Raw genomic sequence first — 1,143,304 nt, 5'->3', positions numbered from 1 at the left:
CTTGTCCTCATATAGCAATATTCTTTCCTTTTAGTAAACATTTAAAATATTCTCTCATCTGTGAAGAAGTATGTGTGTGTGTGTGTGTGTGTGTGTGTGTGTGTGTGTGTGTACCTCTCAAGTAAGTGATAGTGTTCTTTTCCATGAAGTGATGAGTAGTGTACAGAGACACATGGATTTTTTTTTTTTGCACTTGCTCAGTTCTACATTTGATTCTCCTTCATCATGCAGCAAGTACACTCAGCCATCTTTGTGGTCCATGAACTAACACTTGAACTGAGTTAAAAACTTCTTATTTATTATCTGTTTTTTTATGGTTATTGAATGCTAACAGCACAGCTAGCTTAGTCACACAGTTTTCTCTTGGTGGCATTTGAATTTATGTTAGTGTCAGTTTGAAGAGAGCCAAAAATTAAAATTTTATGATATATTTTGTGGAAATTGGGAATGGCTATTCCAGTAATACAGAACTCTGTCCCATTTTTAAAATCCCATAACTCGTTTCCTACCAATCTTAGTGACTGCTCAATATATTGGTGTCTACAAGAGCACCATGTAGATGACATACAGTTTGATTAGTTTTTACTTTGCAATTAGACCAATCTGTGTTTAGAAACCTTTCACCTACTGCACATACGTGTTTTTAATTGTATATTATTGCATTTCAAAATAAGCTCATTTCAAGTTGGTTTAAAATGTACACTGCTCTTCATTGACAGTTGCATTTCCTGATACAACAAAAATAGGTTGGTGGCAAATAAGCTGAAAAGAACATTTTTAAAGTCACTGCTGTGGTAAAATGCACAGGCCCCCCGGTTCAGTTGCCTTTACCAAAGCAAGTTAAAATCATGTTTCCTAGTGTGAGTTAGTAGTTCAGTTAAGAGCACTGATTGAGTTCAAGACCTAGTACCCACACGGCAGCCCTTGAATCAGAATTTAATGGTTGCCTCTAGCATGCTCCAGAAGGCATGCTGGAGCTGCAAGCTGCCAAGAACAGAAAAGAGCGGGAGATACACATGCAAATAACACATAACAAGCAATCGGAATAGAAATAATCGTGAAATACAAAAACAAAAACCCAGTAGCCTATGAACTTGGGCGGCTCATGAACTGGTAAAACTCCGTGGAATCTACAGTATCTTCACTACCCACCAGAAGAGTGTTGTCACTACATTCAGTCTCATTTGAAAATCAGGGCAACTTCTGCTCAGAATGAAAAAGGAGTAAAATTCCAGCCCTAGGTGACATGTAACAGTCCCATGATCCACCCGCTTACTCTGGTGCTGATGGCCTGCAAGCGCCTGGAACAGCCGCCAAGGACTTGTAGGCAGGTGTCCCGCATTTGGGAAGATGCAGGCTGCTGTCCTACAGTTGGAGAGGTGGAGATGGGTGTCCCGCGTCCGGGGGGATGTAGGCGGGTGCCTCGCGTCCGGGGGGATGTAGGCGGGTGTCTCGCATCCGGGGTGGATTCAGGCGAATGTCCCGCATGGGTTAGGCTGCGGGTCCTAGGCTGTCTCGGTAGCCTTGGCTGATGGGCCAACAGTGCCCTCCAGACAATCGGGCCGCTGGGTGTAGCCCAGGTCTCTCGGTTCCGCCCTGGAGCTCCAGGCCAAGGTGTCGCGGCTGCTCCCGGGCGCCCCCTGGCCCGGCTTGGGCGCCCGAGGTTTCCGGTGCACGGCCGCCGGCGGTGACGCCTTGCTGCTCGGGAGCAGCCGCCGCTTCTCCACAAACCAGCTGCAGGTGGGCCGCTCCGTTCTCGCCTGCTCCCCACCCCCGTCTGCACCCCCTTGGGCTCACAGCCGGATACTGGGGCCTCGATCCGGGTCCGCGGCCTTCAGCTCGTCCCCCGGAGCCTGCTGGTGGCCGCGGGCAAGGGCGATGCCTGGCCAGGCCTGTCCTGTTGCTCAGATTCCCCAAGCTGGGGCGGAGTCACTCTCCAGATCTTCTCCGCACACCTGGATTCCGAGCGCCTGCCGGGACAGCAGCCCTGGCTAGGGCTGGCTGCTGCGGGCCACGAGAGACTGACCCCTCTACACCAGGGAGGAGGTGACTTTCCGAAGACAGCCAGCCCGGGATAGCCACCTCGGCGCCTCAGGCAGCCAAGCCCTGTCTGAGCACTCTGCTCACCTGCCTTGGGACTTTAGTCTCTGAGTCCACTGTCGGCTCTGTTGCAGAGCATTGCCCAAAGCCACTCACGTGGTCGTCCCTGGTGACCCCAGGTCTCATCTTTCACGGCGTTCAGATTTTTACCTTTTTCCTCCTCCTCTTTTAGGCCTGTGGAAATCCAATCAAGCCATACACGGGTGGAGCGTGCGTGGCCGTTTTGTGCAAAAGGACGCAGTAGCCCAACCTACTAAAGTTTTCATTTGCTGGAACTGGACATCCACCCATCCCTGCCAAGTGTTGGGAGAAGACTCAACTCCAGGAAGGCTTTCTGCCAGGGCCTGAGGTTATACTTTCATGCCCCACAGCCACCATCATCCAGCATATGCAAGTGGGTACGTGCCCTCCTTTGCAAAAGCCAACTGTCTGATCTGCCTCTTTAGATTTTCCCCGTGGCCAAGGACTGCTTTTCTCCATGAATGGCTGAGTTTAGTTAACCGGTAGAACTCATTGCTGGGCAGTGGATTTGGCTAACAGAAATTCAGGACTTAGTCATAGCTGTGACTTTATGAGCAAAAGGGTGAGTCCAAGGACTGAGTAGCCTGCTGTGATCCTGAGGTTGGCACTGGCCCAGGTAGCCCTGGGAATCAGAAAGCAGGATTACGGCAGTAAGAACTGGGAACAGACTGGTTTTAGGAATGTTTTCTCTGGTAATTATTGTTCTGCACTGAGCGATGTCGGTGTGGAATGGGCTACCTTCTCCCTGCTCACCACTAGCATCTGTCTGTTTGGGTTACCGTGTCCAGTGCCCCAGTGCCTGTGACTTTACTTTGAGAGACTTGGTATTCATTCAGTAAGGAAGATAAAGCATCTGGCTAGGGGGTTTCTGGGTAAAGTATTTTCTCTCTTAGTAGTTCCTTTACATTAAAATAGCTAAATAAGGTCTCTGGTGATATGCTTTTAAGGTAATGTGCCTTATTTCTTTCAGGTTTTAAGTTATCCAGGACATCAACAGCTTCTGGGTGATTCCAAGGATTAAAGAGTTGAGTATTTTCATTACTAAGTAATTATTATTTCTATCAATATGCATTTATAAATTTTATGAAATTGCTAGTAACTCCCTGTTAGGTCAAAGTTCCAACTAAAAATTCTAATTTGGACTTACAAGGGATAACAACATACTCTTCAGGACTCCCAAAGTAAGAAACCCCTTTAGTTAATTGCTCAAGCTGGCAAAGGACTTGTTCCCAGAATCAACATGGCTCTGACTTTATGACTCCAGAGCCCTCGAACTTGAACAGAGCAGCCTGTGTGTAATGGTCAGCAAAGGCTGATTTGAAAGCTGTTGTTTTTACATCCTTGTAAAAGCCAGACTTTACTGTGGAACGCCCAGGCTGTGCTCAGTTATCTTGTAGAAGAGACACTTAGGGAAAAAGAAGCCTTGCTGCCAGTAAAAGGGGCAGAATGGTGTGAGTTGGTCAGGGATATATAGGAGAAACCCAAGAGATGTATCCTTTCCTGGGTAGGGTAGGTGAGCAGAAATCCAGTGAATTCTTGACCATTGTCGTTTTTCACAATGTTAATGCTTTGTTCAGACCTGTATAGAGAGATTTTTGAATGAATCCTTTCCTTGTGAAATCTGATGATGGTTAGTTCGTAAGAGAAACTGACAACAGACAATTGATGGGGGTCGGGAGGGGACCCGCAAACCTTACTGTATGCCTAATAAATGTGAGGCTTGGAGAGGCGCAGGGTGGCTGAGCTTTCATGATGGAATATCGATGGTTGGGCTTCTGTGGTGTGGAAGGTGGTTCAGGCTAGGGAGCATTGGCTCTGCTAGCTGGGTCGTCTTGCTATCTGCAAGGTCACAGCCATCTGTGGTCCTCTTCCCTGGGCACTCAAGGGGATGTGAGGTAGGGAGGCCAATGTCTGTATCCACTGTTTACTAATGTATACAGATGCAAATTTCTTTCCTTTTTTTTCTCTCTCTCTCTTTCTTTCTTTCTTTCTTTTTTTTTTACAAGACAACAGCATTTTGGAACCATCCCTGGGCCTGAAGAGTTCTGGGGTCTCTCTGGATAATCAACTCTGAAATAGGCCAAGTTGGGGTGGGATATATTTCCCCACACTTGTGTATCTTGCTCCTAGCACAGTACTTGGCACATGGCAACTGCTCAGTAAATATTTGGTGTACAAAGAAGCGTGATTTGGTGACATAGTAGAGTATATAGTAATCATGCTTAGCCATTTGGTGTTTGAAGAGGATTTATATATTTACTGTGTGGAATTGGGGATTGAACCCAGGGCTTCATGCATGCTAGGCAAGCACTCTACACCTGAGCTATATGCCCAACCCTAAAGAGGGATTCAAAAAATTTTAAACAAGGTACTATTTTAAATTTATTCTTTGTGAATTTCACACATGCATACAATGTTATTTCAAACATATTTGCTCCCAACAGCCTCCCAACTTCATGTCCTAAAAGGTGATATCGACCTGGCTGACTTTGAACTCACAGAGATCCTTCTGCCTCTGCCTGTGTTGGGATTAACTGTGTGGACCACCACTCCTGTCTAAAGAGGCTTTCTTAGTCACGGCCATCGGTGGCTGTCATCACCATTAGTGATGAGGTTTTCAATTGAATCTCTAGGTCTGCAGGCTGCTATGTTAATGCTGCTTGTCTTTGGAGTATTGCTTCATGAAGTCCCACTGAGTGGCCAAGATGAGGCTCATTCTGAGACTGATAGTGTGCCAGGCAAAGCCCTGTATGACTACTCCAGCCTCCGCCTCCCAGAGAAACACATTCCCTTCTTCTTGCACAATAACAGGCATATTGCCTCTGTCTGCAAAGAGGATCCCCACTGTCCATATAAGGTAGGTCTTACTTCTTCTCATTCATTTTCTCATGTTCAGCATGGTATTTTTAGTTTTTTTTTTTTTTTTATTTACACCTTTATATGTTTAGGTTCATTTTTGAGGTTAGCATGCAAAGCAATGTGTTTCATGATGTCACGTTCATGCATATGTTTTCTCGCATTCATACCTTGCTCTCACTCATACAAGGATGCAATTTAGGCTGGCTTGTTATTCTGTTTCAAAACTCATGGCTAAAGCTGGGCTTTTAACATTTGCCATGAGTCAACCACTGTTTTCATTTTGTATAATATTCCTAAGGGACGAAAATTAGCTTAAAATCATATTCCACTCACAAGAAGGGAATTCAGCATTAAAACTGTAGAGAAAATTAATGGGCAGTTAAAGCTATCTGCATATTCTGAAAAATGAAGCGCATGAGATTTCAGGAAGAAAAGAACATTTTGTCAAAGCAAAGAATGTCACACCTCTCCTTTCGGCACTTAGGAGGCTTCTTAGCACTTCATTTCAGTAGTCACACCTCAGCCTTGGCTCCAAATAAGTAAGACTGTGTGAGCTTGGAAAGTGCTCAGACAGAGCCCATTAAGACGCCTCCGGAGGCTTTGGAGATCAAAGTGGGCCATTGTAAGACACTTCCTTTCCCATGGTGCTGGCACAGGAAGCTCATGGAATCTGACGGCCATGGCTCCTGGGCCTTGCAGAAGAGCCCTGGCCTCCGGGGCTGGAGAGCTCTGACCTTGTGCTGTTGCTACAGATCTTGAGTGATGGGTAAAGTCGCTGAGCCATCCTTTTTACAAAATCTTTTAGTAACAGAAATTCCAGAGGATATATGGTTATTTTTTTTTTGTTTTTTCTTTTTTTCTTTTTCTTTTTTTCCTTCTAGTGCTTGATTATAGAGTTTACTTTCTGAGAAAGACAGAAGACAGTCCCTTAAGGTACCTCAGGAAACCCTAATTCAGGTTGTCTGTGGTAGTCTAACTAGAGCCTGGGCTTTGGTTATGGAGCAGACATTGGAGGAATGAGTAAAGACGATGGTGGAGACTCTCGAGCCTGGCCATCTCAGAATGTTGCATGAATATATATTGTAAAATGTAAATATGGAAGTTCTGTCAAGAAAGGCCTGAGAGTCTCCTTTAACCATCAGAAGCTGGGAGACAATTCTAAAGGTACACATTTTATGTTCTAGAAACATCTGGAAAATCTAAATTACTGCTGGGGTTATGAGAAATCCTGCAAACCAGAGTTTAGATTTGGTTACCCTGTTTGCAGCTATGTGGACATGGGATGGTAAGTCTCCTCATGGAATCCCCTTCTCCCGTCTGCGTCTGTGTTCTTTGAAGAGCATGTTGAGTCTCAGCTAGACTCTCTGGTACATAGTAACTCCTGAAGATGTTGATTTATTTATCCAGGCCATGAATTCAATCCATCTCACTGTTTTTCTTCTATCAGAGGGAGAAACTTACATTGACTGTAGAACCACCCCCCCATATATGCTAAAAAGATAAATAGGAAGTTTCTTATAGATTTTTAAAGACTAGCTATCTATGCTCAGGGGGAAGTCAAATATAATTAGTAAATCTAAGTGCATGTCTTTGTTGGGCAAAGACAACATGGTAAACAGCACTTTATTTTCCTCAGTTCCAGATGACCCTAACTTCATAGATTTCTGTTGTGCCTTTTAATATAAAGGAATAGTCTGTGGATTGTGAATAATTTGTTTGGTATCTTTATGTGCATAGTGATAATTTTGGGGGGAACTGTGATGGCATACCGTAAAAAATAAGGTACGAATAGACTTCCAGCAACTCAATTGATAGAAAGAAAACCCAAGACCAGAAAAAAGAAAGTAGGTGGAAAGATGCCTTAGCGGTTAAGAGCACTTGTTGCTCTTTGTAGAGGTCCTGGGTTCAGTTCCCAGCACCCACATGGTGCTCACAGCCACCCATAACTCCAGTTTCAGAGAATCTGATGCCTTCTTCTGACATCTGTAGGCACCAGGCATGCACATGGGGGCACACATGCATACATACAGGCAAAATACTAATCCACATAAAATAAAGTTTAAACAAAAAGGGGGAAAAAGAAAAAGAAAACCAACCAACCAAACAAAAACAAAAAGGAAAGAACAAGTCCTAAGATCTCTTTCTTTGCAAATAGGACAGATACTCTGGAGTCGGCTGAGGACTTGTTCTGGAAGCAAGCTGACTTTGGATATGCCCGGGAGCGGCTGGAGGAGATACATGTGCTCTGTCAGCCAGAGAGAACTGTGAGTGTCCAGCTGCTTAAGTAAGCTTGCTTGGTGGAACCAATATTATTTGTTTTATTGTATAGCTTGTAATGTAAAAACAAGATGGTCCAATTGTACAGCTTCCCTGTGTAGCCCAGGCTGGCTCCAGGCATGGCATGGTCTTTTTGGTTCATCCTTGGTACTAGACTTACAGGTGGAAACTAGGGGTGGAGTTGGGAGTTGTTACAGTCAGAGTCTGGGCTCTTTTGTGCTGTTGTTGTTGTTTTTGAGCCAGGGTTTCTCTGTGTAGCTTTGCACCTTTCCTGGAACTCACTCTGTAGACCAGGCGGGCCTTGAACTCACAGAGATCTGCCTGGCTCTGCCTCCCAAGTGATGGGATTAAAGGCATGTGCCGCCACCGCCTGGCTTTTTTCTGGCCCTTTTTTCTTTTTTTAGATTTATTTATTTATTTTGTGTCCAGTGTTCTGCCTGCATGCATGCTTGCAGGCCAGAAGAGGGCGCCAGATCTCATTACAGATGGTTGTGAGCCACCTTGTGGTTGCTGGGAATTGAACTCAGGACCTCTGGAAGAGCAGTCAATGTTCTTAACCTCTGAGCCATCTCTCCAGCCCCAGAACCTGGACTCTTAACAGCCCTACCAAGCTGGACTCATTGCACTCGTTGGCTATAGCACAGAAACACGCAAACACTAGTGAAAAACAGAGAAGGAAGATTTATTCCGTGCGGTCACATTGGGAAAGGAAGGGGAATACAGTGGTTTAGTGACTCTCTTCCACCATACACACACACAGGCCATCTTCAGGGTCCTCCATGAGCTTGAGGTTTAAGTAGAGGGCTGTAGGTATGTGTCACAAAGCAGTCCCAGGAACAGTGTGGTCCTGAGCCATTGCTGTGCTGATCTCAGTCTTTCCTGAAGGGTGGTCTGACAAGTTGTGAAAACTATGGGAAATTTCTTCCTAGGAGAAAGTTACTGTATCCCTACCCCCCCCTTCCCTCCCCCCTCCCCCTTTCTTCCCACCTCTCCTCCCCACTAGCCTCCTTCCCCCAACCCCAGACTGGCACCAGGCTTCAGCCCTTTCCTTCTCAGGACATGAAATTCCTGAGGAAATTCCAATTCCTTGGGGACTATTGTTTCAATGATCTGAGAGGCACAAGAAGAGAATGGACACCTTCATTCCTGGCAGGGTGGCTGTATTCAGGGTTCCCAAATAGGTCATTTTGTTTCCTCTGAAAGGCCCACCCTCCTCTTCACATATATATCAGATAGTTATATTTTGAGGGAGTTAAAATAGTTTTAGATTTAGACCTCCCCCCAACACATGCCAAAGAAGAGAAGTTGGCAAATCTCACCTTTACAGATTATTTGTCAATTGTTTGGGGTAAGTACTGTGGCTGGACCATTACTGACCTGTATTTGTTTAGTCTTGTGTGTGTTTCAATTTGACTGGTATAGTTATTCTAGCAGGGCAGACAGACTGAGGCCTCTTTTCTAGAATGACAAATAGGGCCCTCAGAGAAAGCAAGCAACTTCTCCAAGGCTACCCAGCTATCTTGTAGAATTACACAACTGTATACTTAGAATTGAAAGGCACCTCCCCCCCCCCTGTGTGTGTGTGTGTGTATGTGTGTGTATGTACTTCTCATCAATCCATGTCACACTCCAGCACAGTGAAGACTTCCTCTCATAAACCCCAAAATCTCCATCACCTACTCCCATCACATTGATAGCTGGGGTTGATTGATGATTTATCTTTACACTATTTGTTTAGTGTGTGTGCTCATGAGATGTGGAGGTCAGCAGACATCTTACAGGAGTTGGTTCTCTACTTCTGCCATGGTGATTTTCTCTTTCTCTCTCTAGGCAACAACTTAGGTCATCAGGCTTTGGCCACAAGCACCTTTACCCCTCACTCACCATGCAAGAGTTAGGGTCTCGACGTGACCTTCTCAGGGATGCAAGCATTCAGTTCATTGGGATCTTTTACCGACTAGATTCACAAACACTAAAGAGGGCAAGCTTCAGGCCCCTCTTTCACTGGAAATTTTAGGGAAACCAAATGGCATTTGATCCCCAAATGGAGCTCAGAGCAGAAGTTCTTGAAGCACTTTCTCTTTCAGCGCCCACTATTTTGGCTGAAGGAGAGATGGGCTGTGGCTGTTGACTTTTCATTCAGTTAGAACAGCTCAGCTTTTCCTTGCTGTTGACACGGAGTCCCCAAAATGTATGGGACCATTTGCAGAAGCGCCTCACACTCACATCGGTGAAATGCCTGTCCGGACCTGCATTCGAATGTCTCTTACATGTACAGCTTCCTTGTTTGCTTTGGTTCCTCCTTAGAAAAGGCTTTTTTCGGTACTTAGGGGTAGAAATAGTTCTGAGGGATTGTTCTTTTTGGGGGGGGGGGTGGACTGAAGTGAATCACATACATAGTTCTTGGCTTTAGAACTTGAGGGCTGATGAAATGGCCCAGCGGGTAAAGGTATCGCTTCCAAGCCTGACCCCCGGAGTTCAGTCCCTGGCGTCTGTATGGCAGAAGGAAAGAATGGACTTCTGTAAGTTGTCCTCTTCTCTCCACATGTGTACAGAGGCACGTGCACACACAAACAAACAAATGTAATTTAAAAATTAGAAATAAATTTTTTTTTAATGAAGCAGCATGTAGTGACATTTGTCTCTGTTCCCAGGACTTGGGGGCTGAAGCAGGAGGGAGAGCCTGAGTCTAAGGCTAGCTTGAACTATATGTTATATAGCTACACACACACACACACACACACACACACACACACACACACACACACACACACTATATGCACACACATATACATATATGTGTACACATACGAAGTGATAAACTAGAGCATTTGGGAAATCATCATAGTAAGATAAACGTATGGAGACATGCAGAAGTTCCCTTGACCAGACTGGTAGGAGATAGCCGCACAGAAGCAGTGGGGAACTCCCTCTGCAGTGAGGTCAGCACAGATGCAGTGGTGAACTCCCTCTGCAGTGGGGTCAGCACAGAAGCAGTGGGGAACTCCCTCTGCAGTGGTGAACTCCCTCTGCAGTGGGGTCAGCACAGAAGCAGTGGTGAACTCCCTCTGCAGTGGGGTCAGCACAGAAGCAGTGGTGAACTCCCTCTGCAGTGGGGTCAGCACAGAAGCAGTGGTGAACTCCCTCTGCAGTGGGGTGAGCACAGAAGCAGCGGGGAACTCCCTCTGCAGTGAGACCACACACCATGCTGTCAGCATGGGCCGCACACGGAGGCCTTACAGGCCATTCCTGTTCCCAGCTGACTGTTCTCCTCATCTCCATTGTATTCCAGAGTGACTCAAGTCTGCTTTGTTCCCGGTACCTTCAGTATTGCAGAGCTACTGGTCTGTACCTGGACTTAAGAAACGTCAAGAGAAACCATGACAGGTACTTAACGTGCTGGGGCCGCTATCAAAACCGATGGCGTTCTGAAATACTCCCAGGTGCAGGGCTATGTCTTGGGTTTGTTTTGTAGTAAAATGGTTGAAGGGTTAGGGAACAGTTGAGGAATGGGTGACCCAGGCCCTTTACCTGACGATCACCCTGCTGACTTGGGTCCTGGGTATACTGGGTTCCGTATAGTGTACATATAAGGAAAAGTATGCAGCGCATGCTTGTAAGTTACATTCCAAAGAGGGGCCTGGGGATGTGGCTCTGTTGGTAGTATGCTTGCACTGCATACACCAGACATGGTGATACATGCTTGCAGTCCTAGCATTCAGAAGGTGGAGGTGGGAGGGTCAAGAAATTCATGATCCTCTTTGGCTACACAGTGAGTTTAAGATCACCCTGGGTTACAATGAGACCCTGTCTCAAAATAAAATAAAATAAACCCCGTGGCTGTTGAGATGGCTCAGCCGTTAAGAGCACTAGCTGTTCTTGCAGAGGATCTGGGTTTGATTCCTAGCACCCATGTGGTGGTTCACATCACCTCTAACTCTAGTTCCCGGGCATATGATGCCCTCTTTTGGCCTCCATGGGCACCAGACATGCATACGGTGCACAGACATACATGCAGGCAAAACATCCATACATGTAAAATAAAAATAATAAAATAATTTTTTTACAAGAAATCTATTGAAAAATTTGTGAGGAAATTAGTTCCAACCCAGCAACTTGAGTCATGAGAAATTTTTCCAGCTCAGCTTTTTTTTTTTTTTTTTTTTTTTTGTTTTTTTACTCACTAGATTCAAGGAAGATTTTCTTCAGGGTGGTGAAGTTGGTGGACACTGTAAACTGGACAGTCATGCGTTGATGTCGGAAGGGCAGCGCAAAAGCCCCCTGCAGTCTTGGTAACATGATTCTGCTCTCTAAAAATATGTCTCTGAAGGATTTGTGTTTGTTTTGGCATTTTTAGATCTTGGAAGACACTCTAAAATGGAAAAGGTTACCTAATTTGTACAGACACGAGCTTCTGAGGGATGGTGGGGGCAGAGGAATCCCTCAGTTTAGTCGGAACTGAATAGTGGCTTATAAAATTTTAAAAAGCAGCTATAGAATTTGCTGTTTGTAAATGAAAGAAAAATTATTTGACATGAAGTATTATTAACTCACAATTTCTGTATGTGTTTTGGGAAGCACGTTTTATAAAGCATACTGCCCCTCCCCCAAGTACAGCGTCGGGCTAGTGAAAAAGTGAGCCCACCCATGTAATTTCTGTTCAGCTTAAAAAGCAGAGCATTTTAGGCACTAGACACTCCCACCTTCCTCTCTCTGAGCCAGATGCCGCCCCAACTTTCACCATCATTGATGAGATTTTGAGCTTTAAAAGTTTTTATTTTTAAACAATTTAAGGCTCATGGAAATCTAAACATAGTGCAGGAGTTCCCATCGTCCCATTGCTCCAGCTTCCTGGAGTGATAATGTCTCATTTAACCACAGCACAATTACCAAAGCCAGGAAACTGTCACTGATACAGTCTTATTAACCACCCATACATGGGCTTCTCCCGTGCTTACATTTGCACCCCCCCCCCAAATGTGTACTTTAGAAAATTTATATCCCATGTCTAGGGACATGTGACCACCACCCTTGTTAAGAGGCAGAATCCTCTGCCATCCACAAAAGCTCATGCATTTCCCTTATGATTGTTTGGACTACTCTTATGTAAAGTTGATTTCTCAGGTCATTCATGCTGAGCAAAATGGCAGTATGGTAGTTGTCAGTTTGCTTGGACATTTTTCTGAGGAATTAGCAAACTGTTACAAATAGATGCTTCTTCCATTCTGCAAGGCATTTTCATTCCTACTCCATTTTGATATCTGATTCTATATTACAGTTCCTCAGGGTATAATTATATTATTTGTTGTGGGGTAACGCATTATTCTAAGATATACTCTAGGGCATAGTTACATTTATTATTTACTGCTGTTACAAATTACCCTGAAATAAAGCGGATGACATTTAGGATTTCACCCCATTCTGATGTCAGCGTGGGAGGAGCCCAGCAGAGCCTCATGAGGTCGCAGTCAAGCTGTCGTGGGTGGGGCTGTTGCCATCTCTAGGCCCAGCTAGGCTTTAAAACCTGACTTCCAAGCTCACGCAGGCTTTTCTCGGAGTCTGGGTTTCTGTCTGGCTATGGGCCGGAGGGTTCAGTCTTCCTTCTATGGGTCTCTTGGTAGTGCTACTCACACACAGCGTGGCAGCCAGCTTCCTCCAGAGCACATGTCTTCCTTGGAAGCTGCGGTGTTGTGTAACCTAACTTCAACAGTGACATGCTACTGTGTTCTGTTGCTTAGAAGTAAGCCATTGAAGGCTGGAGAGATGGCTCAGCCGTTAAAGGCTAGGCTCACAACCAAAAATATAAGAAGTAAGCCATTGAGCTATGACCATATTTGGGGGTTGGGGGGCATGAATCTCCATTTCTTTTCTTTCTTTGTTGTCTTTTCTTTTTATAATTTATTTAGCTTATTTATTTTATGTACATTGGTGTGAAGGTGTCAGATGCTCTGGAACTGGAGTTATAGACAGTTGTGAGCTGCCATGTGGGTGCTGGGAATTGAACCCAGGTCCTCTGGAAGAGCAGCCAGCATTCTTAACCACTAAGCCATCTCTCCAGCCTTTCTTTCTTCTTCTTAAAAAATGTTGTTTTTTTTGTTTTTTTTTTTTTTTTAAATAATAACCAAGTATGACCTGGAACTTGTGGTCCTCCTGCGCCAGCTTCCCAAGTGCTGGGATTACAGGTACACGATATCATGTTTATCACTTCCACCTTTTGAAGGGAGAAGTAGTAAGGAACTCTTGTGGCTGGGGAGGCAGCTTAGTGGGTTAAGTGCTTGCTGCTGAAGCATGAGACCCTGAGTTCTAATCCTCAGCACCCACATAAAACACCCAGGCACAGTGGTGCACATCTGTAACCTTGATGGCTCACTGTCCGGTCAGTCTCGCTGAACTTGCAAGGTCCAGGTTCGGAGAGAGACCCTGTCTAAAAGCAATAAGGTGGAGAAGTGATTGAGGAAGCCATCCTGGCATCAGCCTCTGACCTCTGCATGATGCAGGGAGAGAGCTCATTTGTATACAAGAAAGGAAGGAGGGACAGGAAAAGGGGAGTGGGGGAGGGACAGAGACTCATGAATGGGTCCTAAACCACCGCCATGTTATCACATTGTGCTCTAAGTGATTCTGTTTGATATATTTCACATGAGTTACGATCTCACAGAGGGCTGCTGGTGACCTTTAGTTAGCCTTAGACATTCCGTTTTACATGCTGGGGTTTGCCATTTATTCAGATGAAAATTGTACCCGTGGCTTCCACAGATGTTTCTCAATCTTCAGGGAAGCTTTCTTGCCTTCTATCCTTCTGCGGCTCTAGATGGTCTTGGAATATAATCTGTCTCAGAATCCAAGACGTCTACTGTGCAAGTTTCCAATGCCTGCACATCTTTTCCTTTAAGCCCCCCAAATGACAGGACACCTTGTTGAATCTCTATTAATTCATCAGTCTTTCTCATTTTGTGGTGGCTTCCCAATTGAACTGACTTACGAGTTAGCCTGAATTTCGAAAGCATTTTTGTTCCTGTCTCAATATTAAAGTTAATATCAGAGTCTGTAATGTCAGCAAATTAGGCAAGGTACTCCGTAGGACTGCTTTATAATGGAAATAAAATCTGCCTCAGGGGCAGGTTCCAAGTTATGGTGTTGAAACAGGACATTTGGAAGAATCACTTCAAATTATGTCACAATTCCAGGTTTGCTGAACTGCAAGGCTACACCCAGCTCAATTTCAGGCCTATAGAAGATGCTAAGTGTGACATCGTTGTTGAAAAACCAACATATTTCATGAAATTAGATGCAGGTGAGAAGTCGCTTTGTGTGTTACTTGTGTATTGATTGGTGCTTCTATTTTTTTTTTTTTAAGAAAAAGATTTGTTTTTATTTTATGTGTATGGGTATTTTGCCAGCATGTTTATCTGTGCTCCACATTCATGCAGTACCCGTGGAGGCCAGAAGAGGGCGTCGGATCCTCAGGAACTAGAGTTTCGGATAGTTGTGAGCTACCATGTTGGTGCTGAGAACTGACCCAGGTCCTCAGCTAGAGTGGCCGGTGCTCTCAATCACCTCGCTGTCTCTTCAGCCCCACATGGTTGTGGATATGCTTGTAGTGGTTTTCTGTGTATTTGTTGAAAGCAGTGTGAAAAACACTGGTTTTTCCCCTTCTAACCTAGATGAACTGGTTTCAACTTCCTGTTATCTTACACCTTTGGTGTTCTAGAAGAAACCATCACATTTATGTGAAATTATTCCATCAAAATCAAGGTGAAAGAAAGTGGCCCGAGTATACTTTTTATAATAATATTTACTTCGTCTGATTTCTCTAATCACTTTCATTACATGTATGTTTCACTATACATACATAGTTATATTTATATTAGCGGCCACAGGTATACTGTGAGAAAGAAATGCCCATCTCTTCTCATGGCCTACTTTCTGTAAGTAAATGAACTTAAAACTCTTTTGGAAGTTACCACTGGGGTATATTCTTGAAAAAAAAAATCAGAATTATTTTCCCATCATGCCTTCAGCGCTAGGTCTTGGCCTGCAAGCATAACTTTAACTCTGGCAATTAGCGGCCCTGGAGAGGAGAGACACAGCACATGTTATATTATCCCTCTCATTATGAGAGATGGAGATTACAGGGCAATGTCCTATCAAAATTCATGAGTGGCCCGGCCTACAGTGAAATATAGAGAGCCCTCTGTCACGAATACTTGAGAATTACCATAATTTATTGATCATAGTTTTAATGTGCTCTGCCATCTCAAGTCATAATTCTTATATTACAAAGTATTAGACTCAGAAATCAGACAAGTTTGGCTTTTTGAAATAAAGGCAAATTTAAAATGCTTTGTTCAAGGTTCTGACTTGTTTTTTTTTAAATATGCAAATGAAAAAGTGGCAGAGGAAACCCGTGATCTTCCTGTAAAAGAGTTGTGTGTGAAGCATGAAATTTATGCAGATCATATGCAATAAAAATATGTATGCAGATTATCTGCAATAAAGCATGTAAAGTGGGAAAGAATGGGCTGAGATAGATGTGTGCCATTGCTTTCCTGTATTTGTTACCCAGCCGCCTTTCCCTCTAACTTACACCATCATCCAGTTTTCTTCTGCGTCCTCACTCTTACTTTTAGGACAAGGAACATCGTAACGGAACTTGGGTAAGCCTCACTTCTCCAGCTTGCAGCCTGTGTTCACTTCCCCATTTTAAATCCTCGTGACACCAGGCACTGTCATGTGCACCCTGCATGCCGGAGTAAATGTTAGGGACTCCCTAAATGCTAAGGGAGAGCTATGGTAAGCTGCAGTGTCCACCGAGGGAAAGGGGACATTCACTAACGCAAGCTTTCCTTGTGAATTTGAAAATGGGCTCTTGGCTAAGATTTTTCTGAGTCACGAAATGATTCTTTCCAGGCAGGGATGGCAAGATGGCTGAATGGGTAAAGGCACTTGCCGCCAAGTATGACCGCCTCATTCTGATCCCCGGGGCCAGCTCCCGCCAGTTGTCCTCTGATTCTACACACACACACACACACACACACACACACACACACACACACACACACACACACAAACAAATAAATGTAAAACTGTTCACCAAGGAAGCTATTTCCACAGACTGGAGTATCTACTCCTCTTACTTCCCGGCAGGCACTCTGTGTTATAATTTACTGTGGGAATAAAGTCAGGGTATTTCATGGTTTCTGCCTTTGAGAATTACTGATTTTCATTCAAAGGTTGGTTTGAAAATGTGTATTTTACTTGTTATTTCATAGGAAGTCATTCCATTTATATTTGTACAATTTCCAGGCTGACTCCTGAGTCCCATATACATAATTCAAAAGTATACTTTTTCTTTCTTTCTTTTTCTCTCTTTCTCTCTCTCTCTCTCTCTCTCTCTCTCTCTCTCTCTCTCTCTCTCTCTCTCCTTCCTTCCTCCCTTCCTTCCTTCTTTCTTTCTTTCTCTCTCTCCCCTCCTTCCTTCCTTTCATTCTTTCCTTCTTCTCCTCCTCTTCCTCTTCCTCCTTCATTGTTTGTTTTCTGAGACAGGGATTCTCTGTGTAGCCTTGGCTGTCATGGCACTCACTCCATAGACCAGGCTGGACTCAAATTCTGAGATCCACTTGCCTCTGCCTCCAGAGCACTGGGATTAAAGACATGTGCCACCCACATGACAGCTCTGGATGGTCTGTGACTCCAGTGTCCTCTTCTGGCCTCCAAGGGTACCAGGCATGCATGTGGTGCACAGACACACTTGCCGGCAAAACACCCATATACAAAAAACTTTTCAGAAGAATAATATAAGAAGTGATTAAATAGAGAAAAACAGACAAGAATTAAAAACCACCGCAGTGGTAGTGGTTGTGATTATTGCCTGTACTTCTGTGTACAGGTGTTGTTTGGTTGATTTAAAACAAACAAAATGAATAATTGGAAGGAATGATCAGTCATCAGGGCTGGACAGCTCCTCGTGCTGCGTTAAATAGACCTATGTGGTTCCCCCACCCCCACCCTGGGAACTTAATGCTCTCTTATGATTTTATGTGTAGGAGAAAATGCATTCCTGATTTCAAAATAATCAATTTTAAAAGTAAGATGTTGAACTCAATACTTCTTCAAGTCGACAAGTACGGGTGTCTAGCCCATATTTATGAGAAACATGTTTCCTCATTGATTTTTTTTTTTTTTTTGAGACAGGGTTTCTCTGTGTAGCTTTGTGCCTTTCCTGGAGCTCACTTGGTAGCCCAGGCTGGCCTCGAACTCACAGAGATCCGCCTGGCTCTGCCTCCCGAGTGCTGGGATTAAAGGCGTGAACCACCACGCCCGGCGTTCCTCATTGATTTTTAACTAGAAATTAAAAAAAAAAAACTGTAAGCAGAGGAGAATGGGAAAAAAATTGTTCTGCTTGTGCATTATTCTCTTGTTTAACTCGGCTCCCTCTTTCCTGACACTAGGTGTTAACATGTATCACCACTTCTGTGATTTCCTCAATCTCTACATCACCCAGCACGTTAACAATTCCTTCAGTACAGACGTGTATATCGTGATGTGGGACACCGTAAGTAAGCGTCTGCTCTCTCCGTTTGCACTGGCTTGGTCTTACTCTTCCACCATGTGCCTCTGACCTTGTGTGACCTTTCTAAGATGCATGCTTAAATATATGCCTACCCATCCATAGACTCACACATGTCTAGATGTGTTCAAATGTGTTTCTGTGGGTCCCCTGACATATGCATACGCACACGGGCAGGCACATATGGATGTGCAGTCCTTTGTTGCTGTTATTGTTTTGTTGGATTTTGATTTTATTCAAGGCAGGGTCTCATGTAGCCCAGGCTGACCTTGAATTGACTATGTAGCTGAGGATGGCGCTTTGCTCCTCTTGCATCCACTTCCAGATTGCTCAGATTACAATTTCAGTGCTGGGGATTGAACTCCAGTCTTCATGCGTGCTAAGCAAACACTCTGCCAACTGAGCCACATCCTGTCCCATAGATATGAGTGATCGACCCTAAGTGCTTTGAATTTCAGAATGAAGTAGTGGAGAATTTCCTTCCTTACCGCGTGGATGGAGTTCTCAAATGCAGAGTTCTAGTGTCTGCCTCAGTGCTCCGCCCAGACGTGAAGCCTGTGTGACTCAAGGTGGTAGCGCTTCTGCTTACCCTAGCCCTTTGGACTACCCCTCCCCCACCAACTCTGGAGATGGAACCCAGAGCCTCACGCATGCTAAGCAAAAGCAGGCACTCCAGCCCCTATCTTTTGCTTAATAGCAGCTTTCCAGCTGCAGGCAGCTTCATACTAAGTGGCCTGTTTTTTAGCTCACTGTCTAGGGTGCATCTTACACACGTATCTAAATCGGAAGCAACGTTGTCTGGCGCGCACCATCTGCGTTTCCAGAGAGCAAAGCACGCCAGCCGATTCATAAATAGTTCTGCAGACAAGGAGAAAGAAAGCATTTCCTGACCCTACTTCCTAGACAGTAAGCTTACAGTACAGTTGTCGCCATAGCTGTCTCAAAGAACTCTGGGGTGGCTTCAAGTCCTTGGAAAACTCGTTCTGCATTCCTGGCATGCTTTTGCTTTCTTTATCTCTGGCTCCGCACCCACTTCCCTTTCCGTCCAGAGTCCAGTTTTACCGCCACTTCAGGCTCATTTGTTGGCAGTGTTTCTGTGAGCAAGGGGGACAGTGTCCTTCTCGTTCCTTCTTTTTGCTTAAGTGGGCCAGTAAAACATTTCTCAGCAATTCTGCAAGACTTTAAAAAAAAAAAAAAAAGCCCTTAAAAAGAAATCACATCCATACAGTGAGGGATTTGGATCAGGATTTTTATTAGTGTATTTTACAGATAGGTGAGTGTTCTAAGGTAACCTAGTGAGGGGTGGAGCCGAGGATTCCAGCTGGGCTCAGAAGACACCTTCTGTATAGTCCTCTGAAGAACTTGTGAGGTAAAGAAAATCTTATCCCATGCCTTCTAGAAGCTTTCTCATAGCATCTTGCATGCCTGTTTACATCTTCCTTAAGTGGACTGAGTTAAAGCGAGCTAGCTTCTAAACATCCTGCCTGTTGGGTGTCTGCTAGGGAAGAACAGGGTTCATGGGTACCATGAAGATCCCTGCCAACAAGACACATGATTTTCACGCAGTAGGACTGTCATTCTGTTGGTATAAGAGGCATGTATGTATGTGAGCAATGTGGTTGGCTTCCCTGGTGTTACCCTGTCCTTTGCTGATCCTCTAGCTTCTCCCTTATAAACCTCCCCTCTAGGCGGACTTTTCTTTCCCACCAGTCAGTTCCCAAATAACTATACAGAGACTTATTATTAATTATAAATGCCCAGCCAATAGCTCAGGCTTGTTACTAGCTAACTCTTACATTTTAAATCAACCCATATTTCTTATCTACACTATGCCATGTGGTTTGGTACCTTTTCTCAGTGCAGCAAGTTCATCTCCTGCTTCCTCTGCATTGCCTGCAACTCCCAAGACCTGTGTTCCCCTTCTTCTTTGCATTCTCTTTTTTGTCTGCAAGTCCTGCCTAACCTCTACCTGTCCAGGTATTGGTCAGTCAGTTTCTTTACTAAACCAGTCACAGTGCCATATATTAACAGTGTAAAGGGATATTGCATACTCTTCTCTTGGTCCAAGAAGTCCTTGATAACTTCCCAGTCAAGTTCTTCATATGAGCTGCTCTGCTCAGTCACTCCAGAATCCAGTGCATAAAAGCCTGTGGGTTGCCTGGGGACCTTATTACATGATTGTAGTTGATTGATACTACGTGATTGTATTGTTCACAGTTGAGATTTTGTTAGCAAAGCCTTAAGTCAGTGGTTTTCAACCTGGGGTTCATGACCCCTTTGAGGGTCAAATGACCCTTTCACAGGGGTCACCTAAGACCATTGGAAAACACAGATATTTACGTTATGATTCATAACAGCAAAATTACAGTTATGACGAAGCAATGAAAATAATTTTATGATTGAGGGTCACTACACCATGAGGAACTGTGTTAAAGGGTCACAGCATTAAGAAGGTTGAGAGCCACTGCCTTAAGTTAACCAACACTGGTACTGCCACAGGGGGTCCCGAGGACCTAGGCCGTTAAGATGTTACTGCACAGAGCTCAGCACTGTGACTGTCCCCTTTAGGCACCAGGCGCCTGGGCAAAGCTGTCAGCCTCCTAAATCATTTAAGGCCACTTCTGATGTTGAGGGTTTGGAACATTTTTACTATTACTTTTTAATTATAGGGATAATAACTCATTATCATGAGGTCAGACATTACGAAAGCATGTGAGGTTTTCTTTTAGTCTCTTCTGCGCCCTCCAATTTCATTGTCTCCCTGGGCAGCGGGGGGAAGCAGTTAGCTTATGTGTAAGTCCCTTCAAGACTTTTTGTCTGAATAAATATAAATATATCCTTAAGCAAAAAGTATGAGAATTTGTATAAAGATCTCTATGTATATCATTTGTATAAAGATTTATTTATATCATTATATAAAATATGCTCTGAGATTACAAGGGCATCTTTCCATGTCCTTTTTTGAGTGGTGGCAGCATTTTTCCATTTGATGGATTTCCTGCATGTGTTCATCTCTCTTCACCCCACACTTCATTTGTTTCTGATTCTGAGCTATCTACTGGATGCTATAAACGTCTTTTCCATATGCAATATTCTCCCTGTATCTATGGGGGATTACTGCCAAGGTCCACTCTGGACACCCAAATCCTTAGATACTCAAGTCCTCTGTGTTACGTGGTATAGAATTGCATGTGACCATGCATATGCTGCTAGATGCTGTGAAACTACCTCTAGGTTGCTTACATACCCCAGTGCATGCAAACAATTGTTATACTACAGTGGTAAAGAGAAAAGGTTTGTATATATTCAATAAAGGCACAGTTACTTTTCTGAATATTTTCTACCAGTGTGAGTGAACCATCAGATCCAGAGGGCTGACTGTGTCCTTCTCTTCACACACTCATTCACCCTTTATTACTCCTGTGGGCAGAGTCCTACAGTAGTGTTTCTGAGGCTCTGGGCATGTTCAAATTTGAGATCTGCACAGGAGGATTTTCTGGTTTGTTTATTTGTTTGTTTTTTTCCCCTTGAGGAGTACCCAAGTATTCTTCAGTGTGAGGTGGAAGTTGCCCCTCCCACCACTGTGCTAGATAATTTGAATTTGTTTCTAGATGTGGTTATTCTCAAGAAATTCACAAGTTTCCTGGGAAGAGGCCGGTCAGAATCACTCTACTTTATTATTAAAATTCCTTTCAGACGTACCTTATTTTATCTAGAGTATTTTGTCTCAAGAACCTGTATAAAATTACTTCTTTTAGTTGCTCTTTATTTATTATTGAGCAACAGCACAACGGTTTGATTGTAGATGGTCATGAAGGGCTTTATTGGACTGTTGCTGGAGAAATCACTTCTGCGTCACGATATCTAGCAATTCTCCATACTTTGAATTATCTACAACAGAGGAAGCATAAACATTTCAAAATCTTAAAAAAAGAAAAGGATTCTCTAAACACAAAGAGACATAGCATAATGGACAAGTGACTGCAGACTTTGGAGTCCCATGACTAGAGTCTCCTCCGTCCCTTGGCTGAGTTCTTCGGTCTAAGTCACACCATTTTAAAATGGACCGAGCCCCTCCCTTTACCCGGTAGAGCTCATAATTAACTTCTGTCTTCCAGGAAGGAGATGCATTTTGGTAAACTCACTAGGACAGGTTCCCACTGAGAAGTAGCTGTCCTGGAGTAGATGAGCATGAAGTCTGAGACCACAGACTGGGTTTGACCACAGCCCTGTAACTCACTAGCTCTGCAATTTGGGCAAACTATTTGAATTTATATACGGTTTCCTCGTGTATAAAATGAGGCTGAGGACATCAGCTCGCCCATTAGAGTTGCAGGGTTGTTTGCTGAATTAATAGTCTATAGTGCTTAGAACAATGCCTGGGATGTGGGAAGCATCCCAGATACTGTTAGTATTATATGTTGTATAAATGTGGTGTTACTAGTGACATTATTAATGTGAATGGGGTATTGTCACGTTATTCATTATTCAATGGGGAGAATATTCATTTAGTGTTTAAGCTTTCAAGCCATTTGCTTTGAAATTTCTTTCCAAATGCAATCTACTTGCTATAATGGATTTTGCTCAGTGAGCATATTATTGTGTGTATAAATGATGTCATATGTATGTGTCCTTTTAAGCATCCTCTGGTGACACTAACTTCTTGTTTCTGCCTTCAGAGCTCTTATGGATATGGTGACCTGTTCTCCGATACCTGGAAAGCATTTACTGATTATGACGTCATACATTTGAAAGCCTATGATTCCAAAAAGGTACTGGAAACCTATTGAAATGTCTTTAAGTAACTGTCAGGTCCAAGTGACTCATATAATAAATATTTAATTTGAATTTCTCTTGGCTGTTACCATTGATTTCTGGCTTCTCCTTTTTTATTATCATTATAGCTAGACTTCTTGGAAATAAACCTTCAATCCTTTCTATAAACTTTCTGAAAATATGAATTTTATTTTCTTTGACATAGTTTGCTAGTTAGACTATTTTGGTAGAAGATGGAAAAGAGTTAGAATTTACTTTCTAAAATGAGGACTGCTATTTTGGCGTGAAGGATGCACTTACTTACTGTGCTGTTCTGTGAAGGGTGCACACTTACCATGCTGTCTTCTAAACTGTCTTCCTTCTTAGGTGTGCTTTAAAGAAGCCGTGTTTTCATTGCTGCCCCGCATGCGGTATGGCCTGTTTTATAACACGCCTCTGGTAAGCATCTAAGATGACCATCCTGCATTTTCAGAGATCATCTGAAATCCCAGGGAGGAGCATTCGCTGTAACATGACCTGCTTTTGTTTCAGATCTCTGGCTGTCAGAATACTGGGTTATTCAAGGCCTTCTCTGAGCATGTGCTGCATAGGCTGAACATCACTCAGGAGGGACCCAAGGTAATGGATGTGTTATGGATCTGAGTAGGCTTGGTTATTCATCTCTAATCAATGCCACCTTTGGAGAGAAACACATAACCAAGAAGCAGTGTTTGCTATGGTAATGTTGTCTGATCTGGAGTCCTCTGAATTCAGGAGTCAGTAGCCACTGAAAATAAGCTAAAGGGTACTGTAAGAATATGCGTTAGTCTCCTTGTCTTTGTCTATTTCTTTGCCCAGATCTCCCTCCCTTCTCCCATTTAATTCTTGTAATCCCTGCCCAAAACAATCTACTCTACCAACCATCAACCAAGTAATAGTGTAATGAGCAGGTTTTGTCTTCCATGGCTAAAGTGGATATACTTATGTCTACTCATAATCGACATATAATTGTACACATTCCTAGGGTGCAGTGTTATACTTTGACACAATATAATTATCAAAGCACTTGTGTTACCTCAAGCATCAATCTTTGTTGTGGTAACATTCCACTCTTTTCGCCTCGCTTTTTGGAAATAGACAATACCTTACTGTTAAGCCTAGTAACTCTACATGGGCATCGACACAGACCTCGATTCTCCAGTATCTGTAACGTGTCTCTAGTAACCACTCCATCTGTTTCCTTCCTTCCCTCCATCCCAGCGTCCACTACCCACCAGTCTATTCTCTGCTTTTCTGGTATTCTCCACTAGTCTGTTGTATACATTTATGACATCAGCTCTTTTAGCTTCTGCGTCTGAGGGAGAGCATGCAGTAGTTGTCTTTGTGTACCTGACTCACGTTAACATAATGCCTTCCATTTCCCTCCATGCTGCAATGAATGACAGGTTTTATCCCTTTGTATAGTTGAGTAACATTCCTGAGATAATGGTTAAGAAGTCAGGCTAATAGTCACCCTTCTCCAAGTATATCTTCAGTGACTTTCCCCTCTCTGGGAAATTGCATTTGAGATTTGGGGTTCATTTTATTATTATTTATTTTTTTTTTTTGCTTGAGCACATCTAATATTATTCTAACTTTTCATTTTGATCGCAGGATGGGAAAGTTCGAGTTACCGTTCTTGCACGCAGCACAGAATACCGGAAAATACTGAACCAAAATGAGGTTAGTGTTTTGGTATGAACTTTTAATATTATCATAATGACTCTGCCTTCCATGGCTAATGTACTGTTTTTTTCGTATTGCATTAAACGTCTTTATTTGAAATGATTGGTTTCTAGACATACATAATGGTCGATGCTTACTGCAACTACTGTCGTTAGCGCCTCCAAACTCCCATCCCATCCGGATCTGCTTTATTGTAAATGTACACCTGCACCAGCTCTATGTAGAACACAGGCAAAACCAAAGCCAAACAAAACTGTGAGTCCTGTCTGGGCTGCAGCAGGAGGCTGAACATTCTCCCTCCAGGCAAACTAGTAACAACATGCAAGCATGCCTTTTAGGAGATGATTGATCTCATTTGGTATTTCTGTAGCATCCGACAACACATACAATTGGAAGAGATTCCATCCATTTGAATGGCTGAACATCTTGGAAACTGCTCCTGGGCATCCACTTCATTTTAGCAGCACAAGATCATAAATAGCATCTGGTCTCATACTGGGCAGATAATCATGGGAGCCTGGACCTAAGACTGTTCTTCACTGTTGTTCCACTGTGAACCAAGAAGAGGTTGAGTGTATCTGTGACCCTGGACCATCAGGAAAGGGCAGGTCAGGGAACATCATTGAGCCAGTGAGAAGGAAGCAAGGCACAGTGCCAGCCCCTGCTGTGATGCTGGCCTGATACTTTCAGACTCTATGGGCAGACTGCACAAAAGTTTTGAGATGAGATTAGTAATTCAGCTCCCAATGGCAAGCCCAAGAGTACCCAGCATGCTGCTCTTCCTTTAAGACAGGTTATGGATTCCAAAGGGTATGCATGACCAGGGCAACAGTACGTTGACCACACTGATTAGTGAATAGAGAAGACTCAGGCGTGTGTGTAGCCCGGGCTGACCTTGAACCCACTATGTAGGCTTAGCTGGTCTTGAACTCACAATCCTGCTGCCTCAGCCTCCTGGGTGCTAGGAGTACAGCCTGGCTCCCAGGTGGTCTGGTTAAATGATGGTGACTGCAAACTTGCCCCAGCACAAGGTTTGTTGAGATAATCACGTGTGGTCGGAAATTAGAGAAAGGACTCATTCCAGGACTCTCAGAGACTTGGAATTCCTTTGATGTGAGTCCACCTCATTAAATGATTAAATCTCCTGCTACCTAATTAATTCTCTCCTGGGGAAAAAAAGGGATTGTTTGTAGAGGGAAACATCCATCTTGTGGCTGCTCATGTGTTGTGCAGTTGTGCATACATGTGTATAAAGTGGAGTCACTAATTAGATTGCATCCGACCATTCATATGCACTGCTTAAGAACAGAGTGTGGTGAGAAGAGCAGGATTTGGTTCCTCCCTCCCTTCCTCTCTCCCCCTCTCTCTCCTTCTGTGCCAGGGATTGAACCAAGGGCCTTCTTCATCTTGGACAGACTCCTTACACTGCTTCTGCTTCCTGCCCAGATCAATGCTTTCTGTGACTGTTGATGTTACTGTTGTTGTGTAGGACCACCTAGTAGAGATGCAAACCATCACAGTGTCAGGTTACAGTGCTGTGAGGGATGTGCAGAATCAGGATGCTGCTTTGATAGCATATTCCTCATCCTCTGTTACTTTCTGTCTGCCAGAATGATAGCCAAAGGAGATTTTAGAAATGACATAGAAATAGCAATTTTTTTTCTGCCAATACTTCAGTATTTCCAGAGGATGGGGCCCAAACTTGTTGTGGTTTGTTTGAAATGAGACACTGGATGAAAAGAGCCATCTCAGCATAGTGTCTGAAGCATTGTGTATTAGTTACTATGCAGCTCTGTGTTATTCATTAAATGACACTGTTTACTAGGCAAGAAAAGCCGCGAGGCACAACCAAACCCACTCTAAGAGTTTATTAGGGGGAGGAGAACAGAGGGGAGTGCTTAGGCCTATTTGAAGATCATGCAGGGAGAGAGAGAAGGGATAGATGGAACCCACTTTTTATAGGCTCCCCCTGTACATGCACATATGAGTTTACAAAGCCATGCCACACATGCACAGAGATTGTGCATGATCACGCTGCATGCAAATTACGTGATCATGAAGCACGTGGATTATGTAGGACATAAGGCCCTGGGATGACTAAGCTTCTTGCTTGGCTATTGGATGGCGCATATATGGTCATGTAGCTGGGGGAGTGGCCAGGAATTTCAACAGTGTGTCACCTCATCCTCAAAGCACCCAGTTGCTCTGAAGTTATAGGGAAATAGGATGATGAATTCAAGAGACAGGCTCAACATTTGAATTCAAATGAGGTCTAAAATAATAGACATAAATGATGTTTAATGCATACAAATTTTTATCTGTAAAAAATTAATAAACTTTAGGAGTTGAGAAGACGCCCAAAGTGAGTGCCATACGAGCCTGAAAACCTGAGTTTGACCCTCAGAACCCATATATACAAGATCCAGACCTAGGGACTGGAGAGATGACTCAGTGGGTAAGAGGGCTGATATAAAAGCCAGGCATGGCTGCATGTGCCTATAACCCCAATGTTGGGGAACTGCAACATGCAGATGCCGGAGCTCCCTCGCCAGCCAGCTGAGTCAGAACAGTAAGTTTCCGGTTCAGTGAGAGATCCTGTCTCAGAATATTAAAGAGGAGAAGGGCCTAGAAAAATGGCTTAGTCAATAAAGTGCCTGCTATGCAGGCATAAGGACCTGAGTTTGGATCCCCAGAACCCACATACAAAAGCCAAGAGTGGTGGCATTCTCCACCACAGCACCAGGAGGTGGGGTGAGCAGCAGAGACAGGTGGGTGCCCAAAGCTCACTGACTGACCGGTCTAAATTGGTGAGACAGGGAGAGAACCTGTCTCTGGAAACAAAATTGAAGAATCATGAAGGAGCAACAGCTGTTGTTGCTCTTGGGCCTCCAAATATGTACACACCTGCAGGCACACATTCACACATCCACTCTGACATGTACGACACACACCACACAAGTTAAAAAAAAAATAAACAGTGATGTAGAAAGTGGTGGAGGAAGACATCGATGTCCTCTGATTTCTGTTATGTATGAAGACAGGTGAATGCACTTTCTTTTCTTTTTCTTGGTTTTGGTTTTTCGAGACAGGGTTTCTCTGTGTAGCTTTGCGCCTTTCCTGGAACTTGCTTGGTAGCCCAGGCTGGCCTCGAACTCACAGAGATCCACCTGGCTCTGCCTCCCGAGTGCTGGGATTAAAGGTGTGCGCCACCACCGCCCAGATGAATGCACTTTCATATATGTACACACACACACACACACACACACACACACACACACACACACACACACAGCAGGTGTGGCTGGCTCCAGGGCAAATGAAGTGCATAGATTTTCTGCAGAGCAACATGTGAGGCTCTCCTCTGTACACATGGGCACTATATGAACACAGAACACAGGCACAAACAAAACAAATTTTAATTAAAAAAAAACTTTAGGATTTATAAAGGAAAGTAGCAAAGAATCATTCTGCACGTTCTTCTGTTTTTTTTCCAGCTGGTAAATGCACTGAAAACAGTATCCACATTTGAAGTCCAGATTGTTGATTACAAATACAGGTAAGCCTCGGCCTGGGCAGATGCTCTCACCTCTAGACTGAGCCACTTGCTGGTGGGCACGTAGCATTTTTGCAGTGGGCACTCTTGGCCCTTGCTGACCAAGAAGTGACACTCAGACACTATCATTAAGCAGAACGGAAGTGACAGGGGACTCGGGTTCAGGAGGGCTGCCGAGCTTTCTGAGGTCTCCTGTTCAGGTGCAATCTTATTTTTCTGGAGAAATAGTGAATCCAGATTTCCACTTGAAATTTCTGAATTTTTAAAAGTTAGCAGCTAGTATTAAATTTTAACATGTACATACATATATGTATATCTACATATAAGATATATGCATACACACCTGTATATATATATATATATATATATATATATATATATATATCCTGTTAGCTAATGGATTTCAACTTTGAAGACCATTAACTAAAAAATCTTATAAAGTATTTATATTTCTTTTTAAATTTTGGTAGAACCAAAAGGCTTAGAAAGAAAACATGCTTCTCACTGCTGTCTAGTAATTCCTGTTGGTTTGAGAGCAGTCACACTGTAAATCGCAGTATGTCTCCAGGTAGAAAGAAATCTAGTAGAGTAAGAAAGATTAAAAGGGGCTGGAGAGATGGTCAGTGGTTAAGAGCACTTGTTGCTCTAGCCAAAAACCCGGTCTTGGTTCCTAGCACTCACACGGTAGTGAACCAGCTGTTTACTCCAATTCCAAAGGTTCCAATGCCCCTTTCTGACCTCTGGGGGGCACCAAACACACATGGTGCTGGCCAAACACACACATTTAAAAAAAAAAAAATGAATAAATCTAATTTTAAAAATTCAAAAAGAAAGCCCCAGAGAAAAGCGACAAAAAAGTGAAGTTTTCTGTCTATTCCTCAACCTTCCTGTGATCACTATCCCAATTTATGACAGTTGATAGTTTTTTTTCTATCACACACACATACACACACACACCCTGCAGAGGGTACCTCCCATAGATGCACTTCCTGCAGCTACATAAGCTTGGGAGTGCTGCACCTCATTCATCAGCTCCTACTTCCTAAGGGGATGAATCCTTAAGGATATGACTGTGCACTGGCCACTGGGCTTCAAAGCTGAGATCCAGGTATGGCAGACAGTGTGCCTCTTGTGTTGAGGACCTCAGACACAGAATGGAGACACAGAAGCTGTGAGACAGCCCCTGCATTTTAAGGCTTGCTACCATGTTCCACTGGCCTTCACTCACCTGACACCTGCAGCAATGCTCTGAGGATGTAATGCTCCCCTGTTCTCACAGTACACTGGGCTGTGGTGGCTTCTTCCATTGGCACACGAAGACATGTGTGGCCAAGATGGAGGCCTGGCATCAACCTGAAGGAGCCAGAGAGGCACCTCTGATGCTGGGCTGTTACCTGCTTTCTAGGCTGTCTGAACATTTTCCCGGTGAAGCAAGGAAAATAAATCCATACCTTGTCAGTCTACGGTGATCATTAATAACTGATTAGCATTGGCATCTGTGACTTCCAGTCCAAAATGGTTCCAGTCCAGCTGGCAAGTCCAAGGGGTTTACCTGTGTTTACCTGAGCAAAGATATCTGTCTTACCTTCCTTTTCTACTGCTGTGGTAAAAATACCTTGGCAAAAACAACCTAAGGGAGTAAAGTTAATTTGGCTCATAATTCTGGCTACAGTCCATCATTTCAGGGAATCCAGGTGTAGGGACTTGTAGTAGCTAGTCACATTACATTCACAGTCTCAGAGCAGAGAGCAGTGAATTCATGCCTGCAGGCCAATGCGCAGCTTACTCTCCTCTTTTCCTTCAGTCTTGGGCATGGCCATGAAATGGCACCACCCATATTCAGGGTGGGTTTTCCCACCACAATTAACCCAATTAAAAAAAAAAAAAACCCTCACAATCTACCTACCGGCCAACCCAATCTAGACAGTTCTTCACGGAGACGCCCTTTCTGTGTGATCCCACAATGGGTCAAATTAATCAGAATTAACTATCACACCGTCCTTACCTTGGCACCAGTCCACATTCCAGGGCAAACGGAGACACCTTTTCCTGGTGACAGGCACACAGAAAGATTATCTTCCTTTTCTGTTTCTTTGTTTTGTTTTTGGATTTTTTTAAAAAGCTGATTTAAGAAAGAATTTTCCTTTCCTTCTTAGATCTTTATCATTCTGGACTTTGGATACAGTGGGGCTGGGAGCACTTGTTCTTCTATGATTATTCAGTCCCTCCTCCCCCATATTCCAGTTCTTATTCCTCACTTCAGTACATTTCTGTGGACTGGTTTTGAGTGGACATGTTTGCATCTGCTGGTGTTACAGGCATAGATCAGAGTTTCCCGGGCTCTGAGGGGGCAAGAAGGGAGGCGAGGATGACGTTTGCAGTGACCTTTTATGGGTCGTTGACATACGCCTGTCTCTCTCAGTTTTGTAACGGGCTTTTCAGAGTGGGCTTGTTTGGCAGAACGAAGCACACGTCAGCTGAATGCTACCGGTGTCTCCTTTGCTGTTACCCCTCCTATGTTCATCTCTGGAGCTCCCCCACCCCCCACATGGCTCCCTATGCTCGCACTCCACTGGTATCTTGACTTTAAAAGAACAACTGTGAAATCTTAGTCTCCTGCAAAGACAGACAATGGCTGGTTGCCTCTGAGACCATCTTAGGTATGTGGCATCGAGTGACGTCACGTCATTTATTCTCTTTTTAACGTGATTATTTTCTTTCATGTGTGTGGGCATTTTGCCTGCGTGTATGCCTGCCTACCGCGTGTGTGCTGTGACTGAGGGGGCCAGGAGAGTGTCTCCAATCCCCTCGCATTGAAACTACAGATGGTTGTGAACTGCCGTGAGGGTGCTGAGAATTGAACTCAGACCCTCTGGAAGAGCAGTCAGTGCTCTGAACTGCTGAGCCGTCTCTCCAGCACTCCCATTCTCGTGTTTTTAGAAGTTCTTTTATTACTTGATGGGAGTCGTTTTCAGCTTGGGCTATTCTGGTATCTCTTCAGCACTTGCTCGTTCTCCTTTTCCAGGAAGAGGGAAGAGCGGGGCTTCCCGCTTGCTCTGCGCTGCAGTATTATCTGCCCATTGGAATGGTACCTTTTATTTGAATTCTATCGATTTTTGTAATTACGTTGATATCATGTGCCATGACTTTTTTGATTAATGTTCCCTTGAAAAACAGAAATAAAAGTTTGTGCTTAAAGAATGTGTTATCAAAGAATGAATTAAGTTATTGAATACTGGAGCGCACCTGACGTCGTCATCACAGCCCAGATGTGGAATGTGACACAGTGTATAAATACCGTCACAGAGGATCATGAACTAACTCAGCCTTTGTCTCGCCTCTCTTGTGTTGTCCCATATTGCAGAGAACTTGCGTTTTTAGATCAGCTGAGGATCACACACAACACGGACATATTTATTGGCATGCACGGAGCTGGCCTCACCCACTTACTTTTCCTTCCAGACTGGGCTGCTGTATTCGAGCTGTGAGTACAGGTGTCGGCTCTTAGCTTAGAGCCGGGCTCTGAGCTAAGAGTTTCAGTGTGGGCACTAGCTAGCCTCATATACTCCCGCCAAGCTACATCATGGTGGTGTCTGGAAAGGAAAGCAACCTCAGGCTAAAGGGTCTGAGGTCTGCCAGTGCTCTTAGGAAGCAGACACCCCCTCCTTCCCAGTAGCCTCAGTACCATTCGCAAGATGTGAGTCTGTGGTTTCCCAAGTTCCCAGAGTTTCCCAGAGTTCACTACTGTGTGCCTTTCACACTATAAGCACTCCCCTCCCTGGGACCAGAATAATTACTATGCTGAAAGAGAACCGGGCGCGGGTGGTGGGGATAGCAGAGGCACCATCTGCAAAGGTGGATTGCTTACCCAGCATGTATGAGGCAGAGACGGGGAGGGGGGTGGATCCATAAAGAGACCATTGAAGGAAAGGTTGATATAAACTTCCAATACTCTGCACGACATTTTCGAGCTGTTAGCGAGGTAGGAGGTGACTGGGACTTCTGTCTTAATTCGTTTGTCCTAGAGGAAGAGAGGGGCAGATGGAAGAAAGGAGAAAGTGGAGGGAATGCCAGTGAGATACTGGAGCCCAGGGGACCTGGGGTGGGATTTTGCTTCCTTCATTAAGCAGCTGTTTAACCTTGAATGTGTCACCTCCCTAACTCCATTTCCCACATATGTAAAGATAATATCTTATAAGATAGTCTCCAGCTCACAGGCAGGAGGACCTATTGAATAAGGTGCCCACTCCTCGACCTTACTCTGTTCTTTAAAAATTAAGGCAAGGCTCTGAGAATACTCATTTAAATTGTTTTTGCCATGCTGGGGATGATACCCAGTGCCTTATGTATGCTACCACAGACCTCAGACCTATAGCTCCCAGCCCTGAGCATGTTTGTAAAATTATCTCTCTCTTTTTTGTTATTTACAAACCCTCTAGCAAGACCATATTTGGGGGATGGATTTCCCACCCTAGATTGTTACACAGTGGGCAACCCCTGGGAAAAAGCCTCATGTTGTGACACCCCTGTGTCCTTAGGTACAACTGTGAAGATGAGCGCTGTTACTTAGACCTGGCCAGGCTCAGAGGCGTCCACTACATCACCTGGCGGAAGCCCAGCAAAGTGTTTCCTCAAGATAAGGTAACATTCAGTCAAATGGTTTGAAGTCCAGTTATTAAAATGGGAGCCATCACTGAGTCTCAAAGATACACTGTTCTTCTCTTGAATAATGAGGCGTGCTTTATATTTGTAAATTGGAGAAAAGCTCCATATTGCTAAAACAGCTTACATTAGATTATGTATAGCAGCCGTCAGCAAACTGTAGCTCTATGGTATAAATCTGGCCCATCAATTGTTTTTTGTAAATAAAGTTTTATTGAGAGCAGCCACATTTGTCTGCATATTGTCTAGGCTTGCTTGTGCATTTCCTTGGCAGAGCATCTGTGACTGAGAACAGATGGTTGACAGTACTGAAAACATTATTGGGACCTCTGTGGGAAAAGCTTGCCAGCCTCTGTTGAAAAGCATGAGTTAAAATAGTTGTCTTAGTCAAAGTAAAATGATTTCATTTCTGTAGAGAAAGCGTATCCTCAGTGACTTTGGGAATGCGTTCTGGTTTGTCTCTGCAGGGGCACCATCCAACTCTGGGCGAACACCCCAAATTTACCAACTACTCTTTTGATGTAGAAGAATTCATGTACCTTGTCCTTCAGGCTGCAGAGCATGTACTGCGCCATCCACAGTGGCCATTTAAGAAGAAACATGATGAACTCTAGAAATGTTGTCTGTTTACAAGAAGAGAGCGTTTAAGCACTCTCACATCCAGACTCACAGTCAAAGGAGCAAAACAGCCTGCCATAGCCTCCTGTAAGATGAACTGTGACTTTTGACTTTCGACTACAGCTCAGGATAGCCTTGAACTAACGATCCTCTGAGCCTCCTGAGTGCTCAGATTACAGGTGTGTACCACCGTGCCTGTCTACAAAATTACTTTTTCTACATGAAAACATACGTTCAGGATATTTTGTCTTTAAGTCTTCCATGTGTTTATCGTGTCGTTGCTATTTGCCGATAGCAATAGTATTTTGCACTGAAAAAAGTTACTTTTATAGTTCAACGTTGGGCCGGTGCCCACTGGTGTTACAGAGCTTTCCTGTCGGGATACCAAAGTTGTCAACTGAAGCAGCTTTAGAATTTGTAAGTGTGTTTGTTAACTAAATATGATTGTGATTTCAGAGTGTTCCACCTTGTTGTTTATGTACTTGGATGAATTCAAAACTGATTTTGTATTTGCCATTGTCTATTTATAATTATGGTTCTAGGGCCTGGGGACATGGCTTAATGTAGAATGCTGGCCTTGCATGTATGGGGCCCTGGGTTCAATCCCTAGCAACACACATGCTCAACGCACACGCACATCCACACACCAGCATTAAGTCTGTGATTCTCAGGACCAAGCTATAAGACTGTGTTATAGATCAGTGTTTAGTCAGCTCCAGGTTATGTGCACCAAGAACCTGAATAAATCAAGCTGTTGTATTAATTTGTGTTCACATATCTCATTCCAATCATGTTCTCCCCAAATGTAATGGCAGTGTTAATAAGAACCCATCAGACCTTTCTACATACCATCTCTGCAGACCCATCAGCCATGAGAACATTCATCTTGACTTGACATGAAGTGGTAGTTTCCATCAGGCAGGCATTTCTAAGCACATACAGCTGTGTGCACCTCCCTCTGGCAGAGTGAAAGTAACCCTAATATTTGTAAAAACTGCAAGGTGGCTACACGAAGAGACTCTTTCCCTATTAAAGAAAAAAGTAAGGCCATTGAAAAAATAGTAGAGCTGTGAATTACCCAATCAGAACGAAAAGCCCTAAGAGAGTGGCCCTGAGTAAATGGGATGGCTGAAGAGCAGGCTTTTCCTTGAATGGCTTCATGTCTCCCTGTTGGTGAGCATCCAGCTCGGCAGTCAGAAACCATGGATTTGCTCTACTGTACAGTGTGATGTTTGCATCTTACTAACATTTGAGTCACTTGACGTAGACACTACTTTTAGTTTTTACAGTGGATTAAACAAATTGCCCCCAAAGGATTTTATTTTTAAATTTTAGAGATGTGACACCCCCCCCCCCCAAAAAAAAAACAATGTTGGTAACTGCACCTCCTCAGAAGTTTGCTGACTTTTGCTTTCAGGGCTTGGTAACAGAGCTGTACACTGTATTTATTAAAATATCGTTAGAGAAAACAGAGGCGCGCGATAGGCAAGACTTTTGATGGGTGTTAAGATTGTTTGGAAAGAATTGTAACATTGGGAACTGTTAGGTGACTGGTGGCTGTTGTTCTCTGTGCAGAGTCCCAAGTGAGCAGCGGGAATGGGGGGTGTTCTGTAGGAAAGGAGTGGGAGGATCATGTTGCCCAAGTCATCAAGGATAAACATCGGAAGACTGCCTCCGGAAAGCAGAAAGCCGTTTCATCCTCTTACCTCACTTCAAGCAGCACAGGACCTAAGCTTCCACAGACTACCTGGGACTTCAGTGACCGAGAACAGTTTCATAGTAAAATATATCTGAAGATTTTGCATTTAGACGGAATATACTTTATATAAATAAGAAAGTCATTTAATTAATTAATTAGTTATGGGACTTTTATCAATTTTTTTTGTGGGAGCAGAAGGTCTTCAAATTGTTGTAAAATTTAAAATGTAGACATAGCTCTTTTTATTAAGTCTGTACGGAGATGCCTGGCTTTGGAATAAAGCTTTCTATATTTCATTTAAATATCCGAACGTCTTCGGGGTTTTCTGCGTCTGAATGTCACATCCTTTGCTTTAAAAAAAAAAAAATCTGATAGCTTGTACATGATTTAAAAAAGTAATTAGCTCACTGATGAAGGGTTCAGTGCAATCAAAAATTACCTTACATTTAGTTAGCAGTTGTTTTATCTGATGCTTCCACAAATGTGGCCCTGCACAAGCCTTTCCAAAATGATGGGAGGATGGTGGCTCCTGATTTCAAGAGCAAGCCAGATGCTATTCAGTGATGTCCCCGAAGGTTCTAGGCCTTGTCATTCCACAGCCAGGTCTGCATTGCATTTGCTTGCCCATGCAGTCCACACCGAGCCAGCCGCCACGGTGTACCTGTCACGCTTACAGCCTCTAGGAAGACAGCTTAGGTTCCAGGAACTTAGGTTCTGGTAGAGGAGATGGGCACTAAGCAATATTAATGTAGAAAAGTGCAGTGTTCCAGACCCTGGTACTGTTGTGGAGAAAGCCAAAGTAAGAAAGGGGTGTGGAGTCTGGGCTTGAGTGGACGTTTGCATGCTCAAGTATAGGGTTCTCACTGAGGAGGTGACAGTTGAGTCTAGAAGACTAGAAGGAGGCGGGGGATGGAGGTTGGTTGACGATCTGACAAAGAGCGAACCAAAAATACACAACAGCAAGTACTAAATAAAGTTCTGAGGCAGAAGTATGTGTGTTGAGTTGGAGGAACAGCCAGTGTAGTTGGTGTGACAGAGGAGTCAGAGGTCACTTAAAGGATAACGCCACATGTTGAGGGTAAGGCTCTTGTCTTTTCATTCATTCTGAATGCATCTATACAAAGGAGTAAAGACCTGGCTTTCCCTTGGACAGGGTGACTCTTGATGTGATGGTGAGAGCAGGTAATAGGTAGATGTCTTAGGTCACGTTCTCTGGATCACAGACTCTGGGATGAAGGGTCACAAGATGATGGTTTATTGTGTGTGGATTCTCATGGTCAACACAGGTGAGGAAGCATGGAGTCCAGAAAAGGCAGGGACTGGGCAGGGGAGACATCACCTGGAGTTAAGTAGAAGGTCTTCAGGGACATGGTAGAACATAGGATCTTTCAGAGAAGTCCCAATAAAGGCAGGAGGTGTCACCATCCAGGTTGGAGCCAAAGAAGAGAATAGGAGAACCAGGGCAATTCCTCCAGCTGGGGGACAGTTATTAGAAGAACATGCTGCTGGGATCCATCAGCGTCCCCTACAACCTGGAGGCTGAGAGCCTGTCTGAAGGCAAGACACACAGCGCAGCTGATACTGTCAGGGAGGGCAGTGTGGGGGCTGGTTCCGTTCTCCCATCAACTTCTTGCCCGCTGGAAGTTTGAGTTTAGAGTCTTCATTACATGCCGATTTCATTTTTTATTTGTTTAAAAAAGAACTCAGGTAGATAATATCATGTACTTCCAACTGTAGATTATCAAGGGTAAGGATAGTTCTTATTTTAGGGGGTAATTTCTAGGGTAGGGGCCATACTGGGACTCTGTTGAGTATTACTAGTTAATTCTCCATTCCTACACCCTTTCTAAAGCCAAAAGATCATTCTCCTATATGTTGAAATAGAGCAGAGAGGAGAAGACGTGTGCCCAAAACCACTTGGCCAGCAACAGGTAGCTGGATGTAGAGGTTTCTTTATGAAGGTTTTAACTAGGGATGCTTACATGTAAGGTAGGTAAGGAGGGAGGGAGGGAAAAGTTAATGGGGAACACAGAGAATGGAAAAAAATGTCCTAAGGTTTCTTATAATTATCAAGTAGTTTTCTGAAGGTTTATTCATTATGTACACAGTGTTCTGCCTGCATGTGTCCCGCACATGAGAAGAGGGAACCAGATCTCATTACAGATGGCTGTGAGCCACCGTATGGTTGCTGGGAATTGAACTCAGGACCTCTGGAAGAGCAGCCAGTGCTCTCAATCTGTGAGCCATCAAGTAGTTTTCTTTGACATATAGACAATGCAGAGAAAATAGGAAAATGTTTTTCAACTGGAAGCGTGTCAATCAGCTCAGGTGTGATTGTTGCATTTGCTGCTTTTCTTGTTACTGTGTCAAAATACCCTACAAAGGCCACTTAAGAAAGGAGTGAAGAAAATATTTCTTTTGGCCCAGATTTCAAGCATGCATCCATCATGGCTGGCAAGTCATGGCCTCGGGAGTCTGAGGCAGCTGGTTGCGTCGTATCCCTGGTCATGAAGCAGACACTGATGAGGGCTGCTGCTCAGGGCTCAGTGAGTTTTCTCCTTTATACTCAGCCAAGGACCCCCAGTCCATGGAAGGGTGGTTCCCACTTTCAGGGTGGATCTTCATAGCTCAGTTAAACCTGCCTGGAAACACCCTCGTAGACACAACCACAGGTGTATGCATGTTCATGGTTATTCCCAATCCAGATATGGTAATGATGGTGAGCCATCACAATTGTCTTGGAGTGGAACCAATTATTTAAAATGAACCTCTGGGGATAGGGAAGGAACTCAGTTGGTAGAGGGTTTGTCTCAGGTGTGATGATAAACAGCTATAATTTCAGAAGTTGTAGCCAAGAGCCTCAGAAGTTTACAGTCGGTTTCAGCGACTGACTTTGAAGCCAGTCTGAGGGGCATGAGACTCTGTCCTAAAAAACACCACTAACAACAAACATGCCAACCCCTCTCAAGCATGGGATGTTGCCAGAACACTCGAAGACCACTCCTCTCTAGGACACATCAAAAGATGCAGTCATTCTTAGCCAAAAAGAGGCTGATGTGAACAATTTACTGTTTGTTCTTACTCTCTGTGGGCCGGTGTACCTAGTGGCCACGAGGTGGCAGTCAAGCCCTTCCAAATGGCCTCTGGGGCCTGTACTGCTAGCGAGACTCTCATCCTTCACTCTAGGCTTCTGAGCCTGGAAGGAAGGCCTGACTGCCACTACAGGGTGGTGGTGGTAGTGGTGGTGAGGGTGGGGTGGGGTGGTTGTGGTGATGGAGGTGGTGGTGGATTCCATTCCTTAAGTGAGGGCACCTGCAGTCACTGGGACAGCTTTCAGGATGACAGGGGATGTCTTTGCTGTGGCCAGCATTTGCATCCTGGGTAATACCTCATCTTGTGAAGCAGCAAGTGCTTGGTGGCCTGCAAGATAGTTCTAGTGACAGAAGCTGTTGGGCAGGATGCATGCTGGAAAGCCTGGGAGTTCGGCTGGGATCTGAGCTCTGCTGAAAGTCTGAATGTAGCATGGTAACATTTCAGTTCCACCTTGAAGCTAAATTCTTGTGTTGGTTTTATCATGGGCCTCACTGCTATTATTTTGTTGGGACAGAATTCTGATTAGTTCACTGATGGCCAGAAACCCAAGAATTATAGAACATTAAGGAATGTGGTTTAGTGAGGCGGGTGTTAGTATTGAGCCCACATGGGTGGGACCTAATGCAGTTCTAAGTGTGTGTTAGTTTTTTGAGTCATTGCTGTGACAAGATCCTTAACAACAAATTTAGGGAGGAAGAGTCTGTTTTCTAAGACAGTTTGGGGACACACTTCATCACAGCAGAGAAGGCAGGAACATGAGGTGGCTGCTGGTCATACTGTGTCCCCAGTTGGGAAGGAGAGATACTCACCTGCTTTCTCCCTTTTATTAAGTTGGGGACTCCACCCACATTCAGGCCAGCTCCCTCCTCAGGTAAATCTTTCTGGAAATGCCCTTTAGACATATACACACCTGAGTTTCTGCGGTGGTCCTAAATCCCATCATGTTGACAAGGACCGGTAACCCTTACAAAGTGCTTTCTTGCTGCATTTAATCTTCACAACTTTGTGCTCCAGCTTGGGGGATTGAAAGACACAGTAGTGGTCTTTCATGGTGTTTGTTCATTCTTTAATGGTTTTGTTTCCTATCTGACCCCAGGATGCCCTTCAGGCCCAGTATTTATCCACCACTAGCATGGACACACAAGTCAGAAGGTCTCAAGCTTCTAGGAGACGAGATACTTTGTGACCTTGGTTGTCCAACCCTTTGGAGTTTTGGATAAAAAATATTTTTTTTAAAATTATGTGTGTTCTAGTTTGCTTTCTGTTGCAGTGGGAGAAACAAAACAAAACAAACAAAAACAAGAAAGAAAAACCTACAACCAAAAGCAACTTGGGGAAGATAGGGTCTATTTGGCTTACACTCCCACATGACAATCCATTATTGAGATTAATCTGGGCAAAAACTTCTGACAGGAATTTAGAGAAGAGAACCATGGAGGAATCCTGCTTTGTTGGCTCATTTTCTTATTCATGCTCAACCAGCTTTCTTATACAGCCCACAGCTACCTACTTCCAGCTGATGCTATCCACAATGGGTCCTCTCACATCAGCCATTAATCCAGAAAATTTCCTCACAGATATGGCCACAGGCCAATCCAATCTGGGCAAACCCCTCATTTGAGACTCGCTTAGATGACCCCAGACAGTGTCAATTTGACAGCTGATACTAATTTCAGCCAAGTGCATAGGATAGAGTGAGGTTGTGCACAAGAGTGCAGTGCCTATGGAGGCCAGAAGAGGGCATTGTATCTCCTGGAGCTGGAGTTAAATTGTGAGCTGTAGGACATGGGTCTGGGAACCTAGGATCCTCCCCAACAGCAGTAGTACGTTCTTAACCCCCGAGCCATCTCGCTATCACTGGAGCTTTGCTTTTCTTACTTGTAAACTAGTGCTGATACGTATTAGGCAGGATGGATTTAAGGAGGTAAAAAGGAAATAAATCCATGCTCATTTGTTGCTGCTACACAGCCTTGTTCAGCAAATGCTATTATTATGTTGTGACTCGTGGATTTATTGTTATTTGGAGGCACAGCACCTGCGGACCATCTCAGTTCCGCTCTTAGGACCTCTTCCCAGGCCTGGCCAAACAAAATTTCTAGGGCACAGTCTAGTTGTGCAGTTTGTTAAACATCCCCAGGTGTTTCTGATTTAGAGTGAGTTGGGGCTGCTGGCTTAGGAGATATTGGCAAGCTCCTGGGAACAAGGCAGCCCATGGCAAGGTACCTTCCACTGGGTGTCAACAGGATGATATGTTAACCAGTGAGTTGCCTGGGAAATGATACCTCAAGTCAAGTTAAATAGACTTCATCTTGGGCTTCTCGGTACCTTTGACATACTAGTTGTATGTTGAATTGTGAGCAGGAAGCTGTACTATGCACGGCACACATTGTTTAACCATGGGATCATTGTCTCAGGGGACACGAATATGGTGTTGTGAGGATCCCCTTGGACAGGCAACACAACTTCCTTCTGGGGAAGAGGACACCAGGTGGTGCCTTCAGCGTGAAGTTGCTCCAGTCAGTTGTACCTTAGTATATACATATATATGTTTGTATGTGTATGTGCACATATATGTGTATGTGTTGGTGGGTGTGCACATGTGTGCATGTGTGTGGAAGCCAGAGCACTTTAGATGTTGTTCCTCAGCAATACCACCCCTTCTCCCCACTTTTGAGACAGAGTGTCTCTCTGAACTTGGAGTGCATCAATTAGGTCAGGCTGGCTAGCCAGTGAGCCCCAGGCATCTGCTTGTCTCCATCTTTCCAGTGTTGGGATTCCGAGTATGCTGCCACGCTTGTCCAGCTTTCATGTGGATTCCGAGGATCAAATTCGGGTCTTCACGCTTGCAAGGCTTTGCTGACTGAGCTATCACTGCACCCTCTGCTGCGTGGTGTTGGTTGAATTAACCCAGTTGTGCTATCTGGTCCTTGTTGATAGAGTGAGGATACATAGCTGGGCCAAGACCTGGCTACTGTGGAGGCTGTAGGATGAAAGAGTAATACGTAGCTTCTGCTGTGTGTGCTTTTCATTTGACCAAGAGATTGCTAAAGTCCTTTGGCAAAGTCCAGGATCTGTGCATCCCTTTGTATGGGGTCAATTATAAGCCACTTGTCAAGTACCCAGGAGGCCATTGGTATGTCCAGATTATAAACTGGGCAATCCAAACAAACAAAAGCCAACAAACAAAACCACCCACTGATCACAGCATCGTCAGCCCTGGAGGTGTTGCCGCCAAGCCACACCATGAAAGAGAGACTGACCGAAATTTCGGGTGCAGGGTCAGGGTTGTCTCACTCCACATTTAACGCCATCTAGATTGCTCTAGCCACAGTGCCATTGGGTGACTCAATCAGCAAGACTAGCGTGGGTTAAAAAAAGGAAAGGGTAACATCCTGAGAAATCTGTAAACGAAATTGCAAGGCCCTGAAATGAATTTGAATCATGCTCAGTCTTGGGCAGAGATCTAAGCTGGGTACAGTGTTAGCCAGTGGAATTAGGCTGATTTGATGAGCATCCGCTGGAAGACAATCAGCCTGTAGGAGATGGAGTTAAAGGTGACTCGCGCAAGTCCCAGGAGCAAACCCAAAGCTAAAGTGGTATAGACATGTAAATAAGGCAGATGACAGGCTAGAACGAGGGCTGCGGACAAGGGCTGCATTGAACAGACCCAAGGCAAGGCAACCAAAGGCCAGTATTAGCATTTGAAAGCCAGTCGAGGAGCAAAAGGGAAAACTGAAGAGAAGGCCTCACTCCACCCCCGAAAACCTGCAGACTGGAAAGGCAGGTGGGGAATGGCTGAAAAGGAAAGCCAGTCCCAATTCACAGCTGGAGCACTTCCTCAATGATAGAAAAATGTAAATGCCCCAGAAAAATATCTTCTTCTATGTATCATTTTTTAAAATTCCGGGTCATATTCTCCAGCGTTCAAGGAGGGAATTGAAACGCGGCACTTTGAGAAGTGTTTATGGATGGGTTCCTGGAAGCGGGACTGAGGGTTTCCTCCTTCAGTTTATGAGGGTGTCACCACTTCTGCTTTCCTGTAAGACTAGAAGATTTGATGATGGAGCTCCTCTGGTCTCTGCTTTGTCCTGTCAGGCATCTCTATGCAAATCAATTCCCGGCCGAAGTCGCTCTGTAACCTTATCATATTTACCTTTTACTTGATGCTGTACTCTGGGATTGCCTTGTTTTTGCAATTCAAATAACAGAGTACGGGAAAGAAAAGTTTTATGGTGGATGCTTCTTGGTGCAAATAATAAATCTGGATGGCAAAGGAACAAAATAACACCAGAAAGAGGTGCCCACTCCTCCGCAGATGCGAAAGAGACTGTACTCTGCCTCTTCCTGAGGTGCCCACTCCTTCACAGCTGTGTGCTATGGGATAATGCTTTTTTTTTTTTAAGATTTATTTATTACATATACAGTGTTACATCTGCATGTATGCCTGCATGCCAGAAGAGGGCACCAGATCTCATTATAGATCTTGTAAGCCACCATGTGGTTGTTGGGAATTGAACTCAGCACCTCTGGATGAGCAGCCAGTGCTCTTAAACTCTGAGTCACCTCTTCAGCCTGGGGATACTGCTTTTGTACACTGGTTTAATAAAACACCGACTGGCCAGTCGCAAGGCAGGAAGTATAGGTGGGGTAAGTGAAAGGGTACATAGCTCTGGTTTGGTCAGCGGTGGAAGAGTCACGAGCCATGGTTACCAGAGTTAGAATGGGCTTAATTAGAGAGAAGAGGGGATAGGACAGAGAGAGATGCAGAGAGAGAGAGAGAGAGAGAGAGAGAGAGACAGAGACAGAGAGAGACAGAGAGAGACAGAGAGAGACAGAGAGAGAGAAACCAAGAGCAGAGAAAGATGCAGCGAGAGAGCGTGGGGGTGCACGCCCAGATTCTAGGCTGGGACGCAGTCGCCCGCTGATGACGTAATAAGGATATGGAAAGATAAACAGCTGAGTGCTGTGGAGGGTAGGAATCCATCATAACCATGAGATGTGATTCAGAGTCTGGGATAGAGAACTCAGAAGGTGATTCCCAGCACTTGGGAGCTAACTGTAACGTGTGCCAAGACTCCAAGGCTAGCTTGGGCTACATGAATATATCAAACAATCGACTAACTAACCAAGCAAACAAACAAACAAACAAATGGAAAACAAAGAGTAGAGACAGGTATTTAGGTTATACTTAGGCTTATTGGGCTTATAATTAAGTGACTAATTGTAATATATGTAAATATCCACATATATGTAAATTCACAGTCCAGATATGTAAAATAGTCACCAAGTAGCCCTGATGGGAAGAGTTTTCTTCTGGGGAATATCCCAAAATCTTTAAAGAAAAAAATACATATATGTGAGACCAAAATGAGCCATCTTAGAAATAAGACCAAAATGCTTTCACCCTAAAATTAAGGCCTAAGATTTCTCCTTTTGAGAACAGGCCAGAAGTTACTGAGACCAGTCAGTTCAGATTCCAGAAACCAGGAAGTGTAAAAATACAGAGTCACAAGGTAGTCAGGAGGTAATGGCTGCCGGACTATGGAATGTCCTCTCCCTGGCCCCCTAGGCAACTGCTTGACCATAGAATGTCCCAACCCTAGTTTCCATAGTGACTGTGTAATCACCAGATGACCCCATCTGGGGGCAGCCAATGAAAAATGGTGGTGGGCAACTACTTCCTTAGAAGGAAAACTGAATTGTGATTTCTGGAATTCCTAGACACAAGCCAATCAGAATTGTACCTGTACTAGCACCCCTAAATGATGTAACCTTGTGACTTTTCCCTTTAAAAACTGAGCTTGCTGACAGGTGGGCGCTTCCTCCAGCCTCCACTGCGTTGGATGTATTGGACAAAGTCCCTGCCTAGGCTTGTATTGCTTTTGGATATCCAGAATTAAACCTTGCTTTTGCATTCCGGCATGCTCGTCTTTGGTGGTCTCTCTGGGGGTCATGATCTGGGCACAACAATATACATGTGTACATATATATACACATGCATATATATATATATATATATATATATATATATATATATATATATAAATTATTTTCATGTGCATGTGTGTGTGTACTTGCCTACTTGAAGTTTTCTCAAACAGCAAGCCAAACAACTTTGCGACCTGGGAAGGAAAGATGAGAGCTCCGAGAAGCTGGAGGTTCTAGCTCGTGACTTGACACAAGCTGAAGTCCTCTGGGAAGAGGGGACCTCAGGTAGGAAAGCGCCCCTGTAAGAAGCAGCCCTTGGAGACTGGAAGAGGACATCGGACATCGGATTCCTGGAAGTGAAGTTACCGATGGTTGTGAGCCGCCGCATGAGTGCAGGAATCAAAATGCAGTCCTCTGCAAGAGCAGCAAGTGCTGTTAATCACTGGGCCCTCCCTCCAGCCACCACAGTTATAGATGCAGAGCTGCAGATGCAGATGTAGACATAGACATAGATTTTTAACCTTGGAGTAATGAAGGGATCATCGATCAACTGATGGAGAGGCCCACAAAAGTTCCTAGTGAGATCTGAGCTTGCTTTACCTAGCAGAGTTGCATTAGAGGATTGCTTGACCACATGCGTGCATGCATGCGTGCGTGCGTGCGTGCGTGCGTGTGTGCGTGGTTACCAGGTGTTGATGACTTAGGGCAGACAAAGCTCTTAAGTGGAACCTGGTGAGTCATCTCCAAGATGGTCTGACACTGCCTTGGAAATGCAAGGAGAATGGTCTTCACTCAAAGGGTGAGTACCCTATGCATTAATGCCTGTCTCTGTGGACTGACTTTGTTATTGTACTGACTGTTACTAATGACCTCTGATGAGTTTGTTTTGTGGGACTTCACATCCTCACAGGCCATTCCCTAGCATGGCATGTTAGAGATGTGTCCTGCCTGGGATGCATGGATGGTGATGATGTCTTGGGAGCAGAGTGAAACGTGGGACATGAAAGTGGCTATGAGCGTTGTGAGGACAAGATTCCTGAGGCTTTGGTTTGGGTGAATTCTTTTTTTCTGTGAGCCAGAGGAACACTTGGGTTCCTAAGTTTGGGTATAGGAAGTATCTCCCAAGTCAGAGAAAGAAAGCAAAAATACCAACTACCACCCGAAACAAACAAACAAAAACAGAAAACCCAAACACATCACATTTCCAAGCAAGAAAACAGAATACTTGGATGGGATTGTTTTGGATAGTCATGTCTAAATATGTATCTGAATATTTTAAATTCCAACATGTTATAAAATGCAGCACAGTCAGGTCTGACCTTGGCTGATCTTCCAGTCACTTCCCATTCTTCTTTCAGGCCCCATTGTCTTCTTCAGCAACTCCCGGAGCCCGACTTTATCCTTCTCTCACGGAGGAAAGAGCAGCAGTGTTATTCATCATGCCTGAAAAATGCTGCCCTGAGCCCAAGGGTTGTGTGCGACAGTGATGTCAATGGGAACAATTCATTATTCCATCAAGCACTTGGCATGTCCGTCAATGAGAAAATATGTGCTTTAGAACTGACAGCTCAAAATAGTCTTTTCAGCAATTGGCATGCCAAGATCTTGATAGTATAATGAATTATTCTTTGAACCTATCATTTCATCACCTCACTTTGGTCCGATAGACTGTTCTAAGGGGGAGCGAGAAGGGGGAGGATTAAATTACAGAAGTTTTCTCAAATAGCAAGCAAAACAACTTTGCGACCTGGGAAGGAAAGATGAGAGCTCCTGGCTCGTTTTATGTCGACTTGACACAAGCTGAAGTCCTCTGGGAAGAGGGGACCTCAGGTAGGAAAGCGCCCCTGTAAGATCAGGCTGTGGGCAGACCTATAAGGCATCCTTAATTAGTGATTGATGTGGGAGGGCCCAGGCCTTTGTGGTGGTCCTGGGTTCTATAAGAGAAAGCCAGTAAGCAGCACCCCTTTATGGCCTCTGCATCAGCTCCTGACTCCAGGTTCCTGCCCAGTTTGAGTTCTGGCCTTGACTTTCCTCAGTCGATGGTGATTCTGAATATAAAAACCAAATACACCTTTCCCTCCCCAAGTTGCTTTTGTCCATGCTGTTTCATCACAGCAATAGTAACCCCAAGACACTGGATTAAAAGGAATATTCCCCTGAGCAGGCATTGAGATGAACATAAAATTTACAATATATAAGAAAGAATCCTTATTTCCTATGACTCTTGGGTCTGAAATAAAGTTTATTCCCATTGGCTACTTGTAGTACTTACTTCCTCATTTGGGCATGGGAAATTTTGAGACAATTTATTACTCTGTTATGCAAGCTTAGTGGACAATAGAGGCCCCTATAATCTAGGGCACACAGGTGTTTAGGGCAGCCTTGGATCAGACTTCAGGCTGGTTGGAAGACCAGTTTCCCCCTAGCTGGCCTCCACACGGAGATTGTTGCCCAAATGCTGGATATACGGTTTTTCTTACCTTTATGAAGCTAATCAATTCCCTCCATCCTGACTCTTGAAAACCTTGCACCCATCTTTTCTGCCATGTTTTGATAGCAGCATGAGAAAGTGCACCACTCACTGGCTTTATGGGGACCACTTAGCACACTGGCATGCATTTTTGGGTGACTTCTTTACATGGCACAAAGCATGCTCAGGTTACAGCTGGTCCTATTGCTTTCATCCTAAAATGTCAGCTTTATCTCTAGGAATAGCAGCTGCCACATCCCATCCCCTGAATGTGTCTGCACCAAATTGCTTGATGTAAATGGTTATTTTCACTCCTGTTAAATGATGCCTCTCTGTTACAGCAATGGTCATTTGAAATACCATCAAAATAACAGCAGCATTAATTTGTTCTCAGGATTGGCTCTTAATTGTTCAGCCATTGTTTGAAAATAGTGAACTGCCTCATTAATCCACACCAGAATATTAAGCATTTCATTAAAATATTGCCAAGAAAGGAGCATTACTTCAAATCCCCTTTATGTGTCCTTCACAGCCAGCAGTATTAGCTAGTCTACATTTTTAACTATCAACCTGAAGAAAAATCTGGGCATGCATGACCTTTTAATTTGAGCTTCAAAGAAAACATTTCTTAATGTTATGTAATAAATCAATCATTACTTGCTTAATAATCTTAATGCATGTCTTTGAAGTCAGCAAGCCACAAGAGAGGCTGGGATTTTAAAAAATTGACAACTCTCTGGTCATTTGAAGTAAACTGTGTTTTATTGATTAGCTGTGAAACCATATTTGATATTAGCTGCATGTAATGGTATGAGATCATAAGGAACAATGGAAAAGAAGAATAGATGTGTGCACACATACTTATATATCCATATAGAGATTCTCTGGGAATAGGGGTAGAGGAAATAGGACTTTTTAGCATTTTAGTATTTAAAATTTATCAGATAATATGAAATTTCCTTTAATTTTGTATTCTCTTTAAATAAAATGTGCATCTGTATTTACCATGATTCTATAAGTGCATTATTTAAAGTATACATTTATCCAAGTTCTTGCCATCATTTTTGTCTCCTTGCCTTGATTTCTTAGATCTGAAGAAATTTTCAGTATAGATCTATTTTTGCCCTAAAACAATATTTTAGTTGCTTATTATTAATGCTCTGTTTATTATACAGATAAAGGAGGCTCTGAGCTTTTATTTCATTTGGAAGATGAGCATCAGATAACTCGGTTGCAGATCCAGGGCTTACTTTAATGACTGACTGCTGAATTACAGGTTTCCTGATTTGAAGTGTATTTAGAAAAAGCAACAAAATGCAATTAATCTGATAGTAATAGGAACGGAAGTTAATATTGGCCTGAAGCTAAATTGCTCATTATAAACATCTAGCCTGAATCATTTACTATCACAAAAGCTTGCTTAGGCTTCCTAAAAATGTCTTCCAGTGTTTGGTGTGTAGCTCAGCTTTATTTCCTTCTTCTTCCAAGGACTTTACCCAGACACTGCCAAGGTCTAGCCTTGGTCAGTAGCAGAGAAGCAATACTGGCCTTCTTTGGGCTTTCTATGTCCCTTGAAGTGGAGAACCACTGAAGCCAGTGTTAACGGCATCTCAGCTCACAGCCTGCCAGCTGTGTGACTCTGGCATAGCATTGAACTCCCCAGGGTCACTGCTTAGTAAAACCTACCTTAAAGGGTCCATAATACCTGCAACATTGTAGCTCACGTAAGGGGCACATTGAAAAAAGGGGAAACAGATGTGCTACCATTCCCTGGTTTTAAGGACCATCTCACTCATCTCCAGACTCCAGGTGGGCTATTACAAACACTGGCAGAATAACTCTTTGCTCTTTCCTCCTCTTCTTTCTCTGATACCCTTTCCATCCTTTCTGCTAAATAATTAATACTGAAAGGCTTTTCTTTGTGGGAAAGGTGCTCCCCAAAGGTTTTGTATGCTGTCTTCTGAATTATTTCACTTTCCTTTTATCTGAACCTTGAAACACATTTAGATAGAGTAGATTTTGCATGTTATTTTTTTCCCCAAGAATATTTATGTGGCTACTACATACAGTGGTATTTCACTGAAGATGTTTATGAGAATATAGATAGGGAAAATGACTTCAAAGCAATCATAGTATTTATCAACTCAGATTTAGGCTATGAACTCCTTCCCAATAGTGCCTCAAACATATGCATAAGTTTCACAAGCATGGATGTACTTCTCATGCTAAGCTATTCATGTGTGCACATATATAAATCTATATCATATGGTCATGATATACATGGTTCCTGGTAACATGATGTTTATGAATGGGACTTAATACGAACCCCTCACTCTCCATCATCACAGCCATATTGACACCAATACTTGTAATGTCTGATGATTTCATTATGCCGATATCATATGAAGTTAGGCTGCAACTACTAAATGCTACTTCAAAATCCCACTGCCTTGAATATCCTTGTATACCATATAGTATGCTTTTGTGCATCTTTCCAGTCATGCCCTTATAATGAATTCCGCGGCCTGGTACTTCTGGACCCCCACAGCATGCATGTTTATAGAGCTTTGATTACATACTGATAAATTAGAATGTGGCCCTTTTTGATTTCAACCTTAAGCAGAGATGTAAGTATTCCAATACTGAATGTTGTAGCCAGGTCGGGGTTTTACAGTGCTGTTGCAGAATGGCACCCACCCAGAAACATTGTAAGAGCATGCGTAGGCAGAGTCTGGGTTCTACACAGGGAAACAATCCTAAGTGCTTTGGTCAGGGACAGCTGCAGCATCAATGGTCGTGACAAGTATCACAACTGATCCAAAGTACAACAAGCTCCGGAGGGCTGTACCCCACAGCACGAAACTATTGTTCTTGACTGAATAAACCCAATAAAAGAGCAGTGGCGTACAATATTTAGACACCTCAAGTGGCTGTCACTTCTCAAACTAGGTTAAGTGAGAAAGGCTACACAGGTTAATTAAAAGATAACACTATCCAGTGGTTTACAGTGCCTGGGTAATTGTTTCTCTGACTAAGATAAGTGTGCAATGCTAGAAAAAAATACACGTGGGTGACAAAAGTGAGACCTTTGTGTTTAAAGCTGGAGGGCCTGCCCTTCCCGTGTCAAGTGAGCATAAACCTGGATGTATAATGAAGCAGTTTCAGAATTCTCTCCAAGCACTGATTAGCAGTGCTCATCAGTAGATGTGGGTTGTTTGTATCTGTACTAAAAGATGACACTAACAAGCTTTTTAGATTGTGAGTTTTGGACATATTACAAAGATGCCGTGAATAATATAGTTGATATTTGGGTGCCCACTTCTACCTTACCGCAGATTCCAGTCCTTGGCCACTCTCATTAGGTCTACAGTCTAATCATTTCTTCACTGGACTGTTTTGAAGGACATCCCCAGCATCATATTGCTTTATTCATCAGTATTTTATTAGCATGTAAGGTGATTATGACTGATTGGTCAACTTAATTTTCTGATTGTGCATTATATCTTCAAAAATAGTGGTTAATTATGAAGCTTTCACAAATTATTTGCCTCAGTTTCCTATCGTGTAAAGGAGATACTTAGATTCATAGTAATATTTTTGAGGATTATAGTTTCCAAATAGTATAATATCAAAGCGATAAAAAATTTAAGTACTTATCATCACTAGAGCTAGTTTTTGTTAGTGTATGACCTATAGACACATTAGAAAGCTGAGATTTAAGATATAGGGACATTCGAAACTGCTGGGGGAGACAATGGGAAATGTTGCAGTGTGTAAGTGAAAGATGTGATGGTGAAGCTTGGACAGCTGGTGGCCTGGACACAGGCCGGCATGTAGGTTTTCTGATGGTCCTACCCACATACTGGTGCTCAGTTACTAAAACAGCCTAGAAACTTGGGGAAATGAGTGGAATATGGAAGAGGAATAGACAGAGAACCTGAGCCTCAACTATTAAGTTCTATTAAGGGTCAAATCCTATCACAGTGATAAACAGTATCACACTGGAGGAGCTGAGCTATGAATGAAGACAATTTTCAAGTCTTGTTTAATGAGCTCTTAATTTCCAGAGATAATGGGTATTCAAATTTATGTGTGATCAATTCATTCATGTCATCCTTCAGCTATTTTTTTTTGGGGGGGGGGGATATTTAGTTCTCCTACCTATCTGATCTTATCAAATAAAGATGCTTAGATAATTTTGACATTTTGGCTTTAGTTGTTCTGCTTACTGGATAGCTCATATCTTAGTTATGTTTCTATTATTGTGACAAAACACTATGACTAAGACAACTTATAGAAGCCTATGTCTAATTGAACTTACAGCTCTAGAATGTGAGAGTCCATGATGGTGGCAGGAATAGCTGAAACCTCACATCTTGATCTGTAAGCTGGATGCAGAGAGACACACTGGGAGTGGTAGGAGTCTTTTGAAATATCAAAGCTGGCCCAGAGACATACCTTCCCTAACAAGACCACATCTAATCCTTTCCAAACAGTTCCACCTATTGGGGACTAAGTGTTCAAACATATGAACCTATGGAGGCCATTTTCATTCATATGAATGAAACCACCACTATCAATTCATTGATGTTATCCCCTAGAATTTATTTTTTGGGGGGAGATTTGATTAGTTTCCTAGTTATCTGATCTTATCAAGTAAAGATGATTTTGACATTTGGTTTTAACTGTTCTATTCACTGATTTATTTTTTTGACTGATACCATATGTTGTGGAATATTTCTTTACACTGTAAAGATGTGTCTCTGCCTAAGGTACCTTCTGATTTGTTTAATAAAGAGCTAAATGGCCAATAACTAGGCAGGAGAGGATAGGCAGGACTTCTGGGCAGAGAGAGAGAAACTGGGAGGAGGAATCTAGGCCTGTAATTTCACCAGCAGACTTGGAGCAAGTCAAATATGCTGTACTAAGAAGAGGTAATTGAGCCATGTGGCATAATCTAGGTTAAAAAATATGGGTTAATTAAGCAATAAGAGCTAGTTGGGAAAAAGCCTAAGTGTGACGATATTTTATATGTGCTGAAATGTGTTATTTTACTTGTATGTTAATAAATAAAGTTTGCCTGGAGATCAGAGGTCATATCGAGCCAGGAATAGAATTCAGGCGGTGGTAGCCCACACCCTTAATCCGATCACATGGCAGGCAGAGTCTCTGTGTGATCAAGGACACAACCAAGCGTGGTGACATGAGCCTTTAATCCCATACCAACCATAGAGACCTGGAGGTCTGTATAGACAGGCAGTGATGAGGAAGTTATGTGGCTGGGCTTAGAGCTAATGAGAAGGCAGAACAGGAAGGCAATAAAAGCACAGGTTAGACAGGAAGAAGTCTCTGTGTCTCTGTCTCTGTCTCTGTCTCTCTCTCTTATGCGTGCGTGTGTGTGCACGCTGGGCAAACTACTGTATGGTGGTGAGCTAAGGCTAGTCATGGCTATTTGCTATTTCTCTGATCTCTTTGGCTATTACCCTGTATTTGGCTCTGTGTTTCTTATTTAATAAGACTGTTTAGAAATTTGTCTACACCTAAGCTAAAGCCAAGCTTTCATAATTAATAATAAGTTCCCAGGTCATTATTTGTGGGCTGGTAGTCCAAAGATAGTCCACAAAGAAAGCTTGCTACAATCATTAGTTATCTGATTCCTGCAATAACAACAAAAACAGAACATAGAATTTCAAAATATGGAGTCTCTCCCAATATTTGCATATTTCACATTTCATTGGTAAATTACTTTGATTGCCATGCATTAAAATGGCTCCAGACACTGATTTATACAATCTTCCTCAATACTTACCTCCTATGACTCATCCCCGAAGGATCAAATAGCCACCAAGATGCTCTGATGAATGTTCTTAAGTAAAAGAGTTAATGGCTGATAAGATGTTAATTGGCTTGACTCCTCTTAGATACCATTTGCAATTAACAAGAGCTTCAGCAGTCTTAACTGGAAGAAACAAATAAAATGGACATTGTATTGGCAGGGTTTATGAGGGAAATGTGGGGGGTGGTGAGAGGGCATTTGATGTCTTCAAATCAAATCACACAAGAACAAAATTTATAAATCATTTTAAAGAGTTCAGATTTTATCCTCAACAGCATGTCTTCCAACTAAAATGGTAAGTGACATAATCTTATTTGGGTTTCAGAAAGGTCACTCTGGCTCATAGGCAAGTGAGACAAGAGGTAGGCGAAATAGTAAGGAGGGGCTTGATGTCTAAGTGTAAAAAGGGGGGTGAGGGTGGACTGAAGTGGGTGGAAGTAAGCAGTGACAATCCATCAAATGTGGTTGTCAGTTTAATGTTGGCAGGTGAAGAAGGTACAGAAGACAAGGATGGTACTGAGATGGATGCTGATTTGGAAAATGGAGTAGCTGACCATGTCACTTGGTAGTAATGAAGATGGGGAGAGAGGAAAGCTTGGAAAGAATGATGGCCAGCTCCATCTTGAGTTCTTCGACTCTGGTGTGCCTGTGAGTTGGGCTCTCTAGTGTAGGTACAAGATGGATGTTGAACTTTGTGACTAGGAGAATAGATCTTGCAGGGAGCTATGGGATGAGCAGGATTGGAGATAGTATTAGAACAAGAGAAAATGGTGAACACATAGGCTCTGAGGCCTGCTTGTACCCTCTCTGTAGTTTCCCTTACATAATTACAGTGTCCCCTTATCTTTAGTTTTTCTGTCCATGGTTTCCTTTACCTACAGTTAACTGAAAATATTAAATGGGAAATTCAATAAATGAAAAGTTTACATATTTTCTATTACAGTATATTTTACTTCATTGTTAGTTATTAATCTCCTACTATGTCCAGTTAATAAACTTTGTAGTAGGTATGTTGTATTAGTTATTCCAATGTTGATATTGGCCAAGTATCCAACAGAAGCAATTTAAGGGAAGAAGAATTTGTTTTGACTTACAGTTCAGAAAATATAATCCATTTATGTGGGGAAAGCATTGTGACTGAAACAGCTTAGTCTGTGGTTGCTGGGTACACAATGGCTGATTTTTACATGGTACCAACAAGGAAGCAGAGAGAGCTCTGGGAGAAAGAGAGACTAGGCTATAGCCCTTAAGGCCTGCCCCCTAAGGACCCAATTTCTATAGCTAGGCTCCATTTCCTAGGGTTCCATAACCTCTTAGAACACTGTCACCAGCTAGGGACCAAATGTTCAAACCACGTAAGCCTATGGGGGACATTTCATATTCAAATCATAAGACTTTGCCCATGGTCCTTAGAGGTTCATATTGCAAAATGAATTCAGTCCAACCTGAAAGGCCCCCCAATCTTCACAGCACCAACACTGCCTATTCAAAAACCCCAAATCTCTTTCAAGGTGATCTCTTAACTCTGAGTCTCTTTAAAACAAAAATCCAAGTTATAGACTTCCTGGTCCATGCTCCTTTCCTTGTCAAACTGCATATTTTTATATCTTTCTTCTCAGCTTCTCACTATTAACCTGTTTAAAATTCAGTGAGCAATAAGCATGTCACAGCCTAAATGTTTTGCTGTTTTGAAATTCCCACCACAAAACAAATTAGTCCATTACTTTTTCATTGAGCCTTAATCAATTTTTCAGGACCTAAGTAGAACAGAGCCAGATTATTTTCCAAAATGCAACAAGAATTGTCTTTGCCCCGGTTCCTTCCAAAAACCTCATGATCCAGGCCTTCACAGCCTACATTTCTTTTGCATTTCACTCTTCCCCACTTCCACCAGCATGGCTCACTAACCTCTACTTAGAACAGCTTGGTAATTTTTTCCTTACAGCTCCAAACTCTTTAACATTACTTTGCAAACCAATTCCAAAGACCTTAGAACCACATGGTCAGGTGGAGCATCGCAACAACCCCACTCCTGGTACCATTTTTCTATATTAGTTGTCTTTACATTGCTGTGACCAAATACCTGATGGAAGCAATTTGAGAGAGGAAAGATTTATTTTGTCTCATGATTCAGAGGAAATATGGTCCATCATGTTTGGGAAGGCACGATGGCCGAAGGATCTAGGTCTGTGGTGACAGGAGTGTGGCAGCTGATTTTATGGAGCTGGACAGTAGGCAGACAGAGCTCCAGCTGGAAGCAGGGATGGGATATAACCCTTAAAGTTCACCCTTATTACTCATTTTTTTCCCCCCAGAATTGCTCCCATGTCAAAGAAGGACCCAGAGTGACTGGACTGTCATGTTCAATATTTAAGATGGAAGAGATTCTCAAGATGACATGGCAGATTAAAGATGGCCATGAATTCTCTGACATCCTTTTTGTTTGTAGCTCTGCCTCTCAAGCCTGAGTGGGCTCTATGATTGCTACCACCAATGCAGTATGCTAGAAGTGGCCCTGTGCCAGTGTTCAGCCTAGGGCATGAAAGACTGTCATCTTCTCTCATTCATGTCTGCTGGTGTATTTACTTTTAGGGCTTGAGTTGTCCATTAAGAAAATCTGAGGCCAACAAGATGGCTCAGTGGGTAAAGGCACTTGCCATCAAGCCTGACGACCTGAACTTGATCCCCAGAATCCAGATGAGAGAAGGAGACAACTGACTCTTACAAGTTGATCTCTGACCTCCACATGAGTTCAGTGGCACACAGAAACACCTTTCCAGATGTAAATGCACTGAATTGTTTTAAAGGGGGAAAGAAATCGGATTACCTTGCTGGAAAAGGCCCAAGCTAGGGTGGAGAGAAGGGTCCTGCTAACCTTGGCCTTTCAGCTGTCCCACTGACATCATCAGCAGATTTGAGTGAAGCTATCTTGACACTTTCACCCACTTACCTGCCAGCGGAAGGCCACAGAACAGCCCCTGGGATCCCAGGCTATAATACCACCAGAGCAGAGTTAACGCTCCAGGGAACCTCAGCTGTATTCCAATCTCACCAAATGGTGGGAACTTCTAAAACATCTGTTCTTTTAAGTCACCAAGTAATGGGATGTTTGTTGAGTGACAGGAAAATGAAACAGTGTTTGGTGCCCCCTTCTCTTTGGATCCAACTTTCTGAGACATCTATCATCACTTGTGTCTTCTGCGAGGCCCAAGGCCCCACATGTTGCAGTAAGTAAATGTGTAAATGGAGGGTCACAATACTGGCAGTCTCTTCTCAGAATTATTTTAGGGCTCAAGTGAGATGACAGATGTGAATGCACTTGATGAATTAGGAAAGACTCTACACATAGAGATGGACTTAAATGGAATTGTACAGCACTGTACAATATGGGTTAATTTAAATAGAATTTTATTGTAAAATTGAAGCCTAAAACTGACATAAATATTTAAAATAGTGTTAAATATACAGCGTTAATGAGTGTGCTTATAATTTTAAGTTACCTTAAGATGAATCAGAATTACTTTGACGCTCCATATTTTGATAAGGATGCTTTCCTCTGCGTATCTAGTGTTTTGTTATAAAGGGATGGATGCTCCCTCTCCTCTTCCACCTTACCTTAGTCTAAAGAGCCTTACTTCCTTAAGGAAGCTGAGCACCCTGGTGGAGAACAAGAAAGAATCATACTCAAACTGACACACAGCAGGGACCGACTTCCTTGAATGGCTTGGTTGTAGCCACAGCTGACTAGCTCTTAAGCATTTGTCAAGTTACCTCGTTAGTAAATTGAATGACAAAATTAGCATCTGTTGCTTGGCATCTGGTGATCTGGTACCAGTTTCCTTCAGGATAATTGAATTAATTTATGTAATTTAGATGAACACCAATCTTGCATTTTTCCCCCCACTGTGATGATTTTGAAAAAGTAGGTGGGTTCAAGCATAGTTGCCATTCTTAGCAGCAATGTTAAGTGTTGGAATGCTTCCTTGTGTTTTTCTTTAATTTCACTCAAGTCTCAAGGAGTCAGTTTCAGATAGAAGCAAAATGAAAGTCTGTTGTGAGTGAGGCAGGCGCTGGGAGGTCTTTCCCCAGCTATTCTTGCTGACCATTCTGAGCTGTTTGCTTCTTGGTTGGGGGGACTATGCTGCATTTTGTAGGTGCTATCTTAGTTTCTTTTCCCATATTTGAGATGAAATACTCTGACAAAGGCAATTTAAAGGATGAAGGGATTATTTTGGCTCACAGTTCCAGGCACAATCCATGGGTCCATCAGGTCCATGGAGTTGGGGGAAGCTGAGGCAGAAGTTGAAGCAGCTGGTCACGTCATACCCATAATTAGAAGAAGAGAGAAATGAAGGCACACATGCTACCCAGTTCCCCGTCTCCCCTTATGCAGTTCAGGCCCCTCATAAAATTAAGATGAACCTTCCCACATCAGTTAATGTGATGAGCAACATTTTCCACAGGCATGCCCAGAGTCCCATTTCCTTGGTGATTTTAGATTTTTGTCACCTTGAGAATTGATATTGGCTATCATAGGACACTGACAATCGACATCTATTATTACAGGAAGTGTGACAAAGCTTCTGACTTCTCCCATCAGAGGCCAATGCGACCTTACTTCTGTTTAGCTGTGACAACTGAAAATGCCTGTAGACAACTGTCACCTGTGGGCTAGAGTTTCTCTGTCGAAACCTATTGCTGCGGGCAATAGAAGGCATTCCTCTTGCTAAGGAGCAAACAGATTTCCCCTCGTTTCCCATCGCCACTTCCCAAACCCAGCACTTTGCTTTACTGATTACATATGTTTCTGCTTAATCAGCTCATGTCCGGTGCTGTCTTCCAGGGCAGTGGTGCCTTGTTTATCCCCTTGATATTTGTTCTTCCTTAGCCCCAGTTGGAAACTCACATCCACACTTGAAGGTGAGTTTTAAAAGAAGCCATCCTTTAAAAGGTCATAAAACACTTGGCATTAGGTTCTTAGAGTGTGTGATGAATATTTTAATAGTTAAAAATGTAGCCAGGCAGCACAAAGAAATGATTTAATGTTGTAAATAAATCTCTTTGTGGGATTTAATGTGCAAAAGTGGACAGCAATGGCTTTAAAAAAAATCATTCACCAAATGATCATATCTATATGATCGGGCACTCTGTGTGTTGGATCCATATCTGGTGAGAGTGTTCACTATATCTTTCCTAGGTATTAAAAGGAGGCACTGAGATCACTGAGTCTCTTAGGACCTCCAACTGTTATTCTCAAAACTAGATGCCCATAAGGCCGACTTGCTGGGAAGAACAGTCAGCAGACCCCCCCAAGAGAGAGGCCTTCATCACTTTCCACTAAATAATAACGATGACCAGTAGCTCAGAGGCAGTGCTTACGGTACACAGGATCAGGGTCTAAGAGTTTCACTTGTGTTAACACTCAGCTCTTTGAACTAAGTCAGTTCACAAGCCGTGGCTTAAGGGCCAGATTTCACTACAGTCTGTTTTTAAATAGCCTGAAAACTAACACAGTTGTTTACATTTTTAAGTGGTGGGAGAAGAAGATAAAAGAGCAATCTTTCTTGATCTGTGAAAATTATATAAAATTCAAATGTATTCATATTCAGATCTATAATTGAGTTTGTTTCTTAGTATTCTACTGTCGTGAAGAGACACCATGACCATGGCAACTCTTAATAAAAGAAAACATTTAATTGGGGCTTGCTTACAGTTTCAGAGGTTTAGTCCTCTGTTTATCATGGAGGTGAGCATGGTGGCATGCCCGCAGACATGGTGCTGAAGAAGTAGCTCAGTGTTCTACATTGGACCTGCAGGCAGCAGGAAGAGAGTAACTCTAGGACTGGCTTGGGATTTGAAATCCAAAGCCCACCCCCAAGTAACACACTTCCTCCAACAAGGCCACACCTCCTAATCCTTCTCAAGTAGTGTCACTCCCTGATGATCAAGCATTCAAATATATGAGCTTATGGGGGCCATTCTTATTCAAACCAGCACAATTTGTTTTTGCTGTTTTCTTTCTAAAATAAAATTTAAAAAAGAGAATGAAATGCAGAGGCCATGAGAGGACAATTGTTATTTTCCTTTATTGCTCTCCACCTTATTGTCCTGAGATTCTCACTAAACCAGAAGCTCAAAATTTTGGCTACGATGGATGATCAAGGAGCTCCTGGGATCCTCCTGTCTCTGTTCCACAATGCTGGGGGTGCACAGCAGTCTACAACTGGAATGGACAGCTATGCTTATTTACAGGGGCGCTGGAGATTTGAACTCAGGTCTTCGGCTTACCCAGCAGGTGCTCTTACTAACTGAGTCATCTCTCCAGCTCCTTGCTTTTGCTTTTGGAGCCAAGATCTCATTATATACCTCAGGTTGGCCTCAACTCTCCACCCTCCTGCCTCTGCCTCCCCAGAGCCAGGATTACAGATATGGTATTTTTAAATCAAGATTTATTGGGGCATAGTTACACTTTTTAATCTTGTTGCCTAGGTCAGTTTTCACACTGCAGCAATGGAACTGGGAGCTGAGGATGAAGGTCCACTGGCCCACTAAGTAAAAAGTTTTTAGTATCTGACTCTTGACCACAAAGGGTGCTGAGCTAAGTACTCTCTCATTGCCTTCATTTTGCAGAGAAGCAGTTGATTTAATGAGTCTCTTACTAGGTGGCAGAGTTAGGATTTGAACCCCAACAGCCAGACTGTCGCGGTCCACAGCTCCACTATGGCATCCTAATATGGTGACAAGAGAACCTGCTGGTACAAAACTTCCTGCTTTAAAAACAACCCAGCAAAAAGAACTCTTCGGAACCTAGCTCCTTTTCACTATTCTCTGTATTCGTTCTTCGTTTAGGTTTGTGCTTATCGTCTCGAACAGCGATTGCTGAATGAAGTGGAGAACACTTTGTCCTCCTTGGGCTGTGTATATATACATACCCTTGAACACTTCTAAAGACGAGTGTTTATAATTCTGCCTTTATCCAGGGGGATCCCGGCACACAAGGAAGCGCCCCCGAGGTGCAGTGAACCAAGGGTGGGGAGCCGTGGGCGGAGAACAGCCTCACATACAAAGAAGCCAGTGGAGAGGGAGAAAATGTCAAGGGCACAAGGACAGTTTCTGGGGCTGCCGTAACTGATGTTTTAATGTCTATGTAGAACAGTTAGGAACAAAAAATAAAAAAAAAAAATCCCCCACAAAACCTCAGCCAGCAGCCTGGCCCAGAATTGGCCTTGCTTCATTCAATTTATCCATTTCAGAAGCTCAAAGGCTGCCCTGATCTGCCGGGATTTGGAGTCCGGTCCTAGGGAACTGCTATGTGTCTAACCTCATGTTTGGGTCATGATGCCCATCCCCTGGGCGGCTGGTCAAGAGCCACCTGAGCCCCACCCTGCTCCGGGTGCTTTTTCTTGCCTTGTTAAAAGGATGCGGGCTGACACGGGCTGGTTTTGAATAAGCATTTAGCTCCTTCAGAAACCAACTTGCCTGTGTGACTACATTCCTTCTGGAATTTAGAGGGGTGTTGGCTTTTAGTAGCAGAGGGTATAATGATGCTCCTTTTTGAAAATGGCGGAAAGGAAGCTGGGAGTGGGGAAGGCTGGTTCTCCGGTATATGCATTTGTCAAAGCCGATCCAACTGTGCACTTAAGATATCAGCACTTTGCCTCAATTAGAAGGGCATTAAAGGGGAAAAAAATCACAGGGAAAGCATATATTAAAGAAAAAAAAAGAGTGAGAGCAGTTAATTACAGCACTTGTGTGAGGCTGGGTGAGCCCAGAATTACTCTCTTGTAATCACTTCTAATTCTTTAGCTTTCTGGAATCAAGATCAAGGTATTCCCTCGAGGGAGGCTTAAACTCACTCCCCCTGTTTGGTGTTCTGCATTCCTTTGAACGCAGCCATTCTAAGGCCACATAAGGATAACTGGTATTTATCCCTGTAAATAGTCTGTGTCAGGAAGGTAATCTTCCCCTGCAAGTCTCTTTATTATGCCATGCTAGATTGACAATTAAGGAAAGGTAACTGGGAGCGCCTTCAGACCTTCTTACTTCATCACACATTGGGGAAATCGAAAGTGTAAAGATACGAAATACAGATGTTAAGATAAGGTCTGAGGCTGCAGCTGGTCAACCTGCCGAAGATACAGATTTCCAGTCTTTGATATAAATATTTCAGGATAGAGAGGCTTTCATCTTTCAGTGCCTTCCAAGAGGGAAGATTGGAGACAATCTTCCTTAAAGTAAGCAGCTTTAATCATTGTTTCTAAATCAACTGAACTGGTGGTGGGGGTGGGGGTGGGGGGTATGTAAGAATCCCGTAATCTCAGGTTTAGTTGTAATGAAATGGTCCAGACTGAGAAGGGAACAGATGGATTTTGATTAATTTCTACTAAGACTCGCAAGCATCAGGCTCAATATTCTTTATCAACTTGTCAGAGTGAATGTTAATAGTCATAAAAGGATGAGGGAGAAATGCTATAAAATAAACATGAATTTAGAACTGGGTTATGAATACTTAAGGGGAATGTACTTAAAAAAATGTGACCCTCAGCGACTTCACAGAAGGACACATTCTTTGAGGCAGGGCCAGTAGAAGAATTTTTAATGGTCACTTAATAGTTGAACATATTTATAACTGTGGTGTAATCATTTGACAGGTTTGTATTGTGTAATGATCAAGTCAGGTGCTTAGCAGTTCCAGCTCCTTAAACATTTATCATTTCTTCATGTTGGGAAACTCTGAACTCCTTTCTTCTAGCTCTTTGTAAACATGTGAGAAATTGTCAATTCTAGTCACCCAGTATGCTGTCCCATTCTAGAACATTCTCCCTTCCCCTCTCTTCCTTTCCTCCTTCCCATTCTCTACTGACTGCCATATGACTTTCTCCTTGAATGAAACCGGGTCTTCAATTTCCACATATTACATATAACCAGGGTTCTAGGGCAGAAGTCTTAGCTCAGGAGTCCCAAAGGTCTAGGGTGGCTACTAACCCAATGAACCTGTAACAGAGATGACCAATGGTAAAAGACAAAGACATAGAGTTAATCAATGCCCATTTGGATGAGAAACAGAAGAAGGAGTCCAGGGACCCTAAGTTTGTGTTTGGAGTACTGACATGAACTTTTAGGCTCAACTAGAGGAAGATTTGGGGAGAGAGGGCTAAGATGTATTGCAAAATGAGGCAGTCAGAGTCTAAGTGTGGCTTGGGTGGTCACGAGTTCTGGTTCTTCAATGTGGTCTGAAGAAGTTCCTGTTGTTTGAGGGATAAAGCCAGCTCTTAGGAGATGACCACTCCGGTTCTAGGATACAGCCTCACTCCCATGGATAGCTGGCCTCATCTTGGGGTAGGGTGGAGGGTGGGGGATGGTCTGCCTTGTAAAACTCTGTAGTTCCTGGAATTAAAAATGAATAGGCTTAGGGTAAGGACTGGAGACCTTTACGTGTCTTTGGGCGGTATGGAATATACTCTTGTAAAAAGCTGACAGTTTCCTTCAAATCTTCAGCCTTGAAGAGAGAGGATACAGGTTCAGAATCGCCAGGTTTTAGACAGACCCTCCTTAAAGTTGTCTGTGTGTGGATGTGAGCAAGTATCTGACCCAAAGTCAAGGGACAGATGCAAAATGGGAGCAGAGACAGCCAGCTCTCATCCTGTTCTGTTTACTCTAGGGACCAAGTAAGGCGCCAATGCCTTTCACCACAAGCAGTTTCTAAGGCCTATTTAACACGAGGGACAGTGTGTGATATTTATCTCTTTGTGGATTCAGGGGAAGTTTTCCAGAGATCTTTTATGAATCAGCCCTTTAAAAACAAGCTTTTTTTTTTAATGTCTTCCTATTGCCCTAGACATCCACTAAAGAGTGCCACTGCCTATCAACTGCATGTACTTTGATCCAGAGAGCTGGGGAGCTATCCCCAGATTCTCCATTTATGGTTCTAGCATGATAATTGAAAGCAAAGATGAACTTTACCAAGACATTCATTTGAGTGACTTAGTTCAGTTGCCACAGTTCAGTAGGTTTATGGGACGATATTTCGGGTGCGAGGGGGTAAATTCTCAGTTCCCACCACCACCCTTTGTGGGGGCTTCTCATTCCTCCAGTATGGCAGAGCACTATTGCAGACTGACCCAGATGAGCATGGGTTTAAATTTGGCACTAACTTGAAGTTAGAGTTGAAGGTGACCATAGAGGAAAGACAGTCTGAAGTGGCGTGGGCCCCACATTTGCGTAAGGTATGAGGTGTTTACCTGCAACAGAAAATCAATAACTGCTCGTTTTAGATTTAAAAATACTTCTGCTGTCTTGCTGCTTCTCCTTCCCAGCATAATCTCACGTTTTTCATTTCTCTCGGTCTGGTCTGTGAGATGGGCCACAAATTGAGAGCAAATAGAATCCTAAATATAACCTTCAATATCATTAATACCTAACAAATTGCCAATTGTAGGCAGTATTCAGCATCCAAAAATTCTCAGCTCTCCTTTAAAAAAGAGGCAAAGCGAGGCTGAGAAGACGGCTCATGGGTAAAGCGCTTGTGTGGCTGCCTGGTTTTCTGTCAACTTAGCACAAGGCAGAGTCATCAGAGAGGAGGAAGTCTCAGCTGAGAAAATGTCTCCCTAAGATGAGGCTGTAGGCCAGCCTGTAGGACATTTTCTTAATTCACGGAAGAGGGCCCAGCCCACTGTGGGTGGTGCCATCCCAGGGCTGGTGGTCCTGGCTTCTATAAGAGCACAGGCTGAACAAGTCATGGGAAACAAGTCAGTAAACAGCACTCCTTCTTGGCCTCTGCATCAGCTCCTGTCTCCAGGTCCCTGCCCTGTTCGAGTTCCTGTCCACACTTCCTTCAACAATGTACTGTGATGTAGAAGTGTAAGCCAAATAAACCCTTTCCTTCCCAACTTGCTTTTGGTCACGATGTTCCATCACAGCAATAGGAACCTTAACTAGGACATTGTACAAATGTGAGGATCTGAGTTCAGATCCTTAGAACTCATATTAAACCAGATATAGTGCTCACCTGTAATCCTTGAGCTCAGGAGAATCCCCATAAGTTAGAAAACTAGCAAGCAGGCTAGCCTGACGTTACTTCACTTCAGTGAACAGGTGACACTCTCACACACAAGGTAGGAGGCAAGGACTGACCAGGAAATTGTCCTCTGACTTCCATATGTGCCCCCCCCCACCTCCCACACAGACACAGGTTTTGTTAAAGGAGATGAAACAACAAGGTTGTTTCCAATACTGGAAACAAAACTGTAATCTTTCTGAGAAGAGATGCACAGAAGATGATCTTGCCGGGTGGGGAGGGATGTACTTACACAGAGGCGATGGGAGTTAGTAGTAAACTATGTCTTTAGTCACCAGAGGTGACTGGTCGACAAATTAGGTGTCCACTCAGCGTTAGTTGCAGTATTGTGTTTTGTTTTTATCTTCTTATTGTAGCTGTGACTTCGAAACAACATCTGTGTAGAGATGGGCTCACTATAATGGAAACACGCTACTTGGGAATTTGATCCAAGGACTGTGATGTTCACTTGACAGTAGCCCACCTTCCCGGCACTTCCTGTTCATTGCCTGCCTTTTAGGTACGTGGGGGAGACAGACAACATCTGTCAGAGTAAAAAAAGCAATGCCAACCTCCCCAGCCCTTCAGGACCTCAGTGACTGGGGCCCAGCATACTTTCAGGAGACTATGAAAATGTTTTAATTTCTTTTAAAACCAGAAGAAAACAATGAATGTAATTGATAGAATAGAGTTTTAAATATATATATATATCCCCATGGAGGCTTTCATGAGCTAACAAGGCACTCATGAAAAACCACAGTGCAGATAATGATGGAAACTGATGGCAAGCTCAGAAGTTTTAACTTCGGAGAATGAAGTGAAAAAGAGAACCAGGAAGGGGGGTGGGTGAAGCTTCAGAGGACAATGGCAGGGAGCGGTCTCAGTTTGTCCCCTGAACCCCATGATAAAAGAAGGTGCCCCAGCTGGCCAAGCCAAGACGGAAGCTGGAGTGGGGCATCTAGCTGTTCAGGCCACTTAGCCGAGCATCTTAGGGCATGGAGGGGGGCAGGCAAGAGGGAGGACTAGATCGGAGCTGGGATACGTGTTGTCAAAATGTGACCAGTACAGAGGCTTGGACTCCTCTTGTCCCCACCTCTGGAACTTTCCATCAGATGTAACTCCTATTTTTAGTATTGATAGAATCCACGTGTGAGTTATAGAAGGAGAGATGTAGTCTGCCTCAAAACAAAAGGCGAATTTGGGAGATGGTTCCCCTCTGTGTGGCAAATGGCCCGACTTTTTTTTTTTGGTCATTTGCTTTATTTCCAAAGCATGTGTCCTTTGGGGATATATATATATATATATATATATATATATATATATATATATATATATATATATATATATATGTCTGTTTACCATCAAAGCCCAACTTTTCGTTCTGGCCATTGAGGGGACAGTTTAGAGAGGTGGCTAAGAATGGACCTGTGAAGGGATTGCTTAGACAGCTCTGTTATCAGATAGCTACAGGACTGCCCTGTGCCTCAGTTTCTTTGTCGGTAAAAGATAATGATACATGCTCATAGGACGGTAGGAAGGAGTAAATGAGAGAGCAGTGTGTGATATTTACCATGCCCTGAGTACTCTAAATGCTTTTATGTATGCTAATCATTTACCCGCACAGAGAAGAGCAAAGATCAAAATAGGAAGAGGGCTGTTTGTGATAGTGTTAGCTGTCTAGAAGGATATAACCTCACTTTAAACTCCTATCGGATTTTCTTTTATCCACATGAATCCATAAATAGGCCCTCAGTTCAGGGGAGAGCCACCCCTATCCTTATTTCTATCTCTCTGTGAACACGTATGTGGCGACCACAGGCCAGTATTGGGTGTCATCCTTAGTCATTCAAGGTTCACTGCTGGGTAGTGCCATTGATGAGGTTTCTCCCCCAGCAGCCTGCACAGCACCCTGCAGGACTTTGAAAGCGAGCCCCCAGGAAGGAAGTTTTCTGGCTAGTCATTTCCAGCTTGATTTCTCCCCATGTGTATTGTGTCTTCAGCGATGGCATCTTCCTGTGTCGTTATGGTAGGGGACTCAAAACAATGGCTATTGTGCTGTTTTGTTGGGAAATTTTTCCAAAGCCAGTTCAATAGTATTTTCATGGGCTGTAACCAAGAAAGTTCCAGCGAAACAAAGCTCTTAACATGGTTTAGGCATGTGTGCAGAGCGAAACCTGTATAATCAAGCTGGGCGAAATGACTGTATTTTCTGGCTGTGTCTTTTTCAACTTTTGAGCATGCCGCCATCGAGACTTTTGCTCTTAACTTTTACGGTTTCATTTGTTATTTTATTGCATGTGTATGAGTGCTTTGCCCTCATATGATACGTCTGTGCAACATGTGAGTAACCCGTGGTCACAGAGGCCAGAGGAGGGTGGCACATCCCCTGTAACCGGAGTTGCAGACGGTTGTAAGCTGCCGCGTGGGTGCTGGGACTTGAACTCGAGTCCTCATGGAAGTGCAGCCAGTGCTCTTAACTGTGGCGCCGTCTCTCCAGCCAGAGGTTCCTTTATTCCTATCACGAATAAACAGGACTTCAGATTTGTTACAAAGCTAAGGGGCCAGGTGACTGTGCACATGTATCTTATTTCAAATTGTGATCACAGCCATCGTGAGAAAAGGAATAATATGTCTTCCTCCTGATACAGGCGGCTGGGGCTCTCCAGAGGGCTAGAAAAATGCTTCCCAAGCCCAGCTTGTGTGTCCCTCCAGCCAGCAGTCAAGCCCCAAGGTCTGGCTGCTTTCCCATGCAGCCTTCCAGTCTTCCTCCCACATCATGCACGGTATGCAGGGGTCACACACCGTGGGTTTCAGCTAATATGATTTCCACCATTTCTTTCACAACATCAGAGAGAAGTTGTTGTGTCATTGTTTTTTAGGGGGGCCTGCCACCCAGCTTTCAAATAAATTCACACACAGTCTTATTATTACTTATGAATGCCCGACCCTTAGCTTGGCTTAGTTTCTAGCCAGCTTTCCTTAACTTAACATATCCCGTCTACCTTTTGCCTCTGGGCTTTTCCCGTTCTCTTACTTCTGTATCTTACTCTTACTCCGTGGCTTGCTGTGTAGCTGGGTGGCTGGACCCTGAAGTCCTCCTCCTTCTCTGACTCTTAGCTCTCTCCTCCCAGTTTTCTCCTCCTGTATATTCTCCCTGCCTGCCAGCCCTGCCTCTCCTTTCTCCTGCCTTGTTATTGGCTAATTCTTTATTAGACCATCTGGTGGTTTAGACAGGCACAGTAACACAGCTTCACAGCATTAAACAAATGCAACACAAGCAAAAGCAACACACCTTCAAATCATATTCCCCAACAGCAGTAGAGGATGCTGGTATCAGAGCTTTGGTGACGAACATAGCTCACAATAATAAATGAGCTCTCTCTGCATCTCCCTTGGAAAGGTGACTGCCCCTCCTACAGAATAACTGATGCAATAGAGAGTCATTCTCCCTCCCCCACTTTGTATTGGAGATCAACATGGGTATCTTTCTCAGTCATTCTCCACTTCAATTTAATTAACTAATTAATTTTAGTTGTTGTCTCCCACTGCATGTAGAGCTCACTGATTCAGCCAGGTTGGTTGACCAGCAAGTTCCGGGTATCCTCCTGTCTCTGCCTCCCATGCCGAGTTTACAGGGACATGCTGTTGCTGTACCCTTATTTTTATGTGTGGCTACTGGGAATTTGAGCTCAGGTCATCATGCTTTTATAGCAAGCACTTTATCCGCTGAGCTCTCTCGCCAGCCCTAGAGGCCTTTCTTTTTAAAAATTCACGTTTATTTTTAGTTATATGTATACATGTGTGTTTAAATTGGGTGTATGTGCTTGTGAGTGCAGTTGCCCATGACAGCCAGAAGAGGGCATTAGACCCACTGGCACTGTTGTTAAAACCAGGCACCAGTGTTGGGAACCAAACTTTAGTCCTCTGAAAGTATAGTAACCTGGCTTTCTCATATATATGTATATGTATGTATACATACACATCTGTTGTTCACTTTGGCATTTAGAGCAAATATTTGCTTATGAGTTGTAGAGCAATTGTCTTACTATATAATGTGCTTTGGCAACAACAAAATTTGAATTTGTGCCTACTGGCCAAAATCCAGAAGTTAATTCCTTGATAAAGACTCTTGTTAAGAGACCCGCATCAGGAAGCAGGTCCAAAAGATGGGTGGAAGTTGCAGGGACAGAAGATGACATTTCTCTGGGTTTGAACACACAGCATCTTGGGCCTCTCAGGGTGGGCCTGGAGGAGGGAAGAACATCTTTCAGCCATTTCTCCATGATTCCCATCTCTCAGCACCAATAATGAATGGTGCTGGTCCAACTTTCTCTGACATCCCTGTCCCAGGCCTACTGCCTATTCCCTTTTGCTACATAGCGAGGTTGAAGCCAGCCTGTGCTACATGTTTCCATGTCCCTTTTGCTACATAGCGAGGTTGAAGCCAGCCTGTGCTACAGAAAGAAAAACATCACTTTCCATTTCAAAGCCTGGACCACTGTATTATTTTGGCTATTGTATGGTGGCACATGGGTAATGCTTGCTGGATCCAGCTGGCTAATCTCAGTGAAAGTACAGTGTTGATTATATCTAGTCTTAAGAAATTTCCAATCAATCATATCAATGGTGTCTTTAGATCTTAGCAGTCACCTTGGACCAGTGAGGGAAAGTTTCTCTCAGTATCTGAATTTGCTACCCAAGTCACTCTTCTGGTTTTTCTTTTCTCCTTCTGCTCTTTTTATTTTCATTTCTGCTCTCTTTGAACAGCTTTGAGGAGGTACAGCTCATTACCACTAAATTCACCCCTTTTAGAAGGAAGCTTTGTAGTTTTTAAAACAGAGTGGTAAAGTCATTATTGCTATTTTACTGCAGAATATTTCCTCACCCCCACAATGAAATCCTAAAGTCATTAATTACCAGTAACTTTCCTGTTCCCCTTCTCCTCATTCCTGGCCACTAGTTTTGTTTCTCTCTGTGTGGGTTTGCCTTCTAGGGACATCTCACATAAATGACATTATGCCAAGTGTCAGTCCCTGGGATTGGTTTATTTCATCTAGCAAGAGGTTTTCAGGGCTCATCCATGTTATAGCATGCATTAGATCATTATTCCTTTTTATTGCTGCTCCTACTGCGTCATATTCTTTGATGATTCCAGTGTCTGTGTTCAGATGGTCTTGTGATTTGATATTTAGTTTCTTTACCAAAACATGTCACCTCTAATGTATCTCATTCCTCAGTGTCCCAAGGACCAACTAACAACAAACTTAGCATTTGCCAGACTCTAACACCTGCCTACTCATTTCAGCTCTGTGTGACATGCACTTGTGTGACTGGCTGTCCACTGGGAAGAAAGTGGTCTGGAGCAACAGTCCTGAAGAGACAGAGATACACAGATTACTCTGATGACTAGGATGCGATGGGAGAGGAAGGATAATGTTTAAAGAAGATTTTATTAAATTGTTTGTTTAAAAAAAGTATAAGCTTGGGGCATGGGCTCATAATGGTAAGACTCAAATTTGGGAGGCTGAGCTAGAAGGATTGTGAGTTCAAGGCTCACCTGGGATACAAAGACATTTTCAAGAGCAGCCTGGACTTCACAGTGAGTCCAAGGATAGCCTAGGCTACAGCATGAGTTTGAGGCCATTCTGGGTTACATAAAGAACTTTTGTCTAAGAAGAAGAAGAAAAAGAGAAGAAACAAGAAGAAAAGCATATACCTACAAAAGAAGTTTATTGGCCGGGCGGTGGTGGCGCACGCCTTTAATCCCAGCACTCGGGAGGCAGAGCCAGGCGGATCTCTGTGAGTTCGAGGCCAGCCTGGGCTACCAAGTGAGTTCCAGGAAAGGCGCAAAGCTACACAGAGAAACCCTGTCTCGAAAAACCAAAAAAAAAAAAAAAAAAAAAAAAAAAAAAAAAAAAAAAAAAAGAAGTTTATTTAACTGGAGGGAAGGACTGACTTCAGCTGGAGTCTAGGGAATAGTAAGTCACATGATGTTCTGCTGTATCGCTTTCCGGGTATTATTAGTACAGAAAGAAATTGGTTCAAAGTTTATGCAGAGCTTTAAAATCTAAACTCCCTGACCATGTGCGGCAGTGCAGACCTGTAAACCCAGCACTGGGAAGGTGGAGCTAAGGAGAATCGGCCAAGCTTGGCTACATAGCAAGTTCAAGGCTAGCCTGGCTACTCGAGACCCTGTCTTAAAAACCAAGATAGATAAGTTAAAGTAAAAGACCAAACAAACAAACACAAGTCAACCCTCAACCCCACCCCCATGCTGCCAAGACTATTACTTGTAGTCCAATGTGTCTCTAGGATGATAGGGTAAATCTTTGTGGTGACTTGTCTCTCTGAGTAAAATTGAGTTGTTTTCCTAACTGTATTTCAGAGGTCTAGCTTGTTTCTGTATCTAATCAACTCATTGCATTTTTCCTCTGCATGTTATTAAGGCATTCATTAGCCTTCAATAGCACTGGAGAAGTTTGCTTTGGCTTAAAATTGTGCTCAGGGTAGAAGGAATATTTGTACAAATCACCTAAAACGTTATTAAGCTCTACTCTCTCTCCCATTCTCAGAATTTATTTAATCTCATTAAATCTAAATAATGTCTAAGGAGTGGGCAGCATTTCTACTTTTTTTGTGAATCACAACCTGAAAAAGAATGCAGCATTATGTGGTAATGGACACTGGAGGCACTCTGTATTCTGGCTGCTCAGACTTGAAGTCATACCAAATACTTAGATGGCATTATCTAAGACTTATAATGGGCTTGTTTTTCCTCAATAAGCAATTAATTGGTAATAAATCTGTGTTAGAGTGGAAGAGAAGTAAAAACAGACTGTGCCAACTAAATTTGGCTTCAGGGAAAAGAAAGATGCATATGTTGGAGTTAGTATCTTTAAATATTTACCCTCCAAGGTGGTATCGGGAGACTCCATTGGCTGTGCAGTCTGGAGGACGAGGTGGGAGATGTACCATTCAAGGTTCATAACTGAACTTTGCTTTGGAAAACTAAGTTCATACAAGATGTACTTAGAGACAGGATTCATGGGCAAGAATGCTCCTAGTACCCAGTTCTCAAAAATTTGCATCCCATATGTGAATAAGGGATATGCTACATTTTTATGGCTTAGTTTCAGTTTGGGTAATACATGTATTGCCAACATGAGCACAGATGACAAGAAGGCTGGACTCCGGAGAGATGGAACATCGGTCACTTTGCTCATGGTTAGAGGCACTAGAGAATCAGAGCCAGCTAAGTGTGCCTTAAATCCCTGAGGGAATAAATATTACATATTCAAACACCAACATTTATGCTTTCTTTGTTAAGGAACTTCCTTCGGAATTTATTCTAGGAAAACCTACCAAGCAGTGTGGGAAGGTGGTCATAAAACCATTCCCAATGATGGGGAAACATTATAAATCACCTAAGTCCAATAATAGGGGCTTTGTCCATTAGATGTTGCAGCCCTATTGAGGGATATTATCCCTCTATGAAAGCATGACAAGTTGTTAGGCAAAAAGGATTGCAGAACATATTTAATTATTTGTAAGTTGTTTGGTAGACATCCTTTATGTCAATAAACTTTTTAATAAACTTAAAAAGTATAGATTGTGTAAAAGTACATGCATATGCACACACACCATATACATATATATATATTGGTTTATATATATATATATTATATTTATTATATAACATATATATTTAAGACAGAGTCTCTCTACACAGCCCTGGCTTTCTGGGAACTCACTATGTAGACCAGGCTGGCCTCAAACTCACAGAAATCTACCTGCCTCTCTGCCTTCTGAGTCCTGGTATTAAAGGTATGCATAACCTTGCCCAGCATGTGTAGCAGTATTTACCTGCATGACCTCAGGTTTTGATTTCATAGGAATAAAATACATGCATACATAGAAAAAACAGGGAGTAGATAAATATTAGTGATCATGTGTAAGGGGAGTATGGGTCATTTTCTATTTGGGGGATAATGTCCTGTAGTTTTGAAGTGGTCTGTATAGATCATATATAGCTTTTTATCAGTATGTGTAATATGTCTGTCATCTATCTATCTATCTATCTATCTATCTATCTATCTATCTATCATCTATCATCTATATTTTTGTCTCATTAACTTTCAATTACAGGTGACTTTTGTGCCTTCATTCTCAGTGAATATGCGAGTGTCACACTTGCGAGTTATTCTTGGCATTTTAAGGATAAGGTTTAGGGATGTTGCTAAGCACCCTGCAGAACCCGGGGTAGCCTTGCACCATAAAGAAATATCTAGCCAAAATGTCAACTGTGTCAGGATTGAGAAACTGCGAGCATTCCTCCCAGGCCAGACTTCTGCTGTCAGGTTCATAGAGCTAACAGTGGCATCTCTGCCCTGCCCCCGACTCTGTTACTTTCCTCTGTCTTGTCTGTTCAGCCTATTCCATCCATAGGTTGTTGAGAAGGAAGAAGGGGGAGGGGAGCTATTTTTTTTCCCAGCCTAGGGTGGAGGGTATGCTGTGGCTTTTTGATATTCAGAAGCCCGGCTTCAGGGGCTCAGAAATCCTTTCAAAACTATTATCTCTGGCCTGAGTTTCAGCAGCCTATTTAGAAACTCATAAGCCGTGGCTTTGTGTCTTTGTTCTCTGACTTTTGCTTTGGTCTCGTTTTCCCTAGGGCTGTAAGCATACTGTTTAACTGCTGGAATTGGTTGAGGGCTGAGCAGGAAGAAAGGGCCGTGGAGGGAAAGAGAATGGAAGGGGATATTTAAAAAATAATCTCAGCACATTTACAGTATTTATTATTTAAAGTGTATGTGAGTGTGTACCGAGAAGCTTGCAAAATAAAGTGCTGACATGATGGATCACACTTGTGTTGTTCTTTGGTATTTTTCCATGTGGTAGGGTACAGCCTTTATACCAGCAGGGGCAGGAGGACCATGAGTTAGAGGCCAGCCTTCTCTACATAAGGAGTTCAAGTCTAGTCTGGGCTATACAGTGAGACCTGCCTTAATGAAACAAAATCTCAAGTCTGTAAAATGTTGGCATATTCTCAATTCACCAAAGCAAGTTCACCGAAACTGGGAAGCTCTCCTGCCGGGATTGGGTGCCTTGAGGATCATCATACCTGTGCTGAGACCAGCTCCTTTGTGCTCTCCAGGCCCCAGCTCACTCTCTTCAGCCTAGCCCTCTGGGTCTGAGCTAAGGTGCAAGATTGTTTTGGAAACTTAAGAAGACAAGGGAAATTTTCTTGAAATTTTTGCCTGGTGGTATGTAATTTGTATAAGTTAAAAGAAATGACCCGGCGGAGAGGACAACCCCCCTAAACCAACCAACCACCAGATAAACTATCCAAAGTCCCTTTTATCTTACTAAATTTGGGCACACAGTCATGGTGTGTTCCAAATTCTACTTCAATCTCCCTTTGCTGATAGAGTGCTGTGTAGCTGGAGAGTTTCTTCTCTGGGTCCCGTCAACCCCCACCACCACCACACACACCAGTCCTGCAGCCCACTTATAAAATAAACACACAGACACTTATATTATTTAAACTGTTTGGCCTAATGGCTCAGGTTTCTTGCTATCTAGTTTTTATATCTTAAATTAACCCATATCTATTAGTCTATAAGTTACCATGTGGCTCCTGGCTTACCAGTACCTTACATCTCACTTTTCATGGAGGCTGGCTGCGTCTCTTTGCCTCAGCCTTCTACTTCCCAGAATTCTCCTCTCTCCTTGTCCCGCCTACACTTCCTGCCTGGCTACTGGCCAATCAGCACTTTATCAATCAATCATCCACTGCAGTGCTGTCTTAGAGTTCTCTAAAAAACAGAACTGATAGGGCGTATGTTTGGATACTGATATGCACATGTATGGATGGATATTATGTTAGTCTTTATAAAGTACTGGCTCAGGAGAGTGTAAAAGGCACGAGGGTTTCCCAGTCTGCTCTCTGCAAGCTGAAGACATAGCAAAGCCAAATGCTGAGGCTCAGACCCTCATGAGAAGAAGAAGAAGAGGAGGAGGAGGAGGAAGATGAGGTGGAAGAGGAAGAAGAAGAGGAAGAGGAAGAAGGAGGAGGAGGAGAAGGAGGAGGAGGAGGCAGCAAAACACATAACTAAGAAACTTTACAGTCTGACAGAATTCACATTAAGGGTCATCAAATAGGTCCTGTGGGCCTTAGTCTATAATAAAGAAAATGGAAAAGGAAATCCTTCAAGTGAATTGCTCCAAAGTGGACACATAACAATCTGGTTAAAAGCATCACATGGGTTAGCTGTATGTTGCCTCAATTTTCTACACACATCACAGATTTCCAGGCACTGAGGATTTACTCAGACTGGGAAACTGAATTGGCCACTTCACCTTCCAGAGGTGATGTACCTCAGAAGCAGTGTTCCTCTTGCTCCAACCCCTAATCTCTATAGAATGGCTTCATGTCTGTCTTCACACATTGCCCATGATGTGTCTTCTATTTTATGGTGATCAGTTCAACTGTCTCAATGACATGGCTCACTTCTTGCTTCAATTTTCAAAGTCAGGTAGAAGATGTCTGATTCTCACTGGCTACTTTACCAGCTAGAGATTTATGAGGTTGGCCAGTATGTGGTGGTGTTGTGTTTCCCACAATATTGTGCACCCTAATAAACTTATCTGGGGTCAGAGACAGAACAACCACTAGATACAAAGGCTAGAAAATGGTGGTAATCACACCTTTAATCCTAGCATTCCAGAGGTAGAAATCCCTCTGGATCTCTGTGAGTTCAAGGCCACATTGGAAACGGCCAGGCATGGTGACACATGCCTTTAATCCCAGGGAGTGGTGGTAAAAAGCAGAAAGGTATATAAGGCATGAGGACCAGAAACTAGAAGCATTTGGCTGGTTAAGCATTTGGCTGGTTAAGCTTTTAGGTTTTGAGCAGCACAGTTCAGCTGAGAGCCATTGGGATGAGGACACAGAGGCTTCCAGTCTGAGGAAACAAGACCAGCTGAGAAGTTGGCCAGGTGAGGTTAGCTGTGGCTTGTTCTGTCTCTCTGATCTTCCAGTGTTCACCCCAATAACTGGCCTTGGGTTTGATTTTATTAATAAGAACTTTTAAGATTCCTGCTACACCAGTACTTGCCTTAGGAGCCCAAACCTAGCCTAATAGGCTACTGCCATGGGGGTTAGGTAATACAGCATATGGCTGGTTGGCCAGGCAGAGCTGTGAGTAATGGTGAGTCCTGCAATGGATATCACTTTCTGGGGTCAACATTACTTTTCCAGGAATTTATAAGCATGCAATTCTGACAGGGGTGCTATCGGCATCCTCTTCATGTCCTGGTCATGGGATAAGTTTGTAAAACAAATTTAAAAATTTGAAGCCAGAGGATAATTCTTATTACATGAAGCTCACATGGGTACAGGAACACTAGGGTCAGCATGGGGAATCTTCCTTGCCATTGGGAAGAAGCCTTTTTGTAAGAGATAATGAGTCCAATCTGAGCAACGACACCAGACAGTGCCAAGATATGCGCGAAGACATGTGTACACACACATGCCCTCCCTTGAGTATAGTATTTTTAAAATAGTAAAAACAAAAACACTGTGTGTGTGTGTGTGTGTGTGTGTGTGTGTATGTATACATGTACATGTATACACTCATGAGCTGCAGTACCCATGTGGATGTCCGAGCACAGCCTGTGGAATTTATTCTCTTCTTCCACTACATGTGTCCCAGGGTCAGGTCAGCGGGCTCAGTAGCAAACTCCCTTCCCCACTGGGCCATCTTGCCAGTCTGAGTACTAGCATCGTTTGCACCGGTGAAGGCTCTCAGCTCCATTGGCGGACAGCTGCCCCTTCTTTCCTCTTCTAGTCTGTTATTTCTGTCTCTTGCAATCAAGGGTTTTGGCTTGTATGCTCACTCCTAAGGGATGCTGGCATGTAAGCAAAAGACTAGTCCTGCATCCAGCTTGAAATCATGGGATTTGAGGTCCACTGATGGGTTTAGGGTTCCTGGTGGGAAAGTCCCCAGCCAGGAGTATTCCAAATGTCAGATGTCCGAGTGGAGTCTCTTAAATCCTACTTTAACATTTATGACCTTTTACTAAATAATGTTTTTCTAAGGTAGAGGCAAAAAAAAAAAAACCCAACTCAAGTCCAAAAATAAAAATCAAATAGCATGTGGGTTTTGTTGCATGTATTAAAATAGCATAGATGGAAAAAAAATTGGAATAAAACTCAACATTTATTCTTCTGCTTTGTCCAAAACTTTGCACTAGACGTGTCAGAGAATAAATAGGGCAAGTCAGACTGGAAGTGGGTTTTTCTCTTTTTATCCTTCCTCGGAGACAACATCAACTTGTAAGGTACAGACTCAGCATTCTGAGAACCCAGGTTCTAAAGATGTTTAACTCAGTCGGTGTGTGTTGCCATCTCTAATAGATGGATTCTTCCAGAGGAAGCTGACATAGAAGTGGTTCTACTTTAGTCTGTGTGGGGCCCTGGTTTGGAAAAGAAAGAGACATCATGGGTGTGGCCAGACTGCCCATGGTGGGGTGTGAGGGCTCTAGAAGCCTCAGGCTTCCTCAGAATGTTCTTCCTACCAGCCATTTCTGCCAATGGAATCATGACTATATTGACAAAAGTCAACCTCTTTCCCAATTTTGCTGTAATCTTAAATTACTACCTCTGGAAATCTCTTTAATCAGAAACTCTTCTGACTACAACCTCAGTTGAAAGAACAGAATCTGTGAAACCACAGGTTTGAGGTTCTCATGTAGCAATGGACAATAAAATGAATTACAATTATTAACTTTTCCCCTGTGTTGTGGGTGAAATCATTTTACATCCCATCTGTGGGATAAAAATTGCATTTTAGAAAATGCTGGGTTAGTACTTAATTTCAAGACAAGATATGTTACTGATACGTTACAAATGGGAAGGCATCATAGACATTTTTCTATATCTGGGTGTCGCAGGCAGACTTAATAAGGACATCTTGATAGATCTAGGATGTGAAAATCTGAAGACCCTATGGATAATGATGGAGAGGGGTTAGATGATCTCCCTCTTTCTGTTTTCCCTTGCTGGACTATGGAGCATTGGGCTACCTCTATTTATTACTCACCAGTATGGCAGCATGCAGCCGTGAGTCTGGCACATGATAGCTAAAACAAATGTGTAGAGGAGGAAAGCATGTTGTAAACAGAGTTCATCTGGATCAGTATGGTGGCTCTTGTGTGTTCTTTGAGGCCATGCATTATGAATACCTTTCACAGCTGTATCTCAAATGCTGGGTGCGATGTCAAGTACACACAAACAGGATTAGGTACCGCTTTATAACCAAAGTATGTTTGCTCTGGTAATCTGTGATTTACGTGGAAGCATATCTTGAAACCTCAGCTCTCAAGAGCTTTAGAGAGGATGAGAATAACTGTAAAGCCATTCTTAATTGTGGTACATTACACACATCATGAAATTTATCATGTAAATGTGTGTAAGTGAAGAACCGGATGGTATCAAGTACAAGTACATTTATATTTTGGGACAGCCGTCACCATAACACGTCTCCTGGAATCTTTCTCCTTGTATGCTGAAAGTCTGCCTGTGTTGAACAGCAATGCCCCATTGTTCTCCTGCTCACCCAGTCCCCGGTAACCACCATTTCACTCTTTTATTTCTATAAATCTTACTGTTCTAGGTACATTGTATATAGGAAATCACACAGCGTTTGTCTTTTTGTAACTGGCTTATTTCCTTTTCCCTTTCCATCTCTAAGTTTCATTCATTGTTATGTGTGTCAGAATTCCCCCTCCTTATTAAGGCTGAACATACTCTATTGTACAAGCATACCACACTGATTACCATTTGTCTGTGAACAGATTGGCTGTTTCTCACTTTTTCAGCCACTCTGAATCATGCTGCTATAAACACGGGTGTATACGAGTCCCTTTGATAAGCAGGAATTCTAAATGAGCTAGTAAAAGGATCAATGAAAGAAAGAATGAATGACAGCCCCAATCTTCAGTGAGCTCAGAGGTCGACAATCAGACTGGGAGAGACGCTGGGATAGATGAGGTGGGGAAGAGAGGGCATCATTTCTTTGATGATTCTACACAAGGCCAGGCCTGATCAGAATCTACTTTGTATCTCTCTATACAACAGCTCTGCTGTTATCTCTAAAAATGTGCTCTGCTGTGGGTTCATAAATCCCTCTTACTCTAATTTGCCCTGAAGTGCTGTTCCTCTCCGAGACATAAATTATTGAAACCCCTGTGGTCAGCAAAGGGAAGGGTAGAGAAACCCACCTGAGCCTTCCAGAGCAAATAGCCAGACTCCTTGTCTGAGTTCCAGAAGTCTGAAACAAGCCTGGCCAAGCCATCCAAAGCAGGAAGTCATTAGCAACTGCAGCAGACCCCATACTTCCTGAGAAAGGTGAGGGATTCCAGCCCGAGCCAGAGGAGCCTTACATCTTCTTCTCACTGCAAGTTCAGTGTGCTTTCTCTCGGATCAGGACTGTGGAGAAGCCGCGAGAAGGTACTAATTCATTTTCAGGAGTTCATTCTCAGGCAGGAGGGAGAACCTATTTATATTTGTGCAACGAGGGCCGGAACTACTGCTTTACGCTGCATCCAGCGTCCTCTATGGCGAGGCGTGTGATGCCTTCTCCGTTACTTGGGTACAGGGTGGGCCTGCTTTGTCTTGAAGGGCTGTCAGGGTTTTTGAGCTCTAAGAAGCCTGACGCATTTCCTCAGAGGATGCTGAAGAGCAGATCGGCCTAACACAAACAAAAAAAACCAGACCAGTTGTTTCATTTATCAAAGTCCTCATAGTTCCCAGGTTGAAGCAAGGGGAAGCAACGCAAGTATCTAGCGAGGGAAGTGAACTTGAAAGTTAAAGGCTGGGGTAAATAAAAAAAAAAGTGAAAGAACGGCACTTTGAACATTTCAAAGACCAGCGCAATGGAATAGACACATGCTCTTTGCATTCTTGAGGCTTCATCTGTTTCTGCTTAGCCACCTAGCACAGGCTGCAGTGACAGACCGGCCCAGGAACGTGGGCTTGTTACTTAGCCCTTTTGGTGCTGGAGTTTTTTTCCAGCTGTGGAATAGAAGCTATACTAAGAGAAATTTACTTTTTCAGATGATGAGCATGAGAGCCACATGAAGCACTTAGCATACTCAGACACACAGGGCTATGATTAATATTTGTTATCATTATTAGTCTCCCAAGGAAAAATCATACTCGAAGTACATGAGCATTGCAAAAAAAAAATTTAAATTGAAGCTTTACTAAATAAAAAGTGTGTGTGTGTGTGTGTGTGTGTGTGTGAATATGAATAGGTAGAGGTCAGAAGAGAACCTTGGGTATCAGTCTTCACCTCTTTCCCTTGTCTGAGGTAAGCTGTCCCTGCAAATATTGGCCTACAAGCTTGAGAGAATCTCCTGTATTTACTTCTCATTTGGCTGCAGGAACCCTAGAATTCTAGATCCATGCACCACTGAGCACAGTTTTTATACAGGGCCTAGGGATCCGAACTCAGGTCATCAGGCTTCAGTGGCATGTGCTTTACCCACGGAGTCATCCGGCCAACCCAGACAATGGGGAGGTTTTTATAAATAGGCTTAGGAGAGTCAGACTGTCCCTTCACAGGCTCAGTCACAAGCACGTGTATTGAATACCAGGGCATGCCCAGTAGTGTTCATGCCCAGTAGTCTACAGATGAGAAAAGAAAAACATAAAGTTTCAAATCACATGAGTTCCTACAGGCACAAAGGGTGTTGTGAACTGCTATGTTTAAATGAAAAACAACAAACAAACAAAAACAAAACAGAAAGCCCTGTTGGCATGACCTTCAGCTGGTCTTACTTTAAAAAATAGTCTGACTCATTTTAATAATACAGACATTGATTGATTTGACACAATTTCATAAGGTGCAAAATGGGTGGCCGGGTAGGAGGAGGCTTCACTGAAACAAATGGAGGGCTGTTTCTTACAAGAGGACCACTGGACTACTGCTGGGGACGGCTTCTGCTTAGATGCTTGCTTGCTTGGTTGGCCTTTCGTCACTCAGGTCTTGGCTGTCACCATGTCCTAGTGACTTTCCCAGGGCAGACGATCTCAATTAAACCCACCTCCATGGTTCTCACGCTGATTTTTATATTCTTTTTACACATAGTTGCTCTAAAATTGCCTCTTATATGTGGGTTGAATTGTTTAATGCCTAACTTTCCCCGTGACTGTAGACAGAAGTTGCGCCTGCTGTTTGTCATAGAATCCCCAAGCCTGGCACGTAGACATTTGATAAACAGCTGGATGAAGAAATAATTGGGACTCATTGAGCTGCCTCCCCCCATAGCTTACCTTCCTGGGGCAGTGATTTGGCCACATACCTCAGTTCATAGGGCCATTCTGCCTCTAAGGACTATGTGAGACACATTACATCATTGGACATTTCCCAGGGAGTCCTTTAACTGCACTGTGATAGGAACATGCAAGATTGCAAGGGTTGCTCGTGTTTGAAAACCCTCTTAGACTGGTGACAATTTAATAGCATTTCTGTCTTTGCTAAGTCCCAATTTTGATAACAAAAGAGCCAAGGATTGTCAGTGTTTAGCAATCAGTAAAATACTACGATATGGCGTGTGTGTGTGTGTGTGTGTGTGTGTGTGTGTGTGTGTGTGTGTGTGTATGGTAGGAAGGCACAGGGAGCAGAGGTAAGAGTCTGCCCTGGATGAGTTCAAGCAGTAGGGGCAGAGAAGAATGAATACATTTGGATGCATCTCTGGTAGAATGACACATCGTTTCAGCTCAATGAAAAGTAAAAGGACAAGGGGGCTATTAGCCAGTGACAGAGGACAGCATAGTGTCAGAGAACAGTGATTTTTCAAACTGCATGCATATAATAACCACATAGGGAATCTGGTTTAAATGAAAACTCTGGTTCTAGGGTGGAGTCAGAAAGTCCAAAATTCCAACTTGGTCGCAGAGAATGCAAACCAGGGTCAAATGTAACCTGCACTACTAATTAATTCCACAGTCTTCAGTAAGTTATCCAGCCTTTCTGTGCCTCACTTTTCCCTTCTGCACAATGGAGACCGGACAAAAGAAGTTCCGCAAAGGGATCGCTAGTCACGTGCTGCTGGTTGCTAGTTACTTCTGTGAAGGAAGCTGGGGATGAGGTAGAAGGGTATCAAAAAAAGAACTGGAGGCATTTTTAAAAACTCATTTTAAGACAGAATATCCTGTAGCCCTCAGACTCACTGTGTAGTCAAGGATGACCTTGAACTTCTGATCTTCCTGCTTCTACTTCTCAAGAGCTAGGGTCACAGGATTGCACCACCACATCTGGTTTTATGTTGTGCTGGTCCGTTGCATGCTTAAGCAATCATCCTGCCAACTGTATTATATCCCTAGCCCCATTAAAAATTTATTTTTATCATTCAGCTATTGACATGTATGTCAAGTTTTCTTTTTTTTCTTTTTCCCATGCAAAGACATTATACTCGAAGCCAGATGACTTTTGCACATGCTAGAGGACTCCTCCTTGCAGACTACTGTGGGTCCTCTGTGGAGGAAATGGTTTCAATTGGGAGCTGAACCCCAAATTCTCCTCTCTTATGCAGGGCTCAAAGTAGCTCTCAGGTATCCAGAAGAATTCAGCACCTTTCTTTCAACACCTGCAGAGTGGTGTCCACAGCGAGGCGCTCGGGAGAGGCGCACACAGCAGTAGGGTGGGGAGGCGCGGGGCGCGGAGGATCGGCCCACGTGGACTGCGGAGTTTGACAGGGCGCGGGCAATAGGGAGGTCTGGCCAATCAGCGTTGTCCGCGGCCAGCCCAGCTCCTCCTGGTCAGCTTGCTGAGGGCTGGTTTCTGCACAGCTAGCTAGCCTGGAGACACCCTGGACCCGGTGCACCTGCTGGGCGCGGGGCTGTCTGCAGCCCAGGAAACTGGCTGGGGCAATCTCTCTCCTTTAAGACACTACGCTTCCTACAGTAGCTTTGGCTTCTCTTGGCAGCAGCACCGGAACTTTCCCCCTTCTTGGTCAGACTGAGATGTTGATGGGCTGTTGCCGGAGTCTTCTGCATGCTAGCGGCCAGCTGAGCATCCTTTGACTCCAGCGCTGCGACCCGTGCTTTGCCCTGGACTCCCGGATCAGACTCCACTGCCCTTTCTAGTCGAGTAAGAATGGGCTCTAGAGAAGAGCTGGCGGGAGATGGGGTTGGAGCTGCCTTGCAACGTGGGCTCAAGCGTTGTCTCCAGGGCAGCAGTGGCTTTTTGGGCTAGTATCAGTTAACTGGGCTCGGAGCAGCCCGGATCACTCCCGCATTTGGGGGAAGCAGGGAGAAGTATTTGAATCTGCCGCGTCTGTCCTAAAGTTGGAAGAGACACTGCCAAGTAGGGATATGTGCCGCGAAGGGTACGGGTGGGGATGGCGGGCAGCAGCCGCTTCCAGTTTCGGGGTTGAGGTTCAGAGACTCGGGAGTCGCTCTGGTGCAGAGGCAGCCACTTGATGAATTGGAGTGAGCCGCAGCGGGACGAACACCCCATGAACCGGGGGCTCTGGCTACACTGGCCTCGGAGTTTCATCCTTTTGTATCTGAGCAGGGGGTCCTTACAGAAGTCAGCAGGTGGGGTGGTTCCAGGATCCCTGATGGCCAGACTGGGCCTGGGGGCACAAATGGTTAACTGGGGAGAGTCTCGGAGTTGAGGCATCTTGGCTTTGTTCACCAAAGCAGCGCCTGGACCTTTCTCTCTCTCTCCTGCTTCAGTTGCACGACCAGTTGCCTCGCACACACAGCAGGGGGTCTTTAACTCAGGCTTGTCCTCGGGGAGTTGCCAATAGAAAGCTTGATAGCCTGCACCTGGGGAGGCGGCCCAAGCCACAAGCACCTCTCTAGTTGGGCTAGTGTGTTTTTCTCTTGATCGTGAGGGCTCCACACGCCCTGTTGAGAGAGCTTAGCTGAGTTATGAGTCAGCCAGCAATAGGTATGAGCACAAGTTCACGGACTCTTTGAGACCCAGCCATGTGTCCACCCCCACCAGGATTGAAGGATCCCCTTTGGTGAAAAGTACTGATCCCCGGAACTCTTTGCTTTTAACTTTTTTTTTTTTAAATGGCCTTCCATTCGGGAGGAGCAAAGTTAATATGATGTGACAGGCAAAATCCTCGCTTGGCAGCCGCGGCCGGGATATTTCCGCTGAAGCCTTAGTCTGGTATTTTCTGTAATATCCTTGATACAGGCATAGTCCATCTGCAGACTCAGACACCCAGGGGCGCATCGGTGGCTAAGCTTTCTAGCAACATCCTGGGTAGAAAAAACAAGCAAGCAAGCAAGCAAACAAACAAACAGCAACAAAAACCCAAATATAATTAGTTAGTGTTTACCGCTTAGTCGTTTAGGAGCAGATGTTTGCCTTGATTTGAAAAATTCCTCAACCGATTCTTGGATGAGGAGCATTTCTGCTAACTTGAGAGTCACAAATCAGGGTGCAAGTCCATGTCCTTTGGGTTGAAGATGGTGAGAGCATGTTCCAGAATCTCTCCAACTCATGGTGACTTGTGTCCTCCCCAAATGACCCAGTCAGTAGGTATCACTCATTGGTGCACAGAGCTTTCTACGTGTGGATGTTTCTTGATCAATAGTTTATTTCAATAGCTTGATCGATCGCTGTGTTTCAAGGTTCTCTCTCTAAGTTCCTCTCTCATTATCCCGTCTTCCTAGACTTCGCTCTCTTCCCTCAGTACTAACAGTACTAACTACCCTTTGACTTGTCAACGTGTGCTGGGAGACTTGAGTCATGATTTGATTGGCTGGTGTTCCCTGAGATCTGCAACAAAGTTCCTCGGAACAGCAGTTTGCCTGCCGTGTGAATGGCTTTATTAATTTACCCCGTTGCAAAGTACACCTATGAGTATCTCTTTGACATTGAATAGTCTTTATTGGAGGCAGCCTCTGGTATTTTTAGTACTAGACTGTTCTAGGTTACTTGGATTTCAATATTCATTTTGTGATCCCTTTAGAGGTGTGTATTGTTTGGTTCCAGTTAGAAAAGAGCAGATCTGGGCTTTGTCCCTCCCCGTAACACCTCCTTTTGTGTGTTTCTTAATAGCTCTGTTTATCTGCATCTCTCGTTTTCTGTTATACTTATTATAATACTTTGTTATGTAAATGATATGTTGATGCATATGATATTAAAACTGTATTCACTGGGGATTAGCCCATGGGTATGATGTCATCACCAGCCAATCCTCTGCCTGATTAGAGCTTGCATTGACAAAAATCACCTTATCATACTGAGTATACTAAATAAGGGAATCCTACATTGCCTGTGAATGTAGGGGATGAAGTCTCTTTTGACACTTTCTAACTCTCAATTAGTTGCCCGGTTGTAGAGTTTGGGGGGAATTTCTATGTTAAGAGGCTTAGCACAATAATGAAAATTTCAGATTGCAGTTTTATGATATCATTAGAAGTTGTCTAAGTGTATTCTCCCCTTTATCTTTCCTTTCTCTTTGGGAGTTGTCAGCTCATCTGTGGCTCTGTTTCCTTGCAGGGATGAGAAACCATCGTAGTAAACTGACTGGCTTTGTGTATCTGTCGTCCTCGACACTGCAGCAACTGAGCAGTGGGCTGAATTGTCTGTGTACAGGTAGTTGGCCCTAGGTCAGTCAGGATCACAAGGTGACTTCAAGTCCTGCAGGTGATCATTCCGTGTGATTTCTCCTCCTAAAGATGACTCAGGACTGAAGTTGGGACAGGCAAAGCTGTGTACCATGGGTTTGGGGAGGGCATCTTAGCTACCTTCATCACTTCATGACTGTTTGATTTGGAAATGTTATTTCACAAAGCCAGTGTCCGGACCTTAGGTAGTTCAGACTTGGAGAACTGTCCCACAGAATTGCATTTCTAATAGCCTGCTCAATTTTCACCCTGCAGCATTACCTCTTCTCCCAAGAGACCACTAACTCTGTCTTCCCATCTATTTGATATTTGCGCACAAATAAAAATAACTTGCAGCGTTATGGTCGGCATTTAAGTTCAGTCCAGTCCCTTCTATAAAGCCTGTCCAAGGGGTGATTTTTTCCCCCTCTTTTTATTCAAACATGAACTTAATTATGCATTCTGGATTAAGGAAATATGCAGAGGCTGCAGCTGCACATCTGCAAAGTACCTTCGAGCTCCGCTTTCAGAGGGAGGGAGTATTGTGACTTGATCCCACTGTGGTATACAGGGAACAGGGCTGGAATCCCAGAGTCCTGATTCTCAGCCAGGTGTCTGCTCCAAGAAAGACTTACGTGGAATAGTTTCTGTGTTGTGGTGGGACCTTCTTCTGGCTGTCTCTGCAGAGGAGGACCTTGTGGATTTCTTTCACTGGTTTGCCCCCAGTTGTTAGAACACTGCTTTGGTTAAAAACCAGGTGCTGGGATCTGACAGCTGTATGCAAGATGTCAAGATCTTACAGTAGTAGGTCGTTTGTGTGAACACAAGTAATTTTAATGCAGAAGTCTGGAGGCATCAGATATTGGGGAGGACTTGTTTAACATGACAGCCTGACAAATACAGAGAAGATGCTGTGACTCAACAGGCAATGGAGTCACAGATCAATTGCTTCCTTTTTTTGAAACTGAGTATTGCTAGCACACATGTATAAAGTGTCCTGCTTAGAAAAGTATGGTGATTGAAAAATAATGAAGTAAAGAGAAAACATATTTTTTGTTAAATAAAAAGGGATATTTTTGTTAAATAAAAAAAGGCACTAGACAAAATATGGCTAAACTGCAAAGCCCTTGCTCATTCTGCGACACTTGAATGATCTGAGGTGGGACAGCTGACAAGATGACTTGTTTGGTAAAGGTACCTGCTGATGGGCCTGACAACTTGAATTTGATCTCCCTGGACCTTCATGGTGGAAGGAAAGCGTTGAGTCCTGCACACACACACACACACACACACACACACACACACACACACACACACACTTACACGCACATGCACAAAAAATTAAGTACAATAAAAATTATTTTAAAACATATCAAGGTAGAGCTGTTAGAGTTATTATTTTATCATTTTAATGGCCATTGTGTTTGCTTGGATTCTTCACTTTCTCATCTGTATCATACGTCCTTAAGTGTTCTTTGAAATTTTAGTCCTATTACTTTATTTTTATGTCCACCTTTGCCTGAAAAATTAGGAAAACCTAAGTTTCTTTTGTATGGTGTTGTTACTTGCCTGTGACTCACTGGGCTTCAAATCAGAGACTTTTACATTTATTTATTTATTTATTTATTTATTTATTTATTTATTTATTTATTTATTTATTTATATCTATCTATCTATCTATCCCTATCTATGTATCTATGTATGTATCTATGTATATATCTATGTATGTATCTATGTATCTATGTATGTATCTATGTATCTATGTATCTATCTATCTATCTATCTATCTATCTATCTATCTATCTATCTATCTATCTATCTATCTAAGAAAGGGTCTCACTGTGTAGCCCTGGATAGCCTAGAACTCATTGTGTAGAAGAGACTGGCATAGACATCTATGCCTCACAGACATCTACCTGCCTCTCCCTCCTGAGTGCTGAGTTTACGGATGTGAGGTTGTCATACATGTATACAATGTGTTTTGATCATCTCTTCCCCCATTCCCTGCCCCAACCACTGCCCATCTTCTACCATAGCTCCTTCCATACTTCATGTTTTTTATTTTAATCCACTGAATTCAGTTAGTGCTGTCCGTATGTGTGTGGGTGTGGGGCTGCCCACACAAGGACAACCTACAGATCCACATTCCTGAAGAAAATGGATGTTCCCTCCACCAGGAGCCATTAGCTACCAAGAGCTCCTCAGCCAGGGGTGGGGATACCTAGTGTCTATAACAGGGATCCCGGACTCTTATTGCCTAGACAAGATTTTGGTTTTCATTACTCATGGCTATTATGTTGAAGGTTTCTTTTATTCTTTTCATAAATTACAAAGACGAGCCGGGCGGTGGTGGCGCACGCCTTTAATCCCAGCACTCGGGAGGCAGAGGCAGGCGGATCTCTGTGAGTTCGAGGCCAGCCTGGTCTCCAAAGCGAGTTCCAGGAAAGGCGCAAAGCTACACAGAGAAACCCTGTCTCGAAAAACCAAAAAAAAAAAAAAACAAAAAAAAACAAAAAAAACAAAGACGATACATGCTTGGAGTAGAAAATTCAAATCCTGTAATGATACAGAAAGGAAGGTGAAAGAGCCCGCTCTGCCCTGCTACCTAGACACAGCATCTTTTCACACGCCGATCAGTCTCTTTCCACTACTGCCATCTGCCTTGTTCGGACTCAGTCATCTTGATAAGAGGAGTCCTCATCCCCTTTCCCACACTGTTGGGAGGGACTCTGCTGATGTCATGGCAGGAGAAGGAGGGCTACGTCATGTGTTCTGCAGACCTCCCATTGGCCATGGGGCCTCCTCATGCAGTGGCATTCCCACGAAGCTCAGAGATGTTCTGGATCCATCTGAGGAAGGATGGCAAATCAGTCCAGGGTGCATTGTCATTCTTTTTCATGGCTGTATGCTATTCTTCTACAGTTAGTTATCCAATACCCAAAAGTTAAAAGGAATTTTGAAGTTTTTTTTTTCTCTAACGTATTATTTTTAATTTTCTTTTTGGGGTGGGGCTAAGGATCCAAACCTATGACTTTGTGCATGCTAGGCAAGCACTCTATCATGGCCCATCCCACCTTTTGGCTTTTCAAAAAAGGGTCTCATGGTTTAGTTCAGGCTGTAACGAACTCATGATATAACCCATGCTGGCTTTGAGCTCACAGCCTTCTTCCTGCCTCAGTGTCCTGAATGCTGAGACTTCAAGCGTGTGCTATTACACTTGGCTTGTAGTACATTCATGTTTGCTGAAGAAATCAAGTTTTGTGAGTTGGTATCAGAACAAGTCTTTAACTGGTATTCAGTTTAAGATTTTGAACAACCTGAAGGCTCTGTCTTGTACAGTGGGATGTTTAAGGGAGTCTGAAGAAAAAGTTACTGGGGTGCATTCTTTTCTGCAGGTATCTGTGGGAACACGGAATCAGGGGCAGGGGCAGGGGGCGGGGGTGCATAATCTTCACTGCCGTGGCAGCGGATTGTGATGTGAGCAGCTGCCGTCTTCTCTCTGCTTTCAGAGCTGATATGCAGTGCACCTCGCACCACAGGCAGGGCTTTCTTCATCTATATTTTTGGATTAATTCTTTCTCAGCACACACAAACTCTTCTCCCCATCCCCCCACCCTAACCCCCCCAAATATTCATGCACACACAAATCAAAAAGGCCATAAAATTGGTTACTATGGGCCGGGTCCTCCCAAGATACCAAACTCACACCTTTTTCAAATTCTGTCCTGCTCTTTGCAGACCGCAGGGTCTGTCAGGAGCACGGAGCTGCATTAAGCAAGCTGGAAGATGGTTCTGCGTGTGTCCCTTGGTACCAATCTCATCTTCCTTATGTGCTGAGTTCTCCCCACCTCAAAACTTAGGCACTGATGTGCAGCTGAGGCAATTTAGGAAAGTCACTGGCTAACATTGTAACACTCTCCAGCAAGGCTCTGGAGTCACTGCCAGCAAGAATGGGAAGGGTGGGCAGAGTCTTTTTTCTTTACTTTTTTTCTTAGATTATAATGTAATTACATCTGTTTCCTCTTCCATTTCCTCCCTCCAAATCCTTCAACCCCTGACTCTCCTTCAAATTCATGCCCTCTTTTGTCACACACATATGTATATACATATATATTTCTAAATATAACCTATTGAGTGTGTAATGTAACTTGTATGTATGTTTTCAGGGCTGACCATTTGGTATTGAATAATAAATTGGTGTGCTCTTCCCAGGGGAAGAATCCTTCTCCCTATCCCAGGATTCCTTGGTTGCTTATAGTGCTTGAAGGAGGTTGAGGCCTCATAGCATTCCTGTTATCCATTTTGGAATGGCTGTTGTTATACTTCTTCAGCTCATGGTTAGGCAGTCATGTTGGTGATCCTTTATGGGTGTAGCTTAGTTTTTTTTTAAGATTTATTTATTTATTTATTATGTATACAATATTCTGCTTGTATGTATGCCTGCACATCAGAAGAGGGCACCAGATCTCATTACAGATGGTTATGAGTCACCATGTGGTTGCTGGGAATTGAACTCAGGATCTCTCGAAGAGCAGCCAGTGCTCTTAACCTCTGAGCCATCTGTCTATCCCATAGCATAGCTTTGGACATTGCTAGGAGACACAATTTCATAGCAATCTTCCTGATCCTCTGGGTCTTATGCTTTTTTCTATGCCTTCTTCTGCAATGATCCTTGAGCCTATGGTACTGGAGATGTTTTGCAGATTTATCTGTTGGGACTGGGCTCCACAACTCTGCATTTTGATTGCTTGTGGTTTTCTTTTGTGGTCTCTGTCTGTAAAGAGAAATTTCCTTGTTGAAGGGTGAGGGCTGCACTTACCTGTGGATATAAAGACAAATATTTAGAGTGTAGTTAGGGATTATGGTGGTTTAGTAGATTGGCGGTTATAGGTTCTCCTCCAAGATCCATGACTTCACTAGTCCTGGGTGGTTGGCTGGATTTCCAGTACCAGGCATGATTTCCATCCTGTTCAGCAGGTCTCGAGTCCAACCAGAGAGCTGTTGGTTACCACCAAGGTGTGTGCCACTGCTGCGCCCTCAGGGTTATCATGCCATCCTGGTCATTGTTGTGCTTTCTAGGTATCGTAGCTGGGTAGGACTTTTGGTTGCTTTTTTCCTTTGGAAGCCTGCATGGTGCTTTTTGTAGCATGAAAGTTATTCTCAGGGAGGAGGTGCTCAGGTCTGTACTAGTCCAGGAGCCTCTAGGCCCTGTGTTTGAAGAGCATGGAATTTCTATCAATAGGCACTTACCTTCAACAAAGTGGTAAATCCTTAAGGAAACCCCTTGGTATTGGACTGTACGGAGCACATCATGTGTCTTTTTCATGAGAGTTTTGGAAATAGGATCTCACAATGTAGCCTAGGCTGGCCTGGAACTCACTTTGTAGCCCAGACTGGTCTCAAAGTCAGCTAGCTCATGGCAATTTTCCTGCCTCAGCTTCCTGAGTATTGGCATTACAGTTATGGGTCATCATGTCTAGCTTAGTGTTTACTATCTATAGATTAAGGGATGTGTGGTAAATATTTGTCTATGGAGCTTTTAAAACAAATACTAGCAGCAACAATTGTTAGGATTGACGTTGTTGCCTTGTAATATGCTAAGATTTTGGGGGGACATTGGAAAAATAGAAATAACATAAAATTGAGCATTTTAACCATTTTCAAGGCTACATTTCAATAGCATTAAGTACATTCATGTTGTTGGGGTATCATCATCTCTTTCTATGCACGGTATTCTTTTCTTTGTATGAAACTGAAGCATAACCATTAAGCCCCATCTCTTTACCAGCTGCCATGACTGCTTCGATTCAGCATTTTACTTTTGGTGTCTCTGAATTGCATTCCTCTTGGTACCTTCTGTAGTGGGGCTACACAATATTTGTCCTTCTGTGGCTGGCTTATTTCACTTAGCAAAATGCCTTCAAGGTTCATTCATGTCACGCAGGCAACAGAATTTCCTTCCCTCTTAGGGTGTTGTCTCCCACATTCTCTTGGGTTGTCAATGGACATTTAGGGTGGCCCTATCTTTTTTCCCCACTCTGTGTAGCATGTTTATTTTTTATTTCTTTTTAGCATATATTCACATATTGTAGTTCTTCAGTAGGATAAAAGTCACAGGTATAAGATGGACCAAGCACTTAGACAATTAAATGTAATTAAAATGTGTAGAGATTGCTAGGTATAAATATTCTTTAATCCCCCCCCCCCCGCTTTTTATCAAAGTTATTTTCATACCATATATTTTGATCATAATCTTTTCCCTTCCTCAACTCCTCCCAAAACCTCTCCATTTCCCTACCTACCCAACTTCAAATTTCTCCCCTGCTCCCCGAAAAAACTCCCCTGAAACCCCCAAATTGTGTATTACCAACATGCTGTTATGAATGCAATAGCCATTCTAGTCCCTGCTTTCAGTTTTTTTTTTTTTCCAGATATTTATCCACAAGTAGTTTGGGACCTGATTCTGTGCTTAATCTTCTTTAGAGCTAACATGCTATACTGTTCATAGTGGCTGCAGCATGTTCCTATGCTAGCCATATTGTCTTCAGAGTCCTATAAAGCAGACACCACCATCAGTGTTCTCCATGCAAGAGGAAAGAAAGGCACAGGGATGAAGACACGCCAGTAGTCAGTGGCAGAGCAGAGGCAAAGCTTTTAAGAGGTCATTCATTCTTTCCCTGCACAAAAGGCTGACCTGACTCCTCTGGTGCATGGCCTAGGCCTGGGTGGGACAGGGGAAACTAATGAATGTGTTATCTCGGGGACAAGTATTGATCGTCCTCATCCGGACACACACAAGCATTTCATGGTGATTTGGATCCTCCAGGCCAAATGCTTATTATGAAATTGTCATTTTATCCAGATAATAAGGGCCCGCTGGATATAGTCTGTGCCTGTTTAGTCTGGTAATAGCTGCTTCCAGTCCTCTGCCAATTAATAATCATGTAGCCCAGGACTTTGTAAATGCACAACAATTTCTACCTCTCTCGGGGATGGCAGGGAGAGGGGGGTCGGGAGAGGAAATAATCCAGATGAGCCCAAGGTGGGGTCCCAGGGATGATTGTGGGCTTGCTTTCCAGAGGCACTGGGCAGAGGATATGGGCATCTTTCCCACCATAATCACGGCTTGATGGAGTCGCTGCCAAAGAAGGCACGTTTCGTCACTTGGTAGAATTAACAATTGATCAGTTTGGCAGTTCCCCAGTCCTTTGTAAGCACCCCATGTTTATTCATTATCGTGATTACACAGTGGAAGCATCTCTGCTTGATGAGATGAGGAAAAGCAAGAGGCAAAGTTATTTAAATACACTTGAAATTAACGTTTGCACAAATAGGGGTCCTGACGATGTCCTAATTTGATTCTAAAGATTTAGAAATAAATCCTGTATCTGAGCAGGGAGGGGGTCCCCTGGACTCCTGCTTCGGGCTTGTGAAGTTCATTTGTGAGGTTTCAGTGTCATTGAGATGGAAGTAGCAAGGGTTGGAACACATGGGTGCCACATTTCTCCCGGGGGGCCGGGAGCAGGGAGCACCGGTTAGCTTTGCTGTCCACGCAGGATCCCCATGTTAAAAACTTCAAGAGCTCTCGATCAGGGAGGTCACAAGTCAGTGTGTCCCAGTGTCTCCACGAACAAAGCCCAGTAATCATCCCTTGAAGTATTAATCAGGAGAGGAGAAGGTTCCTCAGTCTGAAAGTTAAGGTCACCCTGAGAGAAGGGACTGGCAGCATTCCTAGAAAACTGTTTCTTCAAGACATTTTGATTCTGAATTTACTCTCTCCACATTTACAAAAGACCCAGGATCCCCAGTGTAAACTCAGATACTGGTTTGATGTGCAAATATTTCTGAGCCACAGCATAAATAGACATGAACTTACAAGCCGTGGACTACATCCCTGGCTGAGTTTCAGTCTTCATTTTCTTAGAAGGAGTGGGGATGAAATAAGTTTAGGCTAATGACATTTTACAAAATGTGAAGTCTGGAGTTTTCCAATCTATTTTATATTAATACGATCAGTCTTCTGCTGTGCGCTTGCTCCTGACTGAAGTAAAGCCAGGGTCAGTCTGTCTGTCGGCCTCTGTCTCTGCCATCTCTGTCTCTGTCTCATTCTCTGTCTCTCTCTGTCTCTGTCTCTTTCTCTGCATAGAGAAGCCAGAGGTTGACAGTATCTTTCTCAACTGCTGCCCACCTCATTTTTTCAGACGGTATCTGTCACTGTACTTGGAGCTTGCAGATTTGCCTAGACTGGCCAGCAAGTCCCAAGTTTTCTCTTGTTTCTACCTTTTCAACACTGGGATTCCTGCTGAGATTGCCTGGCTTCCCCTTGGGTGCTGGGATTAAACTCATATTGACAACAAGCATTTTTCTGGCAGCCATCTGTGTCCCCAGCTCAGGAGCCAGGGTCTCTTAACTTAACCCCAAATGGCTTTGACCTTATTACGTAGCCCAGTCTGGTCTCCAATTCAAGATCATTTTGCCTCACATACTGGAGCTCTTGAATTATAGGCAGTGCCATCATGGGTAGTTGCCAGTAAGTAAGACTCATCTGGAGTGCTTGCTGAACCAGGTCCCCCATCCTTACACCCAGAGCTTGTATATCAATTATAGAGCCTGTAAAATATACATGTCTCACAGACTTCCATGGGGCTAGCCTTGGGCCATACTCTGAGCAACACCTTGTAGGATAGTGTATTTTTCAGAGATGAAAAGTTTGAGTTTAGAGATTTTCATAAAATGGCCATTTTGATTAGCATGGGGTTTAGTCAGTTTTATAATCCACTGAGAAGCTTGTCTAAACAGTATGACTCTGAAGATTGATTCAAATTACTGAACCCAAAGCATAAATTAATGTGAATGGAATCAATGTCCTATGTGAGAAACTGATTTTGATGATGTTCTTCGGTTTCTTTGAGAGCACAAGGTGCACTTGCTGTAGCTGAAGGCTTTGAAAACAACCGTACAGTTGTTTGAATGGATACGGGAGTGGTTTGGCTGTACAAGGCACCCGGTCATTTTGTTGGTGTCTGCATTGGCAGGGGAAACATGCCTGCTAGACGTTTGATTCTGATTTAGATTATAGTCCTACCAGCAGGGTGTGTGTGAGAATTTGGCTTTGTTCTGGGTTATTAAGACTCCTCTAGTGTTAAGATCTGATGTGGATTTAAGATTTCATTCGTTCTGAGAATAACTGAATTGCTGGGCAGGAACAGGAGATGGACCAGTCGATGGAGTTATGGGACATGAAGGCTAGAGAATGCTTTTGCTGCTTTCTCTTACCACTGGGAGGAATCAATTACCTTCTGTGTTTGCTTAAGTGAAAAGCTTTGAGTGGGGTTTTACTTTGTCTCGAATTGTTTAAAGAATTTCGAAGTTTGCAAACTGAAGCCTCTCTTGAATAAGAAAATAAATGTAAAATGCTTGACATTTTTTGACCTCAGACTATGTCTCATACAGCTCATGCTAGTTTTGAATTTGCGATGCAGTCAAGGATAACCTTGAACTCCCACCTTCCTGCCTGCCCCTTCAGAGTGCTGGGATTACCCGTGTGTGCCAACACACGCAACTGTATTTACTCATCTAAAAAATGGGGATTGGTGAGTTTTCTTCTTCCCTCTTTCTTTTCAGAGGGAGTCTGAGGTATAGAAATATGGTGCTGTCTGGAAGCTTAGAATCTGTAAACATCCAGCTTTTGGGCCAGGGCAATCATCTAATCTCCCTGGTCCGCAGAGCTGGGTTTTAGTTTCATGGTGGGTGTGTGGAACCCTGGGCTTCTCTCACAGTTGTGTTCTGTGTGACTAGGTCAGCATTAACATTTCCTTAGGACCCATCAGCCATGGTTTTCCCCTTGGCAAGGTTTCCTTTGGCCATCTCTGCCCCACTGTCCGTGATATTTTCTGTCCTCTCTGGCTGCCTGCCCTTTGGGCCTCTGTCATCCTCCAGCACTCAGACCTGGACAGTCAAGAGTTGAGGTTCCTGACTCCCAGTTCAGTGGCAGAGAGGACAGAACTGGATACAGTGTCCACGTGAGACCGAGTAATAGAAACTTCAAAGCAACTAGTTTTTTTTTTTTTTAAAATGTTCTTTAAAAGCAGATACACATTTTAAAGAGCCATGGTGGGGGTGGCTGGTTCACACTGTCACAGTTGTTCAAGCAGCGTTGTGGCACCAGTGAAGCCACCTGCTATAATGCAGGGCCACAGTGACTCTGTAAGAGCCCCACCGGGCACACAAAAGTTAAAAAGATAAAAAAAGTGGAAGTAAAAGGAGCGTGAGAGAAAATGTAGAGGCTGCTTTTCATTCTCTCTACAGTACATCTCTCTCCACCCTCAAACACTGGAGGGTTTAACTTCTATCCTTCTGCTTTGTGTATGTGTAGTGCACACGTGCAGGTATGTGTGTGTGTGTGTGTGTGTGTGTGTGTGTGTGTGTGTGTGTGTGTGTATGTAGGCCAGATGACAACCCTTGGTGGTGTTCTTCAGACACCAGCCACTTTCTAATTTGGAGGCAGGGTCTCTTGCTGGCCCAGAGCTCTCCCGCCAGCAAGCAAGGGGTCCCCCTGTCTCTGATGCCAAGCACTGGCAATACTGTGAGTGTCACTATGCTGGGCTATTTTTTTAAAATCAGTGTTCTGGGGATTGGACTCAGGCCCTTGTGCTCAAAAAGCAAACACTTCACCAACTGAGTTCTCTCTCCGGCTCCAAGAAATATTTATTATACATTATATCTCAAGTGGCTCTGAGCCTTGGGAGGAAGAATGGACAGGAGACCTGGGTGAATCTCTCTAACCATGTGAAGTGGGTTTGTCTTTGTCAATAAATCAAAAGAATCAGGAAGCATATTCATCACTGCACATTAACATTAAAATGCATTAAACTTTTCTGTTTGTTATTTAAATTAAGTATGCTCATTAAATACCACCTTGTAGGTGAACTTTTTCATTCAAACCATATCACATAAGATATTGGGTTTCACAAGTGTATTTCACTGATTGTTTTTGAGATCTGTTTACCCTGAGATGCACATGGAGCTTCCTCAGTCCTTTCAACCATTATCTAATGTTCCACTAAGAATGTACTTTGATTCACCTGTTCTTCTTCAGGTGCACATGCAGATTTCCCCCTATTTCTTCCTACTAGGGAAAAGGGTGTTAGGAGGCTGTTTCTGAACAAGTTCATGTACGACATTAACCAAGATGTGACATTTATTAGGTGAAGCCTCTCAGGATTACAGGTCTCTTTCTACTCACGTGTTAAGGGTTTTCTGGGGCAGAAGTGGAATTGCCACCTGAGAAGATGTGTTTTAAAGCAGGTGTGTCTGGACAATGAGAGACACACAAAGCCTTTCTCAGTGTATCTTCCCCTAGAATTAAGTTATGGAAACTCCAGAAGAGGTCAGGCTCTTGGTTTCAGAGGTTAAATCTGTCAACTACAATCCTATACATTATTTTCCGTGTGTGTGTGTGTGTGTGTGTGTGTGTGTGTGTGTGTGTGTGTGTGTGTGTACATGTATTTGGGTGTATATGGAGCTGATAGGTCCATGCTAGGAGGCTTCTACTATTGTCCTTTTCCTTATCTGTTCAGACAAGGTCTCTCACAGAGCCTGGAGTACACTGTGTAGTAGAATATTATTTTAAAGTATGTTACTTTTGTTTATGTTTATGTTGCATTTGTTTAACTCTGTGAAGCTGTGTTACTGTGCCTGTGTAAAACACCTGATGGTCTAATAAAGAACTGGCCAATAGCAAGTCAGGAAAAAGGATAGGCAGGGCTGGAAGGCAGAGAATATAAATAGGAGGAGAAATCTGGGAAGAGGGATTGGAGATCTGGCAGCCAGAGGAGAAGGAGGACTCCAGAGGCCAGCCACCCAGCTACACAGCAAGCCATGGAATAAGAGTAAGATACAGAAGTAAGGGAATGGGAACAGCTCAGAGGCAAAAGGTAGACGGGATAATTTAAGATAAGAAAACCTGGCTAGAAACTAAGCCAAGCTAAGGTGGGGTATTCATAAGTAAGAATAAGCCTCTGTGTGTGATTTATTTGGGAGCTGGGTGGCAGGCTCCCCCAAAAGAGTAAAATAACAACAACAACAGCACTGATTTGCTGTCCAGTGTGCTCCAGGGATATACCTGTCTCTGTTCATGTAGATGTGCATGACTGGGGCTGTTCTGTCTCTGACCCCAGATAAGTTTATTAGGGTGCACAATATTTTAGGGAACACAATACCACCACATTTTTAAGATTCCTGCTACACATGACCATACCTGTATTTTGCAAGTGGGTGCCAAGGAACCTAAACTCATACCTGCTCAATAGGCACTCTACCAGTTGAACCACCTTCCCAGCTCCCAATCAAGAATGCTCCTATTCTTGAATGCTCCGATAGAACTTTCTGCAAGGACGAGAATGTGCTTAGATTCCTGCTGCCAGGCAGACCCCAGAGCCCACTGGCCAGCTGGTCTAGACTGGCGAGTTCCAGATCAGTGAGAGAACTTGTCTGAAAAGCAAAAAGGAAGGGAGGAAGGAGGGAAAAGGATGGTGTCCCTGAGGAATGACACCTGAGGTGGATTTCTTGCCTCCACATGCACACACACATGCTTACATGCACAAATGTATGTACACACTCATGCATAACACATACACAAAAAACAAGATCCTCCCTGTCTGCTATTATAGAGTAAGCCACATCCCCCTCGTGGGCTCTGTAAGTGTGCCTATTATGGATAAGGACTGAATGAAAAAAAAATGAAATAAAAGGAGGACATGTCTGCCCCTAAAGTATGGAGAAGATTTGTATTGTCGCTGTCAGGGAGAAAGCAGGCAGAGGGAAGAGTCCAGGCTGAACAAGGCTGGCAGACTAAACCGGACCATGAGAGGAGAGAGGGGGAGGGAGAGCAAGAGAGGAGCCACCAGGGACCAAGAGGCAGCCAGAGGCCAAGAGACCACTGACATAGCCAAAATGGCTGCATTATTAGGGACCAAACTGGGGAATGGGAAGCAGAAGCCCAGTCTCTTGGAGTGAGAGGTTTAGGGTAGGGGGTGGGGTGGGAGGAGCCACAGGTACTGACTGAGTGAAGGCTGGGAGAGCTGGCCAGTATCCTCTTTGATGTGTTATTAGACACCTCAGTTAGCCATTGGTCCTGGGTTCCTGAGACCTAACAAAGACCTGCATTTTACATTTTATTTAAGTTTAATCAATGTAGACTTAACCAGTCGTGTGTGTGTGTGTGTGTGTGTGTGTGTGTGTGTGTGTGTGTGTGTATGTGTGTGTTAGCTACCATATCAGATAGTGGAGGGAGAAGGGCATGCACTATTGTACCACATGCAACCATTGTGTTGTACTAGTCACAATATATTTTAGAATGGTTTCTAAATATTATGGAGAGATGGAAGGACAGTGTGATGCGTTGAGCAAGAGGCCCAGCCACGTTAAGTTGTAGATGGGGAGATAAACCAGGGAACGCAAACGAAGTGGTGTCGTTAGGATTTATCAGGCGCTGCCCCTCCTTGCTGGAGCCGCCTGTCTGCCCTGCTCTGGCTGGGGGCTCTGTCAGTTGCTGTACTGTCCTATGGGACAGCTCTTTGTAAAGTGAATTGATGGCTATGTAAATCCTGCCATTAACCTTAAGCACCTCAGACAGCTCCTTGGGCGGTGCAGCTTTCTTGCCCTTGAAAAAAAATGCTTGAAGTATGCCAAGACTGTACACCTCCCCCCACCACCACTACACACACACACACACACACACACACCTCTTTAATTGCCTGAAGCAGCAGGCCTATGCTGTTACAGAATAAGGAAGCCCATGGAGTTGACGGCATACGAGGACCATATTACAGATTATTTAACTTAATTAATTTGAGAAGGGGGTCTCATGTAGCACAAGCTGGCCTTGAACTCCCTATATAGGCTAGAATGGCCTTGAATTCTTGATCTTCCTGTCTCTACCTTCCAGATACTGGGATCATGAGCACTCATTGTCACACCTGCCTCAGTATACTTAGGTTTGAAAGTACATACATTGGTTTGTAATCTGAAAGCTTTGGGTAAAGAAAGTCTGTAAGAAACTTGGTTTCTAATAGAGTTTGTCATATACTTTAAAATTAGGCTTATGGGTCTGGGCAGATGGCTTAGTCAATAAAGTGGCTGCTATAGAAGAGTGAGGACCCAAGCCTGGATCCCTGGCACCAACATGAACAGCCAGGCGTGGTGGAGTGTGCCTGTGACCCAGTGCTGTAGAGACAGAGCTCCTTAGCTAGGAGTAGGGTGTTAAAGGGCTGGAATGTCGACTTGATCTTGTGTAGGCCGCCTCAGTGGCTGTGAGCTCATGAATGCCATAGTGACTCATGGCCAGAAGACACTGGTCCTCAGCAATCATCCCAACCTCTGACTCCTACCAACTTTTTGTCGCTTCTTCACTGATGCTCTTTGAGGGGTGTGTGTGTGTGTGTGTGTGTGTGTGTGTGTGTGTGTGACACAGATGTCCACTTAGGGTTGAGTACTCACTCCACAGTCACTTGTGTACCTTGGCCAGTTGTGAGTCTCTCTTTACTGACTGCTGCCCAGTGCAGCAGGAAGCTTCTCCCAAGAAGGCTGGGAGCTGTAGTAATCAATGGGAAGAAAGGTAAGGATTTAGAATGTCTTTTGATACCATATCTAGTTAGCAGAATGATCGTAGTAGGTTCTCCACTAGGGCTTTTGATCTCCCAGCCACAGGTTCTTCGCTAGGATTATAGTACTAGGTATGAATCCCCTCCTGTGAAGTCAGGCTTAAATTCTGTAAAACCAACAAATGGATGAAAGAGTGGTTGGTTACCCCCTAACTTTCATGCCACCATCGCAACAGTGGGAGTCTCTTGCCAAGCTGCTTGTTATTGCAGCACACAGGGTTCCCAGCTGACTAAGACGATACATACTTTTTTTTTTCTCCTCCAGCAGCTTTTGTTATACCTTCTAGCACTATGAAAGGTCACCGTCATGGGAGAAACTCGCAGTTCAGTGCTAGCTTGATCCCTTCTTGTTCTGGGACCAAACTGTACAGTGTCTTCAGCCATAGAATCTTTATCTTCTTGAAAAATACTTTCAGAAGTAAAGGTAATGGAGACCAGACACAGAAGATAGAAAAGATCTCCATCCACTAGATTGGAGGAAAAGCAGAAACTGTATCAAGAAGCAGCATCAACCATTGATGGTTGCTAAGGCTCTTGTTTTCTCCCCAGTGTCCTCTGTGGCCTTTCTTTCTGTGGAGGGCTGTGTATACAAAATGGGCATATACAATAGAAGGTGGTGGAAGAGATGTGATTTGTCTGTATCTTAGCCTTTCCTTAGTATTAGAACCCTGATTTCCAGTAAGGCACACACTATGTAGAATCAAAACTGTGCCTCACAGATTCTATTGTACTACAATGGCAATATGACTTATGTGTAGAGTGGAATTTTTGAGGAGTTTTCTGTAATTAGGCCATGAGAGCCTTTCTTGATCCTATCATGTCCTGGGATCTGATGTACTAGTTGGTGCTGCAGCAACCATTTTGGACTGGGGAGTGTGTGACCTTGAGGAGGAAAGATAGCTGGGAAGATGACGGGGTGGGTGGGGGGTGGGGGTAGGGGTGGGGGTGGGGGGTGGAGGGGAGCAAGAAGCAGGTTGAGGCCCCATGCTTCTGTAGTGCTTGTGGAACTAAAGTAGGGCATTGAGAAAATTGTGGGAGTCCAGCCCCCACCTTTTGAAGGGTTCTCAGGTGGAGGAGAAAGGGATAAGAAAATATCAGATAGAGAGAGACGTAGATGATGAGAAGAAAGACTTCTTCGGGAGGATAGCTTCGGGAGGGCCTGGGTCAATACCCAACAGCTTTGCCTTTATTGAAAAAGTTTTTTGCTTTTGTTGTTGTTGTTGTTTTTCTTTTTTATAGCATGCCAAGGGAAGAGGTAAAAGATCCCCCCTTTGCAAGATCAATGCACACCATACAGCCATGTGTAGACCCTTCCAAACACCTGATAACCACACCTGTGGTCCAATCATCCCATTATGGAGCCCTGCTGGGTAAAGCAAGCTCAGATTCTCTGACCCTGAGTAAGTTCTCACTAGGAAGATTCTGTGGGCTCCCACAGAAAATGCTCTTGCTAAAAAGCATCAGCCTCTCATTTGGGCCCACAGGTAACTAAAGCTACACGGAAGCCTAGTGTCTGCCTTCATTTCGTGTTCATACTTTAGCTGAAGGTCACCTTGAGTTCCAAGAAGAGCAAAGGTGGCAAGACTCTATTCTGGAGTAAAACCAGATTGGTGCCCTCAGAGATGACAGCACAGAACAGGTTAACAATCTCCAGGACCACTTTCAGGTCCTGAGGAGAGACAATGATGGGTCAAGGATGTGTGGGACCACTCCTTGAACAGGATTCCTTAGTTAGGCATACCTCTTGATTGCTATGCTTTTTAAACCTAAACTTCATGTGGTACCTGAAGAAGGGCTTGAGGTCGCTGGTTGCCTTTATTTATTCAAACATTTCCAGTGTGGCTATATTGAGTAAGTCTTCTACCTCTATTTTACACCATCACTATCTGTTTAATTGCTGTATTGGGTGGGTGGCCAACCTTAGTTTATCGAGACCGCTAGAGCCCTGTCATAAATCTCTGGTAATAGTGCTTGCCTGGTCTGCCCACCTTGAGACTTAATTTTTGTAAAAAGCCATTTGTGTAGATGCCTTCATTTCTTGGAGCATTGTTCATTTCAGCGGGCTGAAATGGTCCAGCAGAATGATCGGCGAGGTTAGCTCCTTACCCTTAAAAAGGTAGCATAGCCACCACCTGGAAACCAAGGCTACTCTTTGGAGTGTTCTGTACACCTAACTTTAGTTCTGTACAACCCAAGTTCTGGGAAAGGAAAGGGTATGGTGGGTTTGAAATTGAAGGAGAGGTTCCACACAGGAGTGAACGGGAGCCATTTCTGGGGAGGCAAGAAGTGAAGAAAACTGGGTCTCAGGATGTAGGTCAGTGGTAGATCACTAGCTCTGCATGCACAAGGACTGGGTTTGATCCCTGACACTAAAGAAAAATAAGACTTAAAATAAGAACGAATAAAAAAGGAACAAAAAAAAAGAGGAAGAAGAAGAAGAAAAGAGAACCGTCAAGGGTATTAAATACCACCAGAGATTTCTCCAAATTGCCAATCTGGAAGTTAGTTACAACTCATTCTCAAATAAATTGAAGCCTTCTCTGTTTGATGTGTTTTGACAGGAAATGTATATTTACTGCCTGAAATGACTCCAATTGCTGCGCTGTGAGCCACAGTATTTCATAAATGATTAACATTAAATGGAGGGATCCTCACCCCGATTCTTCAGCAGCATTCCGCAGGAAGGGACTCACCGCTGCAAGGTGTTTACTCTATTTCCTAAAGTACACATTTGCCCTTGGAGATTTTGATCTTGTCTGTCAAAAACAGTTATTGCTATTGCAGACAGAGAAATAGTCATACTCGGAAATGATGAGCGGGTAACTTCAGCATATTTTGGTCGATTCAATATTTATTAAAAGAGGATAGAAATTCTCTTACACATATTTTTTCTTTCCTCATATGTTCCTCAAGTTCTTGTTTTTACAAGACAGAAGGCTGAATAAGATTCTTAATTCTAGTATGGATTTTGTATCCAGTGAGCTTTCATCTGCTAAGGGGGAATTGACTCCAATGGAGATAGAATGAAGGGTGTTTCCCATGGAGGAAAGAAGTCCATCAGCTGTACGGAAACACTGACCTCCATCCAACTTGGAGACCAGTCTTTTCTTAAATTACTTTAAAGGTTTATTTACTTTTATTTTATGTGAATGAGTGTTTTTGCCTGCACATCTGTGCACCACGTTTATGCAATAACCTATGGGGGCCAGAAGAGGGCAATGGACCACATTCTGGTTGCCAATGAACCAGAGCTTGTCCAAAGTTCTCAGAGCCCAGGTGTACACTTTAGGTTTTATGTCAGATGTCGACCAGGGGTGAATCATAGAGACCCTTGAGAACCACTTCTCAGAGGAGGGATGAGAACCGGGATGTGGCTCTGTGGGGAAGCAACACCAGCAATGATGGACATTTACATCAGGGCGGAGCTTGGCAAATCTTTTCAGGAAATGGCTATGGTAAATATTTACAGTTTTGCAGACACATTAATTCCTTGGCCTACAAAAAAGGCCAAGGACAATATGTAAGTTAATATGTGGATGGTAAAAATTAGATGTCATATATTATTTACATGCCAGTAAATATTCTTTTGATATCCCCAAATGATTTGATTACTTTATTTTTTGGTGGTACTAGGAATAGAACTCAGGGCCTTGTGCACTGAGCTACCTCAGCTCCCCCTGTTCCCCCAACTATTTGAAAATGGAAAAATTGTTCTTCCTTTGCAGATTGCTCAAAAGCAGGCAACGGGCTGGGCTTGGCCTCTGAGCATAGTCTGTCCTCTCCTAGACTAGAGTCAAGGCCTGTTTGTCTCTTGTACCAGTGATTGTGTTGATCCAGAGTCTACTGCTTTCACACCTGACTCACACCCCCTGCCTCTGCGTGTGTTGTGTGTGTGTGTTCACGTGTGAACATGTGTGTAGGTGGAGGCCAGAGGCCAGCTCTGATGTTGTTCCTTAGGAGAAACAACACTGTTGTTGCACTTTGTTTTTGAGACAAGGTCTCTCATTGGTCTGAAACGCACTAGGCGTGGCAGCCTGGCCCGCAAGCCGGTCTCCGCGTCTCCAGCACTGGCCTTGCAGTTATTCGCCACCACCCGTAGCTTACCTGGGTGCTAGGAGTTCTGGGGATTGGACTCGGGGACCTGTGCTCACAGAGCAAGTACACTACTGACTGACCCGTCTCCCCCGTCTCTGCAGTGAACAAAAACAAACAAACAAAAACCCCACTTTCCTTATTACATATTTTTATCGAAATAGACTTTCACTTGGTCTCAAAGTTAAGACAGTGCTGACTGTGAAGTGATGAGTTTGGTGTTCTGGATTAATGACTATAGATGACACGTGGGTGTCACTATTTAAAACCACAGATGGCCTAAACTCATGAAACAGAGTGGAATGATGTAGCACTTCCATGGACTCTGAGGTATCCTGTGCCATTGAGTGTCTTAACTATTGGAATTCAGTGGATTTTTACATATTCTGAATCCATGAGGTAGAAGTTCCAGCCCCCACATGGGTCCCTTGTCCCCCTCTCCTCCTCATATCCACCCTCTCAGGTGACCACGTGACTGCAGAGCTTACTTCTTCCTCTGCAGCTGCCCTTAAATGGAAACACAGAGTGTGTGTTCTTCTCCAAGGTTTTGGCTCAACACTGGGTCTGTTGTTGCCTGGGGCAGGTTCTTGATCCCCCGTGCAGGATTCTACTGTATGAAGAGTTCACTCTATCCACCGTTGTTTTAAATGTGGGAGGGTTTTATTTGCCTGCTAGCTTTGGCTGTTATGCATAAAGAGGGTTGCTATGAACTTCTTATGCATGTTATTTTAGATGTTAGCATGCATTTCTGTTTCAGGTCTCTGTTTTGCAGACTAAATGTTGAGTCAGGTCTACATCTTGCTGGAAGTAGCACACGATAAAGAAGAGGAACATAGTTACCACTTATACAGGGCTTATTGTGTGCCAAGAATTGTTCCAGATCTTTCCATCCCCTCTCCTGTTCTGTTGGGATGGGTGGGATTACTGTGCACCCAGCGGGGGATTTGAGGTGAAGCAGCTTGGCAAGAACATCTTTGAAACGCTGATCAGATTAGTAACAAGCAATTTCTCCAAGTGATTACCACGCCACAGGATCACGTGCCAGGGAGAGGGCACAGGAGGAGCAATCAGTAGTGTAAACTGCACTCCAGCAGCTCCTCAACCCTCAGCTGGGCTTGCAACCTGGGCAGCACCGTTTCCAAGGCTCTGCTTTAACCACCATGTGAAATGAAACTGCCTTTTGCTGACCTGACGCCTCAGCCCATCTTGTCCAGTAAGGCTGTCACTGCCTCTCCAGCTCTGGGACTGCCATTCTCAGCCACCACCCTTTGCTTCCCAGGCTGCCAGTGTTGCCTTCCCTGTCCCCCGTTCTGATTCCTAGTGGCCAGCTTCATTTGGCTGCCCTGCCTGGCCACCAGGTGGGAAAGGGGGCAGACGTAGGTGGCCTTCAGAAAACTGGCTTTACATGCTGGCTTCATCCCTGTAGCCCTTGGCAGACAAACGGAGCTCTCTTGTCAGGCCTCACCTTTACGGCAGAAATACTATCAGGCGAGAATGAGGTGCGGAGGGGGTGCGTCCTATTGCACAATGTTGGGTGCAGAAAGCTTTTATTATATGCAAGCAGACATGGTGCAGACTATCAGTTTTGGCTGTTGCTATAACAAGTGGGGTTAGTGCTGGAAAGTGAAAGATTGCCTGAAAGTCGTCTTCATCCCTGTGGGAGTGACAGATCCTCAGTACCTACCCCTCCCAGAGATGAGCTCCTGTAGTGTAAGCTGGCTGGGGAAGTACTTTGGAGGAAAGCATTCCCACCCCTACTGTCTCCAGTCATACTTCTCCCAGCTTTCTAGAACCTGGGGACACATCTTACACCCCTGGGTAGGATCCACCAACTGTTTAACAGCCACCTAGATGTTTTCTTCCATCCACTTCGTTATTCTCCAGCGCTTTTCTGAAACCCCATAGAGGTTCTTCTTAGGGCTTTCCAGTGTTCAGGCTATCCCAGAAAGAAAACTGAGTTTGATCTCTTGGGGCTTAAAAGACCATCCGTGGATCCTGGAGCCCCTTGGATAGGAGCCAGCTGCACCTTGGGCCTGGCGGTCTGCAGCTGAACCCGTTTATTAATTCTCTTTGAATGCTGAGGCACTTGCAGACTGGGGAGTGTTGATTAACAGCATCCTGGTAGCATGCTCATCTGCTCCAAGTGTTTGAATAGGAAAAGCCAGCAGGCTGGGGGTTGGGGTGGGGGGAACCACAGCATTTTACTGGGGGTGGGGGCACATGGTTTTGCTCATCCTGTTTTACATTCATGCTACTCACTGTTTTGCATTTAATTAGTGGGCAGTAGTTAAGTCAAGCAGCTAACACTTCGCTTGTGTCCTTGAGCTACGGCAGGCTTTTAATCATGGCTTTCCCTCTTCTGGCCCCAACCCTTTTGCTTTTGATGTACTGCTATTCTGCAAGCAAATAAAAGCCACCGATTCAAGGGGACCGGTCAAAGTAAAAGGATATTTTGGATTTTGGGTTTCTTCCTGTTGTTTTATGATTAAAGGGACCAACACAGGTGTAGAAAAGCAAAATTGGCTCCTCTACCCTTTAGGAGTGAGCTTCTCTTTCATGTCCTGGAAAGTGGCAAACAGATGGGAAAGGATGGACCGACCGGCTCCTCCTATTGCGTGCTGATGATTTTGGGTGAAAAAATGGGATAAAGGGTGCGGGAAACATTCTGTGAGCCTGGATCCAAAGAATGAATGAGAAGGATCAGTGATTCTCTCAAACGTGGCAGATGAAACATTGATCCGAGAGTGTGGACGGGAGGGAGCAATGCCCCAGAGGCGCGGTGTGGAGAATTAAAATCATTTCATAGCGCTTGGGCCGATGATCTGGGCACCAGAGCCCACGGCATGGGTAAAAATGTGTTACTACTAATAAGGGCTTTGAGCGCAGGCACCTGCAGCCTGCAGACGTGCACAAACCACCTGTGCGCTGGCCCTGGAAGGTTCCCTTCATGTCATCTTCCCGCTTTATCTTTTTGGAGGCACTGATGTAATGAAGTCTCCCTCCCCCTCTCATGCAAGACCGCAGGCAAACTTGTAGCTGTGTGTCCCTCCTGTTTATTGGTGCTCTGGTTAATTTGAAAAGCCAGGCAACAAACAGACGGTGAGGTTCTTAAGAAAACTTTTAAGTATTTGTTGAGCAAATGATTGACGTGGGGATCCTACAATGCAGTGATGTGCTCTGTGTACACTTTGAGGGTGTCGCCAGTGGTTTCAGCTTGGGAGGGGTGTGAGTATGGCCACCGGCAATCCAAACCCTTCGGCCTCTTTTACGTTTCTACTTCTCTGTCTGTGACACTGTTTATCATGCCCATCATCTGGGAGGGTGGTTGAGAGGTGTCAATGAACTAGCCCAGGGACCTTGCTGAGCACAGTGCAGGACACAGGTTGCCTTTTTTTAGAGTCTCCTTTCCTTTGCCTTCTCAATCAGAATACACAGGGGATGTACATGTCTCAGATAAGATTGTGTGATTCTAAATGAACATCACCATCTTATATTTGCTGTTTCTGTCTTCTATGAAGATGATAGTGAGATGTGGAAATGCTGCTAAGAAAGTCCAGTGCAGTCTTCTATAGGAAGAAAATGGATTATGGAGGATTAATCGCTACAGTTCATTTTATTGATTGCCTTGGCATAATTGCTTTCTTCTCAAGCATCGATGGTGCTCTCAGCAGCGCGCTGTTCAGAATGTGAGCAGCACCCTTAACGTTTTTTTGGGGGCTGTAGTTACTGAAATGTAAATCCCCAAAAGAAAGGTGGACTTGGACTCTCTTTTGAGGAATGAAAAATGAACTAAGTTTTCAGACCAACTCATAGAATTCTATGTTTTCACAGGGTTAGTGGTTTAAGAGGTAGCAGTTGTGTTTCTTAAACAGTTAAGTACTAAGCATTGCATCAGACTTTAGAATGCTGTTTTGTTTTGGGAGATGGCCCAGCTGGTCACGGTGTTTGCTGGGCAAATATAAAGACCTGGCTTAGAATGCCCAGCATCAGTATAAAACACATCACAAACACCTAGAACCCCAACACTGTTTATGTTAGTAACCCCACCCCAACCCAGCCTCTACCCATTCACTCACTCACTCACTCACATATATAGTCACTGACAATCCAGTAAAACATTTTCTGATACACTCTATAGAAGAATTCTTAGTGCTAAAGTTGGAGTGAGAGTCACCGATCTGGTCCCCAAGCAGAAGCACAAGGAATGTCTCGGACAGAAGTCTAGAAGTCAGTTATGGAGTAAGTGGCTGCCGAATGAGTTGTACTTCTAAGTCAGAAAGTTCTACGGTGTAGGCAATGGCTCAAGGGCTCTTTGAATTTTCCAGCTTAAAAGGTTGGCTGTCTTCTCTTTTAACCCTAAGCCTCCTTAGCCGGATTTGATCAGACTTAGTCTTGTGAGGTTTAAATGCTGTTGTGGAGACAAGCCCAGCTCTGGGTCCATCCTAAACTGAGCTTTTAAGTTACCTGTGCCTGGAATGGCACTGTGCCCTCAGCGGCTTCCCTTTTATAGATAAAGATTGCGAGTTTAAGTGGCTTGCAGACATTACTGTCACCGACAGATATTAGGGTGGCCCCTGTGACTCTTGCATCCTAGCAAGGTCCTAGTATGGTCCTCTCCTTTTGCATTTGAGTGAAACCTGACTTGTTTCTACAGTGACTTGTATGGCTGGGACGTCTAAGCCAGTGCTTTGCCAGCTGACGAGTCTCTGTGATGGACTGGAGAAGTGAGTGACAAGCTAGGGAACTGGTGTGTGAAGGGACAGCTGTAACTGTAGGCACTAAGTCAGCCTTGTCACCAGAACCACCTAAAAGCCCCCAGTCCTGGGGTCACAAGCATGAGATACCAAATGCCACCAAATAGGCATGGGAGCTGACCCTCTAGCCCTGGCAGGCGGCTGGGTTGCAGCTTCAGGGGTGCTCCTGAAACAGCGTCTCTCCTTTCTCTCTCTCCTCCCCTCCCTCTCCTTCCCATTACTTTTTTTTGGGGGGGGGGAGTGAAAGACAATGTTTCCTGTAGCCAAGGCTTTCTTTGAACTCACTATGTACCAAGGATGACCTTGAACAACTGATCCACCCCTCTTCACCTCCAGAGTGCGGGGATTACAAAGTACCACACTGTTCTTTATTTAGCAGTGCTAGGGATTCACCCCAGGACTTCATGCATGGTAGACAAACAGTCTACCAACTACACTATATTCCCATCCCAGGGTATAGTTCAAGCTGGTCTTGAACTCATGATCTTCCTGCCTCATCATCTTGAGCATTTTCCTACTGGCATATGCTATCACATCCCTAGCCTTGCTTCTGAACAATGCATCTGAGGACTTTGCCTGGGTTTTTTGTAGCACGTATTGGCTGGGGAGTGGCAGAATTTGAGTTTTCATTTCTTTTCCATTGCTAGGAGATCCCGGCTCTTCAGAACTCTTTCAGAGTTTCATGGAAGCTCTCACTACTGCAGACTTCCTGCCCTGAGATGCCTGGGGTTTAATTTATCAGGGCCAGAAGCCCTGGACTTATTTAGAGAGGGCAGACTTTCTGACTACTGGGGCATATAGTTTGGACCTCAATTCCCTCTACCTGGTGTTCCTTGTGCCCTCTGTGGAAGGTGTCCCGTTCTCCCTGATGAACACAAATGAACAGTGTGTATTGAGCAATCCTCCTAGCTGTCACCAGGTAGCTTCACACCGTGCTCTCCAGCCTTAAGACCCAGGCACGTCTGTTGTTCTTTTTGCTTGGAGCATAACAAAAATAGCCTCTTTGTCACCCTTCGCATTTTCTGCTGGGCTCAGCTCATCCCGGCCCTTTTTCCTTTTTGACATGCATATCCGAGGACAGGCGATTTTTCATTTGAAGACTGAGGCATTGTCCCAAACAGATGACTTAAAGGGAACCAGCTGCAAAGAAGGCTATTATACTGGGAGTGACAATGGGCACCTATCTTGGCCTCCACCTTCTCTTTGGACAGGGCACATTAATTGCTTTGGCTATGTTGGGAATTAGAGGAAGATCAGTTTCTTCAAACTTTCTTTCATATTCTTTTCCCCACTAGGCTGGAATCATTTTAGTGAAACCCTTTAGGCTGGGTGTAATGAAGTCTGGAAATGGGTTTTTAGTTGGCAATAAGTTCTGTACATCATCCACAGTCTTCTATAGTCAGGATCCTGGTACCTTCTAAGCTCCACCATCAAGGAAAGTTCTCTCTGGCTACCACTAACCTCACAGATCCCTACAGCTTGGGGTCCATGAGGGAGGCTGACATTGAACCTCACAGGTTTAAAGCCCAGCTTCCCTATGGAGTCTGTTAGGATCTTTCCATGTTTGGCTGTGCTTTAAGGACATCTCTATCTCAGATGGCTGTTGCAAGATTTACTTTCGTTAATACATGTAATACATATACAAGTTTTTGACGTGATTTTTGATAAATAATGTTAAATTAAAAGCTCTTTGATAATAGCTCTTATTTGCATGCCAAAGTCCCCCAAGGCTAGAAGGCTCCAAATAATTGAAAATTAAAGAACACCCAGCTGTTGAGACCTTCAGGTGCAATGTCTGGGGAGGGACCTATGACATCAGCACTTGCTTTTCTGGTCCAGGAATCAGTGTGTATGGCATAAGGTATGAGAGAGATGGAGTAATAACTGTGGATCTGAGGAAGGACAATGAATGCTTTGAGGAGCATCTTGACCACATTGACTTCCACATCTGATCTACTGTGTACCTAAAACCTTACATGTCACACACATATGTTACACTTCCTGTTTCTTCTCTAGCTCAGGTTGATACCTTACCTTATTTACTTAAGCATGACCTTTCTAAAACACCCCAAGTCTACAGGCAGTCCCTTAATCACAGAAGAGTATAGAGAAAAGGGACTGGGGTGGGCTAGAGAGACTCCCAACATGCTGACCCTCTTCTCCTTTGGCATCATAGAAGCTTCACTTTGGTTGGTTCTCTGCTCTGTTCTGTGGTGTCTGAAGCCATGGTTTGATGTGCCATAGAGAAACCTGGATGGAGTAGAGTACCTCCTGCTGCCCCGTGACAACACCAATTTATTACAGAGAGATCTAGATGGGGATTTTCACTTGGATAAGGCCAACTGAAATTCTGGGTTCAGCAATATGTGGATAATAACTTAGCAAGAAGACACACATGCTACACACCACACACACACACACATACACACACACACACACACACACACACACACACACACACACACACATCTTTGGTTGGCCTAGAAGCCTGTTGGAAGGAAGGCCTTGTGACTGGTACAGAACTCATTAGGGTCTAAACAGGAATTGCCACGGAGGTTGAGGATCTCCTGGTTGTTAGCTCCTCCGTTTTCCACCTTAGAGGAGGCTACCCTGATGTGTGATCCTTGCAACCTCAGGGTTGGTCACTTCCGCCTCTGCATTCCCTTTTCATGTGACTCAGGGCGGTCTCATCTAGTAGATTCCAGCTCCGCTGACAGTCATTCTCTCTTCCTGTGCCCTTCTTCACGCCCCCTTGTTTTTTCCCCTGTTTTAACAATATCTTTAATGCTATTTTTTTTTTTTTTTATCTATAGGGTCTGTAGACATAGAGAACTCCCCTGGCTTACTCACTACAGTGTCCCAGTCTCTAGCAACCATCAGGCTTAATAATTACTTAGTGAATGAATGAATCTTAAAATTCAGTGCCGAGGAAGGTCCTCTAGAAAGAAAAAGCTTAGGGTCCACATTTGTGGTAGTAGAAGCTTCTGGTACCTCACAGCATATCTCTATAGCCCTTACTGATTTTTAACAAGCTACGAAAGCCAGCAGATCCCATTCTGACACCCAGGTGTCTTCCTACCTTCTTCATGGGGGTCTTCTCTCATGCAGTGGCACGCTAGCACAGGCTGCCCAGGAGTTTACATCCTTTAACCCGGAAGTGAATGCTCCTGAGGGAAGCCCTCAGCGTGTGGTGGGGTACAGCTTATAAATAAATCCCTTCTGGCAGACCATTCCGCCAGCTGTTCTCTGAGCATCTCTGCTCTTGTGGGGAAGCTTGGTGGAACCCAGCTACCTTGCTCTTGAACCTTACCGTGCGTTCTTGTCCCACATCCTTGTCCGAGGCTCTGCTATACCAAGGCCCCGGTGATACTAATGATTTTGCTTCATTGTCACTGGTCCTTTTTATCCTGGCCTGCGCCACAGCCACTTCCGAGCTTTTTATGAATCTCTTTGTTAACGTTTGCCTGCTTGCTTTCTTTGCCTCTTTCAGGATGGCAAGGGTCCCTTTGTTCTTGGACCTCTGACCCCCATCATCCTGGAGTTCTTAGAGACTTCACCTCCCCTTTCTCACAGCTGTCCACTCAGCCGCCCGCTGGCCTCAGACTCTCCCGGTTTCCTCCTTGAAGAAACAGCCATGGAGCCAAGCTCATGTCGCTTTCCTGGGCCAGGCGTATTTATAGCGCTGGTTGTCCAACTGTGGGCTAAACTTTCTGAGGTGCCCGCTTTGAAATAGACTTTCTGAAGGGCTTCTGTGGGGGATAATGAGGCCATTTCTACACCTGCAAGTTGGAATACATTACAGGAGAGTGGTTGCAAGAGGCACTTGAAACGATGGGGCTCTGTCCAGGACAAATTGTGTTTTCTATTTTTTATTTTTTTTTCCCTATCCCCAAAGCATTCTGCAACACTTTCCTGGTGCTTTTGTGACAAGTTGATGTCTTACATAGAAATCATTACATCATCTGCTGGTTAACTTTGAGGCTTAGTACAGAATACAGAATGGATGGGTGGCAGGGCTAGTTTATGTGGATAGGAGCGGCAAAGGGAAGGGGCAGCCTAGAGACTGCAAATAAAAGCCTTGCAATTCCTGAAGTGGATGCTCTTCATCCCTTTAGGTGTGTGATGTACTGTGGTCCCCTTTGGAGATTCAGCAAAGCTGAATTATGGCTATTTATTTTTTGGTCTTTAAAAGGTTTTTTTCCCCCTGAAATTATGTTTATTTAGCGCACCAGCGTGTGTGTGTGTGTGTGTGTGTGTGTGTGTGTGTGTGTGTGTGTGTGTGTCTCAAAAGACAAGTTGTCCAGGTCCAAGGTGTACACCGGACAGCAAGTCCATTCCTATGGAAGGTTGACGATAAACACACGCCTGAAAGTGTCTGCATGAACTGTAAGGAAACTGACAATATCTATGGCCCCTGTTTGTGACCAGTTGTAGGGACTGCTCAGTACATGTATGTGTTGTCGACATTTACAATAGGAGAAAAATAATGAACTTCAAAGAGAGATTTGAGGAGTTACAATGTTACCTTTTTTCTTCTTCTTTCTTAGCCTGGTTTGTGGACTTCTGAATTCTACTCAAAGACCTCCGATTCAGGTTGTGCTGAGATTGATAGTTCCTTTCCCCATCATTGCTGGGGATGCACCCCACCCACACCCCATGTCCTTCAGAGTCTGTGCTGAACTCCTGTTTTGTGGAGGGTGGGCGACCTGCAGCATCTGGCTCCCCAGAAAGGCTTGGGGCATGTGGACCGAATGAAGACATTGGGTCTGTCATCGTTTCTAGTCAGACATAAGTTAGGAAGCGGGGAAGCTCTCTCAGGATTTCTGCCCTTGGTTCCCCCCCTTCCTTTCATCTATTATAGAAATGACCATTGATTGGAAGAAGCAACGATGTCTGAAATTACTTATTAGATTGAAAACACTTTGGAAAGTGACTTTCCTAACTTGATTTGTCAGGTTTTCTCAGGTTTGCTGATTATCGTCCTGCGCATGGAGTTTGGGATGAACAAGCTATCCTCTTGTTTGCGCATGTAGCGCGTAAATGTCCAGCAAGGTTACTGTTGCTTCTCAGGTGCCTCTACAGAGACATATGGACACAAGTGGAAAGTAAGAGGCAGAAAGGCAGATGACAACATGCTACCAAAGCGGCATTTCTCAACCTGTGGGTTGTGGCCCCTTCGAGGGGTCAAGTAGTCCTTTCTCAGGGGTTGTGCGTCAGATATCCTGACTATCAGATATTTACATTATAGCCCATAACATTTACAGTTCTGAAGTAATAATGACCTAATTTTATGGTTGGGGTCACCACAACACGAGGAACTGTATTAAAGGGTCGCAGCATTAGGAAGGCTGAGAACCACTGGACTAGCATGTGTGATGGGAAGATGAAATGGTTCAGTTACTGGCTGGAAAACCGTCCTGGTTACAGTGAGAGGGAGGCGTGACTGTCGCTCTACAGGACACGTACTCTGGGGTATGAGGAAGGTCGTGTTCCCAGTGCTCAGCCGCCAGACGCTGCAGTGTGGGTTTACAGCCCCGCTTCTCCTCTTGATGGCTGACCCAAGTCATGTCACTGCTGTGCCCAGCTCTCCTCTGTAATTGGGGGCTCATGGGACCACCCTTCTCCAAGCGTGGGGAGAATGAAGTGAAGCAATATACAAAAGGCTTCTGGACCAGAGCCCAGGCTTGCAGAAGCAGCAGTGACTATTGTTGTTGTTAATTGTAGCTCGTAGTGGTTCAGGCGCATTTGATAGGGTGCTATCCTGACTCGTCCCATTGGAACTTCACTCTCGTGTGACTGACGGTGTTCACTACCTCGTGTTCTTGAGCGTGTGACCTGGGGCTTATGTATCTGATGAACTTCAATTCTAAATTCTGTTTAAAGTTCAGCTGCAGAGGATGGATGGAGCTCTTTGACTGTCACAGATACAATTCCCACCTCTGCTGCCCCTCAGCTTTGTACGCTGGAGAAGGTCACCGTCAAGGACTCAGTTTTCCTGTCTATTAAATGGGATACATTCGTTTAAAAAAGCTCATTCTAACAAGGCCTAGATAGGGGAGAATTATTAGGTTTTTTTTTTTTTTCTTTTTTTGGTAGTTAATGAAGTCCTCACAGAGTGGAAGGGAAGTGTGCAGGCAGAGTAAGGGAAGTATGGGAACCGTGAAGAGACCTTCTGGGACCTGGATCCTGCTCTCCTGTCTTTTTTCAGGATTTTGTGCATCCGAGTCTTGTCTCTGTAAAGTTGGTTTCTTTGTTGTCCTGCATGTGGGGAGGGAAAGATGGCCACCCCACCTTCCTCTGCAATTTAGTCTCTGCTGTCACCCAGTTCTAACTCTGCATTCCAGGAAGAGGAGGTGTCACCTGGCTGGTGCTGAATTTGCCTTGAGTGGCTGAACCTCACAGAAACCCTGCTGCCCCACCCCTCTGGTAAGCCTGCTGGGCTTCCAGATGTTTACAGTAAAATTTTAGTTATGAACTGGTTTGAGATCAAAGAGAGTATCTCCGGTTAAAGACTTAGCCATGATTGGCAGAACCCATGATTAGTAAACAAGAATTTTTAGGAAAGGAACATGCAAATCCTGGCTAAGTTTATGCTTTTAAATTCATTAATTTGGTTGTTGCTTCCGCAAATATTTGTTGAGGGGCCCAGTGAGATGGCTGAGTGGGCAAAGGCACTTGTTTCCAAAATGACCTGAGTTCAATTCCTGGGACCCACGTGACGGAAGGAAAGAACCAGTTCTACAAATTGTTCTGTAATTATCACATGTGCATCATAGTACTTTCATGTAAGTGCACCCACACAAAAAAAATAAATAAATGTCATGAAAAGATTTGTCGAATGCGTGGTGCCTGCCAGGTTCTGTGCTAGGGGTCTCTTAAGGCAAATGCTGAGGGTGGATGTCTACATCTCATCTTCATAAATGGTGTCTTATAGGGAAGACTCAGAAGAGTGTAGGAATGTTGTGAAGGAAAGAGTGAAATAAAAGATTTTAGCTAGTAAATTAAAGAGTGCTTCCCTGAGGAGATGGTGGCCCCCTGGGTAAGAAGGATGAGTAGGAATTATCAAGGTGGAGAAAGACAGAAGAATGTATCTAGCTCCAAACAGAACACTGGTGTATGCAAAGGTCCTGGGGTAGGAAGGCTAGGAAGGATGGGAACAAAAAAGCAGAATAATATTTGTATTTCATTGTTTTTCTGCCCTTGGCCTTGGTTGCCAAAGGGAATGTGGACTTTTAGGCAACCCCGTGATTTTAATTAAGGTTAACAGTTCTGTCAGTCATGCTTCCCATGTATAAATTTTTACATTACAGAGTAGATTATTATATCTCAGGTTTTTCATGTGTTTCTGTTTGGGAATGGACAGCACACTCATTACCTTGAGAGCAAAATCTCCTGACTAGGAAGAGTACACCATTCTCAGATGACTGTGGTTAATTTTGCTTTAAAAGTATTTTGAAGTATGCTGTGTCTCTTGTGTAGGGAGATCTGGGATCACTGCCTCTTTTTTTTTTCTTAGATAGACATACGTATTTCTGGAATGTTCCTCTGGTACAGTGATTCTTAACCTTCCTAATGCTGCAACCCTTTAATACAGTTCTTCATGTTGTGGTGACCCCCAGCCATAAAATTATTTTCACTGCTACCTCATAACTGTAATTTTGCTACTGTTATGGATTGTAATGTAAATGTTTGTGTTTTCTGATGGTCTTAGGTGACCCCTGTGAAAGCTTTGTTTGACTCCAAAGGGGTTGTGAGGACCACAGCTCTGGTATCCAAATGCTGCTTTGACCAACAGATTTATATGTGAATACCTGGAATCACCACAGATGTTGCTTAAGACTGGGGTTCTGCTTGTGCAAATGTGGGTTCTGGTTGTGCAAATGTGAACTGCTTATTTTTAAGATGGAGAATAAGAGGAGCGGGCTGCAAGTTTTTGACCGGGGCTGGCAGTACCAGACCCTAGGAGGGGCTTCAGGGGTCCTCTGAGAATGCCAAGGGCCATTTCCACCGAGAGCTCTGGGGGCCTGCCCTGTCTTAGGAGTGTGTAATAGGTGGTTCATCTGTTTATAAAGGTCACATATGTAAAGTTAGAGGTGCCTGAAAGTCCTCCTCCATCATTGTGGTCAGATGTTGTAAGAACTCCATCTTTTTCAGAGGCTCCACTTGGAGCCAAGGGTTTCGAGCTGGGCTTCTGGTGTGTCCCACACATCTGGCTCCCAAAGTCTTGGCTCAGCACTTCCTGTTCAGTCTCAAGCCTTTCTTCCTACCACTTTTCTATTTTTCTCTTTTTTCCTTCCCATGTGGTGAACCCCAGCCTAGTTTGAAATCCCAAGTCTATTGCTTCTTGTTTGGGGTCCTTGCCTGAATAGGTGGATTTAATTTTCTTGTCCTCTGTTACATGGGAATGTCAAGAAAACAAACAAACAAACAAACAAACAAACACAACAGCAAGAATCCAATGCCTTCTAGTGTTGTTCTGAGGCCTAATGCCACAAGGTACAAGTGTGTGTGACCCTGTATCTGTGGCTCCGTTATCATAATGCTGGATTCTTCAATTCCCTTCTATTCTTAAATAATATGTGATACATCCACTAGGGCGTCCATGAACATTTTTCTGCATCATGTATAGCATGCTGATCTTAATCTTGTGGAAAGTGATTGGTTATTGATCACTGCTCACCAAGATTGATCTCTGTAGAGGCTGTCAAACGTGTGTCCTTGGGGTCCCCTGCTCATCGTGTCTTCCCCTCGCTCTCTAGACCACAGGCACTGGGCTTTCTTCCTCAGTTCCTCATTTACCTCCCTCCAAAGCCCACCAATCCCTTGTCACAGCCCTCACAGTCTCGTGGTCTTCCAGGACATCATCCCTGTATCCCATGGGGGACCCGTTGCTTGCATGTCCTGTGCAGCATGGCTTTTGCAGCAGTTTTTATTTTGTTATTTGGTTCTTTCTCCGCTTATAGCCTCGCCATAGTGGACATTTTTGTCTTACGGGCTGGGTAGAGACAAGGGCATCGGTGGAGGGATATGATTACTATGAGTCGAACTTGAATCAATGAATGCATATAGTGTCTTGTTGATGAAGTTGTATCTGTTTCCATCAAAGCAGATTCGAGAGAACATTCAGATGAAAGGAGAAAGGGAGATAAGGGAGAGCCAATCAGAAGACGCACAACTAAAGGCCCCATTCACTGACTAGAAATGGACTGTAAAACTGGCCCTGAGCTTCCTAGTGGCAAAAGCCAAGGGAGAAAATATCCCACTATGTGGTAGACAACATCCATAAGATAAAAGCCAGTATCTGGTACCCTGATCCAGAGCTTCAGCCCTGTGGGTAGCTTCCCCAGTTTGTCCCTGCATCGAGGGAGCAAAGCATCCAGCAGGCATGTAAGAGGACCCCCTCGCATGAAGACCTGGCTTCATTGGTATCCTCTTCTCAGACAGCTGGTCGAACTCATCGCCTTGTTCATCTGCTGAAATCTTAATATGTACTTAAAAATCAGCTGGCTGGTGGGGTTTGTGTCTTGAGGTCATAGGTAGACACACCGTGAGACAGATCGTGGTCCTGGAGAGAGTTAATGACAGGTTGGGGGGCAGGGAGCTGGGATTGGCTAAACCAATGGTGAGGCCCTGCTTCTCCAGTCACCTAAGCATCCATCCCCTTGCAGGCTCACAAACGCCACCCCACACACCATGCAGCAGGGTCTCACTTCCAAGTTGTCTGACTCAGTGACCCATGAGCGAGCTTTCTCTTAGGCATGTTTGGTAGGCATGCACCAGCTTTTCTTTGACTTTGTTGGCACCATCCCTGCCCCAGGAGTGACATCCCTGTCACTCCTCCTTACCTGGACCACCGCAGCGGCCTCTTAGTTTCTGACTCTGTTCCCAGTGTGTGGGATTCCTTTCTCCATCTGGCAGTTAAGATGCTCTTGGGAAAAGCTAAGCCACTTTCTGTTTCTCTCCTACGTCACACTCCCACGTCACATTTAGAATCGAACTGTAGTTCAGTTGCAAGAGTGCTTGTCTAGAATGCACAAAGCCCCAGGTTTGACCCTCAACACTATACAAACTGGCTCTGGTGGCCCATGTCTGTAATCCCAGCACTCAGGAGGTGGAGACAGGAGGATCAGGAGTTCAAGGTCATCTTTAGTTACATAGTGAGTTTGAGGCCAGCCTGGGCTACCTGAGCACCTAGGTATCCCTCCTTTGTACACTCTGATGCGTCTTCTCCTTCTGTGCTTGCTCTGCTCTGGCAGCCTCACTTTTTTCTTCCTCCTCTGGTCACATATCCATCATGAGGCTGAGGTCCCTGCTTAGAGAAGCCAGAGCATCCTGAAGTGCCAAGTCCCAGCAGCCACTTTCTCCCCATGCCCAGTCCCAAGACAGTCTGCTTTCTCTATAATTCTGCTCCCAGTCTACAGTGACCTTACTCAGCTTGTTTATTAAGGTGCCTGTCTCCGTGTACTGGGACACCAGCTGCAGGGCTCCCAGGACCGAGTCTCTTCTCTGTGCACAGGGCACAGGTTCTCATAAGAAGAGGCACTCAAACATGCTTGCTGAGGGCCTCGTGTAGAAGTGGCCTGTTGACCACACAGATGAAATACGGATGACCGTGACTTTTGGGCAGCCTGTCCCACATGCTTTGCTACCCTGTACCCTCTCTATTCCAGTTCAAACCAGAATCAAGAGATCTGATTGGCGGCCACCCTGTAAACAAGCCACAAGCCTTTCCGGCTCTTCACCGGGTGGCATCTTTTTTGAATTTTTAATTAATTATTTATTTTGTCCTCTTTCCTGGATCTCTGAGGGCCTTGCTGATCTTTTTAGGGTTCAAGTCTTAGTTTTCACTCTCCCCAAAGACACCACCATTTTAACCAACTGTTCCTTCCGCTCCTCCGTGCAAGTGTGTGGTCTCCAGGTAGCTGGTCGCTTCTGGGGAGACAGAGGCCAGTTTTGTTCCCAATCTCTCTAGCATGTCCTTGCACACAGCGTGAATCAAGTCCACTGTCAGTCCATATGGGTGTTTCGAGTATCTTCAAATCACTTAGAAGCCTTGATAGACTGTCACTGGGATTGTGTTTTAAAGGTACCGTGGAGAAGCAGAAAATAATGGCATCATGTGACACTTGCCTTTAGTGTGGATAGGAATTGGTAGAAATAATTGCCATTTCATTTATAGGCTGTTGCTTATTGATTTAACTTTAAAATGGAGAGTCTATTTACTGTGGCATTGTTATTTAAGTTACATCCTATATTTGTTTAGGGATGATTTGTGTTCTGTTTTGCAAATGTGGATTTATTAAACATTAAAATGTATTATAATAGAAGTATCGATTGGCAGTTAACGTTAGCAGGCAACAGACTTTCTTTCTTTGTCCACAAGGGGGCTCTCTTGTCTAACAAAAGATAATTTTAAAGTTGAAAATTTAATCGAGGTTTAGATTAAGCCTTTAAGAAGCATTTATCCCACTAATGGATTAAAGTAACCAATATTGTCTGCAACAGGCTTTGTCTTGGCATGCCATTCTGCTATCACTGAATTTAGTGTGAGGGTTTTTCAAGCTAATCACACTGTACCAACCTTAAATGATGCTCCGTGTACCAGTTGCTAAGGCTGGAAGGTGCTGACTGGGCTATTAGTCAAATTTTGTTAATTGACAGGAGTTTGGAGAAGCCTTGCGGTCAACTGGCCATTCATTTTCTTTCTTTCTCTTTCTTTCTTTCTTTCTTTCTTTCTTTCTTTCTTTCTTTCTTTCTTTCTTTCTTTCTTTCCTTCCTTCCTTCCTTCCTTCCTTCCTTCCTTCCTTCCTTCCTTCCTTCCTTCCTTCCTTCTCTCTCTCTCTCTCTCTCTCTCTCTCTCTCTCTCTCTCTCTCTCTCTCCTCTCTCTTTCTTTCCTTTCCTTTTGGAGGGGCTACCTTATTAACAACAAGTATTTAAATCCTGTGATGTGCATGACAGCCATCATCCTGGAGACTGGGGTGTGGGAGGCAGTAACACACCATCCTGTCCCCGAGGGTCACATGTTTTGTCAGCAGTCTTACCCCCTTCCCAACCCCCGCCCCCCAGCAAGGAGCAGGAGTTCTGTGGAAGGTGTTACAGCTTCCTTCCGTGTTGTTCATATTCCTGACACTGAAGTTAGGTCATGGCATATCAAGCAGTTTTGGGATTAAGTTCAGAGCTTGGTGGCCCATGGCCCACCCGCAATACGCTATACTGATCTTTTATGATGGTAGCTAAAATCCTTGTCACTCTGTTTTGATTATTTGAAAAATGAGAAACGAGAGGAACATTTCCAATTACAGACTAGTCTAATTAAAAGGAATCAAGCCTCTGCAGTGAGGATAATTGGGCCTTGAGAGATTTATGGCTAAATGGCCATTACCGGTCATATTTGCTCAGTCCCAGACCTGGCTCTTTCACTTGGATGACGAGCCGTGCAGCTGTGCTGGGCGACACTGGATTTCGTGAGTGCGTTTGATTTTATGTCCCTCTCCCAATGTCCCTGTTTCATGTGGTCTGGCCCCCGCTGCGGCATTGGTGCTTACAGTAACTGCTTCGTGCTCTTCAGGGTCACCTGAAGGCTAAATGATGTTTTCTCAATGAAGAAAACGAAGGGATTGGTCCTGTCCACCTTAGGAAGGAATACCACCTCGTGGAGATGAAGACGCGGTAGTTAGAAGGAATTTCTCAGGTCTTAAAATTAGAGTGCAAGCCATACAGGAATGTGGCATGTATATTTAATTAATTTAATTCAGCTCCAATTAGAAGAGCCTTCTTCAAGAACTCTACCCCATCATTCAGAACAGAAGGTATCGATAACATGCGAAATTAAAATGCCATTTATAAAATTCTTTAATTTTTAATAGACACAGTTATTGTCTTTAATGGCTCATTTACAATGTACTTTAGTATGTTGTAAAATGATCCAGTAGTAAATTCTTCATTGATGTTTTTAAGGAAGCCGTAAAAAGGCAATTTGTGGCGTGCCTCTACCACATATTGGCAGAAAAGTTGGTGACTTTAATGTAGCTGATGCCCACACTCTAATGGCGGAGCAATGCCATGCATCATGCCATAATCATAAATGAGAGCTTGGTGGAGGATTCAACCATGTGATACGGCTTGCATTACCTCCGGTCAAAAACATTGGTAACTTGTAACTTTCATCAGCACCTGCTTTAGCTTAAGGAGTTTATTAATTCCTGTTTTCTTTCAGAATTAATTTGCCGGAGAAAGATTCCATTGACCATGTATTCTTTAGTGGAAAAGCTGGTTGCAAATGAGCAAAGGCATTCAGTGCAGTTGTTTTTTAAGCAACTGGAAATGAAAACATCCTCCCTAGTTTTCGTCTGGAGACCTGATGGGTCCTGTGTAGGCAGGTGCCCTTCCAGAGTGTCTGGCGGTTGTTGGTGAGGATGCCACTCAGGAGATTGTCTTTTCCCTCCATTTCTACTCATAAGACCACTGTGGGGTCCCCAAGCCGAGGTGGTGCATTTATGAACAAGTTTTCCACCTCCATCACCTTCTGTCTTGAGTGGGAACAAGTGTAGAAAAGTGATTTAACATGCTTGGAGACTCGGCAGCATCTTGCCTCTTAACAGCGGCAGCCAGCACTATTCTGCCTGCATCTGGTACCCAAGGGCTGTGACTAGAAGCCACCCAGCTATCCCAGTAGATACAGCCCTGGAGGTCAGAGCAGATCTGGTGGTGATCTGTAAACAGCTAATGATCGTGTCCTCAGCACTCTGGGGGCTGATGCAAGAGGCCCTTTGAGACCTTCCCCACCGGTGGCCAGCGGGAGAGGCAGCTCGGACTGTTTATTTGTAACTAAGCAAGATTTTGCCTTGCTAGATTCTTGCAAAAGTGCTTCTGAATGGGACTGTGTCAGGTATAAATATAAACACATGCACAGGAAAAACAATCCTTTTATTCACTTGCTTATTTTTGCTTTGTTTGGGTGCTAGATTCTTTCACAGAAGCCAACACAGATGTAATTCGGTCTTTATACATGCCACTCAGCCCTGCTGTATTTCCCCTGGAATGTTCTAGAGTTCTGATCAGAAGGGCAGCTGTTTTCAGGCCTTTGATAAAATGGTGGCCCAGACCCTCACAGCCTGTATAATTCTTGCAGATTTCATTTTCACTCGGGATGTGGAGCTGGTTACCTTTCAACGACTCTGTTGTTTCCCAGCAGCCTTTTAAGACAAAGCAGAACTAACTAACAGTATGTGTTGGTGTAAACCACCACAGACCCAGTCCAGGGTCTGCTGATGAAGTCATTCCGTCTCTGCAGACCGAGTCCCAGAGGTCACTGTCTTCAGATGCTGAGGAAAACTGCCTTGATTTTCAATGTACTTCAAATTCAAGGGAAGAGCTGCATGTTTTGGGAATGTATTAGTAAATGTATAGTCTAGTATATTTCAGACATTTGGTATCTTGGTGCCATGTGGCTAGAATGGGAATCTTAGATCATGTACTTCCTAGCTGAATGACACTGGATGAATTTCTGGTCCTTTCTAGTCCATGAGGGGGATAGGAATAAACCCTAATTTTAAATGGAGCTTATTCATTTATTTGTTTGTTTTGCAGTACAGGGGATTGAATGAAGGGCCTTATTCATGCTAGGAAAATAATCTGCCACCGCACTGACTCCAAGTCCATTCTAATTCCTTTTTAACACAGAGTTCCATGTAGTCCAAGCTTGTCTGGGACCTTGGATCCTCCTGTCTTATCCTGCCAAGTGGCTGGAATTAAAGAGGTACACCCTTATGTCCAGTGGGGGTTAATATTTTTAAATGCATATTGCAACATTTGGGTGTTTGGTCTATAGTAGATCCTGTAGGAGTCTATGTTTTTGTGGGGGCAGGGGTCAGAGACAGGAGAGAGAAACTGTCATGGAGCTCAGGCTGGCCTGGAGGAGTTCATTATGTGGTGAGGATGTCCTTGAACTCGGAATCCTCCTGTCTTCCTTTCCTCAATGCTGGTATTACAGACATATATATTTCACCATGCCTAGCAGTATAAATTACTTATATAATCAAATACCATTCTATTGTTCTGTTGATTGATTTATTGATATCTATCTATATTTATATCTATAGAATGTGTGTGGGTATGTATGTATGCATGTGTGTATGTATGTATATATGTACATATGTATGTATTCATGTATCACAGCATGTACATGGAGATCAGAGGACAAGCCAGTTCTCTCCTTCCTCTGTGTGGGTTCCAGGGATCAAACTCAGGTTATCAGGCTTGGCAGCAAGTGCCTTTGCCCACTGAACCATCTTGCTGGCTCATTAAGAGTTTTAAATAATAAAACAGGCAGGCCTCCTTTGAGGGTCTGGAGCATCAACTGCAGTGTTCAAGCTATGGATTCTTATTGCTTAGGGAAGATAATGGTGTCAATCATTTTTAACATATCTGATAAATGGAAGCCTTTCAAGTGTGGACCTTATTTTGATATTTCTGACAATGGAGATTTGAAAGAATAGTACAAAGCACCCCAATGTACTCTGTACCCCATCCACCAGGGACCTTTGTACTCACTCATTTATTCACTAACCCATTCATTCTCTTCTCATCTTCCCTCAGAGCCCATCTGCCTTCCTCCTGCATGTATCCCCCTTTTCGACTTTTCCCTTTTTTTCTTTCTTTTCCATGGATTCATTTGAAATGAGTTGGAGATATTTATCTCTTTATTCTTTAATATTTCAGGACATATTTTTCAATAAGAAAGATATTTTTGAACTTCAATATAATCAAAATAAGGAGTTTGAATGTTTATTCAACATTGTACTTTCCATCCTCTATTCAGATTTTGTAATTGTCAAAGTGATGCCCTTTATAGCTATTGGTTGTACATGGCTCGTCCTCGGAATGACAAGGAATTCATTTCCCTTGCTTGAGATCCAGTGGATGCTACATCTGCCTCTTTCAGAATAACGTTTACTCTTTCTTTGGGTAGGTGGGCGTTGGTCTTTATAATCTAGATAATTTTCTTAAGCAAAGCAGGATGTTGATGTTTCAAATACCCCTAACAGCTGAGTTTGTCTGAGTTTTTTTTTTCTGGAATGGATCCAGGTGCCAGGCCACTCTGTCTGCCCATTTGAAAAAGGAACTGATAGGTGTCAGCAGCACAGGTTTTTAGACTGAGAAAACTCGGGATGGGATAGAGATTGGCATGTCTGCTGGAGGCGGTGCTGCACAAGAGAATCAGTCCCCTGGGAGCTCACCCCGCTAACAGGGAAGGCAGGTAGATCAAGAGAATGGAAAGGCGCAGCCTCTCTATTTCCTTGATAAGAAATCAAGGGCAGGCGGCATTCTTTGCGGCGTAACATGGAAATAAATTAAACATCTGAAGAATCGTCTCTTTGGCCTGGAAACCTCAAAGTTTCTCAGTATTGGGAAACATGAATAGACATTCTCCTCTCTTGTGAAAAAACGCCCGTGTCTGTATAACGCCAGCGTGTCAGGTGAGAGATGAAAAGCACAGCCCGGCATCCAAATGCTGTCTCTGACTTTTCAGTGCATTCTGAGAATGACCAGACACCGGAAAACGTTTTTAAACATCTTAGCCTCAATGTCAGCAGCTGCTTTCATCACTGAGAATTCAGAAAACTCTTTAAAAATAAATGAGTTTTGAAGCTGACTGATGGCAATGGAGGTGTTGGCTGGGGGTGTAGCTTGTTTGGTAGAGTGATTACTTAGCAAGGGCAGAAACTCTGGATTTGGTCCCTAGCACCACATAAAATCGACTTTGATGCATGTTTGTGTCCACTAGGCAGGACCATCAGAAGTTAAAGGTCATCATTGGCTCCTTAGTGAGTTTGAAGCCAGCCTGGATTACAAAAACAACTGTGTCATAGTTGGCATGACCCCTAGTGGATGCTTGGGGGATGTGCATGGCAATCTGGCGGTCTTGGTGATAGTGAGGTTTAGAAGGAAGAGTTCATCATTTTTAGAACTTGCCCGAGGTACAGAAAAATCGGAATGAGTCACTTCGCATCCTAAAATTGAACTCCTGGTACTTTGTCAGGCATGGAACTATGCTAATGTATGTCTCTTCACTGACAGTGCATTTTTTTTAGTGAATTGAAAACAGACCTCTCAGGGTTCCTTCTGTGTGAAGAAAACGAGATAAACAGTAGCCAGGAAAGGTCACCTTTGTTTCCAGTATGTGAAGAGTTGGCTCTGATAGAGCATGTGAAGCTTGCCTTTCCAATAGCAGAAGGCCATGTCGTGCCCTTGGGTGGACAGGACTACAAAGATGCTTCATAAAGTTGGAAGGCCTGGGATACGAACATCCTGAGGAACTTGTATTTACGCAGCTGTTCAAATCCATTTTCCTTCTGTGGAGTAGACTGTTCCTGGCATACTTGTCATTTCCTGTGACTCTCAAAGTGGTTGGTCTTGAAGTCCATCACCTGAAAGGTTCTCATCAAATTGGGGGACTTACCTTTAAATTATCTAAGGAAGAGAAATGATCTCATGTGAGCCTGATGGTACATTTGGAATTCATGAGGATTCCAAAGTAGTGAGGCAGCATTTCAAAATCGTTTTGATATTTGCAATACCGTATTTATTAAGTACCGTATTCATTAGTTTTTTTTTTAGTGCAGGTGACTATTTTCTCTGTATCTCAGGAAGGGGCATGTTTCCCTCAGCAGTATGTAAGGCGGTACATTCTAGGGTCCATTTTGTTTTTCAGATGCTTTGGTTTGGAACTGTGTTTTTTATTTCATGCAGCACTGGAGATTGAACCCAGGGCTTTGAGCATGCTCACAAAAGACCACTGGACTTTTTCTGGTGCTTGGATCATTCAGTTCTCTCTCCCTCCCTCCCTCCCTCCCTCCATCCTCCCCCCCCCTCTCTCTCTCTCTCAATTCCATCAGGTGGAAAAGTTTTGGTGCATTTGGGGTGTTGAGTGTCAACTATGGACTTACTTGAATTCTTTATAATTTGGTACAATGAGTTACACTGACGACCTTGTCTGTGTGTCTCCCATTAACATTTTTCAAATAGGAGCCTGGAAGATGGTCTCTTGTCATCCCAGGTGTCAGTCACCTAGATCTAGGGATTTAGATCCTCAGGCTCTGTTCTGTGAGCTTGAGCAAACTGTATACCCTTTAGGACTGATTGTCTCAAGTTTCCTTTTTGTCCAATGGTCAGTGAAATGAGGACTGTGAAACTGTTTATCTTAAATGATTTGTGTCCCTCTGTCAAGAAGTGAATGGGTGTATTGCTGAGAACATTTCTATTTTAAATTTGTCTTGTGTTGGGCTGGGAAGGTTGCTCAACTTGTCAAGAAGGACTTGAAATAGATATTGGGAATCCACACTACAAAAACAAAAAGCTTTTCTGGGTGGTGGTGGCACACGCCTTTAATGTCAGCACCCAGGAGGCAGAGGCAGTTGGATCTCTGTGAGTTCAAGGCCAGCCTGGTCTACAGAGCAAGTTCCAGGACAGACAAGGCTACCCAGAGAAACTCTTTCTCAACCCCTTGCCCCCAATAAAAAGCTTCATGTGGTAGCATAGTGCTTGTAATCCTAGCTTTGGGGAGGTGGAGACAGATGTATTCCTAGGGTTCACTGGCCAGCCAGTCTTGCCTACTCAGGGGCCCTCAGGCCAGTGAGAGACCTTGTCTAAAAAAACCAAAAAGAAGATGGCACCCGAGCAACAATATCTGAGGTTCTCCTCTGGCATCCACATGGACAGACACACACCTTCCTACACACCTGCATACAAATGCATGCGTACCTGCTTACATGCATGTACACACTTGTTTAGATACAAAAACAAATATAGCATTGTCTATATTGTGTGAATTAGCATTGAATCCTCAATGCCCCTGGCCAACATTACCAATAAGGAAGGGTTTGTTCATTTGTGGGCCTGCTGCAGACGTTATAGTAGAAAGCCTACTTTACTCCTGGAGATATTACGTGCTAATGTTTTTCTTCTTTCTGTATCCTTTGAAGACAGGTTTTCCAAGCTGAAGCAGTTTGGGGGAGCTGCCGATATGGTTGGTCCCAGCTACGAAAGGGCAGTTGCAGCCGCTTTGCAGGACATGCTGGAGTAACTGTGTTGGACGGGACCCGCACCCTGTGAACTCTCCAAGGTAAAATGATTAAAAATGATCGTAGTAGACGCCAAGTAGCCAAGAGCTGATGGAGTTTTCTGGAAGCCTTTAAAAATTTGGATAATTGTCAAGCTGGGTGGTGGTGGCACACACCTATAATCCCAGCACTCAGGAAGCAGAGGCAGGCAGATCTCTGACTTTTGAGGCTAGCCTGGTCTACAGAGCATGTTCCCAGACAGTCAGGGCTGCACAGAGAAACCCTGTCTTGAAAGAAAAAAGGTATACTTGTCATTCCTTTTCATTTTAGCACTGTCTTTGAAGTGAAGTCATTTCAGTGTGTGAAACTCTCTGGTACATTCCATGGGGAGGAGAGGAGACACAGGATTATGTCTGAATGGTTCCCCTGTCCAACTTGATACCCAACTGACATTTCTCTGGGAACCACAGCACCTTTTGGGGGATGAGGTGGGGAGAGTGTCTCACTATGTAGACCAGGCTGGCCCTGAACTCACAGAGAAATAAATACCTGCCTCTGTTTCCCCAGGGCTGGTTAGAAGCATGCGTCATCATGCCTGGCCCTCGCAGCTGCTGTTAGCAAACACTTGTTTTAGGAGCAGAGGAACCTGGTATCTAGAACAGTTCCTGTAAGAATTCAGCTGAGGGACCCCAGCTAGGATTTGGAATGTCTCTCCTTGGTCTTCTTATTTGGGGCACTTGCTTGGATTCAACAGGAAAACAGAAGCCATACCGGATGATGTGAAGCAGCGGGAAGTGAATTTAGGGGACTGGTTACACATATGCTTGAATCAGAGACGCTGAGCATGTGATCAGGGCAGCCCAGCATTCACTTTGGGGAGCTGGGTTGATGCAGTCCCTTCCTGAGTATGGGAGGTACTGTGCTTAACAGGGGTTCACCCCTTTGAATAGGTTCCAAGCACAGGGCAAAGGCAAAGGGTTTTGCAGATGTAATTAAGATCTCAGATAATTGACCTGGAGTTCAATGGCATGTGCTTGTCCTCTGACCAACTGAGTTATTCAAGTGAACCCTAAAATGGGACTGTGATTTCTTTGGAAGAATAATCATAACTGAGACACTCCACCCATCAAACCTCTAGGGCCCGAGAGAGCTCCTGGCCAGTGCTATAACATGACAATCTCAATTCCAAAGCCCAGGGAGGGACATGCTTTCGACTATCCCAAGGACCATTTTTCTGTTTGGGCCTCTAGCTGAGGACACGCCCAGCTAAAACCTTTGTTTTCCTACTTTCTCTCCTGGTCCAGGGGTGGTAGGAAATCGAACCCAGGACTCCAATTTTCTCAGGCCTCTAGCGGTGACCAGAAGACCCATGCCAGACTCCCATCTTGCAAGAACTAAGCTCGTATTTTTGATTTACTGCCAAGGGCTAAGTTCAGTCATTTTCTTCAGAAGTCTTCAGAGCTCTCATCTTGGAGAGAAACTTGGTCCCTCTCTGCTTTGGAGGGTTAGCATGAAAACACGTCCACCTCCTCTGCTTCAGTGTGCATGCTAAAGGGGACCTAAGCCCTGGAGCAGCTTGACAGGCTACAAAGAAACCGCTATGTGGACCTCAGGCCAATCTGAGATGCTATGGTGTATCAATTATGTATAACCTAAGGGAAGCAAAGGGAATGGAAATTTCCTATTTGATCTTTTTGTTGTTGTTGAGACAGGGCCTTTTGTAATCTGGGATAGCCTTAAGCTCATTATTTAGCTGAGGATGACTGAAAACTTCTGACCCTCCTGCCTTCTCTTTCCTAGTGCTAGGATAGCATGCCTGGTTTTGTGTGGTGCTGGAAACCGAACCCTGGGCTTTGTGCATGCTAAGCAAGGACTCTACCAACTGTGACTCGTCTTCAGTCCCGTGATTAACTTTTAGTGGAATGTTCTCTCTTGTACAGAGTGATTTAAATTCTGTTAACCCCACCATTGTTATTGAACTAATTGTTTCAAAGGATATTTCCCTCTTATTCTAGGGTTAAAAATTGAGAAGGCTCTAAGTTGGGTTGGCAGGGCCTCAGGCACCCGGTGGGGGTGGGGTGGGGGTGGGGCAGATGGAGACATATCTCTAGGGAGCTGCTGTTACATAGCCTGTGCCACAGAAATGTGAGCCTCAGAGTTCCAGAAGTAATTTTTCAAGGAAGTGGAATCTGATCTTCATTCTGCACATTTTATATGTGGGCAACCAGTTTGTTTTAAGACTAGTGCAAACTAGTCAGGTATGGAGGCAGAGGCAGGCAGTTCTCCTTGAATTCATGGCCAGTCAGGGCTACATGTGAGAGTGTCTCAATAAAAAAAAGAAATTGTAAAAGCAAACAAAACAATTGAAGGCAGGATCAAGTTCCTTGGTTTCTAATTTGTAGCAATTAGTGATTTAAGCACAGAACACTGTGCTTAAATCAGAATATTGGCTGAGTGGAGTATTAGTTCCCTACAGCCACAGAACCAATCACCTAATGTAGCAGTTCCAAAGAGCTTTGCAACAGTCTGAAAGGGCGAGAAGAAGTCATTGCTGTGTGTTGCCTTTAACTTGGACATCTTCAGAGATGGTCTTAGTGTCCCATCTTGGCCTAGCTGCTTCAAAGGCAGACTCAGTTGCAGATCCACGAGCAATGTGAATCTCTTTTAAAAGATGCATCTGACTGAAATACGAGAGTCAGAAGGAGAGGGCTGGGCTAGAACCTGTGCCTAGGAGTGTTTGCTGGGGCTTCTGGAACTGAGATGTGGCTGTTCCCAGGTATCTCTGGGTTGGCTAGCAGCTGGCATCCTTGAGGGATTTTCTTTTGACTCTGTTACCTAAATGCTGATCCAGTCCCGCCTATCAGATTTATCTTCTGCCCAAGAGTGTTTATGTTTTCCATAGAGTCGTCCCACTGTACCATGGACTGCATTTCTCAGATTGACCAACTGCCAATCAAAGATATTTGTAAAGAGCAGTGTCTGTATCAATGTATGCAGACACTTTCCTTCTCAGCATTTCTCAAACACTGCAGAAAGGCAGCGATTGCTGTAGCTTTTCCATCATTTGGGGGAATCACGAGTACTCTAGAGATGATTGTTAAAGTGTACAAGAGGTATGCGTTTATACAGAAGGCTGCAGTTATACAGGAGTGGGATTATGAAGAGATGAATGGTTGTACAGGTTTGTGGTTAAAGAGGAGGTCTGTGGCCACACAGGAGGTAGGCAGTAACAGAGGCAGTGTGAGGTTATCCAAGAGGCGCGAGCTTGCAGAGGAGGCATGCTGTTGTGCGGAGGTCCGCGGTTGTAGAGAAGGGATACGGAGGAGGTGTGAGGTTAGAGAGGAGGTAGTGGTTGTGCAGGAGGTGTGTGGTTGTGTAGGAGGAGTGCAATTATAGAAGCGGTGTGTTGCTTGTTACAGAGGACGTGCGTGCTTGTACGGAGGTGTGTGCTTAGGTGTGAGTTTATACAGGAAGTATACAGTTATATGGAAGGTGTGTGGTTGTACAGAAAGTGTGCACTTGTGCAGGATGGATGAGGCTATACAGATGTGTATGTTGTAGGCAAATGCTACCCTGATTTTTGGGAGGGACTTGAACACCCACGGTTTCAGGTTTCTGGGAATCAAGCTGCAGAGTTCTGAGGCAGGGTTGTACGTAGAGAAGGCTTCCTCAGTCCATTGTGGTGATAATAGACACGATGAGATACGTTCCAGGCAGAAGCTAGTAAGCACGTATCAGATGCTCTGGCTTTTGCTGCACAGTCAGTTGAGAGGCTGGAGAGGAAAAAAGTGTTTGCTCATCTTGCACAGGACGTAAGTTCAGTTTCTAGCACATACACAGACTCTCACAACTGCCTGTACCTCCATTTCCAGGGGATTTGTACTCACACATCTCATACAGGCACACATGCCCGCGCGCGCGCGCGCGCGCGCGCACACACCCACACACACACACACACACACACATTTTTGAAAAAGTTATTTGAAAAGTCAAAGTAGAAAAAGTGAATCAACTTTAATTTCCTTACAATATTTAGAAAAGTCATAAGAGTGGAAGTCAGAATAAAGCACTTGATAGTCCTTTATCCTTGTGAGTGTGTATGTGTGTGTGTGTAGGTGTGCTGTACATGTGTGTGGTGCATGTGCTCATGAATGTGCAAGTATGTGTGCCTGTGTGCATACAAGCAGAGGGAAGACATTGGATGTCCTCTACCACAGGCTGACCGTCAACAAGCCCCTGAGAGCTTACCAGCTCTGACCCCCCACCCCACCCCAGCACTGGGGCTACAGGTGTGTGTGCAGCACATCTGGCTTTTTTCTTGGATGCTGAGGTACCAGTTCAGGTCCTCTTCTTGCACAGCTAGTGGCATCCATACTGAGCCATCTTTTTAGCCCCCGATGGTTCTTATCATTTGCTCATTTTGTTTTAGAAGAGAGGGTACAGCCAACTGTGAATGGAATTATCTTGGAGAACTCTTTTGATACTGTCCATAAATATGATAGCAATTTATTTTTTTACTTCTGTTTGTTCCAGTTTTTGGTGACAGGCCCTCCCTCCATAGTCCAGGCTAGCTTGGACTCATTAAATCGCCAGTGATGACTTTGAGCTCAGTGATGTTCTCATCTCATCTCAGTCTGTTGAGTCCTGAAATTAAGGTGTGAGTTCCCATACCTGAGACTTTTTTTTTTTTAAAATACTGGCTGTTTTTTTTTGTTTGTTTGTTTTGTTTTTTATTTTTTGTTTTTTTCCGGCCTCATTCTGAGGTTTGTGTAATGAACTGTAAATCATGTCTGGACCAAAGGGGCTTAATATACAGATAGAGAACCCCAAAGTTCTTGGGCCACATGTGTACATTTTTGGGGATTTATTCAGACATAGCCCGGGTACTCTCTTTGAAAATGGCTCTAGGATTGTTTCATTTACATTTTGAGGCATGATGGAATATGACTCCATGTTTTATCAGGGCGGCTTTGGCTGTTCCTTGGAGATTCCTAAGCAGACTTTCACCAAGGCGTGGTGTTAACTCAGAGAACTCTTAATTGCGAAAGACATTTGTTGGAAGCGGAGTCAATGCTCAGTGCAAACAGAAGCTTGATGGATTTGCCGTTTTCTTGGGGGAGGGAGGATGAAGTCGTGTGCTGAGTTCTTCCTCAGCTCCTCTGTTTCCCTGCCTGGGGCTGGCCAAGGAGCTTGGCCTTCCTCACCCTCACTGACCGGAGGCCTTGTTTCTCCCCAGGATGCGAGGGTGTGCTAAATGGGTGCTGCTGTCACACTGGCTGCTTCTGGCCTGTGTGCTAATGGTCTGCTGTAAGCTGACATCCGCCTCAAGCCAGCACCTCCGGGGACATGCAGGTAAGCCCTTTAAGCTCATTATGGACTGCTGAGATCAATTAATAAAATGCGTTGACTTGCCAGAGGCTACACTCTAGACACAGGTACTTGACAAGAGCTTTGGCTGGTGTGTAAGTCATGGCAGAGCCACGGACGGATGGGGTGTGATGGTTTGCGCTGTTCTGGGCGTCTTTGCAAGGTGTTGTCTGGGCTCTCCTTTGAGTTTTAACTCTGACTTTCCTGGGTATGCTTCTGTGTTCATAGTGCTTTTTCTCTGAATGTCAGGAAGTCTGTAGCACTCTGTGTGTGACTGAGCGTGCGTGTGCGTACGCAGGTGCTCTTACAGCTCCCTGAAATTCAGAGTCAGGTTTACACCTCAGCTGATACAGGGCTGTCTTGAGAGGACTCTTTCAGATAACTCAAGACCCTTCTGAGAAAATATGCTGAATGACGGACGTAATGAAGGAGAGAAGAAATGATAGTGACATCAGCAAGGATAACCTCTGCATTGTCATGGCCCTCAAAGGGAAGTGTGTCTAAATCTGAAGAGAGAGCCGTTCTGGTGATTTCTGGTGAAATTCATATCTGTGCATTGCCCTTTAAAGTGAATTTCATAGCAGTGTGTGAAATAACAGGTGTCGTGATGTAATCGTCATGGTTACCAATCATTGTGCTTTGCTCATAATTGCCCTCCGCTACCCTCTTGTGACCCTTTCACCTTTTGTTATTCTCTTCCTTCTCTGCAAATAGCCCCTCCTGCTTCCAGAGTCCCATCTGCATCTCCAAGGGAGCTCTAGGTGTCCTTAAGTCAGACATCTGAGAGAAAGCCTGCTTTTTGTCTTCCCTTCTCCATTGTTGTCCCCGCTCCTCCTGGTTCCCTATCATCCCTGGAAGTGGTTCCCATTCTGGCCTTTTGTCTGCCTCCTATCCACGATGAAGGAGCCGTTGATCTCAGACCTTCCAGGATGCTGTGTGCCACAATGGGCCCAGGAAACTGGGCCCACGTCACTATGGCTTAACCCCTCTGGTGCATCTGGGAGTTCCAGGATGCTGAGAGATCTTAGTTCCTGACCAAAGGTGGGTTGGTAAAGTCCATAGTGTGGTTACTGGAGGCCACAGCATATGTGGGTGAAAGTTCTCACTGAAGTCAGATGTAACACGAGGTTTTGAGCTCAGGCAGTGGGTACGATCGACTACAACATTGTCAAATGCTCAACATTGCTTTTTTCTTTCTTTCTTTAGTATTGGGAACTGAACCTATCACCTCCAAGCACTCTACCACTGAGCTATATCCCCAGCCCTTTTCATCTTTATTTACAAACCACAGGATACAATTTGTCATCCAAATGCCTCGCCTAACTTCCAGATCACATCCTGGAAATTGCATGCTGAACAAATAAAACAGTGCATGTCTGATAAGGATAAAATAACCAAGACTCTAGCTGGCTCACAACTTACCTTTGTGACTTAGGGGGAGTATTTATTTTCTCACTTTCTTTGGAGTTTTCCAAGTCACTCTGGCTCAGGAGTAGAACACACTTAGCCTAGTAGAACACAGATGTATCATCTCTCAGCTGATGATAAAAATTGCCTCCAGAAAAATATTTCCCTCTTTGCCTCATGCATCTATGTTGATAGACGTGGATATATATTTAAATGTAGGTTCTACATGCAAGACAGTACTCGTTTTGAGCAGGAATCTTGCTATGTGTTCTGTTGCTATAGAAGTTATTTTTTTCCCTCATTGATGGGACAGAATATTGAATAAACACAATGTAACAGAGGGTGGAGGAGAGATAGTTTATCAGGCAGGGGAAGCTGGCATCAGGCATCTTTATGGCAGGGGGAGCAGAAGGCAGCTGCTTGTTCGAATCTCATTGGCTCAGGAAGCGGACAGAAAAAGGGTTGAAACCAAGAGAGGGCTAGATGCCCCCACCCCCACTCAAAGTGATCCACTTCCCCCAGCCTGCTCCCATCTTCCAGTGGTCCCACAAGTGTCCCAAAGAACACCACCTAGTTGGGGATCAAGTGTTGCAGACATAGAGCCAAACACATAGCCTGAGAGGAACCTTCTAATCCAAGCCACAGTGTTATCCTTATTAGCCCCAAACATTTGAGGCTCAAGTGGTCATTCTGCTTCAGCCTTCAGAGTAACTGGGACTCCTATTGCTCCCCAGCAGGAAGATTGTGAGTTCAAAGCCAGCCTGCACTATATAGAGAGCCCATGTGTCTCCCCTGGTCCCAAGAAAGTGAAGTGTGAACCTTAAACTATGTACATGTCAGAAGTGTAAATGCCCCTGTCCACAGACTTCTGTGTCTGGGAAATTTGATGGATGTGCTAGGCCACCCCGAGACAGATACCATGCCATGCTTTTCCCTCCCTTACCTTGATGTGTTAAGGGTGGCTGCAGTTTCAGGCTCAAGATAATTTCTTAAGTCTCTCACAACTCAATTTTCTCCCCTTAAGTGACAGTTCGAAGATGAGAAAAATAATGATTGAAGTTTTGGGGAAATCAGCATAAAATCAATACTACTCAGCTGTTGTAGAGCATCTATAGGTAGCTGGTTATTGTGCTGTGTGTCTTTTGATGAGTTCATTTAGGGGCCAGAGGGTTTGAAATCACTAATCTTATCTGTTTAATGCACATCTGTTTTCTGGAGTAGAGCTTGGTAAGACATGGTAGTGGGTGCATTATCAATAGATTCCCAGGTGCCAGCCTTGGTGGTGGGGGGGGGGGGGGAGAGGGAGGGTGTGGAGGAGAGAGAAAAACTTTAAGGAAGGTGGCCAGGGAGATGGCTCAGCTGATAAAGCGCTTGCCACGTAAGTGAGAGGACCGGAGATTAGACCTCCGTCAGGTTCTTACTTATAAGCCCAGTGTAAGGGTGGCAGAGACAGGAAGATCCAGGGGCTTGCTGGCCAGGCAGCCTACTGGAACCAGGAAGCTGAGGTTCAATGAGAGCGAGCCTGTCTCAAACAATAAGGTGGAAAGTAATGGTTCCTCGACACTTGATGTCGACCTCTGGCCTACAGCAGGCATGTACACACACCTACACAAACAAGTATATCTACCACACATGCACGCACACATGCATGCACACACTCATGCATGCACGTAAGCACTCTTGAAGAAAACAGGTGTGGTAGTTTGAATGTTGTTGATGTAACCAACCGTCTTATTAAATAAGAAACACAGAAACAATGTAAAAGAGAAAGCCGAGAAGTCAGAGCTCAGAGCTAAAATCTCACCCTTCCTCCTGCTGTCCCAGCTTTGCGAAAAGAGACCTACTTCCTGTCGGTTCGTTTTTTTAAAGTATGTTGTTCTGCCTTCTCATTGGTTGTAAACCCAAACACATGACTGCCTCTTCACTGTCTGAATGTACAGCCCCCTAGGTCTTAAAGGCATATGTCTCCAATGCTGGCTGTATCCCTGAACACACAGAGATCTTATGGGATTAAAGGCGTGTGCCACCACCGCCACACTCTTGCTATGGCTCTAATAGCTCTGACTCCCAGACAACTTTATTTATTAACATACAATCAAAATAATAATTCAGTACAATTAGATTACCACCACAGAATGTAATGGGCCCCCACGATCTCACAGGGAGTGGGTGGCACAACTGGCAGGTGTGGCTTTGTTGTTGGAGTAGGCGTGGCTTTGTTGGAGTGGGTGTGGCCTTGTTGGAGGAAGTGTGTCTCTGTGGAGGTGGGCTTTGAGGGCTTGTACATGCTGAAGCCATGCCCAGTATCTCAGTCTGCTTCCTGTTGCCTGTGGATCAACATGTTGCAGCTCCTTCTCCAGTACCATGCCTGCCTGCACACCACCATGCTCCCCGCCATAATGATAATGGACTAAACCTCTGAAACTATAAGCAGCCTCCTTAATTAAATGCTTTCCTTTATAAGAGTTGCTGTGATCATGCTGTCTCTTCACAGCAATAGAAACCTTAACTAAGACAATAGGCTGCAGCCAAACTTCCCATTTTATCTGTGACAATCCTTATTTCATGCATAATTCCAAAGTTAGGAAATAGACAACACTATAGTTAACTCTCAATTAAGAGTGGAATTGTTCCCAAGAAAGGCAGATGGCATCTTCCATTCTAGCAGAAGTTGGGACTATCAGAAGGGATGGTAAGGGGGCTGCATGAGGCCTTGGTTAAGTCTTCTGAAGAAATAGCAGCCATAACCTGGGATTTCTATACGGATGGGTTCTTTTGGCTTCTTGGTACACATGCTCCATTTGTGGCCTTCTCTGGCTGTTGGAGGTCCTCTGTTGTTAATCTCTGGAATTTTAATGCCTGTCACTGTGTATTTAAATGACCACCAAGGCAATCAGGGATTATCCCTGCCTCACAGGGACTCTGTTTTGTAGCTGAGGTTTGTTCTACCTGGAGAGTCTTCTTTTGTAGAGGCCACATGACTAGCCATGGAGCCGTCCACATTCCCACTGTGACCTTCACTCTGTCATGCACCTACCCAGAGTGAGGGCTCCTGAATCCCATCTTAAGTTTTACTCTTCTGGAGGTCTCATAAGCTGCGCCCCCATTCTTGTAATGCAGTGGGTGGTAAACTATTTCTGAATAGGCTGACTAATTTTGTTCATTTGTCACCGTGTGGACTGCTATAAAGTTTTATGCCAGTGATAAACAAAACAAAACAAAATAAAACAGAAAACAAACAAACAAACCCCAAATAATTTAGGTACATATGAAAGAGGTATTTTCTTTTTGTTGGCTATATATGTGTACACATATAAGAACATGTGTACACACTTGGAGATGCTACCATGCACTCTATTTGAACTAACTTACTCTCATCCATCTAACAACAGAGTTTGGAAGTCTTCTGCTAAGGATGCTTGCTGGCATCTACTCCTCTGCGGAGTGTGGTATGTTCTTGTGTACAGGCATACCGGCAGTTATTTGATCGCGCAGTGTGGAATAGTCTGTTGTCAGATGTGTACAAGGACACACATCCTGACTGAGATCAACTTGTGCTAGTGGAATGGCTAAGTTTAGTGCATGTGAAGGTGTTAATGAGATTCAGGTAATCGAGACACATACACAAAACAAAACAAATATTGTTCAAACAAAATGACATTTTTTTTTCCCCCTAGTGAGCAGCAGGTCAATATCCCAGGGACCATTAACAGTGTTTGGGGGGCCCATGGTGGGTAGGAACTCTCTTGCTCTCAGGTACAGCTGGCTTCTGAGGAGACCCAGGAGGCCGGGAAGGGCTGACTTGGGAAGTGGTAATGAGGGATGCTGAGCAATGAATGGCATTGCTCCGCCTTCTTGCCATTGGCTAGGGCTTAGAAATCTGATCATATCTGTCATTAGGGGAGGATTGAAGCATACCGTAGCTGCAGGCCCAGGAAGAAGAAGTGAACATAAGTTTTTGCTGAGCCCCAGAGTGCCTTCCAGAACCTTCCAATGCATTCATACTTCCAGGGATGGTGCCAACAGTGATAGCTAATGCTCCCCCGATCCTCTCTGTGACTATGGCATTGTTGTCTTGAATTTTCCAGTTACTGGGACTTGGCGTCTATTTGCACTTGCATTTCTCTCTCTCTCTCTCTCTCTCTCTCTCTCTCTCTCTCTCTCTCTCTCTCTCTCTCTCTCTCCACGATGTAAGATGTTATGGTTCTGTTTTTATCCTGTATCTGTTTTTCTATTGGCTTCATTCCTTGTTTACTTGTTGACTCTGGAAGCTCTTTCTAATACTGAGGACCCAGCCTCAGAGGATTGGGTTGCTCCTTCTCCTCCAACTCACATTCTATTTTGTACATTTTCTACCAATGACCACGAGGAGAAGAAAGAACCTCTTACCCTGCAGCGGCCTTGCGGTATTAAAATTTTTATTTTATTTTATGTGTATGAGTGCTTTGCATGTCTGTCTATGCTCCATATGTATACACCACCCTCAGAAGCCAGAATCTTCTGGAACTGAAGTTATAGATGGGTGTGGGCTGCCATGTGGGTTCTGGAAATCCAACCTGGGTCCCCGGGAGGAGCAGCCAGTGCTCTTAGCCATTGGACCATCTCTCCAGGTCTGGATGGCATTTTCCTACCATTGCAGCCGTCAGATGATAGGGAACCGAGGGACCAGGAGAGGTGATCGCTGTATGCTGCAATATTGTGCAACTCGTCTACCCTCACAGCTGTGAGTGTGTCACAGGATATCTGACAGTGGGGTTTAGTTGCAGAGTGACCCACAGGCACCTGGCTAGGATGGTCCAGAAAAGCTCCTCATTGTATCCCAGGGATATTGGCTAATAGTGGGGTGCCAGGTTATTGTGTCTCCAAACAAGGAATTGATCTGTGACTTAATTGCACTAGAAGAGGCAGTTTATGATGAGATGGTATACTTCTGAGGGTAGAGAAGTGGGTTGCATTAAAAAAAAAAAGAGTTTAGCCCCCCGCCCCCAGGGCCCATTGTGCAAAGGACTGGGACTTTTATATATGGGGATGGGTACTTTTTGGCTGACTTGCATAGTGCAAGCTTTTCTGTATATATTTTGTGCCATGTGATTCTACACACATCGCCATGTGTCCCTTGTCTCATTAGCATCTTAAATCTCTGCTGAGGGTGTGTGTGCTGTGGTGTCATAAGAAGTCACAGGTTGCTTTTGACACAGAGTGGCCTGTGTGGCTATGCCAGTGGTGTGTGCTGGTTCTGTTCACCTTGGGTGTGTGTCTGTGTGTATGGAGGTGCTCCCTTGGCAAACTGGTTTGTTCCATATGCTAATTTTGCAGTCTTTGATGATGCTTTCCAGATCTCACTCTCTGCCCTGCTCTCCGGCCTCTCCTCAGCTTTTCTGCTAGTTTCTGCCAGTGAGGGAAGCTGTGTCCTCAGAAGCCCTAGGAAGAGGTTTCTGGGTGGCTTGTTGACCATTGTGTATAACAAAAGAGGTGTTTTTCCAAACCTGTCCACTCGGCAGGCTAAGACAGGGACAGAGAAAGAAGGTGGGTGGTGTACCAATGCCTTTGGAAGAAGGCATTGTTAGTTGTGGTTCAATATTTTTAGTTCAAGAATTGAAAAGCAAGTAGGCAATGGGAGTGAACATGGGCAAAGGACATAAGATCCATCATTTAGTACAATGAGTATATGCTAATAATTAAACAAGAACATTTGCCTGATTTCCACAGTTGGCCGTTAGGAATCTTTCCTTAAAGCAAATGACACCCCAAACCTCCATGAGCATCTGGAAGTTGTGCTTTGAAGGAATCAAAACAACAAACAAACAAAACCCACAAAAAAACTTGGTCCCTCGTGTTTTACCATTCAGTTTGCCAGCCTAATTTGCCAAGAGAACACACGGGTCCCTGGTAGCCCGAGGAGACAGAGAAAGGGGAAGGTCAGTTTTCTTACTTGGAAAGCAGGGTTCACTCTGGGGCTTTTTAATCCTCTATTGATGCTCTTCCCCAGCCAATAGCAACTTTTGTCCACAAGAGGGCAGCAGACGGCGTCCTGGGAAGGCTGCTGGCTGGGAGGTGGTGAAACCCAAGTGACTGGCGGAATTAACTGTTTAAAGGCCTTGTGAAGGTTTTTGTCCTTTGTAACCTTGGTAACATCAACACACAAAGTTTCCTAAATCTGTGGGACTTGTCTCTGGCCATATCTGAATACTTTAATGTAGATTTTCCCTTTAAAGACAGACATAGCTGCTTTTCGGATGGAGGCGAGGCAGTGGAGATCTGGGTGCTTGCTGTGGGTTTCTTCACTCGTTTTCATAGCTGCATTTCCTCAGAAAGTGCCGCGTCTGACTTTGGCTGTCTGACCGAACACTGTGGTGCCTGCTTGGTATCTACTCAGCTTGCTCCCCACAGAAAGACTCAGAAAAGCCGGAGTACACCTAGCAACCAGGCAGCGCAGGAAACCAAGTACTTGGGGGCTGGGGTCCAACACAGCTCCAATTCTGCCCTGTCTTGGCTGTGTGACCATGGCCAGGGCACTGAATCCCTCTGAGCATGTTTTCTCATTTATACAATGAGACAGCCGTCACACCCACCTTATGTCAGGCTGTCGGAATGACTGAGGGTGAGCGGGGTGTGTGTGTGTGTGTGTGGGGGGGGGGAAGGGCTAGATCTGGCATAGCAGACACGTCAGAAGTGGACACTGTTTTCGTAGTTAGAGGTACACGGACAACAGACTCTGAAGGGTCCTGCATCCAAGGAGTGGCTGGAAGCTGTGGGCTCTCAGGGGAGATGTGATCGGTGAGTTCGAAGCTTTATGGTTAATAAGGAAAAAAAGCTTGCTTATCATTGCCTCGGAAAAGCTGATGAGGATGAAGAAAGTCGCTTTTTGTTTGTATAAACACCGAGTTTCTGCTCAAATTGTAGAAAGAGGTGAGTAAAGGCCTCACTATGCTGGGGAGCAGAGTGGTCCAGGCTAGCCTTGAGTGACTGCTAGCTGCAGAAGGGGGCGCCTCACTGAGTCAGGGACTGGGTAGATGCTGAGGGCCATGGAAAGCCTTCCCACCTGGGAGCCAGCAGATGCTGCTCAGGGCTGCTGGCTGAGGGCACACAGGCGGCAGGCGTCTCTCCATTCAGGTGTTTCAATCTTAGGGGAACCCGGAAACCTCTTCAGGCTCAGACCCATCTTCTAAAGGATGAAGATAGTGAAAGAGACTAAATCTGACCCTCCTGGGGTCGTAAGAGGGATCAGTTAGATGATGCCGACTGTACAGAGGGTTTCCGTGGCTGAGGAAGCCCACAGAAGACCCTGGCTGTCTTCACTGAGTGAGCACCGCCTTCTCTATTTCAATGGGCTCTGTTTCCCGGCGGCTCCGGGCTCTTTATGTGGATGGAAGATTTTCGGTTTTTTCTGTTGTCTTTCTCGTTTATAAATGCCAACACAAAACACTACGTGATATTGTTTTGGTGCCTTGTGTTATTTTTAAATTCGTTGGAAATCTTTGAAGAGTACTGGCTGCATTCTGGTAGTGTCCCATGCTTCAGTCAGTCACTGTGAGAACACTCTTGCGTGAACTGGCTCATTTACCCTTTACTCATTCTTATGGAAACCCCGTTTCTCCTACGATACTAATTGTATAGATAATAGGATTTCTATTACACGAGAGTTCTTTGGTGAGGCTCTGTGTTAGTTTTGCCAATGATAAGCTGCCTCTATCAACTGTTGTTTTTTCAGTTCTAAGAAGTGATTCCTGCATTGCTGAAGTTTTGACACTAGAGGGCAGGCGAGGCTTAGAATAGTTAATAGCACCTTGGCACGCCCCCTCCCCCCAATGTTTTCTGGCCACTTAAAAACAAAGAAACCAGTGTAATTAATTTCACTAATATGTTTTTAAATCCCATCCATTCAAATAATTATCATGTAAACATGTGACCCTCGTCTCTTGAGTAATCAATAACTGTACGTGGCTAGAGGTGACTAGAGAAAATAATTCAAGTTGATGAATTGGGTTCTTTTGTTATTGTTGTTTTTTGTTTGTTTTTTGAGACAGTGTCTTACTAAGTAGCTTTGGCTGGCCTGGAGCTTGCTATGTAGACCACACTGGCCTTGAACTCTCAGAGATCCATGTCCTCTGCTTCCTGAGTGCTCGGACTAAAGGCGTGCATCGTCATGCCTGGCTAAGGAACTGATTCTTAGCATTGCATTTTTAAGTATCAGAGCGATAAGTATTGATATTTGCCTGGCTTATGGAGTGCATGATCTGTGTCCCTTCATCTCACTAATTCCTCTTATGGATTATGTGTATTATTTCCTCTTCTTCCTCTTTTTTCTTTTCTCTTTTTCTAAAGTATCTGCTGGATTTTAGTGCCAGATAAGCAGGGCTTCCACCTCATTAAAGAGCAGGGAGATGGTTTGTTCTTAGTGAATGGTGTGTGTGTTTTCTGCAAGATTATGTTTTTGTTTTTTGTTTTCTTTTTTACATTTCATTTATTATTTATTAGAGTGTGTACAGCAGTATTTGTGTGGAGTCAGAGGACAACTTGTGGGAGTTGGTTCTCTGTGGGTCCCGGGGACTTCACTCAGGTCGTCAGGCTTGGTGGCAAGTGTCTTTACCAACTGAGGTATCACACTGACCTATGCAATACCATGGTTTTAAGGAAAGAGTCATGGTAAAATAATTTGAAATAGGAAATGCAGAAGTGTGTGTGTGTGTGTGTGTGTGTGTGTGTGTGTGTGTGTGTGTGTATGAGAGAGAGAGAAGGAGAAACAGAGACAGAGATAGTGTGTGTGTGTGTGAGTGTGTTAACTGGCCTGGCTATGATGAAGGTATTTTAAAGAGAACTTAGTGTTCTTTAATTTGCTATCAGAATACTGAGACAGTGGTCCTGAGAAATTGAAATTCCCCCAAGAATCTCATGCTGGGACAACAGAAAATCTAAAGAGAAACCTTTCCCCTGGGAAGAGATTTGTAATTTACCAGACCGCCTTACAGGAGATCCATGATGAGTCATTGGTGGACAGGATACACCTTTATCAGGACTGCTAATATATGTGTGACTCTGGCCCTTTATGCAAACCTTAACTTCCCATCAGGACACTGAGGATATAGTTGCTGAGGGTGGAGGGGTGGGCATGCTCATGGATTTCTTTATCCTTCTGCCCAACGTGGTCACATTGAACCGATCTCCTTTTCCTGGCTTCCACTATGAATTTGGCTGGTTGAATTGTTTGAGACTGTGACTCAAAGTCTGGTTACGGCTCCAAAACTTGTCTCCAGCAAGCTTACTTTGACCCATATGGACATTTGCCCCTCAGAGTGAAGCCCAATGACGCAATTTAATTTATTTATTTGAGACAGGGTCTCACTATATAGCCCTGGCTGATGTGGAACTTGCTGTGTAGACCAGGTTGGCCTTGAACTTGCAGAGTCACTTGCCTCCCTTTTCCCCCAGTACCCAACAAAGATACAGTTTGATAGAGACTTCTCCCACCATCTCCCTGTCTCCCTTCCTCCTGCCCCTCGATGGCTGCTTGGCTGGTGAGTCTCCACAGCAACAAATTCTATTACATTGCTAGGAATTAAGAGCCAGACACTGCCACTCTGTAGGTGGCTAGTCAGGGTCACAGGCCCAAACAAACACCAGTATCTATATGGCCTAGCTAAACTGGAAGTCAACTCCAAGAACACAGCAATTTTGTAGTAAACTCTGTGCCATCAAAGTTAAGCTCAAGAAACAAATGAAGAGTTCAGAGACTAAAATCCAAAGAGACCCTGACTCCTCAAGATGTGATGGGTGGTGACCAGCCTTTGGTCTTTGGTGCCCTGTTCGCTCCTCCTCTCTGGGCCTTTGGTGGACTTTTCTTGAGTTAGCATTTTCACTCCCTGTCCTTTGACCAATCAGAATTCTCCATATGCATTCAAATTAACCAACCAGGTTCATCCCAACTTCATTTACACACTGGTAGTACCGAGTCCACCCGTTCCCTAGATACAGAAGCTCCTCCAGAGTGCTGCTTGGCAACGGGCTCTTGGGACCCTTCCTGCTGCAGGCAGCTGTCAGCCGCCTTCTGGATGGAACCTGCTTGCTCTTTGTTTCCTGCCTCCATGTTCTTCTCCAAGGAGTTCAACTCTGAACTGGGAAACTGGTAAAAACATGAACAGGACAAAGGAAGCATGGTGGGATGGTTTAGGAAGCGTGTGGCTTCAGTGATGGAAAAGCATCCACAAACTCTGTTGTTGTTGTTTTGGTCTGAAGGGGATGGAGCCATCATATCGGAAAATGTTGAGGCCATGGCTGTAGTGTGCCTACATCTTACAAGGTGGAGTCTGGAGACCTGTCACTTAGCAGCTGTACCGGTCACTTTTCCGACCCTTAGTAAGAGATGGCGAACTACTGCTTTCGAAGGAAAGGGGAGAGGGAATTCAATTCTTGTCGAATTATTATTATGGCCCATGGAGTGATGTGTGTCCTTCTCAGTGGCTCCAAGCCCTGGCTTACCAGAGGAGAGGTAGGACTCATCTCCACAGCTCCAGAAGGACTGTGAAAATCTTCTTCCTGTTGTACCAGTCTGGTTCCTCCTGGCTGCTAATGTCTCTGGCGTGTGAGTCTGCCATCTGCCCCTGGTCCTGTGTGATTCTTCTCAGTGGCATCTTGATGCATTCATCAGGAGCTCAGTGCTTGTTTAGAGGGGGAAGGAACATGTTGCTGTGGTTCTCACCCTTCCTAATGGTGTGTGTGGCCCTTTAATAGTTCCTCATGCTGTGGTGACCCCCAGCCATAACATTATTTCACTGCTACTTCATACTTGTAATTTTACTGTGGCTATTTCCTGTAATATAAAATCTGATGTGCAGGATATCTGATATGCAACCCCTGTGAAAGGGTCATTTGACCCCCAAAGGGGTTGAAACCCACAGGTTGAGAGCCACTGGTTAGAGGGTGTTGACATTCTCTTGTGTCCTTGGAAAGTCCATGTCCAATGCCCGTGGCAAGGTTGACCAGGTGAAGTACCTGGCAAATGGGCATGGTTTATTTGTGTCCTTTCTCCCATGGCAAGGGAGAGAGGCTGTCACACTTTCTATAGGGAAGAGTAAGCTTTTGAACTTCCTACTGGCAGGACCTGGTCTTCTCCCTCCCTTTTGGTCTTGGAGACAGAACAGACCTCAGCCTTTGAGCAGCTCTCTGGGTAGTTAGAGGATTCTCCTTCCTGGGGAAGAGTCCTCATCTTTATTCCTTCAAGCCACACACTTAAACTCATCTCTGCAAAGCCTACAATTTGGGGTTTGAAAAGCCATGGGTCAGTGGCTCATCTGTATGTCAGAGCTTGACAAGGAAATCAGAATCCTTTGTTCTCGGCAAGGAAAATAAAACCACTGGTAAAACGCAGGAAGGGAGGAGAGACGAGAGGCGGCAAGAAGGAAAAATGAGGCTTTGTGTTTTCCTAGGCGTTGCTTGGATGTTTTAAATATTTTGGCCCATCTGGTGGTCTCAGAATAGTTTGCTAGAAATAGTGTTATTGAAGAGGCATCTAATAACACATTTGAAATGATTAATTGGCTGTGGGAAGATGGTGTTTGCAATAGTTAAAAACAACTCCCGGTGCCACATGACATCTCCGCGGTTAGGGAATGTCTGGAAGCCGGTTGCTGTAGGCAAGTTGAAAGGAGCTGACACACTTGACCAAGCTGGGCCTGTTTCTCACCTGGAGGAGGGAGCCCTGAGGTCTCTGACCCTGGAAACAATAGAGATGTTTATTTTTAGGAAACATGGAGTTAGAACGTAGGTGTGAAATGAAGCAAATGGCTGTGCCCAACACTTTCCAGTGAGGAACTCTGCACAGCGTATCACTGACTGGGTACAGCTACCGCTCAGGGGTCGGGGTCGGGGTCGGGTCCGGGTTCGGGTGTGGGGTTGGGATTTGGATAACTTACATTGTTTGTAAGCAAAGAAGTACATGGCTAAGGTCCTTGGTCGACATTTCTGCTTTCCTTCCACCAAGTCAGACTTTAGACACTGGAATGCCTAATCTTCTTCAGATGGATTTGTCCTTTGCAGGAATTTGCAAGGATGGTAGGAGACGTTTCTTCTAAGAAAAGCTTTGTAAGTTCAGTTGGATTTTAGCTCAAGAATGGAAGACAGGGGCCTGCTGCTTTTCTCTGTCCCCCAACTCTATAGTTTTCTTGTCAATTCACAGGCTTTCAAGTAAAGCGTGTGCCAGCCGGGAGGCAGTAATTGCTAACAAGGGACGGTCTTGGTGACTGAGTTATTGGTATCTAACATATCTCATGGCAAACAGTAGCCCTGTGTGAAGGAAGAGGGGCTTATATAACTTTGGGATTCCTTCCCAAAGTTGGAAGCATCTGCAGAGTTGAGGCAGGAGTTGAAATGAGTAATAAGCGGCGCTGGTTACCAGAGGAAAGGTCATGGTCACGACAGAACTCAGTTGCTTAGTAGCAGAGAGCTTTATTAGGAGGAAGGGGAGGAGGGACAAAAGGACCAGGCCTGGGGATGAAAGAGAGAGAAAGATGGTGGGGTGGAGGGTGTGTGTGTGGGGGAGAATAGAGCAAAGCAGAGAGAGAGAGAGGGTGGGGTCTGCATCTGGCTTTTTAAGGGCTCCTGGTGCAGTGGGCTTTCGGAGCTACACCACACATGTGCTGACTGCGTGACCACGCGCCCGCATGCAGTCGATCGCCAGTGCACACTGATGATGTAAGATGCAAGGCCCTTTGCTTAACTCCTGAACTGCGCATGTGCAGTCGTGTAGCTGGCGTGAGGGCACAGTTCTAGCAGGAGTGCAGGGCAGAGAGCGAGGGCTCGGGGAGCCTTATGCAAAGGGTGTAAAATTGGTGTATGAAAGAGATCGGCGGGCAAAGAGGAGACTGGAAACCACCCCCTTCCCCAACCTGAGGCCTCTAGGTCTGACCGCCGGCATAGGTGTGGCGGCACTTCACAGTGTGTGAAGATGACCCCGGGTGGAGATGAGATGTTAAGGAGAAATGTGGCGCATGAGATTGTGTGTGGAACTACACTGAACGGACAGTATTTGTGAGAAAGCCTGCCCCTGCTGAGCAAATGACTCAAAAAGCCAGAGCTAGGTGAGTCAAAAAAGAAAAAGAACAAAAAACCCCGAACACCAAACCTCAATTCTTTGCACAGCGGTGCCATATTGATTTGCTGAACTATTCCCTCGCCGTATCTCACTTCTTCCTCCTTGGAAGTGTACTCTCTTTTCTCTTAAAAACTTATTTCTTAAAATGTTATGTGTAGGGACGTTTTGCCTGAATGTATGTCTGTGCAGCACATCCCTGCAGGGGCCAGAAGAGGGCACTGGATCCCTTGAACTGGAGTCAGGTATGCTCGTGAATTGCCATGAGGGCTCTGGGACTTGAACCATCTCTGGGTCCTCTGGAAGAGAAGAAAGTCCTCCCAACTGCTGAGCCTTCTCTGAAGCTCAGTGCACTGTCTATTAACCAATGGTCTCCACTCATTCCTGTTCAGGGACTTAAGAACCCAGAAGCCCTCCTGAGGCATTGTCTGAACCATAGTATCTTCTGATGTCAGAAGGGATGAGCAATGGTTTGTTCTCTCAGGAGTATACGTGCAGCATGCATGCATTTGTGGGTCTGTCTGTGTGTCCGTGTTTCTGTCTTCTTGATTTCTCCAGGTGGAAGCAAGGTCATCTGCTTCTCTTTTCTGTCTTATGGTGCCCTGATTTTGAATATGCTCTCCAGTGAGCCTGACTCCAGACTTGATACAGGACACGTCAGAACCGAGTGGCTCCCATAAGCCACTGAAACCTGAATTTGAACTCTATTAATTTCAGAATTTGAGATGATCCTGAAATGATAAGGCTGACATTTACCCATGTATCGTTATGAAAAACAGATTTGCTGAGCAAATATATAGAATAAATATGTTTACCTAGCAGCTGTCATTGATCTCAGGGAACCATCCAGGGCTGATTCACTCAGGAAACATTCATTTAATTCCAACATCAAAATGTTTGTGTCTTTGCTATGCAGAGACCTGGCCTTGTGACTTTGCACAAAGTTATCCAACTCCGAGCCACAGATTAGTATTACTGGGTGTCTCGTCTATTGCTGAGCGTTTTGGTGAGGTGAAATTGTCGGATCCCGTGTGGAAGAGAGACCCTTGTGCTACTCTTTTTGATTATCAGACTACTAAAACAGGGACCTCAAATCATTGAACCCCAAAGAATCTCATGCTGGGAGGAGGAAAGACTGAAAAGCTATGGGCCAGGACACAGAAAGGAGGAAGGAAATCCTGCCTTAGGAAGGGGTTTTATGCAGTCCTGAGGACTCATCCTTCACACAGCCCTGAGAGCTCACCTGGTGACCGTGGCACCTGCCTGCTCCTGGCCATGTTTCTTCTTGGCCATGGTTACCACATTGCTCTGAGGTGAAAGGCAGTAAGAGAGAGACTGGTTTGGCCAAACTGAAAAGAAATCCACTTTTTTTTTTTTAAATACAAATTTCTGTTTCCTAATTTCTTTAAAATACTGGGAAACTAGGCAGTAGGTTTATAGACCCAGACAAAATAAAAGTTTTGATGTGCTTGGAACTTAATGTATTTATTTTAGCTTTATTTTTTCTAAAAAAAAAAAAAAGCTTAAGTTTAACTGACATAATAAACTGCACCCTTTTAGTGTTTATAAATTTTAATACATGCAATCCTGAAACCATGTCTATGATCAACATACCAAGTATTCATCCCTCATAAAGTTTCTTGTAATAAAAAAAGTGTTTTTTGTTTGTTTTGTTTTGTTTTTAACAGAGGGTGGGCAGTGACGGAGACAGAGAGAAACACAGAGACAGAGAAAGCATATGTGTGCACTGTGGAACATGTGACTTCTATACCGTGTATTCTTCTTCCCCCACCCCCTCCCACTGTGGGAGTGAAGGGCTGCAAGTACGCACTGCATGTCAGCTTGAAGTGGGTTCTGGGACTCTGAACCTGGGTCTTTGCACTTGGATGGCAAGTGTTTTACCCACTGAGCCCTCTCGTCAGACCTTCTGACATACTTTTTTTTTTTTGGTTTTTCGAGACAGGGTTTCTCTGTGTAGCTTTGCGCCTTCCCTGGAACTCACTTGGTAGCCCAGGCTGGCCTTGAACTCACAGGGATCCACCTGGCTCTGCCTCCCAAGTGCTGGGATTAAAGGCGTGTGCCACCACCGCCCGGCAATGCTACACATTTGATTGATTATCTAATTACTTGATGATATTTTGAGTTTTTTCAGGTTGGGCTATGATAAATAGAGTAGCTGTGAACTTTTAAGCATTTATGGGATTTGGCTCTTGCTTCTCTTCGGTAACTAAGGACCAAGGGAGCCAAGTGGCTAGTCCCCACAATAGGTGTGTGGTTGAGTTTAAGAAAAAAAAAAGAAGCAAGAAACTGTTTTCCAAAATGATGTGGCAACCCACTACCACTAGCATGAGAATCCATTTCCCCCAAGCTCTCGTCAGCCACCACGAGGTCTGTATCTCTATTTTAGCAATTTTAATAGATTGTAGTGATATCATTCTTCAGGTTGATTTGTATCACAATGGCTGAGGATGCTGTATGTCTTTTCATTTGCTTCTTTGCCATCCACCTATTCTCATTTTAAATTTGTAGAATGGTTTTATTTTTATTGTTCGTGTGTGTATCTGCCTTTGTGTGAGTGTATGCACGCATGTATATGCAGTTGACCCGGAAGAGGGCGTTAGATCCCTCAGAGGTAACAAGTGTTTGTGAGGCACCGGATGTAGTTGCTGGGATCTCTGGTCCTCCTGATAGGGTGGCAAGTGCTCTTAGCTGCAGAGCCATCTCTCCAGCCCTGCATAGCCTCTTCTGTGAAGTGTCTGTTCAAATCGTTTGGCCAATTTTTGTTTCGCTGTGTTGTTTTTGGAAGTCTTTCTGTATTCTCTGTGTTTATTTATCAGATAATTGGCTCAGAAATGTTCAACCCCAGCCCGTGGTTTGTCTTAGCATTTTCTTAACTGCCTCTCTTTGAGAGTAGAAGGTTTTTGCGTTCATGGGATCTGATGTATAAACTTGTTCTGCTACTTATGATGCTTTTTGCCCCCAAATGAAGATCTCTAAGGTTGCCTTTTGTCTTCTTTGTGTTTCCATGTAGGCTTTACATCTAAGTCTGTGATGAGTTTTGAGTTACTTTAGTATATGATATACTTACTACATTTCTGATAAATGAAATTTTGCTTATTATATGAACAGCAAGAATTTCTGGCCATCACAAGGAGCTAGAACTGAGGCATTGGACAGGAAGAGCCAGTCCTTCTCAGTATGATTTTTCAGAAGCCACACCTGTGAAAGACTAATTTTTTTCTAAATTAAAACTACATTTGTTCATTTTTATGTGTATGTATGAATGTGGGCACACGTGTGCTGTGGTGCACTTGTGGACACTTGTGGGAGTCTGTTCTCTCCTCCCACATGTGCATCCTGTGGCTTAGACTCAGGTCATCAGTCCTGGTGGTAAGTGTCCTTACCTGCTGAGTGATCTTGCTGGCCCTAGACTCGTTATTTTAAATAGCAGCAGCAGCAGCAGCAGCAGCAGCAGCAGCAGCAGCAGCGAAGTTATGCAGTGTAAATTCTCCTCTTGTTATCTTAGTGAAGTTATGAACAGTATTTGAGAATAATACAACAGACATAATAATCTTTTCAATCCTTCTTAATCTTATGTGTGGGTGTTTTGTCTGCATGTATGTCTGTGTACTAAGTGTGTACTTGGTGCCAAAAGATGCAAGAGGAAGTCATTGGATCCCCAAGAACTGGAATTATAGACAATCAAACCCAGGTCCTTTGGAAGAGCAGCCAGTGCTCAAAATGTCTTTGTGGTCTCTCCAGCCCCTAGACCTATCCTAAAGGAATGAGGCAGTCTAAGAAGCTATAAGGTATTCCCACACCAAATAGTCTGAGTAAGGTGGACTAGAGAGTGCAGTGCTATTTTTTTGATAAAAGTATTTTGCTTTTATTTTCTAATTTTCTTTTTTTATTCTTTGTGTCTTTCACATCATGCATCTCGATCCCATTCATTTCCTGTCCTTTCTGTCCACCCTCTGCCCTTGCAACCCTCCTCCCCACAATAAAATAAAATAAAATTTAAGAGGAAAAAAAAAGAAAAGGAAAAAAAGAGGAGAAATCTCATCATGGAAGCTATAGTGTGATATAGTGAGTCATGCAGGAAACCTTGTTTTCTATATGTCTTTATGTGCAAGTGAAATGGCTGGGGCAATGCTGGAGAGCTCACCCTAGTAGTGAGGACAAGGGAGAGCTGGAGGATTGACCAACCCTGCAACTACCCAGGCCCATAACCAGGGCTACCAGTTGACCACACCCCAATACCCACTTCATCTGTGACCTGCTGGGGCACTTGAGGTCCTGCAGACCCAAAGCTGCAGGATCTCCACAACAACAGGATATCCAAGAAGAGTTCCAGTGAGAGCCCAACATCAATAGTATAGCAGGAACCAGAGGCCTCAAACCAGACCAAGGACTCTTTGCTTTGAACGCTTGCAGATAAAAGTATTTTAATATCTCCGTGTAGCTCTGCAGAAGAAGAATGTCAACCTGAAAGCTGCTTCTCTTTTATACTTTGGAATAAACAGGCTGTGCAGAGATGACCCTGACAAACTGCTTACTCTCTCAGCTGCAGTCTCCACCAGAGCAAAGCACAGAAGTTAATGAGTGGATGAATTCACAGCATCCCACCCCGTTGGAGCACTAGGGGTAGTGTCTATGCCTAAAGGTCCACATGTCCGTGTTAGTATGAATCAGTGACCAGATTGAATAAAATGGCTCTTATCTGTATGATATAGTTTTTAAAGCACCTATTAATGGCATTTTGATGGAAAAATATTAAAAGGCTGAAAAAAAAACTGTTAACTTTCTATTGATGCTGTGGCCATTTATGCCATATCATGTGATGTGTCTGATTGGTGCTCCACTGTGGATTTTATTCTTACTACTCAATTGTATTGTTCCTCTGAGCAGAAAAACTGCTAGCAAAACGATCTTCTGTTAAGGTTTCATTAATCATTGAGGTTCAGTGGGGCCATGATGGAACTGTTTGAAGGCCAGTGATGGTATCGGTACAACGAGAAGCCAGTTGGTTCAATGGTTCTACTAGGAGAAGTCAAATGGCTCAATTTTGTTCCCAGGTCACTGACAATAGACCTTCTTCTGTTTGGCCAGATTGCCAAGGGATCATAAAATGACATGGGCTATGGGTGGAGTATTGTATATTTGTAGCTCAGGCTAGCCCTGGAATGGTGGAGCTTGACTCTTTTTTCTAGGATGTTCTGTATTATATGGTATCCCAGAATCCTCCAGAAACATGTTAATAAGCTGGTGGATCAGCATAAAAATAAATATCCTGCAGCCTATCATGTGGCCCCTGTGCTGCAAAATGTGTCTTGAGCCAGCAGCGAACATGCATTAATGGCATTTACCAATTATCTGGGTTCTCAGAGTATTTTAATGTGGTTGATTTCCTTTTTAATCCTACAAAGTTTAATTTTATGCACCTACAGGGTATGTCCTGAGAATGATGCAGACTTTAAAATAGGTGAAGAACTGGGTTACAGATGAGTTCTTGGTATCTACCCTTATCAAGTCCCCTGATGTGGTAGGTAATGCTAGTGTCCTGGCAGTAAGTGGCATCTCTGCAATGAGTTCCTTACAGGCAAGTAATGGTCACTAAAGACACTGCTCTGTCCTGACCTCAAGTGTCAGCCTTATTGAGCTTACTCCATGACAACTGCCCAAAAGAGGAAGAACAGTCAATCATCCACAGGCAGATGGGGAACCAGGTATTGGGCTTTGTGTGATGGGACTTGGTGCTTGCACATTTGGGTACCTTAGTAAAGCTTTGGAACGGTGGTTCTCAAGCTTCCTAATGCTGCGGCCCTTTAATACAGTTCCTCATGTTGTGGTGACCCCCAACCATAACATTGTTTTCATTGCTACTTTATAATTATACTTTTGCTACGGTTATGAATCATAATGTAAATATCTGTGGTTTTTGATGGTCTTAGTCGACTACTGTGAAAGAGTTGTTTGACCCCCCAAAGGGGTCACAACCGACAGGTTGAGAACTGCTGCTTTGGAGGAAGCTTCTTGCTTCATACGTGTGCCCAGGAAATTGGACCTCTAGGACTATCTTTATCTCCTCAGTCTGCATTTTCAACAGGTGAGCTTCCAACCCAGGTCACAGCTTGCAGCTCACCCCCTACACCCTGTCCTCTGAATACATGGTGAGGAAAGTGAGGATTTGCAATCTTCCAGGGCTGTGGAACTTTCTCTGAGGGTGAGCCTTGGTCCAGGGGCCTGTCTGCCCCTTACCCTCCAAGAGGGTTTACCCAGAATGCCGTTCGTTCCCTGTGTCCTTTGGCAGAGCTGTCGGAACCTTGGGCATCCCGCCTGGCCGGCCATGAGCATCTTCAGTAGCTTTTATCAGCGTGTGTGAGAACCGTCTACGCCTGCCCTCCCAGGATAGGGCTGGAAGGAGCTTTTGTTTCAGTGTCAGCAGTCTGACAGCCAAAGAGAGGGCACAGATGTCTCTCTTTAGAACATCTCCTTTTGACAGATGAGAGGTGGCGTGTGCCTTTAATCCCAGCACTTGGGAGGCAGAGGAGGAGGATCTCTGTGAGTCTGAGTCTAGCGTGGCTTACATAGCAAGTTCCAGGACATCCAGGGCTACAAAAGAGAGAAAGATATAGATAGATAGACAGACAGACAGATAGATAGATAGATAGATAGATAGACAGACAAGAAAGTCAATGAGAGAACAAACACTGAGTAAGCAGAATATTTCTTTTTCTAGGGTAAACTTTCAGAAGTCTATCATCTCAACTTTTCAACATGTAAGTGGGAGTGCCGCCCAAATTAGTTCTTGGCAGTGGATGATCCAGTAAGATCTTAATTGTTTAGAATATTCCATAGTGAACATTCCACCCAGACGACTTCTTTATTCCCGTAGTAATGGAGAGTTAGGTAGCCTCAACATTATCCCGAAACCAACAGCAAACCAAACAAAGCCTGGGTGACCATCATATACATGCCACTCTGTGGACCTGTCCAGGAACTCCTCAGAGATGTACAGATGGGAAAGGTTGCTGAGTGCTAGGGAGGGCACATGTTTAACGTCACAAAATGCTGACATATGGCTGACTATGGTGGCCATTGCGCTTTATAGTCTAGAGCAGTTGTTCTCGACCTTCCTAATGTTGCCACCGTTTGATACAGTTTATGTTGTAGAGACCTCCAACCACTGAAATTGTTTTTGTTGCTACTTCATAACTGTAATTTTGCTACTGTTATGAATTGTAGTGTAACTATCTGATATGTAAAATATCGGATATGTGACCCGTAAAGGGGTCATGACCCACAGATTGAGAACCACTGGTCTAGAGTGTCTATGTGAGATTTATTATTTGAAAGAAAGGACTGAAGACACAAATATTTCTTAAAGTAATTTTTGGGTTTTACGTAGTTTTGGGGTCAGAGTGTAATGGGCATCATATGCAATTAGCATGCTAATTTAGAGACCTGAGTGATGGACTTTCACTGTCTTTTAGAAAGTTCTTTACCACTATGGGATGCAAGTATCTTACATACGTATCAGGCAACACATTTTAGGTTTGTTGTGTTCTTCAAATACTGATGTCAGCACTGAAAGAAGTAGTTTTTTTTTTTTTTGTGTGTGTGTATTTGTGTGTTCATGTGTACATGTACACATGCATGTTCTCATGTGTGTACATGTGTGTACGTCTGTGTGGAGGCCTGAGAACAATCTTCATTGTTCACCTTACTTAGTTATTTATTTTTGATTTGGGATATCTCATTGACCTGGTACTTAATAAACAGACTAGTCTGGCTGGCCATTGAGCCCAAGAGGTTAGGCTTCTCCAATACTGGGGTTATAATCAAGCACTCTCATGTCTTTTTTAATGGGATTTTGGGGATCAAACTCCTCAGCTAAGTGGGAGCCATTTGCCACTTGTGTTTAAAATATTACCCTCTGCCTTTAGGAGAGTTCTGAGTGTCCACATTGGTTGATCACTCTCTCGACTAGACTTGTTCCACAGGCTATAGTCTTGGGGCCACTGCCACAGTAGCAACGTAATTCCCTCCAAGGTTGACGTGTGGCGGGTAACTTCTCAGCCTAAAGTATTTTCATTATTTCCTGAGTCTCAGTCCATTAACCAACTTGGTCAAAAGGCCAGGAAGAGGAATGGCATTCTGGAAACATTATTAGCATTTTACGGTGAATGCTAACTATTGTACATTTACGGCCGATTAAGCTTTGCTCTCTCTGTTTTATTATGGATTATGACAGGGATTTCAAGACTGAGTTCTGTTAAATAATAAATAGAACCAGCAAGGTCATTTTCTACATGACCAAAGAAATGCTTTGCAGCCAAAGGCATGGATGCAGGAGTAGGTAAAGTGTCTCTAGGGAAGGGGGAGGGGGTTGGAATTAAGGTTTCCATAGGGGTGTGAGATGACATGTGCAGTGAGATTTGGTATTACTGTTTATTCCAGGGATTTCATTTCCCCAAAAATTTAAGGCATAGCTTGAAGCAGCGGTCTCAGAGTTGGTGCTCATGGGTAATCTAGGCCTATATGTGTGTTTTGCAAGATTTAGATTATGTTCACGGTATGACTGTGTGTGTGTCTGTCTGAGTGTGTATGGTGTGTATACACATGCATAGGTGTGCAGAGGCGAGAGGAGGAGGACACCGAGCACCCTAGTTTATCTTATTCCCTGGAGACAGAATCTCCCTCTGAACCTGGAACTAGGCTGTCAGGCAGCAAGCCCCAGGGAATCAGACTTTCAGCTTCTCCTCACATGGCGTTGGCATTACAGCTCACGCATGGCCAGGCTTGGCTTCTGACATGGCTGCTGGGGATTCGAACTCAGGGCCTCATGCTTGCGCAGCAGTGCTATTACCTACTGAGTCATCTCCCCCGTCCCCACGTTCATGGTTTTTAAAATAGATTTTTAGTAGAGAACATTGTTTAAAATAATGGGCTTCAATATGACATGTTCACATGTGCATATAAGATACTTTGTTAAGAGCTGTTTTTTTTTAAATTGGTTGCATTGCCTGAAAAAAATCATAAAATTTCATATAAAAATATCTAGATTGGGGTCAACTCTAGGCTCTCCTTCCTTACAGCCTCTGCCGCAGCTGAGTGCTGGCTGCCCCCCTCGGAAGGGGTCTTTTTCATTCTCTGTATCATCGCCAGGCTTGCCTCCCTTATTTTGCTGACCTCCTTGACCTAACAGTAGAGGCGACTGAGTTTGAGAGTTTGACTGAAGGTAAAAATAACTAGAAGATTTCATCCCGAGGTCCAGGGGTCGTTATTACTTTATATCACGGTAGTTAAAAATCTGGGCTCCCGGATCAGGCTTGAGAGTCAAGCGCTGGTTCTGCCCAGGCTGGCTGTGCGGTTTTAGACCTGACTTCACCTCTCTGAGTGCTGGTTCCCAACACTGGCTGGTCACTTGGCTCCTTTGTTACGGGCATTCCAAAGCACCTAAATGGTTATGTCTGCTCCGCACTGACACACATGAACACATACCACTCAGAGTAGATGGCAACTCTTTTCTTAGACCACAGATAAATTTTTCATTGCTTGCAAATAAAACTTCTGTTGGTAAACGTGATGGTCAGGCAGTTTTGAATGTTAACACCACAGGATTTAGGACCACTTAGGAGACACACCTCTTGATGTATCTGTGAGGCTGTTTCCAGAGAGGGTTAACTGAGGAGAGAAGACTCACCCTGAATGTGAGCAGGGCCACTCCTTGGGTTAGAATTGAAGAAGGAAAGCTGGACAGTGGTGGTGCACGCCTTTATTTTCAGCACTCCAGAAGCAGAGGCAGGAGGATCTCTTGTGAGTTTGAGGCCAGCCTGGTCTACAAAATGAGTTCCAGGACAGCCAGAATTGTTGTTACACAGAGACTCCCTGTCTCAAACAAATCAAAACAAAATACCCCCCCCCCAAAAAAAACCTCCAAACCAAAACAAAAACAATAAAGGAGGAAGGCAGCTGAGTGTCAGCATCCATCTCACTCTGCTTCCTGACTGTGGATAGAATATGACAGCTACCTCTTGCTTGTGCAGCCGTGATGGACTGCTGCTTTGTCAGATATATTGCCACAGCAGTAGGAAAAGCAGCAAGCATAGAAAATAAAGAGGATGCTTTTTCTTCCTTTACTCCCCATCAGCTGAGAAAGGTAAGAAATACCAGTTCTGCCTTGTATAGGCAGTCATTAAAATGGGACATTGCACAGAATGCTTTGTCTTGAGAGTGTGATTAATCCTTATTTTAGCATTAATAATAACAAAAGGAGAATTCAAAAACCAGTAGACACCATTCTGCCTTGATGCCCTTCAAAGCAGGGAGACGTGAGGGGAGGTGTGTATATAAAGTGTGCCAAGTGTTTCCGCTGAACACCCTGCTCACACGAGTGCCCCTCATTTCTTTAATATGAAACAGATCACATGCAGTGCAGACTCCTTTCTTCTGCAGAGTGAAGGAAAACAGGCTCCCAATCACTGGGGACATCACCTTATTGGAAGTGCTGTTTGGTGTTTGATAAGCAGATGGAGACTCAGGGATCAAGTAGAAATGAAGGGGTGATGGGATGGGATGGAGACAGATTGGTCTGTAGTCATTGCATCCCCCCTTAACTAGAGACAGAGCATAATGTATTGCACTTCTGTAGCTATGATGACTCCCCCTCACCCCCTCCTTTTCTTCCTTTAAAGGACATTAGCTTGAGAAGCTATTTAGTGCTGACACAGAATGGTATTTCTGAGGGCTCTTCATCTCAGGAGCCATGCACTCAGTGAATACTAACCTTAACTACAGAATGGGCACTTGCTTTCCATGATGCATCTTTAGTTGATATACATTTCTGTGATGATAAGTCAGCAAAATAGCCATGGTTTGTGATGCCATTTTTAATTCCAGTGATTTGAAATGATTCTGATGGCAATTAAGAGCATTATCAGAGTGACTCAAGGTTGCCAGCCATGGGTCCTCATTAGCTGGCATCTAACCTCATTTCCTGCTTCTCTTTTCAAATTAGCTCCACGTCTTAGGCATTGTTTTTCCATGTCTGCAAAGCTGCCTATGTACTTATGTGCTCAGTGAATCCATCCTTATCATGAGGGACTGTGGTCCTCTGGACCTGTGAAGCTGTTTGGCATTAGTGCCACCCAGACAGCTTTGCATCTTCCACAGTGGCTGTGCAGTAGCCATTTCCACAGACTAGCAGAGATCTTTGGATGGTGTAATGGAAGAAAATCCTATTGCTGCTCTGTGAACATGGGAATCTGTGAACTCGGGAAAGTTAAGTCTAATTCAAGAAGAATGCTGTTAACATGCTGACCATTTTAATGAGTTGGTTACTAGAACATTGTAACAGGCATGGGGGAGATCCTCCACCTTCAATGCGGTCTCATTTGACTTCTTGCCCAGTTCTGAAGGACTACTGTTACCTTATGTTTGTCCTGAGATCCAGAGGCCTGATCCTGTGATACACCCAAGGTTACTCAGCAGCATGTCACAGAGACAACCGCTTCCTCCCAGAGCTCATGGACTTCTTCTGTTCTGTGTCCCACAATGCCTCACCAGCCATGAGCTTATTTCCCACAATGCCTCATCAGCCGTGAGCTTATTCCTGTGCTGTGTTTCCTTCCTGCATCTCCCCGCATGTGAGTGAGGAGTAATTGTTGTTTTTACTTGGCCTGTAGGATTGTGGAGGTTATGACTTGGGTCCAGTGGCCTTCTCTATAACGACTGTTGCCTCGCAGTGAAAGCGGCCCCTCCAGAACGTGTTTCCAGGTCAGTGTGTCTTCCTCAGTACCACTGTCTGGAGGTTCATTTAGTGACAGCTGCACATGCAGCCTGCAGAAGTCAGAAAGTCTAGAATCTGAAAATGCTGCCGAATGGGTTGAAAATACAGCTTGAGAATGTAGTCTGAATACAGCCCAAGAGAAGTTCCTGGAAGACACCATGACTTTTTTTTTTCTTAAGGGGGAAGAGTTAGAAAAGGTACTTGTGTTTAGGAACAGCTTAATGTTTGGAGAGTGCTATTGTGAAGGCCCAGCATGGCTCCTTATCTTCTTTGTGTCTTACCAGCATGCCTTCACACCATGATGGGCTGAAGTTCTCTGAAACCGTGAGGCTAAGCAAATCCTTGGGCCTTTAAGTTGCTTCTGGGAGGCCTTTTGTCAAAGTGATAAGAAAAGTAACTATGTTAGACACTGGCCCTCTTTTATGAATTAAAATATGACAAATTGTTATAAAACATTCTTAGTTAGAACATATTTTGAAGACAGATAAAGCTAACTTAAATGTACACTCACTTGACTTTCTCCCCAGGCATCACCACAAGCTTTTAGTCTGGTATCTGAATTAGTTAGGATTTCTTTCATTCCCCCAGTAAGTTGTCTAGCCAGAGTAGGGTATTTGTCTCTTAGAACAGGAAGTTTGGAGGGGTGTAATGCAGAACTGGCCAACTGTCCGAGGATCCACATCTTGGTTTCTTTCCGCCTTACCATGCTGGCTAAAGGTCTGTGTTCTCCTGGTGGCAGGATGGCCGCTCTCGCTCTAGATACTGCATCCAGAAAGATGGACTCGGGCAGAGGGAAAGCAGTACATATTTGGTGAGTCTGGTCCTTTGTGTCAAGAAAGGAATGTGTCCTGGAAGTCATGCTCACTCACAACAGTTTATAGTCTTTGGTTTAAAATGGGGTCACAAAAGTCTTAATCCTCACAGTAAGGCAGATGGGGAGAGGGGACGTTGACTGGGCATTTTCCAGTGCATGGCTATCGACTCAGGATTTCTACATACATTTCCATACATTTACCTCTACATAAGGAGATTTCAATAGAAATGAAACGTGCTCTTGTGTTAGCTACTTTTGTGTCACCATGGCAACATACTTGACAAAAACAACTTTTGAAAGAAAGACTTATTTTGCATCAGTGTTTTAGAGGGTTCATGCCATGCTGGGCAGAGCATCATGGTGACGGGAGTGTGTGGTAGAGGCTTGGTAGGCAAGAAGAGGAGAGAGGGAAATATAGGAAGGGATCAGTCAAGATGCACCCTGTTCTATACTTTCTTCCGCCAGGCTCTAGTTGCTACCCTTTCCTACCTCCCAATAATGTCACTGGATCATTAATCCATTAAGGGATCAATCCATTTGTTAGTTCAGAGCCCTCAGGATCTGGAGACACCCTCTCAGATACACCTGGACACGTCAATCATTTCCTCATCCCCTAGACTGCTCTCAGTTCAATCATACTGACAATTAATGTCAACCATCAGAACTCTAGACATTGGTTGGCAGTTTATGTCTTTTGATCAGTTTGACTTGGTAATTGTGTTTCCTGTCAGTTACATGTTTGTAACTAATTTACTCACCTCAGTTCGGTTTTCCTACAGCTTCTGGGTCCTGCAACGTTAAACCTCCTGTTCTTGGCACATTAGGCATTTAGGTTATACATTTTCACTCTGACATCTGATACTTAAACGTACACTATTGTAATGCTTATGAGAAGTTGGATTTCAGAACACAGGGCAAGTTCTATGTGAGCAATTGATGGGGTCTCATTGTTTTTTTTTTTTTTTTTTTTTTTTTTTATCCTGTTATGTCTGGAGCGTAATAAGATCACATGTTCCCGTCATAACACCAACAGTTTGCTGATTTTTAACTGTTTGCATTGAAATCAATCCATGGTATTTTGTTTCCTTTGTTAGTAAAGCACAAGATGCAGAACCTAATTGAATTTGTTGGTGTGGCTGCCTTTGGCTTTGTGGCGACTTAGTCCTGTTGTGACTTAGATCCTTCTGTTTCTTGCTTAGCTCTCACACAGGCATTCGTTACTTGTCCTTGTCAGTGTTCAGGCTGTTAAGCACTCTGTTGTCCCCTGTAATGATTTTTAACTGTACTGTCCATTTGGGACCCAAGGGTATTAGAACTGTGTCTTAACTAAGAGTCAACGGATGTGTATCCACACAGTTACCAGGAGAATGTGGAGGTTTCACGTTGGGAAGCCACGACTCATTCTTGGAATGCTCGGTGGAGTGTGTTTTGCTCCTTTTTCAAGGCTGCATCTCAGAAGCTTCAGGTTGTTGGAAATGGACTTTGGCAGAGATGGACTTGTTGGCTAACTTTCTCAGAGAATTAGAAAAAGAAGCAAACAAAACCCCAGCATTCAAACAAAAGCAGAGAACACGTTAGACAATATATTGACTGTTTTAAAGAAGGGAATCCCCCCAGAATCTGAGGTCATTCATCCAGCTGATGAGGCTTTTGTGATGTGTTTGCTCTTCATCCCACATGTACCTGAGATTGTAAGAGTCCCAGAACCCAGCACCTGCACACAAGGATTCAGAAGGCTCGTAAGAGCAACTAGAAAGCATATTGTCTGACACCCGTGAGTACATCCTTCTGTGCAGTGCCTTCTCAGTGTCACAGGTCATGTCACAGCCTGCTCACCTCCTCCGGGTGGCTTCCCATGGTCTGTGTAGTAAAGTCACTTGTCATTTGCCAGACTCTATGGCCTTATCCTGCCTGGTCCATGACATCATCTCTTGACATACTCCCCATCCCTATGTTTGGCTACCCTGGCATTCTTGCTGTTCCTCAAGGAACATTCCCACCTCCGGTCTTCGTCCCCTCTCTCTAGGACACTCTTTCTTTGTGGAACTTTCCTGTTGCTTCAATGCCTCTTTTTCAGATTCTCTCCCGCTACTTACTTCTCTCTCCCATCTACTGCTTTGCCATTCCTACCTGCGTTCAGAATCATCTGCCGTTTGGTTATGTTTTTATACTAAACAGTTTGTTTCACACCGAGAGTTCTCACAGTTACAGCCCCTGAATGATAATGATGCCCGTGCACAGTACATATTTAGAGAATATTTGTTAAATCAGCGAATGGGTTCTAAATATGAGACAGGCATTGGAGTCTATTTGTTTTGCATTACCAGGCAGGACTTTGATGTGCAGTAATAATGACAGGTGAACCTTATATCAGTTGATACATGTTACACCCCAGGCCTTGTTCCAAGTGCGTTTCCAGCATTAATTTATTATTTAAGGAGTCTTTGAGGTGTAAGTCCTGTTATTTTCTTGATGTTCAGAAGCAATAAAATGGAGACATGGTGATTGAGCAGCTAGCTAAATGGCTTGTGGATAGAGAGCTGAAGAACCAGACTGTCTCCACTACGCCCCTTTATGTTTTTTATTTTTTTGAGATGGGTTTTCTATTTCTAGCCCTGACTGTCCTGTAACTTACTCTGTAGACTAGGCTAGCCTCAAACTCAAAGAGATCTACCTACCTCTGCCTCCTGAGTGCTAAGATTAAAGGTGTGTACCACCGCCACCTGGCTTACGTTCTTAACTATTCTGTCAGCTCCTCTTTGCCTCCAGTTGGGCAGTCAGTGAATACTCTTCCAATAAAATGAATAATTCATAAAAGACCATAGAGTAGGGCTGGGGAGGTGCTCAGTTTCTTATGTGTTTGCTAGAGGACCCACCCAACACCCACCCATTCACCCACCTACCCAAATGCACAAACCAACAAAAAACAACAAGGAAAACTAGATGAGAAGATATGCAGCTGTAATCTCAGCAATGGAGAGGCAGAGAAGAGAGGATTCCTGGGGCTGGCTGGCTGGCCAGTCTGGCAGAGTAAGCAAGCCACAGGTTTAATGAATTTGTCTCAAAAAATAATATGGAGAGTGATTGGGGAAGATGCCCAGCACTGATCTCCGGGCTCTGTGTTCATGTTTGGCTGCAAACACAATTATGTGCACCCATGTCTGTGAAAAATAGCAAGAGAATGGAGACGTAGATGGAGAGGTGCTCCTCATGTTTCATAAATCTGAAGGAGGATAAGAGTTCAAACTCTGAACCATCTCAGGGGAGGGAGAGGTCAGCTCCCCCCATTCTTCCAGTCCCATTTCAAAGGACAGATGGAGTTTACCTGGGGTTTCAGAATAGTTCCTTCCAGTAGGCAGGGAAGCAGGGAGAGGGGGGCATCCTATGGATTGAACAAAAAGTGATAAGTCATGCATTTCAAACACCTCTTTCAGCAGACTGTAGGTCAAGGGAGGAGGAGTGACATCATGGAGTGACGTCACGGCCGCACCTTCTTGTAGTCAAAACATTCGAGGCTCATGTCTGTTAACTCCCGGAGATTTATTTTTAGGATGTTAACAGGGTGAAAGTCTTTTTTCTTGTTCTCTTTGCTTAATTCTGTAGTAGATAATAATAATAATTAAAGCTAATGGAGATAAAAACATTGTGACACTCCAGCCTCATATCTGTTTGACATTGGAAATTAGAGTATTACTCACGCGGAAATTGCAATGCTGTGTATATCATTACCGTGTTCTCGCAAAGGACGCACATGAATCACAATCGAACCTTTGCATTTCCCTTGAAGAACCCTTGGTTTTCCTGAGAAGGGAGCAGAGTTCATTAAGGAGGAATTATTTCAGAATACTACTGGGAAGCAAGTGGAGTCTTAGATCCAAAAGGCTTAACTAGGCTAATCTTGAATATGAGATGAAGTAGGTGATTTTTGTTTTTTCTTTTATTCTCTTTTCCTTCTTCCTAATACTCACAGGAACCTAACATCTCACTATTACTGGTTTCTCTCTCTCTCTCTCTCTCTCTCTCTCTCTCTCTCTCTCTCTCTCTCTCTGTATGTTTGTGTGTATGTGGCTGCTCACAAGTAGGTACATACGCATATATCTACGTGTGTGTGTGTGAACCATAGGACAACTTTGACTGTCGCTCCTCAGAAATTGTTCAAGTCCCCCATCCCAGAGCCTCTCACTGGCCCTGTACTCTCTGATTGGGCTAGCCTGGCTGGCAGTACTGGGATTATGAATGGATGCTACCACTCCTGGCTCATTTACATGGGTTCCGGGAATTGAACTTAAATCTGCACCCTTGTAAGGCAAGTACTTCACTGCCTGATCTGTCCCCTTAGCTCTATTTCCCTTTTTTAATAGATGATGATGTAAAGGCCAGAATGAAAAATAATGTTCATAAACTATGTGAATGAATTTAAATGACTAAGGAATCAAATCTAGTAAACCTGAAAAATTGATCATGGGTGTATACTGATTTTAATGCCAATCCAAAATTCTCATACCAATTCCAAACCTTCACCCAGGGTCCTGGGGACTTGGACTTATTTCAGCTGTAAAGGGAGCAGCCTCAGGGACCCTTGAGAGGAAAGATGTGCATCAACTTGGGTGCTGGGCAAGTGCCTGGAAAAAGGTCCTTTGGCTCTGCAGCCGGGCAGGTTCACTTCTTCTCCCTGAATTAATTACTTTTAAAAAGGTCAGTTCTGATAAGAAAGAAAAGCAGTGGTGGTTCCCGAGTCAAGGCATAGGAGCTGTCAGACTTCCGGAGCCTGGGACCCAGCACAGTGTCACACTGCCTTATTAAATTATTTAAAGCTGTCACAGAGTCAGTCCAGATCCAAAGGGAGGGGACGTTAGACCCCCTGTGCCACCAGAGAAGTGTCAAAGCTTGTGTGACCATCTTTAGTCTGGCACGTGGAGTTAACATTCTTTAGATCAATGTATGGATCAAAAAGAAGTTGAGAGATCTGAGAAAGAAATATGGGTTTTAAGCAAAAAACCCCCTCCCTATAAAAACTGAAGAGAGACGTGCAGCAGAAACTATACATGCATTGTACTTATCAGCAGGAACACCCACAATCCTATTTCCATGGAAGGAGAGCTTATGCTAGCTAGGTTCTGCGAAGTCTGTTTATTTAAGGGAGAAATTTTGTTTTATTTTTTCCCTTGGTATTTTTTTAAATTTATATTCTCCTTGCTGAACCTTTCCAATGAATCATGTTGATTTTTGGAGGGTGAGTTAATGAGGTGGAAAGGGGGCAGTCTGCCTCCCTCCGTGCTTCATGAGGTATGAAGGTTCCTATCCCAAATCTGTCATGCCTCGGGACAAGGTAGAGGGGCTGGGGACCTGCTCTATGGCCAGGGTGTGACACAGCATGGCCTTCACTTTCTCTGGGGATGGCAACACAGGTTATTGCCCCAGCCAGTGATGCTAGATGTAGGAAATGTTAAAGGGCACAGGGAATGCAGTCTGATCTCTCTCTCTCTCTCTCTCTCTCTCTCTCTCTCTCTCTCTCTCTGTGTGTGTGTGTGTGTGTGTGTGTGTGTAGGAGGAAGAGGAGGAGGTGAAATAAAGAGATTAACTATGCCTATCTATTTTGGCTTCTAATCCATGTGCAGTATCATTGACAGGAAGGTGAGTTGACCTGCCAAGGTCCAGAGTGAAAAGACCCCTGCATGTGTCTGTGTTACTGATTCAAGATACCTGCTTCCTGCTGAGACAGGCATGTAGGTCACAGAGAACTCCAGCCACTTGTTTCCAAAGGCCTGAAAAAGTAGGAGTGAGACCATTGTCTTGGCTTGGTGGATACCTGACTAGCTGGGAGCAGAGAGAAGGCGCTGCCTGGTCTTTCCTCTTAACCCATGCTTAGCATTAGACCAGCGTGTGGATCAGAGCAGGCAAGAGAGGTTAATTCTGTGCATGTTCCACTTAACGATGCAGATGATGGGTTTTAACAGATGCAGCCTGCAGCGGTGGGTGTGGCGGCCAGTGGCACAGGCCGTGGAGTCCGAGTCAGTGTGCGGAAATCTCAGCTCTGCTGCTTGATAGCTGTGGAGACATCTCAGCTGTGCAATGGAGGCAATAAGAGCAAGCTCTCCAAGTATAGAGTCATGAGCACGAAGTGCATGTTGTATGTAGTGAGGTGTAGCGACAGCTTCAGTGTGACAGCGGCTGGCAGCATCCGAGTTCATGTTCTGCGGGCTCTTCCTAGTGAGCTCTTCACAAAAAGTGGGAGGAAATGTTGGACGAATGGCTTCCGATGGATTTCACTTAACCTTTGGAGGACGAATTGAAAGTAGGCACTGCTGACACCCATGTCGAGTGTTTTCAAAACTGCAGGGCACCCAGGGAATTAATCAGGTGATCATGAGCAGGTGACTTCCCTCTGCGGTGGACTCGGAGCTCCCAGTTTGGAGCTGGTGACCTTTGAGATGCCCGTTGTTCTCAGACTCTGCTCGTAAATCAGCTGGAAGTGACATGGCATGCCTTGGGCAGGGTCATAGTCAGGTGTTTGTAATTTAGCTCTGGGGCAGGTGACCTTGTGCTGTCAGGGAAGAAGAGGGTAGGAACAATGACAGACAATAGTGACCCTCAGAGTCCTCATGCACATTCAAAGTCCTGTGGGCCAATGGGGATGTACCCCTCCCCCACCACCACTCTACCAGGGGGAAAGGGAGGGAGGGAGAGAGAGACAGTGATAGAGATGGAGAGACAGACAGAGACACATAGAGACAAAGAAAACACACACACACACACACACACACACACACACACACACACACACACACACACAGATAAGACACACAGAAAGAGAGCCCCAAAGTCCTGTGGCTTAGCGTATGCCTCCTTCTCTAGGATCCTGGGTTGAGCTTGATAGATGGAAACTGTGTGGACCTTCGATCTTAATGCTCATTACTATGCTATTAGGTTGACAGCAGATGTGGAGCATGCGAGGCACACCAAATTCCAGGCTGCAAAAGCTGACGACGCCATTGGTCTGTTTGGTCATGATGAGGCCCAGTGTGGTACTTGGCAGGCCTAGTGGCCCCCAAGGGCAAATCACAAAGGGTCCTCATTGGCTTTTAAATGGGCGCATCCCCTGGGGGTAAACCAAAAGCAACTTTGCCACTTACTGCAACTTTTCTACACGAATAATCTGCAGGACTTGATTTTCCCCTTTCTGTCTCTATGTCACATATGTATGATTGTCATCATTGTCTAGATATTGACGGGTACAATGGGGGAAGTCTTAATTTATTTTGTAAAGGTGTGGATGGAACATGCATTTTGTATTAACTGCCCATTTAGACTTGTAACTATGTATTCTAAACCCGGTGAGTGTCAAGACCTTCCTAGGCGGCTGAGGAGTTCTCACTTAGTCAGCATATTTTTAAGAGGCAATGTCCTCCTCCTCCTCACGGTGGTTGTTGTCATTGTCCTCCTCCTCCTTGATGTGATTGTGTATACGTGTGTAGGTAGGTCCACGGTCAACCCTAGGTGTTCCTCAGTTGCCTCCCAGCTTTTGAAATTTGAGACAAGGTCCCTCCTTGGCCCACAACTTCGCCAAGTAGGCTAGGCTAGTTGGCCAGCCAGGCCTAGGGATGGGCTTGTTTCTCCCATCTCAGCAGAGCTCAGGTTACAAGCGTGTGTCACGATGCCTGACTTTTGATATGAGAGATCAAACCCTGCTCCTCATGCTTTTGAAGCAAGTGCTTAACATCTCAGCCTCAAGAGCTCCCTCCTTTCTCACCATCCCCATCTTTCCTTGAGACTCTTGGCTAGCGGGAACAAAGGGGTGCCTTAAGTGGAAAAAGCTTGGCTTATAATAGACCCCCTGAAAGCCGCGGGGGCTTTTGAAGAATGTCTCCGGAAACGCTGCTTCTTTGTGCAGCTTTCCACTTATCTAGGAAATCTCTCTCTGGCTGTGACCCATTTCCATGGTGGCTCTGACAAGGATCTGTCATCCCCTCACCCCCAGCCCAATGTCTTGGGTCAACTGTAGCTGATGGTTTACCTGACCTTTGGCGCTTCTTTTCACCGTACGTAGTCTCTCTCTTGAGACTTCCTCCTTTGATGGTCCCCCTAAAGACCCCGAGCCACCTTTACAACAGACTGCTGTAGTGAGGATCAGTGGATTTCAAAGCCAACTCAGCTACCGGATAAATGGAGGTAGGAGAGCTGAGCTACTGGTTCTACAGCATGGGCTCATGGATCCTACAAGAGGCAAGGGGACACTTCTCCATGTTGCCAAGCCTGCCTGGGGGTTAATGAACTCGCATAGCTGCTGGCTTTCTGGAACCTGCATGTGGGAAGGAAGCATTTGCATTCAGCCGTATTGTAAATGCTTAGGTACCTGCTTCCCTATTACTATTGGGTAGCCTTTGCTGCCCACCTCCTCACAAATTACATTTGTTTGTAAAGGATTGCTTCCTGTGTTCCTACCTCTCATCATACTCATTTAATGGGAGTCTTGTCATCTTCCAAGAGAATACTTGTTCAGCCTCCACCCAGGTCTCTCCTTAAACCCAGTTCTGGGCCTGCCCCATCCTTCTCTCTTGTCACTTAGAACAGTTTTGTTGTGTTTTTGAAGCAGGGTTTCCTGTATCTCATGCTGGCTTTGAATTTATACCATGTTGCTTAGGATGACCTTGAACTTCCGATCTTCCTTTCTATACCTCTGAGTTGTTGTGATGACAGGCATTTGCTACTGTCCTTGATTTGTGTGGTGCTGGGGATTGAACTCAGGGCCCGGGACGTGCTAGGCAAGTACTCTGCCCATTGATATATCTGTAGCTCCTCTTGTCTTTTTTATGGCATTATTTCTCTTCACAGGACTTAATTGCTGTCTGTGTTTTTCTGCATCTATTTGATTACCCTGTGTGTTCCTCAGCTAGCATCTGTACTCTGTGAAAACCCAGTCTCTTTTTATTTTAAGTTGGCGTATATCTATATTGTTCTGGCTGGCCTTGAACTCTTGTCTCTCCCTCCCATTTCAGCAGAGCCCAGATTACAAGCGTGTGTCACTATGCTTGACTTTTTATATGACAGATCAATGATTCCCTGGCCCCAGGTCCTAGGAATGCTGGGATCCCAGGCCAGTGCCACTTGTGCCAGGCTGTGGGCAAGGCTTGGTCTTTTTATTTCTACTACTGGAACCATATCATCTAAAATAGATGTTGGCAGACTATGTCCCAAAGACCAGATCTGATGGGTGACTTGTCCTCATCCTACCTGCGAATGAAGCATGAGTTTTATATTATTAAAGGGTTAAAATAAAGAGGTTGAAAAACGTCCCCTGAAGTCCAGCTGCAGACACAACTCAACTAGTAGAGTGCTTGCCCAGTACACATAAGGTCCAGAGTTTGATCCCCAACATCACATAAAGCAGGCATGGAGGCACATGCCTGTGGTCCCAGCATTTGGGAGGGAGAGGTGGAGCCTAGATCAGACATTCACGCCATTCTCAGGCATCTGGGGAGTGTGAGGCCAGCTTGCACCAGAAATCCTATATAAAAATTATCCCAAAGTAAAAACGTATGACAAAAACTACATGGGCCACAAAACTCCAAATAATTTACTCCTTGGCTCCTTAAGTTAAACATCTGCCCATACGTGACCTGGAACAGTGGCTGGCCATTAATCAGGGCCTTTCCAAATGAGTAAATGCTCCTTGGGTCACTCAGTTTTAGATTCTATAAGGGTTATTTTTCATTTCTTAGGTCCTTGCTCTAACCTAGAATAATGTCTTGTAAACATTTGGTGTTCAATAAACTTTCTTGAGTAAGGCCCTAAAAACATAAAAATCCATTCTCGACACTGAGTGCAATAATAGTGATGAAGTATTTTCTTATTGTGGAGAGTCACAGCACTTAACCCGTCCATACCCATGGAGGCATCTAGGGCCATCACTTCACAAAACGAGGCAGGAGGAGGAAATGTGAGAGATCTAGAGTGCAATGTGGTGGCTATGGATAATAGAGCTTTATTGCATCTCTAAAATTTTCTAAAAGGATGAATGTCTGTTTCTCCACCACAAAAAATGATAATTGTGTGTAGTAATAGACATTAAGTTTCTTAGTTTAGTCATTCCACAATGTGTAATTATTGGAAAACATCACAAGATACACCATAAGTATATACAATTTCTTTCTGTAAATTAGAAAACAATTCAAAGGGCCAGAGAGATGGTTCAGTTGGTAACGGATCTGAGTGTCATCCCCTGCACCCATGTGAAAAAGCCAGCTATGGGCTGACTCCCCAGGGGAGACTTTGCCTTGGAGGAGGTGGGAATGGGGGGTGGATTGGGGGGAGGGCTAGAGGGTGGAAGGAGGGAGGATGGGGGAATCCGTGGCTGATATGTGAAATTAAGTTAATTATAAAATAAAAATATTTAAAAAAGAGAAAGAAAAAGCCAGCTACAGTGGCAGGCATCTGTAGCTGCAGCCCTAGGGACTTAGAGCCAGGAGGATCCCTGGGCCTGGCTGGCCAGCCAACCTACATGAATTAGTGGGCTCCAGTTCAGCAGTAGACCGTGTGTCAGACAACATGGTGAGTGATTGAGGAAGACACCTGACCTTAACATCTGGGCTCCACACATAGGTACACACACACACACACACACACACACACACACACACACACACACACACACATTACTATATAAATGATTACTGTACTTGTTACTTACTATGTCTATGACCACAGTGTCTGGCATAAAGCAACCTAAGCAAGGGAGAAACTACTTATTTAGGCTCACAGGTTCTGAATCATCAGTCTGTTATAGTGGGGAAAGTGTGGCCAGGAAGTGGAACAAAGCATGAAGAAACCAGGGTAAGGTGTAGGCCCCAAAGACACGCTCCCAGTGACCTATTTCCCACCACATGGTCCCTCCTCCTGCATTTTATTACCTCTCAATAATGTCATCATATGATGAATTGTAAAGGATTTAAGCCTTTCATTAGGTTAGGGCCCCTATGAGCTGATTGTTTCTGGAAATACATGTTCAGAGGCCTGTGTTGCTAATTTCCCAGGAGTTTCTCAATCAAAATTAATCATTTTAAGCATTGCTGATTCATCTTTTGGTGGTACTTTAAGTGTTCAAAAGAAAATAAGCAGGCTGAGGATGTAGCACAGTTGGTAGGGTGTTTGACTGGCATGCACGAAGCCCTGAGTTTGACCCCTAGCACCAGATAAAACTGGACTTGGTGGTACATGCTCATGATCCCAGCACTTAGGAGGTGGAAGCAGGAGGATCAGAAGTTCAAGTGAGGCCAGCCCGAGATACATGAGACCTCATCTTAAAATACAAACAAAGAAAACAGTTGGTAGCATGGATATGAATGTTGCTTCTCGATTTTTACCCAGACTCTACAGGATATATAGTGTACTCTTGCGAAGTATTGTTTCTAAGATGGTGTCTTGGTACCACTGAAGTTTAAAACTCTTCGAGGTATTTGTGTGAAAAGGGTGGGCTTTCTGACTTTCTAGCTCATATTCATTTGGTCAGAGTTGCCGCAGGGAGACCCTAGGAGTTCATGTCTCCAAGAAGTTCCACCTGATGTTACGATATCCACCGAGTTGGAGAAATCACTGTTTTGAATTCACTTACTGTCTGAGTGGAAGGAAGGAAGGGGAAAGCTGACCGTATTTGTGCAGTATGGGCCACTGACATCATCATGGGCACATTCCAGTCTAGTGTTTCTCTAGTGCCTATGTCACTTAAACCACACCCAAGGGTCTTGTTAAAGTATCCATTCAGGAGTAGTTCGCAGAGTGGCCATTTCTAACAGGCTTCTGGGTGAATCCAATAGGTACTCTTTTAGACCAGAAATTTACCTTTTGCTCAAAGGTCAGATAGTAAAACTATTTGGCTTTGTTGGCCACTCAGCCTCTAAAGTAATGATTTAACTCTGCTATAGTGGTGAGAAAACAACCATAGCTAATGCATGCATGATTGGATGTATAGGTGTTCCAATAAAACTTTATTTATAAAAAGAGATGTCCAGTTAGATTTAGCCAGACTTCTTTTCTTGGTCATAATTTGCTGATTATGGAGGTTATGTGACCATGGTGCATGTCATCACTGTTTTTCAGTTACTTAGCACTTTCCATGTGACAGGTGGCTTGCTAGATGCCTCTGTTTGTGTTCTTGTGTAATACCCAAGACTGAAGGTCTGGAAAGCTGAAGACCTTCTAAAGGATACACAGCTACTAGGTGGCAGAGTCAGGAATGCTGACCTAGGAGCTCCAGTCTGGGTGTTTCTTCTTTGCACAAGACAGGATACATGGTAAAGGTGTTGACTGGTAACTTGACAGGACCTAGAATTACCCTGGACACAAATCCCTGGGCATGTCTGTGAGGAAGTTTCTAAATTAGATTAATGAAGGTGGAACACCAACTCTAACTGTGTGGGGGGCCATTCCATGGCCTGGGGTCCTGGAGTGCTTGAGAAAGAGAAAGAAAGCTTACTGTGCTTTCTCTTACTGTGGGTGTAATTTGACCAGCAGATCTGCTCCTGTCTCCATGATGTTCTTGTCTGCTGCCATCCCCCCGCCCCACCTTGATGGGCTGTATCCCTGTGAACTGTGAGCCAGAATAAACCTTCACTTTCTTAAGTTGCTTTCGTCATGTATTTTGTTACAGTATAGATCTTTCTTTGGAAATGACCTTCCTTTTGAATGGCCAATAGACAAGAGCCTCCAGAGAATTTTGCTTAGTCTTCTCTGTCTGCACTGCCTGGAAGAGTTCCTGGAACATAGTAGGTCCTTAGTATAATTAAAAAAAATTCAGTGGTGGAAGACTGAGCATAGATGTAATGCATGAGTAAATATTTATTGAAGGAACGGTTATTTCATGGTTACTTATAAGCAATGGATATTTCAAAGTATTTCACTTCTGATGCCCGTGATTTTATATGAAGATTTGAGAGGTGAAATATATAAGCAACAAGACATCCAGTTGTACAAAGTAAGTCCTAGAGCCCAGATTTCTCTGCACACAGGCTTCTTCATACTCAGCAGTTCACTGACATGTTTGAGAAGCCCATTTGCAGGGATCCGAATGGTTGACTTAAAGCATTCCTTCCTAGTTACTTTGAGCCTTCCCAGATTGAGAATAGTTATGGTTTGGAAAACCATCCTGATGCCTAGTGGAATGTGGACAACGCTGTAGCAAGACACCCATGACACAGCCCCTGTGGTGTATGGGAGAAATACTCCTAAACACAATCATCAGTCACTTTGCATTCTATTAACCATAGGAAATGAGGGTTGGTGTGTGTGTGTGTGTGTGTGTGTGTGTGTGTGTGTGTGTGTGTGTGTGTATCTTCTTTCTTCTCAGTACTTTCTTATTTTAGAACACCTGATGCAAGCTGTAAAACAAAATCCTCAGATTTCTTGGTAAAAATACCTCACAATGAGAGGAAAACACACTGTAATTTGTATGGACATCTTCTGATCCCAAGTGAAAGGGCAATTCAGTGGGCGTGTTGAAAGCATCACAACTAATTCTGACTAGAGGTCAGGATGGCAGGCCTGAAGTGAAATTTCCTGAGGTGCAGATGCTGTGGAATGGTGGAGCTGGCTTTGATCCAGAGGATGCTCAGAGGCAGCAGCTGCAGCAACAGGTCACTGGAGCAGTCAGGTAGATTTCTTGAGCATTTCTAAGCACTCTTGCCCTTAGTGACATAATTATGTCACAAGCCGCTTAGCTTTGTACCCACGTGAGACTGTCACATGGCTTCTGGGCTTTGTAGTGACTTCATATCACTTTGTTTCTCTCTCTGTCCTATTGGAGCAGCTAACTCGCTGAGCTTTTCTCAAATGGAGAAAATGTAACTACACAGCTCCAAGGTTTATGTATTCATAGTATTTATTATTTATTATGCCTCCTAGAAGCCTGCCAGCAGGAAAGAAATGCATTTATTTCTATGGTATGCATGTACCTCATCCATCTATCCATTAAGGAAATAGTCAAATACTGGCTGTGTATCAGGCACTGTTCTCAGTGGAGAGAGAGTGAACAGACAGCAAAAAGAGACTTTGGATAGAGTAAGGAGAAACAACCAAATCAGGGACCTGGCGGTCTAAAATGGGGTTAGGAAAGTAGTCTTTTCAAATAGGACCACCAAGGAAGGCCTTGCCAGGCAGGGGTCATTTGCATGAAGCTCTGAGGATACCAGAAGATAAATTCCAGATGGTAGCCTCTTCAGACTCTAGAGAGAAGGGGAGGGGAGAGGTGGTAAGGGTGAAGGTTAAGGGTGCAGGCGCTGCTACACCCCACTCCTTGAGGTGCTTTGCCTTCTCTAGTGGGTGACATGCAGAAGACTGGCTTGGGGAGAATTAGCAGGGAGAGCAACTGGATGGCTTGGACAGGGAAGTAGCAATAGATGGAGTAAAAGCTGAGCAGTGCTGTGAGGATTGAGTTGGTAGCAGTTTTGTTTGACAGATGGAAGTAGACTGTAAGAGAAAGAGAGGGTGCCAGTCATCTTGCTTGAGCATCCAAAAAAAGAAAGGACTGTTGTGTCTGAAATAGGGTGGTGTATGGGAGAAACTCTCTCCTCTCCTTCCCTCCCCTCTTCTCCCCTCTTTTCCTATTCTCTCCTCTCCTCCCCTCTCCTTCTTTTCCACTCCTTTCTCTTCTCCCCTTTCCTCTCTTCTCTACATGTGTATGTGTGTTTTGTGAGTGGAAGTGGAAATTGGGGCTTTAATTTTGGGATATAGTACATTGAAACACCTATCAGCTAATCCAAGTGGACATGTCAGGAAGGATATATGAGCAAAAAAGACCAGGTTGAGAATGATGATGCCAGTACTGGCCATCAGTGCTACACACTTACTGTTGGGGTTTTGCAAACACCATAGATAAAACCTTCTTTTACTTGTGACTGAATTGAAAACCAGTGGATAACAACACAGACGCAGAAGACTGAATTCCATGTTCTTGTTGCTAATAGCCTCACAGCTATTAGCAATGTGGCTTTGGGCCTTTGGCTTTCAAGGGGATTTGATTTAGTTGTGCAATCTATCAGGTGCAGCTGAGGCAGACATTCCTATGGTGTCTGAACAGTGGTGGAGTTGGACAGATGTGGATGAATAGACATCTTTTTTTTTAAGATTTATTTATTTATTATGTATACGGCATGTATGACCAGAAGAGGGCACCAGACCTTATTACAGATGGTTGTGAGCCACCATGTGGTTGCTGGAAATTGAACTCAGGACCTCTGGAAGAGCAGTCAGTGCTCTTAACCTCTGAGCCATCTCTCCAGCCCAACATCTTTCTTCAAAAATGGAAATCTTTAGAAATTATAAAGGACTCATTTGATCTCATGTCTGGTTGTTCTAATGATAGTACTGAAACAGAGGTGGAAGTAATGCTTTAGTCTGCTGATAGCGAAGGTCGTGGGTCTTGGGAAGAAGCCATGAAAGAAAATGTTAACATTTGCACTCATGTGGTAGATAGAGGTGGATCTGAAGAGTAAGAAAAGCAGTTGAGAGGCCAAAGGACAAGAAAAGGTGAGACACGTGAAAAGTCACAGCTACAGTAGGCACCTGAGGTGAGCTGCTGCTAGAGTCTGGTCAGTGAGAGGAATGGTTCCACTTCTGCCCATGCTCGAAGTGAACTCTGAGGTCAGAGCCTGCAAATTCTCTCTCATCTGTGAACTTGGTGTATTACAAACTCAGTGTATTATTTTGCAGATGCTGATGTGAGGCCCAGACTTGGTGATTTCTTCTAGTTAAAGTCTCAGGTACTGCCAACACCATTGCCTTTTTTTGTTTATACTCATTGTTGAGGAAGGGTACACCTGCAAGGACTAGTGGCCTAGAGAAAGGGCCTTTGCCCAATCTGAGTTCAATACTGTGATCTCTTGAGGCCAGAGTACCTCAGGCTAGAATCCCATGGAAGGGCTTTTGAAACAATCATAGTGAAGCATAAGGAAAGCACCAGATCCTAACACATGCATTAAGATCTCGTATTTGGGGATGGTGATGCAGCTCAGTTGATAGAATGTAGCATACATGAAGCCCTGGGTTTGATCCCCAGCTCTGCATAAATCAGACCCTATAGCGTACACCCATAATCCCATCCCTTGGATGGAGTGCAGTAGGATCAGGAGGTTCAAGGTGATCACCAATTACATAACAAGTCTGAAGACAAACGGGGCTAGAGATCTGTCCTGGGTAGTGTTCTACTGCTGTGAAGAGACACCATGACCATGGAAACTCTTATAAAATAAAACGTTTAACTGAGGGTTTGCTGGCAAATTCAGAGGTTTAGTCCATTATCATCATGACAGGAAGCATGGTGGCACATAGGCAGACATGGAGCTGGAGAAATAGATGAGAGTTCTATATCTCAATCCACTGGCTAAGAGAGAGACTCTGGGCTTGGCATGGGCTTTTGAAACCTCAAACCCCTCTGATGAGGCCACACCTCCTAATCCTTTCAAATAGTGCCACTCCTTGGTGACCAAGCATTCACATCTATGAGCCGGAAGGGGGGGGGGTCATTCTCATTCAATTCACCACAAGACCCCATCCCAAAAAAGTACTTGCTGTGGAGGCACATGCCTTTAATCCCAATACTCAGAAGGCAGAAGCAGGAGGCTCTGGCTTTGTGAGTCGAAGGCCAGATTGTTCTACTTAGAAAGTTACAGGCCAGGTAGGGTGCACAGTGAGATCCTATCTCAAAAATAAAATAAAGGTGGTGTTTGTAATGTATAATTCTTCAGGTTTACACAGTCTATGATGCATTGGTTGAGAATAGGAAATGATTATTGTGATTCACTTGGGAAGCCCAAGCCTTTCTTATGCATTTATTGAGTTTATTCAGGTCCCACAGTTATTTGTAAAGTCACTTACCTAGAGAAAACAGCAATAAAGAAGAAAAGTGATAAAAATAAAAACAAAAAGCAACTGTAGAGTAGGCTATGAAGGTAAACATAAAATTAATTCTACAGTAGCAAAGTTCCAAAACAAAGAGGAAAGTGATATAAGAATTTTAGCAAAGTTGCTCTTGGAGGTTCTTATTAATATTATTACTATTTCAGATAAAGTCTCATGTAGCCCAAGCTATTCTCAAACTTACTCTGTAGCCAAGGCTGCCTTTGAACTTATCTTATGCCTCCCAAGTGCTGGGGTTACAAGCCTGAGCCACCATGCCTGGCCTTGTAGGTGATTTTTAATAAGTAACAACGGTTTGGAAAATAGTACTGAATAACAGTGGATAAAAAAGTTAAGGGAACTGAGCGTTATCAGTGGTGGGACATACAAGTGAGTTTCAGCCAGAGTTTATGAGTTCCTTTGGTACACATTTAGACTTAAATATTCCTCATAGTGTTGTACATAGTAGGCCTTCATATGCTTTTTGTTTGGACTCAGTAACATTTATATTATGTTGATTGTTTGAATTAAGTGTCTAAAATACCATCAGTGTTGGATTTCTTTAGGTGACTTGGAAAACAAGTTAAGCAGCCGCAAGCAGGCAGGTTACTTTGCAATCTGTCCACTCCCACTATATAGAGACAACAAGACTGATACGTCTTTGTCTGGTTACCAGGGGCTCAGTAGGATTGCAAAATTAAGCTGAGGTTTTCCACAGGTATGTCCTGCCCTAGAATTATTGGCAAAGTGTATACAAATTCCTTTTTAAGTGATGGATTTGACAGTTTTGTCTGTTAATGGAAGACAGAGGACTGTTAAGTTTGTACCCTGGTTTAAATGTGTTGATATTTCCCCATTTTTCTCTGGACTAGAAAGTTACTTATGGGCAAATCACTCGAAGGAAGTGTGGTCTCTGGAGAATGCACCTTCATAGCTTCAGTCTTTGTATCCAGATGGAAATTTAAGGTGACAGTGGTTGCTTGTCACTTTGAGGGACTCTCCAAATCCATGGTGCACATCATTCTGGTCCTGTTTTCTGCAAAGAAAGAAGAAAAAAGTGTGCGTCGGGGGAGTGTTTGGGTGTCTCCTGGCTCCCCCATCCTCAACCATCACCTCTTGCTTTGATGCTGAGTTTATATCAGTATTTGCTTCTCCGGCTCCACGCCTGCACTCACAGTAACAGCACAGTGTGTTTTGGTCGTAGTTCAAAAGGTATTGATTTTGGGCCATGTTTTTCAGCATCACTGAATGTATGGATAGCATTATTATGGAATTTTAAAACGATTTTAAATTGTGGGTATTGAGCGTTAAAACAACAGTAGTGAGGAAAATTATTTACAGAATCCGTTTCCACAGTCTAACAAAGTGCAGGGCTCTAAATTGGCACCGTTAAATGGAGTAGCATAAGAAGCGTTTGTCATTTCCAGGGCTCACCAGCTTTGAAATGGAATCCATCACCCCTACTCCTACTAAAATGTGAAGTTTTTACATTGTTTAAAATTTTATATATATAGAAAAACTAATAATATATTATTTACTTATTAGAGAAAAATTGTGTATAATTATGGTGTACAGTGGGGTATTTTGCTATGTACATCCATCATGGAATGACTAAATTGAGCTATTTAACATACACATTACTTCACATAATTACCATTGTTTTATTATTGTGGAGAGCATTTAACATCTCTCTGAGGAATTTTCAAGAATAATTATGTGATTAGCTGTAGTCATTGCTGGTGTGCAATAGATTTCCTGAATGTATTGTTGTTGAGCTGAAATTGCATGTTCTTGACCAGCTTCTCCTCAGTCCCTCCCAGCCTCTGGTAAACTCCATGCTGGTTGCTGTTTCTAGGACCTCAATTGTTTTTGATTCCATGTATTAATAAGGTTATTCAGTATTTGACTTATGTGCCTGACTCATATCACATAGCACAGTGACTCTTAACTTTCCTAATGCTGCAACCCTTTAATATAGTTCCTTATGTTGCAGTGACCCACAACCATAAAATTATTTTCATTGCTACTTCATAACTGTAATTTTGCTACTGTTATAAATTGTAACATAAATATTTGCTATACAGATGGTCTTAGGCAACCCCTGTGAAAGGATCATTTGACCCCTTCAAAGTGGTCAATGACCCACAGATTGAGAACCGCTGACTTAGCATACTAGCTCTTGGACTTATCTATGTTATTATGTAATGACAGGAATTCTTTTCTGAAGGCCAAATTACATTCCATTGTATATTTCTGCGACTAGTCTCTGTTCATCCTTAGGTTGGTTCTGTGTATGGGAAATTATGAATGATACAGCAAGGAGCAAAGGAATGCCTCTTTTTTCCTCCTTTATTTTTATTTTATAAGTATAGATGCTTTGCCTTTAAGTATGCCTTTGTGCACCACATGTGTGCAGTTCCCATGGAAGCCAGAAGAGGGCATTAGATCCTGCAAGATTGGAGTTACAGTTTTGAATCACTATGTGGGTGCTGGGAATTGAACTCAAGTCCTCTGGAAGAGCAGGCAGTGCTCTTAACCACTCCACTAATGGTTCTAGCCTCAGGAATGTGTCTTTGAGCGAGATTTCAGTTCCTTTGGATATGTATTCAGGGGTAAGATTTTTGGATCTGACAGTCCTATTTTTAATTTCTCTAATGAACATCTGTAGTTTTTCATAGCAGCTCGACTAATTTACATCTCTCTTCCCTATACCCTTACCAAGACATGGTATCCCTCATTTTCTGCATAATAGCTATTCTGATAGGTTTCCAGCATTATGTCATTTGGGATTTTACCTTTCATTTCTCTGATGATTAATAATGTTAAGATTTTATTTGTGTACCTGTTGGCTATTAGTATTTCTTCTGGGAAATGTTTATTCATGGCCTTTGTTCTTTTTTTTTTCTGTTGAGTTGTTCCTATTCCTTATATAGTCTGGATATTACACCCATACATTTGGCTTGGAAATACTATCCTGAAGATATATTCACTCAACAAACTAGAGGTCTTGAGTAAGAAGTCTATATTTAGTGGTAAAAACTGGAGGCTTTCCCCCTGAGATTCCTAGGCCAGATCAAGATGCCCACTCCCTCCCTTTGTCAAGGCAACACTGGAGGTTCTAGCAGAAGTGATTAGAAAAGAGGAAACATGGAGGGGCAGCTAAGCCATAAGAATTTCTCCTTCCTTTGTTTGCTGGGCATATGGTATTATGCATAAAAGACCTTAAAGACCCCACCCAAATCCAGTTAAACACGACAAATGAATTTTGTAAGTTTGCAGAGTAAGAAAAAATCAACATGTACAAACCTGTAGCTGGGTACTGGCAAAAATGCATAGCAATGAAACAGAGTTCAGTAATAATCCTAGTCATTTGATTTCTGACAAGGATGCCTGCAACGCAGAACGGAGAAAGGCTGGTGTTTCTTCTCCAAGGAACTGCGAAGGTAAACATCTATGTGGAAAAGAGTGGAATGAAAGCCTCATCTCACACCACAGAAAAGTCAGATCAAAATGGATTACGTCTGAAATATTTAAGACTCTCAAATTATAAACCAGAGGGAAAACAGAGGGGGAAATCTCTGATACTGGTCTGGGCAGTGGCTTTTCTACTTTCTTTTTTGGCAGTGACCCCAAAGCTTAGGCAATGCAATCAAAACCAGACAAATGAGATTAGATGGAACTAAAAACCTCGGCACAGCAATATCTCATCTTGCCATTTGCAATGCACAGACTTAGACTTCAAAACTGCAGAATGCAATCAAATCACATTGGCAGAAGTTATATTTGGAGACACATAACTTGAAAGCCACATAGTGTTAGAGTGAAACTTCAGATTTAGGCCCAAATCCCTTTGTTGTTCTGGAATTGCATTGCCTTGGGAAGGAAATTCCAAACCTGGTAGGACAAACAGATATCATTTGTACTGAGCCATCCTGGGCTACTGATGCTTTGACTTTTGCTGTCAAATGGTCAAATGACTATCACTGTACCATCAGACACATGCCACATACATTGTTAGGGGCATTAGAGAGAATGCTTGTAAGGATTCGCCCATGAGTGAACGTTGTACTGTTGTGTAGAGTGTGAGAGAATCTTAGGAAATAATCACTGACTAGGGTGATTTGATCACCCTAGATCTTAATATTACTAGTTGCCTTGCTTGTTGATGTCACATGTGCACAGTCATGTGACTTGCATTATCCAGCAACTTTTGAGTGTAAGTGTACCTGCACCTTCTGCTTGGAGGTCGGTGGATGTTCCTGTGTGTTCTTTTTCTTTTATCATGTCGAATAGCAATGTCGAAACAAGTCCTCCTCTGTCATATGTGCCCTTGAATGAGCATGGCACAGAGCCAGGGGTGTTGTTCACCTGTGATGGACATTTGGGCCAAGAAGGAAATTGTTGCTACCGCCCTCTGAGCTTTGGAAGCTGTTTGTTGTCACCTTGTGAGTTACCCTAAACTGATGGTTGGGCCAACCTTCATTACTATCTCCAGGTTTTTAAAGGAAGAAACAGTCACTGAGTTATATGGACTTGTAGAAGTTGATTTGAATCATAAGGGATATAGAGAACTTACTATTATTAGTGAGAATGGGCTTTGCTATAGAGAAGTCAGAGGAGGTAGGGGTGTGAAGGTGGGATTTGGGACTATCTGTGACCTATTTAGCATACAAAGTAAACTAGAATGGGCGACTCAGCAGGCTTGGGTAGACAGCAAATTATTTGGGGGAGGTAGGTTGGGTCTAGATTGTGACTACTTGATGACAACTTGGAAAGGTATTGAATAAGAAGACGACACTGGTCATGTTGTTTCTTAGGACAATGTCTCCCATTCAAGTACTAACCAGCCATATTCCTGCTTAGCTTCCTAGATCAGACAAATGTGGATGTATTCAGAGTGATAGGGACAATGTAATGGCAGAAAGACAGATTAGAAATGAGATAGGAGACCAGAGGTTCTTTCCAGTATTCTGACCCAGGAGAGAGAGTTGAATGCCTCTGCCAGCTGGGAGCTGCCAAGGAAGGCTTGCTTTTCAGGGGCTTGCTCTTGTAAGTGGAGATGCTTCCTTGGATGCTGTGCTTTCCCACACATCCTTTTTGCATTCCAACTCCTCAGTCCCTGGCTCTTCTGTGTCAGTAATTTTCAAGCAACTCAAGCACAGTCCTATGCTTTCTTACATTTTATAGCCATCCCTTTGCCAGTCTAGCCTCTGTCTCATACATATTATAATTTACACATATACATAATTAAAAACCCCTCTAGCATTATGTCCTAGTATATTATAAAGGAGAAACAGAAAAATAAAATAATTTGTGGTCCAATATGTAAATTTTCAGCTGAGACAACACTAGTGGTCATAATAGCTTGATGTTAATTTACATGGTAACTACACTCTTATCTTCAATAGAAAGCGATCTCTTAAACCTTATAAACACATCTTTTGTTTGTGTTCAAAGTAGATGCAGGCTCAAAGCTCTAGTCATTACAGTTTTCCTTTAAGGACTGTCCTGCAGGGCATTAAGAATCATGTGGACCTTTGGGTAAGTCTTCATCTTAGGATTCCAGATTGCAAGATGTGATCTTCGTGGTCCATATCACCTGGTGACCTGGGTGTTTCCAGATGTACTTCATGGTGATTCTAGCTAACATTTTGAAATGATTATTCTGCTAGTGTAAGGTTCCTGCTGCAAGGTACCACCAATATATCTGAGTTCACAAAGATTCACTCCCCTCTTTAGAACAGATGTCGTGAACACCCAGCTTTGGCTACACTTTCTGCTGCCTTCATCGACTGCTTTCATCTTTTTCAAATTTTAAGGACTAAAAGAAGATAGACCCGCTTGGTGGTGGTGATGGTGAGTAGTGGTGATGATGACTGGTGGAGGCGGTGGTGTGTGTGTGTGTTGTGTTGTGTGTGTGTGTGTGTGTGTGTGTGTGTGTGTGTGTGTGTGTGTGTAGATGGTTTAAAATTCTAGTTCCCATTCCTGGATGACCTGTGGATTAACTGCACTAGAACCTTCAACTGTAGCAAAGGAACACACAGAGATAACATGAGCCGCCTCACTATGGACACTATGACACTGATGGGCTCAGCACTTCATGTCTATCAACTGAGGAAGGCCACTAAATGCAGGAATGAATTTGGCTCCTTCACCTATTTCTAGCTTCTGGAATAGTTTTTGGTGCCTTTCATTATTCGGTAAATGTTGTTTATTTGGGTTGCTTTGAATGGAGTGTCACTGCTGGGTATGGTGGCCCACACTCATGAGTCTTGCATTCTGGTAGCCGAGTCAAAGGATTTGAGTTTGAGGCTAGCACGGGCTTCCTAGTAACTAGGACCCTGTTTCAAAAGCAAAACAGAACACAACAAAAGCAAAAGGAAACAAAGGGCTTACGAGATGGCTGAATGGGTAAAGGAACTTAGCCCCTAGCATGGCTGCTTGAGACTGATCTCCAGAATCCAGGTGAAGAAGAGAACTGAATCCTGAAAGTTGTCTTCCAACCTCTATGTGTACCATACTGCATGCATGCGTGCATGTGCACACATACGTGCATGTGCACACACACACACATATACACATACACACACATATACACACATGCCATGCACACACAAACACACTGACACACAGATGCACACACAATTTAGAAACCAAAGAAATAGTGCAGACAGGGTTACTTGAACAATAGGAATGTATCTGTCATAGTCTGGAAGGCTGAAGGTTTTGAGACAAGAGTGTCACTTTGGTTGGGCTCCGGTGCAGGCTTGTGTCCAGGTTACCATGGACAGCTTCCCTTTGGATCTTTACATGCCAAAAACCTGAGGGGAAGCAAGCTCCCTCAGGTCTTCTGTAAGTGCTCTGGGTCTGGCAAGAGGGCTCAGCAGGTAAGGTGCCTGTTGCTAAGCCTGAGTTCAATCCCCAGGACACACATGGTGGAAGGAGGAGAGAGTTGGAGTCTGAGAAAGTTGTCCTCTGATCTCCACACCTACACTATATCCTGCAGGTACACACACACACACACACACACACACACACACACACACACACACACACACACAGTAAATAATAAACAAATAAAAAAACTAAGAGGCACCACCGACATTTGCTTATCACTAATGTCTTCTATACTCTAGGTTGAGCCCTCTGTATAAAACAATTGCGATGAGAACTTCACTTCTAACTAGTCAGACAATAGAGTACATAATACACAGTGTGGATGTCTAACAGGTTGGTGAGCTGAAAAGCTGGAGATTTCTTGTTCTTCCTTAGAAATTAAAGGAGTTTTCCTTCCTTCCTTCCTTCCTTCCTTCCTTCCTTCCTTCCTTCCTTCCTTCCTTCCTTCCTTCCTTCCTTCCTTCCTTCCTCCCTCCCTCCCTCCCTCCCTCCCTCCCCTCCCCTCTCCCCCTCCCTCCCTCCCCTCCCCTCTCCCCCTTCCTCTCTCCCCTCCCCTCTCCCCCTTCCCCTCCCCCCTCCCCTCTCCCCCTTCCTCTCTCCCCTCCCCTCTCCCCCTTCCTCTCTCCCCTCCCCTCCCCTCCCCTCCCCTCCTCTGTTCTCTTTTCTTTTATTTTCTTTTTTATTTTTGAGACAGGGTTTCCCTATACAGTTCTGGCTGGCCTGAAACTTACTATGTAGACCAAGCTTATCTCAGACTCACAGAGTTCCACCAGGCTCTGACTTCTGAGTACTGGGAATTAAGGGCTAGTTTGTATTTCTTATTTGCTATTTTTAAAGCAAACGGTTATGATGTCTGGAAACCAATACAAGAACAATCTTCTACTTGTTAGTGAATTTGAGAAAACCATTTTCTTTATGCAAAAATAACATACATACATGTCACAGCCTGAAGTGAGAATATTTTTTTTTTATTTTTTCCTTTCTGATTACCAAGGCTTGAACTATAAGATGAAATACTGCCTAGGTCAGTGGCATATTGCTTTTCTACAGTGTTCAAATCAACACATCAAGGACACCGGGTACTGCATTTATTGTTTTGGAATTACCTTCTCATGATATGGTATGGCATTTTCTATGTAATTAACCCCTTTCATGTAACAACTGACTCAAAGGCCATGGTCTTAGATGGTGAGCAGAGAATCATAGTTCACTTTAAGAGCTCCCTAAGGGGTTCAGTACAATTCCTGATGCTTGATCAAGTAGTGGGCTAGACCTTGCTTTCTATTAATAGTTTAATTATGCAAGTAATATTTCAGAACAAAATTAGAGAATTCTAGATCTTGCAAGATCCCGAGAGCCCTTTGGGGGATAGATACCATTTTTTTTTTTAAATGGAGCTTGAGGAACCATGAGCCATAACCTTCATTTTCACTACTGAACCTGCTAGAGAGTAAACATTGGAGTCAGGGAGAAATGAAGACATCAGTTTTGCACAGGGTAAAACTGGATCAAAGACAGAAGCTCTCCCTAGGCAGATAGGCCTGGGCTGTATATGAAAGATAATGAAGTAGGCTAAGGGGAGCAAGCCAGTAAGCTGTGTCCCCCTGTTTATGCTTCAAGCTCCTGCTTTGAGTTCCTGCCCTGACTTCACTGGTGAAGGACTGTAACTTGTAAACCTGCTAAGCCTGTTCCTTCCTCAAGTTGCTGTTGGTCATGCCATTTATCACAGCCACAGAAAAGCCCACTAGAATAGTGGAAAAGTCAATCCTATGCAGGACAGAATTATGGGCAAGTATATGCTACTCTTGTCACTTTGCCACTCAAACAAGTTCTATTTCAATTTAGAAGAGTTAGTGCAAGCAGGGAACAGTGTCAAGCCACTTGTATAATATCACAGAGGACTGGCCTTTTAAATTATTCATCTCTTTATTTCTAGTGACTTAGCAAGAATATCATTGACATTAACATAGGTGGATGAATCTCACATGCATTTATTTATTGAAACCTAGTAACTAAAAAGGTTACTACATCTGCAAAAGGCGTCACATGTGCTACTTGCAATTTTCCAGGAGAGGACATTTTCCCATCCAGTTATTAACCAGACTCTACCCTGCTTAGCTTCCAGAGTAGAGGAGATTGGGTGCTTCAGTAGATAGTGAAGGGCATTTTCTTTTTAATTTTTAAAATTTTACTATGTACAAGTGTTTTGCCTGCTTGTATGTCTGTGTACCCTATCTGTACCAGTACCTGCAGAGGCCGGAAGATGGCATCCGAGATCCCCTGAGACTGGAGTTACGGATGGTCAGGAGCTGCCATGTAGGCACTGGAAATTGAGTCTAGATTCTCTAGAAGATCAGTCAGTACTTCACTGAGCCAAGTCTGCAGCCCGTGCAGGACATTTTTAATAAAGATTGCTTTGGGTAGCCCTTGAGATAGTAGAGGTGAAGGAAGGAGGGAGAAACAGCTCGGTGCCTAGGGGAGGGTGGGCAGGCACACTAGAGCAAGCTTACCCACCAGTGTGTTCCCTTGCGCTGGGCACCTCCTCCTAATAGCAAGCTGGGGGGTCGGCAGCCATTTTGAAAGGCGAAGGGGTGTAGAGCTCCGTTTCAAGCTCTGCACTGTGAAAGCGTAATTTAATTTAAGGGCTGACTTCTTCCCTGTAACCTTTAAGAGATGAGGTTGCCACATGTGTCGGCGCTGTGTGGAAAATTCTAGACGACGGCTCAGCTGTTGTGCTAGGGTGAGGGCTCCCACTGTCTAGTGGAGGACTGTAATTTCTCTGTATGTGTGAGACAACCCCGTGTGCTCTGTGTTGTTCAACACTCTCATGCTGTGGCTGTTCTCCAGTGTAGTATGTTTATAAGGCTTACATATTTATGACAACTTCAGACCATCTGCTGCTTGCTCCTGTTGGAGAATGGAGAACAATTGTCAGCTTGAACCAAGTCAGACCCAGCACACCAATACACGTCCCGTAGAACTTATTTTCAGTCTACTCAAATTGGTTGTTCTAAACTCATATTGCAGTGTTAATCAGTACCACCTCCCTTTAGAATGGTATTTCTTGCCACCCACAAAATAATTAGCAAAACCAAGCAGGCTGCCTTTTATTTTTAGGCCACTGTTTAGGGCTCTAAACATGACAGAGACTCATTTTGACCTTCAGATGTAGCATGAAAATTAGGATACATGAAGCAGAAGGCTCCATATTTCCTTCCAGTTTGTGTGCAATGCCAACAGATTGGTATGAATCAAAGTGGAATACTTAGACACAGATGCCATTTATAAAATGTCAATTAGAGACGGCAAAGCTACATGTCTAAGTTGGTTAGAAGACTTTCTTGAGAACCACCATTACCACCAGAGGAATACACAATGCCACCCTTGTGTTGTGTAGCAATTTCCTCTGGTATTAAAACTTTCCATCTTGGAGGGAAACTTCTTAAGCCATAGGATACAAAAGGAAAGTGAAAAAACAGGATAGTTTAGAATAGGATGTTTACAAGGAGGTAAGACAACAGGATGTTCTAGGCATGGTGAAACTCCATACTACATGGAAGCTCCATTAAGACAGGAAGAAACAAAACAACTCAAGATAGCTTCAGGAAGTTCATGAAATCTAGCAGATTCACTAGGTCCCTCCCTCCCCAAGAGTAAAGACTGCTGAGAGTCACTCTCAAGTAGCCAAGCTGCAAAGGAGACTCAGACAAGCCCAGTGGCCTTGATGGAGCAGAGGATTACCGCCCCCCCCAACTGTCTTTAAGAAACAAAGACCAGCTGAACTGCCTGGAAGAGGCTCAGACCAATTGAGCTACCTGGAAAAGACACTTCCTCCCCACCTCCCCTCCCATCCAGGTCTACTGCTTTTCTGTCTTTTATTAGAAAACAAACAAGTTTCTAGGAGATAATAAGATAAATAAGATAAAATGAAAACACTGGAACTGGACAAAACAAAGAGAAGGAAAACAGCCCCAGAGAAGGCACAAGAAACAGAGACTCACCCCTTCATCCATTCAGGAATCTGATAAAGACACTCAACTGGAAGTCATAACATCTATGCGAAGAACTTGTCCAGACTCCTGCAGGCCCTGTGTGTGCTGTCTTTGCGAGTTCATACGTGTGTTGAGCATGCTGATTTAGAGGGCCTTGTTTTCTTGGTGTCCTCCATCATCTCTGGCTTTTACACTCTTTCTGCTTCCTCTTACACCGGATTCCTGGAGCCCTAAGGGGAGGGATTTGATAGAGACATCCTGTTTAGGGCTGAGTGTTCCAAGGTCTCTCACTCTCTTTATAATGTCTGTGGGTCTCTGTATTTGTTCCCATTTGCGGCAGAAGGAAGCTTCTCTGATGATGGGCAAGGTACTGATCTATGAGTAATAGCAGAAGGCCACTAGGAGTCATTTGTTGCTACATTTTTTTCTTAGAACAGTAGTATTTGATTTTACCCTAGGTGCCTGGGCTATCTAGTGTTTGGTTCTTGGTCACCCAATCAGTATCAGGTATGGGTTCCATCTTGTGGAGGGGTCCTTAAGTCAAATCAGATTTGGTTGGTTCCTCCTATAAGCTTTGTGCCACCGTTGCCCTAGCCTGTCTTGCAGGCAGGACACCATTGCAGATCAAAGGGTTTGTAGCTGGGTTGGTGTTTATGCTTCTCTTTTGGTAGCATGGAGGGCACCTTACTGTACTAAAGATGCTAGAAAGTGGGGGTGAAGGCTCTAGGGAGGCACCAGCTTGACTTCTCTGTGTTCAGTGAGTGAGTTGTGTAGGTGCTGTCTTCAGTAATGTGGGCCTTGCTGTCAGTTTGTAGAAAGCAACCTATAGTCTTGGCAACAGCCTAGGTTGTTTAGGGATTCCCATAACCTAATCCCAGTACTAGAAGCTTCATTTGGTGACAAGAGATAGCCAATTAGGACTCTGTCTCCCCATTATTTGGTGATTTCATTTAGATCACCTTCAAATATGTATACATTATTGCTGTGGGATGGTCTGTATGTCAAATTGCTCTGATTGGTCAATAAATAAAATACTGATTGGCCAGTGGCCAGGCAGAAAGTAGGTGGGACAAGGAGAGAGGAGAATTCTGGGAAGCGGAAGGCTGAGGTGGAGAGACACTGCCAGCTGCCGCCATGACCAGCAGCATGTGAAGACACCGGTAAGCTACCAACCACGTGGCAAGATATAGATTTATGGAAATGGACTAATTTAAGCTATAAGAACAGTTAGCAAGAAGCCTGCCACAGCCATACAGTTTGTATGCAATATTAGTCTCTGTGTTTACTTGGTTGGGTCTGAGCGGCTGTGGGACTGGCGGGTGACAAAGATTTGTCCTGACTGTGGGCAAGGCAGGAAAACTCTAGCTACACATTATAGGAAGTTTCTACTATATTAGGTTTCCATACTACTAATCAAATGCCCTGAATTTCAACTGTGTCTCTCCATATTCCCTCCTTGTCCCTTTCTCTCCACTCGATTCTACCCCCCCCATAACTATCTATTCTATTTCCCCTTCCTAATGAGATATCTCTGCCCCTCATCCCCAGTCCCTTTCTCTATTCCTAACCTCTGTGTTTCTATGGATTGTGGCTTGATTATCATTGACTTAACAGCTAATGTCACATGTAAGCAAATATATACCATATTTGTCTTTCTGGGTCTGGGTTACCTCACTCAGGATGATTTTTTTTCCTAGCTCTATTCATTTGCCTGGTAATTTTATGATTTTTCTTTTTTTGTAACAGCTGAGTAATACTCCATTGTATAAATGTACCACATTTTCTTTATCCATGTTTTTCTGTTGAGGGACATCTAGGTTGTTTTCAACTTCTGGCAATTATGAATAGAGCAGCAATGAGCATGGTTGAGCAAGCACCTCTGTGGTAGCATGAAGTGTCCTTTGGGTATGCTCAAGAGTGGTATAGCTGGATCTTGGGGTAGATTAGTTCCCAGCTTTCTGAGGAACTGCCACACTGGTTTCCATAGTGATTGTATGAGTCTGCACTCCCATCAGCAATGGACTCATCTAGCAATGGACGTGCCCAGCAATGGACACTCAATCCCTTTGTTCCACATCCTCACCAGCATGAACTCACTTGTTTTATTGATCTTAGCCATTCTGGCAGGTGTTAGATGGAATCTCAAAGTAGTTTTGATTACATTTCCCTGATGGCTAAGGATGTTAAACATTTCTTTAAGTGTTTCTCAGACATTTGAGTTTCCTCTTTTGAGAATTCTCTGTTTAGATCTGTATCTCATTTTTTATTTGGATTATTTGTTTTCTTGATATCTAGTTTTTTGAGTTCTTTCTGTGTTTTATATATTAGCCTTCTATTGGATGTGGAGTTAGTAAAAACCTTTCCCCATTCTGTAGGCTGCCACTTTGCCTAAATGATGGTGTCCTTTGCCTTACAGAAGCTTTTCAATGAGGTCCCTTTCATTAGTTGCTGATCTTAGTGCCTGTACTAACAGTGTTCTGTTCAGAAAGTCTCTTACTGTGCCCATGAGTTCAAGGCTGTTGCCCACTTTCTGTTCTGTCAAGTTCAGTGCATCTGGTTTTATGCTGAAGTTTTTGATCCATTTGGAGTTGAGTTTTGTGCAGTGTGACTAGTATGGATCCATTTGGAGTTGAGTTTAGTGCAGTGTGCAAGTATGGATCTATTTGGAGTTGAGTTTTGTGCAGTGTGACAAGTATGGATCCATTTGGAGTCTCTACATGTCGACATCCAGTTATGCCAGGTGTATCAGGAATCTTAGAGGGTCTTATTAATAAGATCAAACCTGGAACCAGGTATTGGGGAGAATGCAGGAAGATCAGAGAAGCAGACAAGCCACAGCTACTTCACCTCACCAGTTCCTCAGCCGATCCTGTTTCCTCAGACTGGAAGCCTCTGAGTCCTCATTCAGAATGAATCTCAGCTAAACTGCTGCTAGAAGCCTGAAAGCTTAACCAGCCAAAATGCTTCTAGTTCCTGGTCTTCACACCTTATATATCTTTCTGCCTTCTACCATCACTCCCTGGGATTAAAGGCTCACTTCTTGGGATTAAAGGCGTGTGTCACCATACCTGGCTGTTTCCAGTGTGGCCTTGAACTCACAGAGATCCAGAGGGATTTCTGCTGCTGGAAATCTAGGATTAAAGGTGTGAGTGCCACCATTTTCTAGCCTTTGTATCTAGTGGCTGTTCTGTCTCTGACCCCAGATTAAGTTTATTAGGGTGCACAATATTTTGGGGAACACAACACCACCACAGCCAGCACCATTTGTTGAAGATGATTTCTTTTTTCCATTGTACAATTTTGGATTCTTTGTAAAAAAAATCAGGTGTTTATAGGTGTGTGGATTTATGTCAGGGTCTTAAATTCAATTCCATTGGTCCACATGTCTGTTTTTATGCCAATACCACACTGTTTTTATTACTATAGCTCTGTAGTACAATTGAACTCAGGGATGGCGAGACCTCCTGCAGTTCTTTTATTTTATTTCATTTTTATTTATTTATTTATTTATTTATTTATTTATTTATTTATTTATTTATTTATTTGTGTGTGTGTGTGTGTGTGTGTGTGTGTGTGTGTGTGTGTGTGTCCATATGAAGATGAAAATTGTCCTTTCAAGATCTGTCAAGAATTGTGTGGAAATTTTGATGGGGGATTGCTTTAAATCTCGAATTACTTTTGGTAGGATGGCCATTTTTTACTGTTACATGTTAATGAGCATGTGAGATCTTTCCACCTTATACTATCTTCAATTTCTTTTCTTAATGTCTTGAAGTTTTTAACATACAAGTCTTTTACTTGCTTGGCTAGAGTTGCCCCAAGGCATTTTATATTATTTGAGGCCATTGTGAAAGGTATTGTTTCCCTGATTTCTTTTTCAGTTTGTTTGTTATTTGTACATAGGAGGGCCACTGATTTGGGGTGTTGAATGCTGGAGTTTGCCTGTGACTGTCTGTGGTCTTGATGAGATGGTCATGCAAGTTAATAGTTGATAGGGGGCTCTGAATTACCAGGCAGTGGTTGTCTATTTGACACTTGAAAGCCCAATTAGGCTTGCTATTGTTGAAGGGGCGACATCTCTCTTCTTCTTAGATGCTCGCCTCTTGTCATGACTGTAGTGACAAAGCAGATGTCCCAGTGTTTTGATCTCATCGCTCTGCCTTTCCCTTAGCCTCATTTTCATTCACAAGTTGCCTTAATGATAATTCTTGTCCTCAGTGCTTGGCTTCTCATTAATTTGTCAAATATGCACCTGGCAGAACTTGCTTTTCTGTCTTACGTTAAGTCTGTCAAGCCTTCAAATGCACCCTAATGAACATCGGCAAGAACAGCCTCCTCCCCATTCTGGTGCAAGGCTTTTCAAGCTGAGAGGCAGGCTCAGCGAAAGTCTAGTAGAGTGGTGACTGTGGACCAGGGAGGCAGAGAGCCTGGCTTTCTAAAGTGTGACGTTCTCCTCCACATCCTGGGACTAAGTTTTATTTTATTAATTTTTTATCCCCATAAGTAAAATTGAGGGCCTAGTCAAGATCCACATTTTGAAAGTCTGATTCTGTAGTAGTGGGGTGGTGGACCCTAAGAATGTCTGCTTGCTATTCAGCCTGTTCTGCTCCCTGAGGAGCACAGTTACCCTGTGTTTCTGTCCTACTGTGGCTCTAACAAATGAGGAAGAACTCAGTAGCTTAAAACACCGCCAGCTGCTGTAATCTAGTTCTGCATTTGTTTAAGTCCTGGAGTCCGGGTGTTGGAATGGCAGGCTGCCCTGGAGCCCCATCCTTTCTCCTGCCTTTCCCAGTGCTCGGCTTGCTGTCTTCCTTCCTTCTCATGCCTTCTAGGGCTGCAAGAAGGGGTTGTTTTCTCCGAGGCTTAAATAATTGAAAGGTGGAACGCAAGGTTTGCAAAGCCAAACTTTAAAGCAAAAGTCAATGAGAAAAGGTGCATGTTGTGGCTCATGGCTTTAATCTCAGCACTTGGAAGACAGGCAGGAGGATTGGGTGAGTTCAGAGACAGGCAGGAGGATTGGGTGAGTTCCGAGGCAGAGTAGTCGCCAGTGCAAATTTCAATTTCAGGTCAGTCAGGCTACATAGTGAGATCCTGTCTCAAAAAAAAAAAAAAAAAAAAAAAAAAAAAGAGAAAGCAGATCCAGAAACTGGGGAAATATATCCTCCCCCCCCTCTTTCCCCAGAAGATCTTCATCTTCTATTTTGGGTGAGGGCTTAATCAGAATGGGTGATCTGTTCTTATGCCTCCTCTTACTTGGTTTTACTCAAAGGTGGAAGGGTTGATGTGGTGATATATTGTGTACCCTAATAAAATTTGCCTGAAGATCAGTGAACAGAATAAGCCACTAGATTAAACATAGATGCCAGGCAGTGGTGGCACACATCTTTAATCCCAGTACTTTGGAAGCACACACACACCTTTAATGGCTGGGTGGAGAAAGGTATACAAGGCGTGAGGAGACAGGAACTAAAGGCTTTCTCAGGCTGAGGAGTCCTAGAGTTAAGACATGGCTTGTTCCTTTGTCTCTTTGATCTTTCAGCATGTACCCTAATATCTGGCCCAGGGTTTTTATTAAAAGACCTTTTAACATTAGTGTAATAGGTTGACTGGTCAGCAGGCTATAGGACTTCACATGTCTAGGGCCAGCCAGCAGACTACGCATATCTGGAACCATGGTGAGGTGGGAGGTGGGAGGTGGGACGTAGAAAAAGAACTTCTACCTCCTGTTCTCAGGGAAGAACCAGGAAGTTGGGACTATCTTCGCCATCTTAGGACATGTGGAGGCAAAACTATGTCTGCCCAGTATGCCCCTTTTCTGTAACTGGCTGCCCATCAATAGGACCAGCCAACTCCTTATTCCTCTCTTGGTGTTTTCCACTCTGCTCTGGGTGTGACATTGCCATCTCTCTGACTCTGTCCTGCCCACCTCCTGTAAAAGCCCATATGACTTAATGGTGATTCCCCTGGAATCCAGGACTATCCTTCCAAGATCCTGAACTTTCCCTACCTACCGTTTTACCAGGGGCTGTGTGCTGAGTATCTGTGTCTCCTGGAACCCACATGAGTACATGGAGATGTCAAGGTGATGGCATTGGGAGGTGGTACCTCTGAGGAGAGTACACTCATGGAAGGGACCGTGGAGAGCTGCTGGCCTTTTCCACCCAATGGGGACACTGAGAAGGCACTGTTTCACCTGGGAAACCAGCTCTTGCCAGACACTGAATCAGTGCCTTGATCTTGGACTTGGCAGCTTCCAGCACTGCAAGGAAAGAGTGTTATTTATAAGATAGCTACCCAGCATCTGGTGTTTTGTTATAGCAACTTAAACATACTGATACAGCATGTGAGCCAACAAGCTCACAGGTGTGGGGATGAGGATGCTATTATCTTGAGTGGAATAAGAAGGGGACGTTATTCTGCCTACCACATATGCCCACCACTTTTCCGTTTAAAAGCTTTTGATTGCAGTCCTGGGGAGATGGCTCAGTGGGTCAGTGTGCTTGCTATACAAGCATGAGGGCCTGAGGGCCCGAGTTTCAACCCTTAACAAATGTTGCTGCATATGCCTGTAATTTCAGCCTTTGTGGGCAGGGACAGGAAGATCCTGAGATCTACTTGGCTAGCTTGACTAGCTGAAAAGGGAGCTGCCAATTCAGAGATCCTGTCTCAAAACACCATCTTACTCCAGCCTGAAGATGCACAAAACATGGTTGTGTGCACTCCCATACTCACATGGGCATATAGCTCCAACATGTACACACACACACACACACACATACACACACACACACACACACACACGCATGCACGCACGCATGCGCACACATGCACACATACACAAACACACACAACACACACACATACACACCTTTTGATGGTTCCTTATTGCATAGAGTGTAAAACAGCTTTCTTTCAAAATTCAAACAAGGTTTGTAATAAAACAGATTGCAGTTTCATTTTCACCTTGGTTACAATAGGAAGCTCTGTGATTTATTTGAGCTAAATTATAGTGATTGTGCTGAAATTTAAAAGTGAAAATGTTATTCTATTCTTGGATCATTTTAAGATTTTGTATGATTTTATTTTACTATTTTTGCTTTCCTGAGGAACTCTGTTATTGATTTTATTTTGTATATAGTTTTTTTTGTGTGAAAGTAATTATATACTATAAAGTTCATATACATTATATAATTTTATTTTTGTTTTATTTATATATATATATATATGAGTTGATTAATAAATTTTTGGTTTTTGATATAGAGTCTCATGTAGCCTAGGATGGCTTTGAATTGATTATGTGGCTGAGGATGATCTTGAATTGTGATCCTTCTGCTTCTGCCTCAGGAGTCTTAGGACTGATTGCAAGCATGTACCATCATGCCTGGCCTTACTTGCTCATTTACTTTTTTCAGTAATCAATATCAAGATTCTATACATGCTAGCTAAGTGCTCTACCACTGAGCAATATCTGCAGCAAGCCCCAACCTTGTGTTTTAGCAACAGTTCAAATATTGCTCAAATGTGAATATACCATAAACCACTGAATTGTATATACTTGAGATAGTTAGATTTTATGGTATATGGCCATGCTGTTGAAACAACACACAGCAGTTTCATTCTGTTCTTTAAAAAAAGATTTATTTTTTAAATTGGTGTGTGTGTGTGTGTGTGTGTGTGTGTGTGTGTGTGTGTGTGTGTCTGAATTTATCTTGTGCATGTAAATGCAGGTGATCAAGGGGGCCAGAAGAGGGTGTCAGATCCTCTAAAGCTGGACTCATAGGCAGTGGTGAGCTACCTGATGTGGGTACTGGAAACTGAACTCAGGTCCCCAGAAAGAAAAGTAAGTGTACTTAAACCTTGGGCCATCTCTCCCTCCCTCCCTCCCTCTCTCTCTCTCCCTCCCTCCCTCCTTTTCTCCCTCCCTCTCTTTTTTTCATTTTTTTTTTTAGTATATATATAAGCTGCACAAAATGTTGGGCTTCATTGTTGCATTTTCAAAGATGCCTATCATCTGCTTTGATTATTCTCACCCTCATGATCCTCTCTCTCATATTTGCTGCTCCTCAAATACTCCCAAAGAGCATTTCCTCATGATGGTTACTCAGTACTCATCACCTGAGTGTGCACAGTTGACACTGTCTCTCTTGCAGCTACTAATCATAGATTTTTGGATGCATGTCTAATAGCTTCCACCTATCAGTTCTGGTGATTTTCATTTCTTTCACATTTGCATTATCAAAAAATGCTGTGGTTTAGAAAAATGAGCAGGTTCATAATTCTGTTGAAGAGAAAAAGCAATTGGCTTTGTAATTAGAAAATGCTTTACTTTTAGATGGATAAGCACCTGTTAGAATGACCAATCTAGTGACTTTTTAATTTCTGCACCTATCAGTTTCCATACACTCACCTTTTGTACATGCAACTGCTATCTGAGTAGCTCCACTTATGAGTGGGATCGAGTGTATTTTGTTCTCTGGGAATCATAAACAATCATCCGCTGCTTTCCATCTCTCTAGATGTGACTGTTCTAGGAACTTCTTACTGGTAGAATTATACAATGGATGTCTTTTGTGGGAGTGGTTTGTTTCATTTAGATAATGACCTCATGGTTTATTTACTCTGAAGCATGCATCCCAATAATATTCCATTGTGTTTATATGTGTTATGTTTCTTCTCATCTGTCACTGACTATGGGTTTGCTTCTAACTTTTAACTATTAGAATAGTACTCATGGATTGGATATATGTCTATAAGACTTTGCTTTCAATTGCTACATCATTTAAAACTGTTTGAGGAAGTGTCATAGTGGTTGGAAATTCTACATTCCCATTTACAGTGTACAAGGTTCTGCCTTTTTCATATTCTCAGTCAATGTTGTTTTCTTCTCTCTTAGTTAGGGTTTCTATTGTTGTGAAGAGACCCCACATCCATGGCACCTCTTAATAAGGAAACATTTAATTGGGATTTACAGTTTCAGATGTTTAGTTCATTATTATCATGGTGGGAAGCATGGTGGTGTACAGGCAGACATGGTGCTGGAGAAGGAGCTGAGAGTTCTCTATCTGGACCAGCAGGCAGCAAGAAAGAAGAGCTTCTAAAACCTCAAAGCCCACCCCTACAGTGACACACTTCCTCCAACAAGGTCACATCTACTCTAAAAAGGCCACACCTCCTAATAGTGCTCCCTACAAGCCTATGGGGGCGGTTTTCATTTAAACCACTACAATGAATGTGAGGTACATCTTATTCTGCCTTCAGGTTCATTTTCCTTGTGATTGATGTTGACCAGCTTTGCATGTGTGTCTTGGCCACTTGGGTATTTTCAGAAAAACACATATTCAAGTCCTTTGCATGTTTAAAAATTGTTTTTGTTGTTGAGTAATGAGTGTCTTATATATTTGGATGTCACTCTTGCTTCAGACATATGATTGGCAAATATTTTCCCTCAATCTATGTAAGGTGTCTTTACACTCTGCTGATTGTGTCTTTTTAATGCCTATGCCTGTTTCTTCTCTTGTTGCTATGATAGAATACTCTGATAGAAACAATTGAAGAAAGGACTTATTTTGCCTGCAGGTCCAGGGAAACACAGTCCATCATGGAGAGGATGACATGGCAGCAGGCAGGGAGGACATGTCAGGATGGGAGGCTGGGCGGTCACACTGGATCCTATTCAGGAAGCTAAGAGTGACCAGGAAGTGGAGCTGAGCTCAGAGTCCACCTCCAGGGATGCATTTCCTCCAGGAAAGTGCTACCTCCTAAAGGCTTCATAACTTTCCCACTGTGTGGGGACCAAGAATTCAAATACATGAGCCTACGTGGGACATTTCTCATTCAAACCACAATAGCATGCATGTTTTAAATTCTGATGAAGTCTGACTTATTATTTCTCTTTTGTTGCCTCTTCTTTGGTGTCATATCCAAAACTTTACTGTACAATCCGATTTTATGAAAGTTTCCTATGTTTTTTCCAATCTAAGAAATCTATATAGTTTTAGATGTTATCTTTAGGTCCCCTTTGAGTTATAGTATACGTAAATTTAAAAAGCATTGAGTAATCATCCTTGTCACATTCTTTACTCTTAAACATACACAGTACATCAATGTATAGTTCCTTTCCATCAGAACCCTGTAGCCAGGCATTTGTTCTCTATAGCTTGTTACCAACTTTCCTTCTCCAGTTCCGTCTCCTTGCCACTGACATAGACACCCAAATTCAGGCAGCATGGGGTGTATTTAAGGCTCGTGGGACATAGCCTGGGTTTTTATAAACTTGTTCCCATAGCCCCTTATTTTACTTATGTCTCTTTCCAATTAGCAGAGACACATTTAATTTGTCTTAAGCAAGGGGACAAAGTAATGAGTCTTGTGACTGCAGACCTCACTCCGGTTACAGCTTGAACATCAAAGAATAGCACTAGGGCTCATTTTTCCCTCTCTATTTTTTGTCTCCTCTTTCCTCTAGTTTGTATTTTTATATTTAGGTCCCATGTGGTGACAAGACAGTTGACAACACCTCCAGTCTGGTCGCATGCCTTCGATGGGCTGTTGAGTGGGATTTAAGCGCCAAACCTAGTCAGCTGGGTCCCAGTCTTCAACTTGGCTCTAGCCAGGACTTTTGGGTAGGGTTGGGTCCTGAGATCACCACTGTTTGGAGTGGCTGTCTCCGTTTCAGACCATGTAGGACCCCAAGACCGAGACTGGGGAAAGGGCAATGTATGAAGTGGAGATTTGGTTTGTTACTGGCGTCGATGGTAATGGATGCCAGTCCCCCCCAAATTGTCAGTTTTCAAAGCCTTTTCCATTTAGACTGCAATCTAGAATTTATTTTTAAGAATCTAGCTAAAGTCCTTATCTTTTATTCATTTGTCAAATTATTTATTTATTTATTTATTTATTTATTTATTTATTGTGTGTGTGATGGTATATGTGTGGAGGATGTCAAGTGTCAGTTCTCACCTTCTATCTTGCTTTGAGGCAGTCTTGCCCTTCACCACTACTTTGAATGCTAGACTTGCTGGCCCACAAGCTTCTGCAGTCTCTTTCCTGACAAGCACAGGGATATATGTGCTGCTGTGTCCAGATATTTTGTATGTGGATTCTAGAGATTTGAACTGAGGCAAGCTTTATCATTTGGGCCATCTTTCCTGCTCTAGAATATTTATCTTTTTGAGTTATTCCTATTGTATTTTCAGCTCAAAGTAATCTCTAATTCATCTGAATAATTATACAACAAACATTGAGAACAGATTGATCATTTCCTCCAAAAGACTCATAGTGTGTACATGTGTATTATAGATGCATGTATAACATCACATGGAGGTATCAGAAGGGGATGAGGAAGTGGATGTATACTCAGGTGGTTTCCTGGTCTGTGACCAGCTCAGTTGTTTATCTGGGTCTGCTTGTGCATGTATGTAGATAGCAATCATCCTGGGCTTGACTATTTGGGATATTTTCACTTACATGTATAGGGTCAGCTGGCTGTTGGCTGGGAGACAGGGCAACTATAACGTGCTCTTCTCATGTAGCCTGAGCTTGTTGATGTGGTCACTAGATTATCCAGCCAGCCAGAAGGCAAGTGAAGAGTGATTCTAATTAGTCTTAACAATAAAAGCCTGGAGTCAGATGTTAGGGTGAAAGCTGAAAGATGAGAAGCAGAGCAGCCAGCCACCAGAGACTTCTTACCTCTATGGAATCTCAGACCTGATTGGTTGGGCTGTCTACAGATCCTCTGAATGGGCAGCTGAGATCCTGTCTCTACTGCCTTATATTCCTGTCTCCACCTGCCTAGTGCTGGGATCAAAGGTATGTACCACCACCACCCAGTTCTGTTTCACCTTTAGACTGGTTCAATCTCATGTACCCCAGGGTAGCCTTGAACTCCTGATCTTCCTGCTTCCTTCTCCCAAGTGCTGGGATTAAAGGTGTATACCACCGCCCTCTATGGTTAACTAGTGGCTAGCTCCACCCTCTGACCTCCAGGTAAGCTTTATTTGTCAGAACACAAACAAAATATCATACAACAGGCAAGCCACAGTATATGAGCACTTTCCATATATCTGCTACTGTTTCTGTGGCCAGAGTCATCAGTCCAGTGCTGGTTCAAGGGAATAGAAGAAAGACCACCTCTTGATAGGAGCTGTCAATCACACTGTACAGACATAGCAGAAAGGGAGGAAAGCAGCAAGTTTTACAATCCACGAGGATGAATTTATGAAACATGCATGTTTAGACTTTGATGTGTGGCAGAATGCTGGAGATGAAAATGAAGGAGGCATGGGGCAGAGTTATGCAGTTTGTATTTGTTTCCAGCCAGAATACAAACAAGCATTATGATGAAATACAAGAACTGTTACCCAACACCCAACAGAAAGATCTGTACCTCTGAGGCACATCTTTGTTTTTTTAATCAAATCAGGGGATGCTGTAGCCTTTGCTATTTGCCTGAGTATGATGAAGCTGGGCCCTGTTTGTCCACCTGCTAGTTAACATTCTTCATCTCCTTCCAACTGAACTTGTTCCAGTCATTTCCATCCCAGGAAGTCCCACCTATAAGAGGAAAGTCTGTAACCCAGTGTGCTTCCTGCCAGGATACATTGGATACATTTATATTTTGAAACTTAACTTTTTGTTTGGGGGCATTTGTTGGCTCTTGTGAATAGATGAAAGTGGTTTGCAGTTCTCAGAAGATGGGAAGTGGTGGCATCCATTGGCAATCTCAGGTTCATCCAAGTAGGCAAGCAATGCTGTGGAATAATCTTTTTGTATACTGTGAAGGTGTGTCACTCTAATTGGTTTAATAAAAAGCTAAACGGCCAATAGCTAGGCAGGATTTCTGGTCAGAGAGGATGCTGGGAAGGAGAAGGCAGAGAGACTCCAGGAGAAACAGAGCAACAGGATGGGCAGTGCACAGATGTGATAACCAAGCCATGGTGCAGAAAGTAAATGAATAGGAATGGGTTAATTTAAGTTATAAGAGCTAGTTAGAAAAAAGTCTGAGCTAAGGCCAAGCTTTCGTAATTAATATATCTCCATGTCTTTTTTTTTTTTTTTTTTTTTTTTTTTTTTTTTTTTTTTTTTTTTTTTTGTGAGCTGGTGGCCCAAAGAAAAGCCAGACTTCTCAGTGAGAAGAGCCCAGCAATGGTCCCCAAAGGAGGCTGGGGACCAGGTCTCCATGGCTTGCCCTCAGCACAGAAGTCACAAGAAGAAGACTGTAATTACATATTTTTTTTGAAAGTGGGAAGATTTACAATTAATTTGGTAGTTCTTTGGATTTTGACTTTATTCTCTAAAAAAGATATCCAAACCAGGCATGGAGGTGCACTCCTGTGATCCTAGTACTTTGGAGATTGAGGCAAGAGGATTGCCACAAGTTCAAGGTCAGCCTGGGCTACATAGTGAGACTTTGCCTAAAAAAGTTGCAACAAACAAGCCAACAAGCTATCCAGAAGTACACCAGACAGCTAGACTCCATTTTCTTTTTATCACCTTGACCTAATTTTAAAATGTGCTCTACATTTGCCTGAAACATATGCTTTAGGCTTACTTGTTTTGTTCTGGAGCTATGGTTAGGTGGAGTGCCATGTTGGCCCATCATGTGGCAGAGGAGGCTGCTTACCTCACAGCAGTCAGGAAGCAAAGGAAGCGAGAAAACTCTAGGGACGAGATACACCTTTCCAGGGCGCCACCCCAGCGAACAACTTCCTCCAGTGAGGCCCTGCCTCCTTGTTTCTACCATTTTCTAATAATGCCACTAAGTTATGAATCCATCAAGGGATTCATTTGTGAGAGTGCAATAGAATTATTGGGCCATGTTAATATATGGGTTTGCATCATACTTTCTAAGATGTGGACTTACGCATACACTCATGTGATGGTTAGTATTTTGTCAGCATGACGCAAGAGAGAACTTCACTTGAGAAAATGCCTCCATCAGATTGGCCTATAGCAGAGGTTCTCAACATGTGGGTCATGACCCCATGGAGTCAAATGATCCTTTCACAGGGGTTGTATATCACATATCCTGAATATCAGATATTTACATTACGATTCATAACAGTAGCAAAATTACAGTTATGAAGCAGCAACAAAATAATTTGTGTTTGGCGGTCACCACCACATGAGGAACTGTATTAAAGGGTCACAACATTAGGAAGGTTGAGAATCACTGGGCCTATAGGGAAGTCTGTGGTACATTTTCTTTATTAATGATTGATATGGGGAGCCCAGACCTCTATGGGTGGTGTCACTCCTGGGTAAGTGGCACTAGGGTGTATAAGAAAGCAAACTCAACAAGCTGTGGAGAGCAAGCCAGTAAGCAGTACTCCTCCATAGTCTCTGCTTCAGTTCCTGCCTCAGTTTCCCTCAATGGAATATGAGCCTTGATATCTAAGCCAAATAAATCTCTTCATCACCATGTTGCCTTTGATCATGATGTTTATCACAGAAATAGAAAGCAAGCCAAGACTGTGTATGTGTGTATGTTTAAGACTATGTATATGGTTTTCCTTGACCGCAAGTATTTGGCAAATATAATCTTTTTTATCCAACCAGAAGTCCATTAGCTGGCAACTAAGCCTCTAAACTTGAGTGTTTGGTTTGGGGCTATTTTTTTTTATCCATGACAGTGAATGTCTTGAAGGCAGATGTTGGGTTGCTTTGTAAAGGGCTGTGTGCAGCTAGTGTGGTTATGGTTCTGTGGTCTTGATGTTCCCTGTGGCTTCTCAAACTACAAGAAGAGACTTGAAAGCAAACCTCCCATGTACTCAATTAATTCTCCAGGATGGATAAATGGAGGAGGAACAACACAAATTGTATGGTGTTCTCTTCTCTTAGTTTGTGTTTATGAGAGTGGCCACTTAAGGCATGAGCTCCATGTTCCTATCAGAGGAAATAAATCCTTTTGTACCAACCAAGGTTTGCCCTGAGATACTAGAAGTTTTAAGACTGCCTTTTATTACAGAGAGAAGAGTCTGAAAAAAAAAAAATAAGGGGTCGTGTGTGTCAGGATCCTTGAAGCTTCTCAGGGAATGAAAGGTGTTTATATCCATTGATTCTGACAACTGGCCCACTTTTAAATGAGTCATTGGGACGGGGTGTAAGTGGATCGGCTTCACAATTCCAGTGTCTTGGATGACACATTTTTTGATGACACCATCAAACACAGTAAGGGTGTATCTTTTGAGTTATTGTGTAGACTGGCAGGTAAAGAGATGGCATTCTCTGAATTTCACTTTACCTGGTTTGGATTCCTTCTTCCTACTCTTACGTTTGATTCATTGTTACAGAGAAAATTAAACCTTCGTGGGTGACACAGTTCTTAAGATCTAAATTCCAAGCACAGTAATAAAAACGGCAGCCCTTAAAAAAAAAAAAAAAAAAAAAAAGGCTCACCATCTCATTCATTCCTTTCACGAAGATTGTGATTGTTACTCTCCATGAAGTTCAGCTAACTGTTACAGGAGAGCGCAGTGGCTCATACTAAATGTTTTCAATGTTCTCTTGCTCAAATATAAGCTGGAAATTAAAACGCCATTTTTGCCATTTAGCTTTATGACTAATTATTGCGTAAGTAGCAATTGGATTTCTACGTTGGGCGGTTTCACTATGAACCACAAAATAGGATTGCTTATCTGAAAGTTTACTGCAAAACCAAACCCTGAAACGAATTGCAAACAAGCAATTGAAATTGGGTGTTTTCAGCCTTCCTACCTACTGACTGTATATTCTCTTAATTACACAGTCTGCTTGGTGGGGCTTACAGACAGGAGTCCATTCTCCTGTTCTCCATGGTGAATTCTGGGGGCATGCCAGTCGACCTTCATACACAACACACACACACACACACACACACACACACACACACACACACACACACACACACACACATTTATATTTTTTTCCCATGAATTTGATCAGGTGGTCACAACTGATGATCTATCTTCCAAGATAGGATTTGGATATCTTCCTTTGTCCCTGAAATCAGAGAGTGATTAACTTCCTGTATTTGTCTGAGATAAGTCTGAGATGCCTTGCAAAGACAAAAATAATGAAAGCAGAAATACAGGGGAAATGTAATCCTGCCATTACCGACAATCTCAGCCCTTGATGTCATGGAAGCAGTGTGCAGCTGTACAAAGATAATGAAGGGAGCGAGGAGGCTTTTCACCTACGTGTAGATGGCCATCCGCTTAATAGAAATATGAAAGCGTCAAACTCATTTCATTTGAGTGCTTGAGATCTGCTTCAATTGAAGATGAAAGCTTGGAGTTTCATTACGAATGGGAGCTAAATTGTTGCTATTTTCAGAACAGATTCTGTTCGTCCTAAGTAGCATTCTTTTAATCTAGTTAATTTGAAACAGCTCAGATGAAAATTATTGCCACATGAAGAACAGTGATTACCAAATCCCTGGGCAACATTAGGTTGGTTTAGGATCCTGGCAGGTTCTCACCAGCTCAAATCAGGGCAGGAGACAGCAGACATCGGACTGTTTTACAACTTTGAAATCTTTGAGGGCATCATCTGTGTGGGATGCACATGCCTTATTTTGAATTTGAGATAAACAAAGAATGTTTTCATAGTTCTGGGAAGATTTCATCATTGTGCTGTCTGTGGTAGTGGTCGCAAGCTTGCTTGTGTGGGAGGGTACCAAGAAAGCTTTTCAAAATTCAGATACCTGGCTGCATCCCAGGCCAGAAGATTGGGAGATGCACCATCAAGTTTTGCAGTTTAACTCTGTCTCTCTCCGAAACTTTCCTTGGCTTTTGAAGTAGAGAATGATTATTGTCGGTGGGTGAGCCCACATATGTAATCAGAACCAATGTTCTCACCCAAAATATAAGGATGAGGTCAGCAATTTACAATTTCCCCCTACTAATGACAGGAGGCTATTTTGGTCCACCAACTTCTTATTCCTGATAGGACCTATTGAATAATATGTTATCAAACTGGAATTTTATTCTGTGGATCAGTGAAATGAGCTGGCAAGGATGGGCATGAATGATTGTCTCTAGGAGAGAACAATCATATTATTACCCTCAGAAAGTCTTGAAACTAGTGTAAACTATTGATAAGTCACTAAAAATGGAAAGTCTGGGGGCATTTCTGACCCCCCCCCAGGTTTCATTAAAAATGGCATCTCTGCTCTGGGCACAGAGGTGTGCCTCATGACTGAGACTATGAAGTTTATTTCTTTATTTCTATATTGTTTATATGTGTATGTGTTACTGTGTGAATTTATGTGCACTATGAGTGTGCTTGATGCTTGATGAGGCTAGAGTGTGTCTAATCCTCTGGAGCTAAAGCCATAGACAGTTGTGAGTCACCCGGTATGGCTATTTGGAACCCTGGTCCTCTGGAGAACAGTGTATGCTTTTAACCATTGAGCATTCTTGCCAGCTCCCTGAGCAGAGATGATAAATTGGTTAATGTAAATAAGGTGGCCTGACCTTGGCCAAGAGTTGTGTTTTCACATTTGGGATTATCATAACAATGTTCTAACTTGCAGTTTCTAATCTGTAGAGCTGAAAGGCCGTGGCTCCTCTTTGGGATCCCTTTGCTTCCATGTCCCCCCAGGACACATTGCTTCCCTTTTCTTTTCCTTCATTGTCTTTGAGAGTTGAGTTTCTTTCTTCATGACAAGAAACCAAGGCAAGTTATTCCAGGTGTGTCTGACATGTGACCTTTGGCCACATAGAGCCCAGGATAGTTATGAATGCAACTCAATATGAAATTGTAAATTTAAACATCAATTTTTTTTAAACTTGTTTTCTTTTGGTGATTCAATTGCATGATTCTCAACTGTGAACTCTGAAGATGATATTGGTGTCTCATAATGTTGCAAGGTTAGATGTACCTCTTTCTTGGTTCTTCTGATAGAAGCACAGGAAATTATTGTTGTTCTTTTCAAATTACACTATATTGAAGAAAGAAATATGATCCTTTGCTGTGTTAGTTTCCTAGAATTTCCATAATGAAATACCACAAACTAGGAAGCTTAAAACAATCGGGCTTTACTCTCTCTCAATGTTGGCAATGCCCAGCTTTTCTGAAGCTTCTAGGGCAGAATTCTTCACATGGACCATCCAACTTCTAGCAGCTTCATGCCTTCCTTGGCTCACAGCCACAGCACTTCTGTCTCTGCCTCCTTTTTCATGTGCTGTGCCTCAGCTTTACACAGCATTAGATCAGGTCTCTCTTAAGTCTGCCATGATCTTATTTCCAAATGGGAGGTTAGTAGTTAATATATATATATATATATATATATATATATATTTGCAAATACTATTCAACACTCATGCAGAGTTTGACTGGTGTGACCTGTGTCCCAGAATTCTGTGTGGGAGGAAAATAGGGTGGTGGGCAGATGCACTGATATACATTCACAGTGGCCTTGTTTTAGTTTTTTTTTTTATCATGTATGTTACCCATCTGATCATATCTCTATGAATGTCTACCTATATGTGTCTACCTTGTTCTCCCTGCAGGGTTCTACAGACACCTGGAGCTTGTCATACAAACTTCATGAGAAAATCAGTGTGTTTAGGAAATGAGCATAGTCTCCATAATTGCCAAAACATAGTTCCTGACACACGTGAGTGCTACAGTGCCACCAGGAGAGGAGGTCTATAGATGTAACCAACCGTCTTATCAAACAAGAAACACAGAAACAATGCAAAAGAGAAAGCCGAGAGGTCAGAGCTCAGAGCCAAAATCTCACCCTTCCGCCTGCGGTGTCCCAGCCTCCCGAATGAGGGTCCTCTTTCCTGTCTGTTCGTCTATTTAAAATATTTTGTTCTGCCTTCTCATTGGTTGTAAACCCAAACACGTGACTGCCTCGTCACTGTCTGAAGGTACAGCCCCCTAGGTCTTAAAGGCATATGTCTCCAATGCTGGCTGTATCCCTGAACACACAGATATCTATGGGATTAAAGGCGTGTGCCACCACCGCCACACTCTTGCTATGGCTCTAATAGCTCTGACCCCCGGGCAACTTTATTTATTAACATACAATCAAAATCACATTTCAGTACAATTAGATTACCACCACAGAGGTCCTTCCAGTTCCTCAGTGATTCTGGGCCATGTTCTCCATGTTAGCCCCTTGGTGATCATCACTGTTGCACAACACTATTTCATGGCTTGAGTGTGTCTGAACACATCAGATTTGAAGCTATTTGTACTGCTGAGTCAAGTGAGTCCTGCCTCTGTATGAAAACTGACCTTCCTGAGAATTTACTGTATGACAAGCCACTTGAGTATGTATAACATGGCTCTTCAACTAAAATAAAAAAATGAAGTGTTCTTGGGGTCAGAGAGGTGACTCAGTGGGTAAGGCACCTGCAACCAAGGTTGTCAACTTGGTTTGATCCATAGGACCAACACGGTAGAAGGAGAAAACTTACCTCTGCCTTCTACAAATATACCATGGCATGTACGCACACAGGTGTACACACGCACAGTAAATAAATAAATGTAATAAAAATGAAAAAGCCTCTATTTGTTAAACTATTATTTTATTTTTAGCCTATCTGGTTATACATCTTTTACTTTGTATGTTTTGATCATTTACATTTATTGTAATGAACTTAGGTTTGGGTTAAGGTTTCTGATTGTGCTGTTTTTCTGCTTGTCACCTGGTTCTTGTTCCAACCCTCCATTTGACTTACATGAATAATTTATAGCTTTTTATTTTAATGGATTTTTTTGATATATTGTGGTGATGTATTGTTTGTGATCTAACAAATAAAGCTTGCCTGAAGATCAGAGTATGGAGCTAAGCCACTAGTTAGCCATAGAGGCCAGGCAATAGTGGTATACACCTTTAATCTCAGCACTTGGGAAGCAGAGAGAGATGGATCTCTGTGAGTTCAAGGCCACCCTGGGCTACACAAGATTGATCCAGTCTATAAGAGAAACAGAGTCAGGCAGTGGTGGCACACACCTTTGATCCCAGCCCTTGGGAAATTAAGCCTTTAATCCCAGCACTAGGGAGATGGAGACAGGAAGCGATATGGCTGGGCTGAGAGAGGATTATAAGGCTGGAGGAGATAGGAGCTCAGCTCCCTTTTGGCTGAGGATTTCATAGAGGTAAGAACTAATGGCTGGCTGTTCTGCTTCTCTGATCTTCAGGCAAGCTTTATTTGTTAGATCACAAACAAAATATCACCACAATATATCTCTGAGTATTTATTTAGGGATTGACCTTAGTAGTATTAGATTTTTAGTGGTTACTATTAGATTGTACATACCTTATTATTCAAGTCTACTAAGAGGTTAATATTTTGATTTTCCCAGCAAAATTATATATATATATATATATATATATATATATATATATGCATATAGACTCTTTTATGTTTTCTTCCTTTCATGCAATAGTTTCCATATATATTGCTTTTATATGTTGAAGAAATCCAACTAGAAGATGATGTAATTTTTGCTTTCATAGTCATATTCGTCTTTTTAAGATAGAAAGCAATATGATATCAAACTGAAAAGTTGGTTCATAGCCAAGATTTGTTCTTTAAATAGGGTATCCAAAGAAGACCTCCCTGAGAATAGAATGCTGGGTGTGAAGACTCCAAGGAAATGGGGAGTCAGACCATGCTATTTGGAGAGAATGTTCTAGGCAAGGGAAGAGTTGGTGTTGATGTTATGAGACAGAGCTTGTGTGAGGGGCAGCACAGAGGCCATTGTGGCTAGGAAGTGAGGGTGTGGTGGTGAGGAAGACAGCCACCAGGGAGCCTGAGTCCTAGAGACTGGACTGGGAAAAGGTGGCTACTGTTGCATGTCATTGAGACTAATGGGGGACTGCTTTGTTTAAATGTCCACTCTTCCAAGGTTATAACGGATAGCAAAGAAAACCACCTGAAAAGCATGAGTCAAGTCTCGTACAGAAACATGTGCATGCCACTTTTCTAATTTTGCAAGATTAGCTGGATGGAACATTGAATCTCTCTCTCTCTCTCTCTCTCTCTCTCTCTCTCTCTCTCTCTCTCTCTCTCTCTCTCTGTGCATGTGTGTATGAGCATAGGTGCATGTGTGTTGGTGCATGTGCCCATGTGTAAGGCCTTGGCTGTCATTCTCAGGAGCCATCCTCACCCACATTTTGCTGTTACCTCTTGGTCCCAGTGACACTGATTAGTTTGGCTGGCCTGCAAATCCCAGGAACCCCGCCTGTCTCTGCCTCCCCAGCACTCCTCTACAAATGCACCATAATGCCTAACTTCAAAATTTAATTTGTTAAATGTGGGTCCTGAGGCCTTGAACTTAGGTTCTCACACTCGAAAGGCAAGTGCATTACAGGTCGAGCTACCTTCCCAACACTATATTACTTCACTTGATTTTTAAACTGTGAAATTAATTTTGCTTTCAGGAGCCTGGAGGTAAGTGAAACAATGGCAGGCTAATATGGGGCTACAGTCAATCTGCCTTTGAGTTTGTTTTTTTTAAAATCACACAACACATAGGCCCATTCTCTAATGTTTATGGAGAACAATTGTCTGGGCATAGATTGCTTCAGATCTGAATTGTGTTCTTTATGCCTTCTACCATTTAAACCTATCGCCAGGACTGGTGCGCCTTAGTGGACAACCAGGTGAAAGCATTTTACTTGCAAGCATCACTGCCTGAGGTGATTAGATGTGACCCGGCGAGGTGAATCACGGGGCTACAGTTTGCAAGTGGCTCAAGGACGAGTCCCATGATGCCAGTGGGTAGCGGCCCTCCCTCTCCCTTCCTCTTGACATGGCAGCCTTCGGACATCCATCTGGCTTTATTGCCTGAGAGGTTTATTATACTTAGCACAGCATTCTCCACAGCCTGGTGATATAATTATGATGGTTATCCTCTCCTTATCTTCCCGCACTCTCCCGTTTATGAGACGAAAACCCCCGGTATAAATATGTGACAATAAGGGCACGTGCTTTTTCTTCTTTGCAGCCTAATGGATGAACAGCTGGGAGCTAATGAGGTTTTAATAGTGAGTGTGGGGGGCTAGTTGGTTACAGTCGCCGTCTCTGCTGAATACTCCGAGGTCTCGTTGTTTTTCTATTCCCCGTTACCATTAGCTTTATGGATACCTGCAAACACCTGCTTAAGATTCACCCAGCATGGAGCAGACATATTTCTCATTGGATCACCTTGGCCTCAGCCGACTCCTCTTTAATTATGAGGCTCCCGTGCAACTTCACGGGAGGTTTTATATCTTCATTTTTAAAGGACTTCAGAAATGTTCCATGGGTTAAAATTTGTATTTGGAACAGAAGCAGCTTCTTGCATGAGCTTCCATATATATTTTTTGACCCTTTACAGTTTTCTACTACAGCCTTAAGGGCAAAACAAGACAGCAGCCTTCACCCACTAATACAGTTTCTTGCAGCAGTCGGTCTTAGCTTTGAGTCCCCATTCATCTTCCGTTCCCAAATTTAAATTTCCTCAGACCTTTTCATTTTAAATCCTGAGCACCACATCATTTCTTGGAGCTGAAAAGAAAAATTACCATGGTTAGCAACAACATCTTCAGTGCGGTTTGCGGATCACCGTTTAAAGCTCGCGGTTCACGCATCTGTATTTTCTCATCTGCTATTCGGAAGTTACCCTCCGCTTCCGTGAGCAGCTGGACAAGTGTCTCTGCCATTTTACAAAGTAGACAGCCAAGGTGCACTACATTATTAGTCAAGATTAAGTGGCAGTCCAAGCCAGCCCATAGGCATGGTTAGACCTGAGTCAGTGTCAGGGAGGTGAAGTCACCAATTCTCAGGAACAGCACTTTCCTCACACACATTCAGACTCATGCACTTTTTCTTTTTAAACACAGACAATATTCTTCACAGCAACCTACAACTTGCTTAACCTATTTGTGCAGGATTGAGGTCAAATAGATGCGGCAAGAACCATGTCAGTCCCCCTTTGGACGGGTGCGGATTGATTGTAGTTTATTTAACTAATCCCCTGTAAGCAGCCAATGATTTATTTAGTTGGTTTTGTATTTTGGAGGAGTGTTCTGAATAGCCATGCCTGTGATCCCTGTGTGACATATTGTACATATGCCTAGACAAATTCCTGGGAGTAGAATTTCTGAGTAAAGGGTTATTTAAAATTCTGATGTGTATTTTTAAAATTACCTTAGTATTTATAGGTATAAAAGTAACATGAAGGATTATGCCTTCACCTCATGACTGCTCCTGATGCTTTGCATCATAAAGCCTTCCTGACTGCCAGTCTCAGCTGCTTTCATTTGCATTTCTTTGGTTATTAGTGAGATTGAGCAGCTCTGCAAATAGTTATATAAGTAGTTTGCATTCCATATCCAGTTTTTTGTTTATGATTATTTTGGGTTCTCAATTATATTATTTCTTAATTGATTTAAAAATAATTTCTTATTTTTGAGATTATAATATAATTTCATCATTTCTCCCTTCCCTTTCTTCCTCCAGATTTTTCTTCTTGCTCTCTTCCCAATATCTGGCCCTTATGTTTTCATTAATTTTTGTTACATACAGATATATGTACATGTATATATTCCTTAATTGATTTTTAAAGCTCTTTATGTATTGAAGAACACATCTCCATATATTCCATTACAAATATTCCCAATTATTCATATATGTTTTTTGATCTTTCCCCCATTTAAAAACAAAATTTTCCGCAATAGTAAACAGTTACTATAAAACTATACTCAGTAAATCTGAAAAAGCCAAAAAGAAGCAACTTCAAGTCCTGACACTACCATTTATTGATGGGAGCCACACTTGTTATGTGGCCTGTGTACTCAGGTATGTTTATGTGTGTCTGTGATTTCCCCCAATATTTACTTTATTTTGCAAATCTTAGGCCAGAAACAAGTGTGGAAATGCCTGGAACAGATCCATTCCTGTCACTGCCTCTTTCCATTTCATGGAGTCGGAAAAACCCGTGTTTGGGAACTCCTTTTCTTGCTGAGTTTTTTCTCGGGAAGCTGAGTTGACTGTGTCCTATTCTGTGCTGTCTTCACGGGGCAAAGGCTCCTGAGCAGGGTGATGTACCTTGGGCTGTACTTATCTACATGGTTCTGGGACTGTATGCCTGTGTTTTGGACATTTACACAAATTTGGACATTATGTTACTTAAAAATAGAGTTCCATTTGCTTTCTCTTTCTTCTCGCCTAATTTAAAAAAGAATTTAAAATTCAGTGTGTGTGTGTGTGTGTGTGTGTGTGTGTGTGTGTGTGTGTGTGTGTGAAGTGTGGGTGTATGAGCTGCAGCAGCACATGTGTGGAGGTCAGAGAACTTCATGCGTTGGTCTTCACCTTCCACTTTGAGTCAGGGTCTTTGTTCTTCCCACTGCATGTGCCAGGCTCGCTGGCCTGTGGGCCTCCTGGGGTTCGCTGCTCATCTCCATCATCTCTTGGACAGAGTGCTGGGATTACGGATGCCTGCTGTTGTGCCTGGCTGTACATGGCTTCCAGGGATTTAGACTCTGGTTTTCATGTTTGTTCATCAAGCTCACTACCCACCGAGCCATCTCCTCCACCCTTTCTTGACTAGTTTTGCTGGTTACAACTCCCATTAAACAGTTGAATTCAGGAAGTGAGAGCAAATATTTTTGCTTTGTTTCTGGTCTTAGAAGGGAGTTCACTACTTCTTCTACAATTGTGTACATTTTTTTGTTGTTTTGGCTGAATGCATCTTTTATGCAATGAGAAGCTTTTTATTTAATAATTGGATCTTGAGTTTTGTTTATTATTATTATTATTATTATTATTATTATTATTATTATTATTTTTCCCTTTTGAGACAAGGACTCTCTACATTGCTCTGGGACTCATTTTGTAGACCAGTCTGGCCTCAAACTCACAGAGTCTGCCTCTGCCTCCCAAGTGCTGGGACTGAAGGCATGCACCACCATGGCTGGCTCATATTTACTATTTTTTATGCATTCAATGAGGTACTTCTGTGACTTTCTTTCTCTGTGTGTTCCTTTCTATAAACTACTTTGACATTTTAAAAAAGAATTTAATGAATTTATTATTTTTTCAAATTTATGTGCATGTTTGTGTGTGCATACAGGTGCCTGTGTGTGTGTGTGTGTGTGTAGGTCACAATAGTGTGGTGGATCCCTTGGAGCTGGAGTTAGGAGCATTTGCAGGATACTCAGTTTGTTATGTGGGTTCTGGGATCTGAACTCTGATCCTAATAATTTCACAACAAATGCTTTTAACTGCTGAGCCATTTCTCCAGCCCCTGATGATCTAGTTTTTCATGTTGAACAATCTGCATTTCTTGATTATAAAACTTGGTCATTGTATATTATTATTTTCATGTACTCTTGGACTTGATTTTGATTAAATTTTAAATTATCATTGTAAAATAAATAATTTTAAGGTTATAAATCATTGGTATTTGGCACACTCATAGTATTGTAAAACCATCATGACTAAGTTCTGGAATATTCTCATCACACCAAAGGGAAGTGTGTTACTCATTGGCCTTGGCCCAACAGCAGAATCCATCATGTGCTGCCTATCTGATTAAGAGGGTGTTCTTACATAATGGGTACCTTTGTCCACTTTCTTTCTCATTTTGGTTTACTTTGAATTGAACCCATTATTCCTAGGCTACATGACTAGCTCATAATTCACCATGGGTTCTTGTTGTTATTTCTTAGGGGGAACAAACTTGGATGGTATTATAATCTGAGGAGGTAAAACCAGGAGCCACTGAGGGCTTCACAGGTGTTAAGTATATGTCCTTTTGTGGTAATATATTGTGTACCCGAATAAACTTGCCTGAGGATCAGACAATAGAGCCAGTCACTAGATTAGACATAGAGGCCAGACAGTGGTGGCACACACCCTTAATCCTGTCACTCGGGAGGCAGAGATCCATCTGGATCTCTGTTAATTCAAGGATACACTGGAAACAGGGCCAGGCAGTGGAGGCACACACCTTTAATCCCAGTACTGGGAAGCACACATGCCTTTAATCCCAAGAAGTGATGGCAGGGCAGAGAAAGGTAAATAAGGCATGAGGAAACAGGAACTAAAGCAGTTCAGCTGAGACCCACTTGGGTGAGGACTCAGAGGCTTTCAGTTAGGATTTGTGGAGCTGGTAAGATGAGGTTGGCTGTGGCTTGCTTTGCTTCTCTGATTTTTCAGCTTTTACCCTGATATTTGGTACTAGGTTTTTTATTAAAAGATCTTTTAAGATTCGTGTTACATCCTTCCCCTGGTAAATGGGCGTGTCAAGTGACATTCCTAGGAAACAGCATCTTCACAGCTAGAAGGGAGAAAGCCACCAGCAGTCGGTAATAGGGCTGTAGTTCTTGCTTCTCTGCCGACAAAGGCTTTAACCAGATTCCTAGATGAGGGGTACCTCCTCATTCTCATGTCCCCCAAAGTTTCCCTTTCTGCCCTGTCTCGATAATGATTTTCCTTTCATGAGTAGTTCTCCCATAATTTTGTAGTTTTAGTTCTAATTGATGCCCTCATATCTAAGTGAATGTTTGCATTTATGTATAAGTTACTGATTTCTAATTCTGTTTATTTTGATGTCTTTGGTTTTGGTATCACAGTAGTAAGGTTCACATATAATTAGGTAGCAAATGTTTCCATCTTTTTTGCATTAGAATGATTTGTGCTAAATTGGTATTAATTCTTATTTCTCTGGAACATTTTAGTAGTAAGCCCTCCTGTTTTTTCTTGTGGAGTGGTTTTAAACTACAAATTTAATTTTTTTGATTAATTTTTTTGATTGGTGGACCTGCTACCACCTCTACCAAATGAACCGAGATTGGTGAAAGAGAGAGTTTGTTTCAAGTCTGGGTCTGGGAAAACAGGGTAGAGACTGTTTCATACAAAAACAAAACAAAACAAAACAACAAAAAAACTCTACTTCTCACGAAGGAAATTTTTTTTATGGGGTCATGGGTGGAAGATTATCATATATAACAGTCATGCCTGGTGCCCCTTCAAACAGCATGCCCTTTTACATACAGGGTGAGCGTCTTGCCATAGTGTGATTTTCTTTAGGCTTCTGTTTCCTGAGTTATTCTTTAACCCACTAGTGAATGTGGTGGTATTTTATTTGTGCACTCCACTAAAGCTTATCTGAAGATCAGAGGAAAAAGCCAGCCACTATATTAAACATAGAAGTCAGACAATGGTAGCACAGGCCTTTAGTCCTAGCAATTTGTGTTACAAGTGAATCAACCGTGTTGGTTGATACAACAACCATGTTGGCTTTATACTGTTGTACTATCAGAGATTACGAATAAGAGAAAACTCTTTCATATTTATCCATTTTTTTTCTATCTCTCCAGCATTAAAGATTCATGCTATGGGATAATGCTTTTGTACACTGGTTTAATAGAATGCTGATTGGCCAGTAGCCAGTAAGGAAGTGTAGGCAGGATAAGCAAACAAGGAGAATTGTGGGAAGGCTGGAAGTGTCCAGGGGGGCAGCATGTAACGGCACAGAGGTAAAGCCATGGAACACGTGGCAACATATAGATTAACAGAAATAGGTTGAGTTTAAGTGTAGTCAGTGGCAGGCCTGAGCTAATGGCCGAGCAGTTTTATTTAATAAAAGCTTCTGAGTGATTATTTTATAAGTGGCTTCAGGACTGCAGACCATGGGAGCTGGGTGGGACCAGGAAAACTTCAGGTACAGATTTATTTTTATTTATTTGTGTGTGTGTGTGTGTGTGTGTGTGTGTGTGTGTGTGTGTGTGCCACCATGAGTGTATGCACCACGTGTGCAGATGCCCATGGAGGCTATAAGGCATCAGATCTCCATCATTCCTGGAGTGACAGGCAGGTGTGAGATGGCCTGGGTGCTGGGCACTGAACCCACGTTCTCTAAGGAGCAGTGACTACTCTTAATTGCTGACCTATCAGTTCAGTCCAAATTCTCAGCATGTTTTTATTTCATTGTATAAACCTCAATTTCCATGTAGTGTCATCTTTCTTTTGTTCTGCCTGAAGGTCCTTTGTTGTTTCCTGTTGTGCTGATAATAATTTCTCTTGACTTTTGTTTGTCCAAGAAACTTTTCATTTTCTCTTTAAAGGATTAGCACACAGGTCGCGTATGCTGTAACTTCCTTTGTGGTCACTTCTTTTGATTCAATAATTACCTAGCAGTATGTTGTTTAATTTACAGTTTCCCTAATGGTTTTTCTCAGTATTATTGACTTCTAACTTAGTTAGATTGTTATTTTGGTATCACCTGCTTTATAATTTTAATACCTTTGAGTTTATTAAGACTTATTTTCTGGCTGCAGTATTCTCTATTCAGATAGCTTACCATACATACCACAGTGACGTGTGCTCGGATGTTGCAGTGCAGCTGACCGATATTGTTGCTCTACACACAATCTCTTTGTTGACTTTGCATCATGGTTCTACTGGTTGCTAAGACAGCAGAGTTACAATATCCTGCTGCAGCTGTAGGATTTCCTCGTTCTCTCTTTAATTTCCTCACTTATGCTTCATTTACTTTTTTTTTTTAAATTTGTTTTTTGACTCAGGATTTCTCTTTGTAGCCTTTGCTGTCTTGGAACTTTCTCTGTAGACCAGGCTGGCTTTAAATACACAGAGGTCTGCCTGCCTCTGCCTCCTGAGTGCTGATTCAAAGGCGTGTGCCACCCACCTCCTGGTTTGCTTTGTTGACATTTAAACACTCTACAATCTTGTTTGCTTGACTTAGCTTTTTTTAAAAAAATCCATTTACTCTCAACTTTTTTATACTAAATTGTAGATTGTTGTGGAATATTTATTTACACTGTAAAGATGTATCTTTGCCAATGTACCTTTTGATTGGCTTACTAAAGAGCCAAGTAGCCAATAGCCAAGTGGGAAGAGAATAGGTGGGATTTCTGGGGAGTGGGGAGAGAACTCTGGGCAGAAGAAGGGTGGGATTAGCCAGTGAGAGATGGAGAGGACACAGGAGGTACAGTATGGAAGAGAGGTAATGCCATGTGCTAGAACACAGATTAATATAAATGGACTAATTTAAGTTATAAGAGCTAGTTGAAAACAAGCCTAAGCTAAGGCCGAGATTTTATAATTAGTAATAAGTCTCAGTGTCATTTATTTGTGGGCTGGTGGTCCTGAAGAGAAGTGTAACTCTAGTGGATAATATGTCTGTCATGAAACCGCTCCCTTGTATTGACCCTGTAGTCCTTACTGCGGACTGTAACTTCTAATATGTTTTGGTTTGAGTCTAGTTTTGTTTTACTGCTTGCCACATCTCCTTTTCTGTTCTTTTATTCCCCTGGTTCTTGTCCATCTTTTTTTTTGTATAATTTTTGGAGTTCTGTTCTAATTTTGCTTCTGTGTTTCATCTGCACTTTTGAGGATAAGAGTCTGAATTCTGGGCTGGGGAGATGGCCATGTGGTTAAAGTGCTTGCCATACAGGCATGAGGCCCTGAGTGTGGATCCCCACAACACATGTAAACGCAGCTGGAGTGCTGCACATCTGCAACCCCGGCGTTCCTATGGCAAGATAGGAGGCAGGGAAAGGAGAATCCTGGGAGCTGGGGACTAGCTAGCCTGGCACACACAGCCTGAGAGAATAGCAGGAGACCCATCCTAGACAAAGTGGAAGGCAGGGAGTGATGCCTGAAACTGTCCTCTGACTTCCACCTTTGTATCATGGCCAAACATGTTAATCTACACATAGACACACACTAAAAAGTAGATTCTCGGTTTGCTTTTAACGTTGCTCCCTCCCCACCCCCCTCATCCCTTCTTAGACACTGTCATTGTGTAGTTCTGGGTGAGCTAGAACTTGCCATGTAGACCAGGTTGGTCTTGAACTCACAGACACCTTCCTGTCTCTGCCTCCCAAGTGCTAAGTGCTAGAGTTAAATGCATGTGTTACCATGTCCAGAGCATTTTCTTATGTGAGCCTCATCACTCTGAGTTGATATCTTGGGTGTGTCTACAGAATGGGAGACTGAGCTAAGCATTCACGCTCAGACACCGGCCACCTCTGCCCTCCAGCTGTTGACTTCAGTCAGTCTCACCTGAAGGTGAGTTGTGTTTGTGGTTTCTTGTTGCTCTCATTATTGCAGTCCCCCACAACCTCCCATGCCTTTAGCAGGGGGCTGTAGGGGGGCTGCCTTGGTTAGTGCTCAACCTGCTAGCATGTCTCTTCAGAGTTCCTACTACATTCCCAGCTTGTAAGGCCCATCCATCGTCTGTATCACAAAGATGTCCTCCCTTCTTGCTCTTGTCCTCCCCCATTGGTAGATGGGAGCTGCTTGTTACTATGCACAACCCCTGTCTTAGATACAGTGCAATTTCTTGGCTCTTTTTCTCCAGTCCCATGTCAGGCAGGCCCGAGATGGTGCTTTCTCGATGCTTCTGCTTTTTCTTCATTTCTAGCTGAACTTTCCCTGGTATCCAGAGAGAGCTCGGTTTGGGGAGGGGACCAGTTGCTTCCCACCATAGCCGACTCTTGTTTTCATCACTGTAGGAGCCTGTCAGGGAGTGGGCTTTCTCCCCCCTTCCTAGGGTGTGTTTGCCTTGGGAAGGAGGGTGAACTGTTCCCCTCCCCATAGGTTCTTCCCGACTACTGTCTTTGCTGTGACTCTTGCAGAGTGTGTAAGGAGATTCCAGGAGAGCATGCTTCATGCCTCTTCCCTGGCTACCTGTCTACCACATACAGGGCTTTGGAAAAGAGTGAGTGCACATCCTACCTCCCCCAGCCCCTTGTGTGTGAGGAGGGGAAGGCTTTGGTCTTTAGGAAATTGTTAAACTCTTGTTGCTTTCTTATTGCTAGCTTTTATGGCAGCCTCACTTCAACAAAAGGCAACTCATGCCCTCACAGGCACTTGCCATCCTCTGGAATGGACGTCCCTCAAATTCTTTGTGATTCTCTGATGGGCTCACAGGGGTTACAGTTTTGCCAATTTTTCTAGCTTTGTTTGTGGTTGTTTTGGTGGGAGCAGTTCTCTTTGCAGATTTCTACATCTTAAGCACCAGTGTGGAGCTCCTGTCTGCCTTTTGATTTTCCTTTTTACCAGTTGTAGCCATGTAATTTTTTCCACACACATGTATAATTTTCTCTCTTTATGCTTTGATTTGATGTTTTGATTAGAAAGGGCTTCCCTAACTGTAAATGAACAGAAAAGAACCGTGTTTCTTCATATCATGTTTACATTTTATTATTTTACAATTCAAAATTTTAACCTACCCGTGCAACATGATATGTTAATTCACATTGGCTCCCCTCCAGGCAGTTATCTAGTGGACCCATTGGTTGGCTAAGTCAGCTCTGCTGTGTGACTTCTCCAATACAGGCAGAGCGGGTCACATGCACAGCCTTCACTGTGGGAGTCTGCCTTTTGGGGTTATTTTCTGCTTGAGTGGACAACGCATGGAAATGGTTCCCCTCAGTATGTGCATTCCAGCATTCTGTTGAATGAGTTCACTAGGCCTTTGTAGAGGTAAATGTTCTTTAGAGGCTTCCTTTTCAGTACAAATATCCTTTAAGTTATAGCTGGCATTGTTTTTTCTTTCTGTTGTTAGGGTTTAAACCTAAGGTTTCACACTTTATAGGCAAGGGCTCTGCCCATGATAGAATTGTGTCTTGATCTATGCATTGTCAGATAAAGATAGTGTAAGTTGAACTTGTACTTGGCAGGGTGGAGGTTCTTGGGGAAGCCTGAGGGACTCAGGGTCAATTCCTTAGTATCCCCCAAAAAACAACCCCTAGAAGATGCAGTTAATAAATCAGGTACCACAGCTGCTGAATATCCTAGCTGAGCAACATGTCTAACAGACCATGGTTGTTTGATTCCACTTATGCTTGTGTGGATGACCAGGAGTTGATCTGCCCAGTATCAGGGAGGAGAATTGTACTACATGTCTTTCTAGTCCAGGGAGAGATCATGGTGGAAAATTCCAAGTAGATTTTCCATTGACTGAAAATCATCTGCACAGTGTGTACCATCCCAAAGTTACAAAAAAGTAAGTCGAACCATTATAAATGGACTTCCAGCATCTCTATGTGGTTAGTATAGAAGACAGGGTGTGAGCTCTAGTGTTTATTTCAGGCCTCCCACCCTGCTGCAGGCCTAGGGTGACAGTTACAGTTCATGTTATGGAATGAGCCAGTGAAGGCTTTCCTAGTTAGAGGCTTGTGCTGACATCATGGTGACAACCTAGTTATGCTCTCAGTTCCTTTTTTTTGTCAGGTTCTCACTGTCTCATGCTCTTCTGTCTCAGATCTCTGTCTCCCTGAATCCCTCCTTCCTCTCCATGAGCTCCTCTACTAGGAATCTCTCAACAGTTCACTAAGCATTGAATTAAAATTCAATTGTCCCCATTCTGCCATTTTAGTTTACTTGGTGTGATACAACAAAGAGTGCATCTGGTCTTTGTCCCTGCTTCCTGGTCCAGAGCTCAACAAAACAAAAAACAAACAAACAATTGCAGCTGGAGAGCTTTTCTCTCCGGGTCCCACCAAGTCCCACCAGTCCCGAAGCCCACTTATAAAATAAACACACAGACGCTTACATTATTTAAACTACTTGGCCATTAGCTCAGGCCTATCATTGTCTAGCTCTTACTCTTATATTCAGCCCATTTCTATTAATCTATACTTTGCCACGTGGCTCGTGGCTTACTGGTACCTTACATCTTGTTTGTCCTGCCGGCGGCTCCAGGCAGTCTCCCTCTCTGCCTTCCTGTTCCCTCAATTTTCCTCTGTTAGTCCCGCCTATACTTCCTGTCTGGCTACTGGCCAATCAGTGTTTATTTATACAGAGTGATATCCACAGCAAACAATAAACCTTGAAAGTTCTAGAATGCATTTTTTCCCCCTTAATACAACTACATTGACTCAAGTTGGGTCACTTTATGACCTCAGACTGGAGTCAGGTAAGATGAATAAACATAGGATGAGAGAGTTGGTATTCCCGCTCTCAGGTAGAAAGAAGGAAGCCAGAGGGAATTCCACCTCCCCACCAGTGTCCCATGCTTCGGTAGATTCCAACCAAGTGTTGTGCAATGAGGTTCACTTGAGTTTCATAGATGCTAAAGGAGAACATTGAACACCATGTCCTTGGAGAGAGGGTGAGAAAGACTCAGGCCTTGCCCCATAGGCTTTCTTTATAACAACTAACCAAGGCAAAGAGCTGTCCTGAGTTGAATCATTCTAGGAATTGTCATATCAAAGGCATCTTGAGGACCACCAAGCCCTTGCTCAGCTCCCTTTGCTTATACAGTTCTTGATGAAATGTTATCTTCCTTTGGCCCATCCCTCAAAGTAACTTTTTCCTACAGTGTCACCTGCTCTGCAGTCTACTTGACTCTGGCCATCTTAGAACATGCCGTCAAAATCTTTTCTACTTTTACCACACTAAAGATATGTGACCCTTCAAGTCCTAATTGTTTTTTTATAACATTATTCTTTATCGATTGTTTGGGAATTTCATATCATGTACCCCAATCCTGCTCACCTCCGAGTCTCTCCACATCAGTTTCTCACCCTTGCACTGTCCCCCCAAAAGACCCCCCCAAAATTAATGAAAAACAAAACAAAATAAACAAAACCCCACCTTGCTCCTCTGTCTTTCCCTTCTCTCTAACACCTCTCTTCATTCGTCCTAGTGGCCTTGGGAACTATGGTGTGTCACACAGTACACCCTTTCGTCCAGTCACCTGCAAATTTGTTCCCACCTGCAAATGTTCACTGTAATAAGTTATTGGTCTGGTTCAAGGCCTCTGGCCTCTGGCACACCATCATCACTGGACCCTCATCAAAACTTCTCTTGGATATCCTGCTGTTGCCCTGAGGCATGAAGATCCTGCAGCTGTGATTCCACAGGACCAGTTCCCTTCACACTCTCTAGGAGGTCATAGATGGGGTAGATATTAGGGTGGGCCAACCCAAGGCCCAGGATTCGGGCCTGGGTGGTAGCTGAGCTGGTCAGTGTGGGACACTGGGACCATCCCCCTCAGGTAAGGGGTGGGCCAGTTCTTTTGCTGCAGTGACTAGTGTGGGGCAGGGTCAGCTATCTCAGGGCCAGTGAAGGGCTGGGCTGGCTCAGCACAGCCCTCGGATTTCAACATGTATGGTTTCTATGGCCCCCTGTGGTAACACAGGCCATGGACATCAGCACAGACCCTGGACATCAATACAGACCCCAGCTACGGCAGGGGTATGCATAGACTCAGACATGGCCCTTGGCATGGACAACTCGGGTTTGGACATCACTATAGCCCTGGTGATAGTGCAGGGCACCCAGATCAGTATGGTCCAGGTGGCAGCATGGCCCTTGGACACTGACATGGTCTAAGGTAGCTGACCAGACCCCAGGCATCTTCACAGCCTTCAGTAGTAACAAGAGCCATAGACAACAACTCAGACCCTGGCTGCTGCAGGGCCACAGATCTAGATATGGCCCTAGGTAGCAGCTCAGACTGGACATCACCATGGTCCCAGTGGCAGTACAGGCTACCCAGATCAGTATGGCCCTTAGATACCAACATGGTCTCAGGTGGCTGTCAAGTCCTAATTTTAACTGCTGTTGGAAGTCATTGCTATAGCTGTCATAGATTAAAATTTCATAACAACTAGACAACAGATGTAGCTCATTGCTAAAGCTCTGGTCTAGTATGTGTGAAACCCACAGAAAAGTGATTACAACAATATCAAGCTGAGAAAAACAGAGTACAAAATATAATAAGCTAACAACCTCAGATAAAGGGTATAAGAAGCTTACATTTGAATAGAAATATTTTTGGACTTTTTTTGTGTATATTTGTATGTATGTATATGGATACATGTTTATATATGTATGCATGTGTATATATATGTGCATGTGGAGGCCAGAGGTGGACTAGATGTTTCCCTAAGTCATTTTTCATCATGTGGTGCTACTCCTGTGCATCTGGAGGTCAGAGGACAATGTAGGTCCTGGGCATCAAATTCTGGACATAAGAATTGGCATCAAGAACCTTTGCCTGCTACCCCCAGATTTAAAAAAGTGTGGTTCCGTGTCTACCCTAAAGGATAGGCACTCTTGCAGGCTGTCTTCCCTGGGTTTTTATGAGAGAAAGGTGGATTTGCAAGTTAGTCAGCCTCCAATGCAGCTTTTTTTTGTGACAATTGCTTTCTTGCATTAGTGTAAGCCATGTATGAAAAATAGGAGCTGAAGAATTTAGTCCTTCATCCAAGAACTTAATGACTGTTTTCTGTTGGTATACATCCAGGAATAAAGGGGTTATGTTCCCTGTATTGGTCGAGCCTACTACCTTAGACAGTGCACAGGTAGGGTTCCTAATATCAGTTAGATACCAAGATGGTAGTTCTATGGACTTCCACTTTTGTCTTGGAGATTTTCATAGTTGTTAGTCATTAGTCTTGGCAGGAATTGAGTCTGTGTATGGGGTTGTAGGTTATTAAGTAGATCTGACAAAAGGTGTATTAAGATGCTTCTAATAACTTGAAAATAACCTTGGTATTATAGGGGGAAAGTTGCTAAAGTTAGAAATGTGTAGAAAAATTCCACATAGTTATTAATGCACAACTCTTACATATATCTATACAGAGCTGAGATAATGATTTTTAAAATAGTTTGCAATGGTGCAAAGGTAATACTCATTAAATTTTCATCTTTTCCTGGACTGGTGGCTTGTAGCATCCTATAGTACTGATCAGTAGCAAAATGATGCAACACACTACCAATGTCACAAAGGCAAGAGAAGCTGTGATGTGTTGTATGTGGATATATATGTGCATGTTTGTATGTGAAGCTGTGATAGTTTGAAGTAAAGTTTTGTGGGTTTGGAAACACTTGGGTGTTCAAGATATTAAAATATATAATGAAATTTCTCACGATGACAGAGCTGAAAAGTCATTGCCTTGACTTTCTTTATCCCCCATTCTCCAGATCTAGCCATTGTTTTCTTTAATTTCTGTATTTTGTATTAACACCCTGTTTTTGAAAATACACATGAATGAGCTGGAGAGATGTTTTAGGGTGTCAAGGCACTTGCACCTCTGACCTCCACATGCATGACCCCACACATACACACATGCAGAATAAACAAATCAAGTGTAATTAAACCATGTACCTGTTCTATGATTTAGATAAATGTCAATCTTAGGTCTTCAATGTTAGCACTTTTAAAATATGTTTCCTTTCTTAACTTTCCTATTCTAATTGCTTCATTTATTTGCATGTGAAAATGTTTGTAGTGCATTCGCTTTACCAGATGTCCTTTTCTTTCAAAGCCCTTCACACACTGGCTCCCTCTTTTGGTGTATCTGGTTGAGAAACCGACCCGAGCACTATGTTTTACTGTTATTTTGGTGGAGTACCCTCTAGCTAATGTCTAAATAGTTGTGCTTATGAAAGTAACAGTTTCAGGATGGAATATGAAGTATTTTGTCTTAGACTTGGACAGTTTGGCTGGGAAGAGAAATCTTTTTTTGAAGTTTGACACTGCTGGCTTTTACAGAGTATTGCTTTCGTGTAAGTCTAATAAAATTGTTTCCTTCCTGTTCATTCATGTTAGTACCCCACCCATGTGTTCCTCAGCTCCCGTCATAGCTTTGCTGTCATAGCTGCTGCCTCATCAATGGGTGAAGATCGTAGAGCTCAGGACGTCTGCATAGGCGTGGCTCTGCCCTCCATTCTGTGTACTGGGGAGTGAACTGAGTTTACACTAATTTGATCAGGAACATGTATTATTCCTTTGATTTTTACTGTGTCATTTGTAGTCATTATTGACTATGTTGAAAATAGGACACTGGACCACTTGAATTTTGTCTCTCAGTCTTCTCAGTTAACTTTCCTAATTCCCATATCCTTATTTATTTATTTATTTTTCTGAGACATTCTCTTCAGCTGTGAAATAGTCCCAGGCATGCTGTTACATTGTCTGGTTGACTGTTCATCAGTTTTCAGCTTCTTCACACACCGCACCATTCTCTGGGAAGTTGCAGGGCAGAAGGTACCAGCTTCCTGTCAGGTCTTTAAGCTGGGTTTGTTTTGTTGTTTTTGTTTTGTTTTTTTGCTTTTGTTGGGTAATTTGGTGGGCATGTTTGGGAACTGTTTCTGGCTCCCTTAGTCTACACACCATCAAAGACTTCATGAGATTCCAGTGCTTGTGTGTGCATGCACATTCCTTGTTGCACACAATCTTCCTAGTGAGGAGGAACAGTAGACCTAGGATCCCTGGCCCTTTGGTGGGAGCCCTCACCTCTTCTTCCTCTTCATCATGGGGAGGAAGGAATGCTGTAGCCTGGAGATTGCTGATGAGAAGGCTGGGTACCAGAAGTGTGTTACATTTAGAAGTTTATGGATTTTATAATATTTGCATAGACTTGAGACTTTGGCCAATTTTTTTTTTTAGTTAAAAAAACAAAGACAAAACAAACAAACAGAAAGGGTGAAACCCCCCTAAATCTTTCTCTACAGTGTTTGGAATCTGAAATAATTTTAGATTAGAGATGTTCACCGTTTACCATTGGTGCTAGTAGGTCCTTAGACCTTCAGACTCCAGGACGCCTGTCCCTCTGCCGTCTTGCTTTATTTGTTTCGTTTGTTTCCTTTGGTCTCTAGCTTCCCCACCCCCACTTTCATTTTTGAAAGGAGATTTTGTCCAAACCCGGCAGCTCTTAGTGAAAACATGGCATCTCATGGAGTCAACAGGACTTGAGCAATGGCCACCCAGGCCTCTTTCTGTTTGCCCTTTCCTTGAAGCTCAGGTTGAGTTCCTTAGGGGTGAATCATTCTTTCTGCCTAGAGTCTCCCGAGCCTGCCTCTACTGTCCCAGCCCTGCTTCCCATGCTCCAGACATCCACTAACTGAGCTTTACCCGCATGCATTCTTCTCCACTTCTTTCCTGCTCTGAGCATGGATGGGTCTTTTATCGTCCAATAGATATGGTTTTAGTAGGAGCTTCTAAAAGGAAGGGGGAAAAATCAGCATAGCTGGTTGTTAAATACAGTGCTGTAATCTTTCCCTGGGATTGCATAAACCTGTGTAGAAACCAGTATCTGCTAACTGCTAAGGAGAGACCTATGGTGTCACAGCAGTGTACAATGCCCTGGCATTTTAATTCTAAGCTTAGAGCCTTAATGGTGTGTGTGTGTGTGTGTGTGTGTGTGTGTGAAAATAACATTTACAAAAGAGAGTTTAAATAACACCTAAAATACTGTTTAGGTTATCTAGCACATTATGTAGTTCATTGTGGCAGCCTTTTTTTTTTTTTTTTTTTTTACTTAGAAGTAAAATAGAATAAAATTTCCTAAGGGGAAATGTTAAAAATATAAACAAGCTTTTTATATTTTAAACATGCAAGTGCAAGCTCATCATTGGTTTCTATGTTACACGCACAGAGATTTATATATTTTTGTCCACGGAGAGGGTTCTGCATACAAATGTAATAGAAAGCCAAATAAGAAATCCACCCAACTGTGCACAAGATGCCAGTATCACAAATGTAGGCACTGCGAGAGATCGGAAAGGCCTTCAACAGGGCTTTCGCCTAAGCTGTGTCTTTTAGCTGTGTCTGAGTTTATTCTGAATTTAGTTTGGATATTTTTATAATTGGCCCAAGCAATTTTGCTTCTTTGTCTGTCTCTTTTATCGCTGATGAACCTTGCAGTTTTGGGGAAGGAGAGGTCATGGGAGGAGGAGAGCCCACTTTGCAGGAGAAGTCACGTGTCTGCTTCACTTGTTCATCCTCCCATCATGTCCGAGTCCCTTCCATGTTTCTGTAATGATGTCCTTCAGAAACATGTTGCACAGGGTCCCTGGCTGTGCCTGGGTTTAAGACTAATTGCTAAATGGTCTTATTAATAAAAAACCCAGAGCCAGAGAGATACTGGGGTGAAAACTGAGAGATCAGAGGGATAGAACTAGCCAAGCCACAAGTTCTTACCACTAGGAAATTCTCAGCCTAAGAGAGATCTACTTCCTGTATACCCATGCCTATATGCCTTTCTGTGTCCTGCCATCTCACTTCCTCACTCCACCCAGCTACACCACTTCCTCTTTCTGCCCAGCTCTATCACTTCCTGTCTTTTGTACAGAACTCCAGACCTCTATGGTTAATTAGTGCTGGGAGTTAAAGGCGTGTGCCACCACACCTGGCTCTGTTCCCAGTGTGGCCTTGAACTCACAGAGATCCAAATGAATCTCTGCCTCCCGAATGCTAGGGTTAAAGGCATGTACTACCATTGCCTGACTTCTACATTTAATATAGTGGCCGGCTTTTTCTTCTGATCCTCAGATAAGTGTTATTGAGGTGCACAAATAAAACATCACCACACCTGGGGACTCACTTTACTTGATTTCCTTTTCCTAAATGGCACTGCCGAGCCTAAAACCTTTACATTACGAGGCAGTAGTGAAACCAGAAGCTGGACGTAGGAACTGGAGTGTCCAGTGCCGTCAACACAGCAAGATGGGGCCACTCAGGTTGTTGGACAAACCTTAAATTTATTCTAGGTTCATTTATTTTATAGGAGAGTTGAGAGTTCAAAAAGGCATTAAACTGTTTGTGGGGAAAACAATAATGTGGGTCCTGTGACAGGTGAAAATAAGATGCCAGCTCTTTGGATCCCCAAATACAGTGAACACCAATCTGGTAAGAGGGCTACTGTCATCTTGGTTTTTATAGCCAGAGTGTGTTTACTCTTTCCTGAGAAGTGTAGTGGAAAAAAATGTATTTTAAAGTGTATTTTCTTCCTTCCTTCCCTTTTTCTTTCTTTCCTGTTCCTTCCTTCCTTCCTCCCTCCCTCCCTCCCTCCTTTTCTTCCTTCCTTCCTTCCTTCCTTCCTTCCTTCCTTCCTTCCTTCCTTCCTTCCTTCCTTCCTTCCTTCCTTCCTTCCTTCCTTCCTTCCTTCCTTCCTCTCTCTCTTCTTTCCTTCCTTCCTGTTTCCTCCCTTCCTTCTTTCCTTTTTCCTTTCTGGGGATCAAAGAGCCTTGAATTTAACCATTGAGCCACACCCCAGCTACGCTTTATTGTCTTTTTGATTGGCATGTATAAATTATACAATGTTCAGTGAAGTATATACTCTGCAACAATCAAATCAACACCCTCCAACCTCTGTGTGCTGGCTAGCTTTATGTCAACTTGACACAAGCTATAGTCCATATCTGAGAGGAGGGAACCTCAACTGAGAAAATGCCTCTAATAAGATTAGGCTGTAGACAAGTCTGTAGAGCATTTCCTTAATTAGTGATTGATGGAGGAGGGCCAAGCCCATTGTGGGTGGTGCCATTCCTGGGCAGGAGGTCCTGGGTTCTATAAGACAGCAGGCTGAGCAAGCCATGGGGAGCAAGTCAGTAAGCAGCAACCCTCCAGGGCCTCTGTATCAGCTCCTGCCTCCAGGTTCCTGCCCTGTTTGAGTTCCTGTCCTCAGGTTAGGGATGAACAAACAGTGCTGTATAAGACAAATAAGCTCTTTCCTCCCCAGGTTGCTTTGGTCATGATGTTTCATCACAGCAATAGTATCCCTAAGGCACTTGGTTAACCATTATCCTACATTCCAGCTGATGTTTCAGTCTTTGCCCATGGGAGAAAACACATACTGCTGGCCTGATTCTACTTAACATAAGGCCCCTGATTTCCTACTTTTCTGTGAATGGCAGGATTATACTCCATTGCATGTATTTTGCTTTGCCCATCTGTGCATTGATAGACACCTAGGTTAATTGCATATTATGCTGTTGTTTGTAGTACCACAGACATGCATGTTTAGGCTTCTCTTTGGCACATGTGGATTTCATTTTCTTGGGGTATATACTGAGAAGTGAGGTTGTTATATCAAATGGTAGCTTTATTTTTAGATTTAAAAAAATTATCCCCCACACTGTTCTCTATAATGTTTGTACTGATTTAGATCCTCTCCAATGGTGTACAGGAGTTCCTTATTCTCCATATCATTGCCAATATTATTGTTATTTTAATAATAGATTCTCTTGGTTTTGTTTCCTGTTGCTGTGATAAAATACCCTGATGAAACCATGCGAAGGAGAATTGGGCTCACCATTCCAGGGTCTAGTCCATCATCGAAGGGAAGTTAAGGCAACAGCAACCTGATGCAATTGGGCACATCCACAGTGAAGAGCAGAGGACAGTATATTGATGGATGCATTCCAGCCTCAGTTTCCCCCTCCTTTCCCATTCAGTGCAGGGTCCAGCCAATGAAAGATGATGCCTACATTCTTACCTCAATGAACCCAATTAAGAAAATCCTTGGGGTTGGGGATTTAGCTCAGTGGTAGAGTGCTTGCCTAGCAAGTGCAAGGCCCTGGGTTTGGTCCTCAGTTCCAGAAAGAGAGAGAGAGAGAGAGAGAGAGAGAGAGAGAGAGAGAGAGAGAGAGAGAGAGAGAGAGAGAATGAGAATCATTTAGTGACATGCCTACTGCCTGATCTAATCTAGGCAGCTCCTCATTGACACTCCCATCCCAGGTGACTCGAGATTTTGTGAAGTTGACAAAGATAGTCAACATATAGTTATTCTAACTAGGGAGAGATGGTTTGCTTTTGTAGTTTAGATGACCATTTCTGTGAGGGCTAATGATGATGAGTATTTTTTCATATATTTATTGTCTATTTTTGTTTTTGAGACATGTATTCAGAGAATTGAGCACTTTGAAACTTGATGTTTTGACATGGCTATTAATTCTTTGTCAGATAAAATTTAGGCATCTGTCTTCTATTCTGTAAGCTGTTTCTTTATTACTGTGCTGGTTGTTTCCTTAGCTGTGTAGAAGGCTTTTAGTATTATCTAGTCATAGTTGTCAACATTTGCATTTATTTCTTGTACTTTTAGACTCTGAGCCAGAAAATCATTACCTGCACATAAGTCTTAATTTCCTTTATTTTATTTGAATGAGTGTTTTGCCTGCATGTGTGTCTGTGTACCCAAACAAGCCAGAAGAGGGCAATAGATCCCCTGGAACTAGAGTTACAGATAATTGTGCCTTCCATGTGGGTGCTAGAGGTTAAACCTGGATCCTCTGGAAGAGGAGCTCTCCAGTGCCTACATGTATGTCTTAATGTGTTGCCCTATGTTTTATTCCCAGTAATTTAAGTTTCTTACAATATGGTCTCTCATCTATTTTGACTTGATTTTAGAACAGGGCATAGGCAGGGGTCAAGGTTCATTCTTGTATACATGAACATTTAGTTTGTCAAGCACTGGTCCTTAAAGAAGCTGTCTTTTTTTCTGTAGATGTTTGACACTTCTGTCAGGAATCAGTTGGCTGCACATGTGTGGGCTTATTTTTAAGATCTGTATTCAGTGCGATTGGTCTATTTTCATGCCAGGTCCATGCTGTCTTGGCTACTGTGACTCTGTCATGTGCCTTGGAGTTAGGCATTGTAATGCCTTTAGCTTTGTTCTTTCTGTTTGGTTTCTGGGATGAATTTGGGATTTCTGTCTAGTTCTAGGAAGAATGTCATTGGCATTATGATAGAGATTGCACTGTATCTATAAATCACGTTGGGATTTGAAAAGTGTTTTAGTCTAGAAACAAAGTCTTCCATTTTTAATGTGTTCTTCAGTCAATTCTATTAGTGCTTTCTAATATTTATTGTAATGATCTTTGCCCTCTTGGTTAACCTAATTTTTACTTATTTTATCACTATTTGGAATGGGATTCCTTTATTGGTTTCTTTATCAGTCTGTAACTTGTTTATACCACGCTGCTGGTTTTGTGTGTCAATTTTATATTCTGAATGTTTAATGATTCATTTATCAGTTTTAGTATCTTCTATTGGAATCTTAAGATTTTTTCGATGTGGAGAATCATAGCCTGTGCAGAGGGAAATTTTGACTTTTTTCTTTGCTGGATGTATCCATTGATTTTTCTTTTCCTTGCCTAGTTGTCCTGGCTAAATCTCGTGTTATTGGATTTAGTAACAGTGAGTCCAGTGACAGCCATTTCTTGTTTCAGACACTAGAGGAATCAATTTCAGCTTTTCTCTTCTCTTCCACAGTGTGATGTTGCTGATGGGTTTTAGATGGTAGAGTCTAAAACAGGTTAGAACATGATATTCACATCCTTCATTTGTTCAAATAGTTTTTCTTTTTGAGTAGTGGCTTTGATTTTTATCAAGTAATTTTCCTCCATCTCCCGAGACAGTCTTAGGATTTCTTATCCTTCAATTTGTTGCTGTGATGCTTAGTCAGATGTTGAACCATCCTTGTATTTCTGGGATAAGTTTCACTTCATCATAGTGAATTATATTTTTGATATGCTGTTGAATTTGATTTGCTAGTCCTTTGCTCAAACTTCAAGCTCAGTTGGTACAGTAATTGTCTAGCATGTATTAGCCCCAGCACTGCATAAGATGAAGAACAGCAGTGCATATCTATAATTCTGGAACTCTGGAGGTGGTGGCAATAGTGCCAGAAGTTCAAGGTTATCTTCAGTTATAGAGCAAATTGGATGTCAGCCTGGGCTTTATGAGACCCAGTCCATAAAACAAACAGAAAAATAAAATAAAATCAAAGCCTCAAGGCTCATCCCCAATGACTCATGTCTTCCATTTGGGCTTCATATCAGAAAGCTCCTACAACCTTCCCAAACAGTGCCACCAGCTGGAGACTTATGGGGAACATTTATCATTTAAATGGCAACAATGTCATATCTCATAGTTATGGTATGCCATGTTTCTATTTTCTCATCCCATTGTTAAATATCGCTTTTTTTCTTCAGTGATCTATCATTCATTCAGTGATATGTTAGCTCTTTATGTATTTTCTACTTTCTGAAGTGCTTTTTAAAAAATCTTTTGTGTGTGTATGATGTGTGTATGTGTGAGTACAGGCACACATGTATGGACAACTTTGGGTGTTGGTCTTTAACTTCTACCTTGTTTGAAGTAGGGTCTCTCTTGTGTTGATGCTACATATGCTAGATTATCTGGCCCAAGAGTTTCCGGGATTTCCTTGTCTCCACCTCCCATCTTGCTGTTGGAGTTGGCGTTACAGAGGCATGCTACCGTGCCTGGTTGACATAGGCTCTGGGATTGGAACTCAGGTCACTTGCACAGTGGGCACTTACTCCACGACCCTTCATTTTTAATCTCTACATTTATTCTGCAGTGATTTTAGAAGACAGTCGGTATGATTTAGAATATTTTCAATATATTGACAGTTGTTTTGTGGCCTGATACATGGCCTGTTCTAGGGAACTTTAAGTATGAGGAAAGGAATGTGATCATGTAGCTATTGAGAGACTGTTCTGTAAATGTGTTGAGCACATGCGAGCTATAGTGGACCTTGACTCTGACTCTCTTTTGTTGACCTTTTGCTTTTTTTAAACTTACCTTTTGGTATGGATGATATATACATTGGTAAGAGTCAGATATTGAAATGACCAACTATTACTTTATTGTCTCCCACTTCTGTCTTTAAATCTAAATATATATACTTTAAATTCTCTGATATTAGTTGAGTATATCTTTAAATTGTTTTGTCTTGTTGAAATGATCCCTTGCCTGTGAAAAATGTACACAGCATATTTTGGGAGATTGCTGCTCATACTTAGGACAAGCTTAGTCTTTCTCACACTATTTTATCATTTATTTTAATTTTAAAAACTGTAACTCAGGCTTTAAAGCCTTCCAGAAACTCACAGCAATTTATTTCTTTTTTTTTTTTAAACTGTGATTCAACACAGATCTTGCCATTTTGCTTTTGAGTGGTTTGGTGTCTTAGTCACTATTCTGTTGCTGTGAAGAGAAACCAGGACCAAGGCAACTCACAAAAGAAATCACTTCACTGGGGTCTTGTTTACAGTTTCAGAGGCTTAGTCCATCATGATCATGGAGGAGAGCATGGCAGGGATGGTGTTAAGGAAGCAGTTGAGAGCTACATCCTGATCTGCAGGCAGAGAGGGAGACATAGGCCTCGCATGGGCTTTTGAAATGTCAAAATCCACCCCAAGTGACACACTTCCTCTAATAAGGCCACACCTCCTAACCCTTTCAAATAGTGCCACTCCCTGGTGACTAAGACTTCAAATATATGAGCCTATGGGAACCATCCTTATTCAAACTCCACACTTAGACTCTTTGCCTTCTTTCTCCCTCCCTTCCTTCTTTCCTTCTTTTGTTTGTTTATTTTGCACTTTTCAAACCAGACTTCCATGCTAGTCTAATTCATTCAGCTTTTCCAAAGCTTATTCTACCTCATCAAGATCCTATCTGACCATGGAGCTCAGTAAAATTTTTAAAGTTTCATACAAGTCTCAAGGTGTGTGCTAAGTCAGGGTCTTACACCATCTCAGAACATCAGGGTCTTACACCATCTCAGTACACGGTCCTATTGGGCCTGGTGAACTGGTCATCAAACATCATCCCTCATCAGGTTATACTTCTCCTTTCTCTGCTGTCTTCTAGCCCTTCACATTCATAGAGACCTCAGCTGGCAATAGACAGATTTCCCTAATGGCTCAGATGTCCCTTACTCAAGGACTATGTGTAATTAAATCACTCAGTTTCCCTGTTTCCACAGCACTCAGCCTTATCCCATCCATCACCATGCTCCACAGATTCAAAGGCCAGACTGTGAGGGGCTCTTTTATTGTTTGTGTAGAAATCTTTCTCAGTTACTGCAGTTGCTTAAAAGTTTTGTTCATAATTTCCTGCAGTTGAGATGGTGGTTGTCCTAGGTTCTTATATTAGACCTTTATTAAGACCCCTGTCTGCTTGAGGAATCCTTCTCCCTTCATTTCTACTAAAGGTTGGATCTGAGATGTGTATTCTGTCACTTCCACTATATTCTCTCCCTCTTCACTCTCCGATTCTTTCCCGGAGTTCCAAAGGAGAATCCTTTTGGATTCTAAGAAGGATTTCTCAGCTCAGATCTAATTTTCCTTTGTATCCTGCCAGCCATGAAAACTTGTGAGTCAATAGCTCTGTTTAATCCCCTTCTTTCCCACTTCTTCAGGTAAATCAGAGGCAAATGCAGTGGATGGTCTGCACATGCCATTTTCCTGTTGTGCTTTCTCCTTGAGGCAGGCATGCCTTCCAGAAGACAGCTGAGCTATAGTTGCATCTCATATCAAAATCCACAATATTGGCCCCACAGTAGGCTTCTGATTCTGTCTCAAGTGTAAGTCTTTCAGGGGTTGCACTATATTCTCTAGTACACGAGGGGTTGTAGGAACACCCGCATACTCAAATGGTGGACCCCATTCATCATGGATGCATGTCATTTCATACCAAGCAGAAGAAGGTCATCTGCTTTGGGTTCCTTCCAGGTGTGCTCCACTGATGAGCAGCTCCGTTTTGGTTGTGTTCTGTCACCCATCTCAAGGAGTACAATCCAGCACAACAAAGCCACACCATTCCATACCACATTGGGAAAGTTTTCCCTGTAGATGTTCTATCCGTAGAAAGCTCAGCCACAGTCTCATCACTATCCGACCACCTCGCCTTTGCCCATCTTTGGTTCTCTTGTTCCCTCTTTGGGTACCAGTTCTATTATGTGACTTTTCCTGTGAAAGTACAAACCAATGTCTGTTCATCCCAGATTGGGCACTAACAGACTAAAGGAACAGTTCTTGTCAACTCCAGCTCAGTGAACCCGTATGTTACTGAAGTTCCTTACTGTACTTGAGTGAGAGATCACTTAGGAGTGGCTGACTCAAAGGCAGCTGCATCACTGAACATCTTAGCCCAGGAAGGGAGACAACTCAGGTCTCGGAATCTCCTGGAGAACTGTCAGACAGCATGGCCACTTGGGGTATCCCCTACCCAGCAGTTGCTTGCTGCTTTTGTAACTTCGGGGATGGGGTTTGTTGACTCTTGTTTTATTTATGCTCCTCCATCTGGAGGGAGTGCTTTAATTAGGAGGAAATGTCTACACAACAGTGGGGATCTTTGAGGTCCCAGAGGTGGGAATATGCAGGAATCTGACCATTAGAGGATATGAAGTTGGACAGTGCTTTGCATCATATATGGCACCTAGTAACAACAGACTGGTGTTCACAGGAAGACAATGTGTGATTCTTCTCCAAAGCAAAACTACTGTGCAGGTTCTAGGTTGTTCCATCAACTGGGCTGTAAGCCTGTGATGGCTGTGAAAATTTCCCAAAGCTCAGAGGCCAGGGTCTATGCTGACAGAGTGTGCTGGGATTCTCTCCCGTTCACCTTTCTTTGGTGTCCAGCTGTGCATGTGAGGTGACAGTTGTGGGGGAACTTCATTACTTTTCCTGGGCTCTTACCCCAACACTGAGTCTTATAAGGATCTAGTCTACCCCTTGGTGATTGCCAGCATTTTCTAGGGCCATCCACCTCAAGATGAGCTACCAACCTGTTGTTGTGCATCTTTGTGGTAGATGAGGCCAGCATTTCACACCTCTATTCAGACGGTTTGAATTTTAAAATGAACTGTCCAAGATCTGCCCAAGTTCATGGTAAGTTCAATTGGTTTATGGGTGTAGTAGTGATACTTATGATCAGTCTGTTATTAAGCTCCATCCTCACTACATGTCAGGTACCACTGTCAGCCTTTTATCCATGTCACTGTGTATTCTCACATCAGCTCCCTCCCTGGCTTATTATTTTTCAGACAGGAAAAGCAAGGTGAAAAAATAATGAAATCATTTGTTGAAAACCTCACAGGAGCTAAGAGATGGCAAAGCAGCGGGACAGGAGCATAAGAGGCATGGGAGTTCTGGAGACTTTACCCTCACAATGGGTTCTAGTTACTTCTGTGTGATTAATTACCCTCTGCTGTGCACATTTGTATTTGGAAGGTTTTCAGATTTAAACAGATCAAAACAGACATCTTTATATCATGTACTAGATTTATAACCCATTGGCATGCTACCATATTAGAAGTATGAATTCACTGTGTATCTGCCTCACCATCTATTCTCTTTTTCTGAGGTTGAAAGTGAAGGACAGACCACATGTATTTCCCAAGAACAAGGCCATCCTCCAATACAATTTGGTATTGTAGTAATCTATATTGATATAAAGTCAATGGCGGATGGGGCAGAACTACCAACAGTTTAGGACATAGATCTTGACTTATAATTGGAATTTCCCAGTGTACTGAATAGCATCTGAAAAGCCAATTTGCCATGCATAGGAACAAGTTGTGAAAGATTTCTCAGAAACCTTAGTGATCCCAAAGAGATTTGATTTGCTCCATTGTGTTTCTGGTGTGATACCTCTTAATAGGAAGCATTTTATCTCTTTTCAGCCTGTGAAGTGATAATTGCTAAGTGACAGGTGTCTGCGACTTCCATAACAAAATATCCTAGACTGAATGGTACAAAGAACAGGAACTTACCTCATCACAGTTCTGCAGAACTGGACTCATCTTGTCACTTCTGCTATTTATTGACAGCTTTTGATCTTGAACTTGCAACAGTTTGGTTTCTAGTGAGGGCTCTGTTCTCAGCTTTTTGGCAGCCATCATTTTTTTTTCCTGAAAGCTCATAGGGGCTTTATGTGTATGTGAGCATAGACTGAGTTCTCCAGGGGTTCATATTATAAGGACACAGGGATGCTGAGTTGGGACCTGGCCCTTAGGGCCTCAACATTAACTACATCCATTTTACAAAGTCCTCTAAGCACGGTCACATTGGGGTTTTGACACAGGTTTTAGGGTGACACAGTTCACTGTATGGCAGTTTTGTAGTGCAGAGCACTTATCAAATGCAGGAAGACTCAGCACATTGCATCTCACCGCAAAGTCAGCTTATGTGTATATAAAATCATCCATGCCATGCATCCTAAAGTCCAATGTTCCTTAATAATGAGATCAGCACTGAGCATTTAGGCATCCCATTAGCTGTATCTTTAGAAGTAACCAGTCTCCTAATTGGTGACATTCTTGGCAACAAATGCTAGAAACAATAGACTTCTGATTAAGAAAAATGATGGGAGAAAAGCCCTTAAATTAGGCCAGCCGGGTGGTGGTGGTACATGCCTTTAATCCCAGCACTCGGGAGGCAGAGGCAGGCGGATCTTTGTGAGTTCGAGGCCAGCCTGGTCTACAGAGTGAGCTCCAGGAAAGGCACAAAGCTACACACAGAGAAACTCTGTCTCAAAAAACCAAAAAAAAAGAAAAATAATTAGGTAGTATTTTGAATTATGGAAGAAGAAAAAAATGTGATTTATTAGAAATGATAAACTTTGGAAAATGCTTGTTATTTTACAAAGCTAAGGTAAGAAACAGATGTATGATAGTTAATACTTATTGTTTTTATTTTTGAAAAATTTTGAAAAACATTTACTTGTCAAATCTATAAGAGAATAGTAATAGTTATTCTTGCAGAGTATTCCAGGCAAATGACAAAAATTTCTTTGAGTAAAGTTGGGAAATAGAGTGTACTTTTTGGAAAGAAGAGGGAGGCTCTCAGTGGAAATAGAACAGAGCTGGCATCTAATTCATAAACTAAATTTTGCTGCATGGTTTCTCAGGGAGAGACATGTAGTATATCAAATATGCCCTTGTTTTGACATTAATTTTTGCCTCATGATCATAGATGTTTTATATCATTCAACATCCCCCATTTTCCTAAGGGTAGCCCCTTTCCACTTAGACAAATCCCTATCCACTATACAGTCAATGTTTTTTCTAATTCTTGACTTATGTCTTCTACACAACCAATAGCTCTGCATGGTATTCAAATAATTCTTCAGTACAACTTTCATTGGCTTTATAAATTCTTCATCTTGTGTAGCAAGAATCCTAAAGGGTCTTATTAATAGAATCAACCTGAAGCCAGGTATTGGGGTAAATGCTGGAAGATCAGAGAAGCAGAACAAGCCACAGCTTCCTCACCTTGCCAATTCCTCAGCTGATCCTGTTTCCTCAGACTGGAAGCCTCTGTGTCCTCATTCAGAATGGATCTCAGCTGAATTGCTGCTCAAAAGCCTAAAAGCTTAACCAAGCCAAAAGCTTCTAGTTTCTGGTCTTCACGCCTTATATACCTTTCTGCTTTCTGCCATCACTGCCTGGGATTAAAGGCGTGTGTCAACATACCTGGCTGTTTCCAATGTGGCCTTGAACTCACAGAGCTCCAGATGGATTTCTGCCTCTGGAATGCTAGGATTAAAGGTGTGAGTGCCACCATTTTTTAGCCTCTGTATCTAGTGGCTGTTCTGTTCTCTGACCCCAGATAAAGTTTATTAGGGTGCATAATATTTTGGGGGAACACAATACCACCACACATTTGAGCACATGTCTATCAAAGCCAGACCTCTCCCCTTGAGCTCCACACACACACAAATATCTAAATGTTTGATTTTCCTCAGGTGTGTATGTGTGTGTGTGTGTGTGTGTGTGTGTGTATCTTAGGTCATCCTAAACTCTAAATTTCTAGTGGCACCCTATCTTTCCTAGAGCAAATGACATGTGAGGCTCCATGTAACCTGCCCATTCTGCTTTCATTACTGTCCACTAACTTTCCCTTCTCACATAGCTTCTGTCACTAGTGAGAAGCTTTTCTCACTGCCTTAATTTCTCACTTAACACTCTGATGTTAACTTGTTAAGCCCTTCCTATTTTAAATTGGCTCTCTTCTGGTTTTTCCTTTTTTCATCATTAAAATATAAAAGGTCCACAGGAAGTTAACCATTTTTTTTTTTTGGGTCTGCTTTGATGCTATATTTTCATGTGCCCAGCACACAGGAAATTTAAAAAATTATTTATTAAATAAATATAGTTAAAAAGATAAATGATGGTGACTGAAGTGGCTCATAATGTTCATTAAATAATTTAAACCCTATATATCACTTACCACATGCATATGATGAAAGTGAATTTTGAGAGGCCCAATCACTACCTCTGGAGCTGGCACATGTAACTCAGCTTTTCCGACTCTGTAAGTCTTCTCCTCTTTCCTTTCTTACATGAGATGATATGCCCATTCCCACCTGTTTGTAAGGTATTTCCATTTGGTATTACCACATATGGAGCCCAAGGACACTTCCTTATTTCTCTGCCCTCAAGAGCTAGCAGATAACCTGGAGGGACACTCAGTAGGTATTTGTCTCTCTGAGTATTGACCAAATCCAGCTAATGACTACTAGAGTCTTTGCTTCTGTACTGTGATATTTCCCTTCTCAAATAAACACTTCACTTTGGGAGGGATGGGGTTAGGGTAAACAAATTAAGTACTACATTGGAATGCCAGCCATGTTTCTGCCCTGGGCACTGATGAGCTGCTGCCTCCCCCTGCTTTCATGTACTGAAATCTTGTATTCGCTGTCTCTCTCCTCTGTTCTGCTTCCATGGAGAGAAATGCCAGAGAGACCAGGTCTGCGTAAAAATCAGTGTCATTGAAGATGATGGCCGGAGCGTGAGACTTCTCTCGGAGGGTGTATTTTGTAGTAGTGGGCAGGAGGAAGAGGAGAAAGGATTCAACGGGAAAGGATGCTGGGAAACACTAGCATGAGGAAGCCTTACCAGTCCACGGCCTCTCTCTGTCCTGACTTCCAAGTGCATTACCCAGAAGTACTTCTGTTATACACATGGCTTTGTAGTTTATCCATTTTTACAATGGAAGAGCCTTGCTTGACTGGGACAAATGAATATTTTCCCTGTTGTTTGAAAATTTTCTTAAAGGTATATTTAATAATATCCCCATATGTATTTAAGCTATTTACTCTTCAGATAAAGTTAATCCACCCTCCATAGCAATCCTGAAGCAATCAATTTTTATTGCAAGGATTATCATAACCCCTTTCATAGTGCTATACACATTAACAATTCTGGTGAGTGAGGGAAGAGGCTTTTTGCATTTTACAGCCCTGTCAATATTTTGAGTCTTCCCTTTTGAAAAGAATACATGCAGCCCTTGAATGCAACTTCAGGGGTATGGAAAAGAATTACCTAACAGTTTCAAGTTTCCCCATTTCAACAACACACCCATAGAGCATCACATGCCACCTAGTCTATAGTCTGGCAGATCGTTGTATCCTGTACATAGGTGTGGGTAAAATGGAAAGAAACAGAAACCTCTGTATCTATCCATACCTCTGCCCACACAGACAAAGCATGGAGGGAAACTGTCTAGCAACTGACATGGTTCCACAGGCAGGATCAGGGGGGTTGGGCTTTACTTTCCTCTTGTCCAGTGTCCTTTCAGAAAAATCCCCACTTCTGAATTAGTTTTCTCTTCCCCTAACCCATGCTCAAACTCTGACATCCCCAAAGAGAAGTCTCATGCACAGCCTGCCACTCATTACTACATTATTAACATGGGCTGTAATTTTCAGGAGGGCCCCACCCGTGTGAATATTCCCCTGTTATTGAAGGGGAAGACTTCTCTCTGTTGCAAGTGAGCTGGCTTCATAGAGTCTTGCTAATGGGGTTACATATCAGGCATCGGTCCTGGGCATTTTTAGAGGTAAGTTTACTATGAAAGCCACTAGTTTGTGTCAACCTTCACGTTTTCCTCCATATTACAACACTGTATATCACACATAGTCATATGACATTTGTGGTGATGAGTTTTCTATGGTAACTCGACTTCCCAAGGGAGTGCTTAGATACTTGGCCCAGGAGTGTTCCAGGTGAGCACGGTTTCTGGATGAGGTAAGCATTTGAATTGGTAGTCTTACTAGTTCATTGTTCCCAGTGTGCTCAGGCCTCAGCCAACCCACTGAAGGCCCAAACAGAATACAATGGCTGATGCTCTCCTAGGGGGAAAAAAAAATCCAAAGACCTTTTCCTTACCTATTTGCTTTTTGAGACAGGAAGTTCTTTTCTGCGCATGGTCAGGAACGGAAGCATTGCTTCTGGTTGAGTGTCTAGATGGTGAACTACAGACAGTGGACCTCTTTTCCCTGTGTGTGTCCCTTCTGTGCTGCTTCTCTGGAGACCTTGCCCAAAGTGGTGTTCTAACGTGAAGTGGGCAAACAGCCATAATTAGTGAATTCCGTATGCAGCGTGTGCTGGGTTTTTATGATGACTCTTGCTCTGGAGTGTTTGTCTTCTACACGGGGAGACTGCCGAGGAATGAAGCAATTTTGACCAGCGATTATGGTCCAGGGTCACCACTACACACATTCCCAGAAACCATGGGTACCTGGAGCCACAAAAACACCATTGTCCAGTTGGACACTGACATATGCTGTGTGTGTGAATGGTTGAGGCAGAGACAACCTTTTTTTCCCATCCTGCATAGACTGTAAAGAGGTGAGATTCAAATGCAAGTCATGTATTTATATGACCTTAGGGTGAAACAATTTTTGTGTATTTTTTTAAGAAGTAAAACTGGGCTAAAAATAATTCCTGTCTCACAGCATTTTTATTAGATCACACAGGATATTTGTAAAATGTGCACAACAGTGCCTGCCATATTTAATCAAATCTGAGATGTCATCAGTTCTCAGACACACCACAGTGTGGGCACTCCTAAGGATTTTAAGCAGTGTCAATTATTGTTGTAGGATGCTATTTGTTGCATTATTTTCTCTTAGGTTAGAAGATGAAATAATAAGTCTTTAATCCAAGGAAGTAGAATAGATTGATGCGTATAAGTAAATGTAATCTCGAGTCAGGCAAAAATGACCATTCAGGGAGGCCTGGAACAATTCTAAGTTTGAATAGAAGATAATCCATTTGTGTTTGTGCATAGTTATCCAAACAGCACCAGAGCACCAAGCAGACCATGTTATTACTGAAGGTCTAAATTACTTGTTAACTTTTCTGAGAAGTTATTAAAGCATATTTCTTTCGTTTTCTAAATGAAGCATAGCGCTGCCTTCATTATGGCCTCTCTAGGATCATTTAATAATCTAGTAAGGCTTGCTGTTTGTTGTGGTCGGAATGCTGATGCACTTGCCCGGTGTATGTGTTGAGTCCCTAACCTTGAGTGTGGTTGCATTTGGAGGAAGGGCTATAATAATAGCTCCAATTTCACTTGTATTTATTTTGTCAGAGAAAATGACAATCTTTAGCTCTGTGTGCTACACCATTGTCACACAGACCAGCTCTGGTTCCTTCTGGGGAGCGGTCACTAGAACAGCTTTGCTTGCAAGTTCATGTACATGGATCTTGGTAACAGAATTTAGTTGCTCATACCTAAGAGAGGGATGTGATCAAGAGGGAGGGAAGCTTCCTGACCTTTAACATGGCAGGGGACTGTTTCTGCTGCATACCACTGGTGATGAAAACAAGCATGGTATTCATTCTATTCTGGTGTCTATGGACTGTGGAAGTCAGGTTTGTTATTGTTAGTAATGGACGGTATAGGATGGGTAGTATGAACTTGTGACACTTGACTAGAACTTGATAACGTCTATGCAGACTCATGCCATGTATGTGTACTCATACACACTAAGAGTCCAAATTACTCAATTGGAGTAGTAACTAAGCCTATATATGAAGGTCATAGTTTCTAAGTCTGACTGCTTCTTAATAGTCACCAAGGCTAGAGAAATTAGATGTGGGAAATATATGAGCTATTTTCTTGTGGGCCAGAAGCTTAATAAATTGTTTAAGAAAATAGAGATCCATGTAAAAATAATACAGCAGTCAAGTGTGAAGATTGTCCTCCTGTGCAGATCTGGAACAATTTGAACACTAATAGAGAATCAGTCTTCTAACCATCAAATTAATGATTGATTCAGGTATAAATCATCAATGGGTTCTAAAATCAGAGGATTGGAGATTGACAAAATGTATACAGTTTCAATGTTTCTCTTCTCAAACTTTATATTAAATTATGAGAGAAAACAGAATTTCACAACAAAGAAGCCTGACAGAGACTAGATGATTAAAGCTAAGAATGTAACAAGAGGGCATCATGTGTCTCCTGATAGGAGGAGAATATGGAGGGGCTGTCAGGGTACTCTGCTAAAAGTGAATGATTTGAGCTTAAGAAGACTTACAAACAACAACAACAAAAAACCCACAAAGAGAAAGAACTTAGTAAAGTGACTGCCATGTGTTCTTTAAAAATGTCAAGGTCAAGGAAGATTTGTCAGTTTGATGAATAGGTTCTAATTAAAGGAAGCAAATGGTATGCACATGTTGGGACAATGTAGGATATTGTTGGGACAACCTGCATATGTAGACATTTTACAACAGCATATATCAGAAAGTATGTATATGATGATGTCATTTTTAGAAAACAATTCACTGATGTACTGAGGGGCGAATTAGTGTCAAGCCTGTAATGTTGACTGTCTAGAGAAAACAGGTGAGACAGATACTGAATGATACATCAAATGTTGTCACATGCAAACTGGTAAGTCTGGTGAACAGTTAGTTTCCTATTGATGCTCTCACAAGTTGCTATCAAGTCAGCCCCTCATTCTTGGATGGAAAGCCTGGGCTTAGCTCAGTGTTGCCCCAGTCTCTTATGACTGAGATGTCAACAGCCAAGAGATCAATAGGGCTGCATTCCTTTACAGAGGCTGTGAAGATGAATCAACTTCAGGTTCATTTGAATTATGGGTTGAGTTCATGTCGGATGAGATGGAAATCTCTAGTTTTTCCACATGCTGTTCCTCTATCTGCAAACTAGCACCAGTCCTTAAGTCCATGCCTGCTTTCAGCCTGTCAACTTTTAAGGGCTTGTGGAATTATATTGTCTCTATCTGGATAATCTGGGACCTGCTCCTTTAAAATCAACCAATCAGCTGTCTTAATTATTTCAGTAACATCTCTGGGTCCACGTCATGAATGTAAAACAGTCACAAGGGTTCTGGAGCTGAGTTTCTGGAGTATTCTGCACCTTTCTTATTAATTTTATGTTAGAGATGTCATCAAATGGAAGTACTCCCAAGATACATAGCAGAGCAGGCTGGAACAGGTAGTCAGAGCATCACTAAGTTCTTGCTATCTTGTTCCATCCTAATAGCACCTGGTCTGTGTTCTCTCTCGTTACCTCCCAGGCCACCATGTAATCAAGCAGGGGACCTGTGAGGTGGTCGCTGTGCACCGCTGCTGCAATAAGAACCGCATAGAGGAACGCTCTCAAACTGTCAAATGTTCCTGCTTCCCAGGCCAGGTGGCTGGCACAACTCGGGCACAGCCTTCTTGTGTTGAAGGTAAGGGCCTTTCTGGTCAGTCTCTCTGTCATTTCAAAAGGGCTGAAAATCAACCTGTAGAAATTCAGGGTGCTTTGTGGGAAGTGTCTGTCCAAACGTTAACAGATATCTGAGCTTCAAAATCTCTTGATGAATAAGGCAAGCCTTTAATAATCTCTCTCATAAGGGCTCATTGTGTGTGTGTGTGTGTGTGTGTGTGTGTGTGTGTGTGTGTGTGTGTGTGTGTGTATGTGTGTGTGTTCTTCATTATGGGATGGTTTGGGAAGGCATGCTTTAAAGACACTTTTGCTCACCTGTCTCCAAATGCCACTCAGACCAAGCACTTCTTTCTTCAGTCTCCCCATTGTATATATGTCCCCTACTTTCTTCTAGAACTGGTTCTTGGATTCCCTATGGAAAGCCAAGTATCTATGGAGGCTCAAGAGCCTTATTTAAAAATGATGGATTGTATTTATTACCTGTGTGCATCCTCTCGTACACTTGAAGTCATCTCTCCTATAATGCCTAAAACAATGTAAATACTACATAAATAGTGATTAGTTTATATTTTATGGAGACAAAATTCTGTATATTTTCAGTATATATATACTTAAAACAATGTAATTTCTATCTGTGATCAGTTAAGTCTAAGGATGTTTAGTCGATGTATATGGAGAGATGACTATTTTCAGAACTGGCCATGTGGCCTATTATTTCCTACTTAACAGTACACACTAATAACCCCTTATTACTAATATTATTTTCATTACTTCTAGTTTTTCATGTTCTAAAATTTATTTTTAAAAAATTTTATGTGTATAAGTGTTTTGCTGGCATGTATGTATGTGCACTATGTGTATGCAGTACCAGTGGAGGCCAGAAGAGGGTGTCAGAATCTCTACAATTTGAGTTTTATGTGGGTGCTGGGAACAGAACCTGGGTCTTCTGCAAAATCAGCAAATGCTTTTAACTGTGGAGCCATCTTCCCAGGCCCTACTTTATTGTGTTAACAAACATTTATAAAACATCATTGGAGCAACTATCCTGGTAATAGTTTGGGATCATGTATTATTCATTGATAGTTTCTAAGTCCCCTAGCAGAGTATTGTACCAATAGCTTATGTGTGAAAGAAAATGTATATAAAATGAATGACCATTGATGGTTGTAGATGGAGGCCTGGGATTGATTCTGAGTCCCATGTCTCTTATAGCAGACACCTTATTGGAAACACATTTCAGTCCCCACAGGAAGACAACTTGCTCCACAGTTGTCTGGAGGCTTCATGACTCTGACCATCGTAAGCTCAGGAGCCTTTGAGATGTCTGTTGAAAGGTCAGGAGCGAAGACATAAACAAGCAGATTCTTAATGCTGCATCTTATTGCAGTCAGTGATAATAACTGACTCCACTCCCCCAAACACAGCCAGAGACACTCCTACATTTATGCATTGGGTGGTCACAGTTTAACAATGAACCTCTCAACTACCTTTAAAGGGGGAAAGTGCAAAGGGAAACTTTCCTCATTCTAATTCCTTATCAGAAACCGTGGGGTCAATTGTATTGCTGAATTCAGACTTTGTAAGGGTAACATGGTACATACCTCATCTGTCTGAAGAGATACAATTACCATGACAACTCTTATAAAGGAAAACATTTAGTTGGGTGGCTTACAGTTCAGAGGTTCAGTCCATTATCATGGTGGGACATGGTGGCATGTAGGCAGACATGGTATGGGGGAAGGAGCTGAGAATTTTACATCTTGATCTGAAGGCAATAGGAAATGGACTGAGGCATTGGGCGTGGCTTGAGCATATGTGAGACCTCAAAGCCGACCCCCACAGTGGCATAATTCCTCCAACAAGGCCATACCTATTCCAACAAGGCTACACTTCCTATGAGCTTATGGGGGCCAATTACATTCCAACTACCATACTATTACCTAACAGACACACTTTACTCTGCACGTGCACCCTGAACAATCATAGATAGTACAATTTCTGCAGGGTGGTATATGAATTGTCATGCAGTATGGCATATACATTTGGAGAATAACCTCATGTTAAGGCAAGGAGCTTTCATTACCATCTACAGAAACCTTTTCCTCTTCAGAGTTCTGTAGATCATTGATAAAGTATTCCAGACCCATGGAAGAGATGAGGATCTTTAACATTTACAAAAACAAAACAACCTGACACTTCATAGTAGACTATTTAACATAGAAACTCAGTCACTGCACTTTGGTCAGTTTTGAGTGTCTGGGGAGTGCTCTACCAATGGAACATGCTCCCCTCACCTCAAGACTTGGGGGATGTCATGAAAGAGGGGGTGGAGAGATTGTAAGAGCTTGAGGTCAGGGAGGACAGGGGCCAAAGAGTGTCTTCTGGACAATGACAGGACCATTGCCCTCAAACCCATAGCAGCTGCGGTTGCCTGCATAAGATCAAGGCAGTCAGTGTTCTAGCCTGGACTTGGGGGACTCAGAAACCCCCACCTTTACCTGAGCAGGAGCTCTTAACAGTTGATGACTTCTGGGGGAGGGAGAGTCAGTGTTTAAAGGAAGAGTGGTCCATTGTTGGTCTACCACGGTCCAGAGGATGGCCTCATACCTGTGAGTGTATGGGTAGTACAACCAGGAAACCAGTAAGCTTTCAGAAGCAGCAACAAGAGGATACAAAGGTGGGAGGGTAGGAAGGTGAGGGGTAGACCTAGAATGAGTGAGAGTGAGGAGTGTCAGTGAATATGAACAATATGAATTTTTCAAAACATTAACAAAAAATAGTAAAAATGATACTTACACTCACTAAGGTACTCTACCTTAATCCAGGACCATAGAATAGTTATCTTTTTCATTTACCATTCCAAGTCCTGTGTGCTCTGTCTCCTTCTGTCTCTCACATGAGTTCACTTTTCCCCATCCCTACATTTGCTAATTCCTTACCCCAGGGACCAACGTACATTTTGCTCTTATGATTTCTTACCTTCTAGTTCCTACCCCACATCCAGAATAGATCTTCTGTAAAAACGGAGTGGACCTGTGGCTCTCATGCTAAGAACCACACTTAGGCAACCAGTCTGTAAGATGAGCTCTGGATTGTGTTCCATCCTCAGGAATATTTCCAAGATCTTATTGTGTCTCATTTCCCCCTCTCAATTTCTCTGCTTCAGCCACCCCAGAACATGCTGACTTCCACCCGTCTCTGCTCTAGGCCATGCATTTGGCTTACTGAATTCCTCTGTACTTTCCCATCTCCTATAAGGTTTTGTTTGTTCCCATACCATTTTTTTTCTGTAAAACCCTGCTGTGTGCATACCCTCCTGATAGTCTACAAGCAGCATTTTCACCTTCGTGCACAGGCTGGCCATGGACTAATTTTTAGTTTTAGCTTGACAGAGAACTGACTCATCCTAACTAATCGCTGAAGGTAACAGCTACCTTTTTCTCTGTGGGCTTGAAACCTCTTCTAGGGGAAGTGATGAATCATAATGTGGACTATTTTTATATCCTGTCTAGCCTAGCATCTTTGGAGAAAAAGTTTTACATGTAATATTTTGCAGTAGTCAGCACTTTTAATGGTACTTGAAAACTCCTGACATGATGATGATTTCTGTTGCCACCTTCATCTCAGTAAAGGAAATACATGAATACCCCAAGTCTCCCCCACAAACAAAGAATGTGAATGTCCCAGATCTCTCCCCATACCCAAACCCCATCTTTGGCTTTCACTCTTGGAAGAACTATAATATTTAGATAGTGTATTTTTTGGTGTGTCTATAAATTTTAGAGATAGGGTAGAGATTGCAATTATCAATGTATGTTTTATATAGTTTCTTAGGTCCACCTAGTTTTTTCTATGTGTTTTGGATCATAGATATATATGTTAATCTAACTTGGCTTTTTATCTACTCCATAAGTCTATTGAAGGAATTGGCTGTAACTAAGCTATTCCTCTATTGATGTGTACTTTGGCTGTGTCTAGAGCAAATTCAACACACTCATAGGCTAGCTACATGCCTGATCCTTCAAGCATTTTAGGATCAGTAAGTGATGACAGACAATCATTTATTTGGCATTTGATGACAGTCTATGCAGTTCTGTTGAGCAATACTTTCTGTGTTGATACAAATGTTCTCTCGAGAAATGATCATCCACATGTGGCTCATATGAGTTGAAATGGGCACATCTGGCACAAAGTTTCATATTAGATAGTACACCATTTGATTTATGTAATATGCAACTTCAATATAACATTTATGGCCAGAGACTACCAAGCAGTAACCCAAAGAGAATTGATTATGTCTTCTTGTTCTGTTCCCCCATACCTAGCCTCCCTTGATAAATAGCCATGTTCAAGGGGGTGTTTATTGGGTCAAAGTCACTAAGGGAGAATAGAAATTCTAAACTTTAGTTAGGATGTACATCTGTTTCCTATCCACCTGGCCATCTATTCCTTATCTGAATGTTTCCATTAGGGCTTTTTAGCTTTACCTGTTTAATCTTTATCCCATAATAATTATGCAGTATCATGTTAATTGGCATGTGGTTGGACCCATTCTCTGCTGATATGTCCTTCTTATCTTATTGGTAAATAAGAGTAGAGAGGATATAAAACATAAAATTAGCTTGAATTTACATTTAAATTAAAACAAAGGCACGGAGATGTTGGAGCAGGGCACTAATTAATGTTGACATAGAAATTGGAATATCCTTTTGCATTATTGTTAATCCACACCACAGATACTTATCTGGCGCTTTCATTGCTTCTCTGCAAAAGCTTAGCCTTCATTAGTTAAATACAAAACTCAGATATTTTTATCCAATCACCCCAGTTTTTAAATCACAACTATCTCTGAATTATTTAAATTCATCTTCAACACACATTGGGGATTGGGGAAGGAGAAAGGGGAATTATTTTAAGCCATGGCTCTCTGTGTCCTGAAACAGACATTTGCTCTGTGGGTAGGAGTTCTTTCTTTAAAATCTTATACTGGCATACACAAGGCCATTTTATGATGGGAGCAATGTTCTACACATTTATCAAAACATATCCCTATGGAGATAATGCTGACTAGCTTTATGATAAAGGAGATAAATGTGTACTACAAGAAAGCTTAATTTATTTTGTCAAAATGAATGCTTTGTAAATATTGGATTTAAAACAGATTAATAAGACAAAAGCTTTGGGAAGGAAGACAGTTACTTTTAAAGGTATTTTTAAATCTTTTGACAGGGCTCCAATTTTTCTGCCTTTTTCACTGTGAGGACTGGTTTAATTATGGAACAGAGTTAATATTTGGACCAGACAGTTCTCATGGTACTGGGAGCTGTGTGATAAGACAGGGTCTCTTTTAATGATGTGTTCTCACTGCGGTTGGTGTTTCAGTTGGGTTATTCTCCTTGCCACTGAGTTTCTATGAGGGGCAGTCAGGACAATGGCAGGGAAGTTATTTCACACAAGCATCCTGGGGGTTGGCAGGATGTACATCTTGAATCTCTTGGGTCATTTATTAAGGTTTAATTGAGCTGCTTGATGTTGGCCTTACACTACATGCTGGGGAAAGGGTAAGAGTGGACTCTGGTACCATTGGTACTCATAGTATCCAAGGAAAGAGAGACAGATAAACCCTCACACATGCAGGATTCTATGGCAGAACAGAGAAGGTCAGCTCTGGACCCCATGAGAAGCAGTGGGTCTTAGCTGACTAGGCAGGAGGTGAAAAGATGGAGAAGGGAAAGAGGAAGCACAACATGTATGTGAGTAGCTGGGCAACCATGAACACCTGAAGACTGGAAGAACACAGAGCCCTGGAATTGAGGTGGGATTTCAGTGCTCCTGGGAGTTTATTTTTAGGAGAATGGAGGAAGCAGATTCTATGCCAGTGGAAAAGATGGGAATGCTGTAAGCCAAGTTCCTCTAGAGCTCCCTAGGATTGCTGAAAGGGCAAAGTGTGTCCTTGCATTTGACAGCCCCATTTCTCAGCACAGGTTACACAGTGAGCTCTGCATTTGTGTTTCTATGAATGACAACAAGTGAGTACATACACATTTTAGAAGTGCTGTATTGTCCAAAGTAGGGGGCAGGAAGGAAGACAGGAATAAAGTTGATATGCCTTTTACTGCGAATTAGGATTCCTTCCACCAACCAAAGCTTTGAACCAGACCTAATAAACTAGAAAAGCTTCTCATTTTTCTTTTCTTTCTCTTCTTTCTTCCTTCCTTCCTTCCTTCCTTCCTTCCTTCCTTCCTTCCTTCCTTCCTTCCTTCCTTCCTCTGAGTTGGCCTACAAAGTATTAAATATATATGGCTGAGAAACATAGGTTTTGTGTCCCCTGGGGACAATGGGCAGACTTGGGAAAGAATCTACTGGTATCTGTTATGTAGAGGCTACAGATGTTGCCAAGCAGTTTACAATGCACAGTGTAGACTGCACAAGAAAGAATTACCTGGTCTCCAAAGGCAATACTACCAAGGTTGAGAAACCTGGCTTTGAAGTCTCCAACATACATACATATATTTATGAGTCTGTGTTTGGCAAGGGGGAATCACTCAGATCATTAAAACAAACAAACAAACAAAAACAAAAGGGACCAGCATGGATTTACATAGCAGCTCATTCAGGGCTCTGTGAACTTGTGGAAATGACAGTACTATGCTGCTAGAAAAATAAACAAATATGATTTCTATAAGGTAGCTTAGCTCTTTACTGCTCACATTAGTTAGGTGGGTCAAGCTGCTATGATTTCTTTTGTTGAAAAGGCAGGACATGGAATTGATAGCATCATTAGTGAAGAACACACTGAACATGTTGGAACAGCAGCAATAAGCACAGGATTTTAATGTATTAGAATCTCAGTGCAGAGTCTCAAAGATACATATTCTAGGAAGATATTTGCAAAATTGCCTCATCCATACATTGAGATTAAAAATAGACTTAAAGAAAAAACAGAAAGCCAATAAGGGTCCCATAGACTGCAACCCCCCAAACATTAGAGGCTATTGTCAATGTTATTGGTTACCCTCCAGAACTCAACAATGAGACCTTATGGCTGAAGACACTACATCCTAGTATCATAGAACATGGAGAAGTCTAGCTGGTACTCACCTGGAACCTTCATCCTTACTGCCTACTGTGAGTAGTGCTATGTATGTTGCCAGAGGAGAAAAGCAAGCTGCAATAATACCATGCCTGGGAAGATGTGCCCACTGGTGCAGCAGTGGCATGAAGGTTATGGGAGTGATTGGATCACTTAGTGATTGCATTTTCAAAGCCTGCTCCACCAGATGAAACCCATATCTGACACTGCCAATGAGATCAAGAACTCATGGCTAAATAGATCAGGGGTACTAGGTGAAAACCTACTATTATTTTGCCAAATGAATATGATGATAATGTCTTATTGATATACCTATAGATCAGTGCATCTCTGAACCCTTATCAGAGAAGCTGCTTCTTACAGTAGATGGTGATTAGCACTGAGATGGACAACTGGTCAACCTTCAGAGAATAAGAAACCTTGGAGTGCTCAGTGTTAAATGGGATGTCTATCATCACATTCTTCCAAGGCTCAGGTTTCTATATGGAGGAGGCGCTAGAAAGACTGTAAAAGCCAGAAGTGGTATATGAATTCAAGGAAACAATGTTTTCCTGGCACAGCTGCACACATGGACTCACAGAGACAATATAAACCAGAGTTATACAAACTCAAGGCAGAGAAAATTCCAGCGTGGAGGAAGGGGCATGAAGTTTGACCCCAGCTGAGGAGCCACTGGCACTTGGTTACTGTTGAGAGAAAGTCAGTTTTCATCAATGATGTCTTTACCACAATCCAGGGCAGGCCTTGTGCTCTGAATAGTTTGACAACACAAATTGGACATGATGACTTTTAAAGTGGAGAGAGAGAGAGAGAGAGAAAGAGAGAGAGAGAGACTAGGAATATGAAGTTGGGTCTGTAGGGATGTGGGCGAAGAAAGATTTGGGCAGAGGTGGATGAACTTGATCAAAATATTTGACCTTAAAAACAAAATTCTTAAAGAATAAGTAAAACACTATTTCAAAGACCAAACAAACAGAGAGGTCTTAATTCTGTAAGTAGAGCCAAACTAAGTGAACAAATGAGAGAACAACTCTTGAGAAGGCAGTCCCTTCTGCACCAAAGCAGAACAGCTAATTAGTCCCTTGACAATTAGACCTAGAAAACTTTATACAATGCACTAGCCACCATCAAAGACCAGCGTTGGCCACTGTCTCGTGTAAAACCAGAAGTTCATTACAACTTGAAGATGAGGGTATTTATTATGTGTTTTCCTAAACCAGGAAAGCATGAAGCTTTTGAAAGAATTTTACTTTAAAAATAGACACAACAGGGCATTTTCTTGTTTAGAGTAGATTGTAATGTAGCAGGAGTGGTAGACTTACCTTCCACAAGGCGTTCTCCTGTAGAGAAAGGGCCCAGGAAAGTGGGCAGATGTCATCGACAGTTATTTTAGTAGAATCCAACATCTGGCCCTTTGATTCAGTTCAGAGCTAGGTTACAGCTGTTCGAGAAGCTCTGCTTTCTCAGTGCTTGTCTCCTTGTGAGGTCCAACCTCAGTCAGTTCTTACTTATGCTGTGGGAATCAGAGGCAATCCTCAGTGTGGAAGGGCATCTGAAACTAGCACTCTGGTTTCTGCACTGGCTCCTTTCTCTTTTCTCTCTTCAGGAACATTTGCTGCTAAACCATTCACAGAGAAACTCCCCAGGGATAATCTGTCACTAGGGCCCCCTTACTGTGTTCTCCTGTTAGATACAAACAGGATTTTTGTTTGTGTAAATGTGGCAATTTAAAATTCCAGAGTAGCTTGTTATTTTAATGAGCATCAGTTTTTAAGCAAACAAAAGAAAACTGGTAAAAAAAAAAAAAAAGATAAAGAAGAACTTGATATTGTATTTTCTTTTATCTAAATCTTTAAAAAGTATATTTATAAATTAGAAGAATGTACTGGGTGTATAAATGCAGATTATTCAAATGTAACCCTTTTATTAATTTTTTTCTATTACAACAAACAGCTGAGGGCCAGTGAGATGACTCTGTGTATAGAGTCTTGCCACACAAACCTGATACTCAGTTCAATCCCTGGGACCCACATACATGGGGGAGGAGAGAACCAAGCCCACAAAGTTGGCCTCTGAAATCTACACACATGCCATTGCACAACCCCCATCATGTACAAAATAGTAAATAAATATTTTAAAAGGTCAACTCTAATGGATCAAAGAGTTTACCATAAGACCCGAATTTCAGAAACTACAAGAAGAAACAGAGGTAACCCTTGAAGACAATGGTATGGGTAGTGGTTTTCTGGATAGCATTCTTAAAGCACATGAAGTAGAGACAAGAGTTTCCAAGTGGCAAAGGGAATGATCAACAGATTGGGAACAGCATCCAGAGTGGCAGGGAGCCTTTGTCAGCTGTATGTCTGATGGGATAAATACACAGAATCTATGAGGAAATGAAGAAGAAAGCCCTCAAACAGCAGTCAAATTAAAGCATAGGTAAGAGATTTGAATATATGGTACTCAATGAAAAACACAGATAAAAACCAATAAATGCATGGAAAAATGTTCAGCATCAGGCTACTGCAAATCAGATTTGTAAGGAGTTACAATTACACCCCAGCTAGAATGTGAATCATCCAAAATGTTAAAAAGTTAATAATGGTGAGGATGTATAGAAAAGACAACTGTGATACAGTGGAATGCAAATTAACAGAGCTACTATAGAAGCAGTATTGATGTTCCTAAAATAGGTCTCTCTTTTGGTCCACATATCCTAATCCTGGGTATAGCATGCAAAAGAAAGAGAATCAGCTCACCAAAGAGAATCCTGTGTATTCCTGTTACAGCTACATTTCACAGTAGCTAACGTATGGAATTGGCCTGTGTGCCAGTCAACATGTGAAGAGCGAGAAAGATCACACAAATGATTCTTAACCAGAAGCATGGAATCCAATTTGCAGGGCAACTGGACGTTGTGCTAAGCAGAAATAAGTCACCTAGAGAATCGGAGAAAAATTACAAGTTCTTTCTCATATGTAGATGCTAAAATATAAAAAGTAAATTGGACCCTAAATAGAAGAGGGATTACTATGGACTGGAAAGAATGTCTGGAGATGGGTTCAGAGTAAAATGAGAAGTAGGGTAGATGAACATGACTGATGTATTGATTGGTATATTGATTCATGATATATGTGTATATAGAAGTTTCAGAGTAATCACATAAATTCATACATTAAGACCAACAGTACAGAAATGGCTGCAGTATTTTAAGCTTTCTCTAGTTACACGTGAGGAGCATATTTTTTCTGTGATATGAGCCTCAGTACTTTTCTAGTCAAGTTCCTTTTCATATATGACATCAGAAGTGTCTTGTGTCTCCTCAGTTTGAATAAGTTTCTGGCAGTTGTCTGCAGGATATTGATTTCCTCATTTTTCACTTCATTTACACCCAGTTTAAATTTTCCTTTAGAGTTCTTCCTGTTCTAAATCTTGCTGTCCCTTGCCTCGCCACCCAGCCATCTTTCCATAAGCTATAGATTTCCTTGTCTCATCACACTCACTGCTGGTGCAGACTCCTGCCATGATTCCCATTAGCGTAGAGATCGTTCAAGTCTTAAACGGTCCTCAAGAGCATTGAAAAGGTTTGCCCCAGACACACTCGTCAAGCAGATGCCAGTGCTCCCCCAGCAGTCTTCCTGAGGCCACCTGGGTCTGCTGGCTTCCAGTGGGCCACTGAACCATTGCCCCTTGTGTTTTCCCTTGGTCACATCAGGAGCCACACGATGTGCCTTCTTCCAGGTGTTCCCTAGGGCTGGGGTCCTGCTTCAGAGTGCTTGGGGGTCCCACTGAGAGCAAGGCTTTTGTTCAAGAAAACATTTTTAAAGACGAAAAGTCCTTTAGCTTCAGCTCTAACTCTGTGTAAATATAGACAAGCTTCACTAGCACTTATATAATTTTCTAGTCTTGTAGATGGTGACTTAAATTGAGGGCTGGTGACCATATGCTATTTATTTACCTTGATGTCCATTTGGGACCAAACCGAGGTATTCAGGAAGTAATGAAAAAACTGTTGGACACTATGAGTATAGTAAGACTCTACATATTATTCACTAATCTATTTATTATTATGTGTGAATTTAGGCATGCACATGGATGTCAAAGGACAGTTTTTAAGGATCTATTCTTTTTCTTTCCATCATGGGTTCCACGGATTGAACTCACATTGCCTGGCTCATGTAGAAAGCACTTTTACCTGGTGATACATCATGTCAACCTGGTTCTTACTAATCTAAAATACTATTTTACCACAAGAGAAGAGTTTGAAGGCTTTAAATCCCAAGTACTGTTAAAGGCATAGAACATGAAGGATGTTGATTTGAACATTGTAATACACATTCATTGAAATACTGTCATTTTTCCCTCTTATTGAAAAGATTCTTTTTCATACAGTGTATTCTGATTATAGTTTCTTTCTCCTCTACCCCTCCCAGTTCCTTGACTCCTTTCTGGATCCACTCCCTTTCTGTCTCATAGGCTTCCAAGAGACAACAACCAAACATGACAAAATGAACTAAGATAAGCGAAAACTATCATATCAAAGTTGGACATGGCAATTCAACAGGAGGAATAGAGTCCTAAGAGCAGGCACAAGAATCAGAAACCCATTTGTTCTCACAGTCAGGAGTTCCATAAAAATATTAAGCTATTAGCGAGAATATATATGCAGAGGACCTGGTGTAGACCCATGAAAACCTTTAAAATATATAAGGAGACAGAAATGTCAAGCCCCTTTGTTTGATTATTGTCTGCACATATCAAATCATTACACTCTACCCACAAACAGCTACAATGAAAATGGTAAACATATTACAGTACATTCTGGAAGGCTGCTAGGCAGTCAATGCAACAGCCACAAGTCTGATACCTTCACCCTTAATTTACCAATTTAGAAGAAAACTGGTTTAATTTCTGATCCCATCTGCCCTTTGCTGCTTCTGATCGCTCTTGGGACAATCAGAAGAGGAAACATGGGTAAAGGTGCTTTGAAATGACAGACGTTACCTGCACTTGCAGGGTGAGATCATTATGATAGCTGAAGCTAAAACAAAAACACAAACTTTCTTAAGTTTCATGTCTACCCACACCAGTTCAGTAGCAGTCTCCCTGACATCATAAACAACCCATGCATAATATACCGTTTTCTGTCTTGGCCTGTACTGATTTATATAGGGAAGGGTTAACCTAGATCACAAATCTACCTGACTCAGGTATAATTGCTGTTGATTGGGGTCATCGGCTGGTAGCCCAAGAACAGTGGCTACATAAGGATAGAAGAAAATCTGACTCTTTTAGCAAGTTGCGAAATGATCCCATGTTCTCATCACATTGTATTGCCATGGCTTGACTGGGCAGTTTTTTTTTTGTTTTTTTTTAAATACATTGACTTTTGTATTATTATATTGCTATCCCTTTTTTAAGCAAGGGTTTGTTTCTGGTGGATATCTCTAGTATAAAGGAAGAAGTATGTACTTAAGGGTCACCATGTGGCTCTGATGTTAGACTGCATGTTGCCCTAGGTGCTTTGTACTTCTGGACATTAGAATTTTCAAGCTAGGAGAAAAAAAAGTCAGCCTCAGTTTTGGAGGAAAATTTAAATGAGATAATAGAGAGTAAGCAATTAGCAAGGAGCCTGGTACTCAAGTTGCCCTAGAGATAGCACACTTCCTAATCCACGTTAATCTCAGAGCTATAGTAGTCACACAATAGTATAGGTATGCCATAAAAGTAGACAAACAGAACAATGGAACAAGGGAGAAAGCCTAGCAATAAACTTACACACATGTGATCAAAGCACCAGAAATAGTCACTGAAGATTATGTCAGCTTCTCAACAGTGGTACTGGAAAAAATGGATAGCTGCAAGCAAAAGACGCCCTCATACCATACACAAGAATAACTCAGAATACACCACAGACTACCATGACACCAGAAACAAAAAAACTGAGAAGTGAATGCAGGAAAACCCTCGATACCGGCAATGGCCTTCTAGGTATGATACTAAAAACGCAGGTAGCAAAAACACTCCATACAAGCGGACGCCCATCTACCCAAAAGCTCTGCCAAGGGAACACTGAACAGAAAAGGCAGCCAAGAGGATATAAGAACTTGTCTGCAGACCACATCTCTCTCTTTTTAAGATCTCCCCGCCCCATATGCATGTGTGCATGTGAGCACAGGTGCCCATGGAGGCTAGGAGCAGGTATCAATCTCCTGTAACTGGAGTTATAGGTAGTTGAGAGCTGTCCTATATGGGTGATGGGAACTGAACAGCAGTCCTCTGAAAGAACAATAAATGCTTTTGGCCAAGGAGCCCTCTCCAGCCCCACAAATCACATTTCTATAAGGGGTTCACATCCAACAAATAAAGGGCTCGAAGACCTTAATGTACTCAAACCAAAACCAATAAGAGAAGGACCTGACTATCTTTCTCAGAGAAGTCATAGAGATATCAAATAGGCATCCAAAGCAGTGTTCTACATCACTGTATTACTTCACTCTCATTAGAGTGACTGTTATCAAAACCACAAGGGATGTGAGGATGTAGAAAAAAGAGAACTCTCATGTATTGTTGACAGGAAAGTGAACTGGTACAGATGCCATACAAAGCAATATAGAAGTTCCTCAGAAAATAAGTTTACATATGCAGTAATCCTCCTTCTAGACATAATCCACAGGACATTAAATTGGCCCTTCCTTTTTGTATAGTTCTGGGGATCCAACCTAGAGTGTTATGCAGGGTCAACAGATGCTCCAAGCCACATCCCCATCCTTGACATTGGTGCCCATAAGGCATCTGTACCACCATTTTCACTAAAGTAGCTGAGTGAGAACAACCCAATAACTTCACTGATGGAGAGAGAAGGAAAGCGTTGGCTATGTTCATACTAGACCAGTATTTGTTCATACAAAGAGATCCTGATATCTGTGAAAACATGCATGAACCAGGAGGGCTTTATACTAAAGGAATAAACTAGGAACCAAAGGGTAAAAATCTCATGTATATATATTTTTAAAAAGTAGAATTCCTGTTAGTACATAGAATTATGGTTTCCAGAGCTGGAGGGTTTGGTAGGATTGGAAACCAAGTGCTGTTGCTCAAAGGGTGCAGATCTTCAATTACAATGTGCACATGTTTTGGGGATCTAATGATTAGTGATGAGTGACTATGGATGAGTTAATTTATTTGATTCTAGTGTCATCACACATTGAATACACACAGCAAACTGTTATGTTTACCCTGATGCCACCCATTAAAGGCCTTATTTTAAAACACAAAAGAAATCTATGGGCCACACATCGCTGCAGCTCAGAAACTATGGAAAACAATTATCATCCCAAGGGGAAGAATTGCAACATCTCCTTGGGGATGTTTTCTATGTAAATATTGCTATTTCAACATGAAAACAGGTCAGTCTGTCTTGATTCACCAACACACCAGCCCCAGCTCAGTTCTGTACCAGCTCATTGGCTGAATTTGCCTCTGCAATTCAACCACCCTGTGAACCTGCAGGACTAACCATCCTACATAATGGAGATTCCCCTACTTCTGTCTGTGCTTAATTAGAGAGATCTATTGTGTCTTTTCTGCTTTATCAATGTAAAACATAGTTTTATTGGCAAACTTTTGTGTGTATGCAGATGTTGAGGTATGAGGAATAGTGAGTTCACAGGTGAACTGAGCATCCCAGAATAATCACAGGTGGACTGTGAGGCAAGGCTGGGTCCCGTCACCTTCAGTTAGCTTTCCCTACATGACAAATTGTGGCTCACCTGCAGTGGTCTATGGAGATGATCACCATGCAGGATGGAAGTTTGACTTTTAGTATAGATGTTCTTTGTTCATAACCAAGAATAACATTGCAGTACCAACACCTGCTGCTGGAGCCTGAGACCAGAGGATGGCCACCACAGTTTCTAGCATTTCCTGGAACAAAGAATTACCTCCAAGTTTCTCCTGAATTCACTGCATCCTTTTGCATCTTTGGACAATTGTTTTTTACCTCTGTCTCTTTGGAGAGACAGAGGCTAAGAGAAATTAGATGATAAGTCCAAGGTCATAAAACAATGAAAAAAAGGAACACATTGAGATTCCAGTCAGGGCAGGTGCCCCACAAAGCATTGGTTCTTTCCAATTCTATTACTTCTGGTAGCCAACCCCAAAACTGCACTTTCCAGAGGATGTAGAGGTACAACTGAATTCTTTAAATGCACTTATGCAATCCTTCCAGAGCCACATTTGTGTCAGTGTGCTGATCTGTATTCAGCGTTGCCACCCAGGTGTGGAGGAAGAAAGCATGCCGCAAATACAGTGTAACCTTTGTTTTCCAGCTTCCATTGTGATTGAGAAGTGGTGGTGCCACATGGATCCTTGCTTGGAAGGGGAGGATTGCAGAGTGCTCCCAGACTCCTCGGGTTGGTCCTGCAGCAGTGGCAATAAAGTCAAAACCACCAAGGCAAGTATGGCCAAAAGGCAACTGTAATTTACAGCTGCAGGAGCTGTTGACTCAGGGGGCATTCCTGCTGTGACTGGATCTCTCCAGCCAGCAAGAGAGCAACATTGTTTTATGTTGATAAACCAGCCAGGGCGGTGCTACACTGTGCCTTTAGCCTTTCTGGAAAGTCTTTTTGCCAATGTTGCCCTTTGTGTCAGGGCAGTGATTTGGTGGGTGAGCTCTTACTTTCGGCAGGGCCCCTAAATTCCCTTCTGCTCCTTCATGAGCTCAATTTAAAGCAAAGGTTTCAGAGCCGACAGAGCGGTGTACACAGGTAGGAAACACGCTGCCACAGAGATTGGAGGCTGGCCAGGTGAGATTCTTATTCAAGTCTTCCGCAGCTTCTCCCTAGTGGTTCCCCCATTCTGACTTTCTTCATGCCTGAAGGAAAACATGAGCCATTCAGTTTTTCAGTGAGAAGGTAAACTTCCTTGTCTCCTTATGTCCACTCAATTACTTGGATTTTAGAAGTTTTTACTACCAAATCCTTCCATGACTGCTTTCCCAGATGACTAATGATTTCCTTCCGGTATAGACTCCAATCAGTGGCTATGACAAACAGTATTTGTGAAATGTCAGCCCTCTAACCCAGGCCATCCTAAAGCCTCCGAGCAGCTTCAGTCACCACATTGGCCCTTCATAGACAATCCTGCAAGATAGCTGCTCTTCTTTCTGCTCCAGATCTCCTGGCCTCTGTTGGTCCCTGTTATGGTGCCTTTGAGGTGGTTCTTCCCTCTCATATGATACGCTGCCTTCCCAATCTTTCTAGTCATTTATTATCCTTCAGGGAATCCATTGTTGGTTGCATCTGGGTTCAGTGTTTGAGTGTCTGCTAGGCTTATATTTCCCATGGATAACTGTATTCCTTTGCTCCTATCTGGTGTGGGATCTGTGACATCAGGTCCTTATCTATGTTTGCTTATCTTGGTAGGCCCAGATCCAGCTGATGTCTCCATAGTTATTTCTTGAACACCCATTAATGACAGGTCTTTCTGAGGTTACTGGAGATAGATGGGTTACCATGATGTTCATTCAAATTCCTTTCCCATTAGAACATAATTTGTCCTTATTAGATGTTGTGATTATAATAACTTCTGTAGTGTCAGGACCTGTGTGGATTCCACCCATCACAGACTAATATATTAAAAGGTGATCGCATCTCAACTAAACTTGCAGTTTTCTTTTTTGTCAATATTGCATAAATGATACAGTATACAAACCATTTCTGGCTGGAGCGATGGCTTAGTAGTTAAGAGCACTTGCTGCTTTTGTAGAGGACTTACCATACATGCAGACAAATAAAAAAAAGCCTCATACATACAAAAATAATTTTTTTGTTGTATTTGTGTTGTAGCTGTTTTAAGCAATCTAGAAATGACTTTAAGTAAAAAAAAAGTTGCATATACTACATGTAAGAGTTATACCATTCTAGGTAAGTTTTTACATGTACAGGTTTTGGTATCTGGGAGATCTTTGAGGCAGTCCTCTATAGGCGGCAAGTTACAACTTTCTTTTTACATCCATGTTAGAGGAAATCCATGGAGTTATTTGTTGAAGTAGCAAGGAGGTTAACCCTGCCACTACCCCACTGATCCCACTAGGCCCAATAAACTTCCAACCACCTAGAGATATTGTACTTGCTAAGCAAATTCTGTTTCCTGCTCCTGACTCCTTTCAGCTGTTCCCATAAGTACTTTCTAAATAAAATTATTGAAGTCTCCTATGAGGGTAAAAAAATAATCTCCCATCTATCAGTGATTAAAATAAACTTTCATTGCATTTCTTGTAGACTAAGAAATAACATTTTAGAAGATTAAATTTGTATTGATTTTTAGATATACATGTAAAACAAGATTGAATGGAAGCCAAGTGAATTCTGGAAAAAAGAATGGGTGTAAGTAGTTCACTTGGTGGAGTGGCTCTCTCTCTTTATGTGCAGTTAGTAAGAGCATTAGCAGGAAGCAAACCTTTAGGGACATTTTGCCGCTGCGTGCTGGGAATATGAGTTTGCTCTAGCTAAATTCTCAATGGTAGTGACATTTCATTTATCTCCTGGAAAGATGTAGAAACATAATACAGTTCCCCAAGCCACTGTAATACTTGGGCTGCCTTTTTTCAGTGATATGCCTTTTGAGAGTAATCTGGAAGGTATAAAACTTTGTTTCCTTTATTAGTCCAAGTCAGCGTGCCTTGAACTGCATAAAACATTTTGTCTGTGATGGCTCATATGCACACAGAAGTTCATTTGGGGAGCTCAGTCTGCCTCCCATGCTGAACTTGGCATTCTTGCTGGGAATGGTACTGACCTTATACCTCTGGAGGGACAGCCATCTTGTTATGGCCAAGCAGTTGCCTCCTTAGAGGAGGTATTAAGTAAACAACCAAATGTTTCCATTTTCCTTAGAGAATCTGTGTACAACAGCCTTGGAACACAGAGCTCAGGATGTCAGTCTTGAGTCATAAGCCACCTATGCTAGGATTTTATTTCCTATTTAAATGCAAATACAGAAAGAGTTAGCTTTGGGTTTGAGATACTAATGGGCTCTGTCTCAGAGATGAAAGAAAGAGGCAGACAAATCCTTGTCCTTAGTCATCAGCCCTGGATAGAAAAGATTGACATCCTCTTCATTCTCCCCAGGTGGTTTCCAGCTTCTCCTGAGAAGGCTCAGGAACCACTTCCTGTGGGAAAAGAAGGCTTGCTGTTCTCATGCCTCTTGTCTCATTCCCTCTCTTAGGAGCTTTTGCTTGACACGTCCCTATTTCAAACCATCAGTGCTGGGGTTTCTTACAAGGACCCAGTGTAGCATCAACAGCAAGAGTTTGTCAGAACATTTTAATAATTTGTCTATAGAAGAAAACAACATTGATCTTGAGAACATCTATGGTATTTAAGCCTTTTATTTTAAAACTGTAAATAAAGGTAAGACCTGCCTTAAAGGAACAGTTTTACGGGTGCTTTCTTGCCCTTTGGGGACACTGCACAATATGTGAGGATATTTTGAGGTTGTCATATGTTGAGACATGGATGCTACAGGCATTTATGAGTCAACACCAATGACAGCAATAAGCATCCTACAAAGGATGGGGTATTCCCTGCAGTTAACAGTGCTTAGGCTGGTGCCCTGTTCTAGAGAATGATACATTTTCTCAGGCTCTTTCTGTAAGCTCCCTACTCCATTCTTGAAATTCACTTTATTATTTCCCTCTACCCCACAGAATTGGGTATTGAATTAAGGGAACTAAACATGCTTGGCAACTTCAACTGAGCAACTAGCCTTATTTCTACTTTTAAAATTTTGAAAAGAACTCTTTTGTATTGAATGCCCAATACTCTCAGCTTCTCAGTGTCTGGGATGACAGGCCCACAATAGTGGGTTTGGATGTTACTTCACTTTATTCACATTTTCTATAAAATTTCTAGGGTTTCATTGGAAATGTGAACAGGGGTGAGTTATGAAGGGAAATGTCTCATGTATATTTGTTTCAGCCTTAAGAGACTTCAGTCTTTCTGATGATCATACTAGTAGCCTAAGAAACTAACATTGGTAAGATCAGGAATAAAAGTAAAATTTAATCATCTGAAAAATGTAGAAATTCATAAAATAACAGAAACAGCCATGCTGGCTTCAGAAGCTTCCTTCATGTTAGTGTCTTATGCCCCCTAGTCCTTGCTCATACCTTCCTCAAGTGACACCTTAATTGAGGCCTTTCTCTCGTGTCTTGGGGGTACCACCATGGGTCACTGTCATAATTATTTCATCATTTCATGACTGTAGAGTATTTACCATGGAACTTGTTAAAACTGCAGTTTTAGGCCCCACGTCTAGGCATATTAAGCCTAGGGCTGGACTTAGAACACAGACTTTGAAAAATGTTGTGTTGCTTCAAGGATTGGTACCGTCTAAGAGTGCAATGACAGGAAAAAAAATTCCAAGCAAATGGGAGTAGAAAGTTAGCAGGAGTTTCCACTCTACTATCAGATAAACCAGCCTAGAAACTAAAATTTATCAGGAGACATTCTACTAAAGGGAAAAATAAACCCAGAACACATTACAATCCCAAACATAAATGCACCAGACTCTAGCACACCCCATTTCATAAAAAGGATACTACTAAACTTCAAGACACAAACTAAGTACAATTCAATAATAGTAGGTGATTTCAATATCTCCTCTCCCCAGGAGATATGTCATTTGGACAAAAATAAACAGAGATACATTGGAATTAAGTGACATTATTCATCAAATAGACTTAGGAGATATCTATAGGATAGTCTACCCAAACACTAAAGAATATACATTGTACTCAGCTACCCATGGGAGTTTCTCCAAAACAGACCACATACTGAGACATGAAACAATTCCCTACAAATACAAAATAATTGACACAAGTAACTCCATATGTGCCATCTAACCATAGTTCAGTAAAGCTTACAGTCACAAAATAATCTATAGAAACTACATAAACTCATAGATATTAACACATTACTGAATGATGAATGGGTCAAAAATCAAGACAGAAGTTAAAAATCTTGGAATGAAAAATGACAAAACCTATTGGACACATTAACAATGGTTCTAAGAAAATGTGTAGCTCTAAGTATCTATTTTTAAAAAATCAGAAACTACATAAATAAATGACTTAAAAATGCAACTCAAGGATTTGGAAACATAAGAACAAACTGAAATCCAGTAGATGGCAAGAAATAATGAAAATCAGAACAGAAATTAATTAAATACAAACAAAATAATGTAAATAATCATTAAAACTAAGAGCTGCTTCTTTGAAAAGATAAGCATGATCAAAAGACCTTTAGCACAGTTAAATATGTGTGTGTGTGTGTGTGTGTGTGTGTGTGTGTGTGTGTGTGTGTGTATAGAAAAAGGAGAACCAAATTAACAGAATCAGATGTACAGGGAAACATTACAACAGACACCAAAGCAACATAGTATATTATAAGGTAATACTTTAAAAAAAATCCATATACTAATTAAATTATAAGACATTAAAAGAATGGATGAATTCTAGATTCATCTAAATCACCAAAGTTAAATCAAGACGAAATCCAGTGCCAAATCAGACCCATAACAAATAAGGAGATTGGAACAGTAATCAAGAGTACCTTCTGAGCCAGGTAGTGGTGGCATACGCCTTTAATCCCAGCACTTGGGAGGCAGAACCAGGTGGATCTCTGCGAGTCTGAGGCCAGCCTGGGCTACCAAGTGAGTTCCAGGAAAGGCGCAAAGCTACACAGAGAAACCCTGTCTCAAAAAACCAAAACAACAACAACAACAACAAAACCCCGAAAATCGGTATGCGTAGGGGGGCTAGAGAGATGGCTCAGAGGTTAAGAACACTGGCTGTTCTTCTAGAGGTCCTGAGTTCATTCCCAGCACCCACATGGTGGCTCACAACCATCTGTAATGAGATCTAGCTCCCTCTTCTGGCCTGCAGGGATACATGCAAACAGAACACTGTATACATAATAAATAAATAAGTCTTAAAAAAAAAAAAAAGTATGCTTTCTATGCACCACCAACAGATACATTTGGAAAGAAACCATGGATACACTCCCATTAACAATAGTTTCAAAAATGTCTAGGAATAAAACCTAATCAAGGAGGTAAGACCTTTACAATGAGAACTTTAAATACTCCAGACAGAGATGGAACAAGACAGTAACAGATGGAAAAAACTTCAATGTTTATAGATTGGATGAATTAATATTGTGATAATGGTCACCCTACCAAAATCAATTTATAGATCCAATGCAATTCCAATAAAAAATCCTCATGACCCCCCCCCCCCCCAACAGGGTTTCTTTGTATAAAAGTCCTGGTTGTCCTTGAACTCTCTTTGTAGATCAGGCTGACTTCAAACTTACAGAGATCCAATTGCCTCTACCAACCAAGTCCTGGGATTAAAGGCATATGCCACCATGCCTGGCCAACATTCTTAACAGAAATTAAAAACCCTCTTAATATTCATATGGAAACACAAAAGACCCCAGATAGCCAAGCAATCCTGAACAAAAAAGAATAATGCATGAGAGATTGTCACACCAAATTTCAAGCTATCTTACAGAGCTATGCTGATGAAAAAAATATGTTATTAACACAAAAATAGACATTTAGATTAGTAGAACAAAATAGAAGACCAAACAAATGGGAATCCACAAAATAATAGCCAGTGAAAGTTGACAAAAATGCCAAAAATATGGTGTTGGAAAAATTGGATGTCTAAATGTAGAAGAATAAAATTGGACTCATAGCTATCACCCTATGCGAAAAATTCCACTCCAAATGGGTGAAAGTCTTCAGTATGATACTTGAAATGCTAGAACCAGAATAGAACATAGGCAGTGCCCTAAAAGATATAAGAAGTTTCTGAACAGAACTCCATTTGCTCAGAAATTAAGGCCAACAACTGACAAATGGGACCTCATAAAACTAAAATGCTTCTCCTGCAAAGGAAATAATAGAGTGAATAGTGAGAGAGAAGCTTTGCTAACTATAATCTGGTAAGAGGATTAATATCCAGAATACGCAAAGAACTCAGAAAGCAAAGAATCAAGAAATGACTCAATTAACACCAGGGGCAATGGATCTGAACAAAGTTTTCAAAAGAAGAAATAAAAATGGCTGAGAAATACCTAAGTATTCAAAATCCTCAGCAGTCAGAGAAATGCAAATTAAAATTGCTCTCAGATTTTGTCTTTCCCAAGTTAGGATGGCTAAAACCAAGAAAACATTTAGCAACAAATGTTGGCAAGATTGTGGGGGAAGGGGAATCTTCATTGACTGTTGGGCTTGAAAAATGGTCTGGCCACTCTGGAAATAAACATGAAGAATGTTTAAAAAGCTGCAGCTGAATCTACCATATGACACAGCTGTACCTTCTTTGATATATACCCAAAGGACTTGATATTCTACTCTCAAGATACTTGCTCAGCCATGTTCATATCTGGTCTATTCACAGTAGCTAGGAAATGGAATCAATATAAATGTCGTTTAGCTGATGAATGGACAATAAAAATGTGGTATATATACACACTGGAATTCTATTCAACTGGTAAGAAAAATAAAATCATGAAATTTGCAGGTAAAAGGAGCTGGAAGCTGTGCTGAGTGAAGTAACCCAGATCCAGATATAAAAATGCTGTATCTTTTTTCTTGTTTGTGGACCCTAGCTCTGCCTCTTTAGAGTATGTAGCCTGAAGTTTCTGAAAAAGCCAGGAAAAACAGGGAGGGACCATGGGGGAGGAGTGGGTGATGGAGCTCTAGAAAGTGGAACACGAGGAAACAGGTGCTATGGACGGGGTAGTGGGAAAATGGGGTGGGTAGGACTTTAACTGGAGAAGGGGAGGGGGTTGATACAAGAGGACAGGGAAGGAGAGAACACGAGGATGTCTGATAAGACCCTAGGGCAACATATTATTTTAGTACTTGGGTGGGGGTAGGATGAGAGAGAGAGAGAGAGAGAGAGAGAGAGAGAGAGAGAGAGAGAGAGAGAGAGAGAGAGAGAGAGAGAGATTTAAATGGAGTTAAAGGTAATGATATTCTGAACCCCAAGAGTCATGCACTATCTAACAAAAATCTAGTTCCATGAATGGGAAACTTCCCAATTGAGTTGTTGGTCACAGTCTCCCAAAATCATGTTGGCTACTGGCTATTGTCATTGCTCTTGGTTGCCTTCCAGAACTTGAATGTTAGCCCCTGTTGCTGAACGTACCACACACTCAGTCAGAGCACTTGTAGGAATTGAATTGGAACTGACCTGGACACTTCCTCCCAGAGGGCTGGCTCTATAGTATCCAAATGTGTCATGCAAGCTGCCCGGGGAGGGGAGCAATCTGTAGTAGTCAAACCCAGCTGTGAAGCCTATGAACAACAACCATGCTCAGACCAGCAAAATATCCTACAAGGTGTGATAGAGGCACTTGTATCTTGGGTAGAACCAACTGCTATCTAATTTGACTTAAGATCCACATGGTAGGAAGAAATTCATGCCTGGTACTATAAACCTAGCTTCTCTGGGGTTGTGGACTGTAGCGTGTTTATCCTTTGCTTTGCATCTAATATTCATTTCTGAGTGAGTACATACTGTGTTTCTTTCTGGATCTGAGTTTCCTCATTCAGGATGATTTTTTTTTTCTAGTTCTATCCATTTGCCTACAAATTTCATAATGGCATTTTTTTTTTTTACCACTGCGTAATACTCCATTGTGTAAACGTACCACATTTTCTTTATCAGTTCTTCAGTTGAGGGGCACCTAGGTTGCTTCCAGGTATAACTCTAATTGCTAAACAGTCTTATTAAAAAAAAAACTCAGAGCCAGATATTGGGGTGAAAGCTAGAAGATCAGAGAAACAGAACAAGCTATAGTCAACCTCACCTTACCAACTCCTCAGCCTCCAGAGCCAGACTTCCTGTTTACTCATGCCTTATATATCTTTCTGTGCCCTGTCATCTTCCTTCCTAGTGCTGGGATTAAAGGCATGTGTGTTTCCCAAATATTTGGTAGCAAAGGCATGAGATCTAAGTGCTGGGATGAAAGGCATGTACCACCATGCCTGACTCTATTTCCAGTGTGGCCTTGACATCACAGAGATCCAGATGGATCTCTGCCTCCCAGAGTGATAGGATTAAAGGTGTGTGCCACCACGTCAGACCTCTATGTCGACTGGCTTTGTTCTCTGATCCCCAGATAAGTTTTATTGGAGTGCACAAATAAAATATCACCACACCCAGGTTCTGGCTTTTACGAATAGTGCTATGAACATAGTTGAGCAAATGACCTTGTGGTGCGATTGAGCATCTTTTGCATATATGCCCAAGAATGTTATAGCTGAATCTTGAGCTAGGTTGATTCTCAATTTTCTGAGATACCACAATACTGATTTCCAGAGTGGCTGTAGAAGATTGCATTCTCACCAGCAACGGAAGAGTCTTCCACTTTCTCCACATCCTTTCCCACATAAGCTGTCAACAGCGTTTTTGATCTTAGCCATTCTGGCAGGTGTAAGATGATATCTTAGTGTCATTTTGATTTTCATTTCCCTGATGGCTAAGGATGTTGAACACTCCCTTAAATGTCTTCCAGCCATTTGAGATTCTTCTTTTGAGAATTCTCTGTTTAGATCTGCACCCCATTTTTTAATTGGCTTATTTGATAGTTTAATGTCTAGCTTCTTGAGTTCTTTTTATATTTTGAAGATCAGTCCTCTGTCAGATGTGGTGTTGGTAAAAGTCTTTTCCCATTCTGTAGGCTGCCATTTTGTCTTATTGACTGTGTCCTTTGCTTTACAGGAGCTTCTCAGTTTCAGGACGTCCTATTTATTAATTTTTGCTTTCAGTGTCTGTGCTATGGGTGTTCGTTTTAGGAAGTGGTATCCTGTGCCAATGCATTTAAGGTTACTTCCCACTTTCTCTTCTATCAGGTTCAGTGTTACTGGATTTATGTTAAGGTCTTTTTGATCCATTTGGACTTGAGTTTTGTGCATGATGATAGATATTTGCATTCTTCTATATGTAGATATCCAATTATGCCAACGCCATAATGCTTTCTGTTCTGTTTTCCTTTGTACACTTTTGGCTTCTTTATCAAAATCAGGTATTCATAGGTGTGTGGATTAATGTCAGGGTCTTCAATTCAATTCCATTGGTCCATGTATCAGTTTTTATGCCAGTACCAAGTTGTTTTTATTTCTATAGTTCTATAGTAGAGCTTGAAGTCAGGGTTGGTGATACCTCTGGAAGTTCCTTTATTGTATAGGACTGTTTTGGCTATCCTGGGCTTTTTGTTTTTCGATATGAAGTTGAGTATTATTCTTTCCAGGTCTGTGAAGAATTGTGTTGGGATTTTGATGGGGATTGCATTGAATCTGTAGATTGCTTTTGGTAGGATTGCCCTTTTTACTATGTTGATTCTACCTATCCAAGAGCATGGGAGATCTTCCCATCTTCTGATATTGTCTTTGATTTCTTTCTTCAAAGGTTTAAAGTTCTTGTCTTTGAGCTCTTTCGCTTGTTTGGTTAGAGTTACTACAAGATATTTTATGTTATTTATGGCTATTGTAAAGGGTGATGTTTCTCTGATTTCTTTCTCAGCTCATTTGTCATTTGTATATAGGAGGGCTACTGATTTTTTTGAGTTAACTTGTATCCTGCCATATTACTGAAGGTGTTTATCAGTTGTAGGAGTTTCCTGGTAGAATTTTTGGGGTCACTTATGTATACTAGCACAGCATCTGCAAATAGGGAAAGTTTGACTTCTTCCTTTCCAATTTGTATCCCATTGATCTCCTTTTGTTGTCTAATTGCTCTAGCTAGAACTTCAAGTACTATATTGAATAGATATGGAGAGAGTGGACATCCTTGTCTTGTTCCTGATTTTAGTGGAATCACTTTGAGTTTCTGTCCATTTAGTTTGATGTTGGCTTGCTATATATTGCCTTTATTGTGTTTAGGCATGTTACTTGTATCCCTGATCTTTCCAAGACTTTTATTATGAAGGGTGTTGGATTTTGTTGAAGGCTTTCTCAGCATCTAATGAGATAGTCTTGTAGTTTTTTTCTTTTAGTTTGTTTATATGGTGGATTGCATTGACAGATTTTTGTGGGTTGAACCACCCCTGCATCTCTGGGATGAGGCCTACTTGATCATGGTAGATGATTTTTTGATGTGTTCTTGGATTCAGTTTGCCAGTATTTTATTGAGTACTTTTGCATCAATATTCATGAGGGAGATTGTTCTGTAATTCTTTTTTTTGCTGCATCTTTGTGTGGTTTGGGTATCAGGGTAACTGTAACCTTGTAAAAAGAGTTTTGCAATGTTCCTTCTGTTTCTATTGTTCAGAACAATTTCAGGAGTATTGGTATTAGCTCTTCTTTGAAATTCTGGTAGAATTCTGTGCTGAAACCATCTGGCCTTGGGCTTTTTTTGGTTGGGAGACTTTTAATAACTGCTTCTATTTCCTTAGGGGTTATAGGTCTATTAAAATTGTTTATCTGGCCTTGATTTAATTTAGGTATGTGATACCTATCCAGAAAAGTGTTCATTTTTTTTTTTTAATTTTCCAATTTTGTGGAGTGCAGATCTTCAAAGTATGACCTAATGAATCTCTGGATTTCCTCAGTGGCTGTTATTATGTCCCTCTTTTCATTTCTGATTTTATTACTTTAAATATTCTCTCTCTGTTTTTTGGTTAGTTTGGATAAGGGTTTGTCTATCTTGATTTTCTCAAAGACCCAACTCTTTGTTTCATTGATTCTTTGTATTGTTCTCTTTTTTCTATTTTATTGATTTCAGCCCTCAATTTGATTATTTCTTGTCATCTGTTCCTACTGGGTGAGTTTGCCTCTTTTTATTCTAGAACTTCAGGTGTGCTGTTAGGTTGCTAGTGTGAGATTTCTCCACTTTCTTTACATAGGCATTTAGTGCTATGAACTTCCTCTTAGTACTGCTTTCATGGTGTCCCACAAGTTTGGGTATGTTGTGGATTCATTTTCATTGAATTCTAGGAAGTCTTTAATTTCTTTCTTTATTTCTTCCTTGACCCATTGGTGATTCAGTTGAGCATTGTTCAGTTTCCACGTGATTTTAGGCTGTCTGCAGTTTGTGTTGTTGAAGTCTAACCTTAAGCCATGGTGGTCCAATGAGATACAGGGGTTATTCCAAATTTTTTTTGTATTTGTTGGGATTTGCTTTGTAACCGAGTATGTGGTCAATTTTGGAGAAGGTTCCATGAGGTGCTAAGAAAGAAGGTATATTCTTTTGTGTTTGGGTGAAATGTTCTATAGATGTCTTTTAGGTCCATTTGAGTCATAACATCTGTTAGTTCCCTTATTTCTCTGTTAAGTTTCTGTCTGGCAGACCTGTTTAGTGGTGAGAGTAGGGTGTGGAAATCTCCCACTATTAGTGTGTGGGGTTTGATGTGTGATTTAAGCTTTAGTAATGTTTATTTTACAAATGTAGGTGTCCTGTGTTTGGGGCATAAATGTTCAGAATTGAGACTTCATTTTGATGGATTATTTCCTGTGATGAATATGAAATGTCCTTCTCCATCTTTCTTGATTAATTTTAGTTTGAAGTCTATTTTGTCAGATATTAGCATAGATATACCAGCTTGTTTCTTAGGTCCCCTTGATTTTAAAATTTTTTCCCAACTTTTTACTCTGAGGTAATGTCTGTCTTGAGGTTGAGGTATGTTTCTCATATGTAGCAGAAAGATGGATCCTGTTTCCGTACCCATTCTGTCAGCCTGTGTCTTTTTATAGGTGAACTGAATCCATCGATATTAAGAGATACTAATGATCAATGATTGTTAATTCTTGTTATTGTTGTTGGTAGCTTGTGTGTGTGTTTCCCTTCTTTGGGATTTTCTGGTGTGAGGTTATCTATTGCCTACATTTTGATAGTTACAGCTAACTTCCTTGGGTTGAAGATTTCCTTCTCATACTTTCTGTAGGCTGGATTTCTGGATATGTAATGTTTAAATCTGGTTTTCTCATGAAGTATCTTGTTTTCTCTATCTATGCTGATTGAAAGCTTCACTGGGTATTATAGTCTGGACTGGCATCCATGGTCTCTTAGTGTCTGCAGAACATCTGTCCAGGACCTTTTGGCTTTCAGAGTTTCCATTGAGAAGTCGGGTTTAATTCTGATAGGTCTGCCTTTATAAGTCACTTGACCTTTTTCCTTTGATGCTCTTAATATTCTTTCTTTATTCTGTATGTTTAGTGTTTTGATTATTATGTGGCAAGGGGACTTCTTTTTTAGTCCAGTCTATTTGATGTTATGTAAGCTTCTTGTACCTTCATAGGCATGTCCTTCTTTAGGTTGGGAAAATTTTCTTTTATGATTTTGTTGAAAATATTTTCTGTGCCTTTGAGTTGGAATACTCCTTCTTCTATCCCTATTATTCTTAGGTTTTGTTTCATGGTGTCCCAGATTTTCTGGATGTTTTGTGTTAAACATTTGCTGGATTTAACATTTTCTTTGACCGACGAATCTGTTTCCTCTATGGTATCCTCAACACCTGAGAGTCTCCCTTCCATCTCTTGTATTCTGTTGGTTATACTTGCCTCTGTAGTTCCTGTTTATTTACTTAGATTTTCTTTTTCCTTAATTCTTTTGATTTGTGTTTTCTTTGTTGCCTCTATTTCAATTTTCAAGTCTTGAACTGTTCCCTTCACCTATTTGATTGTTTTTCCTTGGGTTTCTTGGCTAAGGGATTTATTGATTTCTTCCAATTTTTTTTTTATCTTTTCTTGCACTTCTTTAAGGAAATTTTTCATTTCCTCTTTAAGGGCCTCTAGCATCTCTATAAAGTCATTTTTAAGGTCATTTTCTTCTGGATCATCTGCATTGGGATATTGAGGTCTTGCTGTTGTAGGGTCACTAAGTTCTAGTGGCGCCATTTCTTCCTTCAATCTGTACAGATGGAGCTCTGAGTTCTCTTGGGGAGGGGCACAGAATGTGCCCCCTGAGGCCTAGGAGCTAGAGAACTGGGCTGTTCAATTAGGATATGAGACCTCACCTCTTTTTCCCAATGGTTGCAGGAGGGGTATGTGGCTCTGGTAATTGCTGGCTCTGCGGAGGGATGGTTGGCGAGGGGGTGAAGGGGAGAAGGCTGCTGCCTGGTCTCTGGGGCTGCAGTGACTGGGGGGAGGGGCACATTATGTGCCCCCCCTTCAATTGTTTTTATATTACATGTGCAATAAGAATGGACTTTATTAGGCTGGGTGTGGTGGTGTATGGCTTTAATCGAAGCACTCAGTATGCAGAGGCAGGAGGAGCTCTTTGAGTTAAAGGCCAACCTGGTCTATATAAGGAGTTTGAGGTCAACCAGGGTTACATAGTAAAACCCTGTCTCCAAAAAAAGAGAGCCCAGAGCTGGGTGGTGGTAGTACATGCCTTTAATCACAGCACTCAGAAGATAGAGGCAAATGGATCTCTGTGAGTTAGAGGCCAGCCTGTTCTACAGAGTGAGTTCCAAGACAGCCAGGGCTACACACAGAGAAACCCTGTCTCAAAAAACCAAAACAGAAAAAGAAAAAAATATCAAAAGAGACAATTTTGTAACACTTGAGAATTATGTGAAATCCCCATTCACTATCCATTGATACTTTGTTGGATCTAAACAATGCCTACGAGCTTACCTATAGTCTATGGCTGTAATTGTGAGTTACATATGAATATAGCCAATGTCCAGCAGACAAAGCTCAAAGTCTGTCCTATACTTAATTCTTTGCAGAGAAAGTTCCTGCTTAAGAATAAAAGGTCTGTTAGGTCCAGGCATGATGACTGTGTTATCAAATAACACAGCTTATTCTGAAAATATTTGCATAGTATAAATGTGTTGCAGTGTTATGCTACTTTCCCCCTGAGCTGGTGTGTTGACCGTGTAATTTGCAAACTTTCTTAAAGGTCTTAATAATGAGACCATGTGCTTAAAAATGAAAAACACAGTAACTTTCTTAATGGTTGTATGCTTCCATTAAACTGATCATTTCTGTCAAACAGTTTTTGCATTTGAAGACAGGTTAACTGCATTTAAAAATGTAACAAAGGTTAAATTTTGATTTTGACATACAGTGACTTTAATCAGCATTCATTTGAAAAACTATTCAGTGCTATTAACAAAGTATGCCCAATTAAGATGCATGAATTCATGGGCAGTGACTGTACCTAATCTCATGGCATTTTTATAACCTTAGAAAATAAAAATCAAGGGCACATAATTCCCCATCATAGAAGCCTTTGTACATGTTTTGTTTGCATACTGAAAGTGAGAAATAGAAAGCCTAGTTGGATGTGAAGAGTTGATTTGGTTCAGGTCGATTACAGACACTGTTACAAACACAGGCTCCAACTGATAAACTGAATACAAACGATCTGGAGGCAGGACTCTCTGGTTCTCTGGCAGGAAGAGTCCCTTTTGGTGCTATAAGGTCAAATGCTCACATAGTTTCATTTGTTTTAGGTGACGCGGTAGCAGACATGGAAGTGTTTGACCCCGAGGGGCATCCGGATGCAGAGCTGCGCTGTGTGGATTGCCAGTCTAGTGAGAACTCACCTTGGATCTCAGAAATTCACAACTGCAACACACGGATCGTAAACAGTGGCGTCTACCCAGCTGCGCCTGCTCTCTCTGCTTTGTGATCTTGTCACACTGACCCACAACTACAAATGGCTGCTCAACTGACACATTCCGATCCCCAAAGGACAGGGCAGGAGACATGCTGGAGGGGAACATCAGAGGTGGCTAAGTGGAGCAGCACTGGGGGGACCCGGCTCTTCCCTTTTGCCTTTCCCAAGGAACATGGACAGGAAGTACAAGGGACCCTGTCTGCTCTTCTTTCAGATGCGTCCTTTAGCCATTATACGGAAGGTGTGAAGGGAGTCTAAATGACAGAAGATTGGCTAACATATATGTGTTCTAGGTTGAAGAATTCAAATTATCTGGTTCAGAAAACTTATTTTATGAGCCTTGGAGAATAGAAGGACTCATTAGGTTATTGTGTGTGCATTTGTATTTTTTCCTTTTGATAATTTAACATGTTTACCTTTTTAGTTCTGTTCCTACATTTGCAGAGACACAGCAGAAACATTTTAACCTCGGTGTGCCGTCAACTGAGTTCTAAGGGAAATAAACTAACAGCAGAGTTTTATAACCAAAGCTTTATCTTGACATTCACAAAGGAACATAATCATGTTGGGGTTTTATGACTTGGGTCTAATCAGATGGGAGAACCATTTAAAATATTGGACAATTTCTGTTTAGAGTAAGGGTGATTTCTTAGATTCACTTTATGCCAATTTTATGGAAACATTTTTGTTATCTCCTAGGAGTCTTTAAAGGCTAAATACTTACATTCCAGATGATGCTAGCCTAACATGGTTCTTTCTATACTCATTTTCAGCTCTCTTACCTCTTTAACTGTAAATAAAACCTCAGCCATCTCTTCTCTTGTTTTAATGATTTCATAGATGCTGTCATACAGAAACATAAGAAACAGAAAAATTGGCACAAGTTTGGAAAGCGATATTATTTATGTACATGCTTCTGTAATGTGGGATTGATTGTATATATTAAGAAATGTTGAAAATATACTTGCTGTACCAGCTGTCCCTGTTCTTTCACAGTTACAAGGAGAAATCGATTCCGTTATGTTGTCTGTAGTGGTATCAATTATTTGATTTTGTTTTTACAGAAGGAATGGAAATGGGTGCTACTTATTTATTGGTTAAACTTTGGTTTGAATTTGACTGACTGTGTGCCTACCAGAACAGTAACTCTCATATGAATAAGTAAAATATCATGCTGTTGATGGCATATAAGAGCTTGTGATTATTTGGTGCCTTAAGATTTTGTGTTCAGGACACAAGCTGGCAAGTACTCTTTTAAACATACATATAAAATTGGGTTACTTTAAAATTTAACTTTGGGAATATGACTAATTTAGGTCACTACTTCATTTTGTCTCCAGTGTGTACAGCTTAGAAAAGGATGCTGAGAATCCAGTGGATATCTGCAAGGCTTGGGTACATTCATGATGTCCTGTGTGTCCTCTGTTGGCTTCCACTGTTAAAGGGCTTTAAAAATGTAAGGAGATTTTGTGGTACACGAAGCACCGTGTTAGCTTGCAGCCCTCACATTTGATCTTATACAGAAGCAGAACAAGCGAGGAAGACACCACTTCACCTTGGTGAACGCTTTTGGGGACTAAACTATTTCCAGGGAATAAATGCTCCATTAGGTAAATGGAAGGCCCAGAAAGTGCTATGCCATCCACTATTGCCTCAATGTGTGCTTTTTATGTCATTCCAAGTGAGAACTGGGGCTCCGAGGCTCATCCTAATGTTATCGTTCTCCCTTCTATAGGGAAGTAGGTAGGGGACATTTCTGTGTTTTCACAGAATTTAAAATCAAGTTTCTAAGGGAGTGGTGCAGCTTTCAATCAATCAAGTACCCTTCAGGTAGATCTTAAGTTTTTTGTGTTTTTGTTTTTGTTTTTTTTTGTACGAATCTTAAAATACACAGCTGCCCGTCTAGAGGTATACCTAAAGCCCCAGTCTAACAAAACCAGTGACCAGTGTAAATTTACAGCTTGCCCTCATGTGGAAGTGTGCTGTTTCACATGGATAGACCTTTTCCTCACCTGTACTTGGAGAAGAAAGAACATTAAGTTCAACAAATCTAACCTCCCTATAAGTGCCCTGATGTACTGTGATATTATTTTTATCCACATACAAATGATTCCTGGGAGATCTTTATGAATATTTCCATTCCATTGAGGAGGATTTCAGACCTAGCAATATTGAACTTGCTTAAACTCACACAGCTAGCTCGTATCAAAAGTGAGTAGCCATGATAAAAAAAAATACAGCAAATTGCAGGCTTAGTTTTAAGTACTTTTAAAATATCACACAGTGCTCCTCATTGTAGCTGTCAAGGGCATGGGCTTAGCTTTAGCATCTGGCTGTATGTGGTCGTGTTTGTACCTGGGTTAGATATGTTTACAATTGGTACTTGTGTACTTTGGTACCATGTAATAAGTATCAATCAATTAATAGTGAGCGAATTGATAACATTCATAAAGGGAGACAAATATTCATAGCTAGTTTTCTCCTTGAGTTGAAGTAACTATTCTTTGTTATTGTTAGTTTGGGAGAGTATCCTGAACTAGCATGTAGTTGGACTTGGCCTATAAACTGCCTATAGGATTACACATACTGCTGTGTCCACTGTCTAGTCACCAGTGGTGGCATCAATGTTAACAGGTATGTCCTCCCCCGACCTACTTTCATCATCACGTAGGTAGCTCCCCTCATTTGCATTTTTTGCTAATCCTCTTACATGTACTTCCAGAAGAAATTGCTGCCATGTAAGACCAAGGCCCAACTTTGGAAAATGGCAGTAGGACAAAGCTTAGTACTGAGCTGTATGTCAAGTATTTGGACTCTCGTACACTAGGGGAAGCAAGCTGAGGTGCAGAGGACAACTCTGGCTGGCTTATTTGTATAAATACAAAATTATCAGAACCAGTCATGTCAGTCTTTTATGTATTATCCCTGGCTACTGCTGCCCTACAAAAGCAGAATAAACTGGCTGTGGCAAATATTTTATGACAGGCAAGGCCTAAAATATTCAGTCTCTGGCTCATTGCAGAAGGAGTTTTCCATTCCTTGTTTTATGTAATAAGAAGGCATGACCCTTCAAACTGAGTTCCCCAGAACAGTATAGGAGAGTAGCAAAAGGCTCAAGTGCTGTGGGAAAAACAAGATGCTTTGAACAATGCTTCTACTGTTTATTCCTAAGGCTTTGTACTCCATAAGCTCCAGTTTCTTGAAATGGGAATATTGAGGCTATTTATCATCTACCTATCACCTCTGTCTTAGAGAATGGTTGCGATGGGGAAGTGTCCAAAGGAACAGAGGTTACTTTTGTTGCAACTGTGGTGTCCAAGGCCGTAGTGGTGTCTGCAAAAGCTTCAACACAGTGTACAGTATAAGGAGCAGCAGGTGCTTGAAAATCAGGCCCCAAAGACATGACAGCTCTTACTTCTAAATAACACGCTCTCACAATAACTAATCCAGGTCTGTGAGAGCAAGGACCGAGTCTCTCGGAGAAGGCTGGCTCCCTGACTTGTGTGGCAGTATATTAAGTCTAAAGCCCTAGATGTTCCAGATGAGCAAGCCACTGTTTTTGTTAACAACCTAGTTACCCCCCCCCCCAAAGACCCCCATCTGATAACAAAATGGCAAACCAATCTCAACTTGCATTTTCACTTGATTTTTAGTGCAAAGGCTGAGGATCAAACAGCATGCATTTCGAAGGGGAGAAACCGTAGTCAAACCACAACAACCTCATCATTTTTGATTTCAGAGATGGCACCATAACCCACCATGGCAGTTTACAAAAGAACATATCCTTACACGATTAACTTGTCCAAGACACTTTCCACAAACACCAAACCAGACAGCCCTTCCTCTACACCGAGGCCAGCAATCCAAAGGCCTGTGGCTCACAGAAGCCTGGGTATGGACAGGGTGAGGCATTTCATTTTCTCCTGCCAAAGACAGTTCAAACTTTGAGATAGGAAGGAAGGGCAAGCTAGAGCAGCAGTTCTCAACCTATGGGTTGTGACCCCTTGGGGAGTCAAAAGACCCTTTCACAGGGGTTGCCCAAGACCACTGGAAAACACAGATATCTGCATTATGATTCATAAGAGTAGAAAATTGCAGTTATGAAGTAGCATTGAAAATAATTTTGTGGTTGGAGGGTCACCCCAACATGAGGAACTGTATTAAAGGGTCACAGAATTAGGAAGGTTGAGGACCCCTGAGCTAGAGGGACTAACTCAGGCAGTAAAGCTTCCCATGACCTTGGCTGCTAATCTGGCAGAAAGGCAGGAGGGACACAAATTATCCCGAGTTGAGTATGAGTTGGGGATGTGAGGAATAAAAAGTACAGACGCGGTTCTTTCAAATTCACCCTTTAAAACTTCCACTTGGGTCCAGCTTTACCGGGAAAGGAAACAATCACTCCAACTTACACAGTAATCTTGTAAACAGAAACTTTGAACAAAAGAGCCCTGTAAATAATGGATGAGCACTTATTGAAGTATGTTGGGCAGTTCTCACAGTATTGATTCAGGGCTGTGAACAAAACAGGCTCTGCAAGCTCTCTTCCTTCAGTCTCTTCCGCCCCTGTTCTCGCCCATCAATATTCACAGCCCACTCACGTGCTAGGAATATACAAGGCGGTCTTTGCCTTGTACATTGGGGCCTTTGCTCTTTGTAGATCAGGTCTCTGACCCATCCTCTGATGATCACCTTTGATTCTTTTAATGAGGAGTTATCAAAATAGTTCAAGACACTGAATTATTAATTTAATAACTATAATTAGCCACCAGCAAAGGGAAGCAAGCAAATGAACTTCAATAGTCTGAAATCATGCAGTTATGCTCTCTGAAATCTCTTGCCTTCTTTGAATTTCATGTTCAGCATTTATGTGTCTAAGCACACATATACAAAAATATACATGCACATACACACACTCCATGTTCTGTAGAGCACTCATAAGATTATAGAAAAATAAAATTATGTTCTTCATATTTCAGCACTCTAATAACTTGAAAAGAAGGCATTTAAAAAGATTACCCCTAGAGCTAGGTCAGGTGTCAGCTAGGTTAGCTTTTATTTATTAATTTATTTAAATTTTTAATAGTATTTTTATTTTAAAATTAACTTAATTTCACATATCAGCCACAGATTCCCCAGTCCTTCTTCCTTCTCCCAACCCCCAGCCCTTCCCTCCAATCCACCCCCCACTCCCACCTCCTCCAAGGCAAGGTCTCCCCTGGGGAGTCAGCCCAGCCTGGTAGATTCAGTTGAGGCAGGTCCAGTCCCTTCCTCCCTGCACCAAGGTTGAGCAAAGTGTCCCAGCACAGGCCCCAGGCTCCAAAAAGTCAGCCCATGCACCAAGGACAGGTCCAGGTACCACTGCCTGGGGGCCTCCCGAACAGTTCAAGCTAATGGACTGTCTCTCCTATCCAGAGGGCCTGGTCCAGTTCCATGGGGGCTCCTCCACCATTGGTTCACAGGGACAAATAGGTTAGCTTTTTTTTTTTTTTTCTAAGCCCAAGGAACTCAGTTTGAATCCCCAGAACTAAAAGCAGGATGTGTGCATATGCACATATACATGCATACAGATACACACATAGATCACTTCTAGTTTCTCACACAATGAAGGGAAATACATAGGTTGGCTCAGTGAGGTCCAGGGTTGAAACAGGAATCAGGACCATGCTTTGGAATATTTAAATATTTATGAGTGCCATGTGTCTGGCAGAGGACCGAAACTGATTCTTTATGTCACAGTAAAGAAACTGGGGCAAAACCACCAAGTCTCAGCTTGCAAAAAACTTACTGACAACCATCAAAACTGTCAAAGTCAGAAAAGTTGGTATCTGATACTGGCGTGTACTGTTTCAATCACTGTCTCTCCTGATTCCGTGCTGAAGCACAGACGAGTGGGACCAGGAGGGAGGGTGTTAAATTGCTGTGCCTGGATTTCCCAAGGGAAGTAACTTCCCCCACAAAGAGCCAGTACAGGTGTGCAGGTGGCTCCCCTGCAGTGATGGTGGCATCTGGGATGAGGTTAGACAGACTGAAGAAGACAGGGATTGACATGGGTTTGGGGAGGGCTTTCGTTTCACTTTTGATTAGACAGAGATTCATCTGAGACCTCCCCCATTTGTAACTCCCTTCATCTTTCTGTGGCTCAGAGAGACCCAGGACAGCTTCTCTGCTCGTTTCTGATACAGCAGATGCACAGAGGCAAACACTGCGGGAGAGGACTGTTCAGACTCAGAATGGGGCTTAGAAGGCAGAGCTTTCCAAGAAAAAAGTACGTATAAAATGATATGACCACTTAAAACACACACACACACACACACACACACACACACACACACACACACCACACACACACTCCATAAACCTCATATGAAGTGGGATGGGGATCTAGCTCACCCAGTAAAATGCCTAGAGGCATAAAGACTTGAGTTTGATCCCCAGGATCCACACAAAAAAGCAGGGTGCAACAGTGTGCACTTGTAATCCGAGCACTGGAGAGGTAGAGACAGGCAGATCCCTGGGGCTTGTTGGCCAGTCAGTGTAGCCTACTCAGTGAGCCTGGGCTATAAAAAGATACAGCTACCTCAGAGAACTTCAACAGGAATAGGGAGATCCAGTGGCAAAGTGCTATCCTGATGAGCATGGGAACCTGAGTTTAGACTCAGCACATACATTAAAAACCAGGCCCTAGGGCAGGTATCTATAACTGCAGAGTTGGAGGTGTTTGGAGACAGGTGGATCCTGACTCTCACCAGCCAGCAAGTCTAGCCTAATTGTGAGATCTAGGTTTAGTGAGAGATCCTATCTCAAAAAATAAGGCAGAGAGCTATAGAAGATGTCAGTCTTCTGGCCTCTTCACACATATACAGGAATAAGTGGGCCACACACAGAGATGTGTACACATACACACAAGCCAAAAGTAGGTGGATCCTAAATAGATACCCAAGATTGCTTTCTGGACTACATACACACCTCACATATACCAAACCACACAAATTTAAACAAGGGCCAAACTAGGAATAGTATTTATACCTATTAGCAAGCTATTAGAATGTATTTACATAAAACTTTTCAAAAAACAGTAACTCCTCCCATCCTATTTTCATGTCTTTCTTGGTGGCCTGACAGATACCCCACAGCTATAACATATGGCATTGACCCAGGTAGGCTACCCATGCTCTACCACATCTCCATTCTAGTCTCCCTAAATGAACCCAAGTCCAACAGCCACTGATAGTTTCAGCCCCATTCTTTGTCCATCTGTCCATCTCCATTCCTTTGGGATTGACCCCAGGCCCACTTCCTACCCATCGCCACCACAGGTGCTACACCCAAATAGGTTAATTTTGCTCTCCTTTCCTTCCTACTCTGCTCAGGTAACTTGTGCCACATTCAGCCCCCAGGCCTTGCCTAGATAGATTCCATGTCCTGTGGCCAGATCTAGTCCAATGAATCCTCAGTGAATTCCCTAAACAGAGTCACCTGTGTCCACTTCTAATCTCCAAACATAGCTTAAGTCACACACACATACACACACACACACACACACACACACACACACACACACACACACACACACCTCTTTGCAGGCCCAATATGATCAGTGTTGGCTACATGATCCTCATCTCCTCCCCCCAGGCTTGGCCCCACACTACACCCTGTATGTTCACTGAGTCTAACATTCAGGCCTATCCCTGGTGGCACAGACTGTATTCAGGTCTAGTCTGGCAGCTCACTGAATGTGATCCTACTTGAACACCCCCCCCCCCCCAATCTCCAACTTAGCCTTGGTTACATAACTTGTGTGAAGGTCCAGTTTAATAAGGTCCTCTTCTTGATACCCTAGCCATCCAGAATATATACAACCTCTGGGTCTAGCCCACATCACACATCTGTATGAGAATCTACTCTGGTGAGTTCTTGGAACCTTTCCTGATGTGTGACTCCAAGTCCTTGCCACATAGCGTGTATGCTGTCTTAAAATTTTACATCAGATGCTCCATAAATGAAGTCCACAGGCTCCAGTCTCATTGTGAAAACAAAACAATATGACAAAGGGCTAAGACAGATGGAATGGATCAAGCAGGAGACACACTACCAGGGCTTGAAGATAAGGTAGAAGAATTAGACCACACAAGCAAAGAATATGAAAAAAGTCAAAACACATGAACATGGAACAATCATGATACACCATGTTAAGACCAAATCTCTAAATTATAGGCATAGATGAGGGAGAAGAATTCCAGGTCAATGGCATAGAGTTCATCTTGAACAAGATTATAGAAGAAAACTTCCCCAAACTAAGGAAAGACATGCCATACAGATAAATGAGGCACACAGAATGCTAAATAGGAAAAGAACAGAAACTACCCAATGCATATCATGGTTAAAACACTAAATGTTGGAACAAAGATGGGATAAGAACAAAAGTCACACACAAAGCAAAACTCATCAAAATAACAACTGAGTTCTTGATGAAAACCTTGAAAGCTCTAACTTTCAAGAATTTAGAACAGTCTCATCCGTGCTCTAAAAGACCACAGATGCCAGCCTAGACTACTATACCCAGAAAAAGTATAGCTGAAGGAGAAAGGAAATCTTTCAGTTATATAAACAGGCTGGAAGAACTCATGTCCACCACACCAGCCCTTTGGAGAATACTAGCAAGGCTTTGAACGGAAGAGAGGAATAGCACAGCTATGAGACTATAGGAAGGGACAAACTGAAGCTATAATCCCTAAAACACAAAGAGTGACTAAGAATTCAAAAATGACCACAGCAAATACATAATTTTCAAGTATAATTCTAAATATCAATGGCTTCAATTTTTCAGTCAAAAGACAAATGCCACCTGAGGGACTAAGGAACAAAAAACATCTTTTCAACCCCTACAGGAGACTTTAGCATTACTTTAAAGATAGGCAGCACCTTCAAAGTGAACAACTGTTTAAAATATATTCTAAGCAAATGGGGCAAAGAAGTAAGCAGACATTGCTATCCTAATGTCCAAAAAATAAATCTCAGACAAAAATTAATCAGAAGAAATAAAAAAGACATTCATTCTAATTAACGGAACAATTAAACAAGACATTACAATCCTAAACATATATGTATCAAACTATGGTGCACCCAATTTCATACAAAGATTACTACTAGAATAAAAGATATGGGTTAGCATGAACAAAATAATAGAAGATTATTTTAATATCCTACTTTCACCAGTGGACAGAAAATTTGGATAAATAGTAATGAAAAACATCAGAATGAAATGACATCATATTTTAAATGGACCTAACACATATCTACAGCATATTCCACCCAAACACCAAAGAATATACATTGTATTCAACAACACATAAAATTTCTCTGAAATATACCACATCCTGGACACAAAACAAATCTCAAAATCAGAAAAATTGAAGTAAATATACATATTGTATTTGACTGTAAAGCAATAAAACTTAAAATCAGCAGTCTTTAGTAAGTACACAAACTCATGATGATTAAGCAACTCATAACTGCAAGAATGTATGGAAGATAAAATCAAGGAAGAAATAGAAAATGTAACCAAACAAAAATGAAAACACAACACAACAAAACCTCTGGGGTACATTAACAGCAGCCCTAAAAGGGAAATCTAAGCTCCGACATAAAAAACCGGAAAGAGTACAAATAAATGACTTAAAGATAAAACTCAAAACTTTGGTAAAACAAGAACAAGCCAAGCCCAAACCTTGTAGATAACAAAAACTAATAAATATTAGAGCAAAATTAATGAAATAGGAACAAAGAAAAATTACAAAGAATCAACTAATTGAAGACCTGGTCCTTTGAGAAGATCAACAAGATTGACTGATTGTTGACTGAACCAACCAAAATGAAAGAAGAAATGGCCCAAATTAACTGAATCAGAAAGGAACAGGGAAGCATCACAACAGACAACAGAGAAATTCAGAACATTATAAGGAGATATTTTTAAAATCTACACTCCATTAAAGTTGAAAATCTAAAAAAAAAAGGATGAATTTTCAGATTAATTCAAATCACCAAAGTGAACAGACCTATACCAAATAAGGAGACTGAAATAGTAATAAAAGCCTTCCTTTCAAAGCCCAGACCCAGACAGATTCACAGTAGAATTCTACCAGATTTTCAAAGATCTACAACTAATATTTTAAAATTTCTTTAAAAATTTTTATCTTTAAAAATCTTAATTAAAATATAGCATCATTTTCCTTTTCCATTTTTTCTCTGAAGCCCCTTCCATGTCCATCCCACTCTCAAATTGATACTCTATTTTCTTTGATTATTGTTGTTACACACACACACACACACACACACACACACACACACACACACACACACAAGTACATAAATACAATGTGATGAATCAATTTTGTATCAACCAATACTTTTTAAATTATTTTAAAAATAGAAACTGAAGGAACTCTTCCAAACTTCTATGAATCCAGTATTACTCTAATACCAATCTTAGGTAAAGATCCAACAACAACAACAAAAATAAAACTGTAGGCCATTGTTCGTGATTAGCATAGATACAAAAGCTTTCAACAAAAATACAAACTAAATATAGGAAAAAGTGTCACCCACCATGATCAAGTAGGATTTATTCAAGAAATGCAGGAATGGCTCACCATATGTAAGTTAAAAAATATAATAAACCCATGCAAATGGACTTAAAGACAATAGTTACATAATCATTTCAACAGATGCTGAAAAAAATAGCCCTTTGACAAATTCAACATGTTTTCCTAATAAAAATCCCAGAGAGAGCAGGACTGGAAAGAACATACCTCAACATAGTAAAGGCTAGATATGACAAACCCATAGTCAACATGACCCTAAATGGAGACAGATTGTAAGCAATCCCATTAAGATAGGGATGTCCATTACCTCCACATATTGTCAAATTAATGCTTAAAGTACTAATTGGAGCAATAAATGAAGAGAGTTAAAGGGCTACAGATAGGAAAATAAGAAGTCAAATAATCCCTATTTGCAGATAATATGCTACACATCAAAGATCCCAAAAACTGCATCAGAAATCTTTGAGAAATTATTGATGAGTTCAGCAACATGGCAGGATACAAAATCAACTTACAAAAAACCAGTAGCCTTGTCATATACCAAAAAGAAACCATAACTAAGGAGGTGAAAGACCTCTACAACAAAATCTTTAAATCTCAAAAGAAAGAGATTGAAAAGACACACAAAGTGAAAAAAAACCATAATTCTTATGGATAATATCTTAGGGTTTTTATTGATGTGAAGAGACACTATGACCATGGCAACTCTTATAAAGGAAAACATTTAATTCAGTGGCTTATAGTTCAGAGATTCAGTCCATTATCATCATGGAGGGACATGACAATGTGCAGGCAGACATAGTGCTGGGGAGGTAGCTGAGAGTTCTACATCTTTCACTGGCAACAGGAACTTGTCTGAGACACTGGGTGTGGCTTGAATATATATGATACCTCAAAGCCTGCCTCCACAGTGACATACTTCCTCCAACAAGGCCATATCTTCTCCAAAAAAGCCACACTTCCTAATAGTGCCATTACCTATGAGCTTATAGGGGCCAATTACACCCAAACTACTACAAAGAGGTAGAATTAATTTTGTGTAAATGATCATTCTACCAAAGTAATACAGACTCAATACAATACCAATCAAATTTCTTACAACATTCTTCACAGAAATAGAAAAAAATATTCTAAAATTTATATGGAACCACAAAAGATAAAGGATAGTCAAAGCAATCCTGAGCAAAAAGAACAATGCCAGAGGGATTACTAGCCAAACCTTAAGATATATTAGAACCATAGTAATACAAACAGCATGGTATTGGCACAAAATAGACATGTAGATCAATGGAAAAAATATAAGACCCCCAACATGAGAGCATATAAGTATAGACATCTGATACTTGATAAAGATGCCAAAAACAAACATTGAAGAGAAGAGCATCTTCAATAAATGGTGCTGAGAAAACTTGATGTCTGCATGCAGAAGAATGAAATTTGACTTGTATATATCATTCTGTGGAAAAGTCAACTGTAAATGGATCAAATACCTCATTGTGAATTCTGAAATGCTGCTAGAAGAAAACATAGGCAGTACCCCATGAGACATAGGTGTAGGAAAAGACTTTGGGACTAGGACTCCATCTGCTCAACAATAAAGGCCAACGATTGACAAATAAGACTTCATAAAACCCAAAATCTCCTCCTCTATGGCAAAGAAAATAATCAACCAAATAAAAACATATTCCACAAAGGGAGAGAGAATTCTGTCATCTATACACCTGGCAGAAGATTGATATGCAGAATGTATAAAGAACTCAAAAAATAAAGAGTCAAGAGAACAAAAGATCTAATTTAAAATGGGCTATAGATCTGAATAGAGAGTTCTCAAAAGAAGAAATAAAAATGCCTAAAAAATACTTGAAAAAGCATTCATCATCCTTAGCCACTAGGGAAATGAAACTTATAAGAACTTTTTGCTTTCCCTAGTCAGTATGGCTAAGACCAAGAAAACAACTAAAAGCAAATGTTGGTGAGGATGTGGGGAAAAAGGAACCATCATTCATCCTTGGTGAGATTGAAAACTGGTGCAGTCACTTTGCAAATTAGTGTGGAGAATGGGCTTTTTTTCTTTGTTTTTGTTTTTGGAGGCAGGATTTCTCTGTGTAGTCCTGGCTGTCCTAGAACTTGCTGTATAGACAAGGGTGGCCTTAAACTCAGAGATTCACCTGTCTCTGCCTCCCAAGTGCTGGAATTAAAGGCATGCACCAATGCTGCCTGGCATGAGATTTCTTAAAAAGCTAAAAATAAATCTACCATATGATCCAGTTATACCATTCCATGGCATGTGCCCAAAAGACTTGACATCCTACTCCAAAGATACTTGCTCAGCCATTTCCACTGCCACTCCATTTACAGTAGCTAGGAAATGCAAACAATCTAAATGTCTTTCAACTGAAGAATGGATAATGACAATGTGATTTTATATATATATCTGAATTCTACTCAGTATGAAGAAAAGTGAAATCATGAAGTTTGCAGGTAAATGAGAAGAACTGGAAAATGTACTGATTGGAGTCACCCAGACCCAGAAAGACAGACATCAGATGTTCTCTCTTGTTTGTGTTTTATCTCCAAGTCTTTAGACGTGAGTAACCACAGAACCCAGGAAAGTAAAAAGGAATCATGAAGAGGAGGCTCTAGAGTTGGGAAAGGCAGGTTATTGGTGTTTTGAATGGATAAACGGGAAAAGTGAGGGGGAGGTGCTTTAACTGGAGAGAGAGAGAGCCAATGGAGAACAATACAGAAGAAGGGGGAGAAAGAGATAAATTAAAGCTAGGATGCTTGAAAAAGACAGAGGAAATGAGCACTTTCTCTTTACCTACAGTTACATGTAATTCACAGAAATATATATGTACACACACACATATAAATATAAAATCTATGTAGATGTAGCTATATTAGTTTAAAGTAGTTATATCACCTGGGCAAATAATTCTCTCATGAGAGACGCCTAAAACAACATAGGATATTGCTGTTGCCTTTCATTGCCCTCCCAGAATTTGAAGGAAAGGCTATGAAGACATAGCCATGATAGTGAAATAATGCCACTTTTATCTTGGTGATAACCAACAGCTGTCTAATTGTATTTAAGACCTGCTCTACCAAAGGGAAATTATAGTTGATATATTGTGCACCCCAATAAATTTATCTGGGGGTCAGAGAACAGAACAGCTACTATTTTAAACATAGAGGTTAGGCAGTGGTAGCACATGCCTTTAATACTAGCATTCCGGAGGCAGAGATCCCTCTGGATCTCTGTGAGTTCAAGGCCACACTGGAAACAGCCAGGCATGGTGATACACACCTTTAATCCTAGCACTTGAGATCTCATGTCTTGCTTGGGAAAGACACATGCCTTTAATCCCAGGAAGTGATGGCAGGAAGCAGAAAGATATTTAAGGTATGAGGACCAGGAACTAGAGGCATTTTAGCTTTTAGGCTTTGAGCAGCAGTTCAGCTGCGATCCATTCAGGACTCTGAGGCTTCCAGTTTGAGGAAACAGGATTGGCTGAGAAGTTGTCAAGGTGAGCTTAGCTATGACTTGTTCTGCTTCTTTGATCTTCCAACATTCACCCCAATACCTGGCTCCGGGTTTGTTTTTATTTAATAAGATCATTTAGAAATTCATCTACAGGAAACCATGCCTGATACTATGAACTTAACCAGCTACCTGGGATCGGAGATGTCATAGACCTGAAAGAACAACCTACGACTTCTATTTTCTTAGACCAGTGTAGTTCCTCACTGCATTCTAAATACTTATATCCTCATACCGCCCAAATAAGTGTGACCGTCACCCCTCATCAAAGCTGCTACTTTGTGTAGTAGAAGTGTGCCATCACAGAAAGCTACAACTTGTTTAAATGCAGAGAACAGCTGACAGTGGGTGCCCAGCCATCAACAGCACAGGTCCTGCACCTGCAGCCCAGGGGCATCACAGAAGAGGGGCAACAACATCCTAAGAGCCAGAGGACCAGGGAGTCTGCCGTGAAACTGTGCCTTCTATAACAGGAAAGTGACACCTATGAGATGCCAGTGATACAGCTGCCTAAAGAGAACCTGACCAGTTTCGACAACTGACATACCGACACGGAGAGGGGACATCTTAGACAGGAGCTACAAGCATTTAACAGCTGCTGAGAGAGTGACAACTCATCTTCCCAGGATGAGCCGCCTCGTTGGTTATCCAATACCAACGCCAAGTGGTCATGCCTAGAAACATACACATGCAGGCAGCACTGAGTGGACACAGAAAGTCACATTTATATATGTATACATTCGTATGTACACGTAGCAACAGTGGTTCAAGAAGAGGAGACCATGGATTTGAGAGTGAGTAAGTGCTGGGGCCCTGGAAGGGGTGGGAGGGATAAGAGGAAGGGGAAATGATGTAATTCTATTTTAATAACATAAAAAAGGCAGCAAGTGAAAGATAAATACTGCAAGAGAAAGTGAACAACGCATATTCATAATACACAGAAGTTGCAGTAAAGAACACAAAGACTCAAGGTTTTGAGAAGTAGCTCAGATTAGTCTATAGTATATCCGTTTCTCCAATAGTAACAAGAAAGACACTATTGAATAAGAACTGACAAGATGCATGCAGGGCTAGATGATATATCTTGTATTGTAAGAGCTAACAAGGTAATAACTCTTAATATTTCTGTTGGCAGGAATTTATGTATTTGTTCATTTGTGAAAGAGGCAGGGCTTACTGAGTAGAGAAGTGGCTCCCTGCAGCAGGGAGCAGGCTTGCGAAGAAGTTGCTTTGTTTGTAGGAATTTATTTCAAGGGATTAAGGAGCCAGTGGTATAGACCTCTAAACTGTTCATAAGGGCAAAAGTTAAAAAAAAAATCCTGTATCATACCCTCAAAAGGGGAGTGGTGTCATCCCAATTCCAGGTAACTTTATTGCACACACACACACACACACACACACACACACACACACACACCATCAAATAGCAACTAGAAAAAAACCCACATCAATTTCCTAGCAGAGGAATCTGAAGGTTGAGGAAAGGGTGTAGTGGGTAGCCATTCCAGCTTGGATCTGGAAGTTCCAACCCCCATTGAGACTCTGGCAAATGTCACGCCTACGAGGTGGGGCCAAGGGAGGCTTCTGGAGACCCGAGACCTGGATGGGTGAGCGCTCTCTGTTCCTGGACCCTAGACGGTGGAGGTTGACTGAGCAGAGCTCCAGAGAACACCGCTGGACTATGATACACCTTCCCCAGACCCCCGTGATCTACCTATTCCTTCATTTATAAGTCACCCACTAAATAAATCTTCCTTTTAACTACGTGGAGTGGCCTTAATAATTTCACCAAAAGGGAGCCTGATCAAGCACTGTAGGAGTCCAGGAGGCTCTGGGATTGAGTGCTGGACTCATGTGTTGGCTCTTTTACTTGCATTAGCTTGGGCTCTTGAGAAATCAGCAACTGAGCCACATTGAAGACCCAAACAAAAAAGGAATCCTGAGACAAAGTGCCTTCTCTGGCTAAAGAAACATGAAAGTCACAATTTAACAGTGCAGAAACCTTGAATAAACACTGTCTGTTCTTTCAAAATTAATGAATTGCTTTTGACTATGTGTGTGTGAGGACAGGTGCATCTGGAGTGCCACAGTGCATGCACAGAGCTCAGAGGAGAACTCTTGCTAGTCTGTTCTCACTTATCAACTTGTAGGATCTGGTGATTGAATTCAGGTAGTCAGACCTGCACAAAAGGCCCTCTACCCACTGAGCCATCCTCCCAACCCTGCCTATTCCTGAGATGAGCACCATGAAAAGACTCTACTCTTGAACTCGAACTCCTCTAATGGGGTTTGTGGTTGGAATACCTTCTCCCAAATGCTTTCCCACCCAGTGCTCAGGCTGTGTTCAGTCCTTCCACAGTGCAGTTCTGCATGGCCTGTGATGAACTGATTTCCTCCACTTTCCAATAGCAACAAGGAAGTAGCCCCTCCTTTCAGGGAGAACTGATTTCTAGCCTCTGCCTTCAGTCATGAAGGCCCCTTTGTTGCGTGGCGCTTGGGAACAAAGTTGTGAACTCTCTCCTTTACAGGGAGACAAGAACACCCTCTCATCCCTAGCTCTGTCAGCACACAAAAGCCCGTCTCTTGTCTTCACCCTGTAGCAGTGAGCAGCACATGACACAGGATTCCCTGATGAACTTGTGGGGTGGACTCCTATCCTCTATTTTATAGACTACTTAAGTAAGGAAGGTAAGAATAGCGCACCATGCTTTATAAACCAAAATGACAGATGAACTATGGCCTTCAAGGTCAGACATGCCCAAACAGGTTATTATTCGCCTTAGCAGATGATTTAAATAGAAATAAGTCCGATAACACAATACACAAAATTGCTAGGATGCAATCTAAACATCATCATCATCATCATCATCACAGGAAGAAACAATTCCAACTCAATGAGGAAATGGGATGGGCACAAGCCAGCACTGAGAGGCCCAGGTGCTAGAGTGTGGATAAGAATGTTAGAGAACAATACTCTAACAAGCAATTATAAACATTCTTAAAACAAACTTAAAAGTAGACCACTCTAGCAACAAACGGAGGTATAAAGACGAATGCAATTAGAATCTAAAACTACTCACAGTTTAAAAGCTCCATGGATGGTTGATTAGAAGGAAGTGAGGATAGAAAGGATGAGAATCCTTGAGTGGAACAGTAGGAACCACCCATGTTGAAAGATCGACAGAAAATGGACTGGAACACAATGAACAGATTCTCCGAAAGTGTGAGAAAACAGTGAAACAACTCACATTCAGGTTCTTTGGGAGAAGGAAGAGAGTACAGAATATCCCATACATAAAACAAAATCTTTTCAAGGTGTAGCTAAAGACATGACAAATTTATCAAAAAGACTCATACCTCCCATTTCAAGAGTGCACATATAGTTAAATTTTCATTACTGTAGGAAAACCACTCAAAGGCAACACTTAGGGAACAGTATGTGCTTGTACATTTAATTTCATAAGAAAATTTATAACTGTTTCCAGAGTTTCTGTGCACTTCATACTGCCACATGCCATTTATTAGACACCCAGTTTGTCTGCCCCCTCTACAGAATCTAGAACTGATTTTTATTATTCACAGTAGATATAGCCTACATTATTGCTACTAACACTGAACTGATTAACACTTAACCCAGGGTCCTAGGGGAAAATGGAAGGCTTGATATACAACCTCTGGCCACAACTCTTTATCAACCAATAAATGTGTAACCTTGCTTTGTGTGTGTTTCTATTTGAAGACACCTCATTCAGTGCATTATTAACTCATGTCTGATAGCACTGTAACTCATGTCTGCTCAAAGCCTGTGCAACACACACACATTTTCTCTCTAAGTCCACTATTAGTTAAATCAGCTAATTCTAAGCTGATCACTTACTCTGTCTCCCTCCTGACAGAACCACAATGCAGTCTGTTGCCTAGGTTTTTTTTTTTCAGTTCTGTCTCCTGGCTAAAATGTGAGACCCTCTCTCTGACCCCATCTCTGTGAAGTGTGCCACACCCCTTTCTCTCAGGAATTGAAGTAATGAATTCTTCTCTCAATGATGCTGTCCTCCTTATATCATTATTTAGTACCTCCATGAATGACAGTCCTTCTGGTACACACGAGACAGGTAAAGTTGCTTCTTTAGAGGCATACTCGTCAGTATATATAACTTAGGGGAAAGCACTGAAAACTTCTTGAGTCTATCTGGCCATCCCAATCTTAGAGCAAGGAAGACAATCTAAATCATTAGAAATCATATCATATTTAACTATCAAAACTCTTTGAGATCATCCTTAGGTCTGGTCAATAGAGAATTCATGTATCAGAATATTGGGTGAGACTTCTGCAGCTATGCAGAATTTATCTATTACCTTCCTCCTATCTCCCAAGTAGCCAGTTTGATGCAATCCTGAAACCCTCTTTACCTTCACTATTCAGAAACCACTGAGGCAAGAGGGGGACTACCATTTATTGATCACCTACTGTGTGTAAGGCACGAGAGACTCCACCAGTAATTCCAGAAAAAGATTGCAGAGTGATCTGGAAGGCTTGCAGAGACTGACAGAGCTGACATTCTTCTCTCTCCTCATGTCCCTACTGATACTCTTTCTAATCTGCAATTTGAGAGGAAATATTAGCCAATGGTAGCATTGCAAATCACTAGCCACGCTCTAGGCCTTCAATGTCAAAAAATAAGGAATCCAGAGAAAAACAAAAGCCTCATTCAAGTGGTGAGAAGGGAACCTGAGAGTGTGATGTTATCAGAAACTCTACAGTGGCATCATAAAGTCCAGAACCGGAATACATATGCTTAGAGTAAAAAGATTTAAGCGAGAATTACTTAACTAAGAATTTGATGAGACAAAGATTGAATTTCAGCAATAACCGGCTATGTGAGGTATAGTCCACAAGTCTGCTATAAGGGGACAAGACACATCTTGAAACACAATGGAGCATCATCTCACTTGTCAAGATGCTGTCTCAGCAGAGACTAGAGCAGTAGATGCTGAATTAGAGCTGCTTGCTTTTCACGGCCCAACTCAAAGCAAGGCCAAGCAAGACTTGGGTGAACTGTGTTGTTTTTGCAGCTATGTGAAAGAAGATGAGCTGTTTTCTGTTTTGGTTGACAAACAGGACTTCCTCGACTGAGCTAAAGGTCTAGCTTGAAGGGTTAGAGAAAGGGATCCCTTAAATCTGGTTCTGTACTCCATGTCATTGTCTGGGGAACCAATGAGAACATCCAGGTCTCACAGAAAACTGGAACATCTTCACTGTGATTTCCATAGGAGACATGAAGCCTGATTTTCTTTCATAAGGTTTCTCTACCAAAGAGTCATACTCCCTTTTAAGTTTCTACCCTTCAACACTCTCCTTGGAGAAAGGTGCTAAATTTTGTGTATCTTGAACAATATCAAATTAACTTTTGTGTGTTTATCATATGTGTGTGTGTACTGTGGGATGTCTTTCTGTATACTGTGAATATATGTTGCTCTGATTGGTTGATAAATAAAGCTGCATTGGCCTATGGCAGGGCAGGATGGAGCCAGGCGGGAACATCCAAGAGAGACAGTGGGAGGAGAAAGGAGAAGATGACAACGCTGCTAACTGCCACCAGGAGATGTAAGATGTAAAGTACTGGTGAGTCATGGCAACATGGCAACTTATAGATTAATAGATATGGGTTAATTTAAGATATAAGAGCTAGCTATCAAGAATCCTGCCATGGGCTATGCAATTGTTAATTAATATTAAGCCTCTGAATGATTATTTTATAAGTGTCTGTGGGACCTTGTGCCCAGGTGGTTTTGGAGAAACCTTCTGGCTACATGTGTGCACATGTGTGTGTGTGTGTGTGTGTAGGAGCCAGAGATCAATGTCTGGCATCCTCTCTAGTTACTTTCTGCATTAGTTTTTGAGACAGAATTTTTCATTGAGCCTGGAGTTCACAGACCTCTTATGCTGGTTAGCTGGTCAGTTGGTCAATGAGTCTCTGGGATGCTCCATTCTCTGATCCAAAGTGCTGGGGTTACGTATGCATCCCGCTAGGCCTGGCCTTTTACAGCTGGTACTGGGGGGTCTATACTTAGGCCCCTCGTGCTTGTGAGACAAGCACTTCATTGACTGAGCTTTCTCCCCAGCCCTCTCAAATCAAATTCAATGACTGTGTTTAAAATTAAATACAGATATGAAAAGGACAAATTTTAACACCAAGCTCTGTTGTGTGGCATCCCTGTGGGGGGACCATAGCGGGTGTTGATTTACTCAATAAAAGGAAAGTCTTTGTTTGGGGAAAATGCCTAATGACATAATTAGGCATTTGATCCTATGCAGTGTTTGAGTCCCTTTTTAATCTTTCCATGAACATGTGAAAGCAATATCAGCCAGCCTCTTGCCTCATAGGTTAAAAATAGCCAGCATCATGAAGCAAAAGAAAGACATTCCTCTTTAGTTTCCCTCTGATCTCTGGCACAGCTGTTCAGATCAGCGGGTGGAGATGTGTGATAAATCAGATGCACTGAGCCAGATCAAGGACCATTCACCTAGAACAGCAGTTTCAACCTTCCTAATGCTGCCTTTAATACAGTTCCTCATGTTGTGGTGACCCCCAACTATAAAATTATTTCATTGTTACTTCATAACTGTAATTTTGCTACTGCTATGAATCTTAATGCAAATATCTGGTATGTAGGATATCTGATATGCAACCCCAAAAAGGTCATGACCCACAGGTTGAGAATCTCTTACCTAACTGGAGGCTAACGTACTTCAACTCGTCAGCTTCAATTTCCTCTCAGTGTTTTGTCTCCCTTCCCGAAGGACCCCCCTTTCCCATTTCCATGGTCAGATCACTTGTGCCTTGTGAATGATTCCCTTCTCTATTGCTCCTTAATCCTCCCATCCTGGCAATGGTCCCAATGGTCCTATTTTACTTACCTGCTTTCTGTAGTTACTATGTGTTGCATACTCATGTCTGAAAATTCGGAGCTAAGAGCCTCCAACAAGAGAGAACATATAACATTTCTCTTTCTGGGTCTAGGTTACTTCACTCAATATGATCTCTTCTAGTTCCATCCATTTACCTGAAAAGTTTGTGATTTCAGTTTTGTGTAGTTTAAGATATTGAACTTTTCTGACACCACAAAGATCTGCCCATGTTGAGTTCTGAGAGCTCCGCATATGCTCCAGATTTGAATCTTGAAAATGTTTGGCCATTTTATTTGCTAGACAGCTGCTTTTGTCTTATGTGGCTATTACACAGAGCCTTGTATTTTGGTGAGGTCTCATCCCCCCCACCTTGGCACATCATGTTTTATGTGATGTCTAACTTTGTCAAAAATCTTATGCCCTGAATATTTCATCCCTTGTGTATATTTTATAGATTTAAACTTGACTTTTAACATCCATCTGTATAACATATAGGCTATAAGCTGAGCTTTTGCCAATGAATATCCAATTGCTTTGGTACCATCTGCTGAAGACCTGGATGGAGCTGCTTTTGCTTTACTGCCCAACATCAGATCGTCCAATTTGTAGGAGTCTGCTTCTCAGCTCTTTATTCTGCTCTATTTATTTGTGTGTATGTAATAAATATGAAGTCATCATTCTTACAGAAAATCTTGACATTGATAGTGATTCCTTCTATTTCATTCTTGTTTTTAGAGTTAAATTTAGGTATTTTGGGCTTTTTTCTTCAATATTTGAATAATTTTGTATTATTTACAAAACTACAACTAGAGATTTTTTTTTTTAGGAATTGTTTAAACTTATTGTGGTGGTCCCCACAGCCTCCTAGGCAGTGACACTGTTAGGAGCTCTGGCCTTGTTGGAGTAGGTGTGGCCTTGTTGGAGGAAGTGTGTCACTAGGGGTGGGCTTTGAGGTTTCAGAAGCTCAAACCTGACTCAGTGGCTCATTCTCTCTTCCCTGCTGCCTTTGGATCTGGATGTAGAACTCTCAGCTCCTCTTCAGAACCATGTCTGTCTGCAAGTTGCCATGCTTTCCTCCACGATGACAATGGGCTAAGCCTCTGAACTTTAAGCTAGTCCCAGTGAAATGCCTTCCTTTATAAGAGTTGCCACGGTCATGGTGTCTCTTCACAGAAACAGGACACTGACTTAATCTTGGACTCAATATTTATCTTATTAATCTTGGACTCAATATTTACCTTATTATTTGTTGTCTTTAACCTGTTGATGGGATGAATTGTTTTTAACTTTTGACTATTGTAACAGCCCGGCACCACTGGCACAAAGTCCTCTTGGTCATGACAAATTTCTATGTATTACCGAGTTCTATTAATATGTATTTATTAAGGATTTCTGGGTGTATATTCTCATCATTTTCCTTTTTATTATCTTTGATTTGATATCATTGATTTTTATAAACTTAGTGGGTACTGCAAACATTTCCTCCCATTTTGCAGCAGTCTTTGAACTCTGTTGATAGTGTCCTTGATGTGTCATGTCAATTTCCATAAAGTTCAATTTTATTCTTTTTCTTTTATTTTTGGAGCTTTGAGTGCCTTGTCTATGTAGCCATTGCCCGGTTGAGGATCAGTAACATTGGTACCCATACTTTCTTTAACCCTTACTTTTGTATCTTTGATTGCTGAGTTGGTTCTTGTATATGGTATGAGGTAAATATACTAGTTACCACGAACCTGGGGGCTTTAATCAACAAAAAGTGTATTCCCTCACAGTTCTTGAGGCAGGGTGTCTGAAACTAATTTATCAGGATTATGTTCCTTCTGGAGGTCCTCAGGCATAATTCAGTCTGTTTTCTCCAGCTTCTGGGGGCTCCTGCCATTGCTTCTCTTGAGACTGTACCACTGCCATCAACACCTAAGTGGTCCTCTGCTCTGTTCTGATTATGTCCTCCCACCCAAGGCCTGCGTTAGTAGGCCAGCACAAAAGTTCCACACCCCACAAGCCCTCAGTTATTCATATCTACAAAGTCTCTGTAAATATGACATAAATTTTTCAGTTGGAGAAGCATACCACAGAAGAGATACCCCACTATGTGTACATGTGGGTATCTAGCTGCCTCAGCAACATGGCATTAAAAAAAGTCTGTTTTTATTCCCATTGAGCTGTCATGTACAATTGTCAAAAAATCAGTTGGCTATAAATATGTAAGTCCACCTTCCTTTCCCCAGTTTTCAGTAATTTGAATCTTCGTTTCATCGTGGTTGGCCAGAGAAAGGTTTCTCATTTTCCAAGTCCAGTAGTTGGTTTTTCATCATTGATCTTTTAACTTTGTTGATTTTCTGTATTTTCCACTTTCCTTTATTTCAGTTCTAACCACCATCATTCCTCTTTCTATGAGTTGGTGTGGTTCAGTCTCTTTTGTTGTTAGTAGCTTAAGGGGTGAGACGACTCATTTGTGATTTCTTCCTAACAGTTATTTACAGATAAAACACCCTCAAAATTCCCACTAAGTGGTTATTTCAGCATATATTGTTCAAGGTCCACACATCTGTGAATGTTCTTTTTGTCAACAATTTCTAATTTCATTCTCTTATATTTTGGAAGCATACTGTCAAATATTACAGTTTTCTAAAATGTCTTTTGTCTACCCACACATGATCTTTTCTGGATAATGTCCCCTGAAAACTTGAGAAGAATGTGTGTTTTACTTTTGTGAGATGGAGTGTTCTACTGATGTCTGCTAGGTTTGCTGGCTCACAGTGTTGTCAAGGTCTCCTCTTATTTTATTTATCTGTGTCTAGCTGTTCTATCATTAGCAGTGGGGTACTGATATCTTTAGTTATTAGGGTTGAATAATCCAGTTCTTTTGAGTTTATCAGTTTAGGCTGTATGCGTTTTCACATTCCATTGGAGGGTGCACTTCTCCCTGCTTGGAATGCTTCGACCTTAACTAATTCCACCGTGTCTTAAATATATACAGCAATATTCCAAGTGTATTTTGTACTCAGTTACCTTTGAAAAGGCAATTTAACAACTAATGTTCTACATAGGGTTTAGAAATAGAGTCTAGGTAAAGGGCCAGATAATAAATGTTTAGGCTTTGTGAACCATGTGGTCTCTGTCAAAAAATTCAACTCTGCTACTGTTCTGAGCAAATAGACAGATAAACTGTAAATGAACAGAGTGTAGTACAATCCAATGCGCCCTTATTTTCAACAGCAGACCAGGGGCTGTGCTGCATTTGCCAATCTTTGATTCACAGGAACACTTTCCAGCAAGATACTCATTCCCAGGATGCTTTTAATCAATATCACCCCTTGTGGTCTTTTAGATCCTTTCCTCTGCATAATTCCAGCAAGTAATTTGACATTACAAACTTTTCACACATTCAAGGCTTTTAATCTACCAACTCATGATGAATTTATTCCCAAGTGTGTGTGTGGGGGACTTTCCTTCTTTAATGTCTATTTTTGAAACAGCTATGAAAAATATTCCCACATTATCTTTACAGTCTCTATGTCACTGGAAACGTGAATATTGACATTTGTCATTTAATGAACTCAAGACAATCTAATTTTCTTATCCTCAACCCAAACTGACTTGATGTATGAATTCTAATGAGTTACATCTGTGTTCAGGGTACAGCTCTACAAGTCAACTTTAAAAGAGCACCCTAAGATCTATTGTACTTGTCTAGAATGCACGAAACTCTTCTGTTGGGAAGTATGCAGCAAGTTCTGAGCTGTCAAGATGCCAAAAGTACTCCTGAGACTTCAGAGGCACAGAGCAGGGAAATGGTGCCATGCCAATCTACCAGTGTGACAACCAGAAGGTGGAGCTAATTGCTGACTGGCTGTTCGCTGGTGTGAAGTCTGCAGCAGAGACTACGTGAATGAAGTAATAGGGTGACAGCTTGCTGAGAAGAGTTCTGTAATGGGGACAGGTTAGCGCTGCATGGATACCTTCATGCCCTGGGAGGAAATGAGACATGGATGTGAGGTATTTATCACGATGTTATTATCCCATGACACGTTTCTTCCACAGGCTTCGAATCCTGCCACACACTTCCTCAGGGAGGAAGAAGTGGAGGGTGAGGTTATCTGAGTTTAACAGACTCAGAAATGATGGCCCGCCGTCACTTAGTGACAACAGTGCTAAGCTTATTTGCTTCGGCACTGGAGCTCCTTTGGGGATGAGACCTGGACATCTTCCCAAGCTGTCTGCCTTCAACTATGTTACAGCAACAAGTATTTATTGAACTTTTGCTGTGTCTGGAGAGAAGGATAAGAAGATAAAGCAGTTACTGGTTGTGGCAAGCTTATCAATTACCAGGCACTGTGCTGAGGGCTTGAGAAATGTTAGTTCTTTTATTGCTCACAAGTAATGCTGGTGGCCAGGACTAAAATGATCCCCATTTTAAGGATGAAGAAACTGAGGCCATGAAGGTTAAGGACCTGAACCCTCTTTTTTTCTGATTCCAAGATTCTTTCGACTGTGTCTTCAGGTCCTCAGCTAGCACTGTTTTGTCTGTCTGGCAGCTACATTTTATACTAATCCATAGTGGAACCATTCTGGATTACTGGATGGTGTCTTGCAACTCGTAGGGGCCTAATTTAGGTTAAAGACTGAATAGGTGAATGAATTACATTGTCTTCCAATGATAAGTCACTTGCCATGACTCACACTGATGACCTGGTTTTTATGGACAATCGCCAACCACATCTTGCTCCTTTCTTCTTCTAAATATAGTTAACAACTCCCATGAGAAAATCTGTGTGCCTAAATGCTATGTGAGTTGGAAGTGCCAAAATGCCATATAGGCAGAATTCTAAATCCCTTTTCAATAGTTTCTGTTCCCCAATGGAACAGCCTTGTATAACTCCCTCTCCTTAAAAATATTATATATGCAGATTTGATCAAACACATCATATGCACATATGAAATATGTATCTACACACGTGCATACACACATATAATTTTCTAAAGGAAGCCAGAGAGATGAGTTTTGATGTGGATGCTGGCTGGGATCTGAATTCTTGATGTTTTGGTTGTGATCCTTAGCATTTAACCTCTGAGCTATTGCTCCAGCCTAAATTACATATTGTGTGTGTATGTGTATGGGAGTTTATGCCTTATGTTGTGTGCAGAGGCCAGAGGACTACTTGAATAAGTTAGCATGCTTTTTTCAAGGTGTCTGTCTCAGGGATGGAACTCAAGATGACTTTCACCTCCAGAGATATCTTGCTGGCCCTTCCTCTTTATACTGGTGGGACTTGTGATTATTCTGATCTCTCAGTCTCATGGTTAGATCACATTGTTGGGAAATGAAAGAATTCCTCAGGTATAAACAATGACTCAGATTAGTTATCTGAAAATTAATCAGAAGGGAGATGTCCTAGATGGGTCTGAATTAAGGTGAATGTCTTCAAAATAGGGCTGGTCCATTCTGAAGAGACTTAGTCCCTTGTTGACCTTGAAAAGCTGCCATGCAGTGAGATGCCACACAGTAAGGATAGACATACTGAAGAGGACATCTAGCTGATACCTACTAAGGAAATGAAATTCAACCCTGGGATTGATCAGCAACCACATAAACTCCAGGAAGAAATCCAGCCCAGCGAATAGTTGGATTTAGCCTGGTGAGATGCTTAGAGGAGAACCTCTTGATGGTATGTTTGGATTTCTGACCGGTGGGAACTGTGAGGCTGGTGGTGAGTTTTTTTTTTTTTTTTTTAACACCATTAAGGTTGTGGTAAGTTGTGTCCAGCTAACACAGAAGGATATCTAGAGAGAGGATCTGCTACTTCTCTTTTTTGCTTTCCCAAACCCACCGTCCAAGCAGCATTAAGAGTGCCCTTTCATTACTGCACACAAGAAAATGTCTCTCCTGCAGAAGGCTTTCCATGGGCTTCCCCTTGACCAGCATCATCTCCCAGCAGACTTTGCAGCACTGGACAGCTTTTCTCTGCCTACCCTTCCTCCCACATGCTCCCACTCTATGCCAGGGTCTCCCTTCACTTTCCAGATGATACCACCAAACACATCACACATATAGAACTTTCACAGTGCTCTCCCTGAGTCTGCATGTTACCTAGGCTGGATGATGTTAGACTTGCCCTTCAGGTTGCATTTTCATAGAGGTCATTCTTAATTCCCCATCTCAATTGGAATCTTTGATTATAGATTTACTCTGGCATCTCAGAGATTTGTGGTCACGCATATCTGTGTATATCTAATGATTGCCTCCATCTCCTGCTATTAGAATCTCAACTCCACCAGGTTAAAGGGAGTGTGCATTGCATTTCCTCCAAATTACTAAGAATCCTAAGTGGAGCTTGTGTGTAGCTCATTCATGCTAATGATTGATAAATTTTGTTTCCTTTTAGAACATCAGGAATTGCTCTCAGTGTCTCCTGGCCACATATGAGCACGTGACTCATTTGGGTCTTTGAAATTTGGCACAGCCTGACAAATTATTACTTCTGGGAAGAAACTTTTAAGCGGTAGTGTGTAAGTATTAATGTCTTTCTCTCCCCGATATAGGGCCAGTAATGGCTCTGTCCAATACAGAATCACGGGTCAAATTTTGGTTATGGAAATATAAATCGATTTAAATTAATGTCAAATTAAAATTAAATTCCATAGTCACACCAGTAACTTTTTAAGTATTTAGTTGCCACCTAAGGCTAGGTACCATTTTCCAAGTAGACTTTTTCTTTTATCACAGTTAGACCTCTTGGACAGAACTTCTGGAAGTGTTTTCTGAATGAGGAAGCTATGGAACATGGCCAGTTTTTTTCTTTGTTTTTGTTTTGTTACCCATCACATAGGTTTGCTATTGCAGCAACATGAGCTTATCCTGACTGATCAATGAAGTTATTGAATAGTTTATGAATAATTTCATGAAGGGATTGGATAAGAAAGGGGCAAGGAAGGGACACTAAGAAAGGGAAATTACACAAGAAGCAACTTGGGTCTAGGAAGTTGACAAGATCCCTAGGAATGCCAATCTTTATATGGGGAACCTTAGATGAGGAAGACACCTGGAAAAGTCAGGACTAAGCCTTAGTACAGTGGGTGAGGAAAGGGTAACTGGTAGATGCCATTCTCACTGGACTCCTGGAGTTCTTAAGCCATTATGTTTTTCACAGCACACAGCTTGAATCCAGTTCAATACCTTGACATGCTACATCTACAATCCACACCATCTGTCAACTGGGCATAGGGAACCTACTTAAGAGGGTTACTAACTTGCTAAGAGCCCAGATGTTCTTCAGCAACTAGGCTACTGTCCTCACTGTCACAGAAGCTACAATATTCTCTTTACTAAAGCCAGAGTGAAGACAGTTGCCACCTTCAGTGTACTTTCCCTAAGGGAATCATTGGAAGAGAAATAGTTCCTTCACTCTGAGCGGGCCACAATACCCCACTGATGAGATAAGCACAGGAACAACTATTACCTCTACTTCTCAGGAACACATAGTGGGAGATAACCTGGATTTAGACACAGAGCTCCAGGTATGCCCCTTCCAAAGTGCATGGATGATGTGACTCCTTCATGCACTTCCTGGATGGGGAATTAATGAGATTTAGGACTGAATGTTCATGCAATGAAGAGAGGGAAAAGACAAGAGCAATATTTAATATCCAAAGAGTCTGAATCTCAAAGTCTAAAACATGTCCATGGAATAAGCATTAAATACTTGAAATTCATGGAAATGTTGAGATAGAAGAGGCTGTTACCAAACTGGGGAAGAGTTGGAGAGGTTTTGCATTGGCTTTCTGAGGGTTCTTACTTGGGAAAAAGATTTTCTTATTTGTAACCAAACAGCATTGGATTCTTCAATGAGCCTGTTACCCCAGGACCGTGGACATGGCTGTCCCTTGATGATCTTTGCAAGTGTTACAGGTTGAAAGGTACTTTAAGAATTCACTCTTGAATACTCTCCAGTTTCATCCTTTAAGCTCCAAGTTGATGAAACATAAAATAACCATTAAAACAAAACAGAGGGAGACAATGTGATATTCTTAAAGCATTTCTAGCTTTATAATTATTTCATGGATGAGAAAGCCATTATCTGATAGTATCCAGAAATGTGAAAATTATTTGTTTCAGACAAGCAGCCCTGGTCCTGTTATAGGTTTTGATTAAAATGAAAACTTACCACATTTCACTCCTCAAAATATGATAGCTTCATGGGCAATTGATGTCAGCTAGTCCACTGTTGCATCTCTAATTCCAAAGCTTATAATAATATTTTTTTTGGAGTCAAACATGACATAATGCTAAAACTCCTGGAGCTGGCAAAGATGATAAAGTGCTTTGGCTGCAGCAGGTGCTCTGCAAAATCTTTTATTAAAAAGAGTTGCCATGCACATGCTCAGAGTGTGATGGATTGTGGAGAAATTAAGAGTGACACACTGTACATTTACAGCATTAGAATTTTTTCTACTAATTGAAGCAATGGGAATGATCTCCAAATGGAATCTGGCTGGAGCTGGACAAAAATGGCTGCATTCCATAACTCTGCAGAGGACAGATTTTTGACCCTGAGTTTTGGCAAGAATGCTGAATTAAACTATGAGTCGACAGCAAAAGGTAATTGACATGATTTAATTAAAAACCTAACTCTTCAGTTACACCTTGACTTCCATTTCCATTGTGATTCATGGATATTTTCCCTTTCTTTTTAGTATATAATGTGTAATGTCGCTGTCCTGTGACAGATTTCAGAGTGGATGGCTTCTAGTTATCACAAGTGTTCAAGGCATCATGCCAATGGTGATAGCTGTGGTATGTGTGTTGTATGTGTTATATATGTATGTTGTGTCTCTGTAGTACATACATGCATTATGTTGTGTGTCAGGTATATGCATGGTGTGCATGTGTGCATATATTTGGTGTTTGTGCATGTGTTACAGAGTAGTCTTTTTGTACACTGATTAGATATGCTGCTCTCATTGGCTTAATAAAGAGCTAATGGCCATTAGCTAGGCATACAGGGATGAAGAAGGGTGGAGTCATCAGGAGAGGCAGGGAGAAGGAAGATGAACATGTCAGGTTGAAGAAAGATACTGAGCTATGCTGAAGAACTTAGATAAATATGACTTAATTTAAGTTGTAAAAGCTAGTTAGTAACAAGCCTAAGTTATGGGCTGAGCATTTATATTTAATAATAAGTCTTCATGTTGTTTGCCGGGGAGCTGGTGGTACCAATGGAAAAACCTCTCCTACAAATGGTGCTTAACATCCTGGATCACATACATCTACATAACACCTGATAAAGTTTAAAGAAAGAAAATTTTGGAAGACAGAGTCAAATGCAGCTTCCTGGTGACTGAAGTCTCTTGGATTGGCTTGGCATACAGAGGACTGGGCTGGAGACAGCCACCAGTGCATGGCACTGAAACCATGTGCTTAGTTGAGCCACACTGGTGGCTGACATAGCAGTTTAAAATTCATGTCATGGGATCAGAGAATACTATAGATGCTCAGTAAAGACAGATCCAGATGGAAGAGGCCTCTAAACAAGTTGCAGTGTGTTTAAAAATGTACATAGGCTTGAGAAGGAAAGGAGAAAGGGTATAGTTATAAAAAAGAATAGTTTAAAAATAAAGTCTTAGAAAAAGAGTAAAGTAATATAAAGGAAAAAGCTATGTAAAGATGGAAAATACACAGGGAGTCTCGATCCTATATGCTATGTGTTGTCTTTAAATTTTTTGATTGCTTTTTTTTGTTTTTTAAATTTTTTTTATTTTATTTTACAATACTATTCAGCTCTACATAATGGCCACAGATTCCCTTGTTCTCTCCCTTCCCCCCCCCAGCCCACCCCCCATTCCCATCTCCTCCAGATCAAGGTCTCCCCCGAGGACTGGGATCGACTTGATAGACTCAGTCCAGGCAGGTCCAGTCCCCTCCTCCCAGATTGAGCCAAGCGTCCCTGCATAAGTCCCAGGTTTCAAACAACTAACTTATGCAACGAGCCCAGGACCTGGTACCACTGCCTAGATGCCTTTTAATGAACAATAGCTAGGAGACATATTACATTATAGAAATTGCTAAATTAAACCAACCAATATATTTTTAAAGTGTCTTGACTTCAAGATGGAAGTCAAAAGGTGTGTTGCTTTGGGGAAGAGGTTATGCTTTTGTTCCCACAGAAAACAGAAGACTATGGATTCATTCAGGGTTGAAGCAGATCAGGTTTGAATGAGGAATATCCACTGAAAATCCTGGCTACAGACATAAAAGAAAATAACCTAAAAAATTTATAGGACAGATGACATACATTTTACCTGCTCAGACATAAAACAAAAAGTCATCTTTGGCTGACTTGTGTACAATGCACAATTTATACTTGTATTAATACAGATATGTATGTTACCTTTGGAAGTTTATGTATTGTCAGAGCAAGGGGACCAGACACCAATAAAAATGGATGGCCCAGGTGATCTAACATTTCAGACTGCCTTTGTTGCAGTTTCCTCAGAGTTCTGTATCCAGAACAGCTTCAAGGCTGCTGACTGAGATGGTCCAGACTACTCCAGTCAGGACTTGACCATTATCCTGGTTTTTCTCAGGGTCCCCAAAGATTATGGCACCCCCAGACAACAAGAAACAGTCTGGAGAAAACAAGGCCTACATTCTGATGGGATATGGATGTTTGTCATCATTTGAGGAGGCGGTTGTTACAAATTGTTATTGGTCATGGCCAGGAAAAAAGCTAAACAAAAAAATTAGATTCAAGGATCTCTTTCTTAAAAAAAGGGAAGATATAGGAATGATAGAAAAAGGGATAGATTATTGAATCTACTTTAATAAAAAAACATCAACTATTAATCTCAAAATATTTTATGGGTATGCATTTTGGTTTAATCTCCACAGTATATAAAGAACTCAAGAAACTAGACATCAAAATACTGAACAGTCCAATTAAAAATGGGCTAAAGAGCTAAACAGAGAATTCACAAAACAAGAATCCCAAATAACTGAAAGACATTTAAAGAAATGCTCAACATCCTTAATCATCAGAGAAATGCAAATCAAAACGACTCTGAGATACCACCTTACACCTGTTAGAATGGCTAGGATCAAAAACACCAATGACAACCAATGTTGGACAGGATGTGGAGCAAAGGGAACACTCCTCCACTGTTGGTGGGAATGTAAACTTGTACAACCACTGTGGAAATCAGTATGGCGGTTTCTCAGAAAATTAGGAATCGAACTACCTCAAGACCCAGCCATCCCACTCTTGGGCATATACCCAAGGAATGCTGATTCATACCATAAAGATACATGCTCAGCTATGTTCATAGCAGCACTATTTGTAATAGCCAGAACCTGGAAACAACCTAGATGCCCATCAACGGAAGAATGGATGAAAAAAATGTGGTACATATACACAATGGAGTACTACTCAGCAGAGAAAAACAATGAAAGCATGACATTTGCAGGCAAATGGATGGAACTAGAAAAAAATCATCCTGAGTGAGGTAACCCAAATCCAGAAAGACAGTCATGGTATGTACTCACTCATAAGTGGATTCTAGATATAAAATAAAGAACAATCAGACCACAACCCATAGAACCATGGAGGCCATATATATATATAGCATGGAGGTCCCTAGGATGACTGTGGCTTATAATAAATTTTGGTTTTACTCAATTATTGAAAAAAAAAATAGCCAAACAAATGGAAACACATGAACTATGAACCAAAGGCTGAGGGGCCCCCAGCTGGATCAGGCCCTCTGAATAGGTGAGACAGTTGATTGGCTTGATCTGTTTGGGAGGCAACTAGGCAGAGGGACTGAGTCCTGTGCTCATTGCACAAGTTGGCTGTTTGAAACCTGGAGCTTATGCAGGGACGCTTGGCTCAGTCTGGGAGGAAGGGACTGGACCTGCCTGGACTGAGTCTACCAGGCTGATCGCAGTCCTCAGGGGAGGCTTTGCTCTGGAGGAGGTGGGAATGGGGGATGGGCTGGGGGTAAGGGGAGGGGTGGGAGGAGGGAGAACAGGGGAACCCATGGCTCATATGTAGAACTGAATGGTATTGTAAAATAAAATAAAACGAAAAAAAAAGACATTCACATACAAAAAAAAGTCATTTTTGTAATACTGTATGTATGTTCCTACTCTTGTTTGGGAAATTGTGCTTATGCAGCTCATTTAATGTATAATTAAAAACAAGGTAATAGTCATCTATAGTAATCAAACTTGTAGTCATATTAAGTATGTTTTCAAGTTTAAACAAATATATTAAATAAATATATGGTTTTCAAACACCTCAAAAACTTACAGAATATGGCATTTAGTATGATTAATAACCTGAGGCTTTTCATCACAGTGAGACACTTTTGTTCCTGACAGCACCAATCTACTTCAGAGAAGATGATGGGCATTGATGAACCTTAATATAGAGTTCACTTTCTGCAAGGAACTGCTCTTGCTTGACTGCTGACAGAATGCTGTCCAAGCTGGACTTGCAGGATGCAAAATGAAGTGACTTGCCAAACTTTGCCAAGACAAGGTAGGACAGTCCTTCAAAACTCCCACTGACAGGTCCATGATTTCCTGGCTGAATGATCTTGGAGAAATTCCAGAACTCCATCTTCCCTTTAAACCCCTCAAAATGTTGTTCTAAGGATGAGGCTGCATATAGGGGCGATATTCAGTGAATGCCAGCTGTGAATATTTACCATTATCATAGTTATTATCTATGGGTCAAGACTCAGACCCACTCAGGCTCATGCAAATGACATTTGCAGAATTCTAAAATTGGTAATAAAATGTAAAAATATTTGAGGAGTTGCCAGCCATCTATCTTAGGAAAACCAGGGGAGATCAATTTATTCTTATACTCCTCGGTAGTTTAAGGGTTAGGTCAGGTGATAGCAGAGAGGACTGGACAATGGGAGTAAAGAAAGGTGGAAAAATGGCAGATGCAGTAGAAGGGGAAATTTCTTGCAGTATAGAATAATAAGAGATGCGTGTGTGTGATGTGAAATACATTCTTAGTTTTGCTCCCTAAACTAAAAGTACCACTGCTTGTGCTGGGAGAAAACCTTATATCCCCACTTACACATTCTCAAAACCTTCTCCGGGTACTTTCCTGTCACAACAATCCTACCAATGAGATAGAAATACACTTGCATGAGAATCTTATCTAACTTTTAATCTATTCAAACTGCCCAAGGATGGCAAACAGACTTCATCATATGTAGCGCTTTCTCCAATGATTTGATTAACAGCCATTGTATTGCTATGTATATTACCATGTAGATTTCCACATCCACACCAGGATTCTCCAGGCAATACTAACCCCTGCTCCTGTGCCTCAAGTCTGGGAGTGCAGAACAGAGGTTTGAGTCATCCATGGCTGCCCCTTTTGTAGCCATTATTAACAGTGCTTTGCCTTAGATGGTTCTCATCTTGCCTTGAGTTCACTCTTGTATGTGAATATTTCCCCCTTACTCAACACTTCTTGAGGAATTCAGAAGATTTTTTTTCCATTTTTTCTTTGATCAAAAGTTCCACATAAACACTGTGTAGTATTGATGATTATATGTTGGGTGATTGACATCAGGGGCTGAAATTAAGGTGTTTGAGTGAACAAAGGTAAGGCACACATGTTCCCTTTTCCACTGAGTTTTTGGTCTCTCACCACCCAAAGCAAAAACTTTATCAAGTCACAGAACTCCCAAGGGATCATATTTTAAAGGAACTCCTGTATTTCCCATGCATGGGGAAGGAAAATGTGTAGTATAGTTTATGGAGAACAGCCTCTGAAACACACAATGCCTCGATTTGTACAGTTCAGCATCATTTGCCCTGTCTTGAAAAGTGTTGGACACAACAGGGTGGAAACAGTAGACCTCTTGAAAGAAAACACACATTTACTGCTCTCCACAAGAGTTATATTGAAAATGGTGTTCCAAGCTAGGGTGCACAAGAGCCTAGACCTGAAAAATAATCACATCTAGCTTGGAAAATGAACAACTATACAGTGGTCCCATTCAGCTTTCCCTGTTTGCTATTGCTTCTGTCTTTTGGGCTCATGAAAAAGCCACGAAGAACCCACATGGCAGGGCAGGCATACTGACAGCAGTTGGGACAATTACAGAAGCTTCAGTCATGCCTTAATATATGGTCAACAAAGAGGCGCCACATTGAGTTGTGCAGAGTGAAGGTGTATGAAGGTGCAGTCACAATCATCTCAGCCCTCTCAATTTCTCTTGCTGATTCAGAAGAAGGCATAACTAAGGTACGCACTCATCAAATTAGTCACTGAGATGTTGCTTTATACTGGTACCTGGAGGAACATGCTTGTTCACACAAAAGGATACAAAATAGATTCACTCTATCATTCAACTAGGTCATTCTTTTTCTACTCCAGTACTCTTGCTGTTTCAGAACTGATGTCTTTTTTAGTTGGGAGCTGTTCTGTGCAAAGGGGCTGTTTAACAGATACCTGGCATTTACCTTTAAAAATCTACTATTACCTACTCTGATCTTTAAAAAATATTATTTTTTTTTGTGTTTGAGTGTTTGGCTTTGTGTATGTATGTGTACCATATGCTTGCCTGGTGTCCTCAGAGGCCAAAGGAGGGCATCAGTTCTCCTGGAACAGGGTTGTGAGCTGCCATATTGGTACTGGGAACACTAATCTGAGTCCTCTGCAAGAGTAGTCAGTGCTCTTAACTGCTCAGCCATCTAACTCCAGCCTCTTTGAATTTTGGTAATTAAGTTGTCTACAGCTATTGCCAACCACAGGAATGAGATAACCTTCTGTTAGGACTATTGGATCAGATGTTTTTCTTTTAGTTACTTGAGGTTGAAAGTGGAAGGAGAATCTGGCTTGCACAGCAGGAACAAGAGACCTTGTATCAAGGTGGAAAGTGAGAACTGACAAGCAAGATCCTCTGGCCTCCGCAAAGTGTGTCATGACATGCATGTGCCAACAATCATACAGGCAGATACAGGCACAGTTTTTTTTCTCCCCTCTTTGGAAGTTGGAAGGGGCATCGCATCAACACAGGACTCTTAGTTATGCAGTTTCAAAAGTTCTGTGCATAGCCCTTGTGTTTTCTCATGTAGAACAGCCTTGAGATGTTTGTATCTGTCTCAAGACACAGTGGTATAAAAATTTTCATTAGTATTTTAAGTCCTTTTAAAGAACACAGGATTTTAATTTTGAGTATATCAGCTTACATTCATCAGAGTATTTTTATATAGATAAATAAGTCTACACATACTAACAAGTCACAGTCATATATCATGGCAGAGCTGGCAGTATATCTAAATTGGAAATGAGTTACATAATAAATGAAAACATGACTAAGTATGTCCCTAATGGTATCCTTTTGGGGGATTGTAATAAATTAGAAAAAAAGAAGACGTACATCCAGTGGGAGTTAGATATATAGTATATTCTACCTGACAAAATACCCTACCATGCATGGATTTAGTAGGATGTGGAGCTCACTGATGTTCTCATTAATCTGGATTTAAAAACATCTCGAAGAAAAAGGCGAGGGAAAACATACAGAATCCTCATTGGCATTAACTGAATAATACAGCAACATGAAAGATGCAGTGTTGCAAGCTTTCAGTCAAAAATCTTTCTGCTGTTTGGTACCAGCCATCCTTTCTGTTTGCGTCAGCTACTACTCATTAACTTAGTAGATAGAGATGTAGCTAGAGTTTTTCTGCCTGGCCCACAGTCAGGACAATTATCTCTCACTCGCCAGTCCCACAGCCGCTCAGACCCAACCAAGTAAACACAGAGATTTATTTTGCTTTACAAACTGTATGGCTGTGGCAGGCTTCTTGCTAACTGTTCTTATAGCTTAAATTAACCCATTTCTATAAATCTATGCCTTGCCACGTGGCTCATGGCTTACCGGGTATCTTCACATGCAGCTTGTCCTGGCAGCGGCTGGCAGGCAGTGAGTCCTTCTGCCTTCCTGTTCTTTTATTTCTCCTATCTGTTAGTCCCGACTGTACTTCCTGCCTAGCCACAGCCAATCAGGTTTTATTCATTGACCAATCAGAGCAACTTGACATACAGACCATCCCCCAGCACAGCCAAGTGCAGATCATCTTAGACACCTGCACTCAGGCCCGTGGTCCTAATCATCCTCTATGCGGACCTGCTGGGTAAAGCCATGAGGAATCCAAGAACGGGCTCCCACAGGACATACAGAACATCCCACAGCATCGAGATGTTGTGGTGAGAGGAAAAAGATGGGCCAATGAGTTCAAGGGGTTTTCTTTGAAATTCACTGATATATTCTCTCTGATACAAAGACAATCACTAATTTTTTTTTTTTTTTTTTTTTTTTTTTTTTTTTTTTTTACAAAGCAAATTGATCACCAAACAATTCAGTAGGAAAAGGTAGTTGTTAGTAAATGTAGTCCTTCTGTCTGGGCGGAGGAGCACTCAGTCACCTCAGTGTTGTACTTAGATTGGGTAATTCAACTAGTAACTAGTAGTTCTATTAGGTCTAATCATCATATTGTTTTTCCCATCCAAAAAGCAAGGGGATTTTCAACTCCACTTAGAATTATTCTCAAATTCCCAACAGTTCTTTTTATGCCACAGTATGTCTTTATGTCTCTTTCACAGTAGAACAAAGCCTTTCTCTTTGATTTCATGAAATGGTAGACTTTTTAATTCTCCATGTGTTTGGGGGTTTGCTTACGCAACATGCAATACAAGAATCATTGTGAGATTATATATATATATTCACAGAGACTGTGGCAGTATCCACAAGACCTGCATAGGTTCAAGCCAGATAGGGGTCTCAGCACTGAGATGGGGAAGTGGACATGAGATCCTATGCCTTACCAAGAAGCTTCTTGAAACTGATACCTGCTGGCAGAAGGAAAATCAATTATCTCTAATGGAGTGTCACTGGGTTTATCAGTCACACTTCATGGGAGGCCCCATGCCAAGTAAGAGTTGGCCATCACAAACCAAACTGTACTTTTTTGTTTGTTTTTATGTGTGTTTGGGATAGGACATGAGAGCAAGTACCTGAAAGAGTAAGAGTGAGAACACAGGAACATAGAGTTAGTTGGGTGAGTAAGGGTGTGAGGAGATTCTGGGAGGAGTTGGGGTAAGGGAAAACATTTGAGTAATAATAAAAACAATTCTTATGCTGAAATGGCCCTCTGGTGTATTAAGACGGTAATTAATCATGCTTTCATTCCTAGTATAAAATTATCCATTCCTGTCTTGTGGTGTCTTCAGAACATTGGTCCAGGACACCAACTCTTCTATACTCAGAATATGCAATCTGAAAATACCAAGTCCTCCACATAAAATATGACATTATTTGCACATAATTCATTCACATCATCACATGTACCTTAAATTACCTTCTGATTATTTAAGTCATACAATGTAAATATTACAGAGACAGTTATCTAGTATATTAGGTATTAAGACAAGAAAAACGATCTGCATATATTCATTCTAGAAAATTATAATTATTATATTTTTAGTATTTTTCTTGTCTCCATAAGACTGAATACCTAGTGGTAGAACTCACAGGAGAATGACTCTATCGGTGTTCATTGCAAAACAGCCCTAAATGGAAGCAATCTACTTATGAATAGATACAACACTGCGGTAAGAATGAAACTACTCAGCCATATAAAGAATGGAGTCCTGTCATTTTTGGCAACAGCTAGAGACCATTATTTTAAGCCAAACCCAGAGAGACATATACTATATGAGCTTCCTTCTGTGTGGAAACTGAAAATGTTGATGTCATTGAAGCTGATATAAAATAGTGGACAGAGGATCAGGGAGTGTGAGGAGACATGGGAAAACGGTGATCAATGGTAGGTAAGTTAGATAAGAACAGGAGACTCCAGCATGCTGTGGCACAGTCAGGTGACTTTACATAATAATCTATAAGGTGACTACATATCATAATGTACTGTACATCTCAAAAAATAGAAGAATTTTGAAGTCATGCACCATAAATAATAAATGTTAGCGTAGACACATTTACTCTGATTTGAGCATTATGAAAGATATACATACATAAAAAGTTATATGGTGCCTCATTACATAAATTTATGTTTTTTATTAGCTAAAAATAAAAGGGAAATTGTCTTATAAATCAGGGTCTAAAATAACAAGACTCTAGGTTTTTGTGGGGTATGTTGGTTAAATTAGATATGTCAGTACTCAAACATCATAGGAGACAAAAACAAATGTAAGCTATTTAGGAGAATAAGTCACTTGCCTAAATGAATTGAGATGCTCAGTGACAGAACCAGTATATGACTCAGGCAGTCTGGCCCTGGGGCAGGTACTTTCAATCATTACACTATGGTATACAGCCTATCATGGCCCTGCCAGTATGTGGAAATTAATGAGGAGAGAAGGAAGAAAAAGAACAAATGACAAAAAGATGATATTTATCGCTGCTCTAGTCAGAAAAGCAAGGAAATAGAATCAGCCTAGATGTCCGTCAATAGACAAATGGATAAAGCAAGTGTGGTACACACACACAATGTGATTTTATTCAGCCATAAAGAAAAATGGAATTATGCAACTTTCAGGAAAATAGATGGAATTGGAAAATACTATATTAATTGAGGTAACCCAGACCCAGTAACAAACACATTGCATTCTCTCTTACATGTGGATCTTAGCTTATAGTTTTTTCATATATAGAAATCAACATGGCAGTGAGTGAAGATAGATGGCCAGGAAAATTCACTTCCAGTAGACTATCACCCTATAATTAAATCCCAGTAAATGTTAATGATGCTATATTTAAAACTTAAAAAGCCATGATAGATTGAATTAACATCTGGCTACTTATGAGAGATTTAAAATTGCTGATTATATTCTGCCAGGAATTGCTGCTCAGATTTTCTTCCAGATGAATATCCTCTTCTGATTAGTAAATCTACTGAACATGTGGTATCTGCTTGTGCACACTCCTATATGCCTTACTGTCTCCACTGGGCATTGTTTTTATCTGATCTTGATGCCTTTTAACTTTCATTAGTTCTCATTATATACATTTAAATATGCTAAAAGAAAGGAAAAATAATGAATAGGAATGTATAGCTGTGTTGGTATTGTGTTCCCCAAAATATTGTATACTCTAATAAATTTATCTGGGGTCAGAGAACAGACAGCCACTAGATACAAAGGCTAGAAAATGGTGGCACTCACACCTTTAATCCTAGCATTCCAGAGACAGAAATCCCTCTGGATCTCTGTGAGTTCAAGGCCACATTGGAAATAGCCAAGCATGGTGACACACGCCTTTAATCCCAGAAAGCCAGCCTTTATTCCCAGGGAGTGGTGGTAGAAAGCAGAAAGATATATAAGGCGTGAGGACCAGAAACTAGAAAAAATTGGCTGGTTAAGCATTCAGGCTGTTGAGCAGTAATTCAGCTGAGACCCATTCCGGATGAGGACTCAGAGGCCTCCAGTCTGAGGAGACAAGACCAGCTGAGGATCCGGTGAGGTGAGATAGCTGTTGCTTGTTCTGTCTCTCTGATCTACCAGCATGGACCCCAATAACTCGCCTCAGGTTTGATTTTATTAATAAGAACTTTTAAGATTCCTGCTACATATAGCCATTGAACACTGATGACTAATTTAATGGAACTAGTAGTTACAACAGGAACAACCTTCTCTCACACAGGAACTTTCTTCCTGCCACAGTACATAATGTCTATGGGTGATTATATGAGGGGTGGTTATTAAGTGGTGATCCTATTTACTGATTGATTTATGGAAATGGTAGCTAGCATACAAAGCAATGAGGTACCCCTGGGGTTTTCATGTATATGTCATTACGTTTCGAAGTTACTTGTTCTAAAAGAGCAGGGCTGAAGAACTCTTTGTGACATGCAGGCAGGACAGCAAAGTTGCCTGTGCTGTAAAGCTTAGTGAAGAAAAAAGCGAACACCAAGCAGCACAGAGAAGAGCTGTTCAAGCTCCTAAACAGCTAAGGGAAACACTATGTATGGGTAGCAGTCATAAGTTCAAACTTAAACAAACCGTGAAGTTAATTTTTAATAGTAATCACTAATCCTATCTCAACTTGTACCAGAGTTAAAATTTCAAATGAGTTATTTCAATTTTTCATAGTCTTGCTGTGGGATGTTCTGTACATTAAATGTGTTGCTCTGATTGGTTAATAAATAAAACACTGTTTGACCAGGAGCCAGGCAGGAAGTATAGGCAGGACAAGGAGAGAGGAGAATTCTGGGAAGTGGAAGGCTGAGTCAGAGAACCGCTGCCAGCTGCTGCCATGGAAAGTGAGATGTAAGGTACTGGTAAGCGACGAGCCACATGGCAACTTATAGATTAATAGGAACGGGTCAATTTAAGATATAAAAACTAGATAACAAGAAGCCTGCTGCAGCCATACAGTTTGTCAGCAATATAAGTCTCTGTGTGTTTACTTGGTTGGCTCTGAGCGGCTGTGAGACTGGCGGGTGAGAGAGATTTGTCCTGACCATGGGCCAGGCAAGACCAGGAAAACTCTAGCTACATAGTCTTCTAAATATAAAGTGCATATTCTTTTAATACATCTCCCAATCATGCTATTCAAATCTCAAAGGGTTCATAGCTATATGTGTCTAGAGGCTACTGTCTTAGACAGTGCTGGTTTAGGATTCTATTATAGTTTTAAAGTATTTTACATTTGATTATTTGTAAAACACATTTATACCTGGGTGAAAGTCACTTTAATTTGAAATTATACTTATTTATTTGTATATATGTGCTTTTGTATGTGTGGCTGTCCGCATGCCATACCACATACGTGGAAATCAGAGGACAACTTCTGAGAATTGGTTCCTTCCCCACACTGTACAATTTTGGGGATTGAACTTAGGCCATCAAGTTTGGCAATAACCACCTTTAACCACTGAGCAACATGACCAGGGGCAATGTTCTTGTTACCACAGTCAGTTGGTGAACCCTTCTGCCTATCTCCATTTATCCGCAAGAGGAAAGGGGTTGGTAGAGAATACAGCAACATGTATTAATTGCAGCTATCTTCTAGTTGAAGGGATTATAGGTACTTTTTCTTCACTCTTAAAAAAAGTTCAGTGGTTACTACTTTTACAATGGCAAAAGTATTTAAACCATCACAGTTATGTTCTCTTAGGAAATTAAAATACCAAGAAAAATGAGTAAAACAACCTGCGAGGCACAGGAGAGGAAACAACATGCCTTATCTCTAACTGTTGTGGAATGAATGCAAAAACCAGGACTCTGGGGACGTTGAGAAGGGAACCAAAAGACACACCTCCCCAGTGGGCAGGACTGTGAGGGTCTCCAGTTGCTGGTGATGGAAAATGAGCTTTCTCAGAGAAAGTGCCTCATGAAGAACAATAAAAAACTGCTGGATAATTACTAAATAAACAAACAAAGAGAGATACTATACATTGTACATTACCAGAATTTCTACTATACTTAGAAATTACCAGGCCAAAATGGGATAGTGACCTTAGAATACAGAGAAGTAAGCAGGCAATGGAAGTTGTAGGGGTACAGCATAGAATACAGAGAAACAAGCAGACTATGGAACTATAGGGGGTTCATCTTAGAATACAGAGAACCTAGCAGACTACTAAAGTTGTCGTGGGTACAGCGTAGAATACAGAGACTCAATAGACTATGGGAGCTATAGTAGGGAGTGCAGTTTAGAGCACAGAAGGAGACAATGGAAGCTATGGGAGGGAGGCTTAGACTATAGGGAACTAAGGAGAAAATGGAATTATGTCCTGAGAAAACACACACACACACACACACACACACACACACACACACACACACACACACTTTACAAGTCTACAGTAGGACTCTAGGGAGAAGTCAGAGTCCAAGGAAACACCCACATTGGTAACTTCAACACTTAGTTTTGGGACTACCAAATGCCACACCATCAGATGGGTGCAAAAGTCTTTGTGATAGCTAGTGCTGATTGTTATCTTGACAGAATCTAGAATAATCTGGGAGATGAGGCTCTGGGCATGCCTTTGAGGGACTATCTTGACTGCCTTTTCTTCCCTAGTGGGATCCTGAATTGCACAAGCGGAGGAAGGGCAGTGAGGAGCAGTGGGAAGCATCCCTGGCTGATTCCTGCCTGTGGAGATGAAGTGAGCAGCTGCCTCCAGCTTTTACCACCTAGTCTTCCTCACCATGATGGGCAGCACCTTGACACAGGAGCCAGAGTCATTCTAAGTTGCTTTTGTAGAGCACTTTATCACAGCAACAGGAAGAGAAATCAGGAGTCTCCCAAGCTCGCAGTCTCTAAACACAGAAGATAAGTGCAGGAAAAGGAAATATTAAGCAGGGGAGAGCATCAGAGAATGGGGAAAATTCCGGAAACCAGATAAATTTTACAATAAAAACAATAAACTTAACCCTCTTATGAGACTGAATGTGAAGACAGGCAGCCCAAGTTACTCACAAAAGAATAAAGAAGAGACATCATTCTAGAATGATGAAACAATCTTCAATAATTTTATTTCAGTAAGTTTAATGACAGAATGGACAAAAGTTTTGACAGATGCAAATTACCAAAGTTAACTATAAAAGCAATTAAGATTCTCTCTCTCTCTCTCTCTCTCTCTCTCTCTCTCTCTCTCTCTCTCTCTCTCTCTCTCTCTCTCCCCTCTTTCTCTCTCTGTCTCTGTACTAAAGAATTTTTTTACAAACATGCTTCAGGTCCACTTTTATTGTTCTGCATTATCAAGCAGATAATGAAGAAATTAACAGCAACTCTACCCAGATACCATCAGAAGATAAAGAAATGATGGACATTTCCCACCTTATTTATGCCAACATTACTCAAATACCAAATCCTGTAAAGGCATCAAAAGAAAGAAATTTCCATTCAAGTATCACTTAAGACAAAAGACCCTCAAATTGCTGAAGAAGTATTAAATTAAACCTGTATGTATATAAAATAGTAATATATAATAATCAAGTGATATTTGTTTCAGGATTTCACAACTGGATTAACATTTCAAAATTAATGTAACTTTCTAGACAAACACAATGAAAGAAAAGGACAAGTGGTTATCTAAATAAATGCAGAAGTATTTCTGAACCTAACCAAAGGCCCATTCATTACATGAATTCAATGCTCATTCATTACAAGCCATTTGTAATTGAAGAGAAATCCTTTAACTTGTAAAAGCGTATCATGAAAAAAAATCTAGGTTTTAATCAATGAGTTGAAAAACTAATAGAAAAAATTTAAAAATACCTAGTGATAAATTAAAATGAAAACAACTCACTGAGATATGATGCTATAAAAGCAGTATCAAGAATGAACTGTGTAGCCATAAATGCATACTTTCAAGAAGAAACTACCACATTGATAATTGTTAACTGCGCGCCTTAAAGGACTAGGACAAAAATTGAAAACTAAATTGGAAGCTGGCAGAAAGAAAGGCGTGAAAGACAGAAGTCGGGATGAATGATGGAAGATAAAAACAGAGAGAAGAATCAAGGAAAGGAACTGTTTTCAGAAAGGACCAGAAGGCTGATCAAACTTTAGCCAGATTGCTCCTCCCATCCCTGCAGTCCACACTCCAGTCCTGTCATGAGACAGGAACCCCCAACTCTCACCCCTAACTCCTCTGCCCTGAGACCTGCCTGAGGACCAAGGATCGTGTGCTTGGAACCCTTTACAGGACTCTAGAGAGGAACACAGACCTTCAAACACACCTGATGCCTGCAGAGACCTATGTCAAGTTCTCTCCCGTGGGTCTTGACATTTCAAAACTTTGGGTGGAAGTTTAGTAGTTTGATGAAGTCCCATTGTTTACAATCCTTTACTTGACTTTTGTTGGCTGTGCTTTTGGTACCATATCCTGGTGAACCCCCATTCTCTACCCTGAACCCAATGCCAGGGATCTTTTTCCTTATGATTTTCCCCCTAGGCACTTTATGGTTCCAGTACTTTCCACTGAAGAAATGATTCTATGCCCACCGAGTGTTCTTCATGTGTTTATCAGAGATGAACTGGGCACATAAATGTTGGTTCATGTCTAGGCACTTCCTTCTGTATTATTGATCGTCTTTTATACTAGTAGCACACTGTCCCAATTACTATAGCTTTGTAATACAGTTTGAGATCAGGTGATATAACGCCCCCAACTTATTTGATTTTCTCAAAATTGCTTTAGATTTTTTTGGGTCTACTATAGCTTAGTTTCATGAGAACTTTAGGGTTTATTTCCCTGCTACTGTGAAAAATTATTGGAACCTCATAGAAATTACATTGAATGTCTGGATTGCTTGAACAGTATAGACATTTTGATAATACTAATTATTCTATTCCATAAACATGAGATAGTTTTCAGTTATGTGTTATTTTCTATTTCATTAATTAACATTCATAATTTAGAGTGTATAGATTTTTTTACCTCTTTGATTAAATTTATTCAAAAAATACTTTATTCTTTTTGATTCATTATGTGATTATTTTCTTAATTTCTTTTAAAGATAATTTGTGAATGTTGATTTTATGTTCTGTAACTTTATTGATTCATTCCTTAAACTGAGTATTGAAAGAAGAATTAACACGACATTCTCCACACAGTTGAATAGGAGAGAACTTGTGTAACTAATTTTTTAGGATTGAAAATCTCTGCAAAGAAACCAGAAGACTCTATATAAGAAAAGAAAATTACAGGCAAATATTGTGGTGAACACATTAATAGGTGCAAAAGTTCTCAACAAAATAGAAGAGGATGAATTCAGCATCACATTAAATGGCTTACATAAGGACAGTTCAACATATACTATCAACAAATGTGATATGCAAGTCTGTGTCTTCATGTTCAATGAAGCATTATTAACAGTGGTCAAAATGTACAAAGACCTAAATGTCTATTGATGAATTGAAAAGCAAATGTGATATATTTAGTGTGTATATATATACACATACACATATGCACACACACATAAAATGTAACATTTTTCAATCAGAAAGGAAAAATATCCTGTCACACATTGTAAGATAGGTGAACTTGAAGGTCATTTTGCTAAATGAAATGTTAGACAAATTAATACAAATAATTGATGGTCTTGCCTACCTACCTGCAGAATCCAAAAAGTCAAAACTCCAGAAGCAGAGAGAAAAGCAGTGGTAATCAGGACCAATGAATTGGAAATGGAAAGACATGTGTCAAAGGGTACCTGCTTTTAGTTATAAAATGAGTAAGTTCTTAGGTCTAATTTGGAGTAAGTTTTCTATAGTATGTTTGGAAAGCCTCTCTTGGAAGATACTTGTATGATCATTAATGAGGAAAAAATGAAAATTAAGTGACGAGTATGTTGTTCTGTCAAATGTGCAAAAGTTAAATGTGAAAACATGCTCAGAAGAGAGAGGGGCAGGAAATGTGCACTTTCACAAATGGGCAGTTTGGTAGTGTGTCAATTGAAACACTATTTCTTGAGATCGTGACTGTGAAGATATGAAGATTCTAGACATAGTTGATCTAGGAATGCATATGTTAAGGAATATACTTTTACTAACACATATGCTTATGGGTGCACTTGTGTGAGTGCCCGAGCAGTACACACACACACGCACATGCACACGCACACGCACACGCACACACACAGTAGCACTGTGACAGAAGTAGGGAATATTAGATGATGAAATAATAATTGCTACTATTGGGAACATCCATGTATTTGGGTTAAAGACATAAAAATAATGAATTGGTAACCAGGTACTATGTCCCTAGTGACCACAGCATTATGATAACTTATGGGGACTGGGAGATGGTTCAGTAGGTAAAGCACTTGCCATGCAAGCCTGAGCACCCAAATTCAAATCTGCAGAACCCATGTAAAGCTGTATGTAGTAGCACATGTCTGTAATCCCAGTGCTTTATGGTGAGATTGGAGGTGGAGACAGGAGAAAACCTTGGAGTTTGTGGGCCAACTAGCTTTGGGCATGCAGTGGTAAACAGAAGACCCTTTCAAACAAGGTCATAAGAGAGGATGGCCATTTGCGGTCTTCTTTTGATTGCCATACATTTACCAAGGCATGTACATACATGTAGACAACCCAACACACATAAACTGAAACATGAAAGTACAATTTAAGAAAGGACATGAGCATTATACAGACGATCACACAGGTAAAAAAGCCTAGAAGGAGACATTCTCAAATCACCAATACTTGGAGCTGAAGAAAGGACATGACACTAAGGTTTCATTTTCTTGTCTTGTGTCTGACAATTCATCAATGGGAAATGTAGCATTTGTAACAGTCATTTTGTATAAAAAGGTTTGATATCAAAGATGATCATGGCCTGGTGAGAAAAATACAGGGAAGTTATTATTCCTGATAGAGCAATCCAGCTAAATATGCCCGCAAAATAATAAACACAAAAATAAAGGCAAAATAATCCATACAAGTAACAGGAACAGGCTAAAAACATACAGTCTAGGGATTTCTGAGACAACAGAATTTCTGGGGTAAACTGTGTAGCAAAGGAAATAAGGATGGTCATTCTTCTCTCCTAAGAAAGCCCCAAAGAGAAGTTGATGAAGAAAGTTAAGCACACTCATGCTGGGACTGCTTTCAAATTGAATGATTTTTTTCCCCTTTATTTTTGAGATTATTGTCCAATTACATCATTTTCCTCTTCTCTTTCCTCCCTCTAAACTCTCTCATATATCCCCTCTCCCTGGCTCTCTTTTAAGTTCATGACCTCTCTTTTCATTAATGTTGTTACATATATGTATATGTATTGTGTAGTGGGTAGCCATTCCAGCTTTGATCTGGAAGTTCCAACCCGCATTGAGGCTTTGGTAACTGTCACACCTACAAGGAGGGGGAAAGAGAGGACCCTGAAGACCCGAGATCAAGATGTGCTGGCTCGCTTGGTTCCTGAACCCTGGATGCTGGAGGTAGATGGAGCAGAGTTCTCCAGAGAACACCGCTGGTCTGTGCTATGCCTTTCCCAGACTCTGTAAACTATCCATTCACTTGTAAGTTACCCCACAAAATAAACCTCTCTTTTAACTATGTGGAGTGGCCTTAATAATTTCACCAATAGTATTGTATATATATATTCATATATAAAAGTACACAGATGAACACATACATGTATATACATCCTTATCTATATACATGTGTGCACACACACACACCATATATTTGCACATATGTACATGAAAGTATAACCTTCTTGAGGTGATATATTGTATATCAAATAAAGCTTGCTTGAGGATCAGAGGACAGAGCCAGCCACTAGATTAAACACAGAAGCCAGGCAGTGGTGGCACACACATTTAATCCTAGCACTTGGGAGGCAGAGATCTGTCTGGATCTCTCTGAGTTCAAAGCTACCCTGGACTACATGAGATTGATTCAGTCTAGGAGAGAAACAGAGCCAGGCAGTGGTGGCACACACCTTTAATCCTAGTACTTGGGAGTCACACACCTTTAATCCTGGCACTTGAGATCTCATGCCTTTGCAATCAGTATTTGGGAAGCACACACACCTTTAATTCCAACACTAAAAAGAAAGTTAAATGACTGGGTAGAGAAAGGCATATAAAGTGTGAGGAGACAAGAACAAGAGAGTTTTTCGGCTGAGGACTCAGAGGCTTTCAGTCAGAGAATTCGTGGAGATAGGATCTCGTCTTCCATTTGGTCTGAGGATTTGGTAGTGGTGAGAAGTTTCTCTAGTGGCTTGTTCCTTTGTTTCTCTGATCTTTTAGCATTTACCCCAATATCTGGCTCTGGGTTTTTATTAAAATACTATTAGCATTTGTGCCAAACCTTCTAATTTGTGGCTTAAGAAAAACTAGCATGGAAATAAATGATAATTCTAAACAGTTATTAATGTGATTACATGAGGATGTAAAACTAATATCTTTGAAGAAAGGACTTATTTTATGCATATGTTTATTTTGCCTTCATGTGTCTGTTGCCTGCAAAGGCCAGAAGAGGGCATCAGTTCCTCTGGAGCTGGAGTTAAAGGTGGTTGTGAGCCTCCACAGGAACTAGGAATGGAACCCTGGTCATCTGCAAGAGCAGCTAGTGCTCTTAATGGCTGAGCCACTTCTGTGGCTCTGAATATGTAATATTTGAAATCATCAGTGTGGTTTCCAGCTTACAGTACACAAGTCAGACCGGGTCAAGTGAAGGGATGATGGGGACTTGACTATGTACAAACACGGTTGTGTTTTCAGTGATGAAAAACTCTTAAGAGATTAGTTTTATTTTTATGCTGAAACCAATCTTTAGAAGGCAGGGTAGAAGAATAGGAGCTCAGAGTAGGTATATGTTAGAAATCACTTTCCTGTCTTTTCTAGGAGTTTGACTGTACAACTGTTCTAATCTAATCCAATGGTTGGGTATCTTCTCTTTTCACAGGTAATTACAGTAGTTTATGTATCATATATTCAGTACTTTTGTTTCTAGAAGATTTACTAATTTAGATAAATGATAAAAACTATTTTAGATAAAAATAATCTATATGTACTTATGATTTGTTCTCAGTGAAAAAGTTGACTGGAAAAAGAGAACTAGAATATAGGGCTGTGGAATTTGGTTAGCCATTACTGTTTTATTATTCCTAGATCAACTCCTATGAAAGTTGTGTCTAACACCTGTACTCTCAACTGGAAGAGAAATAGACATTCAAAACATCCATAAAACAGTGATAAGCACAGGGGCCTTGTGGATGAGGCTTGTTTTTTCAGACTCATGGGGCCAAAGAGCAGATGTTTATGAATAGGGGTAGATTCAGGGATGGCTTTTAGACAAGCCTCCTGAATTCTACTGCTTTCCCAGGAGATGGATCTCTTGGGGGGAGGTAGTTCTGTTCTCCACAGATGTAAACTCCTGGCAGTGTTCTCAAACAATACAGAGAGCTGTTTTGTGGAGTTTGTTTAGAAGTTAGTATTACCTAGAGACATGTCATTCATAGTCAGCTGCTGGTATCCAAAGTTCCAGGACCCCATAGATGCTAAAATCCTAAAATCTCTTTCACAAAACAGCATAGAATTTGCATATAAAATTGCCTTTAAGCAATCTATGTAGATGACTTACAGTACCTGCAAATGTTACTTATATAATTGCTATATTCCATTGCTGAGGGAATTATAGCAATAAAATAAGTCTGTATAGTCTCAGTACAAATTCATTTCCCTTCCAAGTATTCTGTGCATCCACACTTGTATGTGTGAATCTGCATGTGGGTATGGGGGCACATGTTTAGGTGTGTATGTACATGAAACCCAGAGTTTGACACTGGATATCTTCTTCAATCACTTCACACTATAGTGTTTGACAGGGTCTCTCACTGAACTTGGAGCTCACTGATATAGCTTGGCTGGCTTGAGAGAAAGCCCCCAGCGCTTTCTCATTTCCCAGGGGCCCCCATTTCTACCCAGCTCTGTGCTCACAGCACTGGGATTACAGACATACCATGCCAGCTTTTCTGTGAGTGCTGGGGGTTCAAGTACCACTCCCTTTACTTACACAGCAGACACTTTACCCGGTGAGCCATTTTGCAGCCATAACCCTGAAGTATTTTTGATTTGTGGTTGAATTGGTTAGTTTTGGATGCTGTGGATTTGGATGTTGGCCAGCTGTCTTTTGAAGAGCAAAGACAATTCATCAATCCCATGGGCGACAAGTGACTCAGTTACATGAGAAAAGTCGCTCTTTTCAAGACGGCTAGTCATGAAAAAAAAAAAAAGTCCTGCATTATGAGACTCACATGTGCAGAAGGCTCTCCCACAGCAGGTGTCAGAGCCTGGCTTCAGCCCTGGGCTTCTCAGTGCCTTGTCAAAGCTACAGAACATCCCAGGCATCCTCAATTCCTGTTACTCTCTACTTTTTAAGGCTCTAAAGAGCACCACTGAGCTTATCCTAAAGTATGGTAGTTAGTGGCATGTATGTGTGGGTACATGTATGCATGCGTGTGTGTGTGTGTGTGTGTGTATGCTCATGCATATATGCATGCATGGGTCAACTCAAATCCTGATTTGACCATAAAGAGGCTATGTGATGAATGCTCATAAGCATACATTGAATCTCTCAGTTCTTCACTGTTCATATCTGCAAAAGGGCTATGACACAGAGGTGTGTGTGTGTGTGTGTGTGTGTGTGTGTGTGTGTGTGTGTGTGTGTTTGTGTGTGTGTGTGATGTGCAAGTGCTCATATGCTTCCGTGTGAGCATGTGTGTGCCACACTCTACATGTGGAGGTTATAAGGCAATAGGTGTTGGTTCTCACCTTCTACCTTGTTCGAGACAGTCTCTTTGCTGTTCACTACTCCATGCACCAGGCTGGCTAGCATGCAGGCTTCTGGTGATTTATCTGCCTCTTATTCCTATTGTCCCTTCAAAGCACAGGGATTACAGGTCCCTGAGTTACTTCCTGTGGCTTTTACATGGGCTCTGGCGACTTAGGTCACCTGGCTTCCATGGAGAGAGCACTTAACTTACTGAGTCACCTTCCTAGTCCTCATGACCCACATTTTACAGACTGAATAAACAAATGCATGTTGCATATTTTATGTTCTGATACTTAGGCATCCAGCTATCTAGTTCCCTTTGCCATCTTTGTCAGAAGAAAAACACGTTAAAAAATAGTGGTAGTAGCAAAAGTTTGCTTTTTTGCATGTCAAGCATTTCTGTATTCTTGACAATGTCCCATTCAATAGATGCTCTTTCTTCCAATAATACTGATCATAAAAGCAAGTCCACAAACTTTAAAGCCTTACTCAAGTATGACACAGAAGCACAAAGTTTCTGTTAGATTCTATGAGTAACTCATTCTAGCACCCAGTTTTTAATCACTATCATTTAATGTCTTTCTCCTTATCCACATATGCAAGACATTTCGCATACATTACATATTTAAACTAAAGAACTACTCCATGAAGACAAAGCTTTAATTTTTCTTTCTTGATCTTAATTGAGCTGACGCATAAAGCTGGTTGCTCAGAGAGAGTTAGGACAATTATAAGCCTCCAAGGCACTGGTAAATGCTGAAGTTTGTCAAAAAGTGAAATATTGTAAAGGCAGTTACTATTAATTTTTAAAACAATTGCTGGGTCCCGAAGCTGCCAGCGCAATGCTACATATATATTCTGCCTAATTTGATGGGGATGAACTTCAAAAACAGATTAAGTCTTTTTAGTTTTTCACCTCAAACAACGATAATTAGCTTGAAATATGGGGGAAGAGAATAAATCACAAATACTGTTATTTCAAAGACATTTCCTTTCACTGGGTTCTGATTTGCCCGTCATCTCAGTTTATAAAGAGCGATGCCCCATCTGTATGCAGGTTTTGCACATTTTGCTTAGCAATACTGTTCTTATGTTTTAGCTCCTGGACGGCAGTTCCTAAGGCTTCATTGTTTCTGAATTGTCAACTATTCAGTGATGGGTCAGAGTCTCATGCGTATATACAGCAAAGTGAAGAAAGAGCACTATGTCAAAGATGAAGAATTTTTTTTTCTTTCTAAGGTTGAGAAAAGGAGCCAGTTCAATTCCATGTGGCAGTTGAAGAGCAGGAACCCTTCAATGTCTTTTCTTGTGTCTTGGATACTGTGAGAGTTTGGATATTTGAGAAATGTGGCATCAACAAGACATGTCTATCTGATGGCTTTAGCCAAGGCTTACCCACTGCTGGCAACATAAATAGCTGGATGAGGTATATGTAAATGAAATTAACATTGGTCATGGACACTCAAAATTCACCATCAAGAACTACCATTTTTAATATCAATTCATTCCTAAAAACCCACCGGTCTTGGGCCACATCTAGAGAGCATTGAAGAAGGTCCAGTGCATTATCTGTGTTATGGTTTTGTCCAATCAGTCACACATCATATCCTTCCTAGCTGTTCACTCTAAGTCAACATTTATTTTGGTAATTAAAGAATCAGTCCTAACACCATTCAGATATTTCAGTTCACCTATGAGCATCAGTAACAAAATGCTGAATGGGGCAATATTCTCGCCCACCTGTTCTATTAGATTCCCGTGATAGCTACCGACACAGTGCTGGCATTTGGGTACTATCACGGACAAGAAAGGGAGAGAGATTGTATATGCTTTGGAGATTTACCCACCTTTTCCAAATCATAGACTTTCACTGCATGTCTTTTAATAAAACATTTCTAATCCTGGCCAAACTGCCGGAAAGAAATTTGTAATGAAAGGTTGCCTTTGTATCACTTCCCACTTTTTTTTTTAACCTCATTACTATGACAAAAAGCATATTAGTGTCTGAACATTTCATCAGTTCTGAGAACTGTAGCTGTAGGCAGTTCATAAAATGGAAATTGGTGACTGGTTGGGCTCCTCATTTGCATGTGCACCACGCCCACAATTGTTTAATTTGCATTGCAATTGCATACTTCCTACTCACCTCTTCCACATGATCTGTCTACTGGCTAAGGTGAGGTAGCTTGGCTGTTGGGGGTGAAGGGATCATCTTAGGTTCTTTGAGAGCTCATTGGGAGCTTCTTTTGCAATAGGTAAAATGAAAACACTGAAAAATATTGAATTATTCTAAAATAATATGCTTTATATCCCCTTCTTGTGTTATTTGTATTCCACCTTCAGGAATTATTTTAGGGCTTCACTGAATACATTATCTCCCTGCACTGAGCAGATGTAGGAATCGTGCCTACTATCTTATTGGATGTTTGGTGTTGAAATATATACTCCATGGTGAAGTTGATCTGTGCACATTGTGATGACAACTCAGAACAACACATTTTTCCTTCTTCCTGCTTCAGAGATCTGACCAAGTAAGTAGGGACCCCAGGGATCTGGCATTGCGGTTTATCCCATGGAGAGCCTAAACATCCAGTAAAAAGCTGGTGGCACATAACAGATGTTTAATAAATGGGACACTGGATTAAAAGGAAGACAAGTCCTATCAGGCTCCCTCAGTCTCAGCACTGTGGACATTGTGGGTCAAGTGATTCTGTGCATGGATGTGTCTTGAGCAAGGTACAATATTTATAAATACTTCTTCCTGCCACTCCCAGCAAATGCCAGTACCACCTTTCTGCAGTTGTGACATCCCCCAAAGTCACCAGACACAATCAAGTGTCACTGTGGCCACAGCATTCATAGTCTGAACTGCTGTCATGGATTACCTGCATAAGAGAAAACTCCCAGGACAATGGCTGGCTCATAATCTACATTAAATAAACATTTATGCCCAGCTCAAAGCACTGCCATCGCTGAAAACCGTATTGGAAGCTGAATTTTAAAGATGACCTTCAGACAAATTGGAGAAAGCACACACTTGAGATTTCTCAGTAAAAGGACAGTTTGATGGTCTGCAGGCCTTGTGAGGTTGGATAACTCTTTTCTCCTTCAGAATGGTTATCTGAGTATGGGCATACAAATATTAATTTGATCTCAAGCATCCTTAGTGAAAATCAGGCTCTTAATTTTTAAAAAATGTTACATGTTATAATTTATCAGCATGATTCCCATTAAATCAGTGAGGAGTCAATGAATAAATCCATACACAAGACTTGGAAACATAACCTTGACTGTGATCCACTTGTTATATTCATGAGGATTATAATGACTGCCTGCACATAGACACATTCCTCTCTTTCTTTTCCTTTAAAAATTTAAAGACATGCACGCTTAGCCAAAGGAGCTCACTTTGTCAAGAGAGCAAATAGAAAAATGAGATTACAAAGTTACTCTTGAGAATGTCACCTTTACCTCATCAGGCAGGAGCAGCCACTTCTGCAGCCTCAACCAGACAAGGGACTTTCTCCAGAGTCAGAGAATGAAGGTTGTGACTTGAAGCAGAGTGAGAAAATCTTGTGCTTCTTCCAATTAGCTGAACATATGAGAATTTCCTCAGAGAAGTCTATATGTACTACCTTAGACTGATGCCTATATTGTGCCTGGGCTTCAAAATACTTGAGAACTTTAGTAAAATAGATCAACATCATGAACACTCAAAAGGAAATCCAACCCTGTATCTTGCCCTTACATTTTACCACAATGGCAGGTATGGCTCCAAGGGACATGCCAGCAGCAGCAGCAGCAGCAGCAGCAGCAGCAGCAGCAGCAGCAGCAGAGCAACTGTTACCACTAAACAAAACTGGCTCCTACTCCAAGCTCAGTCCCTGCCACTATAAACTGTTCTACAGCAGTTAATGATCCACAGTCAGCAACCACCATTACATCCAAACTGCCATGGCAGTCATAGACACCAGTATCACAATAAATCTACTACTATTTCTGTCTTGTCCACCACAACCTCTGGAAAATGATTGTGTTGAAAATCTACATAATTTTCTAGACTTCACACTAGTGTGAAATGGATATTATAAAGCCAACAAAGTTCAATGAAGGTGTTCACTGAATACAAATTTTGGTTTACTGTTGGTGAAATTATTAAGGCAACTCCACATAGTTAAAAGGGAGGTTTATTTTGTGGGGTAACTCACAAATGAAGGGATAGGTAACAGGGTCTGGGAAAGGTGTAGCACAGTCTGGCGGTGTTCTCTGGAGAACTCTGCTTGGTTTACCTCCAGCGTCCAGGGTCCAGGAACCAAGAGAGCTAGCACATCTGGATCTTGGATCTCCAGGGTCCTCTCTTGGCCCACCTTGCAGGCGTGACAGTTAATGAAGCCTCAATGGGGGTTTGAACTTCCAGATCGAAGCTGGAATGGGTACCCACTACATCTCCCCCTATTGTCTAAATAAGAAAGTTCTAACCTAATACAAGACTATATACAAAGGAATGGTTATCAAATATTGTCAAGGAGTAATTAGGGATAATGGCTTAGATAAGATGGAACTACCACCAATGTGAACAATATTAAGCAAGAAACACATACTAAAATCCAGAGAAGTCTAGAGCATAGGTAAATGGTGTGTTACAAAGATCATTCCAAAAAGTTTCTTATCCTAAAGAACCTGAATCTGATATTTAATATGTTCTATCTAAGATATTATATATATACCAAGTTGTAACTATTACTGTAAAACGCTGATTGGCCAGTAGCCAGACAGGAAGTATAGGTGGGACTAACAGAGAGGAGAATTGAGAGAACAGTAAGGCAGAGAGGAAGATGCTGCCAGCTGCTGCCATGACAAGCAATATGTAAAGATACTGGTAAGCCACAAGCCATGTGGCAACTTACAGATTAATAGAAATGGGTTGATTTAAGATAAAAGAACTAGATAGCAAGAAGCCTACCACGGCCATACAGTTTGTAAGCAATAAAGTCTCTGTGTGTTTACTTGGTTGGGTCTGAGCAGCTGTGGGACTGGCGGGTGGGAGAGATTTGTCCTGACCATGGACCAGGCAGGAAAACTCCAACTACAGTTTACAGGGATCTACTGTTGGCAAGATTCTGGGTCCCAGGTTGATCAAAGTGCAATCACAGACTAACTACCATGAATTCCCTGATAACTCTGACCTTCATTTTCCTAGATTCTAGTCTTCCTGTTTATTGCATATGAAGAACAGTTTAAAAAATATGTAGATAGGTCTCTCTGTTACTGTTCAGGGCAACTGCAATACTACATTCTGTGTAGTACATTCAAGCCAGCAAGACATTGTACCATGTCCTAGAACTGAATGTTCAAATGGGTCCTCTCTTGGTTCCCACAGGATGATGGGCCAACTAGCAATAATTGAATTTGTCCTCTTCCGGCCAATAGGAGAGCAGTGATTAGGAGTCCCAGCACCCACACAAAAGCTGGCCATGAAGCATAGAATTTTAATTTGTACTTTGCCTTTTTTGTGAGGTTCAAAAAATGAGAATTATAAAAAGCCTAAGTTAGCCATTTTTTCAAAAACATTCTAACTCAAGATAAAAAGACTGACGGAGGATTAGGCTACAGGGAAAGCAAGCTTGGGCTTGTGTGTGAGCAATAGAAGTGTAGAGAACATCGGTGTGCAATAATAGTGTTGTTTATAACAGCAAAAAATTGGATGCCACTTATATGCCATCAGGAGGGGACTTGCTGAATAAAGCTACAGACTTCTTTATAACATACAGACATTAAAATGATGTATGCAGTCTAGGTTTGATAAAGGATGATCACTTTATAGTTAATGAGATACATTTCTAAATTGCACAATTCCTTAAAAATTTCAGTATTTCGAACTCCATAAGTACAAGGAAAACTGTTCAAAATACAGACAAAATTAGAAACTAAAGGTACCTCTTGGTAGTGGGATTAAACCAATTGTAATTTTGTCTGTCCAAAAGTTAAATAATAAATAAAAAAATTAAAGCGTAGATGGAGGGGCTACCCCTGGAGTCTAGTGATGTAGCCTTTCTCTGAAGTTCTTTTCCATAGCATGTCAAATCTGCAAATCATCTGTCCATTTCATTTACATGCCACAGGCCTCTCTACAGAGCTCCCAGGCTCCTATCTCTTCAGCCACATTACATGTTAGCTTTGATTCAGAGCAACCGGTGGTGTCTCATTAAAGTCAAATCCTCCCAGAAGGAGATGGGCTTAACTGGCAGGTGCAAAAGCCCCGTGAGTAGTGATAGCAGCTTAGGTGAGCATCACCAGAGCAATTGCCAAGCCCCAGCGACAACTGTTTTGAAGGAAACAATGCTTATCTGGACATATATCTGATTAAGTCTGGGCTAAGAAAGGCACTTTTCTGAAGCATGTAAGTGCATACACAGAAAGAGGCTGCCCGAACATGCTTCCTTTCTCCCTTCTTAAGCAGGTTTTGTATGATTTCCAAATTAAGGCTTTCCAACCTCCAGGCTTGTCTCTCAGACCCAATTTGGCTTGCTGATCTATTTTCTCCATCGGTTCTCTCTTTGAGCCCAGTGCATTCTGGGCTCATTTTTTTTCTCCTAGAGGCCTAGAGGCATCTGACTAGGATAAGTCAACAAATGAGCTTAATTGATCCTGTTGGGCCCTCATTTATGAAAGGGGAGTGAGGGGCTGCTGGCTCTGGCATCTTCCGACAATTATAATTTTTGAAAAACTCATTTCCATCTGATATTTTTTCTGCTGAAGGAATATTTACCTTTGCATTATTCAGTGTATATTGACTGTGTGATTGCAAGCATCCTCTATTGCAGACAGAGGTTTCTCCAACCTGATGTCTTTGTGCTAGAGCATCTGTTGGTGCTAACAGTAGCAGTTCTTCAAAGAGATTCAGTCATATTCAATCTCTTCTTACAGGCTCCTATATGCCAATGTCAGGACAATTCTGGTAGTGTACGACTGAAGGAAAAGACCCAATTCTAAGAGGATCAAACACTGGCCTAAGATTGCCTTGTAGAGTACTGTTCTTCAGCCAAACAGCCACTATTTTCATGAATCAGCTGTGACTGCTTGCAAGTGATTATCACAGGTGGCCTTGTTGACCGTTGGCATTCTCTCCTGGAAGGGGGCAGGAAGGGTCATGGGGCCCTCACTTGGGTATACAACTGCCTCCTCCTAGCCACTTGTGTGCAATTCTGCTCCAATTGCATGTGGTCTCTGGGTCTCAAGAGGCATAGTGTATGTTGGCTAGGGAAGACTAAGGGATTGTAGCTCCATCTACACAGCATGTAAAAGTCACCTATCCTGCGTACAGCCCTTTTAGGGGCCATTGCTTTGGGGTCACTTATGCTTGTACCTATAATCCCTCACCCACTCACTGGCTCTGTACTGGAATTTTTTATTGGAACTATAAAAGGAGCAGTGTGGGAGGTCCTGCCTGGTCCTCCAACCCAGAGCAGAAATTCTCCCAATAGATCAATATCAAATATAGAGCAAGCTGTGTAAAAAAAAAATTTTTCCCCCCTCAGGTGTCTTGAAATGCTTCCTGCCCAGGCCTGTCCCTCGTCATTTTCTTAGGGTGCCCAACTCAATGATTCAACATCTTTCCCCTGCTGGCCTTGCACACATCCCTCAAAACAATGTCCAGGGCCAGAGGCACTGGCTTTCTGTCCTTCATCCTAACACATAGAGAAAGAAGGAAGCACAGTCATCCTCTTCTTATCCAACACTCTGGTATCCAGCCACACTACTCAACACTGTTCAACCAGCCTGCTCACCCTGATGCCTCTTCAAGTCCCAGTCCTGACCTAAGAACATTATCATCTCAGGGCTGTCAGTTAAGAGCTCAGCATTCTTAGCTGCTCATTTCTGTTTTCTTCTTTAAAAGGATGCCTGCAGTAGAAAGAACACTTCCACAAACTCCCATCTCCCAACTCACCACTTGGCTCTCCTGTCCAGGTGTGCTGTCTCCTTTCTTGTTGTAGGAGTTCTGTACAGGTGTCTTCCTAAAGGTAATGTCTCTCTTTGAAGACAAAAGTTAACCCGGTCTCTGCTGCTCCAAAACACCACCCTGTATCTATACCGTATTCCTCTACATCATCACGATTCTCTCCACACTAGCTTGTTCTCAGCTGTAGGAAACTGTTGTAGTCTGCCACCTTAAAACAATCTTCCTTGATTTCATCTTTCCAGTGAGAGTTTCATTTCTCCCCTGCTCTCCTTTAGTAAATTCTCTTGAAGATTGTCTAGGGACTTGGTCTCCACCATCCTAAAACTCATTCAGGAAATTTTTCTTAATTTTTATCCAGATCTTTTCACTGATTCTATACTCCCAGCAACAGTGCCAATGAATTCTGTGTTGTCAGTTCAAAGAAACTTCTAAGAAGTTCCCCACTCTCCATCTTCCCCACACAAATAATATTCTAAATACAGCATCAGATCTCAATTTTAGCATGTTGCACCTCTGCTCAAAGCCATGTAGGGCATGCTCACTGTAGGCCATCCTTATACATACATGAAAAAATCCCACATGACATGGCTCCCTCATTACCTCTGAATTTTCATACAACTGTAGATCCTAGCTCTGCTCTCCACTACTCTATTTCAGCCATGTTATCTCCTTGTCATTAGGACATTTACAGGATGACTTCTTTCTTCAGGTATATACATGCTGTACTCCCTCAATTCCTCTGTGTATCTATTCAGATGTGTTTCTGTTTCTATTCATGAGCTCAACCCCAACTACTCTATTTGTATTTTATCCCCACTGTGGACATGCCAATCCTTAATTAGGTTTTTACCAAAAACATTTGTTTTCAATTTTAAATCATGTGTTTATGTGTGTATGCCTGTGTTAGTATATGTGCACAGATTTTTATGACATTACTTGTATATAGTTGACCTATTATGTTTATTGTCTGTCTCCTACTCTAGTATGAAAGCTCCTGGAAGGAAGTGTTACTTGAATTATACTGTAGTGGGTAGCATTCCAGCTATGGTCTGGAAGTTCCAACCCCCACTGAGGCTATGGTAACTATCACACCTACAAGGCACGGCCAAGAGAGGGCCCTGAAGACCTGAGATCCGGATGTGTCGCCCTCTCTTTGTTCCTGGACCCTGGACACTAGAGGTAGACCGAACAGAGTTCTCCAGAGAACACTACCAGACTGCGCTACATCTTCCCCAGACCCTGTAGCCTATCCCTTCATTTGTGAGTCACCCCACAAAATAAACCTCCTTTTTAACTACATGGAGTGGCCTGAATAATTTCACCAATATCTGGCACCCAACATGGGGCAAATTTCAAAGGTCTGGGTGGCTCCCGCCCTCAGCTTCCTCCCCAGCTGGCAGACGCTTGAAGCTGCAGGTTGGCACTTGAAGCTGGAGGTTACCGCCTGAAGAGTTCCGTAAAACCAGGAAAAACCTACACGGTTCCATTATTGAAAAGGAGCTAATCCTTTTCAGTCAAGTTTAGCCCCAGACCAGTGAAATCGCTGTGAGTGGGGCGATCCCCCTTCTCTCTGAGTGCTGGCTCCCCGCTCTAGCCCAAGACTTCCACAGTTTCACCTAGCTAAAACAGACAGGGCACTGTCCCCTGTCCCAGGTGGGGGTTTGGAGCCGTGCCTGCTGGCAGACCTATTGTCTGTAGAGGCAGAGTGGGGCTTAGAGTGGCCTGGAAGTCTCCACCCCCTGAAGCTCCAGGCGGTCACTGGAAAAACTGCCTGCTGCCTGTGCTTACTCCGCTGCCAGGCAAGGCATTCAACAGGACCTGCTTTAGTGCTATACCAACGCCTCCTTCTGACTGAAAAGTGCTACTACACCCCCCAGCACCACGGAAAGGGAAGATAGGCAAAGCAATGTCTTATTTCAAGTAAAAGTACTTGATAATGGACTGCGCTATGTCTTCCCCAGACCCTGTAGCCTATCCCTTCATTAGTGAGTTACCCCACAAAATAAACCTCCTTTTTAACTACGTGGAGTGGCCTGAATAATTTCACCAATATTATACTGTAGAAAAGTCTTTGGCTTAGTACATGCTAAATAAATAAATACTCCCCATATAAAATATTACTCAATACATACTTCTTATACAAAGAGATTCAATCATATTCAAATATTTGAATATCATCATCACCACCATCATCATCGTTCTTAACTATTACTCCTCATACAAAAAAGCTAGTGGAAAAATGGCCAGTGGTGTTCCATGGAAGTGGGTCTCCAAGAACTTCAAACACATGCAAGTTCTGGGTCTTTGCACTTATTACCTGATAGATCCTGGAGGTAGGCCCTGAGAACCTGGTTTGTTCTGTACAGGGAGGCTTCTTAGAGGGTTAAAAAACTAGACCTATTAAATCTGAGTGACTATTTGGCCATAAACTATGGAGAAGAGAGCCACTCAAATGTCTTGACTAGGCCAGTGGTTTGAACCAGGGGTGATTTACCTCCCTGTCCCAGAGGACTCTGGCAATATTTGGAGACATATTTGGTTATACAAACTTGGTTTGGAGCAGGGAGATGTGGTAGTTGCATCCAGTGGGCTGAGGGCAGGGACTATGTTAAACACCCCATGATCCTAAAATGCACAGGACAGCCTCAATTAAAAGAATTATCTTACTCAATGTCAACAGTAGTACAGTTAAGAAAACTTCCACTAAGTTAGCTCATGTTCTGGGTCCTTCATTTGGACAATGTCTGGTGTCTTGCTCCAACAAGAAGCTAGTAAAGATTTACAGAGTAGACAAAAAAAAAATACAGCAAAGAAAGCAGTGTTTAGGAAGTTATCTTGACTTCTAGTCTCAGCTGTGTTCTTAGACTATTAGGGATTCAAGTATTCCATTTCCATTTTATGTGTTGAAGTGCTTGCCCTCAATGTGACTATGTTTGGAAATATGGTCTTTAAAGAAGTGATTAAGGTTAAATGAGGTCATAAGTGCAGGGGTCTACTTGATTGGATTGACAATAATTTTTATAAAAATGACTGATTTTATTTTTTTAATTGTACATGTGCACATAACTGTTAGTGACTATAGGGGCCAGAAAGAGTATTGGAGCCCTGAACCCTAGAGTTACAGTTAGACGTGAGCTGCCCAGCAAGGGTGCTAGGAATGGGACTTGGGTCCTCTGCAAGAACAGCACACTGTTTTAACTGCTGGGCAATCCTCTCTATCCATAGTGATGTTATTATAAGAAAAAGAAAAGAGTACCTAGTAAGAAAAGGACACTTCACATTGAGAAGGAGCCATCTGCAAGCAAATCCGCACTAGAACCAACTTTGCTGACATTTTGATCCTGGATATCCAGCTTTCAGAACTGGGAAATGATAATTTTTTGTTGTGTGAGTCCTCTAGGCTGTGGTGGGTGATTCAGCAATTAGTTGACTAATACAGATGGCAATGGACGTTGCTGTTTTTGTTGCCCAGCATCTGCACCCCTGTTTTATAGATTCAGATTTTCCTGGGGAGAGTATCACTTTATGTCTACTATCACTGGCTGGAATTCAGATGGGGCCTCATTGCTAGATTTAGAAGGCTAACCTACAATCTACGCCTGGCCAATCAGAGCACACTCTGTTTCCTTGACTGCAGTGACCCAGATCAATTTAGTAGGAACTCTAGGATTTCAATGCATCAATTGGAGAAGAGGCTTGCTTTCTGTGGGCTTGAAGATGGAAGAATGGACTATGCAGCTGCCAGATTTCATAGCAAGGGTGGTTTTGAGTAAAGGAAACACAGGGAAATATATATATTTATATAGTTAGTTAGTTAGTTAGATAGATAGATAGATAGATAGATAGATAGATAGATAGATAGATAGATAGATAGAGAACTAGAACTAATGATTTTGGAAGCCTTATTCTGAGTTTTAATGATGAATAGATGAGCAGGAGTCCTGAAGTTTTTATTTGTAAGAATGAACAAATTCTTATTCATTGAAATTTTCTTGTTGAGTCATTAAAACCTTTAAACCAAGTAAATCTTATCTCCAATTTCCTTGAATATAAACTAAGGAGGTATATTTCACTCAGGACTAAGAACTTGTGGAATACACTAAATCATATTAAGGACCATTTTTTTTTCACCTGTGATAACAAGCAACGAGATGATCTTGTGTAGCATGAACCGTTGCCCTCAAAGAGATATTGCTGTGAATCAAGCTTGAGGAATACAGTGGTGATCAGAGTCATCAGGACTCTTCCTTTGATGAAGGTTAACTTGAATAGAGTAGGTTTGCAAGGCACTGTAGTCCTGGGATTGTGGCTAATTGTGGCTTGGTGGACAAGATAAGATGGGACAGAAAATACTGCTATGTGGTGGTTTGAATGAGAAATTTCCCCCATAGGCTTACGTATTTGAATACTTGATCACTAGTTGGCAGTGCTGTTTTTCGAGGTTAAGGTGGCACAGCCTTGGTGGAGGAAGTACGTCACAGGGGGCAAACTTTCAGGGTTTAAAGACTAATGGCACTTCCAGTTCACTCTTTCTGCTTTCTGCTTGTGGTTGAGGATGTGAGTTCTCAGATTCCTGTTCCCGTCTCCATATCTGCTGCCTGACACTATGTCTTCCCACCACGATGGACTCTTAGTCATCTAGAATCATAAGTCCAAATCAACCCCTCCTTCTAGAAGTTGTTTCTGGTCACGGTATTTCTTCACTGTTACAGAGAAGTAACTAAAACAGATTATGAACCAGGATTTCCTGTTCGGGTCAGTTGTCTCCAGTGGTGAGGAATCAGTTCTTACATAGATTTCCTTAAACACTCAATATGAAAACAAGAGTTATGGTGTCTTGGGAGAAGACAATCATAATTCAGAGCCACTAACAAAAATATCAGGGCTGGCTCCCCAAGTAGTTATTCTCCGAATGCCCACACACAGTCCACCTCATCCAATTTAAGCAATGTCATGAGTCAGAACAGATCCCTATCAGCTCTGGCATGCTTGTCATAACACACCATTTGAATAGAAGACATCTCTTCCCAAGAGAAATCCCAGAGAAGGAACTGTGCTATTTAATGGGGCTTAAAGATTCCCTTTAAGTTTCAGAACCTGTTTGTCCCAAGTTTACATTGGCAAAAAGAACTGCTGGCTGGGCTCAATCTTAAGATAGACAGGTTTTCTCAAACATCAGCCCCACTACGGTAATTAGCTAGTGATGGTGACCCTGGAGTTTATCGTGGAAATGAGGGAGCTTGTATTTGAATTTGGAATTGTGCAGTTTTCTAGAAGCTACTGTCAGGGATTCTGAGTTATCTCCAAGTGACTTTGTGAGTGCTCCTTACAGTGCTATTCCCCTGGCTGAGATGACAGGTAGACTTCTGCCTAACATTGGCCATCGGATTCTCTTAGTATTTGGAAATGGGACAAGTAGGGATATGTATGTTTTCACCTTGAACTTGTGGCATGTGTTTCTTTTTTTTTAATTGAAAATAAGCTTTTTTCATATAATCGATTATGATCATGGTTTCCCCTCTCCAATGTCCTCCTAAAGCCTCCCCAGTTTCCCACCCATCCAACTCCTTGCTTTCTTTCTCTCCCTCATATTTCAAGAGACATATGCTGGTGGAGTTGTCAGTCTTACATTTTTGTTAGTTTGGAAGTCTCTGAGATAAGACAGAGTCCAGCCTACCAGCAACTGAAGCCTATGCTTTCCTTAGAAGTCACAGAGAAAATTCAGAAAAAGAAGTATGACAAATTCTTGAACAAGTTAGTGATTTCATATCTATCCTGTGTTATCCAGTTCCCTTCATTTCAAAGAGAAGCAATATATCAGGTGTGGTGTTGCAGGCCTGTAATGTTGGCATTTGAGAGGTGGAGGCAGGAAGATCAAGAGTTCAAAGCTATCCTCAGCTACATAAAGGAATTGGAGGCCACTCTGGCCTACATGAAATCCTGTCTCAAAACAAAAGAAAAGAGCAAATTGAAATTTTTTTCTTTCAGTTCCTAATAGTGTCAAATCCACAATTTTGCTAGAGATATTTAACCAGAGAATTCTTGAGGTATTTTGTTGTCCCCATTTTTGAATTCTTTCTTTCAGTCTTGATTTTTGAAAGAACAGTCACTTGCTTAAAAAACAAAATTTTAAAGATTTATTTTAGAGTGTGAATGTGTGTGTGTGTGTGTGTGTGTGTGTGTGTGTGTGTGTGTGTATGTGGGTGTGCGTGCACACAGACTTGTTCATGCCTGTACTCATCTATGAGTACTCTTGAGTGAGTGCAGGAGCCTGCAGAGGCCAGAAACACCAGACTCTTCCAGAGCTGGTGGTGGTTGTGAGCCACACTGTGGGTGCTGGAGACTAAGCCTGGATTCTCTGCAAGAGCAGTATGCTATCTTCCCTACTGAGCCATCTTTGCAGCCCAGGAAATATTATTTAATGGAACTGTTGAAAAATCAGCAAAAGATATACTCAAGTAAAGAATACTGGAACCGTCATAACAAGAGTTAGCCTATTAACCCACAGAGGAAGATGGCTGACCACAGAAAAGTTGACACTGATTGTTAGCACACTCAGGATGACTTGGCTATAGCCTACAGCATTTCCCCAAATGTGGCTGGTTCCTAAATCTCTGCACTGCTCTCAAGTCTTCTGCTGCGTCACTCTCCAAGTGTCTTATGGCCTTGAGCACTTTCACAAAGGCTTTTTTGTGGCTAAGGAATAAAAGAAAGTTTTGTTTTTTTTTTCATGTCGGAAAAACTGCAAATTGAAAGAAGGCTCTTGTTAGTGATTTATATTTTTTAAATGCCTTCTCTCTACAAGTCATGATAGTGGGTCAACTGTAAATCTTTTAGACTGTGCATTTCATCCTTAGCTTCCCTTGCCTTCTTCACTTGTTGCTATTTCTTCTACTCCTGATATGAAAAGCTAAACAAACAAACAAAAAACACCACCACCACCAAAAACTTCTCCAACATTATTGTAGGAAAAGTACTGGGGTTGGCCCTTATGGAAGAGAACATGAATTGGGCAGAAGAGAGAAATAGCTCTTAATGTCTTATATTTGTGGTAAAATGAGGTTTCCCGCTGTGTGACAATGGAGAAAGGATTCTCTCTGTCTATTAGAAAGGGGTGTCTTAGGTCTGAGAGCTTCAAGCGATAGGCTGTTCTTTTTAGGAGACTAGGATACTCTGGTTGACAGTGCCAGTGCTTTTTAAACAAGGGCTATGGCCAGCTTGCTAGGTCTACAAAATGATGGCAGCTTGGTTGCCCAGGCACTTATCCAACCAGATGCTCTCCAGTGTTTCCAGTGGTCTTTGAATATCAGCCGCAGAGTCTTTGGGCAGAAAAGTCTTATTCATGTACACAGGTAATTTTACTACTAGGCGATTTTCAGAAATCTTTATGGCAGAGTACATTAATTAGAAGCCTTTTTTGTTGTTGTTCTTGGGGGTAAGAGTTAGTCAACTCGTTCTGGCTTAGACACGACACAGATCCTGAGAAACCCACAGGACCAAGTGGCTCCAGGAACAGGCAAGTCCAGAGACTCACCCTCCTTTGTCTCTTTTCATTTTCTTCCCCTCAGTGACTCAAGCATCTGATCATTCCATCATGGTGGCTCCTGAGAGGGCTAGGACTCGGCTGCACATAGAACAACCTATCACAGCAGAAAGGGAACTTCTGCCTTCCCAATAGTTATTTGTCACAGCCAAGAGCCTGAGAACTCACAGGCCAATGTGCCTGTACGGCTGAGTTCTTGCTGAATGCTTTCCTGGTTTGTAGGTGCCTACCTTATTACCATGCTTCCAGTGATTTCTAGCTACGTCCTCCCCTTATAGTTCCCTTTGTCTCCTCCTGGGTGCTCCACTGTCAAGACTTCTTTGAAACTCATTCCCCACCATCCTATTCTCCAAATGTCACACACTGGGGACTAGAGTGTCAAGATCCGAATTTGTGTTGGACCGATAGACATTAATTCCAAAGCCCTTTCCTTCTTTTATAGCCTGGCTACTCCTGACCTTTGGTCATTTATTCTCTTTCCTTTCCTCTAGTTCTGGCTTCTTATCTCTCATTGCTAACCTACAGCAGGAATTAATTTTTGGAAAATGAATTAGAATCTGTCTTTCCCTCTGAGTTCAAGCCTCCTTAGGCAGTCATGTTAATACAGAGGAGGGGAACTTGGCTTCTTGAGGCTGTCTTTATTTCCACTTTCTATAACATGCACATCCTGGAGCCAACGAAGGCCCAGAGCCCCCACCCCTTACCCGAGCTTTACTAAGTTTCATCCTAATACATTTTGGGATTTTGAAGCAGTAGTAGTTATGAGGAGGATCCACAATTAACTTCCACAAATAAGGAAGAGGGGCACAAAGCCACCTGACTCAATTTGATATAAGGCTTTATTTGGCATCTACTGAGAGTAACAGGCTTAAGGTGTTAGCGGGCTAGGCTGAGCAGATTAATAACTTGCCTTGGGTTATCAGCCAAGCTTCATCCAGAAATAAATCCTGTCTGATCTCTTGGTACAAGCCAGAGATTATTCCATCTAGTCTAGAGGCAAGGATTTTTTTTTTTTTTGCCTTGTAATTGAGCAGCAAAATGTCTCTGGCAAAAGCATATGTTGTGTGTCTTGGGGTTTGGCTCATTTATGAATTAGGACCATGGGGGAAAGATGAGTTGCTTGCTGTCATTGGAAATTTCACATCTGAGGAGCATATGATGAAGCTGGAGCCGTGGCCATAAGCCTGGGAGCAATTCTGCTGTCCCTTCTCTCCACAGGGGACATTTGGCACTGTCCACAGACATTCTTTGTCTTAGCACCAAGAGCAGAGAGTGATCCTGGCACACAGTGGGAACAGGCTAGAGCTGCTTCTGAATGCTCTATAAGGCACAGGGAAGCTCCAAAGCAGAGAATTACCTGGCCTGCAATGTTGATAGTGCTGATATTAAAAAGACCTCAGGTACATTCTAAGCAGCCAAAGAGGATTCCCAGGCTACCAATCAAATCTTTTCTCAGGAGCTTTTCCTAGAGAACTTAGCTCTTAAGTGAATTTTCTGCTGCTACTGTAACAGATTGCTGTGACCTACCTGGCTTAAATGATACAGATTTTATTATCGTGTACTTCCGAAGGTCAGAAGTCTCCCTTCTGTAGGTGATAATAAAGAGTCTGCTGCTTGTCATCTCAGCTCCTGAAAGCTTCTTAGTGTCTCTGATTTGTGGCTCTTACATCCCAAGATGAGAAGTCTCATCATTCATCTATACTTGGTCATATGTTTCTCTGACTATAACATTCCTGTCTTTGCCCTAAAAGAATGCTTATGATGACATTGAGCTCCCTTGCCCCCAAGTAACTCAGGACAGGACCACCACTTTGAGATCCTATTCACACTTGCACAGTGTCTTTTGCCAGCTGAAGGACTTGAATACCACCCTCTTTGAAGGGTCATATTTTTGCCTCTCATTCAGCCCTTTTTTCAGCAAGAAGAATTACAAGTACATTCCCATTTTCAGAAACACCCCATTCTCTAACCTTTCCTACCCCACTTGAATCTTATGTGCAAAGAAAAACAAAAATCAGTTTAAGAAAAACCAAAGCAAACCACAACAGCCTTAAGAGAGGACAGCCCTGAGGAAGAAGTTCCTGGCCAAGTGCTACAGCTACTTCTGCCCTACACCTGTAACAGTAACTATCATGTTCAGGATTATAAAAAGACTGGAGAGCTGAGCTTCCACTTGGGGGCTTCTGTTTTTTCTGTTTCTGTGTATAGACCAGTACTAAATGGAGTCCTTTAAAAATGTCATTCTCTCACCCTCATTGGTCAAATGCTTCAGGGTCTTTCCTACCAATTTCTGTTAGATCCAGGCAAGTCTCCAACTTATTCTTACATGAATTCCCCCAAATGCAGACTCTGAGCCTGAACCTTAAACTATAACCAAGTTTCCCCTGGGGCTCATATTTATTGTACTGTTTGGACAGCCCTATGCCTTCCCCAGTGACTCAGAGTGGCAAAGTGGGCACCAGAAACTACTAGGCTCTCCTCTGCAAAGGGCTCAAGGTATTTGGCTCTACCTAAAGAGGTAGGGAACCAGGAGACCATTCAAGCCAATTGTGAAAACACTTCTGGAACATACAGCCTGTATCAGCCTGGGACAAAACACAAGGCTATAAAGATAAGGAAACAAGGTCTTCTTGGCCTGAGGAACCAGAAGAGATTTGCCATGATCTTTTCTATTAGGCTTTCTTCGCACAAGTATTCCCTAACAGCTTTCCCTAAAGGCTTCAATTTTTTCTCACCTTTTAGAAAAAACATTACATTTCTACCTCATATTGTGCAAAGCAAATAAAAGTCTTGTTTCCGATGGCTGAGCCTTCTAATCCAGCATTTCCCATTTGATCTCCAGAGACACGGTGTGACGGAGGGAAAGTGCACCATCTCTCCAGTCTCCAGACACAGCAGGACCCCATTTCAGGCCTTTCCCAGACAGCGAGCCTCTGCAATGTTCTGACTGCCTTCTGCATTCAGTTTCCACTTTTGTTAAATGGTGCTCCTAATGGCCCAGCTGTCAGGAGACACTTTGGAGGGGCTTTACCTGGTAGCAGGCACATAAGAGGTGGGAGGTGAGTGATGGCTAAAATAACTCCCCTCCCCATAAACTCCTGATTGCTAGACATGATACTATCAGGCCGATGTATCTAGTTTCTGTCAGGTTGCAGGAGCTTCCTATGCAGGCCAGTTACAGGTGAACACTCTCAAGTTTGGAATGATTTTCTCCATACCTTTAAAAGAACCTCATTTGCCATATAACCTGATGCCATGAAACCATCCACCATTTTTCTTTTACATAACTGCCTATCTTTGTAGTAGGTGCTGGTGCCGAATCTCTAGCTTCTAAATTCTATTACTTAATGAAGTTATTTTTCACATTGGGAACTCTCCCTCATCCTCATGGTACACACAGCCAGTTGGAAGCTTTTAAAACTCATTACTCTGTTCACATCACCCCTATTTGGAGTCCTTCTTCCAAGAGAACAAATTGTTATTAGTGCTTTTGGTCACTCTTGTGTATCTAGAGAGTGTGAGCCTTGGCATCTTCATTTCATGACGTGGTGGTTCTGTGGTTTCAAATTGGTAGGCAGCTGAGTACTTGGGGTATGGAGTCATGGAGGAATGACTTTGGATCTTAGCTCTGTATCTTAGCTGCTGTGTGGCTTTGAGCAGGATGCAGAGCCCTTCTGTTTTCTCAGCTTGCTCATCTGAAAAATGAGGATTCTGAAAATTCCCTTAATAGATTGCTATGAGATATATCATAATTCTTAATACAGTGCTGAGAGTATGTAGTCTTATTGCCACCATTAATGCTATTATTATATGCATCAGTAATATGCTTGCATTTTTTTTTTGTGTGTGTGTATAGCTGTGGTGTAAATGTGTGAGTATTCACATGTTTATAGGCTCATTTGTGTGCTGGTGTATATGCATATATGTGTGCATGTGTAGGGGGCAAAAGAATGATGTTAGGTCTTCCCCAATTGATCTTCACTTTACTTATGAGCCAAGTGAGTCCGAAGCTTGCAGATTTAGCCAGTCTAGCTACCCAGCTTGCCCCAGCATTCCTGTGTATGTCTACAGGTGGGCCATCATACCTACTTAACTTTTTCTGTGGGTGCTGAGGATCTAAACTTAGTCATTATGGTTATGCTTGCATAGAAAGGCATTTATCCACTCAGCCATTCATCTCCCTCTATATTGCAGTATTCATTGACTTAGGCTTGGGATAGTTTTAGATAGTAAATGTTAAATGGTTAACATACAGTCTGGCAGAAGGGAAGTTGTTAGTAAATGGTAAGTATTATCACTCATTATTTTTAACAACCTTATCTATGCTTCTATTTTCCCCATTTATAGATGGACACATTGAAGCACTAAATGATTAATATCTTGCACAAAGGCAAATAGGTATTAACTGACAAAACCAAGACTTGAACCCATGCAAGTATTAAACCGAGAGTCATATCATTTAGCTACAAGATTCTGATCCATCTAGGTGTGTTACTACAGTTATGGCTATCATGAAAATCTAGTTTAATTTTCCAAAGCAAGACCAGATAAACAAAAACATAAAAACACTATTGGCTTCATAGTGCTGCTTTCCCTATAGGACAGTATTCCAACCAGAGAGAGCAGGAAGGCAAGATCTTAAATAAACTGGCCTCTTCGTTTGGTGCAGTCACAGATGAACGGGGAGGGGACTGGCTGTGGATAAGCCAGCTATTGATCTACAAGACCTGTTCTTCAGTAAGAATGAACAAGCCTGTCAGTTTTTCTGATGGCAATTTAAACAGCTTGTGATCAGCAGTAGCTCCACCACCTTCAGAAGGAAGAAGGCCTGGCTATGGGAAGCTTCTGATGGGAACCTGAAGCATGAGTATGTGATAGTGTTGCCTGGCACCATAGTGAGAGGGTTGGGGGGACGATGCTGAGAGCAGTCATGTGGTGTGGTGTCCACAAGTCAGCGGATCAGACTGGATGATTAGATTCCTGAGCAAGATGCTGCTTCCCTTGAAGACGATCCTCAGCTAGATGCAATGCCCCATGTGACGGCCTCTGTTTCACAGGTAGTTGCACAGCAGTGAGAGTGCAAGGAGTTGATATTATTATTAAGGTTTTTTATTTTTACGTTTTGTCTATGAGTGTTGGTGTGCATGTGTATGTACCATGCAAGTGCCTGGTGCTCCTGTGGTCCAGCAGCAGATATTGGATTCCCTGGAACTGGAGTTACAATGGCTCAGTTGTGAGCCAATATATGGATGCTGTGAATTCAACCGGAGCTCTCTGAAGGAGCAAGTGCCATTACCCACTGAGCCATCATTCCAGCTCCCTGATGGTACTATTCTTAATTAGCATTATGTTAAAAATTTACCAGACATTTGCATTGAACTCTCATCCCACCGTTGAAGAAAGTAATGTTTCACTGTATTACACATGAGGAAAGGGATGCATAAAAGCTTGACTCCTATGTTCCTGTGTTTCAAAGTAGTTTCATTTTTCCCTGTTGATTATTTTCCTATACATTTTTGTCATGCTATTAAGGTGTGAGGTACATTTGATGTCTCGATTCATGCATATATTGATTAACCACTATTCTACCCTAAACTTCTATGAAATTAGCTTTTCATGTTGTATAGCTAGGACATAGTAGAACCAGAACTCAAACCCAAGTCTTCCTGATTCCACCATTTGCTGATGCAATTATTCAACCACATGGGCATCCAAATGTGATAAAAAGCACCAGACCAGAAACATGTTCACTAGCTATGAAACCTATAAAAAAGCATTTTGGTTTCCTCAGCTCTCTGCAGAGGAGGGTATGCACAAAATATCCTTGCTCAGTGTCCTTGTCCTCTATATGATTGTCCTAGAGGAATGGGTATCAACACCCTTTAGAAATAGGCAAAAGCATTATAATGAACAAAACACATCTACATTTAAAAATACCTGTTAATATCAAAATACTGAAACTTGAGTGAGGCCCAGTGGTGTAGGCCTATAATCCTTGGGAGGCTGAGGTTGGAGAATATCTAGTTTCTGGCTGGCCTGTGCTACATAGTGAGATCCTGTCTCAGAGAAAACCAACCAACCAACCAACCAACCAACCAGCCAACCAACCAACCAGATCAACAAAAATATCCAGCATCCAAAACAAGCCAAAACAAACCAAATTTGGGTCAGCTTTACTGAAAAAGGTTCGCTTATGGTACAAGATAATTGTGCTTAAACTAAAACAGATGATTTCTATCAGCATGAGCCAACACCAGTAGTTATTAAACTTTAGCGTATACTAGAATCCTACAAAGGGTTTGTTAAAATGCAGATTCCTGGGGTTACAGTTCCATCACTTAAGTGCTTGTCTCAAATGCTTGATGGCCTGAGCTTGATACTGGAACATACACAAAACAGCTGGATGTGGTGGTACACAGCTGTAATCCCAAATCCCAGCTAAGGAAAGGCAGAGACAGTTGGATCTCTGGGGCTCAATGACCAGTCAGCCTAGCCTACACAACAAGCTTTAGTCCAATGATAGTTCTTAAAAACAAACAAACAAACAAAAACAAACAAACAAACAAAAAAAAAAAAACTACATGTGTGTGGGGTGGGGGTGGGGTTGGCTAGAGAGATGGCTTAATGATTGAGAGCAGACAGGCTGCCCTTGCAGAGGACCTGGGTACTCTAGTACCCCACTAGAGGCTCACAACCACCTGTAACTTTAGTCCCAGAGCATCTAACACCCTCTTCTGGTCCCCATGGACACTATACACGTGTGATACAGACACGACAGGTGACCCTTTCCTGACAACAACAACAACAACAACAACAACAACAACAGTAGATGGATCATATCTGAGGAATAATACTAGAGATTATCCTTTGGCTTTCATATAGGTGTGCACACATGTATGTCTATGTACACATAAACATGCAAATACTGAAGCAGATTCCTGGGTTCTTCACGCGAAGGTCAGACTAACAAAGTGTGGGATGAGGATGCAAGAACTTGACTTTCTACCAAAGCAGCATAGGCTCTGCTGGTGAAAGGACCCCATGTTGGAAACCACATTGGAAAATGCTGGTAGTTTATGTTTCAGATGAGGTTTGACTCACGGACAAGTGTCACCAACACCCACAAGGCTCTCCATTTCTCTTCTGACATCTGCCAACTCTCCTTCACCGTGGACTTTGCACCTGCCATTAACGCTAGAAATGACATCAGTGTTTTTGGGATAGCACTTGATTCCCTTTCCTCTTCCCAGCCTTTCTAGGGGGTGAGGAAGTGTGAGCCTTTCCTAGAAGCCCTGCTGTTTCCTACAGTGTCTTTGGTATTGGGTTGGCTCTGACATGGCCAGGTGCTCATTCTAGGGCTAGTCTCTGGAGAAGATTTGCTTGAGTCAGCCAGAGATTCTGGCTGTAACTAAAGGGAACATGACTGAGAAGGACAGAGGGGTGAATTTTACAAAGACATCTCAAAGAGTTTGGTTCTCAGAAGGACTGAAGAGATAGGTATTGGAGACATTATCAACATATTGTCAAGATTTTGTAACTTGATGAGATGCTGTAGTAAAGCCAAAACTGAAGCTAGAATGAGTCCTCATATATTATTCAAGAACACACACACACACACACACACACACACACACACACACACACACACACACACATACACACACAGTCTCTCCATGAAGTCCAGGATCCCCAGGAGTAGGGTTATAGACATGTGCCCCCATGCCCAGCATGGAATATGAATTCTTTAAGGATGCACGCCTAACTTATCTCAGAATACTAGCTGTGCTCAAGTAGGGTCCTGTTCCATTTTTCTCACTTATTAAGTAGACATCATTGCATCAAAGGTAAACTTTGTTTCCACTTATATAGCTCCATAGACTTAAGAAAAAAATGGTACCATAAAAACAATGATGTGACCAATTTTTGTGTGAGTCTTGAAGCAGTGGCTATAACCTTATTGGTAATTGAGTGTGAAGGGAAATCTTTGCCATGCCACTTCCTAGGCTCCACCAACTCTGATGCAAGCCCCTCTGGCAGTTCAGTGGGTAAAGGGAAGGACTGTCTCTGTCTTCTATAATCATTGCATTGGTGGTCAGCTTCTCTGGGGCTAGTGCTCAAGTCAGCAAATGCTATTGTTTCCCCCGTTAGGACATATCCAAGTCAGGCAGGGCAAAAAGCCTGTGATGGCTAATATTTTCAACTTGACAACATCTAGAATTACTTAGGAGAGAAACCAACAAACCGAGTTAGTCAGAACGGGGAGACCTACCCTAAATAATTTGAAGGTCACCATTCCATAGGATGGACTCCTCAACTGCATGAAAAGGATTGAGCATGAAAAAGAGTTGAGCACCAGCTTTCATCAGTCTCTGCTTCTGGACTTTCAGGACAATATGGCTGGGTGCTTCACCTTCCTCATGTCATGGCTTAAACTGTATCCCTCAAACTGCGGGCAGAAGTAAGCCCTTTCTCCCTTAGGTTGGTTTTGCCAGGTGTTTGTCACAAGAATTGGAAAATAACTAACACCAGGCCTCCCCTGTGAAAGACCACAGGGCCAGGAAACCAACAGCTAAGACTCAATACCATGTGTGTAAATGAAATGAGAGCAAAGGCAGGACTGTCAGTGTATGTACAGCCACACACTGGTGCTGAGCAGCCCTCACCAGAGGGTAAGAGCTTTTATGTTCCCTGACTTTTCCTGTCTCTCGGGATCTTAGGCTGACCCTCAGTGGTGCTGAGAACTCTTGATACATCCCTGATTCCCCAGCACCTAACACACTATTTGAGACCATTGAGAACACAAAATAAAATACCATATGGAAGATTTGGTTGTTTCTGTGAGACTTGGGTTTGTGGTGAAGGCAGCACTCTTGGGGGCCTCCTTCCATACTCTCCTGAAAAGGTGTTCACCTGTCTCATTTCACTGCTGCTGATTCTAACATGTCTCTGGGAAATATCCTTAAGTCCTTGGCATGATTATGGGGCCAACCATCTCAGGCAGGAAGGAAGCAATTCTTTCAGTTTGATGTGTCAGTCATTTATCTGCATATTAGAAGACATGACTTCACTTTGGAGGGAAACTGATGAAACTACACCAGGGTATAAAAGATAACAGCAATAATGGTCTCTAGGCTTTGGTTTTCAAATGTCACCATATACTAGTCACTCCAATATATGGTCTATTTTAGCTCTTTCAATATACATCAAACATAGAAAATTATTATTATTCTCCATATATCCTGGATGGAGAAATTCAAGCAAACCTGCCAAGGAATTAGCATATGCTGTTTTCAGGCTTTAGGTTGGTGGTCCCAAGACTTTGGTAAACAACAAATTCCCATGCAAGGCTTTCAAACACAACCTAGGAATCTGATTTCATATGGGGCCTATACATTTTTAATATGATTCAGGAGTTACACTTTGAGAATTATAACTGTCAACAAGTAGGCTTTGAAGTTTATAGTTCACTTAATGAAATTGTTATAAAAAGAATAGTCACTGAGAGATCCTGCCACATGGCACTTTGAATGGCATCCTTGACTCTTATGGGATCAATTTTTCCCTCATTATCTAGCCAATGAACATTCAAACGGTGTATTACTTGAAGTTTATGTAGCTTCCCTGTGGCTACTATGATGATGTTACCTTTTTCTATCTTCATTTGCTCATTCTCAGGGTAATTTGCTACAATGGCTTAAACTGCTTTTCATCTAGTGGCCATCATCGAAAGACTGGCTGAAAAAAGTACATGTACCTATAAAGAAATACTGTAATGCTATTGTGAAAAAGGGATCTTCTAGTCTCATTTCCACTTTATTTTGGGTATGTGGTAGCCAGGTAGATGGATAATTTCCTAGCTGTCTTTGCAGGTGGGAGCGGGCCATGTGATTTTTGTTTTTCCCAAGATAGATTTCACTTTGCTTCATTTGCAAGAAAATTGCAGGCCTTTACCTTCTTCATTTTTCACTTTTTGTAAATGGGAGTACAGACCTGACCACAAGCCACCTTTATACTTACAGATAATGACATGCTTGAGATAGAGAATGAGCTAAGAGGGGCAGAAGTTACCATAAGACAGTAAGAGGCAGAGCTTCACTGTGGACTTCATGTTATTGAACTGTGCTTGAGAGACAAACAGTTTTAATCGAGTTAGTATAGTTTAGGATTTTTTTTTTTTTGCTGCTCCTTCTCCTCCTCCTCCTTCTTCTGGCATCTTGATCTCTTTAATAGCTAATAACAAATCACATATGTGATTATTTAAAATTATCTAAGGGTTAGAAATTTAGTTCAGTTGGTATAACACTTGCAAGGCTATGGGCAGGTCCTTTAGCACTGTATAAAAAAACCACCACCAACAACAAAATCAAAACCACAACCACATCTATTATCTCAGCTTTAGGGGTTCAGGAATTGGGAGCAGCTAAGCTGAGCTGGGTGGTCAAGATCTCTTGTGAGCTTATAAACTGCCATACCTTTATCTTCACTGACCAGAGAGCTCAGTTTCTTGCTTCTCCACAGAGCTATTTATCCCTCTTCATAACACACTAGGTGACTTCCCTTAGAGTGGTGCTGGTCTGAGAAAGAGGAAGGGGGAAGCCACCAGCCTCTTATGACCTGATAGTGGAAATCACACACTGCTGGTTTCCATGACTCCCTGTTGGCATTACAGTCAGCTCTATCTTCATGAAAGGGACAGCACAGGGACACAAATATCAGAAAGAGGTCAGTAGAATCACTGGAGGACATCTTGGAATATTGTATCACATGGTATGAAGCTACCTTGGAATTAAACTTTTATCAAGGTCAGCATGGTACATATAGTTGGCTTCTGATGGTTCTGGTTTTAGAGATATGCATATACATCTGTGCACACATACACACATGTATGCTCTTTCTGAAAGGCTACCTAGTAGAGGGGTGACCAGAATTGCCTGTGAAATATGAGTTCATGGGACTAGGAGTGTTAAGCAAAAGGGTACTTTCTATGTTCCCTTTTGTACACTTTGATGCGTGTTTATTTTTACCTAGTATTTAGTTGAAACATTACTTGGCTAAAAGTCAAATAAATATCTAAAGTTAAATAAAACAAAACAATAAGATTCAGGAAACAATAGTAACTCGAACTTTTGTCTAACATAACAACTACTCCTTTAAAAATATAAGCTAGCATTGTTAGAGTTTGCTATTACTTATTTCTCTCTTAGACTAAACACATATTGTAAGTTAAACAGTTTATATTTTAAAAGATTAATTCATTCATTAATTCGTGTGTGTGTGTGTGTGTGTGTGTGTGTGTGTGTGTGTGTGTGTGTGTGTACTATGTGCTTGAAGTACCTACAGAGGCCAGAAGAGGGTTGGATCCCTTAGAACTGGAGTTGCAGATGGTTCTGACTCACCATATATGTCCCTGGAACCAAACCCAGGTCCTCAGCAAGAGTATTCAGTGCTCTTAACACTTGGCCATCTATGTAGGCCCTATACAGTGTAATAATGAATAATGTCGTCTTCCAAAGACATGGTTCAGTTGAAGAGTTGATATCTTTGTGATAGTATATAATATTTTGAAGTTGAATAAAAGGAAAACAGCAGTGTCATCAAAAGACAATATGCTCTCCATACACGAATAACCAAGAAATATAATAAACTCCGTATCTCACTCTTACAGGAACAAGAACAACTCCTTTCATGTCACGAAAGGCTTTTAAAAGGCTCTTAGTTGAGACCCCTTTTTTTGAGGGGGGGTGTCTTAAAACAAAGGAGGCAGAGATTATAGAACAGAGCTGTTTGCAAACAGTGGACACACTCCATTTTCTGAACAACTTCACTGAAACTTTAGACTGTGTTCTTTAAAAGGAAAAGTGAGATTTTTTTCTTTAGATAAACTAGCTAAGGCAATTTGTTGGCAGAAATAATAACAGCTCATTATTTAGGACTCAGGGATTAGAGTGTTGAATGAGGAATATCTAAATAACTGGGGGGGCGGGATGGGAGACAAGCCTTCCCTCCACATGACCCGTCCCAGCAGGAGAGCATCAATGCATCTCAAATGATCTGTGAGTGGAGTTTTTGAAACTTTCCAACCCATGGTTTCCAGACTCACTGAGGACAGTTCCAGGCTTATTTCTTTCCTTTCAGTGAAGTCCATTGTAGACATGCTTTGTTTCCCTAGCAATGTCAAATGACTATGGAATTCTCTAAAACTTATTTTCTGTGCCCCAAATTATCGTATCTCAGACACACGTAGAAGATTTAAAATGACATCCAGCTGGACTTTACTACTAAACCAGATCATAGTCAGTGGGGGAAATATGATTTGGGTAAAAGAATAAAAGAATAGTTAGAGGTATGTGTTTCATAAATACATCGATTGAAATGTGTTTTTCCTCAAATGTCTAAATCTGAATCCTTGGTGCCTGGAAATGTTATCTTATGTGGAAATAGTATGCACAGATGCCATATGGTTGGGACCTAAATTCAATAGCTGGGTTTTTTTTTTTTTTTTTTAAAGAGATGTGTGGAGATCAGAAGAGATGCAGAAAGAAGACCATCTGAGGACAGAGGCAGGGACTGGATGATGCAGCTGCAAGCAGAGGAACACCAGAATAGCCAGGAATTGATAGAAGGTTAGGAGAGTCTAGGCAGGGTCCTTTCCTTCTACAGACTTGAGAGACACGCAACCCTGATGACCCTGTCATTTTAGAGTTTTTTTTGTTGCTAGGACCAAATTTCTGTTGTCTCAGTACTCAGTTTGTGGCTTGTTTATGGTAGCCATCGCAAATGAATCCACCAATCAAGAATGGATTTTATTTATTTATTTATTAGGCAAGATCTTGCTGTATATCCCGGATCTTACTTTGCAGATCAGGCTGGCATCTAACTCGAGGGATCAAACTCAGTTCCTCATCCTTGCAGAACAAGCACTTTACCAACTGAGCCACATGCGCTTTACCAACACACACAGGCACAGGCACAGGCACAGGCACACGCACAAACACTCAGAGATCTCCCTGCCTTTGTCCCCTAAATGCTGCCATTAAAGGAGTGTACCACCACACCCAGCCAAGAGTAGATTCTATGCAGCAGCACTTTAAATGATTGTTATAGAAACAGGAAATAACAGGTTTTCATAGCTTAATAAATTTCACAGGAGAAAGTTACAGATCATAGTTGTTTTTTTTTTTTTTTTTTTTTTTTTTTTTTCTGAGTGCATGGACTGGAGAGATGGCTCAGTTTAGGTAAAGGGCTTGCTTTTCAAGCATGAGGACCTATGTTTGATCCCTTGGATCCACATGAAACTACTGGGCCTGGTAGTATGCTCTGAGAATTTCAGCACTCAGGAGGTGGAGACAGGAGATTCTCTGGGGCTTGATGGCCAGCAAGTGTCACCTAATTTGTGAGCTCCAGTTCAATGAGAACCTCCATTCAGAGGAGGTGGACGGCATTCCTGAGGGTGACATGGAAGTTGCCCTCTAGTGTATACACACACACACACACACACACACACACACACACACACACACACACGCACGGATGCACACATGCACACACACACACATACACATACACACACACACACACACACACACGGATGCGCACATGCACATACACGCACGCATGCACAGACACACACGCAGGCACGCACACATGCACACACACATTTTTATTGATGGATTCTGACATAATATTAGCAGCTGTTGCTGTCTGAGCATTTAACATCCTTCTCAGAAGAAGAAAATACACTATGTGGCTGGATGCCCTGTTAACTCATTTGATCATTATGTCAAGTCTATGAAGTTGGGAACAGTTACACTGGCCATTTTTATTTATTGTTCTTTTTCATATGTACGGGTATTTTGCCTGCATGTATGTCTATGTACCATGTGGATTCCACGGGAGCAGAATTTCAGACAGTTGTGAGCTGATACATGGGTGCTGGGAATTGAACCTGGGTCTTTTGGAAGAGCAGCCAGCGCTCTTAACTGCTGAGCCATGTCTCCAGCAGCAGTCTGTTCATTTTCGAAATGATAAAATGAAACAGAAACATAGAATAGTTGAAAACTTGCATACTGATAGGACTGAGAGCCAAAAACCTGTATCCAAAATCTAGGCTATTCTGGCACAAAAAAAGGCCACTGGAAATCTCAAAGGACCCTGGCAGTGACAGCAGGATGATTCCTTGTGCAGAGGACTTATAAAATTAATATTCTCTGGAGAGTGACTCCTGACCTGTCCTTGGACACTCTGCTACTGACAGACTCCAGAAGCTTCCATGTCATAGGAAAATTAACTGACATCATTATCCATGGCCTCTAGTGCTGGCAGACACACTTAAAGAGCTAACCAAATTATGTTTATAATGAAACATTTCCTCTCAGAATCAACTTTCCTTATCCCTTTAGGACTTGGGATTAGAGCATAGAGGCACACACTGGCTAGTAATAAATACAGCCTGACAAAAGCCCTAGAAAAGTCTTCTCCAGCAAATGGAAAACAGCTAAAATGAGCTGAGAGCACAGGTCAGCTGACTCAGGTGGGAAGAAGGGACTTGCCTGTGAGTCATGCCATGTTATAGAGGATGGGAGCTTGTTTTCCAAAAGTGAACAGCTTAAAAGGAGTCAGGGGAACCGTGACACTGAGCTGGGGTGGTGGGGGTGGGGTGGGGTGGGGAGGATTCAACCATGGAAAAGAAAAGGAAAATAAGAAGTGATGATCCTGAGTATTTCATATTTTAAATGCCTAGAGGCTGAAGGATGAGTCATTGCAAAGAAGTAAAACAAAAAAAAAAAATGAGACTTTAGGTTTTAGAGGGCAAAGATACATGTCCCATTCTTCCATGATGGCCTTCCTAATTCCACTGAGAAGGTAGGAACAAACAGAAAACAGCCCCTTTGTATGTACACTAGCAACGCCTTCTCCTCCCTGCACCTGCTCCCATTTGCTTCCCTGCTCTTCTGGTAATGGAATAAGCTTTCCCTTTGGTACCCTCACTATGGTCTTGGATGCTGTGATCTCACACCCCTGCTGCTTTCCCTTCCACTTTCCCTTTTGTATCATTAGCTGAAACCCTGTAGGATCACCAGCCTCTTCAAAATGATGCTCCTGAGATGCAATGCCCTTCCACTTGCCTTAAACCCTCCTTCCCCTTTAAAGGGAAGCTCGGTAATTCTTTTCTTTTGTCCTCACTTCTTCACCTCCCATCTGTCTTGAAAACACTCCAATCACGTGTTTACCTGGACTGCTCCATCGAATCATTCTTGTCAAACTGGTGTCTTGCCAAATTTGATTGCCTCTCTGTCCTTGTCTTGTTCAACCTCTCAACACATTGACATGACCAATCACTTCTTTAAAACTTTCAGGGCTGCCTGTCCAGGTCACTGAAGTCACCTGGATTCCCACCTGTTTCCTGGCTATTCCTTCACTCTCCTTCATTGGGATTTCTTATTCTGACTTCTAATGTTGGGGTCCAGCCTTAGAAAATCTACATCTGTTTGTATTTGTCCCTCAAGACTTCATCTCAAGTGGGCCTGGTAGTACAGGCCTGCTATTTAGGAGGCTAGGGCAGGTGGATTCGAGATACAAGGCCAGATTAGGATATTTTTGAGAGATCTTTTCTCAAAATAGAAGATGAAAGAGAACTGGGGCTCTAGCTTAATGATAAGGAGCTTGCCTAGGATCAACAAGGCCCAGGATTCAACCTCAGGACTAGAAAAGTTCTAATTACATCTCCCAGCTGTATGCACCCCTGTAAGGTTCTGTCCCTCACATTATATCTCTAGTCTTACCATCTTCATTAGTATTATTACTAGGCACTGATCTTCCTTCAGCTGTATAAATGTGCACTTGTACACCTCTAATATACAATAGAACTCTCATTTTTATTGCCTCTTGGCCCCTAACCCTGCCTCTGCAAGTTGGGTTTTCTAGAAGATGTTGAGACAGAGTTTGGTGTGCAGAAGATTCATGAAATATCTACATCTCTAGCGAGGGAAATAGATTGAAAAGAGGGAGACATTTCTTGAATGCTGGCCCTTCACAGTCTTGAGTCACTCTCTGGAGAGTCCTGTGGTACACAGAGCTCATGAAATTTGTCCATGTGGAGTTTAAGTGAATGGGTCTCCTTTATGATAAGTCCCATTTTGTGGGTCATTGTATGTAGAATTTCTGAGAAAGAGGAGACTCTAGGATGAGGCAGTAATCTGTAGCCAAGCCAAATTCTAAAGAAATTGATGGCACATCATGAGGCTCCTTCTCCAAGTCCATTTCTCTGCCATTACTAAAACACTTTGGGTCACCTACCAATTTTCTAGGGCAGAGCAGCACCTTTGTGTGTCAGTTTGACATGCACTATGCTTTGTGAATCTGGGTATTTTGCTAGTTTTTGATATCTTAGCTTAAGTTCAAAGTATTCCTTATATGGTATTGGTACATTTCCTCCCACTTATTCTTCTCTGATTATGCTTGTGACCTTTGTAAAAACACTGCCCATTCTATTTAGTTTCAAACACATCTTTTAAGACCTACTTATGACACTGAATCTTGGACATCATGATATTCATATTTCTGGAAATAAATACCCAGTCCTTATATAAAGATAAGCAGAAAAATATGGTAGAAACCAGTGTTGTGCAGGGATTTCTATAAATATCTATAAATAAATTTCTATAAATATTTGTTCCATGTATGCGTGTAGTTTGTGTTCATGTGTGCATGCATGTTCTCCGGTGTGCGTGTGTGTGCGTGCATGTATCCAGAGGTTGATGTTGAAGGTCTTCCTTAGTCAATCTCCATCTCATATATTGAGGCATGGCTGCTCATTTAAACTCAGACCTTGCCAATTGGCTAGTATAGCAGACTAGCCTGTTCCAGGGAATCCCTTGTTCCTATCTCCCCCATACCATACCTAACCAACATTTATGTGAGTGCTGGGGAGCTCAACTCCCGTCTTCATTGTTGCACAAGCTACTTGCTCATGGAGCCATTTCCCCAGCTCCACCTATAACCATCACCATCTACAATTGGCTTAGCATCTTTCAAGCAAGGTTTTTCCCAAATCATATCTTTTCCTACCGAAGCTAAGAAATTGAAAAACTCTGAAAAGTGGTACACAAGATGACTCCATACTTTCTTAATAGTGAGTTTTGGAAAAAAAAATACACTATCTTGTATTCAGTCACATGTCTTATTTAAGTCTACATAAAAACTAGATAGAGCTGTCTCAATGGGTAAAGTAAATCTTACTTTATATACTGAAGTTAATTCCTCATAGGCTCAAACAACAAAACCACTACTCTTCAAAGCATTGCATCTTGAGAAAACTCTGCATTTTGTGGCTTGCCTGAATTTCATTTTCTATATAAAATTTCTTTTGAAAACCTAAGGCCCTCACGCCAAAGTGACAGACCTTTAATGCAAAGTGCCAACTTTGTTTTTCATTACACATGGGTTCAGAAATCCAATTTCATGTCTTATAACCTACATTGAGAAAGTGTGGCTTCTCCTCTCTTCTGGAGTTGTTTTGCTCATTAGGGACAGACAGATTCTCTTCTTAAATTAAGAACCAATAACGAGAGTACCCAAGGGAGTTCTTGCTTTCAGCCCAAGTCCCTGCAGTGCACACAAAGCACATCTATGTTCTACTGGAGTCTGTGTGCATTTCTGTCCCCTCACTCTGCCAAGACCTCAGGGATGTGCAAGTACAAATATGACAGATGAAATGGTAGAGAAGGTGTGTCCTGATTAGGAAGCTCAACAAGTGGAAAACATTGAAATGACTCTTTAAAGTGTAGACGAATTTCTAAACAGTCTTATTAAATAAGAAACACAGAGCCAAATACAGGGGTGCAAGCCGTAGAGATCAGAGAAATAGCCGCCAACTAACCTTAGCTCACCACCTCGCTGTAGCTTCCCAAGAGAGTGCCTTCCTGACTAACCTGTGCCTTTATTGCCTTGCTGTTCTGCCTTCTCATTGGCTCTTAACCTAGCTACCTCGTTTCCGTGTCACTGCCTGTCTATACAGACCTCCAGGTCTCCATGGTTGGTACTGGGATTAAAGGCATGTTTCATCACACTTGACTGTGCCCTTGAACACACAGAGACTCCGCCTGCCATGTGATCAGATTAAGGGTGTGTGCTACCACCATCTGTTTATGCCTGGCTATGACGTCTGATCTCCAGGCAAACTTTATTTATTAACATAGAAATAAAATATCACATTTCAGCACAAATAAAATATCACCACATTTCCCCTTTTTTCTAATAAAAATAAAAAAGAATAAAAAAGTTATAACTAATATAAGAAAAACTATATAGTAAGTATAATAACTACAATATCTACAATTAATAAATATATCAACAATGTCTAGTCCATTTGCATTTTAAAAACTCTGAGAAAATATTCCATTATCTATCCTATTTTGGTAAGTCCAAATGTGCCTCATTCACTTTTTATCCTAACTTGTATTACCAACAGAAAACTATCTTATAATGTCTTTCAATTTTATACACTTTATGTCTCTGTAGTGAGTTTCTTTTCTGAAATTCTTAACAAGGAAAACTATAACTATAACTATCTAATCTTCAACTCCCCCAGAGACCCAAGAAAAAATAATATTACCTAGTAAAACAGGAGTTGCAAACAAGCAACTTCCAAAAAATGTGAGTTATGACAGAAACAGCCAGCTATCTGGACAGTCACTCAAGTTTCCTCTGCACGTTGGGGCACCATTTTTGGCCTACAGGCTTAGTGTATCTGACAGATTCATTTGTGAAGTAGGATGTACACAAGATCTACAGTTTGACCTCACATTTTGTGCAAGTCATCATGTACCAGATAAACCTGAATTCCGACAGTGTCCTGTCATGATTCAGGATTTTAAATTCTGGAAATTGTGTTTTTGGAATTTGGCTGTCCATTCTTTTCAGCTTGTGGGTGACTTCATCTCAGCATCCCATTCTTCTCTGCATCCCATTCTTCTTGGCTTGTGGGTGGCTTCATCTCTTTTATTAAATGCCAGTCTACCATTGAGAGGTTAGACTCTATTAGCCTAGTTACTCTTTCAAGAATAACTGTTTCAGCTACTGTTCCACTGCACACCAGAAGCTACTGGTCCATTGCCTGTTCAGTTGCCTTTGAAGAAAGGGGCACTATACCTTTTCCAGATCTCAAAGCTACTTCAGTGATGGTGCCATATAGTCCTGGCCTCAGAGGATTCCTGTTGCTAAAGCCACAACTGCACTTGTCTGGGCAAGGATCGGTAGTCCTTTGTTTGGTGTCCTGCTTGTCCATTTTGGATGGCATACTGTCAGCAGTCAGTTCAAGGGCACTTTGTTGTCCAATGGCTAACTTTTGTCACAATGAAAGTTAACTCCATATGCAGTTTTCTTAAATGCCCATATCTTCTCTAAAGTAGATTGATGCTGCCAGGAGCCAACATGTCTCATAGTCATAAAAAAAGAAAAAAAAATCTAAGTTATTAAAACATTTTAAATGCCATATTCTGTAGATCTCTGAAAGGTTTGAAGATGACATGTCTATCTAATATATATCTCTGCTTATCCTTTAAAACATACCTAATATGACTACAATTTTGATTGTAATGTCTAACTACTAATTTTTATTTCTTTATATCCTAATAGTTGATAATAATAATATTCAAGGATTAGCAAATTGCTAATTTACATTGTTAAATGATCTGTATAGTACAATATCCTGAACAAGATTAGAAATATATGTACAGCATTTCTAACAATATCAATCTCAATATATAATATATATATATACACATATATACATACATACATGCATATATATATATACATATATATATATAATCCAATCCAATGTAAAGTATCTAAAACTAGTAACTGTCTTTTAAAAGTAGATTAAATAATCTATCTTTTTATCTATATCATATCTATATCCTCTCTTTTCTTTTTCAGAGTAGATTCAATAATCTACCCTCTATCCTATCATTTCTATTTATCTTTTTTCTTTTTCTTCAAATAAGAACCTTAAATCTAATCTCCTTTGTTTAGCCTTTTTCCTAACCATTAACAACAACTTGTAACCAAATCTCTTAAACAATGAAAAATTTTGCAGACCTGAAACCCACTGAAAAGACCAAAAACTACCTGCCCCATACCATGCTTGGGAATGTGGGCATTGTGTTCTTAAAATTGCTTCCTGCTGGTTGTGGGTGAAGGCATCTTTAGGGGATTCTGAAAAGCAAAATTTTGGGTTAGTTTTCAAGTTCTAGGAAAGGTACCTATATCATTTGTTGTCCAGTCTCTGCATAATGCCAAAGGTCAGGGCTTATCACAAGTCCTTGTTCAAGTAGTCTGTGAAACGATCCTCTCAGCTAGCAATCTTGAAATTGTTCTGAGCAGTTTGTAGTTCAAAACTGATCTTTGGGTGATTTTTTGCCAGCTTAGTGGGATTATTATTGTTCATGTGGAATTGTTGTTGTGGGGCCTCATCATCTTTCTGGAGACTTCAAATTTGATGTTAGGCCTGGTTGTGATTCCCTGCAGAAAACTGATAGAGACTTGAATACAAAAATATGTCGAGGCAGCTAATTGAAGCCTTTTTATAGAACCAGTTAGTACTCTATATGACCATTAATATCATAACAAAAGTTTAAAAAATATAATGTCGAGGTAGATAATATTGTCTTTTGGGCTTGATACTTGCTGTTTCCTCAATTGCCCTCATTTTGCTCTTAAACTAAAGTTTAAACTGTAAAGAGTAGTGCCCTGAAGAGGGACTGGTCACATGGTCTAATTTTTTTCCCTTGGTCTAGAGGGGCCTGTGTTACATGGAGCTCTACTCAGCCTGACCCAGGCACATACTACATAGCCCCTTTTCTGCATGAGTTGCTTCCCATCTAATTTCTCCTCATAGCATTTTTTGGTCTACAGAATTTTAAATCCCATTCATTATTAGAAAACAACAACAAAACAAAGAGCACCAAATATTTATTGGCCATATAGAATGGTGTAAGGTATATGTAAGTGTTTAACCTGAATTGTCTCTGTGTCCTGTAAATTCAATTATCAACTCTATTTTTCAGATGAGAAAACAGAGGTTAAAAGAGCTAAGGGGTCTGGAGACACAGCTCAGTTGGTGGAGAGTTTTTTTAGCATGTGCACAATGCCCTATGTTGGATTCTCAGAATTGAATAATACTGGGCATAGTGGTGAACTTGTATTCTAGCAGTTGGGAGGTAGAAAGTGGAGGATCATAAACCAAAGGTTGCTGTGGGATGTTCTGTATGGCAAATGTGTTAATAAATAAAACACTGATTGGCCGGTAGCCAGACAGGAAGTATATCTGGGAATAACAGAGAGGAGAATGGAGGGAACAGGAAGGGAAGGGGGAGACTGCCTGGAGCCACCACCAGGACAAGGAAGATGTAAGGTATCAGTAAGCCACGAGCCACGTGGCAAAGTATAGATTAGTAGAAATGGGCTGAATATAAGAATAAGAGCTAGACAATGATATAGGCCTGAGCTAATGGCCAAGCAGTTTAAATAATATAAAAGTCTGTATGTTTATTTTATAAGTTGGTAAAAGACTGCTGGGGCTTGGTGGGACCTGGAGAGAAAACTCCAGCTACAAAAGGTCATTATTGGCTACAAAGAAAGTTTAAGACCAATGTCAACTACATGAGACCTTGTCTTAAGAAAGAGAAGAACTGCACTAGGCTTTCTTTTGGGCTACCATCCAGCACCCAAAATCATGACAAGGAGACTTCTTATTAATTTTGAATGCTCAGCCTAGCTAAGGCTCATTTCTGGCTAGCTCTTTCACTTAAATTTAACTGTTTCTCTTTATCTACCTTTTGACTCAGGGTTTTTTTTTTTTTAAACCTTCTTTCTGTATATCTTACTTTCACTGGTTCTTGTGTCTGTCTGTCTGTTTGGCAGCTGCCTGGCTTCTTGCCCTGGCTGTTCCCCTCTCTTTCTCCCTCATTCTTTTTTCCTTCTTTCTCTTCTTAGATTTTTCCTCCTATTTATTCTCTCTGCTCACTAGCTCTGCCTACCCTTCTCCTGCTTAGCTATTGGCCATTCAGCTTTTTATTAGAGCAATTAGGTGCCTTAGGCAGGCAAGGTGAAACAAATGCAACACATCTTTATATAATTAAAGAATGCATCATAAACAAATGTAACACATATTTACACCGTTAACAAAGGCAGAAGAAACAAATGTAACACACCTTCCCATCATTAAAGTAATAGTCCACAGCAGAAACAAATATAACACAGCTTTGCCTAGTTAAAATAAAATTCCATAACAAGGCATCTAAGTGATGACATGAACAAAAATTAGGTGGGGGTCTTCCTGAAAATGAGGCTCTTGGTCTGTGCATAGCATCCATTCTCAGTTGAAGTGAATAAGTAAATTAATACTGTTTCAGGACACAGAGCCAATTCCCAGAAGTCTAGCAACTAATTTGTAAGCCTACAAAGCTAAAAACAAACAAACAAACAAACAAACAAACAAACAAACAAACAAACAGAGCTTGGATCCTTCTATTAAATCTGATGGGATAGAACCAACATGATACTGTCCCCAACTTGATTAGTATTCTGGAATATCAGGGTCTCAACAGTCTCATTGGCTTTGACTCAAAGCAAACTTCTGTGAAATTGTAGTGACCACAATTTCTAGAAGAAAATGTAGTGAATGTGAAGTACTGTTTACTCCTCAGCTTCTTATCCTCCATTCCCATCATGTGAAGCTGGTCTTAGCTCACACTGAGTGCTGACATTGGTTTAATTTATAACTATGGGCTTTTTTTTTTGGCAAGATAGAGGAGGACATCTTTTCTTGTCCTTTAAAATTCTGCTGTAACATTGTTCTATGTCTTTTTTTTTTTTTTTGTAAAGTGAGCACAATAGGGTTATCAGCATGCAACTTGACACATTTTTATGTGACACTTGGCACATGAACATTTTATTAATCAGACTTTGTCTTTCCATCCATCCATCCATCCATCCATCCATCCATCCATCCACCCATCCATCCATCCATCTTAAATAACTTTTTATTTTTGCAATGAGTAGATGAAATGAGATTCATACATCCAATCAAATACAATCAAATACCTGCTTGTCTAATAGAGCCAACAGCAAGCTTCCTGTATAGCCTGACTCAACTATATTTTTGTTAAAACATTGTACTGAGTTTGACGTGGAATTACAGAACTGCTTTTTAGGTTGATCGCCAAACACACAAATTAGTTAAATAATAGGAATAGTGACTCCATGCAGTGATGGCAAGAGAGAGGCAATTACATAGGGTATACTGCTGCTTTTGATGTGCAAAACTCTTCTAACAGACTGCCTCACTGGAATTTCAATTCTTATTTTTTTATGGTGTTAATGCATACTATTTTTCATGGGCAAAAACAAACGATTGTGTTGAGGAATAATTTGCCACCTCTTCTAGCAGAGTTTGAGAGAACTGTTCAAAGCCATACGATTGATGAATTATTTATAAACTATAGCACTAACATCTCATTGCACTCCGATTGCTAAGGGTCTGTCTGGCTCTCCAATAGATCCTGTCTTTTCTTTTTCTTCCCTGGGCATAGATCACTTGCCCATTTTAAATTGTAACAAGTAGAAATTTGGTGGAAAGAATGACATTTTATTTCAAAAATCGCCAATGGCGCAATAGACAGTAAAGAAAATTGCCCTTTCCCTAGTCACACTGAAACTTCCAGGGACACAAAATTAGGAGGCAATGGAGTTGAATAAGCAAACACTTTAAAATAAAGTCAAGATGATTTCCCATCAACGAGAATGATATCCTATGTTTTATATAAGAGTTCAGATTAAATGAATATAGGAATAAAATGCTAGGCAGGCTAAGGTTTACCACTTCATTCTCATAGCGTCTGTTACATATTTATTGGAGTTATTGCTTCCTGTCAGACCCACACCAAATAGCACTGCCTACCAACTCTCTTTTTAGTTACCTAAACTGCCCAGCACAGGAGTCATCAACTATGGTATTCTTGTAGTCCTCCTTTTTTCTGAACTTCGCTTGACCAAACCATACTTTAGTCCTATTACTTGTCTATCTTGTGGTATTTACAGATAATGTACTTTACCATCCCCATTTTATAAGAAAAGCAACAAAAATATGGAAGTAAATAACCAGCCCTGGAGGCAGACTGCAAATCTTGTTTTATATAATTTTAAAATTAGTTTGTGTCAGGAACTATTGGGACAGTGAGTAAAAAATGTATTACTCCAGTTCATTAATCACTACACAACCACTACATGCATACACACATACATACAATAACACACATATGTGTGAATATACATAATAGATATAAGACAACATATAAAATTTATAATATGCATTATATAATGCATATTATGTATAAGCATATATATGTACTCAAATGCACTTGTTTATTACAAAATAGTGAACCTAGTTCAGGGTATTAATATCATTATTGCTCAATAAAAATAGGATTATGATACATGGGCCATATATTACAAATTAGATTTTTAAAATATCCTTATGTACTTAAATGTATTGTATTTTCTTCACTGCTCCCCAGTCTCAAGAAACTACCTGGACTACTGGAATAACATCCTAACTCATGGATTCTTAACCTGGTTCTATATATAAAATTCAGGGGAATGTTTAAACTTGTATGAAATTAGAAATTCTTCATTTTCACTAGTGTCTGAATAGGACATTGGGCATATCATTAAAAATTGACTCTGTGTTGATACAGTAGGACTTTAAGTAGAATCTATGACATACTAACTAAAACCATTATAGAAAAATTTTATGCATTACAGAGGTTGATGGTATGTTGAATATTGATATACACCATGCCTTTGGCATAATTGTTGGTTTATCACTAAGATCCTACTATTTGATGGGTTCATGGATACATATTTTACTGAGTAGCAGATTTTATTTAATATTTCACTAATTGCATTTTGTGCAACTCTTCTTGTATTTAATCTAAGGTTTGTTAGTGACTTATAAAGGCAAACCCATCAGAATAATACCCGATTTCTCAATGGAGACTTTGAAAGCCAGAAGGACCTGGACATATGTAATGCAGACACTAAGAGACCATGGATGTCAGCCTAGACTAATATACCCAGCAAAACTTTGAATCATCATAGACAGAGTGAACAAGACAAAGCCAAATTTAAACAATACTTATCCACAAACCCAGCCCTACAGAAAGCACTAGAAGGAAAATCCCAACCGAAGGAAGTCAGATACACCCACGAAAACATAGGCAAGAGATAACACCACAGCAGTAAACCACAAAGAAGAGAAGCACACACACACACTACCACCAAAAAATTAACAGGAATGAACAATCACTGGTCATTAATATCCCTTAATATCAATGGACTTAGTTCACCTATAAAAAGACACAGGCTAACAGAATGGATATGAAAGCAGGACCCATCTTTCTGTTGCATACAAGAAACACACGTCAAATTCAAAGATAGATACTACTTAAGAATAAAAGGCTGGGAAAAGTCTTTCCAATCAAATGGTCTTAAGAAGCAAGTGGGTGTAGTCATCCTAATATCCAGCAAAATAGACTTCAAACTAAAATCAATCAAAAGAGAACAAGAAGGACATTACATACTCATCACAGGAAAGATCCACCAAGATAAAGTTTCAATTCTGAACATTTATGCCCCAGACACAAGGGCATCCACATATGTAAAGAAACATTACTAAAGCTTAAATCACATATAAAACCCCACACATTAATAGTGGGAGACTTCAACACTCCACTCTCACCACTGGACAGATCTACCAAATCTAAACTTAACAGAGAAATAAAGGACTTAACTGATGTTATGACTCAAATGGACTTAATCGATATTTACAGAACATTCCATCCTAACAAACAAGAATATACCTTCTTCTCAGCACCCCATGGAACCTTCTCTAAAATCGACAACATACTTGGCCACAAAGCAAATCTCAACAGATATAAAACAATTGGAATAACCTCCTGTGTGCTATCTATCACACCACCATGGTTTAAAGTTAGATTTCAACAACAACAAAAACTACAGAAAACCTACAATCTCATGGAAATTGTTAGACAATTGAAAAAGCTGTCAGATTCCAAAGAGCTGCACAAAGTTTTGACTTCACTGTTATTCATTTCACTCATTTTGGTCATCAGTTCTTCTCATGCAATGGCCTCAGTGCTTCCTGTCACAGATTAAATGTACCACTTATCTCTCCCACTCATCCCCTCAAAGACTTCCTAACACTATGTGAAAGCTAAAGTCCAATGCTTGAGCCATATAAGATGCAACACAGGTCATAGTCTCCTACCTTCCCTATCTTCATAAATCCATCTGTAGACATCTGCCTCACAGATGACTCTGTTTGGAACCTTGCATCAACTTCTTTGCAGATTTTCTTCCCAATGGCTGGAACAGGTTATCTCCACAGATCCCAGTGTCATCTTACTAAAGAGACTTTCCCTGTCTTACTTAAAATAATTTCCACAATCTTATCATTCTCATGTCCTCATAGACTGTTGTCTCTCTCTCTCTCTGAGCATTAGGGACTATGTATGCCAAAAATCTGAACAAATAAACTGCATATAGGGAAAACTAACATATGAACAATAGATCAGTAAGGCACAAAATGAGACACCCAAGGACTGATCAAAGGAGATTCAAGATTACTTCCTATTTTGCCGAGGTCTCTGCAGGCCACATGGAATAGTAAAGTGATCTACATGATTTGACAACAGGCCAGGTGATTTGGCCTCAGTACTTAGCCAAGGGAATACTGAGAGATCTGAGAAAAACCAGCATGTGGTCTCCTGTGGTTTGGGAGAATGAGCTCTTAGCTTATTGAGCTGGGGATTGCTATATAAACTCGTGAAGGCCCATGTTTCTCAACTGTAAAATGGAGATACTATCACTATCTAATCCTTAGGGAAGTATAAGAGTGGAATGAAATAAGGCAAGCATTTAACTTCGCACCTCGTACATGGTAAGTGCTCAGTAATGGTTGGTTATTGTCACCTTTATTGTTTCCATTATAGAAATGAATCATCCATCAGTAGTGCTATAAAATTTCAACCAGGGCTTCTTTACCTGGGATCTCACAAAAGGTTTCAAGGGGTTATGGGCCCTTGAATGTAAATTCCTATACACTGGGGATAGGAATGTACACACACACACACACACACACACACACACACACACAATTTTGAAATGAAAGCATGATGCATTCCTATCATACCCACTTCTTGCCACCAGAGATGTCCAGAATCAATGTAAATATGTATATTGGTTGTGAAATAGTGTGCAATGAGATACAGGAAGCTGCTGGCTATATATACAAAGTAGGGGACCCTCCGCCCAACTCAGAGATGAAGGAAACATCCCTGTTATGGAAGTAAATACATGGGGGAATATAAATATACATATTAGTGGGATTTAGAGAAAAACATCCAAGTTCCAAGAAATTTACCACCAAGGGACAAAGGATTCCAAATTTCAACAGAGTAAAGGATCTCACACACCTGATAGCTAGTGGTAGTGATGGATGGAAGTTAGTATAAAAGTCGGGGAAGCAACAGTGGTACTTAAATTTTAGTATGCATCTAAATTCTCTGTGATGTGTGTTAAAATGTCCAGAGATTCTGATTTAGTCTGTGAACTGAGACTCATAAATCTGTCCTAGTAATAAGCACCCGAAGGAATTCTGATAGAGGTGGTCTAAGGTTTACTCCAAAAAGGATGGGACCAAAAAGAAAACACTAAAAGCATGTCTCTCGGCTTATCTCAGCCAAGTTCACCAGGAGACACAGCCTAGGTATCTAGGTTCAAGTCTCTAGGAAGAATAGAGACACATTTGCACTGAATGCCTTCTGTGTCTAATGTGCTGGAGACCTGTATACTGATGGTGGTTGACTGAGGCTTAGAGATTTTAATCATCTCCTTTTGGGGACCTAGCTCATATACACTGTGTTTTCTATCATTCATCCATTGTCTTTTTAATCTTAGGTCATCTTTTCCTCTGTCCTGGAATCCTAGATAGGTTCTGAATTGTCCCTGTGTTCATGTATTTGGAAGGAAGGCCTCCTTTGTAAATGCTATTAAATAAGCAAAACAAAGCATGGTCAAATTATTCTTGGTGGGAAACTCCTTGCCTCCATTTCCCCAACCTCCAGAGGAATAGTGCATTTCCAATCTCATGGATACCTGGGATGGCCCCATATTGGCTTAGCACTTTGCAAGTTCTGTGCTTATTTTGGGAAAGTTTTCCATGTTTTTATGCATCCCTCCATGTATGTGTATTAATTAGTTTTCTGTAGCTGCTATGGCAAATGGATAAAAAAAATAGATCATTTGAAAAGTAGACATTCTTTCATTTTTTTAGAAACCAGAAACCTGTAATCCTGATGTCAGCAAGTTGCACACCATCCAAAATCTTTAAAGAACAATTTGTTCCTTGTCTACCATCTGTGGCCTCAGAGCTTCTTCACTTGTGTTTGTCCAACCCCAACATCTGTCTTCATAGTCACATGGCCTCTGTACCATCTTTTCCATTGGATCATTTGATTTAGCGTTCAGCTGGATCACAAATGATAATCTCAGTTTGAAGTTCTGCATTTAATTGCAATAATAACATACTATAGACTGGGAGACTTAGACATTTATGTCTCACAGTTCTAGAGAGAATGCTGAAGATCTAAGTTCCCATAGGACAGTGTCTGCTGAAGGTCTTGTCCTTGGTTCCCAGGCAGCTACCTTCTTGCTGTGCATTCAGATGGTAAAGGAAGAGAAAGCTCTAGTCTCTCCTTCTTGTCAGGACACTAATACCATCACTGGAGGCTGCAGTGGTTTAAATGAGAAATGTGCCACACAGATTCAGGCATTTGAACAATTGGACAACAGTGGGTTGTACTGGTACTGTTGGGGAAGTTTAGGAGGTGGGTCTGGGATTTGAGAGTATATGGCCTCATTATACTTCCAGTTTGCTCTTTGCACTTTGTGCTTGCACTTGAGATGTGATCTCCAAGCTTCCCGCTCTGGCTGCCTGGTACCATGCCTCCCCACAATAGTGTCCTCTTATTCCTCAGTAACTGTGTGCCCAAATAAATTCTTCCTTCCATAAGTTGATTTAGCTTGTGGCATTTTATCACAGCAACAGAAAGGCAACAAACACAGGGCCCCACTCTTATCTAAACCTAGTTACTTCCCAAAGGCTCCAGTTTTAAATAGAACTACATCAAGGCTTAGGACTTCAACATATAAATTTGAGGAGGATACAAATTTCCAGTACACAGCACCCACCTCTCCAAATATATCTATATTCAGAGATTCCAGAAGTTAGGAATGTTGCCCTCCCCCCAAGGCAAATTCAACTCACTACATACTATGAGCTTTTGGTTCCTGTAGTAAGCACTCTACCCTATTCTTCAATTTGTGCCTGCCTGTGCACACTTAAACATAAACCTCTTCCCTACGCTGACAGTACACCAACTGATGTTGCAAATTTTAACACAAGATAACTGTTGGTTACTGAGTACTACTGGGACTAGGTTATAGCTTCTTGCAAAAGAACAGCTTACTAATTCATCTAGATAAATAATATATACATGTACTCCCCTGTTGTGGGATATTTGTACACTGTGTGAAGATATGTTGTTGCTATGATTGGTTTAATAAAGAGCTGAATGGTCAATAGCTAGGCAGGAGGTATAGGTGGGACTTCTGGGCAGAGAGAAGAAATAGGAGGAGATAATTGAGGCACAGAGGAGACACCAACAAATCATGGAGGGAGTCAAACATACACAATGAAAGAAAGGTGAAAAGACACATGATAAAACATAGATGAATAGAAATGGGTTAATTTAAGTTATAAGAGCTAGTTAGGAGCAAGCCTAAGCTGTAGGCCAAGCTTTCATAATTAGTAAGAAGCCTACTATTTGGGAGCTGGCTGGTAGGACAGAGAAAGACTCATTACACTCCCCTCCTGGCAAAAGGGAATATGCAGACTAGGCAACAGATATGGCAGTAAGAGGATATATTCTGGAAGTTCTTAGGGAGCCTGGTTTTGGGTTCTTCTACCAGATCATTTACCCCCAAATTGGCCTAAGACCATTCATCTTGCCTTAGAACTGAACCCTGGTGATAGAACTGATGGATAAGAGATGGTTTCAGGAGAGAAGAATAGATTTTAACACTCTTTACCTGCTTGCTCATCACTAAAGCAATCCGCAGTTGCAAATGGTGGTAAGATTCCTTTGGATAATTTGCATTTTCTTTACAGTGAAAAATTGGCTTTTGGGAACCCAATAAAATACATCTTGCTGTGGAAAATTTTTAGCTGCCTCTATGCCAACCCTGGCTCAGCCAGGAGAAAGGGGCTATTAGTCAGATTAGGAAAGGTAATGGATGAGCCCGTGAAAAATAGGTGTTCCCACCAAGCAGGAGAAAGGCATTATATGGAGGAATGGTGGAGGCACTCAGCGGTGGAATAAAATTACAGCCTCTCTCACTCATAACCCATGGTCTTTGCTCATACACTGAATTAAATCAGACTTTTATTCATTTCACGGCACCCTCTATAAATAACTACTGAAGAATCTCTGAGTTGAAGAAAGGTCCAGAGTTTTTTCAACTTTGTGTACCCAAAAACCTAGTGTCAAGCCTGATGCTAATATATGGCCACCAATGTGGGCTACATGAACATGTACATAGAAGCCATAGCAATTCTCTTAAAATATAAGACAGACTGGCTTCTCTTATGCTGCTCAGAGATTAAACTCCAAGTCCCTTTGATGACTTTCAAAGCTTTTCCTGGTCTGACTGTGAGTTCCCACATCAATCTCACCTACTCACTATTGTTGTACGCCTCTCATTCTTCCCCAGCTGCTCCAGCTTACTGATCTTGTTCTTGCCTCAGGACCACTGTGCTTCCCAACTCCCCTGTCCATTCTCCACTTCCCTTAAATATCTGCATGGCTTACTCCCCCAGACTTTTTGCTTCCACAATCATCAAACCCATAATCTGCAATGTCCAGCATCATTCCCCAACACTTTCTGCTTCTACTCATTGTTTTAATTTTTTTTATTTTACTTGTTTTTTATTCATTCTAAGAGTGAATATATATACACTTGAAAGAAAGTGGCCCCCATAAGCTCAAAGGGAGTTGTACTATTAGGAAGTGTGGCTTTGTTGAAATAGGTTCGACCTTGTTGGAATAGGTGTGACATGGTTGGAACAGGTGTGGCCTTGTTGGAGTAGGTGTGGCATTGTTGGAATAGGTTGTGTCCTTGTTGGAATAGGTGTGGCCTTGTTGGAGTAGGTGTGGCATTGTTGGAGTAGGTGTGGCTTTATTGGAATAGGTGTGGCCTTGTTGGAATAGGTTGTGTCCTTGTTGGAATAGTTGTGTCCTTATTGGAATAGGTTGGCATTGTTGGAGGAAGTGTGTCTCAATTCACTAGCTGCTATTTGCCGATCAAGAGGTAGAACTCTCAGCTCTTTTTCTGGCACCATGTCTGCCTGCACACTGCCATGCTTTCTGCCATTTTGATAATGAACTAAACTTCTGAACTGTAAGCCAGCCCCAATGAAAAGTTTTCCTTTATAAGAGTTGCCGTGGTCAGGGTGCATCTTCACAGCAATAAAACCCTAAGACTGATATATTTGCCTTTTATCTCAATAAGTTGTAAACTCCTCCAAAGTAGGAGACTCATGATTTTTGCTTACTGTTATATGTTAAAATAGTGCCTGCATCAGAGCAGTTACACAATAAGGATTTGTGAGGCGGGGAAGCATTGCCGTTTGTGCAGTTTGTGTCAGGCAACTAGTGATTGCATGAACAAAACTGTGAGTTGGCACCGAACACTGTTGCTCTAACTTAGGACCAGGATTTTCTACAAAATTCACCTGGAAGTGATGCAAATATTGAGCCAGCTGGGAGGTGTGCAGGAAAAAAATTCTGGAATTTATTTGTGATTCTCCAACCTTGACAGCTAGGAGGCTTTGTGCTAATGTGCAGGTTGGAGCAGCAAGCACAGTTTAGCTCAATATTACAAATCAGTCTACGACTTTGTGCTGGTCAATAGGAAACAGTCAGATGCATGTTCTGATTTATTAAACATGTCTTCATAATTAAGATGAAATAGCTGGTACAGGAGTATTTCCCTGACTGCTGCCTGGGTCTCAGAAAAAGTTCAGTGAGAAATAAGCTCTTAAAACTTAGATGAACTGCCTTGGGGAGGGCCATGTGGTTCTTTTCTGGTGGAGAAAAGTAGAAAAATATTGTAAAATTCTAAACTCCAGGGTGAACTGTAGATGCTTACTTATAAATTTAATAAGACAGATAAATTCTCTGAAAAAAAATCTATGCTATTTCTTTGGCTCTTTTGGCATGGAAAATGTGGGAACTCATGTCACTGGTTAGGAAAGCTTCATTAAGGGCTGGAGAGATGGTTCAGCACATAAGAGTGCTCACTGCTCTGGTAGAGGACCTGAGTTTGGTTTCCAGCACCCACTTGGCAGCTCAAAACCTCTAGTATCTCTGGTTATAGGTTATCTGGTGCTATCTTCTAACTCTGGTCTCTTACACACACGTGGTTTACACAAACTCACACAGGGTCATACACACGCACATTAAAAACTTCATTAATGTCATGTCCTCCATAGAGCAAAACAAGTCATTGGGGAAAGAGACCCAGGCCATGTCACATCTCATGAATATATTTAGGGTCAGGGATAGGAGAGAGAGGGAGAGATAGTTACATCCAGACATCCATTGAACAAGACTTCTTGGGTAATGATATTAAAGAATGCCAACACTGGTCAATCCAATGCCAGGAAAAGGAGAACTCAAATACATTCTAACCCAGAATATCTTTTGAATAATACAAATGATGGTGAATAAAAGGCATAAGGATATGTGTGAAGAAAAAACCCCTCAATTTATCATATTTTGGAGCATAGACTGTAGAGTTCCCTGCAACCAAGGATTCAAGAAAATTTTATGTAGTGAATAACAACAATGGATGGGAAATTATATGAATTGTGCATGTCATTTAATGCAGTTCTCATCACAATCTTACTAAGCAGGCAATGGTATCCCAATTTATTGATAATCATTTGCACAACAGTGCTAAGTTGGAGCAAGTTTTTAGATTAATAAGAAGTATTTTTGGAAAAGCCAGTCAATTTTTTCAAGTCAAAGCACTGGTGTTGGCAAAAAGCACTGGTGTGCACCTGGGTCTCTCTTCCTAAGTCTTTTCTTGTTCTATCATTATTTCATGGGAAGCTTTGGAGAACAGAATGAGATTACACCTTCCAGAAATATAAAATTTTCTAGAAAATAACCCATTTCAAACTCAGTCACCAAGTATGGCATTGCAGGAAGTGCAAAGCTTCAGTCATGATTATGGATAAATTCACATTTCCTCTCAGCTTCAACTATGTTTCTTAGTCTACTTGGTTTTCCTTACAAATAATATTCCAAGATATACTCCTCTTTCCAAGGTTTTTGAATGTGAACTGTTGTACCCAAGTGAAATTTCTTAACTGCCATGGACAGACACTATGTAGTTTCCCAAACTTAGTGTTTATGCTCTTTGCAGCCATCTTGCATTTATTTGGGAATGTTACAAACCACACTTGAGAAAAGGCCTGTTTCTGATTTATTTTGATGTGTCATAATGAACTTTGGGAGCATGAAAATAATAGGATTGTGTGAAAATGGATTATAGTGCTATGCTCAGTAAGAACTGGTGGCCAGATATGCTTTTAAAGATACACCATATGAAGTTGAGCATTGTTCTTTCGAGGTCTGTAAAGAATCGTGTTGGAATTTTGATGGAGATTGCATTGAATCTGTAGATTGCTTTTGGTAAGATTGCCATTTTTACTATGTTAATCCTACCGATCCATGAGCATGGGAGATCTTTCCATTTTATGATACTTTCTCCAATTTCTTTCTTCAGACTTAAAATTCTTGTCATACAGATTTTTCATTTGTTTGGTTATAGTTACCCTAAGATATTTTATATTATTTATGGATATTGTAAAGAGTGTTGTTTCTCTGATTTCTTTCTCAGCCCATTTATCATTTGTATATAGCACGGCTATTGATTCTTTTGAGTTAATCTTGTATCCAACCATATTACTGAAGGTGTTTATTAGCTGTAGGAGTTCCCTGGTAGAATTTTTGAGGTCATTTATGTATACTATCTTATCATCTGCAAATAGTGAAAGTTTGACTTCTTCCTTTACAATTTGTATCCCCTTGATTTCCTTTTATTGTCTTACTGCTCTAGCTGGAACTTTGAGTACTATATTGAATAGATATAGAGAGAGTTGGCAGCCTTGTTTTATGCCTGATTTTTGTGGAATTACTTTGAGTTTCTCTCCATTTAATTTGATATTAACTATCAGCTTGCTGTATATTGCTTTTATTATGTTTAGATATTTACCTTATATCCCTGATCTCTCCAGAACCTTTATCATGAAAGGGTGTTGGATTTTCTTAAAGGCTTTTTCAGTATCCTGTGAGATGATCATGTGTTTTTTTTTCCTTTTCATTTGTTTATATGGTAGATTACATTGACAGATTTTCATATACTGAACTATCCCCACATCTCTGGGATGAAGCCTACTTGATCATATTGGATGATTTTTGTATGTATTCTTGGATTCAGATTGCCAGTATTTTTGTATCAATGTTCTTGAGGAAGATTGGTCTGTAATTCTCTTTCTTGGTTGCATCCCAGTTTTGATATCAGGGTAACTGGCCTCATAAAAAGAATTTGGAAATGTTCCTTCCATTACTAGTGTGTGGACCAATTTGAAGAGTATCGGTATTAGCTCTTCTTGAAATTCTGATCGATTTCTGTGCTGAGACCATCTGGCCCTGGGCTCTTTTTTCTTTTTTTGGTTGGGAGACTTTGTTTGTTTGTTTGTTTGAGATAGGGTTTCTCTGCGTAGCTTTGGATTTTTTTTTTGGTTGGGAGACTTTTTGTTTGTTTGTTTGTTTGTTTGTTTGAGATAGGGTTTCTCTGCGTGGCTTTGGAGCCTTTCCTGGAACTCACTGTGTAGCCCATGCTGGTTGGGAGATTTTTAATGATTCTTCTATTTCCTTAGGGGTTTTAAATCCCAACTTCATATGGAAAAACAAAAAACCCAGGATAGCTAAAAACAATCCTGTATAATAAAGGGAGGTATCACAATCCCTGACTTCAAGCTCTACTATAGAGCTATAGTAATAAAAACAGCATAGTACTGGCATAAAAACTGACATGTGTCTCAATGGAATCAAATTGAAGACCCTGATGTATAGCCACACATCTATGAACAACTGATTTTTGACAAAGAAGCCAAAATTATACAATGGAAAAAAGAAAGCATCTCAACAAATTGTGCTGTGTGGTGGTATTCTAATTGTACTGAAATGTGATTTTGATTGTATGTTAATAAATAAAGTTGCCCGAGGGTCAGAGCTATTAGAGCCATAGCAAGAGTGTGGCGGTGGTGGCACAGCCAGGCGGTGGTGGCACACGCCTTTAATCTCAGCACTTGGGAGGCAGAGCCAGGCGGATCTCTGTGAGTTCGAGGCCAGCCTGGGCTACCTGCACAAGTCCAAATAAAGCCTGCACAAGTCCAAATGAATCAAAGACCTCCAAATAAATCCAGTTATACTGAACCTGATAGAAGAGAAAGTGGGAAGTAGCCTTGAATGCATTGGCATAGGAGACAACTTTCTAAATATAATACCAGTAGTACAGCACCAACATCAACAATTAATAAATGGGACCTCCTGAAACTGAAAGGCTTCTGTAAGGCAAAAGACACTGTCAATAAGATGAAACAGTAGACTACAGAATGGGAAAAGATCTTCACCAACCCCACAACTGACATAGGGATGATCTCCTATATATATATATATATATATATATATATATATATATATATATATATATATATATAAAGAACTCAAGAAACTAGACATCAAAATACCAAATAATCTGATTAAAAATGGGGTACAGATCTAAACAGAGAATTCTCAACAAAAGAATCTCAAATGGCCAAGAAACACTTAAGTATTGTTCAACATCCTTAGCCATCAGAAGAATACAAATCAAAATGACCCTGAGATACTATATTACACCTCTCAGAATGGCTAAGATCAAAAACACTGAATACAGCCTATGTTGGAAATGATGTGGAGTAAGGGGAACACTCTCCCACTGCTGGTGGGAGTACAAACTTGTACAGTCACTTTGGAAATCAATATGGCAGTTTCTCAGAAACCTCAAGACCCAGCTATACCAATCTTGGGCATATACCCAAAGGATGCTCATTCATACCACAAGGACACTTGCTCAACTATGTTCATAGCAGCATTATTCATAACAACCAGAACTTGGAAACAACCTAGATGTTCCTCAACTGAAGAATGGATAAAGAAAATGTGGTACATTTATACAATGGAGTATTACTCAGAGGCAAAAACAACGACATCATGAAATTTGCAGGCAAATAGATGGAACTAGAAAAACTCATTCTGAGTGAGGACCCAGAAAGACAAACATGGTATGTACTCACTCATAAATGGACATTAGATGTAAAGCAAAGGATAATCAGGCTACAATTCACAACCCCAGAGAAGCTAGATAACAAGGAGGAATCTAAGAGGGACACATGGATTGCTCTGGGAAGGGGAAATAGATGATATCTCCTGGGTAAACTGAGTGGAGGTGATGGGAGAACATGATGAATCAGGTTGGTCAAGTTGGGGGCAGGATGGAGGGGAAGAGTAATGAAAGAGATATCTTGATAGAGGGGGCCATTTTGGGGTTAGGAAGAAACCTGGTGCCAGGGAAACTCCCAGGAACTCACTAAAATGACCTCATCTAAGACTCCTAGCAATAGTGGAGAGGGTCCCTGAACTGGCCTTCTCTTGTAATCAGATTGGTGACTACCCTAATTATCATCACATAGCCTTCATCTAGTAATTGATGGAAGCAGATGCAGAGCTCTAGGTGGCTAGCTGAAGAGAGGGAGGAGGAATTGTATTAGCAAGGAGGGTCAAGATCATGATGGGGGAACCAACAGAGACATCTGACTTGAGCTAATGGGAGCTTGTGGACTCTTGACTGACAGCTAGGGAGCCTGCATGGGACCGACTTAGGCCCTCTGCATGTGGGTGACAGTTGTGTAGGTTGGTCTGTTTGTGGGGCCCCTAGCAATGTGATCAGGACCTGACCATGGCACATGAGCTGACTTTTTTGAAACCTATTCCCTTTCTGAGATGCCTCCCCCAACCTTGATGCAGGGCAAGGAGCTTGGTCTGCCTCAACTTGATATGCCAATGCTTTGTTGACTCCCAAGTGAGGCCTACCCCTTTCTGAACAGAGGAGGAGTGGATAGGGGAGTAGGTGGAAGGTGAGGGGAGGGAACTGGAAGAGAAGAGGAAGGAGAAGCTGTGGTTGGTATATAAAATAAATGAAAAAAGAAAAAAAATTAATAAAAAATGAAAAACAATAAAGACACACCAATAAATCCTTTATCAGCACCTTGGAGAGCATCCCTGCCTACCAATGGTCCCCATGGTCATCTCCCATGGGGACCAAGGACTTGATGTTCCCCCACTTCAAAAATGTCTATCTGTCTATCTATCTATCTATCTATCTATCTATCTATCTATCTATCTATCTATCATCTATCTATATCACAAGTGTGTGTGTGTGTGTGTGTGTGTGTGTGTGTGTGTGTGTGTGGTGTGTGTGTATGCACACATGCCAAGGCATGCATGTGAAAGTCAGAGAACAACCTCAGATGTGACTCCTCACCTTCCACTTAGTTTTGATGTGAGGTCTCTTATTTGCTAGTGTCCAAGAGTTTGTTAATTCACCTGTCTTCACTCCCCATTTTGCTAATAGGAACTCTGGGATATGTGGGTTCTCATGCTTATGTGGCAGACTTTGCCCACTGAGTCAGCTCCCCAATCCTAATTACATATTTAAATTAGCATACAGAGTATTGGGTTTCATTATGGCATTTTCAAACAAAACTTGTTTTAGTTGATTCTCCTCCCCTCATCTCATCTCACTGTCTCCTTTCATCCTTCACACACTCTCCTTTCCACTTTCCTATCACATGTATCCTCCTGTCCCCCTCCTCCTTCCTCAACACCTCTGCTTACTTATGCCTCTGTATAACATCTGTGTGTGCTTTCCAAATCTCTCTCCCTTGTTATCAAGTAGGTGCAAGTGAAGTCTGGAAGGTGATTTGCAATGCTGGATTTGTCAATTTTGTAAAACCTTGTGCACATCAAACAAGCCCTTGATGGTCATATTTCCCATCAGCACATGCTACAGAATCCAGAGAAAAACTTTTCCTTACAAGCCTGGCTGACAGTTTTGTAAGATGCAATGATATTAGCTGGGGAGTCGGATGAGGGGAGGCATGACTACTGTTCCTGACACACTTTTCTAGGAAAGTCAGTTTCACCAGGCTCCAATTCCCTCATCTATAAAATAGCTGTCTATCTATCTATCTATCTATCTATCTATCTATCTATCTATCTATCTATCTATCTATCTATCTATCTATCTATCATCTATTTAATGTATGTTCGCATTCTTGAATGTATGTATATGAATATGTGCATCATGTGCATGCAGGAGCCCATGGGGATCAGAAGAGGGCATATAATCCCCTGAAACTGGAATTACAAGCACTGTGCGCTATCCTATGGGTGCTGGGAAGCAAATCTGGCTCTTCTGCCAGAGCAGGAAGCACTCTTAACTGTTGAGCCATCTCTCTAGCCTTGGGGCTTGTTTTTATAATCATGTAACCAACATACCTGGTCATTGCATCAGCACATTAAAGCAGTTTTGTTGGTGTTCTAAGGGGAAAAAAAACTCTATAGCTTTTTAAAGAACACTCTCATACATCTTGTTATGGAAACAACCAGCCAGACAGCTGGATATGTCAGATGTCAAAGAATATTGAAGCCTACCAAAACATCAGATTCTGTTTAAATAAGTTATTGTCTTATTTACAAAGTTGGCCATGTGCTACAGTACCATGAGATTAAAATCCACCAAATACTTTGGTCTTTTTTTTTTTTTTTTAATTTAAATGTCTCACAGCTGAGTTGAAAGAAAAGGCAAGTCCATGCTGAATGTAGTTATTGCTCCTTAGGGCTCCAGCTCAGCATGGAAGACCCTGTCTTGAGGATTTTGACAGAAGATAGAATAACAATAATTAGAATATTGGGGATTCATACATATAGGTGAAATAATTCCAGTGTATGGCAGCCCCTTCACTCTGGTAGGAAAATATACTGGGAAACATAAAGGTTTTGTGCTCTGAGAATATATTTAAATGTTAGGATTTTCTTTTCTGCTTGGGAACAGAAAGAGCTGTTCTGAGGATGGGGAAAGATTTCTCAAAGGTCTGAACTTAGAGGTTTTCCCATTCTCTCAGACTCGTACACAATTCTTCACCTCTCTACTCACACCCCCTGCACTGCCCTGTCTGATTTACTCTGCCTTTTAAGCCTGCCTTTAGGAAGATCATTGTGGCCCACACAGAATTAGTACTCATCATTACCACCCTCTTCATTGCTTTCCTAAGCCAAGGGAATGTTAATGTAATTGGTCAGATTCTAGGGTACATTAGGGCTGATTTACTAAGGGATTGGTTACCGCAAGTTAAGGTTTTCCATTTGATTTTGAGAACTAGTATCAAAACTAAAAATTAAAAAAAAAACTGTTGTGCATCTGTGTATGTGAATGTGTGTGTGTGTGTGTGTGTGTGTGTGTGTGTGTGTGTGTGTGTTCATATATGTGATTGCAGGAATCTGTGTGCTATAGCACACATGTAGGAATCAGAAACCACAGCAGCATTGGTACCTGGAGTTGGTTCTTGCTTTCCATCTGGTTTGAGAGAGGCTCTCTTTTCACCGCTGCACCTGCCAGGTTAGTGGGCTCCCTAACTCGCTTGCAGAGACTCTGCTGTCACCCACTCCCATGTTGCCACAGGTGCACTGAGATTACAGTTGAGCACAGCCATGTCTGTCTTTATGAGGGCTCTGAGACCCAAACTCAGGTCCTCACACATACTCATCAACACTTAACACACTGATCCATCTCTCCACCCCCACAGTGTCAATTTTTTTTTAATTTCAAATATTAAAATTGATTGAACTAAAACAAAGTCTAAACCTCCAACATTTCTCTGAATATTTCTTTTGTCTCTATACAAATAGACACTGTTTCATAGTAAGAGAACACAGTGAATTTTCTTTTTCTTTTTCTTTTTTTGTTCTTTCCTAGATACACACTTTGATCCTCTTCCTTATCTATTCCTCCATCTCAGAGACCCAGTTATGGCTCCTTGTAAACAAGGCTATTAGGTATGAATGGGGGATTGTTTTTCTTGCCTGGGAATTTGTTTTTGAGCTGTCATGGTTAGGTGCTGACTAGTTTATTATATCTTTGCAATATCAAATGATAGGTTTTCACTGTACTCTACCTCACCCCATCCTGCCACAGAGATGTGGGCAGAAAGACTTTGAAGCAGCTGGTGACTTTTTCTGGAATTCATAAAATCCTTGTGAAAGCCTTCCTCTCAGAGTCAGCCTGGGATTTGACCCTGCTTCATCCAAAAAAGCAAAGGGTGTACCATGGGGGAGGATGATGTCATATGGATTTTGATAACTTAATGGTCTAATGGTTCTGTTTTTTGTGGTACTGACTCTGGTGAAGAGGTGCTACCACCCCCTTTCATCCTTCCCTCCATTTCGTCTCTCCTCTTGATGTAACTTGCAGCATAAATGTGCATCAAATCCCTGAAAAAGTTTGGGATAGGATCTTGTTAAATTGTACATTTGACCTGGAGGTTTGAGGCCAGAGACTCTGCATTTCTAAGCATCTCTCAGCTGATGCAGAACTGCTGGCCTGGGAATCACACATGGGGTAGGCAGTGGGAGACTAACTCACCAAAGACCTCCCTGAGCACCAAGGCTTCATTAGCTGGAGTGCAATGTCCTACAGTGGAATAAGGCAGGTTCTCCCCCACAGTTTCTTTAGCTTCTATCCCTTGCAGGTACAGCTACCTCAAGCTTTCTTTGTGAAAGGTTGAGGAAGAACACAATAGTGTCTCCCTGTGCAAATACCACATTAGTTTCCTTAGCTATGTTACCACCATGCCTACCAAAATTCCATTGAAATGTCTAGGCTTCAAACTGTATTTAGCAAAGGGAATGCTCTCTAGGGGATGCTGACTTCTGGCCAGAAGGCTGTCACTGTCACTTTTAGTCTTCATTCTCTTTTGATTTATATTTAAATGTCTTAAGAGATCTGGTCTCCATGGAAGTAACTACCAATTAGGCTGCTGATATCTTCATGCAGGGGATAATGAGATTTTTTTGAATTAATGATATCTGAATTAAAGTAGTATTCACCAACACCAAGGGAAAGTAAACAAAACCACAGGGGTACATAGCTTGTTTAAGAAGTCAGACAGGTAGGCAGGGCAATAGAGAGGTACTCTTCCTTCGGTTGAGGAATCTAGCCTCATCTGTCAGATATGTGTTCCATTCCCTGGTATCAGTTGCTTTTCTAGATTGTTTTCCTGAATGAGATGGTTTGTGCATATATACTACTTAACATCTGTTTTGTGTTAGGAACCACAAAAGGTATTATGGGAATAACAAAGATGAATAAAAGAAGTGCCTGCTTTATAGATTTCGAATGCAGGCCAGAACTGACACATTAATTACTGGATTTTAAAGGATTTACTAGAGGCCACTGATGTATGCATACAATAATAGTTAGTAAGCCATGATCATAAGCCAGGGAAAGCAGTCAAAATAATAGATATAGTACCTCCTTTCATGCAGCATATTAAACAGCCAATTGCACAAATAAATAATGCATGAACAATAAATATAAGTTTCATGAAGGGTAGATAGGCTATGAGGATGCAGGAAGAGACTCCTGTTTGTGAATTACCAGAGAGCTTCTCTACAGAGAGATATTTCTGCCAAGACTTTGAAGGATACAAAAGAGTTTTCTGAGTAAAGAGACAAGAACATTTTAAGAGTAGAGAATAGCATGTGCTGTGGTTCAGAGGTAAGAAAGAAGTTGGTGAGATCTAGAACTCAAGGCACATTAGCATGGCCAGAGGGCTATGCAGGATCAAGGAAGGAACTTGGTGTGTTTGGATGAATGGAGGAGGCTCATGTTGAAGCATCTCAAGGGATGTCTGATGGAGTCTGAATTTTCTTGTAAACACATGGTACAGTTTGCATTCTGAGAAGATGCCTGTCAGTGCAGCATTGACAGATGTTGACTGAACGGGCCTGAAGAAGCTGTCTGCTGAGCTGCATCTATCATGGTCATGAAAAACATTCAACACAGGCTAAAACTAATTTGGAGAGTGGTTTGGTAAAATTTTTTTTTCACTCACTTGTCCATCATCTCTTACTCATTGGGCACTGTAGGTCTAAAAGGAAACAGAGCCCAAAGTTCTTCATTCCATCTTCACCTCTACCCCCAAAATCTATTAAAAAATTACTGCTCCATTTCACAAAACCTTGTGGGTATTTATTTATTTACAAACAATTCCCATAAATGTCTGTAGTGTTGGGTGGACCCAAGTCATTTATCCTTAGCATCTTTGTGTGTGTCCTAAGGTGATTCTTCCTATGAATGTTTGTCACTATTATTAATAGTCAGCAATTCCTTTGTCTTCCTCTGTAGTCTAAGATCAACTTCCTAGAGAGGATTCAGCTAGAGAAGGAATTTATTAGCATGTTTTTTTTTTTTTGGAAGAAAGTGGGATTTAGCGATGACCTAAAATACATGATAAATTTAGTTACCCTTTTGGATGAGAATAGTATAATATTAGGCAATGGGGGATTTGATTACCCATCCTAATGACACCATTTATAAATTATAACCTTGGCACAAATGCTTATTTTTCCTCATATGTAAAGTAAAAGTATTGAATCAGGTGATCCCTTGAGCCCATCTGAAGTACAGATTTATTTTGTGGAAATAAACATGGGATTTGGATTCAGAAAAGTACATACTGCTGATCATGCTGTGACTGCAGCCAAGTCATTTAAGGCCCTGAAAGTCGCTGATTTGAAGATGGATTTAGAAAATGATGGCACATAGAACTGTAAGCCCAGCATTGAACACAGTGCCTGGCACTTAGTAGGAACCAAGAACCTACCGGCAATGAAACAATACTTGTTTCCTCTATGAAGACTAAGTGATATTAGTCATTTCAAAGAATTTTGGGGAGGCTGGTAAGATGGCTCAGTATCTAAGAGTGCTTGCTCTGCAAGCATGAGGACCTGAGTTTGGATTAATAGCAACCACAGAAAAATGGGCATAGCCACAGCATGCCTCAGTGTAACCTCAGTGCTATGACAGATAGAGACAGGAGGGTTACTGATGCTTACTGCCTCTCAGCCTAGCTTCAGGTTCAGTAAGAGACCCTGCACCAAGGGAACAAGGCAGTAAATGATAGAGCAGGACACCTGATATCCCCTGACTTCCGTGCATATAGGAATCTTCACACACATGTGCCCCTGCATCACATACATACATACATACATACATACATACATACATACATACAAAACATACTCACACAGACACATTTTTAAAGGAAAGTGTATAGCTCAGTTTCAGTACTATTTCCCACACTCACCAGCATCCCAATTCACATAAAAATAACCTCTCCTGTGCTCCAGGATGAGCATGACTTTTTATTCAGCATTACTTGTGAACATAAGGGCAATCTCCAAATTCTTCAGCATACATTGAAATAGTGGAAAGTGAGACTGGAAAAAATGTGTGTGTGTGTGTGTGTGTGTGTGTGTGTGTGTGTGTGTGTGTGTGCCGTTTAATAGGCTATTAAAATACCCATCAGAAAGATGGAAACTCAGAGGGAGTCCAAAAAAGCAACTCCTGCACAACCAGCCAGATAATGAGCTACTTTAAGAGCCTAGATTCATTTTTAACATGCCTACAAGATAAGGTGAACAGAGAGGAAAAATAAAAGCAAGCATTGCCACATACTTCCTGGTGCTGTAATTTATGGAATTCTTCATCTTCAACACACGCACTTTCTAGATTCCTAAGCCATGGTCTCACCAATATTCACAGGCTTCGTGTGAGGAGGATCAGTGGTTAAAAGTATGAGAAGCTGCCTTGACTGGAAAGCACCCGTCTAAGGTTCAAATTTTCTTAACGTGATGGCTTGATTGCAACCTGTCAACATCATTTCAATGTCAACTCTCAACCCCAAGCCTCTACCATTCTATCCTTCTTGTTTTCCCATTCTTCTGAGAGTAGCCAAGGGAATTAGCAGTGGCTTAGCTTGCCTTTGAATTTTAGGAAGACTTCCCATGCTTCCCATGAATGACTTCCCTCATTGAGAGTTACTTTGAGCTTCAGATAGGATTCACTGTTCCCAGAAAACAAAACAAAACAAAACAAATCCCTCCAGTTGTGTGAAATGAAGAAAGAGACCCTTCTTATTTCTGCCCCAGCTCTTCCACCCATCTAGAAGTCTGGCCAGTGGGAAGGCTGGAACAAAGGCTAGACTAAATTAGCACTCTGGATACATCATTCACTAGTTATAATTGTACTATGAAACCTGTTGGTAGCCCCATGGATGGGGCTGGAGAGAACACAAAGATAGCTGGAAGTAAAAAAATAAAGTCATGGTAGATAAAGGCATTTCCTCAGAGGTTGGTATTTTATTAATAAGAATACCAGCAAAGGGAGCAGCAATACCAGCACCCCAAAACCAAGCAGCACTAAACTGAGTGACTACTATGTGCTGGGCATGCAAGGTCCATTCACTATTTGAAAATTTATGTGAGTTTTAAGTTTGTTTTAAATTAGGAAACAGAGGGAAACGGCTGTGTTGATTTGCCCAAACCTGCTTAGCTAGAACAATAGAGAATTGGAATGTGAACCTGTTTTCATCTTAGTCTGTAGTTATTCCAATAATCATGCTATTGGGTACCAGAAGGAGTGTATAAACTTCTTCATTGGTACTTGTAGTTTTCTATCTCTCCTAGTATTCAGGATGTGTTTTTAAGGAAGATGGAGTTGGCTAAAGGCTAACAAATTAACCTTTTCAGCTGACACAGTGAGGAAGCTTTTTGTTGTTGTTTAAAGTCAAACTCAAATGAGTTGTGATGTGTTGGTAAGAGGGAAGAGAATTGGTAAAAAAAAAAAAAAAGTGGCTGATGTAACCTAATAGCAGGCACACAGACATGTGGTGCACCTTTTCTCAAACTGGAAGTGCAAAGTTTTATTAGTTTTATTTATTTAGGATGGGTTAAATTTTAATATGATTGAGTGAGAAAGATGGACCTTGTAAAGGCTTCATGGTAGAGGTAGATTTTATATGCATATTGAAAAATACAGACTTCTAGAGGGGATGGTTGTTTCCTAAAATGTTTAATAATGGAACTTAATTAGTTTCATTGTAGTCAATAGGATGCTGACATGGCAAGGAGACATCTTTATGGTCAACAAAAACGTTGGTTCCAGTGGTTTGCTACAGTGACCGCCACTACACTCTAGTGGAAGAACCTTGAACTTAGAGTAACAAGATTGTTTCAAGTTTTAATTATGGCACTGAGTGGGACTTAATTTCCCCAAAATTATCTTAGTTCCTTTTTTATTGCCGTGACAAGATGTCTGACAGTAAGAACTTAAGGTAAGAAAGATTCATTTTGGCTCATAATTCCAAATGTTCATGTCACTTGGTCTCAAGTAGGATGCCATGCCATGAAGCAGGAGGAAGAGGAAGTTCTTTGCATCACAGTGATTAGGAAGTAAAAAAAAAAAGGGGGGCCAGGGATCAGGCAGGACCTGTAAATGCCCACCCTCCAGTGACCTGCTCTTCTAGAGAGGGTCTACCTCCTAAAGCCTCCCCCACCTTCCAAAACAATACTGTGAATTGTGAATTGATGATCAAGTGGTCAACATATGAGCCTTCTAGGGGAATTTCATGTATGAACCATAATAGACATGATAGTCCTTCAACTGTGAAGCTATAGTTGTGTCTTCTTTTACAGCCTGTGAAAGGGTCAAGTGAGAGGTGGATGCAAGATTATAAATTGGGGAACGATCATTTTCTTTAACAGATTTTTCCTGTGGAGACCATTCTGACACTTAGGAGGTTAGTGATTTCTACTGGAAAGTTCCTTTAAATTCCATTGGTTATTTGACTTGCCTTTAGTTGTCTAAATAAGATCTTTAAAGATGCTGGAGTTTCTAAATCCAGGAAGTAATCAAAATAAATTTGGATATTCAACTTTCTGCATATCAATGGGTAATAAAAACTGACAAGTTCATGTATGAAGCATGCAGTACACAAACATGCACCACAGTCTGCCTTTACCAATCTTGCTTTAAAGGTAAAGGTTTGCATCCTTTAAAAATATTAAAGACATTACCTCTGTAATAAGTCAGTCTTTGAAATGGAGTAAGTGAAATTTTATGGAAATTTTACTGATTTTTCTGTCTGCCACAAGAGGTGAAATCGTCATACCGTGATGGTATCAAATTGGGGCCTGATTTCTGACTTCCTACAGAGGCTTCCTAGGGACAGGCAATTTTGTTTATGGGTTGGTTTATTTTAGTTGTTCCTCTTTATGCTTCAGGGGATGAAATCTAGGAGTTGCTTTTCTGTAAGTAGAGATAGTTTAGAACTCCCGAAGCATCCTTTGGCTGTGTTAGATTGTGAACTTGTTCTGGAACATGGGAGACAATGTTGGGGAAGAGGGATAAGAAAGTAACTCAGTGCATTCATTAGAAAAATTGCTGAGTTTGGCAGGTGAAAGGAATTGTGAGATGAGGCATGCATGTGTGCATTTAGTGTGTGAGCTGAGTACAGGCTGCTATTTTCTTAACCTCCCCTGTAGACCCAGTCTCCAGCTCAGCATCTCCTCAAACAGGCAGAGGTTAAGCATTCTTACAAGTAAAGGCATGTTAGTTTTTGCTGTATATTTATTCACACTGCTCCAAATTTTCCTTGCTATGCTAAATAATGAGGCATTTGAATACCTACATATGCAGATATAGACTTTTTTGGTCTTATCCTTTAGAAGTTCTCACATTTTGATGGATTTATAATTACAGCATTGTGCATGTAAAGTCATTGATCCAAATGAGTTTTGATTAATTTATAATCTTTAATTTCTGCTTAATATACTTACTCATACATATACTGCACAATATTTTCTTCCCAAGCGAATGATAAATTTGTACTGATCATTGGACTTAAACACCACAGGACATGGATGTTTCCTGGCAAGTAGATGAACTGTTGATGGTTAACCCAGAAAATTGAGGAAGAGAATCCAGAGACTCAGAAAGGAATATAGGAGCCCCTAGTCTATGTTTCTGAATGCATTAGTTGGTTCTGGCTACAGTGATGCTATGTGACAAATATCTCCTGAACTCAGGTGAGTAAAGCAGCAATGACTTCTAGGGAATTTGCATCAGTAGTTCACACTGTCCTAATGGTGATCACCTGGGTACAGACAGTCCCTAAACATTTTTTTCTTCCAGAATAGAACAAACCCACACTTGAAGGAACAATTTTAGTTTATACTAGTACCATGTTTGCTAACCCATCGCCAATGCTGGTCGTGTATCAAAAAAGGTCAAGAGCTGAAAAATACATTCCATCTGGGGTCATGGTAGAGGTCACTGCAGAAGGCTAAAAAGTGAGGTTCAATAATTATACTATGACAGAGAGAAAGTGCAGATATACCATGGAGAAAGACTTCCGGAGGATAAACAGGGAGGGCGTTGGCAAGTAGGGTTCTTACAGCCTCCTGAATATTTTCTCACTCTATATTTTCTCTAGCAAGCTTTACTTTTATTGCATAACTGTGGAATTAAAATATCACATAAAATGCTTGCCATGCAAGCATGAGAACCCTAGTTCCATGCCTATAACCCATGTTGAAAACATCAACTGGACAGAGTGACATGTATTGTTATGCCTGGGGCTATCCTGTTAGGGGGTGTAGACACTAAGGTCCCCAGGGCCTCCTGGCTAGCCAGCCTAGCCTACTTGGCTAGCTTCAGGCCAACGGGGAGTGTCTCAAACAAACAAAAATGGACTATGCCTAAGGAATGATATTCAAGGCTTTCCTCAGGCTTCCACACATATTTTGCATACATCTCTGCACCTGCATATGCATGAACACAAACAACATACATTCATATGTACATAAACACAAACACACACATACACACATACACACATATACGGGATTCACCGTAAAACTCTGGAAAAATTTAAACCTTCCTCATTTTTACAGTTTGATTTTGAAATGGAACAGTGAGACCTTGAGTCAACTTTCTTTTTTTTTTTCTACTGACAGAACATTTCTCTCAATAGGGTTACAGAATAGTTGAGGAATAAAACTCTAAGGTTATGCAGGTAAAGCAATTGCTGTAAAAGATTGTGAATAAATGCTTTCTTCTTGCTATGGTTAGAAAAGCATTCCAGGAGGTACATCCAGTAGAGAAACCATGGGAGAGATTCCAAAAGCACCATCACAAAGCCCTCTCAAGAAGACTAAAGAAGGGAGAGAACACAGAACACTCTTGTAAGTGACACTGTGTGAGAATAGAGAGCAGAAGTGGCCATCAAAACACAGGGAATCATTTCAGTGTGGCTGCTCAGTCTTCAGAGTTCCCATTTCTACCTTGCATCATTAGTTTGACTGCTGGTCTCGTAGTCTTCAAGGAATGTTGGTTGAACATACTGTCAGAGATTTTACCAGCAGAGCAAAGCGGCATTGGGACATACTGTTTCACAGGGTTTGTTAACATCATATTGGATTTTGCCACGCTCCGAGTGGCCATCAGAACTTTGAGTACATGGGACTGAATTTACAAGAAGTATCATTCTGAGAAATCTTTTATGAGAGTCAGACACCTGTCTGGACACAGTGACCTGAGACATAGACAGTTCTAAGGAAAGATCAGAGCCTCCTCAGGCACTGCAAGATTTTCATCAAATGCGGGGCTGGGAGTTTTATACAGGGAAAATATCATTGTCTGTGTGATACTACCTCAGGAGCAATTATTGTCATTGGAAATAAAAATCAAGGGTTCAGCTCTCCTTATTTTAGTAGCTCTCAAAGGGGATGCCACAATATTATACACCAAGAATCACTTACTTCTGCCTTCAGGTTTAAATCAATGTGGACAATGAATTTTTGTTACAGTTTAGAGTATGTATTATTGTAATGCCCCTGTAAGATAGAAGTCTGTGCTGAGTGAGTCTTAGCTCTGTAGAGAAAAACCAATAAAAACAGATTAACCACAGTTCCAAGTCACTATCAAGAAGGAAGCGTGGGTTTGTTAGAGAGCTAAAGAAGTTTGGATGGTGGATATTTTAGGGATCTCAGTCAGGGAACTAAACTAGTCTTCTGAGATCGTCTGTTTAGGGTTGAATGGCAATCAGAGGGTATAAAAGCATGGCCCAGCCCACACTGTAAGGTGTTAGTTAGACTACTATAAGAAATGGTCCTGTAGTCACCAGTGTTGTTGATTACTACTGTCAAACTTATGATTGAATTAATGCCAGGTCACAATGTCTAGTGTCTCAAAGGTTGAGAATGGCTGACCTAGCATCACAACATCTCATCCTTCAAATATTTTGGGGACAGAAACTCAGGGTTTTCTGAGTGAGTGGGAATCTGCCATCTATGTGTTCCTCACAGATTCTTTTTTTATTTTTTTCTGAGACAGGGTAGTTTTCGGTGCTTGTCCTGGATCTTGCTCTATAGACCAGGTTGGTCTTGTACTCACAGAGGTCCACCTGGCTCTGCCTCCCGAGTGCTGGGATTAAAGGCATGTACCACCACCTCCCAGGAAATATTCATTTATTTTTATTTTATGTATATGGGTGTTATGGGTATGTCTGTGTGCCACATGTGTGCCTGGTGCCTAGGGATGTAGACACATTTCTAAACAGTCTTATTAAATAAGAAGCACAGAGCCAAATACAGAGGTGAAAGCTATAGAGATCAGAGAAATAGCCACCAACTAACCTTAGCTCACCACCTCACTGTAGCTTTCCAAGAAAGCCTCTTCCTGTCTAACCTGTGCCTTTATTGCCTTCCTGTTCTGCCTTCTCTTTGGCTCTAAGCCCAGCCACATCACTTCCTGGTCACTGCCTATCTATACAGACCTCCAGTTCTCTATGGTTGGTATTGGGATTAAAGGCATATGTCACCATGCTTGGCTATGTCCTTGACCACACAGAGACTCTGCCTGCCATGTGATTGGATTAAGAGCATGTGCTACCACTGCCTGACTTCTGTTTATGGCTATGACCTCTGATCTCCAGGCAACCTTTATCTTATTAACATAGAAATAAAATATCATATTTCAGCACAAAAAAAATATCACCACACAGGGAAAAATCAGATTCCCCCAGAACTGGAGTTACAGATGATTGTGAGCTACCATGTTGGTGCTGGGAATTGAACTCAGGTCCTCTGGAGGAAGATGACCAGTGCTCTTAAATGATGAAATCCTGCTCCTCACAGATTCTTAGGGCAGGAGTTTGGTTTTAAGAAGTATAGAAAGAGGTGAGAAATAGAAAAATGGAAAATTCTTCACATTAAAAACATAGAAGGCAATAATGACAGAAAGTCAAATGCCTCAAAAATAATATAGACTAATATATAAGTAATAAAAATTATCTTATGAAGGGGCAGAACAGCAATGGTTGGATAAGGTTAGTTGCATTAATGCATGCATGCATGCATGAATGAATGAATGGAAATAATGTTTGCTCTATGTTACAGATTTGATATGCTCTCTTAGATTACTTTGAGGCAGATATTATGTGCCTTTCCCTACCCCCATTTTGAGTTTTAGAGTTAGGGATTAACATATTTAAAGTAGGACAGTAAGTGACACAGCTGGGACTTGAACTCAGATCCAGTCGTGGTCAAGCAAATGTGCCCTAGGCTACACTTTGGGCAGAAAGGAACAGTTCCATCAGGACAAACAGTTAAAGTGGTGGTGGCCTTCACATAATAAACTCTGGGATAGGTTATTATCACTCAGGTAACAAAACTCCTGACCTGGGCCAAGGATGTATCATAAAACCCATCTCTGCCCATTTCTGACTACTTCTCTTTTGCGCAGGACTCTGCTTTACTGATCTTCTTGCCTCTAAGAGGCTTGTGTGTGTTATCTATCTGGTCAGAGATATTCTTTCCTCTAATCTTTTCAGGTATCTTTACAAATCCTATCTCTTCATAAGATATTCAAGGACTACCTCATATAAGAACACGCTCAATTTCCTAACCACATTGCCTTATTCACCTACCGAAAGTAAGTGTTTGGATTGCTTGTTTATTACCTCTTACCTCTAATCTTATGTGACTTCCAATGACTCCCAAAAGTCCTCCTCTAGCAACAGCAGACACATAGTAGGTACACAGCACTCAAACAGTATTATCAATTGAATGAAATATTCATTAACTGAATGAGCAAATTCATCCTTTGGGACAAAAATGTAGTGGGTGTCATTGCAAATGCATTTCCTGTGTCTGAAAGACAGATGATATCTGGCAGGGCAGGGAGGTGAAAAACTGTGTCTGAGTGAATGTTGTCATTTCAAGAAAGCACAAGATTGGTCAAGGAACATAGACCCTTAGCCTGTAAGAACAGGGCAGCAAAAAGATAAAGTGGAAACACAGGACTGAAAAGGTTGGAAATGTGTAGTCATATTCTCACTGGTCACGTTAAACTTCATGACCTGAACACAGTCCAGGTAAAAATGAATTCTGGCTCAAGTTAGCTGATGGCAGATTGGGCCATGGGGTCACAAAGCAGACACATTCTTAATGTAAACAACCCTCCACGCTCAGAGCAGCATCCCAAATGTTGAGTGTGACTTCAAGGTAATGCCTCAATGGACACCAGCAATTTGGAGTAGACACAAAGTGATCTGAGTCCCTAGCTGAGTTGAAATCACTATGGAATTCAGAATGTGCTGTCTGAGCAGCAGTTTGTGAGTTCTCAGCTCCAACAAGTTTTAGGAGACTAATCAGTTCTCACTCAGTTCCCCATCCCAAGGTTAAAGTACCTCAGAGGGATGCTATCCAGTCCTCAGATGCAGTTTGGAACTTAGTAGTTATTGTTTCAGGTTAGGAGTATAATCTAATGAAGTGTGCAGTAATGTCCTGCAGTGGGCACCTGAGCGTTGATCTGCTTGGCGTATGGCAGTGGATCTCAGCTGACCTTGTCATCTTTATTGAATTTAACACTCCCAGTGAACGCATTTCAGGCAGCACACCTCAAATGGATGTCATCTATTTTGATTTTCATTTTTCCTCCTAATAGTTTAATACAGCTGAGTAACTCCAGGGGCCTTGGTAAAATCAGTGGTGCTGCTCCCCACCGCCAGTTAACTGGAGGTTTGTATGTAGCTTGCAATTGACCTTCATACAACACCTCATGCTATCCCTACCACACATCCCAATTCCAGGAGGTAATCCACAAACCCGGCAACTAATTCTTCCCCCGCTGATGGTCCCCACTGAGAACCATGACAGATGTAGGGATTGCATGAGATGGGACCTGGCAACTTCTGTTTTCTTTCATATTTAGAGCTTAATTGATAAGAAATAGTTAGATGCTGTGAGGTAACACTGAGTGGTTCCTTCTGGTTTCTGTATTTTGCAGAGCATAGAAAGTGAGACACGTATCAACAGTGACCCCCGACCCATTTGCTTAGAGGAGGCGGTGACTACCAGTGGATAAGAAAAGGCATTTCTGGGCAGGAGGGATGCCTTCCTGGTTAAGAGCTTATGTTGCTCTTCCAGATAGCTGGTTTCAGTTCCCAGTACCAGTATAGTGCCTCACAACCATCCATAATTCCAATTCCAGGGAATATGACACCCTCTGCTGACCTCCACATGTACCAGATACACACATGGTACACAAATAAACATGTAGATGAAACCATCATATACATATAATTAAATACATAAAATCTAATTTAGAGAAAGAGACATGATATTTCTTTTGTAATGATATTGGCAAGAGTACTATGCCCAACTGTCCTTTTAGTAACCCATCCAGAGTGTGGGGTGAGAGCCTTTTCTTAAACTCCACTGCAGTGAATATTAGCTAATTATCTACCTAAATGTCACTGCAGAGGCAGCAAGAGATTTCGGGCTTTAGGAAAACTGCTGCATTACAGCTCGGTTGACAATGAGTGCACAACAGAATCCCTGTATCTGTGGGGACATGTGTGTTTCTAATTTTTGAAAATGTGTGTGTACACATGCATACATGGGCACTTGAATGTTGTGTATATGGGTGTATAAACCTGTGTGTACACATGTGTGTGGTGGCCAGAGGACAACTTGGGGGAGCCATTCTAATGAATGCTATCTATTCCTTTAAAACAAGGTCTCTCACTTACCTAAAGCTCATTAATTAGACTAGGCTAGCTGGTCAGTAAACCTCAGGGATCTTCCTGCCTCCATCCTTAGTGCTGGGTTTATGACTGTGTGCCATCACATCTGATTTTAAACAAATGATCCAAAATAATAAATAAACAACCACGATTTCTGAGCTATCTCCCCATCCCTGTGAGAGATACATTCTAAGATCCCGAGTGGATGCCCAAATCCATATATAGAACCAAATTCTATATGCATATCCTGCTTTCTGTTATACATATACACCTGAGGATACATTTTCACCTTTTCACATAAAGGAATTACTATACGACATCTCCTTGGCACATATGACTGGCTAATATTGCTACTCTTCACATTGAGAATGTTACTAAGTTACACAAAGGTCATTTAAGATGATAATTATGGTACTGTAAGTCTTATAACTAAGATGGACTCTCCAATGACTATCAGGCATGTGGCATATACAACCTAAATATGCTGGACAAAAGGGTGATTCATGTCCTAGGTGGTATGGAGTTGGGGGACACAGGATTTCATGGTGCTCAGAATGATGCACCATTTAAAACTTATGGACTGGCCTGCCCCTAGGTCCCATCCCTGGGCACCAGCCATTACGGGGAAGACCTGCCCAACTTGGCCCCAGGTTCTGGCCATTGGTGGGACCCCCCCAAGGTTCCCCTCCTCCAACCCCCCAGCTCCCCACAGACCCTGCAATCTCCATGCCCTGACCCCACGCCCATCCGCTGGAGACCCCAGCCACTGCCTTAGACTCAGAGACCAGCCCCCAGCTCCCATCTGGCCTAGAGCTTCCATCTGGACCAGAGAGAGGCTTCCTGAATCTGTCAGCTCTGTCTGGACCAAGAGTGCTGATAAAACCAAGAACGAATGCACAAGGAGATAGGCAGACATCAAGGCAGAAGTACATACAGCAAAATAAAGAACAATACAGCATCACCAGAACCTAGCCCCCCTCCAACAGCTAGACCTGAACATCACAAAATGGAAGAAGCAGAAGAAAGCAACCTTATAAATAACATCATGAAGATGCTAGAGGCTTATAAAGAAGAAATCAAAAATGAAATTGAGGAACAGACAAACAAAAAATGGGAAGAATGCTATAAAAAACTAGAGGAAAGGACAAATAAAGCAGAAGAAAACAATAAATTCCTCAAAGAAAATCATGAAAAAAATTTTTTTCATGAAAATCATGAAAAAAAAAAAAACAACAACAATGAAACAGATGAGGGAAACAGTCCAAGACCTGAAAAGGGAAATAGAAAAAAATGAAGAAGACACAAACAGAGGGAATGCTGGAAATAGAAAATATGAGTAAATGAACAGGAACCTCAGATGCAAGTATGATCAACAGAATGCAAGAGATGGAAGAGAGGATCTCTGGCATTGAAGATACAGTAGAAGAAATAGATTCATCCGTCAAAGAAAACACTAAAGCCAACAAAGTCATGACCCAAAATGTCCAAGAAATTTGGGACACCATGAAAAGACCAAACCTATGAATAAGAGGGATAGAGGAAGGAGAAGAATACCAACTCAAAGGCACAGAAAATATATTCAACAAGATCATAGAAGAAAACTTTCCCAACTTAAGGAAATGCCTATGAAGATACAAGAAGCCTATAGAACACCAAACAGACTAGACCCCCCAAAAAAGTCCCCTTGCCACATAATAATTAAACAACTAAATGTACAGAATAAAAAAAGAATATTAAGAGCAGTAAAGGAAAAAGGCCAAGTGACTTATAAAGGCAAACCCATCAGAATAACACCTGATTTCTCAATGGAGACTTTGAAAGCCAGAAGGACCTGGACAGATCTAATGCAGGCAGTAAGAGACCATGGATGCCAGCCTAGACTATTATACCCAGCAAAACTTTCAATCATCATAGACGGAGTGAACAAGACATTTAAAGACAAAGCCAGATTTAATCAATACGTAGTCACAAACCTAGCCCTACAGAAAACACTAGAAGGAAAATTCCAACCTAAGGAAGTCAGATACACCCTCGAAAACACAATGGAGTACTACTCAGAAGAGAAAAACAATGACATCATGAGGTTTGCAGGCAAATGGATGGATCTAGAAAAAAATCATCCTGAGTGAGGTAACCCAGACTCAGAAAGACAAACATGGTATGTATTCACTCATAGGAGGATACTAGATGTAAAAGAAAGATGACTAGACTGCTACACAACTCCAGGGAGGCTACCTAGAAAACAGGACCCTAAGAAAGATACAGGGATTGCCCAATGACAGAGAAATGGATGAGATCTACATGAACAACCTGGATGTGAGTGGGGGTAATGAAGGGCGAGGGTCGAGGGAAAGAGAGCTTAGGGGAGCAGGAGGTCCCAGCTGGATCAAGAACAGAGAGGGAGAACAAGGAATAAGAGACCATGATAAATGAAGACCCCTTGGGAATAGGAAGAAGCAAAGTGCTAGAGAGGTCCCCAGAAATCCACGAAGATACCTCCACAGTAGACTACTGGCAATAGTCAAGAAAAAGCCTGAACTGACATACTCTGGTGATAGGATGGCCAAACACCCTAACTGTCGTGAGAAAGAGGAGGGATTGTCTGAGCGAGAACTGTTAAGACCAAGATTAGAAAAAGCACAGGGACAAATAGCCAAACTAATGGAAACACATGAACTATGAATCAATAGCTGAGGAGACCCCAACTGGATCAGGCCTTCTGAATAAGTGAGACAGTTGATTAGCTTGAACTGTTTGGGATTGGGACCTGTCCTTAGTGTATGAGCTGGCTGTTTGGAACCTGGGGCTTATGCAGGGACACTTTGCTCAGCCTGGGACTGGACTTGCTTGGACTGAATCTATCAGGTTTAACTGAATTCCCAGTGGAGTCTTTGCCCTGGAGGAGATGGGAATGGGGGGTGGGCTGGGGGGAAGACAGTGGGGGAAGGACAGGGGAATCTGTGGCTGATATGTAAAATTAAATTAAATTATAAAATTTAAAAAAATAAAAAAATAAAATAAAACTTATGGACTAAGCTGGGTGGTGGTGTCACACTCCTTTAATCCCAGTACTTGGGAGGCAGAGCCAGGTAGATCTCTGTGAGTTCTAGGCCAGCCTGGTCTACAGAGCGAGATCCAGGAAAGGAGCAAAGCTACACAGAGAAACCCTGTTTCGAAAAACAAAATCAAAAACAAGGACAAAAAACCGAAAACTTATGGACTGTTCATTTCTGGAATTTTTCACTGATTATTTTTTTCACTGCTGTTGATTCTGGGTAACTGGAATCATGGAAAGTGAAGCCATGGATAAAGGAAGGATTATAGTATTACTCTAGAAAACAGAATGGGTAACTTATGGCAACTACATTGTTTGAATTTTAAAATAGGATATATTTTAAATCAGATGGATCTATATTAATAATAAAAACTAAAAATGCATTTTCTGATATAGTCTACATAATTTTACTCTTTCAGTGAAATAACTTTAAAAGAAAGCAAAAATTGGAGCAAAAAGTTTACTTTAATCATTTATGAAGGAGTGAGAGGCACTGAGCCCTATGCCAGGAATCGTGGCTAGCTCTCATAAAATAAGCATTTTATAGATGAAAAGACTAAAGTTCAGAGAGTGTAAGTGACTTTTCCAAGGTCCTAAGCAATGACAAAACCAGATTTTCAAACCAAGTTCATCCTCACTTTCAAGTCTTAGCTATTTCCTCAAGCTCCACCTGCATTCAAACTGTGGAGTCCAATTCTCCATCAATCCATGGACTCTCTAAATGGGTACTCTGTCCAGGGTAGTGTCTTTGAAGAACCTTCTAAGGTGTGGCCATTTGAACATGGGGTGCTTGGAGGACTATCTATGTGCATTTTAAGCTCCACAAGAATGCAACACACATCAGTTTCATTATTTATGGCTCTAGGTATTAAATACTTAATAAAAGGGTGCATAAATGAATGAACAGGTAAACAAATGGTCCAAATATATAAGATTCTACGTATCTTCCTAAATAGGAAAGACTTGAGTGAACAGGACTGGGCAAGGCATGCAAAAGTCTACAGGAACAGGAAGAAGCAATCTGGAACATCCCCAGCTTTCACCTGGGCTGTCTGAAATGCTTGGATAATTCTACCCACGAATCTTTACATGCTTGGCTCCTGTTTTGCTTTTAGACATTATTATCTTCAATGCCATCTCCTCAGAGGTGCTGTCTCTGTCCCCATCTACAGTTGATCTCAATTCTGGTTACTGTTCTTGGTGCTGACTTTGATAGAACTTACATCATCAGGCACACTGTAATTACTCATTTGTGTGTGTATTTCATTCTTGTGCATGGTTTGTTCCCCATATTTGGAACACCAGGTAGCATTCTGCTTATTTTTGCTACTGTATCCCTCTACCCAGGTATTCAGTGAACAATTATTCATGAGTGAAGCCAAGAAAAATTGGCTCATGACAGGATTTCAGAAGCCACAGTGCATGGAAAGGGTTGAAGTCTAAGAAGCCAGAGAATAACTGTAGAGCAGAACTGACACCGTGGAACTTTATGTACTCGTCCCTCCTGCCCCATCCCATACCCCTTGACTTAGCCTGATCTCTAGCACCCTCCCCATAATGCCTGCTTGGGCTGGAGGATGCTCATTGTTGATCTCTCCTAATTGTTCTTCGAAAAGAGAACACAAAGGTGCGAGATAACAAATCCCGCTTGTCTCTTCCCTCAGTTCCAAGGGGATAAGTTGGACAATGTGTCTTTGGTTGGTTGGATATAGAACTCTGTCTTAGGAGATACAGTGCATGATCTGTGTGTTTCTTGTGTCCATAAACTTCAAGAAGCTTGGTGTGCCAGGATCCATCTAGCCAAGATTACCATTCCCTTTCTAGCTATTGTTACAAGGGTGGGTGGGTACCTTTGGTCCATTTTGGCTTATCCATCATCACCATCTCTGTGTTTTAGAGGAAGGAACAGAGGGCCAAGAAGTAGAAGACTCTGACCCACTGTCACAGCGCTGGGAATTGACACTGGAACAGTTTGAACTTAGGTTCATCTGACTTCAGGAAGCATACTTCTTTTCTTAACATGTGGTGCAAAGCTGCACAGATGTCCAAAGGCGACCTTTATGTGTCAGCACTAGTTACAAGGAAGTCTGAGAATGGTCTCCCGCTTACTTTAATCTGTCTCCTTCCAAAGGTTCAACTGTATGGTGTTCTGTGTTATTTTTCGTACTACACTTAAAGTCCTTCACAGCAGAGAGCTTCCTACCCAGGCAACAACAAGGCCAGGATTCTGTAAAATGGAAGGTTTAAATGGTTTAAACTCCAACTGTGAATTGTTAAAGGGCAGTTTGGAAACTTTCTGCAGATATGCTCATCTTCAGATTAATCTCGTGTCAGGGGGCTGCCATCTCCTGAAGCCTGCTCACATCATTTCTGCATCCGTGTTCTTCACCCAGATGGATAACTTCATCTTCTACTTCTGTTACCACATTGCCTTTCTCACCACAGGATTCAATAAAAGAGTCTGGCCAAAGTAAATCAGACACAGGCAGGTCGGGCTGTCTCCTATCCATGCAGGAAATGCCACTGTCGATCATGGTTTGGACTTTTCCCGAGAAAGGCTGCAGGTGCAGGGGAAAGTCAATCATTTTCTAAAAGGCACCATCTCTTTTTCAAGCTAGAAAGCACAGCTGTCTAAGCCCGGATGGCCTGTGCAGTAAATTTTCTGGAACCTTACCAGTTAGAAACAAGTCGAGAGATGTCAACAGCCTATCACTCACATGAAATGAATTGGTAATGATAAATGTCATAGATGGTACCATCACATCTGTCATTCATCAACTGATTATTAACTGACACTCTGTCCTTCCCATTACCTCACTTAGTAATCATACTGACACTCTGAGGTAGGCCCTCATTTCTTCAGTGTCTCTGCAATATTAAAGCTTTTATCTGAGGACACAATTAGAAAGTAGGTGAGAGACATGGACTTGAACCCAAATATACTACAACAGGACCTCCCAAATGATATGCTTCTTTGAGGACATACACAAGATCCATGACATGTGTTTTAAAAATTAGCTTTCCTGTTTATTTTTTTGATTAATGTGAAATTATTTAATATATTTATTTGGTACAGTGTGATATTTCCATACACATGTACAGCATGAGCTGAACAACTTAATCAAATTAGCATCTCAAATTCTTATAATTTCTATGTGTTTGATGGCCTTACGCCCCTCTATTCTAGTTCTTCATGAAGTCTTCCCACCCTGCTGTAAAACACTAGCACAAATGAGACATCTAACTACGTTTTGTTTCCAATGATCGAAACTCCTCTCTCTGCCCTTTGTAACCTCTAGTAACCCTTCCTCTTCTTTCAGTTTAGCTCCCTCATGCAAGAGAAAACCCTTAATTTTATCTTTCAGTATCTGGCTTACTTCATTTAACACAATCTTGTGTATTTCCAACTATTTTGCAGCAAGTTGTTGTCCAATTCTTTTTAAAGCTGTGTAATTTGTCATTGTGCTTTGTATGTGTGTCCATGCATGTGTGCACACACACAAACACACATTTCTAAAAGGCACAATCTGTTCTTCAAGTAAGAAATCACATCTTGCTGGGTGGTGGCGGCGGCAGCGGCGGCGGCGGCGGCGGCGGCGGCGCACGCCTTTGATCCCAGAACTCAGGAGGCAGAGCCAGGTGAATCTCTGTGAGCTTGACGCCAGTCTGGTCTACAGAGAGAGTTCCAAGACAGGAACCAAAACTACATGGAGAAACCTTGTCTTGAACCCTGCCCCCCAAAAAAAAGAAAGAAAGGAAAGAAAAAAATCACATCTCTCTAAGCCCAGACTGCTTTTGTAGTACTTAGTAGTACTTATTCTGGATCCTTATTTATCATCATCCATGGCCATGGGGATTCTTTCTAAACTGTGGCCACTGTGATAGTGCTATAATAAATTGTGCAGGTGTCTCTATGATATGCTGGTTTTGGGTATCTTTTCTTTTTGGTGTCTTTTCTTTTGGGTATCTACCCAGAGGCAGGGTAGCTGGATCACACGGTAGGTTGAATTCTAGTTTTCTGAGCAATGTCTATACTGCTCTCCACAATGATGTATGGGCACTCCCTTCTGTCTCTCCACGTCCTTGCTGGCATTTTTTCAATTTTGTCTTTTTGATGACACCACTCAAACTTCTGTGCAATAATATCTCATTGTGGTGATGATTTGCAGTTCCCTAAGAATACTATCACATTTGTTCATTATTAAATTGGTTTATTTGTTGTTGGTGAGTTTGAGTTCTTTTTTTTTTTTTTTTTTTTTTTTTTTTTTGGTTTTTCGAGACAGGGTTTCTCTGTGTAGCTTTGCGCCTTTCCTGGAGCTCACTTGGTAGCCCAGGCTGGCCTCGAACTCACAGAGATCCGCCTGGCTCTGCCTCCCGAGTGCTGGGATTAAAGGCGTGCGCCACCAACGCCCGGCGAGTTTGAGTTCTTTATGTACTGTGGATATCAATCCTTTGTGAGATAACAATTTACGAATGTTTCCTCCATTTCTTAAGCTTTCTCCAGGCTTCCCAATGTTTCCTTTGTTTTGCAGCACCTTTTCAGTTGACATATATTTGTATGTGTGTGTGTGTGTGTGTGTGTGTGTGTGTGTGTGTGTGTGTGTGTGTGTGTGTTACCAACGGTTTGGGGTCTTATTAAGAAACACCATTGCCTGTAATAATACCTTGAAGAGTTTCCACTTTTAAAGCTTGCTCTCTGATTCATCTAAACCTGGTTTACTATGAAGTGAGAAATAGGAGTTTTAATCCTTTGCTAGTCCATGAGCATGGGAGGTTTTTCTACCCTCTACTGTCTTCAGGCATTCCTCAATGTAGTAAGGTTTTCATTGGCTTTTACCTCCCTGGTCATTTACTTATCCCTAGATATTCCTTTTCTGAAGCTATTGTGAATGGGATTTGTTTCCTTGATTTATTTCTTGGCAGGTTCTTTATTGCTACATAAAAACTACTGATTTTGGATATTGATTTTGTAGACTGCTACTTTTGCTCAAGTGGTTGATCATGTCTGAAAGTTTCCTGGTAGAGTCTTTAGGGTCTTAAAGGATTATGCCATCTTCCATTAATACACACACACACACACACACACACACACACACACACGTATATATACATACATATATCCTTTTATGTCTTTTATTGTGTAATTTATCTATTACTTCAAACACTATATTGGGAAAAAGTAGAGAGTGGGCACCTTTGTCTTGTTTCAGATTTTATAGGAAATGCTGTCAATTTCTCTCCATTTAGCAGAATGTTGGCTATAGGCTATATCACATATAGCTTTTATTATATTAAAGAATGTTTCTTCTAGTTCTAGTTTTCTCAGGGTATTTTAACATGATGAGATTATAAATTTTGTAGAAGGCCTTTCTTTATTGTATTAATTGAGATGATCATGTGATTTCTGTTTTTATTTATCTGCTATATTATAGTAGTTGATCTGTGTCTGTTAAACCAATCTTTCACCTTGGAATAAAAGTAACTTTGTCATTGTGTATGATAGTAATATCATACTGACTTTGGTTTGCTAGAATTTTTTGAGACTTTACTAGGATTTACACTCATCAGGGAAATTGACCTGTGGTTTCTTTTTTTTTTTTCAGTTTTCTTGTACCTTAGTTTGTTTTTATTTTTATTTTTTAATAATATTTTTATTTTATAATTAATTTAATTTTACATATCAGCCATGGTTTCCCCTGTCCTCCCTCCTCCCACTCCCCAGCCTTGCCCCCAACCCACCCCCCATTCCCACCTCCTCCAAGGCAAGGTCTCCCCTGGGTATTCAGCCCAGCCTGGTAGATACAGTTGAGGCAGGTCCAGTCCCCTCCTCCCTGTTCCAAGGCTGAGCAAAGTGTCTCAGCATAGGCCCTAAGTTCCACAAAGCCAGCTCATGCACCAAGGACAGGTCCCAGTCCCACTAACTGGGGGCCTCCTAAACAGTTCAAGCTCATCAACTGTCTCACTTATCCAGAGGGCCTGATCCAGTTGGGGGTTCCTCAGCTATTGGTTCACAGTTCATGTGTTTATGCTAGTTTGGCTATTTATCCCTGTGCTTTTACCAATCATAGTCTTGATATCTCTTGCTCATATGATCCCTCCTCTATCTTGCCTATTGGACTCCTGGAGCTCCACCTGGGATTTGGCTGTGGATTTCTGCACCTGCTTCCATAAGTCACTGGATGAGAGTTCTATCATGACAGTTAGGGTGTTCAGACATCTGATCACCAGAGTAGGTCAGCTCAGGCACTCTCTCGACCATTGCCAGTACTCTATAGTGGATTTCTGGGGACCTCTTTAGCACTCTGATTCTTCCTATTCCCATGGGGTCTTCATTTACCATGGTGTCTCTTTCCTTGTTTTCCCACTCTGTTCCTGATCTAGCTGGGACCTCCTGCTCCCCTAAGCTCACTTTCACCTGACACTTGCCCTCCATTAACCCACCCTCATCCCCAGTTTGCTCATGTAGATGCCATCCATTTCTCTGTTGCAGGGTGATCCCCATGTCTTCCTTAGGGTCCTCTTTACCAGGTAGCCTCCCTGGAGTTGTGAGTTGCAGTTTGGTTATCCTTTGCTTTACATCTAGTATCCACTTATGAGTGAGTACATACCATGTTTGTCTCTCTGAGTCTGGGTTATCTCACTCAGGATACTTTCTAGTTCCATCCATTTGCCTGCAAACCTTATGATGTCATTGTTTTTCTCTGCTGAGTAGAAGAGATAATATCAAGACTCTTTTTCCACACCATAGAAACAGAAGGAACATTACCAAACTCCTTCTATGAGGCTACAATTACCCTGATTCCCAAGCCAAACAAAGATGCAACAAAGCAAGAGAACTACAGACCAATCTCCCTCATGAACACTGATGCAAAAATATTCAATAAGATATTGGCAAACAGACTCCAAGAACACATCAAAACAATTATCCACCATGATCAAGTAGGCCTTATCCCAGAGATGCAAGGGTGGTTCAACATACAAATGTCTGTCAATGTAATACACCATATAAACAAACTGAAAGAAAAAAACCACATGATCATCTCACTAGATGTTGAAAAGGCCTTTGACAAAATCCAACACCCCTTCATGATAAAGATCTTGGAGAGATCAGGAATACAGGGAACATACATAAACATAATAAAGGCAATTTACAGCAAGCCAACAACCAACATCAAAGTAAATGGAGAGAAACTCAAAGTGATTCCATTAAAATCAGGAACAAGGCTGTCTGCTCTCCCAATATTTATTCAATATAGTACTTGAAGTTCTAGCTAGAGCAATTAGATAACAAAAGGAGATCAAGGGGATACAAATTGGAAAGGAAGAATTCAAGCTTTCACTATTTGCAGATGACAGGATAGTATACATAAGTGACCCAAAAAAATTTGACCAAGAAACTTATACAGCTTATAAACACCTTCAGTAATGTAGCAGGATACAAGATTAACTAAAAATAAAATCAGTAGCCCTCCTATATACAAATGACAAATGGGCTGAGAAAGAAATTAGAGATATATCACCCTTTACAATAGCCACAAATGATATAAAATACTTTGGGGTAACTCTAACTAGGCAAGTGAAGGACCTGTATGGAAAGAACTTTAAGTCCCTGAAGAAAGAAATTGAAGAAGATGTCAGAAAATGGAAAGATCTACCATGCTCATGAATAGGTAGGATTAACATAGTAAAAATGGCAATCTTACCAAAAGCAATCTACAGATTCAATGCAATCCCCATCAAAATCCCAGCACAATTCTTCACAGACCTGGAAAGAACAATTCTCAATTTCATATGGAAAAACAAAGAACCCAGAATAGCCAAAAGAATCCTGTACAATAAAGCAACCTCTGGAGGCATCACGATCCCTGACTTCAAGTTCTACTATAGAGCTACATTATTAAATACAGTGTGGTACTGGCATAAAAACTGAAATGTGAATGGAACCTAACTGAAGACCCTGACATTAATCTGCACACCTATGAACATATGATTTTTGACAAAGAATCCAAAACTGTACAATGGAAAAAGAAAGCATCTTCAACAAATGGCTGGCTTAACTGGATGTCAACATGTAGAAGACTGCAAATAGTTCCATATCTGTCACTGTGCACAAAACTTAAGTCCAAGTGGCTCAAAGATCTCAACATAAATCCAGTTACTCTAAACTTGACAGAAGAGAAAGTAGGAAGTAGTCTTTAATGCATTGGCACCGGAGATCACCTCCTAAATATAACACCAGTAGCTCAGACACTGAGAGAAACAATTAATAAATGGGATCTTTTGAAACTGAGAAACTTTTGTAGGGCAAAGGACATGGTCAACAGACAAAATGACAGCCTACTGAATGGGAAAAGATCTTCACCAACCCCACATCTGACAGAGGGCTGATATCCAGAATATATAAGGAACTCAAGAAATTAGACATCAAAATACCAACAGTCCAATTAAAAAATGGGCTATAGAGCTAAACATAGAATTCTCAACAGAAGAAGCTCAAATGCCTGAAAGACATTTAAGGAATTGCTCAACATCCTTAATTATCAGGGAAATGCAAATCAAAATAACTCTGAGATACCACCTTACACCTGTCAGAATGGCTAAGATAAAAAAACACTGAAGACAGCTTATGTTGGAGAGGATGTGGAGCAAGGGGAACACTCCTCCACTTTTGGTGTGAATGCAAACTTGTACAGCCACTTTGGAAATCAATATGACATTTTCTTAGAAAATTGGCAATCAACCTCCCTCAAGACCCAGCTATACCACTCTTGGGCATATGCCCAAGGTCTCAATCATACCACAAAAACACATGCTCAACTATGTTCACAGCAGCATTATCCATAATAGCCAGAACCTGGAAACAATCTAGATGCCCTTCAACTGAAGAATGGATAAGTAAAATATGGTACATATACACAATGGACCTGTGGTTTCTTTTTCGTGTGCTCATCCAGCTTCTCTGTTAGGATAATGCTGGTTTTGTAGATCAGTTAGATTGTCTTCCTTCCTTATTAAAATGAACAGTTTGAGAAACATCAGGATTAGCTTTTCTGTAAAGATATGGTACAATTCACCTGTGAATCATTGTGTCTTGGCCTTTTCATTTTGGAAAATATTTTATTACTACTTCAATTTTGTTAATTGTTATGGATCTGATTAGGTTGTTCATATCTTCTTGATATAGATTTGTTAAGTCACATGTGTTTATGCATTTACACACTTATTTTAGATTTTTCTAGCTTTTTGGAAAACAAATTTAGTTCAAATGGCTATATTAGCTAAAGTGATTTATAAATCCAACACAAAACCCATGAAAATCCCAATGGAATTCTTCACATAACTGGAAAAAATCCTAAAATTCATATGAAAACATGAAAGACCCCAAATAGTCAGGATGATCTTTATAAGAAAAAGCCATGCTGAAAGTATCACAACCCCTGAGCTCAAATTATATTACAGAGCCATAGTAACAAAAGCAGCTTTGTACTGGCACAAAACAAGACATATAGACCAATGGGAACCATCTAGAAATTAACCTACACTACTACAGTTATCCAATTTTTGACAAAGATGTCAAAAAATGTCCAGGAGAGAAAAAGAAGGTTTTTAAAGAAACGGTATTAAAAAGTATTTCCACAAATGGGTGCATAAAATTAGATCTGTATCTTTCACCTTGCAAAAATAAGATGATTTAAGGATTTTAGCACAAGACTTGAAACTTTGCAATTGTTAGAAGAAAATAGGTAAAACATTTTAGAATGTAGGCATAGCTTGTAAAGATGGAAAACCCTGCCATGTTCACAGGCATTAGCCATGTGACCTTAAACATTACTGTCTGTCTTTTATATAAAGTTTCTGGGTGGAAATGTAAGAAAGGTGGAGGTTCAATTCTTGGACATCAGAACTGTTCTCACCCAAAGTCTGATCAACTGGTTAATAGATCAAAGATGCATTTTTATTTGCATGAATGAGTCATTTGTCTTTCTTGCTTGCCTTAGAAAAAAAAATTTATCTGACCAAAGGAGGAAAGCACTTTCCTTTCTTTCTTTTAAGGCAGAGCACTAAAGATCGAAGGAACAGTGAACACATACATGAATATAGCATTCCTTACATTAGAAACAAAAGTTAGTATACCTGATATATGAGTTCTATTATTTGTCTATGTGGCCAAATTCTTGGCAGAAGCAACTTAAGGGAAGAATTGATTTTGGCTCCTGGTTTTAGAGAATTTTAGTTGATAGTAGGGAAGATGTAGTGGTGGCAACAGCTCAGTCTGTGTGGGTGGGAGCATAAAGTGGCTGGTCACACAAGGGTAGCAGACAGAATGCAGGGGAAATAGACTGGACTAGGCTGGGATATAACTTTAAAGGCCCACCCACAGTGATCCACTGTAACTGAAACTTTTCTATGCTTGTCTGGTGCCAAGGTCCTTCAGTCACTTATAAATTTCATGTCCACCTGGCTCCCACAGTCCCACAGTCCTGCAGCCTCTCAGACCCAAATGAATATACAGAGGCTTATATTAATTAAAACTGCTTGGCCATTAGCTCAGGCTAACTACTGGTGAGCTCTTACACTTAAACTCAGCCCATTTTTGTTAATTTATATGTTGCCATGTTTTCCATGGCTTTACCTGTGTGCCATTACATACTGCTCCCTGGGCAATGGGCTGGTATCTCCTCTCTCAGTTTTGTTTTTTCCTTCCCAGAATTCTCCTTGTCTGCTTCTTTCGCCTATTCTTCCTGCCTGGCTACTGGCCAATCAATGTTTTATTTATCAACCAATCAGAGCAACACATTCACAGCACACAGAACATCCCACAGCAATTCACCTCAACCAGGTCTGACTTCCTGAAAACCCCATAAGTGCATCCCCCTTCCACAATACAGAGACACCCTCTGGAGTCTAAGTGTTCAATACAGAAGCCCGGAAGTGACTTTTCATAGAACACTTGAATAGCTTCATTGTGGTTTTCTCTTTCCCTTCTAGAAAGTTCTCTTTTGCACAAAGAGATAAAATTCTTCTCTAATTCTTCTTTTAGACTATTTTTTTTTTTTTTGGTTTTTCAAGACAGGGTTTCTCTGCGTAGTTTTGCGCCTTTCCTGGAGCTCACTTGGTAGCCCAGGCTGGCCTCGAACTCACAGCGATCCGCCTGGCTCTGCCTCCCGAGTGCTGGGATTAAAGGCGTGCGCCACCACCGCCCGGCTCTTTTAGACTATTTTTAAAATTAACTTTAGAGAAATGACATGCCTGGAAAACACAGCAGTGTACACAGTAAGAGGGGCAGGTCTTTGGTGGGTTAGAGCCTTGTCTTCACTCAGCATAGTAAGCTTAGATTAGGCAACAGTCATCTCCTTGTCATTGTTGTCCAGAGTTCCGGATACTTGTTTGTTTCAATTTACAGTTTGAGGTGGTTTTCATGCTGTTATAACTTCTGAGTGGTTGAGTTTGCATGTACTCCTCTGGGCACACATTTTCTTTCTTTGGAATAAAATGGGTGGTTTATCCATCTGACTCCAGCCATTAGTTATACTTGGGAATGTAAAACATGCACATTCTTGTAAACAAGAGACTAAAAGAACAAATCTGTGAATAAAGATCACACTTGATCATGCAGAGAAAGTCCATGCTTCTGAAGCAGGCTAGTTGAGTCTTTGGTACACCATGCATGCCTTTAGCAGACTGAAACACAGTCAGAGGGAATGAGTGAATCTAAAACCGATCTTTCTTTTGGCAACCCTCACTCAAAACACAGAATAACACCTTATAGAGGGACAGCCACAAACCAGGAAGGATTTTTTTTTTATATTATTGTTTTAGTCATTCCCCACCTATGTGATCCAAGGCCAGTCATTTAATCTTTTGGAGTCCTTCTTGATATTCATTAATGATACTCACAAATGAAAGAGGGCTAAGTTTAGCAATTCACTTCTAGGCTAATTATAACTACAGAGTTGTGAGAATTAGGAATTGGTGACTGCGTAACACATCTTAGCATTACATGAAGTAGACATTCCATAAATCACAGAGCAGACCTGTCTTTCAATACACACACCTGTACTGTTATGGAGATAAGTAGAAAAACACATTTTTGAGAAAAAAATGAAACTCAGGCAGGTTAGTTCATTGCTGTTGGTCTTGGTTTCTTCATTTCTAAGTGATAAGATGGGACAAGACCATTCTTAAACTTTTAAAGTTTCTAAGATTCTAAAATGCCATGCTTTTATTAAACATGCATTAAACTAATAAGCAGAGACACTCATATATAGAGGGCTATTATTACTCATAATAAGTGTATATAGCTATTTGTTGGAGATGTCTTCAGATTTCAGTCATTCTCATGGGACTCCCTAACCAGATTACAAAAAAAGGGACACACAGATTCTCTTCTTATTCCATTTCCATGGTTTAGTTCTTCTCCTCCCAAGAAAAGAGATGCAGATTTAGCAAAACACAAAGAAGTACAGGCCTAGGGGTCCATAGAGAGCAGGAGGGTTTGGGAGAAGTTTATTTAATTTGTGAAATGCAGATGTAGCAGAAAGAGAAGTTTGGGTTTGCAGGGTGGGGCATGGAGTAGCAGGCAGAGGTGAGTGTAATACTCTTGCAAGTATTGTACATATGAAGAGATGAAGAAGCAAGGGTATGGTAATGTTGAAATATTTTTATTGTTCCTGCTAGATTTTCTTATGAAGTTAGGCCAAGGATGGACCTTCAACTTTTAAACAAGACTACATATCTACCTGCTCCATATTGCTTCTTGAATTGCTAGTGAGCATCTATCTATCCATAAAAAAACTAAATTACAACCCTTTCCTCCCAGACAGCTTTTCTCACTGTCTATACTATGTCCACATGAGTCACTTTGATCCTTTCTCACAACAAAGCCTTAGAGTCCACTTTACTGTAAATTTTCTCCCATACTCATATCAATAAAATATAAAATATTGTTAAATGCCTGAGTAGAACCTGACCATTTCTTACCATCTCCACTAACAACACTTTTGTCGAAATCATCATTCCTTCATGCATGCAGTGTCACAATCATTTCCAGATGTCTTCCCTGTTTCTGCCCTAGCCCACCAGCCAGAGTAAGATGTTTAACATATACATTAGGAAATGTCTCAGCACTGATCATAATTCTCCACTTGCCTTCTATCCCATGCAACGTGAGATGCTTGCTATTATCTGTCAAAATAGACCGGTGTGATTTTAACAAACTGAAAAGCTTCTGTACAGTAAAGAAGCTAGTCAAGAGAAAGACTGAGATGGTCTGGACTGGGGGAAATATTTACAAGCCACACATTTGATAAGAAAATACTATCTCAAAATAAAATAAACACAAAAATAATTCAACAATAGGTAAGCAAATAATCTGTTTAAAAATTGATAAAAGACCCGAGTAGACACATCAAAAGAAGTTATACAAATGACTAACAGGGATTTGAAAAACATGCTCTGCATCAGTAATCATCAGGAAAATGCAAATCCAAACTATAAAGGGCTTTCACTTCATACCTGGTAGAATGGCTATTATCAAAAAGATGGAAGACAGTATTAGCAAGGATGTGATGGGAGTGCAGATTGGCTCAGCCACTATTGGAAAACACTATGCGGGTGCCTAAAAATTAAATCAGAACCACCCTTTGATCTAGCAATTCCTCCACTCAGCACTTATCCAAAGGAAATAAGATCAATATCTCAAAGATACAACATCCTCAACATTCATTGCAGCATTATTCACAATAGCCAAGATGTGGACTCATCATAAGTGTCTATCAATATATGAACCAATAAAGAAAATGTATTATATACTTAATGAAATAGTATTCTGTCTTCCAAAGGAATGAAAGCCTGCCATTAAAATGTTTTTAGTCTTAATTGATGCATAATAATTATACATATTTATGAGGTACTGTGAAATTTCAATAAATACATATAACATGTAATGATCGGATTAGGGTAATCAGCATGTCTATCACCCCAGACATCTGCCATCTCTTTGTGCTAGAAACATTCAAAATCCTCTCTACTAGCCAGTAAATCCTCTCATTTGTGGCAACATGGATAAACTTGAAGGGTATTATGGTAAATGAAATAAACTAGGGACAGAAAGAAAAATCCTGTATGTTAATGCTCTGTGAACTCTACAAAAGTCAGATGCATAGAAATAGAACAAAATGTTGGTTACTAAAGGTGTGGAAAATGGAAGAATTAGGGGTTAATGGTCAAAGGATCCAGACTTTCGGCTGGGTGAGAGGAACAAGTTTAAGAGATCAATTGTGTATCATGGTCAGAACAATAAGTAACAATATCTTGGTTACTAGAAAACTGCTGAAAGGGTAGATTATCATCATTGTTTTTATTGTATATTTTATGTTAGTTATGATGGTCTCTCATTATGATATCCAGATTGGATTTGAAGTCCTGAACTCAAGCAATCCCTTTCCTTCAACCTCCCTGTTGGTGGAATTACAAGAATGCATCACATTTGTGAGTAGGCACTAAATGCTTTTATCACAAGAAAAGACAATGTTTTGTGTTGATCCAAACTATCACAACTGTCATGAGTTAGGTCATATACTCTTAGGGGACCACTGTCACACATGTGATCAATCCATCCATTGCTGGCCAAAGTGGCAATGTGTGTCATGTAACTATATGTGGGTTTCCTATAACCTGGTTAGGTGACACACAATTATTAAATTGGTGTGATATAATTGTGTATGTGTTTATGGAATACAACATGATGTTTTAGTATATGTGTGCATGACAAAATAGTTAAATCAAGCTATTTAGCATATTCTTTGCCTCATATACTTATCTGTTATTATGATGAAAACATTTAGTCCCTACTCTCAAACTGGATGCCTTCCTGTAATTCCACCAATTGGGAGGCTGAAGGAAAGAGATTGTCTGAGCTCAGGACTGCAAATCCAGCCTGGATGCCATAGTGATTTAGTCTGCACACTCTTCAGAATATACATCCAAGATTATGTGACCTGTGGGAGCTCATTCTCGGGTTCCTCATGGCTTTACCCAGCAGGTCCACATAGAGGATGATTAGGACCACGGGCCTGAGTGCAGGTGTCTGAGATGGTCTGCACTTGGCTGTGCTGGGGGAGGAGGTCTTTTGCTCCACCTCTTGGCATCTTTATAAAAACCCTGGGGCAGAGACCCATGACTGGTCAGACATGACTGTGGGTGTGGCTGTGAGGGCAATTTCTAATACTTTAATTTAAACAGATATTTAAATAGGTAGACTGAGTAAATCGGATTGTCTTTAAATGTAGGTGAGCTTCATTCAGTGTCAAAAGTTGACACTTCAAAGGAAGAGCACATTCCTTCCACCTGACTGTCTTGGGGTTAGGCCATTTTCTTTTCTTCCTTCAGGACCTGAATTAAAACTTCAGATTTCCTTGGCCTTTGAATCTGCCAACTTTCAGACTGGACCAATGCTTCATCAGCTTTCCTGATTCTCAGCTCGTAGTTCCCAGACCATTTGGTCCTTACATGGACTCCCCTGTTCTCCAGGCTGCTGTATGTATATACTTGGCCTTGTTATTCCCCATAATAATATGGACAAATCCTATTTCTCACACACACACACACACACACACACACACACACACACACACACACACACACACACAATCTGTTTCTCTAAATAACCATAAGTAAAGATGGTCTGAGTATGAAATATCTTCCACAGGCCCACATAAATGTTCATTAACACATTGAATCCAACCTTACTCAACCAGAATCACAATAGAAATACATTCAACTTCCCCTACAAGAACAAAGAGAGGCTGTCTCCTTGAGATGTTGCAAAATTTTCTTCTAGTCTCTTTTGACATGTCTCTCAATCTCCCAAACATGCTGAACCTTTGCTCCCTCCCAGGACACCTTCGCTTTAGCCACTGAAACCACATTGGTTCCTCCTGTTCTTATTATCTTCTGAACCCTTTCTATTTGTCCAGACCACCTCAACTCTTATCCTTTAACTCCACTTAGCAAACAAGAGTGGAAAGAACAAACAAGACAGAGAAACCTCAAACATATGCTGTGGACAAATCTTTTCCTGAGGACCAAACACTCAACACCACGCCATTGTTAGAGAGCTTCGGTGAGCAGGCTGGGAAACTTTCACCATGCTTCACTGAAGTTCTTACTCATGGCTTTGCATGGTTTGGATGAATGAAAGGATTGTGGGGATTTTGCACCATTCTATGAAGCCCTCCATTACATTCTTATTTAATTATGTGTGCAATGAGAACCAATGTGTTTTATACACATATTTTATATCTAACATGTTATTTCCAAAGACTCCTCACAGGTGGTGCAAGTCTGTAGATTCCCATCTCTAACACAAAGTCAGGGTCATATTTGCCTGAAACCTCTACAAATCCCTCTATATAATTTACAGCACTTAAAATATCTTATGCAATGTAAATGCTTCCTAAATAATTGTTACACTTTTTTTTGGTCTTGTTTGTTATTTTGTCTTTTTTTTTCACAGCTGAGGATTGAACCCAGGGCCTTGCACTTGCTAGGCAAGCGCTCTACCACTGAGCTAAATCCCCAACCCCTAATTGCTACACTTATAAGGAAATAAAAAAATTAATTTGTACATGTTCAGTGAAGACATAATTTTTTAAGCATTGTCTGCTTATAGCTAAAATGTCCATGTATGCTTTAGGCACAGTATAATTCAAAGCTGATTCAAGTAAGCTGCTGATTTCTTTAGAACCCTAAAAGGATGACAAACTCAATTCCATATGGCAAATCGTGTGGGTGTTCCACCCCTAACCTCTTCAGGAGGTCCTGGCATGAGTGTCTGTCTGAGGCCACCCTTCTGTGGCTGAAACTTCTGCTCTACTAGAGCAGTTGTCTACTGATGACTGACAGGATTGTTTCATGCTCCTCCTCTGGCTGACTATGAGTCCCCTGGACTGCACCACCTTCCAGAGTTCCTCAGCAAGAAGCTCCATGCCTCTCTAGAGTAACTTGACTGTAACACACACTTCACTGAGTGCTTTCCTCTTTTCTCCCTGTTCTACTTCTTAGGTAAACCACTGACACTCAAACTGTTGTCTCTGGGTCTACTAATTGGAGATTCTTCCTGACAGAAAGTGTTGAAATCAAACAAATTGAACCACTTCCCCATCTTTACATGAGTCACTATAGTTCCTTCTCTCCATCCCTTCCCCTCTTCTTTTCACCATCCCTGTTTTGCAGAATTTTGAGAGTTTTCTTAAAGACTTCAAAAAGGCTCTCTCTGGTGAGAACACCTATTGCTGACCAATTGCTGAGTTTGAAGCAGGAAAGAGTAGGGATAGCTGGATAGCTTAGCAACTGGGGACACCACTTGGCTTGAGCTAAACACATATCCCACCCTCAACAATGTACTTAGAAACTTGGACCACACTGGCATTGTGCAGCACACATATCCCTCTCCAAACAAAGCCATCTATGTTTCCCTTGGTAACCCTTAGTGACTCTCCTTTTGTGGCCAAACACCTACTGAAACGTATTCTGAAAATAGAGGCTATCAGCCAATCCGGTCTGGACTGGCTTTATTTGTATTTGTAGTTAGGCAAACGGTGTCCTCTGAGTGATTTTAGGGGGGATCTTGATTTAACATATTAATGTCTCTATTTAACATGTTAAAGCATGTGCATTATCGGAGGCATGTACATCATTAAAACCAGATGTACCACAGGTAAAGACATGTGCAGTGGACAAAGACTTACATACCCAAGGCATACATTCAAAACAGAAAGTCACCCTCACTCCACCCCTAGCAACCAACTTCTCCTCCTGGATCCAGAAAAGATAGCCCTCGGCAATAGCAAGGCACTCTTGAGTAAACCACACTAAAAACCTGTTTTCTTGCAGCATATCTGGCCTTTATGTTTGCTTTGTTTCTGAATAAAATCCCTTGCTATTCTGACTTTTGAATGTGATTCTTCAGTTCTGTGAACAAGAGGTCAAGAACCTGAAATACCTGGTCCAGACAGAGACCACTGGTTAAAATAAAAACCATATATGTGTGCTGTGGAAGATGGTGGTTTACTCCATGCTGGTAGTGTGACCTATTTCTGTTTCTTGGTTAGGCATTTTCTAAGAAGAGAGTTTATTATGCTGGCTGGGCCAGGGGCTGTCTTTAAGCAGGTGAAGCCATGATGAACTTGATTTTTCATTTTATAAAGAGTCTATAAGTAGATAAATAAGAGTGTAAGTGTCTTTCTGTCCTATTGCCCATCAACATCACTGTCAGAAGGCCACCATATTTCAGGGAGTTCCTTTTTGGTTGGCACTGTACTAACAATGATCTCAACATCTTTATCACTTGGTATATTATTTACTTCTATAGAGATCAGGAACATGTGTATTTGTAAAGACTAAGTGAAAAGCCTGAGGTAATGGACTATAAGGTTATTGTTTTACCCACTGCAGAATTTCTCACTATGGTCTCTACAGGGTAATCTGAGAGGTGCAGTCATCTTTTCATGATGTCTTTGGATCCATGAAAATAACTTGGGCTCCATGAAGTTCTCTCACTCTATTCCAGTTCTTTCTTGAACCATGAAAGGACAAAATTTCTCAAACAATAGTCTGTCTACAAGCTCACTCTTTGATTGAGCAGTCATATATTTCCAGGGACGATTTTATACTTTCCATCTTCACAGCTAGGGTTTGGTTCCTTGTCTTCACTTGACAGCTGAAAGGATGAAGCAGTGAGGAAGTGCTGATGTTTGTACTCTAGAAATGCAACCATGTTCTTTGGGTGGATAGACATGATGCCTCTCACTGCTTTCTTCCTAGTATCAAGGTCTCCTGGATCCTTCTACCCAGAACAAATAGGACCAGGGTTTGCTTTTCTAAAAGTGCACCAGAGAGTATCTATCCTGTTGGGTAAAGGTGTGGAGTGACTCTGGAATCCTTCCTACTTTCTGACACAAGGATTGAGGTAAGTCTCTTGTGCTGTGAAACAATTTCACAACTCTTCTTTTATTAGAAATCACTGAGGAGAGCTTACCCACCTTCCATACCATACCACTAATCATTGGAATATATCCAAACCCGAGACCAGAGACCACATTCATGGCTCATTTCAACCAATGCATGGAACCAAGAGTTTACCATTATTCATGAGTCATATGAAAAGCCAGAGTGAGTTGAAGAATAGTAGCTGAAGAAAACCATGTTTGGTAAGTCATACAACCTGTCTGCCTCTAAGATTGAGCAGTCCAAGAACTGCAGACATTTAGTCTTTCTTTACTTGCATACTCAAGCCTAGCATCTCACAGAATTTCTTAACGGAATTCTATTATCTCCTTTAGTCTAAACCATAAAGCTGTTTTTCAATATAGGAAACATTTTTAAACAGTGTGTGTGTGTGTGTGTGTGTGTGTGTGTAGCTCCTTAATATGTACTTTGTGAGTATGCACACTACTTTTCAATAGAAAGTTAAAATGTCAGTCTAAAAACGTGATGCTATTACATAAAATATATGCATTTTTTGCAATTGGAAACGCTAAAATGTGGGTATCCTAAGGTTTGCTCCTCTTATGACCTATTCTAATGGCAGACCCATATTTTTCCTCAAATCCTTTCTTCCTATTCTTTGTATGATTTTGTGTGTGGCTTTCCCAGTTCCCTCAGCTCAATGATGAACATAGAATCCAGTTCTGCTGAATGTGACCATCCCTCTGACTGCAGTGGCTAGTTTGAGGCAGCTGATCCACCTACATGGACTGGTTAGCATGTTCACTGGGCAACTGGGCTGGAATTTTGGAGAAGTATGTCCAAATATTTGGATCACAGACTGTGAGAAGGCTTGATGTATACATGGCATCCCTAGTTAACTGTCTTCCAATTATAAAATTATATGGCAGGAAGATGAAGATGAGAAAGACCAGTGTGTACCAGAAGCAGAACTAAGAGACAGAGAAAGAAAGGCATTAAAAAAATCAGCTGAGGCCCTGGACCTTGTTGTACCTAGTATCTAAATGTCATCTATGGTCATAGCTACGCCTGCCCTTTACAGAAGATGAGCAAAAACAACAATGTGCATATGTGAGTTTGTTTGTGTGTGTGTGTGTAAGTTCTTGTGTGTACAGGTGCTCATGTATGTAAATGCATATAGAGGGATGGAGGAGAGGGAACAATCTTGGATGTCATTCCTCAGGTGTATCCTTCTTGTTTTTAAGACAGTTTCATCTGCTCCCATCAGTTACTGGATGAAGGCTCTATGATGACAGTTAGGGTATTCACCAATCTGATTACTGGAGTAGGCCAGTTCAGACACCCTCTTGACTATTGCTAGTAGTCTAAGGTGCCATTCTTGTGGATTCCTGGGAACTTCCCTAGCACCCTGTTTCTCTCTATTCCTATGAGGTCTTTATTTATCATGGTATCTCTTTCCACGGCCAAGAGCCAGGCCAAGCTCCAGGAGTCCAATCGATGAGAGAGAGAGGAGGGATTCTATGAGCAAGAGACATCAAGATCATGATGGGAAAACATACAGAGAAGGCCAGCCAAACTAGTAGAAACTTATGAACTGTGAACCAATAGCTGTGGAGCCTATGTGGAACTGGACTTGGCCCTCTGGACAGGCGAGACAGTTGTTTAGCTTGAACTGTTTAGGGGTCCCCCAGGCAGTGGGATCAGGATCCTTCCCTGGTGCATGAGCGGGCTTTTTGGAGCCCAGTTCCTATGGTGGAACACCTTGCACAGTCTTGGTGCAGGGGGGAGGCTTGGACCTGCCTCAACTGAATGTACCAGGCTCTGCTGACTCCCCATGGGAGACTTTGCCTTGGAGGAGGTGGGAATGGGGGGTGGGTTGTGGGGAAGGCTGGGAGGGCGGGAGGAGGGAGGAGAGAAGGGTCTGTGGTTGGTATATAAAATGAATAGAAAATTTCTTAATAATAAAATTTTTAAAAAAAGGAAAAAAAACCCCACAGTTTCACTCACTGACATGGAGCTTATCAAGTACATAGCAGGTCTGGCAAGTCTGTGTTTTCAATATTGAATTCTTGGGGTACATAAGTGTGTCTGATGGTTGAATGTGCCAAAAATATCTTTAGAATGAGTATGTGTATAGAGCATATGTTTAAAAAATGAAAAAAAAATCATGGAGGCATGGTCAAGAGGTAAGAGGAAAGTGTGTGTGTGTGTGTGTGTGTGTGTGTGTGTGTGTGTGTGTGTAACAATAATAATCAGAGAAAAAGATTTGAAATATTTTTTATTTAAGAATGGGATGACATGAGAGGGAGTAGAGGAAGTAAAGAGGGAAGTGATGTGATTATATTTTAATTAAATGTATAAAAATAATAAAATAAAAGGTTGAAATAAATGTACTAATATAGAACAATGTATGATATACTACTAATGAAACAGACCAGTTATTAAAATGTAAGGCTAGCATTCTGTACATGCATTTGTATACACACACACACACACACACACACACACACACACACACACACACACCAAGCTCCAACCTGTGTCCCCACAAGTGGATTCCTGATCCAGGGTCCCCTTAGTGCTGGTGAGGTCAGTGACCCTGCAAAGACTGTGTGGGTGTTTGGGGAGTGAGTTGTGTCCTTCAGATGTTCTTAATTATTTAGATATTCCCCCAGGGGAATAGAGACACGAAATTCATGGATAAATATGTGGGAAACATAAATAAATTGTAAAAAAAAAAAAACCCAAGAGAATAATAGACATTCACGGAATATCTATAGATTAAATGACTATTTTAAATGAATAAATGGATGTGTGGATTTGTGTATTTCCAGTCTTTCCCCATGTTTTGTATGAAAGTAAAATAATAATTTTGAAGGCTCTTGGGAGTTCTGAGGCAGGACCCAAGGCAGATTTGTGAGACTTGCAACCTAAGATGTACCCACTATCTTTTTCATGTTATCCGTTTTCCTAATATTAATGCTGGAAATTTCATATAGAAATCAAAACCTTTGAATGAAAGCCATTTTTACCAAGTACATTGATCCTTGATTTGTACCAGATTTGGGTACAATACAGAATAGAAAAGCATCAAGTAGAAATAAGTTATGTCCACATTTTGTTTCGAGCTTAGGTGAGCATACTGAGTAATGAATATTTATTCATATTAAACACGCTTGTCAAGGTATGAGCTGCTTCATGGGCTCAGTATGTCAAGACTTTGGTAGAATAAGCATTTGAAATGTTTCAGTTTTTTTTTTAAACAAAACCTATTATTTGATGGCTTCTTTACAAAGAAGCAAAACAAAGCCCATGTATGTGTGTATTTCTTTGTGGGGGAGACGAGACCAACTCCACCTGGCTTTGTAATGATTTTCACTCAGTAATAGGGAAAATTTATAGTGGGCCTCAACATTAGTGCCTGAACTGCTAAAAATTGTTTCAAACATCTCCCCTGCCACACGTTAGTACCATCCCATGTGGTTTCACAAAGTAGCCTATTTGTTATCATCAGTATAAGTCTCATTAAGACAACAGGCCCCCATCTGTATGCCCATTTGCTGCTATTCCAAATGTTTTTGGGGAAAGGAAAATAAATATATGTCTGAGAAGTTCTTTAAAAGCCCCTATTGAGAATTCATCTAATATGTGCAAGATTTTCACTTCTTAAATATTGATGCTTCCCCCATGTTTACGGAAAATTTCACTCACTCTTGCATTTTCTGTTTTGATATTTTTAAAGTGTTGGAAGTCCACATTACTCCATCCTGGGCTACAGTAACCATTGTCACCAGAGAGCATCTTTGACATGAACTGTCATGAACTTGGCTTTGAACACCATTTAAAATGCATGTGGAAATGCAGTCTTAACTATCCATGAACAAATATCCTGCTTGATATGCAAACATCTCAATGTTTTCTTATCATCCTAAAAGGTGTTAATTAAAATATAATATAATGAGAAACTTGCAGTTTGAAGTCAGGCTAAATATGGCAAGTCTCCACCAGCACATGCAGGCTCAGAAGTGGTAAAGCTCCTGCCTTGGAGCTTTCTTCTAACAATCAAAAGCTTGTTGGCATAAAGCAAGCATAGCCAAGCATCCCATCCTTGAAGCAGCATATTGAATTAATAAGATAAGACAATTAATGCAATGCTCTGTTGCTTTGGGATAAAACAAGGCAAGAGGACCATACCGAGCTGCTCACCATATAGGGGTCAAGCAGAGGTCGAGAATGTACAAAATGTCCCCCTTCCTCTGAGTCTTAAAGTGCTAAGTAAGGATCCTGCTGATTCATGAGCTGATAGTCTTTCCCTTACCAGTGGTTCTCAGCCTTCTTGATGTTGAGACCCTTTAATACAAATACAGCTCCTCATATTGTGGTAACTCCCAGCCAAACAATTATTTTCATTGCTACTTCATAACTGTAATTTTCTGTTGTTTTGAACTGTAATGTAAATATCTGATACACAGGATATCTGATATGTGACCCCTGTGAAAGGGTTGTTTGACCCCCAAAGGAGTCGAGACCCAGAGGTTGAGAAACACTGCCTTAGGTGTTCTTGTTCATTCTTTCTCTCCCCTCCCCTCCCCTCCTCAACTGCTTTCACACATTTACAGGTGCTGTATACCTCAGGAGCTGAGCTAGCTAGCAATTTTTATTTGTGTGGTATGGTATATATGTGTGTATACATGTGTGGGTGTGCACACCTGTGTAAATAAGTGAGTAGGAGCTCAAGGTTGATGTTGGGTGCCTTTTCTGTTGAGTTCTACTTCATTTGTCTCCTCCTTCACAGGTCTTGGGTCACAGCTATATCTCACTTTTTACTTTATATGGGTGCTGGAGAGCTGAACTTGCATTCTTAAGCTTTCACAGAACACCCCAGCAACTGAGTCAAATCCGTAGTGCCCACCCCCATCCCCACATCTTGCTTTGGACTTCTCACATTCCAGAATTGTGTAAGAATAAAATTTTATTTTTTTAAGCTACCCAGGGAAGACATCTTGCTATGGAAGCTGGCTGGAGTTGCCTAATAGAGGTTCCATCACTATTTTGTTCAGAGCTCTGGGGAAGATGCCTTTTGTCTGTGCTGCTGAGAACTGCTGAGAAGCCAGGCTTCCTTACAGTTAGCGGGGACAGAAGCCAAAGATGTGCTCAAAATGGCCCTTGAACAGCTAAGTCCCTTCAGGGCTCTGAAATGGTCTCTGGGATTGTTTTACTTGTCTGCTGCGGGGAAACAGAAGCTCAATGGAAGAGTTCAAGGTCCACAAGTGTATGTATGTGTGTGGTTGGGGGGGGGCACTCTTGGGTCTTTATAGGTTGGTGTACATGAATTTTTTTGTGTATAGATAGAGTTCAAGATTTGATTAGAAAAACGATGTATCTGTATTTTCAGAAAAGGTAAGTTTGGGAAGCTCTTCTATCATGAAAGTTGGTAAAAGACCATTGTGACATCATCACAACCCATTATTATGTTGTGTAGAGATACCAGATATTTCATATCATGTCATGGCTGTAGATGTTCCAAAATTTTGGTGATATACTGTACATGCTAGGCAAGAACTGTAGTACTGAGCTATATTACAATCTTCTCTAAATATTTTTACACTCAACACTGCTTTAAAATTGTGAACACTATTAAAACTGCTACTGGATTTTGTTAACATTTTAATAAAGAAGCATGTTCACCATTACATCTCAATTTTTTTTTCAGATATTTGATTAATGAGTTTTAATATCATTTTAAAAAATTCTATGTATTTCATTTTATGCATTCAAAGACTATTATCCTGAAGGGAGTAACAGATTTCTGCAAATCCCCAAAGGAGTCTAAGACTTTGGAGGAGTCTGAATGAGATGAAAGAGAAGGGCCCCTTGACAATTATTCAGCTCACCTCTTGCAGTGTGAAGTGGCCATAGGTAATATGTAAATGAATATAGTGTGCTAGGGAAGCATTATTTATGGACATTTGAATGTAAATTTTATAGACCTTTTAAAACATATTAGCAGTATTTTCATTTTTTTGTTTCAACTGTTTAAAACTCTAAAAGCTATTCTTCAATCACAGTCTACACACAAGCAGGCAAAGGGTCATGGTTCTAATATAGAGAAAGAGACAGTACATACATAGTCCACCATGACACCTATATAATGTTGCATCAATATTCTTTCAATCTCATCCCTGTTTTGCAAATATCTAGAAGATACCAAAGACTGTTTGCAAGAAGAGCTCAGTGGTAGTCTGTGCTTACTTGTGTGATGTCCAGAGTTTGGTTCTGGAGTGTCACACATGAGAGGAGAAGAAGGGGGTGGAGGGAGAGAGAGAGAGAATAAGAATCATGGAAAATAATAGTCTGCAGAGGGACACTGTGATACTGTTGCCTACTGTCCTCAAGAGTCTTTAAATCAGAAGACATGACATCTCACTACAGCTTTCCATGAAGAAATCTTAGTGACCCTGGCAGAGTGGCTACCTTGATCTGGGTCATGTGGCTTCCTCCTACAGTGTAGACAACAGCATCTGCCCTGTGACAGCTGACCTCCTGTGCTCTGACTTTGGAGGAGTCTGAATGAGATGAAAGAGTAATCTTCCTCTGCAAGGACTCTGCTAAGCAGGAAGCCCCTGAAATTGCTACTGGAATTCTCTTTATAAGTCTCTGGCCGGACCTCCATAAATTTCAGTTGGTTAAACATGGAAGAAAATCTGACCACCACTAATAACATTAGGAACAAATGATTTAAAGACAACAAACACATTTACTTCCATAAAGTTACAGTAAAACATTGAAAATCCATTGGTCATTTTGTAGGTTGCAGGTGAAATATATCAAGAGTTTGAAGGCTGATAAATCAAGCACTTAGCCTGTCTTCTTATAAAATTTACTTCTATACAGTGACATAAAGTTTCTCTTTAATGATAATCAAATTCAGCCAATAATCAAAGGAGTGAGAGAAATTATAACATTAGTGTGGGCAAGGTTGCATGCACCCACAATCTGAGCACTTAGGAAAGTAAGGAGGAAGAAAAGTTGAAGGCAAACATGGAATATTCAATGAGTCCAAAGGATAGCCTGGGTTACACAGGGAGTCCTGTATCAAAATATAAATAAATAAAAATAAAGTAATTGTTTACAACTGTAAAACAAATTCATGTATCTGAACCATGATCATCAATGACTGACAAAGTGGAAAAAGAAAGCCTGATTTTATGTGCTTCTGGATTGAAGTATACAACTGCAAGTATGAAGAAGTCTGATGCAAACAAAGATTGCGGGACACAGCATATGAATGTGATTAGAGCTCTGGTACTGCCTGGCAACTGACAGGAAAGTCAAGAAGTGATCAAAAACATTGTCAAAAAAAAAGCACGAAGATGAAAAATTCAATAGACAAGTTTCTTCTTAAAATGACTTACAAAGAATGGAGAAGGAAAAATAGAGAGATGAGATGATGGATAGCTATAGATAGAGATGATAGATAGATAGATAGATAGATAGATAGATAGATAGATAGATAGATAGATAGATAGATAGAGGCATCTATACATTAAAAGAGAAAACAATATGGGAATCATCAGCATCTTGGCTGAAGCAATGTACCTAAATCTCTAAGACCATCTTGCTACTGAACGTGTCATTATTTGACAGCTGCTATATTAATGCCTTGTTAACAAGTATCACTGTCTTCATAATCTCATTTTGCTTATGGGTATAACACCTCATCTGTTACAGATACAGCCTAATAAATAGGATTTGCTTCAAAATAATCTGGGGTGGGAGGTTGCTGAGGTCACAAGACAAACTGCTACTAGTATGGCTTCAAGATGGCTAACAAAGGATTCATTTTGCAATTCTAATTTCATGATTGAAATTTTCCAGAGTAGAAAGCTAAAAACAACAACAACAACAAGCCATATGTAGCTATGGTATGAAACAAGTAGTGGATGTAGGAATCTTTATTCAAGTTTGAAGGCTTTGTCCTTAGAGCTGGATAGACTTCAATTTGTTTCCTACTAAACACATAAATTAGGTTGTACTCAGTCACCTATGAAATTCATAGAACTTTAAAGCTGTCTGGGTAAAATTCATGTGCTACATGTATACACACTTGTGCTAGTTTGAATGTAACTGGCCCCCATTATGTCATAGAGAGTGGCACTATTAGGAGGTGTGGCTTTGTTGGAGTAGGTGTGGTCTTGTTGGAGGAAGTGTGTCACTGTGGAAGTGGGCTTTGAGGTCTCATATATGCTCAAGATACCACCCAGTATCTCATTTCACTTCCTGTTGCCTTCTGATCAAGATGTAGCCAGTACTATATCTACCTGCACACCACCATGCTCCCTGCCATGATGATAATGGACTAAAACACTGAACTGTAAGCCACCACCTCAATTAAATGTTTTCCTTTAAAGAGTTGCCATGGTCATGGTATCTCTTCACAGCTATAAAAACCCTAACTTAAGACAACACTTTTCAAACATCATTAGCATCTATTAAAAACATCCATCAAAAGTTATAAAAAGAATACAATGCCTATCATTTTCTTGCACACTGAAAGACTACCCCCCCCAAGACATCTTCCCCCAAGATAGGCTTGTCTTCAATTTTCTTAATAGCATGCTTGATCAATTTTTTTTTTCTTTTTAGATACAGTTTTGAGTAAGCATGAAAGACAGAATGGTCAGTTCGAATACTAGAGTCCACTTTATTAAAGAGAGATCATTAACTACTTGTTAAAATTACAATAGTCCATTAAGGAAATTTTAATTTCCAGTTTTGGACCCCTTGGCAACAACCAAGTGGAAAAACTAGAGACATGCTCCTCACTACAGGATTGGAGTGGTCTCCATGGTATCTAGACAGAGGATGATTGTGATAGCTAACTTTATGTCAATGAGCCACAAGCCAGAGTTATTTGAGAAGCAGAAACATCAGTTGAGGAGATGCCCCCCTCAAGATTGTCTTGTGGGCATGTCTGTGGGGGCATTTTCTCCCTTGATGATTGATGTGGGAGGGCACATTTCACTCTAGGCTGGTGGTCCCAGGTGCTCTAAGAAGGAGACTATAAGCAGCACTCCTCCATGGCCTCTGCAACAATCTGTTCCTGCCTCTAGTTTTTCCTGCCCTGACTTTTCTGGACGATAGACTACAAGCTGCAAAATCAAATACATCTGCCTCACCCCAAACCTCCCAAACAAAGCTGCTTTTGGCCATGGTGTTTTATCATAGCAATAGAAACCCTAAGATAATGATATTTTTTAAATAAAGTATGGCCCTTTGGGACATTTTAAATAAAACATTCCTCTCTTTGGGACAATGGTCATTGTTTAAACTCAATATTTATGTCATGCAAACTTCATCCTCCCTGTGGAAATGGCCACAGGAGCTTGGGGGGCGGAGGCAGTTGTCCGGTCCTGCCAACAGTGGCCAGCCCTGGGACCGTTCTTTGTGAAAGCCTGGGCAGCACTTCCCACCTCTTCTAGTTGACTCTAGGGGCTTTTCCTCCCAAAAGAAAACCAATGCAAATGAAGCATTTTGAGAGTGTTAGTCGATACTGGAAAAAAGAGACCACCTTGGTGTGGGCAAACTTGGCTCAGGAAGCATGGAAGTAGACCCTGGAGTTGAGCCCTGAGCACTTGGCAGAGCCAGTAAGGGCAAAGAAGGAAGTGCCTCTTGGCCTCTTCCCAGATCTCAGCTTTGCAGGCAGACAGGCAGACGGCCAGAGAGAAGGACCCTGAGCACAGCCTCTCATTTCCCATCTGAACCCCCCCCCTTTTACCTTGACAGCTCCTTAATCGCTGATATAATGAAAAATAAAAGGAAAACAAAGCAAAACAAAAGGCTCAGAGAAACAGGAAAACCTCTGCCCCCAACAACAACCCTTCTTTATAAATAGCACAGAAAAGAAAAGTTTTATGTTTTACAAATCTTTTCTATGGCAGCCTTGGTGCCTCGCTCTCCTGCTTGAGACATGTGTGCAACCACAAGGGCTGCTGGGAACTCAAAGTGCTCCATGTCACAGCTGTAGATACTCGGGAACAAACCCCACAATACTGCCAGTACCTTCCTGGGCCCCTGCAGAACTATGCACACTTCTGTCTTCAGTGGGATGGGCAGGTAAGGAAGCACAGATGAGGCCAAGGGATAGCACTGGAAAAGCCTGTGAAGGGGTCTCAGCACCATGGTTACTGCTCAGTTTGGAAATCCTAGAAGCTGCTGCATTGTGCAACGTACTGTTTAGATCCTGTCTCCTGATAATAGGGAGGGGGTTGGAAATCAGTGCAGGGGCCATCAGGTTGTCACAATAGTTGTGGGGTGGTTTTATTAGAAGAGGGGGATGCTGCATGTCCTGAAATAGATGACCAATTCTGCCCAATATAGAATTAATTGCTGCCCTAAGGAGTTTTCAGTGTCCCACTGAACATGTAAGTGAAAACTCTTTTATGATAACTGGGGTCTGGAAGTGAGGTCAGTTTGCAAATAGCTCTGAAAACAATTGCAATGCAACCAATACAGTTCAAAATTGCATCCTTAAAATTCACTGCTGATAGGACTAGGAGAATGGCCCCTTTGCAGCCCCTGGGCCATTTCCTCGTGCATGATTGATCTTCAGGAAATGGCTACTAAGTTGAAACATTGATGGCATCCCAAAGATCCCAGGGGGAAAAACCCAGTTTATTTAAAAATATAATTCTCTTTCTAATTTTCATAGAAATCATTTCACTCTGTGAAATGTGTGCAATGGGCTGGGTTCCAGAGTGCTCATCAACTGACTGTCCCACATCACCACTGTGGAGTTGCAAACTTTATCTCTTAGCACAGCCAATGCAGTCATTCCCTCATCTGCTTCTCTCTAGCCCCTGGCAAGTCATCTTTCTGTCTATAGGGTTGCTAATCTGGATATTTCACACACTGGAGTGAAACAATGTGTGATCATTTGTGTCGATTTTCTTTCATTTAGCTGAATGTGTTCAAAGTTTATGTATATTGTGGCATGTATCTGTTCTTCATTCCTTTTAATGGTTAAATAATATTCCATTGTAAGAATGAACCACGTTTTGCTTTATTCATTTGTTTATCAATAGATGTTTGTGCTGACATGATTTGGGTGTGTACTACTCAGGAGTGAAAGAAACGACCATGCACATGTGGGAAAGACTGTACTTTTAAAAGTTTACTAATAATTGTTCACCATTTTAGAAAAAAATACATTATTAAGAGCAATATGGGTTGTAGACTTGAATCTTGAATGTATCATCTTTTTGCCATTTGGATGTCTATGTGCTGAGTGTTTGGTTTTATGTATAAATACCTAAACATATGCACACAATTTCCTTCTAGTTCTGTACTTTAAAACACAGAATACAATGTATTTGTATAAATTTTACTTTTCCGAAAACTAAACATGATTCACTGAAGTATGTCCAATCATCTCTTTCACTCTTACCTGTTAGAGACAAATTAGACATTTTCAAAAGTACGTTTTCATCCTCAATTGCTGTTAGAGAATAATTAAGTAATATATTGATTTTTGTATTTTATATATGTAGGGAAGTCCTACTAGTCATGCATTTCATTACAGGAGAAGAAAATGATGGCCAAAGTACTTATTATCAAAAGGGGGAGTGGCCTTCCTAAGGTTGATCATCACTGTGTTAGGGAATGAGTAGTGAACTAGTGGACTCACATCTCATGGCTGACGGTTGTGCACACACAGGCATGTTTGTGTTCGCTGGTATTTAGGGAAGTGAGCTGTATTTCCTGTTGTACCGGGTGAATGTAGCACAATGACAAGATCCTTCACAATGGCATTGCCTTGTGTGTGCTTGTTCCTGATGAACGTGTTTCCCAACAAAAGAAAAACAGAATGTGTAGTGGGACAAAGAAAGACGTGACAGCTGTCTTTTTCTGCTACTGAAATTGCAACCAGTGTGCTGAAACTACCAGATGAAATAGATTTGGGAGGTTTTTGCTTAGGTGAATTTTCCCTGGGCATCCAACAATTCACTTTTGTTACGGCATTTTGTGGGAGTGGTAAAGTTTAGGTTCAGAGCCCTACCTGGTCTGGAACTCATTATTTGGCTGATGCTGGTTTTGAACTTGCAGCCATCTTCTTGCCTCAGCCTCCTGAGTATTGGGATTACAGGCTTTCATTACCACACTATGCTGGCACTGCTTTTGAAAATCTGGCGTAGGCTTGATGTTGTCCGTAACCTGACGAAGGGTCACTTTATAGGTTATAAGTATTTCTGGCTAAGATGTTCAATGGCTGGCTTGTTTTGATACTTTTGAACCAATTCATGTCTTTAATTATGTTATAATTTGGGCCGATTTGTCTTCTGCCAATTTGTTTTTTATCTATTTTCTGCTATCAAATGCTTGTTTCTTCATTTGTACCTGATTCAATGACTGAGTCTTTTTGGTATTCTATATTTAAAGGGAATCGAATGTGTTGAATTCCTGGAGGTCATGACCATTATTACACCATTGCTTTAATGGACTAACAGAGGTGAGGCTGACTTCCATCAGCATGGTCTACTCACTTTGAAGAAACAGATGCCCGTGATACTGGGAGAAAGAAACTGTTAGTGCTGGCAAGCAGCACTTTCAGGGCAGTCAAGAGGTATTTGCATATCTGCACCAGGCCATCCAGTTTTCTGTAATCTGAGTTCTTCTTCAGTTTCTTGAGTTATAATAATCTGATATGAGTGAGTAGGTCGAGTTTTATTGCTTTTACATCAGCAAGGAAACGGCCCAGAGAAGGACATATTCTGAGAAGGGCAATACTGCTTAGTCACGAGAACTAACACAACTCTCCTAACAGCTCTCCTGAGCAAAGTTTCAATACCAGGCTTGACACGATGCTCAGTTTCAATACCAGGTATGACATGATGCTCACAACCACTGGAGGAAGCCTGCTGGTACTTTGTTGTTACAGTGACTGAAGCATGTTTAGTTGAAAATTTCCATGCACTCTTCAGAACCTGACAGAGCTTTAAATACTTTCATGTAGCTCTCATTCCCAACCCACTTACTCATTTTCTGAGAATCTACACATATGCCCTTCCACTGTTCATACTCCTCACAACATCTTTGGAACATCTGTCTGTTTGCTTGAGTCACTTCAATCATGGAAGGAGGTCAATGACTGCTTAGGCTGTCAATCATTTGCAAAGGCAGTCTGTGTACAAAATCAAGCCTCCTCTTCACATGCCTGATGATAAAACACTGTGCAGACAGAATCCAGAATGTGGTTACTGAAAACCCTTCTCCAAGATACTCTTGTCTAGGAATTAGACACACTAGAGTATGACTGTCACCATGGCTGTGAGCTCACAGGCTTGTTTCTATCATGTAGCTCTCTCCATGGTAGACCAGGTTGTCTAAAAGCTTTCCTTATCCTGGCTCATACAGTAAATGTTCCAGGCTTTCAGAGCTGTCACAACTGTTCATTTGCTGTTGTAGCACAGAGGCTGATTTGTTAACAGGTAACTGTGCTAGAAAAAAAAAAAACTTTATTTTTTAAAAAAAGGCAAGATTTAGTGGAAGAGCCATACAGAATTTGGAAATCCTGCATCTAGGGTTATATCTTCCTAATTCTAGAGTTAGGTTCATCATTTTCTTTTAATACTTCAGACTAGTTTCAAACAAGACCACTGCATATGGTATTTGGATGTAATTTTCTTTTAATGAAAAACCAAATTATAGATTACTATTTCCCTAATTATTCACAAACAATCCACTCTAGACTTTTGCCCTGGGTTGATCTCTGAGTCTCTGGATTTTAGGTTTTAGGACCTATGTCTTTTTGGCAACAGTAGCTATATTAATTAATTCTAGTTCTTGGCCCCTCTCCCAGCAAGCTCAGAATTTCCCATACACTGGTGTGATAGTGTTTGGGTAAATTCTCTTCTTTGGCATGAAGAATGAAGAGTGTAATTTCCCTCATGCACAGGAAACTCTCTTTCCCTGGCTGTGGAAGTGGGCTACATGCATCATCCCTCAACTCCACATTCCCAGCTTGGAATCAGCTCTGGTGGGAATATTTACACACAGATACCCATAAGAACAAAGCACTCCTGACCCTTCCCCCAGCACGGCACCTGGGAGGCAGTGGGTTGAGTGACAGAAAAGAACTGGTTTGCAGTCTTACAAATCTCCTTCCCTGTCCTAGGTATATTTCTTTCTTTACAATATTCCTTCCAGGTATTTTAGCATGATGATAATTTTTATTGACACAGAAAACAGGAACAGTAGCCGCTTGAGAGAAACCTAAGTTCTCTGTTGCCCACACAAGACATTTGCTCTTTCTTTGTTTTTCTTGCTTTGAGCAGAGATATATAAAGCTTTTGGGGTTTTGCTCTTAGTATTTCTGGAAAGAATGCCAATGGGAGAAAAGAACCTCCTGACTTGATTCTCAGAGGTGCTGTCACTCACACAGTCTTTCTTGACGATTTGAGGAATCTTTTGTTCAGGACTTTCAACATTCTAAACTGGTACTTGAGCAAACTCACCATATTCCCAGTGTTAGCACTGGCTGTTACTGTATAGGATGCCAATCTTTGAACCAGTGCCATTGTTTAAGTGACTCTGATGTCAGGACCCACATGCACTTACACAGATGTCACTTTATTTTCATTTTTCCTAAGGTAGGGTCTTGATTGTTCCAGGCTGAACTTGATCTTATGATCCATCTGCTTCAGCTTCCCAAAGTGCTGGGATTACAGGGATACACTACTATGTTCAGTTTACTTTAGCATTTGGGAGAACAATATGATACTTTCAGACCTTCTCATTAGTAATTCAATTTGAACTTAGTTCACTGCCAATGAAGCTGGGTCCCACTGGAACAGAATAAATAAAGGGAAATTAAACCTTTATCACTAGGACTTGTCTCTGAGACACTGCATAGGAACCCTCCACCATATTCTTTGAGGCAGAGTTTCTCACTGGAACCTGGGGATCATCATTTTGAGACTAGGCTGGTTGAACAGAGGTTCTTAGACACCCTCCTGCCTCTGCCTCTCTAGTGCTGGAATCACAAGCATGTATTATCACACCGGCTTTTTACATGGGTTTGGGGAATTGAACTCAGATCCTAATGCTTGTCAAACAAGCACTTTACAGTCAGAGCATTCACTACAGTTTCACATACACTTGTTTGTTATCTGCATGGTCTTAGCAATTGACTGAGAACTGCATCAAAGACACCAACTCCTCCTCAAAAGGATCAACAGCATTCATTGTTCTGTCTTTAGGCTCAGACGAGGCAAATATTCCAGGTGTATAACTAAACACTGATAACCTCAGTTTCATTTGTGTGCTCTTCATTCTCATTCCATTTGACTCTCTTAAAAAAACTTTTGGGGCTTTTCATAGGAAGACCTTGACACAAAGATTTGGGGGTAAGGAGTCTGTTTGATGAACTTGAGACACACTGGTAAGGAAGCAAGGAAATAGGCCAGGAATCAAAAGCAAACCAGTTAAGCTTGTTTATGAGCAGGCTATGGGTTTGGTCACCTCTGACCTACTTGGGACTCAGGATGGATGGACAGACCTCTGCTGTCTAATGTAGTTGCAGCTGGTCTAGTCAAAATGAAACCTGATTTTTAAGTCAATGATAATTCTAAGCAGAAGTAAGTTGTTCTTACACTATGGTCACCTCATTTGAGAGCTTGAGAGCCATATGTGCCAACAATTTCCCAACTAGACAGCACAAATGGAGAGCATCTTCAAATTGTAGAGTCTTTGTTTTCCACAAAGCTAGAACACAGCATGCTTCAGATTCTCCCACTTGGAATGGAGGAAGTTGGGGGTTTTATCCTCTAGTTTCCTCTGTTAGTGGTCAATGATTGCTTTCCAAAACCCCTGTACCACACCCAGTTTTTTTTTTTTATAAGGATGTAAGTGGAGGATATGACTGGACCCTAATGATAACTATTACAGGTATAATCAGACTGGGCAACTCCCAGCTTCTAAGCCCCCTTCAGATAGAACTCTGTGTTTTAATTGTGTGTACATGCTGCATGATATGACTTCAAGCTTCCTTTCCCAATGTTATACAGCTCTAGAGGTGCTTTCATTTTTGCAAACACATCCAGCTCTTCCTTGACAGACGTTGGCCACCTGGGATCTACATAAAGCCTCTTCATTATCACTCCCTCAACTCTCTCATTCCTGCTATGCTCCTGTTCTCAAACCAAATGCTACCTCCTCAAGATATTCTGTGAGTATTCTACTTAAATTCTAGCATTTTCTCCCATCATTTACTTTCTTGGTACCTTTGGAATTTCCTGTGTCATGATTCTTGGTCATTACTTGTGTCTTTCATAGACAGTATAATGTCATTCTCAATATTGACTACTGTGATAGATAATTGTTCCTTGAATGAATAAATGACTGAATGAATAAATGTGATCTTTAACAGCGAGGTGGGTATGAAAAAACCCAGAGGCCATACTTCTGGAGTAATAGAGAGTGCCATATAATCTGCTTGGCCAGCTAGCCTGAATGAGTTGACAGTTATGTGTGGAGAAGGTGTCTGGTCATGACATTTGTCAATGACATTGTTCAAGTGTGGCTTACACTGGCATTTTCCAGTTGCTGCAAAATACTAGTAGTGGTAGTAGTGAATGGAAAATTCTAGACAGTTCAGTATGGATCTATACAGGCTTTGAATATTGTAGAAAGAGAGTGTGAAATAACATTGCGGTTTTGCTTTCAGTGTTTGTCTTGAGTGGGACCCTGAAACAGAGCTTCTAGAATGATGATATCATAGTAATGCCACTGGTATTATTCTCTGGCAATGATACTCACAATAAGGCTAATTACTCGTATCACTTTGTTTTTGTAAAATGTTTCTGCTTCTTTCTCCCCTCGTCCTCCTATAATCTTCAAATTTTGTGTAGTGATATCGATCTTGCGCATGTGAAAGCAAAGAGAAGGTGCGCATGATTTTCCAGGCTGTGGGTAGAAAGTGAGGACTTGATCTATTAGGTGCTTATCATGTCATGTAAGGGCTATTTTCAATGTGTATAGGGGCCTAAGGTGTGAAAGGGAGCAGAGAAGAAGAAATACGTATAAGTGACATGGATAGGGCAAGAGAGAGGCCTTTAGACTTTCTCAGTCTGACCCCAGAGACAAAGTTCAGGTCAGAAACCACATAAATGAAGTATCCACAGACAATCCAGGTGTGAGTGGAGAGGGTCTTTTATGGGGAGGAAGGAGTCACACACTGATTTCACAATGGGAGGTTGTGTGCACAGCATAGAAACTTGTGGGGAGGCCCTTTTCACTGGCCAACATTATTTTGGGTAAATACACAAGCTCCTCTAGTCATATGAATCTCTCAGGTTGGCAGTGCCTTCTCTCAGTCCCACAATTTTCCTTTCCTACTAGTTTGATTAGTCCAAAGTTGGGGTAGATAGAAGTTGAATTCGCTGTGTGTGAGCGTGTGTGCACACTCACTGCCGTGGATTGTGTGTAGAGGCCAGAGGGCAACTTGCCAGAGTTGCTTTTTTCCTTCTACCTCATGGGTTCTGAAGATTGTTCATCAGGCCTGCTAGCAAGCACCTTTATTTTCTGAGAGCTATAGTAATGGCCCAATATATTTTTTAAGTAAAACAAACTCACTGAAATAAGCAGAATAAACAAATGGGAAGCAGCAACAATGTAAGGGTGTCACGACAGCCAATGATGTCTCTGAGCTATCTTTCAAGGGGAAAAAACCCAGCCTCCTAAGCCTAAAATCATAAAATCTTTAATAGGTAATTTAGTGTGTAAGAGAGGGGAGGGAGAGAGAGGGGGAGAGAAAATGAGGGAGAGGGAGGGAGAGAGAGATTGATTCTTGGCCTCTTTAATTTACTTTGAAGTATAACCAGCATTCCTTTTCACCATTTTAATATGAAGCCCGTGAGTGCTAGGGAATTAGATTCCATCCCTAATGTCACTTGCCCCAAACACCCCCATTTCTAGTCCTGCCTTTTATCATGTCTTCTTGTATTTAGAGAATATATGGAGATGGCTTCAGTCTTACAATCTTACTAAACACTAACACTGCTGTTTAGAAGGTAACAGCTCATGCAAAAAGACATGACACGCTGCTGTGTCAAACAGACTCCAAGAGCTTTGGAAACGGAACTGCCCGGCTTAATTAGTAGAGAAACTCCATGGATGTGAGGAATGGGTGATTCTCTTCCTATAAACAATATTTATACCTTCCATAACTTACTGTATTAGTGACAATGGCAAGGTGGCATAATATATTGCGCTATAAAATCACTATATTGCTTTGTGAAAGCTACATGATTTAATCGAAAAAAGATGTTGGCTGTGTGCTGGTGAAGGCACTTGTTGCTCCATGCTAGAAAATGCCGAGTAGTCAACTTCCCAATGTGCTTGTAGAGCCAATGAACAGGTAAATCTAAGCACCCTAAAATGTCAGCAAATGAACTTGACCCAACTTCAAAAAAATCTTCGAACAAGCTTCACTTTCTCTTTTATCAAGAACAGAACTCTGGCTGAAACTTGGTATATATATTCCAATTATGTTACCACATTATTCATGGTACGTGGGGCACAAGCTTAAAATTGATATTAGTCATACACACTGATCCCTTTATTACCATATGCATGTGATAAAATTTTGTGCACCATAAATGTGCAGGCTCAGTAGGCAGATGGTAGCGACTGAATTCCCCAAATTTGAACAAGTTAAATTTAAACACAATTTGATGGTTCACACATTCGTGTAAGGGGCTTGGATGAATCCAAATTGAATTTGACATTTACAAATATTTGCACTGTCTTATTGGATGGCTGCCTGATTCTGATGTGGCTTCTTCCTCTAGGTCTCTCTCTTCAAGGGATGCTACTGCATGAATTCATGGATGGGTGTGAGCTAACAGATGTAGCCCCTACGCTAGTTCTTGCATTGGGTTAGAGCGTCTGGTGCCTCACATACTGTGTGTGTGTGTGTGTGTGTGTGTGTGTGTGTGTGTGTGTGTGTGTGTGTGTTAGCAGAATTGTCTTACAAAGAAAGGTTTGCAAAACGGAAGAGCCTGCTTTCTTCTCACTGGACTCTCATCTTGGAGCAAAACTAGGAGAAGACGACTCTAGGGGACACTAACATCATAGCTAAGTCCACCCTTTAAAGAATGACACAAGAATAACATTTGGAACCATTTAAGTGAAGCTGGCTTACTTGGTTTTAGGAATGTTAGGGAACTTTATACAAAACTCTAGATTTCTATGTTTCCTGAAAAATTGAAGATGTGGCAATATGGTTGTGGTAAATTTGCCATAGAAGTAAATTTTTGTAGGCTCCCATTTCACATGATGTGAACTCACCTATTCAGCAAAGAGATACCCCAACATGCCTGAATCCTGGTTTATTTATTTATTTTTGTTTCAAGCTTGGCTTTCTTGTTTTAGTCTTCCCTGATGCCATACTGTCTTTTGGTCTGTTAAAGGTGCCATCAAATTCTCTGCCAAACATTTCGATTTTATTTTTTTTCCCTTAAATATATAATTCTTAGGGTTCATGGTTTTAATTTTAATCTGAAACTAACAGATGAAAAGTTGAAAAGCAATCTTTTTTTTAAGTATCTTGTTTGCCACTTGAATCTGTACTGTAAAACTCAGAAATGATTGCTGGAATGAATATTTTTCTTTGTTTGGGGGCAGGAGTCTGGCTCTGTATCCCAGGCAAACTCTGAACTCACAGTCCTCTCATATTCATTTTTTCAAGTGCTGGGATCTCAAGAAATGGCTAGCTATCACTTGCCACCACACCTGGATACTGGTATGGAATTTCATGCTACATTTTTAGCAAAAATCCACAGACCTGTTTGGAAGTCTTGATTTTACAGTCAAGATTCTATTACTTTCTTCAGATTCTTTTTACAGGCCTTTAAGATACAGAATCAGATTTTCTGGTTAGAAGTTCACACATCCAATCAAACTTCAGGCTCTCTTGGATAGAGTTTTCCTTGAGGTTTGATACTAAAAAGTCCAGATTCAGGGGCTTCAGGGCTGTTGATTTAGTAAGAGGCTCTAACAACACAGATGCCAGAGAATAAGTTTAGGAGCAAACAAAACAGAAAATCTGCACTTCTGAGATGACATCATAATGGGAGTGTAAAGTTCTGTGAAAACTTTCCCCAGGAAAACTAGATCTTAAGTAGATGTTTGCTCTTAGCTCAGTAACTCCAAAAAGCCAGAGAGAATGACTTTTTTTGTAGGGTGGGTGGATGAGCCCCATGTATATTACCAGAGTGACCCACATGGAAGCCCCATATATTGTCACTGAATATTTCACTATGATCATGTTAATGAACTTCTAATTTTCAAAATATTATTGTTGGAAATAGTAGCCTCCATAATTTTAAAGACCTTCTAGCTAACTACAAATATGAGCAGGGTGTTCTTGTGATTGGGTTAGAGCCGAGTCTGTAAAACTAAATGGCAGACACAGAGGACAAGTGGGTTAAGAAAGAAGTTATTTACCACTTTAATAGGGCTGTCCAACATTTGGTCACATAGATCATTGGGAAACCTAATTACTTTCATAGCCTTCCTATCTCATCAGAGGAGATGCGAATACTCTAGGAAAAAGCAAATCAAACATAGAAAGAGGAGCCATGATAAGACTTGTCACTACAGCACTACGTCGTTAACGATGTCAGACTTTGGATTTAATCGGAGGACACTTCTGCAGTCTAGGACAGCTATACAAAGCCCTAAGACATTGTATTTACAGGACTTATTAATATAGGGATCTACATCCTACCATCCTGCCAGAGTCTTAATAGCGTGGTGGAGCAGCTCCCTCAAGAATCCTCATTTGCTTATCTGTGGAAAAGCTAGTAGTTCTAAAAATATTTTCCTGGAAGAGGTTAGAACGGTTATTATATATCAATCGAATATAAAGTATGGTTATGTAAGCCAAGCTTGCATGCTAATATTGCACAGGGTAGAAAGCAATAAAGAAGACGATGAGCTTCCTTGGGTCACCAGGTAGAAACAGAGGGAAGCTCTTGACTCAGTATTGTTAGGATGCCTCAGATTCCAGGAGTCCGTCTGCAGCTGGCCTTCCAGGTAGAGTGCCATGTTGGATTCTCACACGGGCGTGTATCTTCCTCACCAAGAGAAAAAGAAATGGCAAACGAAACAAAACCGACCAAACATCCAAAACTGAAAGGGATACACCAGCCACCTCACATTGTGGTACTGTTCATTTCTCGAAGAGAATATATAATATTTCAAAATATTATATATATACATATATTTCAAATGGTACAAAGTAATGGTAGTTCCAAGTTAGAAGACAGTTGATCTTTCTTCATGATCCTCCAAATTTCACTGAGAAAACTCGTTTTTTTTAAGCCATTTTTCCATGATATTGCCAGAAAATCCCGAGTCTTCTTATGGGATACTTTGTTTCACAGAGTAAATGCACTGTGATTATCTGGTAACCAGTCAAAGTGCAAATAAGAGATCCATTTGGCTTGCAAGTTCATAAGATATTTCAAATCCTCACAACGTATTTTCCACAGGTTGTTTTTCCTATTTATATAATAAATGCTTCTGTTAGGTTCTTGGGTGAATCTGAAACCAAAGGAAGAAAGGTATTTCAGTAAGAAAAGTAAGAAACAAAGGCACAAAGAAATGTGTTCATGCAGAAAATGAGGATGCCTTTAATTTTATTGTGTTGCCTAATTCAGGTGGTTCTCAACTGATGCTCAAAGCACATGGACAGATCCTTCATATTTCCATAAACCCATCAAGCTCCTCTGTGTCAAAACTGAGGAGAAAGATTCTTAGAGAAATGTCTATCCAGAACTGGCTTCATGGATGTACAACCACTATTCAATTCCATGGGTTCTGTACCAATAAGGGTCCCACAGTTGGTTTATTTCCTCAGTGCTGCTGTCTTGAATTTACCAATAAATTTTTAATGAGGACCTTGTATTTTCTTGTTGCACTGGGCCATGTAAATAATGTAATCAACCTCTGCTCCTATGGTGAGAACTTGAACTTGTCACCCCATGGCCTTGTGTAGTTGTCCTGTTGTAAGCCATTAAGGAGTGGCCATTGGTAAAGTCATTGCCTAGCTTAGTCCATGTATGTGAAGGAACAGAGGAAGACCTTTATAAGATGAGTAACTATTATAACCAATGATGAGTATTAACTGGAATCAAGAAGATGCCTGGATCTATACAAGCCAATTAATCCATCTCAGTATGGACCCAAAGAATCAAATATTAAGGATATATGCATGCTCAAGAAACCACTGGCTGAAAACATGAATAAGAACTCTAGCAGGCAGAAGCCAGCTTGAGGAAATAAGCTATTGTTCTTTATTATCTCAATTTCTTGTGATGTTTGGACCAAACTCAGGGTCTTGTGTGTACCAGGGTATCATAGAAGTACATTCCAAGTCCTCTTAATTATTTATAGCTTTGGAAAAGGATTCTTCTGAGTCTAGGAGTACAAATAAATTCAAATCTTTCCGAGTTAGATAGAACAATAATAAAAATTTGCACTCAAACATTGCTTGGTCCAGGTGGAGAATTGTATTTTGTATTCTATCCTTACAAATAAAGAGATTTTTTTAAAAACCATTGTTTCCATTATTCCAATGGTGGATATAACCTTTGGTTGACAGTGTCCTCTTTTCCACCACAGAAAGGGATAAAGTAACATCCACCAAACTGAATTGAAATAGTCTTTCTTTCATCACTATCTTTCCTCCATACCCCAACACAGAAGACCAAGGACCCTTGTCCTGTTGTCATCAAGTCCTGGAGACATTAACACTAAAATTAGACACCACAGGCTTACCTGTACTTCCTGACTAAAATAATGATGGAGTTTATGATTTCTGAGGCAACTGTCACTGTGTAAAACGGTTCTGTCTTCCCTTCCTGCAATTCTCTGATTCTTTCAGCCAGCTCCATGTCTAACACCTCTCCCTTTCCTTTCAATTGCTTTTTAATTTAGACAGCAATTTGATATTACTGCTTTGCAGGTTGGTATCCTCATCTCCCTCCCTTTCTGTATTTCAATGGAAATTGAATGGAAATCAGAAGTGTAATGCCATAGTCTCTCAAAACATTTTAGACCTGGTAGAATTTTAGTGAAGAAGCTAGAAGGTGTCAAAACTGTTTTTTTTTTTTGCTCTTTTTAAATATAAACAAATGTTGAGATAATTAGAATGGACATATATTGCCAAATTCAAAGCCATCATCAGAGGGAAAGACCAAGAGACCATGGACAGAGGACCATGGATTCATGTTGGCAGGTCACAAAAGCAGTGACTTGGCAAGATGGTTATTATGTTTTGTTGTGTCATTTAAGGTCTGATAACTCCTGGCTTAAGTGAAAAGAACTTGAGTTTACAAGACACACTAATTATTGTTTTTCCCCACTGATTTGCAGCAAATCCACAGTTGATCGATTCTTCCCAAGGAAATCAATCAGACTACATTCTGCAATCTTCATCCTTTTGTTTTTCTTTCCAATTGACTATAATTTTCTCTGAGTTTCATACCTTTCCCTTTAATATCTTCAAAATACCTGACATTCCATTTCCAGGTGTAGTTAGTATATTATTGCCAAATAGCTTGTTTCCTTGGTGGGGAATTCTGCTCTTCTAAATCAAGCCTATGCAGGGTTTCTATGTTCCTGAACATGGGTACAGACTCACCAACATTTCAAGTCTTTATTTGATATGTTATTTTAAATAGAAGAAGCATTAAGAAATGTCTGGAAACCCAGGAAAAGATTTTAGGCAATATTTAGTCTACTTTTGTTATTATACAACAATAAAAAAAAATTCAATCAACTAACTCAACCAATGATCGAGGTGGAGCAGGGTTAGTGTTTGCCATGAAGCTTTGCTTCTCCCTAGTGTGGTACCAATGTTATTTTACTTCACAATGAATCTTTGACAACATCTCAAATGTGAACACTTCTTTTCTGTATCTTGCCTTCCAGAAATCTTCATTCTTCTTAAGATTTATCACTCCAGATCCCTTAGTAGAAAATGCTTTGCCTTATTCCACCTATCTTTTCTACCTCCTTAGTTTATACTGTCTCTAAGACCCACGATTACCTAGAGTTTCTTTCACTGTGGCTTGCTACTCCATTCTGGCTGTAGTTTAGATGATACTGGGATTTCTACTCTCCAACCCTCCTTTAAAAATGAACACTGGAAATCTTTAACGTAGACCACACAGTGAAACATCTTATCAGAGTATTTCAGAGATGTTCTGAGGTCCCTGCCACCCCCAGAAGGTTATTCTTGGTTTTTTATTTCTGAGGGAAAAGAATCAAGTCTCTGGGAACTTTCTGGCTAAGACCTTTACCACGAAATTTATTTTATTTATTTTTATGTGGTAATGTGTACACACATGTTTTCTGGAGAGTGTGTGTATACACACACATGTACATGGAACTCACCAGAGGTTCATGTCTTCTTTTAGTACCCTGAACTGTGTATTTCGAAACAGGGTCATTTATTGAAGCCAGAGCTCATGAATTTGGCAAGAATAATCGGCCAGCCGGATACAGGCATATGCCATCATAGCTTTTTATGTGGGGCATGGGGATCTGGATTTAGTTTTTTACACTTGCACAGTGATCACTTTGGCAACTGCACCGTCTCCCTGGCCCTAGTGTTAATATTTAAACTAACAGCTCGAAAGAAATGGTCACTTGCCATTTTAACAGTTAATACTTTAGAGAATCTTCTAACTTGTTCTTTTTTTTAAATTGTGGGCAGTGTTCTTTCTAAACCAGTCTTACATGTAAGAAGAAAATAAGTGGTTTCTTTTATTTTTTTCTTACCTCTTAGATAACAATAAAAATTGGGCTCATAATGATTGACATCCCTCTGTGAATTAAACTACTTTAAAAGTTAAATTGCTAGAGTCAATATTTGAAATGGGTAGGCACACACGTATTCTGATGAGAAAAACACACAGGGGTGTATGAAAAATTAGCATAGCATAGACCTTGTTTATCTAAGAAGGGGCGTTCGTCTGCCACCTGCTCAGAATGTGGGCTCCTGGATGAATGTCTGGGCTCAGTGGTTGTGTTTTCTGTTTAAAAGTTTTTTTTTTTTTTTAAATGTCTGGGAGCTCTCGGGAACTGAGCAGAGAAAGGGTGAGAGCAATGTTTGAATCCTCTCAGTGTTTATAAAGCATAGCTTTACCCAGGGTCCTCTTTGCCCACTCTAAATGTAGACTTGAGAATTCTCAGATGTGCACATGGCAGAACACATATACCCTCAGCTTTCGAAGTTGTAACAGCCATGGTTTGTTTCTCTTGCACTTTCAGCTGCCTGGGTCGACCTCTGTGCACCCAGGGTGGGCCAAACAGCTGCTGCATCCTCAGTGACAACGATCAGGTTCTGTTTGAGCCTCCTTCGAGGTGGAAAGTGTCTGAAGGTGCATTACAACATGCCTGTCGGTTAAAATAAACTCCAAAATAAAATAGAGGTCGAATCTGAATAAAAGTTGGACAGCTCTCAAAAAAGTAGCATGAACTATTTCTGGATGTTTTCATTTTTTAGTTCGTTTCACTTTTATTTTGAGCATAAAGTCTATCTTCCACAGAGTCTGAATTGGTATTCTTGGAATTTTCTATACTTGAATACTGAAATCATTTGAGTTGGATTAATTTTCATTAATGAGTTTTGGATTCTAAACCACTCTGAGAGCAATGGAGTACCTTCCATGTAGGATACCAGTCATCAGTTGAATAAGGACTGAGATTTGGCATAAGACACATAAATGATGTGTTCAAATCAAAAGTGATTGGACTCTAATTCAGAGTAGCTTCATGTGTTCTAGTTTGTCCAGGTATCTTTCAAAGAAAACATAACCCTAGCCAAATCTGGCCTCCTCCATCAGCTAATTAAAACAATTTCTTTTGAGGGTAAGTAACCCAAGTCTGCCTCACTTCTTTATGTTTCCTTCTGTAAGTGTTTAATTGCAATGTGAGTCAAAAATCCATGCTGAATTATTCAGAGACATAAGGATGCATATTAATAAGCTAAGGTGGTTCAGAAATCCCTCTTGACCACAGGTCAAGGAATTATGGCCATTTATTGGGCACAATAGTCCATATGGGTAACTATATTTGATGTACCATTATTTTGTATGTGAAAAACTTGAGTGTTTTCATATAGTATTATGTAACTTTATTTCTGATTTCTGTATCAAACCACTTTTAGTAATTGACAATATAATATTGAGAAGAATGATCATATTAATGTTCATGATGTAGTGCTAGAAATAAAAAATTGAGTCACCTTTTGTTAGAGTAAATGTTTATCATGTGGACCTCACAACTGGTAAAATCATTTTTAAAATGCCAAGGAATTCTCTCTCTCTCTCTCTCTCTCTCTCTCTCTCTCTCTCTCTCTCTCTCTCTCTCTCTCTCTCTCTCTCTCTCTCTCTCTCTCTCCCCCCAGGGCTGATATGCTGACAATTGGGTGGTATACAGCATAGAGTGAAATTAGCTGTTAAATTGTTTTCATTCAGCTGAATGGTGGTGATGCATGCCTTTAATCCCAGGCGGATCTCTGTGAGTTCGAGGACAACCTACAGAGTGAGATCCAGGACAGACACCAAAACTACACAGAGAAATCCTGTCTCAGAACACCACCCTCCCCCCAAAAAAAGGTTTTCATGCCTTTGTACTAGTGGATAAATAATCCCTCTTAAGTATCCAGAGCTCCAGCCACCTTCTCCCCTTTGGGTCATTCCAGTCCCTACATGGTTAATGGCTGGCCTAGCCACATCACTCCACCCTGGTATAGACCGTAACACTGATTCTAATGGGCGAGGCAACCTCATCTGCAGACTTCATTTTAGGAAGCTCCTGGTTTAACCAGAGAAATCAAGGAATAATTACTGACTTTACAAATCTCTTTGTACTTCTCTAAAATGTCATTAAAATTCCTGTAAACATGATTGTTCTTAAACAGTCTTTTTCAGCATGTTGCCTGGATGAATGAAGTTATGTGCTTATCGCTCGGAGCAGCTTGGTTGGAAGATGCACTCCCCAAGAAACTGCCCTATTGATGCCCCTTCCCTTGTTTTATTTGTGACTCTGTAACATAAATAAAGAACCACACCATGCGAACAGAACAGGTCAGGTTCTAACTCTAACTTCTAATTCACGGGTGGACACTGACACACCAAGTTCAGAATATGTCCTGTTAAAGGAAATCTCTCCTCATGTCTCATTCAGAGCTCTTCTGACTGCTGCTAACACAAGAGCAAGGTGAATAAGTACAGTTTGAAACACAGATGCAGTATTTGAAGTGGACTTACTCTTGTGGTCTTAATTTTGTTGCCTGTGGCACACATCCATCCAGAATTGTCAGGGAGTGTCTTACATTCTTCTCCTTCTAGGCAGGGCTCCATCTCACACCACCATTTCCCAATCACTATGGAGGCTGCGGGAAAACAGGAAACAACCGTATTTGTACTTTGCCAAATAGCCCTGTGCTGATGCTGTATCTCTCTTCAGGTTTTAATATTCTCTGCAGTACAGTGTGGGTCTACTTCCATCTTCTAAGACTGGATAGGAAAGGCATATCAAGGAAACAAGTTTAATACACAATAATGAAAATATAATGATGTCATCATCCTGTCCAGATTCACCGCTTATTCAAAAAGATGAGGAATGAGAACATTTTTGCTTTGTGTCGCTGTGTCTGAGACAGGGTCTTGCAATGTAGCTCTTCCTGGTCTGAAGAGAGACTTACTTTCGGATTTTGAGGGATTTTCACTCACTACTTTTTGTAGGTCAGGCACCCTGTGCTATTTCTTGCCAGTTAAGGGGACAAAGAGGTGAGTATTCTTTAGAATGACTAACGTATTCTTTTCAGAAACGCCAGTTTATCCACCCAGCATTAGGTTTATCCGTTAGCCTAGGGCCTTGGAGAATTTCAAAGCCCCAGCAAAAGAGAAAAAAAAAAAGTGAACTGAAAGCACAGAAGCAGAGCTATAAAGTACAAATCAAGAGTAATGATAAAGACAGGTTGGTTCCTTTGCAGTCAAAGGTACAGCTGGTTTGGGGTGTGTTGTCCCTTTCATGTGTTTGATGAGCTGTGGAAGAACTATACAAGCCAAACCTCAGATGAAACTGTCTTTCTGGGCTTATATCTAGGATGGTCGTATTAAGACACTGGCAGGGGATATTTATGAACACACACACATATATATCACATTTTTTTTTGATAACGAGACTTGATAAAATAGAGAAAAACAAGTGTCTGTTATCTCCGTGGCTTATCACTGTGTTAGTTCTTCACAAATCCACCTGGGTTTGTTCCAGTCAACGGTCTCCAAATAAAGACCCGGAGAGAGGGCTCAGTGGTTGAGAGCATTCCCTGCTCTTGCAGAAAACCTGGAGTTCAGTTCCCAGCACTCACATGGTGGCTCACAACTGGAGTCTATAACTGCAGCTCCAGGGGATGCAATGTTCTCTTCTTGCTTCAAGGGCACCAATCATGTGCACAGTATACACACATACATGCAGACCAACACTTATGTTCATAAAATAAAAATAAGTAAATCCCCCAAACAACAGTAATAATAAACACACACACTCAAAATGGTGGCCATGATTTGTTTGTTTTACAGGTTATTCTAATGTTATACTGGGCCTTCAGCTACCCATCTGTCTTACCTCCTAACCCCAAAGGTATGTCTACCATGATTTTAAATCATAGTGATAAAGAAGCCAAACAATACTCGTATGTGTCTCACAAGATGAATACTAACATATAGGGAAGTAGGAACACATTAAAATTCTCCAGGCTTCCTGTGTTAACTACAGGGATTAGATTTCTATCTTAAAATTATGTGGTATACACACCCAAACATCCACTTGCATTGAGACCTTCCTTCTTCCACATTTTTTTTAAATTAAAAGATTTATTTATTTTTATTTAGTGTTTATGGATGTTTTGCCTGTATGCTTGTCCATACAGCACATGCATGCAGGCATGCAGTACACAAAGAGGCCATAAGAAGGCATCAGATCCTCTGGAACTAGAGTTACAGATGGTTGTAATGACCAACCCCAGTCCTCTGAAGAGTGGTAGTGCTCCTAACTGCTGAGCCATGTCTCCAGCCTCATTTCACAATTCCTTTAGTTCACTCTTTCCCTCCCTTAGATTTCAACGTGTTACTTCCACGTTGCTTTGAATTAAATCACCAGACAGGGTTATGTAGACAAAATTGTATCTGCTCCTTTAATAAAATGAATTTAAGCACATTTTCAGGGGCAATTTTGCCACATTTCAAGTGGAACAGACCAATGCAAATATGATGCCTACATCAGACATGCTAAGAAGGTATCAGAGGTCAAAGTTCATTAAGACTTCTATCTATATACAGGATAGCATGATGGTAATACAGACAGACAAAAATCTTCCACACGGTTCAGCACGATGACATGAATGTCTAGTTATTTTCCTCATTAGTATCAGTTTTCTACAACACACATGGAGAAGGGTGAGGTTTTTATGTCACTTATAACAGAGCTTATTCATGCTAATGAATAGATAAAAGTATTAAATAAGAGAATCCAAAGTTTCTACAACAAAGAAAAACAGTGTCATGTTGAGAGGGAACAAAAATAAATGATAAAACTTCCACAAACGTGAGATAAAAATAAGGGTTTGCTGGTATTTATTGAAAACCTATATGTAATATGTGGTTCCCTTCAGCCGATGTTTAACCACAAACAATTTATTCACACTTATTGCCAAAGCCGATCTTTCTCTTTTAAATACCACCCCATATTTCCATACCAGGGCCCTAAATGGAAATCACTGTGAACAGTCACTCTCTGACCTTTGCTCTGAGAAGGCTGCTTTCTCAACAATCCTTTCACTGAGCATGTTGTCACATTTTTTTTCTCATGGAGGCATAGTAATAAGGAATACCTGGCAGAGAGGTCAGCCTGTAGCATGTGTGCCTGCATCTAATGCCCTGTGCTTTCTCCCTGCCTTCAGGCAGCTCTCTGCCCTCTTTGAGCTGACCTACTTTGCTACAAGCTACTACCAAAGCAGTTTCCCTTTCTCTGGGGGCACTGGTGTCTTCTAAGTAAATGTATAGACAGACTGACAGAAAATAATCTTTAATCTCATGAAGAACCATTAATGTAAAGCTTTAAAGAGCTGCTGGCTATTATGGGAAAGGCTCTATAAGGATGGAAATGTCCCCAGATGTGCTTATAATAGTGAAACATTCATCTTGTGGCTTCCTTTTCAGAATGAAACTGCTGATCCGCCTTTCCTCTCTAAGTCTGGTTCATCATCCAGCCCTGTTTGATGGACCATCCCATCATGTGGGCATCTTCATACACACTTCTCATCCTAGGTCAAGCTGCAGTCCCTAATTCTGGCCCTTTTCATACACTCGTATTTCCTGCAATATCTTTTATATGATTCACAAAGAGAATTTCAAACTACCCTTTATCTTTACACAAACTGGAAGCTATTTTAAGCCTTCAAACTATGGGAACAGTTAGAATCTGTTAAACTTCTTAAAATAAGCTTGTATCAATGCAGTTTAGCTGTTTATATGGTATTTTAAAAATGGAGGTAAAATTACAATAAAATTATAAATATAAAAATTATTTTTCCTGCTTGGTACATATTTATGAAGTAATATAGAAATCATTGTATACATTTAGTAATATTCTAAAAACTTCAGTAAATTTTCTGAAATGTATTCAAATTTTATTTCTTAATTGTCTCTTAATTTTAAAAACCACATTTGTAATTAACACGTTTTTGCTTTCATGCTCATTTTTCAACATATTGCTTTTTATATAGATATCATCGATTTACCTCTGAAGATAAGATTTGGAGGATGTGTAGGAATTTGTGTTGTGCCTCTGGCCCTGCCCCTCATCTGCCATGAGGTGGTGTGAGTGAGGGAGAAAAGGACCCCCCCACTTCTAAAAATTCTTATTAGTATATGTAAAACTGTTTTTTTTTTCAAACTGGAAATTTTTAAATTTGAAATGCTTTTCTTTTCTTAACTTCTATTTATTTACTATGCAAATATTTATTTATTTATTTATTTTTATGTGCATGTGTTTTGCCTACATGTATATATATATGGACCACATAGGTGGTTGGTGCCCACAGCAGCTAGAAGAGTGTGTTAGATCCCCCAAAATTAGAGTTGTGTATGACTGTGAGCTGCCGTGTGGGTTTTGGGAACTGAACGTGGGTCATCAGGTCAGGGAGCACTTGTAACCACTGATCCATCTCTCTAGTCCCCCATTTTTCCCCTTCTTTTTTCTTCCGCCTTCTTCTTCTTCTTCTTCTTCTTCTTCTTCTTCTTCTTCTTCTTCTTCTTCTTCTTCTTCTTCTTCTTCTTCTTCTTCTTCTTCTTTTCCTTCTTCATCTTCTCCTTCTTTTCTTCATCATCTTCTTCATCTTTTTATATTATTTATTTTATTTTAGGTGTAAATACTTTGCCTGCATATATGCTGTACATGCCAGGTGAGCAGTACCCCTTGAAGCTGGAAGGGGTGTAGGATCCTACAGAACTGGAATAGCCAACTGTGAGCTGCTATGTGAACACTGGGAAACAAACTCAGGTCATCTGCAAGAGCAACAAATGCTCTTAACTGCTCAACTAGTTCTCCAACCCCTTCAGCCATTTAAAAAATTTTTAGTTATAATAATTATGGCTTTCATTTTGATATTTTCACACACATAAACACATTTGTATATGTACTGCCCTCGTATCCATACCTGGTACCTTTCCCTCCCTTTTCTTTCCTTCTTCCCACTCTTCAATTTCCTCTACCCCAAAGTCACCTTTCTATTTTCATATCTCTCTCTCTCTCTCTCTCTCTCTCTCTCTCTCTCTCTCTCTCTCTCTCACACACACACACACACACACACATACACACACACACACACACACAACTAGATTCTGCTCATGAATGAAACATGTTTGGTTTATTTCCTCTCTGTTTCCCCCATACCTTCTCTTTAGACCCCTCCAACATAGTCTACTTTCATTCTTCATACTAATATATGTATATATATTTAAAAATAAATATTTAAAAATCTAGATTCTACATCTGAATGATGCTTAATTGTCTCAAACTATAGTAGTTAATGATACTGATACCTGGTATGTCAGTCATGTGTTTCTATATTAGTTTTTTTTTTATCTTGAGGATCTTTATTATGTAGTCCAGGTTGGCCCACACTTAGGATCCCCCTGCTTCTGCCTCTGAGGTTTAACATTACACTGGTATGTCACCACTCCTGGACCCTGTACTAGGAACTTAAAGTGTATTACATCATCCTCACAGTGGTTACTATGGAACCCTAGTGGTTAGCTTTCCCAGGTTTACAGAGGTAAGAATGGCTCCAGGCCAGCTTAAACACAATCCTTGCAGAGCTCACCTTTTTATAGTTTTGTGTTCAGAATTTGGAGAACTTAAAACAATTATTGATTGCTGAGTGAATGAATTTTCCCTGCTATATTACTGCTGAAAATAATTTCATGTCAAACAAACACATACAGAAAAGAAAAAACATTCAGTGTCTGATGGAATTAGTTTTGGCATACTCGCTGCTTCTCAGGTCTGAGATGCTCTCTGCTCGATTCCATTAGTTACAACATTGTAACAGAAATCCCCACCAGGGAACAATTTTGGAAGTGAGGGATGCTGTGTGGCAGATATGTTACTGTGACAAGGGCTTTTCATGCCTTAGAAAAACCGAGTTAATTAAACACCATGCACAAAAACGACTTCCTCTTATCTGTAGTGATTATGAAAGGGGGCCTTTAAGGTCCCTTTTAACCCCAGGGTTCTGGGATTTGCTCTGTGAATGTGTCACATGCAGGAAATATCAGATCTTCAGCTCTTTTAAGGATGTTCGTGTCTCCTGGAGAGCTTCTTAAAAAATCACTAAAGCCCCTTTAATCACGAGTCCTGGATTTCTCACTTATACCAGATCATACTGCCGCGGAGCCAAAAAGATAACTGTAAGAGGAGAATCAATCCGCCCTTCAGTGAGAATCTAGATGGGCGCACATCCTTTTCCAATGCTGCTCCTGTTATCACTATTGTCATTGATGAGGGGATACAGTGAGATATTAATCGGTGCTAAGTTTAATAAATATAGCACATGAGGGTCATATCGAACAAGAACAGAAACCCCCTTTTATCATCTCAGCCGACGGCAGTTGACTCTTTTTTTTTTTTTTTTTTTTTTTTTGGCAGTTGACTCTTAAGAAACGTTTATCGACGCACCATCAGTATACTGAGAGTGATAAAGAACACAACCGAGGCCCGCCCTACAGCTTCCGTCTCGATCTGGTTTCTTCTTGGAGACACTGGTGCTCGGCACGAATAAATAAATGGGCACAGTGATCTTCTGAGAGCAAATACATTACTATGCTGAAAGAGCAGGCTGGCATGGGGCGGGGTGGGGGGTGGGGGGTGGAAATAGGAAAACGTTAATATACTCTGGAAGTTCTTCAGAGCAGGAAGCTAGCCCTTTGTTTATTACTTTTCTTGAATGGGGTGAGTCACTGAAGATTCTAGAACCTAGAATCCACAAGCAAAAGTGAGACTCGAGTATAGGGTGCTTGAGGAAGATGAACTGGGTAGCGGTGTGACAAAAGGAAGAAAAGACCAAGAAGGAGCAGACGCGCCAGTGACGAGTCGCTGCCCGCAAGACAGACCTTCAAGGTTTTGCTGTTGGCATTGTTTTTTCAAACATTTGTATAAAAAGATATTTTTTTCTAATTTTTGAGATTATGATATAGTTACAGTTCTACCTTCTCTTTCCTCCTTCCAAACCCTCTAGTACACTTCTCCCCAGTCTCCTTCAAACTCCTGACTGCTGTTAGTGATTATTGCCTGCATATGTATATTCCTATGTATAATATTAACTGTTTTATTTAGGGCAGACCACTTGGCACTGGACAACCAATTGGTGTGCCATTGCCTTTCTTGCCTGGGGAAGACCGCCTCTCCTGCTCCCAGATTTCCTCGGTGCCTGTAGTCCTTTGTATAGGGTTGTGGCCTCGTGGCTTTGCCCCCATCTATTTTAGCATGTCCATTGCTCTTTGTGGTGGTAATCTAATTATACTGAAATGTGATTTTGTTTGTATGTTAATAAATAAAGTTGCCCGGGGGTCAGAGCTATTAGAGCCATAGCAAGAGTGTGGCGGTGGTGGCACACGCCTTTAATCCCAGAAAGCCAGCCTTTAATCCCAGGGAGTGGTGGTAGAAAGCAAAAAGATATATAAGGCGTGAGGACCAGAAACTAGAAGCATTTGGCTGGTTAAGCTTTCAGGCTTTGGAGCAACACAGTTCAGCTGAGAGCTATTGGGATGAGGACACAGAAGCTTCCAGTCTGAGGAAACAGGACCAGCTGAGGAACTGGTGAGGTGAGATAGCTGTGGCTTGTTCTGTCTCTTTAAATAGACTAACAGACAGGAAATAGAGCCCTCATTCGGGAAGCTGGGACACCGCAGGCGGAAGGGTGAGATTTTGGCTCTGAGCTCTGACCTCTCGGCTTTCTCTTTTGCATTATTTCTGTGTTTCTTATTTAATAAAACGGTTGGTTACATCAATAGTTCTTGCCTTGGTTCAGCCCCAGTTTGGACAGCCATGTTGGTGAGACTTTATGGGTGTTGCTTCTGATGTGAGTAGGTGCCAAAATCTCATGCCAAAGTCCCCGATTCTCTGATCCTTCCAATCTTTCTGTGCTCTGTTTCAGAACGTTCCCTGAAACTTAGGTGTGGAAGAGTTTTATAGACGTATCCACTTCAGCTGAGCTCCACGCCTCTGCATTTCGATTGGTTGTGGTTTTCTTTGTTGGTCTCTGTCTGACAGGGCCTTCTTGAAGTTGCTACCTCCCTATCTCAGCCTTTCAAGTATCCAGGAAAGCAGGCACTGCCATTATGCCTAACTAATACAAAGGCTTGATGTAGGGTTCCTGCAGTAGAACACCTAAGAAGTGCAGAGGTAACAGTGTCAGAGGCACTGGAGAAAACAGTGTGGTCAGGAACTCCAACACTTTAGCTGCCCCTCTCATGGCAGTGCACAGTGGAACAATGCACCCACCTCTTAGTTCTAAGTGTCACACTTCAAAATCAGGCAATTTGTATGCATATGTTTTCAGGGCTAACCATTTGGTTTTATACATACAAGCAACAGTATCTGGATTGAGCAGGTTGGATTTACATATTTAGGAGCAATATAATTTGTGTGTGTGTGTGTGTGTGTGTGTGTGTGTGTGTGTGTGTGTGTGTGTTTGTGTGTGTGTGAAAACAATTAAAGAAAAAGAGACAATTAATTTGAAAGAGAGTAAGGTTGTTACATGGGAGGGCTTGGATGGTGGGCAAAAATGGCAAAGTGATGTCATTATATTATAATCTCAAAAATAAAATAAAATGCATCCAGGAGAAATCTTACACTTCCCTATTTGAGGGGTATGAATAGCTGATGGTAGGCTATCAACTAACAAATGAATGGATAAAATCTGAAACAGAAAGAGGAAAAAAAGCGCCCCAAAACAATGGGCTCTGAAACACGAGGCAGACGGTGGCATTTAGTAAATACTCAATAAATTTTAGCTGTCATTTCCACTGGTGTCATCATTTTTAGAACTCTAAAGAATAAAATCACTCCAGGCAGAAGAGCAGTATGTCACAAGTTAGCAAGAGAACCACTGTTCTTCAGTATCACAAACTCCAAGCTTGTATTTATGGCTTATGAGAGTCTGAGCCTAAATTAAGTGGTGGAACATGTGATCACATTCATGTCCCTAGAAGATTGTAAGTACATCAATCAAGACAGGTTTCTACTCTCATTTTTACTCAGCCTCTCATGCAATGAAAGGAACAGCTACAACTCCACAGGGATGGGACAGCTTTCCAGGCTGCCTTTTTGTGGTTGTTGGAACAGAGTTGCAGTGTTTTCCCCCCCTAAGGGACGTGTAGTAACTCTGTGTATGTCACTGTCTTTATCAAAGCAAACAGAAAATCAAAGCTCTGAATACCCACCCCTGCAATTTATCCAGATCCCCTCTTCCCATGATCACACATTTAAGGATATGATCTAGCCTAGAGGCATTATGTATTGTCAAGTTCCATGGTATGTGCTGAATGATATGTCTGTGATACCAAGCCTCAAGTTTCAATCTTAATTCCACCATTCATTAGCAACATGCTTTTCAAACATGGCTTGGTTCAAGACTCAGGTTCCTCACTGGTTATTGTGAATTTTAAATGAAATAAATTACTTAGTATAATTCATAATAAACAATATATTCATCAGATGGCAGTTATTCTTTATATGTGTGTTCATTATGTACTATGTATCAATTCACCCACGAGTTAATGCTTGATCTCCAGTGGAAATTTATATGAGTTTTAATATACATACATTACCATATCTATAATATAACATGCAAATTATAACACATATGTTAATATTAAATATTCCATAACATCCATGGAATGAATGGGTAAGGATAGGTTTGGCTATCATTATATTATTCCAGCAATTTTTTTCTAGCACTTTTCAGATATTTCCAGAGGTAATTTATTTTCAGAAAGGTGTCGGTGAAGGTAAAGAATGTAAAATAAGTAGGACAAAATCACGAAGACTGATATAATGTCTCTGGGTGATATTGTTCCCCGAAAGTATTTGGAGAAAAGTATTATACCTTATGCATTCAAAAACTATTTATTGACTTTTGTCCTAGACATAAACTAAAGAGGCACAGTTTCCAACTTTCAGCTACTTCTTATAGGAGCTACATGGGGTGTAAAGAATAGATAATATTGGGAGCCAAACTGTGCTGCGTAAAGATACAATATACTTTCGGGAGCATGATAAGTGGATCTAATTTAAATAAGTAGGGTGGTAGCAGCAAGAGTATTGCTCATTGATGAAATTATTTCATCATTAAGAAAATTTCATAGTAGAACACACAAGCATATATTTTATAAGAGAAAGGGGTAGCTTTGCATGGATGAGAAGGTGGAAGAAAACCAGAGTTCTTTCTTCTTGTCACTGGCTGTTCTGAGCCATCTTACCAGTTGCTGGGGCACATTTACTGCTTTCAAAAGCATAATCTGTTCCGGAGACAGAATATTCCAACTTCTGCTACTCAAGGGAGAACTCCAAACTCTTGTCACCAATAAGTTTTTCCTTCTTAAGCTGGACACCGAGTCCAGGCTTACTCTGCAATTTCACTCTAGGATAACTCTATTCATGAGTCCAGTATAGATCCTAACACTGTCCTGCTTTCTTTGGGTGGGTGCTTTCTTTAGAAGTAGGTTCAGCTAAATGTACTTTCACATCAGTGTAGGTTCAATTTTGTGTGTATATGTGTTTACACATGTACAAGCATACATGTGTGTGTTTGCCCGTGGAGGCCAGAGGTTGACAGACACTGAGTGTCTTCCTTAACCTTTCTCTACTTCATTTACTGAGGTGGGTTCTCTCTCTGAACTTGGGGTTCACTGATTTCATTAGCCTAGCAAGCCAGATGGCTCTGGGCATCACCCATCTCTGCCTCCAGAGGACTAGGATTACATTGGGGTGCCTGTCTGGCATTTATGTGGGTACTAGATATTCAAACTTTGCTCTTCATGCTTGTACAGCAAATGCATTACCCGCTGAGCCATCTCCACAGTCCTAGTATATGATTTTTAATCAGTTACAAGAGGAACACAAGGATCCCTGACTATTAAGTAAATTTCATATTTCATATATCCCAAATCTCAAAATTTAATATTCCACGGTCAAGACATTAAAAGTATCTTTGAAGTTCACAGACCACAGAAGTTGTTTGTTTTGTCGAGGCATAAATGTTTCCAAAAATTCTTCCATGTTCACTATAACAAACTTGGCACTCTTCTCCTCTGATTCTAAAGCCAATATGTAACTATTTTCTAACATTCTGAACATAGAGATAAATATCAATAGAGAAGGAGCATCACCCGTAATCTTGTATGGTGGAGGCACACTTTTCCATTTGGCTATGTTTTCTTACAACTTTAGAAATGGCTCCTTGGAGGACTATATTGGTATACAAGTATTTTCTCAATTTAAAAAAAAAAGTATTTTGCAAAGGTATTAGGCTTTCTAATATGGTTTTTGCTAGAATTGCTACAGATTTACTATAATCAAATAATGTCAGTTAAGTATGCTTTCTTCTTTTCATATGCAAAGTAATCACTTTTATGGTTATTGATATATTAAAATATCACTTTTGCTTTATTTCGCTTTGCAACTGATCCGGAATACTAAATCATGCCCAGAAAATTCCTGGCATCAAGTTCATTTGCAAACCCAGCACTCATGATGTTGGCAGTAATGGGAAAGTGGCACACTGATTGTAAGGTCTTTCATTTTAATCTCACTCCCACTAGAGAAGATTGATATAAATAAAATTTAAATAGAAAACACATTTCAGATGCCAGCAGTGAAAAAGACTTTGTCAGCCTAATGAAAAGGTATCAATTTTCTCCACTTTATTCAATAAATTGTAAGTCATTTTCTAAATGGATTAGATTAAAGGAAAGTTCAAACTCCCAGGGAGATGTTCCTGGCATTGACAAGACTTTCGACAAGGGAGAAAGAACAGGGTGAGCAAAACCTCTCAGGCCACTTCAAATCTATAAAAATTGATACCAACGAGGGCAGAAGTGTCTCTAACCCCAAGCTCACCTACTGCCTGCGCAGCCAAATCCTGGAGAATTGAACAAGACACACTGCTCTCTGATTTCATTACGATGTCATGGGTGGCTGAGTGAATTACAACCGAGGATGGAATCTTGGGAGAGTGAAGTTGAATCAAAGTAGCTGGGTCTCAGTGTCATACACGCCTTTCTCATAGACACGTGTGAATGCATTAATTCAGATGTTTTTATAAAACAAGAGAGCAACATGCTTTAACATTGCTCTGGTCCTGGTGTCTCTAGGGAGACCAATGCCTTTGGGTTTGTGGCAATGGATTTAACTTCAGAATAAATAATGTGACTTTCATGTGAGGATGAAATGTTTAACCAAGGATCATAGAGCAGTCAGATGTAATTTAATTTGTGTGAAATATCAACATAATTGTCTGATTACTTATTTCTGCCACTTTGAAGAAGTTCCCATTATCTGTTCAGAATGAAATATCTTTTGCCATCAACCCTTTGAGAAGTAGAAAATTACAAGTGATGATTTCATTTTCCTCTACACAGTTTGATTCAACTAGCACAAATATTTATTTTTTTAAGATAATTTGTTTAAAAATGATATTATATGTATGGGTATTTTGCCTGCATGTATGTCTGTGCACTATATGCATGGTGGAGACCAGAAGAAGGTGACAGATTCCCTGGGACTGGAGTTATACATGGTTGTGAGCTGTCATGCAGGTGCTGTGACTAGAACTCAAGTCCTCTGGAAGAGCAGCCACTGCTCAAGTGTTAAGTTAGCTAAGTTGGCAGGCAGACATAATGTTTTTTCTTTTATCAAAGTTCCACAATCAAAACTAGAAACTAGAATGGCACCTCCTAATGTAAGGGCAGAGAACCCTGGGAGGCAGGAGAGCTGTGAGGCTTCTGCACTTTTTGCTTTTTAAATTCAATTTACTAACAATAGTGATTTTGTAATGGTGATAGATTTTGAAAAGTCACCCTCTTCTTATGTCATATGACACTAATTTTTCATTTTTGAATAATGAAAACAGCCAAAATCTTCTTTGCCATCTGTGCTCAGGTCTTCACAAAGTAACTTCAAGAAGTGGTCTGTTTCCTCAGCTCTTCTACCTGGCTTTGGCCATGTGACTTGCTTGCTCAATAGCAGATTAGCAAATATCACATGGGGGAGGATTAAAAGTGACGGGCTATCAAAGGGTCACATGAGCAGAGAGTAGCTAGCCCAGGTTGGGCCCTCCTAGAAAAATCAGATGTGTTTCAGGGAAATGGGATATATTACAGCCCCAGATGAACTAGGTCGTCAGCAAAAACAGTTCTAAAATGAGCATGTCTAAGTAAAAATAAAGGAACAGATCAAGCAAGGAATAATAAAAAGAGTGTGGCTTTATAGCAAAAATCTGATGATGGTATAAAAGTGACGAGTTAGAAAAGAATTGCTTATAGAAATGTCAAGAATCCTCCACGCAAACCTCAAACAAGGGTCCTCACAAACTATAGTTTGGTTTTCTTGGGGCATTTTGAAGGGATCAGGACTTGTATCAGGCTAAGAAGCCTGTGTAAAGGAATCAAAAGTGTTTAAAAGGAAAATAAAACAAACCCCAATATTAAGAGCCTCAAATAGCAAAACACTGGGAGGGTAAGAACACACTGGGTCATAATTAGGGATGTTATTTTAGAACGTGTAGTTTTGGGCCTGGGGATTTTCTTTCCATCCAGTGCTGACATTACAGTTACAGAATTCTGTCTCCAAAGGCACTGATGCAGGAATTAATCAACTTCATCCCCTAATTAACCTCCACTCACACTCTGAAAACAATCCCAAGCAAATTATTTGGGTAACCAATAACAACATCCCTAAAAACAAACCACAAACAAACAAACAAAAAAAACAAAAATAAAAAACAAAAAACAAAACCTAGAAGAGGAACTAGCTGACAGAAGGAGGAAGGGGGCAAATGAGGTGATGTGTGTGTGTGTGTGTGTGTGTGTGTGTGTGTGTGTGTGTGTGTGTGTGTGTGATCGAAACACATTACATACATGCTTGAAAAATCTCACAGGGAAACTCCTCATTATGTTTAATTAATATACACTGGTGAAAAACTTTAAAGAATTAAACACATTATGGCAGGGCATGTCCCAATGACACCCAGAACACTGGCCAGTCCCTTTCCTGGCAGAGGAGGATGTTCTTGGTTTGTGATCATGGTGATCCTAAGAAATTACAAAATGAATTTGACTCAAAGGTCAAAACTTTGCAGCTTGTGCACTAAACCCATCTGAAGATTCTGCTTTCCTCTCTGACACAATGGTTTTTAATAGCTGCATTTAATTGCCAATGTGGAGCTTGTACATTAAGTTTCAGATTTCATGTTCTGAATAAAGTGGAAAAATCGAGCCACTCTGAAGTGGCAAGTTCATAATACCAAGTAGTGTTTGTTTACACTGTCCACTTGCTCAGTGGTTTCCCCTTTGCAACAGCCCTGACACTCACATTGTGTGCACGCGCGCACACACACACACCCCACCCCACACAGATGCAACCCCACTCTACAACATTTGCTGTACGTGCTCAAATCCTGCTTTAAGTGCTGCTTCCTAAACACCATTCCAACGGACTAGAAAACACAATTTCCTTTCAAACGAGCAACTCTGAGTGACATCGTGTTCTCCAGACCCTTGCTATTCCTCTGCTATTCTTCACACATTATTCTCACAGCTTGTGTGGATTTCTGGTCATTGGCCATGTAGTCTAGACTCCATGACTTTCTATCTCAAGGGAGATGCTTACTTTCAATGGTGATGTAGTAAGGGAAAAGAGTCAGAGATGAAGAAGTGAGATAGAAAAACACTTGCAGACATCACAGGAAATCTACCCATCTTCCCTTTCCACAGCTAGTTCCTCAGTTTTCTAGAAAATCTGCAAATACCTAAGAAGATTTTTAGTCTTCTTGTTAGCTTACTCAAAAACACAAGTCTGAGTCACACATCTGTGTGAACACAAAAGAAACAAATTTCTCAGGGCGCAGACCCTCTACAGTTCCTCGTTCCCTTCCACACTCCCTTGTGAGACTGACTGATTGTGAGGTGGTTATTTGACCCATTCCACCACTGAATTTGCACAAGAGAGAAATAACTAATTGTCTCAAGTTCCCGAACATTATAAGACTTTTCTCAATCTACCTTTGACCAAACTTCAGTCTTCTTTTAGGCTTTTATTGTATTTTTCCTACTGCTAGAAAAGTTTAGGCGTTTCTGTCCCCATATATCTCCACACTAGGCTGTATGTTTCTGAAGGCTAGGGATTGCACGTCTCCATCTGTGTGTTTAAGGTTCTACACAGAGCAGATGACATACTGAAACTGTGGCCAGAACTGTAAATTGGCTACAGAAAAGCCATTTCCCAGCCCTTTCTCCCATTATAATTCTTACCCCAGAATCTCGACACAAAAATAATTTCCTTGTGGATGAGACTGGGCAGTTCTGCTGTATAAAAGCAACTAAGGTCTTTTAGGGAGAGTGCCCTGGAAAAGTCCTCATTTCCTGTCACCAAAAGGCATTTACTGCTGGCTTGGTTTTCCACCTTCAGACTCCTGGTTTTTTAGGTGTATCTACTGAATGTAGAGATGGTAGTTGTAACTGCAGGCACCTTCAAGGGAAATTCATAAAATTGCTCAATACGGGCACTTAGCTTACTAAACTCCTGTTGATGGCTGATACCTATGGATTTCTTACATAAGAATTATCAGTTCCTATTGTGTAAGCTGCTATTGTTCAAGCATCCTAGGTCTTACTGCTAAAGAGAATCCTATGTGACACCCATGTACTCAGGGAGCACTTGTGGACTCACTGCAAAAATGTATGAATGGATCTAGGCATATGAAGTACAAAGCCAGAACACTGCCATCCCCCCCGTCCTTTAACACTGAATGTGCACAATGAATATGATTGAGGACAGAATATTTTAATACCACAATTCAGACATCCAGTTGGCTGATTGACAACCCTGAGAGTGGCTTTCTGTCCTTATTATTATGTGTGCCTCCACTTTGCATACGTAATCACAGTGTCCTCAACACAGCAGATGCTGAAGATGCAGGATGGGCACAGCTGTATGTAAATCAGGCATTTTCCTGGAACACTTGAGTGTCAGTGGTGATGCTGGCTTTTCTTAATTACAATCTAGTATGCTCACAATGGAGCATTTCTAATTGTTATGATCTAGAGAAGCCAAATTCAATTTTGCTAAGCGATTAAGATCTATTTTTCCATTCTCTGCTATGATTCCAGCAGAAAAGGACACCGCATAAAAACTGGTGCCAGGGTGGGGGAAAGCTCTTCGCGGGTCTGGCTGCATCTCTGGAAGAAACCAGGAGACAGTATCAGCCATCAAAACAAAAAATGGAAAAACAGCAACCAGAAGAAAGTCTGGTAATATTTCTTAGCTGTTAGTTTAATGTTATTTTGATTCTGCCAGTGTCAGGCTGAAACCTTCCACTGCTGCTGGAGTCGCTGAGAGCAAGACTGAAGATCTTTGGGACCTGACAGGATTTGTTGGGAAGGCAGGTGTTCAGCAACATCGCTCACTCTTACCCTGTGCTCTGAGTTTTCAAGCTGGCTTCTGCTCAAGCACTGAAGGCAAAAGCCATTTTCATTCCATGTTCTGAGATGACAACTTTCCTCGAGGAAAGAAGTGCTCAGTGGAGAAACATGACTCAATGTGAGATGCTGAGGAGGACAGGGGCTGGGATGGTCATGAGCCCCTCTTTCAGAAATCTCATCCTTCCTGTTATGAACCTTACTGTGGCCCTCTTGCTAATACCGTCCCCTCAGTCTTCCAGAATAGGGATGTCCATGCCATAGACGGAGTGTTTGTCTTCCCCTCACTTACAAGTTCCTATGTGGAAACTCCGATCTGAATTGTGATGGTGTGAGGTGGGGCCTCTGAGAAGAAATTAGGACATGAGAACAGGTCTCTCAAGGATGGAATCATTGCCCTTATAAAAGAGACCCCAGAGAACTTTCTCTGTTTTCTTTCACACAAAGATAGCAGTAAGTTGGCAGCTTATAACCCAGAAAAGTCTCCTTACCAGAGGTTGTCCATGCTGGCATTCCAGTCAGTTTGGCCTGGGCAAGTAGGAGACATGGATTTCTGCTCTACAGCAGATCCCCAGGCTATCAAGCTTTGCTAGAGCCACCCAAACTAATAAAGGAAGGTCACAGTATATTAAAATTCTTCATTTCTGAATATATCCTCATTGGTAAACTAGTTACTACAAGGCTATTAGGTAGCAATGAGCAATTATCTTAGTCCATTCAGATGCGAAAGCAAAATACCATAAGCTTGACAGTGAAAAAACACACAATTTTATAGGTCACTTCTGGGAAAGAGAAGAGTGAGTCACTGGCATGGTTATGGTCTGATGCAGAGCCACTTCTGGTTCATAGATAGTGTCTTCTTGTCACGTCTTCAAAGGACAGAAAGAGACAGGCGGTTCGTGAGGCCTCTGTCATGGGAACACTAATTTGTTGATGATCTGATTTCCATTAAGCCTCACATCTCCTAACATCATGCCAGTGATTGGGAGTCAATAGAAAGTCTTCAGATGGATACTGAGATCTCAGCAGTAATCTTCTAGGCTCCATACTCTGTGTTTTAGATCAAGATGATGAACAGCTGGTTTTGTATGGACACACCAGTACATATTATTTGGGAGTAGAAGAAGATTTTTTTTAATATCTAAAATGGAATTTAGTTTTATCACTGATGTTCGCTGCAGAAGCAGTTGCCACATAAAAGCTTAAGAATGTCATTGACAAATCAAAGTGAATCAGAAACCAGCTTTGTGGTCAGCTGCCACCAGCTATCTTTCTGTGGAGCAATAACTCCACATTCCCCACTCTAATAGAAACTGTTGGCCAACCCTCAAGGAAAGCTTGTCTCATGCTCTCAAATCAGGGTGGCTTAGTGCTGGTCTCATTGCATATTCTTCCCTCCTTATCTCAGTGATCAGTGGGGATGTGAATGGAAGCAGTTAATGAGTCAATCCTGGGACTTCCACTGGCTTCTCAGAAGAGCAGCACTCTCCTGGATTGGTTGCCAATCAAGTATGTTGTGAGCCTGAGCATCCTGCACCGCCCTTCCCCTCTTGGAGTGGTCCTGCTAGAGAGTAAGAGTTTGCCAAGTGATGGTCTAAGACACTGATTCTCGAGTATTGCCAAACTGAGTTCAGGAGTACCTGAAGCTAACTTGATGTTTGGACATTTAAAATGGAAGCTACCAGAAGCTCATGTTTTACTTAAGATTATTTGTGGCCTCTATAAGTATTCTTGGGAATGGTCCTGAAGAATTTGATGACTACATGATTTGGATGCAAATAGTGGTATCACTGTGAGCTTTATTTAAAAATTTATCATCTGGGGCTAGAGAGATGGCTCAGCAGTTTAAAACACTTATTGCTCTTACAGATAATCTAGATTTAATTCCCAGCACCCACATGGTGGCTTGCAATCATCCATAACTCCAGTTCCAGGGGGTTCTATGACCTCTTCTATTCTCTGTTGGCACCAAAACTGCATGTGATACACATACATGAATGGAAGAAAAATACTCATGCATCTAAAAAATATAAATTGACAGACATCTATGACACACATACATACAGATATATACCTACTACATCAACTTGTAGAGTATCAAATCATTAAAGCACTATAGAAATGGGTTAATTTAAGATAGAAGAACTAGATAACAAGAAGCCTGCCATGGCCATATAGTTTGTAAGCAATATAAGTCTCTGTGTGTTTACTTGGTTGGGTCTGAGCAGCTGTGGGACTGGTGGGTGAAAGAGATTTGTTCTGACTGTGGGCCAGGCAGGACTGGAGAAAACTCTAGCTACAAATGGCACCCAACAGCCTGAGTTTCTACCTTAAATCTGAGAATATTTAATAAGCCATTCTAAACGGAGCCAAAACCAGGTTCCTGCTTCATGTCTCATATGGCAGCTAGATGCTGCAACATGTGGGTTTGAGCTACTCTATGGTGGGTTCCTGGCACGCATGTGTGCTTGACCTAGGCTATGTTACACAGAGGTGTCTCCAAGCTGCACAATATTCTGTGTGTTGGATATAGTTTTTGCTAGTTTTAAAATAAAAGAGGTTTCTGGTCTACACAGTGCTTTGATAAAAGCATCGATCCACTGTTTCTAAGAGTTGATGGCTCCCAGAGCTGGCTGTAAATATACCACTGCCATGTTGGGAAGCTGAGGTGGGTGGAGCCAACAGCCACAGTGCTGTTTCAGTCTTAGAATGCTGCAGTTTAAAGCAATAGGTTCACAATAAGACAGATTCAGATGGAATAGTTTACAATGTATGTAAAATATACATAAGCTTTAAAGAGACAAAAAGTGATATATATATATATATATATATTTATATAAAGAAATAGTTTTAAAAAATAAAGTCTTTAAAGAGACAGTAAAGGTAGTATAAAAATAAGCCACATCTCACTTAGCCAGCTGTACACGTAGACTGTAAATCTACATTCAGATCAATTCTGAACTAAAACTATCATCTCAGTTTATCTGTTGAGGTCAACCAGGAAACCCTAGAATATACCTTGATTTTTGCAAAAAACAAAATAGGGGGAGGGGTTTCTTCAGCATTTCAGTCCACGAGTAACAGTATCCTAACAGGCAAAGTGTTTTCTCACTGTCAACATAGAATGAACTGCTGCTGGAGGTCAACTTGGGCTTTAATTTTCATTAGCACTTACATGCATAGTAGTCCAAGTTGTTGATCTCATGACTTTAAAAAGTAACTCTAAAAAAGTAAAATGGTCCTTCTTGGAAGACTAAAGAAAGACATCCAGCCACAGTTGTAGAGAGTCTCATCAAAACAATATACCCTTTTATGAATTACGCCTCAATTAAAAAAAAATAGCCCCAAATAAGAAGCAGCTCTGAAAAAGAAAATATAACTTAAGATATTTGAAAAAAACAAGGTGAATACAGGTTCAAAAATAATTAAGATACATTTTCTTAAGACTACCTAGAATTAGGCTTTAAAGAATTCTACCATTTCAAGTTTACCACTAGCTACTAGATACCCATTTACAAACAAGATGTTCACTTTTTTTGTTCCTTTATCGAAAGAAAAATCTACCTTCAGACTATGAGGGTGGTGATGGGGAGGGACTAGAAAACAAAATTCAAACAATCCCATGCAAATATCACATTTTTCAAATGGAAGAACTCCAAACTGCACTAGAAGTTCCAATCACTAAGACACTTTCCATTGAAATGATTTAAGTACAACTACATGGCACCAAGGTTTAGGCCTAACATAGGCCTGACAACCAAGTCCCTGTTCTCTGGAAGAAAAGCCTCAAAAAAAAAAAGCTGGCTAAGTGAGATCGCTTTCACAGTTCTGCATGTATCCCATCGGCTCCCCATTAGTCATTGAACTCTTAAAACTGGTATTGTAACATTACCACAATGTTTTGCGCCAATTTTATAAACTTTACAGTGCAATATGTGTTCCTTTTCTGAGGCAAACCAAAGGTATATTTCTCAAGGTTCTGCTTCTATCAGCAGCGTTGATGGAGGATTTTTTATACATTTGTAATAGATAGAAATAAACCAGAAAAAAAAAAAGAAGAAAAAAAAAGTGGTGGAGGAAAAGGTGAACACTGCAAGAATATTCAAAAGGGCTGAGAGTTGCAAACGCCAAGAATGGCTTTGCATAGTAAATGGAATAGAACAGCTCTGAACTATAGCTTACTTTTCCTGGTTTGGTCTGACAGAATGATTGAATGCTTTTGTACAAAAATCAGAGCCTTAAAAACAAGGATTTGGTGAGATTGTAAAATGGTGTGCCACTTTGGCAAAACAGTTTGGTGGTTGGTCAAAATGCAAAACATTGTTACTCTGTTACTCAACAATTCTACCCTTAGGAATATATCCTCAAACTACTGAAAATGTGCACCTATGAAACATGTACATGAAGGTTTACAGCAGTGTGTTGCTAATAGTAAAAAAGTTAAAACAACTCAAATAGCTATCAAATACTGGAGAGAAATAAAATGTGGCTTATTCATACAATAGAATATTATTAAGACATAAAAATGAATGAGAAACTGACAGATTAAATGACTTTGGTGAACCTTCATAATTTCATTTGTAGATCTTTCCATTTATAATTTATAAATACATTTGGGGTTATAAATTATAAATGTACTGCCTCCTGTCAACATTGTATACTTCTATTTGATTATTTCTGTGTCAAATATTATATGGAAATGTTTCCAAGTATTTTCTGTATTAACTGTGAATGAATAGAACAAAATAAATTGCCTGTGATGGAAAAAAAAAAATAAGCCACATAAAGATGGATATTACACAGAGAATCTGGATTATGTTGTCTTTGGGATTTTTAAGTGTACAAAAACATTTCAATGTAAAAGCTGTTGAGTTAAGCCAATATGTATATTTTAAAGATACCTTGATTTCAAAATTTGGATCTAAGGAATTGTTGCTTTGGAAAGGAGGCTCTGCTTTTGTTTCCACAGAAAGCCAGAGGCTATGGATTTGTTCCAGATTAAGATACATCAGGTTTGATCAGCCAAGACCCCCTAAAAGGTCTCCAGTGACACCATGGCCCAGATGATCCAATATCCAGAATGATTTTAAGGCAACTGGCTCAGATGATACACCCTCACGAACTACTCCATAATCGTAAAATTTTCTTTGTGTCTCCATAAGATATAGCACCCCCATCCAGCAGGAAGTAGTAAGAGAAGCTACGCCCAAATTCCAAATATACCAAGCTGGCTTTGGAGATGGAATTGGTTCACTCCTTCTCTAAACCCAAACATATTGCTAAAAAAAAAAAAACCAGGTTGATTATAAATGTGATCTCTTTCTAAAGAAGAAAAGAGGATATGATATAGATATAATAGGATGAAAGGGTAGGTTAATGAACCTACTATTAAAGAGTAATAACTTGTTAAGAAATGTTTTACATTGCTATGGATTTTAGTTTATTGATACAAGTTTAAACTTAATTTTGTTACACTGTATATATATATATATATATATATATATATATATATATATTTCTACATATATATATTTCTACATATATATATTTCTACACACATACATATATATATATATATATTTCTACTCTCATTTGAGGTATTATGTTTATGTAACTCATTTAGATTGTAATGGATAATTAAGAAATACAGATTAATAATTAGTCTTGTATGATAGTCAAACATGTAGCATGTTAGTTAAGTTTTCTAGATATACATAGATATATTTCAGATAGATAGGTAATCTTCAAACATTTACTTCAAAGACCTACAGAATATAGCATTTAAAATGTTTTAAAAATTTAGACTTTCTGGACAACAAGACATTTCTGCTCCTGGCAGCACTGGATTTACTTTAGAGAGGAGGATGGGCATCAAAGACACTCTATATGGAGTTTATCTTCTTCTTGACAAAAATAGCCATTTGGGCAAGAAACTGTTCTTGCCTGGACTGCTTGATCAACTGGACATACAGGACCCATGGGAAGGTAACCACTGAACTTTGCTTGGCAAAATGGTACTTCAGGTTCCTGCTTCGCAGAGAAACTGCCAGACATTTTACAGGACACAGAGAAGTGACTGAGAGACTTTAGGCCTGTGGGCTGAAGACAGATGCCCCAACTTTACAAAAGAACTTTGGATGTCTCTTGCAAGACTCTTGAAAGTTGCTTGCATCCTTCTCCCATTTCTCAGGTAATATTATATCCTTCTGAGGTCTTTGATGAAGCTGAAGACTAGATAGTTATAATTTCCTTAGTTATGATAAAAGATAAGTTAGATATGAAACCTTAGACTCACAAATATGGGATAAGATAGGATATCTTCTTTAATTTTGCCAAATACAAATAGACTAGATATTATAAATAGACTAGATATTGTAACTGTAATTCTTGCTTGATAATTGTTATGTTATATGTAATTTTACTATGTGAAAGTCAAAACCTTCCTTTTTGAAAAAAAAAGAAATGGGGAAGTGCTGTGGATATTGCTCTGTATAAGTAAAATGCTTATTGGCCAATAGCCAGGCAGGAAGTATAGGCGGGACAAGTAGAGAAGAGAATTCTGGGAACAGGAAGGCTGAGGTAAGAAGATGCTGCCAGCTGCCGCCATGAGTACCAACATGTAAGATACTGGTAAGCCACGAGCCTTGTGGCAAGGTATAGATTTATAGAAATTGGTTAATTTAAGATAGAAGAACTAGATAACAAGAAGCCTGCCATGGCCATACAGTTTGTAAGCAATATAAGTCTCTCTCTCTCTGTGTTAACTCAGTTGGGTCTGAGCAGCTGTGGGACTGGCAGGTGAAAGAGATTTGTCCTGACCATGGGCCAGGCAGGACTGGAGAAAACTGTAGCTACAAAAGCACAGTTAACAATGGAATATTTGGACTCAGACTTCATTTGCTGTAGGATTTTAGGCAAAGTATTAACTAACTTAAGCCTCAGTTTTCTTGTTTCCTTTGTAAAATACTTCTTTATTTTTAATGTATGTGTATGAGTGTTTTTTCTGCATTTATGTTTGTGTACCACACATGCACAATGCTTGTGGAGGCCAAAAGAAGGTGTTGAATCTCCTGGAACTGAGTTACAGATAATGCAAAGTGCTGTTTAGATGCTGAGAACAGAATCCAAGTCCTCTGCAAGAGCATTAAGTTCTGTTAACCACTGAGCCATCTCTTCAGCCCATGTTTTTTTTATTTATTTATTTATTTATTTATTTATTTATTTATTTATTTATTTATTTATTTATTTATTTATTTATTTATTTATATCTATATCTGTATCTATCTATATATTTATTTTAAAGCTTTTATTCTCTCATAATTACATCTGGACCATAGTTTCCCCTCTCTCTACCCCTTCCACCTCCCTTCTCTCCAAGATCAACTCCTCCTCTGTTTCACTTAAAAAAAAAACACCAAACGTGGCCTAATAAGATATAATAAGGCTGGGCACAAGCTCTCATATCATGGCTGGAGGAGGCAACCCAGTAGAAGGAAAAGGGTCCCAAGTGCAGGCAAAAGAGTCAGAGACACTCCTGACTTCCACTGCTGGGAGTCCCACAAGAATACCAAGCTAATAACCATAAGGTATATTCAGAGGACCTAGGTCAGACCAATACAGGGTCTGTGTTTGCTGCTTCAGTCTCTGTGAGCCCCTATGAGCCCCACTGAGTTAATTCTGTGGCCCATGTTTTTGTGGTGCCCTCTATTCCTCTGACTTCTACAATATTTCCTCTCTCTCTTCAGTGGGTTTCCCCTGGCTCTGCCTAGTGTTTGCTGTGGATCTCTGCATCTGCTCCCATCAGTTGCTGGATAACACCTCTCTGATGACGATTGGGCTAGGCACTGATCTATGTGTATAGCACAATATTATTAGGAATAATTTCTTTGAATGTTTTTCCCCCAGTTGTGTTTGGTTCTATCCTGGGTCTCTTGACTGTCTTGCATCTGGTTCCTGGCCATCTAGGCAGTGTCAGGTGTGGGCTCCTTCTTGTGGCACAGGCCACCAGTCATGGGTTGGCCACTCCCACCAGTTCTGCACCACCACTGCCCCATGGCTATCTTACAGGCAGGACAGATTATAGGGCAAAGGTTTTAGGGTTGGGTTGATGTTCTAGTCCCACTGATAGGAACCTTGAGCATGTGGAGCAAGGAGGAGCACTCCTCTGTTGCTGGTAGGAGTGTAAACTAATAAAGCCACTATGGGAATCAATTTGGCAGTTCCTCAGGAAATTGCAAATCTATCTACCTTAAGATCCAGCTATATCACTCTTGAACATATACCCAAAGGGTGCTCCATCCTACCACAATTTTTACACTTGCTCAACTATGTTTGTTGCAGCTTTATTCATAATGTCTGGGAACTGGTAACAACCTAGATGTCCCTCAACTGAAGAATGGATAAAGAAAATATTTTTCTTTACATTACACAATGGGGTATTACTTAGCTGGTAAAAACAAGGACATCATAAAATTTGCAGTAAAGTGGATGGAACTAGAAAAGATCATCCTGATTAAGGTAACCCATACATACATGGTATGTACTCACTTATAAGTGGGCACTAGCTGCTAAATAAAGGACAATCATACTACAATCTACCGATCCAGAGAGGCTAAGTAACAAGGAAGGTTCAAGGGAGGTAACATGGATCTCCCTGGGAAGGGGAAAAGAACTGATTTTGTGGTAGACTGGTGGCTGGTAAGGATGGGAACAGCAGGGATCAGGTAGTGTGGGGTGGGAGAGACAGAGGTAGAGATTACTGGGAGAGGAGCCTGGAACTGGAGGACAGGGGTTTGATGGGTAATGTAGAAACCTCATGCAGTGGAAACTCCCTGGAATATATGAGAGTGACCCTAGCAAAGTCTCCTAGTAATGGAAGATAAGGAGCTTGAACTGCCCTGTTTTATTTCTATTTAAGGATCCTATTTAAAGGTCATAGGACTGACAACATTACTGTTCATAAAACTCCAGATCAAATCCTGGTATAAAGCAAATGCTCAATGACCAAGCATGGTTGTCACTGCTGTTTAAGTATCACCAATAATCATCAGGGGACCTTATCTAGACAGGTTTCCATGCAGTTCATTTAAACACATTCCTGGGGCTATGTTAGGGCTGAGTATAAATGGATTAATTTTAGTGAATGCCACTAAGAAGTTCTCAGCTTAATGCAAAATATAATTTAATTGCCATTAATGTGACCAGTGAGATAGCAAAATGAATAGTAGTTTGAAATCATAATAGTTATGTAGCACTTACTCTGAGCCATGTATTGCACTAAGGGAATGGCATGAGCACAACGGGTCAAATCTCCTCTGGGTCTTGGGATGCAGATATGACTACTGCTCTGTTTGGAGAGGCAGAGAGGAGAGCAGAGGAAGAGGCCATGACTGGCCCATCTTTACACAGCCAGTAAGGGAGAGGTAGTGTTGGGTACCTGTGGTGATATTGTGTTCCCCAATGTATTGTGCACCTTAATAAACTTATCTGGGGTCAGAGAACAGAACAGCTGCTAGATAGACATAGAGGCCAGAAAATGGTGGCACATACACCTTTAATCCTAGCATTCTGGAGGCAGAAATCTATCCAGGTCCTTGTGAGTTCAAAACCACACTGGAAACAGCCAGGCATGGTGACACACACCTTCAATCTCAGGAAGTGATGGCAGGAAGCAGAAAGGTATAGAAGGCGTGAAAACCAGGAACTAGAGTCTGTTAAGCTTTTAGGTTTTTGAGCAGCAGTTCAGCTGAGATCCATTTGGATCAGGATTCAGAGGCTTCCAGTCTGAGGAAACAACATCAGCTGAGGAATTGTCAAGGTGAGGTTGGATGTGGCTTGTTCTGTTTCTCTGATCTTTCAGTGTTCACCCCAATACCTGGCTCCAGGCTTGTTTTTAATAAGACCTAACAATTCGTGCTACAGGTACTAGTCAACATAAACTGTTTTCAAAGCTGATTAGAGAGTAAAGAGGTAATGTCTGAGATAAGTACTGAAGGAGGAATCAAAATATTTTAAGAGATAGGTACTGGTGTGTGTGTGTGTGTGTGTGTGTGTGTGTGTGTTTGCTTGCTCACTGTTCTATGTGTGGGTGCATATGTGTGTAGATGCCAAAGGTCAGATATCATTTCTCTGAATGCCATCCAGCCTGTTTCATGAGACAGGATTTCTCATTGGTCTACCAAGGAGACTTGGCTAGCTGGCAGGGCAGCTGCAGGGACATGCTTATCTTCACCTCTCCCAGTGCTAAGATTATAAACACAGGCCAACCATACCAGGCTTTGTGATATGAGTTCCATGGATTGAACTCTGGTGCTCAGGTTGCCATGGCAAACATTTTACTAATCTCAATCTCCCCAGGCTGAGATGCTCTCAAGAGAGGTAAAGTTTGTATGTAACCCAGAGATATGAGTGAGCACATTCCAGCCAGTACTGGTTGTTAAGCATTTTTGAAGCAAAGGGAGGTATGTGTTTGTGAATGGGTGGCAGTAGCGGGGGTGGGTCTATTTTGGGGTGTCAGTGGACTTGGACCACAACCTTCCACATAAAGTAGACTCCACACTGCACAACTGCTGTGGCAAATAAAAGATGTGAAGCAACTAATGGAAAGGGTTTTTTTTTTTTTCAAGACGAATTTCTCTGTGTAGTTTTGGTGCCTGTCCTGGATCTTACTCTGTAGACCAGGCTGGCCTTGAACTCATAGAGATCCACCTGGCTCTGCCTCCCAAGTGCTGGGATTAAAGGCGTGTGCCACCACCACCTGGCAGAAAGGATTGCTTTTTAAAAATTGAATTAAAAACATTTAGATTTGGGCTGGAGAGATGGCTCAGAGGTTAAGAGCACCAACTGCTCTTCCAGAGGTCCTGAGTTCAATTCCCAGCACCCACATGGTGGCTCACAACCATCTGTAATGAGATCTGGCACCCTCTCCTGTATATATAATAAATAAATAAATCTTTAAAAAAAACCATTTAGATTTAATGTTATGCATATGAGTGCTTGTCTCCATGTATATACATGCACCACATATATATCTGGTGCCTGCAAAGTCAGAAGAGAGCATCAGATCCCCTCGAACTGGAATTACCTATGATTGTAAACCATCTGTGTGGTGCTGGAGACAGAATCCAAGTCCTCTGTCAGAGAAAAAAGTGCTTTTGACACCTGAGATGCCCCCAGTGGTGACATTATCATTCTTAGAGCGGCTCTCTCTCTTCCCAGGCTATAGTTTTCCTTTGTCAGATGAACTTTCTTTCCCTGGCCACTGTTCTGTGTTTCAAGAACACAACTTTGTTCTAGCTGGTACTGGGAATGCATTGGTTTATTTAACAAGAGCATGTGGTGCTTTCTGGAATCAGGATTTCCACCAGATGCTGCCTGGAGGAGACTTGCTCAACAATGACTGACTGCTCACTTTGCTGCAGGTTGCCTGGCTGTGCTCTCTGTACCTATTATCAAAAAAAAAAAAGGGGGGGGGAACTAAAAGCTATGTGAATTTCTGGTTGACTAACAGGAAGCCCAGGCAAGGAAACTGTATAAGGGCTTAAGAGAAGCAAAGATCTCCCCTTGAGTTTTAAACATAGTAAGACTAGACATCTGTATATATCAGGGGTAGATCACTGCCCTAGAGTGCATGTAAAGGACCCCAGTTTTGATAACAGCACACACATACAGAGAGAGAGAGAGAGAGAGAGAGAGAGAGAGAGAGAGAGAGAGAGAGAAGGAGGAGGAGGAGGAGGAGGAGGAGGAGGAGGAGGAGGAGGAGGAGGAGGAGGAGAGAGTGTTTAGTTTATTCTAGTCTTCCCTATTATTTAACACCACCTCAATTATTACCACAAACGATCTCATTAATTATCCGTGGCCTGACTCCTACACACTGAGCACAGGGAAAGATTTCTGACCTCCTATGCTCTTTTTTATTGCCCTTTCTAGGAGCAGGATAAAGAACTGTAGCTCTCCTTAGATGCCACATAAAACCCCAATTGCTTTCAATCCAAGATCACTTGTTTTTAGAGCAAATTCAAGAGCTAGATATATTAATTGAACATATATACAGAAGAAAGCTTGAAATATGAAAGAGCTGCAATGTCTCTATCTTAAATGTTCCATCTGGCATTCACATTTAAAGATGTAGAACCCTAGGATAACATTTCCTGAAGAGCGTTTCCCTTTCAGAACTGTCTCCATGATGAAATGCATCAGACTGAGAAGTCATGGGTCTTGTATTTGAAGCCAAATTTAATCATAGGATTTTGGTGACAGCTTCTAGTCAATGAATGTCCAGGATAAAAATATTAAGCAATCAAGTTTTTATCAGCGATGGCCAATAAAAGGAAAAAAAAAAAACTAACCTCAGCCCCTGATCCCATTATGAAGATGGGTTTAGTGGCTCTCCAGTGTTGCAAGAACCACTGTCCCTGAATGCTTTGCATTCTGAGGGGAGTAACTTTCAAAGGTCAAGAAGGAAAGTGTCGCTTCAGAGATGCATAAAAGCACTCTCTTCTGTGAATGGAGAGGGAGCTCCATCTGCTTTTACAGATCAAAGGAAAATGGTGAACTACATCTGGGAATTAGTGCCCAGTGCTGCTTGTAAATAATATTTAGGTTTCCTACATTTAAAGCCCTCCGTATTGGAAACTCCTTATCTCATCACCTCTTATGACACCCTCAAAGCGGGTGCTAGATTTAATATCAGCTCATGACCACTGCCTCACACATCAGGAGAGAGATTGGGAGAAGCACCCCTATGAAAACCCAGGTGCTTCATCCAGCAGCTTCTCCACCCCTAGGGAGCAGTTATTATTATCCACAGTTTATAGAAAAGGAAGGGAAGACAAAGAGGCACAAAAACTCGCCTAAGCTAGTAGATGGTAGAACCTGAGGTTCAGCGTATCACCCTGGAGTTTGATCACTTTTTCATTTTATAATGTCTACTGGAACCACAAGGTTGTATGGTATCAACAACCACTTGTTACAGAGCTGTTGCTTACATTTCCACATGCACCAATTTCTTCTTTCTTTTCTTCCCATGGGAAACATGTCTGACTTTGCTTTAGGAAATATTGGCCATAAACTTTAGGTACAGCTGACCGTAGCCCTTGGAGATAGGACAGTCATGGGCCCAGACTTGTCATATCAGATCAGTCTACCTCCTTGTTAGGTTAAAGACTATTGTAGGGGGGAAAAAGTTAGCTTTGGGTCCCTCTTGGAGGTGGAGCATCATTCCCCAGTGACCTTTTTTCCAGATGAAAATGTTCAGAAGGACCCTCAAGGATTTCCTAAAACACAACATAAAAAGTCTCTTGAATCTTCTCTTTAGCAACCAATCCTGTTCCTTCTGGAACAATCTTACTACCCTCTCCATACCATACTAGAAAAGAGGCCACGTGGATACCAAACTGGATAATCCCAGCTGAGCTCTGCTTTTAAGTCCTTCTCTAGGCCAATGTGCTTTTTTCCTATGTTGTTTCCAGACTAAGATTTCCAGGGAACAGAGAACAACATGAAGTGACCTCTGTCAACACCATGTGGGACAAAAAAAAATTATCCCTCTGAACCTCATCCAGATTACTGACAAATAAAATCATGAGCTGAAATAAAATGCCAGTTTTGAGCCCCGAGTGTTAGGGGTGTTATGTAGCAATTAAAAATTGGGACAATCAATCTCTCTGGCCACAGTGAATAATCAGAGACAGGCTTGTGGCATGAGCCAACCAATTACCTTCAATTCCAGGGTTTTGCAAACATTAATGAGGAGAGGATGCTTTCTGTTTATTGCTAAGGGTGACTTCAAGAGATAGAAGACTGGGATATTGTTGGTACTTGGGGACAGCTTGAGGAAGACATCAATAGAGAATAAACCACAGCAGCGATACTAAGAGGTAGTGACATCTGGAGACAGCCATTGCCTTCATTTTTAACATTATGTTTAAATCAGTTGAATTTTGATTTTTGCCACTGTGGTTGTTTCGTCCAAGGAAAGCTGTATCTGGGAGAAAAGGCAACATCTCAAGGACAAGGTTGTGGGCAATGAAATGAAAGCTCACTACTCATGCACATCTCTTACCATGAACTTGAAGTATTAATATTAATCGACATTAACTGTTCCACAGTTGTACCATACAAAAAGACCAGTTTAAGGATACACAGAAAATATTTTGCCAAACCTGTGCAGAATGGTCTTAACTCAAAGGACATTTTGTACTTTCTAAATGTACTTCTGAAACAGATTAAAATTTAGTCACTAGATGTTTATATCCTTCCATGATTTATTTATCAAAATCCTTAGTAGTTAAGGTGCTAACTGTTTTACAAGGTGGAGGTTGGGAGATAATGGACTCATAAAAGTGGAGCCTTCTTGAATGGGATCAGTGGCCTTCAGAGGCCAGTGCAGAGACATCCTTTGTTCTGCCCACTCTGTCATTAGAGACTTGATCCTGTGAAGATGTTGTTAACCTGTGAAGACAAACCATCTTTGGTTTGTCTTTTACCTGCATGCCTCCAGAGCAGTGAACATAGACATTGCAGGAATTTGAGGGTCAGATTAAATGAGTCCTTAAGACCAGTGGAGTGAGGTCACATAGGTGTGAATGGGTGTGTACCAGGTGATGATCCATAGCTTCCAGCAAAGGGAATGCCAAGAGGGATTCTTTGTGATCTGATTCCACAGTTAATGTAGCTAGTATAATCACAATAAGGAACTCTGTAAAAGAGAGCCATTTTAAAATGTATTTATTTTTTTATTTATTATCTCACTTTATAATTTACTACTTATAAGAACCTAGATAATTTTAAAACTCTTTTCAACCTATTTTCTTTTTTAAATGAAGGAGCAAGAACCACCTCATCAAATAATGAAACATGTTCCTAGTGTTGGGAATATTACACCTAGAATGGGCTAAAAAGATCTCACTACCCTTCCTAGTCTTTAGGCCATTGCATAGCCTTTAATCAACACATACTTGAGATGGTTAGAGAAATGGATCTGTGCTTTCAAGGGTGGGTAGACAAAAACTGATAGTGCTATCTTTGCTGTAATACTATTTTATCAAACCAGTTGTATATAATTCTTCATGCTGGTAAGTAATTGCATTTAAGATGAATGTATTGAGAGTAGAAATTATCTTTTTTTTTTTTTTTTTTTTGCAGGGGGATACCTCAGTTTTACTTTCAAGAAACAATCAAGTTCCAAATGATGAATAAAATATAATGAAGCTTGTAAATGATCCAACAATGAATGTGTGCATCACGTGAAATGATCTCACCAAGGAGTGGTCAGGTGCGGCTAGTGAGGCTGAGGCCTTTAAAGACCTCAGCTCAAATACTTAACCTCTGAAAGTCTCAGTGTCCTTGTACATTAGATAGTGATATTTACAACACTCTTTCCTCCCAAGGTTGCTAAGGTGATTGTATATGCAACAGGCTAATATAGAAAGAGCTGAGGATACTACTTGTCATATACAAGTGCTGTGTACATGATCCATGGTGCTGATGCTGGCCATTGGTATCACCCTCCTCATTTAGAACATCCTGCTGCATCTCAAGTGTCTAATTTGATATTGCACATTACTCATTCTCTACTGTAATTCTAAAATATATATTTGTTTTTAATTTGAATAAAAGATATTGAAAATTGTAATGAAGACAGACAAGTCATTTTAATAGATTACATTTATCTAGGGTTACAAAGAGTACCAGGGAAACGTTGAAAGAGCACAAGCCTAGAGAATATTAATCTGTATTTAATTAACATTTTAAAATTGTAAAGCTATGTAGGTTTATTTTTTTCTCATATCACTTTGAATATTTACTGATCTGGAGCAAGGAATTCCTTACAGTAGGAAAACCTCATGGTAATCTATCCAGCTCATTTTTGACTGCCTCTATTCACAATCAAATTCAGGTTTTTATTGTTTTGATATAAGAAAAAATGGTTACCTTTACTGCTGTATTTCTAACTGAGGTCTAAAGGGAATAAGTTATTTCAACTTGTCTGCTCCTAGAAATACAGGATTAGAAACCTATTGAAGCTCTGCAGATAATTAAGTTAATAACGTTTACGACAACCACATTTGCTAATGGTATTGTTTTCACACCTATTACTTCATGTATAAAATTTATCACAGTGAGAGGTTGAGCCTTATTTCCATATTTATTGCTACTCTGATATTTGTACTATATGCTTATTTAAAAAAAACAGCAATGGATGTAGTTTTGAATGAGCAAAATGAGTGAAATGTGGTTGCAAAAGATCTAATGAGATTTTTCTCCTTCCAGGGCCAAGGAAAGAGCCAGCATAGCATGGAGAAACATTTGCTTCCAATCCCTTTTAATATGCACTCTGGAAAATCAATGCAGCAGATACCTGACCTTCCTTGTGTTTTTTTGTGCAAGAAAAGACCTGAAATCACAAGGTATAAAACCATAGGATTGGAATGAACGCGTTCATATCAGAGGGAAAATTTCCAACTTACATTTACCTGAAAGCCAAGGAAGAATAATAACCTCCTGTTCCCCTTTCATAGAGCCCAGTAAATCTGTCACCTTCCTGCATTTTTATTTTTCTTGTCTTCACTTTTTCCTTTGCTGTGTGAAATGATACAATGAGAAAAGTGCTGAATTGGGACTCAAAGCTCCACTGGGTAACAGCACTCTGATATTAACTACTGTGTCACCTCACTTGACATTTTCAAATTTCTGAGTCTCAGTTTCTTTATCCTAATGAAGTGTGCAGACTCTAAATTTTAGATGTAGTATAAAACTTAATAGTATTGTGTGGATGGCTGGGAACAGAGGTGACTAAGGTATTTACCCTGAGACCCATAGCTGGGAAATGGATGTTGCAGTTAGTCAACAATGGGTGGCAACCACGTAAGCTATTCCCTAGAAAATAGGCAAGCAAAACAGAGCTTCCGGGATTGCAAGGTGACATGTCTTAGCTTCGGTTTCTCACTTATGAATTAGTACTGGAAATGGGATAAGGTGAAGTACTCTCTATTCTCTTCCCATGATTGCTCAGAGTGTAGTGGGGAAGGTCAAGCCATAGACAATTACAGTTTAATATAATACATCCTGTAGAGGAGAGAGATAACAGATACTAACCCGGTACAGCAGAGGGGACCAGCCAAGGAGAGAAAAGAGGGAAGATTGAGGTTTATGGATATAGGAAAGTCCTTAGTCTTTTTGTAAACTCAACGCTAGAGGGAATATATATGCATAGCCTTGCCATGAGCCCAGGAAAATCACAGACCAGTTGTAACAGCCCTCTTGAACCTCTGTGTAGGGCACCCAGTTTTCCTCAGCCCCATTTTACCCTACCAGTCAGGAGCATTCCTACCCTCTGCCTCCCAGGAAGCATCTACATTCTGGAGACCTTTCTTTAGCTTTCCTTACTGCTATAGTTTGATTGTGGAATATCTCCTACAGGTCCATATGTAAGACATTTGGTTCTTAATTTGGTATTATTAGAAGATGTTGGAATCTCTAAGAGATGGGGTCCAGTGGGCGTTCTTCCATTTCTATGGGCTCACCCTCTCTGAGGACTATGGGAAGTGCCTCTTCCCCTCTGTGTCCTCATTCTCCTCTTCCTTTTCTTCTTATCAGATGCCCTGAGGTGCACTCATGCCATTAGGCACTGCCTCGTCACAGACCCAGAAGTGGCTAAGCGCAGTGACCACAGAGTAGAACCTCTGAGACCGTGACCAGGGCAGAGCTTCCCTCTTTAAAAGCTGTGTAGCCTAGCTGCTTTGTCACAGTAATGGAATTTTACTAACACAGTTGTTAATTTTCTACCATTCTCTGGAAAGAATCAAACTAATAAATTACCTTCTAATTACTAATTACTACTAATTACCCAGAGTAATAGCTGATGAGAAGTAGATATGCTATCCTCTCAAGGGCTGTGAGTTTGAAAAACAACTGGGATTCAATACTGGTGCTTATTTATTTTTTTAAAAAAATCCATTTTCATGGTTCCTTCTTACCATTGACTATAAGCATACCCCATTTTTAAATGATTTAAATCAAAATGGTATTTTAAATCTTTTTAAAATTTACATAAAATTGGGAATGTATTGTTTTTTTCTCCCTCAAAAATGCTTAAGTTGGTAGATGGGTGGAGTGGATCACTTTCAGGTTATGGGTCTTCAGAGGACAAATATCCACATAGGACCATGAGGGAAGGCTGCCTGGTTTCCTTCAACATTAAGCCATTGACATCCTCCATCTTCCTGAAGGGTAGGGTAGATGTGCAAATAGCTTCAACAGGCTAAGGCTGATATCACCTCATTGATTAATCGGGTGTGTTTTCAAAAGACCATACAACATTGACTCTCGGGCAGATTCCTTTGGTAATTTCTTAGTGATGATTAACATAAAACCATAGGTGAAGCACTTAGTACTCAGCCAAACATGTACCAGGTGATCAGCAAGTATCATTCTTCCTCCTATAGAAAGAAATTTTCTGGGATATGTAAGTACTGAATTCCTTTGTGATTTCCAGGTTAGAAATTGCCTCAGCATTTGCACCATCATCCTGTTTCCAGGTCTCTGCTCTGTTCTTCCTGCTGCTTCAATTATGCCTCCAATTGACCAGCCCTCTTGTCTTCCTTCTGTGTCTACTCCATAAACTGGAGATCTAGAATTGCTGTACTTCTTATTTCATTTAATTAATTACCCCTTCTTCCCTCTCTACTCAGAGTCACCTTAAGCTACTCAGTTTTCTCGTACACTTATACTTTCCTAACTCATAATGACCTGTGCTGGCTTTGTGTGCATTGGATTTCATTTCTCAGAGCATAAGCTTTCCAAGGAGAGGGGTATTTTCTGTTTATTTCATGACTAGACTTCAAGTATTGAATATTGTTTTTGACATAGAGGAAAAAGCTACAAAATATTTTTTTATACAACAAAATGTTTAGTTCATGAGTTCTATGATTGTGGAACAGAATATATGATATTTCTAAGAATCTAGAGTATGTTAATAATCCTAACATCAACTAACCACCAACATAGAGTTTCTATGGAGACTAAATGAGACAATTTAGAAACAAAAAACCTGATATCCAGTTGTCCTGGTATGGTTTGTTTCTTTTTCTAAATTGACACCAGCGAGATTCGTTTGAAAAGAGGGAACCCCAATTAAGAAAACATTTCCATAATTAGTTTGGCTTGTGGGGCATTTTCTTGATTAGTGACTGATGTGGGAAGGCCCAGTCAATGGTGGGCAGTGAATTTCCTGGTTAGTGGTCCTGGATGTTCCAAAAACAAAACAAAACAAAACAAAACAAACAAAACAAAAAAAACAAAAACAAACAAACAAACAAACAAACAAACCAAAAACCCAGGCTGAGCAAGGCATACTGAGCAAGCAAGGCAGTAAGCAGCACTCTTCCATGGATTCTGCTTCAGTTCCTGCCTCCAGGTTCCTACCTTGCTTGAATTCTTGGCCTGACAGTGATGGACTGTTACCTGGAAGTGTAATTAGAAATAAATCCATTCTTCCCCAAGTTGCTTTTGGTCATGGTGTTTGTCACAGCAATAGAAATTCCAAATAAAACATCAGTGAAAGCTTGTAACACTTTATAAAAGAAGGAAAAGCCAACTCAACATATCTTTCTACTTAACTGAGATTATTTTCATAAAGTTATAACTGTATGCTTTCCAAAATCACATATGTAAGCTGTAACCACCAGTATCACTGACAATAATTGGATGGTACAGGTAATCAAAGATCATGTGGGTAGAGCCCTTACCTAATAGGATTAATGTACTTAAAAGGAGAGACACCGGAGAGGCACAATCTCCACATCCCTGCACACACCAAAACAGGGCATGTGAAGCTATTGCAAGAAGGTTTCTATCTGCAAATCAAGAAGAGAGACTCAGAGCTAGGGAGAGGGCTTCTGGGTAAAGGCCTTGCTATGGAGGCATTAGGATCAAGTTCAGATCTCTAGCACCCACATAAAGACTGCAGCAAGATGGTGTACATCTGTAACCCTAGCACTGGAGGATGGAGACAGCCAGATCCAAGGGGCTTGTTAGACAGCCAGTCTAACTGAAGTGAGCTCTAGGTTCAGTGAAGACTTTGTCTCAGAAAACTGAAGTGACAAAGAGGTGAAGAAGGGCATCTGTGGTGGTTTGTAGAAGATCCTTCATAGACTCTAGCATTTGAACTTTGGTTCCCTGTTGGTGGTTCTGTTGGGGAGGTTTAGGGGTCTGGTCTTGCTGGAGGAAGTACATCACAGAGTAGAGGCTGTGAGTTTTCAAAGCCTCATGCCTTTTCCAGTTCATCCTTTCTGCTTCCTGACTGTGGTTTGAGATGTAAGCTCTCAGCTTGCTGTTCCAACCACCATACCTGATGTTTTTATTCCAGCATCATGGACTCCCACTCTCCGCAAACATAAACCCAAATAAACCCTTCCTTCTATACATTTATTTGGTCATGGTACTTTATCACAGCAATAGAAAAGTAGCTAATACAATAGCCTAATGTCAATCTACAGTCTCCACACTCCCCCATACAGGCAAGCATGCTTACACATACATCTGAACACACAAAACAATAGAAACTTCTTGATATTGAAATTTTGGCCTCTATAATTGAGATAAAATAATGTTCTGATGTTTAAGCTACTTGTATTGTTTGGTTATGGTAGTATGAGATCATGAATGTGTGTGAATTTGTATTTGTGTGTCTGCATATCTTGCAAAAAGAGAAGAAAACTTCTAAATCAACACTGCTTAGTAAAATCATGACATATTTCTGGTGACACCAGAGTGTTTTCTGAGCACTTACATTGTGGATCCTCACCATCATCATATTCTCTGTAGGAGCCACACGGGGTTTCTTCTTCACATTTTATGTGTGAAGAAATGGGTTCAGGCTGGTGGAAGAGTCCACATAAAATCACAGTGACAAACTCTAAAAATCAGGACTTCTGATCCAGAGGTGCCTTCAGCAAAATGACTTGACAAGGGCAAATCTATTCTTACCAAAAGAATAAAAATTTTTTACTCTAAAAATCTCATGAGCCCCACTGTTGTTGCCGATACCAGTCAGATGAATGGAAGACAAAGGGAGAGGACATGTGGAAGAAGAGAGAATGTGTATGAGCAAAGCATGTGTGTAAGAGGAGAGGGCATGTGTGTAAGAGGAGAGAGTACAGGTAAGAGAAAAGAACACGTGTAAGAGGAGAACATGTGTGTGAGAAGAGGGCGCTTGTGTAAGAGGAGAGAGTGTGTGCAAGAGAAGAGCACCTAAGAGAGAAGAAAGCCTGATGGACTGTAGCCACTAGCTTTAATTCAACTGATTTGCCTGATTTGATTTCTTGGAATTTGTGTCATAAAATTTAAAAAAGCATATTGATGTATCTCATTTTAATCCATTCTATTTAACAGTATATATGAGGAGATACAATATGATCACTGGATACATGCAGAGAACATGTAATGTAATATTTCCTCTACTTTAAATAGTGTGATCAAAACAGCAATTGTGCATATATTTATCCTGCATTTCGTGTTATTTCGGTACAGGTATATAATGCGGACAGATCAAGTCAATGTGATTAGCATTTATAGCAAGTTAAATCTGAATGTTTTGGTGCTAAGTAACTTAATACTTTGTTCTCTGAGTCTTTGGTTTTTCTCTCTTCTGGTTACTAACAAAATAAACAGAGTTCTATGAACTATAGTTACCCCACTGTGCACTGAGAACAGAACTTACTGCTTCAACTTAATTGTATTTTGGCATCCTTTACCCAGCCTCCTTCTATCCTTCCTGTTCCTTACTCATAGCCTCTAGCTATCACTACTCTATATCCAGGTTGATTTTTTTTAAATTGGTTTGTATCTTCATGTATAAAAGAATATGGAATATTTGCTCATCTGTCTTATTTTCACATAAAGTGTTGTCCTCCAGTTTCAGATATTTTGCTACAAAAGACAGCATTTGCTTTTTGTGGCTGCATATTTGACTATATATTCAGCATTCTCTTCATATCATCTTTCTTTGAGATCTCTTTAGACAGATTCATATCTTAACATTTGTGATTAGCAGGGCCATGTTGCTACTCCCTCTCAGTAGCACAGATCTCCTTTTCCATTCCAGCTCCCGTCCTCTGCTTCTGCCTCCTTGTTTACTATTATTTTGAGCAGATCAAGCCATCTCAAGTTCAATATTTGAGTGTAGGGGTGGACCTATAATAAGGGAAGTTAGGGGGCTTATCAAACAAAGACTGAACATTCTATGACACACTTTAACCTTGTTCTTGCTAGGGACCAGTGTGCTAGAAAGCAGGGAGGTGTCTGCCCTTGAGGCAAGAACTGTGATGGATTACCATTGTCTACCATGGTTGAAAACAGAAACACAGGATAGAGGTGATGATTTACTCTGTGTGGCTTAAAGCCTCAGAGTCCTGAGACTCTCCGTTCTCCGCAACGAACACACTTTGTGCCCAGAGGAAAAGTAATTTAGAAAGTTTTACTGCTGTAAGAACATGTTTTGGGGGTCTTGAGTCCACCACCTTTGTGAATGATTTGAATGCAATAAATGAAGAAATTTCAGGCAACTCAAATGGAAGGACATTTTCATGAACAGTTTATATAAAAAATTCTCTGAAATGGTCATTATGAGGGATGAGTCACCTGAAAGCCATCTTCTATTAAAATATTAAAATGTGATCAATTTTCTCAACTCAAGAACATTTGCCCTGTATTAGAGGTCATCCTTGACGAATGTCTGAACATCAATGATGGAGTAGCACAGTGTCCTGCTTATGCCCATAGAACTGACACCAGCTTCTGGATACTGGTAGTAGCTCTCCATTATGAATTGGTGAAGCACCCGTTCTGTGTATGTCAAAAACAGACTACCCTCAGATGGAATCCCACCATCCACATCTTTGTGTGACCTCCTCTCCTAGACAGGGCCTATAGGTTGTTGTTGTTATTGTTTTTTGTAACATGGCAGAGGTGCTATAGGCACTGCTCTCATAATTCTGTTCATTTTATAAGATTCAATCTTGGTGCCTGGACAAAGTAATTCTCTTCCTTCTCTTGAAGAAGCAAGCTGCCATGAGTTGTTGGTCTATGCTGGGCCTGTGTGGAAGGGAAAGGTGGTGTCTAGCATTGGAAAACAGCATCCATCAGATATCCAATGACAAGTGGTCCCTCTGCCAGGAAGTAAGTGCTGTTAACAGTCTGAAGGAGCTTAGAGATGGACATCTGCAGTCAAGGCTCTAGATAAGGATCAGCCCAGTTAGCACTCTCACAATAGATTCAAAACACATTAAGAAGCATCATATTGGCACAAAACAAACATATTGATGGATGGATTCAGATTGAAGACTGAGATATAAATCTACATGCTTATGGACACCTGATTTTGGAAAAACAAGACAGCATCTTCAATAAATGGTTCTGGTTAAGCTGGATGGCTGCATGTAGAAGAATCCAAGTAGAGCCATACTTATCACCCTGCACAAAACTCAAAGACCTCAACATAAATTAGATACACTGATCCTGATAGAAGAGAACATGGGGAACAGTCTTGAACTCACTGGCACAGGAAAAGACCTTCTAAGTGGAACACTGTTATCATGAGCACTAAGTTCAACAATCAATAAATGGGATCTCACGAAACTGAGGAGCTTCTGCATGGCAAAAGACATTGTCATTTGGATAAAGATGAAACTAACAGGATGAGAAATGATTTTTTACCAACTACCATCTCATACAGGGCTAATATCAAAAATACATGAAGAACTCAAAAACCTAGATATCAAGAAAACAAATTAGAGAATTCTCAAAAGAGGAATCTCAAAGTATTAAAGTAGCACTTAAAGAAATGTTCAACGTCCTTATCTATTAGGGAAATGCAAATAAAAACTACTTTGAGATTTCATGTTACACATGTCAAAATGGCTAAGATCAATAAAATACGTGGAAGCTCATGCTGATGGGGATGTGGAGTAAGGGGAACACTCATCTGCTGCTAGTAGGAGTGTAAATTTGTACAATCACCATGGAAATCAGTGTGGCAGTTCCTCAAGAAGATGGGAACCAATCTACCCTGAGATCCAGCTATAAACCAAACAACAACAACAACAACCACTTCATCTTACCACAGAGATATTTGCTTAACCATATTAATTGCTTTTCTATTCATAGTAGCCAGAAATGGGAAACAACCTAACTATTCCACAAAAGAAGAATGGATTGAGAGACTGTGATAATTTACACAATGGAATATTATTCAAACATCAAAACATGAAATAAATGAAATTCATAAGTAAATGGATGGAACTATTAAAAATCATCTTGGGTGAGGTAATCCAGATTGAGGAAGACATATATGGTATCTATTCACTTAAATGTGGAATATTAACTTAATAACTTAAGAGTAAATGGCCAGGGCATAGAGATAGATCTTATTAGGAGTGGGAAATAGAGCAGATATTATGGATAGATAGGCAAGGGTCTGGAATGTGAGGATCAAGTGGGGAGTGGGATGGGAGAGGGGGACAAGGGAACATAGGTAGAGACAGCTAAAGTTAAGTGGCATTTGAGTGGTAGTATGGAAACCTAATACAGTAGAAGTTTCCTAAAATATGTACGTATATGAAAGCAATCTAAATTAAATAGCCAAATAATAGGGCAGACAGAATCCCAACTGGCTATCTCTTATAACCAAATGAAACTTCCAGTACTGAGACTGAGCTGTGTATCTAATTGAGTTGTTGACCAAAGAGGTTCCATGGGAATCCCCAAAGGACCCAGGCTGCCATCAACTGTATATAGCTATAGCTGTTTTATACAACTGTAGCTACCAGCAACTATAGGCTGTTCTCCACCAACTGATGGCAAGACCCCCTTGATGAAGAAAACTCCTACACAACTCATTGAACATGGGAAGTCAAGCTGGTGCCTATGTAGAGCCTTCTCCCCTATGTTCTAGTGTAGTGATTATCAATCTATGGGTTGTGACCCCTTGGTAGGGGTTGAATGACACTTTTACAAGGGTCACCTAAAACCACTGGAAAACACAGATATTTACATCACAATTCATAATAGTAGAAAATTATAGTTATAAAGTAACAACAAAAATAATTTTATAGTTGGGGGGTCACCACAACATGGGGAACTGTATTAAAGTATTGCAGCATTAGGAAGGTTGAGAACCACTGCTCTAGTATCTTTGATACAGGGAGGTACTCTGCAAGCTATCAAAAGAGAAATGTAAACCCCAAGCCAGCCATAAAACCTTTTTTATACAATTGTGTCCTGCCTTCAAGATGTGCTAGGGCAATAGTAGTACAAAGCTTGTGAGACTAACCAATCAATAGACTTAAGGCCCTCTCCATGAGATGGAAACCATACCTGGCACTGTTTGGGTGACAAAGAACCAGAGAACTAGATAGCCCAGGGACCTAGGGTAAAACCAAATGGTGTTGTTCTAAACAGCAACAAAAATGTAGCAATAAAATGACTCATAATGATTTTCTGCTATACTTACAGATCAGTGCCTTGCTCAGCCATCATCAGAGAAGTTTCCTCCTCAAGCAGATGGCAACAAATACAGAGACCCACAACCAGATATTATGCAGATGATAAGAAACCTGGGAACTCTCAGCCCTAACTGGAATGTCTCTATCAAGTCCCTCCTCTTAGACCTCAGGCTATCCCACAAGAGACAGAAAGAGTAGGAGCTAGAGGGGATGGAGGACACCAAGAAAACAGGGTCCTCTAAATCAACATGATCAAAGCTTATATGAACTCACAGAGATTGAGACAGCATGTACACGGCCTGCATGGGTCTACACCAGGTCCTCTGTGTATATATTATGGTTTCTAGTTCATTGTTTTATGGGATTCCTGAGTGTGCAAATGAATGGGTCTATGATTCTTCTACCCTCCCTTGGTTTCTTTTTCTTCTTTTTATTTTTCTTGTCCAACTTTGATGTGTTAGTTTTTGTTTTATCATATATTATTATCCATTAGAAGCATGCTTGTTTTCTAATGAGAGACAGAAAGGGAGTGGATCCAGAAGGGAGGGGAGGTGGGAAGAACCTCAAAGGAGTAGAGGAAGGGGAAACCATAATTGGGATATATTATGTGAGAAAAAAAAATCTCAATAAATGAAAAAAAAAAAAGAGGAGCAAGTTGAGTCTCATGCATAAATCCTTGTGCCACACATTTTGAGTTGATAAATATTGTTGTTTCAGAATGTTATATTTCCATAATTTGTTACAGATAAATAGAAAGTAACCTAAGGGGACAGTGATGAGCCTAAAATGCAATCCTTGAACTTGAAGGATGTGAATGTAAGAGTATGAAGAAATGGATGAATATGGAAAATGGGGACTGGGGAGACAGCTCAGGTAGCAAAGTGCTTGCCATACCAGGACAAGGGTCATAGTTGGAATCTCAGAATCCACATAAAAAATCCTGGGTTTAGAGTGTACATTTCTAATTCTAGTGTCAGGAGGTAGAGGCACAGATTCCTGAGAATCGTTGGCCAGCAAGTACAGTTAAATCAGTGAGTTCCAGGCTAGTGGGAGACCATGTCTTAAAAAACAAGAGGGCTGGCTCCTAAGGGACAATAGCCAAGGCTCACCCATGGTTACCACATACATGGGCACATGGGTGAATGTACTCCCTGAACAGGTGCATCTAGACACGTGCTAACATGAACAGACACCTATACACAAGTGAAAAGTAGCAAAACTCTGGGAAGTATATATATATATACATATATATATACATACATATATATATATATGATTGGTCTCTAGGGAGTATATTTTTAATTTAAATTATATTTATTAAATATTTCTAAGCACTGGGCATTTGATTTAATAATTGACAGCCTTCAATCATTTCTTTTTTTGTAGTTTCCTCATTATCTACCTGAGCATCCTCCAAACACACACAGCCAAGTGAAGCATGTACTGCCTGGACTCTGCCTTGTCATATATCTGTGGCACTTCTGTGGCCTTGGGTGTCTGCTCAGAATAATTCAGGATTTCCCATCTCTTCCATACAGGAAGATGCTCTCTGCTTTATCATTCCACATGCTCCTTTAATCTCACAGTCAATTCCTTTCATAGCCTTGGTTTTCTGAGGAGATTTTATCATCTCTAACAGGAGTCATCAGTATTCCTTGATCAAGATTGAATCCGCTTGAGTCCTCATTACATACCTGGATACACAGCACAAGGCAGAAACCACTATTGTTTGGGTTTCCTGTTCTCTGACAGACGTATTTGTATTGGTCATTGATATTCTTATAGATGTAAATGGGGCAAAATTCAAGCATATTAGCTGAACCATTGAGAAGTGGATGATACTTTTGTAGTGACGAGGACATGATTGAGAATTACAATTTATATCAAGTTTAAGATTTCCTATTTCATTTCAAGATACAAAGTTAAATGTGGGGAACCCAAAATTGGCTGTGACAGCTACTGATTCCTGGTGGTTGTACTTTTGTTTGGATCAGGTGAAATCAATCAAGTCAGGTAGGCATCTCAGTGGCAGACACTGCAGGATGGATGTGACTGTCATGTCTGGATCTTGGCTCCAACCCTAGCTGGGATGCTCCAGGAATGTCAGGGTCTAGGGTGGCTCCTCCAGGCATCAGGCAAAAGCATACTGCAGACTCTGAGAACAAGGTGTGCTTGGAGTCATTCATTTAGGATGGCAGTTAAGGAGCCCTGCTGGTTTGTAAATCAAAGATACTGCCAGCAGCTTTGCTTTGGCTCAGCCTGGTGAGCTGGACTAGGGCAACTTGGTTTTACCAGAAGGATTATTGTCAACCAACGTCAACGATAGACTAAACAGCTAAACAAATGCCTCTGCTTGAAGAAGCTACTTTGTGTTTTGTGTCTGGTGATCCATAAATGATACTAAGATGTGGGCGTGGCTATTTTTCTTGTCTCTACATCAAAAATCTTTTCTTGAAAGATGTAACACTTAAAACGCAGCAGTCAGTTTTGTAAGTAGTAGGATTCTATTCATGTACATTGGACTGCTTTTTTTCTGTAGTGATCCAGCTTACCCGATTATCTCACAATAATACTGTGTGATAAGGAGCAAGGTCAGAGTTACCATGATTATGATCATCATCAACTTTTTACTTAATGTTTTTCTCAGTATTCAGTACCTTGTGAAAATATTATATATAAATCTGGGGCCAGGAAGGTGGATCCATGGAGAAGGTACTTGCTGCACCATCATGAGGGCTGGGGTTTGGATTCCCCAAACCCACATGAAAGCTAGGGATGTATGTGTATCCCTGTAACCACAGTGCTGGGGTGTAGAGACAAGCTGATCTCAGGGGCTTGATGCCTGGACAGTTCAAACAAAGTGACAAGCTTCAGGTACAGTGAGGAAACCCAGACTCAAAAGAAAAGAAAAAAAAAAGAGGACGACAGAGTAAGACATCCCAATATCCATCTCTGGCTTCATACACACACACACAAACACACAAACACACACACACACACACACACACACACACACACACACACACACACCACGCATGTACACATACACCAAATTCATACATTCTGTCCCATATGCTCTACTTCCAGAATCTGCATTTTCATAGGTGGTATCTCTCCTGGAGAAAACATTCCATGAGAAATGTTTTCATAAGAAAGGTGTCCCTAAAGGGAGTACTCTTGGAATGACAGTTTTTAAACTATTGAGAGAAACTTACCTGACTAGAACAATCCAGAGTCTTTTAGTACCTTCACAGTATATAACCATCTCCACAAAGCTAGTTCTAGAACATTTTCAGAACTCCAAAGGAAACCATACCCAATAAGCATTTCCCCCTCTTTTCATGATTCTGATAACCATTAACATACCTTCTGGGCTCTTTCTCCTTTGGGACTAGCATGCATGATGCTTCTACAGATGGCTGTGTAAAGTGTCAGCTTGAATACATGTGTACAATTCCTTGGCATCTTGGGGTGACTTTAAGGCTTGATTCTGTATCTTTTTGTATTAGTTTTAAATTATCATACAGAAGTTCCATTGTGGCATTCCCATAGGGCTCTGTTATTGCTGATCCTTCTCCCCAACCTCCCTTCTTCATTGCCCTCTGCCCCTCCTGCTGGTCCTCCTGTCCCCCATCATCCCCTGTTATTTGCATATGTCATATAGTCTATTTTATTTTCTTTATCTTTTCCATGTAAGATCTCATTTTTCCCTCCTATGGTCCCTTTCTTATTTCCTGACACATACTCCCTAAACCACACATACATAAAATTAAAATTTAGAATCTACATGTTAGAGAAAACACTCAATACTGGTCCTTTGGAGTCTGGCTTATTTTACTTAACATAATGTTTCCTAGTCCCATTCATTTTCTTGCAATTGGCACCATTACACTTTTATTTCTGGCTGATTATGTATGTGTACTCCATTTCTTTTTTCCCATTCATCTGTTGATGAACATTTAGGCTGGTTTTGTTTTTTACCTATTATGAATATTACAGAAAAAAACATAGATGTGCAAATCTCTCTGTACTAAGACTTAGGTAGAGAGTGACGGGGAAGATGCCTTCACACTAGTTTCTGGCTTGATTATGGTCCTTTGGTCCTTTGGGTGCATACCTAGGAACAGTGCAGTGTACATTACTTGTTGGGGGAGGTTAGGTCTGGTACAGAATGACCATGACCACACATAGCATTTTATGTGTCAGAGTATCAAGGAGAGCTGCCTGATTTAGCTGGGAGAGAAAAGACAGCAGGTGAGAGGACCTGGGAACTGGCAAGTGTAGAGAGTGATGCAGGAAGATGAGCTACAGCATCTGTGATGTAGTCCTAAGTTCTCATCATCACTGATCGTCTGTGTACCGCCTTCACAGTGTCTACTTAGTGGTTGTCTTCCTTCATCTGTGTGTCCAGGAGCATGCTCATTATCTTCCCAGTCACTCAGTGTTTAGTGATCAAGGAATGTATCCTTTGTGGAAAGGCAGGGATGTCAGTGTTTGACTCAACACTTTTTTGCAGTAAGTAGCCTAAGGTTTGCTGACTGAATTTGCTTCACTTTGTGTGTTCTTAAGCACAAGAGGAGCTGAATTTTCCTAATGTAAAACAAAGAGTAATTATAATCTTTATGTGTAAAATGAAATTAATAACAGGGTTGCCATAGAAAATTAAGTTACTTAGTGCATTTAAATTACTTAGACCACTGCTATTAATTCTAGTCAGTCAGTATGTCACTATCATTACCCACTCAATGTGCAAAACCAAAAGTGCTATTTTCAAATGCAATCTAGCCATGCCATTCATTTGCTTAAAGCTCACCACTCTCCACTTTTATAAATCAAGAAAGACAATGTGTACATGGCCTCTGCCCAACAATTCAGATGCTAACCTCTCAAGTGATTTGAGACTATTTTTTTTAGCTCACTCTTTTTAAACTACTTCTTTTATTTTCTAAAAACTGATAAAAATTTCCTATTACAAGGGAATCAAGAGATTTCCCTTCCTCTGCCCATATATACAGTAATTCTCTGTGATATGTCTATACAGCAATTCTCTATAATGTGTCTATGTAGCAATTCTCTATGATGTGTCTACACAGTAATTTTCTATGATGTGTCTACACAGCAATTTTCTTGGTTAGCTCCTTCTGCTATGGAAATTGGCTTCAAAACCACTCTTACAAAAGAGCTTTGCTAAAGGAAGTCCTCTATTATTAATTTTTATTTCTAATCTCTAATAATTATTTCTACTATGTCTAGCTGCAGTCCATATGTAGCCTAATTACAATGTACAAGTTATTTTATGTAATTACATGATTGTAGTTTTGTCTGTCTGGCCTTCAACTTTCTTACAGGGATCAATTTACTCTATTCATTCTTATGGTTTTCACATTTTACAATGTTTAGATATTTGTACATATTCATGAAATATTTGATAAATAAATACAAAAACTATATAGCTTTCACTTCCATTTATGGAAAATAGAACTAAAGGTTTTCATTTTATGTACTACCATGTCAAGTATCAGTAATTCTCTTATTTTCATTGAAATGGCTAATTTAGTTTTTGTATAGCTTTACCCTCTCTCTCTCAGGCACTGTTCTATTGCTATGAAGAGACACCATGACTATAGCAACTCTTATAAAGGAAAGCATTTAACTGGTATTTGCTTACAGTTTCAGAAATTAAGTCTATTGTCATTATGGCAGAGAGCATGATGGATGCAGGAAGACATAGTGCTGGAGAAGTAGATGAGATTCCTATATCTGAATGTATAGACAGCAGAAAGAGAAAGAGCCTCTGGGCTTGTCTTGGGCCCTTAAAACCTCAAAGACCACCCCTTGTGACATACTTCCTCCAACAAGGCCCACACCTATTGGAACAATGCCGCACATACCAATCCTTTCAAATAGTGCCACTTCCTGGTGACCAAACATTCAACTATATAAGCCTACGAGGGCCATTCTTATCCAAACTACCATGTTCTCCTCCTTCTCCAGAGGACATGAAAGGAAAAATTCTTGTGAGCCATGTTTATCATTTGAAATCACAACATGCTTTTACTGTCTTCATTTAAAACTAGTAATTTGGTTTTCATTATTTAAGATATAATGAAATCATTAAGAGTAAAGAGATCTGCTACACATATATAGTCTTGGCTTCCTTGAATAAAGTTTTTCTTCCTTTGGAAGCTGATGCAATCACTTGTACCCCCTTCCTTCTTTACATATGTGCTCTTGGAGTGTGTTCCTCTGTCTTGACCTAGCATAAATCATGCCATTTCAATCATAGTGAGGGCTTACAGAAAGCATTAGAAAATTATTCTTTTTGCAAGAGATTAGTAAATATTTTGTACCTGTAGGTAACATACTCTACGACCACCACTGAACTGTACTACCATGTCCTGCAAGCAGCGGAGATCATTAGGCATAGATAAACTTGCCTGACTATGTTCCAATAGGACTTGTTTAGGGTGGTAGGGACCATACTTGGTCTGTGGGCTGTTGTTGACTCATTCCTAGCATAGAGTTCTGTTTCTTAAAGCATGGCTTGGGTCTGCAGCAAACACAGATGTTTGGAATGCTTAGAATATGTCACTGTAGTCTTACAGGAATTTTACATCTGTGAAGCCTAATATTAAAAACTTTAGACTTACACGATGTAATTATTTTCCTTTCCATTTCATGAAAAATTCATTTTTTTTTTACTGTGTTTGAAGAAAGTTGTGGTCTGTGAAGATCAGTGTTCAGTGGTGACAATAAAACACAATTCACAACAAAGCATTGAAAACCACAGGTTCAGATCACCACATAGCTTCAGATCAGCCTAGGAAACCAAGTTGATCTGTGATTTACTTAAAGAAACAGGCTATCTCCCATCGTGCTTAAACACATGCAAATGTGAGCTTGTTGCTGTCTGAGGTCATCCCACAGAGCCTAGGGAGAGAACTGCTGTAGAGGACAGTACAACCGAGAGACGGGAAGGAATCTGAGCATTGATGATACAAGTTGAGACTGTCTTAATAAATGTGCAGTTCACAAGCTACAGCTACCCTGTTATCTCTTTCTTCACCTAGTAACATTTACTGCTCCCTTTATTGAGAATTTTGCCAACAATTCCCTCCCAACACTTTCTGTCTCTTATAACCAAATCAATCCTAAAAGCATCAACCTTCTTGCATTTTTCTTCCATGAACTGCCTGTAACTTACTACAAACATCACTTCTCCTCGTTTATGGGTTTCTGCTACTATAAAATACATGAGTTTTACTAAACAGTATTTCAACTTTGTTAAGATTTAAATACTTTTTTATTTCTGCTTTATGGTTAAATTGAAGATATTTATGATTCAATTTATAATATGAGTATGATATTCAAGAATTTTTGTTTATGATGCTTATTCAAGTGAAAAGAAAGGGAGGGGAAAGACAGCAAAGCCTGAACTAAAAAAAAACAAAACACAAACAAACAAACAAACAAACACACACAAAATCACAATACCCTGTATGTGAAGATCCCTGATCTGGTTAAGTAATGCAACTGCCAGAGTATGTCGAGGGTGATTGGATTGTACCAAGAAAAGTATTCTTTACAATATTATTGTATAAGATTCTTTAAAAACTTCTATTTTGAGCTTCATACATGAAATATGATCGTATATACCCTCATCCTCTCTATTCACTCTGTGTTTCCCTTGCTCTATTATCAACTTTATATTTGTGTGTGCGTGTTTGTGTGTGTGTGTGTGTGTGTGTGTGTGTGTGTGTGTGTGTGAGAGAGAGAGAGAGAGAGAGAGAGAGAGAGAGAGAGAGAGAGAGAGAGAGAGAGAGAGAGAGAACCAATAGATTTGTTAGTGTTTCACACTGTGGAGCCATCCATGGACAAGACACTTGTTATTAATATCAGTTTAGCTCCATCCAAAATAAGATGAGTTGCTTAGTATAAATAAAATTCTGCATGTATCTCAAAAGAGGATTGTAATACCCAGACTGCTCTATGAGAGTCAGGAAAATGTATCTCTTTGATGAGGTTTACAGTTTCATTTCAGTAATGTGAGGCTGACCACTGAAGCCTCTAGCCGCATAAAGGGAAAAGATTATTACAAAGGTAAGAGAGAAGAATTCTACTTCTAGGCTCCAGCCAATACATTCCCCAAATCCCTTTAGCTGAAGACAAGCTTTCAAGGCTTCATTTCCCAAGAAGTGTTAAAAAATAAATCTCGTCTTCAGAAAAGTCCCTGAAGATCATTTTGGTCAGTCACCTGGCAACTGACCGTCTATACACAAGCACTACTTGAAATGCTTCCTTCTGCATGGTGCGCCATTAAAATATAAATTTTTCCCTTCACAGGGGAAAGAAAGCTGCTCAAAAACTTTTGGAAGAATTTTTATGTTCTAAAATAGACTTCTAATCTGCCATTGGAATCAGGAAAGACATCTTTGTGTCCTCAAGCTGTCTTGCATTCCCAGTGACATCTTGGGCTCTATAACTATCATATTTAGTCCTGAGATTTAGGATTGTGTTTTTGTTCCTTTAGAAAAAAGAAAGCCTTCTCTGTTTTAGAGAGAGTCAGCTATCTGTGCCCACTTTAACACAGCACACTTTCCTATTGTTCACACTGACAGAAGGACCATCGCTTTCACCCCCACCCCACTTACCCTTGTGCTCTATAATAACCCAGCGCTGCCAGCATTACACAATCCATCTAATGGATTCATCTTTGCACCCCCAGTTCCTGGCTCCTCTGTGGATTATTAAGGAGTCTCAGCTCTCCTGTTGCCTCTCAAAGATGCTTGACATATGACATACCCTTGCTGCAATCCCATGAAGTAGGCCCTCCCTTTACGCTATATTTCGGATGAGGAAACAGGCCATAATGGCAAGGAACTGCTGAGCCAGGAACAAACTCTTATCTGGAATCTCTTAACTAGCTAACAGTGCTGTGTTCTGAACACCAGGCTGCTGTTGTTGAAAAGTACATTTACTATCAGGCAGGAGATTTGTATCTCAGTAAGCATAAAATTCAAATGGATCTGTTGGAAAAAAAATCTTAGAATTCAGACCCTTCACTGTTAAGTACTAGCTGGGCAGCAACCTGTTCTAGTTACCCACGGCTCAAAATGCACTGGCCCCAAACAACATGCTACCTCAGTTGTATGTTTGACTTTGTTCAGCTGGTGGTTCTTGCATTTGTTTCATCTCTCTCAGGAGCACATCAAAGCTTGTCACTGGGGCTTTCGGTATCTGGGGAGGGACATCCAAGATGACTTACTTGCCAGGCTGGCAGCTAATGCTTCTGTGGGCTGGGAGACCATTGAGACTGTCTACTAGCACACTTAAATATGACCTTTCCAGACTGTGATTCTCACAGCATTGAGACTGGATTTTGATAGGAAATATCCCAACAGGGAAATCCAACACACTAGAGACAGGGCAAGAGTACATGTTGATCTGGCAAGTCTGAATGGGACTCGTTATATTTCCTTGCTCAGGGAAGCATTCAGCACTCAGGACAGTCCAGGTCAATGGTGATTAAATCCAATATTTCAGTAAAGACAACAGCCATTTATGTACACCAAAAGAAACAGTGAAAATTGTTATTTTGAAACTATCTACAACATCTTATTTCCTCCCCTAATTTAGGCACATTTAGTACTGGTTCTCTGTAACACAGAGGATACTGGTTAAGAAAGCCTGCCTGGATACTCTTCTTGAATGTCCCACAGGGCAATGACTTCAGGTATCCTTTTTGAACCACAGTTTCAGTAATATTGGATTGAGTAGGCCCATTACTTGTCTTTATTTGCTTGAGGGAATGAAGGTTTGCTAGCACTGTATTTCAAGAGGTGGGTAGGAAAATCCTGCAGAATAAACAGCCACCGCACTTCAAAGGATGCCTCTTAAACCTCTGCCCATAGAGATCGCTTTCCCCTTCTAGCCTGGGAGGGAAGTTTGCTGGGCATCGCCTCACTTGCTTTGATGTAAATTCTTCCTTGGTTTCCTTTCTTTCTTGATCCATGTGTGAGCCTGGGGAGCTTGTGTCTTTCTGCACCCTCACAATCAAACCCAAGTTGCTTTAGATATCTGTCCTTGGGCTATGCCTGCAGCAACACTGACTTTGGATGGGATTTCAAATGTGCCCCCTAATCCAAAATGAAGTGAGTTGAATACTCTGGAATAGCCATTAAGTAAGTAGGAAGGACATCTTATAGATTTTACTGTAACTTAAAACTAAATGCATATTTATTTGTCAATTTTTTTAATAGTAAGATAAGGGCTTTTCTTGGACTCAAGATTCCCACACTGAGGTTCCACATACTCAGTGATTCCTGCCTAAGTCACATTTATTATATATTACCTGCAGTGGCTAGTAATTCTTTGAAATCAAAATGAATAAGATAGAAGTTGGGGCAGATCACAGAAATCCTTTTTCTCCCTGCCCTCACCCCCTCGATGATCTCACTATATAACCTTGGTTGGCCTGGAACTTATGGAACTCTCTATGTAGACCAGGCTGGCCTTGAACTCACAAAGACCCACTGCCTCTGCCTCCTGAGCACTGGGATTTAAAGTGTGTGCTACCATACCAGGCTTTCCATTTCCTTCTGAAAATGATCTTGCCCAACTGAAGAAGGATAACATTTCTGACTATTACCCAACCTTCCTGGAGTATTTAACTTCCTTTCTTTCCTATCTCAGGTTCTATTGGCTTATAGAATAATTTATAGAGTTATGTGTCTCAATAGCCAGCGTCACAATGCAACACAGGGTTGAACATACTATCTCTTGCTAAGTGTGCAAGTCAACTGGTGAGAATAAAAGTACACAGATAGAAGTCCGAGGGCTTGGCATCTCCATGACACTCTCACGGAAAGAATGGAGGATATTGGTTAGCCCATCAGTTGGCTGCAATGTTGAAAAGCTTCCATACTGGCTATCAGCATCTTATTGAAAACCCCGCTATCCAAAGTCCATAGGAGAAGCCAGGATTTTAGCATAAACTTTTTGGTAATCTAATATGGAAGCTGAGCTTAACTTGAACAATAATTATTTTGAAAGGCTATTCTATGTGGCAGACACTGCTCTAAGTGGTTTATGTGTTTTATGTAACTCGGGGGTGTAGCAGGCTATGAATATAAGAAAAGAAGATACTGTCAGGGGGAAGACTTAAAAATCATGTTAAGACTTGGGCTAGGAGTCATTTGAAATTTAATGACTATGTGTGACTTCTATTTTCAAGATCACTGCATGATCTAAGAGGAGCCTGGAAAACTCTGTATCTACCTTTTAGTAGACCAAGAAATGAGTGGAAAGTTCTCTAGGAGACTTAGCATAGATCTATAATTTATAGGCTACACCTTATATGTGTAGTTTTAGTTGTGCAAACTGGTCCCCAGTGTGGCATCTGCATTCTTTTATAGTAGAGACAGGGAAAGAATAGTAGGGAATCACTAGCAAACTAATACTCACATTTATCTTTGCTATCTGTTTTCTAAAGGAGGGAACTGAGGCTTGATTTCTAAGTAGTAAGTGAAAATCTGGACATTAATGTCAAGGACAGTGTTAACTCTTAAAGACAACATGAGAAACTGCTATCTTCCATCACCATGTTCAGGAAAGTTAAACTTAGATTAACCACATTAATACACAGCAAATAAGATCAGAGTCTGAAATAGGATCCTAGCTCATTAAATACCAAAGCAGAAGCTGCTAGGCAGCATACCACATTGTCTCACTGGTGCTTGGGGGGCTGAGTCCATAGATGCCACAGGTTGCTCCATTCTTGGTTCATAAAGCATGCGGAAACAGTACTCAGCTCAAGAAAACAATTCAGACTTGCAGAAGCAATACCCCATCAGCCTTAGATCAATTCCAAAGTTGGGAGTCATTCAGCATCAAAATGCATCAGGTATTCCTTGGCTATGTATTAAACCAGAGCAAGCTTCTAACTTGTTAAGATGGCTACTATGAAAGAAGAAAAGCAAGGAAGAAAACACACTGATGTGGACATTGGGAAAGAGGGATCCTTAAGTTCTTTTAGGGAAAAATACAATGGTAGAGCTGCTTGGGCAAATAGAATGGAGGGTTCTCAAAACATTCAAAGTAGAACTACCATATGATGGAGCAATTCCATTCTGGGAATATACCCAAGAGAACTTAGAGTTAGGATTTGAAAAGGGATTTGTACACATATACTCATACAGCACCAGTCATAACAGCCAAAAGATCGATGCAAACCAAACTCTTTCACAAAAGGAATAAATAAAATATAGAGGGAAAGTGGAAGGGAAGAGGAGAGAGAGAGGTGGAATAACTTAGTTCTTAAAAAGGAAGAAAATCTGACACAGAGCACAACATAATTTCTATTTCTTTTTTCTTTTAGATGCTGTTTAGTAGGTCTGGAGTAGAGTCAAGAAATCTGTGTATTTGTAAACTACACCAACTTGGATTTGTGTCTTCCATGGTGTGGAAACACATACTGCAGTTTAATCAGAAACTTAACTCCTTTAAATGAGTGCACAGGGATTTTTCCAGGTTAAAAATGTCTTCACAATAGTTTTTTCCCCAAGCCTTTCCTTTAAATACAAAGAAAAGAAAAGAAAAAAAAACAACACACAAAATGTTGTTTATCCTTGATCTTTTTTTCCCCTACAAACTAAATATGGGAACATCACAAGGAAACTACCACTCAAACTCCAAAGCAACTTATGTTGAACCTTCAGGATTAAAAACTCATCCATAAGTAAAGTCAAGAATGAAAGGCTCCTGCAAACAACAAAGAGCTTGAGCAAACACTTGTACTGATTCATTCATTGGCTTCTTCTTTCATTCACAGAGAAGAGAGATCAGAGGGATTCCCAGAGGAACTTGGACATTTGGACTGTCAGGGGGGGCTTTCACATCAGAAATTCCCTCTGTAGTCTGGTTTCCCTGCGCTCTGCCTTCACTCAAAAAAAAAAAAAAGCCTCTGTGACAGGGAACCTCCACTGAGAATTTTGGCAAAAATTTTTATACAAATAAACAAACAAAAAAAGAAAAAACATTGGTTGATTGAAACAAAAAGGGCCAGAAAAAACTGTCTTAAAATATTAAGGCTCTACTATGGGGAAAAAGGGAAGTTTTGTGAAACTGTTGTCTTTTCACGGCGCAATTCTAGCTATGAGTCTACATGGGTTAAATTCTATGCAGAATTTCATAGATAGAAGAACAAACACCTCATCCTCTCATCTTTTTCTTTTTTTGGTGCACATGCCAGTTTTTCATGAGGTATTTATGACACATGAGTGTAGCTTACTCTGTACATAGACTAGACTAAGAAGTGTGCATGAACAGAAAGTGCATCTCCCCAGTTCCTATCAGCGAAGATGGAGTGTGTTAACATAATGCGAGGGAGACCAAAGTTGCTGTCTTTAGGATGCTTTGGAGTTACATGACCTGTGGGCCAAATGCCCATTTCTGATTCACAAGTGAGATTCTGATTTGGCAGGCCTGGAGTGGAACACCTCACATTGTATTTTTAACCATTTTCCCAAACCTGTACAGATCAGTACTATTCTGAAGAGTAGGTACCATTCAGGTTTTTTTCAATATTTAGTTATTTATTTGTGTGCACATGCCTAAGGAGATTAGAGGGAATCAGATCCCCTGGGGTTGGAGTTACAGATTGCTGTGAGTTACATTGTGCATAGATTGGTGGAGACTGGTTACCATTCAGTTTTGACTTCAGGATCCTGTTCTACTCTGAAACATCATTGAGGGTCCTTGATAACTTTGGTGGTATATATTGATGTTAACTGAATTAGAAATGTAAAAAGGAGAAGTTTTACAAATATTTTAGTTTACCTAAATTAACAATAACATCACAGGTTAACATAAATAACTTATTTCAAGGGAAAACAACTATATTTTTTAAGAGAAATTAGCAAACATAATGGCTTATTTTTTCATTTTTGATAGCTTTAATGAGTGTATTAATGTGAGAAAACAGGAATTTCATACATGTTCCTTCATTTAATCTGCTGTAATTTGTAGTTTTGCTTAAAATCTGTGAAGAATGTCTCTTCTTGTCCAGATATATGATAAGACAGAGAAGGAGTGCTACATTATAAGACACTAACACAGCATAATCACAGCCATCTAAGGAAATTTACATCTGTAATGCCAGCACTAAGGAAGCCGGGACAGGAGGGTTGCTGTAAATCTCACACTAGATTGAGCTACCTAGTAAATTCAAGGTGAACCTAATCTATAGAGTGAGATGTTATCTCAAAAGCTAAACAAAGGGAAAAATAACAGTGAAGAAATAATAGACACTTGTTGTACGTCTTCAAAATGCAAAGGACAATGGTTCCTGAGTTTGATTAACCAATGCAGCTTTGGAACCAATCAATGAACTCTTTATGCTGTCACTGAGAAGCTTTTGTTCTCTTTGTACTGTGGGAGAACTAATATCCAGGCAAGATTTTGTCATTTCATTAATTGTTCACTTGGAAATGTTGGCACATTTCATTATATAATATCAAACCCAACATTTTAACACACCACTGCCAATCACGCCAGGAAAGTCTGCATGTATTGGGAATCTGTCAAGTTAAAGTTTCCCTAAATCAGAAATTTTCACTTGAAAGCTTGAGCTTTTTCATTGTCATCAAATACTGTCAATCATTGTCCTTAGAAACAACAGTCTCATTTTCTCTGGGTGTCGGAGGGAAAGGTGTACTGACAAGTATCAAATCTGCATAACCATATCCATCAGCTTTAAATGAATTAAAAGTGGTATTCTGTAAACAGGGTGGCTAATCAAGTTGTCACGAGGGGACAATGACAATATAAGTCTTTGCTATTTTGTCACATGGATTACTTGTGTGCTTAAGTGTTTAGATTAGATGAAATTAACATGTACACATATATGTTAGTTTAGCTAGCTACAGTCTTGAATGAATGTATATTATTTTAATTTATTGTAAGCATGTGGAAGTGAATACTACAATGACTACTGGTGTATTCTGGTGGTACTGATTGATATGACTATAATGGGAGTTCTAATCAACATTGATTTCAAACTATGATTTTTGAAAATAATTTTGAACACTTGGACCCTTTATGAGAGTCAGAGTATCACTAGAGGACTGTGCTAACAGAGATCATCCAATCCAGAGAAAAACATAGAAAATGGAAACTCACAAGTCCTCACAGAGATTGAAAAATTAAATTGAATTTGCTACAAACATTTAATAATCAGGAGTTTTCTTTAGAAATCTGGATTCTACAATATGGCATTTTCTCAGAAAACTGGAACTAGATCTACCTCAAGACCCAGATTCACTATTCTTGGGCATACATCCAAATGACACTCCATCCTATGACAAGGACACTTGCTCAAATATCTTTGTAGTAGCCTTATTGAAACAACCTAGATGTCCCTCAACCAAAGAATGGATAAAGAAAATGTGATACATTTCCACAATGGAGTACTACTCAGCTGTTAAAAACAATGACATCAGCTGGGCGGTGATGGCACACACCTTTAATCCCAGCACTTGGGAGGCAGAGCCAGGTGGATCTCTGTGAGTTCGAGGCCAGCCTGGGCTACCGAGTGAGTTCCAAGAAAGGTGCAAAGCTACACAGAGAAACCCTGTCTCGAAAAACCAAAAACTAAACCAAACCAACCAACCAAACAAACAAACAAAACAATGACATCATGAAATTTGCTGGCAAATGAATGGAACTAGAAAAGACCATCCTGAGTGAGGTAATCCAGTCCCAGAAAATAAACATGGTATGCACTCACTTATAAATGGATATTAGCCATAAAGTAAAGAATAATCATGCTACAATCCACAGACCCAGAGAGGCTAAGCAACAAGGAGGTCTCAAAGTGGAATGCATGAATCTCACTGTGAAGGGAGAATAGAATAAATATCACCAGTGGATGGGAGGTGGGGACAGAAACAGGAGGAATCAGGTCGCGGAGGATGGAGGGAGAGAATACTGGGAGAGAAAACTGGAATCTGGGGGCATCTCTGGCAAGAGCGAAAATGTAGTACAATGGAAACTCTTGGGAATTTATGAGGGTGACCCTAGCTAAGACTCCTGGCAATTGGGTGTACAGAACTTAAATCAGCTGTAATCAGGCAAGACTTCCAGTGGAGGGATTGGGACACCAAGGCAGCCACAAAAGCTTCAGTCTACAATTTGTCCTGTCTACAAGATGTGCTGGGATAAAGGTGGCACAGACATTGTGGGAGTGGCCAACCAATGACTGGTCCAGCTTGAGACCCATACCATGAGAAGGAGTTCACCTCTGATACTGTATGGAGGGCGAGTACCCAGAGGTAGGATAGCCCAGAGACTTAGGATAGAACCAAATACAACTGATTAAAAAAAAAGTCAATGGAATGATTCCTAAAGATATTCTGCTATACCCATAGATTGGTGCCCAGCTCAATGGTCATTAGAGAGGCTTCACCAAGCAACTTATGGAAACAGATGCAGAGACCCACAGCCAAATATTAGGCAGAGCTTGTGGAATCCTGATGAAGAGAGGAAAGAAGAATTGTAGGAGCCAGAGGAGTCAAGGACACCATAAGAAAACCCACAGAATCAACTAATTAGGGCTCACAGATACTGAACTGACAACCAGGGAGCCTGCATGAGACTGACCTAGGCTCTCTGCATATATTTTAAAATTGTGTAGCTTGGTTTTCTTGTGGGACTCCTAACAGTAGGAGCAGGAGCTGTCTCTAATTCTGTTACCTGATTTTGGGAACCTTTCCTCCTACTGAGTTGCCTTGTTCATGCTTAATAGAAGAGGAGGTGCCTAGTCTCACTGCAACTTGATATTCCATGACTGATTGATATCCATGGGAGGCCTGCCCTTCTCTGAAAGAGGAGGAAGAGTATATGGGGGGACAGGTGAAGGGACTTGGAGGAGAGGTTGGAAGGGAAACTGAGATTGGGATGTAAAAACAAAACAAAAATTATAGTAAATAAATACAAGACAAAAATAAATTAAAAAAAAAGAAATCTGGATTTCAGACTTGTCTTAAGATGATACAGGATGTGACAAGGTTCTTTCTTCCCCCTTTTCTGAAAATCCCAGCTAGTTTAGTTCATTCATTACATTTGCTTCCTGAAGCACATGTGAGCTTGAATCCCCCAGTCCTGCCCTTCCAACGAAAATGTGGCAAGTGTTTGCTTGCATTAGATGTGCCAGATTAACATCCTCTATTGGGTCTACTCACAGTGGCTGGTGAGGTCCTTTCTTTCTCCCATAACTCCAGTTTCCTTGTCTTCCAAATGGAGACACAGTTTTGTTCTCTAGAACAGGGATTGTGACAATGATACAATGGATAGGGTACCTGCCATATTGTAGAGTGTGGTGGTCATTCTTACTGTCAACTTGACTGAATTTGGAATCACCATCCACACATCTGGGTGTCAATCAGGGTCTTTCTGGAAAGGTGTAACTAAAGATGAAAGACCCACTTCAAGTGTGTGTGGCACTATCAATGGGCTGGGATACTGGCCTGAATATAAAAGAAGTGACTTAAATATCAGTATTAGTCACTCTCTGCTTTCTGACTGAAGCCTCAGGCTCCTGAGGATACGCCTAACCTGCCATGGTGGACTTTATACTCAAATGCTGAGACCAAATACACTCTGCCTTTGAAAAGTTGTTTTTGTTGTATTTTGTCACAGCAATGAGAAAAATACCTGATATAGAGATGCAGTGTAATCATGCCACGATCATCACCTTCACTCGGTATTTATAATACCCTGTAATGGATATATTTTATTGATAAACATGCATGGAACAAAGAGGTCCAGTTTATTCCAATCAACAGAGGGGGATGGATTTGATCACAGAGCATGAATATGGCTGCAAATTTTTGTCCTTAGCACTAAGAAGTGCATTCTAAACAGATGCTGAAATATAGTTCTAACCAGCTCTAATAGTCACCACGATTGCTGATGGTTTGAGGAGGGGAATATTTGGAGAGAGGAGATGCTACTTGTGCTACTGTGTTGTCTGATCATGAAGATGTGTCTATCTGAGGAAGCCCTCCAATACAGATCAAATGGAATAACAAGAGAAACAGCCACAGCACTCAGTATTTCAGTAGGACTGATGTATAATTTATCACATCATCGTGTTCGGTAGAGAAAACGGGTTGACACTGACAAAAGTTTTAACATTTATAGAAATAAAAATACACTCCCACCTGTGGAAAATTAAATACTACAAACATGGATATTTTCTTTAGTTGGATCTAGTAAAATTTATAGTTTAAATGTATAAAAAGATCTTGGGACAGTTTGACTCTAGTTAGAGCCACCCAGACTTTGTTACTGAGTTCTATTAGGCTTCTCCCAACTCTTCCTAATAGCATAATCTTTGGGATTTAATTGAAGGAAATTGACATATTCATTCTCTCTCTCTCTCTCTCTCTCTCTCTCTCTCTCTCTCTCTCGGTTTTTGGAGACAGGGTTTCTCTGCGTAGCTTTGCGCCTTTCCTGGAGCTCACTCTGTAGACCAGGCTGGCCTCGAACTCACAAAGATCAACCTGGCTCTGCCTCCTGAGTGCTGGGATTAAAGGCATGTGACACCACTGCCTGCCTCTTATTGGCAATTAAACTGTGAGGTTTTTCAAACACTCAGGGACCCATTATAATATTTATATATAATAATATATAATTTATATATAATATATATAATAAATATTATAATATTTCCATCTTTTCATAATGACCTTCCTTCTTTGGGTTAATTGGTTCCCAAAGGTCCTCTATTTTCTGATATTTTTACTTCACTTCATCTTTAGTTTACTGTCAAAACATAGTGGAAACGAAACATCACAATAAACTCTTATCTAATTTAGAATAGTTTTTAAAATAAGCAACCAACACATACATAATATTAATGTGACTGAGAAATTCTTCAAAAAACCTTGATTCTCATATCAAAATACCAAGTGGTGCAAAGAGAACTCATTTTCCTAAATGCTCACACGTCTATCAGGTAATTAACTCAGTGCTCACCTTCTACAGACCATTGCTATAGACAACATCCAACAAAGGTTTACTTCACAGACCTTAGTGTATCACTGTTCACCTAGCTTTGCCAGGTAACATGTAATGGTAAGGCAGAGTGCATTAACTCTTATACCTACTTTACAAGTACTATACAACAGGATGAACTAGTAGTCCTACTTGAGACAACAGAAAAATGGAAGCATAGAAAGTTCAAGAAACTTTTTCCAAATCACAAAGTTAGTAAGTGGTGAGGCTGAAACTTAAACCCATGTCTTTCTGATCTCAAGGTCCAGACTTTGCTAATATTCAAAGCATTGTACAGATCATGGGCTGGTCAAATGGCTTGAACAACATGGACATGTTTCAGATCAGAAAGAGTGGCTTTATCTGTGAAGAACTAAAGATTGCAATCCTACCTGATGGTTTTCAATTCAAAAATCTGAAACACATGTTGCAGGCAAATAAGTCATCATCACCCCATTTTTCAGTTTGCTTCTCTCATGCAGACAAAATCAAGCAAGAACAATTGCGTCCATACTGACTTCTTTCATTTAGCAACTAGTTATCTAGGCAGCTAGAATTTCTTTTAATAAGAACCTACCAATGAAGGAAAAGTCTACATTTACAAAATTTAAGTGAAATGTAGGTAAAACAGTTTTAAAAAGTACTGAGTGGAATGAAGTCAGAGATTCCTAGTTCAAGGCATATTTGCACTAACATTTCATTACAAGAATTTAAGCTCCCTAGAAATTATAGTTCAAGGTGTCAATAACTGAGCTACTAGAGGCAAATGGCTATGGAGAAGATCAGAATGATTGACAGGTGTCAATAACCAGCATCTAAATTCAATAGATTTAATATAGTTTCTTTTTTTCAAAATCAAGGATATTCTAAGCTTTCTAAGGTAATAATGAGTTACTTATATTTACTGGAATATCAAGAGAAGAATTAAAATATCTTAAGATACTTCCCATAAAACATATTGACTTGTTTTCATAATTGTAGAATGTGTTATGGTTTTGATATGATATGTCCCCCTCAGACTAACATGCTTGAACCCTTATTTTCCTAGCTGGCGGCACTGCTTTGAGAAGTGGTAAAATCTTTTCAACATGGGATATAGCTGCAGACATGGATACTTGGGGGTAGAATTTCAGGGCTATAGGTGGCCCCACTTGTAGTTGCAGCTCGTTCTTTCCTGATCTGCTGTGGTGTAACATGTGTTATAAATTCCCACCACCGTGGACCAAAACACCACTGTCATTCTTTGCCACCAAGATAGACTATACACCCTTAAAGAATGGGCCCAAACACCCTTTTCATGAGTCACTTCTCTCAGCTATCTGGAGCAGTGATGTGATTGATAAAGATAACTGGTATCATAAGTGAAATCCTTGTGTTGTGAATCTCACCAGGCAGTTCATATGTTTATAACTGGTTTAGGAGAAGAATGTGGAAGAATTTGGAGCTAGAAGAGTTATAGCCTTCTGCTGTGGGAGGGTCTGTATGTCAAATTGCTCTGATTGGTCAATAAATAAAACACTGATTGGCCAGTGGCTAGGCAGGAAGTATAGGCGGGACTAACAGAGGAGAAAAGAAAGAACAGGAAGGCAGAGGAGTCACTGCCAGCTGCTGCCATGACAAGCACCATGTGATGATGCCGGTGGGCCACGAGCCACATGGCAAGGTATAGGTTTATGGAAATGGATTAATTAAAACTATAAGAGCAGTTAGCAAGAAGCCTGCCACGGCCATATAGTTTGTAACCAATATAAGTCTCTGTGTTTACTTGGTTGGGTCTGAGCGGCTGTGGGACTGGTGGGTGACAAAGATTTGTCGTGACTGTAAGCAATATAAGTCTCTGTGTTTACTTGATTGGGTCTGAGCAGCTGTGGGACTGGCGGGTGACAAAGATTTGTCCTGACTGTGGGACAGGCAGGAAAACTCTAGTTATAGCCTTCTTTAAGTAGAGCTCATTCTGGTGAGAGTTTGGAAGATGATAATCCTGAAAGGAATGTATATAGTGAAGACTAGGCACATGAAGTTATAGACAGGAGTAAGGCATCTATTGGTAACTGGTATAGAGGCCACATTTTACAACTTGGCAAAGAGTCTACTTGCATTCTGCCTAGGTTCTAGTCAGTTAAATAAGGCAATGTTAAAAAAAAAGGACTATTTTGTTTGGTAGAATAAATTTTAAGACCATGTAACATCCCTTTGTGGCAGAGTTATTGTCATTGCAAATAAAACAAGACCAGGACACATCTCAAGAGAACAGCAGAATGTATTGTCTTCCTGTGGTGCTGGTTTTACAGGAAGCAGAAGTAAATATAGTAGTAGAGACTTGTGCTAAGGGTCTAGAAAAATCCTATGTAGCCTGAGAATATGAAGATCCTAGAGAGTCATCATAAGATGTCATTGTGTGAAGCTATGAAGATAAAGGGTAAGATGCAGTGGAAAACCCATGATGCTGGGGACAAGGCACTGTATGGAGCTGCCACATGAAAAATCTCATAGTTGTAGGTTAGGGTTTTCCAAGCCATTTGGCCCTTGATCCCAGACACAGAGCAGCAGAACTTGGTGTTCTTCCTCCTGGGGTTTTCGGTCTTGCTTTGCTGTAGTATTTCTTTGCCACTCTCTCATTACTTCCTTTGGAATGGGAAGGGTTTCTGTGTGTCATTTTTTTTATTGGAAGTTTGTAACTTGTTTTTTGACTTTTACATGGGCTTATAGTTAAGAAACTGACTCAAGTCTCAGAAAATACTGAACTTCTTAACTATGCCAACACTTAGGATAGTTGGGTTAGTAAAATGGCATGTTTTGAAGTTGAACTCCATGCAAGTTGTATTATGCAATGGCCACAAACCTACGGGGTCAGGGAGAGAATGCTACAACTTGGATATGAGACATCTCCAACAAGCACATGTGTTTGAATGCTTATTCTCCTGATTGTAGACACTATTTTGGGAGGTTGTGGAATCTTTCAGGGCCTTAGCTCACTTATATAGGGCTTTAGGGGTGGGGCTTAAGGGGTAAAGGCTAGCTTGCTAAGTGCCTCAGCTCTCTGCTTCTGGATTACACTCTCTGCTTCTCAATCTACAATGACTTAAGAACCTACAATATAAGCTCTAGTCCTAGGCATCCGTTCCACCCTACCATGGGCTGTATCTGTTTAAATCATGGACCAAATGAATCATTCCTCCTTTAAGTCACCTCTGCCAGGTACTCTGTTACAGTGATATAAAAGCAATAAAAACAGAATGGTTTGGTGTGGTGCCATTTAAAACATCATGACTTTATCAGTAGACACAAGACAAAATGCTTCCTTTCCCTAATTCTCTACAGGAGCCAAGAGAATATGGGAAAAACAAGTAGTTTCATTTAGACCACTGTTACATAGACAGTGTGGGTGGGGTTATAGTCAACACATAGTCAAAACGTATCATTATTTTGAAAACAGCTGGCTGGAATCAGTTACACATCTGGTAAAGTCTGCTGGAGATTTAACAGCAGCTGCCCCCCCCTCCCCGCGCTAGCTTAAGTGGGATAAGGTGTTGAAGGTAGCCAGTTGCTTGTGCTGGGTGGATTTGTGGATTTGAGGGGACAGTCATGACATGGCCCTCCCTTGGACAGTGGTTTTGTGCTTGTGCAGGCATGGCCACCTCCACTTCCTTGAAATTCCAATAATTCCTCTTTGTATGCAAGAGCATGTGTCACATGGAAAGCAATCGAGGCCAGGTTTAAAACAGCCCTGGTTATGATTCTTGCCTTGAAATTAAACCTCAGCAAGCAAATTGTTTCCTTTTTCCCTGAGAAGATTTTTAAATCCAATTTATTTGAGATTTCTATTTAAATTGAAAATACTGTAGCATCTCATGCAAAGTGAAATCAATCTCTTTAGAAACAGGGGGAGGAGAAGGAGGCAGAGAGGATGTGGGCCAAGCATATGTAGATTAAAACTTGCTTCTTCAAAGCCTCTGCAATATGAGCATCTACTTCTGCCTGTAAGATTAATGGTGGATCCCTGGGACAGAACCACTCTGTTTAACTGCTTTTCTGGTTGCTTAATAAGCATCTCCAACTTAATATATCTAAGCTCAGGCTCCTTGGAGTGCTTCTGCCAGCTCCCTTTCCTGAGCTTTGACTATTCAGAAAAGAGTCAACACAATGGCCTATGAAGCCAGTCTCTGATTCTCCTCTTTTACTGCACTCTCCACACACAATTAACAGCTGCTTAGCTGCACAATAGCCCATAATAATCGCTGAAAGAATCAGTGAAAACATTGTTAATATATTTTGGACCTCATGAAGCATTATGTAGATTTGGGTATATGTGGTTTATGAGTTTCTTTCTGCTATAGGGTAGAGTCTACAAGTTTTGACAAAGACCCGATGAGATCTCTTGACCTACAAAGCCAGAATATCTGCCCCATTGCAGAGAATATACATACATATTCTAATATTTATATATCATATCATGTTGTTTGTGTGGTCTAGGTGATTGTATGTAGGCATATAGATGGTATGTGTGCACATATGTGCATATGTATGTCTATGGAGGTCTGAAGTTGACATCTGGAGTCTTCTTCAGCCCCCTCAACCCTCATACATGTTTAAAAAGCTATACAATTTTCTTCATGAACTGACTCCAGTATCTCTATCCAGTCTCTCATAAGATGCTTTTCCCATCTACCCAATACAGCAGTTAAGAAATAGCATGGTATCTGGAGGACTGGGCGACCCCTCCCTCTCTGGCACATAGTCTCCCATTTGCTGGGTTTGGGGCTGAGAATGTCTTTCTTTTTTGCTTCTGGCAAATACCCCAGTTGCTGTCAAGAGTTGATAGAATTGACACTTTCATAAAGAAAAGCTGAATCTAGTGACTCCATTATCTGAACAACACAGGGATAGGACTGACTTTAGAAACTTCTAGGTCCAGGAGATGAAACTGGCATTGGTCTCGGTCTCTCTCTCTCTCTCTCTCTCTCTCTTCTTTTTCACTGGCTTGAATACCAGGCAGATTTTCCACTTGAGACTGCAGACAAGGTGCCGTGATCTCTCAGAGCTGTGAGCTTCCAGAGATCCCAGGGAAATTGTCACTGCATTGGTTCCAATCAGACCACATGCCCAGCCCTGAACCCATGACTTTGGCAAGAAGAAAGGTGGGCTTTTATTGGGTCTGAATAATATCAGCATGAGCCTGCTGAGTGAGATCTGAAGAAGTGAAGTTCTGTCAAAAGGCTGAGAGCAAAAGTAGATGGTTTTCCTGGGGGAAGTCAGGGTTTTGTAAGGAGGAGAAATAGGAAATGTGAGCAGTGTGGCAAATATGTGGATATTGGCTAGCTTGTCCTTGACGGCACAGTAGAAACCCCATCTTCTCCGCTGACCTTCACTGACTCTTTCGTTGTTGTTTTTCCCTATTTATTTATCCATTCTGGTTCCTGAGGCCATGGACATTCCTCTGCATCAGCACTGCCCATACAATGTGATAATAATTTACATTAACAACAACCCCTCTCCTACTACAGAGACTGCCATCTTAAATGACCTCTTCTTTTATTCTGTGTGTTTACAACATTCAAATACAGGAGTTGTAATGCAGGAGTACAATAAGTGCTAGATGTTCATTAATGTATGCTAGACACATATTTTCATCGAATAAGGGATGGTTGTGCAAAAGTTGCATTTTAGGAAGATTACCCTGGTATTGTATGCTAAAGTTGGGAGTGTTGAAGTTGAATGATCATCATTGTGTTCTGTAATAAAATAAGTTGAGGGCCTGGCAGGTTACTGTCAAGGAAGGAAAGATAGAACACAGAGGTATAAGGATTAAAGGGGAATACTGGAACAGAAAGGATCAAATCGGGATGGATGATGGGAGGGAAGGGTAGAAGGGGGAAATGAATAAAAGATAAAGGAGGCATAAATAACACTAAAGACCCTTTGAAAAAGCCATATGGAAAACCGTTACTGTAGTAGTATACATATATATGTATGTATATATAATCAAAATAGAATTATCCCACAGTGGGGTAACAATGCCTCTATTAGATAACACATGCTAACAAAAAAAAAAAAAAACCAGTGTCATGAGTGGGCTGCCTCTTTTTAAATTATTGGACAACAGGGTTCCATAGACTCCAAAACATTACAGGCTATTGTCAATGCCTCCAGAACTAGTCAGTAAGACCCTATTGTTGAAGATACCACATGCTTGAATCACTGAACATGGAGAATTCAAGCTGGTACTGATCTGAAAGCTTCACCACCACTTACTAGCTTTCATAAGGCTGGAAGGAATTATGCACACTACCAGAGGAAGAAAGTGACCATCAGTCTTATCCAGCTGTGCATCCTGTGGGATACACTAACAACTGACCTGGTAAGACATGTTCACTGGTTCAATAATGGAATGAGCCTCACATGAGCAACCAACCAATCTCTGATCGGATTTAAGTCTTATTCTACAAAATGAAACCCATAACTGGCATTATTGCCAGGCCAAAAATCTGTGACTGTATGGATCATGGACTCTAGGGTAGAACATATTAATATTATTATGTTAAATGACCACAGTATCACACCAACTCCTAATGACTTACAGCTATACTTATAGAGTAGTGCATCTCTCAACCCTCATCTGAGGAGTTTTTGTTTGCAGTAGATGGCAATGAGCCTAAAGATCCCTAACCAATCAGTGTGTAGAGAATAAGAATAAGAGATTGGAGAATGCTTAGCCTTAAATGGTATTCCTTTACCACATTCCTTTCTTCTATGGATCATTATGGAAGAGGAGGTAGAAAGATTGTAAGAGCCAGAGAGATGGTAGATGACGACAAGGAAGCTGTGTCTTCAGGACTTAGCAGGGCAGCGGCACATCTGAATTCACAGTGGTTGTGCCTATGCAAGCTCAAGCCAGACAACATGCCATCATGGAAAGGGGAGGTAGGAGTGAAGTCCTACCCTTAACTGGGAAGTTATTGGTAATTGATAGCTGCAGAGAGAGGGAGAGTCATTCTTCTCTAAGCATGTGGTCCTCGGCAGGTTAGCCACTCTCTGGTGGAAAGAATACACCCACAAATATAAGGGCAGCACACACTTGTCTCGGTAGGTTTCAAAAAATAAAAATGAAAAAAGGACACAAAGTTTGATAAGTACAGAAGAGGGCGGATCTGAGGGAAGTTGGGAAGTAGTTTATATGATAAAATGCATTCTAGGGGACTCTTAAATAAAATGAGAAAAAAATTTAAAAAGGGGAAACTTACAATCTTGAACTCACATGGTCACATCAGTGATCTAAAAATAAATGTTTACATCATCTTTATTTCTTGAGACAGTGTCTCATTGTGTAGCTTTCATTGGCCTGGAACTAGTTATGTAGACCAGCCTGGCCTGAAACTCACAGAACTGTGCCTGCCTGTGGCTCCTAGGTGCTATGATAAAAGGCAGGTACCACCATGCCTCACTTAAATTTCTGATATCATTATTAATATTTAATATTATTAGAACTGTGGAACTGCCTAAACTAATCATGTAGCTATACTAATGAGATACAACTTCATACATAGATTTCTTAAATTGGTCAAAACTGATAAAACAATTTTTGACTAAAAAATCTACTGTTTATTGGTCTATGGGATAGACATTGTCATCCATTTTATATAAATTAACAAATTATAGTCTCTCAGTATCCCCAGGAAATCTAATTTTAGAGATAAGGAAAGAGCATCAGCAGCATTAAGCTAGCTGTGTAAGGTTATGCATAAGCTGGATGTGCATTAGACCTGTCTGAATTGTCATTAAAGTCACAGGAAGTAAGTAAAGGCACCTAATTCTTCAAACACTCTTTAGGTTCCAATGTGGTTGACTTTAGATTGGAGGTCCATATCAATTTTAATAATCAGTGAAACTGCATTTGTGCTTGTATGGTTGTATTAATTATTTTTTCTCATCACCCTGTCAAATCATACAAATCCACTAGGAAGAATTTGTTTTAGCTGGAGATTTTAAAGGGTTCATTCCAAGGTCACTTGGCCCTTTGTGGTTGGGTAAATGTCATGGAGGAAGGAACAGATGGCAGAGAAAGGTCTCTTACTTCATGCTAGACAGAATGCAGAGAGCAAGACAGGGAGGAGCCGAGAACAAGATACCACCAAGAACATGTTCCCAAGACTGATCTTCCTTCAGTTAAGTCCTACCCTGTAAGTTCTCAGAAATACCCTGAATAATGCCATCAGCTGGGAACAGGTTCCAACACATAAATCCTTTGTGGGGATACTGCATATCCAGATAATAACGGCAGATAATGCTTCCCAGACAACTAACAGGTCAAAACATCATTATGGACTTCCAAGTTTCTGTTTCTATTGTTAGAGCCAAGTCTCAGTGGATTTTCCTGACAGTATGAAGTCATGACAGAATTCAGGTAAGAGACAATAGCTGGCTGGATAGATGGCTCAGAGGTTAAGAGCACTGGCTACTCTTCCAGAGGTCATGAGTTCAATTCCCAGCAACCACATGGTGGCTCACAACCATCTATAATGAGATTTGGTGCCCTTTTCTGGCATGTAGGCATGCAAACAGGCAGAGCACTGCATACATAATAAATACATAAATCTTAAAAAGAAATTTAAAAAAGAGAGAATAGCTAATAAAGATCCCCTGACTTCGTTGTGTGGGATAGTCTCCTAGCCGGCAGTCAAGCATAGTGAATAAAAGCCAATCCTCCTTCTGCACAAAGAGGAGTGTACAAGCTGACTATGCTTGCAATGGATTCCTTTAATACCCATGCTCTTGTTGTTTGTTTTAGGAAGTAATAGCTCTGATAGACAGACTTTGCTCCTGCTTTTTGCTTTTATAAAACTTACAATCTGAAAGGTCAGAAAGGCGTCTAAAGTCTTAGAGATCTGAGAGGGTCTCATTACATTGGAAGGGGTCCTATAGATGATTAGGTGAGAGCTGCCCAATCTCAGTGTGCTTCCAAATGACCCACAAGACTTGGTTGAAGCATAGTCTACTGGGTGTTCTTCCTACAGTTTCCATTTTAGTTAGTCCCTGAAAATTTGCATTTCTAACAAGTTTCTAGGCCATGATGATGCTACCAATTTAGGCTCAGTATTTCTCTTTGCACTGAACCAATCCCTATCCAGAAAAGTAAGGGCCTTGTCTCAACCATGTTAGCTAGGCCACAGCTGAAAAGTAGGTGAGTAGAACTTTATAAGGTTCTCTGTGACCTTGAGAGGTTGGAGGGGTATGCATGTGAGGACGGAAGTTGTGTGTACATGGGTGCATATATGTTCTTGACATGTATTACCATGTTTTCAGGTTGGAACATGCCTTTCACCTTCTTAGTTCCTATCATCTAAAGGGAATGATATCATGCTACATGTAGAGAGACAATTATGCAGAAAAAACACGCTAGAAGTACCTCCAAAACCTAAAGTCTCCAATTAAACATGCTAATAGAACCATCCTAATACTAAAAACCCATGTGTTAACAAATTATTAAACATGGAGACTTATTCCAGCATATTTTTTTTTTTTTTGTTTTTTGTTTTTTGTTTTTTTTTTTTTTGAGACAGGGTTTCTCTGTGTAGCTTTGCGCCTTTCCTGGAACTCACTTGGTAGCCCAGGCTGGCCTCGAACTCACAGAGATCCGCCTGGCTCTGCCTCCCGAGTGCTGGGATTAAAGGCGTGCGCCACCACCGCCCGGCTTATTCCAGCATTTTTTAATAAAGAAAAAATAATGAGGAACCAGAAGACCTGTCAGGAGAACACAGTTCTATTGAATTATGATGACTATATAAATTTTGTTCTTTTTGTATTAAAATTTCATCATGATTTGAAAACTTTTGCTTTTTAATGAAACCTTACATAGCTATATGAAAATATAAGAGACCATGTTCTACCACTGTTTCTTTTAAATTTTATAGAACCTTCATTTTTGGACACTGAATGAACATGAAGATCTAAGGTGATAAAGCAAGATACCAGCAATGTCCATTGCTACTATTTATATGGAACAATATTCATCTACACACATATGAAAACACCATGCGTGAAATGGATGTGTGCTCAAATTTGCCAAGTAGAACATACACTATATATTCATATAAATGTTCACATCCATAATAGATGTGCTTATTTGTGACTACTGAAGAACAATATATATTTAATACTCCATAAAATTAATTTTCTACTGGAATTTGTTTTATACAGAAGTAGAGAGCTGATATTCGCCAATATTATGCCTACATATGTTTGCCCAGAAGCTTTTCAGTCATCTAAATGATATGCTTTCATTATATGTATATTTACATATTGTCATTCAAGCTACTCTTGATTTTCAAATTGCTAACTGTTTCAAAGTGGAGCGGAAGTTGAGGACCACTTTAAATAATGTCTGAGAAATGACAGTCCCATCCACATAAGCTCCTACTTGTTCCTATTTCATAGCTCATCAATTACCATGTGGTACGAAGATGATTCCAGAATAAGGGACAAATGACCGTGTCAGATTTCAGTACCTTTGTGTATGTATGTGTGATATAGGTGTGTGTGTGTGTGTGTGTGTGTGTGTGTGTGTGTGTGTGTGTGTGTGTGTATAAATATCTGCTGAGAGAGTTCTGTTTCACAGACCCTAAGTCTTACAGAAAATAATTCTCATTTGAAAAACTTCTCTTTTATGTTATAGAAGTTGGTAGATGTTATCTCAAATATTGTTAAAAGTCTTTTTGACTTTTCCTTTAGGAGGGGCCAGCTGGCTTTCTTGCTGGAAGTCTGAAGAGACCAACTGGATGTGCACAGGTGTTCTAACTCCATTATAAGCATCACTGAGAATTCTCCACAACTCTTCTGTCACCTTGCCACACCATGTTCCGATTTGTTAAACAAAGAGTGTGGCAAAGTTGAGAATACCTAATGAGACAGAAAATGCCGCTGCCACCACCCAGGAGTTCTCAAGAGTCACAGCGATGTGTCTGCTCAGACTTCCAAAGACTGACTTTAGCGCTGGGCTCTCACAGTCCTCTTTGTTCCCAAATCTCATTGGATGATTTAAAAACTCTGTCTCTTTTCTGGGCAAGGCACAAGACTCAAATATTTCATAAATAGAGGAATAATCCCTTAGCTACCAGTTGAACTATTTCTGTATGATTTATGTTTCCTGCTCCTAATTTTAAACTCAAAATAAAATGGCAGTGAGATACTTCTATACATCCAACAATGTGATTTTTTAAAATAATGCCTAAAGCAGATAATACTGAACATTATGGCTAGGGAGACTGCTCAGTGGGTAAGGGCACTGGCTGTGAAAGCAGGGAACATGAGTGTGAATTGTAAACACACATGTAAAATCTGGGCCAGGCCACCCTGCCTGTAACTCCATCATTAGGGTGTGGAGACAGGAAGGTCCAGGGAGCTTGCTGGCCAGTCGGCCCAGTTAAAGCAGCAAGCTTCAGGTTCAGTGACCCTATCTCAAAAATGAGGTAGAACATTATGAGGAAAACAACCAATGGATCCCTCTAGCCTCCAAATACTTGTGCATTGAGTACCCCACATGCATACACACACACAAAGGCATGCCACAAACATATACCAACTATTAATATGTACCAATCTCTTTAGCTGAATCTTCTAAAACTAGACATATATATTTCTTCAATCCAGCAATTCTACTCTTAGTTTTATAGCCAATCAAAATACAAAACTTATATTTGCCATAAGATGCGTATGTAGATGTTTATAAAATAACACATAATAGTTCCAAACTTATTCAAGAAAGGTTGGATAAATTTCAAAATGTGAACTATTGTGGTGGATTCAATGTGTGGAAGAAATAAGTCATTACATGGAACAATAGATATTATCATCACAAGCTGCTTTAAAAATACACTGTAGAACTGTACTGTATGATTACTAGTCTGAAAAGGAATAAACCAACTCATGATAACAGAAGTAAAGAGTAGACACCAGTGAGGGTAAAGCAGAAGCTGAAAGGATGTAAAGGATCAAAGATGCAGGTGCTATTGTTTGTCATAGGTTCCTTGGAACATGTGTGTGTGTGTCTATGTTGTGTCCATTCCAGAAGCCAATTAATATTTATCTTGCATAATGATAAAAATAAAAAAGAAGGCTGGGCGATGGTGGCATATGCCTTTAATCCCAGCACTCGGGAGGCAGAGCTAGGCGAATCTCTGCGAGTTTGAGGCCAGCCTGGTTTACAGAGGGATATCCAGGACAGGCACCAAAACTACACAGAGAAACCCTGTCTCAAAAAGAAAATAGATAGATAAACAAACAAACAAATAAATAAGACAGTTACTGTTACAAACTTATACACTCCACTCTAATATTAATATTAGAAACATTAATAATTAAAGCTAATATTGGTATGGCATTTGTATCTATGTCCTTGTCAAAATTTGGGTCTTGGTAACAAATCCTATGAATTTTAAAAAACTGATATTAGAAAATAATCCACTCAGGTTTATGTAGGTGAGACTTCAGATCTTATTAAATGCTTTTTAGCAATGAATATTTGACCATGAAGTCATCTTAATTAAAACCCGATATTAGTCCTGTGAAACTGCTTATTATACTTCTCTATTTTCAGATATGTAGGAAGTGATGTGGGTTTTTGTGTGTGTGTTTGTGTTGATGTTTTGTTTTGTTTTTGAGTGAAAACCTCACAATCTTCCTACTCCAGCTTCCCAAGTGTTGGTATATGTTGCTACATCTGGCTGAGATACAATAGTTAAGGCATTTAAACATGAATTCTTCATATTTCCCAATTCTCAGGTTTCAAGTTCCCAATTCTCAATTTCTGAGACAAATGGATGAAGTTTCAGGCATGTTCCTCAGTGAGTTGAATGGCTGCTGGTTTCTGAAGACTGGAGCTCTCTTTATCTGAACAGTTTAAGACTGAGCCCCTTAAAATGAGACCCCAGCATTGAAAACATGGTTCTGAAGGACAAGAACAGAAGCTTTTCACATCTCACCAGAGCAGGACTTTCAATCCCAATGCCTAGGGTAAGCACAAAGAACCAGAATGATTCTGACAAGGAGTTAGGACCTTAGGTCATAGGTTGAGCAGATCACATCTCAGCTGAGAGGAATTCTCCATACTTCTAAAAGTCAGTAGGAAAACAGCCATTCTGAGGAAACAAAGGCACTAATGCAATAAGCAGAATTGTATCCCGAGAGTCACAGTTATCTTTTCCATTTTCATTGCTTCTCTCTTATGCTACTTTTTTTTTAAACCTGCACCCGAGACTATGTTGAAGTGATGATTTATCTAATTCACTTCATTATAGTCTCTTGTAGGTTTGTTTGCGTGTCTGACCACTATCTAAATCTTCTTTTCAGGGAGAACAGAAATGGTTCGGAATGCAGTTAAAGGGATAATTTCTGAAGACCTGTGAAACCAAGATAAAGAACCAGTGACATTCTCATGGGACTATCACGGGATGGGTAGTCACTGTTCTCAGAGTCTACACTTAGCTACCTCATGCTGGTGGGTCTCCATCTTCTCCCCAGGGTCATGCCTTAATGAGCTTAATGGTTCCTTTCCCTCTGACTACTCCTGAAGCTTCCAGTTGTGGAGCAAGCAGCAGCCAGTGAATGGCACTTGCGTCTTCCTAGGAGTGGTTTGGCCAGTTTGTTGCAGTTTCCAGGAGTAGGGCATGCATGTGGAAATCCACCCTTGTGTCAAGCTTCAGCTTCTCAAATGGTCAAGTATGACAAGACTGCCATATCACCACTGTGAGGCATCAGGGAAAATGGTGAAAAGAGAGGCTCCTGTGATTTAGAAACTTCAGTTTAATTACTTGAGCTTGTGAGCCTCTCTTTCCTTTTTTATATAGGATTCATATACTTGCTAATCACATTGTAATATTATAAAAAAAGCTACAGAAAGTGCCTATGAGATGACCTGACACTTAAATTGTAGTGAGGACTTGTGTCTTGGCATTTTATTTACTAAAGGTGTTAGTTACACTGTCTTATAATACTGTTTAACACTAAACTCTGAGTGTCTCCACTTTTCTCATGGTGACCTCCATGAAGCCTTCTTTTATTCAGCTTTTTATCTACTGTACCATGTTCATGTTTCAGGTACCTTTAGGCCCTGAAAATATAATTACAAAAAAGTTAAGAAAAAGTTGTGCTATCTGTAGGAATGATATTTGGGGGGAGGGTAGAGATAAAGGATAAGCAAAAACACGTATATGCCACTATAGATTTTGCTCAAGAAAACAAACACCAACTACAGCAACACTATTGGGTAGAATCACTAGATACAGGGCCTGAGTGAAGAAGGGAAGGGCACTCCAAACCCTGTTCTGAGCGGCTATCAAACCAGAAGGCTGAGGGGCCAAGACACCATATTTTCTTTGCATGGCCTACTTGATTGCATTCAGGCTACCGTGGCAGGTCGATATGGACTCTTATCTGAGGGCACTGTTCTACCATTGTCCAGTGTCACCAGAGAAGGAAGCAAACCAAACATCACTGTTACTGTCTGCTGGGCAGTTGTACTTTGGAAACAGTGTCGCCTCACAATAAGACTTCTTACAAAGAAATACTGACCATACAAACAGGTAGGTTGAATTATCTATCATTAACTCACATCAATATAGTGATGCATCACCATAATACCTTTTAATATTTCCTCTTCATCACCAGGAGAACCTTAAAACCATACCTCCTAGCATGTTTTGCTGTGTGTTTCTGGCTTAGATATGGCACCCGGAAGCAGAGGGAGATGGAAGAGAAATAGTAGCCATCATTCTCCGGTGGGATTTTCTGGCAGACAATTCATTGCAGTAGCTGGTTGGAACACTAGAGAGTTCCTGAGTGGCTAAGATAATGGGCAGTGGCTTGCCTTCCCATCTGTGGGCTCTTCCCAATCAATCAGTCTGATCTTGAAAGCTATGGGGACCGTCAACTCGGATGTGTTCACAATTACTTCAAGGTTTCTTGGGTGTGGGCTACTAACCATTTCCCTATTTGCCCCACCCTAGCCATCCTGTCAGATGTCTAACCATGACATTCATTTATTCCATATCTATCTTATCAGACTATCTAGAGTGGCTCCTAGGCTTCTATTTAAAGCCAAACTGATGTACTATGCACCCCTCTTCATCAGTCAAAGTAACCCATTAGTCAAATGGGTACTTTACCAAAAAGTTATTATCACTAATTGACTGGAAAATCCTAAGTGATTTCCAGGTAGTCAGCTGTTAACTGTTTCACACACATTTTACTCAGATAATTGCATGTAATTGAGAAACTAGTAAGGGGACAGTGTTTGGGTATTGTGTATCCATGCTCCAACCAGAGTGAGTGTTCCCTTAATTACAGTACAACTCTGCAACCGGGGTGTCAATGTTAATACCATCATTTGATTCCAATCCCTCCAGCTCTACTTGTGCATGGGTATGTAGTTCTAAATAATTTCATCCCATGTTGTGCCTTTGACCTACCATCATCATCAAGATACTAATTCTGTCAGCAAGGACTCCAGGCATACTTTGGAATTTCAGTCCTTACAGTGTCCCTACATGTGGTATCAGCCTCTCTGTTTCCCAGATTAAAAAGACTAAAGCACATAGACAGCTTAAGTAATTAATTCAAGCAACTGCAGTTAGAAGAAAGTAGAACCAGAATTTGAATCCAAATTATCTTATACCAAAGCCAGTGGCCTGGCCAGCAGCAGAGTGGAGCTGTCCCTATCCCTGCTCCTGAGGACAGTCACTGTAACCTTTCCTGTCTTACTGGCTATCTCTCTTACTTTTCAAAAAAAATGAAATGAGAGAGCCATTCTTGACTGTGAGCAATAAATGAGGCATAAATTATGCCTTTTCCATATTTTTTCCTCCCCTGTGACTTTGCAAGGAACTAACCACTTTGACAAAGAGCCATTTGACATCTTGTGGAATTTAGTTTTTTACTACAAATGATGTAGCTATTGCTGAGTTGGCAGTCATTTTTAAGTTGAGCAGGCAACAAACATGTCTCTCTTAGAAACCAGATTCGAAGATAATAGAAGAATACTGATTATGTGGGCCCCAGGTTGGATACATTAACCAGGGAGGTAGCCTTATAAATCTCAACAGCATTGGCAAACCAGCTATGGATGTTAATAGGGGTCTGAAAGAGCACAAATACTGTAATTGAAATCCTCGGATAATCTCAAATCTTCATTTTACCCAATTGTTTCAGTGCCCTCTTGGGCAAACCTTGATAGGACTGGATAACAAGCAGTCCTGTGACTGATACGTGTTTCCTTTGCTCTTTCTTGCCCCAACAGAATCCAGTTACAGGGATGCTCAGCTTGGTTGGGAGAAGCACAACCTGGCAAACAAAACCTCTTACCAAGGGGCTGAGGAGGAACTCGCCTCCTCTGTCACAAATACAAATACTGTCCACTCATCTTTTTGACATCTCCAAGTCAAATGTGTAACACACAGTCTCAGAGTCACAAGGTGGGACTGAAAGAAAAAGAATCACTGGTTTAGTTTGTACTGTCATGGTATAAGCAAATTAAAAGCTTGAATTGATTATAAATCTGAAGTTAAAGGAAATCTTGAAACCTTATGTGTTTGTGTGTGGGTGTGTTTGTGTGTGGGTGTGTTGTGTGTGGGTGTGTTGTGTGGGGGTGTATTGTGTGTGGGTGTGTTTGTGTGTGGGTATGTTGTGTGTAGGTGTGTTGTGTGTGGGTGTGTTGCATGTGGGTGTGTTGCGTGTGGGTGTGTTGCGTGCGACTATGTTGTGTGTGGGTGTGTTGCGTGTGGGTGTGTTTGTGTGTGGGTATGTTGTATGTAGGGGGAGATTGATTATTTGGGGAGGTCTGTATAAAACACAGCACCTCATTTCAGCTTGTTTTAGATATAATGTATCAAGACCTCAGAAAACTGGAAATGGCTTGCAACACTGGAGGAAAATTCAAGTGTGACTGCATAATCGTATCTTGCACATCATCACAGCAAGGAGTCTGTGTTATCGTTACTATTCAAAAGACACAGCTAGTTTTGGCAGTACAGTTATTAAAACTGGAATGATACAGAGATTAGCACGGCCTTTATATAAGGATGACAGCCAAATCTGTGAAGTGTTTCACATTTTTAGCTGGGAGTAGTGGGTCACTATTGTAACCTCAGCATATGGGAGGCTAGGTCAGAAGGACTACTCTGAATTTGAGGCCAGTGTGGACTGTTCAGTGAGTTCCAGGCCAGACTGTGCCTGGAAGACCCTATATAAAATCCTGTCTCAAAATTAAACAAACATAGGGGCTATTCATTAAGTCTTTACTAAAACACATGCACACACCATATACACATGCACCACATACACACACAAAACACACCACACCACACCACACACAGATAACACACAACATATACATACAGCACATATACACTATACATACATATACCACATATACACCACACATTTTTACACACACACACACCATCACCACCGCTACCACCAATATCATCACACACACATGCACATACCATATACAAAAACATCATATACCTCCCACATACACTATACATATAAATACACCCCCATATCACACACAAACACTACACTGCATATGCACATACCACCACCACACAAGACATAGACACACACACACACAGAGAGAGAGAGAGAGAGAGAGAGAGAGAGAGTATCCTAACTTTGGAATAATCACTTATAAAAATTCTGATTGACCAGACATTATTTCTGCTCCCACAAGATTGATTCTAACTAGGTCTGACATTTTATCTCTGCATTATCCAATTTTGACAAAAATATTAATTCAGATAACCTGATAACCCTAAAAAAAAAAACCCCTAAGTATCTAACCATGACGCTTGGGGAATGGCTTCAAGTGAGACCCAATGTATTAAGGAATGTTTGGCCAAGACGTTAGGTTTCAAGAGTGTGGTTTTATCTCAATATTTCTAAAATGGGGAGAGTGGAATTTACAATTCAGGCATTGCTATGTATCTATATATATAATTATATATGGATAACATGTATATATTATATCTATGATTATAGGCTATGAAAATAATCTTCAAATTTAAATGGCTTAAAACACAGGAGTCCGTAGTAGTTTGGTGAGGGTTTCTTCTCCTTTTCAATGCTTACTTTATGTGAATTCAAGCAACAGAAGGATGGGGCATTGATCTGGACCGTCACCAACTACTATGTCGCAGGACTAGTCTATATGGTCTCATTTTAGTAAATATGCTCTGTTAAACCGTAAAACATGTTACTTTACCCACACTTTGTGCAAGCTCTAGAATTCCAGGAAATATAAATCTGTACAATACATCTAGAAATACCGCGACTATTTGGCAGCTTGTTCAAGTACAAAGCCTTACATATTCAGTAAAAGTCGATACTACCAGGTAAGCTATACAACAGAATCAGTCCCCAACAGATGGGCAGCTCCTAGTCTTTAATATACTTGTGTTGATCTTGCCTTCCCTCCTCCCTCCTCAGTGTACCATCTTCTCGCGGTAACTGATTGCCCAGCTTTTAGCTACATGTGCAGTTTCCTGGTAACAGATATTTTCTAGGTAAGCGGATTCATGAGACTGAAATAGGGCAGAATGAAAAGTAAGTGGAAACAATTGTCTTTAAGGGAAAAGTCATGCCCTCTGCCATCCTTCTTTTCCATTGGTTGAAATAGGAACCGCATAGACAGAGGTAGAGTAGCCACCTTACCCAGGAGGCCTACAGTCCAAGTAGAATCCCATCAGTCTGCTCTAGGAATTATCTAGATCTAGACTTCAACTTGAGATGGAAGTTTCTGGATGACTTATGCCACAGCTACTTGGGATTTTTTCTTTCACTTTCCCCTGTGAAGAACTGAATAGTGCTCAGAAAATTTACACAGAGCCTTCAACTCCCAGTAACTGAGGAGCTTGGGATGTAACTCGGTGACAGAGCATCTGCTGAGCATGTACAAGGCCCTAGGTTCATCCTCAGATCTGCAAAGAAACACCAGTGTATTGGTCTCCAAGAAATACAACATCAAGTTAGTCATGGATGAAGCTAAAAAAAACTGGACATGTGCAGATGTGGAAGGTCCACAGTTCTGAGATTTTGTCTTCCTAACCTGTGATCATCAGCACATTGTGTGTGGTTTCAGGCACAAGCTGCAATGATGACATTTTTCACAGAATTACCCCCTGCCCAATTATTTCTGTTTAGATCAAGATTAAATAACCCCTATTAAACCTTACTATCTCTTCATGCTTCCCTAACCTTGTCCCACAAATTAAGCCAATAGATACATAAGCCAACAAAAAACCAAGTAGATTGAGAATAGAGAGCATCATGACTCACTTCCTGTGTCTGTCCTTCTGAAAGCTTCCTTCCACTCAAATACAATAAAGATTGTAGCTTGATTTTTTCGCACAGCCGCTCAGACCCAACCAAGTAAACACAGAGACTTATTTTGCTTACAAACTGCATGGCCATGGCAGGCTTCCTGCTAACTGTCCTTATCTCGCTAACTGTGCTTTTATCTTAAATTGATCCATTTCCATACATCTATACCTTGCCATGTGGCTGGTGGCTTACTAGCGTCTTCACATGCTGCTGGTCATGGCGGCGGCTGCAGTGTCTCTGGTCATGGCGGCGGCTGCAGCCTCTCTGGTCATGGCGGCGGCTGCAGTGTCTCCTTCTGCCTTTCTGTCCTTTTATCCTGCCTAGCCACGGCCGATCAGGTTTTATTTATTAACCAATCAGAGCAACTTGACATACAGACCATCCCCCAGCACAGCCAAGTGCAGACCATCTCAAACACCTGCACTCAGGCCCATGGTCCTAATCATCCTCTATACGGACCTGCTGGGTAACGCCACAAAGAACCTGAGAATGGGCTCCCACAGGACATACAGAACATCCCACAGCAAAAGATTCTAACGTTCTACATATTCAGGAAGAGAGGCATGAGAAAGTACATGGATCTGATATCTTAATAAATAAAATTGTATAAGATAGGGCAGGGAGGAAGGATGCTCATTGTCATACTTTATGTCTATCCTTCCCAATAGCAGATGTGGACTTCTATTTTCAAATAGGTCATACATTACAGTCCTCACAGGAAATTCCATTGCTTGGATTAAACACCCCCACCTCTGTCTGTGTTCTACAAGCCCTCTTACTTCATGAGTGAGACTTCTCAATGCATGGACCATGCCCCTTTCTCCTGTCTCTGTGTGACAGGCAGAAATGGCTTCCTACTATTCTTCTGAATATCTTACACTCATCTTAGAAATGGGAACCTGTTTAATGTTGCTATCCACAGTACATTTTTACCAGTCATTCTCATCCATTTATTTTTTACTTTGAATATTTATTTTATATTTGTGTGTGTGTGTGTGTGTGTGTGTGTGTGTGTGTGTGTGTGTGTGCACCCATCTCCATGCATACATTTGAAGAGGCCTGCAGAGGCTACCAGCATCAAATTCCTCTAGAGCTAGAGCTATAGGCATTTCTCACTTTCACTTAGAATGTGCCCTCTCTGTCCATGAAGTTTAAAAGACAGCTCTCCAGCCAACTCTCTATCCCTTTACCTATTATTATTTACCTTGTGATAATTTCATTATGTGAAATTATCTTAATTTGACATTTATATGCTTCTTGCATTCACATTTCTACTTTACTTCCATTAGGTTGCAAACTGAATACAAGCCTGGGATTTTTGTCTGTTTGCCTTATGTACATATGACTTCACTAAGTGTAACACCCAATATCAATCAGCAGGGCTTATTCCTACATCTCAATTGATACCGAGCTATAATTTTGTGAAAACCTCAAATACAAGGCACTGATTCAAATCAAAATTCAACATGCAATGTGGAATGGGTTTATAGGGGACGAAGATGGAGTAGAAGAGGCAACACAAATCAACAGTCAGGGAAAGCTAGGGATGGGTCCAGAGAGAACACCAAACTGATTGAAAAATAGAACTCCCATTTGCGTGTCTACAGAACAGGCTAATCAAAACCATGTAAAGTGAAGCCTTTTGACAGAGCCTTCGAAGTGATTGCACTGCATGGCAAGTTGTTGGTATCAAGCCTCAAATGAAACAGGGGTTTTTACATTATGCTCCGGGAAGTGATACTCGCTAAAGAACTCCTTCAACTTTTTTTCCTGGCATCTATTGATCATATCCATAGAAATTAAGAGGAGAAGGCAATTAAGTTTAAAATTTAATGGTGTTCTGCTGTTGTTAATTTACTGGCTGGCTCGATCAATGCGTCACCCTAGATAGAAATCTATGCACCCCCATGGGCTAGAAAATTCTATGATGCCCTTTTAGCTAAATTTATAACAATAAAATGTAACCAGTGACTAAGTGGATACTGCATAAAGAGGCAAGAGAGTGACTCCAGGTGTCCACAAGAATTCAATCCATATTTTAAAGGAGATCATTTAAATAGGAAAAAAAGCTTTTGGAATTGTATTTGCTTTAGTACTTGTCAATTTTGGGATTCACCAAGTGTTCCATGAACCACATTCATCAGAAAAAAAGTATGTTTTTCCTCCAAAAGAGTGCTAAAAAATATCTATGTGTCGTGGACATTCATTTTGCTTGACAAACAATTACAAGAGGTTCACACATGTAATGATTTAGTCTGGAAAGGGTTATTTAACATACAACACGTGTGGACTAGGAAGCTCCAAAGGCTTACTCACTTTACTCTGTGCCAATGGGCTTTCTTTTTTTTTTTTTTTTTTTTTTTCTTGGTTTTTCGAGACAGGGTTTCTCTGTGTAGCTCTGCGCCTTTCCTGGAACTCGCTTTGGAGACCAGGCTGGCCTCGAACTCACAGAGATCCGCCTGCCTCTGCCTCCCAAGTGCTGGGATTAAAGGCGTGCGCCACCACCGGCCAATGGGCTTTCTTATGGTAAGACATAGGATAAAACTCCTGATAATTCGATATAAGTAACTAAAATACTCCTTCCTGAAATATCTACCTAGGATAGGTTATATATTGGTTAAATTTAACTTTTACTTCCTCTAAATTAACTGTAGACATATATTTATAACTACTTAAAGATATAGAAAAATATAAAGTAAGTTTAAGTGTTTTTCCCTATTTTTTTATATGTCATCCTATTCTGAATTTCCAAAGGTCTTCAGAAATGTAACTTACAATAGCAAAAATATATTCCATCTTATCAAAGATTTACCACTTACTGCTACTGCACAGAAAATGTTTCTTGCTTTCACATTCTTTCTGAAGTCTGATAATTGCTCTAGGAGCAATTGATTTTCTTCAAAGGTGATAATGCGTTGTGCATGAACAGCCAAGAGCAAGCCCTGGAAAGCTGGACAAGAAGTGAGAAGGGAACCAGAGATAAGCAGAGATAGACAGGGATAGAAGCATGCTGAGACATGGGACAGCATAGATAGAAGGAACCACTCCAAGGGAAGAAAGGCTTTTTGTCTCCATCTTGAGACCAGATTACTGTAACTGAAATCCATTTTCATTCCCACTGACATTAGGAGGAAGCTTGTGCTCTGTCTACCACTATAGTATCCACAAAATCCATGGTGGTTGTAGTTTTGGAAGGGCTACAGCAATCAACACTTCAATTGCTCTTCATATAGTCATCCCCACTAAGCACATTAAGCACAGAGCAGATGATGGGAACAGCTAAAAAGCATTGTGTGGGATCTGTGTGTGTGTGTGTGTGTGTGTGTGTGTGTGTGTATATACAATAAGCTGCATTATACTGATAAATAGAATGTTATGTTTAAGGTGGATTAAAGCAGACTCTGGCAGTGAGGAGACCCTGCATTTCAAGTCCCCAGCATGTTTATTTGAAAGGTCCTTCCAACCTAGGCTGATCCCCCTATCCTGTGTCAGAGAGAAAGACAAACAGTGAAATGGCTACATCCCTGAGCAAGAAAACAAACTATTTCCAATAGAGGTTACTCTGTTTATTCCATGGCATAAAAATGTCAGAAAGAGGATCAGGAAATGGGGAGCTCTTCAATAGAAATTTCAGTGGGGAGTTCCTTCATAGGGAACTCTAGCTGACAGCCTCAACCTCTCTGGTTGATTTCCCCGAATGTTTGTACATCTCCAGTTTGGTGATGGTACCTTTGTTTGCTCTCTCAACCTGACTACTCCAGCCATCTCTGCCACAGGCCATGAACTCCTGATCTGTTGATGCTCTGTGATCTCTTTTCTGCTTCTATCTGCTAATTGTTATTTGCTCATTAACTTTTGCTTACTACATACTTACTAGATGCACTCATTCAAAAATAGGTATGATGGATCCTTCTATGGACTTTATGGAGCATAAGTCCAGTGTAATTGGTTTGGGCTCTTTCAGAAGATTGGAGCTAAATTTTTTGTACTCATATACCCTATACTGGACCTGAGGAGGTGTCCATTTTTGTTTATATCTTGGGGTACAGAGAACTACTTCATTTGAGATGTGTTTCTTTTTAAAATACATTTTAACTTGTTTAAATTATATGATGATTGTAACTACTTAAAAAAATTCTAGTATAGTGGTTATGCATGTATGAGCCCCAGACCAGGAGCAGGAACTATTTCTGGGTAACTGCTGGGAATACACATTATTGGGCACTAGCCCAAGTCTATGTAACCAGAGACCCTGATAGGACCAGGATTGAGGGCAGCCATCCATGTCAAGAAGCTATTTCTGGACCTGTTGTCTTCTGTCAGACACATCTGAGTAAATATTTGTTCTGGGTTTGGTTCCACTGTGGGGAAGAACAGAAGGTGCTTTGGAGTCTTGAACATAGAGATGAGGGGCCTAATGTCACAGATGGGTACAGATGACCACCAAATGCAATACCCAAGACTATATCTCAACCACTTCTAGTAGGCTATTTATAATGTATCTATCGGCAACTACTTTGCTCTTTATTATGCTATCAGTCTGTCTGTTCTCTGGACATGACTGATGGTATTAAAAAAAAATTCCTTTATTCATGGAATAGCCCATCCCAAGGAGTGAATGCTAAGAAGAAAGATGAAAAGTGCTATCCTTGGCGACACCTCCCATGACAGAATGGAAGAGGTGGGCTATCAGACTTTGAGGATGGTATGGGTTGCTTAAATGAACCTTTCAAAGGCTGCCATATTGAGATTTGGTAACATAAACTTTGTCCCATTTTTTTTAAATACTCCACAAACGAATTCTCAGCCAGATAGTTTTGTTGTTATAGAGAGAAGAGGTGACATTTAAAAAGCCTCAGTCTTTATTTCTTACAGAGACCAAACACTAACAAACAAAAACAGAAAACTATCTTTATGCTCATTTGTTATGCTTTTTTGGGGCATAGGGTTATACTAAAGCTACTCTCTCAGAAAGGATGCCAATTATGTATCTTTCTAGGCTTCCCTTCTGATCTGCCTATGTAACAAAGCAGGTGTCAATTACAGTACCAATCTGGACAAAGGAAAGAGTACTGAAAACACAATCAAGTTCAAGGGTAATGAGTGAAACACCTTAATTAAGTTTTCCTGAACTGCAGGTCTCTGTGAAGGTACATGAAGAGTTTGTCTCTATTTATGTATTGCTTTGATTTCACTGGGGATGATGTCGCTTCATGAGCATCTTAAAATGAGAATCTTCTATGGGCAAATGGGGAATTAGGGAAAAACAGAAATGAGATTTCTTTGTATCGATCTTATCACTCATTTCAAAGATGAGATAATACTTGCTATCAACTGCAAACACATTCATTCAACTCCCATAAAACCAGTATTAGTCCCATTTGATTTTGTGCTTGAACCAGGATTTAGTTATATTTATTCAATTCTCAGAGCTTGTATTTTGCAAAAATGAAAGATTCAAGTATGAAACATTGCTTACTCCCTGTCCATTAAAAGATCAAGTGAACGAAAATTACTTGCTTTCAGAATTAGTCCCTGAATAAAATTCTTTATTTCTTTCACTCTAAGATACATATTTTGAACTCAAAATCAAAGCAGAACCAGAATCTTTAACGCTTTTAAAATAATTTCATCTTCTTAACCTGCCCATTACTTTTCTTAGAAAAGAAAGTTGCATGCCCGCTGAAAGGCCAGGATCTTTGTCCGCGCAGTGTGTGTGTGATGGTCTTGCTTTCTCTTAGCAAAGATGTTTATTTTCCCAGCTGCTGCACTGGATCACTGGGAATGGTCCTGAGCCTGAGTTTTGTTTTGTAAAGGCATAGCCATATTCAGGGGAAGCTTATGTTTCATGACCATAAAAAATGGTGAAAGAATGTCCTAGACCTTTGCCTAACAAGTAGGGCTATCACCACATTACCCACGGTGTGACTGTCTCTCAGTACCACACTTCTGTCTGCCCATCAGTGGCTCCTTCTCTCCCACAAAGGCTGGTTCTTAAGACGTTACTCCACAAACCTCCAGAAAACAAATCTGTTTTCAGGGAATTTCCTAAGTTATTACTATACATAATGAAGTAGCATTTAGGTTTCCCTTATTTTAAAGGAGTAGGTTATACAGGAAAGAAAGGAAGTAAAAACATCTCTACTCCACTCATACAAGATTGTAATTCAAGCTGTTCAACATAGCCTTCAGATGGTATTTTTCTCTGGAAAGCATCCAGAGATATTTTAACAGTCATCTCAATGTTATTGAGAGTCTGTAGACCCACTTTGGGACTCTACAGACTCTCTTAGAATCAGAATTCTTTGTCCTAACATTGGAAAGAGCACAAAAGTATCAATGAAACAAATAGCTGGTTCTTTGAGAAGATAACATGATTGACAAATTAATCAAAAGAAGGGAGAGAGAAGAGCCAAATTAATATAACTATAGATGAAAAGGAAACTGCCACACGTCCCAATGAAATCCAGAAAATCACAATGATACACTAAAAACTTCTATCTCCTTAATTTATAAAACCTAAAAGAAACAGATGAATTTCTAGTTGTATCTGACCTATCAAATTAAGCCAAGATGAGATCAACAAATTTAAAAAGTTATAATAAGCAATGAGATTATAGTAACTGAAAAAATCTGGGTTTACTTTAAAATCCTATTTTGAATTTTGGTACTGGGGTTGAACTGAGGATTATATATATGCTGGGTAATGCCATAACCACTGAGCCACACCCTTCTAGTCCTGAGCTAATTGCTTTGGAGAGATGATTTACCTTTCCCAAGTCCTCTCAGAGATTACACAACAGTGAACTATTAAGTAGACCTTAGGAAAAACAAGTTATAGTTTTGGCTTATTAACTACTAATTACTAACTCATAACATATGCTCTAGTTGTACAACAAAACCATATGGTTAGATGCTTCATATCTGCCTCTCCTAACCCACAAGCAAAGGTTAAACCATTTAGAAGCATGGTCCCTGGGACAATGTCACCAGAACTACTTAAGATGTTAACAAAACATTGTAGGCATTTGTATTTCAGTGCTCTGTGCATTCTAAGACAGTCACAAACATGTAGATGTGGAAGCAGAGTGGTGGTGACCATGGGCTGAGTGACAATAGTAGTCAAAGTATGCACAATTTCAGTGAGATATGAAGAATAAGTTCAAGAGATCTATTTTTACGATACTGCAACTGTGTTAATAGAATATATTGCATTTTTAAAAATCATCAACCAGTTGCTTTTTCACCTCTCTGAAATCATTAAATTTCTGAGGCTAATTAGCTACAATTAACTACTCTACCACATATACATATTCCCAAACAGCATGCTGTAGATGATAAATATGTGTAACTTTCATCAATTAAAATAAATGAATACACAGAAAACAGTTATAGATTCCCAGATTTCATTTCATCCTTCTGAGTCTTGAATCAACATCAGGATATAGCTTTTAGGTAAACATTCTTGAGGTTACCCCCCCCTTCTCTCTCCCCCTCACCACGTAGTCTAGGTTACCTTGACTTCTTATATTTCAATCCTTCTTTCTCGGCTTTTTGGATAACAATGTTTTAGCAATCTTTTGTAAACTGTACTGAAGCTATACACAAGGGTAGTTTATGGGTACTTAAGAAGCAAAGCAAGAGTGTGAAATAACAGTTGCTTGGATGGGCATCAACAATAAAAAGAAAAACCACTGTCACTGAGCACTGCTTAAGATTCCCAAGTCTTTTCAGAAGGTCAGAAAAGGACACCCATGTCTCTATTAACCAGTGGCTGGGCTTCATCATTGGAATACAGTGAATAGACATAGATGCCTGCTTCTGAGTGCATGACTCTAGCATAAGGATGTTTGAAATAGCTAATCTTGAGATTGAAGACAGAAAGAAGGATATTAAGACTGCTGGAACAACTGTTAGGCTGGTGAATAGAGGAACCAAGATGCTTACAATCAGGTTACAGTACAAACAAGTGCATATGCGGGTAGGACAGGCAATATTTGAAGGTAGAGAAGAACACTTGACAGACTCTATACATGTACTGGCTCTATTTCTTACAAAGAGCTGCCATTATGCTCTAAAGGTACAGTCAGAGCCCTATTGGTAGAAAGTGTCTGTCAACTGCTCTACTTCGAAGGGATGTATGAAGAATTCATTTCTCATTTCAGTCCTTCTTCTTAAGCCTTTATTTACTAAGAAATACCCAAGAGTTAAGCTACAGGGTGCCAAGATGAGAGGTCATAGACAGCAACTAGTGCTTCTATCAATAAAGAGTAAGCATGTGGAGGCCTGGGAGGAATGTGAATGCTTTGACCTCAACATAACCCTTGTAGTTAATTGTCATTTGAATCATGATGTTGGCGATCAACATCCCAGGAATAATGAGTGTAAAGCCTGACAAATAGTTCCTTTAAAACTATCTAGCACAAATCTGGCATATTGCTGTTTGTCAAATTAGTCCTATGCCAGATGCTTACACAAAGTCTGTTGCCCATTGCCAAATGGCCTTGCTGCACATTTTCTCATTAGATAGGATTGACATTCTTCACAGATACTCGATCAAATAGAATTAACGACAAAGAGATTCATATTTGCATTCTGCACCTACCATGTCTGTTGCCTCTCCACACCCCACTCACCTGCTGGTTCAGGATCATCCTTCTTTTGTGGATCTGGAATGTGCCAGAATTGCCAAGAACAGAGTTACAGTTTGCATTTTGATTAGAGAAAAAGCAAAACAGTGTGGCACCAAGAGGAGTTGCCTTCTAATGTGCACCCTTTCTGTCATGTCTGAAATATGCTGCATTTTCACATTGCACACATTTTCACATCCTAATGTAGGGCCTGTCAATCGCCAGCACAAATTGCAAAAGGGTAAAGGACTCTGCAATGGCTCCTTTGTCAAGACAGAGTGTTTGGGACACTACATCTGACCCACTCAAACCCCATCATTCTTCAAAGAACTCAAAAGCCTTGAGTCGGCTAGAGCTCAAGGTCAGCAAGTGCTCTTGTCTCTAGAGATTAATCCATTTCTCTCCCTATCTTAGTGAAATAAAGCATTGCCATAGCAGCCAGGCCAAAACGAACAGCGAGATATGTGTACTGTTTCCGATGAAAATATATCATCATTCAAACAGGGAGTATGTGAGCTCATGATTGACAGCTACGGTATTCAACATTCACAATTCCCTCTTCAGGGATATTCAGCATCGATTGAAACAGAATGCAGTGTTTAGGAACTACTCAGGGGTACTTTCAATAAAATGCTTCAAATAATGATTGTCCAAAGCTTGCTAGACACTTTGTAAATGTCAGAAACACATTAAATATGTTAAATGAGCATGTCCAATATCCAGAAAACAACACGAGTGATTTACAATCAATTTCACACATGCTTGAAAATGCCTCCCTGATGCAAGACAAAAAGGTCCTCTTTGACCAGGGCACACCACCCCCAAGTTCGGTTCTGGTGCAGTATTTAAATTCATTAGTCTGCTCAACATAAACTGTGGAACACTTTCTTATGGGTAAGTACATATGCTTTGGGGCTCAATAAGAGATTCAAATTGAATATGCCTTCTATGGCTGAGTAAGGACTAGAGTAGATGCCATGCTTCATTAAAAGTAGACTAAAGAGAAAGCAAGGGTACACCTTAAGTTAAAGGATTCTGGCCATAACCCTCCATCCCTCCAGTCTCTTCAGCCTTCTCCATATCCAGGTATTCTGGCACTTAGTCCTTTCATCTCTGTCATGAGTCCTCTTGTGCATTCTTGGGGAGGGACCACCAGATCACCCATCACTTAGATGCCTTCACAATTTCCACCACATGTGTCCAGGAAAATCTTGCCAGTAAAATTCCACTGAGTCCATCTTTTCAACATACAATTCCTAACTTTAGGCTACCATAGGTTCTATTTGCTCTATGTACTTTAATTTTTTTAATTTTATATGTTCAAGTGCTTTTCCTTGTATATGAGTGCAACACATGCATTATAGTGCTTCTTAAGGCCAGAGGAGAGTGTTGGATCCCCTGAACTGAGTTTACTTAGTTCATATGTACATGTCATTCATTTGTATATATTGGCATATGTTTTTAGGGCTGAAACTTGAGAATAGATGATTGAAAGGCTGGTTCTCTTTCTCTCAGGAGTCACTAATTGCATGTAACTCTTCATCTAGTTTGGGGCTTTGTGCAGTCTCCCCTAATCACACTGGCATGTCATCTGGTATCATCACTGTTTTTAAAGGTCTTATTAAAGCAGCGAGATTGTTGTAATTTCCTGAGTGCAGCTTTCCTGTCATATATAGAAGATACAATCTCACAGCAGGTGTTTTGGTCTTCTGGCTCTTACAATCCTCCTCCTGTCCATTCTTCTTCAATATTCCCTTAAGGAGTTGGGTTGTGAATGTATCTATTAGGGCTGGGTACCCTATAGTTAGCTGTTCTTAGTTTGAGCAGTTGTGATTTTCTATAAAGGACCCCATCTGCTATAAAACAAGCTTCTTTGATGTGTGTGTGTGTGTGGGGGGGGTGAGAGTTACCCCTTTCAAATTGGATCTGGGCACAGGATGAATATCACATACAAAGGCTGGAGGTTGGATGTGGTACAGGTGGACTAAAGTGGAGCAAGCTGGCCAGATAGGGCTGGCACACAGGATAAGCAACTGATACTAAGCTTGGGGTTTAGGGAAGGCACAGACTGGATTAACCAGATTGGCTTACCAAGACTGTTGTTTTAGTGGAGTAAAAATATATAGTGCTTCAGATTCTACCTGCCATGTAGTAAGTGTTGTGCAGTCACCATTGTTACCTGGTGTGTCCTTATAGATCCACTGAAATTCATCAATGTCAACAAGGGAGTTTAAATTCCCAAAAGATGGGCTTTGCATTAACCGTATTTAATGCTTCTTAGAAATCTACTTATTTATCTTTTATACTGCCCACACCTCTGGATTCACTTCAGTCTTATTTGGTTATTTTTTTGAGGTCCATTTTCTCGTGCTGTTGTCTAGGCATCTGTCCATGAGACTCCATAAACCTCAGGCTCACAGGGTGGTAGAATTCATTCCCAAGGCCTTCTCACCAACTGCCCAAAGCTGGTTACTTAATCCCAAACTTTTAACCCAGACACGTCTGCTGGTTTGAGACTCACATACTCAACTTTCTGTTCGACATTGATAACCACAGTTATCCGGAGTTTACTTCCTACTCTACATGTCCTCAAAGGTTAGTATCTTCCTTACCATAAATGTGCCCTTTCCTCCTTAATCCCCATCATAGCAGCCCCCAATAACAAATTATAAAGCAAGGGACTCCTCCTGCCCCTCTTTTTCTCAACATAAAAGAATCTTGAGTAGCTACAGGATCCTCAGTGGCAAGAAAGGAAATACACTATCTTCAACTTTTTCCAAAAACACATAGAACTTTTGGGATCTCATGTTTCTACCTTTGGTCTAGTTTTGAGTACTAAGGTATAGTTCTGACTCTACAAAAATGTGCTCTAACTCTGATAATAAACGGCTATTACAATGGGGCTTTGTGTTGGAAAGGAAAGTAGAGGAGTCCTTGTCTCCAGGACACTATGTGCTAAACAGCCATCATTACTCAGCTATGGCTAATAGACACCTTGGGCCATGCAGATTTGGTATGAGATCCTCCAGTTTATTTGGAGGGAGTGTAGTGTCCTGATTATTTAAATATGAGGAGTTGAAATTTAATGGAGTAGCCAAATATACATATATGCAAGATTTTTCCCACAAGTTCATTAATTTTCAATTCCATTATAAAACATAAATGATAAACATATAAATGCTGTATTCAAAAAGCATGTGTCCCTCTACCACAAAATATTGTTCAATAGCCTAAACATGAATGGCAACACCTTCCAGATTCTATCCACTCCATCTCCCTTCTAGTTAAAAAAAAATCAAATCAAATCAAAATAAACAAAAAGCCCACCTTTGCTTCTTCTCTGGCACTTTGTATTCCAGCAAAAGTGAAGTGAGTGCCATTTCCTATATCATATCCTATATCATATCTTATATGCCCGAGTCCACAGTTTACTTGTAGTTTTTAAATAATCTTCCTATAATTGGAGCATGAATACCTCTGTCTTTCATAACTAACTTGTGACTTTGTGGATCATCTCCTACAAGAAGCTCCTTCTTTCCCCCTCTTCCTCTCCTCTTCTCCCCCCGCCCTGGCCCTCTCCCTTCCTCCATCTCTGCACTTTTTTAAAAATAATGTGGGTGGATTATTGTTTTCTGACAGTAGACTTGACTTCCTTGCAGGTAAAGGCCTACCTCATTTATATTTCTACCCTAGCATGGAAGCCATTCTAGTGTGGACATACACTGAACAGCTGAGAAACAAAATATGTTGTAAACATCTTGATTAAAGTGAAGTGGCAGGCAGATTGTCTCATACTGGCACGTGATTATTTAACCTAATCATCTCCAAGTCCTCTAAGGATAAAGAGCTCACAGATCTTCCGACTAGATTACTTTTCTCTTCTTTACAAAAGACCTACAAGAGAAGTTTATTTCCAGCAGACATATGGAAACTTAGTGGTTTTATTCAGGTTACATAGTAACAGAGCTTGCTGAAACTTCTCTTCCTGCTTGACTGCCTCGTTTTCCTTTGGCAACACAGAAGCCATAGTCAGTATACTTGAGCTTTTTAGCAGGTACAATGTGATGCAATTTTTTTCATCAATCACTAAACTCAAATTTAGCATTCTCCTTCAAATTATGTAAGACAGACTTAGCACACCAGACTCAGTAGTAGCTATCGTTGGTATATGCAGAAAACACAGAGGTTTGCATGGAATCCCATAGTCAAGGTGGATTCACTGAAATGTTGTTTATCTTCTTCATTATTTAAAAGCTACCATGGCTGTGGGACTCAAGGGTAGAGTTTGCTGTTTACTCTATGCAAATGGCACGTCTCCATCACACTCACAAATAAACACCTGAAATACTTTGAAAACTGGATTTTAATATGACTCATTTTCTTAGCTACCCTGTGTATTTCATCATGTACCTGTAGGAAGCATGGTACTGGGAAGGGGTTTGGGGACTTGGTTTGGGCTTCAGGATAAAGAGCAGGTGAAGAAGGCTGGAGACTTGCTCCTCACTTGACTTCCTCACTAGGTGAGCCACCCAGTGATGGAGATGTCTGCTATGTGCCCTGCACCCTCAGCTCTCTCTGGAAAAAAGACCCCACCCCCTCCACACTCAGCTGAGGCTTCCCCTGTCTGTCCCTCTCTTGAGCTTCTTACTAATATGCCGTGGTGATCGCTTCTTAGTAATGTGACATGGTGCATTGGGCCACCATTTAACCCCAGGGCCTCTGCTCTCTCCTTTGGCTTGAGGGACAGTTGTGGGATGGGCCAAGGCAAGAGACTGGCCAGCTGCTGTCAGAGCTCAATCTTGTGATTATTATCCACAGTAATTTTCATTCTAAGGACATGGCTTCAGAATCCCCAACACACAGCGTCCACAACAGCTGTCAACAAATGCCTGGAGTTGGCTCAGTAATAGAAATTATTGGCTAGCCTCGGCATTATTCAGTTCATGAGAATGCTTCTCTGTGATTGAGTTATACTTCTCTGTGGAAACTTAGAAAACCTTTAAAACTTTTCAGTCATCATCTGTACTTATGTACCTGTTATCTGTATCTCTGAAATGAACGTTTGGCTTATTAATGGTCATACAAGAAACTAGATAATTGGAAACAATGGCCATGGATAAGTGGAACATGGGTGGTTGGGGTTTTTTTTTTTTTTTTGTTTGTTTGTTTGTTTTACAAAAGGCTCACCAGAAGGAGAGGGTGCAGATAATGTAATAAATAGTAGGTGGAACTAGTGATGTGTCTATAAAATTTAAGAGAGGGACTTGACAGTGGGCAGAGGGAAGCAGTCAGCTTTTGGTTGTCACACCACGCTGTCAATCACCTGTTAGGAAGGATTTGAGTCAGTCCTTTAATGTTCTCAATATCAGAATCTCTCACCATGGGATAGAATGCTACCACTAATCTCACAATGGTGCTGTAATGAGTGTTGGAGTTGAGAAAATCAAATGCCTGCAATTAGCATAAACATTCAACGGCTTGTTTTGTTTTTACTCACTTTTTAAGTATGTTGTACCATCAAGTGCCATACACATCCTTTTAACCCTTCTTCTAGTGACAGCAAATGATTCAGCACACTAAAGAGGATCTGATTCATCAACCTTTGCTGTCACACAGACACAGAAAGGCAGCAAACAGATAATTAATGCCCCTGTGCTAAATCTCTGTTATAAAGCCAAGCAGCCACAAGAATGATATGGACCTATCCCTGCTGACTGCTCCACTCCACTCCAGACAATCTCATTATGGAACAATTGTATTCAGATTAGTGGGTTCTGTGTAACAGACACATGGTTCCACTTCTTGTACTTCAGTTTCAGATGAGCATGTGTGTCTAATTAACTGGACATGACAGTGAACCATTCATCACACTGATGGAGGGAGCCTCTGCCACCCCTGAGGGGAACGTTAACCACTGCTTCTTTCCTGCGAGGGATGGGTTTGCCATGAAAGCTGCCTTTGTGATTCTTTTTTGGGTCTAAGTCTTCTATCTGGATAGTGGAAATTGGGTACTGAAGTGTGTAATTCAATTCCCTTTCATTTTCAGTCTTTAGTGACAGGCATATATAAATGATTTGTCCTTATAACTGAATGTGCACTTATGGGCTTGTAGAGGATCCCAATTCAAGGCAATAAATGGATTATATATGAATGTAAGGGGGAAGGAAGGAGGCCGGGCCTCTCTGTTCTCTTTACTCACATCTCTTTTCATTAGTCAGAGATCAAGAATTTTTTCTACAGTTTTTTTTTCTACAGACATTATTTTTGGCCTCCCAGGCTTATGATCTTTATTGCAACTATTTTCATTTTTTTGGTGTGATTTAGTGCAAAAGAAGACATAGGAAATGTATAAATAAATGAATGTAGCTGCATGTCAATAAAACTTTACAAAAACAAGCAGTGGGACAATTGAGTGTGTAGGGTATAGCTTCCCAATTCCTGTATTAGGTATGTGGTTCTAAGAGTGTGGTCTCAAGAACACTCACAGATGCATTGGTGAGTTATTTAGAAAGGCAATTTCTTAGCCCCTGCTTTAACCCTACTCAGTTACACATCTTGGAGATGAGGCTCTGAAATCTGTGTTTGAAACAGTTTTCTAGGAAATCCTGATGCATACAATGGTGAAGAATACTGGGTTGGGTCAAGGGTCCATACCTATAATCCAAATAGAGAGTTTCCTTCTACCAAATTTACAGATAGAACTCATCTCAGAGGCTTTGTGGTCAGTTTAGTTTCAATAATTACACGAGCATCACTATTTATGTATTTGTTCAATATAAATACAACATATAGAAATATCAGTCCATGGAGAATTTCTCAGAGACTATTCGTTTGCTCTTCCTTCACTGCATAGACTACTTGTTCATTTGTTGACTGACTAAGACAAGCATCTCCTAAAGCAGATAATCCCTCAGTGCTGGCTTCTACAAGGGTGTACAGCTTCACAGACATGCATGTCTGGATCATGGAGTTCAGAATCAGAAGATTTTTCCTCCAACTGGATCAGAGTGGTTGACATTCTCAAAATGCAAAACTAAAAATGGCAGAAAAATAGAAAAGGCACTCTACATAATCTGTTAAGCAGATGTCACAGTAAGTCAGTTAGATTTTTGGAAAAGCAAATAAGGCTCTCAAGTATAGGGTTTATAAAATATGAAATGCCTCAGAGATGCAATAATCAGCTCTGAAAGTCTTAGGTGTAATATCTTTGTGTTATGACAAGGACTGAACACAAATATGAGCTACAGACATCAAAATGATGTTTTAGTCTTTCTTTGAATTATTGGACCATTGTTGGTAAGTCAGGTACATATATCACTCTAACAAACCAAGCCTATGGAGTAAAAAATGTTATCAATATTTTACAGCTAAGAACATGTGATGTTCAGAACAGGTAGAATAGTGTTTGACATTACAGAGGTTGGAAATGGCAAAAGAAGAGAGTTCCATCTTTTTACGTGCATGTGAATATTCTTGCAAATATTCTTAGGAAGTTACAGTGTAATGGTCAGCTCTGCCCCACAGATACATACTCTCTTCTATGCTCTAGTGTTGTCATGAAAAGTCCAGGTAAAGACTCTATTTCCAGGCTCCCTTCCACTAAGTGAAGTCACTCAACTGCTTTCAGATAGTAATATTATGCAATTAATAACACATGTCACATGAGGATAGGGATGAGAAAAGTACCAAAGGGGAGAATTAGTATCATGGAGGCATGATGGACCAGAGCATTCCTTTCAGCAACCACATCAGGGAATAGCACAATGTTTGCATGACAGAATTGCATATCCTTAGGGAATGCCATGCTTTTCCTTTCTTCTCCCCATGAAAGTGGTTATCCATGTGTTTGTTCTGTTCTGTTTGGCTTTGTTTTCTCAATGTAGTTCTCCTTCCCCTGCTCATATATATTTGATGTGTGGGATTGGATAAGGACCACACATCTCAGGTTTCAGTTATTAAGACATCCCAGCTATGAGGAAGTATCACCCTACATCTGATGTATTAGAGAGTATTCCCACCCTGAAAATCTTAGGAGTTAGGGTCATGTAAACCCCTAACCTTTTGGGCTGCCTTCTTGGGGGGAAATGGAGGCTATGTTCTATGTGGGAGAAGGGTGGATACAGATGTTTGGGCTGGAAAGAAGTTCTGTAGAAAAGACAGCCAGTGTTGCCCAAAGCAGAATGTTTTCATTTCCTAAGGGAGAACGACACCACACACACACACACACACACACACACACACACACACACACACACACACACACACACACCCCTGCCTTGTTTTAAAGGCCTTTTGTAATGAGGTAGAACCCTTCATCAAAGAAATGTGGAGTTGTCTAGATATGAAATGTCTACCACAGCCTTAGGGGTCAGAGGCTTGGTCACTTGGTCATTTGAGGAAGTGATGGAAAATCTAAGTGGCCACTTGGAGCACGTCTCTAGGAAGATGCACTTTGTCCTTGGCCCTTTATAGTCTCTCTGTTTTCTAGGTATGTTGAGGTGAACAGCTGGTCTGTCACATATTGCCACTCCCATGAGCTTCTGCCTCACTTCAGTCACACAGTGTAGAAGCCAATCAACTATGTGCTAAAGCCTTTTAAATCGTATGCCAAAATAACTTGTTCTGAAAATCTAACACACAGTGTGAATGTAACAATGTGATCAATTTCTTAATCAGGTTGGTTAAGAGGCTGATGGATCTGTCCTGCCATGTTCCACATGAAGTGTTTGCCCTTGGGGGTCAAAGAGGACAGAGCCACAGTAAGGACAAGTGGAGGATTCCTAGAATAAAGTATCACACATGGAGGGCAGTCACTTGCTACTCACATCCACCTTAATTTTCTTTGTGAATGAGAAGTGAATTTCTATTGAATGTCCCTTTCAGCTTTTAGTAAAAAATATCTGTGAGATATTTAATCTATTCTTGTCTCCAGATATTTAGACTTATTTCAGGCTGGTTGAATGTTAACACCCACACTGCACTATTTGGGACATACAAACTCCAGTGTTAGTTTTATTGAACTATGAGAGGCAACCAACCCCCAAAGAGGGATAATGGCAAAGCATCCCATGAGCCTTAGGAATTACAGGAGAGGTTCTTCCCCATCCCCCCTCCTTACCTCCCCTTTCTCTTTGTCTTTACTCCTACATTCTCTGTTCAGTGTCTTTGCAGCCTTTAGGCGATGTGCACTGTATTAGCATTCCAGGAGGTGATGAGACCAATGCTGCTCGTGTGGTGTGATGTTTAATACCGTTTGACAGAATGACAGGATATACAATCACCTAGGAGATGAACCTCTTGGTATATCTCAGAGAGACTTTGTAGATTGGGTTAAGTAAAGGGACGAGGGTTGGACCCTGAATGTGGATGGTATTAACCCATGGGTGTGATCCCACAGTGAATAAAAAGGAGAAAGTGAACAGAGCTTCAGTACTCATTTCTCCCTAAGCTTTCTGTCTGTGGCTGCAATGGAACCAGCTGCCCCACACTCCTGATACCGTGGCCTACCCACTGTAATGAACTGCATCTTCATATCTGTATCATCCTTCAGTTGCTTTTGTCATAGCAGCTTGAAATCAGAGTATGCACTCAGCATACTCTTGGCCTAACCCTGGAACTAGAGCTTTGTCTAGCACTCTGCTAGGAACAGCTGCTTCTCTCTCAATCAGCTGTCCGGATTAACCTTACAACAGTCTCACTCTTGCAGTAAATCTTACTTTCCACTCACGGCTGCCTGTTGGCAGGTTTAGCATGGAATCAGCATGCTGCAGGTTTACTCAGGCTCCCACAGCCTCCTTTCGGTTTACTGGCTTCCCTCCCGCTTCCACTAAAGCTCGCCAGTCCTGTTCTTCTGCATCTTGGTTTCCTACTTACCTAGATCAGATTTCTCTTTACTGTGTGTGGGATATATCCTTGTAAGTGACTTCTCATCTGTTTGGAATATTAAAAGAAAAGTAAAAGGAAGAGGAACAATTTGAAGTACCACGTGGGGTTTCCTAACAACGTGGGCAGAGATGCTGACAGCAGGTCTCAAGCTGGTTCTGTCTGCCAAGAAGATGCAAGGCATCAGAGAGGCCTCCCTGCTCCTGACCACCAAGGCTTACTAATACCCACTAGTTCTCCATTCTGTTTTAAAGCTCTTGGATGATTTAATTTCAAGTTTTCTCTTAGACATCTGTTGGTTCCACATTTGGGTTAAATTCAAATCAGAAGCCCAGTCTTGGAATGAAGTCTGAGCAGACCACTCATTTATTCTCTTTTGTATAATACACACCTGGCTTGCCCCACCTGCTTGGGGACTGTGTTATTAGATGATCATTAATGAACATTTGCTGAAATTTAAGTATGAGCCTCGAGCTCAAGAAAGCCATTTGGCTAAAACATGCCTTTGTAAATGTTTTTCTCTACTACTCCCCCAGGCCCCAGGCAAACTGATTTGTGTCCTTGGAATAAGCCTTGTGATTTCTCTCCCTTCTATCCTGATTCTGCTGTCACCTTCATCTAGGGTAAGGACAACAGCTACATTTGAGAAATACAGGGCAGGAATTTGTAAACTACCTAATTAATATGTCATTTAATTCTTTTTTTTTTTTTTTTTTTTTTTTTTTTTTGGTTTTTTTCGAGACAGGGTTTCTCTGTGTAGCTTTGTGCCTTTCCTGGAGCTCACTTGGTAGCCCAGGCTGGCCTTGAACTCACAAAGATCCGCCTGCCTCTGCCTCCCGAGTGCTGGGATTAAAGGCGTGCGCCACCACGCCCGGCGTCATTTAATTCTTATACTGATCACATTGGGCAGGTACTATTATTATTCCCAGTTTACATATGAAAAGACTCAGGTGAGAGCTAAATTTCTTTAGTATTTATTTTATATTCTGTTTTTTTCTCATTGTGTTAGAAATACTATATTTTTGATACAGAGTCTCAGTGTGCAGCTCTAACTGTCCTGAAATTCACCATGTAGATCAGGCTGGCCTCAGATTCAGAGATTCACTTGCCTCTGCCTCCCCATGCTGGGATTAAAGGAATGTGCCACCATGCCAGGAGAAATATTTTTTAATGTTTTATGAAATATTTATAGATGAAAACTTTTAAAATTAAGATAATTCTGCTTCCATAAAGGGGTGGAGGTCCAGCCCACTTTTCCATACTCCATAGCCCTATACCTTTAGTTATGCACATCTTAGTGTCATCAAAAAGTATTTTAAAATGTCCAGACCCAACCTTGGCCCAATTAATACTTATAAGAACATGCTCTTTAGAAACTCAGTTCCATGAATGAGGACTATAGGGCAATGTGGGCAGTGATTAAAAACAAACAACACCTAGGAGTGAGGACAAGATAGGGGTGATTTTAGGAACCTCCTTAGGTGATTCTAATGGATAAGCTGGTCTTAGAGAGTTAGTGTTCTTCAATTCTCATAGTGTAATGTGCTTTCTCTGCTTGGTTAGGATATCTTTATCACAGACCTCAACTGTCTCCTTACTATAATGATGATCCCTGACCTAACACCAAAAGAGTTTTCACAAGAACTTTGGAGTGTGTGTGTGTGTGTGTGTGTGTGTGTGTGTGTGTGTGTGTGCAGGTGTGTGCAGGTGTGTGCAGGTGTGTGCATGTATTTGGATGCAGAAATTATTCCTTTGCATGTCCGTCTTGATCACTCTCATCACTGACTAGAGTAGGCTGAATGGCCAGGGATTCTCAAGAATCCTCCTCTCTCTGCCTCTCCAGCACCGAGATTAGAAGCATGTGCCACCAGGACAAAATGTTCTTTAGCATCCACTTCTATTACCTTTGGACAGAGATACATTTGACTCGCCATTGTACCTGTCGGGGTGTTAATGAGCTCACCTCCTTGTGAGAACTCCGACCACCTCTTTACAGACTCATCTCTCAGCCTTTACTTCTTTCAGTATATTTACTGTCTCATCATGCCCTCTCCTATTGACTCTACATTTTTTAGGTATTATTCCCTCTGATTCAAACATTCTATGCTGTCTCCTCCGAGTCTCGGTCTGGATATGAACTCAAATCATCTATAACTTGCTCATTCTCCGAGCATTCAGCTCACCCCCACAACAGCACACTTCACATGACAGTAGATGTGCCATCTGCTTTCGGCTCTCTAATAGCTGGAGGGATCATGTCTTTGGCCACTCTAGCTCTGAGGCTTAGTGTCAAAGAGGATGGGTATCTGTGGAGTAAGTTTCTGATAGAAACTTTTCTTGAGCCTTTATCATTTTATGGCTTAGAGATGAAGTTGTGTTAGACATGTTTCTCCTGAGTCTCAGGGTTTACAAGTTGAAATTACCCAAAATAAGAAGTTTTAGAGAAATGATGTTAATTCTGAAGTATACACTGGGATTCTAAGAATCCTAAGAATCCTTCTGCAGGCTGGAAAAGCCATTTACAGAGTTTCTCTGTAGGAACAGTCATCAGGCATATTAAACCATTCTCCCTTTGATCCTCTGTGTGAATCCACTCTATGTGTTTTGTCTCCTCTATAGGGCAAGAAAGCTACATCCATGAAATACCAACAATATGGTTTTCTAAATAAGACTTCCACAGTGACAATGCTAGGTGACATACTAAAGTGGATGGGGAAAATCTTACAAAGATTCATCCCTAAAGGAAAAGCAATAGGCATGATATATATATATATCTCATGAGAGAGAGAGAGAGAGAGAGACAGACAGACAGACAGACAGACAGACAAAGACAGAGAGAGGGGCAGATACAGAGAGACTATTACTCTTCTCCAGGGACAAGCTCCTAATAATAAGTGGTCAGTCCTAAACACATACACACAGAAACAACACTGAATGGACTCTGTAGATTGTATTTATATATTTATGTATATGGATACATGTGACAATAATAATTAAAGAAAAAAGAAATTATATATATGAACGTAGAAGGATGTCTTGGAAGTAGAAGAAAGGGGACAGTGGAAGGGGAACGAGAATATGACAATAGGGGTTTGGAGACAATCAAAGTATATCATATACACATAAAATATCATAATTAAATCCATTAGCTTGTATAATTAATAAAATCAAAACAAAAAGAAATGAATTGGCACTAATGAGGGAAACGAGAAGGGGAAAGATGAACTGACATGGCTCTAGAGTTCCTTGCCATGTTGAAATGTACCCCAAGGCTCCCTGTGCTGATTCCTCTTTGTGAAAAGAACCTACCTGCAAGTTAAAATATTATCTAAAATAGGAAGGTGGGTTTGAAAAGCAATAGCTGTAAATTCCATACAAATGTTTGTTTTGTTCGATTTCGGGGTGGCTGTGAGGATTATCTGTGGCAGGGTGAGGAGTCAGAAGTGAAGAGTGTGTGAGACAGGCGGGTGATAGCAATCATAGGGAGGATGACATGTGTGAACGCTACTGATGTCAAAACGGTAATACCGCTTCCTTTGCTTTGGCATGGTCTGAAATAATATTGCTGAGGTTTTGAAGTCTGTTGTCAAACACTGCATAGGAGTTTTTTTGTCTCGGCAAAGAACTCTTTGTGCTGTCTCCTTAATCACAAAATCTCCTGGTGGGCTCACTAGCCAATTTCTCACTGCAGATTCTTCCTTTGTTGTCTTGATTAACACATCTCAGACTTAGGAATCAAATGAGGAAGTGGTGACACCCAGCTTAGTTATGTCACCCTTTAATGTGTGGCCCCATCTGTCTTTCCCACCTGTTCTTGCATACAGTCTCATAGTTCATTGGCTTTTAGCCATAACAGCTTTCTCTCAAGGTCTTGATCAAAACCCACAGATTTTCCCCGTACTGTTCTCTCTGTATGGAATGCTCACTCTACTATCTATATCTGTATGGCACATCTCAGACTTCTTATTACAGAAGACTCCTAGCTTCCCAGAAGTATTTCCTAGGAACACTCTTATAACATTTTCCACAACTTAATAGGTAATCTGTCAACTCTCACTCTTCTCTGCTAGAGAGATTCATCCATCCATCCATCCATCCATCCATCCATTATTCAATAATTATTAGAGAACATTGCCTGTGTGCCAGGAATTTTTCAAAATTCTCAACACATAGTGATGAAAGAAGAATGCCCTATTTCCATGTAGCACATAATCTAACAGGATAGACAGATGTTAATCTAATTGTGTTAAAGTCCATGGGTAGAAATCACACATTGTGGAAGAAAAGAAGTGAGTCCTTAAAGAGGATGGATAATGTATTTCTTGAGTTAATGCAAGCTGGCTAGAAAGGAAGAGTCAGATGGGAGTGAGAAAGGGTCACCAAAGACACATTTTACATGGAGGGATTAATTCAAGTCAAGATAAGTGTTTTGTGAAGTTTTGAAATCAAGGCATGGGGAAAATGGATGAATTTGAGATTTTTTTAAAGGTAAACAATGACATGCATGTGTTGTAAAGAAGGTATAAGGAGGAGCCTTGCATGTTTGAAGAGTGATGTTCTCTGGAGAGATGAACATGAGAAGCAGGCAGGTACTCTCAAGATTCTTAGCAGTAGTACCTCCATGTCCTGACCAGTCAGTCTTTCCAGGAGCTCTCCACTAGAGGGCACATTTGAGTCTCTACCATGTCCTGAAGAAAGCTACCAGGTTCCTTTTCCATCAGCAGTGCTTACCATATACTCATCTTTGAAAGGATTTATGAAACAATACATATAACACATGGGGTCCAGCACAAACGGAGAATCCAGTACTTATTATCTTTTTTACTTTTAGGACTAAATAATTATAAACAAATGATATTACCAATTTTAATATCAAATTATAACAAATGGCCCATGTAATTAAGATCATTTCCAGCTGCTCTGGACAGCTGCCTCATTTATAGAAGAAAAACAACATTGTAGTAATCTATAAAGACCCCAAATAAAAGATGACATCATCCGTGAGACACAGTGAACATAAAATGGCTCCAATAACGTTCTGGTTTTACCTGCCTCATGGCCTATTCTGGAGCAATCTATGATTTTGAATTTTACGATCCTAGTAAACTCTCTCCAGTATAATATTCCTTTTTCTTTGATAAACAGCTGAGGTGGTGGTTTGTGTTAGTTGTACCCTGGAGCATATTGGTGAGAACAGGTACCAATGTAAAGAAAAGTTCATGTATACCAAGGGAGAAAATGAGCAACAATTTCCAAATTAGTACATGCAAGTCTTTCAAAATTTAAAGAAATGTGGCCTTCCTTTGAAAGAGTGGCTGGTTAATTGTCCAGTTGCTTTTCCTGATGTAAGTACTATGTGCTCTGACAGTTCACTGGAACGTCAGACTCAATGTAATAAGAAAAATATCAAATAATATCAGGTATTGTTGAGCTTGCTCTTTGTCTTGGTTGCTTCTCTGCGTCTGATATTAAATCTCATGACAAAAGCAAAAGGTGAATATTGCTAGGGAGAAATCTGAAGGGGAATAGCAAGGCAAGGAATAAGCTATCTGAAGGAGAACAATGGGAAAATGGTGGCTGTTACTTAGGAAGGGAGATAAATATAGAAGGAGGGAAGAGGATAAGGTGACATAAAGGCACCTAAAAAGGTGAAAAGAATCATACTATCAAGTAGCTACCTATAATGCATGCAAGTCAATGTATAAATATACATACATGGTTTAAATGAAAAATTTCCATCTGGGCTGACAATGCTTCCCCCAAGAGCCACAGACCAAAGAATGAAATCCCTAGCACCAAGCAGGAGAAGCCCTCTTTTGAGTTGTTGGTCAGGATTGTCTAAGAGATTTCTAAAATATTATATACTATTGCTATTGTCCTTGGTTGTCCCCAGAGAAGGAAAGTAAGTCCTTATTGCTGAATACATAATACATTTCAGACACAGAGCCCAGAGGACCAGAGCTGGAGATGATCTGAAAACAACTTCCCTGAGGACTAGCTTTCATTATACCAGAAGGTGCCATGCAAGCTTCCAAGGGAGGGAAACAACCAAAAGTCCTACCCATCATGATACTTATGAATCATAATCACCATCATTGCATGATAACTCTAAAGGTGCAATGGTCACGTGTATATCTTGCTTGTAATCAATGGCACTCTAATTGGAGTAAAGATCTACTCAACAAGAGGAAATTATGCCTGGTACTGGAAGCCTTGCAAACTACAAAAGACTAATGATGTACGTCATGGATCTTAGAGGAAAACCTACAACCACCATTTGTTAAACCAGCACAATCCCTAACTATATTCTAAATCCTTATCCTTATACCCACAGACAAAAGTAGTTCTTACTCCTTATCAAGGGAATTTTTTCTCTGCAACAGAAACTATTACATGAAATCACAACCTACCAAAATGCAGAGTTGTGGAGCCTAGTCCCAACTGATACATCTACAACACAACTGCTCCTCAATCTAAGGCTAAGGGATCATTTCAGAAGAGAGGGCAGAAAGATTGAAAGAGCCAGAGGAACAGGAAGTTTTCTGTGAGATTGCGTTTCCTAGAACTGTCTGAAGCTACACCCATGAAGTGTCACCAACATAACTGCCTAAACCAGAGAGTAGGAGAAACAGCCTTCCCCAGGGAAAAGCATATCAATTGTCTAACCAACATTAAATAGTCATCATGAAAACATATATGTACAAGTAACATTATATGGATTGAGTAGTTTGAATTTATATATTTAGGAATACACATATACACACAACTATAAAAATTAAAGAAAAAGAAGCCATGAATTTCAAAGACAGCAAGGTAGGATACATCAAAAGGTTTGGAGGGAGGAATAGGAAGCATGGAATGATGCAATTATATTAAAATACCAAAAATTAAATGTTTTAAAAAATAACTTATGGGCGTCTTCTCACTCACAGTTTCAGGGGGAGAATTCACAGCAGGAGGAGTTTGAGTGACATGTGTCCACAGTTAAGAAGCAGCAAATAATGGACACCTGAGTTCAACTCTTTCTCCTTTCAATATAAACCAGGATCCCAACCTAGAGAATGGTACCATCCACAGTGGGCAGGTCTTCCCACCTCAGTTAACCGAACCATGATAATCTGCCATAGGCATGCCCACAGGTCCATCTCTTAGGTGATTCAAGACCTGATCAAGTTGACTGTTGAGATTAACCATCACACCCTCTGTTTTACAAGATAAACAGGGCAAGTTGGGGATGATGAGAGTGCTGTACCCATGTTATTTGTCAGGTAGATACCCCAACCCCATCTAGATAGCTCTGAGAAGTTGGTGCATGAGATTGTCTCTTTGGCTCCTTTGTACATTTTGGAGCCAAGGTCCCAAATCTCATTTTCCAAAGATCACATATGTGGGATAGAAAAGGGCTAGGAGGTTTTGAAGTGCTGGTGGTTCTGATTCCTGTTGGAGAATGAATGTACCACATGCTATCTGCTATTGAGAGTCCAGTAAAGGGCAAGGGAGAGGGCACAGAGTGTGGACCTAATATATACAGAGTTCTTGTGGCATGAGATTATACAGCTGGTCCTACAGGTGAGGACAATTAATCTGCTGCTGCAGGCAGATAGCCATGGTTCTAGAGGACCACATTCCTCCTACCAATGAGACTTTCTCGCCTACCCTGGCTCAGCTCATAGAAACCTAAAGTGAAGAAGAAAATAAATCCTGCATTTTTCAATCTTAAAGCTAAATAATTTTGAACGTAGATATTTCTTGGTCTCTGCTGTCTGGTTAGTATGTATTGTAACTCCTTATTACTGGGATAAAGATGTCTCACAAGCACCTAATGTTGCAGCTTTGTTTATAGTTCAGGGGGATACTGCCCATTATAGTGGGGATGTCATGGTGGCAGGAGAGTGAGGCAGCCAGTACCATTACATCTATAGTTTGAAAACAGTGAGCAATGAATGTAGTATTGGATCATTTATGTAGTCTTGGATCATAGCCTGTGAAATGGCATCATACACATGAAATGTGAGTTTTCCTACATTGACTAGCCTAATCCAAAGACTCCCTCACAGATGGGCTTCAAGGCTTGTTTCTTTGATGTCAAACTGACAGTCATCATTAACCATCACAGTAGGCAACTCATGCCCTGTTTGCATTAGGGCTAAGCCTTCAGAGATTCAATAAGCTTCAGAAGATGGAGGAAAGTATTAATTTTTTAAAGTCTTACTCAACTGAGTGAATTTATATGTGGGTGTCAGAAGGGGCCATCTGCATTGCTGTTTTCTTAGATGACATTATCAGAAGGTGCTGCATAGAAATAAACGACTCTCCCCAGCAGTGTCCAGCAGCACTGCAGAGGACAGGGCCATGGATTTTCCCAGAAGTCTGAAATAATTCACAAGGCTTGCTTATTATTCATATTGTCAGAGCATTAATAACACAAGACCCCACAACCCTGCCTTCTTGAGGCTCAAGCCTAGCTAAAGGAAGGAGGAGCTGGCTCCTTAGACTTAGAGCAGTATTTTCCTTCTGCTTTGGGAAAAGAAAGGGATTGATTAAAAGTGAACTCATATCAGAGAACAGCAGGTCTGTGCAAACACCTGGGCTCTGTAGAGATAAATGATAACCAATGACTTTGGGATTGCTTTGGGGGAAATACATTCACTTATGAAAATGGCATTATGTGTCACCAAATTTATACCAGGTAGATAACTGACAGGGATTGGATGTAAACCATATCATGATCTCTTTCTCTGTCTTTGTGTCTCTCTCACACACATGAACACAGATATGCCCACATATATATGCACCCATACATGCACACACACACACACACACACAGATGCATGCATGTACATCTTATACATCATGACATTTATTTTGTGATTGCTATATGTCATAAACTTGATTATGCACCAAATGTAATTTCATACATAGTTTTCCCACTGGAATGACACCAATTTCTCTGATTTTTTAGCTGCTGTCTAGATCCATGGACCCAACATGTGTGAAAACACAAGGAATTAAATGCCCACAAACTGTTTCTAAATAAAAGTAGGCACAAGCAGCTATAACACATACAATTTCTATTATGTTCTCAAAACATCCAGTCTTATTACAAATTTCCATATTTATCATCCTCCCTTTGATGAGCCACACAGAGAAGAGTGGCTAACTAATTGAGTTTGTAAGCCGTTTGTCATTGAGTATGATTTAAATGTAATTTTTCTCTCCTCCCTCCTTAAGACTGGATATTAGCAAACTTTTCATGTCTGCCGACTTGATTGATGAAACTGCATCTCAGTGTTTAATTTACATTTCTCTAAATGAGTAATGTCCAGTGATTTTTTTCAAGCTTGGCCGTCATTTCTATTTCTCTTCCAGTGTCTTATCTGAGGTATATCCCTATGCTATGCTATAACATTATAGGCATGGATCATTCTATTTACTATGATAACATTTGATTTATAAAGTTTTGTGTATGCACACCATAGGCCTGTGTGTGCCTAACTATTTTCTGTAAAGATGTAATGGTTACTTCTGGCAATTACATTGTAAAATAATTGTAGGGAATGGGGAAAAGAGAAAATTGTTTTTATTCTCCCTTCGCTGTACCTATATACATAAGATCCTTTTGAATTGTTCTCATTGGCAAATAACTGTATATTATATGTGATACAGTGCAATGTTTCAATGCATATCTGTACTATAGAGTTTATACACATATCCCTGTATGTATCATGTTGCTTATTACTTTACACTAAAAAGTAAATTATGAAATAATTTTCTTTTAGCTAGGAAATAGTAGAAAAGTGACTATATGAGTCACATGTCACTCATTCCCCAGTCTTTAGGGATCAGTGTAAGGAGGAATGGAGGCTGAGGGGAGATAGGGTATCCCATCCAAATACAATTCCAAACTTATGGTACTCTGCTGCCTAAGGACTGATGTGTGAATGGTTCTTTTCTCCATTGGTAACACTTCTACAAACTGCAAGAGAAAGATGGAAAGATGATGGAGAATAGTACAGTGGCTTCCACTCTGAGAACTGCTGCTAACCAGCTTCCTGATCTTTCCATCATAGAAATGAGCAAATACAGACTGACCTTCATTTAGGAGGTCCAGCCCTGTGCTTCTCTCCTCCTGCTTCTCTTATGAATGCAGCCTCCAGTTCCTTTATTGCCTGTGAAGGTACTGGAACAATGTTGGGGACTCAATGCTGTTTCAAAGAGAACTTGCAAATAATTTAAAATCCACATCTGCAAGTGTCACCTTTTACACAAGATGACATCCAAGATTCTTTTCTAATGGGAGCCATGGGCCCTCCTTTCAGAAATGGCATCTCTCATTTCTGATGAAGCCACCTGAATTTGGTGGTTCTGTTTACTAAGCAAGCTGGGGTTGCTCTTCCAAGAGCAAGGCAACTGTTAGAGGGAGGTAGTGGGGAAGGGCATCTCTGGAATGTCACATCAGCTCCTTCACATGGTGCTTCCTTGAGTGGATACAAGCAACAGTGGAAAATCCCAAATAAGCCCTTTTTCTGTCACTAAAATATTTAACACTTGTAAATAAAAGCAAACAATTTTTCATGCTATGTTTTGAAAAGTCTCCAGATAATTTGCAAACCACACCTGAGCCTGACATGTCAGGTAGATATTGGAAATATCACTACTGGGATCAGCTATGCACTGTTTGGTTAGGGGTCTAAGGAAGAACTCTGAGCCACAGGCACAGGAAAACGGCGACAAAACTATAGCATCTACAGTGTCATGACCTCGTGTCTATCATGGAGCAAGCACATGGGGTCTATGTGAATGCTTATACCAGAACAAAAGTTTATTGTATAAAATATTTGACACATATTGCTACTTTATCCAGCTACTTGTTTGTAGAACTCCTCAGAACTTTTAATATGATAGCACAGTTTGGCAGACTACCAAGGGTACTATGTAATGTCAAATTGTATATATAAGATTATTCTATGGAAAGTTGCTAAACTTAAAATTTATCTCTGCTCTCAGGCTTTTTCCCACCATATTGTGTTTTGGGATTGAGATGGTGTATGTCAAGAAAATTTTATCATGTCTTTCCCACACAATCAATCTCCATAAAATATTTGAAAAAATTCCAGTTCTGAATCTCATGTAATACAACTGTATGAAACTGTATATTGCAAATCTAACTCTGTCAAGTAAAATTGTTTGCAACAGGAACTTTATATGTAGCCCAGGTCAATGTCAAAATTGTGATCTTCTTTCCTCAGCCTCCTGAGTGCTCAGATTATGAACATACACTGTAATGTCTGCTAATTTTTTCTTTGTTATAAACTGTGGTCCTAATACCCACAGATAAGTGTAGTCTTTCATCAAGAAAGTTTCTCTTTACAACAGACAGAGATCAATATATAAAACCACAACCAGTCAAAATACAAAGTTGTGGAGCCCAGGCCAAAAGGATACAGCTGTAAAACACCCCCTCACCTTACAAGCCTAAGGGAACATTCAGAAAGAGGGGGCAGAAAGATTGTAGGGGCCAGAGGTTCAGAGCATTTGCTGTGAGATTGTGGCTCCTAGTAATATCAAATATTATACTCATAAATTCCTACCAACATGACTGTCTAAACATGAGCTGAGTCAGGCTGACATCAATAGACATGATAATGAAGATAGAGAAAAGCTCAGGAGGCCTTAACCCACACAAAGAATTATGGGCAACTGAGGAAATCTGGGAGTGGGAGAGATGGCCTTCCACAGGGAAGAGGACACCAAATGGTTGTCCACTACCAAATGGTCAGCCCTGAAAACACACAGTTTGAGGACTAAACAGTTTATATTTAGGAATATATATGTACATACATATATGTATGCAATAACAATTAGTGAAAAAAATAGGCCATGAATATGAAAGAGAGTGGGGAGGGAGGAAGATTTGGAAGGGGGAAAGTGAAAGAAGGAATGGTGTCATTATATTATAATCTCAAAAATAAAAGCATAACACCCCAAAAGAAACAATCCCTAAACAACAATAGCAAGACTGAATAGACCAGTTCTTCAAGACTATGAATCAAGCTATTTTATGGTTATATCTGTCTAGAGCTAGTGTTTAGTGTCTGTGGAATACCCTTTCTAACTCACTACCTTTCCCTTCCTCCCTATGTCTCTCTTCCCGTGTAGCCTCTCTCCTCATGTCTACCAGTCTTCTATCCTGTCAAATCTTTGTGTCCCTTTCTTTCCATTTGTTCTTGTCTTGTAGGCTTACAATAAGTCAGGAGCAAATCGTACTGACATATAATGGCTTTGCTGTGTCACAAAAAATGGCTAGGGATGTAGTGACTGTTTCACTGTATTAACAAAGAGTTGAAGAAGACCCTGGGATGCTCATGGGTGAAGAATACAAAGATCTCTTACAGAAGCTTGCTTCTGCACTCTTCCCAATGCCTGGTGACAGAGGGTGAGACATAAGACTACAAGAGCCTCAAGTCAAAGTCACCAGGAATAGAGTCACTGAAACAGTCGTCCTCTTCTCTGGAGGAGAAGAAAGGCAAAGTCAAATCAGACTTTGACTTGTTTAGACTGAGACTAATATTTACAATTCATTAAAAACACCCCTATTGACCAGCAGTAGATCTTTCCCTCACATATTTACTCAAGTTAAAATAGATATGCATTACTTTAAATATTATATATATGTGTCTTTAAAAATTCTTACAATTAGCTTGAACTTCTGAGAGGCAATTGGTACTATTCAGGATGATTGGAAAATATTCTCAGAACACATTGGGCCAAGATGCTACCATGCTGAATTAACACGATGTTGGTATTTCTAACAATTACCCACACTTACTAGTAAGAAATGGAACCTATAATTTAGAGAGTACTTGAGGGAAGCCAACGTGGAAATCTAAATAGAGAAACTTATATGAACATCTCAGTATAAAACAGGTCCCTTCATCCCACACACCTGGGAGTCTGTGGGAGTCCAGCTCCAACCTGCTCCCATTTTTTGAAGGGTCCTTAGGTAAAGGAGAGAAGAATGAGGAAATATTAGACTGAAAGATAGACCTAGATGACGAGGAGAAAGACAGAGACACAGGACAGCTTCAGGAGAACCCTGGATCAATACCCAGCCACCTAGAGCTTTATTCAAAATGGCCTTTTATAATATGCCAAGGGGAGAGGCAAAAGACATTCCCCTTGCAAGATCAAAGTATACCATACAGCCAAGCGTAGGTCCTTCCAAAGACCCAGTAAACATGCCCATGGCCAAATCATCCTATTATGCAGCCCTGCTGGGTAAAGCAAGGTCAGATTCTCTGACTCTGAGAAAAGTCTCACTAAATGACCTCTGTGGGTGCACGAGCATGCTCGCGCGCACGCGCAGACACACACACGCACACACAGACCTTGCACAATAAATCCTCAGTCATTATTTAGAAATAAAAGCATTGTTTACAGAAGCTCTTCCACCTAATTTATAGCAATGACCCCAGAAGGCACAATCCATATGATATATAATAGGAAGAGTCAGGCATTGCTCAAAGTATATGATGTTTCTGTATCATTTGGCTGTACTGCCTTTTTTCTACTTACCTAGATATTTGAATCTTACAAGAAAGCCTTTAAAGCTCAATATGTGGTAATATCAGATGGTGGTTTAACTATATTTGATGCATGAGGTCTCCTGGAACTCCACAGCCCAGGTTGACCTTTTGTCTCTACCTCTTAGGGAAGAGAGTAAGGGAAATTCAAAAAAGATAGTAAGGGTGCCAAAGCAGAGAAGAAGGTTAAATAAATGTAGGTATTTACCATTGAGAATGCTATGTAGCTGTCAACAATTAGTTTGGAGGAATATACACACATATGGGAAATATTTATCACATGTTAAGTGAAATGAGCCTTCCATCAATCAACATTACAGCATTTAAATCTAATAAATATCTCCATTGAGCTTTTACTTTTTAGTGCTTGGCTTAGACTACAAGGCAATCATGAAAAGGCATGGCCATCTCTAGGAAACAATGTCATGGGTGTTTTTAATGTATGGATATTATATAATTGTATTTTAAAAAATCCTTCCAATGAGCTTGAACTTCTGAGAGGCAATTGTTGCTATCCAGGATGATTGGGAAATATTCTCAGAACACATGGGGGCCAAGATGCCACCATGCTTAATTAACGTGATGTTAATATTTCTAACAATTACCCATATTTACTAGTAAGGTAAGAAATAGAACTTATAATTTAGAGAGCAATGGAGGGTAGCCAACATGGAAATTACATCACAAACATAGTTGTATTATTCCTCAAATACAGAAATCCTTCACATCCTCACTTTGGAGAAGACAACACACTGTGGTTAGACAGACACACCTTGCCAAAGGTTGTTCTATTAGTAACAGGTACAGCTATGATTCTGCCCAGGGTAATAGCTCAGCCCAATATTCTAGCAACTGCATCAAAATGATTGCTCCATATTTACTTTTTCATATAGAGTATGAGGTACCCTAAATAAGTTTAATGCTAGCAACGCGTACTTGTCCATATGCGCCCATAGATTTGAGAATGGAATGTTATTTAACTATGAATATTCATCACAGGATTAAAGAACTTTTTTATTGACTTTTGCTTAGAATACAGAGGTGGTGGTCCTTTTGTTTGAAGCAACCACAATGACAATAAAGAGTTTCCCAAATGAAATAAACTTGTCATGAGATGAAAATATTGCTGTCATTCAGTTTATCATCTAACACAAAGTTAGAGCCAAATGCCATTTCCCACTCTTACAGTATAGCCAATACAATGTACTTTGTGCTTTTCATCCAAAATCTGAAGGCATTTTTTCCACTCTAGATCATTAGCGATGAAAATTAACTAGAATAGGGATGGAGATTTATAGGTAACAATCTCAATGCTTTCTTTGGCCAAGAATGTAAGAGAGCATTATAGCTTTGTGCTGTACAATGCCTCCTGCCTTCTAGGCAAGAGCTTCTTCATGGAAGAGGCCAATATGTCTTTAGTAGGCTAGCTGCCCTCCTCCCCATTGTTAGCAATGCCTTATGGTATTCACTTTGAAATGGAACAGTTCGAGTCACAGTCCAAGTCAGTCAACCTCAGTACTAATGACATTACTCTTGGATATGTATTTTTTTGGGTCAGGGGAGGAGTCCAGTGTATGACAGATACTTAGTAGTATTCCTTGCTAGAAGCCAGTAGTAGTAACACCCCACTTATTGATAAATATCTGGAATAAAAATGTCTCCTGATATTACCAAGTTACTCCTGGGAGAAACTGTTCCAGTGAAGAACTGATTGCATTATATTCTCAAACTTGGGCTAGTCACATCCTTCAAGACTAAAGACTTTTCCATTGAACGGGAAAACAAATGTGCTGGCCAGCTTGTACCTCTGGCTGTAGTTGCCCAGGCAAAAGTAGACCTCTTAACCCAAGCTGGACCAATCAAACACACTCTGTTGTCTCAGAAATCATATTTACAGCTTGGGATCTTGGTTAAATATACTTTACTGAAACTTTGTTATCATGCCAAGTGAGATCAGGGTGGTGCCTTCTACCTGTTTGTAATTCCTAAGAGAGTGTGGAGCAAATGCTTGTGGAGGGACTCAGGCCCTACGAAGGGGAATGAAGTAAGCCTAGATCTTAAATCAAAGGAAGAATATTGACAGCAGTTGCCTAAAGGATTTCCCACAGTTGGTTCATGCAGAATTCTTTCACTTCCTAAAATAACTTAGGTTTTCTTTGTTGTAGCTTGAGTGTGCTTCTCTCTCAACCACTTACTGATCTATAAAGAAAACTAAAAACCACAATCTAATCTAGGCAGTGTCCTCAGCCTTCATATCCAGATGAAGAAGAGTGGATCTAAGCCAGAAGATAGAAGTTCTCAGTTCTGCTCTATGACCCTGCACACATGGGTCATTTCCCTGACTTCTAAGTCCCTTGTGAAGAATTAGGAAATCAAATCACACCTACACCTTTAAATTATCATAACAGTAGAGAACCATGGGATCACTGCTTGGCCATAGTATAAAAGATTATCTTAAAGGTGGCAATAAGATTTAGGATTAAAGTCTGTGATACTGGCCTTCAGAGTCACAGAAGAGTTGGCTTTCAAAGTATGTACCAAGGGGATTATCCTACTGTCCCTAGTCTGTTTCTTTATGCTTGCATTGAGAAGGAAACAGACTCCTCTGTTATTCAGTCTCCAGCATGGCCTCTGATGATCTGTGTCTGTTTCTCTTCATGTTCTGGCAACCCATCTTTATACTGAAGAGGTAGAATGGTGTAACCAACAGCATAGCAACAAAATAATGACAAGTAACTTCTAAGGTCTAACATAAAGGACATTGAAGCTTATGTTTGGTTTTCTGGTAGGCACTCTGGGGAAAACCTACTACCATGCTGTAAACATACTAAGCTCCAATGGAGAGGTCTACATGGCAGAGAACAATTAGCATTGGCCAATAGCTATGTGAGCAAGCAGGCACCAGTCAACATTTTAGAACTCACATGAGAGCTTTTAAGCCAGATCCTCCCAACTAAGTTTAATTCTTGATCCACAGACATGCTAGGATAATATTTGAAATTTAATCTATTTATTTAAGACAGGGTTTTGTGTAGTGCAGTTTGGTCTTAAACTTCCTATGTAGCCAAGGACAATTTTGGTCCTGTTTCCACCTTCTGAGCATTGGGATTACAGACATGTACAACTACACCAGGGTTACGCTGTGCTGGAGATGGAACCCGAGGCTTTGTGCATGCTAGGCAAGCATTCTACTGTCTAAATTATAATCCTCATCCAAGGTATTTTCAGCTGTTAAATTTGGGTGTGATTTATTACACAGAAATAGACAACTCATACAATGCTAGTAAGATTTTTTGGTAGGATTAGATAAAATAACATATGATCAATATGTACCAGATTTTGGCACATACTCAAGGCAACAGGTTCATTCACATATATATCCAAATCAATCAGAGTGATATCTGGCAGATAATTAGTGCTCACTAATTATCTTTTAAATGAACATTAGGTACTGCCAATTTTCCTATCACTAACACCATCATCATCCCAAACAGAACACTGTCCAAATAAGTTGAATCCATACATTTCTTGTCCTAAAAATTCCTTTACTTAATTTTCTTCAGAAATATCAAAACAAAATGTTATTTGAAATCCCTCAAACCAGATGTCTCTCTCTTCCTTCCCATGCTCTCTCTGTCTCTGTCTCTGTCTCTCTTTCTCTCTGTCTCTGTCTCTGTCTCTCTGTCTCTGTCTCTGTCTCTCTCTCTCTCTCTGTGTGTGTGTGTGTGTGTGTGTGTGTGTGTGTGTGTGTGTGTGTGTGTGTGTGTATAGTTTGCTGCTATAACAGTATACCTATGACTAGGCAATTTACAAACATAAATTAATAAATTAATTCCCACAGAAATTCCCAATCTAGAAAGTTGGATGTTCAACATCAAGCCATGAGCATCTGATGGAGGCCTTTCATGATACATCATCACATTGTGGGAAGCAGAAAAGGAGGGGCACTATTCTCACTCATGGTTAGTGATGTGCGGTGCAGACCTCATGGCTCAGTCACTTCTCAGATGCCTCACCTTCCTACACCATCAAAATGGCAGTCTGCTTTCAACATGAATTCTGGAGCAGACATTCAAACCTAACACCGGAGGAACATAAGTTCCACATTTATGCTGAGTTCTGGCATTTAACTACACAGCAGTTTATATATGCCTTGTCAGTGGTCCAGAAGCACAGTTAGTTTACACAAGAATTCACTGTATGTTGTATGTAGTGAACTCATGAGTGAACCTTCATTAGAGAGTGGTAAAACCCATTGCTTACCATCCACACAGGAAGGTCGATTTCTTGTTGTTCCAGCCACTTTTCCAGGTAGACAGGAACACTTAACTGTTTGCGACCGCTCCTCTATACGGTTCTTGTTACAACACCTGTGGGCTGCGATCACTTCACAGGTCCCTCCTTCTGGCAAGACAATAAAGAGATGTACGTTGATTAGACCCAACACAGGGGTTAGTTAGGCATATTAGAATACACAGACAGGTTTGGAGAAAATGACAGGAATTATAGAAGGGTCCTGTGACATACAATTACTAAAGAGCTCTCTTCCATTGTCCATGCAACCTCAGAGAACACGGGCATTGCAGTGTTACACTCAAAACAGCGATGAATGCCAGTGAATAAATGGGCATCTCAAGATGTGATGATTCCAGGTTGGATGTAATAGGAAGCAGTGGAGCAGCAAATGCCTGAAGCTAAAATGCCAAGTAAAGAGACCACCTGATTTAGATGCACTGTGCTGAGTACTCTTACTGTGCTATCAACATTTAAGGTTCTCTGAACACCCACTAATGATGAGCAGCAACAATACAGTGATGCAGAATCTACAATTCCAGGAAAGTGGCCAGTAATCAGTTCTTCCCACTGCCTACCCATGTTAAGGGGGCTGAACTGGATGAAAATCTAGTCCAGAATCATTGCCAAGCCCAGACGGCATGCACAAATGAAAGAGGGAATTTCTAGAAGAAATGGTATGTGCTTTCCACAGCATGGCTAGACATAGGACTTCATTTAAATTGTTAGGGCTCACTTATGCATGCATCAATGTAGATGGGCATCCTAATGGATTCTGCACTGCACTAGCTTCTGGGTATGAGAGCTCCTGGGTCAGTGTAAAGTTGCTGAATATTCAAGTCACTCCTTTTGCTTTGGATTTTGCTATGGCTGTTAAGCTGCCCATAAGCTAGTCATCTTTCTCCATTAGCCCCCCAAAGGCTGAGATTACAGGTATGCACTGCCACAGCTGGCTTGGATCAGTTTTTTTCCCTTGCTGGAATGAGCTTTTCAGAGCTATAAAATATACCAGGAATTAACTTTCCCAACAGCAAGTTTTGAATTCAGAGACAACAGTTTTTTGTTTTTACCAAAATGGGCTCCTGACATTTATAATTCTTGACCTGTGGCATTCAGTCAACAGAGATGGCAAGAATTTGTTGAACAAGAGGTCTACATATTACTGTTATAAACTCTAAGGGGAATGTATACTATGCAGATACATAGAAGGTACATATTGGCACACAGGAAAGTACAAAAGGGGACAGAAAAAAGTCAATAATTAAGACAATTTGTTCTCTGAGAATTTAGTTGTAGCACAGTGTTTTAGGTTCATTGGGAACAGGGCATGATGTAGTTCCCTCCCACCAATAATTGGAAAGTTTAGAGATAGTTTGTTGCCTGTGATAAGGAGGAGCAAGGTGCTACTTGAATCATATAGGTAGAAAACAGGGTGCCATTAAACATCCCACAATGCTCCCTGACAGCCTGCTGCAGCAAGAGAGCACCTGTCTCAAAAATATTAATATCGACAGTGCTGAATAACCTTTGTCTTCTGTTGAAGAAATACACCAAAGTGACCCAACATTAGGTAGGTAGCTCTGTCTCCTGCAAGAAAGGGAAAAGTCCAAAGCTTAATCCAGCTGATTTTCATTTGAATTTCACTTCTTCCACTTAGTATTTGAGGGTCTTATTTTCCTCATCTGTAAAGTGAGGATAATAATCATAGCACCTACAGCAGAAGCTGTGCAGATATCAACTAGATAGCATACCCATCTAAGGGGGTTATCAGTGAGCCTGATGCATAGTCCAGAGTCCTATAACAATAATATCCAGTTGCAGAGGGGATGCCTGTGCTGACGTTCCTCGCCTTTGTTTCTTGTTTGGTTTTGGCAGTGATGAGGACCAAAACCAGGGCCTTGTGAATGCAAGGCAAGCGGAGTTACATCTCAAGTCTACCTACTCTCTTTCCTGTCTCAGTGTATATGGTCTTTTCTGAAATGTTCTCTCTTAGCTCCTATCCTTCTCCATCACTCCAGCACAGAGGCATAGCCCTGGAGTATTGTCTCTTAGTGCCTATCCATCTAATCCCACCTCCCTCCAACATGCACATACACATAACTATGGAGAAAAAGAGAAAGGGGGCGATAGGGAACAGGATACATACATGTATGTATGTATGTATGTATGTATGTATATATATATGTATATATATATATATATACATGTGTGTGTGTGAGAGAGAGAGAGTCCTCATGAATTTTCTTTAGAGCTCAATGCCAAGACCAATTCCTTCGAAAATGTCTCATCATCTCCACAACTATTCATTCTCTTAGTGCCCCATACATTTCCAAATACCCAGTAGTCAATGTTTGTGGTTCCTCCTAGTCAAGCTGTAAACTAAGGCAGGATCGAGGTTATTATTTCTTCTCAATCCCATCAACATGGAGGGAGTCTAGAAGTCTTTTCTAAATGACTGAATAATATAAATGGATTAACTGACATTAATAGGAATAGGGTATGTCCCAGGTTCTGTAAACATAGGTAGAATGGGAAGTCCTTTTGTGTATGGAGACTACAGAAAACTTCCAAGATTCTGAGTTAAAAGATGAGGGTCCAACAGGCTGTCATGAAGAGCAGGACTTGTAGTAACATAATAATCTGAGGAATTTTTAAGAAGTCATTTTATTATTATAGAATAATTTTACATTTCCAGAAAATTTATGAAGATGATACTGAGAAGCCCCAAATACTGCTCACTCTACTATTTCATGCTTGCATTATCTAATTATTGACATCTTCAGTATGGTGCATTTGAAGTTCATTTGTCCCTGGCATTATGATCCAGTCCTATGGTACCTGCTTGCTTAACATGTTTTGGCTTTGATGACTGGGAGCCCTTTTTTGACTTATGCATCACTTTAACATGTGGTGACCATTGTAGTTTGTCTGACTTTTGTTTTGAACACTCCCTTACATTTTGACTCTTCAAGTTGCTCCAGGATCACACTCTCTAACACATTTGCATTAACCAAAGTCTAAGCTCTCTTCTACTTTCTTAGTTTTAACCTTTTCTACTCCAGGGTTCAACCAGGCAGATGACAATGTGTTCACTTCCCTTATCTCTCTGGGTGTCTCATGGCTGTGACATTTTCTTGAACATTCTTTGCTTTTTAATAACCTTGGCATTTGGGGGTAGACTGGTCAGGCATTCTGCAGAACGTCTTTCAACTGGGCTTTGTCTAATGCTTTTCTTATGATTAGAGTAAGGTTATGTGTATTTGAAGGAAGACTGGAAAGGTAAATGCCACTCTGGTTCTAACCTATCACAGGTATACACTATCAATCCAGCTTTGCCTTATTGATGCTGAATCTGGTCACCAGGCTGAGGGAGTAGCTGTCAAATTTCTTCATTGTTATAGTATTTTCTCTTCCTTTCCACTTTGTAATATATTCCTTGGAAGGAAGTTGCTGTGAACAGTCTACATCTAGGAACTGAGGAGTTATATTCTGTGTCCTGAAATTATGATAATACATAAAAGTATTTAGAATTCTTCTGCATGAACATGGTCTCTTTCTCCCTGTTTTCATTTATTTATATCTATGTATACTCATGGATTTATTTATGCATGATATTATGTAGTATGAGGTCACTTAATTGCTTCACACATTCCTGCTTTGACAATCGTGTGTTTTCTTTGGGCTTCTATTCCCCTTTGCCCCAGTGACGATTGTAAACTTGATTTGTTTTTGTCTTTATCAAAATTCTTCCTCAATTCTTGGCTCTTCAAAATACTAAAGGATCCTATTATAGATGTCCTGGCCTTATGCTATAATCAGCCACTTCTCCAGAGCAATTATTGTAGCATTTCAAAAATATACTACAATCAATGAACTAAGGCTTCCAGGCCAGGTAAGACAGGGTTAAATTGGAGGGGGTCTTTTCCTCTCTCTCTCTCAGGAGAATCCTTTCTGATTCAGTATGGTAAGCATAGCGATTTGGAAAGACAATGGCCAGTCCCAATGCGGGTGTTCAGTGCCATCTCCCTGGCATTTGTGTACAGGAAAGATTGGAGAAGAGACAAGTGGCCAAATAAGAGGGACAAATAGCACTGCACAATACTGAGAAGGAAATAGAAAGACTTGAGCTGGGGTCAATGGAAAGTATCTCCTGATCTCCACACTTGCAGGGCTGGAATCAGAGTTAATGGAACAAGTCCAATGGTACATTTCACTCTCACACAGTCACCCACGATCATGGTGCTTTGACTAGCAGTTGTCAACTGCAACTACCTTCAATCAAATCAGTAATAGCTAGGTTTACACTTCATGAAAATACCACAAATTTAAGTGACTAATTGGCTCTAATACCAGACAGCAGCAGCATTTGTGATAGAAAATAGCACAAGGCGTGTGGATGCTCCCAGGAGGCACTTTGAATCTCATTTGATTTACACTCACGTCAGCAGCTGTGATAGATGCACAAGATCATGAGTGTAGCATGCTGAACCCCAGCAACTTTACACGACATCACCCCCAGCATATGAAAAACCAAGTCCCAGATACAATTGATTACTGGATTAGATGCACACAAGAGTAACTGCAGTCTATCAGATTCCAAAGCTCATGAGGTTTGCATCTTGTGCAAAAAATAGTGATTCCTTATTGATCAAAAGCATCCAGAAAAGAAGTCTGTTCTGTCTCTCGGGATGGCTGTCAAAGCTAAGGGTCCAGAATGCCTCTTCTCTCATTCCTGTCTGCGCCCTCATTTGCCACCCCTCTCCTTTACTTTCGTGCCTCCTCTGCAGACATTGGTCATTGGCTGGGGAAATCAAGCTAACATGCCAGGCATGGGCTTTTCCAAGGATTCCCACATTACCTGGGACACTATCCCTGCAGATCTCTGGTTCACTCTTAATCCTTCTTCATCTTTGTTCAAATGCCACTTCATAAGAAGCCTGATTGATTGCTCCATTAAAATAAATCCTAATTTCCTCGGCAGGCACACATGGGAATTCTTCCTTTGACCTGTGTCTGACTCCCAGCCTCTCCTAGAGTACCTGCTACCTTCAAATGCTATGTGCAATTTCTTTGTTGTCCTTGCTGCCTGTGTGTCCCTCACTGGAGTGTAAACTTACAGAGAGGAGTCCCTCTCAGTCTAATTTCCTTTTCAGAATTGCTTAAAGATGGAGCTAGGGCCATTGCTACCCAAGCTATCTGAGGAAGATGGACACCTAGAGAATGACACAGTCCTATAACTAGCGGTGACATCAATGCCATTAAAACCATCTCCTGGGGCTGCAGAGCTGGCTCAGTAGGTAAAGTACTTGTCACACAAGCCTGAGGACCTCATTCAGGTCACCAAGACCTATGTAAGAGGGGAGGGTGGTAGACATCTGTAACCCCAGCCCTTCTGGGACAAATATAGGTAGATCCTTGGAGCTCTCTGGCCTGTTTGTCTAGCCAAATCGGTGAGCCCCAAAGCAATTCCATATTCAAATCTATCCTGATTATGTAAGTCGAGTCCATTTGCTTGTGCTGACAAAATAAAAAATATTGAACATTTTATAGGAAAAGTTTTCCTTATGCTAAGTGATGATTTGTGGGGTTTTATAGGCTGTATAAAGGGATCCAGCTGCCTTCATGAAAGCAAGGAGTCTGCTACCACAATTTCTGCAAATTTAGTACAACAAACTATTCTTTAATGATAGTACTCTGCTAAGGAAGAATGAATAGAATTGTATTTATCCCATTACCAGCTATCCAAAGATAGTACTAAATGACAAGCATTTGATGGATAACAGACAGGCATATGGATACAGAATGTAACTGAGAAAGGTGGATGTCTTCAGCATAGCAAATAAAGTATGGTAAACACAGAAAATGTAGTTTCCCCCCAGATCTATATTTAATATTTCTTAGTGATAGCAGAATCCCACATTTAATTTAGCCCATGTAAAATTTGGTGAGAAATTCATAAAATTCTATGAAAGTAAAACCCTGGTTTTGTACCATAACCACAGAGATAACAAAGGCAATTGTTCACAGCAGCTGGATGCTTGGAAAAGAGGGAATAAAGAGGGAATGGATACACACACACACACACACACACACACACACACACACACACACACACACACAATCTTTCTAAATCAAAGGGAAGAATTTGTTTTATCATAACTTTTTCTAAAAACTAGAAATATGGACCCCTTTATTTAATATTATTTGCATTTTAAGGAGTACCTAGTGAACTATCCCTTTAAATCTAGATGCCAAAGTTACTTGAAAATCACAACAATATTTGTCATGTAAATGCTTTTCAGCCTTTTCCGTGGCGCCATTGCCAATCCATTCCCAAATTTTATCTTCATCCAAGTCTAAATGATTTCAAGATGATCTATGGCTTGTCAAAGCAGAGTCATTTAAGAGCTCAGAAAATCAGACTTCCCCTTTCTGCATATGGATTATTTGGAGAATGGCTTCTTCTCGATTGTGCCCAGCATCTGTACACCCAGCCAATCACAGAAGGAATAACTGATTAAGTAACGGCAGAAGATACAACACAAATAACAGTCTGGATGCTGTCTGTACTATTCATATTTCCAAATTGCTGTTCATTTTGACTATAGAAAACAAGTCTCCAATAAAATATCCATAGAAATGCAGCCCTATACTCTAAATTTACTTTTATAAAGGATTGTGTTGTTTTCCAGTTAGGATCTAATACAGAAAGTACTTGTAGGTCAATCCGAAATAGCCAAGTATGTTCAGCACATAGCAACTGCCTAGTTCTCTCCCCAGCATATACCTTCACCCTCTTGCCTCTCATCCTCTTCAACTACCTTCACCCAAGTGCAAGGGAAAATCCCTTTCAAGGACATCCCGTTGGGGCATCACTCTGTTTCCCATCTCTCTCTATCTCTTCAGTTTGTCAGAGCTCTGAGTGTATTATCAACTTTACTCTTAACAAAAAAGGAAATTTCTAATGCTCTCAAAAGTGAAAAGAAGACACCATTTTAAGATTATTTTAGGCAGCATCAACTCTCTGCAGAGTCCAAATGCTCCAAGCAAGAGATCTCTTTCCCAGCTCCATGCATCACTGTCTTGCTCTGTACAGGGGAGGAAGCCCAAGGGAGCTGGATTGCTAAGGATAATGTTTCTTTTAAAAGGGCTCCCCACTGATGACAATTGTGCATCATGATGGAAAGGGAAGGAAAAGGCTAGGAATGATTGGCAGGCTGATGATTAAAAGCTGAGCTGAAGATTGTCATCACAACTAGAATTTGTCCCAGATTGCAAATCTACTAAAAGTAGCCTATACTAAGCAACTGATTCATTCTGGGCTATAAACTGGGGAAAAGCAGTTTAAAATGGTCACCCATGGGAGGTTCCTCATGTCTATTCCTTTTCATATGTCAAGGAATTCAATGTTTATCTGTGTGCGGATGGCTTTGCAAGCAAAAAGAAGAAGTGTAGTGGAACAATTTAAATTATCACAAGAGCAGGCTTTCTGGCAAAGAAAAGAATACTCCAGGCAAGAGGATATAGTGAACTTCTTTTCTTTTCTAGAAAGCCTGCTTTTGTGTGGTAATTGCCTCAAAAACAGAGCAAAAATGAATACATACAATTTCTTCATTTGCTACGTGTATGTATGTGTGTGTGTGTGTGTGTGTGTGTGTGTGTGAAAGAGAGAGATTCTAAACTCAAAGTCTTCTTTGAATGCTCTTCCTGAACTGATACACAAATATTTTCCTAATATATGTTCATATACCTCACATAATTCTCCCATAACAGCATTTAGAATGCATGATCATGATTTTTAAAGTAATGCTTACTTTTGTTCTAAAGGGTTGGCACAGTTCCTTTTCTTTTTCTTTTTCTTTTTTTTTTTTTACTTTGTTTTATTTTTGTTTCTTTTACTTTTGAGACAAGATTTTGCTCTACAGACCAAGCTAGTCTTAAACCCATGGTGATTCTTCTGTTTCAGCCTTTGGATTGGAATTGACTAAACATCTGTGATAGATGGAAAGGAGAAAATAAAGAAGCAGAGAAGGGAAGAATTGATGAGGGCGAGTAAAGAAAGAAAAGAAAAATTTGTATATGGGAAGAAAGGCTAAATATTAATTTTCATTATAAAATATTTTTATAAATTCTTTCATACATGCACACAATGTATTTTATTCATATTCAATCCACACTTTCTCCCCCTAGCTCTTCCCAGATCCCCATCTCCCCACCCCTTCCCAAATAAATGAATATTTTGGAAACTTTTCTAAAAGAGTCTTTATATGGTCTTTTTCAAGGATCAAATTGTATGATAAATTACAGCTTTCGCAAAGAAGTGACTTTCCAGTACACCTAGAAAAACCAACTTGAAACTTTGGTTTGAGGTAGAGTCAAAATGTACAAAAGCTTTTTATTCTAAATGAAATAACTTAGAAAGGAAGTAGCAACACACACACACACACACACACACACACACACACACACACACACACACACACACACCATGAGTCTTTGTAAATAGCCAAGCAAGGATATGTGTTTAAGGTCTATGATGGCTAATTATGGTTTGCATCTGGAGGAGAGGGAACCTCAATTGCACAATTATGCTTTGCTCACAATGTTTATCTCAGTAAGCAAATGAGGACACAAGCAAAGCAGTATTTGGAGGAAATTAATAAAAACCTGGGCTGAAGTATGTTAAGATTGACAAGATTAATTGGACACTTAGATTTTCACTTTATTTCAAGTAGTTCCTTTCTTGAAAAGCTGTAATATGTAAGATAAAGCAGAGAGCCTTTGAGATTCACTTTTATAGGACTTCCTGATCAGGCCTTAAAAATAGCTCTTTAGGAACCTATTGTAGCGGATGTCAGAAATGCATATTTAAGACACTGTTAAAAATGCTTTATTGACCCAATGGGCTGGAAGGAAGCTTCCAGTGTCTCTGTCTGTGAATCGTTGACAGGAGAGACACTAATGGATCTTCAGGCACAGTCTGGTCAAGCAGGGCAGAATGGCTGTTTAATGTGTTTAGGCTTAAGATTAAACAAATTACCATCTTCTCTGTTCCGGGGCTCTGGGCATGTACAAGACAGATTTTTAAAAAGAAGAAGAAACCTGGGAAGGATAGCCATGTCCGATGCAACATGCAATGGGAAGACCACACATAGAAGCTATTTGCTAAAATTCGAGTCCTGGAATATGGCATTTCCTCTTATTTTTCCTCCAACACTTTGGTTTCTCAGCTAACAAGTGGATGATAAAATCAGCTTTATAAAGGTGCTTTGAGGACTAAATAGGTGTGGGGGTTATGTAGTTCAGACAGACTACAATAATCTTGGGTTCAAAGTAGGCACCAAAGGAAATCTGATGCTACTGATGGTTTTGGGATGATCTTAGACTAACTAGGAATATTGACGGGAGAAATAGTCTTCCTGTGTTTTCCTTCCTTTTGCCAACCTGAACTATGTGCATCATCTCCTTTCTATCTAGTCAGTGACAAAGTGACTATATTCAGTTCTCAAACTCCCCCTGAAATAAAATACTAAAGTAACATCCCGAGCAACTCATCTTATTCACTACATCCCTTTTTTACTAAGAAAGAAATGACTTATACAGTGGATGCAGTAGGACTCAACTGTATCAATCATTTTTATTAATGGCTCTATTCACATGAAAATACATTTTACCTAAGGATGCAACAATAAGCTTAGAAGACAAAGAATCTCTGATTCTTGACTATTCCTTAAGTAAGGTAGAATTTTTATTTCTTCACAATAAGGAAAGCTCTTGATGACACTGAAGACTGTAGCCCCTGTTATGGGTTGAACATGAAATTGTCATTTTATTACTCTCAGGTCTATCAGAGGATTTTTATCTGTTAAAATGGAGCAGAGACTATCACATATCCACCTCTCTATTCTTCATCCCCAAAATATGCTTGGTCTGGACTTACCCTTAATGCTTTGTAAATTACTGTCATGTTAGAAATTATTTATTGTCCACAACATAATCATTCAAATAAAATAAATGTGAAATAAAAATAAATAAAACAAATAAATGGGACTCTTCTTTGTCTAAGATGCCTTTTCACCCTGGATGACCATGAATGTCTCTGGAAACTGAATTATATCGTCTGAGCTTTTTAACATCCCTGGGCTATAATCTACAATAATAAGATATATTCTACTTCCACTGTTAGAATTCAAGATAAGAAAATGTCTCTGCCTACCATTCCATTACAAAGTAGGGCAGCTTTGGTCTAAGTCTTCTGTAGACCTTCTCCAGCCACACAGTGAACCAAGGTTACCGGCTCAGCGAGGCAATGGCCAATCTGACTTTCCTTCTCCTTTGGTAGCCTTCAAGGCTGAGTTTGATATGGGGACAATTTCTAGACAAGACGTAGGCTATCCTATTTCATATGAGGAACCCTTGTGGCTATGTTAATTTCCCTAGGATTATATGAAAAAGTGGCACTGAGGTTGAATATATTAACACTGAAATGATATTTCAAATAATAAGCCTGTCTCGAGTTACTCAGCTCAGGGACTGAGGTTACAAAGTTGTGCCTTCTAAGTCTTGGACCCTCAGAAATAAAATGTTCTCTCTTTAAGGAATATTAAGAGCACTAGAGAGTTGATGGGAAATTAATAAAATGGGCAGCATACAAGTTCTTCTTACCAATATAAAAATGCACTTTAGTTTAAAAAATACCACTGGAAGAGAAGCATTTGGACCAGGTGATGGTGGAAAGACAGATTTCTGAACAGTGGGGATGACTGCATCTATCTTTCAGGTGCTGGGAGCCTCCTATCAGGGGCCACATGCATTTGAATTGTTTATCTGCGATAATGGGTCATCTTCGTGCCTCTTCACTGTACTCTTACATCGCCTACTTACTATGCCATTCATTTGGGGTCTATATTTCCTCATTACATACATTTAATGACATCCAAACATGAATATAGCTTGAAATAAAATCAGTATAGAAGTGCAACAATAAATATGTACTTTTAAAAAATCTCTTTGAAGGAGTTCCTCCCATTATCCTCCTTTGGGTAAATATGATGGATGTTGAATGGAACACAGCACTGATGATACACAAGTGTCTTCATGACAACATAAAAGAACTAATTAACAATATGATGCTCACAGCCTATCACTGCTACACCACAGCTATTTTAAGACATCTCCTCCAGGTAAATGACAAACATACTCATAGAAAAGTATCACTAAGTTGGCTTAGGCTGAGAGGATAAAAACATGATGTCAAATAACTTAGGTAAGGTGGTTGGAAGACATTGTCCTCTGGAAGATACAGTCTCACTCTAGGGCTTGATGCCAATTGGTGGCCCTTCTTACCGCAAACTGACCTTAAATTGCAAGCCCTTTCCTCAGCATGCATGAAACATGAAAAGCACATACAACAGCCCCCACACTAGATCTTATTTGCGGACTAATTATTAGCAACCTCTTAAGCAAATGAATGAACAAACAAAAAATTAGTATTTTGGTTACATCTATTGCTTTCTATAATAAAAGGCTTTGTCAGGAAGCAGTCTATATGGCAGTGGTTCTCAACCTTCCTAATGCTGAGACCCTTTAATACAGTTCTTCATGTTGTGGTGACCCCCAACCATAAAATTATTTTTGTTGCTACTTCATAACTATAATTTTGATACTGTTATGAAATATAATGCAAATATACATGTTGTCTGATGGTCTTAGGTGACCCCTGGGAAAGGGTTGTTCAACTCCCAAAGGGCACATGACCCACAGGTTGAGAAAAGCTGCTCTATGGTACCAAAGGCTATTTATTCATTTATTTATTTTTATTTATTTATTTTTTAATCTCAGATATCCATGTCTAGGCAGGATGGTTAGAGACATAGTGATTGAGACTGGAAAATAGACCGGGGAGCCAGGCTAACAGGATTTTGATACAGCTCCCATGCTTTATCAGATGTATTTATCTCAAGAAAACCACGATGCTTTGCTTGCCTATTTTGCTCATCTGAGAAGTAACGAAGAACAATCTTTCGTCCCTTATGAGTTGTTGTGAAGACGAACAAGTGAACACAAGCAAAACGTGGGTAAAGGTGGAGACTGGAGAACATCACGCAACTGTCTGCTGACAGGGATGGCTCTCTCTCCTCTCATTCCAAGAATGGCTATGGAAGCTTGCTAGGGTTACACATCTGGCTGCTAACGGAACTGACATGTCACAACCATGCTGAGAGTTAATTGACGGCGCAAAACCCTCCAGAGAGCCCCTTTTGCTGTTGCAGCAGCTAGCAATATTTCAGATCAGAGGTCAGCAAACTTTTTCTATAAAGGTCCAGACTGTAAATATTCTCAGCTTTGTAGGCCTTCTGGTAAGGGCAACTGCCAAACTGCCATTACATCATGCAAATAGCTTTGAGCAATATGTGAACAGGTGAGCATGGCTGTCTGCCCACACCGGTGTTGTTTATCGAAACAGAAACTCGAATTTCATATAATTTTGATGTGTCATAAATCATCTCTGTTTGATCATTTTTTCCCCAGGCATTCCAAAAGGTAGTATTGTCTTAGCCTTTAGATCATACAAATCTAATGGTGAACCAGGTCTGCCTGATGGGCCATAGTTTGCCATTCTTAATTCAGTTAGTGACCACTCTAGAATTCTTGCTCCTGATTAACTGAAAAACCAAGATCACTGTTGAGTCATGTCTTATAATCAACTAGTAAACGTTAGTTTTTTTTTTTAAGCCAATGATAAAGAAATGGGTTGTTGCTGACAATACACCAAGGTCCATTCACTATATTATCTTTTAAGATGATGAGACTAAATAAGATATATTCAACCCTTAGTGTGCTTATGTACCTTCCACCAATGTGTTTATTCACAGTGATAATGATGGCTGGAGACACCTCCAAAGCTTTTGCCCACTGAGAAAGTCTTCCAAACCTCTGCCTTCTGTGAGTCACTCCAAGGAGATAGATAATTCTGCTCAGCTTTGGCTGAGGGTCTGACCCTTGTCATCCTGGTATTTTATTGGCTTGGCTGAGAGGTAATAATAAAAGTCTATATTTATTTATAATGTGAGACTGAGCTTCACAACAACAGCCAGGGAGATCAAAATATCACAGACATTTAAGGGGAAAGGAGGCAAACAGAAATGGATTTGTGTTACACATGGTAGAAGTCATTAAGGATGACTCAGGTAGAAAAACTTATTACTTCTCTTTTTGACAGTGATGACAATTTAATAGCATTTGACTCCACCAAGTTGCATATGGCATCCGGAGGCATTGAAAGGGGTGGTTTATCAAGATGATAAACAAGGTTTCATTTCCTCTCTGGCTGCATGGATGTGATCAGAAGTCTAAGGCCACCTGAATTCACTTAGGCTGGCCACAGGCAGACACTAAGCTACCAAGGGACCATCTGTGCTTAAAATGAGCCTCCCTTTAATGGACCTCCTTCAAGCAGGCCAGCAGTTGCAGATGCATGCTTGCATGTGTGCATGCACACTGATTTCAGGGTAGGCTGAAGGGCAGAGGGAAGATTAATTAATTAATTGTTAATTATTAGTTAATTGTTTTAGAAACCTCATTATGTAGGAAACTCATGCAGCCCAGTTTCAAATCACAGAGTTAGTTTTGCTTTGTGTATGGGGTAGCTATTGCAAGGCAGGGTGTTTATAATCTCACTTTGTGAAGATAGTAGAATGAATTCATGTGAGGAAGAATAATCAGAGACACTTCTAACGGGGTGCTTCTTTGTATGACTATGATCATCATTGCTGTATGTCACTGTCACCCTACAGCAGACTCTGGCCTGCTACACTTATTGTCTTCTGTTCCTGTGAAGCCAGTAGCTTTTCTTCCTCATTCCCAGCTCCTGAAGTTGGATAGGTGCTGATTTTAGTCCCAGTCCCATTAAGACTCAGTCCTGAATGTGCCAATCCTGCCACTGTCTCCAGATGCTGGGAGCTTCTAACAGTTCTGGCAATTTGACTCAAATTATTGACCGTGAGACCCATCCATGGAACATGTATGTATACCTAGAAAATAATAAAGTGTTCATGTCTCATTGTTGGAGAGATATGGCTGGAGCTTGCTCATACCTTAGCACCAAGGTAGAAAAGTCTGCAAGGGAATAGAATCAACACAGGAGAGGGTTGGAAACCTCCCTGACACTGTTATTAGTGCCCTTTGCTATTTCCTCTTGACATTGAACTAGTTTGCCATGAAATACATATGTATTAAAAAAATATCAGAAAGATCATATTTTATTTCTCTTTTCTTTGTAGGTAGGCATCTAAGTTGAATATTTGTGTCAGTGTCCATTTCCTCAGAGAATTCTTTCTTACCCTCTCAGGTCAATGATATCTTGTTCCTCTCATATTGCACTCTCAAATCACCATGACCTTCACTTCGGCACATCCATAATCACATCTTTACAAGTATGTGTTAAATATTTTATCACTGTTTCCAGTAAAAAATAAAAACCCCTCAGGGCAGTGGTCATGCATGTCTTCACTGATGGTGTTATCTCAAGTGGTCAGCAGAATGTCTGATTTTGGAAATTGTTTTGGCCAACATAATGCATTCCTTGGTGTTCATGGGGAATTGGTTCTGTACTCCACACAAAGACATTGATATCTGGGGATGCTAAAGTCAATCTGTAAAATGTTGTAGCATTTACATATTATCTACACAAACTCCCACACATTTTGAACTTCTGTGTATTAGAAGAATAACTTAGGCCAGTGAAGAGTGTAGTGTGGCCTCACATTCTCTCCCTTTATAATACTTTCTTCTTGGCAAGAATGGAATTTGTGACTTCCTCTTAGCTAACACAGTACAGAAAGAGTGATTGCATGTGACTCTCAAAACTGCACCTGAGATGATGGTTTATTTGGTAAAATACTTGCCACATAATCATGAGGACCTGAGTTCAAAGCTCCATAACCACATTTAAAAAGAGCCAGCCTTGGAGATCTGTACCTGTAATCCCAGTACTGGGGAGTGAAGACAAGAGATCTTCTACAGTTTGCTGACCAGCTACCTACTCTAGCTGAATCAGCAAGCTTCAAGTTCAGGGAGATATCCTTGCCTGAAAAATAAGGCAGAGAGTGTAGATTGAAATTTCTCTGGTCCTGCCTTGCCCAGTAGTCCAGATAAATCTCTTCTGCCTGTGGTCCCACAGCCAACTTATACAATAATCACTCAGAGGCCTGTTATTAATGACAATCTGTATGGTCTATGGATCAAGCTTCTTGCTAGCTAGCTCTTTCACCTTAAATTAACTCATTTCTATAAATCTGCTGACATCTTGTTGCTCCTTCAGCATCAGGCTTGTGTCTCTCCCCACTCTACCCTCTCTCTGTCTCTGTTTGGATTTCCTGCCTTGCTGTAAGCTTTCTTGCCATAGGCCTAAACAGCTTTATTTATCATCTAATGGGAGCCACACATATTCACAGCATACAGAAAGACATCTCATAACAAGAGGGTAATTGAGAAAGACACCTGTCATTGAGCCCTGGTCTCTGCACAAACATGCACACATAAAAACAAAGATCAAAATTAGGTTGTGTTACCTGTCAAAATTGATATAGTATACCCTTATGATAATACATCATCAGATATAGGTAGATGGATTCTCTATTGCTGGTGCTAAGTGAGCTGTGGCACTCTAAAGAAATGTGCGTATGGAAAGGAACTAAAGACAATCTTTCAGATTTTTGAGTGGTCCCTGGCCCCTTCAGCAAGAAAACAGAAAACCAGTCATTCAGACAGAAGATCTCTAGACATCACCCTTGGGAGGAAGAAGTCTTCATTTCCACACTGGGGCATTTGATTAGAGCATAGTCTGAGCCTGCCCCTGAGTGCAGTCTGGTAATACTCTAAGAGAAAGTTTCTAAATCATGCCCAGAATCTAATCCATGGGCACTTTGAGGTAATAAGTGTGTTATTCTAAGACCTATATTTGCTGTGTAGACACCTAATGCAGGGTTTAAGTGAATCCATGTATCTTTCAGCTTGCTCTACCTCTTTCTTATACCCTTCCCATGCGTTCTTAGCTATGGATGAAGGGACTTCAATGTAAAAATGGTTGCTAAGTTTGATATTTGAATCTAATTACCAAGAACATCAAGAGTCACTAGTATTTGTTTCATTTTTCAATTGTGTATACATAGATTTTGTTATTGGAGAATCTGTTCAATGAGGAAAAGGATTTACAGTTTCTTTACTGGGTGTAGCCCTTTGTCCCATTGTGGATGCTAGGATGACCTTCAAGAGCTGTGTTTACTCATTAGGAGTGTGATAAGCAATCTTGATTGCACAGAGTCCACAGTGGTGGAGAAGGGCTTATAGCTATCCTAAGGATCTTTGTGTAGATTATTGGCTTTATGTTTTATATCTGGCAAATGCCAACAACTGTAGCATCATATACCTTGATTTACTTGTCTCTGAAATAGAAATGCTGATGAACACCATTGTTTACATTTACAACCACTGTTCAGCTTATCTGTGCCTTATTCCTCCCCCACCCCCTTTTTTTAGTGTGTGTTTCAAATTTTTTTATTAAGGAATTTTTATTCATTTTACATACCAACCACAGATCCCCCTCTCTTTCCTCCTCCCACCCATCCAGCCTTCCACCCTCCCCATAACACCCCCCCATTCCCTCCTCCAACAAAGTATAGCCTCCCATCGAGAGTTAGCAGTCTGTACATTGAGTAGAGGCAGATCCCAGCTCCTCCCCCTGCATCAATGCTGTGCAAGGTATTCCACCATAGGTAATGGGCTCCAAAAAGCCAGCTCATGCACTAGGTATGAATCCTGATCCTCCTGCCAGGGGGGCCCTTAAGCAGATCAAGCTACACAACTGCCTCACTATGCAGAGGGCCTAGTCCAGTCTCATGGAGGCTCCACAGCTGTTGGTCTAAAGTTCCTGAGTTCCCACTAGTTTGGTTTGGTTGTCTCTGTAGGTTTCCCCATCATGATCTTGATGCCCCTTGCTAACTGTCATCATAGAGTCTCCATCCAGTAACTGATGTGAAAGCAGATGCAGAGATCCACAGCCAAGCACCAGGCTGAGCCCCAGGAGTCCAGCTGAAGAGAGGGAAGAGGGATTCTATGAGCAAGGGGCCTTATTCCTCTTTCTGGTAATAGCATAGGCATTTTCCTGTCCATCTTTAGTTCACACCATGCAGTGGACAAGAACTCTGGGATAGTACTGTGACTTAGACATGGCCAAACAGTATAGTCTTTCCCTAGTCTCAAAGAATGGCCAGAAGGTGGGGTTTTGACCCAACTTGGTTCAATCAAACTCAACCTGAGGTCTGTGTGGAAATACTGGGTTAAAAGAAGATGTATTTCTGTTGAACTTGAAGACATGAGCTGACCTTTGGAGAGGGCCTGAGCTGATGCAGAGAAAAGTGAGAGAGATTATGGCAGGGAAGCCAGCTCTTGTGACCCCTTTCATCTCTCAGTACATTGTTGCTGGTCCCTCTCTGAAATTTTCAATTCAGTGTGTCAATATATTCCCCTTTTATTTGCTTAATCCACTTGGAATTAAGTTGTCAAGAAGTTCTAGGGGTTGGTAAGTAAAGACCCATAAAGCATTCAGTACAGTGTTTAAAATGTCCTTCAAACTGGGGTGTTTCCTTACCACTGTTTTCTATTGTTATTATAGCTGCTGTAATAAAAAGATTGAAATTTTATCATGCTAATATGCATATGGGCCTGGCAGAATTACTAATAGTCTCTAAATTTACTGAAAGAGATTGAGAGAGAAAATCAAGTAGGTACCAATTTCCTTTGATTTTTAGTACAGGCAAAGTCATAAGAACATACCACATCAATTATAGCAATTGATAATAATCAGTTGAACTGACCTTGGTCAACTGGAAGTTTGAGCCATTGTTGTTATTAATGAAATGGCAAATAGCAGGGTCAACGATGGTGGGAAAAGAATAGAGTTAAAGACTACTGAACTCTGTAATTTGCCAAACAAGGGTTCAAATCTCACATCTGAAGCTTGTAAATCATATAGCATGAATTTGTGCTTTAACCTCTGTGAGCTTCATAAAATGTGGCCATAAGAACATCTCCTAAGATAATTGTGGAGAATCAATGGCATAGTAATTATGTAGTGCTCACTGTAGCCTGGCCCAGATTGTAATTCTCCATGGTATTACTTTTGATATTTGAGTTATATTGACCATCATAGATAAAAGACCTCAACTTTAAGGAGATATAAATTAGATCTTAACATTTTAATGGACAAAAATATGGATTAACTATTATTTAAGTGATAATATGATACATACAAACAATTGAACTGTTAAGTTGTGAAACTAAATGACAATAGCATTTTGCTATATAATCTAAAAGAATGCAACTTTGAAATGGTAAACACACCCCTATAGATAAGTTACCAATGTGTGATGGAACTCTTCCTCAGTGAGATATAAGTCAGCCAACAAACAGTTAAAGGATGGTAAGCTGATGAGCAGAATATGAAGTGTTCAGCTCCCTGAGGAAACGTTCATGAATGTTAGTGACGGTAATGAAATAACACAGGGAGAAGCTGGCTGAAAGGTACATACGCTTCAACCTCAGGCTAAGGTTTTCTTCTCCACATTATATTCAGGTTAATGGGGTTAATGTGGGGTTTGGAGCTATGGAGATAGCCCAGATGGCTCATGTTCAGCTTCTACTCTACTCAGTACTACATGAACGACATGGAGAGAGATGCTAGCTCTGGATGGAGCTTGGGAAAATGTAAGGTCTTTATGACAACAGCATTTGAGATGGAACTCCTTTCTCTAGGCCCTCCTAGTTTCGCTTGATCCTTTCTTGGTAAATAAAAAGGTTTTCCCCAAAACAAAATAGAAAGTGACTCATAAATGACAGTGCTCAAGTCAAACCTGGGAAAAGTTGTCATTAAAAATGAGCTGAAGGGGCAGTATGGAAGACAGTTTGGTGTGAATATATAACAGACATTAAAATCTAAGTTAAATGGTCCCCTGTTTATTGGAAGGACACCGGGTAGCTTATAAAAGATGTCAACAGGCAAAATGACATGAGCAAGGCAGTGCTTTCACCTCTGTGGAAAACCATTAGCTCTCCTGTAGGCATGCACCCAAGAATAATGAGGGCAACCAGGCAAGAAGCACATGAAAATGTTCACAGAGGCTTTGTTCATTATAGTCCCAGAGGAAGCTCCTCCGATGTTCAACAGCAGCAGAGCTAAGCTGGTGTGTTTATACACTAAGACAATAGGCAGTATGGAAGCAAGCCATCTAGTGCTGTATTCAACAGCACCAATTAATTAAGCCGATACAAAAGAGGAGGTAGTATGTAGATCAGTTTTAATAAAATTACTTGTAAAGGTAAAATGAATCCATAGTTACAAAAGCAGTTTCCTCAGAAAGGTAATGGTGCCTGGAAAAAGTCTTCAAGGGGTTTTCCAGATTGCAGGATGCTGTGGTTCTTGTTTGAGTTGCATTGTTCTGGATGAATTCAGTGAGTGAATATTCACTGGGTTATAACTTGAAAGCTTTTATCCATTCCATTATATTCCAATTATAAACATACTTGAGGCAGGCCTGGTAATACAGGCCTGTAATTCTAGCTACCCAGGATACTGGGGCAGGAGAATCCTAAGTTCCAGGCTTGCTCTGGCTACAGAGTTGAGCTTGAAGACAGCATGGGCAATTTAATGAGAAATGTGTCTCAAAGTTTTGCAAAGTGAAAGAAGGCTTTTGCCCTCTTTTGCAAAGTGAACCAGAATGTAGCTCAGTGGTAGAGCATTTACTAACTCTATGTGAAGCTCTAGGATCAAATCCCCCACAATACCACTCTCTAAAGCAAGAAGAAAAGAATGCATAAAGAACATTAGAACTCACACTTAGAACATGCAGCCCCCACTTCAACAGGTTTTTTTTATTATAAATGAATAAACAAAACACTTAAAATTCAGTAATATAATTTAGAAATCTTTTCTCTGTCTCTCAAAAAACTCCAAAGAAAACTATAATTAAGAGTCAATGAGAGTATGTAGAAATATACATATCCTAAACCAACTGGGGTATAAGTCAGATGTCAACTTTTAAACATTTTGAACTACCTGACTCCACTACTGAGTTCTACTAAATATTTAAAGGATAAACAACACTATGATTCCTTAGTTAATTGAATAACAAAACCCTTGCAAGCACATTCTACAAACCTAGCTTTACTCAAATACTAAAGCCACACAGAAAGAAAGAAGGAGAGATTGAAGATTGGAGGACAAAAAAAAAAACTACCATCTGAAAATAGTTACCATGTCATCATCACTCTATGGTAAATTATCTAGAATAGAAATTAAGAAAGTAACCCTGCCTATAATAGCTACAGAAACATTTAAAGAAAGGAATAAACTTAACCAAAACCATAAAAGAGCTCTATAATGAAAATCATGAAGCATTGATTAATGCAATTGAACACACACACACACACACACACACACACACACACACACACACTAAATGGAAAGATACCTGTGTTGTTCATGGATTAGATGAATCTGCACTATAAGAAGGTCCATACTGACCAAAGGAATCTACTAATTCAGCAAAATGCTGATAAGAATACCAATTGCCTTCTTCACAGACTAGGAAAGAATAATCCAAAAATGTATACGGACACACAAAATGTCTGAATACTCAAAGCCATCTTCAGTAAAAAGAATGAAGGAGGAAGTGTTACATTTCCTGACTCAAAATGTGCATTGAAGCTGTAGTGATGACTCTGGATAAATCTAGATACACAGGTTAAGCAGGCAGAGAAAAGAGCCCAGAAGTAATTCCACATGACTACAACTGATTTTTCTACAATGATTCATTGGAGCAAAAGGATAGTTTTATCAATTAGTTAGTGGTGGTGGGAAAAATGAACACCCACATAAAGAAGAATGAAACTGCACTGCTCTCTCTCATTGGTTATCAAATCATTTCAAAATTTATTAAAGCCTTAAATGTAGGATCTGAAATGATGAAACTGCTATCATAAAAGGAGAGAACACTTCATTAGAATTGGCTGTGGTTTGTCCTTCCTTCCTAAATTCCCTCCCTCCCTCCCTCCCTCCCTCCCTCCCTCCCTCCCTCCCTCCCTCTGTCCCTCCTTCCTTCCTTCCTTTCCTTTCCTTTCTTATTTTATTTATTTATTTATTTATTTATTTATTTATTTATTTATTTATTTATTTCCCTCTTCCTTTCCTTCTTTTTTCTTTTGGATGCATCACTAAAGCAGAAGTAACCAAAGCAACCATAGTCAAATGTCTAACTAAATATTCCTGCACAATAAAGGAAAGAATCAACAGAATGAAGAGACAGCCTTCAGGATGGGAGAAAATATTTGACAATTATTTATCAGATAAGGGATTGATATCTAGAATATGAAAACAACAACAACAAATAAATCCTCAATAGCAAAAAAAAACCAAAAAAACAAATAGCCCAACTGAAAAGAGGCAGTAGACATATAAAGACAATTTTAAGAAATCTAAGACAATTCTATGAATATCATCCCGGGTATAGATGCAAAGGAAATGAAATAAGTAAGTCAAGGAGACCATTGCTCTCCCATGTTCCCCGTTCTCAACAGCGAAGCAAAGGAAGCAACTGGAGTGTCTACTCAATAGCAAATGGAATTCACAGTGAGGCGTGTGTGTGTGAATACTACGCAGCCACCAGAGAGCAAAGGCCTTTCATCTCAAACAAGATGACTCCAATTAAAGATCATTATGTTAAGTGAAGTAAGCCAGACAGAAGAAGAAAAGATCTGCATAATCTCACCCATATGTAGAGTATAAAACATGGGTCTCCTCTGTTCAGTGTGAAAAAGAAATAACCTGATCTAATAGATTAGAGTAGAAATACAGTTTACCAAAGACTGAAGAGAACAAGGAAGAGGGCCAGAGGGGCAAACATTGATCAATGCATCCTAAATTATAGTAAGAAAAATATACTAACAATGTTTGGAATTCTGTTTACAACAGGGAGTCGCAGAAAACTGTCACACACTGTCCCATTTCAAAGGGCTCCAAGAAAGGATCTTTATCACAAAGAAGCAATCCATGTGTGGCGTGAGGATATTCTACAGTGTAATATGGGCTGCTGCTTCAGAGGACTGAGATTTAGTTTACAGTGACTACATGGTGATTCACAACTGTAATTCTAGTTCCAAGGGATCCAGTGCTCTTTGGCCTCGATAGTCACGAGGCACTCAAGTGGTACTTACACAGACATCCAGGCAAAACACTCATACACATACAATACAAATACAATTTAAATATCTTTTAAACTAGGGAGGCTTTCTTTAAATTTTTTATTAAATAGTGGAAGGAGACTACAAGGGAAGGTCAGGAGTAGCAGGGTTTGGGAGAGACAGGGTGCAGGAGAATCACTAAAATATACTGAATTTGAAATGCCATGATGATATTTAACACCTTACATGCACATTGTTTAAAATTAAAAAAAAAATAGCTATTTATGGAAGAAAATAATAGAGAATAAGTGAAGGTGACTTATGTATATCATTTATATGTATGGAAGTGCCATAATGAAACAGTGGTTTGCCACATGAATATAGGTCAATAAAAATTGTTTTGGGGGTGGGGTACTGGAGAGAGGTCTCAGTAGTTAAGAGCATTGGCTGTTAACACAGGTGAATTCCCAGCATACACATAATAGCTTATGACTCTCCACAACTCCAATTCCAAGGGATCCAACGCTCTCTTCCTATCTCTGCAGCCACTGAATACATGTGGTACATAGACATGCATGCAAGCAAAATGCCCATCCACATTAAAGAAAATATTTTTTTCAATAAATATTGTGTCAGGTAGCACCAACAACCTACATCTCTAAAGACAATCCTATGTTTTCAAAGATTGTGCTGATAGATGATACCAGGAAAACTTGCGGGGGCAGTGATGTGCTCTGTTCTGCTTTATAAATTAACCTACTGAAGGCTCAGCATGGTGTGTACTTGGCAGGGTTTTTCAAGCTCATGGATGTTTTTTAATCAGATAAAACACTTTTCATTCTTTTTAAATCAGTCCAACCTTGTTAAGACTAAAAATATTTTATTTATTTGTTTGTTTGTTTGTTTGTTCATTTGTTAGTTAGTTTATTTATTTATTTATTTATTTTGGTTTTTGAGATGGGGTTTCTCTGTGTAGCTTTGGTGTCTGTCCTGGATCTCACTCTGTAGACTAGACAGGCCTTGAACTCACATAGACCCGCCTGGCTCTGTCTCCCAAGTGCTAGGATTAAAGGTGTGCACCACCACCGCCAGGCTCAAGACTAAAAATATTTTAATCATTTTATGTCATCTTCAGCAACTAACTTATATTTTCCATTATGAGTAAATTGCCACTGATCACAAAGCTTTGTAAACATTGGCAGGCATCAGTGAAGGAGCCATTCAAAGTTGCTACTCCTGAATCAGAGGGTACATGCACTATAATACTTATAAGAATTCTCCAATTATGTTATTTGGGGGCTTGTTTTTAATTCACTTTACTTTTAACCAATACATGGAAACAAATATTGAACATATTGATGGGGTAACATATGTTTTGATTGTTATACTGTATAATATTTAAATCAGGTTAAACACATCTGTTTCCTCACATTACACACAGGTCACTCTCCTCTCCTTTAAGATAAAGACCCTTACAATCCCTTATTGGAGCCTTTTAAAATGAATGAGACAGTGTCTTGCTGTCATCTGCATTCCCCTACTGTTAATATCACACCAGAAATTCTTATTATTGTCATACTATAACTTAGTATGCATTGGTCAACCTTTTCCCATCTGTCCTTCTTCCTTATTCTCTCCAGCTCCAATTTCTTTTACTTTTTATTTAAAAGATAGTGTGTTGTTTTGCCTATGCTGAGAAGTAGCTTCATATTTAGGGTGAAAAAAAGTCATACAAAAAGTTTAGCTGAAGGGAATTTGTGATCATTAACTTCCATATCAGAAAATCCTTTTCTAAACCACTAGCCAGTTTCCAATCTAGACATCCCTTAACATGGGGGTAAAATCAACCTACTCTTGCAAAGACACAAGGTGTTTGGTGAATCCACAACACTAAAAGGCCACTACATGCTGCTCTCTCCTTCATCCTGACAGAGTTGTTAACTAATGTTTAGAAATGGGTCTTCTCCTGCATTCTAAAGAAATGAGGTGGCCTGAAACTTGTTAAATGAAACATAGAATAGGTCTTCATTAAGAATGCCTTGGATTAGTTGAGTTGTCAGTTTTGGAGTTTTGGAATACAGGCCCGATGAGGAATGAAGGGACTTGGCACACTGCAGCTAGAGCTGGAGTGGTTTTAGTAAATGCTGGGGATTTTCTGGAAATAGCATAGAAACAGGATGGTGGTGGTGAAACCAAAGAGCATTCTAGGCAATAGGACAGGCTGCCCAGAAGGAGACTAATAGAGATAAATGTTCAGCATGGCATCTCAGAGAAAAAGCAGAGAAGGAGACGGATAAGGAAAGTGATTTACAATTATGATTTACAGAAACCGAGAAGCATCATTTGATAGTGATTTCAAACAAAGCCTCAGTGGGATGTGCTTTCTAAAATTGCTTGGGTAGTTTCAGGTTTTATTAGCAGAAGTTTATTACCTGAAGCAAACCCAGCGGATGAACACAATCATTTTTCTCTACGCCCATACTATCTTTAAAAAACATATATAAAGTTTAATTCTAGTGTTCCAATGTGTTCATTCAGTGTGATATGCCCCCAAACTTCATAAAGAATCGTTACTTTTCTGCATGTTTTGCCAGCTAATTTTTTATCTTAAATTTTGAAATATGAACTTCAGAGAGGAATTTTATATATTTTTCTAAAACAATATTATGTTGAAAAATTGAATGTAAATTGTATGGGATGTTCATTGGGGACTGGATAGCTACCATTCATTTATAAAGCAACACGACTTCATTTACGGAAATGAAGCTAGGTTAACTGAACTGAGGAATAAATATTAATGACATTAGAGTTTGGGAGACTAAAGTGCAAATTTCTTTGTCTTCTAGTTTTCATGTCCTCAGCTCCCCCATCCTAGAGCCTGCCATTGAGTTACTTGTCAATAAATGCTGAAGTTTAAAAAGAGTAAGCCCTTACCAAGATGCTCCATTAGACAAATTTTATGGTAAAATGGTATGCATTTTCATGCACAAACTTTCTTAAGATGGTACTATCTAATATAAAAAGCATTAAAAAGGATAGAGACTGTTCAGTGGGTAAATACTTGCTATGCAAGATTGAGGAGTTGAGTGCAGGTACCCATATTAATCCACATAAACTAGGCACAAGGCACTAATTTACAATTAATGGCTCTATGGGAAGAGAGAGGCATAGAGAGAAGAATTCCTGCATGGCCCATGGGCCAGATAGCCCTGGTCCATGGTATACACACAATGGAACAAGAGACCTCATTCAATCAAGGTAGAAGGAAAGGACCAACATGTAAGGTTGTCCTCTAACCTCCATATGATGTCATAACACATGAACATGCATGAGAGAGAGAGAAGAGAGATTGGAAATATAAATAAATACAAAATAAACTATAAAAACTATATTTAATCAATAACCCTAAAATGATTCTTTTTATTACTGCATTCCAATTTATCACTCTACTTTCCAAGGGTTTCCTAGTGTTTGAAAACAACCCTCCTTGAAAACTGAGCTACCATTTGGAGCCTAACACTGAGAATATCAGATATGTGAGGAAATATAATTATCACTAGAAGAATATAGTGTGGGTTTATGGTGACCCAAATTTCTGATTCTGCTTCAGCTGTCATAAAGAGCTTCTAGAAGTGTGGGCTTGAGATTAATTTCCCCTTTCCTGGTACTTTAAGACTTCATTCTTCAGAAAATGTCTACAATGTAGTTCCAAGGAAGGAAGACTGAGGCCCAGAATGTGCTTTGTAATTTCTGCTTTTACAAAGAAAATCTTGAGCACACTAGCAAATCGATGTAGGGCAAGCACATGCATTTCCATATCAAACCAACAAACACACAGGAGAATGATCCCTTCTTTGTAAACTAGAGAATCTTGCAAATTGATCTCCTGGGAATGTTTTCCTAGGACCTGAATCTTATGCATACATTTCAAAAATGAATCAAAGGGAAATGGAACCATCTCAAATAAAATTAGCCTTAGGCAGGCAAAGTTCTGGAATCACACATTTTAACAGACTTTACACCTACTAGCTACAGAGAAGACATCCAAAAGGCTTGCAGGAAAGGAAGTCACAGTCTACAGAACCAACTCATCAGCTGCACAGCTGGTGCTCCAGAGGTCACTCTGTTGGTGAGGGCAGAGTTTCCAGCAGGGCATGCCCATCAACATGGAAGGCAGTAGCAAAGCATTTCTGTAGCCAGGCTGTCGCACTACATAATGCCAGGCTAGACTGTGTACATAGCACCTCACCTGAGTCCTTAATGCAAGTGAAATGGAACTGAAGGTGGACTTGCTAGATGTGTGTGCTCTTTGCACTATCTACATGAGAAGGTCATGGTAAAATAAAACTAGCTAGCAGTCCACCTGGTTACTGTATCACCAAAGGAGGGCTGGAGAAATGTAATCATGAATATAAATGCTGATTCTTAATAAAGAACCTGGAGCTCAGGCTGTCAGTTGTTATTTTTCACTTTGGAATGGTCACAGGATAGTTCTTATACTTCTGCTTCCTCATTGGTAAGACAGCAAGACTGACAGAAATCAGTCCTTAGTTTGCAAGGACTCAGTCAGGCACACCACTTTGCTTGCAGTGAAAATAACAACCTTTTCTCTGAAAGTCCTGATAGTAAGTAAGTGTGTGAGGCTCAGGAGGGCTTGTGAATTGTCAAAACTACACACTCTACTCTGATGGAGCACTAAAATAGTCACAGAGAAGTAAATGATGGATGACTGTCTCACCAAAACTTTGAACAAAGTAAAGGCACATGTTTCTCAGGCTGTAATTTATGATGGTTATAGACTGCCTAATAATATTATTATATACTTGATCCAATTCCCAGCATTAAAAAAGCTGGGCATGATGGCACACACTTCTAACCTTAGTGCTTTGGAGGTGGAAATAGAAGGATCTGGAGTTCTATGTCATTCTTGGCTCCACTGAGAATTTAAGGCCAACTTGAACTAGAGAATCTGTCTCAAGTAGGGTAAGAATAGGAATGAGAAAAAAATCAATAATATCACAAATAAATCCTAGCATGGCAAATATTTAAGATTGTTTACATTTCACAAAATGCACTAAGTGTTTTTTTTATCTACATGAGTTTATCCTGTCTTGGGTTTGGAATGCAGCTCAAGTGATCAAATACTTCCTTAGCATACACAAGGCCCCAAGTTCAGTTCCCACCACCACATTAACAAGGATTGGTACTGAGTACCTGTAGTCCTAGTACTCAGTAGGTGGAGATAGGAGTTCCAGAGGTTCAAACTTACCATCGGCTGCACAGTGAAGTTCAAAGTCATGCTACATGAGACTGTGTCTCAAAAAAATGAAAACAAATACATAAACTAAAATATATTCAGTGTCTGTCCCCTTTAAGGTAGAAATGCATTCTATTTTTGTTTCAACAAGGTGACACACACTCAGGGACTTTAAGCAATTAACATAATGCTACCCAGATGTTGACCTGAAAAGTTAGGAGGCTCTAGTGAAGTTCCTCAAGCTCTGCTCTCCGTACTCTTCCTCACTCTTCCTCACTCTTTCCGACTGTGATGGAGAAGTAACTTGGTTTACAGAGATCATACTATCTAACCAGCTTTACCCTCAGGCCATTGTGTATAGTGTGAATGACTACTGAGGCTCTTTCAAAAGGACAAGTGAGATTCTTTGTGTGTGTGAAATGATGTGGAGGACAGTCCTTTTCTCATCCCTCACAATGGCCTCCATGCTTGTGTTATCTTACTTAATCCCGAGTCCCCAGAGAAGAGCTCCTATTAGGATCTTCATTTGGCAGGTGAGAGAGTTTGAGGCTCAGCGACATTAACTTTCTCACCTCAGGTCACATAGAAAATTACAGAGCAAGGACAGAATCCCAAAATATTAGATTCCAAGGTCTAAATGTCAAGGCCTTTAAACTCTGCACCAAAATGTCCTTTTCAGCTCAGAAATATCATGTAATTGATAGAGACTTGATTGGGCCTCAAGGGCTCACACCCTGATTGTTTTTGAAGACCTCTGGAGATGGGCTGACATACCACACATTACTGTCCAAGTCAGAAGACAAACAAAAGATAGTTTGAAGTCCAGTGAAAAGTCAGAAGGAAAAGATCATTCACTCGACGTGCCTAGTTCCCTCCGGGTGCTCTGCCTAAACAGCCTGTGGGAAGCTTTCAGATGTGCCGGAATCTGGCTTGTCTCTGCACAGACCCCAGTCATATGGACTGAGGTGGAAGATGAGCAGAAGTTTCCCTAATCTGCATATTAAGATCGACTGGGGCACATGGATGGGTGTAAATCCCCCAAACTGTAAAAAGTAAGGAGTAATGTCTTCAAACTTGGCTGTTCACTTGAGTCACTTGTGTATGTAGAGTGTTTAGCACAAACCTTGACATAGAAGCACTTTTAAAGTTTTTAACTAGAAATGTTAAGAAGGATAAAGCAGATGTCATATCTGTATTAGTGAACTGAGTGGAACAGGGAAAAAACGGTTCATCGTGCTCCTTGGAAATCACATGCAAGTAAATTTGCCATTGACTTTCCCCAGACCTGAGAGGAGTATTTGTATACAGAATGCATTGATCATGACTCTTTAAGGTTAGGCATGGTATCTGATTTCATTCCATTTGTTTTTGCTCAGTGATTTGCATGGAGTAAAGATGCCAGGAAGTCTTGAGCTGATGCCAAGTCTGTTTTGTGCAAGTAAATTGTGTTTGAATCAAGAAAGGCTTAGAAATTAGTTGCAAGGTAATGAAAAGCCCTTGTAGATATAGACATAAATTCACATCACTTGCCAGAATAGGGTACACAATAGAAACCAGTCTTGGTGGGAACAAAGGGAACGCTTGCCTCTGAAGATGACAGTTGTTCAGCAAACAGAGTGAGAAAGAGGATTTGTGTTTGGAAGGATTCAAGTCCAGGTGGGAACACTGAAAAAACAAAACCAAAACAGTCTGGTGGTATCAGGTCAATGGAGTACCTGCTTATTTAAAGATTGGGTCCTGGTAAGGGGGCCAGATACACACATCGCGGGTATACCATAATCTTGAAATGTGGTAAGTCTTAGATTGGTGATGACCTTGTCAAGAAAGAGTGATAGCTAAGGATGATGCTTTTCCTTCACTCTCACACTGAAGGATACTTTTTGTGGGCAGGGAGATATGAGGTGTTGAAAGTCACGTGATTCATCAAGAATGCAGAGAGACAGTCAGTCTGAGATCACCTAGATAACCAGAAAAGGATAGGTTGGAGGTCCTAGCAGGGATGGGACAATTTTTCTCACAAGAATGCATAAAGGACAAAGAAGTAAGCTAATTTCATCAAAACACAATCATATAATAAGGTGAAGACTTAACATAGTGTAGTGAGTTTTAGAAACATGGGTGGTTATAGAATGTAGAATGGCTAAAGGTCACTTTAGGTGTGAAAGGCTATGGATTCCAGTGTACCTAAAGAACCAGCTTCCTGCATTGATGCATTAAACTTTCACAGTCAGCAAACTTGTACCTCGAATTTTCTGTATTTGGTTTCACACAGTAGGGAAAAATTTCTTTTTGTCATATGGGTAACAGCAGGCAGCAACTGAGAACGGCTAATGTGCTCAGGATCCATTGTTCCTCGCCTCTCTTCTTTGCAGAGATAATCCTTTCATATTCCTCCATCCTTATGATTACCACACAAACAAGTGTGTCCATGAAGTAGGCTTTCTGCCTTCCAGCCCCAATGGTCTGCCCTGGACTGATCACTGGACCCAAGCTAGAAGGGCATGTGGAATTCCTAGTTCTGATGGTCTCATGAGTGGAGAAATAAAATCATGGGAGTGGATGGCAGTTTTGCCATGAGGACTGAGATATAGAGAATGTATTGACACCTCACACAGTCTGTTTCTGAATCTCCAACACATTGCTGCCCTGGGGCTCTAGGAGACACTGTATTTTCTTATAATAAGTTTCCTCCTTACATTTTATTCTTGCTCAAGTGGGTTTCTACTCCCATCAAAAAAGAGCCTGAACTAATACAGAAATGGGATTGAGCTATTTGCAGAATCCATTCAGCTTTACTCATGAACAAGGGTCCTAACAAAATGAATGTTTGCTAGGCAGAATGACCCAAGTATTCAGTTTGAATACTGATAAGCATTTTCCACACATTGCAGTTAGATTTAAAAAATCTGGTCTTAAATTAAGATTGGCATATCTGGGCTTCCAGATGGTGACTCATATCTTGAAGTAAAATGAAATGACTTCTGTCTCTTATGGTAGTTCTGACATCACCATTTATTACAGAGCCAGGGTGTGCAGGTGGCTGTGTAAAACCCTCTCAAAAGGGAGTTTTGTCAAGAGCTTCAGTGGGGGATGGGGAGACAAAGCTGATTTGGGGACAGGGTACCATAGAAAGGGTAGGAGTTGAGAGCAAACAATTTGGGTGTACCTTTTCTGTTTCTTTGAATAGGATGAGTCACCGTGGATATTCTTATCTGGATGACAATAACAAATGGCGTAAAGAAAAGAATATGCTTTTAGAGTTGACTAGTCAGAGGTTCATGTCTCACTTCTTTCATGTAACCTTAACTAAGTTACCTTTGTAAGCTTCCATTTCCTCATTTGCAGAATGAAAAAACACACATTTTTTTCTCTGTTATAGAATTTTAATAAGAAATGCAATAGAAGCTACTAGCATGGCTTATATTCACTGGATTGTAATTATTATTAGGCCAAATCAAGTTGTTTGATTTAATTCCTATGTTAATTCATTTGTGCATTCATTAATTCCACAAGTGTTTTTTTCCCCTGTACCTACTATGTGCAAACCCCTGTGTTAGAGGCTGGAGGTGCATTAATGAAGAGAAGCAACACTGGTTCCCCCAAGAGCCATAGACTAATAAAACCCCAGTACCAGGTATGAGAAACTCCTTTTCAAGTTGCTGCTCAGTGGTGTCTAAGAAATCTCTCAAACAGACTATATCTGTTGTCTTTGGCTTCCTACCAGAAGTTGAAGGAAAATTCTTAATCCTGAAGGCACCATGCACTTTGAATCCGGGACTCAGAGGATCAGAGCCTGATTTGACCTGAAAGCTTCCTTTCTGAGGACCAGCTTTCATAGAACTGCCCTTTGCGTTTCAAGCTACCAAGGGAGGGAAGTAACCCATAGTCATACATAGTTGTGAAGCCTATAAACCACAATGGCCAACATGGCGAGAAATCTCTAAAGGTGCAATAGTGGCACTCCTATCTTGGCAGTAACCAACAGCTGGACATAAAGCCTGCTCAGCAGGAAGGGAATCATCCCTGGTACTGGAAACCTAGTCAATTACCCAGGGTTAGTGAGGTCTTAGTGAAGAGTCTACCACATCCAGGAAATCTGCCATGAGACTGTGTCTTCTAGAAATGATAGGGAAGCTTCACCCAGGCTGCCTAAACAAGACTTGACAAAATGTAACACCAATAGATAAGTTGAAATGGAAGGAGGAAGTCTCACAGTACCTCACCCATAGACAAAAACAGACAGGTAACTAAGGAATGTTGAGAGTGGGAGAAATAGTCTTCTCTCAGGACTAATCCCCAACTGGTTAAGCAGTACCAAGTGTTCAGTCCTGAAGTCACATTTATACAAATGACACTAAATGCAGTGAGGAGATTGTATTTACATATTCAGGCATGTAATGTGTGTGTGTGTGTGTGTGTGTGTGTGTGTGTGTGTGTATACATATATATGTGTATCAATAACAATTAGGGAACAGGAGACCAGGAGTTTGGAGGGAGTAGCAGGGAAGTGTGGGAGGAATTAAAGGAAGAAAAGGGAATGGAGAGAAATAATATCATTATATTTTAATAAAAATGCTAATTGAAAAACTTGCAATTTAAACTGACAACGAGTAATGTGAACTTTACATATTCAGGGATCAGTTCTTCCCCCGTGGAAACTGAAGCCAAATAAATCTATTTCTGTCTCCAGCAGGAGGTTTGCCCAGGGAGGGGCTGGGGACCTTGGCCATTGGCATCATTTACAAACCTAGACAGGTTTACAGATAAGTGTGGTATGTTCCAAAGGATCCCTGGCTCAGCTTCTTGTTGGTGTTGTTTCTTTGTATCTTTTACTTCCTTTTTCTTTAATAACTGTTCCTTCAGTGATGGATCTACTGCTTTTCCTATCTGATGGGCTATGTTATTTTATTTTATTAATTCATCCATTCTTATATATGGGTCTTGGCAATTTGTTGCCAAACTATGTTTGTCTAGTTTGGTTTTCATTGGCCTCTGTCTGACAAGGCTGTACTGAGGCATTATGTCCTGGGATATCTTAACCCTGCAATTTCATATCACCTGTGGGATCCACATGGAACTCTCCTTGTCACTTGGTTAGTAACCAGTCAAAGTGGTCTTTTGAGCACAGGCTCAGAGGAACACCAAGACTGGTAAGCAGTCTTGAGAACCATGCAGCTCTCTTCACTGAAGCATGCTCCAGCCCAGAGTTTGCATGTTTAAATTGTTATTCCCAGCGTCATCCTTTTCCTTTGGACTCTGGATCGACATCCACCACAGTCTTATTTCTCTTTCTTGCATGTGCATTTTCAGTTTCAGTCATTCTTCCACTAACAGGCCTGAGGCATGCCCCCATACAGTGCAAGGTTACATTCTTCAGAGGTTCTCAGCGATTTGGCCGGACCATAAACCTAGTCAACAATACAATACTATCCTTGTCACAGTGTGTGTGTGTGTGTGTGTGTGTGTGTGTGTGTGTGTGTGTGTGTGTGTGTGTGTACATATATGCACATAGGTACAGGGGCCTAAAGTTGATATTGGATGTCTTCCTCTGTCATGGTCTACCTCAGTTTTTGAGGCTCACTCTCTCGCTGAGTCTGCCTGGAGCTCAGTGGTTCCTAGACTGTCTGGCCTGCAAGGCCCCGATAGCTGATAGCACCTTTCTCTGTTTCCCAGCTCTGAAGCCCAGGCACACGTCACTGTCACTGGCTCTTTGCACAGGTGCTGGGGATCTCAACACATGACCCACGAGCCATTTATGTAACCCAATCCTTGTAATATTCAGCAAACAAATGTACGACACACACCTTCTCCAATTATTGGGGACATCTTAAGGAACTTATGTTTATCTGATAATTATAAAAAAAAAAGTAGAAAAAAGTAGGAGGCACTTTTTAGTGAATACACTCATGTCTTAGATAAGGGATCTTAAACCGTCTGTGCTTTAAGCTTTTTCATAGATGTAGGTCAGTTAAAATATAATTTCATATGTTTAAACTAGCTTTTTTAGTCTCTTGAAAAATATCAGAAGTTTCTCAGCATGGGACCGTCATGCATTCATAGGGACGACTAGCTAGCGGTGACAGTCATTAGTGACCTCTTTCCAATTAAAATCAGCATATGATCTTCAGCTTACATCCTTTGTCTCTCCATTCTCTCTCCAGTTTGGGTATCTCATCTATTTTTACTTTTCTGAATTCCTTGTGCATTTGAGGTTCCAATGTCTGGCTTAGGTGATCTCAAGCACGTTAATTTAATAAACTCCACAGAAGTAGTACTTCAGATCGCCAATGGACAAACAGAAGCCCCACAAGATTATATTTATGTAACAATGGACCCATGCTGATTGAGACATGGTATCATGGAGAGGAAAAAGTAATTACCATCTTCTCTTAAAAGAAGCTCCATTAATAAAAATTGTGTTCAGATGTCTTTTCTTTTCTTTTTATATTTTTTACAAATTCTAGGTTATTTTGATAATTAAATTTATAATTAAGGAGTATCTGAAAGTGGGGAAAAGTAAAGCAATGTTCAGGAAAATTATATTCCAAATCCCTTCTTCACGCTATAAGATCATACTGATTTCAGTTAATTAAGTTGATTTATTTTTCCTCTTTCCACTGGACTAGTGCAGGTGTCTTGACCTGATGGAAGAAGTATGGGCATGGATCTGATGGGTCTGAGCATTAATATGAATGCTACATCATAGTTTTCTTATTGCCACTCTACAACATAACATTCAGTAATGATGGAATCAAGACAATTAAAATCCAAACACAAAAGACCAAAGAGATTTAACAAACCAAACATCTGTTTTCCCTTTTTCTAGTAGCGGTTTTGACTTTTTTTTCCATTCCACAATGGCATTTCACAATATCATCTTTTTTCTTCTCCCATATACTTAAAGCACAAACCATACTATCCTATTTGTAACCTCTTTTTCACTGAGTAGTCAACAGCCCTCATGAACAACACACACACACACACACACACACACACACACACACACACACACACACACCCCTTATAGATTCCTCAAGGTTCTTTCTGATTAGCAGGAAGCCTGGCATTCTAGCTACTGATTGGTGTTTCCTATTTTGGATGTTGTCTTTCCTTAGACTAGGCTATTTCTACGGTCCCTAGAGGTGTAAGAAATTTGAAGACTTATAGAAAGGGTTCTGTGGCCTAGTGATGATGTTGCTGGACATATGATACCCCATATTATTTATCACGGGGAATTAAGAAATTACTACTCATCATTTGTGACATAGACCACAAACCTATTTGTTGATCAAATCTAGGACAAAATGATGGGTTTATCAGAGAATTCCTATGATAATCTAATATCGACTAAGTTTGCTTCATCTCATGATTTTAGTTTGATTACAAATAAACATGAGTCATTGGTTCAGACTACACAAGTTTTTTATTACTAGGGAGAAAATAATATCTGTAGCCTTTGCACTGGGCATGTGGACGAAAATGAAAATTTCAAGCCATTAAATGGCAGAGTTGCATGTATATTTACACACAAAATGGCTTGTTTTTCATTGTAATTAGCTGGTAGAGGATCGCTGGGGACTGCAAATAAATATATGGGAATGTCTACATATAAATAAACTGTTTGCACTGGAGTTAATTTGCTTCACCACTAGATACAGGCAGGAGCTAAGTGAGCCATTAATGTTGAGCATTAGTTTTGCAGACAATAGAAGGAGCCTCCATTCTAGCAGCTGCCCTTTGTTTTCCTGTCTCCATCCTAAAAATTGTCTTATTAGCATTTTCCCATCCCATTTTTTAAACTTTGCTCTATCATTTAACCACCAGGGAGTTTTCACCGAAGGAACAGAGCCAATGCACGGTCCCACCAGAGAGCTGTCTCTTTCACTGGGAGGTCCTGTTGGCTTATGTGTACATCTGAGCTGTGGGGCTGCATTGCTGACACCCACTGTAACTCACACCAGGGTTAGGAGTGACTCCTTGATGCCCACAGCTCTTCTAGCCACACCTCCTCACTCAGAGGTGACTTTGTGTTCATCTGGCGGAAGTGTTAAAGCCCATTCAACTTTGTTGGACATTAAACTAACACTAGATCTGAGGACAGAATGTTTCTTAGTCTAATTTTCGAGTCTTTTTACCTCCTTTTTTATGTTGCTGCTACAATATTATTAAAGCCTAAAGAGATTTTGCACACTTACAGACAACAGTACCAGTTAATCAAAGGACTGATAAATAGATGGAGGTGACTTAGGAGCAGCTTGGGTTATTCATGAGAATTTCTATGCGTGAACAAGAGCACATTTCTGGCAGAGAGGTTTCTGTGCCGTAGATACGCATATACCTTCAGGTGGGACCAAAAAGAAATATAAATAACACCACCATTTCAAAACTGGTAATATCCAAACTGATTTGTGGGTAGCAATCCCCTAAGTCCTCAGATATACTCTGTGACATACGTAATTTGTTATCTCTGTTTAAGAAATGGGAAAACTTGAAGTAAATCTCAAAGACCTGGAGAGTGGTCGGTGAGCTCTGAAGCCCTGGATGAGCCACGGACAAGGTCGAGGGTGTACTAACTGACATAGAGGTCAGAACACAAATATCTTTGAACATAATCAGGCTCTAGAGAGGCAGCTATGATTCTAATCTCACCTCTCATAATTACATTGGGTCCTGTCTACAAGCACAAACTATCCATGTATACTTCATGTCTATTAATTTACTTAATCTCCACCAATCCTAATAAGTACAACCATTCTTTCTTATTTATAGATTATTTATGCATGGAGACATTAAATACTTTGTCTAAAATCTAAAATTGTGTTTGAACAGCAGAAGGCTATTGATTGCTTTATGTTTCAAGATTCTGGGGGAGGTCAGTAGTTATTATAGGTAAACAAATGCATGGTTGTCTTCTCTACAAGAACCAGGAGAGACCTTCCAAAATAATCAACCAGAAGTATTTTTTAATTATAAAACATTCCTTACTTATACTTCTTCCATTTTGCATTTTGTCAGGAAACACTTGCTTGGTGAAGATTCTAACTCATGTTGTGGATAAGCCAATAAGGCGTAGGGGTCAGAAGTACATGTTCTAGAAAATAAAATGTCATTTTTCTATGAAGACTATGACACTGTGCAGTCTCAGAAAAATCACCAGAGTCTGAGGGCAGGGGAGTGGATCTGGAGAGTGGGAAAGTTGTAGGGGGTACTGGAAGGATTGTCAGGAGAGGAATCTGTATGAGAGTAGAATAAATAAAAATAAAAATAAATAATATTAGCAAGTGTGTCGCAGCATAATTACAGCAGTGTCTTCACTCACAGTGCCTGTGTGAAATCCCATGAGAGCTTGTGCCTCACATACCTGCAGTTACTTGAGGCCTGAGAATATCAAAGGCAGAAAGACTATTTCCATCTTGCCTAGAAACCAGTTTATAAGTTTGCACATCGAGAAGGTGTCCAATAAGTACATGTTCAAGCACAAATTTCATGCCACTACAACCTATTCCAATAGTATAGTTTTATTTTTCTTTGACAGACAAATGTAAAAACTGTTTCATTTACTAAATAGCCAACCTAGTATTTTACATTATTTAATGATAAACTGGGGGAATATTTGGCAGATAAGTGACAGAATATTAATATAGTGTCATTGATTTTATAATATGACACCACTGTGGCTTTAGATATATGAATGCAAATAAATTCTTTACCTTTTCAAACATTCCACAAAATTGGAATAAGGCATATACATTTTATCATACCTGAATTAAATAATGTGCATAGTCACCTGATACAATGTGGTTAGTCCAATTAGCACACATTGAGAAATGGTGCCTCTCTCTCTTTGTCCCAATTACTCAGGCCATACCAGTCTACAGGTAAGCCCTGCTACCTCTCACTCTGCACCTTGTGGAGGCAGCTGATATATGCTGACTCCCCACCTACATAATCATTACTTCAGTGCTTCAAGACTGTCATGAGAGCAGTCAGCATATGATAACAATTAATTTGCACTTACAGCAAACCTCTATTTTGCCTTATTACTTCTCTAGTATAAAACCATACCCCACTTTAATCCATCATCATACAAAAGACTAGAAACATAACATTTACTTCTTATGAACATTAAACTTAGTGATTTAAAATCCTCTCACCCGCTCCTCGAATATTTGATGAATACTAACAGATGCCAATAAATTTTAGTTTTTATTAGAGTATAATAAAACTTTTCTCATGGCTGCAGTATGTTGACGGTGGGCTAATGTCTGGCACAATCATTTCTGTCTCTGCATAAACTGTGAGCATTTCCATATGAATCAGGGATTTTTTCATTGTTGTGTCTTCATGTGAGGCCAAGCTGTGAATTTAAATAGCAGCATATGTCATACTTATGTGTACAGATAGTATTTCAAGTGACTAACTGTGACAATATTAGTGCTATCAATTTGAAATTTTCAACCTGCAGAGTCAGTATTTGTGACTAAGGAAAAGAAATCAACTCTGCTACACGAGGTAGCAGTAAAATAGTTGATATGGGGAATTCTGACCTTGCCTGCTGATTCCTTTGTCAGAACACATTGGGTAACTGGCTTCCTGTGCCTTGAGAAAAGTCACATTGGCTTTTGTAACCATGGCACTGGAAAAGTAGGATATATATCATGGCACATATTGTGACCACAACCTGACAAACAGCCTCAGAGAGAGGAGAGATGCTTATATCACTCCAATCTGCCTCACTGTTTCCAGAAAAGCTTTCTGGTCAATTGAGTGGCTGCTGACAGAGCCAGGTATTTCTTAATGGTTCTGTGTATAGGTTACATGGTGGTGCAGATATCTATGAAGACGTGTATAACAAATATTTTCACCAAATCACTAGGATACCTAAGCAGTCAAAGACTAGATTAGCCCCTGAAGTTGGTTATTTACTCTCATTATTGGAGAAGACAAACCCATTAGTGTTATAATCATAGCTGAAAACAGTAGGGGACATACATTGATCCTAATTCCTATGATCTGGGGTCTAAAACCATAATCACCTAGAATGGGAAAACCAAGACCTTACAGAGGAGCAAAGATCTGTTATTCATTGTTCAACATATCCACCTTTGCTAATGTGTCTCTTATCAAGGTGCCAACTGCTAAGACTCCACAACAGAACTCTGTGGAAAGGTCACCACTTTTAACTCTGCTTTGACCTTGAAAAGTTACTTCCAACTATGACTTAGTACTCTATGAAGCAGTGTTTGGTGGTGGTTATAACAAATTACCACAAACTTGGTTGCCTGAACCACCATGAAACCACGCATTTTTAGTTCCTAAATTGAGAAGTTTAGCATGGTTCTTATGAGGCTAAGCCTGGGGGATAGACAAGGCCCTGTTGCTTCCTGGGAGTTCTGGAGGAGAACCCCACCTCTCCAGCTTCTCTGGGCTGTCTACACTCCTTGGCTGTCTGTCTATCATCCTTGGCTTGAAGCTTCTTCTTCTTCTTTCACTAGAGACAGCAAGGGTAGGTTGAGGTATTCTATACCATGCCATGCCAGTACTCCACTTATTCTCCTCTGTCTCCTATTTTATTTTAAAGGTTTCTGTGATAATACTTGGCTATTCACAGAAAGCAGTATACACCCCTTATGGTATAGTCAGCTCCGACAACCTTAATTCTACCCACAACTTCAAAATCTCTATACAAGGCAATATGGTCATAAATATGGGAGGTTAGACATCTTTGGGAGGGTCATTAATCTGTCTATCACTGAGGCCAATCCAAGAGTTACTAGAAATTTCTCTTCCAGTGCTGATGAACATGATTTTAAGAACATAGTTATTTAGGTATGGAATCAAGGGAAAGATTAATAATGTTAAACACATTTCAAAAAAGTCATATGGAAACCTAAAACTCACTTTGGGCTGTTAATGTCGCAAAATGGTAGAGTTGTATGCTTTATAGGATGAACTGTATGAAACAAAGTCAAGACAAACACACACAGTAAATCTTAGCTTTTTGCAAGTTGTGGGTCTCTTTCGGCTGATGGGCTGTTCAGAAACCATTAATTAATCTCTAGCTCTGGACTTTCCACTTAAATGAAATATTGATGTAATTATCTTAGTAGCTTTTGGGGGCATTTTTAAACCGGGATCCCAATAAGAAAGCATGAAAAGATATCTAGCATACAAAATAGACATAGAACTGGAATAATGGCATTTTATAAAACAACCCTTTAAACTACATATACAGAATTCAGTAAGTATAGGAGGCTGTATAAAAACAGACATATCAAGTATGTCTCAGTGATTGATGGAACAGGATCAGATATGGGGTTCTTAGGCTGTTACTTTCATTACTATGATAATAAAGAGATTTGTGAAATATTGGCTCCCTGAAAATACCACCAGGACAAACAGTAGGCAACGTAATTTATTTAACAAATAATAATACTTTTTGGAAGGAAACAGTCTATGAAACAACATGTATATATACCCAATGCTATTTACTTATTTATTTTTAGGTTTTGAGACAGTATTACCATGTAGACCAAGCTAGCTACCAACTAGAACCTGTTCTGCCTCAGGTCTCCAAGTGCTGAATTTACCATCATACCTCATCTTTTTTTTTAATTTAGTTTTTCAAGACAGAATTTCTCTATATAGCTTTGGAGACTGTCCTAGAACTCACTCTGTAGACCAGGCTGGCCCTAAACTCACAGAGATCCATCTGCCTCTGCCTCAGGAGTGCGAGGAATAAAGGCGTGTGCTACCAACGTCCAGCCACAACCCATCATTTTTCACTCTATCATCTTTTTTTAAAAAGTCTCTGATTTCCAAGATCCAAAATCTAATATATACTGGGATATCTCTTGTTATCCCAGGAATACCTCAACAAATATAAGTAGGAATCCACAAGGTCAAACACACCTCCACCTGTATGCTGGATATGAACACAGTTTGCCACCCCCCTCTGGATGCCTGCACAAGAAATATGAGAAAGAATTCAGAAAGCACACAACTGCTAACAGCTGTTTTCCCTGTACTTCATCTCCTTAACAGAACTTCTATAACTGTTCCTCTGACTTGAGTTTTCTATGTGGCTGTCTTAGCAGAGACGCCAGACCTCAACTAGTAGAGTATTTTCACTGTACAAGACTGGAAGCTGCCAAAAAATAACCACAAGTTAAAACAGCCTTTTAAGAAATTAAATGACAAAATAAAACCAAAGGGATGATGCTGGTCCTCATTAGCCGACAATGTCTCCCTTGCCTATACTACTTAGGATCCTTCTGAGGACAAACAGTCCCTTCCATCTTGACCACAGGCATTCGTCAATAACCCAAGTGATAATATAATGGGGTTTCCTTTGCTACATCAACATGGACAAGTTTCCTTGAATCAAGCTGCTAAGGAAGAGGCAGTTCTTGGATACAACTGTCCTTTTTAGAAGATTTACTTCCATTCAATTGTGTAAACAGTTCCTGAATTCTTGTGTGTTCAGCACAGTTCTCGGATGGATAGAAAAAAAAAAAACAAATGTTGTAGACATAATTCTTGTCTACTGAGAGCTTACAATGTCATTGGCAAGAGGAGACATGAACAAGGCATCTTTATCTCTGTGTGAACAAGGGCACAGCGTCATCAGTCCTTGCAGGTTTCCGCACATATCTTATAAACTTAAGGCAGGTCAGCTGAAAGCCCAGGTTTAAAACCCTTAGTCCTAGACAGAATTGTATCCCTACCCCAGCCATGCCTGCCCTGAATGTGAACTGCTAAAGCACACATTTAAATGGCAAAAGTGCTGCACAGACTCTGTTGTTTGTGGATCCTAGCTGTGTACCTTTAGATGTGAGTCTATCACCTAAAGCAACCACAGGAACCAGGCGGGTAAAGTCGACTGTGGTGGTGTGAAGAAGGAGCTCTAGGGAAGGATAGGACACAGGTGCTAGGAAGGTGGAAATGGGAAAATGGGGTGAGATGTACCTGGGGAGGGAGAGGGAGGGTAACATGGAGGGAGAGGGAGAAATGAGTGATAAAAAACAAAACAAACAAAAACATTAAGGATATTTGAAAGAGCCACATGGAACATATTGTGCTGTGTTTACTTAAAAACACACATACAGTATATATGTTTATGCCCACATACATAAGGTATAAATAAATAATATATTTATGATACTTGGGGAGACAATGTATAAAAAGCCATAGACTAACAAAAACCCCAGTGCCAGGCATGGGAAACTTCCTTTTGAGTCATTGGTCAGAGTGTCTAAGAACTCCAAAAACAAAATAGGCCATTGCCATTGACCCTGGCTTCCTGCAAGGTCTTGAAGGCAAGACCCTATTGCTGAAGACACAACACACGTGAACACAGGACTTAGCAGAATCAAGCTGGAGATGTCTGGGAAGCCTCATCCTGAGGACTGGCTATCACAGTACCTGAAGGTGCTATGTACACTGCCAAGAGAGAAAAGTTGTCAACGTTCTCCTCCATCTGTAAAGCAGCAAACAACCATGTCAAGCCCAACAAGATATACCCAATGGTGCAATAATGTCGCTTTTATTTGGGGAATAACCAATAGATGTCTATTTGGACTTAATATCTGTTTAAAAGGAGGAAATTCATATCTCGTACTACAAACCTAGACAACTAACTGTGACTAAAGAGGTGGTAGACTCTAGAGAAAAACTCACCACTTGTCATTTTCCTAAACTGATATGATTTAGAACTGTATTTCAAATACTTATCATTATAGCCACATAGAAGATTAGCCCTCACCTCTCATCAAAGTAGCTTCTTTTGGCAACAAACTATTGCAGAGGACCATGATTGGTCAAAATGCAGTGAATGAGTGACCATGGCATGCCCAGTCCCGAATGATACATCTACACAGCACCTCCTACATCTAAGGCTCAGGGAAAATCACAGAAGAGTAAATTGCTTGCTATGTAAATATTAAGATCTGCTTTGGGACATGCATATTCACATTTACATGCACAAACATGTATATGTGAATTGGGGTACACACATACCAGGATGCCTTCTTCTAGATAGTTTCTTCTAGACATGGCAGAGAAGCTGAAACCATCAAATCTCTACAACACAGTTGCATGAACAAGACATACCAAATGACAATAGCAACTGGTATGTCAATATGGAAGGGGGAATTTTACAAGGCCCAGACCCTGGATCAAGAGCTAAAGACAATTAATGGCTGCTGAAAGAGGGAGAGTCAGTTTTCTTCAGTGATGAACCTCCTGATAGGCTATCAAAGTGGTCAGTCCTAATCAGTAGCTTGTGTGTGTGTGTGTGTGTGTGTGTGTGTGTGTGTGTTTACACACAATCATAAATATGTAACAATAATAATTAAAGAAGCAGCAATATATTTGACACATAGTGGTGGAGTACACAGGAAGAGTTGGAGGGGAAAAGCACTGAAAATGATGTAAATTTAATATTCATGTATGAAATTATCAAATAATTAAAAATATTCATTAGGCTGGGAAGATGACTCAGTCAATAAAGTGCTTACCACATAAGGCCTCACGTTGGTTCCCAGAGTGGATGTTTGAAAAAAAAAAAAAAACAGCTGGGCATAGTGATGTATGCTTGCAAGCCTAGCTAGCATTGGGGAGGCAGACCCACGTTAATCCTGGGGGTTTGCTTGCAAGCTAGCCAAATCCACAGACCACTGAGAGAACCTGACTTAAAAAAACAAAACAAGGGTGGAGGATGGTGATTTAGTAATGACAGGTGAAGCCGTCCTCTGATGTTCACACACATGCATGGGTACCCTTACACGCATGCACGCATACACAGGGCTACAGCATTAAGTGAGACTATGGGTTAGTGTGCTTAGCATAGTGCCAACACATATATAAACATGTATGATTCCATATTTACTTTCATAAATTGTTTCCGTAGTAGAATAGAATGAGGTGCCAGGTTTAAGCAGCCCCGCTTAGTGTTGGGTGCACTGTTTGTGCTCCCTGGGGGCAGCTCTTAATTCTGAAATGATCTGGCTCTTTGCTTGCTTTTCTGTAGTAGAGGCCAGTGGGTCTACGTGTTTCCCCCCCACCATGGAAAGAACCAAGCACCTGTGTATCACAACTGGTGTTGGATGCAAAGCCTGAAGTTCATCCGGTTATACTCACAATCACCTTATGGGGCAAGTTTTAGTTCTACAGTTGGGAAGTTGAAGCTCGAGACACCTCCTGGGGTGATGCTGGGACTCAAATGTAGACCTCTCCAGGCAAGTGTTTCTCCACTCAACAGCTCGAGTTCCCTCTTTATAATTCCTACTCCATGTTTCCTGCCTCCATCTTTCCCAAGGATTCGATTTAAAGTGGAGTTTTCCACCAGAATTTGCTGCACTGTTTAATAAAGCAGCCCCAGCCACTGCCATGTGTGGCTCTTGCTATTAGCAATTGACACGTGAGTAGTGTAACTGAAGAGCTTTAAAGAGTTGGACTTTAATTTTATTCCATTTCAAGTCAATTTAAGTGGCCACATGTAGCTTGTGGATAGAAGCCCTATGGCATTTCCCAGGCACATCATCTAGCTTTGCTCCACACTGCAAGGGATGTGCTGCCCATCCTGTAACAACGGGTCCATCTCCTGATTTCTCTCTCCAACTAAGAGAAAACTCAGCATGATGTTGAGCCAACATCTTTTCCTAACTTCTACTTACTTGGTCTGAATTTTCCCCTGAAGCTATATAAAGTATTTCTAATCAGTTTCACAAAACAGTATGTATTAATACTCATTGCCATATGCAAATGTTGGCAGTTACAAAGCACTCTGGGCTCTGGGTTTTTATGAGGCTGCAGTGGGGATTCAGAGTGAGAGGGAATGGCGGTCTCAAGGTTGTGAAGAAACTCATCATTGCACGCTAGCTAGCACTCATTGTGCATGAAGCCTTGCTCGATACCTTCTAATAGCTCTTCTCTACTCATCATAATAGCTCTACAGATCTAGTGCTAGGAAACAGGAACTAAGGCAAGCATGTATGCATCCCCATACATCTTGAAAGAGATGAAGCCTAGTTCAAAATTACAGAGTTTGAATTCAAAGTTCACATGTTTAATTGTGCTATAGTCTGGCTTCCAAGACCAGAATCAAAGACACAGAAAAATAGCACTGTAGTGACAAAAGATCTTGGGTCTGGAACTTCTGCCACCAGGTAGCAGGAGGGTAGAGAACATTATGGCTCCAGGATGCTGCCAAGACCCCCACCATTCCCACAGAACACTGGCTTGATTGGCAGAAAGCTAGTTCTCAAATATCCAGAAGTATCCAAAATTGGGAAAGATATTCTTGGCAGGCACAAATTTCAAGCTGAAATGTTTATGGTGTCTAGGAAGCTCACAGTATGGTAGGTTATTTATTTAAATGAATGCAATATACATGTTTGTGCATGTAAATGTGAGTATGCATGTCCCAAAGTAGACCTTAATATTTACATAGCAAGCAATTTACCACGTGAACCATCTCCCCAGCCCTTAAGTGAATCTTTGCTTCTTCAGTGTTTTCTTTTCCTATTTGTCTTTTTATCAGACTGCCTCTGAGCACAGTAATTGTCACATTGTCCTTGCCTGTGTCACAACAGGAGGAGAACAGTGAAAATAATGGCTATAAATGTGGACCATTGTCTAGGAAGCATTAGAGAGTAGAGGAGATTATGGTTAAAAAAAAAAAAAAAGGTCCATACCATGTATACAGTGGCAATAGTAAGTTGGGAGAAAATAGAATTTTTGCTATGTGTTGCCTAAGTTTCCAAAGGAAATATTAAACCAATGCATTTTATGTGAAATGTTTTACTTTTGAAATATTGGTGATTGGTTAGATAAAAATATGACCCTGTCCTAAAGCATCATAGTATATATACTTGAGTCTTAGAAGGAAATAGAAAACTTCTGTTTCTCTTTTTGAAAAAGAAGTTGAAGAAGAAGCAGGCTGTGGCCAAAGCCTGGGGTCAGGGAATACACAGCCTGTGATGTGTGTGCTCTGTTCAGGTCCAAGTACCACATCTCATGGTAAAAAGTTGAACCCGAGAGATCAATAATACGTTGTGTGAAGATATAAATCAGTTGCATAATTTGGCTTAAAACCCCCATTTGTTAGTGCTCAGGCCAGGGCTGATTAATACTAGAATGGTAATACATTTATTTTTGTTTAGACTACACTGGACAAAGCACATCTTAGAGATCTCACTTGTGAAGATCAATTCAGGGACAGAACCTGAGTGACCTTGCTGTTGATGAAGACCACTCTGCTTCTTCCCGCTCACTGGCCTTCCTTCCATGCTCTCTACCTCAGGCTTAGTTCTTCTGTCTACTCTATGTCTCTGAGTATTAAGAGTTTTCCCTACTTGGTCATAGCCCCTGTGGCATGGAAAGCCAGAGTATACATCGAGTGTATTGGCCATAAATACAAAACAACACACTTAGCCACAAGCAGACTAGGAAACACTGTTAAGCATCAACAGCTTTTCAAAGCAACAAGGAAGAATCATTGCTCAAGTGTTCATGCCACAGAGGTCACATGACCTGCTCACAGCTGAACACACAAGATAAGGCAAGGATCCCCTATAAATGACTAGCAGACTTACTTGTCTTAATGAAAGAAAAAGACAAGCAGTCCATCTTCACAGTGTAGCTCCCAGGGACAGTGAGTACCAAAGAGAGATGAGTGCTAGACAAGACACAGACACCTAATTTGTCCTAAAATGCAAAGAAGTCTAAGATCTGGGCAAGTTGCACATGACACATGGGAGACAGAATGAGAAGTCAGGGTCTCTGGAGGAGTGAAATACTGTCTGAAAAGGAGGAAGACGGATCTATGGCATGTTCCTTCTCCCCTGCAGGGCACAGTTCAAGGACAAGTGGTGAGTAACCTCCTCTGAGGAAAGGTAAGATTTTAGCAGTTCAAAGAGGCATTTTACCAGTGTGCTACCTTGTTACTAGCCCAGAAGATGGAGTGGAAACCGGCAGGGCGCTATGTGCATTCTGAAGGTTGTCCTAATAAGAGTTAGTAAGTGGCTGGGAAGATGACTCAGTCAGCAAAATCTTGCCTCAAAAGTTTGAGGACCCAAGTTCTATCCCCAGGACCCACACAAAAAGCTAGGCATTGTGTCAAGTGTTTGTGATCCTGGCACTGGGGAGGCAGAGTCAGGAATATCCCTGGTCTAGCCAACCTAGTCTATTTGGAGACCTCCAGGTCAGTGAAATGGTCTATCATAAAACAAGGTAAAGAGTGTGTGAAGAATAACATCAGGGTTGACCTCTGGCCTCCACATGCTCACATAGGCACCAAGTGCACCCACATGAACATGTACCTGGCCTTTTCCTTTGGTTTGCCACTTTTATAAACACTGGATGCATATTACTGGAGAAGCTGTACAAGCTGGGATTCAAATCTGAATGTGAAGTTTTCATTCTCTGAGTATCTCCTATGTTTGTAAGTTACACACATGCTAACAGTATCTGTCTTTTATTAATCTGTCTTTTATAATGGAGTCCATTCCAATCTCAAACCAGCATTGCAGCAAAGCCTTTGTATAGATGGAATCAACTTGATGGAGCAAGCATCACTTTGATATGGCTTTTCCCATCTTTACTTGATCACAATTACCATCTTGATTAGTAATCAGATCAGCTTGGAAACCTTAGGTCAGGGGCTGAGATGCTGCCCTTCCAGCAGGCATCTGGTGGCTCTACTAATCAAGTCACTTTGGCTCTCCTTGCTTCTGAACTGATGTTCTGATGTTGGCTGCTCCCTGGAACCACCTGCAGACCTGGCTTCCACCTCTGTAGATTTGGATTTCACTATTCTGGAACATGAACCCACCCCTAGGAATTTAAAGAGCTTATTCGAAGGTGTCTGTGCATGGCCAGGGGTGGAAAGCTCTGCCTTCTGCAAATGAATGTGAGCAGGAAGCAGCTTAGAAACAGCAGGTGCTCTCTCCCACCTCACCAACCCACCAAGAAGACAGGCAACAGTCAGGGATACGTTCATAAAATTTAAATGTGAGTGTTCCAGCTACAAGTAGCCTTGATGGTTTTTAAGATGTAGAGATTTTTCAGGGGAAGGGGGCTAGAGTAATAGAGTGCACAACATGAAAAAGAAGGGTAGGTTTGGAGAGGGTGGGAAGAGTGGTCCAGCAAGAGGGAGGCAGGCTGGCTGTAAAGTACAGTGGGGGAAGGAGGATGGATCAGGACAAAGAAAAATGACATGTATGTATGAAAATACCATAATGAAACTCATTACTCCCTATGCTAATGTAAGAACAATGAAAAGGAAGGAAGGAAGGAAGGAAGGAAGGAAGGAAGGAAGGAAGGAAGGAAGGAAGGAAGGAAGGAAGGAAGGAAGGAAGGAGAGGGAGGGAGGGAGGGAGGGAGGGAGGGAGGGAGGGGGGAGACCAGAGATGTTAAGAGGCAAGTCTAAGGACACACAGTTCCTTGAAGACACAGCATGGAGCTCACTGCCACAGACAGGCAGACTCCTATCAATGCTAATGGCATCTTGAATAGATGTCCTTAAATGTAATTGACTCTGTCCTGAAGATGCACCCTTGAGCTTTTCTGTTTAAAAGGAATTTAAAGTATGTCTCCTGAATGGGAAATAGAATACTGCACTTGCTTTACACTGGCAGTTCTGTAAATTGCATAGTAAGTAGGAAACATTTTGGAATGATTTTAAAATGCAAGATCCGAGAGGACTGACTCCGGGAATCTGTGTGTTGGACAAGATTGGAGTTGGTAACCTCAGCTCTAATCCAGTCATAAAGAGGGGGTTTTCCTCATCACTCTCATAATTCCAGGGATCAGACTGAGAAGCCCCTGCCCTGTCGTTTAATCCCTGTCACTGGTGTAAAATACAGTAGATGGGTGGATCTGTCTTTGTATATGTGTGTGTGTATGTAAGTTTAGGTCAGAAGGCAAAGCAGTGTAATTTATTATGGGATTTTCATATATACACTTCTTTTGTCTTTGCTCTCATTTATCCCCCTCCCACACTGACTTCTCCACCCTCCCTAAGTCAGAGTTACAGAGACAGTTCTTCAGAGGGCAGGCAAACATTGCTGGTGAATCAGACAGACTGGATTAGGAGTTCAGAGGGGCTACTGGGGACCTTGGCAAACTGATCAGCTCATGCGTGTCCGAAAAAGAACTGTTTTGGATTGTGTTAGGACTATTATTATGATGTGGAATATATACTCAAAGGTGCTAATCTTTGCCTCTTCCTGTACCATCCCTCATTTCCAGAAGCAGAAGTAATGATCTATATCAGGGTTCTATAGTCTATAACTTGAGGGCCTCCTCTACCCAGTCACCTCTCTATCCAAATAAAGTTTTATTGAAACACTTACAACACTTGATTAACACATTTCCAGTGACCTTTGTCTTCCTACAGATACAGTCACGTATCTGTAACAGGCTTATGGTCCTGTAAGCCGAAACTGTTTATTATCTGGACTTTTACAGATAAAACTTGCTGGTTCTGATGGAGGCACTTTTTGTATAAAATTTTAAAATTTAAAATAGTCAAAATTTCAAAAGACTGCATATCCAAATAGCTGAGAACTTAAGAGTTTCCTCTTTCTCTGTATGTATGTATGGGCTAGAACTCCATAGGGTAAAGTATACACAGGACATTCATTTCAACAATACCTTTTCATAAGAGAAAATGCCCCCCAAAACTGAGCACTTGAGTTATGCTATCTGATTAAAACACTTTCAGCAATTAAAAAACATTTTGCTTGCAGGAGGAAAGGGGAAAAGTGACAAGGATAACTTTGGATTAAGATAGTAAACACGGATTTAAAATTTTCAAATAGAAAAGAAACTTCAAAGAGATTCAGTCTAGATAAAAGAGCCTGTAGGAGGATCCACCACAATTTTTATGATGCTCTTGGAAAAACAGAAAATTCACCCCAAAACATACAGAATAATTCAGGAAGGGTTTTCAGAAAGGAAAAAATAGCAGGTCCCTACAGAAGATAGGTACAGGAAGCAGATTGCCATCAGCCTTTTAATAAGATGTTGACATAAGAAGTCTGGTTTGTCTTAGAATCAAAGCCTTCAGAATGTTTATCCATCATGTTTTAAAATCATTGAAAGCCCTTTCAGTTGTTTTCACCCCAACCATTAATTTTAGGAGTCCTTGATCTTTCTGCTGCAGCCTTCCAAGCACACTGGTGCTCGTGAAGGAACACGATCCCTGTGGCTGTGGAGGGATTGCAGTAATTCATTCTCACAGTTCATGTTGAGTTTTAAAAATTGCTTTCAGAGGTGTCAGGGAATGGAGGAAGAAAGGAAGAAAACAAGGGTTATAAAGAAGCCTGTGCTGAAATATTTCAGAACAGCAGCAAGATGGAATTCTCTCAGAATTCATGGGTACTTACAGGAAACTTACCTAAATGAATATGCACAGGAGTAAAATTAGGAAAACAGGTCTTAGGTGATTCACAAATTATATTTCCTGTTTTCATTTTTTAAAAATGTGTGTATATAAATGTGTATATACATTTGTAAATTATGTATGCATCTATGTGTCACGTGTGTAAAGGCCAGAGGTTAACTTTGAGTATCATTCCTTAGACTGCCATTCACTTTTATTTTTGTTTTTCAGCTTTTGAGAGAGGGCCACTTATGGGACTGGGACTCACCATGGAGGTTAGACTGGCTGGCCAGTGAGGGCAAATGATCCTCCTGTCTCTGCCTCTGTACTGGGATTACAAGTGCATGCCACTGCCATCATGTCTGGATTTTTTCCTTAAAGTGAGTTCTAGAATTAATTTTCAGGATCTCATGATTATTGGACAAGCACTTTACTGAATGAGCCATCTCTGCAACTCCTTCCCCTAAATTTCTAGCTCAGTTTCTAGGAATAATATGAAATATACCGACCTATTGATGAGTCCAAATCTACTTACAATAGAATGCAATTCAATGTGCAATAACTCCATGCACTCCCTCTTGAAACTTATGAAGCATCCCTCACAGGTAGATTGATAAACACAAATAAAAGTAATAGTAGTCAGATAGCTTGCAATTCTGCTGTGCAAAGCTCTGAATGAGCATGTTATACAAATTACCTTCTTTAGTTCTTTCAAGGTTGTTAGATCTTATGAGTCAATTGTCACATAATTTGCCATATAGAACACAGCTAACAAGGGGTGTAGACCAGACTCAAGCCTGTGCTCTTTAGAACATTTGCTTTTCAGTGACCTTGTGAAGAGTGGCTTCTTTACAGAGTAGAGTATAAATGCTCCCTGGAATCACCTTCTTGCAATTACTTAGCAAGTGGCAGCACCAGAAAACCTAGTGGCCAGCCTCCTGGTTTTGGTAGCCATTGCATTATGCCTCCACACAGGGAATTATTTTTAAATACATTGAAATATAAAAGAATCCTCCAAGAGCTTGCTTCCTGGAGGGGTTACTATGAATAAAAGTGAAGAGGAGGACTCTGATTTCCTGTTGATTGAATATTCAATGTGAGTAGAAGGTATTTTGTTGTGTCCACTGCTAAGGACCATAGGGATTAGAAGAAGAGAGTAAAGAAGAAGGAGTAGAGAGCCTCATTTTAGGTCCAAATCAGTTCCCATGAGCCAATTATATTGATATTGGACTTGCTATTGTAAATTTCACTGGAACAGCTAATGCATGTACTTTATATGTTATCTACAGTGTTCTGTATGGTCTGGAGAATGATCTATGACAGCCACACTTTCAGTTTTGAAGAGTGAGTTTAGAGAGCATAGAGCAAGCAGAAGTGAGAGAATACATAACCAGGGAAGACAGGTAGAAGCAGCAGGCAGAGAGCAAGTTGTCATCCAACCGGAGGTTTAAGATCTTCCAGCAGAAACCAACAGAGGAACCCCTTTGAGGCAATCAGCTCGAGTTTCCAATCAGGAAAGACTTCTAAGTAAAATATTAAATAGCAGCAGCTAGATATTATAAAATTGGGTGTTTACAACATCTAACAGAAACCAACTGGACAAGTTGAAGCTGGTAGTTAGAGTTCCTATTGCACTTTCTCTGCATGGCTGAGCTTTCCATGGTGGCACTTCTGGCTTCCCTTTCCCATTATGGACATTATCATACCTTGTGATAAACTATTGTAATGTCTGTTGAAAATGGTTGACCCTCCAGCTGTTTTCAAGGACACAATGTTGTTACTCAGGTTGTTTTGCTGTTCTCTTCCCTCCCTGCCTCAAAGTTCAGGTGTCAGTCCACCTCTAGAAAAGTGTCCTCGGAAGACACTTTAAGACAAACATGTTAGGGTCTGAAATGCAGGGTCTAGGAATCCAACAACTTCTCAGTGAGCTCAAAGAGAGCATGCCAATTTCCTGTTACAATGTATATGTCTTATCACTCTGTGCATGATGTTACGGTAATGGGTATTGTATAATTGAAAGAAGCTTGCAAAACATAAAATCCTATCTTTTCCATCACAATAGGAAGCAGCTTAGCTCTGCTCTAGAGAAACCCTGACTGTGTCATAGAGGAAATGTTTATATGCTGCATATAAGAGAACCATTTCCAGTTATGATCTGCTGCAGAAAGTGAGATTGACTGAAGGAAGAATTTTTAAAAAGTGTCTGAGCCCCAGAGATCACTCATCTCAGTAGGTCTATAGTGAGAGAGCAAGAGAAAGGACACTTTGCATAAGTGTGGGGTCATTTAAGGCATTACTGTTAATTGGTGTATCTAATAACTAGTAACTAGAAAGCAAAATCTCTCATAGTGATTTAACAGTGAAGATCAAATGCTCTGCAAATGTGTAAATCCAAGAACATTCCAGAGAGAAGTAACTGGTGCATATTAGCAATGGTGGCTAAAGAACTGGAGATAAGTGCAGGTGGCATGAGATTAGAGCAAATTCTTACCATCCAGTACAGAAACCAGACCAGGCCTGATACCTCTCCTGAGGTGAGGGTAGAGAGGTTCTCTCCCTGGAAATAAGAATAATTTGGCAAGTTGCATCATGCACATTGTAGCTTGTGGTACTCAACCCACTAGCCCTTTACTTTAACTCTTTGTATATCTTTATCCCAACTATCATATATTTCTTTTTCCATTCATTACAGGGGGAAATGAAGAGCACTGTGTATAATTCACCACTTAAGGCTATGGAGCAATTCTATTCTGAAGACATAAGCTTGTATAAGCTTTACTGTATACATGTGTGAGGCTGTTTTTAGCATTTGATGGAGGTAATGTAAACCAAACTCTGTAGGATAGTGGCCAAACAATATAAAATAGAGAAATGTTACCCATCATTGCTAGTAGTTTCTGCTGTCTTCATAAAGATAAAGGTCAAGTATCTTGGTGTAAGTCTCTAGTCCTAAGGCTTTAGAGGTGGAGAATGATAGGAAGGTCTCAAGTTCAAGGCCAGTGTGAGCATGTATGAAGACCTTGCTTCAAAATGATTTGGGGCTTCATGGAATGAAAACACCAGGTAGTCAGCATTCTCTAATGAAAGATATAAAGCACTTTAGTGCACATTAGCACACAAAGCTTGACTCTGGCTGAGTGGACCACATATTCTTCTTATATTTCTCAGTAGCTTTGCTTCTGAATTAGATAAATCCAATGCCTATGTAGCTGGTGAGGTCACAAGGCTACAAACAATAGCAACTGAACATTCAGCCATTCCCTCTTGGTACCACCAGATCTGTGACTCAGTAAGCTGCTGACTCTCCTTGTCCCCAAGAAAGGGAGTGGATATTTTAACATAAGTTTCTTCAACTCATGTTTTGATCCACCCTTTTGTACCACCTTCCCTCAAATGCTATTATATAAATTTACGACAAGATATATCTGATTTTTATTGGAATCAAATTCTAATGCTTACAAACACACCATTTGTAGAGAAGATCTGGGTTCTACCGCTATCTCTGAGAATAGATAGTTCCCAGGCAAGAACAAAAGCTTGGAGGAGATATTATCTCTCCACCCTAAGGGAGTACCAGTCCAGGTCTCCTCACCTTCCTTGTTGAGCTGAAATGCACTCTGCTGTTCTTATCAGTGGATTGCTGATTTCTCACATATTTTACTTGTCTTTTTATATCCTGAGTACTGTTAATCCCTTTTCTATTTTCCCCCAGTCAGAGGATTTTCCTGTGCAAAAGAGCAACTCTATTCTGTATTCACTGGTTATCATGTGAAGCTGCATTCTGTAGAAGAAAGGACAGCCACAATGAGAGCTACAGGCATGCGGGAGATTCAGAGCAGGGGCTGGCAGGTCTTTGATGAACTTTCCTCTTCTGGACCTCTTTGTCTGGACCAGAGACTTTATCTGTCCCACACTGCCCACTCTGTTATGACACACCATCAGTTCTGTCTTGATGCCAATTCTATGGGAATTTCAACAGGGTGCAAGCAAGGTGTCTCCGGAGGTTGGCAGTTGGTTTCATACCAAACAGCAGTGTCTTCTTGTCCCTGGATGCTGACTGTCAGCAAAGGCTGACATTATACAGGCTATATATGCCGACAATCTCCTTTAGTCAGCAGGAACTGAGCATCCTTTTTCATTTTGAAGACTGTAAAGGAACCTGGATCAGCTTGTCAATCATGCAGTCGGTGAAAGAGAGCACTAGTCATGTGTTGAATGTCCGCTGAGTTTCACCTGCCTCGTCTCACTTGACATGTCTTTGATATAGAGAGAACAAAAGAACCCACTTCCGAGGCATTAATAAATCAAACAAAAATAATGACACAAAGAGTGGTCACAGTGCCTGGGAGCTAAAGACCCTGTATTCAGCTGCCCTCTCTGTTTTTCACCATGCTGTGAAATAAAGCTCAAACTCAGCTCAGGTCTGGGCTAGAACCCCAGTTCCTTGCCTCTCAGTTTGATCTGATCAGTTTGGTGGAATGAGAATAGTTAATTGACACTAAGTAGCCAGTGTGGGTTTACAGGCACCCTTGTTCTCTGGAGTGCCTCAAGACTGCTGTGGTCCAAAAGCCACCACTGAGTGGAAAGGCCGATTTATGAGAAAGGCTTAGTTCTGTAATTCCACAAATTTATGCATGAAAGCAGAGGTCTCCAAACTTTCTAAAGCCAAGTGGCACCTTTGTGGCATAGTAGACTCTCAGCTGCCACATCATACATCCCATTTAGTTAGCACTTGGTTCAAATATCTCCATAGATATATATGCCCTAAAATTTAGAAGCCACCAAAACTACCATATATAGCAAAAAAACAAACAAACAAAAACGTTATAAAGTGTACCACACTTTACACACATATTAACTTTTATAAAAAATAAAATCGTGTTGTTAATCAACTTGTAAAACACCAGAGTCAGATAAGACAGCAGTACTGAAGTGGTCTATTTGTAAACGTTTTGTTACATTTATTCATGGGTTTATGTATGTATGCCACAGTGTAGATGTGGAAGTCAGATGGTAATCAGCAGAAGTCAGTCTGTCCTTCCATTATGTTGGTCCCATGGAGTGAACTCAGGCCATCAGGCTTGGTGGCAAGCACCTTTACCCATTAGCCATCTCACCAGCCCCAATTAAAAAAAAAGCCATAATTGCTGAAAACCCTGTTCTATAAAGGTGTGATATCATCAAAAATACATAGCAAGCAGTACAAATGATAATGTGGTTTGAAAATGACATAGTAGTTCACTGTTCAAAATTTATTTAGGGGCAAGACATTGTCTCAGTCATTTTAAAGTCTGCTAGGTGAACTCAGGCCCTCCACTTGCACAGCAGTGCATAAAACACACAGTTTGAGAACCATGGATTGAAATCAAGCCATTTTCTTATCTGTGACTGGCAGGTCTAGGAGGCTAATATAGTGTTTAACACTTACGATGATGAGAGCCAAGAGCAAAATTGCCATGCACAGAGGACAACCTCAACCTCCTTCAACCTTTACTGTGCATAAGAGGAATACTTTACTGTGCACTAGAGTAACATGGTTTCTTTAAAGCATAAATAAATGGTTCCCTATTCCAGGAATTATAATTCAGTACAATGAGGAAGTACCTCTAGAATCTGTGTTTCTCATCTTACCAAGGGTTTTATATGTGGGTGGTCTGAAGGTTACCGTTGGAAAGAGACTGCTTACAATATAACATTTATTTACTTGGGATATAGCAAAACACCAGCAATTTAGGAAAGAAGAGTTAACCTGTAGCATTTTCTTCTGAATGGATAATAAAAAAACCTTGAAAGGACCCCAGTGGCTGGCTCAGTAACATTCTCTGATTGGATTCCCTAGATAATCTATCTATAGATTCTGACCCACCCCCATGCAGGCTACCCAAAAGCTCTCTGTTAAAGCAACTAACCTACAGGAAATTTGATCTTTTACATAGAAAAAATGTTGAAAAGAAGAAAGATGCCCTGTGAGTGAAGGATCTATGATTAAATCCTAGAGGCTGCTCTGTATAAAGTGAAATTATGGTTATTAAATTCTCAGCAGATTACAGGGTAACAGCACCTCACACTGCAAAGGCCAGATTGGGTCTTTGTGATGTGTAGTTCACGAAGCACGAGAGGAGCAGGCAGTACCTCTTGAAGGATATTTGCCTACAGCATAATACCAATAATGGAAATAATATCAGATCATATAAAGTTGAGGCTTTTATTCTCCACAGAGCTGAGAAATGATGAGAGAGGCACTCTGGGAATTTTCCCTGTAGATTAAATATTTGAATCATGACTGTCGGAGACAATCACATTCAGTTTGAAAATTACTTTGCTATCTCAAGCATGCTGAGAAGAAAAGAGACTTTCAGTATCACAATTAAGACATGAAAATTTTATTTTCTGTGGGATTTGTATAGTTAAGAAAAGAGAAAAATATTTGAATGGTACTTAATGTTTTAGCTAAATTTAACTAGCTCATTTTCTGGCACCCAGACAGGATAAACAAGTTCACAGCCTTTGTGGGCTGATTAAAAATACTCTATTGAAGCTCTCACCCATCCTGAATAGGATCAGACGGTAAAACAGAACAAAAGCTAACTGGAGGAGCATTTTTATTGTTAACGGAAGTGGCAGACATCGCATTTTCTAGCGCCTACTTTTGCTTGCATCCAAACTGGCTTGGACTTCGCTCTCTGCTGAGACTTGAGAAAGCCTTTGGGGGTAAGAGGTGACTTTTTTTGTGGATTTATTCCTGTATTCATTACCTTTCTGTTGCTGTGATAAAACACCATGACCAAAAGCAACTAGCGGTAGAGTTTATTTTGACATTGGGTTCTAGAGGGAGAGTCCATAACGGTGGGGAAGGCAGCATGATGACAGGAGCAGGACTAGGACACCAGCTGATCCCATGGCACTCACACATAGTGTGACACATAGGAGGTGATCACTAGGACACCAGCTGTTCACATGGCATTCACACATAGGAAGCAGAAATCAAGCAAGAAGTGGGGTGAGGGTATAGACTCGTAAAGCTTGCCCCCAGTGAAGCTCTTCTTCTAATGAGGAGCCACCTCCTAAATGTTCCATAACCCCCTCAAAGGGATTAAGCCTACAGAGGTGTTTCTCATTCAATACAATGCGGTTCCCTTTTCTTATCTTTGCCTGGGCTAGTGGTGATTTTCTATGGATGCTCAGCGTGTTGAAAAGGGTTTGGAGGCATTCCATGGATCCATAGGTCAGCTAGGTCAGCTTGACTTCAAGGAAGATGGTAACCATCTAATTATAGATGGATGGATGGATAGATTGGTAGGTAGACAGGTAGGTAGGTAGGTAGATAGATAGATAGATAGATAGATAGATAGATAGATAGATAGATAGATAGATAGATAGATAGATATGTAAGATTTCCTTCTCAAAATATAACTTCTTTCAAATATGAATTCACAAAACCACCTGTTCCCCTAGCCCCCCTGGTGCTTAAATTCCTTTCATGTTGAGCCATCATTCCACACCTCCTCATCCCTGCTTAAGCTCCTGCCAAGTACAATCACTGGTATTTCTTGCTGCTCTTTCTGGCCCATATCTCTGCTTCCATGATTCTTCCTAGTCTAGAGGACCAGCTGGTTGCTTCGTGACTTCTTACTCATCAGTATCTCCCCTGGTATTTCATGTTATTTCTTCTAAGGCTTCTCTGACTCCAGTGTCTGCATCACAGAAGCCCTCATCTTGACTGAGATAAAACAATGACAACAAGACTTGAATGCATACCCCTCTCCATTTAAAAGAATCACGGATTCCCAATGGCACTGACCCCTCTACAGCTTTGCCAGCATGTGACTAAGTAGTCACCATTTTGTTCTTAATTCAGTTTATCCCCATCCAAGGCATTTCAAATGACTTCTAACAAAAGAGATTTCTCTATACATAAATTGCTTGTTTCTCTTGAAGAATATTTCATAACTTTGGAAAGGGAAAGAGCCTCAGATTTGTCTTTCTTTCTCAGATTTGGCTGACGTTCCCTTCCACATAGGTACAATTCTTTTTAAATTGCAATCATGGACTAAACTGAACTCCTATCCCTAATAACTCAGGGCTTACTTTACTTATATCTACATTTTCTCAGGCAAAATGTTAGTGAAATGATAGGATTGCTTTAGTAAGACATATAATCAAATACTACTATACTTTGAGGGAAAAAGTCAGCTCTTTGATGCTGTGTTTAGAATTTCATACCATTTCTATGACACTAAAACAGTGAATTGTGGCTCTGGTATATTGTCCCAATCTGTAGTTATTGAAGGACTTCCTCCTCTCCTAGTATCCATACACATTGCCATTCTTCTCATCTCACCAACGTTGGTCTTTTCCATATGACTTGCTTTAGCCAATAGGATGTAGGTAAAATCTACATTGCATCTATCTAGTGCAAGTCCTCAAGAGATACATGTTTTTTGTTTGTTTGCCTTTTTTTCCTACATGTTATTGACCAGGAAAAAGTCACATCCTAGGTGTCTGCTTCTTTTACAATCGATCCCTGGGGTGTCTGTATTAGTCCAGTTTCTATTGCTGTACCCTATAGAGATTTGTTAACTTATATAGAAAAAAAACAGGTTTGTTCAGTTCTGGAAGGTCAAGACTGGGCAGCTATATCTGGCCAGGGCCACATGTTGCCACATACATGACAGGAAAAAGGGACCATCAGTCATGTGTGAAATGGAGGAAGGGACACAGGAGATGATGTACTGTGTAACAGCTTGGCCACAGTAACTAATTCAGGACCATAGAGTAAGAACTCACTTCCATAAAACAGTACCATTTCATTCAGGCACGCTGCCTCATGACTCAAGTACCTTCTACTGGCTCCACCTTCCAGTACCTACATACTAAAGAGCGGGGTCTCAACATGAGAGTCAGTGGAAACAAACAATACTTAAACCATAGCACGACAGTGACTTCAGCTATACACAAAGCCTGGCTGTAAGCCCAGATAAGCCTGTCTGGGATCAGGCAAACCCCAGACAAATCACCAAACCCTATGAGTGAATTACAGAGGCTTGTTTGAAGTCAGTAAGGTTTGCAGTAATTTGTTATACAACAGTTAAAGTACCAATAAATGACTAATACAATTCTCAAACATTGAGTAGGCCTAGAACAAGTGTGAAACATTTTTCCACAATAATTTAGAATAATCTTTTTTTTTTTAATTGAAGGCAGAGCCTTATGTATCACAGATTGGTCTCTAACATACCATGTCTCTGAATATGTTCTAAAATGTCTGATCCTCCTTCTTCTGCCTCCCAAGTGCTGGGATTACAGTCAGGCACCAACCACCATGCTCCATTTATACAATGGTGGGGACCAAATCTCAGGTATCCAGGCAAGCACTGTGCCAACTGATCTATATCGGCAGCTCTCCTCATTAATCCTGTATGATTTTAGAACCAGAAAGCAAAGTTTTGAATCCTAACTTAATTATTTTAAATCCCTCTAGCCTTGGGTTCACAAAAAAGGGCAATGATACCTATTTTATAAGATTTTGGTGCAGATAAGAGGGAAAGGTGGTGAACACACAATATTATATGACTAGGGGCTTGACCTAGAATTTGGAACATAATAGATAAAAGATTACACAGATAAAAGATAAAGCTAGACAATAAGTGGAAGAGAGAAATGTGGTGAGCATCAGCATTACTTTTGTTAGATAGCATTTTGGGCACTTTACTGTTCACAGAATCACTAGCTGAAACCTAGTGGAAAACAAGGAAGGATCTTTTTGGTTGAGAGTCAGAAATCACTAAAAAGCAAAGCCACCTGCAAGGCCCCTTATTCAGTATTGACAGTAGAGTACAGCCTAAGGCAATTGCTTTGGAATTAAACATAAGTTTGAAACGAAGACTTATTTTTTGAACATCAATAAGCACTGACCATGTCAAAAAGGCCCTCTGAGATGTGATGGATGAGTTCCATTATTTAAGTAGAAATTAAGGCCAGGCCTCATCCAAGTGTTGTTAACAATGGGCACAAAAGATCCATACCAGGTAACCCAGAACTCACCAGGGAGAAGAGTTTTCAATATAAGCTTGTACAGCGAAAACAAATACCCACATCATTAAATAAGCTCCAAGCCAGAAGAACTTTAAGCATTGCACTTGAACATGGGCTAATCTCATCTGACAGAAACCCAGTAAGTGATTAGAAACCTCCACCATGTGAGCTTCAGTGACTTCATGACACTGGTTCTGGGCTCTTGTCTCAGGCATGCTATGCTGATCTTTTGTTTTTGTTTTCATTTAAAATAGTAAAAAGAAGAGAGGCAACAGAAAAGAATGCAAAAGCTAGGGGGATGTGGGCTTCACAAGCAAGGAATCCCTCAGAAGTGACAACCTGCTCACCCCTGCGTCTTTCACACACAAGTCCATTATTTCTTTAAAAATACCATATGTAAACACTTGGCAAGGAGGGGAGATGGGTCTTAAATATCCAAGAGACATATACACACAGGAACAACATGAAACAAAAATAACAAATGGACATAATCTCTCTCCCTCTCTCCCCCCATCGGTATATGTGTGCTATATGTATGTGTGTGTGTGCATGGAGGCCAGTAGTCAACTGCAAGTGATTTCTTCCATCACTCTCAACTTCATTTTTAAGACAAGATTTCTAAGTGGGACAACCATCCAGTGAATTCCTAGGATCTCTGTCTCAGCCCTAGTTGTGCTGTGTTACAGATGTGTAGATGTATACCATCATATTCAGTGTAAAACTGTTTATTGTTTGAAAATATTATACACATGTTGAACATGTTTTGATCAAATCCACCCCCAGTCCTTCAGCTCCGATGCCTCCCCCATCCTATCCTATCACTTTTCTCTCCCAACTTCATGTATGTGCTACCTCCCTGCCCCCTCTCCTTCCTCCCCTCCTCCTTTGTTTTTAAACCCACTGGGTCTACTTACTGCTTCCTGCATATTCATGGATGTAAGACCACCTATTGGAGCATGGGTAACCTTTCAAATGCTGCATCCCATAGCAAACTTACTCTTCTTCCTTTTGTAGCCTTCAGTTGACAATAGCTTCTTAGCTAGGGATGGGATGTCATTAGATACATCCCCTCAATGCAGTCTTGGGATTTTGTCTGCCTTGATCTTACACAATCACAGATGCTGTGAGCTTATTTGTGCAACGGCCCTCTTGTGTCCATCAAATACTGTCTTGCTGCTGATATCCACTAAATCTGACTCTTAAAGTTGTTTTGCTCTCCTCTTCCCCTATGATCTGTGAGCCATGGTGTGTGGGGGAGGAGAGGGTGAATAGGGAGGGAGATGGAGAACAACAGAGACAGAGAGAAAGAAAGGTGTTTGATAGATTTCATAGTGCTGGATTATTCTATTTACACTACTGGAAAAAAAACAATTCACCAGTCTTATTCAGCTGTGGACTCTGTGGGTAGCTAGAGTTTTCCTGCTTGTCCCACAGTCAGGACAAATCTCTCTCATCCACCAGTCCCACAACTGCTCAGACCCAACCAAGTAAACACACAGAGACTTATATTACTTACAACCTGTATGGCTATGGCAGGCTTCTAGCTAGCTGTTCTTATATCTTATATTAACCCATTTCTACTAATCTATAAGTTGCCACATGGCTCGTGGCTTACTGGTATCTTAACATCTTCTCATGGTGGCAGCTGGCAGCATCTCTCTGCCTCAGCCTTCCACTTCCCAGCATTCTTCTCTCTCCTTGTCCTGCCTATACTTCCTGCCTAGCTACTGGCCAATCCATGTTTTATTTATTAACCAATCAGAACAACACATTTAACATACAGAACATCCCACAGCATCTGTGAGCTACAACAATGACTGGCCTGGTAAGGTGTGCCCACATGCACAGTAGGGGCCTAAATGTTATGGGAATAATGATCCACTTCAGAGTACATTTAAAGCTTGATCTAAAGGTGAAATTCATGCCTGGTACTATTAACTAGGCCAAGAACCTGTGACTGGTTAGGTCATAGGCCCCAGAGGAGAGCCTACTCCTATTATCTAGATTTTATTTATGTGGGTACTACAGATCCAAACATGGGTCTTTATGATTGTGAGAGAGGTACTTTCCTACTGAGACATCTCTTCAGCCCAGACACAAGGAAAGTTTTGGAAGCTTTGGGTATTTTCATTCTCTTGATTGAAGGGATGATCACTTGAAAAACAAAATATATATGGCTAACAAATTGTATACATTAACTATGTATTGTTATATAACAATGTAGTTCTTTTGTATAGCAATGATATCTCAATAAAGCTGGGTGAAAGGACAGTGTTTCAAATAATCTAAACTGTCAAACATTACAAGATACATTACCAAGTGGACAACTTGCTTAAAATACCCATCCTGCCTAACTTCCTAGTAATGAATCAGAAGGTGGTCATAGACTTTGATGAATGGCCAAAGATGTGATTTTTCATAAATATATTTGATATTTAAAAGAATAGGAATGTCTATAAGAGTGTTTAGATTTCCAGATTTTCTTTAAAAATTGAATAGATAGGCTAAGTGTGAGTCATAGAGTATCAGGGAAGCAGGTAAAAATCCCCAATTCATGAAAATGAGATTCTAAACCCACAGTAAACAGGATGCCACATTGACCAGTTCCAGAGGCTGCCCATTCCAATAACATTAAAATAACCATGGTCAATATCTATGGAAGGGCTCTCAACTAGCTGTTTTACCTATATTACCTTTAATCTTCAAAGCACAAACTGGATGTTATGTTCTTTTAGCATAATCTTTGAAAGCCACTGATCAGGGAGACTGTTTTACCTAAGGCCACACAGTTGGCAAAAGGTGGTGATGGGCTTCAAGCCCAGGTCGGGCTGGCTCCAAATTTTCCCATCCATGGTGATCTACCACTTTCCCAACTCAGTACATTCAGGAAAAATAGAAATACTGACAAATGCTGAAAGTAGTGGGCAAGGATTCAGAAATTGCAAAGAAAGTTTACAAATCAAAGCTTGGCAAAGCAACTAAGCAATATTTGCCATAAATAAATCTTCCATGTTGCCAGCATTACCAGGGGATTTCTTCCTTTCTAAGGACATTTTTGTTTCAGCAAATAATTCATGAACAAATTGACATTCATTCTAGGGACTGATAACATTCATCATTTATCCATCAATTTTTAGAATCAATGGAAATTATTAAACCAAGTACACTTAATAACCTTCCACATTAGATATAATTATTATATCTTTGGGGGTTGTTATGTGTATGAAAAAGTATTTCATACATTTTATAGTATATTATCTGATTTTAAAAAATGGTTATAATGTGGGCATAAACCATTGGAAATGCCTGAAAATCTCAGTCAGTCAGATACTCAAGTCAGGTCTAATGCATCTCTTTGAAAACTAAAAGAGTCACAAACATCACCATAAGACCATCATATAATCATAGACATGGAAAATTTGATCTGTTTGGACAACTCAATTCTTGCCAATTCTTGGAGTTCAAAATAGGCAAGTGATACTACAGGAATATTCAGAGTAGATACTTGGATAACTGGACACTCCCATATCTGGAAAACAATGTGCCTACTGTTATTATTCTTACTCTTTTTATTCCCCTAACTCTGAATTTAAATAAAAGAGTTGGTAGTAAATTCAATAGCACTGCTCAATTCCCCAACTCTATCAGTCTGGAGGAATTACTAGCTTATTCTGTGAGGAGAAAGGAAAAACATTCTAAACTCCCTTCTAAATCAAGGTATGTAATTGAAACCTTCAATCCAAACATATTCCTTTTTCTGAAATATGAAAAACAACAGTCACATTTACAATCCTCAGGCTCTGTCCCTCCGTTGACAAGTTACTAAGATTTACAAGTGCAGGAGGGTCAGCACACCATATCTGAAATACTAACACCAGACATTTTTGTTTTTGTTTTACATTTTGGAATGCTTTTTGAATTTTACAATATTTGAATGTACATAATGAGACCCCTCGTGGGGATGAAAGCCAAGTCAAAGGCAAAACACATTTCTGTTTCATCTCTACCACATCCATGTAGCTCAAAGCTAGTTTTAAATACTGTTTTTAACAATCTCATCCATGAAGCAATTGTTGATGGAATAGTTTCCACATGCATCATGTAAGAGTTCAAAAAGGCTCTTGATTTTGGAGCTTAAAGGGTTTGGGGTTTTGGGATTAAAGAATGCTAATTTGGGTTAATGAGAGATGATTTCTAGATGGTAGGGGATGCCTTGAGGTTGAAGCATGTAGTTGCTGGGATTTACTTTTATAACTGTCTTGTTTTCTATCCTTCTTATTATCTAATCCCAAAGTGTTAGGTCTACCACCGAAGAGGATCAGTGAATGAATGCACGGCTGAGTATATCATTGACCCACCTTAGACATGTAAACAAGGACATATAGAACACATAAGCCTCCGGGCAATAGTTTCAAAATACTGGCTTTCAATGGTGATATTGGTATAACTTGGGAATTTGTTAAAAATACAGGATTAGAGCTATTGAATCAGAGGATTTTTTTTTCTGTTTTTTTCAAGACAGGTTTTCTCTGTGTAGCTTTGGTGCCTTTTCTGGATCTTGCTCTGTAGATCAGGCTGGCCTCGAACTCACAGAGATCCGCCTGCCTCTGCCTCTTGAGTGCTGGGATTAAAGGTGTGCACCACCATGCCCAGCTCTGAACCAGAGGATTTTACAGAGTGATCTGTATACACAATATTTAGTAAGTAATATTTCCACAAGAAACTTCTCCATTTGAGGATCTTCTCAACCACATATTCAAGTTTTCTCACAATCTAACAAGTGCAGCAATGAAATAATTAAAACACACTATGTTCATTGCATCAACCTACCACATATAGTAGGGATGTTTTCTCTATCTGTCTATTTTTATGCGTTTCTGTATGTGTGCATACACCTGTGTGCAGGTGTATATGGAGGCCAGTGACTGGCATTCAATATCATTTCCAATCATTATCCACCTTAGGTTTTCACACAGCATCTGTCTGTGCAGGCATTCCCCCTTCTCTGCATATCCCCCAACACTCATGTTTTTGTCTCTTGCAAACCGCCACTGTAATGAGTGTGAGGTGTTACCTCACACTATGTCTTTGACTTTTTATCTCCTCAGTGTTGAGTATTGCTGATTCAGTTCCATATGTCCATCATTCATCCCTGTCTTCCATGGGTAATAGCTTCTCAGATGTTCTGTCAACTTTTAAATCTTTTCTTCTGTTGTTATGGAGCTGCGTAAGTTCTTGGTATCTAGGATCGAATTCTCAAGCATTTTATTTTTTGCAAATATCTTCTCACATTCTGTAGATTGCCTTTTAATTTTATCAACTTTTTCCCCTTTCTTGTAGAAGCACTTAAGCTTGATGTAGTTTTCACCTTCTTCTTTTGACTTTGTTGACTGGCTTTCAGCAAGACTTATATCATAGATCTTTCATCTTATTCTTTTTAGGAGTATACGTCTATGTATTATGCTTAGGTCTTTATCCATCTTTTTAAAAATGAAATTTCACTATATATACTTTATAGATACATTTCAATAAGTTTTGATACATACATAATTTGTTTAGCTAGGCCATCAGCTATAGCTACACATGAGAAAGTATAAATAAAATTAAGTACTATCAAATATTTACTTTAAACTCTTTTATAAATTATATAATATAACTTTTTTTTTGGTTTTTCAAGACAGGGTTTCTTTGTGTAGCTTTGTGCCTTTCCTGGGACTCACTTGGTAGTCCAGGCTGGCCTTGAACTCACAGAGATCTGCCTGGCTCTGCCTCCCGACATTACTCTACATTCCACAGTGCATCTATTTCTGTTCCTTAAATTACAAAGTCTCTGCAGACTATAAACTGGGCTAAATGCTTTTCATTGTAACAGGAAATAGACAATTGGCTATTTAATAAGTGCTTTCTTTTTATTTTGATTAAATGTCATGTAGTAATAAAAACATTTTAAAAATATTTAATGTCTTCCATGATCACAGTTCACAAGCACTTTGCTCCAGTCTGCACACTGACCATAGATAAATATATGCTTTTCTGTGCAAAAGCTGCTGGGTGGTACCATGCTGTTTGAGCTCGCCATTCTGAATCCCCATGATCATCAAGTCTATGAAAAAGACTTGATGATCTAGAAAGTGGATAGGCAGTATGTGATTATGATACAGGTGTGGCCTCATTTGGCTTTGCTCAAGACTTCCTGGACAACCTTTTCACTTTCTGTATCCAGAACTGATGTTGCTTCATCCAGAAGAAACATGAAACTTTCAGACAAGGGCACATGCTATGGTGAGGCACTGCTTTTTCTGCCCACCCAAAAGCTGAGCTCCTTTGTCTGCTACTCTGCTGTTGTATTTACCATCCTGAGTTGAATTTTGTATGTGATTAAGATGTGGCCATTTTAAATATTACTTTGCACATGGTTACCCAGTTTTCTCAACACAGTTTTCTGAAGAGTCTCTCTTTACTTTGTCTTGGTGCCTTTGCAGAATGTTAGTTGACTATGAATGCTCAGGTTTACTTGTAGGCATTCTACTGTGTTGGTCTATGTAACATAGTAACACATGCCTATAAGCTTTGCCATATAATACGGATTCCGGCTGCTTCATCCTTATTGTTTAAGATTGCTTTAGCTATTCCAAGTATATTGGTTCTGTATGAATCACACCAGTTTCCTAATGATCTCATAGAAGATGAGTGATCTTGGCTCCAAGTTACCACAATGAATTTGTTTCTTCATCAATTAACTTGTTTATATAGTTTGGAATGAATGAGGCTTAAGAAACCAAACTATTTTCATCTCTGGGCACAAAAACCTCTCTATAAACGTGTAGCTCAGAGATGTCTCAAACACAGCCACAGGCTGTCTGAATCTCTCCTATTTCCAGCAATACCTATACAAAACTCTTCCAAAGCTTTAGCATTAAACAATAGCTTGGATTGAGAATGTGTGACTGGAGTTTAATGAAATTTTAGTAACACTCAAACAAAACAACCACTGCTGAGGACAGTTGCTTGATAAAAGCAAAAAGGCTTTCATCATAAGGATCTGTGACATAAGCATCAAAGCGAGTTTCCAACATGTCAGTGACCTTCACCACCTCCTACAAGGCTTTCCTGTGATAGAACTGGTTGTGGATGGTTATCCTGGCACAGAGAGCCCAAGGAGGAGCACAGAGACTGAAAACTAAGACACCACAAATTCAAGATGTACCATTAAGTGTGACTACAATAGACTATGTTCTGCATCTCCATGGAGACTACAGAGAGGTAAGCAGGGTCACAGTGAGCATTATAGGGTTGAATAACGTCATGGAGTTCAGATTTTTCCATTCTGTATAGCTTGGACCCCATCTACCTTCCACTTGATTTTCATTTTATTATATTCTATCAGTGTTCTTGTTTACTGTCTAATCCTCTTCTGGATTTCCGTTTCACTGTGTTCTGCCACTAGGTTCTAATTTCTGGCTCAATTTCATCAGTCTCTGTTCTTCAGAGGTACAACAGCTACATATACATTCATTGTGGGTAAGCAATCTATTCTCTAAAATGGATGAATAAAATAGGAGGTGTACAGAAAACAGTGTTATCTGTGAGCTGATGTTCAGGCCAAGTGAATTCTAAAGTGAGCTCAACAATATAAAAAATGAATAGATAGTGCATGTATGCCTCACATCTGCCTGCTGCTTTATGCAAGTTCCCGGAAAAGGCTCTAAACAATTTGCAATGCCCCACCAAGGTTGAAACGTTTGTTACTGCCTTTCAGCAAACAGTTGAAATGCTCAGACTGGTTTCCTGGCCCAGCAGACAGTTTCCCCAGCAATTGCAGCTCAAGGGGCTTCAAAACTGTGTAATCACTGCTTTCCCCAAACACAAATCTGAAACTAAATAGGATCATCAAGAGGAAGAGCGTGTCCTCCTGAAGCTGGGGCGGCAATTGCTGTGCTCAATAAAAATAGCATCTTACCCAACATCAGAAGCAATTTTATGAAATTGGTAATTTCAGCACTCACAAACATCCCAAGCCCGTCACTGGGGAATGTAACTGAGAGAACAGCACAGAATACCAGTTGATCCCCAAGCAGCTGATTCATGAAAACTCAGCATGGAAAAAACATAAAAGTCGAAGCTATCATTCCAGTTGAGAAAGATGAGAAAAATATGAGCCTCAGTAGCTTCAAATGGTGATGTCCTTTTACACTGAAGATTCACAGATCAGAGTCAGGCAAGATTAACCATAAATACACCCTTGTAGACACTGTTTATTCTGGAAAAAACGTTAACATTCCTCTGATCCTAATTACTCTTTACATTTAGATGCCCATTTAAAAACCCTCCTCATATTGTATGACAGGCTGTGGAGACAATTCTCAAGGATTCAGATTGTCTCCAGTTTGTGGGGTATTTGAATCCACTTATTTTCCCTGATAGAAGCTAATCAAGGAGAAAGTATCTACATCTTGCATTAAATATGAGTCACAGAACAGGCTTTGTGGAAAAGCTTCCTTCATTATAACAGTCCTATCATTCATTTCAGTTTGGAGATTTCCATGCACTTTGGTTAACTATGAATAAAGGACACTGAACCATGCACAAGTGGTAATAATACTCACCAAAGTACTCTGTTAAGTACTTACTTGTCGCCCAGGACTGTGTCAAGGATTTGCATGAGCCTAAGCTCATTTGCAATCTAATGAAGCTGTACTGCTATCCCCCATTTTACTGACAAAGGAATGAAATCTTAGTGATATTTGCTATTTTGACCTATTTCATGCTGTTAATGATTGTAGAAATTAGCACTTGAATTAAGATTGGCCTAACATCAAAGTTAATAATTAACTCATCTGGTGTCTGCCTAGTTTTATATCCATTTTAATTCCAAGCCTATATAAAATTATTTCTTGCTAAAACTCTGATAGTCCTAAGATTCTAAACTAGTCTTCCTGTTAACACTCAAATATATCTGGATGTGGTAGCAGTTTGGCAATGGAATCTAGAGCCTAGCGTGTATAACTTTTTACTTAAAGGCAGATGTTCTTACTCAGCTCTGAACTCTGACAGCTACAATAATGACCAGCCTGATAAGATATGTCCATTTGTATAACAGTGACATGCATGCTTCAGGGGTATCCATTCACTTTCTGATATTATAGAACTCATACCCGGTAGTATTACCTGGGTCAAGATCTCATAGCTGGGTAGGTCATAAGGCCCTAGGAGAGAAGCTACAATTATGTTGCTAAATGGACATAGTATCAAATTGTCCTTTAAATACTTGCCTTTATACCCATAGGTTAGTGCAGTGCTCAGCCATCATTAGAGAAGCTTCTTTTTGTAATATATGATGCTTAATATAAACATCTACAGCCGGGCGTGGTGGCACACGCCTTTAATCCCAGCACTTGGGAGGCAGAGGCAGGCGGATCTTTGTGAGTTCGAGGCCAGCCTGGGCTACCAAGTGAGCTCCAGGAAAGGCGCAAAGCTACACAGAGAAACCCTGTCTCGAAAAAACAAAAAAAAAAAAAAAACAAAAAAAAAAACATCTACAACTTCAGTCTAACGCTCTCCCAACTGAGCTATTTCGGCTTACTTAACATCTACAACTTGTCCAAGTACAGAGAATAAGAGACTACAGAGTACTCAGCCCCAAATGGGAGGTCTATTTCACCTTCCCCTCAAAGCTTGGTGATTATTGAGCAAAATGGAGAATAAAAATTATAAGAACCAGAAGTTGAAAAAATTGCTACTAAACAGTGTTTTCCAGACATGACAGGGCCATTGCACCCATGGTCTCACAGTGGATGTGGCATGCACAAGACCTGCATAAAATAATCAACCAGATGAAAATCCATTGTGAGAGGGCTATAAAGTCTCAACCCTAGCAGATGAGCTATTGGCAGGTGATGGCTGCTGGAGGAGAAGCATCAGTTTTTTGTTTGTTTGTTCATTTTTTTAAGAGATGTAGAACCAAATAAGTTATCTGTGCTCCAGTGAATGGTCCTATTCCAATGCACATCAGCAGCACTAACTGGAATCAGTTGAGTAGAGATGAAGTTGGGAGGGAGATGTCATGGAGGAGGACCTGGAAAGAGTTGGGAGGAGGTGACTGGACAGTCGATTTGGTCAAAAACAAAAACAAACAAAAAACAGTGCATACATTCATGCAATTATAAAAGAAATCTAAACATAAAGTGAGATGTCCAAACTCAATTATAATGTTTGAGTTTTGCCTCTTAATATCTTGTACCCTTTTTAAAAATCATTTTACATGCCTTTAATCCCAGCACTTGGGAGGCAGAGGCAGGTGGGTCTCTGTGAGTTCGAGGTCAGCCTGGGCTACAGAGTGAGTTTCAGGAAAGGTGGAAAGCTACACAGAGAAACCCTGTCTCAAAAAACAAAAAAACAACAACAACAAAAATATCATTTCAAAGGAGAAGATATTTTCTTTTCCCAGAGCTGGAAGAGCTGAATAAAACAGTCCTGTGAGCTATCCCTAGCATTGTGTCTATCCAATAATGAGGGCTCTTAACTTGTAGTTTCATTTCCTTCTGACATGATCACTTTTTATATGATGGTAAAATTTGTATGTCCATTCAAACACAAGATTCTGATACCACAAAGGCCAGGAAAGGCAGCACAAAAGACAGACTGAAAGTCAGCCTTCTCATTGACATGCCCTGGCAGATGTGACTGTGCAGGTAATTTGAAGAAAATTCAAGTGCTGGCCTAATGTCACTAATGCATCCAACCATTCCTCCCTCCCGGTTCCTCCGAGTATGGTGTTGTATCACTTCTCTCCCAGGCTTGATTTGTAAAAATAATTTCCAGTGACACAAAACCAAATGCTGCAGCAAGCAAAACTCATCTGGAAGAAATGCACACACCCAGGAGTTTCAGAGATGCAATGTCAGGCACACTTCAAATGTTGGTTTTATTCAACAGCAGGATCAGTAAAAAGAAGAATAATTACAGAAAATTTTAAAGATAAATCCTAGAAGAATATTTAAAATGTATAGCCAGGATGCTCGATACTGGTCTAGAAATTTCAGTTCCTTGTTTTACACATGAAAATGAGAAAACAAGACATGCAAGAAAATGGCATTTGGGATTTGAGATCTCAGTGAATTTCATTAAGTATTTTATTTATATTTTCCTGGAATTGCTGTTTTCTTGAATTCTCAGATGCTCTAACTGGCTCCAAATCCATTTGCTTTTATATAGCTAAGATCAAATACTATTCAAATCTCTTCTCTCTAAAGAGCCTTCGGCATAGCAGCTCCTAATCTCAGAGAAGTTGGTGAGAATTGGGGATATGTGTCCAAGTTACTGCAAGGTATGGTGACTGTGCAAATTATTAATGCTGTATCAAGTCATGGTCCTCTAAGTCATAAAACGAACCTGAGAAGAGCCTTTGAGATTCTTGGAGCATTATGACAGCTTGATTAGCACAGTAACAGATCTTGAAATCCCCACTGGTTCCTCTCAGAGTCCACTGACACTGAAGAAGCTCCAAGATTTACCTGGGACCTTATAGTTCATGAGAGTACTGCAAAGAGGTTAATGGGCTTGTCTACATTACACAGATAGCATGTGAAACACGATGTATGCACAATGAAGAGTGGGAAGCCTCAGGACCATCACCTACAACTGGCACTGCTGATGCCCCACATGCTTGACTACTGCTATACTCGCTTTATAATCTTCACAACCCTGACCTAATTGCATCATTACAGCAAACTCAGAAAGTAGATGCTATTACCATCCTCAATAATGAGCAAGAAGTCAATAACTAATACAGACGTCACCTGAGGGGTGGGGGAGGCAGCAACAGCCAAGCAGACAACACTGCTCTGAGTCTACACTCCCAACCACAGCACTCCACAGGAAACACGCATGCTCCTAGCAATCTCCCTCCTAAAATCAATGACACTGGCATCTAGTGCCACTTAATGATTTCCCTACAGTCACACAACCAGTTAGTGACATATATGGGTTTCAGACCTCACTCCCATGTCCTTTGTAATTTGGTGAGAAGTTAGAGACACAAATACACTTCCTGGATGTGTCTTGGAGCCAGTGTGGCTCCAACAGCTCAACCATGCTGTCCTGTGAAACAATTTCATAGGGGAAAAAATCACATTACACAGGCTACTCTTTGTGAAGAATAGATAGATAAAGAGATCACACATGCACAGACAACAGGAAGAATACAGCCCAAACTGAGAGCAAGCCTGGGCCTCCCTTTTTCCTATTAATGAATGAATCATATTTCTTTGCTAATTACTGCTTTGGCTCCACTTTATTTCCTCTCTAGTTATAAAATCTGAAAACTTCCTTCCAAAACAAGTCTATCTAGAGCAATACCAAGACCTGCCCACTCCCCCAAAGACCCTGTCAGTCCAAATCCCGGGACAAACTCCATCACATACACGTCACCCCAACAGTGATTCTCAGCCATCCCCAGGGCATGCTGGTCCCTCTGTTGCAAACAGGAAACTTCTTGTTTGTTGAGTGCCATTGTGCTCATTATGCTTTTTTGGTGTTTGGGCAGTTCTGATGTAGAATTTTTCATTATATATTGTAATGCATAAAGACTTTTTTTTGTTAACTATTATCTGTGGGCAGCGTTTCTAAAACAGAGAGCATTCATCAGCAAAACAAAACAGAGAAATAACCTCAAAGCCTTCCAACAAACAGAGAGCAAGGCAAGACCTGTACAACTCTGGCCAAAGTCAACCATTTAGCTTTATGAAAAGAAAATCTCTCAATTTTTATTATTTAATTCTGTGTATCACTAATACAAACTTGGGGTCACAAAAACTCTTTTAAGAATTGGGGTATGGAAAGGCTGGGAATGGTGGCTCACACCTACAGTCCCAATCCCAGGACTAGGAAGGCAGACATAGGAAGGGACTTGGAATGAGGCTGGACCTGGTAGCTCATGCCTGTATTCTCAGCACTAAGGAGGCAGAATCCAGAGGATGACATTGGTTTTGATCCAGAGGATGACATTGGTTTTGAACCAAGTCTGGGCTACAGAGTAAGGTATTATCTCAAAACCAAAACAGAAATATTTTTAAAGCAACAACAAAAACCCACATGAAAGTAGGAAAACTGATAATTACTGACAACAAAAGGAAGCAAAGCTGTAATTCCTGGAGCCTTGGAGACCCAGGTGCCCCTCTGTTGATGTCCCTTTGGGTAGTGACCTGGTTAGCTCTAACTGTCAACTTGACACCACCTAGAATTGTTTGTGAGAAATCTGCTTGGTGTGTGGTCATGTCTGTTGGAGACTGTTGACTGTCAATTGGTGTACAAGGACACAGTTGACTGTGGGCTGCACTATTCCCTAGGCAGGTGGTCCTGAACTACATGAGGAAACTAGCTGGGCATCTGCCTACCCTCCAGGCAACAAATAACATCCATAATGGTTCCTGAAATATTTCTTTGGATGTGAAGTTAGTTTCTTTGTCAGAGGGAATGCCGTGTGAAATAGCAAGCAAGTCTGACTTCAAGTTGTTGCTTCAGTGATGGACTGTGACCTGGAATTGCAATCCAAATAAATACTATCTTCCCTAAAGTTGCTTTTTGTTAGGGTATTTGCCACAACAACAGAAATAAAACCAGAACAGGCTTTTATCAGGAATACTAAGATGAAAATTATTCTGGATTACAGTGTGGCTTCCTTTCCTGAACACAACACAGGGGCTCATGTTTAGTGGAGGGCTCCAAACTCAGATTTCATTTGTTTCACAGTAAATCCACAGGTTAGCATGCGCCTTATGCCATGCTGCTTCGGAGAACTGCATTTTAAGACATGAACTCCAGTTAGAGTTAGCGGTTATAAGGAATAAGCAAATGTTTGTATCATCGGGGCCCTCTCACTAGCTGGTGGCTATTTTACTTCCATCCTTTTCAGCTTAGCACAATAGTGTGTGGATTTCAGTTGTGAGAATTGTAGTTTTGATGACTGAAATTATCTAGTTACACAAACAAGAACAGTCAGCTCAATACATTTTGGCCAGACAATTGCTGTCCACTGACCTGTAGTTAACCCAGAAGCCTTTACATCCTTTCTTCCTGAGACTGAGTGCTTTGTTTGGTTTGGTTTGGGTCTGACTCCCCTCAGCTTTTCTTTGCATTTGTGTTGGCTCCTATTCCCAGGCTCCTCAATCTGCTCCCTACTTCTGGCCACTTTAGCCTATTTATTTCAGTGAATTTTGCACAGCTGGGTAGGTCTGCAGGTGGCAGCTAATGTATTGTACAGGTGGCTGCATAAATCCTGGTTCATTTCATCTGGAGGAGATGCTGTTTCTACTGGAATATGTTCAGTTCACCAGGATCTGGGCACATGGCCCTGGTCATACATATGAAAGCGGATATTTAAAGTGAAATGATACTTGCCAAATGCCATGAGGATTTTATGTAACAGTTGCTTTTCAAAGCATCTTTTAAGATAAGCAATGGCACATCTTCTCAGAAATTATGATTATGGACTACAATAGATCCTGACTTTTCTTTGGATAGGGAGGCTCTGCAGTGACTTGGTACTTACAACGAATTTTTAACTTTTGTTTGAATGTTGTCTCTAACTCTATGAACAGGACTGGGCAACGCAAGTGACTGTTTTAAGTGGGAATGTCAATGAGGTGGAGACAATAGCATTGATGTCTAAGGCTATGAAAATGAAGAGCCAGAGTACTATGCAAAGCCCAGCTTTGAGGAAGATCAGCAGGATAACCAACAGATTTCTCAGGGATCTGAGGCCATCTTTGTAGGAGGGAGCTCATTCTCTGTATCAAGGGCCTTGTCAAAAGTCTATGGCTGGGGAGGTCATGGACACTAAGGGTGAACCTCCATATTGCTGGTCAAGGTGCTGAGAACAACCAACTCGAGTGTTCAGCCTTGGACATATTAGTCTCCCCAAGGCTCAGGGAAATTCACATTAGGATTCAGAAGGATATAAGTGCTGGGAAGAAGAATGTGACATACAGTATTACAGGTATGGCAGATGAAGTACTCATGAATTCACAGCAGATGATACAGCTTCATGGCATCTGCCCACCACTGAGCACCAAAATATTTAGTCACAGACCTAAGAGGGGCTCATGGGGCCCAGCTCACGCCTAAGGAAGCTCATAGGAGCCAAGGATTGCTGGTAGAGAAAAAGCCATTCTCCTTAGTGATGTAGCCACAGCTGCTTTCTCATGCACCGCTAGATAGCTCCACATCTGTGCCCTTGCAGCTGACCCTGGTTAAGTTCAGTAGGTCACAAAGCAAATGCAAAAACAAAACCAAAGGACATGTAAGTGGGATGGGGACTCAGTGGGAGAAAAAGCTGGTAAGGGTGGATGGGGAAGAAGAGACGGTGTGCAGATGAGGATGTATTACACACATATATGAAACTGCCAAAGAGTAAATTCATCATCATAAAGAAAAAGAGAAAACTAAAAGCTATAAAGACACAAGCTTATTTGTGCATGTTCATGAGTTTGTGTTTATTTGTATGTACATATGTGTGTGTGTTTGTGTGTGTGTGTGTGTGTGTGTGTGTGTGTGTGTGTGGACAGCCTGAGTTCTTATTAGGTGTCCTTCTCTATCACGCTCCACCTCATATTTTGAGTCTGACTCAAAATCTAAAACTCATTGATTCAGCTTGACTAGGACCAGTGAGTTCCAGGGATCTGCCCGTCTCTACCTCAACATTGTGAGGACAATAGGTGCACGCCATAGTGCCTCCAAGGCTTCTTTACATAGGTCTGGGGTCTGAGTCCGGGTCTGAATTCAATGCTCATGCAGCACTTCTTCACTGGCTGGGCCATCTCCCTAGCCAACGACTATGAACTTGTGGAGTGAAGTACACGTCTAAGTGTATGTGATAATTTTGAGAGAAACATCACCCGAAAGTCAAAAATTCATACTGGAATATTAACTCTACTTAAATATTGGGCTTTAGAGAACTGCTCTATTATAAAGTATTTTGTATTTAAACAACTATCATGGAGTTTGACATAAAATGCCTATACTTATGGTAACGTATCTATAAGACAAGGTCACAAGTAAGTTGGACTTTAACTTATTTCCTGTGAGCACAAAAAAATTATAGAAAATTACCTTCTTTTGCAGTTAGGCAGAGTTTGATGTAAAAGTTAACTGTGTCATTTAAAAATTTTGCAGTTGAAAAGTGTTCTATGACTTCTAGAAGAATCCTTGAGTACACTTAGCCGTGAAAGAACACTTGTCTTTGGGAATGGATGTAGCTGAAATATCTGGAAACAGGTCTTTATAAAGATAGTAACCAGAGAAAGGAGAAAGTCATTATTCATACTTAGGCTTTTTTCAGAAAACCTTGGTGACTGCAGTTGGCTATTTTTCCCTTAAAATATCAGACAACGGTCCTCCTGTGGTTTTCCAAGCCTCTAAGTCCAGATGGAGACTGGAGAGGGATGACAGAGGTAATAAAACTTAGAAGTGTAGGTGAGAAGAGGTGATAAAACAGAAGAGAGAGACAGAACTTGGTCAGAAGGAGAGGGCAAATGAGCAACATGGGTACTGGTTAATCAAATGCTTAAAAAGCATGGGGGTTATTCAAAAGTCCCAGAATTTTTTGATTCCAGGTTTATATTTTTATTGCAGGTCTTTCTTGTGGTGATATTTTATTTGTACTCTAACAAATAAAGCTTCCCTGGGGATCAGAGAACAAAGCCAGCCACTATATTAAACATAGAGGTCAGGCAATGGTAGCATATGCCTTTAATCCTAGCATTTGGGAGGCAGAGATCCATCCAGATATCTGTGAGTTCAAGGCCACACTGGGAACAAAGCCAGGTGTGGTGACACACGCCTTAAATGCCAGCACTAGTTAACCATAGAGGTCTGTACAGACAGACAGGAAGTGATAGAGTTGGGCAAAGAGAGGAAGTAAGATGGCAAGGTATAGAAAGGTATAGAAAGCTGAGTATACAGGAAGTAGCTCTCTTGGGCTGAGGATTTCCTAGTGGTAAGAACTTGTGGCTGGCTTGTTCTATTCCTCTGATCTTTCAGTTTTCACCCCAATATCTGTCTCCAGTTTTTTTTTTTTAATTAATAAAACCGCTTAGCAATTCCTGTTACACTTTCTTATATAGCTAATGATTTCCAAGAAACCAGGGCAATTTTTAAAACTCTTTGGATTAGCAAAATGACTCAGTCAGTAACATGCTTGCTATGCAAACATTAGGACATTGGATCCCCAGTATCCATGTAAAAGTCCAGGCAAAGCAGTCCACATTTGTAATCCCAGGGCTGAGATGGCAATAGACATGAAGAATCCTGATTCCTGTGGCTTCTCAGACAACCAGCCTATCAAATTGGTGATCTTGAGGTTCAGTGAGAGACCATATCTCAAAGAAAGATGGAGAATGAATCAGGGACAGACACAATGTCTTGTTTCCAGACATACACCCACGCACACACGTGCACCCCGTCACAAACACACCATGAAAGCACAATTCTAAATAGTTGCTTCTTATAGATTTAAAATATTTGTTCACTTATCAACAACTCCACTTCCATATACCCTCTTCTCCACTATTAAAGGAAGTCATGGTTAAAAATATCCCAGAGGGGATGTCAATAGTAATATTTATTTTATTGAGGATTATGATGTACAGGGATAATACACTAAATGTTAAACAAACCTAAAATCTGGGCACTGTGATTATGTCATTATATATGCGATCCCTAGTATATGTGTGACCAAGAAGAACCTAAACAATCATGTTATGGAGGGCCTTCCCCTATGAGCCAGGCAATCTTCAGACTATTTCTCCAAATTAGATTGTGGATAAATCATAACCCCGTGGATTATGAAATGTTTATTCTCTATCTGTCAGAAAAGGGGACTCAAAGATTATAAGTTAAGTGACTTGCCTACATAATACAGCTGGAAGAGGCAAGTCAGAGATCTGGAGCCATCTGGACAACAGAAGTTTGTTGTGCCTCCAGTGAGCAGGAAAGGTAGTAACTTCCAGTCCACACTGTAGGTGATGATTCAGAAGCTAGGCCTTCCCCAAATCTCCCTGTCATATTCTCTCTTCATCCACTTGAGAAGGCACTGTCTATCAGAAAACTCTAGTTCCTACTGAGGAAATGCCTACTCTTGGAATGCATGCTATCTCTGTTTAGCCTTAGGTCCTGTCCCAGGAAGTGAAGTCCTATTCCATCTAGAATGAGAAGAGTCATGCCTTTCATCATAAGACTAGTTACAGAAGGGAGAGAAATGATTTGAAGCTACAAAGGAAATTGGAATGGATCATAGCAGGGAGACACAGACCTGAGTGAGAAGGAGAGTGGAGAAGCAGGGGAGGTAGCTTTACTGGGACTGAGTTTTGGAATCCAGCAAGAAAAAGTGGAACTCCAACAGGCCTTTTTAGCAGGATCTACTGCAGAAGACAGAGAGCTCTAGTATCCCCTACCCCCACTCCTTTCCACCTCTTTTGGGGCCTCCTGTTTGCTGATTTCTCCCAGGATTCTCAGGACTCAGGTAGTGTGTGGTAGATAGCCATTTGCTGCTTCAAGGAGAGCAGGAAGAGTGCAGCAAGTGGACCTGAAAGGCAGGCAGAGTAAGGAACCATAAATTTATGCAAGAAGCCAAAGAGGTTGTCCTGTGGCCACATAGCCAATCCTTGTTCTCAAGCTGCCATTGTGGGAAGGATGCCAAAACAGGATTTTAATTGTCACTTATTTAACTTATACTATCATTCAAATGCTTCAGATTTTCCTCAAGAAGGAGAAAAGGTTGAATTATTATATTGCTACTTCAACTGAAGTGTTTAACAGCGTGATACACACCACACATACACAAACACCCACACCCACACACAAACACCCACACCCATACACAGACACCCACACCCATACACTCACAGACCACCCCCCCATGCACATGAAGTAAAAATTTTACTTAGGTAAGAATCATCCATTTAGAAGAAACACGGTTTCAGTAATATTCTCATTAGAAGCTGTATCAAAGCTAACAACCATTGTAGTCTTACTATGAAAATAACCAATTATTTTTATGATAATGAAGACTTTAAATAGCTCACGAGGATAAATTAGATCCGAGCCTAGGCTTAGTCAGTTCCTTCCATCTTTGGAATACTAAACTGGAATGAAAGATTCAATCCCTCTAATACAGACACATCTCTTTTGAACCTCAAAGAGAAGAAAATACTTACTCTGTTTTGAGGATGATGAATCAATTCCAGGCTAGAGTTAGGAAAATGTGATTTTTACTGAAGGGACTAAGGAAGCTAGGAATAAATTTAACTTTGCAAAGTCATTAGTGGTAACAATCATTGACATCAACATTGAGGAATAATAAGACAGATCTAATAAACATGAGCAATTCGCTTGGACATGGGGTGGATACAGCACATAAGGCATTTTCCTTGGCCTCATGGCATTGACATTTTGGGGCAGATAATGTTTGTGCTGGGAACCAGTCAGTCCTGAGTAGTGCAGGATGTACCTTTGGGTTCTGTCTTCTAGGTGCTAGTAACCCCCTAAACTCTATGCCTCAGTGAAGACAAACCTGCCTTCAGCCATTTATACAATAGCTCCTAGCTAAGAGTTATTGTTCTAGAGGTTTGCAGTTAACTTCCTTATGCATATTTGCCTGTGATCATTCACTATGTCTGCTGAATTAGTTCTTCTTTGCATTGTTTTTTAATTCTCTGCATTGAACTTAGGACCACAGACTTGCTGGGCAAGCACTGTACCACTGAGCTGTATCCCCAGCCTTCCTTTTATTTATTAAGACTTATTTGTTTTGACATCATCATACTTGTATACAGTGCACTGTGAAACCATTCATCTCCCACTACCCTCTTTCATCCCCCTCCCAATCCTGATGAACCCTTTCTTCCCAGCTAGGCTCCTCACTGTTCTCAGGATTCCATTCCCATCTCCTCATTTTTGGCGTTTATGCAGGCAGTGTAATGATTGCAATGGCCAAAGTATATCCAGAAGATGGTGCCCCACCACACTGCTCCCCATCCTTGAACTCCCAAAGTCCTTTCAACCCTTCTTTGTGATGTTTCCCGGGGCTAAAGGTCAGGGTGGTGGCTGTGGTGTTGTAGACATCCTGTTTGGGACTGAGAACTTAGCAGTCACTCATTCTTAGTGCTTTGAGCAGCCAACTGAGAGTCTCCTCCTTGGGCATCAGTTGCTGAAAATGGAGGTACTAGGACTAAGACTGAAAGTTGTGCTAGGGAGGTCACGAGCCTTGGATCTTCTGCTGGTATGTTGCCAGGTTGACATGGACTTAAACCAACTGCTTAATACTTAGGTTTATATAATAGATCTCTGCATTTATTTATTTTTGAGGTGGTATCTCCTTAGGTTGGCCAGGCTTGCTTTCAATTTGTAATCTTCCTGCCACAGCTTCTGAAGTAGCAAGAATTACAGGCCAGAGCCACCAGGCCAGGCTCAACTTTAACTTAAAAATCATAGCCAATAAGATGATTTTATTAAAAGTAGAAGTTACACACAGGGATTAGTCTCTCTGTAGGATTAAGCAGTTTCACAGCTACCTCTTATGTGCTCTTCAAATGAACAAAGTTGTTTCCATATTCTTAAAGGGACCTAGAACACATCAACTACCCTTTGAAAAGCTAATGTCGAGACATAAGGGGGGAAGAAAAGGAAACAAAATGCTATGCTCTGGGCTGTCTGAATCATAGCAACTCCTTTAAGAAGTGGCCCCTGGAGTTGGAGAGACAGCTCAGAGGTTGAGAGTACTTGCTCCTTTTTAGAGTACCTAAGTTCAGTTCTCAGCACCCATGTGGACTGGCTGACAGCTACCTGTAACTCTAGCTCCAAGGGGTCTTGTAGCCTACGTGGGTGCCCCATACAGGGGGCATTCACTCACTTACACACACACACACACACACACACACACACACACACACACACACACAAAAATCTTTTGAAAAATAAACAGGAATCTGTTAGTGCTATAAATTCTGTTTCTACTTATGAATTTATAGTATTGGGTTTCATTTCTTTATTAACAGGGACATTACTCAATGTATTTTTTGAAGATCATCATTCAAAAGGTTTAAATTCAATTACTTTTCAGTCAGTAAGCCTACTTAGAACAGATTACATCCAAATCTTTTAAGCAATTATGAGGAAAGAACATGGTTTCACATAAAACATATTTCTCAAACAGTTTAAGGAAGATACTCATTCCCTTGTATAATTCCTAATGGTGATTAGAAGCAAAAAGCAAAATAATATTCAAGGAGGAAGAAAAACACAATAAAAAGTCTAAATAGTATTGTGTTACATGGAAAGGGAGGAGCTGGATTCTAGCCCAGACAGTGACAATGCACACAAGGTGACCAATGGTACACTACTCTACATCTTTGGGAATCAGTCCTTCCCAGTAAGTTAAGGCAATCCACTTGATGACTTTGGAGATCCCTTGAACTGCAATGGCTTGTGATTCTACAAATAAATATCTACTAATGTATCATCTCTTTTAAACTTTTAGCCTTCTAGTTTCAACATATAATGACTCAAGGACAGTCAACTATAGTCAGAACTGGTGACATTCTATGCATCCCTCAGCCTGGGTTCTGGGAGGGGGAGGCAATGTAGAACAGAATTATTGCTGGTATGTAGCCTAAGTAAGAAATAGCATTGGCTATAGGAACTAGCTAATAGAGGGAGTGTGTATTGGGGGAAGGTGGGTGTGTGCACATGCACTCCTGTCCCATTCATGCTCAAGCTAAGGTCACAGGTCTTCTACCACTGTCCATCTTATTTTCTGAAAGAGAGTTCCTGAAGCTCATCATCTGGGTTTGGCTGACTAGTCAGTGAGATCCCAGGGTCTCTTAGTCCTGTCCCTCCTCCAAGACTGGGCTTACATGGCTAGCTTTAATGCAGTTGGTGAGGATTTGAACTTAGGTCCTCTTGTTTTTATAGCACGTGTTCTTAACACTTGAGACCTCTCTTCACTTCCAGGAACTGTTCCTTAATACAGCATTGTAGCTGGGGTTATCTCCAGTTCCGCCCAGGCCCTCAGCCATTCAGATCCAAATAAACACACAGATGCTTATATTATTTAAACTAATGACTCAGGCTTCTTGCTAGCTAGATCCTATATCTTAAATTAACCCATTTCTATAAATCTATACCTTGCCTTGTGGCTTACCGGTATCTTACATGTTGCTTTTCATGGCAGCAGCTAGCAGTGTCTCCTCCCTCAGCCTTCCACTTCCCAGAATTCTCCTCTCTCTTTTTCCCACCAGGTATACTTCCTACCTGGCTACTGGTCAATCAGCACTTTATTTATTAACCAATCAGAGCAACACATTCAGAGCATACATAACATCCTACAGCACAGTATGCTCTTATAATTTTTACTCATTTATGATTGATAGTATTTCACTTGTGGAGAGGAATTTCTATAGGTTCTAACATAAAGTATGATCTATAAATATACACCTTCTACTACACTTAGAAAACAGCAATCTATCAAACCATTGGGGTTCATTTGCTTAATTCTTACCTCCCAATCAACCATGTCTTACCGCCATTCTCTTTAACTTTCAACATAAAATTATTGACTTCCCAAGTAAAGTATATTTAGTTTGACTTTTTTGTCTTATAAGGGACAAACTATGAATAAGATGCATATTTGAAATAACTCATTTCGGTATGGATTAGTATAGTTATGGAACAAAACAGTAATTACTCAGCTTGATTGGTGAGCATTTAATTACAAATGGAAAGGTTATCAGCTTTTTATCAAATACACATTTTCTGAGCCTGTATTATGCACATATCCCTGTCACCTCAAACTGTAAAAATATAGTCAGAAATAATAGATGCATATGATAATGTTTCCCTCAATGAAAATATTTTAGAAGCATTAACTTAGTAACTATGTTACCTTCTTTAGCTTCCTATATTAGAGACAGGGACCAACAAGTACCAAACCCACAGAATTCAAGTACTCATATGCAGCTCCATTTCACTTACTCATCCAGCACATATGTCTATTGAGACTTGCTATGTACTGTCAGACACCAGAGTAGACAGTGAATCACTAGGGCCTAAGATGGCTCTGGGTATGTACAGAACAATCAATAAATTCTTGTTAAAAATAAGACTCCAAGGAATGCATTCAAACCACCTCATAGAAGCCACAATGTTTTCAGCATTGCTTTTCATTGTCTGAAAGGAAATACGAAGGAAAAGTAGAGTGAAAAAGTCAAGACCATGTAGTTAGAATCCTAACAGGCAGGACGTTATGAAAAAATCTAAACAACATTAAAAACACACTCAATGCAACATTTACAACTACAGCAACATGAAGCAGTATTGGTTGTGAAATTTTTCTGTTCCCTTTCAATCTGAAGATAGATCCTGAAATACTTTAGGGCAAGTGAATTTTCTAAGCCACTGTCATTTTATTGAACCATTCTGATCATTTCTCAGGGAAGAGCTTCCTATTGGTGGGGTGAACCTCCTTTTGCACCCTCCAGGGTACCATCAGGTTGTCAACTTTACAACTCAGGCCATGGCATGCATATTTAAAATAACCCATTTCAACAGAGCACTAGGACAGTTATGCAATGAAATAGTCTTCATTCGACTTAGATTAGTGAATCCCTCATTTAATTACAACAGGAAAGGTTAGAAACTCTTTTTTTTTTTATCACAGACACATTCTCTGGGAATTATCTGTCTTTGGAATATAATTAATCATCCTCTGTCATGCTTTCATTATATACAGTGCTCTCCAGAGCCCTGGCTTTCTTCTCTCTACATTCATATTCCTCTGGCCTTTCCCTTCACAGTTACCACAGCCCTCAGGTGAGTTTTGTCGATTGCTCAGAAATGACTGGATATTGTTAAATCCATTTGTCAACCCCATTATCAACTCACAAACACAAAAATCTCTGCATATGCTTAGCCTATTCCATATATCGGTCCCAGTATTAACATGGATGGCATCTGTCAATGTTGACAAAAATTGAATTTCAAAACTACTGTAAATAATAAAGCAGTCATAGACAGTCTCTCTGGAGCAGGAGCTACTCGTAAACATGATTTGCATATTGTGCTTACAGCTGTTTCAACATGAGCTGTTTTCTGTGGCTCATTAGAGTGATTTGATTTGTCAGGTTCTAGGGTTGAGGGAAGTTTGCATTGAGAACTATTGAAGGGAGTTTTGTGAAATTTTTTATTTTTACAGCAGTACATATTGGGCATAATAATACTAAAGTGCATTCAGGGGTGAGGCTGTAGCTCAGTGGTAGAGCACCTGCCTATAATGCATAAAGACCTGGGTTCAATTCCCAGCCCCATAAAAATAATTCTATTGAAATGAATTGAGTAATGTATCTTTAAAAGAAATTAATAGGGATTCAGTTCATAAGAATCATCATTAATTAAATGCCAAGCCATTTTCTCTGTCTCTGTAAAGCTCCCAAGATATTCCAGGCACAGTCCAGTTGAAGTTGGAGAGCTCCTTGCCTTGTTGAAGTCAAGAGGGGAGGAGATGAAGAACTTACTCCAAGACTGTGCATGACAGGATCAAACACGCACTCACTGATCTGATTACCACTTTCTATGGAATAGATCTAATTCAATATCTGCAGCCTTCCTATTACCACCTTCTGACCAGATATCAGAAAACCTCATGGCTCTGTGGGACTGGCAAAGGGCACACAGGTTGACATTCTGTATTCCAGGAAGAATTCAGCAAATCTGTTTTTTTTTTTTTAAGTTATAATTTGCTTCTTAATAATTTCTGGGAAACGATACCCCAATGATTTGTTACTTATGAGAAACATTTTTTTTCTTCTAAGGCAAATCCCTTTAATATAATCTTATGATTTTTGTGATTTCTTTTTTCCTAGTTATGCTGGCATGCACATAGTATAATCTGTATTTGTATAGCCATCCTAAAATTCAAGAATAAGACTCAGGCATTTGTCAAGGTTTAGCTGACTTCAGACTGCGGAATGAGAATCCCCATAAATACCAATGGTCTCTCGTTGCTGGAGCTTTTACTTGTTTTGTTAGCTGCAGGAGGTAGGGTGAGCTTTGCTAGCCAAAGGTCATACATTTAAAAAGAAAATATGAAATTTCAATACAAATAGAGCAATTGTCTAGCATGTGCAAGGTGCTGCAATGCTGAATTGAAAAACAGAAGTCATTGTCAAATTCACAACTGAAGTACCACTATAAGTAAAAAGTACCCCAGTTATTGACTGGTAGCCAACAAAATTAGTGTGTGAGTATGTGCATGGGTATGTATGTACAGAAATACACATGTATGAATACTGAAGAGTGATGTTTTCTTTTTCAAAAAAAACAGCCTTATCAAGAGAAAGCATTGCCAAACATTTGTACCTGGGTGTGTGATCGACAATTTGTGGAATACTAATAATGTCAGGGGAATCCGAAGGGGGCTGAGAAAATGTGAGGAGTGACTCGGCATTACTACCATGACTTTGCCATAATTCCACTGCAAAGCAGCAGATATCAATTCACTTTCTGCATAAGTATCCAAATAAAGCCTCACTCTGAACACACAACCATGTCCTCCACGGACAGGAACAGGTGTTCCTGTTTGAATTTTATAAAGAAAAGTACGTTTGTGACTTACTTGCATGTCAAGTATTGCTATCTAATTGGGTCAGGTGTTCAATCCTGAGGGTTGGTCTCCTCCTAACTACCTTTCACAGGCTGTCATAGGAAAAACAACAATTAAACACCCAAAGGAACAACAGCCCTCAAGCCTTGAGAAACAAACAAGGAGGACAGGAGGCACTTTAGCCCCATGTGAGGCACCAGGCAGATGTGGTGGAATTGCTGCTTTGCTTAATGCTCCCGGAGAGGATTCCTCTTACAGGTCTCTTCTTGAGTCAAAAGTAAAGGCACATTTATCATTTCTCCAGGCTAATATTAATAGCCTAATTTTCAAAACATCCTATTGCCCCAAGCCCAGAAGCTTTCTTTTATGGAAGTTGACTTCAACCCACTGGGATCTGGCAGGAGTGGCAAAGTGCAGATGAAGACCACAACCTCTTCACAGTGAGCATGAAAGCAAATGCCCCAAGACTGTACAGTTAGGACCAAGTACGGTAAGGGCTGCAGTGTGCTTCATCTTTTCATGAAAGTTGTATACAGATATCCAGGTTCTTTACTGCAAAGGGGTCATACAATTGAGGAGCAGCATTCATATTAAAATACCTTCACTAGTTTGATATTTCTTTCCTACTTCATTGTAACTTTTTCTACTTAAGCATATGTGATTTACATATTATTTGAACAAGCTTTGTGGAAGATGGCATTAAGGTGTTTTATTTTAAGAAACTCCTCATGGTAGAATAATTTTCCAATGAGTAAAGATAAAGACAGGTTCTAAGGAAGTTCTGTTGAACATTGTACTTTGATCTAGCCACATCTGTACTTCAGGACAGGGCAGCAAACGTGCACAATAACACACAGCAGGATATTGTCAGCAAGGGGTTTCCAAAGTAGACTATGCAGGGAAGACTCAGAATGACTCACTTTCATGTATATTTGTTTAGTTTTATTTTGGCATAATGCTTTAAGGAATGAGACTACCTTAAGCACATGATAATCATCAGAAGTTTCAGGCACACAGCACTTGAGAGGACACACACACACACAAGCAAAAGGTAAGGCAAAGTTTTAAAGATATATGACTAAAATATATATCAAAGTCTTATAGCATTAACAATGACTTCTCCATAATAGAAACATTACTTATTTCAAACATAAATCCAGTAATCACACCATCTATAATCCAGAACTGAATTTTAAAGTAAGATTTGAGAAACCATAATGAACACAAATGACTTCAACACTCAAAACTATAAATCTGAAGTGAGCCAAGAAACACATGCTACAATACAGGGGGAAGCAGTGCAATTTAGTGACGGCATCGCACACATAATTTCTATACATTTAGGATGGTTTCTGGTGAAGTAGTCAAGGACACGGTAATAATTCCCTGTTTAAAAAAACTCCATGTTTGTTTAGTTAGGCTTGTTGATGCTGTGTCTCATTATGCGGACCAAGATGGTCTCAAATCTATGATCCTTCTGTCTCACACTCTCAAGCGCTGAGGTTACAGATGTTTATTGCCACAGCTGGCTCAAATATTTTATTGAAAAACACTCAGAATGTAGTTAGCTTCATTGATACTGATCTCTAGTGAAGACCTTGGCTTCTCAGCATAAAATCAAGAACTTTCTCAAGTCTCCATGCAAGCTGGGAAGACAGTAAAGTAGGACATTCAGTTGTGGGTGCAGGAAAAATCTGAGAACAATACAGTCTGTTTCCTTCAGAGGAAGACAGCAATTTTATAATAATTAGCATATAACAATGTCTTTGAATTCTTCATTTCTCTGACAAAAATGTATATACTCCATGATTTCCAGTGGTAACTTTTATGTAATTTCTATGCATGTTTCAATAATTTTTATTGCTAAATAAATCATACACTAACTTTAAAGACTTTCTTGAGCAAGAGGTGTCTTTTTCCAATTTGAGCCATATGGGCTGGCCACAACCTTGGCTTTCAGGAAAACAAACTTCTTCCCACTAACATGAGAGAGAATCTGTAATGCCGGGGGTGGCTGGAACTCCCATCTTGTCAGGTTAACATTGAGGGCATGGAGTATGAAAATTAAGAGAAAAACCTGAGTCATGTCATAATTCCAGGAACAGATTGAACCTCCTTTAAAGCTGGAACCTCTTGATGGGTTCCATTTTGTGGGCTCATAAATTTCCTTGTAAATTTCCATCATTGCTAACAAAGACTCTGGTAGGAAACCCACCCGAAAGAACAGTTATTTGCAGAAAGTCATGCAAGAATTGTAGCACTCAGGGAAACTTGTCTTTGGGTGTTCCACTACGAACATCTGAACTTCTTTTCCACATTTGCATAACATGTTCCTAATAAGGAGCATGCTTTTGTCATAAAGTAGAGAGGGGTTCAAATCTTTCTTTGCCACTTGGAACTGTGGTAAGTCCCATGTGAGAATTAAATGAGATAATTTAGGCCGAGTGCCTTGGTTTCAGTGGGTAGTCAGTAAATAATAATCATTATTATGGCTTATTTTCTCCTTTTGCCTTCTAAATGATTGGTTTTGTATGCTAGTTGTTGCTTTCAAGTTTATGTTATTAACTACATTCAATGTATGACCTGAGCAGGGACTTCACGCTTGAGTTGCACACCAAGGGTGTAGGGGTGAACAAAACAAGCAGAACAAATCCTCCATTTGCACAGATCTTGTTGTGGTGGGGAAACTGAATGACAAAATAATCTTCAATGAATGTTAAGAATTTATTGAGATTTATTGAGATGCTAAAGCTTGGCTGTGGAGTTCAGCTTGAGGGGATAAAGGAGGCCTAAAGCAGATAGAGCAAACTGTTGGGAAGACTAGGAAAGGTGAACTGTGGCCCACAGTTTCCCTTTAATTTAGTATAATAGTCCCATCCAGATGAGGCTGATGTGCTAAATCAAGAACAAAGTGTGTTCAAACATTTCAGTCCTCTTCAGCCCTTTGGCCTATGAGGTTAAGCAAATGTATAGTAGGCACACAGTAGAAATAGTTTTTAGGTGAAAGTGGAGGCAAATTGTTAGTATATTAAAAAAAAATAGTTGAAGTGTGACAATTCCTCACATCTGGTAATTAAGAATAGTTACATACCAGCTCACATGGACATGCATGCAGATACCACTGCTGAAAGCAGTGACCGAGGAGGCACCCAACCCCAAATTTGTAACACTGAATTGACAGACTTAGTGCTTCTCTTGTACCATTCAGACAAGGATGAAGGTATTATAAAGGAACAGTTATGACCCTCCCCTTTGGCTATTAGACTATTGAGACAATGGACACTCCAAAATTGAAATTTCTTCAGGAAACTCATATTAGGAAAAGAAAAAAATTCTGAAGGCTGGGATCAGCCAGAATGGGTATGAAACTTCTGGAAAGAAAATTACAACTTTCCAGATGACTTCACAATAGAGACTGAATCCAAGATAATGATGGGCCATTGGTGGATGGGACTACAGCTTGGCTAGGGCTTCTGCTTAATCTTGACCCTCAGGTCAAGATCCCAAACACAGACTTGCTAAATGGGTACTGGAGCTCTTGGTTCCTATTCTCAAATGTGGCCATGTTTTCTCTATTAATTTGTCTCTTTAATTGGTTTTTGGAGGATGGGTGGCTGAGCCTGGCTTGTTAGACTGTCAATGTCCAGAATTTTATGTTAACACCAGCAATATCCAGATACTTGGATATTATCCTGCAAGATACTTGTACTAGCAGTAAGATACTGCCCAAAAGATTTCAAATTTTCTGTCATGTCTTTGATTTTGTATCCCATGATTGTGCAAATATTTATGATCTAAGTTAACATCAATATTTTCAAACTTTTGAATAATGAGTTATAGATAAACAATTTAGTGGTTTCTCTCATCATTTTATCATAAAATGATCTTAGGAAACGTAGAATGACAATCTAGGGTTTGAAACCATGGATATGTTTACTGATGTGTTCTTGACAATGTGTTAACCTAGTAATTATCCATCATCTCAGTTATACAAACTATTAGCATTTATGTAGAAGTCAAACTCCACAGATGTGATGTTAAAGATCTTTCCAAAGTCACACAGTAGACATGATACAGGTCCTTGTTTGATCCAAAGACCACTTAAAGAAAAATCACTGCAGAATTGTGTCTTGTATTCAAAAGAGAGAAAAGGGGTATTTTTTTATTTTTACTGTTTTACCATAAAGAAATAGTAAATATTTGAGTAGATATATACCTTCAGCCTAATAGAATGATTTCATAATGTATGAATGAAGCAAAACATATGTTAGCTCATTAATATGTGTAATTTTGCTTTTATGTACCAATTAAAAATCAATTAATAGCAATAAAAAGTGTTCAGAAAAAGGAAGGTAAATATTTGGAATGGAATGATTAAAATATGCTAATTAAGTCAAAATTAGTCTTGGAGCAAACTAGAAATGAAATTGTTGCTGTGATACAGACACTAGAGAAAGATTCATTCCACTCCACCCCACAGCTGCCTACTGCATGTTCAGCACAAAGGATAGCAGCCCCATTGGTGTCTTAGACCAGTGGTTCTCAACATGTGGACTGCATCCTCCACAGCAGCGGCATATTGGATATCCTGCATATCGGATATTTACATTACAATTCACAACAGTAGCAAAATTACAGTTATGAAGTAGCAATGGAAATAGTTTTATGGTTAGGGGTCACCACCACATGAAGAACTGTTTCAAAGGGTCACAGCATTAGGAAGGCTGAGAACCACTGCCTTAGACCAGACATGAAGAGAACCAGATGCTGTGTTTGAAATTTTCACACAGCAAAACTACAGAGACAAGTTTTCATCCATTGAGGTCTGTCTGATTCAACCCAAAGGTTGGATTCCTCAATGAATTTACATGAGACAAAATTTAAACTATAGAGTCAAAATATACATTTGACAGCATGCAACTTTTTAAACAACACACAGAAATGTGGTGATATTATGTTCCCCAAAATATATCTTGCACCCTAATAAATTTATCTGGGGTCAGAGAACACAACAGCCACTAGACAGACATAGAGGACAGAAAATGGTGGCACTCACACCTTTAATCGTAGCCTTTTGGAGGCAGAGATCCATCCAGATCTCTGTGAGTTTAAAGCCACACTGGAAACAGCCAGGCATGGTGACTCATGCCTTTAATCCCACGAAGTGAGCCTTTAATCCCAGGAAGTGAGGACAGAAAGCAGAAAGGAATGTAAGGCATGAGGACCAGGAACTAGCTGGTTAAGCTTTAAGGCCTTTGAGCAGCACAGTTCAGCTGAGAGGCTTCCAGTCTGAGGAAACGGGATCAGCTGAGGAATTGGCTAGGTGAGGTGGCTGTGGCTTGTCCTGCTTCTCTGATTTTCCAGCATTCACCCTAACAACTGGCCTCAGGTTTGATTTATTAATAAGACCTGTTAAGATTCCTGCTACACAGAAACATATGCACACACATGCTCAAATGCACAAAATGCACCCATGCACACACAAAACTGGTGGTTTGAGGTTTTTTTTTTTTTTTAAGTGTTTATGCATGTGTGGAAATTAAATTCAAGCAAACTCTCTGGGGTGGGATGCGAGTCTTGAATGCTTCAAAGTTAATAGCACTCTGATAATTACTGTCATTTAATTAAGTTTTTGCAAGGTCAAACCTGCAGAGAGACTTGTTATTTCCCTTTAGGCATTAAGCCCACTGAAAGAATAAGCCCACATAGAAGGAGGAAATGCGAAGGCAAAAGATGAGCACATTAAAGAATCACTACAGAGTAAGTGCCAACCCAGATGTTCCCTCCCTGAATAATTTCCAGGCACTGCTCAATGGACAGAAGCTTCCCTTCATCCACTGGGTCTTCTCTGGAATCTGAAGTTCCCTAGATTATATTTTCTGTGCAAGAATTGCATCAAACATTTAACTCATGCAATTGCACAATTGCATATTTTCCTGATTTCTTCTCTTTTTTCCATTCATTAAAGGTCTTTAGTTATTGATTTAGTTTTATTGTTTTTAAACTTTAAAACCCATATGGCATTTATCCATTAGCCACAACAGTCTTGGCTTGTTAAGAGACCCAGTTATCCTGAAGAAACTGAGTCACAGAGGCTACGTGTAACATGTACCTCTTGCACATTGAGGAATAGACAGATGAGCATGTGGGCCAGTTTTTCTTTGCCTCTTGTGTTTGTTTCTTAATGGCTCTACTGTGGTCTTTCTATATTCATATTGTGTATACACTTCCAATGACAGAATCTGCTAGGGGTGTATGACAAATTCCTCTGCCCTAAGCACCAACTTCTACTTAATAATTATAATTATTCACTCTGGCTAGAAACTTATTAGAACATCCCTATAATTCTCAGGTCTCTAAAGTGCCTACTATTTCTGGACAGAAAACTATTATCTTTTTTACTTTTCATCCCTTTGATCTAAGATTTTATTACAGTTTGAATTCCCTCCCACTAAAAGAAAATATTGAAGTCCTAAACCCCATACATTATATCGTAAGTTATCTTGGTAAATTGCCATGTGCTGTTTAAGCTTTTTGAAAGAGGAGTCTGTGAGTGTGGCGGGGTGTCTTATCCCATACTACAGCATGTTTAAGTACCCTCCAAGAATTCACATCCAGGGATGAGTAGAGTCCCCTGCATCTACAACACAGAGAAGGAAAAACAACGAAACAGCTCCAGAGTGAAAACACGGTGTCCTTGAGAACAGCTGAAGGCAAATAATTTCCAATTATGGTTGCTATTGTTTACCCCAAGATACAAAAATGGCTGCAGTGGGAAAGGGAAGGCAAAAACTCACCGAAGACAGGCTGCTCTGCCCTGTTGGGAAGTCTCCATTAGGATCCCCAGTAAGACTGTGCCAACAGGGCTTTGCTGCTCATCCCTGCTGCAGATTTGAGAGTGCCCAGTTTTATGGGTACTACTTTTCTGCCCCCTCCCTTTAATTGCTGGACTCTTAATCAGGACCCCAGCTAGCTACCTCAATGGAGCTGGATATTTGTAAACACTGGATTTGATCATATTACCTGCAGCTTGATTTCTCAGGTGGCTAGTTCAGTTGTGTCTGCTAGATTTTGCAAGCACCCAGTTGGATGATTTTTTGCTATCTATCTGCTCCTTCTTGATCTGCCACTCACTGTTTATCTTGATTTTGCTTGATGTATGATTAATAAACTCATTTAAACCAAAAGCAAGGCTATAATAGATAATTCTCTGGATTGCGTAGACTACTTTGGTACCTGTAATTGTGACTTTTCTTGGAATGTCTCTGTGGATATATTTGAGGTTACTAGAGTGGGCTCTAATCCACTAACACCAGTAATCTTGTAAGGAGAAAACAACAGACAAAATACAGGAAAATCTGGGCATGATGACAGAGATAGAGACTGGAGTAATAGAGGTACAAAGAAGTTTCAGGTGAAGGAGGGGTAGAAGAACATAAGCAGATAGGTAGGAAAATCAAAAGGCAGGCTCCCTGAGATGGCAGCCTCTTGTTCCCTGAAGACTTTATTTGGTAGAACGTCAGGAAGGCATGGGGTGGTATCTGAACAGGACCAACTGGAGAAATAGAGGGACCCAGGGTCTATAAAATGGCTTAGCTAGAGCCTGCTTAGCAGACTTCCAGCTTTAGGAAGGCTAAGGCTGTTGTTCTCCTTTTCTGTGAAGCCTGGTTTTCTGTCTTTACTGGTCAGTCAATTCTTTGTCAGGGAATGAGCTAGGCGAAACCCTAGATAACTTCCAGCACAATCATGACATCAGTGACTCGGGAGCAAAAGCTTCAAAAAGCTAGAGAGAATTTCCCAGAGTCTTAGAGGGGGCACAGGCCCGCCTGTGCACATTAGTTCTAGGCTTTCAGCCTCTAGATTTCTGGAATAAATTCTAAACTAAAACTGCCCAGTTTGTGGTTCTTTGTTTTAGCAATCATAGCAGCCAAGATTCTATTTGTATTACACAAGGAGACATTACATAGAAAAATCTTGTCAAGTGCAGTTACAATAAGAACTGCAAAAGCAAATGAAAAAATCCCAAACAACCCAGTACAGTTCCTTGGCCATCATTTCCTCTGGTAACTTCATCTTTCTTCTTATACACTAATGAAACAATTCATTACCATCCAAAGGGATTTCATTTACTTATTTCATCATTCATAACTCAGACCTTGCAAAGTCTCTCTTCAGATTTTCAAAATATTCTTTGTAAATCATTTTAGTGGTTGTTCAAAAAGAATAACCTAAAATAATGTTACACAGAGATTATCTTACTTCCTAGGTACCATAGGATGATTATCACTCTGTGATTAGCACAGATCCTGGGGATGAACTATTATCTTCAAACTTGATGGGCATCTTCATGTTTTGGGGGTACCATAGGCTTTGCTGTCAGAAGCAAGTCCCATTCTTCCTTTGGCCTGCTTAGAGAAAGGAGGTATATACTGAAAAGCTAGCCATGCTGCCAAAAGATAAACTAATAGCCAGAAATGCCATTTTCCTCAGTTCAAATGTAAGTTTAATTTCAAAAGAATTCTCATTATAGTTAGAAATTTGCTTGTTTGAACTTGGGCTTTTAACAAACAAAACTCTACATCATTTGAAATTTGGATCATTGATTCTAAATGCAACCTTCTCTTTCACATATGCTCATAACAGGAATATATCATTTAAATCACACAGCTATTGAATATTTTCTACTTTAATATGCAACAGGATGAAAATATGGTTAGAATGCTTCCACATGCTTTTAGAAACCTTCATTTAGCCATATTTAAATATCCAATTTCAGATTTCTATCATTTTGAAATAGCTCTGCCATATTCTTTGCGGGTAAAACTATTACCGTACACTTCAATTTTCCACTAATGCAGTGTCTACCTTTGTTAAGCAGACACTACATTGTGGATGCAGCTTAACAATTGAAATTCTAGTGAGTGTATTTCCAGTGTGACAAAAGGAAACAAAATCCTTTTTAAATATTTTTTTTGTTCTAAAACCTACTTTGGTACAGTAAAGAGCTGTGATTTCCTAACCACTTTTCAAACATACACGACCAAACTGATGACTTTTGTATGAACTTTGGTCCTTGTGATGTGTTTTGAGTCTTTCTAAGGGATTTTTCTAACAGGAATAACTGAGCAAAAATTCTTTGTTTCATCATTCTTTGGGGGAACAAATAGGTAACTATGTGGATTATGTTAGGGTCCTCCTTTCTCTAATCTCTCTCCATCTGTATGTCACAATTTGAAACTTTTTTTTTTAATCTATGAATCTTGCTGGGAGCACCTGGCTCTAGAATCTTCTTACACCAAAGCAAGTGTACATTCTCAGCAAAGATGAAATCAATGGTACCATGATGTGAACACATCTTGTGAACTTCATGTACTGGGCACTTAACCATCAGCACAACGGTGCTCAGGGCTGGGAACTCAACTGCCAGTGTTGCCATGTTTCATGGTGAGGACATCAACATCATTAGTTGTGTAAAATTATGATTGTATCATAAATGCTCTTTCTAAAAAGTTTAATGTCATCATCTTGAAAGCACTCCATCACGAGAGTGGGAAACTAGTGAAAGGGCACGTTCAGTCCTTCTCCTTTTTATCCCACACATGTGCTTGACTGTGTGAGACACCCTCCACCATGGGAGAATGTCTGAGGGCTGGGCACTTATCCTTAGATAGCACACCTTCCAGAACTAAAATAAATAAATGTCTGTTGTTTTAAAAAGACTTACTCTATTTTTATTTATGTGTAGGTGTCTGTGTTTCTCTGTGTGTTTGTGCACATGAGTGCAGGCAACTGTGGAGAACAGAAGGCGGCTTCGGATCCACCGGAGCTGGAGTTACAGGTGGTTGTGAACTGAGAGGGTTCTAGGAATGGAACTCAGGTTCTCTGTAAGAGCAATAAGTATCCTTAATCACTGAACTGTCTATTCCTTACAGTTTCTGATCTTTTTTTTTACCTCCACAAATGGACTAAGACATACAGCAGTCTGGAAGTGTTTCTCTGGGTGGATCTATTTGTCAAATAAAGGATTCTTGCAACAATGCTAGGGATGGAGATGGCCTGTATTTATTGAGGACTTACTGTGTACCAACCACCTGGCTTCATATTTTCAAGGGAAATGAGGTTATCATAACTACTTGATTATCTACAGTACTAACACTTTTCTTGTTTAATGAGAAAACTGAAGTACAGAGGGTGTGTAGCCTCACTGGGATTACTCACAGCCAGTAAAGATGGGACATAAGTATTTTGAATCAAAATCATTAGCCTCATTTACAACAGCAGAAACTGAGGATTTGAGATCATTTTCCATGCTTGTTCATATAGTGAGCAAATGTAAAAGTGGGCTTGAGAATTCTAGTGGACTCAACTGTATCATATGTCCAGTTCATTCAAAAAATGTCAGTGGATGTTACAGATGTCAGCATACAATAGCAAAAAGTCAGACAAGGAATCTGCACTTGAGAACTTGGGTAAAGGGTTAAGTGAAATGGGGAAATTTTAGAAAGTTTGGGTAAAGGGTTAAGGGAACTGAGGATATTTTAGAAAGTATGTGGAGAAGGAAAAAAAAAGTAAAAGATGAGGGAAAAAAGAGCTAAGAAGAAAACAAGGAGCAGGATGGGTAAATGATGTCATTGTCATCAGCTATGAGATCTATCTACTTTTTTTTCTGAGCAGTTCCCTGTCATTTAGAAATGTGAAGCATGAAGAGGTCATGGTGGATCCTGACAGGAGAGCCTAGGGAATTCTTTGAGGGGGAAGCCATGTTGGATGTGCACTGTGATTGATGTGTAAGACCCAGTCACTGCATTTTCATTAACTTTCTGGTAGAATTTTTCATTCTCAAAAGCATGTGGTATGGTTGCAAAGAAATACTTCACTATGCCTAGGACTTTTGTTAATGAGTTAAGACTTTATGTAATCATTACTTTGGCCTTGTAAATTCGAGCTAGAAATATTTATCTCTTCCTTTACAAAGTACAGACAAAGAAAACATTTGATCTTTGGCAAAGAGCATCAAAGTTATATTAACTACATAGTGAAAGAGATGCTATGTAATAAATTTTTAATACTTTCATTTAGTACAAAAATAAAAAAATGGGTAGCAGCAATACATGGAAAGAGTAAAGTGTAGTAATTGCAAAGCTGGCTAAACCTACCAATGAACTACGGACACAATTATAAGCAAACTGGAGATATAAATCTGAATAAAATTATCATAAAAAGTCTGTCTCCAAAAAAACATACATTTACTGAATGCCATCATTTTGAAACATAATCTCCCTTTTAATGTGGGCCTAGACAGTTAAGTGATGCTCTTTCTTGCTTTCTCGCAGAAGCACCAGCTGTCAGTCAATTCACAGAGTTTTGACAGTTTTCAGTATTGGCTAAATCTATTTTGTTCACATCTCAGTTTTTACCCCTTTATCATAAAGTGCTCAGATGATGCTCTTTTTGATTAAAAACAAACACATATCTTCCATAGAGATATATACTTATTGCTTTTAACTTTTCTTTACCTTGGGGGGCCCAGCTAAAAGTCACTTTGCCCCCCATCATCAGTTAGACTTCCCCAAGTTTATTGCTCACACTTGGATCACTTCTCTTGAGCTTTGATGAGACTTGTTTTGTGAAATGTTAGTTCATCTTTTGTTTTCACATAAAAAGCTGCTCAATGGGTCCTAGGGAGACAGCTCATCTGGTAAAGTACTTGCCTTGCAAGCCTGGGGACCTGAATGTGATCCTCAGAGCCCATGTAAAGATATTTAGCATATCACTGAGCACTAGCAATGCCAGAACTGGAAAGGCAGGGACAGGAGACCCCCTGGAGCTCACTAGCCAGCCATCCTAAGGAAATCTGTGAGCTCCAGGCCAATGAGAAAACCTGCCTTAAAGGAGGTAAATGGAGTGTGCCAAAGTACCTCCCAGGTTGCTCTCTAGCCTCCACACCCAGGTGTAAGCACATACACCTGTACACATAAACACAGGCATTTAAAACAAAAGCCAGTCAAAGTTTTCTCAGATCTTTCTAAGAGGAAAACAATAGTGTGCATCTCCACGAAGAAGGAAGTAGTGCTCTGTGTGAGGACACTGAATGGGTCTCTAATATGCATTAAGGAAAGATATGCAGTATATTACACAGTGAGTTACCTATTATGTGAGGAGGACATAAATAAAAAGGAGATTCACTTGGCAGATATTTTTAAGAGAAATTACTAGAAAAAAAAGTACATGGAAAGTGGTAAAAGTGACTATTTACAGGACAGAGAAGAAAATAAATAGATCTAGAGGTAGGATTAAAAATCTGAGTACTAATAGCTTGACTTCCTTAGCCAAAAGGATATCTAACTTAAAAAAAGTTACAGATTTGGGGATCTATACATGTGACAAAATTCCACATAATTATACACCCAAAAGAGAACAGGACATGTGTAAAAATGTAAAATTTTAAACTGGGTGTCAAGCACACCCCCATAATCCCAGGACTCATTAGGCATAGGTAGAGGCAGGAAGATCAGAAGTCCAAGGTTATTCTTGACTGCATAGAGAATACTACACAGGCCAGACTGGGCTTTATGTGACCTTCCCTCAAGCCATATTATTACCCTCCCCCCCCCAGATAAAAAAAATGGAAGATTTAACTATTAATCCATTGGAGGATTTAAGGGCAGATAAAGCAAACAGCTGCTCTCCCCTTGAGACCCTCCATTCACTGTCTCCTTTGGACCTCCCCATTATGTTCATTTTCTTTTCCTTCTATGTTTCTGTAAACCCATAAATTCTATTCTCTCAACTACAAGATTTTCTATTATGAATACAACAACCCCTCTGGTATCCTTTTTTTTTCTATCTTTTGGATTTTATTCCATCCTCTTGATTTCTCACTCTTGCTTTTCAGTGTATTGCACACAGATTTACATCCACTTGTTAGTGGTTATTCATGATTCCCTAGACCTGACTCTGCATGGCTGCTCATTTCCAGGAGTGATAACTACCTACTCAAGTATGTTGGGCCTCTAGTTAAAATTTCTGCAGGAAAGACCACAGTGGCTCCACCAGAACTAGCATCTATCTCTGGGCACTTCAGGGTAGCAGAGTCATTGACTTGCTCTGTATTGGTCAGGCTCTCACTCAGGGAGGGCTTAAGGAAGAACAAATCCCCTCTATGTCTGCCAAAGCAGATGAAAAATAACCAATGTGTTAGAGCAAGGGGAATGTTCTCCAAGTTCATAGAAGTAACTCAGCCTGAGAGGAAACACCTTTTGTGTCTCTTCCAAAGTGCCCAGAAAGTATAAATAATATGGATTGCAAAAGAGTATGAAAAATTATAATAAGCTCTTAACAGATGAAAAATAAAGCAAAACAGCACTGAGAAAATGTTAGACCTACTGTGATTATTGTAGGAACTTATTTGATCAAGTTTCAAAACAAACAGAAATATTAAGTCATTAGAAAGATGTAATATATGCATACAGAAGTATTATTGAGGTATAAGACCCCAGAAATGCCAAAGCAATGAGTACCACAAAGCCCATTGGCAGCAGAAAAGGAAAACCACCCAGCAAACTATCTGAAAGTGATCACTGACATTAGCAGAGTCATGATGTGTATGGTTTACTGTAAGAAACAAGGGAGCACTCACACCTATACTTTTAGGCTGTTCCAAGAATTTCCTGTCCATCAGAATCACTGGCAAGCTGTTTGAAAGATAGAGGTGGCTGAGTTCCACCAAGGTGAGTAGAATCATTCTCTAGGAATTGGTTGTGGTCATGTGTCTCCATTATAAAGCAACATCTAATTCATTAGAAGCCTCTGAGGGCCCAAGATAAAGATCTAGAATTAAGAATGACATTTGGGAAGATATAACAAGAAGTATCTACACTGTCTTTCTTTTTATCCCCACTCTTTCTCTCTCTCTATTTCCTTCTCCTCCTCCCTCCCTTCATCAGTCCCTCCTTCCCCATTGTTGGTACAGAAATGAGAATTTCACTTAGGTCTTGTGTATATTAGGCAAGTTATCTGCCACTGAGTTCCATCCCCAGCCATCTATGATAATTTTTGACTAATTTGCAGGATAGTGATGGTTAGGTAGTTGCAACAAGTCAGTGAGGAGAAGCACCCTATTGGACTGGTTACTCACTTGCATGGCTAATTCTGACAGTGGTTACCAAGTTCTGTGGGATCTGCCCTGTTTTCCTCCTTGTCTGCCATTCTAGGATATGTTTCTGTTCTCTCTTGGCTCCAGCTACATAGGCTTGCTTTGACACCCCTAGACATGCCTCCCACCTCAAACCTGAGGCTGCTCAATATAACTGCAAGGGTCACATTCCTTCTCTCTTATGGTTCAGTGAACACCCCTCACCCCCATACAATCAGTATCAGTTCAATCAGAGATTTCCAGATATCCCCAGTTAGGTCATTGCCTTAGATACTTTTTTGTTGCCATGAAAAATCACCATGAAAAAGGCAACTTATAAAAGAAAGCATTTCATGGGAGACTATCTATAGATCCAGAGAGTGAGTTCATGATCATTCTGGTGGGGAGCATGGCAACAAGCAGGCAGGCCTGGCACTAGAGCAGTAGCTGAGAACTATACTTCTAAGTTGGAGGCAAAAGAAGAAAAAAACTGGGTATGGTGTGAATCTTTGAAACCTCCAATCCATCCCTAGTAACATACCTCCAACAAGGCCACACCTCCTAATCCTTCCAAAAGAGTTCACCAACTAGGAACCAAGTATTCAACTATATGAGATTATAAGGATCATTCACAATCATACCACCATAGTAATTTCATCTGAAACCATCCACCATCACTGTTCTTCCTACCTGTGTGGTGGTTATGTGATGCACATGTCTGCCCAATAAGAAAAAGTCCCCTGAGAGCAGCATCCATATCTTTTTCTAATATTCCAAACACCAAGTATAAAGTTTGTTCAGGGGAAAGGTTCAGTATGAGACACAGGAGCATGAACGCATGGGAGGACAGTTCCTAGGTAAACCAGGAAGTACATCAGCTGCACAAGAAGTCAGTTCCACAGGTACCTTGTCTTCTTTTCATCTGAATATATCCTGTCTTTCTGTGGCTGCATAGCCTGAACATACTTGGATGGATTTTTCATCAAATTCCAAGGATATGTTTGGGATTAGGAGCTCTAAATAGAAATTTCAAGGCATATGTGACAGAAATTCATTTAGGGGGCTCTTGGGAACAATTCAACTGAGAAGCCAAGATTTCTTCAGAGAGTCTAAAACTGAAACTCAAAAACCATTCACGTGGAAAGACATACCACATGCTCTGAAAGACTGTAGATAGGAACAAGTATGAGTCTCATATGTGAAGCTAAAGAAAGGCTACAGAGTATGAGATCCAGGTTACTGTGGCTCACATGGGCTGCTCTGGGACTAGATTCTATTTTACTTGTGTGTGTGTGTGTGTGTGTGTGTGTGTGTGTGTGTGTGTGTGTGTGTAGCAGGATTTGTGCTTGCACATATGTTCATGTGAATGCGAAGGACAAAGTTGATGTCAAGTGTTTTTGTTAGTTGCTATGCTGATTAGTGTTTGTCAACTTAACATAAACTTAGATGGATCTGGCAAGAAGAAATCTGAACTGAGAAAATGCCTCCATAAGGTTGGCTTGTAGGCAAACTTGTGGGACAATTTCTTGATTAATCATTCATGTGGGAGGACTAGCTCCCTGGAGGCAGTGCTAGCCCTGGGCAGATGGTTATTGATGATATAAGAAAGCAGGCTGAGCAAGTCATAGGAGGCAAGTCAGGAAGCAGTGCTCCTCCATAGCTTTTGTTTCACTTCCTGCCCCGACTTCCCTCAGTGATAGAGTGTGACATGAGAACTGTAAGATGAAATAAATTCTCTCTTCTCTAAGTTGTTTTTGGTCACAGGTTTTATCAGAACAATAGAATCCCAATGAAAACAATTGCTCTCCATGCTTTCATTTGGGACCTAGTCTTTCACTGAACCTGAGGCCATCTGGCAAAACTGGCTAGCCACCCCCAGAATTCCTTCTGTCCTCACCTTCCAGTACTAGGATCACTGCCACTCACTGCCATGCCCTGTGTTTTTACACAGATACTGGAGATGTGAACTCGGGGACTCATGTTTTGTAGAGCAAGCATTTTGCCCACTTATCCATCTCCTCACGGGCTTGGATTCTGAGAAGTGGTAGCTACATAATCACTGGAGTGTCTGCAGCAATCCCCAAGTGCAACAACAATGGTAGAGCTGCAAAGAGAGCTAAGTTGATTTCTTATCTAAAGAGGATCATTCCTTTGCCATCTGCACTGATTTTTATAGCATATATATATATATATATATATATATATATATATATATATATATACCTATGTATGTATGTATATATATATATGTGCTATAAAATATATGCCTGCTTAATTCATAATTGAAACACTAGAGAATGCTTTGGAGTGAAAACTGGGAGGCACTTCCACTTTCCACCTATCTCTGAGGGAATAAACAGGGTTGACAATTTTATATATACATTTTCCTTTCATGTACACACACAAATCCATACATACACACCCTACTGTGACCATCTTGTCACTTCAACTTTTGCAAAAGACTGAAAAGTCTATTTTTAATTTAAAAACACATCTTAGAACTTATAATCAAGATAAAAGCATGGATTTTCTATCAGGAAGCATGGAAAAGTGTTACTTTAAAAAACTACCAATTCACTGCTTTTTAGCTATAGGATTTATAATCAGCTCCACAGGAAGGGAGACCAGACAGTTTCCTTCATCTTCTATAAATGCTGTAGGATTGATTTTAAACATCTCTAAATAATTAACTCTTTCCATATTGTTGCATTTAAAATGCATTTTATTTACAATGCATTTTTCACAAGTCAATGGTCATTTAATTGGCATTACCTCCCTCAACTCTCAGAGCAAATTTATGCATATAGAGGACTGGGGCTACAGGAACAAAACAGAGACTCAGAGAGGATAGGTGACTTGATGGAGGATGCACAGTGAGGAAAAAGCAGAGGCGGGATTCAGACCTAGGGCTGAAGAAACAGAGAATTCGGGCTTAGAGCTGAGCTGAACCGAGATCCTTTCCCACACACCTGTGCAGTGACCGCTAACTTTATTGTGGCTGCTACACTCATGAAACTTGGCTAGGGGACTAGGAAGTTACAGTTTTGATTTTATCTAATTGAAATATAAATTTAAAGCAGATGTTTCATAAATCTTTTTTCTCAAATACAAGGTTTACTGCTCCATTCAAACTGCAATTGGGGCAAAACATAATACACTGGGTGTCTCAAATACATAGGATTTCAAAGAGTTTCTTTATGAACTCAAAATATTCCCTTAATAAAACTCACATTGTGTGTTAAAATGTTATTTTGTAAATACCATTTTAAAATGTACATTTATATGTTTCTACTTCTTTAAATGTGGTTACATGAAAATTTAGAATTATATGTTGAATGGAAATTTCCACATACTTGGCATTACAGGTCTGACATACCTTGTCCCATCTATTCTTGAACCTCTGGAAGAGCTATGCCTGCAGGATATTGTAATTTGAAGTTTGTTACTCTGACTGTATAATTTGGCAACTCAGGGTATTCAAAATCTTTCCTAAGATAAAAAAAGGTCCCAAACAAGCACCAGGCCAGAGATGATTTTCTTCACTGCCAAGAGTGTGTTTCTATAATGTTTGAGCATATTTCACTCCAAATGAAGAAAATCCCTCCATCTCAATCAATAGCATCACAGAGATACTCTCTGTTCTCTGATCAAAGCCTGCTCTTTGTGTGTTTTGACAAGATTTGCCTTTCTCCATGACTGCGCTCATTGGGCAGCTTTAGGGAGCAGTCCCTAGGTGGGCCTCAAAATGAAATGAAAAAGACCTTGCCTGTCACAGTTCTCAAATGTTTTCCTCACAGGTCTCCAAACACAGGGGGTACACTCCACCAACTTCTATTCCCTTGGAAAGTACTAAGGTGCCAAGTCTGAATGCCTCAGGGAGAGCAAGGAGGCTCACAATGACCAAGGGCCAGAATGAGGCACACTGCTAAGTCTTGGTATATGCAACATCGAATTCAGTCCTCATGAAGGCTCAAGATGAAGATTCCATCATTAATCATGGGGACTGGTTATTGTTAGTTTGTCTAGTATCAATTATCTAAAAAGATTTGTGCCCTTGTCTATCTGAACCAGAGTAAACCTTTTAATGTTTACATTTTCATCAGTTCTCAAGATGCTGGCAAGGCTTCATCTAGCAAAAATGTTCTCTATCTGAGACCCTGGATTAATGTCAGAAGCAATGAAGGTGTTGGTGATGCTGTGGCATGTTTTCAGAATGTGTTGCTTGTCCTTGGGCAACGGTATATAATTTTCATTATTCAATCAAACTAATCCATCACCTTGGTTTACAGAGTAGTGAAACTTCTGGTGAGTGTTTTCAGCCTTAAGTTGTGGTGGTTAATACAAACCAGGGCTAAATAAAATAAAATAAAATAAACCTGCAAAATCATCATTCTATACTCCCAATTTAAAGATGGCACAAGATTGCCAAGGTAGCTTTTGAGAATTCATGTCAAAACAATAAAAAATAATCACAGAACTCCCTCTTAATCTAATCTGCAAATGAGAGTAGGGAGGTGACTAAGGATTTTTTTTTCTCCTTCCAGTATCTCACTGGAGGTCAAAAAGAGAGCCAAAAGGTTAAGAAAACATTTACATGAAACCTAATTCCTGTGCATATGAGACTCCCAAGAGCTCTGAACTGGTTCAGAGATGATGTATGTTGACAAGCAAAAGGTCAGAAGGAGAAGCCATAGAGAAATGGCACAGAAATGAGGACACACACTTCTTTAAAGCTCCAGCTAAGACTGACTATGTAGAATTCTATGTACATAGGTGAACTAATATGGTCTAAACACACTTGAATGAATATTTACAATATGCAACGTTTTATGTAACATATTTAGAGGAAAAGATAATGTCTATGTTGATTGGGATTGGGAAAAAAACAGTCATGAGAAATGAATGAAAAAGTAAAATTACATTTTCAGGAATACAGGTTTCCAGGTATACTTCTGAGAATGTTTTGCTACAATTCTGCATTGGAGCCTTACTATACTGGCTAGTCTTTTGCCAACTTGACACAAGCTAGAGTCACCTGAGAGGAGGGAACCTCAATTGAGAAAATGTTCCCATAAGACTGCCTTGTAAGCAAGTCTGTGGGGGCATTTTCTTGATTAATGATTCATGTGGGATGGCTCAGCTCACTGGATGTAGAATGACCCATGGGCAAGTGGTTCTTGATGGCATAAGAAAGCAAGCTGAATTGAATTTCAAATCTATTCAAATGAATACCCTTTTCTTCTAAAAAACAGTCTATACATACTCAAGTTTTCCCTTCTTTGCTTCTCTCAAGAATAGTGCATGACTTTAATCCCAGCACTTGGGAGGCAAAGACAGGTGGATCTCAGTGAGTTCAAGGTCAGCCTGGTCTAGAAAGTCAGTTCCAGGACAACCAGGATTGTTATACAGAGAAATTCTATCATGAAATACCAGAAGAAGAAAAAGGAGGAAGAGGAGGAGGAGGAGGAGGAGGAGGAGGAGGAGGAGGAGGAGGAGGAGGAGGAGGAGGAGGAGGAGAAGAAGAAGAAGAAGAAGAAGAAGAAGAAGAAGAAGAAGAAGAAGAAGAAGAAGAAGAAGAAAGAATGGTTTTTGCTACTTCCTACTTTACCCTATGGTTTATACTCTTCTGCATTGGTTTATAATGAACTCATTCATGAAACTTAAAAAATGTTGAGAAAACATTAATGCCCGATACCATGTTACACCAACTCTGATTGTAGGGAAATGACTTTCTTTTCTGTTATGGTAGCCAGATTCTCTAAATAAATAAATAGGTACTCACTGGGAAGAAAACACTTAAGTGTTATATGTGGCTTTTAAGCACATCAACATCATTTTTTTCTCATAATATTTTATGCATTTTTAAAAATATCTCATACTCCTTTTGTGCAAAACATACAGAATATCTCCATCCTGAACTCCTTGAATGTGCATATCTTGCTTTGCTTATATTTTCTCCTTTATATGATGACATACTTTCACAAGGCCATTTTAATAGTAACACTTGAAGTGGCTCAATGGACATGCTATGGGGCAGACAGAGCCATGGCCACCATGGTAGTAAAGTTTGGCCTTATGCAGGTTTCAACCACAAATTTGTTGTTTAAAAAAGATAAGCAACATTGTCCACCTTGTAGTATTCCTGTAGAGTTTAAACAAGACCACAGTTATAAAGAATTTAGCAACAACTAGAGATATAAAGAGTACTCTATAAACAAAATACAAACCATTCTGCCCCAAAGCACCTTCTAGACACACTGGCTAATTATTCATCATTATACTGTTATGTGTGTAAGGCTAGACATCATGTTATGGAATAGAAGCCTGGTTCTAGTATCTTTCATTCTACTGATGCAACAGAGAAAACCTCATTGCAAGCTAGCATGACTTCAATCCAGAGACCTCATGTTGTTCCTATGTTGTAATTTCCACCACTTTATTATCAATGAGGTAGATAAAGATAGCTTTTCTTTAAAATTTCATGAGTCAGATCAAGTTGCCATCCTTTTACATGTATCATTTTTATTTGACATTTACTATGATCATAAGATTGTTATTTACTATACCCCATAAGTAGAAAAAAATCAAAGGGGAAAACAAAAATAAAAGTTTAGCAGAGTGGAATAAAACATGCGAGAGTAGCTAGCTATTAAACAGAGTGTGGGTTAGATCTTGAGGGAGAAAATAAGGTTTCTTTCTGGGGACAAAGAGTTAAATTTTCAAAAGCAATTTTCATATATAACTATTTGTGGCTGATAACATGAGTAATTTCTTCTTTAATTTATTTCCCACATGCAGATTAAAGGTTACAAATTAGTATTTAAACACATCAGACAAATGCATTCTTTCTAATGCACCAATACAGATATCAATTAAATCGTAAATTAGATATACCTTTTGACTTCTATGAAAATAAGAGAATTACTACACTATTAAAGAGTTTTAAACTACTGGGTAGTCAGTGATTAGGAAGCTGTCAAAGCTTGTTATGTTATCTCGTCTTGGTTACCGTTCAGAATATTTCTTGCTACTTCTGGACAGAGTGAGATGTAGTTAACATGCAACTTCAGTTAACAAAAGTTCAAAGGGGACAATTTAATTATGACTCTGTAACTTCTTAATTTTCAATTATTATGACACAGGGGAACTGCCCTTGAGAGAGGGCAGTTAAGAGACTTTTTTTCACTCAAAAAATTGTAGAAATAGATGAATTTGAATAAGAATATTTACTATTTGTGTATTTTTAAAGGTTTAAGTAAGAAAATAGAGTCTCCAAAGCACACAATGCATATGAGCACACACACACACACACACACACACACACACACACACACACGTTTTACATGGTAGCATTGAAGAATACTAAAGCCAATTCTATTGACCACTACTCTCAGTGCTATATGACGTTACATGCTTTTCTGAAGGATACTTTCAAGGAAAAATATTATAGAAATGGACGAGTTAAATTAAACTAAAGATATATTTTTCTGTGGACAGCAATTTTCAGAAAATGGTGTCTAAAATAATTCAAAGGAGCTACTATATAAAACATCCCAAACTGTATATTTTGTTTTGCCATAATAGTCACATTCAATGGACTATTCTCTGGCTTATGCTCACATTATGCAAAATTGCCCTCAGCATCGAGTCAGGACACATGGGTATTCTAGTTACCCTACTTGTTTGCTTTTTTTCTCAGGGGCAATCTGTCCAATCATTCCAGTATTTTTTTTCACTTCTACCAACATGGTTTGAGTTAAGTGAAGAAGTGGACCAGTGGACTTCCTGTGAGAAATGAAAGCCTTCAAATTTAAGGAGAGCCAAGCTGAGGGCTTCCATTTACTTCACCAAACACTTTACTTTTCTTCTGATCAATCTGAGCTGATGGTACCATCATTCACCCAGATGCTCACATCCAGAACCAAGGACGTACTGGTGATTTCTTTTCCCACCTCATCTCCCATATTCTATTCATCTGAAATGTTTGAAGTCTCAACTTCTGAAACTGGATTCCGTTTTGCTTTTCTACATTTTCACAAATGCTGTCCAGAATTTACCAGGAATCATTTCCCACCTGCACTACTGCATCAGAATATTCTAAGTTTTCTGTTTGCTTCCATTTTTTGTTCATTATTTAGATCACTGCCAAATATAAGTAGTTCGTGCCAACGTTCTTCTAAGAACATTCTGGCACAACCCATGACTCTTGCATTAACCCCAAAACCAGTTTCTGAAAACATATAGATCTAACTATGAAGGCCATACAATAGGATGTCTGCAGGCAAGTGTAGAGAGTGTTGACAGCCTTGAATTAAGAAATGATTTTAAGATAAAACAAATCAAATACTAAACAAAGAAGAGAGATTAGTAAATTGAACTACATTAAAAACTAGAACTCTCTATTCATTAAAAGATACCATTAACAAAGAACACTTTTGGGGGGTGGGCTGGGGGGAAGGCGGTGGGGGAGCGGGAGGGGGGAGAACAAGGGAATCCATGGCTAATATGTAAAAATAAATTTAATAAATAAATTTAAAAAAATAAAAAAACAAAGGACACTTTGTTAATGCTTACATAGGCTTTTAGTAACATATGAGTGAGAAGGTTCAGTATATATACATATATATGCAAATAGTAGAAGTAATGCAATAAGATATGGAATAACATGAACCAGCTTTGTAAAAATCTTATTCCTTTGCCATAGTAATGGATATATATTTTGTGATAATTCATTGAACTGAAATTTATGATATGGGGTTTCATTTTAATAAACATTACAAAAGTTAACATGTTCAAATACTTCAAGACATGAGATAACATCCTTGGAGACTAAAGAAATGTGTCCTGGTTTTAATACTTAGTAATTGCTACAATGATCTTCATAACCCTAGTCAGTTTTTCCTACAGGGTGATACTAGTACAGTAGTTTTGCATAAAAATTATGTGATTATACACAGTCCTATCTCACTCTTATCATGACACAACCATTACTAAATCAGTTCAACTGCTCATCGAATGGTATTTAATGCAGATGGAGGTCTTGATGTTGCCTTTTGTGAAAGCTGAATAAACAAAGAATAAAAGAGTAAGGACATTAATGTTTTAAGTGTTATATTTAATTTGTAAAACAGGACAGGAGGATATTCCTTGGAAGCAGAAGTGGGGAAGTGCCTGGATGAGAAATGAAAAAGAAAGTGGACACTGCTAAGGTGTGACTAGGTAGAGTACAAATGGAAGGAAGGCTAGAATCTCTTAACAAACAGTCACTCTCACTTAGCAAAAGTGGCAACATCATCTGCCATGGGCCAATTCTTCAGGCAGCATAGCCAATGAAATGGAAGTTTCCAGATCAGATTTTAATTTCATTTCCTTCATTTTTATGCTCACTGACTCCTTTGGATTCAACAGAAATACAATTCAAGGATAGCTGAACCTTAGCAGAGCTGCTTAAAAAGTTAAACGTTTGGGGATGGACAGATGGCTCAAAGATTAACAGCATTTGCTCCTCTTGCAGAGATGCTGGGTACAGTTCCCAGGACCCACATGGCAGTTCCTAACCTTCTGGATATCCAGTTCCAGGGATCTGATGTCCTCTTTCCTAGGCACCTGACACATGCCAGTGTATATACCTATATGTAGGCAAAATAGTCATACATATAAAAATAGATCATTGTAAAGAATGTTCTTTGTGTGCCTGTGGCCAGGCTAGGGCTTACAGGTGGTCCTAGATATGTGGTGTGTTCTGAACCCTGGCATGAGGCGCAGCGTATGCATGAGGAGCAGTGTATACAGGAGGAGCAGTGTATGTCTGAGGATCAGCCTGTGTAGGAAGTCCGTTTCCTTGAGGAGCATGCTTTGCAGTTTATGTGAATTCTTGTTTAGAAACACATGTGAACTCTCAGCACCCATGGAGAAAGAAGATTACTCAAGACTAGAGAGCAAAATAATGAGAGACAAGATCAAAGGGGGCTTTTGAGCCTAAGCAATAAGGCTTTACTCACAGTAACCGTGGGCATAAAAAAAGTATTTAAAACATTACAAATGTTCCAATCATGTCAGAGTTTTTAGAAAAAAATTAAAATACCCCCCAAACAAAAACAGAAACAGAAACAACAAAACCCATTACAACGAAGGACCTCCAGGTACGCGAAGTGAGTCAGATGAGAAATTCAAAAATGCCCTTCACTCCAGCAAATGAACAGATGTAATTAGATTTCACAAACAGGCCTTGCTCCAGGGCACAGGAGGAAGGGGTGAGCAATCCTAATTGAAAGTTTATATGGTATCCAGTGCAGGCTCGAAAGCATTCATGATTAAAATAATTTGCCCAGATGTATTTTTAAAGCATTTAAAATGCATATGGTAACATCAGGAGGTACTTTGAAGCCACCAGGAAAAGAGGGCTTTGGGACTGAAGATGTACTAAGAGGGCTCTTCCTGAGCTTTCCTTTGGCCAGATCCACATTTGATTCTGGTTGAATGTGAAGTTAGAAGGACAGAAAACAGTGCTTAATTTTCTCAACTCGGTAGAGAGGAAGAAAAGAAATCTCAATTGGCCCTGACTATGATTTTCCATCACAGTGACTTCAACACCGAATGGAATGCATCTATTTACTCCTGAGCATGGTGGAGAGGAGCAAAGGTCAGGGCAGAGAAGCTGCCAAGGAAACAGAGCAACCCAATGAGGCTTTCATAGTTAGCAGGTGACGGATGAAGGGCAAAGAGGAGCCTACATCTTCTGTAATAGGGTGATAATGGGAGTCTCATTTGGGCTGCTGTATTCCGCTTCAGCTTGTGTCAGCTTTTCCATTACGCAGGCAGCTTTTCAGCAGGGTGATAATTCAATTCAGGGGTAAGGAAAAATAAGAGGGAAGTAAATTAACTGTGGTCTGAGACTTAGCAAATGACGGTCTCCATTTGGGTGTGCAGAGCCCAAGAAAATGTGAAAGCAGATCAGATCACATTTAATTCCAAGCCAGAGTTGGCTATTTTTCTGAATTTTCTGCACACACTCACACACACACACACACACACACACACACACACACACACATGGCCCAGAGACTGCCAAGTTTCTCCTTCTTCAAACACACTGATCCCCTACTCCAAAAGCAAGAATGGGTCTTTAAAAGCTTGCAGCCAAGGGACCCAACTTACCGGTCCAGATCCCTCTCCTTACACAATAACACTGGCTCCACTTCCCTTCACTGGCTCATCACCTCTGAGTCTAGAATGAATCCCCAATGTCATGATTGTTCTATGGGACTGTTACCTTGTGCTCATCATCCCCTAATATACCTGGAACATCTCAGAAATGATCTCTCAGTCCCTAGAGACTAAATGCTCAGAATATTTGCTAAATGAATGTCAAAAATATTCTTCCCCATTTTTAATTTTCTTGAGTGTTCTGTTATTTCTTCCTACCTACTTTCCATATGACTCTTTATCCTCTGCCAGGCACTCTGGTTCCAACTCCAAGTGGCTAGACCTAAATACATATACATATGTCCAACATTAAATAGACTCAGCAAAGTGCCTTTGTATAAATGTGTTTGCACATATTCACATATATGTCTCTGTGTGTGTGACAATAATAACTAAATAATAACCAAAATAAGAAGAGGTCATAATTTGAAAGGGAGTGGAGAGATACAGAAGGAGTAAGCAGGGGTAGAAGTGATATAAATACAGTACTGATGTATGAAAAGAAAAAAAATTTATCTTTCAGAAGTGTCATTACTCAGAACACAAGCTTTATGGTAATGTTTTCTGTTATCACTAGAAACTCCAACAAACATGTTGGGGCTAGAAAACACTTCAAGAAGACACACATTCTATTGGAAGGTGGCCTCTTAAAGGATTCTTTGACTGATGAGGACATCAGTGCAGATTCAACATCAAAACCCAATGACAAGTTGATTAGCTGTAGATGGCCCAAAACAATGGCATATTCTCTACCAGGGATTTTCAGGTCTTGGATTCTGGTTCTTCACATGGTTTGACTTACACCATTGAATTTTGTCAGGATGAGCAAAACTGTATAACTGTCTATCCCAAGGAACCAATGAATACTAAACAAGTTATACAACACAGCATATTGACAGCCCAGGAGTGATCACACTGACTACTTTGTGGTGTGTGATAGGCCATGGGGAAGGACAAACTGCAGAAGGAGGTTGCACTTACTCAGTCCTATGACAAGAGCTTTTCCACAAACATCATTTTGAGCTTCAAAAACTCCAATGCAGGTTTTATGGCTTTGTTGAGGAGAACTGAGGCTCAGAGGAATTGCGAGTCTTTCATATCTAGTGCCCAGGTTGGGAGGTATGCAGAATAGAATAGTGGCTTGAAGTTTTATTGTGATGCAGAATGTACCAAATTTAGAGATTAAATGCATGCACTGCTGTAAAGAACCCTTTGAATTTCCCAGAGAGTAGAATAGACTTGGTCTGATATAGATAAATGTAGGGAACTATATATATATATATATATATATATATATATATATGAAAACCAGCAAGTTAGACAAAAAAGAAATAACAGAACAAGCATGTGTGGATTCATGGCTCTCCTCTTTACATTTTAAGGCATTCATCAATTCTTCAGTGGGAATCAGTTATGACAAAATAGTTGTAAGCACTCCTACTTATGTGCCAAGTTCACGCATTTGCTTTAAACATTAATCTCTATGACAATAAGGTACATTACCTCTTCTCTTAGAGCACAGTGAAGTCACAGTTCCAAGAAAAAAGTCATCTTCCAAATGAGCCAAAAGTGAAACATGCATACAATATGATGATGCCTCTATTCCTACTGTATTAAAAACCAACCTGATGTTCAAAATGGCATGTACCTAAAACCCTCGTAAAAACTAGAGCATGGAAATGAACCCAGTTAATCTCACTGCAAACTCAAATTTGAAGACCTTTCCCACCAATGACTGAGCAAGGGCAACCAATTAATCTGGGATGTGCTAGACTGAAGATTGCCACATTTTAACAACAACAATAAAAAATAATAATAAGGAAACTTAAATCCCTAAACTCCCCCATGCATTGGGCTTGTGCCAGTGATTCTGTTCTTTCTAAGAAGATTCTTTAGCACTGCCCTTACTGGTCAGGCCTCTGCTGTGATGCTCAAAATGGCTCACTCTATTCAGAGAGCAGGCAGGATCCCTGGGGAATGTCCAGACTGGGGCCTCCCTAAGTCTGCCCCTCTTCTCACCCTCAGCAGAACACATTAGAATGCAAGGTGTGTAAAAGGGCGTTGCCTGAGGAACCTTCACCATCCTTTTTTTTTTTTGTAGTAAGAGATAAAGCATCTACACATGACTATTTAACGGTTTTTATAGATTATTTTTTATGCCATAACCATAACTCATCAGGACCCCAAGAGAACTTTTGTACACAGAAAAATGTGAAAAAAAAATTTCCTGATGATGCAGCCTCACACTGACTTTCAATGGCCAAACTGGCACCATTTGACACTGAGCTAAAGAAGAGAGCAACTAAGGGTCAGAGTTCAGGTTAAATGCCAGCTATTAGACCTTGAATAGATTAAACATGCTAACTACTCTTGCCCTTCTCTGTAAAATGAGGATGATTGACAGTTGTGTCTACTTCATTAGGGCATCATGAAAACTGAATAAAATGTGTAATATCATATTCCAAGCACTTAGCATATAGAGTTCATTGTAATGAGTAAGAAAATGGAGAGTGGGCATAAGCAAGGATGAAATGATTATGTATGCATTCTATCCAGGAAATTCTATTAATAAGTAGCAATCTTCAGCATTAAAGAGTAAGCCTATACATTGAAAAGCCTTAAAGTAGTGTTGACAGCCACAATGCACAAAGAGATTGTTAGAAAGATTTTAATGAGAAGAAAATCTGACAGCATCATGCATATGGTCATAAAGTCTCATGGTATAGTGATGTCAGGATAGATCTCTGTGCCTCGGCTTGGCTTCACAGAGTATAGGGGAGACACTATAACAACCATTCAAGAAAAAGTGGGTAGTTATTAATCCTGGTTCTGTTGCACACTCTTGAGTAAGCCATTAACCCACTCCTGATTCTGTTTCTCCACATCTGAAATGGCCATAGTAGCTGGCTAGTTCATAAGATAATTGGCAAGATCCCATGCAAATATGCACAAAGTATTCAGAACAGTGTCCACAATAGGTGCTGGACACCTGTTTTCTCTGAGGACCATCAATTAGGAACAAGAGCAAAGCATGAAAACAGATGCCACTTTGGGGCTGGCAAGATGGACCAACAGTTAAAAATAATTGCTGCACAAACCAGATCACCAGAGGTCATGGAGGAAAGAAAGGGCTCACTTCAAAAGATGTTCTTTAACCTTCACACATTGCTGTGGCATGTAGAGCCTCCCCAATTCTTCACCTCCTCCTTTTCCTCCTCCTCTTCCTCCTCCTCCTCCTCCTCCTCCTCCTCCTCCTACTGAATCCAAATTAAAATAAAAGTAGATACCACTCATTTCTGGGGATCAAAAATTACACTGCTAATTTATACTAAGGCAAATCAAAGAAGTAGCTTGACAGAAGCACATATGCATCCAATTATGTCAGTATCCCAAGCAGTCTTAAAAACTGTGCAAGGAAGAAAACATGAAGATGTATCTACTCCAATGGAGCTGTCACATCAAATAGAAGGTCCCCATGCCCTTGTTGAATCTTAAAACTGTGGATAGAATTCAGAGTGAACAATGGCTCTGATCATGAAAGGATCTGAATATGAATTCCAAGTTGATAACAGTTCAACAGTGCCACTATTGTGCTATAAATAGAATTAAATGCCACAACCATATTTCCCCTGGCCTTCCTTGATAACAGTAGTATATACTCCATTAGAATGGTTAACATGGAAATCCACACCCAGAGAATCAAAACATCTTAAACAACTGATTCTAGAGCTTGCTATCACAGCATGTACCCAGCACTCCTGATTTTGAAAACACTAAAAATACAATCTTCAGACAGTCTAATCTCAAGGACAACCATGTGTGGTGGTATCAAGAGGATTCCAGTATTACAAAGGCCACAAATAAGGCTCACAGAAAATGTACTCCTACCTTTTGCCTTCCCCAGGCCTTAGGTATATCCATTGTTCTAATTTGTTTCTCTATTGCTGTGACGAAATGCTAACTAAAAGCCTCTTGGGGAAGGAAAGTGCTTCCCTGTCCTATACTTCTTCACCACAGTCTATCATGCAGGAGAGCCAGGGCGGAAGTGTAGCAGAAGAGACCAGGAGAAAAGCCATTTGCTGGTCTGGTAGCTTGGGCTTGTTCAGCTGCCTTTTTTGTTGTTGTTTGCAGAGAATTCCATTTAGTCAAAGACAACCATGACAAGTCCATTCACCACAATACTTATTGCATATACGATGACTAAATGTTTTTGAAGACAAAGGTTGTTTGAAGTAAACATAGCTTTTAATAATTAATGGATTTGTCATGATAGTCTTTGGTTAAAGAAAATTCAGCTACCTTTCTCATACAGATCAGGCCCATCTACCCAGGGATGGTACTGCCCACAGTGGGCTTGGCCTTCCCATTGTCAATCAGCAGTCAAGGAAATACATCACAGACATGCCCACAGATAAGTCTTATGGAGGTAATTCTTCGGCTGAGATTCCCTTTTCTCGGGAATGTTAAGTCTGTATCAAGTTGACAAAAACTATGACAGCCATAAAACGTTAATTTAAATATTTACTACCCCCATCCTCTAGGACTATTTTGAAAGAATCAAAGGAACTGACAGTGAATTGAGTAGACCCATAAAAGTTAGTACCAATATTTTATAAAAAAAAAAATTGTGTTGATTTCTGATTGTACAGAATAAGAAATGTTTATATTATCATCATCTTAATTAAAATCATATATTAAAGTATATGCAATTTTCTAAAACCTTTAGCAAATCATGAGTAGCACAGAAGTATAAGATCAGACAGTATGGACTACCTGATAAGGAGGACAACACTGATAAAAGTGAAGACTTGAAGTCAGCTGAAGGAATACAGTATTGTCCCCAAAATAAATATACTTATATTACTGTCATTTCATTTCTATTTCTTAGATGACTTAAACACTAAACACCTCCACCTTTCTAATATGTTCAAAATCCCTGAAACCTATGATCTAGATTTCAGATATGTAACTGTGATATAATGTAGGTTTTCTTTTACATCAAAATATTTCTAAGCATCCCACTGTGTAGAAAGGGGCTGCTCAATACATTGCCAGCTCCTCTACAATTAGAGACAGGGTTTTTTTGTAATGATGTTAAGGCTGAAGTTATACTATTGCAACATATCGCCTGAAAAATCATTCTCTGTCACCTGAGAATTTCCCTAACTCACTTACCAAGCCACATTCTTCAAGAAAGAGAATATTGAGATTGTGTAACAATGAACCACAAAAGAGGGTACCACTAATCCAGTAACTTACAAAGAATGATTGCCAGCTAGGGTTGTTAAAGGATCAATGGTATTGAAAGAATGAGTTGTGGTGAGCAGAATATTGACCATTGAAAAGAATGATGGACAATTGCAGCCCTGGTCCAACATCAGTGCTAAAAAGGCCATTGCTAAAAGGTGTCTCAGCCCACTCCCCTCTGAAAATCCTTTTATGTTTGATTACAGCCTTCCCCTCCACCTTCTTAACTCTGTTTTCTCAAGTGATTCCTTCATAATGTTAATGGCAGCAAATAGCACTATCCAGCAGATGGAAAAACATATCACTTACATTGTTAGCATTATTAGAATTTTACATCCTGTATGGAAAGCTATATAGGAGAATTTCAGCAAATGTGCTTTGCAAAACTACCATTGAACATTACTTAAAATGCAAAAAGCTATAGTTGTATATCATTAAGGATACTAATATAAATTCCTCCAAAATCCACGAATGAAAGAAGTTATGTCTCTCTAGATGGTGTTCAATTCCCTGTTGCCACATGTACCATGCACTGCATAATGTGTTGTGTTATACTTACAAGCTTAGCTATTAACCAGGAGTACAATCCATGCACAAAGCCCATATTAGAACTTAATGTTACTCAGAAAACCATCTCCTAGCTGTTCTATGATTTTATGAGATTTCTACTCAAAATGGGTAATTTCCTATTGAGTAAATGTTTTAAATTGAAATACTAGATTGAAGGGTAGAGAGGAGAGATATGCTCTTTTCTCCTCAGATTGCCTATAACAGGCATAATGTATTCATTTATGTCTATTTCATTACTCAGATTATCACGTCCAAAAAACAAATCCACACACAGTTCATCTCTGCAGAGTCTGAAGCATCTACTGTAAAATGTCAACTGATACATATGTCTTGATAAAAATGGGTGATTCAGGAGTAGAAGAGAGAAGCAGATAAACCCAAACATAAATGAGTACCTGTGCAACATCTTTTACAAACAAAGTCATGGCTACCTTTTTAAGTATATCCCATAACTTAAAAATAATGCCTGGACCTTTACCTAGTTTTTATTTTTAAATAGATAAATGTCTGGACCTCTCCGAAGTTTTGTCATGAAGCACAACGCCTCATATTAGGATGCAAAAGTTTAAGTTTAAATTTAATTTCAGTTTCTATATGGCTCTAGCCCATGTAACGATATTTAGGAAACATTGCTTTGACTCTGGTCAGACATGGCTCATAATCTCTGTTTCAGACAACTCTAATGAAGAGCAGTTATTGAGGACCTGGGAGTCCAAACCAGGCCACGAACAGGCAGCAGCACGGGGAGCCTGGTGACAGCCATCAGATCTCAGGCCTTGCAGCAGATCTACTGAGATCTGCACCTGAACTTGCTTCTTCTTCACAGGACAATTGGAAAGCACTCTTCGAGAACACTGTGAAGGAAGTGTGCTGCATGGGCAGGCAGCATCGAGAGTAGTGTCACTTGGAACCTTATTAGAACCAGAATCTTAGTTTTTGCTCCAGACCTGCTAAGCAAGCTTCCGTAGGAGCAGGGCTCAGCATGTGCATTTCAGCAGGCTCTCCAGCTGATGCTCAGGCTTCCTAAGTCTGAGAATCACTGATCGAAAGCCCCATGCTGACAACAGTTGAAAGAGTACACCTTGGCTTAAACAGGAAAAGGTATTGATCAATTAATATGATCCATGGAGGTGCAGAGTTGCACAGTTAGACTTACGCCACACTATTTATTATCCCTTCTCTAGACAGAAAATCTGACTCATGGCTGTGGTGCTTTGAACACATAGAGGACTTTTCAGGAAATCAAAATTGGAACTAGGATGAGAAATAAAAGTTGAACAACCACATAAAGGAAAGAGGGGAGATGAAAGCAATCTAAGAAAAAGATTAAACCCTATGTAGATAAAATGAGTGTAGGATATGTTATACATTTTCAAGCTGGGTAGCAAGCAAAGGGAATGGGTCAGCATTCCTTTTACTTTTGAGTACAATAATCATTCCTTTCTTGTGGGAGAAACAATTGAAGATGCCCAGTAGATGGTTGAAATTGCACATCGAAATTGCCAGAACTCCATGTGCACCCTGAATTTTCAATATGTGCATACCTATGACAATGTTCCATTCATAAATTATTAGTAATGAAAACAATACATTGTAACGAAAGTTAGAACATATGATTTATTCCCTCAGCTCTGATAGCATCCATATTGGGTGAGAGGTAGGGGCAAACATTGCTGGGAGGAAAAGAAATAGCATTTTTGGAAGGCACTTTGATGGTGCTTAATGAAATACTCAAATATCTTTCATACAAATTGGCCTGGTAATTCTGCTCATACGATGCTTACCTACAGGGAGAAGAGAATAGCCATTTTTATAAAGTCATAATACAAATGTTTATAATGTTTCTTTATTTGTAATGACAATATGAGGAGAATTGGGGCCTGTGCACCGACTGAAACAGAACAATTCAGTAAATGTGATGTGTTCATAGTGCAGTTATTTCTAAGTATATTGAACTGGAAAGTTGTCAATAATATATAGCTCAAGAAGGAAACTGTCCATCATTCTTTCTTAATGGGCAGAAAAAAATGCTTGAGTGTGCATCAGGGTGTACATGGACCAATGTCTGGAGGACTAACAGTGGTTACCTCAGAGAGGAGGAAGGAAAATGCCTTTTGGGGGCAGGATGCCCATCACTTTCACGTTAATCTAGTTTTGTACTAATGCACCTTGGAGTCATGGTGACATAAACCCAGCCAATGGTTATCCCTCGGGAAACTCACTTATAGAGTCAGACTACTGTGCCTTTCGCCATCCCATCTTTTCCCTCTCCCTGCTTCATCCTTGAAACTAGAAAAAAAACCTGAAGATGGGGGAGTTGTTTGTAATCGCTGAACATAGGTCCTCTGCTCAGAAATGGCACAAGGGGAAGCTGGAGGCATCCTGGGTTCTAGCAAAAAAAAAGAGTAGACAGATGATTTAACTAGCTCATTTCAGATTGTATTGCAATGCACATGCAACACTGTCCTCAACATTTAATTCATTATTTTTCAGGTTTTCTTCTCAGGTGAGTTCTCAGACCAAGTACCACTTAAATGTTCAGTAGCCAGGTGCATCTGGTATAAGTAGACACAAGATAGATACATATGTGCATGTATGTAAGGTACATATATGTTTATAACACACATCTGTGAGTTATATACTTATCTATAACATTAATGCACACATGTAGCATAACTAATATGTATTTACATGCATTGCTATATTGCCATGCACACCACACACACACACACACACACACACACACACACACACACACACACACACATATATATATAAAATATACATATAAGCACATAAACTACTACATCAGTAGTATACACAGAAGCAGATTTCACATAAAGAGGTACCTCATATATCTTACATGTATTCTCAGCCTTAACATTCTGCCTGGCACATAATTTAATGAAAGATTAAATGAATCTATAAAAGAGTAATATACACAGTTATCTTTAGATTGTGGGATTATGGATGATTTTAATTTCCTTTTGTGTACTTGCCTCTATTCTCTGAATATTTAGCATCAGGAAAAAATGAAGTTATTTAAAAAAAACTATTAAAACTGTATAAGAAAACAGCATGCTACTGCTTGATAAAGTAGAACTGTGTATGCCACAGATTTCAAAACACTGCAAATCACATGTCTCCCCCACCCCACAAGCTATTTAAAAAATAGAATAAAATCCTGATAAAACTCAATATACAAGATGAGTATTAGTCCAATCCCCCATCAGAATGATAAAGGAGGTTTACTCTACAATTATATTACATATTTATAAAGAAAAATTTGGAAAGCGGATTCTTTTACATTGATGGATGTGTGAACACAAACCATAAGAAATAATAAAAAATGAAGCATCTTTGTTTTTTGTTGCCAGGAACGCACATATGATGTACAATACTTCAATTCAGGGAATATATTTATCATGCCTCTTGGGGAAGTGTGCACACAAATCAACTGAAAACCCTCTGGGTGGTGTAAACCACCTTCTGCATGGTTCACTTCTGGGACATTTAGAAAACAACTCGGTGTAGATGCCTTCATACCATTGGCCTCGACTGGGCCACTTTGTTAAGTCTCAAGATATTTGGGGTTGTCACTAATGGGGGATACTATAATATCTTACAGGTCAGAAATAGGGGTACTGCAAGACATCACCTAGAACATCTCCTGTGACCATGGACTACTGAGCCCTGATATTGGCACTATTGAGGTTAAAGTACTCCTCCAAGCCTGTTACCAGACCCTTGATAATTGACTGGACTTTCACCTCTGCTTTACTTACTGACCTATAAAATTAGCATTTGGATAATTGAATTTCAAACTGTTATTTTTTCCTAGTCTTAGAATTTTATCAGTGCCCTGACTATTTATCTTAGAGATGCCTTCAATCAATGAATTTCTAATTCACAGTCCAGTGATGGTTCTTAGTATTGCTCCTGGCTCCAGGTTTGAGGAACTGAGAGACCGTATATCCCAGGCTCAAGTAGTATTCATTGTCTAGTGAAACAAACAAACAAAGCCCCACAGAGGAGTCCCACTTGGAAATGTTCACATTCTATTACCCACTGTCTGCTTTCTGTTTATGAGACAAACAACAATAGACTTGTGTTGCTTCCCGGTCTCTGCACTGCTTTTTGTTTTGTTTTGTTTTGTTTTCTTCATGAGGTATCTTGCTTCACATCTCTTCTTAGCTGGCTCTTTTGTGTCACTTAGGTCTCTGCTCAAATGTCACCTCCTGAGAGAGGGCATTGGTGATCATTCTGCCTATTATGCCCTTTCCACTCTCTACAGCCCATTGTTGTTTTACACCGTTTATCTTAAATTATCTTGCTTTCCTGTTTAGTGTTTGTCTTGAAAAAGTGACTTTTAATGACTTTGGGGGAAGGGGAAAATACCCTAACCTCAGAAGACCTGAGAAGATGCCATGGCCAAGGACACAAAAGTCACCCCAAAGCTGTTTCTTTCTTTCTAGCTGCACTGGTCTGATTTCTCTTCTCACAAAACACACTTGCTGTGAGTATCTGTCTGCCTGCCTAGAACTCCTTATCCCCCTACCACTCACCTAATCACCACTCAGTCTTCATTGCTCAGCACTTCCACTTACTTGGTCTCCACTAACTACCTAGAAGCCCCGTGTGTTTCTCCTCAACTTCACTTACCACACTGGCCTTACCTGCTTCTTTTATGTGTCTCTCTCTCTCTCTCTCTCTCTCTCTCTCTCTCTCTCTCTCTCTCTCTCTCTCTCTCTCTCTGTGTGTGTGTGTGTGTGCAGGTGCGCGTGTGCGCGCACGCGCGCGCGCGCGCGCGCACACACACACACATATATATATATATATATATATATATATATATATATATATATATATATATATATATATATATATATTGCAGCTCTCTCTCACTATATATCAGATGTTTCTAGAACACAACCTTGTATTCCAGTAGTTCATGGGTTCATACCAGGATTTCTTCCCTATAAGCACAAAACACATTAAAAAATGAGTAACTTAATCTATGGGCAGAACTAAACGAGATTTTAAAATACAATCAAACTAAGCATTTACTCAAACTTTATCTTGCTGCTTTCTTTCTAGAACTTCTAGCTTTATTGGCCACCCATCCAATATGCTTCTGCAGATGGTGTGCATTGTGCACTCTATATTAATTTTACATCAGAAGTGATACAAAAATCTTTAGCTAAAGTAATACTTTCTAGGGAAAACAACTAAACCAACAGTCATTATATCATACGGAAGCAAAAGCCCATAATGATGCTTCTGACTAAGGCTACTCACACACATACAGAAATGCACTGAGACATGCATCCACATGCATATATATGGAGAGACTTATACACACATACATGCATGTATATGCACACACATAGGCACATGCATGCACATGCATGCACACATGCACCTTGCCTACAAAGAAGGTACTTGTAAAATGAAACATAAATGTTGAGTCATGCTGCATCATTTTGACATTGTTATGCTACGATTTATGGATGCTGAAACTATCTGGGATCTCAAAGTCTTCTCAGTGGAGGAAATCACTTCTCACAGCACTTTAGGTGAGCTCTCAGTGTAGCCAGCATGGTCTGTGCCTTGTTCTTGAGGATATTATCTGTAGAACGATTTTTGCAAATCACACTGTGAAGTAGGCATTGATTGTCTGTGTCTGATTCTATAGGCAGAAGTGAACTTTGGCTTTCCCTTGGATATATTGGCATCCCACACTGTTTTGTTCTTCTATTAATTTACCATTTCTCTAAACACCAGCAAGAGAAATAACACAGGAGGTTTGGAGAATTTTCTCCTTCTAATCATTCATTTAATAAAACTTTCATTGTAGATCTTTTAAATGCTTTGCCCTTCTCCATGAAGACATTCAACATGAGCACATATTTCAGAAATTTAGATTCATAACCTGGGCTTCTAAAATTTATAGTGTGACTTTGGAATCAGAAATTTATTTGTGTATCAAATTAATGGGCTCTTTAGAAGCTATTCTAAGTTTGAAGGAGAAAAAATAATTCAAGACTACCTAACTCCCACAGATCGATCTCTCTCTCTCTCTCTCTCTCTCTCTCTCTCTCTCTCTCTCTCTCTCTCTCTCTCTCTCTCTCTCTCTCTCTCCCCCTGTCTCCCTCTCCCTCCCCACATCTGTTGCTGAGATCTTGAATCTCTACCTCAAGTCCAGGCTAGAAAGCTGCTCAGGGCAACTGGGGTGTCTTAGGAAAACTACCCGTATCTAATGAAAGACTGATGATATCCATAAATCAGAATGAAATGCAGGTATAGGAGGAGTGGAACTATGTCCTAGGTATTCACATCTTGGACAGGGAAATTAAGTCCCAAGGATTTAATTAGATTTTGAGTAAGTCACATAGACAGGGAGAAGGCTGATATTTTTCTTCTTTATATTATAATGCTATCATTTTCCCCCATGTCATCTGTTCCCTGGACTTCTTTTCCTAACTAGTCTACTTATTTCTATTCTTACACCTTCCAAGTGACCATCCCACCAAAGCTAGAGCCATCTCAAGAGATAATCTATGTTTTTCTAGTCTATACAATAGTGCTTCTTCACAGAGATAGCAAGGCCTTCACTTTACAAAGCTGTGTTTGATATAGTACTTTCCTCTTCCCCAACACATGCCATATCCCCCTCCTTGCCACACTCACTGATTTCAGCCATGCTTGCTCTTCAGTTCCCTCAAACATACACAGAACTTACTTGTATCAGGTAATTTTGTATTTCAATTCTCTCTATTTTGGATAATTTTTTCTCTTTCTTTGCCTGGTTATCTGCTTTTCAGTCCAGATCTTAACTTATTGCCACCTCTTAGAAGCCATTCTAGATGAAAAGGTGGCTTTTCCCCAGAGTAACAAACCCGAGTCTCTTGTTTTATTTCCTCTAGTGCATGTAGTACAATTTACAATTACGTACTTTTCCATTGTATACTTCTATTCCACCTCCTCAGTTAAAATATTACCCTAGTGGGGATCACAGAAGTAGGGACGGAGCACAACTATAGTTCATTCACTGTTGTAGAATGGAACTTAAATTCAAAACTCAAACCAGCATCTCAATGCATATCTGATAGTATAAGGAAGACAATTTAAGACGGCTTGCTTGGCCCGACCAGAGAGTTGGCTTTGGCTTGACAATAAACAGCTTGTCTTCACAATGCATGACAAATGAAGTCACTGATTTTTTTTACTCAGAATCCTAGACATTGTTTGAGTCCTGTTTCCAATGAAGACCCTAATGCCCTGGCAGAAGAGGGACAAGTGTCATAAAACTACTTGCTCTGTCAATATCTAGCCTTTAAAAAGATTTTGGTCCTCAAGAACAGAATAAAAGCATCATGTTGTATACATTGCTTTGAATAACAACAGTCAGATGAGACTAAGACAGATGACCACTGGAAATTTGAAGCTGCCCACACTATAGTTTGAGGCCATGTCTCAAAACAACCAAAAGAGAAAAGAGTTTTGTTTATAATCCCATACATGTACCTCCCACCACCATTTTCACTTGATTTCTAAATAGACCACATGCCTTATGGACTTTAGATCATTTTGACTTCTTAACTCCATTTGCTTCAGGAGCTTTATCTTAGCTATTGAAGAAGCAAAGAAATTCAAGATGCATGAACTAAGTAGGTTAAGTCACCTAGACAAGGGAAGGAACAGGAGGTCTCTGAGGGCAAACAGGTACCACAGTTGCATGGTGACTGCCACCCTGCCTGTCTAATGGAGTTGCAGTAGAGCACAGAAGCTAACACTGTTGTTCACAGTACTGTATTTTATTACAAAAAGAGCCGTTTCACCACTGAGAATAGGCTCTTTTATGTAAAGTGATTTTTATCTTTGGCAGAAAGCAACTGCAATACAAAGTCGTATTTCACTCAGCTCAGAGCTCAAATCTACACATACATCTCTATAAGTCAATAGGATTGGGGAAAGAGACTGTCCCCCTGAGCATCTATTTATAGCTACATGGCGCAAATCATTGTATGCTTCAAAATAACTTAACCACATTTCAATCATGTTAGTGACACCCTCCAGTGGGCATTAAGTCCTCATCTCTGAGATGAATAAGCTTTTTTATTGTATGTATTTAAATATGTGTGTATGTGTGTGTGTGTGTGTGTGTGTGTGAGAGAGAGAGAGAGAGAGAGAGAGAGAGAGAGACTTAATATGAAAAGTAGTAGACAAAATACAGATGGCTCTACTCCAAAAGTCTCCCAATTCCTATCCATAATGCATTCCCCAAACACTGCCTGTGACATGCAACTGACATCAGCAAACATTCATGTAAAGCATTGAACTCTCCATCTTCACTCTGGTTTCTTAAAGGAATATCTTGCCTTTAATTTCTGGTTCATTCTTCAAACTCCAAAGCATCTTCTTTGCTCACCAGTCTTCCTTCTTCTTGGACAATCCTGTGTGGTTGGTTCTTCATTGTGTATTGGGTTGGGTTGCTGTGGCCAATGCCATGCCACAGACCACATTGTTGGCTACTGGATGGTAAGGGTGTGGGGGAAGACAGAACTATGAAACTCGATCCCAAGACTCCTGTGGCTACAGCCAAGTGACAGCAGCTGTGCTTGTTGGCTGGGTTTTATTACCTTGTAGAAAACAGACCTGAAGTCCTGACAGTAGTCATTGATGCTACCGACTGGGCAAATCTTTCCAATGCAGAAGAAAGTCACATGGAGAGATGGGGGCCAAGAGGGATGGGCATAGATAGGACTAGACACTCCAGTGCATTGTATTCTAGCCCGTATCAAAGCATCTATATTCTTGCCTGGTACAGTTAAGTTAATCTGACAATTCCATGTCAATTTTTGTTTCTCAAGCAGTTTTGCTTGGATTTCTATAATTTTCTACAAGGACTCTTTATGACTGCAGATTGAAATATCAATTTTCAGTAGAAACAATACATCCAGTTAGCATTTCATCACTCATGTGCTAAATTGCTCAAAAACTTATACATGCAAAATGGTCCCTATGTGCTTTTTCCTTAGGAATTTTAAGTTGAGATTTGATTTTTCTTTCCTGCCGAATCCATATCCCTCCCCCATAGCAGGCACAAGACTACTTGCCACACAACCCGGAGGTGATGTCATGTTTGCTCTTCTGCCCAGAGGATGAGCTCCACTGAAGAAAGCCCCAAGCTACAGAGAAGGGTAGCATGACTGTCCCAGGTCATGTCGTTCCATGGAAACACAAATCCCCATGACAAATCCCTTGCAATCACAGTAACCAAATCCCAAAGCATTGCAGTGGCATGGGAACAATCCTTGCATAAGCACAGCTAAGCACTCCTGAATATGCTGAAGACTGCCTGGTGTTCCTTGCTGCACTTGACACAAATACTTTCTAACTCCAAATATAAGCAATATGGCAAGACTGGAAATGATCTTGCACCTTCTTACTGGATCCAGACATGCCAAGTGGGCTAAAAATCACCAAAAGCATGTGCAGGCGATATTTCTAGGCCCCTGTGCTGTGGCCCATGCTGACTTCCTGTCACTGAGGCCCCTTCACAGGCCCTTGAGAGACTGCCACTTCCATTGTCATTTTTAGGAGGAGCCTAGAGAGAAGCTAAGTAATGTCTCTGAGAAAGTGAAGGAGCCGAGTCTGAGCTCCACTCGAAACTGAGTCAACAGGCTCCATCTACTTGTCTCTGACAAAATGAAGGAAGGGATGCATTTGGATGGGCTTGGATGCACTTCTTTGTAGGCTGGCTTTCAATAGGAGTGGGAAATGAAACAGTATTCCCAGAGCTATTTAGCCAAATGCATTTCTGGGTAACAGCTTCCAGAATAGTCTTTGGTTATGTTAAAATGGGTTAATTCTAATTGCAGTAGAAATCTAAGCCCTGATGTCTGGAAACACTTAAAGCATCTTGTGTCAGCCAACAGTATCATCTTTTCCTTGAACACTGTAGGGAGGCAAACTCTCGGGTCCTACACTAAAGGTGCTCCATCAGAACACACAATTTAAAAAGGAGCCACAAGTGACTCACATGCACATTTAAGTTAGGGATACACTAGTCTAGCCTAGAACTGTCAAAGTGTGACCCTGGGACAGACTCCCAGTATCAATGGCAGTGTGCTAGAGAAGTGATAGCAGAGGAAAGGAAGGAAGAAAGGGGGACAAGAAAAGGGAATCTAAGGGAAGAATTGCATAAGAACACATAAAAGAAATATCCACGTTAGTTACAAATTCTTACATGGCAGGTATAATGGGGTATTGGAATTAATGCTGGGTTAGTCAGGCAAGACAGCTCAGTGTCAGCCATTTTAAAGGTTTACATCTTTTTAATTATCCTGGTTGTCCAACTGATTGGTTTCTTTCTCACAGCAGAAAAGAGAAGGTTATGCATGAGTTAAGCAACATTAGCAGCCCTCATGGATCATGTGTAGGAAAAGACAGTGGAAATGTCAGGCAGGCAAAGGGTGGATATTTTTAGGTTCCTGGAGGAAAACCAAAGGCCTGGGTTTGGACCTCTTCCCCTCCTGTCAGGGAGTCTGGCCTCTTCCACTATTCATCCATTCTTATCCTTTTCATTCCTTTCACCTTTCATTCCCTTCACTGCATTTTCTCTCAGGGAGGAGGGGGCAGTGGAGGTGACAGTGCCCGTCAAAGAGAGGTCAACCATCACAGAAGAAAATATCTCAAGGACGTGAACTGCCCACCCCACTCCCCTCACCTCCTCTCTACAAACCCATGATGATCTGAATCACAGGGCCAGCAATTTTCAGTCTTTGGTTTCAATGTGCTAACTCTCAAGAATGCCAAAGTTTGGATAATATCCTAAACTATTTTTTCTTCATTTTTACCTGGACTGTCTTTTTCTTTCTTCCCATTTAGTTTTTTTTTAATCCCCTCATATAACTGTTCTTTTTTAGAATCCCATGATTCAGAAACAAACTTTGGTCATCATCTTGACATAGGGAGAACCTAGAAAGCCAAGTAAAGATCTTAGAACTTTGTTTTGGAAGCTGGTATTGTAAAAGAGAATGCCTATGATTCCCAAAACACATTTCACCTCTTACCAACTCTTAAACAGGCAGAAACTTTCAACAGAAAGAATTTTTCTCTCTGTTACCAGTGTCAGGAGCAACAATCCTAAGAGTGCACCATGAAGAAGAGCATCAGAACTCATAAATGTTGGCTGGCTCATATTTATAATTGTGTTGAGTGGCCCTGATACTATCTTATAATTGTCCAGCAGAGATTTATTGTGTGCTCATGCATTTCCCATTGTGATGTAAGTGGAGTCATTGAAAATGCATTCAGAGGAAAAGATAAGTCTGAGAAGTTACAATATGTAGAGTAATATAAAGCTAGTGTCTCCCCCATTCCCCTTCAACTCACAAAGGAAACAGTTCAAATAACCTGTGCAGATTGAACAAGATTTCAGAGGTTGACAGAGAAATCAGAACATGAGCAATTGTCTATTCTTGAAGAAAATTCCTTGGAAACTCTCTACACAAGTTCCCTTAAGTCAAGGTGTCAAGAGAAAGCTCTTCTACCAATTGGGTGGGGTGATACTTAGGACCAGGCACAGATGACCCAGACTGCCCTTCAAATTGTGGCTTCATGTCTTGTCTTCTACATTATTGTAGGAGTTACTTAAACTTTAGAACTTACTTTCCTTGCCTGAAATGACTATGACATGCATAAAATACATACATTTGTACCACAGCCTTTCATGGGATATTTTGCTTTAATAAAGTTATTCGTGAAAAGTGACTAGTATATGTTAATGGGTTCAGTAAGTCCTTTATTTTTATGCTTTTATTTTGAATAAAATAGTTGACTAACAGTAAGAGCAAATATTTATGGAATATAACTTGGTAGCCTGGTATTGTTTGCACTGTGAAATGACTAAGCAGGATAATTAACTCTAAGTCTTAACCTTGTGATCCACAGACTGTATACACAAATGGGTGGGGATAACATGGCTTAGCGTGGGGAGAAAAGCAGCTTTCTCTTGTTAATACTTCCCTTGGGGAAAAGGGTCATTTGCATGTTGGAAGATTATCTCTGGAAAACGTGTTTTTATTGGCACCCACAGCCCACAACGCCTTGGCAAAGGCTTCAGGAGAAGCTGGCATTGCCTGAGTCTAACGGTGACTATGCCTCATTAAGGTCCAGCCAGGCAGGACACATAGCCTGAAACGATGGTAACAAGCCAATTAAAACCACATCCAGCCGGGCGGTGGTGGCGCACGCCTTTAATCCCAGCACTCGGGAGGCAGAGCCAGGTGAATCTCTGTGAGTTCGAGGCCAGCCTGGACTACCAAGTGAGTCCCAGGAAAGGCGCAAAGCTACACAGAGAAACCCTGTCTCGAAAAAACCAAAAAAAAAAAAAAAAAAAAAAAAAAAAAAAAAAAAAAAAAACCACATCCATATCTCCCAAGAACTGGTTGGCCCCTTCCAGTGAGGAGGACACAGAAGGCAGAAAAACCCCTGAATGACAGCAGCCTGATTCTCTTTCTTCCATTCCTCACCTTCCGCAGCTACCCAAGCCTATACAGGCACAGGCCCCTCTCTATATATATTAAGGATTCTTGATTGCCTTCTTCTGGAAATTTCTATTCCTGTGATTTACATCAAAGGGTTTTCAGCCTTGTATTTTAGAAATGCAGACTCTGCAATATGAAACAAGTGTTTGTAAAGGAAGAAGACAAATCCAGACCGGCAATAAGGAGCAACTAAGTTCAGTAATTTAAATTCTTTGGGTCAGAGACAAGGTTCATAGAGGAAAGGTATCTGGCACCAAGCCTAAGGACCTGAGTTCAATCCTAGGAAACTACATGGTGGAAGAAGAGAAGACACTCCATGAGTTGTCCTCTAGCCTCTGTGTGAAATAATAAACAATGAATAAGTAATGTAGTATGAAAAAAGAAAATTTCTGTAAGCAATAAACAATGAACCAAATGTTAGCATAAGGAAGAAGATTCTGGGGCTAGAGAGATGGCTCAATGGTTAAGAGCACCTTTGATCTTACAAAGGACCTGGGTTTGGTTCCCAGCACTCAAGTGGTAGCTCACAACTGTCTGTGACTCCAGTCTTGGGGGAATCTGATGCCCTCTTCTAGCCTCTGCAGGTACCAGGTACACATACGGTTCACATATATACAAGCAGGCAAAATACCCATACACCTAAAATGAAATAATTATAATAAATGAAAAATCAAAAGGAAGACTCTGGAAGGGAGCTAGAGGCTGGCTTAGTGCTGGTCTGTCCATGCTCTTCTTCTGCAGAAGAGAGTAGTTAAATCTTATAAAACCTTCAACTTCACAACACCCATGACACACATCTCTTCAATTAAAAATATGTTCTCCCTTACTCTCATTCTTTAAGCTAGATATCAAGCTTCACTTTTTACCAACTGCCGGATACCTACATTACAGCAAGTAAAAGTATAAATGACCATGTTGGCTGCACGAGAGAGATGACATTCTGGTTCTGTCTCCATTCAGCCCAACACCAATCATTTTTCTTTAATGCTGTCCGATTAGGGGGGCTTGCTTTGGTCAAGAGATGAAATGATGATGTGCTGAAATGCTGCAATGAGGCACAGTCAGGAAGAAGAAGGTCTTGCTACCATGTCCTGGGAAAACATCCAACAGCCTCCCACACAGAAACTCAAGACTTCAGCATCCCACTAGTCACAGAATTTTCTTTTTTCTTGATTAATTTTTAGTTTTCTTTCTTTCTCCTTTTAAATGTCAGCACTAGAGATTGAACCTAAGGTCTTCTGTATGCTAGGTCAATGGTCCACCATTATGCTATATCCCAGCCCTTTTCTACTTTTTCAGTTTGAGACAGTGTCTCAATAATTTGCCCAGGCTAACCTTAAACTCACTCTATAGTGCAGGCTGACCTTGAACTTGTGAATAGCTGAAGTTACAGATCTATAAGACCTAAAGGCAGGTAATAGACAGAAGTTACAAAAGAAATTATAATGTTGACTGTTTTTCTAGTTCTAATTTTGTTGTGGATTTTTTGGTTTGGGTGGTGGCTAAGTACATAAAATATATTTGATACTGAAAGTGCAAAATTTAATGTTGACCTTCAAAGCTTTTGACCAAATGCCTATTCTAACGCTATAGAAGTTCACTGAGTTGTATAGATTTTGGGTCTGGTTAATTTTGGTATGTGAAATTTTTATTTATTTGAAAATATTTTAATGATAAAGTTTATATAACTAAAAATAAGTTAAAACCTTAGCAACAAAAATAGAAAGTTTGTATCCAGGTGTTGGAAGAACTGGAGTCATGAAGTGTTCCAGAGAAGTATACCAATGCCATTAAGGCTTGCCATAGTATTCAGCAGCCCCGATATAGATGACCAACCTTTACTGCAGTACTCAACAGTATACAGACCATGGGAGAGAAGAGGTTTGAGTGTCTTGGACAGCCTGTTCTATCAAGAGCCTCTTACAGGAAGGTCCTTTATAACCAGCTTCAAGTCCCTGTTTTTCATTCATGTGATTTTTTTCCCCTTAGGCCTGGAAGCGAATTCAGATACTGAAAGCTTCCTAACCCATCCAAACTCCAGAAAACTCATCTACCCAAGGGGGCAGATCAAAACATCTTTCTGAAGCTTTGGAATACAAAAATAGTTCCCACTGAGAATTCCCACTTGAGTTTAAAAAAAAAAGAAAAGAAAACACCCTGATCTTGGCAGCATGCTGGACCAGTGTGCTAAATCGTCCTTAATTAACAAATGAGTTGCCCTTGATGACGGCAAGCCACATCCACATGAAAGACCTCTCAAATTAAGTTGATGTTGAAAGCAGCAGGGACTGGGGCCCTTTGGAATACAAGAATTCTGTGTGAGACTCTTAGAAATGATTAGGACAAAGAAAATGAAATCAACACATGTTAATAATGGTAGAGGGAAATCAAATAGGAAATTGAGCCCTGAATGATGTGAACCTCAGAACAGGGTTTCGATGAAGCTTTTTGAACAGAACTCTCAAGTTAAACAGCACCATGAGGAGGTGAAAATAAAACTCTGACATTATGGAAATTACTGTGAGTTGAATACATATCTAGCTTTGCCAGTAAAGCAACATGTGAGTTTCTAAATTCAATAATATATAAATCTATTCCAATCTTTTGCATACATTTTCATATAAGGATGCCAATTCTATATAGAGATGTGGAATCTTAGACTAAGTTTTATATAAAATCTTAATGATTATCAATATAATCTTACCATGCCTTACTTATATATGTGTTATAAAAAACTTTGCATGTCTCCCTAAATTATAGCACTAAATTTGTCAAGTTTTTATTTTAATAAAACAATTTATGATTAGTTGATCATCATTAAAACAGGTTTTTTTTTGAGCCATTTAAGCAAACTTTCTCAAAAGTTCCCCCCCCCTCAGGCAGATGATTTCTTTAAAAAATATATTTATTTTTATTTTATTTGTGTGTGTGTGTGTGTGTGTGTGTGTGTGTGAGAGAGAGAGAGAGAGAGAGAGAGAGAGAGAGAGAGAGAGAGAGAGAGAGAGACAGACAGAGACAGAGACAGAGACAGAGACAGAGGCATGTGGGCATCCTATCAGAGGCCAGAAGCTGGAATTATAGGTAGGTGTGAACCACCAGGTTTAAGTGTTGGATATCAAATTCTGGTCCTCTGGAAGATCAATGAGTGTCACTAACTGCTGAGTCACCTCTCCAGTCCTGATAGAACATTTCTATAAACAATTGTTTATAGAATTATTGACTGTGTTAAGCTTTGAATAGAAAATTTCAGTTTCTTCTAACATTAAGATGATTCTAAAGTTTGATTTCAAGAGGATCCTACTAAAAAGGTTTTTGGAGTCTATTATATACTTGGTCACTCACCTCAGTCCTTGACATTATGAAAGTTAATTGAAGTGATTTAATGTGGCTGCTTCTATTTTTTTTGGGGGGGGGTGACTAGGGTGACCATACAGAAACAGAGCCAAATGAGCATTGGAGACACTCATGGATAATGGAAAACAAAAAACAATTGGGATTTCCAAAGTTCACTGATGTGGGTAAAAATATAGTGGCCATGGCCACAGATTGTTGGATACATTGTTTATTTTAAAAATAAACCAAAATTTAGTGTAAATAATCTTTTTTAAAAAACAAAGTTATTTCAGATAGCTACATACCAGGGAAACTATTCTTTTTTATTATTAGTTTTTATTTGATTGTTTTTCCAGTCATGGGCATTGAGACCAGAGCCTCCTATGTTAGGCAGGAAGGAGCTCAGCCACTGATAAACATCTCAATCCATGATTCTCATTTTAAAGTAGCCAATAGATTATAATAGATATTAAGATAAATGACTTATTTAAAAACAAATATTTATCTGCATATGATGTTCTCTCTCCACCCTCTTTTCTCGTCTGTCTGTCTGTCTCTCTCTCTTTCTCTCTCTCTAGTGTTAGAGATGGAATGTCTGCCTCTTGAGTGTGAGATAAACTTTCTACCAATACCTACACTCCAATCTATACATATGATATTTTCAAATCAGCTTGTGTATTTTACTTCTAGAAACTGTTATCAGTGGCATCAAAGAAAGACCCAGACTGAGGTCAGAGTAAGTTTGTGCCAGGAATGTCCCTGGTCATAGACAGAATACAGCAGACACTGTTGAGGGATGAGAGGTAGTGTTGTGGAATATTTAACTATGTAAAGGTGTGTTACATTTTTTATGCTATGGAATATTACTTTACCTGTGTAAAGGTGTGTTACACTGGGTTCTGCTGCATTTGTTTAACAGTGTAAGGATGTGTTATATTTGTTTATGCTGCATTTGTTTAATTATGAAAAGATGTGTTGCTGTTTCATATTGCCTGCCTAAGGCACATGATTGGTCTAATAAAAAGCTGAACAGCCAATAGTTAGAAGAGTGATAGGCAGAGCTGGTGGGCAGAAAGAATAAGTAGGAGGAGAAATCTAGAGAAGGAGAGAAGAAGAAGAGAGGAGAGAATGAGGGAGAAACAGAAGGACACACCTGGGCCAGAAGTCATGTAGCCACCAGTCAGACAAGAGAAACAGTGAAAGTCAGATATACAGAAGGAAAGAAAGGTCAAAAGCCCTGACACAAAATGAAAATAAAGAGAAACAGGTTAAGTTATAAGAGTTAGCAAGAAATGAGCCTAAGCTAGGACAAGCATTCATAACTAATAAGTCTCTGTGTTGTGATTTTCGAGCTGGTTGTTGGCTCAAAAGAAAAAGCCTGATACAAGGTTGTGTTCACATGACAGTAGGACTCAGCTGTTTCTGACTCCTATGCTGTCGCACTTGGGGAACAGGACTTAAGTTCTCCACATTCTGTCCTTTCTGCAGTAAGGTATGATCACTGGCCTGGATCTCCATCAAATGTAAATCATTTCATGCATTTCAGAACATCTCCAGGCCTCAGTGAAGCCGTTGAAATGTCTTTTTAAAGGCAATTTTCTATGTACTATGCAGAATTATAGTCAAATTTTGCATAACTTTCATATATGTTCACTGAAAACTAAGAAGGGAAAATATAAAAATGAGAGAGATGACATAGTATATTGTGGGCCAGATACTGTCAAATCCTACTGAAGGTCCCTAATGTAATATCAAATGTTTAACGATGAAATGTACCTTGAAAGATTTTCAGGTATCAAGATTCGGTGTGAGGAACACTAACATTCCTCATTGAAATCAAACTTCCATTTCCATTCAGAATACCTTAAGAACTTTTTCTTAACAAATCTGCTTTCTCTGCTCCAAAGCCATACATGCTATGCTGAACAACAAGAAATGCTGTTAGGCCAAATGGTTGTCTCCCCAGACATACAATACCCCTGGTATCAAATATCCATCATAAATGTTTTCAATGACCCTGCACAAGTTTTGAAAATACCATAAGGTTTGAAGGTTTAAGACACATACAACAAGTAATCGACCAAATCTCCAAATGTGTTGGTCAAATTTTGAAATGTGGGATTTAGTGCTTAAAAATAAGGGGGGTGGGGAGAATATGGGAGGACTTGGAGAAGGAGAAAAGCATCATTAAAATATATTGTATGAAAAATATTTAACAGAACAAAAAGAAATCCTTCTGGAGAGAGAAAAAACCCTAAGATACTTAATTAGCAAATAAAGCTAGATTGTTTTGGGGCTCAATGGAAAAACTATTTGGTTTATCTGCAAGTCAGACAAGGAGGAGTTCTCAGAACAAAGATCATAAATGATTTTGTATTAAGGAACAAATCACTCCATACAAGTCAGACTTAGAGCAGGCAAGTGATCAAATTTTATTTTTCCTCTCAGGTCCTAGTGAAGGGCCATCTCAGTGAAAACCAAACACTTCTACTTCTTTATTTTACATAGCTTCAGAAATTCTGCAAATTTGGAAGTTACTGAACCAAAAGGATTAAATTCAAAAGAGAAAATGAGATTGGAAAATGCAGTTAAATCTCTGAAGATATGATTTTAGTTTGGGTATTATATTAATCAGCTTTTTATTATCATAAGAAGTACCCAAGATGGGCTAATTTATACTACAGTATGAAGGTCTCCTAGCTTATAGTTTTGGAGGGTAAATATACTAACAACATAGAAAGTCATTCTGAAAGATCTGCTCACATATATTCAATCTTCTGTTGATACATTAACATAGGTCCCAGCACAGGATTCCAAGAATATGTATAAACATATGGGGTCATCAGGAGACACTGAGAAGTAACATCATTGGCAGCTGGTCTTTGTTGGGAAAAGTCACTACAGAGTCATGTGGAATTTTGATTTGCATTTTAGGTGCAAATCAGATGGAGATATTAAGTATTTTTTGAACACTCAGATTCACCATAGCAACCACTAAGTTGAATAGAATAGTCATAATACAATTTCATGCTTTGAGAAAAAAACACACAAAAGAATGCACCTTTAAAAGAGAATACTTTAGAGTACACAGTGCAGGGTACTGTGTACTTACCCTGGTGCTTATTGAATTAAGGGTTCATTTGTTGGATTGTCCACTGATTCCTTAACTACTGGTTGATCAATAGCCATGCTTGAGGTGATCTCCTACAGTTAAGATGCATAACTGAGGCAAAAAAAAAAGATGACAGTCCCTGAGTCCATGGACTTAATTATCTTTTGAGTGATAAGTCATGCCAAGGAAAAGATGATAGTGCTATCCTGGAAATTAAATGGAGGCTAATTACTGGAGTGGCATGAAGATGCTTCATAGACATGCTGCCTAGGAAAGTTAGCTAAGTTTTGAAGTAAATACAGTCCCAAGAGTTAGAAAGCAGGAACAGAACATGCTATGTCTGGAACAGCATGTCCAAATTCCCTGAGGCTGGAATGGATGTCATGTATTCAAGGACCAGGGAGGAGGATTTTGAACACAGAGCAATGCAAATGAAGGGGGATGTGAGATGAAGCCAGAATGGGGATCAAGAGCCTGATGCTTAAGCTGGGTGGTGGTAGCTCATGCCTTTAATCCCAGCACCCTGGAAGCAGTGGCAGGCAGATCTCTGAGTTCAAGGCCAGCCTGGTCTACAGAGTGAGTTCCAGGGCACCCAGGGCTGTTACACAGAGAAACACTGTCTCATAAAACAAAACAAAACAAAACAAAAGACAAAACCCAAAAGAGCCTGATGCTTTGATGCTATCTCCTTATCCCTTGAATGATGCTAACCACAGGAGTGACAAGAGCCAGCACAGAATGGTGAGAAATCACATTGACTGCAGTGTGAACACAGGAATGAAACAAAGATGTGAGAAATTGGCTATTGTGGTCAGTAGAAAGCTTCTGGAAAGGCACAGGGCAGCTGAAGAACAGAGTGGACACATTGCCTTGATACACATGTAACCACAGCACTTCTTCCATGTCCAAACCAACCTCCAGTCTTCTCGACACAGTCTCACATTTTCTTCTGGCTTTCCAGTGTCCCAATGATTTGGCATACAATGCCATGGCCATGCACATTCTGTTTTGTACACTATTAAACATTTTTAAACAATTCAATTACAATTTGCAGGCAGAATGCTCTCAGTGATATCTTTATCTCTCAGGAAAGACAACTGAGATTTTCTGTTAGAAAAAAAAACAAACACAATTTATGAAAATAAAAATATCATCTCACAGACATTGTCAAAAGCAGACACAGATTAAAATAGGACTTTGCACTGCAATGCTAGGAGCTAGGTATCATGAGTGCCACTTTGTACCAGACGACAATGACAATGGAGGCTCAGACAGGGTAGATAGCACAGTCAAGACCTTAGTCTCACAGACAGTATGTTTGTTCTGAAGAGCCATGAGAAAACCCAGAAATAAAAAAGGTTTTATTTGTGAGACCCCTTGCAGTGAAAATGTGCTGTGTCCCTTGTGGCTGAAAGGAGGAGTTTCTGAGCTGATACTGTGCAGCTAGAAAATGTAGACACTGTTCAGTAATGGTCAGCAGGGCCCTTTGTTAGGGTCATCTAAGACCAGGAGGAAAAATTGTTTTATCCTATTACAACCTGAAAGAATTGTAGCAATACTTCAGTGTAAAGACAGCTTGGAATAGCTGCCTGGCCTTATCTTAGATTCTATTTGGAAAATGTTGTAGTACAATTTTCTGTCTTTGATAAATAGTTTATCCTACAGATGTTAGATGTAGGATTATGAGGCAGAACAATTATTAATAAGAGGATTCATTAAGAAATTGATCCACTAGTAAATTGATTCTTTGATTCCCTTTATTTACATATATATGTGCATGCATATATATGCGTGTGTGTGTATATATATACATACACACACACACACACACACACACACACACACACATATATATGCATGCTCATGAAAACAAGGTCTCTGGTGGTTCCAGATTTTCTTGCGTTCAGTCACAGGAAGTGGCCAATTGCCAACTACCTTCTTTCTCTTCATTGAGATGCTAGTCAATATCCTCTGAAAAGAGAAAATCCCAAGCAGTTCAGGGGCTTCTAAACAGATAAATCATTATCTCACAAAACAGACAGGCAGGTGAACAAATCAGAAAAGCTATAAAATCTAGATTGTAGCATGGGCCTCAGTTTTCTCTCAGTGATTCCCTGGCCTATGACCACAGACACTTCTAACCCCCAGACAGACATGTTGACAGTAGTTATCTCCAAACAAAAGAAATAAAGGAGCAAGATATGAAAGTGATTGGTGATGATAAAAAGTCCTCAGTTTTTAAAACTTTCTTGGTAAATATTACAATTGGTAGATTTATTTTTCATAATCTAGACTTAGTAATTAATGTTGACAGAACCAAACCAATGAAGTAAAATGGATGTTTTCCTTAAAATGGTAAGTAAACCAGATTTATAAATATAAGTTTATAAACTGAATTTAATAAGAGAAAAAGAATCCTATTAACAAAAGCTCATTGAGAACTAAAGAGTGCCCTTCATTCCATCTTTATCCATTAACATTTCTCAGACTGGATCCTTCCAATTTGATTCAATTGAGTGAGGCTGCAGATGACCTGAAGATGAATGAAGACATTTCATCTGTTATACTAGCAACTATTTGATTGATTTCTTCCCCTTTGGCACAATGGACACTGGTTGGAATGGTTTGTCTCCTGTTGTGAAACAGGTATCTTTTGAGTGACAAGCAATTCATTACAAAATTCATTTCCTCCCCACCTTTTTGAATGAAGCCAAGTAGTTGCCACTTCCGGGGCTAGTTTCATCCAGAGTATCGACTTTCCTGTTTTATCTTTTGCTCTATGGAACCTGGCAATGTATGCTTGGCTTACTGCTGGCATGGTTAATTTGACATCTAGGATCCAAGAATCACAGTACTCCATTGTCCCTTGGAAAAGCAGGACCGGGCATCAATGTCCTAGAAGGTCACTTGCAGAAAACTGAGACTTACTTTCTGGCATGATGCCTTCTGTAGAGAACTACAGTTATCTGTAATATTCCTAGCAGCACCCGCCCCCCCCCAGCTTTCCTTTGCATTACAGTGATGTCCTTAGAAGATCTCACTGCTTCCTATTGGACTAGGTCCCAGCACTGCTATTTAGAAAGTGCCGTCAGTGCTTACAGCTTCCCTCCCAACACTGAAAGGCAGATAGAAAAGTATTTCATTTCTGAAGTACAAATGATACCAAAAAAAAACCTTCTTTTCAGGTTAAAAAATATATGAGATTTTACTGCATTTAAGGCAAATGTAAGTCAGTATTAATACAGAAGAACATTGAAATGTTTTACCTCCACTTACCCTTCTTCAGTGGTTCAATATTAGTGGAATTGAATTTCATACTTTCTCAATTATTATTTTTCATCCCACATATATTATTCTTGTATTTTGGTTTTTATCCTTATTAAAGACCAATGCTTTGGATGAACCTTAATAATATGTGTAATATTTTGGATAAATTTGTAAGTACAAAGAAACTGATTCCCTAGTCATTTTTGTAGATTTTCCAAGGGAATCTAGAGTTCTGCAAGGTAGGAGTTAAGTCAAAGCATTGATGGCACAAAGTAAAGGCCTTTCATCTACAACTAATGCTACATTGACCTTCAATCATCAACAGCCTATATGTCAGCACTGAATAAGGTGTTTTGACTTCAGAACCTTGTTATTAGAACTGGCTACTTATTTCCATATTCTACTGGTAGAGCAGAAACCCACTTTCTAACTTAGTGCTTTTGGCCAAGAAAGGTGTAATGATAAACCCCTTCCATGAACTTTCATAAAATAAATACTGCCCAGCATAGCATGTTGCTGAGGCTGTCTGGCAGAACTTGATTCAATCATTATCTACCTTTCATCTCATTAGAGTTCTATAGTCTGGCTGAAGGGATAAAGCCTCAGCACAGATGGTTAAACAGCAGTGTGTGCAACAAAAGTTGTGCACAATAGCAGAGCTCCAAGAATGGAGAGAGGGTGGAAACTGGTATCTAGAAGGATGGCTGTGATGGATTCCCAGAGGAATGAAATTTCAAGTAAGTCTTGAGAGACAGGTGCCATTCAATTATCACAGAAGATGGGAGAGGCTTCAGAGAAGAGCAAGGAAATGGGATTGTAAAGGTATGTTCAATTATATGGGTAATGAAACTTAGTAAGTACACTCATAATTCAGTAGATAGTTCTAAATGTACTTATTGTGTCATTGCAAATATGATTTCAAAAAGTAAACTTTATTGTGCTGTTTTTCCAAACATAGTATTTTTATTAATTACTTGGGAATTTCATACAATGTGTCCTGATCCTTTCCATTCCTCCCAGGTCCACCATCCCAACTTTGTGCTCTCCCCCACCCAAAAAAAAGAAAACAACAAAAACACCAAGTCCAATTTGTATTGCCCAAATGCCCAGTTATTTTTCTAGAGCATTTTGTATGTATGCCACACAAATTCTAAGATGGTTTTACAATTTAAAAAAAAAGAGCCAGATATTGGAGTAAATGCTGAAAGATCAAAGAGACAAGGGAATAAACCACAGCTACTTCTCACTTCACCAACTCCACAAACATCTGACTGAAAGCCTCTGAGTCCTCTACCAAAAGGGGTCCAGTCAAAAAGCCTCCTCAGCAGAAAAGGGCTTAGTTCCTGTCTCCTCATGCCTTATATACCTTTCTCCACCCAGCCATATTACTTCCTTTCTAGTGCTAGGATGAAAGGCGTGTGTGCTTCCCAAATACTAGAAGCAAAGGCATGAGATCTCAAGTGCTGGGATTAAAGATGTGTGCCACCACTGCCTGACTCTGTTTCTCCTAGACTAAACCAATCTCCTGTAGTCCAGGGTGGCTTTGAACTCATAGAGATCCATCTGCCTCCCAAGTGCTAGGGTTAAAGGTGTGTGCCACCACTGCCTATCCTCTATGTTTAATCTAGTCCTCTGATCTTCAAACAAATTTTACTAGGGTTCAACATAGTATCACCACACATGTGTTTGTCCATTTAACCATTACACTGGTAAAACAAGGGAGTTGTTATTACCACCTTCATTTCACAGGCAGTCATAGAGCTTTTAAACAACTGGTCAGCAGCAGAGTGGAGAAGGGGTCAAATCAGAATCTGAACCTACATAGTGTTGTAAACAGTGGCTTCTAAGCCATGTTGGTCAATTCAATGAGATCCCATCTCAATATCAAATGTGAAAAGAAGGCCAAGTATCTAGCTCAGTGGCAGAGTGCTTGCCTGGCCCTAAATTCAATTTGCAGCATCTACCACCATCTACCTGTCTCTGCAAAGGAAGAGGAGACCTATGCAGCCTTGAGGCAGGGGGAGGGGCTTAGAACTGCTTCTACCGAATGGACCAGGCTCTGCTGACTCCCCATGGGAGGCCTTACCTTCTTGTAGGAGGGAATGGGGGGTGGATTGGGGGAGGGGAGGTTGGAGGGTTGGGAGGAGGGAAGAGGGGGATCTGTGACCGGTTTGTAAAATGGATTTTAAAAAATTCTTAAAATAAAAAAAGAGAGAGAAAGAGGAGAGTATGTGGCTCAAAATATAGACTGTAGGTGGCCAAACTAAGACAGCAGGGAATATAGAAGGATTAGAATGAAAAGGTGGTACGAGATTATCATAAGCTCAACTGTGATCATAGTGACAGTGGAGAAGAAGGGAATATGTAGTGAATTTCATAAGGATAATTTAAGTGGACCCACAACTCTGGAGCATTAGAGCAAGAAGAGGAGAAAGAAGCCAGTCAAGTGAGCTCAATGCGGAGACATGAGTTTAGAGGGCTAAGCTTATTTCTAAAGCCAATGACAGAGCACACCTGGCTTGCCTCCTGGGAATGAGAGCTAACCTGTGACAGTGAATGATGAAGGCTTTGGAGCTTCAAAGACCCTAGTATGAACCCCAGCTGTGTGGCTTCTATGTCTTTGATGTCTGTGACTGGATTAACATCCCTACAGCTTCAGTGTCCCTGCAGGTAAATCGTGCTACTTCTTGGTAATCACTTGTGTGACTTTTAGCCTCAGGAAAGAACCTAGGTTTTGGCTTTTATATAAGGACTTGGTGCTGTGGGATGGTCTGTATGTCAAATTACTCTGATTGGTCAATAAATAAAACACTGATTGGCCAGTGGCTAGGCAGGAAGTATAGGCAGGACTAACAGATAGGAGAAAAAAAAAGAACAGGAAGGCAGAAGGAGTCACTGCCAGCTGCTGCCATGACAAGTAGCATGTGAAGATGCCCGTAAGCCATGAGCCACGTGCCAAGGTACAGATTTATGGAAATGGATTAATTTAAGATGTACGAAAAGTTAGCAAGAAGCCTGCCATGGCCATACAATTTGTAAGCAATATAAGTCTATGTGTTTACTTGGTTGGGTCTGAGTGGCTGTGGGACTGGCAGTTGACAAAGATTTGTCCTGACGGTGGTCAAGGCAAGAAAACCAGCTACAACGTGGTTTCCTCTTCTGGCTTACATCTCTCTCATCTGTCTCAGCATATTCCACACAGAGAAGCCATGACCTGTCCTCACACACACTTCCTCCTCAGGACCTTTGCATAGGATGGGTTCATGCTGGACACATCATCCCCTTGAGGTAACTCTATCCCTCTATTCAACTCGCTCTTTAAATTTCACCTAATCCTTCCATATGCCCTTTGCCTCCACTAACACAGAACCTTTGCTTTCTTTATGGCTGTATCCTGATCTAGAACAAATGATTCCACAAATATTGGTAGAAAAGGACGAATGGAATGAAAAATGACAAGAGAATTGTAGAACTCCTAGCAGTGTAAGCGAATGAGATGGGAAATCACTCCTAATACTTAGCAAATAGTCTTATCTTCGCAAATGTCAAGGAAAAGCTGTATGTCAGTGGGGTCAGGTAATTGAAATGTAGTGTCTAAAACTATGAACAGGCTTCAGGCAGGCTAACCTTTATCCATAGTCACCAACTACCTTCTCATTCATCTCTCGTCCAAATTTCTTGGGAAGAACTTTGAATGCTAGCCAATGAGAAGTTAATTATCATTGGCGTATGAAGAACAAATCATTTGTTGTGTTTGCTTTATTTTTTTAAACACCATCTACCAGCCGCCATTTATTGCTGCTTTGTGGATACATTGGAGATTTGGGAATGGTGTGGTATTAAACTAACAGCAATGAGAAGTTGAAAGAAAGCAACTGCCATTTCTATCATATGAATTGTAGTTATTTCAAAAATTACCATCACATTACCATAATAAGAGAAATGGGGTTCCTTTTATGATTTTTTATGTAATTATAGCCTTTATGAATAGTAATTGACTTGAAAATAGATCCTTGTCCTGCAGGGTCAGGCTCCAGGGAAGAAGGAAATTGCCAGGAAAATGATTAAGGGATCACTTAGGCTTGCCCAACTAGGCTAGAGAATTTCTTTTCTTTTGTGAATTTCTGTCCACATCCCCATTCAAGTGGTTTTTATTTTGCCTTAGAGGCTGGTCATCTGTAAGAAAGAGTGGGTGAGAATTTTAAAGTCTGCAAGATAAGTTGTTACTGTTTCAATGTTTCAGGACTAGAGCCAGCCAACCTCTGGAAAAGAGACGGCATCCTGATTTATATTTAGGAGGTCTGAACACACAGGGTAGGGCTGCCCTATGGCTATAATAGAGGAGGGGAGAGGAGGCCTGGACACAAAGCAGAGCTGCCTCCATATGTAATAGAGATGGGTAAGAGGAAAAATTTAAGGGTCCATACCAGCCTGGAAGAAATATTACCCTTGGTTCTTGTTCTCCAAAAATCCTTTATACTGAAGGCCTGGATTAATGGCTCAGCCATTAACAGTGCTTGATGTTCTTGCAAAGACTTGTGTTCATTCTCAGCGACCTGTGTGGTGGCTCACAACCCTCTGTAACTCCAGTTCCTGGGGCTATAAAGATCTCTTCTGACTTCCCTGAGCACGAGGCACATTCTGGATACACATACATACTGAAGGGAAAATATTCATAGACAGAAAAATAAAAATAAAAACAGCAAAAACCAAACAAACCTTCATATTGAGCATTGGTGTATTATACCTTCTCAGTCTCCAGTAAGCAAATATGTATGTGTTAAGCTAGAAGATCACAGTCTATAAACGTATTCTTAAGACCATTTTCAAGTGAAGCCTGTATGCTTGACTGTTAATAGCATAGGGTCTCATACACTAGGGATATAGAGAGTGATAAAAGGCTAACAAATGTTTAAAGCCATTTGTCATTGTTTGGTGTTAGTCTAGACACATGGCTTTGAAGAAAACTGAATAAAACATGCATTAAACTAAAGTGTTCTACCCTGTGGTCCTCATTCTACAGCTGGTTCTGGATATTCTCAAAACACCCAACAAATCTTGTCCAGGCTCCATATCCACCCAGCAATGAACCTTCTGTATGGGCAAAAGGAACTCAGTAGGGATGTCTTGGGCTTCCTTTTCTTTCTCTTAGGCCCCGTTTCTTTTTAGAGCTGCCTTTCTTTCTCCTACTCAGTGCCTCCCTAGTCCAGAGCTTGGCAGGTCAGTGATGGAAGATTCCAAAAACTGGCACTGCTTCTTGTTTAGCTAGTCCCCGTTTGCTCTGGAAAATCATTCCTCTTCCATCCATAAGCCTTTGGACGTAAGGACCAAACAGAATATTTCAAACTTTGAATGATGATTCTCTCGGGGTTGATGTTCTGACCACAAGCAATCACTGTGGCTATCAGAAGCATGCAGGGAAGATTTTTCCCAAGGGGATTTGATGAACCAGGGAGCTTAAGCCTAGCACTCTCAAGGCTAGTTTGACCCACTAGAAAAGCCATGGCTAAGAAGGACCAGGAGAAATCAAGTCCTGGTGACAATATCCATGTTCCTACAAATGGTCATTTCCTGGCTTGTTCTATCACTTCAGCTAGTGCTTAAAGCATTTGAGTTGGATTGTTCTGGTCACTTCTCTGGTAATTAAGGCATTTGAGTTGGCTTTCTGAAGTCAGGTAACTTGTACACATTCTCTTCTGGCTAGCTCTGTCAATGTTAAAACACATTTTGTGTCACAGTGACCTAGAACCTGATAGAAATGATGTAATGGGAGGAAGGATTTATTTTTCTCATAGTTTCAGGGCCTGGAGGCCATGGTTGCTTAATCTAAGTTCTTGAAGAACCCTGTGGGCAAAAGCGCTCCTTACATGCTATCACTTATGAATCAGAGCGCATGGCAGGAGTGGAGCCAGAAACAAGATACTCCTAAGAACCAGGGCCCCCTGTCACCCACTTCCTCTTCCAACTCAGTCCCACATTCTAAAGCTTCCAGACACTCTGGAAACAGTGTAACCATCTGGGAACTGAGCACAGGAGGCTTCTTCTGGGTATTTTGCATCCAAACTATAACATAGGCCATTTGCCCCAATGGCTGGTTTGTTATTTTACTCACTATTCCCTCTCCAAGTGATTTGTCTTACTCTTAATCTCATCTCAATAATTTTATTTTACTTCTAGAAACAGTGAGCCTAAGGCAGACTCAAGCCTTGTCCTCAGCAACGATCTGAAATTGCATTGTTTCATCAAGTGTTTCTACTTAGTGGTTCTTCCTGAGGTTTGGATTTGCCAAACCATGAATTTCTTACATTTATAAAACAAAGAGCCACAGCCTCTGACTTTGCAGATAAATCATTGCAAACTAGTTATTAGAAATTAACATGAAGAATGTGTTAGAGCTTTGTGATCCTCTTAGCAGCTTTACTTTTTTTTTAATTTTACAATACTATTCAGTTCTACATAATAGCCACAGATTCCCTTGTTCTCTCCCTTCCTGCCCCCCTCCCCTTCCCCCCAGCCCACCCCCCATTCCCACCTCCTCCAGATCAAGGTCTCCCCCGAGGACTGGGATCAACCTGATAGACTCGGTCCAGGCAGGTCCAGTCCCAGCAGCTTTACTTTTTAACAAGCACTCTCTCTGCTTTTAAAGTCCATGTCTTAAAAGAAATCATAGAGTCCCTGCACCCCATGCCTTTGCCACACCACACGAGGTCATTCCTAAATCTGCCAGTTAGACTGCTACTGAATTAATATTCAAATTGTGTTCAGTACAAAAGAGATATAAACCATAGCCTGGGAATTTATATCACCTTTCCAAAGTTACACCACAACAAAATGGAATTTCTAGAAACAGGATAATCAGGGTGATTCATGCTCAATGAAAAACACTAAATGCCTAGAGCCCAAGATGCTTGCCAAGTGTTCTTATGACCCAGGGGAAGAGACATTCTGTCCTTCACACTCTGTCATAGGTTCATGAGCTGTGCCGTTTTAGAAACTTCATAGGGTTGGGTCCTCTAGCCTATGCAGTGCTGTGTTGACATCCTTATTGAATGGAAAATGCCCACAAAAGGGGATGGAAACCAGAAAACATGAATGAGAATGGTATGGGCAGTGGCAGGGAATTGTAGAATGTGCCCGCCCTTATAGCCCTGTAGCACTCTGAGCCCCTGTGTGCATGGATGCTAAGCAGCCTGTCACCTCCAAGTCTCTCAGAGTACCTGTGGCACCAGGGACTTGAGGGGGCTTCAGGCAAAAAGCATTGGGACTCTGACAAGCTTCCCAATGCTGTCCATTTGAGGAAGTCTGCAGGAGTCACCAGATCTGGAACTAGGCCAGGTGTTAGCCCTGATGACATTTAGAGACAAGAAAAACAATAATATTGCACATGATAATATTTTTCTTAAAGCAAGAGGAGAGAGAATTGGAAAATCCTAAGAAAAACGCAGAGCATTTTCTTCAAAGAATGTATACAAAAGAACAGTTTATGTTGTAACTGAAGGAATATTCCAGGTAGATTTCAGGGAAATAGAATTTCCTTTTTCTAATCATATTCAAGTAATAAGAACCAGGAAAAAAGAAAAAAGGGATTCAACTGTCCTCAACAGGCTTGCTTAACAATGGCTGTATGTTGATTCATATTTATGAATGTTTTCTATGATCACAGTATGCTGTGAGTCATTTCTTGTAATTTTTTATTATTTCCAATCAACCCCAGGAGATAATCAACTCCAGAGAGATGGCTCAGGAGGCAAATGTACTTGCTGCTGACTTTGAGGACCTGAATTCAGTTCCTACATAGAGAGAACTACTTCCTTCACACTAGTACTGTGGCACACATGTATGTACATACATACACAAGTCATATGCAAATAAATTAATATAATAAAAGAGAAAAGATTAACATGAGAAATTAAAAAGGTATCTTTATTGTCATATCCCACAGCACTTAAGCGACAGAAATGGAGACACAACGTATTTCCCTAAGTGGTGGAACTAGGTGTGCCACAAGCAGCCAACTCAACATCAAACCTTTATCAGTCTTCTACAGCCTCAGATTAGTATGCCTTACTTTACATGTGGGACAAATGAAGTCTTTCAATTTTCAATGTATTCTACTGCAGTTATTTAAGTGGACTGAACATTCAGTCTGAACAGACATGGAGCTGTAGAGTTGAGAACAATACTAGACTGAGGTTAGTGGTTTGGAAAGATCATTTCACTATTTCATTTTATTTCACATTTACAACAGACCAGAGAGTTTGGGAACTATTTCTTCAATTTACAGAAAGGAAGTTGTGACAAAAAGAAGGAAAAAGATTGGCCAAGATCATCTAAGCTTCATTTAGTCTTGATCATACATGTTTCCTCACAATGGTTGTGATCATGAAAAAATGTATGTTTGGCCACAGTGTAGGCACTAGATGCCTGGAGTAGAGACCACTCCCTGGAGATGCATGGAAGATTCTGTGTTGCTTTTCCCATTGCATTGCCAAAACACTGGAGAGAGGCAATCTATGGGATGAAACCCTTATTTTGGTACATGGTTCCAAATGTTCTCAGCCCAGTGTGGTGAGGAAGGCCTGGCAGCGTGAGTGGTTCAGACCTGGTAGTTGGAGCTTGTGGTTGCACCAGGGAGCAGAGACCTGGACCTAGAACCAGTTCTCTGCCCTAGTCAACTACTTCAGCTAGCCTGGCCCTATCCCTTTAAGGATTTGAAGCCTTAAAAACAGCATCATAAGCTGGGGCAAAGGGTTAAAAACATGAGCCCGTGGGGGATATTTCAGACTTGGATTGTAGCAATTTCTAGGGCATACTTGACCAACTTCATTGGACTGCAAGTTCTATATGCTGGTAGAGAAACAGGGTCAGAGTAGTGAACAGAGGTGAGTACCAGACACAGTGGTCGATTCTGGAGATGAAGCAGAGACCAACAAGCTTAGGCTCCCTGTTCATTACTGGAGACTGTTCTGTGTCACATTAACTTTACCTATGTAGCCAGTCCTGGACGGGTCATTACTTAAAGGCTCTTACAAAAGCCAGCATACTTTCTCTTTCTTCCAGATAACTAGCTCATATGTTTCATAAAACGAGGAAACCATAAAGGCTAACCCTAAAGAGCAAAGCATTTATTTTCTCTGTGATCTGTACTCTCAGGATGGGCAGGCTTCAGGTGGGAGGCTGTTCAAGGTCATTTCAGAGGTAATCAGGAAAGGAAGCAAGGCAATTCATCTTCTGATTCCTGCTCTGTCCTTAAGATTTTCTATTTGCAAAAGGTGAGCAAGTATCAGATGCATGTGAAATAAACTATGGTAAAATAAAAGCCCCTTAGCAGTTCTTCTTTAAGTGCCAGATGGTACCAGGTGACCCTTTTGTTCACTTTGTTTTAAGATGCAATAGCTAAGCAAGGCTCCATGAAATGAGAAGAGGCACATTAGGAATATATGTAAATTGCAGGTGCAACATGTAAATCACAAAGAAATCATTACTACAGGTTAATGTCCAGGAAAATAACCTATCAGGATCTTTAAAAGGAATTAGAGACTCGATAAATAAGGAAACTCATCCTTAGTTATGTGACCTTTGTTAAAATCAGCAAGTCTATGGAAGGAGTTTGATCAAATGGACACCCAGTAATAAGGATCAGAGTGTTGCTGGGTGCTTTGGCTGTATGTACTGGCATGGCAGAGAGCATTATCAACAACTACTCCTGAATGAAGGCTGCCACTTAGTTCCCCTAAGTGCTCATAGAAAATATGGCTAGCACTTGGCTAAATATCATCATCAGTTTCCAAAACCTCCTGAATTGTTGAGATGTGGAAATGCATTTTTAGAGCCTATGAAAAAGATTGTCTATTCTGAAGATCTGTCAGTGAGAGTCTGAGAAGGTAAAGCCTGATTCTCTGCCTCCTTTACCAGGGAAATACTTCCATATTAAGCACACTGTGAGCTTTCAGTGCATGCACACACGTCATCTGATTCTATATGTGTATCTGACTGGCTTAGTGATATTGGGAAAGTCACTTGATCTTTCCAAGATGTAGTTCTACACAATTATGAGTAAGGCAGTAATCCTAGCCACATATGCTTTGCTTCCTGAAAAGTAATTGGGTAATTATGAAGGTGGAGCCCTTGGGAATACACCTGGTACAGAATAAATAGATGCTTAATATTCCTAAGTACTATTATTCGGGTCACATGATTTATTAAAAACACTATATGCTTTTAAAAAATGCTATAATTCAGTGGATGAGGACTAGTCTTGTCAATAATCATGCTGGAGCAACTGGGCATCTTTGGACAACAGAAACAGCCCTAAACACAAACTACACAAGCTTCTAAACAATTAACTAAGGGGCCAGCCATATGGCTTAGGTGTGAGAGTGCCTTCTTTGCAAGTGTGAGGACCTGAGTTCAGATCCACAGCACTCATCTAAAAAATTGAGCATGGTTGTACCTTTCTGTAGCCCCAGCATTGAGAGTCAGAGACAAGCAGATACTGAGAGCTTGTTGCCAGGCAAACCTAGATAAAAAGGCAAGTTTCTGTCTCAGTGAGAGACCCGTCTCAAGGAAGTAAGGCAGAAAACGATAGAGGGAGACACCAACCATCCTACTCTGGTCTATTCATGTGTATGTGTGTACTCATGCACACAAGTGCACACAGAGAGAGACAGAGACACCTTAAACACACTGCACCACACACAGAATAGACTGAAAAGAAATGATGAAATTGGATCTAAAACATCAAACATTAAAAATTTCTAGAGAAAAGAGGAGAAAATTCTCATCATCTACTTGCAGCCATAGAATATTTAGAGATGAAACAAGGAGTAAAGAAAAAGAGCTGATAAATTGCCTTGTCAACATTAAAACCTATTGCTCTGATAAATAACCCATTAATTAGAGGTGGGACTGAAGCATTGTTAAATCAAGTATGTGGCAATGGATTTTAATCTGGAGTCACATCTCACAAAACTCAGCTTTAAGAAGAATCTAGTTGTAAAATGGACAAAAGCCCATGAACAGACATTTCCCTAGGAAAGATACAATAGTGGTTAATCAGAACATTTTTAAAAATGCTCAACCTCGCTCAGGAAAGTGAAAATTAAAACGGTTGTGAAATTTCACATCTATCAGGGTGTCTGAATTGAAAAAAGTCACCACATCAAATGCTGGTGAGGATGCCAACAATCTGGATCACTCTCACATTAGTGCCGGAACTCTAACATAAGACAGAGACCGGCACTCTAAACAGAAGTCTGTACATTTCTTTAAAAACTAAAATATACTTATAATGTGACTCAGAAATTGGATATTTAAATATTTTCCTAAGCTTGTTCATGGTATCATAATTCATAATAATCAAAAACTGGATGCTGCCCCAGTGTTCTTCATTGGGTCGACGGCAACACCAACAATGATTATATCTCTCATTATTAACAGAAAATCTATCTACAACTTGAATGAGCCTCAAGGAGTTTATGATTCTTGAAGAAAGGCTGTCTTAACAATTTACACAGTGTATGATATATTTATATAATCTTTCTAGAATAATATAACTATATAGAGAAAGATTCATGATTATTGCAGGTTGGGTGGGGAGGGTCTTGTTTTTAAGGTAGGGCTCAAGGGTGACTTGTGGTCATGATACATTGTTTTTTTACTGTGGTGGGTGAATAATGAAGCTACGCATGTGTTAAAGCATAAGCCAACATGCACATAAAACACTCATAAACCCCCAGGCACATAAAACACTCACCTAAAAATGAACTCAAGTGTAACTGGGGACATTTGAATGTATTCTCTGAATTGCAACAACATGAATTACTGGTAACCATATTGAAACTGTATCCTTGGTGCTAACTGGGGAGAGGCTCCCTGAGCTGTGGAACACTCTGCTTCTTGGATGATACTTACTTACAGTAAAATGTTAAATGAATCAGGTTGATTTTATTCTTTTAAGTAAGACCTCTCCAAACCTTTAGCTTTACACCAAGTGTGAAATCTGAAGCTCACTAGTATGTGTGCTGAGATTGAACTACAGGATCCAGTGTTAGGTCATCCCTCTCCATATTTCATCATCAGGCACATTCCAGGAACTCTGACAATTACAGAGTCCCATAATCCATCCAGGGTAAGTTGATGTTTTTCTCCCCTCTGTGGGTAGGAGAATAAATATCAACTTAGAATGTTTCCAAGGAAATAGCAAATGAGAAAAGTAGCTTATTTTTATCACACTTCCTCCAATACGCATGCTTACACATCTCAGTTACTTACCAGTCACCATATGCTAAGTGTTACAGACAACACAGATAGTGAGAAATACTGTGCTGTCTACATCAGAACTTCAGTTTATATGTGTGCACTTAATTCTCACCAACAGCACTTTAGTGGGAAAAATATAAATGACAGTTTTCAGTTCCACACTCAATTTGTGATATTAGACAAATTACTTTAACTCCTAAAGTAGATTTTAATATGGGAATTAAACTAGGATTCATAATGATATTCATAATTAAATAACATCCAATTTCAAGGAGCAAAAAGTCATCAAGCACAATACTCAAAACGTATTATACTTAATTTAAAACCTCACTAATTCAGACATGATTAAGGATGGTTGCTTTATATATAACTCCTAATGTTCACAAAAGAAGAATTTGATATCTAAACAAATCATACAAATACAAGTATAACTATAAGCATATTTAAATATTAAACTTTTTAAGGCATAAGTGAACACTTCAGACGTTCTCAAATACATGCAAGAATGGAAGAGTTCATTACAAGCTATGCAGGAGCAGGGGCTAAACTATAACAAAGGAGTTCCCTAAACTATGGCATTTCAAAGTAAGCCATTACAAGCCCCAGGCTGGATCCCAGCATACTGAGCCTGCTAGACTAACAATTTTGTCTGGGGCTGTATTGCGACAGATTTAGGCAGGATGGGGAGTTAGTAAGGCCAATGGGATCTGAAAACAAGAAAAATTAGCATAATAAAAAGGTGACAGTGCTCTACCCCAAGACCATTGACAAAACAAAAACCCCAATGGCAGGCCTGGGAAACCTCCTTTCAAGTTGTTAGCCAGGGGAGTCAAAAAGACCCCCGCAAAACAATGTAGGCCATTGCCACTGACCTTACCTGTCTTTCAGAAAAATAAAATTAAGACCCTATTGTCAATGACAATTGCCAAACTTCTGCCTCAGAAATGACAACTAACCCAGATGAAGGTAATTAATGGCTGCTGAGAGAATTCTCTAGGGACAAGTTTCCTGATAGGTAATCCAGTCTTAAGAGGTCAGTCCTACACACACACACACACACACACACACACACACACACACACAGAGTAAATGAACTCAGCAATTTGTGTGTGTGTGTGTGTGTGTGTATATATATATATATATATATATATATATATATATATATATAACAATAATAAAATTAAAAATAAGATGTCACAAAACAAATGTTTTCCTTATACCTTAAGTGTTGTTTGTTTTTGCTCTTTTGGCTCTTTGGTCTTTTGGAGGGCTCGCCACCCAGCTCCCAAATAAATCACACACAGAGGTTTATTCTTAATTATAAATGCCCAGCCTTAGCTTGGCTTATTTCTAGCCCACTTTCCTTAAATTATCCTACCTACCTTTTGCCTCTGGGCATTTTCTTACTACTATATATCTTACTCTGTGGCTGGCTGTGTGGGTGGGTGGCTGGACCCTAGCATCCTCCCCTCCTTCTCTCTTGCTCTTTCTTTTTCTCCCAGATTTCTTCTTCTATTTATTCTCTCTGCCTGCCAGCCCTGCTTATCCTTTCTCCTGGCTTGCTATTGGTTGTTCGGGTCTTTATTAGACCATCAGGTATTTTAGACAGGCAAAGTAACACATCTAAACAGTAAAACAAATGCAATGTAAAAGAATGCAACATATCTTTGCATCATTAAACGAATGTCCCACAGCATAAACAAATGTAGCACATCTTAAAATAATATTCTACAACAATTAAGTTTCCTTTTGACTTTCAGCTTTGGCTCTAAAAACAAATGGAATATCAGGAGTTGAGGTTCTGAAGCACATAGAAAAATCAAGTTTTTGCATCAAGCCTTAAACTGGGCCATCAGTGATCCTGTCACACCCTTGCCTTTGTGTCTTCACTGGGGTTACCTAATAAAGAGGAAGAAAAAGTTGAGGCATTCAACTAAAGAGTCATTCTATAGGAAGATGTAACAATGGCCCACTCCATGAAAAGCATACTTTACAAGAACTCAGGATTTATGTTCTGTGCTTCGTTCTGAAGGGAGATTCTTCCTCCCCTTCATTAATTTAGACACTAAAAAAAAAGAATTCTTTGAAAGTCACAAAAGGTGGGTTTTTCAGCATAGTTTCTCCCATCATGTCCTGAAGCCCAAAAGCCTTGAAACAGATGTCTGGGCACAGAAGTTTTAGTTCATAAACATTAGAAAGTACCTGCTTTCTGGGAAAAGAGAATTCGATCATCGGGTAACTGCATAGTTCTTTTTTTCTACTTAAAAATCTTCAATCAAAACAACTTCACTTGCTTTATACCCTTCCCAATAGGATAAGGTGCAAACACCTTATATAAAATTAATTGAATTAGCAATTTTATGAAAAATAAGAGCATTGTTTTGCAACCCCATTTCTGTATAACCTCACATAATTCACCTATTTGTTATCAAGACCAACATCTATTTTCTTTCTTTTTTTGAAATTTATTTGTTTGTTTGTTGTTGTTGGATTTTTGTTTTTTGAGACAGGGTTTGTTTGTGTAGCCCTGGCTGTCCTGGAACTCACGCTGTAGACCAGGCTGGCTTCAAACTCACAGAGATCCACCTGCCTCTGCCTCCCAATTACTGGGGCAAAGCCATGTGCTACTCCTGCCCAGCTATGACAAAATTTCCATACACTACTTTTAAACAGAAAATATATCTGGGAAGGTATGTCTTCTCCCTTCCTGAAGCAAAATTTGAGTGTACAGACAATGGAGCTGCCTTTATAGCCTCAGATCTTCTTCTGACGGAGGTACCTGTGACTAGTATTAATCACCACTTCTACCACTGTGGGTTCTTGGCTTTTCATTTCTATGCAACAAAGTTTAGGGTGATAATGGAGGCATCCTAGCTTCCCCGAGGCTGTACTGACCAGCAAGGCAATGCACATGAGGGTTTTAAAAAAACTGGCCTTTGTAAGTATAAGGTAGCTTCAGTAGGCACTCAGACCTCCCAAGAACAGGAAGAAAACAGACTTTTTCCACTCCCTATTCTCAAACTATTTTGTCCATTTCTGAACAAGAGTGACATAACAACCCAGATCCAGAACCCATATCTAGCTTACAGTGTTGTATGTTTACTAGCAGTATCATCAAACGTCATATAAATAGGACAGAAATATCAGCATGGTGTTCCTACTCACATAGTTGGGGTGAAAATAATAATGATGATGATGATGGTAATACAAGAGGAAGAAGGAGGAGAAGGAGGAGGAAGAGGAGGAGAAGGAAGAGGAGGAGGAGAAGGAGGAAGAGGAGGAGGAGGAGAAGAAGAAGAAAAGAAGAAGAAGAAGAAGAAGAAGAAGAAGAAGAAGAAGAAGAAGAAGAAGAAGAAGAAGAAGAAGAAGAAAAGAAGAAGAAGAAGAAGAAGAAGAAGAAGAAGAAGAAGAAGAAGAAGAAGAAGAAGAAGAAGAAGAAGAAGAAGAAGAAGACGACAACGACCATGTTGACCACAATGAGGATGCAGGGTTGCACTATGTGCTGCCACTTTCTGGTAGTCTCTTCTCCTTCCTCTTAATGCTCCTGTGGGGTTGACTAATGCGAGTAACTTGTGCTTTGCAGTATATTTCAGAGAAAAGCACTGTATTTGGATGGATGGCACCCTTGGCTGGCTGGCACTGGATTGACTGGAGTGTGGCTTGATGTTTCTCACATGTTCAGGTGCCTGTTCAGGCCTAGTGGGCTTTAGTAAACAGCTTCACTTATTCATTAGTACTCCCCCAGAGGGCACCATAGGTAGTGGCAGGAATCTCTGTGTAAAAGAAATGAGTATTCCTGGATCATCGGCATATCTTGGAGCTTCCCTCCACCATTTCTAAAAGCATAATGGAGAGATCACTGACTGGTATCCAGACCACCAGAGGCTGAGATCACAACTCAAATACATGCCCGGACAATCTTGTCACCCGGTGTACCAAAGAGCTGCTGTGAGCATCCTATTTCCCAATGCACCAGAGAGCCTTTTGGTGCCAACACACTATTTATTTATAAGATGCTATTATATATTTAAAAGGAAAGCCCATTTTCAATGAAACCATCTGTCTTCCCATCCATAAATGTGTCAATGAGGTTGTTACAAGACAGAGGGGCTGCAAATGGTTCTGACTAATTGTCTCAGGGTTTCAGTGGATTTGGGCCTGTTTGTTCTAAACAGCACAAAAGAAGCAGATGGACTGCCTCCTTCCCCCTCACTAAACCTGCTGATTGTTTAGGCAACTGAGAATTCAGGAGATGAGAAGCTGGACTTAGCACTTCTTCCATTTGTCTGGCTGTGGAAAAGCCATGGACCTGGCCTCAAATGTGATCTGTGTCAAGATCAGGATACTAGCTTCAATGGGTCGCTTGACTTGAGGCTGGAGCAGTGTGGTGGGGGAGTGAACTCAACCAGAAATCCACAGGCTTTCTACTAGGGAAGGATCTAAGATTTGGAGAAGAATATGCGCTCACTGAACATTAAAGGAAAGAGACAATGAAATTGCTTTGTCATAAATTGGAGTTCAGCACAACTAGGAAATGGAAGCACAGATTGTTTGATTGTGAATGAATGTCTCAGTTCTGAGTCAAGACCCTTGAATTCCCAAAACCGATTGACAATTATTTTAAAGTAAAATCAAGTCATTGCTCTCATCGTGCTTTCTTTCTTATTAGTTTGTTAAAAATCAATTATTGGTAGACGGAGAGTGAGATAAAAAGATAGAGAAGTAAGGTTTCTTATTTATTTGATTCACATAGACATAAACTTTAATTTTGGCCCAAGCAAGCATAAATACATACCCACTGTAATTCAAATGCTTCAAAAATTTCTCTCCAGTTAAAATTTAAGCTGCATTAGGTAACATTTAGTTAAGTTGGCCCATCTGGCAAAAAAATAATCTTAGAAATTAGACTAAATAAACCAACAAATACAAAGATATATGATAATAAAGTCTTCACCCAGAAGAACAAACACTATTGGTGATTCCTTTCCATATTCAAACTTAAACATTGATAAAATTCAGACTGATTTAAACTACATAGTCTAGAGTTCATTAATAACATAATTTCTGTTTAATGTCAATCTTCTCTTATAAAATTAAGTATACAATGATTGGGGCTCAGAAGAGAAGAAAGAAAAAGAGACTAAAAGAGAGGGCTAATATTACACTTGCTTGAAGTGTCCTTGTTTCTTTTAAGATGGTACAAAATATTTAATCATCAGCCATCAGTTTGGCAAAGGACATGATAAACAAAAGCAAGTCTACCCTTCCTGTGGGATTATTCACTTGCTGCCAGCATTTGACTAAACAGTCTCATCTAACTCCCTACCAAGTTGTCACCATCAGAAACAGAAAATGATCAAAAGCATCAGTTGAATTAACAGGCCATATAAATGTATTCTGCATTTCATTTCTGTACTGTTCACCTACTGAAAACCTGTTCACTGGCAGTGGTTCCTGTGGCCAGAGCTGACATTTGATAAGATGTTGCCAGCTCCTCCTCTTTAGAGAGAACTCTAAGTGTTCTTTATCCAAAGCAGGTAAACAAAGTAGGTAGCACAACCTCAGGATGGAGATGTCTCCAGGTGTCATGTCTCAGCCTAGGCCAGTGGCTGCTTTCTATTTGCCATCTGATACTATACTGATGATAATCTTGAATTATTGGTCATCAGTCTCCTGATGGATCTATCTCCTGCAAAGTCTTCAGACTCAACATTCTATCCAAACTACTGCATAGTTTCTCATTTCTGATTGGATTTTGACACATCTTTGCATATGCTTTACTTTTTATAACAAGTATGGAATACACTCATAATTATATATAGATAAATAGGTATTAAATATACATATGTGTGTATGCGTGTATATGTGGCAAAACAGAGTCCAAAGAATCGTTTATCATTATATGCTAGTCTTCTCTTCAGGAATGTCACATCCTAGGATATGATGAGTTATCCTTATGAACACAGAAGCACAGGAACTCATAAAGATATGCTTAGTTATCCTTCCTGGCACCTATGGGCTGCATTTAGATTAGACTGGAGAATGATCATGTGCTTGAGGATCAACAGCCTGTGCCATTCAAACGTTCGTTCCTCTCAAATTTGTATTTCAAAATCACCATCCCCAAGGCAACCTTATTGGAAGGCAAGGTCTCTGAGAAGTGACAATGTCATCATATATGAGCCTTCAAGAATGGCATTAGTGGCCATTCGAAAGATATTTCAGAGTCTTCTGCCATAAGAGAACACAGTGAAGAAGGCATCATCTATGAGGCAGAAAGCAGGTCTGCTCCAGACACGGAGTTTACTGTGAACTGTGGGAAGTGAATTTCTGGCCGTTCTCAGCTTCCTGAGATGTTACAAGCATTTGTTCACAGTAGCCTGAGCTGGTTCAGACAGTGTGGACTAGCCATTCTTGCAGTATTCACAGGCGCATTTGGACATGACTTAATTGTGAGGAGAGCCATTAGTCCATGTCTAAGAACTCTACTGAGGCCACATTTGCTCCAGCACATCTTTCCTGAGATCCACACTGTTCTCTGATCATGCTCTCAGGGGAAACTGCCACTTCTGACAACAGAACTCATCTAGGAAGTCTAGGGACACAGTTTCACTGACACTATTACCCAAAGCTGTGAAAAGATAGGGATGGCCAAAGGGCATTCAGTTGTCAACTCAATCAAAACTTCCTCTAAGATATACATTTCCCTGTGAAGAACATTACTTTAGTCTGAAAATAAAGAGGGAGAGTAAGCTTCAATGATCAGAGTCTAGCATTTTTCTCTATATGAAAATGCCCAGTGCTAGGGAAGTTGCCAGGAATCCCCGAGGATGACGCCAGCTTGCACTACTAGAAAGAGTGGAGAGTTTGCCTGAAATGAACTGGCTTGCCCCAGTGATCAGATCGGTGAATACCCTAACTGTCATCACAGAGCTTTTCTCCGATGACTGATGGAGACAGATGCAGAAATCCACAGCCAAACACCAGGCAGAGCTCCAGGAGTCCAGTAGGCAAGAAAGAGGAGTGATTCTATGAGCAAGTGCATCAGGATCACGATGGGGAAACCTGCAGAGATGACCAAACCAAACTAGTGGGAACTCATGAAAGTTAGATAAATGGCTCTGGAGCCTGCATGGGACTGGAGTAGGCCCTCTGCATGGGGAGACAATTGTGCAGCTTGATCTACCCCTGATGGTAGAATCAGAGAATCTATCCCTGATGCATGAGGGGGATTTTTGGAACCCACTGCCTATGATGGGACACCTTGTGCAGCCTTGAGGATGGGGGAAGGGCTTGGACTTGCCTCTACTGGATGTACCTTCCCATGGGAGGCCTTGCCTTCTTGTGGGAGAGAGTGGAGGGTGGGTTGGGGGAGACATTGGGGGGGTGGGAGGAGGGAAGAAGGGGATCTTTGATTGGTATATAAAATGAATGAAAAAAATTTAAAATAAAAAAAAAAGAAAAAGAAAATGCCATTTCCTGGGCCGAGGACAGCTCAGTTGGTAGTGTGCTTGCCTGGCACTAAGTTTGATGCCCACCACTTTTACCATCCCTGGTGGTACATTCTGGTAATCCCAGTACTAGAGGGTAGGAAGTACAGGAAGGTCAGCACTTCTCAATTTCGTTAACAAGATAAATATATAGATTCCTATTGAGTGTTTTGTGGGTATACCCATATATATATGAATCAAGCTATAACCATAGCACATTTTACTTTACTGAATATAATATTAGAATTTTATCAGTGAATTAGAAGTGAAAGTAATTAAGTATCTCCAGAATGCCCACCTATCTTACAAGGTGACCCATTCTCTTTATCTGATTTTACTGTGAGCTTGGGAGTATTTAATATTTCCCAATCATCAACTTTGTGCAAGAAAATTAAACATATAATTATTAATAGCAAAAATACCACAGTTTTGCATTTATAATACTATGTCAATCAAGATTTCTAGTTTTACAATTCAAAACCACACTCAGATCAAGTTAAACAAATAAGGGAATTTATAGTGTCTCTTAGTGAGAAAGTCCTAGAATGGCTCTAATTTCAGGCTTGTCTATGAAATACTCATGAGAAAACTTCAAATTTCTCTTTTCTTTATCACAGCTTGCTTCTCTCTGCTTCCCTCTGAATAAATTTCCATATGTGCCATGGTTCTCAAGAGACACAGGTTGATAACTTTCCAGTCTTAAGTATAGCTAACACACAGTTTTCCTTTACCAAAGTATTGAAGTTCATGAAGTGAGTCCCACTGGCCTACTATGGGTCACAGAGAGCTTAGAATGGTCAGGCATGATTGACCCACAGAGCATAGGGTAGGATTAACACAACAGATCAAAATGACTGCACAGAGAAAAATCGAGAAGAGAAAGAGCAGTCCACTAGGAAGAACAGAAATGGGAATTGGGCAGACATAAATGTGACATCTCCGTTCCCAGAAGTTTCTATTTATTTTAGCTAAGTGCCACCTATGATACTGTAGCTAATTCTAAAAATACCACCCATTTCTTAAAATCAGAAAAGAGTTAGTGCTCCAAAGGTATATAACATTCATGAGACTTCAGAACTGGTTTGTATCAGGGCGGCTGTGAGTACAGTTATCCTTCAGTATGCTCTCAGGAAATCTGGGAAATGTAAATTTGCATATATATACACACACACATGCTCCATATACTTGGAATGATTGTTGGATAATAGTATAATACAATGTAAATTCTATGCAACTAGTTATTATATTGTATTGTTTAGAAAAGAGTAACAAGAAAAAATAGTCTGAATCTATTCATGCCGATGTAATTTTTGGAACACATTTGATCCCAAGCTGGCTGAACCAGGGCTGCTGAACTTGTAATACCAAGACCCAGGTGGATTGGTAGCTGTTACTAATGTAACAGAAACAAGGGCACATTTCACAAAAAGTCCCAAATTGTAAGATGTCTTTCATAATTAATGTGGGGGCTATGGTGGTTCGGATGATATGTAACAGAGAAGTCACGGGTTGGAACACAATAAGATGCCTACATAGCTAGCTAAATTGGACATCTCTTCAAAAGTTGCAAAGTTTGAGACAGAAAAATGGTTCTGAGCAGCAAATACACTCTTTATTTTGAGGTAAGATGAGAATTCATATTGGCCTCTGAGATTAAGTCCTGGGAACTCCAGAAAAGGTGTGTGTGTGTGCGTGTGTGTGTGTGTGTGTGTGTGTGTGTGTGTGTGTGTGTGTGTATGTGTGTGTGTGTGTATGTGTGTGTGTGTGTGTGTGTGTGTGTGCATGCACGCACTTCTGCATGAATATTTGCATGTACGTTATATACAAGGATCAAGCATGGTTCAAATGTTTATTGAAGATGACCAAGTTCACTTGTTCCATCTAGGCACTCATTCATCAGATTGTATTACATATCCATGTGGTCTTAGGGAAGCACGAGAAGCTGAGTCAGAAAGAACTACAAACTACATCACATGAATGAAGGATCACATGCTCCATCACTTTGATTTAACTGTCATTTTCAGGGACCAAATCATCAGAGGAAGGCTAAGAATATTTACTGAAAATGATAATTGCATTGTTTGTTGGTTTTGTTATCTAAGAATAAAACGAGGATGGAAAATGTGAACAAGCCTGACTCCATCTTGGAGGGCCAAGAAGAGCTTGGTGAGCCAGGTGCAATGGGAACTAGAGCACTGTCACTTGTGAATGAATCAGAACCCAATCTTTCTGAACTACTAGAGTAGAACTGTGTCTGCACAGCATGCTTCAAGAGCTGGTGCTTTCTACACTTTAATCACACCCAGAGCTGATAAGCCCTAAATGCCCTCTTCTGGGTTAGCACCTGCAATTTCATTTCCAAGAGAAGATACTCTACATGAGAAGGTGGCATTTTTGAGGCTCTCCTTTCCACCCCCACGTATATATCTTCTGGGTATTTAATCTGAACGAAACTGAAATCTGCTCACTTGGAAAGCTGCCACAGAAGAAACTTCCCTCTGAGAATGCCGTCAACTTCTCTCATCACCCACGAAGTCAGTATCTAGCAGCTTTCTGTAGGAGGCCAATTCCAAATTCAGTTTCCAAACACCTGCCACTGCTGTTCTTTGATTTCATTCTCAAATGCCATCGTGGGGAATCTGTTCAAGCAATCACCACCATGGTTGAAAACCCACAGAAATACAGCTGCTGTGTAATCTGTCTATATCCTCCGACCCAGTGGTGTTAGGAGGACCACAGTGCTGTTCAGCCATCCCCAGGCCCAGTGTGAGCCAAGGGATGAGCACAATGAGCTACTAATGTGAATTCTACCTTTATCACTTTGTCCCTTCCATATTCACTTCTGCCCTTTTCCTCTTCCTTACCTCATTTGTTCTCATCAGTAAAATGGGGATGAACCAATCTACCAGATTTAAAGAATTAGAGAAAGTGTAAGCATAGAGAATGCTCCTTATGAGATTTTTTTTTGTGTGCTGTAGAACCTCTGCCCCCATAGAAACGTAAGTTCTCTTAACTCTAGACAGTGTTTTTCATAAGTTTGTGATTTGGAAATCTTGGTTTAGAGGCACTCTGTGGAGTCTTATTATGTTGGTTACAATGTATAGCTTTTCAAATCTACAGAGACAGAAAGTAGATGAGCTGCCTGGGGCTGAGGAGAAGGGCATTGACTACAAATGAACATGGAACATCTGGGATGATGGCAGTGTGCTCAAATTTGGCTATAGTGAAGGTTACGCAGTCTGTAAGTTCTAGCAAAAAAAAAAACATTAAATTTTACCTTTGAAGTAAATACCTTTTATGGAATATAAATCATACTTTAATCAGCTGTTAATAAAAAACAAGATGGACTAGATAGGTGGACTGACAGAGATGTAATAAAGCAACTCTAATAAAGTATTAATTGTGCAAGCTGCTTAGGATAATTGTTGACTAATTAGTGTTAGGTATTTAATCTTCTAACTCCTCCATTCATTGACATAAATAGCTGGTCAATGTCAATAGTCACTCCTTGCAGTTTCCTGCTTCTCTTAGTGCTAGAAATATTCATAGAAAAATCTCATAGAAAGCAGAAGTGTGGAAAACTGAAAGCTCTAAGCTTGTAGAAAGAGTAGAGCCTTCTACTTCGTGAAAACATATAGATACACACATGATTAAATAACAAAAATGGAAGTCAATGCAAACTCTGGCTCTCTTTGATGAAAGTATGTCAAATGTGCTGAAAGTCTTGCGGAAAGCATTATAAATATCTTCATTATACCCATATAATGAAACCACGTCTAAATCATGTTGAAAGGGGCATAAATGGAAGAATTTTAACATGACACACCTGGCAGAGAGGTGTCCTGGCTTAGCCTCTGGTCTAAGGACCACATGCTGGGAGCAGTTCACATGCTCGCATCATAGCTTCATTGGTCTGACACTTTCTTCCCTTCATGTGGGACAGAGAGAATAAGTGGGAGCATGACTTTGAATGGACTGCACTATAACTAGCTTGGCCATGCTAAGTTCCAGGCTCTATTCAAAATGAAAATCACTTTGTATCTTCTAGAAAGATGGAAAAGAAGGTGTCTTGCGATGCTGCTGTGGTGACTGTAAGATAACCGGGCTGATGTCAACCACTACCCGTGTGGTGGCTGAGGAATGACATTTTAGACGGCACACCAGGGGCACATTCTTCCTATTTTTCACAAAGACCTCGACATTTTTAAGCAAGCATGTAAGAACATCATGTATGTGTCTATTTCATGGTGGTAAAGCTGTTGTTGCTGTAAATGGAGGGAACTCAAAAGAGCAGCTGGAAATGGTACCTACTTGCCTGTCAGAAAACCAAAAGAAAATGGTCAGCAGAAGTTGTCCCAGTACTACACACTCCTAAGACTCTTTCCTTCGTGGCTCCAGACTCTCCAGACAGTAGCCAAAATGATTTGACTGAGAGGCATGGGGCTGGTTCTTTTCAAAGGTTGAGTTAGATGCAATATTGGAGGGGGCAGGTAGTGCGTGGCCACATGCACAGAGGAGAATGTGAGTGAGAAACATCTTGGGTAAAATAAACTCTGAAAACACTATTCCTTTAACCCCTACTCCCCACCCTGCCATCAAACTCTTTTTGTATTCTGCTTCCTCCTGGCTCTCTTCTTTGATCTTAGGTCTTTGATTAAGGGCTCGATATGGGCAGAAATGGAGAGGTGGCACTCTAGTGCATTTCCTTTGCAAATTCAACACCAGATCAGATCGTTATAGTAGTTTAGATTTGAAGGATTCTCCAAAGTGGATTTTGAAAAAAGAAAAAATAGCCACCTCCAGGCAATGAAGCTTCTATAGGGACAACAAGAAATGAGTTCACTTCTGAGGTACTCATGGTACAGTGGGAAACATGAACATGTAAGTGAATTAATGACTAAGCAATTAAGCAAGAGCAAATGTCACAATTAAAAGCATGGAGCCATATGTCAATGGGATACAGAACAGAAAAGATGCAGTCATGGTACATTTTCTTTAGAAATATCTTTGAGTCTGATTACCAGTCCCCACAACAGAGCTACTATTTATCAAGTGTTTCAGGCACACCCAGGTGATGTGATACAGTGTTTTGGATCCACAATTTAATCCTCACAGTGAACCACCAAGTAACTATTGATTTAATCTTCCCAATTTTAAGAATGAGCAAAGCTCAAATGCATCTGCTGAAATAGGCTACATTCTACAGCTTCCCATCCTGGAGGCTTAGCTACAAGCAACATGTCTCCAAGTCAAACAATGGGATGTCTTCTCCACAAAACATCCCCCTAGTAAATCATCCCCTCAACACAAAATTAGAGCCAGTGAGAAAAGATCTCCTTCTGGGGGAATCACTTTGCCTGTGCAGATCTGTGGTTGGAAAAAAAGAAGCATTTTAATAAAATGATACTACCAATATTGTATAATAAATTCTCCAAGCATCCAACACAGGTTTAAGTGAGACTGGGAAAAACACTTTCCATTTCTGGTCAAAGTTGGATGGAGAGGGGCCTAGCAAGTGCTGCTGGGAGCTGGAGAGATGGCTTGGTGATTAAGGGTACTTCCTGCTTTTGAAGACAGCCTGGGTTAGTTCCCAGTAACCACATGCCAGCTATCAATGGCTAATAAATCCATCCCTAGGTGATCCAACAGCCCCCCCCCCAGGTTCCATGTGTATCAAGCACACTTGTGATACCCCCATACACATGTAAGAACTCACATACATAAAATAAATCTTTAAAAAAAAACCCAAATTAACACTCTCTAATATAGAACTGATCACTATTATTTTTCTGTCTTCCTTCAGGCCTTTAGCTTCCTCTCTCCTCTCTCATCTGGTGATTTTTAATGATCACTTCTTCCCCACATTCCTGTAGGAGGACTCTCTATGTGGGAAGTAACATGTGGTGTATGTTCTCCAAGTTCACCTGTCTCCAACTTGGAAGGTTGAAAGGGACTGGCTTAATTTCAGCACTCCTAATTATGTTCTAATTTGTCTTTATTTCTCCTCCTCATTTTTCATATAATGTTCTCACCACAACTCAAAACATATAATTGCATTGCTTTTTTGTGCAAAAGAAAATAAATGGAAGCACTGTGAGTTCCTAATGGCATGAGCTCTATTTTAGCTCTATCCCTGCTACGGGAAACCTAAACAGGGATTACTGAGATACAAGCTAACATAACTAGATATGTATGTATTTTTCTATAGGAATATGTGTATCTAAAAGAAAGGAAAGAGAAATTGAAAAAAGGAGGAGGATGAAAAGTGTAGGAAGTGGAAGAGAAGAGGAGTGAGAGGAGGAAGTAATGAAGGAGAGAGAACTCTTAAATTATCTAAAGGCAGCAGGCCAAAGTGCTGCCTCAGTAGCTAAGAGTGCTTACTGCTCTTGTTGAAGATATGAGCTCAGTGTCCAGCACCCACACTGGACAGCTTAAAATCACCTTTAAGTATAGCTCCAGAGAATCCAATTTCCTCTTCAGGCCTCCACATGCATGGACATGGTGCACACAAATTTACACACACACACACACACACACGCGCGCGCGTGCGAGCGCACTAATGAAAGATAAATAAATCTTTAAAAAATGTATGGAAAGACCATTTGATGTGCATCTGGAACTGCTTGACCCTGGACTCTGAACAGCTCTTTGCTTCATACATGTGCATCCTCCAAATGACAAAAGTCCAAGCATTTTTTCTTTGTGCACTATAAACTCTCAAATCAGTTTGGAGTCCCTAAATTCTCTGACCTCCATGGAAGCACTTACTAGTGATCACTGCCTTGTTTAGGATTTGGTTTTTCTCCTAGATGTGATTGCAGGCATGGCATAATTTCAAAAGCATGTTCTAGGGACCAGACTGGTTCTGTGACTCGAGACAGATCACGCTAAACTTTTGTTTTTCAACTTCAAATGAAAGATAGTGATTGGTAGTCCATCAACAGTTCTGGCCAAAATGATCACCGTAAGCTATATAATATACTTAAAAGATACCTTATAGCATGTTCTAAATAATGAGTTAAAATGATAAAGAAGTGAGCAAGGAAGTGAAGAAATGCAAATTCTTTTCTATTCAGATCATAAATTCATTGATATAAGGCTTACACCCTTAAAACACATTTGTTTATTTGTTTACCTATTTATATGTGGTCTGTCTTGTAGCCCAGCTGTCTTCTAACCTGACTATGTAGCTGAGGATGACCTTGAACTTCTGGCCTTCCTTGCTCCAGCTTTGGAAAGCTGGGATTGCAGGTATGTATCACGCCACTTGGTTTATGAGGTTGATGAGAACTGAACTCAGGGACTTCCTGCATGCTAGGCAAACAGTGTAACAACTGAGCAACATCCCCAATCCTAAAGTTTTATTTTTATGACTTTTATGTTTTCCACTTTGGAACTTCACATGAAGGTATCACAAGACATGAAGTAAGTGGAGGTAGAATGGGAAGAGGTCAGTTAGATAAGCATCTTGAAGTAATCATTGCCACAGGCATAAAAAATCATGCCTCTAAGAAGCACTCATTTGGACATGAAAAAAGAGAGCTGCGGAAAGTCTGTGGTTATGAAAATACGGCAGTCACTCTTCCTTTGTGAATAGTCAAGGAAGCATGTATGACAACTGAAGTATGCACTTCCTTGAAGCAAACAGCCCTTGCACATGGCACAGAATCACTTCATGCTTAGTTGTCTGATCAAGAAGTTCTAAAGGACGGTGGGGAGAGCATGCACTCGAGACCAAGAAGATCACATATTTTCCATCAAGGAGCCAGTCTCTGTTGAAACTCAGGAAATGGGACTTGGAATCTAACTGTCCTGGTGACTACAAGCTGCACAAGCATTTTGATATAAATACCTCACTTTTGGTAATTAGGACTTTCATATATTGCTTCAGCTACATGCTATCCACTTACACATTATAACATCTCTCCCTGTGTTCATGATCTTCTATAGTAACAAAGACAGGGTTAGGAACTAGGAAGCTAGTTCTATACTCCAATCTCTTGCTCTCATGCTATCTGCTCTACATATAAGAATCCTATATAGGATTTGTTTGATACACAGTAATTGTTCAGGAAATCAATATTTCAACATATGTGAGTTGAGCAGATTGACTAGAGGAGATATGACCTATCCAAGGTCACCAGCTGGCCCTCCTTCTGTGGTTCTGTATTGTCACCACAGGCAGGAACTATCAGGCTATCTATTTTGTTTGCCATTCTCAATGGAGTCCTTTGGTGTGGGTTTATTATTTCAAAGAGAAGGACCTATATAACTCACAGTGACTACATAGGCACATGATTCTGGTTAGATATTATCAGTTGTTGAAAAGCTCCCATTCATGCCTTTTCTTTTGTGTCTATATGCATGTGTGTGTGTGTGTGTGTGTGTGTGTGTGTGTGTGTGTGTGTGTGTGTGTAAATGTGTGTGCCAGCATACATGCTGAGGATTGAACCCAGGACTCATATATTTTAGAAGAACACTCTCATTCCTTATGTCTCTTTTTGAACAAGAGACTTCACCAGGCTTAAGTCAGGGAAATAAATTATTATTGACTCAATTCGTAAATGATCACTACCCAGAGATGTGGAGAGTAAACTACCAAGGGTAATAATCAAAGACCCACTCACTGCTTCCTTTCCACCACCATCTGGCTTAAGTCTGCAGGCTCCTTTTTCTGTGATATTGATATGAGTTCAATTGTCTTTTTAAATGTATCTAGGAAAAATAGTTGACTGGAAGTATATGCAAAGTGACCCCTAGAGCCAACAATGGGAACCAGTGAGCCTTGGTTAGGAGAGTGACTAATGGCCAGTTTCTCTGTTAAGACTCATTTTCACCAACTATATCCTACCTCTTACATCAAAAGCCACAAAATAGCGTTTCCAGGAAGCACACACCCAAATCTCCAAGTTGACACCCCTCTGAGTAATGGATTTACAGAAAGCCAAACAGTTAAAATTAAAATCATCACCCCTTCAGCTAAGGTTGCAAAATGTTTACAAACAAAAGGATTAAATTTTCATTTTCAGTCTGGGTATCATAGGATGCACAATTAATTGTAATTGTTTACATTTGAAGTGTCACTAAATTGGTCATGGTGGGCATCACAGAGCAGGGCAGACAACCAGAGGGATAATGCTTATGAAGGACATGTGGGTACCTTAGTCTCAATTCTTTTTTACAGGCAGCCAGGCTTCCATTGCCTCCATCTACTTTCACTGCCAGAGGGTAATTTGTACATGTATTCAATTCTTTACAAAATCTACTAGCCTTCATGTTGACTGTGAGCAACGAACCAGAGAACATTGGCTGGTGTGTAAGACAGAAAATACTCAATTGCAGCAGTTTCCCAATACTGGCACAATGAATCTGTGCTCAATTAATTGAATTCTCATTAACTGCATTCAGAATAAAGGAAACAGTGAATAAGGGTTTGCGAATTCTTGTGTTTGATTCTGAAAACTTTATGTAAGCATGGCTATCAGACCTTGCACTCACTTAAAATGCAGAAGTAAAATAAAATATGGTCATATACACAAAATTTGATTGGTCACAAATTTCAGCCCAAGATTGCTGGAAATTTCATTTCCCTGACTAGTGTCAAGACCTTAGATTAAAAGAACAGAACAAAACTATATTGGCAAACCTTTGCCATTTGTCTCAGTGTCCCCCTGCTATCAATGGGCAAAGTGTTTGGGGCAGGTTTTATGAAGCTTAGAGATTTCTGAAGAATTCTGTGATATCCATCTTCTTGTCAGTCAAATTTTCTGAAGGCTTACGTATTTGTTGAAACACAAGAAAACTATAGGAAACTTGCCTAAAAGACTTCTGGGTGTGCATGCACACATTTATTCACACATACATGCAGAACACACACACTTCTGGAAGACAATTAGAAATTGTGTTAGCTTAGCCTACTAATCCATGGTTTCATTACTATGGCTGTAAATAAGAAATTTTTAGAAATGATAGTATCTGGGACATGCATAACAATTGCTCATTTATTTATTTATTTTTTCTGAATGGGAACTCCAACTTACTTATTGGCACAGATTTTTCTTGCAAGTGTAAGTGGAGAGGCTTGATAAGCTAGCTCAACCTTAAGTAGCTTGAAAGGACTTGAGTAATTATTTAATAAATCCTTGAGGAAATCATGCTGATAACTTTGGCAGGAAAGAGGACTACCCATTGAGAGCCCCTACCTTAGTCACCAAAGTTGGCTCTGGAACTTTTGCTTTCTTCCAAAAGACAAATCAAGCTTTAAAGCAAGAAAACATGTCATAATGAAGGACATTCAATAGAATGGGACTTGTGTCTCCATATGCATTACAGACTTGTAATAGCATGATCCTAGAAGCTCATAGACAGATGACTGAATAGTAAATAAAGACAATGTGGTATATGAACACAATGGAGGTTTTTTTCATCCATGAAGAAGAATGAAATTAAGTCATTTGTGAGACAATGGATGAAACTGAAGATCACTGAGTTAAGAGCTACAAACCAGACTCAAAAAGACAAACATGCTTTCCTTTTCTGAGCAGAATCTACATTTGAAACACACATACCACATATACATATATCTATAAATAGTCATGAAAATAGAATGGTGGCCAAATAAGGAAAGGAATGGTTCTAAAGGAAGATAAAGGGATGGCATGGGAGGTCAGTGGTCATGACCATGAGCAAGGACAGTCTGATATATTATTTTGTATGCTAATTCAAAGGTTAAAAATAAAAATATGAAAACAACATGTCTACCCCTTAAAAAGGTAATGATCAAAGTGTGCTTTACAGAGTTAGAATAAATGCCTCCTATGCCACATTGAAGGGAGAAGACCCTTTACATATAAACTCTGGAAAATTGATTAAGCCAAACTAATGATCATTAGACAATAAATACCTGCTTGATGGGAGAACCAGCATAGCAATTGTGTAGTTAAGAGGTGACAGAAATGTAGAGAAAAGTGGTCCTCTCCCCGCCCTACAGGGATTAGATGTTATCAAAGGAGCTGTTCAGGTTAGGGGCCAGCTTGAAGTTCTCTATTTTTATCTCCACAAATAAAGATGTATCCGGAGTGGAAATAGGGAGAACAATGCAGCAGTTTCCTGTCTGGCATGCAATTCATCTTGTGAGAAGAGCAGCTATCTCAAGGCAGACTTCTTTCTCAATGACATTAGATAGTTCTCATGAAAGGACAAACTAAACTCGCTAATGTTCAGCTTGTAAATCAGAACAAAAAATATCAATGGGCTGAGTGTTCTCTTCCATTCTTCCCACCCTTGACATAATCAAGAAAGTAAAATGAAAAAGTTACAGGGCTTGAGGGGCCTGAGCCTCACCAACAGTTATGCATCTTGTAGGAATGGGATTTCAGCAGCTGGCGTCACCTTCTGGTGTCATTCCCTCTCATATTTCCACATTTCATAAAGAAAACATGAATTTCTATTTCACTACACAGTTATGTACCAGTGGTATGTATTTAAATCACAACGAAACTTAATTTTTAGCAGTGGTTTTGAAGTAATTAAAGAATCCCAATGGCATAATGGTCTCCTAGCCACTGTAAGTCACACTGACAGACCTTTTCTACTGTATGTGTATTCATTCTATATTTTTACCTAGATTCCATGTTGGTTGAAATAATAGTTAACCTTCGTCAGTATGATTTTAAAACCACTAATGTACTCCTCTTTTTATATTCTATGTCTTATTAGACATGGGCCACAGTAGTTCCACTGTGCACATCTGTCTCGGGGTGGAAGGGCAGTATCAGAAGAGGCAATTCTGAGAGTGAAGCAAGTTTTGCTTCAGACATTTAAAGATTCAATGTAGTTGTAAAACACTTACCTTACAAATCCTGTTTTTTCTTAAACAAATATAATCTAAATTGTTTTTTTCTTATTCACCATATGAAAAAGGCAATTTAATCTCTAACATGCAATGTTGGATAACGAAGATCCAAACAATAGGAATGATGGGTGAAGACTCACTCTCCACCTTAAGGCTCTACAATTTAACAGGACATTCAAAACTAGAAGGAAAGACAAGCAAAATTGAGTCCCAGTGTTCTACTGTGAACCATAGTCCAATGAGTGAAAGTAATCAGATGATCAAGAGTAATAATGAAGACAAACATTGGCATTTGTCACTGGAAGGGGATAGGCCATGGGCATTTTCATACAGCAGTGAAACAATGCTACAGGACCACAGAAGAGCAGGGAGGGCTGAAAGTTCAAATTATTGCACAATCCATGATTCCTATGACGTCAGAAGGACTAGAAGCTGCTAGTGAATTGGCAGGCTCTACCAGGGTGGCTGTAACAAGACTAAAATGACCCTACTTTAGGGATATTAATCCCTAACAAACTACCTCTTATAGTCATTATGGTCAATAGGCAGAGGCAGCTATAGTATCATAGAAGATCATCAAAGACTGAGTGGGAAGGGTCACCAGGAACTATAGCCAATGGAAAGAGACCTGGTTGAAAATGCCATGAGTCACCTGAGAGTAAGCTATGCATGCAAGAGACAGATGAAGAAGGGAGACTGCTCAGCAGATAGAAAAACCAGGGAATACCATAACCCTCAGACTGTAATCTATCTCATACAGAGACTTAGTCAACCACATCCCTTCATCCAGATACTTTGTATGCTACTTCAAAAAATACCTTTGGCATGAGGGAGCAAAAACAGAGGGGTCAGTTCCTTTTGTCTATTGATATTGATCATTTTAGTTTAAAAGACTAAATTCCACATCAAGGAACTGAACCAACAGATCAGAACTACAAACTTGATTGAGTCTTCATGAGCAGCTATATTTATCATTAATTAATAATGGTCTTGGAAGAACTATATTAATTACAGACAAAAAATTACATGTTCAAGTTGTAATGAGTACTAAGCTTATTACCCTGACTTGCCCCCAGTCTCAGTACAAATGCCCTGCATCTGTGAGATTTAGCTCAGTTTAATTTAATCATGTTTTTACCTGAGATCCACAGGACCTCAATTTGCTTTAGAACTGCCTTTACTTGACTCTGTGTGACAGGCAATATTTATATACCATTGTTACAAACATTTAAACTCTTTGAAAGTGTCTATCCTTGTGATTAAAAAAAAAATCTATCTCACTGAGTTAATGACCCAACCAAATTTAGATGCTAAGTTGCATTTTTTTCTAATTAAGAATGTTTTGTTTCAAAGACCTAATCCTTATTCTATTACAAATACAGTTCATCCTGTGACTTGCATAATTATGTGAGGTCATATAAACCTTATAAACCAATTTATCATATTAAATCTTCAGAGGATGAAAAAGGACAAACCGGTTTTATGTGCTGATAATTGTTCTAGCCATTAATTCTTTGTTCAGTATGGATATGGGCCACTCATTCTTTTTTTCTGTTAATAGGCAACTATCATCAAACATGACCAGGGATGAGATAAATCTGCCATCCAGAGCAGGTAGATTTTCAAATGGTTCCCAGGGTATGAACTCTGGTATATATACCCTGTTTCTTCCTGTTCAGTATAGGCAAAAGCCGTAAATATGATGGGCTATTTAAGATACTAATAGTTTGAGTTTGACTAAATGTAAGGATACATTATTTTGCATGATCTTGACCAATCAAATGAGTTGCTCAAAATATAAACAACCAGGAACATGCTTACTGGGAGGAATGGAAATAGCAAACAGATGATAAAGGAAGTCACTTGGGGAGTGGAGAATAACCCATGGCTAGCTGATTGTAGAGGCAGGAAGACAATGACTGACAGTTTGTGAAAGTGCTTGCCCTTCTTCACAAGTGCTGCAGGCATTGTTGCAAAGCAAGCATGTGTTTGGATGTGTGTGTGTGTGTGTGTGTGTGCTCACACATATTGCAGCATCATTAGTTACTCCCTAGACCCCATGTTTCAAACTTGTGTTTTGATGTTCAATAATGTCCATATCAGCAAACCACATACACAGGTGGGTTGAAATCCCCAGTGTTTTATGTCACCACTTTACGAGTTCTTGTCAAATTAAAATACTTTTAAGAAATGTCTTTGGGTTATTGAGAAACTTGTTCTAGTAGGGAATGTAAATGCATTTCTCACTGCCGGGCTATGTTGGAGATTTTTTTTTTCTCTTTAAGATATAATAGCTGCAGCCATATTTCCCTAGTGATTAAAAGAAATCCCCTTAGTAATCCATACAAAATCCTGAAGGGCTAAAAAGCAATGAAGAGGATTTCTAATGGTAAGTTATAAATCCTTTTAGAGAACATCTTGGTTTAAAATAATTTCAAAAAAAGAATGCACAGGAATTGAGCGACACTATTTAGAAATCCAACAGAAATATCAAGGACACTTGAAAGGATTTTACTTTCAGAGTTGAGAGTGGAAATGAAGTTATGGTTGTGGTGCTCATGGGTAGGTGACAAGGAACAGGAGCCATCAAAGAAAGAGAACTCTACATTCTCAGAGTTCCATGCAAACTCAGTGGCAAGGTCTAACTGTGCCCCAGTTTGCTGCACCTGTGGGGGCAGGTGAGGGTCTCAGTGTCTTAAAAGCTATGCATTCCTCCAGTGCATAAGGCAGGAATTTTTTTCATTCAAGTTTTGTTCTCTGCCATTCCATGGAAATTACATGTGAGGTTTATAGAGTTGCCAACTTTATAGGCCCTAAAATCACCTTGGAGACAAAGACCTGGTCATACCTATGAGGGATTATTGAGGTTTGGTTAAATAAGGTGGGAAGATCCACCATAAATATGGTTAACATCATTTCATAGGCTGGGGTCCTGTACTGTATAAAACAGAGAAAGCTAGCTTAATGTTTTACTCTCTGCTTTCGGATGGCAGATGCTCTATGATCAGCAGCCCCGGGTTTCTGCCACATCTTTCTTGTCTTCCTTGCCAGGATGGACTTGCCCTCAAAGTGCAGACCAGAATAAACCTTGGTTCTCTCAAACTGCTTCTTACCAGGTGTTTGAAGACAACAACCAGAAAAGTAACTTATGAAATGATTTCATTCTATTTTACTCTATTAGAAGAGAGATTTTGCAGGCCGGATATGCAAAAGGTCCAGCTGGAAAAGTAACAAAGACATACTGATGTGAGATATAATGATGCAAGACAGCCGACATACTGATGTGAGATATAATGATGCAAGACAGCCGACCGCTTAACTCAGTGTCAAGCTGGAGGACCAACCCTTCATCAGAATGGGAAGTACAGCTCATTGTCCACCCACATATAAAGGCTCAGAAATGACTCTGACAAACTATTAATCTGGATTATCAAGAACAAAGTGCTTCCTTTCTAAAAATTATAATTCACTAACTTAAATATTTAGATTTTTTTCAGTTTTTTGAGACAAGTATTTTGAAATTTTTTTTCAATTTATTTTGAGACATGGTCTTACTATGTGTCCCAGGAAAACCTTCAACTCAACAGCTCTCTTGCCCTAGCTTCCTGAGTGTTGGGATCATATGTGAGTGCCACAATACTAGGCTTTAGAAATTATATTTGGCTCTCCCAAGAGTATCATCACATCGGGACATGTTTTAACTTTTTGTTTTTAGACAATTATATCTTAAAACAAATATTAACAAAGAATTTGTAGATTCTACAAATCTACATCTGTTACATGCATACAAATGGAAATTATGGGAACCTTCAGTGAATTTCTATAGTTCTGATCTGAAAGGCTAAATTTTTGACATTGAATTAATGTTGAAAAATTGAGCCAGCAAATTGTGTGGTGTCTGTCAAATAACCCTCTAGGACACATATTATCCAAAGATTTATTGGTAATTGAGACATAAAGACAAGGGGTTATGAGTACAATTAATTCAGTGATAGTATGCTTGACTAGCATCAATGAGGCCCTAGATTCAGTCCCCAGCAGCAGAACAAAACAAAACATTTACATTTCACACAATCTGGAAACAAAAGAGCACTTTGGCCACTGTCCTCAGAAAGAATACTCATGCACAGGCATATTTGAGAACATTGTGGGCAATCCTGGCCCCATGTAGGATATTCATATTCTTTTTACTTAAATGTCCTTGAATGAAAAGATAATAGGGATAAAAGCTAGCACATTAGACAATAACAAGGGACACTGTAAAAACTGAGATAGTTAAGTGCACTTATTTCAGATAGTTTTATAAGCAAAAACACATCTATTACCATACCAACCTTCCAGTGAAATTTATTAACAACAATTTTAGATTTAAACAAAAAAAAAATTTGAAGATAGTAGTTCCTGTATAGGCTACACCCAGTTGTTACTATCTTACCTCAATATATATATTTGCATTGTATTGTATAATGACTCAATATTGATGTTCTATTAATCAAAGTCATACTTTTCACCTAATGCTTTTCTTCTGCCTTTAGATCCCATCCACAATAATTCAACCATCTACCTCTACAATATATACTGTATTGGCAAACTGTGCTGTTTGAGGTCACTGAGAAGCTGGCTGTGAAAGCAGGGTCATTCTCTCACTTCAAACCCAAATATGTTTGTCTCACAGTGTCCTCCAAGGTCCTTTGTATGAGGGTGGTATGGCTGCCACATCATCCCCCAACAACATGACAGGAAGGAAAGATGTAGCCCAAGAGTGTCCTTGAGGACAGCTAGGCAGTAAACCATTTCCAGCAGATGTTGTTATGATTTATCCAGTGATATAAAGGTAACTATGTGGGAAAGAGAAGCTGAATTGCAGCTATGGGAAGCTCAGCCATGAAGAGAAAGCTCATTACGGAACTCCAGCTACCTACCTCAACCTCCAGGTCAATTTTTGCTCTGTGTTGTGAGTGCCCAATTTGATCATGTTAGTTCTATCTGTTGCTCCTCATTCCTTTACTTGGAAGCTGTACCTAGTGGGATACTCTGCTATGCCTAGGACATTCTCTATGGAAAACTCCAGCTGGCTACCCCAGTCAGTTACTGCTGAATGTTTTGAGCACCTGATTTGATAATGTTTGTCTATGTGTCTGCCTGTCTGTCTGTCTCTATCATCTCTGTCTATCCATCTCTTTCTCCGTATCTATCTCTCCATCTCTCCATCTATTGCATCTCTCCATCTATCCATCTATCATCTGTCTCTGTTTCTCTCTGTCTCTGTTTCTATATCTATCTATCTATCTATCTATCTATCTATCTATCTATCTATCTATCTATCTATCTCTTGCTTTTTGACTTGCTTGATACTTAAGCTCACTCATTTGAACCAAAAAATGTGGCTCTTGGAAATTATTCTTAAGATAGTGCAGAATAGCTTTCTGGGTATTTCTGATGATAATTTCTCAACAGTTTTCTTGTTTTGAAGGGTTTGACAAATAATTTATAGAACTCTGCTCAGTTTCCATTCGTCTCATTTTTTTTAAAAGATTATTCTGAAATTTTAGGTGATTTGGAATAGAACTCTAGAGGCAGTCATTTCATCTCATTGTATCAAGGGCACAACTGCAATTATGCTTGTGTTTATGTAAACCTTAGTCACCTGACTGAGGCAGTATTTCCAGTAGGTCTATGTGCATATGTATGTGCCTGAAGGGCAGAGATCAATTCTGGGTGCCTTTGTGTGTGGCTCTTGTTTTTGGAGACAAGATCTCTCACTGAACCTGGAGTTCATTAGTTCAGTTGGATTGGGTGGCCAATGGTCAGGATCACCTGCCTCTGCCCTCCAGAATTAGTGTTACACAAGAAACCCACTGCACTTGGCTTTTGTATGGATGCTTGGGATATAACATGGCTCCTCAAGCTTGTGTATCAGGCGCTTTACTGGCAGATCCATTTCCCCATCTCCACTTCATTCATTTTTCCATTTGTTATCTCACCTTCTGTCTACTAGGACCTTGTTCAATTGGCTCCTGTGTCCTTTAGACCCATCATCATGAAGTGTAATATTTTTTAAAGTACTTCCTTACTTTATTGTACCACAAGGTATTCCAGGCTCACCTTGCATATTACTTGGCCCTTTCTAAAATCATTCCTTTTTCCAAGTGTAGATAGTGCCCTTTATTGGAGAACAGCATTACAAACAAGGCCCAAGCCCTCAGTGTATTCACTGTAACTCTAAGAAAATATTTATGTGTGTATTAGTACATATTAGTACATCCATACCCCTACAAGATACAATTTTACTGATTCATCTACAGTACTTAAATGTAACTTATTTCCCCTTTAATTTTACAGACTACACTTCTGAGTTTAATGCAGCATTGTTCACTCTACTCCTGCCCTACCTGACTTCTCTGTTGCGATGACAAATCACCATGACCAAAACCAACTTGGAGAGGAAAGGGTTTGTTTCAGAAAACGGTTTTTAATCTGTCATGAACAGAAGTAAGGTCAAGAACTCAAGCAATAACCCAGAATGAGGGACTAAAACTAAACAAGAGGCCAGGGAGGAATAAATGAATGCCGCAAACTGGCTTGCTTTCTTATACAGCTCAGGACTACCTGCCCAGACATGGCAGCACAGAGTGGGGTAGCACTCCCACACCAATCATTAATCAAGAAAATGTCCTAGATACTTGCTTATAGGCCATCCTTATGGAGACATCTTCTCAGTTGAGGAACCCTATTTCTAGATGACTCTAGTTTGTGTTCATTTCCTTTCTATGAAGTCATTTCTGTATCTTAGTGAATTTTCATCTCTTCCTTATTTTGGATCCACAGTGCTTACTTCCTCTGAATATTTATTTATTTATTTATTTATTTATTTATTTATTTATTTATTTATTTATTTATTATTTACGTGTGTGTGTGTGTGTGTGTGTGTGTGTGTGTGTGTGTGTGTGTGTGTAAGCTGGTAGCTGGGCAGGAAGTTAGGCATGAAAGCTAAACTAAGGAGGAGGGCAGAGTCTAGAGAGATGCCAGCTAGCCACTGAGCAAACAGAAAGTATAGAAAATGAGGTAACAAGCCATGAGCTATATGGCATATCATAAATAGAAATATGGGTTAATTTAAGTATAAGAGTTAGCCATTAACAAGCCTGAGCTATCAGCTGAGCATTTATGAATAATATTAAGTCTCTGTGTGGTAATTTGAAAGCAGCTACTGGAACAGGGAGTGGGTGTTCAGGACAAGAAATGTCCTTTTACATATGGCAGTCCAATGTGGGGTACAAACACCCACATAAAGCCTGAGAAAGCTTTCAAAATGGGTTCTAAATGCGCAAAAATGGAACCAAGAGCAGCTTCATAGTTCATGTCTCTCATGCAGGCCATGGTATATAGACATGTCACCTGGTTGCAACATGCAGGCTTGAGCTACAGCATGGAGAATTCCTGTAATCTCACACAGGCTGTGGTATAGAGAGGGATCTCCCAGCCTCATGCTGCATGGGAGATTTAGGGGTTGTGCTCATACAGACAGAAAGGGTTAAAGATATACAGTAAGGACAGATTCAGACAAAAAGGCCTCTAAATGGGTCACAGTATCCTAAAGAAAATATGCATAGGCTTAGGAGAAACAGTCATAGATATAAAAAAATTATTTAAAATAATAATAAAATAATAAAGTTTTTAAAAAGGAAGTAGAGTAATAAAAAATATGGCAAGTCAGATAAAGATGGAAAATACATAGAGAGTCTAGATTCTATATTTGATTGTGTTGTCTTTGGATTTTTTGACTGTTAATAGGTGAATGCTAACTGCTAAAAATATTTGATTGTGAAAGCTACTAAATTAAATCAACCTATAGATTTTAAAATTATCTTGACTTCAAAATTTAAGTCAAATGATAAGTTACTTTGGGAGAGAGATTATGCTTTTGTTTCCACAGGAAATAAAAAGCTATTAATTCATTCCTGGTTACAGAAAATCAGGTTTGATTGAGGAAGACCCCCTGAAATCCTGACTACATGTGTGAGAAAATGAACCTAAAATAATTACAAGACATGTGACACATATTTTACCTGCTCAAACATAAAACAAAAAAAAATCATCTTTGGGTGACTTATGTACAATGCACATTTTATATTTATATTAATATGGATATATATGTTACTTTTAAAAGTTTATATATTTTCAGAACAGGAACCAGACACCAATAAAAAATGATCCAGATGATCCAACATCCAAAACAGCTTCAAGACTGCTGACTGAGATGATCCAGCCTCATGGAATACCCCAGCCAAGACTTAACAATTATCCTGATTTTCTCAGGGGCCCACAAAGATTACTAGCACCCCCCCAATAAACAGAAAGTAGTCTAGAAAATTATATCCACATTCTCAATATATTGGCTATAAGTGTTTGTTTTCATTTAAGGGGGCTGGTTATAAATTGTTATCGGTCATAGTTAATCTCTTTCTAAAAGAAGAAAGGAGGATATGATACAGAAATGATAGGAAAAACGGGTAGATTATTGAATCTATTTTAATTTAAAAGGGTAGATTATTGAATCTATTTTAATTTAAAAAACAACTATCAATCTGAAAATATTTTACTTTGGTATGGACCTACAGAATATGACATTTAAAATGTTTTAAATACTTTAATAACTTAGACTTTTCCTGATAGTGAGACATGTCTGCTTCTGACACCACCAATATACTTCAGAAAAGATGATGGTCAGCAAACAAACAAACAAACAAACAAACAAACAAACAAAAACTCTGCATGAAGTTTGTTTCTTTATGGCAAAAGCTAGCTATGTGGGCAAAGAAACTTCCCTTGCCTCAATTGCTGATAATATACTGTCCAAACTGGACAAGCAGGATGCAACAAAAGTGACTGCCAAACTTTGCCAAGACAAGGTAGGACAGTCCTTCAAAATTCCCTGCTTCACAGGAAAGTCTGTCAGATATGCTAGGCATGTAGGCCAAAAATGGATGCCCCAATGTTACAGAAAATTTTTGAATGGCTATCCAGGCAGCCTGATGTCCCTGGCACTAGTTAACATTTCATCCCTCTGGCATCTTTCATGAAGTTGAAGACTAAATAGTTATACAGTTTTCCTTAGTTATAATAAAAAGTAAATTAGATACAAAACTTTAGACTCACCAAGATAAGATAGATAATTAGGTATTTTCTCTAATTTTGCCAAATGCAAATGGATTAGATAGTATTACTGTAATTCTTAATAACTATTTTGGCTGTATATACTTTTACTATGTTAAGGTTAAAATATTCCTTTTTAATTAGACAAAAGGGAGGAAATGCTGTGGAACAATCCTTTTCTACACTTTGAATATGTATTACTCTCATTGGGTAATAAAAAGCTGATGGACTGGTAGCTGGGCAGGAAGTTAAGTGTGAAAGCCAAACTGAGAACATTGGGAAGAAGGAGAGCAGAGTTTAGAGAGATGCCAGCCAGCCACTGAGCAAGCATGAAGTATAGAAAATGAGGTAACAAGCCATGAGCCACATGGCAAAGCATAAATAAAAATATGGGTTAATTTCAGTGTAAGAATTAGGTAGTAACAAGCCTGAGCTGTCATCTACACATTTACAAATACTATTAAGTCTCTGTGTGGTAATTTGGAAGCAGCTACTGGGACAGGGAGTGGGTGGCCAGGACAAGAAATGTCCATCTACATGAGTGTGTAAGTATGTATGTGAGTTTTCATGTGTTAAGGCCTACTCTGTGTGCTGAGAAGCTCAGTGGATTTTGACAGATGGAAAGCATCCTGTGAACACACTTACAATATGGATGACAATAAGTGATGATCTTTTAAAAGATTCTTCTATGCATCACCTTCCACTCTTGTGTTCTGTTAAACCTTAGGCAGACACTAATCATTTCACCATCTGTAAAGTTTAGCATGTTCCTAAATGTCTTACAGTCTTAATTGTTCAGAAGATAGCCTTTTGGGGCTGGTTCCTCTTATTTACTAATTTGCACTTAAATTTCCCCATGCCATTTAATGTCTTGATAGGTTGTTTCCCTTGTGGCTGAGTAATGTTCATTTTTTATGAAATATTACCATAGTGCTTTTATTCATTCACACATTGAAGAGTATCTTGGTTACTTTAAGTCTGTAGTAATTACAAATAAAGTGAATATAAACATATGCCTGCAGACTTTTGTGGGGTTATAGATTTTTTTCAAAGAATTTAGGTAAATACCTGAAAATATGAATGGAGGATATAAAGGTGAGATTCTATTTAGCTTTGAAACAAACTGCTAAATTCATTTCCAGAGTTGCTGCACTTTATTGAATTATTGATTGCTGATTGACTGATTGCCACCCAAAGCATTCATTAGAGAGTTTTCGACAGGGGGCACAGTGCACTGCTTTCTAATCCCAGAAGTTTCCAAAGAGCATTGCCAGGACTCCACTTTACTGCTAGCACTTGGCATTGACAGTTTCAAAGATGTTAGCCATTTTATGGCCTGTTGTCCTTTATCAGAAGTATCCTAGGCCACAGCTTGTCTTTTCAATGTCTTATAAATGCCTTTCACAGAGCAGAAGCTGGGGGTTTCAATATACTTTAATTTATCTCATTTGCTATTGTTATTCATGAACCAGCTTTTGAGGTTCTATCACTAAACACAAGGTCACCTTCATTTCCCTAAGATGTCTGTAAATCACACACTCCATCTTTTTGGTGGTTTAATTGGAATGTGAATAGTGACTGGGTCAAGATCACATGAGGCAAATTTCAACCCAGATAGTCTGTCCTTCAGCCCTGTACCCTTACTCATGTTTATGCCAATTGAGAACTATTGAGAACTGTAGTGATGGTTCCTTGTGTCAACTTGATACAGTTGAAAGTCACCAGAGCAGAAAACTTCAATGAAGCAATTGTGTTGGGTGCCTTAAATGAGGTGGGAAGACCCACCCCAAGTGTGGTGGCAGCTTCTGGTAGCAGGCAGAGGAAGACCATTCCCCTTTTGCTCCCATTACCTTTCGTCTTGCTACAGAGGAAATTCACTCTGTTGCTTCTGTGACTGCTTCCTTCTCTGTCATCAGCACCAACATTTTCAGGCTTCCAACTTGGACCAAGAGTGGTTCTCCTGTAAACTTCCAGGGTTTGTGTGCCAGATTGGGACTGCTGAGGCCCCCAGCGTGAGGAACTGAGAAGCTGCTGTGTTCTTTGCCCTTCATGGTATAAGTCAGGTGTTGTCGGTCTGCTCTGACTAGTGAGGACTATCCAAGTGTGATTCTCTGTTTCTATGATAAAATGCTGACCAAAGGCCACTTGTGGAGAAAGGGTTTATTTCGTTTTACATTTCCTGGGTCACAATTCTTCACTGAGGGAGGCTGGGGCAAGGATTCAAGAGAGGAACTGAAGCAGAGGTCATGGAACACTGTTTCCTGTGTTAGCAGAGGTCATAGAACACTGTTTCCTGTTTAGCAGAGGTCATAGAACACTGTTTCCTGTTGTGTTCCACTGCTCTTATTTATCCCGTTTTCTTATACAAGCCAGTAATGCCTGCCCAGAGCTGGCCCAGCCCACAGAGGGCTTGGCTCTCCTACAATTCAATCATCAATCAAGAAAATCCTACAGACATGTCCACAAGCTAATAAGATGAAGGCAATTCCCCAATTGTGGTTCCTTCTTCCCAGGTGACTACATCTTGTGTTGAATAGACAAAAACTAGCCAACATAGGCACCCAGCCTCAAGGACCAAGAAACCACCAGGTTCTCGTTCTCAGATGTGTGAGAGAGCTGTTGTTCACCATAAGCTGAATTAATAAAGTCACACACACACACACACACACACACACACACACACACACACAGAGAGAGAGAGAGAGAGAGAGAGAGAGAGAGAGAGAGAGAGAGAGAGAGAGAGAGATATTATAAAATATGGGTTCTCTTCTTGAAGACTCTGACTAATAGAAGTATGTTGTTAGCTTGAGTTAAATGGAATCATGCATGGGAAGCACCTTGATATATTTCATATCATATCTACTATTATTGATGTTAATAATATTATTGTCAGGCATATATATCACCTCCCTTTTTGCTATAAGTCATAACCACACTAATGCATAATAAAAGCCCCTAGTACACTGGGATAATGATGCTTCACTGCGTCTAAGACAGTATGATTCAACTTTATATTGGTATGATTAAACAGTGCAGAATTCTAAGAATCCTTCTTTTCACTCACCAACGGGAAGATATGCAAGACCTAAGTAACTCTGCACCTTTCTTTCTTAATAAGAAACTTGAACTAAGATTTCAAAGCAGTCTTTACTTGTCCCCTTGTTTCCTTATCACCCTCAACAAAAAACTTGCAGTCTAATAAGACATGGACAATAAATTCTCTTATGGATGCAGTAAATAACTAAAGCCAGTTTATATAAGAGGGGGCAGGACATCTGTGGTGCACCTATAAGACATGCTGCTGATAGCACCTACCATTTTTGAGCCTTTATTTTATGCTAGACATAGGCCCAAGCACTTAGCAACAACTCTATTGATTAAATTCAGCTATTAATACTTGTTTGTTATTTAGAAAGGAGGAGTCCAAAGACCAGAGAAATGAAGGCATTTACCCAGTCGCATGAAGCTGGAGAATGAACTCTGAACCCAGAGCCTGTACTCTCAAGCACTGTGCTTTTCCACCTAATGGAAACCATGGCATTAGCAGGCCAAATTTCATTAGCATTTCACCCTGCCAAGTTTCTTAAGAAAAGTATCTAAAGCACCTAAAAGAACAGATGGAGAATTTTGGAAGGTTATCCTAAAGGCTTTCTGTATGCCATTTGGTTAAAAGAGTGACAACACACCACTACTTCTATCAGCATAGCTCAAATCCTAATGGTTTAATAATTGTTAAGTACATGTTGGAAGACTAGGAAAATGACCACAGTCTATAATCTCTAGAAAGCAGAAGGACAGACCAAAGCATTTGGATCATGTTGCCTGCCAACCTGTTGATGTACATCTAGGAAAAGACCAATACTCAGTCAATCTATTCCTTCTAACAAGGAAGTCAAGAAACTGGTGCTCCTGTGTTTGACTGAGGAAGTTGGAGTCAATTAACAAACAGCTTGTTAATGCATAGTCCCCTGCAGTATTGCAAAGAGTATTGTCTGCTTCAAAGTTAACTCTTCTTTATGTAGTCTTTTTACTATGTGTGTATAATAACACACAGGTAAAGACAGGCAAAACTCAATAATACTTTATGAAAGTCAAGGTTGAATTGATTCAATATTGGAAGAATGTGCTAAAGGCTCTATTGGCTGTGCTGAGAACTTTCTGTCTAGCTCAGAGAATAAGAAGGTTTCAGCTGGGTACACTCCCGGGTCTCAAACATTTACTGTGAGCCTGATTCCTAAAATGGGGGATGTAATGCAGAGAAATTTCACCTGTGACTTCTCCTGCCTTCCTGATCAAATTACTCTGAACATGTAAGTTGGGCATCTTCCTGGAAAGTGTAAGATTGATAGAATCTACAGGTTTGTTGATATTTCCTCCAAGATTTAATAACTCTCCCACACTGAATATCCTACTCCTTGACACTTTAGGGAGATTGGGAGTGGAAAAGTGAAAGCAAAGAAAAGCTATAACTTTTGGTAACAGCACCCAGATTTCTTTGTGGAATATGTGATTCTCCTAACTATATAGGAGCAAACTAAATCAATGGACTTTATGAGACTTTTTTTTTAGCTACAGGCTTAAAATTCTCTATACATCTTGATCCCCAATATTGAATTATAGGTGGTGTTGCCACACCCAGTTTATACAGTTGTAGGGAAATCTTACCCAGAGGGTCATTTCATCATGGAAGTAATCACTTGAAGCCATTATGAAATAGCTGTTGCATTTTCATGCATGGATAAGTGCTGATCTTTCTCACCAAACACTGTTTACCAAATAAGCAGTTTTTCAAGTCTCCTGATAGTCATGGAATAAATACATTTTAAAACTTGAACTAGCTGGATTTCATTCTTTTGTCATGGACATCAAAGTGTTAGAACTGATTCTATTGTCTAACAGGAAAAGATGCCAATTTCCCTTGACATGAAGAGGAGTAGCCTTAAGGGTATGTGTTACATAATCTGCCTCTCTCTGGATGGATTTTTATAAATTGTCACTATTTACAAGTTAAGGTTGCTGATTTCAGAAGAGGGTTAATGCCTGAGCAGGAGGGAAATCCTCCAAGTTTTTTAAAGGGTCATGTTTTCCTTTTGCTGGACTGATGTCCTGACATCCCACCTGTCTAAGTGGACTAAATGGAACCAAGGAAAGTGAAGTACAAAGGTACAGAGTGTGTGTTTCCAAAGCAGCCACCCTTTTCTTTGTCTAAACTCACTATTGTTATTGCCTGGCCACATTTAGATATACTTTGAAAAGTGACACACATATACAGATAACATTCAAAAAGGAAATCCCACACAAAGCATAATCTTGAAAAGGGAAAGAGCTGAATAATGTAAGAAAGGAATGAATGTGTACACTGTGTGACTAACTCATGATTTTATTCATCGGCCAGTGGAAGGAAAAATGAACAGCTCCCCATCACAAAAAGATGTCTGCTTTGTAACATAAATATGTTTGTATCTAAAAGAATTTTTAAAAGACAACCAAAAGTAAGAGGAGCTGAGATAAATATCCATTTTCCCATTGGAAATAAGACCACTCTACTCAAAGCCTTAAGAATATCATATTCAGTTTCTAGTGAAAATGTCTCAGTGTTTCCAGCTACATTTAAAAAGGACTCAGTATGTGGTCTAGCCATTTTCTCCACCCCCAAAGTCTTCTTTGTCCCTCTCTCCAAGTCAATTTGCTTCATTCAAATGAATCTTTCCTCTGTCTGTGAGTTGACCAAACTATTTTCCTCATGGTCATTGCCCATGTTCTTTCCTCCTTCTGACTTGTTCTCCCTACACACCCAGATCTTCCCATCTTTCCACCCATTCTTCATCACACTGTTAGTCTTGAGCTAAGTACCTTCTCCTCGGAATGGGGATAGTCAATATTCCCACCTCCTTCTGTGTAAACACATCTCCCCAGGCATTTCCTTCCTCAGTTCTTGTTTACTTCTGCTGCTGTTCAGTGCAATGTCAATTTACAAGTTTGTAATTTTTCCCCCACAGATAGAAGCTTGACCAAGGCTGGTGGTTGTTCCTTGGCAGTCACTCCAGTAGACTGACTGGAAGAAAAGAGAATCTCTGTAATTTTTTAAAATCTATACTCAGATGGATTCAGATTTAGGGATCATGACAGTAAAGGCATTTATCAATCTCTTCAAAATCTTCTCTCATAAATGTATCTTTCAGAACAGAAAATTTAATACTCATAAAGAATAGCAGTAGATAGTGGAAGAGAACCAATACTGTAAGTTGTCCTCTGACCTCCACACATTTACCATGACACATGCTTACTTTCACCTATTTCTACATACAAAAACAAATACCTTAAAAGAATAGTAAGCAAAAATATACTTTATAAGCACCCATTCTGCAATATTCCTATATCTGGTAACGATGACCAAGATGGTCCTTGCACAGTTCCCTCCCATAAGGAATAGAGCTAACCTACTTTCAAAACCAATAAGCTATTGCAGTGATGGTAGTGTGTGGGTTCCAGGACTAAGTCATAAAATACAAAGCTTCTTAGGATGGCCCCCTTGGGGAAAACTTTCAGCAAAGTTGGTGAGATTCTACCAGGCTCTGAAGCAGTCTAGAATGGAAAAGCAATGTTTCCTTTCAATATTCAGCCCCAACTGTTCATTATCTTAACATGGGATCCTTTAGCCTTTATCAAAACGGTATAAGGTAAGTCTTGCTCAATAGCGAAATTTAGAGAGTAGCTTTACATAATAGGAAACAATATACCATTTCCCAGTGTCTACAATGTAGGAACTATCAGACGAAAGGGACCTAGTTGCCTCAGTAGCAGCAGTAACTACTAAGTTGCACTATAATGAAAAGCATTATTGGATATTTATAGTGCTTGGTCCAGAGAAACTGTGACAGTGTATGTCAGACATCAGAACTGATTCCTTTCCTCTTGCTAGGCCAAAGGGTAAATGGAATTGACAGAGTGGAAATTTAAAGTGGCTCAGTTTCTATTAGTTGTGTAACCCTGGGGGGATACAATCACATGGGCACAAGTCCCAGGTAAGTACCCATCGGACTTCACTGGGCAAGCAGCTTGAAAAGTCCATGATCACAGGAAGTCTACCAAGTGTGTATTCATGCTGCTGAGAACTATGGTGAGGACACCTGGTCCCTGAGGATGGTCTCCTAACACTTCTGTATAGCCAACCTTCATTTAGAGAAAAGATACTAAGAAATGGGCCTCCAGACAGTTGGGTTTTCCCGAGTTGAGACATTTGTGATGAAGCCTTCTGAGTTAGATTTCATTTTCTTCAGCTTCTGATAACTGAATCACACATCTAAGGTAAAACAAATGGAAGGTGTTAAATAATAGAAAAATCTTCAAAAATAGGACTTGGTGGTAATAGAAGAGACAGTTCCAATTATTTTCTCTCTTTCTCTTTCTCTAAAGCACAAACTCATTACAAATCTAGGGCAGCAAGAAGAAAAGAATAGAAAAATTTGTGATGGAGCTTGGTGCTTTCAAAACATCTTTAAGCATGCTTAAGAAAGAAAACAAAACTGACACTGATGAGATTAAAACGGGCTCCTCATTCCAGCTGCCATGGGTTTCATATGCATCGATTTAGACTCAGAACTGCTGAATTCCAGTGTCTGAGATAGTAAGTTATATATAGATTGTGGTGGAGTTTTGTTCTTATTATGGTTGTATCTGTATTATAATACAGGAAGAAATTAAATTCTCTAACATAGGCAAACATGAAATTCTTTGGGATGTGGCAGCATTTGTGGATAGGATAATTCAAAAAAAGTTAAGACTTACAACTAAGAATTTAAATCAATGTCTAAACACATTGGGAGCCAGAAAACCATGGGCTGTGACTGCAATGAACAGACGTGTAATATAATAATACAAGTGGGAGAGAGCAAATAAACTAGTTAAGGAGCAAGAAGGGATGATGATAATGCGATATGTCACCCTCTAAATTTAATTGTCTATGAGAATCACAACATTTCTATGTTGTTTTCCATGTGTTTCGAAGCCACTGTCCATTTTCTTGTACATCAGTCATGGAAATTACTACTATATAATGTAACATTCTTCAGGGAGCACTAGGCATGTTCTAGGTTGTATTAGTCTTCTATTGCTGCATAACAAATTACCACAAATCTAACCACTTAAAATAACAAATTCATCAGCTTCCTTGGGTCAAGAGTGTGGTGTGTACCAGCTGGGTTTTCTGCTCAAGGTCTCCCAAGGCTGAAATCAATGTCTCTGATGACTCTATCTTCAAATCTGACTAAGCAAAGACCTAACTCCACACTACTATTGCTAACATCACACATTCCCTCACATTTGTGTAGCTAAGGTTTCCATTCTTGCCAACTATTAACTGGAAACACCTCTTAGAACCCAGAGGTCAGTCTCAGGCCTTTCTATGGGTCCTATTCATGAAATGGAATTTGTTTTATCAAGGCAAGAAGGAAGGCACCTCCACAGGTTGGAATTTCTCATGATTTTCTGGGCTCTGACCACTAGACCTATTTCATCCTGCTTTATACAGTATGCACCTGATTAGGCTGCACTTTTGCAGAGCAGGAAGACCTCAGCATTCAGAGAATGCCAAAGAGAGAATTTTAGGAGCATATAATCTGCAATAAATTTTGCACAAATCAGAAATCTTGGTCATGGGCTTGTGCACATGACCAGAAATCATGGCTTGGTCTTCTTCTTTAGGGAAAGACACATCCTAGAAACATAGACCATGAGCATGTCATGTCAGTTATCAGGACAACATGCCAGATGGAGGTTAAAATACTGTTTGGTTAAATTGATACAACATCCACCAAAATGCAAATGGGACCTTGATGGATCTGAGTTTGGGGCAAGAACTGGAAGAGACCCACATTTGGGCCAATTTTTTGAGAAAAGAACTCCGTTGGTGTAGCTTTGTCCCTACTGTGGACTTAAGCAACACTTGAAGGCTGCTTCTGACTCCAGCAATGTAGCTCAGGGTATGGAACTGCTTGCCCAATGACCTGAGTTAAATCTCTGGAACCCATGTGATGAGCACAGATTACTACAATGTTGTCTTCTGGCTTCTATATGTATCCCATGGCATGCACATTCACGTTATGACACTAAAGCAAAGTACAGTAATATGATTTATTTTAAAGATGCATCCATGAAGAAAGGAACCAGGTCTTTACTTGAACTTGGTAGGATAATATATACAAGGCAGACTCCAGATGTTGTCCAAGGCCAAAAGAAATGTTTTGCCTAACACCAACTCAGCTTGTTGTAAGCATAACCTGAAAGAACTAGGACTTTGGCTAATACAGTCAGTGTACTGAACTCTGAAGCTATGAGCATGCTGGTTCCGGCATGGTAGTATGCTGTTGAAAAAAAAATGACTAGGTTTGTACTGGTATGTGCATTGTGGACAGTAGAAAAGGCTGGCTCCTAAGTCTCTCCATGCATTAGACAGTAGTGATTGGCAAATTCTGTCTTAGCAAAAATCAGGCAGGTGTTCCTTTTGCTTTAATTAATTACTTCCTCTCCTCTTATGTCCTACATCTAAATTTGCATAGGCACAGAGTTTACTTTCCAGTGACTATAAAGCAAAACAGTGAAAATTCTTCCTGTTTCTGCAACTGTGTGAGTCTTCTGTAGCTCAATTGCCTCTGAGGTTGAGAGTCTCTACGAATCTAAATTACAGAGGAGGATGCTGGGAAAGGAAGCTTTGCATGTACTAGCCACATGATCTTGACTAAACACTTCACTTTTGCTCTCTGTTCCACTTTTGCAAAATATGACTAACAAGAGCTCCTAACTTCTACAGCTCTGGTCATCAAATGAGTCCCAGAAGCTGTCTGGCATATGGTCACAGCTTAGCAAATAGCATTCCAACTTCTACAGCTTGTATTGGCAGAATACAAATTGTAATGGCTTTTTATTGTTGTTTGTAAATCATTGTTGACATCCCCATCACCTGGTAGATTTGACTGTACAGATTTCTAGGACTGTCCCCAGAGGCACAGATTCAATAAGTCTAGCATGGTGCCCTGAGAATTTACTTGACATGTTTATTGTCCCTGTGGGCTGTACAGCTTGGCACTTCATTGACAGAATAAAAAATTACCAACCTAAGTAGTAATATGACATTCCATTGTATGGGCAACATGTGATCACATATTTTTACTAAAGATTTTTCTTATCATCTATAGAAACTTACCATTTATAATTATTTATTGTTCGTTAATATATTTTAATTGGGAAAATGCATTGAAAATTTAAGGTATAGAATGTACTGGTTCAAAAAGAAAAAAAATTTCAGACAATGGTAAATGGATAGATCTTGATTGTGAAGACGCCGCTCCATACTGGTCAGTAGAGAGTAACAATTTCATTTCTATCTATCTATCTATTTATTTACTACCAGTTGGGGCTAAAAATTAAATGTTTTCTAAATGACACTTATCATGCAACTTGGGAACCCTCTGGGTAGCCTTTGACAAAACTAATATTATTCCTAACCTCAACCCTTTGGTTTATGCATATATACATATCCATTTTTAGATGCTATTGATATTGAATTACTCCTACTGTCTCTAAAAATTATCTGACCACTTTATGTGGTCAGGTCATTTTAGCTCTTTATCAGTGTGGCTTACTGTGGCTACATTGAGCTCCCAGTGTCTCTGGATATCCTATGACTCAGGTCTGGCCAATTAATACCGAAGTAGAGAATGTGATTCAGGTAAAGTCATAGGGTCCAAGTTAGTCCAGTGACAAAAGCCCAGAATTTTATGCAGGTCCTTGGGAAAAGGTTCCCTTCAGGAGCTAGATGTAGTTCCTTTGCCCCCATATACTCAAGTCTGGTCAGAGAAGACCCATATAAAACAATGGAACTCAAAGAGGGAGCTTGTATCTCGTTGTTATGCTGCACAGGAGGAACCCACTGCATTTGAAGCTATGATATTACTGGGTTTTAATTCTATTATGTCAATAAACTTTCTTTATGCTGAAGCTAATTTATACCTATTTTCAACCCATAAACATTCCTCAAGGATGTGATTTGTAAAGTAGTAACTCTATAAGAAATGAGTGCCTTATAATTAACACATATTTGGGAATATTTCATGACATTTCACAAGAAATCAGAAATCAGATATACTAATTACATACACTACCACTGATCTCAGTTTAAGACTGTTCGCAGGCTATCTATCTGCCACTAGTTGTCATGCTAAATGTTCATTGTTGACAATATCACATTCTCTATATCGACATAGAAATAAATTTGAATCCACCATTATCTTATATCTTTAAATCATATATCTATATATCTATCTCTATATATATATCCATATCCATATCTATTTATATCCATATTTATCTCTTTCTCTCTCTCTCTCTCTCTCTCTCTCTCTCTCTAGCTCTCTAGCTCTCTCTCTCTCTCATATATATATATATATACATATATATGTGTGTGTGTGTATATATATATACATATATATATATATATACATATATATATGTGTGTGTGTGTGTATATATATATATACATATATATATATCTTGCTGTCATGGTGTTGTACTAGCTTTAAACCCACATGAGATCCTTTATTGTTTACCAGCAGTTGGTTTCTAATGTATAAATATGTATATTTAAAATAAATAACATCTAAAATTATCCCAATATTCATGAAGCACATGAAATAATGATGGAATTTAGGCTATGTCATTATTGGGAGGGTATATCAGATGACTACATTCTTCTTTATTCTGCAGCGAATTTCAACACATCATGACCATGAAGCGTCTTCACCTATCTCTTGAGAACTCAACCAGCAGGAGAAAGTCTGAACTATAATTCATAGCAACATATCTAACATATATTCTTATTAATATGATGAGAATCAATTCTGTGAATTTGTTATTTTTTTCTTTTTCTTTTGTCTGTCCTTAGATTCAGGACAATTTTGGTCTTATGTGACAGTTTCTAATCATTTTGACATTATGTATGGTCTGTTCCTATGAAAAACCACAAACAAATGCAGTAATTTGAAGAAACAAAAATCATCCTGAGACATTTCACAGTCTCCCTGGATCCAAAATCATGAGAAATTTACTTTTGTCCTGATAGAATTCTACTTTTTTGAGCTCTAAACATCTATGTTTCACACATGCAGTTGGGGGAGGGGAGCCAGAGATGGCATGCTTTTTCCCAGTATACAGAGTCCAGATGGACTCCTACCTAGTCCTGCTTTCCCTTTCCTGACCCTTACAGTTGTTTATCTCTTTGACCTGTGGTCTTTCAGGACAAGGTCTACAACATTACAGTGTACTCTGGCTGGACATGAGCCCATAAGACAGCCTGAAGTGAACACAGCCCCAGCTTGCCTCCTTGCAATAATTTCCATTGCATTTATCGACTAAGAGTTTCAGCTCATAAGGCACAAACCCTGGTTACTGAACCGAGTCAAATCATTTTGCGGGAGAATGTGAGTTCTAAAAATCACCCATGTCTTTCAGACGAAGTCACAAAAATCCCCCTTCACACAATCCACGCACTTTGGTGTTAAGTCACAGTTCATTTCCTTGGGCTAGCCCGCATTAAGGAATTCCAATATTACACACAAGGTCAGTTTTATATTATGTGTGGAACTACAACTGGCCACTCAACTTTATAATTCTGTAATAAGATGTGATTTACTAAATGGGAATAGTTATGCTTGAAGTGAAAAGGGGTAAAAAGGAAGTGGGTTTATAGGACACCTGGGAGGCCAAATGATACAATGAGAAGAGGTATTTACAGGAGGAGACCATAGACTTCTGTTACTGAATAAATTAGTCATTAACTCCCTGGATGACCTTGAGCAAATTAGCTTCACCTTGAGAACTTCAGTTCCCTTGAAGGGATTTGAGAAAGACCACTGATAAAATCAGTCAGCGTTCTTTACAGAAAGTTTGTTAGAGGGAATGTGGTGGACATTGAATATAGACAATGAATGTCTTTAGCTGTGAATTTTTAATCTATCTGGCACTTCTAATGGACTTCTAATTCTGGTTATACTTTCTTGGCCCCAGCAAAGGCATGTGATTTGGACTGACTTATAAAACTATCCCTTCATCCATCCTGTGGATAATTCTAGTCATCAAGAGCTGGGTATATTATCAACCAGTGCTAATCAGTGTCACCATTGAAAAGTCATATTGACAAAGGAGATGAAGGAGCTAGCTAGTGTAACTGATAGATTGATTGAGGATTAGTATGGATATGGTTGAGAGCTGAAACTCTGTTATCCGGGCACAGTAAGATCCCCACACTTTTGTGAGATTCACAACCAGGTTTTCACAGTAAATACTGGAGGAAATCCCTGGGCAATTGTGATGTAGACAAGAAAGAGAAGGACTTTGACATATGCTGAAATAATCATTCTAACAATGCTCTCCTCAAGAGAATTTTACTTAAAGTACCATCAGATGTGGAAAGAACCTACATGGCCTGGCAGAAAGGAAATCCCTTAATCCAGACAGCCCTAGCTTTCCAGGAGGGAGAACAAAAATACTCAAGTTCCATCACCTATGGTAGGAAAACAAAACTGAGAGTCACTTCTGAAGCTCAGAGTTCAGGGCCATTGGCTCACAGAAGAACAAATACCTAAGGGGTCATCGGACCTACAGAGACCATCAGCCACAAGATTTTTGCTCCCTGAGTTTTACCATCACAGTACCAAAAGCCTATTTATAGCAACTCCTTTGGCCAACTTCCCAATTCTTAACTATATTCTAAAAACTTATCCTTATGCCCACATCCCTCATCAGAGAAGCTTATTTTTGCAGCAGATAGAAACAGAGATCTATGACTGGTCAATATGCAGATAATAAGTGACCATGGGATCTACAATACAATTCCTGGACATAAAGCTCAGGGAACAACCTGGATGATGGGGAAGAAAGATTCTAAGAGCCAGATGACCAGGACATCTGATCTGAGACAGTGTCTTCTAAGCATTACAGGGAAGCTCCACCTGTGAAATTTCAACAATATGGTTATCTAAATAAGACACGCATAGTTAAAGGGAAAGTTAACATGCCAACATGGATGGGGAAAATTCACAAGGTTCCACCCCTAGATGAAGAGCCACAGATGATTGACAGCTGCTGAGAAAGGGAGAAGTATTTTTTTCAGAGACAATCCCCCTGATAGTTATCCAGAACCAAGTGGTAAGCTCTAAACACATGTACATATAAGCAACATTTAATGGACTGCATGCATACATACATACACACCAATGATAATTGAAGAAAAGTCAAATTTGACAGAGAGTTGTAGGAAGCAAACGGCTGCTTGAGGAAATGGAGTAAAGAGAGAGAAGGGTGCAAATGATATCAATACAGCAGTTAAGTATGAAATTCTCAGGAAGAAAATATTTTTCAAAGAAAAATGAAAAAAAATGTAAAACAAAAAGAAAAGAAAAGAAAAGGGCAAATAACACAGACTGGAGAGCAGAGTAAATATCAAAAGTAAAAATGGCAGGGATGGTGGAATGACAAGGCATCAAGCCAAAGACTACTGTGATTCCTTTGTTATAGGCTATAATGGATAAAGTAGACAGGATGCAAGAAAAGAGGGCCAATGTAATCAGAAAAATGAAGAGTATAAGAAAGAATCAAATAAATACTAAAGTTAAAAACACTAACACAATTGAAGAAAGTTTTTGATGGGGTGACTAGTAGTCTATATATGAGGTAAGACTCCCTGAACCTGAGGTCATTTCAATAGAGACCTGTGAAAGTCAGAGGACACCGGAGAAGAAGGGGTACAAAGATCAGAAGAGCCAGAGGTCTGGGAATACTGTTTGGATATAATGTCTTCTGGACCTCATAGAGCTGTTCCATTTATGAACTTGTAGCGGCTGTGGGTGATGGCACAATACTTACACGTGATTAATACAATCAGCATTCCAACACAGAAGGAAATGGTGCCTAAGACCCCACACCTAGTTGAAGAGCTACTGGCAACTGATAGCTTCTAGAGAAGGAAGAGTCAGGTTTTTATCTAGTAGTGTGTCCTATTCTAGGTTGCCCATGTTTCAGTTGATGGTTCTCTAACCACATGCCTAGATGGGCAGCACTAATTGGACTCCATGAATTATTAAGAAAAGGAAATATATTGGAAGAAGTCTGGGGGGAATTGGAGGGGCAGCTGGAGGTGGGTATGATCTAAATACATTATATTTGTGTATGAAATTTCCAGGATTAACAATTTAAAATAAACACTTGAAGGTGAAAGGCAAAAAGAAAAAAAGGTTAGAAAAAAGCACAGAATATTTAATAATTGTGGGGCAAGTTATAAGATATAAGAGGTATATCATGAATAAAGTGATAACAGGAAGAGAAAGGATACAAAAAAATATTTGAAGCAAAAACAACTGTGAGTTTTCCCAAAATGAAGGTGACCAGATTTGCTAGGCTCTTTTTTCCTTAAAAATATATAAACAACAAATGCTGCTGGGAGTCACCCCCATCAAGCTGAGTTGCTTGGAAGAGGCTCAGGGCAAGCACTCAAGCAGGGGCCAACCAAATTGCCTAAAAAATTCTGAGCTACCTGAAAGGGGCTTACATAGACAGAGCCACTGTGAAAGGACACCCTCCAACGTGTTGAGCTGCCTGTAGGTTGTACAGTGAACTCTAGGTTTCCAACTTTGGAGAACTGTCACCCACACTGGGGGGAGATTTGTTGGAATAGCCATCTTTGAGTCTTTTATACTCCTGCAAGTAACTGCTTGCCCATATTCCAGTGAATAACCCTAATAAGACTCATTGATTCAGACTTCATGCTGACATGTTGTCAGTTTCCTCTCTTGGGTGAGTAGACATTTGTTCATGTCTCCCCCTAGGAATAGTGTCACACAACATAAGACAAAACAACAGGAATAAAAAAAATGAAGAGTTACAGATAAAAAAGTGACAAATATAGTAGGTCTAATTACACTAATATAAAACAAAAGTTGCCAGCAATACTTCAGAGAGAGAGGTGGACCTTTCTGTGAGTTCAAGACCAGTCAAGTCATAACTCATAAACTCAGGCCAGTCCAGGCTGTAGTGAGAGTCTATCAAAATAAAGCACACAAACAAAAAACCAACAGTTGTCCAGATGACTGGACAAAGAAAATGATGCAATAAAGTGGAATTTTATTCAGCTATCAAGAAAAATGAAATTCTGACATCTATGCCATTTAACTGAACTAGAATTGTTCTGTATTGATGAAATTATTAAGGCCACTCCACGTAGTTAAAAGGGAGATTTATTTAGTGGTGTAACTTACAAATGAAGGGATAGGTAGGTCACAGGGCCTGGGAAAGACGCAGTGCAGTCCAGCGGTGTTCTCTGGAGAACTCTTGATCGGTCTACCTCCAGCGTCCAGGGTCCAGGAAAACAATAGAGGGTGGCACATCTGGATCTCAGTCTTCAGGGTCCTCTCTTGGCCCTGCCTTGTAGGCGTGATGGTTACCTAAGCCTCAATGGGAGTTGGAACTTCCAGACCAAAGCTGGAATGTCTACCCACTACAGTTCTGTTAAAGCAAAGTATTCCAGACTCAAACACAAATATGCCATGCTCTCGTATTTGGATCCCAGGTTTTGATTTTTAACTGTAAGTGGTTGGGCAGGGCAATTCTAAGTCCTGAAACTAGGAAAGGTATGATGAGAAGAGAAAAAGAGGTCTTAAGGGAAGGGGAGGGAGGGGTAAAGATGATAGAATACATGTGACATGATTTTCAATGTTTTAATAGTACAACAGTAGATTAGTTACTTTCATTATTGTGATGAGATGCCTGAGAAAGTCAAAGGAAGGAAGGAAAGGATTACTTTGGCTCACAGTTTGAGGATTTAATGTACTATAACAGGAAAGCACAGTGGCTGGTCACATTGTGTATCTAGGTTAGAACGTGGGGATGGATGAATGCTGGTGCTCAGCTCACTTTCTTCTCTTAATTCAGTTTGTACCCGGGCCCACAGAGTAGTGCTACTTGCCTTTATGGTAGATCTTCTTCCTTAGTTAAACCTCTTTGGAAAACTTAAAAGAAAAAGGGAGTGTCTAGGCATTTATCTCACACTTATACCAACGATGAACTCAATGTGAAACAGAGACTTAAATGAGAAATTCAAAGCCACAGTCTCATAGAAAATAACACAAGAAAAGTCAAGGTGAGGTTGGGTTTGGTAATGACATCAAAGGCATAATCCATGAAAAAGATAATGGCTAGGATGAACATCATTAAAATCAAAAACATTTGCTGAGCATAGAAAGAATGAACAGATAACCCTCATACTGGAAAAAATGCTTTTTAAAAGCACTCCTAATTCAATAATAAGAAAACAATTAAGTCTGTTTTAAAAACAGAGCAAAGATCTTAACAGATACCTCACTAGTGAAGCTATATAAACAGCAAATAAATATGGAAAGATGCTCCATAGAACATTCTACCAGGAAAAAGCAAACTGAAGCAATACTGGGTTATTACTACACACCTGTCACAATAGCCAAATCCAGAGCAGGACATCTGCAAATGCTGGCAAGATTTTGAATAGACAGAAACTTGGAGGGTGTGTCTCCTAGAAATGACAGGAAAGCTATGCCTATGTTAAATCAACAATATGGCTGCCTAAAGAATACAAAAACAATGACTACCAATAGACATACTAAGGTAGAAGGGAGAAATCTCAGGGGGCACCATCCCAGACAAAGAACTTACAGGCAACTAATGATTGCTGAGAAAGAGGGAATTACTCTTCTCCAGGGAACTGATCAGTCCTGAAATCACAAACAATATATGGAATCAGTAGGCTCTAGTCATATAGTTATGTGTGTGTACTTGTATTGTCAATAATAATCAAAGAAAAAGAGAAGATGATTTTGAGAAGGAGTTAGGGAGCTTGGGAAGGGCTAGAGAGAGGAGACATGGGAAAGACTTGGGGTAGAAAAGGGAAGAGGAGAAATGATGTAATTATATTTTAATTAAATAAAAATCAAAAACAAGAAAAGCAAGAACTCTCATTGTCAGTGAAATGTAAAATCATATAGCTATTTTGAAAAACAGTTTGATTTCTTATAAAACTAAACATAATTATACCATAAGACCCAACACCTGTAAGCTTTACCCAAAAGAGTTGAAATTTGTGTCTATATAAATGCAATGCTGAGATGTTTATAGTAGCATCAATCACAATCACAAAGCTTTGGAAGCACTGGGATGCCCTTCAGGTAAATAAGGAAGTCATTCAGATAGATCTGTACAATGGTATATTTCTCAGTTGTAAAAAGAAGTTACTAGAAAGCCGAGAAAAGCATGAAGGAAACTTAAATACATTTTATTGTGAAAAACAATTTGGTTTGCAATGGCTTTGGGCTGCATGATTCTAAATATTAAAGACATACAGGACAAGGCAAGAGTGTGGAGACAAAGATTTTCATTTTTAAATGACTAATATACACGTTCATGGATCTGTTCAACGAGTACTGGTTAAACAACTTTTACGTACTGGATCCTAAGATGGCAATAGTGGACAGAACAGAAAGTGCCCAGTGGCTGAAACTTGCATGCTGGCAGAACCAGAATTGCATTATGTTTAATTACATATAATTCAGTTTCAGAATTCAGTACAGGAGAGCACTCAACCCTCCTGTACTCAGGAATAATTAAATCCAGAATGAAAAATGAGACCACATAATTCACAGATCTCAGATTTCCTAATGTTTCTTCCAACAGTGAATTTGGAACCAAGTTTATCGCAAGAGCCCTGAAGGTATAATATTTGCAAGGGTTTTTCTTTTTTAAATAAGGGCTCCTTCTTGCTGTTTTGACAAAGATATATTCATGCCTTGTTTGATGGAACTTTTCTGCAGGAGATAATTTTGAGTAGTATCTGCCAACTAGAGTTCTATTTAATACAACCACCTGCTGGCAATCAAAACAACACAAAAAAGCATTACCATTTCCCCTTTCTTTATTATTAGAGGCTACAACTGACAAGGAGGCAGAAGCCACAGTCCTGGTCCACTGCTGTCTGGCAGGATGCTCACTATATTCTCAAATAGCAGAGAACTATCCTAACCAAGCCACCATAAAACTTGCTAGGCAAAAATGAGATCATGCCAAAGACACATGTGATCCAATGAAGACATATAATCCATGGCAGGCCCACTTAACTTCCTCTAAATGTCACCATTTTGTTAAGAAAAGCAGTCAAGTAAGCTCAGGGAATGCTTATTTTAGCAGCACATAACTGTTCTATTTATTGTTCAGCAAATTTTTCATTCACTATGCTGGCAAATCCTTCTAAATAAACCAGAATGCTGACAATATGTAACAGAGTAAATCATTATACTTGGCCTTCAGTCGGTAACTATATATGCATATACTTTTCAGTTCTGGCTGTAGGATAAAGCACAATTCTAGGCCTTGTAGAAGAAAGTGGCAGACATTGAATCTGTGATAGATCTTCTCATATTGGTTATCCTATAATGTTCTCTTGTCCTGGAGTTCTTTCTGAACATTCTCCTAGTTGCAAAATGTTTGTCTCTTTTCTGAGATGTATCCCACATAGTTTAATCAGCTACAGAATTCTCTTCCAGGCAGAGGGATAGGTCCATGGTAGGTGCTAATGAAACTGTTCAGTCTCCTCGGCTAAAGTAATCAGTTCAGGTGTTGTTAAATGACTCAAAATAGACAGACTAAAATTGTTCTTAGGACTTATTTAATGTAATTATAAGGAATGGTCACTCAACAAAGACCAGAGATAACCATCTTGTTTGTCTACCATGTTAAGCCTTCTACATGAGCTGGCCAAGTATAGGAAGCACTGATCCAAATCACATGTGAAACATCCCAGAACAGCAAAAATAGGAATGAGAAACAGAAGTGTGATGGTTTTCTCCTATATGCACCTACCCAGATCTCCTTTTATTTTATCTTTACACTAATTTCAACTGTATTTTCTCTGTTAAGAGGGTGTTAAAGCACACTGGATGACAGCAAAGTCAGAACAAACTCAGATCTTACATATGTATGCAAGCAGAGTGACTGATTTGAAGAATGATTGGCTGCCAGGCTCATGTATCCACTCAGTCGTGCACTGAGCACCCACCACATGTGAACAGCTGAGGAATATAAAACAAAGCCCCTGAGGGGGTCCAAAACGTTTAAGGAAAGACAAACATACCAAGAAGTTGTTATACTACAATGTGGCCAAATCCCAACTCCAGCATGTAGACTATCTCTAAGACTCAGAGAGGCCCTAGAAACTGGAGCAATGAGGGAACACATCCAGAGGAAAGGGACATGGTACAGGGAATAAACAAAACACAAGTTGTCCATTGGTATAAAAATGTCCTTACCACTTTTGAAGGCTCAGAGAAAACTTCTAAGTTATATAGATGGAGGCACATCAACACTCTATAAAAGATGCTTATCCACAGGGGGACAAAAGTAGAATCAGATTCCTGACTTTCCATGTACCACTTCTTTGCAAGAAGATCAGTTTTCCTAAAACCTCAGTGACTTATGGCGTATCTTCTGAGAACCCAGTGTTCTCCAAAACACCATGAATTCCTGATGCAGTTGAGATGAAGAAGGGAGACAGTAAGTCTAGAGTTGCAAGTGGTACTAAGTGCACATTTTTATAACTGTAGATTCCATTCATGAGTTATTATCAAGCACGTACTACTCTCCAGATGAATCATAGGAACTAAAGGAATGCAAACATGTGTACCATATGAGACAAAGGAAAAAAAGTGCAATATGACCTGGAAAGAGCATTATGAATAGTAGTAATCCTTGTGGCCGGATACAGTCACATTTACTTGTCTAGATTAGGCATAGATGAGAGCTGTGTTTTCAGCCTTAGAGGTATTGACTTCCTGGGCTGAATAATCTTTTGTGATGGAAAGGCTGTCCTATGCATTATAAGACATAGAATAGCATTGCTGAATGCTAACCTAGCCCCCTCTGGTTGGTCGAAGTACCCTCATGTGTGACACCCAGAAATGCTTCCAGATAATTTTAAATGTGCCTTACACACCTGTAGTAATGAGGTAGCAATGTGCAGAGACAGATTTGCCCGTCTGATCTTCCAGCATACACCTCTATATTCTGGGAGTTCTGAGGTTGAATCATTTAAGTATGCTGTTAATAACTCACTGAGATTGAGGGGCATGTCTGCCACTTAGGTCTTATGGTTTATCTTCCCAGGACGTTGACCACCTCCTTCAGGATTCTGAAGGAAGTTAAGTAATGTGACTAGTAATTAGAAATGCCTATTTTTATCTTTAAACAAATGTACATATAAATCAGAGTAACCAAAAATTAGCATAAATCTTGAAAGAACATTTCCAACTGCTATGGGCTATTTAAGGCTGTAGTCACAACCCTTCAGGCATACATTCATCCTCTTCTGATATGAACATAATGTGGAAGCAGTCCATAAGGATTCCAACACACTGGTAATTGAGGGGCATATCTTTAAGCAAGACTATAGGAAATGAAATGGCTGTACTTAAAAACTGACAGTTACAGAAAAATATATGAGAAGACAACCACCATGATAATGGCAATGGCGGCACATCCTCACTGTGACAAATGCTTCATATGTGCTATCTGGACACTGTAGACTTTACATACAAAATCCACACCATCCCTGTGTCATACCTACAGATGTCATTGTCATTATGTGAGAATGGAGAAACCAGCTTTATACACTCAAATCATTTGTTCCGGGGTGCAGAGGCAACATATGAGTTTCCTCTGATTCCTGTATTGTTATCTGAAATACCTTGAAATAACATAAATTTATTCTCTCATAAGCCAGAGCCTCAAAGTTTGGAGCCACAGCCCTTTCTTACCTAAATATTAATATGCCTTCTCCCACCACTATACCTCTATGTACATATACACAGCAGCACGTGCATGTGCGTGCACGCGCACACACACACACACACACACACACACAGAGAGAGAGAGAGAGAGAGAGAGAGAGAGAGAGAGAGAGAGAGAGCTTGAACACATTTGGTTCATCTTTTAGTATACTATAATTTCATATCAATAGCACAGCCTTCATTATTTAACTAGTCTCATCAGATTTTCTACTAGCATAATTATAAAAAGTATATAGTTATGCTTATCTCATTCAGTTGGTCAAGGTGGATATAGAATTATAATCTTGCACATTGGGAAAATTGAAGTGGAGACTTGTGTTCAGCGATACAGGAGCCACCAAGGCACACTGGATTGTCTCAACACCGTACCTTCTCCCTAACACTCCTCTGCCCTGGGTCTTGTCACTTGGCAGTGAATTCTCTTGTGGGAAGAAGCATGCGTCTTCCCCCCACTGACTTTGAACTTGGGTACTTCATATGTTTTAACTGGTGAGCAGAAATGACGATGTCTCTACTCTAAGCCATGCTATCAGTATTAAAGATTCTTCAAGTTCTCTTGAGCCTCTTTCCTTTGCTATGGGAAGAGTGTATCCCGGATTAACTGGTTTTCCAAGATGAGTATCACAATAATGAAGCTAAACAACACAGACAGAGACCTGACACAGAGCCTGACATGAAGCCTAGCCAACCCAAGTGCAGTCAAGATCAGCTGAAACATAACTACTGTTAAAGTCCACACACATTTAAGACCATATGCAGCTGGAGCTCAGGACTTACACATTACGTAGCCTTACAGCAGCAGCAGAGACTTCTTAGCACAACTACCATGCAGGATACACCAAGAGGAGAATGTTTGCATTCTCAAACTCAGCTGTAGAGCATAACTTAGGGCAAAACAGACTTTCTCTAGGAATAAAAATACTTTTCTACTGATTTGTATTATAATTTCAGAGTTATTTTTGCCTGGAAGAAAATGTTTTTTAAAATAATGATGACAGCCATAGTCTCAAGAAGGCAATGGACTCATCATACAAAAAGTCAACTAAAAATTCTATCCTTGACAATGCAAGCAACTTCGAAGTGTTGGGAACAGGCAAAAAGCACCTTGTCCTAAGTATGGCCATTTTGACTTCAAACTCCATTTTACAGAAATGAAGTTCAGGTTCCCAAGCCCTAGGGGAGCTAGGAGCCTTCTGACCCACTTCCTCCCTTAAACCACAGAAATAGTTGTTATGCATCTTAGGTTCTCTAGGAACATCATGGCTGTTCCTAACAACAGAAGGAACAAATGAATCTGATTGGTTTAACTGAAAGCTTGCATTGTATGTTGGTTGACAGTGATAGAGCATTCAAGGAAGCCCCTAATCTCTACATCTTGATTGACGAACATTTTAACTGTAGCTTGATAACAAATGTTTGTAATTTTTGTGCTTAAATACTTACTTCAAGTGGCATTTGGGGTTGCAGTTAGCTCCTGAGTCTGTTCTGCGGGCCTGATCGATCTGCCCCCCACCTTCCCTTCCCTTTTGTGCTGCCCTGCATTAAATCTTGCCTTAGGGTAACCTCTTGTATCTGATTGGGTTGATTCTGAGCCTCAGTCACAACAAAAGTAGCAATGCTTAGAGAGGACAGAGGCTTATAAATGCACAGGAGATGTGGTTGGACTTTTCTGTTTCCTTGTTTAAATCTCAAAGATAAGTGGTTTGGATGAGTTTTCCTGTTATGAATCCTATTTAACTTGGTTCTTTTCTTGACTTTTTTTTGGTAAAAATATGGAACCTTGTGGACTTAAACTAAGCATTTAAAAGCCTTTTTAGCATAATACTTATATGAACAATATAAAAATATCTAAGATATCTGTCTTCTGCCAGATCTCAGCCCCTAAACACCATGGTGACTAACTGGAGTTTGTGATTTTCTTTAGGTGGAGGAGACAGGTACTATGACTAATTCCTCATTCTGAAAACATTTCAATGGCTCTTAATCCTCATTATCTTAATGAGGCTTCTGAAGATCACAATAGAATCTAAAAATATAGACAGCTCAGTGATAGAACAATGCCTAGCGTGTGTGAGACCATGGACACTGGAAAAAAGATACATTGTACCATCTGAGCTATCTAGTGAGACAATGTTTCAAACAGAATCAAAAGAAATAAATGCAACACAATCTCCTTTCCTACCATCCACAAAACTCCCACTTTTCTGTATATCCTTTGCTTTTTAATCCCCCTATGCTTCCTTTGACACATTTCCACTCTTTTCCTTCTATTGAATTGTAACAGAGTTTTCTATATGAAGGAATATTCTTGATCAAGCTTAAGGTCCCATATAGCCCATCAAATCTTCTGCCCCTTTAAGTTGTTATCAGAGTCCCATATGCTATCAAACGTCTCAATCTCACTTTAATCCCACTCATTTCTTTGTGTTTTCCATGACAGCAAGAGTTCTATCACTCACTCCCTTATACCCTAATAGCCTCATGTATAATAAGTACTCAATGAAAAAAATCACTAGGCTGCAAGTGTTCATACATCTCACAGATCAAAAGACAAGAAATACTATGAGCTGGGGCAAATGACACCTCTGGGCAGGACTTTGGGAAGGAAAGTAGGGGTCAGGGAATGGGCAGAAAGATGGACACAGAAGGAACCTCCTGAGTGACATATCCCATGACCCTTCTGGCATGAAAGAAATTGCTGAACTGCCACATAATCAAATATATCCAAAATTATGATGGCATCAGTCAGACTTCCTAAATTACCCACAGTCAAAATTGGGTATCTGTGTCATATGCTTCATGGTTCACCAATAGTTGTGGAAAACCTTGTAAAATAAGAATGCCGCCTCATTTCACTGTCTTATTCCAAGTAATGGTCCCGTTTTAAAGTCACCTCTCTTTTCCCTGGAGTCTACTGCCTTTACTACAAAACAACAACAACAACAACAAACAAACCAACAGCATTAAGGTAGAGTGATGATTAAAGTCTAGGTTACAAGTCTCAAACTTATCCTAGCCAATAAGCTTCCCTGGGGATACTTCATTCCATCACTTCTACAGATAACTCTGCTATATCTATTCCCATTAAGACACAGAAAAAACAAAAATGACTGAATTCGGCTTCTAACTGGACTTCATTTGCATACCACAAATTCTGTTCCAGTTTGCTATGAAGGTGATCAGTGGCATTCAAGGAAGAGTCTTGGTTTTCTACTGCTTGAACAAGCTTAGTAAATGCTTCCATGATAACCATCCCTGGAAAATGCTGTGAAACTGGATCAGTGATGCTCTGAAAATGTCCTCAGCCTGATATCTTCCTGGGGATGCCCAAATATGGGTATTATAAGACTGTACACCATATAGAAAAATGGATACTAATGTGTTTAACATTGTGTTTTAAAATGAAACAATAGAAAACAAATCAAAATCAAGATAAACACACAACAGTCTCATTAAAAAATCAGCATTTCCTTCCTCCTTCTTTCATAGGAATTTCTGTAGAGTTCTTGTGAATTCATCATCCAGGCCAACTGAAGCAGAACCTGTGGACTCAACCAGCCCTGGCTGATGGAATTTTAAGAATCCTGAAATATGAAAACTGTATTACAAGCACTATCTAAAACAACCCAAAGATGAGAGATGCTTATTAAAACTATGATGGGAGTATTTCATTTACATACCAGGGTATTTCATTTACAAACCAATCATATGCTAGTTTACTTCTCTGCCACTGAGGTAAAACATAGACCAAAACAATCTTAGGAGAGGAAAGTGTGTGTTTAGCTTACATGTCCCAATCATAGGGACAGTTAAGTCAGAGCAGAAACCCAAGCAGGAACTAGAAGCAGGGACCATAGAAGACTGCTACTTCCTGTCCTACTTTCTATGGTTTTCTTAATTTGCTCTTTTACACAACCTAGGACCACCTTCCCAGGGGTTGCACCACCCCTAGTAGGCTGGGCCTTGCACATCAATCATTAATCAAGAAACTGTTCCACAGACTTGCTTACAGGCGAATCAGGTGGAGACATTATTTCAGCTAAGGATCCCTCTTCCCAGATGACCATAGCTTGGGTCAAGTTGAAAGAAAACTAACCAACACACAGTTTCACTACAAGTCCACAGTATTTTGCTATGGAAAATACCAGTAACACATTAATTAGGAATACCTGAAGGTTTATTTTCCCTGTTAGATACAATTCCATGAGAAGAATTAATGGTCCGTGTGGAGGATTATCTCTTCTGCTCCCACAAACTCCTCCCTTTATGCATACATGGGCTTAGCACAGAGGCTAAAGCTCTCCCTCTCAAACTCAATGCACAGAGGATCATGTAGGCATGTGGTAGACATTCATATGCTCCCACTGAAGCAGGTCTGGTTATACTGGGTCTGGCTGCAATTCATTTTGCTCTTTCAGTAAAACACCCCAAGGCAAATGGTGTGAAGAACACAATTTGAGAAACAACAGGATAATGGTGCCGTGGTTCAGAAAAGGACACTGTGGTACAAAGTTTCTTGTCATCTGAGTACTTGGATATGAAAGACAGCAGGCCTCAAACACAAAGCTCCCTCCTCATCTCCAGCTTCCTTTAACATGCACCCATCTCTTACTCAATGCAGGTCATAGAAACAAAGAATTCCCCTTCTCAAAGTAGGGCAGGAAAGTTATTACCCTTTGTCTTAATTAGAGTTTCTATTGCTGCAATGAAACACCATGACTAAAAATCAGTTGGGGGATAGAGGGAGGGAAGGGTTTATTAGGCTTACACTTCAGCATTACAGGTCATCACTGAAGGAAGTCAGGACAGAAACTCCTGAGGGCAGGATCCCAGGGGAAGGTGCTGATGCAGAGGCCATGGAGGAGAGCTGCTTACTGGCTTGCTTCTCATGGCTTGCTCAGCCCACCTTCTTATAGAACCCAGGACCAACAGCCTAGGGATGGCACCACCCACCATGGGCTGGACCCTCCCTCTTGATCACTAATTGAGAAAATACCTTACAGCTGGATCTCATTGAGGCATTTCTTCAACTGAGGCATTTCCTCAACTGAAGCTCCTTTCTCTCTGGTAACTCTGGTTTGTGTGAAGTTGACACACAAAACCAGTCAGTAAAACTAACCCTTTGTCAACTTGACACACAAACATATTACTATCAATCCACAATTCTTCCTTTCTTATTCACCCCCAAGATCTCACATCAAGAACATGAATAATTTTAAAAGTCCCACGGTCTTTGCAAATTCAAACACACTAAAAATTTAGTAACCAATCTCTTTTAAATTCCAAAGTCTTTCAAAATTCAAAATCTCTCAACTGTTGGTTCCAATAAAATATGTTTTGACTTCAAGAGGGAAAAATCAGGGCACACTCACAATCAAACCAAAACAAAATTCCAACTGTCCTATATCTGGGATCCATGCACAATCTTCTGGACTCATTCAGAAGGCTTGGGTTACTTCCCTGGCTCTGCCCTCTGAAGCACACACAACTTTTCTTTTAGGCACCAGCTGGCTCCTCTCCACTACTGTTACTGTTATTAGTGGTCTTCCATTGATACTGGCATCTCCAAAATGCTGGGGTCCCTTGCTGCAACTGGAATGTACTTTCACCAACAGCCTCTCATAGGCTCTCTTCATGGTGCCAAGTCTCAACTTCTTTGCATGATCCGTTCAGTCCTGGGCCTGCAACTGCCACTGAGGTTGCACCTTCACCAATGGACTTTCCTGGCCTCCCATAGTGTCAAGCCTCAGCTGCTCTTCATGATCCCTTAATGCCTTCAAAACCAGTGTCACCTTACCAGATCTGGCTGCCAGTACTAGGTACAACCTTGGCCACCTCTGGAATACAGTTTCTCTGTGCTCTCTTGAAACACTCCCCAGAAGATTTCACCTCCATAATCCTGGTCTCTTCTTAATCAATCACCAGTAATTTCTTAGCTCCAGCCAACCAGCATCAAATATCCCAGCAAGGCAACATTTTGCTTTAGTAGTTCTGATATCCTGTTAATCACAGCAAATTCTTCAGCCCCAGCTAATCAGAACCACAGGATCTGAATTCAAAATAACAAATAGTCCTGACAATGTTTTTAAACTTCCTGAAACCCTGCAGTCCAGGCCTCTATCATCTGCACTTCTCTCAATATTCTTATCTTCCAACTTCCCACAGAACATTCCACTGAGGTCTCAACACTCAATGGCTTTTCTAGCCCGAAGTTCCAAAGTCCCTCCATGATCCTCCAAAAACCTGGTCAGGTCTGTCACAACAATACCCGACTCCTGGTACCAATTTGTCTTAGTTATGTTTTCTTTTTTTTTTTTTTTTTTTTTTTTGTTTTTTTGTTTTTTTTTTTTTGTTTTTTTGTTTTTTCGAGACAGGGTTTCTCTGTGTAGCTTTGCGCCTTTCCTGGAGCTCACTTGGTAGCCCAGGCTGGCATTGAACTCACAGAGATCCGCCTGCCTCTGCCTCCCAAGTGCTGGGATTAAAGGCGTGCGCCACCACGCCCTTAGTTATGTTTTCTATTGCTGCAATAAAACACTATGACCAAAAAGCAAGTTGGAGCAGGGTTATTAGGCTTATACTTCAGCATTGCTCTTTATCGCTGAAGGAAGTCAGGACAGGAAATCAAACAGGGCAGGATCCTAGAGGCAAGAGCTGATGCAGATGCCATGGAGAAGACCTTGCTTCTCATGGCCTGCTTAGTCCAACTTCATACAGAACCCAGGACCAACAGCCTAGGGATGGCACAACCCACCATGGGCTGGGCCCTCCCCCACTGATCACTAATTGAAAAAAATCCTTATAGCTGGACTGAGGCATTTCCTCAACTGAGGCTCCTTCCTCTCTAATGACTTTAGCTTGTGTCAAGTTGATACACAAAACCAACCAGTACACCCTTTTCTTGCCAAAATAGCCATAAAATCTAGAGTATTATCTTCTCCTTAGCACCTTTTCCTATCTTGAAGGTGGCTATAAAGCAATCACCTAATGTACCTTGTCTGCAGGTCATTAAGACTCTTAATCCAGAAGAGGTCTTGACCCACACCTAAGAGGAAGAATCCTATACAGAGAGGCCAGAAGATTGTGGACACACGGAGTTCTCTTGATTTCCTCTTCTCATCCTACCAACATAGATAACACTTCTTCACAACAATCACCTTTTTACATGGCTATCTATGCCATGAAGTCTATGATGTATAGTGATGAAAAGTCCACCCAAGCTCTGAGTCTTCATTTGTGAATGTCCCTGTGTCAAATAAAACTTGAATTAATCTACTGTATTCTTCCTCCTTATGTGTGTGGAAGAAAGGCCCCTACAATGGAGTCTGAGAGAGCATAGGTTCCATGTTAATGTTTTGCCTCCAGCAAACAAAACCCATGGAAACTGAGTTCAAGTTGATGAGTAAAACCGTCTTCTGGAAGGACTTGGGTCTTGTCTTCCAGTGACTTCTTCTTGCATCATCTAGAATATACTCAGAAAAGTGGTCAGTCCTCAAGGGGTTGCCAGGCTGTCCTGCAAAGGATGTAATATAAGCTGTGATCTAACTAATCATTTCTTTCACTACAGGGTAATGCAGATATAAAAGACTGACAACAAATAAGGAATGGAGAACAGAATGACAAAATGTTAGAATTCATTCGGATCTCTTTCTGACACCACTCAAGGCAGAAACTAGGCTGATTCCACATTACTAACAGCAGTTCTTTTGACAGATTCTCCCTCATGTAGAGCAAGACAATTCATTTCAACCACAGTAGCTTGATATAATAGCTTTGAAGTTCACCAGCTTCCTTTGTTCTAATTCATTCTCATCAAACAACCTGCTTCTCTCTAACTGAGGCTTCAAAGTTCAGTCACACACTAGGGGAAATTCCCCCATGCCAATGACTAATAATGCCAATGGTGACACTAGGAATTATAGCATTGACAGCAGTGGTATTAACGGCAGCCCCTTTATGCCTGATATCACACCACCCCTTATCCTGAATTATCTCATTTTAAATTTAAAGCATCCTAAGAGAAGGAAAAGCATTATTCTCAGTGTAGAGCTAAAGAATCAGAGGCAAGGGGAGATTAAAGAGTTTGAGTACCAGTCATGTAGTAATCAAAGAGACAAGCTTTGTTTCAGTTTTTTATTATTGGGAACAAGAATTTACCTATTGAATTTTTTTTTTACCTTGTTCACACTTCCTTGATAGAGTTCTGGTTATTGACTATGAACTATGAAAGAACCAGTGTCAGCGGGAGAAGTTCCCAAAGAGATTCTGTAATCCAGATGAGGCAGAGCTTTAGTGGGCAGTCGTATTTGATAGAAGCAATTATGTGGGTCTATGTTCATGTGTGTACAGGTACAGGTGTGTGTAAGTGCAGGCAAGGGGGTCAGAATTGGGTATTGTTTGTCAGCAGCCATCTAACATGGATTTTTGATTATTTTACTTATATTGAATATCTCCTAAACCTGGAGCTCACTAAGTAGGCTGGGCTGGCTGGCTATCCAGCTATTGAATTCCATTTGTCCTTAATATGGGAATTATAACTGTATTCCACCATGCTCACCTATTTCATTTTATTTTGTATTTTTAGAAAAACAACTTGTATTCTGGAGAAGGAACTCATATTCTCATGTGTGCAAGGCAAATACTCCCAACTAAACTCTCTCTCCAGCCATAAAGAGACATCTAAAGCAGGATTTCAGAAACAGGAATCTATGGAAAGGAGGTAGGAAGAACAGGAATGGTTTCAAATATCATTAAAGACAAGTTTGAAGGAAAATTTTAAGCATGTTTCTCTCTTGGGCAACATGTTGTATGCCAGAAATACCAGCATGTGGGCAAGCATGCTGAAGAGTAGAAGTCAGGGACAGGATAAGAGAGTGCTACCCCCAATGCCTATTACATCCTTCCTTTTCTTTCCTAAAGACAACAGATGTTGAGCATTTATATACCTGGTCATTGAGAATATGATAGTGAACAACACATAATCTCCACTTTCCCAAAACTTCCATCATGTAATTTTATATTCCAAAATTTTACTCTACTCACCAGAGATTACTTATATCAATCAGTCCTGGATAACACAATCATTAGCATATATACAAACTGAATCTCACTATCTAGAGCTAATGGTCAGAGTTGGAACCTAGAAAGCCATGAGATGGTCAGAAATTGGCTCCATCCCATTGCACACAAATCCATTAAGGAAGTAAAATGGCAGGGCATAAGACCATGCTTAAACGGCAGAACCCCAAGTCAAATGCTAGATGGCATCACAAAGCCATCTTCCTTCCACTGCAAAGCTGTCCTCAGTGCAAGAAGAAGGAATTCTGAGTTAAGAAAATGCAGTGATCTGTCTAAATCAATTAGACTAATTCTTAACAGAAACACAAAATAGATATAGGAGATGGCAAATTTCAAGTGAACAATGAATATAAGAGATTAAATTGGGAAATCTCACAGGGCCCCACCCCTAGATGAAGAGATATAGCCAACTGATGATTGTGGATAGTGGGAACATCCATCTTCCTCAAAGATGAGCCACTTAACTTTTATTCCAATCCCAAATGTTCAACCCCAAATATAAATAAATGGACTCAGCAGTTGTATTTATATATTTATTCATGCATATATATAAATATGTGCATATATAGTGATCAAAGCATGTAGCTAGTCTTTCTCTGTCCTTCCTACCAGCTCCCAAATAACCACATGGAGACTTATTAACTATGAAACCTCAGGTTATAGCTTAGACTTGTTTCTAACTAGTTCTTATAACTTAAATTAACACACTTCTATTAATTTACTTTCTGCCTTGTGGCTTTATCATCTTTCTCTATACTGCCCATGCTGCTTTCCTACTTCTGTATCTGGCTGGCAACCCTGCTTTTCTTTTTCCTAGTATTCTCTGTGTCTGGAAATCCTGCCTAGCTATGGGCCATTCATTCCTTTATTAAACCAATTAGAGTGACATCTCTTTACACAGTGTAATCAAATATCAAAAAAATCAAGGGCATGGATTTAAACATGAGCAAGTGGGATATGGGAGGGTTGGAGGAGGGAAGAAAAATGTACATATAGACACATACAGTATACAAATGAAATTTAAAAAGTAAAAGAAATTAAAGACTAAAATTGAGCGGTAATATCTTCCAATGGCAGTACATATATTTATACCACAGATATTTATGTTCTGTACACAGAGAGATAATAGTTAAAATCCTCCATAGAAAAGAATACAAGTCAAAAACTTTAAAAAACCTGAAGAGTAGGTAAGAAGTGGAAAAGCCCACTCAAAGAACTTTAACGTCAAATGACAGTTCGGTGTTGCAGGAGAATCAATCTTGTAAAATTATTCCTACTGTTATCCGGGAATGTTAGATTGTCTGGGATTTAGTCACCTAATTTAGCTTTCACAAAACAAGATGCCAAACACACTTAGAAAACTGATAACACTAAAGATAAATTTTTTCTGTTCAATGTAAAAGCAAACAAATGCACACCCTTATGAAAGTAAGGCAACCCACAAAATAAAACATGCAACACAGATAACAAAGGAATTACAGTCAGAATATAAAAGAACTTTTTCATTTCAATGAGACAGAGCAAGGGCTGGTGAGATGGCTCAGTGGGTAAAGCACGTGCCTCCTAGCCTAACAACCTATATCCAATCCCCTGGACATGGCTAAAGGAGAGCACAAACTCCTGCAAGCTGTCCTCTGACATCCACATGCTTGCCAGGGCATGCATGTGCCCACATGCATTCTCATACCCATCCACAAGTAAATAGTAAGTGTAATTTAAAAAAAAATTCTAAAAAAAGACAGAGCAAGATTATCCAACAGAAGAATGGGTAAGACTGAAACTGCAACCGCAAACCATAATATCCCAACAGCCTGTAATTACATGAATAATCACAGGAGTAAGGGCTCAATTTTATTACCTAATGAAACACAAATCAAACCCTCAATGCAGCCACAATACTCATTACAATGGTGAAAATTAAAAAGATTGACAGAACCAAGTACCTGGAAGAAGTTAATTCAAGGATCACTGTATACTCTTCTTGGCCCGAGTACAAACTTGAAATGGGCAGGAAAAATATGTGGCATTTTTATTAAAGCTACACAGTGCTTTGCACATGAAAATCCCAAATCCTTCCCCAGATTATCTTGCAGTGAATTTTCTTAATTAGTTATTGATTTAAGGGAGCCCAGAGTACTGTGGATGGTGTCATCTTTGGGCAGGTCCTGGTTTACATAAGAAAGCAAGCTGAGCAAGCCATGGAAGTGTTCATAAGCAGTGCTCCTCTGCAATGGTACCTGCCTTGAATTTCCCTCTGACTTCCCTGAATGATGAACTACAAGGTATAAAATGAAATAAACCATTTTTTCCCCAGGTTGCTTTGGGTAATCTGGTTTATTGCATCCTAAATGTTAACTATGACACACTCCCAAAGTATGGACAGAAAGCTCGGGAGACCATTACTGTCAAGAGCTCCAAATGGAAAAACAGTACTACAGGGTTCCTCTAAATATGTCCCTGTCATTCTGTCATGCACTGGTGAGCTACATCATCCCACACAACCAGGTTCACAAACATTCTATGGAATTGATGAAGTCATATTATATAAAGCCATTGTGCAAAGTTAAAAACAAAAACAAATCCAGACAAAGCTAATGTGTAAAGCCAAAAGGGTAATGTAGCCTTTGACTGGGGGTAAGGACTAGAAAGCACAAGTAAAAGTCGTTTATATAGCAGACTTGAATTTCATTATCTGTTTGCAGCTGCTTTTTGCTAACCCACTGAGCCTTGTGTTTATGATTTATGAAGATTTCTGCGTACTGTTGTCCCATCAACAGGAATCTCAAAGGTACCTTGATAGGCTACTGATGAACAGAAAATGATACTGAGTTATGTGTGGAGTAAGCCACAAGGCTGTGGTGTGGGTTTTTGTTGTTGTTGTTGTTGTTGTTTATTTGTGCTGAATAAAAACAGGTAGACTGAATCCAGCACAGGATTCGATGCTTCAGTTCTCCATTGAAGTTTGGTGTGAAGCATAGTAAAGGATGAAGCAGGGGGTGAGCATTTAGGAATAGCAAACTGGCTTGACTCATTGTTTTCACACTTTCACAAGTTTTTAAGAATCTGCTAATTATCCACAGAGGCAAGAAGCACACGTGACTCCCCGAGCATCATCTGTGGGCTAGCCTCATGGTGTGCCTTGATATGCCAACTGATTGTGTGTGTGTGTGTGTGTGTGTGTATGTGTATGTGTGTGTGTGTGTGTGTGTGTGTGTGTGTGTGTGTGTGTGTAGTGTTGTGAATGTGTGTGGGGGGGGGTTGCACATGCTGTTATCAAAAGCTTGAGTTTTGTTAGGAGCTGAAAGAAATTTAAATATCTTGGCTACCTAGGAAAAGAGCTGAAGGAATGAGTAAAATGGAAGCTAGAAATCAGCAGACATGGCCCAAACAGGTTAGGTGACTGGATGAGGAAGGAAGTGAAGGAGATGCTCACAGGAGAATCAAGAATTATTTCTAGATCCAGGTGAGGATAAGACAGAGATTTCCCTCAGCAAAGGAAATAAATTTGACAAAAAGGCCAATTCAAGAAAAGCTTTGTACTTCTGTTAAATCAAGAAATGAGGAACTGAAGCCTCAGGACTTCAGTGATTGACACTGTCAAAGACTTCTGGGAAGTATATAATAAATAGATAAATAGATAAATAAATAAATAAATAAATAAATAAATAAATAAATAAATAAATAAATAAATAAATAAATAGGATGACTATGCATGGGCTATGCAGAGCCTAATTTGTTCAGTATAAAGAATTAAATGCACTAGATATATTATTTTCAGAACCAAAAGAACCATGGCAGAGGCCATGAAGTGCATCACAAACACAGTGCATGTGTGTGTTTATCAATAGATGACATACTCGTGTGCCTGTGCACATGCGAGAGATGAAAGGGTGCTATGCTGAAAGGAGAAAGAGTCTTCATCTCTGCTCTCAGTGTTCACATCTTAGCAAAATAGGGTTTCCAGCCACAGTCCATTGCTATTTTAATGCAAGAAGTCGAGTTAAGCTTCAGAGCACAAATTATTGGAAGGTGTAAAGCAGCACACGAAAACAGAAAGACGTGTTCAACTTCCTTCCATGGCTCCAGGCTATTCTGGAAATTTCCAGGCAAGAATTAGGAAAGAATCCCATTGAAGTGTTTAAGATTCACCAACAGTTTCTAGTGACCTCTAGTACAAAATTCAAAATCTGTATGAGGTATAATAATTATTAATAAGTAGTGGAATTGCATACTAGGAGAAACTCAAGATAACATTAGAAAGGAAACTCGGGGGCTGGAGAAGGCCCAGGAGACTGTGAGTTAATGACAAGAATGTTATTTTCCAGCTTTATTCCAAGGGAGAAAGGATCCTGTCTGAAATATCCTTGCTAACATGTATTCACCTCCCTACTTGACAAAGTGCAGCTCAGCAACTCCTGCTCAGAACAACTACGAATTAGAAACTTATTTTGTCTTGATTTGGGTTCTTTTAAAGGTTCTCCTCTATTTATAGTCAGTATCATATGCTGGCATTACACATATGTAAAGAGTCTTTTAGGATAAGTGAATCTGTGATGACATAAGGAAATAATAGTACAAGTGATCCAAGGGTAGCCAGCTATGAAAGTGCAATGGAAATTTCAAAACCTGGAAGACAGGCTCGTAATACCCGCTAGTTTCCAGCCCTTCCCACTCTCCCCAGGCTGCGGTTTTCCAGCCATTAAGGCTTTCTGTGATTAGTTGCCTCTGAACTCACAGAAATGATTTGCTCTATCAGAAACGATCCTTGTCCTTCTTTCTCTTTGGGCTCCCTTACTAGCTCCCAGTGGCTCTTTTTGGGAACATTTAAATGTGACTCCTTCAAGGATACCCCTCTCCTCTCCTCCCAGGCTACTCAGGTCCCCCAGAGACACACACCCAGAGTGTCTTCCCTAAAAACCCGAAAACTTCAAGAGAAGAGAGACATTTAGATGATCATTGTGAATGAAGATTCCTGAATGGGAGCTATGCCTGGCTGTGAACAAAAAAGTTCCTGGCAGGAGTTTCTATGTCTGCAGAGACTGAGGAACCAATTGGAACTTCAGTACTGTGGAAAGATTGGAATTCTGTAAATTCAGAGGCTAATTACTTTATCTCAGGCTAGTTTTAGCCTTTTCACACAGCCATACCTTGCCCCACTGTGTATCTGAACTAACACCTTGTGATAATAAATAAAAACCTCTCAAAAGCTTCTAGTAGAACACTAGCTTCCACCAACCCAAGAGCTAAGGATGACATCAGCTAGCATGTCAGGCCTATAACAAAGCTTCCTCCCTCTAAGGGTATTTGCCTCTCTGGTGCACCCACTGATGTGTTTTAAACTTGCCTTCATTTATGACTTTCTTTATTCTGTAAAACTATAACGCAAATCTTGTAAAAGCACTTCCATGTTGGAAAACGGAATTTGGGGTAACCTAAATCTGTGTTCCTGGAGTATGGTCCATAGCAGCTCCAAAAATAAACTACTTCCTATTCCATTTAAGACGAGAGCCGCAGCTTTTATGTCAGCACCATCTAGACAGATTTCCTGTCACATAACCGGGTGAAACACTTATTGATTTGAAATAAATGGGATAAAAGTGGCATTTAACACGCAGAGATTAACAACTAAATGAGAAAAAATATGTTGATATACCTTATATTTATGGCATTCCTAAAAAAGGGCTCTAGTAATTGTTTTTGCCTTTTCCCCTGTGAAGATCAACAAAGATAATATTTGTTTTCAGGTGAGAGTCATGTGATCTCTTCCCATCTATCCCATCCATCATCTGAATCTTGACGAAGTGTCAATTTAATCATTTACTCCTTTATTCACAGCAAACTGAAGGAAGAACGGTATTGTACTGCCCAGTTCCTCTCTGAGGCACAGCAATGTGACACGTCATGCTGCCATATCAGGGAGAAGCAGTTTAATGTTAGTGTTTGGATAGGCAATTTGAGCTCTCTGCTTGGGTTACAGATTAGGGGTAATTACATTCGATTGTGATGAAGGGCAGTATCTTTTTTTTTAATGTATTAGCTTTATGCTACAGAAGACCAAGGTCAGCTCATTACCCCATCCTGCGGTTATCTCTGAAGCACATGGCATTATACCACACACTCGTGCATTCGTTCTCCCTGACATGCTAATGGCAGTTACTACTGTTTTGTATGCATGTGTTCCCATCCTAGGATCAGAATGAGAGCTGCAGAATCGAGGCTGATGTAAATAGAATATGCTTACTTGCAAATATATTATTTTCATTTAGTGGACTAGAAATTGCCAACCACAGAAATGAGGGAATAGACAGTCCCTAAATTCAAAAAAAAGATGCAGGAACAGGAAACTGTTTCAAGTAGACTGTACACCCCAGGGGAATGATCAAATAACCTTGTCTCTTATGACTGAGGGTAGCTAATAAATAATAATAAAAGATAAACAGCATCCAATCATCTTCTAAATCCTAACAGTTCCAATCAGAAAGTCTTTATTAAATGAAAATACGGTTCTTCTCAAAACTGGAACTTGACCAAGATATTAATATGCACCTCACTTTATACCTCAGTGGAGACAATATATCTGAAACATAATAAGTGGCTGGAGTGTTCCAGTGCATGATAATGCATGGCTTCTAGTTCATTATTTCTTGATGTTATGACATTGCTGTCCAATCCTGGGGTGTAATGAGGAGCTCCAGAACTTATATTACCACTTAATGAAGTCCAATTAAGTATCATTAACCTTTGATCTGCTCCTCACACTTGGTGCACAGTGAGTGGTCCCAGGAAAACTGGAAAAGGTGAACTTGGGCAAGAATTAGTCAGTGAATTTTTTTTTTTTTTTTGAACAGCTAAAATCCTCCCAGATCAACATTTTCACCTGAAGCAACGAGGCAGGTGCTATTATTGATTGATACTAAGACCACATACATACACCTCAAGTCAAATGTATTGAATATTGCTATGTTTCAATGATGGAATAATTATTTCAGAGAATTTAGCCAGTTGATAATAAACCTGGCTTTGAAGATTTATTGTTTTATCTGTGAACCTCCTGGACCTAGACATAAATTATATTTCTTTCCACTTTCAATTCAGCCTAACCCATAGTGATTGTCATTATATGCATAAAATATAAACATCCATAAAACACGACACTACTACTAAAAACCAAACTGAATTGGCTGAAATTGATAATAAATGTATACAGTACACAGAGCAGTGTTCCTTATGTAAGAGTCTCAAGAAGACGAGGTTTTTTAAAGAAATGTGTTAGGGACACTCCGTGAAAACACACCCTAAAATATGTATGTATGTTTGTCAATAAGAACATTAAGCAGCTGAATACAGGTCTGGGTAGAAGGCTTCCCTAGCATGTATAAGGCTCTAGGTTCCATTCCCAGGACTGCACAAACAAGGCAAAGTGAAACAAATGTTTACCACGTGTGGTGGTACATTCTCACAATCCCAGCACTCAGGAGGCTGAAGCATGAAGCAATCAAGTAGGAACAAACTAGCAGCTGAAGCAAGAACCTTAGCGCTAACAGCCCCAAATTCCCATTTCTGATATTTGAATATGTTAAGCTGTTAACGCATTTTTGAACCAAATACTAGTGCATTGTGTGTAGCATTTAAAACCTAAATGTCATATCCTCAGGAACTAAAGACGCCCCACAGCACTCTAATCGCATTCATTTTCATCTCCATACCCAGCACAATACCATGGAGGTGTTTACAAAGCTCACTGAATGGAGTCATGAATGGGACCTATTTTCCAGCTGAGAACCAGATAGGGAACAGTGTGCTAAGGGTTACACAACTTATCAGTCAAGAATGGCTTTCATGTCTCACATAATCTTTACCATGATTTAGCCCTGTGCCTTTTATCCTCAATGAGACTGCTCCCCTGTGTTTCAGATGAACGTTGCAACTATTCCTTTTCCTAACTGGTGCAAAAAGAAATCTGTTTTTGATGTCTGCTGCATTTCTAGGCAGGCACTCTGGGAGCTTGTCTGTCTGTGACATATTTTTGATAATTAGAACATTTGAAAGTGTATCTGAAGGGATTGAGAAATTAAGATAATCGGTGTGGGTATGTGTTGCTTAATTCCAGGGAAATTGACTGAGGGCTGTGATATTAGGCAGACATCACAGCACATACACACTTAGAGGGTGTAGGCCTATATCTCAGTCTGGGCTCTAGATGCACTCAAGAGATGGTCAATATGGATACAAGATTATGAGATGGCTTCCGGTAGCATGCATGTTGGGTTACATGAAACACTGTACAAGCCCAATAAGTACTTCCAAAAAATGAATTGAAGTATACAATAAATATGCAAACCATTAATACAGTCTTTTATTATCATCATCAAAAGTTTGTACTAACTGCATGTGCTATGCTTCTATATGACAGGCACTGCAGTGGGTTTGTTGATCCCAGCGTCATCACAAACAGGAAGTCATGCCTTATGTGCTACAGTGTCACTAGATGATAGGAAGCTTTCAGCTCCATTATAACCCCAAATGTCATGTGCCACATGACTGGACATTGAAAGAATAATTTTCAAACAAACAACATATTAGTAGGCCAGACTCTATGACTGTTGACTCACCCACCATGAGTCACCGTTCATTCATTTAAAATCATAGCTGCTGAGTAACTCTGATATCAACCTTTCTCTAAAACTATAGACAAAGGAGTAACAAAGTTCATAGTTTTCAGAGAGAACTCCTAGGGAAATGTCTTTGTGTTCTACTCAATGAGCTGTCTTTTCTAGAGCAAGGTATATTATTTATCTGATGCTACCTAATGACTTAGAATAAAATTTAATAATACAAAGTGTAGTGTGTAGCTGTTCCAGCTTTGACCTGGAAGTACTACCCCCATTGAGGCTTCGGTAACTGTCATGCCTACAAGGTGGGATGAGACAGGAGCTCTTGAGACCTGAGATCTGGATGTGCTAGCTCTCTTGGTTCCTGGATCCTGGACACTGGAGGTAGACCAAGCAGAGTTCTCTAAAGAACACCACTGGACTGTACTTCACCTCTCCCAGACCCTGTAACCTATCCCTTTACTTGTACGTTACCCCACAAAATAAACCTCCCTTTTAACTACGTGGAGTGGCCTTAATACTTCAACCAATAATAAAGCAATACACAGTTTCTATAAACCAGGGATCTAGGTACAATTTAGCTAGGTCCTCTGCTTTCTGGGTAGCTAGTAGGGATGTAGCCAAGGATTTAGCCATAGCTAAAGCTCTTCTCCACATTCTCTAGGGGAAGCAAAGACAGGCTCACTCTTGTGGCTTCTAGCTGGATTCAGTTCCTAGGCTGTTCTTTGTGTAGCCTGGGTCCTCATCAGTTCTTGCAGATGGCCCTCACTTTTACACCCTTTTCAACGGGCAGCTTGTATCATGAGAACAAGTAAGCAGGGAACTGCAGGAGGAAGCCTCTGCATTTTATGACCCAAATTCAGAAGTGGAATCCCATCACTTCTGCTTTATTCTGGTAGTTTTGGAAGAAACTCCTTAGACCCAAATCATTGTCTAGGAGAAAGAAGGCACTTGGGCATGAGAATGAGAATGAGAAAGAGGATCCCTGAAGCCCAGTTGAGAAGCTGCCTCCTCCCACATAGGCATTGTCACTGTCCTGGAGACTGTACACTTGAGGGTACAGAGGTCAGACAATGTTATAAATGGCTGAATCCTATCAGATCCCAGGGAAACTAAGCAGAGGCAGGGATCTTACCAAAGAAGGAAGACAGGCACCTCCTTCATCAGAAACATGGAGAACTTAGCTCTTGTTGATTTTTTTCCAATCACGTGAGTTTTCAAAAGGTACAAAACCCAGTTTTTATGTTAAACCAGCAAATGTCTTACTCAGACACAAGTTGTCCAATCAAAACTTGCCTGAAGGTGAAGACTTGTTCTCTTGCAGCATCCTCTATCTCTCACTTACTGGAAGTTTTCCAGTTCTCCTCTTTTAGGTGATAATGTACAGCCTAGCCTCCATGAATCTATAACCAAAACACTGCATGCTTTAAGCAGGAACCAATGTCATGTGAGTATGACAGTTTGGTATATACCAGATGAATCAAGGTCTTCTGACATTTAACCTTGTATATAATTACTTTGCATTTACAATAACACACAGGTAAAGAAACAAGGTGGATGAACCACAAGTTAAGGGTACGCCTTCCAGATACCATGAGCATCTCTTCAAGATCCTAACTGTGCCTCCAACATAATTTAAGAGAAGGTATGTCTTCTATGTATCATCCAACTTCTTTACTTGAAAATAATAACTGTAGCATCCAGAGAGTAAATCAAGAAGATGAAGACCAGACAAAATTACTTTGAAAAGTTGACAGAGAATACATTTCCCGCGTTCTTTAAGTGTGGAGTTGCAAATAAGAAGTCCTTGAAGAAAGCACCAGCCTACTGCTTGTGGTTACATTATTATTTAATAATCTAACAACACACCCAGAGCAAAACCAAAAAACCCTCAGTGCAGTTTTCACAGTGAATAAAAAAACCAACACACTAAGCTGGGGTAACAGGATGCTAACAACAACAAAAAGAAATTCTCACAAAAATCTGAATTCCATGTTCACCTGGTGATACTGGGGCACTCAAATTAAGTTCTGAAGGTTGTTTAGAAAAACCATGATGTAACAAGCCTAGACATAGTGTGTGTCTAGAGGGGAGAAAATGAGGAAAATACACTGATCCTGTACATGTCCTTGAATTTTAAATTCTAAAAGCACCATACATGGTATTTTATACAGGGGAGGTGTGTGGGAGGGACATAGCACATCATTTTCCTGGACGTGAACAGGTTACAACCTGATGGGATTATGATATGACACCATACGTGTTTTCAAATTGCAGCACCGAAGTATTGAATGGTTCTGCCATGAGAAGTGACTTTTTTCCAACTAGGACCCCTGCTAGCACCGCCTCCTGCCATCTTCTGCCCACTGAAAATGAGAACATCTAACATCTCCAAGCGTATCTATTACTGCACACTGTGATACAAACAGCCCGAGACGCGGTTGTTTGCTGATAACCCTTTTGCTCGGTGACGAAGATCAGAGTCACCATCGTCTTTTTGAAAAATAGCTTTCACTGACCGACTTGAGACATGCTTCTTGAAGTTGGACTGAAAGAACTGGAAGTGAGGATCCTTCTGTGTTTAAACCCTTTCTGTTTTAAAGCAGCCAGTCTACAATGTTTTACCCCCTAGGTACTTGGACAGAGTATCATGGAGACAGGAGCCTATGGGATGTTCACCTCATGGCAGACAGAAAGTGTGTGGGAGAAGGGTGGAGACAACAAACTTTCACATACCCACCCCTAGTAATCTACTTTTCCCACCTCTTAAAGTCCCCCCAACTTCCCCAACAGGCACAGGCAGATGAAATTTTATTCAGCATAGAATACTTAAGTGGGAGCCTTTTGGAGGTGTTTTGTATTTAAACCCTAATACCACCGTCCATCATCTCTACTGGGCTGCACCTCACACCTCAAATGGAATGGAAACTCCTTTCATGAATGAAAAGCTGTTGTTACTCTCCCTGGCCTTTCCCACTCCAAGCTATTCATAGCTTTTTATTTTTGCCAGCCTAAGCCCCTAAAATACTGATTGCTGTCATGTTGCCAGTCCGATGCCTCTTGGTTGCAAAAGTTCAAACCTGGATACTGAAACCTCATGATCTCAGTTTTCAAATGCCAAGATATCATATATATCTACCACGTTACCACAGGGGACTCCAAACAGGATTGCTTGGATCTGAATGCCATTTTAAACTCCAGATCACTTAGTTTCATTATAATGATACCAGACAGATTCAACTATGTCCAAATTATGGTGCCTGGGCTGGCAGAGGTGAGCTCCCTTCCCATGAGGAGTTTGGTGGCAGCATGAGTATCACACTCCCTGATAGCCCATTCCCAGATCCATCAAGAAGAAGGCTCCCTTAGAGTCTGAGTTTCCCTTGTCCAATCATTCACTTGTCATCAAAAGGAATGCCTTCTTGCTCCAGGAACTGTTGGTTATTTACTCAGGTTATTAGGTAGGAAAGAACCTGAAGATTCTAACAGCCCTAACCTTCTGTGGCCCAGTAAACCATCCCTCTCTTAGATAACTGAGCATCCCAATCACCTTCCACCACAGGATCCTGCTGGTTTGGGGTGCCTTGTCCTGAGTGGGTCTTCATACACACCTTCTCCTGGAAGACACCCCTGGATGTTCCATATCATCAGCATTATACACACCTTCTCCTGGAAGGCTTCACTGGATGTTCCATATCATCAGCATTATACACACCTTCTCCTGAAAGTCTTCCCTGAATACTAGAAATTTAAACTCATTTTGATCTCCTGATTGTTAGTCTCCATCATAACCTGTGACCTGTTTCCTTCTTAGCACCTGTGTAAATTTATGATTGTTTTATTTGTCCAATCCATTTTTTGTCCCTTTGACTAGAGTTTTATTTAAGAAATAAAAGGATTATAACAATCCAGATCAGCATATTCGCCAGCATCACATCAGAGTGTCTGGCACAGTGGCAGCAACTCCATGACAAAATGGGTGAATAAACAAATGATAAATGACAAATTAAAAAGCCATTCCAATTAGGCCAAATACAAATTGACATAATAGCCACTATGTCAATAAGTGCTATGCTTTGTAGGGCTGTCAAATTTTATATTTTACAGAACTCCTTGTATGTACCTATATATTATAAATGAGAAATGGAAGCTTAATGGCATTAAGTCATTTGTCCAAAGCCATACACATAAAAGAAGTGAAAGAATGCTTGAATCCTATTTAATTTTGCTGGAGTTTCAGCTTGTAATTATTACACATGCCATTAATAGTCAATCCCTCACTGAAAAATAGTATGGGTTTTTAATTATTTGGATAACTGCCTAAGACTACATTTAAACTTGTACCAAATATGACAGTGAATCTAACCACAAATTGACTGTCAGAGGAGTGAACTCCTGTTCCATTCTTGAGTACTACAGTCAGGTGTCTCAAGATGGCAACATCCACCAAAGAGAAGATAAGGATAAGACCCTGTTGCTGAAGACAGCACTTTGGATGCATGATATAGAGAAATCCTGCTGGAACTAAGCTGGGAGCTTCCTTTCTGCTAGATAACTTTCATCATTCCCAGAGGTGCTATGCAGGCTGCTTCGGAGAAAAGGCATCAATAATAGTCTTATACAGCTCTTAATCTATGATCTTAAGAACAATCTACCAGTGAAGATGCGTCCACTGTGGAACAATGGCCCTACTGTTATGGGATCAACCAACTGCTGTCTAACTGGATTTGAGACCTGCTCCACAGGGGGAAAAAAGCATGCCTTGTACAACAACAACAACAACAAAACCCCCCAAACAGGACCAAGGATATCATAGGCCCTAGGGAGGAATTGAATACTATTGTTTAATAAACTGACACAGCATCAAACTGCCTTCTGTATATTTACAGGCACACTCTCCTTATAGCCTTAGTCATAGAAGCTTCTCTTTCCAGTGAACATTGGTAAGTGCAGAGACTCATGGTGTTGAGAGCAAGTGATGGATTAATGCTCAGCCATAAATAAGACATTTATCCAATTACCTCAAAGATTCAGAGAATATCTTGGGGGAAAGAGGGTAGAAAGAATGTAAGAATGAGAAGGCTGAGAAATGTCATCTCCTGGGCAAAACACAACCATTACAATCAGGAACTGGCAGCAGCTACAGACGCCTGGACTGAGTTGGGCAACACTCAGGACTGGATGGAGATTTGGATAAGGAAGCTCGACCTTCACTGCTGGACTATTTGCTATAGATATATTCAAAGAAAGGGGTAACTATTATCTTGAGTTATAGACTCGCTGAGGACCCTACCAGGTTCCAATGGATAGTTCCAACTTAATGCTTGCACAGATGGCCTTGGCTAAACCAAATGAGTCATAAAACAAAACCAAACATTCATGGATCTGGAAGGAAGACTGATATCTATGAGGGGATATTGGTAGCAGTAGGAGGAAGAGACAAGGTTGGGGAATGAGCAGAATATATTTTATACATACATAAAATTTTCAGATAACAAAAATAATATAAAAAGAAAAGCCAATAGGAAACAGCCTAAGGATGTACAGAATCTGGGGCCTTCCAGCTGGGAAGTTTCTCCTGCAGTTACTATGAAGTGTGGGTTATAGTTTCTTTCTTAATTTTTATTTGTTCTTTGAAAAGTTCACACATATATGCAATATGTCTTGATGGTATCCACTCCCCTCCTCCAACTTTCCCAAATTCCACCATCACATCCCTTCCAACTTTATTTCCTCTTCTTATAATTATTGATTTTTGTGTTTACTTATTTATTACACTGAGTCCTATTAGTGCTCCTGATGTGCACATGGATGCACAAGTATGGGGTCATCCATTGAGGTACTGGGAAGCTCCCAGTGACTACACTGGTCCTCAAGCAGCCATCAACTGCTCCTCAGCTAGGAGTGTGGATAGCAGTTTTCTAACAGAGCTGGATCTAAACCTATCGGACTATTTGCAGTGACTTACCAATTACATGTCGCAGAGCAATTTGCAGGTGCCTGCTCAGTATCTGCTTGACAACTGCAGAATTCAGTGCATCTACTTGAATGAAACGACACAGTTCTCACCTAATTAGAGTAACTCCTGCTTCATGTTAACTGCACTCCTATACACATTGTCCCCATTCCAGGCACAGAAGCAGGAACACTGGCTGAGTCACTGTAATATTTACAGTCTGAGTGAGGACCACAAAGACACTAGTGAAAATGTCAGTTCTTGATGATCACCAAGCTATAAAACATCCCAATTCAAATGGCACAAAGAATCAGATGAGCAGTACAGAGAATCATAAACAACCAAATCAATCCCCCCCCCTCCCCAGATCTGGCAAACGATATATTCCCAGGTTGAGCTTTTGTGCTGACTTTCATCCCAGAGAACAACTTTACAGCAGAGTTATAAACCCTGAAATTGCTGATGCAGCCTTAATTATAGCTATGCTGGTGACATGGTCCTAATGAACTCTTCGCTATGTTATGTGCCTGGGGATCCCAGAAGGAGCATTGTAGAAATGTGCGAACACATTGGTCAGGGTTCAGTGGGATATTTTTGGAATGCAGAAGTGGCAAATGTGTATATGAATGCAAATATGAATTATGTATATTTTAATGAGTATGATATCAAGGTGGTAATAACATTAGTCATCATCATAGAAAAGAATTAATGCCAACATGTCCAATTTAAAAAGTACCTCAAGATCAAACAGGAGATGAATGTGGTGTAATTTGTGCTTCTATTTACATTACATCCTTTATTGCATTGGACAACAACTTGGATTTCAAACCCAAATATCAACCATCTTTTTCTGTTCCATGCAATCTGGTGCTTTTGGAAATGCTATGTGCTTCCAAAGCAGAATCTAGTTCAAATTCTGAGTTGGGTCTGTAGATCAGAAGTATGGCCCTCTGAATATCTCACCAATTGCTGACCCACATCATGTACATTTGTATGTATTTGCAATGGAATTTCTGTGAGAGGTTGTGGTTACCACTGCACTGTTTTTATATCAGAAGCACTTTTAAAAATCTGTGGGGTGAAAAATTTGCATCCAAAGAGATACTGTCATTGCATATGATACAGATTTTTTAAAAAGTAAAGCATCCTAAACCAGTTTCTTGTCTAAATACCTATAAGTGGTGGTTTGAGTGCTGTTTTAAAACTCAAGTTTTCTAGAAGACTATGACCTTGAAAAAAAGGAAGAGGTCCAAAAGCACCATGCAGAAAGACAGGCAAGCTGATTGTCACCTCTGGTAGTGAAGCACAAATGTTCTAGAATCCCAGTCAAGCCAGTCAGACTGAAAAGAACAATGTCTTCAATCTTTGTCAAATGGTAACTTCTTTCAAATGGAAATGACCCTGTCTAGAAGAAACAGGGAGAGTCTTGAGGAAAAGGAAGCTGAGGCCACTTGCAAGGCTCAGGAAGCATAGGGTCACAGAGCTTCTCCCCAAGGCTTCAAAAGCAGGAAACTCACTGAGCTGTCTGCAAACTGGGCAGAAAGTGCCAGGGATACAGCTTCCCAGAGTTGCCATTCATTCTGGGATGAATGGCAGCTGCCTTTGAGTTACCCCACGCTCCTGTAAGAACCAAAATAAACTTCTGCTTCACCTAGCTAGACTCAGGTAGAGTAATTAATGCTTTGTTGTGTGGTGTCCTACTTGGAATGAACAGACATTTGCTCACACCTCCTCAGTAAAAGTCACACAGAAATTGTCTTCATCTTGAAAATGACCTCTCCTAGAAGGCAAGTCTTGTAATCTGCAAGCTGTAATAGTGCTTGAGGTTTCCATGCTTATAATATATAATATACACACTTATAATCCAGCTAATGGTAAGATAGGCATATCAAAGGAGAGTGTTTTCTTTGCTCTATTTTCTTTCCTGTGCAATGCATGGTGATAGAGTTTGGTTTGAATGTACCCAAAGTTCTTATGTTGGGAGGTAGGGCCTAGCGGGAGGGATTTGAAAGAAGAATGGGAGCAAGCCTTCATGAATGGATTATTCTATCATCCTGAGACTTCTCTCATAAAGAGTTTTTCTCTCTTACAACACATGTTCTATTTCCTTTCTTGCTCTTCCCCACCCTCTGCCATTGCATAACACAGAAAAAAAAACCTTCCTGAGATCAAGGCCAGACACCTTGATCTTGAGTTTCTCAGCTTCCAGACCTGAAAGAAAATAAATCAATAAATCTGTTTTTTTAAAAATTAGTCAGAGTGAGGTGTTCTGCCATAGCAGCTTGACATGGACTGAGACAAAATATTTTTGCAGTATAAAGATAGTGTTTTTGCTAACTGCTTTCAGGGAAGACTGGGGAAATCCTAAAGAGCAGCAAAGGGTTAGATCCAGAACAAAAGTCCTTATGCTTAGTAGGAAAATTATTGTGTAGGTTATATTAGATATATCAAATATTCGTGAAAATGAATGAATTCCACTCTAAAACAAACATACCCATATCACAAAACAAGCTATTAAACTTGATGAGTTTGTCAAATTATGTAGCTGTGGTCATATGCCCCAGGATTGAAAAGTAGACCTCTAGAAAGATATGAAGAACCACTTCAGTGCACTACAGAAAGGAATATGCATCTTGACACATTCCCTCGATGAATTACACCTCCAACTTGTCAGAAAACATATATATCTCCGGATGTAAACTGCCACTTAAATATTTGTGAAGTGGATTCTGAATGACTCGCATGATTCACAATTTTGACATTCTATCACATGGGATGTGAGTGATATGACCACATGTCCTGTGGCTGGAGTTCTACCAACATAACATTGGTGAGAATTTAGATAGTTTAAATTTTAGGTACCATGACAAATGTGACTATGTTGGAAAGGAGAAAATGCAAAGGCTTCCAGAAAAATATTCAAGTGCTGTAAGAGGGTTGGACTTACATAAAACCATCCTACAGACATGTTTTAGAGAGGTACAGCTAGATGTCACTATGACAGTCATTTAGCCTGAAGAATTTGAAGCTTTCCTTTCAGGAAAACAAAGCATTGTATGAAATGCAAAACAGATTTTTATTTTGTTCTGGGTGAGGTCCTCCACTCTCTTGGCTTTTTATACCATGACCCCACCACCACCACCTGACACACACACCATATTCTACACGCAAACCCCAAAGGTGATTCTCTAGAGTGAATATTTCCTTCCTGCCCTAGTTCAGGTGCCACATGTCACTCTGGAACATAGAAACTTTGGCTAAATAATACACATACACTTGCCATTTGGATTTGAGCTAGGAGTCCTAGCTGGCTCTCCCTATAGGCTAGGGGAAAAGGCAAGTGGATGTTAGCAATGAAATTCTTAGCCACAGCACCTTTGTCACGTACCAAGGCAGCAACCTTGTAGCTTTGTTCTGGCTCCTGAATTTGGATTGAAAAAAAAAAAATCAAACAAACAAAAACCAAAACAAACAAAAACAAACAAACAAAAACCTCAAATGTCCACAGTTTCGATGTGTATTATTTAAGATGTCTTTTTAAGCAATAGATTTATTGAACTATAATTCAAATGCTATAAAACTGAGGGCTGGCAAGATGGCCTAACAGATTAAGGTGTTTGCTGCCAAATCAGATGACCTGAATTTGATCCTTAGAGCTCACATGGTGGAAGAAGAGGACTGACTTCAGCAAGTTGTCCTTTGAACATCTTCACATGGACATGATGACACATGCATGTGCGTGCCCACACACACACAAGCGTGCCTGTGCGCGTGCGCGTGCACGCGCACACACACACACACACACACACTCACACACACTGCTGAGTAAATAAATAAATAAAGGTAACAGACACAATAAAATTTACCCTTTAATTCAGAAGTTTTAGGACAGTCATTAGCTATTAGGCAATCCAATGTTTTTATCCTTCTAGAAAGGAAAGACTACTGCTGGAGACAGGTGTCACTTCCTGTACTGCCTCTAACATCCTTTCTATTTTTATAGATTTTTATACTGTGGAAATTTTGTGTAAATATTGTAGTGTATTTGCTTCTCTGTTGCTGTGATAAACCCATGACCAAAACCAAGTTGAGGAGAAAAGGGTTTACTGTATTTTAAAGGTTAGAGTCCATCATCAAGGGAAAACAGAATAGGAACTCAAGGCAGGAACCTGGAGACAGGAACTAAAGCAGAGGCCATGGAGGAATGCTGCTCATGGGCTTCCTCTTTATGGTCCAACTCACACCACCAATCAGTCCACAGGGTGGCACTTCCCCTAGTGGGCTAGACTCTTCTCCATCAATCATTAATCAAGAAAATGCCCATAGGCCAATCTAATAAAGGCACTCCCACTATTGAAGTTCCCACTTCTCAAGGGACTGTAATTTGTTTCAGGTTAAGAAAAACTAACCAGGAAAAATACAATCACATACCAACTAGTTGACTTCCTGTGAGTGACTTTCATGCATGAATTACTTTTTCTTTTCTGTTTTATAATTGAATAATATCCCATTATGTTTCTAATATATATTTTATTTATCCATTGTTTCTAATTTTTACTGCTATGAATTATGCTATTATGAATATATATATATGTGTGTGTGTGGTGTGTGTGTGTGTGTGTGTGTGTGTGTGTGTGTGTGTGTGATTTTAATAGATGATAAGTCTTTGGGGATATATCTGGAGTGAAACTGCTGAGTCACATAACTCTATGTTTTGCATTCAGAAGAACTACAAATCTATCTCCAAAACCTGAACATCTTCTCATCCTTCACTGCTTATATGGTATCTTTTTTGTAGAGATGTTTATTCAAATCTTCTCCCCAGGTTAGAAAATTAGATGGCCTGTACTGTTGAGTTACAAGGACTCTTAAATATCCTGGATTTGAGATATTTTTCAGGTATGTGATTTAAAAACACTATATCCAGTGTGAAATTGTATTTTCACTTTCTTAATGAGGTCCCTTGAAACATAAAAGTTTTGAATACTGATAAAACAGTTGATCTTTTTTTCTTTCATCAGTTTATCTTTTCGTTTAGAAGAAATGGTACCTAATATAAAGTTAGAAATATTTATGTCTACACATTCCTCTAAAAGCTTGTTAAAACTTTAGAACTTATGTATTAGTTGATCATCATGACAGATGAAGTTCTATATGGTGTGTGGTATCGATCCAAATTAACTATTCTATAGAAAACTACTTGTTGTTGAAAACCTTAATTTCCACACTAGCCTACTTTGAAAGTCAATGATCATAATATGAATCTGTGTAGGGACTTACTACTGTGTGTATTCATGTATCTTTATATACAATAAATACACTGTTCTGAAGAGTGTGGTTTCATAGTTAGTTCATAATTGGGACACATTATTTCTCCAATCTTTTTAAAGATTATTTTAGCTATACTGGGTCTCTTGTTGAGTGCACAAGAATCTGAGAACCACTTGACAAACTCTGTTGATAAAAGGGTTTCCAGAAGTTTGGCATAAATTACACTGAATAAACAGATCAATCTGCAGAGGGCTGCCATCCTAGTCATCTTCCAATCTCTCAAGCTTGATGACTACCAACTTGATTATAGATTTACTCTCTTTTATTAATATTTATACTTTTCATTATCAAAGTCTTATACTTCTTTTGTCAAATATATGACTAGATGCTTTTTCTTTAGGATGATATTATAAATGGAATTATTTCTTATTTAATAAAAATGTCACTACTGGATTGAATGCAGTTACCCATTAGTACTTTCAAAATAGTTCTGTCTGTCTCTGCTGATGTCATGTAATTTGGTTTCTTACAATATTAACAGGCTTTGTTATACTTTGTTTGTTAGCTCAATCTTACTTTCCAGAAGCTAGCCCCCATTTTTATAGTGTATAATCTCTTATAATATATATGTACATTGTCCCTGCTTAGTAGAATTCTGTTGAAATTTTGCATATCTTTATTTATAAGGTATATTGGCTCTTGTCTAATGTTGGTATCAGGATAGTTAGCTGCCCTTATACAATGAACTAGGAAACATTACTTTCTTATTTAATTTTTTTACTATATTTTCATTCATATGTATGGGTGATTTGTCTGCATGCATGCTTATGCATAACATGCATTCAGTGCTATGCCAGCCAGAAGAGGGTGTCAGATACCCTGGATCTGGAGATGCAGATAGTTGTGAGCCACAATGTAGGTTCTGGGAACTGAATATGGATCTTCTGAAAGAACACCAAGTCCTATTAACCAATGGACCATCTCTATAGCCTCCTCTATTTTAAAGGCTATATGAAGGATTACTGTTACATTTAAAACATTATACAGACAGATTAGTTTATATTTAGTAATATGTGTGTATGTGTGTGTGTGTGTGTGCATATACAACCACTTACGGAAATGTATCAACAATCAATAAAAAAGGAGGCTATGAATTTGGAAGAGAGCAAGGAGGTATATTATGATAGGGTTTGGAAGGGAAAATGAAGAGGAGAAATGAAGTAATTATCTCATAATCTCAAAAATAAAAAAATACATTTGAGGAAAATGCTGTATAGAATTTACTAGTAAAGGCTTGTAATCTGAGTTGTATTGGGGAAGACAGTGGCTACTCATTTAATGTTTGCTGTGGGTATATTCACATTTCTATTTCATTGATAGTTTTGGTAGTTTGTATCTTTCTAGGCATTTGTTATTTCATTATGTTATCCAATTTGCTTGTATGTGGGTCTTCATGGTTTTTATCCTTTTCAATTCTATGAGATGAGGAGTGATGACCCCCATTCATTTCCTGATCATAGTAATTTAAATTGCTTGTTCAGTCTAGCAAAGGCTTTGTCAATTTTGTTCACTTTTACAAAGAACTTTTCTTTTTTGCTTTATTGATTTTCTTTACTGTTTTCCCGCTCTTTGTTGTTTATTTGCACTTTAATCTTTAATTTTCAACATTATTCTTTATTTAGATTTTGTTTGATACTCTTTAAAAAAATCCCTGAATGGAAGCTTGAGGGTTTTTTTTAATGCTTGTTCTTTCCAAATGTAGGCATTTACACATAATAATTCCCCTCTCAACATGGCTCTCACAGATTCTACAAGTGTAGATAGTGTAGATACATTATATTACACTACATTAATCTCAATGTATTTTCCTAAGGTGTGTGTGTGAAATTTTTATCTTTGACTCTTTAGTATTGTGCTGTGTAGTCTCTCTCTCTCTCTCTCTCTATATATATATATATATATATATATATATATATATATATATATATATATATACACACACACACACACACACACACACACACACACACACACACACACACCAACTAGGGACATATATTTATGAGTCCTCAAACATTTTCTATTATTTCTAGTATTGAGGAAAATACTTGGGATGATCTCAATATTTTAAAATATTGTGAGATTTGTTTCTGATTTAACAAAGCAATCCCTGAGAATGTTCCACATGGTCCAGTAAGGTAAAGGAGAATTCACTTATTGTTAGGTGGACAATTTTGTAAATATCTGTTAATTCTGGCCAGTGTACAGTATTTTTCAAGTCTTGTTTCTTAGTTATTATATCTAGCACTGAACTTCATAAGTATTCTTAGAAATGTTTATGCTCCCTTAATTATGTAAATTTTGTGATGTGAGTTTACTACTAAGTACAGACATGATTATAATTTTTCTGTCTTCCTTGTGGACAGACACATATTATAAACTGTCCTGTGTCTCCATCAGCACTTTTTAAGCCTATTCTGTCTTACATCTGTATAGTACCTCCAGATCCTTCGGTTTGTCTTTTGACACTGTCTCTTTTCCCATATTTTGACCTCCAACCTTTTACTTGGAACTAAAATGCATTGCTTATAAACATCATATACTTGAGTCCAGCAAGATGATTCAGCAGGTAAAGGCGCTTGCCAAGGAAGCCTGGGGACCTGAGTTCAATCCCTGAAAGCTAGGTGAAGGTTGAAGAAGAAAATCAACTCCACTGAGTTCTCCTCTGACATCCACACATGCACTGTGGTATGCCTCATCCCACCCATATACATCATGTACACACACACACACACACACACACACACACACACACACACAATAGAAACACTGTAAAATAAAAATAATAAAAATTTATAAAGTATAATCTAATTGAATTGTATTTTCTTACCACCTCTGACAACGTCTGTCATTTAATTGGACTGTCCAGTCCAGTTTGATTTGCTGTAATTTGTTGTAATTACATATGAATTAGGAGTTAAACCTGCCATTTTTATATGGATTTATACCATTCTTTCTTCTTTTATTTTTTTCCTAAATCTTTATTTCTTTCTTCTCTTTCTTAGCTTTCTTTCTACATGTTGGTACATCTGATGGTGTCCTAGATGTTGCAAGTCTATTCACCTATTTTTTTTTTACTATTTTTTCTTACTTAACCTAGATGATCTCATTTGACCTATCTCAAGTCAATGTTGTCTTCCATCAATTTTTCCTCTTCTTCCCCCTCCATGGCCTGTTGGAAACTGCTTTGTTATCCTCAAGTAAAACTTTCATTTCAAGTTTTTGTACTTCACAACTTGAGAATATACATTTAGATAATTTATAATGCCTTTATCTCTATTGAATATCTGTATTAGGCAAGATATTGTTGTTTTATCATGCATCAATTATTCAAGACAGTTTCCTGTGGTTCTTTTATCCTATCTATAATAGCATATTTAAAGCCTTGGTATAAGCAAGTCTAACATAGACATGCTGGGGACACTTTTTATCATTGGGCTTACTTCCTGTGTCTGAGCCATGAACTCCTCAACCTCCCTTATCATAATTATACATTTCAAATATGTAATCTAGAAACTGAAAACAAGCTCCTCCTCATGTCCCAGAAATATGCTGGAATATTTCTAGTGCCACTTGTGGACATCTCCTGACCCACATTTCCCTTTGAAGTTCATGGTCAGCCTCTTTGTTGTTTGTCTCACGGTGCCACTGCTTTATAGAGCTGAAATGTTAAACAATTGCAGCTGATTTTTTTTTCCAGATACCCCAGGGAGAGAGCTATTTGCACAGTGAAAACTGAGTCAGACTAAATCAATCAAGCTCTCAAAATAGGGCATTCCGAGGAAGTTACTAGATGAATACAATGGTGATGCACCTTTGGGAAAGTCCCCCAAATGGCTTTGATCCCTCCAGTGACTGACACACTGCTGGATTTTACCAGTACTATAGTTGTGAAGTTTTTGGCTTCCAAGGTGACTGGAAACCTGAAAGGGTGATGAGAATATGGTAGGTCAAAAATTAGATGAATTGTGCCCTTCTTACTGATATTTACTTGTTTTCATAAATAAATGTCCCAACTATTATAATAAGCATTTAGTTTACTGTTTGATCTGTAAGATTTGAAGGATAAGAATTCTGTAAGATTTGAAAGATTTTTGCTTCAGTTTTTGCAGATTGAGGGTAGAGCCTAATCCTTACTCCCCGACTCTAGAAGGTCTTTCTGAAAGCCCCCTTTTTATTCAATTTGTATAGTTTTTATTTCTGCCAATTTTGCCTTAAGTTTTTTTATTGTCTTTTTTTCATCTAATTAAATTTTCTATCATTTTTACACACCATCCACAGATTCCCCTCTCCTCTCACCTCCCCTCCCCAAGTCTTCCCCCACAGCTCACCTCTCTTTCCCACCTTCTGGTCCAAGGCAAAGTCTCCTATGGGGAGTCGGCCAAGTCTGGTACAGTCAGTTGAGACAGGTCTAAGCCCCTGAAAGCCCTTCTTAAAACCTCTTATCTTTCCATTTTTTCTTTAACTAACATACCCATCGCTAACAGGACATCCAGCTTTCTGACCACCCACTAAAGGCAGCTAGCTTCCCATCTGACAAATGTTTGAAGCAGATACATCACTTTTCCCTGCCTCATTATCATAATCTTCCTTCTAAAACCTTGTTAAAAACTAACATGTGTCAAAACCCTTCACATGATCAACACTGTTAGAGGGACTCATCTCTGTCATGGATTTTGGCTGTATCTAATAACATAAACCTTTTATTTGTCTTCCTCTTGCTTTTGATGATAAAATTCTGTACAGGTTGAACATTATTTATTTGAAGTGCTTGGGACCAGACATTTTGGAGTTTAGATACTTTATACTTTTGAATATGTACATAAATAATAAGATATTTAGGATTGTGATCTAGTATCTATGTAAATTAATTCATATCTCAAATATACCTTATAAATATATACCCTAAATGTAATTTAATGTGATACCTTCAGTATGCTTTCATTTTGATTATGACCTATCTGGTCATACCTTATTAATGCTCAAAAAGTTTCATAGTTTGGAACATTTCAGGTTTTGAAACAGGGGTTCAACTTATAGACAGCAAAACCCCCAGGAATTATTGCGTCATTTTTTTTATCATTCCTTCCTAGAATGTCTACACTACATGGATGCTCAGGGTTAGTGATCAAGCAGCTACTGCTGCTGCCTGGAAACTGGGACACTCTTTGGGGAGATTACAAAGAATTCCCTCTTGCTGTAGTCAGTGGATGACTGGGTATGGAGGGTAAACCTCCTAGGCTACTCAAACAGAAGGCAAGTAGATGGTCATTTCATTTAGTGGCCCAGTTGCTCTGTATAACGGTACCATCAAAGGATTGTCTGAAAGTCATCATGGCATAGCAGCTGGTATCTTCCAAAGTATGAAAACTCCAGCTTGGGAAGGTTCTCATCATCACACTTGTCACCTTCTGGTCATCTGAGGCCAGACTTGCTTCAATTGGAGAAGGGCACAAATTAATGGTAACATAAATCATTCATGAGTATCTTAAAAAGCATCTGCCATAGTATCTAACTTACCCAGGACTATTTTGCAGGGTATAAATATTTATAGATGTAGCCACCTCTTAAACAAGTGCCAATCTCTATGCATAGGAATAAAAGCATGCATCCAGTACAATACAACTCTACATAACTCATGTGTCAAAAATGAAAGAAAGATGATACACTTTGAAAATTCAGTAAAAGTAGGAATTGCATCCATTTTTCAAAATAGGAGTGTAGGCTAAGAGGGCCTCAGTTATGACAGAGAAATCAGAAAAATCACTGTTCATTTTATATGAGACAAGTGCACTGTCTGCTCCTGTAAAAAGACACTACAACATCTACTTTTAACCACAATAAGGTTTTTTTTTTTTTTTTTTTTACTTAAAGGAAAATATGCCTATTGGATTTTTTAAGATCATGAGCAGTTTTATACCTTTTGGTTGGTAAAATAAGTTACAGTCTCAAAGAAGGGCCCAGGAGAAATCAAAATTATCAGGAATAATTTTGGGACTGACTTCTTGATTACAACTAGAATCTGCTTCCAGAATCTGAAGCAAAGGTAATAGTTTCTAAATTTACCCTTTTATGATTAGAATACAGATTAACCAGATATTGCTGATAACTAACCAGTATATAAAGAACGGTGACTATCTCTAGAAACAGGAAGTTATGTAACTGTCAGTATTGAAAACCTACTTGTATTCTTATATTGGGCTTCTTAGGGAGTCAGGGATTTCTGTAACTGGTGTTGGCTGTTGACTGGATATGCAAGCCAACATTCACCTATCAGAGTTTCCTATACAGAGAGTACATGCAGTTGGGGTAAGGGCAACAGAAGCCAGAATGAGTGTTTAACTTACTTTTCTCTTGCTGTGACAAGATACCATGACCAAGGCAACTGATTAAAAAAAAAAAAGACTTTATCTAGGACTTACAGTTTCAGATGTTTAGAATCCATGATTCTCATGCCCAGGAGCATGGCAGCAGGCAGGCAGGCATGGCACTAGAGCAGTAGCCGAGAACTCACATCTTAAGACATATCCAGTATCATGAGGTAGAGAAAATACACTGGAAATGCATGGGATTTTGAGACCTCAAAGCCTGCCCCTAGTGATATACCTCCTCCAGTAAGACCACACCCCTAAACCTTCCCAAATAGTTCCAACTAGGAAGCCACTCCAGTTCTAACCACCACTATGAGGAGCAGTGTCCCCATGATTTCCATTGAATCAAAACACAACAGGTCTTTGTTAGTGTGTGTGTGTGTGTGTGTGTGTGTGTGTGTGTGTGTGTGTGTGTGTGTGTGTCTGAAGTATGAGAAAAAAATAAACAAAAATTAATCCAAATCCATGCTAACCATCAGTTTCTTCTAATTTTTTAGTGAAAAACTGAATGACAAATAGAGGATAGTATTAGTATTCAGGCCAGCATGACCTTTAGAAATACCTCTGAATGTATATATACAGTTCCTCAGAAAGTACTAAGATGCTTTTCTTTTTTTGTATTTATTTATTTATTGTTTTTTTACATCCCAACTATAGTTTCCCCTTCTCTCCTCCCAGTCCCTACACCTCTCACCTCCACTACCCCATTTTCACCCCTTCTTCCTCTTCTTCCTCCTCCTTCTCCTCCTCCTCAATTTCTCTTCAGAAATAGACATCTCTGTTGATGTCAACCACTATGGTATATCAAGTTGGGGTGAGACTAAACACCTTCTCCTCTATTAAGGCTGGATAAGGTAACCTAGGAGGAGGAAAGGATCCCCAAAACAGGCCACAGAGGCAGAGACAGCCCCTGATCCCACTGTTAGGAGTCCCACAACAAGACTAAGCTACACTACTGTCAGATATATGCAGAGGGCCTAGGTCAGTCCCATGGAGACTCCCCAGTTGTCACTTCAGGCTCTATGAGCCCCTATGAGCTCAGGCTATTGACTCTGTGGGTTTTCTTGTGGTGTCCCTGACCCCTCTGGCTCCTACAATCCTTCCTTCCCCTCTTCTGCAAGATTCCCCAAGCCTGGCCTAGTGTTTGGCTGTGGGTCTCTGCATCTGTTTCCAGTAAGATGATTTTCTATAGGACTCTTGGGTTTGGGAGAAAGGAAACCACCTTGATTTGGAGTCAAGCAGGGGAGCAGTTGGAGGAGGGAAGAGAAGGAAGTAAATAGTACAATTTAAAAAATAAATACGGAAAAGAATCATTTTCATTTCTTAAATCTTTGTGTGTGTGTGTGTGTGTGTGTGTCTGTATTAGTGAGATACATATGCTATAACCTATGGAGTTCAGAGGACAACCTGTCTTCTAGCTTGTTTGAGAGAGGGTTCCTTTCTTGCCATGGCATGTGCAAGGCTAGCAGGTCTGTGAGCTTCCAGTTAGCCTATCTCCACCTCTCATTTTTCTGTGGGAACACTAAGGATTATAAACACTTGCTTTGACATCTAGATTATGTGGGTGATGGGTGTCAAAACTCAGGTCCCCTTGCTTGTGTGGCAAATACTCTATTCACCGAATCATCAACCCAGCTCTTCTTCAGTTATTTAAGCTTTACCTTAGAATGAATTTGGACTTCTATAATTTTATTAAATATTTCTGACTATAATGAAATTGTTTATTTTTGCGTACTGGTTCTTAAACTCTGATGTGCTAGGAATTCCTCAGTGCTCTTGTTTTTCAAATGCAGACCAATGAGATAGTCCTTCCAGAATGGGTGGCAGAGGGAAGCCCCAAAATCTTCATTTTTAACTCTGCCAGGGTCATTACAAAGTAGTCTTCTAGGACAATGCTGTGAGGAGCTGAGTATCATAACATGAGTCATATTTTTAGAGCACCAAGGGAACATTCAACACAGAGATTTAGCAGACCCGAGCCCATGTGTCAACTATGGTCCCATCCAGTCATGTGACCTAGGGTAACTTTACTGGGATTCCAGTGAACAGTGAACAACTGAGAAAACTGCTGAGGTAGATGACATATTCCAAGGGTTGGGACTGTGAGCTGAGTACCAGCATGTATCTCTCTCTGCTTCCTGAATGAGGATGAAATATGACCTCCAACTCCTGCTGTCAGCTGTCATCATTTCCCAGCTATGATGGACTCTGCCCCCAAACTATAAGTCAAAATAAATCCTTCTATTCTTCAGGTGCTAAGCTAGGTATTTGTAATGTCAATGGGAAAGTAGCTATACAATAGAAAAGGAGGCAACATTCTCAAAGGCTTCACAAACTTCCAAGCTCCTCAGACAGCATTCTCACTGCAGAGGCATCAAACATAGATGAGCAGCACATATCCTCACCCCTCAACATTCAGAAACTGAGCCCTACATGTCTAGTCTGAGGCTTTGTGGCCACTGTGCTTTCCCTGGCCCTAACACATGCCTGTAAGGGGATTGTAAGTCCATGAATGGGAAACTAAACCCTCAGCCTCTTTCTGAGAGTCTTGCCCTCCATTTAATTCTAGAACTTTCCTCTGATGATTCAATTGTCACCTCTATACAAAAATGTTCTCTTCCTGTCCTCAGGGGAAGGTTGCTTCTACCATTATGGGCTTCACAAGGGAGGCATGTGACAGGCTTTGTTGTGCCTTTCACAGTGTTATTTTTTAATGTGGAACATCAAATTCCTTTGGCTCCCTGCACCATTGTGAGCATTCTGTTGACATCTCGTGTACTTTGTGAGGCACATATTTTAGCTGTTATGTGGCTTTCTTCTGCTAGGATTCTCATGGTGGCCTATTGTTATCTTAAAAAAAAACACACAAAGCTTATTTCTGTTGCTTGTATGTTGTTACTGTAACCATAGAAATATGTAAAGAGTTATAACATGACAAGTAGAAGACTATCTGAGAACAGATAGTACCCTGAAAGGAAGCAAGAACACCAGAACTAGTATAGGATAAAGAGCCCATAAAAGAAGAAACAAGAAATACACATGCATTCAAGACCAGTATAGTCATATGTAAGGCATAGTAGACATGCCTATAGGTTTAACACTTAGAAGGTAGAGGCAAGAAGAGTTCTGGGCCAGTCTGGACTGTATAAGATTCTAAGTTTTTGTTCTTTTGTTTGTTTTGTGTTTTGTTGTGGTGGTGTGTGTGTGTGTGTGTGTGTGTGTTTGTGTGTGTGTGTGTGTGTATACATGTACAAGTGAGTGGCATGCATTGATTTTATTGTTTTATTGTCATTGATTTTTAAAAAAAATGAACAAGAACAAGAAAAAAAAGAAATCTTAGCTGTTTCCATCTCAGTAGGCTAGCAAAACCTGTCCTTGGCAAATAAGAGCTTTGCAATCATGTTCTGCCCCACCGTGTGGTCTCTGAGCTCTGATCACACTAACTTTCAGGAGTAGGATGTGCTATGGTTTGTCATGGCTTTACTTGGAATTCCCTCCCTTCATTTGCCATTGCTACTTTCCTTCACACCTCTTTTTTAATAGTGTAGAAAAGTCCAAGGTGAGATTGTATTTTGACCTGGCCCACATGGTAAGAACGAACAGTTCCTTCTTCTGTTCATTGTGACCACTTTGCCATGAAAATATTTCCTCATTTCTACTACTGTTTTTACTCAATTATTTAAATTCAAGTATCTAAATAATTATTGAATACATGCTATGTGCCAGACTCTGTAGTTCATTCTAGGGACACAACACTGGCCAAAACAGAGCTGCTTGCCTCCTACCTATCCTTATTTTGTATTGTCTACCATTTCTGAGAGACAAGAGGCAGGTCTTGCATGTATATCACAATGCTGTATACTCACGACTAAGGAGAACGTATGGCACTTGGAAAGAATTTAATAGTTGAATATTTGTTGAATAAAAAAGCCTTTAGAGAACATCTTCCAAGAAAAATGATGTTTTGCATAATAGACTTAAGAGAGTTTGAGGGTAAAGATGATTTCATTTTCACCTCTTCCATCTGTAGAGGAAAACATAGAACTGATGTGGAGCAGATGTTCATGAGTGAACAAATTATGCTTAGCACTCTGACAACTTCAGAATACTCTGTATTCAGACTCTACAAGACCACATTAGAGAGCAATTTATCCTGAGAATATATAGTCAGGGTCTTCCCCTACAAAAGCCTTGTCTAATCATAGGAGTCAGTCCTGACTGGGACAGAATCCATGGGGAGTTTCATCACCCAGCATGGATGCTGATTAAGCCTGGTGGGTATCTACCTCAAGTCTGAGATATTACTTCAAGTTTGATCACTACTTTTTCTTGTTAGAGGTGTTTGTGTGTAGTGTCACTCACCAAGAATAAGCTGAGATTCTGAAAAGGTAGTAGATAAAGGCTCTCCATGGACACAACACTGTAGGCTTCAAGGCTATCCTCCATTGTTACATTCTATTTAGTCTGCTGCACCTTGGCCTAAGCTTACTTATCTTGAACAATTGTGAGAAGAGTTCATGTATGAATAGCCCCAATTATCTACAAAATGGAAGAAAGAGAATGTGAATATTACAAAGTAGTGGCATGTACAGAGAAACATTAGAATAATTAACTCTGGACATATTTTATGGAGTTTAAAATTATGTGTATTATTATTATTATTGTTGTTACTTAGATGGGGGTGTAAGTACAAGCATACCATAATGCATGTGTGATGGTCAGAGGACAATTTTCAGGAGTTGGTTCTCTCCTTCCACCCTGTGGGTCCCAAAGATTGAGCTCAGGTGGTCAGGTTTGGCAGCACCTTTACCCAGTGGGCCAGTTTGTCACCCCATTTTTAATGAAGATTTGAGGGGAAAACACCATCCTTAAGTGATACACCTAAGAGGACCATCCAAAGATTGTTACAGTCACTATGTGTGTCTTAGAGAATTGGAGATGACTCACTCAAGTTATCTTCTAGATGTAAGGGAAAATTAGAATTGAAGGAAAAGTGCTTTATAGATAACCCATAAAGTAAGTAATCATATGGGAAACTGTGAGCTGCCCCCAAGAACTGGATATTAATCTAATTCTCTCATATAGTCTTTATACACATACACATACATACATACATACATACATACATACATACATGGAGAGAGAGAGAGAGAGAAAGAGAGAGAGAGAGAGAGAGAGAGAGAGAGAGAGAGAGAGAGAGAGAGAATATCATAGTCAAGGTAAAAAACTGGCTGAGCTCAAAAGCAGATAGAAATGAAAAAGAGACTATAACAAAAAAAAAGAGAAGAGATTCTACAAAAGCAAGAATTTGTTGAACTTCCTGAGACTGAAAGAATGCACCTATTCAACACAATGTGCCTGGGACTGGGGAAAGAATTTAATAAATTTGGCTGTTGACACCTCCAAGATATAATGCCAGAAGTCAGATGATCACACAAATTCCAGTGTCTTAAGGGCCTTTCAGAATTTTGCTTGAATATGTGTGAACCTCATAACAGGTTCATGCACATTAAAAAGTCTACTTTGAGATCCAGTTCGAAAAATCCCTCATTGAGAAGAAAGCCCTTTCTGTGTCAATTTTCTGCCCTGAGTGAAGGTTTATGGCCAAATTAAAAACTCTGGGGGAAAAAAAAAGACTGGTAGAGGGTGCTGACTCAGCAGTGAGCTGCAGGGCAGCAATGAGACACTGTTTTAATGATGTTGGAGCTGCAATGCATCATTCCTGAGATTAGCATATCTGTTAAAAAATAAAATAAAAATAAGACTATCCAGTCACCCAAGCCAAGGCATTTTGCTAGCGGTCAGCAGAAACCACATTTTTACATAAAGAAGAAGGTTGGGAGACCCAGTCTGGGAATTCGAAAGGGGTCTCAGCCTTTGTAGAAGTGAGTTAACACTGAAGAAGTCTGGAGGAGTCACCTGTGTACTCCCAGCTTATTTCAAAAGAATGTGTTTAGTGAGAGTTTGAATAGACTCTGACTGCGTCCACCATCAGCTCACACACACCCTTCTATCCTTGTAGCAGATTTTCCAGCTTATTCACTAAAATTTGTCTCTTGACTAGTTCGTCCACAATGAACTTAGTACCACACTCTTCTGGGCACTTGGAATCTATTGATAATCAATACTTAAGAATATCACCATTTGTAAAGGGTCATAATTTTAGGCCAGAATAATTAATTATGCAAAGACAGAGCTGATCAGACAGGACTATGAGGAGGCAAAAGATTGGCTGCCCATATTTCAGGATTAACTGAGCTCTTAGAACACTTTCCTAGAATGATTAGCTCATCTAAGTGCAGCATCGACTTCTTCAGATGCTCAGTCCATTTTAAATCTTAAATTTTGGAAGAAACAACTACTAACATGCAGAGATCATGTATTGGCCCAAGGTTATACATCAAGGTCATAGCATGATTTGTTTAGAAGAGCTGGTGGTTAACCTCTGGACCAGTATACCTCTCTGGAGTCACTGAGTGACATTTCAAACTTCAGTAGTACTTAGTAAGAACCCGGCCAATACACTGGAATGGGCTGATCAATACATAAAGAAGAACGGCCCTTCAGAACATTGCATGGAAAGAAAAATAAATCACAGTGCCCTTGACAGAAAAGCTACTTTTATTTAAGTTAATAAAGCTTTATTTGTTCTCTAGCCGTTAAGTTTATAGAAATTAAAAGTCTTGACTATTTGTCTTTTGCCAACATGAATTTAAAAGTAGCTTTAAAAAATCTCATTAACATTGTGCGCTTTTTTTTTTATCCCAAGCTGATTCAATACAAAACACATTACCTCCTGTCTGTGCCACCAAAGTGCACATAAATATTTCACAAACCAATTTATCTAAAATTTTTTGTCATTCTTCATTCTGAGTCTGGACACAGTGCACACTGTAAAGCACTTTGGTTTTTCAGATTGCATCATTGAGAGGCAATAGTACATTGTATCCTTTTAGGCTTCTTGTCTGGACTCAAAATATTCCTCTTGGAGTATTTTCACAATTTCATTATGTCAGATTGAGACACATTCATGTAATGATACTCCCAAGAAGACTTAATTGTGATAATTTAACAGAATACTGACAAAAGACTACACTACTGAGCCTTAGGGGAAAGAGTGAATAAATTTAGTTTTACTAATTCAGGTGGGAAAAATTATAGTCCCCATGCAAAGAATGAGATGGAAAATTGAGGAACATATTCAGAGAAGAGCTGGGGAGTCTTTGATATTGAATTCAAAAGTGGGAAACTGAAGCTAATAGCCTTCTCTTCTCTTCAGCTGTCTTACTTGTAGAAATTATACCTCTAGACAAAACGTAGTCTTTATAAAGGAACAAATACAAAATAACTTCTGCTCTATGAACTAGCCAACATCTTCTGTGACTCTGCAGGTTTGCTGGCACAATGTATGTTTGATAATTGAAAAATGAGGATGATTGTGCTCCAATAATTCTTTATTTATATAAAAAAAGCCATGGGAAAGATTTGGTCCAGAGGGCTTTAGTTTTTCTTATTCCTGCACCACAATAAGAAACTATATATCTCAAGATAGAAACAAAAAGGTGTCAGCATAATCTGGCTAGTCCAAGGAGGAAAGATGAAGTCTGCATGCCAACAGGACTAAATATAAGCAAGCAAGGAAACTTAAGAAGAGTAGAATTCCAGCAAAGGGACTTGACTGTAATCTTCTACTCATCAAGTCTACTCACTATAACAACGGCATAAACAGAAATTGGGAATGTTTTAGGATACTTTAAAATAATAAACAAATGACATCAGTATCATAGTTATTTGGTCTTTGTAACTCAGACTGCTAGGTTGTGCCACCACATTCTGGGTGCTATAGTTTCCAACTCAGTGGGTTTGAAATGGGACCCAACAGTTCACATTGCTCACAGTTCTCAGGGGCTGCTGTTGCTGCTTGTCTGGAGACCACTTATTTCTTAGAGGTGAAGTCACAGATGGAATTCTAAACCAGAATAGTGAGGGCTACTTAGAGGTTTGAGTCTTTTATATATAATAAGAACCTAAAATTGAAAGGTTCAATTTTGGTCAGCATATCAAACTTTTTAAGTCACAGGAAAATACATGATTCTATGATAAACAGCTTTCTAACAGACCCAGAGAAGTATATTTGAATTAGCTTTACTTCCAAATGCTACCATAATATAACACATAGAGAGAGAGAGAGAGAGAGAGAGAGAGACAGAGAGAGAGAGAGACAGAGAGACAGAGACAGAGACAGAGACAGAGAGAGTTATAGAATATAAAGTTTCATTAGAATCTCTAACAGAAAGAATTAAAGGCATGGTTGGAATACATTTAGCATGTAGTTCTAAACAAATAGTGTCACCCATACTCTGAATACATGGGCTTTTACATTTTGACCTACAAAGTTTACCCACCATGAATAAGTGATCAGAAGTCCTGTTTAGCAGCTTGGGCTCTGGGCTTAGACAAACTGGGCCAAATCCTTTTATCTAGCCCCAGGAAGGCAGTAGAAGAGTCCAGAATCTGACTTCTTGAGTAGAAATTCTGTCCATATGTATTAATAATCACAAGAGGCAGAGAAGGTGGTGAAGTTTTCTGAGTCTTACCACTAATGGCCAATAAAACAAAAAATTACTAGAAGCTTGCACTACTCCAGTTATTCTACATCAACTTCTATCCTCACATCCACTCTGACATTTCTACTATTGTTACATCCATACCATAGGTTTAAAAACAGAATGGTGGTGGAAGAGAACATCCTATGTTGACTCACAAAACCAGAAAGAAATATATCTGGAGCTATTTACCCAGCAAACTATGACCCAGTGGTCAAATCTGGTCCCAGAGAAAATGTTGTCAATGAACCTTTACTGAGGCATAGCTATACCAACTCAATCACATATAACCTATGCTTGCATTCATATTCCTTAGCAGAGCTGAGCAATAGCAATAGGGAATGAATGGATCACAGAGTTTTACATATCTTCTCTTACTTTTTCATAGACAAAGTTCACTGGCATCTGCTCTAAGAGGCTCTAGAATGAAGAGGCATATTCTCTGGAACGTTGTTTCTCCTACCTTAGCTTCTCTCTACTATAAAGTAAGGTTCGCACCTTATTTAAGGAATTCCAGGAGTTCTCCACGCCTAATGTTCATACATATGCTGCATATGTTGTCTTGTTTTCTAGTGTTCTTGCTTTGGTAGGTCTGTTGATAAAACTATAAAGAACTATTGCTGTGGGCAGCACAACCTGGAAAATTATGGGCTCATAGTCTAACTCAGTGGTTCTCAACCTATGAGTCATGACCCCTTTGGCAAACCTATGTCTACAAAAATATTTACATTGTGATTCATAACAGTGGAAAAATTACACTGATGTGGTAGCAACAAAAGTAATTTTATGGTTGGAGGGGTCACCACATGAGCAACTATATTAAAGGGTCCCAGCATTAGGGAGGCTGAGAACTGCTGGTCTAGCTGTTTCCTTCTAGATGAAGAAACGACAGCACATTGCTAGTTAGATGAGGAGGAGAATTTAATCACTGCTTGTGATGTCAAGAGGCTCCTCCCTTGTGGTCAGCTCTGCTTTATAGTCTTTACAGGTACATGGTTCTCTACTCATCTTCTAACCACGGCTGCCTTCAGCTGACACTGTGACCTGGGACCAGAGTCCATATCCTTACCTATGCTCCCAGAAAATTGTACAATGTGCATAATGAGTCAAACTCTTAGTAACTTTTTAATTATCAAGATCCCATACAGAGTTTTTGTGAGCAATTCACACAATTAATACCACCTAAGTTGAATTTGAACAAAGATAGCATTCCATTACACTCTATGTTCCAAAAGGTCCCTGTGTGCAGAGCTATAGATAAGGGGGTATGGGCTTCCAAAGGTTGCTAGGAAGCTAGATGCCTGGCTCATGCAACAGAGAGGGCAGATGCTTCTGAATTGGAGAGGTTGCTGAGAAATCTCAGCAGTATACTGATGAACGCTATTGTAAGAGATGTACTGAAATCAGAAGCCCTTTCCCTCTCAGCCCAGGACTGGCAAGAGAATAAAGGTCCAGCAAAGCCATTCTACCAGAAGCCCCAGTATTAGGGCTGCTCTTGAGGGGCATATTTTCTAAAGGGCTTGAGTGAAGCTTCATGGCTGGTTTTAATTTCCACTGATTCTAGCAGGAAGGTATTGATCTGTGGAAATGGTTAACCCCGTGGAGGAAAGGACAGATCAACAGGGAAGGAACTACCAGTGAAGCCTTCCAGCTGTTTTCTGTGGGCTGAAAGGTAAGATAGTTTTTCATCATCTAATCAAAGTCCTTATATCCAAGGAGCCCTGTCTTCATTAATACAGGATCTGAAGGTGGTGGGCTCCTTATAGTGCACTGTACATACTAAGACAACCTGAATGTGAAATGTGCAGCCACAGCTGCCTGGAGATATACTGAAGGATGCCAGCTCCACTTAGAAATGACTGAAGAGACCACATGTGAGGTTTCATCGTCTTGGGTAAATAAATATGAAGCATAAGCCTGGGAGATGAGACTGTGGGGTTTCTTAGCCATGTCTATTGATGAGAAGACAGTTCCAGAAAGACTGGAATCTATTTCAAAAATAAAGAAGCTATATCTTTTCATGTCTGCCTGTATGCCTTCCAAGCAAGGTTTTAGCCTCTCCTATTTCAGTTGGGATAATTTGTTTCCAGTAAAAGAAAAGCTTATCTATCAGATTTTATGGACAGGGCTGTGATCATGTTGACTGTGATAACTCTTGATACCTCCTGGCAATATTCTACTTCTGACTTAGGATGATGGACCCACTGAAGTCTTCTGTCTATCACTAAATGTGAACCTTAGCCTGAGTTTCTATAGGATGCTCTAGAGCAGGCATGAAAGCACAAAGACCACACACACACACAAAAAAAAAAAACCAGAGGAAAATCAACAACTAAAGGACACTGGTAATAATTCTCCCTGTTCCTTTCTGAACGCTCTCCAAATACATGTCTCCTGTCCCACACTGATTGCTTCTGAAATCAATCTGAATGGGAACACAGCAGGTAGGATAGGACAGCCCAGAACCAAAGTCTGCAAAAAGAACTCAAGAACATTTCCCTCTTTCCTAAATTATGGTGGTAGTGTTTGTCATTCAAAAGTTCTGATCACTGTCAATCAATCTTAACTGACTACTAAGTCACCCAACCACTTACTATTTTGGATACAATAAGGTAAAAACAGGTTTCTGTAAATGGATAATTTATTGTGCAGCCAGCATTGCACTAAGCCATGTTGATACATTTCTTCTTTAGTGAGCAAACTGACCACCCATCCATAATAATTACAGGTAAGGCCCAGAAAGTAATATAATTTGTAAAAGTATCACATTTAATAAGAAAACCCAGGAAGAAAAAAACCCCACTGCCCAGACAAATAAGTCTACCTGATTTCAAAACTGACACATAAGATCTCTACACACAGTGTCCATATCCTCAGATCACAGGCCTACTTCTATAACTTCATCCTTTATGCCCAGAGAGCCTGGTTCAAGGGGTAGCTTGGTAGTCAGAGAATTTACAGGCACAGTGGCCATTGGTCCAGCAGGTTTTCTTTCTTGTAGACCTAATCTTTCTCCTGAAAAATCTCAAGGTCTGATATTTCATCCCTCAAGCTTGTCTTAGTATGGCAACTTTGGTACTGGGTTTACCTCATCCCACCTACTAGTTATTCTTGCGACTATTCTTAGTTCCTTCAAAATAACTTCAGAATCAGAAATGGTACCCGTGGGCCAATTGCAGCTTGCCTGATCCTGGGGTTTGGACCACCTGGTACTTGAAGGGGGGAAAAGGTAATAACCTAATTATTGCCACCACCTGCCTGGTGTCACTGTTGTGTTCCTGTCTATCGCCAGGTGTGATGCTGGCAGGCTTGGATCAATTAGTAATTGTAACTGAAGCTGAATGCAATTAATTACATAACTTTAAGCTGTTCAACTTTAATACCCTGAAAGTACTGCATAAAACTGGTTTTTCATGAAGAACTGCTGCAAACAAAGGAACCCAGATATGAACGAGGCCTCTCCAAGTGTTGTCTTCAGAGCTGGACTCTGATCAAGCCTCAGGCAGCTTCTCCAGATCTAACCCTTTCTGTTGGCCTATTGTTACTGAAACACTTTGTTAATTGTCAGCTTGTGGCCCCCAAAAGTACAAGCTATTCTTCTCAGATTATAAAGGAGGATGACCAAAGTCATGTCAGCTTTTATTTATTGTATGGCAGTTCATTGTTAGAGGGTTTTGTTTTTATATTCCCTCTCCTATTTTTATTGCACAATGGTCATCAAGCCCTCCTATATTTTCTTGCTCTAGGAATTTTCTGGCACAGAAAGTAGAGATTAAATGTTTAATGTGCATTGGATTGATAATATAAGAAGTGTGTGTGTGTGTGTGTGTGTGTGTGTGTGTGTGTGCGTGTGCGTGCGAGCGCTTGCCCATTCCCATGACTGAAACAAAGAAAATTATGTGGAAATAAATTTTGGAGAGAGTGGCAAGAACTGCTACCTCCATCCAGGCCCCTCAGGACAAGACAACCAAAACAGTCTTCAGGTGTCCAGAGAAGGAAAATCCACAAGTGTTCACTGGTAAAGCCCAGAGTAGAAGGGGATGAGAAGAGACAACTATGAGCCTCTCGGAAACACCACAAGTTTGAATAACACAGTACAAGGATCGGCAGCAAAGACATAATTTATACACAGATATGATTTTCTAACTAAATTCCCAAAGTTGTACAATAGTCTAAAAGCCAAAGGAAGCCCCAGGAAAGATGAAAGAAAAAGTTGGCTGAATGTTCACAGAACACATTTCTTCCTTTTTCGGGAACTCAGAGGAATCACATTTAACATCACAGCTTGCAGTATGTTGTGGTCAATGAAGAGACTCATAACTAGTCAATGGGCCAAGTATAAATAACATTAAATACTCAGTTGTGGATGGGTCACCTGTATGCATTTCCCCTCATCTGAGATTCAGTGAGCTTTGCTGAAGATGGGGCAGCAAGAGTGTAAGAGCCAGTGGGTTGGGAGGTGAGCTGTGAAGAGCTGACTTCTGGACATAGCATACCTGTTGCAAGCAACAACCCACTGCAGCTGCATACAGCTGCACAAGACCTTCATAAATAAGACCAAACCAGTTAAAAAAAATGAGCATGCATGGCAGAGGGCCTCTGAGGCCCTACTCCTAGTTGAGGGATTATTGGCAGTTGGTAACCGCTGATGAAGAATCATTCTCCGTGAAGTCTGTGGTCACTGGTCATTTATGTATGCCCCAGTGGATGACCATATATGCCTGTATATACAGGTAGCACTAGCTGAACTCAGGGGTTATTAATAAAAATAGAAAAGAGACACAAGGTTGGAAGAGAGGATGAGGGATATACTATGAGAAACCGAAGGGGCAGATGGGCATGATCAAAACACATTGTATATATTTGTGAAACTTTCTTTCAATGAATAAACTATTTAAAATAATAGAAACAAATGAAAAAGAATTATATGCCATGTAATAGATGAGCTAGCATTGATCATTTTTAGTAGTCAGGCGACCAATATAAATTCTTCATAATTAAAAGTGAAAAGCTAGAACATGGAAGCAAATGGATTTAAATAAACAATGAACATAATGTGAGTCACACTTAAGTCTATGAACTGGTTTCTTTTCTTTTCTTTTTTTTTTTTTTTTTTTTTTTTTTTTTTTTTTTTTTTGGTTTTTTGAAACAGGGTTTCTCTGTGTAGCTTTGCGCCTTTCCTGGAACTCACTTGGTAGCCCAGGCTGGCCTCGAACTCACAGAGATCCGCCTGGCTCTGCCTCCCGAGTGCTGGGATTAAAGGCATGCGCCACCACCGCCCGGCTGAACTGGTTTCTTGACAGGTGGATTTTCTATGTATCAACCCAAGCAATACTAATGTCAAAAGCACATAGTCTCACCCAGGGCTCTTTCACTCAAGGAAAATGTCAACATCAGAGTGTTGTCTCTTAGACATGAGAGTTCCATAGCATCATCAGATTGATGTGTGAATCTTAACTGCTCTATGAAGGTATCTCTGTAAACACAAATGATGCTAATACTTGGAACCTAGAGGTATAAAATAAATAAAACATGAACAACAATAATAAAGCAGCCTTTGAGAGCTTGATTCTAAAGCCATTCAAAGCTCTAGAGGAGCTTTTCAACTGACAGTGAGTCCTCGTTTATCTACCTCTTCCCACTTTCTCAACAAAACATCCTTCTCTCTACTCCTTTGTCTTTCTTACCAGTTCCCAACCATGACCTTCCTGCTCTCCAACTGTAGCCGTTTCTAAATGGTCCTTGAAAGTGTCCTGTGACACATCGTAAACCACTTTATTCGTTTTAGTAATTTGAAGCATCTGGGAAATGAATACAATCAGAACACTAATTGGGTCTGATGTGAAAAGTTTGGTATTGATCTATGTAGAGACACAGCTGGCACAGACTGGATTACTAGATTGGGTACCATTTAAAATATTTACTGAGAAAATTTCGCTAAACTTAACCATCAGGGAGGAATGACTGCTGAACTATGAGCAAAGAGAGAATGGCTCATTTTATCTAGAGATGGGTCAGAAGGGCATTGATTGATTTATCTACCCAGCATCCAGACTCTTTATTTTTAGAGTTAAGACCCAGCCTTCCTTTGGAAACCAATCTCTCTTGCCCCTTCCTCTATGTGGATAATGAGTGGTTGATTCCATCCTGCACTGCCTTTATCCTCCAGTCCCAAGACCACAAACAGCACCCATGGAACTTCATCATTTAAACTTCTATTCTGTTCAGCCAGGTGATAGAAATCATCTGAGCCACAAATCCTAGCACTTTTAAAGTAACCTTCTTGAAATATTGGCTCTGTGATTGGGAGGTATAATCTGCTAGAATACACTCCCACTGTTAGTGAGGACCTCCTCATCGCCACTTTGGAAGTAGTTACTTAAGACTAAACATAAAAAGAAAAGTGAGCTAAAACATGAAGAGGAGAGAGAGGTACCTGGACCGAGCTGTATGTTACATAAGCAAACAAATTGTCTTTTATGCTTCAGCCTGCTTGAGCTGTTATCTCTGAAAACACTGAATCTTAAGTCAGGAGGCTGATGTTGACTGCCAGCAATGGAAGAAGATCTTCACAAAATGCTCTGCAGTTTGTACAACAGGTATAACTACATAAAGGGGGAGGTCAGTGGTGACAGGTGTAGAAGGAATGATTAGAATCTTCATACACTAGGAAACGGCAGGTGGCATCATGATAGGGAAGATGGTTATGAGAGATAGCCAGCCTGGATTTAAACCAGAGACCCCATTTTCCAAGTGAACCTTCAAGCCAAGCAAGTCACTTAGTTTCTCTAAATTCTGGATCCTGAGTATACACAATGAGGAAAGTCAATACCATTGGGTGATACTGAAAACTCCACATTTTGAATAGGATCCTGGGCATGTTCTCCCAAAGCAGAACTGTAGTTGTTACTGTTGTTTACTAGGAATCCTATTTTTAAGGAAATGATAAGATATGGATAGAATTTGGTAGAAAGAGCACTAAAGTCATTGAATGCTTTAAAGGAGAAAAACTAGAAACAAACCAACTCAACTATCTCAATTGGTGGGAAAGAAAGAAGAAAATGGAAAGTTAAAATAAAGACACCCTGCTAATCTAGTCTTGTGAGACCACATTTCCAAGATACAACCTCACAACCTGTGTTGTCTTTCCCCTTGGACACCAGAATCTGCCAGCACCCTCCATGGCTTTGGTGGTAGGACTTCCCAACATTCATTTTCTAAAGATTTGCCTTTGTTGGCACAACAGTTGCAAAAAAAAAATCCATTTTACAATTTTCTCCTTTTCCTCACTGCCCTGGGCTTTGACTGATAAAGCAGTGATGTACTGCAATGTCTGAGAGGGCAGCCTTAGCATGTGCTTGGAGGATAATCACCAGGCTTCTTCTTTAGATGAACCCTATTTTTAACCAATCCCCCAACCTCTGAGTGCGGTAATTAAACCGGAGCACAGGAAACACAGAAAGTGCAAACCGAAAGCTACGTTCATTTGGCGCGGTGTCTCGGGTAGCTGCAGGTGTGAGCTAATGAATTACATGACTGGTAAAATGCAATTAAAGGCAGCTGTGTGTGTTTACAAAGCTGCAGCCGAAAATTACAGGTATCTGTAGCATCCATAATTCATCCATAATTGACAATTTTCATATTACTGTATAAAGAACCAAGTCATGTGGATGATTACAGCATTTGCCTCACAGTGCTAGAGACCTTCCTTCGGTGCTGAAACCTATGCAGCAACTCAAATGAAATAAACACAGCTTTCCAGGGAAAGTCCTCAAGGTAAAGGCAACTGCAGGTGACTCAGCCCACAGCTCCAGCCCACAGCTCCAGCCCCGCAGCCCCACCCCAACAGCTCCAGCTTTCCCGACAATAGAGAAGCTAGTGTACACCACACTTGACCTCTACAATACAGTCTGTCTGCTTCTGACACCCTGACTTAAATCTAGAATACTCAGGTAAGTTCCTTAAAGCCCCACACCTCAGTTTCACCTTTCATTAAACAGGATAACAACACTGACTAATACTTGGGTTTGTTTTAGTTAAATAAATTAAGATTATTGACTTAAGTGATGGAAAGTATTTGAGTAATGGCTAGCACAAAGTGAGCATTTAGTGAATATTAAGGGCAAGCATCAGTTTCCTTAACCATAAAGTGTGGGGAAAGTGTGGCTTGGTACATATGCTTGGCAAGGGGATGTAGTGAATAACACATCCTGAATGCTTAGCTGACTCAGGCACATGAACATTCCAGTTTACTCCTGGAAGTGGCTGTACCTTACATGACACTAATACAAATAAACTTAAAGAAACAAATGTTGCTGCTTTTGAAAGAGCATTTTGTTTCCAAGTCCCACAGTTTGAGTTTATTTTATTTGAAAGAATCTTTTGCATTTGGGAACTTGGGTTTGGATTTTTATCAAGCATCTTGAACTTGAATCATATAATACTGATTTTTTTTAAAAAAAAGTCCCTAGTATAAAGTGCTGCCCTGTGCATGGGAAGAAGACCCCTGTGCCTTTCCTCTAGAGTGGGAGCTGGACTTCTCAGTGGCTTAATAAGAACTGGGAGCTACTTAAGAAAAACAATGGAGTTGGGAGAAACATTGAACACCTCAGGAGCTGTGAGCAAGTCAGAGCAGAAAAGCGACAAGGATCCAGGCCACAAGCCAAATGCTATTTTGAATCCTCTGAGATACTGTCTAGAACTGACTTGTTCAAGTGCATGCCATTACAGAAGTGAGAAGCCGAGGGTCTGATAGGAAGGCCATGCAGACTACAAATATAAAGCTAAATGTCTGAGGCAAACAGATCCGAGTGTGTGTCCAAGTTTATTGCCTATTAGTTAATAAGGGACCCAGCTGGCAGAATACACTCATTCAAAATGCTGCAAGAGATTAAACGAATATGCTCCTGGGAAAGAGCCTGCTCTTCTGGCCTTCTGAGACCATGCTTTTAACCAATATGGAGCAAATGTGAAAGAATAATACTCTGCCATTGTGGAACAACCCTTAAATCTGTAAGAGATGCAAAGGATTTTTTAAAAAGGATCTCTGACTGTTCATTAGATAAACCAGCTAACCAAGTTTCTCTTGTCTTTTCCCACACAGAATAAATCACACCCAGACCCTGGACAAAGGCCAAATATAGAAACAGTACCAGAGCAGTGTCCTGATTTATCACTTCTAATTTCTATGCTGTACAAATGTGGTCAACAACTTCCTTAATTCTAGACAGTATTCTTTCCAAGCAGTAAGCTTGTCTCCCAACAACATCTTAAATGTGTTTAGAATGCTGCTCTACCAAGGGTTTTTAAGGTGTTTATTTTGTACAGGCCACAGTAAATTTTCACAACAGGTATAAGCAGTAGGCAAAGTAGGTATACCCTACTTCCTTCACAAAGAACTGGGTACTTTAATTACAAAGAACTGGTCGTGTAGACAAATTTCTCTGTTTCATGTCTATCATCAGATGGGTAGAAAGAGCAAAGAATGGACTCATTTGAGAAATAGCTATAAAACAATTGAAATGCTTCACTGAAGTTGCCAATGATCAGAATCAAAGGTGGTCACAGATGGTCGTGAATTCAATGGCATTTGTTCTGACGGTATTGTGTATTGTTTTATGTTTGGATCCATTAGCTATGGCTACTAGAGCAGACAGCAATTCAGGAATGTGCTTCACTACATAGCCATTCCCCAACCTACAAGAAGCTCAATATCAAGTTTTGCAGACTTACATGATATGAAAGTGATACCCATTGAGTAGATACTCTGCTTTGGATGATGAATTTTAATCATTTTCTGGCTTCACAATCTCTAGTGATGCTGAGTAGTGGTGGTGAGCTACAGTTGTCAGCCACCCCTATCATGAGACTACCAAGTCTCAACAATGGTCTGTGTTGACAATATTTCTGGATATGGGTATTCAGCAAGTTGTAGTGGGTAGCCATTCCAGCTTTGATCTGGAAGTTCCAAACCCCATTGAGGCTTCGGTAACTGCCACACCTACAAGGCGGGGCCGAGAGAGGACCCAGAAGACCCGAGATCTGGATGCGCTGGCTCTCTTGGTTCCTGGACCCTGGACACTGGAGGTAGATGGAGCAGAGTTCTCCAGAGAACACTGCCAGACTGCGCTACACCTTTCCCAGACCCTGTTATCTATCCCTTCACTTGTGAGTTACCCCACAAAATAAACCTCCCTTTTAATTATGTGGAGTGGCTTCAATAATTTCACCAATAGTAAGTTATGGGGGGCTATTTAACACTGTTATAAAATAGGCTTTGTGTAAGATGAGTTTGCCTGCTGAATGCAAGTTTTCCTGGCATCTTTAAGGTAGGCTTGACCAAACTATTCTCTTTGGAATGTCAGGTGCATGGAAGGAATGCAGTTTCCACCTAGTGATGTTTAGGTTTATCAGGACTCAGCCCCAGTTTAAGTCAAGATGAGTCTTTATTTACAGCCACTAAACCTGGAAGGTGTGCCATGCCACACAGAGTTCCTTGGGAAAGACTCCCGGGCTGGGAGGGTCCCAAGTGAGAAGACTGCAACAGATGGCAGGGGACAAGGAGTTCTGTGAGTTTTATTAGGTTTCCTTAAGAATGTAGAGCAGAGTGAACAGCTTAAGATTGTCTAACTTGTTTGGTTTCTTGTTTGGTTTTTAAGTTTTCTATATACCATAGTGATGGTGCCCAGTTGCTGATACTTGACCCTTGGATGATACAGGTAGAAGATCACTGTTCCTTAGACATCTGGGCCAGGTAGCACAGGTACACCTCTGTACTAATTAGTCTGCAAATTGAAAGTCTGTCCCTGATGCAATTCATTCTTGCTGTTTCTTAGAATTGTCTGGTGGTGTTCAAATTCTAAAATGGTCTTATAATAAAAAAAAAAAAAACAGGACCAGATATTGGGTAAGTTCTGAAACATCAGAGAGACAAATGAACAAACCACAGCTACCACCTCTTACCTCACCAACTCCTTGGCCTGAAAAAGCTTTCTAGCCAAAAGGCCTCTAGCTGAAAGGGGTTCCTCAGCTGAAAAGCCTTTAATTCCTGTCTCCTCACACCTTATATACCTGTCTTCACCCAGCCATCACTTCCTGGGATTAAACGCGTGTGTCACCACTTCCTGGCTCTGTTTCTATCCTAGACTAAGTCAATTTCATGCAGTCCAGGCTAGCTTTGAACTCACAGAGATCCAAATGGATCTCTGCCTCCTGAGTGCTAGGATTAAAGGTGTGTGCCACCACTGACTGGCCTTTATGTTTAATCTAGTGGCGTGTTCTTTCCTCTGATCTGGAGGCAAATTTTATTAGGGTTCCCAATATAACACTACATTCTGGTCTAGTGAAAACAGGCACACCCCAGCCAGATTTCTATCAAAACATCAAAGTATAGGTTTGTTTTTTTTTTTTTAAATCTGCTTAATAAGCATTTAAAGGCTTTTATGATTTCTACTCATTCTGTTTCAGCTTGTATCCCCATTCCTAAGTTGATTTCAGTAATTTAAGTCTGTTTAAGCAAGAAATATATTATGTGAATAGTTCTACCCCTTCAGAAGATGAGCATGTACACATAATCAATAATCAACATTATGCTATATCAGATAAACTATTTTAATTAGAGGATCTTCCCAAAACTCTGTAAGTATTTCTTTCCAACTACACACCAGGGGCAAGTGCTCCAGGTCTCCCACAGGGGACTGTGATCTAGTTTAAAGATATATGAAAAATCCAAGGGAAAATCTACATTAAACCTTATAAAGCATGTTCTTTTCTTACTCTGTTTCAATTGCTTTAGAGTAGGACATAGAATCTTTTTGGACTCATTCATACATCAAGTAGGTACCAAGATGGGAGCCATGGCTTCTGCATTTTCCAAACTTCCATCATCCTGGCTTTGAGGAAACCTTCCCAAGGTGTCCTGAGCAGGTCTTTCTGTAGCTACTCTTCACTCCCTCAAAGAGCCATATAATCCAGGAATGTTGCAGGCTATACACCTACACAAACAGGCAGCAACATGGTCCATTCAGTAAATGGTGTCTTGTGTGAACCAAAGCAATATTTTCAAGATCTGTATCATACTATGTGAAAAATAAAGCCTTATGTGTGTTTTGTCAAAGAGCATTAACAAATGGCAGTTCATCAGTAATAGCTAACAAGCTAGGCAATTGATGGCACCTACATCATTGTTGGATATTGTAACCATGCCAACGCTCTAACATGGTTTATTATCATCCTACTTTCCAATGGAGTTTCTGTGGGTTGATGAAAGATTTTATACTTAAGCTCAAGGTCAAAGATCAGGGAAGAAAAATATCAGGAGTTGTGATTTGATATGAAATCTAATTACAGCGGCTGTGGTTTTCACATCGAAATCTAGGTGAAAATTTTTTTACTAGACAAAGTTGGAAATTAAAAAGGAACTTGCTGAACAATATTTCAAGAGAGATTAATGTAAAATATGTGATCAAAATGTGTTCTTAGTAAACACATTCTTGTCTTCCTGGTTTGAAATAAAGAATACTGTCTAAACAGACAAGCTGAAACAAACATATGTATCTCCACCATGAATTACATATTAGGTATTTAAGAATGAAAGATGAGCCAAGCCTCTCTTGACAGCAGAGAGCAAATGAGAAGGTTCATGGGAATGAGGTGATAAAACAACAATAACAAAATTTAGGAAATGCCTTCCAAGAATTTTTCACACCCCAGCAGACACTTGGTTCTAACAAATGGTCGATTCTGGAACCTAGGAGCACAGAAAGTTATTTTTCCACAGCCCTGAAATTTGATTTTTTTCCCTCTTTCAAAAAGAGTGCTTCTGCCAAGTTTTCTAAAAAACAAAAAGATCTTTTTTTTAAAAAAAAAGAGTCCTCCAGCTTCTGGTGACATAAAGGGCATGCCGAAGATAAGCTGCCGATCAGGCACAATTTTTGTCCTAGCGACAGTTAAAGGGACAGAGAGGAATGGGGCTTGGTTATAGGTTTAAACATGACATAAAATCCAAGGGTCATGCAGGATCTTGAGAAACCATTTAGTCCATCCCTCTGTCTCCAAGAATGACTCATCTTCCCAATCACTTTCTCGGGACCCTCAGAGAATCAAATTCTTCCCATTTTAGAGAACACTGGACTAAGATTAGAAATCATTTCTCCAATTTCACTGTAAACCCCCTACCACTCATCTTAGTTTAACTCCATGCTTCTCAATCTGGAGAGAGTTCCCCTCTTTACACCCACCCTTGGGGACATGTGACAGTGTGTATGTGTGTGTGTGTGTGGGGGGGTCCTTCTTTGTTATAATTGAAGAAACAGAGGTTACTTGTGCCGCTAAGTGGCTGATTCCAAGGATGGTGAAATGCCTGAGATAGACCTCACAACAAGGAGTCATCTGGGCTCATAGGTTAATGCTTGAGAGTGATAAACTCCGCAATGATAGAATCACAGTGCTGCTGGCAGGAGGGTAGACAATGTGATGTCTGTAATATAAGGGCCTAACTATTACTGAGGCTAAATTTCTTGTAATTCAGGGACACATTGCTTCATAAGCCACTGTAGAAGCCTTTATTACAAGGTTTCATTTATTTTCATTTTATGTGTATGAGTCTTATACCTGCATGGATGTCTGTTCATGACATGTGTACAGTGCTTGGGGGAGCAAAAGAGGGTGACAGATCCCCTGGAACTGGAGTTACAGATGGTTGTGAGTCACTGTGTGGGTGCTGGAAATTGAACCTGGGTCCTCTAGGAGAGCAGCCAGTGCTCATAAATGCTGGGCCATCTCTCTAGACCCTGAAAAACCCTTTTAAAGTAATGAGATAGATTAAACAGCTAGCCTTAGTTGCTGGTAAGTGCTTTCAGAATAGAAGTTACATATTGCTAATCCGTAATCTCCTGGGATATAACATAGGGAATAACATATAGTAAACATAGTTTATGATACATCAACATAGTTTTTTATACACCTCTATACTAAAATTTAACTCATCCAGTTTTGTGAAAGATTTTTTTTTCACAGATTTTGAGAATGGGCCTGAGATTGTCTGCGTTAGAATAGCTGCTCATCTGGTGTACTTAATACCATTGGAGTAACCAAGGAAGCCAACTCAAAGAGATACATGGTCTTCCTGAGTAGCTGAACCCAAGGACTCTGTGGTTATAAATGGAACTTAGCATTATAGATATAAGAAGATTTCACAGATTTTTTTTTAATGGGGTAACTTCCCAAGTGAATGTCAATGTGAAATTCACAGGGCTGGATCTCCAAATTGTGCATTTTGCTCTGCTTTCCAGACTGTAGCCCTGTCAAGTTATGCATTGGTCCATTCTATGGAGGAGAGCTACTTCTGGGAAGAATGTCTGGAAGTGAATGTAAGCTAGGCGATTCATGACACGGGTATATTTAAAGTGTTCTTGGAAAGCTGCCAACCACCACCATCATAGACACAACCCATTTCTGTCTTAACAGGAACGTCTTTAGCCCATCCTGTTAGAGTAGGAGGCTTTGCCAACTTCCTTTAGACTTTAATTGATAACACACAAATCTGTTGCCACAGATGGTTAGGTGGGCAGCATCTGAAGCTGAGGTCTGGAGAAAGGCTTCCCACCCCCAAGCAAATGCCAGAATGTTCAAAGCACATCAATGTACAGTGCACCATGGAAACAGAATTAAGGAAAGAACTATGGATACTACCCTAGAGAATAAGGAGTCTGGATGTAAAGTGTCCTTGTATGAGGGAGGTTAGAGGTTCCCAGTTTGCCTTCCTATCACATGCAGGTGAGAATACACAACATAGGACCCCAGTTTTACTCACTAGTAGCCAGCATAAGACCTTGGGCAACTTACTTAACTTTAACAAGTTTTACTCCCCTCACAACCAAAAAAGAGATCAATACTAACACCATCTTTAAGAAAACAATGAAATAACAAAAATCAGGGGACTCTATAGAGTCACATCATGGCCAAAAGGTAAAGCGACCCAGGTTGAAAAGATCTGAGATGAAAAAACTTTACTGAACTGGTCCTTTTTGGTGGCAGGGAACTGAAAGTCAACTGAGACTATCTTAAGGATTAAAAAGGAAGACATCTATACATTCTTACTAATCACAGATGAGTCGCCTAATGAGCTGTCTGAATGAGGAAGAACCTAGCTTCAAAATAAGTTACCACATGCTGGTCCTTCCAATTGCCTTTTTTGTGTGGGCTGCAGCATTCTTTCTGAAGGCTCCTGTAGAGGCAGCATCAAGGACAGCCAAGCATGCATTCTTTGACTGACAAGGCCCACTGACCAAACAGATTTCCCAAAAACGACCTGAGAAATCAGAATGTATTTTCTCTTGCTTGTTCCTTGATCTTGTGTCTCCTCTTGCCATCAGACCAAGCTTGAGCCCAGTTGACTGAGAAGGCAAAGAATTAACTAGAAACCAGCAGAATAGATGCCCGTCTTCTCGACTGTCTTGCCCAGCACTCCAGTTCTCTTTGTTAAAAAAGATCCTTGCAACTGCCTTCCTGCCTGTCATATGATGTGGGAGGCTCCAACTGAATTGGGCATGGGCTGAAAATGAGAGGAGAGTGGGAACAGCGGGACTGTTAAAGTGTTTTCTGTGAGCTCACTAAAAGCATGTCCACATCAGGACATACCATATCACCTGTCTATCAAGCAGCAGTTTGGCAGCCTGAGGAAACAGAACCTCATGAACTACTGCTGGACACTAAGCTTTCTCTACATTTTAGTATTCCCACACTTTACAGCTAAGGCTCTTAGAGAAGGAAGGGAGGAACAGGCTGGGTATAATAGTCTAAGCATAAATCCATGGTCAACTAACTCCATGGCCAGATGCAATCTAACCTAGGATACTTCCACCATGTCCTTCTCCAGAGCAGGCTCAGTGAACTTCTACATAAGCCTGATGAGGTCCTTCTGAGAATGAGGACTTTTAAGGAAGACAGGCTAGCATATGCATAGTTCTGAAAGGTGGATTCTAGGAAGCAGAGCAATAAAAGGGTTATGTGTCTAGTTTTTATGGTACATTTAGTGGGGAAACCCCAGACAAAAAATGGTTCAACTATCCTGAGATGATTCGCTGTCCTATAAAGTAGAGGTAGTGGTTACACTGAGTGTTCCTGACTTTCTCTAAGTGCTATTTATTCATCTATTTATAGTGTGTGAGGAATGTGTGTGTGTGTGTGTGTGTGTGTGTGTGTGTGTGTGTGTGTGTGACATCCTTTCCCTCCTTCTAACTTTATATGGATTCCAGGTATGGAACTCGGGTTGCCAGGCTTGTGCAGCAAATGCCTTCCTGAGCTGAACCATCCCACTGACCTCCACATTCCTTCCATACATAAAGGTAATCTCAAATCACTGGGTGTACTCAAAATGAGAAAGACTATTACTTGATGGGAAAATGCAATAGTTTAATCTAGAAGGGATATTTGAAGGGGAAAGTGCTGTTCAGAGCAACCTCTCTAATAATTCCCCATCTCTTCCTTCAAAGTGCAGAAAGGTACTCGTCCCCAAGAAAGTGCACTGACAAATCAATGCCAAGTACTGCCATCACCAGAATACTTCCCACCTAAACTGAATGTGCTTGGCTGCTACGACAGGCTGTCGTGAAGCTGCTTTAAGTCCTTTCTACTGGGAGTTAATCACTGTAGTTTGAGATGCACAATTGAACTGAAGTCAGATCACCCATAGGTACATCAACTTGAGTGGGCCCTAGTATTGATGTAATATGTATTTATTTTTCTATGTGCACCATTTACACAATCCTTACAACTCCTCCATGAGTAGAAGAACTACTATCTCAACTTTTCAGGTGAAACACTGAGTACCATTGAGGAACTTGACCCAATATTGTATACAGTGGAGTCAGCCCCCAGTGAAGTGCAATATGCTCCATTTTGTCATATTGTCACAGTTTAAGATACAACACTGCATGGATCCAGACAAGTCAGATGAGGCTTTCTACTGATTGGAATGGATTCCTATACCAGACTCCAGACTTAATGTAAGTATAAAACCCAGAGCTAGAGTAATGGAATGAGTTCACTTTTTCATGACCTCGGGGTACCCAAGTCACGGGGGAAAGAATTGAAGCCCAATAAATCTTTTTTATTCTATAAAAGGATGCAATCTAAATGTCTTGGTTACAGTAAGCAAGTCATATATTTAGTTTTTTTCTTTAAAGAAGGAAATGAAAAAACAAATGGCCACAGACTGTCTTTATCATAACAGGACTCACTGTGCCCACAGTGAATCAATATTTCCTCATAATGTTACTTGTTTCCCACTGAATTCCTGGCAGTGTCTACAGGGGAAAGCAGTACTTACAGCACATTATTACTTTGGTGTTTGGTGGGGAATTATTCATCCCCCATATATTATTGAAACTGTGTTCACTTTACAGAATCTATTCCCAACTCTAACTTCCGTGGTGTGTATTTCTCATCTTACTGCTATTTAAATACATAATTAATTTCTAAGGCTAATTGACCTGGCATTTGGTATATCAATATTTGCATGAGTTAACATAAACAAATACTATCCTTAAAATGATGGCTATAACAATGCATCAGAAATCCTACTGGAATTCCTTAACAATTAAAAGGTGGTAATGACTCTCAGAATTCTCCCTGCCAATATGAAATAGAGTGCTACAGTTAAAGGCAGTAACTCATAAAACAGAAGCACTGTCACATATTGGTTCATGGAAATTGTCTCTCATCATGGAAGCCAACTCTTGATAATGACACATGAGGAGGATGACTATCGGTGTGATTGAATCCACACCATGTACTAGAAGTTTTGCACTGGTCCTTTCACATGACTTGCACAAGGGCAAGGAGTTCCTATCAGGCACACAAGGAAATAGTGGCACAGTGTCCTGTGCTCCATCAGAGCATAAGGACAACAGCTAGGGTTCCACTTCAACACTGTTTGATTCCAAAGTGTAGTTTTAGCAAGCACTCTATCTGTTCCTTTATACTATACAAACACAAACCTTGGCAATATACATTTCATGATTATTTTAACATGGAAGCCACATATCTACACAATGCTCCTGACAACTTTGACATCATGCCTCTCCCATGCCCACTGCTGTCCCAATAAGGGTCATAATCCTTGGAGAAGAGGGGTGGGAATCTCGAACCTTTGGCTCATAAGTGCTTCAGCCCCAAAATAAATATCAAATCTATCTTAATTCAGTAGATGATGTCTTTACATAGCTCAGCTTCAATGAGGTTAGAAAGATGAAAAGGAGCATATGAAACCTCTGATATGTTACTCTTATGTAGTAGGTGACCTCCTCGGCTATTCTCTACATTGGGCATTTGCAGAGAGATTCATGAAACAATTTCAAGTTCTTTACCCTAATTTTTAGGAGGTAAGTAATATGTTCATTGACTCTACATTTTTTTCTTTACTAGCTAAGATTAGCATATGTGGGCTCAGTCAGTAAAACACTTGCTTCGCAAAGGACATAGTGTGATCCCCATAACTAATGTAAAACTGATGGCTATAACATCCCCATAATGCGCCACTAAGATGGCGCATGCTTGTTATTCCATTGATGGTGAAATGGAAGTAAAGACTGGTAAATCCTTGGAGCATACTGATCTCCCAGCCTAGCCTACTTGGTGAGGTTCCAGGTCTGTGAGAGACTGCCACAAAAACACTAAGTGGAAAGCACCTGAGGAACAACATCTGAGGTCATCCTCTGACTTCCACATGTACACATGCACCCACATGCATGTGTGCACCCATATACACACTTAACATGCACACACCAATCAAACAAATAAAGGTAAGGATATGTTATTTTCAGCTAGAATAGTTGACAATATGAAAATATTTTTGAGAAAGTAAATTACAGAGTACTAAGAAGCAGATTTGAACATCTTTAGACCATTAGTGCCTACCAGCAGAACTATCACTATTTCTTGCTAAAAATCACAGCCTCTATTTCCTCTCAATAGTTTTTATGGGGAAGTACCAAGCGTTAGTGCCAGACAGATATGAAGATGACCTTTCTGGACCTTTCCCTACATGCCTGCCATGATTTAATGTTTATATTCTCACTTTCTGTCCACAACTGACCAACACAACTGCAGGTTTAAGGGGCACCGACCAGGGTCAGCAGCTTGTGTGATGCTCATCCTTCATCACTCTCTTTCTCTACTTCACTGAAACAAAAGCAAGATCTCAGAGGAGAAAAACTCCCGAAGCCACTAGTGTACTTGTCTTTGTTCCATATGCCATTTTTATATTCTAGGAACCTAACAACTTTCTAGAACTTTCTATTTTTTGCAATATGCACCTGTCCTCTACCACAAATTACTTACAAGTACACTACAATGTATTACACACTCCCTGAATTTAAAATTAAATATTGTCTCTGAGTATAATGTCATAGGATAAATTATTTTTAAAAGCTGAAGTGTTGATGGGAGGAGGAGAGGTGAATGGTATGGGGAGGAACAAAAATCAGCCTGGGGCATTTGCGTGAAGTAGTCTGAGGAACTGGATGCTGAGGGTTTCTTTGTTATTTTTGCCTTGTTTTCTGTGCTTACTCCATGTGAGCAAAGGAAAGATTTTGTTATAAAGAACTCCCATTTTAGACTTTGAGAAAGACTTCAGCTAGCAAAATATTCTGCCCATAATGAAAAAGTCATTCTGGGGCTCTCAGCCCTCCCTGTCTGTTGAAAACTCCTATCTTTGAAAACACTGTATTGAAACTCTTTTCTGGCCATTGAGTCCTCAGAACTTGTGTTTTGGTGAGCAGTCTTTATTGAGCAGGTGGAGGGAGGCCAAAGTGTCCTTTGACATTTTAGCAAATCACTAGGCCAAAACTTAAGTGACCAAGAACAGTGTAAACTAATTGACCCAAACCATGTCTCATAGGGATGCTTACTGATGTCATCTACAAAGTGAACTTTAATCTCATCTTTCTCACCTATACCCATCTAAGAAGAAATGTCAGAAATTTGGAAGAAAAGAGACACTTGACTCTTTCCCCAGGGTCTACAAACCCCCCTTTTCTCTACTTAGGGACACAGCCTCTCTTTTCTACTTCCTTCCCAATGTGTATGTTTTAAAAAGACAGAAGCACCCTGTGAAGAGGTTGCCATGGAGAATCTGTTCCAGGTAAAGAACAGTCACTATGGAAAAGTGGCATGCAACTTGTCATCAGACATGCAGCAGCTGCCCTGCAGAGCTCATAATTCCTGTCCCCATCACATAAATGCAACATGACTCTGCTGGGCCAGAAGGGGCTCTGTCCTTTTGTGAGTGTGTCTTGCTTTACAGTAGAGCTGTGCCCTGGATATATAGACTGAAGTCGAAGCACATTCCAAATGCACACGTGTAGAGCCACGTCTAACAGAACCCTGAGGTTAATGCTTTGCCTGTACTTTCTTCCTTCTTCTGTGGAGTTTTGGTGTGGCAGGGTTCCTCCACGTGGGATGAGCTTGTGAAATTCTGGCTCTTGCTGTCTTCAACTGTGATGAAAATCCAAGTCCGTCATCTCACATTCTTGAAAAAATCTATCAGTCAAAACCAGAATGCACACACATCTATCTTCCTCAAGTCTTATCTGCTTTATTTCCTGGCTGAGAGTTATTTAAGAATGTGAAAGTTAAATTTATTCCATTTATTAGACTGCAGCCAAACTGCCTGGGTTTGAATGAAGAAAAGTGTAATTGCATGGGAGATACATGCACACAACCACTAAATGACAAAAAGAATGTACCTTCATCCTATTGGAAGTTGCTTAAATGTAATAAGAATTTTTTAATTATTAGGAGGTTTTTGAGTGTGTGTGTGTGTGTGTGTGTGTGTGTGTGTGTGTGTGTGTTTGTGTATGAGAGAGAGAGAGAGAGAGAGAGAGAGAGAAAGAGAGAGAGGTGCAGGTGAATGTGGGAATGCCATGGTACATATTTGGAGGTCTCAGGACAATGCTGAGTTGATTCTTTCCTTCCACCTTTACACAAGTTCTAGGGATTTGAACTCAGGTCACTGGGCTTGTATCACCCTTACCCACCGAGCCATCTCACTGGCCTCAAAGAATCTTGACAGATTTAAAGGAATAAGGAAACTAAAATTTTCATTCCATCACAGCTGTTTAAATAAATGATCTGGCAAGTCCAAATGCTATGATCCTTAAAGAACAACCTCCAACTTTGTGCATAAAAAAAAAAAAGTAACACTGACATTTATCAACCATCTATTATGTTCCAATTCACAAAGCCAAGTCATTTTACTTATAATTCCATTCAGTCCTCAAAACAATTTATCGGAGATGGTGCTGTGTGACCAGAAAACACAAGCCTAAAGTTGCTTAGCAACCTGCCAAAGTTCATTCTTCTGCATAAAAGCCATGCCAGCATCTGCTTCTTCTTCCACACTACCTGGACATCAGAAATGTCAGCATTCAAGTGTGGAACCTCAGACACGTTAGGCATGTGTCCTAGACCATGAGTTTGGATGCTGCCAGGGAAGAAATCATAGACCTTTTGGCTTCAGCAAGCTAAACATGCATTGTGACAGATATTGTTCAGTGGTGTGGGGTTTAAATGAGAATGCCTACCATTTATTCAGATATTTGAATACAGGGTTCACAGTTGGAGATATTATTTGGGTAGGTTTAGGAGGTGTGGCCTTGATGGAGAAAATATGTCACCAGGGAGGATGGGCTTTGTGGTTTCAAAGCAACATACCGTCCCCAGTTTTTTCTCTGTTTCTTTCTTGGGTTCAAGAGGTAAGCTCTCAGCTGCCTTCTCCAGCCACTACACCATCATGTACCCTTTTCCCTCTGGACTGTAATTTCACATAAACTCTTTATTCTATAAGCTGCCTTGGCCATGGTATTTATCACAACAATAGGAAAGTAACTAATAGACATGGCTACCTTAATTCTCTATTCTCCTCCCCTCTTTGAAAGCAGATGGATGTGCCCAGCCAAATAATTACATTTGCAAGGCTTATGGAGAGATGTCTAGAGCCAGTGAGATGTAATAGGAAACTGATCAGTTAAGTTGTCAGCAAAGCTTTTTTCAAAGAATCTGGTTTGGTTGTAATGTGCTCCTTTAGCCCTCTCAAATCCTTGCGCTATGTATTTACAATGTTATACAGGTGGCTGAAAGGTGAATTCATAATCACGAAGGAACTCAGAAGGTAAAAACGGAACCTGAAGAAACCTCTTCTGGTTCAAACTTCATGCTCTACCAGAAAGTATGGGCCAGGGAAATGATGCAAGAAGAAAGGATGCTTGCTGCCAAGACTGAAAACCTGTGTTCTGTCTCTGGAATCCACATGGTGGGAGCACTAGCTACAGTGCTGTTCTCTGACCTCCACACATGTGGAGTACGATGTGTATGTGTGACCTGTAGTTCATTTAAGTCATAATCAGCTGAAAAATCTGCTCCATTGTAGCTAGAGTTTTCCTGCCTTGCCCACAGTCAGGACAGATCTTTGTCACCCGCCAGTCCTACAGCCGCTCAGACCGAACCAAGTAAACACAGAGACTTATATTGCTTACAAACTGTATGACCATGGCAGGCTTCTTGCTAACTATTCTTATAGCTTCAATTAATCCATTTCCATAAATCTATACCTTGCCACGTGGTTCGTGGCTTACTGGCATCTTCACATGTTGCTTGTCCTGGCAGTGGCTGGCAGTGACTCCTTCTGCCTTCCTGTTCTTTCCTTTCTCCTCTCTGTTAGTCCTGCCTATACTTCCTGCCTAGCCACTGGCCAATCAGTATTTTATTGATTGACCAATCAGAGCAACACATTTGCCATGCAGAATATCCCACAGCACTCCATGAAGTCCATATTGGTTTCAACTAGAACTTAATGTTGTTAGAGTAAGAAAGAAAAGGAATCAGAATTCATGTCTTATCTTACCACAAAACAGAACTTTCTGGAGATGCAAAAATTGACCTGTTGCCATCTTTGAATGTTGCCCCCAACAGGGTCAACTATTCCAGGCCAACAGCATGGGCCCACAGTTTCTTCTCCACTCAAGCCCATAAATATTTTAGAATCTCTGATTAAAGCCTAACTTTCAGGACATCCATGTTTCAAAGTTAACTCAGTTCAAATACTCTAGCTCTTAGGAAATGTACTTGGGATGGATTCCAGCAGGCCACTGACACTGACTGACAGCAAGAACCAAATGTTCCTCAACCTGGTGCAAACAGCCACCCAGCACTCAACATGTCACTCTAAATGACAGCAGCTAAATAAGGAGCCTGTGGACTTTGAAATAATTACAGTTGACAAAGGAGCTGCTACAGACTTCCCTTGGTATCCTGGGGTTTGATTCAAGACTTCTGTGGATATTAAAGTCCACCCAGGCTGTCAAGATTCTTGCATAAAATCATGCAGCATTTTCATGTAGCCTACATGCAACTCCTGTTCCCTTTATATTATCTCTAGATGGTTGTCTAATATCATATAAATGCTATACAAAGATTGTTATACTATATTGTTGATGTAATAATGACAAGCAAAAAGCTTTTATATGTTTAGCACAAAAGCACTTTTTAAATATATTCACTGCAAATGAATCTTTTTAATATGTCTCTTGGTAGAGATGTAAGACCAGTTCTTATTATGTAGTCTAGGCCACCATCAAACATACAGCACAACCACCTTAGCCTCACACATGCTGGTATTACAAATGTGTACCATGCAAGATTTCAGGTGAATGTGTTTCATGTTGTAGTTGGCTAACTTATCTATGATGAGGTAACCACTGTATATACCTCAGGGATCCTTTCAAAGCCTTCTCTCATAAAGAATTTGAATACAACCTATGTCTCTTGAGGCAACCCACTCTTGCCTTTGCAGGATTTCTGTGCCCTTCCCCTCACATCAGAACACTTGTTCTGGATACTCTGACCTTGAGTCTCCCTTCCATCCCACTGCCCAGTTTACATGGTCACTCTTCCTCTTTGTATATACCATTCTAGAAAGCTTGCTTCTATAGCCATGTGATCTTCTCTAGAGATACCATCTCCTCCATTGGCAACAGTGAACTCAAGAGTGCTAACTTCTTTAGGTTACCACACCTCATCAAGCGCATGCTACCTGGACTAAGACACCTATTGTAGGCAAAAATGATTGGGCTTGTCACCCAAAAGTCAATTCTACAGGGCCAACCATTTCAGCCTCCTCTTCAATCTATCCATAAATTAGTGCTTTCCTTTCCCATTATCATCACAGATTGGTGTCATTTTAACTGTATCCAACCCCTGTTCTAGTGTCCAGCCCAATTCTTACATCTCCTAAAATGCTAGGTATCCACTATGACTTCAGAGGTATGTCCATGTTTTTCAAGTCCCTTTTCCTTAACTCTCTGTCCAATTAATTGTGTCTTGCCCTAAAATTATACTTTTTGTATGTGCATGTTTGTATGCGTTGTAGGGGTATGGGGGTAGGTACATGTGTGGGTACACTTGTGTGGTACAGGGACAATTTCTGTGTCATTCCTTTGGTATCATCCATCTGTTTTCCTAGAACAGGGTCTCTTACAGGCCTGGAATTCACTGAGTAGGATAGGCTGGTTGGCTAGCTAACAAGTTCAAGGGATTCAATAATATCTGTCTCCCAGTGCTTAGTAGGTGCCAACTACTGGGTCAAATGGTTCCATAGACTATCTCTATCAGATGAGGGGGTTCTGTAATTGTTTCTATATTACAGATGAAGAAACTGAGACACAAAACCCACTAAGGAGTCAAGTCCACATACAGGGTTCCAGTTCAGGCTCTAGGACTCTGGTGGACTTGAACTCAAATACCACATGGCAGTTATTCTAAATCATGAGTTTTGAACACTACTGGTTGGATGCAGCCCCACCCCCTACAGCAAGGTTCACATACCATCCAACAGCCCAGGCAGGAGATAAGAAATAGACAATCATTGTACACTGAATAGTTCACAACAACAGCTACAAAGTTCATTCCACCTACCCAGGGAGACACGAATAAAGACAGCTGTGGGTCGAGTAAGGGAAACAATGTAACAACAGGAGGCAAGTTGAAAATAAAAGCAGGGATGCAGGAGGGGGAGGCTCAGAGGTAATTAACCTGCGCACCCTCTGGCGAGAACAGAAATCAACTAATTGGCCAGCAAAAACAGCTTTGACAGGCAGTAGTCGTGAGTGTGTGTGTGTGTGTGTGTGTGTGTGTGTGTGTGTGTGTGTGTGTGTGTGTGTGTGTGTACATTTGTGCACAGAGATAATCATGAAGGGGTGATACTGTCCATCACCCAGAATGGATAGGACATAGATAAAGTATGGGAGTCATTTATAAGCAAAAAATAAACACCACTCAGTCAGGATTTCAGACTACAAGTGACCTGCCATACATGGTGCTTGGAACTTGAAATCTTTCTGAAGGAGCATAGTTCAAACAGGCATCCTCTTTTGTTTTTTATTTTATTGAAAATAGATTCTTTTTTAATGTAATACTGATTTTAGTTTTCCTTCCCATTTCTTCCTCCCCTCCCCTCCATATGGACTCCCTTTCTGTCTCTCATTAGAAAATAACAGGCTTCTAAGAGGTAATAATCAAGCATGACAAAATAAAATATAATAAGATGAAGCAAAAAACCTGTCATATCAAAGTCGGACAGGGCAACCTAGTAAGAGGGAAAGAGTCCCAAGAGCAGATACAACAGTCAGAGACCCACCAGTTCTCTCAGTCAGGAGCCCCCTAAAAATGCTAAGCTAGTAACTCTAGCATATATTCAAAGGACCTGATACAGACCCATGTAGGCCCCGTGCTTACTGTTTCAGTCTCTTATGAGCTTGGATGTGCCATGCTTAGCTGATTCAGAGAGGGCCCTGTTCTTCTTAGCTGGCCACTCTTTATGTACTAATTTATTCCACAAATTAGGTAAGGCACATTATTTAATGAAAGCATACTCTGTTACACGCATTCCACAGTTCCACGGCGGCAGCAATACAGAGTTAGAATAAGACTCTGCTATCTCATAGATCTTGTCTTCTGTGTGAAGGAGGCAGACGATGCATACGCCAATCACCGGAGAAATGATAAAGTAACTGAAAGATGATGATTCAAGAAACCAGAAAAGAGCAAAGAGGAGGCCTTGGTCGTGGGGGGAAAAGAGGGATGTTTTGTAACAAAATGATGCGTGTGCTGAGATATTCAGGAGGGGAAGGACCCACCTCGGCTACCTTCTAGCAAGGAGGGAGGCTTCTAGACAAATAACACCTTAAGGGCAAAGGCCTTGAGGCAGAAACTGGTTTAATAAATTGGAGGGAGAAAAATGCTGTTTGAATATAATATGGAGAAAGTGAGGTGAGAGGAGGTCGGAGAACAGGACAAGGAGTAGAAAAGCTTCCTAGCCTGTGATACAAGCTTGGGATTTTATTTTAGAAGAAATAGATGCTTTTCAGAGGGTGAGGGGAATGAGAAAGCTGTGCTGTGCTGTGGAGGATGAGGATGCATCACTCCTGAAGGGAGAAGGGGGCTTCCTGAAGACAGGAAGAGGGCAGACTTGGAAGAGGAGGCTGCTATGGGATGGTAGGTGGTTAAGACAGGGTGTGAGAGCAGCAAAGATGGAAATCAGCAAAAAAGGCCTGGAACAGCATCTTGGAGCAAAACCTCTTGCTTGCCCTTTGGCACAGTGTCTAAAATTCTTAGAATTAAATAATTTAGAAGGTAGTGGTTCTATCCAACACTAATTCAAGAAAAGATTTCAGACCGTTGTGTTCCCAGCTTCTTAAATGGAGGCCTCCACTGCAGAGGGTCAACTCCTTAATGTCACTGAGACTTAGTGGCTCTACAGGCCTGGGCATCCCTGTTCCTAGAAGAGTTGCTATGATAAATTAATTAATCAGCAATAAATACGATCAAAGTCTTTAAGCTATCATGCTAGTATCTCTCAAAATGAACCATGTGTTTCAAAACATTGCTCAAAGAAATGTGAAAATAGGCATGTCACTGAGCAAGACTTCTTCAGAAGCTGCACTGTGGGACATCTCAGACCCTGCAGTGGGTTAGTATACATGGGAGGCTTCAGTACCACACCGTCTTTCTCAAACTGATTTCAAGAAGGAACTTTTACTTTCTCTGTCATTATATGAGCCATGGAACCTGGTGTGCTAAACCCTGTACTACAGACATGAAAAGACTACTACTAGGTACCAGAAGGTCTTTAGAGGTTAAAATTCAAAACCTCCCAGAAGGAAAACATGTGAAAATTTTTTTATTTATGAACTTGGAGAAGATTGATCAGCTTAAGGAGCCATTGCCTTGATGTGAGCATTGATCAGAGAGCAAAATGCAAAGAGACACTCCTGTGGGGTAGCTGGGGAATAACATCTCCCTTAATCCAAGAATCCCTCAGAGCTGGCTATTAGGATTTCCATTTGATTGAGAAATGAGTGTTGGGAGACATGGAGTGATTTACATAGGTTCATCTATCCTACCCACAAACCAATATGTAAACCTCCACCCATTACACCAAGTCACTCTTCTGTTTGTTTCTGTTCTTTGTATTTTGGTTTAGGAGACAAGGTTCCTCTGTGTAGCCCAGGCTGGATTCATATTCTCAATCTTCCTACCTTAGCTTCCTAATTACTGGGATTGAGAAGTGTGTGCTACCATGCTTAGTTTACAGTGTTCTTTCTAAGAGGTCTAGATCCAGTGGATCAGTGCTTTAGTTAGTATAACGTCTATTCCACTTTGTACTACAAGTAGCAGAGGACAGAGAAGTCGGGCAAGGGGTGCAAATCCCGCCTTGACCATTTTTGCTTAACCTCCCCAAGTGCTGACTAACCGGTATAGGACAGATGACAATGTACTTGTCATGAATATTTATTGAGATCTTACCTAGGAGTTCAGTACCTGGCATGCTCGTATCATCTACTAAATATTTAGAAATACTTATTATTTTATGCAATATTAGTCGTGTATTCTTAGAGAATACACAAGGACCCCACAATGTTGGGATTCTTGGAGAATGATGGCATCATTGAAGATGAGAAGAAGGCTAGTCCCCCACTTCCAGTTTCTTTTAGCATTATTTATTCATATGCATACATTTAAGTTTAAATGACAAAAGGCAGAAGCCACATATTTTCACTTACTCTAGAAAGTAAGTTAATGTTTCCTAGAAATGAGCTTGCCATAAAAGCTGTTTGTTTTGTTTTCTGGAAATACTTCCCTTTGTGCTAACTCATGTTACTGAGTAATGTGAGGAATAGTGGAATCCTGGCAAGAGATAAGGACTTGGCCGCTGAGGCTGCATAAGCCCCTAGGTAGCTCTAAGTAGCGAGATTTCCTCTCTGTAGAGTGTAAGACAGCTTGTATTGTGTGGATCCCAGAGCAATAAGAATTCTAGAGCATGCCAGAGTAGGGAGTCTGCTCAGACAAGGCATAAAGCCACATTGCACATCTCACCTTTTTCTTGACTTACTTAAGTCTACAGGAAACCAGCTTTTGACCTTTAAAACACATCATCCTGTTCACAGTCCCCTTGTGAGTTGCTTGTCTACTTAATGAAATTGTTGCTTGGATAATAAAGTTGTGGTTTGCAAAGTCCTGCCTCCCAGCCATTAACCCCAGGATCTGAGCACAATTTTCTGTTCATTACACTCAGAAGTCCCTTAGCAGTGGGATATAGGGTCTTGCTTAGAACTGAATCTAAATGGTCCTGAGCTTGATGAGTTTAAATTGGAAAATAAGATGTTAGATTAGAATAAAGGCTATGTGGAATTCAGCATGTGGCCTTTGGAATCAGCCTGTCTGGCTTTGAGTCTGGGTTCCATGGCATATTAATTGTGGGACCTCTTGAGGCTTGTTCCTCTAGCTTTAACCTGAACAATAATTTTAATGAGAATGATACCTACCATAAACTTTTGAGTGATTATGAAGATTAAGAGACAAGGAGAGCTCCTAAGGCAAAATAAATATTAGCATCATTTCTGTTACCACAGTAACCACAATATTCATCACCATTAGTATCAGCATCACCTTTACCTACTTTTGCACCATCACCAGCACTGATATTTCCATTATCAATACTACAATCATCACTATCACCAGCACCATCATCGTCATCACCATTGTCACCATCATCATTACTACAATGCCATTATCATCAACACTGCCATAATTATGACTATCATCACCAACATGACTATAACACTATCACCATCATTACCACCACCCTCTAACTCTTATCACTGCCAACATCTTAGCAACCAGAACCATCCCCACCATCCACATTTCCAGCATCTCCATCATCACACCACCACCATCATTACCACAACCAAAACTGTTACCTCCATGATCAATGCTATGATCATCACCTCCACTACCATCACTACCACCCTCAATATCACTATCACCCACATCATCACCAACATCACCATCAGCAGCACAAGCGCTATCATCATCATCATCAACATCATTACCACCACCATAACCACTACTACGTCGTCATCATCATGACCTTAGCAACATCACTAACAGCCATGTTCTACCCAAACCCATCAGCCCAAATCTCCAAGAGTCTTTAACATCTCTTTGGAATCTCAACATTTCCCTTCCATTGTAATTTCAACCAGGCTCATATTTTGCCATGTGGTAACTAAAAACAGTTTTAAAGTCATCCAGAAAGATACTAGATGAAAGCCTGGATAACTACAAGCTTAGATCCTCTTATCTAGATCCAATTGTCCTGAACTTTGTTCATCATCTGCCTCATATACTGTCAGGGGTTTTAGTGCCTTACTATTAAACACTAAACATGGCCCATTCCATAGCCACACACATCTATACAGATCTCCTCCTTGTTTTCTAACTCCTCATTAGCGACCAAGTGGGTCTCTCAGCTGTGAAGGGAATTCTAGAATTCTGACAGGAACTTTACCTTGTGATCTTGTTGTGTCCAAACTTGGCTGATAAAGATCCATCTTGAGTATGCAGCTTTCATTGATTGTTCTTGCAGTAATGATCTGCTATCCACACTGTGTATCAGCAGTAATACCAGCTGCCTCTGATCAATATCTGAAATCGTGGGGGCAGGTAGATTCTATAAAGCCTAAACTCAAATCTGCCCTCTATTAAAGAAGTAAAATTACAAACTTACTGCATTGAAGAATCTATGCCAGGTGTTAATTTGGAACATGTGAGGCAGGAGCATGCCCATGCTAAGGGGATACCTCTCATTCTTCAATCGGGTGAGGATGCCTCTGGTGTTATGATGTTAGCAGGTGTGGGGGATGGTCACCTGAACCCACACAAAGCAAGATGTACTTCTAATGACAGCTTCTCTCATAGTCCTCATCTTTCACTATGATGTATCCTTGACCATGCATTTGATCTCCAAACTTCTTACAAACTGTGCATCAAAGCATTCAACCTTTTCTACCTGAAGCAGCCTATTTGATGAATATTTGACAACATGTAAAACTATATATATATTCTCAGAGACAGCTTTTGGAGACAAAGAACTGGTATATTTACCAACTTCCCCTTCTTTGTTACCATAAGGAAAACAGAAAACATGCCATGACTAAAGATGGAGCCAACCAGGCATAGCATAAAGCCCTCCAAGACTTTTGACATCCTCTTGCCATGTCTCCAATGCAGTGCTTAGTAAATAAAACCAAGCAAGCCTCAGCTGACCTGCTCATTATCAGGGTCCTAGAAGCATGTTGATTCGCTCACTCTCTGTCTCAGTTATTCAGGCAGCAGTTGATGATGCTTACTGGCTGCCAGACACTGGGGCAGACCTTGGGGAGTCAGTACCGACCAGGACAAATGGCATTTGTTATAGATGTACATTGCCACTGGCTTCTGCATTAGGATTTTAGAGAAGTGTACGCTTCAGTTTGGGTCCCCACAAAGCAGAGACCGAGACAGGCCTTCAGAACAAAAAGTTTATTTCCAAGGTGATCAAAGGACATAGGATCAAAGCAGCAGGGACAGTGATATTACAACAGGGCAAACTCAATCAAATAGTGTGTCCTGGCAGTTTCTGGTACAGACAGAAGGGGCTGTAGGGAATCCTCTGGGACACCCTACAAGTGCACAGAGCACTTTCTAGACTCATCTATCTGAAGGACAGGAAACTGCTGTGTTTACCCACTAGCCTTCATCCTCAGTAACTAGGGTTATTTGCAGACTAATTTTGTCTTCATGAGGGGGCTTCATCAGGAGAACATGTAGCCCAGACACAGTCTATGTGCATCTGTGCTAGAGGGTTATTCATAAGCCTCCCAGAGTACTGTCTACCTTGATGGCTCAAAAGAGGAGTGAGTTGAAGGAGCCATGCAGGATACTAATGACAGAATAATATTGCATTTTTTATGACAGACACTTTCTATGTAGCCCAGGCTGGCCTTGAGCTAACAACCAACTTACTTCAGTCAACCTCCCAAGCACCAGGATGACAAGTATGTGCCACCCTACCTCACTCTGCCGCCATTCTTTTAATAAGAATACAGTAAGAGTCTCCTCCTGGAGCCTACACAGAAAGTCCTGCGCCGGGTTCCTATCTGCGAGCTTTCCAAAACCAAGGCCTTCTGACCCATCGAGTTTCCACATCTTTAAGCCAAGGCCACATTTCTCTAGCCACTTTCAACACACAGCAGTGATAACACTTGTGCTAACGTAAACACAATGGAAGTGAGGGTAACTCCACATTCCAAGCTTTGCTCCAGCACTTTATGGGATGCATCTTAATCCCTTATGATCAGCTCAGTTTTACAGGTGAGGAAATCAAACCTGAAACATGCACTGAGATCTCCTGAGACTGAAGCTCCTAGTGAGCTCCGGGCAGGAATTCATGGCCACAAAGTTAGATTACAGATCCTGCACTCACTACATTCCACTTCTCTAAGGTTAGAGGAAGGGGCTGGGGTGTAGCTCAGTGGTAGAGCATTTGCCTTGCATGCAGAAAACTCTAGGATTCAGCAGTACTGTGAGAGAGAAAGAGAGAGAGAGAGAGAGAGAGAGAGAGAGAGAGAGAGAGAGAGAGAGAGAGAGAGAGAGAGAGAGAGAGGATAATGCTGTGATCAGGCCCCTTTTGGAAGTGCATGTACACACACTATGTTGTACACAATCCCAGAGACATTTCCACCCCATGGAGACCCCCTACAAAGTAGCCAGTTCACAGAAATTTTATTCAAGGAAATTTCTTTGAAAATAAGGAATGACCAGAGGCTGCTCTCATTGCTAAGAGGAAGAATTTCTTTTTAAATCTCTCATCCCATAGCCCCTGCTAATTATAAAACCCTTGTTACCACTGAGTGGCAAGGCTTGCAGCCAACACAATTAAAATTATAATTAATTAAGCTGAAGGCAACATTAACTTATAAAAAAAATAACCCTAAAACTCTCTACACAGGAAGATTAGCAAAAGATCACGTCAGTCAATAAGGCAACATTTTCAGCATTAACTGGTCTACCATCCTTTGCAACTAACACTGGAGACCTGACTTAGGAAACATTGACAGAACTCAGAGATTCAGAAACAGTGGCAACTATAATCTCTAAAGATCAAACACATAAAAAAAAAGTATTGTCCTTTGTTTGTTTTAAATCATAGTTTAACTCCAAAAATATTTTTTATAAATTCTTGGAGAATTTAATACATTACATTTTGAACATTTTCATCACCCTCCCTCAGCTCCCCCCAGATTCAACCCCTATTCTGTATTCACCCAAATTCATGCCCTCATTTAAAAATGAAATAAAAAGAACACAGAGTCCCACTAGTGCTGCCTACATACTCAGGTGTGTGGCCGTGCACGGGGTGGGGAGTGGGGGGCTATTTTAAGCATTGTTATTTTCTTCTCTGCTACTACTCCTCAATGATTCAGGAAAATGTGCTGTGTACATGTCATATGTGTACATATATGATATGACATATATGTAAAGTGAAAATTGATGTGTATCTGCACATTATATTTATGCATATGCATGCATACATACACAAATGGTGTCAAACAAGTTACGCGAAAGTACGTGAAGTCTTTTTTTTTCTTACGTAAAGTCTTAATAAATGAATTTACCATTTGTTTCTAATTCTGTTTACCAAATGAGAAACAACTTGTTTTGTTCCAGGCTTTACCTTTTATGAAAAATACTGTCAAAGGTTACTCTGAGGCTTGTTTCAACACCATTTTCACTACAATATGGTTTGAAATTCATGTTCAGCTCTGTTTTCTCCCTATCAAGAAGTAAGTGTTCCCATTAGGTGGGATGTAGATGAATCTTAAAAGGTCTTATTAATAAAAACAAACCCAGAGCCAGGTATTGGGGTGAACGCTCAAAGATCAGAGAAGCAGAACAAGCCACATCCAACCTTACCTTGCCAATTTCTCAGCTCATCTTGTTTCCTCAAACTGGAAGCCTCTGAGTCCTCACCTGAATGGATCTCAGCTGAACTGCTGCATACCTTTCTGCTTCCTGCCATCACTTCCCGGGACTAAAGGTGTGTGTCTTTCCCAAGGAAACCATGAGATCTCAAGTGCTGGAATTAAAGGCGTGTGTGCCACCATGCCTGGCTTCTGTGTCTATCTAGTGGCTGTTCTGTTCTCTGACCCCAGATAAGTTTATTGGGGTGCAAAATATATGAACCAACCACAGTGGGCTGTTTATGAAGTCACACAATGTGCTTTGCCCTATTGAATCACTCAACCTATTTATTATCTTCATCTCATTTATAATTCTTTTCAACCTTTGTTTTTCTTGATTTTATTTATGCTTTTATGACTGACATTATACACAAGGCAGCATGCCTTATGATCCAATGTGTTCATCAACACCATTAAATTTATACATGAAAGGATTGCTCCATCCAGTTCTGATGTCATTATCAGGAGCAACAGAAAGATGGGTTGTAACCAGAATAGCAAATCCTCAGAATCATTAGAATATTTAATTAATATAGAAAGCCCCAAAACTAGTATAAAGAACAGGGGACCTGGCTGGGAAAGGCAGCATGAAATTTGACTCAGATTATTTGGAATGCCAGATCCATGCTTAATGGAAGACCCTGGTTTCTTTCTTTGTAAAATGGAGACTGAGAGAAAGATATGTGAGATGAATCAGATAAAGAAACTGATATATACACAGGAAGTTTCATTCAGCCATGAAGAAGAATGAAACGTCATTTGACGGAAAATGGATAGAAGCAGGGATCATTATATTAAGCAAAATAAATCAGACTTAGATATATATCACATTTCCTCTCATTCTGAATCCAGAATAAATATAGATAAGCATATATATATCATATTATAAATATGTGTAATACAAAAGTAGAAAAGAAATTATGTGGAGAGGAAAACAGAACAAAACAACAACAACAAAAAGTGAAAAGGAAAGCCAAGTATCACATGTTCTCTCTTATATGTGGAACCCATGGGACAGACACACATAATCTCAATACATTACACGTGGACTATATCTGTCTATGACATGAAAGCAAAGGGGAGACTGTTTGGGGGGCAGAAAGGGAGCAACAGGAAGATGACCTGTAGCCAATGACAGTACAGTATAAGACACATGCAGAGAAGTGCCACACTGAAAGTTACTATTTTGTGTCATTTCTAAAAATCCATTTTAAAAAAGAGGTAGTCGTAGATATAAAACGCTGCTTGTAGATACAGCAGTCTCCTAGGCTTACAGAGAAAAGACTGCACTCTCTAAACCACCGTTGGTGTTAATAGGCATAACAGCCCACAACACAGATGCAGACATCCCGCACAACCTGCCGGCCTCCCACACTGCTGGGATGACCCTACAGAATTACATGGCTCCTGTCTAGGAATCACCCTCAAACTTTTGACAATACCCCTCTTCAGTTCATTGTCAGTTGTTCTTGAAAGTCACAGAGCAGCCTGGATTTTGATTGAGCTAAATGACAGAATCTGATACTGAACAAAACAGGAAACCATACCTACTTATCTCAGGCTTTTTACTTTCAATCATGGATGCTGCCTTGTTTGGGAAGAATGGGAAAACCTGTGATTATTGAATTAGGGACACCATGGAGAACTTAGTGTCCCAGCTGGTTCATTCACACTCCAGACACACACTGTTCTTTCTCAACTGTAGCCCGTACATTCAGTTCAAGAGTGTTCTTCAAAAGCCTTGTTAGTGAACTTCAGATTTCTTAGAACACCAAAAATAAGCCTGCATATGTGAAAGATCCACCAACACAGAATAATGAGTTCTGCCAGAGTTGTCAAAAACACAAAAAAGTCATCTTTTTTCCTCTGTGTCATTAATAATTATTGAAGCAGAAGACCCTGATTATAACTCCTGGGAAGCTTCAACCCTAGTGATGAATGCACATATACAAAGACATCATATATATGGAATTATGTATACATTTATCCACACAGACCAAAATATGCATGGACAACATTTGAAAAGTCTAATTAAAATGCGTCCTATGAATAATTAGAATGGAATGCATTATCCAAAGCATTTTTCAGGTTCCATTAAAATCTTAGTAGAAGGGATTTAAGATCAAATTCTTCCCTTATTAATCCTTCATGTTCTATCTGCTGCCTCTTCATCCTCATGCTACTGGCCTAATTGCAGCTCACTAATACTAAAGAAAACACTACTGTGAGAAGGAGACTGTTGATTCCAGGAAGGGCTTGAATTTCTCATTTAGCCCTTGGCTCAAGCTGTGTAAACATTCTTCAATGGTCTTGAATTAACGTTCAGGTATGTGTCATATGAAAACCAGAACCAGAAGCTGAGGGCATAACTCAGAGGATGAAGTACTTGCCATACAAGTGTGCGGACCGAAGCTCAGATCCCCAGCACCCACACAAATATCAGGAGGGCATGGTAATCCCAGTATAGAGCAGAGGAAAACTAGGGCATCCTGGGGCAAAGTGGCCAGCTGTGCTAGGTGAGTCAGAGAGCTTGGGTTCAAGTAAGAGACCTTGCCTTAGAATGTAAGGTAGAAAGCAACAGAAGATTTTCATCAAACTCAGACCTCCACATGCATGTGTGCCTACATGCACCCACGCACATGTGAACAAGTACATTACTCACATACACATATACAGGGAAATAAACTAATTTTTTTTGTTTGTTTTTTCTAGGCAGGGTTTCTCTGTCTAGCTTTGTGCCTTTCCTGGAACTCACTCTGTAGCCCAGGCTGACCCTGAACTCACAGAGATCTGCCTGCCTCTGAAATACATTAATTTTAAAAATAAAGCATAACTAAAGACCAGAAGCAGGCAGTCACATCCATAAGAACGTGTCAGCATCTACTGCTGCAGATAGTACCTTTCATTCTTCAGAGAGCATAAAGAAGAGTTCTTACCACAAGTTGTGGAAAAATCAGTCCCCAGGGACTCATGGAAATGCAAGTTTCTTTCATGAATTTTCATGAAACAGCAGGCACAAAATAAATACCTGTTGCATGAATCATGAAGATGGCAGCAGTGTGTCTCCAAATGACCATGTTTCCCCAGGATTACCACCCTCACTTCACAAGGTGAGACCCTATCATTGCTGGGACCCTCACTAGGACATGAAGAGGAGTCTCACTACGGAAGTCACAAAGTCAGATGAGCTTCTTCTGCATTCTCCACCACTTCTGTGCTCTCTCCCTCTGTTAAGGATTTCATAGTTCTCTTCAAAGAAGAATTGATTGAAAACAACCAACAGGCATTTGCATATAGATGCTCCATTTTCCCCTTCTCTTAACCTAGATGAGTGACTTTCTGACTGGAGCATATCCAAAATTCACGACATACAGTTACAAGAAAGTGTGCATATATAAAACTATATAGATGATCCCCTCCAAAAAATAAAAGCTTGAAAAGGAAAAACCAAGTTAGAGATCTCATGCTTTCAAATTTCGCTTATGTCAAAGGCACAGTAATCAAAGCACAAGGCAATAACAGCAGAATGGCCAACATCGAGCTAGACCAGTGGAGTGGAATAGAGAGCCCAGACGTAACTCCTGACCTACGTGGTGAAAGGACAAAACACAGAGACTCGGACTTTTCAACAAATGCTGGTGGGAAAACTGGACAGCCACATGCAGAGAAATGATGCTAGACTTTTTCCTTTCACCGTGATCACAAATAATTCAAAATAGATCAAAGAACTAAGCTAGATCAAACTTTTAGCAAAAGTGTTTAGGGGTAAAGCTGTTTGACACTGAGTTATCAGTGGCTTCTTGGACATGAAACCAAAAGAACTGGCAATGGGTATAAATCCAGATAAACTGGGCAACGTAAAAATTTAAAACTTTTGTGCATCTGTGAACACAATCAAAAATACAAAAGCAACCTACAGAGTGGAGGAAATATTTCAAAATTCATATCTAACAAGGTTTTTCATGCCCAGGTCACAGAACAAACCAAGAAGAACAAATACACAAATGCAATTGAAACCTGAGTCAACTTCAATAGGCTCTTTTCCAAAGAACACATACATGACCAGCTAGGGCATGAAAAGGTATTCAGTACCAGTCATCTTCAGGAAAATGCAAACACAAACCACAGCAAGCTATCACCTTACAACCATAAAGCAACTGCCATAAAAACCAACTCGACAGAACTTTAAAAAATAACAAAGGTATGGAGAAGTAGGAACCCATATGCACTGTTGGTGAGGACACAAAATAAGGTAGTTTACATAAAATATTACAATCGTTTCTCAACAATCTCAACTACAATAACAATAGAATTATCACTCAATTTATCTTTCTCACTTCTGGATATTTACCCTAAATAATGAAAACAGAATCCCAGAAAGATGTGTGTACACCCATGTTAACAGCAGGGTATTCACAATAGCAAAGAGGTAGGAGCAACTAAAATGTTCAATAGTAAGCAGACTGGGTAAATCAAATACAATATATACACACAACAAAAGAGTATTTGGCCTTAAAAGCAAAGGGAGGCCTTCCATGTGTTGATGAACCATGTAGATACTATGGGAAGTGAAGCAAGCCAGTCACAAAAAAGACATGGACTGTATTATTGTACTTCCATCAGACACTTAGGACAGACATGGTTAAGGAAAAGGCATTATGCACTGCCCTTTCTTTGACTCCAGGACAAGCACACACAGTTTCTGAGAAGTTGCCGATAACAAGGATTCCGGGCTTTGCAGGCCAGGCAGACTCAGCTGCCAGCTGCACAGCTCTGCCTCTCACTGAAGCATGAAGAGAGCCATAGATAATATGTAAATTGTTGGGCAACATTGTGTTCAAAAACAACTTTATTTATAAGACCCGGCAAACAAGTGGATTTGGCCCAGGTGTCATGGTGCCAGCCTCCATATGGCCTGTCAGAAGCCAGGGGTGAAGGTCCAGAAGTCTTTCTTTTCATAACGTTCTACCCAAATACATGGGTGATGGAAAAGCAAACAGAAGTTAAATGACCACCATATTCCTTCTAATGAGGCAGTTTAAACTCTTCCAAACTATTGGTTTCCAAACCTGACAAATCAATAGCAGTTCAGTGGGATCAGCTTCAAGTTCAAACTCTGAACAACTGTTCATGGTGAAACCAGCTATGACAGATAAATCTTCAATACAATTCCTGCACATAAAGCTCAGGGAATATCACAAAAGAGGAGGCAGAAAGATTGTCTGAATCCCAGGAACTCGGCTGTGAGAGCGTGTCTCCCAGAAATGACAAAGAATCTTCACATAAACAATATGGCTGCCTAAGTGACAATACCGATAGATATGACAATATGGGATGGGGGAAATCTCACGGGTCACTACCCCTAGACCAAAACCTATTGATAAAGAGACTGGCGAGATGGTTCAGCAGTTATGCGCACTTGTTGCTCTTCCAGAGTAACCATGTTTCATTCCCAGTACCCACAGGGACGCTCACAACCATCTGCAACTCCAGTTCCAGGGGATTTGATATCCTCTTCTGGCATCCACAGGCACTTGGCATGCACATGGTGCACAGACATACATGTAGACAAACCACCTATATTCATAAAATAATAATAACAACAACATACAGGCAACTAAGGAATGCTGAGAGTAGGAGAATTAGTCTTCCCCTGGGATGAGTCCCCTAATTTGTTATCCAATACCAAGCCTGAAATCATATACATGTTAAGTATAGAGTCAGCCCTGAAATCACATATACATAAGCAACACTTAATGGAACAGAAGGTTATATTTAAATATTTATGTATGTGGGTGACAATAACATTTATAGAAAAGGATACCATGAATTTGAGCCGGGGTATGGGAGGAGTTGAATAGAAGAAATTCTATAATTATATTGAACAGTAAATAAAAATCGAACTCTTTAGTCACATTTGGGATTTTGGTTCTGTCCTTACTGTAGGGGTAGCAGAACACTAATTCTTTTAAAAATAATTTTTATTTGTGTATAGTAACTGTGCTTACTTATGGGTTACAGTGTAACCTTTCCATACACACATGCCATAATTGGGTCAGAGTAACTGACTATGCTTGGAACCTCAGATATCTACCATTTCCATGTGCTAGAAGCCCTCAAACTCTTCTTTGCCAGCTATTTGGAAATGTTTGGTCAATTACTGACAATGATATCTGCCCTACCATGCTGGAGAACATTAGAAGTCACTTCACTATCCAAGCATGTCCTGTAACAACTCAGCACCTTGTCTCCACCTTCTCCTTCCCAACCTTGGGTAGCCACTGCTCCATTCTCTAGTTCTTTATGATCAAAAATAAGGATTTGTTCAAGACATCTTACTTAGAAATATTTAGGAAAAAAATAATTTACAAAAAAGATTCTACTGGTGAGAGTTCTGGCCAAATAATCTTTTTCTTCTAAATATAGTTGAGAATAATTTGTTAGTTTCATGTTCAAAAGAAGCAGAGAAGCAGTGATGCTGAATCAGTGATATACTTCGACATCATTTCCTCCTTCACGAAGGCTAACGGTGCCCATGCATGACAAGTAGCATGGTGGCTTGAGATACTAACATTTCACTTATCTAAGAATGCTAGATACATTTGCATAATGTACATGTCTAAAATTCCATGTTAGTTCTTAGGGATACTTCAGAATGATTCAGACTGATAGATTTTAATAACGGCTGGTCTCAGACATTGGTACTCAAGGGTGGTTCACTCCTAAAGTTTGTTTTTCCCAGGAAAGTTTTACAGTGATGAAAGACATGGGATGCACAGTATTGCAAGGCTTTGCATCAAAAAAAATTTTTTCTTGTCACAAAATGAGATAGGGGCTGGACACAGCTCAGTCAGTAAAATGCTTGCCATACAAGCATGGGGACCTAAATTCAATCCCTACCACCTACTTAAAAAGGGCAGGTATGGTGTTAAATTTGTAATCCCAGAATTGGGCGCACAAAGACAGGAATATCCCTAGCTGGCTGGTCTGGCCAAATAAGAGATCATGTCTCAAAAACCATGGTGAATCCACAGTACCTAAAGAGAAATAAAACCTGAAGTTTCCCTCTGGCACACACACACACACACACACACACACACACACACACACACACACACACACACCACACACACACCACACACACACCACAAACACACATAAACATCCATGCATGCACATATGTATGTAAACACTCATATGCATACATATACATACACATACAAACACATATACACATTCAAGTACCTTCTGGTTAGTATCTCCTCTGTTTCTCTGTAAGTATCTTGATGGGTTTTCTGCTCACACTGACAGTTTGTAAAATTAAGAGACACAGACAAACCTTCAGCATGACAGAAAACAACCAGGGAGCAGAGCACAAAACATGCTGGGAGGTGTCTTAAGTACTGTGAGTTTCTACCCAGACATATCAAAATCTCCACCTGGTCCCTCAGATAGCACTGCCATGGTGTGTATATAGTGTGTGTGTGTGTGTGTGTGTGTGTGTGTGTGTGTGTGTGTGTGTGTGTATGTGTATGCATAAGAGTTCATCATGGCAGCAGGCAGCAGGTGTGGGGATTGTAACAGAAGCTGAGAGATCACATTTCAACTCAGAGCACAGAGAAACAGAGGAGACTAGGAGAGGCGTGGCTCTCAAAGCCAGTGACCAACTTCCTTCAGCAAGGTTGTACCTCCAGGCTTCCCCAAACAGTGCCACCAAATGGAACCAAGTATTCAAATACCCAGCACTGGGGGACACTTCTCTTTCAAGCTACCACCTATTGAAAAGAGACTTGCGTTTGTATTCTATGAAACTCACAAGGTTGCACATATTGGCATTATTTATAAGAAGCCCTAAACTCAAATTAATGCAAATCTCTATCAGTTAGGAAATGGGGAAATAGTGATGAATATTGATGCAATAATGATGTGTTCATCATGGAATGCTGTACTGAAAGTTTAGGGGCATCTTCACTGTTCAAGTTTCAGAAATATCAAAACAGCACCCCACCATGGTCTCATTTACATGAATGGCCCTCTGGGTTTAACTGTATCTTTGGAGATCAGCATAAGAAAGAAATGAGAGGTAAGGGAAACAGGACAGGGATGGTAGTGCAGCTTGAAAGATGTCATGGACTAAGAGCATTTTCTGGAGGTGGAGTCTGCAGAATCCGATTACAAATTGCAGTGGGACATTAGGAGGAGGCAGATTATGATCACCTCTAGTCTAGAGGAGGAGATGCTCAAACAACCAACTGTGAGAGGTCATAGTCATAAAACAGAGGAGTTCAGAGCCTACCCGAGTGGGTTCCATTACAGGCATTTCCTGCTTTGGCTTGAAATCCCCAAGGTGACACTCTGGGATGGGGAGGGTAAGTATGAGCTCAAAGAGGACCAAACTTCACATGGAGGGCATCTCAGTGGGAGTTGACTGTGAAGACATCAGGCTCTTGATGTCTAACACTGTAAATGACATGATCCTGCCTCTCCATGGCCAAGGCCTGAGGCTGGAATAATATCACCCTACTTGTAGAGATTCACAAAGTTTCTAGGGCTCCAGTCATTTCTACAAACACTTCCAATTCAATGCCCATAACACAGTCTAAGATAACCAGGCACACAAGAAAGCAAACTATATTGCTGCTTCCTGGCACACACACACACACACACACACACACACACACACACACACACACACACACACGCTTTTCTAGTAGCAGAATTCTGGTCAAAACGAATAGGTAAGAAGTGGACTGAAATGATAGTCTCAATATACGGAAAGAAACCTGTGGCCAAGAGTGAATTGTATGTCTAGAAAAAGGTCATCTTCAAACCTGCAGGCAGAATAAAGGTAGAAGGGGAAAACTGACTGTACAGAGTTCTCCCCCTTGCACCTTTATGTGAGTTCTGAGGATCAAACTGTCATACTTGCACAGCAAGCTCACTGACCCACTAAGCCATCCCCCAGGCCTGATTGCATCAATGTTATTATGGGAGCATTTTCTATGGACAATTCCCTTTATTGTGAGCCCTAGAAATCTTGGATATTTCTACAAGTATGGTGATTCTTAACCTCTGTACCATCTCTTCAGGGCCCAAGTATGGTGATTCTAGTCCAGCCCTGGGGTCTAGGCCATGGAGAAGCAGGATTACATCACTTACAGTTAAAACCAGGCAGCCATTCATGTGAATGAGATCATAGTGGGCTGTAGTTTTGATATCTCTGATACCTGCACAGCGAAGATATTTCTCAGTCTGCAATATGGCAAGCAACACTGTAAGCATTGAGTACATCTAACATCCAACATCGGAGCTTGTCCCACAGTCCACAACTAATATGGAGTATCAGCTGTCCACTCACAGTGCCACAGTATGACTAGGAGCTGTACCTCACTGTGGCCACCCAGCATTGCAAGAGAGGCTTACACCAAATGTTACTAGCCTGAATTAAAAGCAAAATTCAAAATATGAATTGTTCCTATCCAATTGTCACTTTGATACCATCACCTTCTTACTCTGGTCCATAGTTTCTGACTAGACACTCTTCCTGCCTCAACATCTATTTGCTCATGTTTCTAACTTGTTTGTGAAGACTTTTGGTGACTTGGTAATGGCTGACTCTTCTGATTCACACAAACTCTTCTCAGACTCTCCTTCCTAAGAGGCCTTAGCTCAAGGCCTCAGCAAATTCTCCCTCAGCAAGTCCCCTGTGCACCACTCTAAGTTTGTTCACAGTGGACTAGGGATGTAGCTTAGTGGTAGAGTGCTTGCCAAGCATGTACAGGGCCTTCAGTTTGCTCCCTACCATAACCCCCCTTGTATATGTATGTACTCCTATGTCCATATGTGTGTAGTCATGTATGTGTGTTACAGATATGTGTATACATTATACATTTATAGCTCTTGCAATACTGACATTATTCTTTTAAAAATCCATGCAAATTCCTCCAGTCAAAGGTAATAAATCCTTTTTAAGATATGGAGAGACTTGCCTAAAAGTGTCACAATTAATTACCAGCTGAAGGGAATATAAAGGAAGTGATAGCACACAGAATGGAAGCCCAGTGCTGGCTCAGAGAAGGTCCACTCAGTATTTGATAAAGTTGACATGACAAAGCTCTGGCCAACACATGGAGATCATTGACCCAGTCACGGCTTTATGAATGTATTCTTTAAGGAGAGGAAGCTGGTTTTCTTTCCTTTTAGCCTTCATTCCAAATCTCCATTTTGATGTCATTCAATTTCTCTCCCAAGAGAATATTTCCTTTTTATTTTCAACCAAGGAATCTGCATTTAGCATTGTATCCAAAGACACAGCAGTGGATGCCAATTTAGTAATTGAGTATAGGAATCTGAAGCATAAGAAGGAAAGACTAGAAAATCTAAATATTCCTTAACAGGGAGTTGACTTTCTATACTCTGAGAGCCTGATTGTGGGTAGCCTTTCAGAAGATCTGTAGGTGTTTTTTAATGAAAGAATGCAATGGTAAGTAACCATGGGGATGGCTGAATAAATCATGCAAGCTGTGTGACAGATTACAGAGATGAATGTATAACATCATGTAGCTTTAATTTGAAATATTTCTCTCTATAGACACTTGCGTATTACTTCTATAGAGTAAAATAGAGTAAAGACTATTATACTGTATTTCTAGACCTTTGCTTTATCTTAATTGTTTTTACATATTTTATAATAACAGATTCAGATAACAACTCGGGAATTTTTCAATTGTGTCTGTTTAATTTTGGCCATTTCCCTTGGGTATGTTTTTATGTCTACATCTAATCAGCAACAGTGCTCTTGGTGTGTGAGAAATTACTAAATATGCTTGTAAAGGTTTGTGCTGCCTGGATTAACTTGTTCTCATTTAATGCCTGAAGCCCTTCCAAGAACCTGAGTCCTTGGGTACTCACCAATCAGGCACTGCCATGCACTTCTCAGTTTAACGGGGGGGGGGGGGGGGGGTGTTAGGTGCCAAAGACTAGAACACATCATGATACTTAACTCCTTACACATATACAAAAACTTTAAGTAAAATATCACTTTCACTACCTTATCTTTAAGTTACAAACATCTGTGGTCTCAGTTTGTCTTTGATTATATTAAGACCTCTTGATTTATTAGGAAAGTATTTATAGTACAATTTACTTCAAGTGGCTTCCCACATTTAAATTCAAGTCTTCCAGCCCTTATCTGAACAAGTTTCTACATTTTACCACATGAGATAAACACCTTAAAGGACGGAAACAATAAATTCTTACATATCATTCAGCACAAAGATCCTATAAGGTTATACAATAATTATCTACGAAAAGTTATTTGACTTTTGCTAATATAGAAGTCTTAAATTTTGGCCAAAAATATTTGAATGTAATACCTTTTTTTTAAAAAAGAGAAATCATCCAACCTGTCAGTCTCTGCATTTCCCCATCTAGGCACTGAAGCATAAGGTTTGGCATGATTCCATGATTTAGTCTTAATAAGTGTTTAACAAAATTAGTACTTTAATGACTAGGGTGGAACCATCCAGGAGCCTCTGTAAAATCAATAAAAACACAAGCAGCAAATTGAAATTGACAATAAATTATGTGCTAAAAGACTTTTGCCCTTTGAATTTGAATTTGAATCTGCATGCTACTAATTGGTGTTATATGGGAGTATCAGAAATCATATGAAAGCCAACCACTCCAGGCTCTTCATGGAAGGGAAAGCCCTGAGCACCTCTTGAGCCTCCATGAAAGATCTGGCCTATCTGTGAAGTCTACTGGATGGTTAATTGTAACGACAACCTATCTTCTAATTCATAAGTACTTTTCATGATCTCAGAAAAGGGAATGTGGAAGATAAGAACAGATATAGTAGATCCAGTTCCTGTCCCCTAAGACTTCAATTTCTTATTGCAGTTTTTTTTTTTAATTTTTAAGACATTATTCTTATTTGATCCTTAAGAATTTAGTTCAATGTGCTTTAATCATATTCACCTCCCCCAGCTCCTTCCAGACCCACGCCCACTTCTCAACCCACCCAATTTCATGTTCTTTGAATCCTGTTTGTGGAATTCAATACTCTTGGGTGTAGGACATGCCCTGGAGTGTGGTTGACCTACCAGAGGTCACATCCTTAAAACTGACTCTCCCTCTCCCAAAAGCTATCCAAGGGCCAAGAGCTCCCCCATGCTGGGATTTTCTGGCTTGAGCTTGGACAAGTCTTGTGTCTGCTGTCATAAACACTGAGTTCATATGTGCAACACTGTTTAACCAGATAAGTTTATTAAGGTACACAATATTTTGGGGAACACAATACCACCACATTTCCTCTCTTTTTGTCTAAAATTAAAGAAAGCTTCTAATTAATACAAGAAAAACTATCCAATAAGTAATACAATATATACAGCCAAAAATTACATTAATGATGTCTAGTCCATTAACATTTGACAGATTCAGATAAAAACTCCATTATATATATTAACAGTGTTCCTCTGGCAACTCCAGCTCTAAAAATCTTTCTGCCCCCTCTTTTAGAAAGCTCCCTGAAGCTTAGAAGTAGAGATGTGATGCAGATATCCCGTTTACTCTTAAACCACAGAAAGACTACGTTTGTAGACATCATTTCATATGTTGGTAGTTTTGGTTGCTTTGTTTTGGGCTGAGCAGTATTCTGTATGTGAATACATCACTATTTGTTCATCCATTCCTGCTGCATAGAGATTTTGGTCATGTCTGGTTTGTCAAGATCTGAATAAAATGATTATAAACATTAATACAGGCATATGAATAGATATACATTTTAATTTGTCTGGTACTAGAATTGCTGGGTCATGTGTAATGCTATAATGATAAACATTTAACATTCCCTCTCCCCTCCTCCTGGTCTAAGTTCCTAATTTCAGCATTTTTTAATTACTGTGATATAAATAAATACATCCATCCTGTTCTACTTCAAGCTTCCAAAAGTGGCCAGACCAGAATATAAAAGCAAATACATTCCTACCATGAAGTTCATGAATTCCATTTACTCAGCATTCTAGCCAGCAATCAACACTGACTCCTTTTAAGTTAGTCATACTGTTAGGTATATGTTTTATCATTATGGTTTTCCTCTGACTGTCCCTATAACTGATGATTCTTCTCTTATACTTATTTGCCTTTTTACTTTAAATGTCTTTCTATTATTAAAATGCCTTCTCTCTTAGTATTGCATATTGACAGTTTTTATACTCTAAATCAGGAATTCTGGTTAAAGGTGTTTGTTTTTCCACTCATACCTCGTCTTCATTGTCATAACTGTCTGTTTACAAAGTATGACTTTTGTGCTGACACAGTCTCATTTATGTTTAAAATTTGTTACATCTATTTATGCACAGGGCTTGGGAGGCTGTGGGGAGCTGTGCCTGAAGGTCAGAGGACATCTAAAGCAATTTCCTTCTAGCTGAAACATTCCAGGTGGAGGGTGGCTCCTTCAGTCTACAAAGTTGGAAGTTCTAAGCCAAAACCTTCCCCCAGGAAGCAGAAAGGATACCGAGGAGACCTAAAAAGCAAACAATCACCGCATATCTGGGAAAGCTGAATTAGAGTCAGGAGGCCCTTCCCTAGGGTTATGAAAGCAGTAAGCACCTGCTGGAGGGTGGGAGGAACTAGCACAGGGACAGACACTCTGCCCTGTTGAGCTGCCTGCCAGCCATTTGGACAGCTCCAGCGTTGCAGTATTTCTGACTTGTTGCCCATGCTAGGGCAGGCCTTCCAGTGGTCTAGCTGTCCTTTGAGTTGTCCCCCTCCAGTACATTCCCTCCACCTATGGGCCCGTGCATACCCAATATACCCATTGGCTTTCCAAGCTGGACATTGGTACAATTGTTATTTTGGTTTAACAATTTGCAAAATTTGGTCCTCTCTTTCCATCAGAGAGATCCCAGAGATTGAAATTGGGTTGTCGTCAGGCATGGTGGTAAGCTGCTTCACCCACTGAACAACACTGCCTGCCCTCATATACCTTTGGTTGTTGTAGTTGTTGTTGCTGTTCTCATTGTTTGCGCTTTTTATGTTAAAAAGTATACCGAACCAAAACATAGTTGTTCCTAAAATGTCTTCTCGAATTTAAATATTGGATGCAATTGACACATATAGTGACTTGACATTTGTTATGAAAGTAAATAAAAGTAAAGCTTTAATTTGATTACATTTCTATCCCCAACTGATTTATTGACTAGGTTCTATTACATAAGGTGAGGCACCTATTGAACATTTCCACCATTGTTCAATGTCCTTTAGGGACACCGTCTGTATATATTTTATTGTTTCCAGTTTAATGTGACGGGAGGTATGGCACAGTGTTAGCTCTTGCACATGGATTTAAAATTGTCCCAGCTACATTTTGAAATATTTCTGCCACCGTATAATTCTTTTGTGTTTGAAAGTACAACTAAAAAAATGTTTTTCAACATTTAAAAATTCCTTTCAAAGGGGTAGGCATGCCTGAGAATAGAAGATTAGATTCTAGCAATTGTAGCTGAATTGTGCCCACCGAATTTCCTAAGTAAAGATATTTTTACCAACTGCACTTTGTCTCTCAGGACAAACTCTGTTCCAGATAGACTGTCTACAGGCCTTGAGAAACTGATGTCTGACACTAGGTAGGTCAGACCTAGAAAACACAGAGAAGCAGTCTAAATGCACACAAGGAAGTCAACTTCTTCCTAAATGGAAGCTACCAAACCACCAAATCATGGGAACAAAACCTCACTTCATCTGTAAAGCATAGACAGGCCTCTACAGAAAACCTTAGTGCAAAAGGGAAGCTATGAGCTTCTCTAGACTCTGTCTCTCCTTTTCCCTTTTGGTTTATCTAGTGGGTATATTGGTTACCTTCAGTTGTTGTCTCTTCTTTTCCATTTTGGTTTATCTAGTGGGTATATTGGTTACCTTCAGTTGTCAACTTAACACAACCTACAAACCCAGGAAGTGTCTCCCTAGGGAATTACCTGGTTTGGGTTGGCCTGTGAGCAATTTTTCTGACTGATTTAATTGGGGTAGGAAGCCATGCCCTAAATGTGGGAGACAGTGCCTCTCACTGGCTGGACCTTGCACTGCATATGAGTGATGAAAGCTAGCTGAGCATAGAATGGGAACAAGCCCCACTATGTGATTTCTCTCTCTGCCCCTGACTATAGATCAGATGTGACCAGCTGTTGGAGTTCCTGCTTTTACTTCTCTGAAATGACAGACGGTAACCTGGAATTATAAGCCCAATAAACCCTTTTCTCTCTAAAGTTGCCATTTATCAGGATATTTTACCACAGCAACAGACATGAAACTAGAATCATGGGAAGATGTGTTTCTCACACAGACTTTGGTATTTATTTTTCCTTCTCTTTATTTAGTGAATTTTGATAAACATATTTTATGATTAAAGACCAACTATGAGACTGAGATAACCTCTGAGTCTTTTTCAAATCAAGCCAGGTTTCAATTAAATAAAATATTTCTTTAACTAACTAAACATTTTAGACTATTCAAATTATTTTGAAATGAGAGTATTTTGTCCATCTGGAAAGTCTCAAATAGTCAATGACCCTAGGGAGTTATAGGAATGAATATCCATAAACATTTAGCTTGAAAGAAATTAATTTAGATCAGAAGTCATCAAATGTTATGTGAATATACATCTATAAAGATTCTAGCTTGAAAGAAATTGTTTAGAGCAGAAGTTATCAAACTTTTCTTTATGAAGGATCAGATGAAAATGCCAGGTTTCTAATGGTATCTTTGCCGCTGCTACATCACTCTGCTGTTGTGGCATAAAGACAGCCATAAGCAACATGTGAACCAGTGAGTATCATTACTGTCCAACAAAATTGTATTCATAAAAAAAAGCTGAGGATGTGGTTTAAATCCAGGTTGTAGTTTTCAGAACCCTGGTTTGGAGTGACAGCTCATTAATCCGAGCCTTTCTAAGAGAAAATTCATTGCAATACAATTTGTGTAAAAATAAATGTAATTTAAGGATGATTCATCTCATTTAAAGACCGTTTTATATATTCTAGGAATGTGATATTTAAACCATAATATGGATAGAATGAATTCTGTCAGAATACTTTATAATTCTTACATACTTTGTCTCATTTAAAACTTCTGTGTTTTGCATACATTTGAAAAGATAATGAACATTTAATTGAACAATGTAAAAATTCATAAAGAACCATTCTTGGAATGGTTTGATATAGGGTTATTACTTCGGCACTTAGCTAAGTAAATACAGTAGACACATTTCAATTTGGCAACCCCCCAAGTTCCTTAATGACCAAGATAGGAGACTGGTATAAAGTGGCTACTGAGTCCACATGTGATGATTATAACAAGGGCAATAAATATTAATTATTATGAGAAAGCTGTCTAAAAATGATCCTTCAAATCCCTGCTGCATCTTGGAGTATATAGGATACATCAATAAACTGGGATGCCAAAAGACACATGTATGCATGGATATGCCTGGGAATCTTAAGCCAACAACCTGAGTTCAAGTCCTCACTATGCTGCCGCCTCTTGTTAACTTTCAGTTTTAGGACTATCAGTCTCTGGACTTTATCGTCCATGTGCTAGTGATAATAAAAGTAGCTATTTTACTGTTTCCATGGGCATTGCATGATATAACCCACACACAGTGCTCAGAACAGAGGTGCACATAACAAATAAGCAGTGAGTAGAGGCTACCAGCAATTGCTGCTTTTATTATTATTTGATGGTGATGATTATAGTGCTCAAATGCACACTCAGCAGACCCAGAGAACTCCAAAGTGGTCCTAGACACTTCATAAATCACAACCAATGACTGGCTAATGGGGTGGATGCACAGAAAATGTTAATTGCTTTGAGTATATAATATGGATGTATTAGCACTAATCTGATTGGAACTGTTCAGATTTTTAGCACAAATTCAACATCTAAAATAGGGGAATTAATCAAAGAGGCTAGAATTATCAATGACATGTCATTAATAGACATTTGAAGAGAAGGAACATTTAATATGTACCTATCCCACAACACTTAGACCAGCCCTGGCTACAGCTATTTTCCCTATACTTCCTCCTAACAGGTAGTCAGATATAACTCCATCTGTCTAATACTTTAAGGGATGAAAGCAAGAGTACTGGTGCACACACACACACACACACACACACACATACACACACACACACACACATAAACACACTCCTTCTCTCCATCATTACCCATGACTCCAACCTACACTACGGTGGACTGAGCACATAATTTTAAGGCTGAGAAATTTTCATGTCTACCCTAGTAATCACCCTCTATAATTATCCACATATACCCCTAGAATGCTTCTCTGGCCTTGGGGAGGGAAACTCTGGGAAGAAAGAAACTTCAAGAACTTCAAAGCCACTTGTTCTGAGAAGGCGAAAGCCTTTAGTACCCAGACAATGGTGTGGAAGCTGAATATGGGGTCAAGATGAATATAGCTTTATACTTAAGGATTCCCAACTATAGAGAAGGGCATGACTGGAAGAAAAGCAGAGCCCAAGATATGGCCTAGAGTGAACTAGCTGACATCTAAATGAACCATGGATTATACATGACTGGAGAGATAAGAATAAACAAGGTCTTGTGACTGGCCTTCTGGGAAATGGTAAAGGTCAGCAATTAACTGAAACTATGTGAGAGTCTAGGTATCAAAATGCTCATCAATAAATTGCTGAAAATCATGATACATAATAGTAAGTTAACTAAATTCTACAGGGGCATGGGTCTTAAACTCAGTCCCATCCAAAGCACCAATCATTCAAGAAAACAATAAATAAAGATGAGAGATTCTTGTGTGTATTATCAGTTAGTTGACATTGAAGTTCCTAGTTGGATCTCCTATTAATTAGGATAGTGTAACATCCCTGCTATATCCATAATGAATGCTGGGTCAGAGAGGTACAGGATGTTGCAAAGTTGTGATATCATAGTTCCATGAAAAGCAGATAATGACTGGTATTAAATGAACAGCCTTTAAAATCCTAAGCCCAGGCTGCTATCTCTGAGAAGTATACAGCCATGCTCTGAAGTGTGCCTTTCTTTCTGAATGCCTCTTTGCCTTAACTCTTATGCTTAGGCCTATATTAAAATACCCTTATTAAACCCAACCCTGCTTTGGAAAGAAATCCCAAGTCCAGGTTACTTAAAGAATTGGGAGTCTAGGGTACTTAAAGAATGGTGAAGGCAGTTTAGAACTTGTATTGTAGAAAATGTCCTAGTTACCTTCTGTTGCTGTAATAAAAACACTGACCAGCAATCATTTGGGGAAAGGAAGGGTTTGTTTGGTGTGGTGGTATTGTGTTCCCTGAAATATTGTGCACTCTAATAAACTTATCCAGGGTCAGAGAACAGAACAGCCACAATATTACACATAGAGGTTAGGCAGTGGTAGCACACGCCTTTAATCCTAGCATTCCAGAGGCAGAGATCTGCCTAGATCTCTGTGTGTTCAAGGATACAGTCAAGCATGGTGATTCATGCCTTTAATCCCAGAGAATAATGGCAGGAGGCAGAAAGGTATTTAAGGCCTGAAAACAAAGAACTATAGACTGGCTAAGCTTATAGACTTTGAGCAGCACAGTTAAGCTGAGATCCATTTGGATGAAGACTCAGAAGCTTCCAGTCTGAGGAAACAGGATCAGCTGAGGAATTGGCAAGGTAAGGTGGCTGTGGCTTGTTCTACTTCTCTGATCTTCCAGCATTCACCCCAATACCTAGCTCCGGGTTTGATTTTTATTATTAAGAACTTTTAAGATTCATGCTACAGTTTGGCTTCTAAGTCCTGATCACGATTCATCTTGGAGGCATATCAGGAAAGAACTCAGGTAGGATCAGAGGCAAGAGCCACAGAGAATGTTCCTTACTGGCCTGCTCTTCATGGCTCTCTCATTTGCTTTCTTATGACCCAGAAACATCTGCCTATGAGTGGGCTGGGTCCTTCCACACTAAACATTACTCAAAAAAAAAAAATGTTCCACAGACTTGCTTAAAGGCAAGCCTGATGCAGGCATTTTCTCAGTTGCAACTCTCTTCCTAGGTGGCTTGAGTTTCTGTCAAGTTGATAAATGCTAAACAGAACAGGAAGTTTATAGTCTTCTCATCTTTAAGAATGTTATCAGCCTCACAGCCCAGGCCAGCCTCATCCCTCTATGGAGAAAGAAAGACAGAATCTTCATCGAATCTGAAGGCAAGGCCTGACTTCCAGAGCAGAATGTCAAACATATGACTACCCCAACACATCTATCTTTATTGTTGTTTGCAAAGAGACTGTAAAGAATTTTTATCTTTGATAATACAGGTGATCTTTTTAAACTACCTGTCTCTAACCAAACCTTGAAGAAAAAATAAGCAAGACTCCTTCATCCAGAAGCATTTGCTTTGAGATGATCTATATGAATTTCCTGAAAGGTGTCCAGGTAGGAATGACCAAATAAGAAGTCATCCAAAGCAACCATACTTCTTCCTAGAGCAAAGGAGAGTTGCCAGATTCCTTGGAGAGGGTGCTGTAGCATGAATCTATAAATTGCAATGATATGCCTGAAATATCCAGGAGAAAACATCAGTCATCTATGTTCAGGAGAAAATAGAATACCACTTTTCAGATGTTATCTCTCAGCCTCAGCCCACTCACAGGACCCAGGAGGTACTGTTACCTATCTTTATTTGTGCTCTCCTTCTCCTCCTCAAAACCAAGAAGCTATAAATATAAATATAAATATAAATATAAATATAAATATAAATATAAATATAAATATAAATATAAATATAAATATAAATATAAATATAAATATAAATATAAATATAAATATAAATATCTTGAGACAGGTTCCTTGCCTCTTTCTGTCACATGGATAGAAGTATCTAGCTCCTTCATCTAGCATGGCAGGTAATTAGATGTATGGTGCTGGTTAGATGTGAAACAGGAGTACGAATTCCTTCTCAGTCGTGGTCTCTGTTTGTTGATATATGGGCTATATCATTTATTTGACCTCTTAAGGAGAGAGAATCTTGCTCAACTCTGACTTAAGAGCAGAAAATCAGAAACACAACACACAAGAAGGGCTTCATGTTGAATGATTAGACCCATGAAATAAGGAATGGTGAACAACCAGAAGAACGGTTTAGGATTGGTGCAGTCCAAATACACAGGAAAGGTCTATTGATAAGCAGCATCAGACACTAAATTGGGGATCAAGATTCAAAAGGCAATGCATCTACCTAATAGCCCCAGAGTACCAGAATGAGCCAAGACCCCAAATCCACACACCCATAGCCTTGAGCATCTGTCAACAGTCTTTCTTACTTCCTACCCCTTGTACTCATTTGCACATCTGTCTTCCAACCAGCATGCTTCCTCAACACATGTTCCCACTCATCAGGTAGCCCATTCTTTGGCTACCTTACTGCTTTGCATCTAACCAGAGACCAGTGGCTGTTGATGGGTTGGTAAAGCAATGGGGAAGATGCAGGGCAGACATGTGCAGAGTGAGGCTCTCAGATGGAGAAGGCAATGCCCTTACACATCTATTTTCACTCTTTGGCTTTTGTTATGTTTGGAAACTAAAACACTGGGAGGTCCAGGGGCGTCTCCCAAGACAAAAGCTGAGATGCAGCACAGTAGACTAGAAGAGCTGGCTCTGCCTGAGAAGATGCCAGTCATTTTCAAGCCCGTGAACACATTTTACAAAACAGTCAGACATCAAAATGGCATCAGTTGAGTGTGCTTTTGTTTCCATCTTCTATTTGATGCATCCAATTATTGACTTCCATTACAGTGCTGTTAAGGCACTGAATTCACTTAGGTTTCATTTGAAAGCAATGGTGTAATTCTGTGCAGCAAGAAGCCAATCAATCTTCAGTATCAATGGCAATTACAAGTATTGACTGCCCAGCATGGTCTAGTCCCTAACAAAGAGCACCCCATGGAGAATTTCCCATTCTGCATATGAGAAAACTGAGGCTTCACAGGGACAACATGCTGATGCTTTCATATTCAGTGTGGGAAGAAGTGGGCTTTAGACTTGTATTTATCTGACAATGGAGGCCAATGTCAGGGCCACAAAACTTTGGGGATTCTCTTTTTACTTACTTCTTTCTCATCTTTGTATCCTTCCCCCACCCCAGGAACTATACTTTATTATGTATATCTTTGTTCAATAAGTTTTTACTGAACACATATTAATGCCAGGTCTTAGGTACAACAATGAGCAAGTCTAACAAAATAACCTACCTTGTCTTCTTGCTGGACTTGAAGGTGCATATAGGAAGGGAACATACTTGCCTTTTTCTCTCTTATACTGCAGAATGACTGAGACAACTGAGTATATATGGACTCAAAACTTTAATAACTACTCTGAGACAAGGAAAACTAGCCAGAGAATGTGGGGGGGAGATCTGGCTCCACCCTTCATCTTCCATAAGGTGGAATGGGCAAGGGAGCCGCCGCCCCCCCCCCCGAAAACGTGAGAGCATAGGAGGTGATCTCACACCCCACTTCTGCCATGTGGTGTCATCAGTGAGGAAAGATGTCGGCCATCTTCTACTCCCTTACCCTGCCCCCCCACATGCTTCCCTTTGCCATCTGTGGTAGTCAGGAGAGCTGGTTTCGTGGGCCATGAGAGCAGGAGAGCTGGTCCTGCCCCTCACCAACTGCAACACTAAGGAGAGTGGGCCATGCACCTCGCCTAGGCAAAACAGTAGAGCTGGCCCAGGTGGTGTGGGTATGGATGAGTCAGACCACAGGGCATGAGAACAGAACTGGTCCCTCTCCTTGCTGCCTACTGCATTGGGTGAGTTATCCCAGGAAGGGCTAGAGAGTTCACCCAGTTGGTGACTATGAGGGAAAGCTGGTAGATTGACTAGTCCAGCTATCACCCAGGCTCAGAACCAGGGCTATGAGTTGGCCCACCCCAACATCCACCTCATTATGATCTGCTGGAGCTTGTGAAAGGGAAGGACCTGCATATCCAAAGCTTCAGGATCTCCAAAAGGAGTTCCAGTGTGTGACTTACAGGGCCACACGACAGCGTCCATGCTGAGATTTTTGTTGTTGTTTTGTTTTGTGGGGATGGTTTGTTTGTTTTGGTTTATATTTTTAATTTTATTTTATTGGGGGCGTATTTCAAGGGCAGTGGGCAGATACTATGAAGGGACAGGGAGATGATCAGGATGCATGATGTGAAATCCACAAAGAATCAATAAAAATTTTTAAAAAAAGAGGATCATTTAATCCAAAGCTCATTTTAGGGCAGAAAGGGGATGTTGAGTACTGCTGTGCTGGCTGATAAACACAGAAGCAAATACAGATAGAGAAGGTAAACAGCCAGAGACAATCATTTATTTTGTTTACTCTACCATAAGCAGAAACTAACTGCTCTCCAACCCGACATAATTGTTGTGGCCCTGGGGCTGAAAGGTGTTCCTTTCAAATGAGGGTTATTATGGGAAAGAAGCGTCTGGAGTAAAAGCTGGTGTTAATGAAGCTGAGATTCTGTCTTTGTAATCACAAGAAACCCAGCCCCAGGTTACTGTCCCTGTAGCTTGTGTATGAGGAGATCATTTCTCTCAGGATATACTCCTGGCAGATGCATGCATGGGAAATGCATCTACACACAGATGACACAATTCTTTTCCTTTAATAAGAATGAGCCCTGAGTGTCTGTTATCAAAATCCCCTGGCTTGCAGGAGCAGGCTGAAGAGAGAAAAGGAGCATTTACTCAAAGAAGTGTTTCCGAAGATCCCCAGGTACCATTTACCTGCTGAGGGTGCCCTGGGGTACACACCTGCTGGATGGTAATTAGATGTTTTCAAAAACCTTCCAATCCATCTGGTTACTCTCTCCCATTACCTATGAGAGAAACTTTGCCAAGCTCTCCTTTAAGTCTTACAAAAGTGTCCTGTGGTTCTACTTTCTTAAAATACATTATATATATATATATATATATATATATATATATATATATGTGTGTGTGTGTGTGTGTGTGTGTATGTATATATATATGTATATATATATACATACACATATATGTGTGCGTGTATACATGCAAGTGCTCTCATGTGCATCTGTATATCTGCATGTATTTGTGTGTTTGTATATTACCCAGACACATCTCCTGTACCTGTCAGCATCTTTCTGTAGGACCTTAAGCCACATTACACCTGAAGCTAACTCAGACTGGAAACTCAGAGCACTGTGTTTGTTGTTTGAAATCCCAGCCCTCATTCCAAGCTGTCTGACCAGGGAGAAGTCTCCTAACTTCCTCCTGTGAGCCTTAGTGTCCTTGGCTGGAAAAGTAGCTAAAGCGCTGACCTTATGGAATTTTAGTGAAAAAAAAAAAAAAAACCAAGACACAAACAAATAATGGAACCAATACATCTTTAGTAAAGGAAATTCTCTGAAGTTTGTTCTAATACTCTGGCAGTTCATTTAACCTTTCTGAACCCACTTCCTTTATGTACAAAATAGGGGGACTAACATTCCTTAACTCACAGGATATTTTGTCCGGATTAAATTATTTAGTGTATGGCAGGTGCTGGACAGTGTTTGGAAAAGTAAGATGCTCTCAGAAAGTGCTGTCCATCACAGCTACTTCTACAAATGCCATCATCATCATCATCATCATCATCATCATCATCACTGCCATCCCAGATAACCTGGCCAAGTGAGCACCTTACAAATATGTCCTCAGCCCAGATCTTCAGAACTAAAAGTTCCCTAATATTTCATGTCTAATTGCCCACAGACTTGAGCTACACCAGGCAGAGGTAGCTCATTGCACAAATGTCTCTCAATATATCTTTTTAAAAACAAAATGCATTTAAAAAAACGAAAATACCACTCGATGGAAACCTTTCTCTATTTACTCTTCTCTGAAGTACTATCAAGGAAAGGGAAGTGGGTGTCATGGGTCTGAGGAAGTAGAGGCTTTGTAAGAAGCAAAGTCAGGTCTGGAGAGCTCCAGCCAATATGGATGCAGCAGGCATGCCCAAAAGCTCTAAGCAAATTTGGAATACATCCAATCACCTCCCCATTGCGTGAAGACAGGATAAGAATGACACAGGCCTGAGGCCAAGACACCGGAAAGCCTGAGAGAGGGTCACAGCCCGTTTCTATAATTGCCAGGTGGCCTTGTACAATCCTATGTGTACTGCCACAGTTCTTCAAGATGTTCCAAAGTTGCCAAAGTAATGTGCAATGAGGAATGAAGACCAAATCCCCATTCATTTTCATTACCTTTTAATTCTGTCTCTTGACACCAGACTAAAGGTTAAAACCTGGGAAGTGAAATCAGAAGGATATCAACATTCACTGAAGAGCCATTATTTCCTTTAAAAAAAAAAAAAAAAAAAGGACAAATAATCCTATTTTACTCTTGTGAATGTTGCCATTGTGGCAGGGATGAAATAACTCATTTTCCTCTTTCCCATCTTCCATGAACTGACAAATGTCTCTCCAATATTGTAGACTGACATTGCCTAAGCATCCTTCAATCAGAATGACAAATAACTTTTTCACCTATGTACAAGATTTGAATTTCTGTACTTGTTACTAAATGGGTAGAAACAAAGTATGCTCTTTGCATTCAGTGAACAATTCTAAGTCCCAACTGAATGTTTTGGGCATCAAATATGTATTAGGACACAAAAGAGACTAAGGAACCCATCTTTGTGGATTTCATATTCTAATGGAAAAAATAAGACAGTGAATTATAACCCCAACAGATAAACAAATGATTTTACATGTCAGAAAAAGATTCATTGGCTCAGCCGGGCAGTGATGGCATACACCTTTAATCCCAGCACTCTGGAGGCAAAGCTTGGTGGATCCCTGTGAGTTCGAGGCCAGCCTGGTCTATAGAGAGCTCTAGGACAGGCACTAAAACTACACAGAGAAACCCTGTCTCGAAAAGCCAAAAAAAAAAAAAAAAAAAAAAAAAGATTAAATGGCTCAGAGGAGATGAATAATTTAAACATCTATAAGCCCAACAAAGTTGGAAATGATAACTAAATAGAATTAGAGCTTTGATAGATGTAATGTTTTTAAGACTATTAAACTGATGTATTTTTCATTCATCTTTAATCACAATACCCTGGGATCCTCTATTCTAATGGGGTTCAAAGCCATAGAGAAAGAGTAGGCATCATCTGGAATAACAGAATTCTTGCTCCATGAGGACTGTCAGATTAGATTTATTTTGAGATCATAACAAGACAATAGCTCTGGCAGCTAGGTGTTGTCAAAAGAGGGGAAAGTTCAAAAGCTCACTTCCTATATGAAAAGTCCTAGCAAAGATGTCCATATGCTGTATGTCCTAGGTAGAGGAATCCCAAGAGTGAACACAAATGCACACTGATGGGTGATACAGAGAATGCTTCCAGGGAGGTCATAGAGACGAGTTTTTATTTTTTGTCATCTTTCATCTGCTTCTATGGACCAATCCTCAAATGGGGTAGTGAAATCACACAATGGAGCAATGAAAGTTGCCTAAGTGTCACCCACTGTAACTCCAGGAGAACACTACTGCTGGGTATCCATCTTCCAAAGATCAGTTAAAGAAGAATATGAATGGCCTCATGGCATAGTTAGACAGAAAAATGGCTACATTGTCAATCCAGATCCAAACACCCCATTTTGTGGCTCACTGATAACATGGGAAACATCTAGAAGTTTCCTGCATTTTCCTTTTTGGGGGGCATGGAGGTGAGGAAGCAAATAGTAGGTGTCAGGCAAGAAGGTCTTGGAACCGGTCTGCTAAGATAACTTTCTACTCACAGCCAAATTATGGGTGGTGAACATTAGTCTAACCTCATAATGGTAAGGCAGAGCCACATCAAACCAAGAAAGAGGGAAAAGTGGTAAGGAAAGCTGCTATGAACAAAACAAACACATGGATAGAGAGACAGACAGACAGACAGATGTCAGCTTCATCAGTTACAACCTAAGAGACATAATAAAAGGATTCATAGAGACAGGGCTGGAAAGAATGCTGTCAAGAAAAGTCAACAAAAGTTCCCTGGACACTGCAGCTTTCATCATTTTTTTTTTTCTCTACACCTATCACCATCTTAGATTTTGAAGAATGGAAAACTTTTAAGCTGACATAAACCTTCACAAAAGTGGATTTCTCCATCCATTGGAATGGGCATTTACCTATTAGTGACTGAATTATTCTGAAACACAGTATTTAATGAATGAGAAGATAAAATACCAACAAATAATCTTTTCACAGTTGGCTTTATTCACCTAGACAATAAAGCTAAGTGGGATGTAAATTCTAATCCCTGGTCTAAGCACCAGTTACTCAGCCCATAGGACTTATCCTGCAATCTTCTACATGCACATGGAGTCAGCTGATTTAGCCTTGGCACATGTGGGGAGGTCAATGACTATTCTAAGATGTGTCTAGAAAATTAAGACTTTCTGTTTAGGACTTCTGAGAATTGTTTGTTGGAAGGAAGAAGTGTTTTTCTGCCTATGGATACTCCTATAAAACCTTTAAGCAAAATGTTTAATAAGTCCCACAAAAGATATGCCTGAGATAGAAGAATAAATTTACTGGTAGCAACTCAATTTCTTCCTTCTTTCCTGCCCAATTGTCACAAGAACTCTCTCATTGATCAAAAACATGAATTTGAACAAGTTGAAATCTCTCCCCATGAACAAGGAGCTTCTTATAGCTTTTTACCAAAGTGGCTGCCCCCACCTTCTCAGCACCTTCCTCAATATCACTATAGGCTATCAGGAAGCTGGCATAATTCTATGACTGGGTATCTTAGTTACTCTTGCATGAAAGATGTTACTCTTAGGTAAAAACACAGAACAATAAGGTGGTATTTGGTTAGCAAAGAAAAAACAAAAACCAGTATGTGTTGCACTTAGAATACAAAGGAGATGGTAGATTCCATGTTTTCATCTAAATTTAGATGTGATCAGAGAATTGTCATGATCCATCCCAGCTACATATTGACCTTGACTGAGGGTGGTCTTTTGTGAAAGTGTTCATGTTTAGTAGGAGAGTATTCATTGAAGCTGCCTGTGTGCAGACCACCTTCATCTCCTCAACCTGCCTTTCTCACTCACAACTTGTTCAAGAATTTGAATTAGCCTAACAGAGTTGATAAGTATTTGAGTCTCCTTACTTGATAAATTGTCTGCTCATCAGGTTTGAAACTAAGATTTCAAATGGGGCTGTAACAGGTGCTCTGTGTATATATTATAGGTTTTAGCTTAGTATTTTTATGGAACTCCTGACTGTGAGAGCTAGTGGGTCTCTGACTCTTGTGCCTGCTCTTAGGATACTTTTCCTTCTATTGAGTTACTGTATCCAACCTTGATAGGATAGTTTTTGGTTTATCTTATTATATTTTATTTTGTCATGTTTGGTTGCGATCTCTTAGAAGCCTGGTCCTTTCTAATGAGAAACAGAATGGAAGTGGATCTGGAGAGGAGGGGAGGTGGAGAGGAACTGGGAGGGGTAGAGGAAGGGAAAACTATAATTGGGATATATTATATGAGAAAAGAATCTTTTCAAAAATGGAAAATGAAGGAGGGGGTGGGAATAAGCTCTTTGAAGACAGACACTGTAATGCCTCATTCATTGTTTTATCCCAGTGACTTCTCAGTGCTGAAGGAACAGTGCATGCAACAACCAGAAATCGTACAAGGTCTCAGATTGGAACCTAGGAACTTAAGTCCTTAATCTTATGGCTTAGAGCACTGGAGAAAGATGCATAAAGAAAGAACAAACCAGTAATTCCAGGCTCCAAAAGGGCAGGACAAACAAAGGTATAATAAGCATTTTGCCAAGATAGCTAGCTCAGTGGGTAAGGGCCTTGACTACCAAGCCTGACAATCTGAGTTCCCATCCCAGAACTCACAGAGGCCACTGACTCCATCAAACTCTTCTTTGACCTCCACATACGTGCTGTGGCATGTGTATGTGTGTATTTGTACACATGTACGTGCACCCATGCACACACACAAAATAAACAAAAGAAGAATTTTTAAATACTACTTTATAAAACTATTCCACGTGTGCTCAGAGTGAGACAGGAGGATGGGCTCCTTTATCAGAATTTATTTCAGATAACCTGCCAAGACACTCAACATACCCAATCCTCAGCGCTCTCCTATCCCTAGAAAAAGAAATGTCTGCGGAGCCTTGGGTGGCCACAAGGAAGGTTTAGGAAAGCGTTGACTTGCATTGTTGTGACATAGAGAAATCATTTCCTGAAGCTTGTCCAGATGACAAGATAACACGAGAGAGCAAAAGATATGTTCTCCATTGAGAAAGCAGTCTAGAAATGATCACAGTTTCTGACTTGCTCTCAAGATATTTTGGTGTCTAGCTATTTGGTATTTAGTTCCCATTTGATGGTTTTGAAGAATAATATTTTCCCATGTATCTGAGCACATAGATATGTACTATATGGGATACATGGAAACCTTATAAAAGGATCTAGATTTAGGCTCTTTTTAAAAAAATCTCACTGCCATTGATTTTTTTTTAGTAGCACCAACACTCACAATCTGGTTTTTCTCTGATCTAACTCTTGGCAATGCAAGCATCTCAGCTGGGGAGAGTAGCTGATTTTCTCACCACCCCAAAAAAGGCATCCAGTTTCTCTGCATGGTAGATACCTTGCCAGATGCTATAGAAACTGTGGTGAGAGCAGATAGAATGTTTGTCCTCTGAGGTTATAGTCACAAAGGAAAAGTAACACTGAAGAAGGAATTACTGTTGAGCTGAGTGTACACCAAACTGCTGTATATATGAGGACTAGCCACACCTGCAGGGCCATAGATGGAAGAGAAACACATAGAGCCTGAAAACAGAGAAAAGGTGTTAGCTAAGATGTCATTGCACATCTTTAGAGTTAAGAATTCAAATTTGCATTTGTGATTCTAATTACACCAAGTTGTGTTGGTGTGTATGTCTGTGTGCATGTTAGTGTGTGTGCAGATGCACGCCTTGGTGGGTGTATGTTATGTGTTCACACATGTAGAGGTCTGAGGGCAGCCTTAGATGTCTTTCATCTGGTGCTATACACTTGGTTTGTTGAGATGATGTCTCTCATTTGTCTGCAACTGACCAGTAAGGCCCAGGGATCCATCTGCCCCTACAGTGCTAGATTACTAGTGTGTGCCATCACACCTGGGTTTTTTGTTTGTTTGCTTTTTTGTTTGTTTTTAAGGTGAGTTCTGGGGTATGTTTGCAAGGTAAGTATTTTACTGATGGAATATTACTCTAGCCCTATGCAAAATCTTAATGTAAAAAAATGAAGCACCAGTGGCTGGCTGGGATAGTCTATTGTGGTTTTTAAAGAAGTTATCATAAATGATGTAGATACATTACTTTCAAACATTTTAAAAGTATAATTAAAAATAGAAGAACCTCCGTGTCGTTCTTGGGGTCCTGTTTTCCAGGTAGCCTCACTGGTGATGTGAGTAGCAGTCCAGTCATCCTTGTTCCACATCTAGTATCCTCCTATGAGTGAGTACATACCATATTTGTCTTTCTGAGTCTGGGTTACCTCACTCGGGATGATTTTTTCTAGATCCATCCATTTGCCTGCAAACCTCATGATGTCATTGTTTTTCTCTGCTGAGTAGTATTCCATTGTGTATATGTGCCACAATTTATTTATCCATTCTTCAGTTGAAGGGCATCTAGGTTGTTTACATGAACAGCCTGGACATGAGTGGGAGCAATGAAGGGCGAGGGTCGAGGGAAAGAGAGCAGGAGATCCCAGCTGGATCAAGAACAGGGAGGGAGAACAAGGAATAGGAGACCATGGTAAATGAAGACCACATGAGAAAAGGAAGAAACAAAGTGCTAAAGAGGCCCACAGAAATCCACAAAGATACCCCCACAAAAGACTGCTGGCAATGGCCGAGAGACAGCCGGGACTGACCTACTCTGGTGATGGGATGGCCAAACACCCTAATAGTTGTGCCAGAAACCCCATCCAAGGACTGAGGAATCTGGATGCAGACATCCATGGCTAGGCCCAGGGTGGAGCGCCGGGAGTCTAATTAGCAAGAAAGAGGAGGGTTTATATGAGCGAGAATTGTTGAAACCAAGGTTGCATAAAGCCCAGGGACAAATAGCCAAACGAATGGAAACACATGAACTATGAACCAAAGGTTGAGGGGCCCCCAACTGGATCAGGCCCTCTGATTAGGTGAGACAGTTGATTGGCTTGATCTGTTTGGGAGGCATCTAGGCAGTGGTACCAGGTCCTGGGCTCGTTGCATGAGTTAGCTGTTTGAAACCTGGGACGTATGCAGGAACACTTGGCTCAATCTGGGAGGAGGGGACTGGACCTGCCTGGACTGAGTCTATCAGGTCAATCTCAGTCCTCTGGGGAGGCCTTGCTCTGGAGGAGGTGGGAATGGGGGCATGGGCTGAGGGGAAGGGGAGGGGGGGCAGGAAGGGGGAGAACAAGGGAATCTGTCGCTGTTATGTAGAACTGAATAGTATTGTAAAATAAAATAAAATAAAATAAAATAAAAAAAACTCAAAATGCAAAAAAAAAGAAAAAGAAAGGAAAAAAAAAAAGAAGAACCTGAGTTAAAAAGTACATAGGATCTTTCTCTACTATTTTTTACAAATATGTTTCAATCTATAAATCAATGCTTAATTTAAGCGACTAAAATGTAAGTCTTATAGGGCTTGTTCATTTAGAGTGTTGGATGAAGATGCCTGGGTGATCTGACAGTTTTTACTAGGATATCAAGATTCCAGCAACATTGGGTGCTTGGTCATCAAGACTTCTATTAGTTGCTTTTCATATTTTTAGTGATTGAATGAGTGAGGGAGTCTTTATATTTTTATTTATTTATTTATTTACTTACTTACTTACTTAGTTTTGGGACAGGGTTTCTCTATGTAGTCCTGGCTGTCCTAGAACTTGCTCTATTGACCAGACTGGCCTTGAACTCAGTGATTTGCCTCTCTCTGCCTCCTGAGTGCTGGGATTAAGGACATGTATTGCCACATCCAGCTCCAAGGGAATTCTTAGTGAACAGAAAGTCTCAGGCTGCTAACCTTAAGTGGAAAGTCATGGTCATTATAATGAAATATTCACTGAGTGTTTAAGAGGGCCTCTTTGGAGGTCAACCAGCCAATCTCATTTTCAGAGATCATACATATAATAGCGCCTGTGAATCATGAACACGTTTTAAAAGTAGAAATTGTAATTCAGTGCAGGATTGTTTATATTTCTCTCTTTAATATTTTATCCTTTATTCCTAACAAGACCTAACTCAGACATCAAGGGACCATGTAAATACTGGTTGAATTATTAAACAGATTCTCTCTGAGCATCTCAAGGACTCTACAGGCTCTCCCAATCTACATTTCTATCTAGGCAAAGATGGTCAGAACCACATTTCAACCACAAAACCTAGAGTTGGCATAGTCATCTTGGATAATGTGGATCCTGGGATTTCACTGGAAGGTGTAATTAACAACCACTTAATATATTCAATTAAATATGTTTCCTTTTTCTCTTAGGTTCCTCCACTATACCAAAAAATCAGAGAAGCCCAGTTTTAACTTCATCGTGTCTGAGATTGGTCAAGCCTCTGGAACTGACATTAAGAGCATTCATGTTCATTAATTTAGCACCTACATGTTCCTTAATATACCCTCTGTCACAATGAAAAAAAAGAGACGATGCTTATTACTTAAATAATATTCGTTAAGCAGTGTTATACATACTGTATAAAGCTTTCATTATTTATTTAACCTTCACAAAACACATTTAACTTGTAGGTAAGAAAACTGAGGAAGGTTGAGATTGATCGCCTCAGTATCATTTTGGCAACGTTAACATTTCCCACATTTAAATCACAAGCTTATCTTTCTCTTGAACTCAATACAAGTATGTCTAACTTCATACTTAACCTCAGTCCTCAAATACAAGCATGTATAAACCAAAATACTGAGCGTGCTCTCCATACACCACCATGATGACTTTTGTGCATCCCCATAGAAATCTTAGTAACTTTCATATCAGGGAATGGCAACTACTGTCCATCCAGTTACTCAAACCAGCAAATACACCCCTTTCACTCTTGCTCTGCATCCTAGCTGGGAGCATGTTCAGGCAGCTATACCACTAAATGGAATCAGGACTATTTCTTCTCATCATTCATGACCCTGATATAATTGCTCAGTGTATCACCTGAAATAATCTTTGGATTTTGACTATGATGTTAGACTTTCTACAGTCTATTCAAACACATGGACTGAGGATAATCCTTTAGAACTTGATCTATCAAGCAGACCCGTGGTTGAAGACTGTGGCATTTATTTTGTTACCTCTCCTTGCATTGATAAATGTAATGAAAACACATCCAGTTAAAATATCCAATTATTTTGGTTTAAATGAAGAACACACACATTCAAAACTATTAGATGTATATAAACTAAGGAACTATCTAGCAATATGCTTTCATTTTTGCAGGGCAGGAAACAGAAGCCCCGGAATATTGGATGATCTCCGAATGTCAAGGTGCTTATAAGCAGCTGAACTCAGATTAGTGCTGAGAATTGCCAGCTCATGGCTAGTGCTTCAGATATGACTTCACAATCTCTACCTACTTGGTTGGTATAGCACAAACTGCTGGGCATCAAAACCACAGGTGATCAATAAAACCAGAATCTTTGGAAGGATAAAGCCAGTGTGCATGCCTGACATCACTAGTTCACTGTGGCTGTGGGATTTCAGACTTAATATGATTGCTCTGTGATTTTTCAGATGCTTTAGTCCATGGACACTACATGAGTCCATATTATTTTAAAGTTCATATTATACTGGTATTTATAAAAAAATCTTTTATAGCCCTGGAGAACAGTAACCAGTAATAGTGACTCTCAATTGATGATGAAAACCATCTCAACAAAACAAAACTTTATTCCTAACTAAATTTGAATGATTTTGTTTTAATATTTATCACAAAATAGATAGATTTTTAAAATGGATTACATTGCATCTGGCATGTTAGGGTATGAATTTGAAATGCCGTCCCCATATTGGTGGTGTTACAAATGACAGGAGGTGGGGCTTATTTGGAGGAAATAGGTCATTAAAGAAATGTCTTTGTGGGCTGCTTCTTTCTTTGTGTTCTGTTAAAGTTTCTCTGCTTCCAAGATGCTGAGGTGAACACCTTTGCTTTGCTACACTCCTCTGCCATGACATTGTACTCCACCATGGTCCAGGAGCCATGGAACCAAACAACCATGTCCCCAAACCTCAGAAACAGTGCTGGAAAAATCAAACTCTACCTTTAAATGTTTTCCATGACAAAAAAAAAAAACTGACTAACATATGGTCATAGTCCTGATACCTGCACATAGCATCAGTTTAAGATATGTTTACTGAATTAATAAATCAACATATATAAATTATTTCCAAGAAACAGTCTCACTATGAAACCCAGGATGACTTTGAACTTCTGTCCTTCTGCCTTGACCTTGCAAGTGCTAACATTACAAATATATGCTACCATATCCAGCCTTACATATATGAATAGATAAACAGAAACTAGGTGAAAAGTGTGTGAAGGAACAAAGGAAAGAGAACAATAAGAAGTCTGGGAGGTATTTTCTAACATGCTTTCTCTACATGACATCTATCAAGAATCTGGTTTTTGTGGGTCTGTGTTAACAAAATTAATTACTTGAATTATTCTTTCATAATATTTAGTACACACAATGTAAATTAAGTGTCAATTGCATGTTTTCTAAATGAGAGACAACATTTTGAGACTAATTCCTTTCTTTTAACACCATCATCAACAATAAAACCCCTCCAAGATGAATTCTCATCTATTCCCCAGCACTATTAACTATTGTCTCCGACTATCTGGGCATGAGAGCTTATGGATTTTGCAAATCAGACTTAATTCCATTCCAAATGCAATTCCTGTACAACAGTGGGTATCCAATGGTAACTAAGCAGGGTTATTTGAACAGCACATAAATATTTCATAGTGTGCAAAAAGCCACAAATGCCAAACTCTAAAATGTCTGCAAACATGCAAGATTTTCAGTTCCAAGAGTATAATTGTTGTCTTGGGAATTGTGGGGTGTCTTGTTGAAAACCCTTTTCATTTTGATAAAACGATGACCCTGCAAGAATAATGCTCTAACATCCCACATTGACCTCAGTGGTCCTGATCAAGGGGGAGGATTCTTTTAGTAAATCATTTAAGATAGCATTACCTAAAACCTTTTGTTATCTGCTAGCATCAAAGACTACTTTCCACCAGGACACTGGGAGAAAAAATGGGTTTATAACATAATAGGTTACTTCACTGCAAATTTCACAACTTCAAAATCATTGTTATCAACAAGCTGCCCTTATGCTTTAGACTACATTAAAAGGAAGGAGCGATATCTCATCTTTCTTCCCCCTCACTCTCATTACAGAACAAAGAGCTTTTACGAAATAAACCAATTCAGGTATAAATTTTGGAAAAAGAAGGGAAAATTATAGTCAGAATGCTTTTTATATAGTTGGTTATGACTTAAAAGGAAGTGAAAATGAAAAAAAAAAAAACAAGAGTGTTGCTTTAGCACACTGCAATTAGAGATAGTTTCAGCAATTGAGATAGACATGCAAGTTGCCATTCCATATTGCTAAAATCAAGGATCAAAGAAAAGGGTGAGCAGACGCTCTAGGAAACAACACCAATCTCCAAGCTTTCAGCATAACTTGACCTCTACACAGTTACTGACACCTGATACCCTATCCAGACTGAAAATACCCACAGACAATACCCACAAAAATCTGGAGAACATCTTGGAAGCATCTCGTTTCCTAGAATACTTTAAGAGAGAAGAGGAAAAGACTATATGTGTTTCTCATTCTAGATCACTAAATTGGTAAATCCTCACTTGTAGACATGCTAATGATTGACTATAATTTAGACTATCAGTATCTATCAATGGCCTGTGCTGCCTGAGAATAGAGAGAAAAAAAAAGAAAGGAAAAAAAAAAACCCTGGAGTGTGGGAGCCTGTTCCGGGGTTCCTCGTGGCTTTACCCAGCAGGTCCGAATAGAGGATGATCAGGACCACGGGCCTGAGTGCAGGTGTCTGAGATGGCCTGCACTTGGCTGTGCTGGGGGAGGAGGTCTTTTGCTCCACCCCTTGGCGTCTCTATAAAAACCCTGGACCAGAGACAGTCCGGGCCCGTTGGAATAGGTTCCAGGCCCTCTCGAGGCTATCCTTTAATTTCTATCTGTTTATCTCCACAAGATGCTCAGCTATAAATCCTTCTATCTAATGTTTCCTGCTGATCGCACTCAAGAAAACTCTGGGAAGCTGTGGGGGGGGTGGGTAAACGCCCCACACTGGAGTAGGAAGTACAATGATGGGTTTTGTCAAGTATCAGATGTCAGTTTTCTCAACTACCTACATTATTCCTCAGTTTCTGCATTAAACATCAAGACCCACTGTTAGAACCTTTCATGCTGGAAACAAATGTTTTGACATGTCTGTTTTTGCTGCTGTTTCATAACCAAATATGGTAGAGTGGGATGAGTAGGTATACTCTTAGGAGCCAGGGTAAAGCTTATAAAACAAATCAAAATCCCTTCAAACCTGTGCAGAAAGTAGCATCTTAATCTCTACTCTTACACAGGTCACAGTGATAAATGTATACAAGGAGGTGCAGTAAAGAAACTGTGACATGACCCTTCCATGGTAAGGCTTTTATTGTAAATAAGAGAGACAGAGGAAGACCAGAGGCATCTGGAAGAGTCTAAAGTACAGAGAGAAAATAGACTGAACATGGCCAGCAGACTGAACATGCTTAGGCTCATCTGCAAAAAAAGGGAGAATAACAGGATAGAGAATAGAAAGAGCTTAGTGAGAATAGCGGAGTTATAGGGATGGTGAGGAGCAGGGATGGGGGGATGGCCTTGGGGCTTTGAAATGTTTAACAAGTACTTGTGATACTAAAGAAGCCTGGAGGCTGGCATGGGCTTTGATAATAAGCCACCAGTATATGCCAGTGGAGAGCCATATGTCCCTTCTGCCAGAGGTAAAGGAAATGTCTTCATTTGGCAGGTAGGAATTGGTTTCACAAGTTCCTGAGAAATTCTGGCTCTTATCTAACCATCAAATATCCTCCTATAGTCCAGATCAAGCTTGTTTCTAGATATTTGAACTGCCTTTTAGTTTGGTGAATTGGAATTTCCTTTGGACTTGACAATAATAACACTTAAAACCTGCAGGGGAGCAATTACTAAAGAACCCTAATGCTATTATTTCCCTTGCCTCTAAGTGCCACCTTTCATGCATTAATCCTAATCACACGAGTGAGGAAGTATTGTATACAGGGTGTCCTTCCCAAAGATTCCCAGTGAGTGCTTCTTCATTTAGACCTTCACAAACCCTGTTGTAGAGAAAACAAGTTTCACTGTTCGTCTTCTCATTTCTTCTTTGAGGGATTTTTTTTTTGTTAAGACAAGGTCTCACAATATTGCCAATCCTCTCCAGCCTTCTAGTCTCCCAAGATTGCAGGCTTGTACATCATGCTCAGCTTCTAAATGTTTAAGCATAGAATTTCTTCACTAGTTATTAATTTTGGAATTATAATCCTCTACCCTATTAGAAAAAGAACATACTAACACTCAACTCTCAGAAGTCATAAAAAGTGTGTTTACACATAGCAGGTGAGCAATGCTAACCCATGATTATTTCATCGCTCTTACATTATAATGCCAAGTGCTCAATTTGAGCTTACATGCATATACCACTCACTTGGTGCTAGGGAGGATGGGAAAAATGCAAACAAATAAAGAAATAGAATTTTGTTTCATGTGTGTGTGAATGTGGGTGTGTGTTCATATGTGTGTGGGAGCAGGTGAAGGCCAGAGGACAACCCAAAGTACCATCAGGAGAGATCTCCACATCATTTGGAGAGGGACTGTCATTGGTCTGGAACTCAAAAATTAGGCTACAGTGGGTGGCCAATGAGCTCAAGAGTTCCACCAATTTCTACCTCTCCCGTGTTGGAATGACAAATGCATATCACTATATTCAGAATTTATAAGTACATGCTGGAGATGGGACTCCTCATAAGATAAGTGTTTTACCAACTGAGCCATCCTTTACCCCATGCCCCCTGACCAAACAGCCAGCCCAAAAGCTACAGTTTCCATGACCCAGACCTTGCATCATAGGGAAGGCAAATATATGCAGCAGGCACATAATAACACCAGGCACATAATAACAGGCACTATAATAAAGGCTGGAAGAACTATAATGTGAGAAGGCAGCTAATTCTTACTATCATAGGAGAAATAATTCTCAAAGGAGGCAAAATGAAGGGTTAGAGGTAAAACTTAAATTTTAGAGATACATGTAGAGAAATTTAGAAAAACCTCCCAAGTACTAACAATACCAGCATATGAATGAAGTAGGAAATAGCTATTAATGTAATAAAGTCATACACAAAGAAAAATGGCCTTTTTTCTAAGCTATGAATTTAACCTAATGTTAAATATATATTAAATCCATAAAAACAATGTAACTATACACTGTAACACAATCATATGCACTTACATAAAAATATGTATTATATTATCATAACATTGTAATTAATTTATTTATATACAGCAAATGACAATAACATAGTAGCTAGAGGTCTACAATCCACTATCCCCCGCTTAGGGAAACTTCCTTTCCACAGTCCATACGGTGGCAGCGATGAAGTATATCCACTAAGTCACATGTCAGGTCACCTCCGAGACTGACAGAAATAGTCAGTATCTGTCCATCTGGGAACACGGGGATGCTGGCGTGAATAGCACTGTCCTGTCAAAAGTGAAATGGGCTGAGATGCTGAGGTTCTCACTCTGCAAAACTAAACTGGGAAATATGAATGATCATCCTGTTGTGCTGGTTTCACGGGAGATTGTGCAAGAGAAAAGAGGCTGTGGAGGTGACCGAGAGTGACACTGCCAAGCAATACTGGTGGATGAGCTGATTTATGGAGAAGTAGAGAAGTAGGGGTCATGGAAAATCAGAAGCACACGTGAGAGAGAGAGAGAGAGAGAGAGAGAGAGAGAGAGAATGAATGAATCAAACACTCAATGCTCTCTAGTCAGTAACTGACCAGAAGCAACAAAAAAACATGCCAAAAACAAAAGCTAAGACCAAAAAAATAATTATAGCCTCAACCTGCAAGGACATTCAGGAACTTTTGTTGAGATCTACAGCAATGCAGCTGTTCATCTCCATTTCCCATAAACCTCTGGAGTGTCACAGTGCCAGTTCAAAAATCCCAAGAGAGCTCATTGGTCTGTTGATCATGTGCTAGTCTTAATGCCTCTGCTCCATGCCACTCAAAGAGATGAATTAAACCAAGTTTAGACTAAGAAAGAACAAAGAAATCAACTATAATCACACTGCTCTCATGTAATGACCATTTTGGAGCATTCTTGTCCAGTCTTTCTGATGTACAATTTTAGTTTAAATGATTTCCATATAAAATCTACAGAAAACAGGCAATTAAAATCCAGATGAGTCATACAGAAACAATGTGATTACCGTCAAAGCAAAGTGATTACCACCTGAAATACATAACTAGCTAGACATGAACAGGGTAGGTCGAAGGGTGGGTACAGTTAAGCTCCTCAATTAATTTCCTTGCTGCCCAGAACACTGTTTTGTCACTAGACGGAACTCTCGTCTGATTGTAGAGGCAGTCTCTCATTAGGCACGTGCATGCCATAGCCATGGCCTTCAGCTTCTTTCATTCATACTCTGTTCAGCTGCTGAGCACTTTGCAACTACAAAGAAAAGAGTTCAAAGGAAGGCCATGAACTTCATTAATATTAAATATTAATTCCTGGCAGATTAAGGGAAATTCTCTGTTAAATGTTAAATACATTCTTACAGAATCCCCAAAGGGCAGGTAGGATACCTCCTCCTTCTGTATGGAAAAGTGGATAAGCCAAGAGGGGCAGTGACTTCCTCAATGTCAAACAGCAAGAGAATGGAGAATGACAATTGGGTTTTTACAGCCCAGAGACTCAAATTCTTTGGATTCAGGACTCCTGCATTTTTCAAATGAACCTGAAGCAACCAAAATGGTGTCTGTCGTAGGGAACACTATATAAATACAGCTTTGTTCCTACCCTCAAGCTACTCACTGTGTAGTGGGACAAGCGAACCTAAAATAATTATTATGACACACAGAACACTAACCCCTCACCACCATCACCCACAGCCTACTGTGCTTGGCTGCTAGCTTCAGTTGTCTCGACAGTCTTCAGCCACCAAAACTGTAAATAGTGGAAAACTTTGGAAAACAGATTACCTTATAATAAACAACAGTTCATAAAAAGCCATAATACTAATTTTCCATCCTATTGATATTGAAATCATATTTTGAGAAATTAATAGCTTATTTATACATATGTATGTATGTATGTATGTATGTATATACCTACCTAGAAAAAGTCATCCTTAGCACCTAAGCCCATAGGCAATTTGTTATTGTTCTACCAAAATAGACTTTATTTAGAATGGTTAAATGCACTATTCCAGCTAGCTTTTCAACGTTCTTGTCAAAAATCCCAAGTAGATTTCTGGTTATCTTGTGAGAGAGGATCATAGTGGAAGGAATCACATTGATAGTACTTAAAAGACGATTATCCCAAGAATAAAAACCAAAGTCACGTAGGCCCCAGACTGCAATGGAAAAAAACAAAATGTAGCTAAGTTTATGCCTACCATCATCAGTGCATCCATACATAAATGTAAGCAGGAGTCATGTAGTGCATACAAAGCAGTACCCAACTATGACAGTCTCAAGGAAATTCTTTACAAAAGAAAGTCACAGATTCAAATACTCTTCCAAAAATATTATTTATTGACCCTCGGTCTATGTGACATAACTATGTCAAGGAGCCATATAAAGTATGTGCCTTTTGTTAACTGTCAGCTTCCTGACATGATTTGAGAGAAAAAAATGTTAGAGTGGGTAAATCTTGTTGCAACAATTCCAGGGGATTCTGAAATAGAATGCTAAATGAAAACCAATCTGAGATAGCAAACGGTAAGTATATTAGGGATAATAGCCCAGGCTTGTGATCCTAGCTACTTGGTGGAATTGTTACAGGAGGATCATAAGTTTGAGGTCTACCTGGGATATATAGCAAGTTCAATATCAGTCTTGGTAACAACAACAACAACAAAAAACTGTTTTAAACTAAAAGAAAAAAGAGAGAGAGAGAATGTAGCTCAGTGGCAAAACACTTGTACAGCATTCATAAAACTCTGGAGTCAATTCATAGTTCTACCAAAAAAAAAATCAAACAGTAAGAAGCCTAAGAAAGATACATTTTCTGGATACAAGAGCAATTTTCCTGATTGAAGATTGAAGTGACTTATCCAAAGGAAATGTACATGGCAGCTACAAACGAAGCTAAGGGTTCTGTGCACCCGGCTGATCTCTCAGCTCTACCGTAAAATGAACTATTTACTGTTTCACCTCATAGAATCTCAGTCTTCTGATATGTGGGGATAAAAGGCCTCCCTTGCAAAGTTGGGGTTGCAAGCTTTGCCAAATGCTTCTTTCTTTTTCAATCTAATCATATTCTTTTAATATAGACAGTTATAGTTCTAGTTTTGATTAATGAAGCTTGAATAATTTAAATATTTGTTCAAGGTCACATAGTAGGTAAAAGCCACCCTGGGATGCAATTCCAGGAATTTGAACTTCAGGTTCAGAGTTTGGGATTAAAATTTTTCACAGCCTTGATTACATACAAAATGTCAGCCACACAAAAATCACACACCAAATGTGCTGTCAACGCCATCATTTTTACTAAAATCTAATGTTCTGTAAAAGCATAATGTGTTCCTATCACAAAGCCAAACCATGGCATAAGTAATCCTTCAAGAATCCCACAAGTAGAAAAGGCTACCCAAAGGAAGTCTTTCCCATTATTTATCTACTCATTTTCTAATTAACACAGAACAAGGATGGCCTGTCTGCTAATTTCCTTTGGAAGCCTGAAATTCAAACGCCTGTCATTGAACAAAGATCCTCTCTACAGAAATCCTTCTAATGAGCTGGGGGAAGAGAGCATTGTTCCCTTTTAGGAAAATATCACTGGAGTTCATTGTACTCTAACTCAAATTAATTAATGCTGAAAACAGCACAAACACATCCACACTGCTCTGCATGCCTTAAGCAGGTAGTGTTCCTTTCAGGTTACCAGACGCTCATTGTCTCTTAGGTCACATGTTCCAGAGTTCAGACAAGACCCATCACTCACTCTCCAGTTCATAATGTCCAACTGAATGCATTTATCTGTCTAGGAACATCCCGTGATACCACAAATTTCACAAAAAGCCGCCAATCCGTAAAAACGTGTACATTATCTGTCACTGTCATTGCTCTAGTTCCAAGGCCAGAAAGTTGTTTTTGTGGCTCCCTTCTTCCTTCTAAGCATAAAATTGGAAGGCCTGCTCTTTTCTGAGTGGAAATGGAGAACCAGTGCATCTGGGGAAGAAGGGAGGTGGAGGAGATTAGGAGAGAGGATTCAGAGGAGGCTGCAGTTGGGATATATTTTATGAGAGAATGACTAAATAAAATGAAACAAGATGTATCAAGTTCATTCACTCCTAAACATTCCCTGGCTATCCTTTTATCCATCAACCATGATTTGAATGTCACCTCAAAAGTTCATGTATTGGAAACTTTATCCTCAAATGGTGTCTGGAAATCGGGTGATCTCTGACAGCTATTTAGCTGAGGTCATGAGTATGAGGTCCTCCTGATGACATTAGTGATGTATAATGAGAAGAGTTGAGATATAAGATAGCACACTGGTATTGTCTCATCATGGGGTGTCCTCTGCCATGCCACCATGCCTCAAGAGTATCTTTGCTACCTGCTGGAAGACACCAAGGCCACACTCTTGAAAGTCTTAGTTGCTGGAACCACAAGCCAAATGAACTTCCACTCCAGAAATTACCCAGTCTTGAGTATTTTATAACACTATCCTCATTCTTTTTCTATACCACCTTGCACCTGGAATCCTATAGGACCAACCAACTTTTCACCCTGCCTGTAGTCTTACTCATCCAACTCCATGTTCCACATCTTCCGCCTAACAATAGCTGAAAAATCACACTCTTTCTCTCATCCTGAAAATGCATTCACATCACTTAAAAATCTGTAATACAAAATTAAGAGCTATAGTGTGACCTCAGCCCAGTTCTCTAGCCTCCCATCCTGTGCTTTATGCTCAAGCAACATGAGGCATTTTCTCACATCTGTGCTTTTGCTCATGATCATAGCTATGCTTCAAAAGCCACCTGCTATTACCACATCTGGGCCTCTTTCTAGCTGACTCTTCCTCATTCTTTAAGCCTCATTTCAAGGATTACAACCTCTGGTAATAGAATTATAATGAGAATGAATGTCAAATAATGCTTACAATATTTCCGATAGTGTTCTAAGAAAATTATGGTTTTTAACTTATTTATTCTTTTCAATGATTGCACCATTTTTGAGATAAAAATCTAAGGTACATACAGGTTAACAACTTTGCCATTGCATGGGAACATGGCTCTCCAGGCTCTACAATTTTAAAGTATATGAACCTACCTCTCAGAAACCGTCCTTAATTTCCTCCCATCGCCTCACCACTCCCACTATCAAGATATAATCACTAGTTGACACAGACCTCTTAATTTCATGCCAGGGACCTATCTGTTATGGTTCCTATACCTGTCATTTCCCATTGTCCCAGTGTCACCTTCAGTAGAGCATTCTAATAAACATGTTGAAAACTATAGGATTTAAGTTACTCCCTTTATCAGAAGTAACCCAAATTCAGAATTCTACATAGAATTCTATACATACTGAAGGAAAGCTTCAAGGAAAGAACCCAGGACCCTATAGCACTAGCAGTCTTTATAAAAGACTGTGTGTTCAACACTATGAAGGACTGATTTTAAAAAATGTAAGAATGGTACTGAATCTACCACAGCTTCTTATATAATGAATACTCAAAAATATATTAGCCCTCTAGGATAAGGAGATAATGACACTGTCCCCCACCAAAGATTCAAGTGTTTGAATATATGGTCTTTGGTTGGTGACAGTGTTTGGGAGGTGTGCCCTTATTGGAAGTATGTCACTAGAGGAAGGTTTTGAGGTTTCCAAACCTTGGGCCATTCCCAGTACACTTTCAGTTTTGTGATTGCAGTTCAAGATGTGACTTCTCAGCTTCCTGATCCTGCCACCACACCTTCATTGTCATTATGGATACCAACCTTCCTGAATTATAAGCCCAAATAAACTCCTTCTTCTATAAGTTGCCTTGGTCATGGTGTTTTGTCATAGAAATAGAAAATTAGCTAATACAGTTGGTAAAGTATAAGCTATGTAAGCATGAAGGCCTGGATTCAATCCCACAAGCATCATGTAAGAAAGCTTCATGCTATGCACTTGTAATTCCAGTGCTAGTGGCAGAAACAGAAGGATCCCTGGGGCTCCATGACCAGCCAGCCTACCCAAACTGATGAGTTCCAGATCAGTCAGAAAGCCTACTTCAAAAAGCAAGGTTATAGTACTAATGAATGGTATTCAAGGTTGACCTGTGGCCTCTACATACATGTCCATACACCTGCACATGTACCCCCTACACATGCATGCATAGTTGCACATATATATGCAAACATACACACACAAACATGCTACTCCTATCATTCTTTTGTTCTCTGAATCATTTTAGATACAAGGAGAAGAAAGCAAACAAATACCTAACAATTTTTCTTATTAATTCCAAAGAAAGGTAGGGCGGGGGAAAGAGAGAGAAAGCAAACAGTCTAGTTAAAGCCATAATGCATGAGCTCTTTTTGATCAAAGTGTAATTTTGGAGGAAATAAGAAGTTTATGGTTTCCAGTTCCATGCTCTTGGGGTTTGTTTCAAGCAAACCACAGGGGAAGGAAAGACATAAATATGGTTTTATCTGAGCAGTGCTATTCCTGAGAACAGTGGCGCCTCCTTAAGTAACATGACCCCAAGTACAGGAATTAAAGTGATTAAAGATTTAAAAGCTTAGAGCCGTCAGCATGGTTGTACTATGAATTCTCAAACCCCAGGACGACAGAAAAATCCAGTGCATATAAACAAGAGGGATCTTTTTGAGCTGCATAGAAATGTTATTTCTAGAACGGGTCCAAAATAAATCCCTAGAAGGAAAGCCCTAGAAGAAAACCTATACATTAGTCTTCTATGAAAGTTTCCTCCCTGAGGACTAGCACTCACAGTACCAGAAAGAGCCATATAACCTTCCAAAGAAGAGAAACAACCAACAGTCCCACCCAACTATGGCATCTACGAACCACAACAATGACTAATATGGCACAATAACCCTAAGGGTGAGGTAGTGTCATACATACCTTAGCATTAACCAACAGTAGTCTAGTTGCATTTAAGACCTCCTCAACAAGAGCAAAGTCATGCTTGGTACTGCAAACCTAGCCAACTTTGTAGTGCTAATGAAGTCATGGATCTTAGATGAAAGCTTATAACCACCTCTTTACTAAGCGAGCATGAACCCTAACCATATTCTAAATATTTGTCCTTCCTTATGTCCACAGATAAGTGGAATCTCACCCCTCATCAAGGAAACTTCTCTTTGCCACAGATGGAGACCGCAACCAATCAAAATGCAGAATTGTGGAGGCCAGTCGCAACTGATTAATCTTTTCTGGGCAAAATGACATGTTATACAATGTTCTCCAAAATCCTTCTTGTGGCATTTCTCATTTTATGGGCATCACATCCTGAGACAAGTTATTTAGTTTATCTATCATCTCATAGCCAACGGGAAATGTTATGATTGAAATAAGGTGGGAGTATTCATTATTTCCCTATCTCTAGTCACTGTCCTCCAGAGCCAAAAGGTCAGCCATGGCTTCTTGTCTTTGGTTATTGACGACACTGCTACCAGTGAGGAATGACAAGAATGGTAATGTCAGAGGAAGCCACAGGAACTGTGACAAAGCCCCCACAGCACAGCCACACCTGTCTTCCCAGTTCTATCTGAGCATTCAGAGTTGTTTCAATAGAAACATTTTCCTTCTAGCTGTCCTAACTGTTCATGCATCTGCCCTTCTGTCATTCTTGCACAGCAAGGACCGAGTCTCATTCAGATTTCTGTCATCAGAGCTACTACACAACAGTCAATTAGTGAATGCTTACAGAATGGAAAGGAAGGAAGGCAGGGAAAAAGGAGGAAGGAAGAAAGGAGGGGATACAGAGGAGGATGTAAGGATGGAGAGAAGGAAAGTACCTGATTGGTAGAAACTGCATTTAGCAATTTACAATTAAAACCAATGTTATTTCCAAATTTAAAATAGTAACTCAATACATGATTTGTTTTACTGCAGTCTAGTTTTTCCATCTGATGGCAAACTCTTTGGTTGTATACAATTTGGAGCTAATACAAAGAGATGGGTAGATAGATGATTGGCACATATGTATATCTCATAGATGCCCATCTATATTTCTTTGTACACACACACATATAAATCCTAGCATTAAATGAAGCACTCACATAGTTCTCCACTACCAGGTTGTGCCCTCCACCATGCTCGTAGGCTCCCCTGTAAGTTCTGTGAGGGAAGGAGTTTTGACTGTATTAGATTTGGGAAGCCATCGACACAAATCAAGCACTAGGCAAGAAATCTTGCTCAATAATGTCAGAAGCATATGTCAACATAGAAAGTAAGACATAGATACTTTCTCAGGGACTTACTACATGCCCTAGAAACATGCTTTTGAAACACAGAATTCATTATCCATTCCAGTAAAGGTTCTTATTCTAGCCAGGAAAGTCTTCTCTCACAGTTTAAAGGCCACAAATCAGATTTATATGATCAGATGAAAATGCATTCTGCCGTTATACTAGAGAAATCCCAAGGAAAACAAACAAAAAGTCCTGTAACACACAAGGGAAGCCCATCAAAACAGAAAGTGATGCAAAGGCAAGAAAATCAGTTAAAATGCATCTATGTAGGTAGCCATTCTCTTCCAGGCCAAAGTAAGACTATCCTGAACGTCCCCAAACTGTAATTTAGATAAGAGATGACAAACACTAATTCACTGCATTTACAATATACAGGATGTCACCTGCATAGTACAAATCTAGGCTTATGTGTGATGCTGTTTTCTTGGATGGGTTTTGATGTCTTTGTGAACCACAGCTCTGGACCCATCTCAGGATCCACCAGGGAAAGTGACACTAACTGAAATGTACACATTATGAATTCTTTTTCTCAAAAACACAGATAGTTGCCATAAATTGAATTAAAAGCCTTTAAATGAAGAAAATAGAGATTCCTAGAGTCTGCAAATGTGTCCAATCTTATTAAATTCACGAGAGGCAATTTTATTATTAAAATTATATAACAACAAAACCATAATCAGACACTTCTCAGGCAGAAAATGACAAAAAAAAATACACAAAGTGTGAAATGTTTTCAGAGGCATTAAGAAGCTTTCTTGGGCAAGTTATGTTACAATAAAATATTAATGTGTGCTCATTTGTCATGTGTTAATTAGCAGAATAAGCTGTAGGAAGTCCGGATTACCATGCAAATGTTAATTAGGTCATAATTTATATCAAGCATTTCTAAGTTTAGGAGAATTGCATCTCATTTAGCAGCAGATGAACTTTAGAAATAATTTGCATGTGCAGCTACTCCTTTTCTACTTTAATATGACAGTTGCTTCATTTTAATAAACACAAAACCTACATTCAAATAATAGCAAATTCTGGGCTGATTTGCTCAGTGAGAGGATAGATACCTCTGAGAGGTAGGAGACAGGAGTGGTTCTTCTGTCACCCGCCAGGCTGAAAAAATACTTCAGAGGATGCTTTTCCTGTAAGAACTGATAGACAGGCCGTGGAAACGGCTCAGTGAGTAAGAGAACTTGTAATGCAAATAGGAGGACATGAGTTCAAAGTCCCAGCAGTCACTTAAAAGCAGGGTGTGGTCCCACGTGCCTGTAACTGCTCATTAAGGGGAGGGGGCAGAGACAGAAGGACCTTGGGAGCTTGTGGGTCAGCCCCTCTGAAAATGATGGGGGCTGCAGAATAAGATCAGTGCCCTCCTCTCATCTCCAATGGCACCAGGCGCATACATGGTGCACAGACTTACTTGTAGACAAAACACACACATATGATTGCAAACCAAATAAATCTTCTTAAAAATCTTTTTTTAAAAAGCTGGAAAGTGGCTGAAGACACCCAAACGTCCTCCACCATCCTCCAAGTATACCACAAGTGCAAACAAATGAACAGATAAACAATGAATAAATACATAGGGCTAAAAGAGCCCTTCCCAGATCCCCACCACTTACCCTGTTCTCTCATCCACTCATCATTTAGTCATTCATTCAGTTGTTCATCCCAGCTGCTGTTCTGTGCTCCAGCTTGGCCATCTTTCTATGCCACTCGTTTCCTGTTTTCATTTCCGTGGCTCCAACTGCTGCAAACCCACCCTCACAGCGGCACCCTGTCAGTCAATTCTCTTCCACCCTGTTTCTGGATGTTGAAATTCAACATTGAAAATTCCTCACCTTTTAAAGCTTAACTTTTGTTGTTTCAGAATGATGAATGATTCTGCCTACTCTTAAATCCCTCCCAGCCATAGAAAACTGAGTGCTAGCAGTTATAGCCTGACCTGCTTCCAAATGGTTTGCTCCTTCTGCCTTGCAAGCAAACCAAGAGGTGATCAAGCCACCTCCAGCATATACTGTCACAGCCTGTAGCCACCATATCATCTAACCTACCCTGTTAGGAGGAACTATGTCCTTAAACTGTGAGTCAAAACAAATCCTTCCTATCTTAAAGTGCTTCTTTTTGATATTCTACTACAGTGATAAAAAGAATAGCTCCCACAAACTTCCATCACAAATTTAGAGAAGACACTATCCATTTTGAGGTGTCATTTTCACATTTTTAATATTTTTATAAGCTTTATTTTAAAAGGAACCTGCTAACAAAAAAATCACACATGGAAATTAATTCTGGGTTTTCTTTTACTGTAAATTCATTACTTCATGTGCCCATAAAGAAACATCCCTGTCTTTAATGAGCAATAAATAGTGCAATTAGAAAAAGCAAAAAGGCAAAACCACACTGGGTTCATTGCTCACCTTTCTTACACCATCGTGAAGATCCTTCCTGAAGAAGACATGATCTCACTCTCAAAAATAAGAGGCCGCTCCTGGATCCTCTGAATATATCTTCATCATTAGCTAGCTCTGTTCTTCACTTACATATCTGTTCTACTTAGGAATCTACTCTCTCATGACACTATGTATAATCCTGAGTGCTTATATCCTGTGTAAAATACATCTGTTATTCAGGCTTAAATCCCATCTTTTCAAGCTTCCAGTGAGGTGATAAACAGGGCCCTTCCTGATGCCCAGATCATTTCTAACGTTGTAGCACAAGATGTGATTCCTACTTGGACCTCATGTTCCAACACTGATTACTACTCCATGTAGCATGAATAAAGAGTCTTTATTAATAAAATAAACCCAGAGCCAAGTATTGGGGTAAACACTGGAAGATCAGAGAGACAGAACAAGCCACAGCTAACCTCACCTGGCCAACTTCTCAGCTGATCTTGTTTCCTCAGACTGGAAGCTTCTGTGTCCTCATCCCATTGTCTCTCAGCTGAACTGCTGCTGCTCAAAAGCCTGAAGCTTAACCAGCTAAAAGCTTCTAGTTCCTGGTCCTCACACCTTATATACCTTTCTGCTTTCTACCACCACTCCCTGGGATTAAAGGCTCGCTTTCTGAGATTAAAGGCATGAGTCACCATGCTTGGCTGTATCCTTGAACACATGGATTTCTGCCTCTGGGATGCTAGGGTTAAAGGTATGTGCTACCACTGCCTATCCTAAGCACCTAATGGCTTTTCTGTTCTCTGACCCCAGGTAAGTTTATTAGGGTACACAATATTTTGGGGAACACAATACCACCACAACTCCATCCCAGCCAACCTAGTTCCTTTTCTCAAGACTTCTGCTTCCCACTCTCCCTGAGGCATACCAACTACATTAAAGGTGGAATTATTCATATAAGAAGAAATCAATCACCACATTTCTTTAAAAAAATTATACTCATGTCATTTTCACTCTCAAAATGCAGAACCCACATTTTGATGAGACACTCATTTAATATCCTTCTCAAAGCCCACTGCCTGTCATTAACATTTTCTGGTATGGGCTCTTACATGGTGTAGCATGGATGGGACAGAGAGACCCCTGTGTGGACTGCTGTGGCACTGTCCACTGGGAAGTTTCATGGTGCTGTTGGTGGCTCCTGTCTACTCTGCTTAAGCCAAGTTCACTTTCAGGGAGTAGCTCTGTCCAAACAACTCTGAGAAATAAACTTGACATATACAGCTGGGAGTCAGGGGAAAGAGAAAGTGAGACATTGAAAAGGAACGTGTAGCTGGTACAGAGATGAAACCTATGCAAGGCCACTACATGATAAAGTCTGTGGTGGTTTGAATAAGAATGGCCCGCAGGCTCATATATTTGAATTCTTAGTCCCCAGGGAGTGGAACTGTCGAAAGAAATAGAAGGATTAGGAGGTGTGGCCTTGTTGGAGGAAGTGTACCACTGAGGGTGGATTTGGGGGTTTCAGAACCCCATGACAGATCCAGTCTCTTTGCTTATGGATCAGGATGTAGCTCTCAGCTACTCCTCCAGCACCATGTCTGTCTGCCACCATGCTCCCTGCCATGAGGATATAGTCTAAGCCTCTGAAACTATAAGCAAAGTCCCAACTAAATGTTTTCCTTTGTAAGAGTTGCTTTGGCTGTCATGTCTCTTCACAGTGACTAAGACAGTCCAACCATCCACCCTAATATGATGGATTGTGATGGTGAGATTCCAAGAATTCACCTTTTCATTATGTAGTGCCCACCCACTAAAAAGAGCAATCAAAAGCTACCTAATTGAATTATCCATGAGTCCATTTAAAAAAGAAATATTGCTCAATAAAATTATACAGCCTCTCTCCCGCCCACCTCTTCACTCTTTTATCTTTCCCCTAAGGCATATGTACCTGACCTCCATGAGAAAAGAAAGAGCCACAGCTCAACAGGAAACTAAGTCCACATCACAGTGGACACCAGGGTCTCCACATTCACGGGGCCCCAGAGTGACGCCATTCATGAGCAAATAAGCTTGCTATAAAATCTCAGTGCAGAGATTCTTGGCAAAGCATCTGCATATCAATTGCTAATCTGGAATATCCCCATTCACTATATGTTTCTTTGCCTGAAATTACACCAGTTTAGCTTTATTTCTTCCAGATCAAATGCCATGGCCTTAAACACTATTAAAATAAAATCATTTACCCTGGAGTCTCAAAATGAAGTTCCACTAGTCACTGTACACCCAGGATCTGCGTGTGTGGGATTTCTCCATTGGAACCAGTTGGTATAAAAACTATAGTGATGCAGTTGTGGTAGGTGAAGCAGCTATACATGTGCTATGCAATAGTAGAGTACTGTCACTGCCAGGAGACAGGCAGGCACTGACCACTTGGGGAGGCCACACCTCCAAAGGAAGAAAAGGATCCTTTGTAAGGATGTATAAGTGTATACACATATACACACATACACATATACATGCATACATACATACATACATACTCATGAACATAGACACATATGCATGCATTGTTGATAGGTAGACTTCTGAGGGAGTTTAAGGATAATACTAAGACATTACAGACAAACATCTCTTCCTTTCCAGGTTGACTACTAGAAGAATCAGGAGCCAATTGTCTCTTATATTTCCTGAGTGAGATGTGAGCAGCAGATTGGCTATAATTGTACCCATTTAAAGAATCAAAGAATGTGTGAATGTATGTGTGTCTATGTGTGTGTGTGTGTGTGTGTGTCTGTGTCTGTGTCTGTGTGTGTGTGTGTGTGTCTGTGTCTGTGTCTGTGTGTATGTGCTATGTGTCTTGGTTCTAAGGACCAAAGGGAGGTCTTAATGAGGCTAGGTGAGTGTTCTAACATTAATGTCCTAATTTGCTCTCTTGCTTTGATAAATACCATGACCTAAATGTCCCCACCCTGTATCAGGTTAACAAAACCTAAACAGCACACCATATAATCCTAATGATAGGGACAGATTCACTTGGACCTAGGGAATTTCAGCTCAGACACCTAAGTTTAAGCAATTACTCTCTCATGGCACTTGAATTCAGAATGCCTAACAGTCTGTAAATCCAAGTAGTATACTTCACAAAAGTACTTATTTCATTCACTCTTTAATTTATTTAGTTCGGCTTGGCCCTTTGCTAAATTGTAGACTAGATAAAGATTATCCGTGGGGCTTTTTGTCTGAATTTGGCTATTTTTTGTCTAATGCCATGCACAAAAATATTCCATCATCCCAACACTGCTAAATGATCAAGTCACATATGTATAATATAACTACATATTATTAATGTAGCCTTCAAACACATTCCTATATGGACTTTAATATGGCATCTCTTGATTGCATATAACATTAAGTGTCATATAAATAGTACATAAATAATGTACTGTATTGTTAGAGAATAACAAGAAAAGTCTATATGTGTTCACTACACATGCAACTTTTTTCCAAAAAAGTTCAGTCCTCAGTTGAATCCATGGGTGAGGGAGTTGTAAATAGGGACACAACTATAATGAGTGCCTTGTGCTGTCAGAGAGGCCAGGGCTCTTTAGTGGCACTGTTCCTGCAATCTCCCTTCTGACTGCCAAAACTCATCTGTCCTTTGTTCAAAACTATTAGAGATGTGTTCTCTACCTCTTTTGATAAGGAGTTGAGGCCAGGCTACCTGAATTCAAATCTCACCTCTGCCACTAACTCTTTGACTTTGAGGATGATATTTATCCTTTCTGCCTCAACAGTAGAAAGCTTAAGTACAGAGTAAGAGTAGTGACTGTGTATGTGACAATACTTTGCGAACTGTGAAGTGGGATAAAGGTTGTTGTCATTATGTTGCAGTAAGCCTATATTTTAGTTCTTACTATATGCCAGAAACTCTGTGATATACATTATATAGATTATAAATCATCTTGGTTGATGTTCATAACAACCTGAGATACGTTTGTTATTACTCCCATTTCACAGATGAGGAAACAAGGCTCAATGCATTAGGTAACTTTCTGAAGGTCACAGAGTATATGTAATAGAGCTGTGAAGTGTGATTTCACTAACTAAATTTTTGCACCTGTATCATAATTCACAGAGAAACCATTATCAATGTTACCACTAATATGTATGATCTATATACTAATGAATATTTTTATTGAGGCTACACCACTGTATTAGTTACTGTTCTGCTGCTGTGAGAAAACACCATGACTAAGGCAACTTAAAGAGTTTATTTGGGTTCATCGCTGCAGAAGGTCAGAGTCCACGAAAGTGAAGCAAAGACATGGCAGCAGGAGCAGGAAGCTGAGGACTCACATCCTGAGCCAAAAGCACCAAATAGAAAGTGGACTCCAAAGTGGAGTAAGCCTTTAAAATCCCAAGGTCTCCCTCCAGTGACATGCTTCTTCCAACAGGCCCTAACCCCTAAGCTTCCTCAAACAGTGTCATCAACTGGGGACCAAGCATTCAAATGTCTGAGACTATAGGAGACATTTCTCAACTAAAGCACCACAATCATCAAGAAACTACAATATTCAATGGTTTAAAACACAAACACATTATTGTATTTCCTGCTCTGATGCTGAATGACTCCTAACTCTTTCAATGATAAGGCTATTGTAATTGCTTTTCTCTATGCACTTACATCAAGATCCTTTCTTTCTCAAATGAGCAAAGTCCCCTTTGCCATGTAAAATATGGTAATATGGTATTCACAGGATCTGCCCTAGGGATGCAGAAGGAACATCTTTGGATAGACCCAATATTTTGTCTATCACACCTTGAAAATATCAAGCTATGAAACTATACTTAAAGAATTTTTTCTAATATAAAAGTAAATTTCTTCCATCCTCCCATAGTTTATGAGCATAGATTTATGTTTAAATGACATTGTGAACTTGATATTTTTCTCACTAACTTAATGAAATAAGCTGTCAGTCACAGGAGGGTAAGAAAGATACCCAGTGTCATCTTTTTCCAGTGCTGATGCAGGAAGCTGGCTTTGGTGGCTATGGGAGCTCTGCTTTAAGTGATGGGAATTAGCCCATAAAGCAGAGAGTGAAGCTGTGGACCATAGATAGCATTTGAGCTCTCAGACAACAATCCATAGAGTGCATATTTCTATCCAGGGCTCCCTTTGCAGAGTGTAGAAGATACATTGACTCTGAGCCAAGAAAAAGCAGCTCTGCCCTCACTCAAGGAAGAGAACTATTGGCCAGGGGTAACAGGATTCTAAGACAAGAGAGGAGAGAAAGTGGTTTCAATACAGCTGAGTTATAATTGTCAGATTCACACCTCTTTTTCACTAAGTATCTTATTATAAACTATAGTCAATGAGAACCTCCTTTGTTGTGATGAAATCAGCTTCACATGGGCTATAAGTAGATCTGAATACAAACAAAGTTCATGGGTGATAAATGCTCTTTATTGCTTCCATAACCCCATACCTGCAATGACACCTCCAAAATTGCAGTTGGGGCTTCCTGGACCACATGTTGCTTTTTATACTGGAACTCAAATCAAGTCACCCTGTCCAAGGTCAGATGACTGAAAATACTAGAATTTAATGGTGGCTGGGAAGAACTCTTAGCCAATGAATCTTGGGAATTGATTTGCCAGTTCCCCAGTACCTTCATGCCCTGTTGGGAATTTAAGGAAGTTTGCATTTAGCTGTAGTTCTCAGTTTCCCATGGGATTAAGCCCTAGCTGCTCACTGTGATATTGTACTGGCATCCTGACTAGCTGTTTTATCTCCACTGTTTCAAACTAATATGTCCTCCTGTGTTTTCTAGGTAAACCAAGAAAAATTTCACCTTAGCATATACACATGGCATCAAGACAGTTGGAATTAGAGAGATTAAGGAAAGTGAACGATCAAATTTCAAAACAAGATCATATAAAGAAAAGCAGCTCAAATTTATCTGAAATTGAGAAGTTTTTTTTTTCCATTTGGTTCTATTTTAGTCTTGTTTTTGTTTGTTGGGGATATAAAACAGTGTGTGTTTACTGTGTGAGAAAGTCGTGGGGAAACAAGAATGAACTAGGCACTTCAGTTGTAAACCAAAATGGTCTTAGAAAAGGTTATCTTTAAAAAAAACATTAAATTTGCACACACAGGCACACACACATACACACTCACATGTGTGTGCACATATGGTAGTCAAAAGACAAGCATCTCTCTCTCTCTCTTTCTACCATGTTGTATCCCTAGTATTGATGGTGTTGAACTCAGGTTCATCAGGCGAGGCAGCAAATGCCTTTACCTGCTGAGCCCATCTCACCAGCTCCAGGAAAGGCATCTTTAAAACTGACCCTTGAAGGAGATGAGGAAATGGTTCAGTGTGTAGGATACTTGCCTTGCAAGCCTGAGGATTAAAGATCAGACCTCCAGGACATACTTAAAGCTGGGCAGGCATGGCAGCTGTCTGTAATATCAGCACTTGGAAGGCAGAGACAGGAGACCCCCCAGAACAAGCTGGCTAGCAAGACAAGCCAGAATAGATGATCTCCAGGAAGTTCAAGGAGAGATCATGCCTCAGTATATAATGTGGAGAATAAGCCAGGTAAGATACAAGATGTCAACTTTGGGGCTCCACAAAAAAGCACACCCATCACATACACATGGCAGGGGGGTGGGGATATAATTAACCTTAGAAACTTGAAACTGGCTAACTCAAACAGAATTGCTCTTATTGGTTAGACTATGTGTATACTATGCTATCAGAATTGCCATGACTCTTACCTGGGGTAACCTGGAATGGGGTATAGCTGGAGGAAGATACAGTGGTTTGTGTTATCTCTCTGGCTCCTGAGAAAGACAGTGGCAATGGTCATTGGAATGATTGTGGAATTCCCGAGGGCTGTTAAGTGTCACCCATGAGAAGAAAGAAGGAAATGACCGAATAAAGTGCTCTGAATACCAACTCAGGGAAAGAAAGAAAGCCAGCAGTTTTGAAGAACAACATGAAAAGAGACTCTCATTTTCTGCTGGTGAGAGATCAGACTGGAAACTAGTGGGAGGGAAGAGTGGGGATATCTGATATGATAGAGAACAACAGCTACTTCTTGTTGCTTAAGAGCTGAGCAGAAGTTTGACCCAAGAAAAGGCCTTGAAAGATGACCATACCACTGTCCTCAAGGTCTACCCATGGTCTGATAACCAAGGTCAAGTTTCAACATAGCCTCATGAGGACAGTACCAACTCTGTATCATGAAATACAAATTATTCAATGATGGCATTTCACAACCAAGTGAACAGATTCCTGTGGAACTAATGCACATGTCTGGAAATGGGTCTTAAGACATGTACCTTTGGGTAAGGGAAGGGAGCAACATATGGTGAAGGAAAATTTGCTGCTATCAAGGCTCTGACTACATGGAGAATAACAGAAATTGGACTTTCCCATCTTCTGCCCTTGAACCCATGAGTGGCTTTCAACTGACATCTAAAGTTGGGAAACAAATGTCCCTACTCACCACACTTAGGTGGGCCATCTCTGATGATGAACTTTACATATTTTCTAGACTTTATCCACAGAGGTCTTAACCTTGTCACAAAGGATGATAGGTGGCTTGTCAGATTGTTTGTTTTATTTTCCACCCAGTGGAAGTTCTGGAACCCAAGTTTTTGTCTGATGGCTTGCTTGCAGGAAAACCCAAACCAAGATATGGAGAAGAAAATCTCAACACTAAGATTTAAGGGCATCCTTTAGCATTACCAAAAGTGGTACACACTAGTATCCAATTAACAACTTGAGAATCTTAATACTTAAGGAAACCAGCAGTTCACTTGCAAATTTTAGGACATAGTCTAAACGTTAGTAGCTACATTAAATATTGGCTGAATGCATGACTACAAAACAGATAACATTAACTCTAACCTCTTTCATAACTCACAGGGTGGCAAACTTTGCCTGTAAAATGATGAATGATAAATAGCTGAGGTTTCACAGGGAACTCAATGTCTGTTGTAACTATTTATCTTTGTTGCTGTGTAAAGGCAGCTGTGGACTATATACAATGAACATAGATGCATTTCAATAAAACTTTGTTTGTAACCTCATGCCAGGCCACAGGGCATAGTTTACTAATTCCTAGTATAATCAAGTTGATTTCACTACCAAATAAGTTGGAATCCAGAAAAGTTCAGGTGTCCCTGATGGCTATTTTGATATGTTTTAAATTTTATTATATAAGATGTTTTGCTGGAAGCTTCACTGATCATTTGAGTGACTCTACAGCACACAAATTATGAAGAAATAAAATGTTACACAATAAATAGCAAAGGCAGATGTGATGACATAGTTGCCTTGAAAGGAGAGTGAGTCAGTGTCCCTCTCTAAAATGCAGTTTCACCTTCTAAGTTTTCAGTTATAAGCAGTTAAATGTGCTCTAAAAACACTGAACAGAAAATTCAAGAAATAAACACCAGATAAGTTTCAAATAACTTTGTAAAGATGCATTATGTTTTATCACTGTTGTTATCTTAAACATAATTTAAAAAACTGTTTTAAAGGATATATACATATGAAGCCATGGCATATATTTACCTAGACACACATATGCATACACGCATATATATGTATGCAAACTTCGTTCAGCGATATCTACAGTTGCAGGCATTCATTGAGGGCCTGGAACCTATTGCCTTGGTAAAAGCAGAAGATCACTATATTCATGTACCTTAAAAATGGACAGCAAAATTAAGGAGGAGAAATACAAGAAGATGAAGCAGCCGAAATGGCAGATGTGGTGTTCTCATTCCTATTAGAAAAATCCTAGATTTTACTTGTTTCCCTCTTGAATATCCAGTTTCTCAGGCATGCAGACCAAAGTCCTGAAAAAGGTCCGTTAAAATTTAAATAGCCCCGAGATTCCAGCCTGGAGCGCGCTGTGTGGTCGCCGTTCCCCAAGAGGTATCCGGCCCAGAAGTCCCTTCGCTCAGTGCGGGATACAAGGGAGGGCCATGGACATGTTTTCGAGACGCCAGATTTGCTGACAACCAAATCTCTCCCGGCTTCTGATAAAGACAGCCCTCAGAACCCACAAAGATCTGTGGGAACCCTGAGGGAGAGTCAACACATATGGCCAAAAAAAATGCCAAGAAGGAAGTGACAGGCAGGAACTTGCATCAAAGCCCTGAAGAGGAGGGAACATTCTCACTGGCCAGTCAGGATGTCCTGAGGAATAGAACCATAAAGAGAGCCAAGCGGAGAAACACCAGACTCCAGCCCGATGACGGAGGAGCTTCCAAAGGGATTAAAGGTCTGGCTGTGCCTTCAGGGGGAGGAGAATTTAGCAGTGGCCCTGGAGAGGAGGCTCGGGAAGGACTAACAACCAGAAAGAATACAGCCAGGGCTGCAGCAGAGCCCAAGGCAGTCCTAGGTTCTGTTACTGCGAATGGCCCCACTTCTTTGGACCGTGAACAGATCTCAGATCCCCAGACTAACGGCCACAGTCAGTATCCTGCCTTCTCCGGCCTGGCTTTCAGTCAAGCCTACGCTGGGAGTGTCTACCACAGGCAGTTGACTGGCCTGAACTGCTCTGTCCGGGACTGGATAGTGAAGCATGTGAACGCAAACCCCTTCTGTGACCTGACGCCTGTGTTTAAACAGTATGAGAAATACTTGGTTGCCATCGAGAAGCAGCTCCATAGCAGCTGCGGCTGTCTTTTTGAAAGAGATCCCAACAGGGGCTGGGTTGGGACACAGCCTCCTCCCCGAGATGTTGCGGCTGATCTGCAGCCAGAGTCAGCCACGTCTGAAAAGACAGAGTTTGCAGCCGAGAAGAAAGCGGACCCATCGCAAGGAGCAACAAGTGCCTCGTGTGATTTTGGCAAGAACACGACTGAAAGCCAAGTTTGGGTTTCCTTAAGCTCTGGTCTCATGAATGGAGCTTCATCATCTACCAGAAGCTCCAGCTTAACAGGTAAAAGTTCCACCCAGAGGAAACCAGTGCCTGCAAACGCCCTGGACAGTCCAGCACAAGGCAGCAGTGATGAACACAAAGGCAGAAGGGATGAGCCACCCAAGGCGGTCCTCGTGGAAGAGAAGGAGGAGGATGTTTTCTACTCCAAACGATGTAAACTATTGTACAAGAAAGACAGTGAATTTAAAGAAAAGGGTGTGGGCATACTGCATTTAAAAGCCACGGCCAATCAGAAGATGCGGCTCTTAGTGCGGGATATCAAGGTAGGCAGCATACTCCTGAATGTGCCAATCTCTGCCAATACGCCATGTACCCGGATGGGGAAGAATAACGTCCTCATTGTCTGTGTGCCCGATCCACCGCTTGATAAGAAGAATGCCGCCATCGAGGTCACCATGCTAATTCGGGTGAAAACAAGTAAGGATGCAGATGAGCTGCACAAAATTTTACTGCAGAGAAAGGGTACTTGAACACACAAATTCCATCGCAGAGCTTGCCAACTTCCTGCTTTTTGCTCTGCCCCAAAACGTAGTTTTCCATCTGTCTTTGCTTATGACACCCTAAGAATTTCCATATAATAGAAATGTTGTGAGGAAAATTAAGGCCAACAAAAACTTCAGATGAATGTGGAGAAAGTTGTGCTCCCTTATTAACGGTCGCCTAACATGCAGAATACTTTTGAATAAAAAGGTTTTGGAATTTTTTTTTTGATATTCATTTCCTGAGTAAATTAAGTATAGGTGATTTCTTGGAAAGAAATAAGTAGCCCATCTAGAAGAGGGGTGGCATTTTAAACAATTTTGACTAAGATCCTCCTTGACTTGGTCACCTAGAAGATTTCCTACTAATAGGGCTCACCTTCTTCCACACCACACTGCGTCTGTTTTCATTCTCATCCTATCTGCAGTGGCCATCTCTGCTAGAAATGTCAAAGGCTAAGGCCTAGACCAGGGATGGCTACTGCAGGGTGCTGGGTAACATATACCAAACCCTTTAGAAGAGTGACTCTCAATCTCCCTAATGCTGCAACCCTTTAGCACAATTCCTCATGTTTTGATAACCCCAACCACGAAAGTATTTTCATTACTACTTCATAACTGTAACTTTGCTACAGTTATGGATCATGATGTAAATATTTGTGCTTGTCTGATGGTATTAGGAGACCCCTGTGGAAAGGTCATTCAACCCCCAAAGAGGTTGTGACCCCCCAGGTTGAGAACCATTGCTCTGATTCTGATTCCATTCCATCAGTATACATCTACTCTGGCTCTCTTTTACCAATCTGTATCTCCAAGGAGAAAATAAGCTGTGGATGATGCTGGTGACATAAATATCTCCTGTCCAAATCAAGGCAAATGGTTTCTGCTCATGAAACAAAAGTGAGTATCCCTGATGGAGTGTCATTCTTTGTAAATCCAATTCTCATTCAAACCAACTGTAAAATATTATTATCAAACTAAAAGTGGAATCAAATCTTTGAGAGTCATGTATTATCTGAATGAGTCATGACTCATCTTTTCAAAATTAGCCATTAACAGTTGACCAACATCCAAAAGTGAACCAGATAGGAAAAACTGTATGGTTCAATATTGTGTCAGGCACACTGTGGGAATTATAGATGAATAATTGATCAAACAGATTGACAAGTAAGATGAATGGGGTTGACCAAACAAGATATGAAGCCAGGAGATCAAGCTGGCTAGAGTACAACTTTCAAATATGCCTTATAAGAGTGCACTGGTTGGGAACTGTGCAAGACCTCCTGATCAAAACCCCATGTCTTGGTTGTAGTGTAAGTCTTCTCAGAGGATACTATTCTTTAATCATCACAAAGCTTCCATATGGGCTGCAGGAGGATGGAAACACTTCATAAGAGCATTAGAAGCCTCACAGTAGCCATGGGAACCTGCTGATGGTCAGGTGAAAGCTGCCTGTCAAAAGAGGAGTCATTAAGAAATGACTTTTGGCAGAAGTAGCCTATGAAAGGCACTTAATTTTTTGACATTTCCACAAATGTATACAGATCTTTGTCACTTTTATACCCCTTTACCCTGTTATCCCACTCCATCTCCTGCTGAAAACTTTTCTTCTTGTACTTGGATGGCTTATGATGAGGCATGGGCAGTGATTGTGTGTCACTGAGTTTAATTATAGTTGCTTGGATGAGCATGAGTTGGGGGCTAATTTACTAGACTGTGGACAACTTATCAGTGACTATACCACTGAAGAAAATGACAATCCTCCCCCAGAACTCATTAACTGCCTATAGTTCCTAGATGAGGGGTGGGGCCTCAGAAGTCCCTCCCATTGCATAATGAAATGGTGATGGGCCCAGTCTGTGCAAGTGAACACAGTTTCCGTAAATCCATGAGCCTCAGAGCAGGCAATAAAAACATCCTGTCTAGGGGTGGTCACCCCAAAGTTACTTAATGTTCACATTTTGACCATTTCTGAGTCTGTCCTCTCTAAAACAAAATTCTGTGGCCAATGCTGAGAACAGTGCTAGAGGAGACAGGAAGCATGAAGAGCCTGGGGAAGAATTGTACACAGCAATCCTCTGGGTATGTCACAACCATTGAAACCATGATCTCAGGGGACCCAAAGTTATCAGCACTGAGGCTGTAAAAGAAAATTAGTCAGGGATGGGAGAGAGACTCATGGGGTCCTAGTCCTCCATGCTGAGCTACTGGCAATGGACAGATTCTGGAAAAAGGAACCCATTGCCTTAGTTGTATAGCTACCAGGGAGTCTACCAAACTCCAATGAATAGTTGCAAACCAATGATCACATGTATTATAAACTCAGTCTGTCACAAAACAAAACCAGCAAATATGAAAATATGGGAAAGAAACTTTGAGGGAAGATAGAGGGTTGACATGAGTGAGAGAGTGAGTGAGTGAGAGAGAGAGAGAGGTGGGGGGGATATGGATGAGAGTAATTCAAATGTGTTATATACTTATATCAAATTGCCAAAGAGTGAATTTAGAAGGCAGTTTGACACTGTCCATTTAGCAGAGCATTAGTAGTAGGTTCTCCCCCAGGGCCTATGACCTCCCTAGCCACCAGCTAGACCTGTTTATTTTTTTTTAATTAAAAATTCTCTTGCAAATATATCTGTCAAGTTGAAAGATCTCCATATTTAGAAATAAGAGAAAGAGGTCATGGTGAGATTTTGATGGAAAAGAGCTATTAGTAATTGCTCCAGTGTGGTGAAATTGAGAAGAGAGAGCATTTGAATGGGAGTATTCCACTTCAAAGCCACGCTGTCATAATATTGAGAGTTCAATAGTTAGAAATAACAGTCTCACAGGCTTTCCACTGCCAGACACCTCTGTCATTTATGGAGAAAAGGCTTCTTTAAATCTCAACAAAGACCAGCATTTGGGGGGCTGTCCTCTGTCAGCTCCAATTGTCCCAGACTGATAGAAAGATGTGGAATGCAAAGGACACCACTCCTATTGTCAAAACAGTTCGGCAATGTTTAAATTTGATTTAGGAGAAAATAAATTACACATTTTTCACCAACTAAGCACCCGACAAGAGTTTTGTTCAATGATAGTGCCTTTCAAAAAAAGAAAGAAAAAAATTACCCTCCATGACTGCGTGTACTTATCTTGACAAAATATTTCCATCCATCTTTTCAAAGCCCATGAGCCAGAAAAATTATGATGATAATTTATAAATCATGTGTGGTATTATGACATACACTGTGTCAAATATTAGAGGTTAAGAGTTCAGTAGTGACATATCTAATTTAGGGGTTCAGTCTGGCATTAATGCCAGTTTAAAGCAAATAAATCTTGCCAAAGAGGCTAGCATCATTGGCTTCTACATACGGCATGCCAATAGCTCCCTCTTCCATGGTTAGACCAACCTGCAAAGCCTCTAGAATTATCAAATGGCCCTTTGGTTCGAACTCTACAGTTCTTAAAAGTTACTCAAATATTTTAGTAAGTAACTGTACCAGATCTGAATCTTAAGAAGGATCTAGGGAACAATCCTGTAGTTTTCACTCCGAAATAATTCTAATGGATTTTTAGTAAAGACAAGAGAGAAGAGAGAGAGAGGAAATCTAAACAGGTGTAATATAAACATTTTTTTTCAATTTTAAATGTGCCAGATATTATTTCAAGCCAAATATATAGATTAACCTATGAAATCATCCAAATGACCCTATGAAGTAGGCGCATTCATCACCTTCATTTTATAGGTGAGAAACATAATGATGAGATAGTAAACATTTTGCATGAAGTCTCTACAGAGAAAACCCTTCAAGCTCAAGTTCAAAAGCAGGCAGTGTTGTAGAGAGCATATTTCATGCCTCTCTCTACTGTGTCTTGAGAAGTAAAAGCCCTTTTAGCTAATGGTATACAGGTATAGAGGAAGGTACGTTGGCTTTTGTGCAAAATAATGGACAACCTTTGATAGTTCATGAATTTTCACTGAATCAGGGTCACATCCACATACAGATATTATGTCTATAGCTGTTTTTATGCTACAAGGCCACACTGAATAGAAGTAACATATTATAAGGCCTGTAAAGAAACAATTCTTTTTTTTTAAATGTGTATATGTTATAAGCCTGTGTGTGCATATAGATGTGCTAGTATACACATCCACGCATGTGCATATAGAGGCTAGAGGTTGACCAGGTGTCTTTTTCTATCACTCTTCTTAGTATTTGAGACAGGGTCTCTCATTGAACCTAGAGCTTATTGTTTCAGCTGTCCTAACTGAACAGCACCCCCTGGGAATCTACCTATCTCTGTTTCCCAGCTTTTACATATGTGCTGGATCCAAACTCCCCACTGAACCATCTGTATAGCTTCCACATAATTATGAATTGGCCTTTTACAGAAGTCTGTCACTGATTTAGACCTTGTCCCAGAAGAGGAAAATCTATTCCCTCCAGTGGTTACAGAAAGAGGCAGGACTTGAGTCTAGGTCAGTTCCTTTCTCAGGTTCTCACACAGAGGACTAGCTCTAATGATAACACAAACGGCCATGAGCAGAGAGCTAGAACTTTCTGTGGGCCATCCTGGAAAGCATTTATTGATGGAAACACCATAGCCCTCTAACAGTGAGGTACCATTGCATGGAATAGTGGAGGTAAAGGGACTCAACCCCGTGCCCTCTCCATTTCTTGCTATGTAGAGAGGCCTTTTCTCTTAATGTCCTGAGAACAGTTTACCAAATGTAGGGCAAGTGGGATGCTCCAAAGACCACACCTCTGATCATACGCTGGGAGCCCCCTGAGATGAATCAGTGAGGAGTCCCTCAGTCTGAGCCTTGACTGAGACAAACCTGAAATCTCAAGCCTAGCCTCCGTTTCCAGTTTCTAGGACTAGCTAGTTTGAGAATGCATCCTTTATTGGATCTCTCCCTTTCTGATACCTCTTCCTCACTTCCAACACACATGTCCTGTAACTGTCTCCTGAAAGAACAATGCTTGAACTCTGACTTCAAAGTTTGTTTCTGAAGAAAATGAAACTAAGGCTTGTCAGGTTTTCTGGCAAAAACCCTGTGGTGGCTATTCTTGGTTGTCAACTTGACTTTATCTGGAATGAACTACAATCCAGAAATGAAGGGCACATCTGTGATCTAGATCTTGAGTTAGGAAGACAACAGCTTTTGTTCCAGATTTTGAGGTGGGATGACACACCCTGAATCTGGGCCACACCTTCTGCTGGAATCCTATATAAAGACAATGGAAGAAGGAAGAGATTGTTCATTCTGCACCTGTTTCTTCTCACCTTGCCAGCACATTTAGTCCTTCACTGGCATTGGAGCCTACCTCTTTAGGATACGTAGGCCTATTTGAATTCTGGAGATAGCACATTCCTCACTTGGGTGTGTTACCTCAGCTCATATACCAAGACATATACCAAGTGACTTGAAAATCTGCTGACTTTGTATGGGGCCTGGAACAGGAGATGGATCTTCAGCAGGTCCAGGATGCTGTGCAGGCTGCTCTGCCACTTGGACCATATGATCCAGCAGACTCAATGGTACTTGAGGATGCAGTGGCAGATACAGATGCTGTTTGGAGCCTTTGGTAGTCCTCTATAGGTGAATTACAGAAGAGTTCTTTAGGATATTTTGGAGTAAGGCTCTAACACGATCTGGAAACAACTATTCTCTTTTTGAAAGACAGCTCTTAGCCTGCTATTGAGCCTTAATGGAGACTTAACATTTGACAATGGACTATCAAGTTATCATGCAACTTGAACTGCCCATCATGAACTGGGTGTTCTCAGACCCACCAAGCTGTAAAGTAGAACATACACAGCAGCGATCTATTATCAAATGGAAGGGGTACATATGTGATCAGGCCTAAGCAGGTCCTAAAGGCACAAACAAATTACATGGAAGTTTCCCAAATGCCTATGGTCCTTATTCCTATTATAATAACTTCTACTGCTAAGCATGCACCTATAGCTTCATGGGGTGTTCCCTATGATTGGTTGACTGAGGAAGTGAAGACTAGGACATGGTTTATTGATGGTTCTGAATGTTATGCGGAAGTAGATAGCTGCAGCATTTCAACTCCTTTCTGGGACAACCCTGAAAGATACTGGTGAAGAGAAATCTTCACAGTGGGCAACACTTTGGGCAGTACACATGATATCACAGTTTGTTTGGAAGAAGAAATGGTCAGATGTACAATTGCTCACTGGTTCATGGGGTGTAAACAATGGACTGGCTGGATGATCAGGTACTTGGAAAGAGCATGACTGGAAAATTGGTGAGAAAGACATCTGGGGAAGAAGTATGTGGATAGAACTTTCCAAATGAGCAAAGGACGTGAAGATACTTGTGTCCCGTGTAAATACACATCAAAAGGTGACTTCAGTTCATTAATCAAATAGATAGGATGACGCATTCTGTAGAATCACCCTCTGTCCCCAGCCATTCCTGTCATTGTCCAATGGGCCCATAAACAAAGTGGCCATGGTGGCAGAAATGGGGGTTATGCATGGACTCAATAACATGGACTTCCACTCATCACAGCTGACCTGGCTACAGCTGCTGCTGAGTATGAGCTCTGCCAACAACAGAGACCAACACAGAGCCTCAGATATGGCACCATTCCCTGGGGTGACCAGCTAGCAACCTAGGGGCAGGTTGACCTCATCGGACCACTTCCTCCATAGAAAGTAAAACACTTTGTCCTTATTGGAGTAGATACATATTCTGCTTATGGATTTGCCTTTCTTGCATGTAATGCTTCTACCCAAACCACCATCCATGGACTTACCAGAATGACTTATTCTTTGACGTGGTATTCCACACACTATTGTTTCTGACCAAAGAACTCACTTCATAGCCAGAGGGGTGTGACAGTAGGCCCACAGTCATGGATCCACTGGTCTTACCATGCTCCCCACCATCCTGAAGCGTCTGACCTGAGAGAAAGGTGGAATGGCCTTTTAAAGACACAGTTACAGTGCCAGTTAGGTGGCAGCAGCATGGAGGGCTGGAGCAGGGTTCTCCAGAAGCAGTGTATGCTTTGAATCAGCATCCAATATATGGTACTGTTTCTCCCATAGCCAGGATCTATGTGTCCAGGAGTCAACAAGTAGAAAAGGGAATACTTTCACTCACTATCCTAGTGACCCACTAGGAAAGTTTTTGCTTCCTGTCCACAACCCTAAATTCTGCTAGCCTAGAAGTTTTGATTCCAGAGTGGGTAGTGCTCCTGACAGAAGCCATGTATAACAAACATTCCATTGAACTGGAAGGTCAGACCTTCTCCTGGTTACATTGGGATTCCAATGCCCTTAAACCAACAGGGTAAGAAAGGAATAACAATGTTAGGAGGGGTGATAGATTCAGATTACCATGGGGAAATTGGATTGCCTCTCCACAATGGAGGTTAGAAGTATTATGTCTAGAGTGCAGGAGATGCTTTTGGGCATCTCTTGGTGCTACCATGCCCTAAGATTAAAGTTAATGGGAAACTAAACATCTGAATTCAGGCAGGATGACAAAGGGTACAGACCCATCAGGAATGAAGGTGTGGGTCACTCCTCCAAGAAAAGAGCCAAGATCTGTTGAGATGCTAGGAGAAGGGAGAAGAAACACAGAATGGGTAGTAGAGGAAGGTAGATATAAATACTATCTAAGGCCATGTGACCATGGCAGAAATGAGGATTATAATTGACATGAGTGCTTCTGCTGTATTTTGTTAAGAATGCGTTTGTGCAGATATTGTGTTTTCCTTTGATTTCATTGACATCAATTAAGAGAATATCAATGGTTACCATATTTAAGTTTGAGATCATAAAAGAATGTCCTCCAAGGGATATTGTCACATATTCTAAATTTATAATATGTTTGCAGTTGTACAAGGGATAGTTATGTCAAGTTAGGCATAATTAAGACCTGGTTAAATACATAATGCATTTGAGAGCATGTGGGATAGTTACATTATGTTTAGGCATCATTATGATCTGGTTATTATTTTCATTTGGAAATTAATCATGACACAAGGATATATAATTGTGTGTCAACTTGACGATGGGTGGATTGTGATGGCTATTCTTGGTTGTCAACTTGACTATATCTTAGCCAACAGGCTAAGAAAGGAATAACAATGTTAGGAGGGGTGATAGATTCAGATTGCCATGGGGAAATTGGGTTGTTTATGGGTATGGGCCCATTGGGCAATGACAGGAATGGCTGGGGACAGAGGTGATTCTACAGAATGTGTCTATATATATATATATTGAGAGAGAGAGAGAGAGAGAGAGAGAGAGAGAGAGAGAGAGAGATTCATTCTATAAGTTCTGGGACTCTAGAAAACTCTGCCTAATATAAACACCAAAATCTGGGAAAGATATATGGGGGATCCGGAGTCCTAGAACTGGGAATTGATCTTATCAAGATTTGAACCAGGAACATCTGGCTCCAAAGTCTTAGCCAAACCCTTTCCCCAGAACAGCTCTGTGTAGGTGTATCCAAGTGTGCCTGCTCAGCTTCCTTTGCTTAACAGGAATCTGGAAGAGCATCGGGACAACCTAAGAAAGCTTATTTGGGGAGAGAAGAAAATTATTTCCAGGAGGGAGATTAAATATTCTCCCCCTGCTCTCACAGAAAAGACAGGGCTTCTCTCATAACAACAGTTTCTGTGCCACTATCTGAGAAACGGGAAGAGGGACCTGTCTTCCCCTGAGTACTAGGAATCGGCATTTATACCTCCCCTTGCTCTACTACCAGCCCCAGGTGGACTATTCCCCCCAGCTCCACACAGTCAGTTACCTTTCCCCGGGCATCAAGACAGACATAAAATCTCCACTCAGGTGCTATTACTGACACACAGAATTCATGTGTCCCCAGTAACACAAATCATGCTTCTATTCCTCTTTAGTCTGGGGAAACAGTGAGACCATCACCCTCTGTTCTCTAAGGGATTAAAATAAAACACATATGTGATTGATACACCACTGCCGTTATTCTTCATCCACAGACCATGAGCCTCCTTTAAAGAGAGACATTCAAATCATTTTGACTGTCACACACTCATCCTGCCTGGTGGCTGAACAAGAGCTGGTCCCCAAGAGGAAACATCCTCTGTCAACAGACCCCTCTGCACTGGCCCTGCCCCAGGCACTATAGCCAAAGGTGGAGGGTTTATTATTTCTGAATATCCTATGTATTGAATACAGAAAACTAAGACCATCTGTGGTCTTCTAAGGAGAAAACAGGGGACTGAGGCACAGCTATGACATACAATATAGACTATGGAATAGGTGCCTCTAGAATTGCATGGTGAAGAGTCCACCCAGTAGTATGTGGCCTTCATTCAGCCCACCTTCAAGATCTATGAATCTCATATGGACGTGTCTTGACCAACACATTCGTATAACCATAGATATTATGCTAATTAGTATGAATTATTTACTAAGAAAAGGATGAAAATGTATCTGACCAGCAGAAATCAATCATTCAATTAACAAGAGTTGTAACTCCTAAAGCAGAAATGCAGCAGGTCATTCTGGGCTTGTTATTTCAGTGACTCCATGGGACCTGGGTTCCTACTTGACTTTTATACAGTTACATCTGCCTCTGTCTCTTGATGTGCAGACGGCTACTGTAGCTTGGGCACGATTTCCCAGGGATGCCTGGCTAAATGTACCCACTTACAGAATCCAAAAGGTCAGAGACCAATTGAATCCCCATCTCCTATAGGAGAGCAATGGTCTTGGAGCTCTGGAAGCTTCTAAAGCCTTTAGATCTGTCACCTGTCACCACCTACCAACCTTGGTTCCATATTGGTAAATATTTCCAGTACATCCTCATTCCCCATTTAAACAATCTCAGTGAGCCTATGTCTATTCCTTCCAATCAAATGGCTTAACCAACTTTTTCACCTGCTACTAAGAGAGAGAGTTCCCATCTGGGCAATTACATGGCACCCCAAGGGAAAAAGATCCATGACTTCATTCCAGAGAGTACAGTGCCCTTCTTAATTAAATGTAATTACTGTCACTCCTGTAAGTTAGATAAACTCAATGGAAAGCTTTGTCGGAGTATGGAGACTAATTGATTACTGGATGCTCAGTCCTAAGTGAGACATCTGTATCACTCCCTGCAAGAGAACACTGCAGAAAGAGGGGTGGAAAGACCGCATGAGCTGAAGGATGAGGAGGAGTGCTATGAAGTGGTACCCTCTGACCGTGGCATGTCTGTTGTACCCATGAACTCACAGCAGCAGGGGCTACCAGCCCAAAATGTGATGAGATTGGGACTATCAACACTCCATCATGGATGGGAGACGGGCTTATAAGACCCCACCCCTCCATGGAGAGTTCTAGGCAGCTAATGGCTCCCGAAGGAGTGGAGGTAACAGAAACCATTCAAAAAAAGGCTGTTGGAAATCACATGTTTGAGAGCCCCTTATACCAAAAGATGGCAGTGTCTCATTCACATCCAGAAGAAAGACAATGGCTCTGACTGTGGGTGCTTAATAAAGATGATGTATGTAGAACTCAAAAGCCTTTATGAGAATAAGAACATGTGAGGAGAATAAGCTCAACTACTAGAATATTAGAACAATGGTTTTTCATAGATTCTGTACAGGGGTAACTGAGAAAACAAAAACTTTATCCAGGTATTTATTGCGTACAGCGTTATATAATAGTTCTGATAGCATATGGTAGAAGTAGTACATATTTAATAGTATTTTTTTTGTAAAATATCAATTTGCAGTACAGTCCCAATAGTAAAGTGTTTGTCTAGCATTCACAAGACTATGAGTTTGTTTCCAGCACCAGAAAATAAACCCACTATGTGTACATAATAGTACTCATAAAATACAGTTTCACTGGGCTTAACTTTTATATATACATGTATTCTGTCTATACAGTACTGTCCATTCAGGGTCTGGAATCAAACTACCTGAATTCAAATCTTAGATCTGCCACTTGTTGGCTGTATAGAAAACTAAGCTATTTAACCTCTCTGAACCTGTGTCTATTTATAAATTCAGCTGGTGCATCTTCCACAGAGGGTGCTTTGTGGATTAAATGGGATTATCAATGTGCCATACTTATCATGATGCTTGAACACAGTAAGCCTTCAATCAATACTTATTGTCACCAAAGAAGCAACATACTCAACATTGATCTTATCAGTAAGATAATGAGAACTTAATAGACAATTTTACTGATTTATTTCTAGGGTTCTTGTTCATAGCCAGCCTGTTGCTTTAAAAGTTTACAAAAAAATGTATCATTCCAAACTGGGGACACAGTTATAAGACAGTATTTTTTTTTTTGGTTTTTCTAGACAGGGTTTCTCTGTGTAGCTTTATAGCCTGTCCTGGAACTCACTCTGTAGCCAAGGCTGGCCTCGAACTCACAGAGATCTGCCTGCCTCTGCCTCCTGAGGGCTGAGATTAAAAGCATGTGCCACAATCACCCAGCAATAAGACAGTATTTTAATAATGAATCTTTAAAAGTTGAAATTCAGTGTTTTTCAGAACTAATGGAACAATATTCTTAAGGGTCTGGTTAGCTAATATTTTGGTTAGAGGGTGAATTATTTTACACTGATACAAACAGCCTCTAAAATACAGCTTTTCATGCCAGGAAACAACCACAAACATTATTTGCAGCTACATAACAATATTCCATGTAGTACAGAAACTAAATGAAGACACAAGTTTGCTTCAAATTGTGGAAGCCAATGCCAAATTAACTATATTATACTCAATACCTCAATTGAAAATGGAGTATCCTCAATGGGAATATGGCTTACATAAGCCATGAGGATAAGAGAAAATGAATTCCAGTTGATCTAAGGGGAGTGTAAACCTATTAGGACAAAGATGTTGCCAGCAGAAAAATGTAATTAAAATATGCCACTAGGCAAATTCCCAAAACTCAGTGATTATGACAGTATCCTGAAGTTGTTACTTCACATTACTAACAGTTCCTGGTGGCTTCAAATTCCAGCCTTCATGAGGATGTGCAATGTGTTCTCTCTAGAAGAGAGACCCCCTTTTTTAATTCCAGTGCTTGATTTTCAAAATGAAGTAAAGCTCATGCACATGACTTTGTCTGGACAATAGATCATGCACATAAGGGATGCCGGGCCAGTTCTGAGCCAAGATTCTTAAGATGCCTCATTTTCACTTTTGGTCCTTGGAAATGGCAAGATCTCTCTCCCTATGGCTTGTGTTCAACAACCTGAACCAGACGTGTTGAAGAGATCTGGCCTGGCTGGACCCACAACTCAGAGCAGAACTGTTGAGGTAAGCCAATGCCTTCTTACATAAGAAAGCCAGCCAAGGTTAGCAGAAGCATCCCTTGCTAACCTGTAGTGGCCTGCCCAGAAAAGTATAAAAATGTCCCTTTACCTGAGATCGTGCAGATATTTATTTCACAACAATATCTGGATGATATATTCATGATCATTGACAGTAATAATTACTACCTGTGTCTCTATGCCAAGCCCAATCACAGGACCTTTGCCAGGGGAATATTTTTTTTCCAATTTTGGAAATGGAAAATTGAAGGCTAGAAAATCTTTTGCATCTTTGTAATATCCAAAAGTAAATGGCTAGCCTGTGATTTGAAATTTGGACCACTTTAACATTCCATGTCCTCTCCCTCTCTCTAAACAGTATGTCAATGTAAGGCAGTAGAACTTTTCTACAGAGAGTATATATATTTCTTGGAAGGTCAAGGCTGGAAGGAAGTGTGCAAGGGGAGAGTAATAGGCAGTAAACTCAGGAAGGTGGACACAGCCTGGCTCACCAAGACCTCTTGCCATTGCAGAGAGCTCCTATTTTACTATGAACAAAAGCTGAGCATGGTGACACATGTCTGTAATCTTAGCACTTGGGAGGCTAAGGCAGGAGGATGGAAAATGCCAGTCTAACCTGGTCACCATCAGAGACTAGAAAGAAACAAACACAAATAGATACCCACAATGAAAAGAAAGGAATTCAGATGTTTTAACCCAATGGATATTTTATGAGTGCTTTGCGGGACACAAGGGTTTCAGTGGTCAACTATAAAAAAATAGAAAGCCCTACTATTATTGAGTTTCCAAGCTAAGTAAAAAATGAAAATAGCCACAACTCTGGCAGAAGGCTCCTGCTCCACCAGAGCCCATGCTGGCATCCAGAACCCCAGATATCCCCCTGCTTACAGACCACCAACACTCCCTCACTGCCTGCCCCGCCTACCTCCAACTGCCTCTCCTTTCCTCTTCACCATATTCTGACCCACAACTCCTCTGGCAGAAGCCCCCTGCTCTACCAGAGGCCATGCTGGCAGCTAGAACCCCAGGTAAGGGTCCCACCCGTGGACCACCAACATTCCCTCAATGTCCATCTATCCCCGCTCAGTGACTCACCATATCTTAGCCGACAACTCTGGTGAGAAACCCTCTGCTCCACCAGAGGCCAAACAGGCAACAAGAACCCCAAATAAGCATCCCACCCTAGAACCAACCCCTCTCTCTCAGTTCTGGCCACCCAACTACCCTCTGCCATATCTCCCAGCTCAAGCAGAGAACCTGCTGCTTGACCAGAGGCCATACCTGCCATCATAACCATGAGTAGCACACCTGCCTAAACACTGTCTCCACTCAGTGCCTGCACAGCCTACCTCCAATCACCCTACCCTCCCAGTCACCATATCCTGGCCCACAACTCCTGAAGAGGATCCAAAGCTGGACCAGAGTTCATATCAGCTTTCAGAACTCGAGCCCTCCATTCAGCAGAAACATCTGCTTGACCAGAGGCCAAACCCATCATCAGAAGTCCAGCCTCAACTCAGGTAGAGACCTTCTTCTCAACCATAAGCCATTCAGGCCAGAAGACCAGAGAAGAAACAGAAACCAAGGAACAAAACACCCATCCAATAAAGAATAAATCAGAAATCTGCTCCTAGACCTATAAAGTACCCCAAACCCAGATGCCTAGACACCAGTGTAAGAACACAATCAACAATATCCAGGATACTATGTACCAGCAAAGACCAGCTATCCGACTACAGCAAGCCCTGAATATTCCAACACAGCTGAAGCATAATAAAATGACCTTAAAACCAACTTTATCAATGACAGAGGTCTTAAAGAGGAAATTAATAAATCCCTTAAAGAAATGGAGGAAATCAACAAATCCCTTAAAGAAAATCAAAATAAAACATAGCCAGAACCTGGAAGCAACCTAGATGCCCATCAACTGAAGAATGGATTAAGAAAATGTGGTACATATACACAATGGGGTACTACTCAGCAGAGAAAAACAATGACAGCATGAAATTTGCAGGCAAATGGATGGAACTAGAAAATATCATCCTGAGTGAGGTAACCCAAACCCAGAAGGACAAACATTGTATGTACTCACTCATATGTGGATACTAGATATAAAGCAAAGAAAAATCAGACTGCAACCCACAGAACCAGACAGGCTATATAGCAGGGGGGACCCTAGGATGACAGTGGCTTATAATAAGTTTTGGCTTTATTCAATTACTGGGCAAGCCACAACGAAACATTTCACTATTAGGATAAGAATTTGTACTGTATCAAGCTGATAATAGGAATAAATAAATAAATAAACAAACAGTTGAAGGACATGAATAAACCTGTTCAAGGCCTGAAAATGGAAAGAGAAGCAATAAAGAAAACACAAAGTAAAAGAATTCAGGAAATGGAAAATCTAGGTAAGTGAATGGAACTACAGAAAACAAGAATGGGGAGTAACAGAAAACAAGAAATGGAAGAAAGATTCTCAGGTGTTGAAGATACAAAAGAAGAAATAGATATATCCTTCTAAAAATGTTAAATCTAAAAAGTTCCTGGCAAAACATCCAAGAAATCTGGGACACTATGAAAAGACCAAACCTAAGAATAATAGAAATAGAAGAAGTCTAATCTGGAGTTGTCCTTGTGGATTCCTTGGAATTTCCCTAGCTCCAGGTTTCTCCCTTCCCCCATAATGTCTCCCTCCATTAAGATACCTCTTAGCCGGGCGGTGGTGGTGCACGCCTTTAATCCCAGCACTCGGGAGGCAGAGCCAGGCAGATCTCTGTGAGTTCGAGGCCAGCCTGGGCTACCAAGTGAGTTCCAGGAAAGGCACAAAGCTACACAGAGAAACCCTGTCTCGAAAAAACAAAACAAAACAAAAAAGATATCTCTTTCATTGCTCTCCCACTCTGTTCTTCCCACAACTCAACCATCCCATTCCTTCATGTTCTCATTCCCCACCCCTTCCCTTCTATTGCCCCCCTCATCCCCAGTTTACTCATGGCGATCTCTTCTCTTTCCCCTTCCCAAGGTGATCCATACATTTCTCTTAGAGTCCTCCTTGTATCCTAGCTTCTCTGGAGCTGTGGGTTGTAGTCCAATTGTCCTACCTTTATATCTAGTATCCACTTATGAGTGAGTACATACCAGGCTTGTCTTTCTAAGTCTGGGTTACCTCATTCAGGATATTTTCTAGTTCTATCCTTTGCCTGCAAATTCATGATGTCATTTTTTTTTTTTTTACAGCTGAGTAATACTCCATTGTGTATATGTACCACATTTTCTCTATCTATTCTTAAGGGTCATCTAGGTTGTTTCCAGGTTCTGGCTATTACTAATAATGCTGTTATGAACATAGCTGAGTAAGTGTCCCTGTGGTATGATTGAGTATCCCTTGAAGGGGGAGCAGGAGGAGGGATAAGAGGGGGAACTGTGGTTGGTATGTAAAATGAATTAAAAAAAAACAAAGAAAGAAAGAAATAGGGCTGGGTGGTGGTGCCACACACTTTTAATCCCAGCACTTAGGATGCAGAGCCAGGTGGATCTCTGTGAGTTTAAGGCCAACCTGGCCCTAAGAGAAAAAGAAAGAAAAAAGAAATAGATGAAGAATCCCAGCTCAAAGGTCCAGAAATCATCTTTAACAAAAATCATAGAAGAAAAATTTCCTAAGCTAAAGAAGGACATTGCTTCTTTACAAGAAGCTTACAGAATACCAAATATAATGGGTAGGAAAAGGAAGTCTCCATGCCATATAATAACCAAAATAAACATATAAAACAGAGAAAGGATATTAAAATCTGCAAGGGGGAAAGGCCAAGTAAAATACAAAGGCAGACCTATTAATTTTACAACTGCCTTCTCAACAGAGACTCTAAATCCAGAATGGCCTAGACAGATGTCCTGAAGATTCTAAGAGAATACAGATGCCAGCCCAGAATACTATACATAGCAAAACTTTCAACCACTATAGATGGAGAAAATAAGATATTCCATGATAAAGTCAATTTTAAACAATACCTAGCTACATCTCTAGCCCTATAGAAGGTACTAAATGGAAAACTTCAATCCAAGGAGGTTAACTTCATGAAAACACAGGAAATAAATAATCTCATACCAACAAAACCAAAAGAAGCATACACACACACACACACACACACACACACACACACACACACACACACCACTACCACCACAAACAATAAAATAATAGAAATTAACAATCATTGGTCATTGATATCTCTCAAAATTGATGGACTCAATTCTCCAATAAAAAGAAACAAACTAACAGAATGAATGCAAAAACAGGATCCATATGTCTGCTGCATACAAGAAACACACCTCAACATCAAAGATAGGTATTTCCTCAGAATAAAGGGTTGGAAATATATTTTCCAAACAAATGGACCTAAGAAGCAAGCTGGTGTAGCTAGCTATTCTAATATCTAACAAATTAGACTTCAAACCAAAATTAACCAAAAGAGACAGGAAAGGAAACTTCATACTCATCAAAGGAAAAATCCACCAAGATCATCTTGCAGTTCTTAACATTTATGACCCAAACATAAGAGCATCCAATTTTGTAAAGGAAGTATTACTAAATCTTAAATCACACATTGATAGTGGGAGACTTCAGTACCCCACTCTAACCAGACAAAAACTAAATAGAGAAATACTGGAGATAACAGACATTATGAACCAAATGGACCTAAAAGATACCTACAGAACATTTCACCCAAACACAAAATAATACACCTTCTTCTCAGCACCTCATGAAACATTCTCCAAACTGACGACATACTCAGTCACAATGCAAAACAAAACAAAACAAAAACTGAAACAACCCCCTGTATTCTATCAGACAACACAGATTAAAGCTGGATTTCAACAACAAGAGAAAAACCAGAAACCTACAAACTCATGGAAACTGAACAACTCTCTACTGTATGACTACTGGTCAAGACAGAAAAAAGTTACAGAATTTCTATAATTCAATGAAAATTAATACACCACATGCTCAATTTTATGGGGCACAATGAAAGCAATTCTAAGAGGCAAGTAGTTCATAGAACTAAGTGCCTACAAAAACAAATTTTAAAAGAAATTAATATTTTACCCGATAGATACCATTTACCATAGTTAAATCAAGATCATATAAACAACTTAAATAGACCTATAACCCTTAAGGAAATAGAAGCAGTTATTAAAAGTCTCCCATCCAAAAAAGCCTAGAACCAGAAAGTTTAGTTTGATAATTCTACAAGATTCCAAAGAAGAGCTAATGCCAATACTCCTCAAATTAGTCCACAAAATAGAAACAGAAGGAACATTGTCAAATTCATTTTATTAAGCCACAGTCATCTTGATACCCAAGCCATACAAGGTTTGACAAAGAAAGAATTACAGACCAATTTCCCTCATGAATATAGATACCCAAACTACATAAAGATTCAACAAAGAAAAAGAATTACAAACCAATTTCCCTCATGAACATAGATGCAAAATTATTCAATAAAATGCTTATAAACTGAATCCAAGAACACATCAAGATCATCCACCCTGATCAAGTATGCTTCATCCCAGTACAATATATGAAAATCTGTCAATATAGTTCACCATATAAACAAAATGAAAAAAAAATAGACACACGACCACCTCATTAGATGCTGAAAAAGCCCTTGGAAAAAAATCCAACACCCCTTCATAATAAAAGTCTTGGAGAGATTGAGGATAAAAGGGACACATTAACATAATAAAGACAATTATTTACAGCAAACCAACAGCCAACATTACATTAAATGGAGAGAAACTCAAAGCAATTCCACTAAAATCAGGAACAAGACAGGGCTGTCCACTATCTCCATATATATTTATTATAGTACTCAAAGTTCTAGCTGGAGCAATAAGACAACAAAAGAGGATCAAGTGGATAAAAACTGGAAAGGAAGAAGTCCAAGTATTGTTATCTGTAGATAATATGATAGTATACATAAGTGACCCCCAAGAATCTACCAGGGAACTCCTACAGCTGATGAACACCTTTACCAAAGTGGCTGGATACAAGATTAACTAAAAATAATCACTCTCTCTCCTATATTAAACAACAGATCAGGGAGTAGAGAATGAAATCAGGGAAGCAACACTTCACAACAGCCACAAATGATATAACATACCTTGGGGTAATGTTAAGCAAGTGAAAGACCTGTATGACAAGAACTTCAAGTCTTTGAAGAAAGAAATTGGAAAAGATATCAGAAGATGGAAAGCTCTCTGATGCTCATGGATCAGTAAGATTAACATAGTAAAAATGGCTGTCTTACAAAAAGCAATATACAGATTCAAAGCAATCGCCATCAAAATCCCAACACAATTCTTTATAGACCTTGAAGGAATAATATTCAATTTCATATGGAAAAAAATAGGATAGCTAAAATAATCTTGTATAATAAAAGAACTTTCAGAGATATCACCATCCTTGATTTCAAGCTGTACTACAGAGCTATAGAAATAAAAATCGCGTGGTATTTGCATTAAAAACAGACAGATGGATCAATGGAATTGAATCAAAGACCCACATGTAAATCCACACACCTATGGACACCTGATTCTTGACAAAGAAGCCAAAGGTACACAACAGGAAGAAGAAAGCATCTTCAATAAATGGTGCTAGTCTAACTGGATGTTGGCATGTAGAGGAAGAGCAAACAGATCCATATCCATCACCCTGCACAAAGCTCAAGTCAAAGTGGATCAAAGACGTCAACATAAATCCAGATACACTGAACCCAATAGAAGAGAAAGTAGAGACTAGCCTTGAACACATTGGCACAAGAGACAATTTCCTGACCACAACACTGATAGCACAGGCACTAAGAACAAAATGAATAAATGGAACCCCAGGAAACTGAAAGCTTCTGTAATGCAAAGGACAGTGTCAATAGGACAAAAGAGCAGCCTACAGAATGGGAAAAGATTTTCACCAACTCCACATCTGACAGAGGGCTAATATGCAGAATATATAAAGAACTCAGGAAATTAGACATCAACAAACTAAATAACCCAATTAAAAATTAGGTACAGATCTAAACAGAGAAATCTCAACAGAAGAATCTCTATTGGCTGAGATAAAGTTAAAGAAATGTTCAACATCCTTAGCCATCAGGGAATTGCAAATCAAAACTACTTTGAGATTTCATCTTACATCTGTCAGAATGGCTAAAATAAAAAACACAAGTGATAGTTCATGCTAGTGAGGATGTGTACCAAGGGGAACACTCCTCCATTGCTGAGGGGAGTATATACTTCTACAGGCACAATGAAAATCAATATGATCATTCCTCAGAAAACTAGGACTTGATCTATTTCAAGACCCAGCTAATGACACTCTTGGGCATATGCCCCAAGGACACTCCATCCTACCACACAGACACTTGCTTGACTATGTTCATAGTGGCTTTATTCATAATAGCCAGAAACTGGAAACAACCTATTAGATGTCCCTCAACCAAAGAATGGATAAAGAAGATGTTTACACAATGAAGTATTACTCAGCTGTTATAGAAAAAAATGACATCTGTCTGAAAGGCTTTGCCCAGCAACTGATGGAAACAGATGCAGAGACCCACAGTCAAACATTAGGCAGAGCTTGGAGAATTCCTGCAAAAGAGGGTGAGGAAGGATTGTAGGAACCAGAGAGGTGAAGGACACTACAAGAAAAATCCACAGAATCAACTAACCTGGACTCATAGGGGTTCACAGAGACTGAACTGACAACCAGGGAGCCTCCCTGGTACTGACCTAGGCCCTCTGCGTATATGTTACAGTTGTATAGCTTGTGTAGAACCAAACACAACTGGAAAAAAAACAATGAAATGATTCCTAATGATATTCTGTATACTCATAGATCAGTGCCTAGCTCAATTGTCATCAGAAGAGGTATCATCCAATAAGTGATGGGAGCAGATGCAGAGACCCACAGGCAAACACTAGGCAGTGCCAGGTGAACCCCACAGAAAAGGGGGAGGACAGATTGTGGGAGCCAAATGGAGGGAGGACACCAGGAGAACATAGCCCACAGAATCCATTGAGCAAGGCTCAAAGGTGCTCACAGAGACAGAAGAGACAAACAGAGTCCCTGTATGGGTCTGAGCTAGGTCTTCTGCATATACATTATGGTTGTGTAGCTTGGTGTTCTTGTGAGAGTAGGGGTGGGGTGTATCTCACTCTTTTGCCTGTGCCTGGGACTCTGTTCCTCATATTGGGTTGCTTCATCCAACCTTGATATGAGAGTTTGTGCCTAATCTTAGTGCAATTTGTTATTCCATGTTTGGTTGATATCCCTAGGAGGCCTGCTCTTTTTTTTTTTTTAGAAGGAAAATGGAGGAGGAGTAGATCTGGTATAGAGGGGAGGTGGGAAGGAAGGGTTGGGAGGACAGGAGTGAGGAGAAACTGAGAGAATATATTTTTTTTAAAGAAATATAAAAATATAGTTACTTTGAGTCAGGAGAAGTACAAACAACTTGAAGGTATAAACTAGGAGCAGGGGTTGAATGAATGAAGAAAGACAAAGTTATAGAAAGGACTCCAATCTGGGACTAGAGAAATAGCTTGGGGGAGGGGGAGATTAGGAACACTTCTTGCAGAAGTCTGGATTCAGTTCCCAGCACTCACATGGTGGCTCACAGCTCCAGTTCCAGGTGAGTCCAATGCCCCCATTCTGGTCTCTGCTGGCACTGCATACATGTGCTCAGGCCAAAAAGAAAACAAAAAAAAAAAACATATACAGAAAATAAATAAATACTTTTTAAAAGGAAGAGAGAGAAAGAAAGAGGGAGGCGGGAGGGAGAGAGAGAGCGGGGAGAGGGGGGAAGGAAGGAAGGAAGGAAGGAAGGAAGGAAGGAAGGAAGGAAGGAAGGAAGGAAGGAAGGAAGGAAGGAAGGAAGGAAGGAAGGAAGGAAGGAGGGTAGGTAGGTAGGTTAGGGACTCATATCTAAGGACATATGGTACTGAACCAGTGGCTTTCAAGACCAGAATCCTAAAACTAAGAGTAATGAATTTTCTTGTCTTTATCTATTAGTGAAAAGTGATAGCTGAAATGATGGGGATAGGCATTCTAGGTCAGAAAATGGAGGAGGGGATTTCTGAAAGAGTTCTTTATACATCCATCGGTAACAGCCTACTTCCAAACAACATAGGAAGATTTGACTCTAGTAAACAGCATCTGAGACATGCAGAATCATCTAGGGAAAAAATTGAGGAGAAAGAACTACTGAAATTCTGCTAGCTGCTTCAGCCTCTTTTAGAATTCAGGGGCAAAAAGAAGGTGAATCTTCAGTCTCATGCTTAGATAACAGAGAAAAAGAACTCACAGCATATTCTGTCCATGATTAACCCATTTCTTTATTTTTTTAGGCTATAATTAATTTCTTTTCTAAAATAGCAAGTGCTTATGTTTGCTGTGGGATGATCCTTCTGTATGCTGTAAATATGTATTACTCTCATTGGTTAATAATAAAGCTGTTTGGCCTATAGCAAGGCAGATAAATTTAGGTGGGACAATCAAACTGAGGACTGAGATAAAGAAGGGCAGAGCTGAAGGAGATGCAAATGAACTGCCCAAGAAACAAGATGCCAGAGGACCTGGTAAAGCCACAGCCCACGTACCAATACATAGATTAATAGAAATGGATTAATTTAAAAGTAAGAGCTAGTTAATAATAAACCAGAGCTAGTGGCTGATCATTTTGTAAGTAATATAAGCTTTTGTGTGTTTCTTTGGGACTGGGCTGTTGGGACAGAAAAACTCTGCCTCCATTTATATATGTTGTATCTGGTGAATCTTTTAATCATCTTTATTGAAATCATAGATCCAAATAAGTATATTAATATTTCCCTAAAAATAAAAATGTCTTTGATATTGAATTTTTTGTTACATAGTGCTTTCTTATTTGAAAAGATTTTTTCAACCAAGATAGTATTTTCAGTCAACTCTTTTCTTTCTTTTTGCCTGTTTAAAGAGTCTCACTAAATTATCTAGACTTGTCTCTAACTTATTATGTAGCCCAGGCTAGCCTCAAATGCCTGGTGATCCATAGGAAAAGGAAGGCTTTTTGCTGCTAATTTACCCAGAGAAGTAAGGAATTTAATTTGGATTATATTTCTTTAATAAAATGTACTCAGAATTTCAAAACAATCTTGAAGCAGAAACCATGAAGGAATACTGCGTTCTCACTCACTCACAGATTCATAATTAGTTAGCTCTCTTATACAATCCAAAGCTGTCTGCCTAGGGATGGTATCACCCACAGTGGGCTGGGCCCTCTTACATCAATTAGCAATTAAGATAATCCTCCAATGCCAATCTGAGCTAGGCAATTTCTCAGTTGAGACTTTCCTAAGATAGTATTTTACCCTTGGGCTCTTCCTCTCTGCTTCTCTCTGCTTCCTGGGGACCATGATGCTAACCTATCATAATGTTCTACATAAAACATAAAACAAGCCTACATAAATAGGACTAAAAACTATAATGGTTCATACTGAAACCACAAGCCAAAATAAACACCTCTTAAAGTTGCTGTATTTTGTTACTATGATGAAACACAATGAACAGACACATCATCAGAGTACCAGCAGAAATACCTCTGTGCACAAGAAAGCACAATCTTTGTAGGACATTCTCATGGTGCCCTATCATATTAGTTCAGAAGTCTCTATTGTCATACATGTGGAGTGTCTTGAGGACTTCCTATGAATATGAGCACATGGCATGCTTAGCCCTCTCATAGGTCAAGTCAGAACTGTGCATTTAATACCCAGAAGTAAAGTTCATGGCCGGTGACAAGGTAGAATAATTAGTTTATTCCTTAAATGGGACTCCCCTGAGGCATGTTTTGCACAGACCTCAGAAAGCTTTAGTGGGCATGAGCCCCTACTGTCCCCATCAGTAATCTGCCTATTGATGCAAAACATAATGGTTGTCCTCTCTTTCCTGCCTCACTTCTCCACCACCACCCCTCACATCTCTTAGGATAACCAGTTTCTTCCCATTGAACTATCAAAACTATAATCTTTGTTTCAAAAAAGCCTACATCTGGGGCAACTCAACCGTTCTCTGAAGTATTGTTTAAAATATGCAGCAAAAAGCCGGGCGTTGGTGGCGCACGCCTTTAATCCCAGCACTCGGGAGGCAGAGCCAGGCGGATCTCTGTGAGTTCGAGGCCAGCCTGGGCTACCAAGTGAGCTCCAGGAAAGGCGCAAAGCTACACAGAGAAACCCTGTCTCGAAAAACCAAAAAAAAAAACAAAAAAAAAAAAAAATATGCAGCAAAACAATTATCTATCATGGTCAGATGGAATTGGTCTCACTGAGTAGGAAGAAACTGCAGAATAATAAAGGCAGTCTCTTATTAGTTGTACTAAATGCTCACACACACTCAGCAGCATAGAATTTCTTTAGTGCATTTATTCTACATGAAAACCTAGAAAATGGATTTTCCCATGAAAGTACTTAAAACCTAAAATTCCATCAACAGAAGGTTGGGGAAATGAATCATTCAATATCCAGAAAATAAAGAACTATGCCACTCATAGAAATAAGACAGTACATATCCATCAACAAGTGTTCAAGTACAGACTGACAAATGGCAGAGGCTAAGTAAGGATGAGGATGACACAATCCCTGCTGCCATGGAACTTGGAGTTTAACTAGGGAAGGAAGATGCTGAAACAGAATCTGGTACAATGCAAGTAAAACAGAATTTAAAAATTTAGAGAGTTGCCCTCTAACATGAAAAAAAATGGTTCCAAACAAAAGATACAATGCACCTCATTTCATGAAAATGCATGGAAGCTGTATTGTATGGATTGTAAAGAACATGGGAGGCTAAATAATGAAATGTTACCAAGTAATGATGACTGGATGATGGAGATTTATTTAAAACATTTTTTTTCACTTTACTCAAACATTTCCAATGTATTATGCTGGTTTGTTTTTCTATTAATGCCATTTTTTAAATCTATAAACATTGACCTCTGTGTAGTGTGTTTTATTTATTTATTTATTTTTATTTTGTGCCTATGAGTCTTTGCCCGACATGTATGAATCTCATGCATGCCTAGTGCTTATGGAATCCAGAGAAGGCCTGAGAGTTTGGAGCCACCATGTGGGTCCCAGGAACTGAACCCAGGTCCTCTGCAAGAGCAGCAAGTCCTCTTAACCCCTGTGCCATCTCTCTGTGCAGTTTTTTATATTGGGTTTTAAAGATACCCTCTACTACAAATAACATGTAGTTCAAAATCTTGGCCACTCAACTCTGGATTCTATATATTAACAATGCAAACATAAAAGCATCATCCATTCAGACAAGTGATGTATGACAAGGTCTCACTATAGTCTGCGCTCTACACAGTGTGCTGTGGTTCACTAGGAAGAGATATCGTTCATGGCCTCAGAGCACTTGCATCTAAGTCCAGAGCAAAACACAAATGAAGCAAAGTTGTATGAAAATTATTGCACTAGTGATGCAAATTTCCTGATCTGGTCTGCCAAAATTCAGACTTCCCCAGTAAATTGGCTCATGATTCCTTTGACACAAAAGTTTGGTGTTCAAAGGCTTAAATGATTTGCCTCAATTTTTTCAGTTGCCTTTGTATCTATCATTTATTCAAAATGACTTATTAAAAAAATAAAGCAGAAGGAAGATGTTGTGGACTCTGGGAGCTATTGTTTTGGTGTTTGACAGTGATGGTTTTGACAAAATATGACAAGGTAGTCTACAACTCAAAACAAGGGTACATCTGCTGACAGCATTCCAGACAAAATCCAAGCATTGTTCTGGAATTTTCAAATGCTCTTCTGTGGCCTCTCAATGGTATGATCATTTGAGAATCATGTGGAATACAATAATTCAGATAACACTGGGCTTTTATGCAATGGTGTGCACAGGTACTTCATGGTTTTCCCCTGCCTTTCTTCTCTTTAGTCTCCCAGAAAGCAAAAGACAAAGGCCACACAATTTCCTTTGGGCTGTATTCCCACTTACACAGAAATGGCAGACGGTGAGAATATTTTTTCTTGCTCTGTTGTCCTGTCTGGCCATAAGATGCTTAAAATGGATTTGCTTAAATTGAGCCTCCAGAGCAGTAAATTCTTTCTTGCCAGAGTCCTCTCTCCACCTTGCCTCTGGAGTGATGCTTCTAAAATGCAAATCTTACTGTGTCTCATCCCTGCCAAAAACCATTTAAAAGAGCCCCTTCCACACACCAGAGGAGAAGATTAAAATATTTACAGGCTGAATATTTCCCCACTAAAATGGAAAATCGTTTTACTGAGTCCCATGGATGAACTGTATTTCTTCTAAAATGGATTACCTCCTTTATTGAGTAGAAGAATGTCACTGGGAAAAATTGAAACTGCAGTTTAGACATAAAATGTTAATACCTAGACATTTTTTTTTTCAAAATAAAAAAAATTAGCTTTCAAATCTGTTACATTGAATGGGTCCTGTGGGCTGGGGACAGTCATGGGAGGATTTGAAGTCTGGAGGTTCATCATCACAGCTTACAAGACAGTGCCATCAGTTCCTTTAGTGTGATAAGCCAGGGCCTGCAAATGTGGTCCTCACCACCCTGGTGTCATCTCCAGACCATAAACTCCTTTATGTCCCACCCTCCAGAATGCTACAGTCCTCAAATTCTCCAGACACACTGCTGTTCATGTTCTCTTGCTCTTCTCTGTGTTCGTTCCTCTCTTGGGTCCTTCTCTACCCTTCTTTGTTGGGATAAACACTTTGCCTACTCTCTAAGATAACACAGTTGCTACCACGTCCCTCAGTTCTTCCTTGACCTGCCCAGAGAAGAAGTCACTCGCCATCTGCTCATGGGGCCATGTCCTTGCTCTGGTGATCACACTGCATCTAAACAGCAAGTCTATCTGATGCAAGAGAACAGACTTCACAAAATCTGACTGAGCTCGACTTTGCTGGCTTCTGACTGGGGGCTTAGCTCTTGGCAGGTGTTAGACGTGTGATCAACAAGCAAATGATGGATCAACACAAAAAATAAACATCAAAGTGTTAGCTGAGTACTCAAAATTCTGTTGATCTTGAATGGCCACAGACTAGGTTCTATGTATTGAATAAGTGGTTTTATTATCATTTTCTTTAGCTCATGGGAATTACTTTGACAAAGAGGAGGAAGTGTCCTCAAACTCAATATTTATTTGGGGATCAACAGAATAATTGTCATGCTGTAGTATTTACTAGGGAGAAAATGGCCAGGATTTGGACAGGGCAAATAGATGAATACAGGAATTGTGATACCTATGCTGCTAGCCTGACCTTACATGGACTTATCAAGCCTGTATCTAATCATCACCTAAAGAGAAACACGACATGTTTAAAAATCACTGGGCTTAGAGACACTTTCCCCCAAGGAAAATTGTAAAAAAGGTTAAAATAATAAGTGTCAGGCTCCCTGACATTAAGCAAGATAGGAAATCAATAATAAACTTACAAATAATGTCATAAAATCTGTTTTATGCTACAGTCACTATTTTTAAATTTACTTACAGTAACATTCATCCTTTTGCTGAATTGTTTTGAAAAAACCCAACTGTCACCTCACCATTATTAGCACAATGTAGAGTACTTCCATCCCCCTCAAAATACCCTCGCACTGCCCCATACTTAGCCCCAGCACCAGCCCCTGGGGCATCACTGTAAGTTTTCCATCACTCTAATTTTGCCTTTTCAGAATACTGCATATATGAAAATCTGAAGAAGATGGTCTGGAGTCTGCCTTCTTTCACTTAACATGACACCATATCAGGGTATGTTTCAATATTTTGTACCCTGATCCTATTCCATTCTGCGGATACATCCGTAGTTCACTGGTCTACTCACTTGTTATGGTACATTTGTAGAGTTCTTGGTTCTTACTTATTTTGAATAAAACCTCAATTAAATATTGTTGCATGGTATTACATGAATATCAGTTATTGTTTTCTTGAGCCAACATGAAGAAGGAACACCAGTGAACCATATTAGAAGTATCTATTTGATAAGGAACCTGGCACACTGTTCTGGTTTCTGTCAGGTTTTGTTCCTATGCCATTGTTTCTCATTCTCTTCAGCATTTGGTATTATCTGGAATTTTTTTCCTGCTGTAGTCAGTGGTTCATTGAGATTGGAGATTTGGCATTAGAGGGTAGGGTTTTGAAGATGTAAGAATTATAGCCCAAGCTGGACTAGGAGGGTTGCCACATTCAAGTTAAAAGAAAAGAGCTGGTTGGTGGATACAGCTCAGTGGCAGGGAGCTTGCCTAGCATATGTAAAGCTCTCGACTTAATCCTCAAATCCTGCAAAATGTTATTCATGACATCATGAAATAGCTTAGTTAAACAAATTAGTTTCAATACAAGTGGAGGCCATTCATTCTGTTATTAAATACGCTAAGTATTTAATATAAAGGAAAACGCAAGGAACCATAGAGTCTTGGGTTTAGGAGGACAGAAAGTTACTAGCAAACAGAAGATGTGCACATAGTGAGAAAGTGCCTCAAAACTGTATGTAAGAAACAGTAGTCATGGGCTGGGAAAACCAGAGATATAACTATATCATACACCACAGGAAAAAGAGGTCTAGTTACAATCCATAAATCAGAGAGAATTCTTGGCTTTTCAGAATCATACAATGGGATATGAACAATGAATAAGGCAATGGTTCACAACCTTTCTAATGCTGCAAACCTTTTACCTCTGTTGTGGTGACCCCCAAGCACAAAATTATTTTTGTTGCTACTTCATAACTGTAACTTTTCTATTGTTATGATTTGTAATATAAATATCTGTGTTTTCCAATGGTCTTAGGTGACCTCTGTGAAAGGGTCATTCACTCTCCAAAGGGGTAGCAACCTACAGGTTGAGAAGCACTAGAATAGGAAGAAATGAATGCCTACTGTATCAACAGCCTTTTTCTGTAAATTTTGGATGGATTCCTGAAAGGCAAACTCTTCAGAGAGAACTGAAGAGCCTTTATGAGCAAGTCCTAGGACATTTCTAAGCTAGCTGCCACTACAAGGCAGAACAAACACAAGAATAGAAAATAGCCTGTTTGTAATGGGGTTATTTCCTCCACTGTGATAGTATTAGGCACTCCCCAGTTTACATATTCACTCAAACATTCACACAAATATCCCTGTCCTCTCCTTTCATCATTATTTCATATAAACAAAAAAAGGAGACTCTTAGGCTCCACTTCCTGGCATAGGAAGTGTTAATACTTGCCAAGTGAGGACATGAAAGACTGATAGCAACTTCCTTGTCTTCAACTCAAAAGACAGCAAGAACTAAAAACAGAAAGCATCATTTTGTGACACTCTTTTTGAATCTGTCTATGTGTGATGTAGCAGACGTGTGTGTGCTACAGCGCACATGTGGAAGTCAGAGGACAACCTCTGGTGTTGGTAATGCCCTCCTCATTTGAGACAGGGTCTCTACTTCTACTGCATATGCCAGGGTAGCTGGCCTGTGAGCCTCTAAGGATTCTTCTGTCCCCACCCCCCACCTTACAGTAACAGCACTGAGACTACAGACATACATTATGACAGCTGGTTTTCAAATCTGAGAGTTTGAGTTCAGGTCCTTACATTTGCACGACAAATACGTTACCCACTGAGCCATCTTCCAGCCTAGGGACCTCTTACAGACCTACTACAATATACCAGAGCATAATACAGGCGATTTGGGTGAGAAATCAGACAGTCTGTACACAAGCTTGACTCCTCTGCTTGCTAGGCATCTGACGGATATTTTCAGGAAAGATGAACTACTTTGCAGTTCCTCTTAGATTAAAGGGATCAATAGTAGTGGGATCTTATAGGTTTACATAACAGGTAATGTATACTGGGAAAGATAAATGAATTTATATAAGCAAGGAGATTAGTATGTGGATCATAAATGCTGAATATCAGCTGCTACTGCTTTCAAGTTTATTACCACAATTAAAATGAGCTTTATCATCTGTCAAGGGAAGCAAGCATTCAAGAGGACCCAAATTTCATTTCCTCCTGACTCCTATACTCCCTTTTCTCTATTCTATAATCATTTATTTATTTAGCTTCATCTATAAGCTGAGCCACACACTCAGGAGGCAGCTATGGATTGGCAAGCAGGCAATGTCACACCTATGAAAGACACTAGTGTCTCATACATCATATCACAATGAACACATGTGCTCCTCTGAGTGAACATACTGCCTGTCTTGTCATTAGTGTGATCAAGTTCTCATTTTACCTTACTGCTCTATTATCAGCTGTCTTCTTTTAAAGAAACTGATCTGAAAAGTGAACTCTTAACTGAAGGGTGATTGATGAAACTCAACATGGTGTCTGCCTATGCACCAGCATGTTAAAAACTTTATTTTCAACATTTATCAGCTGACAAAAATGTCTATAATAAACAGTTTTGAAAGAGAAAGCATCATTCAATTCCACTTTCTACAGAGAATAAATGTTTCCTATTTGAGAAAATACTTTATATGCTAATTTTCCTTTTATCCATTCCTTAAGAAGGAAGCATCCAACATAGGTTTGATCCAGCAATTCATAAGCTAATATTTGTCATATCATATTAGCTTATCTGCATATAACAATGCTATGCTATCAGGGGAGCATTTAATTTGTATATAATTTTTTTTAAAAGAGCAATGTCTGACATAAAATTGCAAAGTAAATGTCAGTATCACAAGTTAAACCCATGCGTTGTACGTAGTTTTCTTGCATTGTACATAGCTTTCAAATAGCAAAAATAAAAAGGAAGACAAAGAAAAGTAATACAGAAGAGTAAAACCCTCATGATTTGATACTTGGGAAAGAGAGGCACACAAAGGAATGACCCTGAGGTAGAGTGTTCCGGATATGTCAGCTGTGGAAAGTCAGTGTTCAGTCCCCAGCTGTGAGGACAGAGAGAAGGTGACAATGGGGACAGCTGACCAGACTGTCAGGAGGGAAGTGAGTCTGGAAGCTCCCACACAGGAAAAATTGAACCCAGACTGCCACACAAGGAAGTAGCAACTAGGTCAATGGGAAAATGCAGAAAATTACTAGAGGCGTTATCTATTTTCCTCAAGAATTGAAGGCAATTTGACCACTTTTTCATTATTGTAAAAGTGTTTCACAACTAGGCATTACCTGCCTAAACAACCGGTAAGTATATATATTTTCCATCGACCATATAGAAATCTAGGTTTTCTCCTTTCACTTAATTTTGATAGAAATGTAAGGATGTTCTATGGGAAGACAGAAAGCAAAGGAAAAGAATGAGAGATTGGAGGGACTGATAGAAAGAACAAGGGTGAGTGGAAGGAAAATACAAGTAATAATTAATTTATGTGCAGAATTAGCCCTCTGTAGCCCCAGGTCCTGCACCTGCCAATCAACCGAGCATGGTTGAAAATATTTTAATGAGAAGAAGGAGGAGGAAGAAGAAGAAAAAGAAGAAATAATAGAATACTAATGCAAACTCTAAAATACAATCTAACAGCAATTTATGTCAACATATACTACATTCACTTCTGCTGGGTATTGGAGTTCCCAGAGATAGTTTAAAGTATAGGAGAACAGAAATGCTGCACTGTTCTATATAAGGCATTTGAACAGCCAAGGAGTTGGGTATCTGTGGGGATCCTGACACTAGTATCCCTATGCTATCAAAGGGGGACCATAGGAACAGTCTCACAAGTCACTTAGTATGTAGGTCCAGAGGAAATTCTTCTCATCTTACTGAACAGGTTGGCATAAAAGGGAAACTCAAAAAGGGTGGGCTTCTGTGGTAAACAAATGACTTGGGGTTCCTCTTACAGATGTAGACAAGGAATTTGACAGTCAGGAAGAGTAGGATAGACATGAGGGGTGGGGAAGAGCTAGGTGGTAGGAAAGGAGCAGGGTGGAGTTAGAGGAGTGTGGGTGGGCATAGGCCAGGACTCAGAGAACTGGGGCCAGGTAAAGGAGAATTTACCAAACCCATGCTTCCTTTTACCAGCTGCCACTCCCTGGGTGCTACCTCTGTAAGACTGTCAGCAAAGGCCTGATGTCGCCTGGCACCCTTACCATCCTTTCTTTTCCAAATGTTAGTGGGATCAGAGGAGCTTTGGGTTGGGAACTAAACACTTTGGATTTAAGTGGGCATGAGAAAAAGCAGGGAAGAGAGGAAAAGAATAAAAATAATCAAAACAGGCATTGACTAATCCTCTGCCAGTTGATGGCGTTGGCACCCCTCCTTACACACTCCTTCCTGGTGTATTCACTTATCTTATTAGAGGGCGCATCTGTTTGGCCATTGGCTCCTTGTGATGGTAAAGGAGCATGGTGAGAACTTTAGCTGATGATTCCCACACAGACCTGATACTGGTTTGTTTTTATGAGAGTTCAGAAAGACTTGAAGACAGGAGTGCAAGGCTTAAGTCCTAAAAAACGTGAGGAAATCTCAGAGAAAATACAAATACTAAGACTCAGATTCCAGCAGGGCCAATGAGTAAATAAATAAGCCCCACAGGCCTGAGAAGGAAAAATCTATAAGAAGATTCAAATAGATATAATTTAGAGATTAAGTCTAAGAGAACCACTTCCCTCTGATTCTGGCTTGGGCTTATCACAATAGGATATGTCTCAAGCAGTATGTACATTTAGAAATGAAAACAAAAGCCACAGGAAGTACAAGAGATGATAGAAGCCATCAGACCCAACCTTCTGAGTTATGCAGTATAGCTCAGTGTTACTAGGGATTCAGGAAGGGATGTTTACATAATGAGGCCCCAACTTTTTTCTAACAAAATTTTCTGACTTTCTTGTTTCATTTACTCTCCATCCTTTTCCACGACCGGCCACCGTGCACTAGCTTCTGGTTTTATGACTAGTCTGCCGCCCAAGAATAACTCCACAAACGGAAATGACTATTTTCAATTGTCTTCCAGACCCATTCCTCTACCGTCTCCTCCACTTAGTAGGCTTTGCCTGGCTCTTCTAGGTCAGCATCCTTGTTCTTTCTTATTCCTTGCTCCTTCAAGCACCAACTTCCCCTTGCTTTACATCTTTTTCATTTTTGAGCCTCACCTACAGTTTTGTGAGTACTTTGGAGTTAAAGTAGACTTTCATTCATCTTCTCTAGCACCTACCGGCATTAGCACAGTATCCCACAGCAACATCTGTGGAATGAAATGAGAATCCAGACGGGATGTAAAATTCATCACCAGGCATCCCACAAGGAAAGTACTTATACACCAGTCTCTCAATATGGTTAATTCCAGGCCTTAGTCCATATTGAATATTTATATTCTTCCAATAATGATTGTATTAAGATATTCCCAGTTGAGACCTTCAAGTTTCTATTCTTAAATAAGAAACCTTTGGGGGGAAAATACTGACATTTTTAAATAAGATCTGAGTTGTCATAGGAAGGAATTTCAACACCTAAGTGATGCAATGCAGTCAAAGGACCAGGAGACTTCAGAAACTTGAGCATCTCAGAAGCCGTGGCATCCTTTTTGCTGGTGTAATTATTTCTGGTAGGGAAGTTAAGCTCATATGACTCATGTAATGCATGAGCTTTTTCACAGTCTCTCTGAAGCCTCTAAGGGGGGGGGACATTCTTTCTGTATGAAGGAGGGGACATTTCAGTCTGGGCTTGCTATTGGAAGCAGACACTCAGTGTCTTACTTAAGAAAGCTCTTGGGCAAAATACCATGTAAAAGATAGATAGCTTAAAACACCATTAAGTGTGGGCTGGTCTAAACTTGTTTTATCTTTATAGCTTGTTTTACTGATAGGACATTACTGTTTGCCATTATTAATAACACTCTCCATCTCATTTTTAGTTATATCCATTCTCTTGACATTTTAACTATAGTCTCCTATTTCTTCATCTTAAAAAACATCAAGTTAACATTCTGAAAAGATGTTAATTAGAGGAATAGAGAAGGGCATTTGGCTCCTGCCAGATGGAAAGTGGAAGAGTTCGTTCTTCTGAAGTTCAGATCACATGGCTACCAAAGACTTGATACAGGACCAGAGGGACCAACAAGATGGCGTTTTAATCTTACTGGATTTATGTAATTTAAATTTTCAAACTGGCCTTTAGTTTCCTTAGAGGAAAAATTTTAAATATAATTAGAATAACTTCAATGTGTGAATAGGTCTTGTTCAACTAAAGAATTTATGGTGAATATTGAGTATCTGCATGCCAACATATTGCCAGTACAAGACCATATATCAAAGCACTCCCACAGAAAAACTAAACAACTCATAAAATAATTTCATATTGTTAATGACAGCATGCATGGTCATTTTAATAAATTGAATAATGCCCCCTAAACAATATGTCCATGTTCCCTAACTCTAGTACTGACATGCAGAAAGAACCTACAATCATAACTTCACACAGTGAGTAAATATTACCTTATAGGGCAGAGAAGGAGGAAAAAAAACAGTGATTACAAATCTTGAAGAAGAGCTTATCCTGGATTAGATAGTCTTAAATCCAAAGACAAGTGTCCTTCAGGTAAGACTGAGAGGTTTGATAGACAGCAGAGGAATAGGTTGTATGGACATAGAGATCTCAGTGATGTACTCAACACAATCAGAGTCCCTACAACCAAAGGAAGCTGGGGGAGACAAAGGAGGCACTGGTTCTCCCCTTGGAGGATTGCAAGCCTGCATTGATGCCAGACCTGGCTTCTCCATGTCTGTGAGACAACACACTCCTACTGCTTTAAGCAGTGAAGTGTATAGTAAGTATAGAAGTGAAGTAAACAGCAGGCACAGGAAAAAAAAAATTAAAACTAACATTGTGAATATGTTGGGTAAAAAATAATATTCTAATTGCATATTTTTAACTAACTATAAAAAATGTGGTTCCTAGAAAGTTGTGCTATATATGACTCACATTGTACTTCCTTTGCAATCCCTCACTCTAGAATGAACTATTTAATGTTATCTTTTAGGGCATTTTTGCTGGAGTTCCAATCTCTAAGATCATATGTGTAGGAAGCATCTTGAAACTGCTCTTTTGCATATGCATTGCTGGAATGTGTGTGCATGTGCATGTGTGCGCGCGCACACTCGTGTGTGTGTGTGTGTGTGTGTGTGTGTGTGTGTGTGTGTGTGTGTGTAAGAGAGGGAGAGAGAGAGAGAGAGAGTGAGAGAGAGAGAGAGAGAGAGAGAGAGAGAGAGAGAGAGAGAGAGAGAGTGAGTGAGTACTCGTTGCTGGAAGGCTTCTCTCCAGGTTCCACCAAGCCCCGCAGTCCCACAATCCACGTAAAAAATAATCACTCAGACGCTTATATTACTTATAAACTGTATGGCCATGGCAGGCTTCTTGCTAACTGTTCTTATATCTTAAATTAACCCATTTCTATAAATCTATAACTTGCCACGTGGCTGGTGGCTTAATGGTGTCTTTACATGCTGCTTATCCTGGTGGTGGCTGCAGTGTCTCTTCCTCCTTCTTCCTGTTTCCCCAATTCTCCTCTCTCCTTGTCCCACCTGTACTTCCTGTCTGGTCACTGGCCATCAGAATTTTATTTATATAGAGCGATATCCACAGCAAGTACTCCCACATAGATGTGTGAAGGTGCACTTGTATTACAATGTGCAGGACAGATGTCAATCTCATGCACCTTCCTCAATCGTTCTCAAGGCACTTCTAACCTCTCTCATTGGCTAGACTGGCTGGCCAGCAAGGCCCAGGCATCTTCCTGTCTCCACTCCCCCAAGGTTGAGTTACAGACATGGAGTATGCCTGGATTTTTCATGTGAGTGTTAGAAAACCAAACTCAGGTCCTCCTATTTATATGACAAACACATTTGCTATCTTCCTACCCACAAACACAAAATGATAACGTGTTCACATGGCATCAGCATGGTAAATTCTCAATTCATGCTTAGAAACTAATTTATTAATTATTAACTTACAGATTTATTCATTCATTCAAAACCATTAAGCTGAGAATTCAGTGGCTGTAAGACCACTGAAATTTTTGACAGTTTCTAATGAGAGGAAATAAAGGTTGAAACCTAATGAGATAGAAAGTAACCGGAACAAACTCTGAGTCCACACTGGGATCCAAATAGCCAGCTGCAGAGATGGGGGAGGGGGAACATGATGTCTGTGTGGCATGTGTGAAAAAGGCCTGGGGGTCTTCACTAATAGAGAACTCAATAGGAGTTGGCAGGGTGATACAGTCACCAGGGTAACTATGTGGATATTCGTGTAGTTTAAAAAAAGATCAGAGTATCACAGCAAGAGGCCTGTTCCAGTCCACAACTGTCCCATATCATATGTTAGGCAACTAGCCTGGCCAAGGGGGGAGTCAGAGGGACACACTGACTCACCATCTCTGAATGGCTCTTGTCAGAAAGATACCTTGACTGTTTAACCTCCCACAAACTTAAAGTCAACTAAGCTCATCTTCCCTAGCTACAATTTTCTTATAATTCAAGTAAATGTGAGGAGGGGAGTTGGTCCAGCCAGAGACACACCACTGGAGAAAAATGATTTTCCCTTTGCCAACAGGTATCAATTACAAATAACGCTCCAGGGCAGGCCCAAGGCCAATAGTTGATTAACACAAACAAACTCCATTCTCGTGTTTTGTTTTATAGTTTTATGGTTTTGTTTTGTTTTGTTGGATTTTGGTTTCATTTCTGCATTTTTTAAAATTGCTTTTTGTTTGTTTTGCTTTGCTTTTTGTGTTTTTGTGGTGTTATTTTTCCTGAGGTGGGGGGAAGAAAGAGAAAATAAACAAAGCTGGGTGGGTGGGGAGGTGGGGAAGATATGGGAAAAGTTGAAACTTGGGGAGGGGAAAACATGACCAAATACATAATTTGTAACAAAACAATATCTTTAAATAAAAAGAGAGCTGATCCCCAGGCAGTGGTGGTACATGCCTTTAATCTCACCACTCAGGAAGCAGAGGCAGATGGATATCCGTGAGTTAAAGGCCAGCCTGGTCTACAGAGCAAGATCCAGAACAGGCACCAAAACTACACAGAGAAACCCTGTCTTGAAAAACCAAAGCAGCCAGTTTGGGGGGGGGGGGGGGGGAACGGCGCTGATGTACTTTGAGCTCTCAAACACTGAACCAGTCTGTCCCAAAAGGTGATGAACATTACCAAGAATGGTATCCCAAGAGAACGGTGTATTGCCCTCCATAAAGAAGGTACACATGAGCCAGCATGCCACACGCTGGTTAGAAGCACACACTAGAGTCAGACCAGCATGCCACACACTGGTTAGGGGTACACACTAAGGTCCGGCCAGCATGCCATACACTGTTTGGGGGTATACACTAGAGTCAGACCAGCATGCCACACACTGATTAGAAGCACACCCTAGGGTCAGACCAGCATGCCACACACTGGTTAGAAGCATACACTAGGGTCAGACCAACATGCCACACACTGGTTAGAGCATACAATAGGGTCAGACCAGCATGCCACACACTGGTTAGGAGCACACACTAGGGGCAGACCAGCATGCCACACACTGGTTAGAGCACACACTATGGTCAGACTGGGTTTTAGTCCAGCTCTGTGTCACTTATGACTTGTATGAAACTGGAAAATTATTTTTCTCATCTGAAAAATTAAGAGACTAAAAGTCTCCATCCCCTTTGGTTATTGCCAAGATTCAATAGCAGGGATGGGTACTGGTGAGTTCATGCACAGTGCTCCTCGTGTAACACATGACAAAAACCACATCACAGGCAAACACTACTGAGTCAGAAGAAAAAGACATGGACATCACCAAATTTCCCTCTTTACAACAGCTCAGTGTTTGAAAATCATATTAATTTCTCTTTCAGATTTCTCTTAGGGAATCAAGTGGAAATGGACCTTCTCTGGGTGGGGATATGACTTGGCACCACACTGGCCATAAACATCAGCCTAAGGACACATGTTCCACATCCTGCTCCTTCTTAGACCAGCCACCTCACACTCAAACACATTTGTTCTTGGGATAACCCCTATGCTCACCCCTGTGACCAGCAAAGACATTGCAGTTCTTGGGGACAGGACAGCTGAGATAGGAAGGTATTCCTTTTTTGAGCAAAGATCTGGGGGACAAGGGTTTGGGGTGAGGACTGGGGGAATAGTTCTGTATATTTAATAAGAAATCGTAGGAAAAGTTTTCACATAATGAGACTCCAAAATTCCTTTTCCTCATTGATTCGCTTCACAGATATTTAAGGGACTTACTTCTCACCCTGTGGTTTATCAGGTGATAAAAAGGATAGCACCACAGCCCATGTGCAACTCACATTTTAGAGGAGACAGGCTAACATAAGCACAAGGGAGGTGTAGTAAGTTCAAAGTAGCAAATGCTACTGCCACAAAAACAGACTAAGAAGTGGGGAGATGGAGACCTCTGGGAGGATGGAGAAATCAAAAAATCTATAAAGGGGCCTACAGGATCACAGAATCCATATACAAAGCCCAACAAAAGAGGGCGAGAGTGTGCATCACGTAGATACGGAAGAGACTGTGCTCCAGGCAGAGTAAAAGCCGGTGACACAGGGGTGTGTCTGTCTTTTAAAGGAAAAGCAGGAGGCCATTGTAGGTAAGGAAGAAGGCAAAGGGGGAAACAGCTAAAGACATCAGTGATAGCAGGGTCATGGGTTTGGAGTATACTGTGTAGGATCATTGTAAGGACTGTGGCTCTTACCTTGAGGGAAATATGAAACCCATATAAGGTGTGGAGCCATAAATAAATTAAAATGAAGTCTAACTGTATAGCTCTGCCGCTGGAAAGAGAAGAAAGTAAGAGTCCACAAAGGGCTTATGCAACAATCCACCTTGGGGGACATAATAATCAGCTGTAGAGGTGAAGACAAGTGACTAGAGTCTAGAGGTATCATGAAGTTTACAGGTAGATTCAATATGAAATCTGAGAGAAAGCCCAGAGCTGAGAGCAATGCTAAGGTGTTAGTAGAAGCAATGGGAAGGTTGGGGCTGCCATTCACTGTGATGAAGAAAGCTATGAATGGAAGCAGGTCAGAGACTGCTCAGTTTCATGACCAAAGAGCCTTTTCTAGGTAAGACAATGGAAACTCCCCAAATCTCAGCAGCATACACCAAAACAGCATGACAAAGACCCCATCATCAGTGAGTCAACAATCACTTGGCAGGCAATGATCTGAGGCAAATAAGAAATCCAACGAAAGCTTACTCTAGGTGGTTGCTGGGATAATCTTTACCTTGTTCTTTACCAAAATATAATTTTGTAGTATCTTAACAAGATATGACACAATGCATGTGTGTGCGTGTGTGTGTGTGTGTGTGTGCGTGTGTGTGTGTGTGTGTGTGTGTGTGTGTGTGTGTGTGTGTGTGTGCATGTGGGGAGGGTGTGGGTGGGGTGTGGGTGTGATAGTCTAGTCCAGAGAGGCCTTTAAAGTCATGACAAAAATAATTGCCTCTGTTGAATTCCACTCTTAGGAGATAGGTCAGATATTATGGTCACGTTTCACAGAACTAAAGCCGGCAAGCAAATGTCATCTTCTTAAACTGTCCACAGGAAAACGGCGTTTGGTAATGACATTTGTGACACACAGACGTGTTGGCAGACCGGACTAGTGTTCCTGTTTTTAATTCTCTTCCTTTAGCTACACAGTGGTGAATTTCAGCTCCTTCTGAACCGCCCATGAGCATGGAATTCTTTTCTAGGTAATAAGGAAAAACTCTGTTAGTTAAATAAGAGTTCTCCCGAAGCCTGACTCCCCAACAACTCTCCTTCAGTGGAGGTCACCATGCATTATGAGAACACTTAGTTACAGAAAGGAGGCGAGGAATAATATTGCCATACTCCTAGGGTTTGAAAAATAAGTCATTTAGCACCTAAAATTGCAATGTTCTCTGCTATCGCTGTTTTCCTGGCTTCATTAATTTTTTTTCTCCCCAAGTCAGCATCTATGCTTACAAGCCCCTGTCTCCTGCTGTCATCAAAGCATTTGCATGCATTAATCCATGACACATGGGTGCATTTGATCCATAACTGATCTCTCTGCCTGCCAACCAGGAAGAAGCACAGTTCTAGAAATGAAAATAAGGAGATTTAAAAAAGAAAAAAACATATCCATGAGAATAGAAAAATACTTCCTTGCTAAATATGCCCTACCCAATTTTCTCTAAAACAAACAGGAGCATCCTAGATGGTGTAGTAGTGAATGCTTGGACCTTCGAGACCCATGTGGAAATTTTCCTTGAATTGGGTATCAGTTCCCAGATTGTAGTCTCACCAGTGAGGAAGAGGAGGAAAGCAAAACAGAGTCAACAAGCGAAAGCACGACACAACCATGACAGGAAAGAAGTACAACAGACTCAAGAACAGGAGTACACATGGCCTTTCAAAGGCTTTCCTCACTTTCGTGCCAAAGAAAAGGTGAATCCTGACACTTGGTCACTTAAAAGAAAAAACAGTCCAGGGACCTCGGTGGGGTTTTTAGTTTGATCTGGGTTCACTAGATTATATCTTTTGCCTTCTTTACTGAAGTTCCTAAAGCCTCACCAAAGTATTAAGACAAACTAAGCCATTTAAGCAGGGATACCTACAAATGGAAGAACTTGCCGTTGGATTGAGCCATGCAACCAGGTCTAGGCAGAAAGTTGTGAACAAAAATGATTTGTGGTAATCCCAAATAGCAGCCCTGCTGTTCAGACCCTCTCCAACTCTTGTCTGCCACAGTGAACAGCTCTGTCTCCTTTAGGTGCCTCCCAGGATCCAGACTGGAGGGAACTACTTAAAGCCAATCTCAGCAGACAGCCACATAAACAGTAAAGGAGCTTAAGCCGCTGACACTGGAAAGACTAGATGCTCTGGCATCACCTTCCCTGGCCTGACATACATTTGTTTCCATCTTTAATGCTTCCCACACCAACTCAAGCTAAGCATGCTGCCAGAGGCACAATTTCCACACTATCATTGCAGCAAGCATGGCATCTGCTTCCAGATGGTCTGCTTCAAATTCTGCCTTTCTACTCACTAGTCTGCACTTTGGGAAAAGATATGTAACTCCTGCGAGCCTTATGCCCCTTATTTGTAGAAAGAAGAGAGTAAATATCTCAGAGGGGTAAATATGCAGGCTAATGAAATGATTTGGAATGCTTGGCACTGTACCAGCCACACAGCAAGTGATTAGCAAAAGTTTTCATTTGGTATTCATGTAAATTTTAGGTTTAGCAAAAGGAGGGGAGCGCTAAGTCACTCTTTTCCTTCCAAAGCCAGCTTTTCCTCTGCCTTCTGTATGTGGCCTTCAAAGCATTTGCATGCACTGCTCCACAGCAAGGCAGCTCCAAAGAGAATGCTGTGGTCTTTCCCGGGAAGTTTTTTCTTGCCCTTTGGACCCTATCATTTACTCTTGGAACACTCACTGGACCTCTTCTAGTTGCATTTGAAGCAGGAGAGGACTTTGCCCAGATCTTAGTCATTTCCTCCCACCAAACAAGTCAATAAAGGAAGGATAGGATGTATGGCTGCTCCCCAGGGACCATAGAAGGAAGAAAGGGATTCTGCCTTGATGCTACCCCACACACACATACTTCAACCACCTAACACAAAATTCAATGTTACAAATGGTAGGGGAAGCTTCTATTTCCAAATTTTCTATCACGAGGACATCCTTGAATTAGCATCTTTATATTGCTTTTCCTTGATGAATTGCATGATAGCCAGCAGAAAGAACTTCCCACTAAGCCTTATTCAAACAAACAAGTACATCAATAAGGCTTTCTACTTACAACAATAATAAACTACTCTTACTTGTTTTCAACAATTTTAATTAAACACAATTAACTCTAGTTTGTTTTGGCAACCTATTAATGTCACAATTGAAAATAAATAGACTCATGAAAAGATTATAATTAATAAATCCTTTACACTACTGTAAAATTACTCAGCTGCTCTGCTTGCCAGAAATCCTTAACAGCATTTTGAAATATGTTAATGAGGACAGTAAAAGGGAAATAATAAAGCTCCAGGAAGAACTCAGGAAGGCTTGATAATGCCTTTGACCCCTTCAGTACACATCTGATGACTGTTGGATACAGTTAGTAAGAGACTCTGAGACATTAACTGCAAATTTATCATCATTTTAAAATAGCTTTAATCTATGGTTTTGCCTATTCAGGATATTCTCTCATGATAGCCCAAATTCCCTAAGCTTTTAAAACATGAGAAACTGATACCTCTTTTTTTTATTTTTTCTCTCTGCCAAGGTCCAGAATTTTAGATAGCATACAACTTAGGCATTTGAAACAGGGTTTCACATAGCCTATGTTGTCCTCAAACTGACTCTGTAGGCAAGGATAACCTTGAATTTGGGGTTGTGCTGCTTTCATCTCCTAAGGTCTAGGGCAATGGACATTCATTTATTACATGCCATTTATGCTGGGATCATCCAGGGTTTTGTGTATATCAGACAAACACTTTACCAATGGAACCACAACCATGGTCAAAGTAATTCTTGTGTGTAGTATAAAATGTATGCTAATTTATTTGTGTGTTTGAATGTAAGTGCATTGTGCACATGTATATGTGGAGGTCAGAGGTCATTGTCAAAGGTCTATTCTATTGTCTCCACCTTATCTTTCCGAACAGGGTCTCTTGATGAACCAACTGCTCAAGAACTGTCTGACCAGTGAGCTCTGGGGACCTGCCTTTCTCTGCCTTCACAGTACTGGGAGTATAGATGCTCACAACCATGCCCTGCTTTTTTACATGGGTTCTAAGCATCCTGACTCAGGTCCACAACATGCTTGTATGGCAGGTATTTTATCAACTGAGCTATCTCCCCAGCCCCAGCTTGGGCAAGTCTTAGTATACAAAGGTCATTTTATACTCAGAAAATTGTGAGAGCATAACTTCAAAACACAAATGGCAGGCTAGGATGAATCCCATGGACATTTAGATAGCACTGTGTTTATCAGCATATTTATGAGTATCTTCCTTCAGTAGTTGGGCTCTGTGACAAATAGGCGATAAATTATCCTAGGAACAGCATGATCAAAAGAAAGGGGCTCAGAGATAGAGTACAGGCTTAGCATTGGCAAATCTTTGAGTTCAATCCCCAGTGCCTCTGAGATAATTAAAGTTAATAAAAAGCCAAGCCACACAAGGAAGTGTGGAAACATAATATAAGATTTCATGTGACTAGTATCTGTTTTAGTATGATTATAATAGAGTTGGGTTATCTTCTGAGAGTAGCAACAGTATTAACTTTCAGAATACTTCCCTTTGATAGATTATTAATTAACTAAACTTCCCTCGGGTGGCACCACACAGGCACTACCAAACTTAACTAGAGCACTTTCCTTAAGTAATTACATATACAGTATATTGTTAGGATAAGGACACTAGAAATATTGAACTGTTCATATTGACTTAGAAATCATGGCTAACTATTGAGTATTGTAAAGGAGAGATTCACCATAAAACCTCTATTATTTGTTGGGCTGAATACATGGATTTTATTGTTAGGAGACTCAAATATGACTGTGATTAATTAAGGCCAAGTTATAAAAGTTATATGTGCATCTTCATTACATGATGAAATATTAAGTGCATTGATGCCAATATCAAGTATTCCATCTACCTCATTTTTTTTCTGACAGTCACATAGTTATCTCATAGTATAATAAGATACCACATGCTGAGCAGCTATTTTGGAGAAGATATACAACACACATTTTCAATATTTCCTGCTCATGCCTGAAAGCTGGGATTTTATAAATAGGGGTTCTCCATTCAATGGATGAAACAGGAAGAATTACTTATCTTACTTATCTGTACTTAGAGCCAATAAGTATAACAATAATAGAAGCATGGTGTGAACTTCTGGTTTGTTTAGTGTGCCATGCTGTTCCATCCCACCCCACTCCTTGAACGAAAAATAATTAACAGGGTGAAGTCAAGACATACAAAATAAAATCAGCTCTCTAATTCCCAAAGATATAGGATGATGCTTCTTCACTCATGCTTAACCTATTCTGGGATCTATTCTAAGCACTAAATATGAATCAGCTTTTTTGATTATTTAAATCATTATTTTTATTTTTTTAATTTGTTTAATATGTCTAGGTATTTTGCCTATATGTATGTGCCATTTATGTTCATGCAGTAGGTTCAGAGGCCAGAAGAGGGCATTGATCCCCTGGAATTGGAGTTATAGATGGTTGTGAACCTCCCTGTGGGCTCTGGGAATAGAACCCAGCAAATAATCTTAACTGTTGGGCCATCTCTCCAGTGCCCAAATAATTAATTTTAAATGAATACTATGGCTCACACTGAAAGGACATGTGATGTACATTAAAGAATAGTCTAAACCAGAAAGAGCTAATGCTCTTTTGCAGCTAAATAGGCAAGTCTATGATGCAACACATGGTATGTAGTAGCAGCTGGGGGATGACTGTTCTGGGGGCAGTTGTTGTGGTTGTCTTTAAAATCATTGTTGACACATTTAGTTATTCAGTCATTCTGAGATAGAACCTTGATTCAATGTAAGACTTTCTGTGATTGATTAATGATGCCTGCAATGATATCTCCAGAGTAAGAATGAGCTGGTTGTCTGTCAAAAGTGTGCCATCACTGGTCATGGGGATATTTTTAGAGCAGAGGAAGATATCTATTTGATAATTACAGGGATAGGAAAGGAAGATTTCTTGTCTGATTTTACAAGCAATTTCTACCTACCATATTACTGGGCTGTGGGCCTTGCATGTTTTATTTGAAAGTCAGAAAATTCAATATTTTAGCAAAAAGACACTGCTGCAAATGATCAAATCACTTGCCAGAAAGGTCAGTCCACTTTACAATATTCTAAATAATTTATAAAGTCTCAACATGATACATACCAAAAAAAATATGGTATCAGAAAAGTTAGATTGTAGTTTTCAAGAATTCTTTCCAAGTGTGAATGATTTACAATTTCATATTGAATATTACAGAAAAGGTCTCCAATTAAGACAATTTCTCCTCTGCTGCTGCTTCCCTATGTGTAATAAAGAAGGGTCTCCAGAGTCTGCTGGTAAACAATATCCCTGGAAAAAGTACCTGCAGATGAGTTGCTGTTTATCCAGCAAAGAAAGAACAGGATGCATGTGCCCCAATTTGCCCAGCAAAATAAAGACAAATGCATTCCTCAGCCATGTTATCAAAAGTACTGCCTGATAGAGACTAAGAAAAGCTCTCAAGAAGCAAGGTACTTAGCTAAAATAAAACAATGGTCTTTGCACAGGAATTTGTTCTCTAATTTCAATTGGTTGAGAATATCTTGCTGGTATTCCTAGCATTATGTGGCTATGATGGAAGCATGGCTTGACTAAGAGACCTTGCATAACCTAAGTTCTCTTTACACAGTTAACATGATTTCCCACATTTTGCTGTGTGGAACAATGAAGATAACACTAGCTGACATGTAGGGTTGTGTTGCACGTAAAATGTGATGGAAAAAGGATCATGCCACATTGGACTCTGTGTACAGTAAATGTACAGTTCCACTCAGACACTGGAAATAATCTCCAGTTTGTCACCCCATGCCACGTCTCAAGCTATAGGAACTCAATCAAATCAGTGAACTTATTATTTTAGGTTTTCTTCATAAAATGAAATGATGTTCTACCTCACAAGGTTGTGAGGACTAATGTTTAGGCTCATTTTCTCATTTATTCAGTTGTATTCAGTTGACTTTGCTATGTGTAAACACAGTCTCTAGCATGACCAGCATTTGCTACCTCCCAGAATATATGAGCTTATGTTAAGTGGACATTACTTCAAAAAAAAAGTCAACTCTATTATAACAGGAAAAACATAATTCACTGCATCCAGTAAAGGGCCAGAAAATATTTGAGGAGTATCATGTATTAAGTGTACTGTACGTTAAAAATAAAACTGAGAGGGGAAGTTTTGTGGACAGAGTATGAATAGTCAATTATAGGTAAAATGAAAATAGATAGGAATTTTAGGGACAGAAAGGTTTAAGTTGGAGTAGGTATGAGGGATGGGGACAAGAAAGGGAGCTAACCAAAATGAAGGGTGTATGAAAAAGCCGTATAGACATTTACTATATTGAAACCCAATTAAAAATGTAACTGGAGGAGATAGTAGAACAAATGCCATATGGAAGCATAAGGAAGGAATACTGAGTGCTGAAAATAAGCGACTATCTAAGCCTAGCCCTAAATAGGACATCTATGTTATTTCCCCTGCCCCAAGCTTCAGGGAACATCAAGGACAAGAGTGTAGAATGTGATCACTTACTGATCTTGTAGGCCTGATGAAGGACTGGAGATTGGCAACTCACCAAGCCCTGAATTTACTCCATCTTCTCAATAATTCTGGAAGCAGCTGTCAAAAATGCTGCCCTACAAATGTTCACCTAGTGACCTCAATTCCGGAGTACCATTTTGCATTCTTGGCAGGTGAAGAGATGTAAGGAGCAACCAAACCATTTCCATTTGGTTTAACTGTATCTTGGAAGCTTCCAAACACAGCATTCCTCTGCCCTTTATCATTTTGTTTCATAACAGGGGATTGATTGGCTGCTTGATTGATTGGGTTTTCATTATGGCAGTTATTGTTTCTAATTTAAACTTCTATGAACACTAATCTCTAGTCACACAATTGTCTTGACAAAAGCAGTCTTCAAACTCCTATAACCATAGCTTGGTGAAGAAGAGAAATATCCAGTGCCCACCTATTTCAACTTTATAATGGAAAGAGTCCTAAGAGATAAAATCTTGGAAAGAAGCCTGTATAAAATGTTTTTTTGTTTTGTTTTTTGTTTGGTTGTTTTTGATTTTTTGTTTTGAGATAAAATGAATCTATTAACAGATTCTTATAAAGCAATGTTCTAGTTCTATGGACATAAAAGTACCATGAGAACACATTGCAGAGGTCCACAGTTAGTGTCTACATAGTGTCACTATACAAATAATACATGCACAAAGAGTGATGAGATGTGCAAGATTTACCAATTAGAATCGAAATTACCGCATATACCCCTTCTGTCTCCAGGGCCTGTTATAATCTGGGCTCTCCTCAGTCTTGCTAAGTGACTTGGGATGATCTTGAGCATCTAAACCTTTGCCTCTATCTCCTGAGGGCTGAGGTTACATACAGGTATGTGCCACCACACCTGGTTTATTTGGTACTGAGGATCAAACCCAGGGCTTCATCTCTGCTAGGCAAGCATTCTACCAGCTCAACTCAGATCAACCATAATTCAGGATTGGCTTAATGGCTAGTATTCTACAGTAATTTAAAGTGCAAAAGAAACAAATATGCATCATTCATACTATAGGGTTAACCAAATAACCCACAATAAACTCACTGATAATGAGAAAACTAAACCAACAGCGATTTATAATTAAAAAGCAAGACCACAGCAATTGAAAATCACTAACAACTAAAACAACTCTCACGATACACTGATAACAAATTGTCTTTTCTCAAACGGGATGAATTATAATTATCTGCATGCAGGAACTCTGCCGTGTTTTCTAAGAGCTGGCAGCCAGGTTTCCTATGAGGACACTAAATTAAGAATGCTCAGGAACCTCAGCTTCATGTCATCTGCAGAAGAATGATGACATAGGTGTCTTTCTAATAAGTTACCTTTATTCTTGCATGAAATAAATGCCCATGCTTAAAGAACAACAACGAAAAAGAAATAATATTGGCTTTCAAGCTATATTTATGACATACTAGTGGGTTGCAAACTAGATTCTGAGAACTTTAATAAAATATTAAATTAAGAGTTTTATGTGAGCATTACAGTACTTCTGGATGCTTCTTCCATTTTATTACATTTACCGATTACCATTTCTTCCAAGCCTAATTTAAAAGAAAATTAATGGATTTTTTTAGCTGAAATTAAAATGAGACCTCTGATTAGAACAATGGCCTCATTATATAAAAACTCTCAGCTGACTGGAGCCCCTGTAATAACAATTCCAGCACATGTAAAAAGCACAGAGTCAAGTGTTGGTGCCTGTTGGGCAAAACTCAGGGCATGACTCAAGTGTGCACACAATTTTAAACCAAACCAAGACAGATATGCCTATAATGCCCCCCTTAGTAACTATTGACCTTGTCTCTCTTGACATATCTTGCATAAATATATTTGATAAATTCATGAAGAATCAAAAAATGTTGGAGCTGGAGATAATCTTGTCTGGCAGTCTTCAGGAAGGATGTCACTCTTAGTCAAGATTTGTTGTGCTCACCTGATATTTACAGGATAAGGAAAGTACACATAAACGTTAAGATTGAGGATCACTTTCAAATGTCAGATAATCTCACATTGGGATGGGCTCAGAGGCAACTCCAAACAAGCTCATTCCTCAAGATGTGTGTCTATCCTCTGGTTATCTCAGCTGCTGGCATCTCCTAATACCCTCCCCCACGTATTTCAATCATTTCTGTTACCATGGGGGATTTTGTCTTTCTTACCTATGAGTTGTCCATAACGTTTAATTAGTTTCAGCCAATGACTCTTTGAAAGAGGTAATTTTGCAATGAATCTTTCCATATGGAATTGATAACATGAACAAAACAGTTCTTGAGGCAGTTTAAAGATTTATTATCTGACAACATACATCACTATTTATGGAACATATAGATTGCCTTCTGGGAGTGTGAACAGTGTTCATTCATTCCTTCCAACCATTGCCACTGGAGCCTTAGTAATTGACAGCTTAGGAGAGACACTACAAGCTCAGCCTCTGACTCCTACTCTATGGTCATCTCTCCTCACTGAATCGGATCATTTCTTAAAAAGCTAATGTAGTCTTTTCTACCAGTATGTAAGTGTTAGGATATACAAAGATCTTGTTTAGATAAAGCCTAGTTGACCAGCAAATATTTATTGAACCATTATTCAATATTTCTTCAATAGAAAGCCTGGCCTGCTGACCCTAATTTAGGATGTATGGTTAATTACTAGAGCATGATAATGCTTTCCTTCGATTTAGGTGCTTTATTGGAATCTAGGAGCTGGAATTTTAAAACGTGTGCAACTCAGTCTGTCCATTCTTCATCCGCAGAACTGAGAAACATGACAATCCCTCTGGATATGTATACTCAGATGGCTTTGATTTAGGTTTGAGTGGGATGGAGCATCCTAAAAGAAAATGTCTAGTAAGGATGTAGTAAAGGTAAATATTGGTGATATCATGAGAATAGTGACCATACCAGAGGGCACCAGGGTCTTTTGCCCTTTAGGAGACAGGATAAGACTTGGTTTGATGTCTTTCCTACATGAAGGAAGGGAGTCTTTAATCAACAGACAGACCCCTCAGTATTCACTCCAACTTTCTGAGAGGAAAACTTCATGATAATACCATTTCTGTTTTCATTCTAGAGACTATTATTACATAACAGCAAGAAGGAGAAAGAAAGAGTGGGCTAAGAGCATTCCCTGTGTACTTTAAGGACATTATTTTTGCGGAATTCCATTAGTTTATACAACTTGTTAACAAAATAATTCATCTTTTCTTTACCCCCAAAGAAGGGGGAAATTGCCTGTCTGTTGCTCTTTTTGCTACAAAGCTGAAGTGAATTTTTTCTCTCAAAATCAAAAGATTTATACAGTGAAAGGCTTTTCTCTGTCTGTTAAGGGGTGTTTTTTTTTTCCTTTGGTTCCCCAAGCTCATCCCTATGAGAATTTTTCAAACCCAAAAAGGGAAAAGAAAGCCCATAGTTGAACATAAAAAATTCTTAGGCATTTAATATATGACTAAATTTATAAGTATAATATCTATATATTCTACATCTATAAGTACATTGCAAAGCAGTAATTCTTCAGATTATTTTGCTTACTAAAATAGCTGTCAAATATCAAACAGTTAAGTATCTACAGAAAGACATATATACCTATGCTATACTGAGTATTTGCTATTTGTATTAGTATCCATTTGAATAGTATCCACATTCTAATCACACATACAAATAACGTAAATCCATAATGTCCTTGTGCTCACACACCCAAATACACACACACACACACACACACACACACAGAGAGAGAGAGAGAGAGAGAGACAGAGAGAGAGAGAGAGAGAGAGAGAGAGAGAGAGAGAGAGAGAGTCATAACGACTAGTGAAAAGGCTACAATTCTACCAAAACTTTCATTGATTTTTTTTTATGAAAAGTTTAGTAAATTATAAAAGATTAGTTTATCTTATGAGCACCCACTACATGTCAGATACCTTAGTCATACTGAGATATAAAGGATGAATAAAATTTCAGAATTCTCTTCTCCTACATTTCTCAATGCATGTGATGTGAGGATACACTGTCAATGCAGCCCAAACAAAAAAGTAATATTTGCAAGATAATATATTGTTTTTTTTTCATCTACAACTGGTTCTAGAACTTTCATCACTTACATCATATGTGTCCTAGAGAAAAATAAATCACAGAGCAATTATTTCCCCAACATCCAACCCTATTTTCCCAATAAGAATCTTTATAAAGCATAATTTCAGTAATACTGATCTACATTTCCTATTATTAGAATACTCTTAGGAAGGAGGCCTCATGATAATTTCTTACCCATCCTCCTTTATTTTTTGTTTATGCAGAAATAACACTTGTTTTTCTTCTAATTTAATCATTAAAATTCTATACCTAAATTGTTGAGACTTTTGTTAAATAGCCATCCATGCTCATCCAAAGTGAATTAAAAATACAGCCAAACAATAAGTGAGAATTCTAAGCCATGACTGTGGCACTCTTGAGAGCTCAGCAACTTTAGTTACCTGAACAAAGTCTACGTAAAACTGGACCTATTAACACTATGACACAGATTGGGATGGACATAGGATACCTTACTCCTCCCTGAAAGTCTATAGATAGTTACAAGCTTCTGGGGGAAGCAGAAAAGCTTTCTTCAGTGGTCTAGCAACCGGTAAGTTGTCCATGCTCAAATAAATAACCCCTTCCTCCTACCCTCTACCCCACCCCTGTATTCCTGTAAGTATCCCTAATTAAACTCATTTGGTTCACACATACATAAAAAATAATCTAACAGGGCTGGAGAGAATGCTCAGTAGTTAAGAGAATGTACTGCTCTCGCTGAGCAGCAGAGTTTGTTTCCCAGCTCCCACACTGAGCAGCCCACAAACACCTGTCACTCCAGCTCCAGGGCATTCAACACCTCTGGCCTCCTCAGGCCCCAGCACTCATGGGTACCTATCCACCCATAGACAGACAGGCAGACAGACAGACAGACAGACAGACACACACACACACACACACACACTTAAAAATAAAAACTAAGTCTTAAAAAAAAGACATGAAAAGTAGAAGGAGAACTACTTGGTAAGAAAAAGATAAGTGAGAATGCTAGGATGATGGATCACAATAAGGGGTTGGATATAAACAAAATCATTATATACAGACATGAAAATGTACAAGCAAAGCCCATTATTATGTATAACTAATTTATACAAATTAAAAATGAAACCCTCTTAAATCTTTTAAGAAGTTTTTTCAGATTTCACTAGTAATGCAGGATGTTCATAACCGTTTGGTATTCTTTGTATCTCTTCAAATTATTTTGAAATAGTATTCCTCTCCTTGTTTTCTTCATTCATTAAAATCTTAGGGATTTTTCTGCATGAGCACACATAAGCACAACTCATCCTTTGTGATGGCCACACTGAATTCCACTGGGTAGATGATCATTTATTTTATCAATCCCATTTTGATGGAGCCGAAACACTGTTGTTGCCATTTTAACCATTCCTGCAATAACTATACCTCAACAAAAATTTCACACATGACCAAAATTTTTCCTAGTGGTAAGTGTCTAGGAGTGGAAGCATGTGTCCAATTCACACATTCCACATTCTAAGAGATACCGTAATTTAAGGGACAGTGCTGTGGGAAAATGGTTCACCTGCTTTGCTGTACTCAACTAAAATGGTCTCCAGTGTTTCAAGTTGAAAGTTCAGATCATCATCTCCAATGAAGTTTAAGAAATTAGTAATTGGCAACTAATGTTCATTTGTGCCATTACTAACTACTTTAGTATGCAGTGTAGTGTAATGTCTATTGCCCTTAACTATGATTTGAAGGCATAGTCTTGTACTTAAATCAGTAGCCATTTGTATGGTATTTGCACCATTCTGTTTCGAGTTCATGGCAGTGACAGGAAATATGTATTTATATCTCTACTTGGCCCTGGTATGTTGGTGTTTTATTTGATGTCCATAGTTTCACTGTGCCTCTTGGAGGAGGTCAATATCATCCATCAGATGATCAATGCATTATCACTAGCACCAGCTTATACCAAATAACAGCCTGTCTGCTCCAATTCTAACACCAATCCACTATACTTAGCAACTTTAAGCTAGTAGGCATTCCTAAAAGGAAAATGTGCAACCACAGTTGTACCCACTAGTTCTTATACACTAAAACTATAAAACAACCCTTATTGAAAAGCATCTGAAACATACGTCCCAGGCAGTTTTCTAAAATGTGGTTTTGAATGGTAGAGTAAAAATTAATGTAAGGTATGTACACATTTTAATTGATTTACCCCAAATTCTCATGTTAAAATGGATGGTGATGTTCACTATATAATAAAGTCATAAATGAGGACTTCTAACATACACAGTTTGCTTAATGCAGTCTTAAATCTCGTCAAGTATAAATTACAGAGATATTCTATTCAGAGCAAGCTTTTATATATCATTTCCAACGTCAATGAAATCACATTGACTCAAGAACAAATGATTCATTGTCTACTTCTAACTTCTGTCTCATGTAATTCATAGATATGTAATTTTATTTTACTAAAGAATCCCAGGGATTCTTTTCTTGCTAAACAATTTTGAGAAGACTCATATTTTATTGTTTCAAGGACACATCCACCCCTCTACACACACACTCCCACATCCACCCACATACCGCAAATAAAGCAAACGTTAAAATTGCCATCATAATCCACATATCCATACCAGGAGCAAACATAATCTTAAATTGGAAGACTGCATTTGGCAAACGATTTATCCTTTTTCCCCCTGCGCACACACTGTTAAGTGTGAAGAACTTAGACTGTCCTAATTACTAGAAACCAGAGATGCTACATCTGAGTTTTCATTGTTGAATCTGTCTTTTTAAAAATAACTGTCCTACCAAAGGTCTGGTACGGGGGTGTGGGGAGGCAAAAATATTTTTCAAGTTGTCATAGTAACTTCCTACATCATTCCCCAGATAAAAACTATTCCAATATTCAATTATTGAAATTATGAATCTGTTCATCTATAGCACATTTTATTCACTTATGTAATTTTAAATTTCAGTTTCATTTGATTGACTGTTTTAATCTTCCTTAACTAGTGAGTAAGTGAAAATAAATGATGCATTCTTAATACTATAAATATGAAAAATAGGAAGTACTTAGGGGCTGCAGGCAAATACATTAAAAATCAGTCAGTTTTCTAGTTAACATATTCTCACTCTGTTTGTGCACAAACCCACTACATCGAGGAGACAGATCACAAATGCGTGGCCTTACGAAAACACTGTCCCAATTTCACGTCATGACAGCAGAAATTGGCCCAAATCTCTAACCATTTCCCCTAACGGGCCCTGACGGGCTGGTGCCATCCAGGGGAGGCATACTCTCAACAAGGGGAACGGCTCATCCAATTCCTCTCATCTGTCAGTGGAGTGGATTATTTCTTGAGAGACTGAAATTGCCTGCTTGCAATCGGAACACCATCAATCTTGCTGTGGAGGGGATGGGGAAGCTGACTGTGAGGTGCTGGCCTGAGGGGGAGGGAATTCCATTCCTAAGCAGGTGAGGGTGACTATAGAGCCCCCCCCCAAACTCTCTCTCTCTCTCTCCTAGTGAAAGATTTGTCATTTTGCACATTTCCACACACTCGGCATGCATGCCAAGTATGCTGCTCTGCCTTGTGAAGGAGGTGATTTTTCAAGCTTAGGCAAACGCAACAAGGCTAGGGTCGGCTGATGTCTCGTTTTTTCTCATCATGTCACTTATTTCCACTGATTTGAGAGAATGAAATTATGCTTTTCTTTTTTGCTCATTTATCCAACTATTTCTTTATTTATTTGCTCATTTAGGGGTGGAGTATCACAGATAACTGCCCCGTGGTTTGTTTTTTTGTTCTGTTTTCACACACGTTTCATTAATGTCTCTGAAGATTTAAGACCCACAAAGGAAAATGCCACACTTATCTGAGAGAGAGAGAGAGAGAGAGAGAGAGAGAGAGAGAGAGAGAGAGAGAAACATATTTTTACTCGTAAAATCAAAACAGAAGAACACATTAAATAGTGACTGTAATAATTTGGAAGATTACTGTGACCAAGATCTATCACTTTAATCTCTGCAGCTACTGTAGCAATCCTAAGAAGGTTGAATTAGCACATTACACAGACCCACTGGACTTCTGAATCAACGTTATTTTAATCCCTCTGTATCTAGAAGAAGCACTTATAGTTCCTCCTTTTCTACTGCAAGGCTGAGACAGGACTCAGAGAGTGAGTACTTGGGGGTGGAGCTGTTGGTAACAAAGTTCTTGGGGATGTTTAAGGTATACTTTCAACATATATTGGCTGATAATGAGCAAGCTCCATGGTAGATAAGGAAGAACATGAGCAGTGGGTTTAATTTCAGTCAGAATCAATTTTAAAAATATGTTATTTTAATAAGACCTACGATGATATGAATTTCTTTGTTACACATAATAGTCCCAGTTCCCATAAGCCAATAGACATGCTCTATGTGAGAGTTCACTACAAACTCTATCCGAGCTCTTTGTGTGTGTGTGTGTGTGTGTGTGTGTGTGTGTGTGTGTGTGTGTGTGTGTGTGTGTGTGTGAGACTACACACACAGCATAAAGTAAAAGTGGTTGTAATCACTGGCATGTCCGATGTCCTAGCCATGTACACATGCTTAGAAAACAAAAGCATCAAGCTTTGCCCTGGCTAAGTGGATCTATTAGTAGTGGGAACAGTAAAATTTGACTCATTCAACATCCCTGACTTACAGGTTGCAGTCCCTTAATAAAGATGCTTGATATTGATAAGGGGAAATTCACTTCCCACTTCCTAGGAAGTCATCTCCTCATCCTCCCCTCCCCTGTCCCTTCCCCCTCCCCTGACAGGGAACTCAGCTCAGATATGGAAAGTCACTTATCCAAGTTCATGTTAGGAAAGTTCAGGGACAGAGGCATTGACCAGTCCCTGGCCCCCACCACCAGCCACCTGCTTCAGCCACCTCCTAGATCTGACTTGCAGTTTAAATGAGCATGCGCATGGATCTGACCTTAAAGTTTTCACAGATTATATTCGATGCTCCTTAAGAGGCTATCTGATGTAGACAGTTGGTGTACTAGGGGACAGTTTTAGAATCACGGGGCATGACCTCCATCTGCAACCATTCTTTGGATGGTTTCAGACTGTCACATCCCACCCTCTCAAACTTCCACTTCCGTTCTCTGGGCAAAACGGGTAAATTATATCCACTTACACAGTGGCTAAACTAACAATATGAATTAACCGTGAACACTGTCTCTAGAACTGTAGGGATGGATGGTTCTTTTATCTCATTGTTGAGTATTACAGAGAAACTGCATTTCCCGGATTATTTGTATGACTATGTAACAAGCCGAAGACTTTTCTTGCCAGAACAGATTGGCGATTAAGTGGTTGGAGGTAGCTCAGGGATCCCCAAATCCACGATTGTGTTCCCTCCATGTTGGCACTGAAGCTTCTGGCAGAAATCTGGCGCTTCCCGTGCCAGGGTCTGCACACAGGACACAGAAAACACAGGCAAGCAGCACCAGTGGCGGCAGCATGGTTTCCATGCCCACCCGCAGGGGCACCAGCGCCCCCTCGCTCCCCTCGCTGACCTGGCTTATGGAAGGAAGGAAGGCGGATGGGACCCGGGGACAGCTGGCCTTCTCCGCCCCCAGCCCTCCTCTGCAGCTGAGGGCTGCAGACCCAGCAGGCGCGCGCTGGCATGCACCCTGGCGGCTCTATTCAGTCTGCCCCAGCTTGGAAGCTGAACCCAACCCGGGGAGGGAGGCAGCAAAAGGCACCCAGAGAAGGACTGGAGAAGGCCAAACCAAGAGTGCGGGATCACAGTCAAGGCTGCAGAGCCAGGAAAGACAGAGATGCAGACTCCACTCCGGACCTGGACCCGCTGCACTGAGAAGTCCTGTGGATGGCAGGAAGCCAGGAAAGGATATGGGGAGGGTCGAGAGGGAGGGCGGCAGCAGAGCAGAATTGAGGAGCAGGAACTTGAGTGTGCAACTCGTCCCCAAACGTTGCACTTGACCCTCCGAGGGGGCCACCAAGGATGGTGAAGGTAGGGGGTGCGGCGAACACAGCCACAGCTACGGGGGAAAAGGAGAAGGAAACCTTCCTGAGAATCAACCAGGAAGCGTAAGGACGATTGAACTGGCGGTGACTTTGTGTGAGAAAGCTAGACAGGCAAAGAAAGGAAAATCAGCACTGAAGAGTGGGGCGAGGGAAGAGTTAGAAGCCGGAGGAGAAAGCAAACTGCACCCGAAACTAAAAGGAAAACAAAAAAAGGAATCAATAAAGAAAATTTTCAGAAAGCACGCCAGAGCGAACTTGTTCCAGAAACTGCCAACAGAGGGAGGACAAAAAGGGTGGGGGCGCGGAACACACTGGAGGAACCAAAGTGAAGGAAGGAAGGGAGAGAAGACGGGATGCAAATTAAACCAGACACGACATAGTAAGTCACTGCTTCATTTTCTTTTTCATTGACAACTTCTAAAGTTAGTCTGGTCATTAACACATCCCTGGAGCCCTTAGCCACACAGACTGAAATGACAGTATCTACACTAGGTATAAATTCACCCCGGGAAATCCATGACTCCTCTCTAAATCACCCCAGTCTTGAAAGTTACTCCACCGTTTGTAGAATATTTTGCTATTGTCCAAGACCAAATCATTCTCCTAAACAAGGTGTGTGGAAGACGGTAGCGGGGGTGAAGGGAGGGGGACCAATTCCTTTGAAAAATAAAATCCACCTTTTCTGAGACATTAACAGAAATACCTCCAAGGCATTTTTTTGGTACACTCTCCATCCCCCAGAGCATCCAGCCCACAACATGTCTTAGAATTCAAAGGCAAACTGCCCACACTATAGCAATTTCTGTCACTTGCTTTCCGCCATCTGTTGAAGAGACCACAGTGAGACTGGAGGAGCCTGCTGTGGAGCAAGCCCCCTCCCCGCCCCCCAGCACACACACACACACACACACACACACACACACACACACACACACACACACACACACTTACCTGGTCTGTGCAGGTGGTGCTGCTGGAAGGTGTGCTGGAGGGATCCATGGCAGAGCAGCATGGCACACGCACTTATCCACAAGTACAGGACCCAGGACATCGCAGAGACCATTGCCATTCTCTAAAGAGAACATGAGATAAGAACAGGTTACCCCTGGCTTCCAGCCCACAGTGCAGTACGTCCCAGTGAGGAAGGAAGGGGGAATATCAGACGTGGTGTTCTTTTGCAACTTGGCAGGCTAGAAGGAATGTTCCAGCAGAGGTCATGCCAGGGAGTAGGATTGAAGACCCTTTCCAGAAGCTCATAAATATGTCCCTTAAGGTCTGGAAAGCAAAAGGCCAACGACTGCCTAAAATGCAAAAATAAAGTTTTTGACTGTCAATCAGGCCGATGAAAACATTGTCTGCCCGTGAAAACATCCACTTTTACACGAAGAGCTGCAAACTAGTTTCCCCAGACATTCAGAAGCTGCAGACTTGCTCATTCTAACTTCATTGCAAGTCTGACATAAGCCTGGAAGAAAAGAGTGGGCTCTTTTTTTTTTTCCTCTTTAATTCTATAGTCATGAATTTTTAATCGCAATGCTGTCCTCTAAACTAAGTAGTCATTTCTCAGAGGCATGTTGTAATCTCCCGATAGAACTGAACTCTCTGACTGGACTTGAAAACAGAAGGAAGTGTGTCTTTAGCCAGAATGAGTTTCAGATGCAAGGTCTATGCATCTATCCTACAGCAAGCCATAATTTACAGTATTGTTTTGTCTCCTAAGATCCCATTGTGGCATTTGCTAGAGCATTGATGAATATGCATATACAGGTGGTGTGTATATTTATGGGTGAGCATATACCTTTTCTCAGGCGCTGAAACTTTGACAGTCTTATCTGTACCTATGGGCATCTCAGGAGCTACAGAAGCTCAATGGCGCTACATATTGTCCAATTTCCCAAACAACACCTTATGCTGCATTTCATATTGGCAAATTAATCAAACTTGAAGCATCTTCCTTAGTCAGCCACTGTTAGGAGGCATCTTCTATACAAGAACTCAGTTAGCCACATGCCTTCCTCTTAGAGAGCTTAGAGAGGGTTTGTGCAATTAAGGTTGTGTTTTCCTCTTCCCCTCTCTCAAATGACACCCTTCAAGAATTTCCACTGTATATTAAAACCCTGCTGGTGACCTCCCAGTATGCCTTCCTTATCTGTTGAAATTGGTACTCTTTCAAAACCAGTGATGTTCAGCAAAAATAAGCATTATATACAAATACATATGTGCATAATTCTGGGTAATTTGCAGGATTTAGAGGGGTGGAGTGTTTGAGAAAGGCTTTGAGGATAACAATAGATAAACGTGACAACTGTAATTAAGTGCGAAGTGGGAAAACATTCTTTTCAACCACATGGCGCCATCAATGCCCCAGGCAGTGACTCAGATGGACCACTCACTTTCTAATTAGTTTCTAGTTTGGTGGCCCACTATTTACTTTTGTATACAGCATGTTTGCCTCGTTGATTTTAGAACTAGCAGGATAGCCTGGATTCATTCTTATCAGCAGAGATAAATAGCATCTCCCCTCCTGTGAATCCCCAAATGAATGCCTTTTAGAGCCTTTCAGAATAGCCTGCAAATTGCAGAAAGACAAAACAGAGGTGACCCGGCATGCATTTGCTGTGTTTTCAATCACTGTTAAAATGCACTGGGAATTTAACTCAGGAAAAAATCCAACCATCCTCAGAACTTAACAATTCTTCAGAGCTCTGCTCTCTCTTGCTCATTTTTAACCCACAGTAGACCTCAGCATGCAGAAAGCTGCTCTGACTTGACAATCACAGCACCTCCCTTTTTCTTTGCTTTTTCCTGTTAACTTTCTTTAATTCCCAGCATCACTTCCCAGGCTCCTGAATACCCCTTTCCCTGCTCGCTCTCCACTCTCCCACAGAGCTCTGCTCCGCTCAGTGGCAGTAAGTGTTTTCCCCCAAATAATGCATCTAGCCTTGCGTACTTCTCTGAATATGTTTCAAATCTGCTTTCTGGATCTTAAATCTACAGAGGCTTTCTTACCTGAAAAATCCAGCCAAGAGCAGGGCACTCTCCTAGTGTTCATTGGAAAGAGCTAACACTTTTTAAAATCCATCTGTGCCACAATTCTCAGATATTCAAAGAGAATGCTTCCCAGCAGTTCTTTATCAAGAATTAAAGAAAAAAAAAAAAAGGCTTTCCTCTTCCGATCCTATTTCCACAGTTAAGAAGACGTTGGGTTCATTCACTGTATTGTCAGAAAAGGAACCAGGGTTTGAGGGGTGGAAACCTTGTCATTTTCACCTTTAAATCATCTCCTGGCGTCACCTCTGTCTGACGAGACCTTTGAAGTGATGGTGAGCTAATGTAGTTTCCTGATGAGAAGCAGTTTATAGCCACCGACAGACCATTCCCACTCCGGCACATTCAGGACAGAGTTAGGCAGCGAAATGTAAGAGCAGGGCTGCTATACCTCCTGTAAGGAGCAGGAGTCTGTTTCAATACACCCCTCCTCTCTAAAGTCTCACATGTCTTAAAGTGACATTACCCTCTATTAGAGACGAGGTAAATTTTAATAACTGCCCTTAACTCTCCCATGACCCAAGCAGCGCTTTAACATGCTTTATTACCTGATGGTCTGTGGTGGAGGTTTTTGTCTTATTCCATTCTCATGCCAGGAGACTGAGAAGGGAAAGAAAATGAGAGAGAAGGAATCATCATGCAAAATATTGACAGTGTTAATGACTGTAAGGCTTGCAACAGTAAATGGGAAAGTGAAACATACACCAGGTCTTACCTCTGACTGTTCTTTTTGCCAGCAAGTTATACTGTCAGGCTTAGCCTGATTTTTTTTTCTTTTTTTCTTTTTTTTGTCAGTTAGCTGTTTTGTCAGCTAAATCTTGGAATATAATTTATCTGGAATATAACTGATGTTTGTGTTTGTAAGCCAAATAAAAATCTTTGGAGTTATTTAACATGTTTAATAAGTAGAAATATATCATTGTTGGCACCCAAGACTGAGTTATGATGAAGAAAGATGCTCAAGGTTCTTTATCAAAGTATTTTTGCTTTCTTTAAATAGCATGCTGAGATGGAAAGGGAAAACACACAGAAGTTCAGTAGCATCTCGAGTACTATGGTGTGAACCCCGGCTTCCCTGGAAATATACTATGATTGTACTTAAAGTTCGGAGACGCATGGGAGATGACCTACTTTTCTTTTATAGGCTGCACTGGTGATAAGTCTCTGAAATACTCATTCCATTGCTTCACAAGTAGCTTACACCACACCTACTATGTGCTAGATGCTTTCAATAAAGCAAAGAGCAAGACTGCTATGATCCCCACTGTCAAAGGTCATCACCCCAAGTCTGCTACATTATTTTCAGAACTGAGATGGTTCTCACAATTTTCTTGCCTTGAAAACTTCAAAGTTTCTGAGAATCCCTTTACCTTTTGCGGGTATTACAAAGAAGGCTGAATGCAGGGGTGCATCTTTGAGAAAAAGTCTTCTTTCCTCTGCTCTACAAAGAGTAACACCTGCTTGGTGTTTCATCAGTCTTTCCCACTGGTCTCTCAGTGATCACACACACACACACACACACACACACACACACACACACACAGACACACACACAGACAGACACAAGAGAGAGAGAGAGAGAGAGAGAGAGAGAGAGAGAGAGAGAGAGAGAGAGAGAGAGAGAGACTTCTCTCTACAAACCAAATTTCAAAATAACAAATGAAATAAGAATGACAAACTTTCAGTTTGGGTTCTTCTGTCTTATTTCTGTGGCTCATTATTCCTGTCTTAATTAATGGGTGTCTACAGAAAGTTTATACTCATGCTGCAGAATCAAGGTAAAAGGAGAGATAGCCACAAGAGTAGGAGCCAGGGTGCATCAGATCTTCCCCATGTGCTTGTGCTACTCTGAACTCTCTCTTATAAGGCACAATCTACAGTGTTTTACTCACCCAGTAGGACAGACATCACCATTGTCTCCATCTCACAGATGAGGTGTGTGGAGAGATGCTAAGAAAGCAAAAAGTAGCAGAAGCACCAGGCTGTAGAGTAGATTCTGAACTCAAATGCTCTGCACAAGAGACCATCTTTTCAATATCCCAATAAAGAAATTATGAAAAAGCAATTTAAAAACCTGCCTTTATATTTTTATTTGTTTTACAGTAAGGTGGTTTCCAAACTTATTAGCCATTTATTCTGGAAACATTTATTATTCTAGACATTTGAAACATTCAGATGTTCAAGACAGTCTTTGCCCCATGATCTAGGGGGTTTCTGACTTTGGTTTGCAAATGAATTTAAATTAAGAGGAAATTCATATATGCTAATAAATGCTATCATTTTGAAATGCTGTAACCTTATATTTTCCATTTCTAGGAATTAAACAAAGGATCAACATAGTTGCTAAACTCTAATTCAATGCAATTTAATACAGTTGAAGCATGGATTCATGGGTCATGTTTAAAACACCATAGACAATTTTTGAGATATATGAAAAGCTGAAAGATTTGCTGTAACATTCTATGCTTGTCTATGATGAGTTGAATGAAGGAAGGAAGGAAAAATTCAGTACCCTCCACTTATTTCTCCCCACCTGATACTTGATAGTCCATTACATTGCAGGCAGTGATCTTTTCTTTCATAATATAAACATCAGCAAACACTGATTGTTTGTGTCTGCATAGGTGAGTCTGTGGTGTAGGTATATGTGGTACCTGCGTGTGCATAGAGGCCAGAGGATGTAAACTATTTTGCCCTTGTCATCCTCCACTTTATTCCCTTGAGAGGAGTTCTTATGGAACCTGGAGCTAAGCTGGTGGCCAGCAAGCCCTGGTAATCCTCGGGTCTCTGCCGCTCTAGAGCACTGGGGTAGCGGTCATAGATGACTTTTGACATGGGTGATGGGAACTTGAACCTAAGTCCTCACCCTTGTGCAGCAAGTGTTTTTACTCACTAAGCCATCCTCCCAGCTGCAACAAACACTGAGATTTATTTCGACTTAAACCAAAGTGACTTCTGTGCCTTTCAGGGAAGCTGTGGCTTTAAAAGCTTCTGACCATGGTAGGATGGATAGCAGGTACCCTTTGGGTTGGTTAGGGTTTAAAGCTTTGGTCAATGAAGACAGGTGCAATCACACTGGGACTGGAATTTTAATGTTTGGAGAAATACCAACACCACCCAGATCTCTCTTTGCCTCTCTAACAGGGACAAGCTGTACTGTCAGCCTAGATCAGATCACTGAGGGACCACAGTGAAGAGGCCCTTCCTCCTCCCCTCCCAACCCAGATGGATACACACAGTGAATAGGAAGTAGTTGCCAAAGCAACTGAGACTTGTAACTTTATTATAGCATAAAATTGACAATTCTGATTGGTAAAGACCTAAACCTGTATTAGTCATTTCCTAATTAAATTGTTTTCTTCCATGTCCTATCCTAAGCTATCCCCAAGGAGCCAGCAGTGTGCCTCTTCAAACTCCTGTCTTCACAGAGACCACAGCTATAGGAATCTAGTGGCTGTTTTTTGTCAAAGAACTGATAATCATAAAGCATGGAATATTGGGACTAGAGATTCTGGGGCATCCAAGTGAGGAATGATGGATAAGTTGATCCCTCATGTGACTGATGATGATTGGCCAGTGTCATGCCAGGACAGTGTTTGAAAGAAAGGGAACTAAAATGGACTATAGACTTACTATTCTTAACTTCCAGTTTCATTAATTAAAAATAGTCTAAGCATTGTGGGGTTCAAACCATGTTCTGTGTCAAAGTTCTAAAGGTAGACATTTCAAATACCGTACTATATATGCATATATAATTGTATATATTTTTTAAATATCCTATACACTAGAATTTCTCCCAAGGAAAAAAACCACGTATTCAGAAAGAAGGCCTTGCAGAGACATTGGCGGTAAAATTAAAGCACCCAGAATGTTGAAATAGCCCCAAACTTTCAGCAAACTGCCCTTCACAAGGAAAAGTGAGTAAGTAGAGGGAGAGAAGGAGAGGACAAAGGCTGTAACAGGTCGGAAACCTGAGAGGAGGAAACATCGGTAGGAAAGAGGTGGAGGCTGACGAACAGAAGGAACCAAGTGAGCAGAAACCATCCAGTCCAGTTGTCTCAACTAATTATTTTATCTGAGCATTTTGCCGGCTTGTATGTATATGTCTGGTACCCACACAGGCCACAAGAGGACATCAGATCCCCAGGAACTAGAGTTACAGATGGCTGTAAGCATCCACGGGGACTCTGGGAATCAAGCACAGGTCCTCTACAAGAGCAGCCACTATTCTTAACTGCTAAGCCATCCAGTTGTCTTGGTGGAAAACTACACCTGAAGTGTAGGATAACACATTTCTCCAGATGAAACTGTAGCTCTGAGTGATGACAAGTCTTTATACAAATGTTCCATACAGTGGGGGTGATTTAAAAACTAACCCAGGACTCTACTCCTTATACTGGGTCGCCTGGCCCAGCCTTAACACATGGGGAGGTGCTTAGTCTTACTTCAATGTGATAGGCCATGTTTTGTTGATACTCATGGAAGGCCTGCCCTTTCCTAAACAAAAATGGAGGAGGAGTGGATTGGGGGTGGGAACAGAAGAGGGTTTGGGGAAGGGACTGGGAGGAGAGGAGGGTGGGTAAACTGTGACGAGGTTGTAAAATAAATTAATTAAAAAACAAAACAAAACACACCTGGAAAACCTATCTGAGGAACTAAGTCCCATGTAGAGAGAATAGGCACCAATGTTTATTTACTCAAAGACAGACATTCCCCATTTATCTCATTCCATTTTTAATTTCTGATCACTGGAAATGAAAGCTGTCCTTATTTCAACTTAAGAATAAGTGAACTAATAATTCAGTTAATTTTAATTCACAAACATATAGAAGAAATTGAGGCATGTACAAATTTATGTGCTTACTTCTAGATTGAGAACCAATGAAAAGAACCAGACTAAAAAGCACAGCACGTTTTAGTCCAATGCAAAGTCAAATGGCTTAGACATGTGTCAAATATTTCTTGAGAAAACACATTTTGGCTGTGAGTTCACAGTTCTGCTCCCCCCCTCCATTTTTCCATTTCAATTTGTTAATGAAAATGATAACATAGGCAAAAAGATTATGGAGAAGATTGGAATCCAAATGTTATCAGTACCACTAAAGCCTGTTTCCTCATTTTGTTCCTTTCTCTCTTTTTCTCCCTTCTTCATTTCATCCTTTCTTTCTCCCTTCCCTTCTTCCTGTTTTTTTCCCCAGCTATTGGGACCACCCACCAGTTCATCTACAATGTCCATTTTAGATCCCCCCACAGGCTCACATGTTTGAATGCTTGGTCTCCAGAGGATAGCCTTGTTTGCAAAAGTTGTAAGAACCTGTAGGAGATGTATCCTTGATGGAGGGAGTTGGGCAGTGCCTGGAAGCTTTATATCCTGGCCCCATTTGCTCTCTGCTTCCTGAATATAAATGTCATGTGACCAAACAGTTCCTGTCTCTGCTGCTGTGTGTTTCCATGGTGGACTCTATCCATCAGTAACTGTCAGCCAGAATAAACCATTTCCCCTATGAATTGCCTTATTTTGTTTTGTTTTTGGACAGGTTCTCACTACGTAGCCTCAAACTCACTATGTAGACTAGGCTGTCCCTGAACTCATAGAGATCCACCAGCTTTTGCCTCTTTGTCTCCCAAGTCCTGGGATAAAGTCATGTGCCACCACACCTGGTTCCTAAAGTTGCTTTTTTTCAGGGTATTTTATTGCAGCAACAGGAAAAGAAGCAAAGACAGTAAATTCTCTATTATATAATGTGTTATATCAAAGAACATTGGATGAGGAAATTATTATGTACAGAAATCAGGTAAAAAAACAAAGCTAGGCTATGTGGCTGATGGTGCTGATTAGATGCTCATGTGTCAACACATTTAGTGGGAAAAGAAAAAAGGTGTATACTAGTCTGGGCCCTTTACACACTGTTGCATTTAATACAAAATACTAATAGATGGATTTTTTTTGTTAAAGACACCTAATTTCAGAGAAACTGGATGATTAAAATAATGTCACATCTCTGTCTAGCAAGGCTAAAGAACCATGACTCAGATTCATTTCTGATTCCTCCAGCCCAGGTGCTAAGCAACCAAATTCTAGGCAAACAACATTAGTAAGAAACAATAAGCTTAAACTCATCATTATAACATCATAGGCCTATTCACAAAAGTGAAAGAAGCCAGATATGAGAGAAGAATATGACATGTAAGACATACAGCCATTCAAAGATAGCACCATTTTAATGCTAAGTAAACTCCCCAGTAACCACAATGAAGGGAAAAAATATTCTCTTAAAATCTAGAACAAAATGAGATTTAAAAAAACACAAGAACACAAAAGTAAAATAAAATAAATGAAAATGGAAATAACAAAGAAATCTACTATTGCTTAGGAAACAATAAAACATTTGGGTAATAGGAGCTGAAGAAATGGCTCAGCAGTTAAGAGCACTGGCTGCTGTTGCAGAAGACCCAGGTTTGGTTCCCAGCACCCATGTGGTGGTTCACAACCATCCATAACTCTAATTTCAGGGAATACAACTCCCTCTTCTGGCCCCTGCAGGCACCAGGCATGCACATGGTACACATACATGTAAGCAGGCAAAACACTAATACACCTAAAATAATAGGTTTTTAAAATTAAACAAACTGTCAGTAATAAAATAGTATTAGTGAGGCCAAATTACTTGTTATAAAAAATGAGAGTCTACTATTCAGATCTGAATACATAAGACAAAATTTTAGTAATTGTAAGAAAAAGAAGATGGAGGCAGGATTGTTCTGGGGACTGATGAAAAGGTAACCTTCATGTAGGAGTCTCATTTTTCAACTCCAGCAGCCTATCCCTGCAATTACTTTATCAAGCAGAACTGACTGCACACTGCTTATCATCTCTGTCTTGTAGGCAGAAGATAAAGAAAGAATGAGGTCATTTCCTTTGTTCTTCAACTCCTGATTTCTTTATTGTCTTTCTAGGGCACAGATAATTCTGGAATCACAACAGCTGCCCATCCTTTTCTCTAAGTAAAGTATTGGTAAAGCAGAGACTGGGGCGGGGAGGTCTCTCTTTTCATTACAAGGGGGTGAACATGAACTATAAGCACATAAGGATTGTAACAATTATTACTTTGATAAACTAAAAACAATCACATGGTATTTTTCTTTGTGAAAACCTCAAATCCAGGTCTGGTGTCATGACTCAGAAGGTAAAATGCTGTATACCCACAACCCATACAAATGCCAAGTGAACAAAGTGGATCCCTGTAATTCTAGAACTCAGAAGGTGGAGAAGGCGAATCCCCAGAACAAGCTAGCTGACCACACTGCATTTTGAAGAGAGCCTCCCTCAGTGTGTAAGGTGGAAAGTAATCAAGGAATATACCCAACGTTTGTCTCAAGTCTTCGTATGCACACACATCCATGTGCACAAGCACCTGCACAAATAACTCCACACATGTGAACATGTAAACACATGTATACCATTTGCAGACACGTGCAAAAGAAGTGTTAGGGCTACTTAAAAAAAATCCCTCAGATTTCCAGTTGATCTGAAATCAAATCTCCCCCAGTCCCTCTAAGATTAAATATATAACTCACTCACTTATTGATTTGTGCCTGAAATAATTGCCGCATCCCTTTCAATGAATTTCTACATCTGGTTGCTCCTATCTATTAATTCTGCTTCCCAGCTTTGTTTCAGATTATGCATTGTTTTCTTCTTCCTTCAAACACCATCACTCAAGGTACAGGCATCATCTTTATCCAACCCATAACAGTACCTTCCTACTGAGTCAGTCCACTTACCTGAGAATGTACATCTTCTATGCACAGCTTCTTCATTTTGTATGTAACTGGAATGTGTCCGATACCTATGATGACCATGTTGCTCTTGATAGTTTAAAATTTTTCAAAGACTTACCACTGAGTTTTAATGAACGTCCAAATTTCATGACTATGATTGACAAAGATCTGCTTGAGCTGGACCCTCTATACTGCAACACTTCCCTGTTATAAACATGTTGTGATGGTTAATGCTGTCAACTTGACAGCATCTGGAATCACCAAGGAGACATGTATCTGAGAGCACCTTGGGGGGATTACCTAGATTAGGTTCTTTGAGGTAGGAAACCTACTCTACTCATGGGCAACACAGGTATGGATTGGGGTCCTGACCTTCATAAAAATGAAAAAGCAAGCTGAGTACCAATTACTCAATGTTTTCTACTTCCTATAGATGCACTGTGACTAGCTGTCTCCAGCTCTTGCTGCTATGATGAACTGTTCCCTTGAACTGTGAGCCAAAACAAGCTATTCTTTAAGATGCTCTTTGTCAGTTACTTTGTCCCAAAAAGAAGAAAGGTGACTAATAGACACGTCTGCTCTTATTCCTGCTGATGACTTTCCTTAGGAACTTGAATGAGACAGGGAAACCATTCTTCAGACACCTTCCCCACTGCTCAGACAAGATCAGGTAATTATTGCATCATGTGTTCCTGAAGTCTTTGGGGTGTCACCCCTACAGCCTTAACTACCAGTGTGAACAGCTATTTCTGAATTTATCTGTTTAATACCTGCTATATCTCCTTACTGAGATGAACAGAACAAGCATTTGTTTGCTGCTGCCTCCTCAGAATCTAATATGCTACCTGGGATGTAGTAAACACTGAGGTGTTTGAATGAATAAATGAATAATAATGAATGAACTAAGGACCAAATACTAGATCGCCGTCTAGAATGCATGTACAATAAACTATTTTTAATAGGATTATATTGATTTTGTCATTCTTTCCTCTCACCTCTGTGAGCAATTTATAAAGTGGTGAAACAATCAGGGTGAGTGCTGTGCCCTTTGTGAGTCCTCTGCTTTGATACTAAGTAAAGGAAATTGGCCCATACATTGTTTAGACCTGTGGTGGTTTGAATGAGAATGGTATCTATAGGCTCATATCTTTGAATATTTGGCCTCCCGTTGGTGGAATTGTTTGGTAAGGATTAAGAGGTGTGGCCTTATTAGAGGAACTGTGTCACTCGGGGAAGGCTTTGAAGTTTCAAAACACTCTTGCCATTCTCTTTCTCTCTGGGTATCTCTGTCTCTCTCTGTGTCTCTGTCTCTGTCTGTCTGTCTGTCTGTCTGTCTCTCTCTCTCTCTCTGCTCTCTGCCTCCTATATGTGGATTCAAAGGTGAGTTCTCAACTGTCCCAGCAGCCATGCCTTTGTTCTGCCATGATAGACTCCAATCCTCTGAAGCTGTAAGCCCAATTAAACACTTGCTTTTCTAAGTTGCCTTGGTCATGGGTTTTGAGACAGCAGTAGAAAAGTAACTGATACAAATCCCTACAACTAAATTTATTTTTGCTGGAAGAAAATTGTTCTCAGTTTGCAGCCTTTGATCTCAGCATTTGATATCCAAATATAGTCCAATACTACATTATACAGAAGCCCTAAAGAATGGAAAAAAAATCTACATATAAAGCAAAAAAATACTTTGAAAATATTAAAAGAAATTAAACCTAGAAGAAATTCCCAAAGCCTCCTACTCTAGTGTCTCTCTTCTGGCAGAGATAAGAAAAAGAAAAAACCCATTCAAGGGAACACAGAGGGTTCACATGAGTGGTATGAGAACACAGGCTTCCTGGGCTGAGGAAATAGCTCAGACAGTATAGTGTTTGCTGTGTGTCTTCATTAGGACTTCTATTGCTGTGAAGAGACACCATGACTCTTAAAAGGAAAACATTTAATTGGGGTGGCTTGCTTACAGTTTCAGAAGTCTAGTCCATTATCATCATGGTGGGGAGCATGGTGGCGTGCAGGAGGAAGTGGTACTAGTTACATCTTAACGAGTAGGCAACAAGAACCCCTCTATATATTACACTGAGCAAAGTGTGAGCATTTGAAGTGTGGCTAGTACGGCTATGGAAACACTTCAAAGCCTTTCCCCCACAGTGACACACTTCCTCCAAAAAGGCCACGCCTACTCCAACAAAGCCACACCTCCTAAGAGTGCCACTCACTTTGGGGACCATTTTCTTTCAAACCACCACACTACAGAACCATGGTTACCTGGGTTTGATCCCTCAGAATCCACATGAGCTAGAAATGGGGGCATGATCTTGCACTCTCAGTACTACAGGGGTGGTATGAGAGGGACCCTGGGCCAACTAGCTTACCTAGTAAGTTCCATGCAAATGAGAGAACTTGTTGAGAGAGAGAGAGAGAGAGAGAGAGAGAGAGAGAGAGAGAGAGAGAGAGAGGTGGATAGCACTTCAGAAATGACATCTGAGGTTCTCCTGTGGCATACACACACACACACACACACACACACACACACACACACACACACACACACACCAGATTTCCCACTCTAACATGCCTTCCCCTCTTCTTTTTCTCCCACACTCCCTGTCTCTCATCCTTTCTCCCTTCTTCAATGTGCCTGACAAGCAGGTATTCACACACCACTGTACAGGAGAATCTCCTACAATACTGGAAATGCTTTCCTTGTACACCGGCTGAGATGGTAGGCAACCCACAATCCCACTAGTTGTTAAGCATTTGAAGTGTGGCTAGTACGGCTATGGAAATCAATTTTAAAATTTCTACTTAAGTTTCATTTTATTTCGATTTAGATAGCCACATTCAGCTAGGGTCTACTGTATTGGAAAGCATAGCTCTGGAACTCACTATCAAGGTCAAAGAAAACAAAACCCATGCCACTGGATAACTGGCAGGAAGTGAGAAAGAGAATAGTAACTGTTATGGCTTAAATGTCCTCATCAAAGTTCACATCGAAATAAAATCCCCATGCCAGGCTGTCGTGGTGCACACCTTTAATCCTAGCACTCAGGAGGCAGAGCCAGGTGGATCTCTATGAGTTTGAGGCCAGCCTGGTCTACAGAGCAAGATCCAGGACAGGCACCAAAGCTATACAGAGAAACCCTGTCTCAAAAAACAAAACAACAACAACAAACAAACAAACAAAAAAACAAACAAAAAAAAACAGCAAAGTCCCCATTTAAATGTATTGAGAGGTGAGGTCAGGTAGGAGTCTTAAGAGATTCTGCCCCTATAAGTGGGTTAATCCATCCAGGGAACAATGGATGAATGAGTTAGTGTATTATCTTGAAAGTAGGTTGTTACAAAAGCCAGCTCTGTCTCTTGCATGTATCCCTGTATCCCTCTCATAATATAATAGCCTCTGGCAGGTCAGAATTTTGCAGATTTCCTCCCCCTCCCCTCAGCAAGAAGACCTTCAGACCTTCACCAGATACAGTACCTTGATCTTGGACCAAGCAGCCTCCAGAACCACATGCTGATTAAACCTTTATTCTTTATAAATTACCCAGTCTACTGCATTCAGTTATAGGAGCAGCAAGCAGACAAAGACATCAATCTTCCAAGATGCTAATGACACAGAAGAAGGATGTAGGTTGTAAATGATGATTGCTATTTGCAAAAGAAAAAAACCACCATTTCAAACATGAAAATAATAAAGATGTATGGGTTCTTAGTGTTTGACAGCCCACAAGTGAGCTCAACTCCAGGTGAGTTTGCTTCTGCAATTCCATTGTGCTGTCAAAGACCTAGCTGTCTCATTTCTAATTATCTCTTTGCCTTTCAGGATATCAGTTCCAAGGTAGTCTCCTCATCACAGATGAATCAGGACTGCTAACAGGTGTCTGAGGTCTGTGCTTCCTCATCCGTGACATGAGTTTTTAGCAAGACTAACCATGGCAGCTACTCTCAGGTAATTCAAGATCTTCTAGTTTGTTGCCAATTATTGATGGCACAGGTTGTGCTCCCCTTGACCTTGCTGGTGTATAGAAGAGCTGTGCTTTTCAATACAGCAGCCATTAGTCAGCTATGGTCCTTAAATCTATACAGGCAATGGCAAGAAAAGGGGTTATTTTGAGCTAAGCCACATAAACAAGAATTTCTCCATTTTAGCTTCTACAGAAAATCATTTCATGTCTCAAGAGGTTAGTTTGAGTCAGTATCCCTCCTTGGGCTACTGTCGAGACCAGGAGGAAAGATCACAGTGCTAAGGCTTAGAGTTGAGTAATGCCCCATCCTTTACCCATAAGCTAAGAGAGATATACAGAAGAAAGGGAGAGGCACACAAGGAAACATTAGAATAATAACAAGGCAAGGGCAACAAATATTGAGGAGATAATCCCTTTATGATCAAAGCTGTAACATTTTCTATAGTTTCATATATTTATAATTTTCCTACTTATAAAAATGCATACTCAAGTTTTTCTTTTTTAGTATCTCTTTAGTTAGAATTAATTTTTTTAGTTTTATTGTGACACTTTCATACATATATATGATGAATCTCCCCCAACTGCGCTCCCCCATACAGCCTTTCCCCCACTTGTTTGTGCTGTTCCTGCCCCTAAATAGCCTCTCTTTCTGTGTTCATGTCACACATACTCACCATTTTAGAAAGGTAGAAAACTCAAGATCTAAATGGAGGATTTGAAATCATCTCTGATGCACCACAGCAAGGTTGGCAGCATGCACATATAGATGTGCATGTACCTAACACTTTTCTAAGCATATCTATTGGATTTCTTACTTTTCTAAATACTGAACTTTTAACATTGGCTATACTGAGTCAGGTATAGTGACACATTCCTTTAATACCAGCACTTATATGCTAAGACAGGAAGATACTATCAATCCTGGGGTCAACCTAGACTATGTAATGAGTACCAAGTATGCCATGGTACACACTGAAACCCTTTCTTGACAAGAGTAAAACCATTTCAAATAAGTTTTGTAAGTTTTTTTCTTGGGATATTGCATTTTACAAATCAGTAATTCTTCCTTCAATGGTATCTTAACCAATACCAAAAAAAAAAAACCTTTTCTTTTTCTAAATAGTCCATATATGTGGGTTATTTCTAACATGGTTGCTTTTACTTTTGATGACTCAGAGCCAACAAGGAGAAAGTTTCTCTACATGCTCCTAATTGTTAACACCAGCAAAAGTCCCTCATCTCCTTCCCCTTCTAGGGAAGAAACCCTATTAACTTTTCTTGACTGTGTTCAAATTTATTGACTGTGTTAAAATTTATTTAAAAATAAAGTTTTCTTCTGAGTTTCCTTTCAATATTATCTATTCTCTTTTGTCTGGTTTCAATTTTAATTCTGGGAACTATGCAACTTCCAGTAATAGGACAAATTCTTTTAAATGTATATTTTAACCAAGATCTCACACCTGCTAGACAAACTGTCCTCTGCTGAACCTCACTACCAGCTCCTTCCTTGTGTCTTCTTCCTTTTAATTCTTTATTGTTGGCATGGTCAGTAAGACAGATGATAGAGATGACCAAAGATCTCCGGAGCCTGATTATACTGTTATACCTCCACCTGTGCAGATGCACAACTCTGACCCTATATGGAGGGAATAATTGCAAGATGATGACCAGGATGCCTGGTACGCTGTTAGTCTTGATAATGCATTTCTTTGTTTTAAAGATTTTTTTAAAATATTGTACGATTTTTCCTCAGACTTTTAGAATGTTTTCTCATTTCTCTTAACCCTTGCAAATTCAACTGAAGCATCCATTCAACACACTCTCTTCTATTTTCAACCAATGCCCCCCTTCTACTTTACTTCTCCCAACTCAAATTCTTTAGACTTGGTACTTGTAGGTCATTTTTCCATTGAGTTTCACTTGGCCCCCAAAATCTCCACTAGGCACTGTTCCTAATATCCCTGAGAGTCAATGCTACCTCCATTTGCATTAGTGTCTACTGCTCTGTGTCCTGAGCCTGCTGCCCAAATCTATACCATCTATACAATACCTTTCACCCCCTCAAATGTATCACATTCTTCTTGATACAAAGCATTTACACATTTTATTACCTTTATAGCATCCTATTCTTTACCCAAGTTGATTTTTAGCACCTCGGGTATAGACTTTCTCTAACCCCATCATTCCTTGCTTGCAAATATGCATTACCTTCCAATATGCATAGAATATAATGACATCCGAGGTAGGATTTCTTTTTGTTTTGAGACAATTATCCTACTGTGTAGCACTGACTGGTCTGATTCTCCCTGTCCCTGCCTCTTGTGTGCTGGGGCTGTAGGATGTGCCACCAAGCCCAGGTCTATTTGATTGTTTTAAAACCACAGATCAGAAGACACGAAACAGCATTCCTCCATATTTTCAATCTAATATCATTTTACTCCACCCTACCCATCTGCCTACTCATCACTCTCCATTTATTCCCACCTTCTCTCATTAATTTATTCAACTACCCATTCATTCAGCAATGTCCAGAGACTTGAACTCAAGAACTCATGAAAAGATGGTAGATCATCATACCCAGGTTCAATACCCCAAATGCTTTCCAAATTCATGGCTTTGGTAAAATCTGAAAGCTCCTGTTGCAATCATGGCTGCTTGTTTGCTCCCTGTTCCATAGTGGGTACTCAATCAATAGTTATAGAAACTACGAATAAATCAATGTGTGAATGAATGAACAAACTCAGTCACTTCTCATTTATTCATGTTTGAGATGTTTTATAAATTCTCAGGAAGATGCTAAGTGAGTGGTTGGCAGTGGGGTGAGCGGGAGGAGGCTGGCAACAGTTTCAGATGATGTGTCTGTGTGAGCATGGGTGTTCGTGTGGGATGCTGAGACTCAGAGTGCCTAAAAGTGCCTCTCCAACCACATCCCAGCACCAGAAGGAAGTGCTCATTGCCTCCCTTCTCACTTTCTCTTTCCTCTCCTTTCATCCCTTTCTTCTCACACGCCATATTGATAGTGGGCCTTCCCCACTCTCGGTTTCCACCCTCACATTCAGCATTTTTCATACTGTAATGGAGAGTGTGTGGTAATTCTGACAGTGCCAGCTCAGACAGGAGAATCTAGCCGTTACTAGTTTAGAACAGAGGGAAAGAGTGCTGTAAAAGAAAGTCAAGGAAATCCTGGGCACTGCTCAAGAGAAAGAAATGGCCATACTCATATTCCCTAAGCTAGAGGTCTTCAGGCCTGGCAGTGAATTTCAGTAAGGGATGCAGTACCTACCTCCATGTCCCAAGACCCCATCCTGAGATCTATTGAATTATCATCTCTGGATGGGAGACTCTGGCAATAGTATTTTTCACAGCTCCCTAGTTAGTTCCAATATGTAGCCAAGTTTGAAAACCACTGTGCTAAAACAAAAACTTATTTTGGTAGATTTTGTGTCACTATGGCAACACCAGGAATACCTGCAATTTCTTTTTAATTAGTTGCCAACTAAAAAATACATTTGCAATGTTTAACAGATGTAATGCTAGCCCAATGTAGGCATATTTATTGAATGCTTACTATGTGCTTTGTATGGTAATAGCTATTATATAAAACCTCTATTTTGTTATCATGTTTTTTCCTGGATCTTATTTAAGTGCATAGAATAGGTGAAGAATATGTGTTCCAAGGAATGTCTATCCAATTTCAAGGTTGCTTCCTTTAAATATATCTCTTGTCTTGATTTTTCACTCATGTTAATACAATTCCCCTGCTTAGTTAGCTGTGGTTTTAGTAGTCTCTCCTATAACACATTGAAGACCCAGTCCCTGGTCATGAGTAGAGATGGGAACTAAAGTCAATTTGGGCCTACCAAGGATATGCAAACACAGGACTGCAAATATCTCTTGGAAAGATGTCTTTCTTTCATCTAAGACAACTTCAAGAAGTAACTTTCTCTTTGTAGCTAGAGCTGGGATGACAGGCATGTCACTAACTATGTTACTCCCAGTCATTTTGAAGGAGTGCTAACTTAGGATGAAACCAATACTAGGAAATCACAATGAACACAAGTCCTTTTTTGTGTGTTTAGGAAAAAACACAGTTTTCCTTTGTTTAGGAAAACCAACTCAATGTCCCCTCAACACCAGAGTGTTCCTACTAGAGAGAGGATAAGGCACTTAGATTTGGGGTACGAGTCCTCACCTCCTCTTGTTGTTTCATTCTGAACTACCTATTCTGGCTGGACCATGAGCTTCCAGGGATGCTCCTGACTCTGCCTCCCATCCCACTGTAGGAGTGCTAAATTTACAGATTTATGCTGCCAGGTCTGGCTTTATGTGGATTCTGAAAATTTAAACTTGGGTCCTTACATCAGTGCCACAACATCTTTACCCACTGAGCCATCTCCTCAGCCTGCAAACTTTCATTTTTTAAAAAATAAATAAATTAGGATCCAAAGAACGGAATTGCAAAGTGATGCAGTCTTCCTGTCCAGAGTTACGTAAAGCTGGTGTTGCTCCCAAAGAGTCTTCACTGTGACACCATTGCTTGCTCCACTCAAGCTCCAGAATCATCTTCATTGAGAATATTTGCCTAAACGTTCCAATGTGCTAAGTTAGTTGTGATGACCATAGTCTTTGAAATGCCTTTAAATTTCCTTGGAAGAAACTCTCTCTAGAAATAGATATTCTCAATTCTTTCTCAAAAGACATACCCCCAAACCTATGGAGGCAATTTGGTTTTCAGATGTAGACACCATGAAATAATATGTAAAGCTGTTGAAAATATAGATCACACAGCTCACCCCCAATCAAGAAAAACATTAAAAATTCTACCCAGCTCAGCTGCTTCAGTACACTTTTACACTACACATGATGTTGCTGAATATATAAAATACTTGGATCTAAATTTAAAAATGCTCCCCCTCCCCTTGATTAACCAGATTGTCCCCTCCCCTATATATAGGAACGCTATGTGCCTGAGCCCACTTGCCATCTGTCATCATATTTTCCAAACTTCTCTTCCACCCCCTCCTCTTACACAATTTTATCACATAAAAATATTAGATTTCAGGGATTTGTATAATTTCATGAAATTTTCTGAGCCAAGTGAAAATAGAAGAACTGGTATATGAAATTGCCTCAGCTTTTCAGTGCCCAACACATATCCACAGCAGCCATGATATCTTTTAGCACAACTTGCATGGCCAAGAATAGCAAGTCAGTTTTCCTCTATTGTAACATTTCACATTAGGAATGTGCAAGTGTTTCGAACATTACAAAGTAGAATTCAAATAATTGGCAGGAGTTTCTGACTCACAGAGCTTTGTAATGCTTTGTTTATTACATGTGATGATATTTAGTGACTTTCCCCACATCACTGGGAAACATTAACAAGTCAACTAGAGATTGTCCATTTTGTGTGCCCTCTAATGGTTGGGAGATGAGTTTTACCCACCTAAGTACATGATACCTCTAAGGCCAAGGGCTTCAACTAGATGCCTAAGAGCCTACCTTGGAAGTTTTGTTTCTACTTCCCACACGCAACCACAAGAAGTCTCAGCCAATATTCTTGTTTCTGAGCCACAGGAAGTCAATGAGGAATGTCCATGGAGGTTGACTCTGAAGTATAAAGCTCACGGTGAAGGGGCTGGTTCTCTTACTATGTTCTCATCTATCTTTCTATAAGATTTTTTTAAAAAGGGATTAGTAATGAATAACCTTAGAAATGATTACTAAGTATCCTAATCTCTCCCCTGTGCTCCCTGGGTTAGTCCTAAGGCCTCATGGATCTCAGTCACATGACTTAAGCTTGTCCAATTAGGAATTTCTATGCTCTATCACCAGATAATGGTCCAAATGTGGGAACATGACCAAAGAAGATCCTTATGCAGAAAGCAATTGACTTTCTGAGCTACTACTACTGGGAGGATGGGTAGGTAGATAGACAGATAAACAGAAAGACAGACATTATCACCAGATAATGGTCCAAATGTGGGAACATGACCAAAGAAGATCCTTATGCAGAAAGCAATTGACTTTCTGGGCTACTACTGGGAGGACGGGTATGTAGACAGACAGATAAACAGAAAGACATACAGAGGCTAAAAGGTAGAAATGGAGGAGATAAGGGGATTTTTAAAAAAGATTTATTGTATGCATATATATGTGCCTATGCATGTGCGCCATTAGTGTGCAGTACCCACAGAAGCCAGAAGAAACCATCGGATCCCCTGGAATAAGAATTATGAGTGGGTGTGAACTGCCTGGTACAGGTGCTGGGAACCAAAGCTGAGTTCCCTGAACATCAGCAAGTGTTCTTAACTACTGAGCCATCTATCCATCCCCAAGATTAGGGTTAAAGAAAGAGTTTGCAAACTATGATCTGCCTTCCATTCCATAAGCTTTAACAAATCATACAACCCATCTAAACAAAGGGCTAATGGGATATTCTTAGAAGAGGAAGAGTTGGAAATACCTAGAAAATACCATGAATACTCACCCAAAGGATTATTATTAGCCTCAGATTTCCCATGAAGGAGTACAGTGTGAAAAGATAGGAGACTTCCTGAAGGCTTGACACTAAGAAGTATAAATGGAATCAAAGTGAGTATGACTCTGAACAACAAACTCCTTTATGTTCCCTCATGTCAATGTCCTTTCTAATCAGCTTTGCATTGTGTGGTTGAATGGGATTCTAGGTTTACATGACAGGGGGCCAAGTAATGGATTTACAATGTTTAGGTCTGATAAGCTGAGAAATGGGAATCCCTTTTGCCTTTTTAATAAAACACATTTACATAATACCACGGTACTTAAGAGTAGTGTGAGTCTTTAGCTAGATTTGGATCCAGGATACAGTATAGAATTTCAAGTAAGCTAATATAAGGAGAATAAAAGGAAGGTAGGGATGAAAGAAAGGTAAGAAGAAGGAAATAAGATGTAAAGAGATGGTGAAATGAATAGGTGAAGGGCAGGGTTTAGACAGAGACCTTCCCTATTCTTGAGTACCTTAAGTATAATTCTTTCTTAAAAGGTTCAGGTTCAAATATTTATGAGACAGAGTTACTATTATTTTTAGAGGCTTTGTCAAGTGTAAAAGAGGAGAACAAATCTGTTTGTGAAGGAAGTTTACAGTACACTTAAAAGTTTATTTTAAAAATAAATAGGACTTGATAGATAGGGCAATAAACAGTAGATCCTGTCTGCAACCTGCCTACAGCAGTAACAGGGAGCTTCTGCAGGCTGCCAGAGCCAGAAATAAGAATGAACACTTCTTCCTGTCACAAAGTTCCAGGAATATCCACAAACAAAGAGGGTATTTGGGATGTGGCATCTGTAAGCCAAGTGGCTCTGTCATATCACAGTTTGTGTGGAACACACCCACACAGGTAGTCACATCTGAGTCAGATGTTTCTGGATCCCTTTGCAGTGAGTCCCCATTTTTGTTTTAGGTAGAAATAATGATACCATTTGCAAGCCAGGGAGGTATTTTTTAGAAAAATTGAGAGCCAGGGGAAAATTAAACTTTGTAACACCTTAATAATCATGTGGTCAAAACAAGTACTTCTGTGTCCCCCACCCCAACACTAATCATAATATTCTCATTTATTGAACACACAGAGGTATGACTAGTTATTTACATGTGCCTACTGTATACTGGACAGGATTTTGGAAGATGGAGGCAAGCATGAGAAAGAAAAACAATTTCTGCCTTCATGAAACTTCATATTTTACTGAGGAGAAAGGTATAGAAACAGATACACAAAATGATTACACTCAGGAGTAAATGACAACAATCAAAATCATTATGGAACTGACCACTTTGGCACAGGGTGGGATGTTCTGAAGGGAATGACCCACAGCTCCTGGGGGTGATGACCTTTGTGCCACGGCCTGAGCCATAAGGACTGCTCATGAAATGGAAAAGTACAATAAATATGCAGTCCTGTTTCAATTAGTAAAGACCATGTCTAGAGATAAAAAATATCATGCTGCAGGGTTATAAAGCTCCTTGGCTTGGGAATCTTCTGATCTGAGTCCATTTTGTCACTTAACAACTACAGGCCTTTCAACTAGCCATGTACATTCTATAATCTGTATCTTTTTATATATGAGATGTATGGAGGGGGCTGGGGAGCACTGCTCTGAAAAATTATAATGCTTGCTTTCCTATTCCCCTGGTGTGGACACACATTCTCCCTTTTTCCCTTTCTCTAGAGTGCACACATGCATACACAGTGACATATACACAGACCATATGTCTTATGTCCTCTACTTTCCAACTACTATCAGAGATACACATTGGGCAAACTAAATGTCCATTCAATAAAATTTGAATATAAGTGAAATATAACATGTTTATCTTTAGCCTTTTCCATAAAGTCATCTTTTCTGAAATACCTCATTAGCAATCTGGAATGATCCCTGGGTACATGCCTGTGAGTACATTGTCTTATAAGATATCCCACATCTTCTCAAACTCCTGTGGTGATATTTTATTTGTGCTGAGATGTGGTAATATATTATTTGTGCTTTAATAAAGCTTGCCTAGAGATCAAGGGGGAAAGCACAGCCATTTTAAGTAAACAAGAAGTCAGGCAGCACACGCCCTTAATGCTATCATTTATCAGGCAGGGTCTCTGCATGTTCAAGGCCATACTAGGGAACACAACCAAGTGTGGTGACACATGCCTTTAATCCTAGTACCACCCATAGAGACATGGAGGTCTGTACAGACAGACAGTGACAAGGAAATGAGGCAGCTGGGCTAACATAGCCAATGAGAGGGTGCTGTGGGATATTCTGTATGTCCTGTAGGAGCCCGTTCTTGGGTTCCTTGTGGCTTTACCCAGCAGGTCGGCATAGAGGATGATTAGGACCACGGGCCTGAGTGCAGGTGTCTGAGATGGTCTGCACTTGGCTGTGCTGGGGGATGGTCTGTATGGCAAATGTGTTGCTCTGATTGGTCAATAAATAAAACCTGATTGGCCATGGCTAGGCAGGAAGTATAGGCGGGACTAACAGAGAGGAGAAATAAAAGAACAGGAAGGCAGAAGGACTCACTGCCAGCCGCCCGCCAGGACAAGCAGCATGTGAAAATGCCAGTAAGCCACAAGCCACATAGCAAGGTATAGATTTGTGGAAATGGATTAATTTAAGATATAAGAACAGTTAGCAAGAAGCCTGCCACAGCCATACAGTTTGTAAGCAATATAAGTCTCTGTGTTTACTTGGTTGAGTCTGAGCAGCTGTGGGACTGGCGGGTGACAAAGATTTGTCCTGACTGTGGGCAAGGCAGGAAAACTCTAGCTACAAGAGGGCAGAGCAACAAGGCAAAAAAGGCATGGATAGACAGGAAGTAGCTCGTATTTGGAAGCTGCAGAGTTGGTGAGGTAAGGTTGGCTAGTGGCTTTCCCTATTTCCCTTACTACCACCACACTAGGTAGCTGCTTTGAAATTCCCTCGGACTTCTACTCTTCTGTGTAGTTGACAGATTTGGTAAGTCAATTAAGATATCTTAAAGGGTGAAATTAGTTGAGAGATTTTTTTTCCCATATTAAAAATTGGGAAACATTTTTACAAGGGAATGAATTTGGTCTCTGTTTGATAACACATTAGGCAGTCTGAAAATTGAACAATTAAATGAGAGGATAATTAATGTTGATGGGATGTATGTAACATCAATTATGAATATTATTTGCTTAATCACTTTTATTTTAGTATTAAAAAGGTTGGTCAATTTAAGTGCCAAGAAAAAAGCTTTAGAAAAACCTGCTAAAAATTAATTATAGAGAAATTCAGAGCTAGACAGGAGAATTTAAAGGTGAAATTATTTCAGGATTGAATTATATTGTTGCAGAGAGACAGTCTGTTTTCAAACAACCAAACTTAATCTATTCAGTAACCTTACAGGAACTACCTGCTCAAGGGCATGTACAAGCGAATTGGACTCCAGTGGAAATGTTAGACTTAAGGAGATTTAAAGAAGCTATACTCACATATGGTATGCTGCTGTGGGATAATGCTTTGGTACACTGGTTTAATAAAATGCTGATTCTCCATTTGTAAAGTAGATGTTAAACTCATGGTCAACTTGTAATAGAATTGTCCCTCAGGACTGGAAAGAATTAGTTACAGCTGTCCTAGAGGCCAGGGCACAATTGCAGTGAAGAACATGTTTCAAAGAGGAGACTAAAACAATAGAGCAACAATGTAGGACTAGAAGTGTGGAAATGTCCCAGTATCAGGTTCTTGGAGAAGGCAAATACACTGATATATAAAGACAATGCTTATATGATAACCAGAGCTTAACTCTATGCCACATGGCAGCCATGAATGCATGGGATAGAATTGAGGAAGCAGAAAAGAAAATTGAATCATTTACAAAAGTTATACCAGGCCCCAGAGAATCCTTCACAGATTTCTTACAAAGACTCTCTTTAGCAGTAAATAGAATGATACCAAACTCAGAAGCTAGACAGATAATAATTGAATCTTTGGCTTTTGAGAATGTGAATGCAGTATTCAAAAGAATAATCGGGCTGTTAGAGGCAAGATCATCACCCTTGGAGGATTGGATTAGGGACACATTTAACAGTGAGTTTCATGACCATGGTGAGATATGGATAGGAGAGGTGATTTCAAAAGCTTTGCAGAAAAATAATGTCAGATGTTTTGGTTGTGGTAAACAAAGTCATTTGAAAAGGGAGTATAAATAGGGTGTTCCTAGAAAGAATGTTTATTGAAGAAAAAAGAGCAACAGAATGCTCCTCCCTTCTGGAATATGCAGAAGGTGTGGTAAGGGTAAACAATGAACCAAGGAATGGAGATCAATAAGGAACATACAAGGTAATCCTTTGCCTGTGCCCTCAGGAAACTCCCAAAGGGGCCTCATGTGGGCCCCCAAAGCAAATTTAGTTCAGACCTTTCCTGCCATCATAGAAGAAACCCCTTCTCAGAGCAATTAAATAACCACATGCCTATTGAAATAAACCAGGCTGCTTGGGGTGATAGAACAGCTGTAGCAGAGAGAATAGGAAATTCAGGAGAAACCATAAAGTGAATTTTTTGGCAAACTTGTATAAATAAGCAAAGATCAAAATTAAAAATATGAATAAATGACATTTTCTTGGATGGTTTAGTAGACACAGGTGCAGATGTTACAATAATTGCACCAGAATTTTGGCATCCAAACTGGCCTCTTCAGGAGGTAAATGTTCAGCTAGTATGGATTGAAATATTATCTCAAGTGAAACAGAGCACAAGATGGCTTGAATGTATAGTACCAGAAGGACAGAGAGAAAAATTAAAGCAATATGTAGCTAATATAACCATGAATTTATGGGGCCACAATCTATTACAACAATGGAATACTCATATTAACATTCCTCCAACCTCAGAAACAAATCATAAACTAACACATGTTTCTGAGAGAAATATTAGGAGGTATTATTATTATAAAGAGCAGTCACCAACCATCCAGATTGTATAAGAACAAGGTACAACAACTGCTGAACTTTCAAAAACACCAACAGCTCTACCTTTAAAATGATTAACAGACAAGCCTATATGGGTTCAGCAATGGCCTTTAACAACAGAGAAACTGCAGGTTTTAGAAGGTTTTAGAAACTGCTGGTACAAGAGCAGTTAAATGCTCAGCATATTGAAGAATCAACCAGCCCTTGAAATTCTCCTGTATTTGTTATTTAAAAGAAATCTTGTAAGTGGAGAATGGTAACAGACTTAAGAACAATTAACAAAGTAATTCAGCCAATGGGCTCTCTACAATCTGGAATTCCTTTGTCCACTCTGTTACCTAAAGAACAGTCTCTTACAGTTATTGATTTAAAAGACTGTTTCTTTTCAATACCCTTACAAGAAAAGGACAGAGAAAGATTTGCCTTCACAGTGCCTACTTATAATTATTCTCAGCCGGTTAAAAGATTTCAATGGAGGGTCCTCCCACAGGAAATGTTAAATAGCCCAACCATGTGCCAATATTTTGTACAACAGCCATTGGAAGTAATACATAAACAATCTCCTAAATCTATAATTTATCATTACATGAACGATATTTTACTAGCTGACTCAAATGCAGATACTTTACAAAGAATGTTTAGAGAAGTAAAGAAAGTTTTGCCCTGTTGGGGATTACAAATTGCTCCTGAAAAGTTACAAAGAGGAGATTCTATTAATTATTTAGGTAAAATAGGTCTACAGAAACTTAGGCCCCAAAAGGGGCAAATTAGAAGAAACTGATTATGGACTCTTAATGACTTTCAGAAATTATTCAGAGACATTTCCCATCTACAAAGTGTTGCTGGGGTAAAAAATGATGAACTGAGTAATTTGTTCAAAATCTTAGAAGGTGACAAGGACTTAAATAGTCTAAGAGAATTATCAGCTGAAGCTGAGAGATGATTGGCCTTGGTGGAAAAGAAAGTACAGAAAGGACATGTGGATCGTGTAGATCCAAAGCTTGACCGCATTTTGGTTATTTTAAACTTTAAGCATTCTCCTACAGTAATTTTAATGCAGAAGGAAAATATTATATTGGAATGGATATACAAAATAAACAGAGTAAAAAATTAAAAACTTATATGGAAAAGATCTCTGACTTGATTTTAAAAGGAAAATTGTGACTTTGTCAATTAGCAGGAATAGACCCAGCAGAAATTGTCATACCTTTAACTAAGGATGAAATTGAAAAATTATGGGAAGAAAGTGAACCTTGGCAAAGAGCTTACAGTAATTTTTTGGGAGAGATTAATAGCAAACATCCCAAAAGTGATAGAATTTAACTTATAAAGAGATCTGATTGGATTCTGCCTCAAATTGTTCAGGAAACACCCATATCTGAAGCCCATACATTTTATACAGATACAAACAAACAGGGAAAGGCAGGTTATAAATCAAAAAATTTAAGTAAAGTGGTTCAAAGTCCTTTTAATTTGGTTCAAAAATCAGAATTGTATGCTATTCTATTGGTATTAATGGATTTTTCTGAACCTCTCAACATAGTTACTGACTCTCAGTATGCTAAAAGAGTGGTATTAATATTGAGACTGCAGAATTTATCCCTGATGAGTCAGAATTAACTTTATCATTTATTCAGTTACAAGATATAATAAGGAATGGGCAGCATCATTTATATATAACTCACATCCCATCCCGTACGGGTCTGCCAGGCCCTCTAGCACAAGGTAATGATGAGATTGATAAAGTATCAATAGGAAATGTGCTGGAGGCCTCAGAATTTAAAAAAAAAAAATCATGCTGATAGTAAAGGTTTTAAAAAGGATTTTTCCATAACCTGGCAACAAGCCAAGGAAATTGTAAGGAAATGTCCTACTTGTTCCTTTTACAATCAGATGCCATTACCAGCAGGATGTAACCCAAAGGGTACTCAGAGGAATGAAATCTGGCAGATGGATGCGTTTCAATTTGCAGAATTTGGAAAATTGAAATTTGTACACCATACCATTGATTCATATTCAGGATTTCAATGGGCGACTGCTTTGGGTTCTGAAAAAGCTGATTCTGTAATCATTCATTTGCTAGAAGTTATGGCCATCATGGGTATACCTGCACAAATTAAAACTGACAATGCTCCAGCATGTATCTCTATTAAAATGAAAGAGTTGTTTGCTTATTACAATATAAAGCATATTACAGGTATACCTCATAATCCTACAAGTCAAGTAGTCATAGAAAAATAAAATCAAACTCTAAAGGACATGCCAAATAAACAGAAAGAGGTAACAAAACCCCCCAGAAATAGATTACATAATGCTCTATTATCTTTGAATTTCTCAGTGCTAATGAGAAAGGAATAACAGCTATGGAAAGACATTGGATAATAGAAAAAAACTACAAAATTAAATCAGCCTATATATTTTAAAGATGTGCTGACCTCAGAATGGAAACCAGGATATGTGTTACGTTGGGGACAAGGTTTTGCTTTTATTTCTACAGGAGAAGATAAGCTGTGGATACTATCAAAATTGATAAAGGTTCAGTTTTAACAAGAGAGACCTCTTAATTAGAAGTTGTGATAGTTCATCAACCAGCATGACCATCCAATCTAAACTAGTTTATACCTCTAACAAATGCTTTTCATTTAATCAGATATAACTTACCAGAAGGGAACCTCCCTAAAGTTAGACTTGGGGAAGGGTTTTTGTTATTGTCTCTCAGGAGAAGAAAGGTTAAGAAATCTGAAGAACACTGGACAAATGAGACATCTGAATAAAAAAGGACAAATCATACAGAAAAAAATATCCCAAGAAAAAGAGTAAATTTACCTATTGGTATATCACCTATAAAATTTCATAAGTCTTCCTAAATGTTTGCTTTTGCTCTTCTCTACAGACACTTAACACAAATGGTCTTTATGTAGTCCCAGTTAAATTAAAAATTAAAGCTGGCATTGGAATTGAAGAATGGCTCTCTCTTTCTTTAAATCCAAGTATGTTGTTAAAAGAAAAATACAAAATCTCTGTGTCATGTCAGAATAAAGAGCCATGTGATATGGGACAAAAGAAAACTAAAAAATTAAGGGACTATTCTATTGCCACTAATCTCAATTCTTTGGTTCTGTTTTGATTCTTTAAACTTTTCTTAGGGAATGAATTTTATATCAAAATTTATAAGATTAAAATATTTATATTTTAAACTTTCATTATGATATTAATGGTCATATAGAGATTTATTCTAGGAGGGAAAAAGGCTTCATTTAGCTGCCTATACATGTTTTTGTGTGTGTGTGTTTGAATCTCTATCGTTTTCTTCATGGAACCATGACCAGGCCTAACAGTGAATTTGAAGTTTCCAGAAAGATAATGGAGCCTCACAATGATGATTCCAGGTGGACAATAATAATCCCACTAAACTGACAAACATCACAAAAGATCAGCTTTGGAATACAAACTGCTCAGGACAATTTGGAGATGGCTAGCTGAGAGGATTTAGCCTTACCGACTATTTGAGGGATGACTTGAGATAAGCCCCGCACTTTTGCATTATGCAGAGACTGGACAACAAATGATACAGCTACCACTCTGGAACTTGACAATTAACCCAAAATTTGTCTTTTCAGGATCCCCTAAAGATGCCTTTACCCACAGCAGGAAGTAATTTTTTTTTCCTGGGGAAAGATAACATTTTATTGGATCTAGGTAAGGAAAAATTTTGCTGTGATGAGAAATATTATGCATCGTATGTTACATAGTTTATAAAGATGAATTAATACATCTCAAGTTGTATTTCAGGTTAATTTAAGAACAAGACACCCATATTCCCAAGAGGTGGGGTGGGTGGTTTTTGGTCTTTCAGTGGGTTTCAGGTTTGGGATAGTTGTCATTGTTTAGGAGGGTTGATTACAAGTTGTTGTTAATGGTCAAGAAAAGGGCTAAACAAAAGAGATTAGATTTAAGGTTTTTTTTTTTTTTTTAAAGAGGATATAGATAAGAGATAGATTATTGAATCTACTCTGAAAAGAAAAAAGAGGATATAGATATGATATAGATAAAAAGGTAGATCACTGAATCTACTTTTAAAAGACAACTACTAGTTTTAAATACTTTACATTGAATTGGATTTTTATATATTGTACACAAATTAAATATATTGTGATTGCTATTGTTAGAAAATGCTGTACATATATTTATAATCTTGTTCAGGATATTGTACCTATATAGTTCATTTAACAATGTAATGTAATTTGCTAATCCTTGAATATTACCAAATATTAGGATATAAAGAAATGAAAGTTAGTAGTTAGACATTACAATCAAACTTATAGTCATATTAGGTATATTTTCAAGGCCAAGCAGAGATATATTTCAGATAGACAGGTCATCTTCAAACCCTTCAGAGATCTACAGAATATGACATTTAAAATGTTTAAATAACATAGTTTTTTTTTTCTTTTTTTATGACTATGAGACATGCCAGCTCCTGGCAGCACCAATCTACTTCAGAGAAGATATGGGCATTGAAGAAATTGCATATGGAGTTAACTTTCATTGTGGCAAAAGTTAGCCACTGAGCAATAAAGTGCCCTCAAATCAACTACTGACAGTATGCTGTCCAAAATGGACAGACAAGACACAAAACAAAGGACTGCCGATCCTTGCCAAGTGTGGTTGCAGCTTTGGCAACAGACATCCTCTGAAAGCACGACAATATGGCACCATCACTGAAGTGGCTTTGCACTCTTGAAAAGGTACAGTGCCCCTTTCTTCAAAGGCAGCTGAACAGGCAGTGGACTGATGGCTTCTGGTGTGCAGGGAACAGTAGCTGAAACAGTTCTTGAAGAGTAACTAGGCTAACCTCTCAATGGTAGACTGTCATTTAATAAAGGAGTTGAAGCTACCCATGAGCCGAGAAGAATGGGCAACTGAATTCCAAAAACACCAGCAATTTCCAGAATTTAAAATCCTGAATCATGACAGGACACTGGTGGAATTCCGATTTATCTGGTACACGGACTACTCGCACTGAATATGAGGTCGAACTGTAAGTCTTGTGTACATCCTACTTCACAAATCTGTCTGTCAGATATGCTAAGCCTATAGGCTGAATATGATGCCCCAATGTGCAGAGAAACCTCGGGTGACTGTCCAGGCAGCTGGCTCTGTCAACTCACATGTTTTTTGGAAGTCGCTTGTTTGCACTTCCTGTTTTACTAGGTAATATTATTTCCTTCTTGGGTCTCTGAGGGAGTTGAAAAATAGTTATAGTTACAGTTTTCCTTGTTAAAAAATTCAGAAAAGAAACTCACTAAGAGGTGTTAAGTATATAAGTTTGAAAGACATAAGATAGTTTACTGTTGGTAATATATTAGGATAGAAAGTGAATTAGGTACATTTTGGACTCACCAAAATAGAATAGATAATGGAATATTTTCTCTGAATTTGTCAAATGCAAATGGACTAGACATTGTTGATGTATTTATTCCTTGTATATATTGTATATAGTTATTATACTTATTATATATAGTTTTTCTTATGTTAGTTATAACTTTTTTAACTTTTTAATTTTATTATCAAAAAAATGGGAAATGTGGGGATATTTTGTTTGTGCTTTAATAAAGCTTGCCTGGAGATGAGGGGGAAAGGTCAGCCATTTTAAGTAAACAAGAAGTCAGGCAGCACACGCCCTTAATGCTATCACTTATCAGGCAGGGTCTCTGCATGTTCAAGGCTATACTAGGGAATGCAGCCAAGTGTGGTGACACACGCCTTTAATCCTAGTACCAACCATAGAGACCTGGAGGTCTGCACAGACAGACAGTGACAAGGAAGTAAGGTAGCTGGGCTAAGAGCCAATGATAGGGCAGAACAACAAGATAATAAAGGCCTGGGTAGACAGGAAGTAGCTCACATTTGAGAGCTGCAGAGTCGATGAGGTAAGGTTGGCTGGTGGCTTTCCCTATTTCCCTGATCTCTCTAAGGCTTTCACCCCTCTATTTGGCTCCATGTTTTTATTTAATAAGACCATTGAGAAATTTGTCTACCAACTCCTGTCACTGATACTCTGTGTGATACTTTTTCTCCATCTTCTTGCCTCAGTATGCATCAATGCCAGTGCAGCTGATCAAAGCAGGAATGAACAATGCCTCAAAGGAGGTCTGCTGTTATCTTTCTCCTGCTGGACATTGACATTGTGGGTTCACAGTTTGCTTCCAAGATGTGGATTTAGAGAACATTGACTAGGTTGGTAACAGGACCAAAAATGAAGGGCACTTAAAAGGCTACTACAATATCACCAGGGAGCACTAGGGTAGAGTCTGTGGACTCAGTAGCTGGTGGCACTCCCTGAAGAGATTCAACACTGATTCCTTTTCCAGTATCATTCCCTTTGAGGCCTTGGCACCATGGTACTTCTTGCTCATAATTTCCAAGGAACTTCTTCCTGTCCTGTCAAGAACCCTGTTTCTGCCTGGGCTTCTATAACCAGAGTTCCTTCAGCCAAATTCCTTTCATTGAAAAGAGAGAGCTCCTTTGACAAATGAGTTGAAATTACATGGAGATGTTCAGGTCAGCCAGATAAATGAAAAGAATAGTCAATATAAATGGAGCAAAGGCTGTCTTTTAGGAGACAGGTCAATGGATGTGAGCTGCTGCTACTGCAAGAGATACAAGTGGCAGCTTCAAGAGAAAATAAGTTTGGGGGTAAGGGTGGAAGGTAACCAAAACTGATCTGAGAGAACATTAGAGAGAGACTGGGAGGTGACAATTAGACTTCTAGTTCTGGTAGCAATCAGTACACAGCTCCGTAGGACATACACAGCCCCAGATCTTTTGCATGTTTATAACCCCCAATGCTCAAAACTTCAATGAGGAGGTTTGAAATTTTGTTCCATTGCCACATAAGGAAATGTTTTCTCCTAGTCCGTCTTTGAAGAACACTCTCTATAGCACTTTCTGTTGAATTGGAGAAGACCATAGATTGAATAGTAAAGAAAATTTATGAAGAAGAGAAGCTGACAATTAGGGAGGCAGGGGAGGATAAGAACACAGTGATGTCACAGGGCAAGGGCACTCGAGCTGCGTCGTGACATGATGGAAAGGGGGAGGGAAGTGGGCATGTGTTGAAGAGGAGGCGAGAGAGGTAGACTTAATCTTGTAAAACAAAGAAACCAAACACCTTGCTTTTTGTGATTAAGCAATCCACTCCTCTGACAGTAGCACTGATTCACTCACTAGGGCTTCTTGCTCACAACAGAACCACCAGTCACCAGGTCCCACTTCCCAAACCCCTGCACAGGGATCAAGCTCCTAAGACAAGGACTTGGAGGACATGACTAAAACCCAGCCACACTGTCACTCCTTCCCTGCAGAACTCTTTCCAAATTTCTTTTAGTTCCGTAGTTTATGCTCAACTTAGGGATTATGGGTAGGCTGATAAAGCTTGTCATTTTTAAAAAGAAAGTGGTAAGGAGTGATCAGCCAATAGTCACTTCCAACTGCCATCTGTGACAAGTCTGTAAAGCATTCCGTTTGCATAATACATGGGAAGTCTATTAAAATACAGCACACTGCTACAAGAAGGTGGAAAAAGTCTAAGTCAGATTATGTTTCCTTGTAAAATAGTCCCTCTATTACTGGCAACAAAGCTGAGTGTTTCTGTATTGCTTTAAATTGAAAATCCACTGTTCAAGGAATCCTTGAATAGATGCTATACCTAGTTTTGTCCAGTTCTGCAGTCATGTTGCACCTCCATTAGGAGCAGAGTGCTGAGCAGTGGGTACTGAGCAAAGCGGATGCCAGTTTAACTGACAATCTCTGTTCTAGGGTAATCAAGGACAGATCCTCAATCAGTTATAAAGGCAGGCAGTGTGTTCACACACAATACAGACCTATATATATGACCCAAAAAGGCCACCTCTCGTGTTGCCAGAATGGGAAAATATATATCAAATACTTTACCTGTGAAAACAGAGTTCTCTGTGTCAGAAGTAGGCCAGCAAGCCAGTATCTTGACAGCATGCTAGAGGATCTAACAGAGGGGGACTAAAGGTATGTGCTTTTCACTCATTCCCAACCTTGGGCTCTGAAGCATAATGTCATCTGTGCTCTAAAAATTGACACTTTTCTGTTTGTCGAGGCTCAGTTTTTAAACACATGCAACTCTTCTCACAGCTTCAAGCTGGATTTCTGGCTACAGGTATGGCTTTTGAAAGGGTTTGAAGCTGGAAGAATAGTTACTACTAATGATGGATAATTTGGCTCCCAATCTGCTCGCCAAATTTTGGTGATTCTTGCAGGGAAATACAAGGGACAGAGGAATGGAAGAGGGTTTCTTATCTCCAGTATCTTCAGCATTTTAATTAATCTGGTCAAATAAAGACATTGGATTTTTCAGCAGATGTCATCAACTTGATGCCTGAAGCCTTTTTTTTTTTTTTTTTTTTTTTTTTTTTTTTTTTTTTTTTTTTTAACTACCAGCCCTGGAAATAACCTCAGAAGGTATTTTTGAATAGTTTGGTTCAACTCTGTGTGGAGTGTTCAATCAGGACTGGAGACACTTATAAATGGCTTTCCTTTCCAAGCAGCCTGAGTGACAGTCACTCCTATATCATACTTCTTTCAAGACAGATGGTGAGAACACAGTTTGCTGTTCAGTTTCCATTCACTGCTGTCTTTTCTAAGCAGCATGGAGAAGCGAGCTGCAAAAGAGAAAGGCCTTCAAAGACACTCAGCCTAATTTTAACAATGCTGTGGAGACATTGAGAAGCATGCCTTAGGTTTGCCATCCAAGGTTCACAATCGATGAAATTTAGGTAATGTCCTAAATCTAAATACAGGAGACACTGCAGTTTCCTGTGCTGCACAAATTATACCTATTAGTGATTAGCTGGAGTTACCAATAATGCATTGGTATTGCATTAAGAAAAGAACTAAAGCCCTTCCCCTTGAAGTCATTTAACTAAGAGTGAGTCTAGATTTGAGTTTTCTACTTCATTTCCCTGGGTCTTTCTTCCTCTGTCTGTTGCATGAGTCTAAATCTCTACCTGCCTGAAGGTTTGCTTGTGACTCTATTTGTGCCTGAGTCTGTGTCTTCTGTCTGCATGTGTCTGTCTGTTTCTGTCTGTGTGATTGTATGCATCTCTATGACTATCTATTGTGTCTGTGTGAGTCTGTCTGTGATGGTACGACTATCAGTGTTTGTTGATTGTATGTGTCTATGTGTATATATCTGTGCCTCTGTATGTTAATGGTATCTGTCCCTAACAAGAGGCTTTGCTCTGTCTTTATTGAACAGCACAGAATGCATCACATGGGGGAAGGAATGGTATACTTTACAGAAATCTTTAACAGAATTTTACAAGGGATTAAGTCACTGGCTCCAACTGATCCCAGCTGACCCAGATAATAAGCATCATCATTTATCAACCAATATCTGTACATGAATGCTTTCAACTGTCATGGTAAATTTTATGAAGTTGCTTTCAACTTCTCTATTTGCTGCTTTTAGCAAATGATGCACATGTAACTCTGGGTGAGGGGTATGGAAAGGTATGTAACTTAAGATTGCAGTTATGCACTAGCTTAGGTTGTAAAAGTTCATCACATGGGAAATCCAAGGCAAATAAGATTGGTTGTTCTCTTAAAAGCAGGTTAAACAAAGAGTTTGAATACCCAGTATGATAGCAGTCTTAAGTGACCTCAAGGTGTGTTACTGGCTGTGAGGTCCCCAATCTCTTAGAGTGTAAGAGATGCTTACAGAATATTGCCTTGCCACACAGTGCCCTTTCTGATACTATCATTAGCCTCCCTGCATGTGGGCATTACCATTGGAAGAATCTGAATCATACTTTCTTTTGAGTTGATTCTTTTTATCCCATGATGCCACAAAAGAAAAACAAAGATCTACCAAACTCTTGAATATGCAACATCTGAATGTATGTTTTCCTTTAATATCCACATTGAGGGCTTAATGTGGGCTTCCCACCGTGCTTTGCTGAAATTCTTCATGTTAATATTACAATGCCAAAAGATAAATGTGGTTTTACAGATGACACAGACTCATACATTTCCAGAAATCACCTGGCTCATTTGCTGCACAGTAGAAGTACAAGGGTAAAGTTTTGCATTCTAGCTCCTGTCACTAAACAGCTCATCACTGCACTCATTGCTCAAGGTGATGCTGGAAACACTAGCTTCAGTGACAAGACCTGAGCACCTGCAGCCTCACCTTTTAATCCAATCCAGTCTTCCATTTTGATGAATTCCCACTTCACTGATCAACACCTGCATTATGTTGTGCTTGAAAAGGAAGCTGGTTTTCTTGGGAGCAGATGAAACAGAGTTCAAGTAAGCCTTACCCCATGAAAACTGTGGTTGTCTCAGTAACTCTGTGCATTTGTATGCTCAGTCAATTTACAATGCACCTCTAGAAAGTTCAAAGACCCAGTCAAGTACCCTAATCTTGGAGTCCACAGTTCATTATTTAGTCAAGTATTGATGGATGGATGGATGGATGGATGGATGGATGGATGGATGGAATGGAATGGATGGATGGATGGATGGATAGATGAATATGATAAATGGAATTGAATGGCTATGTTGATAGGATGAAATGGATGAGTGTGTGGGATAGACATATATATTTATAGATGGAATAGATGAACAAATTAACAGGGACATCATAATACAGAAACAAGAGTTCTCAGTATAAGATCCTTTTCTTCTGTGTCATGCTTTAACCAACTATATTTCTGGCACTAGTCCATTCCTGATGCTGACTGCCACCTTAGTTACTAAACTCATAATAAATCCAGCTCTAAAAGCTTGGGTTTATCCCTGGTAAACAGTCTGGTCCATCTGGAAGCTTGTCATTAGTTTAAGAAAAGAACTTTACTTTCCTTGCATGGTATATATCTATATTCCTCTCTCTGTTGCTAGCCCAAAGAGCATCAGAAAATAGAGAAACAGCTTTTGTGCTTCAAATATGAGATAAGCATTCTGACTTCTTAACCACAGAAGATGATTATGCTGCACTATCATTTCCATTCACATAGCCCCGACTGTTTGTCAGGTATGTTACAAAAGTTGTTAATGAAAAGAAAATGGACAAGAATCCTTGCTCTGATGCAACTTTCATTCCAGAGGAGGGAGCCAAACAGTAAATAAAGTAGACATGCAAATTGGAGGATGTATGAGGGGGCATCTCAGAAGTGTGATAGCAATGAGGAGGGCAGGGTACAACTTTTAACAGTGTGGGGCTCATACATTTCCCCACAGAAAAGCAAGTTGAAATCCTATCTCTAAGCACCTCAGTATGTGAGTTTTATCTGGTAATGGAATAGATAGTGGACTAATTCCTTGTGGTATGATCATAGGAGACTAGAATGGGCTCCTGAAACAGTTGCACTACCATCCCGAGAGACAACAGGAAGACACAACAATGCTTGAACTTCAGCTGGGAAGGGATCATATTCCCTGGAGGGTTCATCAAAAACACAGGTGTCTGGACTCAGGACCTCTTCTCCAGGCAAGCCGATGTGAGACCAGTGAGCATGTATGTATAACAAGTTGCCTGTTGATGCTGATAGTTCTGTCCCGGGGTCTGCCAAATTGATTAATTTGTAGAGCTTCAACACGACCTGGACCTCTTTTTGTTCTAAGCTGGTGAAAGCCATTCAGAGAGTTAGAATTGAGAAACAACAGATTCTGACTTCTGTTTTAGCAGCACACTGGGCCTGCTGGGGTTGGGAACAGACTGTGAGGAATGAAGGGAGGAAGGAGAAAAACCCAGTTATGAGATAATCAAAATAAGAAGTGCACATTGTGAAACAGCTGTGTAGAAGCAGCTAGGAGCTGAGCTCTGTTGCATGTGACCCAGGTTTCTTTCTTTTTTTTTTTCTTCTTTATTTTTTTCTTTTTTAATGTCAACAGTTTATTTGTGATTTTGATAGAGAAAATGCATCTAAATTTTAATGTAGGCTACTCAAAACTTAAGAAATAGAAACAGACCTTAATAGGCATGGAGAGTTGTGGGACAGGGTCTTTGTTCTTATATTTTTGGTTGTGAGCCTAGCCTTTAACAGCTAAGCCATTGCTCCAGCCCCAGGGTCTTTGTTCTTTAGGAAGCTGACAGACTGCTTATAATGTGAGACAGCCAATGTGTTAGGGTCCAAGGTGCCCATTAAGGCTTTGTAAGTAACAGCTCAACTTCACTGGGCTCTGAGTAACTTTGGGTAGATAGATGGTTTATGTTCAGATTCAAATGCTGCTTCTGCCTGGTTGCTTGACTTCATTCTTTCCTTCCTTCTTCTTCCTCCCTTCTTTTTCTTCCTTCCTTCCTTTTCTTCTTTCCTTCCCCCCTTTCTTCTTTCTTTTTCAGAAGCCAGAGCAATTTTAGGTATTTGTTTTGTTTTTTGAAATTATAATATAATTACATCATTTCTCCCTTCCCTTTTCCTCCCTCCAAATCCTCCCATATATCCCTCCTTGTACTTTTTCAAATCCATGGCCTCTTTTTCATTAACTGTTGTTGCTGTTGTTGGTGGTGGTGGTGGTATGTGTGTTTCTAAATACATAAATCCAACCTTTTCAATCTGTATAATGTTACTTACATGCATATATTTTGAGAGCTGACCATTTAGTATTAGATAACCAATTGGTCTGACATTTCTCTCCATCTCAGCATTCCTTAGTTGATGCCTCATGGGCTTTCTCCCATTCACAGTAGCATGCCTATGGTTGTCACTATTGCTCAGCTTATGTTCAGGTAGTCATGTTGCTGAGACTTTATGGGTGTATCTTCTGAAAAAAATATGCATATATAGTTTGAATGGAATTTTCAAATCCCGGCTGACAATGTGCCTTCTAAGAGCCAAGGGCCTTCTAACAAAAATCCTAACACTATGAAAAACACTCTTCTAAGTTGTTGGCCAGGGTTGTCCAAAAGATTCCCCCCCCACACACACAACATTAATAGGCTATTGCCTTTGGCTGTCCCCAGAGGTGGAAGGTAAGTCTCTTTTCCTGAAGATACCATGTACTTCAGACACAGGGCCCAGGGGCCCCTTAGCTAAACTGACTTAAAAGCCTCTATCCTAAGGACTAGCTTTCATGGTACCATAAGGTGCCTTGCAATCTTTAACAGGAGGAGAGCAACTACCAATTCTACTCAGCCATGACACTTATGAACCACAGTAAAACAATCACCAGCATAGCCTGATAGCACTAAGGGTGCAGCAGGGACACTCATACCTTGGAGGTAACCAATAGTTCTCTAATTGAACATAAGGCCCACTCAACAAGAGGGAAAACATGCTTGGGACTAGAAACCTAGCCAGTTACCCAGGGTTAGTGAAGTCTCAGATCCTGAAGGAGAGTCTGTCACTTTATTAAATCACCATAAAGCCAGTTACCCAGGGTTAGCAAAGTCATAGATTTTGAAGGAGAATCTGTCACTTTATTAAATCACCATAATCCCTAACTACATCTAAATACTTACCTTTGCACGCAGAGATAAGTGTTGTCCTCATCCTTCATCAGTGAAACTTGTCTTTACAACAAGAATAGGCCATTACAAAAAACCATAACCAATCTAAATTCAGAGTTGCTGAGCCCAATCCCAATGGATACATCTAAAACAACACTCCTGTACCTAAAGCTCAGGGATCATTGTGGAAGAGACAATGGGAAGATTGTAAGAGTCAGAGAATCGGGGAGTTTGCTGTGAGATTGTGACCCAGGTTGCTTTAGAGCACTGAGAAGTACTTGGGTATAGTCCACAGAATACAAATACATAAGAGATTTGATTTACCTGGCGCCTTGGAAACTCAGCATTCTCAGAGAACAGCACATATTTAATATGAGCTATATTGCTTCTGAGTGGCTTCAGGTTCCCCTCCACTCATCCATTCAACAATCCAACTCAATTCAAGTCTTGAAATTCTGAAGGACTCCAGGGGCCATTCCTTGGAGGTATTTTCTAAATGGCTGGGGAAGGAAGAAAGGGTCCTCTTATTCTACCCTGTCACTGCCTCACAGTCCTATGAACTTGAGAGCTTGTGTTTCAATGGCTAATGAGGATGAAAGCACACATGCTGTGTTCAAGTCCTCAGCCCATTCATAAGGTGACATTTAAGATGGTCTTGAAATAGAATATACATCACCTCTTTATATACACCCCAGGTCTTACAATGAACTGTTTTTCAAACGTGCAGAAGATAAATCCTACACATTGAGTGACTGAAAAGTGCTGTTTAGACAAGCCCAATCCATTCCTTCTCCGAAGCCTGTGATTTCTAATTAACCTGACCTCCTGTCACTCTTATGAACTCTCATTTTCCTGCTGATCTATCATTTTGACAGTATGCTCATCACATCCACCCAGACCACTTCAAAAACACAATGATTTGGCATTGTTTGACTGTTTGAAAGACATTGCGAGCTGCCTCATTTGGATTTTACCAATGCCTTGTTTTTCATTTTTATTTTCTTCTCTTTCTTTTCCTTTTCATTTCTTTTCTTTTTTTCTGAATAGTCTGTTTAAAGAACTCAGATCCTGAGGGAAGATAGAGGCTGTGACCTTTTCCTTCCATGGCAAAAGTGAAGAATCTTTAAATTTATATTCAAACAACTTACGTGCGAGCACACTAAATCATTACCTAGCTGAGCATGATCAAACTAGCTTCTCTATCTCTGGGTCTCCCTAGCAGCAAGTTAAGAATATTTGGACTGAATCACAGAGGCCTTTGTGAGTACTAGAAACAGCTGCCAATCAGTGTCCTGCTTTAGCTTTCCTTTTTAGTGGTGGTGGCGCTGGGTTTTGAGCATCATTAATTATGTGCTCTGTCATCAAAGTCATCTTGCCTCCTGATTTGGCTTGAAAGGAGGGCATTGGTTTTAATTTGTATCCTCTGTGATATTAAAGCAGAGATCCCAATCTAAGCCCAAAGGGGCTGCTCTAGGAAGGAAAGTGAGTGAAGCATACATACATAAGCAGGAAGAAACACAGCTGAGAATCAGAAAGTCACAGCCCAGGAAGGGACAGGGCAACTCTAAATGAAGAGGATCTGCACCTGTAATGCATCATGGGGAGAGAAATGAAGGCTTGATAGAGCACCCTATGTCCAGAATCTCAAAAAGTTCATTTGTGCTTATGGTGCCTCAATTCTTAAGTAACAAGTAATTCTAATTTTAAAAAAAATTATCTTTACTGCTTGGATCAAATCAACAGGTTGGTCTTTCAGATGACTCTAACCTAAACACTACGAGTTTGCATGATGAAAGCCCTACTGAGCAGGATTTATACTTTGGGGATTATTTTTGCATGCTGAGTTTCGTAAGAGGAGGATCAGCTTGCATGAATCCTTATTTTAATTTTCTCTCTGGAAAATAACCAGTAAACCCTCCTATGCCCCATCACAGAAAAAGCAAATCAGTCATAATATCCTAAGTGAAATAGAAAGGCAGGTGACCCAAGATACTGTAAAATGCTAATAAGAAAGCATGAACAATTTTCCAATGAAGCACTATACAACTGCAGTTTGACCTGCTTAGGACTAAATAGATAATGTATTCTCTATCTCTTATCATTTCAATTGGCTAAAGGCCAAAACAGTAAGTATAAATAACAAGAACAACCTAGAAAGGCAAAAATAGAAGACAATACTATAAGTAGAATACTTTTATTTCATAGAGAGACTAAAATTATTAAATTGTAAATACCTTTAGAATACCTAAGTAGTTTTTTAAAATTGATATTTCAGTTAATATGTAGAAGCCTATAAAATTTTCAAGAAAAACTACTTAGGTTTATGGATTTTTCTATATAAATAAAATTAGACCCCTGTCAGTTTATACTGTGGATATTGCACCACACTCAAAAAAGTCTGGGTGAATTTTCATCACTTTTGGGACATAAATAGGATGGTCTAAGCAAAAGTGTAGTGCTATGCCCAGAATGGCTCCAGGATTTGACCCAACTGGGGGGTGTGGGGGTAAGGGAATGAAATGTTACAAAACACAAAGGAGCAGGGATCCAATGGGCTGGGTTCTTTGACGAAGCAACCACAGCAGTCTGGGAACTCTGCACGTTTATTGTACAGAGTCGAACAGGGTGGCTGGGTTATTGTAGCCAGCTGAATCAGCCGGGTTGAGGAGGCAGATTTATTTAATCCCTGTAGGAGGAATCTTTCTAGTGGAGCAGTCTCTCTAGTGGAGCAGTCTTCAGGCCATGAAAAGCTACGGTGGACATTTTCTGCACACTGTCAACTTCTACACATGGACCAGAGGAAGGCTTTACCACTCTCTGAGCCTCACCTGGAGTGGGGTAGGCAGATGTGGGGGAGGCTTTGCCATTTTCCCAGGGGTATGAGGCTCTGGTTCTTGATATGGCCAGGCCCACGTCATTAGCACACATTCACTCAGGACATCATTCATTCAGGTCTCCCTCCATATGCCACAGTGTATGCTATGCTTTGTATCTCAAGTTAGGCTTTCCACAAAAAAGCCAGGGGAAATAATCTTGAAGAATTTATCTCAAACATGATTCTGACAAGCCGGGAGGAAAGAGAACAAGCCAATACAACTGCACTCTGGAACTGGAGGCAACTATTAGCCACTGGAGATGTCTGAGAACCACAGAGGATGGCTTTGGCTATGCTGCCTTCAAAAGCCCAGGAAGTCGAGTTTCACCTTCGAGTCTCATTTTCCATGGATATTGTCTTCCTTGAATATTAGAACTAATCATGGCTTTGGGAGAAGTGGTGAAGCAGAAGAGTAGAAAGATACTGAAGAAGGTGGTGAGGATGGTTTCTATGACCTTAAACTGAGCATGCTCAGAAATGTGCTGGTCCCGTGTGCTTTTTATGAGAATATGTGTGGGAGCTCCAAGAGAAGCTCCCAGCTCTCTCTGTTCCAGAAGAGCATTGCTGATAAATGATCCCAGTGTTTTCCATACTTGTTGCTGGTCACAGACTTTTCTGTATTCTTTTAGTTCTAGTTGTCTTCCTAGGCTTTGTACCTACCTGACCAATTGCATCCCATTAGAATTCTATGAGAAACACATTAACAATCAAACTGATTAAGCTCTGATACTTTACTATACCAAAAAGATAAACATGAGTTCTTCTTCAAGCACATACCCAAAGTCACATGTCAGGCACTTGCATCTAAGATACTGATTTGTCACAAACTGCTTCATGTGCAGGCAACCCTGGAGACAATTTCTAAAGTAGTAATTATAAGCTCTTCTTTATTTATGATTTATTGTTTTCCTTCCTCTTCCCACTCAGTCTATCATTTATTCCCTTAATACCTAGAAAGCAATAGAACAGAAGCAAGCTGTTTGGTGGTGAAAGGAATATGAATTTTAGGAATAGAGATGTTACAAGCAAAAAAAAAAAATTCTCAGCCAAAATACACGTAGAGTTACCTCATTTAGTACTACCAGTCATAAACTATTTAGACAGAACACTGTACTTTTCAAAAATATTTTGCATGAAATATACACACACATGTGTAAGTCCTTCATGGCTCACCAGTGGCTCCTGATTCTCCTAGGCAAGAGAAGGCACACCAGCACTTCATCAATCACAAGTTTTCTGAAAATGTAATTGAATTCTCTGAGTGAACAGGAGAAAGTTAGGAATGTCTCCTGGGTATTGAGCATTGAAGGAACCCACCTACTGTGTATTACAAGATCCACTCTTACAAAAAAACAAGTGTTTATGCATGTGCACCTGAAGCGAAACTCACACGAAAGGGAATTATTTTCTAAAAAAGAAATTTCTCCCATGCTGAGTGTCAGCATTGTTGGGACTTTAGCACAGAAGCAGGTGTTTGCAATTCAGGACCTTGGAACCACCACTTGAGTACAAGCCTCCTGCAGAAATCCTGCTAACTAATGACTCCCCCATTCTCTGCTCTCAGATTCCAATAAAGGTTTTGAATAACAAAGCGGAGAGAATGAAAAGGCAAGGAGAGAATGGAAAAGAAAGGCTAGAAAATAACAGGTGAAGTTATATCATGTCACAGTGAGCATGTTCATTCTGATTTGTACAATTTTATTTACACATATCAAGTGGGTAAATGCCGTGGGCATGGTCAAAGGAATCCTAGCAGGTAAAATGGCTTGAAATATTCTTAATGATGCCAACCAAACTGTTAATAATTGATACCTGGCAATTAAGATTTTCTCCACCTACGTTGGTACCATTTTCTTCACTGTAGTTGGAGTTTCAATTAAGGCTCAACCAGGGAGACATTTTGTTAAACTTTTCAATTTTATTCTATTAGTTAGCTAGCTAATTCAATTTCCTAAGATTTGGAATCATACGGAGAAACCGATATATACACTGTAACAGGAATCCTGACTACAGAGCTTTAAAATGTAAAAGGAATCAAGTGGGAAATAAAGAGCAGACACCTAAAAAGTACAGACATAAATGGCAGTGGACTTGCAGTCTGAGAATTGTTCTGTCCAAACCCTTAACAGACTATCAAAGATGCCAATGTCTTTCCTCTTCCTCATTTCTTCTTGGATGCTTCTAATTTTCAAAGCATATGGTTCTTTTAATAACTGGCCAAGGAATATTTGCAAATGAGTTTTTTCTTTTAATCAGAGCCCACAACAGTGTGTTCTTTGCTGCTCAATAATTAAAAAGAAGATGGTTGCATGAATATTCATGGCAGGAGGATTATATGAAAAACATGAAGTTTCTCTATTTTTCATGATAGTGTAGTGAGAGGGAAGTAGAAATCTTGGGATTTCTGCTTGGTCCTCAAAACCTCTTTGACAACGCTGAGAGTTTATGCCAAATTACGAATCAATGTATAAATGTTTATCTTTCTGGGGATGGGGGCCATAGCTGTCATCAAATTCTCCAAGTGGCCTGGCACATCCCTCCATAGTACATACAAAAATATTTCAAAGAGGTGACTGAAAAATGGTTCTGTGGGCAAAGTCCTTGCAGCACAGCACAAGGACACAAGTTTGGAATCCCAGCACCCACATAAAAAAGGGGGGGCATGATAGTCTATGGCTGTCATCTCAGCTCTGGGAAGCAGAGACATGAAGCTCCTCAGGGCTTGCTGGCCAGCCAATCTAGCCAAATCAGTGAGCCCCAAGTCAGTGAGATGTCCTCTCTCAAAAAGCAAGGTGGAGAGCGGTTAACTTCTGGCCTTCATATGCAAGTATGACTTTCCCCATGCATAGATACATTCACAGTAAAATAAGCAATAATAAAAATGTAAAAGAGGGCAAAGCATTCTCAGAGATGGTTTTGATCTTTTTCTTAATTACTCTTTATTTTTCAAATGTTAAAACATACAATATATTTTGTTCATATTCTTTTCCTTCCTCCAACTTCTCCCAGAATTTCCAGACTTCTGACTTCCATACCCACCCAACTCCATATTCTTTTCCTCTTAAAAAAAATCCTATACAAACAATAGCGTATGCACATGCATGCATGAGCGCGCGCGCGTCACACACACACACACACAACAACAACAACAACAACAAAGCCATGAAATCCATTTTGTGTTGTTGCCCAATTATTCCTGAGACTGGGGCATGCCTCAAAGCTAAAAATAGATCTACCACAAGACCAGCATACATACAAAGGACTCTATATCTTACTATAGAGACACTTGTTCTTCATGTTCATTGCTGCTCTATTCACAATATCCAGAAATTGGAAACAGCCTAGATGTCCATCAACAGATAAATGGATGATGAAACTGTGGTACATTTACAAAATGGAATATTATTCAGCTATTAAGAAAAATTAAATTTTCAGGTAAATGGCTGAACTAGAAACAGTCATTCTAGGGAGGTAGCCCAGATCCAGGAAGACAAACACTGCATGTTCTCTCTCGTGTGTGATGTTATCATGTTAAGGTGTAGATATGAGTGTACCAAGCAGAATATCCACAGAGTTTAGGTAGCCAGTAAGGGCCCAAGGGAGGCAGAAGGAATCTTTCAAGAAAAGGGAAACAGAACACAGTTATAAAGGATTTTGTTCTTCAACAAGTGAGGTGATCTTAAGTGATGAAGGACTAGTCTTCACTGAGCAGTATTAGGAGATATCACTTTGTCATGCACTGCCCCATACAAGTGCATCTTTCTGATACCTCTTTGCAGTGTGTGCTTACAAACACCTAGACAGCAGGTATGTTGAAGACTTCTTGATTTGTGTATTTGTTGTTGCCTTGGCCAGTTGGCTCAGAGATAAAACTGTGCAGAAATTGTGCTAGGCCATAAAGTTGCCATGTCTGGAGTCTAATTTTACCATGGGATGTAATCATTTTTCTAACCTTGTACTCAACTCCCTTAACGTGTCCTTATAAGTTGTCCCAAATTCCCATGCATATGAAAACCATAAGAAAAAGCTTTTTTTTTGGGGGGGGGGGTTGGGGGGAGATGAAGCCTAAGGCAATTAGGTTACAATCAGGACTTTTAAAAATGAACTTGTGTTATATTTCCTGGTAGCACTTAGATTTAACCATCCAACAGGATATTATATGTTGGTTTGTTGATGAATCTTGTTTATTACCCTAAGAGAAACAAGGTAAATGCTACTGGGACACAGACTTTACCTAGCATGTCCACTAGTGTATCTTCCATACCTGGAACCCAGGCTAGTCATCACAGGACTAGTGACTTACTCTGTGAACTTTACTATCAGAGTTCACACAGAAAAAGCTGGGGACCTCAGAGCATCCCTAATTAACTCTCTCCTGTACCACTTCAGTTTATTCTAGTGAGTTTCCCAAAGCACTCAAATAGAATCATATTTAAGTGTTGCACCCTCCACAGCTTGGGCAGAAATCCATTCAATATCCATGAATGTTGCCTATTCAAATAACAATATAATTCTTGCACTTGTTTTAAGTGATTCTAAAAGGAGGAAATCATTGGCTTTACAAGACTTTTATAATTGGAAAGCTGGGTGCATTTTAGCAGAGGCTAATGGATATATATTTATTTTTTCTGTGGAGTTGCATTTCCAGAACTCCAGGAAAGGAGCTCTTATTAAACTTTTAAGCACATTCAAAACAAGCTTTCTTTTATGTTTCTAAAGGAAATTTACATACTGTTCCTGGTTTTATACCAACTTCAGTTTCATGGCCCTTAAATCATCATTTTACATCCTCAGCATTCAGCAAAGAACAAAATATGTGTCCCATAGAATTTGTGGCTTGTTTTAAGGATGCAAGAGGGTACAGTTGAGAGCTGCACAGCTCAGAACAAATTCAATCTAGACAAGACAGTATACTGTTAAGTGCAGCTCTATCCCTGTCCCTTCTCACAAGAGACTGCAGGAAGAAATTTCTCCCTCAAACACGAAATTCATGGAACACTTTAATTCTGCAACAGTCATACAGTAGGCAACAGAAAAAATCATTTCATCTCCGAGTGTTTTTGAGACCCCAGGCAAATGTAAACAGTAGATGCTGTTAGACATTAAGTATTCATTATGGGCACTAAACAGCTAAACTAAAAACCTACTGATTTATTTGAAATTCCATCTGATTCTAGTAGGAGATTTATTAAATTATTTACCAAACTTCAAAAGGAAAAATTACCATTGATTGACTCTGAATGTACTGTTTATGAAGGTATATTTATTTTACAGCATGGTTTATATTAAGCAATAAACTATGTCGCAAAATAATTTCTCATGTCTACCATTAATTCACTTACGATCCATTTTCATGTAAGACTATGGTGCTTCTATGAAAGTACTCATTGATGATTATGCATTTTAAAGATCTTCTGATAAGATTTATCTTCTTTTAGTAATGGTTGTCTGAGTGAAAGACCAAGCTCGGGTAGTTATATGGAGAGAATGGTCCTCCATCTACCAACATCACAAAAACCAAACAAAACCCACATTGTAGTATTATAATCATTTCTATATGATATATCTTCAGATATTTCTGAATAATCAAATACTATTCTCTTAACTGAGCTTTTTACTAGCAAATATTGATGTCTACATATAGTTACATGTATATCCACCCCTTTACCACCATCACCCTCAACAGGCATTGTAAACATCTGGACACTTGGTGAACTGGAAATGCAGGAACAGAAGTAAGGCTATTACTTAGTAGCAGAAGTGAATGGAAATAATGGAGTAAATATCACTAGCAGTGACACACAACTACCACACAGGAAGCAGGTGTGGCAGTCCAGCTAGTAAGGTAGTCCAAACCTCAGGGGGACAGAAGCCTAAAGTGAGGATCTCAGATAGGTGTGTTTCCAGATGATATACGATTGTTGGCTATAAGCATGTGCAAAGTTCTACAAATGAGAACAGAACAGGTCTGGGTGGAACCTGTGACCACTAAGAATTAATGACAAAAGATGGGAAAGAAGCTTGGAGGGACTTGAACACAAAGAAGATAAAGTGCAGGAGACATCTTTGTGATGATGGCTATTTGTGTCAGGGCTCTGATGAGTAAAAATGCAGTGAGGAGAGAGTGTGAGATCTGAGGGACTGGAGGATGCTTTTCTTCTGGCCTTCAAAATAGATCATTGTAGCTAGAGTTTTCCTGCCTTGCCCACAGTCAGGACAAATCTTTGTCACCTGCCAGTCCCACAGCCGCTCAGACCCAACCAAGTAAACACAGACACTTATATTGCTTACAAACTGTATGGCCATGGCAGGCTTCTTGCTAACTGTTCTTATAGCTTAAATTAATCCATTTCCATAAATCTATACCTTGCCACGTGGCTCGTGGCTTACTGGCATTTTCACATGCTGCTTGTCCTGGCGGGCGGCTGGCAGTGAGTCCTTCTGCCTCCCTGTTCTTTTATTTCTCCTCTCTGTTAGTCGTGCCTATACTTCCTGCCTAGCCATGGCCAATCAGGTTTTATTTATTGACCAATCAGAGCAACACATTTGCCATACAGACCATCCCCCAGCACAGCCAAGTGCAGACCATCTCAGACACCTGCACTCAAGCCCGTGGTCCTAATCATCCTCTATGCGGACTTGCTGGGTAAAGCCACAAGGAACCCAAGAATGGCTCCCACAGAACATACAGAACATCTCACAGAAGATCATGGAGTCATAAGCCCTGAAATGTGGGCCTTCTAGAAGGAAGCAATGGCAGGGATCTCTGAGAATACTACAGTTCTGCTTACAACTTGGTTTTTAGCTTTGTAGACAGATGTGGAAAAGCAAGTCTCTGAAGTCACTTTGTAGTCATCTTCAATAGCAAAAACAGAGGACAATACCCCACTCTTAACAGGAATAGCCTCACTGTGTGTGTGAACTTTCTAGCTCACCTATTTTAGCCAGTGAATTAGAGGAAATAGTTTTGGTTGCTGACATCTCATCTAACCACTAACTCCTTCAATGTAGAGCCGATTGGTTTGATTTTTAGGTTTCTTTTTCCCATTTTCTAGATAGCTAGATAGAATGAATTCATGGCATCTCAAAACAACATTTTGCTGTTTAAATAATTAAGCCAAGTAGGTCTCATATTATCATTATAAATAAATTACTGAATAGAAAAAAGTTAAAAGCTTGGCAGTAGAGTTAGTTCTTCCATTTAATTAGTAAGCAGTGAAAGTAATTACTTTTTTTGCTCAATTCTAAGGATATTTTAATATATTTACACTAGTGATGTCCAATAAGATAAACTGAGATTGATCTGATAATGTCATGATCCTTTTGGGAGATAGTAATAACCTCTTAATGCTGTCACTAGACAGAAACAATGCAGTTCACAGTCTATTCCCCCTACTCTATGTGCTCAAGTCAATTACATGACTCTTAAGGAACTATATGCAGATGTCCTGCCCATTATTCATTTCTCATCATCTATTTATTCTCACTTAGGTTGAAAATATCAAGGGAACTCTACTAGGGTCTCTGTACTGGGTCTCGTAGCCATGAAATGAGCCTTTAAACCCCCTTCACCTAAGACTGACCAAAAGGAGATGAAATGTCACTACTTTGTAATCCACCCATTTCATCATTTAGCTTTAAGAACAAAATAGTGAAAACCAGCTTCCACAGTCTGATTTGTACACCAGCTCTCAGCCTACTGGCCTGTGCTTGCACAACTTGCCTAACCTCTTCAAGATTGCACTTCCCCACTCAATGCCATGGCAACAGATGCAGTACTGTAGTCCTTGCTAGGAGAGTTACATGAAATACTGTCCTCAGAGCTTTGAGCTGGTGCTGGCTGAGGTGGTTGGTAGAGAAAATACAGGACTCATTCCCCATCACTGAGGAAGCTATTTGAATACAAGATACATGGTGGAGCATCTTTGGATGATATCATCTTCATGTAGTAAGAAAGGGAGTCTGGCTAACTCATAATCTGCCATTTCCCATTCAGTTGTAAAATTCTGCAATTTGGGAAATAAATCACATATAAAGTATAAAGTTCCAAAGAGAATGGATAGTTAGATAAAAAGATAGTGAAAGACAGAAATGCATTTAGCTATGATTCTATAGTCACCTATGTTAATGTTTATTCTAATGTTAGATAGAAAGGCCCATTGAGACATGGACCAAGCATTATACTAGTGTTTCAGGCATCTTCAGTCAACATTTATGATCAAATAAAAACCAGTTTTTGCTTCCTTAATGGCAGAAACAGCTCTAAGGGTTTTCTGTGTATTAGCACTCATGGGGACACACACACACAAAGTAGAAGAGGAAATCCAGGTAGAACATTTCAAATGTAGTTATTCAATAAATATACATTAACTTCTGATCTCACAATATAAAACCATTTCTTCTCTAATGCTTTTTTCTCAACTTTTATACTGCTTTAGTTCTTAGTTTTTAATTTTTTACTTTAAAAAATGGTATGTGTGTGTTTTGCCTGTGTGCACATCTATGCACCATGTGTGTGTTTAGTGTCTGTAGAAGCCAGAAGAGGGCACTGGCTCCATCATGTCAGTGCTAGAAATCAAGCCCAGGTGCCCTGGAAGAGCAAACAATGCCAAGCCACCTCTCCAGCCCAATATACCACTTTTATTCTAAGAGTATCAGAACATTTAATATAAGGATCTCAGAACACACTTGGACTTAATCTGAAAGTCATTTCAAATATTTAAGAATTTTCAATTTTTTAAATTATGTTTTTGGCACAGCAGGATCTAGATTCAAATGTCAAAAGCCACATATAGGAAGTTAAATAGATGACCATATTATTTTTATATAATTTATTTTTTTTTATTTTATGTGTATTGATGTTTTGCCTCAGGTATGTCTGTGTGGGGTGTCAGATCTTGGAGTTACACAAAGTTGTGAGCTGTTATGTGGGTGCTGGGAACTGAACCCAGGTCTTCTGGAAGAACAACCAGTGTCCTTAACTATCAAGCCATCTCTCCAGCCCCAGATGACCATATTCTAATGAGGCTTAAATACTGGCTCAGTATTTAACACTCAGTCATTCCTACAGAGAAGGGATATGGGATAAAAAATGAAATCAGAAACTAGGTTCAAGATAAATGAAGCTCTAGCTGCTTCATAAGATGATGGGAGGCTAACATATAACCCAAATAGTTTGTGTTCTAAAACTACAATAGGAGAAAAATATAAATCAGTGAAATTAGTTTTAGGGATAAGTTAAATATTGTACTTAAGCTATTTCATTCTGGCATGTGATCAATATAGAATTATTGAGATATTTTATATTTTTCTTCTTCAAATTAACTTATGTTGACAATAATGCTTATGTTTACTGAGATTAAAATTCATGTTTATCATATAACAAGTAATGCTGTATGTAAGCATGACATGGCTAAGGTAATCCAACTAACCAATGCATTATCTCACATTCTTAGGTATTTTTTATGGTGAGAACTCTTTAAAAAAATCTCCCCTCTTAGCAACTTTTGAAACCAGAAGTGTTGTTACCAACTGTAGTCACTATGTTCTAGCACAGACCTCTTAACTCCTGGCTCCCATCATACCGAGAATCTATTGTCTGTTAACCACTGTGTTGCCTGTCCCAATCCCTGCCACACTGAGCCCCAGTGGCCAATTTCACTATCCACCCCTGTGTGTTCAGCTCTCTGAAGCTCCACACAGAAGTGCGATCATGTGATGGTATTTCACTTAAAAGAATGCCCTCTGGGTGGATCTGCTGTGTCGCAAATAACAGACCTGCCTTCATTTTAAGGCAGGGTGGTATTTGCTGAGTATACTGGGTTTTCCTTATGCTCTTCTCAGTTGAGGGACACGTTGGCTGATTCCTTCTCTCGCTTATTGTAAACATGGCTACAGTGAGTGTGAGAGTGCAGGTGTCTCTTCTAAGGACTGACTTCACTTCTGTTGGGATTGCTGGCCCATACAGCAATTCCATCTTTTAACTTTTGAGAAGCCCCATCCTGTTTTCCCCCCTGTGCTCTGGTAAAGTACTTCCCACTGTAGGCAGGGAGAGGATCTATAGGCACTTTCACCCATTAGGTAAGAGTCATCTTAACAGAAGTAATGAGGAATCTCATTATGGTCTTAATTTGTATTTCACTGATAACTGGTGATATTAAGTGCCTTTACACACCCGATGGTCATTTGAATAATCCTTTCAACGAAACTTAGTTCAGAAACTTCGATCCATATTGGATCAGATCAGGGTATTGGATCAAGTACTGAGTAGCCTGGGTTTCTGACATGTTTTGGATGTCAGCCTCTTACCAGATACACAGATTGTAAATACATTCTCTCATTATGTTCATTATCCTTTCCCCCTGTTGACTCTTGCTTTGCTGTCTAGAAGCTTTATGGTACAATATTACTATCAGAAGAAACTACAGAGCATCTGTTTACAATGTCTACACATCAAGTGTTAACACTCACATGTAACTACTGACTACTGCGTTGGATGAGAAAGATCTAGATAGAACAAAACTTTGACCAAAATCCAAGATACATTAATAGGTCCATATGGAAATTCAGCTATAGAAATCAGGATCATCTTCGAGAGCTAAGAACTATCTGAATGATGTATCTGTAGAGCACATAGCAGTTACTTTTTATTCTAGGTGACTGGTTTGGATTTCACAACTATTTCAAATGCACAAAGTGGAAAGAATACCACTCCCAAGTTGGAGGCCTAAAATCCAGTCTTAGTTTGCATAAACCATGTTCTAGACATGTAACTGTTTCCTCAGCTCTAAGATGTTGTATTTCCCAGCATTGATTTGACAATAAAATGAAATCATTTTTTTCAACTTACAGAGAAAAAAAAAACAAAAGATATAGTGATCATATTCCTGAGTTAATTTGGGTGATGATGTGGTATCTACATTGTTCTTTGTAAACTAGAATCTATGTTAAAATTCCTGCATAAAATACTTCTAAGAAATAGGACTTTTATTTAAATCATTAAATTGTTAAAAAATAAATCACAAAGAGTTACATAATTATTAGGTGTACCTAATTGTCTCTTTTTATTGAGTCAACAAAATTACAACTTTAGTTCTAAACAAATGGCCAAGAGCTAAAGGAGAGACACATGAAGATGGATTTATATTTCTAGCTGCCTGAAGTAGAAGTGAACTCAGAGAAAGCCATTTTGACTATATTATAATAAATCATTGTGTCAACATTTTGTGTCAATAAGAGAAAATTGTTATCCTTTCTTAAGAGGCAGGAAAATTTTAAGGGCAAATTAATTAGTTGTATTGATAATCACTTATTCTAGACTGGTTCATCATAAATATGAAGTTATCATTCATAAAAGAATATATGATTATATAGGTTGGAAAATGCTAGAAAGTGTACTGCTGTGGATATCGCTATATGTAAATAAACCTGATTGGCCGATAGCCAGACAGGAAGTATAGGCAGGACTAACAGAAAGGAGAATTGAGGAAGGAGGAAGGAGAGGAGAGACTGCCTGGAGCCGCCACCAGGACAAGGAAGATGTAAGGTACCAGTAAGCCACGAGCCACGTGGCAAAGTATAGATTAATAGAAATGGGCTGAATATAAGAGTAAGAGCTAGACAATGATAGGCCTGAGCTAATGGCCAAGCAGTTTAAATAATGTAAGAGTCTGTATGTTTATTTTATCAATGGGCTCTGGGACTGGCGGGACTTGGGAGCTGGAGAGAAATTCTACAGCTACAGTATACATTGTTATTCCACATCTGTATATGATGGCTGATGCTTGTGTTCCCAGCACACAGGAGATGAAGGCAGGAAGATTTAGGAGTTGGAAACAACCCAGACTCTAAAACAAGAGTCTCAGGCCACCTGGAGCTACACAGCAAGACTCTGCACTAAAACAAAATTCTTTTCCAGAAAACCGTATCATTGAGTAAATTAAATTGTCCCTCACCTAGACTAACTTCTTTGGAATTTTTTCAATAAGCATATATCAATTGTTCATGTTTATTGGGTATGCTGCAACATTTCACATGTGTATATACTATGTAATCAAATCACATGTGGGCCACTGATATATCTAACCTCTCAGATACTTGTCACCTCTTTGCATTGGAAACATTCAATGTCCTCTATGTGCTCTTTGTAATATTCAACTAATTGTTCTCAAATAGTGGATTAATTTTTTTCAGGTGTTTCAGGAAGACAAGCATGGTGACACAAACTCGTAATCCTAGCCAAAGGGAAACTGAGGCAGGAAGATTGAAAGCTCAAAGCCAGCCTGGGCTCACAATGACACTGTCAAGAAGAGAGGGAGGGGAGGGGAAGGAAGAGTAAAAGGGGAAGGAGAATTTTAAATTTTGTGTCCAGCCAGGGCCGTGGCAGTAAGGGAGAACAAGTTTTATGTTTCTTCTTTAAGGTAAAGCAGAGTTTACACTTGATTTAAGACAGCCGCAGTATATAATAAGATTCAATTTCAAAGAATAACAAGCAGGCAACGACACATTTAAAACCAAAATATATCTTTCCTTCTTTGGATTGGTTTGCTTAGAAGAATTTCTTTCTGAACTAAAATATTTTTGCAGAACCTCAATATATAAAACAAACTAAAGCCATATTGTATGAGCTTAAGATAAATTATGTCACATTTGTTTCTCCTGATGCAAATCTAGCAGTGTGAAGAAAGCTTTGATCAGTTAAAATATTTTACTTAACTATAAGAGGATCACTACCTGTGAGGGTCTCATATCCCTGTTTGTACTCTTACGTGCATACGGCTATAAACATGAATATAGATTGTTCAAAATTAATGGTAATGAGCCATTTTGGATGGAAAATGACAATATTGATTTAATAGTAATGATGGTGTTTCCTTGTACTTCTGTTTTATTATTTACTCTCTGAAATTTTCAACCATGTATACTATGTACCTTGATGATATCCATCACCAACTCCTTTGGTCCATCTTTGTGCTGCTTAAACATCCTGGTCTGTTGATAATTCAATTCTCTTTAATATGTAAGATCCAGAAACTTGAGGTAGATACACAGTGAAACTTGGTTTTAAAAATTTAATCAGGAGTAACATCAAGAATTTGTTCACATGTTCTACTATAAAACTAAGAGTCACATGACCAAAGCTAATTACTGCTTTCTTAAAGGGTCAAATCTTCACTAAGAAATGCTTTACAATACATAGACCAAGCAAAGGAAAAATTACATCACAAAGTCTAAATTGTAAGAAAAAAAAGGTAGTCACTGTGGTGTTGGTAGTGATATATATATATATATATATATATATATATATATATATATATATACACATATATATATATATATTTATAAAGTCATCAACATACAAAATATAATTGTCTGATTTGGGGAGGATTAAAACTGAAACATGGGATAATAGTAATATTTAAATTTAGAGGGATATGATCTGGATAGATCTACTATAAGATCCTGTATTATTTATTCTGATGTATGATAAAGACAGTCATTAATTTTATATATCATTAAGATAGGCAAGCCTATTAAAATATCTTGGATAATTAGTAACACAGACATCTGACCTGTAACTATCAAAAATTAATCTGAATGAAGGGGAAAAAAATCCTTCAACAATTTAAAGAAATAACAGGAAAAATGAAACAAACTTGTCACAAATTATTAGGTGGTGGCAATAAACACAATGCAAACATATTAGAAGTTGTGGCGTGGGTGGGGGGGGCGTGCACACACATGCACCTGTGTGTGTATGCATGTGTATGCGTCTAGTGGTTATCCAGGATTGGTACATTGGTGTTAAAAATTCAGTAGCTAGTTTGAAGCCAACTTAAGCTGTGTGCAGACTTCACTGTCAAGTCCAGCAACATAGTAAGACCATGCCAAAAAAAAACCCTCAAGGCTGGAAATCTGGCTCAGTGGTAAAGCACTCACGTGCAAGGACCTGGGTTCAATTCACAAATCAGAAAATAAAATTTTAGGAGACACACTTAACTGGGAACTCAGATTTCAGTCAAGTAAAGGGTTAATAATAAAGAATGTGGGTAAAATAATAATAATGGATAAAATAGGCTTGAAGGCAAGAGAAACATACAGAAAATAGTATTTTAATGCTAATCTTGAGTAGCCTTAATTGCTAAGAAGGTATAAAATTCTAAACTAAGGTGAATCTGAAAGCATGGCTTTGAGCAGCTAGAGGGATGGCTCAGTGATTAAGAGCGCTGGCTGCTCTTCCATAGGACAGGGGTCCAATTCCCAACACACACATGGTGGCTCACAACTGTGTAACTGTCACAGGAGATCTGACACTTTCTTCTGGCCTCTGTAGCCACCAGGCATACATACAGTGCACAGACATACATGCAGGGGAAACACCAATACATATAAAAACAAAATAGATAAAGGATTTTAAGCTGGGCAGTGATGGCACACACAATCTCAGCACTCAGAAGGCAGAGAAAGGCAGAACTCTGTGAGTTTGAGGCCAGCCTGGACTATAGAGCAAGTTCCAGGATAGGCTCCAAAAGTTACACAGAGAAACACTGTCTTGAAAAACAAACAACAACAACAACAACAACACAAAAAGATTTTAAAGGCATAACTTCAAAACACATCAAGTAGAAAAAAATTGACAATTACCATACAGAAGCAAGTTCTCCGGCATAGGGGAGAATGATCGACCATTTACACAAGAAGAAAAAATGTGACCGGCTACAGAACATTTGAACAACACAATTAACAAACTTGATGTGATGCATCCAATCATTATACAGCCTTCTAAAGTTCTTTGTTTTTCTTCCCAGAAGAGTTGGGGTGGGATGCAGCACACCTCCCTACTTTCATCCATTTGTGTCCTCTTCTACTTAGAGAGAGACCAGATGTGGCAGAAGAGTGATGGAGACACAATGGACTCTTGTCAGAAACCTCTGGCTAGTGCCCATTAGAACAAAAGGTACACGGTGCCCCAATTCCATGATAAATAGTCCAGTTCCACATTCTAGGAGGCTAAAAGCAGCAGCTAAAACTATTCAAAACAGGACAGAGCCCATGTAGGCCAAACAAACTCTTCTCACTGACTGACCCACCATTCTGTCCCTAGGAAGGCCATGCAAAGAGGGCCGGCAACAACTCTTCGTGGATCCATTACCACCTTCCTGGTTTTAGTTAGGCACAGAAGTATGTCTGGATTTTAAGCAGGTGATGTTGAAGTTGTACATAACCCTTCAGTATCACTATGTTCACAACACTGAAATAGAGCATGTATGTTAGGGGAGGGCAGCTGTATTCTAAATTCCACACCTAGGAATGTATTAACCTGGCCCACAATGGCAGGCAAGGAGTTACAATGTGTTCAGACAGTTCTCGTGCTTTCTCAAAGTGTACATTGATTTTATTAATTTCTAGATGGTCAAAGTACAGTTAAGAATAAAATGAGGATGAAAAGTATTCGATATCAAAGGACAGTACACAGAGCACAGTCAAAAATAAGTCTTGTGACAGACACAAGAATTGGAATATTTCTACAATGGATATTTTCTATTAATGAGTTCATTTCACCCATCATGGATATATCCCTGTCATAAAGTCTATTATCTTCAAAATATATATCAATAACCAAGATAAAATGCAGAGCAAGCACAGTGTGGTCAAATATAGTGCACAGCAACACATAGTTAACTTTTCCACTGAGATTTGCCACGGTTTTATTAATTCAACAGATACTGTTAATGTTTCTTCCAAGGTCATGTTGTATAAAGTAGACACTGGAGACACAAAAGTGATGAAAATGATAAAATATTTTCAAAAATGTTCAATATCCCTAACAATGAAAATTAAAACTACTTTGAGATTTCAATGTCAGAACAGCTATAACTTTTTTACTATCATTTTTAGTAAACAACCAACAAGTGCAGGTGGGGATGCTTCAAAAGGGGGGTGCTCCTTAGCTGTGGCTGGGATTGCAAACCGGGAGTAGCCACTGTGGAAACCAGTGTGGATAACCCTCAAAGAGCTAGAACACAGATCTACCATATGACCCAGCTCTACTACTCCTTGGCATCTGCCCAAAGGCCTCGACCATACCAACAAAGACGTTTGCTCAGCCATGTTCAATGACGCTCCCTTCACACTAGCTAAGACATGAAAACAACCCAGTTATCTCTAAACCAATGAATATATAATGAAACTAGGGTATGAATTCATAATGAAATCATTTTCAGCTGTAAAGAATAACAAAACTTTAACATTTTATCTAAATGGATAGAACTAGAAAATACTATACTCATTGAATTAATCCAGAAGGACAAGCCTGCATGTTTTTTTCTTATTTGTGAATTCTAGATCTGAATCTTTGTAGGTGGCTACAAAACCTGGGTTAATCAAAGAAACTAACTAGGAGAGACAAAAGGGACCACTGGGGGAGGGGAAGGGGAAGAAGGAGCTCTAGAAAGGGAGAAAGCAGGACACAGGTGCTATGAATGGAAAGGGGGAGGGGAAACAGGAGGGCAGTTTAACTGGGGAGAAGGAGACGGTTTAATACAGAGAGGGAGGGAGGAGAGATAAATAACACTAAGGATGTTTGGAAAGGCCATATGGAAACATTTTATAAGTAGTTTACTTTATAAGACACACACACACACACACACACACACACACACACACACATATATATAGTTTTAATAACTATTAAACTATATATGTGTATATCACAATGATAGAAGAGATCATGAACTCCTTCAGGGGTAGAGCAGGAGATGGGAGGAGTTGGTAGGAGAAAGAAAGAGTGGTAGAAAAAGTACAAATACAACGTGCTCAGGTGGGAAATTTCAAATAAATTTTTAAAAAGACAAGATTCCTATTTTCCTGGCATTTATATTCTAATTCAGAAAACATGTCAAATCAAGTTACAAATGAATGATGAATCAATCAGTTCCTCAAAGTGCCAAGTTCCTTAAGTAAGTAAAGACTGTGCTACATGTGATCTCTCAACCTCCATACATTAACATTTGTGAGAGACAGTGGACCACCCTGCTGTGGGATGGTCTGTATGTCAAATTGCTCTGATTGGTCAATAAATAAAACACTGATTGGTCAGTGGCCAGGCAGGAAGTATAGCGGGGCTAACAGAGAGGAGAATTGAGAGAATTCTGGGAAGTGGAAGGTGGAGGAGGGAGACACTGCCAGCTGCCTCCATCACAAGCAGCATGTAAAGATGCTGGTAAGCTGCAAGCCACGTGGCAGGGTACAGATTTATAGAAATAGGTTAATTTAAGATATAAGAACAGTTAGCAAGAAGCCTGCCACAACGGCCATACAGTTTGTAAGCAATGTAAGTGTCTGTGTTTACTTGGTTGGGTCTGAGCAGCTGTAGAACTGGCGGGTGACAGAGATTTGTCCTGACTGTGGGCCAGGCAGGAAAACTCTAGCTACACCACCCTGAGCATTTTACAATGTTTGGAGTGCATCTGGTCTTCATCCTTGTCCCTTCCAGTGTTATAAACACAATTATCTACAGAAACTGCCAAATGTCCCCTGGAGGACCACAAAACTCCTAGTTGAGAACCATTGTACAAGAGGGATGAGGCCACAGATTGTATTGTTTGTGATGATGTCCTCTTCACTGAAAAGGAAAAAAAAAAAACTAATGAGGCAATAATTTAGTGAGAGGATTCCAGACAGAAACAAATGTCAAAGCAGTAAGTAGGTAATGACCTTGTACTGTCCAAGGTTGTATGGCCAAAGCACATGAATGGAGTGAAGGAGACGAGACAAGAGAGGAAGAAAGATCTGGATTGCATAAGTTTGCTAGACCATGATGGAAAGTTTTTATTTAAACTTGATAAGTATGTATTGAAAAGTTTAGAAGAAGAGAGTTGCTGACTGGCTGTGGACTGAGAAATGCTTTGGGCTAGACCTTGAATATGCACAGGGCTGAGCTTTTCTAGCCTGAGGAGAGAAATAGTACTCCAGGTGTGGATAAAGGATCAGACATGGTATATACTGGCTTGTACTGAACCAAGACTGCATAGAACAGGTTTTCTGAACTGTCAGAAATTGACAGAAAGTGTACTGCAAAACTTGGGAAAACAACTCAGAGTAGCCTGTAAGGACAGTATGTTCTAGGTGACACATGGGCAGCAGCTGGGAGCCATGGTACCCACTGTGTGTGTATGGACTCTGGCTCAGCCCCAATCAGGTCTCTTTGAGAAGAAAGGGCTCAAAGCCAAGGGCAGGCCAGGTTACCCAACAGGAGCCAGGCACACAACCCAAGGCCTGGCAGTGATAGCACGAAGATGTCACTGGATTGACTTTGCAATGTTCTTGTTAGAGGTTTACAAAGCCAAGGTCTTTCTCTTCAACAAACAAGACTGAAGGCAGACATTCACTGCTGCATCACTGTATTTGTAAAGTACTGTCCAGTGTACTTCATGCTTAGTCTTCCAAAAACACAGGAAACCACGTTCTCCTTTCAGCATGCAATTTTTAAAGGTGCTACAGCCTGGAGTTGCTCTACTGCTGGCTGATAGAACATGAAATCTAAGCAATCCCAAGGCCTAAGCACCTAGTTCTAACAGTAAGCTTTGCAAACTGCTCAGATAAGGCTGTTGAAAAAGATGAAGTCAAGGGCAGACCTAGCTAATTGCAGCCATTAGAACAGCAACCAGAACTAGCTGTTTTGATAAGCTCCAGAAATGAATGTTTAATATTTAATAATGGTTTAATCTTCACAAAGACACAAGAAAGGTCTTACTAGCTGTCACATTATATAAATAACAAATCTGAGGTTTACAGACCATAAGTATCATGTCCAAAGTACATAGCAAGTAAGTGTTAGGAGTGAAATCTGAGTCCAGGCATGTAATGTCACAGCTCTTCAATCTGGAACTGAATCATTGATCTCTTCCAACAAAGAATTTATTAAGAACTCATATTTTATTGTGTAAAAATAAAGCATATAATTTAAAATAATGCAACATTATTTAAAGGAATTTCACCAACAAGAACATCTGGTGATATTTTAAGTAGGTAATTCTTTGGAAATCTTCCATCACTGTCTGTTAAAAAAATTAAGGAGAAAACAGCTAATCCATTCATTTATTTATTTTATTTTTTTCTTAATTTGCAAACAAGTAAGTGAAAAGGAGTTGGTTTGTCAATTTGTTAATCTTTTCTTCACTAATGAGTTCGAGTATTTCCAGAATAACAGGTTAAGTTTTATCGAAACCTCATCTGTACCCTCACCTCTAGATCTTCTAAGCCTAGTGGTTCTCAACCTTCTTAATACTGTGACTCTTTAATATAATTCCTCATGTTGTGGTGACTCCCAATCATAAAATTACCTTTATTGCTACTTCATAACTATAATTTCACTGTTATTAATCATAATGTAAATATTTTTGGAGATAGAAGTTTCTCAAAAGGGTCATGAACCACAGGTTGAGAACTACTGTTCTAGCCAACTATAGTTTGGGACATCAAAACAGTCTAAAACTGTAGACATCAATGGCAGCATTTTAGAATCCATATGTCTGAGTTCAAGTAGCTGACATGAAGGATGACATAGGTACTTTCTAAATGACAGCATACTTCCTATAGCTCCAGGGTGATATAAGAGATGGACCCAGTCTCCTGGTGCTAACAACGTGCTAAAAAGTGTGCATTCTCTAAAAGAAAATTCTAGCTTTAAGAAGCAACTGTGGAGCCATCAAAGAAGTTCAAGACTTGGAAATGGAGGTTTAATGTTAGAACCTTGGGCAAGCAACTATACTACAAACCATTTGAGATTAGAGACCTTCATTAGACAGGAAGGGGCACTCCCTGGCCCTGGCCATGAGGCAGAGTGGAGTGCAGGTCAAGAAGATAATGTATGAATGAATCATTTATGAACTCTGCAATGTTCTGACAACAAGAGAGACATATACAGATCTAGATCCTATATCTCAGGCTTGTGAATCAGGGATATGATGCCTCCCTTGTGCCCTCAAGCTTCCCCATAGCAGTGTATGCTGGTACCAGTGTATTAAATGTATTTCTGCTTTCTGTATATGCTCAGCACAGACACAGGAAATTTTCCACATATGTAGCCAAGTATAGTGGCTTGGGATGCATTCAGAGACTCAAGGGCATTTGTCTTAGGAAGTTTTGATATCAAATGATAATTACTATATAATGGGGCCCCTGCTGTCAGTTTTGCAGAGAGCAACATTCTGTCTTAGCAACAGTCTGGGTTGTTTGGGGGTTTCCATGGGATCCTCTTGGCCAACAACTGAATTGAATGCAACCTGCTCTGGCCACTGGAATCCTCACCTGGTTACAAGAGATAGCCAATTGAAACCCAGGTGTGGTGAGATATCGTGTACCCCAATAAAGCTTACCTGGGAATCAGAGGACAGAGCCAGCCAGTATATTAGACATGGAGGTCGGGTAGTGGTGGCACACATCTTTAATCCTATCACTCAGGAGTCGGAGATCCATGTGGATCTCTGTGAGTTCAAGGCCACACTGGGCTTCATGAGAGAAGCATAACCAGGTAGTGGTAACACGCTCCTTTAATCTCAGGAAGTAATATGGCAGGATGCAGAAAGGTATATAAGGCATGAGCAAACAGAACTCACTCTCTTTAGGCTGAGGATTTCGTAGAGGTAAGAACTAGTGGCTGGCTGTTCTGCTTCTCTGATCTTTCAGCTTTAACCCTGATATCTGGCTTTGGGTTTTTTATTATAAGACAATTAGAAATTTGAATAACACCCAGGTCTCCATCAAATCCCTCCCCTCAGAGATCAAAGAATCCCACAGAATGGGGAAGTAGAAAGAGTACAAGAGCCAGAGGGGATGGAAGACACCAGGAGAACAAGACCTTCTGAAAAACAAAGTAAGGTGCATATGAGCTCACAGAAACTGAAGCAACAAGCACAGGGCCTATACAGGTCTACACCAGGTCCTCTGTGTATATATTATGGCTATATGCAGTTTATACAATAAATACTATACTAAAAATACTATAGCTTAGTATTTTTATGTGACTCCTGACTGTGAGAATGAGTGGGTATCTGACTCTTGTGCCTGCTCTTAGGACTCTTTTCTTCATGCTGTGCTGCTGAGTCCAACTTTGATATGATAGTTTCTGCTTCACCTTATTATATTTTATTTTTCATGTTTGGTTGTTATTTCTTAAAAGCCTGTCCTTTTCTAACAAGAGACAGAAAGGGAATGAACCTGGAGGAGAAGGGAGGTGGGGAGAAACTGGGAGTAGAGGAAAACTATAATCAGGATATATTTATTTTATGAGAAAAGAATCTGTTTTCAATAAAAGCAAAGAATGTAAAAAATAGAGTACACTATGTTGATAGAAATATGTAATTTGAAGAGCAATTATGGGGAAATATAATAAAGCAATGGAAAGTTTTAAAAAGGAAACTGAAAAGATAAAACTTTCCTAATTGAAGCTGGCACTTGATTTTTTCTAGACATCATCTTTGATATATGAGGTTTAAAGTATTTTAATCAGACTTGGTGTAGGCTGCTTGATTAAACCTGAATGTATACATGTGTTCATCTATATAAATACAGTTTAGTGAAAAATAATAAATAAATGAAGACTTTCTATTACTAAAAACATTGATGATTTTGTATGTGTTATGTGCTGGGACATTTGTATATGATACAAATGATAGTCATGACTAATGATGAACACTGAATCTACCTCCAAGAAATAGTCTGATACTTATATCTTGGTAGGCTACTTCTCTGTCTTTTCCTGAAACTTATCATTATCTTCAAGCTTGTATTACTCTCTTGCTTTCTAGAACATAGATCAGATATGATTGTATCAAGAGTTCTACTTGGTTGAGCCCAGAATTCTGTTGTCACACATATACAACTTGATTCAACTTTAAACTAGCATACTATATGAATATATCACAATATATCAGTTATCAATGAATTATTGGATTGCATCTAATTTTTCACTATGGTAAGTAATGGTCCCATGAACAATAGTGATGCATGAAGGTTTCTGTTACAATGAGAGTTGTGACAATATTTCACATTGTCAGAGTCCTTAACACAGAGATAGTAAAATAAATTTTATCATAACCTTAGTTTTCATTCCCTATTCACTAGACATGCTTAGAGCCTCTTTATAAGAGTATGGGCCATATGCGTTTTCTCTTCTGTAAGCTGCTTATTTGTGATCCTTGCCAATTTTCCCATTGGGTTGTTTATCTTCCTTACTCATTCACATCAGTTATGTAAATATTTATGCAGCATATTTACATAAACTTTGTCCATTTTATATATTATTAATATCCCTTCTTGTTTTGTGGTTTAGCTTTCCATTATCTTTATAAACAGTGAGGGGATTTGTCAAGCTTTTCCTTAATAATTGTCCTGCATTGGATATATCCATCTCAAGCAGGATATATGCTCTCATTTGGAAATAGAAACTTTGAAATTATAAACAATTTTAGCTAAGATTATATTGGAGAATATATTAGAATATTCATTAGAATGAACTCTCAAAACAACCATCGTTATTCTTACTTTAAAAAATAAAGGAAATTTTAGGAAAAGGGATAAAGAAGATAGAGGGAAAAATTCCAAGCAATAAAGGAAGTGGATATTGAATGACACCCCTATAACTTAAGGAACATCAAGGAAGCTTAGCATACATCTACAGTTTATTTTACATTTTTGAAGCATAGAGTAGGGATTCCATCTTGATGGTTTTTATATTTTTCTCCAATTTATAAAAAAAAAATGATTCTTGTACTGTGTATTAGAAGGTCCATCTTTTCTCCCTACAATTGCAAAGTCTCTGCCATGCAGCAAGGTATCAGCTAAGTGTGGGTTTCATATTGAGAGCTTGAGCCTGTTCAGTTTGCATATCATGGTAATCTCAGCTAATTATTAACTATTAGAGTTCTCTTCTGGGAGTGCTAGTCCTCTCAGCTCCTTCTATTTGTTCTCTTCAAGAGTCTCTTGGTTATTATTGAGCAATTGAATCTCCACTAAAATTAAAAATTAGGTCATAATTTGCCTCTTAAATATCTTTTGGAGTTTAAATTGGAATTTCATTTAATCCATAGATCAAAACAGGAGAAGTACCTGACGACTTCCCTTCTGGACCAGAGGTGAGTGCCTGGGTCCAGCCTGGACCCCATCCCTGGCCACCAGCCACTCCTGAGAGGCCTGCCCAACTTGGCACCAGGTTCTGGCCACCGGGCAGCTCCCCTTCTAGCCCCACCGGGAGGGATCCCCATTTCCAAGCCCCCGGCAGCCCCTGCAGTCTCCGCGCCCTGCCCCCACGCCCATCTGCCCAAGACCCCACCCACTTCCTGAGACTTAGAGACTGGCCCCCAGCTCCTAGCCTGTCCCCGACTGCCATTCTGGACCAGAGCTTGCCCCTGACTTCCCTTCTGGACCAAAGAGTTGGACAAGAGAACTCCCTTTTGGACAAGAGAGAGAGTCTTCCTGAGTCTGTCAGCTCTTTGTGAAACAAGTCCACTGATAAGACCAAGAAGGAATCACAAGGAGATGGGCAGACGTCAAAGCAGAAGTACATACAGCAAAATGAAGAGCAATACAGCATCACCAGAACCTAGCTCGCCTCCAACATCTAGACCTGAACACCAAAAATTGGAAGAAGCAGAAGAAAGTAGCCTTATGAGTAACTTCATGAAGAAGGTAGAGGCTTGTGTAGAGGAAAAGACAAGAAAATTGGAAGAACGCTGTAAACAACTAGAGGAAAGGGCAAACAAATTAGAAGAAAACAATAAAGCCCTCCAAGAAAACAATAAAGTCCTGGAAGAAAACATTAAAATCCTGGAAGAAAACAATAAAGCACTGAAAGAAAATCATGAAAAAGCAATGAAACAAACAAAGGAAACAGTCCAAGATCTGAAAAGGGAAATTGAAAAAATGAAAAAGACACAAACAGAGGGAATGCTGGAAATAGAAAACCTGAGTAAAAGATCAGGAACTTCGGATGCAAGTATAACCAACAGAATGCAAGAGATGGAAGAGAGGATTTCTGGCATTGAAGATACAGTAGAAGAAATAGTTCCATCAGTCGAAGGAAACACTAAAGCCAACAAAGTCATGAACCAAAATGTCCAAGAAATCTGGGACACCATAAAAAGACCAAACTTACGAATTATAGGGATAGAAGAAGGTGAAGAATACCAACTCAAAGGCACAGAAAATATATTCAACAAAATTATAGAAGAAAACTTTCCCAACTTAAAGAAGGAAATGCCTATGAAGATACAAGAAGCCTATAGAACACCAAACAGACTAGACCCCCAAAAAAAGTCCCCTCGACACATAATAATTAAACAACTAAATGTACAGAATAAAGAAAGAATATTAAGAGCAGCCAAGGAAAAAGGCCAAGTGACCTATAAAGGTAAACCCATCAGAATAACACCTGATTTCTCAATGGAGACTTTGAAAGCCAGAAGGACCTGGACAGATGTAATGCAGACACTAAGAGACCATGGATGTCAGCCCAGACTAATATACCCAGCAAAACTTTCAATCATCATAGACGGAAGGAACAAGACATTCGAAGACAAAGCCAGATTTAAACAATACCTATCCACAAACCCAGCCCTACAGAAAGCACTAGAAGGAAAATTGCAACCGAGGGAAGTCAGATACACACTTGAAAACACAGGCAATAGATAAAGCCACAACAGTAAACCCCAAAGAAGAGAAGTACACACACACTACCACCAAAAATAACAGAGATGAAGAATCACTGGTCATTAATATCCCTTAATATCAACGGACTTAATTCACCTATAAAAAGACATAGACTTACAGAATGGATACGAAAGCAGGACCCATCCTTCTGCTGCATACAAGAAACACATCTCAAATTCAAAGATAGACACTACCTAAGAATAAAAGGCTGGGAAAAGACTTTTCAATCAAATGGTCTTAAGAAACAAGCAGGGGTAGCCATCCTGATATCCAACAAAATAGACTTCAAACTAAAATCAATCAAAAGAGATCAAGAAGGACATTACATCCTCGTCACAGGAAAGATCGACCAAGATGAAGTTTCAATTCTGAACATATATGCCCCAAACATAAGGGCACCCACATATGTAAAAGAAATATTACTAAAGCTTAAACCACATATAAAACCCCACACATTAATAGTGGGAGATCTCAACACCCCACTTTCACCACTGGACAGATCTCCCAAATCGAAACTTAACAGAGAAATAAAGGACTTAACCGATGTCATGACCCAATTGGACCTAATAGATATCTACAGAACATTCCATCCTAACAAGAAAGAATATACTTTCTTCTCAGCACCCCATGGAACTTTCTCTAAAATCGACCACATACTTGGCCACAAAGCAAATCTCAACAGATACAAAACAATCAGAATAACCTCCTGTGTTCTATCAGATCACCATGGTTTAAAGCTAGATTTCAACAACAACAAAAACTACAGAAAACCTACAACCTCATGGAAACTGAATAATGCTCAACTGAATCACCAATGGGTTAAGGAAGAAATAAAGAAAGAAATTAAAGACTTCCTAGAGATCAATGAAAATGAAGACACCACATACCCAAACTTATGGGACACTATGAAAGCAGTGTTAAGAGGGAAATTCATAGCACTAAATGCCCACATAAAGAAGTTGGAGAAATCGCACACTAGTGAATTAACAGCACATCTGAAAGCTCTAGAACAAGAAGAAGCAAAGTCTCCCAGGAAGAATAGACGCCAGGAAATTATCAAAGTGAGAGGTGAAATTAATAAATTAGAAACTAAGAGAATAATACAAAAAATTAATGAAACAAAGAGTTGGTTCTTTGAGAAAATCAACAAGATAGACAAGCCCTTATCCAAACTAACCAAAAGACAGAGAGAGAGAATCCAAATCAACAAAATCAGAAATGAAAAGGGGGACATAACAACAGACATTGAGGAAATCCAGAGAATTATAAGGTCATATTTCAAAAACCTCTACTCCACAAAACTGGAAAACCTAAAAGAAATGGACATTTTTCTGGATAGATACCACATACCTAAGTTTAATCAAGACCAGATAAACTATTTAAATAGTCCAATAACCCCTAAGGAAATAGAAACAGTCATTAAAGGTCTCCCAACCAAAAAAAGCCCAGGTCCAGATGGTTTCAGCGCAGAATTCTACCAGATCTTCAAAGAAGAGTTAATACCAATACTCTCTAAATTGTTCCACATAATAGAAACAGAAGGAACATTACCAAACTCCTTCTATGAGGCTACAATTACCCTGATTCCTAAACCAAACAAGGATGCAACAAAGAAAGAGAACTACAGACCGATCTCCCTCATGGACATTGATGCAAAAATACTCAATAAAATACTGGCAAACAGACTCCAAGAACACATCAGAACAATTATCCACCATGATCAAGTAGGCTTCATCCCAGGGATGCAAGGGTGGTTCAACATACGAAAGTCCATTAATGTAATACACCATATAAACAAACTCAAAGAAAAAAACCACATGATCATCTCACTAGATGCAGAAAAGGCATTTGACAAAATCCAACACCCCTTCATGATAAAAGTCTTGGAGCGATCAGGAATACAGGGAACATACCTAAACATAATAAAGGCAATATATAGCAAACCAACAGCCAACATCAAATTAAATGGAGAGAAACTCAAAGCAATTCCACTAAAATCAGGAACGAGACAAGGCTGTCCACTCTCCCCATACTTATTCAATATAGTACTTGAAGTTCTAGCCAGAGCAATAAGACAACATAAGGAGATTAAGGGGATTCAAATTGGAAAGGAAGAAGTCAAGCTTTCCCTATTTGCAGACGACATGATAGTATACTTGAGTGACCCCAAAGATTCCACCCAGGAATTGATAAAGCTTATAAACACCTTCAGCAACATAGCAGGATACAAAATCAACTCAAAAAAATCAGTAGCCCTCCTATATACAATGGACAAAGAAGCTGAGAAGGCAATTAGAGATACATCACCCTTTACAATAGCCAAAAATGACATAAAATACCTTGGGGTAACACTAACCAAGCAAGTGAAGGACCTATATGACAAGAACTTTAAGTCCCTGAAAAAAGAAATTGAAGAAGATCTCAGAAAATGGAAAGATCTCCCATGCTCATGGATAGGCAGGGTTAACATAGTAAAAATGGCAATCTTACCAAAAGCAATTTACAGATTCAATGCAATCCCCATCAAAATACCAACACAATTCTTCACAGATCTGGAAAGAACAATACTCAACTTCATATGGAAAAACAAAAAACCCAGGATAGCTAAAAGAAACCTGTACAATAAAACAACTTCTGGAGGCATCACAATCCCCGACTTCAAGCTCTACTATAGAGCTACAGTAATAAAAACAGCCTGGTATTGGCATAAAAACCGACATGTGGACCAATGGAATCGAATTGAAGACCCTGACATTAACCCACACACCTATGGACATATAATTTTTGACAAAGAAGCCAAAAGTGTACAATGGAAAAAAGAAAGCATCTTCAACAAATGGTGCTGGCATAACTGGATATCAGCGTGTAGAAGGCTGCAAATAGATCCATATCTGTCACCGTGCACAAAACTTAAGTCCAAGTGGATCAAAAACCTCAACATAAATCCAGCTACTCTGAACCTGCTAGAAGAAAAAGTAGGAAATAGTCTTGAACGCCTTGGCATAGGAGATCACTTCCTAAATATAACACCAGTAGCTCAGACACTGAGACAAACAATCAATCAATGGGACCTCTTGAAACTAAGAAGCTTTTGTAGAGCAAAGGATACGGTCAACAAGGCAAAGCGACAGCCTACAGAATGGGAAAAGATCTTCACCAACCCCACATCTGACAGAGGACTGATATCCAGAATATATAAGGAACTCAAGAAATTAGACATCAAAAGGACCAACAGTCCAATTGAGAAATGGGCTTTAGAACTAAACAGAGAATTCTCAACAGAGGAATCCCAAATGGCTGAAAGACATTTAAGGAATTGCTCAACTTCCCTAATCATCAGGGAAATGCAAATCAAGACAACTCTGAGATACCACCTTACGCCTGTCAGAGTGGCTAAGATCAAAAACACTGAAGACACTTTATGCTGGAGAGGATGTGGAACTAGGGGAACTCTCCTCCACTGCTGGTGGGAATGCAAGCTTGTACAACCACTTTGGAAATCAATATGGCGCTTTCTTAGAAAATTGGGAATCAATCTCCCCCAAGATCCAGCTATACCACTCCTGGGCATATACCCAAGAAATGCTCAATCATACCACAAGAGCACTTGCTCAGCTATGTTCATATCAGCATTGTTTGTAATAGCCAAAACCTGGAAACAACCTAGATGCCCTTCAACTGAAGAATGGATAAATAAATTGTGGCACATATACACAATGGAATACTACTCAGCAGAGAAAAACAACGACATCACACGGTTTGCAGGCAAATGGATGGATCTAGAAAAAATCATCCTGAGTGAGGTAACCCAGACTCAGAAAGACAAATATGGTATGTACTCACTCATAGGAAGATGCTAGATGTGGAACAAGGATGACTAGACTGCTACTCACATCACCAGTGAGGCTACCTGGAAAACGGGACCCCAAAAAAAGACACGGAGAAATGGACAAGATCTACATGAATAGCCTGGTCATGAGTGGGAACAATGAAGGGCGACAGTCGAGGGAAAGAGTGGGAGATCCTAGCTGGATCAAGAAAAGAGAGGGAGAACAAGGAATAGGAGACCATGGTAAATGAAGACCACATGAGAAGGTGAGAAGGGGAGGAAGCAGAGAGCTAGGGAGGCCCACGGAGATCCACAAAGATACCCCCTCAAAAGACTGCTGGCAATGGTCGCGAGACGGCAGGAACTGACCTACTCTGGTGATGGGATGGCCAGACACCCAAATAAACCCCATCCAAGGACTGAGGAATCTGAAGGCAGACATCCACGGCTGGGCCCCTGGTGGAGCACTGGGAGTCTAATTAGTGAGTAAGAAGAGGATTTATATGAGCGAGAATTGTTGAAGCCAAGGTTGGATAAAGCACCGGGACAAATAACCAAATGAATGGAAGCACAGGATCTATGAACCAAAGGCTGAGGGGCCCCCAACTGGATCAGGCCACCTGAACGGGTGAGACAGTCATTTGGCTTGATCTGTTTGGGAGGCAGCTGTGCATTGGTGCCAGGTCCTGGGCTCGTTGCATGAGTTGGCTGTTTGAATCCTGGGACTTATGCAGGGACACTTGGCTCGGTCTGGGAGGGGGGAATGGACCTGCCTGGACTGAGTCTACCAGGTCAACCCCGGTCCTCGGGGGAGACCTTGATCTGGAGGAGGTGGGAATGGGGGGTGGGCTGGGGGGAGGGGTGGGCGAGAGGGGGAGAACAGGGGATTCTGTGGCTATTATGTTGAACTGAATGGCGTTGTAAAATAATAATAATAATAATAATAATAATAATAATAATAATAAAAAAACCAAAAAAAAAACCAAACAGGAGAAGTAACATTTTTATGTTATTAAGCTTTTGCATGAATAAAATTATTTTGTTTTTTAATTTTGGTATAAAAGACTCTACTAGTCTTGAACTTGCTATGTAGCTGAAGGTGGTCTTGAACTTCTGGCCCTCCTGTCTGTGGCCCTAAAGTACTGGAGTTATAGGCATATACCACCACACACTTCTCTTGCATTTTCTCATAAAGTACTGAGGTACTATAATTCTTACTACATAAATTATGTTACTATTAAATGTCTTCCTAAGTACTACAAATACTTGGTGACTAGCTTTTCAAAATTATATTCTAGAAAGTCTTTGTATATAAAGTCTGAATTTAGTTGTTAATGTTACATTTATTTGCCTCACAAAGCTCGGGTATTATTTTGACTTATTTACAAATATCATTTAGTTTTCTATTTGGAAAGATGCATGTCCCCTCTCTAAAAAATAAAAAGAAATCTGTTTTCTCCTTTTCATAAGTTACTTTTTGGGGGTGAGTCCTGGAGATTTAAAGCAAAATGGCTATAGTAAATGATACATACTTGAACTTTGCTGAGAGGATAAATCTTCCATTTTTAAAGTATCTTCCCAACTTTTTATTTTGAAAATATCAAGCCCTTAGAAGTAGAAATAACAATATATTTTGAAGTACTTGAAATTTAAATTTCCTTCCCCCTTTTTAATTAGTATATACTATTTATGCAAAATAATAGGCTTCAATGTAATATTTTCTTACATGTACATAATATACTTTCATTGCATTCTGCCCCTAATATTACATTTTTTGATCCATTTCTCCCTGGTCTCCTTTCCATATCCACATAGTTTCTCTTCCACTTTCATGTATGTTTAAAATACTATTTTATCTAGATTCTGCATGAGATAAAAACATGCTGCATTTGTCTGAGTTTGGCTTACTTCACTTAGCATGATGATCCCAAGTTCTGCCCATTTTTCTGGATATAATATTATTCATCACATTTCACTTCTTTTCTATCTTTCTGAAACTCCTCTAGAATTATCTGATATACTAATATCAGCACAGCTGTCATTCATGTCTTCATTGAAGAAACTATTAATTCATTGAAAATTTCATTCATGCATAATCATATTCAGCCCACTCTTCCCCATAATTCTTGCTTAATCCATCCTTTATCCCCTCATCTCCTCCCAACCTCATGTCCTTCTTTTTTTATAACCCACCCAGTCCAATTTGTGAGTTCATGCACTGGATACAGTCAACCTACTAGGAGAAACATCCTTAAATAAAACAGACTCCCTCTCCCACAGGAGTCCTGAACTGTCAACATCTCTTTGGTCAAGGGTGGGAGCTCATGATCCCCTCCCTACTTTCTCTTTCTCTTAGTTCAGTGGTTCCCAACCTTCCTAATGCTGTGACCCTTTAATACAGTTCCTCATGTTGTGGTGACCCCCAATCATAAAATTATTTTTGTTACTACTCCATCACTGTAAATTTTCTATTGTTGTGAATCACAATATAAATATTTTTGGAGAAAAAGTTTGCCAAAGGGGTCATGACCCACAGGTTGATAACCATTGGTCTTAGTTATTTTTTTTTTTCTGTAGCCATGATGAGACACCAGGACCAAAGCAACTTACAAAAGAAAATGTTTATTGAAGTTCCCAGTTCCAGAGGGTTAGAGTCCATGTTCATCATGGCAGGGAGCATGGCAGCAGGCAGGCAGGCATGGTGCTGAAGCAGTAAGTGAGAGCTTACACTCTGGCCCATAGATAGGAAGAAGAGAGAGTAAACTGAAAATGACTTGGACTTTGATACCTCAAAGCCCACCTCTAGTGACACACCTCTTCCAACAAGGCCACATCTCTTAATCCTTCACTTTCATTAACTGGAGACCACACATTCAGATATTTGAGCTTAAGAGAGCTGTTTTCATTCAAATTACCACACTCTTTTATGTTCTAATGCTCACAGCCTTGATTTTGTATAAGTCTTGTGCAGGCAGTCACAGCTGCTGTGAGCTCATAAATATAGCACCCCTGTTATATCCCAAAGATACTGTTTCACTCTAGTCCTTCCTGACTCCAGCTCTTACAATCTTTTCATTCAGTCTTCCATAATAGTTTCTGAGTTTTGGAAGAGGGAATATTATATGATGTCCCATTTGTGGCTGTACACTCACGGACACTTATTCTCTGCATTTTGATCAGTTTCTGCATTAACCACTATCCATTGCACAAGGAAACTGGTCTGATGAGGTCTGAGAGCTGCACTAACCTATAGGGAGAGAGATCCAAATTTAGAAAGCAGTTTGATATTGTGTTCATTTAGCAAAAGAGTTTGTTTACCCTTGGGAACTATGCAATATCGAATCATGGGTTCTTGGTTGGATTTATAATAGCAGGTATGTTTCCGTCTGTTGGAAGAAGCCTTAAACATCCTAAGAAAAGTATTGGTTTATGTCACTGTTGCATTAATGTATGTATCTTGTGGTCATTATCACAGTTCGCAGTGATCAGAGCTAGATGACTGCTGACCCTACATGTGTGCACGCACGTGCATCACACACACACACACACACACACACCACAAGTCTGCATTGCCCCTTCCAGTACTAAGACATAAGTGAGGAAGCCATGAGGGAAGAATCTATAGAAAGCAAGCCATTAAACAGTGTAAATTCAGTTCCTGCCTCCAGGTTCTTGCTTGTGGTCCTGCCCCACTTCCCTCAATAATGGACAGAGATATGGAAGTATAAACCAAATAAACCCTTCCCTTCCTAAGTTGCTTTTGGTCATAGTGTTTTATCATAGCAATAGAATGCTAAACAGCCACCAAAAGCAATGACAAATAATAATAGCCTGTATTGTTCTGGGGGTATTCAGTACACCTCTGACCAAAAACTAGAGGGGAGGTATCCCACACCAGGAACTAGGCTTTTTATTTGCCAACCTATAGCTCTGAAAGGAGCATTATTCCATTTATAGGGTAATGTCAGTTAAATTCTCTTGTATGTGTATGAGATTTATAAAGTAGAATTTCGTATGGATATTTCAAACATTCTGAATGTTATTTAGCCTTGCCCTAACCCCTATCCTACCCAAGCCTCCATCCCTTTCCCAACTTAAACCTCCCTTCCATTATTCTTCCTTTCCCATTCATATAATCAATGTTCTACTATCTCCCCACCCCCTACAATTATTCTTTCTCATCCCTTCCCACGTTCCCTTTCTAATTTTCTAGATTCTACATATACTTCAAACTGAACACACAAATCTAAAGATTTGACACTAAGATTGACATATAAACTAGAACATCTTACATTTGTCTTCCTGGGTATGAGTAAATTCACCCAGTATGTTCTCCAGCTAAATTCATTTTATTGGCAGAGTTTGTAATTTCATTTTTCTTTAATGCTCACTAAAACTCCATTGGGAATCATGTTTTTATTATCCATTCATCAATTGATGGACATCTACACTTTTTTACATGCCCTAGCTATTGTGGAATAGAGCAGCAATGAACATGGATGAGCAAGTAGCTCTATAGTAAGATGTAGAGTCCTGTGACCATATGCCAAGGAGTGGTACAGCTGAGTCATATGATAGATCTATTTCCAGTTTTTTGAGAAACAGTCACACTGGTTTCCACAGTGGCTGCACCAGTTTGCACTCCTACCAACAGTGAATAAGTATTCCCTTTTCCACATCCAACCCAGCATTTAATGTCTTTTTTTTTTATAGTCTTGGCTATTCTAATTAGAGTAAAATGAAATCTCAATGTAATTTTAATTTGCATTTCCTTGATTGCTATGAACGGTAAAAACTTAAAAATATTTTGTAGTCATTTGCACTTTTTCATCAGAAAATGCTCTGTTGAGTTTCACAGCCCACTTTTAAGTTGGGTTGTCATTTTCTTGGTGTTCTGTTGGGTTTCATTATTGTTGTTCTTTGTATATTCCAGACACTAATCTAATTTCAAATGTACAGCTGCCAGTTTTTTTCCCCAATCTGTAGGCTGAATATTCAGCTGATTGACAGTTTCCATTGCAGTACAACTTTTTAATTTCATGAAGTTCTGCTTATTGATAGTTGGTCCTATTTCCTGGGTTACCAGGGTCCTATTCTGTAAGTTACCAGGGTTACCAGGTAACCTGGGTTACCAGGGTCCTATTCTGTAAGTTACCTGGGTTACCAGGGTCCTATTCTGTAAGTCATTACCTGAGTCTATATCCTGAAATACACTCCATACTCCCTCATCTAAAAATTCCTAGAGCTGTAAACACTTTCATCAAAGTGGCAGGCTACAAAATTAACATACCTAAATCAGTGCCCTTTCTATATACTAAAGACATGCAGACTGAGAAAGGAATCAGGCAAACAATCCCATTTACAATAGCCTCAAAGACAACATACCTTGGAATAAACATAACCAAGGAACTGAAACCCCACACAGTGAAAATTTTGAGACACTGGAGAGATAAATGAAGCAGACACCAGAAGATGGAGAGATCTCTCATACACATAAGTAGTAGGATTAATGATGTAAGAATGGCCATGCTTCCAAAAGCAACACACAGATGCAGTGCAATCCCCATGAAAAATTCCAATGCAATTCTTGACAGACTGAAAAAAAAAACTTAAATTTCATATAGAAGCACAAAAGATTCTATATAACCAAAACAATTCTGAAAAATAAAACCTCTTCTGGAGGTATCACCATTCCTGAATTCAAGGCACACAGAGCCATCGTAATGAGGACATGGTGATACTGGGACAAAAACAGACACATTGGTCCATGGAATAGAATTGAGAGTCCAGATACAATCTAGGGACCCTTGTCTTATTCTTAGTTTTAAGAGAAATGCCTCTGCTAAAGAATTATATTTTCTGTAGGTAATTTTAGTACTCTTTAATAGATTAAAGAAAATTTCTTCCACTTATAATTTGATATATTTTAAACAAATGGACTTGAAAATAAGTATTTGATGTTTTAAAATCATGTGGCTTTAAACATATTAATATCAAAAGGTATACAAATGGACTGAATTTCTAGCAAAACTAAGCAAACTTAGTTTTGATGTATTGCTTTTTGTAAAATTGTTTTGACTGATATCTTTACATTTACCAGTAAAATTGCTTTATTTGCATTTTGGTTCATAAAATGGAATTAGAGAGCAGACTTTCCTTTTGAATTCTGTGGATTTTCATGACATTGGAAATATTTTTGTTTCTTAAAATGCTGTAGAATTTCCTGACATAGCATTTGAGCCTAATATTTTCCGGTGTGAAGAAACTTGCAAAATTCTATAAGATTTAAATAATGCACTTAATACGACTGACTGTGTAGAAGATACATAGTAAAACCCTTCTCAAAACTAGGTAGGCTGGCCTTCTTAAGCCAACATAGAACTCAGAGAAATTTAAAATGCTCTTGTCAAAATACCAAGACTTACTGTCAAAGAAACGTTTATACATAAGAAAATCGATAAAATAGCCAATTATTAATAGCTAATTAGCTGCATATCCTTTTAAGAAATGACACAGCTATGCTAACTTCTACTGTGTGATGCCAGAGTTAGCACTGATAATCTGTAGTTCAGATTATTTTTTGAGATAAGCTCTTATTGTATGTTGAAGCTGCTCTCAGATGGCCAAGCCTCCGACCCCAGTCTACCAAGTGTCTGCATCTCAGGCAGTCACCAGCTCACAATTGTATGTCAAGTAGTTTTAACTTGTGTTTTAAGATTGCTTTAGATAATACATACATGTTTAGAATAGCTATGCCTTCCTAATTAGTTAAGACTTCTATTTCTGTTTAAGGACATTTTTATCCTTAATTTTTTTGTTATTTTTATTTAATGACTTTTTAATGCTATTTTACTTATTTTATCTGTAAATATCCATATGTATGAACCACACATCTGTGTTTTATAATGCAACTGCATACTGAGTGTAAAAATAGACTTTTGCTCGTCAGGTATCTTAAAAAAAAAAACTTCCTCTATCTTGCTCATTTTTATTCCTTTATTTCATATATTAATTTTATATCCTGCACCTGTTATTCTTCTATCTAATAATTGGATATTAAGTCTGATGCATTGGTTGTTGGCTTTTGTTTATTTCTCACCTCTGGTGGTTTGTGCATTCGAACTAGTTTATCTTGAATCGGTAACTTGTGGGGACAGTGCTACTGTCTATGACAGCAGCATTCATCTTTATTACTCTGGTTCTTAGATATAATGTGAACCGCCCACCTGTGTTCCTGCTGCATCCCTTCCTTGCCATGATGGAGGATATCCCTTAGAACTATAAGCTGAAATCAACACTTTCTAAATAAAGTTGCTTCTTGTTGGGTATTTAGTTACAGTAATTGTAAGATGAATTGCTAAACTGTCTTATTAATAAAAAGCCTGGCGCCAGATATTAGGGTTAAACTGAGAGATCAGAAAAGCAGAAAGAAGCCAGCCACATTCTTACCACTTGGAAATCCTCAGCCCAAAAGACCTACATCCTGTATACCCATGCTTATATGCCTTTCTGTTCTGCATCTCACTTCCTCTCTCTACCCAGCTACATCATTTCTTGTCTATCTGTACAGAACTCCAGACCTCTATGGTTAGTGCTGGGATTAAAAGCATAGGTCACCATGCCTGGATCTGTTCCCCAGTGTGGCCTTGAACTCACAGAGATCTGAATGGATACCTGCCTCCTGAATGCTAGGATTAAAGGTATGTGCTACCATTGCCTGGCTTCTATGTTTAATATAGTAGCTGACTTTTTTGTCTGATCCTCAGATAAGCTTTATTAGCATGCACAATATATTGTGGGACACTATATCACCATAAGCAATGAGTAAAGTAATTAATACACTAGCCATATTTTCCACAGTAGAGGATTCATTTTTGCTGAGAGCCAGGAGGTAGTCCTAGTCTGGGACGACCTCAAACTTTCAGCAAGCCACAGGCTTGATCTATTAATTTCATGCTACACTTTTCTAAATAGCTCTCATAGTCATGTGCTCATGAAATCTAGTGATAAGCAGAATGTAGATGTCAAACATTAAGGTGTTCTAATGACTGATGCTCTCTTTAAACTCATGTTGAAGGTCTACAACCCCAGTATGACTTTTTGAGAGGAGCTAAGGCATTAGAAAGCACTTAAGGAGAAAGGAAGTCTTAAGAGTGTGTGACTTAGAAAAAGATGGTGCTTAACACACTGTTCTGTTTCCCTCCTCCCCTTTGTATTGGAATTATCAGAAAGAGCAGTTAGACATATAGAAAGATGTCAACTGCTTGCTGGTCAAGAGACTAGTTCTTGAAATGAAATCTACCTAGCTAGTCCTTCATCTTGGATATATAAGCCTCCAGGATTGTGAGATATAAGTTTTGCTATTTAAAATAATAAGTCTGTAATATTTTATTGTGGCTGCTCATACTGACTAGGATGTTTTGTTTTGTTTTGGTTTTGTATTCACAGAAAAAAAGACAAGTAACAAAAACCAAGCCTCCCAGAACCTTCTCAAGCACAAACAATGCTTGCCTTCTGCTGGTTGTCATAAAAGATCCCAACTCAGATCTTCTCTGTATTCTGGCAGATTATTATATCACTTTCAAATTCTGAAACACTTGCAGGATAGTTTTCCATTCCAGTGCCATGAACTGTCTTGCAAGTGTTCTTTCCACTTGAAATTTGCAGATGTCACTTCCCCTGGACATGACCTTCTTTCCCTGGCACCTGCTTTCCCTGTCTACGTTGATAGATTCACCTTCACTGAGTTCCTTGGGATTCCCATTCAGGATCTCTCACAGCTTGCTGATGTTCACACTCCTCTAGAAAGGATTTCCTTTCTAGTTTCATGTTTATTGTTTGAATTTCACCTCCAGTGTTTTTCCTTCTCATTTCCCTCCTTTACTGTTAGCTTTAGTGGCTGAGTGGTTCCTCTGACTATTACCTAGAAAATGGATAATTTTATCCATTTCTATAAAATGTCACTCAGCTCTATCAATGAGAGACAAATGGCAACAGGTTACCTGCACCCCGTTGACTGCACATACTTTTAATACCAAGCACAGTGACCAATCGCCAAGAGGCTGTGAGAGAAGCGACACGATTGGTTAATATACAGTTTGCAGCTGTTGTTTATGTCATCACTAACCAGGAGAAAGGATTGGGCTAAATGTGATGACAGCAGCTTTTCTTTGGCTACTAGACTATGGACCATGCAGGTGGAGATGGGATGACAGAAGCTTTTCTGTGGCTACTAGACTATGGGCCATGCTGGTGGAGATGTGATGACAGCAACTTTCCTGTGGGTACTAGACTATGGACCATGCAGGTGGAGATGTGATGACAGAAGCTTTCCTGTGGGCACTGGACTATGGACCGTGCTGGTGGAGATATGGTGTCAGAAGCTTTTCTGTGGCTACTGGACTATGGGCCATGCTGGTGGAGGGCTGCTGTTATTAGCCAGCATGTGATCACTGATTACTGGAAGTTGGTCACATGCAAAGCAAAGACTATCTACACTGTGATGTTTTAATCTGTAACATCCAGATAGTCTAAAAGATGGCATTTTCAACCAAGGGGCTGAGGCGAGAGAAATCCAATTTGAGGCCATCCTGGACTATATAGGAGAAGGCTGTCTCATAAAGAGAGAGAAAAGAAAGTAGAATTTCTATTACTTTATTGCTTTAAACTGTATTATTATATTTGGGAAAAATTACTTATTCTAACCCTTTCAAATCTCTATGTCACCCTTTATAAATCATAGCTACCAATAGCATTTAACCAAAATTATTGTTTTTTCCTTCTAGCTATCATTGGCTATTACCCTACTCCTATTAATATGCTTTCCTTATCAGCATATAATAAATATCCGGCCAATGATAGTACCAAGAAATGGAAACAACACAAATGTTCCTCAACTGGTGGGCATATAAAGCTATATATGTATGATATGTATATAACTATATATGCTGTATATAACATATATAATGAATACTATTCAGCCATAACACAAATGAAATTCTGTCATTTACGACAACCTGGATGGAAGTGGAGGACAACCCACTCAGTTAAAAAATAAGGCATAGAAAACCAAACACCTCCTTTATTTCATTCATATGGAAAATTTTAAAAATTGATATTCTAGAAGCTGAGAACAGAGTGGGAGAGTGGATACTAGAGGGTGGGAAGGTGAGGTGTGGATAGGGAAAGGTTAGTTAGAAGGTATTACATTGTAAACATGACCAGAAGTTCTGACATGTCACTGCTCAATAGGATCACGGCAAATCATCACACAATATATTCAAAGGAGCTTGAAGAGAAGGTATGAAGTATTTCTACCAGAAATATATGTGACTATGAAGACATTGATATACCTACTGACTTGAAAATTTAACACTGTGTACAGGTATCAAAATACCACACAGTAACCTATAAATATGTATAACTTTATGTGCCAATTGAAAAACCGAAAAGAAAAAGAGAAAATTTACACTGACTATTTCCTTTTACTTGGGGATGGTTTTTTTTTCCATATCATTTAGTAAATGGTTTTTCTAATTTCACCCAAAGATGGCTTACATATTTAAATACAACTCTGCTCCCACTAGTTGCTATTCACCCATAAAATTGGAATATACTGTTCAGGAAAATTATAACTTGCACATGAATATAATGTCACTTTTCATGTGGCTTATCTTTAATGAATAATTAAAATAATTAGTGGTTAAACTGTGTATGTCTTAATACTTCTTCAAACCTTCCCCTAAGTTCAACAGAAAAGAACCTACCCTTATAATCAAATCAAAATGATTAGTGTTATCCAAAAATGACTCTAGCTTTAATTGACACAGGCTTTGCCTTGTAACACAATACTTACAACTGATGCGGGGGCACTATGTTTTAAAGTCACACTGCTGCTGGCATTGTAGAGTGACACTGTCTTCTAATAACTTCTTACTCTAGCATTCATTATGTATTAAATAATTTAGTTGAACAAATCATTAGAACGCTATTATTGATGGAAAAAATCACAGTTCCCAAACCAGATACTGATAAAAATTTCAATTGTCCAAAAATTACATCCTCTGAACAGACTATAATTTGAGAGAGAGTTCCTATTTTGGAATGGAAAAGAAGTATTTGAATACATAGACTGATTCTTTGAGCCAAGCACTAAGCAAACAAAGCCACAGGTATTACTTCCACATAAAATTATATCAGAGGATGACAGACAAGGGTGCTTTGGGAAAAAAAGTTCTAACTGAGCCAGGTGGTGGTGGCGCACGCCTTTAATCCCAGCACTCAGGAGGCAGAGCCAGGCGGATCTCTGTGAATTCAAGGCCAGCCTGGGCTACCAAGTGAGTCCCAGGAGAGGCACAAAGCTACACAGAGAAACCCTGTCTCAAAAAACCAAAAAAAAAAAAGTTCTAACTGTAATTGGACCTTGATCATACTTGATAAAAGAAGCCAAGTCACTGGGTACAATATAAAAAAAAAAGAAGTTGTTTGCCAAAAAAAACTATTTTTAAGTTAAGGAAGGCACATAGGTTAGGCTTTTCTAATGCAATAAAATAGTAAGAGAAAAGGGCCAAAGGATAAACACAAATCACCTGCCATCATTTAATAAGTTACAGTTTCACTCATGAAGTTGAATTTGGAATAACTTTGTTAAGAACAGCATTTCCCTATAATCAAAAGGAATTTATTTTAATAATCATCTCAGTGGGGTTGTTAACCTGAAAGTCTGAGGTTACATATCCTTATCAAAGGAAATTTCAGTCTTTGCAGTTATTTCAGAAAAGAGAACCGAGTTCACTAAAGTTAAAAGGTGTAAAATACAAAGTAGTAGGAATTTTACTTGTGGATGTGAGCTGGTAGCCATCTTTCAACTACAAATATACACAATCCACCCCTCCAATCTCTATTCTTAGGTATGTTCACAGCAGAAGTGTAGTGTGTGTGTATGAAAACATGTATTAGTGTGTTCATAGCACAAGTATTGGTAATAGCCTCTCACTGAAAGATTCCTAAAGGCTCATCCCAACAGAATGGACCAATAGTGGTACTTACTCACTGGTAAAGAGATCAAACCAACGGCAATGACACACAGTCTCGTAGATCAATCTTTTGAATTTCATGCTGAATAAAATATGTCAGACACATAAAAAAATAGACTATAAAATCATTCCATTATACTGAAAAAAATGTAGTTCAAAGTAATTTTTACATCCAAATAAGGGTAGAGCAGATGGCTCAATGGATAAAAATACTTGTCTTGCAAGCTTAGCACCCTGAGCTTGACCCCCAGAATCTAAATAGAATGCCACATGCAGTAGCGTACATCTGTAATTGCAGAGCTTCCATGGGGAATTAGAGTCAGAGACAGGACAGTGGCCCGGGAGCTCGTGAGCCTGATAGGCTAGTGTACACCGTGCAAAACCCACAAGAGAACCTCTGCCTCAAAAGCAGAGTAGGGCAGCTGGAAAGAGTGCTCAGCACTTAAGAGAAGTAGCTGGCTGCTCGTTTAAACGTTCTAAGTTCAGTTCCCAACACTCACATCAAGGCTCACAATTGCCTATAATTCCAGCTTTAGAGGATCTGATGTACTCTTCTGACATTTGTGTCACACACACACACACACACACACACACGCACACACACACACACACACATACACACACACTTTAAAAAAAAAAAAGGAAAGAAAAAAAGATGTAAAGGTGAGGTTGGATTCCTGAAAGTTGTTCTCTGACCCCCAAAAATAGGTCATAGTAATACATACATACATGTACATATATTATATAGACATTTTAACCCCCAACAAGTAGATCATGATAATACATACACACAAATGTACACACATCATGTAGACATTCTGACCCCCACAAGTAGATCATGATAGTACACAAACGTGTATATATATATATATATATATATATATATATATATATATATACAAATCATGCAGACATATATATCATACATACATACCGCTCATACACACATATACATACATTATACATGCACATATACCATACACATATGAATACCATTCACAAGTGCATGCGTACACACACACACTATATATATATATATATAATTAGTAGATAATGTGGATCCAAAGAGCCTGTGTCTAGAAAGGAAGAACCTTATAAATAAAGTACTTGCTATGAATGAGTTGGGTCCATTTTGACTCAGTAAGAATAGTTTGAGCTCTCCACTTTGCATACCTAATTCTCCATGTACTACATTACAATAAAAATTTGACATCAAAATTATATAAAAACACAATGCAAAGTCCACTCCTACAAAATACCATGGTAGGAATATTGTCATGATAATGTCACTTTTTCATGTTTAACTAATCCACCTGAAGAGTACAAAATAAATATTTTATATCCCATTTTAGAAATATGTTTTACTACAGACACATTTAAGCCATCAGAGAATACACCATTATTAAATGGATTTGGATCCAAATGTGTTTCTGAGTCAGAATTTGGTTCTTAAAATAAAAATTAATGAGAGTCAAATCTATTCACTGCCTGGCTCAAGTTTCTTTCTAGCTCATTGACACTCAGTCGTCTCCTGTTTTCCACAATGGTCCCTGGAGACTGGATCCTACCCTGAAGGTGTGGTCAGGCTGGTGAAATTCCAGTTACCCAGCTGGTTGCTGCTCTAGTCCTCAGGGTTCACTTTTTTTGTTTATTTGTTTGTTTTTTTGGATTTTTTGAGAAGAGTTTCTCTGTGTAGCTTTTGGAGCCTTTCCTGGAACTCACTCTGTAGCTCAGGCTGGTCTCAAACACACAGAGACCCACCTGCCTCTGCCTCCTGAGTGCTGGGATTAAAGGCATGTGTCACCACTGCCCGGCCTCAGGGTTCACTTTTAAACAATGCATTCCCTCTCAAGATGATGCATAACTGCTGCTGTCCATCTAAGTCACACAGAGCGGCAAAATGGGATCCCTCTCTCTGCTTCTCGACTATCCACCTGCAGTAAAACTGTCTCAGCCAAACCTGAAGCTGGAGTTGTGGGTTCTGAGGGCTCTGAACTTGACCTCAGGGTGTAACTGCTGTGGCCACTAGGCTCACCTTTGGGGTGAGGCTTCTGTTTCCCTCCTTCTGCCGTCATCCGCATGGGCAGAACTGGGCTCTATTGGCTATTTCTCTGTCTTTCTTTTCCTGATTACTTCGTCACTATTCCATCTCCTTCTCAAGTTTCTAAAGCTCTTCTTTCTCTCTTTGAAGTAGTCTATTCTTATTTATATTGACTCTTTCTTACTCAGGTGTGGTGCTTGGGATGAGAAATGTCCCACATAGGTTTGTGTACTTGAATACTTGCTGGTGCTGTTTGCCAAGGTTATGGAACTTTTATAAGGTGGGAAATGGGGGGAGGGGTAGGAGCAGGAGAGGGAGAGAATTCGCATAAGCCTAGAGTTGACTGCATAAAAACGCTTCTGATTGACTAACACCGGGTTTCCCTGTGTCTTTTATCACAGTTCTCTAATGGAGCTCCAGAATGAAAGAGGTAGTTAAACCCTCATTACCAGCCTAATCTAGTCATTTCTCTGTCACATCACAAATAATTGCTTAACTAACATCTGTGTAAGAGATTTTGGCCAAAACAATGGAGTAAGTACCTCATTCCAAACTTAGTACATAATTAGACACTTAATTAGCAAATTATCTTAAAATAATAGCATAATAGTGTGTATAGTTACACAGGGAGTTCACTTTCATCTCCCTCTTACATTTAAATATGTAGTAATGAACATATACTGACAGATTATCGTATCTCAGAGCCTATTCTAAAATCAGTGTCATCGCTGGGACCTTAGCTGTGCCCCTCAGGTATGTTATGTTATGCCTTGTATGGACATTGTGCCTGTACGGAAAAACTGAATTCATGGATAGGCATGTACCTTTACTCCATTTGCTCCTTTCTTTTCATGTTACAGCTGAAGTCCTGTATCAGTCGGTGCAGACTTGAAGAAAGAGGTGTTCCCATATCAGGGTACACAAAGGGGTCATGCAGCTGAGTTATTGTGATGGTCAGTCCTCCCCTGTCTGCAAGATTCAGAAAGGTGAAAAATCTGGATTTTTCTATTCAAGCTTCAATATTTTCATGTTTGTTTTTTGTTTTCTTTTCACTGGGAAGAGAGAGACAGTGTCACAACCAAAGGTTGGGTTCTTTTGTTGTGACAAACACGTGGCTAGAATCACCTTAGGGGGAAAAATGAGTTAGTGTCAGCTTACAGGTTATAGGCCATTGTTGAGGAAAGTCATGGGAGGAATACAAGTGGGAACTTGAGCAGAAACCATGGAGGAACGCTGCTTGATGTCCTGATAACAAATTCATGCTTAGATATCTTCCTTATACAACCCAGTACCTCCTGCCAGGGAATAGTGATGCCCACAATGAGCTGGGCCTTCCTACATCAAGACAATGCCACTACAGACATATCCACAGGCCAATCTGACCTAAGCAACCATTCCTTTATCAGGTGACTCCATGTGTAGTCATGTTGACAATTAAGACTAACAAGGACACACAGTTAAAGACCACCCCCCCTTTTTAATCAACATTTGATGAATCTATACGATGTTGTTAGCCTTTCAGTAGAAAATAATTTAAGTCAAAAAAATCAGCTCCCAGAGGCTGGAGAGATAATTCAGTGGTTAAGAGCACATGCTGATCTCCCAGAGGCTCCAAGTTACAGTTCTCAGCACCCATATTGGGTGGCTCACAACCTCACAACCACCTATAACTCCAGCCCTAGGGAATCCTGCTCCAGGAGATCTGATGCCTTTGGCCTCCATAGTGACCTGGTTCTTTACGCATGTACACACACACACACACACACACACACACACACACACACACACACACTTTAAAATAAATTTAAAAAGAAAGCCAGCTCCTAGGACAGAAAGATTGAACTTCAATTTCAATCACAATTTCTAAAAGTCTTAAATCTTTGTTTTTAAAAGCATTTAATTGTATTAGTGATATCAGCCCTTATTTATTTTTGAGGAATACCTTGCATTAGGAATCATTTTACATCCTTAAAATAAATAAAAAAAAAAAAAAAAAAAAAAAAAAAAACCTTAGACCCAACAACAAAATGCTGAGAAAAACACTTATGCCTCCAAATGTCAGAATGTCTGCTTTACAGATGCAAAGCCCAGATAATCTGGTCATTCAGGGATTGATGCTACCAACAGGAGTTGTTTGATGTTCCAGGACCAGAAGTCAAGTGTGTACAGCCATAGGCTTGGTGTCCCCCAAAGGAACATGAACAACCTCATGCTGACACCATGGACCTCCCCAAATCAGCCTTAAAAGAAGAAGTGCATCACAAATGCACAGAAATCACTTGCAGCATTCAGTACCAAGAGAAAAAAAAGTCAGAATGGGATTCTGAAATTCCCGAACCTGATTTCAGTTTATTATGTATTAAACAAATACAGCTTTGGGCTGGTGGTTTTATATTATATTCCAGGTTTCTTCCTCCTCCTTATGACTTCAGCTAAGTTCTCAAGATGTGGCGTCTATACAATTGTAACGAGTTATTATAAGAAATTGAATCTGCAGCTCTCTTTTAAATAATCAGATTAAATTCAGGGTACATTTCCTATCATAAGAATTTCAAAGTGCTTAAAATCTGGGGCAGATTTTTCTTCTGAGCTGTTACAGGAACTAACGTGGGAGGAAGAAAGAGAGGAGGCAGCGGAAGTGAAGGAAAAGGAGGGAAAAGTGGTGGGGGAGGAAGAGGGGGTGGGAGAAGAAAGGGTGGAGGGGTGGAGGAGGCAGTCAAGAAAGCCTACTCAGAGAAGTCGTGTTCCCATGAGGAAGCAATCCTATTAAGGAGTTTGGCTTGCTGAAGAGCTAGATGCATTTTTTTCTCTGGACTTTAACTTGGAAGATGAGTGTTTTATCACACATAAAGCAACGAACTTTCTTAGAATACCAACAAGTGGGATTCAGAGAATTATGTTCTGAGGACATAATGATCACTACAAAAATAAACAAAAAACTTTTGGTTTATTTCTTACTGGAAGAGAGCCCACAAAACACGGGGCCTTTTCAAAAGAGAAATCTGATGTAGAAAGAAGCTCCATCTAAGGAAACCATGAGCTTGAACATCCGGGAAGGTGGGAGTAGGAAACTGTTCACGCTATTTTTTTCTCCTCTATTATATTTTCTCTTCCTGATAATTTTGGGAATAGCATCATGTCCCAAATTCCTCCTGCTACTGCCAATGTGCTGAACTTCCTGTTCCTGTGTGGCAGGAATCCATCAATCCTTAATCTTTTCATTATTAATTCTATTCCTCAATATAGGTCACTTGAGTCTAAAGTACTCAGTTACAGATAAAATATAACTCTCCACTAGAGGGACATATTTTTATCTCAACATTCAAAGAGTTGCCTTTTCCACATGTCAAGTGTTAATGGGGTGACAGTCGTAACTCTTCAGGAGGATGCCATAATTTAGAACTCTACTTTCCCTTTGGGAATAAGACAGAAGTCCCATGAACATAAAATGAGAATTATGTGACTTAAAGGAGGCAAAATCAGACCCTTTAGCTTAATATAACGATGTAAATTGTGATTCCTACACAATGTGGAAGTCTCCTCTGAAACCAGACCAACACTTATGGAAATGTCATAACCCCCACAGCTGTTCCTACACCCCCAGTGAGTTCAGGGTAGATTAGGATAAACTCCCCATCCCATCTATATGCTGAGAATCTCAGTGAGCTTCCTTACTCTTTTTTGTATTTATTCCACTTATTTTTTCTGTGGTGCTCTGCCACTGAACCATGCTGTTCCCCTGTTCTTTATTCTAACCAATGGCTTACTCTAGTTTTAATAAGAGAAAATCACTTTATTAGAGTGTCATTGACTATAAGTAATAAACACATTATAATTAAATTTATGGCCACTTGAAGAAGGGTCCTGTAAAGCATCTACCTCAAAACCTGACCTGACTGTAAGTCACCATACATATGGGCTATTTCATTTATTTTGCAAGATTGATATATAAAGTTGTGTATCCATTGGGTATTTAGCAAAGACCACAACACTTAAATAGTGCTGATGAAAATTAATTAATATAAATTGCTGAAAAATCCAGTAAAAATCTTACCCAAGTGGCACATTGTAGATATTATTTTAAAAAATTAACTTTTAAAAATTGATGCTTTTCCTAACATGTTACATAATTTTTTAAAATCCTATTATCCATATAATCTGTGAGAAGAAAATAACACCAAGCTCAGTCCACAGCTGAATGTGTAAAGTTGCTTAAATACTTTGTAACAATGGCTCACCAGATGAAGAAACTTTTCTGGGCTAAGTGATAGATCAATCAGTAAGTGCTTGCCTTGCAGTCATGGGGCCCTTTTTTTGAACTCCTAGAACTGACACTAGTTTAAAAAAAAATGGGATACTGGTACACACTTGTAATCCCAGTCCTAATTCCTGACAGGTAGAAACAGGTAGATTCCTTGGTCTTACTGGCCTGGTCCACCATCGTAATCTACTCAAAGAGATCCAGACCAGTCAGGGCCTTTAGCAGGGAGGGGGAAGGGGAATGAGGGCTTGAGAGATGGCTCTGTTGTCTAAAGTGCTTGCTGCTCAGTTACAAGGAGCAGAGTTCAGATCCCAGTCCGTGGAACAAGTCAAGCATTCCACAAATGCCTCGAACTATAGTTCTAAGGGATTTAGAGATCTGATGCCTTACTCAGGCCTAGTTGATTGCAGCTGTGTATGTCCTCATACAGACATATATGCACATAAATAAAACAAATATTTAAAGACAAAACAAAACAAGATAGCCCAGTGTCTGAGAAACTACAGAACTACAGCCAGGGTTATCCTTGGCCTCTACATGCATGCGTACTTTCACTCATACATACACACACACACACACACAGAGAGAGAGAGACAGACAGACAGACAGAGACAGAGACAGACAGAGAGTGGAAATCTATATGTGGGCTGCTACTGGAGGAATTAGGTTAAATAAGGCAGCAGATGGTAATCAGAGGCACTGAAATGCACAAAGGTCACCAATGAATATATTTTCTGCTTAGGACGAATATACACTGATGACTTACTCTTATTTTAGACATTTCTTCAGCAAAGTCATTTCATTTCCTGGAACATTACAGATTATAAAGAGGAGAACAACTGTTGAAGTACACTTTTGGCAAGAAAGAGTATCTGACACTAGAGGGAGGGACCAGAAATGATACATCATCCGATGCAAGCATTCAAAGGGCATATCTCCCTTGATCGGTAAGTACATCTCACCATGTCTTTACTCTCCATGTGGGAGAAAGAAAAAAAAAAGGGAACCCTAGCTATCATACACAGTATCAAATTCTATTCAAAATGTTGTTGCCAATGACAATGAAAGCCAGTATCTACTATACAAAGGCTTCTGTTCTGACAAAACTTATTATTGCTAAGGTTTTGTCCAAAGAAGAGACAGTTATAATGAGCCAATCAAGTCCCTGCCCAGCACTTGGACTTCCAGTGTCATAAGGGAAAGCTGGTTACCCTTTATGCTTTATCTATGAACTATCCAAACTTGATCACACTGACTCACACTGGGCCCTAGTCTAGGCAGGACACTACTCAATAAAGATTATGGAGTTGAAATGAATAATCTTATTGTATATGTTCATGGAACCTCTGGTCCATTTGATTTCTTTAATTCATTCATCAATAATTAATGGTAAGTACTAGAAATTCTTGATACATAGGTCTCATAGGTCTCACATACTTCTCCTTCCCCATTTCGGCACAATTTCAACAGGGAAAGAGGGTGGTAATAATAAGAGCTAAGGGTCAAGTGCTGTTCTGAACCACAATGACATGTTACTTCATTTGGGGCCAGAGGGATGACTCAGTGTTTAATCACTTGATGCTCTGTCATGCAGCCCTGAGTCTGGATCCCAGCACCCATGTCAGACAGCTCACAGATGCCTGTAACTCCAGCTCCAAGAAGAGATTTGGTGTATCTTCTGGCCTCTTTGGGCACACACTTGCACACACCCAGAAACACACATACATAAGTAAAGAATAAAATAGAAAAATATTACTTCATTTGTTCTTCAATATAGCTACAAAACAGCTATAAGTATCAGTCTTATTTTAGAGAAAACAACTGAACAGAGTGATTTTGGAATTTGTGCAGGGCTTCCCAGACACTAAATGGGAGAACCGATTTCCTAGAGGAAATGGATTATCAGCATTCTCACAGATAGGATTGTTTTAAATTTATTTATTTTATGTATGACTTTTGCCTGCATGCAAGTCTGTGTACCATGTGCGCAGTTCCTGCAGAGACCAGAAGAGGGAGTCTAATCCCTTGGGATTTAAGTTACACACTGTCCTGGGCTGTCACATGGTGCTGAAAATTGAACCCAGGTCCCCTGAAAGAGCAGCCAGTGCTCTTAAGCAATGAGCCATCTCTCCAGCCCAGAGATAGACTTTTAAAGAGCCCATAAATGAAATGGTGTCAGCATCATGAGTCCCAGACACTGAGATTCAGAGCCATCGCCATAGTGTGCTTAAATATCTTAACTCTCCCCAAACTGTCAGGGTTTGCTTTGCCCTAAGTTCAGATGCAAAGGGATCCAATGGCCCAGATGCCAGAAATGCCTGATCATTGTATGTGCAGTGACCTTAGAATATTTTCTTTTAAAGCTGAGTTTCTCACAATATTCAAAATGGATCATCATCAGTGTAGCATCAAAATTAAAATTTAAAATAAATAAGAAAATGAAGTCAGCCACCCCTCAAAATAGTTTTGTGCATAAAGAAGAGTTGTTGCCTAAAACAAGTGTTTCAAACAGAAAATTCTTGGTCACAAATGGCAGAAACTCCATTCCAACAGTGTCAGGCAAGGGGCATGCTTGTTCAGACACATGCAAACCTGGGGGCCACCATTCCCCAGGTGCTCTCAGCTTTGATTTCCTTCCTCTGGCATGAGAGCTTTCCCTGGGCTGATGTTTCCATAAATGCAGAAGACAGCAAGATCTTCAACCTTCACCTTCGTTGGTAAGCCACTTTCCTGTTCCTCTTCCTTTATTGCTTAAGAATTTCACAGTGTATATAATAAGTTTTGATTACTTGTACCTGCCATTTCCTTCTCTTCTGATTCCTGCCCTCCATTCTCTACCCCCAATATTCTCATCCAAGTTTATGTACTTTTTCTGTACTAACCCAGAGTCCACTCAGCCCTGCCTACATGTGCATGGCTGTCAGTCTATATAGCATGGGTAGCATCTGTGGAGCCATACTCGTGAAAAAAGCTTACTTCTTGCCCTTTCTGAGCAGCTACCAACTGCCAATCACTCCTCATCTAGAGGGTGGGACTTTGTGACCCCTCCCCTCAACCATTTTGAGGTTTATGCTGGTTCAATATTGGATGGGTCTCATGCATATAGTCATAGCCACTGTGAGTTCCCATGTACAACAGACCTGTCATGTCTGAAAAACAGTGCTTTGGTGTAGTCATGCACTGTCTCTGGCTCTTACAATCTTTATGCCCCCTTTTCCATAAGATCCCCATGCTTTGGGGGTGGGAGGGAGGTGTGATAGAGCTGAGCATTCCATAGTCTTTTAGTCTCTGTCTTTGACCTATTGTGGGGCTCTGTATAATCACCACTAGAGAAAGGAGCTTCTCTGATGAGGACTGAGAGATACACTAATCTATGGGTGTAGAGATATGTGCTTGGGAGGGGTAGTTTAATATTAGCAGAATAACAGTGGTAGGATCTGTTCTAGGGTTCAAGCCCTACCTAGTCATATGTTCTTGGGTCAGTTAACAGCACCAGGCATGAGTTCTGTCTTGTGGCAGCTCAGATTAGTTTCTAATTTCCTTGGCCAACCTTGGAGTCAGGACCCCTCACTGACTTAGTCACTTCACCCTCAAGCTCAGGTATTAGAGGAGCCCTACATAAGTGCCCCTTTGTGAGATCAACTGCTTCAGTAGGATGGTGTGATTGGGAAAGAGAGAGCCAGCCAAAGGAATACAGGGCGATTTGCTTTCTGAGGGCAAGCTCCATTAGCCAGGTAGAAATGCCTGACCCCTGGCTTCATGTGCATCCCTCCATAGAAAAGGCTCAGTTCCACACGTGCTAACAAATACTGCCTTCTGTGTGGGTTATGTGTCAATGCTGTACTAAACAGTCCACATATCTCATTTCATTTAATCCGCATAACAGTGTCAAGGCAAACACTATTGTGATTTCCAGAAATGAGATATGTTTAGATACCATTTCACCTTGGCCAGCTATTTACACTAGGAATTCCAATTATTGAAACTAAAGAAATACAGACCACAGTGAGAGCAGTATGTGATCATGCCTCGGCCAGACTGGGAAGGACAGCAGAATACTGATAATGTGAGGTGTTGGTAAAGATGCAGGAAACAAACACCTGTTATTTTATATGCATTTTCAATCATTCAAGGAACATTTGACAATAAATGCCTTTCACTACTAAATATGTTCAAAATGTTCCAATCAGTAATTTGGCCAGAAAAATTAACCCTTTATAATAATAATTATAAAGATAAACAAGGTAATACATATGCATTATGAATAGTGGTTTAAATGAGAAAAATACTCTGAAGATAAGTAAATATCCATCAATAGAGAATGAGGCAGATAAACTATGGCACATCACTAAAGTAAAACCCCAAGTTGACACTTACATGATAAACAGCCATATTCTTGATGTGAACAAAAAAAATCTGCATTTGATATGTTCTCAATTAATAGTAAAAATTTAGATGTGAATGCATAAAGACAAATTCAAGTGGTGTGGGCTGAGCAGTGCTATACTAATCAATTGCCACTTTACATCACACCAGACTTACTAAAATTGTATCCACATACATGCCACACACAATGAGGAATGGGAGAAAAATTACTTACGAGAAGCTAAGGCTTCTCTGAAAGCACGTTGTCTTCTAAACCACTTCTTCGTGTGTCCTCCTGTGATTGTTGGTAGTCCCACCTCAGCCCCCAGGCAGTTGCTGCTTATCTGCTTGACCCTGTTCATCCTGGACATGGACTTGAGACCTACCTTTTTCAGCCTCTTTTTTCCTAGAAGCATTTCCCAGGTTGCCTTGTTTGCTTCCCATTTGTCCCCTGTATGGGAGGATGGGGTTAAGAGGAGGAGAAGGAAAGCCCCTCATCAACCATAGGTGCCAAAGGAAAGCACCTGCCCTAACGCCTTTCACAAGCCCCTCCCCACCAAAGCCACATCTTGGTATTTTTAACTCTGTGGTCTCTATCTGCAAATCAGAAAAGGAATTGATTTAGTATGCTGCCGACAAACTAAAACAGAAAACATCAAAGTGCTTTTGGATCTAGGTAGTGTCCCACAGTTAAAAGGTTGGATGACTACTGGCCGAAGTGTTGAAGTAATTAGGAACAATTCTTATGTCTCGAGAATGACAGTGCAGCCAGAGGACCTAGCTCTTTCTAATTCTGGGCTTCTTCCCCAACAAATCCATCAAACCACAAAGAATGCAGAAAAGGAGAGCAAGGCTCAGACCCCTTAGGGTGAGCCCGGTTCAGATCCTGAAAGAGATCATAAGGACACCCTGATAGTAAAGCAGGATCACACATATCAACTAATGTTTTGGTTTGAATCTGAAAAAGTCTCCCAAACACTCATGCATTAAAGTCATGGCCTCCGGTATAGCATCAGAGATGAGGCCTGGGGACATGATCAGATCAGTTCTTTAACTTCACTGATGAACTAAGACTCTTAATAATTTCTACCTTAATGGGATATTGAGAGGAAACTGTGTAAGATCTAATTAGATGAAGCAAGTCATTGGGAATGTAGCTTTGGAAGCTATATACTGTCCCCAGTAATTTCCTCATTCTGTCTCTGTCTGTCTCTGTCTCTCTGCCTCTGTCTGTCTCTCTCCTTCCTGACATGAGTAGAACAGCTCCTACCTCCTCATGCTCCTCTCACCATGATGCTTTTTTTTTTTTTTTTTTTTTTTCCGAGACAGGGTTTCTCTGTGTAGCTTTGCACCTTTCCTGGGACTCACTTGGTAGCCCAGGCTAGCCTCGAACTCACAGAGATCTGCCTGCCTCTGCCTCCCGAGTGCTGGGAGTAAAGGCATGCGCCCCCACCGCCCAACACCATGATGTTTTGACTCAGCATAATCATAGTAATGACACTACCTAGCCATGGGACTTTGTCACGACAACCAAAAGCTTGCACATGAAATTTTTACCTGAAAGAAGGGACTTAAAATATAAAGGATTGATCATGGCTCATGGTTTTCAGAGGATACATCCCATGATAGTGAGGAAGACCTGCTAATGCTTCAACTGTAGCAATGGGAGCCCATGGCAGGAGCCTCACACACAGCAGTCAGAGCAGGAAGAAGGTTACACTGAAGCTGGAAATGCATATAATCTTTAAAGCATGCCCAAAATGGCCAACATTGGTCAGCTAGGCTCCATGCCCCCAAAGGTTCTGAAACCTGCCTAAATGCCACCAGCTGGTGGCCACTGTTCAAAACAGGAGCCTGTGGGGGTGGTGCAGCTCCAAGCCACAACAGTTCCAAATTTCTAGTTCTAAGAATTCCATAATTTTAACTTGGCATTTTGTTTCTGGTTCAAGTTTTGTGGAGTGTGTGGAATCCATTTCTCTTATTTAGAATAGTTTACCATTAAGGCCTCTTTTGTGTCACTCTCAGTCTAGGAATACTTTTCTCACCTCCAGTACACTGGAGTTCTTTCCTCCTTTTTGTTAAGAATCCCAGGGCATTTGTATTTTCATGAGTTCATAGACATGAACTAGGGAGATGAAATACAATTCTACTTTTACCATGAAGAAGAAAGGAAATAATATACCATCTTTAAAAAGTAGTCTCAGATGTGAGTTAGTGTGACTTCTATTATGCATGGTAGGGTCAGGCTTTATCCATTATGCAACATCCAGTCGTCGAGATCACCATGCAAACACTAGGGACAGGCTTTCTGAACCTCTATGACTTGGACAGAGTAGAAGGGCCAGGTGGATGCACACTAACCCCAACAGTATCTTGAGATCAAAGATGGCCAGTATGGTTAGCTCTGCCTTTGAACTATGCTTGAGTGGGAAAAGACACTTCTCACATGCCACAGTGACCACCCATACCTCCGCACTTGTCTTCCAGTCTTTCATCACTTCCTTCCAGGATCCCTGTGTCTTTTTCCTTCAGCTCTCACAAATAGTCCAATCTAATATTTGCCTTCCAATATTTATCCCATTTATACTTAGTGTGATTGTTGTGTACCAAGACTCTGATCTGCCATTGTGCTCTGTGTTTTCTATTTGTTCCATCCCCCTTTCGCTGCCCTTTTCCTCCTTCTATGTCTTCCTTCTTAGCATCTTAGAATGTCAGTTTAACTCCCATGAGCTTTTAACTACACTTCTTTGAATTTCCTTTTCAGAGGTTGCTTATGGGGTAACAGCATGTATTGTTAACTCAAACGCATGAGAATTTGTTTACATTTAATATTGATTGTTTTTAGATTAAATTGTCACAATTGTGAAACAATACAGTTCTATATTTTCACAATTTATATCATATCTGAATTCTATGATATCTTGTATTTATAAATATTAAGCAGAAATGTTAATATGTAAGTTATATATATATATATATATGTTTATATATACATGTATTCATCTTTTCAAATGCTTCTCATTTCTGTCTGCATGCCCATGTTACAATATTGTAAGGCTTCCCTGGAACTTAAAGAAATTTCTCCAGCATTTCTTATACTAGTAATCTGCTGGCTACCAGTTTTCTAGATTATTGTCTTTTAAGTTTATTTAACTTTCCTTTTAAGATTATTTGTTTATACCTTTGTTTATTTTGTGTGTCTGTATTTGTGTGTACCACATGTGTGGGAGTACCCTTGAGGGTCGAAGAAGGTGTCAAATCCCCTGGAAATGGAGTTACAGGCAAGTTGTAAGTTGGTTGATGTGGATTCTGAACAATCCTCTGAAAGAGCAGTAAGAACTCCTAAGTGCTCATCCATCTTACTAGCCCATATTTAATTTTATTTGCAAAATAATTGCACTAATTATGGCACGCTTGCCTACAAGGTTTTTTGTTTGTTGTTTGTTTGTTTTAATTTGATTCTGGTTTTGTTTTTGATTTTTAATTCTTCAGTCTGTTGAATAGGTGAGTCCAGCAATCTGGCAAAATTTTACATTCAAATTTTACTCCTCAGAGTCTGTGTCATTCTATGGTTGTGTCTGTGCATTTTCTTTTATATTTCCAGTCGTGTTTGAATCTCAAATTCACACCTCTTATAGTTCCAGATGAACTGGGGAGATTAAGCACATGCTTTTTAAAACTGCAACAAAGTCTTAACCTTACCAGCAGCAGTTCTGAATTTTAGAGTATTTAAAGAGTCCTACTTGACTCCTAGTTTCCAGTTCATTTTGCTCTGGGGCACCTACTCAATGCATATGTAATGTGTGTTCAGCTAGGGATTTGCAGATAGTTCATATTCAGAGTTTTGACTGCAGCATTGCTATTGCTTTCACATTTCCAAACTCTCTGTCTAAGGACTCCAACTTTCTCCTTATCTGCATATCTGCTCTTTTAAACTGGTCATGAAGGCTAGAACAATTTACAAAGTAAGCTGTAAACACAGTAGCCATTGACACATCAGTTTATCAGTCATCACTGGCATAATTCCCCAATTAAAAAATTATTGAAATAAATATAAATTCCTATGGAGTCACAGAAGTAATAAACAGAGACTCAGCATATATACTTCACTTTATTTTCCCAATGGTGACATTTTGGAAAACAACTTTGCTATATAGCAACCAATAAAATTATGATCTAATTAACATTTTGCCAATTCACTTCTGCACATGTCCATCAGTGTTCATGTATGTGTATGGTAAAATTTTATCATAAGCATAGGCTCACTGTGTCCATCCCTGAACTCAACCCATAGACCCTTCACCATAAGGATGCTTTTGATTGTCCTTCTGTTAATACACCCATCTCCTTTCCTTCCATCAGGTTTCTAGCCTCATGTTGACCCATATCCTTAGTCCCTGGAAAGCCATACTTTCTATTTAATTTCTATAATTTTGTTATTCCAGAATACTGCATAAGTAGAACTATATTATGTATTATATGCTAGTATTGACCTTTCTCAATATAATCCTTTAGGAATTTATCTAAGTTGTAACATGTATAAGTATTATTTCATTCTTAATATTGGATTATATTCTATAAAGTAGGTATACCACATTTGCATGGTCATTCCCCCACTGAAGTGAGCTGCAATACATTTACATACAGTTTGAATTTTTTGTTTGTTTTTCTGTGATTTTGTTTACTTATTTATTGGTAAAGATAGGTTTTTGTTGTTCTGAGATACATACCCACGAAAACAGTCACTAAGTTATTTGACAGTTGAATACTTGACTTTTAGTTTTAAAGACTAAACTGTTTTGCCAGGTGACTGCATTCTTTCTCCGTGTCACCAGCATTATACTTCCTCCTGATTAGAAGCACTATTTATTGTTATTACAACTGTTTTCTAACTGATACCTGATTGTAGCATTAATCTGCACTTATTTCAAGAGCACAAGCTCTAGAGAACACACAAAATACTCCAAACAACTTCAACAAATCCTCACTTAGAAACTGAGCAAGAGGCATGTGGAGACATTTTACTGAACACAGCACACAAGTGCCAATTCTAGACATGAATCTTTTTAGGCAGTTGTTTTCAGAATTACAAAACATTCTCAACACTCCCCCATGTTATCTTCTGCTTTTAAAAATTTGTTTCTACTTCCAATTCATGTGCACCTGTATTTCCCTGTGTGTGCATGTGCACATCTGTGTAGATGCCCTTGGAGGGGAGAAGTGTGCAGAGTCCCCAGGAGCTGGAGCATACTCGTGATTGTGAACTACCCAACATGTGTGCTGCTGACTGAACTCAGGTCCTTTGCAAGATCAGCAAGCATTCTTAACTTCTGAGTCTGCTACACTGCCCTTTTCTATAGTTATCTTTATTAAATATATGAAGACCTTGAAATTATATGAGAAAATACTTATAGCCTAAGAATAACGTAAAATTGAATGCTGGGACAAAATCTAATATTGCACTATTAAAAACATCAATTATATGTAAAGACTAGAAACAAATATACCAAAGATAGAATAATTATCTTTGATAACAGTAATAAGTAGACTATGTCTATTTTAGATTTCTTTGTAATGTGGGCGGTTAGAAATTTATCTTCTGATATTGTTATTTTGCTAATTTATTGGTTTATAACTTAATTACTATTAAAATGTATTTTTCAAAGATACTAATGAAAATATCAATTTGAATGTTTTAGTTACAGTAATGTCTATCTAGTCTCTCTATTCTACTTTGATAAGTTAATATATTTCCCTAGCTCTTCAAAAATCACAAGATAAGGACAGCCTGTAACTTTTTCATATAAAACAATGTAGTGGTGATTTCTATTATATTTGGCAGTACCATCAACAAATAATATGCATAAAAACTTTATAAACTATAGAAATAACTCATGAATAATTTTGAGCCATATTCTACAATAAAGATTTTGTGGCAGCTGGACAGTGGTGATGCATGTCTTTAATCTCAGCAATTGGGAAGCAGAGTCAGGCAGATCTTAGTGAGTTTGAGCCAGCCTGGTCTACAAATTGAGTTTCTGGACAGCCAGGACTGTTACATACAAAGAAACCCTGCCTCAAAAAAAAAGATTTTATGGCTAGTCTTCTAAAATTTTAAAATTAGTAACAATTAAGCAAGAAGTCATTACAATCCTAAAAATATTTGCAATGAATTCTGACACATGCAATTTAATAAAGAGCATACTACTTGACCAAGACATGGGTTAACCCCACTGAAATAACTTCATGTATCCCATCTAACCATAGTGCAATAAAGTGTGAAATCAATAGCAAAAGAATTACTGGAAATTGCATGACTTTGTGGACATTTATTACTGAATGATGGCTGGATCAAAGAAGAAATCAAGAAAATAATTTAAATAATGGAAAAATGAAAATGCAACAAAACCTCCAAGACACATTAAAACTTGGTGCTAAGAGGGAAATTTATGGTGCTAAATGGCTACATTAAAAAAAAAAAAACAGAAAGAGCACACATAAATGAACTAATGATACAACTCAAGAATTTGGAAAAACATAAAAAAACAAAAATCCAGTAGATGTGAAGAAATAATAAAAATCAAGGCAGAAATTAATGAGATAGAAAAACAACATTATCACTTACCAACAACAATAAAAAAATCAATACAAAGACACAAATCTAAGAGCTGGTTCTTTGAAAGGGTAAACAAGATCAATAGACCCTTATCCAAATTAACCAAAAGACAGAAGGAGCCGGGCGGTAGTGGTGCACGCCTGTAATCCCAGCACTCAGGGGGCAGAGGCAGGCGGATCTCTGTGAGTTCGAGGCCAGCCTGGGTTACCGAGTTAGTTCCAGGAAAAGGCGCAAAGCTACACAGGGAAACCCTGTCTCGAAAAACCAAAAAAGAAGGAGATGCAAATAAATAAAATCAGATACAACAAGGGAGACATTATAATAGACACCAAAGAAATTCTGAATATTGTAAAAGAATACTTTTAAAATGCTATTAAGTTAGAAATTTAAAAGAAATTGCCAAATATTTAGATTCATTTGAACCACTAAACAGATTAACAACTTAGTCTAAAACAAATGATTGAAACAGAAATAAAAAGCAATCTGGCTAAATAAAAATCTCATGTCCAAATGGATTCACAGCAGAATTCAACTTTCAAAAAATTACTGAAACAAACACTTCTTAAATAATTAAAAACAATAGAAACAGAAGGAGGACTTCCAAACTCCTCTACAAAGCCAGTATCACTCTAACACACACACACACACACACACACACACACACACACACACACACACACACAAAGAAACAAAAAAGGAAAACTATAGGCCAATATCCTTGATAAACAAAGATGAAAAAGTTTTCAATAAAATACTGGCAAACTGAATATCAGCATATGCTGGGGGATGTCTTTCTGTACACTATGAATATATGTTGTTCCCATTGGTTAATAAGTAAGTTGCTTTGGCCTAGGTAAGGCAGTTTAGAGTTAGGTGGGAAATCCAAGGAGAGAGACAGGAAAGAGAAAGGCAGAATCTGGAGAAATGCCAGCCTGCTGCCCAAGGAGCAACATACCAACAGACCAGTCGAGCCAAAGAACATGTGGCAAAACATAGATTAATAGGAAATGTGTTAATTGAAGGTATAAGAGCTAGCTAGCAAGAGGCCTGCTATAGGCCATACAGCTTGTAAATAAAATTAAGTCTCTGTGATTATTTTATAAGTGGCTGCAGGACCATGGGACTGGAGAAAACTTTCGACTACAAGCATATATCAAAGAGATAATACAGAGGCTACCTCTGCTCCTCTTTTCAGTCCTTCTTTGTTCTTTTACTCCAAAGTTCTATGGGTACTTTTAGGGACTGCCACCACCTGCTCAGCCCACACTATCCCTCTGATATTCCAGTTGTCTTATCTGGCCTTGAGACTTAGAAGCAATCTACACAAAAAGGGGAAAATTCTTCCAAGCTACTTTCTTGACCAAGCCACTGAAGGCAACAGATTAGAGCAACAGAAAACCATAGGAGACCCTAACTAGCAGACAGAGGAAACTGATGTTCTACCTTGCTATGTATTAGCTCAATTTTGAACACTGCAAACACCCATACTAAAAGAAAGATGACTTGAACAAAAAGAAAAAAGATGTCAGATGTTAGGTTTTGCAAATTCCAACATAAAGATAACAACAACATACACACATACACACACACACACACACACACATACACACACACACATACACACACACACATACACACACACACATACACACATATACACACACACACACACACACACACACACACACACACACACACACACACACAAACACATACAGCTGGAATTTTCTTTGGACTGCTAACCAGCTCCAAAATAAGGACATGGACACTTACTAATTATGAATGCTCAACCTTAGCTTAGGCTTGTGCCACTGGCTCTTTTAACTTAATTTAATATGTTTCCATTTATCTACGTTTTGCTTTGGGGCTTTTTACCTTTCTTCCATTCTGTATGTTCTACTTTCCTGCTTCCTCTGTATCTGCCTAGTTGGCTGGCCCTTGGTGTTTCCCTGGCATTTCCCTCTCTCCTTCTGTCTCCCTCTGTCTCTGTTGAGCCTAGATTCTTCCTCCTGCCTACTCTCTCTGCCAGAAAGTCCCACCTATGCCTCCTGCTTAGCTACTGGATGTTAAGCTTTTTATTAGACCAAGAAGGTGCCTTAGGCAGGCAAGGTAATCAATTGCAACACATCTTTACATAGTTAAACTAATATTCCACAACACACACACACCTCAAAATAACATGTCTTCCCCAAGAACTACAAATTCCATTGTGATGGCTCCTAAAAAATGTTGAAGGGCTCTGGTGCTTAAGGTTGCAGTCCATAATGTCTGGACAGTTTTCTGAGCTTAGCACCAAATGGAAGACTCCCTTTCCCCAGCAGGGATTCCTGCTCTCTGTCTGACCCTACTTGGAAGGTGTCCCTGAGCCTGGATGCCTGACTTAAGTGTGACTTTTCACCAAGTTCCCTGCAATGCCCCCACAACTGTCCATATGATAATTAGGTATAGTGCTCCAGCTATATGGTAGGACTGTACTGCCAATCACAAATTATGTGATGGCCCAGATGCTGTCCCCATCCTATATATTACCCTTATTCTAAAATAAAGTTGAGTTGTCTCACTGAATCAGACTCCCAGAAGTTTATTTCCACCATACTCATAGGCCTTACAAAGCCCTGAACACTGCCTCTGCTTCCCATTGTCCTCTCAAACTGGCGGTCAATGGACCATGAGGAAAAAGGAGACCCCACAAATAAAAATGACCCAGAGCAACTACCAATGAACTCAAAAGAATAATTACAACTATGGTTTGTTTTTTTAAAAAAAAAAGATACAGAAATGAGTAAAATAAAAAAGTACATGAAAACAAAGTTTGAGTTTTTAAAGAAAACCTAAACTGAAATAATGATGGAAATGAAAATAACAAGCCAAATAAAAACATGAGATTATGCAGTCTCATCAACAGAATAGATCAGGTCAAAAACAGAAAGACAAGAATGGAAGCAAAGTAGAGGAATCTGGTCACTCAATAAAGATCAGTGAGAATTCTGTTTAATTATGGATGAAATGTGAGAGAGTTTGGGGACACCATGAAAAGACATAACCTCCAAATTATAGGCATAAAAGAGAGTACCACAGCAAAGGCATATAAAAATACCCAGTAAAATCATAGAAGAAAATTCCCCAAGACCATATAGAAAGAGATTCTCATCAAGGTCTAAGAAGTCTACAGAACACCAAGCAAACAAGACCAGAAAAGAAATTATTTTTGTTTTTTCAAAACAGTGTCTCCTTGTGTAGCTCTAGCTGTTCTGGAACTTGCTCTGTAGACCAGACTGGCCTCAAACTCACAGAGATCCACCTGCCTCTACCTCTCCAAGTGCTTGAATTAAAGACATGTGCCACCACTGCCCGCCTCAAAAAAGAAATTCTTCACAATATAGTATAGCTAAAAAAATTTAAAATATAAAATAAATAAAAGATATTGAAAGTTGAATAAATACAGGTATTGAAAGCTGTAGGATAGAAAGGTCAAGTCACTTACAGAGGTGAGCCCCTTAGAATAATACCAGATTATTTGACAGGAACATTTAAAGCCAGGAGGGCCTGAAAAGGTGTACTCCAAGTACTGAAATATTACAACTGTCAATTTAGATTATTATACCTAGCAAAACTAACTATGAACATTGAAAGAGAAATAAAAACTTTTTCCATGACAAAAACAAATTAAAGGAATTGATGCCTACAATGATAGCTCTACAAAAGACACTAGAAGAGATACTTTAATCTGAAAAGAATGATAAACACACCCAAGGGACACAGAGAACAAACAAACAATGCCAGGACAGGTAGTCAAAAGAGATCTGAGAAAACACTGCAAAACCAACAAAATGACAAGAATTAATACACATCTTTAATAACTCTGATTATCAATGGCCTCAAAACTCCAATTAAAAAATACAGACTAATGGACTATATTAGAAAACAGGATCCACCTTTATGCTGTCTCCAAGAAACACACCTCCCCATCAATGATAGAAAACATCTTAGGGTAATAGGAACAAAGTATTTGAAGAAATTAGAACTAAGAAACCAGAAAATCTAGCTATTTTAGTATCTGACAAAATAGGCTACCAACCAAAACTAGTCAGAAGAGATAAGAAAAGAAATTTCGTACTCATTAAAGGTAAAAAATACACCAGCAGAATATAACCATTCTAATCATATAGCCACCAAATACAGGGGCACCCAATTTCATGAAAGAAACAATGTTGTAGGTAAAAACCTAGATTGGCCCCCAACACAGTGATAATGGGTGACCTCTATAGCACATTCTCATTATTAGACAGGCCATCAAGAAAAAAATAAATAAAGGGAGAAACTCTGGCATTAAATAACACCATAAATCAAAGGGGCCTAATAGATGTTTAGAGAATAGTCCATCAGACACTAATGAGTACAGATTCTTTTCAGTAGCCCATGGAACTTCCTTCAAAATCAACCACTTATTACAACACAAGCAAGTCTCAAAAAATACAACAAAATTAAAATAATATAACTGCATTCTATCTGAACTCAATGGGAAAAAGGATAGATATCAATGGTAATAAAAACTATAGGAAATACACAGAGTCATAGAAACTAAACAAAACACTACTGAATGACAACTGTGTCTAGGAAGAAATTAAGAAGGAAAATATAAATTTCTAAAATTGAATGAAATGGGAGTATAACATTAAAACCGATGGAACAAAACAAAGGCAATGTTGAGCAGAAAGTTTATACCAATGAGTGCCTGCACCCAAAAAAAGAAGATCACAAAGTAATAGCTTAATTATATACTTAAACTCCCTGGAAAATAAGAATAAACAACACTAGAAAAAGAAGACAGGAAGAGATAATCAAATTTTGGACTAAAATTAATAAAATACAAATAATAAAAATTACAAAAAAGCAATGAAACTAAGAGTTTCTCTTTTAAAAAAATTGACAAATCTTTAGCTGATTAACCAAAAGAGAGAGATACAAATAATGAAATTTGAGATGAAAGAAAAATTTCCTCAACTTGTAATGAGGAAATTAAGAGAATCATAAGTACATACTTTAAAAATCTATAGTCTACCAAACCACAAGATCTGAAAGAAATGGATGAATCTATAGATACATGTGGTCTAGCAAAGCTAAATTAAGAAAAAAATAGTTTAAATAGACTTATATCATCCAACAAGATATGATTTTAAAAAATCTACCTTCTAAAAATAGTCCATGGCCAGATGGACCCAACACAGAAATATACCATATCTTCAAAGAAAAACTAGCACCCATACTCCTCAAATTATTCAGTAAAATAAAAAATGAAAGAATATTTCCAAATACTTTTTACAAAGCTAGCGATCACCCTGATATCAAGAACAAAAGTCCCAACAATAACAACAAGGAAAATCACAGGCCAATAGCTCTGATGATCAGAGACGTAAAATTTTTCAATAAAATCATTATAAGCCAGATTCAAGAACACATTAAAAAGATTATTCACCAAGATGATTTTGCCTTTATTCCAGAGATACAGGGGTGGTTCAATATACATAAATCAGTAAATATGATCCCCACATAAGCAGACTAATGGACAGAAACTACACGATCATCTCATTAGATGCTTAAAGGGCATTTGGCAATGTCCAACTTCACTTCATTACAAAAGTCTGAAGCAGTGGTTGTGCCTGAGATCTCTGGGCTGTGACACCTTTGAGGTCACATATCAGATATCCTGCATATCAGATATTTACATTATGTTTCATAACAGTAGCAAAATTACAGTTATGAAGTAGCAATGAAATAATTTCATGGTCAGGGGTCACCCAAGCATGAGGAACTGTATTGAAAGGCTGCAGCGTTAGGAAGTTTGAGAACCACTGGTCTGAGAGAATCTAGGGATACAGGGAACATTTCTCAACATAAAAAAGGCAGTACACAGCAGGCCTACAGCCATCTGGCTAAACAGAGAATCACTCAGAGTGTGTGTACAGTAAAACCAGGAGCAAAACGTGTTCAACACAGTATTTGAAGTCTTAGCTAGAGCAAATAAGACAAGTTAAGTAGACACAGGTGCTACCACCAACAGGAAAGGAAGAAGCCAAAGTAACCTTATTTTCAGATGATTTAATTGGAGATTCTATTCCTGAAGCTGATTTAAAAAAATCAGCAAAGTAGCTGGATACAAAATTCACACAGAAAACTCAGTAGCCTTCCTACATATAAACAATAAATAAATAAATAAATAAATAAATAAATAAATAAATAAATAAATAAATAAATGAAGCAATATCATTCACAATAGCTTCAAAAATAAATATCTAGGAATAAATCTACCTAAGGAAGTGAAAGACACACACAATAAAACCATTAAGACCATGAGAAAAAAACAGAATGTAGAAAGACCTTTCATGCTCATGAATTAGTAGTATTAATATTGTAAAATTACTCATCCTGCTAAAAACAATCTATAAAATTCAATACAATCCCCATCAAAATTCCAATTTAATTATTCACAGAAAAAAATCTTAAATTTCATATGTAAATGCAAAAGATCCAGGATAAAAAAAACAGTTCTTAACAACTGCAACAAAAATGTGCTAAAACCATCCCAGATTTCAAGTTGTGTAACATAACTATAGTAATAAAAAGGGCATCATAGTGACATAAAATCAAACACATTGATGAACGTAATATAACTGAAGACCCACATAAAAGGCCACACTCCTACAGCCCTCTGCTTTTTGACAAAGAAGCCAACAATATATATATACATTGAAGAACCAAAATTTCAACAAATGCTGCTCACCAAACTATATGTCAACGAATGAAACTGGATCTTATCTCTCACCCTGTAGAAAACTCAACTTCAAATGGATCAAGAAGTTCCACATAAAGTCTGATAGAGGAGAAAGTTAGGAATACACTTGAACTCATTGGCATGGGAAAGAACTTTCTAAACCAGCTCTGTAGCTCAGATAATAAGACCAAAAAATCAATAATGGGACCTCGTGAAACTATAAAGCTTTTGTACAGAAAAAATAAATCACTAAAGTGTACCTAGAGGAAGCCTATAGAATGGGAAGAAGTTTTTACCAGATATACATCTGGCTGAATTAGTATCTAGAAAAAACTACAAGGATGGGGTGCAGAGGAGGGGAGGGGGGAAGAGGAAGGGAAGAAGGGAGGGGGAAAAGTGGGAAAATAAAAGAAAGAAAAATTGATGTTGGCTATGGGCTTGCTGTAAACTAACTTTATTATGTTTAGGTATGTCCCTTGTATCCCTTGTCTTTCCAGGACTTTTATCATGAAGGGGTGTTGGATTTTGTCAAAAGCCTTTTCTGTATCTACTGAGATGATCACAGTTTTTTTAATTTTTCTTCCAGTTTGTTTATATGGTGGATTATATTTATTGATTTTTGTATATTGAACAATGCCTGCATCTCTGGGATGAAGTCTACTTTATCATGGTGGATGATCTTTTTGATGTGTTCTTAGATTTGGTTTGCAAGTATTTTATTGAGTATTTTTACGTCCTTGCTCATATAGGAAATTGATCTGTAATTCTCTTTCTTTGCTGGGTCTTTATGTGGTTTGGATATCAGGGTAACTGTGGCCTTGGAAAACAAGTTGGGCAATGTTCCTTTTGTTTTGTTTTGTGGAATAATTTGAAGAGTATTGGTGTTAACTCTTCTTTGAAAATCTAGGGAGTAGATCCAGGTGGGAGAGGAGGTAGGGGGAACCAGGAGGAGATGAAGGGAAATCTATAATCAAGATATATTGTATGAGAAAAGAGTCCATTTTTAATAAAAGGGGAAAATTTATTTATAAAATTATAATTAAGATATTTTAAAGATTTTGTTTTAAAAAACTAAACATCAAGAAAACAAAGTATACATTTTAAAATGGAGTATAAAACTAAACATAGTTCTCAAAAGATAAAATACAAATAGCTGAGAAGTAGTTTTTAATATTCTTAGACATCAAGGAAATGTAAATTAAAATTACTTCAAGATTCATCTTAGCCCAATCAGAATGAGTAATATGATTACAAGTACTGGTTTGGATGTGGTAAACAGGAGACTCTCACTCACTACTGGTAGAAGTGCATTCTGGTGCAATCACTACAGAAATCAGTGTTAGTTCCCCCCAAAAACTAGAAACATATCTACCATATGATCAGCTATCACTCTATATCTACCACAGGGATACTTGCTCATTCATGTTCATCGCTGCTTTATTCACAATAGACAGAAAATGAAAACTTTAGTGGAAAGAAATTCACACCTAAGACCTGGAGAGGTCATGGATCTTACTGGAGAACCTACTACTGTTTCCTAAGCCAGCATAATGGCTAACTTGGGATCCTTATGCACAAAGCTTGTAAGAGTCAGAAGACCAGCATGCCTGCTGAGATATTGTGTCTTCTGTATAAGCAGAGAGGCCACACTCAGGAAATCTCAACAACACAGTTGCCTGAGGCTTAGACAATGACACCAATGGTCAACTTGCTGTTGGTGAAATTTCAGACAGCTGACCCCCTAGATGAAGGACTACAGGCAATCAACGGCTGCTCAGAGGGAGAATCAATCTTCTCAAAGGCTGAGTGCCCTGATAGATTATCCAATGCCCAGTGATCAGTCCTAAACACATGCACATGTAAACAACACTAAATGCACTCAGTAGGTTGTGTGTGTGTGTGTGTGTGTGTGTGTGTGTGTGTGTGCATGTGAATGCAAAAATGTCACAATAATAATTATAGAAGAGACCATGAATTTTAAAAGAAGTGAGAGTAGACATGTGAGGAATTGGAGGGGGAAGAGGGAAGGGTTGAATGATTTAAATGCAGTACTTATGTAATGAAAGTCTCAAAAAGACTAAAAATTAAATACATAAAATACTAGATTTAATGTATAATTAAGGGAAGTATATCCAAAATACTATCCAAATATGAAGTCAAATATTATGTATTTTGTTATTGTATATGTGTATATACAATCATGCACACATATATGTATGCATGTATGTGAATGAGGGCACATACATACAGTGGTCAGAAGAAAAGCTGTAGTGTTGATCCTCACCTTCTACCTTGCTTGAATCAGGTTCACAGTTTGTTTTGGGCTATGTGCACCTAATTAGCCAGCCCTCAAGTGTCTCATCTTCCTATGGCCACACTAACATTACAAACCTACGCTAGAGTGGTTGACTTTACATGGATTATGGAGATTCAAACTCAAGTCCTCATACTTTCACAGTAAGTACCTTTACCCACTGAGATACAGCCCCAACACTCAAGTTTAAACTTTTAAGTTTCGAGGTGGGAATGGGAGGTGGGCTGGGGGAGAGGGGAGGAGGGGACGGGAGGCGGGAGAACAAGGGAATCCGTGGCTTATATGTAGAACTGAATTGTATTGTAAAATAAAAAAATTAAAAAAGAAAAAGAAAACTACATACAGAAACCCTGTCTGGAAAAATTAAAAAAAAAATGGAAAAGTGCAAAGTAGCTGTAGATTGTTTTAGGAAAAAATGCCTTAAAAGGCAGGAAATGCAGTACCTTGACTTTGGGGATGGGTGTTCTGATGCAGGTACAACATTATAAGGCAATCTCAAACTGACTGTAGTCCCGTAAGTATAGGAATATTTTGAAAAGGTGAGAGTTTGGATTAGAGTTGTATAAGTATGGGGAGAGATTGGTGGATTTGAAAGGTAAAAAATTTTTTATTAACACATCATGGTAGCTATTTTGCAAGAATCTGTCCCTTTATTTCTCTCTCCTGTTGTCAAATTTGTATGTGTCCTTCCCATATTGAATTTGGCTGACCAGTATAATTAATTAAATATTTTTTTGAATGAAAAAAATTTAAGTTTCAAATACAATAAATAAAGCCTAAGATATAAACTAAAACCTATGTAGACAGTCAGTCGGCATCTCACAGGATAACCTGGGCCCTAGGCAATCTTTCTAATTTGCTGACTCACGCTCTTGAGTCAATTAGTGTGGTCTCTGAATTTGGCTCAGCAATCTGGCTTAAATAAATAAATCCACATAGTCTATTTAAATTTTTAATTTTGGTTCTTTCTTTTTATACAACCAAAAAGAAAATCTGTCCTCCCTACTCCAAATCAGTAAATATAACACATTAAATGCAGTCTCAACTCAGTCATCACACACACACACACAAACACACACACACACACACACACACACACACACATTATTTCAGATATTTTTTACTTGAAATTTCATAAACAGCAATAGGTAATTAAGAGAAAAGTGAAAGTGATTTACGACATCATGGAGGCATTTCTATGGCCGGATGCGAAATTCTAAAATCTCCAGGTGGGAAGCATAGACCTTTTGTCTTCACCGTAAAGCCATTAACATTTAAAAACTGGCAAGGCTGGTATTTCACGTAGTAAATAACTCCTGATACAGCCATCCACACATCAGTGTCAGAGGCTCACGCTGCAGTCTGACTTAGCCAGGTGTCTGGGAAGTGGCCGAATACTAGTTCATAGCATTGTGTTCGGCTGTAATAAGAGCTGGGGAGAAAAGTCCTCGGAGTGCAATATTAATAATTAGCATGCTGATGACTAGTGTGCCTTTAAGAGCTCATAAATTAGAAGTTCATGTCATGAATACTGCAAACACCCCACTAACACACATGCTCCTGAAAACACAGTGGGCCATAACGAGGGAGGTAAAATGGGGGTAGCTTTTATAATTTATACATTATTCATTTCCCATCGGTTTTCATAACAAACAACTCCTAGCAGGAAATGAGCTGCCAAAGAAAAGTTACAGCAAAGGAATCTTGGGGCTGGAGCTAAATCAGCTAATAAGGAAAAAAAAAATTTTTTTTATTAGTGTTGAAGAGTCTGTTGCTACCAGATAGAGGGGTCTGCAGGATGTGGGAGAGCCAGCTTTCACCCTTAGTCCACAGGGGGTGAGAGCGAAGAGATCTCACTCTCTGCTTCACTCTGTTTCTGAAAGGATTTTAAGTTATTCAACAGGAAGGGAAATTGGCAGTGTGGTTACACTATTACCTACCTCAGAAAGTCCTTCAAAGATTCCTCTGCAGCTGATACCCTCCATGCATTTCACCTAGCGGAATGTTAGCTTCGGCTTCAGGGGACTTGTTTTAATTTGCAGACATCCCATTGAGAACTGAGCCTGTGTGAGGAGTTTATGCCCGAGGAGTCTCCCCTTCATGGTACCATTTTCATTTTGGAAAATGCAGCAGAAGAGGTCCACATTAGAGCTTGATGGAAATGCCCAGCTGTTAGCAAAGGGATAGGCCAGTGAGGTGGTTTTTTTTTTCCTCAAAGATTTTCCATTCAGGGAAATGGCAATGTTTGGGTGTTCTGAGAGCTCTCAATCATTACAAACATTTAGCTTGCCCCCCACCCAGTGGTGATGCTCACTGACCTGAAGTGAACATCTTGTAGCGAACTCTCCTAAGAGATTCCAGACATTCACTTCATCCTCACCCCAGCCGCACTATGATCTTGTAGACAAGTTGATGCCTCCTCTGTTCATTATAGTATCCTTGCTAGTTTCGCACAAAATCTGCTCTTTTTGCAATAGTGCTCCAAGGGTCCTAGGCTATAGAGGGAATGTGCTCCTACAGAATTTATATACTAAAGCCCTGACCCTCAATGGGATGGTATCTGGAGATGGATCTTTGAGAACTACTTGGGTTGAGGTGAGGTCCTGCACATGTCTTCCATCACCATGACAGGAGAAGAAACGATATGAGATTCATTCTTTCTCCCCAACCTCCTCTCTGCTCCCTTCTTCCTTGCCTCCCCCCTCCCCCTTCTGTGTTTCTCATTCTCCTTTGTTTCCTATAACCAAGCAAGCCCTCTCAAAGAAGCTGACCACCTGGGAGCCTGGACTTTGATTTCTAGCCTGGGGGACTATGAGAAACAAATACAAGCTGTCTAAGCCTCCCAGCTGGTGTCTCTACAACAGCACAAACAAAGGGCTATAAACTTCGTATGATTTTGAAATTTAGTAGCCAAAATATCAAGTTACCTATAACATTTTTCCTCTTTTGTTTCCTTCCTTTCTTCTTTCTGTCTTTCTATAGTACTAGGGATTGAACCCAGGGTCCTTCGTATTCTAAGCAAGCATATTACCATCAACCTATATATCCAGCCCTTTTGATATTTTCTAATTTAGTGGCAGGATTTACTAAGTAGCACAGACTGCCCTTAATCTTGCTTTGTAGACCAATCAAGCTTTGAACTTGCAATCCCTCTGCCTCAGTTCTCAAATACCTGTGATTATACATCTGTACCACTAGGCCTAGCTCCATTTGTAACTGTTGATTGGCAGGACCCATTTATAAAAAGAAATGTGTTCAGAATATCAATGATATTTAAGCCAAGGGACAAAGAGGTGAAGAAGAAAGGGAATTGAGTCCAGGAAGGGGAGCAGTACAGGCAGGGCAGCATGCCTGAGCTGTTCTCAAGTTCCTAAGGAACAGTAACACTGTCAGAAGCCACATGGGAGAACAGTGTCCAAGAGCATCCATTGACTGGTTTCCTGGCTTCTATCCTTTCCTTTCACTTGCTGGTCAGAGGTCTCCCCTCTGCTCTTTTGAGACGAGGCTCAGGGTAGAAATTGGGAAGCCAGAGCCCTGTGCATCCAGCTCTGAGAGCAGGAACTGCTGTGGCTCCTGCCACAGTGAGCACAAGGAGATTCAGCCACTCATCCAGCTTTTGTCGCCACGAACAAAAGACTTCAACCTTACACAAGAACTGTAGACCCATAAGAACAGAGGCTGCCATAGAGGCCGGTGAAACAGAGAGTAGGGTGAGCAACTGAGACGAATGTGAAGGATGAGATAGACTGATCAGGTAAGCTGCAGCATCGAGATGGAATGGAGCACCTTCTCTCTCCTCCCTCAGTAATGGGAACATTTAAAGAACACATGCAATGCAGGAAGGGAAGCCCAGTCAGTAAACTGCTCATTGAAAAAGCATGAGAACCTCAGGCAGATCCCCAGAAAGAGCTAGGCATGATCCATGCACTTGTTATCCTCATGCTGAGGAGGCTCAGACAGGCAGATCCCTGGGAGTCACTGACCGGCCATCCTAGTCTACTTGGCAAGCCCCAGGTACCAGTGAGAGACCCTGCCTCATAAAATGAGATAGGCATTGTATAAAGAATGATACATGATACCCCCTGGTTGACCTCTGGTCTCCACACTCATTTCCATCACCACCACCTTCCCACAAACATGCACACATATCCACACACACACACAAATATATATATATATATATATATATATATATATATATATATATATATATATATATGATTCATGCTCACAGAAGACTCAGGCCAGAGCAGCATAGGACAACTCCATGACCCTAGTCAGTGAGAGCCCTCTGCATTATTATTGTCAAGATGGAATTACAGAAAGAGGTCAGCAGTCCTCTTGACTGTTAGGGCTCTTGACCCTTTAAACTTCTTCCACCAGCGTTATCAGCTCAAGTCAAGCATTTCCACACACTGTGGCTGAGAACAAGGCATGGCTGCTAAGAAGCAGGGGACGCATAGGACGACTTCTGCTACTATTCTATTTTTAAGAAATGTTGCAGACATTGCTATGGAAAGCAACAGGTAACATTCTGTATAAAATATGTTCCGCCAGCTGGCGCCACCAGCCAGTCATCCTCCTGTGCAGCTGCTTTTCTTCCAAGACTCTCCAGGGGCCGATGGGGCAAGTCACTTTTTGTGCTGTGCCTGTGGTCTCTCTTCCAACTCTTCTCCCAATTATGGACTGACCCTCTCAGCCTTCTGCTTGATTGCACTTGCCCTCAGCCTCCTCCTGATGAGAACAGCATACTGACTTGGAGACGCGTACCTACATCAGCATGTCTGCCTGACACTTCCCGCTTCCTGACTAAATCATTCTTTGGTACAATAAGGAACCAAATTCCTACTTTTGAGCAATGGCAGGGAAGTTGTGGGTGGCCACAAAGAAAATGGTACCTAAAGAATTTGTTCCTTTATGTGCCACAAATTGAAAGGGCTCCCCCAGGGCACAACCATTCCTTGATGGGTTTGGAAGGCTCAGTGTGTGAGCTGGAATCTGCCATGCCAGGAATAGTTAAGAAATATCTGCTGCCCAGCTCCTGGTGCTGACAGACCTGGGCTGTTCTCAAACTTGTCAGAAAAGCTTCCTTTTTGCAATGGACAACAACAGTCAATGCTGAGATGCATAACTGGTCAAAGTATTGAGAATAAGGGACTGAGTGTTCAACCATAAACAGGACATCAATATTAAGCCCACATACATACCACTCAGGCTCAGCTAACACAGAGGAAGAGAAGGCAGAAAAAATTGAAAAGCCTGAGGATGGAGAGGAGTGCCACAGAGTACTCTCTTTTGGATATGACATGGCTCTCATTGATAAACTCAGAGCTTCTATGGTTACCTGCACATGACCTACACAAGATTAAGACAGCCATGATCTCAGCATAGGTGACTCCAACCTCATCCCTTGGACAGCAGGTAATGGTTGGAGGAGGGATAATCATTCTTTTTTGAGGTTATGGCACTGGTAGGCTTCCCATGTTTCTGTGGGTGGCCCCAAACCTATGCACATATGAGCAGCATTTACAAGACTTAAGTTATAAAAAGGGGAGGATGACAAAGTTGGGAAGCGTTTATGAAGAATATATAGGGGTTTGGGGGAAATGGGGTAAGTGTGATCACATTTCTTTGTATACATGTATGAAATTCTCAAAAATAAAGCAAAATTTTAAAGACATATCTGTCAAACCAACAGGAAAATGGATAGAACAGGAAATCATCATGTTAAATCAAATAGGCCATACTCAGAAAGACATATGCTGCCTGTTTTTTTTCTCATATATGGATCCCATATTTTAGTTTGGTGTGTGTGTGTGTGTGTGTGTGTGTGTGTGTGTGTGTGTGTGTGTGTGTGTGTTTATATGACACTTACCACTAGCTCTGGTCTTGTGTCTTTGCTTCCTGATTGGCCAGGATGTGAGAGGCCTTGCTATATTGCCCTACCATAAGAGAGTCATCTCGCCAGGTCTTCACCACTATGTTAGGCTAAGCCTTCTGAAACTGTGAGCCAAACAAAGTAGATCCTTCCTCCCTTAAGTTACATTTGCCAGGTATTTTGTTATCATCTTGAGAAAAGGAACTAATACAGACATTATGGAGAGGGCTGAGGCCAGGTGGAGCCAGTACATTTTCATCTACCTGGGAACCTGAGAGATAAGGTATGCTCAGAAGCCACAGTATCCATGTGTTCTGTTGATATGTAGATGTGTTTGTCTCTTCATTTCAGGAAAATTCTTTAGCACCCTATAGCTGAATATAGCATTTATTTTTTAATCTTTGGGTAGAAAATTCATCTCCTAGATCACTTTTTCTTATCCTAGTTTGTCCTTTTCCTTGTCTTATCTGCTCACTAACATTTACCTTGTTTTGTTCTTATTCAGATCCACAATGATTATATACAGTCATCTCTAGGTTAATAGTTAACATGTAAATATGGATTACTTACTATTACTCTGGATTCTGACTTTTCTTTAATGCCATTGTTTTAGGACTAGATTTTGTTTTCTTGGGTCTTCAAATCACTCTGTTGTTTTGATAACTAATATAGGAAAAAAAAATGTTAGACTTGACGAGCACAATTGTAAGACAAATTTGACAGACTTCATCCTCCATCTGCCACTGTCTGTCAATAGATTCTCGCTCTGAAAAGTTGGACAAGTCCTGCAGTTTCTGTGGTCCCTTTCAAGTCACAAGAACAGCCTCATTATGACAGAATCTGATCCTAAGTAGATAATCGTCCAAACATTAAGTTTCTCTGCTCACCCATTTCAGACACACTTCAAGCAGAGATGTCAGTCATGTATCCAAGATGTCTGCTTTTCCCCAGTCCTTTCTATAGCTTGGTCTAGGCTGGGATTCTGAAGCCTGAAGTCTTTCACTCAGGAAAAGGCCTTGTTCTACTAGCTGAGCCCTCTAGAGAAGGGCAAAACCACAGTGCAGAATCCTTCCTTGATAATCCTCAGCAGTTCCCAGGGACCTTCCTACAGTGGCTTCTAACCATTGCTCCCAGAACGTTAGTGATGACCCCTTCCAACTGACCACATTCAAGTTTCCTATCCCCAAAATTTCTGGTCTCCCATCCCCTTCTGGATCATTCCACCCCACCTAGAAGTCCTTTTTGGTAGATACTCTTTCACATCACATTCGTGAAGCCAGACTTCTTCTTTTTTTTTTTTTTTTCTTAAGTCTATGAGCCAATCTCAGAAGTTACAGACATCCATCTCCAATGTTTCCTTTGTGTTGAATTCATCTGGGGTCAGGGAGGATGCACAGCTCTCTCCTGCCCCATGTGGGGAGGGCATAAAGATGAGAGTATAACTCGCTGGCACCTTTTCTTCATCATTCTTTTCGACCTCATCTACATATCAAACCTGGAGGTAGTTATCCATAAAATCTGGCAGGACCACCGAAAAGTGTATTTTGTGTTGGAGGTTTTATCTTTGTGCAACTGCATTTAGCCTATGATGACACTGAGCACCTGTTGAATTTCTAATATGATACTAATGTGTGTTGTAATAAATAACTTCCAAAATGGCAGTTCTAGCTTTCTCTTGATTTCATAACCATTCTCACAAGCACAATAGCAGCTTAAAATAACACAAATTTATTGCCTCACAGCTCTGTAGGGCAAGATTATAACATGGGTCTCTGTGAATTAAAATAAAATTTTGCTTCACAGGGTCTGAATCATTGCGGGAAGTCGGCAGGGGTCTCCAATGTAGGAACACTCTCTTTCTTTATGACCTCCTGTATCTCAAAGGACACTCAGCACTTTCCCCTCAGGTATGTGAACATCAATGAATGTAATTCAAAATCAGAATCTACCTTTGGGATTTTATTGCATCTCTCAATCTGTGTCTCCTAGACCCCAGGGCTTGGCCCCATTTACTGGGCTTTCTCGAGTATACATGTTCATCTCATCTGTGGATTCTATGAGCTATCTATAACTTGCTTCCCTAGAAGATTTATTTAATTTTTTGTTTATGTTTGTGTTATACCGAATTTGCCACAGTCTATTTTAGTGTCTTCCTGTCAAATAATCTGGGCTAGAATTTGGGGTTAATGTTCCACAGAAGCAAAGGTTTCATGAATGTAATTCTGAGCCGTCGATTTCACAGGCAAGGAGTGCTTCTATGTGTCTGTGACGTATTGGATGCTAAGACTCAGGGATCAATAATATCTCAGTAAGTACAATACTTCATTTTGCCTCGCTCGAGGAAGGATTCATTTTGTTTGGAAGAAGTCAATGAAAGAAGGCTAACTAATAAAAATGCAGTGTTTCCTTACAGTGATTTAGGTTTCTGCTGAATTTGAAATTTTTATGCCAATACTCCATGGGTCACTGATTTAGACAAATTAAAGGCATAAATCATATGAGTGCTATAATTGCAGGAGTGGTTTGGTTTTCGCTTTACATTTATAGAATCTATTTGTTTTGCTCTGTTTTATTGCCCAGATTTACCTGTTTTTGTTGTTATGCTAAGGTAGTGTTCTCCTTGGGATATCCATTTGTCTATGCCTTGCTTATAGAGTCCCACTAGGTGGGTGCTGGGTTTCAGCAGCTTTTTAGATAGTGTGGATCTTTTGCAAAAGCACCAGTTTCCAGCCGCCACACTCACAGTATCATCGACCTATGAAAAGTCCTTAGGGAGAGGGTCAGTGGGTAACTAGCCAATATTTTACTGTGTGGAATTAACCCAAATTATTCTTTCACAAATGAGTAATTATAAATAGTATTTTATGAATGTATCATATACTAGTTCAAGACATTATTAAAATCATTTTACCTGTAGTGTAGGGTTTCCATCCTCGATTTACAGCTTAAAAAACGATAAATTTTTAAAATTCTAAATGTTTCAGACACATACAGAGACGGGGTAAGAACTGAAACCAGGTCTGACTTACTCAGAGCTCACTCACTACTGCCAACTACTCTAAAATTTTGACTTCTGCTCAACTTTCCCATTTGCTTCCTAAATAATTCAAACTGTGTTTATGTTCATTTTTGACACTTTTATCAGAATGAAAACACAAATCTTTGTATGAATTATCATAGAGAATTCAGAAAAGTTGGGGGTTGGCTCTAACACTGGGCCATCCATCTAATTTTAGTCTGGTAATTGACAGTGGCCACTGTAGAGTCCCCTTAAAACATAAAATGAAGGGAATCGCTGCTAAAAGAGGCCTCTAAGAGCAACGTGGGAAAGTGTATTTTTGCAGGTTCAAATCACGGCCCTCCCCTTCTATCCCTTTAGGGCAGAAAAAAAGAGACACCAATAAGCAAGGTTTTCTTTGACTAGATCAAATTTACTGTAGAATAAAAATGAAGTTAAATGACAGAACTTGAGGTCTAGAAAGATTCTCAACACAGTCCATTCTCTCTATTTCCTGTTTGATGATACTGAACAGATATTTAATCTATATTCTTCTTGGCATTTCATGAGTGTTCACATTTCTACATAGGTCTGCAAATGTGTGCACTAGTGCATGTGGCCTAATGGGGTGTTGTAGGTGAATTTCTAAACAGTCTTATTAAATAAAAAACACAGAGCCGGATATATGAGTGAAAGCCTGGAAGAGATCAGGGAAATAGGGAAGGCCACAGCTAACCTTACCTCACCAATGTGTGGTGATTAGGAGCACTCTCTGGCTCCAAACATGTGGTCCCATTTCTGGCTATGTCTTTTGCTAGTTGTTTTTACTAAAAATCGATAGATTTAACTGTTCTGAGCCTTATACTCCTACCTATAAAAAGGACGTTATAGTGAAACCAATGTCACAAGGTTGAAGACTTGTTGTCTTAAAAAAAATATGTACTTCATAAGTACATACTTATATGTGTATGGGAGCTTTGCCTACATGCATTTATATGTGCATGAGTATATACTCATGAAGCACATATAAAAAAATTTTAAAGACAGGGCTTTGCTATTCCAGGCTGGTCTTGAACTCACTGTATAGCTGAGGATGACTTTGAATCCTTAGTCCTCCTGCCTCTGCTTCCTAAGTGTTAGGATTACAGGCATGGGCTGCCATGCACAGTTTATGTTGTGCTGGGTATTGGTCTTAGAGCCTTATGCCTCTAAACAGTATTCTAGCAACTGAGCTACATCCGTAGCCCCTAAGATTTCCTAACATATTATACATACTTGACAAATGTCAATTACTTTTATCTTGTATGTACATTTAGGTATTCATCTCCACTTTTATTTGTCTATTTTTAATTTTATTTATTTGGGAGCTTTGTCTACATGTATGTCTCTATACCACGCCTGGTACCTGCAGAGACCAGAAGAAGCATCAGTGTTAGACACTTGTGAACTGACATGTGGGTGTTGAGAATAGAGCCTGGGTCCTCTAGAAGTGCAGCAAGTACTCTTAACTACTGGGTTACCTAACCAGCCCCTGTATCTTCAATTTTAAAGAGCACACTTGATATTAAAAAGTATGCCTTCAAAAACAACCAACAACTAGTCACATGCAGAAAATAAGAGACTATGAGTTATGAGCCCTACGTGGAAGGTCTGCAGCACACTCTTTCCATAGGGGCTCCAAGAATCTTCCAGGAAGAGGCTGTAGAAAGACTGGGAAAGCCAGGGGTGATAGATGACTTCTGGGAAATGGTGTTTACCATACACAGCAGGGCAGTTGCACATCTGAACTCGCAGCAATTGAAACAGCATGCACAAGGCCTACACAAGTTACAGGCAGACAAAATCTCAGCATGGAGAAGGTAGGTGGGCACAAGGTCTACCACCTCCAACTGAGAAGTTGTTAGCATTTGATAGCTGCTAGTACAGGAAGAGTCAATACTCATTAATTGTGTGGCCACAGATAGGTTGACCATATCCCCAGGGTAGTCTCCATACCCAAGATCAGTTAGCCAATACAAACTGGACTTTGTGGGTTTAAGAGAGTTGGGAGGGGTGAATGCAATCAAAATGTGTTGTATGAAACTCTCAAGGAAGTAATAAAAACACTATTTCTGACTGAAAAATGACTCTTGCTGGCAAGAAAAAAGTGGGGAACAAAAATGAGTCACTGTATACCCCCTATTAAGGTTGTGTGTCAATTAGCTTAGAGAAATTTTTATGATTTTTTTAAATCCTAATATCTCATTAAGTTACCCCAAAGTTTTATTTGTTTGTTATATTTTACATCTTTGTCTTATAGCTAAAACTTGAACTGTAAGTCACTCTCACATACCTCCTGTCTAAGGTAGGAGGCCACGCCTGGTCCTTTTGGGCATCATAGCAGAGAGGAAGGAAAGTGCTGAGGAGCCAGTCAGTGACACCAAGGATCCTGCTGACAGTAGAGTTTTGTCTCTTTGTCACTTCCTTTTGCATTTCATTTGCCCAACCCAACCACATGGCCCAGCTAACTTCCCAAGGTCCAGAATTTGTAATGACCTGCACATGTTTCACTAGGGACATTTTGAAGTATAAAACTTTTTCTACTCTATCTAACAAGATCTATTGTTTGGAGAGGCTAAGGAGAGGGTTCTGTCAGTAAAGAGCTTGCCACATAAGTGTGAAGACTTGAATTCAGATCCCCAGCAGCCACATAAAAAGCCAGGTATGGGTAGTACGTAGCTATATTCCTAGTGCTAAGCAGGCAGAGACACAGGATCCTTGGAGATCTCAGCCAGGTAGTGTAAACAAATCAGTAAGCTCTAGATTCAGTGAGATAGCCTGTCTCCCAAATAAAGTGGAGAACTGAGGAAGTCATTGGACCTCAACCTCCAATTTCTATATGTACACACACAAATACACGTGTGCACTTATACACAAACACAAATGGCACACACACAAATCCTACTATTTATTAAGCAGCATTTTATATATATGATATATATCACATGTGTATATATATCATACATGTGTATATATATACATTATATGTATATATGTATGTATATATATGTATATATGGAGCCAGGTTGTACATGATGATAGACACACTTTTTCTCTCATCACAAAATCCCTCTAAGTCACATGTTGTCCATGTCTCTGAGAAAGTTTATGCACTTTCTCATAAAAAGTCTTACTGTGATGAATTCTCAAGAGAGGTACAACGAAGATGGACAGCCATGAACTTCGTCTGAATGGAACTTGAGATTAGAAGGGAAGAATACTGAACACATAATGACTGGATTGCAATTGTGATGTTCACAGGACAGGCAGAGGACGCCTCAAGAGACTAAGGACCAGAGGGTCAAGGACAGTTGCTTTGAAGTTTGCTGTGACATGGCTCAGTGGTTAAAGCGCTTCCCACACAAGTGTGAGGATGGAGTTTGGATCTCCAGGATCCACATACAATGTCAGCATAGTAACTTACACTTGAAATCCCAGCACTTGGTAGGTGGAGACGGGGGAATTCCTAAGGCTTACTGGGCACTCAGCCTAGTCAGTTGGTGAGCTTGAGGTTCAGTGAGAGACCCTACATCAAAAAAAGAAAGAAAGAAAAAAGGTGGATAGCAAGTGAGAAAGATACTCTCTGGTCTCTACCCAAATGCATGCACACACATGACAGGCACATGCCATGCGCACAAAAGAACAACAAAAAAGGAAAGGAAAGATGATCTTTGATCTGGAACATGACTGGTGGACTAGACAGTGGTACAGATGTAGAGACGGAACTAGTATGCAGAGGGCTGAAAAGGGAAGTGATAGTGCTGATTTTTAGTGCACAGTTGTGTGATGGAAGGGACTATGTCAGAAGCCACCGGTGAAGAAGACCAGGTTGCTTAAGGAAAGCAAAGAAGCCATGCTGCCTCCCGGAGGGAGGAAACACAGAGCTGGGGCCTTTGTTTTAAGTCTTTCTTTTCCCACTTCTCTGTGAAATACCAAACAAGTCATTTACCCTTCTGTTTTAGTTGTCCAATTACAAAAAGGGAATAGGGGTGGTGCCTACCTTAGAATTTTGTTAACTGGATACCTTTTGCAAAGCATTTAGAACAGTCTAGAGTAGGATGTTCTCCATGCTTATTCCTAAAGCATGGAGAACAAGGAACAGTGGCACAGCAGCTGAGCCACTGCGTATCAAGGTAGTCCAGTCAGGACAGCAAGGCTGACCAACAATAACCAACCAACCTTTACACACTTACTGTGGTGATGACATGAAGGGGCAAAGGAGCCATGTGAACTTCCCAGGTTTCCATTTACCCGCACAGGACAGTGCTGGGTCATGGTCAGGTGAGAGCTGGGGGAACCTCTCCCTGCCGTGAGCCAGGAACACAACGCTCCTGCCTCATGATGGGTCGTGGACCAAGGAAGGGAGGAGAGAACAGGAAACAGCAGCAAAGCAAAGTGGAGACAATTCCTCAGCCACAGCTGAGAAGGAGGATTCAGAGACAGTGGCCAGAAAGCAGCTCAGCTGAGGCATGTGGTGAGGAGGTCTCCAAGGGAGGCACCTGGTGACCAATGAAGATACGCCTGTGGGCTTGGTGGTCTCAGGTGGGGCTGATCCTTTACTGTAACACACCTCAGAAAACTGAACCCCACTTATTAGACTGCTTGAGTTTAGGGAAAACAGCATCCCCAGAGCCAATAGGCACAGCCTGTTCATGACTGCCTGATGAAGCTAGGGAGGGGTCATATATACAGTTTAGTTTGGAACAGATTCCTTAGCATCCTGTCAGGAATATATAGAGAGATATAGATATAGATATACGTGCATGTATGTATATGTGTATACATATATACATTTACAAATATACATATGTGTTTATATGTATATATATATATACATGTGTATATGTGTTTATGTATATATGTGCATCTCTGTGTATATACATATATATGTATACACACACATATGTATAAATACATACTCACCACATACATGCACACATTCATCAGCCTAAGTGGCTCTCTGTGAAGTTCCTCGGCTACTGATAAGACAGTTTGGAGTCAGAATGGCAGTGGGCACCCTGGAAAGAACTCTGCTTGCCAGTCTCCATAGGCCCTTTTTAAAGTGCTTGCTGCCCCCTCAGAAGTTTAGAGACTAACATCTGCAGCTTCCAGCTTGTGGCCATTCAGGATAATTTCCCAGATGTCTCTACCCCTCAGCATTCCAAGCAAGTCATGTGGCTCATTTCAGTAAACAAACCAAAAGATCAGTGTGACTGAGTGCATGGTCCCTCAAGACAAAGCTGAGTGACAGAAAGGGACCAGTGTAAAATGTAAGGGGCTGGACCAGCGAGATGGCTTACCTTTGTTGAAAAGACAGAGGAGGCTATAGGAGTCTGCAAACTAGCAGTGAGGAGGTGGGGGTGAGCAGATCCCTGGAACTCACTAACAGGAGAGCAGCCTAGCTGAATCAGGGAGCACCAGAGTCAATGAGAGACCCTGTCTCAAGAAAGAAAGAAAAGCCAGAGAGTGACTGAGGACTGGGGAAAACAAGTGACATTGACCTGTGACCTACACAGAGAGAGGAGACAGACAGACAGACAGACAGACAGACAGACACACACACACACACACACACACACACACACACACACACACACGGGGGAGGGATCATTTAAAAATGATGATAACCAAGGAATTTTTTTTTTTATTTTATATTATACTATACCCAAGGAAAGTAGTGACAGTCATCATACTTCATTGTCATTTGCTTGGGATCCTAAAAAGCAATTTTGATCTTTTGGTGATAACAAGAGAGACCGGAGCTCATCTGGACAGGTGACTTGAATTCGAGGCTATCAGTGCCGATGTATAACACCCTCTCCAGCATTTAGCTTTTCCGTGTAACATAATGAGGGGTAAAGGAAACCTGAGTCAATGATACATCTGCTCATAAACTTCCATTTGTTAAATGTGAAGCAAAATCCTGACAGCCATAAAACAGGGTGAACAGTTGTGTGTTTGTATTAAAATATCATCGAGATAAGCAATAACCAGCTATCCGAGCAAAGGAACATCTGCGATATTATCTCGCTATTTCTGGCTTAGTCATCTCATGCTGGGAGGAAACACAGGGAAATGGAGTTATCACTTGTGGTGTTCTTAATTGAGTTAAGGAAGGGTTCTGCTTTGTAGCTTCCTTGGGGCTGTCCCTATAGATGCAACAGGTTTCTTTTAAAAATAATTTTTTAGCTGATTGCTTCAGGTCATGGAGATCTGGAACTGTAGATAATTTTAAAATAAATAAAATTCTGTCCTGATAATTCTTGGAATAAAATGAAAGCATTCATAGCCTTACAATGAATAAGTCTGCCTCAGCTCTATGGTTTTTATTTGTGTGTGTGTGTGTGTGTGTGTGTGTGCACGCACATCCATGCGTGCATGTGCATGCATATATTTGCACCTGCATGCGGAGGTCAGAGGACAACTCCAGGTGTTGCTCCCTATGAGCACCACCTACACGTTTTCATTGCTTGTTTTAACATGTGGTTTTGGGTTTGAGACAGCATTCTCAGTGTGCAATTTGCCAAACACTTAGGCTGGGTGGCCAGTGAGTCCCAGGGATCCTTCTGTCTCTGACTCCCCAGCACTGGGAGTATAAGCACATGCCAGGACACCAACCTTTTTGACATGGGTTCTAGGTGTCAAACTCAGGTCCTCATGCAATTTACTTACTGAGCTATCTCCCCAACACACTTGCCTTTGTGGAGGGGCTTTTTGTTTGACCTCTGGAAAGGGAGCTAGCTCATCCGAAGCATTTGAAAGTGCTGTTTCCCAGGCTCTTACTAAGAGAAAGCCGAGGCAAAACTTTCTCCTTAATAGGTCTTCTTTAAATTGCTTAGTAATTTATGAACTAAATATTTTGGGTAGAGGTAAAGTCAAAAAGACGCCAGAGAAATACTGAAATAATGGAATCAAGATCTTGTATTCTTGAAGGCAACTCCTGAAGCAATTTGCTGCTAACGTCTCATTACAGAGGTGGTAAACTTGTACCTACAGCACTGCATGTGTGTGATTGGCAGGTAGAAGCCATCAGTTATAGTGAAGGACCAACGCACTTGGATTTGATATTGGATTTTATGTCTTGAGCAAACCGCTTAACCATCCTGAGCTGTGGGTTAAATTTCTCTCTAAAAAGAAAGAGCATTATACAGGCTTGTCCTGTAGGCTTCCAGCAGAAGTGAGACATGATATTTAAACTGCTGGTACACTGTGTTCTGCTCCTTAAAGATGCCCAATTGGTGGTTTTTATTACTTTGAGTAGAACTGGAAATAGTGGATTCCAGATAACCTGTTCATTACATTAGAAAGCAAATAGGTTCATTATGAAGAGAGTAAGAAAGTCAATGAATTCTACCTGTCAATGTTCCCAGATAGGTCTGGCACATTTATGAACAGCATATCAGTACACATGAGACTATCCACAATTGAACCACGGGCTTTAACCAGACCTGTGACAATCCGGGCAATGCAACCACAAGGCAGTCTTAGCCTGGAGGCTGACTGAGAACAAACAACTAACATAGAGAGTCTTCCAATGTAAAGCTCCATGTGACAGACAAGTGCAGGTATTTTCACTCTAGTTCCAGACAAGGTAGCTCCTGCCAACTGGCATTTGATTTGGGTACAGTCATCTTTTGTACTCAGAAAGTCTGATTCATACATGTCCCCAGTCCCCTGCACACGACCACCGGAAACAAACATCCAATTCTCAGTGAGCCTAGAAGTCATTTCTAGAGGCCAATTCAGAGCGAGCCATGCAAATAGGATACAGTCTGAATTTTAAAGACAATGCTCTCTGTGGGCATCCATTAGATATGAAGATCCCTTTGAAAACTTCCTTCAAACAGAAAAATATAAAATCAACAGCTGGTAACTCCGAAGAGAAATTTACTTTAGTACAAACCACAGTCATCAACCTAAATTTGTGTTATTTCATAGCATAAGCTATAGCTTTGTAGAATGCTTTTTATCTGTACTTTATTGATCACAGAGCACATCACAAACATAAAGCATTAAATAACTCATTAGAAATGCTGAGTGCTTAAAGGGATTATTTTACTTCTAGTGCACAGCTCCTATCTAAATAGAAATGGCCCGACACAAAGATGTAGTAAATGCATACCTTTCTTCCAAATATTCAGCCCCTTTACAAACAAATTGATCTTTATGACAGCTTCATAAAGTGCAAATATGGTGTGTGTTACTTTCATTTTTATACTGTATAGGATGGGACTATGGCAGTAACGCCCCCTGAAGGTTTGTGGCATAACTGCTATTTGCTTTCTAACAAAGCTGCCTTCATGTTAGACATGCCATTCTAAATCATTCTCTGATTTTACTGTTGGAATTCCCGCCCTACAAATGTTGCTCTGAAATAGACAGCAGTTATGTCATCGCTCTGTGTGAATTCTTAAGATATTGACTTCAAGTCCATTGATAATGTCAGAGAGATGCCTATCAGTCCTCCAAGTTCTAAGATCCATACACATCAGGGAACTACCTGTCCATGCATCCCACAGGGATGTCTCAGAACCCGGTGACCCTATCCACACAGCAACTAAACTCACATCAAGAGCTGGCTAAAATGAATCATCTACACGAGGGAACCCAGGGTACCTTTAAAATATCACATAAGGCTTTGGGGTCACTTACAGATGTCCATCAAAGTTTGTAGTGAACAGCAAGAGTGTCTCCAGCAGGCATCTCTCTGATACCGATGCCTTGTGACTTTTGATTTCTATTTTTACAAATGCATTATTTAACACCATTCAAGAACCTATTTGTCAACCTTAATTATGGCTTACATTAGAGTTTATATTGATTGGTTTTTGATTGGCTCTGAACTCTTTGTCCAGGGACAAAAAAAGTAATTTCCATGAGAAATTGCCATTAGTTTCCTTCTGGGCTGCTTAAAATATACTGCTTAAAAATGCATGATTTTAGGATGACTTGGGCAACAATCATTTTTAAATACATATAACCTCTTGTTATTGAATTGTATGAGCAAAGTAATATAAGGTTTATATGCAATCTAAAATAATTTAAGATCTATAGCTCCCGGTTTGCATTAATCTTTTACAAAGTCTAATTATTTTTCCTAATAATGTAATTGCTTTATACTCCCTCAAAATGTTAGATTTTATATTTATGACAAATAAAAAACATTAGGCAGTATACCACTTCTACTTTTCTACACATAGTTTGGGATCTCTGGGGGGTGTTTGTTATAATGTCTGGCCCTTTCTGTTGTAAGGAATTAAACACTGTGTTGGTTACTGTGGTGGAGTAGTTGTTGGTCCCAACACCATAGTAAACATTGTTTCTATTTGCTGATATTATTATTTGTATCTTAAAAATGAGAAAGCTGAAATGCATGTTAGGACAACCGGACCAGGATTTAAAGTCATGTGTATCCAATACCAAAATCTATATCCTTCATACAGGGCTTCAAGATTAGAGCGATTTTAATGAAATTTATAAAAGGGTATATGAAAGATCTGCATAGCAAAGGGGTAAGATAAACAAAAGAGAAAGTGTGAAAATACTGGACAATGAAGTTTTCTGAGGAGATTTAGGAAGAGCTGGTACTGCCCTTCTGCTCTAGGGAGCTCTTCCGTGTCAAGAAGCAATTGAACATATCAAAAAGGAAGATGCTGGTGAGCAACACAGCGTTCCAGTCTGAGAATTTTTCTTGACTCTCTCAGCTGAAGCCACCATGACCTCACTAGGATATCATGGCCACTTTCTAAGTCATCCCTCTGACCTTGGTCTGGCTTTCCCAGTCTGTCTGTCATATGGTGTTCACTTGTTCCATAGTGAAAAATGCCATTAAATCTTCCTGAAACACATTTTGACTCCCCATTACCCCCAGAATAATGGACCAACACAACCTTTTCAAGTCAGGTCCAAAGCACAGCTGACTACCTCTCCCCTATTGGTCTCTGATGTCCCCATCTCCACCAGGGCTTCCCACACACCCAATGCACATGATGCCAGACTACATAACATTCTTTCATCTCAGGACCAGCCCAGGAGCTTTTCTACCGTGTGATCGTCACACTTCCAACCCCCGCTGCACAGAACTTTTAAACACTATCATTCTGAATTTCTGCTGACTCTAGCTTCCGCTTCATTTGGACCTCTCTGTCTATACGCATGGTACCATCACTAACCAACCAACCCAGGCCCGCTGTATATCACTGCCACGACTTATTCTGGCATTTGCCTCATCATATCATAACAAGTTTTATGCTTTTCTAGAAACCTTCTTAGGGGACAGTACCTCTTAGGGTGAACTTGAATCCTATCTTATTTACTAAAGAAAGAGTCTCTAACTACTGTTGGTGAGTCATTACTCAGCAAATATATTATTTTTCAAATAAAAGTTGGATAAACAAATGAATGGTGGGAGAAATATGATGGAACAGCTAAGAAAAGATAAGAAAGGATAGATGTAAAGAATATAACAGTAATGCAGTCACCTTGAATACAATAAAAAAGAATAATATACTTAATATCACAGTGTATCAAAGCATACTTTTACAGTGAAAAATAATATCAATTTCTTTAAATTATCTCTACAGGGTATCCATAAAGTCTAGAAACACAAATGGTATCTTTTCTTCACTAGTTGTGTCTTTGACGGCATTATTTAATAAAAATAAAAGGGATATATTTGCCTGAGTTTTCTAGGATTGGGGGCACCCACAGATACAAGTACCTCTGTAAATGACTTACACACTCCCTGTCTCAATCTCCACCTGATCTGTGAAATCTTGCTTTTTTTTCCCCTCATGGAAAAGGGAGAATGATGGGAACGGGCCAAGCAGAAACCCCCTGTCAATGTGGAGTTGGAAACCATTTGGGATGTCTTGCCCATCCTTTAGGGCAAGCATGCCCGCCCTGCAACCTGCAGGCAGCAAGTGCCCCAGGATAGCATGAATGTGGCCTGACAACTTTGTAGATACCATCATGGCATCACCAGAAGGTTGGACAATCCTGCTGTAGGGGCTTCATGTGACAATAGAGTCTTCTGGCCCATAGAATGACCTTTAGTGATACGTATATCTGGATTCAAAGTCCTCAGAACTTGTGCTACCTTTAGGTCTGTCTCTTGATTTAGAATATGAAATAAGCAGATATTTTTAGGAAAGAGGGATAATTACCTTGATATTCTTAAGTTGGTTTCAATTGACTTTCCTTAATTCTTCCATCAGTCTTACCGCTCAAGGTAGTGAGAACCAAAACTCAGCTAGATCTATCCCTCATCTTTGTGTTCCAGACCCCTGTTGTGAGGCCTGGTTCTGACTTAGGGTTTCCAAGTTTTCCTCTAAAAAATTTAATTGCATTTTAATTTGATATATTTTGTGTGAGATCATGCGTGTGCTCATATTCCACAGTGTACACATGGAGGTCAGAAGACAGCTGGCAAAATCCGTTCTCTCCTCCCAGGTCATCAGGCTTAATGACAGGCTTCTTTACCCAATGAAATATCTTGCTGGTCCAGTGTCACCAACTGTTTTCTTTTGGGAACTTTGTTGCTCCCAACTTATGCTTAATGTTGGAATCCAGTACCTTCCATCTTGCATATCCAGCTACTTGTTCTAAAGCAACAACTTCCTGATACCCAAACCTCACACAGCCTTTCATATTCAAGTCACATTTTCTCAACATCCTTGCCCTGAAAAGTGGTCCATTCCCTGATGATAAGCACCATCCCAACCCTTCCCCTCATTTTCATTCCCATACAAAGACCATGAGAAAATGTGACTTTTCCCCTATAAAGTCCCATATTGTACTGTAAAAAATCATAATCAATGAAACTCCAAACTATCTCCAGGATATAGGAATAACAGGAGAAAAGCAAGTGGGAGAAAGGACTAGAAACCAAGAGAAAAGGAAAATTACCAATTGTAGATCAGGGACAAAAAGGAAACAAGGATCTAGATATTTTTCACAGTGAATTAGAAAATAGGATATATCAAGAAAAATGCCCCTGTGTGCAACCACCAATGTTACATATGCATACAAGCATCTAAAATGACAGTCACATCTCTGTTAACTGGTAGTCTCCTGGTGAGAGAACAATGTTCCCATTAACACCCTGTGATCCTTATTAAGGTTACTGTCTTCATTGTGTGTTAGTGTTATTGAAAGCAAATAAAGGGTCAAAGTGTGACTGTGCTAGAGCGCTTGTCTGGCATGTGGAAGGCCCAGGTTGGAGCCTGGGCAGTGCAGTAAGGGAAAAACAAAAAGAAAAGCACCGTGGCAGCATGTAGGGGCCATATTCTATTCTTAGGCCTTGCAGTTCAGGTTTGAAATTCTTCCCATTGACTCTAGTTCCATATTTTGAGGGGCAAGCACTTTGAGACATTCTGCTATGTCTCATTTTCTTTAAAAAAAAAAAAATAACCTTTCTGTATCAAATATTAAATTCTTGGGCTTTTTGTTAATGCTTTGAATATTTCAGAACGGTGGGTCATGCTTCACTGTATCAAAGGAAGATCACTCTTTGCCTCTGCTGCAGTTAAAGCAAGGAATGTACTTCTCTCCAAATTGCCTTTTTTATTTTTACCGTTGTGTTACAGCACAACCTTCTGTGTGTAGCATACAAATGATAGTTGGTAAAGAGATTGTGGGCTTGCATGCATAATAAATACGGTTCTATTTGAGTAGTTGGTGAGTATTTCATAACACACAAGTAGGAAATGGGACAATTTAAATATTTTGGGAGGCTTCACTATATATTCACTATGCATGCATGTACATATTTACATACCATTTTCAACACTCTTATTTATAAGCAAATAGCCAAACAGGCAATTATTTGTATGTGGGCCAATATGACACAGTCAATGGTCTGGAAAATATAGGGTAGTTAACGAACTCATTATTGTAAAATGGGAAATGCCAGGAAGGTATACCAGCTATTTGAAACATAAGCCACTGAAGAGAGAGCAATTCCATTCAAACAAAATTTATTTAGGAGAAATAACTAGATGTAAGTCCTCTCATTTTTGTAATATGTAAAAGAGCATAGAAATATGAAACATCTAAAAAGCCGTTTTAGTCAAAAATGTGGTTCAATACCTTTCCATAAAAGGGCTGGAAATCAAAACCAACACATTCTTTGTGACTTATATTTCAGTTCTGTGAAATGCTGTGTTCTGTGGGCTATGGCTTCCCCTGCAGCAGCTACTTGGTTCTTAAGTAGAAATACCTGTAGAGAGTGGTCAACTAGCCCAATAAGCATTTTTTTCTAAGGACAGAGACTCTGTGGAAGTATTTGAGATTTACTCAGAAGAGGCAGGAAGAGGAGACAGGCATGCTCCAGGCTGGGTCGTTTGGGTGAGGGAAGGTATCACAGAAGAGTGAAGGATGCAGCCAGTACTCCATCACTGCCCATCCAGGTAAAACAGTGAATGGAAAAGACTGATCTACAATTTGCATCCTCTTTTCGGTCCATCAACAGAACATTATTAAAACCAGTCAGCCAGAGCCCATTAGAACAGCACTCACGTATGAAACAATACCCAGGTCTGCTTGGTCTCCATTTTTATGCACTGCTACAGGACTATAAATATTCATCGTAATGTAACTGAAAATTATTGAAGTGAGAAAAAAGAGAAACAGGGAAGCCATTTGCTTCAATTCATAAACAGCATCTGTTGGGAAGTTATTCATAGATTGCTTCAGGGCCTGCTGAGCAGCAAGCCCACGGAAAAGGATGCCATTGCAAGCAAATTGGCGCAAACTGCATGGAGGTGCTATTAGACATGATTCACTGACAGTCAGGGAGAGTGATCAGGCACTGGGTTGTTTTATGTGTTCTTTTATCACTGGGACACAGAGTTACCCTCCAGCCAAAGCCTCTTGCAGTTCAAATTAGACAAGCAACCTTCCGAGTGTATTAGGCCTAACTAGTGTCTGGGGAAAGTGAGAAGAAGCGGCCGCACTCCAGGTCATAGAACTCGCTTGTTCATCTGCCCACACCTCAGGCACCTGTCAGATGTGACCTGGGCAACCTGGCTGATTTGGATGTCCCTAGCAAGACCTTGTTCATCAAAAATTAAGCATGAAAGAAAAAACTTTTTAGAAGGATGAAGTCAGTGGTATGCTAGACCTGAAACATGTGGATTGCTTGCCACATATCAAAACCACACTAAGAAGAAAAATTAGCAGGGACCCTTTCCAATCTGGCCTCTCAGCAAAGTCATATTTCATCAAAGACTGGATTTATGGCTTCCCGGTCAAAGCCTCAAATTCAGTTCACAGAAAATAAACACAATGAGAGCTTTCAAATGCGAAGTGATCGTGAATAAAATAGATGGGTTGGTTTAGTAACTGTTTATACTTGTACATTGATTCATGTGTTTGTGGTTTAAAGGCATCTTCGAGACTAAGAAATAAAATATTTTGTTTTTCAGATTTGGGATGTATTTTAGTGATGTGAATATCATCCATTTCCAGCTAAACTCACAGATTCATCTTAATCTCACTAGAAGAGAGACAGCCAGGTATAATGCAATTCCCAAGACAAGAGGGTTCTACCCTTACAGAGGAAAGAGCCTTGTGCATATAGTAAACACACATGCATGCACATGCACACACAAGCACATGCACACACAAGTACATGCACACACAAGCACATGCATGCACACACACATACATGGACAGAATCAGACTAAGCCTTTACAATTAATCACTACATTATAAGAAAGAAAAAAGGTCACACACATATACATACATTTTATATATATATATATATATATATATATATATATATATATATATATATATATATATATATATCATCATGAAAGTGCCATTTCAGACTTGAAAGCATTCAGTGAATTGGTCTCCATGACAAACTACAAATAAATAAAATGGTCAGGAGAAAAAAGGAGGAACATCCAGAATAAAGGAGGCTTAAGGACAACGTCAAGTTGGTTGAGAATATAATGTGATTGGTAGAACACTCTCCTGGAACAGTGGGGCTTTGTATTTAATTCCTAGTCATCATTAAGTAATTGCATTGAGTAGACCCTATTGAGATCTTGATTTGAATGAACTAACTATACTATTTTAAGGAGAAAAATAAGACACACACCACACACACATACAGTTGAAAAATTTTGAATGCTGACTAGACACATTAATAGTTTTAAGGAATTGCAATGTTTTATATAATAATTATTTTTAAACAATTCTTATATTTTAGAAATAATGAAATACATACATCAAAACAGTATCATAGAAGACAAAATAAAAGACTTTCCTGATTTGACAATTAATGACTATAGGTTATAAAGACAATGGATTGGTCAGCCAATTCTCTCATCGACTCAGTCTTCCACAATAAAAATTATAATGCATACTTTCCTGTGTTTTGTTGTTCAATCACTCTCCACTTCATTTTCCAACTCAAAGTCTCTCATTGAACCTTGAACTCACTGATTCAGCTAGGCTACCTAGTCAGCAAGCCCTAAGGATGCTTGTCTTACCCTTTATAAGTGCTGGGATTACATATGTGCACCACCATACCCAGCTTTTTATGTGGGTCTTGGAATTGGAACTCAGGTCCCCATGCTTGAGTGGCAAGCATCCTAGCTACTGAGCATTATACCTAGCCACTAAATTTCTCATATGTATCATTTTATTTACTCTTGATATTAAGTGACCATACTATACACACACACACACACACCTCTCATTGGCGCAATGTTTTATTAAATCCTAGGAATAAAGATAGGAGCTAACAAAGAAGTTCAATTGTTCTATCCTAGTAATTAAGGATATTTTTAAAAGTAATAAGAGAAAGGTCTTATCTAAGACCACCTGGCTAGTTAGAGTCAAATTCATAATCAAAGTCTAAAAAAAAGTCTGTCCTAACTTAAAATTCTTTTGGCAAACCACTTGGTTATTGCCTGGGTAAACATGAAGCAAGTTTGTATAAACTTGTAATAAGAAAAAAAAGAAATCTCAGAGGGTCTCATATATCCTTCCTCATGCGCAGGGTTATAAAGGACCCTAGGCTCACTAAGTGCTGTCTATATGCATACATTACTAACTTTTACACAACGAATATAACACATGGTAGATTCTATCAGAAAATGAAAACATTCCAGGTTTCATGAAACATAGATGTTGGCTCCCTTAACTTGTAGTTAGCCTAGATTTGCAAAAGGGTGTGTTTTGTTTGAAATACTGAGATTTGCCCAATTACTGGCTGCCACTCCCACTTTCTCTCTGCATTCCAACAGCAGCCACACCAAGCTAGCCAGGAATTATTTTGGAGGCTAAGGGCTGTTTGTTGTCCCACCAACGTCTAAATTCCCTGCATTTGCATCCTCTCAAACATGATGAGTAAGACAAGCAATCCCTACCCATCCCTGTGGCTTGTGTCTGCAAGTAAGAAAATGGCTGAGGGGGTAGGCTTGGGGGGCAAGATGTGATCTTCAAGTAAATGCTGACAAAAAGAGATATATTCTGCCCCTGTGCGCTCTTGGCAGAAATTTGAGGAGAAATTAAGTGTTCCTAATTACTCATTAATTCCACTATCTTTTTTTATTTGTGCATCCCTGTTATAATACTAACCACCTGCTACCTGACAGAGACCATGCCAAGCACTTGGTATGTGACAGTGAAAGACCTTGACCTCAAGGAACTCACAGGCATGTGCACGAGAGCCTTAAAGGAAAGACATGGGCACATCACAGTGTGCAAAGAGCTGTATAGCACGTATACAAAATGTTTGGTAGAGATATAGAGGGTACCTCACCTGCAGCTCTCTATATACACCTCAGGAAATATCTTGAGAGGTTGGGAATTTTTTCTGATGAAGATACTGAACTGGGAGAAGATGCTGCAGACACTGGGAATATCGTGTGTAATGAAGCTGGGAAGATTTCACTCTCAGAAAGTCTGATACAATAAATCTGAAGTAAGTCCAGGAAAATAAAATTTTAGCAAGAGCCCAAGGGATTTGAATGTGAATGACCAAGGGCTTCAAGAAGGTCAATGGCAGCATGGCCTTTCCAATCAGCTCTCCACAGAATTGGCTCACATACTTTTGAAGAATTTTTTCCAGTTTCTGTGAAGTACCTTCCTTGGCATCATCTATATTAATATCTTCAGCCACACTGAGTATGTGCCTACTGTGTGTGACATAGGAGGCAGTTTAGAAGATGGACAAAGTAGAGAGAATACAGAGCTGTGGTCCATATGCAACATGTAACACAAGGTACATAACATGAGGGAGGCCTCCCTGGGTGGTGAGATGTTCCCCTAGAACTTGAAGTACAATCAGAACACACAGGAAAGTGATACATGTATTTCCTGTAACTGTCCTGGACTGGATCTAGGTTAGGAAGCTTCTTGGCCATGACCTCCAGCAAGTGATGGGACTTGTTGCTTCAGTTTCTTCATGCATAAGGAAGCAAAGGACAACAATTTAACTTGTGAAGACTGTGGTTTCCTCCATCAAATGAAACACATGAGGCCAGGTGCACATGGTTATTGAATAAAAACCAAACTCCAGGTGTTCCAATTTTTCTCTTATGGGTGGGTTCCAATTTTACCACACACTCAATAAGTATTCTTGAATTTGGGACTCAAAAACTATTTGCGTAGAGCCACTGCCCTCAGCTTCAAGGGATTCAAGACACCACTTGACTCTAGCCTCTATTTTGTAGTAGGAGGAACATGGCGACAAGGACAGAGGTTTTAGAAGTGGGTTCGAGTTTTGCCTCACTAGTGATATATTTTGCCAACTTGGGCTTGATTTCTTCGCAATTCAAAGATCATGAAGCTGGAAGGCTGTATCACACACTCACTCACTCAATCAATCAATAAAATAAAGCATTTACTACATGTGAGGAAACTGCTTCAGGATCTGAGGATCAGCAGTGTACAAAAGGAAAGGCCCAAGCCCTTGTCTGGCTTCCAGAGATTAGGAAAGGTGGGTAGACTGTTTCACTGGGGCTCTGGATGAACTACTGTAACTCAGAAAGCTTAAATTAAAAATTAAAAAAAAAAACTAAATTTTCTGAAGAAATGCAGAATCAGAATGTCTACCAACTGTTACAGGAGGTCTCAGAATGTGCTACCTCTTTTAGCTTCCAGTGGTCATCAACTTTGCTGGCTATTTTTACATCAGTTTGACATAGGCTAATGTAATTTGGGAAGAGAGAATCTCAAATGAAAAAATACCCCCACCAGACTGACCTGTGGGCATTTTCTTGATTAATGATTGATGAGCATTGGCCCTGTCCACTGGGTCCTGGGTGCTATAAGAAAACAGTCTGAAAAAGCCAAGAGGCACAAGCCAGTAAACAGGACTCCTCCTTGGCCTCTGCTTCAGTTCCTGCTTCTCAGTTCCTGCCATGAGTTCCTTCTCTGATTTCCTTCCATTATTGACTGTGATGTGGAAGTGTAACCAAAATAAACACTTTCCCCTCCAAGCTGTTTTTGGTCATGGTGTTTCATAACAGCAATAAAAAAAACCCAAACACCAACCGTTCTGGGCATTCTTAGATTTATTGACACGTGACTTCAATCTCTACTTCCACTAACACATGTATTCTTCTAAATGTCCCTTATCTCAAACAGACACCAGTTTTCAGGTAAGATTTAGAGCCAATCTTAATCTGGCAGGAATTCCTACTGTCTAGATTACATCTTAGATGACTCTGTTTCCAAATATGCTCACATTCTCAGGGATGTTGGGTTAGAATTTCACCATACCATTAAAAGGGATATAGTTCAGATTTAACAATAGACAATCTGAGCTGGAATAAGTGCTAGATAACCGCAAGAATTATGACTTCTAGGTAACTCATACGGGAAAATATATTGCTCACATTTATAGATAAGGCAACTTATTAGCATGCTTATCAAAGACTGGAGACTCAATATATGCATAGTAGAAGTCTGATCAAATACTTTCTCAGAGAAAGAAGGGTGTGTCTACCCAGCTGTGTCTCCCTGAGAACATATTCAAATGCCTAAAGGCTCTTTAAAAAATAGTAGGTGCTCAAAGAGACTAGGTAACAAGAAGAGTTCATGGGGGAATGCCCAAATCTCCATGGGAAGGGAAAATAGACTCCTTGCAATAGCAAATACATAGCCTGGACTGGCCATCTCCTGCGACCAGAATGGTGCCTAGCTCAATTGTCATCAGAGATGCATCATCCAGCAACTAATGGAAACAGATGCAGGCCCACAGCCAATCATTAGGTGGAGTTCTGAGAATCCTGCAGAAGAGGGGGAGAAAGGATTGTAGAAGTCAGAGGGGTCAAGGACACTACAAGAAAACCCACAGAATCAACTAACCTGGGCTCACAGGGGCTCATAGAGACTGAACTGAACCAAAGAGCCTGCATGGGACTGACCTATGCCCTCTGCATCTATGTACATATATGTACAGTTGTGTAGCTTGGTCCTTTTGTGGAACTCCTAACAGCAGAACAGGGGCTGTGTCCAACTCTTTTACTGGCTTTTGGGACCCTATTCCCATACTGGGTCTCCTTGCCCAGCCTTAATACAGGTGAGGTGTTTAGTCTTATTGAAACTTGATATGCCATGTTTGTCAATATCCAGGGGAGACCTGCCCTTTCCTAAACAGAAACAGAGGAGGAGTGGACTTGGGGGTGGAGATTGCAAGGAGAGGAGGGAGGGGAAACTGCAGCTAGGATGTAAAATAAATAAATAAATGTATTTAAAAAGAAATTGTAGGTGCTAAACAAGCTTTCTTTTCAGTAATTATATATACATTTTAACATGTATAAGAACTCTTATCAACATCTTAAAACCAGGCTTTCACAAACACTTATGATGGAGATTTCCCTTCAAATAATTAGGGTTAAAGTGAGGCATTTGATGATAGAAAAATCAGGAAAAGAGTTAAAACACTACAGTAATACTTGGAGAATCAAGGTTCAGAAATGCCACATTTCCATGTGTTCTTTGTTCATTCTGTCAAACAAAGTGGCATGCCTGGCTGTATGTTTAACACAGATCCAATTTACAAAATGGGCCTTGAGCGATTTCACAACCGGGACATGGAACTTACAGACAATAGCATGTCTGATGTCAACCTCCTGCTAAGTAGATAACAGCTTTCACCAAATCTACATCTTAAAGGACCCCAACCTAACTTCAGAACTTATTCAAAAGCTACAAAAACTAAGACTGTGTGGATGACCTAGGATACACATATACATCAATAAGCTACAAGTCAAAGTTCAGACATGAACCCATATATGTTGGCTTGATGCTTTTTAAATAGGATAATGCATTTTTCAACCAGGAAAGCACTGCCTTTCAACAAATGATATTAGGACAATTGAAAAATCCTTATAAAAATTGATAAGGCCAATAAGGTAGCTCATTGTGTAAAGGTACTTGTCATATAAGCCTTTACCCACTGAGCTACCTAACTGACTCTATTTCCTGGAAAATTATTCTCATGCTTTCTTTTAATTTCATAAATAAATTTTCTTTAAAATATTTAAATATATTTAAAACAACTTACTTTCCTCACAGCCAGTTTCCATCATCAAAGATAATGCTTTCCTGGTGATTTTGTTTTTTGCATGCATGCCTCAAATATTGTTTTTGAAAACTAGACATTTTAAGGTTACTGATATGGCTCAGTCAATAGAGTGCTTGCCTTGGATGCAGGAACCACTGACTCCAATGCCCAGCACCACACACACCAGGCAGAGTGACCCAGACCTGTATTCCCAGCACTAGGGAAGTGCAGACAGGAGGATCAGAAGTTGAAAACCATCCTTGGCCCTGTATCAAATTTTAGGCTAGGCTGGGCAGCATGTCTAGAGAAAAGGACATGTCTACAGAAAAGGAGGAAAAACAATGGATATTTTGGATAAAATGTGGAAATAAAATTTAAATTTCCCCTTCCCAAGATTTGTTATTGCTGATTTTTTTTCCTATGGCAATAAATGTTCACTGTCTCCTTGACTGACCTAGGAGACTCACCTAGGAAACATGTCTCTTGGTGTGTCTATAAGAGTGTTTCCAAAAAGGTTAACTGAGGAGGGAGCCCTGCCCTCAATGTGAGCAGTGCCATCTGAGGGACCCAGGCCCCAACTGAATAAAGAGGGAAAAATCACTGAGTCATATGAGACCCAGTTTCATCCTTTCCACTCTCACTGCAGACCTGCCTAGCAGCCTTAGCTGCCTGCCACCGTGCCTTCCCACCACAGTCCCTTCAAACAAAGAACCAAAATTAACCTGCCTGAAGTTGGATTCATCCAGTATTTTATCACAGCAATGAGATAACTAATACAGTAAAAACAAATATAGAGAAGTGGGGTTATTGCTGTGTTAACCCTGATGATATGATTCAAGGGGGAATATGAAAGAATGTGATATAGACAAGAAAGCTTTGGAGTGTTGTCAGCAAAGCCTTATGACCAGCTCTGGTGGGAATTTGGAAAACTAGAGCCTTGAGAGAAAACTGGACAGAGGACGATCTACTCATGAGTTTTCCCAGGAAAATAAGGACTATATTGGGTCATTTGTGTTACACTCTGGCAAAGACTCTCTGCATTCTGCCTGTGTTCCAAAACTCTGAGTTAAGCTGAAAGTCAAAAACAGTAAACTAAATTGCCGGGTAGAGGAAATTTCAAAACAGTATAACATACACACTGTGACATGGTTACCGCTCAGTGCTCTTTGTCATATCTACAATGAGAAACAGCAGAAATGCATTTTTTAAAAGTACAGTTTGGTGATGAAAAGAGAGTGAGTTTCAAGTGTGTAGACAAGATGGGTGTAGAATAAGTTAATGAGATCAGCAATATTAAAGAGAAACCTTGAGCTCTGCTATGGGATGAGAGGAAAGGGGCCCTGAGGCCAAAACAATGCCATCCATGGAAGTCTACAACCTAAGAAAACCTTATCTGAAAAGAGCCCAAACTGAGAATGCCATTAAGGGATTCTCAGGTTCAGCTGCCAAAGCTTTCAGAAACCATTATAGTTGTCGTCAAAGGTGGGGAAAGAATGCTACAATTCAAACCAGAAGAAGAAATTGACAGTGCCATCTACATTTGCAGGCATGTAAAAAGTCAAGAATTTCAGAACCATAGAAGTTTGTGTCATTTCCAAAAAGCTGTATCAATCAAGTAATGTATATGGCAGGGTCATATTCCATGCAAGAAGGCCCTCAGAGGTCATTAGCTAAAGGCGAGAAACTGAAGCCTGAATGGCAATGGAGATGACAGGGCATTTAAAAAGTCAGAAAAATGGGCTGTAGGCACAGAGTGGAACCAACCCCAAAGAGACATGATGTGTTCTGGAAGTGACAGAACATGAGGGGTGGGCTACCTAAGGCTGTTAGAGCCCATGTGATGTCACTACAAGTCCTATGTACTTGTAGCTGAGGGCTTAGACCTGGCATGGCCTGATCATCCTTCCTGTACCTCTATTCCCATTTTGGAATAAGAAAGTTTACTATGAGCCATTAGAAGTATATCTTTCATTTTACAGGGGCTGAGTTAAGAGAAAGCCTTGAATCTCAGAAGATACTTTAGACTTTTGAACAGTATCAGTTAAAACTGTTTAAGAGTTGGATATTCTTTCAGATAAGATAAATGCATTATAAAGTAGCCATGAGAATTTAAGCACCAGGGATAAAATGCTGTAGTTAAAAGTGGTGTATCTAGATGTCAAGTTTATAAGAGATGGATGTGTGATGATTAATCTTCATCATTACCTTCACTGGATTTGGAATCACCTATGGGACACACCTCTGGGCATTTCCAAAGAGGTTTAACAGAGGGAAAAGACCCACTCTGACTGTTGTCAGCCAAGTCCCCTGGATTGGTCCCACACAGAATAAATGGAAAGCCAGTTGAGCAGCATCATTAATGTCTCTCTTCTTTCTTACTACAAACCAGTGTGACCAACTGCCACATACTCCTGCTGCCATGGTCTCTCTGGTTAGAGAGACTGAATCCCCTCAAGACTGAAGTCCTCAAGCCATGACCCAAAGTAAGCCTTTCCTCCCTTCCTTAACTTTCTTTCATTGTGTATTTGATCATAACTATAAGAAAAATACCTGTTATGTTGGCTTTTCTGAACCGATTTTGTAAAATCTATATTCTTCCTCTGGTTTGAACAAGTGATGAGAGAGCTTAGTGGTGGCCATCAGTTAGACACATTTTCTTAAACACCAAAAAGCAACAGACTCCCAGTCTTCTCTGAGCAGTTCCATACATATATTGGACACATCTTTGACTCTAGGCTAATCTACCTTGCCTAGCCTTCACAGAGCCTCAAGATTAGTCAAAGGTGAGTGCTTTGGACATTCTCAGTCATTTTCCAGAGCATGCTAAGAGCCCTGAAAATGCACACAGCTCTTCATATGTGTATGATCTAGAAGACTCCAAAAACCAATGAGAGTGCTTCAAAGCCCAAGTAAACTTTGTCATTCCCCTATTTTCCCTTTGAAGTCTTTTTGGCTGGCCTATTATTTGTGCCAACTATTCACTACTTTCATAGTTAAAGATTGGCCTCTAAAGGTTTCTTATAAACATCCCCTAGAAAATGAATTGTACTTGATGATATATAAGTCAGATCAAATCAAGATACCTTTGCAAACAGATTATTGCTAAGAACTGCCAAACAGGTTAGCTAAAAAGAATTCTCTGAAGATGTTCGTGGGTACCCCACCTCTACTGATATATCTCACTGCACCCCCTACACCTAAGTTTCAGAGAACATTGCAATAGACAGAGCAGAAGATTATAAAAGCCAGAGTACTTGGATGCTTAGTGCTAGATTGTGTTCCCTACATGATAGAGAAGCTACACCCATGAACTCTTAACAATATAGCTGCCTAAACATGGCTAGAATAATGATCACACCTCCTGACAGGCCAACATGGACAGGGAAAGTTTCACAAGGTCCTGCCCTGGATGAAGAACTACGGATGGTCAGTGACTGCTGACAGAGAGAATCAGTTTCCTCTATGGATGAGAGCCCACAAAAATTGCCTAGTCCCAAGTGGTCAGCCCTGGACACAAGTACATAGAAGCAAAGCTAAATGAACTCCATATGTTGTAATATACATGTGTGTATATGTATGTGTGTACAATGCGTTTTTTTTTATCTACCATGTAAGGAAAGGTCCTTTCCTCCACCCCAATCGAGAACAGTCCCAGCACTCCCTGACTGCTCATGGAATCAGTTTCAAACTGCCAGACACAAGGTCACTGGTATGAGTTGTGATGGCTCCACTGGACACATTTGTCTCCCTCCAAGTGTGGCCTGAAACATCTGGCTGAGACAGAAAGTCATGGACACCTTGCTCATGGTTACAGACAGATCCTGAACGATACGAGTCTGGGGAAGGGAGCGTGCACACAGAAACCTCCTGACCGCTTATTTCTATTCAAGAGAGATAAGGAAGCAGTAACCTTGTACTGATGTGAATTCCAAGGAGAGAGCTAAATAAATTGCCTCTACTCTCCACACACCACTATTAATCTATACAAATACTGGTCAATTAAATTAGATTACACTTGTAAGTGCCTGGTACCAGGGCAGGACACAGTCAGGTTTCCTGTAAATCTTAGTGGCAATTAATAATATATCATATTCTGAACTACTTAGCAGGGTTTTTTTTTTTTGGCATTGCATTTAAAATTCTAACAGAAGAGATGACCTCAAGGCAAAGACACCAAATAAAATGTTCTTTGCAAATACCTTGGGTTTCAAATACTAATCCACGTCTGAGAGGTCAGGTGTTCTACTTCTAATATTGATGGACAGTCTATGGGTGGGCATTTGAGGGAGAATGATGGGATCTGAGCATCATGGAGGTGACAGACTAAAGGCATGCAATCAATGATGGTGAAATGTGACATGTCTACCTCTTGCTTCCCTGGTGGAAACTATGGACAGCCAGTAAACCGTGATGGTTGGACTCCAAGCAGCTATGGATAAAAGCAGTACCATGCTACCTACTCTCACTTCATTTTTACTTTGAGATGCTTTTTTAGGAAAATCATTGTCTTTATAGATTCAGGTACCTGCTTACTATGTTCAGAAATCATGGCAGCATTTCTGTTGGTGCTACCATTGTTGTCCTTGCTTCAGCAGGTTGTAGTGATGCTCAATTTTATCACCAAGGTGAGTCAGAGCCCCACTCAGCAAATATGTGAGGTGCTAAAAGCATCAACTCATCCAGATAATTTGGAGGTGACTAGCTTCGATTGGAGTTTGAAGTTACATTAGGTATACAAAGGCATAAAATAATGACATTCATGAGATAAAGTAAGAAAGCAAAACTGGGTGTAACTATAGGTTAAGTGGTATTCATAATTTAAAACAAAACCTGGGATTGCAATTCAAATACATTGACTCTGCCTTCCTCATGAGAGGTGGTTCCTTTTGGCCTCTGCTTATAGCCTTTGTCTGACCAGAATACCATCCTCATCCCTCTCCCTTTATCCAAGTCATTCCTTAAAGCATCCAAGTTCCATATCCTATGCAGGTCCATACTCCATATACTGTTCAGGCCAGTTACTGCATTTCTGTCCCTCCTGACAGTGAACAGATCAGGAGAGTAGGTAATCCCAGGTGATTCCATCAAAGCAAATGTTGTTCTGCTTGGCACCATTTGAAGAAGAGGGTTCCTTGTTTCATTCAGCAGACATTCCCTGTTGACTGTGATGACATTCAAAAGGAAGAGGTTGCATGGAATTAACACCAGCTCTAGACACAAAGTTAAGAGATGGTGAGGGAATAGGCCTTCCAGTAGCTGAGTCTAATCGTGCATGAAACTATGTGGCGAGAAATTTTTAGTTTACATTAAGCAATGTCTTCCCTTTACACTTACATGGAACAGCACATCCTTACTTACTGTGGAAAGTCAGTAGTAACACACAGTATGGTCAAGGCTGGGAATTCAATAGTGAGCTAGAAAAGTGTAGTTCCTGACTTACAGAAGTGTCATTATTGTAAGAGACACTAACAAGTAAATGAGTCATCATCAAGCTGCCAACGGTGGGGAAATATAGTGGAAGCAGGAGCCAAGAGGTGCCCCTGACCCAGCTTAGGACAGCTACGAGGGGAAGACTTCCCAGGAAGGAAGACATTGGATGAATTCCCTATCAACTATTCTGAGGGAGGGGGAGTGCTCAAATGAAAGATGTTATGCTTATAGATCGAGCTGGGTTCATAGTGAGTAATACTGTTGACGCCTGGCCAGAGGGGCCATCATTGAAACTCTGAAACTGTGTGACTTTTCCTTAAAATTCCCACTGGATGAGATGTCATCCGTTCATTCTATTTTAATGGCTGAATTTGCATTATTCATGATTATTGTCTCAAAAACATAGATTCCCCCAGCTGTTCGGCTTCCATATATATAGTTTCCAACCCCAACACCCACTCTCAATCAGAGTTTTGGCCATAGCCCCAGTTGGTACTGAGAGAGAACACATAAACTTTAAATACTATAACAATCTGTGATGGAAGGGAAAAATTCATCAACTGACAGTGCTGCAGAGCTCCACTGGGAAAGCAAAGAGGCCGCCTCCAGGAGCCTGCATCCTCCAAGTGATGTATGCTGACGCAGCAGTCCTGTGACAGGGTTAGTAAACCCATCAAATGGCATAGACTTATAAAATCTTTTTGTGGCTCTTTTTTGAGGGAATAGTAAACTTAGGATTTGAGTTATAGATTAAATATTGGTAACTGATGAAAGATAGTACACATTCCCATGAGATAAATATGACCTTCGTATGTATTCATTACAGACCACAAATCATAAGAGCCAAGGTTTTCTTAGATTTCTCAATTTCCAGCCTCAGGATATTTTTTTTCCCAATTCACAAAAGGTTTTGTGAGGATTTACATGGTCATAGGCTTCATGTGTCCCAGGATGGCTATGAATGAGGCAGGCCCAACACATCTGTACATGGTATCATGTCTCAAGGTCAAAAGGCTGGACATCCATTTGCATCTAAGGATTCAGGATGGAATGCTGACAGACTATACTTTAAAATGCCTGTATTGGCGTCAGTGAGATGGGTCAGCAGGTGAGAGAGTTTGCTGCCTAGCCTGATGATCTGAGTTTGATCACCAAAACCCACTTGGTTGAAGGTGAGAACCAACTCCTATAAGTTTTACTCTCATCTCCATGCATACACATGGCACATGGACACCCACACATGTAAAATAAATTAACTTAAAAATAGCTTTTAAATTTTTGTATAAAGGAGTGACTTCAAAACAAAAAAAAACACAAAGTGGGGTAAAGTACTAAAATTTGTATACATTTATATAATCTTTTTGGTTGAGGTAACTTAAGTTTGGAAGAATTTTCAGGAAGGCAATGTGAAAGGGCAGGCTGATCAGACCTGATGACTACCAGTGTACAGGACAGTCTCCTATTGCCTCCCTATATTTACACCCTAGTGAATCCTTTTCCACAATGCATGAAACTGATCAATAAAATCAAATACTGTCAAAATGATCTATTAAGATTTTTTAAAAAGATATTGTTGCTTCTGATGTGTTCCCTCTTGGAAAAGTCCATCTGGAGAACCACCACCATCATTACATAAGGACATTGGAGTCCCTTTATAAAGAAGGTCAAGCCAAAAATGAGGTTTCTCACACATTTACCAGCCCTGTGTGTAGTTCAGCCTACCAGAGGTACAGACCCTACCGATGTTTTAAAAGCGATCTCATGACACTCCTAAACCCAAACTGCCCAGCTAAGCTGCTGTAGGCCCACAGATGCCATGACATAAAAGGTGTCCATTATTATTATTTTAACTCACTGTTGGGGGCTAATTTGTTGGGAAAAGTCGGATAACTCACTAATGAGATAACCCAATGGTTTCTGTAAAGTGACTAGTTTCTAAAAGAAGGGTAGTGTTCTACATATCTGTCAATGCTGACTATTGTTAAGACAAGAAGCCTCTAGCATTCTTCTTGTGAACATTTAGAATCTGATTGCTGTGTTCAAGATATCTGTGTCTCCATTCAATATATACCTGGTTCCAGGGTGCATTTAACCTCTATTTAATTGTATTTAGAGCAATTAGTCTCTATTCCATCTGCCGGGAACTGGTCAGCCAAGATGCCCACACCTAGTCATGCACCTGCATGTCTATCTGCACCCTGATCTTCAAGGAGTCATGACCATAAACATCTTTCAGTCCAATCTTTCATCAGCACATCAGCTGTTAGGTCCTCAAACCAAATCATAAACACGGTGACAGCAACTTACAACTCATTAGAATTCACCCTGTCTCCCAAGCAAATGTATTCAAGCAGAGTCGATTGCTTTCTGAATGACAAACACTGACCACAGACCCTGTGTCAGTCACAATCCTCTCTAGTCAACCTTTCTGATGTCAATGGAAAATATTTCCTCCCATTTGAATTCTTCCTTGCCTAGGATGAGTTATCTGGCACGAAATATTACCAGCCAAACATGATGAGCCCCTGACATCCTTGTATTTTCCTCCTGTCTGGCTCCCATTTCTACGTTTCCAATTAACAGTCTTCAGGTCCATGTGTCTTGTATGTGTACCTGTGTGTCTGTGCCTGAGGCGTTTGAAGCTGGGTACTTTCTGATGCAGCAACCTCTTTTCTCTCTCTATCAAGCCTTCAATGCCTCATTTCATAAAAGTCAGTTCACATCTCTTTTTTTATTTATGCATGCCATTCTTCTTCCATCTGTCACAACTGAGGTTGATACAGAGACTGTCCCGTGGTTATTATTGAGAGGGGATCAGTTCCCTCCTCTTCTTGGCACATTTGATCATAGACATAGCAAGTGAGGAAGGACTAAGCATTTCCCAAGCATCTCCAGCTATATGAGGAGCTGTAACAAAAATGTGCAAGATGGGATAGAAGCCAGTTCGCCTTCTTAGGTCAGAAACTGGGTCTATCTTGTTTATCCTGGTTCTTCTGCATGGGATCCACTGAGCAGATACACTGATCTAACTGGGAGATAAAGTGAAGAACCAACACACCTTAGTGGGTAGAAAATTCTGTGAGTAATAGATGTCCAAACTTTAGTATACTAAAAAAGAGAGGGGGGAGGCATGGAAGAATGTGAGAGTCTGCCCAGTCTACCACAAGCTCCTTATAAAAGATCCTCTCAAAGTCAGTGTCTGACAGTAGCCATCAATTCTGCTTTGTTCCCCTTGTTTGAAAACCCTAAGACTAGACGATATTTTTGTTGTGCTTACTGTATGATTTGGCGGTAACATAAATTCAGGAGAGTTAGACCTAAGGTCTCTTTATCTTTCTATTATTAAGAAAAAAGTTGCAGTGGGTCAAAGAGTAGGCAGCAGGTTTTTCTCAACAAGGAATTTTAGGGTGACAATAAATAATCCATGGCACACCTCAAGAAGCCTATCTGTATTGTTTGTTTCATACTACACACATCGTACAAGCCTCAAGTAGAAGAATTACTTCTCTAAATATCAGCCAAAGGAGGGACAAAAACCAGCACACAATGGCACTCGACTTTTAATTCCACTGACAGGTAAAACACCATTAAACTGTACTTCAAGTCTTTGAAGTACTAAAAAGTTCAGTCAGAAAATAGTGTACGGCCACATATCCAATTTAATAGCTAATGCAGTTCCCTCTCTGTGTAGTTGAGAGGACATTCAAAGTACAAAGGGATGCTACTGGAAGCTTTAAAGACCCAAAGTAAAGGAGCCAGCCTTTCAGAGCAAGATAAAAGGAATGTGGAAATCATTAGCTCCTCTTCTCCCTTCACATCCATTATCCAATCATATCAGGAATTCTTTAGAGGTCAGAGAGATGATTGGTTCACAGTGTAAGCTGTCTCCTGGTTTGCCTCTTCCTCCACAACTTATCAACTCTTGTCTCAATTCTAGCACCTGATGCCCATGACCCTCAGCCTTCTCATCTACAAATGTAGATAACAATAATCTATCCCTCATGAAGTTCTATGATGATTAAATGTAGTGATGTGTTCATGGTCCCACATAGTGAGAACCTGTGAAGTCATACTTACAGTGAAATGATAAAGCTGTTGTAGTCCTAGCAGTGGGTTTCCATTTGCCACTATTGAACTGAATGGAGACTATTGAAACAGCAGCACCCTGAAAGACAGTGATGTCCAACACATAAATTCCTTGAATGACACTCTGAGGTTGGTGGCTCAGAGGCCAAAGGAAGAAAAAAAAAAAAACACCATCTGCACACCTCTGACCAAAATCCCCAGTACTCCTTGGCCACAGCTGTCCTAGAATCCAAAAGCTTCCCTTTATGTCGATAATATCCATATGCTATATAGAACCTGACAATACTGTAGGCAAGTGGCCCCAGGCCTATGCCTAGGATCATGTCATTTATTTAAGCAGCTGTTTTCATTGTCATTGAAGACTTTGACATTCCTTGCCTAGCGCTTCCTCCCAACTTTGACATTATATTATATTATATTTTAAGGAGTTTGGCATGGTAAGTTTTAAGAAAATAGGAACACATGACACATACAAATCCCCTTCACCTTCTTATCCCCCTCCCCCACTCAGCATTATATCTAGAGAAGTAATTCTACTTCTGGATTTGGGGATGTGTGTAGCACGAACCAAACAATCAGGGCAGCCTCTCAAGGTGTATCATGGGTTATTTCCCTAATCGTTCCCACTGAAAACATGGAGAAGTGTTTTTATCATTATCTGGCTTCAACCCACTGACACACCATGCTATTCTATCTTGCCACCTCAAACCTCAAATATTAACCAGTACAGGGCAACTAATACTGTTACCTGTTACCCTCATATAGGAAGCACCTGTAGCTCACACATCTGGTACTTTATTCTCGGGCCACAAAAATATAAATGTACAGTAGGAGAAATACAGAAGACTTACAAGTAATAATTTACTACAGCGACAAAAACATGCAATGTTGTGGAAACAGGCTGGCTCAAAACATTTCCTTATCAGAAAAAGTCTAACATATTTTTGTGCAAAGTGATAGTTTAAACAGCTTGTTAAATCCATATTTCACAGGCAGGTTTACAAGTCTTTCTTGTACAAGCTGAAACTTGCAGAATTAAAGGTTATGCTGTGGATATAACCAAACTTTTTGTGGTGTTCAATACACATATCCCTTTCCTTCTTGTATCTTGGTGTAAGAAATTTTCATGTGAACAGTAAGAAGTATTACATAGGAAGAAAAGAAAATTTTTCCTGTTTTGGTCGAAAACCAAGGGCATGTGTGCAAAGCATCCATATAAGAACTAAAAGTATTTAACACATTCTCTAGACATTTAGAAATGAAGTTGTGAATGGGTTATAAGCCTGTACCAGTTGGACAAATGTAATCATAAGGCTACATAGAAAATGTATCAAAGTTCTTTTTAAAACCTAGAGAAAAACAAATGCCTAGGAGTTTGTCTATAAATTATGTATTTCAGAGAAGATCCACTGTCAAGGTCTATCAGAGATCAAATTCCTAGCAATCTACACGGACTGCTCAATGTTTTCTTGGCTTATTCCCCTAACAAGCTGTGGAAAATAGAAGCTGATAAATTCCGTAGTGCATGTTTGGTTGTTGTTTTGTTCTAACAGTCATTATTTAAGCTGTTTTTTTCTGGTATCATTGTCCTAAGAATGTAGGATCCCAAGCCAGATCTTCTTTTTTTTAATTTAATTTAATTTAATTTTACAATACCATTCAGTTCTACATAACAGCCACAGATTCCCTTGTTCTCCCCCTTCCTGCCCCCCTCCACTTCCCCCCAGCCCACCCCCCATTCCCACCTCCTCCAGGGCAAAGCCTCCCCAGAGGACTGAGATCGACCTGGTAGACTCAGTCCAGGCAGGTCCAGTCCCCTCCTCCCAGATTGAGCCAAGTGTCCCTGCATAAGTCCCAGGTTTTAAACAGCTAACTCATGCAATGAGCCCAGGATCTGGTACCACTGCCTAGATGCCTCCCAAACAGATCAAGCCAATCAACTGTCTCATCTATTCAGAGGGCCTGATCCAGTTTGGGGCCCCTCAGCCTTTGGTTCATAGTTTAGATCTTATCCACATCCTTTGGGCTTGGTAGAAAATACTGTGATATTATAGTCCCAGCTATGGCCAGACATTGAAGTGTCCAACATGTATAGCCACACTTACTTCATGTATCAGGAAGACACAGGCAGGATGGTGAATGAGGTGCACTGGATAGTCTGGGGTTCTGTGGGTTGCACTGGATAGAATCTGGAGTTCTGTGGATTGCATTGGATAGAATCTGGGGTTCTGTGGGTAGCATTAGATAGAGTCTGGGGTTCTGTGGATTGCATTGGATAGAATCTGGGGTTCTGTGGATTGCATTGGATAGAGTCTGGGGTTCTGTGGATTGCATTGGATAGAGTCTGGGGTTTTGTGGATTGCACTGGATAGAGTCTGGGGTTCTGTGGATTGCATTAGATAGAGTCTGGGGTTCTGTGGATTGCATTGGATAGAATCTGGAGTTCTGTGGATTGCATTGGATAGAGTCTGGGGTTCTGTGGGTTGCGTTAGATAGAGTCTGGGGTTCTGTGGGTTGCATTAGATAGAGTCTGGGGTTCTATGGGTTGCATTAAATAGAGTCTGGGGTTCTGTGGGTTGCACTGGATAGAGTCTAGGGTCCTGGGTTCATGTTTCTGGGCTCATTAATTCCATAAGCTTTGATTAACTTAAATAATAGTATTCTTAGTGTCCTACTCAGGAAAATGAGGACTGAAATGGTCCTTGACTATGAATGTCTACAATGTGTCAGTATGGGGAATTAACTTACTTTTTTCTTAATGAAACTGGGATATTAAGTCTAGGAATTTCCCTCGTGTTAAAAGTTTAATGCATTCTTTGTGTCAACTTTGAAAGACTATAAGCAACATTCACAAAACAAGGTAATTAAATGAGGAAGGGAAATAGAGATTTAAAAAATGGAGAAGAATTGCTTTTTAAAAATACTTCATAAGAGTAGAGAAATACTCAGTTGGCAAAGTGTTTGGAAAACAGTATAAGGATCCAAGTTCAATCCCCAAAATCTACATAAAATAATTGGGCCTGGTGGCCATAATCCAGCACTAGGAGATACACAAGGGGATCCCTGGAGTTTGCCAGAGAGTAGACCTGGCTGAATCATGGAGTTCCAGGCTCAGGAGAGAGGGGGTAAGGATTTGTCTCAAAGAAAAAGAAAGGTAGATGGCACCTGAGGAATAACAAGAGGTCAACCTCAGGTTTCCACACACATACCCATGTAGTGTGTACACACAAAAACATATGCATGCACATATGTACACATAAGAATACTGTAAAATGTTAGAATTTAAGTCTAGAGAATCTGAAGACATTGAAGGTTATCTACCTGCGAAGTGCATGGCACGAGGTAGATCATTTGCTCTGGCACTGGTAACACATATCGCAAGGCCACATGGGATTTACCATTTCACTGGTCACTAACTGCCCTGCCATAGCCGAAAGATATATGAGTTGATAATTCTGGAACACCCAAAGAACAGAATCTTACCTTTAAAGATCCTGTAATAGTGAGGCTAGTTTATGGGAAAGGACTTATAGATCTCAACTGGCTGACCCAAGTAATAGTCATGATTGTCTCAGTTCCTCAGTGGGGCTAGTAACTTCCTTAAATTGTAAGGAGAGCTCAACACTCATTAATGCAGGTGCAGGAGAAGCTTCCTCTCTGCTTGGTGATGGTAGTGGGGATTTTCGGTAAGGTTAAACTCAGTATGTCCAAGACCTTCATCCAGGATGGATAAATATTACATATTTATCCCTGTATCATTGGTTTTGTCAGAAAATTTAGAAAAGAAAATGAGAGAAATGACTTGTGTGAGGAACTAAGATTTATGGGAATTGAAAATGGAAGCTGCATTGAGCATCATTATCATACTAGCAGTACCTCCTTGTCTTGTCAGAGCATTAGGAAACATGAAACAAAATAGGGGGATGGGTATGGCAGGGCACAACTTCCAACATTGCAAAAGATAGCTAGAGCCATCAAGAGCTGACTAGAAATATAGGCAACATTATGTTGCCATCACAAAATGTCTCTAAACTTAATGCTTCTGATCTGGCAACAGATTTGACTTGCTCTAATTCCAGTACCCTTTATTATAATTACAGATATGCATATTCTGATGAGAGTTTAAAATTCCAAAGATGTGTTTTCAGTAAGTAATTATCTAGAAATATGTACAAGTTAAATGTTACTGGCCTGCATTCACCTACATTTAAAGGCTTTGCCCTAAAGAATCAATTCCATTGAAAAAAATTTAATCAGTGTATTAATCAAGATCCCCTTTGATGGGAACTAAACCACAGCATAATGTGAAAGATTTACACGCTAACCTAACTGAAATGGCTAGGGTGGAAGAATTTCCAACAGTTAAGGACTTAAGCATCAGTAAAACATGGTTTCCCTCATCAGCATCATTCCTTCTGGGTTGGCATCTCTTGGGCAGGTTCTTTACTCTTGGTGATAGATGGTGCAGGAGACTTACCTTTTCTCTCGCAGAGGTTAAATCCAAAGTCCTTATATTGAGTGTTTATTTCTGCTACAGCAACCTCTCTTGAGCCAAGCTCACCCACTATCACTAGGGAGGCACTCTTTGTTGATTTCCCTGGCCTGGGTCACTCGGGCATTCCTAGAGAGAAAAGAACAGCTCATCCACATGACATCTTCATGAAATGCATGAGAATGGGACATTATCCTCCAAAACAGGTATAGGTGTCTCATGGGAAACAATAAATTAAATGTGCACAGGGCAAGAAAAGTAATAGATGAAAGGCCAAACTGCCTGATGAGTGTACTGATTAGCTTTTGTCAACTTGACATGAGCAAGGGTCATCTGGGAAGAAGATCCTCAGTTGAGAAAATGTCTCCATCCAATTGCCAGTAGCTAGTCTGTGGGTGAAATTTTCTTGATTAATGATTGATGTGGAAGGGCTCAGGCAGCTGTGGGTGGTACCCCTGGGCAGGTATATAGGATTACAGGCTAAGCAAGCTATAGAGAGAAAGCCAGTGAGCTGCATTCATCCACAGCCTCTGTATCAGCTCCTGCTTGAGTTCCTGACCTTACTTTCTTTCATGATGGACTGGAAGCTATAAGGTGAAAAACCCTTTCCTCCCCGAGATGCTTTTGGTCATAGTATTTTATGATAGCAATAGAAACCTAACTAAGACACTGACATACAGAGACTGTTAGGATGTGCCCTACCCCAACCCTAGGCATTGACTCCAAGTACTTCAAGAGACATCAGTATTGTTTCTGGGGCACAGGCAACAGTCTGACTCTTAAAGAATTTCTCCAAAAGCAAAAGATCAGAGGTCTACAGACTCTTGCCTCTCATCTCTCTTTGTAGACTTAAAAAATACTAAATCAAGCATTTACAGTTAAATTGTGGTTCGCTTGCTTTCTTGATGACCAACTTTTATGCAATCAGATCAATCATTCAATCGATCCTTTACATTTAAAATACAAACCCAAATATTGAGTTGGCCTTTTTCAGTCTAGGGTTTTTAAATTCCTAACAGTGTCTCCTTCATCAGAATGTATAGGTTTTATTCATCCCCTTTTTTTTCTGCTTTCTTCTGTCCCACTCCTTTCCTATGTGTTGTGTGTTTCATATCTATGTATATTCTCACATAAGATCATTGAATTCAACTTTACATCCTTTCTCAGTCAAATAGAAATGATATTCAATTCTACATTGTTCTATTTGCCCTCAAAAACTGGCATTTCAGGTGCTATTCAAAGCCCTTGGGTTACACATGACCACCACCAAGTCAGTGAAGATGATGGTTTTCATTATTTAAATGTGGAATTCACTTTCTTGTGTGGGAGATGGTCAAAGGTTTGTCTGTATCTTTTCATCTGTGACTGTCCACCACAACCTGTGGTCTTCAGAAAATGCAGGCAACTTTCCAGACTATATTGTCTGATCTAATCTTCCCAATTCACTGAGGGAAGTAGAACAGGATCCACTGACCCAATTTTATAGATAGTACAGAACAGAGATATCAAGTACTATAGATAATTCATTCAATCACTCAAGAAAGAGCTACCTAAAACACACAGGTCCTATTTAGATTTTTGGAATTGCATCAGCTAATATTATTGGCCTGGGTATATTCCTCATGAGTCCTGTGAGGAACATTAATAAGGGAAGTAGCAACCAACATGCATGTGTAGTGAAATGGGTAAATATCTAAAAATTCAGACTTTCTGATCTCACATGTAAAGGACTGATCACCATAGATTGCAGTATGACCAGAACCCCTGAGAAAATGAGGTATCCTTATCTAAGTGACTGGTGTGCAGGACAGTGTAAAAATGCATTCTGTAGTCTTCAATCAAGGCCCCGATGCCAATTCACAACAGCATGGACCTCGTGCTCTTCATCCATGTAGTGTGATAAGTTGGGACCACTCTGCTTCATCTCAGGCATCCTTAGCTGCAGAGTAAAGCTTCTGCCAGGATGCCTCTTACCACAAAATCCTTCACAAAGGAAAAGCATAATTCACAAAAGAAAAGGTGGCATTTGACCAAATGAAAAGTATCAAGGTATAGATAGAGTAAGATGTGATTGAACAGTCAACTGAATACAAATGGCTACCTGTGATGAGCTGGTGGAGGAAACAGTGTAAGGAGCAGATAAGGACTGCCACAAATGATGGAAACAAGAACGGGTAAAGCAGAAACACAGCAGCAGCCAATGAACAAACAAATACTGCAAAGTTCAATTAGCAAAGTCCTACAAGCTAAAAAGGCAGTGAGATGGGGTACCATCTCACCTTCCTTAAATGGGGAAGGAAACTTCTGGCCTCACTTGAGTTGCTTGCAATTGCTTTGCTGAACAGTTTGGAAACAGGTCAATACTTCTTAAAGAGATCTAAGGTACAATCTGGTCACTTCATTTCTATATAACCCCAGGAGAGATCCTTGCACTTGTGTCTGAGAAGATGCTTCACGTCATATGGGAAACTGTATCGGAAACAGACTGCACATTTATCATTAGGAAAATAAAGAATAATGTAAATTTTAAATGTGGAGAGTTATCAAAAACCCAATGCTAAGAGGAATGTATTGCAGACTATTGTAGATGTCACAACTGAATATTTCCACACTCCATACAATATATGCATTGCCATTTACCCATGTACATATAATATGAAACAGATCTATAGTAGATATCCATTCAATGTTGAACTGAAAACTTCCTACTCAACCATAAGTGTGAGGTAACATGGTACCTCCAAGAGGATGGACTCACTATGCTATGCATTATAGCATTTCCTTCCTCAGGTGATTTTGCTCAGTGAATCTTCCCAAACGGCTCTCACACCCCACAGCTGCTTGAAGGTCCATTTTCTTCCATAACACCCAGAAGTTTATTAGAAATGTGGAATTGGTGCCCTATCCCAGACCCTCAAATTGAAATGCCCCAGAATACATATGCTCACTTTAAAATGTAGGAAGCACAGGTGTAGAAATCTAGCTACCCACAATAAGAAGAAATTTTTATTTTCTTTTTGCAAACTCCTGCCTGAGCATAAGTCCTGGCTCAACCATTAATGTCTATGACCTTTAACAAAGTAATTTGGCCTACCTAGGTCTTGATTTTCTTATCCCCAAATGGGAATGAACATGAAAGTCTATCCCTCAGCTGGTCATAGGAATATGCTGTCCACTGAGGAGTGCTTGGGGTGGCCTCGAGACTGGGACTTGGATGTTATTTTTATTATTCATGAGACATTTGAAAGAAAAAAAATTAACAAAGTAGAATATGGAAGAAAGGACCATTGGGCCATCATTGGGGGAAGAGAGAGAGTGTAGATGGTAAAGCGGGTCCACGAAGGGGCACTGGGTAGACAGGGCTGGAGGACCAGGAATGGTCTATATAACCACTCTGCTTTAGAATCCACTACATTGACTGTTTCTTCATTCCTTAAAGACACAAACATTAGTGATAGTAGATGTTTAGTTGGGTATTTTGCATTTCATGCTTTATTTTCGGAAGTTGTAACATGTTCCATGAAGGGTTTTTATACTTTTTTTGCAGATGGGATTTTCTGTCCACTCCTTTTCAACTCCCAAAATGTAACAGAGGCAATGGGAAAGCCCTATAACCTTTTGCGGGGGTTGAGGGGGGGGGGGAGCTGTCTCTTTCCTATATCCCATGATGCTCTGTTCACAGCATCCTGCTCCCAGCGGGGTTTGAAACACTTGTTCTCTCACCTGGACCATCTCCAACTCTCACCGTGCTGCAGTGCACGCTGTAAAGGCAGCAAGAAGGAGCACTGAAAATAGCAATCCCAGGGATAGCTCGTTGCCTAAGGTCACTAATAACAGCTGTTGCACATACAGATAAAATCGCTGCCACTATAAATACTGGTCCTTTATCACTCCCTTATACATACTGGACCTTATTGTAAGTCCTGCACCTTCATTACTTCAATATGCTAATTTTCAATTCTTGTATTGTGTGTTTCTCCCTCTTTCCTTCCCTCCTTCCTCCTACTTCCTATTCTTCTTTCCCCAGTGTCTGTCTGTCCGTCCCTTCCTCTATTTATCCATCCTTCCCTCCCTTCCTCCCTCCCTCCCTCCCTCTCCCTTTCTTAGCTCTTCCTACATCCTGAACCTTCTATTCACATGAACAAGCCCCTGTTAGGATATTCTACCACCAGCCACCACTACCTCATCAAATTGGCCTGCTTTGCCCACTCCAAGCACAGTGGCTTCAGTGAAACTTTGAAAGGGGCTGTCAAGCCCACTTTTGACTAGAACGAGTCTCAAATTCTTGGAGTTCAATCTTGCTTTCCTATGGAATATCACTCCAATTTAGCAGCTTCACTTCAGTTGCCCACTGCGCCTGCTGACTCACAGGGCAAACTGTTTGCTCCCTGTGATGTATTCTGTGAGAGCTTCACAGACAAGGCAACCTGGCCATCAGCCCATGATCCCCACTCTGCTCTTTGCTGTTCCTTTTCCCTGGCCTCCCAGGATACCCCCAACTTTTAGAGGGGTTCAACCCCACAAACAAAATGTTCCTTATGATATCCCACCCAGGATTTAGAGTATTTTGCCACTGGAAGATTTGTTACCCCAGTACACAATAGTACAAGAGTTCTCATTGCCTGAGAATGTAACTGTGTGCTTCCTCTATTATTTAAGGATGACATATATCCTGCCGCAATGTAATTGCCATGAGAGAAGGGACTGTGTGTGTGTTTTTCTGTCACCATCCTGTTTTTTTCTTATCAGCACAGAGTAGATGTCCCCCAAATATTTGTTGAAAGAATGATCAGATCAGAGCTGGAGTGTGGAAGATTTTCTTTGGAGTGTCTTGCTGAATAGCAGGGTGATAAAACTTAACCAAAGGCGATATGACAAATTCCAAGATGTTCAACATTCTCACAGGCACTCACAGATAAAAGCCTCAGTGCCTTTGATCGCCAGAAAATGTGGCTCTCCCACTAGTCTGATGCCATTAATCTTTAATGCGTTCCTCACCCCATCCATCCTACACTTAAGTTTCCATATTATTCATTAATTCTGACATTGGCAGACTGAATTCCTCTGAGGCCCACGGCACTCCAGCTCTCTCTACATCCCAAAGGCATATTTTTAAAAGACAGGCATAATTTTTTCCCACAAGATTCTCTGTAACAATATTACCAATTAGCCCCTTGTACTCCCCCAAATAAATTGGCCACTAGTCATCACTTTAAGGGATTAATTGACCATGCAGATACTGAGGCGGAATATTCAGACACAGTTTCAGTTAAGGCTGCCTTACAAACTTCTTTGGAGTATATGCCTTTCTGTTCTGATATTTATAGTATCTGGTATCACTTAAATGAAAGTTACACAGTTTAATTAAGTTTTCTATCCTTAGCATTATGCTTAAAATTCATTTGTCCTTCACCACCTGAGACTTGCTAGTCATTTTTGAGAGATTTGATACCAGAGGTTGGGGGGAAGACACACATAGGTAAATGTTAGAACTCGAGCTGGTTTTCTAGCTCTCTGCCTTGGAGAAATCAGCCACAGTGGAACACCCCATGACAGATACAAGGAGCAGGGAGTCTAAACATCTGCAAGCTCTGTACAGAGTCAAAATGTTGAACACAGAAAGTCCTTTAACACTCAAGTACATTGAAAAGCTGGGCAAGTGGGTAACATAGCAAGGACAAAGCAGGGCCACAGCAAGAAATAGAGGGCATAAATACAAGAATGAAAAGTGTGTGTGTGCGCGCGTGCGCGCGTGTGCGTGTGTGTGCGCATTCATATAAGCATGACACTTCCATGTATAAATACACATGTGGAGGCCAGAGACTGATGTCAGTATCCCCAATCACTTTCTACTTTATTTCTGAGATAGATTTCTCCCTACATCTGGGTTTATCAATCCCACTAGACTGTCTGGCCAATGAGGTCTGGGGATCCATGATCCTCCACCTCCTTAGCACTGGGATTAGAGGTGTGTGCCCTACAGATCTGAAATAAATGCTGGGGATGCTGAAGGTCCAGACTCAGGTCCTCATGCTTGCACACCAAGCAGTTTACCCAGCTAAGCCAGCTGCCTAGCCCAAGGAATGTTATAATAAATCAATATTTACAATGAATGTAAAGAAGCCATAAACATTAGCCAGGCCCTGGCCTCCCTGCCAGCTGAGGGGTTATCACGTCTAAACTGGAAGGGGTTGGTACACAGACAAGTCAATAGAACTGGGGAAGACAAAGGAACACCTTTGGCAAAGGGATACCTTTCATGGACCTATGATCTCTGGACACCGAACAAGCACATCCCACGTGATCCATGTATGGAGGGAGCCAAGGATCCAAAATCCCCAAGGCTCCCTTCTTCCCATCCACCCACTCATCCTACCATAGTCCTCATTGACCAATATAATACTAAAAGGCAAAGGAGTTCTTCAAAGAAGATCAAGTGTCCAGCCTGCTGAGAATAGACCTGGAGAAAAAAAATTGATAGGAGCATCAACTCCATCAGGGATCCAAGGCACCTGATGGGAAGATGTCCAGAGATCCCAGGGCAGACCCCAGATTTACTGAATCAGAGACCCAGCAGCAAAGACATTTGTATTTTGGGAAAACTCATTTTAAACTTAAAACCTTAATTTTAACTTTTCTTCTAAAAATTAAAAATCTCCATGACCCAATTTTGTCTTACACTTCCTATGTCTGGTTATGTGGAATACCCAAAGAAATTGAGGTATTTAGCAAGCCTGGCTTTCAATCCAGGGTATATATCTGTCCTGCTCACACTGGTATTGCTATGCTGGTTCATAAATAGGCGATGCTGGGATTTTCCACATGCCCAACCTCTAGCCTAGGTACCCAACACTTGTCTACTCAAACAATTTAAGGATTAATGCTTAGACACACACTAATATCTGATGAGCTTGAGTCCTCTGAACGCCAATGTTCAAGGTTTCGTTGAAACTGACTTGCTAGGTATACCTTACTTCTCTTTTGTCCTCACCTGCTTGGATGTTGTTGTTGTTGAGATAGGGTCTCACGATGATCCCAGCAGGCTGGCCTAGAACTCCCACTACTAGTGCTGGGAATAAAGGTGTTGAGCCCCCACACCTGGCCACCCCCCTCTTCTTGATTAGTAATTATAAACTATGAAAATGAATCTCCCTGGTGATATTAACTACCTCAGCAGCTACACCATTATGGAAGAATAAAGGGGTGACTGGTAGTCTTCTCACTGGCTTGCTCTAACAGTATAGCAGTAAGTGGCACATCCTTCCTCTATGTGAGTCTCTATCATCAAAACCAAGGAACTGAGCCAACCTTAGTGGCTCAGACCTGTAAACCCAGATACTGAGGAGGCCGAGGCAGGAGGAGGGTAGAAGATTTAAGGCCTGCCTAGGCAATGTAGTGACTGACAACTTAAAAAAAAAAACACTAAAATAAGAGGGGCTGGGGATATAGCTCAGTAGCAGAGTGCTTACTGTCATGCGTGAGGTCCTAGGTTCAATCCTTAGAGCTGACAAAACCAATAACTGCCAGGATTGAGTATTAGACTACGCAAGAGGACAGCATTCATAGGCATAATACTAGGTTAAAAACATCTTTTTGGTGTAGTTTGCTTGGGGGTTGGGTGGTCTGGAAAAGACACCAGGTCTCAAGCATCCAAGGCATACATTCCACCACAGTTTAATGTTCTGCCTTAGCAGAACTGGCCAAAGTATGTCTGCTCTTTAGCTATTTCTTATCATTTGAAGATTTAAAAACTAAACAAACAGGAAACCAACATCAAAATGTTTCTGGCCAAAGTACTCCTTCAAATTATATCCATCTCAGGTTTTATTGGTGAGTTAGGGAAAATGAAGAAAGGAAACAATTTTAAAACCACAGACAATAGATAATGTCCTCAGATGTCTATCATATGAATAAGTCACCTGCCTTTCATGATGCCATTGGGCTTCCCTACCACCTCCTTGCAGCTCTGCACATGTGTAATTCTAAGGTTCTACAAGGGAGTATTCTGAAGCCCACTGTTATTGAAGGGAAGACGTAGCTTAACATACAGTTCCATTACTATATATAAGCCCTTTAAGACTGCCTATCAGCCAATCATAGCCCATTTCAAAGAAGACACATAATGACAGTGTATTGGCTTTTCACTGACTGTAATGATGGAACTTCTATATAGAGTAAGGTATGTTCTTAAAACCTCTATTTATTGGGGCCGGCTGATGGTCTAGAAAGCCAAAAGGCTATAAAGGGTTGGTCTCAAATGTGTTTTAGAAATTTGTAAGCAAAGCTATCCATTCCTCTTTCTGCAGAACTTTATGTATTAACACAGTTTGTATTAAGGTTTGGAGTGTACTCTAAATCTAGAATCAGCAACCTGAGGCATTAAGAAAGTTTTTCGTGTGACACCATTTCATACTCAAGTTTATGAGGCATAGGTCCAGGCTAGATAGTCTAATGTGCCTAATTAGAAGCACCTGGAACATCATTCTTCCCTCAGGGGTTCTTGCCACTCAAGTGGATAAGCCTATCTGAAAGCTCCTCCCATGGCATTTGTGCTCAGTGACTTTTAGAAAATGTTGTAGACTGAATTCTATCCCATCAGAATTTAAGCACAGAAGTCCTGAACTACAGTACCTCAAAAAGTACCTGTATTTTGGTGTAGACATTTTAATAGAATAATTAAACTAAAATGAATGTTAGCATGTACCCTAACTCAGTTGCTTAGTAGGGATAGTATTAGGACTGCACAGAAGCCCACAATGGATACCCTGAGGGGAGGGTTGGCTCAACGGCAAAGCAGGTGCAGAAGCAGTGGAGGGAAGCCACACAAATCAAGGAGAAAGGCCACCCTACCAACACCTTGATCTAGGACCCCTAGCCTCCAGGAGTGTAAAGAAGCACATCCTGTTCCCGAAGGTCCGGGTCTAAGTTAACACAGCATTGTGATGAAATACTTACAGCGGCAGCGAGCATTCAAACATTGAGATGGACTCTTCTAGAGAGAGGAACTCTCCCCCTCCTCCTTTCCATCTAGGTGTAAGCTCTAGAATGGGTCCTCAAGACAGCTGTGGTATACTAACCCATAATTCCAGCCCTCAGAAGACTGAGCCAGAAGGATCACACGTTTGAGGCCAGACATAAGACTTGTCTCAAAACAAAGAGATGGCAGCGGCAGAGGAGGAAGGAGGATAGAGTTGGGGGTCTCAGATTCATGATCATGGAATCAAAACATGCCTTTTCAAAAACCTCTCAGGTTACTGAGATGCAGAATCAATAAAGCTCTAGAAACATTGCCCTACATATTGTCCAGGATGGCCATGTTCAGAAAAAGGGACATATTCATCCATCCATGCATGAGGAGATATGTTAATACTAAAATTAGGCACTGTTTATCTGAAGTTCAATTATACTTTGGGGTCTCACAGCCCTACAAGAGCTCCTTGGGGACAGGGAACTCAACCATAATGATATCAAAACATGATAGTCAAAGAGGCTAGTTTATTAAAAGGTTCCTTTAGGATTGGATGTTTCTTCTCTCCGATTTAAATAATGTAATAACACTCCAAAGGACTGTCATTTCCATTAGTTGAAAGAATAGCAAATCTCAGTGATCTTGTCCAGTCTGCAAGCACCAGAATTCTCATTGGAAATATCTCTATCAGTCATCATTGTTGAAGCCCATGGCTCATTATTTTGAAAGAATCCTGAAGTCTAGAGTACCAAAACACCCCAAAGAGCCTCAGAAACATCACATGGCTCCTTCTTGTCATGTTGCCTTATCTCTGAGATAAAGTGGCAGCTCATTTATTTGGGGACTTAAAAAAATATATATATTACATACTGGTGAGATGGCCCAGTGGGAAAATGTGTTTGCTACCAAGCTCAATTCTATCTGAAGCTGTGTGGTAGAAGGAAATACTGACTGCTTCAAATTATTCGTGTGTGTGTGTGTGTGTGTGTGTGTGTGTGTGTGTGTGTACGCGAGCACACATATGTGCTTGCAATTAATGTGCAAATTTTTAAATAAAAAAACTTACTTGATATTATAAATAATCTTATAAATCTGAGTTTACCCCTATCTTCCTATAATAGTACACAAAGGCAATTAATATTTATGAAATATTTCCCAAACATGCAGAGATAAAAGTTTGAAATTTTTATTCTTTTAGGTAAGTGCTTTGACCTCATTTTCATTGCAATAATAGGGCTGATTTTCAGTAATATTTACTTTATGCCTCACTCAGTTAAAGCACTGTACTGTATCTATTCATTCTGTCCTCATACCACTCTAATGCAAATGTTTGCACCACTTTACAGATGAGATACATTATTGCCTCAAGCCTCACACAGCTGATTAACATTGAGCTGAGATTCAAGTTGGCCAAAGCAGCACCAAATCCTTGTGCTGATAAGTAACTCAGCTGACTAAAGAGGCCAGTCACAATCAAAGCATTTAAGCCATTTCCCTACATCCAAGATAGTATTTGAAAGTTGATTCTGTACTTTAAACACAGTAATTTATGTGTTTAGACAGTTAGAAGCCTGCAGTGGCCAAGAGGCCAGACTATGGTCTCAACCACAGTCCAGTGATGACATCAGTACTGAGGCTCTACATAGAAGAGCTGCAGTTCAAGGATTTCCCACTAGCAGTATGGCAGATGGCTACATGGGAGACAACACATCAAGAGCCTGACATTTCCAGTTTGTCATAACTGAGCAGTTAGACCTGTAGCTGGTGAGAACAAGAGGGAAAAATCCAAGCATGGCCAGAATAAAGTCTTAAGGACCAGCATTTGCAGATACTGGAGTATATTCAGATATGTATTCCTCCACTGAATAAGCCTGTGTGGAGTTCCCCTATCTGCCAAGCATTCACCTGTTCTCTGGATAGTAGACCTTCATTTCACAGAATAGCTAATGCATAGTCCTTTACACATACCTCTTTGACCAAAATGAGAAACAGCCTGTACACATTACCAGAGTAGTAATAACCTTTGTCCTACAATTTTTTAAATTTTAAAGGAGAATTTTAAATCTACAAATCAATGAGAAGTACTTTTCAAGTAAGCTTTCCATTACCACATTCAACATTTTCTTTCATACTGTCTCAGCTACTCAACCTGGGGGGATTTATTTGCCTTCTCAGAGCCTCAATTTTCTCATCTATAAAATGTGGATAGAAAAATATTCAGGGCATAGAAGAGCTGTGAGTACTGAGTGTGTCAATGTGGGTGGTTAAGGCACATTCTAACTTCCACCAAGTGTTACCTGAGGCTCCCAGGTAGGTCAATTTCAAGTACAGCCCCTGGGTCTCTTAAGTGGGACTCACACAAGGTACTCGTTGGGCTCATCTACTGACTAAGAATCTCTAGTTCTGTTACCACCAAAGCCCAGTGATGCTCATGCACATGGATGAGTGGGAAGGTTTGTCATCAAGGCTGGGAAGCCTAATGGCTTCTCAGTGGCAGTCTTTGCTCATCAGTCACTTGTACAAGACAAAGGATTCAGTCCCTTTACATGGCAGAATGCCAATTATAATAAAGTTTAAGTGGTTTTCCAAGGTAATATGTTACCCTAGTAACGGGCAGAGCCAGGATTGCCACACATGGGCCTGACTGTAAAAACATGCTTTTGGCCACCCCACAAAAGATACAAAAAGCTTCCCAGGAAACTCACCAGGACCGGAAGATTGACTGAGATAAAGTCTTCAACACAATTTCTTTGTGATGTCGGACTCCAGATTAAAGCAATTAACAGCAGTCACTTACCCTGAGGAAACTTTTATTTTCAACAATGGACCTTGGGATCCCTGCTTTAAGCTTGGGAACTCCCAAGTGGCCTCCTAAACTAATCATGGCACCTTCCTTCCAGAGAAAGCCTAGCTTTGGAACAGCAAAAGACCGTAGGCTAACGGCTTCCATAGAAGGTTAACTATCATCCACCAGGCCCTCATGACTTAGGAGTTTATATCTAAGGGCTTGCTTTACCACACAGGTTTTAGCGCTCACAGGATGATCAACAGCTGAGCCTCCTCAACAAGTTAATGTTCACGGAAGAACAAAGGTGATGGGAGAGACTCTAATAACTTGTTTTCGATTGGAGATATTCTGAGACAGCTCTGGCTCAAGTGTTATCTGGCTACAGCTCTTCAGGTGATCTGATCAAGAACCACGAGAAATAATAAACTATGCTCATTCTATAACACTAACAGTGAGGCATTTACCACACTGTAGTTTATAGACTCAGGCAGTATGATAGAGCTCAGGCCATCATTCTCATATTATCCTTACGATCCCACGCTTGTGAGTAAAATAGTAAGATCTGTTTTACAGTGGAAAGAATGGAGTATGGGCAATTTAGGAGTCTGATGTTGTAAATAAAAGACCAGCTTCTAAATGCCATCTCTGTGTCTCTGTGATAAAATCCTAGTTTACTCATGTGCTAAATGGGTGTGGCAGCAACACAGACCTTAGCAGCCTGAGCCACACGCTAATAGTGTCTCCACACTTGGAAGACTCCTAGACCCCTGTACTTCACCTTTCATACCCAACTCTCAGCAAATTCTAGAAGCTCAAAAGAAAAGAAAAGAAAGAAGGAAGACAAAACCAGATTACATCAAGACTGCCCAACACACACACACACACACACACACACACACACACACAGAGAGAGAGAGAGAGAGAGAGAGAGAGAGAGAGAGAGAGAGAGAGAGAGAGAGAGAGAGAGCGTGCTTTTCTGGTTCACATCCCTGTTACAGTCTCCTTTATTAGGGCAATTCTCCCAGTGGTCTTTCTGCTTTGCCTTCACCTTCATGGGAGTCTGTATTTCCTGTTTTTTTCTTTCTATCTCTCCCCCATCTCTCTGTTTTTCTCTCTTTCCATCCATCTTTCTTCCCTTCCTCCCTCCCTTGTGCCACTTAGAATCTCCCATGACCCCTCTTTACCCCAGAGCAAATGATAAAGCCCCAGCAGGACAGCCAGGTACATTGTCATCATTACCATCATCACCATCATCATCATCATCATCATAACCATCATCATCATCATCATCGTCACCGTCATCATCACCACCACCACCACCACCAGCATTGCCACCATCATTGCCATCGTCCTCCATCTCATCTCCTCCAACTCTTTCCCACTCTCACTCCCTCTACAAAGTGGAGGCTTGCTCTAGCTGAGGTCCCTTTCACTGCCTATCACCTCTACATGAAAGGCTTTTTCTCCAGGTACCTTTCAGACTCGCTCTCTCCCCTCCAAGAAGATAGTACACAAATGGGAGCTTCTAGGTGACTTTTCAGGGCCACATCATAGGAATTACAGGCTCCATGTCACCTCCCTTATTTGATATCTCTACAGTGTCTGTCCATTACCAGCAGACATGACATACATTTGAATTTGTTACCCACCACAATGGTTAACCTTCACTGTCAGCTTGACTGCACTTAGAATTACCATGAACCTCTTGTGCGTCTATGAGAATGTCTCAAGAGGAGTTTAACTGAGCAGGGAAGACTCCACCATCAGCCGGGCTATCGCCCAGACAAAAGAACAAAAGAAAACTCAAGCTCAGGATGGGCATTCATCTCTCTGTTTCCTGACTGCCAACGTGGTGTGACCACAATGAGCTGTATCCTCTGGAACTGTAGCTGAAACAGGCCCTTTATCCCTTAATTTGCTTCTTGTCAAGTGTTTGTCATGGTAACAGGAAAACTAACCAACATACTCACCCCTTCCAGAGAACAGTTTCCATGACAACAGATATTTCTGTCAGCATTATTACTTAGGACCCCCCAAACCCAGAGTGGTACACCTAGCAGGTAGATGTTTAATAAGTATTTGTAAGTCATGATTTTACAAATGGCAGACCTCCTTCAAGTACAACTGTAATCATATTATTAGGGTTAGAATGCAGGGGTTCATACTTCCATGGTGACATCCATCACAGCTGGTAGTGACCTCCCCACAAAACAAGTCCAAGTCCCAACCCTCAGAACCAGTGTAAATGGCCTTAGGGGTAAGCCAAGGAACATGTGATGAATTTTAAGATCCTTAACTTAGATCTAAATTGAGCCTGGGCTGTAAGTCCAACAGCAGGTATACTATAAGAAGAGAAGTGATCTACAGGCAGGGAGCTGTGTAGTGGGACCATAGTGCGACAATGTGTCTACTGGCCCAGGAACACCAAGGCCTGTCAGCCACCATTAGAGAAAGGAGAGAAACAGTACATAGAGTCTCCAAAAGGAATCAATCCCTCCAGCACCTTGATTTTGGATTTCCAGCCTCCACAACTGTGAAAGATTAAATTTCTATTACAAGCTATTAAGTTGGGTATGGCAGCCCAATGAAACGAAGCCATCCACAACACCCTCATGGCTCCTTAAATGCCACAGCTTTCCAACTTGGCTCATCAATCAGGACTTCACCTTATTGTGCCAACAGGCCTCATTATAATTGCACACTGCCTTTCCACAGGACAAGCAGGCTAGCGCAGTCTCTAATTTACCCTATAGAAGATGTTGCTCACTTTCCTCACAACCCAAGCCTAAACTCGGGTCTTGATGTTCCCCACTCTGAGCTGCCAGTGGCTATAAATTGCCAACAATGCTCTTTTATCCCGGGATGTGCACCTGGTGGTCAATTCCAACCTCCAGATGTCAGTGGGCTGGATACAAGCAGTATCAGGAGCTGGGGCTCTGGGCCCTCTGCATCTCAGCATGTCTGTGATCCAGTCACTGCCGGTGATTTCACCACTCTTCAGAACCTTGGGATCCACTGCCTAAGATGCACTGACACACTGCTGGAAGTGTCGTCTGTTCCTGAAACTTTTCTGATGTCTACTGTGATGTTTAATTTATGTTGTAAGAAATAAAAGAGCACTTCTTCCCACTGAAGACATTTGCACCAGCTAAACTCTTGCTCTGTTGTTCCTGACCAGGAGACAAAGCAGGAAAGGAGTTTCTGTCCTAATCCACAAATGTTTTACAACATCCTCCTGCAAACAGGTCAAAGAGGCATCACTCAATTATCCCCAACCCTCCAGACAAACACTCTGTACACATGCAGGTAGATGGAATTCACTTTCCTTTTCTCCTTAGTCTGTAAACATGAATAGAGAAATGGAAGATTTATTCTGGATTTAAATCAGATCCCTTATCAACTGCACTGCTGGGGCTAGGGAGATGGCCCAGGGGGTAAAGCACAGGTGTAAGGACCTGAGTTCAGATGCCCAGGATCCACATAAAGCAGGCACAGCTGTTCATATCTGTAATCTCAATATTCTTCTGACTCAGTGTGGTGGGGACAGGGAAATCTAGTCTGTCACATCCAACTATGAACAGCAAGAGGCCCAAACAAGGTGGTGAAAAGTAAGGATTGACATTCAAAGTTGTTATCTCACCTCTACATGCACCACGACTCACATGTGCCCAAATTCACCCACCTGTATATGCATGCACACTCTTGAATATGCCCCCTTCCACAAATAAATCATAGCTTGACCTTCAAAAGCCTCATAGGAACATTCTTTAAAAAGTTATCACTTAGCCTACAAAGGGGAACTGGCATCTAAAAGATGGATTTTGAACCAACCTGATCTACAGCCGGCCTATAAAGATCTATACCTCCATTCCTGACTGGCTCTGGGCCTTCCAGGCATCTGTCAATCCAAGCAAGATGGTATGATGACAGTAAGCTCCTTCTCACAGTTCATTGCTCATTTGCTGTTTGCTTTAGCTCAATGGCAGAACATTTGCCAGCATGTACTAGGTCCATCCCTAGCAATGAAAAACAAACAAACAAACAAACCCAAAAAAGTAATCTTTCACAAAAAGAGGAGGAGGAGGAGAAGAATTCTCAGGAACTCATCAAAGGGAATTCATCTGTTTGAAGAGGTGATGGCTAGGAAAAATAGTTCCCTGTCCAGATTAAAGGTTTCTTGGCAAAAAAAGAAATTTCATTCCATCAAGCCAACCCATATTTAGTACTTCTATGAAACTAGAACGACGTGGTCAAGAAAGGCTTGCTGCCCTGCAGACAAACTTTCCAGGCAGGGATTTCCATCCATGGTCACTGTGATTTCTCTTCTGCTTTCTTTGGCCTTGGTACATGTTGTGTGCACTCAGAAAACACATTTCCCTGGGATGCAACGTTCAGCATGTGTTCTCTGAGTGCACACAACATGTACCAAGGCCAAAGAAAGCAGAAGAGAAATCACAGTGACCATGGATGGAAATCCCTGCCTGGAAAGTTTGTCTGCAGGGCAGCAAGCCTTTCTTGACCACGTCGTTCTAGTTTCATAGAAGTACTAAATATGGGTTGGCTTGATGGAATGAAATTTTATTTTTCAATACTAGGGATCAAGCCCAGTGGCTCCTGGATACTAGGCATGAGTTCTGCCATTAAGCAACATCAAGGGCTACATTTGACTATTTTAGAATAACAATAGCTAGTGCTGTTGGTGAAGGGTGAGTGGCCAAGAGCTAAGCACTTGAGATTCATTTCCTAATTTAAGGTCACCACTATCCTTACCCTGTGAGAGGAGGAAAGAGCAGAGGAGGGAAGTGGTTAACCTAAGGTCACACTACTAGCAAATGGCCAAATCAGGATCCAGAGTGGTGGTGTAGAACAACCCTGGTTTACTGGGGACTTGAAGAATTTTGAAATCCCAGTTCTACTCAGAAAAAGCATTTTCTCATCATAACACTCTTCCCTCTGATGCTAAGAAAGAAATCTGGTCGATTCCTTTAAAGAAGATTTTTTTTTAATTGAGGAAAATTTTTCTTTTTAAGAGACACCGGCATATTTAATGACCAAAAGAAACAAAAAGACTTCTATCCCCCCCCCAAAAAAAAATCAACCTGTTTAAAATATTAATATGGTGTTTATCTACTGCCTTTCTTCCAGGAACTGAAAGAGTTTAATATAGCCCATTAATTCTTATACTATTTTGGTGAGAGGAGAAAGCTAGCATCGTTATCTATATTTTAACATGACGGAACAGAAGTGTGGAACCAGCTAGAGTATTGGGAAACGGAGTAAATGTGAATTCCAAGCCAAATGTGAACATGCAATCTGGAGGCCAGCTTTTTGTAGAGCGTTTGCCGAGTGTGGATGGCTTCCCAGAAGCACTCTGGCCACTGATGCATACAGATGCTTAAAGAAGCCCGTGGTGTGGCAGCTTTGTCAGGGAGCCCTGCGGTGGAGAGCGGTTGTTGGTGAAATAAAAATATTAGTTAAAGGGATTCTCAAGGTGACAGTGCAACGCAGTCACCAGGTCGGAGGGAACAAAGTTGGCTGAGACCTTCAGAGTTTGCGATCCTGCCACCCAAAGGTGTGGCCAAGTCTGCATTTGTCCCAAAGCCCGGACGATGCGAAGACTGCTGGTCCCTGGACCACACTTGAAGAAACGATCATCTCATGGAGCTCAACGCTGAGAATAGCACTACAAAAGGCAGCAGAGCCCACCGACCTCACTACACCTGGGCTTGAACCTCAGCGCTGTCACTAGTTACATGACTGTCCATAACCTATGCCATTGGCTGCTTTGTACTTCAGCTGTTCCTTTTGAAAAAGACGGGCTTACAGTCATAATTTTGGACACAGAATGGGTTCAATCATGGTTAGCGACCCTCATCTTGCAGAGTGAAGCTACTCGCAGCAACCTTCTCGAATGCTACGGAAGCCTTCACTCGCAAGGTATCTTTAATTAGGAAATATTCCTTCCAAGAGGTTGGGCAGTCCCTGGGGAAATTAGTACCAGGCAGAAATCTTAATTATGGGAATCATCCTGAAACTCGTAGGGCTAGGGACTTTGATCAAGGGGAATACTGCTTTAGGACATGAACTCACTGGACTCGACTGAAAAGTCCTCTTAGCAAGGGTAGGGATTCTAACTTTGATACATTTCCAGAGAGTTAAGTAACAAATTATCAAATTTTAATGATGCTAGCCAGGACAGCTGCATCTGATGGAGGTGCATTCCAGAATACTTAGTCAGAATTTTAATGAAAAAGTTCTCCTCCTCCCCGGGTTGCACCAGAAGCTAGGATACTGGGCATGGGCTGAAGGATAACGGGATGATGAAACGCTGTGTCTGACTGTCTGAAGTTCCGTGACAGAATTTCTTACTGAGGAAAATGGAGTTTAGTCTAACAGCTGCTGAGAGTTGTGTGTGGGGGTGCACATATGTAATTTTAGTGCTTGGGATAGTAAGGAAAGAAGTATCAGAAGTTCAAGGACATGCTCAGCTAGTTTGTGGCCAGTCTGAGCTACCTGAGACCCTGACACCAAAACACACACACACACACACACACACACACACACACACACACACACACACCAGACTAAATAAAAAGTACAACAATAATTCATCTGTGGCCTGTACCTATTTAATATGGGCCTGCCAGCCTGTCACTAGAATTTGCCTGCCCTGATCTCATGCCCATTTTGTGCCTAAAACTTATAAAATGGGAGCAGCCTCTGAGTTCATCGTTGGAGGCAAACAGTTACCATGCAAGATCTGATAATGCAGTAACTGCCACATGCTGGCAAGTGTAGCCTAGTCATGCAGCCAAGCACATGCAAAAAAGCACTGAGACCCTAGCCACAAATGACAGTTGAGGTCCCAGTCAACAGCCAGCAAAACTCTGCAGCCCTGTGGCTGTGGCCATCTTGGGAATAGACCCCAGCCTAGATCGAGCTGCCCCCACTGATGCTATCTGAAAGCAAAGGCTACATAGTTGGCTATTTGAACCCACTAAATACGGTCTAGCTTCATTCCCCTAAGCAGCAACAAGTAATCCAAGAGCCAACCAGGAGATTCACACAGTAGCTATGCTCAGCCTATGACTGTTGTCCAAAAATTCATCTTGATGCAGCTCACCCTACCCAGGATTCTGTCCTGGTACTTCATACAACCCATCGATGACACATTAACAAGTATATATATTATTTGACGCTACCAAAACCAGTTTCACCCTACTATCCTACTGTTTAAATTTGATTTTTATGTCAAAGATGAAGCCTAGGAAGAAATTTTTAACCCGGTTTTGGCCATCCAATAATCTAAGTCTGACACTTGCCTTTACTTCACTTGCCTTCCAAGATCTATGCATTTCCTTAAGAAAAATACCTTTACTTTTATTCATGTGTGTGTCTTTGTATGTACATATCAATGCAGGTACTCATGGAGGTCAGAGAGGAGGAATGCCCCTGGAGCTTGAGTTACAGATGTGTGAGCCTTCCAACAAGAGTGCTGGGAACTGAGCATGGGCAAAAACAGTATGTGCTTTTTTGATGACGGGCTTGGGGCAGGAACATAAAGCCTATAATTTTAGCCATTTACCTTCATTCCATTCACTTTTCTACCAGTTTTTGCAAAGTGAGTAAAGCTGCAAAGGCCAAGAGAACAGATGAGCACATGCTACTAAGCAAATCATTTCTAAGTTCTAGTATCGTTCCCCTCTAGGCCTGGAGTTAAAACTAACATATGCAGGATAAGAGCCAGAGACACCTTCTGAAAGGGTCTCAGTTCTCTACAGATCCGTTTCTGCAGGTTTTGCTTCTCTGGATTATCCTGTCTGCTAGGGAATGGCAGCTGTATCCACTGTTTACTAATCGAGGGGGCTAGACCATGTACTGGGCTTGTATATTTACCTTTGCAGCGGTGGGGTTTTCCGAAACTTCTGCAAACAGGCACTTTCACCTCATGAAATGTTTCCTGGGAATTGAATACAGAGAAACAGACACCTACACAGGAAATGAAAATACTGTTTACATAGCACAGTTGTCTTCTGTTGTCTACAGGGACAGGAAGATAAACATTCTGGGAAGAGATAGGTATTTGGACTGCTTTGAACTCCATCCTTGCCTTGCTTGCCAAGTTACCTCATGTTGGAAGTTCAGTTTTCTGGTCCACACAAAGTGATGGGAATGATCTTCTTCACAAATGAAGCCAGATATGAAGCTTGGGAATGCACATTCATGGGACTCCACAAAGGACTGTCATAATAATATTAATGTTATTACTAGCAACCTCTTGATTATGTCTACACATAGAGGAAGAGTACTATGGCCAGTACTTATTGAAGTGGTTTTTTTATCTTTACTGCATTGATAATCTTAAACAATTTTATTTCTCCTTCCAACTCCCCCAAAATGCAGGAATTGTGAAGATTGAATGAGGTAATGTGAATGATGTCTTATGATGTCAGCACACTGCCAGAGACCTCAAGCTAACTCCGACCCTGAGAGCCTGAGCCAGGGTCTTCTCATTATAAGAAGACTTCCACTACTAGTTCATTCCCTTTGAATCTGGGTCCAAGCTTGGAGCAAGCTGCTGACGTTGATGCCCAAAGAGACCTGCTACTATGATGGCTGGTTCACGGGAAACTAGCCATCTCCCACTACCCTGTCTCTCTGCTTTGCCATGTGAAAGCTCTGACTCCATAGAAACACAACCAAGCAACGCAGGGGGTCGGTCAGAAGCTGAACCAAGATGGATGAACATAGCTCGCCTCCTCACTGTGGCACTTTTTATATACTTTCTGGAAGATTCCTCAGCTAGTTCCCAGAAGATTTAGACCCACTTCTCTGTAGTGGTAATCCATTAATTCAGGATGCCTACGAGATCCAGATCCAACTCTCCCCCCTCCTTTCCTGTGTTTGTTTTCATTTGGACATCCTCACTCACTTTCTAGATAAATAACCTTGTCTCAAGGTCGTTCCATTTGGAGATCCCAAGTAAGACACCAAACAGAGTAGGATGCACCCAACTTGCCAAGACTATCATTAGCCCTTGCCGGGAATCTAAGATGGTCCTTGCCAGCATAAGTGAGTGTCTGGCATTTGCAGTTTCTCTAGTGAGAACAATCACATCAGCTATGTCTTTGTAGCATCTCTATTCTCTCTAGTCCATGAGCAGCAGAAACTTTCTACTGAAATATTGAAAAATGTCTACAATTCAATATTTCTATTATTAACAAGCCTACCTGTGTATTCCAGTGGATGTAAATACCTTGTAAAACCATAAAGCATTATCTCTACTGTATTGTTCTCAGCATCTATTTGAGAGTTGATGGTCCCCCAGCTTCCCTGTTCTTGTGATTTCTGGGTCCTTTTCCATCTGGTCTTAGATTCAACTGTAGACCCATTTCACATTAACCCGAATTTGAGAAAACAAATGAGATACTGCCTTTGGCTCACCATCCGTCCACAATCTAGTTGAGAAGACAATTGCATGCATAACAGCTCTGATTTAAGATGACCCCCTGGCTAGTGCTGGAATACAAGCACAGAAGGCAATATACTGGGGGAAAGAGAAATTTGTTTCCAAAGAGAGGATCAGGAAAGGCTTGGGCATTCAGCCATTTATAGACTTTGTGCCAGCTCACAGAGCTAGGCAACACAGCCAGTAAAAGCATAAGCACTAACGTGAAGGCATGCAAAAATTGCCCTTAGCCCTGCAAACAATCTGTAGCTACAAGAGTGTTTATGTCAATGACACAGTTTGTTGTGTATTGCATAGTTCCTCCAGGGAATGATGCCAAGTGGTTACCAGAGTGTGTTACTGATTAGGGAGAAGGCAGGGATGGCTCCAGTAGCGAAGACAGGCCTATGTTGAAACAATGGTAACAATCTGTACAAAGAGCAGGCCGATTGAGGAGAACAGTACTCAGGTTTACATTCCATGTATTTTCTCCATACTTGGAATGAAGCCGTTTCTTGGTTCACAAAAGCAAGGCTGGTCCATCTTGTACTGAGCTGTCTCTCACTTTTAGTTGCCATAGTTCACAAGCAAGATAGCATGAAATGGTTTCCCAAGAATCTCCAACAACCCTTACCTAGGCATTCTCAGTTGTAGCCCGCAGTTATGTAATCATTAGTGGTCAAGTCATGAGGATTATGTGCCCTGAAGCCCTAGCCATTTTCTTAGTTTTACTGTCCTCAGCATCTATTTGAGAGTTGATGGTTTTATGCCAGTGAGTTCTATTTGGATTCTGCTATTTGAACTTATCTCCAGCCTTCCATTTCTTTTTTTTTTCCAATATAGACTACATTTTTCCACTGTTACCCTTCTGAAGCCAGATATCAAGCTATCTAATGAGTGGCTGAGAGAGGGGGTAGCAGCATAGACAGGCTTGAGTTTAAGTCTTGGCTCTAGAGATTAAAACCCAAAGATATACTTCTGGAATTGGCAAATGGATCCCACTGCGTCAGTACATAATATATTGTCATACAGTCACACCCATTCATTTACATATTACCTATGATTGCTTCTCTCTAGAGGGGAGAAAATTAAGTAGTTTTAACAGGAACTAAATAAAAAACACAAAGCCTAAAAATATTTGCTACAGAAAACCTTTGAACTTGCATGAAAGAAGTATCAGAGATTAATAAAAAAAACTCATGAAAAGAAAACTCAATGCATAATATAATATAATATAATATAATATAATATAATATAATATAATATAATATAATATAATATAAAAACAACATGCATAATATAATTACTTAGTAAATGTCAGATATTATAATTACCATTATTATTTCAGAATTTCTAGTCATTGACCTACATGAAATCAGAACTCTGCCTCCCTGAATTCTCTGCAAAGCCAGATGCTCAAGGCATGCTGGACCTTCCAGCTCCTAGATCATTCCTTTTCACAAATTACGCTTTCCATGAGGCTTGAGATATTAGCTTGTGTCTTTCTCTGCTCCCTTCTCCTGAAGCCAGGTTAGATCTAGAACTGCTTCAGTGTCCAATTCTCAGTACCATAGGCTCCAAAGAGGAGTACAAATGGGCTTTTCCTCCTAAATTCCAAATCCCACTCAAATGAAGGACTATTAACGCAACCTGAAACCAAGATTAAAGATTTTAAAAGACTTTATAATTTTAAAAAATATCAAATTGTGGGCTTTTCAAGCCAAAAGAGAACCATAGAAATCCATGTGTCTTATTTCTTATAAATTAGGTGGTTCATTTTCTTCAATGAGAATTATCAATGTGTAACTAAAACACATTTGCTCTTCTTTCTAACTGTTTCTTTTCACATTTCTTCCTTGCTAGAGTGACTGACTCCTTTCGGGCAAACATTCATCCCTGCATCTGTTTATCCCATCATTTATTCATCACACTGATATTCACAGAGCATCCTTAAGTGGGATGTATTGACCAAAGTTCTAGAATGGGCAACAGTTGACATGGCAAAGTGAAGGTAAATATTCACACGACTAAATGTTCATTAGGAAAACTGAAAACTAAATTCCAACGTGAGCACTCAGACTTGAGATAAAAGGCTTCCTCTGCCACACACTCTCACTGGGATTCATCCCTCTGTGGCAAGACCAAAAGATGGGGTCAAATGATCAAGTAACGGAACCTCTGAAACAATAAGCCAAGTCAAAAACGTCTTGTTAATGTGTTGTATTTTAAAGTTGTCGCACAAAGTGACGGGTCTCCTTGAGGTTTCTAACCAGGTGTTGTATGTTGTTCGTGCTCTCCCCTCTCCTCCTCTGCCTTCATTCATCTCCCCTCCCACTCTTGTGCTTCCTTTCTTCTCTCCAGGTCATTCATCCTCTGCCTTCATGTCCCAGGGGATGTCACCACTCTTTTCCCTAACCCCATCATGATCTTTGGAATGTCATAGCCTACACACATGCATACAGAGCTGAAATCTAGATGCCATGTACATATGTGAGAAACATGCAGTACTTGTTTTTCTGAAACTGGCTTATTCCACTTACTCTAATGATTTCTAGTTCCATCCATTTCCGTGCAAATATAATGTTCTCTTTTGTGGGAGGGGGATAGTAAAATATTTTAAGAGCTAAGCCAAAGGCATAGTGATACAGAGCTTAGAAAGGAGGTGGGTGATCTCTTACCCACCATTTTTGTTGGTTTTTATCAATCTACTTCATTATTATTATTATTCTCTTATGCAATTTTAATAGCTGAAAAATTATTCCACTGGTTTTTCTTTATCCAGGCATCTGTTTATGGACACCTAGGCTTGTTCCATTTCTTAAGTATTATGAAACTAAATATATAAACATGAATTTGCAAATATTTGTATGATACATTGAATTAGGATCTCTCAAGTCCTGGAGAGATATATCTGTATCCTCTTATAATTTTGAGAAATCCCCACACTGACTTCCACAGCTGTTAGACCAATTAATGTTCTCACCAACAGTGTATAGCGGTTGGCCTTTCCCCATATGATTGCCAATATTTGCTTTCTTAATGATAGCTATTTTGGCTGAGGTGAAATAGAGTGTCAAAGCAGTTTTAATTTGTATTTATCAGATGGCTAAGGATGTTGAACACATTTTCAAATATGTATGCATGATTGGTATTCTTCATTTGAAAACTATTTATCTAGTTCATTAGCCCACTTATTGGTTGGATGATTTGAGTTTTTGATGTTTCAACTTTTCAGTTCTTTGTGTATTGTAGATATTAATCCCCCCAATGTAAAGTTGGAAGATTGGTTTTTTCCCAGTCTGTAGCCTGCCTCTATACTTAATTTTCCCAATTCTTTTCTGTGCTAATGGAATTTTATCAAGAAGGTCCTTTGCCCAAGCCTGTTACTGGAGGGCTTCTCTCCAGGTTCCACCAAGCCCCGCAGTCCCACAATCCACGTATCAAATAATCACTCAGACGCTTATATTACTTATAAACTGTATGGCTGTGGCAGGCTTCTTGCTAACTGTTCTTATATCTTAAATTAACCCATTTTTATAAATCTATACCCTGCCACATCGCTTGTGACTTACCAGCGTCTTTACATGTTGCTTGTCCTGGCGGTGGCTGCAGTGTCTCTCCCTCCTTTTTCCTGTTTCCCCAATTCTCCTCTCTCCTTGTCCCGCCTATACTTCCTGTCTAGTCACTGGCCATCAGTGTTTTATTTATATATAGGAATATCCACAGCACTTCCCCTTTTCTTCTTTTTTTAAAAAGGAAGGTTTTAACTTTAACATGGTAAAATTACATATAACCAAACAATTATCGAGCAAGAATTACAGTTACAATATTAAAGAAGATATCCTATCTATCTTATATTTGTGAGTTTAAGGTTTTATATCTAACTTAGCTTTTATCATAACTGAGAAAATTACAACTATCTAGTCTTTAACCACATCAACTGAGAGAGCACTCGCCCATCCAGGTCTCGGGTCTCCAGATGCCTCCCTTGGCCCCGCCTCGTAGGCGTGACAGTTGCCAGAGTCTCAGTGGGGGTTGGAACTTCCAGATCCAAGCTGGAATGGCTACCCACTACACAAGCCTGTTTTGTAAAGTGTTTCTTCTGTGTTTTCCCCTAGTAGTTTCAAATTTTAAGGGCTTATATTATGGTCTTTGAATCCCCTTGAATTGATTTATGTGTAGGGTAAGACACATATATATCTTATGTATGTATATAATTTCATTCTTCTTCAGGCAAATACCTAAATTTCTTTGGCTATTTGGGATCTACTATGCTTCCAAATGCATTTAGGATCAGAAAATGTAAATGGAATTTTGATATTATGTTAAATATATGGATTGCTTTCAGTAATAAAATTACTTTTACAGAATTAATTCTGCCAATCCATGAATATGAAAGGGCTTTCTGTCTTCTAAAATCTTCTTCACTTTTATTCTTCAGTGTTAGTTATCAACTTTCCTCCTAGGACTGCCATGGCTGTATTCTGGTAGCCCATGCTTTCATGGTCATTTGATTATAGCAATTTTTTACTTTCCTTTCTGATTTATTTAATAACCCACTGATGATTCAAGGGTATATTACCAGTCTCTGAGTGTTTGTATAGTTTCTCTGAATTTGTTTTTGTTTATTTGTTTTGTTTTGCTGTTATTGTCTAGTTTTATCCTGCTATTATCTGATAGATCCAAGAAATCATTTTAATTCATTCTCATTTGTTGTGGTTTACTTCATTGCTTAGAATGTGGTCAGTATTAGAAAATGTTCCTTGGGCTGTGTGCTTCAGATCTGTTAGATGAAATGTTCTACAGGTATCTATTAAATCTGATTGTTCTATAAAATAGTTTGAAGTTGCTTTGTTGGTTTTTAATGGGATAACTTATCTAAAGATGAGAGTTGGGTACTGAACAAATGCATTCTTATTGTACTGAGACCTATGCCACCTTCTATGTCTATCAGTATTCACTCCATGACACTGAAGCCCCAAAGTGTGGTGCACTCACATTTTGTTATTTGTGTGTGTGTGTGAATTGTCCCCTACCTTAATATGTGATGACCTTCTTTGTCTCTTCTGATGACTAACTTTGGTTTGAATTCTGCTTTATCAGATACCAGAAAAGCTATCTATGCCAGCTCGTTTTAGACTTTAATTGATAAACTGACTCCCATTCTCTGATACTCGTCCATGGGTTTCTTTGCCAATGTGGAATGTTTCTTTTGTTGTTATTTGTGTGTTTCTTTGTTTTGTGGTATGTTTATCAGAGACAACAGATTTTTTAAATCAAATCAGCATCTTTTTGATGAGTTGCTGTCATTTACATGTAAGGTTATTATTGGGAGGTGTTAGTTACTTTCTATCATTTTACTTGTTGTTTTGCTGGTTGGATAGATTTGTTGTTGTTCTTCCATTCTCATCTCTTAACATTAGGGTTTTCTGATTCTCTGTGCTGAACAAGGACTCCCTCCTAGTATCCTGTGGTCATCGCTTCCCCTCATGGAATTGATTCTACTGTGCTCTTGTGGTTGAGAATGACTTTTCTCCTTTGTATATGACATCTTATGTACATATAGTACATATCCTCTGCAGTGCTGGCTTGATGGTTATTGACTGTCTTACTTCATACTTCTCTGTAAATGTCCTTATCTTGCTGTGGATATCGCTCTATATACATAAAACACTGATGGCTAGTGACCAGACAGGAAGTATAGGCGGGACAAAGAAAGAGGAGAATTGGGGAAACAGGAAGAAGGAGGGGGACACACTGCAGCCACCGCCAGGACAAGCAACATGTAAAGATGCCGGTAAGCCACCAGCCACGTGGCAAGGTATAGATTTATAGAAATGGGTTAATTTAAGATATAAGAACAGTTAGCAAGAAGCCTTCCACAGCCATACAGTTTATAAGTAATATAAGCGTCTGAGTGATTATTTTATACATGGATTGTGGGACTGCGAGGCTTGGTGGAACCTGGAGAGAAGCCCTCCAGCAACATTATCTCTCCATCAATTTTAAAAGATTTAGCACTGCTGAATATAGCAATCTTCCTGGGCAGTTGTATGCTTTCAAGACAATATACCATCCCATGCTTTCTTGGCTTTTAGTGTTGTTAACGTGAAATCTAATGTTATTCTGTTTCTGCCTTTGGAAGCCATCTGGTGTTTTCTCCTTATATCTTGTAATGCCTTGGTTTGTGGTTTGCACCTTGACTGTAATTGTCATGGAGAGATTCTCTCATTTCTATTTAGGGTTCTGCATGTCTTTTGTGTTTAGATATCTATTTCTTTCTCTATATTTGGGTATTTTCTGTTATCATTTTAATGAGTACATTCTATATGCCTTCGGTTTTATCTCAGCATTTTCTCCTATCCTGTGGATTCTTAGGTTTGGTCTCTCAATGGTATCCTAGAGTTCTTGGTTAGTGTGGTTATGACCATTTTTTTTTCTTTATTGATGTTTGAATGTAGTATGTCATCACCCTTGCCTTCCATCTCTGATAGTCTTCCTTTTCCTTGGTCAAGTGTACATGTGATGCTGCGCACTGTTTTTTATTTGATTCATTGAGCTTTTTATTTCCAACATTGCAAATTTTATCATGATCTCACTCCCTCTGCTGAATTTTTCTTCCATGTTGTTGACTTTTTCATCCATATTGTTGATCTTCTCTCCATTTTGATGACTGTTTCCTCTGTGTTGCTAAAATTCTTCTCCAGGTCCCAGACGACTTCATCTGCCTGTTTGTATTCTCCTTGAGGTCACTGGTCTCCTTTGCTAGTAAACCTTTGAAGACTTTAGCCAGATTACCCATTTCAGTATCTTCAAATTCAGTAGTTAAGGAGTTATGGTCTCTGAAGGACTCATGTTGCCTTGAATTTTTGTGTTTCTTGTGATTTTTGTGTTGCAATTTACATCGCTTGTTCTTTGGACATCTCCTCTGCTTTACTTGGAAATCTTCTCTACTCCTGAGTGCTTAATTCTCAGTGTCACTCACTAAAGAGAACACAAATTTCTGTATTCAATTAAGCCCCACTAATAATCATCAATGATTGTGAGCTGGAAAATAGTGAAACTAATTCAGAAAGTGCTAACAAATTAAAGAACTAGTTATGCAGGGTGGTGGTGGTGCACGGCTTTAATCCCAATACTTAGGTGGCAGAGGCAGGTGGATTTCTGTGAGTTCAAGGGCAGCCTGATCTACAGCTCAAGTTCTAAAACAGGCTCCTAAGCACACAGCAAAACCCTGTCTCAGAAAAAAAAAAAAACTAGTTAGGGTAAAGACAAAAATAGAAAATGAATGATACAAAGGAATGGGCAGGGAAGGGGAATAAATAGCAGCAAAGCAAGAATGGGTAAGTGAAATGGGAAAAAAGACAAGAAATAGACAAGAATATTATAGCGGGAAAGAGAATAGATCAAGAGTCGAAAAAAAGAAAGAAAAAGGAACGATTTTTCCCAAAAGGAGAAATTTTTACAACTAAAATAAATGTAAGAAGATTTTTTTTAAGTGAAGTTTAAAAATGCTAGAGTCAGAATATTATTAAAATAGACGAGAGGAAGACAGGACCTGGAGTTAAAAAAAGAAAAGGAGAACAATGGATCAATACTGAAAAATACAAACAAAAATGGGCATGCTTTAATCATTAAAGAATGTAGGATGAATTTCCTCAGATCTTCAAAATAAAACTGCCATATGATCAGGAGTCATGCCTCCAGGTATATGTATTATGAATGCATGTATATATGTACATATACGTGTGTGTGTGTGTGTGTGTGTGTGTGTGTGTGTAGGTGTGTGTACACAAAATGCACACCCAAGGTAAAATAAATGAACAGTTCATACTAAAATCTTCATTCTCATGTTCAATGCCAAATTATTTCCAACAGTCAAGATAAAGAAATAGCCTAAGTTTTTGCAGATAGACAATTGCACAGAGAGAGTGTATGAACAGTGGAGTATTAGCCAACTTTTAAGAATGTTGAATGTTTAAGATCTGTGATTGTGGTAATGAACCTGAAGGCCATAGTGTCAAATGAACTGCACAGTGTTTTTTCCTTGGTGCTGTATATAACCTGAGATTATGTGAGAAATGATTTCAGAAAAATAAAAGACTAGAGCAGTGGTTACAAGGGGCAGGGAACTACATGAAATGAGCAGATGCATATCAGAGGATACACAGTTACATTCATAAAAGATCAGTGAGTCTAGAGCACATGTGCACACATGTATAAGAAGACAGTTACCAAAACCTTGCTGAATACTGGAAATGTGTAGGGGTGTAAGTTTAGTATTGTGATTGTGAGATGAGAGATATGTTTATTGATTTGAAAATAGTAATCATTGTCTATTAAAACATCATGCTGAGCTAGGCGGGTATGTGTGGTGGTGCACACCACACATAATCTCAGCACTCGGGAGGCTGAAGCAGGAGGATTGTCATGAGTTTGAGGTCAACTTGGGCTGCAAGTTCAAGGACACTGTGAACTATGGAGTGAGATCCTGTCTTAAAACAAACAAGCAAACAAACCCCCCAAAATCATGCTATATACCTTAAATGTATCCAATAAAAATAATACAAAGCATGGACTATTTTGTAGCAAGAAAAATATGAAGATATTAAGTGGTGAGTCCTACCTAGTCAATTTCTTCCCTGGATTGTCTGAATTCCACTGAGCCTATTGGTTTCCTTTTTTTTAATGAGAAAAAAGAATGAAGAATTTGAGTATTGAAAAAAATGTCAAAATTCCAGGGAAAAATTATTTTGCATAGGTACCTTTTGGGAAACAAAAATCAAACAAACAAATAATTTTCTTTAAGAAGCATCCAGACGTCTTTGCTTTCATGAGTGAGGTTTTGTCAAGAACACATTCAGAATCAATAAACTACAAAGTTCTTGCATTTGTCATGGTAAGTAGCTTAGCAATCAGTATGCCTTGAATCCTACATAATCAGAGGCAGACTATTTCTCAGCCTTTCCACACAATGTGACACTTTAACACCAGCAGATGACAGTGTTCCAATCACCCCAAGTAAAGTTAGAGGCAGTCACCAGGGTGTATATGAAAAAGGTCAGAGGGAAGAACCTTCAAAGGTCAAGTTCAATGTTAAAGACACTTTGTCCATGAGGACAATGGAGTTGACTGTTAGCAGTCCTTTCAGGGGTATTCATATGAGACTTATGAGTGCTGGAGCAGAGTGTAGGGGGTCCAGACCTGGCCTTCCCACATCAAATTCTTAGACTGCAGTGAATAAGGAGGCCTGTGTTGGTGCAGGAGACTCTGAGGTGGTCTTCCACACTGACACAATGAGCTCAGCAGACAGAGAGTCTCAGAAGTGTGACTGTTGAACATTCTATGGTAAATTGAAAGCACAGCATGGCTACCCTCATTCTACCTAAAGACACTGCCATGTCTTACAGTATTTATTTACCCCATTTTTTGTCTTATTGTCTCAAAGCCAATTTGTGTGAGGTCTTTGTAAGTAGTCACTTGTTTCCTCTTACAGCTCGCCTGAGGTGAATGTAAAACCTTTTCTAAATGGCCATCACATTAAATGAAGTCATTCTATAATAAAACTACCATGACTATTGAAACATTGAATGCAGCTTTACAATTTAGAACACTCAGATAAAGGAAGAAGCATTGCTTAAGCTTTCTATATCTGTGCAGTAATGGGAGAGAAGACAGCCTGCCATGACACAGTAAGAGGGGCCCATAGTCCCACCAATAAGAAGTTCTTGCACTTAGACAACACTCTCCTCCCCCACAGCAGTTGCTCTGCTCTAAATTTAATTCTACGGGAATTTTTTACTTTAACAATCTCACAATGTAGGGCATAGTGTTTTTAAACACAGTCCTAAAGAGAAACCCTAATAAATCACTGTTTTGGACAATAGCCATGTCTCTAGTATAAACTAGAATAGAAGATAAATGACTCTGCAGAGGGCATTCACCTAAATAGGTTTTTCCGTGGTGACAATGACAATCCCCTACCTGGATCATGGGGTGTGATGGAACCTCTGGGGAAGTTAAGAAGTCAAGATGTTAGTGAAGGGACTTGGAGGCCTTTGACTAAACACCCTTGCCTACACTAATCTTGACCATGAGTCAAAGATATCAAGAAAAAGATTAAGCAGTTGATTTCAAGAGCTTTTTTTTTTTTTTTTTTTTTTTTTTTTTTTTTTTTTTTTTAGGATAAAGTCAACATCAGGATGGGAATAAACTAATTTAAAATAGGGAAGGAAAAGGCAGCCAATAAAAGGCAAGGACAAGGGTATTGGTGAAATTATTAAGGCCACTCCACATAGTTAAAAGGGAGGTTTATTTAGTGGCGTAACTTACAAATGAAGGGATAGGTAGGTCACAGGGTCTGGGAAAGGCATAGCGCAGTCCGGCGATGTTCTCTGGAGAACTCTGTTCAGTCTACCTCTAGTGTCCAGGGGCTGGGAACCAAGAGAGCGCAGCACATCTGGATCTCAGGTCTTCAGGGCTCTCACTTGGCCCCTTTTGTAGGTGTGATAGTTACTGAAGCCTCAATGGGGGTTGGAACTTCCAGACCAAAGCTGGAATGGCTACCCACTACACAAGGGCACAGAGGTTGACTGAAGAGGGCCAGAGGAAGCGCAGGGGTCTGGGCCCAGGGGTGAAGTCAGGGGAGAATGATGCCTGGGGGAGTGGAAGGGGAAAGTGGGAGTTTGAATCTATAAAAAAGTCTGAGTTCCATTGGGGGGTTCTGCTGTGAATGATAACTACAGGGAAGTGACTTCATCTAAGACCAATTCTTCATTTGTAATCTGGGAGTGCACAATTGTATCTATTGGGAGTTTATGCTGAGCATACTCACCTATAAATGACCAGGGTGGGGGGTGATGAAGAAACAGACATTTACCTTACTAAATGTCTCTCTAACTTTTTTCTAGGCAGACCCCCCAAAGAAATCATCTGTCTTACCATGTTTAAGTTAAAAAAATAGCAACAACACCCAACATTTATGGGAGAGTACTGGACTATTTGAGGAAGAGCATTCAGAGAGTATTTTTCACCACAATTTTTCCTTGTACCCTGTAGAACCCCACAGCCACGTAAGGTACAACAGGAAGCATTAATACCTATAATAATACTCAAGTGACAAACTCACTGGGTTCATATAAGAGAATAATGAGATTGAAATAGAGACTGCACAATGCAAAATAGCAGTGCCGTATGCAAATGCCACATGAAAGCAATGTGTATAATCACCACCTAGTAGCAAATGCCCTTCTATAGAAAGAACTCTGGGACATAACATAATGACTACGGGTCTCTTCTTTAGTAACTCAACAAAAGGAATTAGCCACCGGGCAGTGATAGCACATGTCTTTAACCCCAGCACTGGGGAGGCAGAAGCAGACAGATCTCTGAGTTCAAGACCAGCCTGGTCTATGGAGTGAGTTCAAGGACAGCCAAGGCTAACAAAGAAACTTAGTCTCAGTCTTGGAAAAAAAAAAAAACACAACCAAACAAAAGAAATTAGCCAAGGAATGCCATAATTGCTACTCATTCCATCACCCAGCTAGTCCTAGTATTGACAGTATCATCTAGGCTCTGTGAAGTTCATCAACAAAGCTGTTGCTACCACTGTTAAGCTTATTACGTTCTTACTCACAACTTACTATTTGTAAGCTGTTTTATAATTTAATGATGACACATGTATCAGATACTCTTTGAAGAGGAGATGATTGTCTGAGGCAGGTATCTTCAGATAGACGTAAGGTCAAGTTTGTTTTCACCAGTGTATGTATTGCATATTGGACAGGTCATTTTCCTTGTCTGACTAAAGTCCCTCAAATGCCAACTAAGTGCCTTGCTTCTCAGGCTTGACAGGTTCAGAACAGACCCTTGTACTGAAACTCCTTTCAACTGAATGGCCTCTTTGTATACTCAGTTATCCACCTATGAGTGAGTACATACCATGTTTGTCTTTCTGAGTCTGGTTTACCTCAGGATGATTTTTTTCTAGATTCATCCATTTGCCTGCAAACCTCATGATGTCATTGTTTTTCTCTGCTGTGTAGTAGTCCATTGTGTATTTGTACCAGATTTTATTTATCCATTCTTCAGTTGAGGGACATCTAGGTTGTTTCCAGGTTCTGGCTATTACAAACAATGCTGATATGAACATAGCTGAGCAACTGCTCTTGTGTTATGATTGAGCATTCCTTGGGAATATATCCAAGAGTGATATAGCTGGGTCTTGGGGGAGATTGATTCCCAATTTTCTAAGAAAGTGCCATATTGATTTCCAGAGTGGCTGTACAAGCTTGCATTCCCACCAACAGTGGAAGAGAGTTCCAAAGGGCTGATTTCTAATCCACCTTCCTTTTACCCTCGGCCAACAATCCAAATGTCTCCTGTCTACCAATCAGCAAACTAGTTAGTTCTCATATTCTCAAATTCAGCTTGTGGCTGGGGGAGATGGCTCAGAGAACAAGAGAGCTTTCTATGTAAGCATGAAGTCCTGGATTTGGATCCCTAGTACCCATCTAAACTAGGCATAGGCAGAATCATGTGTGCCTATAATCCTGTCACCATAGCAAGAGGGTGGCTGGGACTTCCTGGCTAGCTAGCCAACTGAAAGAAAGCAGGAAGCTTCAGTAAAGGACTCTGTCTCAAGGGAAATGACAAGATAGGTCACCCAACATCCTCCTCTGGCCTCTTACATATAACACACACACACACACACACACACACACACACACACACACACACACACACACACAAAGTTTAAAATAAAAAATAAAACTTAACTACTATTTTCCCCCAGAAAAGTCTTCCCTGGCCACGTATCACCAAAGCATCCTGCTTTTCATCCCAACAATCTCAATCCTTTGTAAAAGTGCCCTCTGCATGGAATTAGCATGATTATCTTATGATTTTACTACTTTCTGAAAAGTAAATTTCATGAGACCTGGGGACACTATCACTAATTTGTATCCAGCGTGTGGTATATGGGTCTTCAATAAATATCATTTATTAAATGAATAGTGGAAGAGAAATAGTGGAAAGCAGCCGGCTTGCATGTGTGGAAAGGTAGGATTCTCAGGGGCAATTCTGACTACATAGTCTGATCACTTCAGATTGAGGTCCCACTTTCTAAGCAAAAGAGAACGCTACTGTAACCATAGCTATGGGTCACTTACATTGCCGTGGACTGCTGATTGCATTAAAACATGTTAAAGTCACTTTAAAAAATACATACCATGAAAATGTCATAATCAGTATTTTTTATTGTTATCATAGTTTAGTGGCTGGTGTCTGTTTTTGTACCTGTTCTGGTGCTTAACAGCCTTCATGTGAGTTTGATGGTTTTGGAATCAAGAAACAAAAGCTCAACCCTAGTTAATTAGAGAACTCCCCAGTTTACAAGGGTTTTCAGGACAGAGAAGACATAGAATGAGCCTTGGCCTGTTTCTTTACGATTCTCCTTTTTTCCTTCCCTGTGCTGGCTTCATCCTTGAGCACACAGTAAAAAGGCTGCCATGCTTCTGCTGTGACAATGACTTTGGCCAAGAAAGACCATCTTTCCCACAACCTTATCTTTTCCAAAGCCCCTGGCCAATATCTCCTCCCATCTTCTTTACCTGTGCTTTAACAATTATTTGTCTAGGGATCATTGGTTGTCATGGTCCTAGGTTGTTATGCCAATTACTGCCAAGAGGAAGGGAATAAATCAGATGCATCCTGGATAGGAGGGCAGGCTTGCTTTCCCTGGAGCATTTGTTTCTGTCACAGGGAAATGTGGATATCTAAAAGTAAATCAGACAAGAAAGAGTGAATATTTTCTGGGTAGAAAACAAATGGGGTCCACTACATTTGTTGTGGGGCGTTTACCCACCACCCCCACAGTTCCCCAGAGTTTTCTTGAGTGCAATCAGCAGGAAATATTAGATAGAAGGATTTATAGCGGAGAATCTTGCAGAGATAAACAGATAGAAAATAAAGGATAGCCTCGAGAGGGTCTGGAACCTATTCCAACTGGCCCCGACTGTCTCTGGCCCAGGGTTTTTATAGAGACGCCAAGGGGTGGAGCAAAAGACCTCCTCCCCCAGCACAGCCAAGTGCAGAGCATCTCAGACACCTGCACTCAGGCCCGTGGTCCTGATCATCCTCTATTTGGACCTGATGGGTAAAGCCACGAGGAACCCCAGAACGGGCTCCCACAATTTGTAAAAACTAAAAACTTTAGGCAGAATGCTTAGACAAAACCCAAGACATGGACAAATGTTCAGTAACCTTAGCTGCCCTTTTGTTGGGACTAAAACTACAAACTAATCTGCTTTTCTATCCTAGACATTTAGGCACAGAATGTATTAAATCAAGGGCAGATATAGTCTCATACAAACCCTTTTGTAGGTTCTTTTACTTGATTTAAACATAATATATTTTCCAGTTAGGTTTTAGTCAGTCAATATGTTTAAGTATTTATACTAAGAAGTACACAATTTAAAAATACTGCACCATACATCAAGTCTCAGTACAGCTTCCCCCAGGAGCTTAGAAGCCAACGCCTAACATATGGGCCATGTCAATGAACAGTGACAGCACTCGATACCATCACTCTGTAAGTTAAACTCTAATACTTAAATATGGTATAAGTATGTATGTCTATATAACCCCTTTACATAAAAATAGAAACACCAAGACAGTGGTTCAGTCTAGCACTATATAAAAGCCTGGCCACTGGAACCATGGAAGAATGCAGTTTGGAGTCATCCTATGGGGTAAGCAGAGACCACTTGACAACTGATGAATCTTCCTCTGTTTGCGTCCCCACCTAAAAAAAAAAAAAATGTACCTAATCTCAATGGGCTGCTGTTAGGGTTGAATTAAATGAGATGGCACAAATAGTAGGCGTCACTGTGTCCAGCATGTACTATGTAGGAAAACCTGTCCCTGTTCATGGAGGGTGTATTATGTTTGTTGCTTCCTTATCTAGATGAGTAAAATATGTATCAGAAACAGCAAAGGGGGGAGTTTTGGCTTAGCTCAATTAGTTTGGGAGCAATTTCAATCTGTGTGGTGTGTAGCACCATGTGTGGTGCCAGGAATGGCTCTATGGCTGTAGAACACAATGGAGCCACTCACATGGAGCAGCCAGGAAGAAGAAAGAGCTGGACAGGAGCCAGGGCTGGGTACCATCTTCAAACGCCCTCTTACTGCTTCCGCCTCCTAAGGACTTCACAGCTAAGGATCACATATCCAAAAGTGAGCCATGAGCCTTCTGTCCGTCCTGTGATAAAATACCACAGTCAAAAGCAACTAGGGAGGAACGAGTTGATTTCAGTTACACTTCAACATCCCAAATCAAGGCAAGAACCCAGAGGTAGGAGCTGATGCAGAGGCCATGAAGAAACACTGCTTACTGGCTTGTTCCTCATGGCTTGTTCTGCATGCTTTCTTACACCATCCAGGACCACCTACCCAGAGTTGGCACCACCCACAGTGGGCTGTGCTGTCCCATATCAAACACTTATTAAGAAAATGCTCAGCAGACTTGCTTATAGGCCAGTCTTGTGGAGACATTTTCTCAACTAAGTCAGTCCCTCTTCCCCTATGACTCCAGCTTATGTCAAATTAACATAAAAACTAACCAATATACACCCCCAAACCCTTAGAAGATGACTGAAACAACAATGGTGTGTGTGTGTTTATATATATGCCTATGTTAAATTTTATATATTTAGCTGAGTTATATGTTACTATTAATGAAATTGAATCATTAGAGAAGTGCATTGTAGTAAAAGATACATGAATATGATCTTCCTCCTTCTTAAAATATATCATTGCAGAGTGCTCAACCTTTACTTGCAAAGATTATAAAAATGGGACATGACTTATGGCAGCATGGAGGAGGGCAGTGAGAGATTTCACCAGGCTACTCACAATGGCACACAGTTTGAAACTTATGATTTGTTTATTTCAGAAATTTTCCATTTAATATTTTCAAGCTAGTTGAACATGGGTAACTGAAATGAGAAAATAAGTAGCAAAATAAATAAGTGGGGCTCCAATATTTCAAGAAGTTCAGCTGCTGTTAGAGCTGCCATCATCCTGGGTTCAGTTTTATGAAAATGTGGTGTTAAAGGAAGTACAGGATACAGAAGGGTAAACAGAGAGAAGAGTGCTGGTATAATCATAAGTCATACTGAGGACTCAGTGAACAACCAGAAGTGGGCCAGAGACGGACTCTGGATGGAAGAGAGTATATTTGTGTGGCACTATCTCACCAAATGCTGCTATTAAACCATTTAGGTAGCTATTTCCTCCCTTCTT

General features: G+C 40.4%; 3 protein-coding genes, 3 long non-coding RNA genes and 2 pseudogenes across 10 annotated transcripts; 6 read left to right on the top strand and 2 right to left on the bottom strand.

Moving 5' to 3' along the window:
• Positions 1-1,465: 1,465 nt before the first annotated feature.
• Eogt (EGF domain specific O-linked N-acetylglucosamine transferase) lies at positions 1,466-35,145 on the top strand. Of its 2 annotated transcripts, none has more exons than XM_076567434.1 (18): positions 1,466-1,740; positions 2,273-2,498; positions 3,092-3,145; positions 4,755-4,978; positions 6,165-6,265; positions 7,136-7,244; positions 10,550-10,644; positions 11,445-11,549; positions 14,445-14,551; positions 17,709-17,812; positions 22,507-22,599; positions 22,970-23,041; positions 23,135-23,221; positions 24,236-24,304; positions 27,802-27,863; positions 31,225-31,344; positions 32,399-32,501; positions 32,990-35,145. In XM_076567434.1, exons 4-18 carry the CDS (start codon positions 4,769-4,771, stop codon positions 33,134-33,136), a joined length of 1,584 nt encoding a protein of 527 aa, XP_076423549.1. In that variant the 5' UTR covers positions 1,466-1,740; positions 2,273-2,498; positions 3,092-3,145; positions 4,755-4,768; the 3' UTR covers positions 33,137-35,145. The 2 variants fall into 2 exon arrangements, with proteins under 2 accessions (XP_076423549.1, XP_076423550.1); XM_076567435.1 differs by having other exon boundaries at positions 1,612-1,740; positions 2,273-2,494.
• A 45,956-nt stretch (positions 35,146-81,101) lies between these two features.
• Tafa4 (TAFA chemokine like family member 4) lies at positions 81,102-274,554 on the top strand. Its single transcript, XM_042273698.2, has 6 exons — positions 81,102-81,377; positions 126,354-126,493; positions 131,668-131,783; positions 242,510-242,665; positions 258,067-258,191; positions 273,217-274,554. Exons 3-6 carry the CDS (start codon positions 131,669-131,671, stop codon positions 273,226-273,228), a joined length of 408 nt encoding a protein of 135 aa, XP_042129632.1. The 5' UTR covers positions 81,102-81,377; positions 126,354-126,493; position 131,668; the 3' UTR covers positions 273,229-274,554.
• On the bottom strand, positions 208,800-219,383 carry LOC143272173 (uncharacterized). The gene is made up of 2 exons (XR_013049613.1): positions 219,300-219,383; positions 208,800-209,157 (listed from the first exon to the last, which is right to left on the bottom strand). It is a non-coding gene; the product is annotated as an uncharacterized LOC143272173 (long non-coding RNA).
• Positions 274,555-436,259: 161,705 nt separating the features above from the next.
• Positions 436,260-956,496, bottom strand: Tafa1 (TAFA chemokine like family member 1). Of its 3 annotated transcripts, none has more exons than XM_015989287.3 (5): positions 956,383-956,496; positions 953,738-953,858; positions 559,393-559,533; positions 443,119-443,243; positions 436,260-437,380 (listed from the first exon to the last, which is right to left on the bottom strand). In XM_015989287.3, the coding sequence occupies exons 2-5, from the start codon at positions 953,853-953,855 to the stop codon at positions 437,363-437,365; spliced, it is 402 nt and encodes a 133-aa protein (XP_015844773.1). In that variant the 5' UTR covers positions 953,856-953,858; positions 956,383-956,496; the 3' UTR covers positions 436,260-437,362. The 3 variants fall into 3 exon arrangements, with proteins under 3 accessions (XP_015844773.1, XP_006972630.1, XP_042129628.1); XM_006972568.4 differs by lacking the exon at positions 956,383-956,496 and adding an exon at positions 955,796-956,270; XM_042273694.2 differs by lacking the exon at positions 956,383-956,496 and adding an exon at positions 956,057-956,240.
• LOC121828059 (uncharacterized) lies at positions 449,409-475,558 on the top strand. The gene is made up of 3 exons (XR_006070498.2): positions 449,409-449,533; positions 474,256-474,385; positions 475,384-475,558. It is a non-coding gene; the product is annotated as an uncharacterized LOC121828059 (long non-coding RNA).
• Positions 520,667-520,767, top strand: LOC121828397 (U6 spliceosomal RNA; annotated as a pseudogene).
• LOC102923143 (nuclear pore complex protein Nup50 pseudogene) lies at positions 891,570-897,329 on the top strand (annotated as a pseudogene). Its single transcript, XR_013050045.1, has one exon. The product of XR_013050045.1 is annotated as a nuclear pore complex protein Nup50 pseudogene (transcript).
• LOC121828060 (uncharacterized) lies at positions 952,232-985,026 on the top strand. The gene is made up of 4 exons (XR_006070499.2): positions 952,232-953,165; positions 967,434-967,559; positions 982,664-982,742; positions 983,512-985,026. It is a non-coding gene; the product is annotated as an uncharacterized LOC121828060 (long non-coding RNA).
• The last annotated feature ends 158,278 nt before the right edge of the window (positions 985,027-1,143,304 follow it).

The sequence above is a fragment of the Peromyscus maniculatus genome, chromosome 3 (assembly GCF_049852395.1).
Source record: "Peromyscus maniculatus bairdii isolate BWxNUB_F1_BW_parent chromosome 3, HU_Pman_BW_mat_3.1, whole genome shotgun sequence".
Lineage (NCBI taxonomy): Eukaryota > Metazoa > Chordata > Mammalia > Rodentia > Cricetidae > Peromyscus > Peromyscus maniculatus.
Note: the sequence above shows the minus strand (reverse complement) of the source record. Positions and strands in the feature narration are given on the sequence as shown.

Excerpts from the sequence above, each read along its gene's own strand:
- Eogt (XM_076567434.1), top strand. The coding sequence starts at position 4,769 with ATGTTAATGCTGCTTGTCTTTGGAGTATTGCTTCATGAAGTCCCACTG. Across the intron at positions 4,979-6,164 it reads ATCCCCACTGTCCATATAAG|AAACATCTGGAAAATCTAAA; the intron begins GTAGGTCTTACT and ends TTTATGTTCTAG. Across the intron at positions 32,502-32,989 it reads AAGTGTTTCCTCAAGATAAG|GGGCACCATCCAACTCTGGG; the intron begins GTAACATTCAGT and ends TTGTCTCTGCAG.
- Tafa4 (XM_042273698.2), top strand. The coding sequence starts at position 131,669 with ATGCGAGGGTGTGCTAAATGGGTGCTGCTGTCACACTGGCTGCTTCTG. Across the intron at positions 131,784-242,509 it reads GCACCTCCGGGGACATGCAG|GCCACCATGTAATCAAGCAG; the intron begins GTAAGCCCTTTA and ends GTTACCTCCCAG. Across the intron at positions 242,666-258,066 it reads ACAGCCTTCTTGTGTTGAAG|CTTCCATTGTGATTGAGAAG; the intron begins GTAAGGGCCTTT and ends TTTGTTTTCCAG.
- Tafa1 (XM_042273694.2), bottom strand. The coding sequence starts at position 956,179 with ATGTGCCGGAGTGGGAATGGTCTGTCGGTGGCTATAAACTGCTTCTCA. Across the intron at positions 953,859-956,056 it reads CGCCAGGAGATGATTTAAAG|AGAATGGCAATGGTCTCTGC; the intron begins GTGAAAATGACA and ends TGTTCTCTTTAG. Across the intron at positions 443,244-559,392 it reads TCGACCTTCCTGTGTGGATG|CCTCCATAGTGATTGGGAAA; the intron begins GTAAGCAATGGG and ends GTTTTCCCGCAG.